Source organism: Homo sapiens, chromosome 7 (assembly GCF_000001405.40).
Source record: "Homo sapiens chromosome 7, GRCh38.p14 Primary Assembly".
Classification (NCBI taxonomy): Eukaryota; Metazoa; Chordata; class Mammalia; order Primates; family Hominidae; genus Homo; species Homo sapiens.
In genome coordinates this window covers 141,042,181-141,986,245 of record NC_000007.14, presented here as the reverse complement: position 1 = coordinate 141,986,245, position 944,065 = coordinate 141,042,181, and the positions used below count along the sequence as shown (strand labels likewise).

Here is a 944,065-nt window from a genome sequence, read left to right as displayed (position 1 = left end):
TTGTGAACAAAATAAAACTTTAAGAGGGGTCCAGAGATCCCTCAAAAGGAATCCCCACCCATGGGTCCCTGCTGAGAAAACTGATCTTATGTCCCTAATCACAAGGTTCCATGCTGCCATTAAAGATGCTGGGGGGAGGAGCCAAGATGGCCGAATAGGAACAGCTCCGGTCTACAGCTCCCAGCGTGAGCAACGCAGAAGACGGGTGATTTCTGCATCTCCATCTGAGGTACCGGGTTCATCTCACTAGGGAGTGCCAGACAGTGGGCGCAGGTCAGTGGGTGCGCGCACCGTGTGTGAGCCGAAGCAGGGCGAGGCATTGCCTCACTCGGGAAGCGCAAGGGGTCAGGGAGTTCCCTTTCCTAGTCAAAGAAAGGGGTGACGGACGGCACCTGGAAAATCGGGTAACTCCCACCCGAATACGGCGCTTTTCCGACAGGCTTAAAAAACAGGGCACCACGAGATTATATCCACCACCTGGCTTAGAGGGTCCTACGCCCACGGAGTCTCGCTGATTGCTAGCACAGCAGTCTGAGATCAAACTGCAAGGCGGCAGCGAGGCTGGGGGAGGGGCGCCCGCCATTGCCCAGGCTTGCTTAGGTAAACAAAGCAGCCAGGAAGCTGGAACTGGGTGGAGCCCACCACAGCTCAAGGAGGCCTGCCTGCCTCTGTAGGCTCCACCTCTGGGGGCAGGGCACAGACAAACAAAAAGACAGCAGTAACCTCTGCAGACTTAAATGTCCCTGTCTGACAGCTTTGAAGAGAGCAGTGGTTCTCCCAGTACACAGCTGTAGATCTGAGAACAGGCAGACTGCCTCCTCAAGTGGGTCCCTGACCCCTGACCCCCGAGCAGCCTAACTGGGAGGCACCCCCCAGCAGGGGCACACTGACACCTCACGCGGCAGGGTACTCCAACAGACCTGCAGCTGAGGGTCCTGTCTGTTAGAAGGAAAACTAACAAACAGAAAGGACATCCACACCAAAAACCCATCTGTACATCATCATCATCAAAGACCAAAAGTAGATAAAACCACAAAGATGGGGAAAAAACAGAACAGAAAAATTGGAAACTCTAAAAAGCAGAGCGCCTCTCCTCCTCCAAAGGAACGCAGTTCCTCACCAGCAATGGAACAAAGCTGGACAGAGAACGACTTTGACGAGCTGAGAGAAGAAGGCTTCAGACGATCAAATTACTCTGAGCTACGGGAGGACATTCAAACCAAAGGCAAAGAAGTTGAAAACTTTGAAAAAATTTTAGAAGAATGTATAACTAGAATAACCAATACAGAGAAGTGCTTAAAGGAGCTGATGGACCTGAAAACCAAGGCTCAAGAACTATGTGAAGAATGCAGAAGCCTCAGGAGCTGATGTGATCAACTGGAAGAAAGGGTATCAGCGATGGAAGATGAAATGAATGAAATGAAGTGAGAAGGGAAGTTTAGAGAAAAAAGAATAAAGAGAAATGAGCAAAGCCTCCAAGAAATATGGGACTATGTGAAAAGACCAAATCTACATCTGATTGGTGTACCTGAAAGTGACGGGGAGAATGGAACCAAGTTGGAAAACATTCTGCAGGATATTATCCAGGAGAACTTCCCCAATCTAGCAAGGCAGGCCAACGTTCAGATTCAGGAAATACAGAGAACACCACAAAGATACTCCTCGAGAAGAGCAACTCCAAGACACATAATTGTCAGATTCACCAAAGTTGAAATGAAGGAAAAAATGTTAAGGGCAGCCAGAGAGAAAGGTCGGGTTACCCTCAAAGGGAAGCCCATCAGACTAAGCCCGGATCTCTCGGCAGAAACCCTACAAGCCAGAAGAGAGTGGGGGCCAATATTCAACATTCTTAAAGAAAAGAATTTTCAACCCAGAATTTCATCTCCAGCCAAACTAAGCTTCATAAGTGAAGGAGAAATAAAATACTTTACAGACAAGCAAATGCTGAGAGATTTTGTCACCACCAGGCCTGCCCTAAAAGAGCTCCTGAAGGAAGCGCTAAACATGGAAAGGAACAACCGGTACCAGCCGCTGCAAAATCATGCCAAAATGTAAAGACCATCAAGACTAGGAAGAAACTGCATCAACTAACGAGCAAAATAACCAGCTAACATCATCATGACAGGATCAAATTCACACATAACAATATTAACTTTAAATGTAAATGGACTAAATGCTCTAATTAAAAGACACAGACTGGCAAATTGGATAAAGAGTCAAGACCCATCAGTGTGCTGTATTCAGGAAACCCATCTCATGTGCAGAGACACACATAGGCTCAAAATAAAAGGATGGAGGAAGATCTACCAAGCCAATGGAAAACAAAAAAAGGCAGGGGTTGCAATCCTAGTCTCTGATAAAACAGACTTTAAACCAATAAAGATCAAAAGAGACAAAGAAGGCCATTACATAATGGTAAAGGGATCAATTCAACAAGAAGAGCTAACTATCCTAAATATATATGCACCCAATACAGGAGCACCCAGATTCATAAAGCAAGTCCTGAGTGACCTACAAAGAGACTTAGACTCCCACACATTAATAATGGGAGACTTTAACACCCCACTGTCAACATTAGACAGATCAACAAGACAGAAAGTCAACAAGGATACCCAGGAATTGAACTCAGCTCTGCACCAAGCGGACCTAATAGACATCTACAGAACTCTCCACCCCAAATCAACAGAATATACATTTTTTTCAGCACCACACCACACCTATTCCAAAATTGACCACATACTTGGAAGTAAAGCTCTCCTCAGCAAATGTAAAAGAACAGAAATTATAACAAACTATCTCTCAGACCACAGTGCAATCAAACTAGAGCTCAGGATTAAGAATCTCACTCAAAACCACTCAACTACATGGAAACTGAACAACCTGCTCCTGAATGACTACTGGGTACATAACGAAATGAAGGCAGAAATAAAGATGTTCTTTGAAACCAACAAGAACAAAGACACAACATACGAGAATCTCTGGGACGCATTCAAAGCAGTGTGTAGAGGGAAATTTATAGCACTAAATGCCCACAAGAGAAAGCAGGAAAGATCCAAAATTGACACCCTAACATCACAATTAAAAGAACTAGAAAAGCAAGAGCAAACACATTCAAAAGCTAGCAGAAGGCAAGAAATAACTAAAATCAGAGCAGAACTGAAGGAAATAGAGACACAAAAAACCCTTCAAAAAATTAATGAATCCAGGAGCTGGTTTTTTGAAAGGATCAACACAATAGATAGACCACTAGCAAGACTAATAAAGAAAAAAAGAGAGAAGAATCAAATAGACACAATAAAAAATGATAAAGGGGATATCACCACTGATCCCACAGAAATACAAACTACCATCAGAGAATACTACAAACACCTCTACGCAAATAAACTAGAAAATCTAGAAGAAATGGATAAATTCCTTGACACATACACTCTCCCAAGACTAAACCAGGAAGAAGTTGAATCTCTGAATAGACCAATAACAGGATCTGAAATTGTGGCAATAATCAATAGTTTACCAACCAAAAAGCGTCCAGGACCAGATGGATTCACAGCTGAATTCTACCAGAGGTACAAGGAGGAACTGGTACCATTCCTTCTGAAACTATTCCAATCAATAGAAAAAGACGGAATCCTCCCTAACTCATTTTATGAGGCCAGCATCATTCTGATACCAAAGCCTGGCAGAGACACAACCAAAAAAGAGAATTTTAGACCAATATCCTTGATGAACATTGATGCAAAAATCCTCAGTAAAATACTGGCAAAACGAATCCAGCAGCACATCAAAAAGCTTATCCACCATGATCAAGTGGGCTTCATCCCTGGGATGCAAGGCTGGTTCAATATACACAAATCAATAAATGTAATCCAGCTTATAAACAGAGCCAAAGACAAAAACCACATGATTATCTCAATAGATGCAGAAAAGGCCTTTGACAAAATTCAACAACCCTTCATGCTAAAAACTCTCAATAAATTAGGTATTGATGGGACATATTTCAAAATAATAAGAGCTATCTATGACAAACCCACAGCCAATATCATACTGAATGGGCAAAAACTGGAAGCATTCCCTTCGAAAACTGGCACAAGACAGGGATGCCCTCTCTCACCACTCCTATTCAACATAGTGTTGGAAGTTCTGGCCAGGGCAATTAGGCAGGAGAAGGAAATAAAGGGTATTCAATTAGGAAAGGAGGAAGTCAAATTGTCCCTGTTTGCAGATGACATGATTGTATATCTAGAAAACCCCATTGTCCTAGCCCAAAATCTCCTTAAGCTGATAAGCAACTTCAGCAAAGTCTCAGGATACAAAATCACTGTACAAAAATCACAAGCATTCTTATACACCAACAACAGACAAACAGATTGCCAAATCATGAGTGAACTCCCATTCACAATTACTACAAAGAGAATAAAATACCTAGGAATCCAACTTACAAGGGATGTGAAGGACCTCTTCAAGGAGAACTACAAACCACTGCTCAATGAAATAAAAGAGGATACAAACAAATGGAAGAACCTTCCATCCTCATGGTAGGAAGAATCAATATCATGAAAATGGCCATACTGCCCAAGGTAATTTACAGATTCATTGCCATCCCCATCAAGCTACCAATGCCTTTCTTCACAGAATTGGAAAAAACTACTTTAAAGTTCATATGGAACCAAAAAAGAGCCCGCATCACCAAGTAAATCCTAAGCCAAAAGAACAAAGCCGGAGGCATCACACTACCTGACTTCAAACTATACTACAAGGCTACAGTAACCAAAACAGCATGGTACTGGTACCAAAACAGAGATATAGATCAATGGAACAGAACAGAGCCCTCAGAAATAACGCCACATATCTACAACTATCTGATCTTTGACAAACCTGAGAAAAACAAGCAATGGGGAAAGGATTCCCTATTTAATAAATGGTGCTGGGAAAACTGGCTAGCCATATGTAGAAAGCTGAAACTGGATCCCTTCCTTACACCTTATACAAAAATCAATTCAAGATGGATTAAAGACTTAAACGTTAGACCTAAAACCATAAAAACCCTAGAAGAAAACCTAGGCAATACCATTCAGGACATAGGCATGGGCAAGGACTTCATGTCTAAAACACCAAAAGCAATGGCAACAAAAGCCAAAATTGACAAATGGGATCTAATTAAACTAAAGAGCTTCTGCACAGCAAAAGAAACTACCATCAGAGTGAACAGGCAACCTACAAAATGGGAGAAAATTTTTGCAACCTAGTCATCTGACAAAGGGCTAATATCCAGAATCTACAATGAACTCAAACAAATTTACAAGAAAAAAGCAAACAACCCCATCAAAAAGTGGGAAAAGGATATGAACAGACACTTCTCGAAAGAAGACATTTATGCAGCCAAAAAACACATGAAAAAATGCTCATCATCACTGGCCATCAGAGAAATGCAAATCAAAACCACAATGAGATACCATCTCACACCAATTAGAATGGCAATCATTAAAAAGTCAGGAAACAACAGGTGCTGGAGAGGATGTGGAGAAATAGGAACACTTTTACACTGTTGGTGGGACTGTAAACTAGTTCAACCATTGTGGAAGACAGTGTGGCGATTCCTCAGGGATCTAGAACTAGAAATACCATTTGACCCAGCCATCCCATTACTGGGTATATACCCAAAGGATTATAAATCATGCTGCTATAAAGACACGTGCACACGTATATTTATTGCGGCACTATTCACAATAGCAAAGACTTGGAACCAACCCAAATGTCCAACAATGATAGACTGGATTAAGAAAATGTGGCACATATACAGCATGGAATGCTATGCAGCTATAAAAAATGATGAGTTCATGTCCTTTGTAGGGACATGGATGAAATTGGAAATCATCATTCTCAGTAAACTATCACAACAAAAAACCAAACACCACATATTCTCACTCATAGGTGGGAATTGAACAGTGAGATCACATGGACACAGGAAGGGGAACATCACACTCTGGGGACTGTTGTGGGGTGGGGGGAGGGGAGAGGGATAGCATTGGGAGATATGCCTAATGCTAGATGATGAGTTAGTGGGTGCAGCGCACCAGCATGGCACATGTATACATATGTAACTAACCTGCACAATGTGCACATGTACCCTAAAACTTAAAGTATAATAATAAAAGAAAAAAAAAAAAAGATGCTGGGACCAGGGATGGGCACCTAACCCAAAGACAGCCAATCCTTAAATTGGCCTACAGCTCAGGAAGCATCCCACTCTGTCACCACTCAACCACTCAGATTCTCTTTCTCAGTGTAAGACACAGAAAGAATTGCTAGCAAGATCAATTAGTAGCAAGAACAAAATGAAAAAATAGAGAAACTGAAATAAAAACTGTGTGAGAGAATCTTTAACCACATGTCCTCACACCGGTACCACTCTGCCAACCTCCCTTTAACAAATACGTGTGGGCAAAAACAATATGCCTTAAAATGTAGGAAGTAAAGACATCTTTTCTTTGGTTTCCTCTATTGTACTTCTTGTTTCCTGCCTCTTCTTGACAAGCAAACCTAGACAGGAAGCAGGCTGCCCTTCTCTCCATTTCACCCTTGGCTTCTCATGCTTAGATGGGCAATTAGATCCAAGATCCTTCATGCAGGCAAGTTATCTCCTCTTTCTCTCTTTCTCCAAATAAGTGGGTAAGTAATCTCTCTCTCTCTCTCTCTCTCTCTCTCTCTCTCTCTCTGTGTGTGTGTATGTGTGTGTGTGTCTCTCCCGCTCCCATTTCTTCTCTCCCTCTCTCCACTCTTGCGCATTCTGGTCCCAAGGTGTAAGTTTCATATTGGATAAGTTAGTAATTGCATTCGGCTTCCAATAATAATGTTCCAAGCATTGTGGCTTAAGGACATAAGAATTTCCCATTATCACATAATGAGAAGGCTGGAAAAGAGTAGTTGCTGGTGTGGTTTCAGCCATCAAGATTTCAGAGTGAAGCCTTTGAGATTCTCTTGGCTTTTGCCCCATGGTTAGAGTCCAACAATAACACTCAAGTTCAGGCACAGAAAAAGGGAAATGCAACAAGGGCTTTCTAAGAAATTCCATCCAATTACTTTTTCTTGTGTCATTTGGACATTCCTATCTGAAAGAAGGATGAGATTTGTAGTTCTTTTAAATTGGGAATACTGACATGCCTAACAAACACAGAAGTTCCGCTGATAATGGCGAGAATACCACATAGGCGATTGGTAGTAACTACCCTGGAAAGAATGGCAAATTGGGTGTGTGGATTCTACCTAGGCCTGCTGCTTGCTTAAACCCAACTGGTACCAGGGCTCTGCAGCGAGAGCTGTTGGGTGCTGCTGTCACATTTAAAAGAGTAATACCCACATTATACCCCCTTTCACTGTTCTTCTCAGGTAACAGGAATAAATGGCAGAGCTGGATTTGGGAATTCCTGGGACTCTTGGCACTATACCATCTAAACCATCAAAGGCCTTCTTTTCTAACAAGAGTCTGAATATCACTTACAGTGGAGCATTCAAGTGAATGGCAATTAACTCCTACTGCTAAAAAAACACCCCAACATGGATTCTGAATAAAGTTTCAGCACCCAAGTGATGTTTAATCTCTGTGAAGTATGGCTCATTGCTGAAGTCCTGGAAAATCTTTCTCTCTTATGCCCCAGTAGTTGTCAAACATGAGTGTGCGTCAGAATCACCTGAATGACTTGTTAGAACACAGTCATGAACACCTTCAGAGGTTTTTATTCCATAGGTCAGCAGTCTTGCATTTCTAGCAAGTCCCCTGGTGATCCTGATCTCCCTAGTGTGGGGCACCTTAAGCCTTGAGAACTATTGATATAGCCTATAAAAATCCATATTACTGGAGCTCACCTGAATGAATCTTTACTGCTTGCAGCCAAAAGGGCTTACTTAATAAACTGTTCTTTGGATTCAGACTGAAATCCATCAGACTGGAACAGAGGACAAGCCCTCATAGCAAACACCATGTCCCCCGAACAAGAGCCTGCCTACACTTTGGTGCCTACAGTTTTGTTAATGAATGATTTCACTACCTAATTTTTTCTTCTCTTAGGATGAGTGCTGTCCTGAATGGCTACATAATGGGTTACAAAGACATTCAGCCTTTGATCTTCAGTGCAGAAAACATGTTAGAATCCCAGGAGGCCAGACTCGGTGGCTCACGCCTGTTATCCCAGCACTTTGGGAGGCTGAGTCGGGCAGATCGCTTGAGCTCAGGGGTTTGAGACCAGCCTGGGCAACATGGTGAAACCCTGTCTCTACAAAAAAAATACAAAAATTAGCTGGGCATAGAGGCATGCACCTGTAGTCCCAGATATTCTGGAGGCTGAGGTGGGAGGATGGCTTGAGCCCGTGAGGCAGAAATTGTAGTGAGCTGAGATCACACCACTGCACTCCAGCCTGGGCAACAGAGTGAGACCCTGTCTCATAAAAGGAAATAAATATAAAAAGAATCCGAAGAGTGAATTCACCTAGATTGAAGCAGGGCCAATATACCTATATTCATAAGAAAGCAAGGTTGGTCAAACCATTACTTTGGATTTAAAGTGAATGGCCAAATAAACCAACAAAAATCTAATTACTTGTCATATACAATAAGGAGTAAAAAAAAAGAACAATACATAATCCCTACTCTTGAAGAACTCAATATAATTGAGGATACCCATGTAAACAAATACTTTTTTTTTGAGGCGGAGTCTCACTCTGTCTCCCAGGCTGCAGTGCAGGGGGGCAATCTTGGCTTACTGCAAGCTCTTCCTCCCGGGTTCACACCATTCTCCTGCCTCAGCCTCCCAAGTAGCTGGGACTACAGGTGCCCACCACCACGCCCGGCTAATTTTTTTGTATTTTTAGTAGAGACAGGGTTTCACCATGTTAGCCAGGATGGTCTCAATCTCCTGACCTCGTGATTCGCCCACCTCGGCCTCCCAAAATGCTGGGATTACAGGCGTGAGCCACCGCGCCCAGCCACAAATACATATTTTAATACATATGGTAAGTGCTACAATAGTGCTGTGAACAAAGTATAATGGAAGCAAAGAAGATATAGGAAGCCTGTAGGAAGGGAGTAAAGGAAGACATCATCCCAGATCCACCTGAAAAATTCTGAAGAATTTCCTTTTATGCTCTAGGGCTCTAACTTATGAATAGCTATGTTAACCTGTTGCATACATCGACACGTTCTTTCAACGAGCCTAGCGAAATTTTCCCCATTCCTTTCCCTTACCAGAACAGTGGCCTCCTGAGATATAAACCTATCCAGACTCAATTTTTCTCTATCTCCTGGGAATGGAATGAGCTATCATCTTGAGGGAGTCCACAAGGGCAACTGCACTCCCCCTGCCCACGCAAAAAAAAAAGAAAAAAAGAGTAAGAAAAAAGCTCAGATAGGGCTGAGGTTGGGGAAAAAAAAAAATGTTACCAGGTGTCTTATCAAAGCAAGGGTATCTCCTCCAGCCCGTACTCTAGATTGGGAGTTAGGCTCAGAGGAAGAAACGCCAAAGGTGAAATCAGAATACCTGCGGTTGGAATCCCAGCTGCTCACTAGGTTACTTACCTTGGCCAAGATATTTAACTATTTAACTTTCCTGAAACCACTTTCTCATCAGTACAATGGAAATATCACTACATTCTTCGCAGGGCAACTGTGAGATTCAAGGAAATTCAGCCTATCATAACGCAGTAAGTGGAGTCTAAAATTTCAGTTGCGTGAGATACGGAACCCCATTATTGCTAGATTTAAACGGCTGAGGTGAGGATGCACTGCGAGCCTGCCAGGAATTCCAGGCCTCGCAGTGTTCTGGCGCCACCTGGTGGGAGCTGTTAAATAGCGATGGGGGAGGACTCGGTTGCTGGGGAGCTGGAGCTTCCTGGAAAAGCTGGAGTCCATTGCTTTGCCCGATTATTTGGGGAGATTGGAGGTGCAGAGACTCCTCCTAGGTCTGTTGTTTCCCACCTGTCTCGCTGTCCTAGGAATTCCGGCAGGGGGAGAACAGGAGATAGCCAATCACGGGGGAAGAATGGGAGATAGCCAATCACTAGTTACTTTATATTGTAATCACACGGTAGTGGAAGAAGTCGCCCTCCAGCCTCACCTGTGGCTACAAGCCAGCCACGCGGGCCTCCCCTCTCCCCGTGAAAGCACCGAGCTCCTTCCTGCCTCATCGACTTCCTGGGTGCCATTTCATCTGTTTTGAGTGCTGTTGATGATGGCCACTGCCAGTGTTTCCTATTGACACTACCCCAATTGTATGTTTCCTGTCCGTTGTCTCTCCCCCAACATTGTTTCTTTCAGTTCACTCCGCTATCTGAAGTCATCTAGTGGTGTTTTTCCTCTAAAGTAAGGTATGGCTTACTTTAAGCTTTATGGCTTTAAGGCTGTGCTCTTTCAGTTCCTCTAATACGCCTTTGTTTACCAGTGTGTCCTCAATGCCCATTACAACAGGTGGAATATATTTTGCTCTTAATAAACATATATTGGTATGTCCATTTCTCTAGTCATTGGAAACATCTAAGCAAGGTATTTTAAGGGAATGAGGTTTGATATTACTAATAATAGTGTTCTTCTGTCAAGCTAACAAAGACCAATTTTTAAAAATCAATCCAAAGAATGTAATTCCAATCTCCAAAAATAAATGGCAGCAAAAGTCGAAACACCAATTTATATAGGTTAAGAATTTTTAACATCTGTTTAGTTGCAAAATCCAGGGACTAAGATTTTTTTAATTACATCTGATAAAGATGTAGTCACTGACTTATATCACTACTAATAACAAATAAGGAGCTTTTGTGTTCCTACCACTGCTCTTACTGGCATTGCAGTTGACTTTACTGTTTTTAGCTTCCTGAGTAAACCATTTTTCAAAAAATAGCCAATAGCTAAGGACTATCTGCAAAGGAGATTACTTAGATAATCCCAAACACTGTGTGTACATAAGTCAAATGGAGGGGGTGTATCAATGAAGGTTTGTGTTACCTTTCTCTGAAAGAGCCCTTGATTATTGAAAAATTAAGATTGGATCTGGTGTTCCAAGAAATAACATAAAGAACTTTATTTTTTAATAAAAGATTATAATCTTGATATAAATGGTTCTAACTGTATAGTTATATATCTCTGCTTGTGCAGTAGAGCAAGTTTCTACCTAGACTTTTTAGGGAGGCAAACATCTTTTCTAAACACCTTTAGTGCAACACCGCCACCTGGTGTGGTGAAGACAAGGAGAAAATTAGCTTAAGTTGAAAGTGCAGAATTCTGTGTTTGACACTCTGTAAGCATGAATGACCCAAATGAAGTGGTCACAAACACAATTAATTAAATACAACTGCTACATCATGATGCACAAATAAGGACTACATAAATATCTGCGTATGAACAGTTCAGAATAAAACAAAAGTGAACATCTTTAGTAATCACTGACTTATGTCACTACTAATAATAAAAAAGGAGCTTTAGTCAAAAGAAAACATAAAAAATACAAAGAGAAAGTATCGAAAAACACCAATGGGGCAGCACCAATAACTCTTAAAGGATTTATCGGGGGAAATTCACTCATAAGTGGCAGTTGAACAATGAGAACACATGGACACAGGGAGGGGAACATCAAACACCAGGGCCTGTCAGGGGGTAGGGGGCAAGGGGAAGGAGACCATTAGGAGAAATACCTAATATAGATAACGGGTTGATGGGTGCAGCGAACCACCATGGCAGGTGTATGCCTATGTAACAAGCCTGCATGTTCTGCACATGTACCCCAGAACTTATACTAATTAAAAAATAAACATAATAATAATCCAAACCAGCTATGCCCCCTTTCCTCTCCCTTCATGACAGCGTGCTAGTCTTGTTCATGTTAATATTCTCCTTGCCAGGCACAGTGCCTGGCATAATAATGATGATTGCATGAAACCTTTGGCAACAGCAAATAAAACTGCAATCATACACTGACACATGGAAAGGAACCATGCATTTATCTATATTAAAAACACAGTCTGTGATAAGAGTCATTACTTCACAGATGAGAGAAGGAATGCAAATGAAAAGAGACTCTATTTCAAACCTTAGATCACCAAGAATATCTGCTTTGCCTGCTGCAGGGTGCCTCAAAACCCATAAGCAAATCCTGTTCTCTTCGCCACCCCCACAGGTCCAGATGGGCATGCAAAACTGGATTGGGGAAATTGAGGCCCTGTTTTGTTTGCATCCGTGATGCTGTGCTATGGCCTTCTGGGAAGGCGGTTGTACAGGAACACCTGGATTTATTAATCTTGCATCACCCAAGAGGTAGAACCATCAGTCTTCCACCCTATGATAAGCTCTTACGTGTATCCAAGAGATGTTCTAGAGAAACAACATCCCTCTAAGTTTCCTGCCAGAACTTTTTATGCGCTCGCTTTGGGATAGATCTAGGCAAAGAGCTGGATGCTTTGTGAAGGAAAGGTCCTGGCTTGGAACGTACATTTACCTTTCTGCACTGGGTGGCAACCAGGTCTTTAGATTAGCCAACTAGAGAAGAGAAGTAGAATAGCCAATTAGAGAAGTGACATCATGTTGACTCTAACTCGCATCCGCACTGTGTCCTATGAAGTCAGGAGTACATTTCTGTTCATTTCAGTCCTGGAGTTTGCAGTGGGGTTTCTGACCAATGCCTTCGTTTTCTTGGTGAATTTTTGGGATGTAGTGAAGAGGCAGGCACTGAGCAACAGTGATTGTGTGCTGCTGTGTCTCAGCATCAGCCGGCTTTTCCTGCATGGACTGCTGTTCCTGAGTGCTATCCAGCTTACCCACTTCCAGAAGTTGAGTGAACCACTGAACCACAGCTACCAAGCCATCATCATGCTATGGATGATTGCAAACCAAGCCAACCTCTGGCTTGCTGCCTGCCTCAGCCTGCTTTACTGCTCCAAGCTCATCCGTTTCTCTCACACCTTCCTGATCTGCTTGGCAAGCTGGGTCTCCAGGAAGATCTCCCAGATGCTCCTGGGTATTATTCTTTGCTCCTGCATCTGCACTGTCCTCTGTGTTTGGTGCTTTTTTAGCAGACCTCACTTCACAGTCACAACTGTGCTATTCATGAATAACAATACAAGGCTCAACTGGCAGATTAAAGATCTCAATTTATTTTATTCCTTTCTCTTCTGCTATCTGTGGTCTGTGCCTCCTTTCCTATTGTTTCTGGTTTCTTCTGGGATGCTGACTGTCTCCCTGGGAAGGCACATGAGGACAATGAAGGTCTATACCAGAAACTCTCGTGACCCCAGCCTGGAGGCCCACATTAAAGCCCTCAAGTCTCTTGTCTCCTTTTTCTGCTTCTTTGTGATATCATCCTGTGCTGCCTTCATCTCTGTGCCCCTACTGATTCTGTGGCGCGACAAAATAGGGGTGATGGTTTGTGTTGGGATAATGGCAGCTTGTCCCTCTGGGCATGCAGCCATCCTGATCTCAGGCAATGCCAAGTTGAGGAGAGCTGTGATGACCATTCTGCTCTGGGCTCAGAGCAGCCTGAAGGTAAGAGCCGACCACAAGGCAGATTCCCGGACACTGTGCTGAGAATGGACATGAAATGAGCTCTTCATTAATACGCCTGTGAGTCTTCATAAATATGCCTCTGATTCTTCAGGAATACAACTCTGATTCCTCACAAAGCCTTCCAATTTCTTCTATAAAACACAATTGAAAGTCTCTCCACTTTGTATCAATGAACTCACTTATAGATGAATAAAATAATTAAGCACTATACATGGCCTAGGCAAGAATAATGTTGGTACCCTAGGTTTGTTTTGATAAAATGAACAAAATAATTAAGTATTTGGTGTAAATCCTTTATATACTATAGCTTATTATTGGTATAAATCAAACCATGAGAAATCATCTCTTCTGAAATAATATCTAAATCCCAAGATAATATGTTTGGCTTTTAACATGACTGTTAAACCTCTTTCTCGGAACTTGTGCTAGCATCATTTTTGGAAATATTCACTACTACAATAAGGATATAATCCTCTTCAAACTTCGCAATTTTCATGGAAACAAAGACAAACTTGGAATGATAATTATGTCATAATTCCAGCTTCAAGAGGTACCACATAACTTCAACTTCAAGAGGCACGAGAGGATAGGGGTCGTTTTGTCTGAAAATACACTGATCCAGAAATGCACTTTTACCTACTCTATAATGATGGAAGAGAAGCAGATATTTGCTCAGTAGGTGACCTGGATGCCAGTAGGTGCCCTGTGTGGGCTTTCTGGCTATGCCCAATTTGCCTTTGAAGATGGTGCTTTGCCTGGTACCAAGTATTGGTCTCTCTGGTTGGAGACCCTACCAAAATCACCTAGCTGAAAGGTAAATTTGTAGAGATTTGGCATTGTCTGTATTCCTGCACAGGAACCCAGCCAGGAAGGCTTTCCTCAAATCAGGTACTGAAAGACTCAGGAGAAAACAAGGTATACCAGACATTTAAATCTTGATAGGCTTCGTGGTTCACAGGCTTCACAGTTGTAGCAGCTCACCACCAAGGCTCTTAGTTCTGCCAGCTGTGGGGCCAGAGAACTGTTTCCTCCTCTCAGGCACTTGGTCTTAATAGATCCAGATCTTCACCTCAGTTTTCCTCCAAAAATTAGCCATTTCTTCACCTGCAGTGGCTACAAAATTTGCAACTTCATCTGGCTTCCTTTCCTTGGTGGACACTGAAGTTGTCCCAGGATTCCCTTAAAGACCTAGGTCCTCGCTCTTGGCTGCACATTGAAATTATCTAAGGGGCTTTTTAAAAATCTCAATGTCCAGGCCAAATACAACCAATCAAATCAAATCTCTTGAGATGAAATGAGGCTTTTATTCTTTAATGCTCCTCAGGTGATTTCGGGGTGCAGCCAATGTTGAGATCCACTCTTCTAGATGCCCTGTTGGTGTAGAGGTGGAGCATCTTTTCATATGTTTATTTGTATGGCTTTATTTTTAACATTATGTTTCTGAGATTCACCCATAATATTATATGAGTCACTGCTTGCTTACCTACTCACTATTGCTGAACATTTTCCATTGCCTACAGTGTGGGGCTACTATGAATAAAGTTTCTATACACATTCTTGAATCCATTTCTTTGTAGGCATAGGTTCATTTCTCAGGTAAATACCTAGGAGTGAAATTACTGTGTTAAAAAATTTATATTCATTTAACTTTATAAAAACTGTTAAAGAGTTTTCCAGAGTGATTCTGACATTTTATGCTCCCCTCAATAATGTAGGAGAGCTGTTCCACATTCCCACCAACATTTGGTGTTGTCAGTCTTTTTGATTTTGGCCATTCTAGTGGGGATGAAATGGTATCTCATTGTGGTTTCCATTTGCATTTGTCTTCTAACTGATGATATGGAGAACAATTTTGTGTGCTTCTTGGCTATTTGTATTTTTTCTATTATAAAGTAACTATTTGTTTGCCCATTTTAATATTGAGTTATCTTTTTATTATTGATTTATAAGAGTTTATTGATTTGTAGCATTTGTGTATGTGTGATAATATACATATATGTATTCTTATCCAACTCCTATATATACACAACTGTTTTATATTGTCTTTTTATTATTGATTTGTAGAAATTTATTGATTTATGTGCATGTATATATACATACATATATGTATATATGTATGTGAAAAATATATATATATATAACATATACACTCTGGATACAAGTCCTTTGTCTGATATATGCATTGTGAATATTTTGACCCAGACTGTGGTTTTCCTTTTTATTTTTTAATAGTGCGCTGATAAGCAGAAATGATGACTTTTAATAAAATCTAATGTCATTTTTTTCTACAATGTTTGTGCTTTTTGTGTCTGCTATAAAAAATATCTGCCTGCCTCTGACATGCAAAAACAGTTTCTATGATTTTCTCTAGAATTTTCATAGTTTTTACTTTGATGTTTGGGACTATAATTGATCTTGAATTAATTTTTTTTGTAGTATTAAGTAGGGCTGAACTTCACTGTTTTTATATGTCTATCTAAGTATTCCAATATCATTCACTGAAGATTTTTATTTTCAAATTGACTTGAACTCTTGTTGAAAATCATACGACTATATATGCATGAATCTTTTTCTGGTTTCTATATTGCATTCCAGTGATCTATTTGTCCAGCCTTTAACCAATACCTCACTTTTTGATTATGGTAGACTACTAGCAAGTTTTTAAATATTCAAAAATATTCCATCTGAAAATCTATAAACATATCTCTTTATTTTTTGTCCTTAATTTATCTCAACAATGTTTTGTAATTTTTAGTGTAAAGGTCTTTTGGTAAAATTATTCTTATGTATTTAATATTTAATAATGTTATTGTATATAGAGTTGTTTACATTTTTATTTGCTACCAGCATATAAAAATACAATTGATTTTTGTATGTTAACCATTATCTTACAAATATACCGAATTAATATATTGGTTCTAGTAGCTGTTTGAAGATTCTTTGAAATTTTATACTTAGTCATCAGCAAATAAAGACAATTTTATTTCTTCTTTCTCCATATGTATGCCCTTTATTTATTTTTTTAAAATTTATTTCACTGGCTAGGATCTCCAGTGTAGTGCTGATTAGATTTAATGTGAGTACACATTCCGGCCTTGTTCCTGTTTTTAGGAAGAAAATATTCACTATTTCATCCCTGGGTATAGTTAACTGTAGATCATTTTTAGATTCCCTTTATCAGCTGTAAAAAGCCCATTTTAATTCCTACTTTGCTAACAATTTTTACCATTAATGAGTATTGAATTTTATTTTAAAATTTTTTTGTATTTATTGAGATGATCCTACAGTTTTTCTTCTCCATTTCATTAACATGGTAAATTACACTGATTAATCTTTGAATGTTAAATAAATTCTGCATTCCTGGTATAAGCCCCACTTAGTCATAGTGTATTATTCTCTTTATATGTTGCACTACTTTATTTGCTAATATATTGTCAAGGATCTTTGTATATATGTTTATGTGGAATACCAACCTCTATTTTTATTTTTTTTTAATTACATATCTTTGTCAAGATTTGGTGACAAGGTTATTCTGGCCTAATGAAATGAGTTAGAAAACATTTCCGCCATCTTTATTATCTTAAAACTTTGTGTAAGATTGGTATTATTTCTTCTCTAAATATTTGATATGATTCATGAGAGAAACCATTTGGACCTGAAGTTTTTAATTCATGAAGGTTTGCTTTTTTTAAAATAATTACAACCTATTTAATAGATATAGTACTATTAAGATTTTCTATTTCTTCTTGTGTCTAATTTGGTTTCATTTTTTAAGGAGTTTGTCCATTTTATCTAAGTTTTTAACTTTTTGCCATAAATTTGATCAGAATGTCCCTTTATTAACATTTTAATGTCTGTAGTATCTGGCTTTCTATTCCCTCATTCTCAGTTTTGATTACTTTGTTGTCTCTTTTTATTTATTGTTCTAGCTAGTGATTCATCAACTTATTGATGTTTACAAGGAATCATCATTTGGTTTCATCTGATTTTCTCTTTTATTTCCTATTTATGTTTTATTATTTATTATTTCTTTTCTTCTTTCTTTGGTTTAATTTCTCTTCCTGTTTTAGCTTCTTAAGGCAGAGAATTTGATCAATATTTTAACCTTTTTTTGTTCTAATATAAACATTTAAGCTTTAAGTTTCCTGCTCAACACTTCTTTGCTGCATCACACAAATTTTGATATGTTACATTTTCATTTTTATTCAACTTGAACTTTTATCTAATTATACTTTATATTTGTGGTTTAACCAATGTTTTATGTAGAATTGCACTGTTTAATTTCCAAGAATTTTAGACTTCACTAGATATCTTATTGAATTTCTAATTTAATTCCATTGCCATCAGAAAACATATTCTGTAATATTTCAATCTTTTGAAATTTATCGAGACTTACTTTATGGCCCAGCATATTGTCTATCTTTGTGAATAATTCATGTGTATTTGAAAAAGATATGCTGTTGTTGAATGTAGTGCCCCATAACTATCAATTAGGTCAAGGTGCTTGATAGTGTTACTTAGATCTTCTACATTCTTACTGACTTTTTGTCTCATTTTAATCTCAAATAATAAGAAAGAAGTGTAAAAATCTTTTGCCACAATTATGGATGTGTCTACTTCTCTCTGTAGTCCTGTCAGTGTTTGCTTCATCCTTTTTGAAGCTCTGATATTAAATTCTTACATGTTTATAATTGTTATGTGTATTTGATGAATTTACCCTTTTATAATTTTAGAATTATAAAATACTTTAAAATTAACTTTATCTCTCATAATACTTTATATCTTATAATACTTGCCTTGAAGTTCACTTTGATATTAAAATAGTCACTCTAGCATTCATATGCTTTTCGTTTTCTTGGTGTGTTAGGTCGTTCTTGCATTGCTATAAACAAATATCTGAGGCTGGATAATTTATAAGAAAAGAGGTTTAATTGGCTCATGGTTTTGCAAGCTATACAGGAAGCATGGCGACAGCATCTGCTTCTGGTGAGACCTCAGGAAGTTTACAGTCATGATGGGAAGTGAAGGGGGATCAGGCAACTCACATGGCAAGAGCCGGAGCAAGAGAGAGAGGGGAGGAGAGATGCACTACACTTTTAAACATCCAGGTCTCATGAGAGCTCACTCACTATCGTAAGGAAAGCACAAAGCCACAAGAGATCTGCCCTCATAGTTTAAACACATGCCACCAGGCCCCACCTCCAACATTAAGGATTACATTTCAACATGAGATTTAGAGAGAACAACATCCAAACTACATCACTTGGTTAATTTTTCTATCCTATTACTTTCAAATATCTCTTTATTTTTCAAATATGTCTGTTAAGAGAAAGGCACTGGACCGATATATTCAAAGTGCTAAAAACAATACTGTCAACCATCCTATATTCATTCAATAAACTGTCCTTCAAATGTGATGAAGAAATTAAGACATTTTCAGACAAAGAAAATCTGATAGAGTTCATTACCACCAGATCTGCTCTGCAAGAAATGCTTAAGGGAGCCCTGCAAGGTGAAACAAAAGAACACTAGATAGGAATTCAAAGCTGTATGAAAAAAAAAAGACCTTAATAAAGCTACATGGGCAGTTAATAAAAGCTAGTGTAAGTTAGTAACAACAGTTTGTAACTCCACTTTTTGTTCTCTACATGATTAAAGGGATTAATACACTTAAAAAATTATGAGTCTAAAAGCTAGTATTATTGTAACTTTAGTTTGTAACTCCACGTTTTGTTTTGTACATAATTTAAAAACACTAATTTAGGCTGGGCATGGTAGCTCATTTTTGAGAGCCTGTAATACTAGCACTTTGGGAGGCCAAGGCGGGTGGATCACTTGAGGTCAGGAGTTGGAGACCAGCCTGGCCAACATGGTGGAATCCTGTCTCTACTAAAAATACAAAAATTAGCTGGGCATTGTGGCATGCACCTGTAATCCCAGCTACTCAGGAGGCTGAGGCAAGAGAATTGCTTGAACCTGGGAGGCGGAGGCTGCAGTGAGCCAAGATGGCACTACTGAACTCCAGCCTGGGTGACAGAGCGAGACTCCATCAAAAAAAAAAAAAAAGACTAATTTATGTAATGACTTATTAGCTTAGAAAAGGGAAGGGGAAGGGATGGAGCAACGTGGCTGAATAGAAGCCTATACCCCTCCCCATGCCTTGGCAACAGCCACATGGCATAGAGTATCTGTGTGCTTGAGGGAGGGCACAGCAGGTGTGAAGCTTTGCATTGAACTCCGTGCTGCCCTGTCACAGCAGAAAGCAGAACCAGGTGAAATTCAGCTGACATCTGTCCATGGAGGGAGCATTTGAATTGGCCCTAGCCAGAAGGGAATTGCCTATCCCAGAGGCCAGAACTTCTGGCCAGCCTTGCCACTGCAAGACGGAGTGATCTAGGTCTCTAAGTAAGCTTGAGGGGCAGATTGGGCCACAAGGACTGCAATTCCTGGTCAAATCTTAGTGCTAAGCTAGGCTCAGAGCCAGTGGACTTGGGGGGCACATGACCTATGTCAGAGTGGCTAAGAGAGTGTTTGTGCCACCCTGCCCACACCCCCTGAAAGCAGCCACACATTGTGGAGAAATCAATTTCTTTGAGAGAAGGAGAGTGCAGTGATTGAGGGACTTTACATTGAACTCAGTGCTGCTCTGTAAAAGTGGAGACCTGACAGGATGCATCACCTACTGACTAAAGAGCCCCCGGGCCCTGAATAACCAACAGTGATATCCAGGTAATATGCTGCAGTTTGGGCTCTGAGACATGTTGGCTTCAGGTGTGATCCAGCACATCTCCAGCTGTGGTGGTTATGGTTTGAGAAAAGCAAGAGGAAAAGTAAATGGGGCTTTGTCTTCCACCTTAGGTCCCAATTTAGCCACAGTAGGTTAGAGCACCAAGCAGGATCTTGGAGTCCCTGAATCCAGGCCTAGGCTCTTGGTCAGTATTTCTGAGCCTGTCCTGGGCTGGAGGGAAATCCACTGCCTTGAAGAATGAGTTCTAGGTCTGGCAGCATTCATCACAAGCTGACTGAAGAGCTCTTAATCTTTAAGTGAACATCAGTGGAGGCCTGGCAGAACTCCCTGTGGAACCATGGTGGTCATGGCCACAAGAGAGGCTCCTCTGCCTGGGGAAAGGGCAGAGAAGAATGGGAAAAACTTTGTCTTGTGGTTTGAGTGCCAGCTTAGCTTCAGTAGAATGGGATACCAGGTAAATTTCTAGGGTTTTTTACTTTAATCCCTGGCTCCCAGATATCATCTGTGGACCCACCCAGGGCCTGGGGTAACTCACCACTCTGAAGGGGGGAACACCAACCTCTAGGGGGTATTTAGACCTGAAAAGATTGTGTATTGGGCCCTTGAGCCCGCTGCTTGGGCCTGCTCCCGCACTGTGGAGTATACTTTCATTTTCAATAAATCTTTGCTTTTGTTGCTTCATTCAAAAGAAAAGGGTGGGGGTAGGGGGGCAAAGGACTTGAATGGACATTTCTCCAAAGAAGACACACAAATGGCCAATAAACACATGAAAAGATGTTCGACATCATTAATCATTGGGAAAATGCAAATCAAAATTATGATTAAAACTCTCAGCAAAATCAGCATAGAAGGGACTACCTTAAGGTAATAAAAGCCATCTATGACAAACCCACAGCCAACATTCTACTAAACGGGGAAAAGTTGAAAGGATTTCCCCTGAGAACTGTAACAAGACAAGGATGCCCACTTTCACCACTTCTATTCAACATGGTATTGGAAGTTCAAGCCAGAACAATCAGAAAAGAGCAAGAAATAAGGGGCATCCAAATTGGCAAAGAGGAAGTCAAACTGTCACTGTTTGCTGATGATATGATCGTATACCTAGAAAACCCTAAAGACTTATCCAAAAAGCTCCTAGAACTGGTAAATGAATTCAGAAAAGTTTCCGGATGCAAAATTAATGTACACAAATCAGTAGCTCTGCTATATGCTAACAGTGACCAATCTAAGAATCAAATCATGAACTCAACCCTTTTCACAATAGCTACAAAAAAAAAAAAAAGAAAAAAAAAAAAACCTTAGGAATATACCTGTATACCTAACCAAGGATGTGAAAGACCTCTACAAGGAAAACTACAAAACACTGCTGAAAGAAATCATAGATGACACAAACAAATGGAAACATATCTCATGCTCATGGATGGGTAGAATCAATATTGTGAAAATGACCATACTGCCAAAGCAATCTACAAATTCAATGCAATTCCCACCAAAATGCCACCACCATTCTTCACAGAACTAGAAAAAACAATGGAGTCCACATAGCCAAAGCAAGACTAAGCAAAAATAACAAATCTGGAGGCATCACATTACACAACTTCAACTATACTATAAGGCCATAGTCACCAAAACAGCATGGTACTGGTAGAAAAATAGGCACATAGGCCAATGGAACAGAATAGAGAACCCAGAAATAAAGCCAAATACAACAAACTGATCTTTGACAAAGTGAACAAAAACATGAAGTAGGGAAATGACATCAACAAATGAAACTGGATCCTCCTCTCTCATCTCATACAAAAACCAACTCAAGATGGATCAGACTTAAGTCTAAGACCTGAAACCATAAAGACTCTAGAAGATATTAATAACATCGGAAAAAATCCTTCTAGACATTGGCTTAAGCAAAGACTTCCCATACCGTGGAAAACAGTATGGCAGTTCCCCAAAGAGTTAAAAATAAAATTACCATATAATCCAGTAATTCCACTTCTGTGTATATACCCAAAAGAATTGAAAGCAGGATCTCAAAAAGATTATTTGTACACCTGTGTTTATAGTAGCATTATTAACAATAACTAAAATATGGAAGCAACCAAAGTGTCCATCAACAATGAATGGATAAGAAAAATGTGGTCTATTCATATAATGGAATTTTATTCAGCCTTAAAAAGAGTCTGCATTATGCTAAAACATGGTTAAACCTTGAGAACATTACACTAACTGCAACAAGTCAGTCACAAAAAGAAATATTATATGATTCCACTTATATGAGATAATAGGGTAATTAAAATCATGGAGGCAGAAAATACAATGGTGGCTGCCAGGTGCCTGAGCAAGGGGGGAATTAGGAGTTATTGTTTAATAGGTATAGAGTTTTGGTTTCATAAGATGAAAAGAATCATAGAGATGCACAATGATGATGGTTGCATATTATGAATGTATTTAACACCACTGAGTTGTACCCTTAAAAATGGTTAAGTTGGTAAATTTTGTTTTTCGTATTTTACCACAATAGAAAAAAATGAAGAACAAGTATTTTACAAAAAGAAAAGTAAAACAAGTAGACCAGCACATTGGAGAAAGTATAGCTCATAGTGACCTGTGTTTACTTTGCATTTTGACCTTAGAAACCATGTCACTCCAGACAGGCCCACAGCACTCTGGACTACAAAGAGTCAACCCCCCCTGAAAATAAAAGTGTCAGATATTGTGGTATCTGGCCAGCAGCCTGCAATGCAGCGGGGCTCTCTCTTTGTTCCCAGGCGGACCGGCAGGTCGAGAAATAATAGACACACACAAGATAGTGAAAGCTGGGTCCAGGGGGGTCACCGCTTTCTGCTCCCGCGGTGCCAGCAATGCACTGGATATACTAGCATTTATTCTTAAGTTTAGTGACAGCAGGGGTAGGTTAGTGAGGGATTTAGGGTCATTTGATTATGAGGTGAGATAGTCACATGGGGATGAAGTAATTCTTTAACATAACATTTGTATGTAGAAGTACAGTACATTTGTTTGTAGAAGTACAGTATACAGAGATAAGAATTTACAATATAGTGTGTGTGTCAGTAATTTCTAACAGAGCCTTAAAACAGAAACACAATCTTTCCATAACCTATGATTAGCAAGATATTAATCAGCAGTAACAATTGCAACAAAAGCTGGTTACAAACAATCCATGGAAACAGGACATGAAGCTAGACAGCTGGTTAGACCAGAAATTCTCAGAAGAGAGTATGCCTTAACCCTAAAAAGGCTTAGAAGAGCCGTGGCAAGATGAGGGCGTTTATAGCCCTATCTTATCCATATGGACAGGCGCCCCTGCCCATGCGTCCATTTATAGGCTCTCCACAAGGGTCGCATTCCATTCCCAGAGCTATGAACATCTGCTTTTCTAGGATAGGAATCTTGGTGATGTGAAACCTTCCTGACTGCACGTCCATTCATAGGCTCTCTGCAGGGGGAAGCACATCACACGCTGTTGGCTCATTCTGGCAGTCCAACCTGGCATTGTCTTTACACAATCCTGCATGCAATTTTGTATTTACAATAATCAGGAGCATTTCATCTTTTATTCCATAGCAATAGTTTCAGCAGGTCTCCCTACAGTCAGCCATCTCAGAAAATTAAAAAAAAAATGTTTGTTAAGGGAAGAACGTTGTTGGATATTATTTTTATCCAGTCTTTTAATTGCTGTCCTTTGATTATAGCTCATTTACATTCAAGGTAATTTCGATATGGTTGGATTTAGGTGTACAATGTTGGTATTTTGTCTTTTATGTGTTCCATCTGTTTTTGTTTTCTGTTCCTTCTTTCCTGACTTCTTTTAGAAAAAAATTTTTTAAATCTTCTATTGCACTTTAGATATACCTATTTTTATAAAAGTTTGGTGGTTGCTGTAAGGATTACAGAATCAATTCTTATCCTGTGATAACTACTTAGAGTTAATATTATATACAATTATCTTGCAAAAGTAGTTTCATTGGCTACCAATCCTCATCCTTTGTGCCCTTTTTGTCATATATTTTACATACACATCTATTGTAAATCCCACAATGCAATGTAATCATTTTTGCTTTATTTTTTGATTGAAAAATAAAAATTGTATATATTTATCATATACAATATGTTGTTTTGAAATAGGCACATGTTGTGGAATGGCTAAATCGAGCTAATTAACATAAGCATTACCTCACATACATACCATATTTTTGTGGTGAAAACACTTAAAACCTATTCTGTTAGCAATTTTCAGTAATATAATACATGGTTATTAACTATAGTCACAATGTTGTACAGTACTTCTATGATTTCAACTTTTTTGGATTCCACATTGGATTTTTTCTTGAAATTGTTATATTTTCAAGAAACTAAGAGAAGAGAAAATAATAGTTGTTTGTATTTGCCCACATACTAACCATTTCTAGTACCCTGCATTTAGGCTCGAAGGGTGATGCAGAGTAATAAAATATGGTCTGTTTAGCATAGAACCTTCAATTTAGTTGAGGGTTACACACAAACATATAGGAAACATTTAAATAGCAATAAGAGGCTGCATCTAATTAGGTGTCAAAATTATTGGCATAAACAAACTGTGTAACCAGGCTTTGGATCGGAATGCAAGTGAATGTCATAGACAAAGGTTTAGAGGGGGGAATGAGCATAGCAAGTTCTCTATAGCAGGTAGAGGTCAGATTATGGAGCTAAGCTCAAGAGTTGGGGCTTTTTCATGTTAGCGGTTATAACAGAATCTTAAGTAAGGAAGTGACACAATCACAGCAGTTATTTTATGTGCAGGATTTATTTGACGAGGAGGAGACAGAGGATTTGAACCATGTACACTTCAGTTACAATAAAAGGAAATTTGGTCTGGGATGAGGTGGTAGGAATAATGAAGAAGGAATAGACTGAGAGACCTTTGGAAAAACATCATCAACTAGTGTCTTAATATGGTGGTTGATAGGGAAGGAAGAATCAGGGAGGATTTCATTGTGGGATTCTAATATGATGTAATCACTTAAGAAAAATTAAAGAAGTTGAGAGAGGAAGTTGGTTTGAATTTGGAAGAAATAGTAAAACTTGGAGTGTATTACAACTGGGTAGACATCATGTTTTCCACTTAGAAAACACCAGCAGACCTTTGAAAATGAAGAAGTGAAACTCAGATTAGAGGTTGGAACTAGAAATAGACTTGTAGTCATCAAAAGAGAGGCTACCCTGAAAAATATAAGATTTGATTTGGGTTATAAAGGTAGAAGGAAAATGTTGGGAAGATTAGAGGCTGTAAAATTCTGGGAGGAGCAAGTGGGCAAGAGGTAGTGAGGATAGTTGGAAAAGGCCTTTTTTTTTTTCTGCCTTCTCAGTCCCTCCTTTCTTCAGAGAACAACCACCTCCACCTAGAGACAACTGCTCCTCCTCGTGCTGTCGCCAAGAGTTCTCCATGATCCCGCCCTTTACCATATTTGATGGATCCATTGCAAGCCCATCAAAGTCTGTTTTTGGGAATTTTCTAACTTGATCAAAGAAAACATTGGTAAGACATGAAATCCAGCAGTTTCTCATAGCTATATTCTCTACCATATAGCCTATTACACGCAGAAAGGAACAGAGACAAGAAGTGAATATGGCTAAAACCTGCTTTTATTCAGTTCCTGATGTTCCAGAGGCCCAGCTATATCCTTGCCCTGTTTTGGTTTCATTGAACAACCTTTTATCATATTCCATGAACCAATACATACCACTTTTGCCTAAATCTGTTTGAATTGAATTTCTGGCCCTTGTAACCAAAAGATTTATGCTGCGCTGAGTGGTACAAAATCACATAAATGGAACAATTAAGTCCATGAGCAGACATGTAGAGAAGGGATAAACACATAAGTTAGTTGTGGACCAGGAAAAAAAAAAGCATCATTCTTAGAATGGCCTGGCTCAGACTCAATGGGAAATTTAAATAGAAGATTAAATTTCAGTACCGAAAAAAAAAAAAAAAAGATGAACTGTCAGAGAAGATCTAAAGAATGGGTTATTGCTAGAGCCTCTTACATAGTTTGTTTTATTCTACTTGATCCACTTTGTTTGCAAGGTATATTTAACTTGACAGGTTTATGATTAAATTTAAATAAAGGTTGATTTATTTAATGGTGTTATTCACTTAAATACTGCCTGAGCAGGTGTCGTGCTTTTAAATAAGGTTGGGAGATGAAATGACGACACAGGCGTTAACCCCAAGCTTTTCTGTGCAAAAAAAGGCCCTAAATATACACAACTATTTAATAGTTTGTAATTATATTGGGAGAATGCTCCAAGTCCCTCTCATTCCAGATCATCTCTTCTCCTAATCATTCAGCAAATATGCTGTGTGCACTTGAGGGTCATCCATGCCTATAGTAGAAGTAGGGGAAACTGAAGAAGAATTGGTGAAGACAAAGTGTATGGACTTCACTGTTTTGCTGAGGACTAGCATCTCCCAAGTTGCAGACACAGTTCAGGTCCTCAGGCATCGCCTAGTTGGAGGAGAGAGGTAGCCGAGCCCTTCATATGTGGAAGTGTGAACACAGATATCCATAGCCTGAGGGAAACATGAAAAACCTAATCACCCATCTATGAACTTTAAGGATTTCCAGAGTTAGCCCTAGACATTCCAACCTCAGATTAATTATGGAAATAATTAGTAAGAGCCTGGGGAAGGTGATATTTGAGTGCCTTTCGACTTGTTTAAACACCTGATGGAATTAAGTAATTGATTTTACACACGGTTTAGTTTGGTATAAACCTGGGGATTCCTACTGCACTATTTTGTGTCTTTTATTTTCCATTTAGATCTTTGAGCAACAAGTTTGAATATCATGAACAGAGGTTTTTCCACTACTTTTTGTTTCTAGGATATGAAGTTTCAGAGAGACTCCAATTGAAAGTAGTGTAGTCAGTTGTTTAGCCTGGAGGTTCTGGAGTCATAACGGCTGATAATTGCAAATCTCAGCTCCAACATGGACCAAATTAGAAACATCAAAATACCTATTAATAGATAAATGGATAAACACATTGTGATATATTCATGCAATGGTGTGCTACACAGCAGTGCAACTGAACATGGATGACCTCACAAACATATTGTTGAATGAACAAGGAAAGTTTTAGGGCAATTTATATACTAGGATACCATTATTGCAGTTCTTAAATATCTACAAAACACCACCACATATTATACAGGGTTCCATAAGTGTGTGAGAAAACAGGAAGAAATGTGTGAGAATTATAAACACCTCATTCAGGAACGTGGTTACTGCTGATGGAAGAGTAGTATAAAAAGAGATTCCATTATTTTGTAATGGTTCAGCTCTTAGGTTAGGAGATAGGTGTTTATTATTATTATATTATCATTTATACTTTTATGTATACCTGAAATATTACGTTATATATATATATTTTTTTTTAATTTTTTGAGATGGAGTTTTGCTCTTTCGCCCAGGTTGGAGTGCAGTGGTGCGATCTCAGCTCACTACAAGCGATTTCCTGCCTCAGCCTCCTGAGTAGCTGGGATTACAGGCGCCTGCCACCATGTCTGGCTAATTTTTGTATTTTTAGGAGAAACGAGGTTTTACCATGCTGGCCAGGCTGGTCTCAAGCTCCTGACCTCATGATCTGCCCACCTCGGCCTCCCAAAGTGTTGGGATTACAGGCGTGAGCCACCGCGTCTGGCCCTGTAAAATATTTTTTAAAGATTACATCATAGATTTGGCTGTTTTTGTTAACATTACACACTATGTAAGCACTTTAAATATTTCTCTGATAGGACATTTACATGTCATTCCATGAGGCCAGGCTGGTCTCAAACTCCTGATCTTAAGTGATCCATCTGCTTCAGCCTCCCAAAGTGTGGGATTACAGGGATGAGTGGCCATGTCCACCCCAGTTTGTGTTTTTTCAATGAATTTAATATATTTTCTCCAATATTATGCATGTTTGTGTTATGTGCTTCATTCAGTAAAATAAAGTTTTATAGTTCTGAGAGATGTTTTTCTTATCCCTGGTTGATTTCACACATTATACTAATTTTCAGGCCCTTATAGGTATTTGAGTTTATAAACCATTGGTTTATAGGCCACAACACTATAAAAACAGATAAAGAGATCTTGCTTTGGCAGAATTATATGCACTATCCATCACCAAACAAAATAATGAACCTTTTGCTCGATGCACCTGTATAATAGTCAATTCACCATTTATACCAATTCACCATTTATGGTTTGGCTGTGTCCCCACCCAAATCTCACCTTGAATTGTAATAATCCCCACGTCTCAAGGGCGGGGCCAGGTGGAGATAATTGAATCACAGAGCAGTTTCCCCCATACTATTCCGGTAGTGAGTAAGTCTCATGAGATCTGATGGTTTTATAAATGAGTTCCCCTACACAATCTCTTTTGCCTGTCACCATGTAAGCCATGCTTTTGCTTCTCCTTTGCCTTCCGCCATGATTGTGAGGCTTCCCTAGCCATGTGGAACTGTGAAACTGATTCCATTAAACATCTTTCCTTTATAAATTACCCAATCTTGGGTATGTGGGGTTTTTTGTTGTTGTTGTTGTTGTTTTGAGGGAGTTTTGCCTTGCTCTGTCACCCAGGCTGGAGTACTATGGCGCGATCTCTGCTCACTGCCACCTCTGCCTCCCGGGTTCTAGCGATTCCCCTGCCTCAGCCTCCTGAGTAGCTGGGATTACAGATGCCCGCCACCATGTCCAGCTAATTTTTGTATTTTTAGTAGAGACTGGGTTTCACCATGTTGGTCAGGCTGGTCTTGAACTCCTGACCTCAGGTGATCCACCTGCCTTGGCCTCCCAAAGTGCTGGGATTACAGGCATGAGCCACTGTGCCCAGCCAGGTATGTTTTTATCAGCAGCGTGAGAACAGACTACTACGACCAGCCCCAGCCACAATCACAAAATTTGTAAGTCTTACCTTTATAATTGTGTATCTGTGTAATTCAAAATATTTCCTGAATTCAAAGACTATTGATCCTCAAAAGTGATTTCAAATTTAATCTTATCACAGAAATTGCTGCTTTCAAATGATATTTTCTGGCAGCTTATGCTTTACAATTATTCCAAAATCATAGGGCCATCTTTTAGCTAGGGCACTTCAAAACTTCTATTTCTCAAGTCAATTTTGTTAAGTTCTATTTATATAGCTATTTATCTATTTTTTATAAGTTTTAAATTATAATGGCTTAAATTTGTGGCATTCTCTTATAATCATATTTCACAGAATCTCAGATAACGTCAATCGTAAGATGCACCATAATTTTATATATCACTAAGAAAGAAAAATTAAAATCTGCCTATTAAAATACTGCACAGTGCCTTCTTATCATTGACTAAGATACATCCCAAATTCAGAGATGGTATTAAAAATAATGTACAAAGTCAGTGAAATGTAGTACTCTTTTAAATCCCTGTGTACCTATATTTCTTTTGTTCATTTATGCTTTTTAGTACACATGTGGAATACAACAGATTATCGTGTTATGCATCCAATTCATCATACAAAGCACTGAATATTTTATGGTCCTAGACATTCAAGCATGTCTGGTATACTACGTTAACTACCACATCTATAAATACATTAGTACAATGTGTTTCCTGATGAACGATGCAATAAACAGACTTCACTTCCTTGCCATTGCAAAATGTTGCCACAGTGGTTTTAAATTCATGAATAAGTCTGTCTTTTAGATGTATCATCACAGAATTTCTCTATAGTCATGCTTACTAATTTGACTTCTCTACAGTAGAATATCAAGGCTTTTCTTGGCACACAAAAATGTCATTCCTTGATATTTTATGTATCATGGGTATCCTTTTAATGAATTCATTGGTTGCATAAAATTTTTCATCAGTACCACAAGTAAATATAGCTAGCTGCTTAGAATTATTTATATCTTTGTTTTCATCAGCTGCAATATAAAACACCACAGAATATTTCATTTTTCTCCAACAAGTCCCCAGGTATGGTCACTATTCTCAGCAACAGTATTTCTCATTCACTCCGTAGTTTCACTCTTTGAGAAACTCATCATCTGTAAAATATTTATGGCCACTTTTTCACAATAGCATCACTTATTTGCATTCAGAAATTCATCCTGTGTAAATTCTAGTTCTTTCTTTTAGTTAATTAAGTTTTAATCATGTAGGTTTTCTAGATAACAGTTGTTCTTTGTTTCATAATGGTATCTTTTGTTGTATTTTTTGGCAAAGTCACATTTCGGGAGGCCAAGGCAGGCGGATCACGAGGTCAGGAGATCGAGACCATCCTGGTTAACATGGTGAAACCCCGTCTCTACTAAAAATACAAAAAAATTAGCTGGGCATGGTGGTGGGTGCCTGTGGTCTCAGCTACTCGGGAGGCTGAGGGAGGAGAACGGCATGAACCCAGAAGGCAGAGCTTGCAGTGAGCAGAGATTGCGCCACTGCACTCCAGTCTGGGTGACAGAGAGAGACTTCGTCTCAAAAAAAAAAAAAAAAAAAAAAAAAAAATATATATATATATATATACATACATGTGTATATAATATGTGTGTATATATGTGTGTGTATATATGCATATACATACATATGTATGTATAAATATGTGTGTATATATGTATATATGTGTGTATATGTGTGTATGTATGCATATACGTACATATATATGTATATGCATACATACACACACACATATACACACATATATACATATATACATATACACATATTTATACATACATATATATATATATATAGTCTAATTTTCACAAAGAAATACGTTCCCTCAGGGCTCAGTCACCCTTGATATGGTTTCCAATTCTACACTTCCAGGTTCTCCTGTGTGGCCAAGTCAGATAGCTGCCTTATACAACTGCCTCCTGGTGACCAGCTCATTATAGGTCAGCTGGCTGCAGCCTGCTCTACTTGCCATCCTGACCCCCACACCCAACATGGAGTGTGCAGACATGCTGCAGTGACCACCTCTGTGTGCCCCTGGAACTTATGCCTGCTTGCTTTAAACGCACCAATTAAAACTCCATGTGGAAAATCTGTTTAGATGATTCCTTGACCCCAATAAAGTTCGGCCCACAGGTCCCTTTCTCTCTTTCCCTGCCCTTGCTCCCTGACCTCCAGGTATGCCATGTAGCCTCCAGAGTCCCCAAATACTAAAAACTCTTAAACTTTCTCTGCGTGTGTGTGTGTGTGTGTGTGTGTGTGTGTGTGTGTGTGTGTGTATCTTTTATGTTTATATGTGTATATACATGTTTTTCATTGTTCTGGAAGCCTGTGGTCTCCTCATTCTATCTTTTGTTTTCCCTCTTTCAATAGATGTATGACTGTAAACCATTCTCACTCTCCTCTAAGAAAAAAACAGCTTTGCATGCATGACAATGGCTGGCAACTGGATTCCTTCCACAGAGGTGGTGAGACTGGAGACAGACTTGATGAGGCCTGACTCCTGCTCCAGCTGACCACTGGCCTATGCACATGTGTTCTCCATAGTGTGAGATCTCCTAAGTACTAGGATATCGGTTGAAATCTAAATTTCAATATGTTGATCCAAATTTTTTAAAACACTGAACAGGTCAAACTAAATACAGCTGCATACTGAGTGCAATCTATGGGCCACCAGTTTGCAACCTCTCTCCAATGGGGTGTGAGAGTGTGTTTCTGCATTCAAGCACTTGCTTACAAGGGATAAGGAACTGAGACAGAGAACTGTGAAATAAACTCTTTAAAAGATGGTATTTTGGCTGGGTGTGGTGGCTCACGCCTGTAATCCCAGCACTTTGGAAGGCCAAGGCAGGCGGATCACCCAAGGTCAGGAGTTTGAGACCAGCCTGGCCAACATGGTAAAACCCTGCCTCTACTAAAAATACAAAAATTAGCTGGATGTGGTAGTGCATGCCTATAATCCCAGCTACTCAGATGGCTGAGGCAGAGAATCACTTGAACCCAGGACGCAGAGGTTGCAGTGAGCCAAGATTGCGCCACTGCACTCCAGCCTGGATGACAGAGTGAGACTGTCTCAAAAAACTAAATGAATAAATAAAAACAATGCTATTTAGGTTGAGTAACCCAGAATATAGTGATAGATTATTGTATTCTGGTGTCATTTTTCTGTGGAATTCTTCTGAAGAAAGTCAAACGTCTAGACTAGAGAGGATAGACCCTTTCCTCTTACCAGGCATCCCATTAGACCACAGGGCTCTGAGCACTCTGCATTAGAGGGAGTGGAAGTTGGGCTATAAATCACGAATTCTGACAGCCACATCCCTGAGCAATTTTAAGTTGAATCTGGATTGTACTTTACTTTTATTATTGGTTCCTGAGTCACAACATTTCACTATCAAAACCCTAGATGTTTATCTATGATCATCTAGGATTTAGAATATTTCAACAAATATTTTAAAGACACTTAATATTTTGTTTCCTTCACAGATTTTTCTACTTAGAGGCTTCCAGAATATTTCTTTTTTAAAGAAATCCGAAATGATGTCTAGGTTTAGATTTCCTTTCATTGATTTTGCCTAATTTTCAGCTTTTTCACTTATATTTTCTTTCACAATTACTTTGATTATTGCTGTTCTTATATGTTATTTTTTCATGCTTTCTCTTTTGCAAGCCACAGAATGTATAAGGATCAGTTGGATCTAATATTAATATCTTTCTTTCTCCTCTACTTGTATTTCTTTTTCACTTTTTCTCTGAATTCCAAATTAATATTTCAATATCTTCTGATTTACTTATTTTCTTTCTATTGTATCCAATCAGCTATTCAGAGCCCTTCACTTCATTGTTTTTTTAAGCCAGCAATTAAATCTCAAAGTGTTTGTTGGTCCATTTCATTATATTAAGTCATATCTCTTTCATAGAGTTAGTGTTTTCTAAAATCTTAATAAAAACATATGAGGTGTTTTCTAACATTTCCTATGTCTTGTAATGATTTTGTTTCACAGATGGACATTGGATCTCTTTCTTCATAATGCTCATCTTATTTTGAGTTACTGTATTCTCGCATACCCATTGTTTTTTCCACATGTTAAACTTTGAAGTGAGAAATGAGTTTTGCCCATATTCAAAGTCCTGAAGCCTAGTGATGGGTTCTGATAGATATTGCAAATACCACATCTTAGAGGATTTGATCAAGGAAAATGGGGGAAGTTTTATATTTACTCTAGTTCTGTGTTGCCAGGCTAGAGACCAACTGAGCAGGAAGTATGACCACTGAGCATAGTGTTTCTTTGGCTTGGTGCTGGGACAGCCTTATATTAATGGGGTAATGTCATCATCATCCAACTGGAATGACTGTTCTCTGCAATGGGATTCCCAATTCATTTAAGGAGTCACTGTACGAAATAGAAGCCAAGTGCATCTCTGCTGCTGGTAGGCTCCAGAACCATACAGCCTTCCTGCAAGCTCTAAATCAGCCTGTCTCCAGGCCCCACAGCCTCCCCTCACCTCAAAGCTCTGACACATCAGGTTCAGGTATATATAATAGAGTTCTACTAGATGTTCCTTCTAATTATTCCCAAAGCAGCCTTTTTCTGTGGTTTGTATGAGTTCTGGTGTGTTATATTATCTGAGCAGCAATTTCCTTTAAAATATATAGTTTTATTAATATGGTAAGGGTGAATATAAGTTAACTCTATTTACAAACTAGGGGATGGTTTGTTATTATTTAAAGTACTATAATCACAATGCATTCTCCAAGGTGGTTATTTGAGATAGAAAGATTTAATCAGGAATGAATACTTTTGGAGATGGTCTGGCACTTAAATGATCATTCTTGAACACTATGACAGCAAATTTGTCAACTAGTATAAAGACTATTGCACAAATTTTTGATTGGTTAGAAATATTTTTTAGGCCTTACCATGCTCTCACAAATAAAGATTTAGATTACAAGTCTAAAAGCCTAACTCCATGGTGCAGTGTTCTGAGCACTGTGGATATGCTGGAGCTTCAACAGTGAAGAAGACAGACTCAGCCCTGCCTTCCTGACTTTATAGAGTCTAATAGGGGAAGCAAACAAGTGCATTATCATGCAATAAGTGCTCCCAAGGAAAAAATACATGATATTATGCGACACCAAAGATAACAGTCACTAAACTCAACTGGGCCAGGGAAAGAGAATCGGCAAGAAAGTTTTTCTGAAAAGATGAGACCTGAAGGGTGAGCTCAGACCTGAAAGATGAGTCAGAATTATTTAGTCAAAGAGGATATAGGAGTATACGTGTGTGTTTGGAAGACAGCAAGTGGTGCCGTTAGTGCTTTGCACATATTATGTGCTCAATAAACATGTGTCAGATAAATATTTGAAGAGTTGGATCCAGGAGAGAGTGCATAAAAAACTAGAAGTTTAATGTCACTAGCAGACAATGGTAGGGTAGATGTGGTGTCATGAGAGGTACAGAAGAACCAGCACATGGTCCTCATTGCCCAGAAGAGTATCTGGTTCATGGCAGCACTCAGCAACGTTTGCTAAAAGAATGAACATGCAAAGACTTAAAGACCATGTTAAGGGGCCAAAGCCTTGTCCTAAATGCAATAGAAAGTTACTAAAATGTTTAATCATGGAAATTATATAATCAAGTTTGCATTTAGATCATTCTGACTAAAGAGTGGAGAACTATTAAAGGCAAGATTATGGCAGAAATGTTTCTTTGGAGGTTACTGAAGGAGTCAAGGAGAGGGCCAAGGGGTAGCAGAGAGAAAATAGTAAAGAGGATAGATTTGATAGACTTTGAGGAGGTAAAGTCACCATGACTTGGAGTTTTATTAGATGGTGTATTAGGGTTCTCTAGAGGGACAGAACTAATAGGATAGATGTATATATGAAGGGGAGTTCATTAAGAAGTATTGACTCATACTATCACAAGGTGAAGTCCCACAGTAGGCTGTCTGCAAGCTGAGGAAGAAGGAAGCCAGTCAGAGTCCCAAAACCTCAAAAGTAGGGAAGCTGACAGTGCAGCCTTCATCTGTGGTTGAAGGTCTGAGGGACCCTGGCAAACCACTGGTTTAAGTCCAAGAGTCCAAAAGCTGAAGGACTTGGAGTCCGATGTTTGAGGGCAGGAAGCCTCCAGCACAGGAGAAAGATGAAGTCCAGAAGACTCAGCCAGCCCTTCCATGTTCCTCTGCCTGCTTTTATCCTAGCCGTGCTGGCAGCTGATTAGATGGTGCCCACCCAAATTGAGGGTGGGTCTGCCTCTCACAGTCCACTGACTCAAATGTTAATCTCCTTTGGCAACACCCTTACAGACACACCCAGGAACGATAGTTTGCATCCTTCAATCCAATCAAGTTGACACTCAATATTAACCATCATAGATGGGATGGAATTAGAGAAGCCAAGGATAATACCCACACTTCATGATTCAGGCAACTAAACAAATGGTCTTTACATTCAGAGACATGGAACATAAGAGAATGAACTTGTTTTGGCCATGGTATAGCAATTAATACATTTTGGGAAATGGTGACTCTGGGGTGTCTGCGAAGCACCTCAATGAAAAATGTAGCTAGTCAGAGATATATAGATCTGAAGCTCTCTGATAAAGATTTAGGAATCAACTTCATGAACATGGTGATTAAAACCGTGAGATGAAGAGAGGAGGGATAACTACAAAATCTGAGGAATAGGCAGAGGAGAAAAATAATAAATGGAGAGGCCAGGGAGAAGGGAAGAAAGTCAGGAGAATGTAAAATTATGGAGACCAAGAAAAAGATTATACAATGTAGGCCAATGTGGGCCTCTGCCACAAGTGGCGTAAAGACTGAAAGGAGCCCATTTAATTCATCGAGTGGGAGTCAGCACTTAGTGATGTGGTCATAGTGGAACTCAGACTGGCGTGAGCTGAGGAGAAAGCAGGAGGTGGGGAAGAGGGGGCTGTGAAAACTGGCAATCCATTCAAAAATTCTGACTGTGAAGATAAGGGGAAACATCAGGTCTCTTTCAAATTTTCAGGTTTTCTCACTAAACTGCCTGAGAGAATTCCAGCAATATACATTTAAGGAAATATACATATACTTACGTATGTACATATGTATATAAATATATATATATGCTACTAATAAGGCTCAAGAGACAGTACTAGTCTTTATCATCTTGAGATACAAAATAAAGTTATGTCTGTAAATATTCATGTTGATACCACTTGAAACTCCAATTAATGAATCATAGGATGTCCTTTCTTCTTTTGGTTTCCTTTCTTGATACCCCATGGACACCTAATCCAAATGTGGCAGTTACAGTTCCTACTTTGACAAAGTCTGATCAGTCCACCAAGTTGGTATTGTTGCTGCCACTGTCACCATAGGGTAAACATTCTGAAAATAGCAGTCCAGCTGTGTGGTGCCATAGCCTATCAGCATCAACAGCTGATCCTGGGAGCTGGATTAAGAAAACGTTATAGATCCTCTTTTTTTGCTCGTTAGGATAGGAAAGCTTTTAATGACTATCCATGTCAATACACACACACACACACACACACACACACACACACTGCACACTGCCATTTTCCCCCACAAAACACACACGATAACCCAGAAGTCTTGTTTAGCCATACACTGTGTCCCTTCCAAATTACCTACAATTGTGGGCATGGTCTTCTTAACTCTTTGGTAATTACAATGTAGAGGTGACTCCGTTGTCTGCTCAGGCAATTATAATATTGCATAATACAGTCCCTAAAGACTTAGCATTTCCAACTTGATGTCACATGAAGATTGCCAAAGTTAAATTTCAGTTTTACTCTTCAATAAAACTTTTTTCTTTATTTTTAGGACTCAGCCTAGTGAAAAAAATCTAATTTGACTCACTAAGCAGAGAATTTGTTATCCCAGTCTGCAATAACTGATTAAAAATTAGTGATCTCATGGTTTTTTCCCCAAAAAACAATGTGTGGGTATTTCCTTACAATTGTGTGACTAGAAGCCCCTTTCTTATTATTTTCCCAAAGCAATGGGCATGGGCCCCCAATGCTATTGACTTCATCTCTAGTAACCCCTCAGTTGCATTTGCCATTGCAGATATTGGCTTTTTTTTAGCAAGGTTTCTGATAATGTCGAGTTTAAGAGAAGCATTGCAGTGCGAAGCCTTGAACAAGAATTTAGATTTTTCTTTAGATTTTCTAGCAGAGCAGAGGTGTCCCACAATGCATCAGTCAGAGTACTACCCCCAAAACTTCTGTGGACATCCTTTTATACTATGACATTTTCTTCTCTTTTGATGATATTTGAAAGATCTCTTATACCTCTTTGTTATAAAAGATTCACTTGCTATCCAAGTGTATAGATTTTATTAAGTTATTCAGAAAGTCTCTGTTAAAAACTTTCTAAATAATAATAACCAAGTCTCCTGATTCCCATACTTCCTAACATAGCTGGCATAATTGGCCATATTTATTGTCCAATAAATATATGGATCCTTCTGGACAGCAATCTAGGGTCTAGAAGTAATTACCTTGTGACCAGATAAATCAGGTTCAATGAGATTTTTCAAAAACACAGAGGACTATCCAAGTAGAACAAAACACAACTTTAATGTTCCAAAGCCCTCCAAATGTACATGTCTTTTGATCCAGCATTTATATTTCTGATAACTTAGCCCAAGAAAGTTATTAAGGACATGTAAAAGGATGCATGCACTTAGCTGTTCACTGTGCATTGGGAAGATAGTTAGAAGAGTTTTAGAAAATAGTTAGAATACTAAGGATTTATGTTTAAGATGCTGAGTATCACGCTATTGAAATTACAAGCATTATCTTGCTCATTTCTCGGAACAATCCTATGTGGTATTTACTATAATTACTCCTATTTATAGATAAAGAAATGGAAGGTAAAGAGACTCAGTAACTTAATCAAGGATGTTCAGCTAGTGAAGGTCAGCTCCAGGAATCAAAAGCAGGACTGATTTTTAAAACTTTGTTCTTGTCCACCACACTTTACTAGAAGATTTGTGGTTATGCAATTGTTAAAGAAATAATATACTTTTACACCTGAATAAATAAATCATATAGTTTTACACCTGAATGCTATGCACATATTAAATAATACATTATCAAAATCTATATTTTGACATGAAAAGATATATATAACATAGTGTTAGCTTAATCTTGAGCAGATAGATTGCAAAACAATATGTACAATATGTTCCCATTGTTCTTTGTGAACCAGTGTTTTTCTGTCTATCTATCTATCTATCCATCTATCTTTCTATCTACCTACTCATCTCGAAAGGATACACCCTGAGGTGCTAGCAATGACTATAACTAAATGTACAAGGTTATAAATGGTTTTGTTTTCTCAATTTTCCTTGTTAATATTTTCCAGCCATTTTTTTGTCATGAGCACAGTAGTTTTCATAGTAGGGAAAATAAAAGCAAATTTTCAAATTTAACACGAAATTAAAAACTCCTTGACAATAGGACTTGAGTATTGTTCACCCCAGCCCACTGCTGTATCCAGCAGAGTGCCATGTTCAAGAAACACTGAAGAGCCACCATGAGGTCTGGAAGGTGAGCAGGTGGTGCCAGAGAGGAGTCCATGATAAAGGGGAATGAGCAGAGCTCCAGCAAATGGAGCAAATGGAACAGCAAGAACCTGCTCATTCATATTAGTGTCTTCAACTGGATTTCTTAACATTTTTAACTTGACATAATTTCAGACTTGCAGAAATGTTGTAAGGAAAGTACAAATAACTTCCAGCTACCTTTTATCCAGATTCAATGTTTGTTAAAATTTTACTACATTTCTCTTCCCACTGTATTTCAAGGAGATTTAGACACAGAGGAAGGGTGAATCTGTGTTGAGGTATTTTGTTTTCCAAATTGTCCTTAAAATGTTCCTCTGCATTAGAACTCTCCTGGCAGGAAGTCTGCTCTTGCCACCACTAGGGCTAGAGAGTCTCTTCCCTTCTTTGCCCCGCCTGCTCCCTTTGCCAAGAACCCCACTGAACAGGAAGAGGTATTTCTTGGGGATGCTACCAAGGCAGAGACTGTGAAGAAGGAAGAACGTTGCTTGGGCAAAAGGAGCATATTCTCAGGAGACGGGGCCCCTGCCTGCCACACCAAGCATTAGGCCACCAGGAAGACCCCCATCTGCAAGCAAGCCTAGCCTTCCAGGGAGAAAGAGGTGAGTCTGTCTGTCTGTCTTGGCTGCATGGACTGTTGACCAATGCCAAGACCTTCAGGGATGCCTGTCCTGTCTGTCACCTACCCCTGGTATTTGGAAGACTGAGGCTTCTGACAACTTAAGTCAGTATGGTGAAGGCTACAGACTAAGGTCCTTGGGAACAAGGGTCATTTCAAGGATAAGGGTTCTCAAAATACAGGAGAGGGTTTAATTATTAGACAGAATTTAGGAGGCCACAAATAGGGCAAGGCTGAGGCCTGGAGTAGGGAATGAGTGAAGGAGAGGCAGTATGCCAAGTTCCAAGGCTCCAATCAATACATGATTCTTTCTGTGTTCGCGGCCCACGCTGGGTCACCTCCTGGTACCTGTCAATGTCATGCCTGTCTTCCAAGCCTGCCTTGCTTTGGGTACTCTGAGCGAGAGGCTGGGATATGTCCTAGTGAAAAGCAGCCTTGTACCCGAATTCTGATGCTGCTGTGCTCTAATCTTCACAGGCCCCTGCAGCTCCTTCATCATGAACTGGCACATGATCATCTCTGGGCTTATTGTGGTAGTGCTTAAAGTTGTTGGAATGACCTTATTTCTACTTTATTGTGAGTATTTGAGCAACCTCTTGCCCCAGACTTCATGTTGTCTTGCTCATTGACTCTTCTCTCAGAATGCATGGTTGTGTGTAAAGGTTACATATCCAAGTCTTTCCACCTGAGACTAACTGACCCAACCTGAGGTCAATTGGCAATGCCTTTCTCACTCCCCAGCACACACAGTGGCCCAGGCTCCTTGGTCTACCTTGGAGATATAGAACTTACCAGTTTCTGATGGTTAGAACGCCACGCAAAGCTTTTGCTAGTAGAGTATTATTTGGGTGATCTCAGCTGAAGTACTTGGCAGCGCTTGTTATTGTTGGCAAAATCTAAAATACAGCTCCAGTTCAACCCAATGACAAGGCCATGGTAAGAGCTGAAGTATAATGTAACAGGATTTAACTGAGAAAGAAATTTCTCTTTGTATACATATAAATTAATTCATCCAAATGCCTAGTTAAAGAAGCCTCCTATGAAAGGATTTTACTGCAATCAGAAACTAGAATCTTCTCTAGCCCCAGAAGCCAGTAGGGAAAATAAATGAGGAAGGAAACGTGAGTGGGAGGCAGTAGTTAGCTAAGAGGTGTCTTCCTCATGATGCAATCTGAAGGTGCAATTCCTATCATGTCAGACAGCAGGACAGAAATATGAATAAGGGAACGTATTCACAAAACCACATTTATGCATCTTCACTGAGTCAGAGAGTTCAGTATTTCCCACTAATAGTCACAGTACCCTAGCAGCCCCTGTGCTGATACTTGTTTGTCATATTCATCATGCAGTCACATTTGGGGCTGAGCCAACAGCTGATTTTCTTTTCAGTCCCACAGATTTTTAACAAAAGTAACGATGGTTTCACCACCACCAGGAGCTATGGAACAGGTAATCTGCATGGTGGTAAATCTTCTCCCCATCCTCCTGCTACTTCTATGCTGAATTCCTAGAGACCTTCCACACAGCCTCCTTTCCCAAGAAATTCTTTTGTACAAAGGGTCCATAAAGATCTTCTAATTAATTCCCTTTCTTTTACATATGAGAAAACCAAGAGCAGACTGAGGGAAATTTCTGATCCTTAGTTTTTCTCCTGGATATGGGGATGATTTATATCTAATCATTGTAATAGAATGTGAAAGTGCTTAATAGCCAGTAGCTATGGGAGATAGAGAGATGAGTGGGGCATGGTTCTCCTCTCCCGATTAAACCAGCTTCCTTCTGAAGCCTTTCCCAACAACATCCTCTCACTTCCTCTTAAGACACCTATTACTACTGACATCGTTAGGAGAAAGACCGTTTCTCATTTATCTTAGTATCAACAGAGGCAACCCAATACAGTGAGCTGTATGGAGAAAATACTCATAAAATATGTATTGAGTCCTTAAGTTATAATCTCAAAGTAGTTTCTGATGAAAACCAGGCTATTACATCTTAGAGTCTATAAACGGGGTACTGAAATAAAAAGTGAATGCCAATTTGTTTCATTAAGATAAATGTAAGTAACTAATTTGATGTCAGAGTAAAGTGGTCTTCAACCACAATGGACAAATAACTGGCAGCCCAATTAGATGTTTGACCAGCCTCTGAAGCCACTGCGGCTGCCTGCTCAGACAGCCAGTGTTCCCAGGGAAATGAGGCCCCTATATGGATTTCTAGAAATGAATGGACCCTTCCCTGCTTATAGAAAATCTCCCTAAAGTTCACCTGCTTCCTTGTCTGATAATATCCCCTTGGCCCTGAAATTTTGTTCCAATTAGCTTCAATCCTTAGAGCTAATACAGTGCTGATGAGAAAAGAGTCCCAGAGTTGCCCAGGATTATGAATTTTCATACTGAATCTGGGACACCAGAAGTAGAAAGAACAGCAAAGATGCTGTGTGGAGCCTGGGCGAGAAGTACTCCAAACAGTCCTTTGGAGAAAACACTGTCAAAGGTTTATATACGATAGGAGTGTGAGAGTTTCTCTCTGATACTAAATTCCTCCATTACTTTTCCTTTCTTCTGTTCTTTTTCTCAGGATTTGATGCCTATGGCTACATCAAAAAAAGGAGACATGAAATAGGATTTGGGTGTCAAGTTGACAAATAATGATAGTAGTTAGATGGAAGGCTCAAAGAAAGAAATTATTTGAAATGTTCTAGCTCAGAGTGGCCAAGAGCTTCTTGTCATCTCCATGATTCAGAGTCACACAGCCCATACTCTGATGTTTCTGTTTCTGTGTTGTATTCATCATACCATAACCTTTAGGTTTACTTTTCACTTTAGTCTCACAGATTTTTGGGAGCAGTTCCCCAAGTCCCAACGGCTTCATTACCACAAGGAGCTATGGAACAGGTAAAGTGCATGATTACAACCTACTCCCCATCCCCTAGGTTCTCATGCACTGAATTCTTAGAGATTTCTCCCATTGTCTTTATTCTTATGGAATTTTTTTGCTCAAAGGGACCATAACGACCTTCCAGTTCATTCTCTTTGTACATATTATTTTGGCTTTTATTTTTTAATTTTCTCAGTACATAGTAGGTATATATATTCATGAGTTACATGATATATATTGATAAAGGCATGCAATATGTAATAATTATATCAGGGTAAATGGAGTATCCATCACCTCAAGCATTTATCTTTTGTATTACAAACAATCCAATTATACTGTTAGTTATGTTTAAATCTGCAATTAAATTATGTTTGACTATAGTCACCCTGTTGTGCCAGCAAATACTAGATCTTATTTATTCTTTCTATTTTTTAGTACCCATTAACAAGCCCCACTTCTCCCCCATACCTCCCCACCAACTACCCTTTCCAGCCCCTGGTAACCATCCTTCTATGCTCTATCTCCATGAGTTCAATTGTTTCAAATTTTAGCTCCTGCAAGTAAGTGAAAACATGTGAAGTTTGTCTTTCTCTGCCTGGCTTATTTCATGTAACATAATGACCTCCAGTTCCATTCATGTTGTTGCAAATGACAGGATCTGATTTTTTTATGGTTGAACAGTACTCCATTGTGTATATGTACCACACTTCTTTATCCATTCATCTGTTGATGGACACTTAGGTTGTTTCCAAATCTTGGCTATTGTGAATAGTGTTGCGATAAAAACGGGAGTGCAGATGTCTCTTCAATATACTGATTTCCTTTCTTTTGGGCCTATACTTAAGAGTGTAATTGCTGGGCCATGTGGTAGTTCTATTTACAGTTTTTTGAGGAACTTCCAAACTCTTCTCCATAGCTGTACTAGTTTACATTCCCACCAACAATGTATGAGGGTTCTCTTTTCTCCAAATCCTTTCCAGCATTGGTATTGCCTGCCTTTTGGATAAAAGCCATTTTAACTGGGTTGAGATGATATCTCACGGTAGTTTTGATTTGAAATTCTATAATGAGGAATGGTGTTGAGCACCTTTTTATATTTCTATTTGCCATTTGTACAACTTCTTTGGAGAAATGTCTATTCAGATCTTTTGCCCATTTTTAACTAGATTATTAGATTTTTTTTCCTATACAGTTGTTTGGGCTCCTTATATATTCTGGTTATTAATACCTTGTCAAATGGGTGGTTTTCAAACATTTTTTTCCATTCTGTGGATTGTCTCTTCACTTTGTTGATTGTTTCCTTTGCTGGGCAGAAGCTTTTTTAAGTTGATATGATCTCATTTATCTATTTTTCCTTTGGTTGCCTGTGCTTGTGGGATATTACTCAAGAAATCTTTGCTCACTTCAATGTCCTACAGAGTTTCCCCGAAGTTTTCTTGTATTTTCATAGCTTGAGATTTTAGATTTCAGTCTTTAATCCATTTTGATTTGGTTTTTGTATATGTCAAGAGATAAGGGTCTCCTTTCATTCTTATGCATATGAATATCCAGTGTCCCAGAACCATTTATTGAAGACACTGTCCCTTCCTCAATGCATGTTTGTGGTACCATTGTCAACAATGAGTTCACTATAGACGTAGGGAATTATTTATGGGTTCTCTCTTCTGTTCTGGTCTATATGTCTGTTGTTATGACAGTACCATGGCATTTTGGTAACTAAAGCTCTGTAGTATAATTTGAAATCAGGTAATGTGATTCCTCCAGTTTTGTTATTTTTTTGCTTAGGATAGCTTTGGACAGTCTGGGTCTTCTGTGGTTCCATGTACATTTTACGATAATTTTTTCTGTTTCTGTGAATAATGTCATTGGGTTATTGACAAAGATTGCATTAAATCTGTAGATTGCTTTGAGTAGAGTGGACATTTTAACAATATTGATTCTTCCAATCCACAAACATGGAATATTTTTCTATTTTTTGGTGTCCTTGTCAATTTCTTTTGTCCATGTTTTATAGTTTTCATTGTATAGATCTTTCACTTCTTTGGCTAAATTAATTCCTAGATATTTTATTTTATTTGTAGCTATTATAAATGGGATTAGTCTCTTAATTTCTTTTCAGAGTGTTCACTGTTGGCATATAGAAATGCTACTAATTTTTGTCTGTTGATTTTGTATCCTGGAGCTTTACTGAATTTGTTTATCAGTTCTAATAGCTTTTTGGTGGAATCTTTAGGTTTTTACAAATATAAGGTCATATCATCTGAAAACAAGGATAAATTGACTTCATCCTTTCCAATTTGGATGCCCTTTATTTCTTTCTCTTGTCTGACTGCTCTAGCTAAGCCTCCCAGCACTATGTTGAAAAACAGTGATGAAAGCGAGTGCGGCCTTGCCATATTCCAGATCTTACAGGAAAGGCTTTCATTTTTTCCCCATTCAATATATGCTGGCTGTAGGTCTGTCATATATGGCTTTTATTTTGTTGAGGGATGTTCCTTCAATACCCTGTTTTTTGAGAGTTTTAATCATGAAGGGATGTTGACTTTTATCAAATAATTTATCAGCATCAATTGAAATGATCGTATGGTTTTTGTTCTTCATTCTGTTGATATAATGTATTACATTGATTAAGTTGCATATGTTGAACCATCCTTGCATTCCTGGGATAAATCTCACTTGGTCGTGATGAATGATCTTTTTAATATGTTGTTGAATTCAGCTTGCTAGTATTTTGTTGAGGTGTTTTGCATCAATATTGATTGGTATATTTGCGTGTAGTTTCATTTTTTGATGTGTCTTAGTCTGGTTTTGGTATCAGGGTAATGTAGGCTTCATAGAATAAATTTCGAAGTATTCCCTCTTTCTCTATTTTTCAGAACAGTTTGAGTAGGATTGGTATTAGTTCTTCTTTAAATACTTGGCAGAATTCAGCAGTGAAATCATTGGATCCTGGGCTTTTCTTTATTGGGAGAGTTTTTATCATGGTTTTCATCTCATTACTTGTTATTGATCTGTTCAGGTTTTGGATTTCTTTGTGGTTTAATCTTGGTAGGTTGTATGTGCCTAGGAATTTGCCCATTTCTTCTAGATTTTCCAATTTATTGGCATATAGTTGCTCATAGCAGTCACTAATGATTCTTTGAATTTCTGTGCCATCCATTGTAATGTCTCCTATTTCATCTCTGATTTTATTAATTTGGGTCATCTCTTTCTCTTTTTTTTTTTTGGTCTGGCTAAAGGTTTATTGATTTTGTTTATCTTTTCAAAAAGCCGACTTTTGTTGCATTGATGTTTTGTATTGTTTTCTTCATTTCAATTTATTTCTGCTTTGATCTTTATTATTTCTTTTGTTCTACTAATTTTGGGTTTAATTTGTGCTTGCTTTTTTAGTTCTTTAAGATTTGTCATCAGGTTTTTGGTTTGAAGTTTTTATTTTTTCTTGGTTTTTTTTGATGCAGGCACTTATAGGTATAAACTTCCGTCTTAATATCCTACAGGTTTCAGTATGTTGTGTTTTCATTATCATTTGTTAAAAGAAGTTTTTCAATTCCTTTCTTAATTTCTTTATTGACTGATTGGTCATCCAGGAGCATATTGTTTAATTTCCACGTATTTGTGCAGTTTCCAAACTTCCTCTTGTTACTGACTTCTATTTAATTCCATTGTGGTCAGAGAAGATGTTTAATATTATTTCAATTTTTTGAATGTTTTAAGGCTTGTTTTGTTACCTAAAATATGGTCTATCCTTGAGAATGATCCATATGCTGAAGAAAAGAATGTGTATTCTGTAGCTGATGAATAGAATGTTCTATAAATATCTATTATGTTCATTTGGTCTATAGTATAGATTAAGTCCAATGTTACTTTGTTGATTTTCCAACTGAAAGATCGGTCCAATGCTGAAAGCAGAGTGTTAAACTCTCCAGCTATTATTATATTGGAGACTATCTATTTCTTTAGCTCTAATAATATTTTCCTTACATATCTGGGTGTGCCAGTATTGGATGCATATATATTTATATTGTTATATTCTCTTGCTGAATTGACCCCTTTATCATTATACAGTGACCTCCTTTGTGTCTTCTTACAGTTTTTGTCTCAAGATCTATTTTGTCTGAAATAAGTATAGCTACTGTTGCTCCTTTTCGGTTTCCATTGGGATGGAATGTCTCTTTTTATCCCTTCATTTTTAGTCTGCATGTGTCTTTATAGGTGGAGTGTGTTTCTTGTGGGAAATAGATCATTAGGTCTTGTTTTTTCATCCATTCAGCCACTCTATGTACTTTGATTGGAAAGTTTAATCCATTTACATTCAATATTATTATTAATAAGTAAGCACTTACTTCTGCCATTTTGTTATTTGTTTTCTGGTTGTTTTTTGATCTTCTCTTCCTTCTTTCTTTCCTTCCTGTCTTCCTTTTAGTGAAGGTGATTTTCTCTGGTGGTATGATTTAATTTCCTGCTTTTTGTTTTTCATATATCTACTGTATATTTTTTGATTCAAGGTTACTATGAGGCTTGCAAATACTATCTTATAGCCCATTATTGTAAGCTGATAACAACTTAACTCTGCTTGCATTAACAAACAAGTAAGCAAAAAAAGAAAACTAATAAAAACTCTACATTTTAACTTTGTCTCCCACTTTTTAACTTTTTATTGTTTCTATTTATAACTTTGTTTTTACTGTCTATGTCTTGAAAAGTTGTTGTAGTTATCATTTTTATTGGTTCATCTTTTAGTCTTTCTACTTAAGATAAGAGTACTTTACATACCACAGTTGCACTGTTGTGATATTGTGTTTTTCCATGTACCTACTATAATCAGTGAATTTTGTATATTCAGATGATTTCTTATTGCTCATTAATGTCCTTTACTTTCAGATTAAAGAGCTGTTTTTAGCAATTCTTATAGGACTGATGTGCTGTTGATTAAATCCCTCAGCTTTTATTTGTCTGGGAAAGTCTTTATTTCCCCTTCATGTTTGAAGGATATTTTCATCAGATACGCTATTCTAAGGTAAAGGGTTTTTTGCTTCAGCAACTTAAATATGCCATGCCACTCTCTCCTGGCCTATAAGATTTCCACTTGGGGAACATCCCAAGCCCAGTAACGCTGTGGGTCTGCTACCAGACATATTGGAGCTCCACTGTATATTATTTGCTTCTTTTCTCTTGCTGCTTTTAGGATCCTTTCATTATCCTTGAACTTTGGGGGTTTGATTATTAAGTGCCTTAAGGTAGTCTTCTTTGGCTTAAATCTACTTGGTGTTCTATAACCTTCTTGTACTTGGATATTGATATCTTTCCCTAGGTTTGGGAAGTTCTCTGTTATTATCCCTTGGAATAAACTTTCTACCCCTATCTATTTCTCTACTTCCTCTTTAAGGCCAGTAACTCTTACATTTGCCCTTTTGAGGCTATTTTTTAGACCTTACAAGTGTGCTTCATTGTTTCTTATTCTTTTTTCTTTTGTATCCTCTGACTTCTGTGACCCCTCTGATTCTGTTATTAATATACTCTGATGCATTCCTCAGTATGTGAATTTCATTTTTTAACTCCAGAATTTCTGCTTGATCCTTCTTAATTATTTCTATCTCTTAGTTTATCTGATAGAATTCTGAATTTCTTTTCTGTGTTATCTTGAATTTCTTTGAGTTTCCTCAACACAGGTATTTTGGATTCTCTGTCTAAAAGGTCACATATTTCTGTTTCTCCAGGATTGGTCCCTGGTGCCTTATTTACCTCAACTGGTGAGGTCATGTTTTCCTGAATGGTCTTGATACTTGTGGATGTTCATCAGTGTCTGGGCATAGAAGATTTAGGTATTTATTGTAGTCTTCATGGTCTGGGTTTATACCCATCCTTCTTGGGAAGGCTTTCCAGGTATTCAAAAGGACTTGGGTGCTGTGACCTAAGCTCTATCTGCATGGGGGACATCCCAAGCCCAGTAATGCTGTGGGTCTTGCAGACTCGTAGAGGTACCCACCTGGTTGGTCTTGGATAAGATCTGAAAGATTTATCTGGATTACCAGACAGAGACTCTTATTCTTTTTCCTTACTTTCTCCCAAACAGAATCTCTTTCTCTATGCTGACCTTCCCAGACCTGGGAGTGGGGTGACACAAGCATCCCTGTGACCACCACCACTGGGACTGCATTGGGTCAGACCTGAAGCCAGCATAGCACTGAGTCTCACTCAAGGCCCACTGTAACCACTACATGGCTACTGCTTATGTTTTGTCAATGTCCTGGGGCTCTATAATCAGCATATGGTGAAGCCAGCCAAGCCTGTGACCTCCCCTTCAGGGCAGTGAGTTCCACCAGGCCCTAAATAGGTCTGGAGATGCTATCTTAGAACCAGGGACTGGAGTCAAAAACCTTATAAATCTACCTGGTGTTCTGTCCTCCTGTGGCTGAGCTGAAACTCGATTCATGAGACATAGTTCTTTCCACTCTTCCCTCCCCTTTCTGCAGGCAGAGGAGCTTCACCCTATGACCACTACCATCACAGGCCCACAGGGTCACTGCCAGACTACCACTGATTTTTGTTTAAGGCACAGGGGCTGTTTGGTCAGCTTGTCACGAATGCTGCCAGGCCTAGAACCTACCCTTTATGTCTGTGGGCTCCTATCTGGCTCAGGGCAGGTCCAGAAATGCTATCCAAGAGTCAAGGCCTAGAATCTTGGACCCCAAGAGCTGACCTTTACTTCTCTGTGGCCAGTCTGTTACATAAGGTGCAAGACAAAGCCCCCTTTACTTTTCTCTCTTCTTTTCTCAAGCAGAAGAATGTGCTGGGTTTCATCTGAAGCCCAAGACATCTCAGTCTCACCCAAGGCCCATAACATACTACCTAGGTATTGCTGCTTGTTATTCAGGGCCCAAGAATTCTTTCATCAGCAGGTAAGGGATCCTGTCAGGACTGTGTACTTATCTTCAAGACAGAGGATTCACTTTTGGCCCAGGGTATGTCTAGGTGTCTCTACAAATGTCTTTCAGGAACTAGGGTTTGGAATGGGGACCTCACGACTCTGACTAGTGCCCTATTCTACTGTGGCTTGCATCCAAGATGCAAGACAAAGTACTCTTTACTCTTCCCTCTCCTCTCCTCAAGCAGAAAGAAAGGGTCTCTTTTGGAGCTGCAAGTTGTGCTGCTTGGGGTTGGGAGAGCAATGGCACAAGCATTCCCTTGGCCACCCTGGCTGGTATCTCAGTAGGTGCCCCCTAATTCCACTGGCTCAAAGCCCAGCTCAGCACAAGGACTTGCCTAGGAGTTGCAGTCCTTGTGGCCTAGACTACCCTTCAAGTTTATTTAGGGCCCCAAAGCAATTCAGCTCACAGTGGCGAGGCTTGCCAGAACTCAGGTTTCAACCACTGGGATGGGTTATTCCCCTCCGGCTAGCGCTCATCTAAATGCTTCCTCCATGGGTGGGTATCAGCTGAGTTTGGTCCGTTTTGCCCTCCACTGTGACAGGGCAGCACTGAGTCCAATGTAAAGTCTCACAATCCCTGCACACTCCCTCTCCCATGCACATACACTTTACCATGCCATGCTGTCACTGCAGCAGGGATAGGGTGGGGGTGGTGTCAGCAATTCAAGACTATCTTTCCTACCCTCTGCAGTGCCTCTTTCAGCTATCCAGGTACTGAGTGTTCATCTGATTTTTTGTTCTCATGTATGTATATGTGCTTTTTTGTGTGTAGATAGTTGTCAAATTTGGTGTTCCTGTAGGGGGATGACTAATGGAAACTTTATTCAGCCACTGCGCTCTTCTCCTTATTCTCCTTATATTATTGTCAAGGAACCAGACTAGACTGGGTGGAATTTCTTCCTGGATGGAGAATAATTTTTACCAATATAATTGTTAAAACAAAGCAAAAATATGTATCACTGTTTCATGACTTAGTTGCAGGATTCATAACCCAAACCAGTAAACTCGTACTCTCCTTTCTTGGACCTCTTCAGTCTGCCCCAAAGACTGGGAATTTTATCAAGCAAGATGTTTTTTCTTATCCACTTCTGAATCATCTTGGAATGAAAGCAGGGACTTTTGCAAAGGAAAAGGATCCACATTGGCAATTGTCAACACGCCAGAGAAACTGGTGAGAACACTGGAATGGTACAGTAAAGCCACACACTCCACACAGCCTCAGTGGGTGGGATGGGGTAGAAACTTGGGGGAGTGGGGATGGGATGGAGTGAGGAATGGAGAGGTGGCTGGCTGAAAAACTGAAGCTATTTGTTCTGGACTGGAGGTTAGGAGATTCTTCTTAGTAGCAGTGAAGCAGCATGATTTTCCAGTTTCATTTAACCACAGAAATTCGCACCTTGTGGTCTTTTCTATAGCGCACTGTAATTAGCTGATATCCTGGGGATGGGCCAAGACATTTAAAGTGAAGCAAATGACCAAATGAGATGATGTGTATAAAAGTTGTTTAACAACAAAAAGAATACCTTATAGATGTGATGTCAATGTACCATCCCAGTCTGCATAGTAAACAAGGAAGACGTGAACTGACAAAATTAGTAGTGTGAAAAAGTAAGAATCAGGTCATACTGAATTTGCAGTTGATGATCATGATAATAATAATGAGGATGTATTATTATCCACATTTTATAAATGGCAACTAGGGCACAGAAAAGTAATTTGCCCAAGGTCAAATAACAGAACGTGGAATTGAATTCAGAACTCTCTGACTCCAAAACCCATACTCTAATCTGTGCTACATACACTATACTCTTGCTTCTCTCGCTTCTATCCCTTTATTCCTCCTCTAGAAAGTCCTCCTGTGATTTAGAAGAATTTGTAAGAACTTCTCCTTTCTGAATCTTGGTAATAGATGACCAAGGGATCTGGATGCTACAAACCCTCTAGGGCTAAGTACCCAGGTAGCAAGGGAAAATGTCTTAAGATAGAAAAACAGGAGCAAGACAGGGGAATGAAAAGAGGAAAGGAGGGAAGGCAACGGGAAGAAGCAAGTGTGACAAGTCTGCCACACCCATTAAGTTTTGTGGATCCCAATTTGCTTGACCAAAACACATCCATGTACCTTTTCCTTGGTGATGAAAAAGGTCATCACTACTAACCTGGCCAACATGGTGAAACCATGTCTCTACTAACAATTAGCCAGGTGAGGTGGTGCATGCCTGAAATCCCAGCTACTTAAGTGGCTGAGGCACAAGAATTGCTTGAATCCAGGAGGCGGAGGCTGCAGTGAGCCATGACTGTGCCACTACACTCCAGCCTGGGCAACAGAGCAAGGCTCTGTCTCAAAAAAAAAAAAAAAAAAAAAAAAAAAAAACGTTAAAGAAAAAGACAAAGGTCATCATGGCAATGGTTTGCTGCTGACTCGCAAGTCTGTATCTCCAGCTCATCCTTCTCCTCCCAACAAGTATACCAAATTCCACTTCGATGTTTCAAGAGGCCCACAAACTCACTATGTTCAAAACTGAGTCAATTATATTTGACCCCCCCACTCTTCCTGTTGCATTCCAAATACTGGTGAGTACTCATGTCACCCAAGATTGAAGGCTTAAGAGTTTTCTGGGACTTTACCTTCTCTTTTCTTCCTCAATTATTTGTTAAACAAGTCCTTTTCTCTCTATGCCAACAACAAATAGTTCAGTTCTCACCTGGATTTCTTCAGAATTCTTCTAATCCATCTCCTTGCCTCCAGTTTTGCACTCTTTCTAGCTATCCTCCTCAGAACTGACATTATAATACCTCTAAGGCTCTAAACTGTACCATTTTCCAAATTAAAGTGGGTTAAACGCCAGTTCTCCTAGCATGGCATATGTCAGGTTCATGACCATGCCAAATGTCACACTCAGGGTCAGGTTCCAGCCCATGCTAAGGTCCTAGGGGAGTGGGTGGGTGGCAGATAGCTGAAAGAACACTCAGGGGGCCATACACAGGTGAAATGTAGTTTTATTCAGCAGCTCTTTCATCAGCAGCTTTCTCATACTCTCTGTCTGTCTGTCTCAGCTGCTTGCTCCAGCCGCTCCCATTCACAGCTGCGCAGCCGGCTCTCCCTTAGCGTTCAGGGTCAGCAGCTTAACTCTTTCTCCCTCTGGGCATGAATGCATGCTGAGCCATGTCCTGGCTGCCCTCTATCAGTCTGCAAGATGGACAGCCTTGGTTCTCTCTCTCTTTCTCTGGGCACCAGAGCCTGTACCATGTCAAGGCACGTTGAGCCAAGCCAAGTTGCGTGCACAGCATCGGCAGGTCAATTATACCTTTTTCAAACAATAGTGGCTCTGAGCTAAGCATGAGCTTACACAAATAGGTTATATAACAAGTATATATATATATATATATATATATATATATATATATATATGCCTGCTCCCTAAACTCGCTGAGTCACTTTGGCCTGGATGTCCACCTCAGCCTATTCCTTGACCAAAGCACATCCATGTACCTTACATCATATCAGGCCTTGCACAGTGCCGCCTCTGCCTTTGCTCCAGCCTTGTCTCTCAAACCACCTCCCTGCCACCTCTGCACTAACTACGCTGAGCATCTCGTAGTTCCTCAAGAGCTCCAGGCTGCTTCCCCACCTGCCTATAATCCATGCTCTCTTCCAGGAAGTCCATACTCTCCCTGACAGTTTGTCTGACAAACTTAGCTATCTCCTAAAATTCATCTCAGGTATCACCTCATCTATCATTCTAGAAAAACTTCAGATCTATGTAGAATGATCGCTTCCTCCTTTCTGCCTCTTCCAGATCCAGTATATAATTTCCTAGTACTACACCTGAGATACCTCCTTATGCTAGTTAAGTTGGTTGTCTTCCCTCATTAAACCTGTGGTTCTTCAAACATGATGGGACCACTGACTTTTTTAAAATGGTGATAAAATCTATGTACCCCTTCCCAGAAACATTACATAAGCAAAATATTTTTCATAACATTCCAGTGGTTTCATAGTTTTCCTGGGAAACCATCCATGGCTTCCAGCATGAGAGTTCAGCATTAAGGATTCTGGTTTTAGACCATGGGTCAGAAAACTTTTTTAAAAAAGGGTCAGATAACATACATTTTAAGCTTTTCAGGGCATTGGTCTCTGCTGTTGTAACTTGAAAGCAGCCGTAGATAATGTGTAAACAATGGGCATGGGTGCATTCCAATAAAACATTTACCAAAACAGGATGAAGTCTGGATTTGGCCCACTGGTTGTAGTTTGCCAACCCTCTTGATCATAATTTCTTTGAGGAGAAATATATTTGTTTCCACATCCTCAGCCTAACACAATGCATGGCATATAATAGACACTCGAGAGATGTTTGGTGAATGAGAACATTCAGTAATTAATTAAAAAGTAATGAAATAAGATATTTCAGAAAAGGAGAACATTGAAAAGTGAGAAACTAAGGAAATAGCCATGGGGATGGAAAGAATAAGACTTGGATACCCACTGATTATGGGACGTATGTGACAAGTATAGGAAACACTTCTGGCTGAAATGATTTGTAACTCACCAATTAATTACAGAACAAAGATGTCTAGGACTAGTGTCAAATCAGCAAATATTTGACAAGCACTTGCTTATTTCTTCTTGGATTACACTTTTAAAAGCAATACACTTTTAAATCTCACCGTTTTCCTTTCCTAAGTACTCAATATATAGAAACACATTTTATTAGCACTTGGTTCAGCCTCACTTAGCATACAAAATTTCTGGCAACAAAAACAATCCTATGGATAGAAGCATGACATATTTTTTTAAATGACCCTGTTTTAGATTGTACAGTACCCCTTCCCCTTCATTCTCACAGTGTGGTCCCTGGACAGAAACATCAGTATCACCTGGGCATTTTGTAGAAAAGTAAATTATTGGTTCCCTTCACTAGACCTACTTAACCAGGAGCCCAGCAGTCTGTGTTTTAACAAGACCTCAGGTTTTCCAAATTCCCTCTGAATCTTGACAATGACTTCTTTAGGGTTAGTTGTGAGTCCCAGCTATAGCTGGTCCCAGAGTTCTCTACCGGCCTTCCTTATTCCCAGGATCAGATATAATCATGGGCACATTGGCTCAAGAGAGGCATCATTAAAAGACTCACTGGTAAAATTTTTTTTTTATTTCCAGAAGTTTCTTCAGGACATAACTGATGCTGAGAAGTATTTTATTGGCTTAATTTACCATCGTGAAGAGAAAAGGTGGCGTTGGATCAACAACTCTGTGTTCAATGGCAAGTACGTGAACATGCCACAGTTTCCTGGGGATCTTGGTTTGCTTCAAAAGACCAAACCTGAGATTGCTGGGTTCACCCTGGAATAGCTCAAACGCTGACACTTGACTCTGTTCTGCTCTTCTCCTTTCTTCCAACCCATCTATTCCCTGAGACACATTTTAATAAATGTTTTCTTATGAAAGAGATCAAACTTTCATAAGGAGAAAGAAGAGTATTCATATAGCAAATTATTTTATTCATATCAAGATCCAAACAAATCCACCTACATAGCATTCATTTGATGTATCTTGTAGCTCTCTATAGATGCTAGTTTCCATAGCACTGAGCATTTCTGACTGATCAAAAAAGCTCAGTCTCTTGACTTCAAACAGACTAGATATGAGTCTAGACTGGATGCTAGCCATCTCTAGGAGACAGGGTCAGTTTTATGGAGGCAACCCAGTTGGTATAGAGATGAGATCTATTTCTATAACACTAGTGTTTCTGACTGATCAAAAGGGCTTCGTCTTTTAACCCACAGATCACATTTTATTACAAAGTACATACAAGTTTCCCCAGATATGCCTTCTTTATCTAAGAAAGGTTATTATAAGCAACTTGTCTATGTCTTAAAGCTATGAACTTCTGACCCCCAAGAGCTGTCTCCTGTGAATTGTTCCATGGAGATGAGGATTGGTGAGAACATCAATAATCTTCCCAGTGTTTATACAAAAATAGTGATTCAGACAGAGGTCAAGTCAGTCCCCCAGCCTGTAACTGGGCTTCCCTACAGAGAGGAGGAAATTGACATTTATTCAGTGTCTGCTAATGCCAGCACTATGCTAAACACTTTGCATATGTTGTTTCCTGAAATATTCCCCATGATGCTACATGAAAAGCTTTTATCGCTCCCCATTTCACAGACAGTTGAACTGAGGACAAGTAAAGCTTAGAAATGTGTTAAATATCATAAAGCTAGTCCCAAACACATGACATTTCTCCGAAACCAGAGCCTTTTCAGTCAGACTGAAACAGACTGAATGACAGAAAAAGAGGTGGGAGAGCCAACAAATACCTCCACCAAGTTTTTCTGAGGCCACTATGGTCTGGAAAGGGATGCACAACCTCTCTCCTTTTCCTTCCTGTCCTCTTGCTGTGAACATGCATGCTATCCTAAACAGTACTTTTGGAAGAAGAGACAGCCCATGAGATGCTTCTAACCAAATGCCAGAGTGAGTTAGTTAGTCCAAGACTGTGAATCCATACACGCTCACAGGAGAGCTGACAGGAAAGGGTGGGTTTAGAGCTGCATTTGCGGAGCTGGATTAGGAAAAGGATCTGAGCTAAAAAGGAGGCTACGCAGATGGAGACGTGTGTGGGCCCGGTAGTCTGCTGCCCTTCCAGGCAAAACTCCTGCAAGACTCTCACTCTGGAATCAGGAAGAGGCTGGGCTAAAATGATGGGCCATCACCATGCTTTGTTTTTTGTTTGTTTGTTTTGTTTTGTTTTGTTTTCTCATTTAGTGTTACCAATCAGAATCAGAATTTCAACTGTGCGACCATTGGCCTAACAAAGACATTTGATGCTGCATCATGTGACATCAGCTACCGCAGGATCTGTGAGAAGAATGCCAAATGATCACAGTTCCCTGTGACAAGAACTATACTTGCAACTCTTTTTGAATCCATACAGGTCGTCTGGCCAATGATTCTTTTACTTACCTATCTGTCTACCAGTAGCGGTCCTTGCCCATTTGGGAAACTGAGCTTCTTTCTTCTGCACTGGGGGACTGGATGCTAGCCATCTCCAGGAGACAGGATCAGTTTTACGGAAACAACTCAGTTAGTATAGAGATGAGGTCCGCTTCTGTAGTACTGAGCATTTCTGACTGATCAAAAAGGCCTAGTCTGTTGACAGGGTTTGTTTTATTTTAGCCTCAGAGTATACCATACTACTAGGGAGTAACTGTAGAGTGAGAAATTATAAACATTATTTAGGGATTACCATGGTGGAAGAGGGATAAACATAGGTCCTGTGACTTCGTCTCTGTTCTCAAGGGAACCCCATTCACATGCCCCTCCTAACTCCACAAGCGAGGGTAGCAGAGGCTCTCCTCAGTCTGAACTAAGGCTTGGCCTTGGGGAGGGCTCCTAGTGCTGAGCTTGGAGCAGCACGGACAGCAGCATTGTTTATGGGAATGGAGAGAGGTCTGGGCAGGATAGGAACCTTCTTGGAGACCCCTTTGAAGAAAACCAGGCAGCCAAGGGAGCCAAACACACTAGATTTCTGTTCTTCAGCAAAGCCCTGAAGAGACACTTAAGCTAAAAATTCCCTTGTCATATTTCTGAAACTCCATTATAACATATGTAACTCCTTTGTAACCAAAATTTAGGTAAGCAGGCTTCCTTTGCTCTGAAGGTTTTGAGTACCTGGCTGTATTTGTTGAGTATTTTTAAAATTTTGGATAGTCTCTTAGGCAACAATAATCACAATATATTCATCCCTTCAGTTCTGGAGAAAGCCTGATACCAGGCACAGCCTACTGACCCCAAGGAGCCTGGCACTGATTGGCATCACATTGATCTAGAACTGGTCCAGCCGACGAAGAGTAGGAAAAGAGAAGGGCTGCTCAGGGAAACATTGGCTGGGGGCACGGAATAAGCACATAGTAAAAAGGGAACATCAGGGTCAAATGGAAATCACCTGAGACAGGAAACAGGGAGTTCATTTGGCCACACTGGAAGAAAGGCAAGAAAGAGGAAGACAAGTCTTGGAGTACCCTGGCTGTTCTCCACACTCACAAGACATCAGCTATATACTCTGCTTGGTGCATAAGAAAGAGAAAAGAGATGCCTTTTGTGTTTTGAGTAAGAATAATTAAACCATAAGGAAGACCATGTATAAAACTGATGGAAATAATAGTCACCAAAGTACAGCACATACCATTTTGTGTCTAATAACAATGTAGCACAGTAATGACTGTACATGTCATTGTATGTATACCAAACAAGATTGTTGTAAATCATATTTTTTATTACAACACTAAGTTCTGCTTCTGCATTCCTAGGTTTCATCATTTTTGGCTCCTTAGCATGGCCACTTACAATTTTTTAACATGAGATAACACATCAGGTGTCAGAACTTGCTTGAAGGGAATTACCAGAAGTAATTTGTGTTTGAGATGGGGTGGAAATTGGAATTATATTAGTAGCCGGTGGAGATACAAGTTCTCTGACTGTGTTGGGAAAGGATAAGTGCTACCGTTGAGAAGGGAAGAAAGGCTGAGTCTAGGTGGAGAAAAATATCAACAGAACTCTAGCCAAAGGCAAGCCCCAGAACTCAGACAACAGAAAGGAAATCCTAATCCTTCTGTTTTGAGAAGAGAGAACTGTAGTTGCTTCACTTCCTATTTCATGACAGAATAACTGCAAACTTTTAAGATCAGGAAATGTAGACATCTAGTGATTTCTTTAGTAGACAGTTTAATTTCCCCCAAGATTAGGAGACACTTCTGTGCAGGTTCTAAAAGGAGCCCAATGGCCTGGGGTGGGAGTGGGGAGTAGATAGGGAATATGTGGGATTTGGTTTAAGTTCATCATTGGAAGAGTTCCTGGATCCTTGCAAGCTTAGATAAATGTGATCTTTATTAGATAGCAGTGGCATGCTTTAAAAAAAAAAAAGGCAATGAAAATTTAGCAAGCCACTGAATTTGAGTTTTCACTTTGTTTCTAATATGCTGTGTGAATCAGTACAGTTTTCTTACCCTTTCTTGGTCTTAATTTCCTTACTGATAAAATGGGGTAGTAATACCTATCTCAAAAAATTATTGCACATATTAAATAACATTCCTCTATGTATCTCAATGGCATTAGACATTAGGAGAAGCATTTTGTGGAGGATTTGAAGTTGAGATCTTCATCCAAGAAGTAGCTTTTCAATTTGCTAGAAGCTTAATGTAGGCAAGCCACTTCATTTTTCAGAACTTGTTTACTCATTTATAATATGGGAATAAAAATTTGTGCAAGTCAGAGAAGGGTGCCTTAAAAATGTTGTGGCCAAGCCACATGAGATCAAAGACACACTTTTCATGACCTCAAATGTGGGCCCAGCCTAGGTCAGCCAACCCCCATCCAACCCTTAGACTCACGAACAAATCCACCTGAGATCAGCAGAGCCACCCTAGATCAGCTGAAACTCTAAGCACAAAAATAAAAACTTATCACTGTATACCACTGGAGTTTTCTGGTTATCTCTCGTATAGCAAAATCTAACTGATGCAATCTCCATCTGGCCTTCATCCTTCTCCCTTTATTGTCCTTTCGTGTATTGTTCATCCAGCAACCAGGATGATCTTGTTAAAACATTAAACAGATTCTGTCACTCTTCTTCAGCCCCCTGTGATGGTTTTCCAATGTGCTTCTGGAAAGAGCAAACATCCTTAAAAGGCTCAGTGTGGCGATTCCTCAAGGATCTAGAACTAGAAATACCATTTGACCCAGTGATCCCATTACTGGGTATATACCCAAAGGATTATAAATCACGCTACTATAAAGACACATGCACACGTATGTTTATTGTGGCACTATTCACAATAGCAAAGACTTGGAACCAACCCAAATGTCCATCAGTGATAGACTGGATTAAGAAAATGTGGCACATATACACCATGGAATACTATGCAGCCACAAAAAAGGATGAGAGTTCATGTCCTTTGTAGGGACATGGATGAAGCTGGAAACCATCATTCTGAGCAAGCTATCGCAAAGACAGAAAACCAAACACCACATATTCTCACTCATAGGTGGGAATTGAATAATGAGAGCACTTGGACACCAGGCAGGGAACATCACACACCAGGGCCTGTCGTGGGGTGTGAGGAGAGGGGAGGGACAGCATTAGGAGAAATACCTAATATAAATGATAAGTTAGTGGGTGCAGCACACCAACATGGCACATGTATACATATGTAACAAACCTGCACATTGTGCACATGTACCCTAGGACTTAAAGTATAATTTTAAAAAAAAGAGAGGGAGGAGCCAAGATGGCCGAATAGGAACAGCTCCGGTCTACAACTCCCAGCGTGAGCGACGCAGAAGACGGTGATTTCTGCATTTCCATCTGAGGTACCGGGTTCATCTCACTAGGGAGTGCCAGACAGTGGGCGCAGGCCAGTGTGTGTGCGCACCGTGCGCGAGCCGAAGCAGGGCGAGGCATTGCCTCACCTGGGAAGCGCAAGGGGTCAGGGAGTTCCCTTTCCGAGTCAAAGAAAGGGGTGACGGACGCACCTGGAAAATCGGGTCACTCCCACCCGAATATTGCGCTTTTCAGACCGGCTTAAGAAACGGCGCACCACGAGACTATATCCCACACCTGGCTCGGAGGGTCCTACGCCCACGGAATCTCACTGATTGCTAGCACAGCAGTCTGAGATCAAACTGCAAGGCGGCAACGAGGCTGGGGGAGGGGCGCCCGCCATTGCCCAGGCTTGCTTAGGTAAACAAAGCAGCCGGGAAGCTCGAACTGGGTGGAGCCCACCACAGCTCAAGGAGGCCTGCCTGCCTCTGTAGGCTCCACCTCTGGGGGCAGGGCACAGACAAACAAAAAGACAGCAGTAACCTCTGCAGACTTAAGTGTCCCTGTCTGACAGCTTTGAAGAGAGCAGTGGTTCTCCCAGCACGCAGCTGGAGATCTGAGAACGGGCAGACTGCCTCCTCAAGTGGGTCCCTGACTCCTGACCCCCGAGCAGCCTAACTGGGAGGCACCCCCCAGCAGGGGCACACTGACACCTCACACGGCAGGGTATTCCAACAGACCTGCAGCTGAGGGTCCTGTCTGTTAGAAGGAAAACTAACAACCAGAAAGGACATCTACACCGAAAACCCATCTGTACATCACCATCATCAAAGACCAAAAGTAGATAAAACCACAAAGATGGGGAAAAAACAGAACAGAAAAACTGGAAACTCTAAAACGCAGAGCGCCTCTCCTCCTCCAAAGGAACGCAGTTCCTCACCAGCAACAGAACAAAGCTGGATGGAGAATGATTTTGACGAGCTGAGAGAAGAAGGCTTCAGACGATCAAATTACTCTGAGCTACGGGAGGACATTCAAACCAAAGGCAAAGAAGTTGAAAACTTTGAAAAAAATTTAGAAGAATGTATAACTAGAATAACCAATACAGAGAAGTGCTTAAAGGAGCTGATGGAGCTGAAAACCAAGGCTCGAGAACTACGTGAAGAATGCAGAAGCCTCAGGAGCCGATGCGATCAACTGGAAGAAAGGGTATCAGCAATGGAAGATGAAATGAATGAAATGAAGCGAGAAGGGAAGTTTAGAGAAAAAAGAATAAAAAGAAATGAGCAAAGCCTCCAAGAAATATGGGACTATGTGAAAAGACCAAATCTACGTCTGATTGGTGTACCTGAAAGTGATGTGGAGAATGGAACCAAGTTGGAAAACACTCTGCAGGATATTATCCAGGAGAACTTCCCCAATCTAGCAAGGCAGGCCAACGTTCAGATTCAGGAAATACAGAGAACGCCACAAAGATACTCCTCGAGAAGAGCAACTCCAAGACACATAATTGTCAGATTCACCAAAGTTGAAATGAAGGAAAAAATGTTAAGGGCAGCCAGAGAGAAAGGTCGGGTTACCCTCAAAGGAAAGCCCATCAGAATAACAGCGGATCTCTCGGCAGAAACCCTACAAGCCAGAAGAGAGTGGGGGCCAATATTCAACATTCTTAAAGAAAAGAATTTTCAACCCAGAATTTCATATCCAGCCAAACTAACCTTCATAAGTGAAGGAGAAATAAAATACTTTATAGACAAGCAAATGTTGAGAGATTTTGTCACCACCAGGCCTGCCCTAAAAGAGCTCCTGAAGGAAGCGCTAAACATGGAAAGGAACAACCGGTACCAGCCGCTGCAAAATCATGCCAAAATGTAAAGACCATCGAGACTAGGAAGAAACTGCATCAACTAATGAGCAAAATCACCAGCTAACATCATAATGACAGGATCAAATTCACACATAACAATATTAACTTTAAATATAAATGGACTAAATTCTGCAATTAAAAGACACAGACTGGCAAGTTGGATAAAGAGTCAAGACCCATCAGTGTGCTGTATTCAGGAAACCCATCTCACGTGCAGAGACACACATAGGCTCAAAATAAAAGGATGGAGGAAGATCTACCAAGCAAATGGAAAACAAAAAAAGGCAGGGGTTGCAATCCTAGTCTCTGATAAAACAGACTTTAAACCAACAAAGATCAAAAGAGACAAAGAAGGCCATTACATAATGGTAAAGGGATCAATTCAACAAGAGGAGCTAACTATCCTAAATATTTATGCACCCAATACAGGAGCACCCAGATTCATAAAGCAAGTCCTCAATGACCTACAAAGAGACTTAGACTCCCACACATTAATAATGGGAGACTTTAACACCCCACTGTCAACATTAGACAGATCAACGAGACAGAAAGTCAACAAGGATACCCAGGAATTGAACTCAGCTCTGCACCAAGCAGACCTAATAGACATCTACAGAACTCTCCACCCCAAATCAACAGAATATACATTTTTTTCAGCACCACACCACACCTATTCCAAAATTGACCACATAGTTGGAAGTAAAGCTCTCCTCAGCAAATGTAAAAGAACAGAAATTATAACAAACTATCTCTCAGACCACAGTGCAATCAAACTAGAACTCAGGATTAAGAATCTCACTCAAAGCCGCTCAACTACATGGAAACTGAACAACCTGCTCCTGAATGACTACTGGGTACATAACGAAATGAAGGCAGAAATAAAGATGTTCTTTGAAACCAACGAGAACAAAGACACCACATACCAGAATCTCTGGGACGCATTCAAAGCAGTGTGTAGAGGGAAATTTATAGCACTAAATGCCTACAAGAGAAAGCAGGAAAGATCCAAAATTGACACCCTAACATCACAATTAAAAGAACTAGAAAAGCAAGAGCAAACACATTCAAAAGCTAGCAGAAGGCAAGAAATAACTAAAATCAGAGCAGAACTGAAGGAAATAGAGACACAAAAAACCCTTCAAAAAATCAATGAATCCAGGAGCTGGTTTTTTGAAAGGATCAACAAAATTGATAGACCGCTAGCAAGACTAATAAAGAAAAAAAGAGAGAAGAATCAAATAGACACAATAAAAAATGATAAAGGGGATATCACCACCGATCCCACAGAAATACAAACTACCATCAGAGAATACTACAAACGCCTCTACGCAAATAAACTAGAAAATCTAGAAGAAATGGATACATTCCTCGACACATACACTCTCCCAAGACTAAACCAGGAAGAAGTTGAATCTCTGAATCGACCAATAACAGGCTCTGAAATTGTGGCAATAATCAATAGTTTACCAACCAAAAAGAGTCCAGGACCAGATGGATTCACAGCCGAATTCTACCAGAGGTACAAGGAGGAACTGGTACCATTCCTTCTGAAACTATTCCAATCAATAGAAAAAGAGGGAATCCTCCCTAACTCATTTTATGAGGCCAGCATCATTCTGATACCAAAGCCGGGCAGAGACACAACCAAAAAAGAGAATTTTAGACCAATATCCTTGATGAACATTGATGCAAAAATCCTCAATAAAATACTGGCAAACCGAATCCAGCAGCACATCAAAAAGCTTATCCACCATGATCAAGTGGGCTTCATCCCTGGGATGCAAGGCTGGTTCAATATACGCAAATCAATAAATGTAATCCAGCATATAAACAGAGCCAAAGACAAAAACCACATGATTATCTCAATAGATGCAGAAAAAGCCTTTGACAAAATTCAACAACTCTTCATGCTAAAAACTCTCAATAAATTAGGTATTGATGGGACGTATTTCAAAATAATAAGAGCTATCTATGACAAACCCACAGCCAATATCATACTGAATGGGCAAAAACTGGAAGCATTCCCTTTGAAAACCGGCACAAGACAGGGATGCCCTCTCTCACCGCTCCTATTCAACATAGTGTTGGAAGTTCTGGCCAGGGCAATCAGGCAGGAGAAGGAAATAAAGGGTATTCAATTAGGAAAAGAGGAAGTCAAATTGTCCCTGTTTGCAGATGACATGATTGTTTATCTAGAAAACCCCATCGTCTCAGCCCAAAATCTCCTTAAGCTGATAAGCAACTTCAGCAAAGTCTCAGGATACAAAATCAATGTACAAAAATCACAAGCATTCTTATACACCAACAACAGACAAACAGAGAGCCAAATCATGGGTGAACTCCCATTCACAATTGCTTCAAAGAGAATAAAATACCTAGGAATCCAACTTACAAGGGATGTGAAGGACCTCTTCAAGGAGAACTACAAACCACTGCTCAAGGAAATAAAAGAGGAGACAAACAAATGGAAGAACATTCCATGCTCATGGGTAGGAAGAATCAATATCGTGAAAATGGCCATACTGCCCAAGGTAATTTACAGATTCAATGCCATCCCCATCAAGCTACCAATGACTTTCTTCACAGAATTGGAAAAAACTACTTTAAAGTTCATATGGAACCAAAAAAGAGCCCGCATTGCCAAGTCAATCCTAAGCCAAAAGAACAAAGCTGGAGGCATCACACTACCTGACTTCAAACTATACTACAAGGCTACAGTAACCAAAACAGCATGGTACTGGTACCAAAACAGAGATATAGATCAATGGAACAGAACAGAGCCCTCAGAAATAATGCCGCATATCTACAACTATCTGATCTTTGACAAACCTGAGAAAAACAAGCAATGGGGAAAGGATTCCCTATTTAATAAATGGTGCTGGGAAAACTGGCTAGCCATATGTAGAAAGCTGAAACTGGATCCCTTCCTTACACCTTATACAAAAATCAATTCAAGATGGATTAAAGATTTAAACGTTAAACCTAAAACCATAAAAACCCTAGAAGAAAACCTAGGCATTACCATTCAGGACATAGGCGTGGGCAAGGACTTCATGTCCAAAACACCAAAAGCAATGGCAACAAAAGACAAAATTGACAAATGGGATCTAATTAAACTAAAGAGCTTCTGCACAGCAAAAGAAACTACCATCAGAGTGAACAGGCAACCTACAACATGGGAGAAAATTTTTGCAACCTACTCATCTGACAAAGGGCTAATATCCAGAATCTACAATGAACTCAAACAAATTTACAAGAAAAAAACAAACAACCCCATCAAAAAGTGGGCGAAGGACATGAACAGACACTTCTCAAAAGAAGACATTTATGCAGCCAAAAAACACATGAAGAAATGCTCATCATCACTGGCCATCAGAGAAATGCAAATCAAAACCACTATGAGATATCATCTCACACCAGTTAGAATGGCAATCATTAAAAAGTCAGGAAACAACAGGTGCTGGAGAGGATGCGGAGAAATAGGAACACTTTTACACTGTTGGTGGGACTGTAAACTAGTTCAACCATTGTGGAAGTCAGTGTGGCGATTCCTCAGGGATCTAGAACTAGAAATACCATTTGACCCAGCCATCCCATTACTGGGTATATACCCAAATGAGTATAAATCATGCTGCTATAAAGACACATGCACACGTATGTTTATTGCGGCACTATTCACAATAGCAAAGACTTGGAACCAACCCAAATGTCCAACAATGATAGACTGGATTAAGAAAATGTGGCACATATACACCATGGAATACTATGCAGCCATAAAAAATGATGAGTTCATATCCTTTGTAGGGACATGGATGAAATTGGAAACCATCATTCTCAGTAAACTATCGCAAGAACAAAAAACCAAACACCGCATATTCTCACTCATAGGTGGGAATTGAACAATGAGATCACATGGACACAGGAAGGGGAATATCACACTCTGGGGACTGTGGTGGGGTCGGGGAAGGGGGGAGGGATAGCATTGGGAGATATACCTAATGCTAGATGACACATTAGTGGGTGCAGCGCACCAGCATGGCACATGTATACATATGTAACTAACCTGCACAATGTGCACATGTACCCTAAAACTTAGAGTATAATAAAAAAAAAAAAAAGAAAAAAAAAAAAGAAAAAAATAGTAAAATAATATTATCTTTTTGCATACCTGGAAAAAAAAAAAGGCTCACAAGGCTCTACATGGTCTGCATTCCAGTTACCACTCTGACTGCCATTGCTTTCTCCTCTGCACACTCCATTTCAGCATCTTTGTTATGCCTTCCCTAGGATCTCTCACTTATTACTCACTATGCCTGGAATGTTCTTTAACAAGTTTCCGAATGTATCACCACCTTACCTCTCTCAATCCTTCCCTGAAAACCTTATTTGAAATTTCAACACTCCTGCAAGAGATATTCCCTTTCATTCCTGTTTCACTTTTCTTCACAATACTTCTTCATGATCTAATATACTATTTTCAAAAGCTTTATTGAAATATAAATCACATTCCATAAAGTTGACTCATTGAAAATGTATAGTTCAATGATTTTTGGTATATTCATAGATATTTACAACCATCATTTCAAAAAGAAAGCCTGTACCCCATAGCTATCACTACCCTATGTCTGCATTCCCCTCAGCCCTAAGCAACCACTAGTCTATTTTCTAGACTATATAGATAGTCTATCTCTGACATTTAATTTTTCAAAGTTTAATTGTGAAATCATCATATCTTAAGAAAGGCAGATGATAGATAGATAGCTAGATAGCAAGACATGTCTTAAAAATAATAGACTGAGTTTCAAGTAACAACTAAGCATACTAAAAACCGTAGCTGTAACTTAAAAGTATTTTGTTGCATGCAAATCATTTGATAATGGCAATAATTATGATGCAGTTCAAAGATGAGCAAGTTCTTTTCAGATTATTCTAGAATCCATACTAAGTGCTTTACCATGTAAAAGTCCTCAGAGCAAGGCTAATTCCTGAATAGTTGACAGCAGCGTTTCACCCCATCCCGAAGGGCCTCTATGACTTTATCATTCCGGAGGGTGAAGATGAAAGGATTGAGGAAAGGAGTTACTACTGAAACCATCAGGGAAACTACCCAATTGTAATCAGCTGCCTGCGTTTGCTTGGGTTTCACGTAGAGAAACAAGCAGCTGCCGTAGCCAATCACAACACAGGTGAAGTGGGAGGCACAAGTGGAGAAGGATTTCCTCCGGCCAGAGGATGACGGGATCTTGAGAATGGTGGAGATGATGTAGGCGTTGGAGACAATTGTAGGGATCAAAGAACCAAAGAGAACAAAAACAGCCATTAAGAAGAGGATAAACTCCGTGAAAAGAGTATTATTGCAGGATAGTTTGAGCAATTGCCCTCGGTCACAAAAAAAATTGTTCACCACATTTGATTTGCAGTAAGTAAGCTGAAACATGACATAGACCGGCCAGATTTGAAAAAGAAACCCAAACACCCATGACACAAGAACCACAAAGTTGCAGGTGTGTCTGTTCATAATGATGTTGTACCTCAGAGGGTTACAGACAGCCACATAACGGTCCACAGCCATTGCTCCAAGTAATGCGAACTCTGTTGTCCCCACAGCAAGGTACAAGAAGAGCTGGACAACACAGGCAGACAAATATATTGTCTGCATCCCAGGGAGCAGCAATCCCCAAAGCATCACGGGGACGATTATGGTTGTGACCAGGATCTCCAGGGCAGAGAGGTGGCCGAGGAAGAAATACATGGGGGACTGCAGACGTTTATCCACACAGACAATCATGATGATGACTGTGTTTCCCATTAATGTCACCAAGTAGAAAAAGAAGAATATAGCAAAAAGGATATGATGTAGTTCTTCAGAGCCAGGGAAGCCAAGGAGATAAAATTCAGTGGCACTAGAGTAATTCATCAACATTTAGTTCTAAGCCCTTGTTCCTTGTGAAATCTAGAGAGCAAAAGAGAGAGAACAACCGCTTATCCTAAAAAGATTAAGGACATTTCAGGTTGAAAAAACATTCCTCTCCTGCTCCTCAACTCCATAACCTGACTCTACTATTTTCTACACGATGTTGATGTCAAATACTTCATGAAGAATATATATCTTTTGAAGATAAATGTATATGTTCAAGAAGATGAAATCCAGTTATGAATACCAAATGGTAAACATGAAAACCCACCCACCCTAGTATGCACTCTTTCTCAATACACTGGACATCTGCCTCCAACTCTGCTCTCACCGGCCACCCTGTCTGCTTCCATGATCACAATGTGTTCACTTACACCAGCACCTCTATCATCTTGGGTGGAACTAAATTGCCTTCTCTGCCTATTATGTCTCCATCTTGCAAATCCTAATGCATCTAAACAATTATAAGAAAGTATTCCTGGCTGGGTGCGGTGGCTCACGCTTGTAATCCCAATACTTTGTGAGGCCAAGGCAGGCGGATCACCAGGTCAGGAGTTTGAGACCAGCTTGACCAACATGGTGAAACCTCGTCTCTACTAAAAATACAAAAATTAGCTGGGCATGTTGGTGCGCGCCTGTAATCCCAGCTACTCAGGAGGCTGAGGCAGGAGAATTGCTTGAGCTGAGATCGCACCACTGCACTCCAGCCTGGGCAACAGAGTGAGACTCCGTCTCAAAAAATAAATAAATAAAGTATTCCTAGCCAATCTCACACAGGCATGGTTACTTTTTTCTTCTGTATCCTCTAAACACAGGCTCCATTTGCATTATGTTCATTTAAAAGTTTTCACTTCAGTTATATTTACCATTTTGGGGGGTGATGTCGGGAAGTGAGGTCTATCCAGGACATTGTCACAAGGTAAGAGCCATTTTAAGACAAAGTATTGAGTTTTTCCCTGACCTCTGGGATACCAGCTCCCTTGAGTGGATTACCCACTTCTTCCTCTTTTATTTTTATAATGAAAGCCATCCCCACCTCTTATCTAAGTGACTGTGTCTCCCCCACGCAGACAGAGTCTGATCAGCTCCCAGTTAACAATTTCTAGCTCTGAGATTTTGATTCCTCTTGTTATGAGATGACAAAGAGGAGGAGGAGAAGTCCAGGAGTGAAGAGGCTGGAACTTTAATTCTCAACTCCCAACACAGCCTCCACCCTAGGGCCAGGAGACAAGAAAACAGCTGTGGTGTGGAGGTAACTTATCCTCTGCATCTCCCAGTTCTCAACACCCCAGTTTCAGCAGAGAGACAAGACCTCCCAATGGGAAGTCTGTGCCTGCATCCAACTTGCCATGGTCTCAGTCTGTTAGAGCAGCTTGGAAGGTCCACAGAGCAGATCTGCTCCTCCGTGACCACCTGTTTTCTCCAGAGTCCTGGGGCAACAAAAAGTGTCAGAAGACACCAAAATGGATCACTCTGAACTCCTTAGAATGTCTGGACTCCTTCCCTTACCACATTCAGGTATTTGCTCAAATGTTTCCTCTTTATGGGCCCCTTCCCACTCAGCTTCTCTAAAACAATACAGGCACACCTTCCTCTCAAACCTGTGTTAGGCTACATTTTTCATACTAATTATCCTCACCAATATCTCCAGTCACATTATACTATTACTTGTTTATTAATTTATCATCAAAATCCAATATTTAATTAAATACTTCATAGGTAGGTCATTTCTCTTTCTCGTTCACTTCATCTCTCTTGTATTACCAGTGCCAAGAACAGAGTCTGACACTAGAACAGAGTATGCACTCTGTATTTTAAATGAATATATCAATGAATAGATTAAAGAAAAAAAATCAGTGAATGAACAAGGACTATACAGCCTGACTCTTCTCTCCATTCATTCTTCTCTGAAGCAACATAAAGTCAACCTGCAATCTCTCTCCCTGGAGCTCCCCTACTATGTGGCAGGCAGATATATGGAAGGAATGGGGAGAAATGAGAGAGCAGGGACTTGGGTAGTGGCAGAGCATTGTGCCTCTCGCCAGCATAGGGCAGAGAAGAAATGATTCTGCCCTCTGCTCTGGAGACAGGCTTTGCTGTAGAGCTCATCCTCTATGCAACTCCCACTGTCCAGTCTTCAGGCTCTAGGTATCCTTGTTCTAGGAGGCAGCCAAGCCCCGGCCCTCCCATCATGATGCTCTCCTACTGTCTACTTCACAGAAAGGAACCCCCTCTGGAAGACACTCACCTCCGGAGAAGCAGCCTGGACTGGAAAGTTCTACTGCTCCCCAGGGACCAGCCCAGGCTATCTCTCGCTCACCTAGTGCTGAGCTATGCTCAGGAGACAGGAACAGCTGCTTCTGTCTCCATTCAGAGTGAAGGATACTGTCCTCATACAGAAGCTTATGCAAAAGTCCAGAAATACGAGTGCTGAGGAGAGAGTCCAACTGTCTCTATCTCTCTCCTTCTCTTTGCTTCCTTCTCTCACTCCCTTATCTGTCTCCAAGGATGAGTATTCACTGAGGAACAATTTGTACAAGTTCAGAGACACACCAGGGATGCTGTCAAGGAAAAGCTGCCAAAAACATTCACCCTTCCCTCCTGAGGTTAATCAAGTTTTAGAACACCGAAAAGTTGTCTAATGGGCAAACTTGAAATCTCCCTCATGAGGAACCTCTCAACACTCCAGGTTGCCTTCCTTCAGGCTCTGAGTTATCACCATGCAACCCAGGCTGTGAATGGTTAGCCCCCTGAACTGCTCCATGCCTCTCCCTGATTCCACGTGGCCCTGTGGAGCCTAAGCTCCCCGCTCGCCATGATGGCCCCACTAGTGACTCCTAGGCACAGAGCAAAATTCTAGAGGCCACCAAATGGAATTTTATCAAAAATTTTCTCTTCATTTCCAAGTATTATGAAGCACGTGTTTCCAGATGATCTCTGCACTCCTATCAGAAATCCTCTGCCCATAGTTATGGGAACCCTGCTAAGTGAGTAATAGACAGGGTCTGCCACCTGCTTCAACCTCATGGACTGTTCATGCTACACCCATTCCACTGTTTGCAACATGCAGACATTCCAACTGTGGCTTCTCAGTCATGGGAACTGTGCTGACAGCTGCCCAGGTGGCTGTGCTGAGTCATGTTATGACAGGTGGAGAACTGTGAAGGAAGGGTGCTGAGAAATGAGGAAGTCCGAGGAGGATGGAACCTTTGTCTGAGAAAGCAAATTACAGATCCAAATTCCCTAAGTCAAGGCATGGTTCGGTTTCTCCAGACATGTTTCCAGGGTTATTAACTATACAGTGGCAGAGTAGAAAATGGAGCAGTAGGAAGGAATGTAAAATAATAAAAACCCCTGGGAAAACATTGGTTTCTTATTAACTTAAATATACATCTACTCTGTGACCTACCAATTCTATTTCTAGGCAGTTGCCTAATACAAATGAAAACATGTCCTCACAAATATTTCTGTTATCATGTTCATTGTATATTTATTATAGCTACTAATGACAGAAAATAAATGCCCATCAACAAGATAATTTGATATTCATATGAGGAAATACTATTCAGCAATGATTCACTACTTGCTAATTCAGTGATCCCAGCGACTTTATAAGACATAACTAACCCCAGTAATGAGAGTCAACTACGTATTTATATAAGGGAATAATGGTCAGGAAAAAAGTAACAAAGTACTGATGTATACAACATAAACAAATTTCAGATACATTACACTGCATAAAATAATCTGACACCAAAATATGCTTAATGTATGGTCCTAATGTAACATGCTCTAGAATGGACAAAATCCATAAAAGAAATCCCAGGCAATTCTTGGAAGGAAATTGACTGGGAAGGATTATGAGATAATTCTTGGCTATACTATCCCTTTTTAAATTGCTGCAATATATTTGGTCCACTTTTCATTTAGGCCTCTATGTTAATGAGAGATATTGGTCTGTGGTTTTCCTTTCTTGTAAGGTCCTTGTCAGGTTTGAGCTATCATAAATGAATGGAAAAATAAGCCCTCTTTTCCTATTTTATGGGAAAAAAACATTTGCATTATTTCCTCCTAAATCGTTTGGCAAAGTTCATCATTGAGAACATTTAGGCCAGGAGTTTTATTTGTGAGAAAGTTTTTAATTACGGGTTCCATGTATTTAATAGCTATGTGACTATTCAGAATTTCTACTTCAGTTTGTGTCCATTTTGAAGAATTGTGTTCAAGAGAATTGCTTAGTTCATCTAAATTGTTGGGTTTATTGGCATAAAGTTGCTCATACTCATTTTCATGCTTTCAAGGTTCACTGTCTCTGTTATGATATCCCTTGTTCCCATTTCTGATATTGTTACTTTGTGTGCTTTTGCTTCCTTATTATTCTTGCTAGGGATTTATCCATTTTATTAATTTTTTCAGAGACTTTACTTTGGCTTTGTTGATTTTTTTTCTATTTCTTTTCTGGTTTATATTTTAAGTTCACAAGTCATTTTTTCCTGTGTATGTCTTCAAGTGGCATTCTTTTCATAAGAATATCAGTCATATGCTTAGGAGCCCACCCTACTCCATTATGACCTCATACTACCTAATAACACCTGCAACAACCTTATTTCCAAATAAGTTCACATTCTAAGGTACTGTGGGTTAAGTCTACAAGGGATGAATTTAGAGGCACAAAAATCCGACCATAATGGACATCTTGATTGCCTCTGACTTGGGACGATTATGAATAGAGCTGCTATAAATATTCACGTAGTAGTTTTTGTGTGGAGATTAATTTTCAACTCATTTGGGTATATATCAAGGAGAACTATTACTGGATTGTGTGCTAAAATTTGTAAGAAAGTACCAAACTTTTGGAAGTACCAAACTGTCTTCCAACGTGGCTGTACCATGTCGCATTCCCACCAGCAATGACTGAGAGTTCCTGTTGGTCCACATCCTCACCAGCATCTGGTGTTTTGGATTTTAGCCACTTACTAGGTGTGCAGTGGTGTCTTGTTGTTATTTTATTTTATTTTATTTTATTTTATTTTATTTTATTTTTATTTTATCTTATTTTATTTTATTTTATTTTATTTTATTTTATTTTATTTTATTTTATTTTATTTTATTTTAGATGGCGTCTCACCCTGTTACCCAGGCTGTAGTGCAGTGGCATTATCTCGGCTCCCTGCAACCTCCACCTCCACCCCCAGGATTCTAGCGATTCTCCTGCCTCAGGCTACCTAGTAGCTGGGATTACAGGCACCCACCACCATGCCAGGGTGTGTGTGTGTGTGTGTGTGTGTGTGTGTGTGTGTGTGTGTGTGTGTGTGTGTATGTTTTTAGTAGAGGTGGGGTTTTGCCATGTTGGCTAGGCTGGTCTCGAACTCCTGACCTCAGGTGATCAACCTGCCTTGGCTTCCCAAAGTGCTAGGATTATGGGCATGAGCCACCATGCCTGGCCTCATTGTTGTTTTAATTTCCAATTCCCTGATGATATATGATGTGGAACATCTTTTCACATGCTTATTTGTCATCTATACATGTTCTTTAGTGATCTATTCAGATATTTCCCCATTTTTGTAACCAAGTAGTTTCTTGTTGAGTTTTGAGGTTTTTGTATATTTGTGATACATGTTCTGTAATGTGTATGTGTTTTGCAAGTATTTTCTTCCAAACTGTGTCTCTTCTTCTCATTCTCTTAAGTCTTTCTTTCACATATTGTGCTTTTGGTATTGTAGCTAAAAAGTCACTACAAAAGCCAAGGTCACCTAGGTTTTTCTATGTTTTGTTTTAGAGTTGTAAAGCTTTACATTTCACATTTAGGTTTATGATCCAAGTAGAGTTAATTTTTTGCCAAAGGTATAAAGTCTGTGTCTAAATTTTGTTTGTCTGTTTGGTTTGGATTTCCAGTCATTCCAGCAACATTTGTCGAAAAGATTATCCTTTCTCATTGGATTGCCTTTCTTCTTTTATTAAAGATTCGTTGACTATATTTGTGTGGGTCTATTTCTGGGCTCTCTGTTATGCTTCATTGATCTAATTCTCTATTCTTTTGCCCAAAACATACTGTCTTGCTTACGGTAGATTTTTAAATTTTTAACAGCTTTATTGAGGAATGGTTGATATAGAGAAAACTGCACACATTTAAAGTAAACAATTTGATGAACTTGGAAATAAGTGTACATCTATGAACCCATCACCACAATTAAGGTAATAAACCTATTCATCACTTTTTTTTTTTTTCTGAGATGGAGTCTCTCTTTGTCACCTAGGCTGGAGTGCAGTGGCATGATCTCCACTCACTGCAACCTCTGCCTCCCAGGTTCAAGTGATTCTCGTGCCTCAGCCTCTGGAATAGCTGGGATTATAGGCGCACGCCACCATGCCTGGCTAATTTTTGTATTTTTAGTAGAGATAGGGTTGGCCAGGCTGGTCTTGAACTCTTGGCCTCAAGTGATCCGCCTGCCTCGACCTCCCAAAGTGCTGGGATTACAGGCGTGAGCCACTGAACCCGGCCCTATTAATCATTTTTAAGGAGTTATTCCTGCCCCTTTATTGTTACTGTTGTTGTTGTTGTTTATTGCGGTAAGAAGACTTACCATGAAATCTACCCCTCTTAACAAATTTTTAAGTGCACAATACAGTATTGTTAACTATAGGCACAATGTTATACATCAGATCTCTAGAAGCTACTCTCTTGTATTATTAAAACTTTATACCCATTGAACAGCAACTCCCCATTTTTCCCTGGAAAAACCATTCTATTTTCTGCTCTTATGAGTTGGACTATTTTAGGTACCTTACATTTGTGGGATATTGTCCTTCTGTTTATTTCACTTAGCATGTCCTCTAGGTTCATCCTTGTTGTCAAATATGGCAAGATATCCCTCTTTTTAAGGCAGTTTCAGCTTTCAGCTCTTGCATTTAAGTTTTTAATTCATTTTGAGTTGATTTGAAGGGAGCTGAAATGTGGCATAGACTGACCAGATTTCAGAAAGGAACCCAATCAATAATACAATTACCAGCCAGATGCAGTGTGTCTGCTCATAATGATGTTTTACTTCAAAGAGTTACAGAGAGCCACATAATGGTTCACAGTCATCACTCCCAGTAATGCAAATTTTGTGTACCCCCAAAAAAGTTCATATAGAGTTGGACAGCACATGTCATTAAAGGTATTGTTTGAATCATGGAAAGTAACAACCCCTGAGCATCAAGGGAACAGCAGTATATGTGATAAGGATTTCCATGACAGAGAGGTCACCATAGAATAAATATAGGAGGAACAGCAGGCATTTCTCAACACATACTATGATGATTACATAATTTCTTATTACAATCACTGACAAAGGAAGAAGGTAACAAATGGCATACTTACTGGGAGCCAGGGAAGCCTAAGAGACAAAATTCAGTAACACCACTGTGACTCCCACATATTTAGTCCTGAGGATTTGCTCCTTGTGAAATGGAAAGAGCCAAAAAAAAAAAAAAATGAGACTGCTTCTGATCACAAAAGGACTAAAGACATTTCCAGATTGAGAAAATATTCCCCTCCGGCTTCTAGGCTCCACACCATGACTCTATACAAGGTTGATGTTAAATGTTTTATGAAGAATAGATAGGTAGGTAGAATGGTAGATAAATGTATATGTCCAAGAAGATAAGCACTGGTCACCAACACTGCACCACAGGCATGAAAACCCATCCACCCCAGCACGCACTGTTGTCTCTCAATTCACTGGACATCTCAGCTCCAACTCTGCTCTGACCAGATACCCTAAGTACTTCCTTGATCACAACCTGCTCATTTATGTCTTCCATCCTGAATGGAACTAAACTGTCTTCTCTACCTATTATGTCCGTGTCATACAAAAACCTACTGCATCTCAACAGTTATACAAAAGTATTTTTAGCAAATCCTACTTAGATGTGGTTACTTCTTTCCTTTGTTTCCTCTGAGTGTGAGTGATATTGTTTGGCTTTGTCCCCACCCAAAAATCTCATCTTGAATTGAAATCCCCATAATCCCCATGTATCAAGGGCAGGACTAGGTGCAGGTAATTGGATCATGAGGGCAGGTTTCTCCCATGCTGTTCTCATGATAGTGAGTGAGTCTTATGACATCTCATGGTTTTAAAAGCATCTGGCATTCCCTCTGCTTGCACTCACTCTGTCCTGCCACCCTGTGAAGAAGGTCCTTGCTTCTCCTTTGCCTTCCACCATGATTGTAAGTTTCCTGAGACCCCCCCCCGCCCCAGCAATGCAGAACCCTGAGTTGATTAAACCTCTTCCCTTAATAAATTACCAAGTCTTGGGTATTTCTTCATAGCAGTGTAAGAACAGACTAATACAGTAGGCTACATTTGCATTCTGCTTGTTCAAGTTTTCACTTCAGTTATCTTTATAATCATTTCTTTGTATTGGTAGAACTGGCTGACTTGGAGGTAGGGTCTAACCTGCCCATTGTCAGAAAGTAAGAGCAATTTTGTGACACAGTATTGAGTCTTTCCCTGACTTCTGGTGTGCTGGCTTGCGGGAGTAGATTGCCCACTTCTTTCTTTCTGTTTTATGATGAAAGTTATACCCCACCTTTTAACTAAGTGAATGTGTCTCCTTCAAGCAGGCAGAGTATGGCCAGCTCCAAATTAGCAACCTCTGGCTCTGAGAGTTATTCCTCTTGTCATCAGATGATACAGAGGAGGAGAAATCCAGAAGGAGTGAAAAGGCTGGAATTTTAATTCCCAACTCCCAATGTGACCTCCACCCTGGGTCCAGGAGACAAGAAAACAGCTATGGTTTAGAGGCAATATATCCTCTACCTTATTCTAAAATTATATTAAACTTTTCCTTGTTTATTCATTTGAAATCTGAATCTTACATTAGAATAAAATACCTTGAGAAAAGATCGCCTCTTTTTTTTTTTATTGTCACATCTTCAGTTCCAAGAACAGAATAAGACACTGAGCCAGTGAGTACACTTTAAATATTTATGCGATGAATAAATAAATGAATGAATAAACAGAGTAGTCATCCTGACCAGATTCTCTTTCCTGTTGTAAGATGTGACTCTCCATTCACTCTTCACTAAAGTATTGCCCAGTCAAAAAGATAAGTCTCTCTTTGTGGAGCTCCCCTACAATATGGCAAGCAGATATGAAGAAGAAATAGGGCTAAAAGAGAGGGCAGAGACTTAGGTAGTGGCAGAGCACTGTGCCTCTCTTCATCATGGGGCAGAGAAGAGATGAATCTGCCCTCTGCCCTGGAGGGAGGATTTGATTCAGAGCTCATCCTCTATGCAACTCCCCTGTCTACTCTTCAGGCTCTAGGTATCCTTGTTCTAGAAGGCAGCCAAGCCTCAGCCCTCCTATCATGATGGTCTCCTACTCTCTACTTCACAGAGAGGAACCTCTAGAAGACACTCACCTCCAGAGAAGGGGAAAGGCTTGGAAAGTTCTACTGCTCCCCAGGGACCAGCCCAAGCTACCTTCTGCCTGGCTAGTGCTGAGCAGTCTCCATGAGCTACAACAAGATGCTGCTGTCTTTACTCTTAGTGATAGTGAAAACTGTCCCCACACTGCCCCTAGGAAAAGGTCCAGTAATAATGCTGTGGAAAGCCCAATTGTCTCCTTCTTTCTTTTTCTCTCCTTCTTTACCTCCCGAATCTGTCCCCTGGAGAATTTATTCACTAACGGAATGTTTCCAGGTTCAAAGCAATCCCAGCAACACAGTGAAGAGAAAGCCAGAGAAACTTTTCACCTTTCCTTCCCAAGGCTAATCACATTTTAGAACATGAAAAAGTTGGTATAATGGGAAAATCTGAAATCTCCCAGACAAAAGTTTCTCAACACCCAGGTTGCCCTCCTCCCAGGCCTTAAGTCTTGGATGTTACTAAGCACTCCAGGCTGTGAATAGCCAATACCTTGCTCTCCTCTATGCCCCTCCCTGACTCCATTTAGCCCTACAGAGCCTAAGCAGCCCCAAGCAGAGGACATGACAAATGGCTCCAAGACACATCAAAAACTAAGGGGCAATCAAATAGCCTTTGCCAAAAATGTTATCCTTATCTCCAAGACCTTATAGATCCCATCTTCTCCAGATGATCTCTGAACTCCTGCCACTAGATACCCTCTGCCAATAGTTAAGGGAACCCTGCTTAGAGAGAAACAAAGAGAGGATCTGCCACACAAACCAACCTCACAGTCAACCAATGCCACAGCCCATTCCAGTCTCTCCAGCATGCATACATTCCAACTGTGGCTGTTCAACCATTTCTCCTCCAGGTCTTCATATGCTAGCAGGGTTCCTCCCTGAGCTACTTGAAGGGTAGGCGTAAAGGCTGAAGAGCCGACATTTGAGAAACGCAAATTAAAAACTACTATATAAAAGCAAAGATGGCTTGCAAACTCAGTAAAATAGCAAAATAACATTTAAAATATTTATGTTTACATTTTAAAAATGACTTTCATTTATCATAAAAATAGCACAGTTCATGTGAAAAGTAAAATTTTGTGAAGGAATATAAAACAAAAATGCAAATGCCTCTCTCACCAATGCCTGATCTTGCTGATCCATCTGCTAGAGCTAAACACTACTATTAGTTTCTAGTACATCCATACAGAAATTGTCTATGCATATACATGAGTATCTTTTATGGTCTTTTAAAAACTTGATATTTTAGTAAAATATTGGCCTGCAACTTTCTTTTTGTTATATGTGTATATGTGTGTGTTTATTAAGCCTTCCCATATTAGCATTTATATATCCCTCATATTTTAAATGATTACTAAATATTCACCTTATGAAAAAACTATCATTTACTTAATGAGTACCCTGCTAACAAATATTTTGTGTTTTCAATTTTTTACCAGCATAATGCTGCAATAAATACCTTCACATGTAAGCCCATACATTTTTACACTTGTATCTTGCTAAATTATTATACTAAATTTTACTAGCTGTTATCAAATCACCTTCCAAAAAGTTGTACCAATCAATTTATGATCTCTTGAAATAAGATTATGTTGAGCTTACCCACACAGCCTCCTGCAAGAAGTGGGTGGGAAGTTTTTATTTCCCAGTGTTAACCCAGTGCAGGTTCAGAAATGACACTAATGGATGAGGAGTCAGTAATCACATTGTGAGGTAAGGACACAACCCAGCGGTCCTCATCCCCATGGGAACAATGCTGACAGCTGCCCAGGGAGTCTTGGCCTTGGAGCAGCAGTGTTGGTTGTGTAATGACTGCTGGAGTAAGGAAGGCCCCTGGTGAATGAGGAAATCCAAGAAGGATGGAACCTTTCTCTGAGAACCCTTACTGCAGAAACAACTTACCTCATTCAGGGCATGGTTCCATTTCTTTAGATATCCTCCATGTTTTGCTTAATGCCACATTGGCCCAGTAAAGATTTCAGAAGTAGAGGGGAGTATAACACAGTAAAACTCATTTGAAAAGAGTTTTGTCAGTTTCTTGAAAGTATACACCTCCCTATAATGGAAAAATTCCACTCCCAAGTATTTTACTGAGAGAAATGAAAACACATGTCCTCATAAAGACTTGTATTAGAAGGTTCATAGCAGTTTAATTCATTGTAGCCAATTATGACACAACACGAATACCCATCAACAAGAGAATGGTAGGCTGATCCTCATTATTCATGGCTCTGTATTTGTGAATTCACCTACTCAATAAATTTATTTGTAACTGTAAAATCATTATTTGTAGTTCTTCTAGGGCTATTGGCTGACATGTACAAGTATGCACAGACCTGTGAAAGTTTTAAGTCACCCGTTACACTCGTTTCCAGCCGAGACAGAATAAGACAACACTCTGCCTTCTTTTTGTTCTCATCCTGTAAGCAAGTGTCCTCCTGATGGTCTTCAGTGCCACATTTTTTTTTTTGCATTTTTGTACTTTTTGCTGGTGATTTTGCTTTTTGAAATGGCTCCTAAGCATAATGCCAAAGTTCTGTCTAGTGTTCCTAAATTCAAGAAGGCTGTGATGTGCCTTACAGAGAAAATGCATGTGTTAAATATGCTTCATTCTGGTGTAAGGTATAGTGCTGTGAGCCATGAGCTCAGTGTTAATGAATCAACAATATATATTAAATAAGGTGTCTTTAAGAGGAAACATACATTTTGAAAAGGTTATGTATTGATCAGTTGGCAAAAATATTGTAACAAGAGGCTCGCAGTAACCTATCCCTGTAATTCCCTAGGAGCAATGATTCAGTATTCATTAATTTAGTATTCCCAGAGACTATGGATCATAACTACCACAAATAATGAGAACCAACTATATATTCATGAGAAAATAATATTTAGCAATGAAAAATAACAAACTGTACACACAAGATGGACAAATCTCATATACATGACACTGAATGAGAGAAGCCAGACACCAAAGAATGCATACTATGACTCATCACATAATGCTCTAGAATAGGCAAAAAGCATCATAATCCACGTTTAAAGAAATCCCCACAGTGATTGCTTTGTTCCTGGGGAAAATTGACTTGGAAAGATTACGGGGAAATTGTGGAACATATTCTCCCTCGTATATACTGCCGAATTCTATTTGCTAACTTTTTATTCAGGATGTTTATGGTTATGAGAGATACTGGCCTAGAGTTTTCCTTTCTTGTAAGGTCTTTGTCAGATTTTGGTATCAAGGTAATTTTGGTTATCATCAAACAAACTGGGATGTCTTTTTTTATTTTATGGAAAAATTAATATTATTTATTTCTACATTGCTAAGAAGTGTTCATCAGTGAGAACATCCAGGCCAGTAATTGCCTTTGTAGAAAAGCTTTTATTTATTTATTTATTTACTTACTTACTTACTTACTTATTTATTTTATTTTTTTTAAACAATTCCCAAGTGCTTGGAAGTGTAGAGAAGCTTTTAATTACAGGCTGCGGTAGGCTGAATAATGCTTCCCACCAAATGATATCCATATCCTAATCCTCAGAAACTGAATATATGGCACTCAAAAGGCATTTTTACCTTGTATGGCAAAAAAGGGACTTTGAAAATATTATTAAATTAAGGCTTTTGATATGGGGAGATTATCCTGAAATCTGACGACAGTCTCTCTATATCTGGTAGTATTTCTTGCCTTAAAGTCTACTCTTTCTAATGTTGCCTAACACCTCCAGGTTTCTTAAGCTTACTGTTTGAATAACTTTTTTCATCACTGTAATTTCAATCTGTCTTTAATTTAAAGTATATCACATGTAGACATCATAGAATTGGTGTGACAATCTCTGACTTTTATTTGTAGTGTTTAGTCTATTTACATAGAATATTAACTATTGATTTTTTTATTTAGGTGTACCATTTTCCTGTCTCTTTAAATTTGTCCCATCTATAGTTTTTCTTCTATTTCCCTTTCCTATCACCTTCTAGATAAACTAAATACTTTTAAGTTTTTATTTTAATTCCTTTATTGACACATTAGACATACCTTTTTGGATTATTATAGTGTTTGTTATTGAGATTATACTATGCACCCTTAAATTTCACAGTCTATTAAGAGTTGATACTGCAACACTTCACATAAAATGTAAGAGCCTTGGAAAAGTACACTTACATTTGTGCTCCTATCCACTACACCATCATCACATAAATTAAATCTATAGATGCTATAACCCCCAGAATATGGGATTATAGTATTTTCTTTAAAGATTCATATGTCTCTTAAAAGAATTATGAGAAGAAAAAATATTTTTTACTTCTGGTGTGTGAGAATCTACATATATATCTGTAAGGTCTGCTTTACTGACTGTGTTAAATCCTTTTATTCTTACTTTTTGCCCAGTTGTCCTAAGGACTGAGAATAGTATTAAAGTCTCTCAATGTTTTGTGTGTATTTTATTTCTCCTTTCACCTCATGTAGTCTCTATTTTATGAAGGTAATTGTTATATTACATGATGCACAGACATTCGTAAATGTATGACCTTACCAGAATTGGGCATTTAGAATTAAAAATCTTTTCACATTTATCATTTTTGTACTGAAATCTTCCTCATTTGATATTAAAATATGGTTGTGTTTCCCAACAGTTCTTTCGAAAAATATTTTCTCAGTCATCCTTTGTCTCCCTGTTTCCTAATTAAAGGAAATAATTAGGAAAATAAATTGCTCTCTTGCTTATTGGTTCTATTAACAAATCTGATACTGGCATGATTTACATTTCTTGTATGTGGTATTTTATATTCCTGGAATTTTTTCTTTACCTTCAAAGTCTAATAGTTTTGTCACAGGTGTATCTGTTCCAGGTCACTTTCCCAGATACACAGTGGATCCTTTCATTATGTATATTCAAAACTATCCTCATTTCAAGACAGTTATCGAACATAGTGTTAAATATTAGATTTTTTCATTGTATTGCTGTTGTTCTTTATGAATTCCAAATGTATGTAATGGATCTACTTAGCCTACCTTATCTCTTTAATCTTGCCTATTTTTCTCTAATATTTTATACCCCTTTAATTGTTTCAATTTCATAATTCAGCTATTTCTATTTCTTTGCTCAATAGATTTTATTTTACTTTCAGTCTAATGTACTCTTAGGAACTTGTAATTTTTTTATTTCTTAGATGCCTTTGTTTCTTTTCAAAATTTATTTAACTCTTATTTTATATATTACTCCTTTTAATCCATTACTCTTTGTTGTTATATTGGTAAATAAATAAGGTAGAGATAGTGGCAGATTATATTACTTAGATACATGCCACTCCTGAGAATTTCAAGAATGCCAAGAAATAATAAAGATTTATGCAATAGAAAATAATTAAGATAGATACTACCTTATTAATCAGCCTTAGATGGAGAATAAATATCTATTAATCAACTTGGCAAGACTAAATTTTCTGATGTAAATGTCGTTCTTGTATGTTGTTGTAAATGTTTCTCAAGAGAGTCAGTGACCTCCCCTCTCTGGTTCTTCTTTCAGCTACTCACCTATTTTGATCTTTTATCTGTGATTAGCCACAATACATTCTCCTTACCTCTTCCCCTATATTCAGATGGACATTCAGTTCTAGTGCTTCAAATCTTCCTTAATCCTCACTTAATAGAGATATTCTCGAGCATTCCCCAAGCTCATTTATTTAAAAATCAATAGTGAAAATAAAATTGGGTGAAAATGATTTTTATTTCGAGTATAATAAAATTGTACTATAATAAAAGAATGTGAACACCCATGACATACACCTTAAACTTTGTACACACATATATAGACACACACACAAACTTTGTGTATACATATACACACATTTATATATGAGGAATACATTTATATATGTGTGTGTGTCTGTGTGTGTCTGTGTGTGTGTATATATATATATATATATATCCTCTAGGCATGCTGACCTCTGTCATAGATACATTTCAGAGAACATTTCTGTGTGATTTTGATCTATTTTAGATACCTGTCATCACTTTGCAGAAAGTCTATCCAAAACTTGAACTTTTTAAGTTGATTTTCCATAAATGTAAAATATAATTTGGGGCTATATCCCTCTCCATATGCTAGTGACTTAGATAAGAATTTTCTCTCCCTTCTACCTTCACCTTATTTCAAACTTATATTCTTTCATCAAGACCCATTCAATTGCCACCTACTTGAGGATGTTTCCTTGACTGTCTCAAATAGAGTTAGAAACTTTTGCTCTTGTATACCCAATGCGATAGTTAATGTTATGTGTCAACTCAAGTAGGCCATAATGGAGTAAACATTATTTCTGGATGTGTCTATGAGGGCCTTTCCAAATGAGATTAGTAGTTGAATTGGTGGACTCAGTAGACTGACCTCCCTAATGTGGATAAGCATCATCCAATCCACTGAGAATAGAGCAAAAGGTGGAGGAAGGAGAAATTCACCTCTTTTTTCAAGCCTCATTGCTTGAGCTGGGACATCTCATTTTCTTCTGACCTTAGACTGGGATTTACACCATCAGCTCCCCCGGTCCTCAGGCCTTCACACTTGGACTGAATTACACAACTGCCTTTCCTGGGTCTCCAGCTTTCAGATGGCAGCTCTTGGGACTTCTCAGCCTTCATAATTGTGTAAGCCAATTTTTCATTTATATAGATAGAGATATGGGTAGCTATGTATCTTCATCTTATTCTATTTCTCTGGAGAACCCTGACTAATACACCATAGCACTTGTACATTATTAATCATGAATTACTTAACCCACTGTACTATAATTATTCACATATTTATCTGCCTCTCACAATTAAGATTGAGCTCCTCAAGGGCTGGCATTATGTCTTACTATATCTTCTTTTCTCCATTGCAAAGAGGAATAACTAGCACTTGGTAGGCATTCAATAAATGTTAGTAAATTTTGTATTAATAGTTTAAAGACACGTAAAGTAATCTACTTCACCTGTACAAAAAGAAATGCCACAAACATAATGTAACTTAATTTTAATCGACATATTTCAAAACAATTTTACTTTTTAAAAGAAGATGTAAAATGAATAACTGGATGATAGTATCATTAATTAGATGTCCCCTGGTGTGTATACACTACTCCAAACAGGTGCTGACTGATGGCTCACTGTAAGATAAAGTGAAATTTCTAGTAAAGGTTCCAGAGCATAAACTTCAGTCCCACACTATTAGTATGATTGGGGTGACTTTCATAATATATAGTCATTGGTCTTATCAGAGAGAAAGGATAACCGAGAAAAAATCATCCCTAGAAAGTTAAGATCATATCCTGAATGGGAAATACTGAGAATAGGTCTGAGCCTTGTGGATCAGAGCACTGACTATTGAAGATCAAAAAAAGGAGGTGTGGGAGGGTATACGAACATGCAGGGGAACAGAGGCATCTGTCTAGGAAAAGCATACTCTTTTAGAGGTGGGAGCAATTTGAAGTGGGAGGTGAATCTTAGAGCCTTGGAGATGAAGGGGAAGCAAGAGGCAAAAATTAGGGTCTTAAGAAAAACATGAGTATCAAAAAAAGTACCAACTCATCCTCTCCCAAAATAGGACCATTTACTAAAGAACAAGCACAATATGTCTAGTAACAGAAAGCATTGAGAACTATAGGAAGAAATATAGTAAACCATACAGACAAAATGACAAACAAGTTTTCCTGCTGGATCAGGAAACCTCCAAAAATTCTGAAGCAACAGATAATAATAAATATACATATAATGCTTCTAAAACAACAAAATGAAAGGGAAAAATAAAATGTTCAGCTGACAAAAATATTCTCCAAATGTTCACAAAATTGAGGAAGACTATAAAATAAATCCCCAACATGAATTAGCCACAACTAAAAGGCATTTACAAATAGGAAACAACACTGGAAATCAGAATTAAAAAAAAAAAAACTCAGAATAGAGTGCACAAAAAATAGCAACAGATGAAAAAAATAGTCAAGTAAATTTGAGAAAGAAATTTAAAAATCTGTTAAAAATATTTCAGAACCAAATAGTAAATTACAAGGTGCCCAAAGAGGACTATATTGAGTGAAATATAATAAATGGCATTGAAAAGAGGAAAAAACACAGCCAAAAAATCAAATTAAATTAAAAGGCAGAAGTGTTATGAGGGAATGTGATAGATTAAAACATTTAAAACTCAAAATATTCACATGCAGCACATGAACCTAGATGGAATCCTTGATTTTTTTAAAAAAACTGTACATTTATTTGGGAAAATATTTGGAAACTGAAATGTAAAGTATACCTTTTATTACTGAAGTTGTTAATTTTCTCATGTGGAATGACAATGGTATTATTATATGGGAGAATGCAGTGTCTTCTTGGTACCAGAAATATAATAGATACTTAATATCTGTCATTCCTTTACTAATCATGTTGCAAATGAATTAAGAACATGGGAAGGACAGTAATTCACCAGACTAAATCTCTGCAAGCCATCTTAGACTACTTTGGCAGAGGAGTAGTGAACAGACCACGTAAGTGGTCTCCCACTGTGTTCACCATCAATGAGTTATATAAGATATTAATGTCAACCCTGATCTTTGGATTTTAAAACAGACACTATAAAATTAATGGGCATCTAGAGATGGGCAGTCCGGATGTTAAAAGGTCAAGATTCCATATCATGATTGCTGGCATTGAAATATTTTGTATAGATAATTTAAGATCTAAGTGGGAAGACACTTAAAACCCAGTCCATGTAACTCAAAAGGGCAGAATTGGACAATGGGAGGAAGTTACATTTAGTTTGATTAGTTGGTTAAATTTAAACTGTTGAATTCCTAAAGTTGTGTTTTCACCACCCCTAGAGATGGTCAAGTCATGTTTCAATGTCCACCAAGTAATAATGTTATAAGAAGGATTCCTGCACCAAGTGGCAGGTGGATTTGGATGCCCTCCTCAGTGCCTTCTAAACTGTGGGTCTCAGACTCAGTTGCATCACTCTCTTATTTGGGATTGTGATTCCTAGATGCTATTGTGCCACATATCATAATCCAAGGATTCCATCTAGCAAGCTGGGTTTCACATTCGACCCGTTACACAAACACCATCCCAGAGTTTCTCAAATGACTACATACACCCATGGTCCCTGACCAATGAAGAGAAATGTAAGGGGATCAAAGAATCTAAGAATCAGTCTCACCAGGACAGATTTTCTCACAACCTCTAACATATCCTCCTTTACAAGTCTAATGAGGTTATAGAATCTGAACCATTTGTATCAGGATGATGCTGGTCTCATAGAATGAGTTAGGAAAAAGTCCCTCCTCCTCAATTTTTTGGAATACTTTCAGTAGGAATGGTACCAGTCCTTCTTTATACATCTGGTACAATTTGACTGTGAATCTATCTGGTCTTGGGATTTTTTCTTGGTTGCCAGTGTTTTTATTGTTGATTCAATTTCAGAACTTATTATTGGTCTGCTCAGGGATTTAGTAGCTTCCTGAAAACTAAATCTCTTGGTCTGGCTTACCTAACAAGTTAAAGCTCAGGCTTTATACTTTAAGTATAAAGCTCAGAACTTTAAGTTCTAGGGTACATGTGCACAATATGCAGGTTTGTTACATATGTATACATGTGCCATGTTGGTGTGCTGCACCCATTAACTCGTCATTTACATTAGGTATATCTCCTAATGCTATTCCTCCCCACCTCCCCTCACCCCACAACAGGCCCCAGTGTGTGATGTTCCCCTTCCTGTGTCCAAGTGTTCTCATTGTTCAATTCCCACCTATGAGTGAGAACATGCAGTGTTGTTTTTTTGTCCTTGTGATAGTTTGCTCAGAATGATGGTTTCCAGCTTCATCCATGTCCCTACAAAGGACAGGAACTCATCATTTTTTATGGCTGCATAGTATTCCATGGTGTATATGTGTCACATTTTCTTAATCCAATCTATCATTGTTGGACATTTGGCTTGGTTCCAAGTCTTTGCTATTGTGAATAGTGCCGCAATAGACATACGTGTGCACGTGTCTTTATAGCAGCATGATTTATAATCCTTTGGGTATATACCCAGTAATGGGATGGCTGGGTCAAATGGTATTTCTAGTTCTAGATCCCTGAGGAATCGCCACACTGTCTTCCACAATGGTTGAACTAGTTTACAGTCCCACCAACAGTGTAAAAGTGTTCCTATTTCTCCACATCCTCTCCAGCACCTGTTGTTTCCCGACTTTTTAATGATCGCCATTCTAACTGGTGTGAGATGGTATCTCATTGTGGTTTTGATTTGCATTTCTCTGATGGCCAGTGATGATGAGCATTTTTTCATGTGTCTTTTGGCTGCATAAATGTCTTCTTTTGAGAAGTGTCTGTTCATATCCTTCTCCCACTTGTTGATGGGGTGTTTGTTTTTTTCTTGTAAATTTGTTTGAGTTCATTGTAGATTCTGGATATTAGCCCTTTGTCAGATGAGTAGATGGCAAAAATTTTCTCCCATTCTGTAGGTTGCCTGTTCACTCTGATGGTAGTTTCTTTTGCTGTGCAGAAGCTCTTTAGTTTAATTAGATCCCATTTGTCAATTTTGGCTTTTGTCTCCATTGCTTTTGGTGTTTTAGATGTGAAGTCCTTGCCCATGCCTATGTCCTGAATGGTATTGCCTAGGTTTTCTTCCAATGACTTTCTTCACAGAATTGGAAAAAACTACTTTAAAGTTCATATGGAACCAAAAAAGAGCCCACATTGCCAAGTCAATCCTAAACCAAAAGAACAAAGCTGGAGGCATCACACTACCCGACTTCAAACTATACTACAAGGCTACAGTAACTAAAACAGTATGGTACTGGTACCAAAACAGAGATATAGACCAATGGAACAGAACAGAGCCCTCAGAAATAATACCACACATCTACAACTATCTGATCTTTGACAAACCTGACAAAAACAAGAAATGGGGAAAGGATTCCCTATTTAACAAATGGAGCTGGGAAAACTGACTAGCCATATGTAGAAGGCTGAAACTGTATCCCTTCCTTACACCTTATACAAAAATTAATTCAAGACGGATTAAAGACTTAAATGTTAGACCTAAAACCAGACTAAGATTCTTAAGGGGTAATTCTTAGACCTTATCCCCAGAAATAGGATTTGTAAGAATAGTGACCAAGAAAAAGGTCTTCAGAAAATTAATGGCAAATACTTCATAAAATACTCCTTCATGCTCTAAGAATAGAAAATGTCTGCCTGTTAGTTCCCTAAAATATTTTATGTTGTATTAGTCTAAATATGAGACAGAGTTGTTCCTATGTAATGCAAGTGATAACGGACCAATTGTTTATCTTAAACCAAGTTCCCGAAACCAAGAAGTCGAAGAAAGGGAGAGCAAAAAAGAAAAGATTTTTTTTTTTTGCTTGATTTCTGACAGAGGGGTATGATTAAGAGGTTGGAAGAGTTGCAGAAGAGTCTCTCAAGAGAAAAATCTGAGTGATTTTTTGCCCTGATATATAAGTAGAAACCTAATAAAGATGTGGGCCCTCTAAGAAGGAGATAATTGCTTTAATTCCTTACAAAGTTTTCAAAGTGGTGAAATAATTAGTCCCTTGTGAGTGAGTCAATACAGAGAAACTTTTCAGGTTGAAAAAAATGATTTCCTCATTTGGAGATGCTTCCTGACATTTACAGATACTCAAAGACGGAGAGATTTCCACTTACATTCTGGTGGCATTTGGAGTTGATCTTTAATTAAGGATTTAACAGCTATCTACTAACTAGAGTTTAATATCTATAGCTTGTATTCCTGTGATAGACTCAAGTGTGTACATGCATGCAAGCATGCATATAAATACCTGCATGTACCCAACCTCTCCATTTTCCAGCCCAACACCAGCAGCCTTGGACCAGTGGGTGCCCTGCACTGTGGATATCCATGCTGCAATTATAAGGGATGCTGCTCCTCTGGTAACAGTGTCAATGGCGCTGACTTCTGAAGTGACTCACCTGGTTCCTTGTACTATTTAGGGCCTATTTGTATCTATTCTTTTTCTACTTTCCTAACCCTGACCCTTTTGCCAGGCTCAATCTAGTCTAAGAAAACAGCGAATTTCCTAGAGCTGTGTGATCTGAGCTATTCATATATGCGTCCTCTGCCTACAACTCCCTATGTACAGAATCTCGGAGGAGGCACTTCAAAATCTGCCCTCTCTTCATCCCTTACCCATCTATTCCCACCAACATACAGGTCTAGTTTATTCTCTCCCTCTGGTCCAAATTAAACCACATTCACTCAGAGTGCCCTAGTAACTCCCAAATGCCCTAATAAGTCCAGAGCCAGAAGACAGGGGATCACGCATCAGAGAGACCCAAGATTCCTAAAACACAGACAGCTGACTCTTCTCCATGATAAAACAGTTAAGTTCCTGGGAAAATAAGAAACAAATAGCCTGCTTTTAAAGTTATGGGGGAAAAGGGTTAATTCTAGCCTTTACAACCTGGCAAGTATAATGCTGAAATACAGCCTACTGACAAGTATAATGCTGAAATAAAGCATCCAAGTATTCAAAAAACTTCGCTCATAGGAGTTTTCCCTTAGAAAGATGCTGGAAGATCTGCTCCATCAAAACTTGGAAGTAAACAGAGACAGAAAAGGACAGATAGTTTGGAAAGAAGAAATGCAACACAGGAGAGCTGTGAAGGGATGTCCCTGGACAAGGACTGTGTCCCAGGCCTACAGAGGACACAGCTAGATCATTTGGGAAAAATACCGCTGGGTTTCAGATGTATGTAGAATCATCTTAGGGGGAAAATTTGCAAATACAAACAAAAATGTTTACAGGCACCTGTTAACTATAGGAAAAACACATTTGAGAATTAAGAAATGTTTATACAAGCAGATTACTACTAAATATGTACCAGAAGAAATAGTTGAATACTCGGAAGAATAGCACCATATAAGTAAAAGGAAAAGGGTAACAGTCTGTCACCTTTCTATGTAAGTTACTTATAATTATTTGATATTTTCAAAACTACACATGTATGACTTTAATTTTTTAAATATTTAAATTAAAAATACAAATATAGTGAAAATATCCCAGTCAATGATGGAAGTACCATTGAAAAATATATATTTTTTGGCAAAAACTACTACAAATTCATTGTCATTTTTACATGAATTTTTGTACTAGCATTAACATACACTTAAAAGATACACATATGTTAGGCCTACATGGACTATTTACTGTCCATGTGTGTCCACATTGTGGATCACAGAAGTTGAGAACTTTTGCCTACTTGTTAGCTTACATAAAATCATTTGACGTGGTGCATAGAAGATTATGACCTAAACAGAAAATGAAGAAGAAAATGTCCAAAAATATTCGTTTAATGGTGAACCATGCAGAAGGCAGATTCACTATATATGAGCTATACACATGCCTTCTAGCGTCCCTTTTATTTAAGCTGTTTCCTTTTACTTTGAATTATAAGGGTTAAAATTAAAAATTATATAGTATTTGAGTATAAAATATTCTGGCAGCACTTGTGCATGTGGAGACCCCAAGGTTGTACTGACCCCTCTGATGCAGAGTCTATAATAAGCTGGTCACAGTTGCTAACTGCTGGTGGTGCAGCTGAGTGATACAGACCTGATATTCAAAAACAATGTTGGCTCTTTGGATTGTATGTAGGGGGTCTAAAGGTGAATGAAGACTCTTAAATAATGATCTGATCAATGTATGCGGCATCTGAAGAGTTATAAAGCCTGTTGGAGAGTTTTGTACAATGGTTTCATGGCAATACAAAGACACAAAGTGTTAAAGTTAAGTCACTGGTGCACACTGATGGAAGACACACAAGCAAGCCTAATGATACACAGGAGAGACAAATGTGCCTAAACCAAAAATAAGACATTGAGTACATGTCAGCGAGACATGAAAGATGAGGTATTGACCTCCTACCACCAAAGAACTGCCACTCAACCATGTGGTCAAGCTAAACATTTAAAATGATACATGAATTGAAAGGGTCCTATTCTTTGAGGTTGTAAGACATTTTGATGTTTCAAAACAGTCTCAGTTAAAATCCCAGCAAGATGTTTTATAAAGATTTACAAACTAATTCCAATATTTATATGGAAAGGCAATGGTAAGAAAATAGCCAAAACAGTTCTGACAAAGAGAAACAAAATAATTTCTTTCTATTACTTATTTATTCAATCCTTTAATTATATCATATATTTATAAAATATCAGCATTTTATACTATAGGTTATAATCCAAACTACATTATTAAATTTATCACTCAAATGATTCTAGGTTTGGTTATTAGAAGCTGCCATAGAGTGAATGCTTGTATTCCTCCAAAAATTCGTATGTTGAAACGTAACGCCCAACACAATGGTATTTGGAGGCAGGACTTTTGCAAGGTGATTAGGTAATGGCAGGGAGCCCACATAAATGTGATTAGCGCCCCTATTTAAAAGACCCCAGAGACCTCTTTTGCATCTTCTGCCATCACCAGACGCCAAATCTGTTAGTGCCTTGATCTTAAACTTCCCAGCCTTGAGAGCTGTGAGAAGTAAATTTCTGCTGTTTATCAGCCACGCAGTCTATGGTATTCTTTCATAGCATCCCACAGGGACTAAGAAAGGAACTCCTCCAGGTTGGGTCATGTATCCCTTTGACATGCCCCCATCTTTTTGTTTTTAAGAGCATTTCTATACTTTTTAACATTACAAGATGCTTCAGCCTTATCTTAGTTCTTCTTGCTCAGACCCTGAATCATTGATGTCTTCAAGGAGCCCTGGTTGATTTTTTTCAACAATGTTACTGCAGAACAAGATCCCAACATGGGGTATACAAGTAATTACCGTGTCTATGCCCTCTCGGCAGACAGAGATAGGAAGTAAATGTTTATGTATTAGCACATGTATACAGATCTCTACAATAATTTCCATGTCTATTGTCTGCATCTTTATTAAGTTAACATGAGCTCAAGCTGATGTCTTTGATCCTAATCCAGTACCACATGATACATTCTATCCTTCTTCCGCTGCATCTCTGTAGCTCTTCTCTTCTTAGTAAGAAACCAGGCTCTCACCATCCACTATCCTTTTTTTTACTTATTTAACTCCAGTATACATGTACAGCGATTTCAGGATTGTTAACCCTTTCTTCCATGAGAAACAATTTTAACAATTACAGTGCAGTGATTATGTAGTTATTTTTCTTTTAGCCTTATAGTTTTCTGTCAAACCACTGTTTTCCAAAGTTACATAAGGTAGTTCATACTCCCCACCCTCTTCAGTGAACTTATATCACACACAGATTTTTTTGTCAAAGTCTGCATTCTATCTTAGGATTCACCAAGCTCTTTTTTGATATTTTTAAATTTGCATATATTAAAGTTCAGTTTTAGTGCTGTAAAGTGCTATGAGTTTGACAAATGCATAATGGATCCGACAATATCATACAGATTAGTTCCATCACCCAGAAATCCCCCTGTACTGTCCTAGTGAAATACTGTCTTCTTACTTATCGCAAAGACGTAAGTATCCACTTATCTCTTTTCTATCTCTATTAGTTTCTCCTTTGTTACAGAATGTCATTAGAATTGAATCGTACACTATAGAGCCTTTTGCTATAGCTTCTTTCACTTAGCAAAATGCATTTGCAGTTTATGCATTTTGTTATGTGAATTATTAGCCCAATGGATTTCAATTTGTTATCAATTTACCTACTGAAGGACATTTTGATTGCTTCTAATTGCTAGTAATTATAAATAAATCTATAAACATTCATGTGTGGGATTTTGTGTGGATTTAAATTCTTACTTCACTTGGGTTAATAGGTGGCAAGTACATGGCTGGGTTGTATGGGAAGTCTAACTTTATAAGAAACATCTGAACTGCCTTCCCAAGTGGTCCTAACATTTTTCTAGGACAGCAATAAATGAAGCTGCTTCATGCTCCACATTTTTCCCAGCATTTGGAACTGTCAGAATTTTTTTTTTTTTTTTGGATTTTAGCTGTCCAAATAGGGTTAGAGTGGTATTTCGTTGTTGTTTTAACTTGCAATTTCTTAATGACAATTTACGTTCAGCATCTTTTTAAAAGTCAACTTGCCATCCTTACATCTTCTTTAGGATGTAGCCATTCAGATCTTTTCCAAGGTTTTTTTATTGAGCTGTTTCTTTTCTTATTATTGAGTTTCCAGAGATGTTTTTATCCAGTTTATTCTGGACACAAGTTTTTTATCAGACATGAAATATTCAAATATTTTCTTTCAGTTATCTTTAAAAAAAACTTTAATTTTTATTTCAGGGTAGAAGGGCAGGTTTGATACATAGGTAAACTTGTGAAATGGGGGTTTGTTGTACAGATTATTTCCCTTCACAGTGACTTGTGTAGAGTAAAAGTTTTCAATTTTAATAGAGATTAATTTTTCTATTTTTTTTCTTTCATTCATTGTACTTTTGGTGTTTTATGTAAAAACTAACCACCACACTCAAGGTCACCTAGATTTTCTCCTAGACATTTCACAATTTTGCATTCACACTTATTGCATGTAAACATTGAACTGTTCCAGGGCTATTTTTTTTAGAAAGGTTAACCCTTTTTTATTGAATTTCCTTCCCAATGCTGCCAAAAATAAGCTGATAGTTGCTTAGGTCTATTTCTGGGATCTCTATTCTCTTGTATTAATTTATATGTCTATCATTAATTTATATGTCTATCATTAATTTATATGTCTATCATTACTTGATCATTGTAACATTACAAGAAGTCTTAAAATTAAGACTTTCAGGTGTGTCTTCTGACTTTGTTCTTTTTTCAAAATTATCTTGGCCTTTCTATTACCTTTGCCTCGCTATACATCTTAGAAATATTTTGTCAATATCTACATAAAATCTTGCTAGATTTGATTCAAATTGCACTAAATCCATAGAACAAAATTGTAAACAATTAACATCTTAACAATTTTGTATCTTTCCATCCATGAGTATGGTACATCTCTCCAAGTATTTGGAGCTTCTTTGATTTATTTCACCAGTAATTTATAGGTTTCTAATAATATCCTGAACTTATTTTTTTAGATTGATACCAAAGTACTTCACTTATTTGGGTGCTGTAAAAAAATGATATTAGTTTATATACTTCAATTATAATTGTTCATTACTGGTATATAGAAAAGTAATTGACTTTTGCATATTGACCTTGTCTCTTTCAGCCTTACTAAATCTCTTATTATTTCCAGGAGTTTTTTTGGTAGAATTTTAGGGGCTTTCTATAGAGACAATCATGTCATTGGCTAATCATCAGGAAACAATGGTCAGCATGGTAATTGATCACATTGCCTTGTTTACCATGCTTCCTGCCTCACTTCATTTACTTTTGCTATACTAGGATTGCATCCTTCCTCAAATAAATCTTTAGCACTTAATACTTGCCTAAGGCTCTGATTTCTAGAGAGTGCAGGCTGTCAGCAACCTCTCACCTGCCTCAAAATAATTTTAATTATTTGATTTTAATATAAAATGTTGAGACAGAAACACCACATAAAAATATGTGTAACTATTACAAGGTGAACCACTTCATAATAATTGCAATCACTACCAAGATCAAGAAACAGAATTTTGATAGCAGTCACATAAATCCATTTGTGTGTTCCATTACAATTGCAATGCTCACATCATCAGCAAAAACTACAATTCTCAACCTTTAAGAAATTACTGCCTTGCTTTCCTGACTAGTTTAATCATGCTAGCTTGAATTGTTACACATTATAGCTTAGTATTGTACATTTTGTAATTCTATATGTTTTAAGTCTATTTTAATCTATAGATTCTCTGTATAGCCCATTCACTTTCTTCCAATCTACTTGTTGAAGAACTCAGGTATTTTGACAGTCGATTTTTCCATGATGTGGGTTTTGCTCATTTCATCCACATGGTGCAATTAAACATATTCATCTGTTTCAAGTTCCTCTTACACGTTTCCTGTACTAAACCTGGAATCAGTCATTTCTCCAAGAAGCCCTAGATTCTCACATCAAGAAAAATTACTGTAATACCACAATCTGAACCTAGGAATGATTATATTTGTTGGAATGGTCAATGTTATTAGAATTTTGAGTGGACGAAGCCAGCAGGTAAATAGGTAAATGGGTGGTAGATAGATTAACCATGAATCCACCATATATATAATTTAAACAGAAGAATCTAACGACTTTCCCTAAGCTCCTCTATATTACATTTAAAATTAGAATATTCAGTAAGTATTCATTTGCTTTATCTGACATTATACATGCAACAATTATAAAATACTAATACTATATCCCCCAATATAATTAATGAAAGCATTTTTAAAATATTTGCATATACTATCCCCATTCTTCTCTTTTTAAAAACATTGTCCTCCTGCATCTACATTGTCAAACCACATAGATTTTTTTTTTTGTTAAGACAGAGTCTAACTCTGTCACTCAGGCTGGAGTGAAGTGGCATGATCTTGGCTCACTGCAACCTCCACCTCCCAGGATCAAGTGATTCTCATGCCTCAGCCTCCTGAGTAGCTGGGATTACAGGCACATGACACCACGCCTGGCTAATTTTTTAAAATTTTTAGTAGAGACAAGGTTTCACCATGTTGGCCACGCTGGTCTCAAACTCCTGACCTCAAGTGATCTGCCTGCCTCAGCCTCCAAAAGTGCTGGGATTACAGGTGTGAGCCGCCACGCTCAACCCTAGATATTTTAAAAGACAATTTTTGAATCTTTTGAGTAAAAATTTGTTAACAATATATGCACATATAAATCACAAAAGAAATTATTAATTTGACTAAAGGAAAATTAATACTTTTACATGACAAGATTTCATTAAAAACTAAAAAGTCAAAAAACAGATTAAAAAAAGATATTTTCAACATACATAAGATAATGTAAAGTAATACCTGCAATTTCTAAAGAATATCTCTATATTTTTATAAAAGTAGTGAAGGCCTCAGGATAAGAAAAATGTGAAGCTCCATCTCTTCTCCCTTATTATTCTTCCATTTATCCTACTTAGCTCCAGAGAAACTTTACAAAATATTCAGAGTTAATAGAGACCCTTCTGCCAAAATATCTCCTTTGTTACAATCAATTATGTGGATAAACAAGCAAACTTTCCTTAGCAATTAGAAGCAGAATGAAGTCTTTTATTTTTGAGATAGTACAACATTACTATGAAGTAGAAGTGAAAGCAATGTACACAGCTGTACCATAAACAGTTTTCCTTCACAGACCATTCCCATAAATGCCATTCCCAAAAACACATCCCCAAGGTAACCCATTTCCTGGTTTCCCTCTCAGATGTTTCTTTATGCAACTATATACAAGTATCAATATAAATTAAGTTGTACTTTGTTCTTACAAAAAGGAAACAAACATTTTGTCTTCTTCACTTTTCTTACTCAACAGTGTATCTTGGAGATATACTTTTTTTTTTTTTTGAGATGGAGTCTCACTCTGTTGCCCAGACTAGAGTGTAATGGCACCATCTCAGCTCACTGCTACCTCTGCCTCCCGGGTTCAAGCAATTCTCCTGCCTCAGCCTCCCAAAGTGATACTCAAGCTGGGATTACAGGTGCACGCCACCACGCCTGGCTAATTTTTGTATTTTTAGTAGAGACGGGGTTTCACCATGTTGGTCAGGCTGGTGTCGAACTCCTGACCTCGTGATCCACCCATCTCAGCCTCCCAAAGTGCTGGGATTACAGGCATGAGCCACTGCGCCCGGCCCACTTTCTTTTTATTGATACAGAAAACCCTCATGTTTCCAACCCTCATATAATAGCAACCGAATGAAAGTCCCATAAAGTATATAAGTAGTCATCTTTTGATGTCCATTTGTGTTGCCACCAGACTTGTGTAATCACTTGTGTAATGATGCAGAAAAAATGTGTCATGCAATACAGAAATATTAATTGCAAATAGTGGGTATGACAGGAACTAGGGAGAGGATGGGGCAATACAGGAACTAAGATACAGGAGTTAATGGAGTTCAGTGTAGAGCTAGAAGGCAGCTTGATAAACTTGGGTTTTGTGAGAAAATAAAGGGGAAAAGAAACAAACAAATGAGTCTGGTAGTCACAGAGGGAGAGACACAAAAAGAAATTAAGAAAGAAACTGAGCAGGAAGTGGGAAAGCGAAGGGAGCACTGAGGACAAAAGTGCTATGTCAGGATTGAAGAATGTGTGGGACGCAGGAAAAGGGGCTGTAGGCTACCACTCCCTCTGCCCTCTCTCCATTCCACCCTCAGCCCAAAGACACAGAAAGCCCAGCTGTCCCTTATCACATCGCCTCCCAGACACAGTTCCATTTCCCTCCCTCATCTGAAGCTGGCCTAATAACGTGGGTGACATTACATAAAATGCCTCTTTCTAAGATCTTCCATCCATGCCTGAGAAGGCCCACCAATTTGAGATGCACCTGTAGGAGCACGCATTCAGCCTTAAGATTGCTAAGCAGTTAGGGTCGGGGAGTGAGTTCACTCTCACAAATGCCAATCGGAAAACCCAAAGAAAGGCACTATCGCTATTGGACACTGCAAGCAGGAATCAACGACGAAAGTTTGAAGCTTGTGCTGGCCCTGAGATTACTCAGGGAAGTGCTAGTGAGTTTACACAATAAGACAACACCTTGAAACCACGTGGCAATGTAGAGGAAGATAATCTCGGCACATAGGATCAAATATGTCAGAGGTAAGAAAATATATCACACTTGGCCGGGCGCAGTGGCTCACGCCTGTAATCCCAGCACTTTGGGAGGCCGAGGCGGGCCAATCACAAGGTCAGGAGATCGAGACCATCTTGGCTAACACAGGGAAACCCCATCTCTACTAAAAAATACAAAAAAATTAGCCGAGCGTGGAGGAGGGCGCCTGTAGTCCCAGCTACTTGGGAGGCTGAGGCAGGAGAATGGTGTGAACCCAGGAGGCAGAGCTTGCACTGAGCCAAGATCAAGCCACTGCACTCCAGTCTGGGCGACAGAGCGAGACTCTCTCTCAAAAAAAAAAAAAAGAAAAGAAAAGAAACAAAGAAAGAAAGAAAATATATCACACTTCTCTTGTTTTTCCCATTATCAGGACCAAGGGTTCAAAACATTGAACATCTTTCAGATGTTTACACTTCTCACATTTATTTTGCAACATGCATTATAAGTACAGAGGGCTAATAAATGTATACATCTATTTATTTTTTAAACGATGTATTAAAAGAATTTAATACAAAATGAAGCCATGTCATAGCTTAAATATCCATTGTAGATCATGAGCTGTTTGATTTTGAGAATGATCATTTTGTTTCAATTAGTACTATCAGATTACTCAAATCCATGATGAGGATTTGAACTGTACTCAGGACAGACTTAATTTTTAAGGAGTTTATAGCAGTGTTTCATGCCATCTCCAAAGGCCTGTATGAATTTGTCATTCCTCAGGGTGAAGATAAAAGGGTTCAGAAAAGGGGTCACCACTAAAACCAGCAGTGACACTACCCTGTTATACTCGGCTGCCTGCGTTTACTTGGGTTTCACGTAGAGAAACAAGCAGCTGCCATAGCCAATCACAACATAGGTGAAGTGGGAGGCACAGGTGGAAAAGGATTTCCTCCAGCCAGAGGCTGACGGAATCTTGAGGTTGGTGGAGATGATGTAGGTGTAGGAGACAATCGTAGGGATCAAAGAACCAATGATAATGAAAACAGCCATTAGAAAAAGAATAAACTCTCTGAAAAGAGTGTCCTCACAGGATACCTTGAGCAATTGTCCTCGGTCACAATAAAAATGATCTAACACACTTGATTTGCAGAAAGTAAGCTGAAAAGTGGCATAAACTGGCCAGATTTCAGAAAGAAACCCCAAAACCCATGACACAATTATCACCCAAATGAAGGTGCTGCTGTTCATAATGATGTTGTACCTCAAAGGGTTACACACAGCCACATAACGGTCCACAGCCATCACTCCCATTAATGCCAACTCCAAGGTACCCAAAGAAAGGTATAAATATAGCTGTGCAGCACAGGCTGTCAAAGACATGATCTGGGTGCTTGGAAGCAGCAACCCCCAGAGCATAAAAGGGACAGCGGTGGATGTGATCAGGATCTCCAGGACACAGAGGTGGCCCAGGAAAAAATAAATGGGGGACTGCAGACATTTATCAACACAGACAGTGATGATGATGACCACGTTTCCCATCACTGTCACTGCATACAAGAGGAAGAAGGTCGCAAATAGGATACGGCATACTTCTTGGGAGCCAGGGAAGCCTAAGAGAAAAAATTCAGTGGCGCTAGAGTAATTCCCCAACATTTACTTCTGAGTGCTTTTCCCTTCTGAAATCTAGAGAAAAAAAAAAGAGTTAATATGGCTTCTCATCGCAACAGAAGTAGAAACTGTTCTGAAATCCCCCTCCTGCTCACAGGCTGCACAGCATGACTAGAATGGTAGGCATTTGTCTTCTACTATTCCCTGTATATGGTCAGGCGCGATTTTTCTTTTCTTTTCTTTTCTTTTTTTTTTGAGATGGAGTTTCACTCTTGTCACCCAGGCTGGAGTGCAATAGCATGATCTCAACTCACTGTAACCTCCACTGTAACCTCCTAGGTTCAAGAGATTCTCCTGCCTCAGCCTCCCGGCTAGCTGAGATTACAAGCATGTGCCACCATACCCAGCTAATTTTTTTGTATTATTAGTAGAGATGGGGTTTCACCATGTTGGCCAGGCTAGTCTCAAACTCGTGACCTCAGGTGATCCACCCGTTTCGGCCTCCCAAAGTGCTGGGATTATAGGTGTGAGCTGCCACGCCTGGTTTAGGGGCAATTTTTCTAACTATGCACAATATGCCAAGAAAATTGAGTTGGCCAAGAAGATGATCCCAGTCCCCAGTGCCATACCTTAGACATGAGAGCCTATACCCTGCCCAGCATGCACCATTGCACCCTCAATGCTCAGTTTACCTGCCTCCCACTCTGCTCTGAACAGCCAGCAGTCAGCCTCCAGGACCACAGTGTATTCATTTCTACCACTAACTCCCTTCCACCTGGAAGGTCCTAAACTACTCTGTCTGCCAAGTATTTTCTGTCCTGTAAATTCCTGCTCCAGTATCATGTTCTATACAAAAGTTTTCCTGGCCAACACCCCTGAGCTGGCTACTTGATTTCTTTGTTTCATCAGAATGTAGGTTCCATTTACAGGATGTTTATTTTAAAGCTTCTGCCTTACCTTCATCATCATTGCTGTGCGTTGGTGAGAGTGAGGGTAGGGAAGTTTCCTGAGGAGTTTCTATAAATTCTCGAGGGCAAGGACTGAGTATCTCTCAATCTACTAGTCAGCTGGTTCCCTGCATGGATTACTCCTTTCTTCCTCCCTATCTTGGGAAGAAAGCTTCCCTTGCTCCTGTCCTCAGTAAATGTGTCTTCTCACAGAAGGCAGGCAACCAGCACCTGGGCTGAGTTGAGCCTGACCATCTCTCTCTAAGACTCTGACAACTCTTTCCACTGTTCTTAGAGAAAGAAAATTCAGGCGAAATACAGAGGAAAAACTTTTATCCTCAGACTCTAACTGTCCCACACTGAACTTATGCTGGCTCTGACAAATAGGAGACTTTAGTCCCATTTCAACATCCTCTGGCTTCAGGATAATCCAAAGCCCTGGATCCATCAGGAGACCAAAACCACCAAGTGTGACATCTGGGTTCAGCCCATGTCCTAAATACAGATGGCTTTGGTCTCGGTCTAACAGTAAATTTAGGAAGTCACCTCAGGGCCTATATTTCTTCTATGAACACATTCCTCTCCCAAAATCATATTAGAAATTGAAGATTCCACTGTCACTCACATGAAACAGACCCTGCATCCTGAGTAACTTAGAATTCCTGGGCTTTATTTATCACTTCTTTCAGGTTTTTGGTCAAGTATCTGAGTTCAAATTTTCTCTTCATTCTGTCTAAAAGAACACACACAACCCTTCACTCTCTATCACCTCATCAGAATATATTTATCTTTTTAGCGCTCATCATGAGAAATTATATGTTTACTTTTTATTTTCTGACTCATTTTACAATGTAAGCACCACGAAAGCAAAAAGATTGTAATTTTTATTCACTATATCTCATACAGAATGAGGTGGTACTACTTTTGAGTGAATCAATGAATTGATCAATTAAAGAATGAATCTGTGAACAAAGCCCCTCCAAATCAGGCTATAGCCAATGCTAAAAGAAACTGCTTTCTCTCCCTTCTGTCTTCACTGAGACAGTGATCAGTCATAATTCAGTCCTCTCTCTGAGACCCCTTATAAAATGGCAGTTGGGTAACAAGTACAGACTTGACGGAAGAGCTCAGTAGAGTGATTTCCACAATCTCTCTTTACCCAGAACCAGATGAAAAGAAAGTAGAGATGATGTCAAGGATGGTTTTGACAATAGCAAGGAGTTGTACTGCATCCAGCAATGAATCAGAGAAGAAGTGAAAGTGCTCTCTACTGTACAGGGGGAATTTGGAGATGAGCCAATCTCCTTTGCCTCTCTCATAGCTTACCCATTAGGGTCTGAATGCCCTTGCTCTAGAAAGTTGGCAGGTCTAAAACTTTCCATCCTGAACCTCTCTCACTCTTTTCTACACAGATGGAAACTGCTGGAATTCACTTACCTTCAAAGAAATTGAAGTGAAAAGCCATATGACTCTAAGTCTCAACCCAGACTACATCATGCCTGATTAGTGCTGAGACTGCTCTGTGGCCCAGAAGAAGCTACGACTTCCTCCCTCTCGGTGAACGAGAAAACTGTCTTCACATATGTATTTAGGAAAAGGTCCAGAAATCATAGTGCCATGGAATGCCCCACAGTTTCTCTCTTTCTCTCTCCCTCTGTCTTTTCTTCTTCAACGTGTCTCTAAGGAATGTTATTCATTGAGGAAAGTTAGTTCAGAAAAACCCTAGGGATGCAGGGAAGGAGAAAACAAAGGAAGTTTCAGATCTTCCCTCCTGAGGCTAATCAAGATTTAGAACTCCTAGAAGTTTGGTATAATGAGCAAAGTTAAAATCTTCCTCATCAAGAGTGTCCCAACATCCAGGTTTCTTTTTGCTACACATTGAATCCAGGTTAGCATCAAACTGTTCGAGTCAGCCCCCTGTGCTTTTCTAAATTTATTTATTTATTTATTTATTTTGAGACAGAGTCCCACTCTGTCACCCAGGCTAGAGTGCAGTGGTGCAGTCTTGGCTCACTACAACCTCCGCCTCCCCGGTTCAAGTGCTTCTCCTGCCTCAGCCTCCTGAGCAGCTGGGACTACAGGCACACGCCACCACGCCCGGCTAATTTTTGTATTGTTAGTACAGACAGGGTTTTACCATGTTGGCCAGGATGGTCGTGATCTCTTGACCTCGTGATCTGCCTGCCTCGGCCTCCCAATGTGCTCTTATGTTTATTTCCCTAATTCCACTTAGCTCTACAAAGCCCAAGTTATCAGCAAGCAGAAAACTCCACAAAAGTTTCCAAGACACACATCAAAAATCCTCAGGGCAGGGAATAGTGCGTGATGTGAGCAAAATATTAGCCTAGGAAGCTCCAAGCTCCTTTCCCTCCAGAGAAACAAAAGAAAACAGCAGAAACTGTCAGAACCAACTTCGCCAGAACTCTGGAAAACATTCAAAGTTTTTCAGGAACCAAGCAAACACTGGTTCAAGAAGAAGACAACTTTAAAATGTTAGGAAAACTTCTTCATGTGTTTTTTGGCTGCATAAATGTCTTCTTTCGAGAAGTGTCTGTTCATGTCCTTCGCCCACTTTTTGATGGGGTTGTTTGTTTTTTTCTTGTAAATTTGTTTCAGTTCATTGTAGATTCTGGATATTAGCCCTTTGTCAGATGAGTAGGTTGTGAAAATTTTCTCCCATGTTGTAGGTTGCCTGTTCACTCTGATGGTAGTTTCTTTTGCTGTGCAGAAGCTCTTTAGTTTAATTAGATCCCATTTGTCAATTTTGGCTTTTGTTGCCATTGCTTTTGGTGTTTTGGACATGAAGTCCTTGCCCACGCCTATGTCCTGAATGGTAATGCCTAGGTTTTCTTCTAGGGTTTTTATGGTTTTAGGTCTAACGTTTAAATCTTTAATCCATCTTGAATTGATTTTTGTATAAGGTGTAAGGAAGGGATCCAGTTTCAGCTTTCTACATATGGCTAGCCAGATTTCCCAGCACCATTTATTAAATAGGGAATCCTTTCCCCATTGCTTGTTTTTCTCAGGTTTGTCAAAGATCAGATAGTTGTAGATATGCGGCATTATTTCTGAGGGCTCTGTTCTGTTCCATTGATCTATATCTCTGTTTTGGTACCAGTACCATGCTGTTTTGGTTACTGTAGCCTTGTAGTATAGTTTGAAGTCAGGTAGTGTGATGCCTCCAGCTTTGTTCTTTTGGCTTAGGATTGACTTGGCGATGCGGGCTCTTTTTTGGTTCCATATGAACTTTAAAGTAGTTTTTTCCAATTCTGTGAAGAAAGTCATTGGTAGCTTGATGGGGATGGCATTGAATCTGTAAATTACCTTGGTCATCACTGGCCATCAGAGAAATGCAAATCAAAACCACTATGAGATATCATCTCACACCAGTTAGAATGGCAATCATTAAAAAGTCAGGAAACAACAGGTGCTGGAGAGGATGTGGAGAAATAGGAACACTTTTACACTGTTGGTGGGACTGTAAACTAGTTCAACCATTGTGGAAGTCAGTGTGGCAATTCCTCAGGGATCTAGAACTAGAAATACCATTTGACCCAGCCATCCCATTACTGGGTATATACCCAAAGGACTATAAATCATGCTGCTATAAAGACACATGCACACGTATGTTTATTGCAGCACTATTCACAATAGCAAAGACTTGGAACCAACCCAAATGTCCAACAATGATAGACTGGATTAAGAAAATGTGGCACATATACACCATGGAATACTATGCAGCCATAAAAAATGATGAGTTCATGTCCTTTGTAGGGACATGGATGAAATTGGAAACCATCATTCTCAGTAAACTTTCGCAAGAACAAAAAACCAAACACCGCATATTCTCACTCATAGGTGGGAATTGAACAATGAGATCACATGGACACAGGAAGGGGAATATCACACTCTGGGGACTGTTGTGGGGTGGGGGGAGGGGGGAGGGATAGCATTGGGAGATATACCTAATGCTAGATGACACGTTAGTGGGTGCAGCGCACCAGCATGGCACATGTATACATATGTAACTAACCTGCACAATGTGCACATGTACCCTAAAACTTAGAGTATAATAAAAAAAAAAAAAAATTAAAAAAAAAAAAACAAAAAAAAAAACAAAAAACAAAACAAAACAAAAAAAAAAATGTTAGGAAAACTTTATCATGTTTTTATTTACCTGTGCCTACACTATCTCCAGCTCAGCAGAAGTCTGCATCTCCAGTATGGAACTTGGGACTCCGCTTCCAGAGGGAGCAGAACAAACCTTAATCAGAAAGTACTGTGTATGTCTATTCAAATAGGTCTGGGGCTACCTGAAGGACTCACACAAGGTCCTCACCTTGTTCACCCAACATAGCAGAACTCACTCATGATGAAAAGTGGCAGGTATTGCTCAAGAGCATTATAAGAACAACTATAATCCTACAGTTACCTAGAGTAAAGATTACTATTGAGACATGCAACCCACCATCTAATGCCTCAGAGGAAATGTTGGGGAAAGTTTTTTTGGGGGGGAATTATGGAGTTCAAATGTACCTGTGGGGGAAATGATGGCCAACTACACACAGCCATGGAGCACCTCTCCCACTGAGAGAGCTCAAAATATCAAGTAAACCAACATATTTCAAACAGATCTTCATAGAGAAAACAGAGTTTATAGAGAAGCTATGCAGATGCCTAAGCTGAAGAGGGAGGAAGCTGGAAATCCTGTACAAGGTTTCTCAGCACTAGTACTAGTCACCAGCCCTAAATACCAACTAAGTAAGGGGTGAATGAATTGATTGCACAGATACTCACTCTTGCTGCAGACCTCTAGGATACTAGTTACAAAAGACCCCACAACCCCCACAGACATTTAAATTGGCAGAGAGATCTTCCCAAAAAGTAGGCAGAGACAGCTCCAGCCTAGTGGAGTCTAGGAGATTTTTGCACGTCGTGCAGCTGCAGCAAAATGCTACCATAGGTGCCCGTTCTCCAAGGCTCTCATCTTCCTCTGAGTACCTCTAACCCCAGCTGGCTGCTGGACCAGGAGAGAACAGGGCTTCCTGTGTGCTTGTGGCATTTCTGTTCTGCATAACCCTTATCTGCTAGCTCCTTCCAAGTCAACTGCCTGGCTGCTGCCACAAGGGCATGTACACAGCACAGCCTTCACTGTCCAGCATAAGTGCTTTGCTGGCAGCCCCACCTGAATGCTTTCCCGGGGGCCTGGAAGCACTTTGGCTCCCCTAACACAGCCAGCAGCCAACCTTGAGAGGTCAGAGGACAAAGCGATGAGCCAGGTCCCAATACCCCAAAAGGAACAGCACACAATTCAAGAGTGCCAAACTGAGATCTTTGGCTGGTGCTTATGCAGGGAAAGAGCCTCCACTCTCAGAGCACTAAGAAGACTAAGACGCAGGCTCATGGGCAGGTGTGGCAGTGGGGCATTCCTCTTTCCACAGGGCAGGTCCAGAAAGGGTGTGGCCTGTCTGTCAGACATAGGTTTTGCCCAGGGGAACCCCACAGCTTGGAACACCAAACAAATGAAATGCAGGCATGGTGCCAGTGATTGGAGGAGGCTCCCCTAAAACCTGGCAATGGAACTGGCAAGGATGTCATCTTTCTCCCACCCCCCACCACAGAGTACTGCTGTAAATGCACTGAAAGATAAAAGATCCATACAGTTGAGTAAGAGCCTATCTGCTGGCTGTTACTCTTCAGTGCTATCTACTGGATCATAGCCCAAGTTACTACACCAAAAATGTTGTTCCAGTATATATCACCTGTAAAACCCAGGGCAAGAACCTAGCGACAAATAAAGGTCCTGTGCAGAGCCTTGGCCCTCTGAAAGGACTCAGAGACAAAGCCAATCAACTATACTCAATTTATACCACAATTAAACCCTCAAGAAAAATAAAAATTTTTTCAAAGCCCCATTCAAATGAAAGCAAATTCAAAAAGACAAAGGGACACCAGCCCTCTCAAATAAGAAAGAACCAGCACAAGAACACTGGCAATTCAGAAAGTCAGAGTGTCCCCTTACCTCCAAATGAGCATACTAGCTCCCCAGTAACGGTTCTTAAACAGATTGAAATGACAGATATTGAATTCAGAACTGGAATGGTAAGGAAGCTCACCAAGATAAAGGGAAAAGTTAAATCAATCCAATGAATCCATTAAAACATGCAAGAGTTGAAAGATGAAATGGCCATATTAGGAAACAATCAAATAGAACTTCTGAAATTAAAACATTCATTACAAGAAATTCACAATACGATCTGGAAAAATAACAACAGAATAGACCAAGCTTGGGAAAGAATCTAAGACCTTGAAGACAGGTCTTTCAAACAAAGTCAGCAAGATAAAAATAAAGATAAAAGAATTTTTAAATATGAAGAAAATTTCTGAGAATTATGAGACTATATAAAGAGACCAAACCTATGACACATTGGTATTCATGAGAGAAAAGGAGAGAGAGTAGGCAACTTGGAAAACACATTTAAGAATATAATTCTTGAAAATTTCCCCAATCTCACTAAAGAGGTTGCCATGTAAATTCAAGAAATAGAGAAACCTCTGCAAGATACTATACAAGACAATCATCCGCAAGACACACAGTCATCAGATTCACCAAGCTAAATAAAAAAGAAAAATCTTCAAAGAAGCTAGAGAGAAAGGTTAGGTTACTTACAAAGGGAACTCTATTAGGTTAAGAGCGGATATCTCACCAGAAATCTTACAAGCCAGAAAAGGTTGTCGGCCTATTTTCAGCATTCTTAAAATTTTAACGGAGAATTTCATATCATAAGCTAAGCTGTATAAATAAATGAGAAACGAAATTCATTTCAGACAAGCAAATACTAACGGAATTTGTAATCACTAGACAAGCCTTACAAGAGGTGCTTAAGGGAGTACTCAACATGGAAACAAAAGGATACCTGCTACCACAAAAACACACTTAAGCACAAAGGCCACAGACACTATAAAGCAATTACTTCAAGCCCACAAAACAACAAGCTAACAACACAATGAAAGGACCAAGATCTCACATATTAATATTAACCTTCAACATAAATGGTCTAAATAACCCACTTGTAAGGTATAGAATGATAAGTTAGATTTAAAAATAAGACTCAATTGTCTGCTGTCTTCAAGAGACCGATCTCACATGGAAAGACACCCACAGCCTCAAGGTAAAGATACGGGGAAAGATAAATCATGGAAAGAAAAACCAAAAAAGAGCATGGGTCATTATTCCTATATCATATAAAATAGACTTTAAACCAACAACAATCAAGAAGAATGGAGAACAGACTTACATAATAATAAAGGGTTCAATTCAACAAGAAGACTGAGCTATCCTGAATATATATATATACCTGACATAGCAGCACCCAGACTCTTAAAACAAGTTCTTCTTGGCCTATTAAATGACAGTGACAAAATAATACTGGGAGACTTCAACACCCTATTGGCAGCATTAGACAAATCATCAAGGCAAAAAACTAAAAAATTCTAGATTTTTAAATTTTTTTTATTTTTTCATTTATTTGAGATGGAGTCTCGCTCTGTCACCCAGGTTGGAGTGCAGTGGCGCGATCTCAGCTCACTGCAAGCTCCGGGTCCCAGGTTCACACCATTCTCCTGCCTCAGCCTCCCAAGTAGCTGGGACTACAGGTGCCCGCCACCAGCCTGGCTGATTTTTTTGTATTTTTAGTAGAGATGGGGTTTCACCGTGTTAGCCAGGATGGTCTCGATCTCCTGACCTTGTGATCCACCCACCTCAGCCTCCCAAAGTGCTGGGATTACATGCGTGAGCCATTGTACCTGGCAGAAATTCTAGGTTTAAAACTTAACACTCAACCAATTAGACATCTGCAAAATATTCCACTCAAAAACCACAGAATATACATGTTTCTCCTCTGCACATGGAGCATATTCTAAGATTGACAACATACTCAGTCATAAACAAGTCTTAATAAATTCAAACAATTTAAATTATGCCAAGCATACTCTCAGACCATAGTGCAATAAAAATAGAAATGAATATCAAGTATTTCTTTTCATGGAAATTTAACAACTTGCTCCTGAACGACTTTTGGGTGAATGATGAAATTAAAGCAGGAATCAAAAAATTCTTTGAAGTTAATGAAAATTGACACACAACATATCAAAAATTTTGGCCTGCAACAAAAGCAGTGTTGGGGAAAGTTAATAGTGTTAAACACCTACATCAAGAAGTTACAAAGATCTCAAATTAACAATCTACTGTCACACCTAGCGGAACTAGAAAAAAAAAAAAAGAACAAACCAATCCCAAGGCTAGCAGAAGAAAAGAAATAACTAAAATTAGAGAAGAACTGAACAGAATCAAGATGCAAAAATCCATACAAAATATCAATGACACCAAAAGTTTGGTTTTTGAAAGTATAAATGAGAGATAGACTGTTAGCTAGATTACCAACAAAAGAGAGAGAGAAGATCTAAATAAATACAATGAGAAATGACAAAGGTGACACTACAACTGATCCCATGGAAATACAAAGTATGTTCAGAGATCATAATGAACACCTCTATGCACATAAATTAGAATATCTAGAGCAGTTTCAGAGAGCAAGATGGTCAACTAGCCGTAGCCAGGTGGAACAGCTGCCACGAGGTACCCAGATGACTGGCACACTACTTACAGATCTTCAGAGGGAAAGCACTGAGAGTGGACAGAGGAAAGACACAGAAGGTGTTCTAAAGGGGAAGGAAGCTGGGAACCCTGCACAGGGCAACCATGCATTGAGACTGACTTCTGGCCCCACACAACTCCAGGGGATCTGGTGAGTTGAACTGGAAAGGAGCAACCTGTTCTCACGATGGGACTCTGAAATCTCAGCAGCAGATATGTTGACCACCATGGACACCTGAGTTGACAGGGAATGCTACTTAGAGAAGTGGTAGGGGCAGCACACCAGCCGAAGGTGAGCCCAGAAGGTTTGGTGTGGGAGCGTCTATAGTGGAGCATGTCCAGGGAAGCACAAATCTCCAAGTTCGACTTGCTACCATAAGAGAATTTAGCCCTAGGGGAAAGGTCAGACCTAAATTCTGCAGGGCAATCTTGGCCATCAGATAGGACTGCTCTGAACTGAGCACCCCTGGGTCTGCTGGGGCCCCAGTCTGGTAGCACCTGCTTAGAGGGCAGCCTTGGGTGTCTTCAGGGCCCACATCATAGCTCCGGTGCTGGTGGACTGTGCCTGGCTAGCAGAGAACTCCACTGAGGCAGCCCCTGTGGCCACTCAGCAGCCTGCCTGCCCCTCCCCACACTGCAGCTTTCTCAGGGCCCACGGAAACCCCTCACATTGCTTTGCTGGTATGAGTGTGCACAGGCAGGTTTTGCCTTCCTTGCACTGCCAGCAAGCCTGTGTGCATGCACCCCACACTGCCACTGCTGCAATGGGAGTACACTCCACTCCCCTTTTCCCCACAAGACCCCCATTGCAGTCCAAGCCTTGGAAGGCACACGGTCAGCCAGTCCTGCCCCTGCCAGCACCCTGCCCTTTTGCCAGCACTGCCACACAAGTGAAACTAGGCACAGACAACAGTGAAATCTCCCCCCTGTCCTGAGCTACCACTCTTGCCTGTGGCACACAGAGAATGCACACAGAGCTGAACCTATCAGCTCCCTGCCATTGTGCTACCACCACCACCAGTGCAACTCTGTGCAAAGTTGCCAGCAGGAGTCCCCACACCCTAGAACCCTGCTGCCTCCACCACTGTAGAAGAGAGAAGATCCAAAGATCCAAGAAGAGAGAAGATCCAAATACAATCAGAAATGACAAAGGAGATATTGCCACTGACCCCACAGAAATACAAAACCCTCAGAGACTACTGTGAATACTGCTATGCACACAAGCTACAAAACCTAGAAGAAACATATAAATTCCTGGAAACACACAGCCTAACAAGATTGTACCAGGAAGAAATTAAATTTATGAACAGACTAATAATGAATTCCAAAATTGAATCAGTAATAAAAAGCCTACCAACCAGAAAATCTCCAGGACCAGACAGATTCACAGCCGAATTCTACTAGATGTATAAAGAAGAGCTGGTGCCATTCCTAATGTAACTATTCCAAAACATTGAAGAGGAGGAATTCCTCCCTAACTCATTCTATGAGGCTAGCATTATCCTGATACGAAAACCTGGCAGAAACAAAACAAAAAAGAAAACTTCAAGCCAATATATTTGATGAACATAGATGCAAAAATCCTCAACGAAATATTGGCAAACTGAATCCAGCAACTCATCTAAACGCTAATCCTCCACAGTCAAGTAGGCTTTATCACTGGGATGCAAAGTTGTTTCAATAATACAAATCAATAAATGTGATTTATCACATAAACAGAACTAAACATAAAAACCACATGATTATCTCAATAGAGGCAGAAAAGGCTTTTGATAAAATTCAGAACCCCATCATGTTAAAAACTCTCAATAAACTAGGTATTGAAGGAACATACCTCAAAATAATAAGAGCTGTCTATGACAAACCCACAGCTAACATCCTACTGAATGGGCAAAAGCTGGAAGCATTCACCTTGAAAGCCAAAACAAGAAACTCTCTCTCACCACTCCTATTTAACATAACATTGGAAGTTCTGGCCAGAGCAATCAGGCAAAAGAAAGAAGTAAGACACCTAAGTAGGAAGAGAAGAAATTAAACTATCGCTCTTTGCAGATGACGTAATATACCAACAACAGTCAATCTGAGAGCCAAATCAGGAATGCAATTCTATTCACAATTGACACACACACACACACACACACACACACACACACACACGCCTAAGAATACAGCTAACCAGGAAAATGAAAGAGCTCTGCAAAGAAAACAAAACACTAACTCAGAAAAATCAGAGGTTACACAAACAAATGGAAAAACATTACATGCTCATGGATATGAAGAATCAATATCATTAAAATGGCCTTAACGCCTAAAGCAATTTATAGATTTAGTGTTATTCCTACTAAACTACCGATGGCATTCTTCACAGAACTGGAAAAAAAACTACTTTAAAATTCACAGGGAACCAAAAAAAAGATCCTGAGTATCCAAGGCAATCCTAAGAATAGGTAGGCCATAAAAGCCACAGGTCTTGATTAGGCCTCAGTGCTACAAATCTCAATGGCCATATGATTTGAGTGAGAGCCAAGGCTACATCAATGTCAGTGGCCATGGGATTCCTTCTGTGGCAGCCTGGCCTTAGAGCACCCCGTAGTGATACAATAGATGAAGCAATCACAAGCACAGGGACTTTACCAGCAAACTTGCCCCGAGTTTCTCAACCAGCTTACTGTTGAAGAACACTGCCAAACAAAGGCAGACTGTGAAGACTGCATTAAGTACCTATTTCATTGTACAAACATCGACACACAGCCACAAGGTTAAGAAAAATCAGAGAATCATGACATCACTAAGCAGGCAAAATAAGGTGCCATTGAACAAAATAAGGTGCCACTGACTGACCCTAAAGAGATGGAGATGGAAGAACAGCCTAACAAAGAATTTAAAGTTCCTATTTTAACGAAGCTCAGAGAATCTCAAGAAAATACAGAAAAATAATACAGAAATTAGTGAGAAACTTAACAGAGAAATGGAAATTAAAAAAGAAATCCTGGAGCTGAAATATACAATAAACTAAATTTAAAATCCCAATACAGAGCATCAACAGCAGAATTGATCAAACAGAAGAAATACGTGTGAACTCAAAGTATTTAACAATATACAGTAAGAGTAAAAAACAGAATGAAAATAAATTTTAAAGGCTTATGGGATAATATCAAAAGACCAAAAGTATGGGTCATCAGGATTCAAAAGAAGACAGAGAAAGCGAAAGGGGTATAAATAGTATTTAAGAAATAATAGCAGGAAACTTTCCAAACCTAGAGAAAGATGTAAATATCTAGGTGTAAGATATGAGGTATCAGATTCAATCCAAATGAGATACCCCATGACGTATTATAATCAGTAGCAGACCTAAGATAAAAAGAGGATTCTAAAAGTAGCATCATTAAAAGATGCTAGAAGCTCTGCTCCATCAAAACTTGGAAGCAAACCAAAAAAGAAGAAGATAGAAAAGTTGGTAAAACGAAAGCTATCACATGAAAACTGTGAATGGATGTCCCTGCACAAGAGCTCTATACCAGGCCTACAGAACACAAAGCCAGAGCTTTGTTAGGTTTAGGTTTGAGATGTATGTAGAACTATTTGGGGATGGGGGAAAGGAACTGCATTTAAAAATTAATAAGTAACTTATTAATTACAGAAAGAATAAATTTCATAAATTATGAAATATTTATATAAGCATATTATTACTAAATATGTACCAAAAAAAGTTTTTGACTCTGAAGAGTAGTACCATGAGTAAAATGGGAAAGAGAAACAATCTGCCATTTTCCTATATCAATCACTTACAATTACTTTAAATTTTTTAAACTATGCCTATATGATTATGATTTTAAATAATTTAAATATTTAAATTAAAAATATAAATATAGCAAAAACATTACAGTCAATGATGAAAGGACAATTAAAAACATTTTCCTGGCAAAAACTACCACAAATTCAACATTATTTTTACATAAACTTCTGTTTATATTCACTGCAATAGCACAAATACACACTTGAAAGATACATGTAATCGAAACATATTCTATGTTATGATTACTTACTGTTGCACCTACATATACTGTTTATGTAGGCCCATGTTGTGATCTCAAAAGTTGGTAACTTCTGCATACTTGTTAGCTAATATAAGATCATTTGACATGGTGCATAGAAGATTATGACCTAAACAGAAAATGAACAATGAAAAGTCTAGAAATAATTTTCTAAGGGAGGATAGTACAGAAGGTAGATTTACTATACGTGAGCTATGTAGATGCTTTCTTGTGTCCCTTTGGTTTCAGCTGTTTCCTTTTAGTTTGGAGTCCAAGGGTTATTAATAGAAAATTATATAAATATTTACATATAAAAATGAGTATGTGAGTATAAAAGTAACTGTTTAGGCAGTTTTTTTTTAATAGGGAGACTCCAAGTTTGGGTAGACTCCTCTGATGCAGAGTCTATAATAAGCTCAGAGTTGCTAACCACTGAAAGTGCACCTGAGCGGAAAAGATGACATCAGGCATGGTATTCAAAAATAATGTTAACTCTTTGGAATGAAGCTATAGGAACTAAAATGGATGACGATTCTAAAATAAGGATCTGATAAATGTACATGGCTTCTGAGGAGTTGTAAAGCCTGTTAGATACTTTTGTACACTGCTGTCGTGGCAATAGAAAGATATAAGATTTAAGCATAAAGTCACTGGCACACACTGATGGAAGACTTATGAGGAAGCCTGATGCCATGGAGAAGAGACAAATATACCTAAATTAAAAATAAGACTTGAGAACATGGATGGGAGACAGAAAAAATTAGGGATTGGCTTCCTACCACCAAAGGATTGCCATTCAACCATGCGGGTAAACATTTAGAATTACACATGAATTGAAAGAATCCTATTCCTTGAGGCTTTAAGACAATTTGATCTAAGGTTTCAATACATTCCTAATCAAAATGTCAGCAAGTTTTTTGTGGATATCTACAGACCGATTTCAATATTTATATGGAAAGTGGTTAGAGAATAGCCAAAGCAGTTCTGAAAAATAAAAGTAATTTCTTAAATTATTTCTTTATTCAATCATTCATTTACATTATATATTTATAAAATATTAATATTTTATACTATAAGTTATAATTCATTCTACATCATTTAATATGCTAAATTATTCTAGCTTTGGCCATTGGGAGCTGCTATAGACTGAATATTTGTGTTCCCCCCAAATTCTTGAAACACAATCTCCAAGATGATGGTATTCAGAGTTGGACTTTTGGAAGGTGATTAGGTCATGAAGAGGGAGCCCTTATAAATGTGATTAGTGACCCTATTAAAAATACCCCAGTGACCTCTCTTGCCCCTTATACCACCACCAGACACCACATATGCTAGTGCTTTAATCTTGAATTTCTCATCCTCAAGTGCTGTGAGAAGTAAATTTCTATTTTGTATCAGCCATGCAGTCTACGGTATTCCATTATAGCATCCCACAGGGACTAAGACTGAGACTCAGGTTGGGTCCTGTATCCCTTTGACATGCTCCATCCTTTTGTTTTGAAAAGCATTTTTTTATTGTGAAATTTTTTCTTTTTCTTTTATTATACTTTAAGTTCTAGGGTACATGTGCACAACGTGCAGGTTTGTTGCATAGGTATACATGTGCCATGTTGGTTTGCTGCACCCATCAACTCATCATTTACACACATTAGGTATTTCTCCTAATGCTATAACTCCCCCAGCCCCCCACCCTCCTACAGGCCCCAATGTGTGATGTTCCCTGCCCTGTGTCCATGTGTTCTCATTGTTCAATTCCCACCTATGAGTGAGAACATGCGGTCTTTGGTTTTCTGTCCTTGTGATAGTTTGCTTAGAATGATGGTTTCCCGCTTCATCTATGTCCCTGCAAAGGACATGAACTCATCCTCTTTATGGCTGCATAGTATTCCATGGTGTATATGTGCCACATTTTCTTAATCCAATCTATCATTGATGGACATTTGGATTGGTTCCGTCTTTGCTATTGCGAACAGTGCTGCAAGAAACATACGTGTGCGTGTGTCTTTATAGTAGAATGATTTATAATCCTTTGGGTATATACCCAGTAATGGGATCGCTGGGTCAAATGGTATTTCTAGTTCTAGATCCTTGAGGAATCACCACACTGTCTTCCACAATGGTTGAACTAATTTACACTCCCACCAACAGTGTAAAAGCGTTCCTATTTCTCCACATCCTCTCCAGCATCTGTTGTTTCCTGACTTATTAATGATCGCCATTCTAACTGGCATGAGATGGTATCTCATTGTGGGTTTGATTTGCATTTCTCTGATGACCAGTGATGATGAGCATTTTTTCATATGTCTGTTGGCTGCATAAATGTCTTCTTTTGAGACGTGTCTGTTCATATCCTTTGCCCACTTTTTGATGGGGTTGTTTTTTTCTTGTAAATTTGTTTGAATTCTTTGTAGATTCTGGATATTAGCCCTTTGTCGGATGGGTAGATTGCAAAGATTTTCTCCCATTCTGTAGGTTGCCTGTTTACTCTGATGATAGTTTTTTTTTTGCTGTGCAGAAGCTCTTTAATTTAATTAGATCCTATTTGTCTATTTTGGCTTTTGTTGCCATTGCTTTTGGTGTTTTAGTCATGAAGTCCTTGCCCATGCCTGTGTCCTGAATGGCATTGCCTGGGTTTTCTTCTAGGGTTTTTATGCTATTAGGTCTTACACTTAAGTATTTAATCCATCTTGAGTTAATTTTTTTATATGGTGTAAGGAAGAGATCTAGTTTCAGCTTTCCACATATGGCTAGACAGTTTTCCCAGAACCATTTATTAAATAGGGAATCCTTTCCCCATTGCTTGCTTTTGTCAGGTTTGTCAAAGATCAGATGGTTGTAGATGTGTGGTGTTATTTCTGAGGTCTCTGGTCTGTTCCACTGCTCTATATACCTGTTTTCTGAGGTCTCTGTTCTGTTCCACTGGTCTATATACCAGTACCATGCTGTTTTGGTTACTATAGCCTTGTAGTATAGTTTGAAGTCAGGTAGTGTGATACCTCTGGCTTAGTTCTTTTTGCTTAGGATTGTCTTGGCAATGCGGGCTCTTTTTTGGTTCCATATGAACTTTAAAGTAGTTTTTTCCAATTCTGTGAAGAAAGTCAGTGGTAGCTTGATGGGGATGTCATTGACTCTATAAATTACCTTGGGCAGTATGGCCATTTTCACAATATTGATCCTTCCTATCCATGAGCATGGAATGTTCTTCCATTTGTTTGTGTTCTCTTTTATTTCGTTAAGGAGTGGTTTGTAGTTCTCCTTAAAGAGGTCCTTCACATCCCTTGTAAGTTGGATTCCTAGGTATTTTATTCTCTTTGTAGTAATTGTGAATGGGAGTTCACTCATGATTTGGCTCTCTGTTTGTCTGTCATTGGTGTACAGGAATACTTGTAATTTTTGCATATTGATTTTGTATCCTGAGACTTTGCTGAAGTTGCTTATGAGCTTAAGGAGATTTTGTGCTGAGACAATGGGGCTTTCTAAGATATACAATCATGTCATCTGCAAACAGAGACAATTTGACTTCCTCTTTTCCTAATTGAATACCCTTTATTTCTTTTTCTTGCCTGATTGCCCTAGCCAGAACTTCCAACACTATGTTGAATAGGAGTGGTGAGAGAGGGCATCCTTGTCTTGTGCCAGTTTTGTTTTGAAAAGTATTTCTATAGATGCTCCAGCCTTATCTTGATTTTTCTTGTTGAGACCCTGGATCAGCCACATCTCCAAGAAGCCCTGGTTTATGTTACTGGATAGTATTACAAAATAATATCTCAACACAAGGTAGAGAAATAATTACTGTTTCTAGGTTTTCTCAGCAGACAGATCTAGGAAATATATATATATAAAATAATTTTCATATCTATCCATCTGCCTCTATATCAAGCTAAACATGAGCTCAAGCTGATGTCTTTGACTCTAATTCAGTACCACATGGTGCATTCTACCCTTTTCTGCCTGCATCTCTTTAACTTTTCTCTTCTTAGTGGGGTTATTGCCATCTGCAACCCTTTTTGTACTTGTTGAACCCCAATTTACATGTACAGAAATTTCAAAATTGTTAACACTTTTCTCCATGAGAATCAACTTTAGTAATGAGAGTACAGTGATGATGTATAGTTCTTCTACTTTTCACCTTATAGTTTTTCATCAAAATACTGTTTTCCAAAGTTAATTAAGGCAGTTCTATTTTCCCCCACTGTCTTCAGTGATGTTATATCACACAAAAATTATTTTTTCACAGTCTGCATTCTATCTTAAGATCCCCAGCTTCCTCTGATATTTTTATATGTCCATACATCAAAGCTTATTTTTCTGCTGTAAAATTTTATGAGCTTGGCAAATGCATAATATATCTGATCATACAGGTTAATCCCATCACCCTAAAATCCCTCTATACTTCTCTAGTCAAATACGTCTCCATTACTTATCTCAAAGACAAAAGTATCTGCTTATGTTTTTCCCATCTCTATAACTTTCTCCTTTGTTATAGATTGTCATTAGAATTGAATCATATACAATGTAGCCTTTTGCTATTGCTCTGTTCACTTAGTAAAATTCATTTGTGATTCATCCATTTTGTAATGAAAATTATTAGCTGTCTCCTTTTTATCACTGAATAGTATTCTGTTTGTATAAATGGATTACAATTGCTTTAACCATGCACTTATTGAAGGACACTTTGGTTGCTTCACATTGTTGACAATTATGAATAAATCTTCTATAAATAGTCATGTGCAGGTTTTTGCACTGATTTAAATTATCACATCCCTTGGGGAAATACCTTGCAAGCAAAATTGCTGGCTTGTATGTGAAGTCTATGTTTAACTATAAAAGAAACAGCAAAACTGCCTTCTCCAGTGGTTTAAACATTTTGTATTCCAAGCAGCAATAAATGAGAGTTTCTGATGCTACACATCCTTCCCAGCTGTTCGTTTTCTTATTATTGAGTTTCCAGGTGTGTGTGTGTGTGTGTGTGTGTGTGTGTGTGTGTGTACATACTGGATACAAATTATTTATCAGATATGAGATTTTCAAATATTTACTTCCAACCAGTGTCTTATCTTTTTGTTCTCTTCATAGTGACTTTTCTACAGCAAAAGTTTTCAATTTTGACAATTTTTTCTTTCATTCATTGTGCTTTTAGTATTTTATCTAAAATTTAACCACCAAACTCAAGGTCATGTAGATTTTCTCCTAGACGTTTCATAATCTTGCATTTACATTAAAGTCATTTTATCTAATTTTAGGTAAGTCACAAGATACATGCTGAAATTCATTTTATCTTTTAGAAAACTTTTATTTTAGGTTCAGGGGTACATGTGCAGGTTTGTTATACAAGTAAATTGCATGTCATGAGGGTTTGGTGTATTGATTGTTCCATCACACAGGTAATCAGCATAGTACCCAATAGGTAGTTTTTGGTGAGGGCTCTCCTCCCATCCTCCACCCTCAAGTAGGCCCTGATATCTGTTGTTCCATTCTTTTTGTCTATATGTACTCAACATTTAGCTCCCTCTTATAAGTGAGAACATGCAGTATTTGGTTTTCTGTTCCTGTGTTAGTTTGTTGGGATAATGGCTTCCAGCTCCATCCATTTTGCCTCAAAGGACATAATCTCATTCTTTTTTATGGTTGTGTAGTATTCCATGGTGCATATTTTCTTTTTTATACATATTTTATATATATTGCATAGAAACATTGAACTATTCTAGCACTGTTTTTTGGAAAAATTAACCTTCTTTACTGAATTTCCTTTGCAATGTTGTGGAAACTAGGTTGACAGTTGTTTAAATCTATTTCTAGGCTCTCTATTCTCTTTCATTAATCTTATATGCCTATCATTTTTCAATACCACACTGTCTTGATATTGTAACGTCACTAAAAGTCTTCCAATTGTGTAATGTAAGTCTTCTTTGTTCTTTTTCAATGTTGTTTGGGCCATTCTATAACTTTTGCGTCTCTTTATAAATTTTAAAATTCTTTTGTTACTATCTGCATGAAAGCTTGCTAAAATTTTGTTACGATTTCCCTGAATCCATGAATGAAATTGGAAACAATTAACATACTAACAATATTATGTCTTCCAATCCATGAAGGAAGAATCCAATTTCGGGGTGATTTAAGGGTTTTCTGCTAAGATGATAAACATATTGTGTTAGATTCATACCCAGTACTTCCCTTTTTTGGAGATATCAAAAATGATATTATTTTATACATTTTAATTCTAATTGTTCATTGTTAGTAATTTCTTTTGCATGTTGACCTTGTCTCTTTCAGCCTTGCTAAAATATATTATTACTTACGGGAGTTTTCTGGTAGAATCTTAGAGGCTTTCTATATAGACAATTATGTCATCAGCTAATCATCAGGAAACAATGTTCACATGGTTATTCATCATACTGCATTCTTTACCATGCTTTCCTGTCTCACTTCATTTTACTTTGCTATAGTAGAAGTGCATCCCCCCACCCACAAATGAACTTTTAGCCCTTAACTCTTGCCTAAAGCTGTGATTTCTAGAGGTCCAGCCTGTCGTCAACCTTTAACCTATCCCAAAATAAATAATAACCTATTTTTTAAATAAATATCAAAATCAGAAATTGAAACTATTAAAATATATAGAGAAGATTAAATCATTTTATTTTAAAGTGAAACGTATATAGAAACACTACACTGAACACATGCATAGCTTAAGAAATTATTTTGCAACCACCCCTTGGATCAATAAATACAACTTTAATAGCAACCGCAGAAGCCCATTCATGTGTCCTATTCTAATTCACTCATCACATCCTCAGAAGTAATGATAATCTTTACCTTTAAGTAATCATTTATTTGTATTCCTTAAAGATTTTATCACTCCAGTTTAAATTATCACACACTATAGAGTCTTCTACTTTTTTTTATTTGATATGTTCTTTACATCGATTCTAATCTTCAGATTCTCTCTACAGCCTTTTCACCTCTTTCCAATCTATTTGTTGAGAAGCTCAGGTGTTTTTATGGTAGAATTCTTAGCATCTCCATTCTCCCAATTCCACCTACATGGTGCAGTTCAATGTGTCTTTCTGTTCTCTACATAGTTTTCTATAAGTTGGTTGGTTCAGAAGCTTAGGTCTGATGAATAAAAAATATCATCTTTGGAAGGTGATTTTTTTTTAAATATTGTGAACTCATAAATTTAAAAATAGTTGATAGGTTGGAAGCACAACTTCTTTCATCTTTGGCCAGTAGAAGTCTCCTCTAATTGAGTCCTGAGTATTCTAATACAACCCTAGTAATCTTTCACATCTGGTATGATATGAATTTTCAAGTTCATCTTGTGGATTCCCCATCCTAGATGAGGAATCAGTCATTTCTCCAAGAAGCCCTGATTTCTCTTACCAGGAAATTGTATTGCAAGACTACAATATGGGCCTAGGAATGTTCATTGTAATCGAATTGGCCAATGTTGCTAAGTTATGGCAATGAACAGAGCCAGGAGTGAGAGACAGAGAAAGAGAGAGCACACGCACTGAGTCTGCCCATATATAGAGATTTACCTAAGCTCCTCCATATTATATTAAGAAATAGAATATTCCATATTTATTTGAAATAAAGGACACATTTCCTTTGTTTCACATTATACTCACAACCATCCTGGAATACTATCTCCATCAATATGATTACTGAAAATATTTTTTAAAAACTTTTGCACATGCTTTCCCATTATTCTCTTTTTTTAAATAAAATCTATTGTGTTACATCTACTCTGTCAGGGCATGTAAATATTACAATGGACTTTCGTTAAGTCATTTGAATAGAAAAAAACTTTTTAAATGATTACAGAAATATATATCATAAAAGTAATAATTAACCAGACAAAGGCAAAATGAATACCTCTATATGACAGAAGATTTCATTAAGATGCAAAGAGTAAAAACAAAACAGATTGGACAAAGATAATTTCAACACACATAGGATAATTAAAAGAAGCCCCCACAATATCCCAACAATATATAGTCTTACAAAAGCACTGAAGGTCTGGGAATGAGAGAAATGTGAAGCTCCATCTCTTCTCCCTTATTATTCTCCCAGTACCACTACTCAGCTCTGCAGAAACATTACAAAGTATCTAGAGTTACTAAAGATTCTTCTGTCAAAATATGTCCTTTGTTACCATCAGATATTTGGATAAGCAAGCACACTTTCCTTGGCAATTAGAAGCAGAATGATGTCTTTTATTTTTGAGTTGGTAACACATTATTATGAAGTAGCAGTGAAAGCAATGTACACAGCTGTATCATAAACAGCCTCCCTCACCGACTATTCCCATGAATGCCATTCCCACCAACACATCCCCAAGATAACTGATTTCCTGGTTTCCCTCCTAGGCATTTCTTCATGCAACTATACCCAAATAGAAATATAAACAGAGTTTTGCTTTGTTCTTACAAAAAGGAAACACATAAAAAAATTGGTCTACTCTTTGCTTTTCTTTCTCAACTGTGTACCCTGAAGTACTTTCTTGTAATGACAAAGAAAACTTCCTCATTCTTCCTACAGTTATGTAATGTTCAACTGAATGAAAGTGCCATAAATCATATGAGTAGTCACCTTTTGATGTCCATTTAGGTTGCTCCAAACATGTGTAATCACTTGTGTAAGAATGCAGAAGAAATCTGTGTCATGCAATACAGAAATATTAATTGAGAATAGTGGGTATGACAGGAACAAGGGAGACGATGGGGCAACACAGAAACTGAGATATAAGGATTAAGGGAGCTCACTGTGGAGCTAGAAGGTGGCTTGATAAACTTGGTTTTTGTGAGTGAATGAAGGGGGAAAAGGAACAAAGAGATGAATCTGGTACTAACAGAGAGAGAGAGAATAAATGAAATTAATAAAGAAACTGAGCAGGAAGTGGGATAGCAAAGGGAACATGGAGGGTGAATGTACCATGTCAAGATTGAAGAATGTGTGAGACAGAAAAAGGGGCCACAGGCCACCTGTCCCTCTGCCCTCTCTCCAATCCACCCTCAGCCCAAGGACACCGCAAAGCCATCTATCCCTTATCACATCGCCTTCCAGAACATACCTCCATTGCGCTCCCTCATTTGATGTTGGCGACGTTAGGTAAAAAAAAATGTTTCTTTCTAAAACCTTTCATCTATGGCTAAGAAGGTGCACAAATTAGGGTTAAACCTGTATCAAAACACATTCATTCTGAAGATTGCTAAGCAGTCAGTATGGGGGAGTGAGTTCACTGTCACAACTTCCAGTCAGAAAACCCATAGAAAGTTACTATCACCATTGAATATTGGAGGCAGGAACTACATTGAAAGCTTGAGGGTGGACCACAGGTCACTGAGAGACACAATAGTGAGGCTTACACGATGAGAACACACCATGAAACCATAAGGCAATAAAGGGGAAGATAATTCTGGCATCTAGAATCAAATTAGTACAGCAGACATCAGATAAATCACATTTCTTGCTTTTCCCATTCACAGTCTGAGAGTTCTAAAATCTTCATGTATTTCAGATGTTTACACTTGTCATATTTATTTTGGGACATGTATTTATATACATTAAAAAGAATAAATTGATGTATTTATTCTTTTTAATGAAGTCACCCAATAATGAATTGAAGCACTGTCTATGCCCTAAATGTTCTTTGTAGATTACAAACTATTTGATGATGAAAACTGTCATTTTAGATTTAAATTAGTACCTTCAGATTACTGAAGTCCATGATAAGGATTGTCCCCAGGACAGAGCTAAATTCTGAGGAGTTGATAGCAGTGTTTCATGCCATCTCCAAAGGCCTGTATGAATTTGTCATTCCTCAGGGTGAAGATGAAAGGGTTCAGAAAAGGGGTCACCACTAAAACCAGCAGTGACGCTATCCGGTTATACTTGGCTGCCTGTGTTTGCTTGGGTTTCGTGTAGAGAAACAAGCAGCTGCTGTAGCCGATCACAACACAGGTGAAGTGGGAGGCACAAGTGGAAAAGGATTTCCTCCAGCCAGAGGCTAACGGGATCTTGAGGATGGTGGAGATGATGTAGGTGTAGGAGACAATCGTAGGGATCAAAAGAACCAATGATAATGAAAACAGCCATTAGAAAAAGAATAAACTCTGTGAAAAGAGTGTCCTCACAGGATACCTTGAGCAATTGTCCTCAGTCACAGTAAAAATGATCTAACACATTTGATTTGCAGAAAGTAAGCTGAAAAGTGGCATAAACTGGCCAGATTTGAAAAAGGAACCCAAACACCCATGATACAATGACCATCCAGACACATGTGCTGCTGTTCATAATGATGTTGTACCTCAAAGGGTTACACACAGCCACATAATGGTCCACAGCCATCACTCCCATTAATGCCAACTCCGAGGTACCCAAAGAAAGGTATATAGCTGTGCAGCACAGGCTGTCAAAGACATGATCTGGGTGCTTGGAAGCAGCAACCCCCCAGCATAAAAGGGGCAGCGGTGGATGTGATCAGGATCTCCAGGACACAGAGGTGGCCCAGGAAAAAATACATGGGGGACTGCAGATGTTTATCAACACAGACAGTGACGATGATGACCGTGTTTCCCATCACTGTCACTGCGTACAAGAAGAAGAAGTTCACAAAAAGGATACGGCGTACTTCTTGGGAGCCAGGGAAGCCTAAGAGAAAAAATTCAGTGGCGCTAGAGTAATTCCCCAACATTTACTTCTGAGTGCTTTTAACTCATGAAATCTAGAAAACAAAAGAGAGTTAATACGGCTTCTCATCTTAACAGAATTAGAAACTGTTCTGCAATCCCCCTCCTGTTCACAGGCCACACACCATGACTAGAATGGTAGGCATTTGTCTTCTACTATTCCTGTATATGGTCAGTGGCAATTTTTCTAAATATGTACAATGTGTGAGGAAAATTGAGTTGGTCATGAAGATGATCCCAGTCCCCAGTGCCATACCTTAGACATGAGAGCCTATACCCTGCCCAGCATGCACCATTGCACCCCCAATGCTCACTTCACCTGCCTCCCTCTCTGCTCTGAACAGCCAGCAGTCAGCCTCCAGGACCACAGTGTGTTCATTTCTACCACTAACTCCCTTCCACCTGGAAGGTCCTAAACTACTCTGTCTGCCAAGTATTTTCTATCCTGTAAATTCCTGCTCCAGTATCATGTTCTATACAAAAGTTTCCCTGCCAACGCCCCTGAGCTGGTTACTCGATTTCTTTGTTTCATCAGAATGTAGGTTCCATTTACAGGATGTTTATTTTAAAACTTTTGCTTTACCTTCATCATTATTGCTGTGTGTTGGTGAGAGTGAGGGTATGGAAGTCTCCTCCTGAGGAGTATCTGTAAATTTTCAAGGGCAAGGACTGAGGATCTCTCAATCTACTGGTCAGCTGGTTCCCTGCATGGATTACTCCTTTCTTCCTTCCTATCTTGGGGATGAAAGCCTCCCTTACTTTTGTCCTCAGTGAATGTGTCTTCTCACAGAAGGCTGACAAACCACACCTGGCCTGAGTTGAACCTGGCCATCTCTCTCTAAGACTCTGACAACTCTTTTCATCATTGCGAGAGAAGAAAGATTCAGACAGAATATAAAGGAGGAACTTTTATCCTCAGCCTCTCTCTGTCCCACTTTGACCTCATACTCGGACTGGCAAACAAAAGGATTTAGGTCTACAGACCTTGCCTCTAGGAGAGCTCAAAGCCACCAAGTGTGACTTCCAGGTTCAGCCCAGGTCCTAAATATCGAGGCTATGGTCTCATTCTATTAGAAAGGTTGGGATGTATCCTCAATGTTCCTTATATAATCACATTTTTCTCCCAAAATCATACCAGAAATTAAAAAGTCAGCTGTCACTAACGTAAAATAGACCCCATTTCCTGAGTACCTTAGAATTTCTGGGCTTTATCCCTTACTTCCTTCAGGTCTTTGCTTAAGTGTCCAAGTTCAGGGAAACTGTCCTCATCATTCTGTCTAAAAAAACACATACTATCCTTCACTCGCTATCTCCTCACTGAGATCTACTTTTCTCTTTAGCCTTCATCACTTGAAATTGTATGTTTACGTTTTGTTTATTTTGTCATTCATTTTACAATGTAAGCACCATGAAAGCAAGAAGATTGTCATTCTTGTTCATTGTGTCTCATGATCTAGTATTATTTCTGAATGAATTAAATGAATTCATCAATTAAAGGATGAATCTATGGTCAGAGCCTATGCACACTTGGCTATGGCCAATGTTGAAGCAGCTGCTTTCTCTCCCTTCTGTCTTCACTGACACAGTGCCCAGTCATCATTCAGTCCTCTCTCTGAGACCTCTTGTAAAATGATATTTGGGTAACAAGGATCAACTCGATAGAAGAACTCAGTCCGAATTCCCACAATCTCTGCTTACGTGGGACCCAGTAAAAAGAAAGGAGAGATGATGGTTCTAACAATAGCAATGACCTGTGCCTATGTCAAGCACTGAGTCAGAGAATAGTTGAAAGTGCTTTCTGCTATGCAAGAAGAATTTGAAGATGAGCCTATTACTCTTTAATAAAATCTGAGTGTCCTCATCCTAGAGGGCAAACAGGCCCAGAACGTTCTATTCTGAGCCTCTCCTAGTTTCTCCTTCACAGAGCAGAACTCCTGGAAAACACTCATCTCCAGAGAAATACCCTGAAGTGAAAAGTTGAATGGCTCTCTAGGACTCGACCCAGGCTGCCTCCTGACTGATTAGTGCTGAGATTGCTCTGTGGGCCAGAGGAAGCTGCTGCTTCTTCACTCTCAGTGAAAGAGAAAACTGACTTCACACAAACACTGAGGAGAAAGTCTAGAAATCATAATGCCATGGGATGCCCCACTGTTTCCCTCTTTCTCTTTCCCTCCTTCTTTCACTCTGCAATGCATCCCTAAGTAATATTATTCACTAAGGAAAGTTAGTTCAGGGAAACCCTAGGGATGCATTGAAGGAAACACCAAAGAAACTTTCAGCTCTTCTCTCCCGAGACTAATCAAGTTTAAGAATTCTTAAAAGTTTTGAGTAATGGGAAAACTTGAAATCTCCCTCATCAAGAGTTTCTCAAAACCCAGGCCGTCTTCCTCTAGGCTGTAAGCCCTGTTTATAAACAAGTCAAGCCAGTCTTGCACTCTCTCATGTGTATCTCCCTAATTCCATTTAACCCTACAGAGACTACACTCCCTGTGATGGTTAACACAGGTGTCAACTTGACTGGATTGAGAGATGCCTAGATGGACAGTGAAGCATTGCTCCTGGGAGTGTCTGTGAGGCTGTTTCCAGGAAAGACTAACATGTAGGTCAGTGGACTGGAAGAGGAGGCCCATCCAATAGGCCATGGGTGAGGCTAGAACAAAGTTTGCAGAAGGGGGACATTCAGCTTGCTTAGATTCCTCTCTCTCTTTTTCTCTCTCCCTTCTAGAGTGAGATCCCTTTTTTCCTCCTGCCTTTGGACATCAGACCCAAAGTTCTTCAGCCTTTGGACTCTAGGGCTTGCACCAGCAGCCTGCCTCAGACTGGCAGCTATACTGTCAGCTTCCCTGGTCTTGAGGCTTTTGAACTGGGACCAAGCTACAATACCAGCTTTTCTCATTTCCCACCTTGGAGACAACCTATTTGGGGACTTCACCTTTGTAATCATGTGAGACAATTCTCCCTAATAAATTCCCTTTCATGTATATATAAAAGGGAATGTATGTGTATGTGTGTGTGTGCATGTGCATGTGTGTATACACATATACTATTGGCTTTCTTCCTCTAGAGAAACCTGATGAATACACATCAAAAATCCAGAGGCCAGGGATGAGTAACATGAGAAAATAGTGGAATAGGCAGCTTCAAGCTCCTGACTCTCAACTGAAAAGAAAAAAACAACCCGAAACTCCCAAAATCAACTTTATTAGAACTTCAGAAAATATTGTTTTTCAGCAACCAAGTAAACAATGATACAAGAAAAAAAACCCAAAAATATTAGGAAAGCTTCATGATGTTTTTACTTACCTTTGCCCACCCTCTCCCCATCTCACCAGCAGTCTTGAAAATGACAGCCTGTATCCCCAGTGTGAGATCCAGTCTCTGTTTCCAGAGGGTGCAGAGCAAACCTCATTCACAAAGTATTATGTGTGTCTATTCTAATCTGCCTTGACTACCTGAAGGACTGGCACAATGTGCTAATCTTTGTTTCACTTAACACAGATTCTACTCATGGCAAAAAGTGGCAGCTATTGTGTAAGTATGTTGTAAGACTGACAAAAATTCTGCAGGGTAAAAGATTACTATTGAGACATATAATAGAGCATCTAAAGTCTCAGAGGAAATGTCAGGGAAGGTTTCTTTGGGAAGCTATGGAACTCGGAAGAAACAATATATACCAGGGAATTTAGAAAATCACATGTTTATCTAGGGGCAAAATGCATGATCAGAAAAGATCCAAAAAGATGCTAACCCTTTATTTTTGACTGATGTCTAGGTTCAGTTTAAGCCTGGTTAAGTACAGGAGAAGTACCCCAGCACAGAGTCAACCTACTAAGATGAAAATCGTTGTTTGGGGTTTTTTTTGTTTGTTTCCTTGTTTACTTGTGTTTTGACTTTTTCGTTATTTGTTAGTTTTTGAAGTTTTTGTTTTGTTTTGTTTTTCGTATTGTGTTCCAGGAATTCAGTGAAATCTCTGTCAAAACATTAGCTAAACACAGCTAAAGAAACAGAGATTTCAATGACCACATATGACTAGGAATACAGTCTTTATAAAATTAGTATTACAAAATCACTAAACAAGTGGATGTCTACTTCAACAATAAAAAACAACAACAAACTTTTGGGAAGACAAATAATTTGACTTACAGAATTGTGACTGTATAATATCCACATGTCTGAGGTTCAACAAAAAAATCACAAAGTATGCAAAGAAATAAGAAAGTATGGTCCACTCAAAAGAACAAAATAAATCAACAGAAACCATCCCTGAGGAAGACCAGTATTGAACTTAATAAACACAGGCTTTAAACCACTGTCTTAAATATGTTCAAAGAACTAAAGGAAAACTAAAGGCAATCAGGAAAATGATGTATTAAAAAAATGAGAATGTCAATAATTTTTAAAAATGTTTAGAGAAAAACATTTTAATAGAAAAAAGCTATCAAACAGAAATTCTAGAGCTAAAGAGTATAATAACTAAAATGGGAAATTTATTAAAGAGGTTCAATAGCATATTTAAGCTAGAAGAAATAATTAGCAAACTTGAAGACAGGACAATTGCTATTATCCAGTTTGAGGAGCAGAAAGAAAAAGAGGAAAAGTAAACAGACTAAGGTACCTGTGGGACACCATCAAGCACTTGAACATACACATAATGGAAATCCCAGAAGGAAGAAACAAAGAGAAATGCGCATAAAAAGTATTTAAGAAATAATGGCCCAAATTTGTTGAAAACATGAATCTACACATCAACGAAGCTCAATAAACTCAAACTGGAGAAACTTACAGAGATCCACACAAAGGCACATTATAATCAGTCAAAAATCAGAGAGAGAAACTTGAAAGCCGCAAAAGAGAAGCACCTTGTCACATACATGGGATTCTCATAAGATCAACTGTCAATTTTTTATCAGAAATTATGTAGGCTAAATATAGTAAGGTAGTATATTTAATGCTTAAAGGAAAACAAATTGTCAACTAAGAATTCTGTATTTAGCAGCTGGGCACGGTGGCTCACACCTGTAATCCCAGCACTTTGGGAGGCCGAGGCGGGCAGATCATGAGGTCAGGAGATTGAGACCATCTTGGCTAACAAGGTGAAACCCTGTCTCTACTAAAAATACAAAAATTAGCTGGGCATGGCGGCGGGCACCTGTAGTCCCAGCTAGTCTAGTCGGGAGGCTGAGGCAGGAGAATGGCGTGAACCCAGGAGGCGGAGCTTGCAGTGAGCCAAGATTGTGCCACTGCACTCCAGCCTGGGCAACAGAACAAGACTCCATCTCAAAAAAAAAAAAAAAGAATTCTGTATTTGGCTAAACCATCCTTCAAAAAACAGGAAGAAATTAAGACATTCTCAGAAAAACGAAAGCTAAGGGAGTTTGGTACCAGTATCTGCCCTACATGAAATACTAAAAGGAGTCCTTCAGGTTGAAGAGGAAGAAACCTAGACAGAAACTTAAAGTTAATGAGTATATAAAGATCTCAACTAAAGATAACTACATGGACAAATATAAAAATGTCTTATTGTATTTTTGGTTGTTGTAACTCCATGTTTTATTTTATACAAAATTTATAAGACAAATGAATTAAAATAATTATAAATCTATTTTCTTGGTTATGCAATAGATAAAGATGTACTCTGTGACAACAACATGAAAGAGGGGATTGGAGCTGTATAGACTGGAGTTTGTGTATGATATTCCAGCTAAATGGGTATCAATTCAAACCATAGTGTTATAAATTTAGGATGTAAAACATAATCTCCTAGGTAAACACAAAGAAAAAACTTTTATTTATTCATTTATTTTTAGAGATGGGGCCTTATTCTCTCACCAAGTCTGGAGCATAGTGTTGTGATCATAGCTCACTGCAACCTCAAACTCCTGAACTCAAGGGATTTTCCTGCCTCCACCTCCCAAGTAGCTGAGACTACAGGCATAAGCCACTATACCCAGTTACATTTTTAAATTTTTTTGTAGATACAAAGTCTCGCCATCTTGTCCAGACTGATCTCAGACTCCTGGGCTCAGGTGATCCTCCTACCTCAGCCTCCTAAAAAGTGTTGGGATTATGAGTGAGGTACCATGCCCAGCCAGAAAATAATTTTTTTAAATACACAAAAAGAAATAAGAAGGGAAGCAAATGTTTTGCTACAAAAAAATAAAGTCAGCTTAACACAAAAGAGGGCAGTGATGGAGAAAATGAGGAGAAAAGATATTAGACAAACAAAACGCAAATGGCAAAATGGCAGAAGTACTTTCTTATCAGTAATTATTTTAACTGCAAATTGATTAAGCTCTCCAATCAAAAGACAGAAATTGGCAGAATAATTATTTTAAATTGTCCAACTATGTGCTGTTTACAAGAGACTCACTTTCAATCCCAAGATACAAAGAGGTTGGAAGTGAACTTTTTTAAAAAAGAGAGAGATTTCATGCAAATAGTAACTAAAATAAACCTGGAGTTGCTATACTAATATCAGAAAAAACAGACTTCAAGTTGGTTTCTTTTTCTCCAAGTAGATGGATTGGAGGCAGAGTTAACATGCCTCTCTCACTTAGAAAGACAAAGTAGCGTGTAGGTATTCACACTGCGAACTTTTTTCCAAGAAGCAATGCAGGAACTCAACAGGAAAACTGAAATCCACAGTGTCTTTGAAAGAAGCAGCAGGCTGCATTCTACACCATGAGCCACGCAAAAAACTGTAAGTCCTTGGAGTGTGACAGAAGGAAAGACTACCTCCAGGATTTACATTCTCTGGGGAATCTGGCAATTCAGCTTACAAGAGAAGCCCTTAACTCTGCCCAGTGCTGGAATTCACTTAGAAAGTGGTGAGGAATATAAAGAATGGCAGCAGAGGAGTCTTGCAAGTATTCACAGTCTCCAGCACAGATTGAGAGAAGCCATTCCTTATTCTGCCTCACAGGGGCCAATTAACTCAGGCACTGGTTGCAGGTTGAAAGAAGTTCTCAACTGAATTTCATGGTATAACCTCAAGTGAGGAAGAACTCTCTTGGCCAGAATTAGGGGGGTGAGTGGGAAGGATGCTACAGCCACAGGAGCAGGAGCTAGGTGCCCAGGCTGTGTGGGCAGACTGGGAGGAGTGTGGACTGAAAGCCACGGTTCCTGCCTCTGTGTGGGGAAGGCATACGGCCTGGGACAGTTTTGAGTTTTGAGAATAGAAGCCTTGAACTTAGCTCACTGCTCTACCAGAAAACTGCAGGTGTGAGTTCTGCCTTGCCAAGTGCAAGGGAGCTGAGGGAGGTTTACTGCTGCCTGTTACTCCCCACTCCCTGCATGCAGTCTTCTGCGCAACACAGGCAGTTACACTCCTCTCTGGAATATTGCCCCAGTGATCAGAGAACCACCTCTCTGACTCCCATAAGGGCTGCTACTTGCTACACACACAGAGAGTCAGAGCATGTACTTGCTTTACCCAGTCACCACTTGGCTTTGCCCCTCTACCTGTCCTAGAAGCTTAACACAAAGGAGAAACTTTTGGCCGCATCCATCACCTGAGAAACCAGAATATTTCCCTGGGTTACATAAGGCAAGCACAAATCCCAGTGCTACTACCACAGCTGGTGATCTTTTGCAAATGCCATCTCCTGGCTGAAGGCCAACCAACAGAGTTTATTACAGCATCTACAGGTAGAATAACAGTGCCCAGGAAGGAGAAAACTTGTGCATGACCTCAACTATCACCATTGCTTGTACCACCCTGGCCTGGCCAGGAGTTCATGAGTCTGTCCACATGACCTTTTCATTACTACTACAACTGGCATTTGAGAAAGCCAACATACTAAGGCCACCTATAACCAAGAAATCTCAGAGTCTCTGCTACTCCCCTGCCACCCCCATCAAAGCTGGTACTAGTAACCACTGGTAGGAGACTTGAGGACAGATCACATCTCTGGATCCCTTGCAGACATTCCCCAGCACCAGCCTGGAGTATGGCAACCACACTGGGCAGCTAGACCCAGAGGAACAACAGCATTCACAGTAGTCTAATTCTCAAGGAGCCCTACTCCTATGGGAAGTGGGAGTGCACCATATCAAGGGAAAACCCCATGGGACAAAAACAGTCAAATGACAGGCCTCAAGTCCCAGATCTTTCAATAATGGGACGTTTATTTCAGCAAAAGCATAGTCAGAGTGCTGGGTTCAGCAGGGAAAGTCTGCAGCCATGCCACAGCAGTCAGGCAGCCTTGGTGCTTGTGAAGGATCTTGGAGAAGGGACTTCTTTTCCCTCTCATCCACCACTGCAGAAACAGCTGGAGTTTTTCCCATGGGAGCTCAGTGTGGATGCACCTATAGAACCTCTCTGGAACATTTCAGGGTGACTGCATCCCCACAGAAGGAGCACCTTCCAGGTATAGGTCTGAACAAGATGCAGAGTCACAATTCCTCTATACTTGGAACATCAACATTCCTACAGATGAAAAGAGATGCTTCTCTGTTCTGAATAGCTAGAACACTGGGTCAGGAGTGTATCTAGGAGGTGAATAGCTTTCCTGCTGGCCTTCTAGGGGAAATTAGGTGGCTCTAGTCCTTCCTTCTCATAAGACTTCAGTGCATTTTACTCAGAGTTCTGCCAGCCACCTCCATCAAGGCCAGGACCTCTGCCCACCATTGGGTAGTACATTTACCCATCTGCTTTGGACAAAGCTGTTTTTACCTGTGGGAAATCATATGATTGGCTTTATGTCCCCATCCAAATCTCACCTTGAATTGGAATAATCCCCATAGGTCAAGAGTGGGACTTGATGGAGGTAATTGGATCATGGGGGAAGTCCCACCCATGATGTTCTTGTGATAATGAGTGAATCTCATGAGATCTGGTGGTTTTATATGTGTCTGGCATTTCCCCTGCTTGCACTCATTCTCTCTCCTGCCACCCTGAGAAGAGGTGCCTTCTGCCATGATTGTAAGTTTTCTGAGACCTCCCCAGCCAGCCATGCAGAACTGTGAATCAATTAAACCTCTTTTTTAAATAAATTACCCAGTCTCAGGTATTTCTTCATAACAGCATGAGAATGGACTAATAGAGTAAATTGGTACTTGGAGTGGGACATTGCTATGTGGAAGCAACTTTGGAACTGGGTAATGGGCAGAAGTTGAAAGAGTTTAATCACCAAGACAGTGGGGAAAATGTCTCCAGGGCATGTCAGAGACCTTCATGCAGCCCCTCCCATCACAGGCTTGGAGGCCTAGGGGGGAAAAATGGTTCTGTGGGCTGGGCCTAGGGACCCCCTCCTCTATGCAGCCTCAGGATATGGTGCCCCACGTCCCATCTGCTTCAGCTCCACTCATGGCTAAAAGAGGCCAATGTACAGCTCCAGCTGTTGCTTCAGAGGGTGCAAGCCCCAAGCCTTGGCAGTTTTCATGTGGTGTTGGGCCTGTGGGTGCACAGAAGTCAAGAATTGAGGTTTGGGAACATCTGCCTAGATTTCAGAGGATGTATGGAAATGCCTGGATGTCCAGGCAGAAGTTTGCTGTAGGGGTGAAGCTCTCATGAAGAACCTCCGCTAGGGCAATGCAGAAGGAAAATGTGCGGTCAGAGCCCCCACTCAGAGTCCACACTAAAGAACTGCCTAGTGGAGCCTGGGAGAAGAGGGCCACTGCCCTCCAGACTCCAGAATGGTAGATCCACTGACAGCTTGCACCGTGCACCTGGAAAAGCTGCAGACATTCAATGCCAGCCCATGAAAGCAGCTGGGATGGGGATTGTGCCCTGCAAAGCCACAGAGCCAAACTGCCCAAGGCCTTGGGAGCCTATCTCTTGCATCAGCATGCCCTTGACCTGAGACATGGAGTCAAAGGAGATCATTTTGGAACTTTAAGGTTCAATGACTGCCCTATTGGAATTCTGACTTGCATGGTGCCTGTAGTCTCTTTATTTTAGCCAATTTCTCCCATTTGGAACTGGTTTATTTACCCAATGCCTGTACTCCTATTGGATCGAGGAAGTAACTAACTTGTTTTTTATTTTACAGGCTCAAAGGTGGAAGGGACTTGCCTTGTCTCAGATCAGACTTTGGACTCGGACTTTTGGGTTAATGCTGGAATGAGCTAAGACTTTGGGGGACAGTTGGAAAGACATGATTGTGTTTTGAAATGTGAGGACATGAGATTTGGGAGAGGCCTGGGGCTGAATATTATGGTTTGGTTCTCTGTCCCCACCCAAATCTCACCTTGAATGTAATAATCCCCATGTGTCAAGGGCAGGACCACGTGGAGGTAATTGGATCACTGGGGTGGTTTCTCACATATTGTTCTCATGATAATGAGGATTCTCATGAGATCTGATGGTTTTATAAGCATCTGGCATTTCTCTTGCTTGCACTCATTCTCTCTCCTGCTGCCCTGAGAAGAGGTGCCTTCTAAGTTTCCTGAGACCTCCCCAGTCACGCAGAACTGTGAGTCAATTAAACCTCTTTTCTTTATAAGTTACATAGTCTTGGGTATTTCTTCATAGTGGAAAATGGACTAATACAGGATACCTCCCCTACTGACCTAAAAGCCTAAACTATTCAAACCAGTAAATAAAATACGGGGGAAAAAAATAAATAAATAAAGTCCACACCATAGGGGAATGAGAAAAGCTTCAAGAGACTTCTGCCATTCCAACCCTATAAAAAAACAGTGAATTTGCTCACACACTGAGTACATTGCTACCACAACCAGCACCTGAAAAAGCCATCAAAGAGACTCTATAACCAAGGAAGTAATAGTCTTCAACTCTGAAAGCACCAAGAGCCAAGTTAGACTATAATAAATTATAAACATTAAAATCACTGCCTTAAGGGGGAAAAGGAAATTTTAAAAAACATAGTCAAATCAAAAGTAAATTCAAGAATAATTAGAAGAAATAGACTACCCAAATGAGAAGGAATCATAAAAATAATATTGGTAGTATGACAAAACCGGGTTCTATAACACCCCCAAAAGATCACAATACCTCTATACCCAATGGAGCCAAACAAAGATGAAATCTTTGCAAGGTCCTATCTCCAGAATCATATTTTTAAAGTTCTATTCATTTTAGGTTTTACATGTAAGTCTTCAATCCATCTTGAGTTGATTTTTGTATATGGTGAAGGGAAGGGGTCCAGTTTGAATTTGAATCTTCTGCATATTGCTAGCCAGTTATTCTAGCACCATTTATTGAACAGGGAGTCCTTTCCCATTGCTTTTGTCACCTTTGTCAAAGATCAGATGGTTGTAGATGTGCCACTTTATTTCTGGGTTTTGTGACCTGTTCCATTGATCTATGTGCCTGTTTTTGTACCAGTACTATGTCATTTTGGTTACTGTAGCCTTGTAGTACACTTTGAAGTTGAGTAATGTAATGCCTCCAGCTTTCTTCTTTTTGCTTAGGATTGCTTGGGCTATTTGGGCTCTTTTTTGGTTCTATTTTGATTTTAGAATAGTTTTTTTTTTTCTTATTCTGTTAAAAAAATGTTGGTAGTTCGATGGAAATATCATTGACTCTCTAAATTGCTTTGGTCAATATCATTAAAATCGTTAGCCATTTTAATGATATTGATTCTTCCAATCCATAAGCATGGAATGTTTTACCATCCCTTTGTGTCATCTGATTTCCTTAGCAGTATTTTGTAATTCTAGTTGTAGAGATCTTTCACCTCCCTGGTTAGCTGTATTCCTAGGTATTTTATTTATTTTGTGGCTACTATGAATGACATCTCATTACTGATTTGGTTTTCAGCTTGGACATTGTTGGTGTACAGAAATGCTATTGATTTTGTATCCTGAAACTTTGCTGAAGTTGTTTATCAGATCTGTAGAAGTAAGTTTAGAATATCTTTCTTATCTCTTAAGGTCATAAAGGATATTTTCACCTGAGCCAATACACAATAAGCACAAACAAAGATGAATAATTTGTGTTAAATTAAATTATATTAAAGTTAAGTGCTCTCATTCATCAAAATACACCACAAAGGGAAGATTAAGCCACAAGCTTGAAGAAGATATTTAAATATATATAACTGACAAAAGAGTAATATCTTGAGCATCTGTAGAAGTCCAAAAAAGCAATATTTTAGAAATTCAATATACGAAATGTTCAAAAGACATGCAAAAGTGTTTTCTAAAGGAACCACTGGTAAAAGGAGGAGGAGGTGGTGAAATGATGCTAATCATCATTATTAACAAAAGTAATAAAATTAAGAGCATAACAAAATATTTGACAATCTGGAAAAAAAATTAAAAGTTTGACAATATCCAATATTGGAAGAACTCAGATTACTGGAGGATTTTTAAGTGAACATTTGCATTGTCTACAGCCCAACAATTTCACTCCTAATTATATACTCTGGAGGTATACACCCGGAGATATACTTGCAGATATACACCAATGCACACACAAACACATACACACACACAGCAGATATATACACAAGAATACTTTCCAGGGTACATGGTACAAATATATTTACAGCAATACTCTTCGAAACAGCACAAAACTATAAATAACTCAAATATCTGCCAAGAAAATAATGAACAAATTGCGTGATATTCACATTGAAATATTAGACAGCTGTGCCAGGCGCCATGGCTCATGCCTGTAATCCAGCACTTTGGGAGGCCGAGGCGGGCGGATCATGAGGTCAGGAGATGGAGACCATCCTGGTTAACACGGTGAAACCCCGTCTCTACTAAAAATACAAAAAATTAGCCGGGCCTGCTGGCGGGCGCCTGTAGTCCCAGCTACTCGGGAGGCTGAGGCAGGAGAATGGCATGAACCCGGGAGGCGGAGCTTGCAGTGAGCCAAGATCGCACCACTGCACTCCAGCCCGGGCGACAGTGAGACTCCGTCTCAAAAAAAAAAAATAAATAAATAAAAAGAAATATTAGATAGCAGTGAAAATAAAATATAGTCATGATACTTTAGATGGATCTTTAAAACATTAAGAACAGGTTTGGGGAGTTATTTTTACATATAGTTATGTACCACACAAGGACATTCGGGTCAACAACAGACTGCATGTATGAGAGTGGCCCCATAAGATTACAATATTATATTTTACTGTACCTTTTCTGTGTTTAGATATGTTTAAACACACAAATATCACTGTGCTACAATCGTCTACAATATGCAGTACAGTAACATGCTGTACAGGTTTGTAGCCTGGGAGCAATAGGCTATACCATACAGCCTACGTGTGTAGTAGGCTATACCATCTAGGTCTATGTAAGTCCATTCTATGATGCCTGCATAATAATAAAATCACCTGACAACACATTTCTCAGAACATATTCCTATTTTTAAGTGACACATGACTGTCTGTGTAATATACTATATTTATTTTCGCTTGGCTAAAAGTGGAATATTTCTTAGGCAAGTTTTATCTTAATAGCTGAGCTCCCCTTCACCTGCATACCGCTAAGATTTCCTGATGAACACAGGTTTTGTAGAATTTCCAAAAAGAGTGCTGAGTCCCAACCTTGGAACCTTGGAGCAAAGTGGATTGGTCCTGTAACTTATGGTAAGAAGCAGTATGCAGCCATTATCACCCCCTGAAGAGCAAGAAGAGTTCCCACACAGGGCTGGGAACTGAAATTCAGGCATAATAAGTAGAGAAGATAATTTAGCCCTTCCACGTCCTCACTAACAAATGAAATACCTGGAACTTGAAAGAAAAGACAATCAATACATCCCAACGATTCTATTATGACTATGATCAAATTATGGGACAAGAATTTTAGAGCAGCAACTATAAAAATATTTTAATAAGAACACTCTTGAAACAGAGTTTTTAAAAGTGTAAAATCTCACTGAAGAAATAGAACTGTAAAAAAGAAATAAAAATTATAGAACTAAAAAATTCAAAGACTAAAATAAAAAGCTCTTTGGATGACAAGTGGTATGTTGAGAGGTGAGAACATGGAATTGTAAAATGCTCAAAATCAGAGAACACAGAAAAAAAGACAAAAATAAACACAGAACAAGCACAACAGAAAAGTTACAAGTATCATAGGTATTTAGACAAAACTGCAGAGCAGAATTAATTTGAAAGACTGGAGGCATATGAGGAGTTTAATTTTGACAAATTTCAAGGGTCTAGAGGAGAGACAAAAAAATTGTTTCCAGGAGAGAGTTGTATGCGTAGGCCCAAAGATATCAATTTGAAAATTAGAGATAGGTTGTAGTCCCAGTGCCAATCTCCTCCAGAAAATCTGTTGACTTTAGATATCTTTTCTTAGATAGCAACCCCTTCACCCTCCCAAACCAGGCTACAGACTCTTTTCCTGGTTCATAATATGTCTGAAAAGTCTAGGAAAAACAAGCTCAGAGTAAAGTATATCTCTTTCTCAACTTCTTACCTGTTTTAACTAGTCCCTCCCCGCAACACACACACACACACACACACACACACACGTACACACAGAACTTTCTACAACTCCACCCCATCTTAGAATCTCAAGAACATTTCATAAACCAGCACTACTCCCCAGCACACCTCTACGTTGGTTGTGAGTTTCAGGAGAGTGTATGCCATGTACGTTTTTCATTCTACATTTTAGGGAATTTGTGGGAGTGACTGCACAGTGTTAAGAGCTCCATGCTGGAGGACATGGTTGGAAGAAATCATTTAAAAAACAAAACAAAACGAAACCTTCCCCTAAACTGGGCTGGAACCGAGAGATCAAAACATGACTCAGACAAGTCCAGTTTGGTGAATAGATGAGTTTATTAGGACTCACATAAGAGGCACTCCTGGACGCCAGAGGACAGCTTTGGAGATCTGCCCTGCTTTCAATCTCTAAGCTGCTTTTAAGTTAATTTTTTGGCTCTTTGCCTACTGTGTGTGTGTGATGGGGCTGTTTTCCTTGGTAGGTTCTCAGATATTCTCTGGGATATTTGGGTTCTCAGGGACACCTGCCCCTCAGCTGGGCACTATGGTCTTGGCTCACTGTCCAACCTTTATGGTTCAAGCAGTGGACATACATCCTTTAAGTAACATGGTGGAGGACCTGTCACATTAAAATCCACCCTGTCCACAAACTCATACATTCTTGCTGCCAATCTTGCATGAGAGTCCCTGAGCTGGGCACGACGGGAAGAACTATACATACTAATAATGTATAGCCATGGCTTGTGCATACAGGCCACATCCACAGTGTACACAAGAGCATAAAAAGCAGAAGCTAACTACAATTATAACACCTTTTGGCAAAACATAACTCCAATGAGTAGGTAAGATGTGTGACCAATCTGAAAATAGGTCAAAGAAACCTGAATGACTTATGTCATAGATCTGAGTTGACAAATGATTTAAAGTATCTGTAACATTATTCTCTTTATCAGGGATATAGGGACAACAGAGCCTATAAGGGAACATGTAGTTGGATCACCATCAAGTTGGCAATTGGGCTTCCAAGTGAAGGCAATCTCCAGTGAACCCGAGTCGCATTATTAGTGCTGCTGAACCAGTCACTCCAATTCTGTAGGGATAAAGGCAGACTATTCCAAGACATATCATTATCATTTGTTAGGGAAAGGTATTCATAAACGCAACAATCAGACTGGTTGCTGATTGTTGCTGTAGTCGCAGCCCAGTCCAGAAAGACATTACCAGCTGCTGTGGGTAGCAGTAACAACAGCCTGTGGACATAGACACAGATGTTTAGTAGGAACTTTCATGGGTACATCCACTCCTTATAACATTATTAGCGCTGTATATTCTCTCATTGGTCTTATCAGGGAGGCCACTATGGGTCTCAGGTCTGTCTTACAGCACCACACATAGCTTCTCTCCCTAGGAGTGGGTAAGCATCCAATTGCTAAGCTTCTGGCCTTGCCCACACTATCTGCATGGTGCCTGCTCCAGAGGTATTGGTGCTGCCATGTGTTGACATTGTAAGGCTCTCGGACCTCCATCAAGGAGCACAGCTGGGATGACCTCCCCTCCAACTGTCTTCATGGCATTCTCCAGTGCCATAAAACCAGTCCAGCATAGGGGCACTTTCCAGCTCAACTTCAGGTCCACATAGCTATCACCTCTTAGCAGATCCACTGGTGTTCTCAGGAGCACAGCCTGTCCATCTTTTCAGGAGCATTTCTCAGAGTCTCAGAGGCATCCCTCAGAGTTTGTGGGACCTGTTTCACAGGCCTTGCCAACCATTCATAGGAAATGATACCATGGTGGTCGTTGGTGACTCACTTAAAGTTTGTATAGCTTCAGGGAGATTCTTAGCCCAGGACCTTAGAGAACCACCCTGAGACAATGCACGTAACTGGGTTTTTAATGAACATCCTTTTTTTCTATAAGGCCTGTCCCTGTTGGGTTATATGGTAAGGGAAACCTCCAGTGTATACTTTGTTTTGATGCCCAGTATTGGATATCATGGCCCATGAAATAGGGGCCTTGATCACTATTTATCCTTCTTGGCATGCCATACATGACGCTAATATCAGTGAGACACTTGGCAGTCTCCAGTTGAGTGGTACTTTTTACTAGGAAGACCTGTGGCAGCCTTGTTGTTGTGCCCACACAAGTTAAGGCATATTTTTCCCTCCACTTTGAGGCAAGGGTCCAATATAATCAACTTGCCATTCTCACACAGATTGCATGGCTCGATGTATGTGAACTGATGTGGAGGGAATTTTTCTAGGTCACAGCCATGAACAGATTTCACAGTTCTGAACAGCTGCCAGAACATCTGCATTTGGAAAGGGATGCCTGCTGCCTTTGCTATGACCCACCCTATAGCCACCCACTGGTGGCCACTCTTATGAGGTATCCACATGGCATCCTCCTCCAATGGGCTAGGGTAAATTGCCTGAACATGAGTAAGGTGTCTGCCTCATGATTTCTGGGAGGTGACTTGGGGCTGTGTGCATCTACCTGATACACCATCAGATGCACATCGTTCTCTTGTAACCTGAGGTGAACATCCTGCCACATGGACATTCCCCAAATGGGCCTGCCCAAAACCTGTTGATTTTCTGCAGTCCATTGATTGATCCACATGGTAAGGCCTCTGTATGTAGCCTAACTCTGTCCAAGTGACTAGTGACCAGGGCTTGTGGGTGATGAGTATCCAAACTGCCCATAGCTTGACCCACTGAATGTTTTGTCCTAATCCCTATTCTATCCATAAGGTATCAAGGTTCATTTGCGCTACAACTGTTGACCATTGGTGCTGGCTGCCTTTGTTAAACCCACCAGTGTAGCAGGTCCTAGCAGTTACGGGCAGGGTCCCCTTATATACAGTGATTGGCGTAGTAGGTGGCCCCACTGTCATGTCAAACCCCTCCAGTTGTTCAAAGTGGATGGGTCTGAGCACCTCCTGTAGTGCTTGACTTAAAAGACTAGTGGATGAGACACCCCTCTGTTGCAGATAGGTGTGCCATTTTTGTAGGGTGTGTGACTGTGCTACCCCAGAGATGGTGTTGGCTACAAGGCCTTCCATTCATCCTTTTATGGTGTAGGCAGTTTTTAGTGTGATAGTCTGCTTCCTGGTGATGGCCTCCACTTCATGCAATGCCCTATACATGGCCAACAGCTGTTGCTCGAGGACTATACAGTAGGTCCTGCACTCTTTCATAATTGAGACCAAAATCCTACAGGTACCATTCACATTGGTTGCTTTTATCACAAACCCCAAATCATCCCCATGGCATCTTTAGTGAATTCTAACACAAAAGGGTGCTGTGGCAGTGGGGACCCTATTGCTTGCACTTGTTTCACCAATATTTTTGTCTTGTCAGATGCCTCTTGCTCCATGTATGTCCAGTCCCATTGTTTATTTTTCTTTATGAGGGTGTATAATGGGCAGAGGGTTTGTGCCAGATGAGGAATCAATATTCTCCAGTAGCCCAGTAAACCTAAGAACACCTGGTGTTAGTTTACCATCTAGGGAACAGGCTGCTGTGCTAGCTTATGTTTCACGTCTTACCCTACCAGGTAACTCTCAGGAACTTGACAGTTATGCCAGGCTCCTTTATCTTTTGGGGGCTGACTTCTCATCACCTGTCTTTTAGGGTATCCAAGACAGTTTGTAGAGCAGTCTCCAGATCTGTAAGAGACTCTGAGGTTAGCATGATATCATTAATATAGTGAAACAGGGAGATTGAGGCAGGCAAACAGGGCCTAGACAGGTTCCATGCAACCATGCTGTGACAGATGGTGGAGCTGTGCAGGTACCCTTGTGTTAGCACCTGGAAAGTCCATTGTTGGCCCTCCTAAGTGAAGACAAACTGACCTTGTGAATCTTCTGCTAAAGGGATACTGGAAAAGCCATTAGACAAGTCAGTCACAGGATGGACATTTCCCAGCTTGAGGACCACTTGTTCTAGTAGTTCAGCAGCTGCATATACAGGGAGCAACACTTTGTTTAGCTCATGGTAGCCTGCCAACATTTTGCAGGTGCCATCTGGTGTCTTCACAGGCTACCCAGGGCTGTTACAGGGGCTCTGGGCCAGCCTATTTGTACCTTATGGAATGCCTAAATTGTTCTGATGATTTCAGAGTGTGCCCCTGGCAGGCAGTATTGTTTTACATTCACTGCCTGCCTGTGCTGGGACAAGTGATTACTTTCTGAATTTAGTCCTTGCTCTTATCCAGCCCACTGAGATCCACCAATGCTTCCCCCATATCATAGATTCCATTTTCCACTAAATGGCAAAAGAACTGCAACCAATGTCTCATATCATAACCCTTTCTAAACTGGAAATGACCCAGACATTCAATGAGTAGCTAAAATAATTTTAAGATTTTAAACTACACAAAAAGTTTTACCTATGTTTATCTCATTTACATTTACTGAATTTATTCATTTTTAGTGGTTTATCTGGATTACTCATGAGAACGAAAGCTCATTAGACTTATTAGACAAAGCTAATAATCATTACGAGTTATTTCCCTGTTAACCATTTTAATGGCTTATAAATATCAGATGTTCGTCTAATCAAGAAACTTAAAGACATAAGCATTTTTACCAATAACTCAGAAAATTCAGCTGTTTTAATTAAACTGACAATATCAAATTAATCTTGCTTATCAAAAAAATCACACAAAGATCATTCTGTTTTGGGTGGATTTATAGTCTTAGAACCTTCATGTCAGAAACCTGACACCTTAAACTATCTAGGAGGGGCAAATATACAACTTATCTAATCAAGAAACTCAGACAAAAATGTATGCTGACACTTTTGAAGACATTTCTACTTTTATTTTATCAAAAATTTTGAAGCCAGCTTATTCACCAAAGATTATTGAATTCACGTGAACCTGAAGAGCATCTGGACTTATTTAATTTATGAGTACGTATTTACTTATAAGCTATTCGGTACCATGCTAGATATAACACATAGCATAATACATGCACATACACATAACACATTTAAACATGTTTATACATATACATGCAAGATCCGATAGCTTTTACCAATAGCTTTTGGAATTCTAGCTTCACAAACTCATTACTATATAAAAGACAGCTGGATCCAGATTATTTTTGATAAAATTGGGACCTGTTCACATGGCTAAACTTTATTTGCCCCAATAGGTAACCCAAGGAAAGCAGTGGATCAATAATTTGGGTAAAGCAGTTTCTATGGCAGTTTGATTTTTAAAAACCTCCTTTATCCATTTTTTTTCAGTTCCAAATGAGTTTAATTCTTTACATTTTAGCTAGAACTGGCTGAACCATATGAGGAAAAAAAAAATCTCAAATTGACCTTGAATTAGTGAGTTTTATCTCAATACCAGTAACTTATTAACAGTAGATTCAAAGCAGGCAGAAAAGGAAAGAGAAATAGAGAGCTTTAGAAGACTCTACTTAACTCTATAGTTGTAGATTAAACATTTGAGCTCTGAATTTTTCTTGTTGTAATTTGCCCGTCAGTTTTAAAATGTACACAAGAAAGGGCCATAATATGTAACCAGCTGGAGGATTAGAAAACCATGCCTTTTAGCTTCTGCTGGAGTTTCTACCCTTTCTCCCTTTCCTGCTCTAATGATTTGTGATTAGCCAGCCTTATTGCAATAACACCACATTTACTATCATTATCATACTTTAATATCTTGGCTTCTTGGCAATAGGTATTCAGTCCTTGCCCATGTTTTCCAAGCATCCCTGTACTCATGCAGTGGCCCACAAAAGTTGTGCAGTTGGGCAACTCCACTCCACATGGACATTGCCGACTGCCCAGGGATTCCCCACCATAGACACTCATTCCTGGCTCGAAGTTTGGTCTCTCTGACCCCATTTGTGATGCCAATTGTAACAAGAAAAATCCAGAATCATATTTTTAAAAAAACCTTTCCCCCAAACTAGGAGGGAGCCAAGAGACCAAAGAATGACTCAGACAAGTCCAGCTTGGCCAGTGGATAAGTTTATTAGGACTTACATATGAGACACTCCTAGATAGCAGAGGACACCTTTAGAGACCTGCCCTGCTTTCCATCTCTAAGCTGCTTTTAAGCTAATTTTCTGGCTCTTTGCCTACTGTGTGTGCATGATGGGACTGTTTTCCTTGATAGGTTCTCAGGTATTCTCTGGGATGTTTGGGTACTCAAGGACACCTGCTCCTCAGCTGGACACCATGGCGTTGACTCACCACTTGGCCATCAAGGATACCTGCTTCTTGGCTGGGCACCGTGTCCTTGACTCACTACTTAGCCATTAAGGTTCAAGCAGTGGTCATACACCCTTAAGTATCCTGGTGGGGGACCTGCAACCCTACACCAGTGACAAGGCCTATTTCTCATTGTCCACGACATGTGACTTTGGGAAAACTACTTAGATTCTCTCTGCTTCAGTTCTGCCACCCACAGACCAGAAATAGATACCAGACCCAGCCCTATCTCTTCTTTCTAGGGTTGTTGTGACATTTGGAAAGAGATTATGGGTTTAAGAAACTTTAAAGGGTTAGAGTGATACAAAGTGTAGTGAATTTTACATCTCAGACTAACCTGATATAAAATCTCTACTGACAAGTCCGTAAAGATCTTAGCTCAGTGCCTAGGATTCAGTAAATGCTTAGAGGATATCAGCTATTAGTGTTACCGCTCATTTTCTTGTTAGACTATGCTCCCAATTATCCAAGGATGACTTTGGTAGTCTAATATTGGTCTAAGTCTTTAAGTATTAGAGGTACTGCCTTCTGAATTGTCACCAGGCCTAATGTCATCTAGACTGTAAACAATTCCCCAACTATCAAGATAACTGTTCTATGAATGCTTTTCATTTCCATATTTTCTTGGCTCAATGCTGTTGCTCAGGACAAAAAACACCAAGTTGGTGATGATGACTGAGTGATGAAACAGTGATCAGAGGGACATATGAAGCTAGTGTAACAAAGATGGGAGGGGCTGGGGAAAGTATAAGTAACTATTAGGAGGTTCAGAGCAAACCTCAGGACACTTACTCCCTGAGCTAAGGTAAAGAATATTGTCCCTCATAGCCCTGGTCTCAGAAACTCTGTGGGGAAGATAAGTCCTGAGCCTAGAGCTGCCATTTCCACAGACAACTGAACTACCTTCAAACAGATGTGTTTTTAGGGGCAGCAGATAGAAGGAGCTGAATCCAGGAGTTTCCTTCCCTGAAATGCCCCAACAGAGGCACAGTCCTCCACCTTCCCTGGAACAGAGGGCTTTCATCTGTCTCTCTGAAGCCATCTCCCTCCCCTGTTTATGCCCAGAGCTGCTTTCCAATCCCATGGAGTGCCTCCGTATCTAACCATAGCCACTGAGTCTACCAGGTGTTCCTGAGAAGACAACTAAGCCAACCGCTCCACACTCTGCTGATTTTCTTCTACATCTCACAGGGGGAAGAGCTGGATCACCATGAAATATGTCTTCTATTTGGGTGTCCTCGCTGGTATGTACTCAAGACCTTGTACTCTGTCCTGTAAGGCACAGTTTAATGGATGGGGTGAGACAGAGGCAGGATTGCGAAGGGTGCAGAAAAAGAGTCAAAAATAGTGTCATCAGCAGAATTAGGAGTCCTGCCTCTCAGACTCCATCCAAAGGCTCTCCGGATAGGCTGAGCCCACTTTTCTAGTGTTAAGCTATAGGGTGGGTTAAGGCACACATGTGCCTTGGAGAAGGCTTAACAGTGAGTGTCCTCCCACCGACACTAATGCAGAAAACAGAGAAGTAGAAACAAAAGATCAAGTACTAGGACCCTACCTTCTGTAGTCCTTGCCCCACATGGGGTTCTTCTGACAGCAGAATTTGCAGATGAGGCATTTCCCACCATTCTCTGACTGCCTAGGTTGTATCACACATTAGCTGTGTGAGATTAGCCAAGTTAATTAACTCTTCTGTGCTTCAATTTCTTCAAAATGGGGGTATGACTACCCATATTATAGAGCTATTGTGAAGATTAAATAAATCTATGTAAAGCACTTAGAACAATGCCTGCTATAGAGAGCTCAATGTCTCTTGCCCTTGTTTACAGTCTACCCTTTTCTCTTTGGGGTTTCTAACTGTGTGATCACACAGAAGGGTGTGGTGAGGTACAGACCCAGTCTTGGGGAAGGTTAACAGGAGTAGCAAGAGAAGCCAAGACAAGAAGAGGGCTTTATTTCTGATACTAGAATCAGCCTTCCTCCCCTTTATTCTCTAGGGTATGTTTTAAATAATTCATTTATAAAAACAATATATGTTCATATTACAAAATTTAGACATTTTTAAAGTAGAAAAATAAGCATCATTCATAATCCCACCTCTTAGTCAACACATGCTAACACTTTGAGTTTACTCTCAGAATCTATATATTTTTTGCATTTAAATGTTTTTATTTATTTGTTTTTAGACAAATAGATTATATCCACAATTTTCTTGTTCTTTTTAACTTAAATAAGCATTAATATTCTTTTGCTGTTTAATATTCTAATTAGTTTAATTTTTATTATATATGATGTTCCACTTTTTGATGTGCTTCAATGTCCAACATTACTATGTCAGATATTTATGTTTCCAGTGTTCAGCTGTTATAGCTAACATGAGCATACTTGTTTGTAATCCTTGTCTATATCTGATTTTTTTCTTTAGAATGGATTCTTGGGGTTGGAATGATTAGGTCACAGGTTATAAACAATTTATGATTCTTGATGCCTGTTTCTAAATTGCTTTTCAAGAAGATGGAATCAATTTACTAGCAGTGATGAGTGTCTCTCATTATACTCTCTTAGATTGAATATTATCAATATTAAACAAAATTATTATAAATATAAGATAAAATGGCATATCGTTTTAATTTACATTTTTATTAGAAAAACATGTCAAATACGTTAACACTTCTTGGCCAACTGATAACTGTTTAAGAATCATCCAGATTCCTTTTCAAGTAAGAGACTGTTACCTTATTTTTATAATATTTATGTATTAAGAATGTTCATTATTTTCTCAGGGACATTTTTCTTTGCTGACTCATCTGTTCAGAAAGAAGACCCTGCTCCCTATTTGGTGTACCTCAAGTCTCACTTCAACCCCTGTGTGGGCGTCCTCATCAAACCCAGCTGGGTGCTGGCCCCAGCTCACTGCTATTTACCGTTGAGTATTTGGGCATCCCCATCCCCAAAACAGCTACTGTTCATTCTAGATCAGTGGTTCTCATATAAGGGTAACTTCTCTACAGGGTACACTTGGCAATGTCTGAAGATATTTTTGGTTGTCACAACCAGGGGGCAGTGCTATTGGCATCTAATGGGGAGAGGCTAGAGCAAAGATGCTGTTTAACATCCTACAATTCACAGCACAGTCCCCACAATAAAGATTTGTCCAGCCCAGAACAGCAATAGTGCCACTGTTGAGGAACCCTGTGTTACATGTTATGCCTCCTCAGACTCTCATAAGTTTTTTTCTTTTTTTTTTTTTACTGGCAGTATGAATGCATTTTATCACTTAAAGATCTAGCAGGTAACTGATGATGCACTCAAATTGGGTCAATTGAGGTGAGTTTTAAGAAGGAACCAATTGCAAAGGTATGGAGACATTAAAGGGACAATATTAAGAATAGTTCCATACCACCAGGGTTTGTATTAAGAAAATGCAGTTACCACCTCTAGGCCTAAAAAGGCAAGAGGAGAAGATAATTTCAAAGGAGGCAAGGAGAGATAGAGAAAAAGCGAGACCTGTGTGAGGAGACAGCCTGATAAGGATTGTAACCCCTAGTCAAGGAGCACAGCCACTCTGTGACAAAACTGCAGGGAGGGACCTGGGAGGATAAGTACTCCAATCTCACTCTTCTTCCTCCAGTTACTTTCTGGTGCTTCCTATTGGCCAATAGAAGGAAGCCAGAGGACAAGAGAGCCCACTGATTAAATCCATATATGTCCCCTTCCAAAGGTGCAGAGCAGAATGGAATAGGACTGTTAGTGCATCAGCTAGGGAACCAAACAGGAGACACCCAGAACTAGGTTATTTATTCTCTGGTCTCCACCAAAATGGACATTGTTCAGTTAGATAGGCGAGAAAATTACATTTCCTTGACATGCATCCTCTTCCTCTCCACTACATTAAAGAACACAACATTAAAATGTAGTGAAGGGCTCCACTACTTACTATATCACCCTGAGTGAATTACTCCTATGTGCCCCCATTAATTCATGTGCTAAATGGGGATAAAAATGGAATCCACTGCATAGACTTGTTGTGAGTTAAATGACATAATCCAGAAAAAGCACTTGGTACAGTTCCTGGCACTTTGTAACATTCAGTATCTTAGCAATGATGATGATGATGATGATGATTACTTCCAACCCCTCTCCCTCCAGAAATCTGAAAGTGATGCTGGGAAATTTCAAGAGCAGAGTCAGAGACGGTACTGAACAGACAATTAACCCCATTCAGATCGTCCGCTACTGGAACTACAGTCATAGCGCCCCACAGGATGACCTCATGCTCATCAAGCTGGCTAAGCCTGCCATGCTCAATCCCAAAGTCCAGCCCCTTACCCTCGCCACCACCAATGTCAGGCCAGGCACTGTCTGTCTACTCTCAGGTTTGGACTGGAGCCAAGAAAACAGTGGTAAGTGTGCCTTCCACAGCAAATCAGGGTCATCAGTTGTCCTTTAGGAGGAACATCCATATCCTCATAGCTGTGAGGAGAGAGGAGGAAAGGAGAGTGAAAGGAGACCCAATAGAGATGCTACCTGAGTGGTCTGGCAAACAGAGACCTGCCCAGAGGAACAAAGCTCCTCCTTTCCCAGGGTGTCTAATATCCCACTGCCTCTGCAGGGCTTTGGCAGCTGGAGCCACCAGGCCATCTGACTCTGCACAGAGGCCCAGCCATTCCTGATTGGCAGAGACACAATTCACATGAACAAGGTGTGGTCCTACTTCTCATACATGCTCATTTCACATGTAAAGGACACCTCTGAGAATTGCCTCAGGTCATTTAGTTCTCCAAGACAGGCCACCAATTAAAAATATACTCTACCTTAAAGAGACGTAAAGCCTTTTTCAAAATCCTCAAGATTAGCTCATAACCACACTCTTGATGATTTCTCTCCTTTGTCGCATTCCTTATTTTCTTTAAACACACACAAAAAGATACCAGTTGAAATAGAGGCTGGTGGTCAGAAGGACTAAAATAACCACTGTCAACAGGATGTTTTATTTTATCCCCGTCTCCCTCAGGCCGACACCCTGACTTGCGGCAGAACCTGGAGGCCCCCGTGATGTCTGATCGAGAATGCCAAAAAACAGAACAAGGAAAAAGCCACAGGAATTCCTTATGTGTGAAATTTGTGAAAGTATTCAGCCGAATTTTTGGGGTAATCTTATCTCTATATTCAGCTTTCATTTACTTGCATATGCCCGGTTAACTATTGACTCTTGATGTAAAAACTATTTTAGATGTCTAAATAATTTTTTGAGAATTTGATAAGGCTGCTGCAAAGCCAGCATTGTTTCTTCAGTAATGGGATCCCCTTAAATTGTCTTTATTCATTAAAGGACATTATAAAGTACTTCCAGTTAAGCACACCATTTCCTAGGTATTCATTCTTATAACTACAAGCAAAATTGTGAAAATAGGCATTTCTTTAAAAATAAATCAGACTTTTCACAAATAGAAAATGCCTTCACCAGTTCAAAAAAATGGAGTCTGACCCATTTTACATGTGATTTCTAGAGAGACTGTCCTCTGACTTTTTCAAGGTCACACAAAGCTAATTACAGCAAAATGAGAAAAAAGGCTCAAGCATCCTGTCCCCTGATTCGGTGCTCTTTTCAAGAGTCCAGCATATGCCTGCAGACAGGGCTCACCCAAGCGGGACACTAGGGTTCCTGTGAGAAGATCTGACACTCTTACTCTCTCTCTCTCTCTCTCTCTGCATGATCTCCGGTAGGAGGTGGCCGTTGCTACTGTCATCTGCAAAGACAAGCTCCAGGGAATCGAGGTGGGGCACTTCATGGGAGGGGACGTCGGCATCTACACCAATGTTTACAAATATGTATCCTGGATTGAGAACACTGCTAAGGACAAGTGAGACCCTACTTCTCCCTCTGCATTCCACTGGCTCTGCCATGGACTATACAAGCAGATAATTTTCCCTCTATTCAAAATAAAATCTCCAAATGAAAATTTGGGAATGTAGCATACTAGTAGCCAATGTTTTCTTGTTTGTGTCTCTGTATCCTACAACGGTGTGAAGAACTAAGATCAAATTCATGAAATGAACATTTACTACACTGTCCGGGATTACATTCGTTATCTCATTTAATGCTCATAACAAACCTTTGAGGTTATCTTTTGTTCCAACTTTACACATGAGAAAATGCAGGCTAAAAGAGGTTATTTAACATTGCCCATAGCTGGTGGATATCAGAGCCTGAAATGGAACCCAAAATTGTCAGATTCTAAATTCCTTGTTATTAGCCTCAGTGTTATATGGGAGTCTACAGCATCATAAAAGATGTTGGCTCCTATTTATTTGCCTCCCTCTCTTTCCACTCAAAGGGCTTGAAGCTCTCACTTGTGGCTAAGATCTTGGGTACTGGGATAAGCTCTCTGAGGAAAAGTCATACCTCATCTCAGTGCTACATAGATTGCAGTATGTTCAGACAGAGAGTTAGTGGAAGAGTAGAAAGTAAAAAACAAAACTTCAGAACAAGGTCAACAATCATAAATCAAGTCCACAAGGGAGTTTGGCAGCTCCAGTGAAAGGTGAAGATGTCATGTAAATCCAAAGAAGATATAGGCAGTAGCAGAGCTTGAAAGGCAGAGATGGCTGAGATGAGGTGAAGGGCAGAAATTGGGCTTAGCCATAGACCATGGTCCTAAAATAGTCCTATATGCTTGAGAAATTGGTAAAGCACTACTACAGACTGAGTGTTTATGTCCCCCCAAAATTCATAAGTTGAAACCTAATCCCCAAAGTGATGGTATTTAGAGGTGGGGCCTTTGGGAGGTGATTAGTTCATGAAGGCAGAACCCTCACAAATGGGCTTCATGCCCTCATAAAAGAGAGCCCAGAGAGCTCACCTCCTGCTTTTGCCATGTGAGGTTACAGCGAGAGACAGCAGTCTATGAACCAGGAAGTGAATTTCACCTTACACCAAATCTACTGGTGCCTTGATCCTGAATTTCGCAGACTCTAGAACTGTGAGAAATAAATTTTTGTTGTTTATAAGCCTCACACAGTCTACAGTATTCTGTTATAGGTGATGGAGTAATTCCAGATATCCAAAAGACTGGGACATGTAGGACAAGGATGGGTAAAGTAACCTTCCAGCAGGTGAAGATTCAAGAAAAAACTGCACATTCTCCTTGGGTAATATTTTCTACTCTTATGGTTTAAAATATAATCTACACTTTAATGAGTTTTGTAGTAGGCAGAATAATGGCCCTGCAAAGATGTCCACACTCTAATCTCGTGAATATAATACAGTCAGATGTGATTATGGTTATGAACATCGAAATTGGAAGTTTATCCTAGATTATCTGATGAGTCCAACATCACCACATAGGCCTTAAAAGTGAAAAACGAGGCCGGGCACGGTGGCTTACGCCTGGAATCCCAGCACTTTGGGAGGCCGAGGCAGGCAGATCACGAGGTCAGAAGATTGAGACCATCCTGGCTAACATGGTGAAACCCCGTCTCTACTAAAAATACAAGAACAAAATTAGCCGGGCGTGGTGGCGAGCGCCTGTAGTCCCAGCTACTCCCGAGGCTGAGGCGGGAGAATGGCGTGAACCCGGGAGGCGGAGCTTGCAGTGAGCCGAGATCACACCACTGTACTCCAGCCTGGGCGACAGAGCGAGACTCCGTCTCAAAAAAACAAACAAACAAACAAAAAGTGCAAAAGGAAGGCAGAAGGTTTTGTTGGGGAGATGCAAAACAGAACAAGAGGCAGGAGAGATTCAAAGCATGAGAAGAAACTGACCAGCTATTGCAGGCTTTGAAAACAGAAGAAATAGAAAGGGAACCACAAGGCAAAGAATGTGAGCAGTGCCTAGAAGCTGGGACGGGCTCTCAGCTGACAACTGGCAAGGAAATGGGGATTTTAGTTCTGGAATCACAGCTGTACTGAATTCTGTAACCAATCTGAATGAGCAAGGAAATAGACTCTCTCCAGAAAGGGGCATAACTCTGTTGACACCTTGATTTTAGTCCAGTAAAATCTTTGTCAAACTTCTGACCTACAGTACTGTAAGATAATAAATTTGTGTTGCTTTAGGCTACCTGTAGTAATTTGTTATGGCAGCCATAGAAAACAAACTTTTAAATCCACATATCCAAAAATAGCTATTAGTACTTTCTATAGTGCAATGTTAAAACCTTCAATGGCTCCCAGTTTTCCTGAGAATAAATTCTAAATTCTAGGCTTAGAATTGTAAACTTAGAACTCTAAACTTAGAATGGTATCTAAGCTTCCTTGAGACTTCCCATACACTTCTTCCCATTACCAAAAAAAGGTATTTTTCAATACATAGCCTGCCACTTGGCATTGTTATCTGACCCTGTGAAATGCAAATTTGGGTACAAAAGAATGTCAGAAAGAAATAAAAGAAGAGCCCAATACCCTCCCTTTAAGTTGGTAACCTTGTCAAGACCCAAATGTAACAAAGCTAGATCCATTTAAAAAACAACACAGGCTAGGCGCAGTGGCACACACCTCCAATCCCAGCAATTTGGGAGGTGGAGGCAGGCGGATTGCTTGAGCTCAGGAGTTCGAGACCAGCCTGGATAACATGGCAAAACTCCATCTCTACAAAAAAAAAAAAAAAAAAAAGTAAAAATGGTGGTGTGTGCCTGTGGTCCCAGCTACTCAGGAGGCTGAGGTTGGAGGATCACCTGATCCCAGGAGGTCAAGGCCGCAGTGAGCCGTGATCACGCCACTCTACTCCAGCCTGGGTGACAGAGTGAGGCCCTGCCTCAAAAACAACAACAACAACCAACTTTTTTGAGCTGAAATTAAATCTTCAAGCATTGAAATCATGTCCCAGGCAATGGGAAATATTTCCTCTTTTCCCAATTGCCTATAACTTAGGCAAAGGCAAATCATACCAATTACTATTCAATTAACTCCTCTATTTTGTTTTCTTCCCCCAGTTAAGAGTGCTGTTCTTCAGGCACAGTGACCAACAACATGGGCTTCAAGGCTGAATCATCGAAAGGATACTTTGCCTGACTGTGGGGGCTACTCCCCTAAGATCTCTTGCCCTCTACTCCTCCCTCCACTCCTGGCTTCGACATCTGAGGTTATACTGCGCTCTTTTCTTCAGGGAGGTGTCAGCTGATCTTCACTGATGTTATTTCACTGATCTCAATCCTCAACCTCCCAAAGGGTTTGAGATTGTATTCCACCTTTGACAGAGAGGCAAGTTTACTCCAAAATAAAAATATGCTCTTTAAATACGGCCCAGTAAGGTCACCCAGTTCTCCTTGTTTTCTTAGAATAGTTCCTCATCTTAGAGAGAACCTTGGGGTCATATTGTCGATACATCAGAGCCTGAAATTATCATGACAAAATCTGCCTTGCTCATTTGTATGAACTTAATGGAGGTGGGGGGAAGGGGAAAATGGAGTTGGTTAATGGGTACAAAAATACAGTTAGAATGGATAAGATCTAGTATTTGATGGCATAACAGGATAGCATTACAGTTAATAACTTATTGTACATTTTAAAATAACTAAAATAGTGTAATTGGAATGTTTGCAATACAAAGAAAGGATAAATCCTTGACATGATGGATACTGCATTTACCCTGTTGTAATTATTATGCATTGTATGCCTGTATCAAAATATTTCATGTAACCATAAATATATACATCTACTATCTACCCATAAAAACTTAAAATTTAAAATGTTTTAAAAGACAATACAGGAAGATAAGCTACCATTTTTTTAATATCTACTATATATCAGGCACTGTGTTAGACATTTTGACATGCATTATATTCTTCAAAGGTAGTTATATTCCCCGCTTACTTGAGGTTTCTGAAGAAAAGGTATTTAGTAACTTGTCCAAGCCTACATAGTTAGTAAATGGCGTCTTAAGTCAGGGACTGTATGTGTTCTGAAGATGATTAAATTATACCAAATCTATATTGCAGATATTAGTTGCTAAAACTAAGCAGGATAGAAATCTATTTCCCTTGATTATATGATTTTTAGAAATATAAAAATGGCAGAGCTGGGATACTAACCTTGGTGTGACTGACTCCAAAGCCTATGCCATTTCTCTTACATCTTTCCATGGCTACATTTCTAGATATGCAAGTGTTTCCTGAATACTTTCACTTATGCCTTTCTTTAGGTAAGGTTAAATGTACCTATTTAGATAATACAAGAAGTTTGATGGTTTCTCACATGCTTTTAGTTTTTAGCCCCTAGTGAAAAATTATTTGAAGTCTGTATAGAGTGAATCTTCCATTTTCTTATTTAAATTTAAAGTTTTCCTGGAAACCACTCCATAATATTCCAGTTCTATATTGCAGAAAGTGATAGACTTAAGCTCAATGTAGGTATAAATGAGAGTGATAGCATTATGATATCAACTAGTGATTGCCAAGATCATTTCAACTTATATATTTTGGTAAATAACCTTGAATGAAGGACAAAAGCCAAAACAAAAATTTTCAAACCAAATAAGGTAATCATCATATGTTGGGTTAATAAATCTATTCTTCCTTTTCAAAGATTTTCCAGTTTGTTAATAGCCTGGACTTTATCCAATGACTAATAACAGCAGAGATAAACTTAAGTAATCTGCAGATAAATGCCTACAACATTAATCAAGGCTAAGAATAACTTATAGAACTATTAGCACATCATTTTATATTTCTAAAAATCATATAATCCAGGGAAATAGGTTTTAACCTGTGTAGTTTTAGCAACTAATATTTACAATATAGATTTAGTATAATTTAATCATCTTCAAAATACATACAGTCCCTGACTTAAGATGGTTCACCTCTGGATTTATTTTATGATGGTGAAAAAGTGATATACATTTGGTAAAAGCTGTACTTCCAGTACCAATGCAACTATTCCATTCCTCACTTTCAGTATACTGGTCAATCAACAAGATATTCAACACTTTGTTATAAAATATACCTTTGTTAAATAATTTTGCCAAATTGTAGGCTTATGTAAATGTTCTGAGCTTGTTTAAGGTAGGCTAGGCTAAGTTATGATGTTTAATAGGTTAGGTTATTAAATGTGTTTTCGACTTATGATATTTTCAACTCACAATGGGTTTATTGAACATTGGACAAGTCAAGGAACATCAATGTAGAAATTTCTATGGCTATAGATCCCAGCAGAAAATTACTGCCAAGAGTAAAAATATTTTCAATTCAAGATTATCTGTCAACTATATGTCTTGGAATTACTTCATGGACATCAATTTTAATCTAGGAATTCAGCTTGTCTAGAACTTCAGCTGGACTGATCATTAAACCCTGATACAGATTTTATAAGTTATTATAAAATCTAGCAACAAATTGAAGAAATAATCAGATAAGCTTCAAGATGAGTATCTCTCATACACCTCCTTATTAGAATATTCTAATGCATTTGAATATTAAATTTTAAATAACCGTAGATATTAATCTCTTCTGACTTAGACCCATCCTAGTCAGTGTGACATCACACTCTTGGCTAAAGTGAATTCTCTACTGAAAAAGAATAAGAGGCCAAAGGAGAAGGGCTTTTGGAAAATCGCTATACATTTGTGTAACCTTTTAAAGGTTACTAAAGATATTGGTTTAAAAGTACTTAATGTTAAATAGAAAACAATAATTATGGGGGGAGACTATAGTGGAGGTGGATTAGCCTAAGTTCTGTCAGAATTTACATTTATCTGACCCAGTGTGTGATGGTTGCTAAGGGAAGGATTTGACAGAATGTATCACGGGAACATACATGACTGAGTTAAATAATCAATTAAGACTAAGTGGAAAAATCTGAAAATGGTTTCTTCCAAAAAATGAAAGAAAGCCATTGCAGATAAAAAGGCAACTATGGAGAAAAAATATTTCTCTATTTAGAAAACAGAATTCATGCAATTTCAGGCAGCTCACCGCTAGGCTTCTAGCCATATAAATATTATCTTTTTGCTTATTTTGTTATAGAGAGGATTCAAAAACCCTTACTACTCAGAAAACATCAGAAAAAAAAATCTAGGGTCTGCCTTTGGGTTTTTGTTTCTTCATTTTTTAGGAAAAATAACATTTAATGTTTAAAATATAGCTGTCTTGTTTAATGTTCAGAAAATACTTTTAACAGGATATCTTAAAAATGTGGTTTCTAATCAAGTTTTATAAATAAATTATGCAATATTAAAGTAATATTTATAGTTAAGTATTGACAAAACATTTTTAGGATACAATCGACTCAAATGGTATCTAAACAACAGAAGGAAGGAGGAACTATGTCTAAGAAGGGAAAAAATTCAGAGAATATGGAATCAAATATCCATGCATATCTGACTGTATTAGTCTGTTCTTGCATTGCTATAAAGAACTGCCTGAGACTGGGTCATTTATTAAAAAAAGAGGTTTAATTGACTCATAGTTCTGCAGACCATACAGGAAGCATGGCTGGGGAGGCCTCAGGAAATTTTTGATCATGGTGGAAGGCAAAGGGGAAGCAGGCACGTCTTACATGGCTAGGGAAGCAGGAAGAGAGAGCAGAGGGAGGTGCTACACACTTTTAAACAACCAGATCTCATGAGAACTCACTATCACAAGAACAGCAAGGAGGAAATCTGCCCCCATGATCAAATCACTTCCCACCACACCCCTCGTCCAACATAGGGGATTACAATTCAACATGAGATTTGGGCAGGGACATAAATTCAAACCACATCACTGACTCCTAGTGAGTAGGCAGAAAAAAACTCAAGTGGCCATCTTCATGGCTGTTCCATACTCTAAGTAAGGAAAGGATGCTCAATATCCAAGTATTAAAGACAGAAGATATGTATAAACTGGTTAGTTCCCAGTGAGAAAGCAAACACAATATTCTTGATTAAGATAAATATTATCTTATAAGTCTGAAAAACTGGAATTTTCAGAGCTTTATTAAAAACAGGGTGGCAAATTTGAGTAAAATTCTAATTATAGAGAAACACTGGAAATTACTAGATAAAATCCCCCATGATATTAATCCAGAGGATCAAATTACTGCACAGAGAGTGAGATTAGAGCATCAGCCCCAAACTAGGGAGATTCATAAGTTTGTAGTAGGCAATCTTGAAGGGTCTTGGAATTAAGTCATGGGAAGAGGTTCAGGCAAACAGAACATACGAGCAGGCTATCACTGGAAAATAATTCCCATGAAATAAAGGGAAGATATGAAGGGAATTTGCAGGAAAGAGCTATGATCTCTATCCAACCAATTTATGTGAGGGTCTGGTGGCAATGAAGAAAGATCTATTCACAGAGTCACGGACCCAAGTGTGGATTCTAGTCTACAGAAGCACTGGTAAAAGGAAGACACAACTCAAAAAGGAAAAAAAAAAAGTTCTCAAGGAATAAGGAAAGCACCAGGACACATTTTTAGCTCTGGAGCTAACACAGAGGTAGCTGGTGTGAACAACATAGCACCCTTGGAAAGACCAAAAAAACAAACCAATTGAGTGTTATGAAACACATATTCCTATGGCAGTGCCCCGCCTAGGCTCCCAAACCACAAGACTATCATAATGGCCTATATTAGACTGTGCATCATCTCAGAGATATGGAGTGTATGGGAGTCCTCCAGACCAAATAAATGCTTATTGTAGAACCAGAACTTTAGATCAGCACTTGGGGAAACAAAGACAAAGCAATAAAACATGAAGTTAGAATGGCAATTATTAAAAAGTCAAATAACAACATACTGGTGAGGCTGCGGAAAAAGGGAACACTTATACACTGTTGGTGGGAATGTAATTAGTTTAGCCACTGTGTAAAGCATTTTGGAGATTTCTCAAAGAACTGAAAACAGAGCTACCATTCAACCAAGCAACTGGATTACTGGGTATGTATCCAAAAGAATATAAATTGTTCTATGAAAAAGACACATTCACTTATATATGCCTCACAGCACTATTCACAATGGCAAAGACAGGAATCAATCTTGGTGTCCACTAATGGTGGATTGGATAAAGGAAATGTGGTACATATTCACCATGGAATACTATGCAACCATAAAAAAGAATAAAGTCATATCCTTTACAGCAACATGGATGCAGCTGAACACCATAATCCTGAGCAAATTAATGCAGAAACAGAAAACAAAATACCCCATGTTGTGACTTACAAGTGGGTGCTAAGCACTGGGTACTCACGGACATATGGATGGCAACAACTGACACTGGAGATTACTAGAGGAGGTAGGGTGGGAGGGGGCAAGGGTTGAAAAACTAACTATTGAGTACTATGTTCAGTATTGGGATGATGATATCAATCACACCCAAACCTCAGCATCACACCATACACTCAGGTAACAAACTTGCACACGAATCCCTGAATCTAAAATAAAAGTTGAAATTATTTTAAAAAATCAAAATTGAAAATAAAACATGAAGAGGATGGAAAACATAAAAGGGAGGAAGAGATGTGTCGTAGATTACATTTTCCAACAATAGCCACAACAACACCTCCCATTCCACAAGCTCTTCTGCAATGTGATCTTGCCACTCCCACAACAAGAGTGGAATCTCTCTCTCTAATCTGGGTTTCTCAGTCTTGGCACTATTAACATTTTGGACAAGATAATTCTTTGTTGTGGAGGGCTGCACATCATAGGATGTTTAGCAGGATTCCTGATCTCTACCACTAGATAATAGTAGCACAGCTTGCTTCTCAGTCATGACAATCAAAAATGAGGATCAAAATTGTCCCTGGTTGAGAAACACAGCTCTAGTGCTTTGAATCTAGGTGGACCCTGAAACTTCTTTGGTCAGTAAAACACTGCAAAAAGGATTCCATGCCAGTTCCATGGATAGCACTTAACTGGCCTGGCAGATTCCCCTGTTGCCTCTTGGAATGTTCACTTTTGGGATACTCCCTCTTAGTACCCAGCTAAAGTACTATGAGAAGTTCAAGCCACATGAGGAAGCCAACAGAGGCTCTGAAGTTGAGCTCCCAGTCAACAGTAAGCATCAACTGCCTAGCACATGAGTGAACCATCCACTCCAGTGGAGTCAACATCTAACTTCAATTGCATGAGTGTCTCTGACAAAAACCACATAGTTGAACTTAGTCAACCTACATAAACATGAAAAATAATAAATTATTGTTTTAAGTCACTAAGTTTTGGGGGTAACTATGAAACAATGAAATAGAAAGAAATAAGAATATATTAGAGAAGACAAAATAAGTGACCATTTTTTTTAACTGAAGACAGAAAATTCCATAATGTTTACCTTATAACCACAATGCTAGTTATAAAATTCATTATCCAAGTATTAATTATGTAATTAACCAAAAGAATATGGAAATGCTGGAGTTAAAAGGCAAAGTTTTATTAGTGTCTGTACCTAAAAGAATTAGGATCACTTAAATTTAAAAATATAAATAAAATAATTCCATTATCTATGCTCAGTAACAGCAAGTTATTACGGCAAAAAGGAAAGAGAATAGGCTTTTGACATATAAGGGACTTAAACCCCAGTTGCACCACTTTTTAGCTATATCCATTCCAACTGTGAAATGCTAGACATAAGACATAAGGATGGTGTCTATGATCTTTATAAGTAGCACTGCCCTGAAAATTCTATCCAATGCAATAGACAAGAAAAAGTACACATGAAAAAAGCACGAAACATAACAATCATTATTTTGCATAAAATAGAACTGCCAACTCTCTTGATTGGAAATCCCAATTGATTTTATTGATTAAATGTTATCTATAATGAATGTGTTCTGATAGGCCATAATAATTACTTTTAAAATATAAGGAAAATATTTTAATAATAACATTAACCAAAACTATAAACATATGGAAATTTTTCTCTGCCTCTCTAAAGAAAAGCACAAAATTTTCTTGAGTGGAATAAAAAAAGACTTGAATCATTATTTCTTTTATCACCCACATTGAAAGCATCTACCATGCTCCTAGATGGAGAAAACTTAGTATCACATTACCGACATCCCAATCCCTAATTTAACAATCAATTTTATGACATTCTAAGCAGAATCGCAAGAAATTTTCTTTAGTTTAACAAAACAATTCAAGAAAATAAATTTACAAGAAGAGCCAAAACATTAATAATGAAGAGTAAGTAGTGGAGGTGGTTTGCCCTGTCCTGCCAAACAGTAAAATGTACTCTATATCTCAATAATTAAACTCCTATGGCACAAGTATGAGAATCTGTTTCATAAATCAATAGAACAAAGCAAATAGTGAATAAAGTATGAACTGCTCAATTATCTGAGACACCCTCATTCGCCTCCTTGTTTCTCCTTCCGGATCTTTTTCCTTCCCTCTTGCTTGAGAACTCTTAGCTTGCCAGGCAGGATGGATGATGCCTGTAATCCCAGCACTTAGGGAGGCAGAGGTAGGTGGATCACTTGAGTCCAGGAGTTTGAGACCAGCCTCAGCAACATGGCAAAACCCATCTCTTTAAAAAAAAAAAAATTAGCTGGGCATAGTGGCACACACCTATAGTCTCAGCTACTCGGGAGGCTAAAGTGAGAGGTTTGCTTTAGACCAGGAGAAGTTTCAGTGAGCCAAGATTATACCACTGCACTCCAGCCTGGGTGACAGAGTGAGACCCTCTCTCAAAAAAAAAAAAAAAAAACACTTAGCTTTAATTAACTATATTGGAGAGCTCAAAACACAGTTTCATAAGTGGGCACATCCAACTGACCATAGACCTAATCCTCATGGATCTGTCTAAAATAAATATACGCCACTTCCTGACAGACTGGTTTATTATATGTGCTCATAGTATAATCTTATTTCATGAACTTAACCTTCTAAATGGCATAATTTTATAAAGAACAACCTGGAATTTCAGTGGCCACTTTGGGGGAACATTTGACACATCCAAAATTGTATCTTTTGGTTGAGGAGGCTGGGTCAAGCAAGTTGGCAGAATTGAAGGCTCCACTGATCTTCCCCCTAACAACCCCACCAATTTAACATGTATATCATGTATATCATGGGCCTTGCATGAGACTCTGAGACTTGCTGGCTTCAGGTGAAACTCAGAACATTCCTAGCGGTGGTGGCTACAGGGAGAGATTCCTGCTTGAGAAAAGTGAAGGGAAAAATATACAAGATTTTGTCTTGTACCATAGGTACCAGGTCTGCCATGAGGGATAGAGTACCAAGTGGGCTTTTGAAGGACCCTGATTTAAGGCCTTGGCTCTTGGACAGCATTTCTGGACCTGCCCTGGGCCAGAGGGGGAGCCCACTGCCCTGAAAAGTGAGTACCAGGCCAGGCAACATTCACCACAAGCTGACTGAAGAGCTCCTGGACCTTGAGGAAATATCAGCGTTAGCCTGGCAGTACTCCCTGTGGTCCTGTCATGGTCAGAAGGTGAGGCTCCCCTGCCTTTGGAAAGAGGAGGAAGAGTGGGAAAGACTGTGTCTTGTGATTTGAGTGCCAGCTCAGCCACAGTACAATGGAACACCAAGTACACTTCTAAGCTTTTTGACTCTAGTCCCTGCCTCCCAGATGGCACCTCTGGACCTGCCCAGGACCCGGGGGAACTCACTCCCATAAAAGGAGGGACAATAGGCCTGGCTGGTGTCACCTGCTGATTGTGGAGCTCCAGGGCTTTGAGCGAACAAAGGCAGTGGCCAGGGAGTAGTTGCAGCAGATCTTGAGCAAGACCCAGTGCAGTGCTGGCTTCAGGTCTGACCCAGTGCATTCATATTCATGGTGGCCACAGGGGTGCTTGTGTCACTCCACCTCCTGCTCCAGGAGACTCAGAATAGAGGGAAAGAGAGGGAGAGAGATTCCCTTTTTTGAGGGAAAGTAAGGGAACAGAACAAAAGTCTTTGCCTGGTAATCCAGAGAATTCTTCCAGATCTTGTCCATGACCATCAAGGAAGTACTTCTGTGAGACTACAAAAAACACAGCATTACTGGGCTTGGGGTTCCCCCTAATGAAGATACAGCTTATATCACAGCACCCAAGTCCCTTTGAATACCTGGAAAGCCTTCCCAAGATGGATGGGTACAAACAAGTCCAGACTGCAAAGACAACAATAAATACTGAACTCTTTAATGCCCAGACACAGATGAACATCAGCAAGTATCAAGACTACCCAGGAAAACATGACCTTACCAAATAAACTAAATAAGGCACCAGGGACAAATCCTGGAGAAACAGATATGTGACCTTTCAGACAGATAATTCAAAATAGCTGTGTTGAGAAAACTCAAATAAATTCAAGATAACACAGAGAATAAATTAAGAATTCTATCAGATAAATTTAACAAAGATATCAAAATAACTTAAAAGAATCAGGCAGAAATTCTGGAGCTGAAAAATGCAACTGACATATTGAGAATGCATCAGAGTCTCTTAGTAGCAGAACTGATCAAGCAGAAGGAAGAATTAGTGAGCTTGAAGACAGGCTATTTGAAAATCCAAAATCAGAAGAGACAAAAGGAAAAAGAATAAAAATCAGTGAAGCATGCCTACAGGATCTAGAAAATAGCCTTAAAGGGGCAAATCTAAGAGTTATTGGCCTTAAAGAGAAGGTAGAGAAAGAGATAGGAGTAGAAAGTTTACACAAAGGGATAATAACAGAGAAATTCCCAAGCCTAAAAAAGATATCAATATCCAAGTACAAGGTTATAGAACACTAAGCAGATTTAATTCAAAGGAGACTAACTCAAGGCATTTAATAATCAAACTCCCAAAGGTCAATGATAAAGAAAGGATCCTAAAAGCAGCAAGAGGAAAGAAACAAAAAATATACCATGGAGCTGCAATACACCTGGCAGCAGACTTTTCAGTGGAAAATTTACAAGCATGTAAGAGTAGCATGACATATTTCAAGTGCTGAAGGAAAAAAATCTTTTACCCTGGAGTAGTATATTTGTCAAAAATATCCTTCAGACAAAAAGGAGAAATAAAAGCTTTCCCAAAACAAATAGCTGAGGGACTTCATTAGCTCCAGACATGTCCTAGAAGAAATGCTAAGGGGAATATTTCCATCTGAAATTATTTATTTATTAGTTTTCTTTTTGCTTATTTGTTATTTTATGCAAACAGTATTAAGTTGTTATTAGTTTAAAATAACGGGTTACAAGATAGTATTTGCAAGCCTCATGATAACCCTAAATCAAAAAATATACAATACACACAAAATAAAAAGCAAGAATTTAAATCATACCATCAAAAAATCACCTTCACTAAAAGGAAGAAAGGAAGGAAGGAAATAAGAAAGAGAAGACCACAAAACAACCAGAAAACAAATAACAAAATGGCAGGAGTAGGTGCTTACTTATCAATAATAACATTGAACATAAATGGACTAAACTCTCCAATCAAAGGACATAGACTTGCTGAATGCATTAAGAAAACAAGATCCAATGATCTATTTCCTAAAAGAAACACACAAAAGCCAAAATAAACAAATGGGATCTAATTAAGCTAAAGATCTTCTGCACAGCAAAAGAAATTATCATCAGAGTGAACTGGCAACCTACAGAATGGGAGAAAAATTTGCAGTCTATCCATCTGACAAAGGGCTAATATCCAGAATCTACAAAGAACTTAAACAAATTTACAAGAAAAAAAAAAACCCTATCCAAAAGTGGGCAAAAGATATGAACAGACACTTCTCAAAAGAAGACATTTATACAGCCAACAAACATGAAAAAATGCTCATCATCACTGGTCATTAGAGAAATGCAAAACAAAACCACAATGAGATACCATCTCATGCCAGTTAGAATGGCAATCATTAAAAAGTCAGGAAACAACAGATGCTGGAGAGGATGTGGAGAAATAGGAACACTTTTACACTGTTGGTGGGAGTGTAAATTAGTTCAACCATTGTGGAAGATAGTGTGGTGATTCCTCAAGGATCTAGAACTAGAAATACCATTTGACCCAGCAATCCCATTACTGCGTATATACTCACAGGATTATAAGTCATTCTACTATAAAGACACATGCACACATATGTTTATTGTGGCACTATTCACAATAGCAAAGACTTGGAACCAACCCAAATGCCCATCAATGATAGACTGGATAAAGAAAATGTGGCACGTATACACGATGGAATACTATGCAGCCATAAAAAAGGATGAGTTCCTGTCCTTTGTAGGGACATGGATGAAGCTGGAAACCATCAATCTCAGTAATCTTGTGTCAGTAAACTAACACAAGAACAGAAAACCAAACACTGCATGTTCTCACTCATCAGTGAGAGTTGAAGAGTGAGAAGACATGGACACAGGGAGGGGACCACCACACACTGGGGCCTGTTGGGGGGTCGGGGCTAGGGGAGGGATAGCATTAGGAGAAATACCTAATGTAGATGACAGGTTGATGGATGCAGCAAACCACCAGGGCATGTGTGTACCTATGTGACAAAACTGCACGTTCTGCACATGTACCCCAGAACTTAAAGTATAATTAAACAAACAAACAAACAAAAGAAACACACTTCACCTATAAAGAGACATATAAACTAAAAATTTAGAGATGGAAAAATATATAACATACCAATGGAAACTAAAAGAGTGGGAGTAGCTACACTTATATCAGACAAAATAGAATTCAAGACAAAAACTATAAAAGACAAAGAAGGTCACTATATAATGATACAGGGGTCATTCAGTGAGAGGGTATAACAATTTTAAATATATATGTACCCAACACTGGAGCACCCAAATATATAAAGCAAATATTAGAGCTAAAGAGAGAGACAGGTTCCAATACAATAATAGCTGGAGACTTCAACACCCCACTTTCAGCATTGGACAGATCTTCCCAGAAAATCAACAAAGAAACATCAGACTTAATCTTCACTATAGACCAAATGAACTTACTAGATATTTATAGAACATTTCATTTAACAGCTACAGAATACATATTCTTTTCCTCAGGACATGGATCATTCTCATGGATAGACCATATATTAGGTCACAGAACAAGTCCTAAAACATTCAAAAAAATGAAATATTAATAAGTATCTTCTCTGACCACAGTGGAATAAAGCTGGAAATCAGCAGCAAGAGGAATGTGGAAGCTATACAAATACACAAAAATTAAACAATATGCTCCTGAATGACCAATGGGTCAATAAAGAAATTAGAAAGGAAATGTAAAATTTCTTGAAACAAACAATAATGGAAACACAACATACAAAAGCTTGTGGTACAACAGAAGCAGTACTAAGACGGATGTTTATAGCTATAAGTTCCTATATCAAAAAAGAACAACTTGAAATAAACAACCTAATAATGTCTCTTAAAGAGCTAGAAAAGCAAGAGCTTTTCTACCACATCCAAAATTAGTAGAGGGAAAAAAATAATAAAGATCAGAGCAGAAATAAATGAAATTGAAATGAAGAAAACAATACAAATGAGGAATGAAACAAAAAGTTTTTTGAAAAGTTAAACAGAATTGACAAACTTTTAGCCAGACTAACTAAGAAGAAAGATTCAAATAAATAAAATCAGAGATGTAAAGGGAGACATTACAATTGATAGCACAGAAATTTAAAAGATCATTAGTGGCTATTATGAGAAATTATGTGCCAGTAAGTTAGAAAACCTAGAAGAAATTGACAATTTTCTAGACACATCCAGCCTACCATGATGGCAGCATGAAAAAAATAAAAAATCTGAACAGATCAATAACAAGTAACAAGATCAAAGCCTTAGTAAAAAGGCTTCCAGTAAAGAAAAGCCCAGGACCTGATGGCTTCACTGATGAATTCTACCAAACATTTAAAGAAGAACTAATACCAATCCTACTCAAACTATTCCAAAAAATAAAGAAAGAGGGAATGAAGCCAGTATTATCCTGATATCAAAATCAGACAAAGATACATCAAAAACAGAAAACTACAAGCCAATATCACTGATGAATACAGATGCAAAAATATTTAACAAAATGCTAACAACGTAAATTCAACAACACATTAAAAAGATCATTCATCATGACCAAGTGGGATGTATTGCTGGAATGCAAGGATGGTTCAACATATGTAAATCAATCAATGTGATATATCATATCAACAGAAGGACAAAAACCATATAATCATTTCAATTAATGCTGAAAATTCAATTAATAAAATTCAACATGCCTTCATGATAAAAACCTTCAAAAAACTGGATATAGAAGGAACATGCTTCAACATAATAAAAGCCATATGTGACAGGCCCACAGCTGGTATCATATTAAATGAGGAAAAATTGAAACCAAAAGCCTTTCCTCTAAGATCTAGAACATGACAAGGATGCCCACTTTCACAACAATTATTCAATATACTACTAGAATTCCTAGCTAGAGCAATCAGACAAGAGAAAAAATAAAGGATATTCAAATTGGAATGGAAAATGTCAAATTATCCTTGTTTGCAGATGATATAATATACATTTGGAAAAACCTAAAGACTTCACAAAAAAAACTATTAAAACTGATTAACAAATTCAGTAGTTTCAGGATACAAAATAAACATACAAAAATCAATAGCATTTCAATATGCCAACAGTGAACACACTGAAAAAGAAATCAAAAAAGTAATCCCAATTATGATAGCCACAAATAAAATAAAATATCTAGGAATTAACCATCAAAGGGAAAGATCTCCATAATGAAAACTATAAAACACTGATGAAAGAAATTTAATAGAACACCAAAAAATGGAAAGATATTCCATGTTCATGGATTGGAAGAATATTGCTAAAATGTTCATACTACTGAAAGAAATTTACAGATTCAGTGTAATCCTACCAAAATACCAATGACATTCTTCATAGAAATAGAGAAAACAATCCTAAAATTTATATAGAACCACAAAAGACCCAGAATAGACAAAGTTATCCTAAGCAAAAAGAAAAAACATGGAGGAATCATATTACCTGACTTCAATTATGCTACAGAGCTATAGTAACCAAAACAGCATGGTACTGGCATCAAAACAGATACATAGACCAATGGAACTGAATATAGAACCCAGAAACAAATGCACACACCTACAGTGAACTCATTTGCAACACAGGTGTCAAGAATATACACTGGAGAAAAGACAGTCTCTTCAAAATATGGTGCAAGAAAACTGGATATCTATATGCAGAAAAATAAAACTAGACCCCTATTTCTCACCATATACAAAAATCAAATAAAAATGGAATAAACACTTAAATCTAAGACCTCAAATTATGAAACTACTACAAGAAAACATTGGGTAAACTCTCCAGAATATTGGCCTGGGCAAAAATTTCTTGAGTAATACCCCATAAGCACAGGCAACAAAAGCAAAAATAGACAAATGGGATCACATCAAGTCAAAAAGCTTCTGCACAGAAAAAAAAAATTAACAAAGTGAAGAGACAACACACAGAATGGGAGAAAATATTTGCAAATTATCCATCTGACAAGGAATTAATAACCAGAACATATAAGGAGCTTGAACAAATCTAGAGAAAAAAAAATCTCATCATCCCATTAAGAAATGGGCAAAAAATTTGAATAGACATTTCTCAAAAGAAGATACAAATGCAAATGCATATGAAAAGGTGCTCAACATCACTGGTCATCAGAGAAATGCAAATCAAAACTACAATGAGATATTATCTCGTTTCAGTTAAAATGGCTGATACCCAAAAGACAGGCAATAGCAAATGCTGGCAAGAATATGGAGAAAAGAGAACCCTCATAGACTGTTGGTGGGCATGTAAATTAGTGCAACCACTATGGAGAACAGTCTGAAGCTTCCTCCGAAAACTACCAATAGAGCCACCATTCCTAGGTATATACTCAAAAGAAAGGAAATCTGTATATTAAAGAGATGCCTGCACTCCAGTGTTGGTTGCAGCACTATTCACAATACCCAAGATTTGGAAGCAATCTGAGAGCCCATCAATAGATGAATAGATTTAAAAAATGTGAGGCAGAGGTTGCAGTGACCCGAGATCACACCACTGCACTCCAGCCTGGGTGACAGAGTGAGACTCCGTCTCAAAAAATAAAAAATTAAAAAATAACTAAAAGAGTATAATTGTATTGTGTGAAACACAAAGGACAAATACTTGAGGTGATGAATATCCTCTTTATCCTGATGTGGTTATTACACATTTCATGCCTGTATTAAAATATTTCATGTAACCTATAAATATATACGCCTACTATCTACCCACAAAAATTAAAAAAACATGGCGTGAACCCGGGAGGCAGAGCTTGCAGTGAGCCCAGATGGTGCCACTGCACACCGTCTCAAAAAAAAAAAAATATAAAAAACAAAATAATATAAAAAATAAAAAACAAAATTGTATGTCTATTAGTAATCTACTACTATGCAACAAGTTACCCCAAAACTCAGAGGCTTAAAGCAACAAACACTTATCATCTCACAGTTTCTGTTGGTCAGAAATCCAGGCATGGCTTATTCGGTCTTTTGGCGATTGATTCCCTCAAACAGCTGCAGTCAAGGTGTTGACCAGTGCCTTAAGGTTTTACTAGTGTGTATCTATTTCCAAGCCCCTTCACATGGTTGCTGGCATGATTCAGTTTCTCCTGTACTGTTGAACAGAGGGCCTCAGTTCCTCACTGGCTGTTGACTGGAGGTCACTCTCAGTTCCTTGCCATGTGGGCCTCCACAAAGGGCAGCTCACAACATGGCAGTTTGCTTTATCAAAACAAGCAAGAGAGAAGGCAAGAGAAAAGGTGCAAGTTACGGTCTTTTGTAACTTAACTCAGAGTAGCAGCCCATCACTTTTGCTATAGTCAATCCAATAGAAACAAGTCACTAGGTCTAGCCAATACTAAAGGGGAAAAGATTCCACAATAGATGTGACTATGACTACCAGATATAGTAGATTATTGGGATCCATATTTGAAGCTGTTAACCACAATCTTAGAGATATACTGAAAAAGTAGTAAGATTTTGAACATCCAATGGTTGGCATTTGTCAAGCTAGTATGCAGAAATCTCTGAAAGAAATGTGATTGGTGTGCTTAATGGATTCTCTAGCAAAGGATAAATATATATCTATTTCAATCTTGGGTCTACAGTTCTCCATAGGACATCGGTTTCCTTTTATCCTACTTAATCCTCCCTGTCTTCCTACCACTCTTTTAGCCCTCCCAATCTGCTTCTTGACTTCCTTTTCCTCAGAGAACCCCTCAGGAGGAGATTAATAAGCACGAAAATTGCCGTGTGCAAGTAGAATTTAAACTTAGTGCATTCAGAATTCTATTAGACATGTACTAACTGATACTTTTCAATTGATTCATCTTAATAAGCCAATCCATTGTCTTTTAAAATGGATAAATAGTGCAGGCTGGCTAGAAGCTGAAGGCAATCTAAAAAAACCCTAGTTCTCAATAACAGGAAAGGGCTGAATATAGCAAAGCAAGTTAGTAAATAACTTTTAAAGACTAAAACTTACCCCGTGCCAAAGATTGAACAAAAATTCCGTCCTATAAACAAGAAAAATAAGGAGTCTATTGATGACTACAGAAATCGACTTATACAGGTCTTCCAACACTATTCTGGAGTTAATGTAAAAAATGAGATCAAGGGAACTTTGTCCTGTCTTCATCAATGGACTAAAATCTGATATAGTAGATCTAATAGAAAAAGTAAATTAGAACAAAAGACTTCGGCATAAAAGAACCATGGAGTATTGCTGAATACTTTAAATGAGACCTAGAAAACAGACCAAAAAAAGAGGATTTACTAACATCATTTGAAATTACCAATCAATCTGCATCTTCCAGGCATACGGAATGAAAGATCATGATACCTGCAGATATTGCCAAGAAAAGGTCCATAGCAAAAGCCAGTGATCCACCTTATTCAAAAATAAAAAGAAAGTTTTCTTTAAAGATGACCAAATATGGTGCCCAAGGGAACTATTGGTATCACAGAGTTTCTTGTCTTCCATAATCCTCTCAAGGACTATTCAGCCTAATTGTTAAAGGAAAATCATGGAATTCCTTACAGACTCTGATGTAACTATATCTACTGTATAAATAAACAAAGAACACCCAAATGAGAAAAAAATATAGTCAATTTACTCAGAGCTTGCTGCAGCAAGGCAATCAGCCACCATCACTAGCATTCGGCAGAGATTCAAAGGCAGGCAGGAAAGGGTAAAGCTTTGCAATAAAAAACAGGAAAGGCTTCAAGTATGCTCTGATTAGAGGTTGTTGGCATGGAGAAGCTGGGCCAGCTAGAAACGAGGCATCTTATGTGTTTGGTTTGGGAAGTATATCTGGATTTCTCTGGGTGATCCCAAATTGGAAACAGGGACAAAAAATAGGGAAGCTGGCAGTTATTGACCATATTCCAACCATTCTAAAATGTTTTCAGCGTTTTAGAATGGTTTGGCTTCCCAGGCAGGTCGCTGCAGAGATTGTGTTTAGAAAAGTAATTGTTCTTGCAATACAAAGAGATTTTAGATTTTGTGTTTCCTACATGGGTATTCACAGTAATCTGTCTAGTGACAGGGAAACACATTTAATGGGAACTGCCCCCCAAGAATTTTGTAAGTTCTTGGCACTTACAAAAAAAAAAAAACTTCCTTGCCCTTATTACACTCAATATTCTAGGAAAGTAGAAAGGATAAAAGGATGACAAAATTGAAATTAGCCAAACTACTCATAAGAGACTAAATTGGTATATTTAGTCATATCACCAACAGGTTCAAGCTATTTTTCCACAACATAACTTTTCTCATCCATTGCTGAGATACTAAAGATTTCAAAGAAAGACTGTTTTTGAAGCTCATTGGAAAGAACATTACTGAATACCACTGAAAGCACACATTGGTCAAACTTCAAGTAACAACTTGGTCTTGTTTCAGAATTTCAAATATCCTGTTCTACTTGGAAATCTGAACATTTGGGTGATCTCAAGCTAAGCATATCCAGGCATCTTCCAGAAGTACATGACATCTTTCACAGATCTTCAGACAAACAGATGACTTCTTGCTCTAGACAGGTTCTTCCTAAGCCTCACAGAACAAGGTCCAGATGACTGAAACCATAAATAAACTCACATCCCATGTCCCATTTTTTAACCTGCACGCTCCTGTTTTTATTTTCCTAGCTATTTTCTTTATTTTCTCCCAGTTCAAGCTTCTAAATTGCTAACACACATTTGTTACTTTTAATTGATAACATTCCTTAATACTACTCTGTGCATCCCTAATCACTTCTTGGAATGAATCAACATCTAGCTACAATTCACTCATGATATGGCTAAATCACACAAACTAATTGTGTTTATAAACACTTTCCTTTGAGTAACACTTAGTGACTATTACTATCAGTCTCTGCTAATAAATAGTTGGTTTCCTCAAAATATAAATCAACTACTACCCAAATTTTTAGATGGCAAACACCATAACAGGTCAGACAACCAAAACTCAAAAACTCATTATCAGATCACACTTAGGATGAAAACCAGAACACCTTGCACAGGAGGTAGCCTTCACAAACTTTTCCAATATTAGAGTTTAGAAAAAGACAAAGAAATAAATAGTCCACAAGTAGAAGCTGACTCATTTTTACAGATCCCACAATAAGGGCTAACTACTAAGTTCAACTTAGTACTTGTACTATACATCTACTGTTTATCTACTTTTGATCTACTGTTGATTTCACTTTCTGATACCAAACCAATTTTTCTGAGTGGCACCACACCCCTGTGGCACAATTACACAATCCCATAGGGATATTTTGTCTGAAAGCAGATCATTAAATTGCCTCCAATGACATGCATTAGAATTGCAGTACAAAAGCTCATTGAGTACTACCTGCAAATTGGACGGTCATGTATTATCTCAGTAAACTCATGCCTGCCTTCCAGACAGCTCCTGACATCAACCTGGTTCTATTTGGCACATGAATTTTCCCTCATTAAAAAAATAGGCCAGGCACAGTGGCTCACGCCTATAATCCCAGCACTTTGGAAGGCCGAGGTGGGTGGATCACTTGAGGTCAAGAGTTCGAGACCAGCCTGGCCAACATGGTGAAACCCCATCTCTACTAAAAATACAAAAAGAAAAATTAGCTGGGCGTGGTAGCAGGTGCCTGTAATCCCAGCTACTCGGGAGGATGAGGCAGGAGAATAGCTTGAACCCAGGAGGCGAAGGTTGCAGTGAGCCAAGATCGTGCCACTGCACTCCAGCCTGGGCTACACAGTGAGACTCCATCTCAAAAAAAAAAAAATAAAAAGAGATGAGATGTTTAAATATAACTAAACTCAAGAAGGATAAAGACTGAGACTCAACTGGAGACTCAAAACTTTAACAACTGAGGGGAGATTCTATGCTTCCTTCTTCTGTCCTCAAGCATCTTAATTGTTTTATAGGCCTAAAAAATATGGTAAGTACTACACAATGGTTCAGAGATTGACGGAAGAGCTAGACAATGTCTCTGAGGCCATACAGCTCCACATCAGAGACATTTTGAGACTGGACAGGTTATGGTTCAAAACAAGATAGGCTTGTATATATTATTAGCCTCTCAAAGCACACATGTGCCATTTTAAGGAAAGACTTTGAACTTACATCTCTACAGACCATTTTGGAATCTTTAATATTACTATAAGGAATAGTAAACAAACAAATCAACAGTTTAGGTGATTTGGCTAACATACTCATATCTCATCCTGGGGGCTTTCTAGATTGGGAATGGGACCTGTTCTCTTGGTTTAATTTAGACTTGTTTTGTTCCAGGCTTAAAAGTGAATTACAAACTGTGCTGTATTCAAATGTGTGATCTCTACCTTAAATGCTGCCATGCATCCACTGTCTCATCAAATGATTCAACAAACAATTATGCAGCAGAAGCAACAAGGAAGAATAGCATTTGTTGAAACTGAAATGACTATCAATATGACAAAAGACATACAAACAAAAATGTATATCTGGATCGATCACCAAAATTATCAATCACAGAGCCTCAACCAGAGAATGATCGAAAGACAGTCTGAGAAATGCAAGTCAAACTAACAATCCTACCTATCAGAAGATTACCAATCCTGCAAAACAAGCAAGAACAAACCACACCATGGTCTGGAAAGAGAAGACCGCAAGTTTCAGAATTTAGATGAAAAGAGAAAGAAAAACACATAATGCCCCACTCTGTGCTCCCAAGCCAATTAAAAATGACTGCCTCCTACCCATTTAGCCCAATTCATTCCCCATTTCCAAAAGACTGCCCAGAGAAATCACCCAATTTATAATCCTAACACCAGATCTAGTCCTTTAAAAAAAAAACCCCTCTGTAACTTCTCTTTTGTGTACATTGTTGATGTTCTGCTCTTAATGAAGTTTTCCCTAGCTGGAGAGATTAATAATAGATGACTTTGTTTTTATATAAGCTTTCCTGATTATCTTTTTGAGGATTTTAATAGTTCCTGTTTAAGGCTAAGCCTCATGAGATCGCATCCCCTCTCTTCTATTCAAGAAAACCACTCCAGTATTCCTCCCTAATTTTCCTCCAATTCCTCTCCTCCCCAACCTATTGCTCCAGCTCCAATCTAGCTTCTCCAAAGCATTCTCTCTAAAACTGCTCTTTCCAAAGTCGCCAATGACTTGTATATTTCAGAATTCAAAGGTTAATTGTTAGGTCACATTTTGCTTGAGAGATCAGCATCATTTTACAAAGTCGGTAAATCCCTCTTCCTGGAAACAGTTTCTTTACATGGCTTCCAGGACATCATGGTCTTTTTATTTCCATCTACCTCACTGGTGCTCCAACCTCTTAACATCAGTAGTTCCCAAGTTTTAGTCTTGGACATCTCTTTTCTATCTATACCCACTTCCTTAGTAATTTTTATCAGTCTTATAGTTTCATTTATTTGGGGAGGCGCAGAGAGAGCAAGTTTATTTGGTAAAAGCTGACCAAACATTATCCAAGAAAGACAAGATGGGAAAGGTGCTGTGACAAAAGAGCCTAGAAAGCCTTCAGGCTAGATACGAAGTCTCACACAGGGAAAGGCACGGGCTCTGGGGAGACTGGGAAGGTCCTTAGCCATTTGGCACCCCATGGACAAGCTCTTCACAGTTGATGCAACCATTGCTGTCCTTATGCCCTGCACTAGCATCTTTACTTCTTCTTCTATCATCTTCTCACCCAGTGTGACAAGGACTTGCTAGATTTCAGTGCCCATGATGGTGCCATTCCCCTTCTTGTCAAATACCCAAAGTCCTTCAACATAATCCTCATAGGCTCTGGTCCCTGTTCTTGGCCACAGCCTGCAACATGGGCAGGAAGTGCCCAAAGTCCAGCACCGTCACATTCATCTCATCACTTTTGGGGATCTCCAGGACTTGCATCACCTCAGCATCGGTGGGGTTCTGACCCAGGACCCTCATCACATCCCCACACTGACTATACAGGATCTTACCATCACCTGTTCAGTCAAACAGCTAGAAAACCTCCTTGAATTCTGTGGTCTGGTCCTCAGTGAAGTCACACACCTTGACTGCTCAGCTCTGCAGCACCTTTTCCTACATTAATGGCCCAGTCTTACAGTTTTAAATATCATATTTAGTCTAAATACTCCCAAATATTTACCTCCAGTTTAGATTTTTCCCTTCACTTCCAGTCTCACATATATAACTGATCTAATCTAATCTATATATGGTTAGTTAACTATTAGTTAAACCTAATATATTAAAAATTAATAATAAAATATAAAAATATATTAATAAAAATTAATATTTTAACTATTTTAAAATTAGTTAAATCTAATATATTAGATTTTATATATATATATATCTCAAACTTAGCATGTTCAAAAATGAACTCTAAATATTACCCCCAGATCAACTTGCTTCACCCACAGTCTCCCCCAAATATCCTGGTGACAAGCTGTGACCCAGCAATTTTTTGTGGAAAAAAAAAAATCCTTGTCCTTATGGAGCATACATTCTAGTTTAGAACACAGGTTGCTAACAAATAAATAAAATAAAATATGCATGAATGATATCAGATAAGTGCTATGGGAAAAAATAAAGTAAAATTGTGAGTGCTGGAGTAACATTTTTAAATAGGGTACTTAGTGAAATACATTGAACATGGATCCCTAAAACTTGAGCAGACTCTAAGAATTCTCCTGAGGAATCTCAGGAATGCTGAAAATAGAGTGGGAAGGTGGCTGGGAGGTAGTACGTCTCTCCTAGAAATATGATTAATATGGAATAGTGAGAATACCGTGATCAAGGGTGAGAAAGTGAGGATAGGGAATGTGTTTATGAAAAGGTATAATAATGTGTAACAAAAATGTGACTCCTGAGTCTGAGAAGTTGATGTTGGGAACAAAAGGGCAAAAGAAGATGGGAAGGCAATGGATCTCCAGAGACACCCAGGACATGAATCTTGGAAGAAAATGATTTGGATTGGCAAATGCTCTTGTTGGGGATACTAAGAAGACCCAAAGCCTGTTGACTCACACAGCTAGGGACCTTGAAGTGAATGCTGCTGTCATGAGATGTTCTCCCATCCCTTTTTCTAGTTCCTTAGAAATATCCAGAAAATACTGAATTACAAGGACTCACTAAAAGAAATGAAATCCAAACTGTTGATACTTATTTGCATAAAAGTAATCCTTTATGCTGCATTCAATACAAGTTCATCTGAACATGATACTATGCTAATAAAATTTACTTCATCTCAGAAAAATGTAAATGAGATTAATGCTCTACTCTTCTTAACCTTTGCTGCACACTGGAATTATCTGGGGAGCTCTACAAGGCATAATTCTTGAGTCTCATATAAGAGATTCTGATTTAATTGCTTGGGCAAGACCTGGACATTGGGATATATTTTAATCTGTCAAGGTGATCCTCATGTACAGTCAAAATTGAGAATCTGAAAGTAATTTTCACCATAAGGCTTGTAATATCTAACTTTTTCCCAGAATTTTATAGAATACTAATAAGAGGCTGTGAAAAAAAAATGACCCTTTAAAAACTCATCCTTACTAATTGTTTTATACTGATATATAAAAATACATTAACTTTTGTGTCTTAACCTTACATCTAGCTACCTTTATAAATTAGCTTATTTTCCAATAATTTTTAGGTTGCTGGGATTTTCTAGGTAAACAATCATATTCTCTTAAAATAATGACAGTTTTGGTGATGGTTAATATTAAGTGTCAACTTGACTGGATTAAAGGATGTAAAATATTGTTTCTGGGTGTGTCTGCGAGGATGCTGCCAGAGGAGATTAACATTTGAGTCAGTGGACTGGGAGAGGAAGACCCACCCCCAATGTGGGTGGGCAGCATCCAATCGCTTGCCAGTGTCAGTAGAAAAAGCAGGCAGAAGAAGGTGGAATAAACTGGTTTGCTGAGTCTTCTGGCTTTCACCTTTCTCCCATGCTGGACGCTTCCTGCCCTTGAACATCAGACTCCAGGTTCTCTGGCCTTTGGACTCTTGGATTTACACCAGTGGTTTGCCAGGGGCTCTCCAGCCTTCAGCCACAGACTGAAGGCTGCACTGTCAGCTTCCCTACTTTTGAGGCTTTGGGACTGGGACGGAGCCACTACTGGCTTCCTTGCTCCTCAGCTTGCAGATGGCCTATCATGGGGCTTCACCTTGTGATCCTCTGAGTCAATTCTTCTTAATAAACTCCCTTTCATATATACATATATCCTATTAGTTCTGTCCCTCTGGAGAACCGTGACTAATAGTTTTATTTCTTCTTTTCCTTCAATTTATTTTTCTAATCTTATTTCTGTCTATCACTACTAGTATAATGCTGAATAGCAAAGGTGATAGTTGGCATTTCTGTCTTGTTCCTCAGTGTAAAGGAACAGCTTCTACCATTTCCTCACTTAGAATAATGTTTGTGATTTTTTTGTTGTGCCTATCAACTTAAAGGAAGCTCCTTTCCATTCTTGGTTTAGTTAAAAAAAAGTTAACACAAAGGACTAGTGAATCTCATCAAATGTTTGTTTTGTATTTTTCAGACAAGTATGTGTTTTTTAATGATAGCTTTATTTGGATAAAATTCAGATACCATAAAACCCACCCTTTTAAAATATACAGTTCAGTGGGTTTTATGTATTAATAGAGTTATGCAATAATCACCACTATTTAATTTTAGAAAATTTTCATGACCCAAAAAGAAATGCTATACCCATAAGCATTAATTATCCATTCCTCTTATCCACCAGCCCCTAGCAACCACTAATCTACTTTCTATCTCTATGGATTTGCCTGTTCTGGGCCTTTTATATAAGTGGAATGATATAATACATAGTCTTTTGTGACAGCATCTTTCACTTAGCATAATGTCTTCAAGGTTCATCTATGTACTTCATTCCTTTTTATGACTGGATAATATTCCATTGTATGGATATACCACCTTTTTTTTAGTCCATTCATCAGATGATGAACAGCTAGGTTGTTTCCACTTCTTGGCTGCTATGAATAACGTTGCCATGAATATTTGTGCACAAATTTTTGTATGGCTATGTATTTTCATTTCTCTTGGCTATATACCTATAAATGGAATTCCTGAGTTATAGGGTAACTCTGTATTTAACATTTTGAGGCACTGCCAAACTGTTTTCCACAGGGGCTCACTAGTTTATATTCCCACCAGTAATGAATGAGAATTCCAATCTCTCCAAATCTTCATCAGTATGCATTATTGTCTTTTTTCCTTTGGCCATCCTGGTGGGTGTGAAGTAGTACCTCATTGTGGTTTTGATTTGCATTTCCCTGATGATTAAGGTTGTTGACCATCTTTTCATGTGCTTATTGGCCATCTGGATATTTTCTTTGGAAAAATACCTATTAAAACCCTTTTGCCCTTTCTTACTTGTATTGTCTCTTTACTAGAGAGTTGTAAGAAGTCTTTATATATCTTGGATTCCAGTCCCTTATCAGATATATTATTTGCAAGTGTTTTCTACCATTCTATAATTCGTTCTTCACTTTCTTGATGGCGTCCTTTGAGGCACAAACGTTTTTAAAATTAAGTCCAATTTATCTATTTTGTTGTTTTTGCTTATGCTTTTGGTGTCATATCTAAGAAACGATTACCGATGGTTACAAAGATTTACTCCTATAAGTTTTCTTGTTAAGAGTTGCCTAGGTTTGGCCGAGCGCAGTGACTCACGCCTGTAATCCCAGCACTTTGGGAGGCCGAGGCGGGTGGATCACGAGGTCAGGAGATCGAGACCATCCTGGCTAACATGGTGAAACCCCGTCTCTACTAAAAATACAAAAAATTAGCCGGGCGTGGTGGCGGGCGCCTGTAGTCCCAGCTAGTCAGGAGGCTGAGGCAGGAGAATGGCGTGAAACCGGGAGGCGGAGCTTGCAGTGAGCCGAGATCGCGCCACTGCACTCCAGCCTGGGCGACAGAGCGAGACTCCGTCTCAAAAAAAAAAAAAAAAAAAAAAAAAAGAGTTGCTTACTTTTAGGTATTACACTTACGTCTATGATCCAAGTTCAGTCAATTTTTATATATGGTATGAAGTAAGAATCCAACATCAAGCCAGGCACAGTGGCTCACACCTGTAATCTTAGCATTTTGAAAGGATATCATGGGAGGATCATTTGAGCTCAGGAGTTCAAAACCAACCTGAGTAACACAATGAGACCCCATCTCTACAAAAAAAAAAAAAAAAGGAAACAATTAGCCAGCCATGGTGACATGAACCTGTGGTCCCAGCTACTTGGGAGGGAGGCTGAGGTGGTAGGATTGCTTCAGCCTAGGAGGTCGAGGCTGCAGTGAGCCATGACTGTGCCACTGCTCTCCAGCCTGGGCAACAGAGCAAGACCCTGACTCACAAAATAATAATAATAATAATAATAATAATAATAATAATCCAACTTCATTCTTTTGCATGTAAATATCCAGTTGATCCAGCACCATTTGGTGAAAAAACTTATTTTACCATTGAATTGTTTTGGCACCCTTGGCTAAAATCATTTGACCATAAATGTGAAGGTTTAATTCTGGACTTTCAATTCTGTTTCAGTGATTCGTATGTTATCTTTATGCCAGTACCACAGTGTCTTGATTATTGCAGTTTTCTAGTAAGTTTTTGAAACTGAGAAGTGTGAGTTCTCAAAATTTTTTTCTTCTTATTCGAAATTGTTTTGGTTACTATAGCTCTCTTACAATACTATATACATTTTAGAACCAGCTTGTCAATTTCTGCAACAACAAAAATAGCCAGCTGGGATTTACATAGGGATTGCATTGATCAATTTGGGGAGTATCGATATCTAAATATTACATCATTCCAATTCATGAACATCAGATATAGTTCCATTTATTTATGTCTTTTCTGATTTCTTTCAGCAATGCTATTTGGTGTTTTAGTGTTAAGTCTTGCACTTTTGTTAAATTTATTTCTAAATATTTTATTCTTTTTAATGCTACTGTAAAGGGAAGTGTTTTCTTAATTTTATTTTTGAATTGTTCATTGCTAGTGTACACGCATACAATTGATTTTTGTATACAGCTCTTGTATTCTGCAAGTAATTTTTTTTCTAAACCTTAGCATCCACCAGAGGAAATGTGTGAGTCTTTTATTAGTTACTGAAGCCATTTATTACTTTTAATGGCTTTTTAGTGTAGGTTCCTTAGGATTTTCTATAAACAAGATCACATAATCTACAAGTTAAGAGAATTTTATTTCTTCCTTCCTAATCTACATAACTTTTATTTCTTTTTCTTGCCTAATCATCCTGGCTAGAATTTCCAGTACGATCTTGAATAGAAGTGGCAGAGCAGATATCCTTGCCTTGTTCCTGACCTTAGGGGAAAAGCATTAGTCTTTCACCATTAAGAATATGCATTTTGTAGATACCTCCTATCAGGTTACAAAAGTTCCCCTCTGTATTAGTCCATTCTCATGCTGCTATAAAGAACTGCCCAAGACTGGGTAATTTATAAAGAAAAGAGGTTTAATTAACTCACAGTTCCACAAGTCTGGGGTGGGTGGCCTCAGAAAACCTACAATCATGGCAGAAGGGGAAGCAAACATGTCCTTCTTTACATGGTAGCAAGAAGGAGAAGAATGAGAGCTGAGTAAAAGGGGAAGCCCCTTACAAAACCATCAAATCTCATGAGAACTTACTTAATATCACAAGAAGAGTGTATTAGTCCATTTTCATACTGCTATAAAGAAATACCTAAGACTGGGTAATTTATAAAGAAAAATAGGTTTAATGGACTCACAGTTCCACATGGCTAGGGGGGGCTCAAAATCATGGCAGAAGGTGAAGGAGGAGCAAAGTCACATCTTACATGATGGCAGTCAAGAGTCGTGTGTAGGGGAACTGCCCTTTATAAAACCTTTCACTATCACAAGAATAGCATGTGAAAAACCCACCCTCCATGATTCAGTTACCTCCCTCCAGGTCCGTCCCATGACATGTAGGGATTATTGGAGCTACAATTCAATATAAGATTTGGGTGGGGACTCAGCCAAACCAAATCAAATAGCATGGGGGAAACTGCCGCCATGATTCAATTACCTCCCACCTGGTCCCTCCCACCACATGTGGGGATTATGGGAGCTACAGTTAAGAGATTTGGGTGGGGACACAGCAAAACCATATCACCTTTTATACCTGGTTTGTTGAATGGTTTTATCATAAAAGGGTGTTGTACCTTGTCAGATTTTTTTTTACATCTATTGAGATGATCATATGAATGTGTGCCCTTTATTTTATTAATATAGTATATTGCATTAATTTTCAGATGTTGAAACCACCTTGACCAAATTCATTAATGAAAATAAAAACTCAAAAAAGCCTACAGGCCTTAGCCTACTATCCCTGCATTAAAAATTTTGGTTGAGGTGACCTCGGAGCATAACTCAACCTCTGAACAACCTAAACTAAGACCTCACTAGTCTAAGCGGGTTAACACACATTGACCCAATAATTTGATCAACGGAATAAGTTACCCTAGGGATAACCACACAATCCTATTCTAGAGTCCATATTGACAATAGGGTTTACGACCTCGATGTTGGATCAGGACATCCTAATTGTACAGCCACTATTAAGGGTTCATTTGTTCAACGATTAAAGTCCTACATGATCTGAGTTCAGACCGGAGTAATGTGGGTTGGTTTCTATCTATTTAACATTTCTCCTACTACAAAAGAACAAGAGAGATAGGGCCCACTTCATAAAGTGCCCTCACCCCGTAGATGATGCTATCTCAATCTAACAAATCACCACACACCTTAACCAAGATCAGGGTTTGTTAAGATGGCAGAGCCCGGCAATTGCATAAAACTTAAAACTTTATAACTGGAGGTTCAACTCCTCTTCTTCTTCTTTTTTTTTTTTTTTTTGAGACAGAGTCTCATTCTGTCGCCCAGGCTGGAGTGCAGTGACCTGATCTCCACTCACTGCAAGCTCCGCCTCCTGGGTTCACACCATTCTCCTGCCTCAGCCTCCCAAGTAGCTGGGACTACAGGCACCCATCACCACGCCCGGCTAATTTTTTGTATTTTTAGTAGAAATGGGGTTTCACCGTGTTAGCCAAGATGGTCTCGATCTCCTGACCTAGTGATCCACCCACCTCGTCCTCCCAAAGTGCTGGGATTACAGGTGTGAGCCACCAGGCCCGGCCACCTCTTGTTAACAATATGCCTATAATTAACCTTCTCCTACTTATCATTCCAACTCTAATCGCTATAGCATTCCTTACAATCATTGAACGAAAAATCTTAGGCTATATACACCTACGCAAAGGACCTAACATTGTAGGTGCCTGCGGACTGCTTCAACCATTCGCTGACGCAATAAAACGTTTCATCCAAGAGCCCTTACAGACCTCAACATCTACATCTACTATCACCCTTTATATTATTGCTCCAACCCTGGCCCTTTCTATCACTCTTCTCTGTGAAGTCCCCTCCCTATACCAAATCCCCTAATTAATTTTAATACAGGCCTCCTATTTATACTAGCCACATCAAGCCTAGCCGTCTACTCTATTCTATGATCAGGATGAGCATCTAATTCAAATTATGCACTAATCGATGCATTACGAGCTGTGGCCCAGACAATTTCATATGAGGTCACCCTAGCCATTATCCTCCTATCAGTCCTACTGATAAGTGGCTCATTTAATTTATATGCACTCATCACAATGCAAGAATCCCTCTGACTGCTTCTACCATCACGGCCCCTAGCCATGATATGATTTATCTCCACATTAGCAGAAACTATCCGAGCCCCTTTTGATCTAACAGGAGAGTCAGAGTTAGTCTCAGGCTTCAACATTGAACATGCCACAGGTTCATTTGCTCTCTTCTTTATAGCAGAATATATGAATATTATCATAATAAATGCCCTAACTACTACTATTTTCCTAGGAGCACTGCACACTAGATATTCACCAGAACTCTATTCCACAAATTTCATTACCAAGACCCCCCTTTTAACCACCCTGCTTTTATGAATTCAAACAGCATACCCCCAATTCTGCTATGACCAACTCATATCTTCTACGAAAAAATTTCCTATCACTTACACTAGCATTTTGCATGTCATATATCTCAATGCCCGTCCTAATTTCCAGCATTCCACACCAAACATAGGAAATATGTCTGACAAAATAATTACTTTGATAGAGTAAACAATAGAAGTTAAAATCCTGTTATTTCTAGAACTATAGGAATTGAACCTACCCCTGAGAATTCAACATTCTCCATGCTACCTACTACACCACGTCCTAAACTAAGGTCAGCTATATATGCTATCGGGCCCACACTCCAAAAATGTTGGTTATATCTTTTCTGTACTAATTAATCCATTAGCTCAGCTTATTATCTCACTATTTTCACAGGAACTCTTATCACAATGCTAGCTTCACACCGATTTCTCATCCGAACAGGCCTAGAAATAAACATACTAGCTCCTACCCCAATCTTAATTTAAAAAATAAATCTCTGCTCTACAGAAGCAGCCACCAAATATTTCCTTACACAAGCAACCACATCTATAATTCTCATAATAGGTATCCTTTCCAATAACCTGGCCTCCGGACAGTGGACAATAAACACTATTCATCAATCTTCATCCTTAATAATAATAACGGCACTAGTAATAAAACTAGGAATAGCCCGCTTTCACTTCTGAGTCCCAGAAGTAACTCAAGGAACATCTCTGATGTCTGGCATACTTCTCCTCACATGACAAAAACTAGCCCCTATCTCAATCATGTATCAAATTTTCCCATCAATAAACACGAACATCCTTCTATCTGTCACATTCCTATCCATTATAGTAGGCGGCTGAGAAGGACTTAATCAAACACAACTGCATAAAATCATAGCCTACTCCTCAATTACTCACCTAAGTTGAATAGTAGAAGTAATAATTTGTAACCCAAACATTACCATTCTAAACCTGATTATTTAACAACTACCACATTTCTAGCACCCAACCTGAGTATAAGCACAACCCTGTCACTATCTCACACCTGAAACAAATTAACATATTTAACACCTGTAATTCCACTAATTTTACTATCCCTAGGAGGCTTACCCCTATTAACAGGATTTCTGCTTAAAGGAACCATCATTCAAGAATTTACAAAAAACAATAGTCTTATTACCCCTACCATTATAGCTATCATAACCCTACTCAACCTGTACTTTTACACAGGCCTAATTTATTCCATCTCAGTAGCAATATTCCCCACATCTAATAATATGAAAATAAAATGACAATTCGAAAATACAAAAACCATATTTCTCTCCCCCCTACTTATCATCTTTTCTACCCTCCTTTTACCTATCTCTCCACTGATACTGACTATAACGTAGAAATTTAGGTTACATAAGACCAAGGACCTTCAAAGCCCTTAGTAAGTAAATTGTATTTAACTTCTGTAACTGACCTAAGGACTGCCAGACTCTATTCTGCATCAGTTGAATGCAAATCAACCACTTTAACTAAGCTAAACCCTTGCTAGATTGGTGGAATTCAAACCCACGAAAATTTAGTTAACAGCTAAACACCCTAATCAACTGGCTTCAATCTACTTCTCCCGCCATTGCGAGCAGAAAGGCTGGAGAAGCCCCCCTCCCCTGGCAGGATTGAAGCTGCTCCTTCGAATTTGCAATTCAACGTGACAAATCACCTCCGGGCTGGTAAAAAGAGGCCTTGACCTCTGTCTTTAGATTTACAGTCTAATGCTTACTCAGCCATTTTACCTTTTTTTCCACTTATGTTCATCAATCGTTGATTGTTTTCAACTAACCATAAAGATACCGGAACATTCTACCTGCTATTGGGCGCATGAGCGGGGATTAGTGGGCACCGCCCTAAGCCTTCTCATTGGAGCAGAATTAGGCCAATCAGGAACTCTGCTAGGAGATGATCAGATGTAGAACGTTATTGTTACCGTCCACGCACTCATCATAATCTTTATGGTAATACCAATGATAACTGGGGGTTTGGCAACTGACTAGTCCCTCTGATAATTGGTGCACCCGATATGGTATGCCCCGGGATAAAAAATATAAGCTTCTGACTTCTCCCCTCCTCCCCTTTCCTACTCCTACTTGCATCATCAATAGCAGAAGACGGCGCGGGACCAGCTGAACAATAATACCCCGCCTTTAGCAGGAAGCCTAATAAATGCGGGAGCGTCTGTGCATCTAACCATTTTGTCAATCCACCTAGCAGGTGTTTCTTCTATTTTAGGGGCCATTAATTTTATTACCACAATTATCGGTATAAAACCCCGAGCCATATCCCAGTATCAAAGCACCCCTTTTCGTGTGATCAGTCCTCATTACGGCAATCCTTCTACTCCTTTCTCTCCCAGTCCTAGCCGCCAGCATTACCATACTATTAACTGACTGTAACCTCAACACTACTGTTTTTTGATCCTGCTGGTGGGGTTGACCCTATCTTATATCAACGTTTATTCTGATTCTTTGGTCACAAAGAATCAACAACCTTGTATTACTTGAGAAAATCCCACCTGTTTGCAGTATATGTTGCTGGATTCAGTTTGCTAGTATTCTGTTGAGGATTTTTGCATCTATATTCATAGGAGATATTGGTCTGTATTGCAATGTCTCTGGTTTTGTTATCAAGGTAAAACTGGCCTCATTGAATGAGTTGGAAAGCCTTCCTTCCTTTTGTATTTTTTGGAGGAGTTTACCAAAAATTGGTATTAATCCTGTAAATGTTTGGTGGAATTGACCAGTGAAGCCATCTGGTCCTGGACTTTTCTTTGAAGGAAATTTTTGTCTTTTAAATTAAAAATCCAGTATATTTTTGTAGGTCTATTCAGAACTTCTATTTCTTTTTGATTCAATTTTGGTAGTCTGTGAATCATATGGCTTTTATTCTTTATTATGTTGCTGGAGCAAATGGTGTTTATGTAGTCTTAATGGTAAGCTATCCCTGCTTTCCTGGGATAAACAAATTCATCATAATGTCTAATTGTTTCTACTAACTCTTGAATTCTGGTTTTAAATAATTTCATAACTTTTATTTTAAACATTTACTTCTATATTTATATGTTAAGTGGGCCTGTGCTTTTCATTTTTTGTTTATTTCTGTCTGGTTTTGGCATCAAAGTTATATTGACCTCAGAGTAAAGCTTAAAGAGTATCTGCCCTTTTTATTCCTATTCTCTGGAAGTGTTTGTTTAATATTAAGTTACAGTTTGGTAAAATTTCCATGCAAAAATACCTAAGCTTGTTTTCTATGTGAAAATATTTTAACTACTACTGTTTCAATTTATTAAATTAAATAAGTAGCCAGATTCTTATTCCTAAATCAGTGTTGGTAAATTGTATTTTTCTAGAAATTTTCAATTTCATCTAAGTTTTCAAATTTACTGAAGCAAAGTTATGTATAGTATTTTTTAAATATTTTAATATTTTCTATCTGTAGCTAAGGACATTCTGCATTCATATTATTTAGCATCTCTCTTTTATTCCTGATTTATTTTATCAGTGGTTTCTTAGTCTGCTCAGGATGCCATAACAAAATACCATGAACTGGGTAGCTTATAAACAACATAAATATATTTCTCACCGTTTTAGATGCTGCAAAGTCCAAGATCGAGGCACCAGCAGATTCGTCTGATGAGGGCCCACTTCCTTGTGGATAGACAGCTATCTTTTCCCAAAGGGCAAAGGAGCTCTCTAGGGTCTCTTTTACAAGGGCACTGTATTAGTCTGTTTTCACACTGCTGATAAAGACATACTCAAGACTAGGCAATTTACAAAAGAAAGAGGTTTAATTGGACTTACAGTTCCACGTGGCTGGGGAAGCCTCACAATCAAGGTGGAAGGCAAGGAAGAGCAAGTCACATAGTACCTGGATGGCAGCAGGCAAAGAGAGGAGCACTTGTGCAGTGAAACTCCCCTTTTTATAACCATCAGATCTCATGAGACTTATTCACTATCACGAGAACAGCATGGGAAAGACCTGTTCCCATGATTCAATTACCTCCCACTCATAACACGTGGGAATTCAAGATGCGATTTGGGTGGGGACACAGCTAAACCATATCAGGCACTAATCCCGTTCATGAAGGCTCTACCCTCAGGACCTGACAGCATCCCCAAAATCCCACCTCTAAATACCATCACATTGAGGATTAGGTTTCAATATACAAATTTTGGGGGGACACAAACATTCAGCCTATACCAAATGAGTTTTTTTTCTACTTTATTACTCTTTTCAAAGAACAAACTTTTGGTTTTTTCATATATATCAGTCAGAAAAACAACACACTTGAAGAAATAAATGAAAATTTCATAAATAATTTGTGAGTGCTTGGGAAGGATTAAAGGAATCAAAATCATTTGAAATTTTATTTATATTTCCCATTTATTTCTTCCATATCTTTATTATCTTGTTCCCTCTAGTCCTTAGTCCAAGGCCATTGAAAATTAACTTTTCAGTTTGAAATTTTGCAGATCACCCATGTTCTGCCTTGAACCCACAATTTATTTTATCAGTCCTATTCAGTTTAGCATTTAGAATGCTTCCAATTTTTCAGTTTTATAAATAACTGTGTGATGAACATCTTTGTAAAAGCAACTTTACATAGATCTTTAATAGAAATATATTTACAAAGCATAATTGCTATATCAAGATATATACGTGTGTTAAAATATGCTGCCAAATTATCCCTCAGAATATTATACCAATTAACGCATCCATCTTCAATGCATAAGAATATCCTTTCCCTGTATTCTCGTAAAACCATTATCTTTCATTTTTTAATCTTTGCTACCTGGATAAACACAAATGGTATTACAAAAAATAACTTTTTTATGACTAGTGAGAAATAACAATGTGTTTATAAACCATTTATATTGATTCATTTTTTTAATTGCCTCCAAAGCCTTTCTCATTTTTCTGTTGGAATGTTATGGTTCTTTTTAATAATTTTGTAACAATTAATAACTCCTTCTGGTTATATATGCTTAGCTGCAATTTTTTCCTCCATTTATCCATTGCTATGTAAATTTATATGCATGTTGCTTGTGACATAAAGTTTTAATTTTTTATGTGATCATATATGTTAATAATTTTTGGATGATTCTTGTCCTTGATAGCATAATTAGAAATTTCTTTCATACCCCAATAATTTATTCATCTATATTTTCTTTGAGCTTTTATGGTTTCATTGCTTACACTTTATTGTTTCCTTCAAATTTAGTAAAGATAATGTGAAGTAAAAATCTATATCTTACTATATCCTAAATGGTTAGCCACTTGTTTCAGCAGCATTTATTGAATAATCCTTTTTGAAAAGAAGACCACATGTATCACCTGCTAAATTTACATATTTATCTGGTGTTTCAATTCTATTTTCTTTATCTTTTAATTATTCTTTGCAAGTGCAAATATTTAAAATTATTTCTTCTAGGCCGGGCACGGTGGCTCAGGCCTGTAATCCCAGCACTTTGGGAGGCCAAGGCGGGTGGATCACGAGGTCAGGAGATCGAGACCATCCTGGCTAACATGTTGAAACCCCGTCTCTACTAAAAATACAAAAAAAAAAAAAAATTAGCCGGGCGCGGTGGCAGGCGCCTGTAGTCCCAGCTACTCTGGAGGCTGAGGCAGGAGAATGGCGTGAACCCGGGAGGCGGAGCTTGCAGTGAGCCGAGATAGCGCCACTGCACTCTAGCCTGGGCGAAAGAGCAAGACTCCGTCTCAAAAAAAAAAAATTATTTCTTGAAAATCCTGTCATTTCTGACAATATGAATGGACCTGAGGACATTATGCTAAGTGAAATAAGCCAAGCACAGAAAGACAAACACCTAATGATCTCACTTACATGTGGAATCTAAAACAATCAAACTCATAGAAGCAGAGTGTAGGATGATAGTTACCAGAGGCTGGGGGCGGGGTGGACGGAATCAGGAGATGTTGATCAAAGAGTAGATTGTTGCAGTTAAGTTACACAAGTGGAATAAATAAGTATTTAAGGTGATAGATATATTAATTAGCTTGATTCAATCATTCCACACTGTTTATATATAACATCACTATCACTGTGTACCCCATAATTTACATTATTATAATTTGTCAAAAGTAAAAATTATTTTTCCTAAATAGTAGTATGATAATAATATTAAGGATAAAAAATTACATCCATTATTATATACCGGGTACTCTTGTAAGCCCTTTACATCTATTAATTCATTTAATCTTCATGACAACCTATGAGGTATATACAGGCCTTCCTTCATAAAGTGATATATATGTTCTTGTAAAACTTTAAATTCTGCAAAATCATACACAAAATATGAGTGTATTTGGGGGTAGGACAGAATAAGGTTGGAAAAGACTATTGAAAACCGATGTAACTTTGTAACTAGAGCACTAACTGAAATAAAAAGAACCCTAATAAAAATCCTAGGATGATATATCTCTATAGCCTTTGCACTCAACATCTGTCAATCAATCATTCACAGCCTTTATACTGGAGCTTATTATAGATCTTTGAGGGAATTAATTTTTAGAGATTAATTTCACTACAATTAAAAATCTGAACCAGTGTAGGATGACTATAGTTAACAATAAGGTATTACATTGTTTCACATAGCTAGGAGGATATTGAATGTTCCCAACACAAAGAAATAATAAATGTTTGAGATGACAGATGTGCTCATTCCCCTGATGTGATCACAATACATTATGTGTATCAAAACATCACTAAGTACCCCATGAATATATACAATTACTATTTGTCAACTAAAAAAGGTAAAATTTAAAATCTGAACCAGAGTACAACTGTATCTATCAGTACACTTTTTAAAACACAGGAGGAATGTTTTTACTGCTGTTTAATCTTCACTCAGTTTCACCAAAAACTCAACAGATGTGTAGAATGTGGAAGTCCTTGAAGCCACTCCAGTAGCTTCCACTAAGGGAGATCACTGCAGCAATGTTTTCAGCTTCTTTCTTAAGATGCTCATCTATTGCTAAGGCCTTCTCTTTAATTGGGAGAAAGTTTACTCTGTTTCTTTTTTTTTTCTTTTTGAGATGGAGTCTCGTTCTATCGCCCAGGCTGGAGTGCAGTGGTGCAATCTCGGCTCACTGCAAGCTCCACCTCCTGGGTTCACGCCATTCTCCTGCCTCAGCCTCCCGAGTAGCTGGGACTACAGGTGCCTGCCACCACGCCCAGCTAATTTTTTTGTATTTTTAGTAGAGACGGGGTTTCACCGTGTTAGCCAGGATGGTCTCGATCTCCTGACCTCGTGGTCCTCCTGCCCCGGCCTCCCAAAGTGCTGGGATTACAGGCGTGAGCCACCGCACCCAGCCCCCTGTTTGTTTCTTTTGTATTCAATTGAAATGCTTAATTTTTCCTGTTTTCTTCACTGCATTCTAACAAATTCTGATGCACTGGCAGTTATTTGTGCTACTTTTTTTCCCTCCAGAGTCATCTCCAATTCTATGCCACATTGACTCCTTTAATTCATTTGTGAGTATTGACATCACAATCTCTCCAAATCCTTTAGTTTCAAGATTTTCTTTGATTGTTCAAATATTTCAGAATTTGCTCACTAACCTTATGATAATCAACCACTGAGCCTTCACTGACATTTTTAGAATTAACTCTCCATTTATAATTAATATAAAATATGTTCCTAGCCAGAAAAATATTTCTAAACTTTTCTTCTTGGTGTTACTTGAAAATAACAAAATATTTACTAGAATAAAATGTCATGAAAAATCTTGTTCTGTATTCTCCTGAGAAATGTCAATCTGATTCTTGATCTGTTCTTTCAAAATTTTGTAAAATTGCCTGTCTTCGATATTCTTAAATCTCTACAATGTGTTTAAGTGTGACGAATTCCTCCCACTTTATCTGTCTTCTTTGACACCCCTTGAGCCCTTTTAGTCTTTTTTCATCGTTAATGCAATTCTTGGTCATTAATTCTTCAAATATTTCATTCCTTGTGCTTATTTTTTCCATCTCCTTCTGGGGCTCCAATCACACCTATGAGTGTCCTTTTATTTCTGTGTGCCATATTGCTTTGCTTTTAAATTTCCCATCACTTTATTACTTTGCCATATCTCCTGCGAGAGTTCTAGAGCTGGCCTTCCAGTGCATCAATTCCACACCAGGAGCTGTACCCATTCTGCTGCTTAATTCAATGGTGGAATAATTTATTTCACCTAATTTAAAAGTGCATATTTCAGAAGCCAAAGGGAAACCAGGCTTTTCCTCACCCCAGGGCCTGTCAGCTAGGTTAGGCCTGTGATCTAGAATCAGCCAGCCAAAAATCCCACCCAGGATGGCTCGAAGAGACACAGTCTCAGAGGCAGTGGCAGTGTCAAGAACACAATGTTAACAGCTGAACAGGAGAGGTGGTGCCAGCATCAGTCCCTGTAGTGTGACTTGATTGTGTTCTTGTTTATTTAACCCCTCTTGGTTCCCATTCTGAGGTTGACTCTCCAGCCTTCTCCCTGGTTCTATAATCTAGCCAATTTCCTTTTGATAAGTGTACTTTCTCCTGAAGTCATATGAAGTTGTTTATAACTGATACCACAGGTGACAGGAGTTGGGATATGGGAGAAGTGCAGGACTGGTGAAGCACTAATTTCTTCCTCCTACATAATCGGGACTCTGTGGATACTGTCATAAGGCATGGTTCAAAAAAGCAGTGTAGAAAATATATTACTTACAATTGTAAAAGTAATGACTGTTAGAACAACAAAATAAAACTAATCAATTTAGGAGAGGAAAATGGATTAGGGGCAAAATGAGATAATCCCCAAACCTTGATGAATGGAACTCAAAGGCTACAGTTTAAAGCTGATAAAACAAGTAAGAGAGCCAAAATCTTACCATTCAGAGTCGTAAAAAATAACCACTAAAAGAACTAACACAAGTGATAAGATACCATTATATCCAGGCAGTGGGACTAATAATAGAAGGTGGGAGGGAAAAACGTTGCTGTTCATTTTCTACCTTTCTGTCCTGTTCAAATCGTTTTTAGCCATGCTCACATATCACATTTTTAACATTTCACGTCTCCTCTCGGCTACACCACCACAGAGCATATCACATAATTAAATGTAAGGCCATTAACATCTACACACACACACACACACACACACACACGCACACATGGATCCAGCTGCAACTCTAAGAATGCAAATTATAAAAGATTCAATTACATAGGAATCAATTCAAGAGTATATATTTGCCTTCCCATTTGTTTTCTTTGCTAAAACACAAAGCAGTCTCATACGCATCATAAGGTAAATTGTGTACAGAAAAAGAAGGAAATCAAATCCCAAAAGGTGATGTGGAAAATGCAATAATTTTTCCTGCTTTATTGAGGAATGATTGACAAAAATGGTATATATCTACAGTATGCAACATGATGTTTTGACATATGTATACACTGTGAAATGAGTACCACAATCAAGTTAATATATCCACCACCTCACAATTATCTTTGTTGTTGTTGTTAGTGAAAACATTTAACATCTACTCTCTTCACAAATTTCAAGTATATAATACGGTTCTATTAACTATAGTCACTATGCTGTACATTAGCTCTCCAGAGCTTATTCATTCTTCCTAACAGACACCAAACATCTCCCTATTTCCCCCACGTCCCAGGCCCTGGCAACCACCATCCTACTCTGCTTCTGTGAGTTTGGCTTTTTGAAATTCCACACATCTGTGAGATCTTACAGTATTTGTCTTTCTGTATGTGGCTTATTTCAGTTAGCATAATGGTCCTCCTGGTTCATCCACATTTTTTCAAATGACAAGATTTCCTTCTTTTTTAAAGCTGAATAATATTCCATTGTGTGTGTGTATACATATATACACATACATATGTATACTACATTTTTTTATCTGTTCAAATGTTCAAATGTGATATTTGAGCATGGCTAAAAACAATTTGAACAGTACAGAAAAGTAGAAAATGAAACAGATACACATACATGCATACACTACATTTTCCTTATCTGTTCATGTGTTGATGGACACTTAGGTTGATTCCATACCTTGTCACTAAGAAAAGCAGATCATAAACTTTGATCTGTTGTGATTTTGGATCTTAGCACCCAGGCATCCCATCAATACCAAATTTGAAAGATTAGTTGCTTATTGCATGTGTGTAAAAATACTCATAAACTTGAGGGAAGTTCCACAGGCTAATCCTAGTTTGAAGTCTTACAAGTATGAACAATGAGATACTTAGGATTTACTGGAAAGAGCACAAGACTCGGAGTCAAAAAATTTGGGTCTGCTCCATCTGCATTATTTACAAGTTCATGATCCTGGGCAAACCATCACTCCAGCCTGAGTTTTGTCACCTGTGAATTGGGGATAAAATTGGTTACTGCATAGAGTTGCTATTAAAATCAAATGAGATAATGGACTATATATGAGATTGTCTGGTAAAATGTAAAGCCCAATACAAATGTTAAATACTATTGTCACTATTACAACAATTGGTCACAAAGGACATCTGTAAAAAAAATAGAAATGGTATAATGAAAATTCATCCTACTAACAAAAATATAACCAAGCAGAAGCACCTTTCTATTTAAAAAGAATGAATATGATCCTTCCCAGGACATAAAATATGGTACTTGACCTCACACAACTCACAGTGACAGTGGAACCAATCTCCCCCTGTGTGATGACTAATATCCACATGTGCCTAGCATGTACCTCAATTCTCAGATTCAGGTAAGAAAAAGATATGTTTGAGAGAATAGATTAATGAAAGTAGATTAGTGTGATCCATAGGAAGTGAAAAAAAAATATTTAAGAATGCCAAGTGTTGTCCTTTGGATTTCAGATCCCCCTGGAACTGAAACAAAGAAGGCTAGAAAGAAGGAAGAGAATAAGTTGTGTAGAAGGGTCTGTAGAAAGAGGCATGGGGTTCCAAGGAGGGAAGGACATTAGGAAAGTAGCATGTTGTAAAGGAAAGAGCCCTGCACCAGGAGTCAAGAAACAGCTCTAGTCCCAGCACTGCCACAGGCTCTCTATGAAACCCAGGGCAGGCCACTGCCCCTCTCTGGGCATCAGTTTCTCTACCTACAATACAAAGGAGGCATTGTAAAACCAGTTAGCACAGCTATTCAGTCATTTACAAAATATTTATTAAGCGTTTATTATGCAATAGGCAGTGTTCTAGTCACAGAGACGTGGGAGAAAATAAAAACAGACACAGTTCCTACTGCCATGGATCTGGCATTCTAAATGATCTCCCTCCAACTCAAAGACCTGGCACACTAGAACTCTGACTGTAGGCTGTGGTGAGGCCACAGTAGACAGGCAAAATGGCTAAATGACTGAAGAGCAGACAGCGTGACCTCTTCAAAGGCAGTCTATTTTTTTTAAGCAGAATCAAGTGCCCCTCATTCTCATATTGCCCCACTTCAGTTCCTGGGCCTTGGAGCTTAATACAGATCATGGCATCCAACTGACTTTTATTCTGCTTTTTTTTTTTTTTTTGAGACGGCATCTCGCTCTGTTGCCCAGGCTGGAGTGCAGTGGCATGGTCTCGGCTCACTGCCATCTCCACCTCCTGGGTTCATGCCATTCTCCCGCCTCAGCCTCCCGAGTAGCTGGGACTACAGGTGCCCGCCAACACACCAGGCTAATTTTTTGTATTTTTAGTAGAGATGGGGTTTAATCATGTTAGCCAGGATGGTCTTGATCTCTTTTTTTTTTTTTTTTTGAGACGGAGTCCCGCTCTGTCGCCCAGGCCGGACTGCGGACTGCAGTGGCGCAATCTCGGCTCACTGCAAGCTCCGCTTCCCGGGTTCACGCCATTCTCCTGCCTCAGCCTCCCGAGTAGCTGGGACTACAGGCGCCCGCCACCGCGCCCGGCTAATTTGGTCTTGATCTCTTGACCTCGTGATCCGCCCGCCTCAGCCTCCCAAAGCGCTGGGATTACAGGCGTGAGCCTGATTTTTATTCTGAAAGCCAAGGCTAGGGCTCAAAGAAACTTCCAGAAATATAAAGATGTTTTGTTTTGTTTTTCAGTTAGATAATTAGATACATTACAGCAGAGAAATGGGGAAATTATTTGATACTTTTTAAAAAGCATATCTAAAATGACTAACATTAATGTATAGGTAAAATTTCATAAAAATTAATGATCACTATAATTGTTCCTAATCTCTGTTTTCTATACTAGGAAAAACACAATTTATATATGAATTTTTGCTATATGTAGACAGAATTGTTCCTAATCTCTGCTTTTTATAATAGGAAAAACACGATTTATATATGAATTATTTGCTATATGTAGAGAGAATATAATACCTCTTTTACCAAACATGAAGCCCTAGCCTTGATTTCTGTGGTACATTAAAAAAATATACTTTGCATTGCCAAAAGAGACATAGTATTGGGTTTTGATCCGTATTTTCTGTTGCTCATTCATTACATTGGTGTAAAAGAAGGAAAATCTTAAAAGACATGGAAAGCAGCTCCCTTATAGAGAGCTATCAAAAGAGCGTCCCAAGAGTGTCCTGACCACACTTTTCTTCCCAGATCATGGGCCCCAGCATCTCCGAGCACACACTGTCTTCCACAGGATCTTCTGACAAGTCTGCTTCACCCTAGGAATCCCCATGATCAATATGAGAGAATGAAGAGAAGGATAGGCTGCCATGAGTGTCTCCCAGATGAAGACACTGGTGAGATCAGGAGGATAAGTCTTGGAGGTGATGGAGAAGGGGCTGGCCATGATATAAACCAGGTGAAGTAAGAGGAAGCAGCCCAAGGACTTCAGCGCAGTGATGTGAGCCTTGGCCCGGACATCCCTCCTACCAGCTGAATGGACCTTCATCTTCTTGTGGTGTGTATACAAAGAGACAATCAGCATCCCAGAGGAAACAAGAAACACCACTAAAGGCAAATAACTTCCTGAATTGAGCTGAAATGCATACAGGTACTGCCAGCTTTCAAAGGGATACCGAATGCTGCTGTTTCCTTGGGGAGGATGATAGAATGTTAAGCCAATTTGGACTGTAAGTAACAAATTGATTATAAAGTAGCCCAGAAGGCACCAGAGACTCAGGTTATAGGCCCTCTGCTTCAGCCACAAGTAGGCCGGGCGATCGAAGGTCGTGATCTTCTTGCAATAGAAGACACTGAGGAAGGTGGCAAACCATAAGCTGGCCTGGCTTACCAGGACCCAGAAGATACTAAGATAGCGAAGCCAACGGCTGCTCTGGAAAAGTGGAAACAAGCTTAAGTCCAAAATGATCAGCCACTGCAGGAGAAATCGGCAGCCAGCCAGGCCCAGGATAATGAGGTTATATGAGGACCAGTTGAATTTTCTGATCCATTCTCTAAAACTCCAGACCACCAGGCTTCCATTTCCAATTAAACCGATGAGAAATTCAACCACTGCCACCAGCATCAGCAGTCCTAGGCCAGCGCTCAGCATGGCTGGGGAGAGGAGGCTCTCACTGCTCCTGGCTGAGGTCAGATCCCCTGGTAGTGATAACACACCAGGGTAAATTTTCACACCACAAAATCTGGATTTGGCCTCGTCCTTCCGTAATCTGTCTTCAAGCGAGACTGAACAGCTGTGATGAGGAACAGAGAGGTTGGAAGTTATGATACCATCTGTATTTGCATCTACATGAATGAACCCTGAGTGTAGAACCAGAGATTGCAAACAGTACCACAGACACCGGCTCTCCATCTCAAAGGTTTTGGGCCAAAGTCTAGACACCAGGGTATAACGTAACAAGGCCCCTCAACAAGAAAGACCAAATCAAAACATGCTCAGGTGCTATACAGTGCCAGTTATGAGCTCATATGCTATATAAAAAAAGAAATTTTATTTTCATGAAAAGAACACTGGGCCAGGCATGGTGGCTCACACCTGTAATCCCAACACTTTGAGAGGCCAAGGCGGGTGGATCACCTGAAGCCAGGAGTTCGAGACCACCCTGGCCAACATGGTGAAGCCCCATCTCTACTAAAAATACAAAAATTATCTGGGCGTGGTGGTGGCTGCCTGTAGTCCCAGCTACTCGGGAGGCTGAGGCAGGAGAACCACTTGAACCCAGGAGATGGAAGCTGCAGTGGGCCAAGATCGCGCCACTGCACTCCAGCCTGGGCGACAGAGCAAGACTCCATCTCAAAAAAAAAAAGTAAGCATGCTGAGAACTCTCTACGAAGCTGTAGGCAGGCAGGCCACTGCCCGTCTCTGGGCCTCAGTTGCTCTATTAATAACTGAATGGATTGTAGGATGAGATTTCCATTCCTTCGGACTAAATTTACAAAGTGCTTATTTTGTGTCAAACTACGGTGTACTAGGCACAGGGGACGGCGCCATTATAATACACAGTCCCTGCCTCCAGGTAGCATCCATTGTACATCATCTCCACCAAGCTGCAAGGCCTGGTACTCTAAAACTCTGGCTGTAGGCTATGGAGGGGCAGAGGTGGTCGCGATCTTCTACTGGACTAAAAATCTAGATGAGGCTTGAACTCGTCCAAAAACAGTGTTTCTTCAGTGACTTTCTGATAGAGACATAGTGCCTCTCTCTCCCCACCTGCCCCAATCTAGCCTGGCAGTGGAATTTGCCACCGATCCTGGTAGCCAACTGACACGTTTCCAGAAAGCTAGTCTGGCATCAAAAAAACCAAAGTATCCAGAAATATAAAGGTAGGTTTTTGACTACTTTACTACCGGTGTTGAGAGGCTAAACTACATAGAAAATTGAGATAATAATTTAGCTAATTCCCCTAAGAAAAGTGCTTGCCTAAAAAATATACAGGCTCACCTCTTTTTAAAATATATTATTTTCAAACTATAGCTATTTTCTACTTCCTTTTATCAAAAACATAGCATATTGGCAAAGAAAACTTGATTATCTGCAGTAATTTTTAAAAATGTGATACTTCCCATGCAAAATATGAAAACTCGGTTTTGACTTCTGTAGTTTATTAAAATGATGTGATTTGCATTGCTTAGAGAGCAATAAGCTCCAGTTTCTAGCCTGTTTTTCATGTTACCCTTTCATTTTGTTTCAAAATCAAAGAAGAAATGAGGAGAATTGAGAATAAAAATTTCATTTTTCTAAAATCTACAGTTATTTTTACTGTTGTCAGTGATACAGTTAAGGGCCTGATTAGATCCTTCTTCCAAGTCATGGCCTCTAGGATTTCCATGTACATATCATCTCCTACAGAATTCTCTGACAAGTCTGATTCCTCATAACCATTACAATAGACGGAAATGAAGTATAAACAGCCATGAGTGTTGCAGAGATGGCAAGAATGGTGAGATCAGAGGGAGATTAGAAGGTCATGGAAAAGTGTCTGGCCAAGGCAGAAACCATGTAAAGGGGGAAGTTCAGAGCGATGAGCACCTTGGTTTGAGCCTCCTCCTGACAGCTGTGTGGTCCTCCATCTTCCTGTGATGTCTTTACAAAAAGACAAGTGGAACAGAAACATCACAAATAGCAATCAGTCTCCTTCACTGGACAGCAATCTATAAAAATAACAGATTTAAAATGGGATGCAGGATGTTGCTGTTTCCTGTTAAGGGTTTTTAAAGGGTCCAGCCAACAAGAGCTGAGAAATAAAAAGTGATCTTGAAAGACACTAGCAAAAAACAAAAACCCAGTCTTTTCAGCTACAAGAAGTCAGCGGGACAAAGGTCATGATCTCCATGCAGCAGAAGCCACTGAAGAAAGTGGCAAACTACATGTTGGCCTGGCTTACCAGGACTCGAAGACATTAAGATAGTAAAGCCAACCACTGCTCTGGGAAAGTGGAAACAGACTTATGTCCAACATGATCGGCCTGAGTAGGAGAAAGTGGCTACTTACCAGAATCATGAGAATTTATAGGGACTCCTTACATTTTTTTGACCCATCCTCTAAAACTGCAGACCACAGGGACTCCATTTCCAACCAGGCCAATGAGAAATTCAGCCCCTGCAATGGGCATCAGCAATCCTAGGGCAGCCGCCAACATGGCTGGGGAGGGGAGGGTCTCTCTGCTGAATCAGGAGGTGCCCTGCTTCAGTGCTGATGAACACGTACTGCTGCTGGCTGTGTCAGAATCCCTGGGGACGGTATCAGTATTATGGCAGAGCATTTCACTTCTCACCACTCAGTTTTGTTACTGTCTGAAATCCCTTCTCTGGTAAAGATGTTACAGCTGTGACCAGAAGAAACGTTCTTGAAGGTAACGGTCCCACCGTCACTTACATCTACCTGACACTGGCCTGGGATCTGACATTAGGTACAGAGACACAATTACAGAATGGCCTTCCGAAGGAAAGAACTAAAATCCAGACAGCCTAGAGCACAGTCTCCTGAAATCCTACTTCCACCCGACCTAACTCCACAAAACCTAAGTAAGACAGTCTGAGAATTTAACAGTGGCAAATGCAAGGTACCTCATGTTATAAAAAGGGAAAGCATGGGCCGGGCGCGGTGGCTCACGCCTATAATCCCAGCACTTCGGGAGGCCGAGGCGGGTGGATCACTTGAGGTTAGAAATTCGAGACCAGCCTGGCCAACATGGTGAAACCCCATCTCTACTGAAAATACAAAAATTAGCCGGGCATGGTGGCACACACCTGTAGTCCCAGCTACTCAGGAGGCTGAGGCAGGAGAATCACTTGAACCCGAGAGGTGGAGATTGCAGTGAGCCGAGATCATGCCATTGCACTCTAGTCTGGGCAACAGAGAGAGACTCCGTCTCAAAAAAAAAAAAAAAAAAAAAAAAAGGGAAAGCATGACATTTATCAATTATTTAACCAATATTTATTAATGACTACTATGTGCCAGTCCACTGTTCCAAGCTCTTGGGATACAATGGAAAGAAACAAAGTTGCTGCTCTCATGCAGCTTATGTTCTGGTGGGTGAGGCAAATAATTAATGGTTTCAATATGTTTGAAATTTGAATATATAAACATGAGAGCCATATTTACACCTATGCAAAGGCTTACTGCAATGACAATGAAAACAAAGGGAAGGATAGGGTGAGCAAACAAGCAAAAACAAGGAGAAGACAGGATAAATATCAACTGCTGAATAATAAATTCTAGGAGAGGTGAGGCAGGAGAGAAATCTGTGAACCACGGCTGCTACTTCATCTCCACACAGAACTGTTCAGCCTATCGGCATCCACACCAAGAGCTGCAATGAAGGGGTGTATGTGGAGAGTAACAGCCTCAGTGCCATCCTCTTTACCAGAGTAACACTATGGTTTTTAATTTTGACACAACCAAAATGTGTCTGCCATAATACTACCATAATTCTTTCTACCAAAGTCTCTTGCATTCATGCTCCTATTCCCCACTGTTCTGAGCCCTCAGCTACTTTAGCAGTACCTGAACCAAGAAAAGAAAGCTGATGAAACATCAAGCGGGATGCAAGCATCCAAAGAGACGCTCATAGGGGCAAGTTATGGCTTTACACTCAGCGTCAACAGAGCAGTCTATAATAAGAATATTAAAAAGAATGAAACAAAGAACAAGCATTGGTTTCCAAAACCTGGCACTTTCCCCCAAAAAATCACCCTGTCCTGCTACCAGACTCAGTACAGTTCCATCTTCCATCCCCTATTCTACATCTCTCTTGCAAACCTGTATTCCTGTACTCAAGACTTTTTAAAATGCTTCTCAGAATTGTGCCTATATTGCCACTAGATGGCGTCAAGGCAACGCCTCTGTAGAAGCTGTTGACCTAAGTATACAAATTCCCTTAATGAGCTGAATTAGTTCAGATATTCAGAAACTGAACAGATCAAGCATGTTTTTAATAACCATGTGTAACAGGAACACAATTTATAAATGTACACAAATTCATAGTCTTGCCAGCTTCCTTCCTCACAAAATATGAGGAAGAGGAGTCTTGCTCACCAGTCATTGCGGCCTCTTTGGTGCCGCAATTTAGGCGTTCGGAGGGAGGAGGAAGCACAAACTACACCACTGAGGCTGGCTGCTGTGTGCAGCAAAGATCACAACCCCGAGGAAGAAAATGACCAGCATCGGCAACGTTATTCAGGGCAGGAAAGTGAATAGAGTAAAAGCGGGCTAGTGAGGGGACTGCAGATGAAAGAGGGGGAGTTATTTTTTTATTATTTTATTTATTTATTTATTTTGAGACGGAGTCTCGCTCTGTCGCCCAGGCTGGAGTGCAGTGGCGCGATCTCGGCTCACCTGCAAGCTCCGCCTCCCGGGTTCATGCCATTCTCCTGCCTCAGCCTCCCGAGTAGCTGGGACTACAGGTGCCCGCCACCACGCCCAGCTAAGTTTTTGTATTTTTTAGTAGAGACGGGGTTTCACGGTGTTAGCCAGGATGGTCTTGATCTCCTGACCTCGTGATCCACCCGCCTCGGCCTCCCAAAGTGCTGGGATTACAGGCTGAGCCATCGCGCCCGGCCCAGGGAGTTATTTTTGTGTGCTTTTATGAATACGAAATTTGGAGGGCTGAGAATTTTTAACTATAGCAGGCAAAATGTGGGGAACCCTCCAGGAGGTGCACATAATTTCCCTCCCTCTGAGTTTGTACTGGACATGACTTGCTCCCAAGGAACAAAGTGTGAAAATGGGGGAAAAAATAGTAACTTTACAATGTTCCTGGCAGACACCACCTTCACCGAGTGATCAAGGTTAACATCACCAGTGACCAGTGATGTTAATATCACAGAACTCCTAACGTGATGAGTAGGGCACTTTACCTCAGTCTAACAGAGAAAAATATCAGACAAACCCAAACTGAGGGACATTCTACAAAATGCCTGAATAGTAATCTTTAAAACTGGCAAGGTAATTTTAAATAGAGCTGAGAAACTGACACAGACTAGAGACACTAAATGCAACTGTACCATGGTTATGGTAAGATATAAATATTAGCAGAAACTGGGTGAGGATGATATTTGAACTCTCTATACTCATTCTGCAACTTTTCTATAAAATATTAGAAAATAAAATGAAATAAAACATTTTAAAAATTTAAATAAAACTCAGATATAATAATTACATTTTTAGCATTTAGCAATGAGAATTGTGCGTATCCAGAAGACACTGAGGTGTTCCCATAATATTGCAAAATCACGCTAAGGAAAGGGTCAAGCAGCACAGGCTACAGACGGGGCTTTCTGGGTGTCTGCCCATCCAAGGCAAAGAGTTCACATGTTCATGCTAGTACCAGCTCTCAATGGGACACAGGACTCAAGATTAGCTGTTAGATTAGCTTTCTGTTAGATAGCTTTCTGTTAGATAGCTTTCTGTTAGATAGCTTTCTGTTAGGCCTCAAGATTAGCTTTCTGTTAGATGTATTAATCAATGGGGCACTTGTGGCCATGCAGAGAAAGGCAATGTGTTTGAAGTTGGACAGATTTGGGGGTGCTCCCAACTCAACCACTTCTTGTCCTTAGACAAGCCAATTAACCCCTCTGAGCTTCAGTGTCCCCTCTATAAAATGATGATGATAATGTTACGTCACAGAGCTATCGTGATGATAAAACGAATGACCCAGCCTGTTGCTTCCCAAATAGTCTAATTACTGTTATTTTTCTTTCCTTCCCTGGTGATTTCTCTCCCTAACTACTACTTTCAATAAAGTCAGAAAGCACCTGAAGTCTGTTATTCACAGTATGCAAATCCAGGATGAACTGAGCTACTGATTCTAGACACAGGTGTCCAGTTCTGCACAATTCCAGAATGTCTGGAAAGCATGAATAAAGATGAGAGACTGATTAATCCAGACCTTTAAAACACATAGAAGTCAAAGATGTAAAGGGGTGGGTAGGAGTTAGGAGAGGTCTTTTCTGAGTAATATCAATGTTTAGCTATTTCTTCTCTTGAGGTACCTGGAGTTCAGATCATTATAACCACAGTCATTGTCCCATCTGTGAAAGCAGCAAAATTGAGACAAATAATTTTTCCATATTTAAAATAGGTCAGAAATGTTGTCAGGCCAATCAAGTATGCACCTGTGTTTAGATATCTCATTTGCAAGCTAGCTGTGCACACACTCAGTCATTTGCCCAGGGCTCCTGGCTCCTTCCTGCTGACTCAAGGCAGAGTTACAGTCACCCCATTTCCCAGACCCCATATATCCAAATAGACAACACAGAGGACAATCATACCGTGGTGAAGTGATGTTGACCTCACACCTCTGCCAGGCATGGGGAGGAGGGTGTACAGACTGCACCCCTCCTCCTGCTGTTGACCTTACCCTCATGTCTCCCCTTTCCTCTCCTCTTCTCCCACCCCCATTAACCCGTATCACTCTCTTGTTAATTTCTATGCCAGGCAAATTATTATACAAACATGGAATTTATTTTCACACTTTTTTCCTCATGGAGTAAAACTGGCCTTGGCTCTTCTCTTAGAAGGAGAAATAAATTTATACCTGTGCCTTCCCTTAGACCACAATATCCAAATCCCTAGGGAGTTTTGTCAAATTCCACTTCCCCCTTCCACTCCCACACCCAGAATGAATGAAGACACGTATATTTTAAATAGAGCTGAGAAACCCACACAGACTGTATATAAAATGTGAAAAATAAAAATTCCCAATGGACTCTGACATATTCTCACCCTCCCAGCGCTCTTTGAGAACCAGTGAACTAGAGTAGATGATCCATCTCCAGCTTTAACTTGTAAAAAAAAATTATATTATTGGAAAATTTATTTTAAATGCCTTCAGTAAGCTTCAGTTTCACCTGAAGACTGTAGCTTTTGATGCTACCTTAAAAGTTACATTCCGTTCATGCTTTAAAAGACTCCTTTCCAGTAATCTTTTCTCTTTTTTAAAAAATTGAAAATGGTTCATTAACAGAATGCAGGTAGCAATGATCAGGGAAACCTAAAGCCAGACATGTTTAGAAATGTTTAAGTGAAACTTAAGTGATATAAACAAGCTCTTAAAATCCTTGAAATTTTTAAGAATTTCATTTAGTTCTTATAGAAATTGTATCTACCTTTTCATTACATTTCTGTTGGCCTATTCCTTCCCAAGTAGCAACATTCAAAAGAAATCTAATAATTTTTTCTTCTTTAATGTTACTACTTTTTCACTTAAAAACATATCTCATATAAATCTCAAGGCCTAAAAGCCCAGAGTCTATGTGACACCATGACATTCATTTCAGCTAAGGAAACTAAGCACCCACAATAATTTCATACTTTCAGAGACTACACTGGGAGCTCTGGATCTATTCCTTCCTAGTTCTGCTATTATGAACCATTCATATGGCTTATTTGGGCCTTAATTTTCTCAACTATATAATGGAGACAATAATAGCTATCTTACCAAAGAGGTTATGACCAACTAAAATAATAACGTGGAAATGTAGCTCATACAGTATTGGGCATGTAGCAGTTAAAAGTTAAATGGCAATGACCCTGAGTTCTGGTTACCACGATGGGTGTTTCATGAGGTTGTACACTGTCCTGACACCTGCCCTCCACTTCAGAAAGTGACTTCTTAACAAAGAGTTTTTAACCTCCCTCTATGCTCTGCCTACTGCAGGAAAGGGAGGGGTATGCGGGATATTATTTTTATTAGAGAGCCTCTAAGTTATGTGTCTTGAAAAAATCAAACCAAAATCCAAATTGTTTTAAATCCTTGGTTAATAAGTACTTAGTGGTGGGTATTTAGCAGAGCATATCAGAACCAGCAAAACTCTAAACATACAGCATTCTTAAAAACTGTACCCAAGGGAGACTTTGGGCAAGTGCCTAAGCAAAGACTGAAGACTTTCTTCAAACAGCAAAAACAGTCCTAACACAAAGACAACACATCCAACCCAGAGAGGGGAAAATTGAAGACAGTGTAGGACAAACAGGAAACAAATTGGCAGAACTTTGCCAATACAATAAAAAGAATCCAGACAAAGCAAGACAATTCACTTACCTTTCTTAGCGAGGACAAACTCGATGTTGACCTCAGAACTCCCTCTCTGTCTTTTAGGTAAGTAGGGAGGGAGGGAGGGAGGGAGGGAGGTGAGTGGGTTGGTGGATGGATAGATAGATAGATAGATAGATAGATAGATAGATAGATAGATAGACCATATATACATTATATATTTAAAAATATTTTTTGATTATATAAAAATGTTCATTATAGAAAACTTGAAATACACAAAAAAATTTATTGATTCCTCCCACCTAAAATAATTACTGTTTACATTTTTATATATTTCCTTTTAGACTTTTCTTCATATGTACACATTTTTACCAAAAAAAATGGTATTATACCACATGTACAGGTTTTATTTCAATTTCACTTAGTAGGTCATATAAAAAGGTTCTTTGACTAATAAGATGGTAAATACATACTATTTCATCATAAAGATATATATTATTGTGTATATTTAAGGTATAGCATAGGTTATTTGACTAAGGTAACAGAGACCAAAACTCCAGCACCTGAAAGAATGGAGACACTGATTTCTCATCAACAGTCCTGGAGTTCAGGCTTGAGCAGTCCAGAGCTGGTGTTACAAGTCCACAGTGTGAAGAACCATGGAGCCAGCTCTAGGATGGAGAATTACTTCACTATCCCAAGCATTCACCTCATCTGCATTGTCCAAGATAGACAATCATGATGTCAGCATTCCAGCTCATGGAGGGAGTAACAAAGAAAAGATTAAAGAAGGGAAGGTAGGACTGCTCCGAAGTACCACCCAGAAATTATATACATCTTTTCTGCTCACATACATGGCAATAATGGAATTTGCTGCCAAAATTCTGAACAGCTAATGATTTGATTACTATGGAAGAGAGGAGAAAGAACAGATACTGAGGGACCAATGAGGGTTTCTGCCACTCATTTAGAGTTCTTAAGACATAGTATGCATTTAATCACTCTCAGTAATCCTTTTATCTCTCTTAGGATTTAACATGATGAATACCTCCAGGTTTCATAGCACAAAATATTGGCTTGGGTAATTTTTACTGAATATTGCAGTCAAGATTCTGGTGGCCAGAATGAGAAAAGTCATGTAATTTATAAAATTTTAAGATTTATTTGACATATGTAAATATTACATAAGCATTTTATGAACACCAAAAAAAACCTAAATAAATACAAATTATGATTCCCCAATTGACATTCCAAAACTTGTCAACATCCCATCTTCAGACTGTTGTTCTTTTGGAGCCACAGTCCAATGGTCCCAGCCACAGAAACAACATTCTGGAGAAGAACTGTGCTGTGTACAAATGTATAAGCAGATGAAATAAATTCACCACAAGTCAAGCACTCCCACCACCTGTCCAGTGCTTTTTTGGCTTTCCACTGAGTTCCATAGCCTATGGTGAAGTACAGTATTTTGTAAATTTGTACTCATATGGTGTTAATTTCATTATCTAGCACTTGCCTTTGACCTTAAGCTGGTTTCCCTGGATTTTAAGATTTTTGGAACCATTCTTGATTCAGTTTCTTAAATACTAATCACTTTCCTCTACTTACCAACTCTGGCAATATCCTCTTTTCCAGAACAAGCCTAGAAACCTTAGGGTTTCTTGCTAGGAATAGCACAGTTACTATTACCCAGCAAGTGTGAGGATACTTTTTCTGTCTTGTCCCAGAGTGTACGTCTATTTCTTTTTTTGAGACAGAGTCTTGCTCTGTCGCCCAGACTGGAGTGCAGTGGCGCGATCTCATCTCACTGCAAGCTCCGCCTCCTGGGTTGAAGCCATTCTCCTGCCTCAGCCTCCCGAGTAGCTGGGACTACAGGTGCCCGCCACCACGCCCAGCTAATTTTTTTGTATTTTTAGTAGAGACAGGGTTTCACCGTGTTAGCCAGGATGGTCTCGATCTCCTGACCTCACGATTCACCTGCCTCGGCCTCCCAAAGAGCTGGGATTACAAGCATGAGCCACCGCGCCTGGCCCAGTGTACGCCTATTTCTCTTCACCTTTCTCTTTCCTTCTTTTCTCTCTGAAACCTTCCTTTTTTCCTTTTCTCTTTGCACTGAACCCCCTTCCTCTGCTTTCGGTCAGTCCAGTGGCTCCCAGTGACCACCTATCCACTGCTGAGCCCTTACTCAGGGCTCCTCAGCTAAACCACAAATATCTAACTCATCACGTGCACCCCAATGTGTTCTCTAATTTGGAAGAATTTCCCATTATACTTCAATAGACAATGAAACAATGTGATGATTTCCATTATACATGGATTCAATGGCCATGCAAAATACATGACAAATAATGCCTCAAAAAAGTTTCTTACAGAATGTGCCTTATTTTAAAATACTTACATACCAAAAAAAAAAAATTACAGAATGAACTGAAATTCAGGCACTCAAAAGCCTATGATGTCAGATCAGCAATCACAAAACTGAATTCCCCAGATCACTGGGAAAACTGCAAACAGAAAATCTTGCCCCCAAACCATCAGGTAAATCTAGGTATTGTTTACTGAAATTCCACTATTTTTTGAAACAAAGAATCTTCTTTGCTGTTGTTTTCAGTTTAGGATGTGTGATAATAATGAGAACAGAATGTCCTGGAGAGTAAAGGGTGGCAAAAATCAGACAAATGGATTTGGTCCCCATATCCATCCCTGCATAAAAGGGGAGATACTGGACCAGGGTAGCAACTGAATATGGAATGTAGAGGATGAGGAAATAGACCATCAGCTTCATAGCACCTACATGAGCTTCCGTCTGGGGATTCCAGAAACCAGTGGCATTTTTCTGCATCTTCTGTATATGTCTCCTCAAGGAGTGTATTAGCAAGGAAGCAGAAGTCACATTAATGATGAACTGGAGAGATGAGCTCAAGACCAAAGAAACCACTAAAGACAAGATGCCCTCACTGATATTAAATGATGTGTTATTTCTCGTAGTCACAAGTTCAGGAAAAGGTGATGCCTGGCTAAGCGTGATGTACAGGCAAGTGGTGAAAGCAGAAATCAGCACACAGGCCAGCAGCAGCCTGGGGATCTTTGGGGAGATATTCCGCTTCAGCAGGAGAAACACTGAGTGTTGGAAGTTAGTAATCTTCACACAGTACAAGATATTGAGCAAGGTCACAAACCAGACACTGCTCGAGTCCAAAAACATGAAACACAACACAAAAAAAGCAGACAGGTAGACTGACCTTTCCGTATTTGAAGAGACGAAGTAGATGGTGTTCACCAGAAATAGTCCCAGCATAAGAAACCTGGTGATGCCCAGGCTGAACAGAATCCTATCAGAAGAGGAGATTCTATGGCTTTTGACCCAAGTTTTGCAATTGACCACTGTAATAAACAGATTCATAATGATTCCTACAAAATTTAAAATAACTGAGGCAATAATAGCAGAGAAATAGAATAACCGAAGCATCTTTACTCATTGAGGATTCAGCAGTTGTGGTGCTGATAGTGGAGGCAGAAGAAATACCAAAATGTATAAGCAGACACCAGTATCCAGCCAGGAAGGACATCTCCTTTTTAATTTTTCCCAGCATGGCAAATGAGCCATTCATGATCAAGGGCCACCTGATTTTACTGAGATGCAAATCTTCCAAGGATTACATTACTATTTCTTCATTAGTATCCTGTTCTCCTTAGAAATGCCTAATTACAGCAAGCCTAGGTGATGCTGGGAGTCCACTCCTCCAAGAGCAGGAGGGCGAGAGGGAAGAGTCACAGCAGGCTCCAAAAACTTAGAATCCAAACCAGAGAGCTTGAGTCCAGCAATGTTTCTGTCAATGTTTTACGGTAAAGTTTTTCTTCATAAAAATGCCAGAATATGGTGGAAATCCTAATTCCTCACTCCTACCCACCCACCTCCTAGCCACATATTCATGGATGACCAGAATCCAATTTCTCTCTCCCCTCTAATCTGTTGCTGCCACAACAAGTTTCACCAATTGGCCATGCCAATGCCACTCTTTCAACCTCAGTGATTCACCTATAGCGATTTACAGTGATCTAATAGATCAAGTTCAAAGACCCAATACCTCCTTGAGAAAACCTTTCTCAATTAATCCCATTCTTTCTGATGCCCTTTGCTTTGCCTTCTCTATCTACATACATAGATTTGTGCCATAACCATTTGCTATGTTCTGGTTTTCCTTAGAAAAAATTAAGTCAGCCCTTGTAGGTGTTTCCTTTATAAATCTGGGTTTATGTTTAGATCATATGTGGCTATTTTCTCTTAGGCATTTAACTGTCAATCCAGGTACCCTGGAATGAGATACACAGTAATGCATTAGTTGTAGTTTTGTGAGCCAAACAGCTAGGCATCTCATTGCTGGATTTCTCTGTACTTGCTCAGATGGGAAATGGCAAAATATCCCTGGCAAATGATATTATGGAGGCCCATAGGTGAATGTAAGAGTATGGCATCTCTTATCTTCTCTAGCAGCTGAATGAAACCAAGGTGCAATCCTGGATGCAGCCACAGATGTTACCAAAGTAGCATCAAGGTACAGCACAAAGTCCTACTGCCAAGTCCAAATAGAAACAGACAAGAAAAAGGAGCTAAGATTTAATAATAATCAGGTCCAGAAGAGGGGAATACATTCATGAGGCCCTTTAAGACAGATGACAGGAAGCCTAGCCTGGAGAAATTCTCTGACCTGGTGCCCAGGTGCTTACAGAAGCTTTTTATTCAAAACTAACAGGCACTGATAGAGGCATGCCCACATCAGGTAAGCAGGCAAACAGAATGAGCCAGGAAGACTATGACTAAAAGGAAAATTATAGCACAGATTTCCAATTACTTATCCATAGATGGCTGCATTAAAGTGGTGAAGTTGAAATATTACTAACATCACATTTAAATAGAATAAATGATATAGAGTAAGCCATAACAGATAAATGTGGCCAAAAGAGCAGGAATCCCAGAATTAGATAGTAACAAACTCTATCTAGAATGTACTATACCAAATTGTTGGGTTCTCTGTAGGAGGAAGTGCTATAATTAAGATGTGATAAGGTTGGCTAGCACAATCAATGAATGAGCTCATTCAGTTAGAAGTTATTTCCACAAGGGTCAGTATAGGAAAAGTGTTAGCAGAACCCTTTCTCCCTATGCATGAGAATTTGACCTATGGTTAAACTTCCTAGCTGTTTTCCTTATCATGATGATAAGGATGATAAGGATAATCTTATCCTTATATGATAAGGGTAAGAACATCAACTATGTTTCTAGAACAAAAAAAAAAAAGACTCTTGATTGGAAAATTGCATCTTGACTGGAAGGAACTATAAGTGAACTGTAATAAGTATCTTATGGAGTCTACATGCATTGGGCTTCCTTCCCATGTACCTGTACCTTGACTCAACCCTAGAAGCTTTGTCTACAAAATTACCACAAAATAAATTGGATCTTTTGGGACACGAAGCTTTTAATTTGCAGCAGCTCCCACCCTTACCCTACTGTGGGTCTCTTATTACTGTACCTGAACTGTATGGCCTGCACCAAAAACTCTGCAAAAGAGGAAGGCCTGACACTGCCCTGCTGGTAAATCGGGTCCCTCAACTATATCCATCTGAGTAGGCTGGTACCACAGTAGCCTAAGATAGTCTTATAAGTTTGATTATTTACTAGAGCCCAAGAAGACCAACCAGCAGGCACTGCAGTCATGGATCCAAACTCTGCTTCTTGACAGGTCTGTAAGAAAGGCTTTAGGGCAAATAGTCAAAGCAAATGAATGGCACTTAACTTATTTGATGATGGCTCTGAAGAATGAGGTCAGTCATGAAGAAACAGGAATTTAGAAGTTTGAAATTTTTTCAGGTGGAGCCAACATGGCCGAATAGGAACAGCTCCAGTCTACAGCTCCCAGCATGAGTGACGCAGAAGACGGGTGATTTCTGCATTTCCAACTGAGGTACCAGGTTCATCTCACTGGGGAGTGTCAGACAGTGGGTGCAGGACAGTGGGTGCAGCGCACCGAATGTGAGCCGAAGCAGGGCGAGGCATCGCCTCACCCGGGAAGTGCAAGGGGTCAGGGGATCCCCTTTCCTAGTCAAAGAAAGGGGTGACAGACGGCACCTGGAATATCAGGTCACTCCCACTCCAATACTGTGCTTTTCCAACAGTCTTAGCAAACGGCACACCAGGAGATTATATCCCGCGCCTGGCTCGGAGGGTCCTTTGCCCACAGAGCCTCACTCATTGCTAGCACAGCAGTCTGAGATCAAACTGCAAGGCAGCAGTGAGGCTGGGGGAGGGTCACCCACCATTGCCGAGGCTTGGGTAGGTAAACAAAGTGGCTGGGAAGCTAGAACTGGGTGGAGCCCACTGCAGCTCAAGGAGGCCTGCCTGCCTCTGTAGACTCCACCTCTAGGGGCAGGGCATAGCCAAACAAAAGGCAGCAGAAACCTCTGCAGACTTAAATGTCCCTGTCTGACAGCTTTGAAGAGAGTAGTGGTTCTCCCAGCATGCAGCTGGAGATCTGAGAACGGACAGACTGCCTCTTCAAGTGGGTCCCTGACCCCTGAGTAGCCTAATTAGGAGGCACCCCCCAGTAGGGGCAGACTGACACCTCACACGGCTGGGTACTCCTCTGAGACAAAACTTCCAGAGGAATGATCAGGCAGCAACATTTGCTGTTCACCAATATCCACTGTTCAGCAGCCTCTGATGCTGATATCCAGGCAAACAGGGTCTGGAGTGGACCTCCAGCAAACTCCAACAGACCTGTAGCTGAGGGTCCTGACTGTTAGAAGGAAAACTGACAAACAGAAAGGACATCCACACCAAAACCCCATCTGTACGTCACCATCATCAAAGACCAAAGGTAGATAAAACCACAAAGATGGTGAAGAAACAGAGCAGAAAAACTGGAAACTCTAAAACTCAGAGTGCCTCTCCTCCTCCAAAGGAATGCAGCACCTCACCAGCAATGGAACAAAGCTGGACGGAGAATGACTTTGACGAGTTGAGAGAAGAAGCCTTCAGATGATCAAACTACTCCGAGCTAAAGGAGGAAGTTCGAACCCATGGCAAAGAAGTTAAAAACCTTGAACAAAAATTAGACGAATGGCTAACTAGAATAACCAATGCAGAGAAGTCCTTAAAGGACCTGATGGAGCTGAAAACCAAGGCACAAGAACTACGTGACAAATGCACAAGCCTCAGTAGCCGATTCGATCAACTGGAAGAAAGGGTATCAGTGATGGAAGATCAAATGAATGAAATGAAGCGAGAAGAGAAGTTTAGAGAAAAAAGAATAAAAAGAAACAAACAAAGCCTCCAAGAAATATGGGACTATGTGAAAAGACCAAATCTATGTCTGATTGGTGTACCTGAAAGTGACAGGGAGAATGGAACCAAGTTGGAAAACACTCTGCAGGATATTCTCCAGGAGAACTTCCCCAATCTAGCAAGGCAGGCCAACATTCACATTCAGGAAATACAGAGAACGCCACAAAGATACTCCTCGAGAAGAGCAACTCCAAGACACATAATTGTCAGATTCACCAAAGTTGAAATGAAGGAAAAAATGTTAAGGGCAGCCAGAGAGAAAGGTCAGGTTACCCACAAATGGAAGCCCATCAGACTAACAGCTGATCTCTCGGCAGAAACTCTACAAGCCAGAAGAGAGTGGGGGCCAATATTCAACATTCTTAAAGAAAAGAATTTTCAACCCAGAATTTCATATCCAGCCAAACTAAGCTTCATAGGTGAAGGAGAAATAAAATCCTTTACAGACAAGCAATTGCTGAGAGATTTTGTCACCACCAGGCCTGCGCTAAAAGAGCTCCTAAAGGAAGCACTAAACATGGAAAGGAACAACCAGTACCAGCCACTGCAAAACCATGCCAAATTGTAAAGACCATGAAGGCTAGGAAGCAACTGCATCAACTAACGAGCAAAATAACCAGCTAACATCATAATGACAGGATCAAATTCACACATAACAATATTAACCTTAAATGTAAATGGGCTAAATGCTCCAATTAAAACACACAGACTGGCAAACTGGATAAAGAGTCAAGACCCATCAGTGTGCTGTATTCAGGAAACCCATCTCATGTGCAGAGACACACATAGGCTCAAAATAAAGGGATGGAGGAAGATCTGCCAAGCAAATGGAAAACAAAAAAGGCAGGGGTTGCAATCCTAGTCTCTGATAAAATGGACTTTAAACCAACAAAGATCAAAACAGACAAAGAAGGCCATTACATAATGGTAAAGGGATCAATTCAACAAGAAGAGCTAACTATCCTAAATATATATGCACCCAATACAGGAGCACCCAGATTCATAAGGCAAGTCCTCAGAGACCTACAAAGAGACTGAGACTCCCATACAATAATAATGGGAGACTTTAACACCCCACTGTCAACATTAGACAGATCAACGAGACAGAAAGTTAACAAGGATATCCAGGAATTGAACTCAGCTCTGCACCAAGCAGACCTAATAGACATCTACAGAACTCTCCACCCCAAATCAACAGAATATACACTCTTTTCAGCACCACACCACACCTATTCCAAAATTGACCATATAGTTGGAAGTAAAGCACTCCTCAGCAAATGCAGAAGAAAAGAAATTATAAGAAACTGTCTCCCAGACCACAGTGCAATCAAACTAGAACTCAGGATTAAGAAACTCACCCAAAACCACTCAACTACATGGAAACTGAACAACCTGCTCCTGAATGACTACTGGGTACATAACGAAATGATGGCAGAAATAAAGATGTTCTTTGAAACCAACGAGAACAAAGACACAACATACCAGAATCTCTGGGACACATTCAAAGCAGTGTGTAGAGGGAAATTTATAGCACTAAATGCCCACAGGAGAAAGCAGGAAAGATCTAAAATTAACACCCTAACATCACATTAAAAGAACTAGAGAAGCAAGAGCAAACACATTCAAAAGCTAGCAGAAGGCAAGAAATAACTAAGATCAGAGCAGAACTGAAGGAAATAGACACAAAAAAACCCTTCAAAAAATCAATGAATCCAGGAGCTGGTTTTTTGAAAAGATCAACAAAATTGATAGACTGCTAGCAAGACTAATAAAGAAGAAAAGAGAGAAGAATCAAATAGACACAATAAAAAATGATAAAGGGGATATCACCACCAATCCCACAGAAATACAAACTACCATCAGAGAATACTATAAACACCTCTACGCAAATAAACTAGAAAATCTAGAAGAAATGGATAAATTCCTTGACACATACACCCTCCCAAGACTAAACCAGGAAGAAGTTGAATCTCTGAATAGACCAATAACAGGCTCTGAAATTGAGGCAATAATTAATAGCTTACCAACCAAAAAAAGTCCAGGACCAGATGGATTCACAGCCGAATTCTACCAGAGGTACAAGGAGGAGCTGGTACCATTCCTTCTGAAACTATTCCAATCAATAGAAAAAGAGGGAATCCTCCCTAACTCATTTTATGAGGCCAGCATCATTCTGATACCAAAGCTGGGCAGAGACACAACCAAAAAAGAGAATTTTAGACAAATATCCTTGATGAACATTGATGCAAAAATCCTCAATTAAATACTGGCAAACTGAATCCAGCAGCACATCAAAAAGCTTATCCACCATGATCAAGCAGGCTTCATCCCTGGGATGCAAGGCTGGTTCGACATATGAAAGTCAATAAACGTAATCCAGCATATAAACAGAACCAATGACAAAAACCACATGATTATCTCAATAGATGCAGAAAAGGCCTTTGACAAAATTCAACAACGCTTCAAGCTAAAAACGCTCAATAAATTAGGTATTGATGGGACGTATCTCAAAGTAATAAGAGCTATCTATGACAAACCCACAGCTCATATCATACTGAATGGGCAAAAACTGGAAGCATTTCCCTTTGAAAAGTGGCACAAGACAGGGATGCCCTCTCTCACCACTCCTATTCAACATAGTGTTGGAAGTTCTGGCCAGGGCAATCAGGCAGGAGAAGGAAATAAAGGGTATTCAATTAGGAAAAGAGGAAGTCAAATTGTCCCTGTTTGCAGATGACATGATTGTATATCTAGAAAACCCCATCGTCTAAGCCCAAAATCTCCTTAAGCTGATAGGCAACTTCAGCCAAGTCTCAGCATACAAAATCAATGTGCAAAAATCACAAGCATTCTTATATACCAATAACAGACAGAGAGCCAAATCATGAGTGAACTCCCATTCACAATTGCTTCAAAGAGGATAAAATACCTAGGAATCCAACTTACAAAGGACATGAAGGACCTCTTCAAGGAGAACTACAAACCACTGCTCAATGAAATAACAAATGGAAGAACATTCCATGCTCATGGATAGGAAGTATCAATATGGTGAAAATGGCCATACTACCCAAGGTAATTTATAGATTCAATGCCATCCCCATCAAGCTACCAATGACTTTCTTCACAGAATTGGAAAAAACTACTTTAAAGTTCATATGGAACCAAAAAAGAGCCCGCATTGCCAAGTCAATCCTAAGCCAAAAGAACAAAGCCAGAGGCATCACGCTACCTGACTTCAAACTATACTACAAGGCTACAGTAACAAAAACAGCATGGTACTGGTACCAAAACAGAGATATAGACCAATGGAACAGAACAGAGCCCTCAGAAATAATACTGCATATCTGCAACCATCTGATCTTTGACAAACCTGACAAAAACAAGAAATGGAGAAAGGATTCCCTATTGAATAAATGGTGCTGGGAAAACTGGCTAGCCATATGTAGAAAGCTGAAACTGGATCCCTTCCTTACACCTTATACAAAAATTAATTCAAGATGGATTAAAGACTTAAATGTTAGATCTAAAACCATAAAAACCCTAGAAGAAAACCTAGGCAATACCATTCAGGACATAAGCACGGGCAAGGACTTCATGTCTAAAACACCAAAAGCAATGGCAACAAAAGCCAAAATTGACAAATGGGATCTAATTAAACTAAAGAGCTTCTGCACAGCAAAAGAAACTACCATCAGAGTGAACAGGCAACATACAGAATGGGAGAAAAGTTTTGCAATCGACTCATCTGACAAAGGGCTAATATCCAGAATCTACAATGAACTCAAACAAATTTACAAGAAAAAAACAACCACATCAACAAGTGGGCGAAGGATATGAACAGACACTTCTCAAAAGAAGACATTTATGCAGCCAAAAGACACATGAAAAAATGCTCATCATCACTGGCCATCAGAGAAATGCAAATCAAAACCACAATGAGATACCATCTCACACCATTTAGAATGGCGATCATTAAAAAGTCAGGAAACAACAGGTGCTGGAGAGGATGTGGAGAAATAGGAACACTTTTACACTGTTGGTGGGACTGTAAACCAGTTCAACCATTGTGGAAGACAGTGTGGCAATTCCTCAGGGATGTAGAACTAGAAATACCATTTGACCCAGCCATCCCATCACTGGGTACATATCCAAAGGATTATAAATCATGCTGCTATAAAGACACATGCACACATATGTTTATTGCGGCACTATTCACAATAGCAAAGACTTGGAACCAAGCCAAATGTCCAACAATGATAGGCTCAATTAAGAAAATGTGGCACATATACACCATGGAATACTATGCAGCCATAAAAAATGATGAATGCATGTCCTTTGTAGGGACATGGATGAAGCTGGAAACCATCATTCTCAGCAGACTATCACAAGGACAAAAAACCAAACACCGCATGTTCTCACTCATAGGTGGGAATTCAACAACGAGAACCCATGAACACAGGAAGGGGAACATCACACACTGGGGCCTGTTGTGGGTTGGGGGCAGGGGGGAGAGATAGCATTAGGAGATATACCTAATGTTAAATGATGAGTTAATGGGTGCAGCACACCAACATGGCACATGTATACATATGTAACAAACCTGCACGTTGTGCACATGTACCCTAAAACTTAAAGTATAATAAAAAAAAAAGTTGGGGCAAAAAAACATACACCCTACCTTAAGCTTTTTGTAGCAATGATTTCTATAAATGAGACTTTTTAAGGAGACCCTACGTTAAAAGTTATTGATAATCTAAAATCAAAATTGGCATGAAGATTCTTTTATTAGCTAATATTTCAGAAGTTTTAAGAAAGTAATGTAAACATTTTCAGATTTGTTACTTTTATTTTTTTAAATTATCTTCAAAGAAATTCAGTCTTCTGTCAATATTAATTTATATGAAATAGTAGCTAAACATCTCCTTCTCAGTTTCCAGATGGAAGGTGATTAAATTTAAAATAAGAAAAAAAAAATTTTTTTCAAAAAAGTATAGATGGCACTTAAGAGAAAGAAGAAAACTTCCATTACTTGTGGTTTTTTAAATGCTTGCTATGTTCCCAGCAGTGCATCAGGCATCCTAGGAGGAGTATATGGTTATCCCTATTTATGAGTGAGGAAAATGAAGATCAGGGAAAATAAGTGACTGCCTAATACCAGAGCAAATGCCTTAGCCCATTTTCTGCTGCTATAACAGAATACCACATATTGGGTAATTTATAAAGAAAAGAAGTCTAGTTGGCTCACAGTTCTGAAAGCTGGGAAGTCCAAGAGCATGGTGCTGGCATCAACTCAGCATCTAATGAGGGCCTACTTAGTACTTCATAACATGGCAGAGGGCAAGAATGTGTACATGAGAACAAGACAGGAAAAGGGGGCCAAACTCCCGCAATAACAAACCCACTCCTGCATTAATCCATTCATGAGGGCAAAGCCCTCATGACCGAATCACCTCTTAAAGGCCCTACCTCTCAACACTGTTACAAGGACACAATTACATTCTGTCATGAGTTTTGGAAGGGACATCCAAACCACAGCAGCAAAGAAGTGGCTAAGCTGAAAGGTCTGAGACTGAGCTCTTTCTACTACACTAGACTTCCCCTCACTGGTTCTTTCATTCTATAAACTGTTATCATCAGCCAGACACTGTTAGGTGCTAGGGAAATAGAGAAGAATCACCCACAGCACATCCTCCCTTCAAAGAATATACAACATGGTAAAAAAGACAGATGAATAGACTATTAGAGTTGAGAGTTTTAGACGCCATAATAAGGAAACACAAGGAGCGCAATAGGAGTGTTCAGGAGGCGCACTTGATCCAGTTTTGGCAGTTCAGGAACTGAGAAGACATATAAATTAAGTCTTAAAGGATGCAAAGAGATTATCCAAAAAAAAGCTAAGGTAGGGAGAAAGAAGGATATTGGAAGCAGAGAACTCTACATGCAGACTAAGAGGTGACAGTGTGTGGTGGGTTCAGAAAACAGAGGAGGGGAGGGGTACAAGGACAGGAAGAGAAGTAGTGGGAGATGAAACTGGAAAGATAAATCACGAAGTATCTATGCCATAGTAGGTACAGAATTTGGGCATAATTATTATACTAATGTGATCAGAGGCATGTACAACATTAGAAAAACACAAAGAATAAGTGCTTAGCGTCACCTGAAAGAGTCAGAGAAAGTTTCCCAGAGGAGGAAGGTGTTGAAGAATAAGAGAAGTTGACACAGCTGATAAGAAAGATAATTCTAGGCATAGAAAGCAGCACATGGAAAAGCATAGTAGCAAGAAGAGTATGGCATATTTGGGAACTAGAAATAGTTCAAAGTTCTTTTGGAAAAGCAAGGAACGAGAAGATGAAACTAAAAAGAAGAAAACAGAGACCAAATGAAGACTGACTTTATGCTGTAAACTAAGTAGTTTGGACTTTACCCAAAGCAATGGAGAGCCATTGCAAGACTTTCAAGAGGGTAGCATTACTTTCATATTTTCACTGTATGAAGAACACAATCCAAGTAATAAGGAAAGGCTTTGCTGGAAGGGGATGGAGCTGGAAGCAGGAAACTAGTTAGAATCCTGTTGTAATCACTCTGATGGGCTGAAAAGAGTGGAGATGGAGACCAGGGAACATTTGAGGGAAATGTTTTGAAGTACAACCAAAGGGATCTGGCAACTAAATGGATATTGAGGCTGTAGAAGAAGGCAGAATCTGGAATGATTTCTAGAATTCTGGTGCACTTAGAACACACACACACACACATATGCACATACACTTATATGTCTTTTAGTGAGTATCTTTATCATCTGCACTAGCTTTTTAATACAGAGATTACTTATATGAGAGGTCTGCCAAGAGGCAGAGGCTTAAAAAAGATTAGATGTGCAAGAGATGTTAGGTGGGTGGGAGCCAGAAGAAGTGAGCAGAGTATTCAGAGAGCAATGTAGGTCTGACAGCTATAAAAGGGGGGGAGAGGTAAAGGGGGGTATGGAATAATTGGGTAGAGAGAGTTCTAAAGTGCAGTAGAGGTCCAAGAAAACTTCGACCAAGCTGATGCAGAGTCCTTGGCCAAAATTGCCTGTTAGAGGAGTCGCATGTCTCAGCAAAACAGACCTGCCTTAGTACTCCACAGTGCTCCACCACTGGCTGGGAGAAGCCTGCAGGAGATGTGGCCTCAAGGTAGTGGATCTCCAAAGCTGGAGCCATCAGCCAATTGTGCCTCCACAGCAGAGATCCGAGCGCACATTTTCAAGGCTGCCACAAAAGGGGTCTAGACACAAAGATCACCTGCATCAGGACCCTCAAGATCGGATGATCCCTTTATTGTACCTGAAGCACGTGTTTCAGTGATGCAGCAATTAAATACTTGTTTCTGTGTCTATATTACGCACTAAGTAATGTTTTTGAGAACAGAACAGTGTTCAAGGAACAAGCGTCTCGTGCAGTGCTTGGTCTCGTACAGTGCTTGGTGCACAATAAGTGTTAAATAAATGTTTGTGGCAGGAAGGAATGAACTGGAATCAAGGTTGGCCAGAATCAAAATGAAGTGAACCATGTATTCATTCCTGGAATATTACAGCAACATCCAGAAGCTAGGCAGAACTCATCCCTTTCTCAAGGGGATCTGCTAGCTGGGCAATAAGGGGAGAAGCCTGAAAAGCCAAGGACAATTCAGAAATCTTTCCTCTCTGGCTATGAATACACTGTCTGGCCACAAATGGAAATTGACACCAGACAGAACATAGCCAAGAAACTCCACTCATCAACTCCTGAAAATATGTATTTCAGAGTTAACCTGGAAATCTTGCTCAGACCGTTGGCCAAGCTCCACCAAGTCACAATGACAATTTAATGATAGTGGGGCTAACAAAATTTACTCACTCTACAAGCTCAAATGTGATGAAAACAAGTCAGTTCTTTATTTTATCTATCAGTAATATGGTTTTTCTCCTGAACCCTCACTTGCTGGTTGTGGAGGTGTTTAATCCAATGGGATAATGCAAACTGTGCAGACCAAAGGAAATTTTATTCCCATCATTTTAGGAATTAACATATAAATCCCAGAACAACCCTAATGTCAATTTCTGGTTACATATGACCAAATGTCCAGTAATGTAATGGACATTCATGCTATGTCCAAATATACTCCTTTTTATTATGTCAAAGTATGCTCCTTTTCACAAAATAACAACAACGATAGCAGTTTTATTGTGTGTTTGTTCCATGTAGAACTCTAAGCACTTCCCATGTGTTAATTCACTCATTCCTTCCAACAACTTTATCCCAACACACACACACACACACACACACACACACACACACACACACACACAAATTACTATTTCTATTTTACAGGTGAAGAAAGTTAAATAGAGACTGGTTAAGAAGTTTCCCCAAGGTCACCCAGTTCAAAAGGGCCAAAGCCAGATTTAAACACAGATTGTCTAATTTCAGGGTCTACATTCTTAGCCACAACAGTCCACTTCTGAGAGTCCCATTAGGGCTAGAAATACACATTTCTGAATAATGCCATGTGTATTAACTGAATATGTTTACAAATTTGAGAATTCTTCAGGATATTAAGCAATATCTTTTCATTGACATGTCAAAATTGTAAATAACAGGAAGTAAATCAATGCCTATATACTTCTATTTAAATAAAAGTGATTAAACTTACAAAATTCACTTATATTACATTTGATAAAACTGTAATTTTAAAACCAGGTAGGCATCTTGGTCAAAAATAAAAACAAAACTACTTGGTCTTTTGCCCAATCTACAAAATAATTACTTGAAAATGTACTTTAGCAAAATGATCATGAAATGCAAGATTGAATTGGAATCTAGAATCTAAAGGTCTTGATTTTCTTTCCACTGTTTTCATCATTACACAATGTGTTTGTGGGAACTGGAATCATATGGAAATTGCTGTTGCTGCACAATCCAATATTAGCGCAATAATAGCCTTCACTTACTGAGTACTGTACACAACACACTGTGCTAAAATGGCCAGTAGGGATCAGAAGAGGGAATCAGACAGGTAATTAAAGTAACTCACCAGAGGCCAAAAATCTTGGCCAGAATCAGAATTCAAACCCACATCTATAGGACTGCAAAGCTTTTGCTCTTTCCTTCAAGTCTACTATGTAATTTTATGTTTATCACTGTTAGTATCTAATTTAAGTTGAAACTAGTAATCAGACTCATTATGTCGAGCTGATGATTATTAAAATACAGCACCATATGTTTATAGTGAGAGTGTTCTTACGACATGGTCATTTCCAAGACTACTACTCCTGCACCCTCCCCACCTCCGCAACCACCATACAGAGAGAGGCTGTGAGAAGCGTGGCTTTCACCTTGGAACAAGTGCCCAGGGACCAGGGGCAAAGCAGTCAGTGTTTCTCTCCTACTGATGTTATGGAACTGGTAACATAGGAAGGTCAGGAAGAGTCCTGTAGTCTTGAGCCAGGCCAAAAGGCTCAAGGGCTCCACCCCATGCCCTCTGTTACTCTAAGAGAAAATGGGTCCCTTGGATCCAGGCTTCAGATGACCAGACTCACACCGGAGCATCACTACAAATGTCTGCTTCAGCTTACTGTTCCCCAGAATGAGAATAAATGAGTGGCCAGCAGGATAAAACATTGTCATTACTTCGCCAATCATCTTAGCCATCTTGGTTTTTGGTAGGAAATTACCAAATGATGCAATTAAGAAAGCAAGAAAGTAAAGTAAGAAGAGAAAGAAGAAGGAAAGGATGATTCTGATGGCCCTCTTGTGGGCCTCAGTGGTTGGATCTCTGGAGCTTGTCCCATTTTGCAGCATCTGCCGTGTGTGCCTCCCCAGGGAGAAGATGAGCAAAGAGTAGGAGGCCAGGGACACAATTAAGGGAGGCAGGTACCACAGAGTCCCAAGAACATGGATCAGATAATACTCACTCCTCTTCTTTCTGAAGTGTTCAGTCACATTCCTGGTGGCCTCAATTCCCCTAAAGACAGAATAGAGCTTAAACTCATTGATCAGAGATGCGGTACTACCACAGGATAAGAGCAGTGCACCCAACAGCATCCATACCATCACCCTAGAAACTCTCCACTTGAGCCAGAGGAATGTGGGGTGAGAGAAACTGGCGATTTTCAGGCAGTAGAGGACACCAAGACAGGTGGCAAGCCAAATGCTCAGATGGTTTGTAAATGTCCAGGAAACATCAATAATTTGCATTATTATCCCTGAATCATGTGTGTTGGGAGAGAATTCTATTAAAAAACTATCAGTCAAGATAATACACAGCAGAATGATCCTCAAGAGTGCCAGGGTGGTGATGATGAAGTCAGACAAAGACATTCTCTTGGTCTTGAACCAGCTGCTACCATTGACCAACTCAATGAAACAATTGACCAGAATTCCCAGTGTGAACTGAGTGCCAGACAGAATCAGGAACACCCCCTCGGTGAGTCCCATCATGTCAGCAATTAGGCAGCCCTGATCTTTGTTCTTTCTGTTGATACATAGAATCTCCTCACTGATGTGATATTTTTCTCGTTAATCTACTCCTCTACCTGTTGCTTCACTGTACCTGTCTCTTGTCTCTGCCCAATTTAGTCTGTCGTAGAGCACAATTTAGGAAATCCTCTCTGGCTCTTTCAGGTTAGTCTGTCCTCTTCACAGATGATATGGATTGTCATATTCCATCAATGAACCTAAACTTTGCAGCTCTTTGCTAAAATGCAAATGAGTAGTGTCCAGTGTCACATAGAGAAGGAAGAGATCTAGGTCACAAAGATGATGGAGGACTTGGACTCAGTTTCAAAGGGTGTAGGGCTCTGAGTTACCCAAAACAGAAAGATGAGCGGCACCAAATGGAGGCGGCTCAGAATTACTCAGAAGAGTAAAAAGTCTCATTCCTCAGGAGGGAGGACTCAGAGATACAGAAAAGGAATTCCACTAGGAGCCACTATCCACCTGGAGTGAGGTTTAAGTGCATAAAATTGTAAAAGTTCAGTGCCATTGATCATGGATTAGAATTAAAAGGCATGCCCCTTGGAGCCTGGCTTACATGCAGAGAGATGGCTGTAAGCTATAAGCTAGCAAGAGAAGCCTCACCAGAAAGTGGCCAAGCTTACATCCCGAACTTGGACTTGCAGTGGGAAGTCTCAGACCCACTCTGGATTGCTAGTCTGCTATAATACTGTCCAGGGAGGCATAAGAACAATACTTCTGTTCTTAACCTAAGAGCTCCTCTATTTAACAAGCGGCTATTAATTAAGGATCTTCATTCAGGACTATATGCAGAATTAAGCAGTACGTAGTTTGTATTAAAGTATGCTTATGTTGACTCTTTTTAAAGCTAATTGCTAAGGTTTGTATACTTTTTATGTCCTACTCCCTTCCCTAAATTTAATGAGACATTAGTTTAAAACCTAAAGGATTGTGGGAATAAAGAAAAGATTTTACTTCTACTTGCCGTGAAAGGTCATGTAAGAGAAAGATAAGAGTAAAGAGTTGCTCATGTATACGGAGATAAAGTCAACAATATATGAATAAGAAAGAATTAGGTTTAAGTACACAACACAAGTAAATGGCTTAGAGGAGAGGTATATTTTTGTCTCCCAAAGCAGTCCAGAGGCAAACTGTCCAGGCTGGTATGGTGGTTGCATAGTGATTGCAGATCCCAGCTTCTTCTACCTTCCATTCTGAAGACTGCCTCATGGTCCAAGATGGCAACTGGAAATCCAGCCATGAAATGTCCACATTTCAGACAAAAAAGAAAATGCTGTAGGACGAGAGTCTGGGGAAGCACACAGGATACGCCTCCCAAGAGTAACTCATATAGAAAGTTCCCTGAGAGCATCACCAAGTGACTTCTGCCTATAGCCCCTTGGCAACCCCTAACTGAAAAGAACAGGAATGCAGTACATGTGCTGTGCACCCTGTCACATCTGGGTTCTATAAATACAGAAGGGACAATAGATACTGGGTAGTGCATTAATCATGTTTATTTTCTGTATTTTATGCTTTGACACTTTTGGGCCTTGCAGACCCAGAGAGGGCATGCCCTCCCAAGGTTAGCTAATTCCTGGAGTTAGCCAACTTGCCTGAGAAAACTCCTTTGATAAGCAAACCAGCCAATCCTGAATCCACACTGCCCCTCCCATCTACCTCCTTTGCTTAGGTAGAAAACGAGCCCAGGACACTATGACCTTGCCTTCAATCACCCCAGGGCCAGGCACCTGATAACTAGGGACCATCTTGAGAACCTGCAGCCTGCTGAAATTATTCAAACTACCCAATCCTAACCTTGCTTAGCTTTCCACTGGTGCCTTACTCATTGCTTCCCTATGAAAAACACAACAAAGCCTCTGGCTTATGTTTTCCCCCCTCCTTCTTCCTCCTGACCAACTCCAGTGCATCCCTGAGTGGCCTTGCATGGCATAGCATGCAACCTCCTATTGGGAACTGTGAAATAAAAGACTCTTCTTTCAAAGCAGTTGTCTGTGTGACATGATTAAAGCAGCTGTCTCCGTGACATGATTAAAGCAGTTGTCTCCTACCATACATGATTAAGGCAAGTCCCAGGTACATCTTAAAACAGGTAGGCAACTGGAAATCTTTTCCACAATACGGTTTTCTATAACAGAAAGCTAGAATCTACAATAGAAAGCTAGAATGCTTTAAAGTTATCTCACAGCCAGGCATGGTAGCTCATGCTTATCATCCCAGCGACCCAGGAGGCCAAGGTGAGAGCATCACTTGCAACCATGAGTTTGAGGCTGCAGTGAGCTATGATCGCACCACTGCACTCCAGCCTGGGCGACACAGCGAGACTCCAACATACATACATATGTTATAAATAAAGGATAAATAAAATTTAAAAATAAAAAACAAAAAAGTTATCTCATAAACCATTTATAATGTGTTTAGCAGAAGAAAAAGAATAATCACTCCTGCCTCAACTTCTCCTCGGAGCTCCAGACTAATATAATTAATACCCTGCCAAGGAGCCATTAGAAAGTCTACAGATAAACCATATTCAAAACTAAGCTCATTATCTTTCCCCCTCTCAACTCTGCTCCCACATCCATGTTCCATAAACTCAGAAATGAAGTGCTACTATCCACACATCTCCATGCAGGAACCTCAGAACCACCTCTGAATTGCATTTCCTCTTAGCAATAGTGGTTGTGTCACCACTAGATCTTGGGCAGAAGCTATAAGTGATTCTCTGCAGTATCTCTAACACAGAGCCTAGCACAGGGTCCAGCACAAAATTGGTACACAATTACTATTTGTCAAATCAACTTGAATCCCAAACGCCCCTCAAGTCACCTCTCATCCCCATTCTTGCTAACCTTTCTAGGCTTATTAGAGCTTCCTAACTGCCTCTAGGCTTTCTCCTTCTAGCCCTTCACTCTGTCTTTGTTGTTCTCCTAACGCACAATTCTGATAAGATGTCCTTGTTTTCAAACCTTCTATTGCTCCCCATTGCCAAAGTTCTCTGAAAGCTTTCAAGGCCCTTTACTATCTAGCCCCAACCCACTTTCCATGCCTCACCTTTGTTTCATAAACTTTTGTTTCTGGATCTTTGCTCATGCTGTTTCCTCTGCTGAAAGCTCACCTATCCATTCTCTTCTAAGCTACTCCTCACACCCTATCACAGTTAGCTATAAAAGTTTCTGCTTATCCTCCCTAACCCCTCATAAGCTTAATTGTGAATTCCTTCAGTGCAGGAATCCTGTTATATACATCCCTACATTCAGGTCCTATATGGGTGCATGATATATAGAAGATGCCCAACTGAACCTTATATTTAAGAGAAGGAGAGCATAATGGTTTGGAAAATGTGCAGCCTGACCATGTGGTAGAAAAGAAAAACCAACTTTCTGAGGAGGAATTCAAGCTGGCTGAAGAAATTTGCATAAGTAACAAGGAGCCGAATGTTAATAGTCAAGACAATGGGGAAAATGTCTCTAGGGCATGTCAAAGACCTTCTTGGCAGCCCCTCCTATCACAGGCCCAGAGGTCTTGGAGAGAAAAATGGTTTCCTGGGCCAGACCCAGGGCCCAACTGCTCTGTGCAACCTCGGGACTTGGTTCCATGCATCCCAGTGGATCCAGCACCAGCCACGGCTAAAAGGAGCCCTCAAGGAGAACTTCTGCTATGGCAGTGTGGAAGGAAAATGTGGAGTTGTAGCCCCTGCACAGGGTCCCCACTGGGGCATTGCCTAGTGGAGCTGTGAGAAGGGGGCACCCATCCTCCAGACCCCAGAAAGGTAGATACACTGACAGCTTGCACCAAGTGCCTAGAAATGCTGCAGGCATTCAACACCAGCCCATGAAAGTGGACACAGGGGCTGTACCTTGCTGAGCCACAGGAACGCAGGGGCAGCTGCCCAAGACCAAGATTGTTGGAGCCCACCTCTTGCATCAGCATGCCCTGGGGTGGCCTACATGTGAGACGTGGAATCAAAGGAGATGATTTCAGAGCTTTAAGATTTAACGACTGCTCTGCCGGGTTTTCAGACCTGCATGAGGCCTGTAGCCCCTTTATTTTGGTCAATTTCTCCCATTTGGACTGGAAACATTTGCCCAATGCCTGTACCCTCATGGTATCTTAGAAGTAACTAATTTTATTTTACAGGCTCATAGGTGGAAGGGACTTGGCTTGTCTTAGATGAGACTTCGGACTTGGACTTTTGAGTTAATGCTGGAATGAGTTAAGACTTTGGGGGACTGTTGAGAAGGTATGATTGGTTTTTAAATGTGAAAAGGACATGAGATTTGGGAGGGGCTGGGGCAGGATGATATGGTTTGGTTATGTCCCCACCCAAATCTCATCTCAAATTGTAATCCCCACGTGTCAAGGTAGGGACCTGGTAGGTGACTGGATCATGGGGGTGGTTTCCCCTGTGCTGTTGTCCTGATAGTGAGGGAATTCTCCCCAGATCTGATGGTTTTAAAAGTAGCAGTTTCCCCTGTGCCCTCTCTCTCCTGCTGCCTTGTGAAGAAGGTGCCTGCTTCCCCTTCACCTTTTGCCACGACCATAAATTTCCTGAAGCCTCCCCAGCCATGCGGAACTGTGAGTTAATTAAACCTCTCGTTTATAAATTACCCAGTCTCACGTAGTATCTTCATAGCAGTGTGAAAACAGACAAATACAGTTGGTTGCGGGAATCTGTGGATACGGAGGGCCAGTGGAGAATGAATGCAAGTGGAGGCAGGCATTGGGCAGAAAGCAAAATGCAAACTTCACATACCTGAGTTCAACCTCCAGGTGTGCATCCTGGAAGATGCATGACTTTGACAAGTTATTTAACCTCTCCCAGTTTTGGGTTTCCTCACCTGTAAAATGGGATTATTGTACCTTCTTCTTAGGATAATGGCTAAATGAGACAATGATAAAAAGTACTTAGCTTAGCTCGGTACATAGTAACCAGAAGAGAAATGACAGTCATTAATATGATTATTGTTACATCTTTAAGAGATTTCCCTGTAATTCATTAACCTTGGACTTGCCTCTCATTTTCCACAACGATTTTCTTGCTGTTACTCCCACAAATCTTCACAGAATATTATGCAAACTCTAACAGAAAAATAGCAAGGTGATCCTGCCCTCATTTTCTTTTCAAGTCCCACCTAACCGAATGACAAACATTTATCAATCTCCATGTCACTGTGTGAGGCTGAGTTAGATTGGGGAAAAAGGGTGGTTTTAGTAAAAGAAAACCCTGCCTTCAAGAATTGCCATGATCTCATTAGGGAACAAAGGGAAAACAGCACTAATTTCTCCTAACTTGGCTGCAAAAGTTAGGCTGTAATCCACATTGCAATGACAAGTAATTCCTAAAGAAATGTATACTCTATTGCCAAAACTGCCACAGAAATATATCTTTGGTGTTTTTGGATCATCTTTGAATAAAATGTCCAGTGTGTTTTAAGAAATGATTGATTCTTTGAGAACTGTAAAGGCAGCAAACAGTAGATCTCATATAGGTTGGTTTTTTTGTTTGTTTGTTCGTTTTGTTTTTGAGATGGAGTCTGGCTCTGCCGCCCAGGCTGGAGTACAGTGGTGTGATCTCGGCTCACTGCAAGCTCCGCCTCCTGGGTTCATGCCATTCTCCCACCTCAGCCTCCCCAGTAGCTGGGACTACAGGCGCCCACCACCACACCCAGCTAATTTTTTGTATTTTCAGTAGAGACGGGGTTTCACCATGTTAGCCAGGATGGTCTCGATCTCCCGACCTCGTGATCCACCCGCCTTGGCCTCCCAAAGTGCTGGGATTACAGGCATGAGCCACTGCGCCTGGCTAGGTTGGTATTCAAAGTAAATCATTTTGGGCTGTGTACACGTATTAACAGATGAATGAATTATAAAAGCATGAGATGCTAAAATACAGATAGTGGGGGAAAATATATAAAAGATTTTCTCATTCATATCCAGTAAAGTGGTACTCACTAAAAGTGAATGAGTAAATTAGTCTGGCTCAGAAATAATGGAAAGGTTTTTTTCCCCAGATAAAAAGTTTTATTTTTTTATTATAAAAGTAATATATGTTCAATGCTAAAATATATATTTAAAAAACTGTAAAGAAACAAGGAAAATCACGCATAATCACCCTCTCTAGAGATAATAACATCCTCATGTTTCTCCCTCCAGACATTAAGCCTATCTTCATTACAACTTCTTTTTCAAAAATGGGATACCCCAGACATACTGTTTGAAACTTTTTCTCCCATTCTTCTAGGTATACTATTCATCTTACCATTTAACAGGAAACTCCAAATCGAGGTCACAGTGCAGTTTTCTGAGGTTTATTCCCTGACACTATCACATCAAAAAGGGAAATGCAAGACCCAAAACTTGGGTTAGAAGACCCCTAGTCTTTTACTGCTATTTACTGCTATCATATTTCCAAATGCGCTCTTCCTAGACCAGCTAGGGAGCAGGAGAAAGTTTCTCAGCAGATAGGGCTTCCCAGGGGTAGGCAAAGTTTCCCTAGCAAGTCTGACTGACTTGAGGCGAGAATCATTCTGCTAGAATCATACGCATGCTGAAGACTGCATGCTACACACCTAAGTCTGATAAAGCACCACTGCTTCAGCTCCACAGCCTTTCAGAGGCATGGAGAGAAGAGGCAACCTCCAGGGGAGAGTTTAAAGCAGAGCCCCTCGGCTCACAATGATCCAGCACAGCATCCTCTTCCACCCCTGCATTCAGGGCTGAGAAACTGCTCCAGGTTGGTAATTAAGCTCTTCTGTTCACCATGTCATTTTCCCAAAGCAGAGATTTATTACCCTGCTTAAACAGGACTGTTAATCTGCATAATTTCTCACAACACTTAAGGAGTATAAAAGCTGCTGTGCTGATAGAAGAAAGAGTTGCTAAAAAGATAAATTTTATATACTGCCCAATTTTGCTTAAGGAATGTGGCATGAAGGAATAAAGACTACATCACCAGGCAGTTTTAATGTGTGAACTTAAGAGAGCAGAGTTAATATGCTGATTAACTGTCCCAGCTGCAGGAAAAAGAAAGATGGCTGGCAGGAGAAAACAGCAATGAATTTTCTACTGTTCCTGAGCAAGGAGAGGATAAAGCTAAAAAATTCCATCTTTCCTCAACCAAAATGCATTGTAGGTATAAAAAAAGCTACTCAAGTGTGCAGAAAATACCTTAAAACAAAAAAGTCACAGACCTATAACATAGCTTGGGAATTCTGAACCTAATAAAGTCCAATATGACCTAAGCTACAGTTAGCACTGTACTCGTACTCTCAGGCAGAGAGGACAGAACATGTAGGCTGGGAAGCAAATATATAGGCTGGGTCAGAGGCCAAACTGGAGACAGAGTGGCCTAGACAGTACGAGAGACTTCTACCATTTGAACAAAACAACCTGCACAGTGGCAGCCAACCTCTGGGATACAGCAGCAAACTGGCAGGCAGACCTCGGGAGGGCTGATGTAAACTTTAAAGAGCAAAAGATGCACTGAAAAACTGAGTTACTATTTCATCTTTATTGGCAAATTATTAGTATTCTAAAATTTCCTGAATCTTGTAATAAAAAGTAAGATTACATGATGTACATAATGATTCATGTGGAAAAATAAAAGGAAAATGTAGGACCTAAGGCTCTAAGGGAGGCACTGACAGAGGTTGTTAAGAGGATCCTCTTCTACCTTCCCCAAGAGTTCTGAAGAAGACTCTAAAAGGATAGATAAGAGGGGCAGAGAAAGATAGAATAGAACCACAGCTCCTGTGGCATCACCTGGAGATGAACGATTTCATCTCTAGTTATATTTCAGGTCCTTATTGCTGGTAAACTATGTTTCATCAATGCTAGTAATGAAACTGTCCAAAAACAAAAGATATGAAGAAGGTAGGTTAGTCTTAAAGATGTTTAGGTTAGACACTAACCACTGCTCAGCAACCCCCTTCAATTTGAACTGAAGCTTAGAATCCCATTGGGATGATTCATCTATCAATGCCCCATCCACAGGTGTGGAGGGGCAGGCCACCCCTTCACCTGGTGCCCAACGTGGGTGCTTTTCTCTAGGGTGAAGGTACGCTCGAGCGTGGTCATTGAGGACAAGTCAATGAGAGATTCCCAAGTACGTCTACAGTCAGCCTTGCGGTAAGCTTGCGCGCTTGGAAAAAGCCAGGGTAACAATGGGGCAAACTAAAAGTAAATATGCCTCTCATCTCAATTCTATTAAAATTCTTTAAAAAAAAAGGGGGGGAGTTAGAGTTTCTACAAAAAAATCTAATCACACTATTTCAAACAATAGAAAATTTTGCCCATGGTTTCTAGAACAGGGAACTTTATATCTAAAAGACTGGGAAAAAATTGGCAAAGAATTAAAACAAGCAAGTAGGGAGGGTAAAATCATCCCACTTACAGTATGGAATGACTGGGTCATTATTAAAGTAGCTTTAGAACCGTTTCAAACAGAAGAAGATAGTGTTTCAGTTTCTGATGCCCCTGAAAGCTGTTTAATAGATTGTAAAGAAGAGGCAGAGATAAAATCCCGGAAAGGAACGGAAAGTTTACATTGTGAGTATGTAGCAGAGCCGGTAATGGCTCAGTCAATGCAAAATGTTGACTATAATCAATTACAGGAGGTGATATATCCTGAAACGTTAAAATTAGAAGAAAAAGGTCCAGAATTAGCAGGGCCATCAGAGTCTAAACCACGAGGGCCAACTCCTCTTCCAGCAGTTCAGATGCCTGTAACATTACAACCTCAAATGCAGGTTAGGCAAGTACAAACCCCAAGAGAATATCAAATAGAGAAAGATAGAGTCTCTGTCACGGCAATGCCAATCCAAATACAGTATCCACAATATCAGCCGGTAGAAAATAAGACCCAACTGCCAGTAGCCTATCAATACTGGCTGCCAGCCGAACTTAAGTGTCGGCCACCCCCGGAAAATCAGTATGGACAGCCAGGAATGTTCCCAGCCCCACAGGACAGGGCGCCATACCCTCAGCCACCCACTATGAGACTTAATCCTACAGCACCACCTAGTGAGCAGGGTAGTGTATTACATAAAATTATTGATGAGGCAAGAAAACAAAGAGATATTGAGGCATGGCAATTCCCAGTAATATTAGAACCAATACCACCTGGAGAAGGGGCCCAAGAGGGAGAGCCTCCCCTAGCTGAGGCCAGATATGAGTCTTTTTCTATAAAAATGCTAAAAGATATGAAAGAGGGAGTAAAACAGTATGGACCCAACTCCCCTTATATGAGGACATTATTAGATTCCATTGCTCATGGACATAGACTCATTCCTTATGATTGGGAGGTTCTGGCCAAATTGTCTCTCTCACCCTCTCAATTTTAACAATTTAAGACTTGGTGGATTGATGGGGCACAACAACAGGTCGGTCTGAAGAAACAGGGCTGCCAATCCTCCAGTTAACATAGATGCAGATCAACTATTAGGAACAGGTCAAAATTGAAGCACTACTAGTCAACAAGTGTTAATGCAAAATGAGGCCATTGAGCAAGTTAGAGCTATCTGCCTTAGGGCCTCGGAAAAAATCCAAGACCCAGGAACCGCCTGCCCCTCATTCAATACAATAAGACAAGGCTCTAAAGAGCCCTACCCTGATTTTGTGGCAAGGCTCCAAGATGTTGCTCAAAAGTCAATTACCGATGAGAATGCTTGTAAGGTCATAGTGGAGTTGATGGCATATGAAAACGCCAATCCTGAGTGTCAATCAGCCATTAAGCCATTAAAAGGTAAGGTTCCCACAGAATCAAATGTAATCTGAGTATGTAAAAGCCTGTGATGGAGGAGGAGCTATGCATAAAGCTATGTTTATGGCTCAAGCAATAATGGGAGTTGCTTTAGGAAGACAAGTTAGAACATTTGGGGGGAAATGTTATAATTGTGGTCAAGTTGGTCATCTAAAAAAGAATTGCCCAGTCTCAAATAAACAAAATATAACTATTCAAGCTACTACAACAACAGATAAAGAGCCACCTGACTTATGTCCAAGATGTCGAAAAGGAAAACACTGGGCTGGTCAATGTCATTCTAAATTTGATAGAAATGGGCAACCATTGTTGGGAAATGAGAAGAGGGGCCCGCCTCAGGCCCCACAAAAAACTGGGGCATTCCCAATTCAGCCCTTTGCTCCTCAGGGATTTCAGGGACAACAACCCCCACTGTCCCAAGTGCCTCAGGGAATGAGCCAGTTACCACAATACAACAATTGTCCCCCACCACAAGTGGCAGTGCAGCAGTAGATTTATGTACTATACAAGCAGTCTCTCTGCTTCCAGGGGAACCCCCACAAAAAAACCCCACAGGGATATATGGCCCACTGCCTGAAGGGACTGTAGGACTAATCTTAGGAAGCTCAAGTCTAAATCTAAAGGGAGTTCAAATTCATAGTGGTATGGTTGATTCAGACTATAAAGGCGAAATTCAATTGGTTATTAGCTCTTCAATTCCTTGGAGTGCCAGTCCAGGAGACAGGATTGCTCAATTATTACTCCTGCCTTATATTATGGTTGGAAACAGATAAAAACAGGAGGGTTTGGAAGCACTGATCCGACAGGAAAGGCCGCATATTGGGCAAGTCAGGTCTCAGACAGCAGACCTGTGTGTAAGGCCATTATTCAAGGAAAACAGTTTGAAGGGTTAGTAGACACTAGAGCAGATGTCTCTATCATTGCTTTAAATCAGTGGCCAAAAAATTGGCCTAAACAAAAGGCTGTTACAGGACTTCTCGGCATAGGAACAGCCTCAGAAGTGCATCAAAGTACTATGATTTTACACTGTTTAGGGCCAGATAATCAAGAAAGTACTGTTCAGCCAATGATTACTTCAATTCCTGTTAATATGCGGGGTCGAGATTTATTACAACAATGGGGTGCGGAAATCACTATGCCCGCTCCATTATACAGCCCCACGAGTCAAAAAATCATGACTAAGATGGGATATATACCAGGAAAAGGACTAGGAAAAAATGAAAATGGCATTAAAGTCCCAATTGAGACTGAAAGAAATCAAGAAAGAAAAGGAATAGGGTATCCTTTTTAGGGGTGGCCACTGCAGAGCCTCCTAAACTTACCATTCCATTAAGTTGGAAAACAGAAAAACCCGTATTGGTAAATCAGTGGCCGCTACCAAAATAAAAACTGGAGGCTTTACATTTATTAGCAAATGAACAATTAGAAAAGGGACATATTGAGCCTTCATTCTCGCCTTGGAATTCTCCTGTGTTTGTAATTCAGAAAAGATCCAGCAGATGGCGTATGTTAACGGACTTAAGGGCCATAAATGCCGTAATTCAACCCATGCGACCTATCCAAACCGGGTTGCCCTCTCCGGCCATGATCCCAAACGCCGGGCCTTTAATTATAATTGATCTGAAGGACTACGTTTTTACCATTCCTCTGGCGGAGCAGGATTGTGAAAAATTTGCCTTTACTATACCAGCCATAAATAATAACCAGCCACCAGGTTTCAGTGGAAAGTGTTACCTCAGGGAATGCTTAATAGTCCAACTATTTGTCAGACTTTCATAGGTCGAGCTCTTCAACCAGTTAGAGACAAGTTTTCAGACTGTTATATCATTCATTATGCTGATGATATTTTATGTGCTACAGAAACAAGACAAATTAATTGACTTACACATTTCTGTAAGCAGAGGTTGCCAACGCAGGACTGGCAATAGTATCTGATAAGATTCAAACCTCTACTCCTTTTCATTATGTAGGGATGCAGATAGAAAATAGAAAAATTAAGCCACAAAAAATAGAAATAAAAAAAGACATTAAAAACATTAAATGATTTTCAAAAATTGCTAGGCGATATTAATTGGATTCGGCCAACTTTAGGCATTCCTACTTATGCCATGTCAAATTTGCTCTCTATCTTAAGAGGAGAACCAGACTTAAAAGAATATTAACCCCAGAGGCAACAAAAGAAATTAAATTAGTGGAAGAAAAAATTCAGTCAGCGCAAATAAATAGAATAGATCCCTTAGCCCCAGGTTGGGCGCCAGATGAAGGGGTGGCCTGCCCCTCCACACCTGTGGCTGTTTCTCGTCAGGTGGAACGAGAGACTTGAGAAAACAAAGAGACACAGAGACAAAGTACAGAGAAAGAAAAGTGGGCCCAGGGGACCAGCGCTCAGCATACGGAGGACCCGTGCCAGCACTGGTCTCCGAGTTCCCTCAGTATTTATTGATCATTACCTCTACCATCTCGGAGAGGGGGATGTGGCAGGACAACAGGGTAATAGTGGAGAGAGGGTCAGCAGCAAAACATGTGAACAAATGTCTCTGCATCATAAACAAGGTAAAGAAAAAGGTGCTGTGCTTTTGATGTGCACATATGTAAACACCTCAATGCCTTAAAGAGCAGTATTGCCGCCAGCATGTCTCACCTCCAGCCCTAAGGCGGTTTTCTCCTATCTCAGTAGATGGAATATACAATCAGGTTTTACACTGAGACATTCCATTGCCCAGGGACGAGCAGGAGACAGATGCCTTCCTCTTATCTCAACTGCAAAGAGGCCTTCTTCTTTTACTAATCCTCCTCAGCACAGACCCTTTACAGGTGGCGGGCTGGGGGATGGTCAGGTCTTTCCCTTCCCACGAGGCCATATTTCAGACTATCACATGGGGAGAAACCTTGGACAATACCTGGCTTTCCTAGGGAGAGGTCCCTGCGGCCTTCTGCAGTGTTTTGTGTCTCTTGGTACTTGAGATTAAGGAGTGGTGATGACTTTTAACAAGCATTCTGCCTTCAAGCATTTGTTTAACAAAGCACATCCTACATAGCCCTAAATCCATTAAACCTTGAGTCGACACAGCACACAGCACTTGTTTCTACGAGCACAGGGTTGGGGGTAGGGTTACAGATTAACAGCATCTCAAGGCAAAAGAATTTTTCTTAGTACAGAACAAAATGGAGTCTCTCATGTCTACTTCTTTCTACATAGACACTGTAACAGTCTGATCTCTCTTTCTTTTCCCCACAGATAACAGGGGCAGAGAAAGAACAGAACTACAGCTCCTGTGGCATCACCTGGAGATGAACGATTTCATCTCTAATTATTCAGGTCCTTATTGCTGGTAAACTATGTTTCATCAATGCTACTAATGAAACTGTCCAAAAACAAAAGATATGAAGAAGGTAGGTTAGTCTTAAAGATGTTTAGGTTAGACACTAACCACTGCTCAGCAACTCCCTTCAATTTGAGCTGAAGCTTAGAATCCCATTGGGATGATTCATCTATCAATGCTTACTGAGTGGCTATTCTATGTAAAGCATGGTTTAAAGTGCAGGCAAACAGAAGATTCAGTCCTTGCCTTCATGTCTACAGAGCAAAACGTTAAGAAAATCAATATTTACAAATATGGGATAAATGTCTCACATACAGTGATGCTCAGTAAATTCACTGATTGGACAAATCAATATTGTAATAAAAGTGTATACAAAAACCAGGAGACCTTCCCAAAGCATATTTATCCCTTTGCCATAACACAAATGAGCCTGAAAGTTTACTATTTTGTATACCTGTACATAGAAACCACCCTTAGAAGAATAAACAACTAGTAAATGCCATAACAGATAGTAGCTACCAAGATTATACCACAAAAAGGAGAGCGAGAACGACAGTCAGAAAAAAGATTATTACTCATTTTACGTAAAAGAGTATTTTAATTCTTGTCCTTGGAAGCCATAAAGATTATACATGACTTGGAAATGAGACTGTACCAAATGATGGCCAAAGAAGAATCATCCTTTCTACTCCTTCTCTTTCGTCTGGTCACTCAGAAATATAATATTATCTGTAAAAAAGCCAAAATGTAAATATTAATTTCAGAACTCTTTCTCCATCTCATTCAATAATTCTCCTCTAATACATATAACTTTAGTGCTGTTCATTAAAAGGATTTTAGCCATCTTTTCAAAATATTAAATCACTTGCTATGCTCACGAGAGGTATATATACAGTTGGCATAAGTGGAGCTACAAGTTAGGCACTGGCTGCTTTTCGAACAATTCAGATCTTGTTAGAAGAGGTGGGATATTTCTTGTCTTCCAGTCTTCTCAGAAACAATTTCCTGCAAAAGAACTGGTCACAAAATTGGATGCTTGCAATGGTCAGGCAGATTCCACGACACTAGGCAGCACATCCTCAGAGAAAAGGACAAAAGTGTATCACATTCTACACTCTGGGGGTCTAGAGGAAAGAGTAAGAGTCCATATGTGGCCCTGTTAGCAATGACAGGATTTACTTACGTTTTTAACTTTAAAAATTCAAATAGAAGAAATTTTATTTTTAAATTACAATACAGAATAACTTTTTGTTTTTCCTTTGGAGATGGAGTCTCTGTCACCCAGGCTGGAGTGAAGTGGTGCAATCTCAGCTTACTGCAACCTCTGCCTCCTGGGTTCAAGCGATTCTCCTGCCTCAGCCTCTCCAGTAGCTGGGATTATAGGTGTGCACCACCATGCCTGGCTAACTTTTGTATTTTTAATAGAGACAGGGTTTCACCATGTTGGCCAGGCTGGTCTTGAACTCCTGACCTCAAGTGATCTGCCCGCCTTGGCCTCCCAAAGTGCTGGGATTACAGGCATGAGCACCGCACCTGGCCCAGAATAATTTTAATATACCAATTCTTGGGAACATTTTATGAATCAACATCACAGAGTTAGCATTTTTATCCAAAAATATCAGACGTTGCTCTTAAAATGCTGTTCCAGAGGGAGTTAGCTAAAAATAAACAAAAGAACAGAGGCAAGTAGTAGTCATCCTTCAGTATCCATTGGGGGACTGGTTCCAGGACCCCTATAGATACCAAAATCCACAATGCTCAAGTCCCTGATATAAAATGGTATAGTAATCACATATAACCTATGTACTTCCTCTTATATACTTTAAATCATCTTTAGATTACTTACAATATCTAATACAAGGTAAATGCTATGTTAACAGCTGTTACACTGTATTGTTTCACTTGTATTTTTGTTGTTGTTGTATTATTTTTATTGGTTTCTTTTTTTCACATATATTCAATCTGTGCTTGGTTGAATCCACAGATGCAGAAACAAGGGACATGGAGGAATGACTGCATTTCCTTTATAATTCCAAAAGATTCTTGTAACTATAAAATTATCCACCAAGGACTGAATATTTGTTCATGACCATAGTCTTCCAAAAACTAGAATGTTTTGGTCCAGAACGGTTACTTCAGAACAAACTACTCGAATTAATATCACTGTGGAAAAAGCCAAGAGTGCCATCCACTGGTGGTGGTTTTTTAGTTACAGATAGGATCCCTAGGAGAAAAAAAAATCACCAATAAAACAGATCAACCAATAAACTCTATTTTCTTCAATTCAAATGTCACTGAAGAGCTCTTCAATTTTACCATTAGACATAAACCTAAAGTAAACTGACTGTGCTAGTGGAACCTAGTGACAAGGAAAAAAAACAAAACAGCATATCATCTGAAATGCTTCCGTTTGGCTTATTAGTAACAACTCAATAATCCGAACAATCTAAAGTTTGCCCACACTTGTGGTTTATATTGGGACCCACAGGAGGGTAGGAAAATACCTACACTGCTTTTCAAGGTTAATACACTTTCAAAGAAACTTAGCAGTAAGAAACCATGTGAGCATTCTATACAAATTATAAATTATTAATAAGGTATGGTGGTTAAGACATGAACTCTGGAGCAAAGGAAAGAAGAAAGATAAAAGGCAAATCTAAGAGACTTAAGGTAGAAATCATGTAATATAATGTATGAATGTTTATGAAGTTATCAAGGAAATTTGAACACTACGATATTTAGTAAAAAAATTAACAGTAATTTATTAATATTAGGTGTGATAATAGCACGGTAGTTACATTTTCAAAAAGACACCTTATCTTTTAGAGATCCCTATGGAAATTTATGAATAAACTTATGTCTAGAATCTGTTTCAAAATAATCCAGGTGTAGGTCAAGTCGCTGGAGGCATGGATATAACACTGTCCATCAGCTGACACTGAAGCGAAATGGTAGGAGTTCATTTTACCATTTTTTCTGCTCTTATACATGTTTGACATTTTCCATAGTAAAAAAAAAAAAATTTTTTTTTTTTTTTTTTTTTTGAGAGAGTCTTCCTCTATTGCCCAGGCTGGAGTGCAGTGGTGTGATCTCAATTCGCTACAAACACTGCCTCCTGGGTTCAAGCAATTCTCATGACTCAGCCTCCTGAGTAGCTGGGACTACAGACACGCATTACTAGACCCGGCTACTTTTTGCATTTTGTGTAGAGACAGGGTTTCACCATGTTCCCAGGCTGGTCTTGAACTCTTGACTTCAAATGATCCACCCACCTCAGCCTCCCAAAGGCCTGGGATTACAGGCGTGAGCCACTGCATCCAGCCCAAAAATCAATTTTTAAAAAATATTATCTAGCCGGGCACGGTGGCTCACGCCTGTAATCCCAGCACTTTGGGAGGCTGAAGTGGGCAGATCACGAGGTCAGGAGTTCGAGACCAGCCTGGCCAATATGGTGAAACCCCATCTCTACTACAAATACAAAAATTAGCTGGGCGTGGTGGCGCGTGCCTGTAGTCCCAGCTACTCAGGAGGCTGAGGCAGGAGAATCGCTTGAACCCGGGAGGCGAAGGTTGCAGTGAGCCAGGATCGTGTCACTGTACTCTAGCCGGGGCAACAGAGTGAGACGCTGTCTCAAAAAAAAAAAAAAAAAAAAAAAATCTAATTTGGGCATATCTCAGAAGTTCATAAACACAGAAACATTAATATAGTAAAATTTAGTTTATTGCCATGTATTTATTTTAAAAAGCTTTCTTAGTATTTATGTCCATAAAAGCAAACAAAAGCACAAAATTCACAATGTCTAATTTTAGCAATTTACTCAAGAAGTGAAAAAAGCACCATCTATCTCATTTAAAGACATATTTCCAATATAATTTAAATACATTAAAATTGTTTTGATCAATTAGGTACTAAAAACAACTTTAATGATAAGTCAATTGAGAAGAATTTGTCATAGAATTCTTTTAAATATTTTAAAGTTTCTTTTATGCATGCATTTTTGTTACAAACAGGGTAATAAAAAGTTCTTAACTATACCATATACTATTAAGATACACTTCTGAGGGGAAAATAAAAACAGTAAAACAAGTTCAAAGAAAAAAGAATAATGGAAAATTTCCAAATGCTGAACTGGTATTTTTTTACAGGATAGTAGGTATCACATTGCTATGCTATTTAGATTCCATTGATACATTTAAAAATAACACAATTTTGTATTGAAAAAAATTTCTTAATGTCGCTTGCAGACATCCAGAGGGGTATATTATTTTCAAAATTCTTATAGCATTTTCAAAAGTTTAAAAACTCTTTCCTAAGGGATATCTTCTTAATCTTCTTTAACCTTTACGTGTACATCTTTTCTATGTTGTACTGTATTTTGTTTAAAGAGAATATTAGGCCGGGCATAATGGCTCATGCCTGTAATTCCAGTATTTGGGGAGGCTAAGGTGGGAGGATCATTTGAGCCCAGCAGTTTGAGACCAGCCTGGGCAACATGGTGAAACCTCATCTCTACAAAAAAATTGACAAATTAGCCAGGCATGATGGTGTACACCTGTTGTCCCAGCTACTTGGGAGAAGGCTGAGGTGGGAAGATCACCTGAGCCTGGGGAGGTAGAGGCTGCAGTAAGCTGTGATCACACCATTGCACTCCAGCCTGGTTGACAGAGGGAGACCCTGTCTCAAAACAAAAACAAAAAAAGAGAAAATTAAAAACTTCTTGGCTGGGCACAGTGGCTCATGCCTGTAATCTCACAACTTTGGGAGGCCGAGGTGGATGGATCACCTGAGGTCAGGAGTTCAAGACCAGCCTGACCAACATGGTGAAACCCCGCCTCTACGAAAATTACAAAAATTAGCCAGGTGGTGTGGCACGCACCTATAATCCTAGCTACTCAGGAGGCTGAGGCAGGAGAATCACTTGAATCCAGGAGACAGAGGTTGCAATGAGCCGAGATTGTGCCATTGCACTCCAGCCTGGGTGACAGAGTGAGATTCTGGCTCAAAAAAAATAAAATTAAAAAAATCTTAATTTCAAATAGAAATTTCACATACTAAGTACCAAAGAGGTTCCGAATAAATCTGCACACTCACATTAGTGTAATTCTTATCTTGGCATACGCTTCTTCCTGGTTAGGGCTAGATCCTTCCAAAAGACAATACATTCAGAGTTTTTGTAATTCTCAACAATAAGTACTGGGATGGATAATTCAGTTTTAGGCTTTATTCAAAAGTTACTTGTGACTAAAACTGTAAGTATAAAAATAATTTTTTAAAGGAAGGGATAAATGTACAAACTCTTAGCAAGTAGAGAAATAAGAGTTATGGACATCTTCTAGTGAGTTGCCTTAACTCATAAGTACTGGTACTCTTAACCCTAGTTAGTTACAGTGTAGCCAAGCTTTTAAAAAAGAAAAGGAGAAAAAGAAAAAAACAGCTATTTTCACAAGCTTCTTACCAGCTATGATTGTTGTTGCTTGTCGCCTCACATTATTTTTATCCATGTATTCACCATAGTCTATTTTCCCTTCCAAATAAATTCGAGACCTGATATAAATAAAATGTACAGTTTTTAGTTGAGATCTTAATATGCTTTATAAGAGTCAGGTCAGGGTGGTACTGAGTATATGACAAGGATGAAATATATAATCATATATAAGCTAATTTTTGCTACCACTTCTCAAGGTTCAGGATTAGGAGTACTGAAACAGAGTGTCCAAACAGACTTGGTAACATCTAGGTAAAACAGACAATGTTTTCATCTGTCAGCTATTTCTCTTACGGAAGTTAAAAAATAAAACAAAACAGTTCAAAGGGAAATTTAGTGGCAACATTTAAATCTCTAGGAATAATTTCCAATGTATCATTTTCCTTGACCTTTGATTTTGGAGTCCCTAACAGACTTGATTTTCACTTATTTATCAATTATTTTCTATGACCTTAGAAACTTAGATGATTAAAATTCAAAATATGGATTTGTAGTTAGTTTAGTATAATATTACCCTGAGTTAATTACTAAGACTATTTCTACACTGTATCAGCTTAGTATACCACTTAGAGGTAATTACTAAGACTATTTCTACACTATCTAGAGGCTAAACTAGATAACAAACCTAATCGTGATTTTCAAGAGTGGAAAGATGACAATAGTACCAGTTTTGAGAGTCTACCACCACCAAAAAAGTACAACACAGAAAGATTAGTGAAACATCAGGTGCTCCCCACCCCACACACACACCCATCAATCAGTAAGTGGGAGTGCAGACACTTCCCTTGAAATACCTTATATGTGTTTGTGTGTGTATGTGCACATATTCATAAACATACATAAAGGGCAATGAAGATACATAGGAAGAAAAGCTATACAGTTATTGAAAAGAAAAATTTTAGTGATTGCTAAATTATTTTTCATAAAATATGTTTTCTTTCTACAAAACAAGTACATTTCTAAACATATTAACTATCAATACAACTGCTGTTACACACACCGTTTTGTCCTTCTATGAGTTTGGAAAACATACTTTTTATACATACTCAATCCAAGCCTTCCAAAAGGGAACTATTAAGCCTACAGAAAATCATCAAATATAAAATAACTGCCACGAAGATGAAGTTGGCATGTCAGGCTTCAGACATTCCAGATCCTCTGCTGGAAATACCATGTGGCAGCCAACAGGCAAGAAGCCACCCTCAGCATCCCCGGCCACAGAGGCACAGGAATTCCTCAAAGCAGATGTTTGACTTGCTCAAATGCCACTTGATACACTTTGCCTTCTCTCCTGCCTCATCTATTTCTATTTATGTACACACCCTGTTTGCCCTAAACTGTAAGTTCTTAGAAAGCTAAAACTATGTTTTATATATCTTCAAATTAGTCACACATGGCAACATGCCATGCATATAGTATCAAGGACTTAGTAAATACCTCTTAAATTAATACAGTCATTAGTAGTACTCAGGGATTTAAGAGACTACACACTCCTTGCCATGAGAACACTTCTTATCGGTTCTTTAAATCATTCAATTCATAAGATCCTTCCCTCTTCAACTTACCCCTTTTTCACATATTGATATGCCACGTCTCTGAGGCCTGGCCGGAATACTGATATTCTGTGCCATGTTGTCTTTTGACTGACATCACCTAAATCATAAAAATAGGAAATTGGTTACAAATGCCAACAGACAACATGCCCAGGAAAACCAATGTCACGATTTCTAAGAGAACAAACAGAATGAAAGACAGATCTTGTTTAAAGTGGTTTATCTCTAAATTAGATAACTGGCAATAAATAATATCTATTTATTGCTGATAAAATTAAAACCCCAGTCTTTTGTACTCACCCAGTTGGTAAACTTCACTATCCCCTGATCGCCACATCTCATTAGTTGCTAGAGAAAATATTGTGACTGGATTTTTTCCTTCCACCTGTCTCAAGACAGGGTCCTGACCCACTCGCCCAAGTAAGTGCACACGATTCAGGGCTGAAACACAACATCAAGACCAAATGAGACAACCTGCTATAGACTGAATAGTTGTGCCCCTTCCCCCAAAATTTGTATGTTGAAGCTCTAACCCTCAATGTAATGGTATTTGGAAGTGGGATCCTTAAAAGGTAATTAGGCTTAGATGACGTCATGAGGGTGAGGTGTCCCTATAGGAACAGGAAGAGTTCAGAACTTTCTGTCTCTACCATATGAAGACACGGTGAGAAGGCAACCATCTGCAAGCCAGGAAGACAGCCCTCGCCAAGAGCTCAATCATACTGGCACACGAATCTTGGATTTTTAGCCTCTAGAACTGTGAGAAATAAATGCTGTTGGTGAAGCCACCTGGTCTATGGTATTTTTTTATAGCAGCCTCTAAGCTGACCATTAAAGAAATCCACACCTGGCTGGGCGCGGTGGCTCACGCCTGTAATCCCAGCACTTTGGGAGGCCAAGGCGGGCGGATCACAAGGTCAGGAGAGAGAGACCATGCTGGCTAACACGGTGAAACCCCATCTCTACTAAAATACAAAAAATTAGCTGGGCGTGGTGGCGGGCGCCTGTAGTCCCAGCTACTTGGAAGGCTGAGGCAGGAGAATGGCATGAACCCGGGAGGCAGAGTTTGCAGTGAGCGGAGACCGCGCCACTGCACTCCAGCCTGGGCGACAGAGCAAGACTCAGTCTCAAAAAAAAAGAAATCCACACTCAAGACTGAGAGAAATGTCCAGAAGAAATGCTATAAATATGACTTCAACTTCAATCTCTGCATTAAGTAAAACCCAAGTTCTGGAAGATCAGAAAATAAGTTAAGGAATGAATAAGGAGAGGTTGCGAGAGAAGAGAGTTGGCAAGAAAGAAGAAAATAGTCATAGAGAAAGCAGCCCCACAAAACAAACTGTAAGCTCTAGATCTTAAATTCTTTAAGATATCTTTTTTAACTGACTGTGGAGCTAAAAGAACAAATCTGAGATCTGAAAATCTTTATAAACACAAGGGAATATTTCTGTGAAGAAACAATATCTTTTACAATCTCAGCCTAATACAACATAACCCGGGAAGACTCAGATAACCAAATATGACTCAAGGAAATTCTTATGCAGGACAGTGTTGACAAGAATGAGTAGTAACTGGCTGATAAGGAGAACAGGGGCTCAGTTTATACTATGTCTCCACAGCCTGATGTGTCAAGGCTAAGATCTGAAGAGCAAACATGAGCTAAAAGCACAATGGCAACATGGTTAACCCAAGCAGCATACCTCTTCTACAACACATTTGAGATTGGCAAATTACTAAAAATAACATTTTAAACTTGGAAATTAGCTACTTACATCTTTCAAGAACCAAACTGGTAGTTGTTTCGGACTCATGTCTTACAAACTGACGAAGTACCTAAAGAAGAACAAATGAATAACATGGCTTTAATTTTTTAGGAAAGGCAAATGCAAACAGAAGAATTACTCACGTTCATTCACCATATAGTCAGTAGTTCCTGAAAATTCCAGAAGAGAAGAGAAGCTCTTCTCATGTTCTCCCAACAGAGTGCCAGAAGGCCCCGGCAAACACTTCAAGAGCAGCCTAATGCAGAAGCCCAAAGGTAGAAGGAAGGTACTAGAAGGCATGCTCAAAGTTAAGTTATAGTACTCCCATTTATTTTGCGACATCTCCTTGATTATGGCACTTCTGTGTTTGCACACAAAAGGAAAAATCAAAATAGTATCACTTTAACATTACAGAGTATGATAATATTTGTAAATCCAACCTGTACCTAAGAGTTGCTGCCAAGTATTTTCAAAATCCAGCTTTCATTAGCTGGAAAGACAAAAAGAGACAAAAAGTACTACATATATTCAATATATACATCCTCTAATTTTTTTTTTTAGTATAAACAACTGGTATATTACTACTGTATTTTGGTTACAGTAGACTTTAGAAATTAAGAAATTTAGATCCAACATGGGTACTGATTTAATCCATCATTAGACCAAAGGAGAGTTAAAAGAGATGCTTTATAATTAATAATTTAATAAGTAGATTCATTAATAACATATGCAATGATCAAACAAGTGTCAGGAGGTGTGGAATAAATGCAAAGCCTTACTCTCAGGCATAACGAACAGCCAGTTAGAGGAGAGTCCCCAACCTCCAGGGCTGAGGACTAGTAGAGTTCTGTGGCCTGTTAGGAACCTGGCTGCACAGCAGGAGGTGAGCAGCAAGCAGCGAGCAAGCATTACTGACCAAGATCCGCCTCCTGTCAGATCAGCAGTGGCATTAGATTCTCACAGGAGCAGAACCCCATTATAAACCGCTCATGCGAGGGATCTAGGGTGTGCACTCCTTATGAGAATCTAACTAATGCCTGATGATCTGAGGTGGAACAGTTTCATCTTGAAACCATCCCCACGGCACCCCCCTCCTCCATGGAAAAATTGTCTTCCATGAAACCAGTTATCAGTGCCAAAAAGGTTGGGGTCTGCTGGTTTAGAGAACGAGAGATAGGTTACATTCCAACAAAACAATACATTCTAAAACTAATCACATGAATGACTTTCTGACACAGCAACAGGAACATATTCCAAAGTCAGATTCCCTGTGTCTATGAAACTGCCTTCCCCTGGTTGCTCCTTCAGACCTTAAAAGGAATTAGGATACCTAATATGACTAATCTAAAGTGTTTCATTTTAAAATAAGCAAAAATTATGATACATAATACCTACTTCACAAGGCTATTGCAAAAATTAAACAGCTTCAGTAGTGAGCTTAGCCTAATACAGTTTTTATAAATATTTCATAGGAAATTTCCTGTTTTTAGTGCATCAAAAAAGGTCTAATAAATTTGGTTCTTTGATTAAACACAAAGACTCGACTGTCCAAGTCAAAGTCACATCACTGTCAGCAAAGGTAGTCACTACCACATAATAGCAGCAATCATTACTGAATATCAGCTAAGGGATTTATCTATTATCAATTCTAAAACTAAATCTACAAGTTATGTAAAATTATTCCCATTTAGGGCTGAGAAAACACCTCAGAGAGACTGCATCACCTGCCCAAGCTCCTGCAGGAAGTATGTGGCAAGTGATCTCAAGGACCCAGGGCCCTTGACACCAATGCTACTGCTTTCCCGAAGCCCTCTGCTGCCTCCTTAATTTCAAGAGCTCCTGTAAAGATGGGAGTACACATCACTGAATTCAGAGCTCAGAGAGCTAGCCATTCTATCAGAGAAACATTTTTGAAGTGGCAGTACTGTTAATATAAAAAGCAGAAGTCCACCAATCAAATAAACACCAATCCCCAGGGTGCTGTTGGCTATCTAATCCTATCACTAAACTTAGGAGCAGAGGGCAGATAAGAAAATAAAGATATGAGTACAACATACTATAGAATCAAACTGCTAATGAGAACCTGTGTCATGATTCTGGAAATGTCATTTGAGTGCTCAGACAAGCTAGACCTCATAAATCTTACACAGAGATTTATAATAACAATGTCTCATTTGGGGCACACAAAAATCTACTGGAGAAGATTAGGAAAGGATTATTTAACTTGGATAATTTTTTAAATTAAACTTTTAACTCTTATTTAAAGACATTTTAATACTGTAACGTTAGTGTTAAGAAGCAATAACTTTTTCATGTTTCACATTTCAATACAGAAAAAAATAGATTAAAGATACATACAGGTTAAAGTGGGGATCCAAGAATATAGGATTAAGGTGGGGAAAATGACAGAGTCATGGAGGAACTGGTTCTTCATTGGTCTTCACAGGAGGATGGGGAGTAGGAGAGCCAAAGAAGAATCTACAGGAGCTGGTGCCCGAATGTGGTAAGTGAGGAAAAATGGTAGTCTAAGCTGGCTCAAGGTGGGCTAGTGTCTGGAAAAGTGAGGACCCATACTAAGTGGAATGAGAAGGCATTTTCTACATAGTGAAATCTCTGGTGACCACTGAGACTTGAGATGCTCTCTTCAGTGTGGAAAGATGGGGGAAGAGGAACGTTTAGCAACACAGGAGGTAGATGGTCAAAAAAGCAACTACATGCCTTAAGAAAAAAGTTGGAACAATGATTCCTACAGTCTTTAGGTCACTAAAGACCTTTAATGTCCTCTCACTGGTTAAATTCAAGCAACACACACACATTTTAAAAATTAATGATTCCTATTACGTGTGAATAAACCTGAACTTTTTTTTTGTTTTAGTGAACATAATTTACACTGGCAAAATCGTCCCCAATCCTCCATATCAAATGAGTATAGAGGTGGGTGGGTGAGCTCAAAGGTCTTTTGCCCCTGTAGTTAAAAGCCTAAAGAAGTCTTCTGATCACTGTGGCTGATAGTAATACATCTCAGTATTAATACAGACAAGTGACTACCTGTAATACAGGTCTTCGAAACATGGCTTCTATTTTCTTTTCTTACAGTCTAATCTTTAGGCTTTTCCTGAAGGAAAAAAACAAAATAAGAAAAAAACATTACCTCTTATGGCAAAAGTACAACTCACCAGTCCTAAATTCCTAACTATATTCATAATTTTTATGCACTCCAATTTTGTGACCACAACGTACCAACATTCCTGCACATCTGATGAGGATTCCTTCCTCCCTCCCAAATAAACTCACACCTGTATGTCTTTTTGGTCCCAAATAACTTCCTCTTCCTCCAACCCATCGACAAAATTTTGATTCTGAGTTAATCCCACTTCCAATCCACTGTCTTCTCAAATTTCATTACTATGCAAGCTCCCTTAGAGCAGAGATTTGTATCTGCTTTATTCACTGCCATTTTCTAAACTTCTAAAAAAGTTCTTAATGCATAGTAAGGCCTCCATAAATATTAGCATCACCAAGGGACTTATATCTGAAACCTGTTACTGAAAAATTACTGCCTTCATCTCCGTTAACAAAGACCAAGCAGCGTAGAGACCCCCGGGCTAGCCAGCCACACCATAGGGAGAGGTGGACACCCTTTACCGAAGATGGCGCCACCACCTGAAAACCGAGGAGAACTGGAAGGAAATCACGCGGTCCTCCGCACGACTGATGAAAGGGCCAGACACCTACACAGAAACACCTCCCGACCCACGCAGGATCACGCGCAGCCAAAACACACGACTCCAGCACTTCCTTCGCGCTGGCTATCCCTTCCTCCCTCACCTGACGATCTAACCCGAGCAGCCCAGCCACGCAGGGGATCACTTCCGGCGCACAGGGAACGCAAAGCTCGCCAGAGGAAAAAGGAAACAGAAACTCCGCAACTTGCGCCTTGGAAATACTGCCGGCTAGCGCTGCGGGAAACGGCTCCCCTTAACTCTGAAGTTCCGCGATCTTCTCTTTGTGCGCGGGCGGATGGATCAACGCCGCCAAGTGGTGAGTTTGGAAGGTTTCAAGTTTAGAAGGTTTCAAGTTTAGAAGGTTTCAAGTTTGGAAAGAAATGAAATTATGTGATGAGGTTTCTAACTGGGCCCAGGAGGGGGCGAGGTAGGCAAAACAGAGACTAGCTCTGCCTGGAGGGAAAAAAAAGCAACATTTGTGACCAGCCTAGGCGACATAGTGAGACCTGTCTCTACAAAAAATATATAATTAGCTGGGCGTGGTGGCGCGCGCCTGTGGTCCAAGCTTCTCCGGAGGCTGAGGTCGGGGGATCGCCTGAGCCCTGGAGGTCGTTGCTGCATTGAGCCGTGAACGCACCACTGCATTCCAGCCTGGGCAACAGAGCGAACTCTATCTCAAAACAAAACAAAACAAAACAAGAAAAAGAAAAAAAGAAGAAAATTAAAAAAAAAAAGAAAGAAAAAGAACGTCCCAGGTCTGTTGAAGCACTAAGAAAAGCAGAAAAAGAAAGGGGAGCCAGGGAAGGGCTGGCAGGCTGTGCAATTTAAGGGAGCACCAGAAAAACTGGCAATCAAATAATATATTAATGTAATATTTTAAAAAGTAAAAATTAATGCAGGAAATCCGGGAGGAACAAAATAAGAGTCATGTGTACCTTAACAACAGGGTAAGGTCTGAGGATTGCGTCATTAGGCGATTTTGTTGCTGTACGAACACCACAGAATGTACTTTGACGACCTAGATGGTGGAGCCTGGACACACCTCGGCTCTGTGGTGTGGCCTGCTGCTTCCAGGCTGCAAACCTGACAGCATGGGGCTGTACTGAATACCGCAGACCATTGTAATTCATGGTAAGTATCTGTGTGTCTAAACATATGTAAACATGGAAAAGGTACAGTACAAATGCGGTATAAAAGATAAAAATGGCACACCTGTATGGGGCGCTTACCATGAATGGAGCTTGCGGAACTGGAAGTTGCTGTGGGTGAGTAAATGAGTGAGTGGTGGCCCAACATGAAGGTCTAGGACATTATTGTACCCACTAAACACTTCATAAACACTGTACACTTAGGCTACACTCAGTTTATAAAAAATACTTTTCTTCCTTTAATAAACTTTCACTCACTATAACTTTATAAATCTTCCAAATTTTTTTACGTTTTAACTGTTTTGTAATAACAATTAGCTTAAAACACACACTGTACCACTGTACAAAAATATTTTTCTTATATCCTTATTCTACAAGCTTTTTTCTACCTTTGCTTTTTTTCTTTTTTTTTTTAACTTTTTAGCCATTTTTTAAAAAAACTAAGACATAAACACACACATTAGCCTAGGCCTACACAGGGTCATTATGATCAATCTCAGCCTTCCACTTCCACATCTTGTCCCACTGGAAGGTTTTCAGAAGCAGTGACACACAGGGAGCTGTCATCTCCTATAACAGTGTCTTCTTCTGGAATCCCTCCTGAAGGACCTGCCTGAGGCTGTTTTACAGTTAACTTTTAAAAAATAAGTTAAATAATAATATAATAAAAAGTATAGTAAATACATAAACCAGTGACATAGTCATTATTAATATCAAGTAACACATGAGTAATACATTGCATTCTGATGTTTTAGCAGGTATGATGTCACTAGACGATAGGAATTTTTCAACTCCATTGTAATCTTATGGGACCACCTTTGTATATGCACTGTTGTATATGCAGTCTTTTTCCAAAACATCATTATGAAGTGCATGACTGTATTAAAATTTTAACTGAATACAGGATCCAAGCCAGACTGGAGCCTGAGGCACAAGGAAGAATATGCACCCCTGTGTATATGTGTACTTATGTATTTTTAAAAATTGGGGCTAGGAAGGTTAGTGGGGGGCTGGAGGGAAGGTGGGGATGGTTAATGGGTACAAAAAAATAGAACGAATAAGACCTACTATTTTCGATGGCACAATAGGTTGACTATAGTCAATAATTACTTAACTGTACATTTTAAAATAAGAGTGTTATTGGATTGTGTGTAACTCAAAGGATAAATTAAGATGATACCCCATCCCCCATGATGTGCTTATTTGACGTTGCATACCTGTATCAAAATATCTCATGTACTCCATAAATATATACACTTCCTTTGAACCCACAAAAATTAAAAATAAAGACAAAAACAAAAAAAAATGTTTAATTAAAAAAATTTTGGCCAGGTCCAGTAGCTCATGTTTGTAATCCCAGCACTTTGGGAGGTTGAGGGGGTGGATCACTTGAGCCCAGGAGTTCAAGATCAGCTTGAGCAACATGGCAAAACCCTGTCTCTGTAAAAAATACAAAAATTAGCCAGGCAGCCGGGCGCCGTGGCTCACGCCCATAATCCCAGCACTTTGGGAGGCCAAGGCGGGCCGATCACGAGGTCAGGAGATCGAGACCATCCCGGCTAACACGGTGAAACCCCGTCTCTACCTAAAAATACAAAAAATTAGCTGGGCGTGGTAGTGGGTGCCTGTAGTCCCAACTACTAGGGAGGCTGAGGCAGGAGAATGTCGAGAGCCCGGGAGACGGAGCTTGCAGTGAGCTGAGATCGTGCCCCTGCACTCCAGCCTGGGCAACAGTGCGAGACTCCGTCTCAAAAAAAAAAAAAAAAAATTAGCCAGGCATAGTGGTATGTGCTTATAATCCCAGCTACTGAAGTGGGAGGATCGCTTGAGCCTGGGAAGTTGAGGCTTCAGTGAGCCATGATCACACCACTGCACTCCAGCCTGTGCAACAGAGTGAGAGACCCTGTCTCAAAAAATATATATATGTGTGTATATATATATGTGTATATATATCAATATGTATGAATGAAATATGTGTGTATATATATCTCAATATATATACACATATATATTTTTGAGACGGTATATATATATCATCACACAAAATATATGTATGTATATATGTGTATATATATCAATATATATGTATATGTGTTATATATCAATATATATACACATATATTTCCAGAACATTAAAGTAGTTGAAGAAGTATTGAAAATTTTTAAAGTAGATATTGTAACAAGAAAAACCCAGAATTGCATTAATAAAAACCTTCCCCCAAACTGAGAGGAAGCCGAGAAACCAAAGATTGACCCAGACAAGTCCAGCTTGGCGAGTAGAGGAGTTTATCAGGACTTACATACAAGGCACTCCTGGATGGCAGCATGACAGCTGTAGAGATCCGCCTGGCCTCCCATCCCTAAGCTACTTGTAAGCTAATTTTCTGGCTTTTAGCCTACTGTGTGTGATGGAGCTGTTTTCTTTGGTAGGTTCTCAGATATTCTCTGGGATGTTTGGCTTCTCAAACAGCTGCTCTTTGGCTGGTCACCTTGGCCTTGCCACATGGCCTTCAGGATTCAGGCAGTGGACATACACTCTTTAGTAACCCGGGTGGGGGGGACCTGTTACACTACAGGTGTATTAAAATTCACAACATTGTTTTAAGTTTAAATATTTTATTTATGCCAAGATGGATGTAATATAACTTTACTTTTAATGGAAGTAAACTGATCAGTAATGTGTTCAAATCTGCTTTGCTTGTTTTGAGAGAATTGCCATGCCTTCACAATTTTTCTTGACCAAGTAACAACCTTAAATAATTTTAATTAACTTCAGCTTACTGATCTTGTCTTTATTTAAAATTTTGGTATTTTATTCATCATGAATTTTTTTCATTAGTTTTAATATTTTAAGAATATTTCATTAAAGTATCACAAATCTTGATTGCTGAGTTCCTTGGTGCCCCTTAAATTCCTTCTCATTTACGCTAACCCTGGGCCTAGTGGGAAAAAGGATGTATGGAGCCCCATAAATTGCAGAACCCACACCAGCGGGGGCTGCCCCTTCCACTCCTTCTCCTGGTCCTGGCACTGTCCAGACTGTGGAGAAAGAAGGTACCCACCATATTGTTCTAACAGGCAAATCACCTCCTCAGGCCTCTACCTAAAACCTTTCATCTGCCCATTTTTGCCATTTAGGGATAAAATCTTAAGATAGCTTCCAACACACACACTTTAACGCACTCCTGAAGGTCTTGCTCACCAGTTGGTAAACTGTATTTCTAGATGCTTACCTCCATTTTACTGGCACCTTCACAATGTTGAGCTCCTAAAACATACCATGTTATACTGCCTTCAAGCCTTGCACAGGAATTAGTAATCCCACACCCCACCTGCTATGTTACTACTGTCAATGACTTCCAATGATTTTCTCTTTAAAAATCCTGCTTCCACTTGAGGGGTAGAGTCAAATGAAAAACAATTCACCCTTTTGCCCAAAGTCAGTTTCTCCCTTCTAAGCTCCTTGTTTAATGGTACCAAGATTCTCCCAGACTTGAACTTTGTAATCAGCTTCATCTCTCTCTGACCACCAACATCCATTCACCTGTATCCAATCACTTGGCCCTAAAATTTCTTTCTTCATGATGCCACTAATATCTCCCTTTCTATTTGCATACTTTGGAGTAAGGAGTGTGGGAGAAGTTGTATAAAGAAAAATACAGAAAGCACCATGCAAATTGAAAACAGACAACCTGGAGCAAACTCTTACAACTTTATAAATAACATCTTAGTGGAGAGTCTGGAGTACTCTGAATTCTCAGACAGGAATTGCCAATACACATTCTCCCGAGATTGCTGGCTGGAGAGAGTCACAGTGCTGCTACTTCAGTTGTTTTTTCTTTGACAAAGAAAAGCATGATAAAATGTACACAGTTTTTTGATGTAAAATGTCATGGAGAAATTAAAGCATTTTCTTCTGTTATCAAATGGATCCCTCTTCCTAACACAACAAATGCTTCTGTTGCATTGCTCCATCCTCAGGATCTGAACTGCACTCCCCTCACACACTTTCAGACTTCTTCACTCAAACGGTCCTTCCTTTCTGTTCTCCCATTTCATTTTCTTTCCTCACTCAGTCCATCTTATAACAAATGATCACAAAGGTACCTCATCCCTCCTGTTAACTGTGAGCTCTTAGAGGTCAAGGAACTTGTGAATATCCAGTTCACAGTATACTTTAAAACAAGGACAGGCTAGTAGGGCCCAGGCCACAGGCCAGGGTATGGAAATAAGAATCCAGAAGGGATGCTCAAATAAGCATTCTTATTTCTGGGAAGAACCCAGAAGGATGCTCAAAGAGCCCTAAAATTATTATTTTTTTAATCGAGGACTTAGAATAGTGACTCCAATGTATTTTTGTATCAGAGATACCCTTTCAGAAACCTAGATTTTGCATTTTGATGAGGAAGCCCTGAAACCTCTCCATAGGATACACATAAACACACTTTGTGTAGTTCATCCATGGACCCAGAGATGGCCTTCCCAATGCTGTGAAGTGGTGACAGGTAGCATTATGGCTTTAATCAGCTTTAATGCCTGGCAGTAGTATACTGACACAGGGCTTTTTATCATTTGCAAAGATGAATGAGAAAGAAATGTGTATCATAAATGCCCAGGGGTGCAAAGTCACCTTTGGCCTGACTTGTTTCTCCCTAAATTAAAAAGGTTCCAGCTATAGGCATCCATTGGTAGAGACCAAGACTGGCAATACTTTATCATAAATAGGAAGCCTTGGACAGTTTTGCTGTAAATTATCCATTTTTAAAGAAATGTTAATCAGGTTTTTACTTTGATTTTAAATCAGCTTACCTAAAGCCTCATAACTACTGAAAAATTGCAGCACTTATTACCTACACTGATTACTTGCATATATTTTAGAATGGTTTGAAAGCAATTTTAGTAATACTTAGTAGTTATTATGGCTATTTTTTAATTTAAAGAAAAACCTGACAATTTTTATCTAATTCAAGATTGAAAATATGGTTCATCTAGAGATAAAAAGCCTTAGTCGTTCAGGCTGAAAGGGTCATACCTTTCAATATTCATCTTTCTACAACTTTCAGTAAATGGATTCTCTAAACTGGTACATGTGTTAGAGCTTATTAGACCAGTAGAGCGCAATAGTGTTCCTCTAGATCTCAAGAGTATCTGTTGGTACCTTAATGTCAGTGTTGACATTTAGAATACATCCATAGAGAAGTAACATATTTTCTAAAGTATTTTAATTTAACTTCTTTAATGTTACCAGCCCAATGATGTTAATAAAATAATTGTGATAATTAGTTTCCAAGTTATATAATGATCTCTGTGCAAAAACAAAACTTACTGAGGTAAGAAATAAGCGTCTAACTGAAATGGAAGGGATGAAACGCTAAGGCCAGTGAAGACGCAGTCCCTCACACTCAGTAGTATCTATGCAGATACATACTATTTTGGTGACATCCTGCTGCTGCAGATCCAGAGAGACAGAGAGAGAGCCAGAGAGAGAGCGAGAGCGAGAGAGAGAGAGAGAGCGAGAGAGCGAGAGAGAGAGCGAGAGAGAGAGCGAGAGAGAGAGCGAGAGAGAGAGCGAGAGAGAGAGCGAGAGAGAGAGCGAGAGAGAGAGCGAGAGAGAGAGAGAGAAAGCGAGCCAGAGCGAGCACGAGTAGGCCAGAGAGGACCCGAGCGGGCTAGAGCGAGAGTGAGAGCGAGAGCGAGAGCCAGAGAGCCGGAGCCAGAGAGCCAGAGTCAGAGCCAATGGAACTGGCACCAGGTGCGAAGCTAGGCTGAGGAACACAGTAGAGAAGAGGCTGTAGACCCAAACAGTCATAGTTATCAATGCCTGAGAAGACTAATATAACCAAACAATTCTCATCTATACACTGGATGTACTTAATAATTTCCCTGTTTCTAAATCAGAAATTGTGGTTGACCTTGTACTATACTACAAGGAACATGGCCTGGTGTGTGTGTGTTGAGGGGGAGGTGGCAAGAGATAAACTAACCCCATTTTATAATTTTGAACAGAGCCTAGTAAAGAAAAATGGCAATGGGCTATAGGAAGACCAACACCACACTTAATTGCATGGAAAGAACTGCTACTCCAAAGCAGAACAAAGAATAGTATTAGGGTTTATTCAATTAAAAAAACTTAATTAGCTTTTAAAAATGAGGAAAAGAAGAAAATCAAGCAGCGAAAAAGCCATTATCATTAACAGGTTGCATTCACTAAGATGACACAAACAGAGCTTATCAAATACCTTTATGACCAACATAATTTTCTAGCAGATCCTGACCATCATTAACTGTTGGAACTGTGAAGCTGAGACTTGCCACCAAGACCTGTTACTACTGACCCACTCAATTCTCTTACCCTTTTATTCATAAAATGTTCTCCGACATAAATTTCTCATTCTTTGTTAGTTACATTTTACAAAGGATATTTTACCTGTAATTAGGCTTTGGACAAGATAAAAACCTTTATTTAAAAATACAGTATTCTCTTCCTTTAAAAATGTGTACAGAAAAAGGATTTAGATAAAATATGATTTTAAAAAACAGGAAACAAAGCCAAATTCTCACAAAAATCAAGAGAAATTGGTGAGACCCAGAATATCAAACCAACCAGAACAGCAAGAGAGGCAGGGCAAATAGATGGAGAACAACCACAGGCACATCAAGTTTTCCCTGAAGCCTCTCCCCACAGCATTTTTGTTCTGCAAGTTAACAACCAGCTCAGAGATGTCCAAGTTGCATGCAGTCTAACTTTTACCCACCTCACATAATGGTGAAACCATTTATTTAATAAATACAATATCAGAAAGGGTATACATTAGGAGACCCACTTCCTCAAAGAAGCTGGGAATTCTCTCTTAGGAACAGCATCATATAACCTGGGAAGCGCTGTGGAAATCCAGGCACATTTTCTGTAAGCTGTGACTTCAACTCTAAACTAAATTCTATTCCTTTCTATGTACAACGAGTCCCTGGGATCTTTGGTGGGGAATCAGCAACAGCAACCTCGTAATCCATAGGCCAAACCAAGGGCTGTTTTCCTTTTCTTCCTTTAATGCAGAGGCTCACGCTCTCCTGCTGTTCATCAAAAGTGTGAGAAGTAAATAAGTTATTGATCAGTGGCATTAGGAATATAACAATAGAGAAGAGAAATGGCTTCCAATTATTGTGTCTGGGACCCTTGAGAAGACAAAGCCTTACTAGCTTTAGGATCTTGGCTATAAATGGTAAATTAGTAGTAGCTTTTGAAATCCTTGGGCATTCAAGTTGGCTAATTTTTTCATTTTATAAGAGGAAGGTTGGGACAGCTGATATCTATTTACAGAGGTTCTACAGTAAAAGGTTGGCTGGTGCAGAATGAGTTTTTTTTTTTTTTTTTTTTTTAGATACAGAGTCTCGCTCTGTTGCCCAGGCTGGAGTGCAGTGGTGTGATCTCAGCTCACTGCAAGCTCCACCTCCCGGGTTCAAGCGATTCTCCTTCCTCAGCCTCCTGAGTAGCTGGGATTATAGGCGCCTGCCACCTCGCCCTGCTAATTTTTTGTATTTTTAGTAGAGATGGGGTTTCACCGTGTTAGCCAGGATGGTTTCGATCTCCTGACCTCATGATCCACCTGCCTTGGCCTCCCAAAGTGTTGGGATTACAGGCGTGAGCCACCACGCCCGGCTGCAAAATGAGTTCTTAAGGGGAAGATTACTCACAGGTAAAGCTTGAAGACCTTGCACTCTTTCCTCCCACCAGGCGTTTTGTGCTTCTTGATCCTGTGTGGGTCCCAGAGACCCCAGTGTCACCATGATGGGTATATCCCTGGGGTGACTGGGCCTGCTGGGCTTCTCTCAGTTCCCTGAAGTGCGAGGGAGAAAAAGCAAAGGCTACTTGATCTCCAGTCAGAGATATGTATGATCAAAACTAATATATAAATGTTTTTCTTCTTGTTTCAGTATTTACAGAAACGAAAAGCCTGAGCTATGTACAGAATAGAAAATTCAGTTACTATGGTTGTCATAAAAAATGGTTGACACACACATGTCATACAACATGGCAGGTTTAGCTCCCCAGGCTCTGCTGATTGGAGTATAAGTGATCTTTAAAATGCTTTAAATTAAGTGAACAGCTCTTCAGGCTACATATGAAAGGTACCAGGGTCAATAAACCACAACTTCTGAGTCAAATCTGGCCTATCACCTGTATTTATAAATAAAGTCTTATTGGAACACAGCCACTCATTTATAGTGTAAAAACAGCCATTGACAACATATAACAGCAGAGCTGAAATCATTCCAGCAGAAAGCATATGGCCCACAAAGCATAAAATATTTACTCTCTAGCCCGTCACAGAACAAGTTTTCCAACACTTGGTCTAGACCAGCGGTCCCCAACCTTTTTGGAACCAGGGACTGATTTCGAGGAAGACAGTTTTTCCATGGGTGGGGAGTCGGGGGAGGAGATGGTTTCAGGATGAAACTGTTCACCTCAGATCATCAGGTATTAGATTCTTGAAGGAGTACACAACCTAGATCCCTCACATGCACAGTTTACAATAGGGTTTGTACTATAAGAATTTAATGCTACCACTGATCTGATGGGAGGCAGAACTCAGGCGGTAGTGCTCACTCACCCACTGCTCACCTCCTGCCATGCAGTCCGGTTCCTAACAGGCCACAGACTGGTACTGGTCCATGGCCCAGGGGCTGGGGACCCCTGGTCTAGACAATTTCAAGATGCTGTCTGCCCCATCTCTATGATAGGTGCCCATCACTGGTACTGGCTGATGATAGTCACCTGTGTCTCCATAGCTGGCTTCCCAGAATGTATACACCACACCTTAAGAGGTACTTATATTCTTGTGAATAACATATGTAAGTATAGTACTTTGTACTTTCTTTATTAGCTGGGACAATGGAATTCAAAACTAGAACAGAAAAATATTAAGAGGCTTATTAGGAAGATTTACCTGACTAAAGGCCAAGAGTCTCTACAAGTTATTATTAATACTAAGAAATCAGGTTAGGGATGCTTCAAAGCTAATCTTTCCAAGATGGATGACTGTATATCCAAGAGAAGCTGGACTTCTAAGCTTATTTTAAGCAAGGACAATTTTTCATTTTCTTCTTTTGTATTTTCAACAGTGTACAGTATATGTAATAATTACTCAAAAATGCCTTCAGAACACTGCTCATCTCCAACCCCACCCCATCAAATTCCTATTTTTTTGTTTCCGTTTTTCAGGGGAAAGCGCGAATGCAGTCCCCCACTACAACAAATTATGCAGTCGAGTTTTCCACATTTGGGAATATCACAGGGGTCAGCACATCCGGAGTGCAATCGATGAGCCCCACGCTGGGAAAAACCACCTTCGTGATCATGGTATCTTCCCTGCCAGGTAAGTATTTGAATTCCCATTTATTGAAGGAATGGATTAACAAGTAAATATATGCATGAATACAAGCCCACATGAGTAGGGGAACAGATCGTTTTCTTTGCTCAGAAAAATAATCCTTCCTCCAAATGTGTACCAGGACAGTATGTCTACCTGCCTGCCCCTGAAATTTATGGGTTTCTAAAATAGGTCTTACCCATCTTACCTGTGGTTATCTTATATTAGGTGATCACCAACCAGTTACTAAGATACCTGCTGTCACTTAGAATCCTAAGTTTTCTTTACTGGTATTTCCTTATATTCCTCACTCTTGCTTCCTTTGTTTGCGTTAACTGGAATTTTCTCTCTCAAGCAACCTAATCACAGAGCCTCCCAGCCCGATGCTACAAAGAGCCGCATGCTGCCAGTTTCCTTGTGGGCAGGGACCTATGTATTATAATGGTGAATATATTTATACTTGAATCCACAGAGAAGACACAGTAGACTAGTCATACCATTGTGAGTAGTGCTCAGATTCTTTCTTGACCCCCCATCATCCAAAAATATACCTTTCCAGTGTGGCAGTCTTGAACTTTTCCAAATTCAGCTGCTGTTGGAGCTCTTCTGTTTTTCCCAGGGAAGGCCGGAGAACTGTATTTCTGGCCAGAGCTGCTGCAGAAGGTCTCTGTTCGGCATCAGGTTGGATCATGTTCTGATGATATAGGACCAAGAGGAAAGAAACAGAAGCTTCACTATTGGGAAAAATCTTCCCATTCAAGCCAACTCCAACCCAGCTTCTCCTGGTGGATTTTGTAAGACATTGCTTCTGCTTTGTGCAGAGGAAAGAAATGAAAACTGAGCTCCACCTGGGGCAGGAGGATTGTCCATGTCTGGTAGCACCAGTTGTCCACACCTTTGATTTGTTTTTAATCATATTTTGGAGCTGGCTGGCTAACTAGTCTATTGCCTTAGTTTTAAAGCAGAAAAAACTAAGACTCTCGATAAAAATTATCCAAATTACTGGAATGGACAAGACCAAAACCCAGTTTGCCCAACTCTTACTCCAGTTTACTTTCTACCACATCATGTTGCTTTTTCACTTAGTATTAATAACCCAACATGACAGTATTCCTGAAGCATTTATTTTAAGGTAGACGATGTAACCTATCATGATTTGAATATAGTAGAAAATACCTAATTATATACAGCAACTGAAACTGTCATATAATGAAGAAAACACTGAACCAAATTCAGACCAAATTCAGAGCCAACTCCACCATTTGTTGTATAAACTTTGCTGAAGCTCCATTTCCCTTACCTGAAATTTGGGATAATTATATTCACTTTCTTGAACTATTTTTAGAATTTAACAAAATTAATATATGTCTTATCTAGTACAGGGCCAGCATTTAGGTACTGAAATATCAACTAAATGCAAAAGTGGTTTACATATGGAAATAGGTGATTAGACTGAACAAAAGGAAGGAGGAAGAGTTTGCCTCCTTTCAGGAAAGCAAAAGAAGTCAGGAAGAAGGACAGATTTGTAAATACATTTGAAGTTTGCAGGTAAACTGTGAAACTAATCTCCCACACCTGCAGTCCAGCTACTCAGGAAGCTGAGGCAGGAGGATTGCTCGAGCCCAGGAGTTCAAGGCTGCAGTAAGCTATGATTGTGCCACTGCACTCCAGTCTAGGCAACAGAATGAGACCCTGTCCCAAAAAATAAAAAATAAAAATAAAAATAAAAAAAATCTAATCTCCAAGGAAGTAGATATTTCTAAGGCTGTTTTGGGAATCCTAGCCAATCCTGTTCCTTAAGACATGATTTAAAGTCATATATACACTTTTCTTGACATGATTAAGCTTCTTGACAGTATAAGCTTTTTGTTTCTATTTCAACATAGTATCTTCCTTTTCTTGTCCCCACACTACTCAGATGTCATTAAGAACAAGTAAAACATAGATTTTTGAATTGACATTATGCCTTTTTTCTAATAGCTCAAATAATTGGTATTATCAATTATCAATAAAGTAGTCTTATACCTTCTTACATATAATAGAAATTCATTCTTTTAGTACTATCACTGTTATCACTAACAATAGTTAAAACCCTGAAGTAGGAGCTAAAGGACCAGATTTGATTTTGGAGTTAGCCAGTCATTCATTGTGACTACAGGTGTCAAGGAGCTGCTCTGAGCCATGGTTTCCTCAACTGCAGGATAAGATGCCACCTGTCTACCTTATAGGGTTGTTAGAAGGGACAAATGAAAAAATGTTTGTAACAGGATTTTTAAACTAAGCATGAAAAGATTTTACAATATCCTCCGAGTTTCCTTAAGAAATTCTCGATCCACGCCCCCTCCGCTGCCTGCTTTTTTTTTTTTTTTTTTTGAGACGGAGTCTCGCTCTGTCGCCCAGGCTGGAGTGCAGTGGCACGGTCTTGGCTCACTGCAAGCTCTGTCTCCTGGGTTCAAGACATTCTCCTGTCTCAGCCACCCAAGTAGCTGGGACTACAGGTGCCTGCCACCATGCCCGGCTAATTTTTTGTATTTTTAGTAGAGACGGGGTTTCACCGTGTTAGCCAGGATGGTCTCATCTTCTGACCTTGTGGTCCACCCTCCTCGGCCTCCCAAAGTGCTGAGATTACAGGTGTGAGCCACCATGCCTGGACCCGCCCCTTATTTTTTCTGGACTTCTAGTCACGTTCCTTTTTCTGTTAGTGACACTACTAGCATCTCCATTTTTCTTTGCCCAACTAGTTGCCATCGCACTAAAAAAATAGATATTGCATCTTCTGTTCATCTCGTAAGAGCTATCACCTTGAGCAGACTGGAAAAGCTTTCTGAGAGCTCCTGAGGAACGTCCGGAAAGTTACCCTTGCGGATATGGTGCCATGCAGCACCATTGGTGGGCAATGACTCTGCTCCTGCAGCCACTGCAATTGTTAATCCCAAGGCAAATATGTCTGCTTTGGGAAGGTGCCGGTAATCCTTCAAAACAGAAGACAGGAAGGCCAGTTACTATGCCAAGCAGGGTGAGTCTAGATTAAAATATAACTGGTAGGAAAGGTTCATTCGAGTGCATATAAGGTTTAAACAGACACGACGGTCAAAGATACATTCGCTGTAGTTAGTGATTTCTAGAGAAGAGAGAACACGAATCTACCTGATTAACACTGCTGTGCCCTGAGGAGTCCAAGGCAGAAACTTACTGCCATTTTGCTGTCAGGCTCAGAAAGGCTTGCTACATAACTTGGCTGATCACAGGAAGGGAATACTCATTTTTACTTGATTATCACCCAGGAAGAAGTTATATCCTTCCTAGGCCTGACTCAACAGACATTGGAGAAGATGGGCAATGACTAAACATCATTTCAATAACCAAAACTGGTGGTGCTATCAGAAGGATAATGGCATGATAGATTGATTGGACCAATGTGGGCTTGAGGAAAAGGCTTCCTTCTTAGTAGGCAATCCATGAGGTTAGGAAGTCTAAGAAATATTGGGAAACAGTAAAGGACATTTAGAAAGAATAGTCTGAATACTGATTCATCCTTGACTGAGCCAGCTTTCCTCACTTTTTTGGAAGAGTTTCTCTCCTATCTTTGGTCTCCATTCTGAATGGGAAGAGCGGTACTATAATGATAAATATACAGTTTTAATTTTTTGCACTGAGATCCTCCATTTGAGAGTCAAAGGTTCAACAGATTATAAAATACCCTCCATTTCCCTAATCTATACCTCTTGCAAAATCTCATTAGCCAGGAAGCGACTATCTCCTTCTTCCACTTTGGGTTTGTTTATTGATGTTGCGTGGCCCAGGTCACCTAAAAAAAAGAAAAAGGAAAAAAGAATAAAATCGAACAAAAGAGCTTTAAAAGCATGTCTTTCTTAAAATGAATAAATTGAGTCATCACTATAAATTTTATAGGATAATGGTAACTGGTAAGGCTATAAGGCAGACTAACCAATTTTATACATCACATTGGCAGAGAGAAACCAATCAGCTTCATTTTCAACTTCTTCTATGACTCCAGAGGATTCACTTTGCATCTTGTGACAAATGAATATATTACCTGAAAAAAAAATGACAGGATAGATGTAAGTAATGACTTCTAAGCTTTTTCCTCTCAAAGATTCTTTTCTGTATTTGACAATTCAGCTTCTCTCCTTTCTTCTTTTGTGTGGACATAGACTACTAAGGTTTTTTTTTTGTATGAAATCTCACATCGCTTCTGAACAGCTAGTGATTGATAATACCTATTTAAGTTCAACTGATCTCATATATTCTCCATTCTCTGATGGGACTGGTATCAGAGTACTATTGTCCCCAAAATAAAAAAATAGTAAGAACTTGTCCTTGGGTTTCACATTAATGAGTGACAGTTACTCATTTCTCTTTAATCAGTGCAGAGTTAGAATGAGTATAGCCCTAGTCATAAACATAATCAGAATGTAGCTGATATGCTGTCACTTGCCTTTGTAGTAAATTAAATACCTAATTTTACTTTTTTGGCCTTACTACTATATGGGTAAGAGTCTTTTTTTCTATGTCTGTTGGGCCTAGGGGAGAATAAAACTATTTAACTGATTTTTTTTAAGGAACACAAATGGAAGAAAGGGGTTCTGCCAGCAAACACCGTCCTTGACACTTGATAGACATACAGACCTAGATTTTGATGATAGCATAGAAAGAACAAAATACGGTAGAAGTGGCAGAAGGGAATCACACTGACTAGGTTTGATGTCCAGGTGTACCATGCTAGAGTTGTGGATGTAATTAAGGCCAAGGGAAATCTGTAGAAGGATGTCCTTGAGTTTTGGCTCTTCAAAATGATTGCCAGACTTAGTGTTTTCAGATATAGCAGCTTGCAAACTCCCACCTGGGAAAGAACAACAGAGAACAGCCCCACAGTATGAGTCTTATAGATGAAAGCATAGTAAATACAATTGGCCTCCTATATCTTCAGGGTATTAGTTCCAGGACCTCCTGCAGATATCAAAGCCCCAAATGCCCAAGAGCCTTGTATAAAATGGCATAGTACTCTGATCAATACATTCCTCATGAATGCCTTCAGTCCAACGAATAGATTACTTCGGTGTCAGTACAAAGCATAATATCTGCCCTATTTATACCACAGACATGTTGGAAAGGAGAATTACAGGGCTTTCAAAGAGGAAAAGAAAATGCCAGTATCTCAGGTATCCAGTATATGGCCCCATTGATTCAAATATGTACCAGCTAACATTTTAAAAGTTTTACCTAATTATTAACTAGAAGATCAATCAGGCATAGTCGTATAGCTACTATTGGTGTCAATGATTAGCTCCATGTCAGTGTCAGGCTAGTAGTTATAGGCCATCAGTAATTTTAATTAATGGAGTCTAAGTCTAATTTCATTAGAAATAGATCATAAAATATTTAATGACTGCCAACCCAAGGAGAATATAGAAGCTGCACATACACCTAAATCTTATTTGAGCCACAGTATTTGTACATCAACTGTACTCGATTTATTGTTATCAATTAAATAAAAGGCCTGGATTCATATAGCTATCTGATCTTGATTCTAAGGTATTAGAATGCTTCTGAACACTTTTTCTTTTTTTTTGAGACGGAGTCTCACTCTGTCACCCAGGCTGGAGTACAATGGCATGGTCTCGGCTCGCTGCAACCTCCGCCTCCCGGGTTCAAGCGATTCTCCTGCCTCAGCATCCCCAGTAGCTGGGACTAAAGGTGCATGCCACCACACCTGGCTAATTTTTGTATTTTTAGAAGAGACGGGGTTTCACTATATTTGGCCAGGCTCGTCTCGAACTTCTGACCTCGTGATCTGCCCGCCTCGGCCTCCCAAAGTGCTGGGATTACAGGCATGAGCCATTGCGCCCGGCCTCTGAACACTATTAATTAGTGTTCATTGGCAGGTTCTTCAAATTATAGAGACCCAGCTCTAACTGGCAGTTACAAAAACCATAGCTCCACTCATTGAGCTCTGAGATAGTCATGGAATTTGAGGGAAATAATATTTAAATGCATTCTGTGTAAAATTGAATTTAAAGAATTATTTTAGCATGACATGTAAGTTCAGAAGGGAGAAAAATTTAGCTCGTTTCGGAAACACAAGGAGGGCTACAGTAAAGTTTTTTATTTTTTGCAAGTATTCTTAGAATTTATACACTATATATGACGTATTAATTAGAAACAATAAGTAAGGAAAGAGCGTTTTGGAGCTTGTTAAAAATGAAGTCACTCGGCTAGATGCAGTGGCTCACGCCTGTAATCCCAGCACTTTGGGAGGCCGAGGCAGGTGGATCACCTGAGGTCAGGAGTTCAAGACCAGCATGACCAACATGGGGAAACCCCGCCTCTATTAAAAAAAAATACAAAAAATTAGCCAGGCATGGTGGCAGGTGTCTGTAATCCCAGCTACTTGGGAGACTGAGGCAGGAGAATTGCTTGAACCCAGGAGGTGGAGGTTGCGGTGAGCCGAGATCACACCATTGCACTCCAGCCTAGGCAACAAGAGAAAAACTCCATCTCAAAGAAAAAAAAAATGAAGTCACTCCAAGACAAAGTGTGTAGGTGAGGTCATGAGGTGCTACCAACAAGGAGGAGGGCTGCAGCCACCAAAGCTCTGGTTTCTCTACCAGCCTGGATGTTGCTTAAGGGGAGGGAGCACATCTAACTCATCTTCACTTGCCCAAGGCCTAGCATGGAATAAATATTTTCTGAACTGAATGATTATCCTGACAACAGAAGGGAAAGAAAGAATAAGTCGAGGACCCCTTTAAGAGGAAGAGAAGCTCTGTGCTTCCAAGCAAGACTATAATATATAGTACAGACTTTTTAGGTATATCTGCTATCCGTGGAATGAACTATGAGGAGGAGGGAAAGTTTATTTCTGAAGGCTTATAAAGTTCATCTCCCTCTTCGTAGTTATTCATCTATATACTACTTACCATTGCAGTATTCATTCTGAATGATCATGTGGTCATCTTCTGCCCATGAGGAATAGTAACGTACCACATGGGGGTGATGCCCAAGCACTGCGTGAGCATAAACTTCATGCAAAGCCGAATTCCTATGAGACAGAAAAGCATTGAGGAATAAAAACATCAATCAAGATAATGCACACAAAAATGTTTCTTAAAAATATGAGGCTTTACTAGCAATGGCAGAATATTTATTGAGAGCTCACTGCTTGCTTACTATTTTATCTCATTGAATCTTAATAATCATTTGGTAATATACAGTGGAAACAATGAAGGCTGTTGAAAGTAAGTGGCCCAAAGTCGAACTGGTAATAGCAGACTTAAGAGCAGAACCTTGGTCAGCCTGGTGCCAAAGTCCATTGTTTTTTTTTTATTTTAACATGGCATATGTAAAGAGGAGCTTTAAGTGGTTATGCCTCAATGGCAGATGTGCATCAGGTCTTCATTTCATCCTATCACAATCAAAACATTTTAATGGGCTTAACGAGAAGGCCACTGTACACCAGATTGTGGATATTGCAATGGGCCTTTGATTCATCTCTATAAAGGCTAGGCAGTCATTAGAGTGAATGTTAGCCTCAGCCAATATGATATACTCACAGGAATAGCCTTGGGGAGAGATATTCCTTATGGAATAGAAAATCCCAACACAAATTAAGCAAAATAGAGTACTTGATGAATCTCAGTATAAAAATGAAGAACTAGCCAGGTGTGGTGGCACATGCCTGTAGTCCCAGCTACTTGGGAGGCTAAGGCAGGAGAATCACTTCAACCTGGGAGGCAGAGGTTGCAGTGAGCCAAGATGGTGCCACTGCATTCCAGCCTGGGCAACAGAGCTAGATTCCATCTCAAAAAAAAAAAAAAAAAAAAAAAAAAAAAAAAGAGGAATTCTAAAACCTGTATAAAACCTGCAATTCTAGATTCTGCATGTTAAGTATATCCTCACAGTTCATAAAAAGCCTTGGCTGATCTGAAAATATGTGTTTTCCTTGTGATTAAGGAAGAACTTTTGAACAGTTCTGGGAATCAAACAAACTTTCATTTTCCCTTGCATGTAGTCTCTGAAACTTTACTATTGAATTCATTGTTAATGTAAAGTAAAGATAAACCAGTGACTTTATAATAACTTTCTATTTGGTAATATTTCTGATAAATGAAACAGACACCAGAGGACAATTCCACAAATCTATTCATTTTTTAAAAAGTCAGAAAGACCAGCAGTAGAAAGTAAAAGCCACAAAAAAACAAAACAAAACAAAACACCACATCATGATTGGCCAGGTGCAGTGGCTCACGCCTGTAATCCCAGCACTTTGGGAGGCCACGGCAGGCAGATCACAAGGTCAAGAGATCAAGACCATCCTGGCCAACATGGTGAAACCCTGTCTCTACTAAAAATACAAAAATTAGCCAGGTGTAGTGGTGCGCGCCTGTAGTCCCAGCTACTCAGGAGGCTGAAGCAGGAGAATCACTTGAACCCAGGAGGTGGAGATTGCAGTGAGCCAAGATCACACCACTGCACTCTAGCCTGGTGACAGAAAACAAACAAACAAACAAAAACACATCATGATCTAAAATGATCGTGTTGTATTTTAGGAAGTAACATCTCTGAGCTGGAAAACTCAGAAAGGTTATGAATATGAGATAACATATAATGTGGGGTGATTTTAAAACACAAATGATTTTTAATGACATCGGTGCTTTAATTTAAAATAATTTGACAAGAAACAACTCTCCAAATCTAAGTTTATATTTTTAGTGCATTTCAAAGGTACTCACTCATTTGATAATTCTGTAAAAGTTTTCATAGAGCGCTTTATTGCATAAACACATCCATCCAGCCTCTTAATGCACTTGTAGACTGTACCAAATTCGCCAACCCCAATTTTTTCAACCTCCAAGAATTCTTTTTCATAGCGGGAAGCCATGTTGGTTTCTCGTAAAACACATCTCTAAAGTATTTTAATAAAAAGGAAATTAGAGTAATTCTACCATGTTGTAAGCAATAAAATTAAACAGTATTACAGTCCTAAGTTGCTCCAAGTTTTCAAAAAGACTTTTGAGGTGACTGCAATGAATTCTACTTGGGTCAATATTCATGGTAGCAAGAATCTCCCCAATTGCTGACTATCTTCTTTGTTTTCTTTGTAACCTTCTGTACAACCCTATACTGACAATTCTCACTTATTTTTCAATATTCTTTTCTCTATCTGGGCATACTGTTCTTTTCTACATGTTCCTAAGGGGACACAACTTCTCACTCCCAGAGCTACTGTCCTTAGTTCAAAGAATAACTGGGACCTGGGTGGAGCAAATTAAAAGAAATGAAAGACCCCCCTTCTTTATGTGTCTTAAAGTCTGAATGCTAATGTTTCCATCTCAAGCTGAATAAGCATACTTGTTTTCTGTTTCTTTTCCCAAAAATACCAGCCTGGAGAAATGATTTTGTCAAAATTGTCAAACTTTGACAATTTTGGTTAGTTCAGACTATGTGCTCAGGTCTAGCAACCACTCCCGCTACTGGCCAACTAGCAACATCATTCATTGCCCAGGTAGTAAATAACCCCAGGCCAATCTGAACTCCTTTCAGTTTTCCTATCTGTAGGATGAAGATCATGGCAACACTCTTCAGGGTTCTTTTAAATATTACATGAGAATATACAGTATTACATATATTGTAATATATCTTAGGATAGTGTCAAGTACATAGTAAATTCTCATTAAACTATTATGACCAAAAATCTCCATAAATTTATATGAATCTAAATCCAAGCTGATTTATCTCCCAAAGTCATCTTTTCTCAGTGTCCCAATCCTGAAGAATTTTTCTCCAACTTTATGAGTTTGAAAAATCTTGGGTTTTACTACTTCCTCATTTTCAACATCTAATTCTGGTCACTTTCATCAGCAAGATCTCTTAATTTTCATTACCCTTAGCCAGTCTCAAGCTCTGTTCCCTTCTTGTCTGGATTGGCTACAGCTACCAGCCCTCTCTTTAACTCTTCTAATAGTAAGAATTATTTTTGCAAAATGATACCACAGAATCAGAGATGCCTAATTGTTTCCCATGAGAAATTCAAACTCTTGATAAGAAAGCCTCAAGACCTTCTACCAACTGCGCACTCACTACTTGACTACCCTCCCCCTAGATACCAATGAAGCCAGTATACCATCTGCATCTATCCCTGACCACTCCCCACCCACCATACCCCTCTTACACCTGAACTCTGTTCTCCTGCCTTGATAGCATTAAAAGTTATTTACTTCCTTAGCCTAAAATTATCTTAATATACAATCTCTTCCTACCCAAGCTCTATTTCATAGAAGTATTTACTAACCACTTCTAGATTTTAAAGATATACACGCATATGTATATTCACATTGCACATATGTACATACACATATACACAAATACATATATCTCATAGCTTCTAATTTACATATAGATTGTTTTGAAATTTCAAAGGTTTTAACTCCTGTTTGGCCAGATGTTTTTCCTTAAAGGGTGTAACTAAATACAATGCTTTGCACTTATTTAATGTTCAATAAATATTAGAATTTCTATCTGAAATCAAGAGATAAATTATAAAATAAGTGAGGAATAAAATCCAACAGTAAAATAATGGAGGCATAAGTCAGAAACATTTGCATTTGAAGGAACACCTGTGCCAGTGGCCGCCTTTTCTGTGATGTTTACAATAGCCAAGTGCTAACATTTTAACATATTAACATATTTATTTACGCAAATAAAACTTGCTTCAGAAAACTTTAAAAATTTAAAGGAAAAACAAATATGAAGTTTCCACCATTCAAAAATGTTGAAATAGCAGTGGTTATAGCTCCATTTCATTCTCCCTGTGATTAATGTGCAATAGATAGTTATGGTCATTCAGCGTATAAAATTTTGAGTCTTTTGCACACTAAACATTAACATACGCATGTTTTCAAGGTGTTATAAACATCTTAATGGCAATTTAGTATTTCACTGACTTAAAACTGTAATTAGCTTAGCCATTTTTCTATTATCAGGCATTTGGTCTCCCCCCTTTTTTGCTGTTACAATAAACATCTCTAAGGATAATGTTTGCAGTATTATTTTCTTAGGTTAGATTATCAAATGAGGGATGGATCAAAGATTGTGAACATTATAAAATCAAATATTGATACATTTAAGAGCTAAAATTTTACATATAAATCTCTGGCTCTATGCCCCTTTTTTCCATTATCTTTTTCTATTTTGAGACCAAAAATATCTTAATTTTCCCTTCACTTCTCTACCCCATGAGTGTAGAGTTTTTCTCCAGATTAAAATAGTAGCAGAAATATGTAATTTTAAAATTACTCTAAAGTAATGATCCAGCATATACATATCAGACACTGCCTGGCAGAGTTACAACTAGCTGAGAACACAGACCCTGACTAGGGTCCAGATAAATTCAGCTGCAAAGCACATTTACAAAGCTAGCGTGTGAGATGGGGTGAGATGGGGAGGGGAGGAGAGAAGGAGAGTAGGAGAAAGGAGGGGAGGAGGGGAGATGGGGAAGAGAGGGCAGAAGGAGAAGGGCAGAAGGAGAGGGTAGAAGAAGGGGAGGGAGGGTGCAGGGTGAAGGAGAGGAGGGGAGGGTGAGGAAGGAGAAAAGGGAGGGTAGGGAAGAAGGGAGGAGGGAGGAGAGAGAGGGAGAAGGGGAGGGGAAGAAGAGAAAGAATAGGATAAACTGCCTATATTGTGGCCGCTGGGACAAAGAACTACGCTTACCTTGGCAGGCAGCCCTCCCTTGCCTTCCTCTGGACCAGCTTCCTCACTTAAAAAAGAAAAAAAAAGTTTATCAATATATAATTAATATTTATTGAGGCCGAACTATGCTAGGTTCTAGGGATGTAAGAGTAAATAAGACAATTCATTTCTCTTCGGTTTATATGTGGAGGCAGGGATAACCAGGAAATTTCAATACAAGAACCTAGAACTGGATAAGATAACAAGGATACCATGGACAGCACTCAATTATTTCAAGAGTGAAAAGCTTTCCCAGAAGAGAGAATATATAAGCCAAGATTCTGGGAACGAGTAGGAACTAGCTAAGGGAAAAGAGTGAGGTTTTCAGCAGGTAAAACACCATGTGCTGGAGCAAGAGAGCACAGAACATATGTGCAACTGTTAAATGGGTATCTTTATCCCCAAACTAGGAAACCAAGACAGAGAGAGGTTAAATAACTCTAGGTCAAACAATTAGCAAGTGGCAGAACTGGGACTTGGAGCCAGGTCTGACACCAAAGCATTTGCTCCTCACTGCCACACCACACTCTCTTTCCGACACCCACCCCTCCCCTAGAATCTGGCTTTGTAATCGGTTCACAGGTAGACTGCAAGTAGGGCAGAATCTGCTCTAACCCGGGATGAGATATTTTCAATTACTCTTCGATAAGCTAAGTGACCAGCAGACATCCTCTTTGCCATGCATACTTGTATTCTGGATCCTTAAGCAAGATTTCAACTAGCTATAGATTTTTCTTTTGGAGAAACACAAGGTAGAAATGGCAAATGGAAGGCACTACATTCATGGAAATAAATCAATGCTTGGTATTTGTGATTTAGTACCACATTGTAATACTTTATGAAGTGTTTATAAATTATAAAAATAAGGAAAAATACTCTCTTAGAAGCACCAAATGACGCTACAAAAGTGTCAGGATTTCATATTAGCTGTCTTTGTTGCTGGCTTCGGTGAGAGTATAATGATTTACAGAGACTCCTTAAGAACTAAAACCAATCGAATTCTTGGTAGCCAAAGTAGGTGGGTGGACTTGTGCTGAAGTCCTGTTTATTTAAGTAAGAAGGAGATAGTGTTGAGAGAACCTATTCTGGTCAAAGACTGATTAACACATACTCATTGACTCCAAAGAAACAACTTGACATAGCACATTAAATGCTCTGCAAAGTTTACATTGTTAGCTGTCCATTTATTTCGCTGAGTACATATGAACATAAATGACTGCCCCACTTTGGAGGCGATTCCATTCTATAAAAAAGCCTTGGAGAGACATAGTAATGTTCCTGAGTAATATGCACAATCCTTATTTGGATGATTTCTGTCATTCAGGGCCCTTTATGGAATAGTACAGTTTGGCTTTCTATTCTTTAGCAGCTCTGAAAGCAATGCTTTTTTGCTTCAGCCAATCTTCCATCACCCACAGAGAAGTTCAAATCCTTGCTCTATAGCTTTCATCACTAGTCACACAAGACTCAAAGCAGCAACGTACTCTTTGAAGTTTGAGCTACACGTTCCCCAACTGCCAGCCTCATATTAACCAGAGGGGACCCCTTGAATGCAATTCCATAGCCCACTCAACTTCCTAATAGAAGCCAGAGATCTATTGCTTATTCTGTCTTATCCTTTTATAGAGAAAGCATCTACAGTACATATCAGAATGGAAAGATGTTGGAATCTCTGTGATAAAGCAGGTAAAACCAGCATTGATATCTAGGAAGGGGAGAATATGTAAGCATATACATTTCATTCAAATAGAGTTCTCGTTCCTAATCTTACTTTAACACTCACTTCTTACTACTTGACTGTAGTAGGGTCAGTTCTCAAAAGTCATAAGTAATAGAGCACTTACAGATCTCCTCTTATTTTCCTCTTGCCACCAGATTGAAGAAATAATTTTTTATAGGACTCTGGAGTGAAGGGATTAATATTGACCAGAGCCAATGAGGTCATCTCATCCTTGAGGGGAGCAGGTGTGAGCTTCAAATGCTTAGGGCCTCTGGAAGGAAGCTTCCCTGTTGGAGAAATCACCAACCGGCTCAGCATGGTCTGAATGAGGATGACAAAAGGCAAGTCATAATAGCATTAGTAAAGACATTCCTTATCAGTTAGCTAGTTAATATTTGAATCTAAGAATGCTTTTGCTGAAGGGGCCTTAGAAATTATCTGGTTCCATGTGAACTGGTTGCATTGTAACTGCTCCTCTTATGAAAACTATAGAATCCCAGTCTCTACCTCTAGATATTCTGATTCATGAAGTCAACACAGGAATCTGTACTTTAGTCAAGCTCCAACCCCTTCCCCTGGGCAATTCTGTTAGCTAGCTATGAAAACCAGTTGTAGTCCTATCTCCAGTTTTTAAAGACATGGACATTAAGTTTAGACAAATAAAAATGACTATATTCTCAGAGCTTATGCTTTAACTTCCCCTCAATTATTCATCCAAATATTTGTTTGGTGCCTACTATGTAGCAGATGCTGGGTTAGATGCCAAGTGGTACAGAAGTGAATTCTAAATCTTAAGGAATATATAGTTCATTATTCAGCAGTTCATCAGTGTTTCAGAAATAATCACCTTGTAAGGAAAAGATTTCATAGACTATTTAAACATGAAAAAAGTTTTTAATTTCACTTAAAATAAAGCACTAACTGAGAAGTGCTTCATGAAGTGCGGTAATGAGATTGAAAATTAGTACTCTAAGCCCTTAAGATTCAGATCTTTGCAGTGGCTACAACCAGCTACCAACAAATAGGTCAATGTGCAGGACTTACCACTCCAAGTGGCATACAAGAAGAGAACATCAGCCTAAACCTAACCAGAATGAAACCAAAGGGCGAAGGGAAAAGCCAAAGAATTCCAAGGCAGAATGCTGACCTGATGTCAGGGGCCAGAGGAGTAGCTGTGTTATGGATCTTCAGGAGTATGGCAGCACACACAGGGGCCACAGTATAAGCATTGCACTGTGAGGCTCTTTCTAAAAGACTTCTACAGTTCTGATCATCTCTGCCCATGATATTTTAGTGTAGAAGCAGAAGCCAGATTGCGTGATTCATTAAAGAATGTGAGGCTACCAAAAATGAATATTGGATCTATTGTAAATACTAAATAAATGATTGAATAAGCAGGAATGAAGGAAGCTATAGAATTTACATAGTAACCTAGCCTTTTTTTTAAGTGAAGAAAAATGACGTCATTGCCAGAGTCAAGTGTTTCTCCTATCTTGGAGTTCATAGGGCTGCTTGAAGAATCCAGGAGGCAGACAAGCCCTCGCTGACAGACTCACAGCTTTCCTGCGTGTTTATCATGAAGACTGAGGATTGGTTCAAAATAAGTGAAACTATAATGATATTTCTCAGTTATCAATGTGATTTGCAAAATGAACCTAGCATTTTGTAGTAAGTCATTCTGAGAATTCGTTTTTTGTAATGCTGATTATCATATGGAAAGTAAAACACATCTATTACATATGAAACAGTGGGTAGCCACACCTGGAATGCAGCACATAGTTCTAGTTGTCACATCTCAAAGAAAGTATAAGGGGCCTAGAAAATATTCAGATAAAAATTATTCATATCAGGGAAGACAATATTAGAATTTCTAGTCAGGAAATATGAGGGCCAAGAGAATTTGTGAGCACCACTTATGATGTAGGGAAGAATATTATGTTAATATAGTCGTTATTGCTGGAATAATAGAATTATGAGTAACCCTTTCAAAATCTCAAATAACATAGTTTGAGATAAGACATATGAAAAGAACTTCTGCTTGGAAGCAGAGGAATTTGAAAATTTATTGAAAGATGACACAGGTTGAGAGTATAAATGTGCTCTAGAGAGGGCAAATAATTCCATAAGGAATAGCTGTAGCACAGATGATTGAGGGAGATAAGGGAAATTTGGGGGATAGCTACTTGACTTATGAAGATGGTGAGAAGAGAAGGCAACCTCTCACAAAAACACAAACATAGTATCTTGGGACAGAGAAGGATTTTAAAGGCCCAGTCAACATGATTAGTCCCTTGATGCTTGAATCCTGATATTATTGGGATGTTTGGATGTTTTAAAGGCCCAGTCAATATGATGAGTCCCCTGATGCTTGAATCCTGGTATTATTGGGATGTTTGGATGTTTTAAAGGCCCAGTCAATATGATGAGTCCCCTGATGCTTGAATCCTGGTATCATTTGGATATCATGTTGAAATATAATCCCCAGTGCTGGAGGTAGGGCCTGGTGGGTGGCATTTGGATTACAGAGGTAGATTCCTTGGTGCCATCCTCATGGTAATGAACCAGTTCTCACTTTGTTAGTTCACACCAGATCTGGTTGTTTAAAATGAGCCTGACACTTCCTTCCTGTCTTGCTTCCACTGTCTCACTTTTTCTCTCACCATGTAACAAGCTGCCTTGTTTCTGTCCACCTTCTGCCATGACTGTCAACTTCCTGAGGCCCTCACCAGAAGCAGATACAGGCAATATGCTTACTGTACAGCCTGCAGAACTGTAAGCCAAATAAACCTCTTTTCTTTATAATTTACCCAGTCTCAGGTATTCCTTTGTAGCAAGGCAAACAGACTAACAAATCCCTTCTGCAGTATTTCTACCAAGTGGTCGGTCATCAATGAGTGTTCTATGCTTTTAGCCACAGGGAGCTTACACCTCCTAAGCATGCTCTTCTATCTCTAGATGATTCTGTCAGGAAGTCCTTACAGTGAACTGAATTTCACATGATTTTTGGTTCCATCCCTTGGACAAGACTGACTAAGCCAATCCTCCTTTCCCATGCAGCTTTGTCTTCTGCATAACAATGATCAGCCATCAAGCCTCTTTCCTCTAACGCAAACTGTGTTTTCATAAAGTATGTACTTTCCCAGTTGCATTTCAGTTTTGCTCCCAAGCCCTGTTCTCTGCCTCTCCCTTAAATGCATTATCCAAGATTTCTAACTGGGCCACTTCTCTCCTTACTCTGGCACTCAGGCTATGTGACCTTATCTCCACCCATGGCCTCAACTACTTCCTAAATGCTGTAGATATCCAAATACGGATTTCCAATTTTCATTGTTTTCTTGTGCCCCATACCCAGTTATCCAACTTTTTATACCACATCTCTGCTTTTCTCCAAACCCATATATCCCTTAGTGTCATCTATCTTGATTCTGTCTACTGAACCAAGCAAGAAACCTCAGTCATCAGATTGTTTTCGTTTTCCCTCGACCTCTCCATCAAGTCATCTCTGAATTTTTCACTGTCCTAGTCCAGGCTCTTCTTTGTTCAACAGGGCTATTCTGAATACTGCTCTACCTCCAGGCTCTCTCATGCTCCATCCCACAATACATACAAAGGTCATGATTTTTCCAAAAAAATCCCTCTACTCAAAACCATGGTAATGGCTCTCTCAACACTCTCAGGATTAAAATCTTGATCTAGCTTCTGCCCACCTACACTGGCCTCATCTCTTGCACTCTCTCACACACAGGCCCGTCACACTGAATAACATGCTGTTTTCCAAGTGTAGCAGCTCCTTCCCCTCCATAACTTGGTGGATGCTTTTCCCTTTGCCTAGAATTCCTATTCCCCTCTTTGCCTGGCTAACTCCAAATATCCTTTAAGACATCTCTCAAACATTACTTTCTTTGGAAAGTCTTCCCTGATAGAGATGTAATTCCTAATTCCTTCTCATCATGCTCAACCATTCCTCTAGTACACGTTTTGAACTTTATTGTTTCATTTGTTTAATCTTTATTCATTTTGTGGGCTCTTTTTGAAGGCAGTGAATGGGTTTTGCCAGCAGAGGGTCTGCTAACACATCAAGGTGTTCAGTTAAGCTGTGAATGATCAAATGAATGTCATGTTTTCTTCTCTGTGTACTCTTACTCAAAGCCACATTCTCTCAGCCCATTCTCCCCCATATATCAAAACTGGACCAACTTTCATTGCCCTTCCTATACCTTTCTTTCTTTCCTGATCACCACACTGAGAATCTGTCCAGCGGGTTCTGACCACACTTATCACATAGTGCCTTTTGGCATAACTACTCTCTCTCTGCTAGACTGTAAGCTCTTTGAGGGCAGAGACTGTATTATATGCTCCTTACCTATAGGGAATTCTCAAAGAATAAATGGGTGATTAATTGGCTGGTGCTGTGACCACTGAAAAACCCAGAGATAGACATCGGAGCATATTAGTTTTTCTACAATTCAAACAAGCAGCTTAGAATTTCCTGGTATACATGGTACCCACACCCAGCAGGTACTAAAGAGACCTGCTGATAGCAACTGTGTCGCAGTCAGGATCACAGATGTTATTATGATGATCTTAAGTGCCTCAGGCTGAACCAGCAGGAAGCCGAGCTAATACCAATCCTAGGACTCACACACCATGGCACCAGAGTTGATTAGAGGCAACCCTGCCCCAACTATGGCTTTAATAACATGAACGATGCAACAGGACACCAATCACAACAAGAATAAAGGAATATGCTACTAGGGACTCTTGCTTATTTGCCATCCTCAGCTTATGAAGAAGTATCAACAAGTTTCCTCTTTGCTGACATATACTAGAAGAACCTGGAGGTTCTTCTATTAGACCAAGGAGGGGAGAGGAGTTGTTTCTGGGAGGAGCAGCAGCAAAGAGATATGACTATGTTCAAACAGTGAGTGTGGACGTTCTTATATTAGAAAGTATTAGTAAATAATCACACAAAAATAGAGCCAGTTGGCGTAATGGAAAGAACAATAGACTAGGCCAAAAAGATCAGGTTTCTAGTCCTGTCTGTAACATTGGCTGAGCTGTGAGACAGTTTCTGTCTTGGGCCCTTCATTTTCTCATATGTAAACTGCACAGCTGGAGCTCTAAATCTCAATATTCCTTCCAGTTCCAATATTCTTTAACTAGGGACTTTTTTCTACCCAAGATTTGTTTGTGGCCAATAGCCAACAGTTACTGGCACCAGTGGTTTTGAGAAGACAACTGGCAAACCATTTAATTCTGTCCATTTTCTGGTAATTTTAATTTCTTCATTTTCATCAATAAATGTGTAATTGAGGATATACACAGCCTGGAGGTGACTGTCATACACACATGAATCCACTCTATCAGCTAAACTACAGGAAAGCAGAGCTTGGCGACCTGCGTCCCTTTTTCCCCCACCCCTTACTTACTTTGGGAGTAGAGGGGCTGTCACTGGGCAGCAGCTTGCTCCTGCTGTCTGGTTGGGCTGGTGTCTCAGGACATTTGAGAGGGTGTGACACTGGAGTCCTCAAAATCTGATCTGGACTTTCTTTGTCTTTTTCCGAAGATGTGTCGAGCTCATGCACGTTGCTAAGGGGAGTCCAAGGTGGTGTACCCTTTGCCTCTGAATCCTGCACTTCACCCTTCTCTGGGGTTTGGCTCGAAGCCTCCCTGCTTTCTTCTACTTTCTTCTGCCCTTCAATCTCAGTCTCCTCACAATAGGAAAAGTTTAATTTCTGCCTTAGTTCTTTGTCAATATCTTTGTCATCCATCTCAGCCAAAGAGCTTTACAACACAGACAAAAAGCTCTATCAGAAGGGAACGCTGTGAACCTACAGAAGCAGGGAGGAGAAAATAACTTAACCTGCAGGTTTCGCGACGGTAGCCTGAATTTCCCTCTACCAACTAACAGCTACAAAACACGGTGTTAATTTTCTGCCTTAAGTACCACCAATCTATAAGACCTCAGCTTATCCTGATTTCCATTCTGATTAAAGAAAGCTCCAGTGACTCTCGGAGCAATTAAATGCAGTTCATGTACAGAACTCTTCTGGATATGACACATAGTCTCCCATGTGTTACCAAATACTAGTGAGAAAATTGAATTCCTTTAATTTAGCATGGCTTTAAAAATACCCATTAGCCAATTTGGGAATAAGCTAATATTGAAAAGAAATTATTTTCACTCCTTACACCTGCCATTTATAAATATCACCCTCTCCTCCCTTCTCCTCCCCACCCACCCAATAGCTAACAGCAGGTAATTACAATTTAGCATCACCTGGCTATCATAATGATCCTTAAACAGCCTCTAACATATCTTGACTGGAGTTTGTATCCCTGACAGAGACACAGCTTAGCTCTGTGCCAAACACACCTGCCCTAATTCAGGCATCTCCCTCCTGCAGCTGTTAGCTGTTAGCAGTTAAAGCTTCTAGGGAATTGAACAAAAATTTAAACTGACAAAAGAAAGGCTAGAAAGATCAACAAACCATAGAAACAGATATTGATCACTGGAAAACAGCAATGGCTTCTGCCAAAAATGCCTTATATTGTAAAATGCTTTTTAATATCTTTAGTACACATTATTTAATTTCTTTCTCAGAGAAGCCCCTATGAGAAGGATGGAAAACTCTTTGAAGAAAAAAACAACTATTATACAATCAAGCTGTCCCTCTTCTCTTCCAGTTATATAGCCAAAGGAAATAAAATCACTATCTCAAAAAAATACCAACACACCCATATTCATTGCAGCATTATCCTCAACAGCCAAGATATGGAAACCACCTAAATAGCCATGGACAGATGAATAAAGAAAATGTGGTGAATACACACACACACACACACACACACACACACACACACACAATAGAATATTACTCAGTCATAAAAAAGGAAAGGCTGCCATTTGTGATAACATGGATGAACCAGGGGGATATTAAGTGAAATAAGCCAGGCACAGAAAGACAGATACTACATGATCTTACTTATATGTGGAATCAAAAACAGTTGATCTCCTAGAGGGAGGGAGTAGAATGGTGGTTACCAGGATCTGGAAAGGCAGGGGAAATGGGGAGATGCTGATCAAAGGGTACACACTTTCAGGTATAAGATGAACAATTCTGGGGACCTGATGTACAGCATGGGTGCATATGGGTGTGGTAAATTTTTGGTAATCATTACACAATGTATAGGTATATCAAAGGAAAAAGGCCTCACTGATATCACATTATAGAAGAAAACTATGTGAGAGGCAGTCCATGAAAAAGGAAAATGATACACTCATGCCCCTCAAGGAGGCTTCAGAGGGACTGCAAATAGGGAATTATTTACATGATAAACATGGGCCCAAAGAGAGACAGGAACCAAGGCCAGCTTGATGAGTTTGAAACAAATGTTATTTCCCTTCTCTTTATAGTCTTTGCTACCTGTCACCCCTCTTCCATTTCCCTCTTTTCACAGATCTCTCCACCACTTTCTCCTAATTCCTTCCCCATTCCCAGCCAGAACTCCTGAGGAGGGTAATCCAAATGAAAACTAACTGGGGAGACTTCAAAGTGTTTTTTCAGCTCAAAGCCTTCTCATGCTCCAGCCCTTTGTAGGTGGGCACACCAATTCATCCTTCCTTGGCCCTTCCCTACAGCCTCCCACCCACACAAACTATCCCAGATAATTCAACAGGGGGTAAAATATTGCTCACAAAATGCAGTAACTCACTGCCCACCTTTGTCAGAGATTCAGTATCCTACAGGGGCCAGTAAAAACAGAATCATCAAAGAAAAAGGAGAACTCATAGGTTACCAGTAATGCAATTATTATCAACTGGGATTCTCAGCCTAGGAGTGTCTTGTTTACAAATCAGCAAGCCAGATGATAGATTTCTTTTCTATAGCCTTGGTGTTGATGAATTTCCCCTCACATGCCATGGCTTGTCATTCCTGCCTCTCCAGGCAGCTAGAGGCTGGCTTTGCTCTCAGTAAAACAGGACTGACTCAAAACACTGGCTATATTATTGTCCTGTAGACAGGGCACAGGGGCTGGTTTATTAGGTATTACCCAAGTAGACCAGGTTTTCTTTTTTTTTTTCTATCACCTGCTGCTTTTTCTCTCTCCCTTGCTATAATTCTTGATTACCCTTATTTATGACTACATTGTTTGCCTAGGGAGGCAGCTATGCCATTGCAATGGTTGAGGTCTTATGTTATCGGCAGTAATACTGTTAGAAACTTGCACCATTCACCTTTTCATGTATTGTTACTCAGAAGATAATGATTGTGGCTAAGTCTTCAGAATAAGAAAGGTGTAACAATGAGTACAAAAAAGATATCCCAAATTTGGACAACTAAATAATAAGAATTGCATAGTTGCTGATCTGGATGACCCAAGGGAATCCCTAGAGGTGCTACCTATGGCCTCTGGCCCATGGCCTCACTATTTTTTTGGTCACATTGTAGCCTTTTCTTCATTTTTAGCCTCTTTCCATTATGAAAAATTTCATCTCTGCTTCAGTATATGTTAATCCCACAGGCATCCATCCCAGCATAAAGCTTCAGGTGATAGTTGAGATGATGTGTCAAAAGGGGGACCCATGTAATCTGTGGCAATAAGAGGAAAAGGGGAGGGTTTCCCCCTTAATGCCTAACATATAGTAGGTGTTCAATAAATTGTTTTTGGATGAATTTGGGGAAATAAATTAATATATTTCAATCATGTTTAAAATACTCCATATTTGACTTTTTAAAAAAAATTTGAATTTTTTTCTTAATGTGTCAGGAGTTGCTGCACAGGGGGAAAGCGAAGTTCCCAGGAGTAAGATGTGCAAGAAGCGGGCAGCCTTGCATCTCAGGGCTGAGTTCCCTCAACTGTGTGCTTGAGGGAAGTTCTCCCCTTGCAGACACACTGCTGAGTGATAAGGAAGCACCTAGACTCCACTCTGACCAGACTTGGTTCTGAGGCCTATGAAATGTTGATGGGAAGAACAGAAGCAGGAAAATCTATCTATTCAAATTTGCAAGACGTGGAAACTTTTATTCACCTTCCTGGTTAGACTGTTCCTTTGTCAAAGTAAAGCTAAGGCCATGGAAAATGAGCTATTTGAGAGTTTGTCGCTCCAAGGAAGAACATGCTGGCCTAATTGTCCCCCAAGTCAGGAGAGAGAATTGTAAAAAACACTTAAACAGGCCTAAGTAAAGGTCCAGCACATTATTTATTTAAGACTGAATTAGAACTGAGTCATTCCGACTCTGAAAAAAGAGTGTTGTTGGATTCTTATGTATTTAATGGGTCTGCCCTATTGAAAACCATTGTGAAGTATGGTTTCCCAAGCAAGAAATGACACTTTCACTGTCAGTCTTTCTAGGAGTCTGGCAGAATCCAGGACCGGGATTACCCTTATTTATGAAGCGACCTTAGACTAACAGTGGCTCTCTGGGTCTCCAGACAATTGGCCAGGGACTCTAAAAACCAGAAACAAAGTTGAGAGAACTCCATGCTGGTGGAGAAAAACAGCTGGCCTTTATCACCAGAATGTGCCCCATAGAAGCAGCAAAGCAGCAAGCGACGTTCTTAAACAAGGGCCTGTGGGCCTCGTCAAGATCTGGAGGAATCATCTACGACTCACTGCTGAGTGAGAGGGCTAGGCAGTGTCTTTAAGGTCCTGCCAGCTTTAACATTGTATGCTTTTTCTTTTGTTCAATCTCTCACCACAACTGGAAGTGTTGCCTCAACTACACAGGAGAAAGTTTGCAGTAACTTAGAGAAAACATTATTTTAATCACCAGTGTATGTTCTCCTGCTCCCTGGACAAATCCATCAGCAGCGGCAACACTGACCAGGTCCAGATTGGGGCCGCTGCGGTGGATGTGAATCCATTGAAACTAGGGGTCTCCAGTGCTCCTGACTCCTCACAGCTCTGTTCCTATGACAAGGATGGTCAGCAAAGCCAGCAACCTTGAAGGGGGACCTTCTTCTAATCTCCTCCCTGCCTGCTGAGAGAGTGTACAGAAGCAGCCACTTGTCAGCTGCGATGAATCCAATGATAATTACATAAATCATTAACAATACTTGATATTTGCCCATCACATTTCTCATTTCAAAGTGCTCATAAAATTGTATCTCATGGGTGGCACTGCCGGCACAACAGAATTCCAAGGAAGGATTACGGGCTAAGTAAATAAAGCCTGGAGGCTGCTTTAAAGCCTAGGAGTCTGTTATTAACCCTTTCCTCCTTTTTGTTTAACTTTTTCTCATGGAAATGTTCAAACATACCAAAAATAGAGAAAATACTATAATGAGTCCTTATGTATCCATAACCTAGCTTCAAAAATTATGTATGGCTTTACAGTCTTGTTTAGTTCATAACTGCAACTTCATTGAGGGTGAGTGCTGGGGTATTGTGAAGCAAATCAGTGACAACATATTTTACCCATGGATACTTTAGTGCCATTAATAAAAACCCCTAGGTTATTCTATTAATTTGAAATCTACTATAAATCTATCTGATGAATAAATCAAACAGATTTTAACAAATTGCTTCTCTTGCCAAAGTTTCCCATTTGCTAGAACTAGAGATTATTCATCAAAATAGCTGTGACAGTAGAAACATACCACTTGTCTACACACACAACACATAGCATACTTAGAATAGGAATAGATCTCTGATTTGATGTCCCAGTAATTTAGAGATTGATGATATCCTACCGATACTTTAAGGAGCAGACATTTTAAAACGATGGTACAGACCCACTAGTCTGACCTTTTCTCTGTTAGTCACAGTTGGGCTGTGGTCATTCCCGGAGTCCCTAAGATTAGAACAGGTAATGGGTCACCTGTGTGACCTGCACCAAGGCCAGCCCCACCGCCCCCGGCCACAGAAATAAGATCTCTCTCTCTCTCTGTCTGTCTCTGTGTGTGTATGTATGTGTGTATGTCTGTTTCTGCCTCTCCCACATCACATACATACATACACACACACACACACACACACACAGTGCCTCACTGGGAAGAAATGAGCAGGTATGGAGGAGACATTCTCAGAGATGGATCTCTACTGTGCTCCGTCTTGACTTATTTGCTGTCAGTGCTCCAAGGGATGAGCTCTGGAGGTCATCAGTAACTTGGTCAAACATCCACAGCTACTTCTTCATCCTTCTGATCCAATCAAGAGATTCCTATGCTGAAGTTTTACCTTTCAGGAAAGGCTGAACTAAATATGTAAATAATGAAAGTAGACCCTGTTCTTGGGGGTAAAATGCTGCATAAGTACATTCTTTATTGTTATATCATAGATTTTAGATTAGAAGTGGCAGCCTAGGGCAGTCATTGATTATCTTCTTAGGGATAGGGGTTAAATCACATTATCATTGCAGTGCTGACGTGTAGGACACGGAGGTTCATAAACATCCCGTGGAGTAGCACCCAGCACATAGCTCTACTGGGTCCTTTTGCGAACAGGCAAACCATGGAGCCTTGCTGAACCCTGGATGAACTGTGTACCTCCTTCTCTTGCCACCTCCTTCTTTCTATTTTAATAGCTATTCCTATTTTTATACACATCTCCTCTTAAAGAGTTACTTAGCTGCTAGATTTACCTCAAGGATTGAGGCATGTAAAATTTATTTTTAAATATAAAATGGGGGTTCACAGAAAACCCCTAATCCATTTCCAAAGCCATCAGCTTTAGAGCTGACTTTCCTCTTTCTCCCCTGAGCAACTTCCTTTTCCTGATCTTCTGAGGGAATATCCCTCGTCCCACAAATGCTCCAGCACCTCCTAATTTAATACCCTCAAGTTGTATATATACCAGGAAATAAACTCATAATCTCCATCCTAATCAGTTTGTAATATAAAAGGAAGAACAAAATTCCCAAACTTTAACCCTATGGCCTTTTCAGTGTTTATTGATGAGTATATTGCAAACACCTGGGTAGCCAGAGCACCTCTGCTTCACTCCTCTGCTTAGAAGCAGCTTCTGCCACACATCCAGGATTATGTAATACATATCTGTCACGGTCCACAGGACCAGCGGACTTTAAAAAATAATGGTGACATAAAAACTCACAGTGGTAGCTATACCACGGAACCCTAGGTGAGAAGGCACCTCCACCCGCACACAGGTGTATGGACGCAAGGATGAACGTTCCGGCCGCACGCGTCCCACACACGGACGTGCACACGGGCGCCTCCGAATAGGCTCGCGGTTCCCGAAGCCGGCTCCGCGGACGCCTGCTCTGGCTCCGTGGGAAAGGCGCCTCCGCGGCGGGGCCCCGGGCAGCGCCAGACCCGGCGGGCGGCGGCGGCGTTGGCGCGGCCAGGCGAGGGGGGTTCCCGCAGCCCGCCCGCCCCGCCCCTCGCGCCCGCGGCTCCGCCTCGCCTAGCCATGGTGGAGCAGGGAGACGCGGCGCCGCTGCTGCGCTGGGCCGAGGGCCCCGCCGTCTCCCTGCCGCAGGCCCCGCAGCCGCAGGCGGGAGGCTGGGGCCGGGGCGGCGGCGGGGGCGCCCGGCCGGCCGCGGAGCCGCCCCGGAGGCGGGAGCCCGAGGAGCCGGCCGCCCCGGAGGTGCTGCTGCAGCCCGGGCGCCTGGAGCTGGGCGACGTGGAGGAGGACCAGGTGGTGGCCGTGTTCGTGGTCACCTTCGACCCCCGCTCGGGTGAGGGCCGCGCCGGGGCCAGGCGCGTGGGGAGGGTCGGGGTGCCCCCGAGCTTTGGGGGCGCGGGGGAGGGGCTCGCTGCGCGCGCACCTGCCCTCCCGGCCCCGCACCCCGCACCAGGGCCGGCCCCGGGCTCCCGGGCTTGGGGAAGGGCGGGGGTCGGCCAGTCCTCAGCTCTCTCCCTCGGGGCGCAGCTGGGTGCTGGCGCGCGGCCTCTCGGAGCGGCCCCGAGGGCTTTGTTCCAGCCCCGCCGACCTCCTCTCCCCTCCCCTCCTCTCCTCTGAGTCCCAGCCCCACAGTGGTGTTCGCACTTCAGTGACAGGGCATCCGGTTTGTGGCCACGTTGGGTTTTGTTTTCTTTTCTTGGGGGCTAGAAGATTTTTCACGTTGTGCGGAGGAAACCCCCCGGGCGAGCGCCCTGAGCTCCCCGCTCGCCCCCCATCCCGTCCCCCGCTCCCCGCTCGCCCCCCACCCCGTCCCCCGCTCCCCGCTCGCCCCCCACCCCGTCCCCCGCTCCCCGCTCGCCCTAGCTCCCCGTCGCTTCCTCTGGGGTAACTTTCCTAGCGGCCAAGTTCACTTTCTCTGACTGCATTATTTTGAGGAATTAACGCCGGGAGCATTAAGGGATGGGGCTGAGGGATTCAGCTGAAGGCTGATTAAAGGAGAAGCCTCCCCGGATAGGCTGTCTTTCGGAGATGCTTGGAGAATTAAAGTCTTATCCCACATAATCTTAGCCTAACCACCCGGCAGGGGGGTGTGCGTTTTCCAGGTGAGAGTCCACGGGGGACAGAAGGTGGAAGAACGACCCTGCGCGCCCAGGAAGCCTTGGAGGGTCAGCTAGGGACTTCTGACTCTGAGAGTGGCTCTGCTGTTCGGGGTTGGGGGAAGGAGGTGTCATCGCAGGAGTCGTGGTGTCAGGGCTTAAGGAAACCCAGGTGTGACTGTCAATGTCTCCAGGGCAGCTGCTGGAGTGTGGAGTGCCTGTTCGTGCGGGAAAATATTGGCTGCTTTCTGGGATGAGGTGGGATGGAGTGGAGAAAAAAAGGGGTTAGGATCTGGAGAAGGGGAATCTGGTATGGCAGCTGATGATGGGTTCCAGGCCGGTAATTTTGGGGTTCTCAGCTGTAGGACACAGGAAGAATGTGGGATTCACTGTGGAGCTCCATTTGCAGGGACAGAGTTTGTGGGGACAATTCAGGCCTTTGTGACTTCTGCTTGTTTCTTTGCCACATTCCATGGCTTTCAAACTCTTTTGACTGATCTATCATGTGAAGTTAATTTTACATCACAACCAATATGCTCACATACACGTACAGTACTTATGTAACTGAAATAGACATTTCATGAAGTAGTGCTGACTCCTTCTACATGTAATGCATTCTTTTTTCTCTCTCTTTTTTTTTTTTTTCAGACAGTGTCTCACTCTGTCGCCTAGGCTGGAATGCAGTGGCTCTTTTCTCTTTTTTTTAAGTGTTCATCACACATGCTGGTTGACTCGCATTTGAGATTCCTAGATACCAGTAGTTTGAAAAGTATTGGTCTTTTTTGACCAAAGTTACCCGTAATGCTAGACAAAAACCAATACTTTGTAACTAATCATATTGCTTATACTGTACCCCATCATTTACAGGTAAACAGCTACCAGCATTTGACTTATCCTGGGAAATATTTCAGAGTAACTAGAAGGAATAGAAAGGGCACATTCACACGGTCTGATTTAGTATTGGTAGCTCCAGTGGTAGAGTCTTAGGGAAGGGAAAGAGAAAAGAAGTTTTATACTAATTACAGACAGATAGGGTGGATAATACTGATAATTGATCAATTATTGATATTGGCCAATTGATATCTATCAATTGATAAAAGCGCCAGAGGGCTAGTACCTGCCCCCATTCCTTGTCAGTCACAGGCAGTGAGCATGGCTTTGTGAATTTGTGTATACGGAGTGTGTGTGTGTGTGTGTGTGTGTGTGAGTGATGGTTTTCAGACTAAGGCTACTGTGCAAAGAAGGGATTGTAACACATTTAGACATTTTGTGCAGGCATTTTACTATAATGCTGTTTGATTTATTCTGATCACTGCTCTGTAATTTGATGATCATTTATACCCAATTTGTAAATGAGGGAACATACCAGGGATGGTTAGGTAATTTGGGAATATTAAGTAGCCAATAAATACTTGACTGTAAGTCCCATTGTCTTTCTAGTATACTATGCTGCCTGAACCCCTGCTCCCTGGCACCTGATCCTTACTTATCCAGGGATGGAGGAGAAAGGAGGGAGGAAGAGAGAGCGCAGTGTGAGAGGGAGCACTTGTAACTTGTGTTTTTTTTGTGTTTTTTTGTGGGGGGAAAGCAGTCCTTTACTGACCATAAATGTGTTTGTCTCTTTTGTCATCTATCCTAGTCCTAAATGGCACTTTGCTTCCTGTAAAAATACTCTGATAGACCTTGTACCATATAATTTTATTTTATATATATCTTAAAAGTAGGAGATGTAGTGAATGAATGCTACTGAGCTTCTGAGGGCCTCAAGGTTAGCACTAGGACAGGGCCCTCAGAGAGTGCCTGATGTACCCCTTGTGTGATGGTTCCGGTGGAGTGAGGCCCATAGTGGCACAGTGAGCTGGACCATCACTGGCCCAGCATCTTCCCCCCTTTACTGCTGAGGCAGATCTGCTATTTGTTCCTATTTAATATTGGCCCACCCAGACTTTTGCCCCTCCTTCGCCTGTGTTGCCAAAAGCGATAAAGTGAATATTGACTTCTTTACCAAAATTAGAGCATATTTTAGAAGTTCTTACATAGGTGTGATTTGTCTGCTGTTTAGTTTCTCTCGCTGGCCTGCCTGCTTAGCCACTTCCCCATGTCTCTCCCACCTGTGTCCTCAGTTTCCACTCCTAGGAGATCCTTCCTCCCCCCACCCCACACCCACCTCAACCCTCCGCCACCCCCATCACTTACTGCCCAGGCCATGGCATTATGTGCATCTTCCCATGTAATGTGGGTAACTGTTGGCATGTGTCCAAATCAGTGTGTGTGCCTGAGAGAGAGGGAGAGTGAAAGAGGAAGAAGAGAATTCATAGCTGTACATTCATTAGGTAGTAGAGTAAGAGGGAAAAGGAGGGGTGGATCCTTGTTAGAAAGGGTGTGTGTGTGTGTGTTTGAGCAGGAATATATGCAGTGATTCTCTAAGGTGTGGAAATAAGAGTAATCCTTTTGCACTTTTAGATACAAGTTTTGGAAAGCTAGGCTGGCCATCTGTGGGAAGAATCAGAGAAAGAGTCTTAAAGCTTATTTCCATCAGACTCATGGATTGAAAATTATGGTTGCTGAGTCTACAGGTGACTTAAGAACTAGGGGCTTCAGGTTCAAAGTGAGGCTTACACATACACTCAGTCCTCATCTGGAGCAGGGGGCCCTAGGATGGTGGTGCTGATCATCTGGGCCACAAAGCTGCTATTGAAACCAGACCCAGATGCTAACTCTGCAAGCTGGGTGGAAGATGTTGGAAGCCAGAATATTGCTGTTTCATTTTGTTCAACCCCATGATTTAGAGCCTTGATTTTAATTTTACTTCATTATTTGGGCTTCTAGTAAAATGTTCTTAGTCTGCTTAATTAAAGGAGAGGATATTGTCACACTTGGGGAGCACCCCTGCCCCCAGATGGTGGCAAGAGCGGTATCACCGTGTGGCTGAGGACTTGTGTGTGGGCAGGATGGAGGCCGATGAAGCTTTGAACATACAATGTCTGGACATCTTTGCATCTGCCTCATTAGACTGTTTCTTTATAAGAGATTCACTTTACACTGCTGCGTTTAGAGTTTTATTGTGGGTGTCTGGGAGAAATTCCTGTGCTCCCTGTGTTTGTACTGGGGCAGCTTGCAAGAGGAGGGGTAAGGTGAGAGGCAGATCACCTGCTGAGGTTTTCAAGATGTTTCTCCCTTTCTTCTTGGGAATGAATTTCTACCTGTTCCTCAGCCTCTAGCCAGTGCCCAGATTACATCTAAACACCTATTTAATTTAATGTATCCGAGCGCTTCTATGTTTATGTCACATGAGTACATTTAAAATCACACACACTAATTTTAATCTCTGTAGATTCCCTGTATAGTCTATGAAACATAAGCATTTTTTTTTTAAACAATGGAGATGATGGAGGCCCAGTGAGAATAGGGCTAGGTCTGGTGTCTGAGGCACCACTTGGAGCGCTGCCCAGGTCATCTGACTCGTGGCAAATAATAAATGGCTCTAGCAATGGGTGGGAAAGTGACAAAGTAGAATGTGAATGGAAAATTTGGAGGACAATTTTAAGATGCAAAGAGCAGTCGTAAGCATGGACAGCTCAAATGCAGGCAAAGAAAAAGCCTGTTCTGATATCCGGCCAGAACGTCTCGCAGGAAGAGAAACTCTGTCATGTCGCCATCCTTCCCCTGTATTTCCACCTAATGCCAGTGGAATACAATTGTGGTTCATTTGCTTAATCCCACCCGGGTAGAATCTTTCCCAGGCTGTTGGTGATTCACCTGCTTGTGGTTTTCAGGGAGAAATCAGTTTGTAGCCATCTGCTGTGAAGTCAGTTTCTTCTCTTGAAAATTGAGGAGGGGAAAATAAAAATGGTAATTGTAATACCCACCACCTCCTGAGTGCCTGCTGTGTGCCAAGGACTGTGCCACATGTTTCAGTGACCTGCCTCTGATCCTCCCAACAGACTACACCATCATCATGAGAAAAACAGGTGCACAGAGCCATTAAGTTGTCTAAAGTTAGGGCCAGAGCCCAAGTCTACCTGCACCCCTTATCCACACCACACTACCACCCAGTGGAGAATGATATGGGATCTGTGAAATGGAAGGTCTTTCTTTGTAAAGTGAATGCATTGGAATTCAGCCATGGATTGGCATATAGCTGACTTTAAATCAGCAGGATTAGCTTCTTCCTGACTCAGGATTCTTTATCCTGATGCTTTTCTCTTTGCTTTGGATGTGCTCTCAGACTAGGTGGTTTTAAGACTGTTTCAAACCATGTAAGACCCAAAGTCAACTCACCTGGGTTATTTACTTTTCTGATGTTAGGGTCTGAACCAAATACTCTTTGGAGGTTTCCACCTGTGGGATCTGATGGCCCCTTTAGGTGGTTATGTGAAGGGAATGTATTGTTGGGACCTAGAATACTCTTTGATTCATGCCTTTATTCCTGAAACAGGATTTGTTTTGACTTCCTGATTACAATCAGGGCATATGTATACACAGATGGGAAGAGAACCGTGGAAAGAGTAAAACCTCAGGCACGTGCTGGGGTGGGAGTTCCACTCCTGAGGTCAGAGGAGCTGGAAGAGGATCTCCAGCTGAGGCAGTCTCTGGATAGGAAATGAAGAGCTCAGGAGGAAGTGCTTGCTTGGGAACCATCTAACAGAGGAGGAAGAAGAAATTCACATATTTCCTATTAAAAAGAGATTGTTTTGGTTCAAGATCATTGCTTTCTCTATTTTAAATATTTTGAGGTGAACTTTCTAGCAGACAGCAGTTACTGCAGTTAATGTCCAATCTCCCTAGGAAATAGTGATGAATTTTAAGACAGCTGGGGGTTTGGTCATTTCTCATTTAAACAGAACTAGTTTTGGAAGACAGAGGCAGTGGTCAACCTAGATAGGACAGCCTACCTCTGGCCTAGCCCATGGGCTTATAAAACCCCAGCTCTGGGAGGCCCTGGTGCACAGAGCTGTCAGGCTGACCTTTGGAGCTGTGAAGTGGCAGGGTTCAGACCATCTGTACATCCTCAGCCAGGCGCGACACTGACCTTCTGGCTTTGCCTGGGTAACTGAGCTGCCAGCCTCGTAGTCGGTTAGTCCAAGTTCCTTTAAACAGAGACATATTTGCCTTTGCATGAGCTCAGCACCTGGCAGGCACCGTGCTGCCAAGTTGTGCTCCACCAATATTTGTTCAATGACCAGCTGAATGTACACAATGCATATTGCCACATTTGTGCCTCCCGTGGTCATGTGAATCCCTCCTCAGAAGTTGTCTTTGCAGTAGAGGCTAGGAAGTGCCTGTAAGTACCTGTAATAGGTCCAAGTCATGGTCCAAGATGAGAAAGGACACAGAGATGGAAAGAGAGCAAGTTAGGGGAGAAAAAGGCACTTGTCACTGGCACCTCCTCTCTTTGATGGACTAGCCATGAGATGACCTCTTTTGTTGAATCTTCCAGGCCCCAGCTCCCTGGCTGAGTTCTTAATACAGTGAGGATATCTGGAAAACCTAAAAGCATGGAATGTGAAGACTGAGCCTGGGATAAGTAGCAGTCAGGATGAGTTTCTTTCTGGTATTAAATGGCATCCCATAAGGATTACTAATTATGCAAAATCACTTTCCATTAAGTCTCCTCAAATTCCATATGTAAGCTGGTTTTCATTTGTAATGTTTCTGTAGGATAACTTCAAGCCCTGATAGCGCTTCATTCCCTATTAGTGTGGTGCATTGCCTCAATTATTTTTGGCTTTTGCAAAGTCCTTTATGCTCTCCTTTTTTTCACATTGCTATTATTTCAATTATTTTCCCCAATTTGTAAGTTGAAATGTTTTGAAAAGTTGAAAGAATAGTGCAGTGAAAACCTGTATGTCTTTCACTTAGAGTCCCCGTTTATTGACATTTTGCCCCATTTGCTTTATTCTTACATAGTCATATCCCCTATAACATGAAATATATGTTCCAAAAATCACTGTGCGGCAAAAAAAAATCATGAAGTAAAAATCACAGGGCTTATGAGAAAAACTTTGTCAGTGGCACATTTTTTTTAAAAAAAAGATAGGAACCTACCAAAAACTATAGGACAGTTTTGCATATGATAAATGGTTAAGAAATACATACTTAGTAAATGTGGAACTGTACCTTTAAAAGACCTGGTGTTTGTATCTGGAGGTGAGTGCTGAAAGGATTGAGCCTGTGAATTACTATGTGTGGTGGGAGGGGGGCTGTCTGAAATCAGAGGCAAAACTGTGACGCTAGAGGTGCATGGCATGGCCCAGAACGAGGTGACCTGAGGTAGCAGGAGAAGCTTAAGGTGGGTGTGTTTTGTATATTCCGACATGGCTTGATTCAGCTGGGTGTAGTTTTCCACATTGACTTTGTGTTTTTCATGATTGAAATCACACATAAGCAAATGTCAAATTCCCTAATACATTGATTGCTTTGGAACAGATTCAACAAGCATTATAGCAGAACTGACTGTGTGTGGAGATATAAATAGACTTTTCTTTTTTTTGCTGAACTATTTGAAAGTAAGTTGTGGATGTCATGGCATTTCATTTCTAAATTTTTCAGTATGGGCTGGGCGTGAATACATATACTAACGCCTGTAATACCAACACTTTGGAAGACAGAGGTGGAAGGATTTCTTGAGGCCAGGAGTTCAAGACCAGCCTGGGCAACATGGCGAGACCTCATCTCTATAAAAATTTAAAAAATTAGCCCGGCATGGTGGCGCATACCTGTAGTCCCAGCTGTTTGGGAGGTTGAGATGGGCGGATCATTTGAGCCCTGGAGTTAGAGGTTATAGTGAGCTATGATTGGGCCACTGCACTCCAGCCTGGGCAATCCTGTCTCTTAATAAAATAAAATAAAATACTTCAGTATAAATCTCCTAAGAATAAGGCTATTTTTCTACATCACCATAGTATCATTGCCACTCTTAGGGCAGTTAATTTAGGTTAATTCATCAATTAGGTTTTTTTAAATAATTAATGTATTTTATTTTTTAGAGCAATTTTAGTTTTACAGAAAAATTGAGCAGAAAGTACAGAGTTCCCATATACTACCTCCCCCTCACTCATACACATATAATTTCCCTTTATTAACATCTTTCATTAGTGTGGTATATTTGTTATAATTGATGAACTAATATTGATACATTATTGTTTATTTAAATCCATAGTTTGCATTAAGGTTCACTGTTGTACAGTTCAATGGGTTTTGAAACATGCACGATGTTATGTATCCACCATAACAGTATCATACAGAATAGTTTCACTGCCCTAAAGATCCTATGCTTGACCTATTCATCCCTCCCTTCCTATTGATCTTTTTATTGTCTCTATAATTTTGCCTTTCCCAGAATGTCACATAGTTGAAATCATATAGTATGTAGCCTTTTCAGGCTGGCTTCTCTTATTTAGCTACATGCATTTAAAGTTCCTCCATGTCTCTTCATGGCTTGATAGCTCATTTTTCTGTATTGCTATAGAGTATTTCCTTGTATGGATATCTCACGTTTTATTTATCCATTCACCTATGAAGGACATCATGGTTGTTTTCCAGTTTTGGGCCATTGTGAATAAAGCTGCTGCAAACATCTGTGTGCAGGTTTTGTGTGGATGTAAGTTTTCAGCTCATTTGGATAAATACAAAGGTGCATCGTTGCTGGGTCATTTGATAATAACATGTTAGTTTTGTAAAAAACTGCCAAACTGTCTTTCAAAGTGGTTGTGCCATTTTATATTCCCACCAGCAATGAATTCCTGCTGTCCCACATCCTCATCAGCATTTGGTGTTTTGAATGTTAGCCATTCTGATATGTGTGTCATGATATCTCATTGTTATTTTAATTTGCAATTGCGTAATGAGCATATGAAAAAATAGTCAACATCATGTCATTTGCCATCTGTGTATCTTCCTTGATCAGTTGTCTGTTCAGATCTTTTACCCTTTTAAAAAGTTGGATTGTTTTCTTATTGTTGAGTTTTATGAATTCTTCGTATATTTTAGATAACAGTCCTTTATCAGATATGTGTTTTGCAAATATCTTCTCTCAGTCTGTGGCTTGTCTTTTCGTTCCCTTAATAGTGTCTCTCATAGATCAGAAGTTTTAAATTTTAATGAAGTCCAATATATCCATTTTTCCTTCATGAATTGTGCTGTTAGTATTATATCTAGAAACTCATTGCTAAACCCAAAGTCACCCAGATTTTTCTCCTGTGTTATCTTCTAGAAATTTTATAATTCTGCATTTTACATTTTGGTTTACATATTTTAAAAAATTATTATTATTTTAGAGACAGGGTCTCACTCTTTTGCCTGGGTTGGGATGCAGTGGAGTGAGCACAGCTCCTTGTAGCCTTGAACTCCTGGGCTCAAGTGATCCTCCCACCCCAGCCTCCCAGGTAGCTAGCACGACAGGCACACACCACCATGCCTGGCTAATTTTTTTTTTTAATTTTTTGTAGAGACAGGGTCTCGCTATGTTGCCTAGGCTAGCTACTTTCCATATTGAATAAATTTTTGTGAAAGGGGTAAAGTAGGTGTCTAGTTTCATTGCTTTGCATGTAGATGTCCACTTGTTTCAGCACCATTTATTGTAAAGACTGTCTTTTCTCCATTATATTGCCTTTGTTCCTTTGGCAAAGATTATGTGATTGATTTGTGTGGGTCTGTTTCAAGGCTCTCTATTCTGTTCCATTAATCTATTTGTCTGATATTTCACCAATACCTACTCTCTTGATTAATTTTATATAAGTCTCGAAGTTGGGTGCATTGTTCGTCTTCCAATTTTATTGTTCTTCAGTATTATGTTGGCTATTTGGGGTCTCTTGCCTTTCCATGTAAGCTTTGGAATTAACTTGTCGATATCCGCAAAATAATTTGCTGGGATTTTGATTGGGATTGCATTGAGTCTATAGCATAAGTGAATATGAAATTCCCTGTGCTCAAATTGCTCTCAAGTACATCTGTTGCATTGACACAAATCCAGTAAGTGATAAAAGTAGAACTGACTATATACAGATATGGATATGCCTTTTTTTCCTGAACCATTTGAAAGTAAGTCACAGATATGATAATATGTCACTCCTAAACGTTTGAGTATAAACCTTCTAAGGATAAGAACATTTTCCTATGTAACTACAATATTATTACTATTGCTAAGGTAATTAACACTAATTCATCAGTTTTTTTAAACACATGCGTGCCCTTAATAAATCTGTTTTTTTTTAAATACCCATTCTGTCCTGTGCAAGGCATGATACTATATAGAAATGTGAAGACAAGGAAAATTCTCACCTTGTAAAAGTTAACAGACTCCTGCAGAGACAGACGTCAAAGACATGATTATCATATGTAGAGATAAGGGCCATAGTAGCTCTACCTACTTCCCTTTCATTCAAGGAGTTGTCAGCAGGAATGTGCTTGCCATGGGATAAGGATACCTCTCCCCAGAGTGGTGTTCTGGAGCCTGTGCCCTGTTCTTTGATTTGCCAGCCTCTAATGGACCTTTCTTCCCAACCCAGATGGGCTTATGTCCACCTAGGAGTGAAGGATGTAACTAACAGTATGTCATTCGCTCCCTCTGTTCCTTTCCATTTCTGTGCAATTAGATTTGGTAGGCACAGAGGAGCAAGGAAGAGGGTTTGAGAACCAGGCTAAGGAATGGGGACTTTATCTTCTAGGTCAGCTGTACTAAGTAGGACATAGGCTGGACATGAATACTAGAAGCCCAAATCAACAGTGGCATAATCAAGATAGGAGTCTATTTCTTTTTCATGTAACGATCAGGTGATAGCAGCCTGGGGCTAGAATACTGGCCCAAATCTCCAGGGTCATCCAGGGACCTAGACCCACGTTGACCAATGGCTCCAGCATCCCCTCTGTGATACGATGCTACATCCACATTCCAGGTAGCAGGGTGGAGAAAGGGGCAATGTGCTCCTTGCCTTTCAGGCACCTTCTGGAAGTGATGCACCTCATTTCTGTCCACATGACACTGACCAGAATTCACTCATGAAGGTACTGAGAAACATAGCCTTCATTTGGAAGGCCATGCACCAAGCTAAAAATAACAGGTTCTGATTCATATAAGAAGAGAAGAGTGGATATGGAAGGACAGCTTGCACACCTGATATACCTGTATTTCTTTTTTTTTTTAAAAAGTGCCTTCTATAAAATTAGTCTCTTAAGATACTCCTTTTAAAAAGATTTAAGATACTCCTTTAAAAAAGATAATTTGGGGAAACATTAAGCACTGTATTGATCTCACGGAGATTCACGATGCAGAGTGGCATATTAAAGGCTCTGAGAAGTACTTCAATAAAGGAATGTGTCTAGCTTTGTTTAAGCTAAGATAATTTGGCCAAAAACACACACATTTCACAAAATTTTGTTTTCTTTTTTGCAGAAGCCCTATTAACCTAAGCTTGGGAAATACTACTTTGGGAATCATTGAAAGTGTCTTAGTTTGCAGTGACGCAAACATTTTTAAAGCAATTCTATTCCTAGGGATGTAGTCAGTAGAAATGTGCATATTGTGTTGGTCAAAGTTCAATCAGAGGAACCGAAAAACTAGGAGATACATAAAGGAATTTGTTGCAGGGATTTGGTTTTATGCAACTGTGGGAGCTGTTAGACAATCTATATAAGGCTGTTCTTTGTATCTGATGTTGGAGTTTGAAGTCTACTGGGCAGACAGTTATGAAGGAAGAGAGTAAACTTCTGAACAAGAGGAGGAGGAGGAGGAAAAGGAAGAGTAAGAAGCTGAAACTCATGAAGATAGGTGGGAACGCGGATCAGGCTGTTACTGTATCCAGCTTTGGTGATGTGGGTGTCCTAAGGAGAAGCCGATGCCCTTTATTATGGAACTAAACATACACCTGGCTTAGGAGTCAGAGAAACTGAAGGAAGATCAAGGGATGGTGGCTGCAGCATCATCAGGGCTGGCTGCTGCCCCTCACCACTCTAGTAAGCCTGCAGAGAAGCAGCTATGCAGTGGACCTTCTGCACTGACCTTACAGATGCAAACATAACGTGGCTACTGATTCACTTCCAAATCTCAGCTGGAAACATACAAAGAAGGGAATTCTGAGAAGGATAGTTCAGCCCAACCAGGTCAATGCATTACAATGCCACTTTACGCTATTTCAGCAGATGGCAAATACAGGATTGTTTACAGCAGTGCCCGTTGCTGTAACTTCAAATTGGAAGTAACCTAAATGTGCATCACCAGTTAAGCAGGTAAACTGCTACATGCATATGATAGAAGTAATAGATGAACAAACTGTTGCTACACATATCAGCATGGATGACATAAAAGACATAAAAGCAAACTATAATTACATTTTGTAGAAACTCAGAAGAGGCTAAGCTAATTCATGAGAGAGGGTTAATGACTTGGAGCTGCTATGAGGGAGGTTTCTGTTGTACAAATAATGTTCTTTCAGCTTCTTGATCTGGGTGCTACTTACACAAATATGTTTACTTTGGGAAAATCCATTGAGTTGTACTTTGTGCACTTTTTTTAAAAGTTTAAGTTCCAGGATACATGTGCAGGATGTGCAGGTTTGTTACATAGGTAAACATGTGCCATGGTGGTTTGCTGCACCTCTCAACCCATCACCTAGGTATTAAGCCCTGCATGTGTTAGCTATTTATTCTGATGCTTTTTCTTCCCCTTCCCTGCTGACAGGACCTGGTGTGTGTTGTTCCCTTCCCTGTGTCCATGTGTTCTCATTGTTCAGCTCCCACTTATGAGTGAGAACATGCTGTGTTTGGGTTTCTGTTCCCATGTTAGTTTGCTGAGGATAATGGCTTCCAGCTCCATCCATGTCCCTGCAAAGGACATGATCTCATTCCTTTTTATGGCTGCATAGTATTCTACGGTGTATATGTACCGCATTTTCTTTATCCGGTCTACCATTGATAGGCATTTGGGTTGATTCCATGTCTTTGCTATTGTGAATAGTGCTGCAATAAACATCTTTGCACTTTTCTATACTTATGCTATACTTCAATATAACATTTGGGTAAATAAAGTTTTAAGACACTGAGTAGTCATGGGCAGGCTGGGTTGGAGGAAAGAAGCTAAATTTGAGCTAGCTGAACCCCGTAATGTGTGGCGTGTGGGTAAACAAGGCAGTAAGTATTAGAAGAAGCAGGTTGGTTGAGTATGAGGAGGACAGAGCCTATCGAGGGTCATTGTAGCTCTGTCCCAGACAGTCCCTTTCCTCTGCTGACCATATACTGCCACTGTTAAGCGTTAGGAGCGTGTATACAGAGGCCCAAGCAGGGGCTCTTATTGCTGGCATGCATCAGCAGAATCACCCTGTGGCAGGGCAGGGAAGATGGTGATTCTATAGACCTAGGGTAGCCCCTGGCACCTTTTAAAGCTCCCTAGCTGTCCTGATGCATTCCACAGGAAAAAAACGACTGGACTGTGAAGGTAATAGACATGGATGGTAGGGGAAAATATAGGAAAGCGTGGGGGAACTTGGTGCTTAAAAAACTCGTCTTATCCCCAAGGTCACCCCTCTTTCTTTCTGAGTGCTTTTTCTTATCTTTGACCCTGACAAACATAACATTGTTCGAGGCTTTCTGCTTTATGAACTCTTAATTCCTTTTTCATGCTTTTCACTTTAGTGAATTGACTAAATGATCAGAATCATAATTCCTCTTTTGAAAATAAACTATTTGAAAGTGACTTGGGCTGTTGAGTGTGAGATTCGACAATGCTCTATGATATCTACCATGTCCTGAGACTAGATTGTGTATTCCCTGATGCCCTGAACAATTATCTGAAAGCGTTGTTTGGCTGGGATCATTGATGGTTTTTCTAATGCCTAGCAAATTAGGATTTGGAGTGTTAATAAGAAGTTTGTTCTGAAATGAAATCTCACAAATAGCTTAGTGTTTTGCTTTAAACCCTTTTGAATATGCATGAAAACAACAGGGAGTATTCTATAGTGTTCTCTCAAGACTCTAGATAACACTGCTATTGTGTAGTTCCCTGATTCCCGCAGCCCGAGGCATGCTTGTACTTTTAAAATCCTACTTTGGCCTAGAGCGGTGGCTCACACCTGTAATCCCAACACTTTGGGAGGCCGAGGCAGGTGGATCACCTGAGGTCAGGAGTTGAAGACCAGCCTGGGCAACTTGGTGAAACCCCATCTCTACTAAAAATACAAAAAAAATAGCTGGGCATGGCCGGGTGCGGTGGCTCACGCCTGTAATCCCAGCACTTTGGGAGGCTGAGGTGGGCGGATCACAAGGTCAGGAGATTGAGACCATCCTGGCTAACATGGTGAAACCCCGTCTCCACTAAAAATACAAAAAATTAGCCGGGCCTGGTGGCAGGTGCCTGTAGTCCCAGCTACTGGGGAGGCTGAGGCGGGAGAATGGCATGAACCTGGGAGGCGGAGCTTGCATTGAGCCGAGATCGCGCCACTGCACTCCAGCCTGGGTGACAAGAGCAAGACTCTGTCTCAAAAAAAAAAAAAAAAAAAATTAGCCGAGTGTGCTGGTATGCGCCTGTAATCCCAGCTACGTGGGAGGCTGAGGCAGGAGAATCGCCTTGAACCTGGGAGGTGGAGCTTGCAGTGACCCGAGATTGTGCCACTGCACTCCAGCCTGGGCGACAAAGTGAAACTCAGTCTCGAGAAAAAAAAAAAAAAATCGCACCTTATCCTCTGTCATAACATTGATCCCACTGCACTGTAACTGCTGATCTCCTCTAGCTCTCCTCATTTCTCTCTGGAATCTAATCTCACTGAGGTCAGGGACTTTGTATCTCCAGCATCTAGCTCAGGAGAAACTGAATAATCAATGATGAGTGAATGAGTCCCAAAATTCTGGAAGCAAATATCATTGTCCCTTGAAGAAGGACCTCACTTAGAGAGGAGAGAGAGAGGAGGGGAAACAGAGTTACATTGGTCAGAGAGGTAGGAAAAGCACTAAAATAGTATTCTATCATGAAAATCCAGGAAAAAGAGGAGAAATGTTTGAGGAATTAGCAAATGCTACCTAGAGGTAAACGAGAATGAGAATTTAAAAAATGTTTTGGGATTTTTTCCCAGTCATTAGTGGCTATAGATAGAATCAAGATCTCAAGGGATTAAGGGGAGAACACAAGATAAGGAAATGAGGGTGGAAGGTTAAAAAAACATGCAGAGAAGTGAGGCTACAAAAAGCAGATTTGGAAGTGGTTGAGCAGAATGACAGAAGCAAACGCAGCATCCTCATGAGGGAGGAGAACAGTGTTTGAGGGCAGAAATGGGAGGTTCTTTTAGTGTCCACCTCCACGTCCTCCGGCGTCACCCCTGCCAGTGATGGAGGGGCTGAGCTCTGAGCATCTCGCTGGTCTGTCTGAGGCTGAGTCAGCAGTCGGTTTATTGAAAAGCCATGTGTGCTAAGCCCTGTACTAACCCATTTTCTTTGAATGATGTTGTTTCTTTTAACTTGCATCTTCCTTTTCCTGCAGGAAACATGGTAGAATGGTGCTTACCTCAAGATATTGACCTTGAAGGTGTTGAGTTCAAGTCTATGGCCAGTGGGTCCCATAAAATCCAATCTGATTTCATGTAAGTACTTCTGAACTGGAGTCATCTTCGTACCATTCCCCCCACCTCCACACTTTCCCCAAAGCTGAAGGGCTCTTATTAGGAGGTCTTCGTGTGCTGTGTGTAAATGCCTTGAAAATACATGGATAGTTTTGTGTTTACATCATTTTTCTAGTGAGATGTCTAGCTTTCATCAGATTCTCAATGGGCTTCATGACCTGCAAATCTTAAGAATCCCTGCCTGTAGAGGTTCTCTCACTTTCTCAGAAATTACATGGACCTCACTTGAGGTTTGGTTTTAATGAAAGTGCACAGTTTCAGCCCCGTGTGAGTTAACTGAGGATATCTATGTGTTCAACCTTGAAATTTCAGCTTTAAGTAAGGCCATTTTTTAGTCCTGTGTAGTGGGGCATTCAGAGAGTTTTGCGAGAAGGAACAATGGAAAGAGCTTAAGGGTAATGAAGTGGCTTTAATCTCCTCATGGGGCTTAATTCATGATTGATACAAGTGTGAGAAGAGGAGGAAATAAAATGGCAGCTCAGTGAAAAATATCAGAGCCTCAGGAAGTAAGGGAAGAATCACTGTGGTTTATGCTACGAAAGAGAGTCCAAGTTCCAGAGGAGCCTGAAGAGGAATGTTGGTTCTGCTTCACCCATCCAAGTCATTAGTCGTGGTGCAGGAGAGAAGAGATGTGTCCATGATTGTGGGCAGCTGAGCGGCAGGCTTGCCACGGACTAAGTCCCAGCTCCAGCCAAGTGACCCTTGGCAAGTTATGTAATCTCTTCAAGCTCATCAGTGAGGTCATGTGGCTTGGCCCGCTTGTTTTCTTGAGGCTGAGCTTTGTCATTGACAGCCCCGAACACAGTTCATTTGTTTTGTTTAGGATTGCATCTCAAAATTCCTCTCTGATCTTGAGCCACACTACGTATTTGGTCTCTTCTAGCTATTTCCGAAAGGGGCCCTTCTTCGGCCTGGCCTGCTTTGCCAACATGCCCGTGGAGAGCGAGCTGGAACGTGGCGCGCGGATGAAGTCTGTGGGCATCCTCTCTCCCTCCTACACACTGCTTTACCGCTACATGCACTTCTTGGAGAACCAGGTTCGGTACGTGGCTTCCGTACATGTGCAGGGAGGCAGCAGGATCCACCAGCTGGTGCATATGGCACGAGCCCTCGGAGACAGCATTTGCGTGCCAGAGCAGCAGATGTCTTTCCAAGAACATCCATGGCGATGTTTCACGCCTCGGGTGGTGTCCTTTCGTTTCAGCCAACGTCCTGCATGATGAGTCTTCACTCTATAATGAAAGCTGGGGTATATTCTGCCTTCAGTTTGGATTTAATACTACCATCACTTTTTAAAATTAAGTCATTTTTTGACAGGTACATGATCTTTGTTTATGCAAAGCCGCAATAGTTACCTCCTTGCCCCAAGTAGGCAAAGAAATCCTAAACTTTCTTAAAGCCTACTTCTTTTATTATTGGGATTCTTACTATGATTGGGATAATAGAAAGAGAACTTAAAAATATATATATATATATATATATATATATATTTTTTTTTTTTTTTTTTGGTAGAGACAGGCTCTTACTATATTGCCCAGGCTGGTCCTGAACTCCTGCAGTCAAGTGATCCTCCTGCCTCAGCCTGCCAAAGAGCTGAGATTATAGGCATGAGCCAAGGTGCCTGGCATAGGAAGAGAATTTTTAACAGAAGCAGCAAAACGATTAGTTACTTTACATTTTTTTCATCATGCAGGTAACCTAATTACATTTCAGATTTTGAGGGGAAAATTTATCCCTAATCCCTGAAGCACTGACAAAATGTTACCACTTCTTTTCTGTGTATGTGTGTACGTTTAAAATATATATTTGGCATCATACAATATATATCCTCTTTTATAGTCTATACTTTTAAAATTTATCACTACGTAAACATTTTTATGCAACATAATTGTGATCTTCAGCTTTGAACCCATGAACTTGTTTGTGGAAAACACGTTTATTATTTAAAAATTTATATGAAAGTACAGAGGATTTTTAAAAATCCTCTCATATATTAACACTCACAGATATCCATTGACAATATTCCATGAATGCAATTCTAGAATACAAATATCTTTACAAAAATAGGATTAATATTTTATGAATTTAATTTTCTCAAATAGCAGGCTGTGTTAATGAAATATATTAAACATAATTTGACTTATAACTTCAAGTAAATGTTTTTTCACAGTAAGATATACTATTCCTTGAAATATTCCTCCAAAATTAAGAAAAACAATTATGAAAAACGTGACAATATGGTGTCAGTACTTTACTGGGAAACAATATATAAACATTAAAATTGATCAGGAATGGTGGCTCACGCCTGTAATCCCAGCACTTTAGGAGGCCAAGGAGGATCAATTTAGGAGGATCAGTTGAAGCCAGGAATTCAAGACCAGCCTGGGCAACAAAGCAAGATTCCAACTCTACAAAAACAAAAAAATTAGCCAGGCATGGTGGTGTGCACCTGTAGTCCTAGCTACTTAGGAGGCTGAGGTGAGAGGATGGCTTGAGCCCAGAAGTTCAATGCTGCAGTGAGCTATGATTGCACCACTGCACACCAGCCTGAGTGATAGAGCAAGACCCTGTTTAAAAAATAAAAAAATAAAAATCCTTAATGGTTGAATTTTACCATCAAGCACTTTTCTTTCTTTGAAAGGATCTTGCATGATTAATACTATTGGCCTGTTCCCTTTATCCTCAGCTGGTTGTACAATTCTTGAATGCTTTCTTCTTCCCCTGAGGATGCTATAGATATTGTTCTACTGTTATCTGAAATTAGTCGTTTTGGAGAAGTTTCTCCATCCAGATACCTATAGAGTCTGTCTTTGTCTGTGCTGTTTCTGAACTTGCCAAATGTTTTGTTTTGTTTTGTTGTTGTTGTTTTTGTTTGTTGAGATGGAGTCTCACTCTGTCGCCCAGGCTGGAGGGCAGTGGTGTGATCTTGGCTCACTGCAACCTCCGCCTCCTGGGTTCAAGCAATTCTCCTGCCTCAGCCTCCTGAGTAGCTGGGATTACAGGGGCCCGCCACCACAGCCGGCTAATTTATTTATTTTTTTTTAGTAGAGACGGGGTTTCACCATGTTGGTCAGGCTAGTCTCGAACTCCTGACCTCGTGATCTGCCCACCTCGGCCTCCCAGAGTTCTGGGATTACCGGCATGAGCCACTGAGCCTGGCCTGAACTTGCCAAATATTTATTAGTTCATATCAGTATGTTCTGGGATAGTTTGTCCCCTTTGCTCAATAGATAGTTCTTTTATTTTTAATTTTAGGAACTTTTTCTTCTTTAATAAAATATTTAACTTTTGCATTCTGTTTTTTTCTTCTCCAGGAATACCCATGATGCATATGTTTTTCTCCCATTGTCTTCCCTGTTTGTCATTTTGATGCTTATTTTAATAGCTCTTCAATGCTGGAGCTGTCCTATACATTTACTTGGTTATTCTCTGTGGCTGAACATGCAGCATGTTTCTATTTACTGTTTATTTTTTTAGCTGCTCCTCTACCTTTTGGAGCTGTGGAAAATACATTTGCACATATGTCTTTTTCTGTACTCAAAATATTTCCTCAGTTTTTTTTTTTTTTGTCTCAGAAGTAATATTATGAAGTTCTAAAAAAGACCATTTTATTGGGATTTTGACACTTTTAAAACAATATTATTCCTTTTAAAAAGCTAATTCTCCAAGTAGGCAATACAGTTTCATGGTTCAAAATCCAAAAATTTTAAGGTGGTATTATATTGGATAGGGTCCTGGCTAAAAGGCAAGAACAGAGGCCCAAAATTACTATGGCCGGATTACGATAAAAGATTATTGCTCATGTCATAGCGTAGAGGTAGGCAGGTGGTCAAGTTGGGTAGCCTGCTCTGTTCCATACAATTGTTCAGGGACCCACATTCATCTCTTGTTATTCCACCGTATCCTAAGAATGGTTTTGTATTGTAAGGTGCTCTTTCCCAAATGTTAAAAGCTGCTCACTACTATTATGTTTGCATTTCAGCCCATAGGGAAGAAGGAAAGACTAGAATTTACATATCTCACTTCTCATATTCCATTGTCAAGTCCTCAATCACAGAGACACACCCAACAGCAAAGTAGCCTGGGAAGCATCACTACTAGGTGGGTGACCCTGTGACCAGTTAGAACTCTGGGGCATTGGTTACAAACAGGAAGAAGGGAAGACTTGACTTTGAGAAAAAGTTAGCAGCTTCTGCTTCAGTTTGCCCCTCTGGCCACTCAGGTATCCATGTATACTCTTCTTCCCCCTTGTAGAGGCCATTCCTCCCACCCCAAAGGAGACATCACAGAGTCTCATTCAGTTCATGCTTCCAGTCTAAAATCTAGGATTTCTCTGTAGTGCGCAGTAGTCCTTTACGTTAGGCCAGGGCATGGTTCTTCTTACCCTGAAAACTTATAAAAGAATAGACAAGTCCCTCTACTCCCTACCTCCCAAATGCAATATAGGAGGTAAAGTAGGAACCACAATACAAGCTTCTGTTTGGAAAAGGGAAGAATGAGAAATACGGATGGTCACTAGTTCATAACAACAGTGAAATTCTGCTGAGCAAGAATTGCAGAGTCAGTATGCTCTTGGCTCAACTTTGGTTCTGTTGTGTAGAATCCCTTGTCCATTGTCCTCCATGGCACTTGGCTTTGTCTTCTAGAAGATTCTTTCTTCATTTTCCTCCATAACCACATCTACAGTGGGCATTGGAGAACATGCCTTTCTTGAGGCTGTACAGCTTTAGAACACCTTTCCTGCTGGTATAGATTTGGAGGTCTAGTGGTTTCTTAAGGGGTCAAGAAGTCACAGGCTTTTATAAGCCAAGCATGTGACAATACATGTCTCTCAAAAACTAAATTGACTTCTCGTTTGTTTGCTTCCAGTCAGTTCCAGGTAAAATATCCATGGCCAAAGATCTTCTTTGGGTCATTGTTTTTAATTAGCAGACTAGATTATAGTTACTGGCCTCTCTTTTTGGCCCATCCCTTTCTCCCTCATTTTCATAATAACTTCCTTGAGGTGATTCCCTAAATCTGATCTTTGTAAATAAGCTGACTCCCTTGTCTGCCCAAGAATACTAAACTGGAGACTTTCATAGATGCCCTGAGAGAGACTCCTGTCTCCTGCTTTTGGTGTACAGTAGCATTGGCTTTTCCAGCCCTGTGGGGTCCCAAATTGTTGGAATCTCAGTGGATTTATATTGCCAAATTTAGAACACATGACCCTTAGTAGGCTGTATTTTATTCCGTTTTTCCTTGCAAACCAGCCAGTTCTTGTTTGTTTTTATCTTATTCTTACAGTAGCTCACTAAAAGCATACAAGGGGCAGTCAACACACACCAGCATTCTACTGCCAACTGCTTCCCATAAAGCTACAAATTCAGATGACACAGGGTCTCCCAAGTTATTGAAGTTTTAGCAGATGTTTTGCTACAAGTGTAACAAGGGTTGCCAGCTTTCTAGTCTGCAATATCTATTTTCTCACCACCCTCCCCTTCCAGCAACAAAGCCAGTGTCTCTATATGGTTTTTGATACTGTAGTAACTCATTTCCAGGTATCGTTTTTGGCTTTTAGAGTATAGGCTAAGTTGCTATAATGAAGAAGAGACCCCCAATACAGTGACACAGTAAGATAGAATTACAGCTTTTCCAGCATGGCAGTCGTAGTAGTTCATTGTGGGTAGGTGGTTCTGTTCCACTGGTCATTCTTGGACCTGAGTCATTCAGTCTTACATTATGTCATTTTCTAGAGTTGTTGTCCTCATCCACATGGTAGAAGCTGTCTCCCCATTACATTGTCATTTTCTAGCATGTAGGAAGAGGGAAAGACCTTGGCTCCATGGAATGTGAGCAGAGGTGCTGTGTTCAACTTCTGGGATCTGGAACTTGAGTGATCTGGAAGTTGAACACACCACCTCTGTTCACATTCCATTGACCAGTTCTTGGTTACTAGGCACACATAGTAGCAAGGCAATCTGGGAAATGTGGCCTTTAGCTGGGCGTCCGTGTGTCCATCTAAAATTTGGAAGGTTCTGTTACTAAAGGAAGAAGAGTATGGCAGACTACCACTCACATAAAGTGAAAAATCTTCACCCAGTTCCCATATCCATCCAAATAATCTCAGTAATCACAGTTCATTTCTCATGTATCATCCCAAAGTGTGTGTGTGTGTATATATACAAATACAAATGTATATTCTTACTGTCTCCCTTTTCTTGCAAAAGATAGCATGTTATTTGTGTTGTTTTGCACCTAGCCTTTTTCATTCAACAGCATGAAAGATCTCATATCAGTAGGTTGAGAGTTTCTTCCTTGTTTTCAGCTGTGTCATATGCCTTCTATAGAATTATAGCATTTATCAAGTTCATTATTAATAGACATTTGGTTGTTTCCAGTCCATTTCCTGCTACAAATGATGCTGCATTGAATATCATGCATTTCACACGTGAGGGGTATATCTGTATATTAAATTGTCAGAAATGAAATTGATGGCTCAAAGGATATATGTATGTAATTTTAATAGATTCTGTCAAATTGCTTCCCATAGAGGTTGTGCCATTTGCATGCCCAGTAGTAATGCAAGAGAATGCCTGTTTCACCTCAACGTTGCCAACACAAAATGAAAGTTTGAACATTCTAACCTGATGGATAAAAGAACAGTACATCAGTATAGTTTTAATTTGTATTTTTCTTATAAGTGAGGTTAAGCACCTTTATGTATGTTTGAGTCATTTGTATTTCTTTTTCTGTGAACCATTTCTAGCCTTTGCTACATTTTGTTGTTTACCTTTTCTTATTAATTTCTTTTACTTTTTTTTTTTTTTTTTAAAGTTTCGCTCTTGTGTCCCAGGCTGGAGTGCAATGGTGTGATCTCAGCTCATTGCAACCTCCGCCTCCCAGGTTCAAGCGATTCTCCTGCCTCAGCCTCCAGAGTAGCTGGGATTACAGGCATGTGTCACCACGCCTGGCTAATTCTGTATTTTTAGTAGAGGTGGGGTTTCTCCATGTTGGTCAGAGTGGTCTCTAACTCCCGACCTTGGGTGATCTACCCGCCTCAGCCTCCCAAAGTGCTGGGATTACAGGCATGAGCCACCACACCCAGCCTTTTCTTATTAATTTCTAGGAGTTTGTACAATAGGGAAATTTTTTCTTTGTTTCTTTGTATAAATTGAAAATATTTTACCACTTTTTCATTTGTCTTTTAACATTGCCTTCTTGTCATGTAGGTGTTTTTCTTTGAATTCATGCATCTTTTTATGGCTTCTAGATTTTGAGTCATAGCTAGAAAGGTTTTGCAGCTTGGTGGTTAAAGAGGGCTATAGGTAACATAAGAGAAGAGACTTGTATGACAGAGTATGAGGAAAAGAAAGAAGCACAGTTAGATAAGCTTAGGTCTAGCTTAGGATAATACTTGAATACAGCAGCAACTTTTACATAAATTCACTAGTCTTCATTTCTGCAACACTTAATCTGTGTTTTATATTTCTTCTGACTTCTGATGTTCCAAACCTATTTACTTGTATTTCATCTACAATTTTTGCCCTCAGTATCTCTCTAAAGAGTCTTTTTAATGATTATTTCTTAATCAGAAGATATTGGAGAACTATTTCATAATTTAAAAAATTAAATTAGAGGCAAGAGGGACTGTTATTGAATAAAGGGACCTACGACTCATAACCACATTTTACCTTGCTCAGATCTCAATTCAAACAAACCAACGGTAAAATAGCATTTGGGGGACAGTGGCTGTATTTTGAATGTGGACTAGATATTTATATTAAGGCATTATTATTGTTAAATGAGATAATGGCATGGTGATTATGTGTTACGTTATTTAAACAGACTTTATCAGTTAGAGATGCCTTACAAAGCACTTATCAATGAAATGTTATGAGGTGGGATTTTCTTTAAGACATTCTAGGAAAAAAGTGGTAATGGTAGGGTATAGGGTATAGATATAACCATATGGATCAAATATTATTGAAGCTAGATGATAAATACATGGGGTTCATTCTCTTCTTTCTACATTTTGTGTATATGTTTGAAAATGTTCATAGTGAAAAGTTTAAAATGACTAAGTATAAAATTAAGAAATAGTTATTATAGGAAACTTTAAAAAATAGAGAAAAGCTCAAAGAAAAAAATGATCTCACCAGCCAGACATATCTACTGTTAACATTTCGTTTTATACCATTCTAGTCTTTTCCCATGTGCAAATATATATTATACATACACGTTTTATTTTATTTTATTTCTTTTAAAAAGGATTATTGGCCGGGCGCAGTGGCTCACGCCTGTAATCCTAGCACTTTGGGAGGCCGAGGCAGGCAGATTGCCTGAGCTCAGGAGTTCGAGACCAGCCTGAGCAACAACGGTGAAACCCCGTCTCTACTAAAATACAAAAACTTAGCTGGGCGTGGCAGTGTGCACCTGTAGTCCCAGCTACTCGGGAAGCTGAGGCAGGAGAATCGCTTGAACCCAGAGGTGGAGGTTGCGGTGAGCTGAGATTGCACCACTGCACTCCAGCCTGGGCAACAGAGCGAGACTCCATTTCCAAAAGAAAAAAAAAAAAAGATTATTGAGGTCATTCAGTATGTAAATTTTGTAACTTGGTATATTAACCTTTCCGGTGTATCATGAATTATGTCCTCAACATTATTGTGGTTTCACAGCATTTCAGTATATAGATACATCACAATTTATTTAACTGTTTCACTGTTATTGGGCTTTTAGGGTGTTCCTTGTTTTTTTCACCCCTGTGAACATCAGCATCCTTGTGAGTAAATGACTGTTCATGTCTAGAAATAGTTCTTTAGGCCTCACTCCGAGAAGGAGAATCATTAGATCAGAGGATGTGTACAATGTACAATTTAATACAAGCTGTAAGTTACCCTTCAGAAGGTGGTGTCACAGTATCCCTGCACCCGCAGTAAATGGGAGTGCTTAGTTTTCTGCATTTGCAAAGCCAGGAGCTAGAAGACGATTTGTTCAGACAGATATATATATATATATACATATATATATATATATACACACACACACACACATATAAATATATATAAATATATATACACATATGTAAATACACACACACACACACATATATATGTGTATATATATATATATATATATTTTTTTTTTTTTGAGACAAGAGTCTCGCTCTGTCACCCAGGCTGGATGCAATGGCGTGATCTCTCTCGGTTCACTGCAACCTCCGCCTCCTGGGTTCAAGCAATTCTCGTGCCTCAGCCTCCCGAGTAGCTGGGATATTTATTAGAGACAGGTTTCACCATGTTGGCCAGGCTGGTCTCGAACTTCTGGCCCCAAGCGATCCGCCCACCTCAGCCTCCCAAAGTGCTGGGATTACAGGCGTGAGCCACCACGCCCGGCCTGTTCAGACCAATAATTAACACACCAGAGTGATGAAGTGTAATTGTCGCACAAAGGCATCTCTGATTCTGATCGTGGATGAATTATTGCCAGTGTGGTAGGGACAGGCAGGGTCAGTTGCACTGGGCATCTGCATGGCCACATATGGCTGTGTTTTATCAGTGAAGGAGCTGTGGGCTTAAGGAGAATCCCAGTGTCTCTGGCCCAGCAGCCTATGGCTTCTGATTAATAATATATATTGAGCCGGTTATTCTCTAGTTTTTACAGTGTCACGGCTCTTGGACAGTTTCCATAGGTGGTTTGGCATGCATTTCGGTGTGGTGGTTTCTCAATTTCTGCATTCTTGTAGGTAAGTTCACCAGGAAGGGCTGCTTTGACATCATCTTTGAAGACTAACTTATCATCCAGCACTCTGAGCCTTGTGTCAGTACTTTTTGGTTTTTCTTGATATTGTAGTTTGACAATCTTGTTTGTTGCAAAATCTGTAGTGTGTTTAAATTTTGAGTCTTTCATACAGCAGTTGCTTAACATTCATCCAGGAACTGCCAATTTGTATTTTTGTCTATGTTCAGATTCCATATTATTGCCTTGTTCTGTCCCATCAGTCAGTAATATCTGAGGCAATCAAAGGACAGAATCCTCATATTAGTTCTTTGTCTAAAGGACTCTAACTTTTGTACTGAACTTTTCTTTAGAATCGTGGTTCAAGTATAGAGTTTAATGTAGTCAAACAGAAAAGACAACTGAGCAGCAAATCAGCAAACAATAAACCTAGAAAATGAAAAAATATTTCCCTTGACACAGCCCCCTTTAACACAGAAAATGTAGTATTAAAAATATAATAAAATGATTCTCAGTATTCTTTTTAGGGAAATTTGATACTAATGAAACAACTTTGAATGAAAAAATATAAATTACCCTTGACACAGCCCCCTATAACACAGAAAATGTAGTATTAAAATATGATAAAATGATTCTCAGTGTTCTTTTTAGGGAAATTCCATCCTAATAAAAACACCTTTGAACATAATTGCCTTTGTATGATTTTCTGTGAATCAGACTTTCGTCAGTTTGACAAACTTCCCTAAAAAGTATCTGAAATCTGCCATCTTCTCAGAATAGTCAGACACAGCTTAGACCATGGGTTTCCTGTCTAGCTCATGAACATTTGTAAAAGTGAACTAAGTGACTACAAGCAACCTCCTCCCAACTAGTTATTTGTTATAGGAGGACTATATTTGTTATAGTAGGACTACCTCCTTGTCAAAACTTAAAATGCATAGGAGCCCTGAAATTGGCGCTATCATCCATCTTACATTAGTAATCATTATATGAATATAGTGATGATTTTTTTCCTTTTTAAAATATAAATTTGTCTGAAGGTCTCTTGTCATCACTTTGACATAAGAGCTGTAAATCACTCTGGAGTAGAGATGGTTGGAGAATAGAAGGCTATAGTTGGTTGATGAAAATCTTGACTCAACAGTTTGTGTCATAGTTTGGGGTAAGCCACCGTGGCAGTTTGCAGAGGCGGTGTGGCAGCGGGGAGTGCCTATTTTTAATCACTGCTGTTCCAGGGCCAACCATAATTAGGGATGTTTCCCTTGCTCAGTGAAGCTATATTTTGCTTTTTGTTCATTGATTGATGGAAATTGTAGGACACTGAGAAAATAAAGATGGGCTAAGAGGGTTTTGTCGCTTTTTATTCCTCCCTCAATTAGGGCTTTTCCGGGGCTGCATAACAAAGTGCCAAAACTGAGTGGCTTAAAACAGCAGAAACATACTGTCTCACTGTTCTAGAGGCTGGAAGCCCAAAGTCAAGGTCTCAGCAGTGTGAGTTCCCTCTGGGGCTATGCAGGAGAATCCGTTCCAGGACTCTCCCTGAGCTGCTGGTGGATGCTGGCAATCTTTGGGGTTCCTTGGCTTGTAGATGCATCATCCCAGTCTCTGTCGTCACGTTCACCTGCTGTTTGCTGTATGTGTGTGTCTATGTGTCCAAAAGTCCCCTTTCTATAAGGACAGCATTCATACTGGACCAGGGCCCACTCCAGTAACTTCATTTTAACTTGATTACCTATGTAAAGATGCTATCCAAAAAAGTCCCATTCTGAGTGAGGTGCTGGGGCCCCATCTTTTTTGTGGGGACAAAATTCAACCTATAACATCCCCATTAAATATAGTGACAAACAGTCCTCACAGTGCTCCTGCGCTCCACTGGGGGGCAGGATTCTCCACTGTTGAAATGGCCCAGGGCTTCGGTGCTGCCTTCTGGGTTCTGGGGTCTGGGGTTGGCCAGCAGGGCCAGCCACAGCCAGGCTCTGTGACCCGAGCTGGTGGAGCGGGCAGAGAAGAGATTCTGATGCTTTTTATTTCTTTATTATTATACTTGATGCAGAAATTATGAGCCCTGATGACATCCAATAATAATTGTTTTCCCTTATTTGAGACATTTGGGGTAAGCTCCGTATTCTTCCATAACAACAAAGCAAGCAGGCAAGCGTGAGTTCTCTAAACAAAGAGCGGCTTTAAGCAGGGAATTTTAGGCTTCCAAGCTGGCCCTTCTCACAGGAAGCAGCCATTCTCTGGGAAGTGGCACCCAGTCTCCGGCGTACCTTGCTCAAGAACAATAGACATTAGTCATAGTCTGTTAATTCTGTCTGTTTCCCATGAGAAAAAGAATGTGTTCCATGGTGTTGTCAGGGAGTTTCAGGCCCATGTTTGAACTTTTCCTAAGGATCTTCTGTAACATCAAAGGAGGTGACCTAAGCAACCTCCAAATGGGGATCTTTGGAGTATGTCAGGGCCTTTGCCCCTGAGTGTTACAGCCCCTTGAGGTGGGCGGAGGGTAGGAGTGGTAGCAGAGCTGTGACCAGGGCTGTTCTCACTGTGTGTGTGTGTGTGTGTGTGTGTGTGTTTTTCTGCAGGCACCAGTTGGAGATGCCAGGACATTACTCTCATCTGGCTGCCTTCTATGAGGACAAAAAGGGGGTGCTCCATGCTGGTCCCGGCAGAGGCAGCAGCCTGCCCCCTGTCTACTGGCTGCCTTCCATCCACCGATACATGTACCCTGAGATGAAGGTGAGGTTAGCCCTGCTTTTCTTACACTATACTGGATCTGTATCTGGGAATAGTAGCTGTTGATTACTTTTTAATGAATAAAAAATTTATGTCTTTGGATCATACAAAATGTCTACTTTTGATAGAACAGAGTTGCAACATAAGCATTTGGTTTTTTTAAAACATAAGGCAAGTTATCTTAAACAATATGCTTTCTAGACACTTCTGTAATCATAGTATAAAGGCGTGTGTGATAGGCCAGTTGTGAAAAGATAGATTTAATTCTGTTGATTGCTTCTGATATTTTAACACTAGACATTTGAACTAAAGATGAAGAGTCTGATGAAGAAGTATGACATTTCTTAGTTAAGACACTTCTGATGTTACTTCGTTCTGTATTTGTTCCTGAAGTACTTTGGCTTTGGTACTAGAATATGCCTATTTACAGTTAGCAAAACACCCAGCAAAGCGTTAGGTGTTGGAAGGGTGCAAATATGACTAAGAACATGAATCTCCTCTTTCTCTTCCCTCTCTGTCTCCTGTGGTTGGTCACAGGATATTTCCATGGAAACCTAGGGCTCCCCTGGTAGAGAAATTATGCCAAGAGTCCAAGGGAGAACTCTGGGAAGATGCCTTAGGAGAGGACGCAGTCCCTGAGTATTTGGCTAGGTGGAAAGTGAGGAATGCTGATTCCAGAACCAGGAAAGGTGTGAGCAGCAGTGAGAACCATGGTCTGTCACTTTCTCAGCACCTTCTGGGAGTTATGCATTGTGCCAGCTATTTATCTGTACCTGTTGCAGCATTCTCTAAAATAAAAGTAAATGTTTTTTGTTTTTTTTTTTTTATTCCTTGTTTTCCAGCGAAAACAACCGAGGCTTATAAAGGGCTAGTGACTTGCTTTAGGTCTTATAGCTAATAGGAGTTAGAGCTAAGATTTAAACAGAGGTCTAGTGCCACAGCCAGTGCATGTTTCCTGCCCCACTTCATTGCCTTTGCAGAGATGTGGACACGGAAAAATGCAAGACAAGTTCATGAGACATGAGCAAACTAGTTTGGCTGGGATTAAATGTTTGTCAGCTGGCATGAGGGAAGTGATTGGAGAAATAGGCTGAAATTAGATTGTAGAGAGCTTTAAATAGTAGACCCTGGAGCTTGAATCCTAATAAGTACCAATTAGGGGCTTACCGGGTAAAGAGACCATGTAGGTATTTCAAACTAATTTAAGACAGGAAATCAGTAATATAGGAGTTGGAAGGCTGAAGGAGTAAAAAAGGAATAGGTAACCCATATTTAGTAATTATAGATAATAGCCTGACTAACACCCTATATTAGTGATTTATTGCTGTGGAACAAATCCCCAAATTAATGGTTTAAAACAGTACATATTTATTATTTCACAGCTTCTGTAAGTCAGGAATCCCAGCATGGCTTAACCAGATTCTCTATGTCACAATCTCTCATGAGATGGTTTCAGCCAGGGTTAGGGGCTCATCTGAAGGTTTGACTGGGGAGGTATCCACCTCTAAGATCAGGTGGGTGTTGGCAGGATCGAATTTCTTGAGGGATGTTTTGAACTGAAGGCCTCAGTACCTTGCTGGCTGTTAGTTGGGGGCTCCCCTCAGTTCTTAGCCATGTGGGTCTCTCCACTATGTGAGCTTGCTTTATCTAAGCCAGTAAGAGAGTATACTAGCAGGATGGAAGTCAGAACCCTTTGTAACCTAACCATGGAAGTGACAGCCCTGCAATGTCACCATATTTTCTTAGAAGCAAATTACTCAAGAGCAAGAGGGGATTGCATAAGGCTGTAAATACCAAGAGGTGGGGATCACTGGGGACTATCTTAGAGGCTGCCTGCCACCCTTCCTTAGGGCTAGGGTAACAAAGCAAGAGAAGCAGAATGAGCAAAACCATGGGAGCCTGCAGGAGGGGTCCCTGCACAGCCAGTGCTCAGATCGCTGAGGGAGGCACTGCGCATCTGTGCTGGGACCTCTCAGGAGGTGTGGCTCCACGTGTGCTGTGCATGCTAAGGAAAGCTGGAGGCTGGAGTCATAGGTGTCTTCTGCTCCTGGAGAAATACTAGCTGGAGCAAGAAACAGAAGAGATTTCCTTCTGCCTTTCAATCTACAGTCCATGCTCTCCATTGAAGAACTCTAACAGGAAGCCAATTGGCGTATGAGTTTAGGAATTGTCATTTGCAGGTTTCCCAACCCCGTGGCGTAGGCTGAGAGACAATCATTAAGAAATCGTTAGAGGGCCATTAGAGGTACTCTGGGCTTGCACTGACCTGAGTCCTGTTCTCTTTCTGTCTGCTCATAACTTAGACCCATTTTTTCCTTCAGAGTCCAATTTCTGTTGGAATTATCTCCAAATCCACAGGGAGGTGACCAGCATCTGACCTAAATGTACTCGTATTCTTCCCCATAAGAGTCCAGGGATGAGGGACTAAGAGAGAAAAAAGAAAATGGCCCATGCTTTTGAGGACAGCTCATTAACATAACTGTTAGACCCTAGGAGATGCAGGGAAGAGGGTACCGTTATGGTTGCAGATACAAATAACAGTGGAGTGTCTTCTTTTTACAAAACAATATGTCAGCACATCAAAATAAAAAACGGCCAGGCATGGTGGCTCACGCCTGTAATCCCAACACTTTGGGAGGCCAAGGCGGGCAGATCACTTGAGGTCGAGAGTTTGAGACCAGCCTGGCCAACATGGTGAAACCCCATCTCTACTAAAAATACAAAAATTAGCTAGGCTTGGTGGTGGGTGCCTATAATCCCACATACTTGGGAGGCTGAGGCAGGAGAACTGCTTGAACCCGGGAGGCAGAAGTTGCAGTGAGCCAACATCGCACCACTGCACTCCAACCTGGGCAACAGAGTGAGACTTCTCTAAATAAATAAATAAATAAAACATGTGCCTTTTGTTTCAGCAACCTTACTCCTCAGGATCTATCCATCAGAATGACGTATGTGTAACAATATTTAATTCAACATTGTTCACAGTGGTAGAAAACTAGAAAGCCATAGTGAGTAGTGAATTAGAGCATAAGAAGGTGACATGGAAGGATCACCAGATCTCATTTGTGTGAGAATAGCAACGTGCAGAAAACTCATCATTCCTTGGTATTTGCAGGGCCTTGGTTCTAGGCACCCTCCCTCAGATACCCAAATCTGCAGATGCTCACGTTCCCATGTAGTAGGGTGTAGTATGTGCATATAACCTATGCAGTTCCTCCCATATACAGATACTCCTCAACTTACTGTGGGGTTACACCCCCATAAGCCTATTGTAAGTTGAAAACATTGTAAGTCAAAAGTGCATTTAATGCTGGCAACCCAGCCAACAGTCCTTGACTTACGACGGGTCCACTTAATGTATGATTTTTCGACCTTATGATGGTGCGGAAGCAATTCACATTCAGTAGAAGCCATAATCCCATCAAAGTCTTAAGGAGCTTCTTGACTTAACGTGGGGCTACATCCTAATAAACCCATCATACAGTTGAAAACTTGGTGAGTTGAATCATGGTAAATCAGGGACCTTCTGTGCTTTAAATCATTTCTAGGTTACTTATAATACCTCATACAATGGAAATGCTACGCACATAGTTGTTATACTATGTTGGTTTTTACATGTATTAAATTTTCTTATTGTTATTCTTTATTCTTCCAAATATTTTTGATCTGCATGCAGTTGGTTGAATCTGAGAATATGGTATTAGGGGATACAGAGGGCCAGCCGACTGTACATGTGATATGATTACACTGTTGTTAAACAATCACAGTGTCTGTCTAGATAGAGACACACACACACCCAGACATAAACATGGAAAGTATTGATGGGTGTATATGAGCTTATTAAGTTATGTATTCCCTGGATGAGGTAAAGTATGGGATGCGGTAGGGCAAGGCTTACATGTACAAAAAAGGCAGGGACCAGGAAAAAAAAATGACAGTACTTAAAAATAGCATGTATGAGGCCGGGCGCGGTGGCTCACGCCTGTAATCCCAGCACTTTGGGAGGCCGAGGCGGGCGGATCACGAGGTCAGGAGATCGAGACCATCCTGGCTAACACGGTGAAACCCCGTCTCTACTAAAAATACAAAAAATTAGCCGGGCGAGGTGGCGGGCGCCTGTAGTCCCAGCTACTCGGGAGGCTGAGGCAGGAGAATGGCGTGAACCCCAGGGGGCGGAGCCTGCAGTGAGCCGAGATTGCGCCACTGCACTCCAGCCTGGGCGACAGCGAGACTCCGTCTCAAAAAAAAAAAAAAAAAAAATAGCATGTATGATATAATAATACTTGTCATGGATGGAAAATAATGTAATATATCTGTCAGTTTTTATTGAAATATAACATTTTATAGGAATAAGTTCAAAAATAGTATATATGATACAATACTTGTCATGTATGGAAAATAATATATATATATCTTTAAGCTTTTTATTGAAATATAAAACTTTATAGAAATAAGTTCAAAAATCATACGTATATAATTCAATGAATTTTTACAACATGAACACACGTATAAAGAAAAGCTTTAGTCTGAGCACGGCGGCTCATGCCTGTAATCCCAGCACTTTGGGAGGCCAAGGCAGGTGGATCATGAGATCAGGAATTCAAAACCAGCCTAGCCAACATGGTGAAACCCCATCTCTACTAAAAATGGAAAAATTAGCCAGGCATGGTAGCATGCGCCTGTAATCCCAGCTACTTGGGAGGCTGAGGCAGGATAATTGCATGAACCCAGGAGGCGGAGGTTGCAGTGAGCTGAGATAGCGCCACTGCACTCCAGCCTGGGCCACACAGGGCAAGACTCCCTCTCAAAAAAAAAAAAAAAAAAACTTTAAAGAAGTAAGCTTTTAATGTAGGAGTCAGATATAGGAATGTTTCAGAGGGAAAAAAATAAACTGGAAAGGAAGCAGAGGGAAGAGGAAGACCTCTCTGAGAGGTCCAGATGTGGCTGCTAAATGCTCCCCTTAGGAAAATGGGGGAGTGGGAGAGGGATACAGGGGAGGGGGGCTGGGCCCCGGGAGTGGAGGGCTTCCCTAGTGGCAGGCATGGGTCTATCAGAGCCTGCTATGGACACTGAACTGACAGTGGTTAGGGAGTAAAAAGAAATTGGAGTGAAAAGAGGATGGAGTATGGACTTGAAAGGTTGGAGGGAAAACATGAAGGTACGCACTGGAGACATCAAGAAAAGAGATTTCTCTGTAAAAGCCAGAGAAACAAGGCTGGAAAAAGGGAAAGAGATTTCAATGAAAGCAGGAGGAATTTCTGTTGCATGTGCAGGTGAGAAGGGGTGAGAAGTCTCTAGAGCTGACCCTTTTAGAAGAAAGGAGGTGGCCCTGTGGGCAGTGCTTCCCTGGCATGGGCCTGGGCACAGGGCCTGAACTACTTGCAGGTCCCAAGAAGGGCCATGTTGCCTCTTACCTGCAGGCCTTTGTATGTGAACACCTTCCCTCAGATTCATCTGTTTTTGTTTGTTGTTTGTTTGTTTGTTTTGAGACAGTCTCGCATTGTTGCCCAGGCTGGAGGGCAGTGGTGTGATCTCAACTGACTGCAACCTCTGCCTCCCAGATTCAAGCAATTCTTCTGCCTCAGCCTCCCAAGTAGCTGGGATTACAGGCACGCGACACCACACCCAGCTAATTTTTTGTATTTTTAGTAGAGATGGGGTTTCACCATGTTGACCAGGCTGGTCTTGAACTCCTGACCTTGTGATCCACCCACCTCGGCCTCCCAAAGTGCTGGGATTACAGGCATGAGTCACAGCACCCGGCCTCAGATTCATCTTTATGTCGAAGCTTCAACATCACTTCCCCCAGGAAGTCTTTTCTGTCTCTCCTAGAGTGGGATCAGGCACCCTCCAGTTTGCTCCACCATGCCCCATTCTTCTCCCATCATGGCTCTGTCAGGCTATATTTTAATCGCTTTCTCCCACTAGCCTATAAAATATACATTGGGCAAGCCCCACCTGGCCTCTGTGTGGTGGAAGAACAAGTTGGGAGCTTGAAGATAACCAGTGGGAAAGCTGGGAGGAACCGGCACGTGCTTTGGCACCCTTTCCTATCTGGTTGCTGTTAGACTTTGAAGAGAAATAGCGATTGGAGGGATGCAACCAGCCTTGGTCACTTGGTGCCTCTCCTCCTCATGATTTGGGTTGCGGTGGCAGAGGAGTAGGCGTGGGTGGCAAACAGGACATGTTCAGTTCAGGGTCGCCTTTATCCTGGCATGGGGTAGGGGAATGGTATCAGTGCAGGAGTGATGCCTTGGAAAGGGAAATCCTCTCCGGGTAGTGCAGACACAGCTTCGGAGGGTCCAGGACAGCCCTGGCTTGGACAGGCAGAGTGCAGAGGCTGCCCTGAGGCTCGGGTATAGGTGCCTCTGAAGGCTGGTGGTTGTTAAACCCTAGCACGCAGCCCGAGAGTCGGTGCCTCTCTCAGAAGTGCTCTTGCCTGCCTCCCTGATGGGTGATGAGCTCTTTCTTCTGGCACTTTGGCATGGAAATGACCTTTCACAAAGCTCACAAGGCCCAGGGTTTGAAGCCTTTCTGTTTTTCAAAGCAACAGTAGTGGCCACCCCATATTGGCTATTTTTATGTGCTATTTCATGTTTTGTCTCAGGCGGTCCTTAAAGTAACCCTACGAGGTAGGTGATGATTCCGTATTTCACAGTTAAGGATAGTGAACCGGAAACATTAGCTAACTTTCCCCAGATCTCCCTGTTAGTAAATGGCAGGGCCAGGATTGGAATTCAGCTCTTCCTGGGATCAGAGCTTATGCTCTTAACCCCTATGATACTCCTTGGCTCAGTGTTCCTAGAAGGCAATTCAGGGGTTGCCAGTTAGTGACAGAAGGAAGAGTGGGGCCAGTCGTGGTGGCTCACGCCTGTAATCCCAGCACTTTGGGAGGCCAAGGTGGGCGAATCAGTTGAGGTCAGGAGTTCAAAGCCAGCCTGGCCAACATGGTGAAACCCTGTCTGTACTAAAAATACAAAAATTAGCCGGGCATGGTGGTGCATGCCTGTAATTCCAGCTACTTGGGAGGCTGAGGTAGGAAAATCAAACCCAGGAGGTAGAGGTTGCAGTGAGCCAAGATCACGCCACAGCACTCCAACCTGGGTGACAGAGTGAGTCAGACTCCATCTCAAAAAAAGAAGGAAGAGTGGTCAGAGGTGAAGTGCAGCAGGGGTTATGCCAGGGGCTCCTTCCTACCTGTGACTTCTGCAGACACCTCACTTTGCACAGTAGCAGCCCCCATAGATTTGGGATCTGACTGGGGACTGTTTGCTCATCATGTTATTACTTAACAGTGCTTAGTAATGTTTTCGAGTTGAGTTTTCTTATTGAAGCAGATGCTTTTATTCTGGTTTTTTTAAATTTAAATTTAGCTTTGTTTCCTTTGCATTGTTCTCCTGAGTAAAATAATGATCACTCAACTCAAACATCAGTGTATCAGGGAGCTGTTGTATTATAGAAATCCAGTTTAAAGGTAAGACTTTTAAAGTGAAAAACATCATTGTGTGTGGAAATAAGCATCCTTTAATGTATCTGTTTGGATGGACTTTAGAATTTCAGAGAAGGAGATTAGATACCTTTTGCTATATTTCTAAGAAGCTGTTCCTCACTCTTTCTCCTCCCTATTCCCCTCAATTTTTTCAGATCACACACCCAGCTGGCTGCATGTCTCAGTTTATAAAGTTCTTTGGAGAACAGATCCTCATCCTCTGGAAATTTGCCTTACTTCGAAAGCGCATTTTGATATTTTCTCCCCCACCTGTGGGCGTGGTGTGCTATAGAGGTAACCAGAAGCCAGAGTCAGGAGTGCTGCTTAAATCCCTGGAGCAGAAACTGCTTGAGTCTTTCTGTCACTGACCAAGTTTGGAAGAGCTTGGGCCACATCCAGGGGATGGGGTTTTAAGCCCGGGAGTGAACTGATTGGCTGTGAACACTGTTGACAATGTAGAAGATGGGTTGGATGACACATCAGTGGCCTGGCCAAAGATTAGGGCTGGATTAAAGCAGAGAAGATGCATTCTAGATGGATTTAAGAGAAACTGGACAAAACTTGTTGTCTGATTGGGTTGTAAAGGTTCTGATGTGTGTGAGGTTGCAGTGGAAGCAGAGTCTAGGATAACAAGGGTGGTGGGGCCACCAGATGGGGGACGGAGGAGGAGCCGGGGGCTGGCTTGATAAGGTTAGTGTGGGATGTGATGAGGGTGTGCTGCCTTGAGACCTTCACAGCAGGGGTGTCTGCCCACCCTGCCTAGCTGGGTCGGGACCTGTGGGCGTTTGAGCTGGAGATAAAGATTTGAGGGTGGTAGATTATTTCTGCACTCATATCCAGGATGGACAGCGTTACCTGGGGAAAGTACAAGTGTGGAGGGGTGTTCCAGGCACAGGAAGTGGACCAGAAAGGTGGAAGGACAGAAAGGACTAGGGAGGGACAGGCAGAAGGGGGAACCGGAAGACACAAGGGTTACAGAGGCCGGAGTTCTGACAAGGTCAAATTCTAAGCAAGACCAGCTAGAGAAAGACTGAGAAATGTTTATTGGGTTTGGGAAGCACGTTGTTGACGTCACCTTGAGGGGTCAGTTTCTGCCATGGCACCCCAAAAGGCTTGCCACCTCCAGTCTCCTCAGAACGCCAGGACCACCTGGATCCTGAAGCACCAGATAGCCTGGAGCAGAGGTGTTGAGCCGCAGGCTCCGAGGGAGGAAGGGCTGTGGAGGGGCAGACCCTCCCCGCTCACCTCCTCTATCCCCACAGTGTACTGCTGCTGCTGCTTGGCCAACGTTTCACTGCCTGGCATCGGGGGCACCATTCCTGAGTCCAAACCTTTCTTCTACGTGAACGTGGCTGACATCGAGAGCCTGGAGGTAGAGGTGTCCTATGTGGCCTGTGAGTACGGGGCCCTCCCCTCATCTTGCCCTCAGGTCCCAGCCCTGCTCCTCCCAGACACAGGGCTCCTGGGCGCCTTGTTTCCCAGTGGGGTCGGGTGGGTTCCCACCTCTCTAACCCCGGGTTCCACAGGCACCACAGAGAAGATATTCGAGGAGAAGCGGGAGCTGTATGACGTCTACGTGGATAACCAGAATGTGAAGACACACCACGACCACCTGCAGCCGCTGCTGAAGATCAACAGTGCTGACAGGGAGAAGTACCGCCGGCTCAACGAGCAGAGGTAGTGGCAGCTAAGGGGAGAACCAGGGGCTCCACCCTCCTCAGGGCAGCTCCAGCATGGGGGTCTCTGCAAAGCCTGTCTTCTGCCCCTTCCCTGACACATTTCTCCCAGTCTCCATGCTGCCTGGGATGGAGATGGAAATGAAGGGAAGCCCCGCAGTAGAAGAGGCCAGGCTCCCTGTATGCTGCCCTGATAGGAGGGGAGTAGATCCACGGTGCTGGTTTATTTCTTCTCATGGACTTTGGAATCTGTGGAAATTACCTTAGCTGCCAGCTGCTCTCCACGTGACCTTTAGATGTACCTGTGTGTGCGGCTTAGAAGCACCTTGACTGAGCACCTTCATTGTGTTGGTCGCCGTATTAGAAGCTTGCTTATATGTATCTGATGTCATTGTCAATAATCTGGTGATCCTGTGAAATAAGTATCATCATCATCATCATCCCCTTCTGATAGACAACTAGGAGATTGTTACTTGCCTAAGATTACCAGGGGCAGAACTGGCCCTGGACCCCAGGGATTTTGAGTCCAAACCCTGTTGATCCCTTTCCTGGCTGGTGCTGCTTCCTGGGAGGTGGTGGCCCATTGAAGATGCCTGGCTGAGGCCTCACCTGTGACTGCGGTCCTGGTACCTGCACCAGAGTCTCACGGTGATCTTCCCAACAGGCAGATGCTGTTGTACTCCCAGGAAGTAGAAGAAGACTACAACCCTTGTGAAGAGGACCTCTTCGTGCTGTGAGTCCTGGGGCCGTGGATGTGGAGTCTCCCTGAGGATCCCTTCGGCACTGAGTGACCTGCATCCCTCCCATGTCATTCACTGCGGGCCAGGGATGCCGTTTATTGCTGCCAAGGGCACTTAGAGCCGGGCTCCTTACAGAGGCAAACCTGAGCCCTGAAATGCCATTAGGGGGAACCCAGAAGACTTAGGGAAAGAAGCAGGTCCCTTAAGAGAAAACAGGAGTCTTAGTGTTTCTTTCCTTGTTGGGCTTTTACATCGAGGATGTCCACTGCCTGGAAGCTCTGTCTGTCCCTCAGGACTCAGGGACTTCTCATTTCCATTGCCTCCTTTGAATAGAGTAGTTCCTTGCGCTGAATATTATGGGATAATCTGAAATTTTAATTCTTGAATCAAATGAAATCTCTTTGCCCCGTAGGTGCAGAAGCCAGGGCCTTTCCACCTCACAGTACTGATTTCATTCCTAGACAGCTGGGTGAAGTAGCCTTCTGTGGCATCAACTGAATTCTCCCAGCTTCCTGTTTGGTCTTCCAGGGGTGAGGTTGTGGTTTGATGCTGAAAACTTAATGTGGGCATTTCTACAAAGGTGTAGCACCTTGATTCTAATAGTGGACTTCTAAAACCTACATCCTGTTTAGGTGGAAAGTATCTGAGACTTGAGCACAGCCATAGTCTCATCCAGGTATGACATGTGCCACTGTGTCTGAAATTCCTGAGCACCGAGGGCCGCTTCAGGCACCAGGCACTTTGCCAACCTGAGAGCTGTATGGGGCTGGACTGTCTAGTCTAACTAGGCAGTGAACCCTGTCCTGAACAGAGCTTGTTTGTTCATAAAGCACTCTAAAGCAGTGACTTTTAAATCTTGATCTGTGCATAATCTCACTCCTCCCAAAGAGTCATCAAGGGAGAGCAAACACCCAAGGGTAACGTTGGCTCACGTTCATTTTGTTGTTGTTGTTGAATTTTTGCTTCCTCCTATGACTAAGCAGAAAGAGAGAAAAGCAGTGTTTGGGGGCCTCTTCTCAGGCTGTGTTTAAACCCAGGTCACTTCCCTCAACAGGAAAATGGATTTTGACAGGCCATCTTGCTTAGAGATTTCCCTAATCACACCATAATTAATGCCAAATGGTTTCTTTGCTAACCTTAGTAGCACTTGAATAATTAACTTTTACTCTTTTCTTTTTTTAAAAGATACCTGCGAATCCACTGAAAAGTACATTAAACAAAACAGTATAGTTTTGGTTCCCCATATGTGGATTATCTGGTGAGCTTTTTATTCCCCCCCGCTTCCTTTCCTGTGTCTTGTCTTCCAAATGCAGGTTTTTCCTAGAACAAAACAACCGGATATTTCAGACTTTGTTGGAGGTGTCTGCCAGTCAAGACAAAACTCTGACAGCAGAGCATGCCCGGGGCATGGGCCTAGACCCCCAAGGAGACCGGAGCTTTCTCCTGGACCTGCTGGAGGCCTATGGCATTGATGTCATGCTGGTTATCGACAACCCCTGTTGCCCGTAGGAGGAGCCAACAGGACTGGGAGCCACTTCACGTGGGATGTCAGCAGCCCGGAGTTCACCCCAGGGCCCCAGAGGGCCTCATTTTTTATTAAGTTGACACAAAGGAATATTGTTTATACTTTCCAACAAACATAATTTTTGCAATTTCCTTTCTGCCCTTTTCCCTAGAGATAAGGTGAGATCACCTTGGTTTTGTGTCCTGCCATGTTAGGATATTGGAATCTGCCACTTTCTCCCAGAGCTGCTGGTCCTCTGGGCTTGGTCATGGGAGTTGTATCACTAGGAGTAGGCTGAGCTCTGGAAACATTGGGATGGACTGTTCAGAAAGTCTGTGTGGTCTTTGTCCCTTGATGTATTTGAGAATAAGACAACCACCTGTCCCCTGTGGCCTTAGATGTTCATCTGCCTAAAGGCAGAAACTAGACCAGATGATCTTTTAAGGTTTTTAGTAGTTCTAGGAGTCTATAGTCTTGGGATCAAATCCCTTTTCTTGTTCATTAGGGCAACTTTATGTCTTCTCTGTTTACTTGAGTAGGGACCACAAAGAGGGAAAAAAGGATGTTTCTGACACCAAATATGAGCTTATCTTATGGTCAGAATGAAAGAGGTTGCTTATCAGTGAGCTGAAAACTAAAATTATAGAATGAAGCCTGGAAACCTTCCTCAAAGTAACTTGATGGTGGCCATGCAATGTAATGTTCCTCTTTGTCTGAACCTTCCTCTTCTTGGGATGAATTGGTGAATTGCTAAGGGCCAATGCTGGCCTTGGAGCTTGCAAGCAAATTAATTTTCCAGTTTAGTCTCTTAAGGGTTCAATAATGCTCTTGGAGTAAGTTGGGTATTTTTAAAGGCTGAAGTTTGGACTACCGGAGGATAGAGCAATTGAAGTTCGAGCAGGATGGAGAAGCCACTCTAAGTCTCTTCATCTGGACACGAATTCTCTGGAGGCATTAGCAGCAGCACCTCTGGGTCAACACAGATTTACTGGATTCCAAAATCTAGCAAGGATCTGAGCTGGTTAACTCAGAGGGTGGAGCATGATGCTAACAAGACGGTTTATCATTTTGGACCCCTCACAAACACACTTCTCTTTAGCAGAGGTGACATTCCTTAGGCTAAATAATTGGATCCAGGGACATAACAGATTTGTTGAGAGAAAATGTGGCAGTGCCTTCACCCGGGACAGTGGTCAGGAAGCCCTGAGCATCCCTGATGGATTTATCCATCCTCTTCTGAAGTGCTCTGCTCTAGGCTGGGTCCTGTTGCCACCTGCCTGTTCTCTGGTTGGCTTTTGCAGGAGGGCAGCTTACGTGTTTGTCAACCAGTTAGAAAGCCAGTTCCTGTGGGTCGAGTTTAGGCCTTTTTGGCCATAGTTGAGAATTTTGACTTGGGATACTGGGTTGTTGGTGACAAATAATGTCTTCCTTTTCCCCCTTCCCGCCTGGCTCGGTTATGGGAATAGCCGTCAGTGCATCCATGTCTGTGACCAACACCCAGCCAGACTAATGTACACAGCAGGGAGAAATAACATTCAAATGGTGGTTCACACATCTCATCTCAAGATAAGATTCTTAGGGTTCACTGCTTTATTCAAAAGTGTTTTCACTGTAGCTCCTTCATATGGAATATCAAAACTGAAGAAATTCACATGTGGAAATGCAAATAGACATTGATTAATCAAGGTAGCATCTTTATGTAAATATATAAATAAGTTTGGGCATTGAAATGTAAACTGTACAGCTAATAGACTTTTCTCCTCTGCAATGTGGGTTGCTGTCATTTCAGTAATGTGTATGTTTACAAAAGAAAAAAAAATCTGTGTTTCGAGGTTGAAGCCTCACCTTTTATTCTCCTTTACATGCAACCCTCTCTTCTTGCCTCTCAAGGGTTGAGGGGTCCTTTCTGTCAAGTAATGGTTATTTTTCGTGGTATCCTGAGGTTCAGGGTGTTTTAAGCTGGGGGTAGGTGGTTAGAGGCAGGAGTAGAAGTGAAAGGAAAGGTCTGATTCTCCTAGAGGACACAAGAAGACCTCCTTTTTCTGGAATTAGGGAATCTGCCGGAAGGAGCTGTTTGAGGCATTTCTGCTCTGAGCCTTCTATATGCAAACACTGCAGTTTTAACTGCAAGCTCAGAAGTGCTGGTGTAAACATAGCAGGGTGAGAATGAAGTTCCTGTTTTTTCCTTTGAATGGTGAGTCAGGGCTTCTGGGTTCCCTTAACTTTGTGCTTGTCTCGGTAGCTTTCTGTCTCACATCTCCACGTGTCCACCCTCCTGCTCATGCAGAGGGCCAGGGTATGGGTGGCCCCAGAGGAGAACGTGCCAGTGAGGCAGTGCCATGTTTCAGGTCATAGGGGCCTTGGGCTCAGCTGACCCCAATGCAGAACTTCTCCCTTTAAGAGAGATTCCAATAAATTGGTCCTTCCCTACCTTGCCAGCTTCTTCATAGGACCAGAAATCTTGTGCAGAGCCTCTGCTTGGCTGAACAGCGTGTGCTTTATCTCTTCAGTTACCTTTGCCACTGTTGAGCATCCTCAGAGTATGTCTTGCCTGGGCTATGAAGTGGAGCCTGTGGCTTCGGAAATCACCTTTCGAAGCCTTGCTCTATGCCAGATTCTGCTCCCCAACATGACAGATTAACAGGCACAACCTAGGATCCTTTGCTACCAGTTCTCTACTAGGGAATTCCACAGTGGCAGCAGAAGCTAGGAGCCATGTGGACCTGCTTTTCTGCCAGTCTTGAAATATTTTCTGAGAAACCATCTGCTTTTGTTCAGAAGAAAGTGCTGAACATCGTTCACAGACTTCTAGGTCTGTAAGCTCTTTAGGGGCGGGCATTATGATGACCACCGGCCTCCTGGAGGAGGGTTGGATACCTGTGGTGTGACACCTTCTGCCACCATCTCCTGCCGGGCCTCAGCCCTCGCCTGCCTGAGCAGGCCTAGTTCTCCTGTGAAGCTGTCAGCCTGATCTCATGCCACACTGTGAAATGAACTATGTGCCAGTTTGGAAATGATTGCTGACCTGAGATGCTGGCTGGGCTGCCCTGTTGTTCCTGAATAAGTCAGAAGAAGTTCCAGGTGGGAGTGGAATTCAGGTTTGGGGCTCGTTGGTATCCATGCAAAATATGACAAAGGCCTGTTCAAGAGGGCATTTTCAATTCTGTAGGCTCAGCAGATGATACTGCCCAGCCTTTGGGAAAATGTCCAGTTGGCCCCTGGCTTAGGACTCTCCACAAGGAGTTTGAAATGGTAGGGCTTATCCCCTACCAGACTAAAAGTATGGCCCAAATTATGTGTTTAGAATTTGCTTGGCCTTTAAACACGAACCATTCCCTATGCCTGGTAGAGACCATTCCAGTGTCAGTGTCCCACCTGGGACCTGTACAGTCCTCAGTAAATTATGATTGCAATGAATTAGAAGGCTTTTGCCTTCCATATCCATCATCCATTATAGCATCTGTGCTTCCACCTGGTTAGGGGGAGGGAAGCTGAAATCATTGATGTATCAATAGAAGTAATTTAGCTTAGGAACTTGCATCTATAACTTACCTTGTTTTGTTCCACTTTAAAGTCAAGACAAGAAAGTTAAGATAGCACACAGGTGCACATGCTTCCAGATGCCACATGTGAACATTTGTTGATCATGTGACTACCGATGACACTTTAGCTAGAAGATAAATTAAATCTTAGCTAAATCATTGTTTTTCCTTCTGGTGGCTATGAGGATGAATTTGCTCTCAGTCTTGATGCACTGAAAGCCCTTCAAACACAGTAAAAGATGAAATCACTCATCTTTAAACTGAGGCCTTCAGGGAAGCTTTTGTAAAGGACAGTAATGAATTAGGCTTTCAGTTTTAGGACATCAACCCTCCGAGAAAAGGCAGAAACCCGAGGGACCATTTATTTCCCTTCGAAACTGTATAGCCCAGGGAATGGATTGAGATGCTTTCTCCAGACCCTGTATAGGTCAACCTTGCAGAGGTAAAGGAGGAGGGGCAGGTGGATGAATAAAATAGGATAATGCTCAGCTTGGCAGTGGACTTGCCTTAGTGTGATGACAGGTCTAACATGGGCAAGACAATTAGAATGGGGACCAATATGCCAGGCATGGGCTTTTATCTCCCTAGTAGATCCCAAGCTAGTAGGCTTGGATTCTGCCAAATGGCCAGCCCTCCTGTCTTCTCCCCGTACCTTGTAGTTAGACCGAGGTGAGAATCCTGCTGACCCCAGTCCCATCCCCTCTCATTTCAGGAAAACCCTTTTGTGATTCAGGTAGGGGGAGAGGAGGAGTTAAGGGCTCCGTTTACTCCCAAGTCATGGATTTTTAATATTCCATTTTTATCACTAATATACCTCTCTTCCTAGAAGCTACTGGAGTATTGAGTGTTGTGGGAAAAGGCTAACTGTGAATTAAGTTAATGTTTTTCTTATAAGAAATGGAAGTTTATTTTTTTATTGATATTACTATGTGATGAACTGAGTATGCATATACTGAAATGGAAGGAAATTTTAAAACTATTATTCTAGAAGAAATGGGCAGTTTTGTAATTTGGTGGTGGCTGAGACCCCATAGAAGTTTTACTATGTAAATAATTTGGAGAGTGAATAAGGAGATTGTGCTATGAAATCCTGACAGCGCTCTTTAGGAGGCAGACTTGACAGTCCTAGGAAGGTTGACATAAAAATACCAACCTTCAGTAAAGCTCTAGTACAAAAAAGGGTAAATGTCATCATTCTTATTTTTAGGCCTCTTTCTTGAGAGAGGTGGGAGTGGGAGGTAGTGTTATAACTGGCACTTTAATTTGTTTTTGGAACTAGAATTTAGGGGCAGTTGGATGAAATTGCAAATTTAGAAGGGGAATAAGAATTTTCTAGTGCTATATAAAGAAATGATGATGGAGACAAAAGCCTTGCTTTCCTCTTTTTAGAATTTATTTTCGATTTTTAGCATACTGTGGGGCTTTTAGAGCTAATATGATCTAAATTCAGAAAATTTAATTTTCATAGTAGGCCAGGTGTGAATTACTTATGTTTGCTATAGAATGCTTATTTAGACTAACAATAAATTTACTTTGCTTTCTAAGGCCAGTCAGCGAATGTGGGGATGAGGCAGGATGTTTTAAATGAGCCAGAGATGATCCACAAAGTGAACAGTCGACACAGAGGTCTTTGAGTTGGATGGTTGCAAATATATTGACATTAGAGTGAAAACTCCTTCCTTTGGGTAAACTAAAGAAAGATAAAGTATACTAAAAAATTTTAAGATGGTGTTATACAAAAAAAAGTTTGGGTCTAACGTGTCCACAAAGACTGTCAAGTGAAGAATGGTGGAGATTCTTGGTGTTTGAGCAGCCAACCTGGATGAGTGACTTCAGGGACAGAGCAGAGGAAAGCAAAATGAATTTCCTTTATTTACCCAAAACTTGTTGACTGAATTTTTGTATAGGTCCGGGAAAATAAGCCTAAACAAATAGTTGTAGCCTTAGAAAAACTGTTTTCCCATTTCTTTCTGAGTTAGAATCAGCATAGCCTCCCTGTCGCCTTAAATGTAAAAATCCTATTTTGATTAATACCCCAGCCTAAGAGTTATAGCAATACGAGAGACTGAATCTATTTTTGTTTCGGGTCTTTACCTCATAGTATGAAATTAGTAAGACACTGCATAGATTTTGCCCTGAATACTGGTGTGCCCAGGTATGCCGTGCTCTCTCTCTGTTTCCAGTGGTGGTAATTTTAAGGCCTAAAGAAAGCTGGGGTTAATCCTGAAGCTAAAAGTAAATGTTTCTTGAATTGATTTTGTTCTGTGGTACAAATAACATCTATGAATATCATATCTGTATATATCTGAACCAAGTTGTGTGCAGAGAGGTTGATATAACTATATTTACAGAAAATGATTTTTACAATTAAAGTTCACATTTTAACATGAACGTGCGTGCTGCAATCCCTTCTCCAGTCCGAGAAATGTGGTTTGTGGTAGGAAGGAATGGTGGCCTACTCCATGAGCAGAGCCTGTGGGGGCTGAACCTGACTTCACTTACAGTGATGATGGAGGAGATTGGGGAGCTGCTACCTGTCCTTCTAGAAGCCACGGTCTGGACAAACTTTCTCCAGGTAATGGGAAACAAAGTTGGGAATAACTGCGCCACCCAGAAGAGCCAGGGCTGTGTACCCTTAATTACATCAGGAAACTTCTAGAATCCCACAGAGACCACCACCCTTTTACTTTACAAACTCTCTTATCAAAGTTCAGTTTAAAACTTTATGTACTTGATATATATTTGGTATATGTGTATATTCTAAACTTTTATTTCATTTTTAACCTCTTGGGGAGTTACAGTATGTATTTAGAACCGGTATAGAGTACATTGCTATCGGTGGCTCTGTAAATCAAATGGCCTGGATTCAAAGTCAGGTTCCTATTTTCTGTGCTATGTAACCATATATTATTACAGGCTGAGTATCCCTTATTCGAAATGCTTGGGACTTAGAAGTATTTTCAGATTTCAGATGTTTTAGGATTTTAGAATCTTTGCATTATAAATCCAAAATCCAAAATGTTCCACTGGGCACTTCCTTTAAGGATCATGGTGGCACTCAAAAACTTTCGGATTTTGGAGCATTTCAGATTTCGCCTTTTCAGATTAGGGATGCTCAACCTGTAGCTACTTCCTAGGGTTGTTGTGAGAACTGATGCATCAGTTACATATGTGAAGCACTGGCACTTAGGAAATATAACTGCATCCAGATATGTGCAAAACAGCTGTGAGGGAAAGGAAAAAAGCTTTATTTAAAACCCTATCTTAATAGAAAGCAACTACGGTTTTTTTTTTTTTTTTTTTTTTTTGAGACGGAGTCTTGCTCTGTCACCCAGGCTGGAGTGCAGAGTGGTGCGATCCCGGCTCACTGCAACCTCTGCCTCCCGGGTTCAAGCGATTCTCCTGCCTCAGCCTCCAGAGTAGCTGGGACTACAGGCACATGCCACCATGCCCAGCTAATTTTTGTATTTTTAGTAGAGATGGGATTTCACCACGTTGGCCAGGCTGGTCTCGAGCTCCTGACCTCAGGTGATCCACCTTCCTTGGCCTCCCAAAGTGCTGGGATTAATCTTTGCATTTGAGTGAAATTAATCTGTCAAAAAGTTTGTACTAAACAATCACCTGGGAAGGGTGGCCGACTTCCCAATGCAGATTCCTGGGCCCCATCCCCAAATTGGGTTATTAGGATCTCCTCCAGATAGCTCAGCATTCCAGCTTTGGCTGACAAGCCTCACTCAGCTGACTCTCTTTTAGTTGCACTATTAAACGTCTTCCATGCAGGCTTTATAGGGAAGGACAAGGCAAAGAACAAAGCAGTCAACAATAAGGAAACCAAGCCCTCACAGGAAAGAAAGCCTGAATCAAGAAAACAAAGTTTGAAACAAGGCATATTTATATTTAAAAATGAATAAGATTCTAAAGTGGCTTCCATATCCTTCCCTAATTATATGTACCATTATGATTAGAACCACAAAATGAGCACACATAAACACACACTGGTAGCCTATCAGAAAAGAAAGCCAGATTCTGCACTGGTCCTTGATATTGTTACAGAACCACGATATGCTAAATGCTCTCAGCTCAGGTGAAAACTTTTGTTTTCATATACTACAGCATCCTTCCTCCCTACCTGTGGGTGGTATGGGATGAGTGATCTTTATGCTGATGTTTGGAACCGTCTGTTATGTTTTTGCCAAAAGCAGAAATTTTACCACCCTGAAGAATACAGTATGAAATAAGAAAGCCTTCCTTTTTGTGATCTTCATTCATGGACTTTTCATAGCTGTTCTGTAATCTACTAAAGCATTGGTCTCTCTCCATGGGATGTGTGGGCATGGTGTATGTATCTTAAAAGGGATCTGCCTGAGAGAGAGCCTGTAGCTAAGGCCTGCCAGCTCTGCTTCCTCCCCTTCCCCCTCGCAATCCTCCCTCATTGATCTATCTTCCTGTGGTGCACTGCCCCCTAGAGTGTAAGAACCTCAGGGCCACTGAACAAAGGAAAATGTCAGCGATAGTAAAAGTAAATGGTGCTAATGACTGGCTGGCAAAGCCATGGTAAATCAGGTGGATTTCAGTTCTCTGCTTTCAACAGACTAAAGGAGAATCTAATCAAGTTGTTTGTTAGTTGATAGATCATCATTAATAATTCTTGATGATAGAGCACTGTGATCTTTGTCAAAATGCCAAAGGAATCCAAAGAACTGTAAAAACATTGTTAACGTAATTCTATTCCATCGAATTTATGTGCTTACATCTATACAGAAACAAGGAATACAGCTGAGGTTGAACCCCATCTCAGCTGTAAATCACATTCATGTATTCTTGGATAAATGAACTAATTAGGATAAAGAACATTCTAATAAAAAAACTTTTAATCATCCAAGAATTAATACCGTTTTCATTATATACCAATAATTAATTACGATAATATTGGTTCTGGACTGAGATAACAAACAAACACTTAAAGCAAGAGCTAAAAAAAAAATTTCCATTTATATTTTTTGTTGACAAGAAGTAATGGGGTGAATGATTAAAAGATGTCGGGCATAATAGATTACATTATGATAGGATTCTTGGCTGAAAAGTGGTATGGAAATACAGAAGGAGAAAAGCCAATTTGAAATGTTTAACTACTAAAGAACTAGCTCATTTATTTTTATAAATGAATGAAGGGTGTCAAATTGTTGTGATATTTAAATTGTACTGGATATGTTTAAAATAGTGATGTAACAGTTTTTATTTTAAAATACCAATATTTACACGACACCAGCAAATACATACTTTGTCAACTATTTAACTTCCCATGAAAAATTTTAGATACCAACTTAGATAAAATTTTAGATATCAACTTAGATGGGTGAGGGTATACATGATTTTTCAAAATACTTTTGGGGGCACATGAGCAGAATACTTTGTGGACTACTGCTTTAAAACACGATTTCTCCAAGTACAGTTGAGGGACAACTTACAGAATCACCTGGGAAGGGCAGATGACTTTTTAAAAATGCATATTCCTGGGCCCCATCCCCAAATTTGGGTTATTAGGTTTGGGGTAGACCCCAAATAAGTTTTCAACATGTACCCCAGGTGGCTCTCATGCAAACCATTTAGGAAGCACTACTTAAAAAAATAAATAAAAACTAGCATTTTCCGGTATTGTAGCCGTGGCTGAAGAGGGAAACAACCTCACATATGTTTCTGGACTGAGGTTAGAACTGAAATAAAAGCTAAACAGGAGCCGGAGCTCACAAAATAGCAGCACCTGTGGAGGAGCCTAGACATAGGAAAAGGTCACCAGGGCAGGAATGCACTTTCCTGGAATTCCTAGCACGGTCAAAGAAGAGAAATGGAAGGGCCTAGGCAGGCTAAGCCCACCGTGGGCTCTCCACTGTGGTTGCACTTTGGAAGAAAACAGAAGAAAGTCCTTTTCCGTCTTGAACCAGCCTGAGGAAAGTCCGTGTTTAGGAGGGCCAACCGTCACACCAAAATAAAACATGCGCTAATGGAAGCCGATTGCAAAGCAGGTGACAGAGCACACTTTGGGAAGCACTGCTGGAGTGGGGGCAGAGGGGTACTTGCCATGAAAATGCCCTGGGGACCCTCTGACGACACTGTTGGGATGGCTGAGGCACCTGTTCCCTTTTGGTCCCACCGGTGGCCTAAAGTGTGGTCTCAGAGTGCTTGTCTTCTGCTGCTCACTGGGTGGGGCTTGTGAGCATCTGTTCTCTCTTCCTAGGATCACAGAAGAACTGCAGCTTCCTGGGGAGCAGTTTCACCTCCACAGGCATCGCTTCATACTCCTCACTGTCAATGCTAAAAGAGCCCCCTGCTCCCTGGGGAGAAGAGAATATTCAGAACAGCTCAAACACATCAGTGGCCTACTGGAGTTGGAGGTCTCACAGCAGCACCAGAAGAAGTTCATTATGGAAAACAACATCCTCTCTTGAGGAGCTATCCTAATGTTCTTTTACAAAAAAAAATTCAGTGCCTACTACGATGGGCACAGTGCTGGTTCTGGAAACATCCTAATTCTACCATCCATGAAAAAGGATTTATTTTCTTTTTTTGGCCCCTATCTCCTCCCAGAGTATTTTGGGATTTGAACAACATGGTTATAATTTTCAAATATGTATTAAAAGGCAAGGGTCCTGCCATGTCTTAAGGAACTCATATACATAGTCTTTCTATATTATGCTAATCCTTCTCAAATAAAAATAAAGACAGCTAATTCTCTTATGACATGCTATTGTATCTGCTGGATCATTTTCATTATTCTCTAAGACTTGTTTAGCTTGATATACCCAAGGTGTATCAACATTAATATCATTACAGTCTATGAAACCCTTCCATAACTCATGCATTTAATTCAATATTTATATCGAAACTGTGACGCCAGTCACTATGGGGATACCTTCTGTTTACCTATAGTCTTGTCTGAATACAGTAATATATGGCCACATGTCTTCAAAGGCTATATGAAGAGCCTCCTTTTTTTCCGTATTGACAATTGAATAACCTCCCAATTCCAGATTCTATTTCCAATTTTTTTCACTTACATAGGTTATTCTAAGCATGGCATTTCATAATACAGAAAAATTCAGTGTTGAACTGAAAACTGCTTCCAGATCCTTTATAAAAAATGTTAAAGTAAAAGCCACTATTAACATTTGCCAGCTAGACAATTCTCTATGTGTCTTAATGTAGTAACCTTCTGCATTATTTACATATGGAAAAATAAAAGGAGACCTAAAACTCACTTTAGGGAAGAACCTTGGTTCGAAAACGATGGGAGTCTTCAGAAGTCCAACTCTAAATCCATGACTCCCAAGGAGATTCTGCCATCCTTTTCAGCTCCCCGCTAATATGACCCAGAGCCTGGCAAAATGCTTGGCACACAATATGTGCCTAAGTCTAGGTCAGCTAACAGAGAGGAAGGATGGGACACCACAGAGGGGCAGGCCGATGACGAACGAATCAAATGCTGTGACTACCGACCCCTTCCCCACTCACCTCCGGGATAAGCAAAGTGCACTGGCTGGCTTGGAGACACTCCGTGCCCTCCACGTGCAGCTTGGGGTTTCTCACCTTTCGACTTCTGTGAGCACAGGAAAAAGCAAGCTTAAGACCAGTGATGGCAACTGCACTAGGTTGCAACAATGTAGCAACTTCTTTCCCCCTTTTTATGAGCTTACATAAGTGGACAGATGGTCTATTAAGCCATAGAATTCTGTAAATAATTTTTCCAACAGTGATTCTTGCTTAGCCTTGTGATACATTCTAGACTGAAAGTAGAGAACTGGGCATGAAGTTATGACTTTCTCTGAAATGCTCTTAATTTGATTTAAAAATTGATTGATTTAAAAATAATCATTCCACATGTACCTAATTCTTAGATTGTTAGTCTCAAATTTAAAAATTAGAATGAAATTCTTTAGGAAAAGTACTAAACGTCTGGTATTTGGTACTTCTTGTGATTACTTGAAGGATAAAATATTTTTACTTTAATGTAGATATTTCTTTTATGTATATGAACAACTAGTCTTAGAAGTTCTCTGATAACCCTTCCTATCTGTGGGTCCCACTCCCGTGGATTCAACCAACTGAGGATAGAGAATACATATTTTTGCACCTGTACTGAATCCGTACAGACTATCTTATCCCCTAGAGAATACAGGACAGCAACCATCCACATAGCATTTACATTATATTGAGTATTATAAGTAATCTAGAGATGATTTAGTGTGCATAGGGAGGACGTGCCTAAGTCTATGCAAATACCGTGCCACTATATAGAAGGGGCTTGACAACCTGTGGATTTTGGTATCTGAGGGAGGTCCTGGAACCAATACCCCAAGGATACCGTGGGATGACTGTATTTATAACGCGGTCTACTTGGCATACAATATCTACCTTGACTGAGTGACTATGGAGTAAAATTTCCAGCGCATATACAGACACACACTCCACCTCATGCAGATGTATCTTTTAGGCAGTGGAAATACAGTAAAAGCTAATCTAAGTAAATCAGTCCATTTATCATTTATTAACAACAGTAACTCTACAAAACGGTATCAGAGTTTTCTAACGCAGCTTCACTATGTTCTCTTCAGATATCCAGAGGAAACAGACATTACTTGATTTCACTTCCTGTAGAGAACAGAAGGACACTGGCTGCCACTGGTGCTAACAATGCAGAACATAGTGGCTTCGCCTAACCTTAGCAATAGAATTGGGGTCTCTATTTCTGGATACCAGTATCATAAAGGAGATTTGAATATTGCTGGTCTCACTGGCCAGACTGTCAATGAAGATTGTGTGATTTCTGGACATTCTGTAGAAGGAACAGGATTTTCCCTTCTTATAGATACAGCAAGAAAATCAAAGGCTGCAGAATCAGCTATTCAGTCTCTGAAGAATTTATGCCAAAGGCAAGAACAACAAACTTATGTGCCTGTGTAGATAATGAAGTAGCCATGGAGACCAGGCCGCTGCAGCAGAAATGTGTGATCCCTAAATGGGCACGAGAGGGAGCTCTGAGACAAAGCACAGAAAAGCGGAGCTGAGCAGATTACCAGTTGGCATGGGAACACACCAGCTCCTCAGATGCCCTGAAGGAGGATTTATAGTGTTCTTTACCAATAAAATTCTGGCAGAGGTAGGACTTAACAAATCACAGAACTTGGAAGGGTATTCTGTATTGGAAAAGGGAAAAAGGCCTGGGAAATGTCCAAGGTACTCAATACCTTTTCCAGTTTTTCATGAAGGCCCTGGGAATAGGAGGACATGGTGAACTGACATAAATAGTAATGGATACTGTGAAGTGCTTCAAAATATAAAAAGGCTTGACACACATTCTCTTACTCAAGGCTGAAAGCCAGTCCTGAGATCGGCAGAGATGATTATTTCATTCTGTAGACGGAAAGAATTCAGAGATGCTAAATGATCCGAGTCATGACGTCGGGTAAGTGGCAGAATCAAAATTTGCATTCAGCTCTTTGACCCTGAAACCAAAGTTCTTGACGCTGTGTCATGCTCCATTGAATTCTTTGGTTTCAATTGAAAAACAAAGACTGCTCTTACATTCTGATCCCCACAAAATGAACAGTGATGGCCAGCATAGGAGAGGGGCACTCTACATGTCAGCCCATAGGAAAGAAATAACATCGAAATTCCCAAACAAGACAAGGCTTTGGCTGGATTTCTGTCTTAGACTTCATGGGGCACTCTGAATAGTAAAATCTGAGAAAATCACAAGCCTCATTTCCTGTGAACCCCAGTCCACTTACCCTATAGTTATAAAGTCTCCTTTGCTGATGGTGTCAGGTTCAATGCAGATATTCAGAAAATCTTCTTTGCTCTAAAAAGGTTAAGAACACTAACGTCATTACTCTTAAAATTTGGCTAATGCAGCCTGTTGTCATCCTCAGCTTTGATGGTTCATAGTTTGAAGCTATATATAGATAGGGGACTCTACTTGTAGTGATTTAATTCCAAACCTATTTTCAATCTTTTTTTTTTTTTTTTTCACAAAGAGCTTTACTGAGGTATAATTTATAGAAAATTCATCTCCATTGCTTGGCTTTTTTTTTTACTACATAAGCAAACAAAACTCAGAGTGGGAGGTTCTGGACGTTCTGTCACTCACTAGTAATTATTAGCCGTTCTAGTCTCTAGGATTACTTCCCTTGCAGGCCAAGCTTTCAGCCCATCCCAGCAATCTCAGTGTTCACTGTACATGAGCTTCACATGACAGCATGGAATCGGCTGCTTGGTGTGGAGAGCCCAAGTGCCTGTGCTTCTTTAATGCTCTACATACAAATTTGGTGTGCAACCAGAGTTGGAAAACAGCAATCCGTTTATTCTATGGTAATGTTTAAAAACTTTCCATTTCCAGCCACAGAAAGCTCTGGATGATTTGAGCTACGACAAAATGGCTATCAAAACAGACTTGGTTCTTGGACCAGTTCCCATAATTTGCTACCAGTCAGTGACTAGCCATACAAACCTAGCCCTCTGTAAATCAATCCCACAACTTCTATGTCAGCTTCAAATAGAGGTCTTGTTTCTTTTGGGGTAGGTTCAAAATGTTCAGGCCCAGGATTTGAGGCCTCTGAGAGCCTTAAAGCCTTTGCCTAAGATTAAAGGGTAACTAACAAAGAACTCTCAACTAAGAATTACAAAACATAAAGTGGATGACTTTGAAAGTTCACCTTTTATTTAACTACTTACTGAGTGCCAGTCATGCACCATGAACCCACGGAGCTTGGGTTACACCAATGAACAAAACCCACATGACTTTCTGCCTACAAAGAACTTACTTTCTACTGTAGAGACTGGAGGGAATAGATGGATCATAGTAAATTATAAACTCTGTTAGAAGATAAGGATGCCACAACTATATTAGAGTTTATTAGAAAATAAGATCAAAGAAGCAGAGCAAGGAACATGAGGTGGCGCTGATGGCAGTGGCTGTGTTATGAAAAAGGGGGTCCCGTGGAGAAGCCTTGGAGAGGAGGCCTGAAGGAGGTGAGGGAGCCGGCGATGTGGCCACCCAGGGCAGTGGTTCTCAAACTTTAGCAGGTGCCACTGTAGAGCAGGTAACATTCAGACTCTGGTTTTTGTTTGTCAACTAAAAAATAAATAATTTTTGGCCAGGCGCGGTGGCTCACGCCTGTGATCTCAGCACTTTGGGAGGCCGAGGCGGGCGGATCAGCCGAGGTCAGGAGTTCGAGACCAGCCCGGCCAACGTGGTGAAACCCCGTCTCTACTAAAAGTACAAATACTAGCCGGGTGTGGTGGCGGGCGCCTGTAATCCCAGCTACTCGGGAGGCTGAGGCGGGAGAATCGCTAGAACCCAGGAGGCAGAGATTGCAGTGAGCCAATATCGCACGATTGCACTCCAGCCTGGGTGACAAGAGTCAAACTCCGTCTCAATCAATCAATCAATAAAAATAATTTTTTTTTAACTCAGACTCTGGCCCCATCCCAAGTTTCTGGTTCAGTAGATCTGGGGTGAGGCCCATGAATTTTCATCTCGAGCAACTTCCATGTGATACTGATGTGCTGATCTGAGAACTGGACTTTGAGAACCCCTAATCCGGGGATGAGCAATCCACACAAGGGGAACTACTGGGGCGGAGGCCTTCAGGTGGTGCTGGGGGAACATGTCTGACAGCAGGGAACAGCAAGGAAGCCCGTGTAGCTGGAGCAGAGCGAATGACAGGGGCAACAAGTGAGGAAGACAGGGAAGAGAGGAGCTACATCAGCAGAGCCTCATAGACCATGGCGAGGAAGCTGGCTTTTAGGCTGAATGAATCAGAGAGCCACTGGAGGGTTCTAAGGAGGGAAATATGTTCTGGCTTCATTTCAATAGGATCACTCTGGCTGCCGTGTTGAGAATTAAGACAGGAGTAGATTGGAGAGGGAGACAGTGGGCTAGGAATTAACATTATAGATAAATGTGTAAGAACGGCCCAGGGTTCAGGAGCTCCCAGGAGCAATGATCTGCTCTGACAATAGGACATTGAGAGGTGGGGCTGGGTGGGGGGGTAGTTAGAGAGGAGGAGGAAGAATGGGTTAAAGCAGTGATGAGTCAGGAGGACAACCACCAAGTCACCAGGCCCAGCATACAAGGGGAGGAAAAGAAAGAAAGCACAGCCACTGCTTAAAGACTGTGGGAAAGGCAAAACTCAGGGGAGAGCCACACTTCAGCTAGAACAGGGTCGGGAAACATTTTCTGTAAAGAGCCAGAGAGTGAACACTGTAGGCTTGCAGACCATGAGGTCTCTCTCACAGCTATTCAACTCAGCCATAGTAGCTGAAAGCAACCAGAGAATATACTCAAATGAATTAGCCTGCCTGTGTTCCAGTAAAATTTGACTTAAAGACACTGAAATTTGAAGACAATTTCCACACGTAACGGGGAAAAATACTCTTCTTTTGATTTTTTTCAATGATTTAAAAATGTAAAAAATATTGTTAGCTTCAAGGCTGTACAAATACAGGCAGCAGGATAGTCGGGCCTGTGGGCTGTCCTTTGCTGACCCCTGTTCTAAAGCTTTGTTCTGGAGGCACAATTAAGTTACCTAGAAAGAAACTGTGGTTCTTTGGAGGTGAGCCTTTAGCTTTGTTAACAGGGAAGAGGGCAGCCTTTAGTCTAGAATTAATTTTGACTCACTACTGAGGCAATACCTTTCTGAGGACACTACCCAATGCCCCATGTCTGAAGAGGATTTTCTACTCTAATTGGTTTGAACACGAACTATTCCTGGCTTTGTGAGAGGACTGACTCTCCTGAGACTGTCCCGCCTGCTCACTGGTAGGTAACTCAACCTCTATCTCGGGTGGTGGTTTCTCACATGCATGCACCTGTCAGTACTCAGCTGAAGATTCCAGAGGACACCTCCGTAAACCTCTAGCTTGGTTCTGGGTGCGGCTCTCCTCTCCATGGGGCTCTCTTGTATCCTGCCTTGCAATTCTAGCTGCCTTGATTTCTCAAATTCTCAAAGACCCCTCAACTGAGGTAGGGCATGGGCTCTGTGTGGGCTCCCTCTCCGCAGGCTGTGGCCTCTCTCCAGCAGTCACCTCGGGCAAGCATCAGGCTCACTGTGTTCAACTTCTTGCTCTCTGGACTCACTGTCCTATGCTGCTTGTCTCATACCAATGTCTCATATAGTTGTTTCAAAGATTTTGTCCAATTTTTAAGGTGTTTAAGGTATAAAGCTGGTGCTTTTTGCTACATCTTGGCCAAAAGTCTCACATTAACATTCAAAAATCAATTCATTTTATTGCTTTGACAGATTAAATGAGGAAACTTTATTATCTCAATAGATGCTGGAAGAGTACTTGATAAAATTAAATATCTAAGATATTTAACATGAAAGATAAAAATGCTTAGCAAACTGGGAATAGAAAGGAACTGCCTTAATCTGATAAAGGGTGTCTATAAAAAAAGAAAGCACATTAAATACAAGCATGAAGCAATGAAGACTTTCTCTCTAAATCAGAAATAAGAAAGACGATGGGGACTCCTGTTACTGCTACTTCTATTTAACCATGTACTGAGGTCCTATCCAGTGCTCTAAGTAAAATGAAGGATTGTAAGGATAAGTATTTGAAGAGAGAAAACAAACCTTGCACTATTTGCATTGGCCATGACTAAATCTGTAGAAAATTTGAAAGAATTCATTGAAAGAAAGTTAGAATAATTAATAATAATTTAATTAGGTTGCTGATTCAGCATTGATATAAAAATCAATTATATGTCCATCTACTAAATCAGGTAGAAAATGAAATTTTAATAGATATTATTTAGAATAGCATAAAAATTAAGATAACTGGGAATATATCCAGCAAAAGACAGGATATTCCAGAGAAAACTATAAAACTTCATTGAAAGACATTGAAGACCTAAATAAATGAAGAGATATACCCCGTTCATATGCTAGAGGAGTCAATATTGTAGAAATGTCATTTCTCTCCAAATTGATCTATGGGTACAATGCAGTGAGATCAATATTATAACATTTTTATGTGGAATTTAATAAAATAAACATTCTAAAATATTTATAGAACTCAAATGAGCTAAGAATAGCCAAGAGACTGTGTAAAAAGAGAAAAACATAGAACTTATTATAAAACTATAATAAGAGAAGCAGAGTATTAGTATAAATATGAGAAAATGGAACAACAATAGAAGAAAGAGACTAGAAACATTTACATGTATATAGACATGATGTATGGCAGAGGTTTATTGAAGATCAATGGGGGAAAATGGAGATTTCAATAAATGGCGCTTGGACAACTGGCTTTCTATTTGGAAAGAACATAAAATTGGAGCTTTACCTCCATCATTCACAAAACTCACTTATAAGTGGGGGTATTTCCTTTTTAAAGAAAAATGGAACTATGTTGCAAATCTTTTCACCTATTTTTCCCATGTCAATAGATAGAAAATAATACATATATAAAATAGATATGACTTTTAATAAATGTACCAAAATTTATTCAGTCTGATTAGTTCATTGCAAATATTTTACTATTATACAGTGAGCATAGTTGTATAAGAGATCCTAATTTTCACACATTCTATACTCCTACAGCTTCTTTCATACACTGAATGTGCTGCTTTTAATAAGTGAACATTTTGAGCTATTACACGGCAGCTACACTGCCTTTATTGTATTGCATTTGCTTTTATTTTTATAAAGAACTGTGCAAAAACGAAACAAATGAATTTGCTGCTACTAGTGATAAGCGGCACAGTATCGTATACTTTTAAATAGGCACAAAGATAAAAAGCACTTGGCATTGTGAGTGTGGCTAATCTTGAGCGCACTCACATACTCACTGAACTCAATCCATTCAGTGGTACTCAGTCATCAGAGAAAAGAACAATGGTAAAGAACATGAATAAAATACTCGGAATACATATTATTAAAGACTTGGTATAAAGGAGATGTATAATTAGACATTTTATCTTTCTCTTTTAAATTCCTCTGGAACAGAATCTATTTTTTTTTTTTTAGCATTCACATATCCACTTTCACCAGTGTTTTTCAGATTTCCATTATGTAAAAAAGGACTGCCTACATTATATATTCATCAGGTTATTCCAGTAGGATAAATTCCTAGAAATACAGTTAATAGGGCAGAAGGTATGCATATATTTTAGACACTTTATGTATACTATGCCAAATTGCTGAGACAGGATGTTCCAATCTATATTCCCATCAGAAACACACACCACCACTAAGCTTTTAATCTATAACATGCTTTTTAGTCATGACAATTCAATCTTACTATTTTAATTTGCATTTCTTTGCTGAAATCACTCTGTCTCCTTACCTACAAAATGCAGATAAAGATATCTACCTATAAGGATTACATAATATTATGTAAAATTCTTAGGACAGGTGCCTCACATGTAGTAAATAATCAGCAAATATAAGCTATTTTTTCATATGCTTATTTCTTTTATGAATTTTCTATTCTTACCCCTTGCTCACTTTTTATATTAGTCCTTTGCCCATTTCTCATTGCTTTATCCTAAGAGCTTGTTAAAAGGAAAGTGAATTCCTGGTCTATCACATGCTAATATTTTTCCCAATATGTCATTTAAAAGTTTGTTTAGAATGTCTTTTTAAATAAAAAGACAAATGCATCAATATGATTTTTGCCTTAAATGTCATGCTTAGAGAGGCCTTGTCCTCCTTAATTTTATACTGATAATCACTTAGATTTTACCCTAATACTTTTTTTTAACTTCAAACTTCTATTTTAAGTTCCGGGATACATACACAGGAGGCGCAGCCTTGTTACATAGGTATAAACGTGTGCCATTTACCCTACTACTTTAATGATTTTATTATTTTACATTTAGTTCTTTAATCAAACTAGAATTTTTTTTATAGGGTGAAGGGAGCTATGTTTTCCAAATGTTTTGCAATGGACATGTATTATTTTCATAGTTAGAAAACATCTCAATACTCTGAACATTAATATTAGAATCAAACTTATCACTCTATTAATATTGGAATCAAACTTTTCACGACATTCCAACTCCATCTGCTAATTTTCAGACTGGCCTAGACAACTGTGAACAGACTAATTTGCATACAAGCTGAATGTAATTAGTCCACAGTTAACAATTACTTTCCTATTGGCATTCTCATTGATATAAATTACCAAGGTTTTCTCTATACTAGGGTCAGTAAACTTTTTCTGTAAGTGACCAGATAATAAACATTTTAGGCTTTGGGCCATACAATCTGTCACAACTACTCAGCTCTCCCCTGTAGCACAAAGGCAGCCACAGACAATATATTTGTGAATGAATATGGCTGTGCTCCAATAAAACTTTATTTATGGATACTGAAACTTGAACTTTACGTATTTTTCTGTTCACAAAAATTATTCTTTTGATTTTCTTTGCATCATTTAAAATTAGAAGATTCTTGGCTTCTGGGCTATATAAAAACAGGTGGCAGACCAGTTTGCCAATGCCTGCTTTATTTCAATACTTTTGGGTGTGTTGTCTATAGTAGCACCACCCAACAGAACCTTCTGCACTGACGGACAGGCTGTATACCTGTGCTTTCCAGTATGATGGCTACTAGCTACATATGGCTGTTGAGCACTTGAAATGTGGTGAGTGTGACTTAGGAACTAAGTTTTGAATTTTATTTAATTCTAATTAATTTAAATTTAACTAGCCACATGTGGCTAATAGCTACCGTATGGGATAGTGCATACCTATAGATTGGGCCTAAATAAATAATATGTAGATATAGATACAGATGTATGTGTGTGGGTATTTTTCTCCTGAGGATCTAATTTGACATATTTAGTACAGTCACAAAAATCGTGGATATTTACTCAACTAAAAGTTCCACAATTTTTTTCCAGTGACAAATGGGAATAGCTAATTTTCATTTCTAAAGCCCTCTTGCCCTAAGTTCTCTGAATGCCAATTAAGCAATGAGCAGAACATGTAATCAGAGCCCCAGAAGCATTTATGCCACTCCTGCAGGTGGCAGCTTCTCCTCATTGCTGTTATTCCTTAAAGGCACACCACATCCTCTTTCTCCTGACACTGCCCTCTCTATCTCCACAGGGTAAAAATAAAAATAACTGAATTAGTGGGAGAGGACTATAGCTATTGTCACTTTTCTTAGGTACCAAATGCTTTTCTAATAAAAAAGCACACTTACTGTCGGGTCAAGCTGATTATTCCGTGTTGTGATGGACAGTTCAATGGTGGACAGCTGCACATCTTTCCAGACCTCCGGGCTCACCTCTTGGGAAAGGGCTGTGGGAATCCATTAGATACAGGTCAGTTTCTTCCATTAACATTTCACCACCCACCACGGACGGCTAGCTGCTAGCTGCTCAGCTCAGCTTCTCAACCTTTCTGCTGACTCTGCCTTCATTTTATTTATTTCATGCTTCTTATACATAGAGGTAAAAATGGCATCTCTGTGCCTAAAACATCACTACCAAAAGCAGTCACGTTAACAGAAAGACTGTGCACAGAGACTGCTATGCCCATTGATGGCACATTGCTTGGGCCTGCTCTGGTGGCACACAGAAGGATGAATTCAGTGATCCCTGAGAGGCTTCTCCTGCTCTAGTTAAGTCTCTAAAACTGATTTTGGAGGTCTACTTTAGGGCACTTCTAAACTGACCAGGGCCCTCCAATCTTTAGTCGCCACATTGCTCACCATCCTGTGGTTGTGCCCAGTAGGACGCAAGCCTTCGTAATATTCTCCTGTACAAAGAAGGCCTTTGTACAGGGGTCTCCTCTGGTTCATTGGGAGGTCTCTCTGTAGGTCCCGTGTATGAGATAGAGGCTTGATGAGTCTGAGGCCACTCCTTTTAATGTGGAGAGAGAAAAATTTTGTTATGCATGTACAATTCCACTCTGGGAGTTTCTCTCTGCAAAAGTTATTTATTTGTCTACCTATACCTGCTAGAAAGTGAACTAATAATCTCCTCTCACTGGATGGAATGCTAGTTTGGAGCATGGAATCCTCAAGCTTTCTTTTCCTCTTAAAGCTACATCTTAAAAACCATGAATTCAGCAAGTACTGCCTCCATTGCTCCCCCTAAAATTGGCTAACCACCACCATTTACATTTGTCCAAAAAGAGGGTGAATGAACATAGGGTCATCCGTAATAAATTTATCTTTGGCTTACAGATGGTGATGCAAAATGAAACTGAGGAAATCCAGTTGCATCAAGTACCTACCTCACTTCTGGAATCTTATTCCACACACAGGCCAGAATGGTTTAGCCCAGGCTCACAATCCAGCCCAAGGCTTCTCACTTCTGCTTCAAAGCCCATCACCCTCACACTCTAATTTTTTTTGTCTTCTATGTCCTGGCATCCCAAGTCCAGTGTCACCCTGGATCACATCCTGACCGCATGAATGAATAAAACCATACCCCAGCCTCTCAGCCCTTGACATCACCTCTGATTCACCACATCCACCCATTTCCATGGCCACATCCTGGCCCCTAATGTCACCCAGAACTATTCCACTTTGGAAATCTAAAACCCTGAGATCCTGCTCTCTAATCACATCCCATATTCTTCTGGTTGATTCTTTTGTGCCCATTGTGTCTCTTAGGGTGAAATGCTTCCCTGTTCTCAAGTTTCCAGGTGGTGAATTACAAAGCAGTAGCAACACTGGCTTCTCTCACTCCACTGCTTACTCACTCCTCCCCAAGTCTAGAAGGACCAATGCATGGATCCAGCCCTTTCCTTTCTCTCTGACAGCAGCTGTCCTTGTCTCAAACGGTCACTGCTTCTAATTTTCATGTGGTGAAAATTAGCTTCTTGTGGTGGTCTCTGCCCTGAAGGAGCTGTTTCAATGGACACCTTTGTTCACAGTATTAGGAGATCAGATAGAGACCACGTATCTGTGCTCTGTCCTCCACTCCTGCTGACATTTATAAAGATGACGTTTTGATCTTCATCTGCCTAGTTCCTGCATTTGTTTTCATACCTTGGTTCAAACTAAAAAGAGGAAGAGAGGGGTTTTATTGTGGGCCCCTGAAGACCTAACTGCACCAAGTTTTCAATCACATTGAGGATTCTACTCCCTGACCACTCATTTTCCCCTCAGTGCCAAACTGATAGTCAATTACTTTCAAGTGCTTTCTTTTTCCACTTACTCTTGGCTTTCCTGTGTCTTTATTCTTCTACAATATGTCCTAAAAAGCCCCAGTTCTGGATCAGCCTTGTCATTAAGTTCCTGTACTCTTACATCATGGCTCAGTATTACTAGAGAAGAAAATGATACTCCTGCTGAGTATTAATACAGGGAAAAGCAGTCACCCAAAGGAGCATTCATGTCTACAAATTGTTAGCCTCAGGTCTTCAGTGCTACTTGATAATCCTAAGCCTCCTCCTACATTCATCTTTCTTCAGGATACCCCATACCACTACTCACCACCTTTCTGACAGGATCACTTTGCTTCCTACACTTCAGTGAGAATATCAGGGACATCAGTGAGAATACCTTAACTTTCTCTAATCTCATTTTCATCTGGACCTACCCTTTACTCCTCTTCTGTATCAATGAAAAAAGGTGCCCCTTGTCCTGTCCAGGGACAATCCAGTACTCTGGATCCCACGCCCTTCTACCCGCTCTTGGATTTTGCCAATTCAGTCATGCTTTCTGTCTCCCTTCTCACCTCCTCACATTCTTTTCTTTTTCTTCAGTCTAGAAACACATGGATATTCTCCACTTTTAAAAATTCCATATTGACCCCATGTTTCTCTCAGCTTTTGCCTTCCCTATCTCCTTCTCTTCAAAGTCAGGTTTCTTGAAGGAGTAGCGTGTCCTTGCTGTCTCCACTTCTTTACATCACTTTTATTTCTTGACTTTCTTCAGTCTGGCTTCAGCCACCACACTTTGGAGGCTGCCCAGCTTTTGGAGGCTGCCAAATTCGATGGATACTCTCTTGTCTGTATATTTAAAGTCTTTGCTTTTGCTTCTCGAAACTCTTACTTTTTTCTTGAAATTCTCTCTTCTATTGGCTTCTATGTTAGTATTCTCTCCTGCATTTTCTCTTAGCACTTCTCAGTCATTTTTGGTGGTTCTTTAAATGTTTATGTCCCTTAGGGATATTCCTGGCCATCTGTACTCAATGGTAATTTCACCCAACCCATGGTTTCAACACCGCTCACACACTTATGACATTTGAATCTGTTTCTTTAGTCCAGACCTCTCTGCTGAATTCCGACCTAAATCACAATTGTATCTTTGCTTGTCTGTACCACAGGTATGTTAAACTCTACATAGATTAAACTGAAAATTTCATCTCTCTTCACAAACTTGATTTACTCTAGTATTACCAACATCAGTGGAAAACTCCAGTTACCAAACTCTAGTCCCTCATACCAGAAATCTGATAATCCTACATTCTTCTGACTTTTGAGGTTCTAACTTAAGAGTTCTTTAATCCATCTTCTATTGTCAATACTGTTACCTCCTTAGTCTATACGTCACTTCCCACCTGACTACTTTAACAACCTTCTATCTAATGTCCTTGCCTTGAGCTACCTACATCCTATCTGTTTTTCTGTTTAGAAAAAAACAATTTTTCTAAAATGCAAATCTGCTCATTTCATGCCTCTGCTCAAGACTCAATAACTCCCCATTGCTTTAAGGATAAAAGTCAAATTGCACATCAAAACCCGCCATAACCTGCCCTTACCTAACCCACTGGCTTCACTTCCTGCCATTTTACTGCATTAATCATAATTAAGGGCCATGTCACACCACTGTGACTTCACACAGCCTTTAAATGTTTCAAAATTTAGTGTGTCTCCTCTGCTGGGAAGATTTTCTGACCCTCATTAGATTTAGATGCCCCTCCTCTCTGCTCCCTTCTTAATCTTTCTATCTTTCTCTCACAGCACTTGCCAAACTGCTGATTTACTTACACTTCCCTCCCAGCATCTGAATACTTCTTGAGGGCAGGAAACCTGTCTCATTTGACTTTGTATCCCAAGCATATGTCAACTATTGTTTGCTGAATAAATAGTGGCAACAGTTTATATTCCATTTAAATATGTAGCTACTCTATTTCTTCCTAAATGCACTCACAACTCCACCAATGAAACTCGAGGAATAACCGATTTTACTAATCCAGTTTGCCCTTGGTATATAAAGACCTTGCCCTGCAAAGTTCATTTTTAAAATCACATACATTTACTTCTAGTAGTTCAGTGATTTTAGGGTTTTACATTTAATTTTTTAATCCAGCCAGAATTTTTTTAAAAGGTAAAGGAAGCTATGTTTTCCAAATGTTTTGCAAGGAACATGTATTACTTTTATAATTAGAAAAACATTCAATAACTCTGAATATTAACATTGGAACCAACCTTCTCACTACATTCAAACCCCATCTGCCAATTTTCAGATTGGCCAAACTATCAATATACCACTTTGATTTGCATAAAAGCTGAATATAGTCTGTAGTCCACAGTTAAAGATGACTTTTCTATTAGCATTTTCACTAATAAAAATTGTTAGGCTTTTCTCTATGCCAGTATTTTTTATTGTATCATATAGAGTAGCAGTGCCCAACAAAACTTTTTCTGATCATGGAAATGTTCCATATCTATACTCTCCAATACAGTAACCACCGCCCATATTTAGCTGGTACAGTTTGAAACCTACTGATACAAACACAAACCTGTACAATTAGATATTATATATTCAGATACAAATCTTCAATTCATTTCCAGGTACTAACATAGACAAGCATAAAATAATCGCTGAAGAATATGTCATTATGTTCAAGGTCTGTCGGGCAAGAGAGTGAATTAATAGCAAAGGCAAGTAGAATGCTTAAGAGAGATTAAATATGGGTTTGGTAGTAGAGGGAATGAATTGGTAGATAAAGGGTGATTGCTTATCAAAACAGGAATGCGTTCTATATTTGTATTTAATCAAACATGCCCTGTTTTAGTGTTGAAGCATGCCACATTCATCTGTAGCAAGGAATTAAAAAAAAATACCAAATATATGCATTACAGAGAAACAACAAAATAACACAGCAAATTTCTACACTGTAAATCACATTTACCTTAAGAGTGCTGAAAAAGTGGGCTGCTTTGATTTTTAGAGGCCCAAGATACCAGTACCTGTGAAAAGACCAAGATAAAAATCTGATAAGAATATCAAAAGAACTATCATGTGATAGATACCATTCATGGCAGACAATACATTAGAATTACATCTCTGCTATGAGTGGCTATTCTGGTAGCTAGGAGGTTATGGCTTAGTATAAAAGAGTATTACATTCAATTTTAAATCCACGTTTTGATGCCTTGTCAAGTTATATGTAATTAGTTACGCAGTAAAGATTCTTGCAATTTATGAGAGATATATAACCAGGCTCCTTGAGTCACTAAATTCACAACATCCTTTAAACACATCCTTTAAGCCATAGAATACAGTTTGGTATAGAGTTGTCCCTCAGTCCAAAGTCTGCAGATGTTCAAGTCCCGGATATAAAATGGCATATTTGCACGTAACCTATGTACATTCTCTTGTATATTTTAAATCATCTCTACATTGCTTATAACACTTAATACAGTGCCTACACATCACTTTATTTGCACGGATTCAACACAGTACTCGGTGTGCAGCCAATTCCAGTTTTGCTTTTTGGAATTTTGTGGAATATTTTTTTCCCCAAATATTCTCTATCTGCATTTGTTTACATCTATGGATACAATGGGTCAAGTGTACGTTCAAAAGAGCTATGAGTAAAGGATGATACAGCCACACTAAGATGCAAACACTGCATGCTCTGATGTGCTGATCCCAAGCTAAATGACTAGATCCTGTACACCATGTCCTCTCACACACACAAATGCACATATGCACACTCAATTAAAAATGTGTAAACCAGCATAATTTCACATTACTCATGTTATATAGCTCTAAAATGGCAAATGTTAAATCTGGGAATAACGAGAATCTATTGCATATTGCTAAATACATAAAAGCTACTGGAGAGAGGAAGACACCTAATCGGAATTAGAAAACGGCATAAAATAGATTCTTCTCTTAAAACTTATCTCTGTTAACAAATCACTCAACATTAACTGCTCTCTGTTGATTCTGATCATATACATTTATTTAGCACCCACTATGAATGCGGAGGAAACAGAAGAAATATAAAGTATAAATTTCCCACCTTTGAGAGCTTATGATTTGAGAAAATAAGACCCAAATATGTAAAAGCAAACAATGAATGACTATAAGGAAAAGCATAAACTGATCACTGCTTATTGGTAAGGGGAATCAAAAAGAGACAAAGTCATTAAGGGCCTAAAATCACTGGAGCAGCCATGCCTATAAAATGAATGGCACAGAATAAAGTCAGGGTACAAAACTTAGAGTATGGGAAATAGGATAACAGTCAGAGAAAGAGAGAAAAGCTTAGAAGTAAAGATACATAATTATATAATTAGGGGTGATGACAGAGTAAGTTGGGCCTGGAATAACAGACAAAGAGCTTAGATATAATCCAAGAGGGAATGCAGAAACATTCTAAATTATTATTCAGGTTGATACTGTGCTACTACTAATGAGGCCCTTGATCATCTGATTTTTTGTGTTATTATTTTTTAAAATTTACTTTATAGTTTGCTTCTTTCCCTAGTTAGCCAAGTAGAAGGTCATCTCAACTCAGGCAGTTACCTTCTAAAATTTCCTCAGTTTCCTTCATCTCTACCAATAGTACATTTTGCCACTGACTTTGTAGTCTTCCTACAGCCAGCTAGGAAATGATTTCTCATATCTCTACCATTTCTTTCTTAATACAAACAGCAACTCTGTGGAAGGGCCTAGCCAAGGTAGCACATAATAACAATCAGAATTTTAAAATTCTTTGTGCAGAAACCAATCGAGATATGGGGCTAGTATATAAAATAGTCCTAAAAGCGTTGATCTGTACTGTGCTTTCTTGTTGCTTAACACATTTTGGAAAGCAATTTGTCCTAACCAGACTTTTTTGGGGAAAGCTAAGCAGTTTCTCTTGGTGAGCTGCTGGATTTGAGATTTCAGATCAAACACAAGGTAATTTGTAGAATCCCATAATCATGGCACACTTGCAAATAAAAAGATGTGAAATACTTCAGAATGCAATGTGTAATATAATATGGTAATGTCTCTCTTTTGACATTTCACTGTCAGGAATCTCATTAGCAAGAATAATAAAGTGAAACAAGTGAGAGAAATTTCTGTTAAAAAAAAAAAAAAAGCATGGCAGGCTGGCCTATTAAGTGAAAGAGCAATTTCTTGAGAGCTATGTGTGAGATCAGCCACAATTCATTTAAACTATACTCAAACTGTAAGCCCTCGATTTTAAGAAAAGGTAAAGAGAAAATACCACCACCAGGTATGAAGCGAATCTCACATGGTGTCCCCTGCAGTCCTGCTCAGCAAGCCCTTGCCTACTTTACCTCTCCACAGCAAATGGAACATGACACACCCTCTCTCCAAGCCAAGAGTTTCATTGCATACAATGGATTCTCCAAAAATAAGTCAATTCTCATGAAAAGCCAACACTGGCCCTCTAATCAGCTCCTCGATAGGCCTGTTTCTCCCATCTCACAGCACAGCCAGGCGCCGCCTTTCTTCCTCCTCTAAGAGCAGCGGCCTGTGGTCTCCCAATCTGCGAGGCCTTCACAAAAATACCTCTCAGGAAAAGTTGTCTGACTGCAACAGCTCCGTAAGGCTGTAGCCCAGGCAGTCCCTTCCACTTGGTACCCAGCTAAGCAGCTGCAGAATGATAGGCAATCCAGTTCTCCCTACAGCCTAGCTTGAGCCTAACCTATGCTCAAATAGTGTGTCTAAAAATAGAGACATACCCTTCTCCTCTTCAGCTACTGCCCAGCTAGTGTTGAGGAAGCTGCAACTTTCCCCAGCCTTTCTGCATATAGGACATAAACCTCTACCTGATTGTTCCTACCTCCATTATTCACACATAATTCAACCTCCAGGCCCACCAAATTTATTCCCAGAAGATCACTGTGAATTAAAACCTGAAAGGCAGGGACAGAATAAGATTTTTTTAAAAAACATCACACATCAATATAGTAATCCTTTACTTGCTAACTTTGACGCCAGCATCTCTGAAAGATCCCCATCGAAGGCCGGTCATTGCAAATACAGGCTGTTCCTTTTCACCCTGGAAGTTAAATACATTTCATTTAAATTCATGACTATAATCACTCAGAACTCTTTACATCTAAGTACTCAGCAAATGTTCATGGCCTACTTTTCATCAAACCAAAATTCTAAAAAGTCTGCTCAAACATTAAAGACATTAACCCTGTGAGTGCTTAGTAAAAATACTTGAATAAGCCACACTGTAATATGAAGGTAATTTTTACACATCAGGTTTCATGAATCTGCTGGCAGGGGAACATACTGTCATACTTTGGACTGTAAATTTGAGAGTACCTAACTATGTTACCTCTCGAGCCAGTCAGTAGTCAGGTCAGCTAGAATTTCTTTTCTTTCATGTACTTGTCCAAGGCAAAGATAACTTAAGCCTGCATTTTCCTTATAGGATCAAGAGCTCTCAAGTCAGATCAGAATCCTGGTACTCTAGAATGTTTCACCTGAATATCTGAAACTACAGTCAAATACGTGTTACAAAAAGTCGAAATAAAAAGTGATTTGGATTTGGTCCAATGCTTTATGGCCAAATACTGCATATTATAATCAGTGAGTTTCTAATAAATCAGTGAATTAAGCAATATATAGAAAAAATGCACAATACAGCCAATGTCCCTAAGAGTTTATACTCTACCCTGAACCTTCCTTAAAAATTATAAATAATCTAGGTACCAGGATTCTAAATGGAATTTTTCCTGTAGCTCAGAATTTCATCTAAAGTCTAAGAGCTGAAAACTGACAGGCACCCAGTGCCCCCACACTCTAAAGAGAGCTACCGAATGCTACATAAGACTCCACAGAAGTTGCTAAAAGTGGGCAGAACCAGCTTGATTCCCACCACAGCCAGTGCAAGGAGAAGAGTAGGAACTGGAGGCAAATCCTTGGCAGTGCAAGTCGCTGCCTAGAGAAAGCATGCTGTCTTCTCCGCAAGGGTAAGAGTGCTTCCCCCAACACCACATTCACTCCTGTTTCCACTACGCCAAAAGCAGGTCACTTGCTTTGGAATGACTAGGAGAATCAGAGAAATTTCTAGGAGAATCAAACACAATAAAAGAAGCCTGCAAGGAAAGGATGCTGGCCTCTCATCCCTTTGTCGAGTATCTGCTCATGCAGTAGACTTGAATCTTCACTCTCTGTACCTGCTTTAGTAAGGGACAAGGGAACCAGAGAGAAATGGCAGAGAAAAAAGGAGAACGTGCAGCAACTCAGTGGCTGGTACAGCAAGGACATATTAGTTTTCTGGGTGCCTAGTGGATAGTGTGTAAGATAACAGGGCTTTGAGTCATCTTGACAATGCCCCATCTAAGAGCCTAGCCCAGGGATGATAGTATCCCAGTAGTTAGAAGCTGTGGAGAGAGCCAAGCCTGGATGCTCTCCACAGGAAGTTGAAAAGTGGAGCTAGAACAGATCTCTAACATCAGAAAACTATGTACGCCATGGGGAGGAATCCCAAAGAATTCACACATGAACCCATAAGACAGCCAGCACAGGGGCATCAGCAACCAAGAGGGAATGGTAAGGAAAAAGATTTTTCTCTAATCATTGCTTTATGTACCAACAATAAAGGAGCTAGAAATAGTAGAAAGCAGAGAGAGTGGGATGAAAAAACAGCCCAAAGACATTGAGGGTAAGGAGGATTTTTAAATTTTGTGGGTTTTTTTTGTTTTTTTTTTTTTTAGACGGAGTTTCACTCTTGTTGCCCAGGCTGGAGTGCAGTGGCACGATCTCGGCTAATTGCAACCTCTGCCTCCCAGGTTCAAGTGATTCTCCTGCCTCAACCTCCTGAGTAGCTGGGATTACAGGTGCACGCCACCACGCCCAGCTAATTTTTGTATTCTTTTAGTAGAGACGGGGTTTCACCATGTTGACCAGGCTGGTTTCCAACTGCTGACCTCAGATGATCCACCTGCCTCATCCTCCCAAAGTGCTGGGCTTACAGGTGTGAGCCACCACACCCAGGATTGCTTATTAATATAAGGAGGTGATGGAGGATATCAATGATGCACTAACATTTGAACAGAGACCTGAAGTACATGAGAAATCCAAATGAGGCCGGAGAGGTCAGAGGGACTGGACTGTGTTTGGCCTTGAAGGCCTTTGAATGACTTTGGTGTTATTCGGAGATGGGAAGCTGTTGATGGGCTCTGGGCAGAGAAGTGACATGCTCTAATTCCTGACCACACACTGGCTGTTGTGCTGACAACAGATTGTAGGGAGGCAAGGGGAGAGGGAATGATAAGAATTTGAGGACTCCTGGAATGATCCAGATAAAAGATGAAGGCAGCTGGGACCAGAGTGGTAAGAACAGAGGCAAGAAGAAATGCTTGATTTTGGATATATTTTGAAGGTAGAGCCAACATGACTTCTTGCCTGAATGGGGGAGTCAAAGATGACTCCAGAATTTTGGGGTGTAATAAGTGATGATTTTATCAAAGTATAAGTGATCATTTAAAGACTGTATTATTTCTTAGGAATGTTACATGCTGACCACTACAGATCTATAAAATGGCATAATAACGTAGAACAATTGTTTTGAAGTGAGAATCCTCACAGAATACCTAAGTGATCCTAGGCAAGTCACTTAACTTTTGAACGTTGGCTTCTACCTCTGAAAACAGGGTCATCTTTTGCTTAAACAACCTTCTCTACATTATCTCCTATGAGTGTATAAAGGGGTTATCAGCACTGTATCCTCAATTGCTAGCAGTGAGTGGCCAATAGTAAAAATTTATAATAAATAAATACATAAAATTTAAAAATTACTATATTTAATCATAAAATGAGGTGACAGAATAACCTCATAAAGCTTTTACATGAGCCAAAAATATTCCTACCCTCACTGGAATTTCACAAACCTCACCTCTCATGTATCTGAAGACAGGTATGTTTTCACTCATCCACTCAGTATTGATGGAACCCCTACTCAGCCAAGCATGGTGCTGGGAGTTGAGGACACAATGGTGAACACACTAACATACTCTCTGCCTCGAAGCACTTACATTCCCTCCCTAGCCTTAATGCTCTCCAAGCTAAACGTCTAGTCTTTCCGTTGTTCCGCCATGATTTTACAGCCTCATTATCTTGTTTACCCAACCCCCTCTGTTGCTTGTCAGTGTCCCTCTTAATTCTCTCATCTAGAACTGAATCTAAAAATTGTCTAAATTAAATCCCACTTAATGCCTTCAACTTAACAAAATTGCTAAGTAAGTATAATAGTGTGGTAAGTTTTCATACACCAAAGGCTTCTGATTTATATTGAGATACCTATTGAGTATCAGGGAAGTAGGTACAATTGTACAATGGGTGGGGGGAGCTAAGGAGATGGTCAAGGAAAATATAAATTTTAAAACAAAACATAAATTATTATTTTTAATTGATAAATCACACTTGTATATGTTTATGGGGTACAATGTAATTGACATGTGGGATGATTAAATCAAGCTAATTAAATATTCATCACCTCATTTACTTATCCTTTTTTGTGGTGAGACATTTGAAGTTTATTCTCTTAGTTATGTTTAAATATACGTTATTATCAACTATAGTCACCCTGCTGTGCAATAGATCTCAAAACTTATTCCTCCTATCTAACTGCAACTTTGCACTATTTGGCCATCATTTAAAAAACAAGGTACCTAGATTAGGGGAGATTGGAAAGAACTGGAAAGAAGAGAAAGGAGAGAAGAAAGTGATTCTAGTCCAAGGGAGAGAAATAACAGTATATGTCTTTAGCATCATTTCCCCAAATGTTTCATAACATGTTAACAAGTGCTATGTCTGAGGATGATGATGCTGCTGCTGATGATGATGATAGAAGATTCCATGGTGAAATAAATTGGAAAATACCAAACTTACTTGGTTTGAAGCCAGTTATGTTTACTACAGTTCTTAGAGTCTTTAATATGTTAATGTACATTACACATTTCCAAAAGAGGAAGCACAATATACAGCTTTCCTGAGTTGTTAACTGTGCAACCCTTCTTTGGGAGGACATTTTTGTATAATTCATATTTCTTGGTAAATGCTGTTCTAAAGCATGTAGTGTAGGCAAGAAGCACTGAGATAAGTACTGAGGGTTGCCGACTGATCCTCTAACCCTGTTTTCTCTTTCTTCATCTCGGGGGGAAGAGTTTTTAGGAACATTCCATTAGAATTAAATAAAAAGCCTTGTGACCCCAAAGTTCCACTGATGTGGAGTGCTGTATCCTAGCAAAAGGTGAGAATGGCTCTGGACAACAGGAAATGAGCCAGCAAGGCAGAATATGTGTGAGCAGATCTAGAGAATAATTAGTATTCCAGATGGGCATAGGACTGTCAGGATTCAGAATAGCCCTGAGGACCAGTCATGGAGAGACTAGTCCCTGTTGGGGTACACATGAACACAGAAAAAGCATGCAAGGTCAGATGGACAAAGTAGAAGCCAATAATAGACAAAGTCCCACTGTATCTTAACCCACTCATCTGGGTAGGCAGTCAAATTTTGAGATGGTTGGGTCAGTAAACAAAAACAAAAAGAAAAAGAAAGACAAGCACACAGTCAGATCTTCACAGCAAAGGAGATGTGCTGCCCCAATTCACAGCCTCCCCTAGAAACAGTAAATCCCTGGGAGAAAATGGCCTAGGGTTTGTGGAAGAAAATAATGGAGCGAGCAGGTTGGAATAAACGCTTAAGGAACACTGAAAAGAAAACAAGTCCTATAAACTAGATAGATGCCTAATCTGGAAATTTCAGGGATCCTAGATAAAGAGAAAGAAACAAAGTAGAAGGTGTTCTAAAGGAGTTCTGAAGCAGCTTCAAGCATCATCTTAAGAGAATCATCAAAGCCAGGGTCTAAAAAGAAGGAGTCCATGTAATTAGCCAGGAATGGCAAATAGGGAAAAGGGAAAGGTTCTAACTCCCCATGAACTCCCCTCTATGCCTTATTTGGTTCTGGGTTGGCAGGGTCTTAAGAATCTAGTTGAAAAAACAAAAAGAAAAAGCTACAAAGAATTCTATAAACCTTCCCAGTAATTACTTTAAAGTCAAGTTATCAGGCATCATAGATGTCTATATGGGAAAAACTGCCCTTCAAAAATCATGGAATGGTGCCAACTATGATGCCACCTGGACAAAGCACTTAAGTGGAAAAACCAACAGACTATGAGAAAGAAAATCTAAATTCTAGTTACATCTCCAGCACAACTCGTCATAATCAAAGGATTCTTTTTTTCCCTAACCTGTCAAATGAGGATACGAATCTCACCTCGACTTCCTCACTGAGTGGGAGATTCAAGTGAAATGTGAACACAGATTGAACAATCTAAAAAGCTAAATATAAGGCATTATTGTTTCCAAGAACTATTTCTTTTATCTATGGAGAATCGTCAGATATATGTTTAATAGGGTTGGATTGTTCTTTAAAAGAAGAAAAATGTGGTATCAGGCTTTATCTATAATGCTTATAGTACAAGGCTTTGTCTATAATCTTTTTCCCCATATTCTGAAATTAATTTTCAGAAATAAGGAAAAAAGAGAAAATGTATCCAACTTAGTTGGGTTCCTCAGAAACCAGAGCAGAGACTGTTGTACCACGTTTTCTAGGAACTGATTTTCAGAATTTTCTTCCTGGGTTGTGTCATCAATACACAGAGCCTGTGGTAAATTTGATACTGGTTTCATCAATTCACAAAATCAGCATATTTCAAAGAAAAACATAAAAGAGACAAGAGACATTTAAATATAAGCACAGGCCAGGTGCGGTGGCTCACGCCTGTAATCCCAGCACTTTGAGAGGCCGAGGTGGGTGTATCAGGAGGCCAAGAGTTCAACACAAGCCTGACCAATATGGTGAAACTCCGTCTCTACTAAAAATACAAAAATTAGCTGGGTGTGGTGGCATGCGCCTGTAGTCCCAGTTACTCAGGAGGCTGAGGCAGGAGAATGGCTTGAACCTGGGAGGTGGAGGTTGCAGTGAGCCAAGATTGTGCCACTGCACTTCAGCCTGGGTGACAGAGTGAGACTCCGTCTCAATAAATAAATAAATGAAAGCACAGCAAGAATTTCCAGTTAAATCTCAGATACTCTGGGATGGATTACTTCTAACACATATATAAGAAAGAATAAATCAGTTATTGAGATGTATCCTGATGCACCTCCTTTGGTAATAACAGTATTTTAAATAGTATCTCCATAGATAATAATCTGTAGTACCTTTCTTAGGCTGAAATTTCAGCATAGCCATCCCATTTTATGAAAACAAGTTAGCTTTATTATATGCTAAAAGATCAACTGCAATTTAAATCACTTTTATCATGATCAGTGAGGTCATGGTGAAGAGTCCAGACATCAGTGCACGAGAAGAAAATAAAAGGCAAGCCCATGGGTTCACCAGTTGTAAATATACATAGAGCAAGCTCTATGTAACTAACAGCAACTTTTTGGGATTGAACTTTGGAATCATGACACAGTGAGGATCCTTCTTTCACAAATATCAGGGAACGTGAATGAATATAAGATGTTCATCCTGAAAGTAGCTGGTACATTTTAAGGCCAAATCTAAGAACATGGGGCTCACTATTTATAGGGTTATTTTACTTCGCAGCTTTGCCTTCCTAGGAATTTGCCCTTTCCAGAAAAAAAAATAAGAGTTTAGATGAAAAAGGAATCGCTATGTAACTACTATCCAAGTGAGAATATCTGTTTTCTAAGAATTAAATTATTTTTTAATAGAGAACCCTGATCAAGAATTGACAACAGCTACTGGACCTTCTTACCCTCAAAGTTATTTTGGAAAAGTGTCAAACCAAAACAATTTTTAAACAGTACAATGAACACCATTTATAGCTTTCACCCAGATTCACCAGCTGCCAACATTTCCTCCACATTAGCTTTATCTATGTGTATATGTTCTCCAGAGATGTTAAATTTGCCAATAAATTGCAGACTTCATGACCCTGTACCACTAAATATTTCATCTTGCATCTCCTAAGAACAAGAACATACACAGACTTAACCATAACACCACTGTCCCTCTCAAGACATCTAACATCAATACATAATATTTAAGATATAGTTAATACTAAAATTTCTCTAATTGTTCCAATACTGCCTCTCATGATTGCCATTGTTTCTCATTTTTCCAATTCAGGCTCTTGTACTGCAGTTAGTTATTTCTTTAGTATTCCTTAATCCTGAACAGACTGTCTACCTTCTTTTGGATTTCATGACATTGACATTTTTTGATGAGTCCAATTTTTGCTTTTAGAATTTGGATTTGTCTAATTCTTCATGATTATATTCAGTTAGTTAACACTTTGTGCAGCAAAATACATAGGTGATGTTATAGCCTTCTCAGTATATCACTTCGGGAGGCAGACAATGTCAGTTTATCCATTATTCATGATGCTAAGTTTGATCACTAGATTTCTCCATTATCAAAGTATATTTTTCCCTTTTAAATTATTAAGTAATCTGAGATACTTTGAGACTGTGGGCTTTGTTTCCCAACAATCTTTTATCCAGTGGTTTTAGTATTCACTGATGATCTCTACCTGAATCAATTATTACGCAGGTGATTTAAAAAATGGCGATTTTCTATCATTCCTTCTGCATTTACAAGCTGGCAATCCTGAAATATCACTGGAAACTCATGGATTCTTCATTTTTAAGGCTTATGATCCATCATTGTTGTTCTTTGTAATATTCAAAGAGTCCCAAATTGGCGAGTAGGACACCTGCAGGCTACATCTTTTGTGATATCTCCATCAGCTTTTGAGTACTTTCTTGTCTTGTTATTGCCCTGCGAAAGCCAATCCTTCACAGCGCCTTGGCTATTTTTATTGGGAATGGTATTTCAAACCACCTTCTGGGTGCCAGGTATGATCACTGCTATTAGGTATCATTGCTTCTAAGGCTTTTTAAAAAATATATTTCTAAAATAATTCATCAGTTCATGTATAAATCAGTAAGAAAACATTACACAATAAGAAAAATGGGAAATTCTATTCCCACCTAGCATGCAGGAAAGTACGAAGAACATAGTCCCACCCTAAAAATGAGAAAAAGCCAGATAATCTACAAAATCATAACTTTAATAAAGCTCACCAAAGAGCTAAGATTGCAAGATGACCAAGTAGCCTGAATTCAAAAAAAGAAAAGCTACTCTAATAGAGTGATGAGATATGAGAACAGTTTCACCTTTGGCAGGGCATGAGAGGAAGAGGTGGCCACCATACACACAGGTAAAAATCATTGTCCTAAGTATTTTATATTTATTTATATTTATTAACTCTTTTAATATTCAAAACAACCATATGAGGTAGACGAATTACTTGTGGACCAAAGGTCATCAATAGATGAACTACAGCCTGGGCAACAAAGTGAGACTCCATCTATACAAAAAAACTTTGTAAAAAATTAGGCATGGTGGTATGGGCCTATAGTCCCAGCTACTTAGGAGGTGGAAGCAGGAAGATCCCTTGAGCCCAGGAGTTTGAGGTTGCAATGAGCTGTGATTGTGCCACTGCACTCCAGCCTCGGTGACAGAGTGAGATCCTGTCCAAAAATAAATAAATAAATAAAATAAAGGAACTAAAAATAGCATTTCAATTATATTGAGAGGAGATAGAGAGCAATTCTTATATACCTCACAAATGTTGCAGGTTCGGTTCCTGACCACTGCAGTAAAGTGAGTATCACAATAAAATGAGTCAAAAAAACTTTTTGGTTTTCCAGTGCATATAAAAGTTATATTATACTATAGTCTATTGAGTGTGCAACAGCATTATGTCAAAAAAAGTATGCACCTTAACTTAAAAAAAATGCTAACATTAAATGCTAAATTAAAAAATGCTAACAATTATCTAGGCCTTTAGTGAGTCATAATCTTTGCTGTAGAGTGTCTTGCCTCCATGCTGATAGCTGCTGACTGATCAGGGTGGTGGTTGCTGAAGGTTGGGGTGGATGTGACCATTTCTTAAAATAAGACAGCAATGAAGTTTGCAATGTCTGTTGACTCATCCTTTCATGAATTTATCTGCAGCATGTATGCAGTTCGATAGCATGTGACCTATAGCAGAAATTCTCTCAAAGTTGGAGTCAGTCTTCTCAATCCCTGCCAATGCTTTGTCAACTAAGTTTATGTAATATTTTAAATCCTTTTTTTGTCATTTCAACATGGTTCACGGCATCCTCACCAGGATTACATTCCATGTCAAGAAATCACTTTCTTTGCTCATCCATAAGAAACAACTCTTCATCCATTCAAATTTTATAAGATTGAAGCATTTCAATCACATCTTCAGGTTCCACTTCTAATTCCAGTTCTCTTGTTATTTCTACTACATCTGCAGTTCCTTCCTCCACTGAAATCTTGAACCCCTTAAAGTCATCCATGAGGGTTGGAATCAACTTCTTCCAAACTTCTGTTAACATTGTTATTTTGACCTCCTCCCATGAATCATGAATGTTCTTAATGGCATCTAGAATGGTGAATCGTTTCCAGAAGGTTTTCAATTTACTTTGCCCAGATCCTTCAGAGGAATCACTATCTATGGCAACTGGGACTATAGGCCCACACCACCATGCCTGTCTAATTTTTTTACAAAGTTTTTTTGTATAGATGGGGTCTCACTTTGTTGCCAAGACAGTAGTTCATCTATTGATGACCTTTGGTCCACAATTTATTTATTAAATAATAAAACTTGAAAGTTGAAATTATTCCTTGATCCATGGGATGCAGGATGAATGTCTGTTAGCAAACAAGAAAACAACATTAATCTCTTTGTACATGTCCATCAGGGCTCTCGGGTGGCCAGGTGCATTGTTAATAAGCAGTAATATTTTGATAGGAATTGCTTTTTCTGAGCAGTGGGTCTCAACAGTGGGCTTAAAATATTCAGTAAACTATGCTGTAAACAGATGTACTATCACCCAGGATTTGTTTTTCCAGTTATACAGCACAAGCAGAGTAGATGTAGCATAATTTTTAAAGGCCCTAGGACTTTTGGAATGGTAGATGAGCATTGGCTTGAACTTAAAGTCACCAGCTGCAGTAGTTTTTAACATGAGAGTCAGCCTGTCCCAAACTTTGAAGCCAGGCATTGACTTCCCGTCTCTAGCTATGAAAGTCTGAGATGGCACATTCTTCCAATAAAAGGCTGTTTTGTCTATATAGAAAACCTGTTGTTTAGTATGGGTACCTCTGTCAATGATCTTAGCTAGATCTTCTGGATAACTTGCAGCACCTTCTCCATCAGCTAATTGCTGCTCCACCTTGCACTTTATGTTAGGAGGAGGGCTTCTTTCCTTAAACCTCATAAACCAACCTCTGTTAGGTTCAAACATTTCTTCTGCAGCCTCTTCACTTCTCTCAGCCTTCATAAAATTGGAGAGAGTTAGGGCCTTGCCCTGGATTAGGATGTGGCTTAAGGGAATGTTGTGGCTGATTTGGTCTTCTATCTAGACCACAAAAACTTTCTCCCTATCAGCAACATGGCTGCTTCACTTTCTTTTTTTTTTTCTTTCTTTTTTTTTTCTTTTTTTTTTTTTGAGAAAAAGTTTTGCTCTAGTTACCCAGGCTGGAGTGCAATGGCGCGATCTCGGCTCACCGCAACCTCTGCCTCCCGGGTTCAAGTGATTCTCCTGCCTCAGCCTCCCAAGTACCTGAGATTACAGGCATGTGCCACCACACCCAGCTAATTTTGTATTTTTAGTAGAGATGGGGTTTCTCCATGTTGGTCAGGCCGGTCTCAAACTCCCAACGTCAAGTGATCCACCCACCTCGGCCTCCCAAACTGCTGGGATTACAGGCATGAGCCACTGCACCAGGCCACACTTTCTTATCATTCATATGCTCACTGTAGTAGCACATTTAAGTTCCTTCAAGAACTGTTCCTTTGCATTCACAACTTGGCTGTTTGGCATAAGGCCTAGTTTTCAGCCTATCTCAACTTTTAACATGCCTTTCTCACTAAGCATACCTATTTCTAGCTTTTTTTCTTTTTTTTTTTAAATGCCCAGCTAATTTTTGTATTTTTAGTAGAGATGGTGTTTCGCCATGTTGGCCAGGCTGGTCTTGAACTCCTGCTCAAGTGATCCACCTGCCTGGACCTCCCAAAGTGCTGGAATTACAGGCAAGAGCCACCGCACCTGGTCTCATCTCTAGCTTTTGATTTAAAGTGAGAGACAGATGCGTCTTCTTTATGTGAACACTTAGAGGCCAAGTAGGGTTATTAATTGGTCTAATTTCAATACTGTTGTGTCACAGGGAACAGAGAAAGGTAGGGAAATGGCTGGTTGGTGGAGCAGTCAACGCACACATTTAATTAAGTTTGCCATTATATGTGGGCACAATTCGTGGTGCCCCAATTACAATAGTAACATCAAAGATCACCGATAGCAGATCACCATAACAATGTAGTAATGATGAAAAAGGTTGAGGTATTGTGAGGATTACCAAAATGTGACACAGAGTCATGAAGTGAGCACATGCTGTTGGAAAAATGACACTGGTAGACTTGCTTGGGGCAGGGTTGCCACAGACGTTCAATTTGTAAAAAGCACAATATCTGTGAAATGCAGTCAGGCAAAGTGTAATAAAATGAGGTATGCCTGTATAACAAAGAGGTCAAAGATAAGGTCTAAAAGTGATAAATCAAAAAGTAGTTAAAATTAGCCAGTTGTGGAGGTGGGTGCCTGTAATTTCAGCTACTTGGGAGGCTGAGGCAGGAGAATTGCTTAAACCCAGGAGGCAGAGGCTGCAGTGAGCTGAGATTGTGCCACTGCACTCCAGCCTGGGTGACAGACCAAGACTCCTTCTCAAAAAAAAAAAAAAAGTAGCTAAGTGTACTTAACACTACTGAACTGTATACTTAAAAATGACTATAATGATAAATATTATGCTTTTAGCCACATTTTAAAAATAGGAGCAAAAGCATATTAATTAGTGATAACAACTAGAATTAACAGGTAAAATTATTTCCTCTGGGGACTAATACTTGGGGTAGGAATGGAAGAGCAACTATTGTTTTCATTATAACCTCATTTGAACTGCTACATTTTATTTTCTTTAACATGTAAGCGAGTATTACTTTCACAATTTTTCCAATATGTGATGAAAAGATTTACCTTGATCTGCAAGACATCAAGTGGAACTGTCTCTCCTTTCACAATGGCAAGTGTGGCATCAGTAATATGTCTAAAAGAGAAAAGGAAATGATCATATTATGAAAAATAGGCAACATCTCCCCCACCACACTGCCACATGCACTCATGCACAAACACACACACACACATATTCTCTCTCATTCTCTCTCTCTCCCTCTCTCTCTCTCCCCCTCCTTCCCTCTCTCCCTCCCTCCTGCCAAAGTACTAGTAGTTTATAGGGACTCAAAGAGAAAGCTTTGGCAAGGAGAAGTTCATACAAGGCACTGATCATTCATTCATTTAACATTTACTGAGTCTCTACATTGTGCCTGACTCCTATTTACCATTGGAAAATATGACACTTAATAACTTTTTTTATTCATTGTAAGAAATTCAGGCATTTCCAAAAACAATACTTATTCTTGCTCTAACAGCCAGAAGAGTAACTAAAGGGCAGAATTTGTTATAGTTATCTTAGCAAAATATAATCCAGAACCTGAGACATATTTCTCTTATTTTCCAGGACTACTAGGATGCGCTTCATTTTAATTGCTGATTCTTTTGAACACAGACCGTTCTTATCTACATTCTGAGAGCCATTTGGAAAGTCTATAGGTTAAAAAAAGTATCATCAAAAGGCATGTACTATTGACATCCATGTAGCATGTGAAGGGAGGGGAAGCAATGATTAGGTTCGATGATTAGGTCTCAGGCTTTAATGAGCCTGTCTCTGGACTTTGAACAAATGTTTCTCAGTTTTTTCTCTTCCCTTAGGTGGACAGAATGGCTAGAGTAGGCTGGAATTGGCTTTTTCCCTTCTCCCACATGCAAGGCTGGAGCTGACTAGAATTAAGTATTTCCCTTCTCCAGTTAAACCTTGATAATACTCCAGCAGGTTGGGCTCTGGTTAACTTGTTTCTCCTGAGGACAGGCCTTGTTAAGAAGAACAGAATACTGTGGCATATTTCAAAATGGTTCCTTTTCCCCACCAGTGCCAGAAGTATAAGGCGATTTTTCTCTGATATTTATTGTGAGCTCCTGGTTGAGCTCCTGGAGGCATATCTTACAATATTGTGGGGGACTCCTTATGACTGGATCCCAGTAGACTGGGACTCCTCTCAGAGCTAATCACACTGAGCTTCAGCAATTTATCAATTACAGGTCAGGTTTTCCTACCCTGGCACTGGTTTCCAAAGTGGTTTCCAAAGTGGTTTCCAGTGTGTGTCTTCGTTAAGTCAAAATCCCCTGTATTCCCCTGTCTCTCCAATCTTGGGGGCAGCAGTTTGCCCTATGTCCTACCTTCTCCTTCAGATACAAGAAGAGTTGCTGAGTTTTCAGGTTGTTCAGCTTTTTGTTTATTGTTAGGACAGAGTGACAACTTCCAAGCTCCTTACATGTGGAACTGGAAACTGGAAGTGTAACTTCTTTTTTAAAGTTAGATTTATTGGGGTATGATATATACACAGTAAAATTCATACTTTTAGGTACACTGTTTTATAAATTTTGACAAAAGCTGCAGTCATATAACTATCACCATGACAAATATATATAACATTTTCAACATCCCAAGAAGTTCCTTCATAACCCTCTGCAGCCAACCCACTGCCTGCACCTTCAGCTCCTGACAATTACTATGTTTTCTGCGTCTAGAGTTTTGCCTTTCCCAGAATGTCATAAAATAGAATCGAAAAGTATGGAGCCTTTCCAGTTCAGTTTTTTTCTCTTAGCATGAGCTTGAAATTCATCTACACTATTGTTTATGAATGGATGTATCAGTAGACTATCCATATTCCATTGTATGGATGTACTGGAATTTGTTTACCCATTCATCAGTTGATGGACATTGGCATTGTTCCCAGTTTTTGGCAGTTAGGAATCAAGCTACTATAAATATTCATGTACAGGTTTTTGTACGGACATATATCTTCATTTCTTTTGAATAAGTACCTATAAGTGTGATTGCTGCTCATATGGTAGGTATATGTTTAATTTTACAAGAAACTGCCAAACCATTTTCTAAAGTGGCTACCATTTCGTATTTGCACCAATGATATCCAAGAGTTTCAGTTGCTGCATTTATTTGACGGGTTTTTGTTTGCTTTTTTTTTTTCTTGTTTATGCTGTCCTAATAGATGCATAGTGGCATCTCATGGTAGATTTAATTTGCATTTCTCTAATGACTAAAGATTTTCTTCTAGAAGCTTTACAGTTTTAGGTTTTATATATAGGTTTACAATCCATTTGATGCTAATTTTTAGATATAGTGTGAGGTATGGGTTGAAGTTTACTTTTTGTATATGTTCAACTGTTCCAATACTGTTTGTTGAAAAAAACTGTCTTTTCTATTATACATTGAATGGCTTTGGTGCCCTTATTGAAAAATCAATTGTCCATATGTGTGTGGGTCTAATTCTGGACTCTTTCTTCTACTGATTTATGTCTCTTGTTTTGCCAGCACCACACTGTTTTGATCACTGTAGCTTTAGAGTAAGTATTGGAATTAGATAGGGTAAATCCTTAAACTTTGTTCTTTTTCAAAATTATTTTGATTATTCTGCTTCCTTTATTTTTCTATATAAATTTTAGAATCAATTTTTCAATTTCTACAAAAAGCCTTGTGAAACATTGATTGGGATTGTATTGAATTTATAGATCAGTTGTGGAGAGAATGACATCTCAGTACGAAGCCTCACAATCCATGAACACAGAAGTATCTCTATTTACTTAGGTCTTCTTGATTTCTCTCTTCACTGATTTGTAGTTTCCATCATATAAATCTTACACATATTTTGTTAGATTTATCCATATGTATTTCATGTTTTTGTAAAGGTATATCAGTGTTAGTGTCCTATTGCCTCTATTGTTACATAGCTATATTTTGGAAAAATAAATACGGTAATTATTATTAATAAAGTAAAATATTTTGTCTGGAGTTTAAGTACAACTACAAGTAGAAGTCATTTAGAAAGTACTTTAATTTCCATTCAAAAAAGGGCAGTTCCTAACCAAACAGGGCACCTCCTAATCTATTCTGCTATGTGCAGAACTGGTTGATACTGTGAATTTCATAGAAATTGTTGCCATCCTATGGTAACTGATTTGAATGACTACAAAACATTCTTTCCTTTTTTAAACAAACAAAAAAAACTTTTCTAGGTGAAGCAGTTAGCAATAGAATAGAGGCTTATCTGTTTTGATTTATATTTGTTTTAATTATAGAATCTAGACTCAGTAATTGTAGTCAACCTATTTATTTACTGTTTGTCCCCCCAAATGAATTTTTAATAAATATGAATAAAGTCCACTTTACTAGGCATAATTACACTTACGTAAATAGACCTACTTTAGCTTTTTAACAATCTTCTGAAGTAGGTACTACTAGTGTGCATTTGATAAACACATGTAAGAGAAATTGAGGTTCAGAGAGATTGAATGAAATTACCAAGAGGACAGAGCCAGCATGTCACAAAATGAAATTTGTCTCCAAAGATGTGCTAACTTAACCTGTAAGGCTGCTTTGGACGTATCAAATGGATATCAATGGATTCCCAAAGAAAAAATCCACATCTAAAATCTGGGTGCTCTACAGGCCTCCCCATCAATGTGCTCAGGACTAAATGTAAACACCTAAGGAATCAAATCCACCTAAACCAGTGTTTCTAACAAAGTTAGGTACAACTTAAGATACTTTAAAATCCCAAGATAGACACATTAACTCAAATGCTTGGATTAAACTCTAGCTGAAACTATTATACTTTCTCATGTTTCTCTATCAACTCATTTTTACACCATTTTTTTCTCTCCAATATAGATGCTACTTGGGAAGTAGGCAGCAGTTTGGAATATGAGTTTCAGTGTAGGAGAAAGTAAGCAGCATGCTCACAAGTTTAATTTGATATGAATATATTAATTCTGAAAAAAGCTATCAGAAAGAATCCTAAAGCACTGTACTTATTCTGAACAGTATTTAACACACTGAGAGATTTAGTAAATGCCTTTGAGAGGCTGACCTTAAAAAAAAATTGTTGTAACTCATCAAGTCTTTTTATATTAAATTTTTTTCCTAAATTGCTGGCAGAAGACAGCTAAAATTGCAACCTATAATTTATCATTCTCCTGCCAATAACTAAAAGTTCTAAATAAAGCAGCACTGTAGCATGGAATAGCACTTTTCAGATTATTTACTTGCAACATTCCAAATTCAAAATTCTTTTTTCCTCTGTGGTAACTATGGTACAACAAATCTTGACAGCAGTGCAAAAAGCAAAGCCTTGTTCTTTTTAAATAGCCTTAGGCTTCTGCCATTTTATGAGGCCTACAGAACTCTGAACTCAGGACAGACTTCCTGGATTACCTAACAGCCCTGGGGCATGCTTATAAATTAAGTTTTATAAATTTTTAAACTATAAATAGCAGCAGCAACAGTAGTAGTTTAACTACAAGAGAAAATCAGTTCCCCCAAACTGAAGACTCTCTCAGACCCTGGGGGTTGCCACACTCTGTGTAAATTAGCTTTTGGACAGGCAAGGGGTCTCCAAGGAAAATGGTCTACCCTTGGATCAATGACATATGCTATTTGGAATACTGGCTAAAGCAATTCAAAAAATCTACACTGACACAAGGAGAAGACAAGCTCTCTAATGTAACCAACACCTGAATCAGACAGGATTCATCTTGGAAAAGCAAAAATGTGAGCAATTAACTGTCATTATCTACTGCCCCTCAGAAATTCTAAACCGGGAATAAAAAGTATGGCCAACTGACTTTGGGAGGCCGAGGCGGGCGGATCACGAGGTCAGGAGATCGAGACCATCCTGGCTAACACAGTGAAACCCCATCTGTACTAAAAATACAAAAAATTAGCCGGGCGTGGTGGCGGGCGCCTGTAGTCCCAGCTACTCGGAGGCTGAGGCAAGAGAATGGCGTGAACCTGGGAGACGGAGCTTGCAGTGAGCCGAGTTCGCGCCACTGCACTCCAGCCTGGGCTACAGAGCGAGACTCTGTCTCAAAAAAAAAAAAAAGAAAGAAAAAGAAAAAAAAAGGATGGCCAACTGAAATGGCCTCTCCTGTAGTTAGGCCCTCAGGATGGCTAATGAATAGCTGAATAATCCCCATTATATTAAGGTTTGAAATATAAAAGAAGTTTGAATGAAGATCTGACATATATATATGTGTGTATGCCTAGTGTTTTGAAAACTGGACTAAGATGCTTATTAAAATATAGAATTGTTAAAAGAGATACAGTTGACTCCTAACATTACAATAGCAAAAATAAATTCACAAAAGCCAGCCTAATCAAAGAATTCCAAAGCAGAAAAAAAAATCCTTAACCAAAACAGAAAATCACTTGGGTATTATTATTATTTATTCTAGAAGATTATAACCAGAAAAATCATGAGAAAATTTTCATTAAATCATGCAACAAATATTTATTTATTGACTTCCTCCAATGTGTCACAAAGCTTACGTTAACCATCAGGCAACTGATCTCTCAGCTATCTCTCCATTTATTTGGGTCTTCTTGACAACTATTTGCTCAAAATGATGTTATTAATCACTGTCAAAGCTCAAATTCAAGATTCCTATCTTCTTGAAAGAGCAGAGCTTTGTTTACATAATGCCTTCAAGCAAAAAAGAACAATAATAACAACAATTTGCTTGACTCCCAAAAACACTGTGAGACTCACAGCAATTTAATTTAGATGTCAGAGCTACACTGCTTTCCCAGTCTACTTTGTCTACACTGTCTACCACTTTAAGTATTCCCAAAAGGATGTGGCTATATTTACTTGTTTTAGCTATTTTTAATATCAAGATAATGAAGCCAGGCTACTAGTTCAGTCTTCACAAGGGACTTGTTATTTGTCATTGCATATACTTAAAGCAAACAAATGAGCAGCACAAATATGTCTTCACTAAAGAATCTTACAATGTACAAGCACAAAAACGGTTTAGGTCAGGGATATTATCTTCATAACTGACAAAAGGACATCAAGTATTCACCTCCCTACCTGACCTGGAGACTTATTATAAGAGTCCCACAACCAAGTTGGGAGACTTCCCAATGAACTGAAAGGCTGAACTCTGATCTAGGTCCTCCTCTTAATTATTTGAAGTTTCAGGCTATCAAAACTCAAGAAAGTTATAGCATACACATAAATTTTTCATTCCCAGTCTCGCTCACCCACAAATGCTAATTCCCCACATTGACAACCTACTGGACTTTGTTTCCACTTTCGGCAAAGAGGGTATGACTCAAACTACTGGTCTCTCCCAGTGGGATAAATCCAATGGGAATCTTACTGAAGGTAGCCTGGGGGGGGAAAGAAGAGGAAAGTTTTATTGTTATGATCAGAAAATCAGGCTTAATGGAGAAGCACAGGTGTGTCCACTATGACAAATAACTGACCCTGTATCTGCCTCCCCATCTCCTTTCCACATCCTTAGACCAGTAATCAAATAAAGCTAGGTGGGTAATTTCTAAAACAAGGCAGTCAATGAAAACAAAATGACTCAGAATTTGGAAGAAATATTTTAGTACTCATTAATGACAACTGTTTGAAAGAAATTTGGTTAAGATAATGAGGGTTTTGAAGATAATATATCAATGCACTAGTGCAACAGAGACTGTATAACATTGTCACACTATTTGATAAAGTTGCAGATAAAATTCAACTAAAAATGTCTACCATTTATACAGTGACCAATGACAGGTGAAGGTGCTTTATAAACTATCTTAAGTACAAATAAGGCAAAGAGAATAAACAAGTTCAAATAATAGATGGTACTGGCATAGCAGTTAATTAAATGCCACACATACAATAGATACTGTAAGGTTCAAAACAATTCTGAGCACAATGTACTATTACCAAAGGGACTGAGAAGGATCTTCTAGCTATTGTAGAAAAGTGCATAAAATAATGTTACAAAAACACCCATGTGCCCACAACCTATATTTAACAAATGTTAACATTTACCTTTTTGCTTCATATGTTTCAAGAAATAAAACGATAGAGATACAATGAAAGTCCCTTCTAAAACTATTCTCCTCTCTCCCTTCCCAGAGGAGACCATTATCCTGAGGTTGGTGTGATTCCTTTTCATCCACATTATTATTCTTTTGCTACATATTTAAGCATCCATTAACCATACATAGTATTGTTTTCTGAATTTTAAAACACTGTAGAAATGCATAACATACCTGGGCAACCTGCTTTTTTTTTTATTCAAAACTTTTGAGATTTAGCCATGTAGATATTTATACATTTAGTTCATTCATTTTAACTGTTAGATGATTCCCACTATATGAATATGCCACAATTTCTTTTATGAAAAAGTTCTTTGAAAAAAAGATTCCATAACAAAATTTTAAATAACCATTGTCAAAGTTATTGGATACCATCAATTACCAAACCAGAAAAGTCCCCATGTGTTAATATACGTGTTCTATGACATGGGTAGCAGTATTTTCTTTTCTAAAATTCAAGAAAGCACAATTTGTACCCGTTTTAAAATATACAATGGAAAAAAAAAGTAAAAGAAAGAAAAGCAATAAAAAAGAACAGAAAAATAAAAGTTAAAATGCAATTACTCTTTAATGCTCACCTCATCTGTTCGTCGAAGAACACCAGTAACAACCTACAAATGTAATAATAAAACATTGTTATAAATAATATGTATTTCCTTTACAATAAAAGAATTGGATTCAATTTTCATAGACCATAAACTTACTCCTGTTTTCTTCTTAGAAGCTCTGTTAAAAGATGCACTGGATCTTAAAACATATAGTATTCTCCAATAGAATCAGAGCTAAATTAGATTTTATTTTTGACCTATGATCAATAATACAATAAAGGCTAAGATAAAATAATTATAAAAACTCCAAGTTGTATTACTAAAAATATGTTTTAAGTTCTATAAAATGGGTATAAATATGATGTACACATCAATTATACAGAAAACCCTAGTTTACCACTATGAAGTACATATACAGGAAAAAAGCACTTTGCTACACTCAGAGAGTGTGCACTTAACAAATCGTTCTTATTGACAAATATGAAGAAGGATAGTATTCTGTAAAAACTGAAAAATACCTAAATACAAAAAAAAATTCTCATAATTCCACCATGCCAGATAAACAACTATTATTATTTTGTTTTTCTTTTGCAGTGGAGTCTCACTCTGTCACCCAGGCTGGAGAGCGATGGCATGATCTCGGCTCACTGCAACCTCTGCTTCCCAGGTTCAAGCGATTCTCCTGCCTCAGCCTCCCAAGTAGTTGGGATTACAAGCACCCACCACCATGCCCTGCTAATTTTTGTACTTTTAGTAGAGACGGGGTTTCGCCATGTTGGTCACGCTGGTTTCAAACTCTGGACCTCAGGTGATCCGCCCACCTTGGCCTCCCAAAGTGCTGGGATTACAGGCATGAGCCACCACACCCAGCCCCAGATAACCAATTATAAATCACTTGTTTATATTTGATATATTTCCCTCCAATCCTTTTTCTAATCAGTGCATATTTTTATATGACTGTAATTATACCAAATACACAATTTCTTTAAAAACATTTTGTAAAGTAAAACCTGACCCAGATCTCCTCCCTTCATCTTCTCCTGCCTCACTGAATTTCAGGAATAAATGGGGCTGTTGAGAGGTCTACTTCCTTCTTTGTAGGCATGCTATCAATATTCTTCACACTTCATTAAAAAGCCATAAAAACAATTACAACATCATTAGCACAGCCTTTTTAAAAGAAGCTTACTAAGGCTCACATAATGACTAAGTCAAACATAGGACAGTACTCTGCTGTTAGCTTCTGATCCCTGAACACTGGTAAAACCAATGAATGGGGACAACAGGCAATCAGAAATGAGGTATGAATATGAAATATAGTATACAGGAATGAAAAATTAAGCAGTGCGTGGGATCACCTGCACTGGGCTCTTTAGGGGTTTCCAAAATATAATGAATGCACTACTCTGCTGCTAGAAAAGAAGAGTACTTGCAGGGTAACATACTTACCGCCCTTAATGGACCAAAGTAAGCATTAAGGGTATCTTTATTAATAAATTTTATGTTTTAAAAGTAGTTTTAGGCTCACAGCAAAATTGAGAGGAATACAGAGATTTCCCATGTCCCCTCTGGCCCCCTATACGTGAACCTTCCGCCCATTATCAACATCCTTCACCAGAGTGGCACATTTGTTACAACTGATGGACCTACATTGACACCTTATTATCATCACCCAAAGTCCATCGTTTACACTAGGGTTCCCTCTTGGTGTTGCAGATCTATGGGTTCCCACAAATGTATAACACTTATACATTTGTGTATAACAAATACACACAAAAAATTTGTGTTAAACAAATTTGTGTGTAACACAAATGTATTCACCCTTACAGTATCATAATGAATAGTTTCACTGCCCTAACAATCCTCTGTGCTCTGCCTATTCATCCCTCTCTTCAACATCTGGTAACCTCTGACGTTTCACTGCCTCCATAGTTTTGCCTCCTCCAGATATCAAATTGTCGGAATCACACAGTATGTAGTCTTTTCAGACTATCCTCTTTCACTTAGTAACATACATTTAGGTTTCCTCCATGTCTTTTCATGGCTTGATAGCTCACTTCTTTTTAGTGCTGAATAATACCTATTGTCTGAATATATCTCACTTTACTTATTCATTCACCTACTAAAGGACATCTTGGTTGCTTCCAAGATTTGGTAATTATGAATAATGCTGCTACATGTGCAATTGTGTGGACACAGGGTTTCAACTCCTTTGGTAAATACCAAGGAGCATGATTGCTGGATTGTATGTTAACAGTGTGTTCAGTTTTGTAAGAAAACACCCAGCTGTTCCAAAGTGGCTGTACCATTTTGCATTCCTACCAACAATGAGAGTTCCTGTTGCTCCACATCCTTGCCAGCATTTGATATCATCAGTGTTCTGAAATTTTGGCCATTCTAATAGGTGCATAGTGGCATCTCATTGAGAAGATGCAATATTAAAACAAAAGCAGATGCATGTATCTTAACATGTATACCTCTTCCTATTAATGTAGTATAATATTATATGTAATGGAAATGACATGAGAATGGATAGCTGAATATCTGTTTATTTTATAAGAAACATACCTGTTGATGGAAACTATGATTCCATTACAAACAGGGCTACTTCATAAGAGTCTTCAAAATATAACAAGATTATCCCATCCACCATCATTTTTTCTTCTGTTATATTCAATATTATCAAACTTAAATATGATAATACAAAAATCCTTCTATGTGCTGGGTAGAGGGTTTACAAAAAGCAATGAAATGGAAGTGCAGGAGAAAAATTTAAAGCTATACTAGCTTTAGAGAGCAACAATCCTAAAATAATGAATTAAAATAAAAAATTTCTTTAAATTACAACATACCATTGCTCTAGGATTTAATTTCCATTTTTCTCACCTTCAAAATAGCTTCAAAGAGAAAAACAGTCATACCTCCTGCAGTGTCCCATCTCCTCCTGCAACAATGATCACATCCGTGTTTTCCATCAGTTCCAGGAGTTTCTTGGCTTGTCCCTCATAATCTGTCTGAAATACCAAGGAAGCCTTTGGTGAGTTTATCAACCTAGAGCCACAAGGTTAAAGGTTTAAAAATGTGGGATATCTTCTTTAAAGTTTTACATTGACTGTCTTCGTAAATTTTACATAACTGATAGACATGAAAAAAATAGCTATCAAAGCAATTATGTATAGTCGTTACAGTTTTACACTTTTAGAGCCAGAGGGACCTCAGAAACCATCTAGTCAGCTCCATACTTTGAAAATAAAATTCAAACCCAATAATTTGTCTCTTACACAGCTAGCTAGTCAAGGGCATCATTTCCAGTCAAGTGCAGATTCTATTACATCCTTTATAGGAAGTCAAGTGTACATGCAAATAGGAAGAAGCAGATGTAATGACAAGAGCACAGATGTCAGAGCCCAAGAGACCTGGATTAAATCTCAACTCTGCTACTTTTTAGCTGAGTGACCTTAAATTCTATGGATCTTAATTTCCTCATCACTGAAATTATGTGTGTTGAGGGAGGGAATAATGATAACTTCTCAGTAAACCAGTTGTAAAGCAGTATGTAAAGCAACTGGTAAGGTAACTGTTCATAACTGGTATTGCACTAAATAAAAGGAGGTTATTATTGTTTTGTTATGACCATACATAAAGAAATACAGGTAGGATTCAAAGTAGTCACAAAACAATGCCTAAGACTTACCATTTTTATTGATACCATTTGATTTCAGATACATACATAGACTTCAATGAACCATTTAAGCCACCAATAATATGTATACTTCTAAAACCAAACACTAAATTTCAATAGACATAATGCAACTAATATTAAAATAGGAAACACTCCCTCCAACTGATATCACACTATACATACTAATAGACAAAAATTAAATGTCTGGATTTCAGATGGGCTTAAGCACCTATGGCATAATAAAAATATATATATATCTGGGCCAGGTGCGGTGGCTCACGCCTGTAATCCCAGCACTTTGGGAGGCCAAGGCAGGTGGATCACGAGGTCAGGAGATCAAGACCAGCCTGGCCAACATGGTGAAACCCCGTCTCTACTAAAAATACAAAAATTATCCAGGCATGGTGATGCACGCCTGTAATCCTAGCTACTCAGGAAGCTGAGGCAGGAGAATCGCTTGAACCTGGGAGGTGGAGGTTGCAGTGAACTGAGATTGCACCACTGCACTCCAGCCTGGGCGACAGAGCAAGACTCTGTCTCAGGAAAAAAAAAAAACAAAAAAAAACCCATACATACGTACATATATATACATATGTATGTCTGGTCTCTGTCCTTGGTTCCTGGCAAAGAGTTCCTAAAACCCCTGGAATTTCCTGAGCGATAAAAATGTCTTTTGTTATTCATGGCAAGGCCCTCTCAATCTTGCCAGTTTGTGCTAATGAGGTGATTGGTGGGCCCCTGAATAGCTTCAAGATGGGAGCTGGTCACCAGAAAGATCAGCAAGGTGATTAGAGGGTTGGAACTTTTAGCCCCACCCCTAACCTCCAGGGAGGAGCGAGGGGCCTGAGATTGAGTTAACTCACCAATGGCCAATGATTTAATTGATCATGCCTGCTTAAGGGAACCTTCCTAAGCAATGGAGTGTGAGGAGCTTCCAGGCTGGAAGCAAATACCTCAACACTGAAGTGTTGAGAGGAGGCACACCTACAGAGGGCATAGAAGCTCTATGCCAATCCCTCTGCCCCCATACCTTGACCTATGTATCTTTCCATTTGTTGTTCCCGAGTAGTATCCTTTATAATATACTGGTAAACTAAGTAAAGTGCTTTCCTGAGTTTGAGTTACCGAACCTGAGGGGAGGTTGGGAGAACCCTGGATTTGTAGTTGGCAGGTCAGAAGAACAGGTGACCATTTCCCCAAGATGTGAGACTGGCGCCTGAAGTGTGGACAGTCTTGTGAAACTCAGCCCTTAACCCCTTGGAGTCTGCACTAACTCCAGGCGTTGGTATCAGAATTGAATTCCATCAAATTGAATTGAATTGTTGGACATCCAACTAGTGCAAGAAAAGACTCCAGCATCTGAGCCAGTAAGTCCTATATGACATTAATTCACAGTGAACACAGAGGAAAAAGGAAGACTCCTTAAAATACTACCATCTAATTTTAGGATGAATAGTTCCACTTTTATTCTAAAAATAAAATTATGGGCTTTATAGTTACATATTCGCAAATATTTGACTTTTAAAAAAATGTATGTATGTCAATCCTGATGAAAAGGATGGTTCATGAACACCCAGAAATAAGTGATCATGAGGAATTAGCCTGTGTTCTCACTAAGGCCAAGTGATTTCATACTGTCCTCATTTCCTTCTTTGACAGATTAGCTACATTAGTAGATCTTGGAAATTAGACAGACACATTACATCAGGTCTTTAGCAAGATGCCTGGCAAGTCACTTTATGATATCCCTGTGGACAAGGTGAAGACATGTGGAAACAACATGCTAGAAAACAAGTAAGTGGATGAGCTACCAACTGAATATCTATGTCCAAAATGTGATGCTCATTGGAATGATGTCAAATTGCTGGAAGATTCCTAGGACATTTCATTGAGGGTCCCCCTTCAGCCTTTTCTTAGGCAATACTTTGTCAACAATGGAAGTGAAAGGTAATTTACTAGATACATAAATGATACAAAGCTGACATTTTCCCCTCCTTACTTCTCTAACCTCATCCTCTCTTACTCTCACCCTTTGCTCATTTCACTCCAACTACACTGGCCTCTTTACCATGCTTCAAATATGTCAAATACACACATGCCTCAGGGCCTTTGGACATGCAGTATCACAGCTCGTGATACTGTGATACTTCTTCCTCAAGCATCTACATGACTAACTCATTTCCTTTGGGTGTCTGTTCAAAGCTCATCTTGTCAGACCCACCTTCCTTGACCATCTGCAGTAAAATAACACCCCTATTAGGAGTTAATAGTAATAAGTAAAATAACCTTTGTCTCCTTACCCTGCTTAATCTTTCTTCTTAGCACTCATTGCCATCTGACAAATTATACATTTATTGATATATTTGTTTCTCACCTGCATTCTTGCTTTCAAACCTTGAAATGAAGCTCTTTAAGGACGGATAGGGAATTTATTTTGTTAAGACTATATCCCCAATACCTAGAACAAGGCTTAGCTCATAGTGGGCACTAAATAAATATTTGTAAAAACACATTAATAAATGTGAAAAGGTGTATGAATAAAAGAATAAAAATTTTAAAAGATCTTGACAGATTTGACAGACCATAATTTCAAAGATTAATAGAGATAATATTAATATATTTGAGGCTCTGATCTTAGAAAAAAAATCCCAAATGCACTAAAAGAGGAAGGATAAAAAGGTGGCCTAACAGTTGCCCCCTCCCAGAAAAAAAATCTAGACACTAACCTTACACTTTTCAAAAAAGCTAACTCAAAATGGATCATAGGCCTAAAGGTAAAATAACACAGGAGGGAATTTAAGTGATCTTGGGGTTGGTGATGAGTTTTTAGATACATCACCAAAAGCAATATCCATGAAAGAAAAAAAAATTGATAAATTAAAATTCAGTAAAATTTAAAACTTCTGCTCTATGAAAAACACTATTATAAGGATAAAAAGACAAGCCACAGCCTGAGAAAGAATATATGCAAAATGCATAGCAAACAGCTTGCATCTAAAATATATAAATAACTCTTAAAACTCAACAAAAAGAAACCAGCCCAATTAAAAGGGCAAAGATCTGAACAGACACCTCACCAAAGATCTACAGATGGATAATAAGCATATGGAAATACACTCAACATTATATGTCATTAGGGAATTGCAAATTAAAACAATGAGATTTCATTATACATTTATTTCAGTGGCTAAAATCCAAAACACTGACAATAGCAAAGACTGACGAGGATATGGAACAAGAGGAACTCTAGTTCACTGGTGGTAATAATACAAAATGGTACAGCCACTTTGAACGGCAGTTTCCGATAAAACCAAACATAGTCTTATCATATTATCCAGCAAAAGCACTCCTAGGCATTTACCCAAATGACTAGAAAACTTATTTATGTCCACCCGAGAACCTGCACATTAATGTTTATAGCAATTTTATTCATAGTTGCTAAAATGGAAGTGACCAAGATGTACTTCAGTAGGTGAATGGATAAACTGTAGCACATTCAGACAATAGACTATTGCTCAGCAAAGAAATGAGCTAACAAGCCATGAAAACACAATGGAGAAACCTAAAATGCATATTGCTAAGTGACAGAAGCCAATCTGAAAAGACTACATACTGTATGATTCCAACTATATGACATTTTAAAAATAGCAAAGTATGGTGACAGTAAAAACAGCTGTGGAGGGAAGGATGAATAGGTACAGCAGAAGAACAGAGAGGATTTTTAGGACAGTGAAATTAATCCGTCTGATAATATAATGGTGAACACAATGCATTATGCATTTGTCAAAACCCATAGAACTGTGCAACACAAATGCAAATGAAAACTATGCAAATGAAAAGAGCAAATGCAAATGAAAACTATGGACTTGAGTTAATAATAATGCATGAATAATGGCTCATCAATTGTAGGAAATTTATAACACTAACGCAAGATGTTAATAATACAGGAAATTGTGGGCAGGGGAGAGAAGGAATATAGGTTTTCTGTGATTTCTCTTGAATTCTTCCTTAAACCTAAAACTGCTCTAAAAAATAAAGTCTACTTTTTTATAAAGTGGCTTGATGGTACATAGCAAACAAGATAATGAGTCCAATATGACTCAAAATATGATATATCGACAACAACAAAAGACTCTGAGCTTGAGCTGTTTGAAAGAATAGTATATGGAACAAGAGACTTGGTGGTCTTGCTTTACTCTTCCTTAGATAGCCCATACCTCATGGAAAGAAACCGGAAATGTTTAAACCACAGAAGGCTCAAGGGAGCATCAGGATAACATTCTTGATTATTCCAAAGACTATTTTGCGGAAGAAAGATTAGGCTTGTTTCACATGAACCCATGGGATAGAACCAAGCCTGAAGTCTATGATTCTCAATCCAACTACACATTATAATCACCTGGGAATGAATAAACAAATGAACAAGTAAATGAATGAATGAAATTATTTTGTAAATACAGACAGACTCCACTCCACATTAGTTATATCTAGGGAGTGTGACCTGGGTACGACTTACATTTTTAAACATTTCCAGGTAATTTGATATTCAGCCAGAGTTGAAAACCACTGATCTATGTGTAAAAACTCTTGGGAAACAGATTTCTTCTCAAAATTAGGAAGAATATTCTAATAGTGCTATCCTAAGATGAAATAGGTTGTCTTGGAGCTTTCATGTCAAATGGGAGACAAAGCCTAAGGTAGAAAGCACATGCCTTAGAGTCGACAGACCTAGGTTTAAATGAGTTTTGTCACTACTAATTGTATAACTGAGCAGGTTTCTAGATGTTTGTATCTTCAATTTCCTCATTCACAAAATAAAGATGATAACACTCAACTTCACTGAGCTTTATGTGACTTAAATAAAACCAGCTATGTGAAGTGCTACAATTCCATTTCTAAAAGAATGGTAGGCTAGGTACCCTGCCACTGAAAATTAAAGCTACTGAGTAAAATAATGAAAACATCTTTGATGCATCAATAAACGAGAATAAAGTAAGGAACACTAAATATAAAACTAGCACCTATGCAGTAAATGTTCTGAGGGCATCTAGTAAACCAGGTAGATCTGAATGTTGGTTTTCAAAGCTTCACCAGGTTCTAGGAAAAGCAAACAAAAATCCCAGGACCTGCTCAAGATTAGTGAATCTAGTACAGAACCACATCCCACTATAAACCAGGACCCAAAAGACTGCATGTGCAGTTTAGAGAGAATAAAAGCGGGGTTGACTCACTCATACTCCTCGACGATTCCCAGGGCACTGCAAAGAAACTTTCGTGTTCTGAAATTTGGTGCTAAATGAAGGGATAAACATCTTCCCTGAGAATCCATAACTTTAGGCTAGTCCTTACATAAGTAACCGAAATGCGTGCTACCTGGATAATCTGAAAAATCTCAAGCTAAAAATTTAATTTAAAGAATTCACAGGACTGTCATACATATATTATGCATTGAGAAAGACACAACATTTTGTGGTACTTCCACTAAACTACATAATCTGAATCTAATTATAACAAAACAGTAGATAAACCCAAACTGAAGGACGTTCTTAAAAAAAAAAAAATTGAGGAATTTTTTAAAGTTGCCTAAACAAATATCACAACTAAATACAATATGTGATCCCAGATTGGATGCAGAACAAGAAAAAGTGTTTTTTCTTTTGTTATAAATGGCATTCATGGAACAATTGGAGGCCGAGGCAGGCAGATCACGAGGTCAAGAGATCGAGACCATCCTGGCCAACATGGTAAAACCTTGTCTCTATTAAAAATACAAAAATTAGCTGGGTGTGGTGGCACGCACCTGTAATCCTAGCTACTCAGGAGGCTGAGGCAGGAGAATCGCTTGAACCCGGGAGGCGGAGGGTGCAGTGAGATGAGATCATGCCACTGCACTCCAGCCTGGTGACAGAGTGAGACTCTGTCTCAAAAAAAAAAAAAAAAAAAATTCTACAAGATAATAGTACATCAATGTTAATTTCTTGATTTTGATAACTGTTCTTGCAGTTATATAAGAGAGTGCCCTTGTTTTTAGGATATAGATATTTAGAGATAAAGGAACATTATTTCTGAAACTTACTCTCAAACAAGCCAGAAAATAATATGTGTGTGTGTGTATGTATGTGTATATATATATATATATATATATATATATACACACACACACACATTCATACATATGCACACACATACATGTAAAGAGAGAGCATGTGTAAACATGGTAAAATGTTAATACAGTATTTGAGGAGTTTGGGTAAGTGATATGGGAATTTGTATATTCCTGTACATTTTTTTTATAAGTTTGAGATTATTTCAAAATAAAAGCTAATCCAAAAGAAAGAAAACAAACCCTGTAAAGAGTAGTGGTTTCTACTGAGGCATAAAAAGTAAACATTAGTATTTCTATTTATTTTTTAATCTCATCCTTCTAAATGTCTATTTTCTGTATATGTAATGTACATATTAGTACTTGCATATAATTGATAAGTATCTTAAACTGGAAAAAATCACAAATACATGAGTCACAGGACATTTGATAGTATAAGATGGGGTTAGACAGTGTAAGATGATAAAAGAGAATCGCTACTTTTCCTAAGTATGAAAATGGCACTGTAGATAAATATAAAAGTATTCTTATTTGTTTAAAAATACACATAAAAGTATTTAGGGATAAAATTAGAGGATATCTGTAACTGACTTCAGGGAACCGAGCTACCATGTCAAGATACATAGTGGAGACAACATGAGCCAGGGGACAGCCAGCATCAACTTGGAGACGTGAGTAAAGCCATCGAAGACCACCCTTCCTCAGCCATGCCACTATGAGCCCAGGCGAGACTACTGACCAATGGAATCATAAGCAGAAAAACAGTGAGGCCTTTTGTTCTGTAGCAATAGATAACTGGTATAGAATGTTGGAATGAATTAAACAGTCAAGTCAAAAGATGAGAAAATGGGCTTTACAATATCCTGCTTTCATGCTTTTATCAACAATACATCTAAAATCTCAGGAGAGAAAAAAGATAAAAATAAAGGGATATAAAAATGATACCAGGCAAAAACTAAAAATAAGCAAGCTAGTATAAATTACCAATAGTACTAGATAAGATAGACTATCACAAAAGGCAGTATTTGTGCTAAAAATAGTTATTCTATGACAGGGTCGAAATGTAAGAAAAATGAAATAATCTGAAACTTTAGTGCATCTAATGACCTAAGTCTCAAAATACAAAATGCAAAAATGGACAAATCTATGTAGTGAAATAGACAAATCCACAATTACAGTGGGAGATTTCTAATACCCCCTCTTGAGAATTTATATAGTTAAAACAGAAGAAAAAATCAGTAAGGACATAGAAGATTTGAACCCACACAATTAACAGACTTGACTTAATGAACATATATAGAATATAGTGCCCAATAACTGATATATACTATTTTTAGGCATAGATACAACATTTATGAAAACAGAGCACATGTTAGACCATAAAACAAATTTCAACAAACTTTAAAATACTAGAATTTTATAGACTACATTTTTTGGCCAAAATGCAATTAAGTCTGAAATCATTAACAAAGACAATCAGAAAAACTTTAGATTTGGAAATTCAAAAACACATAGATCAAGAAAAATCACAAGGAAAATTTGAAAATATTTAAAAATAAATAATAAAAATATTATGCATCAAAAAGTATAGGATGCAGCTGAAGCAGTAGAGTGGATCTGTAGCTTAAATACATACAATAAGAAAGGAAGGTAAAAATGAAATAAGCAATGAAGTTAAAATGTCAGAAAAAGCACAGCAGAAAAATTTTTTTAAAAAGTAGAATGAATGAAACAATAAAAAAAGATCAGAAATGAATGAAACATATAAATGAGAGGATCAATAAGCCAAAAAACGGTTCTTGGCAAGGGCTAAATTGACAAACCTCTCACAAGATTACTGAGGGGAAAAAGAGAGGGTACAAATAAACAATATTGAGAATGAAAATGAGACATTACATATGCTATAGAAATTTAAAAGTTAAATAGAAGATATTATGAACAACCTGATGTCAATTAATTTGAAAATTTAGATGAAACAAATTCCTTGAAGAATTTACCTTACAAAAATTAAGTGAAGAATGAAACCTGAGTACTTCTAGAACTGTTAAAGAAATTTAATGTACATTAAAAATTTAAAAAAGGTAAAAAAGGCTGGGCATGGTAGCTTACACCTATAATCCCAGTACTTTGGGAAGCCAAGGTGGGGGGGATCACTTGAGTCCAGGAGTTCAAGACCAGCCTTGGCAACATAGTGAGCTCCTGTCTCTACATACACACACACACACACACACACACACACACACACACACAAGAAAATCTCCCCTCAAGGAAAGCTCCAGATCCAGATGGTTTTAGCTGTGAGTTTCACCAATCATTGAAGAAACAAACATCAGTCTCACATAACCATACTTGGGTCTCTCATACCTGCCACATTACAGGTACTCAAATATGTTAGTTTTCTTCCCCTTTCTCCTACCCCCGGGGGCAAACAACTGGAAAATCATGACAGAAAAGTTGGAAAAGAGGGTTCAACATTGCATGGTAAACTAGACTAAATGATCCTTTTTAACTTCTATGATTTCCTGGAAGTGTACAATATTAGAAATTGGTCAACAGACTTATAACCACAGTAAGAGAGGTTTTCACTATATACACATGTATGTACTTACCCACATATATCTCATTTAAAATTCAACAAGTAGAGTCCTGCATCTTCGAAATAGTACAATTCCTTGTAATTTATGCTTGCCTCCTTTTCTTCTTAACTAAATCTCACAAATTCTAAAGCTTTACCATTTAAAATTCTTCACCAAAGATAATTCCTTACCAGAGAGAAAATGGTTTACCTGTTTGTGGAACTACTAAGAAATTAAATTAATTACTCAGACTTGAAGGTTGTGTATTTTCAGGAAAAGAATTCTTACAGCTATAACAACTTTCATCTTCCAAGAGATGTAATTCCACATCCTATCTCTCAGATGAAAGGTGTCAAGTTCTCCAAGCCTCCATCCAATCCTATTCTGAAAATGAAAAGCTGACACTATTTGGAAAAAAACAAAACTACATTTATTAATTGTCAGAACAGGATACAACATTAATTTCTTTGCTCTTGTGACAAGCAATTTTTGCTAAGAAGCCAAGAGAAGAGGTTGTTATAAGAGGCAGCTGCTTGGGTGAAATAAACATTCAGGAGCCATTCTTACCTTAACAATAGTCACATCCATGCCAGATAAATGTAAAATCGGGGCAGCATTTTTTTCAAATAGAGTCCTGGCTTTTCTGTTAACAAAGGAAAAAATATAAACATTTTAACACAGGTTATCAAGAGCAAGAACAAAAAGCCTTACAATCTTCTTCAGGGCAGAATAAGAAAGACTATGCAATACGGGTTTCCTTTATTTGTTCAAGCACAGAAAGTTTAACAACAAGTAATGAGTTAATATGAATGGAAAAATAGAACCTTAAACTCTGGGGCCTTTGAGAATTTGCTGTTTATCTAATGCAATAAGCTCTTATCCATTTGGGAGGCTTATAGTTCACAAAGTAGTTCCTCTAGGGGAAGAACGAACACTAGATATGGTTCCATTCAGGCAACAATGCTTGATTCACTCAAGTATTCATTGAGCACCTACTGTGTGATAGACACAGGTGGAGGAGCTAGGAATACAACATAACAAAGCAGACCAAACTACTAATTCACCAGAAGCTAGTCTGAAACTCCCAGGCACAGTCATGCCCTCTCTGTGCTCCCCTAGTACCTTATACACATCTCTGTTAGTGACTTTCATACTGTATGGTGATTAGAGACTTCCAAGACTGTTGTCAGGACTAGACTGGAAGCGTTCTAAAAATAAATACCAAATCTTATTAATCCTTGAATCCCCTGACCTCTAGGATTATGTATGGCACAATTAGAAAGTACTTACTAAGTATCTGATGAATTAATGCACAAACGAATGAATAAACCTGCCCCAAATGTAGACATGTAAATTCTGAGGAAAAGGAAACAACACGATGTCTTATAAGAAGAGAAAAAACAGCCTTCAAAGAGTTTGCATATTTCAAAAGTATTATGCATATCATTCTGACAGTGAACTCTTGTCCAATTCAGGTCAGAATTCAAAAACACAGTCTAGGAATCCAGGGACACAGAAGTTGCAAAACAATCTCTTCCACCAATGGCATAGTCTCAAAGTCAAACTAATGTTAAAACATACCAATTAGTTGACCTTTTACTCAAATATTTCAACTATTACATAAGGAAAAAAAAATCCAGTACTTTCAATCAATGTCAAACACCTAACTTTTATATCCACATTTACTCAGTCCTCTGTCTTATTTTTAAACTAAGGCTGTATCCTTTGACCTTAAGGATACTTTATACAAGAATTTAAGGATATTTTATAGAAGAGACATTTTATATTCAGCTACAAAGGCAGCTAATGAGGAACACGTATAGTTATGCACAGGCCAAGCTCAATATTCTTTAAACTAAAAAGAACCACCAAATGGCATATAGAACACAAATCACTTCTTATTGTGAATTAAAATAGAAATTGAGAGGCTTGCACAAATTTTCACAAGAACCATCCAAAAGAATATCTCAAACCAAGGGCCTGAGTGTATTATAAGCAAATTAAATATTTTCTACCTTTCTACTGCTCTGAATGATTATTAGAATGAACATAAAAGGGTAAATGATAATTTCTCCTTTCCAGCTCACCATTTCTGGGGGCTTAACCCAACATTAAAGCACTGAGCTAGTGGTACTGCAAACAATTCTCCTTCCAGGGTTGCTTTCATTACTAGATTGATAGGAAAGGATCAGTTGGAAGTGGATCAGATCTATTTCCTAAAAGCAAAATTCTGAAGAAGTCTCAATCTGCCATATCAATCACAACAAATCTGTAACCTCCTCTGAGTTAGTTTAAGAAATCAGGTTAGAATATTTGGGTCTTTATTCACATCTTTATATGATGTTATAAGTTCAGAAAACCTCTAAAATGAAGGTGAAGACTTTTTTCCTTCTAATTTTCTATATAAAAGATTGAAAAACAAGTGTTACTAATAAGAAATAAATTATTTATTACATAATTAAGGGTGAGATAACACCGAGGCTAAATAAAAACCTTAGGTACTTTTAGCAATTTCCAGACTCAGGCACATACAAAAAATAATTACTCTTTTATGTATTATTTATTAATGCTAAACACACAGTTATCTTATTTCTTAAAGCTCTTATGTAGTTTTAAACCAGTACTACATAATGAAATAGCTACATGATAAATTATAAATTATGTGTCAGGACAGAGCTATGATGACAAAAATAGTGCAATTAAATAGTGAAAGCTTTTAAAAGAAAAAAAGAAAGGATGCTGGAGAGTTTCAGACTTTCCCAGAAGCACGCAGGGATTCTTCACCTTGTTAAAGGAGACAACACCTTTAGAAAAGACTTTCCTTCAGTGGCAGTATTTTAGCTTACCTTTAGATAAAGATGTTATAGTTTTAAACAAGAATCTACCTTTAAAAATGCAAATATATTTACATGTAAAAAGACCCTAAAATTGCTCTGAAAAATTTGCTTATTAATTTTAAAAATGTAGATACCTCTTAGAAGCAGGAACTCAAAATAACTGGTTATTGCTTAAACAAATTGCCATAAGTTTCATCAGAAATTAGCAGGTTGTTAATTTATTAGGTCTCTAAAGGAATAGAAGAGTTACACTGAAGTAGGTCGAAGGAGAGGTACAAGAGCTTCTGGGAAGGATGGGATAGCGAAGTGAAGACTGTTCTGAACCTAACCCATAGTCAAGAGTAACAATTTCAGCAGTTTATATTTCTTACATTGTGTGCTTATTATGAAATGGAAATAGTGCCTAATAAGCATTATCTCATTTAATACCAAAGGTCCCTATTCCACATAATAATTTTTAAAGTATGTACTATTGCCTTTCTGATTTTACAGATGAGTAAACTGGGGATTTAAGAAGTGAATTAACTCCCACAATATCATAGAGCTAGTAAGTGGCAAAACAGTAAACAGACCAGATTCCTCAAACTCCCAGACCCAGGCTGAGTTCTCTGTTATCTTCAGCCACGGGCCACCACTGACAATTTACTTATCTTAGGTATTTTGACTGTGTTATATTAGGGCTTGTTGATTTGTTGGCATGATTTAGTATTGATATTAAACAAAAATGATCAATAGGCATTATGACTGGTGCGTTTATGGGGGAGGGAAGCGGCTCTAACAAAGCCCAGCAGATATGATTCAGTTAGGCAGAATAGTCTGTTTAGACAATCTGAATTAAACCACTGAATTACAAAGAAATAAAGCAGGATGTGTCCTCCTGTCTGTGAAGTCACACTCACTGCCTCTCAAGAAATGACTAGAAAAACTGACTTCAGAGACCCTGTGTTTTACTCCAGACAACATTATGCCTACCACTTACAATTCAGCCCAAACTATCTTTCTTGTTGTTGTTCTTATTACCTTAATGTCACTTGACTTAGATCTTATAGAATCCAATTTAATACATATTTACTAATTTTCTTTCTTCTTTCTTTTTTTTTTTTTTTTTTTTTTTTTTTTTGAGACAGAGTCTCACTCTATTGCCCAGGCTGGACTGCAGTTGCGCGATCATGGCTCACTACAGCCTCGACCTCCTGGGCTTAGGTGATCCTCCCACCTCAGCCTCCCAAGTAGCTGCAACTACAGGTAAATGCTACCACGTGTGTCTAATTTTTGCATTTTTTCAGCTAATTTTTGTATTTTTGTAGAGACAGAGTTTCACCATGTTACCCAGGCTGGTCTCAAACTCCTGGGCTCAAGTGATCTGCCCACCTCAGGCTCTCAAAGTGCTGCGATTACAGGCGTGAACCACTGCACCCAAACTGCTAATTTTCTGATTCCCAAAAAGCCAAAAAGAATTGTTCTCGACATTAGGGACATAAGAGATATCACTTTTTAACACTCAACCCTTTAATTCTGACTATTTTTTCAAAATAAAATGTTAATTATTTATTCTAAAGCCATCAAGGTCTTTGTATTCACCTTTCCAATTGAATAATAGTTACATCTAACATTGTAAAAAAAAGTTTTGCCTATTTATTTTTCCTTAACAGACTTTGAGTCTCCACACACCCACTCCCCACCCCCACATACAGCCTCTCCACGTTTTAGTGTGGTTCATTTGTATAATCAATGAACTGCCATGATCAAATCATTATATACCCAAGTCTCAACAATTCTTCACACCTTAATTCCCACAATTCCCACATGACATTTCCAGGCCAGCCAGTTCAGTTAAAGGCTGTCCTGTGTCATAACAAAGCCATAACTAGGTCACTCCTGTCTCCAGGCCCCTGTCCCATGGGCTGTTTCCTCAGCTGAGAAGAATGGGTAGTCTTCTCCTGCCTGCTTCCTCCCAGGTCTAGCTCAAGGATCATCTCTTTTGGAAAGAACATTTCTGATCTCCCAAGCCCACAGTATTCTTGGCCATTTCTGAACATCCTGTGGACAGAGATGGCCTAAGGATTTACGTCCTAGCAGTACAGCAGTCGCTCCCGAGGGGACTACTTCCAAGCAAATAAGACATCTTTGTAGGTGTTAATCATGGAATGATTATTAAACTTCAATTAGACAAGTTTGCTAAGCATCCATTAGTTTTATAGTTATTTCTCATTTAACTGTTATTTCTACATTACAAATGAATCTTATTGCTAGAAGAGTACTAAACCTAGTTCTTCCAATTCCACACAATCTCACTAGCTGCCTGATAGTCTGTGATTTCTTTCCCCCTTAGAAAAAGCAAGTATATAACAAGTCACAAACGGAACTACCCTTTGCAAGCTGCAGGATTGAGAAAAACAGTGGCCTTCTTCACTTGTGCATTGGGAGGAATGAGTTGATTGCCAAACACCTAAAAAAGAAAAGAGCAAAGTTTTCAGTAAAAGTCCATTTATTTGGTAAATGTCACATGTATTCTTTCATTCCAAAAAAAATGTACTTGCAGCACATAAGGTATCTACCCTTGGGGAAAAATATTCTTTCATGATCTCATATTAACGAAAACACCATCAACAACAACAAAAAGTAACATTATTTAATGACAATAAGCTGTATTTTGTATTGGAATAAAAAAATCCTGCTTTATCTACTAGAGGCAAATAACATTTATTTTCTCTATAAGATATAGCTAGGTTTATTATAACATATAATTAGTAAGGCCATAGTCTGTCAGGAGAGAAGTTTAATCTATGTCTTTAGTTTTCAGAGTACAATATTCTTTCCAGCTCATTACTAAAATTTGTTCATGAAGAATCTTTGTGTTACCAGTTAATCTTCATATGTTTACACACATACAAAATAAACCGAATACTCTATTTGCCTTCTCTTCTTTGCAACCCTGTATGATAACTAAATAGCAGCAACTGGCAGGGGAAAAGAAACATAACTAATATATACCAAGCACCTTTTATTTGACATTTTTACACACATTATTCTTAGTTCTCAGAAACCAAGGAGGTATAAAATAATCTCAGTTTTCCAGATTAGAAAGTCCAGAATCAGGAAGATTAAGTTCCTGAAAGTCACAGAGTTGATCAATTACAAGCCTGGAATACACATCTTCTAATTCCAAAGCCTCTCTAAGCTCTAAAGAGAGGATCAAGGATGAGGTAGAATTAAAAGGCAGAGGACTAGATGTGAGGAGTCCAAATGAGAAATGAATGGGAACTCTTGCTATTATGTCTGAATTGGAAATGATGTCAACAAAAAGAATAGGAAAGTACCAAAATGGGCAAAAATTGGGGTCTTGAATGGTGGGAGGTGGCCTGAACCAACAAAGCAGAATTCTAGTATGGAAGTACAAAGTAAAGATAGGAGGAGGAAAAAAAGTAATGCAAATATTTTTTATTGAATAACTTACTCTAAATCTGCTATCTCCCTGACAGTTCATTTTGGAGCCTTTCTTATTATTGTCTATTGCTTGCTTTAAAAACAAAAACAAAAACAAAAATACTTTTTTTCTGAAGTAGAGAAAAAGACAGACTATTTCTTTGTAAGAAGTTTCTGGAACATTATAATTTCTATTCTGTTTTCATTCTTACTTAGACTTTAACATTTTGCTGCTAAATCTCCAAATACTGTAATTTTTCCTTTTTCTATCTATACTATTTCTGGAATGTGGCAGAAATGATATCACTAACCATTCTCTCTGGCCTATCAGATTCCACACCTATGGTAGTAAGATTATTCCTCCTTGCCCTCATTTCTTAGTGTCTAAAGTTGGTACCTACTTGCAAATCAAATCTCAGATTCACAGTGAGCTAAGGAGTTTATGTGAGACTACATTAAGTTTATGTGAGATTTGTTATTAAATATCATGTTTTCAAGAATTTAGACTGTAAAAGGAAGTACACAGATAGGAAAATTAGCCAGCTGAGGCTATAAGGACAGATCCACTTCCATTTGTGAGATGGAAGGAACTAAACATGCAGGGGAAGTGGAGAATTAGAATAGAAAGAAATAAGGCCAGGCAAGGTGGCTCACACCTGTAATTGCAGCACTTTGGGAGGCCAAGGCGAGTGGATCACAAGGTCAGGAGTTCGAGACCAGCCTGACCAACATGGTGAAACCCCGTCTCTACTAAAAATACAAAAATTAGCCAGGCTTGGTGGCATGTGCCTGTAATTCCAGCTACTCAGGAGGCTGAGGCAAGAGAATCACTTGAACCTGGGAGGCGGAGGTTGCAGTGAGCTGAGATTGTGCCATTGCACTCCAGCCTGGGCAACAGGGCGAGACTCGTCTAAAAAAAGAAAGAAAGAAAGAAAGAAATACATGAGAAGGAGAAAATAACTAAAGGAACATCATCCCTGAAAAAGTATGAGGAGAGAGAATTTAGAACAGAGGTGGAGGCATTTACTTTCAACAAGAAAGGGAGGGCCCTACAATCACACAGGTCTACTCTTCCTTAAAGAGAGAAAGAAAGGGGCCAGGTGTGGTGGCTCACACCTGTAATCCCAGCACTTTGGGAGACCAAGGCAGGTGGAACACGAGGTTGAGATGGAGACCATCCTGGCCAACATGGAGAACCCCTATCTCTACTAAAAATACAAAAATTAGCTGGACATGGTGGTGTGTGCCTGTAGTCCCAGCTACTCAAGAGGCTGAGGCAGGAGAATCGCTTGAACCCAGGAGGCAGAGGTTGCAGTGAGCCAACATCACACCACTGTACTCCAGGAAGATTTTCCAGTCGCTAATGATTGGCTTGGGACGGGGATCACCTTTAATTTAATATTAAAGTTTATTTGAATTGATTTCCAAAACAACTTAGAGCCATATGAAAGATAATACATTTAAACAAAGAAGTAATCAAATTCGTAAAACACAGGTTTAGAACAGCTAGATAACAATCGCTAAAAAGAGGAATTATAGTATATACTGTAACAACTGCTAAAGAGAGGAATTAATTTATAGTATCTATTGTAACAATCGCTAAAGAGAGGAATTAATTTATAGTATCTATTCTCACTGTCATCCATTAAAACATTTCAGAAACAAACATGAGGTCTGCCACCTATTTTTATTACTAAATGCTTCACACATTTGCCACTTTTGATTTTCATGTTTCTATTTTGGTATTTCTGACATCATAAGCTCAAATGATATAAAACAAAAAGGCAACTCAGTCTCAGAATTTCATCTGCAAGGTATAATGCACATTTTTGCAGTGGGGGGGCAAAAATGCTGTCTTATATTTGAAAGGACAAATATTATAATCCAGCTATAATTAGCCATATAAATGAATATTTAAGTAAAATCTCATGGAATATAACAGTGTACATGATATGGATCAGTTGAACTTGGAGATGAGCTTTAAAAATATGAATCAACAATTTTAAGAAGATTTGACTTTTAGAGGTAACACTTGCTCTGAACTGATATCCTTGGGGGTTATTCAGATCAGGGATGATTCAGGGGTTAGACAAATCTACAAAGACAACTGCAGACACAAACAAATTCCCAGAGCTTCTACCAGTCCAGTTCTGTGTTCTTGGGACCAATCCAGAAACAAACAGTCTATAGGGGTGGGCGTCAGAACTGCTCTTCACCAGATGGTTAACTTCCTGGAGTTCTACTCAGAGTTGGCTCCCAGCGTGATTCATCCTGATAGTGCTAAAAAATAGCCAGACTGCACAGATGCAAGACACTGTGCAAGTCCCCTGAAAGAGCTTAAGTTTTCTGCACAATGAAGATAAGGAGGGGCTTAATTTTATCACATTAAGTAGTATTACCTGAGCTTCTTGACAGGCTGCTCTCCTTAGGAGGTTATCACTATCAAAGTAAGCAAAAGAGAATAATCATTAGCTTTAATAGATTATGATCCAAACAAAATTTGTGAGCTTTTTAATTTTTTAATATAGGCACCTCTTCTCTAAAAACACCCCAGTGAAAGTTCCTTAAAAACCTGATAACAGGCCGGGCATGGTGGCTCACGCCTGTAATCCCAGCACTTTGGGAGGCTGAGGTGGGCAGATCACCTGAGGTCAGGAGTTCGAGACCAGCCTGGCCAACATGGTGAAACCTCCTCTCTACCAAAAATACAAAAATTAGCCGGGCATGGTGGTGGGTGCCTGTAATCCCAACTACTCGGGAGACTGGGGCAGGAGAATCGCTTGAACCTGGGAGGCAGAGGTTGCAGTGAGCTGAGATCATGCCATTGCACTCCAGCCCGGGCGACAGAGCGAGACTCTGCTGAAAAAAACAAAAAACAAAAAAACAAAAAAAACCTGATAACAACTTATCATCACATTTGAAAAATACATCCTCCGAATAAAAGTCTGTGTTAAATATTTCCATATTATGGTAACCAGAATAATGCCACATCCCCCCAAAATTTCCACATCCGAATCCTCAGAACTTGAGGATATGTTACTTTACATGGCAAGAGGGATTTTACAGACATGATTCAACTTAGGACCCTGACATGGGAGATCGTCCTGGATCATCCAAGATGGGCCCAATCTAACCACAAAGGTCCCAAAACAGAGAGTTTCGTGGTTGTGATCAGAGGCAGACGTGATTATGGAAGAATGGTCAGAAAAATGCAACTTTGCCAGCTGCGAAGATGGAAGAAGGCTCTGAAGAGAGTCAAGGAATGTGGTGGCCTCTAGAAGCTGGAAAAGCAAAAGGATTCTCCCCTAGAGCCTCCAGAAGGAACATAGCCCTTGCCACACTTTGTCTTAGCCCAGTGAGAGCTGCTTTGGGCCTCTAATTCACAGAATGCAAGACAAGAAATTTGTGGTGTGTTGAACCACTAAATTTGTGGTAATTTGTTAAGGTAACAACAGAAAACTAATATACATATCCTGCATTTTTCTTACCCAGTGGAAATTAGGTCATTTGCCACAAGTAAATTTGATATTAAGTTTCTTCTGCTACTGTCTTATCTAAATCACTTGTTTTTTATATCACTGTCAGACAATAAATCATAAATGGAGAATTTTGTCATGAGGCAAAATTTTGGCTTCCAAAAATGAAAGCATTCTGTCAGAATGTGATCACCTATTTAACGTCAAGGTCTCTAAAATAGGTTTCTACCATAAAAGCATTTTAAATGGCTCCAGTCACCTCCGGGGCTCCAGAATCTTCATCTAAGAGCTTGTGCTAATGCACATTGCTGGCACTGCTAAGATAGTAACTTCAATGTGGTTAACAAAAGTTAAGAAATCAAATACCCAGAAAAGATGAACAATAACCAATTTATAGAAAAACTTGAAAAAAGGTTATTTTGCTTATATTCTCTTTCTAGACTTTTTTTATAACATTGAAAACTTTAAATTTTGCATTTTCACAGGAATTCAAAAGGCAACAGGCTCTTCTGGGTGATTTGACATTTACAGTGAATGAAAAACAATAAGCAAGCTTTGCTTTTTGCCAGAGTTGCTGTCAAAGGCTGCTGCTCAGTGATTCCATAGCCAGGCTGCAAAACAACCCCTGAAGTTCACAAAGCAGGCGGCTTCACTAAGAGAACACCATCCACAGGGAAGTATGGACGCTGTGAATCTGAAATCTGAAACCTAAGAACCGCAGGGCACAGTGGCTCACACCTGTAATCTTAGCACTTTGGGAGGACAAGGTGGGCAGATCACTTGAGGTCAGGAGTTCGTGACCAGCCTGGCCAACATGGTGAGACCCCGTCTCTACTAAAAATATAAAAATTAGCCGGGCATGCTGGTGCATGCCTGTAATCCCAACTACTCGGGAGGCTGAGGCAGGAGAATTGCCTGAACCCGGGAGGTGGAGGTTGCATTGAGCCAAGATCACGCCATTGCGCTCCAGCCTGGGGCTACAGAGTGAGACTCTGTCTCAAAAAAAAAAAAAAAAAAAAAAAAAAACAACTTAAGAACCATGTTTTACTGAAATTATCATGACATCAGTACCCCAAAAGCTGATGTTGTTTGATAACAAAGATTTTCAGGAGACTCACCCCTTGTGAAATCCAGCACAAGTCAGCCCAGTCCCCATTGGCTTAAGTGACTCTGCTCCCCTGTGCCCAGGTGGCAAAGAGCGTTGTGCAACCTTCTCTTCCTCCACACCCAGTATTCACAAATATTCATGTTTTTTTGAATGACCCACAGGAAATAACACATATTCATGTTTCACTTTTCTTCTTGCGTCCCTCCCAATCAAATGCTCTCACTGAATCATTCTAACATCAGTAACAACAACAAAAATATACAAGATGAGGTAAATTCAGGGTAGAAACTAGCGAAATATCTTGAAAATAATTAACATGTCACTAACTCCTTATAGCTTACTGGATACTTTGCATTTATGACCTTATATACAATAAAGAGGTAAAACACTGAACCCACAGTAACCTCTGGATAACAAAATAATATGAGGTTCCTCATAGTAACCTGGGCATTGTCACTGACCCTCCCCCTGGACTGTGCTGACCCCTAGTCCAACTTGCACAGGCCCTGGGAACGCAGCTTCCAGCCTCTCCGGACTGTGCTCCCACCGGCCACTGCTTTCAATGCTTTCCTTTAGTAGACTAATTACCTTGTACCTCCAATCTCTCCTAAAAACTCGCCCTGTGGATTTTTTCTGCACAAGCCCTCTATGCTTCTGTAAAAGCTACAATCCCATCTCTATATCCTGCCCATTTCCAGGCTCCTCCTCTACTATGAAGGACAGGTCTCCAAAAGGCAACAGGCTCCTCTGGGCTATTAATAAAGAACATTACCCTTGCCACAACTCAGGCACACTGATTTCCATGGACCTAGCTGAAAAGACAATAGCCCTGAATATGCACAAGAATATGGGGTAGCACCTTAGATCATTTTTTTCCCTAAGTTCTTTGTTGCTAGAAGTAAAATTCTGATTATTAGCTTGTGATTAAATATATTATTAAAGATTTCAGCTCTCCTGAGTTTATTAATTTTGATTAATTTATCAGAATGCTATTCAAAATAAAAAGATTTTGTGATAGTTAATTCCCTGAATTTAATGTGCCAAATGGAATATCCTGTCAATGCCACCTGTGAGAGAGCCAGAATATGTTCCAATTTTGATATTACAAAAGAAGATCTCATTATAATCATACTTAACTTTGGGTCTGGCACAGTGACTCATGCTTGTAATCCCAGCACTTTGGGATGCCGAGATGGGCGGATCACCTGAGGTCGGGAGTTCGAGACCAGCTTGACCAACATGGTGAAACCCCGTCTCTACTAAAAATACAAAATTATCCAGGCATGGTGGCACATGCCTATAATCCCAGCTACTTGGGAGGCTGAGGCAGGAGAATCGCTTGAAGCCAGGAGGCGGAGGTTGCAATGAGCCGAGAACGCGTCATGGCACTCCAGCCTGGGCAACAAGAGCGAAACTCCATCTCAAAAAAAAAAAAAATCATACTTAACTTTGTTTAATATCAAAAATGGTGTTAACCATCTTGATCTTGCTATCTGAACCCGACTATTCCTAAAAATCAAACACATCCTCAAAGAAAAAAGATTTCTCCCATTGAGATAGTCTGATGATCTATAGCAAGCTCTGAAAACTATCTCAGCAAAGAAATTCCAAAAATATTTCAGTAATATCAGCATTGTCAGAATAAAAGACAAAACTTAAAATTCATAGAGCAACTACCTTGTACCAAGTACTATGGCAGTTGTTTTCATAAACCTTTAATCTTTGTAACAACCTTGCAAGGTAGGCATTATCAGGTAACAGAAAATATTCTCATTTTACATATTAGGAAGCCAAGACTCAGAGAAGGAAAGTGACGTGCCCAAAAACACAGAGTTACTAAGTGGTAAGTGTCAGAGGCATTTGAACCAGAGTGACTCCATCTTGAGTAGGGGCTGGGTAAAAAGAGGCTGAGACCTACTGGGCTGCATTCCCAGGAGGTAGGGCATTCTAAGTCACAGGATGAGATAGGAGGGCGGCATATGATATAGCTGATAAAGACCTTGCTGATAAAACAACCTTCAGTGAAGACACCAACGAAAATCCACCAAAACCAAGATGGCGATGAGAGTGATCTCTAGTGTCCTCACTGCTCATTATATGTTAATTAGAATACATTAGCATGCTAAAAGACACTCCTGCCAGCACCATGACAGTTTACAAATGCCATGGCAACATCTGGAAGTTACACTGTATGGTCTAAAAAGGGGAGGAATCCTCAGTTCTGGGAATTGCCCATCCCTTTCTGAAAAAACTCATGAATAATCCACCCCCTGTTTAGCATATAATCAAGAAGTAACAAGAATAAGCACCTGAGTGGTCCATGCTGCTGCTCTGCCTATGGAGTAGTCAACCTTTTAATCTTTTACTTTCTTTTTTTTTTTTTCCGAGGCGAAGTATCACTCTGTCCCCCAGGCTGGAGTGCAGTGGCGCTGTCTCGGCTCACTGAAACTTCCATCTCCCGGGTTCAAGTGATTCTCCTGCCTCAGCCTCCCAAGTAGCTGGGATTACAGGTGTGCACCACCACACCCAGCTAATTTTTGTATTGGTTTCACCATGTTGGCCAGGCTGATCTTGAACCGAACTCCTGACCTCATGATCCGCCTGCCTTGTCCTCCCAAAGTGCTGGCATTACAGGTGTGGCCACTGTGCCTGGCCTACTATCTTAATAAACTTGCTTTCACTTCACTCTATGGAGTCGCCCTGAATTCTTTCTTGTGCAAGATCTAAGAACCCTCTCTTGGGGTCTGGATTGGGACCCCTTTCTGCTAACAGTAGGGTCGGAAAGCAGATGCTTTTTCTTCTAAACTTCAGACAATACTCAATGGGCAATTACTCATTTAGTTGTATGTTTTATAGCACATTTTTTAAATTGCATAGTCTCATCTAATTTAAATTTTTCAATTTATATTCACACTCACATAATATTTTTTAAAAGGTCAGATGCAATAATGCTTCTGAAGGTAGTTGTTGAAACAAACTCATTTAACACAAAGTGCTGCCTATGGCACACAAATATGATTTGGTCCTGCCCTGAAGAAGCTTAGGATCAAGTGGTAAAGAAGAACAGCTCTTGGTAAATATTGGTGGCATAGTAAAACATGTTTCTTGATAAATAATATGCCAGGCACTGTGCTGGGTGTCTTGGACACGCTGGTGAATAAGCCCAACATTCCCTGTCCTAGTGAAGTTTATAGTTTAGTAGGGAACGATGACAATTCAACAGGTAATCAAGATGCAATTTCACTTTTAGGTAATCCATAAAAGGGGCACATAATGGGGGCATCTAACCTAGTTTTGAGAGAATTAGAGGCTTTTTACAGGATATGACATTGAAGCTGAGATCTAGGGGAAAAATAAAAAGTAGCCAGGCAAAAATAGGGAGTAGAATCTAGGCAAGAGAAACAGCATGTCAAAGCGTACAAGTGCTAGAACATGGCCAATTTAGGAAAGAGAAAGTAGTTCGGAACCGCTGGAGGCCACCCGCTGTGGGAGGAGCCAGTAAAGGCCAGGTCACCAAGGACATTTTCAGCTATTTAAGTAATTTGGATTTTACCCTAAGGGCCATAAGGAGCCATTAACAGGTTTTAAGAGAATTGATGTGACCAGGTTTACATTTTGGAGGGATTATTCTGGCTGCAGTGTGTGAAGAAGGCATTGGTCAGAGGTAAGACTGAATCTAGTGAAACTTCAGAGGCTCCCTCAGTGACAGTCGGTGATGATGACTGGAACTAGGATGGTGGCAGAGGGGACACAGAGAAGAGGACAGACTCAACAGATATTCAGGAGGTAAATTTGAGGGATGGCTGGTGGGAATTAAAGAAAAGGTGAGGGGTCAAAGATAGCGCCCACATCCTGCATTAAGCAATTGCTGGAAGGCAGTACCATTCACAGAGATGGAATGAAGCAGAAAGTGCAAGTGTGAGAGAGAGGAAACTGAGCTTAGTTCTGGGTCTGTCTATCCGAGGTGGGGTGAGAACCCGGGTGGAGGTGTCTAGGCCACAGCTGGAAATGCAGGTCTGAAGTTCTGTATAGCAATCTTAGCTACATGTTGATAGAAGGAATGAGAGTGGATATGATGATCTATACGAGTAGGGTGAAAAGTAGGAGGAAGAGATACCCTGATCATGGACAGTTGACAGAGAATACCAAATGAATCTCAAATAAAATGACCCTGTACTTCATTTGAAAGTCAAAGGAAAAATCAGGTAGATAACTGAGGAAAAATTTTCCTTATCTTCCACCATTCCCCCTTGATGCTGCTTCTGCTCTTGGCAAACTGCATGTTTTGCTGTTCTTAAGAGACACAACGAACTTTACATCTTCAAGGATTGGATCATTTTATCCCTTCCTTTTTAAAAAAGGCCAAGCACAATACAACCCATGCCCTTACCCCACCACACAAAAACTGCTTTTCTTATTTTCCTTCCTAGATTATAGACTTCTTGAAATCATGGATAATTCACCATTTTCTCATCCACAGCCCACAGCACACACTCGTAGATAGAGGGTACTTGGTAAATACTTGTTTAATAAATAAGTGGCAAATGTTTGAACAGGAGAGATTGACTCACTGTGCTCAGACAGGCATGCTTTGTCCTGCAGGAGAAACTGAAGGTTATTCTTTGTATGAGGATTTGGCATTCTGAAAGCACAGATGAGCGGGGATGTTTCTCCAATGTGATAATCACCAAAGGGCAAGGGTAAGAGTCATTATGGTGTAGTACAGGATGAAAAACTAAAAAATTCCAAACGCACAAAAACGTTACCAGATCAAGAAGCTCCCAGGGTGTGTGGGTGTGTAGAGTGTAATGGAAGAAGTACCCTCTAAAGAGGCTAAGCGGGGAGTTCCTTTTGACACACCACAAGCACCACAAGAAGTGGCCCTGTAGCTAGAAGAACTCTGAGTGTGGTCATCAGAAAATTCCAGATTACTAATGAGTCAAGAATCTGAATGTGAACTGAAGACCTCATTTCCAAGCCAACCAAAAAAAAAAGTACACTCTATAAATTCTAAGCCCATGTTCTTTCCACTACACCATGCTGTCTTCTGAGAACTGAAGTTAAATACAATTTAAAAGAGGTGCTACAAAACGTAGTCATATCAAAAAGGGTCCCTGCAGATCTGCTCAGTATTAAAATGCAGGTTCTTTGACAGAAAGAAATTAGAAGGCTCTGGATTAGAAAATGAAAAAAATCTGCTGATGTCACTCTGCCTGAGGCTTGAAAAGAATAAGAACATGCCTGCTACTATAGGTAATGGGATGCTCTCAATTTATTCCAAGTCATAAATGTTTTATTTATTACTTTAGGACTGTAAAATAAGACAAGTTGTTATTCCAATAGCAACTTTACATGGAGAGAAAAACCACCTTGATCTGTCCTATTTCCCAAAAAGAATATTTCCAACTACAGTCTAGAGGCAAATTGTACAGCAATTTCTACCACCAGCTTTTCCCTTGGTGCATGCAAACACAGTCTTTGCTTTAAAAAAAATAGATTTCAAGTTTAGACGTTTATAACAACCACTTCAACTTATCCAGGCTTCCTAGAATAATTAATCATGATATTGCCAGTGGCTGTGCCCATGGTTGCCCATGGAGCAATAGGAATGAAAGAAATGGGAGCAAAGACAAAAATGAATCTTAAAAGTGTGTGCAGAGGGAGAGAGCTTTTCTAAACTATATATTGCATAGCCCTCCCCATTTCCCGGACTCCCTACCCAAACAGATAATGGGAAAATAGTGACCAGCTCTGCCTTTCTGACAGAAAGACAGCTGATCCAGCAGGAGGAAATGCATCTTGCTAAGGAAGAATGCTTGATCTTTTCGGCCGACAGAATCTCCATTTGGATAGAAGGTATGCAGTGTAACAGGTCAGAAAGCCAAGGGAACAATGAAAATGTTAATGATTTTTAAAAGGATTTTAGGGCCTACCAGTCTGGTCTTCCCCATTTAACCAAACAAGGTTATCTCTTCTTGTTCTCCAAACCACACCATCATGCACTACCTGCTACCAAAGAAATTTGTATCTTCTTACCTCTCCCAAGCCCAATGCAACAAAGAAGTTTCCTAATGTCATGAAAGCATAAACGGTCAGGAAGAAATCCTATTGACAACCATATATTAAGTGGTGGCTGTCTTCATTTCAATGCCCCTTAGAGTGCTTAGAAGATGTGAGTGAAAATAAGGGCCACAGAGGCAATTGCATTAAAATTTCAACATCTGCATTGCTGATGGTGAAAAGTTTAGCAAAAGAAAAACAGCTAAAAATTCTACTATCAAATGCAAAGGACAAATATACAGCACTGCCTCCTACACTAGTAAAAACTACACCAACTTGTGTTCAGGAATTTTTAGGTCAAATGTGTGAACCCAAAATATCTGAGACAGGTCTCATTCAATGTAGAAAGTTTATTTTGCCAAGGTTAAGGACACAGCCATGACACAGCTTCAAGAGGTCCTGAGTACTCGTGCCCCAAATGGTCGGGGTACAGCTTGCTTTTATACATTTTAGGGAGACATAATAACAGCAATCAATACATTTAAGATTTACATTGAGTGTCAGGCTTCTGAGCCCAAGCTAAGCCATCGTATCCCCTGTGACCTGCATGTATATGCGTCCAGATGGCCCGAAGCAAGTGAAGAATCACAAAAAAAGTGAAAATGGCCGGTCCCTGCCTTAACTGATGACATTACCTTGTGAAATTCCTTCTCCTGGCTCATCTTGGCTCAAAAGCTCCCCCACTGAACACCTTGTGACCCTCACCCCTGCCAGCCAGAGAACAACCCCCTTTGACTATAATTTTCCACTACCTACCCAAATCTTATAAAATGGCCCCACCCTTATCTCCCTTCGCTGACTCTCTTTTCGGACTCGGCCCACCTGCACCCAGGTGATTAAAAAGCTTTATTGCTCACACAAAGCCTGTTTGGTGGTCTCTTCACATGGACACGAGTGAAATTTGGTGCCATGACTCAGATCAAGGGACCTCCCTTGGGAGATCAATCCCGTCCTCCTGCTCTTTGCTCCATGAGAAAGATCCACCTACAACCTCAGGTCCTCAGACCAACCAGCCCAAGGAACATCTCACCAATTTTAAATCAGGTAAGCGGCCTCTTTTTACTCTCTTCTCCAACCTCTCTCACTATCCCTCAACCTCTTTCTCCTTTCAATCTTGGTGCCATCTTTCCGTCTCTACCTTCTCTTAATTTCAGTTCCTTTCCTTTTCTGGTAGAAACAAAGGAGACATGTTTTATCCGTGAACCCAAAACTCCGGCACCAGTCACGGACGCAGGAAGACAATCTTCCCTTGGTGTTTAATCACTGTGGGGATGCCTGCTTGATTATTCACCCATGTTTAAGAGGTGTCTGATAACCATGGGGACACCTTCCTAGATCCTTCACCCTTAGTGGCAACCACCATTTTTTGGGGGGCAAGCACCCCCCACCCCTTCTCTCCATGTCTCTACCCTCTCTTTTCTCTCCACTTTCCTGGGGGGCAAGCACCGCCCACCCCTTCTCTTCGTGTCTCTACCCTCTCTTTTCTCTCCACTTTCTTGGGAGGCAAGCACCCCCCCACCCCTTCTCTCCGTGTCTCTACCCTCTCTCTCCTCTCCACTTTCCTGGGGGGCAAGCACCCCCACCCCTTCTCTCCATGTCTCTACCATCTCTTTTCTCTAGGCTTGCCTCCTTCACTATAGGCAACTTTCCACCCTCCATTCCTCCTTCTTCTCCCTTAGCCTGTGTTCTCAAGAACTTAAAACGTCTTCAACTCACACCTGACCTAAAACCTAAATGCCTTATTTTCTTCTGCAATACTGCTTGACCCCAATACAAACTCAACAATGGTTCCAAAAAGCCAGAAAACGGCACTTTCAATTTCTCCATCCCGCAAGATCTAGATAATTCTTGTCGTAAAATGGGCAAATGGTCTGAGGTGCCTGATGTCCAGGCATTCTTTTACACATCGGTCCCTTCCTAGTCTCTGTTCCCAATGCAACTTGTCCCAAATCTTCCTTCTTTCCCTCCTGCCTGTCCCCTCAGTCCCAACCCCAAGTATTGCTGAGTCTTTCCAATCTTCCTTTTTTATGGACCCATCTGACCTCTCCCCTCCTCCCCAGGCTGCTCCTCACCAGGCTGAGCCAGGTCCCAATTCTTCCTCAGCCTCCGCTCCCCTACCCTATAATCCTTTTATCACCTCCCCTCCTCACACCCGGTCTGGCTTACAGTTTCGTTCCATGGCTAGCTCTCCCCCATCTGCCCAGCAATTTCCTCTTAAAAAGGTGGCTGGAGCTAAAGGCATAATCAAGGTTAATGCTCCTTTTTATTTATCCAACTTCTCCCAAATTGGTTAGCGTTTAGGCTCTTTTTCATCAAATATAAAAAACCCAGTCCAGTTCATGGCCCATTTGGCAACAACCCTTAGATGCTTTACAGCCCTAGATCCTGAAAGGTCAGAAGGCTGTCTTATTCTCAATATACAGTATATTACCCAATCGGTTCCCAACATTAAATAAAACTCCAAAAATTAAATTCTGGCCCTCAAACCCCACAATAGAACTTAATTAACCTTGCCTTCAAGGTGTACAATAATAGAGTAGAGGCAGGCAAGTAGCAACGTATTTCTGAATTGCAATTCCTTGTCTCCACTGTGAGAGAAACCCCAGCCACATCTCCAGCACACAAGAACTTCCAAACACCTAAACCGCAGCGGCCAGGCATTCCTCCAGGACCACCTCCCCCAGGAACTTGCTTCAAGTGCCAGAAATCTGGTCACTGGGCCAAGGAATGTCCGCAGCCCGGGATTCCTCCTAAGCTATGTCCCATCTGTACAGGACCCCACTGGAAATTGGACTGTCCAACCGGCCCAAGGCTCTGACTGACTCCTTCCCAGATCTTCTTGACTTAGCGGCTGAAGACTGACACTGTCCAGTTGCCTCGGAAGCTTCTTGGACCATCACAGACACTTTGGGTAACTCTCAGAGTGGACGGTAAGTCCGTCCCTTTCTTAATCAATACGGAGGCTACCCACTCCACATTACCTTCTTTTCAAGGGCATGTTTCCCTTGCCCCCATAACTGTTGTGGGTATTGACAGCCAAGCTTCAAAACCCCTTAAAACTCCCCAACTCTGGTGCCAACTTGGACAACATTCTTTTATGCACTCTTTTTAGTTATCCCCACCTGCCCAGCTCCCTTATTAGGTCTAGGCATTTTAACTAAATTATCTGCCTCCCTGACTGTTCCTAGGCTACAGCCACACCTCATTGCCACCCTTTTCCCCAGTTCAAAGCCTCATTCACATCCTCCCCTTGTATCTCCCCACCTTAATCCACAAGTATAGGACACCTCTACTTCCTCCTTAGCAACTGATCATGCACCCCTTACCATCCCATTAAAACCTAATCACCCTTACCTCGCTCAATGCCAGTATCCCATCCCACAGCAAGCTTTAAAAGGATTAAAGCCTGTTATTACTTGCCTGTTACAGCATGGCCTTTTAAAGCCTATAAACTCTCCTTACAATTCCCCCATTTTACCTGTCCAAAAACCAGACAAGCATTATAGGTTAGTTCAGGATCTGTGCCTTATCAACCAAATTGTTTTGCCTATCCACCCTGTGGTGCCAAACCCATATACTCTCCTATCCTCAATACCTCCCTCCACAACCCATTATCCTCTTCTGGATCTCAAACATGCTTTCTTTACTATTCCTTTACACCCTTCATCCCAGCCTCTCTTTGCTTTCACTTGGACTGACCCTGACACCCATCAGGCCCAGCAAATTACCTGGGCTGTACTGCCGCAAGACTTCACAGACAGCCCCCATTACTTCAGTCAAGCCCAAATTTCTTCATCTGTTACGTATATCGGCATAATTCTTCATAAAAACACACGTGCTCTCCCTGCCGATCGTGTCCGACTGATCTCTCAAACCCCAACCCCTTCTACAAAACAACTCCTTTCCTTCCTGGCCATGGTTGGACACTTTCGCCTTTGGATACCTGGTTTTGCCATCCTAACAAAACCATTATATACACTCATAAAAGGAAACCTAGCTGACTCCATAGATCCTAAATCCTTTCCCCACTCCTCTTTCCATTCCTTGAAGACAGCTTTAGAAGCTGCTCCCACACTAGCTCTCCCTAACTCATCACTCACTCCCTTTTCATTACATACAGCTGAAGTGCAGGGCTGTGCGGTCGAAATTCTTACACAAGGACCAGGATCACGCCCTGTGGCCTTTTTATCCAAACAACTTGACCTTACTGTTTTAGCCTAGCCCTCATGGTCTGCGTGCAGTGGCTGCTGCTGCCTTAATACTTTTAGAGGCCCTCAAAATCACAAACTATGCTCAACTCACTCTCTACAGCTCTCATAACTTCCAAAATCTATTTTCTTCCTCACACCTGACACATATACCTTCTGCTCCCTGGCTTCTTCAGCTATACTCACTCTTTGTTGAGTCTCCCACAATTACCATTGTTCCCGGTCCGGACTTCATTCCAGGCTCCCACATTATTCCAGATACCACACCTGACCCCCATGACTGTATCTCTCTGATCCACCTGACATTCACCCAATTTCCCCATATTTCCTTCTTTCCTGTTCCTCACCCTGATCACATTTGGTTTATTGATGGCAGTTCTACCAGGCCTAATTGCCACTCACCAGCAAAGGCAGGCTATGCTATAGTATCTTCCACATCTATCATTGAAGCTACCACTCTGCCCCCACTCCACTACCTCTCAGCAAGCCGAACTCATTGCCTTAACTCGGGCCCTCACTCTTGCAAAAGGACTACGCATCAATATTTATACTGACTCTAAATATGCCTTCCATATCCTGCACCACCATGCTGTTATATGGGCAAAAAGAGGTTTCCTCACTATGCAAGGGTCCTCCATCATTAACTCCTCTTTAATAAAAACTCTTCTCAAGTCTGCTTTACTTCCGAAGGAAGCTGGAGTCATTCACTGCAAGGGCTGTCAAAAGGCGTCAGATCCCATTGCTTAGGGCAACACTTATGCTGATAAGGTAGCTAAAAAAGCCACTAGCATTCCAACTTCTGTCCCTCACAGCCAGTTTTTCTCCTTCTCATTGGTCACTCCCACCTACTCCCCTACTGAAACTTCCACTTATTAATCTCTTCCCACACAAGGCAAATGGTTCTTAGACCAAGGAAAATATCTCCTTCCAGGCTGACAGGCCCATTCTATTCTGTCGTCATTTCATAGCCTCTTCCATGTAGGTTATAAGCCGCTAGCCCGTCTCTTAGAACCTCTCATTTCCTTTCCATCATGGAAATCTATCCTCAAGGAAATCAATTTTCAGTGTTCCATCTGCTATTCTACTACTCCTCAGGGATTGTTCAGGCCCCCTCCCTTCCCTACTCATCAAGCTCGGGGATTTGCACCTGCCCAGGACTGGCAAATTAACCTTACTCACATGCCTCGAGTCAATAAACCAAAATACCTCTTGGTCTGGGTAGACACTTTCACTAGATGGGTAGAGGCCTTTCCCACAGGGACTGAGAAGGCCACCGCGATCATTTCTTCCCTTCTGTAAGACTTAATTCCTCGGTTTGGCCTTCCCACCTCTATACAGTCCAATAACAGACCGGCCTTTACTAGTCAAATCACCCAAGCAGTTTCTCAGGCTCTTGTTATTCAGTGAAACCCTCATACCCCTTACCTTCCTCAATCTTCAGAAAAGGTAGAACGGACTAATGGTCTTTTAAAAACACACCTCACCAAGCTCAGCCACCAACTTAAAAAGGACTGGACAATACTTTTACCACTTTGCCTTCTCAGAATTCGGGCCTGTCCTTGGAATGCTACAGGGTACAGCCCATTTGAGCTCCTGTATGAATGCTCCTTTTTATTAGGCCCCAGTCTCATTCCAGACACCAGCCCAACTTGGACTGTGCCCCAAAAACTTGTCATCCCTACTATCTTCTGTCTAGTCATACTCCTATTCACCATTCTCAACTACTCATAAATGCCCTGCTCTTGTTTACACTGCCGGTTTACACTGTTTCTCCAAGCCATCATAGCTGATATCTCCTGGTGCTATCCCCAAACTGCCACTCTTAACTCCCTCTTAAAGTACATAAATAATCTTTGCTGGCAGGGCTATGCTGACCCTCCTTGGGCACTCTCTAATTGGATGTCCTGGACTTTCCCAATTCTTAGTCCTTTAATAGCTGTTTTTCTTCTCTTATTCGGACCTTGTGTCTTCTGTTTAGTTTTTCAATTCATACAAAACTGCATCCAGGCCATCACCAATCATTCTATACGACAAATGCTCCTTCTAACAACCCCACAATGTCACCCCTTACTACAAAATCCTCCCTCAACTTGACCTCTCCCACTCTAGGTTCCCACACTGCCCCTACTCCTGCTGGAAGCAGCCCTGAGAAACATCGCCCATTATCTCTCCATGCCACCCCCCAAAAAAGTTTTGCTGCCCCAACACTTCGATACTATTTTATGTTATTTTTCTTATTAATATAAGAAGGCAGGAATGTCAGGCCTCTGAGCCCAAGCTAAGCCATCGTATCCCCTGTGACCTGCACACATATGTCCAGATGGCCCGAAGCAAGTGAAGAATCACAAAAGAAGTGAAAATGGCCGGTCCCTGCCTTAACTGATGACATTACCTTGTGAAATTCCTTCTCCTGGCTCATCTTGGCTCAAAAGCTCCCCCACTGAGCACCTTGTGACCCCCACCCCTGCCAGCCAGAGAACAAGCCCCCTTTGACTGTAATTTTCCACTATCCACCCAAATCTTATAAAATGGCCCCACCCCATCTCCCTTCGCTGACTCTCTTTTTGGACTCAGCCCGCCTGCACCCAGGTGATTAAAAAGCTTTATTGCTCACACAAAGCCTGTTTGGTGGTCTCTTCACATGGACGCGCGTGATACTGAGGCCAAGGCAGGCAGATCACTTGAGGTCAGGAGTTCGAGACCAGCCTGGCCAACATAGTGAAATCCCATCTCTACTAAAAATTCCAAAAAAATTAGCTGGGCGTGGTGGCATGCACCTGTAGTCCCAGCTACCTGAGAGGCTGATGCAGGAGAATTGCTTGAACCTGGGAGGTTGCAGTGAGCAGAGATCACACCACTGCACGCCAGCCTGGGTGACAGAGTGAGGCTCTGTTTCAAAAAAAAAAAAAAAAAAGAAGATTTATGTTGGGGCATTCGATCTGGAAGGGCAGGACAACTTGAATTGAGACAGCCAAGACTAAGGGGTCCCCGAGAAACCCCAACCGGCCTGTGCACTGGGTGGAGTGCACACTGGGGTGAAGCCTCAGGAAGTTCCTGCCTTTTGCAGCAGGGAGGAGACTGGCCTCTCCTGCTCTGGGGCGGAACCTGGAATTCAGTCCGCAAGGCAGGAAGGCTATGGTAGCAGGACTCTCACTCTGCTGACAGTCCCTGTTTCCCTTTATTTTTGCCTTTTTGCCCAATAAATTCCATTTTTCTCACCCTTCAAATTGTCTGCAAGCCTAATTTTTTGTGGTCACATGACAAGGACCCTGTCTTTAGCTGAACTTAGGAAAAGTCCTACTACAGAACTGGGGGGTGGTTCTAGGTCATAGGTAGATTTAAACATAGTCTGAGTGGCAATTGGTTGAAAGTTATTATCTGTAGAAAGCAATGTCTGAATTAAGATAAGGGATTGTGAAGACCAAGGTTTTATCATGCAGATGAAATCTCCAGGTAGCAAGCTTCAGAGAAAATGGATTGTAAATGTTTCTTATCAGCCTTAAGGTTGGTGCTGAAGTTAACCCTGGAAAGACAGAATGAGGCCTGTCCCTCTCACCGCTACTCTTCCTTTCATGGCCCAAACCAGTCTTTCAGGTTAAATTTTAGAGTGCCCTGGCTGAGGAGGGAGTCCACTTAGATAGTTGAGGGGGCTGGGGAGACCTTTGAATTTTATTTTATTTTTTTTATTTTTTTGAGACGGAGTCTCACCCTGTCGCCCAGGCTGGAGTGCAGTGGCATGATCTCAGCTCACTGCAAGCTCTGCCTTCCAGGTTCAGGCCATTCTCCTGCCTCAGCCTCCCGAGTAGCTGGGACTACAGGTGCCCGCCACCACACCCAGCTAATTTTTTTGTATTTTTAGTAGAGACGGGGTTTCACCGTGTTAGCGAGGATGGTCTCGATCTCCTGACCTTGTGATCCGCCCACCTCAGCCTCCCAAAGTGCTGGGATTACAGGCATGAGCCACCACGCCTGGCCTGAATTTTATTTTTTGTTAGATATAGTGAACTCCAAGTTTGTCTTCAAAGAATCACTATGTCAGTATGTTCAGCTCTCTTATTCTTTGATTCTCCATTTTAAGGTTTAACTTCCTGGTACTCTTCGCCCCCTTGTCTCTAGTATCAGTATCTAGTATCCAGTATCTAGTATCTAGTATCCCACCAGTTCTAATCAGTAGTTCAAATCTGTTCCCCTGGTCATCTGCTTTGACCTGAGTCACCCCTGGTCACCTGCTCCATCCTGACTCATCCTGAGTTACCTGTTCTGTAACTGCCCTTCCTGCCAAACTACTCACCCTGCCACTCTGGCTGGTACCCCTGCTCTCTTTAAAATAGCAGATCGGAATTAGCTTAGACTGTGTGGTCCAACCCTAGACAACAAGGGAATGACACAGCAGTAGGGGCTACCTGCATCAGGAATAAGAATCCCTTCTCCTTCCTTGTTCAGGTGTGCTCTCACCATTGCTCCATCCATGAATCACACCCTTCTATAGAAGTAAAAATTGCCTTGCTGAGAAAATTAAATGTATGTTCCAGTGCTATTTCTTTGGTGGCACTGAAAATTTATTGATATATTTTTGGTTTACAAATGGCTCCTCTGAATGAATTTCTTTAGTTAGTGGTATATTTAACAAGGCAACGATCAACATATTTAATATTAATAGAAAGCAAGCCAAGAGCATTTTTGTTCCAAGAAGTGGGGAAGCATTAAGGAAAGAAGGGAGGAAGTCAAGTTCATAGTTAGCAAGTTCATTGTTTAATTCAGCATTTAAATTGACAAAATAGCTATTCCAAGGAATGAGGAATGAACCAACACAAACAGGGCTGCAGCATCTTGTGTCTCAATAAAGTCAATCCTCCCAGCAGCCTTTTGCCAAAATATGTTTTACCTCATTACATGAGATTGTGATTCACCCCAGAGATATGAATTTACCCACTGTTTAACCATGGCTTCCAAATATTTACAGCAATTTTCAGGTCTAAAATCCCTGTTTTTACTATAATTATTTTTATTTTCTGTGAAAGTTTGAAAGCCCTAGAAGCAGCCAGGCCCAAAAAAAAAAAAAAAAAAAAAAAAAAAAAGGCCTTTGTAAAAGGCATCTAAGCCCAATTTCCATTTCCTGGAAATCTTAGTTTTTCAGATTGGAAGAGTCCTTAGAAATTATCTAGTCCAATGCTTGTCAACCTCTCTACACACCCTGAAACCCCTGAAACAAATATATGACAATATCCCATTAGTAACAAAGTTCAATACAGCAATAATTCTCATTTGGGCACACACACAGAGCACATGTAATTCTATAAGCTCAGGTCTCTAAGTGCCAAGTGATTCTGGTATGTTCACTTAAGCAGGATGCTGTCATCTCCTTAGAGCTCCCAGAAAATAACTAATTGACCTAGTCTGTAAAAGCATCTGGCCTGGTGATTTGCCCACTTGGACAGAAGTTACTAAAAGGCTTAGGCCTAGAACTGAAGTCTCCTGCTTCTCAACATGGCATTTTCCCCCTCAATACTCTGCTTCTCTTCTGTTCTCTACAGACATTCTCAAATGACAAAAACGCAATCAAGAAAGTGCTGTCCACTGTTCCACCATATGTACTGGCAAATGCCACACTTACGTCACCTCAATTTATGATTTATCACTATAGTGATTACTACCATTTTTCTTCCCTGCAAGTGGGTTTAGGAAAAAGCCCAGCTAAACCTAACCCCACTTGAATTCATTAATTCAAGAACACTTATTAGCCAAAACGCCACGTCTGCCCTCCATGGGAAGGCCTCACCTAAAATAACCTAAATAACCTAATAACCTCACCTAAAATAACAGCTAAAGGCTGCAGTAAAGCTCCAGTTTGGTACCTATTCTTTCTCGCTCCCTGAAATAAAGTATAGAAATCCCAAAACCACAACTTCCCTTCTTATCAAATCCCAACCACTGTACTCTACACTTCTATGCACTCAGGTGGAACAAGCTACTACTTGTGAATACTTCAAGTACCTTCTAATTTCTCAGATTTTCTCCACACAATTTGTTCCCTCTCCAGTTCAGGATGGGAAATGACTTAATGAAAAATGTATCGCCTGGAGGCTTCTCTCACATAACTAAGCTAATCATTTTGGTCTGTTCTGCAGAATTTTTCATTAACCAGAGGATAGTTCTGCAGTTTATCCCCTCATTCTATTGACCAAGAGAAATGGAAGTGGAGGAAGCCTGTCTTCATAGCTCACTTTTTCTCCTGTTAGAACATGAAATTTTTCTATTTTCACTCTCTTATCCTAGCCTCAGGTCTCCGCGAGATATCAATTTCTGTTCCTAATATTCACAGGAGCCCACGTTAGTCAGCTGAGTTCTGTGGGCACTGGGGAAAAAGTTCTGCCTCTGACTGGCTGCTATGTTTATGCTGAAGTCCAGACTGTACCACCATCAGGCAAAGCTCTGGGTACCACTAATGGGCATCCTTCTCTGACCTTCTACCACCAGCCATTTTTTCAATGATTTCTACCCCTAATTCTCATAAGCACTGACATTCTTTCATGGTCCAGTCACTTCTTCCATTTTTCTGCTCTTTTTTCATTTATTTGCTTCCATCCAACACTCCAATTTAAATACTTTATGCCATATACTGTTCTTCCATATACTGTGTAACATTATCTTTACTAGGCAACCAAATTACTAGTTCTTTTTGTGCCATCAGCCATTATGTATTTGCATATACAATTATAAACAAATATATATAATGAGACTCAATTACATACAAGGTACTCAAATCTATTTACATTTAAAAAAAAAGGAGAGTAAATGACGAGTTAATGGGTGCAGCATACCAGCATGGCACATGTATACATATGTAACTAACCTGCACATTGTGCACATGTACCCTAAAACTTAAAGTATAATAATAATAAAGAAAAAGGAGAGAAAACAGATTACATAGAGCTCCTGACAGCTACTCCAGAAGAAAGAATAGAATGAGAGAGTCCCTATGTCCCCACGTCCCTCTGCCTCACAAGTTGTTCTCTATAAATAGCGTGCGTGAAATGATATTTACTTTGGGTTCCAGAATACGTGACAGATCTGGACAACTTCCGGCCTATAAACACATAAGTTAGCAGCTACTACTGTCAATCTTTTTGCTGTTCTGGGACATGAAATGTTTGAGATGTCAGTTACTACCTACAGAGGGTCTAGTTTTAGCATCAGCTGGATTATTCTCTCTGTAACGCTTGGAACGTGTAAAACCATTGATATAAAACTCCCTTAAAATCATGTGAAATCAACAAAACAGAATATAAATTAAATATACTGGCTGCCCATCTCAGCCCACCACTCCCAAGAGAGAGGGGAGGAAGCAAAATAAATATATAGATTTTTTTTTTAAAAGAAGAAATCTGCTTTCTGGATAATCTAACAAAAGAGTTGAAAGAAAGGAAATATAATTAAACTTCATTGTACTTAAAATAAAAATTTAAAAATGTTCCCCTATTCCCTATCAAATCTGGGCTGACAGGCATGTTATTTAATTGCCCATAAATGAGCTTCTTTAAATAGCACCCATTAATACCCCAATTTCAGCATCAGCCTGTGCACAGAGAGAAAAAGATAAACTTTGAAATGGCTAAAAAGCAAAACAAACTGCTTTCTTCAAATGTCAGCAGAATCTGAATGAGGAAAAGCCATGAGGGGGAAAAAAACCTCCCTACCTTCAGCTGTGGATGAAGCCGCCAGGCCCCAGACCATTGACTGCAAAGTCAGAGTCTAATCTGAACTGATGTCAAGGTAAGACATCTGCTTTGTCAGAAACCCCAAAGATACTGAAAAACGGAGCACAAACCATTATTGAAACCATAATCTGCACCAAAAGTAAATCTATGAGTCTAGTCAAGTGTGGCTTATGCATAATTTACCCCGGCATCCAACACATTTCCCCCCCCCATAGCCTGTCGGGGTTTCAAACTCAACGTATCTAAAACAGAATATAAAATCTCCTCCTTAAACCAATTCTCCCTGGCAACTTTCTTATTTCTATATCACCAATTATCCTAGTCTTGAAGCCAAAAAATCATTTCTACTACCTTCCTCTCCTTCAATCATATGCCCAGTCAACTACCTAGTAATAATAATAACTAGCATTTATTGAGGGATAACTATAAGCTGAGCACAGTACCAGGCACTTGACACACCTATTTAATCCTTGCAACTAACCTGCCAAACAGGTGTAATTATTCCCATTACACTTATAAGGAAACTGAGGCTCAGAGGTTCAGGTGGTTAAGTAACTTGATAAAGGCCACATAGCTAGTAAGCAGCAAAACTCAAAGCAGAGACACCCCCTGCCTTTGGCACCCATGCTCATGTATTATTCACACTATCACAATCTCACATCCACCCACAAGTTCTTCCATTCCTAATGCCATCACTCTGGTTTAGGCCTTTATTACCTTTTGTGTAAACTATTTAAATGCACTCTTAACCTTCAGACTTTTTTCCTTCAAATGTATCCTGCTGCACAGGTGTGCTGCATGAAACTTCTTGAATGCTACTTTGTTCATGACATTCTCTTCCCTTAAAAATTTTCACTGTTCCCCAAATACTACAGACTTCCTATATCCAAAGCCTTCCATCAGCTGGATTTTCCCCCATCCTCCTGAAAACATGCAACTTTACAGTCAAGTCTAATTCTTTGCCACTCTCCAAAAATATGGAGTGAATTCCCATTTTCTGCTTATAATTAAGTAATTAATATCACCTAGAACACTGTCCAACTCATTCTGCAGGACTTAACTCAAATGATATCTTTGTAAGGATGCTTTCTCTGATGAGGAGGGAAAAGACTAAAGAAGAAGAAAAGAAGTGTTATTTCTGTCTGAGAGCTTTCTTTGTGTCAGGCATTGTTCTAAAAAAAATCTGCATGACCAGTGAAATGGGTACTACTATTATCTCCAGTTTACAGATAGAGACTTGAAACATAGAACAGTTAAGTAACTATCCAGGGTTGCTTTGCTGTGTAAAGTCAAGATTCAAATCCATACTATTGGGCTCTAGAGCCCCCTTTCTTAACCATTTTGCTCTAGTGAACTCTAAGAAGTGATCCTTCTTAACTTTCATGGATGGGTCAAGCTGATCACATGAGGATCTACTGATCAATCTTAGTATCACCAAAAACAGGACACCTAGACAATATATGCCTCTTAAAGTTATACAATAAGCAATTCACCACAGGCCTATAAGCATCCTTGCCAAATAAATTGCACTGGAATCTAATTATGGCTCCACTCAGTACTTCTCAAACTTTAATGAGCAAACACATCATCTAGGGATCTGGTTAAAAAGCAGATTCTGACTCAGTAGGTTCTGGATGGGGCCTAAGAGTCTGTATTTCTAAGAAGCTCCCAGGAGATGCTTATGCTGCGGGACCACACTGTGAATAGCAAAGCTCCAGAATGTGGATCTAATCACCAGCTGACAAGACACAGGAGGGATAGAGGAACAAATTAAGCAACTCATGGCTGGGGCTAGAACACAGTGATGAGGCACTTGCCTCAAGGGCACCATTTAAAGGTGTGCCAAAAAATACAGTACTGGAGATAAATATTTTAATAGGTATTTTCCAAAATCAAAAATGAATGCAAAAAAGTTATAATGAATATAATAACACAATTTTAAATAAAGTCAGGGCCAGTATCACTGGTTTTTCTTCTTGCCTCAGGCTCCCATATGGCTCTGCACAGCTATGCAGAAGCTATCTGCCCAGTCGAGGGTATGAAAAATTCTACAGGGCAAACGTAGACCTAGTTTCTAAAACATGTAAATATTATCAAAAGAAGAGGAGTTATACTTTAAGAGACTTAAGAGACAGAAACTCATTTTGATACTGATTTGAACAAAATGTACAGTAAAACAATGTGGAGACAATAAGAAAAATAGAAACACAGACTGAATATTAGATAAAAGAATTTTTGTTTTTTTCAAGTTCATGATAATCACATTGACAGTGTGATTTTTTTTTAGGTCCCTTCCTATTGGAGTAAGGTACTGCAATATTTATGGGTAAAATGATATAATATCTGGGTTTACTTTAAACTACTCCAGTAAAAACAAAAAAAAAAAAGTAGAGGACATAGATGAAACAAAATTAGTGAAATATTGATATCTGCTATAGCTCAGTAAATGTTACTTGGGGATTCATTATACTATTCTCTAATTTTTATATGCATAAGATTTTCATAATAAAAAGTTTTTTAAATTAATTTTTTTCTTTAGACATCCTTAACATGTACTTTGTACCCCTCGAACAGAACATAGCACATAGTAGTGCCTTATACATCTCTAATAAAAATAGGTAATTTTTTTTGACAGGGTCTCACTCTGTCACCCAGGCTGGAGTGCAATGGCGTGATCTCGGCTCACTGCAACCTCCGCCTCCCGGGTTGAAGTGATTCTGCTGCCTCAGCCTCCCGAGTAGCTGGAATTACAGGTGCCCACCACCATGCCCAGCTAATTTGTTGTATTTTTAGTAGAGACGCGGCTTCCTTATGTTGGCCAGGCTGGTCTCAAACTCCTGACCTCGTGATCCGCCTGCCTCAGCCTCCCAAAGTGTTGGGATTACAGGTGTGAGCCACTGCGCCTGGCCTAAAATAGGTACTATTTTTAATATGTGCCAGGAGCAGTGATTAGCATCACGATAATATTGTGACATATTGCACAGGTAAATAAAAGTGAAGTTTAACAAGTTAAATAACTTGCCCAACGTCACACATCCAGAAAGTGGCAAAGGCAAGACTTAAACCCAGACTCCACTGGCTCAGAAGCTCACACTCTGAAGCATTGTGGTATAACAATTTCTCTTATTCCAAATGGATTTTATGACAGAAGGTAATCTCAGCTTACAGTTCTTCATCTCTCTCACGCTCCTAAGACACAGTGGCCATTTTGAGAGGTTAGGATCAGGACTATCTGGCTTTGTATGATGGCTCTGATACCAGCTGTGTGACCTTGAGCAAATTACTTCATCTTGCTGCCCCTAAGTTTCTTCATCTATATAGGGCTATTAATCTCACATGAGTATGAGATTAATAACCATCTCATAGAGTTATAAGGAAGATGAAATGAGTTAATAAATGTAAAGTGCTCAGAACTGTGCCTCGCACATGGCAATCACTGATTAAGTATTAGCTATTATTATTATTATTTTATTTTATTTTTGAGACAGAGTCCTGCTCTGTTGCCCAGGCTGGAGTGCAGTGGCATGATCTCAGCTCACTGTAGCCTCCACCTCCCGGGTTCAAACAATTCTCCTGCCTCAACCTCCTGAGTAGCTGGGACTACAGGCGCACACCGCCACACCCGGCTAATTTTTGTATTTTCATTAAAGACGGGGTTTCACCATGTTGGCCAGGATGGTCTTGATCTCCTGACCTCGTGATGTGCCCGCCTCGGCCTCCCAAAGTGCTGGGACTATAGGTGTGAGCCACCACGCCCAGCCTATCATTATTATTAGTAGTACGTTCTCAGTAAAATCGAATGACACTGAACACACCCCTCAGGCAAACTCATAACCATTTAATTTTACTACTTCTAAGAAACTGTTTTTGACCATAGAACTTGAAAGGTGGCTTGCACCAATGCTTAGAAAAGCCAATATACAGTAATCAAAATTAATGTTCCTATGTTTGGAGAAAGAAAACTCCAGTATTAATTAAAACCCTTAAACACAAGGACCAGGACCATTGCTACAGTAGCACACTTGCTTTGCAAGCTTAATGTCAAGGAATTTATGGTGTCTGTGGGATTTTAAAATCTCCAGGAAAGTACCAGGATCCTAAGCTGAGAAGCTAGATGCTCCATAGAAATAAATGGGAGGTGCCAGGCGTGGTGGCTCATGCCTGTAATCCCAGCACTCTGGGAGGCTGAGGAGGGTGGATCACTTGAGGTTAGGAGTTCAAGACCAGCCTGGCCAACATGGTGAAACCCCATCTCTACTAAAAATACAAAAAAAAATTAGCCGGACATGGTGGCACACACATGTAGTCCCAGCTACTCAGGAGGCTGAGGCAAGAGAATTGCTTGAACCTGGGAGGTGGAGGTTGCAGTGAGCCAAGATCGTGTCACTGCACTCCAGCCTGGGTGACAGAGTGAGACTGTGTCTCAAAAAAAAAAAAAAAGAAAGAAAGAAATGGGATGGCCCTGGGTCACAGGCTGAGGTGGGTAGCAGAACTGGTGTCAGAAGCACTGAGCCAAAGGAGTAAACTGAGAACCATGTGCCAGAACTAAGCAGGAGCCAAGCTATTGTTAACTGCTCAGCCAAGGGAGTTAGTTGGGGAGTTGTGCCAAAGCTCACCAGCCAAAATCATGCGGAGACAGACCAGAGCTGGGAAGAGCGAGGACAAGGTCCCCAGTGATGCAGGAATAATCTGAGCCCAAATCAGATGGAAAAGGCTTCCGACACGGCTTGCTGCTTTTAACCATGTATGGCAGGCCTCTTTTGTAGTTATGTTGGGTCAGTCTTGAAACTATACTTTTCCAAGCTGTCTTGTTACATATGAAAGGCGAAATAAATAAAAGGCTCAGACCTTAGACCACCTGGCAGATCCACATCTCCCTTCCCACTGGCAGTCTCTCAAGTCACTCACAACCCAGTCACCAGCAGCACTTGGTTTTAACTTCCACAGGGCTGAGTATGTATTATATCAAGTTTACTCACAATTACTAGCATTTATTCAACCCTTAAATCTAGCAGACAGGATGCTAACAGCTTTCCAGTTATATCACTTAATCAATCCTTCAGTGACCCATTGAGATATTATTATTATCCCCATTTTACAGATGAAGAACCTAAGGCTTAGAGAGCACAGGGTCACACTGCTAGGAAGCGTCAGTTCAGTCCAACTCCAGAGACAACTTTTATACTCCACTGCCTCCTTTCTTATGCTACTTTTTATTAGCAGACTCTTTGCTACTAAAAGGACCAGAAATGAGTGACAGACTATTGCAGGTAAACTGCTGACATGATAAACCGAACAACCTGGAACATAATCTTCCCCAGGGAAGCTGGAAAGCTTGGTAAAAGCAGTTGAAGAGGAATGAGCAATCCTTAAACTGTCTTTACTTTCAGCAAACAGGGTCATTTTCTCCTCTGCAATTGCTCTTCTCCAGTTGAGAGCAGTCCCTGCTGCTCTTGTCAACTGCTGCAACCTGCTGAGGGGAAATTATGCAGAGGGGAAAAATATCACAGACTTTTTTTTCTTTGAAACTTGGGGGAAGGGAGAAAAAGAAGGGGGTGGAATTCTCAATGGAGAAAAAAAATTATAAATACAGTAAAAATGGAATAGAACCTCCAAATAAATAATATCTGATACCAAAAGACAAACTAAGAGCAGTAATCAAAAGGGGTCAGATAAAAAGAAATTAAAATATGCAATTTTTCACAAATCTGTTACCAAAAAATATTTGTTTTCTATTCATACAAAATGTCAAGAGAAGCAGTACCTGGGCTACAAAAATATGATGACTCCAAAATCCATATATCATACCTGAAAACAACTGTGTGGTTGTGATCCCTTACAGAGTGTGTAGAATGAGAATGGAACATGAGGGACACCAACATTCAAGGCACAAACAAAGCAGGAAGATATCTAAAGATACCTAAAAGGATATGGGCCAAGAAAATCAAATGTGGCATGAAAAGTATCCCTTTAATTTAACAACTAAGAGGCCATTAATGACCTCATCAAGAGCAGGTTCAATCAGATGATGGGATACAAGCCATTTTACTAAGCTTATTCTAAAATGGAGGTAGGACTGCAAGTGTGAGGTACACTTCTGAGGACGGTGTCAATGGAAGATGAGAACAGGTCACCAAACACATGGGAATGCAGACTTGAGTGAAGATGTATGAGCAAGATTCTGACAAATAGGGGAGAGAGAAACTGAAAGTCTGAGACTAAAGATACAAGTGAGGAAATGGACAACCAATGGGAGGTGAAACAATGGGATGAGAGTCAGAGGGGCTGAACAGGAGGATGGCAGCTTCAGCCACTGAGACAGAGAGACAGAACATCAATATGCACTCTGGGGTAACTGCCCATGTTTTTTATATTCTCTTTGAACTAGGAGTTAGGTTGTCTAAGAATAAGTATAGAGAACATAGAGCGGGTAAGGAAATTCATGAGTATTTCAAAATAAATGTTGTAGAAATTGAAAGAGTAACCTATGAATTTAGGGTATAATTTCCTTCAGAAGGACTCAACAGCCTAGGTTTGTGAATTCCTAATGGTCAGACAATAAGGTTGATATTTGCCCTCTGCACACTCATCCTTTCATTCTCTTGTTTGTTCCATCTTTCATAAATAAAATGTGTGTCAAGTATCTTCTATGTACTGGGCCTGCAGGACAACACTGAGCAAGACAAACAGCACCCCTGCCTGTAGAGTCTTATAACAGAAGAAACAAACAACAGAAAATCACAATAGCAATGAATAATATATAGGAGGAGTTCATAGTACTATGGAGAAAATGTAAGATGATTGCCTAATCCTGACTAGAGAGGACAAAGAAGGCTTGCTTAAAGAAATAACATTTGAGACTTGGAGAAATGATAGTTGTCTCAGGAAGAAGAGAAAGTCAGAATGTTCCGCGGAGAACAACATGTGCAAGGACATTCCAAGAAATCCTGAAACAGAAAGAACATGTCACTTCCGAAGATCGGAAAGGTCCACGTGTTAAAGTATAAAATGTGGCAAGTCTAGAGATGTATGCAGGGGCCAAGCACATGTAGAGCTGGTAAGAATATTGTGCTTGAGTCTCAAAGCAATAGCAATCTGTACTTACAAAGGATTACTCTAGCAACGGTATCCAAAATGGATTAGGAACAGGCAAAAGTAGGTGCCAGAACAGTGAGGAGGCTGTTATTAAGAACCCAGGCAAGCGACAATAGTAGTATGGACAAAAGCCAAGACAGTGAGGACAGGATAAAGAAACTCAATACATTAAGAGATGTAGAGGGAGCAAAATCCTTTAGAATGTATGACCTGGATGCAGGGAATGAAGGAGGATAAAGGATGATGCTTAAATTCCTAGTTTGGGAATTTTTTTTTTTTTTTGAGACGAAGTCTCTCTTTGTCACCCAGGCAGTGCAGTGGTACGATCTCAGCTCACTGCAGCCTCCGCCTCCTGGGTTCACGAGATTCTCCTGCCTCAGCCTCCCGATTACAGGCATGCGCCACCACACCCAGCTAACTTTTGTATTTTTAGTAGAGATAGGGTTTTGCCATGGTGGCCAGGCTGGTCTCGAACTCCTGACCTTAGTTGATCTGCCCGCCTCGGCCTCCCAAAGTGCTGGGATTACAGGTGTGAGCCACCAAGCCTAGCCTAGTTTGGGAAATTAGATGGATGGTGAGTGGTACCAATTACTGAGAAGGAACAGGTTTGGCAGGAAAACTTTTTACTTTATTTTCCATCTGTTAAGTTTGAGGCACCTGTGAAGCATCCAAATAGACAAGTAGCTGAATGTATATACAGGTCTGGAATTCAAAAGAGGTCTTTATAGAGACAAAAATCTGGGATATGGCTTCATATTGCTGGTAACTGAAGACATCATGAGTGATTAGATCATGCAGGAAGAGAATATAATGTGAGAAGAAGGCCTAGGGCAGAGTCCTAGAGAACTACTCCTCTAATGTCTGAGTAGAAGGGCAGAGAAGAGTAACAAAGGAGGCTGGGCACGGTGGCTCACACCTTAATCCCGGCCCTTTGGGAGGCTGAGGAGGGCGGATCACCTGAGGTTGGGAGTTCAAGACCAGCCTGACCAACATGGAGAAACCCCGTCCCTACTAAATACAAAATTAGCCAGGTGTGGTGGCACATGCCTGTAATCCCAGCTACTCAGGAGGCTGAGACAGGAGAATCGCTTGAACCCAGAAGGCAGAGGTTGTGGTGAGTGGAGATCATGCCGTTGCACTCCAGCCTGAGCAACAAGAGTGAAACTCTGTCTCAAAAAAAAAAGTAACAAAGGAGAAGAAGAAGAAACAGCCAGAGACAGAGGAGGAAAAACAGGAATATGGGAGTCAAAAGACAAAGAAATGAAGCATTTCGAGGAGAGTCAACTGTGTCTAAAGCTGAGTGGTTTATATGGTTTGGCTGTGTCCCCACCAAATCTCATCCTGAACTACAGTTCCCATAATCCCCATGTGTCATGGGAGGGGCCCAATGGAAGGTAACTGAATCATGGGAGTGGTTACCTCCACCCTGTGCTCATGAAAGTGAGTGAGTTCTCACAAGATCTGATGGTTTTTTTAAAGGGGCTTTCCTCCTTTTGCTCAGCACTTCTCCTTGCTGTCATCATGTGAAGGAGGATGTGTTTGCTTCCCCTTTTGCCATGACTGTAAGTTTCCTGAGGCCTCCCCAGCCATGTGGAACTGTGAGTCAATTAAACCTCTTTCCTTTAAAATTACCCAGTCTCAGGTATCTTTATTAGAAGCATGAGAACAAACTAATACAGTGGTCAAGAAGAATGCAAAATAAAACTGGTGAAAATAATTATAATGAAAATTGGAGAGGATGTGGCATGAGAGGGAGATAGGAAAGCAGAGAGAACCTATTCAAAAGGTTTAATCAGCAGGGTGTGCTGTCATGCACATATAGTCTCAGCTTCTCAGGCGGCTGAAGTGGGAAGATCACTTGAGCCCAGGATTTTGAGGCTGCAGTGAGTTATGATCACACCACTGCACTCCAGCCTGGGTGACAGAGCGAGATCCCATCTCTAAACACAACAACAACAGAAACAAACCTTTAGTTGTGAAAACGAGAGGAAATGAGAGCTTAAAAAGCCCAGGAATGACATGTGAAAAATGGAGTTGAGGAACGTATGATGTGTTGGATCAAGGAATCTACGATATGAAAAAGATGAAAAGCAAGGAAGAGTGATGGATTGGGAAGAAAACAGAGGAGCCAAGGGACAAGAAATCCTAATAACACTGAAGAGCAGAAGTAATGGAATGAAAAACTGGAATAATAGAAGGCCGTAATGACAGAATGGGATACTGAAGTTCCATATTTCAGAAGTGGAACAGGAGCAAGTGATGATAAAGTTTAGCATTCAACCAATGAGAAGGGGGTGAAGTTGGAAGAAGGTGGAGTAGTGGGTCAAAGTCACAGATACAGAAGAAGTCAAGGAAAGTGGGGGCAAGTTGTTAGGTAGGTCATCCACATGGACACTCAGGGTGTCCGGGAAGATAACAGGACTTAGAAAGAAAATGGCATTGATAAGCCAGGCGCCAAAGCCTAAGCTGAATGTAACTGAGATCCCAGAAGGCTGGAAGATTTATAGTTTTATTGGATAGCCAGATAAAAGTCTTGAAGGATGGAAGATGTATAAGATGGAAGATAAATGGTTTGGAATAGCTACTGAAGGGCCAGGAGAATCCCAACATCCTTACACCCTGATCCCATTTGAAAGGACAGAGATGGGAGCAAGATGACAGATAAAAGGCAGGGCTAATGTGCATTGCATCTCCCACCTGGACAGACAGAACAGTGTGTGGAGAATCACACTGTGATCTTTTGTTCCAAGAACCACCACAGGAATGTACCAGGAAAACTGAAAGAATTCACAGATGCTTTGAAAGAAGCAACACACTGTTGCAAATGCTGCAAGACAGACGAAAAACCGTGATTCCCCAAAGTGTGAGGGGGGAAAACCCACCTCTGAACACACATCCCCACTGGGGAATTTGAAAATCCAGATCATAGGAGAAGGATTTAACCTTACCTAGAGCTGGAACAAATTTAGGAAACTCTGTGAAATAAAAAAGTAGAAGCAGCAGTGGGCAAAACCTTGTAGGCACACAGTCTCCAGCTCAAGCCCAAAGATGCCATCCCTGACTATATCTTGCAGGAGCCACCAACATTGTGAGCAGACAGCGAGAAGCATGGCCTGAAAGCCTTGCCTGCTTTCTCAGCGGGGAAGCTTATGACCTGGGGCAGATCTGAGTTCTGCGCACAGGCTGCCTGGATCTAAACTTGGCACTGTTAGCAGAGCACTCTGGAAGTGAGACCAGCCACACTAAATGCGTGGGAGCTGGATGAGGCCTTTCACTATCAGTTATCCCCTACTTCCCTGGTGAACTATACGGCACAAGAGAAGTAGCCATAATGCCCTCTGGAACATAACCCCACTGGCCTGAGAACCACCTCCCCATACCCTACTGTGGTCACAGCAAGCCCTCCCCAAGGAGAGTCTTAGCTCAGACCCACCTAACCCTGCCCCCACCTGAAGGTATTTCTCTATGAGCCCTGGTAGCTGAACACAAAATATAGAAACTCTTGGGAGCTTTATGGCCCCACCCATCGCCTGAGAAACCAGAATACTTGCCCCAACTTATGGCAAGTTCAAATCCCACTATTACTACCGCAGCTGGTGTTCTCTTGCAAATGCCACCTCCTGGCTGAAGGCCAACCAACTCAGGACATTACCGCAACTCATGACAGAGTAACACTGCTCCCGAGAAGGAGAAAACAACAGCTAATACCACTGCCTGCAACATCCTGGCTAACCAAAGGTCCTGAGTCTATCCATGTGACAACTTCACCGCTTGCATAACCAGCATTCAAGAAAGCCAGCACACTAAACCTATCTATAGCCAAGGATCCTCACAGAGTCTACATCATTCCCCTGCCACCTCCACCACAGCAGGTGCTGGTACCCATGGCTGAGAGACCTGAATATGGATTACATCACAGGACTCTTTTCAGACATTCCCCAGCACCAGCCTAGAGCCCGCTATCCCTGCTGGATGGCTAGATCCAGAAGACCAGTAACAATCACTGCACTTTGGTTCTCAGGAAGCCCCATCCCTAGGAGGAGCAGGAGAGCACCACATCAAGATATCGCCTCATGGGACAAAAGAATCTGAAGAGCAGGCCTTGAGTTCCAGATCCTTCTGCTTGTGGGTAGTTTCTCACAGCAGAGACAAAATTGCAGCACTGGACACAGTAGGGAAAGTTGCACCTAAACCCCAATAGGCAGGCAGCCTCTGTGATCACATAGGGCCTTGGAGAAGAGGTCCTTGTTCCCTACTGGCACTCCACCACAGAGGAACTCAAACAAATCAGCAAGAAAAAAAAAATAATTCCATCAAAAAGTGGCCTAAGGACATGAATAGACAATTCTCAAAAGATATACAGATGGCCAAGAAGTATATGAAAAAAATCTCAATATCACTAATCATCAGGGAAATGCAAATTAAAAAAAATAATGAGATACCACCTTACTCCTGCAAGAATGGCCACAATTAAAAAATTAAAAAATAACAGATGTTGGCATGGATATGGTGAAAAGGGAACACTTACGCTGCTGGTGGGAATGTAAATTAATACAACCACTATGGAAAACAGTATGGAGATTCCTTAAATAACTAAAAGCGGAACTACCATTAAATCCAGCAATCCCACTACTGGGTATCTACCCAAAGGAAAATAAGTCATTATATGAAAAAGACACTTGCATATGCATGTTTATAGCAGCAAAATTTGCAATTGCAGAAATATGGAACCAACCTAAATGCCCATCAACCAACAAGTGGCTAAAGAAAATGTGGTATATATACACCATGGAATACTACTCAGCCATAAAATAAACTGAAATAATGGGCCGGGCGCGGTGGCTCACGCCTGTAATCCCAGCATGTTGGGAGGCCGAGGCGGGCGGATCACGAGGTCAGGAGATCGAGACCATCCTGGCTAACACGATGAAACCCCGTCTCTACTAAAAATACAAAAAATTAGCTGGGTGCGGTGGCAGGCACCTGTAGTCCCAGCTACTTGGGAGGCTGAGGCAGAATGGCATGAAGCCGGGAGGCGGAGCTTGCAGTGAGCCGAGATCGTGCCACTGCACTCCAGCCTGGGCGACAGAGCGAGACTCCGGCTCAAAAAAAAAAAAAAAAAAAGAAAGAATGGCACTTGCAGCAACCTGGATGGAGTTGGAGACCATTACTCTAAGCGAAGTAACTCAGGAATGGAAAGCCAAATATCATATATTCTCATTTATAAGTGAGAGCTAAGCTATGAGGGCACAAAGGCATGAGAATGATATAAGGGACTTTGGGGACTCAGGGGGAAAGGTGGGAGTGGGGTGAGGAATAAAAGACTACACACTGGGTACAGTGTACGCTGCTCGGGTAACGGGTGCACCAATATCTCAGAAATCACCACTAAAGAACTTATCTATGTAACCACAAACCACCACCTGTTCCCCAAAAACTATTAAAATAAAACAAAATTTGTAAAAACCATAATAATAAAATGACCTGATGGGGGAAAAAAAAAAGAAGAAGAAGAAAGAAAGGACAAGGCAGCTTCCACTCAAGAAGACTACAGGGTAAGATCTTCTCAGGGTAAAAACAAGTTTGGTATAAAGAATGTGAGCACTGTTCTGTGAAAAGGTTGGGGATATATAGGCAAAAAAAAAAACGGAGGGAGGGCAACAAAAGGAAAAGTATCACAGCATAATAAAGGTCATTTATGATGAGCCCACAGCTAACATCATACCCAATTTTGAAATACTGGAAGTTTTTCTTCTAAGATCAGGAATAAGACAAAGATGTCCACTCATCACTTCTACTCAACATAGCACAGGAAGTTCTAGCCAGAGCAATGAGGCAAGAAAAAGAAATAAAGGCATCCAAACTGGAAAGGAAGAAGTAAAATTATCTCTATTCACAGATGACATATCTTATATGTAGAAACCCTAAAGATTCTACACCAAAAAAAAAAGCTGTTAGAACTAATAAATTCAGCAAAGTTGTAGGATACACAACACACAAAAATCAGTTATATTTCTATATCCTAAGAATGAACAATCTGAAAAGGAAATTAAGAACACAATCCCATTAACAATTGCATCAAAAGAATAAAATACTTAGGAATAAACTTAAGCAAGTAGGTAAAAGACTTATACGCTAAAAACAAAACACTGCTGAAAGAAATTAAAGAGTACAATAAAAAGACATCCCGTGTTCATAAATTAGAAGACTTAATATTGTTCAAATGTCTATTCTACAAAACAATGTACAGATTCAATGCAATCCCAATGGCATTTTTTGCAAAAATAGAAAAAACATCCCAAAATTCATATGGAATCTCAAGAAATCCCCAAACATCCAAAACAATCTTGAAAAAGAACAAGGATGGAAGTCTTATATGTACTAAATTTAAAATATATTACAAAGCAATAGTAATCAAAACAGTGTGGTATTGGCATAAATACAGATATATAGACTAATGAACAACAGAAAGCCCAGAAATAAATCCTCATCTATATGGTCAAATGATCTTCAATAGGGATGCCAAGACCACGCAATGGGGAAATGACAGTCTCTTCAACAAATGGTAATGGAAAAACTAGATATCCATATGGAAAATAATGAAGCTGAACCCCTATCTTATACCATATAAAAAAAATTAACTCAAAATCTGTTAAAGACCTAAATGTAAGACCCAATATAAAACTCCTAGAAGAAAACATAGGGAAAAGCTTCATGACACTGGATTTAGCAATGATTTCTTGAATATAACACCAAAAGCAGAGGCAAACAAAAGCAAAAGTAGACAAATGGGCCTTAACGAAACTAAAAACAATATATATCAAAGGACATGATCAATAGTGTAAAAAGGCCAGCTACAGAATAGGAGACAATATATTGAAAATTCTATATCTCACAAGGGATTAATATCTGGAATCCATAAAGAACTCCTACAGGCCAACAACAACAAAACTCAATTAAAAATGGAAAAAGGACTTGAACAGACATTTCTCCAAAGATTTTTAAATGGCCAACATGCATGTGAAAAGATGCTTGACTTCCTTAATCATTAGAAAAATGCAAACCAAAACCACAATGACATATCACCTCACACTCATAAGGATAGCCCATATCAAAGAAACAGAAAATAACAAGTGTTGATGAGGGCGTGGAGAAACTGAAAACCTTGTACACCGTTTGTGGGATTGTAAAATGATGAGCCACAATGGAAAACAGTATGAAAGCTCTTCAAAAAATTAAAAATAGACTACCATATGATCTAGCAATCCCCACTTCTGGGCATATATCCAAAATAATTAAAAACAGGATCTCCAAGAGGTATCTGTACACTCAAGTTAATTATAGCATGTTTCACAATAGTCAAGAGGTAAAAGCAACCAAAATGTCCATTGACAGATGTAAAGACCATACCTCTTTAAACGTAAAGAATATATCTTTACATTTAGAGATAATATAGGCCAGGCGCAGTGGCTCACACCTGTAATCCCAGCACTTTCAGAGGCCAAGGCGGGCAGATCACCTGAGGTCAGGAGTTCGAGACCAGCGGGCCAACATGGTTAAAAAAAAAAAAAACCATCTCTACTAAAAATGGAAAAATTAGCCAGGCATGGTGCACGCGCCTGTAGTCCCAGCTGCTTGGGAGGCTGAGGCAAGAGAATCACTTGAACCTCGGAGGCAGAGGTTGCAGTGAGCCAAGATCACACCACTACACTCTAGCCTAGGTGACAGAGCAGGACTCCGTCTCAAAAAAAAAAGAAAAGGTAAAGATAATATAAACATTATAGACATTATAAGTGAAATAAGCCAACCACAAAAATACAAATACTATATGACTCACTGACACAAAGTATAAAGTGGTCAAATTCCTAGAAACAGAAAGTAGAATAGTGGTTGTCAAGGACAGCTGGGTTGGGGCGGGAATGGGCAGTTGTTCAATGGGTACAGAGTTTCAGTTTTGCAAGATGAAAAAGTTCTAGAGATCTGTTGAACAACAATGTGAATATACTTAACACCATCGAACTGCAGATTTACAAATGGTTAAGGTGAAAATGTTTATGTCCTGTGTTTTTTCACCACAATTTTTTAAAAAGGCTAAATAGTACCAAATCATGCAAGAGAACAGTCTGAGAAAAAGAAAAGCAATAGGACAACAAGAGTTTGCATTTGGGGCAGTAACATTGAATGTCAAGGGTGAAGACAGAGCAAAATGAGGCCTCCAGGCTGCCACCACACTTCTGGCTCAAGCTGTTTCAGATCCAATTTAGAACAAGGCCTCCATTAGTCCTGAAGACTTAATGGTCCTTTTTTAAGGTCTCAAGGCTACATGGGCAAGAACTTATCATGGTTCCTCTAAAGACATCCTGAACAGAGTACACAGTTCCTCAAATCTTCACCTAGTCGTAGAAACAGCAGTAATCCTCAGTGGGTGGGAATTTTCCCCGACTGACCTAGCCATGGCCTAGATTGGATGCTCCAGCAAAGGGGCCTTGAGGACTCAAGTGTAGTTAGAAAAAGGAGAAGCCAAACATTCCATGCTCCATTTGTTAAAATATCCGCTCCACCCTTTTCTTAATTACAAATTTTAAGCTTCTTATGTCTGCTTTTTTCCTTAGATGCTGGCTAATGGAATTTGAATGCCTGGCCTTGACAACACTTAGAAAGAAAAGAAGGGGAATGTATTGCAATTTTTCCACAGCTGCAAAAAAAGCAGACATCATGTTATATCATAAAGTTATTCTCACAGTGGTGAATTGAGTGTTCACAAAATATCAATATGAATCTCTTTTCCAATGTGGAGACTTCTAATTCAAAGAGTAACTGTTCTGTTTTCTGTTCAACAAAGCAGTCATTTAAGACATCTGGATTTCAGTGTTGCTACATACTTAAAATGTAGTCCTTAATCTCCAAAAGACTGCAATTTGATTGGCTGTCTTTTGTATAATTTTTATACAAAAAAACTTCTCTGTTTATTTAAATCTTATTACCATATTAAACTAAAAGAGGAGCTCTGGCACTTTCTTCTCCCTCCATGCAGGAAGACTAATAAAATCCATGACTCCTCTGAATTCTTTATTTAAACAAAAGGTTTGAAAGTCTACTTCTCATTTAAATTAATGTAGGCTAATGGGACAGATGAGGATAGTAACAGGGGATGGAGGAACAAATTCAGTAAGTGTCCCTTGATGACAGATCAAGAGACTATAGTAAGAAATGGAAGGAATAAAATGCCAGGGAGACATGAGTTCCAGTACTTGCTTACTACTGTGAAAGGAAAAATAAATCTTGGGGCCCCAAAATCACTAAGCTAAAGAAAAACAGTCAAGCTGGGAACTGCTTGGGGCAAACATGCCTCCCATTCTTTATTTTTTTTTTTTTTTTTGAGACAGGGTCTCACTCCCTCACCCAGGCTAGAGTGCAGTGGCCCGATCTGGGATCACCACAACCTCCACCTCCCAGGCTCAAGCGATTCTCCTGCCTCAGCCTCCCGAGTAGCTGGGACTACAGGTGCACGCCACTACTGCCTAGCTAATCTTTGTATTTTTAGTAGTGATGGGTTTCACCATGTTGGCCAGGCTGGTCTCCTGACCTCAAATGATCCACCTGCCTCAGCCTCCCATAGTGCTGGAGTTACAGGCATGAGCCACTGCGCCCCACCGCCTCCCATTCTATTCAAAGTCACCCCTCTGCTCACTGACATAAATACATATCTGATTGCCTACTTTAGAGAGGCCAATCAGAAACTCAAAAGAATGCAACCATTTGTCTCTTATCTACCTATGACCTGGAAGCTCCCTTCCTACTTCCAGTTGTCTTGCCTTTGTTTCAAGTTGTCCCACCTTTCCAGACCAAAACCAATGTTCATCTTACGTATATTGATTGATGTGTCATATCTCCCTAAAATGTATAAAACCAAGCTGCGCTCAGACCACCTTGGGCACGTGTCATCAGAACTTCCTGAGGCTGTGTCGCAGGCGCACGTCCTTAACTTTGGCAAAATAAACTTACTAAATTGACTAAGACCTGTCTCAGATTTTGGGGGTTCACACTACTAACTTGGGAAAGGACTTCTCTTTCTCTAAGATGTCTTAATCTCTTCCACTATAAATATAATGAATAAAAATAGCTTCCTTTCTGATGTCTCTACTTTATTCTCTAACCACTGGATATAAGTATGCATGTAGTTCCAGCTCTGGTTACAAGAAGTCTTTGTTTTTGCTTTGAATAGCATTTATTTTTCTTTTACACCACATGTTTTATAGGGATAAGCACAGCTGAGCAAGATTTTAACCTGAGGCCCTTTGGGGCTGTTTTGCTGCAGATGCAAAGGTGGGATGGGGCTGTCAGATAGTTACCAGTGTTTTCCATAGAGCCAATGGCCTCCCCAGGTCAGCAGGCAGAGCCCAGCTGTAGTTTTCTTCCAGTGATTTCGAAGCGTTTTAAAGAACACCGTCATCTTCTAGAGATTTGCTAGGTTAGTAGAGGCGGAAAGAGAAAAAAATATAATTTATCCATGGTCTTCATGTAATGTCCCTATTACTCTGTCTTCCATTCTTTTATCCTCTCTCACTCCTTTTTTTCCCACTCACTCCTCTTCCTCCTTACCACTTCTCCTCTGGCCTCAGCTCATCTTCTCCCTTCTATTTCCATCATCTTCATCTTCTCATCCACCCACACATCCATCCACCTTTCTTTCTTCCTTCACGTATTTCCACCTAACCTATACTTCTTCCCTCTCTGATCACTATTTCTTCATTGCAATAGAAGGAAGAGGGAGGGGCAGAAAGAGAGGAAGGGAATTCCAGGCTTCCTCTGGTTTTTCTAACTCCTTACAGCCTCACTGTACCACTGTTTAAGAGTATACATTTGTCTATCCATCATAATGTAAGTGTCCCAAAAAATAATAATATGAAGGGCGAGTTCAAAATAGAAGAAAATACCAGGTCCTCAATAGGAAAAGAAACAGAAAACATGGATAGAAAACTCAATGAAGAGGCAATGTACATGGCTATCTAAAAATGTTCAACTTCCTGAATAATCAGACATGCATATTACAAAGAACTATCATTATTGACCAAAATAAATTTTTAAATGATCATATTCACTGATGACATAACAAAATGATAGACACTCATACACTCCTTTAAAGAAGGTAAATTAGGAAGACTTTACTAAAAAACAGAGTGACACTATAGAATATCTTTATTCTTCATGACATTTATTATTTGGTGATGCTTATATTCATTTGCTCATTTATTAGCCTAATCCTACTGGAATGTAAACTCCATGAGAGTAAGGACATAATTCTGGTCACTGCTGTATCCCATGCCTAAAGTAAGATCCGGCACACAATAGCTGTTTAAGAAATATTTGTTCAATGAATAAGTTAAATAGCAATTAAATATTTTTTTACCCAAAATTTTTACTGATGGGGGAAAAAACCCAAAACATAATGTTAAGTAAAATTAGCAGGATAAAAAGCCATATATAATTGGCATTATACCAATTATGTTCAAACATGAGTATAAATTTAAAAAGAAAACCAATACAATTAAACAAAAACAATTTTTTTTTTTTTTTTTTTAGACAGGGTCTCACTCTGTCACCTAGGATGGAGTCCAGTGGCACAATCATAGCTCACTATAACTTCTGGGCCCAAACAAATCTCCTGCCTCAGCCTCCCAAGTAGCTGGGACCACAGGCACATACCACTACACTTGGCTAATTTTTTTCTTTCCTTTTTTTGTTAGAGACAAGGTCTCACTATGTTGCCCAGGCTGGTCTCAAACTCCTGGCCTCAAGCAATCCTCCCGCCTTGGCCATCCAAATTGCTGGGATTACAGACGTGAGCCACTGCACCTGGCTCAAAAACGAAATTTTAAAGTAGATCCCTCTAGGTTGTGGAATGGTGGGTGATGTTTATTTTTAAAATTGCAATGTACTTTCTAAGTTTTTGAAAATGAACTTATTTTCTAGATAAACAAAAATTTAAGCAAAATTTTTTTATGACTATCTGTTAGTGAGGTATATAGACCAAGAAAAAAAAAACTGTTTCCACTTAAAAGTCCAGTTCTTTTATGACTCCCTTTAAATCCCATTGGTTAAAATTCCTCTCAAGGGTAGAAACATCCTTATCAAAAGCAGCAGTGAAGCCAGTGCCAGGGAGACCATCTTCCTGTGAATCCCATACACCGTCAGGCTGACACATGATTCCAAAGGCCCAACTAATTCTTGAACTCCTCTCCATCTGGCCCTAAATCACTCCTTCATTCAAGAGCCCTTTAATAAACACCTATATGGTAGGCTCTGTGCTGGGGGTGAGGGCAGAGAAGAATGGGTCTCATGCGTTCTCTCAAGTGCTCACAACTGTCAAACCCACAATGCTAACACAATTATACAATTATGATTGCAGTACAGTGGGATAAATGTCGAGGAGTCAGCACAAGGCTTTGTGAGAGTCTGCAAGAATGAACCTAACCTGGTCTAGGGCTGAGGGGGTGGTGCACAGTCAATGAAGTCTTCCCTGAGCCTTGAATAATGAGGAGGAAATCACTAAAGTAACGAAGGAGTTTTGTGGATGCTATTGTCTGAATGCTGTGTTCCCCAAAAATGGTGATGTGGAAGCCCTATCCCCATTGAGATGGTATTAGGAGATAGAGCCTTCGGGAGATAATTGGGTCATAAGAGTGGCTCCCATGAAAGGGATTAGTGTCCTTATGAGACTAGACACTACAGAGATGGTCTCTCTGCATTGTGAGGATACAGCAAGAAGACAGATCTCTACAAACCGAGGAAGAGAGCTATCACCATGCACTCAACCATGCTGGCACCTTAACTTTGGACTTCCAGCCTCCGGAACTGTGAGAATTAAATTTCTGTTGTTTAAGCCACCCAGTTTTTGCTATTTTTTTTTTACAGTAGCCCAAACTGAGAGTGTACAAAGGCATAAAAGACAGTAAAGTGTGTTGAGAGAAACATACGTAGATAGTTGAGGGGAGAATTAGGTTCATGGCTGAGACTGGAAAAAGGGGGTATGATCTAACAGTAATACGCTGGGGAGAATTTAGCAAGGCCTATTTGTTCTGATTCTTCTCTGTGTACCTGTGTCTTCAAAGATAAGGGCATTCCTTTCCTCGATCCTATACTTACAGGATGAGCACCTCTCACTGAAGGGTCTTATACAGAAGAAGGTCAAACAATTCTTTTATGGCCTGCTTCAGGGGAGAAAAGTGGGAAGACACAAAGTGACTTTCCTGCTTCAGTTGTTTCCTCTAATGCCAACGAGTCATATTTTGCGGCAGTGTGTCCTGAATCTCATCAACAGCGGAGTAAAAATTGGAGTGTCTAGAACAGGGGTTCTCAACCTTTAGTGCAGAACTTGTTAAAAACACAGAATCCTGGGAACTGCCCCTTCCCGCAAGAGTCTCATTTGTTCTGGAATTAAGCTGTCATCTTCACTTGTTAACAAGTACTCCCATGTTGGTTGCAATGGAGGTCACCACTATACCAGACTTTGAGAAACAGTGGTTTAGAGATAAAGGATTGAAGACCAGGTGGGATTAGAAAAGACCTTGAACCCACACTAAGGACTTTGGCTATTATTTTGAAGACAATGAAAAACCTTTAATGGGCTTTAAGCAGGTGAGTGATATAATCATATTTGAACTGTTAAAAGACCACTTTATAGCAGAATGAAAAATGAACTGGAAGAAGCTAAAATTAAAGCTAAAGAGAACCATTAGGAAGTTATTGCCATAATCTGTAGGCTCCTAAAAGAACAAACCAAGATAAAGGATGGATTTGGAAAGCTTTAGAAAGTAGAAATTGGCAGCAGTTGGTGGTCCATTGACTGTAGTAAGTGAGAGAGGAGGAACCAAGCCAGGTTTTTGTGCTTGGGTGACTGGTTGAATAGTGATTTCAGTCATTTAGATTTGAGTGGTAGGTTTGTGGAGAAAAGTAGTGCGGTTTAGGAGATACTGAATTTGACACGCCTGTGGAGTATCCAGGTGGAAATGTTTTTCTTACTAGATAGTGAACCCCTCATGGGCAAGTTCGTCTATCCATCTGCAGCACCAGAACCTAGTAAAGCGCCAGAATGAATGAACCAACCAACCCATCAATGGATCTGATACTATTGGCCCCATTTTGCAAAGGGCTATGCTGAAGCCCAAGGGACGAAGTGAGGGGGGTCCACAAGTTAGCGACAGCTCTGGGACTCGAACCCAGGACAGCTGACTCCCGCCGTGACCACGGGATCCGCGCGAGGCCCTCCCCTGCCGCGCCGGCCAGGCCCGCACCCCCTACCCTCAAGCCGCGCCGCCGCCTGCACCCACGACCCCTGATGCTTGGGTCCCCGCGGCTCTCGGCCCAGCGCGACTCCAGAGGCTCCGCCCAGCGCCCCGGGCCCCCATCCCGACTCCCACCCCGCTCGCGCGCTCAGTCCCAGCGACCCGCACTGCGCTCCCCGCCTGGGCGCCGCTGCACTCACCACGGCTGGTCCAGCTCGCGGCTCTGCCTTTCCTGTGTGCTCCCTCCAGATTCCCCGGCTCGTTCAAGGGAAACCGCTGCCGCCGCCCTCGGGTTCCGCCGCGGGGCTGCGAGCGCGCGCGGGCCAGTTCGGGCCGGGGGCGGGAACCGGCTCGGATGCTCAGGGACGGTGGGGGTGGCAGGGCCCACCGGCTTGAGGCTGCCTTTCCCGGCGTTCCCTCGTTTATTGGCTCACTCTTCCTTTCATCCATCCATCCTTTGCGCAACAATATTTGATGGGAAGCCTGCCAAGGTAACACTGTTTTAGCACCTGGAACTAAGTCGGAAAATAAATTAACTAAATGAACAAGGCCATTGGAGATGGTGCTCCGTGCCACGAAGAAAATGAAACGAGGTGATGGAAGGCAGTGCGGGAAGGGGGAGAACTGTGTGAAATTAGGCGGCCTGCGCTAGGCCTTCTGAGTAAGGGGCCATTGGTCTGAGACCTGGATGTCAAGAAGGAGCAGCTGAAGCAAAGATCCAGGGGAGAGAGCCTGGAGAGGGAAGGGCCCGTGCAAAAGCTGAAAAGCCTGGGGCACTCTGGCGAGTTGCAGGCCAGTGTGGGTGAGACAGAGAGAGCTAAGGAGACAGGCCAAGCGAGGAAGCTGGAGAGGTGGAGACAGGCCACGGCGGCCAGGAGTTTGGACATGACATTAAACAGGGCGAGAAGACATTGCGGGGGTGCAATCAGGGGCTGGTGGGACTGGTTTCCATTTCACACAGCTCTCTGGCCACAGGTGCTTGATTGGATTCTAGAGAACAAGAGAGCAACGGAGAAGCTAGGCCAATGCCAACCTCCAGACAGTTTACATTCTGTACTCGCCCACCAGATTGGTGTGGGGACAAAGCCAGGTCCTTCTTCTTTCCAGCATTCAGTCTGCCAACTTTTTTTTTTTTTTAGACAGGGTCTCACTCTGTGGCTCAGGCGCTAGTGCAGTGGTGCAATCTCAGCTCACTGCAGCCTCTGCTTCCCGGGTTCAAGCAATTCTTGTGCCTCAGCCTCCCGAGTAACTGGGATTACAGGTGTGTGCCACCAGGCCCAGCTAAATTTTTTTGTATTTTTAGTAAAGACGGGGGTTTTGTCACGTTGGCCAGGCTGGTCTCGAACTCCTGACCTCAAGCGATCTGCCCGCCTTGGCCTCCCAAAGTGCTACGATTATAGGCATGAGCCATCGCACCCGGCCAGTCAACCAACATTTGAGTGTGCACTAGGCCCTGCATCAGGCACTGGGGGTATGCTCAGGTACAAGGCCCTTCATGGTTCCTGCCCCATGGAGCTTGCTATCTAGTCTGCACATTTCCTACGTGTAGACATGCATCCTACCTATGTCTCCCTAGGTGAATGCTTCAAAAAAAAAAGGCCGGGGCGGGGACCTTCAATGAGGCTATGGTGCAGTAAACATATTCCTTATGCCAGGGTGCACCAATCCATTGGGCCACACTGTTTAGTAGCAAGAAATTTCTAGCCCTCTCTCCTGAGTCTCCATCTGTAAACTAGGGGACTGAGAACATTACTATTAAAAAAAAACCCTTCTAGCTCTAAAATGTTGTCATAGGGTATGGAAGACCATTATTTTCAGTTCCTCTTTTCCAACTATCTAAAGCGTTTGTGTTTGGAAATAAGCTTCTGAACTGCTCACCTGCAGGCTAGAAAAATCTGAGACTTGATTTTGATGTTCCAAGGGTCAGACTCAGCGTATGCTTTAGGGCTTCAGCATGAAAGTGGTTCCCCAAATAAGAAAAGGTCAGCTTTGATGAAGGATGAAGAAGGATGGAAATATAGGAGATTAAGGGAATCTGAATACACACCTGCAGGCAGATGTGTAGGTTGGAGTTTTGGAGACCTATACCAATTCTACTCTCTTCCAAATACCATTTTACTAGGATGCATTCAGATTCCAGAATAATCAGGCACAAGCTCTAGCCAGCCCTGAATGGGTTCCTGCAGCCCAACAGAAACCTGACACTCTGACTTAGGCAGCCCCAAGAACTTCTGTTAGGCTGGGCGCAGTGGCTCAAGCCTGTAATCCCAGCACTTTGGGAGGCCAAGATGGGTGGATTGCCTAAGGTCAGGAGTTTGAGACCAGCCTGGCCAATATGGTGAAACTGTCTCTACTAAAAGTACAAAAATTAGCCAAGCGTGGTGGCAGGTGTCTGTAATCCCAGCTACATGGGAGGCTGAGACAAGAGAATTGCTTGAACCTGGGAGGCGGAGGTTACAGTGAGCCGATATCGCGCCATTGCGCTCTAGCCTGGGCAAGAAGAGCAAAACTACCTCTCAAAAAACAAAACAAAACAAAACAAAACTCTTAGTCAAGGATTAACACAAGTTCCCTCTCATAGTCAAAGAGAGTCCTGGAGAGCTTCCTTTGCTGATCCGTGTTAAGGATCTACGATGCCAGAGAAGACTCAGGTCTGACACTCTGGCCCTTAGAGGCCTGGAACAGTGCCTCGGGCACAGTCCCTGAGGCTCAATGGCACATTCATGCCACAGAGAGGACCAAAGACAGATCCAAATGCACACAGCCAGAGAGAAGGGCTTGGCTTATGTACTTCCTTTTCCATGTTCTTTGTTCACTATCACTAACAGCTGAGCGAGGTTCCCAAGGAGCTATTTGGAATTTGCCTGGGTCTTCAGCTCTTGCCTGGGATCGTCAGAGAAGAACATTTTGCACTGTCAAGGATAGGGACTTGTGTCTCTTTTCACAACTAACACATTGCCACATATAATACTATACTTTATGCATATTGAAATAAGTGACACATTGAAAGTATGGGCCCCAGTTGCTTACAAAATGAATTTATGTTCCCTTGAGGACGAATGTACTGACTGACATCTAGTAGCTCCCAGGAATGGAAGAGTCTTACAACTCAAGATCTCTAGCATTTTCCAAATATGGTGGCTGACCATCCCAGTAGCTTCTCATTAGTCCAGAACCAATCCTGAGGTAACATTCTCTTGGCTCAGAATCTGTTTGGTTTTGTTTGTCTGTTTTTTGAGACAGAGTTTCGCTCTTGTCACCCAGGCCTGAATGCAATGGCGTGATCTCAGCTCACTGCAACCTCCACCTCCTGGGTTCAACCAATTCTCCTGCCTCAGCCTCCCAAGTAGCTGGGATTACAGGAGCCTACCACCACGCCTGGCTAATTTTTGTATTTTTAGTAGAGATGGGGTTTCACCATGTTGGCCAGGCTGGTGTTGAATTCCTGACCTCAGGTGATCCGCCTGTCTCAGCCTCCCAAAGTGCTGGGATTACAGGCATGAGCCACCGTGCCTGGTCTGGGCTCAGAATCCGTTATTAAGGATGTTACAGGGAAATGACCTTGGCCTAGAAATAGGGTGAGAAGAAACTAAGACAGGAGTGCCATGGTCATTCAACAAGAAAGAGTATTTCACTCTCCAGTCAGATTGCCCCCTACTGTGGAAGAGTGTTCAAGAACATAAGACGAGAGAAAGAATCAAGGTTTAAGGTAGTCTCACATTTCAATTTTTTGCTCATTGACAAGATATATAGAGATATATAATTTTTTATATGTGTATAAAAAATTCTCATACTTGCAACCTCCCTCTCAGTTGTGTACATCAACTACATACAGCTAGAACAGCAATGATGGCATGCTGAATTGCTGTCAATTGATTACCTAGAAAGTGGGCACTGTGTGACTCTCACCTCTCAGTTATCCCCTCCCTGCCTTTACCACCTCCCTGAAGCCCCTGAAGTTGGTCAGCTTCACTCAACCTGGTGGTATAATAAAATCCATTGCAGGGGTAGGATTTGGAGTGGTTGGTGAACCCACCACTCTAGAGTCTGAAGCTTACAGGTGTAAAACAAAAAGGAAGGAAGGAAGACTGGTGGAATAAATAAACCAAAGGTAAGTGGAGCCCCCTTCACCATTCTTAGCTTCTTTCGTAACTGTTATGTTGTATCATTAAAGTGTATTGTACATTTTATCTCCTTACCTAACATCCATTGCCCCTTTCTTCTTTCCTAACAGGAATTAAATTTTGTTCAGACATCCACTCTTCACCTTCCCAGCCCCTGTTTGCCTGTAACTACAAAGCAGGTGACTAGATAACCCCATCCCCTTTGCCAAGGGTTAGTTTACAGTCACTTTAGGTAATCACAGTCATTCCTCTTCCATCTCCAATGATTAGATTAGGAATAGATCATGTCACTCGATTTAGAACAGTCTTAAAAGGAAGTCTGCTGAGAGATCTCTAGGAAAGGTTTCCTTCTTAAAAGGGAGAATTCAAGAAAGAAATGGCAATCAACATTAAAAACATTAGGCTAGGTGGGCCGGGTGCAGTGGCTCACACCTGTAATCCCAGCACTTTGGGAGGCCAAGGCAGGAGTATCACCTGAGGTCAGGAGTTTAAGGCCAGCCTAGCCAACATGGTGAAACCCCATTTCTACTGAAAATACAAAAATTAGCTGGGCACAGGGGTGCATGCCTGTAATCCCAGCCACCTGGAGGCTGAGGCAGGAGAATCACCAGAACCTGGGAGGCGGAGGCTGCAGTAAGCCAAGGTCACGCCACTGCACTCCAGCCTGGGTGACAGAGTGAGATTCCATCTCAAAAAAAAAAAAAAAAAAAAAAAAAAATTAGGCTAGGCGAAATAGGCCAGTCACAAAAGACCACATAGTGTATGACTCCACTTACATGAAACCACCAGAAGTGGCAGATGCATGAAAATGGAACATGGATTAGAGGTTGCCTAGGACTGCAGTTGGGGGGAGGTTGGGGAGAAGTGGGAAATGATTGCTAATGGGTATGGGATTTATTTTTAGGGAGATGAAAATGTTCTAAAATTGATGGTGGTGGTTGTAGGACAACTATGAATCTACTAAAACTCAGTGAAACATAAAGTTTAAGTAGGAAAATTGTATGGTATGTGAATTATATCTCCATAAAGCTGTTTTTTAAAAAAGAGAAAGAGATGGTCGCACTTTTCTCCTATAGGATCATATATGTGTATGTAATGCCTGAAACTGCTATAGTCATTCTTCATCCATGAAGGGAGCCAGCCCTAGGGCAAAGCCAACTCACAGAGAATGTCAGAGGAAAAAGATAAAGAGCCCAGGTCCTCAATGACATCACGGAACCAAATGGTTGTACTATGTCTGGAGTTTGCCCAAACTCTGGGACATCCTATTATGTGAAATAATAAATTCCCTTATTGTTTAGGGGGGAGTCAGGGTTTTCTGTTCCCTGGAGCCATGAGCCCCAACTTGATAAACTGCAAGCCATAGGCTATATTGGTGGATAGGAAACACAACGAGGACAGTGATTTAAAAGAAAAAAAAAAATGATGGCAAGGTTTTTTTGTGTGATTTTTGTTGTTGTTGTTGTTGTTTATGGAGTCTTGCTCTGTCGCCCAGCCTGGAGTGCAGTGGCATGATCTCTGCTCACTGCAACCTCCACCTCCCGGGTTCAAGTGATTCTCCTGCCTCAGCCTCCTGAGCAGCTGGGACTACAGGCATGGGCCACCAAGTCCAGCTAATTTTTGTATTTTAGTAGAGACTGGTTTCACCATATTGGCCAGGCTGCTCTCGAACTCCCGACCTTGTGATTCATCTGCCCCAGCCTCCCAAAGTGCTGGGATTACAGGTGTGAGCCACAACACTGGCCTATGGCAAGGTTTTAAGGGTGAAAATCGATGACAGAAGAAAGCAAGTTGACATCAATGGGATGCTTAACCTTTGGTTTTTCCTAAAATCATCCTCCAGTCATTTCCCTGGACCTTGGACCAGTGCTATGCTCTTTTTCTGTAGATTCATTAACACTAAAATAGAGTTAAAAGTTCAAAAAAAGATATAGTGTCCTTATGACCATTAGTAACCTTACTATGTAGCATCGCCAATGAAACCTGCTTGTGGGAACAGATGCTTCCCAGGGTGAGTACTTTGATCATGGAAAATTATGTACAAATTCTTTTAAGACTTATCTTGGTTTATTTGCTCATTTTTTGCATGTAGATACTTCTTTAGACTACTTTGTTTCCCCTAAGGAAAAAAATATGAAATGGTGTTCTTGTGGTATTTATGCTTAAAATCCTTTCCTTATTATGACCTTTAATATCCACTGAATCTATTGCTACCAGATTGGAAACATGTAAATGAGGCCTTTCAAGAAACCAACAGGTTCCTAGGAGAGAGAATATGTTTTCACATTATTGCATGAGGTTTTATAAGAACCCTCTATGCTGCCCATTGTCACCCATGATCTATATGGGCCCTGCATTTTCCTGAATGTGACTTCTCTTGTTAATGTGTCTTCTTGTCATCCTTTGCCACTTATTCCTCCTGACTCCAGCTAGGCCCTGGTCGGCACTTCCCAGCTGCCTGTTTAATATGGCAGTGAGTAGGAACAAAGGTAGGGCCCACATTGATTGTATTGAGCCAGGTCTCCAACATTGTTTTGCAAATTTTGGTTTTCAGGAGTAACCCAAATTCTAAGTACCCTGGAAGAAGAAAAGGGAAATTCTACCTGGAATGAATGTTAAGTTTTTTACTTTGGTAATTCATTTTTTCATTTCCAGGAGCATAGAGACCAGCAGTTTTTTTTTTAATTTTTTTTTTTTTTTTTTTTTTTTTTTTTAGGAAACCAAATTTCAAACAAAATAGTAATTATGGTAGTGTCATCCTAATAAGTTACCATATAATAAAAACTCTGAATTTTCTTATTTTTTAAACTACGAATTGCTCTAAGTATAGGGCATTGGAGAACAACAGGTACACACCATCATTATAAGACTTTTTTGGAATTTTGGTTCTGGCAAGGTAGTAGACCTGAAAAGTCTACCTATTCCAATACCTAGAAATTCGGGTTAAAACATAACAAGAGGATTCATAGTGCATAACTGAACTTGCCGTAAAGGAAGCTTCATCCCATGGGGCCAGAAAATAAGCGGGACCTGAAAGCTAAAATAGAAATATATGAGCCGATGATGTCATTGCCTGGCTTGAGGGTTCCGGCTCAACAATCTAGAAGCTATGTCTCAGCACAAGACATGAGAACTTGGGTCCTCCAAAGTCAGGGAGCTGGAAGTAAAACCTCTGACTACAATCACTAGGGAAAAAAATTTTTAAAAATCTACTCACCAATATAGGAAGATGACAAGGAAGTGGTGTGTCCCAGCCTGAGCTCTAGGTGGAAAAAGAGTCCCCAAATAAGTGATAACACCAAATCTGTGCCTAGGGTGGGTTTTCTGATTTGAATACACGTTATCTCAGTGGTACAGAAGTCTCAAAACTGGGAAAGTTAATATAAAAATTAGTCTCATAGTGATAATAGCTTTGAGTGTCTGACAGAAGCAAACACAAAGGCCTCTGGGGGAATGCTCCCATACCAGGCCAAAAAGGATTTTCCTATTTTTTAAAAAACCTTTCTAAAGATGTCACAATTTTAAAAAATCACAAAATACATGAAAAAATGATTTACTTTGAGTAAGTGAGGGAAAAAAAACCCATAGGAGAATTAGAGCCCCACAAACTTAAAATAATTGAATTATAGTTTAAAATAAAATAGTTCAAAATGATCAAAATCATTACTAAAGAAAAAAATTTTAATCTTAAGAAGAATACAAGGCACAAAGAAAAACAAAATAGCAAATTTTTAAAAGAACTCAGTATAACACCCAGAAATTTTTAAAATGCATAGTTACTAAAATTAAAAATTCAGTGATAAGTTAAAGAGGAGATTAAATACAGCTGATGAGAAAATTATTGAACTAGAAGACAGATGTGAGGATATTAACCAAATACAGCAAGAAGAGAAAAAAGAGAGGCAAAATATAAATAAGAGTTAAGGTTCTGGAAGACAGAATGAAATCCAATAGATGTCTAATAGGAGCTCCAGAATGAGAGAGTAGAGAGATGGGAAGAGGCAGTATTCAAAATATAACAGCAGGCCGGGTGCAGTGGCTCATGCCTGTAATCCCAGCACTTTGGAAAGCTGAGGCAGGCAGATCACTCAAGATCAGGAGTTCGAGACCAGCCTGGCCAAACATGGTGAAACCCCATCACTATTAAAAAAATACAAAAATTAGCTGGGCGTGGTGGCAGGTGCCTGTGATCCCAAATACTCAGGAGGCTGAGGCAGGAGAATCCCTTGAACCTGGGAGGCAGAGGTTGCAGTAAGCTGAGATCAGGCCTCTGCACTCCAGCCTGGGTGACAGAGCAAGACTCTGTCTCAAAACAAACAAACAAACCCAGCAGATACATCAGACTGAAACTGCAGAACATTAAAGGCAAATTTTACAGGGAAGCAAAGGAAATTAAATGGAAACATATAAATGCATGTGACCTTACAAAAGGGAAACACGAGTGGAGGTTGCCGTTCTTGGTTCTGCCACTTGCTGCTGGGCTGTGGCTGTGATTCTGACTTGCCCCTCTGTAATTCATTTCATACCTCCTTACCTCAGGCCAGCCCTCAGCTGGCTAGGCTTTTTGGTTTGTTTGCTTGTTTGTTTGTTTAGTAGAGACAGGGTTTCACCATGTTGGCCAGACCAGTCTCGAACTCCTGGCCTCAAGTGATCTGCCTCCTCGGCCTCCCTCAAGTGATTCCCCCGTCTTGGCCTCCCAAAGTGCTGGGATTACAGGTGTGAGCCACTGCACCTGGTCTCAAGCTAGGCTTTTTGTTTTGGTTTGTTTTTGCAGAGGGTAAGGGCGATCTGATCTTCATTCCTGGAGGATTGAGTTCTGGGTCCTGCCTGGTTGGAAATGTAGTCGTCTTTCATTAACACTCCCACTGGATATGGCAATATAAAGAGGTGTCCAGTGTGTTCTTCTGGGTTTCATGCATTCATCTTCCTGCCCTCATTGCACAGCAGCAACTTTATTTCCCCTTGAAAATTGTGGTGAATTGTCCCTGATGAGAAAAAATCTTTTGCTTAGGGCCTCTGGTGACTTGCTTCCCTCCCAACTTTAGCAGGCTTAACTATAAGCTCAGTTGGTAGGACTGAGCTAGCTCAACAAAGAATGCAAAATCTCTGGCTTGCTGTGCAGACTCCCCTAGCTAAGTTCCAGATCCTAGTCATTTCCTTGGTGTGGATGCTCCCAGCATCACATAGTAGACCCGGTGTTTCTGTCTGTCTCCCAACTTCCCTAGAAATATCAAAAGCAGAAGGGACAGGATTCCATTCCTGGAGGACGTTCCACAGTATGACCAGCTGTGCCCAATCCAAGAACACCTCAATATGAAATAATAAGAATTTAAGGGATCATGTCATATGCACTCTCTTCCTCCTCCTCCCTTTGCTGCCACTATTGTTTTTCTCAACAAACCTTCCTTTACATTTCAGTAGTGTTTGTATGATACAGGGTGTGTATGTGTGTGTGCATATGTGTGCATGCTCACCCATGCCCCTTGCACATTGCTAGCTGTCTCAGCCTGGGTTCCTCAGTAAGTAGAGTTTGTGGGTTGGGGCTCATATGTTGTTACTTTATTAAGACATGCAATTCCAAGGAGGATGATGAGAAGCAAGGGGAGTGCAAAGGCAGGACAGCCCAAATGAGGATGTGGTATTGAGCTGACCACTGTTAAGTGTGACCAGTTGCTTCATTCAAAGGGGCAGTCTTCCAAAAAATCCATATAAACTGACTCTCAAGAACCATCCCATAGAGGAGAGGTAAGTGGAAGGATTTATCCACCAGTTCTTGCCTCCCACTGGTCAAAAGTTTGCCCCACAGTGTGTTAACAACCTACACTTCCAGGAAGCACAGGTGTGGGTGCTGAGCAGGGCTTCACAGCTGTGCCAACAAGGGAGCCCAGGGAGAAGGAGGCAGGAGGCTTGGGTTCCATCTGACAATGCCTCTCTAAAGTCAGCCAGAGCACATGCAAAGCTTGTCACCACAGCGACAGCTAGAAAAGAGATAAGTGGAGCTGTTAGTCACGAATGAATGCATGTGTTGGACACACTGACTAAAAACCCTGTTGTGTGCCTGTCTTGACCAGCTGCTAGTCTAAGCTTCAAATTCAGCATGACTATTAATCTCTTGGTGCTAGAGTTCCTTTATTGAGTATTAAGTGTTCTATACAATGGGGACATGGAACAAAAAGTTGTGAACAGAGGTCATTGAGTATTTGTGAGATGGTCCATCTTCAATTCTACTACTTAGTTCCCTGACTTATGTACTCTGGTTAATGGAAGAACTGCATCATATATTGAGCTGGTTCAAAGAATATTCTTAATCTTACAGGCAGCACTTTATATTGAAAGCATTTATTTAACTGAGGGCATGAGTGAAGTATAATAGGTTATTCCACTATTCTATAAGGACAGCTGCTTCTGGGTTGTTGGGTATCACATGATAAGACCAGTGATTCTCGTCTGCTATAACCCATTATTTAACTTGGGGTCCTTGGTTAGAAGCAATGTTGTCCAAGAAACTACAATCATTTATAAGACCTACCGTAAGTCCCCAGACAGTGGTTCTGGCAAAGCATGACCAAAACCAAGTCTGTGAATCCTTCATGGGGTCTTACTGTAAGCTGAGCTGTCTGTAGACACTGGAAGCATGATTAGATCTAAAGGACAAAATCAGATCATATCTGATCAGCAGAGGAATCTTCTCATGCTCTGAGCTCACTGAAACCTGGTAGCTTTTCATTCACCTCTCAAGTGGGTACTGGAGCACACACAAATCTTATACTTGCTGCCTCGAAAACATGTGCCTTCTTTTGGTAGAAGGTGCAGTGCACAGCGCCCTTCCCCTACTCTGATGCATTAATGCAGTGGACTAGCCAGTGTGATGTCTTTGGGATTGGTATGGTAGTAAAAGTCCCTTGTCCTTAGGGCCACATTGTTCCAATGACCATAGATCATAATATTTTCAATATTGAATATATCACTGTTTATTCCTTCACTGTTTTGTTTTTGTTTTGGAAATGGAGTCTCACTCTGCTGCCCAGGCTGGAGTGCAGTGGGGCTGGCACGATCTCAGCTCACTGCAACCTCCACCTCCCAGGTTCAAGTGATTCTCCTGCCTCAGCCTCTCCAGTAGCTAGGATTACAGGGACGTGCCACCACGTCTGGCTAATTTTTGTATTTTTTTAGTAGAGGCAGTGTTTCACCATGTTGGCCAGGCTGGTCTCGAACTCCTGACCTCAACTGATCTGCCCGCCTCAGCCTCCCAAAGTCCTGGGATTACAGGAGTGAGTCATCTCACCTGGTCTATTCCTTTACTGTTGAATGACTACCCATTAAGATTTTAACTTAAAAAATTTAAATAATTGACGTCATTTATTATAAATGTAGGGTTAGTTTTTAAAACTAGAATTAATGAATCAGAGGAAATATATTTGAGGTTCCAGATGCATTTTTCCAAATTTTTTAATTAAAAGCTTATAACCAATTTATGTTCCCACTATCTTCACTGGATAGTGCCTCTCATAGCACCCTTGCCATCAATAAGTATTGTTTTGCCCAATGTCTACTTATTTAATTGCTGGGAAAATAGTATTTCATTTTTTCAGTTTAAATTTCTTTGGTTATGAGTAAAACTATTTTTTCATCTATCCAGCCATTTTCCTCTTCCATAGAAATTTGCCTGTCTTTTACTTGTATTTTTATTCTATTTTCCCAACTTGCTTTTTATGTTTATTTTTATTTTTAAAATTCTATAAACTTACCTAAATGACTAAAGGATCAATCATTTTAGAAGGATGATCTACTAACTGGATTCTGTTGATGTTTTAATGCTTTTCTTGTCAGTTTGATACATGCTCTTTATGTAGTAAGGATGGTAATCCTTTGACTTATTTGTTGCAAATATTTAGCACTTGGTTTACAATATGTTTCGAAATAAAAGTAAAGAAAAAAACCTCTTGAATTTTATGTAGTTAAATCTCAGGCATATTCTTGGAGAGTCCTCTATCTAGTGATCAAAATTTATTTATATTTTCTTGGAGTTTTCTATGGTTTCATTTTTTATATTAATCTCTTAAAACTCACATATAATTATTGTTCTGTATCAAAATGTACCCAAATCTGTCCAACCTTAAGGTCTTCACTGAAGCCATTCCATTCACTTATCACCTAACTCCTTCTCACCTTCCTCCTCTCAGCTGAAAGGTGGCTTCACTCAAGAGACCTTCCCTGAGCCATCTGTTTAAATTAGGTTCCTTCTGTTGCCCTCTTTAATAGATTCCTTAACCTGTATGGCATTCATAATAATCTGTAATTATGTATTTAGTTCTTTAATTGTTTAATGCCCCCCATCTACTGTATTCTAAATTATATGAGAGCAGAAACAGTATTATTCTTTCTTACAGAATATCCATATCTTTATTTATAAAGTGCCTGGCATAAAATAAATAAAGGTTGAATGATTGAATGAGCCATGAACTTCCTTTGCTTTCTGCCCTCCCACATACAAAATTACATTTGTCTTTGTTCAAACTTAATAGTACAACCACTTTCCTCTGCTGCAGACTCAGGGAGCTTATGTTCACTCCTCCCATCCACAGCTCATCCATCCACCCGTGCTTGGGATGGCACCCCCATCTTCCCGTCCCCGAGAAATCTGCCTCATCAGTCCTTTCCTCACTCTGGTATTTTCTCCCTCCATCTCCACTGTCTTTTCCTCTTAGCATATAAACCTACTCAAAATCTGCCCACTCTAACATAGAAATATACCAAAATTACCCCCTTTCTTCTCCTTGCATTCCCACTACAATTTTTAAAATAAATCTTATTGGCATAACATTTACATACAACGAAATGCACCCATTTTTAGTGTGCAGATTGATGACTTTTGATAAATGCGTATGTTCCTATACTGGCCACAATGAAGATACAGACATTTCCATTGCCACCCAAGTGTTCTCTTATTCTTTTCCAGTCAGTTCCTACATTCCCTCAGTCCACCCCAACACCAGCCAATCACTAATCTTCTTTCTACCACTGTATGTTAATTTGTATCTTTTAGAGTTTTACATAAATGGAATTGTACAATATAGAACCTTTTGTTTCTGGCTTTTCTCTCAACACGGTTTTTTTTTTTTTTAAGATTTATCCATTGTGTGCTTCAGTAGTTTGCTCTTATTGATGACTAGTAGCCCATTGCATGGGTTTACTGCAATTTTTTTCATTCATTCACCTGTTGACAGACATTTAGGTTGTTTCAGGCTTTTTGCCATTATAAACAAAGGTGCATTCAACATTTGTATACAAGTCTTTTTGTGATATATGTTTATGTTTTTATTTCTTTTGGGTAAATACATAGGAAAGTGATGGCTGGGTTTTATGTAAGTGTGTTTAATTTCTTAAGACACTGTCAAACTAGTTTCCAAACTGGTTGCACTCCTTTACATTCCTGGAAGCAGGATATGAGACTTCCAATGGCTCCACATCCTCACCAGCACTTGGTATGTTAGTTTTAAAACTGAAGACATCCTAATATATCTAATCATCTGTGGAAGATATTGACAAAGCATCTGTTGAAATGTTTTGCCCATTTAAAAAATTCTTCTTATTGAATTGTTAAAGTTCTTTATATATTTTAGATACAAATCCCTTTCAGATATATTTTGCAAATATTTTCTTCCAGTCTATGTTGTGCTTTATTTTTATAACAGTGCTTTTTGAAAAGCAAAAGCTTTACATTTGGTGAAGTACAATTTATTGATTTTTTTTCTTTTATAGTTCATATTTGTAGGGCCCATTTAAGAGTTTTTTGCTTAATGCAATATCATTCCGATTTCTCCGATTTTTTTTTTCTTGCAGAAGTTTTATAATTTTTATTTTTATTTTTTGGTTAGGTCTATTACCTATTTTAAGTTAATATTTGTGAACTGTGTGAGGTAGGGGTTGAGGTTCTTTTTCCCATATGCCTCTCTTCAGTTGTTCCAATGTTATTTCTTTTCTTTTCTTTTCTTTTCTTTCTTTTCTTCCTTTTTTTTTTTTTTTTTCTTTTTGAAATGGAGTTTCTCTCTTGTCGCCCAGGCTAGAGTGCAATGGTGCGATCTCGGCTCACTGCTATCTCTGCCTCCAGTATTCAAGCGATTCTCCTGCCTCAGCCTCCTGAGTAACTGGGATTACAGGCACATGCCACCATGCCCAGCTAATTTTGTATTTTTAGTAGAGATGGGGTTTCACTATGTTGGCCAGGCTGGTCTCAAACTCCCGACCTCAGGTGGTCCACCCGCCTTGTCCTCCCAAAGTGCTGGGATTACAGGCATGAGCCATGGTGCCTGGCCCAACATTATTTCTTAAAATGCCATCCTTTCTTCCACTGACTTACCTTGGCAAATCATTGAACCATGTATGTATGGAGTTTTTCTGGATTCTTTACTCTGTTTTATTGATCTGTATGTCCATCTTTATGCCAATACCATGCTATCGTGATTAATAAGGCTCTTTAGTAAGTCTTGAAATTGGCTAGTTTAAGTCCTCAATTTTGTTCTCTTTTCTCAAAATATTTTGGCTATTCTAAGTCCTTCGAATTTCTATACAGAGTTTAGAATCATCTTGTCAATTTATTTTTTGTCTACAAAAAATAAAACTGTGCTTGTGATCCAGATTATGTTGAATTTATAGACCAATTTAAGATTTAATCATTTTATAAAATTGAGTCTTCCGATTTATAAATATGGTATTTATCTCCATTTATTTGGGTATTATTTCATTTTTCTTAGTAATGTTTCTTAAGTTTAAGTGTACATGTCTTGCACCATATTTTGTTAAATATATTTCAGTGTTTTCCACTGTTTAGTACTGTTATACATGGTATTGTTTAAATTTCCATTTCCAATTGTTGATTACTAGAATATAGATATACATTTTTTTTTTTTTGAGATGGAGTTTCACTAATGGCGCAATCTCGGCTCACTGCAACCTCCACCTCCTGGGTTCAAGCGATTCTCCTGCCTCAGCCTCCCGAGTAGCTGGGATTACCGGCGCCTACCACTATGCCCAGCTAATTTTTTGTAAATTTAGTAGAGACAGGGTTTCACCATGTTGGCCAGGCTGGTCTCGAACTCCTGACTTCAGGTGATCCACCCACTTTGGCCTCCCAGAGTGCTGGGATTATAGGCATGAGCCACTTTGACCGGCCTAGATTACTTTTTTTTTTTTTTTTGAGACAGTTTCACTCTTGTTGCCCAGGCTGCAGTGCAATTGCACGATCTCGGCTCACAGCAACCTCCACCTCCTGGGTTCAAGTGATTCTCCTGCCTTAGCCTCCCGAGTAGCTGGGATTACAGGCATGCACCACCACGCCCGGCTAATTTTGTATTTTTAGTAGAGACAGGATTTCTCCATGTTGGTCAGGCTTGTCTCGAACTCCCGACCTCAGGTGATCTGCCCACCTCAGCCTCCCAAAGTGCTGGGATTATAGGCATGAGCTATGGCTCCCAGCCTAGATATACTTTTTTTTTTTTTTTTACATTCATGTAAAAAATGGATACTGTAACTTTACTAAATACACTTCCTTGGTATAGTACATTTTGTAGTTGTTAGGATTTTCCATGTATGCAATCATGTCATATGCAAATAAGGGCAGTTTTACTTTTTGCTTTTCAATCTCAATATTTTTTATCTCTTTATTTCTTTATATTATCAATTAGTATTTAAGGGGACTATTGCATAGAATTGGTGAGAGTAGATATTCTTGTCTAGTTCCTGATTTGGGGAGAAAAGCATTCTGAATCTCACCGTTAAGAGTTATCTTAGCTATATATTTTTCATAGGTGCTCTTCATCAGGTTAAGGAAGTTTCTTGCATTTCTAGTTTTCTGGGAGTTTTTATCATGAATCGTTGCTGTATTTTTTTGGCATCTATCTGTCTGCTCCTATGCTAGATTTAGGACTGGGATGAGAGTCCCAGTATAAATAGCACTGAATCCACTGGCAGAGGCTATGTGACACAGGAAAATGGAACAGACAAGCTTGGGGTTACAGACTCAGACAGTCATTGACGCTCTTTCTCCCAAACCTCCCTGAAGCTATTTGAAATTTTCCAGTTAAAGGAGGCTTAATTATTCCCATCACAAATACTCCTGAAGCACAAAGGACTCATAATATAATGAATATCAATTTGGTTAGATTGTTTTCCTAACATCAAACTGACAAGCACTGAGGAACTCGGAAGAGGTGTGAGAGGTAACGTTGAAACCCAGTAAGCCCTGGGAGGGGCAGGTTAAGATGAGCCAGCAGAGCGGGAAGCAATCCAAGAAGAGGAGAGAGATGTCAAAGAAAGGAAGAGAGAGGAGGCCATAGATACGTTTTACATTCTCATTGAGAGCCCTGGTGATAACCATTATGCCACTGAAATCCTGTTCTCCTACATTAATTCTTTCTTAAACAAGCAAGGTTACAAACAAGTATTTTAAAACAAAATTATGCTGTGAGCTGTTTTTGGCAAGTGTGCCCAAGGACTATTTTGGAAGACTGAATCCTCATTCAGTTCACAGCTATCTCTCTAGTCCAGATCGCTCCAATCAGGCTCTCCAGCATATTATCTTCCAGACCAGCACTAATCACTGTGTGCTTTATAGAGCACTATTTCAGAGGAGAGTTAATAGATATACGTACACACTCAAAAAAAAAAACCCCGAGAAAGAACAATAATTCCATGAGTGTTGCTAAACATGTATGTTTATATTAGAATTCAATAGGACTGTGGATATACAAATGAGCATAGTGAATTTTCAAAAGGATATTATAGTACACAGCATTGTATGTGGTATTTAAGTTGGAAATAAAACTCAGACTTCTGGACTTCGAGTCTAGTGGATTCAAGAGGTCTGGTAGAAATACTACTTGACTTCAAGACAGAAAGTCCACTTTCAATTTCCAGCTCTTCTGTTTAGTGTCTATCTAGGGGTGGTTATTTACAATTTCTGTCTTTCTTTCTTCATCTATATAAAGATAATTATTTGACTTACCTCATAGTGTTAATCATAAAGATTAAATTAGTATATGTAAAATCACCTAGTCAATATCTGATGCTGAATAAATGTAAGTTCTCCATTTAATTCCAAACCACATTCTCTTAAAGAAAAGGCAGATTTTAAAATTTCATTGTGAATTGTATAACTAATATAATCACCATGAATTATCAACAAATTAACTGCAATCTAATTAATATTTACAGTATTACATATAGAAACTGACCTAATTTAAGGTCAGTTAACAAGTAAAAGGAATATGAGTTAACATTATACATAAGATATTTAATGTATATATAACACATGAATTGCCATTCACATTATGAACATTCTAGGGAATTCTAGTTCCTGCATGAGACAGACAGAATGACCCAAGCCTTTAGGGGAACACTGTAGTTTGTGAGTTTAGAATAGAAATGAAGCTTATTGATCCATTGGTAGGAGAATATCAGTGCAATTGTAGCAAAACAAAGCAAATATTGAAAGAAAAGGGGTACTTTGAAGCAGCATAGCAAAAGAAAAGGCACACTCCACACAATTCAAGTTCTTGCCTCATATATTGGACATTTGACCTTGGACATTTCGTAGGGTTTTACTTGCTTTAAATATGAAATGGAAATAACACTTCCCCTGCCTGGCGGCAGGGGCTGGATCAGATTCTCTTTTTCCCTTCTTGGTGCTGCATTTCCTTTGCACGGCTTTAACTTTTGATCTTGGCCTCATTGTCCAAAACTACTCAATGTCCAAAACTGCAAAACGGTATGGGCAACTACAAAATCCTACTACTAACTGTGTATGTAATTGCTGAGATTAAGTTTTGTGACTTAGAATTCTCTGATGTGAATCCTAAAGCTCTCAATTTGCTCATTATGCCCACATAGTCTCTTATCTTAGACCTTAAGAGGAAAGTTTTAATCCTTGCAGCTTTAAACCAAGGCATTTGAATCTTAGTCGGTTGCTTTGGTAGTGCAGCCAGCCTGAAGAGCACACCACTAGGTGGCGCTGAAGATCCGGCTGTAGAAGGAGAATTGTCCATAAACAGAAAAGCGTTTTTCCCTCTGGGTTCCTCTATTAGCCAGCGCCAGCCTAGTGTTTGCTTTATTGTCAGGGATCTTGGAGATGTCTTGGCTTGAGTCTGACGCAAATAGTCCCCCTGCAGTGCTCAGCAGTTTGTAAAGGGGGTCTGGGGCCTGGCAATAGTCTCTCAAAGGCCTTATGAAAAGATCATTAATGACCCTCACTTTCTGCCTCCTCCCTCCACCTTCCCTCAGTCCCCAAGTCTGGCGGCCTATCCTGTGCTTCTTCAACCATTCATTCAAGCATCTACTGCATGCTTTTTTTTTTTTTTTTTTTTTTTTTTTTTTTTTTTTTTTTTTTTTTTTTGAGACGGAGTTTCGCTGTCGTCACCCAGGCTGGAGTGCAATGGTGCGATCTCGGCTCACTGCAACCTTCGCCTCCCAGGTTCACTGCTTCAGCCTCCTGGATAGCTGGGATTACAGGCACGCGCCATCACGCCCAGCTAATTTTGGATTTTTAGTAGAGACAGGGTTTCACCATGTTGGCCAGGCTGGTCTCGAACTCTTGACCTCAGGTGATCTGCCTGCCTCGGCCTCCCAAAGTGCTAGGATTACAGGCGTGAGCCACCACACCCAGCCTATTGCATGCTCTTATGGATCAGGCATACAGCTAGTAGTGCTGTGGTTTGAGAGACACATAACTTTAGCATTTCTTTCTCGATCTGCCATTAGTACCGAACCCAGGTACGGTGCATTAGGGTGACTGCTCAGGCTCTGCACTTAGGGGATCAGGCTGCTGGCAGCTAAGCTGTATTTCAAGGATGGGATAGAGTGGATATATTGTGTTTCTTATATTTACAACCAGCCCAGAATCCCTCCCTCCTCCAAAACACAACATCTGCATGAGGGCCTATAGCCTCCGTCCATCCTCCCATATCCATCTTCCATTCTTCACCTTTTTTTTTCTCTTTCGCATAGCTCTTGATACTATTTTAATTGAACTCTAAGGCAATGTAGTCTTTGGTCATTTTTTTTTAAGTAAAAAGTCTGTTGGGAATACACTTATAAATTGGAATATTACTCAGCAATGAAAAGAAATGAGCTATCAACCTATCAATTAAAAGACATGGAGGTGACTGGGTGCTGTGGCTCATGCCTGTAATCCCAGCACTTTGGGAGGCTGAGACACGCAGATCACTTGAGGTCAGGAGTTCAAGACCAGCCTGGCCAACATGGTGAAATCCCCATTTCTACTAAAAATACAAAAATTAGCCAGGTGTGGTGGTGTGCACCTGTAATCCCAGCTACTTGGGAGGCTGAGGCAGAAGAAATGCTTGAACCCAGGAAGCGGAGGTTGCAGCCTGGGTGACAGAGTGAGACTCCATCTCAAAAAAAAAAAAAAAAAGAAAAAAAGACAAGACAAGACATGGAGGAAACTTAAATGCATATTGCCAAGTAAAGGAAGCCAATCTGAAAAGGCTACATACTGTATGATTCCAACTATATGATGTTCTGGGAAAGACAAGGCTATGGAGACAGTAAAATGATCAGAGGTTGCCAGAGGTTCAGGGGGAGAGAGGAGGAGATAAATAGGCAGAACACAGGGGATTTGTGGGGCAGTGAAACTATTCTGTGTAATACCATAGTGGTGGATACGTGTCATACATTTGCCAAAACCCACAGAATGTACAACACAAAGAATAAACCCTAATGTAGACTATGGTTGTTAATTAATAATGATATAGCAATATTGGCTCTTCAATTGTAACAAATTGTTGCAAGGAGTTAATAATAGGGGAAACGGGATGAAGTAGAGAATATATGGGGACTCTACTTTCTGCTTAATTTTTCTGTAAACTAGAAAAGTCGATTAATTTTTACAAATGCCTGAGAGGGGCTGGGCGCAGTGGCTCACACCTGTAATCCCAGCACTTTGGGAGGCCGAGGCGGGTGGATCACCTGAGGTCAGGAGTTCGAGGCCAGCCTGACCAACATGGTGAAACCCATCTCTACTAAAAATACAAAAAATTACCTGGGTGTGGTGGTAGGCACCTGTAATTCCAGCTACTTGGGAGGCTGAGGCAGGAGAATTGTTTGAACCTGGAGGCGGAGGGTTCAGTGAGCCGAGATGGTGCCACTGCACTCCAGCCTGGGTGACAGTGTGAGACTCCGTCTCAAAAAAAAAAAAAAAAAAAAAATGAAAAGCCTGAGAAGAAAAGCCTCATATTTACATGGTGCTTTACAGTTTTCAGATTACTCCATTTGATTCTCACAAGAACATCGTAAATGGAAAAGACTAGAATTGCCCTGAGTTCACAGATTGGTCATCGAGGTCAAAGAAATCAAGTGACTTCTGGAGGCCACACAGCTAATAAACAGCAAGGCAATGACTTGAACCCAGGTCTTCTGGTTCCAGGTCCAGAGCTCTTTTCTCTATATTCTAAACACTTGCAAGCAGGGGAAATGTTATCAGTCCCCTACACTCTCCAGTGACTATTCTGTGTCTTTCCTAGGGTTTTAGGTGAGCTCAATTTGATAGAGGTATACAACATAAAGTATAACTCAAGACTTCACACTAAGGCTGACATGATTTAATGCAAGGATCTCATGCAGAAAACAGCATCTTCAATGTACTTTCTTCTCCCAACACTACCACCCATTCTTTCCTCCAGTGTCTTTTGGGATTTTAGCTTCCTCTACACTTTTAGGATAATCCATTATAGCAGGAATGAAAGCAGAGAGACCAGCTAGAAGAGGCTAGGGACAATTTTATATAACCCTGTACTGAGAATGTGGGATTGTTCCCTTAAGAAAACCACAGTGGCTTGTGATGGGATCTGGGCCTTCTAGAAGGCATCATCCCAGGGTAAATCATTGTTAGCTCTGAGACTGCATAGAACAAGTTTTCAACAGTGACACCTCGTGATACTGAGAATCAATAGCAATAGAAGACTGGAGACCCTAATTTTCTCTTTTGGGGGGGTTATGGAGACCATCCTGACTCCTCTGGAGGCTGTATAAACCTCCAGAATTCCTCAACATGGTGGACGAGGGGAATGAAAGTTCCCAACACAGGCACCTGCTTTCAGCAAATTAGTCATTTGGCCCCTTGTGCAATTGAATAGAAAAATAAAAGAGATTGTGGTCATGTTTGCACTTTGAGGTTGGCGAGCAGTTCACAAAAACTACAGCAAGGAATGTGTAATCCGGAAAGACACATTTTGGAAAGGACTGAAGTAGATTGGGAATGTCCATATAATGACCAGGGCAAAGCGGATGCAATGGAAGTGTCGTCTGACTGTGATTCTTATGTGGTGGCTGTCTCTATTGCGGTATGTTCTGGCCAGCCTCAGGAAGGTGGATGAAACTTAAGTAAGTAGAGATGTGGCCTGAAAGGGGAAGACCAATCTAGAAAGTGAAGAGATTACTGGTGAAATGTCTCTGGAAAGTGGAACTTTTCCTATGAGAAATAGACTGTGGTTTAGAAAGTCATAGCAAAGGTAACTTTTTTTTTTTTTTTTTGAGATGGAGTCTTGTTCTGTTGCCCAGGCTGGAGTTCAATGGCATGATCTTGGCTCACTGCAACCTCTGCCTCCCAGGTTCACGTGATTCTCCTGCCTCAGGATCCCGAGTAGCTAGGATTACAGGCACCTGCCACAACGGGCCTGCCTAATTTTTGTATTTTTAGTAGAGACAGGGTTTCACCATGTTGGCCAGGCTGGTCTCAAACTCCTGACCTCAAGTGATCCACCTGCCTCAGTCTCCCAAAGTGCTAGGATTACAGGCGTGAGCCACCATGCCCAGCCTATCAAAGGTAACTTATTTTCACATTTGTTACCCACAGTTTTGAGGAACAGTAGGGAACAGGAAAGATACAGCCTCGTTTGCATGGAGTCTGTGACATTCTGAGGGGGAAGTTAGATGTTCTAATGGGGAGCACAGCCCAGATGAAAATGACAGCCCAGATGAGCTGCTATTTCTTTCACCTTGCCCAGCCCACCAGACTTCTACCATTGCTATTGCTGAGAGAGAGCCGTGCACCCTTGTTACACATTGAGTTGTGTTCCCCAAAAAGACCCATTGAAGTCCTAACCCCCACTGCCTTGTTTATTTGGAAATAGGGTCTCTGCAGCTACAATTATTTAAGATGAGGTCATATAAGGAGTAAGGTGAGCTCTTAATCTGATCCGACTGGTGTCTTTTTAAGAGGCAGGGAGAAAGACACATGGGCAGGAGAATACCACATGGAGACACAGACACACGAGGGGAGGATGCCTGCTGACCATGGAGGCAGAAGTGGGACTGACGCATCGATCAGCTGAGGGATGCCAAGCACTGCCAGCAAACACCAGAGGCTTGATGGGGGCGAGTATTCTCCTGTGCAGGTATCAGAGGGAGCCTGGCCTTGCAGATACCTTGATTCCTGACTTCTGGCCTCTAAAATGGTGAGAGAATGAACTTCTGTTGTTTTAAGCCCCCCAGGTTTGGTACTTTGTTATGATGGCCCTGGGAAACTAGCACAGCTCTCATCTCTTGCCCTAAGTGAACTTATCCATCTCCATAATTTAAAAACCATCTGTTTGCTGATGATTCCCAAGTAATACAGTAAAGCTACATTAGATGAAAAGTGATTCAACTCTAGTCACTTGACAAAAAAAAAAGCCAACCCTACTTTTTCCATATTTCCATTTCTACAAACCAGACTTTGACTTCGCTTAAACCGGAAAAGATACTGTTGGAGAGGAGGGGAGATGGGAGAAGTTGTGGCCACACATCAGGGAGAAAAACAAGTTAACTCCTATCTTTTGAGTTTCCAAAGACTCAGGTCCACAGCTCTAAGGGTTTTTGAAGGATGATTTTTAATTGTTTATTCTTTGGCCTTACATGCTGACTTTACAAATTAACACTGAAGTCAGATGAGATTCTACTACATCTCTAGCCGACACCTCATCTTTCACTCCAGCTTGTATGACTGGCTGCTGAACACATCTAGTTGGGTGTCTCACACACATCTCAAACCAGCATGTTCAAAACTAAGTTCTAGATTTGCCTCCCTAACCAGTTTATCCCCTATTTCCATCACCACCATGCTAGTCCAAGGGATTACACTTCCCTTCTGGAAGTTTTTGGAAATAGCCCCGTTGCAATTCCCGCCTTCACATTTGCCTCCAACAGTCTATTCTCCACTTAAGGAGTTGCATCATAGCTACCCTGCTTAAAATCTTTAAAAAAAACCTTCCCAATGCCCTTACAGTAGTCTCTTAAATCCTAAGCCACAAGCCCCTATGCAATCTAGCCCCTGCCTACTCTCCAGCTTTGCCATGGGTTACTCTCCCTGTCACTTACTGCATTCCAATCATCCTGGCTTCTTTCCTTCTTTTCAAACATGCCAAACTCTTTCCCACCTAATTCCCTGTCCCAGCAGAGGGAACAGCACATGTGAAGGCATTTCCATGGCTGGCTCCTTCTCTGCCTTGGATCTTAACTTGAAACTCATCCCCTTGGAGAGATCTTTCCTAACTCCTTAGTCTACAGTAGGGGCTCCTGCACTTGTCTCTCATGGCACTCTGTTCTTTCCTTTAAGTACTTACTATAATTTGCAATATATATTTATGTGTTAGTATCAGCTGCTCCCCCTTCCATGCCCTATGCCCCATCCTGCCCAGACTATAAGGTCTTTGGGGACATGTCTGTCTTGTTCATCAGTATATATTTGGTGTTGGGCACATATTAAGTGCTAGAGAAAGTTGAAGGAATGAATGAATTATACAGTTAAAATTTCACAATTGTGGTAAGTCCTGGAAAGGACAAATAAGGGTTGTTTGCTCTGAGAACAAACTTTAACACAACTTGACCAAGGCTGGGATTATTGGAGGGCTGGTCTGGGGAAGTGATGCTTAAGTTGAGACCCAATGGGCTGGTATCACACAGAAAGCCTTCACAACTCAGGGGAGCAGTGTGTGCAAAGGCCCTGAGGTGGAAAGGAGCACAGTATGTTCTAGGATCTGAAAGGGAGAACTCAAAGCAAGAAGGAGAAAGATTCTAGAAGACGCTGGTGAGGCAGGCTGGAGGCTGACCCGGAAAGACCTTCAGGAGATGTGGAAGAGTTTGGAGTAATGAGAAGCCATTTTAAGTACAGGAATGATTCCATCGAATTTGTGTAAGATCAGTCTGGCCGCTGGGTGGAGGCTTTCTAAGATGGGGTTGAAGAGGGATGGGGAGGAGTAAGGAAGGCTGTAGAATGACCAGGAGTCCACAGGAGGCAATGTGAGAAATTGTGGCTTGAACTAGGCTGAGGGAAGCAGAGGTGAACAGACAATTTCCAAAGATACTTAGAAAGATATGCAAAGAAGACTAGGTCCTTGCCCTCAAGACTTACTTTTTCTGAGCATGGAAAGACACACAGAAAGAGGAATTGTAGGCTGGGCATGGTGGCTCACACCTGTAATCCCAGCACTTTGGGAGGCCGAGGCAAGCAGATCACGAGGTCAGGAGTTTGAGACCAGTTTGGCCAATATGGTGAAACCCCGTCTCTACTAAAAATACAAAAAAAAATTAGCCAGGTGTGGTGGTGCATACCTGTAGTCCCAGCTACTTGGGAGGGTGAGGCAGGAGAATCGCTTGAATCTGGGAGGTGGAGGTTGCAGTGAGCCAAGATTGCCTCACTGCACTCCAGCCCGGGTGATAGAGCAAGACTCCACCTCAAGAAAAAAAAAAAAAAAAAAGAGGAACGGTAAAGGGAAGAAACACAGAGGAAAAGAGGAAGAGGAAAGGATTAGGACCTGGTATAATAAATCCTGAAAGTATTAAAAAGGGAATTCTGGGAGGAGATAGTCTAATTGTGTCCTACCAAATGCTGGTGCTCGGATTCTCTTACAAAACCCCCCATGTAACACAGGAGCCCAACACATATTGGTTTACCACTGGAAATAATCATATTTTGCATTAATAGTTTTGGCCTTCAGCCCATCTTCATGCAGTTTCAGATCTGATTTTTTTTTTTTTTTTTTTTTTTTTTTTTTTGCAACTCAACAGATTGCATTGTTGGTTGCCTTTTAATTGTTGAATTGCTGTTCTTTATCTGCAGTCTCTGACTAGTAACCTTATTATAGCAATTACCCAAGACTTAAAACTAAACAGTGAACAATAAAAATCTACAGTAATGAAAATGCTTAAATTAAATAAAAATCTCCTAACATGTAGCTGAGCATACTGAAATGGATTGTATGAGTCACCAACTGTATGAATGATTTATTTTAGAAGTTATATCAGCTGAAGAAAATCATATATCAATCTCATCATTCAATACCCAGGCCAGCCCAAATACACTCATCACAGAGCCTCTGAATGAAATGGTCTCATGCAGAGATTATTAATCTATAAATAATATCCTAATGGTCTGTTAGTGTTTATGACTACTGTTTTAAAAATATTCATTAGTGGCTTTAAGAGCTGTTTCATATTTGTTTCCACTGTCCCATATATGTTTGCAACTCTGTGTGTGTGTGAGTGTGTGTGTGTGTGTGTGTGTATATATGTGTGGGTTTATGTTGTAGCCCACTAAAACAGCCATACTGTGATAGCCAGACGAAGAATCTGCTCCTGTTTGCAATACTATTTTAAAGACAAGTAAGAAAAGAAAAAAATCTCATAAAATATTAAAGAAAATCCTAATTTTGTTACTTGAGAATGCAGAATGGCTTTATGAATAAATAGAGAGCTATGTTCTAAAGTCTATTCCTCTTTTATCACAACAGCAAACAGGTATAGCATGGTACTAAGAAAAAGCTGTTTTTCCTTCTATAGTCAATACTTCTGACGCCAAATGTGTGGGTTTCCCATACCAAGCAATTCTGATACTGCCTACCTGGAGTTAGTGCAGATCCTCCACGTTAAGGGGTCAGCCCACGAGACTGCCCTCCACTCAGATGCCAACCACAAGTGGTGGGTCCCCAGGTTACCCACACTTCTGTCTGACTTGGCTACAAATCAGGGGTTCCCGCAACTCCCCTCAGGTTTGACAATTTGCTACAACAGCTCACAGAACTCAGGGAAACACTGATGTTTGCTGGTTTACCATATAGTAAAGCAGACAGAGGAGCAGCAAGATGAAGAGGTGCATAGGGTGAGGTGGGGAAGGGTCCTGAATGCAGGGGCTGCTGTTTGGGTACACCGCCCTCCCAGCATGTGGATGTATTCACCAACCCAGAAGCTCTCCAAACCCCATATGTCAGGGATTTTTATGGAGATTTCATGACATAAGCATAATCAATTAACTCAATCTCCAGGCCCTCTTCCCTTCCTGGAGGATAGGGGGTAGGGCTGAAAGTTCCAAGTGTCTAACCATGGCAGTGTCATATATTTCTGATGAGCAGCCCCCCCATCCAGGGACCCACCAAGAGTCATCTGATTTGACAAAAGACACTCCTATCACCTAGAACATTTCAAGGAATTTAGGAGCTCTGTGTCAGGAACTGGGGTCAAAGACCAAATATTAGAATAAAAGATGCTCCCTACTAGAATAAAAGATATCAAAGAAGATCAGTTAATTAAACATTTTACCAAGAGGAAATTATAAAAGTTTCAGGAGCTCTGTGGCAGCAACTGGGGATGAAGGCCAAATATATCTTTTATTATATCCCAATATCACACATGGCGAGAGATTTGATCAGCACTTCACTTAAGAGGAAACCCAAATGTCCAATAATCATATGAAAAGTTACCCCACTGCCTTTGTAATTAGAGGAACACATTGAAATAGAAATGAGATATCACAACAGAATGGCTGTAATTAAAAAGACTGATGACACCAAGCATTGATGAGGGTGTGGAGCAATGGGAACACTCGTACATTCCTGGTGGGAGTATAATTGATACAACCACAATCGAAAACTGCTTGACAATCTCTATAAGAGATGAACATGTACATACTCAGTTATTCTACTTATAAGAATACAGTTATATTAATTTTCTATCACTGCCATAACAGATGACCACAAACTTAGTGACTTAAAAGAATACCAGTATATTATCCTACAGTTCTGCAGCTCAGAAGTGGGAAATGGATCTCCTGACTTAAAATCAAGGTGTCAGCTAATGTGTGTTCCATCTGGAAACTCTATGAAAGAATCCATTTCCTTAATCATTTCAGCTCCTAGAGGCCCAGCCACAGTCCTTGTCTGATGGTCCCAAAGCTAGCAAAGGGGAGTTCTCACATTACGCCACTGTGACCTCCTCTTCTGTCTCCCTCTTCCACATTTAAGGATCCTTGTGCTACCCTGGGCCTGCCTGGATAATCCAGAATAATCTTCCTACTTTAAGGTCAGCTATTAACAAATTTACTTCCATCTTCTACCTTCATTCCCTCTGCCATGAAATGTAGCATATTCACAGGTTCTAGGGATTAGGAGACAGGCATCTTTGAGGGATCATTACTTTGCCTCCCATGGTAGCCAACAGATATGCACACACATGTGCTTCCAAAGACACCTCTGAGGTTGCTTAGCGCAGTATAATCTTTGTTGGCCAAAAGGTAGAAAAAGCCCAAATGTACATCAGGAGTAGAGTAGATTTTTATATATTGTATATTGTGGTATGTTCATAAAACATAATTCTTTACAGCAGTGAAATAAATGAGTCACAGCTTCAAGCTCCAGCTTGAATGGATCTCACAAACATAATGTTAAGCAAGAAGCCAGACACAAAAAGAATACATATGGTAGTACTCCGCTTATATAAAGTTAAAAAACATGCAAGCCCGCTGCTGGAAGTCAAGGTAGCGGCTTCATGTGGGGAGGAAGAAGAAAGGTGATTAGGAAGAGAACGAGGGCTTTGGGATGCTTCTGGGTCATGTTCTGCTTCTTGACATGGATGGTTACATGAATGTGTTCACTTCCTGATCATTCGTTGAGCCGTACAAGCAAATGTGCCTACTTTTTGTATCTTTGTAATGCTCCAATAAGATTTTTTAAAAATAACATGGTTGTGGCACTGTTTCTTATCAAATGTTTCTTTCCTATTGGTCTCATCCCTATAAGATAAGCCCTTGAGGATGAGTGTCATGTCTTACTTATCTATGGATCTCCAGAGCAGATGCTCAGTAAATGTCAAAAAGATTCAGTCCTTACAACTTGCAAGATAACCAGGGCTGCTGCATACGGTTTCTCAGGATGTGCACTGCGCCACTCTAGAGCTTGTTACCCACACTGTCTCTGGCTCCACATAAGTAAAGCAATTATTATCATCTTGTCCAGTGTCATGGATGAGGAAACTCAGGCTGAGAGCCTAAGAGACACATTACAAAGTGAGGGAGTAGATCACAAAATTGCCCTGACTCTGACACTAATTGCAAGTCCAGGGGTTTCCCAAACCACTTTCAGATTTGATAGTTGCTAGAAGGACTCACAGCTTCCCTGAAAGCTGTTCTACTCAGAGTTATGGTTTATTACAGTGAAAGAAAACAGAATAAAAACAGCTAAGGAAAGAAATGCATGGGGTAGAATCCAGGAAAGTTCCAAACACACAGAGCTTCCAGTTGTGTTCTCCCAGAGAGATATACCCAGCATTACTTTCTCAGTAATGGTGTGTGACAATACACATGGAGCACTGCCAACCAGGGAAGTTCCCCAAGCCTTGGTGTCCAGAGTCCGTGTTGGGTTCCATCACATAGACATGGTCACTGCCCATGTGGCTGGCCTAAGTCCCCAGCCCCTTTAGAAGTTAAGCTGATACCACATGACTCAAAGACCCCACCATACATCACAATGTTAGACCTTCTGGTGTGGCCCAAAGCCCCCAGGAAAACTTTTATCAGGTGGGACATTCCAAGAGCTTAGAAATTGCCTCTCAAGAGTGAAGCGCAAAGTCCAGTCCTCTCTTTAGGCGACATTAAATTATTTACTACACACATATCTAAGGTCACACCTGAAATGGAAGGAGACACACCTGGAAATGGAAGTTTCTGGAAAGGTGGCTTAATGTATGGGCTCTAGAATAAGAAAAACTTAGACCCTTATCTTGACTCTGCTTCTTATCAGCTATTTGAACGTGGCCAAGGCTCTGTTTTTATTGGTAAAACAGAGATAATAAGACAGAGGTCATAGGGTTATTGGGAGCATTAAATAAAATAACTCAGGTAAAGCACTGAGATGAGTACCTTCAATAAATGGTGGCTATTTTTAAAAATACCCGTTGATTGATAGATCTTTTCTTGCTGAGCACCCATGCATTTATTGACCTGACCATGTTTGTGGTATACCACCTGATGTCGCCACATGGTCTTAGACTCCTCTGATGGCGGGGCATAGTCCTCCTTAGGGCATGAGTGCTAAGAGATGGTTTCTTTATGGGAAAATAAGTAAAACAGGAATCTCTCAGCCAGGCAGTAATAACTTCTGGGAACTTGAGAAGGGCAGAACAAGCAGGTTTCAAAGGGTGAAAACGTAGCACAGCTTACCCTCTTGAAAACTGGCACCCACGGTGGGTCAGGATTCATAGACATCTGAAGGCCCATATCATTTCATTGCCTCCCCAGCAGCAGGAATTCACGTTCTCATGCTCTGCTGTTGATAGGGTTCAGTGACACTGTTCCCACCTGCTGTACCTTCAGATCAAATTGAACATAGAGAGAGAAAGTAATTGGTTGGACTTTATCATTTTCACCTCTGTTGGGCTTAACTCTCATACCAAGACACATCTGGCCAGCTTGCGGGTTGGATGTGCCTGAGTCAGGAGCCTGCTCCTAGTCCAAGCAGCTGTGGCTCAGGAAACAGCATCCATGTGGTAGCAGGAAGGAAATTTGGGATTAAGGAAATGTGGTAGGCAGCCTCTGCGATGGCCCCAGTGGGCCCCACCTCCTAGTATTCACACCCTTATATAATCCCTTCCCTTGAATGTGGACTGGGCTTTTTGACTTGCTTCAGTGACGGTATGTCACTTCCAAGATAAGGTTATAAAATGACTCTGGCTTACATCTTGATTTCTTTCTCTTGCTCTCTCTTTCTCTCTCTCTTTTTTTTTTTTTCAGATGGAGTCTCACTCTCTCACCCAGCCTGAATGGAGTGCAGTGGCATGATCTCAGCTCACTGCAACCTCCACCTCCTGGGTTCAAGTGATTCTTGTGCCTCAGCCTCCCAAGTAATTGGGACTACAGGCCTATACAACCACACCCAGCTGATTTTTTTTTTTTTTTTTTTTTTGTATTTTTAGTAGAGATAGGGTTTTGCCATGTTGGCCAGGCTGGTCTCAAACTCCTGGCCTCAAGTGATCTGCCTGCCTCGGCCTCCCAAAGTGCGGGATTACAGGCATGAGCCACCACACCCGGCCTCTTGCTCTCTTTCTGATTTCTCTTTCTGGGGATTCCAGCTGTCATGTCATGGAGGCAGCCCACATGAATGAGTTTGGAAGCAGATCTTTGGAGGCCTGCTAACAGCCACATGAGTGGGCTGTGAAGCAGCTCTTCTACCTTTGAGCTTTCAGATAAGACTGCAGCCCTGGCCAGAGACCTTGAGCCAGAAGCACCAGCTAAACCAACTCAGATTCCTAACTCATAGGAACCTTGAGGTAATTGATACTTTCTGTTTTAAATGGCTAGGTTTGGGGTAGTCTGTGAGTCAGTCATAGATCAATACTACAGGAATCACCTAGTACTGATGCCCTTGGCAGGGATTTGTGAGAGAGGTTTGGCCTGTGCAGTTCACACATCCATGTGAAAGCGTTAAGGGTAGCTCAGATTTACAAACAGTGACTCCCTGAATGAAGGCATTGTCCTGCCATGGAGAACAGGGACGGGCTTGGTGTGCAATCCACATTTGTTGGTTGAAGAGCAGTGCCTTCACTGTAGAAGAAGACAGGTAACAGTGACAGCATGTCAGAACAGTCACATCTAGACATCCGTCTCACAAACGCTAGGTAGCAGAAATAAAGCTCTTGTTGGCTGAGATCCCTACACACTCCGTATATGCAAATCAGGACATGGATTCCTTGCCAGAGAGACTTCAGATGGACCCTTCTTTCCCTTTGAGTACAGAAAACAGTGGTTTCTTGATCCTTTTCAATCCATAGGATGGTTTCTCAAGTCTTTCTTGGAGCAGTTATTCTGAGAAATGGTTCCCAAGGGATGGAAACAAGTGAGTTCTGAGAAGTCACGTCTCCTTTTGTTTGTTAGGGGGCTGTCTAGACATGACTCTTCTGACACCCAGCTCCAAGCCTGGTCCACTCAGTCAGGTAATAGAGACCTGACACTGCCAGGTCCACTCAGCTGTCCCTCCTACAACCCAGTTTGGAGGAACATGCATTCTTCCTAATATTTTCACACCAGGACAATTTTGTTAAAAGATTTTGTGGTTATGTGGTTGTATAATCGAATCTAGCCACTTGCTTTCACGAGGATGTCTCCAACTCTACAATATGTATCATAGCACCCCAGCTACCTAGCATTTTGAAGGCAGAGATTTGGTCTCATGCATCCTCTGTCACATTGCACACAAAGGCAGGTGATCACATGTGCTCCTTGGACTCATGCAAGGAGCCACGCAGATTCACATGTGCAGAAATGTTTGTTGCCGCCGTTCACTCAGATGTGCCAAGAAAATGTAGCTTTTTAATTTCTCATAACTGATCTGCTCTTCATCAGCAGCTCCCATCCCACTGGGTAACTACTAAGAGAAAGAAAAGTAATACTTGCTGAGTGTATGGTTTCATAGCTTATTTGGCCACAGATAGTCTTGCTTCTAGATCACTCAGACTCTTTCTGGTTTCAAGTTCAGTTGTTCAGATTTCCTCCACAGCTGGTTCATTTCCAGGATGGTGCATGGGAAGGTAGAGAGTCTTCAGGAGTTGGTAGTGGCAGAGATGGGGGACCCGGAACCTTTGTTCAATCATCTCACTCACAATATGGATTGAACCCCTACTATGTACCAGGTGCATTCTGGGTGCCGAATATACAGCAGTGAACAAAACAAAGTCCTCACCCTCTGGCTTCATGGATCTTATGTTCTTCTGGATGTGCAATGGATAATAAATAGACTAATAATTTGCCATATGTCGGGGAGATGAGCAATATAAGGCGTGGAGAGGCAGGCTGAGGGAAACAGGGCGTGCCGGGTGAGACCACCGTTTTCTAGGTAGTGTGGTCAGGGAAGTCCCCATTAATATGAAGCCATCTGAAGCTAAGTCCCAAAGAAAGTGAAGGTCTGAATATGGGTAAGGGCCTTCCAGGCATGGAGACTATCAAGTACAAAAGCCCTCGGGCAAGAGCATGTGTGATGTTAGAGGAAGAGCAAGGAGGGCCAGCTGGCTGGACTGGAGCAGGTGAACAGGAGAGGCAGTGGACAGACAGACTGTGGTGGGCCTGGCGGACCATGGGAAGGAGTTTTGCTTTTACTCTAAATGAGATGAGAAGACATTGGAGGATTCCACACCAAGTAAATTTTAGGGGTCTCACTATAGCTGCTGTGTGGAGAATAGACTGTAGAGAGCAAGAGTGGGAGAAGAAAGGGGAGTTAGGAGGCAACTGCAAAATTCTCAGGTAGATGACAAGGGCACAGGCCAGGGTAGCAGCACCGGGGGTGGAGTAGGCAAGGTTTACTAATGGCAGGGGAGAAAAAGGGATCACACATGCTTCATGGGATTTCACTGAGCAACTAGAAGACTGATGTTTCCATAAAAAAAAAGGGAAAGACTGAGAGGGAGCAGTTTTCTAGGGAGGGAAGAGGTCAAGGAGTTCAGTTTTGGATTTTTTTTTTTTTTTTTGAGACGGAGTCTCACTTTGTCGCCCAGGTTGGAGTGCAGTGGCGCCATCTCGGCTCACTGCAACCTGAACCTCCCAGGTTCAAGCAATTCTCCTGCCTCAGCCTCCCGAGTAGCTGGGACTACAGGCATGTGCCAGCATGCCCAACTAATTTTTGTATTTTTAATAGAGATGGGTTTTCACCATTTTAGCCAGGCTGGTCTCAAACTCCTGACCTCAGGGAATCCATTAGCCTCAGCCTCCCAAAGTGCTGGAATTACAGGCGTGAGCTACCACACCCAGCTCAGTTTTGGATACTTTTATTTACGTATGTATGTATTTATTTATTTATTTATTTTATTTATTTTTGAGATGGAGTCTCACTCTGTCACCCAGGCTGGAGTGCAGTGGCATGATCTCGGCTCACTACAACCTCTGCTTCCCAGGTTCAAGCAATTCTCCTGCCTCAGCCTCCTGAGTAGCTGAGACTACAGGTGCACACAACCACGCCTGGCTAATTTTTACATTTTTAGTAGAGAGGGGGTTTCACCATGTTGGTCAGGCTGGTCTTGAACTCCTGGCCTCAGGTGATCCACCCGCCTTGGCTTCCCAAAGTGCTTGGATTACAGGCATGAGCCACCATGCCCAGCCGATACTTTTATTTTGTAAGTGGAAATGGTGGGGAAGGAACTGCCTTTAACAATCTAGTGTTCAAGGAAGATCTAGGCCTAGAGACATGCACGTGTTTAAAGCTGTGACATTGGATTATATCACTAAGAGAGGGAGTTAGGAAGTCCAGGGTTCATATACAAAGAAGAATAAAGGATATAAAGGAATAAAGGATCATCTGCAAAAAGGACTGAGAAGTGTGGCAGGGCCCAGCCATTGGCCCTGGTCTCAAAGTCTCTGTCCTTAACAGTCCCTTTTTCCTGACCACGAACCTCTGTGGGCCCCCAGCCCTCTCAGCATCTTCTCTGGGTCTGGTAAGATCATCTGAGTCCTCTGCTCTTCCTGAGCCAGCAGTGGAGAGCTGGGAGTGCTGCCCCAGGCTCCCTCATCCAGCCACTTCCTCAGCGGATGCCTTATGACTGCTTCTTGTCACCCTGAAGAAGTGGGACTTTAGTTGGGAGCTGGGAGCTTCCTCTAAGGTATGCCCAGGTACGTGTGACACGAGCCCACCTTTCACTTTAACATTTGCAGGTTCCCCACTTCTCTCCCCTGCTCTTCACCTACGGGCATGCATGCATGCTCGCACATGAGCATGCATACACACACACGCACATGTACCTGAGTGTCTGTCCCTAGGAATGAGAACCTATGTGATCTCTTGTCCCTGCTGTGTCTCTTCGTATCCCTCATATGCTTCTTTCTAGCACCCAATGAGATGAGTCTTCTCTCTGACATGGACCGTCCTTTCCTAAAATTTATCCATCTAGCCAGCCAGGCAGGGCTCTCGATGCATTAAAGGAAGAGTTCTAGAATTTAGAAATCCCTGCTGTTTTTCCACAAAGCCTAGCTTTCAAGAGAAAGCTCCTGATTAAGTGGTCAAGTAAGTGAGATTTGACACCACAAGGTGCTCGGTTGCCTCTTAGTTATCCATGGCTCTCACCTTCTCCTTCTCTGGGGCAGTAGACTCCTTGATTCAGACTTAGAGGGGAAAAGCTGAAAAGAATATGGGTTAAGGGAGAAATGGGCTAGTTGCGGTGGCTCATGCCTGTAATCGCAGCACTTTGAGAGGCCAAGGCAGGTGGAGTGCTTGAGGCCAGGAGTTCAAGACCAGCCTGGGCAAGATTGCAAAACCCCCCTCTACTAAAAATACAAAAAATTAGCTGGGCGTGGTGGTGCACACCTGTAATCCCAACTACTCAGGAGGCTGAGGCATGAGAATTGTTTGAACTAGGGAGGCGGAGGTTGCAGTGAGCCAAGATCATGCCACTGCACTCCAGCCTGGGCAACAGAGTGAGACTCTGTCTCAAAAAAAAAAAAAAAAAAAGGTTGGGGGGGGTGCAGAAATGAAACTGTATCATTTTAATATTTTAATAATCAAAATATGATTCTCTTCCCAACTCAACCGTCTGTACCCAGATAACAATCCCCTTTTCCCTTTCACTTTCTACATATCTAAAAGAGAAGGTAAAGAGGGAAATTCTGAATGGAAAACTTTAGAGGCCACTGGCTGGGTAAGTAGGGCAGAGACCAAGTGAGGGCTGAGAAGAAAGGGAGCAGAGAGTGGACAGCAGGAGAGGGTAGATGAAGTCATTGGACAGAGAATCTGAGCTGCAAATGGAAGGCAAGGAGGAGAATCTCAGAAGCTTCCTCCTTGGTCTTCACCAGGTTGGGAATGGGTTGCCGAAGGGGAGAGGGCATATTTTTAGCATGCAAGTTCCCCAACCCTGCAGTCAAGTTCAGGGAGAGGGCTGGAGAGCTCAGTTCCATGGCTTGCAGAGGGAAGCTGCAGGGAGTTGCTACTGAGCCCAACTGAGATTTAGCACATTGATTTTTGCCTTTATTTTTTTCTAGGTGCTGCGGTTTGTGATTGAGTGGGGAGGTTGGGGAGGACAGCCAAGGCTTTTAAAGGTGCCAATACTCTAGCAAGAAATAAGGAAGAGTGGCTGCTAAAAGAGCTGAGATTTTCCATTCTACCCTCCTGTGCCTCATTTTTCTTTTCCTCTTTCCACTTTCTTGGCTGAGCCTGCTTGTCAGTGAGATGATCAACAGCTGTGGGAAGCACAGAGTAGTAGGAAGAGGGCTCCGAGCAGGAGTCGGGACATTTGTCCTGAGTGGGGCTGATGGCATAAACCTGACCTTGGCCGCCCAGCTCCTTGGCCCAGGTCCACCTTCCTTCATTCACTGTTTCACTCTCGTATCCACCGAATACCTATGCAGCGTCTACTATGGAGTGTCTACTGAAGTCAAGCACTAGGCATCCCATTGTGACAAAATAGACATGGTCCTGACCTCAAGGGGCTTACACTCTGGGAAGATAGGTAACATTGAATAAATGGCAAGAAACCAATATGTGATTACAGATCATTGATAAGTGCTGCAAAGGAAAACAAGAGGACTCTATGAAGGAGAATTACCAGGTAGAGGCTGCCTACTTTAGATAGTGGTCAGGGATGGTTTCTCTGAGAAGAGACATTTAAGCTAGAACCTGAAGGATGACATAAAGCAGAGGTGAGACCCGAATCACTACCCACAGGGATGGTGTGCCAAGGAAAACAAGAGACAATGAGGAAATGAGCTGGGACTCCTCATATCCAATAGAACAGATTTAGAGCGATGTTCCATATTTTTGGTTATGCTTATTCATTAACATCCACCTGCAAGGTTGCATCTATCAAAGGAAATACAGTATCTGAATATACAATGCCCTTGACATGTGCACATTAAGCTACATAGTGGTACATGTCTTCTAGTTTTTAGTAGAACTTTCTAAATTAAAAGAATTTATGAATGATGTTATAAATGAGGAAGGCCAGGCGTGGTGACTCATGCCTATAATCCCAGCACTTTAGGGGGCCGAGGCTGGTGGATCACCTGAGGTCAGGAGTTTGAGACCAGCCTGGCCAACATGGTGAAACCCCATCTCTACTAAAAATACAAAAAATAAGCCGGGCGTGGTGGTGTGTGCCTGTAGTCCAAGCTACTCGGGAGGCTGAGACACGAGAATTGCTTGAACCCGGGAGGCAGAGGTTGCAGTAAGCTGAGATCATGCCACTGCACTCTAACCTGGGCCACAGAGTAAGACTCTGTCTCCAAAAAATAAAAATAAAAAAATACTTTAAATAAAAAGTCAAGAAGCCAAGATGCTTGTGGAATTAACTGTCTTCCTCATTTTCATTGGGGAAAGCCTCACATTTTTCATAAAAAATAGGAAACTGAGTGTGTTCCAAGATCTTCCTTATACAATGGTGACATTCTCATGTTGTAGCATTTGAGCTATCACCACCAAAGGTCATTAAATCCATGCTGTATATGTTTGTGACTATGGCCTCAAATATTCTTCTTTCCTTTTTTTTTCTTCCCAGTCTCTACCTCTATGTCCATCATTCAATAAATATTTAGTCAATCCTAATGTGTGCCAGGCAGCATTCTTGCTGGGAACACAGCATTAAACAAAACAGAACAAAACAGACTAAGTTCCTCTTCTCATGAAGCAGGGGCACAGATCATGGAAACCACTATCAGAACTTGGGATTTCATTTATGGTAAGATGGCAATCATTTGGAGAGTTTGAATAATGTAATCTGATTTCCATCTTAAAATAAAAATGTTGTGACTGCAAATAGATAGTAGGGGAGCAAGGCTGGAAGCAGGGAGGGCAATTAGGAGACCTTTGTACTTCCATAGGGAAGAGAAGTTTGTAGCTTGGAACAAGGTGGCACAGCCTGATGGTAGAGGTAGCTGATTTCTGGACATATTTTGATGTAGGGCATACAGAATTTGCTAATGGACTTAATGTGGAGCATGAGAGAAAGAGATGACTTAAGACAAGCTTTATGGTTTCTGGTCCAAGAAATTGGAAAAATAGAATAAATGTTTATTAAGATGGGAGGGGCTTTGAGAGGAAGTTTTGGATTTGCTAGATTTGGAAGGCCTGTATTAAATTAAATAAGCAGGAGGCCATTTGCCTGAGGCTGTTTCTCTACTTTGACTCACTATGTAGCAAACTGCAAGCTAACTCAGCCAACTGAGTTAGCCAACTGATCAGACCATGTCCAAATAATGCAAACACCTAGCTGTAACCAATCAAGCTATTTCTGTACTCCACTTCCATTTTCTGTCTATAAGTACTCGCTGCCCACTTTGCAGGGCAGTCTCCAAACCTCTTCTAGTTCTGAGTGCTGCCCAACTCATGAATCATTCTTTGCTCAAATAAACTCTGTTAAATTTAATTTGTCAAAAGTTTTTCTGTTAACACTGATTAGGCAACCACATGGAGATGTTGACAAGATGGCAAACCATATGTGTGCCTGGAACTTAACTAACACCTACCTCACTCATAATTTTATCCAGTTCCTTCTTGGCCAGCCCAAAGTCTTTTCTATCTTGTCATGACACTTCATGATGCCTTTGAATCTGGGAACGTCTATCCTCACTCCACACTTCTGAGTAGGTACAATTTCTTCTGAGTTCTCATGCTCCTCTTTCCTCCTAAATCAAAAGATGAACAGGTAGTTAGATGGTACCCTATGTTTCAAAAATGACCATTTAAATGCCCTTCCCACCTTACTTGCAATATCAACTTTTTTCCAGTATTCTAAGCTAAAGCAAAAAGTCTTGCTTAAGTTGAATTGCAGTTAAATAAACTAACTCTCAGGGCTTTGTTCTATTTCATGCTTACCAAGCAAGCCTCTGACAACAAGGTTTTTTATATACCTTGGTATGGGAAATGGGTATTTGGAACAGTGGAAACAAGTTATTTTTCCCCTGTAAAGATATACTAATGCTAACTTATAAACAGTCTCTAAAGCACAGTGTCTCAACACAATAACATTTTATTTCTTGTCCACATGATAGTCCAATGTGAGTCAGGCATCTCTCCTGGTGGCTGTCTTCCATGTGGTGACTTATGTATCCAGGATCCTTCTACTGTGTTTCTCCTCCATTGCGAAGTCCTTCACTTCCAGCACCTGAGACATTTTTTGGGTATATCTACAAGTGGCATATATCACTTCTGCCCACATTCACCTGGGTAGAACTCAATCACATTGTTTCACCTAACTGCAAGTGAGGCTGTGGAATATAGTCTCCCTATGTGCCCAAGCAGAAGAAACAGGATTGGTGAGCATCTAGCCCATCTCTACCACTAACAGTTTATCCCCCCTAATAAATCAATACACTGATGATCTAGTTTTGTCTTTGTTCTCTTGCGAATGTTATAGTGTGACTCTACAATGTGTGATTGCTCCTGGTGAATCAAAAGGATAAAGCTGCTGATTCTGCAATTTGATAACCCAACCATGCTGACCTCAAAGTGTAGTCAATCCATGAAGTTCCTCCCACCACAGCTCATCCTGAACACTGCCCACCTGAGTCATCAAGAAAGGTTTAAGTACATTATCTGTGCTCTGTTTAATATGTCCGTGAAGTGTGTCCTAAATTTAGTTATTTCTAGGACCTCTTTCTAGTTTGCAAGTAAGCCAGGTTCTACTGCTGTCAAGTGTTACTCATGGCTAACTGAGGAAAAGGGGTTCAAAAACATTGAGAAGACGAAAAGGAGGGAGAAGGCTGGGTTAATGGGGACGGAGGTAAGGGGTGAGACCCCGGCTAAACAGTGAAGATAAAAACAGACATGTAAATGAGAGAACCGGAAGAGAAGGTAATGGTGAAAGTCAATACGGGAAGGAAAGGGGTTGTAGGGGACAAACACTGAGAGGGCAAGAACTTGGAGTAGGTGAAACTAAGGTGAGCGAGGAGGCTGAAGAGAGGTCAGCTGCAGCGGGAAAGAGGGAAGGGCCCTTTAAGAGACACATCAAGCCGCAGGTGTGGGCCACGAGGCTGGCGCAGGGCTGTCGCTTCACGCGCCGCAGACTCATCCAGAAGCGCCTTGGGAGCTGCGGAGCCCTAGAGCCTCCATCCGGGCAGCAAAGCAGCTCACGTGTCCCACCCGGGAAGGGCAGGAGTGGGCGAGGAATGGTGGAGGGAAAGGAGGGAAAGCGGAGAAACAGGAGGGAGGGGGAAAGCTGCCGCTGCAGAAAAGAAACGAGTAAGCCCCTTTGTGCTTGGCCTGCGAGGTGTTTCCTTCCCGAGCAGACTTGAAGCTGTCACCTCTCAGTCTGGGTTTGGAATAAATACACTCGCCCACCGAGAGATGAGGCGGCGCCTGGCCGCACCTGGGAGGTACCTGGTCGCACCTGGAAGTGCCTGGTCTCCCCTGGCAGGTACCTGGCCGCTCCTTTCCTGGAGCCATGGGCACGGGCCCCTCCCGGACTTTCTACTGCTCTGCAGGAGGATCCGATGACTGTGACCGACTGGGACACCGACCCAGGAATGCCTGGCGGGGTGGAGGGTCTGGAGACTGCAATTGAGGTACTCAAGAGAGGGCTGCCGGCGTGAGGAGCAGCAATGTCCACGGAATCGGCCATAAAGGATCAAAGGGGCCAGGCAGGCCCCTCTTTCTGGTTTTCTCCTCCGAACATTGGTCTCTGCGGTTTTCTTGGCCACATTTTCCAGCCGGCTGGCTAGTAGCAGACAGATCATGAGCAGAACAGGTCGCACCACTGGAGAGAACTCACGTGCTGGCTAGGGAGGGCACCTGAGGCCCGGTGGGGATCGGGGAGGGGGGTCCTGGAGGTTATTCCCTCCTTAGGGAAGTTTCCCAAAGCTGGGGAAGCTGTGGCCTTGTACCTCACTGAATGGTGTCATATTCCACTCCATCACTGCAGCCTGGATTCTCCTCTCCTCTCGTCCCCCCTCCCCTTCTCTCAGCTTCTCTCTTCTCTCTTTCTCTCTTGTTCTTCTTTCTGGGCCACATCTGAGACTTCTCTTGGGCCCACGGATGTTACCCAGTATACAGAGCACTTAATATAAAGGGCATCACTAAAGCCACCTCAATTGAAGGTTTCTTTCCTCAGGCATCTTGGATGACTTTCTTCTGTTACACTAAGTCTCCTCACTGCCAAACTCCATCCCAAGCCTGTGGGTTAAAAATGCACAATTTACAGCTGTTTAAAGCAACTTCTCCGTTGGAACTGCTGATAATACATTGCACAGTTCTAAAATAATGGAGCTGACGTTCCAAGCTCCCTAGAAAAACCACTTCATCACTTCAGTTACACATCAACAGTGAAGTAATGGTCCAATCTTGTTTCACTCAAATATCTAAGCATGGATTGAATGCCCTTTCCATGTACCCCCAGTTGTCACCCTTCTTTGTGGCTCTTTGGGCTGGGTTTCCTGAAGCTGGGGGAAGGCATGGGCAGTTGGTGTCGTCCCTGCTTCTACCTCTGTCTGCCTCTTGGAAGCTTTGGAAACCAAGGGTTTTGGGTTGCCTGAGTTGCCTGGATCCACCAAGCACTTTCTGAGCTCATTCTTTTTTTTTCTTTTTTTTTTTTTTTTTTTTTTTTTTTGAGACGGAGTTTCACTCTTGTTGCCCAGGCTGGAGTGCAACAGTGCGTTCTTGGCTCACCGCAACCTCCGCCTCTGGGGTTCAAGGGATTCTCCTGCCTCAGTCTCCTGAGTAGCTGGGATTACAGGCATGCACCACCACACTTGGCTAATTTTGTATTTTTAATAGAGATGGGGTTTCTCCATGTTGATCAGGCTGGTCTTGAACTCCCGACCTCAGATAATCCGCCTGCCTCGCCCTCCCAAAGTGCTGGGATTACAGGCATGAGCCACCGCGCCCGGCCCCTGAGCTCCATTCTTATAGATCTCTTCTTCCTTTTAGTTCTTGCTCTGTTTCCTTCTTGCTCATAGGGTCTCCTGGCCCTTCCTTTACTCTAATTCCACTTATTTTAGCAACTCTGTAGCCTGCTTTCTGGAACAACTACACAAGGGAGTTATCTTATCTTCTCACAGCTCCAGTCCCTGGCCTTGGCAATACTGGGCTTACCTGGATGCTGCAGGGCCCAACCCTGTCACCACATTACCTTGACCTACAGTGTCTAGCAGGCTCCCGGAAGCTAGCATCCTCTGTTGCCAAGTCCCAGCTGGGTTCTGCTTATAAATGAACATGCTTAAGAAGTTGAGTCTATTTGCTATTCCAGAGACACAGCCTAATTTCCACCTTAGTCTCAGTTTCTACTCAGGATACTGCCACTCTGAAGGAAGGCTGTGGAGCTGAGCTCCCAAAATGACTGTCTTTAGATAATAGAGTGCCTTGTAGACTCCCAGAGCTTGACTTGACCTTAGACATCCTCTAGTCCAGTGGTTCCCAAAGGACATGCGGAGGATTAATAGAGCTGAAACATGACAGTGAGAGGAAACCAACAGTGTTTCCGAGCATCTGTAACATTCAGGATAGGTAGACCAGGAAAATGGTTCCATGCCCAGCTGATCATCAGGGTCACAGGGGAGCTGGGTTGCCAAGTTTCTGCTCAGTGTACCTTTCCCTTCTCTACTGAGGTTCTGTGAAATGTTTTGTTTTGTTTTGTTTTGTTTTTGAGAAGGAATCTCTGTCTTGTTGCTCAGGCTGGAGTGCAGTGGTACAATCTCGGCTCACTGCAACCTCCACCTCCCAGGTTCATGCGATTCTGCTACCTCAGCCTCCTGAGTAGCTGGGATTACAGGCGCCCGCCACCATGCCCAGCTAATTTTTCTCCTTTTAGTAGAGACGGGGTTTTGCCATGTTGGCCAGGCTGGTCTCGAACTCCTGACCTCAGGTGATCCTCCTGCCTCGGCCTCCCAAAGTGCTGGGATTACATGCATGAGCCACCGTGCCTGGCCTCTAAAATGTTAATTATTTCTTCAAATTCTTTGTTCACTTGTTCTTCTGAAATTTTCTATCCTCCCTACTACTTTTTTGGTGGTTTTCTCCTTCCTCTTCACTTACTCTATTTCCTAAAATTCTCTACTTTATATTTACCATGTATCTTCATATTTATTCTCACTGATGCTATCTTCTAAAGAACATACCATCCAGATAAGTTCTCCCTCTCTCCCATGCTCAATTGGCACACAATGGCATGTCTATGAATGTACACATGTAATAGGATGTTTAATACCAGTCTTCCTGAGGTCTACTGTTTCCACCAAATCCCTAAAGATAGAGAACAATGGAATAGATGTCATGTCCCGCATATACTAGAAGGTGTTGAACCACATGCAAAATACCTCACGAGCTTAAGAAATCAGTGTTGCTGCAGTTAGTCCATCACTTGCCATTGTCCCACGGAAGGAGTCATCCATATGCTTAGAGTTTTGATGCTGATATGGTTTGGCTGTGTCCCCACCAAATCTCAACTTGAATTGTGTCTCCCAGAATTCCCACATGTTGTGGGAGGGACCCAGGGGGAGGTAATTAAATCATGGGGCCAGTCTTTCCTGTGCGATTCTCATGATAGTGAATAAGTCTCATGAGATCTGATGGGTTTATCAGGGGTTTCCACTTTTGCTTCTTCCTCATTTACTCTTGCTGCCACCATGTAAGAAGTGCCTTTCGCCTCCCGCCATGATTCTGAGGCCTCCCCAGCCATGTGGAACTGTAAGTCCAATTAAACCTTTTTGTTACCAGTTTTGGGTATGTCTTTATCAGCAGGGTGAAAACGGACTAATACAGTAAATTGGTACCAGTAGAGTGGGACACTGCTGAAAAGATACCCGAAAATGTGGAAGTGACTTTGGAACTGGGTAACAGGCAGAGGTTGGAACAGTTTGGAGGGCTCAGAGGAAGACAGGAAAATGTGGGAAAGTTTGGGAATTTCCTAGAGACTTGCTGAATGGCTTTGCCTAAAATGCTGATAGTGATATGGACAATAAGATCCAGGCTGAGGTGGTCTCAGATGGAGTGAGGAACTTCTTGGTAACTGGAGTAAAGGTGACTCTTGTTATGTTTTAGCAAAGAGACTGCTAAAGCTAGAGCATTTTGCCCCTGCCCTAGAGATTTGTGGAATTTTGAACTTGAGAAAGATGATTTAGGGTGTCTGGCAGAAGAAGTTTCTAAGCAGCAAAGCATTCAAGAGGTGACTTGGGTACTGTTAAAGGTGTTCAGTTTTGTAAGGGAAGCAGAGCATTAAAGTTCAGAAAATTTGCAGCCTGACTAAGTGATAAAAAAGGAAAACCCATTTTCTGGGGAGAAATTCAAGCGGGCTGCAGAAATTTGCATAAGTAGCAAGGAGCATCATGTTAATGCCCAAGATCATGGGGAAAATGTCTCTAGGCCATGTCAGACCTTCACGGCAGCCCTTCCCATCATAGGCCCAGAGGCCCAGGAGCAAAAAATGGTTTCGTGGGCCAGATCCAGTGTGCCTGTGCTGTGTGCAACCTAGGGACTTGGTGCCCTGTGTCCCAGCTGCTTCAGCCATGGCTGAAAGGGGCCAACATACAGCTTGGGCTGTGGCCTCAGAGAATGGAAGCTCCAAGCCTTGGCAGCTTCCATGTGGTGTTGAGCCTGTGGGTGCACAGAAGTCAATAATTGAGATTTGGGCCAGGCGCGGTGGCGCATGCCTGTAATCCCAGCACTTTGGGAGGCTGAGGCAGGAGGATCACCTGAGGTCAGGAGTCAAGACCAGCCTGGAAAACATGGTAAAACCCTATCTCTACTAAAAATATAAAATTAGCTGGGCATGGTGATGCACACCTGTAATCCCAGTTACTCAGGAGGCTGAGGCAGGAGCATCATTTGAACCCGGGTGGCAGAGGTTGCAGTGAGCCAAGATCGTGCCACTGCCCTCCAGCCTGAGCAACAAGAGTGAAACTCCATCTAAAAAAAAAAGAGTTGAGGTTTGGGAACCTAGATTTCAGAAGATGTATGGAAACGCCTGGATGCCCAAGTGAAAGTTTGTTGCAGGGGCAGAGCCCTCATAGAGAACCTCTGCTAGGGCAGTGCAGAAGGGAAACGCGGGGTTGGAGCCCCCACACAGAGTTGCTACTGGGGTACCACCTAGTGGAGCTGTAAGAAGAGGGCCACTGTTCTCCAGACCCCAGAATAGTAGATGCACCGACAGCTTGCACGGTGCACCTAGAAAAGCTGCAGACACTCAATGCCAGCCCATGAAAGCAGCTGGGAGGGAGGCTGTACCCTGCAAAGCCAAAGGGGTAGAGCCGCCCAAGTCCATGGTAACCCACCTCTTGTATCAGTGTTGCCTGGATGTGAGACATGGAGTCAAAGGAGATCATTTTGGAGCTTTAAAATTTGATTGCCCCCTTGGATTTCAGACTTGCATGGGCCCTGTAACACCCTTTGTTTTGGCCAATTTCTCCCATTTGGAAAGGCTGTATTTACCCAATACCTGTACCCCTATTGTATCTAGGAAGTAATTAGCTTGCTTTTGATTTTACAGGCTCATAGGCGGAAGGGACTTGCCTTGTCTCAGATGAGACTTTGGACTGTGGACTTTTGGGTTAATGCTGAAATGAGTCAAGACTTTGGAGGACTGTTGGGAAGGCATGATTGGTTTTGAAATGTGAGGACATAAGATTTGGGAGGGGCCAAGTGAGGAATGGTATGGTTTGGCTGTGTCCCCATCCAAATCTCAACTTGAATTGTATCTCCCAGAATTCCCATGTGCTGTAGGAGGGATCGAGAGGGAGGTAATTAAATCATGGCGGCCGGTCTTCCCTGTGCTATTCTCATGATAGTGAATAAGTCTCACAAGATCTGATGGGTTTATCAGGGGTTTCTCCTTTTGCTTCTTCCTCATTTTCTCTTGCCGTCACCATGTAAGAAGTGCCTTTTGCCTCCTGCCATGATTCTGAGGCCTCCCAGCCATGTGGAACTGTAAGTCCAATTAAACTTCTTTTTGTTACCAGTTTTGGGTGCGTATTTATTAGCAGTGTGAAAACAAAATAATGCAGATGCTTTGCACTCCTCTCAAATCAGCAGGCATTGCTGGGATCACTCAGAGAGCCTGACATGTCTCTTAGGGAATATTAGGAACTAGTATCTAATACTTGCTTGAAAATATAAAAGAAAAAGGCTTGAAGTGGCAGAGCAGAGATTGAGAGGCAGAGATAGAGACACAGAGAACTGCCCTGGGAGCAATGTGCACTTGCACGTGTACCTGTAGAGCAATGATGTTTCCTGGTGGACCATATGTGTGATATGCTGGATGGAGATGACCCAGAGTCATCTGCAAAGGGACCTGGCCCATAACCTCTGTCTGGTGGGATGAACTGAACCAGCAGAGGGGTATACCCTTGCAGTGGAGAGCCTGAGTGTTGGAAGCTGACACAGCCATTGTGGGGAGTCAGCACCTGGTCTACTACGACACCATTGGGAAGCTCTTGAGGGCCATCTCAGAGAAACTACAGAGATAAAGTTTGAGTGAAGAGTGTACTTGGAAATTCTGCAAGGCCAGAGGCCACCAACTGCACAGCAGCCAGAAACTGTACCCTTTCCTGAATCCCTTTATCCATCCTCATCAGGGCCAGAAATAGCAGCTAGCAAGTAGTTAAGAGCCAGTAGAGAAAGAAAAGCAGCCATCTGCCCCAGTCCTGTTCGGCAGGCAGTACAGAGTTGAGGGAGCAGCAAAGCTTCAGATGGGATTAAGTATTATCTGGGACTGGGCATATTAACTATAAGAAACTTACTCTCATGACTAACAGGATGAGACAAATCTGAAGACCTGCCCAGGACTTGCCAGGCCCAGGGCAAAAACTAGCCTCCAGAGCAGATTGAAAGGGACACAAGGGGAGCTGAGTTCAGTGTAGCGAGGACTCATAATGGCACACAGATAATAATGAGCAGGGGAGCAGATATGAAAACATTCACTGACCTACAATTAAAATAAATGGGAAAGATGTGGACTTTCTATTTTGACTTGGTCATTCTCACTGCAGTCTTTACTATGACCAGAGGTTGGGCTTACAGCCCGACAGTGGTGGATGCTTTTTAGCTTCCAGGTACTTGATTGCCATTAGGTGCCCTGCCACTGATGAAATGGGAGGTAACTTGGTTATGGATTTATAATCCAAACCACTAGGCTTTCTATAGAGTGTTGAATAGCATGCTTTTCTGCTCTGCTATATTTTTGCATAAAAATACAAATCTTCAATAAAACCAGATCAGCATAAACTAGTACTAGCAGAACATAAACTATTGTTTTAAATCATGAATTATCTATTTCTGTAAGGAAATAGGAATATCTAGATATTTTCTTTCTAGTCCAGAGATTCACATATGCCTAAAAAAATATGTTAGGACCTTGTTAAAATACAGGCCTAGGCCCTGTCCACAGCGATTCCAGGTTGATAGTCTTGGGACAGGACTCAGGAATCTGCATTTTGTTAAGCACTCAAAGTGACTCTGATGTCTTTTGCAATTTAAGAAAGATTGTTTTGTTGGGTACAATATACACTACCCAGGTGATGGGTGCATTAAAGCGTCAGACTTCACCACTATACAATTCATCCACATAACCAAAACCACTTGTACCCCAAAAGCTATTGAAATAAAAAAGAAAGATTGTTGTAATTATTAGTGATGATATTACCACTCTTTGTTCAGTCTAACCCTTTGCTTTTACCTTGTACTTAAGTGGGACTAGTTTACCTTGAATTTTTTAGGTTAACATTAGAACATTTTGAGGAGCATTCAGCTTTAGCAAATTTATTAGACATCAAACCTACGAACACTTCTCTCATATAGGAAACTAATAAATTTGTTCTATTTACCTGACTTCAAGTTTATTAGAATACATATTTGCGTATTTTTTTGTGGCTCCTTTTCTTCAGGTGACAGATATACATAAAATGACCAGTTAAATTGTAGCTTCACCATGGTTTCCCTGCCAGAACTACTGTACCAATCAATAACAAACAAAACTGAAGCGTATTCACTAAACACTTTCCAAAGTACAGATCACACACACGGGATTAAATACAAGTCTGCCTCTGATATATGTACTTTAAAAGCTTGGGGTTTAAAAATCTAAGCTATCCCAGTTCATTTAATTGGAATTTAACAAGATTTTTAAACAGATACAGTAATTTCTTCACACACTCAGAGGTCATCAGAAACAGGTGTGATTAGAATAGTAAAAATCAGGAGGGAGGAAATCTATCTAGTTCAAGGATTTAATCAGAGGCTCCAGTCAATGACCTATAAGGTCTTTTCTTCTAAAATTCTGCCATTTATTTTTCTCTATTAAATTTCTTCCTGGCTCTTGCCCATCATTCCAGCCTGTTGAGAACAGTTGAAGTCTGGGTTTTGTCTTCTATCATATTAGCTATTCCCCTAACTTCCAAATTGATACACATACGTATGAAGAGGTTCTTTCAATCTGGTGATAAAAAACCCAGACCAGGACAGATCTGTAATTTTACCACAGTGCAAATAGACCTGTTCTACAAGCAACACATACATACATTGCCCCAATTTGCACATGAAACCTCAATATATAGCTATAATCACACAGAAAAAGACAGCAGAAAGGTAGCAAATATTTTATTCCCTATAGTTGGTCAGAGACACATAATAGGTGTGAGTTAGGGTTTATTAGAATACAAATTTGCCTATTTTTTCATGGCTCCTTTTCTTCAGGTGACAGAAATGTGCCCCCACATTGAGGGTTGGGGCATCAGGATGGGACTGGAAGAAGAGTCTACGAAGGACCTCAGGACATTCATAATAATCATGAACAAGTACATTGAGTTGACTTTATTTAACAGTGGCCATGCTTCCTTCACTATGCTAACACTGTGTATGCATTATCTCATTCATCCCCACTACTCCTTATAGGAGAGAACTAGTGGCTACCAGCATAGGCTTTGGCACCAAATGGCTTGGATTTGAATCTTGACTCTGGTACTTACTCGTTGAGGCCTTGGGAAAGCTACTCTCTGCTTGAAAAGCCTTATTTGAAAATGACAATAGTAATAGCACTACTTGTGGGCTTGTGCAATTAGGTAGGGACTCTAGCTGCTTTAACAGATGAACCCTTGAATCTTCCTGGCTTAGTATAATAAAGGTTGACTCCACGTGTAAAATAGTCCAAATGAGTATTCAATGGGCAACCTTCCACATGGAAATTCAGTTCATGTTCCTTCCATTTTGTGGTTCTGCTAACTGCCAGATAGAGGAAGATCATCTGGAGAAGAGCTGGGTGGATGAGGGGAGGGGTTATGGATCAGACCTAAAGGCAATACACTTTGCACAATACCCCGGACCCACTTATGTCAAAGCAGGCTGAGAAATGAAGTCTCTGTGTCTAGGAGGAAAAAGAAATGAATTTGGTCTCTTCCATACTTGTTGGTAGATTAAACATTAAATTCCTTGGAACAGTACCTAGCACCCAGTAAGTGCTCAATAAATGATAGTGATTATTACCATTTATGTTGTGCCAGTAATGGCTGTCTTTTTATCTTTTTATCTTTTTTTTTTTTTAGACTGAGTTTCGCTCTTGTTGCCCAGGCTGGAGTGCAATGGCACGCTCTCAGCTCACTGCAACCTCCGCCTCCCGGGTTCAAGCGATTTTCCTGCCTCAGCCTCCCGAATAGCTGGGATTACAGGCATGCACTACCATGCCCAGCTAATTTTTTATGTTTAGTAGATACGGGGTTTCTTCATATTGGTCAGGCTGGTCTCGAACTCCCTACCTCAGGTGATCAGCTGCCTTTGCCTCCCAAAGTGCTGGGATTACAGGCGTGAGCCACCACGCCCAGCCAGCTGTATTTCTTATATGTCTTCCTGATGCCTATGACCAGCTGTTTTAACCTTTCTCTTTAGAGTTCCCTCGGATTTAGCCCGTTGGACTGGTGATGCCTGGGGGATTCTCTTCATAATTATTGGAAACCTCCAGGCATTAAAGCTGGCTCTGTTCTATGGACACCATCCCCGGCCTCTTTTCTGAACCTTAGTAGTCACTGGAACACTAGCAGGATATGAGAGTGGGGACAAGACTGGGAGAGGTGGAAAGGAGAGAGATAAGGCGTTCAAAGAGATGGTGTTTTGCTTATTTTTGTAAAACATGGGAGATATTCGAGCATGCTTTTAAGTATTAGGGAGGGCAGTGGATGCACAGCTGTAAGTACTGGAAAGGGGATAACAGATGAAGCAAGGTCTCAGTTTGGGGGAAGATGGGAAGGGTTCGGATCAAGAGCACAGGTGGACAGACCAACTCAGAACAGAAAATGGATCATCTTCTCTCAGCTTTGAAGGTACAAGGTGAGGACACGTGCAAGCCCAGGTGATTCCTTGAGTATAGGAGTGGAAAGTGAAAGGAGTTTACATCTGGAGCCTAGTTTTCCTCTGCTAAGTAGCAGGTGAGATTTTATCTGGGGACAGAGAGAGAGAGAGAGAGAGAGAGCATGAGAGACTGATTCTAAGGAATTGACTCACATAATTGTGGAGGCTGGGGCAAGTCCAAAAACCTGCAGGGTAACCTGGCAGGCTGGAGACCCATAGAAGGGTTAATGTTGCGACTTGAGTCCAGAGGCAATCTAAGGCAGAATTCCCTTCTCCTTCTGGGGACTTCACTCTGTTTTCAAGTAAGCATTTCTTCAACTGATTAAATGAGGCCCACCTGTATTACAGAGGGTAATTTGTTTTACTCAAAGTCTACTGATTTAAATATTAACCTCATCTTTAAAAAAATATTTTTACAGCAACATTCAGACTGGTGTTTGACCAAATATCTGGGCACCATCGCTTAGCCAAGTTGACACATAAAATTAGACCATCACAGTGTATTAATCATCCCATTTATACCAATAGTGAAAATATGAGATCATGTAGATAAGGAGAAGACTATAAAATGTGGAGAGAATGTGGATTCTAGGAGGTTCTTGGTGGTAGTACGTGCTCTGTTGACTGAATTTTCACTCTCCTTTTTTTTTTCTCCTAATAAATTTAAGATTTCACCTGATTCTTGGCCACAAAGTTTCAAGGGAACCAGAGCTAATGAAGACAGCATGGAAGGGCACCGCCGAGACCTACCTGTGGGAGTCCACCTCACCCTCAAGAACAGCTACCATTTTAACACAGATGGATAAACCCCATGAAAGTGAACTTCCTAAATGCAAATTCTGATCTTGAAGCCCCAGCTGGCACATCTACTGGAGACCCTCCCAAGCAACAAGATGTAGATGCTTTAGAGATAACAAACTATACAAGTTGTCTTCCATTCTTTCTCCTTCCTCTATTTTCAACACGGATAAAATACATATATATTTATCTTGCTGAGCTCAGTAGGATTATTTAGCTTTATTTCCATGGCTGCCTTTTCTTAATGTAATAGAATTTCCAATCGAGCTTATTACTTCCTTCCGTCACAAGCCTGAGGTCCTTTCACACCCATCCTGTCCTTGGCAAAGATCTTTGGAAAGTAGCCTGGGACATACCTAGTGGTAAGCCACCTGCTCTGGGTTGAGGGTGGATCTATTCTAGTCAGAGGCTTTGTGATCTGGACAAAGGAATTGAGTATGTGGCTGTCAAACTGTCAGGCAATACTAAATTTGGCTGGCCAGCTGAATTCTAGCAGAAAATCATGCAAAATAAGGTTTAGCAATTGGGGAAAAATGGCCCACAGGAAAAACAAAGGGATGAAATTCCGTAGGACTACACGGCCATAGAATTCTAACTTGAGGGCTGCAACCAGCTATGTGACCTTGTAGTACAAGGACCAGTCTTCAGATACAAAATAGAGTTTGGAGTTAAAGGGATCTTTGAGAAGAAGCCATTATCCACCCCCTCCTCCCAATTTTATATGCCCTAAGAAAAAGGTTTCTTTCAACTTAGAAAGGTATGATTCTTGAAGTGCACTTCCTCCGAGTTTTCCTGAGCCTCTCAATCAAAATGACTTGCACCTGCCCATCCATTCCCATTGGCTTATGCTCCTACCCTGCAGTATTGGCTTCATTATGCCTCACCTTGTACACCTGTCTGATTCCTCTCCTAGATTATCAGCACCTTGACAATGGGCTCGTATCTTGTGTATCCCTGAATTTCCAGGGACAATGATAGTGCCTGCCACATAATTGATGGTCAATAAATTTTGGTTAAATAGTAACAAGAAACTCCCATTTAAAAAATGTGTTATCGTTATCATTCTCAATCTGGATGCTCTCCTCTATACACAGTTTTATTCAGTAACTCTCTTAAAATTGTAAAGGTGAGAAATTGAACACAGTTTCCCAGGTCTTTGAGCAGCACGAGATACAGGGAGAAAAAAAATGCTTTGTGCTTGAATACTTTACTTCTGATTGGAGAAAATAAACACTGCACTGGATTATTTTTAAAGATACATCACATTACGTTTGTGATCAACTGAAATGCTAAGATATTTGCATGTGGATTTCTGCCAAGCTGCTTTTCTCCCATTCTTCATGTGTGTGATTGATCTTGAAATCAAATGGTGGGACTTTATATATTTTTTTGTTTTAACTCAAGGTAAAGTCTGACAAAAATCACGTTAAATTTGATGCTGTCAGTGAAGACATTAGCAATCCTTCCTGGCTTAAGGTCACTGGCAAATTTGATATACTTATCTTTTGTGGGGTTTTTTTGTTGGTTTTTTTAAGACAGGGTCCCACTCTGTCACCCAAGTTAGAGTACAGTGGCTTGAAAATGGCTCACTGAAGCCTCGACCTCCCAGGCTTAAGCAATCCTCCCACCTCAGCCTCCTGAGTAGCTGGGACTACAGGCATGCACCACAATGTCTGGCTGAATTTTTTTTTTTTTTTTTTTTTTTTGTAGAGATGTGGTCTTCCTATGGTTCCCAGGCTGGTCTTGAACTCCTGGGCTCAACCAATCCTCCCACCTTGGCCTCCCAAAGTGCTGAGATTATAGGCATAAGCCACAACATGCAGCCGTCTTTTCCGTTTTTATCCCACTCTTTGACAATGTTGGAAGGATTAGGACTAGCTCTAATAAGAGTCACCCCCTTCATATTGGGTAATCAACCAACAGCTAGAAATGTACACTGAAATACTACCAGACATCCCTTATTTTACCATCTTATCCACAAAGATCTTACAGATGACATTTTAAAAACATTGTCTAAAGCACAGAAATACTTTTAAGCACAGTAGCCCCTGAAGCTTGCCAGCCAAATAATCTATTAAAACTTAAATGAAACAAGGCAAGTATGGTGCATGCGTATGGTGGCTGTGGTACTGGTGGCATGCTTTTTTAAATTCTACAGTCTCCTCCAACCACCCTCTGCTTTTTAAGTAAGTCTAATTTAGCATATGCCTTGGCATTCATATTAGGCTGACTTTCCACGACTGGCATCCCATCTGATGGCTATCTCCAATCTTATTTATCTCTTTCATGATTCCTCAAAAATTAATAACTGTGACTTTGAGACTATAGTACAAGTTCTTTAAACATCCACAGATAAAGTTATTTAGACTTGAAAATAAACTTTTTGAGGTTGGCCTTAATAAGGGTAGGAGAGCTCTCCTGGATTCCTCGCTTTAGTGGCAAGCGTCTGCTGTCAGAGACTGATTACTACTCTTCTTCTGATTTTTGTCCAATGCTAAAGGATGAGGCAGTGGAACAGACTTTGTCACCTTAAACATCTTTAACTATCAAACACAGCCACCTGGTGAGAAGCTGCTTATCTTCATCTGAGGAAGCTTTAAACCTTTTCCCTAGTTGACTTGAAGATTCTATACATCTTGGTATTCTTCTGTTCTTTTGAGGCTGAACATATTAAGGCCATGAATGATTCCCATGGTATAAAGAGGCCAAGCTAGTTGTCACAAGATGCCAAGGACTTAGAAGAAGGAGACCTTCCAGGTCAAACATGCCAGAATTAGAGGTGAAGGCCACAGGGCAGACTCACTCCTTCCCTGATCATAACTCAAGCTGCTATCCTGAGAAGACGGTGCCAAACCAGGAGGCAACTGGAAAATATTCTGATGGGGGAAGGAGTTTTCCTCTTATTCCTATAGTCCCTGTTCAGAATGTAAGCCTTGGAATTGGTAGAAGATATCCATGTTCTTGTTTCCATGAGGTGTCAAACATAATGAGATTAATAAAATATCCTAAGATTTAGAAAACCAGGTCAGGCTTTGTCTCTTCCATCTGACTCTGGAACTCCAAAAGTCCATAAGCTTTCCAAAAGGGGACTTATTGCAGGGTGAGGTATTAATGCTTGAGTCTTTAAAAGGTAGCTTAGAGATAAGGTAGTGAAATGGCCTCCTTTCACAGGTAAGAAAACTTGCCCAAGCTCACACAGTTATGAAAAAAACTGAGCTTGCCCTTGAACCCAGGGCTTTGCAGCTTCAGGCTCCATTCTTTTTAAGAGGCTGCTGCTGCTTTTGTCCATGAGTTGTAGTTGCTCCGTCAGCCTTTATTTCTGCTCCTTCCAGTTTGAAGATGTTTTTTCTTTCTAGACAATAGTCAAAGAGAAGGATTTGAATAACTCTGGCTTCTGCTAATATCATGCCGCAGTTTCTAAGAGTGGGAATACAGAAAGTGGTAAATTTAGAGACAGGGAAGCCAGTCATGGAAAATCAGGGTTGAGGAGGAGAGATTTGGCACAGGTGTAACACGAAGACAAGAGAGGTCATGCTTGACCACAGACGGAGGGATGCAGCAGTGGACTGCTATTGCTGAAAAGCCAAAATGATACCAGACTGTATTTATAGAAGGATGACATGCAAAGCCCACGAAGCAATCACTAGGCTACAGTCTATATTAGATCTCTATTCAATATGATGCTCAGTTTGTCACACTTGGAAAAGAGAGAGCCCAAAGGGGGTAACAAAGTAACGGAAAATCACAACTTAAAGTTAAGGAATTTGGGTTGCTAAAGGCAACCATTTTCTTGGATTCCATCCATTGTCTGATTGCTTCAACAGGCAGGAGGAAAGAAAGGAGAAAAGGGAAGGAGAGTTGTCTCAGCCAGAAATTTCTCTCCAACCTTCTGGCCTCTCAGCATAGAATTTTAGAAGCACGTTCTGCCTCCTCACCTTCTGGTCAAGGTAAAGATCCCCTGCCTGAGGTCTCTCTCTGTGAAAACTTGCAGCCTCTCACAATCAGATCTTATTAGGGATGGCTTCTCTACCTGTGTGTGCAGGGCTCTTACTGTCTAAGTCATCACCTCCACCGCTGGCTACAGGGACTTCAAGAGCAAAACTGGTTGAGCAGCCTCAGGCTCAAGCCTGCAGCCCCACACTGACCACAGCAATCTCGTAGCCTCTACCTGATTTTTGAACTTGTTTTCAGCCTGTATGTGAAAGATCTTCTCCCTGTCTTCACCAAATCTCTGTGGGAGTCTGAACCACTACCACCTTACCCCCATACTGAGATGCTTTCTTTATGTATCAGTACATTGAATACAATGGGGAAATATATAGGTCAAACACAGAGACTCAACATTGACTTCCAGAAGTGAAAAACTAGGATTCTTTTGATTTTAGACCATTTTTTTTGCAGTAATTCCATATTTTGGAGAAACATAGTGATTTTAAAATGATTCCTCTGTCATGTCTTCTTTTCCCTTCTACAGAGGTTTTTTTTTTTTTTTTTTTTTTTTGAGACGGAGTCTCGCTCTGTCGCCCAGGCTGGAGTGCAGTGGCGGGATCTCGGCTCACTGCAAGCTCCGCCTCCCGGGTTCACGCCATTCTCCTGCCTCAGCCTCCCAAGTAGCTGGGACTACAGGCGCCCGCCACTACACCTGGCTAATTTTTTGTATTTTTAGTAGAGACGGGGTTTCACCGTTTTAGCCGGGATGGTCTCGATCTCCTGACCTCGTGATCCGCCCGCCTCGGCCTCCCAAATCTACAGAGGTTTTAAGCTTCTTTTAATCTCTCCTGAAGAAAGCAAAGGAAAGAAAGCTGAAAGAAAGACATGCCAAGGAGAAAGATCCTTATATGGATCACATACCAGGTTCTCACAGGCCACTGACAGCAAGGGGAAAAGTTCAAGAGCTGGCCTCCTCCATCTTGCCCCAGGAGAAATCCCTGGGAAAAATGAAAAGACACTGTGTCCCAACTATAAGGGGAAAATTTCAAGAGGCCACATCTCCAGTGACTGACACTGGGGGCCAGGTCTTCATAGGAGCATGTGCTTAGCTTGCTCCATCTGGCCCCAGAGCTTAGGAGCTCTTTTTGAGAGAGCTCTGGGGCCCACAGGTCCAAGGAAGTGCTGGGCACTGCAGAGAATGGCCGAATCCCCAAGTTCATGCCACCAGAATTGCAAAAGATCAAGTATGTAAACATGAAGAGGCTGTGAATGGTTAGGAACACAGTCTTTGTGGACAGACACACCTGGATTGAATATTGGCTCTATCAATTTTCTTCCCCCAGTCCAGGGCGACTCTCAACTGTGTCTAAGGACAAACTCACATACCTTCTGGAAACTGCTAGTCTCCTCTAAGATCAAACTTACATGTCTGGTGTTTTTTGCTTAATGGTTATCTTGTACGTCTTTCTATAACCAACACACAGAGATGGACCTTGGTTGTTTTAGTGACTATATGGTATTCCACTATATGACCAGATTTATGTTTGCCATTTTCCAAGAATGAATGCTAAGTTGTTTATGATGTTTGCTATAGCAAACAATGCTGCAATGAATATCTTTGTATAAGTATCTGTATATAAATATAACTGGGGCAAAATTTCCAGAAAGGGAATTTCTGCAAGTGCCTTTCAAATCTTGATATTGTCAAGTTGTCCTCTAAAGCACCCCCACCAATTTACCACCCACTAATGGTGCCCAAGAAGGCTTCTCTTTGATAAGGCACTAAGAAAGAAGAATGAAAATCATGTTGAGGAAACTAAAAATGTCTTTTGCTATTCTTTAACACACCAGCAAGGCATTGTTGGTGCTATTTTAGGGGTCCTTGGGTGCTGACTCCACTGAAGATGAGAGCACGGTTGTGCTTTCCTCAGAGGGGACATCTGTCAGAATCTGGGCATATTTTTGGCAACCTAGTGACATGCTCCCTGCATTTCTAGTGGACTCTTGGCTTCCCTCAGCAATGACCCATTTGTGGCTGAATATTTAGCTGGTCTCTTAATCCCCATGTCTGCTCTGAAATCTATTTTGGGATTTGACATGTTGGTCCCCTGCAATAACTGTGAGATGCAAATCCCAAAATCAGGATCTTATAGTCTGTTATTTGGAAAGATGTATGAGGAAAACATGGTTTTTATTTTTACTATTTAATAAACTTTACTTATGGGAAATTCAAACATATATAAAAGTATAGAAAATCATGTGATGGTGCTCCCACCACCCGGCTTCAATAGTTATCAACTTATCACCTATCTTGTTTTTCTGTACCTTAACCAATTCCTCACCTCCTATATTATCGTGAAGCAAATCCCAGACATCTTATCACTTAACCCATAACTATCTCAGCGCCTACATTTAAAATATAAGGTCTCTTTAAAAACATATACTCATGCTATCATTAACACTCCTAAAATAATTAACATAATTTTTTTGTTTGTTTGTCTTAGAGACGAGGTTTTACTACATTGCCCAGGCTGGTCTCAAACTCCTGAGCTCAAGCGATCCTCCCACCTTGGCCTTTCAAAGTGCTAGGATTCTAGGCATGAACCACTGTTCTGGGCTGAACAATAATTTTTAATATACTCAGTGCAGTTGGTGTTCAAATTTCCAATGGCCTCATAACAATTTTAATATGATTTTTTAAATGTTATGAAAGCAAATGTTCAGAGTTGGGAGAACTGAGTTCAAGTCTCAGATTTGTCTCTTTCTCCTTGGGTGACTTTAGATAACTCCTCTGACTTCATTGCCTCTTTTTCTTAGAATTTTAGGGCTAAAAAGGACATATAAATCTAAAAATTTTCAGATGGTGTTGAGGATGAGAAGAAAGGAATAGGAAAAAGCCTGTTGCAATAACTGAAATCAGAATCAACTTTTCTATAACTTGTATATAATAGTTATAAAGTCATTGTGTCCACCGAATTCAATAAAAGTTACAAAATCTGTCTACTCTTATCTCTATAAAAGAGAAATGGCAGAGTCAGGGGATCCTTATCTTCTCCTCTTGGTAGATAAGTACTTTCCAAAATGAAGTAGAGATAGAAGCTACTTTCATTTTAAGGCACATAATCTTAATATAGTATTTGTTTTAATCTCACAGATACTCCTTTAAAATAATCGTGTTAGTTAGAAAACTGGGAAATGGGGAGGGGGGAAAGGAAGAAAGAAGTAAGATTTGCCAGTGATTCTGGAAGTGAAGCAAGGCCATTGGTGGCTCTAATATCACATGAGATAATGGATGCATACATAGGTTTTCAAGAGCCATGAAATTTTTATCAGAGAAATGAGGCTCACCAGGTGGTTCTAAATCACACCCAGTATTTTCCCTACTGAATTTGTATTGGCAGCAATTGTATTTCTAGAGAAAAATGTATATTCCATCAAAATCTAGAAGACCAGGTGAAGGAAGGGAAAATAGCCAAATGAAGATATGCATTGACAGGAAAGCAAAAATATTACTAAAAACTCTTGGAAGATGAAAAAAAGAGACCATTGCCCATCTCTTTTCCTTGCTTCATGTTCACGTCAGGGCAGCGGAAGGTGATGGAGCTGGTGGTGTAACAGGATGGAGGAGAAAATGAACAAAAAAATTACCTGCAGTTCTCCTTGTGGTTTGGTGAAGACAGAATTGAGAAGATCTTCCTGGACTGCAGCCGCAGGTGGGCTCCAGCTGCTAGGGATGCCATGTGTCTCTATTTTCTCCATGAGCTGGATGCTTTAGTAGAAAAACAGTTTGGGAAGGATGAGGGGTGGGTACTTTCTCTCTCTTGTGAAGTCAACAGTCCTCAAGGTTTGAAGAGGTTGCATTTCTGCTGTTCCAACATCTGTAGGGCATCGTCTCTGTCCTTCGTCAGAACACAAGTGCGCACACATCTGGACTCAACATCTTCTCACTTACACATAGCAAGGGCTCTAACAACCACCTGTCTCTGTTCAAAGATCACAGGCCAAGAGTCTGCTTCTTCCTGAGGGTCGTGAGGAGGGGAGAGACTGCGGAGGGGAGTTGGGGTTGGGGAGATGTCACACAGACAACCTGCAGAGGACTCAGGTGGATTCTGGGGAGACATGTACCACCAGTGTTCTCAGCTGCCCATGGCTGGTCAAGAGCAAGATGGAGATTCACAATTACCTTGGCAACCAGGTAACAGGCAGAACCGTTACTTGGCAATTTCCATTACATTTCCCTCTTTTCCCTACAACTGCAACACACACACATCAATATTTATTCCCCCTTTAATAATCCTCTAAGATCACCAGACTCTTTGTTGTAAGGAAATGAGGCAAAATGAGGAAAACAGTGAGATCTAAGATGTGGAGAAGGAAAATACATTTTTGAAGCACAGGTGGGAGGTGGTGGTTTGAATGGGCCACCTCTCACTGGGGACAAGAGAGAGAGGAGTCAGGAATGGGGTTTGTGAGAACAGGAAGAGGGGGTGGTTAGCAGCTCAGCTCTAATATCAGGCAGTTGATGTGCTCGTTGTTTCTAGGAACCACAAAAATGAAACGAAGGTGGAAGGAACAAGCAGAATTTATTCCCATTTTCATTTCTGTCGTTCCCACCTCTTTTCAGAGGTCCTGTTACGGAAACTCGCCTTTAGCGGTCCATATCTACGTGGTTCCTAGTAGGTGCTGACCTCCTTCCTTTTATGTATTGATTCCACACACATTTCGCAGGCCAGTATGTGCCAGGCATTGTGCTAGGCTCAGGGGCTGCAGAGTTAAAGACAGAGTCCCTGCCCTTGTGGAACGTAAGTTTTTAGTGGGAAAGGCTGACAAAAACAAATGAGCAGACAAACAACATAATTGCAAATTAGAATAAAAGTGCATTGCAAAGCCAGGGTCCGATATTAAGACTAAGAGAGAAGGATTTACTTTTGTTTGGGGGATCAGGGAAGGCCTTTGAAGAAGTGTCATGTAAGCCAAGATCTGAAGGATGATTAGGAGCGAGGGAAAAATGGGGAGACTGTGCGCAGCAGAGGGACCACATGGGGAGATTGAGAGGTCAGGACATGCTGGCATTGCTAGAGGAACTGGAATTAGACTGAGGTGGTGTCAGATTAGTGCGTTAAGGAGAGGTAGGCAGATGAGGATCAATAATAGGGAAGGTCAGAAGAAATAGGGCCTTGAAGGCCTCAGAAGGCATGTAGATTTTCTTCTTGGTACAACAGCAGGCCATTGAGTGGTTTTCAGCCTAGGAGTGCTGTGATCAGATGTGTATTTCATTTCAATATGGCTCCTGGGCACAGACTGAATGGGAGGGTGTGGAGTGGGAGGATGCAGATTGCTGATGACTGTGGTGGTCCAGGGGAGAGATGAGGAGGCAGGTGAAAGGGCACGCGATGGCATTCCTGCAACAGGGCCCAGGCTCCAAGTGCTTTTATGTTTTGCTTGTTTATTCTCTTTAGTAGGGAAAAAACCGATATACAATAAAACAAAGTGGTTAAGATGCAGGCTCTACAGTCAAAATCTGACATGACCCCCGCTTCCTATGTGACCTTGGCAAATTACCTAAACTCATGTCTGAAAAATGAGACTTGGTATAGAGATTGAGAGAGACAATTAATGTAAAGTGATTGGTATATAGTAAATGCTCGAAAAATGGAAGCTCATGTTATCAGTCACTGAAAACTTCAAACTGCCCAATTTCAGGTCAAGTAAAATTATAATAGGGTGAACATAGGGAGTGTTTTCCCTCAATAAAAATATGTCTTTAACAAAATAAGAAGTTTGGATTTATGAAAAGAATCTAGAGAGAGCAAATAAAAGGTAAATTTAAAGATGTTTAAGGATTTTGAAAATATAAACTACATGGTGGCAAGGAAAATACATTATGATCATTAAGAATATGAGTTTTGGCTGGGCTCAGTGACTCACACATGTAATCCCAGCACTTTAGGAGGCTAAGGCAAGAGGATCACTTGAGCCCAGGAGTTTGAGTCCAGCCTGGAAAACCTAGGGAGACTCCATCTCTACTAAAAATTAAAAACAAAAATGATCCAAGCATGGTAGCATGCTCCTGTAGTCCCAGCTACTCAGGAGGCTGAGGTGGGAGGATTTCTTGAGTTGGGGAGGTCAAGGCCGCAGTGAGCCATAACTGCACCACTGCACTCCAGCCTGGGCAACAGATCAAGACCCAGCCTCAAAAAAAATAAAAAAGTAAAAAATAAAAAAGAGTATGAGTTTTGGAGCAGACAGATCTGGATTTTGAATCCTAGGTTTGCTACATACCAGCTGTGTGAACCTCAGAAATGTCACCTAACCTCTTTGAGCACATTTTCTCATCTGCAAAGATAGCTAATAGCCATGCTTTCTGCATAGAGACATGGTGAGGAGTGAATTAAAAAACACATTAAAGGGCTTTCTTGGCATGAGGCCTAGGACCTAGCAAGGGTTCAGTAAACGGGAAGCTGCTGAAGAAAGGGAGCAACCTTATGCTGATGTGTTAGGGGTTAGGAGACCCATCTCCATAAAAGGGAAAGCTTCTTTGAAATGACAAAGGCATCTCTGGAGAAGGAGATTCCACACTGTGCTTCTCTACACACTCAATAGGTGTACGAGCTTGCTGGGGCTGTTGTGACAAAGTACCACAAAGCAGTTGGCTTAAACAACAGAAATGTATTGTCTCACTGTTCTGGAGGTGTTGGCAGGGTTGGTTCCCCCTGAGGCTGTGAGGGAGAATCTGTTCCATGCCTCTCCCCAAGCTGCTGGTTGTTACTGGCAATCACTGGGGTTCCTTGGCTTATAGATGTGTCACCTGGCCTTTGCCTTTATGTTCATCTAGCATTCTCCCTATGTGCACGTCTCTGTGTCCAAATTTCCTCTTTTTACAGACACCATTCATACTGAGTTAGGGGCCAAGTCTAATTACTTCATCTTAACTTAATCATCTGCAAAGACCGTATTTCCAAATAAGGTCACATTCTCAGGTACTGAGGCTTAAGGTTTCAACATTTTTTGGAGGGACACAATTCATAGTAATACCAGCACTGTTTCCTTGTCAGAGTATGAAGTTAGTCCAGGCTTCCACAGCTAGTGTGGAGGCTGGGGAGGGAGCGGAAGACCACGGCTGATTCTTCACAGATGGACTCTGCAAATCATCTCTCCTAGGAGCCCCTCCTCACTAAGTCAAATACTCCCAAATAGGCAACAGCAGCTTGCTTGAGGGCAACCAGACAATCGCATCCATGTGTCCACTCTAACACTTGTAGCAACCCCTATACAAATGAGCAAGCATTAAGCTTTGCTTCCTGTGTGCTCTCTTCACCTTCGTTGGGATTCAGCCTTGAGATTGCACCACTGGGCCACTGTGAATATTGTCCAGGTTGTGTACTGCACAAATCTAGAGGATGTTATTTACATTATAGTCTATTTTGTACGAAAGCATGCAAAAATCTTGAGCCCTCATCTAATCCCTACACCTCAGTTTTTCTCAACTGCTTTCCCACAAGTTTCCCAACTGAGTATTCAGGTTTACTTCTGTTCTGCTGGTAGAACACGGGAAAATGTGTGTGCCTGTGGCAGCGGGGAGGAGAGAGACAGAGAGAAAGAGAGAGACACACACATGAAGGGACTGGGGAGAGAATGAGAGAGAGACACACATGAAGGGAGTGGGGAGAGAAGGAGGGAGGGAGATTGAGAGGAGGAAGGAAAGAGAAATGAGGGAAGTAAGAGGTCACAATACAATAACCTGTATATAATCCTTCAAAATCGCTAACAACAGGAAAAGCAGCACTTTAATGATGGCTCTGATAAGGAAATTCATTAAATGATGGAGAAGAAGCCAACCGGCAGCTTAGCTATTGGCAGAACCATTGTGCTAATTATTAAGGGACAAAGGGGGGCAAAATGAAAAGTGGAGCTTCACTGTTATGCACTTGAAGGCAAGATGCAGGATTTAAAACTGAGATGGGCTTCCAGATCAAGGCTGGAGCTGCTGCTCAAAGTCTGGCCTCTTTTCAAGCTGAAGTATTTTGATGTTGAAGCAGGAAGATGATAAGAGATGGAAGGATGAAGTATTCAGCACAAAGAAGAGAATGCCCCTGATTTTTACAAGCCAGTATGTAAAAACACTTATGCTGTGTATTCGACATGATCACAAATATTTTAACAACCAGAAAAAAGTATGTCAAAATGTTAATGGTGGTTATCTTTAGGTGGTAGGATATTGCAGATGCCCCCTACTTCTTACTTCTTTCTCCTCCTCCTCCTCCTCCTCCTCCCTCCTCCTTCTCTTTCTCCTCCTCCTTATTCTTTTGCCTTTTCCTTATTTTCTCCAACGGGGGAAAAAAATTAAATTTAAGAGTCCTTTGGTTTTTTAAATTGCAGTTCTTAGTGCAGATAAACTGACATCTTTTTTTTTTTTCTAAAATGACTTAAAAGTCTTTGCATATTTTAGTTTCAGAAAAGTCTTCAGTATCAGAGGAACTGGGTTGTTCCAGAAGAAAATGCAGGCCGGGCGCGGTGGCTCATGCCTGTAATCCCAGCACTTTGGGAGGCTGAGGCAGGCAGATCACGAGCTCAAGAGATCAAGACCATCCTGGCCAACATGGGAAAACCCCGTCTCTACTAAAAATGCAACAATTAGCTGGCCATGGTGGCATGCACCTGTAGTCCCAGCTACTCGGGAGGCTGAGGCAGGAGAATCACTTGAACCCGGGAGGCAGAGGTTGCAGTCAGCCAAGATTGCACCACTGCACTCCAGTCTGGTGACAGAGCGAGACTCTGTCTCAAAAAAGAAAAAAAGAAAAAAAAAAGAAAATGCATATTCCAAGCCATGCAATATCCAATAGGATGAATCCACACTTGGCCTCCAAAATAGCTAAGGATAGATTTTATTTTTGCTTAGTCCTAATTTTAGTGTAGATGAAGCTCAATCCTTCAGCATTTGAAAGTTATATTAAAAGGCAGACCTCTGGGGGCTAGAAACCAAATTCTCAAGCTTGGAGAGCTAGAGTACTTTCTGAAGGCCATTTTGTTTTTATGACCATTTGGTTCAGAATTAATGAGAACTACTTTGCATAAGCATCATTTTACCTTCTAAAGCAGTGCCTTATGGAGATTCTTCCCACTCACCTTGTAGATATAGATTATCAAAGTTTTTTTTTTTTTAGGTCCCAACCCTTCACTGTTCTAGTATATGAACCTCAGAGATAATTATCTTTTAAGGCCTACAATTTTAGAGCATTTATCAGGTTATTAAAACCACCAATTATGGTGGTAAACACCCAAGGAATTTGGATACTGCTGAAAAGATTAAGAGAACTAACTCCAAAGATGCCACTGCGGGGAAGGAGCACGCAGAACAAGAAAAGTTTGTCTTAATTGAACGTTTATATTTTTACATTTTTTGAAATGTTTCCTTTTTCTTCTCAAGCAGAGATAATCCTTGTGAGCAAGGGAGGTCGTGAAGTCCACAATTTTTTTTTTTTTTTTTTTTTTTTTTTTTGAGACGGAGTCTTACTCTAATCACCCAGGCTGGAGTGCAGTGGCGCCATCTCGGCTCACTGCAACCTCTGCCTCCCGGGTTCAAGTGATTCTCCTGCCTCAGCCTCCTGAGTAGCTGGGACTGCAGACATGCGCCCCCACACCAGGCTAATTTTTGTATTTTTTAGTAGAGACGGGGTTTCACTATGTTGGCCAGGCTGGTCTTGAACTCCTGACCTCAAGTGATCTGCCTGCCTCGGCCTCCCAAAGTGCTGAGATTACAGGTGTGAGCCACCGCACCTGGCTCAAAGTCTTTTAGGCCACTAAAATGATTTGTGATTCCTGAAGTACACAACAATGGAATTCCATTGTCGCGGATGGAGAACACGTGTTAATACAGAGGGCAGAAGACCTTTGGCGGACTGGGTTTTACTGTGCCAGATAGGCTAATTCCATTCAAAAATATACTTGAATACCAGTCTCAGTGGTTCACTTTCAGGGCTGAAAGGAGACAAAGGAAACTGCATGTCCCTTGGTAGGTCCGTCTCTTACTAAGAAGCTGAGCTATAAGGAAGAAAAGGGTAAAAAATGGCTCAGCAGCATCACAGTGTGGTGAAAACCCCAATTTGAGTCCCACAGTTTGTGTAAACAGCATGTTGGCATGAAGTTGCAGCGAACATTTGACTTGGAATGGGCTCTGTTGCTCTCTTCCCCATTCCTCCTCCCTCTGCTTGTGTTCCTAAAGTCTGACCCAGGGACCACAGCATCTGTGTCCCTAGAGTGCAGATCTTTCCCCATACCCTCATCTCCTTCTGGTTGTTATCAGAATGTCATCTGTCCCTATTTAAAACCACACGCTTAGCACCTCCATTCCTTTTCCCTGATTTGTCTTTTTTTCCAGATAACGTATTACGATATTGACTACTACTTATTTCATTACCGGTCTCTCCCTACCCCACATGACACTGTCAGCAACTTCAGGGTAAAGATTAGTTTGTTCTGGTCAATGCTCCATCCCCATAACCCAGGACTGTGCCTGACACAAAATATGTGCTTAAAAAACAATTCTACTTATAAGTAGTGTTTGTTCTTTTTGCAATTTTTTCTTGTAGCTTAAAGGCCATGGAGGGGGAGAATTACTTACTTAGTCTTAACCCTATATAGCACATTGCCAAAATTTAAAGAGTAGTGTAGGGAACCAAGGGACCAAAAGCTAAGGAGTCCCCCACCCTAGGCAACCCCTTGTTCCAAACCTCAGTGACAACACAAGATGGACTCTGAAGGTATATGAAAGACTCATTTCACAGTCATTTCCACCTCACTGGGGGCAGACAGGGTCCTGAAGCAGGGCTCTTTTTTAAAATTTGTGTAAATTTGTGGGATACAAGTGTAATATTGTTACATGCATTGATTAGCGATGAAGTCAGGGCTTTAAGGGTATCCATCACCTGAATAATGTACATTGTACCCATTAAGTAATTTCTCATCATCCACTCCCCTCCCACCCCCTCACCTTTCTGGGTCTCCGTTGTCTATCATCCTGCATTCTATGTCCATGTGTACACATTATTTAACTCCCACTTATAGGTGAGAACACATGGTGTCTGTCTTTCTGCATCTGACTTGTTTCACTTAAGATGACAGCCTCCAGTTCCATCCATGTTGTTACAAAAGGTATGATTTCATTCTTTTTATGGCTGAATAGTATTCCGTTGGGTATATGCACCACCACATTCTCTTTATCTAATCATCTGTTGATGGACATGTAGGTTGCTTCCATATCTTTGCTACTGTGAATAGTGCTGCAGTGAACATACAAGCTAAAGCAGGGTTCTTTATTGGTCCCCTAACACAACTGAGAGATTGAAGTACATTGTGAATGTAGAGGGAGTCCAACTGCAGTCCCAGCCACCGGACAGGGGATGGAACTGTGGATATTATCACCGTAGGGGCTGCAGCCCAATCAGTGGCATCACACCCTGACATGGGAAGCTCCAGGCCCAGCCAGTGATGCCACCAGACATGGAGAAAGGCCTTCCCCACTAACTCCAGATGACCTGCACCATCATCGAGTTCAAAGTGCTATTCCACAGAAAATCCTTTCCCACTGGTATTCTTTATGAAGGATCTGCTTTAAGACGCAGCTGCAGAGTCACATCACCTCATTAGCCAGTGGGACTTTGCACAGGCCATTGACATTTTAAACTATTTAATAATAAATACTTATATGGTATCTACTAATATGCTAAGCAGTGTTTTAAGCATGTGGCTGAGATTAACTCACTGTATCCTCACAACAATGTTGTGAGGCAGGTATTATTTTATTATCCCCACTTGTTGAGGAGGAAAGTGAGGCACACAGAGGCTAAATATCTTGCCCAAAGTTACAACACTAGCAGATGGTGCCAAGTTTGAGCTCAAGTGGTCTGACTCCAGAGTCCTTACGTGTAACCGTGAGTTAAACTGTCATGAATGAAATCTTTGCAATCTAGCTTACAAAGAACACAAAAGAAGTGACAATGAGGATGATGGCTTCCAGTTCCCTCATCCTTCAGATCTACTTGGTCACATGGTCCGGGCTTTCTCAGGAAGAGGCAAAAGCAAGCTCCTCTCCTGTGACTACCCAAGACTGCTCTCCTGTGGTGATTGAAACCCATGTGGTCTTATGCACACCTGCTCTCAGGCTACTATAGAATCAATGCTTCCCTGACACCTGCTCATTAGGCCTTGTTCCCCTGGTACTTACCCTAAAAACCAGAGTTAGACCCAGCAGGAAGGGTTTTTCTATGGACATTAGTTTAAATTGATGCTTTTTCTGGTGTGGCTTTGAAACCTCAGACTGATTTTTTTTTTCATTGTCTTTTGAAGTCCTATGTGATCATTATTCTAGATAAAATATACTAGCAGCTGAGCCCGGCTCACGTCTGTAATCCCAGCACTTTGGGAGGCCGAGGCGGGCGGATCACCTGAGGTCAGGAGTCTGAGACCAGCCTGGCCAACATGGTGAAATCCCGTCTCTACTAAAAATACAAAAATTAGCCAGGCGTAGTGGTGTGCACCTGTAGTCCCACCTACTCAGGAGGCTGAGGCAGGAGAATCGCTTGAACCCTGGAGGTCAAGGTTGCAGTGAGCCAAGATCAAGCCACAGCACTCCAGCCTGGGTGACAGAGCAAGGCTCTATCTCAAAAACAAACAAACAAACAAACAAAAACAAAAACCTAGCAGAAGTGTTGAAGCAATCTTTCAAACCACACCTAGGTAAATGAATGTTCCAGACCAGTGTACACAAATCCTTTGGGGATCATGTTAAAATGAAGATTTCGATTCAGTAGATCTGAGGTTGGACCTAAGATTTTGCATTTTTGGCAAGATCTCAAGTGATACCGATGCTCCTGGTCCGAGAACCACCCGTGGAGGAGTAGCAAGGTTCTAGAACATTTCTATCACTCCTAGCAAAGGAAAGTTCTGCAGAGGGAATGAGTATTTTCAATCCCAGATTTTCTCCTCTCCTGAATTAAAAATATTTCAAAACATGATTTTATTACACATAGCTGTATACCTGTATAGGATAGTTGCAAAGACTAAACAGTGATTGAATACAATAAATGTGTTTTCACTTAAAATATTAATATATCCATTGTACATCTGCTGTCAGCTTTGGGTGTGGTGAGTGGGGTACGTGTGGGACACTAAGCACTGGACAGGTTTCAGTATTAAAATACTTCTTAGGCTGGGCATGGTGGCTCATGCCTGTAATCCCAGGACTTTGGGAGGCCGAGACGTGTGGATCACCTGAGATCGGGAGTTCGAGACCAGCCTGGCCAACGTGGTAAAACCCTGTTTCTACTAAGAATACAAAAATTAGCCAGGCGTGATGGTGGGCACCTGGAATCCCAGCTACTCGGGAAGTTAAGACAGGAGAATCACTTAAACTCGGGAGGCGGAGCTTGCAGTGAGCTGAGATCGTGCTACTGCACTCCAGCCTGGGCGACAGAGTGAGACTCCATCTCAAAAAAAAAAAAAAGAAGAAGGGCAAGATATAGAATCTGCTTAACAAAGAAAAAGGACTAATTGTGCATGGGAGGTGAAGGGAGGCTAACAGTTACTGAATAACGATTCTGGGCGAGGCACTCTCATATTTGCTAACTCTTCCATTTTCTAAAGTGGTATGGGACAGAGGTGTTGGAATACCTGTTTTTACAAGACACAGGTTGAGGAGGCCAAGTGGCACAATTTATATGGGGAAGGACTTCAATCCAGACCTGCTTAATGATTCAAGTACTGTGCTCTTTCCACCCTCATCCCCCTGTCCCCAGCCTCTTATGAAGGGTGCATGGAGCTGCCTGAGAAGAAGCAGAGAGAAAGGAGACCGCTAGACATAATGGTCTTCCCGGGGAAAGAGGGCCATGGCTGGATTTGTCTGTAGAGGGAAAGAGAAAGAATATAGGATACATGAAAGGAACTCTCATGTGGACAGGAAGTGTGTTTTGTTTGCTCTGACTCAGCACATAGCTCAGTGTGTAGTAGAGGGTTGACTCAGCTCTGGGCTTGGGTTACCCCAACTCTGCCCATCCCAAGGGAGCTCTGGCCTTTGGCTCCTGGAGATAGATCACTTCTAAATTACCTCCATAGATCATTTAGAATACCTTGCCTGATGAGAATGCCTTTGTTCACCTGCTGTACCTTGGGTCATGCTAGATAGTTGATGCTAACAATGTGACTTATGGTGGAGACCTTGGCCATGGGTCATCAGTTTGACCTCTGACAGGGCTGGAGACTGAGTAACTAAGGTTAGCCACATAGGTACTTCATGCCTAGGTGACTAACACCACCCCCCCACCGCCCCCCGCAAACACACACACACACAAATCCCTGGACATCAAGGCTAGGTGAGCTTCCCGATTGCCAATGCTTCTTCCATGTTTTCTCACAGTATTGCTGGGAGAATTAAGTGCTGTCCGTTGAAATCCACTGGAGGGGACAACTGGACACTTGCTTCTGGTCTCCCCTGAACCCTGCCCTATGTGTCCTTTACCTTTGCTGATTGTAATCTGTATCTTTCCTGTGTAATAAACCATAACCCTGAGTATAGTAGCTCTTCTGAGTTCTGTCAGTCCTTCAGACAAATCATTGAATCCGAGCGTGGTCTTGGGGACCTCTAAAGAAGAATTTAATACCAGCCACCAAGAATCCACTTGTGGAGGTGGATGGGGGAAGGCTTTAGTTTGGTTCAGACCAGTAAGCACCTGTTGAGCACTTACTGCTCACCAGGTGCTGCTAGTTGTTGGGATACCAAGATGAGTAAGTCAGAATCCCTGTGCTTCAAGACAGCTTAGTGCCTGCGAGGATCCCAAGGAAAGCAATACTTTCATCCAGAGGTGCTAAGCACCATGAGAGACACAGCATGCTGCCACAGGGTTAGGGAAAGAGCTCTTCGCCCAGGTGGGTGTTCAGGGAGGAAGGCTTCCTGGAGGAGACTGCCCTCTATGAACCACCCTGGGTATTTTGAGGGCTTGGTTACGGCTCTTGGAACTGCCTGTCTGCAATTATTTAACAGCTCTCACTAGGAACATTTGCGCCCAGAAGCTCTGAAGCTAAGGTGAGGAGGAGTAGGTGTGTTTCCCACAAACCCAGGTCTCTGCTAAACTCTGTGGGCTGCATAATTCATTTGAGACACGGAAATCAAAGTGGTGCTGCATTGGAAAAAGGAGAACAGAATGTCTCCTGTGGCTTACCTGAGGCTGTCCACAGAGCATCGGGGCCTTCTGCCTCAAAGAGCTGCTGGCAACTGCATCCACCCCTCAGGTCACGATGCTGCAGCATAGAAGTCCCAGGGTCTGGTGAGAACGTCTTCCCCATCCTACTCACCCCTGCCCGGGCTGGGGCAGACACTCTTTAATTCCACCTGTTTTCCCTGGAAGGTGCAAGGGTGGAAAGTCTTGCTCACTTCTTAAGATCAGTGGTATTTCCATTCTTTCTCTCTTCTAAGGGACATTACTATCAAGGTGGGGTGGGGCTCTCCCATTTCTTCAAGTTCTTTTCCACTTGTAAAACCCTTCCCTCATCTATTCTATAAGTCACCTGCCCTCACCTGCACTTACTTTTTAAATGCTTTACTGTCTCTGTTACCTCCAGGATGCCCCTTTTAAAGAAGTTCCACAGCTGATATTACTCTATATCAGAGTAAATCCACGCAGGTCTTCTTGTGCAAGGCCCAGCACTGTGCCCATCTTTCCACAGAGGCTACTAGCCACGACACTAATCACTGTCATGGTTTATGTCACACCCACTTGGCCACCCTAGAGATCTACCACACGGAGATGCAGCAATATACCTCTCATTCAGGTATCCTTCCTCTCCCTCAGCCATCCCACCTCTAATGGACATTTCTTCTTTCGGGCTGCCCAGATCTAGGTTTGGGGAATTGTCTATTCCATGCATCTTGGTGGGAGGCAGGGCTCATCCCTCAAGAGAGAAGATTAAAAGACCCTAAACCTGTTTTCTCAGTCTCCTTAGATGGCGCACCCATGTGGGATTCTGACACCAGAGCTACTGCCTGAGAGAGGAAGGGCCCTGGGGATTCATCCTGGTGGAGGTGGCGGCAGAAGCAGCGCCATACGGCCTCAGGGCAGTAGCAGCAGCCGGGTGAGCTGTGGTGCCCAGAGTCCAGCAGCGGTGACTGCAGGGTCCAGATCAGCATGAGATGCGATTCTGGCTGCTCAGCCACGCGTTTCTTCTTGATTTCCTTCCTACAGGCTTCCAGCTACCCATGTCTCATCAGTAAATTACTTTCCCACTTATATCAGACACAGCCAGTTTCTTTCACTGTAAATGCTGGCTGAGATACACCACCCTTTACAGAGCACTTGCTTCTCCAGTCCACTTCCCTCCTCCCCTAGCCTCCCACCCAGGTGTGAGCCCAAACCTTTGAAGAGGTAGATGTGTGGAAAGGAACTGTGACTCAAAGTTAGGGACAAAGCTGATGAAGACTAGGAGAGAAATTTCTCTCTTCACTGGGAACTGGGAAACAGGTTGAGGGGTTAGAATGTAATTAGTCATTCCAGCATCTCATAAAGTCTTTTAAAAAGAGTTATTAATGCCAGTAATAGGAAAAAAAGAACAACAGTTTCCCTCTTTTTCTCTTCTGAATCCCTCTCCATTTTTTCTCCTTCCACCCAACATGCGAAGCATGTACCTTTGGCCTTCACATGATTGAAATGTTTGCTATCTATTTTCTTCTGCATTCAAGTTTTCAGCTGGTTATCTACATAATAATTGACTTTTTTTCTATACAGAACCTGAGGGAAAAATACCCTTCACCATCAAACACTGCAGCCTCCACCCACCCCCATCTTGCTCCCTACCCCTAAGCAGACACAATCCTTTAAAACACACAACATAATCTTCTTTATTTAATTGTTTAATCAGTTTACATTCCACAACTGACAGATTATTTATTTTTTCCATGAACAAGTCATTTAATTAATTACCAGACACTTGTTTTTCTTCAATCAATGGAAATACAATATTTCTGCCAATTCGAAAAAGAAAATTGCAAGATGCAGTCAGTTTCAGTGAAGTCCCCAAATGCTCTCTGCTTCCTCAGTCCTTTCAAAGTCACAGGAACCTGGCAATTTCCCTTTTCATCCCCCCTCCCACTTCCCTGTTAAATTTACCTCTCAGAACATCACAATAGTTTCAAGATCTGGTTTGAATCGCCTTTCCTGTAATTAATTAATTATGAGAAGGAACAGACAGTACAATAGATCTGATAAGATGTAGCATTCTTGTTAAGATTAAACAACACATTTATTCACATCATATCAGAACAAATTAACATAATATTTTATCTTATTTTAGCACCAATAACCACAGGAATTGCTGCCTCCAAGGGCAGAGGCATTGTTAGAATCCTGCAGTACACACCACTCCTTGTCTGACCAATCAGAAAGCACTATGCAAATTAAAATAAAGGTAAATAAATTTATATTGACTGAGCAATAATCTGGTGGGCCATAAACACTCCAGGCGTTTGAGAGTTTTGTCAGTTATGGTCCCTGTCTAATGACCATATATAAAACATACTCACCAAATCAGCTCATTTTTGCTCAGTAACACAGGGCTCAGAATGTTATATTTTAAATCAATCAAACCTTGTTATACTGACCGTTGAAATGCTTTGAGAATACCCAGGGGTTGGCTCCTTGCATTTTATTCTGTTCTCTCCATTAAGATCTCGATACCTATCTTTTTCACAAACAAAAGAGGTTTCTTCAATCCTAAGGAAGGTCTCCAGGCAGGGAAGAGAGGTAGGCAATGGTGGGTTGAGTCCCAGTCCAAGTAGAACTTGTCACCAACACCACCACCTCCTAGGAGACCCAGTCTGCCTGTGGCCACTGCCCTTCCCAGGGTATCTCCTTTATAGCATTTGACTTTAAGATAAATATTTAAGAAAATTAAGGGATTCAGAAAACAGCTCCAAATATTGGTGAGATGATATTAGCAGGTGACTGGCCCAGGTGACGAAATGTTGTAGAGATCTTTGTTCTTGACAGAGAGAAGGCCTGCCTGCCCCTTCCCCACTATATGATAAGGGGATCAGGTTAAGGGGTGGGAGGCAGTAGCTGACATTCCTGCAGCTGAAGAATATGACCTGCTTTGGCCTCTAGGACTTGGACAGGTCATAAGGGACATGACTGGGGCAGCGCCGACACCCTCTGGGGGCAGATGGGACATGCAGTCCACAGGAGTGGTCATCTCCTCTTACTAAGCAGGTGAAGCAGAACTTCCAGAGGCTGAGACAGCAGCCTCGACATAGCTCTGTGCTTTCTACTCTAGGCCAACATAATAAGACTCACTCCTGCCTTCATCAGCTATGACAAGAGCTATGGCAGTGAGTGACCCACCAGGAAGGACCCCCCCCATCAGTCTCCTAATGAAGAACCTAAGTCCGTGCTGTCCTATACAGCAACCAGTAGTCAGGTGTGGCTATTGAACACTGGAAATAGGGCTGGGCCAGACTGAGATGTTTTCTAAGAGGAAAATCACATTGGATTTTGAAGACTTCATTTGGAAAAAAGAATGTAAAATATCCCAGTAATTTTTATATTGATTCCATGCTGAAGTGATACTATTTTTGACATGTTAGGTTAAAATGTAGTCTAAAAATTAATTTCACTGATTTTAGCTGTTTCTTTGGACTTTAAAAAATGTGGCTACTAGAATATTTTAAATTGCATATGTGGCTTGGATCATGGTTCCATTGGATGACGCTGGTCTATACTACCTTCCTGAAGCTGGTTCCATCACTGTGACCCAGCAGAGGAGAGGAAAGTTGGGATTGAAGGTGCCTCTAATCATGGGTTGGGTCACTGGCCAAGCTCGACGTGCCTCCCCTCTCTGGGGCAGCTGGTCTTCTCAGTCCTGCAGGGAGACAGCTGTTTATGCTGCAGATTTACCTAATCCCTGCTCCTCTTTCCTACTTCCTATTACTTCAGGGTTACTGCTTTGAGGATCCTTCTCTGCTGCCTTGCTGAGGATTTTCTGGTGCTTCTGCCATCTGTCCTTCCCAAAGCTCCGTTCATCTTACCTCTGCTCCCAACCCACATCTTCTGCCTACTGCCTCCACGCCACCACTGCCTCCACCATCTTCAGTCTTATTTGGTAGCAACCCTTGGCCAGACTCCCTGCTTCTGACACTGCAAGCCACATTTATATGGTGAGTCATAAATTACAAAGCAATTCACACATCATCTCCTTGGATGCTCTTTCTCCTACCCCAGCCCAGTGCAGCAAAGCTCAGTCAGTAGAGACTGATAGTAAAATGAGATCGTCAAAGTGGGTGGGAAAAGGAATCTGAGAATGAAACGGTAGATAGAAGGCTCTGGACTCTGAGTGCAAACTGGCTGCTAGCTCAAGGTCACTTTCTGAGGGGCGAAAGCAGAGGCCAGGAGTAGCAGAGAGAAAACATCTCCTAATTTACCTCCATGCAGTAAGCACGCACTAGCAAGGGCTCAAAGTCTCTCTAGAAATAGCAGCAAAATACACAAGGGGACTGCGCACCCCCAGAGCCCTGGAAGCCCCTGATCCCCATTTGGCTGAGAAGACGTGGAGACAAGGTGAGGTAATGAGACTCCCCCAAGGCCCTGAGTGAGCCGGTGACAGGGCCACTCATGCCACCCCAGAGTCAGGTCTTTGTCATGACCCTTGCCATGACCCTTCAAACATTGCTGATTTACTTTTATTTTGGGGGAAGTGCATTCTACTTTACAGGGAAAAACCTTTAGAACAGAGAGTTCTAAGCAGACACTGATGACTGTGAGAGAAACAACCAGAAAAAAACCTCCTGTGTCAATGGTATCCCTCCCTTCATATCCCACCCTAACTCAGGATTTTAGGGCCGTCCACAGAAGTCCTCAGAAAACTAAGGGCTACATCATTGCATTTGTTTAATCTCAATCTCCCTCCCCTTTATTTTCAGTTTTCACTTTTATTTGTACATTTTTACAGATAGTCTTGAATAGCAAAACAGTCACACCATGGGTGGAAATGGGGAAGGAGTATGAGAATGAGTTCATGAAAGCTCTTCACAGGAAAGGCTTCGTCACGCTCACAACACAGACGCACTGGTACAGACGGAGAGGGTCTATGGGTGACCCGGAAAGGAAAGGAAAAGCTCAGCCAGTGGGAGGAATGGGGTTCTGGAGAGGAGAGAGGGATACAGAGTTCCTTAAGGAGCAACACCTGGTCCTTGGGAATGAAGTGTAGGAGTTGCATTTGCTGAGGTTGGTGTTTGCCAAAGAGATGCCAGCTTCTTCGAACTACTGCTGTGCAACTCTTCATGTTCAGACCCAGTTTTCTGTTTTTCACACCTGAACATACACCCCCCTGCAGTTGGGTGGCTCCCCCGTTACCAGCTGGGCTCTATCTACAGAGAGAGCAATGGCTTCCCTTCCCTTGAAGGAAGTCTCACCCTCACAAGGACACTTGATCCGCTGCAAAGCAGAAAGTGTGCGGACCCTTTGGGAAGGGCGTTCTTTTCTTGTTTAGAACCTAGGATTCTGTTTTTCCCAAACAGGATCACACCCAGACACGTCTTAGTGAATGTACCATCTAAAGGGCTTCCTTATATGAATTCATATGTTTTTGACGAAGCTACTGGCTTCAGCAACTGACAAGAGAAAGAAGATCCCAGCTCCTTGAGACTTGGTCTCATCCTAAACTTGAAAGATCATTGAAACCTTTCAGAATCTGATTTGCTTCCACCCATTCCTTTTGGGAATGTACAGCTAGAAATAACGTTAGGAGAATTAAAAAAAAAAATACTAAGGCATTGACCATGTGCCTTGGTTAACAGTTAACTGGTTTAGCTCATATATGCTATTTGCCCCATATGGTTTACTCATTCTGTCACCTCTGGGAATAACTGAGATGGATAAAAGTGCCCTTTGCAAAACTGGCTCTAGACAAAAGGAAGTCTAGGAATAGGTAAAGAAAAATAAGGAGCCAATTTCTCTGGGGGACCTGAATGAAGAATAGAATCCTTTAAGTGTGCTTAAGTGCGACAGGTCCAGCCCTGTTCAGCAACAAAGATGACCTTGCACTCTGGGTTATCCTTCAGCAGCGAGGCACAGACACTTGATGTGAGAATTCCATTCCAGCGGGGGGTCTTCTGAGGGATAATTAGAACATACATAACTCATATGACACTTCATGTTTGCAAATCACTTTGCAATTTCTTTGTCACCCTTAATATACCATGAGGTAAGGTGTTATCACTTATCCTCATTTTGTAGATGAGGAAGTTCAAGTATGGAGAAGACACAGTGCCCAGAGTCACAAATCATTTCAGTGCAGAGCTGTAGTGAAATTTACAGTAACTGTTACACAAGTGTAGCTTAATGAGTGAGTTACTCTGGCTTCCGCATTCTTACATCTATGATTAGATTGAGATGGCAACTGACCAAAAAAAAAAAGGAAAGAAAAGGAAGGAAGGAAAGCAGGCAGACAGGCCCAAAGAGACATCTTTTAGCCCTGCTCCATCCTGCCCCTAAGGTCTGGCATTAAACTTTTAGGCCTCTTTGCTATCTCTGGGGGCTCAGGGCCCTGCACTCTTGCTGCCAGGAACACAGGGTCAACTCAACGCAGACCAGTGCGGTTCTGTGGTGTACACTGCTCACATGGCCCCAGCTGCCAACCCAGAGACAAGCACTCATTGGGGAAGTTTTGAGGTCATGACCATTTGGATTGGGCCCGCGGTAGATGCCTCAGAGTGACTGGATTATGAAAAATCTTGTAGTCTTTTTTGTATTTTATTTTTCTTATTTTCTACAATGAGCAGTTATTATTCAGGAAAGAAATCCAATACTCAGTAATCACATATTCTAAGAACCAGGAATAATGTTTAAGAAACATTTTGCATCATGGCAGCATCAATGAAAAGAGGGCAAACACAGCCCCAGACATTGAGAGCTTTGAGAGACAGACACGAGAATCACGTGTGTATGTCAACTCTGGTGGGGTTCTTAAAAATCTGCCCCCTTAGTCTATCCCACACCAGCTGGAAGATGGCATGGAAGGCAACCCTGCTGGTGTGCACCAGCTCTTCCTATCTGCACTGAAATCACCTCTCACTCAGAAACATCGTATTTCCCTGGAAAGGGCTGGCTGTGTCCCCTGGGATGGATGTGTCCCCTGGGATGGGTAAGTCCCCTGAAGACAGGGAACATTTTCAGAAAAGCAACTTCACTTTAACTACAAGAATCAACCAAGTATCCCCCACAAACCACACCAAAGGATGACCAGAGTGTATCTCTTCCCACTCCTTCCCCCAGATATTTGAAAAATCACTTAACACTCAGCACATAATCCAGGTGAAGAGAGAGTCCATTCTAAATGCCTCTGGGTGATGTACCTGAGTTCATTATTCTGAATTTGACCCAGGTGGGCATCTTTGGAGACCTAAGCAGCACATCCTCCCACTAAATCAAGACAGCTACACACAGTGCATTCATTTCCGGCATCTTATCATGAGTGTGGATGAATATTGAGATATAGGGCCCAGTCTCAGAGTCCTAGGATATCCTACCCTCTTGTCACAGGAGAGGCAAGCATTGCTAGGTGGGACCACTCATCCCTGATGGGAAGATATGCACCTGGGCTCAGGGCGCTTAAGAAAGTCTTTGTCTAGATTTGGAGGAGTTGTCCAGTCTCTGTGACTCCATGATCCCTGAAGTTGAAAGGGTAGGGTTGTTGAAAAGCTAAGGCTTGGAGGAGGATTGAAGCTGGAACAGGCACAGATTTTATTTTTCATATTTTGATGCCAGGGAGCCACAGACCTCCTTATAAAACCTACAGCCACAATGAACAAGGAAGGGGGCTGCTTGGAGTCTAGGAGCCTCTCTACAGATGAATCACTTGTCTATGTTAATTGACCAAAGTTGATGCAGGAGAAAGTAGGAGTGAGTAGAGAGAGAGGAAACGGAAACAGAAGAAGAAACCGTAACTCCCAAAATAAGGAGAAAAAGATATGGGACCTCTCTCTAGGTAGAATACCTCACTTTCCTGAATCTCAAGGTAGTAGAGTAGGGAAGGAAATAAAAGTTGCAATGGGCCCCAGGCTCAAGGTTGACTTGCATGGAGCTCAAAGCACATACATGTTCATATGCCAGTAAGAAGTTTGAACTTGACCTGGGGTTGCGGCTGGTGACTTTAGTGAGGTCATTGACCCTAAATGCCCTCATAAGGTTGGGTTCCACTTTGATTTGGAGTTAGCAGAGTCTGACCTACAGAGCCTCACAAGTCAAGGCTCCTCTCTTCCTCCTCCTCATCTCCCTCAGCTACCTCACAGCCAGAAAGCTTCCGTAACTGGTTGGAGTCACATGTTTTAATCTGTGGTCAAGCCCTTATGCTAGAGGGATCAAGGTCACCTGAGAAGTCCTCCCATTGGCCAGGACTTGCCGTCTGAAAGGGGCCTCTATCCTGGTCATGTGGCTGGGCGTCTTTTGCTTCCCAGCAGGATCAGATCCCAAAGTGTGTTCGTATTTATCTGGTCCTGCTATCAAAGAAGTCACTCAAAGCCCCTGCTCTGGGCTGGTGAGTTGAGCCCAGGTTGTTTACGTCTTTCCTGGGAGCTTTCTAACATTTCAGGAACTCTCAAGGTTTCAAAGGGATGCAGTAAGCTTTGCTAAATGTCTGTCACAAAGACAATAATTGGATAGAGCAGATAATCTATTCATTGAAAGTATGGGATTTTTTTTTAAAAAGAGGATATAAATAATGATAGGTCTGTGAGCCAGCATCCTCAAACATGATTACTTACAAAAAGTTTAAATGGTTCATAGCAAATTTCCCCATTTAGAATTTTTCCCCTCTCTCCTGCAACTGGAAAAAAGCTGGAATTTCAGTGTGGTCATAGACAAGCCCTCTCCCCCAAATGGATGCTTGTGAACCTGTCTGTCCCTTCCTCGGCAGAGCCCCTTCAGGACGCTTGGAAGGAAGACAAAAGGCCTCTCAATCTGAGATACTTTTCTTCACTTTTCCTTAAGCCCAAGTATGCCCTTCCCCTTAAGGGAGAAATCTAACTTTTCAAAGAAAATTAGAAATAAAATGCCCAATTGAAAAACTGGGTTTTCCTGAAAATTATTTCCCTTCTCATAGAATAAATCCTTTGTTTTAAAAATAATCCTTAGAACCCCAACTGGAAGCTAACAACTTTTCCCGTTGCACACCTTACCCTATCGCCCAGCACACCCACACACAGGGAACTCACACATGAGACCTTTTGCAGAAGCTGACCAGAGTCCCCGGTAAGGAAGTCTTGAGTAGGGCACCCACACCTGTGTGCAGGTGTGTACTGACACAAACGTACACAAAATGCACCAGAGAGATACACATACAGAGAGATCCACATTCAACCCCATTCATGCACATCAGATGTCATATCATATCCAGATATGAATTACATACACGCAGTTCAAAGGAGCAGATGAGGGTGGAAGATAGAAGAGAGAGAAGGTAAGTGGTTAGTAGGTGAGAAAAGGAGGAGAGTGGTAGGAAGATGGGTTGGAAGACGTGTAAATGAAACAGATTACACAGCAGTGGAAGAAAGGCTGCTGAGTGCCTGGCAAAGCTCCCAAAGCATATTTGTTTATGAAACAAGGGGATTCTCTGCTACACAGTTGACCATGGCTACACCAGCTCAGGGATTCTCACCTGGCCTCCCCAGGGCTGCTGGGCACCAGCAGGCTCACTGAGATGACTGTGAGCGGCTCCAGCCCACTCCAGCAGACTCCCACCCCTACAGCGTTCACAACTCTCTGGCTGACTTTGCTTGCCAGCACCTGCAGTGCTAATTTGCTCAAATGAGCCCGAGACACTGGGGTGGATTTATTCCACCTCTGTTTGGGTGCTAGCCACTAAGACTGTTATTTTGGGATTCATGGCCTTGAATATCAAGAGGGAAAGGAAGAGGATGGAAAGAGTCAAGAGTTCTGCATTAATTTACACAATATCATACAAACTTGAGCCCATGGGAAATGGAGGTGCTCTCTCTGCATGTGACCCACTTCCTTTCGTTTGTACAGAGGTCACCCCTAGGGAAAGGGGAGATGTCCAGTGACAAAGGACAGCTTCTATAATGGGGAGTGAAGGTCTTGTTGGTTTATGTTCTTGTACAACAGCAACCAGAGCAACATTTCTTCTCTCTCCTGAACTGTGTGTTCCCCCTCTTCTCTCATGGCTTATGTGCCCAGCTGTGTCTTGAACTTCCAAAATTAGAGGACTAAATCGTGCAGAGTCCCAGAGCTGTAATGTGGAGAACCACGGGGGTCCTCTGGCCCAGTGGCTTTGTTCTTGGTTCTGCCCTCTGGAAATTTCAGCTATACCAGAAACAATTTAAAAAAACACAACACAAACAATAAAACCCCACGCTCAAGAAACATCCACCACACACACACACACACACACACACACACACACACACGCACACACACACCACTCCAGGGATCTGTAGCTGCAGAATTGGCACCCTTATAGGCCTGTCCCTCATGACAATTTCTAGGTCTCTGGGCCTCTATCTGGGGCCATGAAACCACTACAGTGATAAGAGAGACAACAGTCATAATGCAGTATTTCCATTTAAAAGGTAGAAAAGAAAAAAAGGAAACCGCCCAAAGTACACATGCACGCACACCCACACACACACATCACAGCATGACTCCAAGGCTCCAGTCTGCCCAGGGAGTGCAGGTGCGGCTGGGGACAGGGTGGCCTCTTGTTTCACTGGGTGTAAGGCAGCTGGAAGGTAAGACTGGGTTGTCTGAGCATCCACCGAAGCGTCCTTTCATTGATGCAGATCTTGCCTCTCAGCATGTTCTCTTCCCTTCCCACCTATGAAACATGGTCCAAAAGTTTGGCAGCAAAGAGAAAACGTCCTTCTCAGTTTGTTTTCTCTTCCACTCCTTGTGTGTTGCTGGTGGGCTGGGAAGGAAGTCCGAACAGGAAGAGCAGGAGAAGAAGTGATTCTGAAAATGGCCTCAATAATTTGGTTACATTCTAGGAACTGAGGGCTTTGTTACCCTGTGATATGACTGGTTAGGGGTGGCGTCCTCTCCCGTTGACCCAGTGGGTGGCACTTCCTTCTCTACATCTGTGCTGCCTCAGACCCCTTCCACTGTCCCTTCACCACCCCATCCTCGCCAGTGATGGGGATCAAGACGCGGTCGCAAGTGGTGGTGTTTGCTCTGTCTTCAAGAGACCATGAAGCCAAAAGTCAAGAACTGATGGAAGAGCCACAGGATGGAAAAACTTTCCCCATCTCAGAGATGAGGCAACACAAAGTCCGGCGAGATGCAGGTGCCTGAGCCAACTCAACTCTACCTTGGCACTGGCATCGTCTTGATTTAGTTTTGTTTTGTTTTATATATGTATATTATATATATATATTTATATATATATATGTATGTATGGGTTTGTTTTTTAGCACACTGTCCCATTCTCGGGTCTGGATTTAGGGTAGTTGGTCCTCGGGACAGGTTGAACAGAAGGGGCTAAGGTACAGAAGAATCCCGAGATGAGTGTGAGGCCCAGGCCCCCCCATGCACAGAACATGGACCAGCCATAGCCATGGCTGATGTCATCAGGGAGTCCGTACAGGTAGCGTGGGTAGCGTGACAGCTCAAAGTTGATCCCGGCCACACAGGTGCACAGTGAAATGATGCAGAAGGTTCCTGGAGGACAAGGGAAAAGACACAGGATGGGGAAATGGAGAAGGAAAGGGGAGAGGAGCGGGAGAGAGAAAGAGAAAAGTTAATATTATTACATTTTCAATTTTCTTGAGTAGGAAAAATGGGAAGTCTAGGTAAGAGCAGGTTATCACCAAGGTCAGTATCTGGAAATATTCATGGAGCAGAGAATAGTATTAAAGGATCATCACTTCATCACTCTCCAATAATGGCCCAGTCTTGGACACACTCGGGAAGTCTCTCCTTTGGGAAGATGCTAAATAGATATCTCATGAGCATTTTGTGTGGGGTAGAGTGAGCAGAAGAGCATTCAGTTCATTTTCCTAAAGCATTTTAAATTCATTGTATTTCTTTGGAGACATGGAAAACACCTACTGTTTGCTACTTCTTTAAAGAGAAAAACAATCTTTTCTCTTTCTTATACATAACAACTTACTCATACAGTATTAGGTTTTCCTTTAATCTGTTCACCAACAATTCTTCCAAAACCTGGAAATATTTTCCTTTTTCCTATAAGACATTTCCCAAAGTGTTCTCTCTGGAGTGCTAACGCTATGAGATCCTTTACAAAGTGGGAGGCAGAGTCAAAAGACGGGGAATCCTACTCATGACTTCTCACCCATGAACACGCATCATCCACGTTAATATTAAGGTAACTCATCTACCCTACTTTATGCAGAATTTCACAAACTTATTGATGATGGGACGTCCTCTTAAAAACATTACTTATATCAGTCTCTAATAAGAAAACTGCTATAAGAGGTAGAATGATATAAAATGGTTTAGAATTATAAACCCATTTTAAACTAATACAACAAGTTTTTGGTGTGCCTAAAATGAATTCAATAACTTTTCTCTGCATTTGCCGTGTTTTCTGTTCTTTATGTAACCACTGATATGAGAGCAATGAGCAGAAGAAGGATGTATAGTTTGGGAAGGCTGGGCTGGGTCAATGGAAGGAAGAAAAAGGAAAAGCACTTTTATAGGGAAGGAACAAAAGGAGGTGCATTCAATTTTATATTTATTATTAAAACTCTTGCTTTCTAACAGCCAAGTTTCTTTAAGATTGAGACTTGTTTCTTTAAGATCTAGCCTAATTTTTTCCAGAAGCTTCCTGGAAGACAAGGAAGAAAATATAGAGTGGAAGAATGAGGCTCACCAGCTCGTGATAATTTAAATGGCCACAGTTGACCCTAAAATAAGTATTAAGTGCTATGTGCTAGGAACTGTGCTAATGATATACTGGTTAAAAATGAATTATTTAGGCAGAGAGTGAGGGTAAAGAAGTCCTCGGTAAGGTTTTCCTTTTAATAAAAAGCAACCCCCAAATCATTTCTTTGAGCAAATGAGCAGCCTGTAAAATTGAGCTGCAGACATAGATAAGCAAGCTGGAAGCTTGCATGGGTGCATACTGGCAGCTGTGCCAATAGGAAGAGGCTGCCTGGGGGCTAGGCATGTTCAACATGGTGGCTGCATCTTCCCTTTTCTTTGTCAACCACATGAACAGTAAGGAGGAAACAAGATGGTGCCCGCCAGGTAGAAAATCCGTTTGCATAATGAAAAGATTAGGATGGGGTGGCCAGCTTCTTCGTGCCCTATGTAAATGTCACACCCGGTTCAACCAATCTTTGAGCCCTATGTATCAGACGCCGCCACCTCAAGCCGGTCTATAAAACCCTATGCACTTCGCCACAGACTGGAAGTCCCACTTGGGCACCCTTCTCTCTCTGCAAGAGAGAGAGCTATTCTCCTTTCTCTTTCTTTTGTCTATTAAACCTCCGGTCCTAAACCCACTTCTTGTGTGTCTGTGTCCTCGAGTTCCCTGGCGTGAGATGACAAATGTCGGATAATTACCCCAGACAGTGACACTGCCTCACTAAATTTGTGGCATGTACTAAAACCTTAATTCATAAAACAACTCTAAGATGTGGGTTATATTATCCCCATTTTACTGATAAGGACATTGACGCCCAGAGAGCTTAAGTCATTTGCCTAAGATCACACAGCTAGTAACTGACAGAGTCAGGTTACAAACTCAGGCAGGCTAGTTCCAGAGCCTGCAGTCTCATCCACTGTACTGTTTACAACTGGTGCCAGGCAAAGTGGGTCACTTCATGGGTTTCCCTTGTTTCACACCTAGGTTCCAGATGCCTTCTCTCTCACTCGGCATGGGTTAGGGCAGTTTGTAGTTTTGGAGGACTCAAAGCAGATCACTGAGCCCCACACCCACAGTTTCTGGTTCAGGAGATCTGGGGTGGGGGCCTGAGAATTTGCATCCTGAAGAAGTTCTTGGGGCATGCTGATGCTGCTGGCTCAATGACCACACTTTGGAGCTATAGGATTTGAAACAAGTTTTTACTGGAGAAAGATAAAACTTAATCGGCCAAAGCCCAGATCCAGAGGAAGAAATACAAATGGATTGTACATGTGAAAAATGGTCAATTTTACCAATAACCAAAGAATTGAAAATTAAAAGCATAATGATAATCTATCAAATCAGCAACACTTTGTTTTATTTTATTGTTGTTTTGCTTTTTTTTTTTTTTTTTGAAAGATCATCTCCAAAACTAGTAAGGGGGCAGTAAAATAGACAATCCCATAGACTCCAGGGCGAGTGTAAGCTGGTGTTTCCTTGCAGAAAGGTGATTTTTAAAATACTCATACCTTCGTCCTAGTAATTTCACTTTAAGAAAATAATCCCACCTGGGGACAAATATTTAGGTATGGACATGTGTAAGATTTAGATATGAAGATGTCTGTGGTGAGGGCGCATTGAGGAGCGGCTGTCGGAGGGCAGACCAAATGAAGCCCCAGATACTGGGCAAGCACTGTTTTCAGAGCTGAGAAGTTTGACCTTCATGTAGGGTCAAGGCACTTCGGTGACTTCAATCTGCATTTCCAAAGACCACTAAGTCAGAAGTGTAGAGGGCAGCCCAGAGGTAGGGAGACCAGTTAGGAGGTTGCCGTGGTCATCAGGGGGAAGGGGCAAGTCTGGCAAGGTGGGAGCAGAGCTGGGAGCTCCGAATGGCTTAGTAGATGATTGTTTACTCAATGATTATTTGTAGAAACAACGGAAGGTGACCTGGGCACAGTGACAGTATGACTAAAATGCATTTGTGTCACACATGTATGCATTTGTATTTGTGCATGTGTGTGGATGCATTTGTGCATGTGTGTGATGTGTGTGTGTAGTGCCATCAATGCTTGTGAGAACAGTACTCCAAACTTGTGGGAGTTACAGAACATCATAGTTTTTTTCATGTTGTGCACTAGGGCTCAGACTGAATTCTCTGATGGTCCCCAGGGTGGATTAGGTCTCAACCTAGACTCCCTGAATCAGAGGGTCTTGGGGAAGAGCATGGGAATCTATAGTTTTTACAAGTTCCTCAAGATGACTTCTGTTGGTCAGCCTGCTTGAATCCTTGTGTGGGGCAAAGGTGCTTTGTATGACCTGGAGAAGTGATTCCAGGTGGGTGGAAGCAGGGGCAGGAGAGGAGAATGAGGCAGCCTGTAGGACACAGCCAAGGCAAGAGCAATTGCCTGGGGTGGGAGAGTAAGAGGAAGCTGTGTCTTGGCATTAGTTTCAAATAAACCAGATTCCAGCAGACCAAAGCCAGCCTGCTCGTGCCTCACCTACTGTGGATGCTTCCAATTGCTGGTTTGTGAACCTATCATTAGATATGTAATGCTATAATTTACTAAAATTTAGATTTAGGACAGAAAGCGGGGGCAGTGAGGTGAGTTCAAGTTCAAGCCACCCTTGGGATGTTCAAGGCATTTGAAAACATGGATCTGGAGCCTGATAGAAAGTTCTGAGCCAGAAATGTGGTCTGAGTCATCATCTCATAAATTGAAGCTGTGGATGGGATTGAGGTCACCCAAGGACTTTATATAAACTGTTTCTACAGAGGATACTTAAAGAAATGGAGAAATTTCTTCTTATCAAAAGCCATGCTATGCTGGAGAAGTCCAGTGATTTGTTCTGAAACAGGACGTCAACCTCAAGGAAACTGTGGTCTTCCCAAGCTGACAGTAGCTGATGAAGCTGGATATACATGATTCTCATGGCATATTCCACAGCAGGGCAGGCAAGACACAAAGGATGTGGCTGATGAATGGGGAGTGAAGGGATAAGGTCCGGGTGGACCTAAGTACCAGTAGAAAATGACTCAACTTCTTCATAACATTCATCTTGCTGTTCTGCTGTACTAATAGAGTTGATGAGGAATCTTCCTGCCTTCACTTCCTGTTGGTTGCTCTGTGACTGTGGAACCTTTTGAAATTCCTTCTGTTAGCTCTTGTCAATATTCCCATAGATGGGAAAACACCTTTATGTCTCCCACTTGAGATGGCCCTTAAAGTAGACCAGTGATACAACTTGCTTGGAAATTCCATGTGTCAAAGAGGGAAGAGTTGGAAGAGGTTTGATTAATTTCCATATATGCTACTGTTTTCTGTTATGAGCAAGGATTTATATGTTTTTAATATACACATTTTTTGAGACAGGTTCTCTTCTCTTGCCCAGACTAGAGTGCAGTGGTACAATCATAGCTCACTGCAACCTCTGCCTCCAGGGCTCAAGCGATCTTCCCACCTCAGCCTCCCTAGTAGCTGGGACTACAGGTGCATGCCACCATGCCCAGCTAATTTTTAAATTTTTTGTAGAGACAGGGTTTCACCATGTTGCCCAGGCTGGCCTCGAATTCCTAGGCTCAAGCAATCCAGGCACCTTGGCCTCCCAAAGTGCTGGGCTTATAAGGATTATAAATGTGAGCCACCACACCCAGCCAATAATTTATATTTTTATGTACCTCTCCACATAGAAGTTCAAATTTGAAAATGTGTACTAATAATTAGATTTAGATAAATGTAGGTGCATGGTAGATCCTCGATAAAGGGACTGAATGAATAACGCGGTGCCATTCCTACTCAGCACCATATTCTGACAGTTTACGTAATGATATGCTTTGACAAACATTGATTGAATCCCGTACAGAGGGGGACAAAGGGGAGACATATGGGCAAGGACCCTGACTGACACAGATTTCTGTCTAGTGTGATGAACACAACTCTCTGCCTGTGGTTTGGTGGCAAACTGGGGAGTGTGGCATTCAAAACTCCTCCCCATTGACTGGCTGAGGTTAGGGGGCAGGTCCTCTAGGAAAATATTTTAAATGGCTCTGCTGGAAAAGATGTCTAATTAAAAGATGTCTAATTACAGCACGGGAACTGCAACCTCCTCCATTACCCAAAGTTCAGCAGTCCCTTGTGCAAGTGGCACAAGCCTGGGGAGAGCTACTGATGCAGATGAGGGGGCTTCTACTCAGAAAAGAGTCCGTATGCATCCCCTCTATGGGAAAGATAAAAGTCCTGCTCTCCCCAGCAGGAGCAGACCATGGCCTCTGGGGCTAAGTCTTCATTGTATTTCACATAAGCATTTATTGATACATAAGTGAGGATCCAAGAACTAGAATAAATAGTAATGCATAGTCATATCTTCTTAGTAACGCCCACTATGAATTGGGGTTTGGGCCTAATCCCATTCAGACTCCAATACTAACTGTAGTCGTGGTGTAACAACAACATGAAAAAACTCTGCCCCCAACCCTTCCTTTGGGAGCTGGGTTCTGCTGCGTGCTCCACACACTGGCTGTAAGCAGTGCCAGGCATAACCCTGGCCAGGGCAGTCATGACAGTAGGAGTGGTGGCTGGTGGTAAGCAATGCCAGGTCTTGGGGAGGGGGCATTGGTGGCATAGTAACTGTGATGATGGGGAAGGAGGGAGACATTCCTGTGGCTGTGGGCGCCCTAGTATGCAGAACAGCAAATCAGCAAATATTTGTTGAACTTCTATCTTTGGGTCAAGCTTTATGATACATGCTAGGGACATCAAAGTAAGAATAAGACATGATCCCTGCCCTTAAGAATCTTTAATCAATCTAAAATAAGAATTAATCTTTAATGAATCTAAAATAAAAAGCTTTTTAAAAAAGCTTATACTCTAGGCAGAGATATGAGACGTGCATAAATGAAAAGTTGAAGATGAAGTGAAAATAGTATCAGACTGAGGGTGAAGAGACCTGAGTTTGTTATCAGCCCTGAATGGTGGGTCCCCGATCTGTAAAATCAGGGAGCTGGAGTAGAGGACTGTAAGGTTCCCTCCCAAGTCTAGAAGTCTCTAGGAAGAGCGTGAGTCATAAATATCCAGTAGCAACTGGTAAGAGTTATACTCTGATACAGATGACAATGCTAGGTCGGGGAGGGTTTCCCACAGGAGTAGAGTCTTGAAGGAGGGACAGGGTTTCTGCAGACAGTAAACAGAAAGGGGTCCCCAAAGGTCCCCTCCTTTCATCTCAGTGCCCCATTGTCCTAGGGCTCTGTGCCTGCGGTAAGACGGCATGCTCGCAGACAACACTTACTATGCCTCTAACTTCTGAAAGGCTCGCTGCTACCCTCTGAGTCATGCTTCCATCATTTCTCACACAGACCGCTGTAACAGATCACTGGAGTCCTGCCTTCTACTTTCGCCCTCAAAGAGTAGCCAGTGGTATTTAAAAAAATTAATCAGATTATGATTCTCTGCTGCTTAAAACGCTCCAATAGCTTCTATCACACTCAGAACACAATCCAAATGCCTGTATTCCTGTATCCTGCGCGTCTGGCCTTACCTGAGTGCATCCTGCCTACCTAGCCAACCTCGTTTATCACCCTGACTCCCACCATCCCTACACTCTGGCCACACTAGAGAGCATTCTGTCTCAAGCCAGTGAAGGTTGCCCTACCTCAGGGCCTTTGTTTGCACTGGCTGTTCCCATGCCCAGAAGGGCCTTCTTCCAGCTCTGCTCAGATCTCAGTTCAAATGTCATTCTCTCAGACTGTCCCTGGCCTTCTTCGGAAGTAGCATCTCCCCCAGTGGTTTTCAAACCCTGATCCATGGCGGCAGCTCAGGAGCTGCCACTGGGAAGGAGGGCAGGAAGTAGAAGAGACTCCCAACCCTCTCTTCTATTTGGCCAGAATAGCTTTGATTTGATCTGTTTCCATGTGAAATTTCATTGGAAGACAGAATTCCAGTGACATAAATATTTTTGAAAATCACCGGCTTTGTCCATCTGCAAGGGGAGCTAAGGTATGTCATTGGAGGAACTGTCCTTTGGATGGCAAAGTCCAGTGGCTGCTCTGTGGGTGGCAAGGCCATGCTGTTGGCAGAAACAGCAAATTGATCTCAACCCTCTTCCTGCTGGTTCTGGAAGGGACCTCAGACTCCTACTCAACCCAGTCCTCCAGGCAGCTAGCTGGAGCCAGCCAGTCGCAGCTGGTTGGAATGAGAAACGAAAACTAATTACCCTTTCTGTGCCAGGACTCTCACTGGCATTGGCTCAGAGTTCAGGAGTCCACTTAGAAGAAGGGATGGCACCACCCCAAGTAGCTGCAGGCTGAGAGCTGTGCTGTTAAGACCTGCTGACACATAAGCAGCAGCACCCTGCAGACCCCTGAGCTCCAGTGTCCCCGTCTGTAAACACCTGTGAGTGGGAAGGCATGGCCGAGGTGGGGAATGGGCTATGTAGACACACATGCTTCCTTTGATGACTGTCCCCTCCTGAAGCTCTTTCAGGAATCACATCCACAACATCACCTCGCAACTCCCATCTCTGAGCCCTTGTCAACACCTGGCTGGAAGAGGGGAGGATAGTCTCGGTGCTCTGGACCTGCTGCTCCCCCAGGACCCCTTCACACTGTGAGTGTGAAAGAGAGGAAGCCACTTTCATGCCCAGATTGCCCACTCCTTGTCCCAGCACCAAACATAGCTGCCTCCTCCGTCTCCTTCACATTCACATTGCTGCCATCCCTCATTAATATTTCTCTGGTTGCCAAATATTAGCTTCTAGTTTTCTTGCTAATTTTAGTTTTTTGGCTACCTGACACCTTCCTCCTGCTTGGCTATCTCTTTCCTCGGTTTCCAAGCTGCCCTGGCTCCAGGCTTCCCCCTCAGTCCTTACCACCCTCCACTGGTCTTTCCAGCCCTGCAGTTCCCAGCTCTCCTCTCTCCCCACATCACACGTCCTCGCTGGCAACATCCTCCCCTCCTCTGACTTGAACTCCCACGACTGGTTCATGTGATTATTTCTTTCTTTCTACACCCCATCCCCAGGGGCACGGTATATTCAAGGTGTTCCCTGGCCACACACAAATTTTTAGTGCTACCTCCATAAGCCCAAATTTCCGTAAGTTCCTGACTTATTTTATTCCTTCAAAGTCTTGCTTCCCTAGTAGGATGACTAACCATTCCAGTTTGCCTGCAATTTGAGGGAGGATGGTGCCTGGAACATGGGACTTTCAGCCCTAAAACTAGAAAGTCCTGGGCTAAGAGAGTCCAATTGGCTACCCTCTCTGCTGTTTCCTCACAGTCCCGCTTTCTACTCTGGGGCCAATAGGTAGTGTTGTAGTGACGACATCAGTGAATCCCTGCTTGAAAGTTAGAAAGCACCACGTTAGCCAGAGGAAACAGAAACTTGGATCCCTGGAATGCGTCGCTAATGTTAGAAGTGCCAGGTAGGGATAGCACTGTTGGGGAGCAGCTAATTTTTGCCACCCTGAAATGTCACCAGGGAACAAAGAATTAGTCAGCCAACTCAATATTGGCTCTTTCCTAGTACCACCTTAAAGGTTAATGACCAAAATATTTCTGAGTTGATATGCAGAGTTACGGAGCCAACTCCCTGCTCAGCTCACTCTGAGTGCTAATTGCAGGTGTATAAGGTGGACAAGGCAGTGCTTCCTGTGTGCTTGTTGCTGGATTAGCCTACACAGAAAGGGGAGGCTAGAACATGTGTTTCCACTCCGCTTAGGGATTCTCAGAGAAGCCACGGCAGTCATGACACAGCAATGGACGCTGTGGAGAAACAGCATCAAAATTGAGGCCTCAGGCTAGGCAGCAGAAATGCTCTTACTAATTCAAGAAGCCGTCTCCTAGGAAACTGAGGCCCTCACGAGGCTTCTCACAGAGATTCAGGGCAGTTACACATTGTGTGCACAGGCATTTGCCCAAATATCTAATCCTTATGTGACCAAGTTATGCCCACAACTTCACTGGTGCACAATTTCTACAGGTTTCTAGATCCAGATATCCATCTGTGTGACATTTTCTGCTCCCAGGAATGTGGAACGGTGTCTGCGGATCCCCAATCCTGGCTTCCTCTCTTGTTGCTATGTGGAGAGAGGGCCTATGTTCTGACTGGAGCCCTACAGGTCGCTGCAAGGCAGGCTCTGCAGAAACACCCACGTGGCTGTGTATCAGGGAGGTCAGAGAAGAAGCAGCCAAGTCCTCCATGAGACACCTCCCTCTATTCCCTCTCCAATCTTTAAAACCAACAAGAACCAAATCAGCAAACAGAAGGAGAGGGCCTCCTCCTTCAACAGTGGCACATCCGTCCTGGGAAGTAGATGATACAAAACCCTGCCTTTGCTTAGATTAAATGCTTCAGCCGCATTTAGCTCTCGAGAGCATTTTACAGCTTTGTTCAGACCTGCACGGAATATAAATTACTGCTGAATTATACACGATTGCATCATCAGCACTCAACAGGCAGGTCACAGGGTTTTACATCAAAGGCGCCTTAGGGATTTGTCGGGATGAGGCAGGGGAGGGTGGATGTGTTCAGAAAGATAACATGCTGAGTGGGATGGGGCTCTGAGTTGGGGCAAAAATCACTGATCATTCTGCAAGCTGTGCAAAGACTCCAGGAGGACTCTGCCAGGAGTGGAACTCGGGAGTCAAGCCTCTGGGGCAAGCAGGGTTTGTGTTCCTGAGGCTGTGTCTATACACGACACGACTGCTCTGCACCCAGGTGTGAGCTTTCCACAGCAACACAGCATCCCAACTCAAGCGACTACAGGGACTGGTCCATCCATAGAGGCTGGCCTCACTTCCAAAGAGAATACATCCAGATTCCTATCCTAGAACCTGGAGTCTTCTCCCTTGGTTTTTACACATCTACGGATGGCCATGGAAACACAGGAATTTTGCCCTTGAAAAATTCACGTTGAAACCCTAACCCCTAGTATTTCATATGTGACTACATTTGGAGATTGGGCTCTTAAAGAGATAATTAAAATGAGGCCATTAGGGTGGGCCCTAATCAAATTTGACAGGTGTCCTTATAAGAGGAGGAGCTTGGGACATACAAAGAGACACCAGGTGCGTGCACACGCAGAGGGACGGCCTTGTGCAGAGGCCGAAGAGGGAGGCCATCTGCAAGTCAAAGGAGAGAGGCTTCAGAGGAAACAACCCTGTTGGCACCTTGAGATTGGACTTCTGGATTCCGGAACTGTAAGAAAATTAATTTGTAATGTTTTAGCCACCTGATCTGTGGTATTTTGTCATAGCATCCCTGACAAAGTAATACAATAGGTGAATATACAATAATTGGCTTATTAATATTACTTTGCAACACAGGATGAAATAAGAATATCTGTGTGGCCAGACCTTGTGGCCATCCTCTAGCCAGAACATGCATCTGACATAGCCACAGAAAATAATACCTGTTAGGCATCTTGTGTTCTTTTTTTTTTTTTTTTCTCCATCTATTCTCCCTCACCCAGGTAATTATGCTCACTCCCACTCAGCTCCCTTCAATCCATTTGTTCTTTTGGGTGTAAGTTTAGATTGGATCACAAGATCAGTGGCCCTGGAAGACTCTACACTGAAGCTAGAGCCTTTACAAACTTCTGAAGCCATCCCAAGGACTGAGCAAATGGAAGGGGACATTGGCAGCGTGTTCAAAGGGTTTCATTACAATGGGAATTTACTAAGGTCAAAGTGCCATTGTCCTGTCTCCTAGACTGGAGTCTGAAATTCTCATCCTCCATGCAGTCTACACAGTCTTTGAAATTACCCATTATGTTCTAATCCTAGTCCTGAATCTCCCAAGACATCTTCCCCAAGTATGCCTAGCACGAGATTATCCACACTTTTTCTGAATCTTTAAAATTTTTATGGTCCGAAACAGCAAGCTACCAATTAATTGCACCTCCTATCCTCTGTTTGAGCTTGTGCTCAGCCAGCCTGTGAATTTCTCAAGAACTGGCGTGGTGGTGTCTCCTTTGGTATCCCACACAGCACTGAGCATTCAATCCATGTCACTTGGACAAATGGGATTTCTAGGCTGTGCAGCTTATAACTAAAAATATGAACATTGGCCGGGCGTGGTGGCTCACACCTGTAATCCCAGCACTTTGGGAGGCCGAGGCGGTGGATCACCTGAAGTCGGGAGTTCGAGACCAGCCTGACCAACATGAAGAAACCCTGTCTCTACTAAAAATACAAAATTAGCCAGGAGTGGTGGCGCATGCCTGTAATCCCAGCTACTCGGGAGGCTGAGGCAGGAGAATTGCTTGAACCCCGGAGGCGGAGGTTGCAGTGAGCCGAGATCACGCCATTGCACACGAGCCTGGGCAATAAGAGTGAAACTCTGTCTCAAAAAACAAACAAACAAACAAACAAACAAACCAAAAAAACATTGAAATCTAAAGGAGAATGAAGTAAACACACTATGCCTTGTCCCCTCATTCCCCTTTCTTAAATTGTTATGTGATTGCTGAGGTGTTTGTGCATTATATTGCTGTGTTTGTGTGTATGTGTGTGTGTGTGCGTGCGCACAGGTGCATGCACCCATGCACGTACACACCTTGTGTTTCAATGGACACCTTGGATTTTGGAAAGCAGTTTTCTTTTTTTGCAGGACTTCAGCATCAGAATAATACCCTCTCTGCAGGATTATTTTGAAGAGCCATAATAATGAATGTGAAGAGTTAAAATTGCTTTCTACATGTAAGGTATAATATTAGAAATGGAAAGCTTTAAGTGAGATTGAAGAAAAATTGTTCTCAAGGACAAAAAAAAAATGTTTCCTGTTTTCATCTCCATCACCCACTCCATTCTCCTTCAATCCCACCCCAGGTTTGTAAATGCTACTCTGGGGAGCAACTGCTCTCAACAGAGAACAGAGGAAGTGCTTACTCAGGACCCTTCATTCTGTGGGCTTTGTCAGAACCAGAAGCATGGAACTTGGAAGGATCTCAAGATACACTTCTGAGACAGATCCTCCTTGGTAATGGAACTTATCTCCTAGATCTAAGAGTTTACAGCCTCCAGTGGGGGTACATGATGACATTGGTGGGTCTGTGAAGAAGCTTGTTAGGCTCATATCTCAACCAGTCTCTACTAAAAAATACAAAATCAGCCGGGTGTGGTGGCACGCACCTGTAATCCCAGCTACTCAGGAGGCTGAGGCAGGATAATTGCTTGAACCCGGGAGACGAAGGTTGCAGTGAGCTGAGATCACACCACTGCACTCCAGCCTGGGCTACAGAGTGAGATTTCATCTCAAACAATAAACAACAAACAAACAAAAAGTAATAAAAAGTTGAGAGAAAAGGTCACCATCCATCTAGAAAGGGATATATGACTCAAATAGATACTGTCCTTCTTCCTACTTGACTTTCCCATCACTTTCAACCAACACTGCCAACAGTGTGGTGTGTACTCTTTCCATTTTTCTTTCTGTTCTTATACATTTTTGTAAGTTTTATACCTATAAAATCATACCTACTCTTCTGTATCTGGCTTTGACCACTTAATGTGCTTTTGATAACATTCCATGCCTATACATCAAAATCTTAACCACAAAATATGTTACACTGCATGCATGTACCAAGTTTACCATTCCTCCACACTGATGGATGTTTGCACAGTTGCATGTTTTTCAGTATTACAAAGAATCCTGCAGTAAATATCCAAGTTGGGGACCTTTTGTAAGTGCTACAGAGGTTCTGACCCTGGCTTCTCTGGAATATAGAGCTGCCATTGATGGTTACCCCACACTTTCTTATTAAATGACTGTGAGAGTGGCATTTTTATTAGTTTTAATCTACATAGCATACACTCCTTCTTTCTTCCTTTGGTTAAAACATCACCACTATTCTTTCTTATGAGGAAGCCATTCTGTAGTCACAGTGATTAATTCAGGCATAGACTGAATTAAGTTCGGCCTCAGTTTCTGTATCTTCTGTATCTCTTGGGGTTGCTGTGAGATTATACAGATCTACACATGTATACACACATACATACATATATATGCCTATGGAAATTATATATATACACCTCTTTATATGTGGGTATATTAGGATATATACAGCAAATAAATTATGTAATTGACATAGTCATCCCAAGCTAAATAATTTGCTGAAGGTCTCAAAGCATGTGACAGTGCAAACATTTGATTTTGCTGTAAAGCCTCAAATTATTTGGCTGCAGAAACATCTGAGAACCATCCATTCCACTTGCTTCCACTGCTTTCATTAAAAAAACAATCCTCCAGGGGAAGTAACCTCTAGCCCACTCCACTTGGCCCACCTGGCCTTGGATATTTCATGCTCCCCGTGAAATGAAAAGTTGTGAAGATCTGCTATGAGCTTTCTATATAGGATGGGAAGGACAGTTCTGGAAAGGAAACAAATTAAGAGTGCACCATCCATATTCTTTCCAAGTGAATCTTTGCAGCTTCTTATCCATCTGGGCCTTGGTTCAGAGCTGAGAGTTAGTGGGATCCAACTGGCTTCTTAACGAAACTGAGAGTGGCACCTACAGCTGTGCAGTAAGGAGCATCCTCAAGCTGTGATTAGTGTGCTTCCAAGAGTGAAGCCACTTAGAGCGTGCCATCTTCCTGCCCCTGCTTTTCTTCTCTCACCTTCTTCTAGCCAACTCTTTCTGGTGAATGACAATGGTCCGTGGAGCAAACTTGGAGAATCTGTAGGGCAGAGGGAAACCTTACCCTGGGTTTCTTGCTGGGAACGAGACTTACAATAATACAGAACTTCCTGCAGACCTTTTCTGACACTGCATCTTCCTGGTTGCTCTGGCCATTCATCTTCTAGGTACCATGCAAGGCTTTTGCAAAGAAAGCCGCATCACTCCCCCAGGGCTGGCATGAGGCCCAGGACACACAGATCTATCATTGCATTTGAATTCCTGTTTTGGTAGTCATAAGGTTCTCTTGACCAGGGGGTACATCAGGACAGCCTGTACCAGCTTCCTGGTAGGGGAGCTACAACATACAAGGGTGTGGTTTTGTGGAAAGTGTACACTACCAAGAATCTGGTCCCATCCTTGCCCATAAGTGGGCAAATCACTTCATCTCTCTGGATCATGATCCCTTTAACCATAAAATACAGGGGTAGGACCAGATCTCTATGGTCCTTCTTTTTCATCTAAATGATCCTATGACTCTAGATATTGGGGTAAGAAGGTGCCATTCTCTCTGACTTGCTCTAGGACTAGCTGCCACTTATTTTGTCAAACATGAACTATCTGGAGAGAGGCTACTGCTTCTCACCTCCTGACATGCACAGAAGGGGTGGTGGATGAGACCATTAGATGTCATTATTTGACATCAATGTGCATATGAGGCTCAGCTCTAAACTGCCTTGATTCTAAGCATGGAAGGATTGGGCCCCAGCTGTTTAAGTGTCTGGAATAAATTGTGTCCTGAATGAAATCTCTCCGGCTTCTGCCCTATCTGATTCAAGCCAATGCCATGTTAATTAGTAGAGGGAGAAGCTTGGGGTGGTAGCCAAAAGATCAGGCAAGCCTGCCACCTGGTTTGGCTATGTTTCCATATGCCCAGCACATTTGTCAGCTTGGCCCTAGCCTTTCTCTGAGATGAAAACCTAAACCCAAGTGAATTTTGCATGCTGTCACCCCACCACTGGGTCACTGAATGCATACATAGCTTTATATGGATAAATCATTTGCATGTAATGTTTATAATATGATAGACATTGTTCCAAGAGCTTTACAAATGTTAACTCTTTTAATCCTCGAAGCAACGTTGTAAGGTTTAGATGAGGAAAATGAGGCACAGAGAGGTTAAATAATTTGCCTGAGGCCACACAGTAAATACTACAGCCAGGATTCAAACCCATGCTTTAGCCACTTTTTAAGTTGCCTCTCATCACAGCAATTTCATGTACACCTGTATGATTGTCTCTCCAGTTGCACTGAAATTAATATAAGCAGAGAATCTCTCTTCTTCTCCAGTAGGACCCTACACACAGTGGTGTTTAAATATGATTCATCAACTAGCTGGTGAGATTGGAAGAAGAGGGCTTATCATTATCCAATGTGGCCCCAAGGAGGTTCTGAGGGCCCTTCAGACTCAGGCTGAGTTGGTAAAATCTGACTACTTCATAGAACTAGGGAAGCCTATCACAACCTGTACACAACTTCACACATTATTTGTGTCAGGTAGAAGGGTGACTCCTTCTGAAGGGACACGAGTTTTCTATAAGGATTAGGATAGAGAGGTCAAGAAAGGAAATGAATCAAGATCAGAGCACTAAATCTCTTTCAATGAGAATCCCTGTAGCTTCTCAACAGGTCAGGGACTAAACCAGTGGACAGAGGAAGCTGGTGGTCAGAAGAGGGCCCAAAGGAGCTCAGCATGGACTTCAGCCCATCAGGAATGTCCTCTTCTCCCTTCAGGCCCTCCCCCAAGCCCTCTGCCTTGGGAATGGGTCTCTACCTGGCAGCCCTTTTAGCTCTACTTTCCTCTCGGGGGTTTATTCGAGGAATGAGAATTATTGACTCATCTTCCGCACCCTTCTGAATTCAAACTCTAATGAGAAAAGAACCACAGAAAGGAGGCAGATGAGGAGAAATATACCAGCTCTGTTACTGACAAGTCTACAGTGGCAACTGTGGCTTGTTCCATTGTCCCATGGCCACAGTCAAGATCCCCAATACTTTCTCTCCAGGTTTACATTTTAGGAGGGAACGTTTGAATCTGTAGAGCAGATACACTAACCCAGAAGTGTTGACTCATATTGGTGGGTGAGGAAAGGAAAGGAAAGGAAGGAGAGGAAGGAGAGGAGAGAGAGGAGAGAGAGGAGAGAGAGGAGAGAGAGGAGAGAGAGGAGAGAAGAGGAGAGGAGGAAAGGAAGAAAGGTCCCCAAAGTGGCCTCCTGAAGCTGGCCTGGGTCTTGGGCCCTGACCCCAGGAAGGCTGACCACATGGAGACGTGAGCAAGGGGAGGGGACCCAAAGGGTACTGGGCCCCACGTGCTTGGCTTTCTCTCCCACCAATGTCACCATCAGAGAAGGCAGTCACTTCTCTGTAAGGCCTTAAAAGCTGGAGTCTGCATCCTCCTAAAGAGAGGAGAGAAGTTTCCTACTTTATGACATGGGGTCTAGATGGAATGCCGAGGTGAGAAGAGAATGGCTGCCCCACTTCCCTTAGCCATGCTAACTCAGGGGCTATAAAAAGCCGTGAGCCAGAGGCTTTTGGGAAATGTGATTTTGATCGAACTTATCTGAAAATGTTAAGAGCTGAGCCAGAGGGGTAATTATATTAATTATTATTTTAAATAAATTGTGCCTGGGAGTGTGGCAGAAACTTCAAGAAGAGATTCTTAGGTTTTGCTAGGGTGGCAATGGGAAGGACACAGCTCTTGACATTCCCTGTTACCCAGGGCCCAAATTGGAGGGTCAAATATCATACTAGATTTAGATTTTAACTTTATGTAAAGCTGCTTAAGCTTTTTTTTTTTAGATAAAAGGGATTTTTTGCTTCATTCACAACAGAGTTTAGTTACATAGGGATATATAAAAATGGAAATCTATTAATGACATGTGAAATCCTAAACTAGAATGAATAAATAAAGACTTGGCATACTGCTTCTGAAAAGTTGCTAGTTCTAGGTCTAGGAGCAGTTTCCTTTGATAGATGGACATTGAAAGCCCTTCGAGGGGCAATGAGAAGAACGGGGCATTCCTGCTTCAGCCTCAACCATTAGCTCCCCTGTGAGGCCTCTTGACTCCCCAGCAGAGGGAGGCTCCCTTTGTCCATATTCCCACAATCTGCCCTGTTATAGCACTTGTCATGGGCTGCTCTGAGCACTTACGTGCCTCTACCACTTGCCTGGGCAGGCTTTAAGGACAGGGACCATACAAGTTACTATTTGAGTGTCTTAGATATTAACACAATGTCTAGCACACAGTAGGTATCCAATCAATGTTTACTTAGCTGAACTTAGTTTGTAAAGCAGATAATTAAGAGTGTGATAGAGTTGTTTCCAAATATTTGAAAGACTTGGAGGAAAAAGGCACTGGCTGTAATTTATGTCACTTTAGCAGAAAGGACCCAAGGCCAAGAAGTCAAAGTTACCAGAAACCTTAAAATAAAGATGAGCAAAATAACAACCGGAGTCACCCACAAGGCAGGGAGCCCCTGCCACCAAGGAGGTTTTGACTCAGAGGAAAGCTAGGAAATGACTAGATCACTACTGTCCAAGACACTCACAATGAGGCAAATGCCATCAAAATGGAACAAAGTGAGGTCTGAGTTCAGAGGAGGAGTCTGGGTCTAGGTAAGATCATTCAAAAAGGTTTCTAGAAGACGCTATCTGTAAGTTGAGCCTTGACAACAGCTTCAGGCTTCAATAGGCAGAAAAGGGTGTCATGGAGGCAGTGACAGTCAGTCGCTGGGGTGACTGGAACACCTGTGGTTCATGGGCCTGTCTGAGACATGAGACAAGATTGTGTCTGACATTCAACCCCAGGCTGGGGACATTGGCCTTTATTCTCTTAATAACTGGGAGCCACAATGTATTTTTTCACCAGAGAAATGATGTAAGTGTACTTTAGAAAAGCAGTATGCTGTAAAGGATGAATTTAGTGGAAAGTAGGGAAATGAACATTTATAGAGTGCCTACTCTCTGCTAGATATTTTTTTTAATATATTAACTTGTTTTATCTAAACAACAACCCTACAGGGTAAGCAGCACTATGTCAATTTTACAGATGAGAAAACGCAGGCTCAGAGGTTGCCAACTAAGTGGTGGGACAGAGATTTCCACCAAGGGCTAAATGACTCCCAAACTACTGCAATAGTACTAAGGGCCCAGATGGCACTCAGGGAATGGAAACAAATGAATGAGCTGCAAACAATATTGCAAAGGAAATATTGGCAGATGCTGGCAATTGATGGAAAGGTAAGGGTGAAAACGGAAAACTGGAAGATGACTCAGGTAATAGACCAATCTGCAAGGAAGTGAAGAAAACAAGCTAATTTGCTGGAGGAAGGGAAAGATCAGAGCAGACATGTGTTGGGTGCCTACAGTCAGTCAGGCACTTAGCATGTACTCAATAAACATAAAGCACATGCATAACGTATATAGAGAAAGGACAAATCCGGGTCAAAGTATGTTTGAGGTTCCAGAAAGGTGGAGATGTCTAGAAAGCATTTTTAAAACATGAGGCCAGAGCTCAGGAAAGACTGTTTCATAACATGTTCCAGATTCATTTGTGCAGAGATAATCATCACTGTGATGGTGGGTGTTGTTGACAAGCGGACATGTTTTTAGGTAAAAAGCAAAGAGAGTCAAAAGCCTATATTTATAGGTAGAAAAGGGCAAAGAAAACAGAAAAGGAAAAAGGAACAATCAAAAGGGTATTGTTATAGAAGACAAGAGATGAGAGTTTCACGAAAGATGGAGCTAGGTCAACCCTAGTGAGGTCAGGAACAGGACGGTCAAGGACAGGTGACAGGTGGAACAGCCAGGAGTAAGCACATCTCCAAGAAGCCAGCTTCCGAGACAGGGCGGGAACAGAGACTCCAAGAGATGAAGTGGGTTGGTAGTGGAGCTCTAGAAGTAATAAGTAAGGATTATCCTTTCTGCCTCATAAGCCCCAAGCTTTGCCGTTTGTCTTAAAACACATAAAAATGTTCATATATCCAGCTAAAGAGACTCATTTTCCTATTTCTCTAAGAAATATTTTATGAACAGAACCAGCTTCCTCTTTCTTGCCAGCCCAAGAACACTGCCCTTCATGTACCATGCATAATGAGATGGCCGTGTGGAGTCGTCTCTTACCTTACCAGGTCATGAGCTGTTTGAGGATCACAGCCGTGTCAGTAAGTTAATGGTTATTTGGAAGACAGTGCTGCATAATTAAAAGCCCTGGCTTCAGAATCAAATAGATTTGAGTCTGAATTCCAGCTTTGGGAATGATGTGGCCAAGTACCTTGTCCAAGGTACTTAAACTCTAAGCGAGTACTAGGAACTGCAAAGAAGGTAGGAGTCAGTGCTAAACTGAGCACGCAGTATTAAAAATGTACTAAGTGCTCACTACAGACCAAGCATGGTTCTGAGCATTTTGCACATCAACTCATTTAATTCTCATAACAACCGTACAAGGCAGGTATGATTTTACAGGTGGTGATACAGAGGTGTATAAAGGAGAAATCTGCCCAGGGTTGCAGAACTTTTGAGTCTGACTCCAGATAACATTCATTCCATCTGGCCCTGAGGCCTTTGTTAACACTTCGGTAGCAGAAGTGGCTCCATTTTGCCTTCTTGACCTGTCTTCCTCCTTCCTACCCCAAATAACATCTGCCTGCCCCTTGCTGGTGGGAGTGGAGGAGGACCCTCTGGCTTACAAATGCATGTGAGTAAGCCTGTGTTTTGGAGGCCTGTCCCTTTACCGCAGGTGGCATTCCCAGTAACCTTTTGTTTTATCCTACTGTCACAGGAACACAAAAGTAAGAATGGGTACCAGTCTGAAGACCTTAGATTAAGACTCCATCATTTACTTAACTGCATGACTCCAAGCTTGTTTCATGGCTCTCTGGGTCTAGTTTATTATCTACAAAATTAGGGTGGTAATGCTGACCTTAAAGGGCTGCTGAGATGAAAGGAGATAATGTTGGAACAGTGTCTACTGTTGACCTGCTATAGGTTGTCGGCTCATCTTCTTCCCTCTCCACCTCTTCCACCTGCCTCCTATGGGGGTTTTCAGGTCAAATGAGACCTTATCCTCCCTTTAAAGCTCTGTGAACTGTAAGGTGTTACCCAAAACATAAATGGCCCCCTTTCCCCCCTTTTTGGGTGACCACAAACTTCCTGCCCCAAGAATGGTGGATGGGTGGATTGGCAATGTCCTCTTTTCTGCTGAAACAACACAAAATTCTTTTGTTTTAATAATTTTGCACTTAAGGGTTTCAGTCCTGAAAAAGAAAACAGCTAATATATCTCTTATTGATCCAGGTATCTGGCTCCTCTCTACAATTGTGAGCAACCCTGAGGCAGAGATGGGTTTGATTTTATTTTCTCTTCCACAGCACCCAGGACGTAGTAGGTACTTAACAACTGGTTGCCCACTTCATGAATAACAAGCATTGGGCATGTTCAAATGGTTCACTAAAGTGGGGATGGGCTTGCCTCCTTCACAGCCAGATCTTGGAAGTCCTTGACCTTTTGATAGCATCTATAGATAGGGTGAGTGCATTTTCCAAACCCCAAATCAAGACACAAGGTATGAGAAATGATCTGATCATAGGAAACTATGTTTGAAATCAGGAGGACTCAGAAAGTCAGGGAGGCACAGTGGCTTTGCATAGACCCTCACTCCCCAATTATTTCAGACATGGTGAGTAAAGGCAAACCATTTCCTGCCTGTCCCAGTAGCCCAGACTCTGTTAGGATGAGCAGGTACATCCACAAGAGCAGAATTCATTTACAGCTCAGGCACTATGTTCATAGATCCTCTCCAGTGTAATGCTTTGAGACCTTCCCAGAGTCCCTCTCCCCTAGGCCTTAAAGGCCCCTGTATTGTACAGACTGCTGAATTGTTCAGGCTTGCCAGGCTTCGCCCACCTCCTTTGCAGGGGTGCATCATCTGCAGTGAGATTCAGAGAGATTGCCTGGGCCAAGGTGTGTCTGGCGGCTCATAGTGAGGGCTGCTGCCGAGTCCTTGCTCCCCAGCTCTCGATCTGGGCCAGTTCTCCGAGTCTCTGGTACCCAGAGGGAGCCAGGCACCCTCCCTCCTGTCTGCACATTCTGACTTACTCACTGAGAATGTGCTCTAAGCCTATCTCAGGGGGACCCTGTGTCTGGTCTGGTCTGGTCCGGTTTGCCCTGGTGCCCGGTGGCTTCGATTCCATCCTCCAGGCTCTAGACCCTGTAGTACATCTCAGCCATCAAGGATTGGATGTGACAAAAAGCCTCAAGAGGGCAGAGAGTGCCCCCCTTCCTTGGGTCAGGCTATTTTTGGTCACTTCTTACCAGTCTTTAACCCCTCTACTCTCAACCTGCCCCCACCCCTGCAATCAATGCCCCCATCCTCAGAGAACAGGAGAGAGAAAACTCCTCTTTGCTTTGACCTGCTTGTCCCTCTTGTTTCCTGGGAACAGCTTTTAAGTCTAATAGGAGGGGTCTCTCCATTTACTTCAGAAACCAGCATTTTTCTTTGATTTGTGACTTGTTTCAAGGGCCAGAAGCTTGCCTGACAACTTCCCTTTCTCTGAGGCTTACAAACCTCTGTAAGAGCATCCCAGAAGAGCCACGGAGAGGGAGACTTTTGAAATTACTTTAGAAATGACCTAAGTTTCCATAGCAATCCAGCACTGTGGAGTCATCATCACATTCCAGGTCTTTATTTCCACAGAAAGGGCTATTGGAGGAATCAGTCCCTTCTCGACAACCACTCCAGAGGTAGAGATGGTCTTCATCTACCCTGTCCCCTCTTCCCTCCTCCTGTTCACCCTCCTCCTGGCCCACCTTGCTTGTCTGTCCGTGGTATGGAAGCAACGGACCCCAACTCAGCACAGTTTAGTGATTTCCACCCCAGAGAAGACAGGGTCTTGTTAATGCTGACAGGAGGAGACCTCAGGGTGTCGGGGTCCCAGTCTGAGCCTGGACTGCATTTATTCAGTCATTTGGACATGTCCAGCATGGCTGTGGTGGTGGAGGCAGGCCAGGTGGGAGGGCACTGGGCTGGGGGAAATCACTCATCCTAAGTGAGAACTCAAATCGTCTCCCCCACCCTCAGTCTGGACACTGAGAACCAAAGCCTGACCTTACTGTCTACAGGAACATGGCTTTCCTATACAGCCATCTCCTTTACACTTCTGGGACTGTCCTGTGCAAGTAAATGATTTGATTGTTTCATTACAGGAACTTTCCAAAAGATCCACCAACACTTTCATCAAAAGCATCAACTGACAGCATGTGCCCCAAGATTCTCTGAATCCTTGGCCTCAAAATCTTCACCTTGCTGTTGCCACCAGTCCAGGACATTATCATTATTCTTACCCAATCATTATCTAATTATTCATACCCAACGTTAATCACATGTCCACATTGAAATAATGGCTTTAAATCAAACGTCCAATTCTCAATAAATTCTGATCTTACTCCCTCCCCTGGAGGCCCTGCCAAAGTTTTTCAAGGTACATTCTCTCTTATCACAGAAAGCAATTGTCTTATTAACAGCTTTTCCTGATTAACAGGTTGTGTTCTCAATATTTGGGGAGTAGCTTTTGACATAAGGAAAGAGGCACACATGCTTTGTGTGATTATTCAGTCATCAAAGGCAAGCGGTGGTCTTAAGCACAGCAGACTGGTTAGGGAGAAGGGGGTTTACAAGCAGAATAGAGACGAGATCTGGTTTCTTAAGATCTCTGGGAGCCCCTGCAGCAAAAGTCTATGGAGTTCCGGGCTCAGGGCATTTAAGCGTGGGACAATGCTAGAGGCAGAACTGGCTTCATGGGCATGTGATCTATGCAGTCGCCCACTTGCTTGGATCCTCTACTGTTGCTGTCCTGAAATTCTTAATCATGTTTGAACGAGACATCCTGGGTTTTCATCCTGCACTGGGCCCCACAAATTGTATAGCTGGTACAGGCTAGATGGTGCGGCTGCCCCTGCAACACCTTCAGGGGGCACATGCCAGCCCCTAACCCTGCTCGGGCTTCTCCAGATATGGACAGACACAGCACCCCACTCACTGGAACTGGGAGTGGCAGGTGGTAGAGAGGCTGACATAGCCAGAGAGGTTGATAAAAGTCACACGGTATCAAATGATTGCCCAGGAAAGAAGCCCAGGGCAAGCTGTGAAACAGATAGAGAGCAGAGCAAGCAGAATGCGGATGGACGCCCCTCAGTCCATCAGCCCCTGCCCACGCCTCTGAGGCCCTTAATGATCTGCTCTTGGCGGAGTCATCTCTGTCTCATTCTGCTCCCATCACGGTCATCCTCTCACTCAACTTCTTCAGACCCAACAGGCTCAGTCCTCTCCCAGGCCCCTTCTCCTTGCTGCTCATTTTACCTGGCATGATCTTGCCCCAAGTCTTCTTATGGCTTCCTGCCCCCTACATTCAAGCCCTGTTCAAACATCACCACCACTGATAGGCCCTCCAAGCCCTCTCTAACAACAGCCATGCCCCCATCTCTATCACCTTCCCAGCTTTATTTTTCTCCATAGTTCTTATCACCTAACATCGCACTATATTTTTATGGCACTTGCTTTTGGTCTGTCTCTCCAACTTGAACGTAAGCTTCCTGAGGACTTTATCCTGCTCTTCCCTGTATCCTAGGTGCCTCGACAGTGTCTGGCACATAATAGGCAATCAGTATTTATTGAGCAAACAAATAAATGAATGAGTACGGGTGATCAGTCGGAGAGACATTACCTGTCTAAAGATTTCTTCTTTTTCATCTCGATGGCATGTAGTGCGTTTGTGTGGCATTGGTAGTGATGGGATGATGCTGCTCAGGGCAGTGTCACTAAAGGTGGTTATTTAAAAAAAGAAGTACTTCAGTAGCTAAATAATAATAATAACTTAAAAGGTATTCAGCACAATGCCAGGCATTGTTGTGAGCCCTTCACATGTATTAACTCTGCAAGTCTCATAGCTGTGCCTGAAGTGTGTCCTGTTATTGGACCTCTTTTATAGATGAGAAAATTGAAGCAAGGCATGAAAAATGGATAAGAAACTTTCCTAGGGCCACATGGCTAGTCCAAGACTCTTTTGGTCCTGGACTGGTTCTCCATGACAAAACCATAATTCCCTCTTCAATTGGGTGATTCCACTTAACTAGGACTCTCACCCCCAATCAAGAGGCAGAGAATGGAAGACAGCTCATGTGCAAGTGTAGACAAGGGTTGGCTCTTCCCAAAGAAACTCTCTGAGATGCCTTCACCAACCATCCTCCTTTGCATTTCCTTCCAGGGGCTGCTCTGTCTTAGCATTTCCATCCAGAAAGCCAATGACAAAGACTCCTCCTGCTCTGGCGAACATGTGGCACTGTGGCTTTCCTGAAGGCTTGGCAGGCGAGTGATGGGGAATTCTGACAAGGCTTTTAATTGCTGACCAGATTTGGATTCATCTGGATAAGGCTGCTCCCTGTTCTCTTCTGAACCCCACATCTGTAGAAGGGGTAGGTCCCATTGGGTGGCAAAGGTGAAACTCCTTTGGGTCTGCCCCAGCTTCAGTGTGAAAATGAGGCCCTCCTGCTGCCTGGGTTACTGAAGTGGTGCATCCTGGCCACTCATTCTACGTGAGGTACATTAGGTAAACCCGGATGTTATTTCCTAGTCCTCCTGACAATGTGTCTTCTCCCTCAAATGTCTTTTAGTGACATGACTTACCCCCTCCCTGATTTGTTTTAATTGTAATCATCAAATGCTAATAAATATTGAAATCTGCACTTTCCAAGAGGCAAGATACGCTCCAGGGTATGAAGTAGTTTGTGAGTCTCTAATCAGGATTTTGAAAGAAAGATTATAAGACAAAAAGTCAAGAGATGAGTTGTGATGTTCTAGTGAAATCTCACATAAAACTATAAAAGCAGATTGGCAGGGTAAGAAGATGGGTTTTATGCCAGAGTTGCCCTTGATTCACCATGATAGCTCACAGATACTTCTCTGCCTATTAAAATGGACTTCACTTAGGCTATACATGTAACAGTAACAGCACCATTTATCAAGGGTTTATTGTAAGCCTGTCTCATAGTAAGTCATTAGCTTACTGAATATATTCTCCCTCCCCAAAATATCTAACTTATATGGTCCTTTTACTCCATGTCTCCCCTCTCTGACCTAAGAGTCATGAAGTTTGAGATATAATGCCTCCTGAACTTATATTAGGTTTGTGCAAAAGTAACTGCCATTTTTGTCATTACTTTTAATTACTTTGAAACATCATCCTAGCATGTTTCTAAGTACAGCAAGCTAGGAATAACAGTGGGGAAAGGCTGGTGGGGAAACCTGAATGTTGTTCTATAAGATCCCTTAAATCATTTTACTGTCTAAAAGAAACAGTCCTCCAGGCAAGATGGCCATTGCCTTGGACTTCTCATTTTAGGCTTGTATATTTTCAGAATGCCCAGGCCTCCATGAAGGTCTTTGTCTAGCAGCAGAAGAGTGTTATGCTGAGTGTCTGGGGGTTCATCACACAGCTGAACTGCTCTCTGGTGAGCTTGGTGGAGCGGGTATAGATGCCAGACATGTGGCATCATCGGCTTGCAAATCACTGCAATCACTCACACATAATAGCCTGAGCTTCTTTAGGGCATTCTCTTCATTCCCCCTGACTGACTGGGAAGGTATAAAAGGTCACACTGATCACAGGTGGTAGGAAAAGAAACTTTAATGATTTCCTTTTCTCATTACCACCCGTGCCCTTGGTTCTGGCCGCGGTCTCCTCCATATGCCCCTTTGTGCTTTGTGAAAGGAGGGAAGGGAGAGAGGGAGACACAGAGTGAATGACACATACTGGCACCCACTTAGAAGCCCAGAACCAGAGTTGTGCTAGTGTGGGAAGAAGCAGGGGCTGTGGGGCCCCTGCTTCTTCAACACGGGGTTGAACATGGGAGATCTTCAACACGGGGTGCCAAAAGCAGGGGCAGGGCTGGGGATGCAAGAAAGCAGGCTGGGTCCCAGGCTGGGCTCCAGCTCTCATCTGCCACTCACTGGCCAGGTGACCTAGGACAACTTGACATGACTACTTTTACCTGGTGACGCAAGGAAGTGGAACTGGTTGGTCTCTAAAGTCCCTTTTATTTTATATCTATGAGTCCAAGTTCAAGACAGAAAGCTCTTCATGAATTCAAGTGTAATTCATACTCTATCTCCAAAAAGAATTTGAGATAGTTTATAACAGAAGTAGATCCTTGGACTGTTCAAATAAAGACAACAAGAGGACAAGAAATCTTGTGAAAGGGGAGATGATTAGAATAGGAACAGAAGATAAGATGGGGTATTTTACTGAAGAATTGCTGCTCTATTGAGACAAAACCAAAATATTTTGTTTGTTACACACAATTCACTTTTCCTATATATTTGTTCCACAAATATTTATTAAGAGCACAGACATTGTTCCCGACATTAGTGATACCTTAGGGAAGGTATCCCTTCATGAAAGCAGACAAAGTTCTGGAGATCATGGAGCATATATCTAAGTTCAGGGAGAGAGACAGTGAACAAATCCAGAATGTTAAAAACATTTCAGATACCTAGCACCCAATCACCCATATCTTGGTTTCTGATACCTTTCTCTAATAAAAGGAAACAGAGCTCCTTGAAGAAACGGCTGATTCTAGGTCTAGGGCAGGAAATATATAAGATAAGCCTGCCAAAAACTAAGTGCTCCAACAAGCAAACAATAAAAAAGTAGTCAAAACCAAAACCCACATTGATGGGGGTATCTCAAACAGGCACAGGAGCCAACAGAAAGCTCTCCCAATGGCCAAAGCTGTACCAATGAGAGCAACAAAAGAAGGTAGTATTGGATTAAACCCAAAGTGTAAGATAAATGCTCATCAGTCCACACTGGTATAAATGACTGAATAAATTAATAAATGGGGGAGAAGAGACAGACCTCCTCCCACGCAGAAGAATTCCAAATTAGATAGCTACTCCATCCTACAGGAGCATCTCCATCGCAGCACTCCATCTTCACGCCCCATTCCTCAAGCGTGGGCTGCATGTGGTGACTTCCTTCCGAGGAAGTCATGGGAAATGGGGGAAAAATAATTTTACAGTGTGGAAACTTGAGAAACACATGATCAGGACAATATCAACAGTCATAAATCATGTTGAAATGATGTGATGAAAATGGCATTTTACCTCTTTCTCCCCAAAACCCCTAACCCAGTCTAATCGTGAGAAAAACATCAGACAAGTTTCAATAGAAGAGCATTCTACAATATGCCTGACTAGTACTCTTTCAAACTGCCAAGATCGTCAAAAACAAGGAAAGTCTGAGAAACAGCTACAGCTAAGAGGAGCCTATGCAGACTCGAGAATGACGTGCAGTGTGGTGTCCTGAACGGGATCCTAGAACAGAAAAGGGCATCAGGTAAAAACTGAGGGAATCGGAGTCAGCTGGGGCCGTTGGCTAATAATAATGTACATATTTACTCATTAGTAATAACAAATGTATCATAATCATGTAACATGTTAATAATACAGGGAACTGGATACAGTGGCAGAGGATACTATGGGAAGTCTACAATCTGCTCAATTTTTCTGTAAATCTAAAACTGTTCTAAAAATAAGGTCTATTAAAAATCAAACAAACAGAGGGTCTAGAGGTCAGAGATGGAAGAAGTCAGAGATTCTCTCTCTTGCTGGCCTTGAATAAGCAAACTTCCCTGAGTTCTGCAGCTGCAAGGAAATGAATTCTGCCAACATTGTGATCTTGGAAGAGGGCCTCAAACATCAGATGAGAACCCAGCCCCAGCTGACGCCTTGATCACAGTTTTGTGGGACTTTCCACAGAAAATCCAGTTAAGCTGTACCTGGGATTCTGAACCATGTAATCTATGAAATAATGTTTGTTGTTTTAAGCTCCTAAGAAATCAGCCAAAATGAAAACACCACAAACGTTTTGGAAAATAAAGAGGGTGCTACTCAAAATTAAGTAAAGTGTAGAGCATGCCTAGGTGGCTGCATGAAACTGGGTGGTCAAGAAAGCCCTCTCTAAAAGGGTGGAACCTGAATTGGAAAAATGAGCCATCCACAAGGGATTACAAGGAAACACTATGTGCAAAGCAGTCAGATCACTCCAGGGCCTTGAAGTAAAACTTTGGGTGTTCCAGGGTAGAAAGGCAGCCAGTGTGGTAGGAGTGACCCGACTTTAGGGAAAGGAACAGAAAAGGAGGTGAGAGGCAGCATGAGCCTGATTACAAACAGCTTCTAAAGAGGTGTAAGGAGTTCAGATTTTAAGTTCAACTGGAAGCTATTGGGCCATTGACAGTGGATGACTGACATATCTGATTTATGGTTTTAAGTAAAATTATGCTAACTGCTCTGTGAAGGACTGATTGCAGGGTGGCCAGAGTGGAGTCAGGGCGTTTAGAGAGGAGGCTCCAGCATTAGCCTAGACAAAAGATCATGGAGCCTTAGACCTGATTCGGGGAGGAGGTGATGGATGTCTTCCAGGGAGTGTGGGAGGGTGTGTGAGAGGGGTCTTGATGGGGTAGGGCATACGTTGATGTTTATGCTCATCTTGGGGATCCGTATCCACGAAGCAGTACTGAGGTGCACCCAGCAAGGGAATCACAGGAACTCATAGCAGTCACGTGCTCCCTTGCCTGCAGTCTTTCCCTGGTGGCATCCTGTTCCTGAGCTTCTGAATGTCACTGGTGATTCATCAGGCACACAAATGGTGTTGTGCCAGTCTGGGCGAGATTCTCCCCTGAAGGCCCTGCCAAAGGGAAAACTGGATCCCACTTGCCACCCCCGGCCTCCTGGTTGAGCAAAGCTGCCCTACTTAATTAATCATCTCCTCGGGGCTGAGCGTTCATTAAACAATTTGTTGCTAATTCTTTCCCAGGGTGCAGGGTGCCCCTACTTTGACCAGGAAATAGTTAAACCTGGAACAGAAAAGTGCCCAGCGCAGGCCATCTTCCTTCATATTGGAAGAGAGGAGAGGTTGGGGATAGAATTCTTCCATTTTCATGTTGGCCTTGGCAGTTTCCTCTGAAGTCACCTGCAATTTCATCTCTTGAACTCTTGTCTCCAAATTTACCTTCTTCATTCTTGCTGCCTCTTCCTGCTGTACCTGCTCCACATCCAGGCCTGGCCAGCTCCAGGCACTGCTGATGTTGTCCCCCCACCCTTCTCACTTGTAGCCCCATTTTAACCCTCAGGCTCCTGTCGGTGCTCGGTTATAGATGCCTGCAACCTGAGCCTGGGTGAGCAACCTGAGCCTGGGTGAAAGCTAAGGCCACGGGGCCTTTCTGTCCCACTTTGTGATAACTCTCTATGGTTCGAGTGGCTGATTGCTCTGCTCTATCTATGAGATGGCTGTCACAGGTGGCTTACTCTCCAAATTCTTCAACAGGCCAACCCCTAAAGATTAACTCCTAGAGAGCAGGGACTGGCCAGGTTCTGAGAGGGGTGGTGCTGACATGTCTCTCTGACATACAGGGTTCTAGAGGTCAAGGCATCATTTTTGGGTTGATGCCCCAGGCTCTCAGTTTGCTCTATCTGCTGAGCAAAGAGGCGGGAAGTGCAGCTTCTGTTCTAGTCTGCTCCTTCCCTAGTCCCTAGCTCACAGTCAGCAGATGGCAGCTGCCTGGGACTTCTGGACTCCCATAGCTGTGTCTAACCCAGTTGGAAAGAACCCTAACTAGAGAAGAAAGGGAGTGCCCTCCCACCCCTGAGAGAGTCATCTTCAAGAAAGACCACACTTCGAGGGACCAGCTCTTAGTGGCTTTGTTCTCCAGCCCCTTCTGTTAGTGCCTAATGGTACTCACAAGGTATGTGGACATCCGTTTTTTCCCCAGACTCTTTCAGGAAGACATGGCTTTACCTATGGACACAAGTAACAACGCACCAGGACAAATAAGAAGGCGACCTGATCTGTGGATGAGATGAATTTGCTCCATCCTGGAAGGTGCCGCAGTCAGCAAGAGGCAGCTTTTAGAACAGCAGCTTCCCCAGATCTTTCTGTGATGCTAACACTGTATCTTACAGGATGGTTTTGCCACTTAAAAAATAGATTGCATGTCCCCAAGAAAGCAGATTTACCTGGGACCCTCAGTACTAAAAGCTTGGATGAGCTTTCCCAGTAATAATCGAGGCCCCATCTCAGCCCTGCCCTGTCTCTTGCAGCATAAAGTATGGAGAAATAGTCCTTAAAAGTTGGAGTTAAAAAAAAAAAAACATGAGAGGTCTTGGCTAACCAGTTCATCCCTAGTACCATAAAATATTAGCGCTAGAAAGAACTGGAAAGTTCATCTCTTCCACTAGTTCCCAACTCTGGCTGTACATTAAGATCATCCCCAGAAGTTCCACTTGGATGGGTCTGGAGTGGGGTCCCAGCATCAGTATTTTTTTAAAAGCTCTCCGGGTGATTAAAGTGCAGTGGTTGAGAACCACTGCCTGGACAAAGGTAAGCAAGGCTCTCACTCATTCACCCTATAGAAAGGGGCCTCTGACTCCTAATTGAGCCCAGGGGCATTCAGAGGTCTTCCCCAGAGCCCTGTGCTTTTGGGAGGTGCCTCAGCACGGTCCAAGGGCAGGGCTCCAGGCACAATCATATCCCTCACTGCCCCCACACTCCATCCTGGGAGGGTGCTCACCAAGGTCTCAGTTAAGTGGGATATAGCCCAATGACCCTACCACAGTCACATCTGTTGGTCAACCACTGTCACCAAATTCTGTCCCTTTATTGTTTGACCAGTGATGTGTTCCCTGTCTGGAAAAGATAAGCCAGTGAATTACACAATCTCTTTCTCTGGAAGCTGGCTTCAACAGGCCAGAGGGAAGTTGTCAAAGAGTTGAAGAGTCCTGGAGATGTAGCACCTGGGCAGGATCTGAACCTTGTGCCTGGCATGAAGAGAGGGGAGAATGAAAAACCATGAAGGAGCCTCAAATGCCATCAAAGAAGTGGAGATGAAAGAAGCTGGCCCCCAGGGCTCACTGGATTCCTTATCTGCCCGCGGCCCGTTTGCTCAGCTTTTCTTGGATTCCTGGGAGACCTCTCTAGAGCCTTAGGAAAGCCTTGTTTTACCAGAGCCTGCCTTTATATATCCAAAAGAGTCTTAGAGAGAACACTCACTACAAACAGAGCTGCTCCACTTTTATCTTTTTATATTTTGGGGGGCTACATAAGATTTGGATTGCAAAAGGAAAACCAAAAAAGCTTCCATTGCTAAAATATAGTGTGGAAATCATCAAGCTAGTTTGACTCCTTGTTTCACTGAAGGGTATGCTGAGGCACAGAGCAGGGAAGCATGCCTGGTTTTGTCAGCCTCTGTCTCTGTGGGAGACCAGAAGGAGGAGTGTGGAAACTACTAGACAGAGCCATCACGTCCCCCTCACTCCCCCAGCCTCTGCCATAACCACAGGTGTGGGGCTCACTGAGGAGGCAGCTCTGGCATGGGGCATCCTGACTCTAACAGCAGACGGTTTTTTTAGCCCTGAGTGATTTTTCCTTGGAAAGACCCTGCCTGTCTTTGGCACAGAATGGCTGTGTTTCAAGGGAATAAGGGTAGACCTTCAATAAATTCAGAACTCAAGCCAAATCCCACAGCTCACTAACCCCCAAGATCACTCCATACACCTAGAGCAATGAACTCCTCCTGTCCCCAGCTTGACCTGCAGACAAAGAGCCAGCATGGCTCTCTCCTTCACCCTCTGCCCCTGTTCAGAAACCCAGAGCCTGGTGGCTCACAGAAGGGACCTGAGTTGGGTGTTTGCTACAGGTGCCTAAATTCTAACTGACATTTGTTTCTAAATGCAGGACTTACTTTTATTTCTTTCCATAAACATTTCTTTTTTCTTTTTCTTTCTTTTTTTTTGAGACGGAATCTTGCTCTATCACCAAGGTTGGAGTGCAGTGGCACGATCTTGGCTTACTGCAACCTCTGCCTGCCAGGTTCAAGCAATTCTCCTGCCTCAGCCTCCCAAGTGGCTGGGACTACAGGCACGCGCTACCATGCCTGGCTAATTTTTTTTTTTTTTTTTTTTTTTTTTTTTTAGTAGAGACGGGGTTTTACCAAGCTGGCCAGTCTGGTCTCGAACTCCTGACCTCATGATCCACCCACCTTGGTCTCCCAAAGTGCTGGGATTACAGGTGTGAGCCACAATATTTCTAATTCCCTCTGTCCAGGCCCCAATCCCCCTCTACTGAGCCCCACACAATCCACCCATCTACCTTTGTCTGAGGGGTAGATGGTGATGGACATACCCAGTGGTCAACTTCAGCTTGGGACTGAAACTCAAACCAGGAGACCAAAAAGCACAGTTTAGCTCTTACAGGGAAAGAAGAGACACAAGAGGAGTGGACTCACTGTTACTTCCCATGGACTGGACCCCTATTCCCACATAGTTGTGCAGTTCTCCTTATGTAGAATCCCTTTAGAGGGACACTGGAGTGGTCCTATGCACATGACGGTAAAATAATAGAGTAAGAGAGACAGATATAAGAGAGGGTCTAGTCCTGCCCCACCCCCGCCTTACTTGAAAGGGGGGCAGCTTCAGGATCCATAAGTCAGAGGTGAAGATAGACTTTTGGACGGAAAGTGCCCAGATAGCACCTGCTTCCAGCTTCCCACACTAATGCCCAGGGCCTGCATATAATGAAATGCCCAAGTACTTCCTGGGCTCATGCTTGTTCCAGGTCTGATATCTCCATCTGCCGTAACCACCCGTCTCATGATCATCTCCGTAAGTGTCTTTCTTCCACACAGGCAGTCAGCTCTGAGCGAAAGGTGAGGACCGTGTCTTATTTTCCTTTGTATCCCCAACAGCTGGTGCAGTGGTGAGGAGCTAAAAGCAACTCAAGAAGTGCTTGTGAACCAATGGATGAGTGAATGAGAACCCCAGTCACGTCATGGTCCCCTCTGCTGTGCCCTCTGGCCATTCTCCCCAAATTGTGGTAAACAGGACCCTGTCCACTGCCACCCACAAGCCGAGCCCGTAGCCTTACCTCCCATGAGGAAGAGCAGCCCTGCCACGTACTGCATAAGGCCTCGGTCCCAGCAGCAGCCCAGCACGCCGATGATCCAGCCAAAGAGGATGATGGCCACCGCCATGCCCATGAAGCCAGCCGTCATTCTGCGCAGGTCTGTGGGGAAGCAGGCGAGCAACAGTCAGCAGCAGAGCCTGGGACTGAGGGCCAGGGTATACCCCAGCCCTGGGGTGGGTGCAGAGAGGGAGTGGCCCTCCAGGAGCAGGAAGGCAACCTGCCCTTCTCAGATAGGAGCACACAATCTTTGCAGAGGGAGGATCCCCTGTGGTGACTCTATCCTTGTGTGCACAAACAGGCCACAGCAGTTTAGATCCTAAGCACAGGGACAGATCATCACAATATCGTGGCCATTTCTTCTATGCCTCCTTTGTGCCAGGCATAGCGCTGCCTAGCTATATATCTATCTCAACCTTCTGAGACAGGTACTATCTTTATTCCTATTTGCTGAAAGGCACACTGCTAGTAAGCGGTAGAACAGAGACTGGAACCCAGACCTGTCTAGCACTCCCAGCTTCCAAACACAGCATCACTCAGCCTCTCCAAGGAGCTGAGAACCACAGAAATGGGCTGCTGGATCTGGGTAGTCAGGCTGCACCTGCCAGGCTCTCCTGGTCTCACTAGGAGGTTGCAGGTGAGGGAAAGCTAACAGCATGGGGGGTCTGGTGTTCTGTTCCTTCAACTCTAAGCTGGCTCCTGGGCTTAGCTTTCCCTGCATGCAGGGCTGCAGGAGGAGAGCCACACTTCCTGCTCTCCTCTAAGCTCCAGAGCAGACCCCTTTCTTGCACTTACTCCATCTCCTCCACCCCCGGGTCAGCCCCGCTTTCTGAGTCAGGCCCTTCTCTGTTCCACGCCTGGCTAACCCATCAGCTCCAGGAGGAAGAGGGTTGTCTGGAAAGGCAGTATTTTTAGCAGAAGGGAGAGGGCAGAGCTGTTGCCATGGCTCAGTTGGCCACTCAGCATCTGGCTTGGCTTCCTCCCCAGCTCCCACCCCTGCCCTCCTGCACGCAGAGGCAGCCAGAGCTGCTCTCAAGCCCCCTACCCTTCCACGTGCCCACCGCACCCCAGCCCCCACCAGCTCCGGGCACACTTTCCTCATCCATCACCCCTTCTCTAGAGCTCAACCTTCTGACCCTCTGCTCATGCCACCCACCCCTCTACCCTTCACCAACACCCACCACAGCTCCCTGGGCCCTCTCTCCACCCATCCACATCTGAGCCTGTGCCCTAAGCCTGCCAGTGGGGCTCCACACAGGAGCAAAGCTATTTATCCTGCCTCTGCCCCAGGGTCTGTGCTTCCCAGGGGGTTGCAGAACAGCCTGGAGGATCCTTGGGCGTCCCTCTCTGTCAAAGGGAAGTGCCTGAAGCAAACCACATCCACACCCCGTGCAAGCACACCAGCTGCTGCAGCCTGCCTGGACAATCTTTTCTCAACCCTGAGAAACAAACACCCCACAGGTCTCTTTGGAGAATACCTCAGAGACCACATACCTCAAAAGGTGTCCAGGTCCCATCCCCTCCATTCCTCTCTCTCACTCCAGCCACCCCATGGGGAACCCCAGCAGAGCAAACAAAAAGACATATGGTGCAGTTTGGCTTAAGACCCCTCTGTAGAGGGATCCAGACCACCCTTCTTGTCCTGACATTGACCATCAGACACTGACAGCCCCCGGCCAGGGAGGAAGTTGGCCGGGGAGTGGGGAGAGACGGGGCACAGGAGGGGAACAGCAGCAGACCCTTCCTTCTGGTGAGGAGGGGCCTACAGAGGAAGGAGGACAGGGCTCCAGTCACAGAGGCAGAGATCTTTGAGAGCCACAGGGCAGGTTCCTGCTCTACTAGGGCCGCCCTTGTCTGCCCTGGCTGACCCGGGATGCCTGTCCCAGCCAGGTAGAAGTGATGCTTACAGTCACTTATGGGAACTGCCCAGGGTGCCTGATTATCATGCAGCACTGCACCCCCTGCTCATATTACCATATGTGTCAGATGGAACTGCTGAAACCATCGTTTGATCACAATAGGAGCTTGTGAGGCCAGCGGCCTGCGTGGGCAGCCACAGCCAGTCAGAGAAGGGAAGGTGCACTCCTGCCCCTTCTTATTGAATCATCTGTGCCGTCCTCTCCCTCCATCTCCCCAAATGCTGTCTCCATGGCCACCAGCCCTATACCTTAGTCCCTGCTTTCCCCACCACCACAAGAGACTCTGGAGTGACCGAGGCCTGAGCTGCCTTCTCAGTAGACAATGGTCCCCACTTGACATGTGATCCCATCTGGATCATCTCCTGGAAATGGGATACTCTACTACCAATGCTTCTACTCCCCATCATCTTCAAGGGCCAAAAGGTGGTGGGAAGAGGAAAAGAGAGAACAGCTTATTTTCAATGAAAAGAAGGTTTCCCTGTAAGGGGCTTATACTTCCTTAAACAGGATGTATAGTTTTGGATTTTGCGTTTAAGTATTTAATCCATTTTGAGTTTATTTTTTTACTTGGTGAGAGACAGGGGCCTAGTTTCATTCCTCTGCATATGAGTATCCAGTCTTTCCATTTACCGGAGCACCATTTACTGAAGAGGATGTCCTTCCCCCAGTGTATGTTGCTGCCTTTGTTGAAAATCAGTTGGCTATAAATATGTGGATTTCTGGGTTCTCTATTCTGTTTCATTGATTCATGTGTTTTTATACCAAAATCATGAGAAGTGTCTTTCAATGAATGAATAAAGAAAATGTGTTACATATACACAATGGAATACTATTCTGCCATGAAAGGGATGAAATGTTGTCATTTGCAGCAACCTGGATGGAACTGGAGGTCATTATGTCAAGTGAAATAAGCCAGGCCACAGAAAGACAAATATTGCATGTTCTCACTCATATGTGAGACCTAAAAATGTTGATCTAATCAAAGTACAGTAACGGTTACCAGAGGCTGGGACGGGTGTGGATGAAGAAAGATTGGTTAATGGGCACAAACATACAGTTAGAAGAAATAAGTTCTAATGTTTGATAGCAGAGTAGGGTAACTACAGTTAGCAAAAATGTATTGTGTACTTCAAAATAGCTGGAAAAGAGGGTTTGGAATGTTTCCATCACCAAGAAATGATAAATGCTCAAGGTGATGGATATTCTCAATATCCCGACTTGATCATTATACATTCTATGCATTTATCAGAATATCACACGTATCCCAAAAATGTACAAATATCTGAAACTGATAAAAATAAACAAACAGGAGGTATAAACGGTCAGCACATTCATCTTCTGCACCCTTCTCTTTTCGATGTGTGGAGGTTTCTTTCTAGGAGAAATCCTATCCCATTCAGCAGCACTAGACAGGACAACTTTGCAGAGTCCCACCTTGCTGGAGGCCCAGCTGTCACCTGGCTTTGCTCATTGGAAGGCCTGTACTGTTCCCCAGGCTCTGCAGACGCCAGGGAGCAAAGGTTCTGCCTGGGGGAATTAAGTGGACAATGGGTCAATAAGAGGTGTCCACCTTGGCCACGGATGGGAAAGTGGGCTGGGCAGAAAAACAAAATGGAAATGCAAATTAGAAAAAGAGGGAAGGTGAGAGTTGTTGGAGAATGAGAACAAAGTGTTTTACTTAGAAGAAAACAGAGGAAAAGGCAGAACAGCAGCAAAATGAAGACAATAATTCCTCTTCCAAAAGTCTGTGTTCCAGGTCGGGGAGGGGCTGTTGTCCTCTAACACAGATGAGGTACTCTTTGCCTCCTCCCAAAGGGCTTTGTCAGCAGAAGCTGAGGGTTGTGCTAAGCTGTTGATCTAGAAACAAGAATGAAAATCAGAGGCCAGGCCTGTGTATTTCCACTGACCTGGAAAGATTTTCACATCACCCTGAAAACCTTATTTTGCCAGAGCCGTGCATGAACAGCTGGTTACTTTGTCCTTAGACCTATGTGGTAACTCAGGGAAGCTGCAACAACAACTTATAAGGTAGATAGGACAAGAAATGTTCCAGTTTTACAGATGAGGAGAGCAATATCCAAAGAAATTACATAATTTATTGACAAATAATCTCAAAACCAGTGTACTACAAGAAGAGTGAGCTGCATTCTTGAGTTACATGAGAAAATAATGCAATTAAAGATTTCTGGGTTATAACGGCCGATTGAAAAAAATGTGTCTAGCATTTCCTCCTCCTAAACCAAGCCAGACTACAGTTAAGAGATTTCTTAGAAAGACGGAAGTCTTCAAGGATGGGGAAAATAGAAAAGGAGACAGGGATGACAACAACAAAAGTCTGCAGGGCTGACGGATGCTGTCCTAAAGAGTCAAAATTGGACCTAAAGAGTCAAATCTAAAGTCAGTATCAGAGAAGCTGAAAACCAACTTGTGGAATCCCCAAAAGGCTCATGAACTGGCACCAGCAGGTCCATTTGGATCTGGTTGTTAAGCAGAAGAAAGGGAAATAAAACAGGGATTTGGTGGAAGTTATTTAAGATGGATCTAGATTCCTACATCACCTTGGCCACTGCATATCACTGAGGGATTCCTCTCTCCCTTGACTCCTGGGATCAGGGTACGAGGGGGTCGTAAAACACAGTCCTTAGGTTTGGAGATCAACAGGTGAGGGTCAGCCAGCACAGTTGAGGGTCAGGGTATTGTACTGAAGTTCACTACAGCACCCTGATGGAGTTACGGACTGTGTGCATATGGATGTTGAGTTTTAGCATTGATCCCAGCTCTCTTCTACTTGGCTCTCAGACCTGCTGCCAGGGCTTTGCCCTCCAGCCTAGAGACTGGGAGAAGACTTTCTGGGGATGACCAGCACAGAGGAAAGACCTACAGACACTAGCAGTGCCCCAGAATCCGCCCCTCAGACCCCTCTACAATGAAGCCCCAGTTGAACTGGGGTTCACTCAGTGCCCGCAGGCATTTTTCAACATGAGCAGACAAGTAACCATCTTCATATATCTGAGAAAAGCCCATGAATGGGGAGAAAAACAGTGTGCAGAAACAAGTTACAGGGAGAAGAAAAAAATTTTCAAAATTATTTTTGATATCTGCAGAGAGACAAGAGAAGAAAGATATTGCCTCTGTGAAACAAAAACAGAATACTATTAAAAAAGAACTAGGTGGGGAACAAAAAGAATACCTGAAATAAAATAATGGGACCAAAATCTATGAAACTTATATACTCAATTCTAACTTATATATTAATAGTCCTGCCATGTTCCAAAAAAGACTTAAGCAGGCTTAACAAAACGCACACAGTAGAGTGGGATAAAAATAGTGATGCAGGGCTGGGCGTGGTGGCTCACGCCTGTAATCCCAGCACGTTGGGAGGCCAAGGCAGGCAGATCACCTGAGGTCAGGCATTCAAGACCAGCCTGGCCAACATGGTGAAACCCTGTCTCTATTAAAAATACAAAATTAGCCGGGCATGGTGGCATGCCCCGGTAATCATAGCTACTCGGGAGGCTGAGGCAGGGAGAATTGCTTGAACCCAGGAGGTGGAGGTTGCAGTGAGCCAATATCATGCCACTGTACTCCAGCCTGGGCGACAGTGAGACTCCGTCTCAAAAAAAAAAAAAAAAAAAAAAAAAAAAGATGCAGTGAAGGAGAGAAAAAGAAAGAAAAGGAAGATGAGGCCAGATATCACATTCACACACAAAACTTGGCCCATAAGGTCCTCAGAAAGGTTATTCTATCCCATATTTGCACTTAAAGGCATTAGACATTATTTCCATTGTTTAAAAAATCTTTGTTGCTTTTTATTTGCACTTGAGTAAGTCCTGATTGCTTCTCTGCCCAAGGAAAGGCCTGTGCATGTATTCCTGCCCATTCTCGTTAACCTATGTGTCAATCTCCTGTCTTTAGAGGTAAGAAACTGCCTTTTTATTTCTTTGTGATTGCTAACTGTGCCCACAGCAGTATTTTGTACTCAGGAACATATATATAGCTTGTATTTCTTTCCCCATCTCTTCCTGCCTTTTTAGAAAAGAAAAAGAAAAGAACAAGGAGGAAACCCTAACTCTGAGGCCTTGGAAAAATATGATGTGGGACTGGCCTAAGAATAATCCCCCTGGAAAGAGCCCAGAATGGTGAGTTTGACTCTGCAGGCAAAGGCCAAGATAGAGAAAAATCTCCTCACGAATCATGTCAGGCTTGAGTCCATTATCTGTATTCCATGACCCTAATGTTTAACATTCTAATTTTTGAAATGAGAAAGGTGCGTTTATGCTTTGTTGAATTGAGTTCAGGGTGGTGGAAAGGAGTGGGCAGAGGGAGGTTGATAATGAGGGAAGGTGGAGGAGGAAAGGCGAGGAGAACCATTAAATAGAACCAGAAAAAGCTGTTCTCCCTCATGGAAAAATTTTGATTTTGAAGTTTACACTCCTATTAACATTTAAATGGATAGGTATTGCTTGCAACTCTACACAGGAAACCAGGATATCTGCATTTAAATAAACACCACTTAGAGAAAGAAAATATATGGGCTGAATGTCTTTCTATTTGCTCTTTAAAGACCTTGCACAAATAATGATGATGACTGGGATTTTTTTTTCATGGAAAAAAAAAAAACAGAAATGGTGAGGGTAAGTATGCGTTAGACCTTGTTGCGATGGTAATTACTGGGGCTAGAGAAAGAAGCACATCAATACCGCTGGATTCATGGCCCCAGCAGCTAGTGCCTGTAGTGCTGCACTGCAGCTGGAGGCCAGCAGAGCCATGGTCCTCTGACGGCCACATGGGCACCTCCTGGGGAGGTCTGCTGGAAATTCTCCCTTCTGCATGATAGGAGCACGCGGCCTGGGTTACAAAGCAGGAGGGTGTTAGCTGCCCTGAGAGCCGGACATTCATTCACGAATTAATCAAGCCCTTAAAAATCAAGGTCACGGGAATTGAAGGGCACAGCAAAGTGGTGAGGGCAGAACTCAAGTGTTTTTGTCCTAAAGGATCAGTCGGTCTGGGAAGTAAGAGGTGGAAAGAGAGAGAGAGAGAATCTGCAATGAACCTGCTAGCCACGGGATCAACCAGGACAAGCTACTTCAAAGGATAGGGAAGATTCCAGGGCCCAATCACTGCACAGCAACCACCTCTGAAGGAAGTGGGGGTTTTAATTCTGGGAAGCCATATAGAGATGCAACTGGCAGGAACAGGAGAAATCAGGCTGTTCCCATTCAAATCCTGGCTCTTCCGCAGCCAGGGTGCTGGGAACTCAAGCCAATTAGTCCCCGTCTCTGGGTCTGTTTCCACATGTGTAAATGAAGGTTATGACAATACCTACTTCAAAGAGCTGTTAAGAGGATTAAATAAGTAAATATGTGTAAACTGCTTATAATAGTACCTGGCGCAATGCTAGAGCTATATAAGTGTAAATAGAAATAGAAGTCACCTAAATTAAAGCAATTCTCATTTTTTCATGTACTGCTACATCCCCCGAATTTGCCATACATGAGCACATAAGGTGCTGAGTAACATGTTGGGATATGCCCCTGATTAAGGATTTGGGACCCAGAGAAAGCAGAGTTCTGGAAGCTGTCCTTATGCTTTTCAGGTACCTGGAGAGGCCAAGGTGAAGGCATTACTTCTTAATTTATTGATACTGAGTTGCATCCACCCCAGGGAGCTGGTGCTGCCTATCCTCCGAGGACCAAAACAGCTGGAGGCTAAAGCAGCTAATAGCAGAGGCACCTGTGGCTATAGAGGCTGTTTGAACCCTGGGCTCTGGCAGTAAGCACTGCACTGATCTGGAAGGAAAAGACATGGGGCAGGACTGAGACTCTGCTGGGAAAGCATCAATGATTTAGTTAAGAAGAACTAAAACAGCGAATTCCATAATGGGAGGTTTTGCCTATGACTTTCTTCTAGGGTGTAAGTTGGTTCCGCATCATAATGTAATTATATATTTTTCACTTTTTTAATTGACAGATAACATTTTATGTTTTTATCATGTACAACATGATGTTTTGAAGTACATATACAAAATGCAAAGGTTAAATCTAGCTCATCAACAAATGAACTCACACAGTTATCACTTTTGTGGGAGGAGCACGTAACAGCTACTCTTTATGTATTTTTCAAGGATATAATATATCACCATTAACAATAGTCACCTTACTGTACAATAGATCTCTTGAAATTTACTTCTCCTATCTAACTGTAATTATGTATCCTTTGACCAATATCTCCCCATACCCTCCTAACCTCTAACCACACCAGCCTCTGGTAACCACTGTTCTATTCTCTACTTCTATGTGATCAACTTTTTAGATTCCACATATGAGTGAGATCATGCAGTACTTGTGTTTCTGTGCCTGACTTAGCATAGTGTCCTCCAGGTTCATCTATGTTGTTGCAAATGGCAGGATTTCATTCTTTTTTATGGCTGAATAATATTCTATTGTATGAGTGTGTGTGTGTGTGTGTGTGTGTGTGTGTGTATTACATTTTCTTTATCCATTCATCCATTGGTTGACACTCAGGTGATATGATTCCACGTCTTAGCTATTGTGAATAATCTAAATGAGCATGAAAGTGCAGATATCTCGTTAACATACTGATTTCAATTTCTTTGGGTATATAGTCAGTAGTGGAATTGCTGGATTGTATGGCAGTTCTATTTTTAGTTTTTTGAGGAATCTCCATATGGTTTTCCATAATGGCTGTACTAATTTCATTCCCACCAAGAGTGTATAAGGGTTCCCTTTCTCCATTTTCAGTACTTGTTATCCTTTGTCTTTGTTATAGTAGCCATTCTAACTGAGGTGAGATGGTATATCATTGTGGTTTTGTTACCAGCAGTGAATCCAGTGGGTCTACAGCAAACTCAATCCTTGCCTCCTTGGAGGAAAGAATTCAGCTGAGGGGCAGAAGTAGGTTTAAGGCTGAGGAAGAGACCAAGGCAAGTTTTAGAACAGGAGTGAGAGTTTAGTGAAAAGTTTCATAGCAGGGGTGAAAGGAAGCAAAGTACACTTGGAAGAGGGCCTAGCGGGCAACTTGAGAGATCCAAGTGCCCTGCTTGGCCCTTAAGATGGGGCTTTATACATTGGCATGGTTCCAGGGTTTCCATTTCTCTCCCCTTGATTTTTCCCTTGGAGCGGCTGTCCACACGTGGGGTGGCCTGCCAGGACTTGGGAGGGGCTGCACACACAGTGTGTTTACTAAAGTTGTGCACATCCTCCATGAGGCATTTTTCCCTTACCTGGTCTAGCATTTTCACAGGAAGGTCATATACCAGTTAAACGCTGCCATTTTGCCTCTTAGTATGAATGCTTGAGCCTGCTCACCCAACTCCTGAGATCTTATTGGGAAGCTGCTGTTCACCAGCTTCATCTGTTTTCTTTTTCTTTCCTTTTCTTTTTTTCTTTTTTTTTTTTTTTTGAGGTGGAGTCTCGCTTTTGTTGCCCAGGCTGGAGTGCAACGGCACAATCTCAGCTCACCACAACCTCCGCCTCCCAGGTTCAAGCAATTCTCCTGCCTCAGCCTCCCAAGTAGCTGGGATAACAGGCATGTGCCACCATGCCCAGCTAATTTTTTTTTGTATTTTTAGTAGAGACAGGGTTTCTCCATGTTGGTCAGGCTAGGTGTTTTCTATCTATTGGGAGACTGTCTTTCCCTGGCACCAGCTATGACCAATTATTATTTTATTAATAGAGAGACAGTTAACAACTGACTGGCCATCACCTGATGGTCACCTGGCATTCACAGGGAGTCCTCTCCTGTTCTGGTCATGTCTACCTAACTACCTGCTCTAACAGTTTTAATTTGCATTTCCCTGACGATTAGTGATATTGAGCATTTTTGTATATACCTGTTGGCCATCTGTATGTCTTCTTTTGAGAAATGTCTATTCAAAGCTTTTGCCCATTTTTAAACTGAATTATTTGTTTGTTTTATTATTGGGTTGTTTAGTTTCTTATATATTTTGGATATTAATCCCTTGTCAGATGTATAGTTTGTAGCTATTTTCTCCTATTCTGTAGATTGTTACTTCACTCTGTTGATGGTTTCCTTTACTGTACAGAAGCTTTTTAGTTTGATCCCATTCGTTGATTTTTGTTTTTGTTGCCTGTGCTTTTGAGGTCTCATATAAAAAAAAATCCTTGCCCAGACCAATGTCATGAAACATTTCCCCTGTTTTCCTCCAGTAGTTTCATAGTTTCAAGGCCTATGTTTAAGTCTTTAATCCATTTTGAGTTAATTTTTGAATACGGTGAGAGATAAGGTTCTAATTGAATTCTGCTGCATGTAGATATTCAGTTTTCCCAACACCATTTACTGAAGAGACTGTCATTTCCCTATTGTGTGTTCTTGACACCTTTGTTGAAAATCAGTTGGCTGTAAACATGTGGCTTTATTTCTGGGCTCTCTATTCTGTTCCATTGGTCTGTTTTTATGCCAGTACCATGCTGTTTTGATTACTATAGTTTTGCAGTATATTTTGAATTCAGGAAGTATGACATCTCCAGCTTGCTTCTATTTGCTCAGGATTGTTTTGACTATTTGGGGTCTTCTGTCATTCCATACAAATTTTAGAATTGCTTTTTGTATTTCTGTGAAGAATGTCTTTGGTATTTTGATAGGGGATTGCACTGAATTCTAGATTGCTTTGGGTAGGTATGAACATTTTAACAATATAAATTATTCCAATCCATGAACATGGAATATCTTTCCGTTATTAGTGTCTTCTTCAATTTCTTTCATCAGTGTTTTATAGTTTTCATTGCAGAGATCTTTCACCCCATTTGGGTAAATTTACTCCTAAGTGTTTAAATTTTTTGCAGCTACTATACTGTACTTGATTTCTTTTTCAAATAGTTTCCTATTAGTGTATAGAAATGCTACTGGTTTTTGTATGTTGATTTTGTAAATTGCAACTTTAATTTATTAGTTATAATAAATGTAGTATTAGTTTATTAGTTATAATAAATATAGCTTTTTAATGGAGTGTTTAGGGTTTTCTCTCTATATAACTACATAATGTAGTTATACTTAATAATTATTCTTATGTCAAAATAAGATAGTTTTTATGTTTCCATGAAAAAGTACATGAGTTGGAGCTTTGATCCCTAAAAGGCCCTTCAGAACTGTCCTCTGCCTCTCCCTGCATCACCATCTTTCTCTAAGCCCCCCATGCTTTAGTCACAACAAGCTGCCATTCCCCTTCCTCTTTCCATGATGACACTGTGCTCTCTGCCAACATGGGTCCCCACTGGCTCCATCTGTCAAGTTTCTCATCATCCTTGCAGAGTTCCCTAAAAAGTAAATGTCTCTGGGAAACTTCCATGGTACTTTAGTAGACACTCACATCCAGTCCTTGGGGTTCCTGGAGCAGTTGGTTGATATCACTACCACATCTTTTTATAATTATTTATGTCTCCCTCTCACCAATAAATTTAAGCTTGTTGAGGGTTGCATTCATGTTTGGTTTGTTTTGTCTTTCTAGTCTCCAGAGCACTGCCTGACATAAGCAGGTGCTCACTAAATATTTATTTGCTAAGTGAGATCACCATTCCACTCTGCAACAATTGCTAAAACTGTATGCACCGTGGCATAGTGTAGGGTGAGGAGAGCGGATCCACTTCAGTGACTTAAATATATTTGCAACTTAAAGTCAATTTTTCTCTTCTCCAATCTCATTTTTTAAAGCCAGCATTAACTATCACTTAATAATTCAACATAGTTTTTATTGTCTACAATGAAAACATCAACATGGGGCCAGATTCCAGATGACACACAGCAATAAAGTTTAATGAGCACATATGATAGCCCACAGATTAGGAACCCAACAGACATTTCTGCACTGTCCCTCCCCCAAGTCAGGAAGAGATAGGGGGGGAAGGTAGTTTCTGTGGAAACAAGAAGTGGTTTCTGGGTCAGAAGACAGGCTTGACACTTCCTCCTCCTCAGTCCTACCTCCGGATCAGAGAATTGCTCTAAATAGGGATATTATATGAGGCTGACATATACAAATCAAATCCATTGTCAAAACAATGAAAGAAAAATTGCAAAATTTGTACTCGCCTGAAGAAAGCTAGGTCAGCTGGTAACACAAGTGCCTGGAGGGAAGAAAGAAGGGGGTAAAACGCAAGACCAAGAGGCAGAGTCGCAAGACCAAGAGGCAGAGTCGCAAACCCAAAACTCACAAGAATGGCCCCTTTCTCGCTGCTAAGCCAACAGCAGAAAATGCAGAAGGGAAGGATGAAAGGAAACTGCAGCTCAGCCAACCAGGTGTGCTTAGGTAGACCCAGCTTGGAGTCTGGTTCTCTGTCCTCTGGCTGTCTTTACTGATGAAGACAAACTAGGTTGGTACAATCTGCTACCCCACCCCAAAGAAGCTTCCATTTCTCCTTCCCTATATCACACATCACTGAGAGCTGTGCAGAGTGCAAAGTGCAGGAATTTGGGGTTGCTTGGCAAGAATGTTCCACCAGAGGGTTACTACAAAACAATTAGAAGATGGGAGCTTTAAAACACATGGGTACCCTAGAGGGTGTTAGCCAACCCAGAAAAATGTTGCAGGTGCCTGAGATTTGGCTGATGGCAAAGGATTTGAAAAGCCTGGGAAAGGGGAAGATAAATAGGAATTAACACTGATTATGCATTTACTAAGTGCAGGCATGTGTTGAGCAATTTGCATAGCACATGTCAATTCATCCTCCCAACGACTATATAAGGTAGGCGCTATTTTTCTCATTTTGTAGGTTTGGAAATTGAGACAAAGAGATTTTAGTTGGCCAAGGTCACACAGCCAGTAACAGGCAGCTCTGGGAAGGTGTCTTGGTCTGTCCATGCCCTTTCTATTCCTCAGTGCTTTTCATGATCCGTGCCACTTCAAACCCCAGAAGGGAACTGGACATTCAATCAAATGTAATGGAATATTATTCAGCTATTAAAAGTATTCTTTTGAAGGACATGAGGAAAATTCATAAGAGAATATTAAATGAAGAATAATGCACAAGCCTACATTTATGACCCCCATCTGAGTACTGCGGGTGTATCTCTGTGCTGCCATGCATGTCTACCCACGTGGGAAAAGCAAAGGAAAAGTACACCAAATGTTAACAGGGAGGCTTTTTTGGGTTGTGATATTTTGGGTTTTGTTTGTTCTTTTCTACAATAAGGATGTGTTACTTTAACAATCAGCTTTTGAGTTATTTGAGAGATGTGAGCTTTATTGTTTTTAAAAAATTCCAAGCACGGATCATGAGGCAAACTGCACTAACTGGAGCTCTGATGGAAGAGAGGCCTGGCCACCGATTGCGTCTCATAAGTTTTGTCTTTTAAAAGACATATTGCCACTAAATATTTTCTTTTTACAGTGGAAGCTACAGACCTGCCATGCTCCTCTTTGGCCAACAGTGCGCATGTACTGTGGAGATGTTCACCTTTGGAGGCCTGAGCTTCCTTTACTTGGCAGCTCCAGTGCAGGCCAACACTGGCTGATTGCCAGGAAGGAGGAATGGGGCTCTAAAGTGTCAGGGCCACCATTGCCTTTTTTGCATGTGATGCTTTCAGTGACGTGTGCCTGGTTCCCTGAGTACCTGTTGTCTGACTATATCTCACACTTTAGTGGCAAGGCACTTTGGGACCATGCCGGAATCTCAAACAAAACTTATACAAATGTTGAGGTCAGGCATGTGGTGGCTCACACCTGTAATCCCAGCATTTTGGGAGGCCAAGGTGGGTGGATCATCTGAGGTCAGGAGTTCAAGACCAGCCTGACCAACATGGTGAAACCACATCTTTACTAAAAATACAAAAAAAAAAAAAATTAGCTGGGCATGGTGGCATGCAGCTGTAATCCCACTTATTCGCGAGGCTAAGGCAGGAGAATCACTTGAACCCAGGAGGTGGAGGTTGCAGTGAGCCAAGATCGTGCCACTACACTCCAGCCTGGGTGACAGAGCAAGACTCCATTTCAAAAAAAAAAAAAAAAAAAAACACAAATGTCACTATAGAAATCTTCTTACTCAAATCTGCCCCTTTAACTACTGAGGTCCATGGGAACAAAGCATGGCAATTCGTTTGAACAGCATGACAGCATGGGAAGAACAAACAAACAAATACTGAACTCAAGGCTAGAAGACCAGCATCTGAGTCCTCATTCTGCACATCCTGGTTGGAAAGCGTTGTATATGTCACAAACTCTTAGTTCTGAGCCCTCAAAGCTGAGACCAATAGATGGCAAGCCCCCTCCTCCTCCTCCATATTCTAAAGCTGAAGAGTCTAATATGGTAGCCACCAGCTCATGTGGGTGTAGAGCACTTGAATTGATACAGGCTGTAAGTGTAAAATACGTACCAGATGTCAAAGACTCAGCATGACTTTTTGTAAAATATCTCAATAGTAATTGTTTATATTGATTGCATGTTGATATGAGAACATCTAGATATATTGGATTAAATAAAGTACATTATGGGCTGGGCATGGTGGCTCACGCCTGTAATCCCAGCACTTTGGGAGGCCGAGGCAGGCCAGATCACCTGAGGTCAGGAGTTCAAGACCAGCCTGGCCAACATGGAGAAACCCTGTCTCTACTAAAAATACAAAAATTAGCCAGGTACCTGTAATCCCAGCTGCTTGGGAGGCTGAGGCAAGAGAATCACTTGAACCTGGAAGGCGGAGGTTACAGTGAGCCGAGATCACGCCACTGCACTCCAGCCTGGGTGACAGAGCAAGACTCCATTGCAAAATAAATAAATAAATAATGAAAATTAATTTTACCTGTTTCTTTTTGTGTCTGTAAGGTGGCTAATAGAACATTTTAAGTTACACATGCGGTTTGCACGATATTTCCATGGGACAGCACTGTTCTAAAGAGAGGCGTGAGACCTTGTGTAGAGCTTGCTACAAAGTGCCCCGATCTAGTTCTGCAACTCATAGTGCTCTCGCCGCCTTCAGTTTACATATAACAAGAGACCAGGAGATGGACGCAGAAGGTTGGTGAGTGACAGTTTCTTGCATTTCTATTCTCTCCCCATGGGAGCTTCCCCACTCCAGCCACTGCACGTCTCAAGCTGGTGGTAGCTGGCTCAAGGACAGAAAAAGGCCCTCAAGAGAACCACACAGAGAGCTATGTGCAGGTACTCTAGAATTTAGAGGACACAGGGGAGGGTGCCTAGCTGTGGCCTGAAACAATGAGGCCAGAGGCTGTTTCATGCTGCCTCTGGCAACAGAGCCAACACAGGCTCTGTGTGAGGAAGGATCCAGTGGTTTCTCCATGTACCAAGTGGATGCCAATGAAGACTAAACCGCCTTGAAAAGACTCCATCCTACAGCTTTGCCCATTAGCGTACGATCACACCAACAAGAAGAGTCTCCATTGTGAGGTAGCACCAGAAATGGGAGGTGAAGTGGGAGCAGAACCAGCTCAGCTGGAAGGTGTCCTCCCCACATCAGGAGACAATCAATGGTGCAACACCAATTCCTGCAAAGCTTTCCCAAAGGAACCCCAAAAGTCCTGTACAAGAGAGGGAGAGCCAGCCTTTGGGCCCCACCACATGGAGGGCCCGGAGAGCAATAACACCAGGCAAGTCAGAGCCTTGGCCTTTTACCTGTCCTCCTTTCACCAACCGCAGCCCTGGAGGAGCCAGAAGTAATAGGGTTAACAGGGAGCAGGTAGAATCGTAAAAATAAAGAAGCTGAACAGATCTCTTTCCGTATTGCAGGTTTCTAAGAAAATGTCAAGCCCGAGCTGGGAAAGGGAGAAGATGTAAACTAAATATTAATATAAGACTGAGGTTCCGATATTAGATCTGAATCAAATTTTAATACCTACAAATAAAAGCTTATGAATATGTGACAGTTTACCCCCAAATCTATGGAGTCTCCCATAGGTATCACCTAGGAATGGATATGGCAGCTCAGAAAGGATGGGCTTAAAAGGTTGTAGTGAGAAAAAAAAAAAAGTTGTAGGTACAGTCTTTTAAATAAATTGTTTACAGATGACCTTATGCAAGTCATATCCGAGACAAGAATGATATAATGATGATGATGATGATTATCATGATGATGACAGTGATGATGATAAAGCTAGGATTTCTGATGTGCTAGGCATGTTCTAAGAATTTTCTATACATTGTCACATTTAAATCCTCCCCCAGAATTGATGAGCTTTTCATTTCCCTTTTACCCATGAGATCATAAGGAACTTGCCCCAAGCAGGCAGCTTAGAAGCAGCAGAACTAGGGTGAGAATCTTGGTCTGACTCCAACCAAGGCCCACGCTTTTATTCACTGTGCTCTGTGGTCTCCTAGAGTCATTGATCAGATGAGATCTGTGAAAGCCCTTTGTAAACTGTAAAGTGCTACCACAAATGCCAGTGATGATTTGTGTTCACTGCCATGCTACGAGGCAGAGGAACAAATACAAGGCTCAGTGAGTATGACTGGTATCATCCAATGTGTATTTAACAGGTGCAGGATATACCAGTCTTTACAAAGTGGAAATGTGAGAGTAGCAACTTATTTTTTCCCCCAAAAAATCTTTAAATTCTAAAATTCTAGCAAATTCTGTTTTCTAATTTAGAAGCATGATGGAGAAGGGGCCTAAAGAGTATGTTCTTACCTCCATCCACATATAAGCAAGGATGTTTTCCAAAGCCCATTGCATAGGAGGGCAGGATCAAGCAATATGGCAGGAAAAATGAGGGTTTAGGGGTAGTGAGGACTGAAGGATACTAGTGGCTGCTGTCCTGGGAACGGGAGATAGCCTCTAGCTCCTTCTTCTAGTTCTTACTTTATAGAAGCAGGTTAATTTCTGTGTTTACCTGTCTAATTTCTGACATCAGAATAACATTCCTTGCTACCTGGAAGTTAGGGGGTAGACCAAATGACTCTGCCCCAGTAGTTGTGATTCTCAATGCCATGTATGTATGCAGTATGCCAGCCTGTCTTTATCTCAAGAGATGGAGCAAAATGTGCAAACTAAGAGAACATTATTTAAACACTAATAATACATCATGGAGCCATTTTTGAGGAAGGCTGAGGAACCATAAATCAAATCAATGATAACAGGTTTGTGTACCTCCCACAAACCTGGGAGTCACTGTGCCTGAGGTAACAGAGCCTTCTCCCCTCCCTCCTTCAAAGGCAGTGCTTCCTTCTCTCCACTCATTCCCTCTCCTGTTAAGGAGATGCTTGTTAGTAACCTGTAAAGATTGAGTGGGCTCGGTCGACCTCTCCTTTCCCCTGTGCCTTTCTCTGCAGCTCTATTGACTTATTTTTGAAGGCTATGTTGACCCAGGCTTTTTTTAGCAGATGGTTAAAGCTCATTCAAATAAAGATCTTGCCAAGAAAAGAAACTCCGTAGAAGGAAACTAAAGTCAGTATCTTACCTCTCACTTGAAAAAAAGTTTCATCAACAGAAATTCCCTCTTTGGGTTCATCCTACATTCATTTATTTATTCATTCAATGCATGTTTCTCAAGCAGCTGCTGTGTGCAAGAGGTGAAGCAGTGGACCTAACCGAATTACTGGCTCCATTAAACACACTTTCCAGAGAAAGACACAAACTACATGCATATTCATATATATGTGTATGTAGTGGGGGGGGGCAGTGATAAATGCTATGGAGAAAAAATTAAGTAGGTTGGGGGATGAGCTGTAATGAAGTAGATGTAGGAGAGTTGCTATTTAACATATGGAGGTCAAGAAAGCGCTCTCAATAAGGTGACATCTAAGCAGACACCTGAGGAAGGGAGGGAATGGGTATGTGAATGTCTGGGGGAAGAGTATTCCAGGTAGAGGGAACAGCAGATGCAAAGGCACTGAGGCAGGAGTCTGCTTATCATATTTGATGAATAGGAGAAAGAGTAAATGTTCTATATACTCCTGTGTAATGGTTTTTTTTGCCACGTAATTATTATAACATGCTGACTTAGAGCCATATAATAGATCGTAGTGATCTGTTAGAAACAAAGATATACTTGCTGTAACCAGCTAAGTTCTCTTTCTGGGAATAAATACATGTTCCAATTTTCCATCCTGATGACTAGAGAAGGGGATAGAGATTTTTGCTCAATTAAACTGCTTTTAATGAGGAATTCACTTGGTCAATCACTCACCAGGGACTCCATATGCCATGCTTAGAGCTTGGATTTCATCCCGAAGGCCATGGCAAGCCACTGAAGGAGTCTAAGCTGGGGAGAAGCTGGTTAGGTTTTTGTTTTCTCTAGAAAGGTGACCATGGCTGCAGAGTAGAGTTCTGACTGGGAGGAAGAAAGTCTTAGAGACAAGACAATCCCACAAATGATGAAGACCTGCACTATAGCAGAGAACAGGGTTGAGAGGCTGAATTCAGGGGATAGTAAAGCAGTCAGACTGTTAGGAATTAGTGATCAATTGAATATGAGAGAAGGGGAAAGATGAGCCACTGATGACTCCCAGGATTCTGGTTTGGATGATGGGGAAAATGATATCCTTGGTGATGTCCTTGACCAAGACACAGACTCAAAGAGGAGACCTAGAGTGTTGCCTTTCTTTTGGGGTTTCTTTTTCTTTCTTTTTTTTGGAGGGGCATGATGGAAAGCAAGGACGGGGCCAGCCGCGGTGCCTCACGACTATAATCCCAGCACTTTGGGAGGCCAAGGTGGGTGGATCACTTGAGGTCAGGCGTTCAAGACTGGCCTGGTCAACATGGTGAAATCCCATCTCTACTAAAAATACAAAAAAATTAGTTGGGCATGGTGGCTCATGCCTGTAATCCCAGCTATTCGGTAGGCTGAGGCAGGATAATCACTTGTACCTGGGAGACAGAGGTTGCAGTGAGCCAGGATTGTGCTACTGTACTCCAGCCTAGGCAACAGAGTGAGACTTCTTCTAAAAATAAATAAATAAATAAAAATAGCATGGAAGGACAAATCTCATAAGAGAAGAGAAATTTGTCAAGTTTAATTCGTTAAGTGCCTAATACACACCTAATTGGAAATGCCCTTTATGGCACTGGCTGTACAAGTCTAGCACATAGGGGAGCAATTATTACTTGAGATACTGACTTGAAAATCACGTAGTTAAAGCTGTAGGATTGAATGCCTGCTTTTCGAGAGATGGAACATAAAGTGAGAAGATAAGAAGGGTAAGAATAGAATTTGAATACCGACATTTAAGGGATAAGAAGAAGAAGAGAAGGAGAATGAACCCAGATGACCTAAAAGTGTAGGGCAAACCTAGCATAAGGGTCACCATGGAAGTGAAGGAACTAACAGGTTTCACTGATGGCTAATGTTACTGGGATCAAATAAGACATAAGATCATAAAACCTTCAACTGCAATTTGCTGAGTGCTGATTGTGTGCCAGGCATTGTGCTAATGATAGGAAGCATGGTTTCTACTACAGCATGTTTTTTTTCCTGCGTGGCCCCTACTAGATTTATAACTAGAAGAGGTCCCCTGTGACCTTGTCAAGGGCTCTTTTAGTGGAAGTCAATTTCATTGGGTTACTGGGGATGAGTGGGAGGTAAGGAAGTGAAAGTCACTCCTAACTAGTATGCTTTCAAGTAGCCTGGCTGGAGAGAAGAGGAGGGAAATGGAGCAGCAGTGAGTGTGGATGGAACACAGAGTCAGGGAGGACTTCTCTTTTTTATAAAGGATGTAAGACTTAAGTATATTTCTATGAAGAGGAGAAAGACTTAGCAGAGAGGATGAACCTAATACCTGGGACTTAACCTTTCCCATGCTCTGAATCTCATCCAAGTCAATATAGCAGACCACAGGCAAACTGAGGGAAGCTCTTCCTGGTTCTACTTGATAAACGTGGACAGCAGAGTTCAGCGGTAAAGGACACTGCTTTGGAGTCAGACTGTCTGGACTTAAGCTCTGGATCTACCTCTTACTAGTCATGTGACCTTAATATCATTGGGCCTCAGTTTCCTCAGCTCTGAGAAGGTCTAATAATAGTACCTATCTCACAAGATTGTTATGAGAATTATACTTGCATATTACTTAGAGGCTGGCACAAAGTAACTGCTATGTAAGTGCTCAAAAAGGCTTAGAAACAGACACGCAATGTACAGGTACACCCACACAGGCACATTCAGTGGAAGGCGCTAGTGGAGAGTGAAACAAGAGAGAACACAGCTTGCTAGGTGGGGGGTAGGGAGAAAAGTGGATGAGTTTACAGGTGAGAGGCACCTTTCCTCTTCCCAAGTCACTCCCAGCTCCTCTAGAATCACCCGTTCTGTAAGAAGTGCCAATCATGTAGCATCACCGTGGGTGGGACCCCTCACTTAGTGCCCATTCATTCATTCATTCACTGACTCATTCATTTGTTCATTCACTGAGGTCTATCTCTCAGTCAGGTATTATTCTAGGCCCTGAAGAGACAAAGATGGGTAAGACACCAGCCCTTCTGTCTTGAGAAGGCCGCTGGTCCAGAAAGCCTTGGGGTTCTCTTGTTGTGTTCTTTCCTACTGTTCTCCCACATCTTAGGCAGTCATCCAATTGTTTGGAGAACAGAGGCTGCATTTTTTTCTTCTTTGTGTCTCTCACAGCATCTAAGACATAGCAGAAGCTCTAAATCTCTATGGGATGAAGGAATCCATCTATTCCATTTGGTAGGAGCATGAATGACTAGCAGCCCACAGTGTCTCTCCTGGATGATGAGGTAGCAAGGGAGGAAGGAGCTGACATTTACTCAGCACTTACTATGTGCCAGGAACCGTCGACAGTGCACTGTACACAGCTCACTTACAGGCAGATGATGAGAAAGGCTTTTCTATTTGTTTTGTTCAAAAGTGATGTCTAATGGCTTTGCTTTTATGTTTTCCAACGCTTTCCATTTTGCATGGTTTGCTTTCTATGCTTGAAGCGTCTCACATGACTGGAAACATTTTTCATGCTTCACGTGTAGTCAGTCACTGTTGAATTTTGCCGGTGTTTTGCTGTTGGGTCTTTTGTTAAGTAAATGCTCGTTATGTACTCTGTGTCTGGTTCTACAAGAGACAAGCATCCCCACCCCGTTAGCCCCATGTGTGCCAATCTCTCCCTCTGCCCTTGATGTTGTCTTTGTTCTGTGGCAGGCTATCGAAGCCTGCTTGAATAAGGTGCTCACTAATGAGGCCAAGGTCATTGGCAGATATGTGAAAATCCAGAACAAAATGAGAAACATTTGGGCAAAGCCTTTGTTTTTCAGTTCTCCCAAAGGAAACGGTGTGTTTGATTTACCTCCAAGTTGGAATAAAACTAAATGGATCGTGGATTTTTTAAAGTATGATGGGTAAAATATTTAAGGCAAGATGTTTATATATTGATAGCCAGCCTGTTCTGCTCTCCAGGTGATTCCTAAAGGAGCAAGAGGCAAGATATTTCTCTGAAACTAGCTCATGGAGTCTTTATACTTCCTGTGTCCTCCTACTCAGTAGCACAAAATAATTCCCAAGTTCAAGATTTATTTCTGCCTTCTGGAGACATGGTCTCTGTCACTGGAAAAGAAAAAGAGTCAGGGCCTTCCGTGCTTGTAGGATTTGGATGTAGAGGTGGTGGGAATGTCTCTGGACTTGGGACAGCACCTCCGATGTCTATGAATAGGACGGACTCACTGGTGTGTCCTCCACATGTTCTTGAGGAAGTTAACAAGGCTAAACAAGGAACTCACTGTCCTGCCTGCTCAGAAGACTCAGCACAAGAGAACACACAGCAAGACTCAAAGTTTTGGAACTGCAAGAAAGCAGAAACCTGGCTCCTTCTGGCTCTCAGATCTTATGACTCAACAAAGAATTTAAAAAGAATATTCTCCCTATTGAAAGGTGAGAGTTTACATTTATATAAGCTTATAATATTACATTGTGCTTTAGCTTCATTCATATATATTTGTAACTTACATGAATCAGAAGTGCATTTCTATGCATCTTATGTCTATCACATCTCCATCAGTGGTGCCAATCTTTCTCCTGGGCTTCTGATCCACATCTCTCACAGCTGATTGGACATGCTAACCTGAGTGGTCTGCCTGTGCCTCTAATTCAGAACTTCTAAAACCCAGTTTCTCATCTTCACTATCAAAGGGCACATCCCCTATTGATGACAATGGCATCACCATCCTCGCAATCTGTCTGTCCCCCAAATCTCAGGGACATTTTGAGTTTCATTCCTTTTTGTCCCTGGATTTCTGATAGGTTGCCAAGTTCACCTGATTTTGCCTCTACAGTAACTAGATTTTGCAGCTCCTCCTCTCGGCCCCTGGAGATGCTGCCTCTGCTCTGACTCTGCCCTTCTTCCCTTGAACCCAGGCAGCTCGGCATAGTCAAGTGAGCCTGAGCTTCAGTTTTCAGTTTAACACTGTCTCTGTCGCTTTCTGCCCTGTGACTTTCAACAGGTCTCAATTTTCCCATCTCTATGGACAGGCGGTAAAATGAGATAGTTTACATGAAATGCTGTCTGGCCCTCAGCAGGAGCTCAGTAAGTATTGGTCTTCTTCCCTCTTGCAGATCCACTCCCCAGAGTCTGTCTTTCCAGAGTTTCTCTGCTCCAATTCATTTCATATCCTATTGCCAGATGACTTCTGCTAAAGCCAACCTCATTCTCTCTCCTCCGTGCTCAAGCCTTGTGGCTTCCCACTGTCTGTCAGAGTGAAGTGCACACCAAAGGCCTAGGTTTTAGGCCCTTCCTGTGTGACTCTCCTCACCAGCACAATCTCCTTTCTCTCTTCCCTCCTTCACACACTCAGTGCCATAGCCAACTGGGCAGCTGGCTCACCCTTCTCCATGCCCTGCTTCATGCCCTGCTTGTCCGCAGCCTTTGCTGACGCTGGAGAGAAGGCACTTCCTCTCCAGCCTTGCAACCTTCTAGCTCAGCATGACCCTTAGCCCTCAGAAAGATACACTTATCTTCTAATGACATGGAAATGATCAACTGAGCTTGATTTGTAGCAAATAATAGAATAAATAATAACGCACACATATAATTGACCCAACTTTTGGAACTCTGCAGGGATCATTTAATTTCTCAAAGTTAGATAATGTTTATGTGAAGCAGATGCTACTACTAAATATATAAATACACATTTATAATAACTTAGTGTATTTGTGGGTATGTGAGTATAGATAGGGAGAGAGATGCTCAGAGAAGATGGAGATAGATATAAGCTAGACAATAGCTTTCTATATAAACATTTACATCTTTCTATCTAGCAAATTAGTTTGAGAAGGAAAAGTCATTTGCAGATACTCTCTAGTGAAGTATTAATTTCCAAATGTTATCGGCTGACCAACTATATCCTTTTATGTAAGAAGCATATTGCAGACATTAAATACTCTATTGTGAAGACTGAAAACGACCTAAACTATTCCAACAATTGGTATATGGTTATAGAAATTATGGTATACTCACATTATGAGCTATTACACAGCCATAAAAATGATGTTTTTGGGCTGGGCGCGGTGGCTCACGCCTGTAATCCCAGCACTTTGGGAGGCCGAGGCGGGCGGATCACAAGGTCAGGAGATCGAGACCATCTTGGCTAACACGGTGAAACCCCGTCTCTACTAAAAATACAAAAAATTAGCCGGGCGCGGTGGCGGGCGCCTGTAGTCCCAGCTACTCGGGAGGCTGAGGCAGGAGAATGGCGTGAACCTGGGAGGCGGAGCTTGCAGTGAGCCGAGATTGCGCCACTGCAATCCGGCCTGGGCTAAACAGCGGGACTCCGTCTCAAAAAAAAAAAAAAAAAAAAAAAAAAATGATGTTTTTGGAGAAATTAAGTAATGTTGGAAAAAACTAGACATGAAATTGTATGTTTTATCTGCTCCTGGATACGTAATTATAATGATTATAAACACTAATGATAATAATAAGCAAGAAAAAAAGACCAAAAGGAAATATACCAAAGGTTAATAGTGGGAGAAGAGAATTTTCAATGATTTTTTTTATTCCTCTTTATCGTTTTCTGTGGTTTCTAAATTCCCCACAATAATAAGTATGTGTTGCTCTTACATCAAAGAGGAAAATACTTAAAACATTATTTAAGAACAAACACAGAAACAAACAAATGTCCTTGAGCTTACATAAGGAATATAAGGATAAAGGAAGTTCAAACAGCTCTTTTCAGCATCGTCTGCGCAGAAGCTGTCCTTCCATGGAGGCATTTGGATTCCACAAAGAAAGTTTTCTCATCATCAGCAGCCTCTGTGAACCAAATACTATCAGCAGCTGCCTGCTAAATACTCTGAAAGACTTGACTTAGAGGAAAATGACCCAAGAATGCCAGAAAAAAGGATCCAAGGTCTTGCAAAAGAACAGAGCACTTTTTCTTTAACATCTCTGTCCATGATTGACAATACGCATGGGCAGAAGTCTTTTTAATTTTATTTTGCTTTTCCTTAAGATCCTTAAGGCTGTTATGCCATTTGTCCATGAGGCAATCTTTTGAGTAGGTCTCTTTCAAGAATTGGAATATACACAGGAATCTCTAAAAGAAGTATCAATGTGACTCACAACAATTACACATTTACAGATACATGTTGGGATTGGGGGAAGAAAAAAAAGTTGTGATTTGGAATCAGTTTTCTATAGAAAAATAGAAAAAGGAAACGCAGATACCCTAAACAATGTATCAGCTGTAAAATTCCTGAATGTCAGGCAGAGGATGGGGGTGGCATACAATTGCTTTACACATGGCACTGTGAGTGGCGCATAGAAGGGCTCAGGTAAAATTCATGGTTGGCGGACCAACGCTTTTCATAACATGGAAGATCAAAATGACACTGAGGTAGAGCACAATCAACTGTGCTTCTCTGTGACATCATGAAGCTGAGCATTCTTCCAAAGATCTAAAGAAGAACAAAAGACTTCACCAATTACAGTGATGCTGTTAAATTAAAACTAGAAATCGAGACTCTTGAGACCCAAAAGTGTCTGAAGTCAGACTGCTGGGTACGAACATTGGCTCTTGTCAGACTGTTTATCTCTATGCTTCAGTTTCCCCCTCTGTAAAATGGGATTAATAGCAGTGCCTCCCCTCAGAATGTGAGAGTTGAGGGGCTCACACATAGCACATACTATGTGCTCCACAAAGGTGATCTATGTGGGGCACTGAGCACTGGGTGAGCCTGACTCCCCCGAGCTCCGCTGAGCACTGCACGTCGCTGGCAAAGCCATTTTCTTTTCCTTCCCTCATCTGAATCTATCCAAATACTCTCTAGCAAATGGTTCAGATCAAATAAAACTCAACATTTTGCAGAATCTAAATGTATAAGTGGAATTTTTTTTGTCAATATACATCATGAATTGTGTTGTCAACCAATTCAGGCTGGTGCAACTCTCTTGGGCCCATGATCCCAAGGCAGAAACCTAAGAGATGGTCATGCTGCTTCTCTTCTGAACTTGCCTCCACTCTAAAGCCCAGATCACCTTTAGAGCAGGCTCTTGAACAATTTATATCTGGATGAGGTTGAATCAGAATATTCAAACGTTGGTTAGATTTTACACTTCGTTCCTGCACTCTCCCACTCTCATCCTAGGGTCTTGCGTTGTGTCTTGTTTCATAAGAATGACAACATTGATTCACCACTCACCATGTGTTGAATAAAACACTGTTCTAAGGACTCTCCATTTAACTCGTTTAATTGTCGTAATGACCTTATGCTTCAGAGATGGCGTGGAGGGACGCCCTGCCCTATGTGGTCACTTCTTACTGAACAAAGACAAGCTGACACAATCAGATGCTCTTTGGGGATACAGGACTATGAAGGGCATACTGAAAGGGCAGCTTATTCAAGCTCAGCCTGAAACCCAAACAACACTGAGTCACAGTTTCTGCAGAGTCCAACCTGGGAAGCCCTGGGACCCAGGGAGAATACGGTTTCCCTGCACCCTTCATTCCCTCGCATCCTTGCAACAAAAGCCTGTCACTAAAGACAAGCCAGACCTGCCTCCTCCCAGTAACCTGAAACAGACTCACCAATACAACCCACAAGAATCAAAAGATGCTGGATTCCTTAGGTTCAGCAGCTTGTCAACCTATTTGTAAGAAAAATGTCAACCGTTTTAAATGAAGTTCAATTAGCGAGTTTGCGCTGATTGTTTTATTTCAGGCTGAGCACTCTGCCTCCCACACCATCTCCATAAATGTGCTGAATGAATGGGTGAGTTGAGTTATACTTTTAAATTGAATGCGCCAAACAAACACGATGATTTTTGTGAACAACCCAAATTATACATAATCCATTTTTTATATCCTAAAGCTAAGAGAATGACTTTGAGTCAATAAAGGGAGCTTTTAAAAAGTTATTTTTACATTTTTTGGTTTTTTACAAATGCTCATTTGGGGCTTTAAAAATGTTTTCATGGTGGTTCCTTCCTCCCCCTTTAAAAATTATGTTTATACATAACATAAAATTTACCATTTTAACCATTAAAAAATATACAGTTTGATGGCATGAAACACATTCATACTGTTGCGCAACCATCACCACCACCCATTTCCAGAACTGTTCATCTTCCCGAACTAAAATTCTGTCCCCATTAGGCATTAACTCTCCATCTTCTCCTCAACCCCTAGCCTCCACCATTCTAATTTCTTTTTTAAAATTTTTCTTTTTTTATTTTATTCGAGTAAAATGGCAATCATCATGAACACCATTCTAATTTCTCTACGCATTCAACCACTCATATTAGGCATTAACTCTCCATCTCATCCTCAGCCCCTAGCCTCCACCATTCTAATTTCTTTTTAAAAATTTTTCTTTTTTTATTTTATTCGAGTAAAATGGCAATCATCATGAACACCATTCTAATTTCTCTATGCATTCAACCACTCATATGCCTTAAATGCATGGAACCATACAACATTTGTTATTTTGTATCTGATTAATTTTACTTAGCATGTTCTCCAGGTTCATCTATGTTGTAGCATGCATCGGAATTTCAGGCCTTTTACAACACTGTAGTACAATTGATTATCTTCATCATTTTCAAGTTACAATCCAGTGCCCATGGGGGTCCACTTTTAATACGATCGTCATGGCAACAGCAACAAGAGATTGCATGATATACACAGTCCTCTCAACCTTTCAAAGTTCTTTCAGAGTTTGTGCCAAAAAAGAGGTGAGGAGGTTTGGGTTAGGACCTGGCTCCGCTGAGGACTTTATAAGTCACCGCACCTCTGAGGCTGCGATTTCTAGGTCTCGGGTGACAGGTACCAGGCCAGAGGATGTAGGTGGATTATTACAACCCATTACCCTGACCTGGGAAAGAAAAGAAAAGAAAAGAAGGAAGGAGAGAGAGAGAGAAAGGAAGGAAGGAAGGAAGGAGGGAAGGAAGGAAGGAGAGAAAGAAAAAAAGAAAGACAGAGGTGGGGGAGGGAGGGAGGGAAAATAAAAGAAAAGAAAAAAAACAGAAGAAAAGAAAAGAAAAGGACCAAGGACACAGTCTCAAGGGAAGTAGCCAAAGTGATAACAAAAGGCAGAGCTCGGAGCCCTGACTTGTGAAGGCGTCTGTTCAGGGAGTTTTGTTTGGTGGGATTTGTTACATCTGCATTAGCAAAGCAGTGCTCCTCTAGGCTGGCAGCTGCGATGCTGAGAGGCTCATTACGCAGACCCAGACTCCCCGCTGAAGTCCATGAAGGCATGCCAAGTCAAAGCAAAGTGCTCGGAATAGAAACACATGCCCCTTTTTACACTGGGGAGAAATCGGGAAATTTTCCAGGAAACAGGTGATGGGGATGTTGAGATAAAAAGGCAGGCACAGAGCAAGGATGTGCAAGGCAGGTGGAGGTGGAGGAGACAGGCGGCCCATGGCCTGGCGGCTGCTGAGCCCAGGGCTAAGCAAAGACAAAGAGATGGCTCCAAGATACATATGTCACCCGGGGCTCAGCAGAGGAGAGAGGCTGCAACTCAAAACCCAAGGAAGAAAGGGTGAGTTTGAAAGGAGTTGAGAGCTGGAATCCCACTTTGTGTTAATTAACAGAATTGTGATTTGCCAATGAATGCCCAGCAGGGACGATCATCTGCTTGATAGAGGGGCCCAGCTTTCCTGATGGAATATCAAGTGCATGAGCCATGAAATTACTTCTAAAAAAAAAAAAAGACAAAGACAGTCAAAAAGGACAAGCACTTGTGTTTGCGTACTGGAGGAACTCTTGCTGTTCTCTTTCTTGAAGAAAGCAGGCTAATTACAGAGACCAGAGATGAAACAAAAATATTCAACCATATCATCTCTCCCAGGAAAGGAAAGGATGCCAACTAAAATAAATTAATAAAAATACCAAATATGTGTGGAGCACTTACAATACACTTGGTGGCAATTTACTTATACTATCCCACGTAATCCTCACAACTCACTGCCATCCTCATTATACAGATGAGGAAACAGCAGCACAGAAAGATTAAGTAACTTGCTCAAGGTCACACAGCAAAGTAGAATCAAAACAAACATTCCCTTGTTCTTCCTGAGACACTCAATAGCTCTCTGGTGACCTTTTTTTTAAAGGTCTAAAATGCAGTTAGCAAGAGTCCCAAATAAAATGCATCTGGGAACAGTTTTTCTTCTCTCCTCTTGCCAGCCATCTGCAGTGGCATTGCCCATTTCTCCCACAGGCCCTTTGTCCTCTCACATGATAGTGACATGGGGTGGCCTAATTCCAGCTGACAGTACGTGCATCGAGTCTCTGCATCTTTCCCCAATGCACACCTGATCTTGCTATTCCACACCTTGAACTCCTTCAGTGGCTCCCCACTGCTTCTAGAAGGAGATCCCAGCTCTTCTGATATGCAAGTCAAGACCTTCAGTGGCGTGGCTGCTGTTTTGCCCCCTGGCCTTTTCTCTCATTGTTTCCTGCCTCCCTGTCTCTTGCACACAAATACACCTTTCATGACAGTCAGATCTACCATGAATTCCCCAACTCATGGAGGCTCTCAGCCCTCCCACTCTCCTACCCTGTGCCTCTTCACCAGCTGTTTCTTAGGAATAAACTCACCTCCCCTTTCTGCGTGGTTGACACGTCTGGGACTTTCAGAGCCCACCAGGGGCCAACTCCTCTGCAAAGCCTTCTGTACTCAGCCAGACTAAGCTGGCTTCTTTATTCAGTTCCCCATACCTATCTCTATTCTAGTTCTTTCCACACGGTGTTGTAAAGGTGTTCTTTACACACTGCATTCTCTCTGCCCCCATGCTCATTCATTCATTCATTCATTCATCCACTCACTCACATATGCAAGCTCCATTCAGGGCAGGAACCACAACTCTTTCTGATTCAGTCACCATGTCTCAAGCCTCTAATACAGTGATTCTCTCAATGTGATCCCTTGCAGCAGCCCTGCCACTCTGGGAAACTGGTAGAAATGAAAATTCTTAGGCCCACTCCAGACCTGCTGAAATGAAATATCTGGGGGTGGGGCCAAGCAATCTCTTTTTTCACAAACTCTCTGGATTGAGACGTACTACTCTAATACAGTGCTTGGCACATAATATTCAGCACACGTGGGATGAAAGGATCTGCAGCTGTCACTAGAAACCAGCCACCCCAAAGCCTCAGGAGGCCTCATGTTGCCCCATCCTCCTCAGGGAGATGAACAGACATTCCTGGACTAGCTCTCCTTTCTTGCCCAGGGATTATAGGTTCACCTTTTTTTTTTTTCTAGCCCTGGTGCTGCTGACAACTAGCTAGGGGACTTCGGAACAAATGAAATCACTGAATCCTTGGGTCATGTGGCATTTGGAAATCTAATAAATCTCAGTGTCAGAAAATGCAGGGATGAGGCCCAGTCAGTCCTGGCTCTTACTGAGCGATGTGTGTAAAGTCTCTGGTCCTCCATTCCTTTTCTGGAAAAGGAGACCTGCCTACATCATGGGGTTGGCATGTGTATCAAATAAGAGAATCTATGTAAACGTGCTTCTTCAACTTTAAAGCATCATATACATGTTAGTTACTACTGACAAAATGAGACAGGCTGGGCCATCAAGTACCAAAGTGTTCCAGCTATAAAATTCTATGATTCTGTGAAAATCTAGATAAAATTTCATTTCAACAAATGCTATAAAAAGACATGCTTCTCAGAGTGTTGGATCATGATGTAGGTTCGGGCATCAGATTGGGTTCCAATAGGCTCTAATGCTTCCAGGTGTGTGACACAGGAAAGTCAGTTACCTTCTCTGGACCACAGTTTCCTCATCTATAAAGTGGGTCATGATTACCACCTACCTCCCCAGGGTTGTTTGAATATATGTAAGCTATTCAGACGAGATCGGGAGCGTTCAGGGTGGTATGGCCGTAGACGAATATATGTAAGCTATTCAAAGCATATCAGAAGCATTCAATAAATGCTGGGAACCATTCTAATGCAGTATTACTATTATTCATGGTGCTATTTTCATTCCTGAGGGGAAAAGCACATCCAGGAGCAAGCAATCTACAAAGAAGAAGCATAGTTAATCTTCTGACTACGTGACACTGGGTTGTACAGTTTTTCTATGCTCCAGACTGTGAAATACAAATTATTTTGTTTTGGTTTTATTTGGTTGCTGCAGACATCAAACAGGGCAGCCTTTCAGATTCTTCTGTCAGAAAGTTCACCCATGGATGCTAAACAGCACAGAGCGTCAACAGCTCAGAGCAGAAGCCAGCAAACTTTTCCTGTAAAGGGCCAGATAGTAAATATTTTCAGATTTGCAGGCCATATGGTCTCTGTTACTCAACTCTGCCACTGTAGCATGAAAACACAATAGGCAATATAGGAAGCAATAGGTATTCCTGTATGGGACTGGTGGTGGGCTGGGTTTGGCCCATGGGCCATAATTTGCTGACTGTTGGCTTAGAGAAACAAGGATATGAGGTGATAGAATGGTGGTCCCTCCTTGCCCCATTTAAGATACTTTTTTCCCCTTCCCTAATTCATTACAGTGAAACTGGCTATCAACTCTATTTTATCTCTAGTTTATGCAACCTGGAGGTGCGAATTCTAGAAATACATGCATTGTAACAAAACGCCACTTCAACTTCAGAATTTGAGTCATGTGGCGCTTGTTATAGGATCTTTACCTTAACAGATGACGTTCGAAGGTCTAGCATTATAAAACAAAATTTTTTCCATGTCTGCCTACACAAACTGCTTCTTTCTCCTCCTACTTAGAATATGATATATTTTGGTTAAGTAAAACTTTAAGTGCACCACAGCCATTTCAAGTGATCTCTGTCTTTCTAGGAGTTAGTCACAATTATGGAAATATGGTCCTTTTGATCCAGCATATATGCATAGTAATTGTGTAACAACATCAGTGCAATGATAAGTAACCTCAATAAACATAGACACAGCTCTCCAAGTGATGTGGGGCTGAATTAGTAGTTGTTTGTCCTGTTAGAAGTCCTTAGGATTTATGGGCAGTGAAGGGAGTTTTTATTTCACATCCAACTCTATCATAATCTGGGAGAGAGGATTAGGGGTTTGGTTAAGTACAGGGTCAAGATGGAAGGCAGGGAACAAAGTCATCAATGGAAAGAGGCAGGAACTTCCTCACACTCAGGGCAGTGGCTTCATGGGATACAAGATGGGGAAGAGGCCAGAATGCAGAGAGATGGAAGCCAGAGCCAGGGACCTTCCTAAGAAAGGAAAGAACAGAAATAACCCCTACAAGTTGCCAGGAAGCTAGACAAATCAGATTTTGGAGGTACTGCTCAGGGCTTCTGACATTCTGGTAGTGTAACATTTAACATACAATGTGCAGTGAACAGATGTGAGCTGGAAAATGACAGGGTGGAGAGAGGTGGGTGGCAATTTTATCTGCCATTTGAACCTGAACAGCCCAGTTTTAGGAAAACAGATAAAAAACAATAAATAATGCAGCACACCTCCTCTGTGTCCTGTAGCAATGGGCTTCCATTTTAATGAGGACTGAACACAACAGAGACATTTTGATGCCCTGACACATCCATTAAAATGGAAATCCATCTGTAGAGCCTTTCACAGCTACTTCGTGACACCAGGAAGCCCCATCGCCACTCCAAGGAGACTCAGAGGTTTTCATGGTAGTGCAAGGGGGAGCCCCACTGACATTTTCAAGGCCCCTGCCTCCTCCTTTTTTGTAGACCCTTTCCCCTCTGAAAGGCAGGGGATCACTTTTGTGCACCTGGGCACTCTGGGAAGAGGAACAGGTGCACAACCTGGTGAAGGAGTCCAGTTGTCAGGAGTCTGGGTTTGGTTTGTGTATGATGTGGGGAGGACAAAAGTGGGAGGCTAATCACCACATAATTAATCCTCACACTTGTATTAAAGAACTTTTATATAAGTTAGTTCATGTGATCCTCACAGCCTGGGAGATAGCTGGGAGTGTGTTTTTCTCCTCCTTAAGTTAGGAAACTGGCCCCACAGTCAAAATCAAATAAGGTCCATGTCAAGGTAAGCTCCATAGGCAGCTTATGACCTTGTCTCTGGACTTGGGGAAAGGCCTCCATGATGGTGAGGTCCCCTCCTCTGGCCCAAGGACATGTGGTTGATGGCACTGTCCTAGCCAGGCCGAGCCCTTGGCATAGATGCCAGGTGGCTGGCTGTCTTTGGGCATGAGTCAAGGTATCTGAAAGCTCGATTGCCCAAACAGCACCAGTTTGTCCGAGGAGCTGCAATTCCTATATCCCTATGCCCTCCACTGGATTAGTACTCAAGGCCTCTACGTCTGGCTGTGGTTCAAGTAGGAGAGGGGAGGGTCACAGATACAGGTTAGTTTCCACTGGAAGAAATTAGCATGAAACAGCTCCACAGAGGAAGACACATGGAAAAGCCTGTGCTGATGTAGGAGAGAGAGAGGGTAGGGCCTAAAAGGCCCAGAACAGGAGCTCCGTGTGCCCACATACTGCAAGGGGGTGGACGGGAAACTTCACCCCTAGCCTTGCCCTTGGGCTGTTGGGTGCTGGTCAGAGGGTTGTTCAGAGCAGTGGATACAGCGCTGGACAAGACATCAGGATACCTGGATCTCAGTTTGAGCTGTGTCACTAAGCAGCCAGACAGTCTCAGAAAAGGCAGGAAACTTCTCTGAGCCCCAATTTCCTTATACATAAAATGGGTGTAGTGGATTGAATTTATACCAAAAGATATGTGTAAGTCCTAACCCCTGGTGCCTATGAATGTGACCTTATTTGGAACTAGGGTCTTAGCAGATGTAATTAATTAGAGTTGTAATTGAATGGAGGATCTCGAGATAAGTCGTCCGGGATCCAGGGTGGGCTCTAAATCCAATGCCTCTTACTCTTAGAAGAGAAAGGACAGGAAGATCTGAGACCCAGAGACTCAGGGAAGAGGATCACGTGAAGAGCAAGGCAGAGATGGGGTGATGGTGCCACAAGCCAAGGAGTGCCTGAAGCCACATAAGCTAGAGGCAGAGGCGAAGAAGGATCCTCCCCTATGGCCTTCGGGGAGAGCACGGCTTTGCCAAGACCTTGCCTCTGCACTTCCAGCCTCTAAAACTGTGAGAATAAATTTCCGTTGTTTTTGTTTGTTTGTTTGTTTGTTTTTGTTTTTGTTTTTGAGATGGAGTCTCACTCTGTTGCCCAGGCTGGAGTGCAGTAGCATGATCTCGGCTCATTGCAAGCTCCGCTTCCTGGGTTCACGCCATTCTCCTGCCTCAGCCACCTGAGTAGCTGGGACTACAGGTGCCTACCACCACGCCCAGCTAATATTTTGTATTTTTAGTAGAGATGGGGTTTCACCATGTTAGCCAGGATGGTCTCGAGCTCCTGACCACGTGATCCGCCCGTCTCGGCCCCCCAGAGTGCTGGGATTACAGGCACGAGCCACCATGCCCGGCAATTTCCATTGTTTTAAGGCCTCTGGTATATGACAGGTGGTTATGGCAGCCCTAGAAAACTAACACATTGGGGGTAAACACCTTATCCTGCTTATTTCCGAGGAGGAACTCAAAGGATGGACTGCAAAGGAGCACCCTTTCTGAACTGCAGGGGACAAAGTAGTGAAGTGATGCATTTTGAGGGAGAACCTCTGGTCTTTCTGGAGAAATTTGTGTCTGTAATAACTACTCATGACCACTTCCCTCCTTGGGTATTAGGCACTTGCCAGGGACAGGAATTTTCTGTAACAATAGACTAGCTATTAATGATTGAGGGGGACCATGTACCAGGCATGGGACTAAGTACTTGATGTAGATTTTCTCACTTTGTGCTTTCATAGCTATGTGAAATACAGACCATTATTATTCCCATTTCGCAATGAGACACAGATATTGAGCATCTTGCCCAAGATCATAGTAAAGCAAGTGGCAGAAACAAGACTCCAGTCAAAAGAGTCTGAGCTCTTGCCTGTCTTGTGAGGGTGGATAATAACCAGGCTCTCTCCCTGTAGGGGCTGAGCCGTTGGGAGCTCTGACACTTCTTATACTGATTCCTGCTGTGAGCATCTACACTATGCCCAGCACTGGAAAAGGCCCTGACACTTGATCAGATTAAATCATAAACCAGCCTTAGTGTGTCCATTGACAGAAAAGAAAACTGAAGCTCAGAAAAGGCAAAATCAATGTCCAGGATCACACAAGTAGTAGAGAGAGGGTCTGATGAGGCCCCCGTGATACCAAACCCTCACTCACTCCACCATCACACATGGCCGGCTGCATGAACCACTGCCCCGCTGACCTCTCCGGAGAGCCTGTAGGAAGGCCAGGGGTGAGATAACTTTGTCACGGTGTTTTGCTTTGGCCTTAACAGCCTTGTAGGCTTATCTCTGGGGCCTCTGTGGCCTCAAAGCCAATCTTTCAAATAGCCACAAACTCAGGGCAAATGAAATTTATACCAGCCACAAAGAAACGAATGCCCATGTCCCCATTTCCTGTTTGGGGCCTGCTTCCATAGGATTACGGAAAATAGCATTTTGAGAGAATGCTGCCAAGGGCAGTAGGTTCCTCTTTATAGCAGTTAACTGAGAAACAAAGGAAAGCTAAGTATCCACATGTCTCTATTCTACTCCCTCTGCTACTAAGCCAGAGCCCTCTGCAGATTTGCAGTTGCTGTCAGCACTCAGGCCTCCAGTGCGCAGGCAGCCCCAGGCCTCACCTTGGAGTGCCTAAGTGCCTGTCATCACAGGTTGGTGGGGGCTAATTACAGACCCAAACTAGCCAAAGTTACAACATCTATCTCTTCTAGTCCATCTGTCAAGGTCCCTTCACCTCTGACCTCCCGTCTTCAGGCAACTGCCCATAAATTCACTTCTCTCCCACCCTCCATCCTCTCTCCTCCCCTTGCTCAGCTGTGTCTTTGCCTGGAAGCACCAGCCCGCTTGGTCCTAGGGTGCTGGTGGCTTGGCACGCTGAGGTATACCAGCTGCACAGCCAGAGACAGCAGCACTTGAGCTCTACCAAGATGCAGCTCCCACATGGCAGGTGAAAAGTTAGCAGGAATGAGCAGCAGGGGGAGGGAAGGAGGAAGGCAGTTATGAAAGAGACCGGACTCCCATCTCTGCAGAATGCACAAAGGGGGCCTACACCCACGCTGGCCAATACCACACACCAGACAAGGGGAAAACGGAGTGAGCTAAACTCGCAGGTGCAAAGGAGCTTCCTCAGCAGCCTTCTGGCCCTCCCATGCTGGAATGGATTTTTCTCTCTCCAGAACTAGAATAGTGTCCATTGCCTGTGCGGCTCCTCCTTTGTAACCCTTCCTTGGAGTGCCTTTTAGTGTAGTGAGCGGGTCCTCCGGAGGGCAGGACTGTTGCTCACCCTTCTTTGTGTCTCCCTGGCACCGTGGAGTACCTTACACGCTGCAGCATTCAGTAAATGTTTGCTGGTGTTATTAATGAAAGAAAACATTGCTAAGAACATCCATCCTGGCATTAGAAACAATCGTGCAGGATTTGGAGATGCAGCAAAGGACTGATTGCAGGTCCTTTTACTATAGTGCTGTGGGAGGGGTGTTTACCCGGAGTTATCTGATGTTTTAGGGGAGTGCACGTTGGTTCGATTTTTGCTATTTACTATTGATTAGGATATTTACGACTCCATCAGGGATGTTAACTTTTAAAAAACCAATAGCCAAGTAAATTATTCCATCCAACAGCAAGGCAGATGCGTATGGTCTGTAGAGACACAAATGATTTCTGTCCTGTAAAAAAGATAACTGCAGGCTGGGCACGGTGGCTCATGCCTGTAATTCCAGCACTTTAGGAGGCCAAGTTGGGAGAATCTCTTGACCAGCCTGGGCAACATACCGTAACTCCATCTCTAAAAAAATAAAAAAATAAAAAAATAGCTGGGTGTGGTGGCATGCACCCGTAGTCCCAGCTACTTGGGAGGCTGAGGCAGGAGGATCAGTTGAGTCCAGGAATTTGAGGCTGCAGTGAGCTATGATCGCACCACACTGTGCTCGAGCCTGGGTGACAGAGCAAGACCCTGTCTCTAAATAAATAAATAAGAAAATAAAAGAAAAGATAACCCCTGTGCTTAATGTTTATTGCCCAGTGGTACCTGAACCAATTTTATATCTTACCTAGCAATCTCATTCTAATATATTTTAAATGTTATTTTAAATGCCTTTCCCTATGGAAGGAATAAACTCTTGTTCTTTAATGGTCTTAGAATCAGTTTTTTACCATCTTAGTGGGTTCCCTCATTCATTCATGAATTGAATATATTTTTGAAATGTACTCATTCTATTTTATATGAGAGTCATGTTTTTAACTTTTGCAAAATGATGCTTTGACACTGGATAAACCTGAGGATGAAGAAGAGGCTCCCAGGCTATAGCTACCCTAGATCAGCAATGACCCACTGGAGACTTGGACCTTTAATGACCACTGGCCCACACTTTTATTGCCCCTGATAAGTGCTTCCAGATAGTCATTCTGAAGGAGGAGATGCTCAGGCCTTTGGAGAAGATCTCAGAGGCTAAAAGAGAAGACATGCAATATTGAGACAACTGGTTACCATCTAAGCTGGGGGGCAGAGAAGACAAGCCAGACGGGTGATGGTGACACACCATGTCCTTGCACACTCTGTGTTTCTTGTGTGTCCCACCAGTGACTCCCTGTACTTAGAATACTTCCCCACTCTACTACTCACACCTCAAGGCCCAGATGAAAGGTTACTTTCTCCTGAAGCCCTCTTTGACCATTCCTACAACCCACGAAGAGCAGGCTGCAGCCTTCTTTGTGAGAGTGTTAAGGAGGCCCTTGCTTTGCAAAAGGATTTAAACACCTTTTGACAGAATTACGTGAAAGACTTAACTCTGATGTAAAGCTGCCAGCTGCCTTAAACAAGAGTATGGGTGAAAGGCACTATTCTGGGAATGGGTGGGTGTATTCCCTGCCTCAAACAAGGAGGAGGAGGAGGAGACAGGAGGTTCTAGGAAAGATGAAACAGTCTTGGAAAAAGAAGGGCAGAACTGGCCCAAGCTAAGGGATACATACCTCCCAGGGCCCCAGTTGAAGCAGTGGCAGCAAAATGCAAATGTGTTTGAGAGAATAAGCCAGGGGCAAGAGCATCTTGAAGTTCAAGGAAGGGTGAAATGAAGAGAGTATATAGAAACTTCTCTGTACTTTTGAACCTCCGTCTTAGGTCATTTGGACATATCTTTGTCTTTGTCACCTGTTGAATAGATGCAGGAAAGATAAAAAATATGAGCAGAGACCTCTGCTAAGCTTGGTCCAAAACTTTAGAACTCCCAGTATAGAGGGGTGGCCTTCTACTAGAAGAATCCCTGCAGTGATGCATGACGACCCATAGCACTTGGAATTTCATGTTCTAAACATCTGTACCCATGGGCTCCTGGAGATCAAATATCAGCTTCTATTTATCTTTGTGTTCCCAGAACCCAACACAGAGTTTGACACATGGGAGACTGATTGTTTGTAAAGTTCCTGAATATGAGTTTTTCTTGGCCACTACATTTTCTTTTTAGATGGAGAATACCGGTGCACTTATTTTCAAATATAGGAAGGAAGAAAGGGAGGAGCAATGAAAATTTCAAGACCCAAAGTAAGACATAACTTTAAAAAGGAAAGGAAAGTAGAAAATCCCTAGGGCCAGCAGAGGAAAGGATTCATAGAGATGTAGAGAGCCCTTGCTGACTTAGCAGTCTGGAAGCCATCTGATACTCCCTTTAATGTAGTTTAAGGTGCAAACAACGAAGGCGAACAAAATGATGCCCATAAACCATCTTTGGAGAAATGCAAAGACACATGCTTAGAAAACAGGTGTGAAATGACTTGTTCTGCAAAGACCCAGAGGTGTCTAGCAAGCTTAGTTAAGGACAAGCCACCCTCCTTGGACATTTGTGATTATTGAGAACATTTCATTACCATAGACTCCAAAGAATGGGCACCACTTTTTACTTCTACTATACTGGAATGTTATGAAAAAAGCACTAGACTGGGAATCAGGAGACCTGAGGTCTTGTCATGATTCTGCCCTGACTATATATCAGCTAATATATTCAAATATGATGCCACCACCCTCCATATTTCCCACTAGCTTCCCCACAGTGCTTACGCTAGCAATAGACTCCAGTGTTACCCAAGTCAGGGACAGACTGAAGGCCAGGAATCCAGTCAGACAGCTGCAGCCAAAGTCCAGGTATAAGGAGAAAAGCACTTCAACTGGCCTGTGCCGTGCTTTGAGATAAAGGCAAGGTCTGAGTGGGGATGTGTGATAGGCATCTGAAGATAAGAAACAAGAAAATGGGAGGGAAGTCAGGATGGAGGAGATAAATCTGGTCAGAATTAGCATTGATATGAAATCTTTCCAAAATTAAAAAAGAAAAAGCAAAGGAAGAAAACAGGTGCTGAATCTGTGCTGTCCGCATATTCAGAGCACACTGATTACCGCTTGATACTTTCTAATTGGGATGACTGGGGAGACGGCGTATTTTCCCACTGATGAAGATGCCCTTTGAGCCATCTCTCCTTAATGCCTCTTCTCTGAAAATGTACCAGGAGCTTTAATAATGACAAATAGTGGGGTTACTGCCCTTCCTCTGTCACCTCCTAGCTTGATGATCTTGGCGAAGTCAGTTCATCTTTCTGGGTCTTAGATTCCTCCTCTGTAGACGGAGACGGTTGGGCAAGAGCTACCTGAATCACCTGCCAACCCTGGGCTTGCTGAAGCCCTCCCACAGTACCCCCTGTGGCTTCCAGAAAGCTCAGAGTTTTCCATCAAATTATTCCAGCAAATCACATTTCCTGCTTCCTGCTGAACAGTCAAATTTACCTCCCATGTGCTCTTGCAGATGTCCCAGTGAAAATACCACACTGGTGTCTGAGGCTTCAAACCTTGGGAACAAAAGAAACCTCATTGTGGTGGGAAAGAGAGAAACAGAGGGGATGGGAGGAAAGAAGTGGAGAGGAGGGGATGTGCTGTTCACTGCAGCTTCCCCTGAGTCAGCTCCTGTGCCGTCCTCCTGTTTCTCTGGGTATTCCCCAGACTCCAAGGCATAGGAGCTGGGTCACAGCTGCTACCCAAGCAGCACAGCAAAACAGAGGATCCCTCCATCCTCAATGTTCCCAGATGTCCAAGGTGTTTCAGAAGCAAAAGGCATGAAAAAGGCTTCTCCTTTTCAAAATGGAGATATAGAACTCAAATTTAGCCTCCTGAAGGAGTTGCCATGAAGTTCTAGACTGTAAAAGTCAGGCAAAGGTCTTAAATATCCTAAAGTTTGCTTTTGATATCGCCCTTAACCCTGGTCAAATCCTCTTTACAGAATTCCCCATGCACTAGAAAGTTGAGCTGTACACACTGGGACACCCCTCCCCAAACTTGCCTTGGTGACCTCTCCTACCTGCCCACTCCACACACCACTACCAATCTCCTGACTCTGAAAATGAACTTGACTCAGAGCCTGGTATAGCTGAGTTGGACCCCTTCCCATTTTCCCTGCTGCCCTGATGCCAGAGGGGCCAATATCACAGCTCTAGCTCTCTTCTGAGTCCCCATTTGCCCGATAACTACTGCAGCCAGGCTCTGGGCTGCTGGGGACAGTGGGGGCAGAACTTCCTTGCCTCTGCCTCGGGTGGGCGAAGAGATGCATTCTTGTCATTACACATGAGGAATTGGAATATAGCTTCCTATGAAAGTATTCCTAATGGCAATTAAATTCTATATTAGCCAATAGAGAGAAATAATCAGACTTGGGGTGAGAAAATCAGGGGCAGTAACTAAAGGATTTGCTCATATCACATAGGTAGCTAGTGACAGAGCTGAAACCAGAATCCAGGGCTCCTAACTCCCAGCTCAGTTACAAATGGGCTGACGGGTATTTACTCACTGGCTGGAGAACCTGTCTGCCATTCATAGCATGATGCCTATCAGAAAATGTGTTCCAAGTTCCAAGTCACCTACTATGGAGAAAATCCAGACCATGGCTCATTCTAAGTTGGAGGCTGGTGGCTCTGGGTAAGGTCCGTCCGTCTCAGGGCTTGCTGGAGAGGTCTGACTCAGGGAAGTGACGTTACTCCTGACCTGATTTGCCAACAGAGGGATCTTCACAGCACAAATGGCCTCAGGATTCCCATGTTAAAGGAAGTCCAAAAATTACTCAAGAGAAGAACCTTTTCTTGTCTCTCAAGGCTCTGCTTACTTAAATTGGTTTTTATTTTTCCTCTCTCACTGTACCATTTCTGGGGGAAAGAAGCTGGATGAAACAGTTAATCACTATGATTTTGGGCAGAAAATTCCACGATCTCATTACTTCAGGCACCAACTGAAGTTCATCTTCTGTGCAGCCCTCAACCTTCAATGAACGTGAGCTGACCCCATGGTGTTCTTACGGTGATGATGGCAGTAATAGTGACACTATTCCCACATCTCGTTTCCCTCCTCAACAATGCTCATGGGACAAAAAACCAAGCTCAATTTTGATGACATTTTGTCCTGTTGGCTCTCTTTTTCTCTCCTGAATGAATGACAATAATCACAAATGTCTTGGAGAGCTATTGTCCCCATACAGAATTGATGGTGAGATTTCAACAACCCCCAACCCTCAGCGACTGTTGAAGTGTGTTTTTTACCAGCTCCATTATCACTTTGTCTCTCATTTCCACTCTGCAATGCTGACCTTCTTTATCCTCTCTCTGGGCTCATGTGGACATCTAACAGACTGCTAAGATGGGTCACTGTGCCCACTGTCTGTGTCTTGTTCCTTAAACCTTATCCCATTTTTCTCTTCTTTGAGGCCACATATGGAGCAGCCTCTAGCCTGTGAACAGATGCAGATATTATGATGGGAGGAAGAAAGGCAGTGGTCAGCCCAAGCGTGGGTTGAAACTTTTCTAGTCCCAGCGCTGTCGCCTCATCTTTCTGAGGCTCTGTTTTCCACTCTGCAGTATGAGAGGCCCAGACCCGTTGAGCCCTGAAGGTCATTCTGGCTCTCAAAGACCTTCAAGGCGGCAAATGCCGCAGAACCAGGGACCCCTGCGGCACAGCAGAGTAAGTATGGGGCGCCTTTGGGAAAAAGGCAGGCGAGTGGCAGGTGGGAGTAGGCATGGGCGATGGGAAAGTGGTAGGGTATTTGCCTCTTTTAACATGTTGAAACAGATTCTTACTCTTCTTACTTTGGATTTTGGGCAGCAAACTCCTGGGAGGGGAGGCACGCAAGAAGACTGGGAACAACTTGGGATGCCCAACAGGTGAGGCGTGCTGGCCTGACAATGCCACTCTTTCCCTGCTGTGATGGCATGGCCACCCCCAACCCTGAGCTGTTGCCTGGCTCCCCACCTCCCCTCTCTGAGAGAGCTGGTGAGCACCCCCAAGCCCCTTGCATCACTCTCTCTCTCAGGGCATGGCCAGATGCAGAGCTGGGAGGATCCCCGTATCTCCTTGAATGACTAAGGGTGAAGATAATTCTATTACCAGTAATAGTATGTTGTAAATTTCCCAAATCCACCTGTTAATTAGTGCCGCCCCCTCCCTCTCCTCCTGAATATGAAGCAACGCTGTATAATCATGGCATTTTGTGGGTGACGCTGTTTATTATATGTGGTATTTCAGTGGTTTGTGTGGGAGAAAGGATGAATTATAGCTCTCTGGTTCCAACCCATTCCCAACCCCCATGCCCATCCTTCTCTCCCATTCCCCTGATATAGAAATCCATATGTGTATAAATAAGCACATGAATATACAGTGCTGATTTGCCATTGACTGAGGGGGAGCAGAGTGTGGTGGAGTGAGGACAGAGCCAGACGCCATCACCTCGGGTTCTGGAACCACTGAAGACTGGCAGGGAGGCCTTGGGGAGACCTCTGATGTCACTAGGCTGCAGCTTCCTTGTCCTAAGAAGAGAGTAACCAACCAGCTCTGCTCCTCCTCTGAGCTTCTGAGGAGATCCAAAACAAGGAAACTCTGGAAACTGAGCAATGCTATCTACTTGTGAGGTGAAATTCTTTTTGATTTTGTTTTTGAGACAGGGTCTCCCTATGTCGCTTGGGCTGGAGTGCAGTGGCATGATCCCAGCTCCCTGCAGCCTCAACCTCCTGGGCTCAAGTGGTCTTCCTGCCTCAGCCTCCCAAGTGGCTGGGACTACAGGCACTCATCACCAAGTGTGGATAATTTTTTTGTATTTTTTGTAGAGATGGGGTTTCACCATATTGCCCAGGTTTGGAAATTCTTAGTAACTGCTCTACACTTCTGTGGATTCCTTCTGTAGATTCTCCTGGAGTATATTTGCAGCCAAATTTCTATGGATACTAAGGGACTAGAATCAGGATGATTAGATAAAAACAAGTAGGTGTCCAGGGGTCAGCAGTGGAGGACTGCCCAGTGTCTGGACAAGGCAATTGGAAACAGGAGTGAGAGGGTCACATTGCAGGTGAAGAGGCGGCAGGGTACTGAGGGTAGACAAAGAGAAGCTGTGAGATCATGAAAGGTCAAAGGGATCATAGGTGGTCACAGAGTTCATGGGGAACACATAGTTAAAACATAGAACAAGAACTTTAAAGCAGGCTTGTATGCTGGAAGACATTCAGAGTAGTGAGGCAAAAGAGGATTTGGGGTGAGATATAGCTGAGGAGAAAAAATATATATAAAAAGAACTGTTTATGTCATTCCTCTATTCTGTATCTTAGTAGAGTCTGAGAATATGTAAACTAATATAGCATAGATGCAAAATGGAAAATGACAGAACTTGCTCAAAATACCATAGATCCACATGAACACTGGTGTTGGGAGAAAATGATATCTATGTCAGGGACTGTATCCCTGGGTCGGAGATACCACACAGGTTATTATTCTACACAGGGGCTATGATTTGGCTGGTGTTCTCATGCATTGTGGAAGATGAGGCATTTTATAATGTAACTTACTATCCCCAAAATAAGTTAGATATTATTGCCCCAATCCTATAGATCAGGAAACTGAGGTTCAAAAACCTGTAGATAACTGATCCAAGGCCACATTGCCAGTGACTGGCAGAGCTGGGCTTCAAACCCAGATTCCACTCCCAAGCCACCACACAGGAGAGGGTCTTCGTGATATTAGGTTCACATACCAAGGATGTGGGGAGGCCATATCTGAATCAAACCCTTTTAGGCCCAAAGCCTAATTTCTTGCCATGACACTAAATCTCTGTAGACAAGCACCAAGACCAGCAACAGGCGGGGGTGAAGAAGCTGTCACGGAGGTGACGCATTCTTTCCAGTCTTTTCAGGGTTTCATGGAAGGTGCAGAGGGCACGGCTGTGATTGTTAGGGGAAAAACCCCTTACCAAACTCTGTGGAATCATTCTCAACACAAAAGCAAAATCCTCAAGAAACCCAACTGCACGTCATCAGGACCTCAAGTGACAGAGCTTGCCACTGATTCACTGAGGAAAAAAAAAAAAAGAGGAGTTTCCCTTGAATGTGTCCAGTCTTTTGAAGGTAAAAAGAACATAAATAATGGAGGGTAAACATCAAAGAATGAAGCTGTCCCTTTGTCTAAAGAAGAAAAGAAATATTCTAGGCTAATAAATTCCTCCTAAATGAAAGTTAAAAGCATGTCTTTGAATGAATTCCCCACAATGGAGTGTTGTAACCTTGAAATTCACTTGTCTAGTTGGCCTACCCAATATTCTCCATGCCCCAAACACGGCTCCCTGAAGGAAAGCAAGGGTATGATCTGTGATAACCACAAGCATAAACAACCAGGAGGAATAAAGTTGCAGTTTTCTTGAGATTATGAGAACATCTTTGCAAGAGATTTCTAACAATGTCGTCTCTCTTTGGACCTTTCTCTTTCTCTTTGGAGCAGCTGCTGGTATACCCACTAAGTCATGGGAGGGGATGGTTTCCATGAAGAGCACTGAGCTCTGATCTCATGGTGTCCAGAAGATAGAAATCTTCCCCTGCTCCTGACGTCTTAGCCACATGCCATGCCTCCTTCTTTCCTGGAAGTCCTCTGGCTCCTTCCTTCCTCTTTGATCTCTCCCTAATTTGAACAACTGCTACACTTTGTACTCTTGGTTGAAAGCATGGATTCTGTCGTTATTTTGCTTCTATTAGTTTTCTTTCTCCTGGTTTCAAGTGCTTTATATTTCCTGTGACTTCCCCTCGATGCTGAGTAAATAGTTGTCTCTCAGTAAATACACTGCTGATTCAGTGACAGATTAAGAATTTAAGAGTTCTTGGTTTCACAGTAAGCTAAAGACAGAGCTGCCCTGGAGAAGAAAAACACCCCTCCCATTTCGCCCCAGGAGGGCTGCCTCCTTCCCCAGAAGCAAGTTCTCTTTACCAAAGAGGAGAGGAAGAGCCCCGCAGAAGAAAATGAGTTATCATACATACTGTGAATTCCCAGCATCTAAATGTGCCACAAAAGCACAGGCTAAGATTGCTGCAACTGGTGCATTATTTACTTTAAGTAACAAGGCTTGGAGATGGTGAATGCAGAACCTGTGGTTGCTTGGTAATGACTACTCTGTCTTTTTTTCAGTTATGTTGAAGGTTGGCAAGAGTATATGACAGATGAAAGCCCCATTAGAACCTACATCTAGTTTGCCTCTGAGTAGGGATTCATTCTTGAGTCTTCTAAATCCACCCACCAAGAGTTAGATTATGGCTCCCAGGGACCTAGAGAGATGCTGCTGTCCACTGAGCCAGATTTGATCTTTTCTCTCCTGCTCAAAACCTCCAGAGACTCCCTTTTAGCTACTGGATAGAGTCAAAGGCCTGCCATGTGCGATCCTTGGTTACTGTATTCCGGTTTGGAAAAAGAAACCCAACCATAATAGACATTTGGGGGACATTTGTGCACATTAAAAAATGAATGAGGCATGGGTGATGTTAGGGAATCATAGTTCACTTTGTTGGATGTGATCATGGCAATGTGGCTATGTAGGTATGCTGATGTATGCAGGGATGAAGGGTCCTGAAGCCTGCAATTTACACTGAAGTGGATGACTGAAAATCAAACTTTTTGATAGGTAGGCAGAGAGGAAGAGAGAAAGATGATGTTAATATGGCAAAATATTAGCACTTGTTAGATTTGGATAATGGATTTCTCTGTTCACTTCAGAAGCATAGAAGGATAAATTTTCTTTTAAGCAAATAAGTATCAGAATTTTGTGCATGATATGGAATTGAGTGTTAAAGGTCAGAACTAGGATATTATAATCTTTGTCTCTCTATCTCATACTATATGTAAGATCATCAATCAAATTGCATTCTAGGGTTAGGTAGTTTGAGACTTGTTTTGTTTTGAATCTGAGTGATCAGTATATAATTGTTTATTGTACTTTTCTTTCAACTTTTGTACATGCCTAAAATTTTTCATAATAAAACAATATGGCAGTTTCTCAAAAAAAAAAACCATAGAATTCCACTCCTCTGTATATTCCCCCAAAAGTGAAAGCAGGGATTCCAACAGATATTTTCATAGCCATGTTCACAGCAGCATTATTCACAATAACCAAAAGGTGGAAGCAACTGATGTATCCGCTGACGGATGAATGGATAAACAAAATGGGGCACGCACATATAATGAAATGTTGTTCAGCCTTAAAGGGAAGAACATTCTCACACATGCTACAACATGGATGAACCTTGAGGACATAATGCTAAGTGAAATGAGCCACTCACAAAATAACAGGCGTGATTCCGTGTATCTGAGGTCCCTAGAGTCAGCAAATTCATAGACACAGAAAGTAGAGTGGGGGTTACCAGAGGCTGGGGGAGGGGAGAATGGGGGAATTCATGTCTATGGAGGACAGAGTTTCAGATTTGCAAGATGAAAAGTTCTGGAGATGGATGGAGGTGATGGTCGCACAGCAATGTGAATGTGCTTAAGACCACTGAACTGTACACTCAAAAACCGTTAAAAGGGTAAATCTTATGTATATTTAACCACAATAAAAAAAATCACTTCAAGCCAGCAATGGTGTGTTTAAAAGTATTTTTAAAGAGTTGAAAGAGGCCGGATGTGGTGGCTCACGCCTGTAATCCCAGCACTTTGGGATGCCGAGGCGGGTAATGAGATCAGGAGATTGAGACTCTTCTGAACAACATGGTGAAAACCCGTCTCTACTAAAAATACAAAAATCAGCCGGGCGTGGTGGTGCCTACCTGTAATCCCAGCTACTCGGGAGGCTGAGGCAGGAGAATCACTTGAGCCTGGGAGGTGGAAGTTGCAGTGAGCCGAGATCGCACCATTGCACTTCAGTCTGGCGACAGAGTGAGACTCTGTCTCAAAAAAAAAGCAGGGGGTTGAAAGAACAAAACTGTCACCATAAACAGTAAACTACAGCCTGGCCTTCAAGACCATCTCAGCTCTGCCAAGGGTTTCCTGCCCAGCCTCTTTGGCCACTTCACCATCTCTAGCCCTGCCCTCTGAACTCTCTCTTCCTTTCCCATCTGTCAAATCGCATTCACTTTCTGCGTCAAGCTCAGATGCCATCTTCCTTTTAAAACCCTCCCTCATTCTCCCTACCAGAGTGATTCTTTCCCTAATTCCTGCCGCATATTGTTTGTATTCTCCATAAATATTTGTTTGCTCTTAAAAACAAAATCAATGTTCAGATACTGGCCAAGGCTGAGTACACTGTGTATATAGTTCATCTGAGATTCCCTGCAGAGGTAGAGAAGCATAAATTTTCTTTCAAGAAAATATGCACATTAGAAAGGTTCTGAGTAAAATGGGATTGAGAGCTAAAGGTCGTAACTGGGAAGTTATGATACCTGCCTTCAATCCCAAGCTATGTCTAAAATGTCTAATCACATGTCGTGTCAGAACGGGGCAGGTAGTTTGAGAATTTCTGGCTTTGAAAACGCAAAGGCAAGGTGAACCAAATTGTAGAATGTGACATGCGTTCTTCAAACCCCACTGGGATACCAGGCGGCCCCTGGAAGGGCTGGGGATGAGGCCAGCCCCTGTGGAGTAGGAGAGGATTTCAGCAACCAGTAAAACTCACTTGATTCTGAGTGGGAGCTGATCTGTCTGAAACCACAGTAAAATGTTTTTGTGAAATAGGAAACAGAAATAAACAAAAAGCTTGTCACTTGAGAATAGAAACCACCAAAGCCTGTTCATAGTAGAAGAGTGTAGGCCTGGGGCTTAGAGCCCCCAGTGCCTGTGATAAAAGAGTAACACAGAGCCACCTCCCAACTTCACATAGAGGGTGTGGCCCCCAAAGCCCAGGAAAGAAGGAAGGAAGGTCGCAGAGAGAGGTATGATCTACCTTTTAACTCAGTTTTGGCTTGGCTTCTCTCATTCTGTCCTTTCAGCCTAAATAATTCCCTCTCTTTCTTTCTCTTTTTTTTTAAAAAGGGAATTTTAACCTGAGAGGAAATGGATTTTAGTGCTTGAAGTATTTCTAGGTGAAATGCAGCTACAATGTCCCTTAGTGGTAATTGCTTGGGCCTAGAACAAGACATTTTCCAGCCATGTGCCTGGTCCCTGAAGGCTGCCTTCTGTCAGAGACTGCTCGGTTTCCAAAGCAGCCACATTCTTAAAAAGAAAAAGATTCTCCTTTTCTAGACATCCCAGGCAGACCTTCGAGGTGCTCATGCCAGTCACCCCTCTGAAAGACCGGGGTCACTAGGAACAGCCTTTTCCCCCCAAGTCTCTGAATGACTCCCTATTCAGACTCAAAGATTTCTTGTAAAAACCATAGACTCCACATAATTTTCCCATTTAGATTCATTTAGACATCTCCTAATAATAACGGCTTTGACACTGATCAAGGACAATTTTGAAAGTAAAGGGGGCTGTCATTCTATTGATGACTTTGACAGCTTGGTGCTGCCTCGTGACAGCTGCATAGTTGGTGCACTAGTGTGTTATTATTGGCTCATCAGAGATCTTAAGATCATGGGAACATCGGGGCCTCCCACACCCATCAATCTTCCCAGCTGTAAGTGATAAACACATAATAGCTATCACTGCTCTTTCTTTTACTATACTATGTTGTGTACAGATGTACCTTCTTTCTTCCTTTAGGCTGTACAAATGGAAGTCTAGGCCTGGATATGACCCAGTTTCAAAACCAATCTACTAGACAGACCACTCCAGAGTCCAGAAGGGGCTGTCAGGAGAGCACATGTGACTTACTCATTGTGGCAAGCTGGTAATAGAGAACAGATACCCTTTCCCTTCTACGTTATCCATTATATGTAATTGACAGAGGAGAGCCCAGAATAGCTACGTGTTTTTTACTATGCATTCTGTACTTGTACCTCTTGAACCTAACGTGAGTAGTGGTATCTGGAAGAAGTGATGAATTTGCTGGCATGTTTCCGCTGGCTGGAGTTTAGGGTTTGGAGTTTGTTTCTGCCAGCTTAAAGAAACCCAAAAAGGCCCAGTTCCTAGATCCTGTAGATCAATAAGTGGTGACACTATACTAGACTCGGTTGGACTTTGGAACCTAGGAAAAGCTATTGAAACCTTACTGCTGCCAGGAGTAAGGTACCACAAGTGAGCTTTTGGACTGTCCCAGGATACTACTCATGCAGATGAGTTTGCCAAAGTGGTAACATTGCACCTTCCTTAATAAAAATTTCAGGAAGCTCCAGGTTATTTGATTTAACTCATTTTTGTTTGTTTATGTATGTAGATCTTTGGAAATGAGAGTAAGTCTTCTGACCCTATATAAATCAGCCCCAAACTGTGTATAAAACATCCAGCATCATGTAACTTCCAAATGGCAAAGGAGTTGAACATGTGAAAGCCAGTGCTCACCACTTATGTTGCAGTGATTGGTGGGAAAAAATTAATGCCAACCCGGAGTAGTTATTACTCTAGTACTTTTCAATTAGCTCTTTAACCATTTCTAGGATTAGGTTTTGGAGATCACAACCTGAGTCTTCTGACGGGCAGGAATGGGTGTGGAGGCTGAGGGAGGGGAGCAAAACAACCTCAGGAGGAAGAAAGAATTAATCTACTTTCTCATTGTTTAGAAGAATTCAGCATGAATCAATTAAAGTGACAAGAATATTTTTTACCTAGAGGAAAGTAGATCAATCTTTAGTGAGTTCACAGTGATATGCACAGCAAAACAGGCGGTATTATTAGAGACCGTCTTCTTTGAGTAGAAAGCGTGCACATGCTTTATCTCAGGCAGATGTCTCCATTCGAAGCCTGACTATTAGTGACATGAGTGGGGTGGTCCAGGGCGAGTTCTTACGGAGACCCTACGATGAGCCTGGCATTCTGGCAAGTCTGGAGGAGCCAAAGACACACCTGGGCTTCCTCCTCCTAACCTCCAGGAACTTTACAGCCACCTGATACCATGCTCAAGCTGAAATAATACTATTTGAGTAAAGAAAGCTGCTTCACTGACAGACATGTCGTATAATGTCATCTGCGGTCACAACCTCACACCCAGGAAGACACACACACCCCAGAATCTGCTGATGAAAGCTCAAAGGGTGTGCGGCTTGGCAGCCAGAGCAGGTGACAGCAGGTAAGTGGACGAAGGCAGGTTTCAGTGCAGGTGGGGAGAGAGTGAGGGAGTGGGCTGCCTGCGGGAAAGGGGGAGTGGCCGACAGGATGACCACCAAGGCGAGGAGGAATCTGCAGGAGTTCTGGGTTCTGTGACAGAAGAACAGAGCAAGAGTGGGTGGATGAGAGGCCCAGAAACAGAACAGTTGTGGGTGAGACATGTGGAGATGGAAGACAAGTGTCAGGCCACAGGGAAGCGCAGCAGGAGGTGGGCAGGTGGGCAGAGGGAGGCCACCCACCGGGTGACAGGAACGGGGGTGCGCAGATACGAGAAGGCTGAGCGCTTCCTCCTTTATTAAAAGGAGTCTGCTAAATATAGCTCCTCGCTATGAAAACCTCTTCAAAATCCTGATTGACTATGGCATTTAAAAAGACAGGAATGAGGGGGGATTTGTCTGCCCTGAAATCCATTTTAGATGGGGACAAAATGTTGTTTTGTAATTTACCTTATTAACTGGATATAAAATATGGATCTCTAGGAGCTCAGAAGAAGGGGTAGAATTTCTTCCTCTGACTATAATAAATTATGAGGCATTTAGGGGATGCCAAACTATCTTTTCTATGGTGATTGTCTCAGTTTCCCTATCTATAGAATAAAAATGCACCTGTATTATGGCGTTACTGTAAAAATAAAATGAGAAAGTGCATGTAAAGTGTTTAGCCTGATGTCTGACACATAGTACATGCTCAATAAAGCTATGTAGATATAATCTAAGCTCCTTCCAACTCTAATAGTCAAGATTCCATGAATTCTGTCAAAACTAGTCATATCTTCCTTCAAAGCAGGAAGACTGTGAATGCCCTGAGATTGCATGCAAATTTGAGATTTGGGAGAAATGCCTGCCTAGCTCATGATGACTTCCCCATTGCTAGGAATGGCCTCACCCTCCACCACTGGACCCTCATAAGCATCCCAACCTCCTGGAAGAGCCCACAGATTCTGACTCAAGCTAGAATAATTTGACTTCTTTCTTCCGGGATTTTGAAATTTGGGGCAGATATGGGCACTGGGGATTATTGAAGCTGAGTTACTGATAGTGCATCAGAAAGAGAACCCCCAAACCCCGGCTGCTGAGCCCCTGGAACTTCCTTGCCCTCATCCAGGTCACTTTTCTCTTATTCAATTTCATGAGCCACCCCAGGATCCTTCCCTTGATTAAATTAGCCAGAGTTGATCTCCACTGCGTGCAAACAAAGGACAGGCCGAAGATAACGCAGGTATATGCATAGTCGCAGTGTTTGGAAGAAGATCCACAGCTTTTGTAATAGTTTCAAAGTACTCATGACATCCCCCTAGAATGTTTAAAACCCGAGAATGTTCTCACCACAAAGAAATAATAAATGCCTGAGGTAATGGATACACTAAATATCTTGATTTGATCATTATACAACATGTATGTATCAAAACATCAAATTGTACCCCATAAATATGTGTAACTACACAGCGTGTCCAGAGAAAACAAACAAAAAACCAAGAATACAAGACCTTCATGTAAGGTAATAGGCAGCTCCATAGAAAGCAAAAGTAGCACTTCATTTCACTCAGTGGAAAGCAAAGTTCCTGAGAGCAGATTTTAATGCTTCTGACTTCTCCCATATTTCAGAGTCCAGGGAATACTGCCGAAGTTTCTGCAAGGTCCCCAAACAACCCTTTGTATAGAATGGCACCAGTGGAGGCATTCTACTACAAAGGGTCATCACCCAGGAGAGAAAGGAGCTGAAGGAGGAAACAGGGAGGACTAATTAAATCCATGACAACTCCGAGCCCAGAAGATGGGAGCAAAGCTTTCAAACCCCTTTGGCCCCTCAAAATCTCTGTTTTTTAGAGGCCACCTGCTCATAAGGCCCAAGATTTCTGGTCCTCTTGAGTTGATGAATGAATGCTGAGAAGTGCTGAAAGGTAGAGGAATATTGTAGCAAGTCCAGCGCTTCACAGAAAATCTGTCACCTTTGTGTGATTTAATGAGTTCAGAAAGAAGCCCCAGAAGAAGAGTCCAATCTCTCTGCAACACAACCAGGCCCAGGTGGGGCCAAACTAGCAGCTGGAATCATTTTTAAAGTTAGGGTGGTGTAGAGAGAAGAAGTTATCTTCTGTGTTGTCAGGGAATTGCTCTTCTTGCAGAAATAGAAGTGGACCCAAGGGACTGGTAACAGCTGTTCCTAGACTCACCTAGGCCAGGGATAATAAGACCAACAGGTGGTCCAGGAATAACAGGAAAGGTGCTAATGGTGCAAGTTGGATTTATGTCTTGAAACATGGCTGAGAATAAGCAGGATAAACAGGTAGAACTGGATAAAAAGGTTGCTGACTCCTTAACAAAAAGGATGATGGGAAACACTGTTTGCTAATATTTCGGTGAGCATTAATGATATGCGTTTGGAGCCTGGAGTTTTCCCCACTATTTGCTCTAGGTATGAATTACTTATAAATAGAGTTCACAGTTATATGTAATGTTTTCTGAATTTTTCAATGTACATTTTTATTTAAAAAGCCCAAATATCTGGGTTGTGTGGACTATCCCTGAGAATCCCCATCGTGCTTACAGAAAGACATTCTACCCGTGAGAATGCCCCTAGAGCAGACCATCTTATGGCAGGGCCATATTATGTATACACAGCCCAAGGGGACTGGTTCCCTGTTAACGGTTATTCTTTCAACATACTGTTTGATTTCAGAGATGGACACATTGCAGCTACTGAAGAGCTGCCATAATTAAGGACCATGAAACATCAGGAACAGTGTCATCAGATTTATCTGGAAAAATACGAAAAGTGGGAAAAGATTCTCTTTGTAGTAGAAAAAAATTGGGTGACCTAAAAGCCACATACATTTAAGTTTTGATGGTTAGTTGGAGCGAAGAATGTTTTGGGTTTCATTTTGAATTCAGGGGTACATAACAAATGTAGAAAGATGGTTTGGTTTATCTAAGAACAAAGAAATGTGGAAATAGAAATAGAAGAGTACTAGCACGCTCCATAAGAGAAGATGAGTAGATCAATTATGCATTATGGATTTCCACACTATATAGAATATCAAAATACTAGATCAGTGAGATCTCTAGAACTTGATCTGTAGAAAGCAAATCCCTGAGAACAGATTTCAATACAATATAGAAAGATGGGTAACTCTGCCAGTAAAGTGTCTCCTCCACATGTTGAAAATAAAAGCTACCAATGACTTTCTTCACAGATTTGGAAAAAAACTACTTTAAAGTTCATATGGAACCAAAAAAGAGCCCACATTGCCAAGTCAATCCTAAGCCAAAAGAACAAAGCTGGAGGCATCACGCTACCTGACTTCAAACTGTACTGCAAGGCTACAGTAACCAAAACAGCATGGTACTGGTACCAAAACAGAGATATAGACCAATGGAACAGAACAGAGCTCTCAGAAATAATACCACACATCTACAACCATCTGATCTTTGACAAACCTGACAAAAACAAGAAATGGGGAAAGGATTCCCTATTTAATAAATGGTGCTGGGAATGGCTAGCCATAGGTAGAAAGCTGAAACTGGATCCCTTCCTTACACCTTATACAAAAATTAATTCAAGATGGATTAAAGACTTAAATGTTAGACCTAAAACCATAAAAACCCTAGAAGAAAACCTAGGCAATACCATTCAGGACACAGGCGTGGGCAAGGACTTCATGTCTAAAACACCAAAAGCAATGGCAACAAAAGCCAAAATTGACAAATGGGATCTAATTAAACTAAAGAGCTTCTGCACAGCAAAAGAAACTACCATCAGAGTGAACAGGCAACCTACAAAATGGGAGAAAATTTTTGCAATCTACTCGTCTGACAAAGGGCTAATATCCGGAATCTACAAAGAACTCAAACAAATATACAGGAAAAAAACAAACAACCCCATCAAAAAGTGGGCGAAGGACATGAACAGACACTTCTCAAAAGAAGACATTTATGCAGCCAACAGACACATGAAGAAATGTTCATCATCACTGGCCATCAGAGAAATGCAAATCAAAACCACAATGAGATACCATCTCACACCAGTTAGAATGGCGATCATTAAAAAGTCAGGAAACAACAGGTGCTGGAGAGGATGTAGAGAAATAGGAACACTTTTACTCTGTTGATGGGTCTGTAAACTAGTTCAACCATTGTAGAAGACAGTGTGGTGATTCCTCAAGGATCTAGAACTAGAAATACCATTTGACCCACCATCTCATTACTGGGTATATACCCAAAGGATTATAAATCATGCTGCTATAAAGATACAAGCACACGTATGTTTATTGTGGCACTATTCACAATAGCAAAGACTTGGAACCAACCCAAATGTCCATCAATGATATACTGGATTAAGAAAATGTGGCACATATACACCATGGAATACTATGCAGCCACAAAAAAGGATGAGTTCATGTCCTTTGTAGGGACATGAATGAAGCTGGAAACCATCATTCTCAGCAAACTTTTGCAAGGACAAAAAACCGAACATTGCATGTTCTCACTCATAGGTGGGAACTGAATAATGAGAACACTTGGACACAGGAAGGGGAACATCACACACCGGGGCCTGTTGTGGGGTGGAGGGAGGGGGGAGGGATAGCATTAGGAGACACACCTAATGTAAATGACGAGTTAATGGGTGCAGCACACCAACATGGCACATGTATACATATGTAACAAACCTGCACGTTGTGCACATGTACCCTAGAACTTAAAGTATAATTTAAAAAAAAAAGAATTATCTTACTCTGTTTTCTTGTTTATTAAACAAGCTAGACTTTAAAAAAAAAGAAAGAAAGAAAGAAAGAAAATAAAAGCAATGCTAAAAGCAGCAATTCAATGCCAGTGTGAACTCACGCACTATCAAGGAAGTAAAGGTTGGGCTGCAGCCTCCTACCCTGGCCCAAAGCTTTGCCACAACTTGGGGCATAGCAATGAGTTTGCTTTTCAAGCTCCCAAATTTCCAAGGAGATTGGGGTGGGAGAATGGGGCAGTGATGATAAAGATATCTGAAAGGAAGGCAAGGAAGTTTCTGTGGATTCACACTGGTAAATGTTGCTGTGATTTCTACATTTGTTAAAAGACTCCAGAGATATAAAGGAACACCCCTTTGCTAAGGCATTACTTTGAGTTGTGTGCATTGTGAGGTTTGTTTGTGGGACTGAATCATTTAGCTAGTGACATACCCAACTCAACGTGTTACTGTTGTTTTCTCTTTGTCATTACATATATATTAATATTAACATGCATAAAGTGATTATTTTTTAAAATTGCCTTTCTTGTGAAATACAGTCCACTAAAGAAAGGCAGTGTTAATGCTGGTAATAGATGAGAAGAGGTCTTAGAAAATGGAGTTTTGTAATAAAGTAAAAGTAGAATATTAAATTTGGCAGCAGATCAGACACATGAAATGACAAGTTCACTTATATGGACTAGGAAAATTAGAAAACATAATTTATGAGTGTTTCAGTCAGTGCAGAAACTGTAATTTATGAGGGATCTTAAAATAACAAGCAATATTCACAAATTGGTGGATTCTCAAAGGTCCTGGGACCCATCCTTTAAAATCCCACAGACTCTCAGCTCTAGGAGAGGGCAGGCTTTGTCTAGCACTTCACAGATTCCTGTGCCTACAGTGATGCCTGGCACACAAGAGGTGGAGAGACAGCCAGCAGCCAAAAAACACAGTGCCTAATGATTCATAATGAGGAGTCTGGATATTGACCTAAGCGTAATAGGACATCTTTGGGCTTTTGTACACAGGGGACTGACACATGATTTCTGTTTTAAAAGGCCACCTTGGCTGCTATATGGAGAACAGATGATAGGAGGAGCATTGGCAGGAGGTAGAACAGTTCTCCCTATGGAGAATAATGGGCCAATGAGGGATCATACTTCGTTGAATGGGAGAGGAGAATCCAGCCCTGTTGGGGCAAGTTACATTTGAGATAAATATTAGACATTCTGTGAAGATCTCAGTTAGACATTAACTAGATAGCAGACGGTATCTGATCCTGGAGCTCAGAGAGTAGGGTTGAGATTGAAATCTGGCATGAACAAATGGATCTCTGAGGCCCACTCTCTGTATTAAAAATGGGGAACATTCTAGCCAAAACAAAATAGATGAGTGTAAATACATTCAGTGCCCCTCAGATAAAATAGAAAATGTACCATCCTTGTGGGCAAAAGGGGGGGATCTGAACTGTCATTGTCCTAAGACATAAAAGTCGCTCCTATCCTTGCCAACCAGCCCTAATTACACAAAACCTCAGAGAAGTAGTTAGGGCTTTTTAAAAATATAGGCAATGTTGGCTACTAAGGCCCTCAATTTTTTTTATTCACTTAAATATATTTGAGACTCCTTATGTCCTAATCAAATAAGGTTGGTGGGATATCTGGAAAGAATTAAGAGAAATAGGACTCGACTTTTGAAATAATGACATTTAGACAGAAGTATTTGGAGCTCAGGAAAGAAAAAGAAGAAATATAAAAAACAAACACTGCTTCTTCTAAGGAAGGACAAATTTCACACAACACTTAGTTCTCTGACAAACCAAGTGTGGCACAGGAATATCAAATGGAAATTACTTCTTCTACTACTACAGGGAAAGAGTCTACATCTTTATTATGAATAAAAAACTAGAATTATCTGTTACTTGGCTTAAGGATCTACAAGAATTTAAGAGATGTGAGCAAGGCCATGAGAGGAGAATTGGAAGAAGCTATTGCTTATTAACTACAAGACTTTGATACAGGTGGGGGGTTTCACATCACTGAATTCCATGTAAAGATTACAGTCACATCGATGCTACATTTGCCCCAACTTCAAGGACTGGGAACTCTTCCATTTGTCTCACCTCACTCCTCTGCAGTATTATGAGACAGTGAAGTGTGCATACAAAATATGCTGTGTAGGCAGGTAAGATGTGAATTGTGTTGTGGTTATGGGGTGGGTACGGGGAGACAGTGATGGATCTGTTATCAGGTACTCAGCAGCCACCATGTTAGCCTCTGTAATCCCCAGTTAGGTCTGCTTTCTTCTAGATGTATATTTGAATCTGAAATTTCCTAACAGACTGAGAGGTATAGCCTTCTTTCCCTGCCTCTAAAATGCAGAGATTAGCATGCTGAGACTACTTCACATCCATGCCATGATCAGCTGAAAAGATCTACTACTATAGCTGAGAATGACTGTAACCTATATGAATAATTATCTCAAGGATCAGAATGATAAATGCATTCAATCAATATTTGCTTATAGGAAGGCACAGAATACTCCCCAAAACAAACACATACACACATATAAATAACAACAACAATAAGCAGTTGGATTTCCACTATTAAAAAGGACATAGAATTCTTTTTTCCCCAAGTTTAATCAAACTACTGGACCTATACATAGCACAAAATAATCCTGGTAGTAAACAACATATTCTACTTGAGCAAGACACTTAGGAAAATGTATATTCCAGTTAGGAAGGCAAAAACACTAAAAACCTAAAAACTTTTGGAATGAAAGTCATCAAGTTTAGATATTGCAAAGAAGGGGTATGGGATATCATTTTCTAAAGCTGCAGAAAGTTTTTTACAATTGAATATAAGAAACATAGAGTCTCCTATTCAATTAGGAAGGTCTTCACAAAAATAACAGAATATGACTTAAAGATTAGATTTTGTGCACAGTGAACAAATGCTGACATAACTGACTTTCTTGCTGTCCCTCACTAAGAGCTATAGAACTACAATCAGTTCTAGGCTAGTGAAGTAGTCAGCACCAATGTGTGGGGACTTTAATCAAGTATTCCCCAAAATACACATCTAGACCTCAACATTTTGTCGCTGAAATATGCATTTTTAAAATTCGACTAAATTTGTTTTTAGATTTATATTTATGGGTAGAGGGTGGTGAGCTAAGCAACTTCTTAGTCTACATCTAGAGTAGTAAGAAAAGATGGACAGAAAAAGCCATTCAATGTAAAATTCTGTAAATTTACATTCATTTCCAAAGCCTCTAAAGGTAAAAGGATTTTCTGGTAGAATTGTAATATACTTGAGACATCCCCCAATTTGAGGAAAATCTCCTAAGAACTGTTTAGTGTTAGCCTGAACCAGAAGCCTTCACTTCTCACATTATAATACTCATAATGAAGAAAGGAAGAAAGGGAGAAAGAGAGAGAAGGAAGGTGGATGAGAGAGATGGAAGGAAAACGGATATAAGGTACCATATGAATCTATGAAGCTCTGTGTCCATGGAGAAGACCCCATCTAAATATCATGAAAGGATTCTCATGCCACAGAAAACTGAATGGCACAGCACACAGCCCTCTATTGGGCAAAGTTGCGGGAAACCAGCAAGGCCTAGGATTAAAAATAATAACAAACCAAGTTGTTTTGAAGATAATGTGACTGCTTTGGTTTTGCTTCTCATGAACCTGCTGAGGGGCACTCTAGACATTTTATTTTATTATTTTAGACAGGGATTTACTCTGTCACCCAGGATGGAATGTAATGGCATGATCATGGCTCACTGCGGCTTCGGCCTCCTGAGCTCCAGCAATCCTCCTGACTCAGCCTTCCGAGTAGCTGAGACTACAGGTGCATGCTGCCATGCCCAGCCAACTTTTTACATTTTAATTTTTTTTTTTTTTTTAGAAAAACAGGGGTCTCACTATGATGACCAGGCTGGTCTTGAACTCCTGGGGTTAAGTGATTCTCCCACCTTGATCTCCCAAAGTGCTAGGATTACAGGCATGAGCCATTGTGCCCAGCCTACAGTCTGGCCATTTTAGAAGGCTCCAGAACACTCTGTTAACTGGCAGTCCAACAGAGCTTATGGACTATATGGCCTGTCTGAGCAGAGACTGGAGAGAGACTAGGATGCCCCTGCATGGCTCTCCAAATCCGGAGTGGCTCCTTTTGCTCTGTGCTTCCCCCAAGCAGAGGATGTTTCTGAGGCCCCTTGGTGCCCCTGTTGTGCACCGTGAAACAGACTGCTGTTATGTCACATAACTTGCACATCTAGGGTGCCCCCAAGGGCAATTCTGAAATGTTTCGTGGCTAGTGGCAGCATATCCCATTTCCCAGAGTGGGAAGGGATGTCCAACAGGGAAGAGAAGTTGGCTGGCAGTTTTCTTTCACTCTCGCTACCATCCTTTCCTTTTTCTTGCAGTTTCTTCTTCAGTAGCAATGAAAGCTCTGTGGAAATAAAAAATAGCCCCTCTAAGGGAGGACTACCTCTTGAATAAAGTGAAATGCATGCTTTTCTAATTTAGCCTGGAACAGATCTGCAGGTTGGCAAAGGTCAGTATGTAGCTGTAGAGGCTAAACAAGGACTCTGGGCTTTATGCCCCAGGTACCACCTTCGCTTAGGAGCCTCTCCCTCAGTACCATCTCCGGCAATGCCACCACCCTAGTGTGTGCTGTTAACCAGGCAATGCCTCTTTCAAAAGTAGCCAAAAATTAACTCCTCTTAGCTCAGCTAAAATTAATGAGTGCTCTGGTTTTGGGTGGGGGCAGTGGGGGAGGGTTCAGAAAAAAACCATATGGGCTGAACTCAGTGACTCATTTCCAGAGAATAAAGTATGGAAAGGGAAAAATAGTAACTTCAAAAAATAGTCACTAGAAAAGTAGTGGAGGGGTCTGGAAGACACTACCTTAACCAGGTGATCAAGGCTAACTTCACCAGCAATAAGTCATGTCGATATCATATAATGCAAGAAGAGCACTTGACCTCCATGGTATGACTCACAAAGCCTGTAACCCCGGTCTAACTATGAGAAAAACATCAGACAAATTTAAAATGAGGGACGTTCTACAACATACCAGAGCAGTATTCTTCAAAACTGTCAAGGTCATGAAAAATAAGGAAAGGCTGAAAAACTGGCACCAACCAGAGGAGACAAAGGAGACACGATGACTAAATGCAGTGTGGCTTTGTGGAACAGAAAAGGGACATTAGTGGGAAAAGGGATGAAATCTGAATAAAGTTGAGAGTTCAATTAATAATAATGTACCAATGGTAATTTCTTAGTTTGACAAATGTATTGTAGTTATATAATATGTTAACAGTAAGGGAAATGGAGTGAAAGATACACAGGAACTCTCTGTACTTTCTTTGCAACTTTTCTGTAAATCTAAAATAACTCCCAAATAAAAATTTATTTAAAAAGTACTCAACTTCCAAAAGAACCAGTAGATCATCATATAAAATGAAATCTTAATTTATTTTTGATATGTTTTATTTATAGTGATTTCTTTCTTTTTTTCCCTTTTTTCTTTTTTTAAGATGGAGTTTCACTCTTTGTTGCCCAGGCTGGAATGCAGTGATGCAATCTTGGCTCACTGCAACTTCCACCTCCTGGGTTCCAGTGATTCTCCTGTCTTAGCCTCTTGAGTAGCCGTGATTACAGGTGTCCACTGCCACGCCTAGCTAATTTTTTGTATTTTTAGTAGAAACAGGGTTTCACCATGTTGGCCAGGCTGGTCACGAAGTGATTTCTTAAAATAGAAGCAGGGAGGCCGAGGCAGGCAGATCACCTGACATCAGGAGTTCAAGATCAGCCGGCCAACGTGGTGAAACCCCGTCCCTGCTAAAAATACAAAAATTAGCTGGGCGTGGTGGTAAGCGCCTGTAATCCCAGCTGCTAGGGAGGCTGAGACAGAAGAATCACTTGAACCCGGGAGGCGGAGGTTGCAGTGAGCCGAGATAGCTCCATTGCACTCCAGCCTGGGTGACAAGAGCGAAACTCCATCTCAAATAAATAAATAAATAAATAAATAAATAAATAAATAAATACAGAAGTAGCCCCCATGGATTACAGAAAATTACAAAATATAGACAAGTAAAAATTAAAAATCAAAGCAAACTATCACATTTCTACTACCTGGAAATCAGCTGTTACAATCTTAGGGCATATTTTCTTTTTGGCTCTTTTCCTAATATATGTGTACATATATATTTGTCAATATGAGACCTTAGGTTGCACACTATCCTACAGCAATTTTTTCCAGTCAATGATTTCTTCTTTTCCATTTTAGTACATTTTCACATCATCTAATACTTTTATCATATTCAAATTTCTCTCCAATTTAATCTAATCAAGGATGATTTTATTTGATTGTCATGTCCTTTAAAATATTTTCAAATCTAGCAAGTCCTCCCCATTGACCCTGATTTGTGAAAACACCAAGCCAGTAGTCCTGCAGAATGTCTCAGCTTCTAGCAGGTTGGTGCAAAAGTAATGGTGGTTTGTGCCATTAAAATATCAAGAACGCCATTACTTTTGCTCCAACCTATTGGATTTGTGTGATTGCTTCTTCGTGGTGATGCTGAGCTTGTTTCTCTATCCCCTGTATTCCCTGACACTGAAATATCTATCTAAAATTTTGATGGATTAATGTTAAACATGTTTGTCAAGAAGACATCGATGGTGTTCTGCAGTTGTATTTAATTAGATCAAAGACATATAACATCAGGCTGTTACATCATTAGCGATGTTATGGTTACTGGATTACAGTGATATCAGTCTCTTTCCTATATTAGAGTTATGTTTTCCTCTTTAGACCAGAAAGTAACCTGTGTAGTTGGTATAATTTTTGGTAATATAACAAATGTTTATTTCCCAAGTAGGTACATACCCAGTGATTTTCCTGCCAGTTAATAATACTTGCCTAAACCAATAATTCCGTTGAGATTGGCAAAACTATTTTTTAAATTCTTCTTCTTATTATTAGCTGGCTTTCTTCTGTAAAGTAGAACATTCCCTCATCAACAGGGACTATTTGGTTACCCTTAAATATAGTTCCTTACAGAAAGGACAGGAAGTCTGGCTGAAGCATTTAAAAGACTTGCTAAGCATTAAGGAAGATCAAAAGGGAGACAAATGCTGAAGGCATTACAAATATAAAATAGAAACTTGCTTCGGCTTACAAAGATTAAGATAGGTCCCCAAAGGACTGGCACAACTTAGGGTCATCTTGCCTTAGTCCCCAGGTTGCCAGCTCTGGGGCTACTTCCCCGTTGGTCCCATATGAACTCCTGCAGGCCGATGGCCAAGAGGCCTGTCTCCTTCTGTTGTTCACCCAAGGCTTGCCCTCTCTGTTTCTATTTTATGTCTAAGAGGCTGGCCTTTTCCCCAAAAATGATCTCCCCTTGTAAGTGAGCCTCCCTACCTCCTAATTAATACAGCAGTGTATTAAATTCTTACAGACCCACAACATGACCAATTCTAAATACACCACAATAACCATGGCTTCCTAAATATAATTTAATAACCGTAGCCTCCAATAACCCAGAATTATACAGAGTAACAGGGGGCTCATTTCTTCATGGCTTCCTTAACAGAAAATGGTGGAAGAACCCCTGGAGTCAAATACTTTCCCCTGGAACACAACGATTACCTACTACTATAATAAGAAACAGGATGTAATGCAGTTTGCTTCTAACACAGATGTTAGTCCTGTCTGCTAAAATCAGCATCATAAAAGGTTTCTACTATATTTGTAACTCTCTGTCTTTTTCATTTAAAAATAAGGGTCTGACTTTGACAATCTCTACGCAGGTGCAGTCAAGATGGATGCAATGGAAGGACTCACTTTTTGCAATTCACATGGCATATCACAATGACCCTGAAATGATGGGGACAGTATCTTCAGGCTGCAAGCAGTTTCAAACATGGACCACACTGAAACCTTTCCATTGTGTCAGAGTCCATCAAGTTTATATAATCATAGGCATAATTTACTCCTAATTATTAAAATCACAGAAAGATGGAACAACATTTAAGTGTTTTAAAGGAGCAAATGAAAGCAAATGGTCATGACCATCATCCGGTAAATCAAGTGAGAGGATGAACTGTTCTTCAAATCTGCAAAATCTTGAAGGGAAAGTATCTGTCAGTATCCAAGGATACATTAAATTACGAACAAGAAACAGCATAGAAACAGGAAGACAAACTCTCAAATCCCAGCCATGGGACATGGGGACATATATCTTAAGACAACTACAAAATGAATACTGAAGAGGATGCAGAAGGTGTCGTGTGCCCTGGGATTTTGTAAATGCAGTTGGTATACTGCTTCATTACCTTTGGCACACATGGAGCCTTAGGAAGGCAAGGTCTCCAGTAATGATCTCATCTATCAGATTAAATTTTCACAAATTTAGTTCAAATACCAAAGATGAATCTATAGTCGCACAGAGAAAATTGCCTACAAAAGTAAACACCGGAGTAAAATCAAGTGACAAGTTGCAGGTTTGAGAAAGGAAGTCCCATGAATGCTTAAGTAATTGTCACATGGGGTGGCATGTGCGAGAGCACTCGGGAAGAGGCGGTTTCGCAGATGGAAGAGACTCTGACGCTGTATGCGCGTGGGGTTTTTAAGCTGTGCTACTGGGCTCATTCTCACTCCAAGTCTACCTCTAGGCCAGCTCTCTCCCCTGAACAATCACTTGTTCTCACCCACCTGTGTATGCTTCTCTCCACTCCAATGCACACAATGAAGAAGAGGTGGGAGAAGGTTGTATGCACAAGAGTGTGAGTGTTGTCTATGCTGCGTATCTGTGTGTGTGTGTGTGCATGTGTGTGTGCCTAAATAAGTATTGTTTTAAAGAGTGGTTAGCCAAATAGGGCATCTGGCACTATGGAGCACCAGGAAATCATCTAAGAGATGTCACAGTCTCTCCCATTAGAGCCACAGACACACCTGCTGGTGGAATCCCGTTTAAATGCTGATTTCAAATCAAGAAGCTTGTATGAAGCCCCACCTCAGTACCACAAGGCTATGAAGAAGGAGCTGCTCCTGGGCGTTTACAGTCCCGGACTTCACATCAGAAACACGCTTACCTTGGTGACCCAGCTCAGGGCTTCCCATGTCATCAGCTACAGGGTGGATCTAAGCTTTCTCTTCATAGCCACTCTTTAAGGAATAAATGGAAGGAGGGGAGGGCCTATTGAAAATCATGGCCATTTCCTTGTCTGTTAAAGTCCATCCCCCAGAGTTGGATTTCATGCCTAACTAAATGTTTGCCCATGTGAGGAATTTGGGGGCATAGTTGTGAGTCCTCTTTCACAAAATTTAGGTTCACATTTTGACTCCTGAGCAGAGGTTTAAATATTTTCAATTCCCTGCCTCTGGACCAGCCTGTAGTGAATACTGTGGTGTGCTGCCCAGCTCACCCTTCAGAACCAAGCCCTCCCTCACCCAGCTATGGGCAATGTTGGCTGCTGTAGGCTCAGTGGAGGCTGCCTCACCCAAGGGAATGCCCCTTCCCCGGGAGCAGCCTGCCCAATGTGTGTTGGGGGGGTGGAGGGTGGCCGTATTAGGCCTGATCCCCTTGTCTCAACTGGGACTTCTTAGAAGGCCACCCAAGCTCTAGAGCACCTCATAAGTTGGCAAAGGCCTTGGCTGCAACTGCATGGTAGTTCACCCTCCCACTCTGAGCAGTCCTGCTTCCTTCACTCCTTCCAGGCATCGTTCCCAAGAGCATCCCCTGAGAAGCCCCCTGCATTCAAATCTCAGTCTCGTAGTGTATTTCCCAGGGAAACCCAACCTTCTGCAAGTACACTTCCAACTGTGGCTCCATACTGGTCCTCAGGATTTGTTGTTGTTGTTGTTTGCTGTTGTTGTTGTTTATTTGGGTCCGAGGATCACATCTCATAGACTTCATCTCATCTGTAACCTTTCTCTCACCATTTGCTCTGGCCTCTGCCTATTCTCAGAGCTTGCACCACAGCAACAAGAATACCAGAGTTCCTGTTTCCAGAGCACTTCCAATATGCTGTGAACTGCAAGAGGTATTTCATATGCAAGATCTCATTTCATCATTGAAGTCCTGAGGGGAAGGCCCAATTAACTCTATTTTTATATAAAGTGACCAAGGTTCAGAGAGATTAAATAATTTGCCCAAAGTCACACAGCTACTAAGTGTCTGAGCCAGCGGTGGACTCCAGGCTGTCTTGACACTAAAACCAATACTCTTAATCACTAAGCCATTTCCCTCTCCTTTTTTCCATCCCTTTTAGTTTTCATCACCCCACCCCATTCCTCATCACCGCTGCCTCCAGTCTTCTCACAAGCCTGGACGGCTCAGATGTGTGGAAGTCATCTAATCATTTGGGTTCCAAGTCTGGCTCTAATAGTAACTCTAATCACCAAGTTCTTATATTTACGGAAGACATCCTCAGAACTACACATAGTTTTCAAAGCAGTTCTCTGCATTTTCAAAGCAGTTCTCTGAGGTTTTGCTCATAATTTTAAAATAATTAAACTGACATTCTATATGGGAACATAGACACTTCCAGCAACTTCTCTTGTGTCCCTTATAAAACCCATATAGATGAGGAGGGAGGTTCTATGTGATTGTCCCCTGGGGTTGCAGAAGAAATGGACTCTGATCAGAGAGGCAATGGGCTTTGGGAACCTAGAATGTAAGCAGATATATGCATTTTATAATGTAACTGCTGCATGGAAGGCAGTCCCACTGAGAAGGTAACATTTGAGTAAAGACCTGAAGGAGGTGAAGGGTGACTCACAGGGTAATCTGCAGGGAGGGAACTGCCTATGCCAAGGTCCTGAGCAAGAGCGCACCTGGCCTGCATGATGAACAGCCTGGAGATCTGTGTGTCCCGAGCAGAGACAGCGAGGAGAGGATGGTGGATAATGAGATGCAGCTGTAGGTCACCAAGAGAAGGGAATGATCCATTCTGTCCAATGATGCTAATAGGTCAAGTGAGGGGAGGACTGAGGACTGGCTGCTGGATTAGCAATGTGGAAGTCATTGGTGACTTGGCCAAGGGTAGATTTTGTGAGGGAGTGGTGAGAGTCAGACTAGAGTGACTTTAAGAGGGAAACGAAGTAGAGCAACTGGTACCAGTGAGGAGAAGGCAACTCTCTGTAAAGCTTTGCTGAAAAAAGGAGAAAGGATGTGGGGGATTAGCTGGCAGGAAACATGGGTCCAAGTGAAGACTGTTATTTAAGAAGTGAAAAATAACAGATAATTGTACACTTCTGAGATTGACCCAATGGAGAAAAGGAAATAAAGAAGATGAGAAGTGGAGCACTGGTAGAGCAATGTCTTTAGTAGTTAAGAAGAGATGGGATCTAGCTAGGAGCAGAGGGACTGGCTTTAGCAGGGAGGAGAAGGGGAGGAGAGGTTGTGTAGGTGGACAGATGGGCTGAGTGGCCTTAGCCAGTGGCCACTTGGTATCCTGGCCCTAGTGGTAAGTCTACCTCTAATGCAGAGAGGTATGCTGGGGGTCACAGCCTTCAGACCTTTAGTGTTCTGGTGTCATGCATTCTGTTCTCACAGAAGAGATAAGAGGTAGCTGAGAGATCAACATATCTAGTTTGTTTCAGCCTAGTGCCATTAAATCCCTTTTCCTTCTTCCTTCTAGCCCCACTTATTCCGTATCTACAGTGTCTTAGTCTGTTTTGTGTTGCTACAAGAGAATACTTGAGGCAGGTAATTTTTTAAGAAAAGAGGTTTGTTTGGCTTCTGGTTCTGCAGGTTGTATAAGAAGCACGGCACTGGTGTCTGCGTCAGGTGAGGGCCTCAGGCTGCTTCCACTATGGCAGAAGGTGAAGGGAAGCCAGGGTGTGCAGATCATTTGACAAAAGAGGAAGAAAGAGAGGTGGGGAGGTATCAGGCTTTTTTTTTTACCAACCAGCTCTAGAGGGAACTAATAGAGTGAGAACTCACTTACCCCCAAGGAAGGGCATTAGTCTATTCATGAGCAATCCAGCCCATAATGCGAGCACCTCCCATTAGGCTCATCTCTAATATTGGGGACCAAATTTCAACATGAGGTTTGGAAGGGACAAAGATCCAACCTGTAGTACACAGTAACTTCTGTTGCTTATAATTCAGCTTTGCTCATAGATCTGCCTACATGGGAGAAAACAAGAGCTGGTCACATAAGCTAATGAATATTTCCACCCATGTGCCCATTCATCTGTCAGTGCGAGTACACAGTACAGTGTTCTGGTTTTCTACATTCATCCCCTGAACCTGGTAACCGTGCATCCTCTCAGAAAAGAGAGATCCATATTCAGAATGCAGACAACATCGGGCTTCTGAGCCGCATGACTGAGAGTCTTGATCAGTGGTCAAACAGCAGATGTCCTTGCCTAGGTGGAGACCAATGTGCATATCCTCTGCATTTGCCATGTGCAAAGAGGAACGCTGTGTTTCTTCTAATCCTTAGGAGCAATTACACAAACTCTAAGGGGTCACCCTGGCAGAAATGATCCTACTAAATATTGGCAAATGTCACAGAGCCAGAATCTGCAATGCTTTGCAAGTCCTGTCCAAATCTCTTTCTTCCTCCAAGACTTAGCACAAATCCTTGTCTTCCAGGAAATCCTACTTAACTATATCAGTCTAAACTAGCTCCTCCTTCTGAGCACCAATAAAAGTCCCTGTCTATTATCCGTACAAGAACACTTTATCACACGTTGTTTTACCCAACGTGTTGCATATATTAGTCTCTTTTGCTGGATTAAAAGCTCTTTGAAGGCAGATACCATGTCTTATGCACTTTGCACATTGCAAAGCTCAGCAATGTTCCAGGGTGGTTCATCTGGAAGAGTAGCTCAGCCCAGCCCTGTCCCTCTTGCCAAGGTGTTCCTCAGCTGCCAAAATGCACCTCACTCCCTGAATTGCTGGTCAGTTAAAACCGCAGATCCTCACTGCCTTCTCCTGGGTCTCTTCACCACCATTCTTAATATCCTGAAACTGGGCCTTCTGTCTTAATAATCTCTCTGCAACGTTCCATTCCTTTTCTCTCTGCTGCCACCCCTGCTATGACTTCTCCCTCTCTGTGGTCCAGTCACACACACTTGGGGGGTTCCTCCCGGTTCCACTGGAGCCAGGACCCTCCTACCTGGGGCAGGCCCCCCTTGCCTCAGGCCTGTGAGTTCAAAACCTACATGGAACCCATTGTTATTTGGGAGGACTAAGGACTAGGTTGGCCTTGTACTGAGAAAAAGAGAAACAAAATAAGCAGCAATTTTTTCCTTGTTGTTGCTTTTATATTGTTCTCTTTATTTGTTTCTCTCCAAGCTGTTTGATTCTATGGGCCTTTTCAAGCAATAGAATATTTCCCCACTTGCCAGGCATATTTCCATTTTATGGCTTATTTAAAAGTTGTGTTGAAAAAGTCATTGTGGCTATAAGGTAGGAAGTAATCCCGGCTCCAGGGGACAGAAGGAATGACCCACTGGGATTCTGCCATGTCTGTTCCCAAGAGTGAAAGTGGCAGAATGTATTTGTCTGAAGTGAACTTCTGTAAACCTGGGCTCACAGCCAGTCTGCAGAGAGCAAGCTCCATTAGGAACGCGGGGTGGAGGTGCTTCCCTGCTCGGCATTCTTGCTCAGGGAAAAAGCAAAACACCTTCCTTTGAATTTTCCACTTTGCTCAGACATACAAACAAGGAAGCACACAGGAGGCCAGCCATTTTAAACAGCTGGAGAAGCCCAGAAACCCTGCAAGGAGTTGCTGCTTTGAGAGAAAGGCAGAGCCAAAGAGATCAACAGAATTTTACCTTCTCTATGGTGATATTTATTTTCTTTCTCCTCTACATAAACACACACACATACACACACACACACACACACACACACACACACACACACACACGTCGGCGCGGAGAGACAGAGAGAAAGAGAGATGAGACTGGAAAAGAATAATAATGAGAGGAAATTATACTAGGTAGTATCACTTAAGAAACTACATCTTTATTAATTCAACAAATACAAACAAATACTGAATATTTGTACCTTATGGGGAATGGGTGGGTCCACTGGGGAAAGAAATACCAGAGGAACAGTTGAGAAGCCCAGTTGAGGCTGAAGGGATGTTTACTTCTTTCCATGGCTTGCAAACCTCTTCTACTGACAAGTCTACTGGGAAAGGGGGGTGAGCAAGAGCCCCATACTTTGTTCTTAGAGTGGGCCCCATCTACAGGAGGGGCCCACGGCCCACATGTCAGTCTTTCCCACCAAGTCAAACACTCACTAACAACCCCTTCCTTGAGAATTTTTCTTTGTTCAGACTCAGATGTAAGGGAGCAAAGCAGGAGCGGCATGGTCCTCTAGTGAGAGACCCAGTTGAAGAGACAACCACACAGAGGGGATCCGGGAATGTTTTCATACCATTGGAAATTCTGAAGTAAAAAAGGAATTTTTCAGCAATCTAACAATATGTATCAAGAGCCTCACCTATATGCCTCTTTTACTTCCAGGATTTCTATGATAACCAGATATGCATCAACATTTATCCACAATAATGTTCAGTGCACAGATCCATCGGGAAAAATCAACACAAAAGAAATGTACACACTGAGCATGGATAAGAAGCCCCCTGTAGTAGAATTGTATTCAGTCTTTATGTTTCATATTCTTGAAGTACTTTTAACAGTGCAAAATTTTTGTGATATAATGTTACATTAAAAAATGGAATCCCAAGTATATAGGCATAGAACCTGTTCATGTAAAAATCCAATGAGGTGTACACTTATGATAAATACACTTTATGCACTTTATACCTTACAGCTCAGAGAAGTTTAAAACATGCAAAATAGTATGATATCAGTTCAGAAGAGTGACTAGCAGGGTTTCAGATCATTTTTCCTTTTTGAAGCAGAGTCTCACTCTATCGCCCAGGCTGGAGTGCAGTGGCACAATCTTGGCTCACTGCAACCTCCACCCCCCAGGTTCAAGCAATTCTCCCACCTCAGCCTCCTGAGTAGCTGAGATTACAGGCACACACTACCATGCCCTGCTGATTTTTGTATTGTTAGTGCAGATGGGGTTTCACCATGTTGGCCAGGCTGGTCTTGAACTCCTGACCTTAAGTGATCTGCCCACTTTGGCCTCCCAAAGTGCTGGGATTACAGGCGTGAGCTACTGTGCCTGGCCCCTTTTTGTATTTTTCAACATGTGCCTGCTCTTCCAGAATAAGCATGGCCTCTGCCTCCTTCTCTTGGGTCTTGGGCCTTTCAGCCTTTATGCTCTCCAGCTCCCAAGTCCTGTCTTCAGAGCTTCAGACGCTCCAAGGTCGACCTGCTCTAAAGGTCTTTGCATTCGTGCTTTCCTCTGCTTGGAACCCCATCCTCTCCACCTTCCCTTGGTTAACCACCTCTCAGCTCTCAGCTCAAGGTCCCTGTCCCATAGGAAACCCCTCAGTCTCCTCCCTCTGCTTCCCAAGAGAGGAGGTCGGGTTATACTCCACAGTGTTCAGCATAGCCTGAAATTATACCTTGTTTCTATAATTATTTGTGTATTGACCAATAAGATCTTGCAGTTTTAAGAAAATGTTTTATCTCACATTATACTCCCAGGACCCAGCATCATGCCTGGGTCCTAACAGGAGCTCAAAGGGTAATTGTCAGCTGGGCGCAGTGGCTTATGCCAGCACTTTGGGAGGCCAAGGCAGGCAGATCACATGAGGTCTGGAGTTCCAGACCAGCCTGGCTAACAGGGCGAAACCCCATCTCTACTAAAAATACAAAAATTAGCCAGGTGTAGTGGCACATGCCTGTAATCCCAGGTACTCAAGAGGCTGAGGCACAAGAATCGCTTGAGCTTGAACCCAGGAGGCAGAGGTTACAGTGAATCGAGATCATGTCACTGCACTCAAGCCTGGGTAACAGAATGAGATTTAGTCTCAAAAGAAAAAAAAAAAAGGTAATTGCTGAACCAGTGAATGGAGTACCTTCCCACCCTGTTATCAAATAATTGGTTTGTAAAAGAAATTCCTACCTTTCGAGAAGGACAGAAAGAGTCCCTTCCTCCCTCTGCTGGTCCACTGGGCTGGTGCTGTCTTCACAGGCCCTGGCCACCCACCCCTGCCCCCCCCACCCCTCCCCCCTGCTGTCATGTGGCTCCCCCTGAATGGCAGCAGCACAATCCCTCAACAAACAACGGAGGGACATAAATAAGCAGCTGTCCATCAAGGAGCAGCTCCACCACCCAGACCCTCCACATTCAATTTAGCATCAGCAGTCTCCTTTAGGGAGCCAGGAGATTGAATAGTTTTCAGGTCCATAAAACAGATTATAAACTGTCACAGAAGAGTTGCAGGGTATACTGTGGGCCGGAGAGCCTGAGCAGCCCCTAGAATGAAATTAACCAGAGGTTAGCCAAGGAGCCCATCCAAATCGGATGAAGGAAAGGACGTGAGTGGGAGAGGGGAGGGACATCTACATTCTGGAAAGGAAGCAGAAGTGAAGAAGAAAAGCAGAAGGAAAATGGGGCAGAAAAGTAGAGAGGGAAATGGCCGTTAAAGAAAAGTTATAGAAAACTAAACAAAATGGCCCCATAAAGAGGATAAGAAGAAATCCAAAGACAGACAAGAAAGGGCAGCTGGGAAGACAAAGAGGTCGAAATGCCAAGAATGCAAAGAAGCCCCTCCCCAAAGCAAATGATCCCTGAGCACATACAGACCAGACATGCACGTTTTTAAACCTTCAGAAACAAAGAGGCCTTAAACACAAGGAAATGTATCCTTTGGTCTAACAGGCAACCAAGTCAGGGAGTCAGCATGGATTTGAAAAGCAAAATTCCTTGAAACAAATTTGTCGTGACCCTTGCATAGCGTTTATTTTCTTTGGGAGGGAAAACAAAACATTCATTTCCCTTTCGAGCCAGAAGTCACAGACATGCTTTCAGGAGAGGGAGTGGTCAGGAGAGGAAAAATGAGAAGTGTGTCAAAGGATCCCATCAGCAGGCTCTTTGGTCTCCAGGGATCCAGTAAACAGGTTATTAATAATAAATGCTACAAGCTTTTATTTTTATGATAGCTCCAAAGGAACGCACATGCTCAGCAGTCATCATCTCTGACCTTACCACATCCCTTCCAGGGTGAGAACAAGCACTAATACAGCCATAAAGGCGCTCTATGCTTTATAGAAACGTTTCTCCCAACATTATTGCATTTGATCTGCTCCAAGAGATGGGAGAGGCAGACAAAAGATGGAAGTGACATTCTGAGGGTTAAACGACTTGCCTGAGATCACTGTTGCAGGGTGAATTGTATCCCCAAAAAAGATACACTGAAGTCCTAATTCCTAGAACCTGTGACGGTGACCTTATTTGGAAAGAGGTAATTAGGATGTCAGGTAATTTTTGTAGAGGTAATTAGGATGTCAGGTAAGACGAGGTCATACTAGAGTTGTGTAGGCCCTTAATCCAATATGACTGGTATCTTTATAAGAAGACAAGAGACACAGACAGACACCTGCAGACAGAATGTCATGTGAAGACACGGGCACACAGTGAGCAGACAGCCATGTGATGGAAGAAAGGCAGAGATTGGAGATATGCTGTAAGCCAGGCCAGTCCATTTATCTTCCACTGAAAACAGAAACTTATGGTGACATTGATTTAGCTCTGTGTCAAGATCTTTACATACATTTCCTCTAGTCCTGAGAACATCCCTACAATCCCCATTTTATAGACAGGAGAACTGAGGCTCAGAGGGGTGAAGGAGATGGGCCCCAATTCATACAGGTCCTAAGCACCCGGCATATGAATTAAAACAGGCTCAATCCCAAAGCTGGTGGCCACCATCTCACAGCACACTGCGAGGGCATCAAGTCAGAAGCGTCCCCTGGAGGGCTTCAAGCTTGTCTGCCTCATTTTACAGATGTCCTCTATCTTTGCCAAGGTCACACTCCAATTTAGTTTCTAATTGACATCATAAGGGTCAGTTTGAACCCAGAACGTCTACAGCAAGGGTTTGAAGACAGCAATGTGGTTGGAAAGAGGGAGCATTCTCAAAGCTGCATTTACCCAGTGTTTTACATAAGGCTAAGAAAATGCCAAGTGTCCATGTTAAAGAAATGAGGAGATGGGGTTTCTGAGACGGGCCTACAGGCCCCCCAAGTCAGTCTTTGCCACTATCACTAGGCTACAGATGTGTTTCGTTTAGTCCAGAAAAGGTTTTAAAATTCTTTTAATGAGTTACAACATCAATAAGTCAGGAGGCATTACGTTCAAATATGGACTTCCAGATTTTATTGAAAAACCAGAAGATGTGGCAACATTTGGCCTATATTCTCACACAGCATCATGAGTCAAAGCTGAGAAGCAGCAGCAGGCATTATCCTCAGTCCCCTCCACTCCCTATTGCCCCACGCAGAGGCTGAGGGAATTTCCCTTTACATTACTCTTACAGGGCTGCTTTTCTGACATCCAGCCCACTCCATTCTTTGGGTTACCTACCTGGCCTGTAGTGTGGTCATTTCACTGTGTGATCCCTGGCCCAACTTTTTTTTTTTTTTTTTTTTTTTTTTGAGACAGAGTCTCACTCTGTCACCCAGGCTGGAGTACAGTGGCATGATTTTGGCTCACTGCAACCTCTCCCTCCTGGGTTCAAGCAATTCTCCTGCCTCAGCCTCCCGAGTAGCTGGGACTACAGGCACGTGCCACCATGCCCGGCTAATTTTTTGTATTTTGGGTAGAGACGGGGTTTCACCGTGTTAGCCAGGATGGTCTCGATCTCCTGACCTCAGGATCCGCCCACCTTGGCCTCCCAAAGTGCTGGGATTACAGGCGTGAGCCACCGTGCCCAGCCCCAACTTTTTAATGTGTTCCTAATACTTGGGAACAAATATCTGGGAGAGGTATTTTCTTTGAAAGGGAGTATAGCCCAGAAGCACAGTACAATTGAACGCATCTCTAACTGAACTAAAATGATACAGCTACTGGGAAATTATTTTAGGGCAGGAAAGGGGAACTGCTCACTTTGCAAAGTAGCATTTGAAGGAGTTAGTCATAGGACAAGTGAAAAGAGGCCACATTTTTTGTTGTAGGCAGAAAACACATAAATCTATTACTTCTAGAAGATGGAAAGCTGTAACTACACCTAAACATAGTATAGATACATTCATGGGTGAGAAAAGCCTAAACAGATATTAGGAGTAAGTCAAGGTGATGTATGAAGCCTTCTTAACCTTTATTTTTTTTTCAATTTTAAATTCTTTAATATTTAATATTTTTATTTTTTATTTTCATTTTTAAATATTCTTATTTCTTTTTTATTATTTTATTTATTTATTTTTTAGAAACAGGGTCTCACTTTGTTGCTTAGGCTGAAGTGCAGTGGCGCAATCACGGCTCACTACAGCCTCAACCTCCTGGGCTGAAAGGGTCCTCTACTTAACTTTGAGAATAGCCTCAGGAAGGTTGAGCACATCTCCTGTGTGTCCAGGCTTATCTTTATTCAAAACAGCACTTTGTTTCAAATGAGCAACTACAAGAGACCTAACTTCCACAGAACTCTCTGTTTTCCACTTCTGAAGATAAACGAAGGACAGAAGGGGATAATTCTTCGTGACACACCAACCTCATCTCAGGAAAACATTCAGCCTCAGAGAGCAGAAATAGCACTGCAGTTAGAATCAGAGAATTGCGTTCAAGTCCTGGTCTCCCACCCATGAGCCTGACCCTGGCCAATCACTTCACTGATCTTCAATTTCTCTCACGTGAAAATTAAAATACTTCCGTCAACTCCAGAAGGTTACTTACTGGGAGGGTCCTACAAGGCCACGTGTGGAAGCACTCTGTGAACTAAGTTACGATATCTTGAGAAACTGACACCCAAAAGATATGTGCAATAGACTCAGGGAAGAAAGTGATGTGTGATGTATTTTGCTCAAAATATTTTGGCTCTCAACAGCAAGATCCTAAAGGAATTCTTAACTGTTTACTAACCCAGCAAAGGCGAATCCCGAAGGTTTGTGCCAGTCCCATTCACAAGTCACAACATGCTGACTCACATTAACACTCGCTCGCTCTTTTTTCCAAGCATTAATGAGCTATTTGGTGTTAGGGCCCTTGGGACTTTTCCGATGATTTTTGTCTCCTTTAAATTTTCCGCCTTGCCAATTTTCCAGAATCCACTGGCATGGGAGCTCTCGGCCTGCTCTGTCTCCAGAGGACAGACCCGTCTTTATCTTCCCAGCCTTTGCTATACCTGCTCAAACAATTTCCCTTTGCCATGGTTCCGGCCATATCTGACCTCATGAGCACTTTTCCAGATGGCCAGCCAGAGGTGTGCTGTATCTGGATGACATGCACTGACCCCTGAGTGTCTCTGTCGCTCCAGGAGAAATGGCTACAGCCCGGGTGGTTTCCTTTCCACTTCTCCTGTAACTTTCAAACTGCTCATTGCATCTCTGCCCAGCTGAGGTGGGGGAACTCACAGATGCTTTCCCAATTAGTCATGGATGTCCAGATTCCAGGCCCTAAGCCAGTCCTTCAGCCAGAATGCCAGCAAAGTTATGATGCTGACCTCAAAGCACCAAATGCCCCCACAGAGTGATGATTCTTAGATTTGACACTTTCATCATAAAATTATCTAGTCCTCCTTGTTCCACAGAGCACTTTTCTTTTAGTGGATATATTAATTGTCTGACCAATTAATAGGTCTTTTTTTTAAAAAAAAAAGTGCATGTGTTATGCTTTCTTGCTTAGGAGAGAATCAAAGAGGAAAGCAGCGGTTTTATAGGCACCATGGGGACAGCATTTTACTATGAAGCATGAGAGATGATCAGGCTGCAGGCAACTTGTCTGTACACTTCAAAGCCAAAACAGGTCCACTTTGTCATGACTATGGTGCCATATGTTTATTTTCTTGCATTGGAATTGAGTGATTTTTGTCCCAGCAAATGGCCCTGGTGGGGCACCCTCTGCCAATACAAAGTAAAGGGCCTACTGCTGACACCCAGGACTTCCTCAGTGCCAGACGAAGATTGCAAATCATATCTTAATCTGTGGGGCCTGTTGAAAAGCACTAATTGTGACCTCCAGAATTCTCTGCCATGACTCGATGCGCTAATTAGCAATGGCATTTGTCAGACTAGCTGTCTTAGAGGAAAGGGGTCTGGAAAGCTGAATTAATTTAGCCATTGCCACGCACTAAAGATGTTTTGCCTTGTAAGAAAAATCAACCTTATCACCTTCCCTTTTCCAAGAAGGGTGAGTTTGAAAGTGTCACAAAGACAAATTTCCATTTGTGGTCTGTAGTACAGTTATAGTAGGGTTTGCAAATTCTAAGGCCTACAGGTGCTGGTAGGCAGCTAATTTTAATGATGAAGTGGGCTGGGTGTAAGAAACATGCAGCCTACTCTATCTTTTCTTTTGTTTTCCTACTCTTGAGAGAGACAGTCTCAATTATGAGAAAAATAACATTGCAAGAGTGATGATAGATAAACTAACACTCAGCCTCGGTGTCATGGAGACAATCAAGAGAGGGTGATGGTGGCAAACTAGAGAGAACACATGAGGCTAAAACGGGACAAGGGTTACTCTGCTCTGACCACTGTGTCATGCAGAAATATTGCCAGGATGTCATGTCATGCAGGCCTAATATTGCCAGGATGGCTAATTTTTAAAAAGAGATCAGAAACATAGATTTTTATGTAAAATCTCCTGATTTTTAAATGTTGGCAACTAATCTTTTAAACATGTAAAGTGTGTACATCAAACAATACACATCTTACCAAACCAGGACCTCTCATTCTCCTCTCCCCCAACTGTGCTTGGACATAGAGAAATTGAAGATTTTTCCATTTCAAAGATTTTTTTTTTAGTACTGGTTTTACAGGACATTCTTCAAATTACTTGGTGCTCCATTTGGGTTGCTTGTCTACTTCCTGCTTCCCCACCCTAAAGCCTAGAGGGATGGTGAAGACAAATGGCCCTGTGATACTTGCTTCTGATACAACTCCAGTAAAGGAGCAAGGACCACCAGCCAGTGGCAGGACATTCCCAAGCCAGTGTTTGAGACTGGCCTCTCTTGAAATACCAGACTGCTTCCCTTGAAACAGTTATTATTCTGACACACAGTCCTGGAAAATGTACATGAGATGCCCCTACCTTTCCTGGCTTAATGCTTTTGACCTTTTCTTCTGTCTGCCCAGAGAAGACCTATTCATTGATTGTTCCCTTCTTGGAGGCCTCTTCTGGCTGAGTGGCCCAGTGATTAATGTTCTCTTTGCTGACTGGTCTTACAGCTCCCAAGAATTACCAAATCACTTTTTTTTTTCTTCCACCATGGAGTATTGGATGGTATTTTGTTCCTAAAAATGTCCTCTAAAATGTTTGATTCTTACTTATCAGTACACCTATAAACCAAAACGTAGAACTTGATTCCAACCTAAATCCCAGATGGAAATCACAGTTAAAACACTGTTTTATTTTAAGCCCAAATCAGTTAAGAATGTGTTTGGCTGCAAGTATCAGAAAATCTGATTTATGAGAAGTTGTTTCTTTATCCTACATAACGCTAACTCTGGAAATGGATTCCTACAGAGTTAGTGAGGGCAAAGAAACATTAGGCTGCTGGGTCAGCATTCTGTGTTTCTCTTGACCACTCCGTCATACTTGTCAGACAGCTACAGCCACTGCAGACATCCTGCCTGTGCACTAGCATGCCAAGCAGGAAGGAATGAGCGAGGAAAAAAGGCTTACTCTTTGTGAAAGCCTGGCCTTAGATTTGGAATCAAAATCCTTTCTGGAAGCCTCCAGAAGACATCTTCTTTCCTCTTATTAGCTGCAATAAGAGAATACCTACAAATATCCTTTGATGCATGGAGGCCAAGAAAAGGAGTTTCTATGAGAGCAGAATGGGATTACCATGGCTGGCTCATATCAACTATGACTCATTCCCCAAGGCTGCAGGAAGAACCTGCCATCCCTATCTTCCCTTCCCTATCCTTATCTGAACAGAATCAGGATTTTGTTAGTAAGAAAGGCATGGTCATGTGGCTTCTATGCAGGTAAAGCATGGCACAAAGCTAAATTTATGAAATAAATATAAGTCAGTTGTCAGAGTGGGGTGATGATATGGTTTGGCTGTGTTCCCACCCAAATCTCATCTTGAATTGTAGCTCCCATAATTCCCATGTGTTGTGGGAGGAACCCGGTGGGAGATAATTGAATCATGAAGGCGGTTTCCTCATACTGTTCTCATGGGAGTGAATAAGTCTCAAGAGATCTGATGGTTTCATGAAGGGGGAAACCCCTTTCGCTCTGTTGCCAGCCACCATGTAAGACATGCCTTGTGCCTTTCGCCTTTCATCATAACTGTGAGGCCTCCCCAGCCACGTAGAACTGTGAGTCCATTAAACCTCTTTTTCTTTATAAATTACCCAGTTTCTGGTATGTCTTTATCAGCAGCATGAAAACAGACTAATACAGGTGGCAGGCAGTAAAGAGTTCTGAAGGAATTTCAAGAATACGACTGGCCAAAAAATGTAGTCTACTCATAAAAACAGCCCCCAATTCTGGACTGGATAATTGAAAATGCACTCCCTATTCACAAGAACTCCAAGATGGACCTGGAGAAATGGCTGATCGAGCCTGTAATAAGAGGATGTGATCCACTGTGAGTCAAATTGTTTCAGTAACCCTTGTAAGAATAGCTTATCATCACGATTGTTTACAGTCATTATGGTTAGAGTAAGCTAACAATTGAGTTAATGATAATGGGTCAATTAGGAGAGATTGGAGTACAGGTTTGGATGGAGTGAATCCAAGAGGCTGAATGAGAGCATGGCAGTTACTATAAGAAAATGGTAAAGAGAGATTCAATACAGAACTTCAACAATACCATCAAATGTGTTAATTATGCAAGACTCAACTACAAAGAGGACACCGTGCTGGGAGGCTATACCCTGGGGCAGAAATGATGAACACATCTCACTAAGACCAAATGTACTCTGGAGAGTCAGGAAGAAAACAAATCATCAATAAAACACTGAGTGAAAAGGTATTTTTTCCCTTTTTTCTTTTTTAGATGCTAGTGCAAGTTTCTTGGATTTTATATGAAAGTGTCTCCCAAATGGAATTTCTTGGGGCTAGTTCATTTAAATGATACATGTAGCTGCTTCCTACCATTTTAGTTATCAAAGCAATGGTTTCATCAAAACCATTTTATGAAAAGCAGCTGGTCACCTGGTTAGTAACTATGAACTGTCTGTACAAGAGTACGTACAGAGGTGAGTGGGTGCATGTGGCACGTGTGTGAAGGACTGAGTAGCTGGGAATGACTTTTAGTAACTAATAAAGCTTCTGAAAATCAGAATTCTGTATCTATTGATGATTTGTCTAAACCCCATCTCCCTGAGATCTAATAGTTACAAAAATATTCCTTTTTAATGGACAGTTATAAAATCTAAACATCATTCTCTATTAAGGGAAAGCCAGATGGCTCAAACAAGGGAATGCTTGCCGACTTATTAGAATTCTTTGAGAAAGGAAGTAGGCATCTAGATAAAGAGGAACAAAATGTTAGTCATTAAGAAAAGTTGGGAAACTTTTATGAAAGAGCTCAATGGTTTTTTAATTTATGTAATGAGTTTTCATGGGACTGAGAAGATAGGGTAGGGTTGGAAGTTCATGTATACAAAGAGTTGGTTTAGGGAACAAAGAACATCCCTGTCTCTGGGTAGAGAAACATAATGTAAAGAGCTGGTTTCTCAGAGATAAGCTGCAGACCAGTACTTTTTTGCATCTTTATAAATGATGTTGAGGGGAAAAGACATAGAGGTTTCTTGTAGATGAAACTGTGTGGGGAGAGGAACAAGCTATTGAGAAAAAGATATAGGAAACACTTGTAAACCAGTGCAATGGGCAAATAAAGAAGCGGGGAGCATGCATCTTTAAATAGCAAGGCAATGCATTTCAATATAAATGATAACAACTTCCCATGTGAAATTAGATACTGAGTATCTGTTAAGAAAGGATGTTTCCTGAGGATACCAGGCCAGTGTGCTGCTAGGGACCAAGCTCAATAAAATATTAATCATCAGCAAAATATATATTGGAAATAAGGCAGAAAGGCCTACCTTTCCTTTATATAAACAATAACATTTCAGTTTCTTAAATGCTATGCTCAATTCTGTTCTCAAGAACTGGGGCTCTAGATAAAGGGCAGTTAAAATGGTTTCCAGGATATATGAGCTGCTGTACAAAGACAGAATTCCAAAAATCTTGGGACTCTGTAGTCTGTAACACAGGGATTCTTCACCTGTTTTGCACCTGGACACCTGTGGCAGTCTAGTGTTCTTATGAATGCCTTCTCTGGATAATGTTCTCACATGTACAAAATAGAATACACTCTACAACTAAGAAAACTCATAATAATGCTACCTAGTTATCAAAACACTTGTATTAAAAATTGGTGATGTAGTGATATATGTGTTTCTTTATTCACACTGTAAGTAACAAGGGCTGATGGCAGATATACTAATTCCATAAATTCGAAGTAGTGATGCATATAAATGATATTTAAATACACCCGCAAAAATTATAACATGATATGAAAATATCTGTGATGCCTATTGGTGGTATTTTTAATGGAAGAAAATACTAAATTAAGATGCAATTTTTCCCTTCCAAGTCCATGAATCACCTGTATTTCTCTCACAGATATCTTAGGGGCTGGGGAGCCCCAGGCTAGTGCTCCTGCTATGACAGCAAGGGCTGAGAAAGACAATGATCTATGCTTATCATGCAATGAATAATGTACATAAAACAAACTTATTTCACACGTCCACAAACAAGAAGACAGGTGGGAGAGAGGGCATACAAAACACAAATGAGATGAGTTTAGGATCAAAAAAGGGTAATTTTACAACAAATTTTGTAAAGATGTACACCTCATTATTTCTGTAGGTGGTACTAACTGGAAATATGAAAAGATTCAAAAGGGATTTGGACAAATTTGTCAACTTTAGCTACAAAAGGCTCCTAAAAGAGAAGAGCTTGAGGCAACTTAACTTTTAAGGCTGACATTAGGGAAAATAATAGAGCCCTCATTTGAGGATATTATTTGCAGCAGAAGAAAGTTGGAGATGGTGGTTCTGAACCAATATTGCAATACTTTTCTTCTTCTTTAAGAATCTACTCTTGTTCTGAATCAGTTTCTCTTTTCACAATTAAAACAAATTACAATGCAATCCACCATAATTACATAATGGGCATTTCCTCACTACCCCAGCTTAAGGGGTCTGTGTTCACAGTTATTGATTTAGGATATATTTTATGGACCACAAAATATCATGTTTGCAGTGAAGTGGGTAGAGAGTGACTGCAGGATCCAGAGAATATGTTGGAAGGAGGGATGGTATGAGGTCATAGTGCCAAGGGTAGCAAGATTCAAAGGTAGTCAAGTTCTGAGGCAGAAACTCTGAGAATCAGATCAATGACCAAGAGGCCATTTGAAGCTGTCCAAGTTGCTGAGTGAGGCCACTCAGCAACTTGGACAGCTCATCCTGAGGCAGAGACCACCCCCCCGCCCAACCCCGCAACTATGGTCTGACAAGGTCTAATATCCACAGTCTATAAGGAAGTTAAACAATTCAACAAGCAAAAAGACAAATAACCCCATTAAAATGCGAGCAAAAGACATGAACAGATTTCTCAGAAGACTACACATAAGCGACCAACAAACATATGAAAAAATGCTCCACACTGCTAATCATCAGAGATATGTAAATCAAAACCACAATGAGATAACATCTCACACCAACCAGAATGGCTACTATTAAAAAGACCAAAAAAAAAACAGATGTCAGTGAGGTGTCAGAGAAAAGAGAAAGCTTATACACTATTTGTGGGAATGTAAACTCGTTCAGTCACTGTGGAAAGCAGTTTGGAAATTTCTCAAAGAATTAAAAATAGAACTATCATTTGACCCATCAATCCCATTACTGGGCATGTACCCAAAGGAAAATGAATCATTCTACAAAAAAATACATGCATTTGTATGTTCATCACAGCACTATTCACAATAGCAATGACATGGAATCAACCTAGATGCCCATCAATGACGGATTGGAAAAAGAAAATGAAATGTGGTACATATACACCATAGAATACTACACAGTCATAAAAAAGCATGAAATCATGTCCTTTGTAGCAACATGGTTGCAGCTGGCGTCAATATCCTAAGAGAATTAACACAGAAACAGAAAACCAAATATCACGTTATCAGTTATAAGCAGGAGCTGAACGCTGGGTACACATGGACATAAAGATGGAAACAATAGACAATGTGACTACTAGAGTGGGGAGAGAAAGAGGGAGTTGGGAAAGGAATTGAAAAATGACCTGTCAGGTACTATGCTCACCACCTGGGTGATGAGTTCAATCGTACCTCAAACCTCAGCATCACACATACCCTTGTAACAAACCTGCACATGTCCCACCCTGAATCTAAAATAAAATTTGAATAAAAAGCACAGGTGATAAAAACAAAACTAGATGAATGGGACTATGTCAAACTAAAAAGCTTCTGCAGAAAAAACAACCCTAACCTGCGTTGAATGCATCGGCATTGAATGCCCATCTGTGTTGAATGCCCATCTGCATTGAATGCCAATCAAGGCTCACCTGGCTCCACCTAGTCCTTCCTATCCAGCACATACACACCCCACCTCACTGAAGAATTGGCATAGTTATTATAGCTTCTTCTTCTCTTTAAGAAAATCAGTGATTTTCATCTGCTCTGCATCTCTCTCAATTCATGGCAGGTGCATGACTGATGAAGGGATTATCAGTCCATAGGGGTCCCAATGCTTCTCTAAGGCTCCACCACAAGGAGGGAAGCCTGACTGGTCATGGCTCTGTTTTTCTTCCCCAGATTTCCCATCCACCCCTTTGACTCCCTTTATTTCCTGAGTTAGTCACCAAGTCTGAACAGCAGCCAAAGCCCTGACAATATTAGCAAGAACATTTGATTCCCTTCAATAAAGCTGGAGACGGCCCTAGAAAGTGATCATTATTCACCCTGGATCTCTCTCTGCTTTCCCAAGGGACAGCCCTTCATCCCTTCCATCACCCCCACCCCATCACAGCAGCAGAGAGCCTGGTGGAGGAAGCTGTTTACTTTGGTCTGGTTGCCTTGAGTGAAATGTTTTATTAACATAAACAACTTTGATTCCTCTAAGCAAAACAAAAATAAAAATAAAAACTCAAAGGGGAAAACTGGAATCTTAAAATAAGCAGCTAGAATCTCTGAAACATTTTGCTAAACAGGATATTCAAAATCAGTTCACAGAAAGGGGAGAAAAGTCAGAAGACACTGGAGTCCTGAGGAGATGAAAGGAAAGAGAGAAACTCAGTGCAATGTCCCAGGAGGAGGTGGTGCAAGTAACAATGGCTCAGGAACAAACAAAGGACACAGAAATGGAACTAAAGGGAGTGAACAAATAGGAACCACGAAACCACAAAGGTGGAGAGTGTGGGACATAAAGATGGGCCACTATGGTAGGTTTCTAAGGCTTAAAAGGATTTGACTTTGGGGGTTAATAATAGAGGAATATGGTTGAATAAGTAGGAAGGGGATACGAAAGAATACAAGAAACTGCTCCCAAAAGAAAAGACTTCAAGGCCTGAGCACACACACATGTGAACACATACACTCAGACTCCTGAACATCTCATTTTCCTGGTCCATACTGGAGTGAGTAAGCTGCTTCATTATTTTGTCAGAACTGTCTGCTGTGCCAAATTTGAGGTTTCAGAGTTGTGGCAGGAAGTGGAAGAGAACTTACTGTGCATAGCATAACTGCCTCAGCACTAGAAACATTTCTGCCAAATACAATGTATTTCTCTGATACATAAGTTCTTTAACATTCTTTGAGGATATCTTATTCTAAAGAAAAGAAACCAAAAATGACAGTATTTTGAAGTCTATATTAAGCTCAAAACATAACATACATTCATACTCAAATCATATATATTGCTACTGCCTCCTGGAGACTTTACGAGTTGCAGACCATAAACTGTGGAGCCCAAGAGTGGGCTAAAAGACTGTAGACTCTTTAAAGCTTGCTCTAAGGATTTGGGCTAGTTCTCAGATTTGCTTTGCAAATAATCAGATGCCCACATTTCATTCTCTCATTTGATCCTTTTAACACTATGAGGTAGACAGGGGTAGGTTTATTCTTGTTTAGCTAATGAGGAAACTGAAACTCTAAGAGAGAATGAGACTTTCTCAAGGTCAAATGGCTATTAAGGGGCAAGGCGGCCTCTTCTGGCATCAAATTCAATGATCATTAGAGGATACTTTGCTGCCTGTCCATTAGTATAACTAAAATGAACTTAATATTTTCCACTTCTTTCTGGTTTGATTTAATTCATTCCATTAATATTTATTAAGTACTAGTTGCTGAATAGAGAAGGCTGAAAAGATATGGTCACTGTCTTAAAGAAGGTTACAGAGATTGAACAAAACAGAACAAAGGCAATGATGGTGCAGTGTGATCCTAATAGGAAAGGAGCAATGGGGCTTATGCTTGAAGTAGGAATGGAAGTCTGAAGTCATCAGAGACAGCAGTAATAGTGTATGTTTTGAGTATCATATACAGCTTCTAAGTAATTTTGAGAATGACCTGCCCTCAAAGAAAGTTACAGGCTATAGGCAGACAAGTGGGAGAAGAGTGGCTCTTGTCAAAAGGAACAACATCTATGTAAAGCAAAAGATTTGAGAAAGATTGGCATGTTCAAGAAACTACCAACAGTTCTGTTTTCCTTGAGAATAAAATGTGAGATAAGCCTGGAGAGACGGTGGGGTGAGGGCATGCCAGCTCAAAATGAGTCTTGTGTTGCATGGAAAGATCCTTAGCTGTGAACCTTTAGGCTGGAAAGATCCTTAGGAGAATGCTCATGAGGGCATTCTTACTATGAGCATGTTGCATGGCTAAGTTTGCATGTCAGAGGACATTCCAGTTGGAATGCGAACTCAGCCGATATGTTGGCAGAGAAGGAGAGATTGATGTGAGGAGACCAGCAAGAAGGGTGTGCTGTAGTCATGGCAACAGATGAAGAGGACTGAACCAAGGTGGTGGTGGAAGGGATGCATCCAAGGAGGCATTTAAAAGCAAAATCCACGGGACTTTGTGTTTGAATGTAGGGGTGAGGGACAGTGAACCACCAGAAACAATGCTAAATAATTTGAAAACAACTGTGAATGCCTCAAGAAGAGAAGTTGTATTCTATCCATCTTTGGTTCTCTTTTTTCTTACTGAGCCTGGCACATTTGGGATACTCAACAAACTTCTATGAAATCGTGTTGTTCTCAAGTCTCTTTTTTTTCAGGTTGCATCACTTTATTTCAGAAATACAGTGATAGTCATATAGAGCCACATAGCGCAGGGGGAACCCACACAGCTGCCTCAGGCAGCAGCAGCCTCCTTTGCAGCTTTTCTCTCCACCAGCATCCTCTTCCTCTGTTTCACCAGGTACTTCAGAATAGCGGACTCCCAGCCGGGCGCGGTGGCTCATGCCTGGAATCCCAGCACTCTGGGAGGCCGAGGCGGGTGGATCATGAGGTCAGGAGTTTGAGACCAGCCTGACCAATGTGGTGAAACCCCGTCTCTACTAAAAATACAAAAAAAATTAGTGGGGCGTGGTGGCGCGTGCTTGTAATCCCAGCTACTCAGGAGGGCTGAGGCAGGGGAATCACGTCAACCTGGGAAGCAGAGGTTGCAGTGAGCCAAGATCGCACCACTGCACTCCAGCCTGGGTGACAGAGTGAGACTCGGTCTCAAAAAAAAAAAAAAAAAATAGTGGACTCCCTGGTCATGATAGCGGTCCTGGCATGCCTTGGCCACCAGGGTGAAGGGTTCCAGCTCCTTGGCACAGTCTGTCTGTAGCTCCCTCCTTAAGCCTCTCCTGGATGAGGTCAACAATTTCTTGACTGATTTTGTGGTCCCTTCTCCATTGCATTTCAGCTCCAAACATGCACAAAACATCCTCCTTGCATTCAATGATGTCTGGCATGTGGCGATACTCCCAGTGGTAGTAGTAATACCTTCTTCACATGCTGCCCCTTTATAAACTCTCTCTCACAAAGGCCATGAGGAGGTCAAAGGCCTTCATCAAGTAGGTGATGGGTTTGGGGAGCAAGGCCTGCAGCGAGGGCATGGGGACTTGGGGTACACATCCTTGTCCCAGCTCTCTGGCATCGTGGTGGTGGGTGGTGGACTCCACTCCTGGACATGCTGCCCTGGCCTCTGTCTCTCTGTCCCTGTCTCACAGCCTCTCAAGTCTCTTTCTTATTTCTTTCTGTTTGCAGGAGCATCTTTGAAGGTGGGACATACCACTTCATTATTTGTTCATTTCTTATCTCTAAAAAATACCTGGTTCAGTGATCTGAAGTTGGGGGGTGCTAAAAAGGGTCATAAAATTGGTAGGACATTTTTTCAATTTTTAAAAAATGAGATGAGAAGATAAAGTAAAGTAGACATTCAGATTGATGTAAAATGGTATCAGCCTTTGGGAAGATTCTGAGCAAAAATGGCCACAACCATTCTATTCTCCCTACTGTATCCATATTCCTCCAAAGGTGACTTTGAAGCCCCTCTTATCAAGGGGTGGGGTCTTTTTCTCCACCCCTTCAATGTGGGCTGATTTTGTGACTTACTTTGAGCAACAGAATACAGCAAAAGTAACCTTGTCCTTGCACACCTGTGCCTCACACACTGCTGCTCTCTCTCAGAAACCTGCCAAACTGCCATGTAAACAAGCCTGGACTGGCCTGCTAGAGGCAGTGACCAGCCGTTCCGGCTAAGGCCATTCTAGGCCAGCCTGCCCTCAGCCAACTTCAGCTGACTGTAAATGCATGAGTGACCTCTTGGAGATGAGAAGGACTGCCCAGCTGAGCCCAGATCACACTGCCAACTCAGAAACTTTTGGTCTAAATACATAATTGTTACTTTATGTCACGAGAGTTTGGGGGTCATTTGCAGCAAAAGCTAAAGATGGACTATCTTTGGAAAAGGAATAGGTGAGACACTCTTCCTTGGCTTTCTACATCAAAGGAGATCAGTGCTTCAGAGGAGATCAGTTCCAAAGACACTGAGTTTTAGTTGTCACACTGCTAACATCACTTCCTGCTGCACAGCACTCCATCCATCATCCATATGGAGGTAATATTTGCTAATAAGAATGCCAGAGGATGAGCAAGTCATGTGTTCTAGGAGGGCCCCAGGTACAGTTTCACCAAGCCAGGGATAGGGGTTATTCTTTGACTCTTTAGACACGACTTCTATAGTTTTTAAGTGATCAAGGGCTGCTTGTTACTAAGTATTGCTGCTTTGAATCACGGGAATCAAGCACTATAAAACCTTCAGGGAAGTCTTTTGTTTTGTGTGTGTGTATGTAAGAAAAAGAAAACAAAAATACACGTTAAAGGTATATATGACCATTTGATGCACTTTTCTGTTTGTCTGAAATATTTTGTAATTTAAAATTAAAAAATTTAACCTGGTAAACATATATTACATTTTCTTACTATAATAACATTACTTTAATCATCTCCCTTACACTGTTCCCAGGAGATTCTATGTGAATATTGCTTTTTCTGCTCACTGCTATGTTAGGAGATACAAGGTCAGCAGCACCATATTTAATATATCCCTCTTTTATAGCACTTCATTTATTTATTCATGTTTTCAACAAATATTAATTATCTTCTCCATACTAGGTATCGTTTCGGACAATAATGATACAGCCCTGAACAAAACAATGTCCCTCCTCTCAGACCTTACATTCTAGTGGGGGAAGATAAAATACAAATAAACATGTTACGATGCCAGGAGTGATATATACCATAGAGTGAAATTAACCCTGGTCAAGGATTAGAAAGGCATGGAGAGGGCTTTTCTCGATGGGATGGTCAAAGAAGGCCTCATTGGTGAAGGAAGGAAGAGTTCAGCTGGGCCTGAATGAAAGGACACTAGAAGACAGAGCTCTACAATGTAATCAACTGGTTTTCTTGTGTTTTTTCGGTTCATTGTGACATCTGGAAGGTAGATACTGTGTCTTATTCATCTCTGTAACTTCAAGCCCAGCACAGTGTCAGGCATATAGGAGGCACTCAATCTTACTAGATGGATGGATAGATGGATGGATGGACAGATAGATGCATGGATGGATGCATGCATGGATGGATGGATGGATGGATGGATGGATGGATGGATGGATGCATGGATGCATGGATGGATGCATGGATTCTTCCTCAGGGTTTCAGCAAATAGTGAGAACTCAGTAAATAAACAACGAGGGGGCTGCCTTCTCCATGAGGCTTACCCTGACCATGCAGTTTAACACTACATTCTGCCCTGGCTCTGCCTTGTTCTTCCTATCCAGCACATGCCCACCCTACCTCACCCAAGAATTAAAAGGCCTTGACACTGTTATTATAGCTTCTTCCCCTCTTTAAGAAAATCAGTGATCCAACCACTGGCACTCCTGTCCCCTTATTCTGCTGAATCTTTCCTTTGTTCCATGAAACGATTGCCTTCTGCCATAACAGATAATTGACCTATTTGTTTTGTTTATTGCTTCTCTGTCTCCATCACTGGAGTGCAAGCTCCTGAATACAGGGATCTTTGTCTGTTTTGCTCATTGCTGCAACCCAAGCACCTCATACAGATCCAGCACACAGCAAGAGTTCAAAATACGCATGTTGAATATCTAAATGTGAACCCATCCATCTCAGGGTTTCCAGAGCCTGATCTAAAGCGTGTCTGGGCCCCTTTCCTGTCTATCTTCTCCTGCAATACGTCTGCTTTTAGGATGATCCATCGGTCATTTTTTCCACCCAGAGATTGTAGGTTACTCCCATGACTAATGTGCATATAAATATACATAGTGTCTTTTGACAATCTGAACATTCCAGCAAGCTCAATACAGAAAGGAAATATCAGTACAAATAAATACTATATAAATATACTCAATATATAAATCAGAAATAGAATACTTTAAAAATACTGAACACTTCTAGTTTATAAGTAAAAGAAGCTGGATTGTTTATTTATGAACCAATAACAATATCAATTAGCTACTAAATAAAGTGCAGAAGAAAAGTCTAGTGGAAAGATAACAAAATATACATAAACTATATTATTTGTTATTTCTTGATCTTTTTCCTTTGCTGTATGTCAGTCACTGTGGGAACATTTCATGGTCCTGTCAATCAGCGATACCCTGCCGCCGTTACCCAGTCATGAACCCCGCCAGTCACTCTGTCATGAGCTCCGCCAGTCACTCTCAACAGGATGCTGACAGCTTCCACTGTCAGTTCTGCTCGCTAATGCTCTGATTTTTTCTGTAACCTAGTTGAGGTTTCATTAGCTTAACTAGACTAAAGATATCCTTTTTCAGACAAAATCAGCCGTCCACTCAGGGTAATACACATTAATTACAATTGCCTCCTTTCTTTACAGGTCCATTTCAAACTCCTGTATTCTGATTTCTTTGTAACCTAGTTAAGGTTTCATTAGCTTAACTAGACTGGAGATATTCTTGTGGGTGAAGATTTGCTTTCAGCCTGAAATTATCCACACTCTTTCTTAAATGGCTACATTTTCCTCACAGTCTAAATTAGATTAACTAATTTCAGACTGCTCTCCCCCTAAATTACAATTGCCAAGATGGCCCAGAGATGGTCTCCTTCTTCCAGAAACCTGTCTTTCTTCTAACACTTGACTCCCCAGTCGGAATGCCGTTCCTTCACAGCCTCCTCACCACGCTGCTTCTCCCCAAAAAAGCCCAGCACCCTGTAAAGACCACATGAATCCTGTCCATCTGAATTACACGTTGGATGCAATGCATTACATAGCTTCTGCAATGGCGAGTTTAGAAAACTGTCACACAATTTGGGCTTTATTACAAAGGAAACTTTGCTTCATTGATTTTGTGACCTTATTTTTCAGTAGAAAGAAATAACTGCGAAATTTGGAAATGAACCAACAAGAAACAACGATAAAAAACCAACCCGCTATCGTAAAACCCAAGATTTTGGCTAAAACAAAACAAAATAAAGTAAAATAACCTGGCTGATAAAATCTCACAAGGACACAAAAGCATATGTAAGCATTGTTGCTAAATGTGGTTAGATCTGTCTAAACCCTTTTCTCTCCCAGCTAGTAAATATTGTTCTGTACTCATTGAGGTGGACCTTTGGAAATTAAGTTTTGAAAGGTTCTATGACAGAGGCTATTGGTGAAATCATCTCTCCTAGGTAACTACTGTGATAAGGCAAGATTGTCCCAGTTGTTTGTCCTGAGGTCGCATTCATTACATTACACACACTTTCTACTTAAGTGAATTCCACAGTTGGTGGTGCGGCAGAGTGGAGAGGTGGGGTACAGACAGAATAAAGTGAGGTGAGGAGGACAGGAAAAGGAGACAGATGAGGAGACAGAGAAGGCAGACGGGGGGTGGGGGAGATGTGGAGAGTAAGAGACACAGACCACACACTTTGTGCTTGTGTGGACAGACTAGGATCCAGAAGAGGGCCATGAGCCTATGGGCCCCAGAGGCATCTCTAGTTACCATGACTCCCTCAGCCACGAGCATCTTGCTACATGGAGCATGATGCTAGTGCTTAAAGATAAGTATTTTTGCACAATGTGGCTCCTAAACGCCAGCCAATTATGTCATAGGATGTTCAGCTGAACAGTGGTCTGTTCCCACACCAAAGGAAAACCAGCTCTGCCAGGAGACCCGAGAGACTGTATGCCTGTCTCCAATGTGGCATGGCCCAAAAAGATTTCCAAGGGAATGATTGATCTTACACCCTAACTTTAGAGTCTGCATACAATATCATGGCCCTCCTCCACACTACATTTAAATTTGAAGGAAAATCTAAGTAGAACCTGATCCAGAAGATTCCTTATGGTGCAAGACACACCTCTCTTTTCTTTATGAGTATATTAGGCTGTTCTCGTTCTCGCACTGCTGTCAAGAACTACCTGAGACTGGATAATTTATGAAGAAAAGAGTTGTCATCGACTCACAGTTCTGCAGACTTACCAGGAATCATGATGGGGAAGCTTCAGGAAACTTACAATCATGGCAGAAGGTGAAGGGGAAGCAAGGGCCTTCTTCACATGATGGCAGGAGAGAGAGAGCAAGGGGGAGGCACCACACTTAAACCATCAGATCTTGTGAGAACTCCATCATGAGACAGCACTAGGGCGATGGTGCTAAACCACTAGACACCACACCCACAATCCAATTACCTCCCATCAGGCCCCACCTTCAACATATGGGGATTACAATTCCACATGAGATTTGGGTAGGGGCACAGAGCTAAATTATATCAATGAGTAATTTACTTTGTTATGGAAATTTGCTTTCTAATTGTAAAACATGTAATCCTATTAGCATGTGTTTGTGTGTGTACCACACACTGTTGGTATATACATATCCATGTGGCTCTTTCTTTCTTCTCTCCTTCTGTGTGGAAGAGAATCATGAGGACTCCAAAAAAAAAAGCAAAGAATTAGAGGTGTGTGTCTGTGTAGCAGTGTGTGTGGAGTGTGTATGGGTACACATATGTCCATTGCCTATGTGTGAGGTGGCTGGAGTGAGAATAGGGAAGAAGTACAGGTAAGGGCACATGATACTTATAAGGTCCTAACAAATCTTACACAAAGCTGACTATAAGTCAAGCCCTGAAGGTAGGTACTGTCCTAAGAGGGGCTAATTTTTCCAGGTAACATTTAGATAAATTAGGAAAGAAGGAAGTCTGGTGATAACATCAGGGTTGAAGTAAAAGTTGTTGAAAATAGTCCAAAATTACACCTAGGTCTTTATTTTTTAGTATTTCTCTATCCAATTTTCTATAGCATGATTTACTGTTTTTTATATTCATCTATTTGGGTAAAGAGGTTTTTTTGTTTGTTTTTTGGTTTTTTTTGTTTGTTTGTTCTTGAGATGGAGTCGCTCTGTTGCCCAGGCTGGAGGGCAGTGGCATGATCTTGGCTCACTGCAAGCTCCACTTCCTGGGTTCTCGCTATTCTCCTGCCTCAGCCTCCCGAGTAGCTGGGACTACAGGCACCCGCCACCACGCCCGGCTAATTTTTTGTATTTTTAGTAGAGACAGGGTTTCACTGTGTTAGCCAGGATGGTCTCTCGTGATCCGCCCGCCTCAGCCTCCCAAAGTACTAGGATTAAATAAATATAAATTTCATAGATAAGATCTGAATCATATGCCACAAAACAAAAGTTTTATAAGGTTTTATAAGTCCCTTATAAGGTGGTGGAAGATAAGAACTGGTGACGGCATGCCCAAATTGCAGGTCTCATTTAGTTAACAACTCTCTTAAAGTTTAAAAGTTAAAAATGCCAGTCTAATGTTAAAAATGGTAGTTAGTATAAAACAATCAGTAAGCATTTTTTAGTAAATACTTATAATTTGAGTTAGTAGTTAAACTAACCTCTTTAACTTTTTTCTTCGAGAGATAAGTGTTCGTTTTCACATGAGATCTCCTTTTGCATTTTCTGTGAAACACGAACCATCTGTACCAAGCCCATTGCAGGGTAAAGAGAATGACAAAATCACCTAATACTTGAACATAACAAGGATAACATGACCCTGAGGCACACAACACAGCTTGCTGTGTGATAACTCTATCATTCACTACAACGGTGCCATCTTTACTGTAGCTTGGCAAAGAAAGAGACTAGTACTATAACGATGAGGACAAACAAAACCAAAACAAAATCAAGGCAGAAGGAGATACCCTACTTTTCCAGAAACTCTCTGAAAAATCTTTCCTACCAATCTCAAATTGTTGATATTATCAATCTCGAGTTGTTTGCCTAAATGATTTTATCACAGAATTATTAACTCCCTCTCTAACTTTATTTGTAAGTTTTGGGGTTTTGACAATTAACCTGTTGCTGACTTTGGTACTATTGATCATGAATTTGTTCCAATCTGACTAGGGTTAGGTTAAAACGTAAGGTCTCTTCAATATATAAATGGAAAAGTGAGAGTTGGGGGTATCCCAAGCAAAGTAGCAATATATATGAAATATATCTGTAATTTTTTACTTGCTTTAGGACAAAATTTCTTTCCAAGCTCTTTTTCATGACATATTTGTATGCGACATGCTAATTATGACTAGTTTTAATCTCTTCATAAAAGTAGAACCTATTTCTTTACTACATCTTGTTAGCTATTAACTCATGCTTAGTAATTAAATAATGGGTAGCATCAGAGATGTGGTCCTGTTCATTTCTGTCACTTTACAACCAAGACCACCAAGTCCTGGAGGGTTTACTCCCACAGCTTCCACAGCCAGCCGGTGGCAGAGCCACAGTTAACAGACAGCTCGTTCTGAGTTCCAAAAGTTTGAAATCTTTACAAGCCCCAGTAGTATTCAAACTGATTTTTGAATTCCTAGGGGCCTGGTGTGTGTGTGTTGGGGGGTGCTGTACCTTCTGTGTCCATCTTTATTGTTTTATACTTTGTTCCTCCCTCTGAGAGGTCTTTTGATGAAGGGAAGAAGGAAGGGAGGAAGGAAGGAAGGAAGGAAGGAAGGAAGGAAGGAAGGAAGGAAGGAAGGAAGGGAGGAGGGAGGAATGGAGGGAGGGAGGGAGAAACTAAAATCCCAGCTTTAAAAAGTCTTAAAATTACATTTTTAAAAATTTCAAAGTAAAAAGAGTGCCTAAAATGTGTGAGAAACTTATAACTTTTCATTATAAAGCAGAACTCAACATTAGTTGGATCCCTTCAAATGTCATCTGATGAAGTTCAGTGACTGAAGGGCTATCGGACCAGGGGTTCTGAGCTCAGGCCTTGAAGTCAGAGATCTGAAACCAACATCTTGAACTCTGTGGCTAAGGACCAGTTACTCAATCACTCTAATCCTCACTGTTCTGATCTTTAAAATGGGACTCATAAAACCTTATAGCATAGAATATTAAATGAGATAATCCATGTTAACTGCTGCTGCTGTTGATACAACCATTATTAAGCTGTGTCACCCTTAAAAGTAATGGCAAAAACCACAATTACTTTTGCACCAACCTAATAATTCCAGAGAATTTTAGATCAGCATATAGTGAGGAGCCAATATCTCATATACTCCGTATTTTAAAATCTGTCACAATCCAAGCTGTCCTTTCCTCTGCAGTATGAATAAGTGGTTTTATTTTGTTCCCAAAGAGGTTTGAGAATCACAGGCCAAGATCAGGGATCCTCTGGGTTGCAACAGGAGATCAGGGGCTTGGGCAGCCAGCCCCACAGTTCTCTCTAAGACCAAGTCAGAGCACAAAGGCTTAAAAAGAGTTCCCGGCTGGGCGCGGTGGCTCACGCCTGTAATCCCAGCACTTTGGGAGGCCGAGGTGGGTGGATCCTGAGATCAGGAGATTGAGACCATCCTGGCTAACACAGTGAAACCCCACCTCTACTAAAAATATAAAAAATTAGCCAGGCTTGGTGGCGGGCGCCTGTAGTCCCAGCTACTCGGGAGGCTGAGGCAAGAGAATGGTGTAACCCGGTGGGGTGGAGCTTGCAGTGAGCCGAGATTGCACCATTGAACCATTGCACCATTGCACTCCAGCCTGGGAGACAGAGCAAGACTCCATCTCACAAAAAAAAAAAAAAAAAAAAAAAAGGTGCTCCCATCACAGCTGTGGCTATAAGAGCCTGATTCTGAACTAGGCAGCTGCAGGAAGGTCAACAGTCTGAGCACCAATCTGGCCTTATAATCTGAAGTTGCAAATGAATCTGACAATGGGCCACAGGCAGACATGGGGAGTGCCACCCCACAGGCCTCTCTGGCTTTGGAAACTCATAATCTGGCTAGGAAATTCATAATCAGAATCCCAGGACTAGGGTGAGGTCATGGAGGTGTCCTGTTTCATTTGTCTGCTTCAGCATAAATACATGTTTACTGTGCATGGCTTTGTCATACGCAATGCAAGGGCGAGTGGTACGGGGATGAATCAGACCTACACGGTCCAGAGATGTGAGTGAAGTCTAGGGCAGCAGTTCTTAAATGCAGTCCCCGGACCAGCAGCGTGAGCATCGCTTGGGAGCTCATTAGAGATGAACCTTCTCAGGCCTCAGCCCGGGCCTAGTGAATCAGAAACCCTGGGGGTGGGCCAAGCAATCTGTGTTTTCTCTCTCCTGAGCCATCCGGGTGAGTCCCATACAGCTAAAGTTTGAGAAACAGTGGTACAGGATGTTTTCAAGAGGCGCAGCTAGACATGAGCAATGGAAAACAAAATAATGACAGGAAGTTGGCATTCTATTAGGATAGGCATCACAAAAACTTCATGGTTTGAAGAACCTACCGACAGTGGGCAGAACAGTCAATCAAGCTGAGAGAAACTGAAGCCTGACTCGACATGAGATAGGTCAGAGAGTTTCACACCTCACTGACTGCGGAAACTCGAACGGAACAAAAAACAGGAATGATTAAGTTATCCGTATGTGAGAAGAGTCTGGTGAAAGTGGATACTCAGCTTGCTCTTCTCTCTGTTCAAGGGAGGAGAATTTGCTAAAATTTACCTTAAAGAAATTCTTTATCAACCAAAGGGCTACGCAACCACCTAACAGGTGAGCCTAGCCCAAGTTTTCTGCCTCCCTGAGGGTCATCAGGAAGACCTCGGCTGGAAGGAGGAGCTGGATCTTGAAGACAAAATAAGCAAATTCCTCAGCCCCTCCCAAGAGATTCCTCACTCAGAATGTCTGAGAAGGGGTTCTGAGAAAACGAATTTTTTTGAATATGCATTTTTAACAAAGGATTCCACCTATCATGGCTTAGATGATCCAGTTTGAGAAATACTACTTTAGTGATTCACTTATCCACATCGGGAAGGTTAGAACCAATGATACTGAAGGATCCATTATTGCTCTTTTATTCAACACTTTGCTTATAAGTTATATTTTGGGCCGGGTGTGGCTCATGCCTGTAATCCCAGGACTTTGGAAGGCAGAGGCAAGCAGACCACCTGAGGTCAGTAGTTTGAGACCAGCCTGGTCAACATGGGGAAAGCCCGTCTCTGCTAAAAATACAAAAATTAGCCAGGTGTGGTGGTGCACACCTGTAATCCCAGCTACTTGGGAGGCTGAGGCAGGTGAATCACTGGAACCCAGGAGGCGGAGGTTGCAGTGAGCTGAGATCACACTACTGCACTCCGGCCTGAGTGACAGAATGAGATTCGGTCTCAAAAAAGAAAAAAAGTTGTATTTTGACGTAATTTGTACATTCCTACTAGAAGACATTGGAGAAGTCAAAACTAATTTCTGAAGTGGGAAAAAGTCACTGGAGCCCCAAGTGTAGGAAGTGTCCCAGGTCAAGGTAGAACAGGGCTAATGGAAAGGCCAGGGAAGATTTCTGGGCTTTTCAAGACATGAGCTTTGCCATAATTTTTTTTTTTCTAGTTAAAAGGAGATGCATTTGAAATTCAGTCCCATTTCTTCTAAGTAAATGACTAAAATGATTAATCACTAAATTGCTAGACAGGAGAGTTGGCAGAGCCCTTAGTGGTCATCCCAAGCAGCCTCCCAGCCACTGCCTGTCTGCAGTGAAGACGAAAAACAGTCAGAAGATGGTCGGTCCGTGGTTTAGAAGGATCTTCCTCAGGGGGAGCTGAAATCAGCACACTTCCTTTCTCAGAGAGAAATGAGAGATGAGTGTGCTGCCTTCAGACTGATGGGTTGATGCTTTTCTTTTTTAGGAGGAGAGAAAAGGTGATGAGAAATCAAAGAGAAACCCCTTAGGTAAAATGGGACTGGGCAGAAGAGAAATCCTTGCTCTTTTTCCTTCTCATTTTCCTCCCCACACCTTCCCGGCTCAGTAAACCAAAGCGCTCACTAAGTTAAAGTAGCACAGTGTGGAGAGAGGAAAAGAAAATCTCATTTTGTTTTGTTTTTGAATCCTTAGATGTCATCTTATTCCTTCATTTTTGTGGCCTTTTGTCTCTGCCAGTTTCCATAGAAACAACAACCGGCAAGCAGTTTGCATCCCTCTCTCCAGCTTGTGTGCAGATAACTCCAAACGGGGTCAAAAACAGCTCTGGGTTGAGGAAGAAGGTAGAAGATGCACATCTATATTTGTGTGTGGATTTGTTGTGAAGGTGCATATATATTTCCATGCATTGAGCTCCCTCAATATTTTTTGGCTGCAAACTTTTTTTTAGAGCTTATCTTTCTTTCTGATTTGGGGGAAGGGAGCGGTGAGTTTCATATTTAGTGACAAAGCTGAAACCAAACAGATACATAATTCATACATTATTGAAAAAATAAGAAGGATCAGATGATGTTGCAGAAATAACAGCATACAGTATTCTGTATACACCCGAGAGGGAGAGAAGCTGTTTTCTAAAAGTGTACTAGGCTCATGCAATATTTATAAAATCCGTCAATGACCCACCAAACGATCAGGTACAGTTTCATGTCAAGGTATGATATTTCTTTTCCTTTCCTTTTACTTTTTACTTTAGTGTTTTTCTGTTGCACTGCTCCTGATGTGCTTTGTGCTTTCCTTAGATATTTTCCTGAAATGAAGACTGTGTTACCAACAGGTGGTGGTATGGCCACAATCGGATTCCTCTGAGGAGCACACAATATCTCTTGATATAGGCGACTTTTGACAAAAATTGAAAGAAGCATGACTTTACCTCTTTGAAAAACATAAAACCTTCTTTAAATGGAATGTTATTAATACAGCTACATGTGCCAAATTATAATAACAAGATTTATAGATTAAATTTCTACAGCAAACTGAAGAAATGAGTATCTCAGAAGAAACTGGTACCTGTGTTAGTTATCTATTGCTGCTGTAACAAGTAATCGCAAATTTAGTGGCTTACAACACAAACCGATTATCTTACAGTTCTGTAGGTCAGAAGTCCAAAATGGGTTTCACTGGACTGAAATCCAGCTGTCAGCTGGGCTATGCTTTCACGGGAAGCTCTAGGGACAAATCTGTTTCCTTGCCTTTTCCAGTTTCAAGAAACTGCCTGCATTTCTTGGTTCATGGCCCCTTCCTCCATATTCAAAGCCAACAGTGTAGCATCTTCAAATCTCTCCTAACTTAATCACATCTTCAAAGTCCTCTTTTCCATGTAAGATAACATGTTCACAGGTTCCAGGGATTAAGGTGTGGCTATCTTGACAGAGGGTCATTATTCTGTCCACACAGTACCTTTTTCATCAAATCATGCCTAACAATCATGTTTTAATTTGATCCTGGTTTTACTCCAAGACTGACAAAATGACCTTTCCAACTTGTCCTAAATCCTGCCATGCAGACAAATATCCTGCTCTTTGGCCTCAAGCCAGGCTGACAGCAAATGTTTTGCAGTTTCTACTAACATGAGCCCATTGCCTCCAGGGCAGTCTGTGCTGTCCCTGGTCCTGCCTACATTCTCCCCCAGCTTAGACAGGTGCTCTCCACTGCCTGTCCCTACACTTACAGCATCAACGACTGGTTTCTGCCCCAAAGGCCACATATCCTTGAAGATGGGGTGAGAATTTGCTTTAATGTTTACATTTTCTTTCATGAACCACATGAATGTCCTCATTTTTCTATTCCATTTTATATTTGCACCTTCCACTTTATGAACTCCCTAGTTTTAAAAAATCTCCTTTGCTAATTTTCATCCCTTTTAGCAGATCTTTTGCTGAAGTGTAGTCTTGGTTTTCTGACCCCCTGCTTGGCCTGACTTCTGAAATCTGCACTTACTCCAGTAGCTGGGACAGTTGGTTTCCTGAACCATTGCTGACTTGCTCCACCTCCCAACTGCTGAGCTCCACATGCCCCACGTGAGCCCATCTGCTGCAGCACACTGCCCATTCTCTGGGCCCTGTCCACTGAGGCGGACGAGAGGTGGCTGCCCTACCCCTCCTGGCTATGTGAGCTGTCCAGTGTGGAAACGATCACTCCCCACCTGCAGACACCATCCCTTGGAAGGGCCATCTTTCCACTCCTCAGGGACAAGAAAGCCAAAGAGATAGAAAGCAGCCCCCAGGGAACTTCGCTATAGCCATCGCAACCTGGTATGAAGAAATTACCCCGCTTGAGGGCTTATAATTTACAATGCACACTACATGTGAAGGCCCCACAACCTGTCTCACTCTCTCACAAACACACGCATACACATGCACACCTTCTCTCCCCAACACCCGCCATGGAAGTCCCCACATATTTCTGAAATAACAATTTACATTTTAATAGGCAGCTCTAGCTTCTAGGTCAGAGTAGCTCCCCATTGCACAGTTATTTGTGATGGGCAAGAAATATACCTAGAGCAAGCTTTTAAGGCCCTATTTTCTAAAATATAAAATAATGTGACTTTTTATGCAGAGATGTCATCATTGGCCAGCTTGAAGTGGTTTTGACAGTGAGAGGTGGAATTATCAAGTCAGCTGCCATACCCTCTGCATACCCCACCCACCACACTGCTGCATAGGCCAGTGGCTGGCCAGGGGGACAGTTTGGTCACTGCCCTCCCTGCAAATTCATACTGCATACAGTGTCCCAAACTCACTCACAGTTAAGCCATCCATTGTGGTACTGATGTCTGAAATCACTAAAAAGGGAGTTTTCTTTTTCTTTTGTTCTAAATAAGGTAAGAAAATAGACATCACCCCTGCCTTTCTCCCATCCCCATCCAATATCAAATAGAGGGCAGGCACTCTAGGGTTCCAGGCGTTTTCATTCTTAACTATTTTAATAAGATGTTTCTGGCCAGAATAAGAGTGCCCTCCAGCTCGAACCCCAAAGATTGCTTTTATATGCTGCTTTGATTGACAGGGAAGAAAACAAAGTTGAGAATAAATAAAAGTTCAGAGAATGCTCAATTACATAATTGACTAATCTACAGCATTTCTCCGCTGATTATAATAAACTTTTAAACAAAATAGACTTATTAATAAAGGCTTTAACTACATCATGACCAAAATTCTACTTTCCTTCCCTTTGTTATACCTCTATTGCTCTAATTTCTATCACAGATTTTCAAAAATAACTTCGCTTTAAAAAATATCAAATCGGCCGGGCACGGTGGCTCACGCCTGTAATCCCAGCACTTTGGGAGGCCGAGGTGGGTGCATCACGAGGTCAGGAGATCGAGACCATCCTGGCTAACCTGGTGAAACCCCATCTCTACTAAAAATACAAAAAATTAGCCGGGCGTGGTGACGGGTGCCTGTAGTACCAGCTACTTGGGAGGCTGAGGCAGGAGAATGGTGTGAACCCGGGAGGCAGAGCTTGCAGTGAGCCGAGATTGTGTCACTGCACTCCAGCTTGGGTGACAGAGCGAGACTCCGTCTCAAAAAAAAAAAAATCAAACCATTTTATGCTATCTGCTGGATCTCTTTTGAATATTTTCCACCTTTTTTTGTTTGCAGTGGACTAAAAGGCTTTATAAGAGCCCCATGGGCCTCACTGTCAAAATGACAAAGTATGCACTGACCTATATAGGAAAACATACCAGACACACAGACAGATACAAAAGCACACACATAAATATCCTGAAAGATGTAGCCAAAAGTGTTGCCAGAACAGAGGCTTCATCACCACTTATTAACTCTATGACCTTGGGCAAATTATTGAGTATCTCTAGGCCTTAAACTTATCATCTATACCATAAGCTAATAATACTGAAAAATGAAGCTAGTGATATTTGAATATATCATAGAGTTTTTTTGACAATTACCTGAGTAAATTACATGTAAAGCATTTACAATAGCACTTGGCAAGTAAGCCCAATAAGAGTTTCTTGCTGCTGTTTTTAATGGAGATGGTGGTAGTGGCAGTGGTAGTGGGGTGGTAGTGGGGTAGTGGTAGTGATGGTGATGGTGATGATGAATATGGTGGTGGTGGTGGTGATGGGGATGGTGGTGGTAGTGGTGATGGTGGTGGTGGTGATGATGTGATCATGGTGGTAGTGGGGGTGGTGGTGGTGGTGGTGGTGATGGTGGTGGTGGTGATGGTGGTGGTGCTGGTGGTGGTGGTGGTGGTGGTGGTGATGGTGGTGGTGATGATGGTGGTGGTGGTGATGGTGGTGATGGTGGTGGTGGTGATGATGATGGTAGTGATGGGGGTGGTGGTGGTGGTAGTGATGGTGGTGGTGGTGATGGTGGTGGTGGTGGTGGTGGTGATGGTGGTGATGGTGGTGGTGGTGATGATGATGGTAGTGATGGGGGTGGTGGTGGTGGTGGTAGTGATGGTGGTGGTGGTGATGGTGGTGGTGATGGTGGTGGTGGTGGTGGTGGTGATGATGGTGGTGGTGGTAGCGGTGATGGTGGTGGTGGTGATGATGATGGTAGTGATGGTAATGGTTATGATGGTGGTGATGGTGGTGGTGGTGCTGATCCTAGAAATGATGGTGGTGGTTGTGGTGGTGATGGTGATGATTGTAGTGTTGGTGGTGGTAATGGTGGGATGCTAGAAGTGATGGTAGTAAGAGTTATATAATGTGTAGTTCATTGGACAATAGTGTATGAGCAGTATAACTATGCATTTATATAATTATATTATTTTTGAAACATAGCGTCCTATTGATATCATCCTTATGATAAAACTAAGATTAACTGAGCCAATCCTTGTGTTAGGAACTTTACAACATTGGTTCTACAAGTCACAACAGCCCAAACAGGTAGGTGTTACTAGTTTTATTTTACAGATGAGAAATTAGAGACCTACAGTAGTGAAGTGAATGACCAAGGCCATGCAGTGGACAGTGGCACAACCAGGATTCTGTCATTTAACAAACATTCTCCTCCTGACTGATCTCTGAAAAGCTCAGCATTTCCCACGCCTGGTCCTACAGTGAAAGAGGCGGGCAGGGATGTAGACACCTAGAGTTTAATAGATGAGGAAATGGAGGCAGACAGGCAGGAGGCCAGGGAGTTAGGACCAGAATGCAGTTTACACGTGGGCAGGAGTAGAGAAGCCTGGAAGTACAGAGTGGCCAGGGTGGGTAAAAAGAGTCAGGATGAGGAAGAGCAGCAAATAAAGTCGTGTAGCCCAGGATGACCAGGGCGGGGCCAGCGAGATTCTTCCAGTTGGCACGTAACAGCGACTCTCCAAGTCTGCCCGTGGCAAGTGACGATTACTCTTTCTCAGTTGAAAAGACTGTCAAACATTTTAAATTACAATTGTCAGTAGTGAGACGGTGTTTCATCATGTGAAATGATCTAAAGCTGTGAAGCATAAAGCCTTCTTTAAACAACAAAGTAATGGCTCCCTGCAGAGAGCTCAACTTCACGCATAGAGCCCGGCTTCCTTTTCCCAGAGACACTTGGGGAAAAATTAGCAAGTTTCTCCAGATTTAGGAAAAAAGAACATGGCCTCAGAACTACCTAGGACACACACACACCATCTCCCCAGCCTTCCCTCTAACATCACCCGAATTTCTCACCTGGAATGCCAACCTGACCCAACAGAGGTGACCACAGATCTTTGCTATGAACACATCTGTGATGCCAACAAGATCCCATCAAATTGCGCTAATGGGGGAGAGGTGAGGCAATGAGAAGTTTAAAGGGGGGAAAATAGTAATCCCAAACTGTGCACTGTACTGTTACTGTTTTCATGAGCTTCTCATGAAAACTTCTCATGAGCTGGGGGAATTTGGGTGGTCCTCTCAGCTGTTGCCTTGGGCTCCTGCACAGGGTGCCTGTCCAATTGTCCAGAACCAAGACTATGAGGAGAGATCTGGTCAAACCCAGCTTCACTTCCCATCTGTTCTCAAGACCCAACTTCTAAAGCAGCGTCATTTCCAGAGCGCCCTCTGGGAGCAGAGTGCCAGCACCAAGTGCTGAGGCAGAAGAGAGGAAGAGAGACAGATAGGGACCCTGGTGGCAGGAGAAGAGGGTTGACCTCAGTGCGTAGGTCAGGAACTCTCTTGGAGGAGAAAGCTGAGCTGAGGGTCCAGGTAGCTTCATCCCCTCTGCCCATCTCCTAACAGTGCTGCTTGTTCCTTCTGCTGGGCCAGACTCTCTCGGTCTCCTGACATTAATTTCCCTCCTTATCCAGGACTCCATCCAGGCTGCCCCACCTGAGCAACTGTGCTGTGGCTTGTATCAGAACCATGGAGGCTGCACTAACCAAGCTGTTTATATCATTGTCTGCTATTGATTTGGCAGCCCCAGGAGAAACTGCAGGCCCCTCGAGGGAGGAAAAGATAAAGGTGAAACAAAAGATCCTCCAGACTGGTTTTTCTCCCCACTTCTCCTAGGACCTGCCCTGGATTGAGAACCGTTTTCCAAATCTTTACCAGCTGCCTGGCAGCTTGCCACAGATCAATAAGTCTTCTTCAGAGTTCCAACTTGCAAAAATATTTACTGTACATAATTTAATAGAACCCTCTCCTGGATAAGGAGCTGACACTTTTAATTACCTGGATCAAGTGCTCTCCTTCTATAGGACATGGCATACACATGGCTCAGAATGCCAGCTACACACATTTCCCAGGCTTTTCACTCTTGATTTGCAAAGAGGAGGAGGATGAGGGTCTATGGGATGGTGACCACTATGTGGGGCTTTCTTCACCTACCCCCTTCAATAGATCTTTGCATGCTCAAATACAGACAGCTTTTCCCCCCTGTTCCCAAGGAACTTGGTTGTGTATCTTCTCTGGGACTCTGCCTAGGGTAGCTGGCCCAGGATTCATCTTCTTCAGGTCCCTGCAGATACATGACTGCAAGTGTGCAATAGGAACTGGCCACAACAGCCATTAATAATAGCTAGCATGTGATGACTACGTTCTATGAGACAAACGTAGTACCAGACTCACAATATACTTCATTTCTAAGCTGCAAAATAAACCTGCATGGAGATGTTATTATGCCCATTTTTCAGATGAGATAACAGAGGCCCACATACATTATGTAACTTACCCAAGGACACCTACTCATGAATTGCTGAGACAGGACTCGAACACACATCGGTCTGACCAAAACCCTATACTGCATCTCAAGCCCATCCTGAGCAAGTGCCACACATTTCCAGAGAAGCTCCAGAAATCAATACTGGTTTCTATCCCAGGGTTGTGTGGAGTGAAGACGAACAAATACCAGACAGTTTTGGAGACTGGCTTCCTCAACTCTTTCAGCCTCTTCCCCCTAGGTTTGGCTTCTCTTCCAACCCTCCTCTTCCTGGGCCCTTAGAGCAGGGGTTCCCCCTGTTAGGAAGCGGGCCCCACAGCAGAAGGTGAGCTGCAGGTGGGCAGGTGAGTGAGCATTACCGCCAGAGCTCTACCTCCTGTCAGATCAGCTGCGCCATTAGATTCTCATAGGAGCGCAAACCCTATTGTGAACCGCACATGGAAGGGATCTAGATTGCGCGCTCCTTTAGAAACTCTAACTAATACCTGATGATCTGAGGTGGAACAGTTTCATCCTGAAACCATTCTCCGCCCTCCACCCCAGTCCACGGAAAAATTATCTTCCATGAAACCAGTTCCTGATGCCAAAAAGGTTGGGGACTGCTGCCTTAGAGGACTTCTACTCAGCACCATGGACAGAGTCTGGGTCAGCTCTGGCCCATTCTGGTCTGTGCTGCTGCTCCTCCAGCACCCCTCCTGTACTGCCACAATGGTCAGGAGGCCATTTTGCAATGCAGGCATTTCTCTCAAATGCTAATTAACTTCCTCTGGCATCTTAGACAAAAGCAATCCTGGGCAATCATATTCTGCATGGCACCTAAAAATTTGTGGGTGTACAATAAATATTCAGCTCCTAACAACAATTCCCACACTTGCTAATGATTGTGTGGGAGCATTTGGTTTCATAGGCAGAAAAGCCAAATAAGAGATTGCTGAAACCAGAAAGGGAATTATTAATTCAAAGTAGCTGTGCTTGGCTGTGACAAAGGGCTGATGCTGGGGAAGTGAAGAGGGTAGAAAATGGAAACCTCCATACCTACATGAATTGTGAGTAGTCCCAGACTGGCCAAGGCCTACCAACTAACGCGTGATCAAGCTTTATCAACGTTTATGTCTAACGCTGTTTTCAACACCATAGAATTTGAGAGCTGGCTATTTCACTGAGATGTCATTGAGATCTGGAAGAAGTAGATGTTAATTCTGGGCCACCCCTAGGGGCTGCTGACCTCTAGGAACAAGGAAGGGGCTGGGTAGAGAGGATATAATGATAAACTTGAAAATTTCTCAAAATGGTGGATTCCAAATGGATGGGCCAACTCTTCCGCTAAGCGCTCTTGGTGTGAGCAAAAGGAGATCCCTGCAACCTACTAAAACTATGCCATCCAGCAAGCAGGAAATGAACAGCAAAGCACCAAAATATGTCAGTTCCCAAAACAATGAATGAAGCACAGGCTGGTGAGTCTGGAATTTAATTTGCAACACTCACTACAAGGTGGGGAAACACTAAAGAAACCTGACACATTTTGCATATTCCAGGTGAGATGGGCAATAGATATATTTTGGTGCAGAGAAATAGAGTTGCAGGCAGGAAACAAACTGATCTGCATTTCATGCCTCTATTTTCTGGGCAAACTCAACTGTTACCCTCCTCCCATATGCACATACTGTTGTTTTGTATAATGTGAAAACAATATCTGGAAGAGATGCTTGAAAACCTTCACAGACATTCCCGTGACATTCACATGATGAGGGAGCTAGAGGAATGGACGATGAAGGGAGTTGTGTACAGAGGAAAAAAAAGTAAAAGCTCATGGAAGAATGGGGTCATGGGTTGCAGAAATCGTGTTGGCTGCTGATTGGTCTGAATGAACAGAATTCTTCAACGGAGCATGTTTCTTTTTAGGTGTATCAGTACATCTATGAACCATATGATGTTAACAGCAGCCAGTTGAGGGTAGTGAGCCGACGGAGGCTTATTTTCCTTTTGTTTATAAGTATATTCTAATTTTCTGGCAATATAATGTATGTAATTAAAAGAATGAGAGTTAAAAATATTTGGAATGTGAATCTGAATAACTGGCACCTGCTTTATATATTAATGAACAAAACTATGCATGAAAGTTTGGAAGAGGGTCTTGGCTCTTGGGCAGCAACACAAGACAATTCAGAACCATGAGTTCAGTTAGACTGACTTCGAATGACAGATGTGAAGGTCAGAGCTGTGAAGATGGACAGTCACAACCAGGAGGTCATCTCCTCACTCACTGGAGGGGTACAGGTAAGTGTCCTGAGAACACAGGGGAAAACCAATCCAGAGGACACAGCCTCAGGAGGCAATGTTCCAAAGGGAGACATAGGAGATTCTGAATAAAAAGACAAATGGGTTAGAACACTGAAATGGGTACAGACACAAAGAGAGTTACAAAGAGACCAGGAAGAAAACCCCAAGGTCTGCCCCTGGCCCTGGAGCCATGCAATCACTGGCCCAAAGCCCTCACCCTTTCTGAAGGTTCAGCAGATAGACACTTGCCCTCCATCAGGCTCACTGCATCAGCCACTGAAACTGTCATCAAATACCAGCAAATTCCTTTACCCCACTTCCACTTCCAACTACCCCTCCCCATTTCCTTCCTTTCCCTTGCAGCAAGGCTCTTCACAAGAGATATGTGTGGTCATTATATCCAATTTTTTGTCTCCCATTTTTCTCTGAAACCAGTACAATTACATTTTTGCTTCCTCTACTTCCCCTAAACTCTTCTTATCAAGCTCACCATTGCACTTCATGCTGCTAATTCCAAGGGAAGCTCATCGGTCCTCTTTTTTCTTAACCCACCAATAGCAACTGTTGCATTTCCTCATTTCCTCCCCTCAAAAGGCTTTATCCACACAGCTTCTAAGCATCACACCACCAGGTTTTCCAACAACTCACAGACCACAGATTTTCCATCTACTTTGCTGCTCGTCCCTGATCACCTTTGCGTCTTAACTTTCAAGTGCCCAGGATTCAGTCCAATACTTTTCTTTTCTACTTACATTTACTCCCTTGGTGTTATCATCTATTCTATGGCCTTAGAGACCATCTGCATGCCAAAGACTCCCAAATTTATGTCTCCAGTCCCCATCTCACATTGAACTCAAGACTTGTAGTCCACTTGCCTACTTAATAGCTCCACTAGAATAGCCAATAGGCACGCCAAATGTCAACACCCAGCACTTCCCCTATAAATCCAACCCTTCCTGCTTTCCTCTCAATCTCAGTTGATGGCAATTCCAACTTGCAGCTGCTAAGACCAAAAAAGGCTTGGAGGCATGCTTGACTTTTCTTTCTCTCACACCTAGTCTATGAGCAAAGCCTGTTGGCTCAACCTTCAAATTAAAGGCAGAATTTGACTACCTCTCATGACCTCCACTGCTACCTTCCTGGTCAAAGCCCGTCATCCCTTGCCTAGATTATTACAATCACTGGTCTCTCTGTTACTGCCCTCTTCTCACCTCCAGCGAAACATATATGTTCAACACAGAAGCCAGAGTGATCCTGTTAAAAGTACAAGTTGGATCACATCATTCTTCTTTGCAAAGCCTCCCAGTGGCTTCCCACTGAAGAGTTTCCCTCAAATCCATCAGTTTCTACTGATCTACCTTTCACTTCCATCTTCTCTGATTCTGTGTCAAGACCATCCACATCCTCCCATATTATTCTCCAACCAGCAGGTAGTGTTTTCTCTCTAAGTGAGAAATCTAATCACATTACCCTCCAATTAAAAGCCCTTCAATATAGACTGGATAAAGAAAATATGCTACATATACACCATGGAATACTATACAGCCATAAAAAGGAATGAGATCATGTCCTTTGCAGGAACATGGATGGAGCCGGAAGTCATTATCCTCGGTAAATTAACACAGGAACAGAAAACCAAACACCATATGTTCTCACTTATAAGTGGGAGCTGAACAATGAGAACACATGGACACAGGGAGGAGAACAACACACACTGGGACCTGTTGGGAGTACATGGGGAGGGAGAGTGTCAGGATCAATATTAACAGCTTATGCCTGTGGGGCTTAATACCTAGGTGATGGGTTGACAGGTATAGCAAACCATCATAGAACATGTTTACCTATGTAACAAATCTGCACATCCTGCATATGTATCCCAGAAGTTTATATCAAATTAAATAATTAAAATAAACTTTCAACCAAAAAAAAAAGCCCTTCAATAGGATCCTACTGCCCTCAGGGTGAAGATTAAATTTCTCAGGGTTACCATGGCCATCTTCACCATGCAGTGACAGTCCTAGTGTATCTCCTGGCCACAGGCCTTGGTGAGCACATTCAGCTACCATTGATTCTGTGTCCACCACGTTCGTTAACCTGTCATTAGAATACTTCCTGATGAGTTCCCCTCTTTGTGTGAGTGTCATGTCCCCAGCCAGATTGTTTTTAGCTCTTTATGAGCTGGGATCACATCTCCTATTTTATTTTCTGTCCCTTTATCAGTTCCCTGATAATAGCAGGTCACTTGATACTTGTTTAATTAACAGGGCAGAACAGACTGTGTAACTTGAGTAAAGGGATGCTGGGTAAGTGTTTCTGGAACACAGGTTGATTTTCTTCCCCCAACACATCTGCAGTGGCTATTATAAAATGTTCTGTAGGATGGTCAATGTGCTAGCCATTCAGTACAACTAGTTTTTCCATTCTTTTGAACAAAAACACCAAGAACAAATGACTTTACCTGAATATGTTGCAATGACAGAAAAGCTTTATCCTGTGGAAGAGGAATAAAAGGCAACTCTGCTGACCTGATAAGCCTCGGGACAAAAGGATGATGATTTGATACGGTGGTTCAAGAGGCTGTACGCTGCCTTGCAGAATCTGTTACCCAGTCATGGGAAAGAATAATGAGAATGGCAACCGTGATGGCCAGATAGCCAGAGCCCCAGCTTTCTTCCTCTTGTCTTGTATGAGGAGGGTGCCCAGGACGCTGCCCAGACAGACACTTTTACAAATCCACACCCCAGGTAGGGGGTGGGAAGAGTTTGAGGGGTGGCATTACTCCACTCATTTCATCATGTAATGTTTTAACAAAACTTCATGGTATCTCTTGCCAGATATCTCAGGTTGGACGCTGGAGGGAAGTAACAGATGTGCCCCTCAGGGAATTTTAGGATATCCAGAATCAATGCCTCAAGTACCCTGCCTCCCATTCCAAGGTTTCAGGGTTGATTCCAAGAACACCTAAGGGCAATTGATCTAAAGACATTATAGACTGGGGGGGACATGTTAATTTATAAAGAAGGCCAATCAGGAAGGAAGCACAGCATATCAAAATGATCTGAAAGTCATAAGACCTGATTCTCACCATTAATTAATTACCTAAGTCACCTTGAGCTATTCACAGAAACTCTCTGAGCCTCACCTGTAGAAAAAGGAGCTGGAAGTATAGCTGATCTTATACTAGCTGTTTTCAAAGCCCTTTGCAAGTCAACAAGCCTAAGATTCATTATAGGAAAAGAAAATGAAAGGCACCTTTGGCCTAGGTCATTTAACCTGGGAATGGTAGATGACACTGGCCAGCCTCCTTGGCCCATGTCAGAGAAGATTTGTGACAACAGCTTCAACGTCTTCTGAGCAGAAGGAAAGCTTCATGCCAAGTGTTGCAGAAGGATATGGCACAGGGTGAAGAGAGAGAAGGTTACAAACCAGTGCGAGGACTCACAGGGACTCAGATACTCCTCCCCTTCTGTTCCTGGGTTAGACCCAGAGACCCTGAGTGACCCAGTTACACTTTCAGTGGCCCAGCTGTCTCATCTCTTAGGCAAGAGCTCTTCCAACCACATCAAAGTGACTTTTTTAGGCTTGGAACTCCCTCCCTGAGTCTCTAGCCTCCTCCAGAGGTAAAAGAAAGGATTGAGGGTGGGGAGAAGCCTATTTATTTCTCTTCCTATCAGAAGATACTGTGTCTCACAGTTCCTTCTCTTATTCCCCCATTAAAAAAGGTATTGGATAGAACATACCACTGTGTGAAGTTTGGACAGAAACTCCAGCTGGCATTCCTCTCCGTCATTCCAGTCACAATAACGGGGTCTGTGCCTCCAGAAGAAATGTGATGACCAGAAAGGAAAATAGATACATTCTCCCTCAGGAGCCAACCTTACCCCTATCTTCTCCATCTGGGAAACAGAATTGAGTATGCAAGTGAAGATCTTGTGATGCACTTATGAATGATACCAGGTCCAGTTAAGATCCTTGAAAGATTCACTGCTCCACTTCTCAAGCTGGCTAAATACTCCCAGTGCTAGCCAGTACTCAGGGTCTGTGCCTGGAATGCATGAGGAAGCCAGGCAGAGAGAGCTCAGCTTGGTGCCTCTCCAACGTGTTACTGACTTACACTTAGTGTTCATGCTGAATTACACACACTCTATATGGATGTGGTGCTGGTTTAGAAGTTGTTTTCAACTATAATGCAACTTTAATAGAATATCTTCTATTAAAAACACAACTGTGGCTTGGTGCAGTGGCTAAACTCATCCTTTTATAGGGAACCCACAATAATGACATTAATTCATTCAAAAGAACAGAGCCTTTATGACCTAAACACCTCTTGAAAGTCCTACCTCCCAACATGTCCTCAGTGGGATCAAGTTTCCAACACATAAACTTTCTGGGACACATAGAAACCAAGCATACATCTTGTCCTTCTTATGCCCCAAAAAGGGATTTGAACATGTTTTTATATAGTTGTCAAAATTCATGAAATCTATAACATCAAAAGTGAACCCAAATATAAACTATAGACTTTGAGTGATAATAATGTTCCAATGTAGGCTCATCTATTATAACAAATGTACCACTCTAATGGGGAATGTTGATAGTGGGGGAGGTTGCGCATGTGTGGGAACAAGGAATATATGGGAACCCTCTGTTCCTTCTGCTCAGTTTTGCTGTGAAACTAAAACTGCTCCAGAAAAATAAGTTTATTAATTTTTTTAAAAACAGATTTGAGCTCTTTCTACACTCTCTGCCCAATATTTGACATTTTCCTCTGGCAAATCTGTCTTTCCCATTATGGGATTTTTCTGGGCAGAAAACTTCATAAACTCTATACATCATGCAAAGAGGCCACCGTCTACCCAATTTAGGAATAGTAAAAGACGTTTAAAAGAAAAACATTTTAGTCTAGAGAGCCTGGGGAGAACCAAGAGAATAGCACTCAGCTTGAACAATGGCACAGAAAATAGGGCTCGGGGAGACATATGGAAAGAATTTCATGGTTTGATCTAGAGTTGCATGGCTCAATACAGTAGTCACCAACAACACATGGCTATTTATTTTTAAATGTGAGTTAAATTAAATTCAAAAGTCAGTTCCTCATCCCACTAACCAAATATCAAGGGCTCAGTAGATACATGTAGTTAGTGGCTACCATATCGGACAACACATATAGAGAACATATAGAGAAGATTTGCATTGTTGCAGAAGGTGCTATTGGACAGCACAAGTCTAGAATGGGGATCAGCAAACTTTTCTATAAAGGATTAGCTAGTAAGCATTTCAGGCTTTGTGGGCCAAACCATCTCTGTCATAACTACTCAACACTGCTTTTGTAGTACAAAAACAGCCATAGACAATATGTAAATGAAGGGGCATCGTTGTGTTCCAATAAAACTATTTATAAAAACAGGATTTGGTCTGTAGTTCAAGTTTGCCAAGCCTTGGTTTAGAGGAACCATTCTTAATCTATAATAGGAACATTCGATTCCCAGGAGGCCTTAATTACTGTGAGGCATCTACCCATAGGCACTACAAGCAATCATAGCTTTAGACTAAATAACATGTCCATCACATACCAGTATCTTTATTTATCAGAATACCTCTGTATTATCATGAGTAATAAGATACAAATTCATTTCAAATCACTACTGTTTTCAAAGGAGCATTTGTCATTGTGCATTATTCTCAGAAATGAACCATGAATTTTGTTTCTTTTATTATGTTTCTCTAATACAAGTAATGCATGTTTGGTTCAGAAAAATGAGAAAGCAAGATAAAAAAGAAAGAAAAAGAGAATTACCTGAGTTTCTACTCAGGAGATTTTTAACCATTGTTAACATGTAATTAAAAATACATGGTTCCTTTGTTCACTGCTATATTCCTGGTACCTAGAACAGTGGTGAATGCATGGTAGACAATAAATATTCATTGAATTTTAAAATGTCTGAATATTATAAAAATAGGGTTATTCACAACTGTACTTCAGGAATTCTATAAACTTTCTGACTACATTAGCAATGCTGGCTGTATTTGAGAGTTTCTGCAGTGACTTACAGTTTTCATTGGATTACCAAAGGTGTCTGTGATCTAAAAAGGTGAAAAAATACTCAGTTATTCCCAGGACTAAACCTACAAGGTCTTTACATTTCTGTCTATTTATGACTGAGCTCCATAGAGAATCAGACTTTTTTTTTTCCCAGGGCTGTCTTCCATGACTAATCAAAGTCATCTATCTGGATTCAAACCATCCCAGGTGGAAAAGCTGCTTGGCTTGAACATAATTCACTCAGGAAAAATGGAGGAGGGGGCTTCTGATGTCACTTTTCCAAGTCTGAGAACATGGACCAGTGTAAAGAAAAAGATCCCCTGTGGCCTTCCCAAGAAGTCCAGGCTTGTTACACCTTCTCTGGGCCCTGTCAGTGCAGTAGGCTTGAGCATCATGCTGATGGGGTCAGACCATAAGCCCAATCCCTATGGAGACCAGGTAAAACAGAGGTGCCAAGATTGGCACACCTAAGGTCAAGCATCAAGTGCTGGCCTTTGGTCCCTGGGGGACAGTGGGAGAATGAGTATCCTGGGGATACCCTTGTTGTGGGTAGGCAGCTCCTGGGGTGACAGACAAAAGCACAGCATCAACAATAAAGAGTTAACACAGAAATGCAGAAGTTTTCTTCCTCGAGATGCTTTTATAATCTGGGGGCTTGGGGGGATGACGTGAGATTTACAGCCCCCATTTAGAGTTCTCTCAGGCATTTTGCCTGCATCTGCTTCACAAAGATGCATGTCTAGGTTCCTTTTCTCCATCTTTATATTACAGCACAGTCAAATCAATGCCATTAATTGCTAAGTGTAAAGGACTTTCTGATGCCTAATGAAACCTTCAGCAGGCTCCTTAGAAGCAGTTCTATTTATAGATCATACATTTTCCTGGCCTCCTTCCCTTATCACTAAGAGCATGGGAGTAGGAGGCAGGATTTTTTTTGCTTCTGAGAAAATTGTCATCGGCCCCTCACACTTACTCTCCACCTGGAGTCCTAATCCCAATTGTGACATCCTAATCATTTCCAAGAGCAACCACGATGCTGTCACAAAGAGCAGATTATGATTTCAATTGGAGAGTGTGGCTAGGAGCTAATCATGGTTTCGGAAACAAAAGGCCCTGTTTTTATGCAAAGGGACATAGTTACAAAGAATCCACAAAGACAACCAACCAAAAATGTAATCGATGATGAACAGATTTATGGCTAAAACAAATGTGTGCGTGCACACACACACACATACAAGTAGCAAATGATTCTTGAAAGGGATGATATGCTCTGATTAAAAATATGATGAGGAAATCCCCTAAAATCTAACAGTTGCATTTCTCAAAACCGGGAGGCAACCTGTGCTTTAAATGAGAAGAGCTGTAAAGAGAAATTGCTCAAAGGCATGGGATGCTGCATCCCAACGGTCTTTTGAGTCTGAAACTCAGCTCCTGAAGCCCCTCCCAACCCACTACCCTCACACCAGGAGCACTTATCTCCATCTCAGTTAATGGCAGCTGCATTTTTCAATCGCTCAGGAAAAAAAAAAAAAAAAAAAAAAAAAAAAAAAAAAAAACCCTGGTCTCCTCTCTTGCTCTCACACTCCACATCCAATCTGTCAGCAAATCTTGTTGGGTCAAAATATATCCAAAGTCCTATCTCTTCTCATCATCTTCCCTGCTGTCACTCTCCCCAGGCTGCTACATTCTGCTACCTGGAATATTCCAGTAGCCTCCTGTGTCTCCGCCTCTGAGTTTGCCCTGTCTTCAGGCTATGATCCTATGAAAATACAATTCATATAATATCTGTCCTCCGATCAAAGCTTCTCAATGGCTTTCCTTCCAAAAGCCAAGGGCCTAAATGATCTGCTTCCCCCCTACGTTTCTTACATCATCTCCCACTAAGCTCTCTCTTACTCACTCTATTGCACGTTCACTGACCTCCAGGCAGTTTCTTGAATGTACCAGCATCTCGATGCCTCAGGACATTTGCACTTGCTGGTTCTTTGCCTGCAATTTGCTTGACCCCTTGTAATCCCATGGCTAGTTTCCTCCTGTCTGTATCCAAAAGTCCCCCACTCTCTGAGGCCTTCTTGACAACCCTTCTCAAAATCTGTTTCCATCCCCTCTTCAATACTTCATATCCCTTTCCATGCTTTTTTTGCTACTTTGTACTTATCACTACCTAACATACTTTATCTTTTATTTATTTATCTTGTTCATTGTCCGTGTCTCATAGTAGAATATAAACTCTATAAGGGCAGGGATTTTTGTCTCTTGTTCATGAAGAACCACTGCTATAGTGCCTAGCCTAGTGTATGACACTCAGTAAATACTTGTTGAATATATAAATGCTAAAATACAGTACTTGGCACTCCAACTGTTAATTACAAGTTAATAACAAAATGTAATGGGAAAAGGATTAGAACCACCTAAATGCCTATAAACAAGAAAATGGTTAGATAATAATACAGCCATAAAGTGATACGCTATGCAGCCCTTAAAATAATGATGTAGAATTTACTCACTAATGTGGAAAGATCACAACACATATTAAGTCAAATAAGAAGGTTGAAAAACAGCAGGTATGTCACCCCAGTGTAAAATATTATGAGCTTGAAACATGTATGTATCTCATATGTTTATTATAAAACTCCATTTGTATGTACATGTATTTGTGTACCCAGATGATAGAGAAGAGAAAAAGAGAGAGGCAAATCAGCCAATCTTGGTAGAAGAATTTAAGGAGATTTTTGCTTTCTTTATTCCTTCTGCATTGGATTTTCTACAACAAGCAGTTTTTAAACAGAGTATTTTTAAAGAGGGCTTTCTCTTTAACATTTACCAAGGTTTAGCTACCTGCAGAGAGCCTGACTAAACTTAACATTCTGTGAAAAGCAGCATTCAAACCATTTCAGTTCAACCTTCCAGAAGCTATTTGACAACTGGCACTTCAGAATTCCAAAGGAAGATATATCTCCTTCCCTTACAACAAAAGGGCACATAAGGAAATGGTAAAATACAAATAAAAATTTAAAAAATCAGGACCAGAGAAAGCACGTTAATAGCCAGAAGTCTAGCTCACTAATTAATGTTTCTTGAACCCCAACCTCAAAATACAATGGGGCAGGGGGGTTTAGGGGAGAAGAAGGAGAGAGGGGAGGAGTCCTCACAAGAAAGCCTGTGCTTTCCTAGCCACCTGCTCTCATTCCACCCTCAACCTCTCCTTTCCTGGACACTCAACCTCAGTCGAAGGCCATGTTCCAGGCAGGCTGGGGTAACCAGGTTTGTCAATACCCCATGCACCTCCAAGCCTTTGTTCTCGACACGTCCCAGCCTTGAATATCCCCTGTCCATCTGAACTTGCTAGAGTCTTCTTCTGCCAGGAAGTTTTTTGACCCCAGACTCCTATGACTCTGTATTCTTTGTGTTCTTTGTTTGTTTGATTGATTGATTTTTAAAACGGAATCTTGCTCTGTTGCCTAGGCTGGAGTGCAGTGGTGCAATCTTGGGTCACTCCAAGCTCCACCTCCCGGGATCAAGGGATTCTCCTGCTTCAGCCTCCCAAGTAGCTGGGACTGACTACAGGCATATGCCACCATGCCCGGCTAATTTTTTTTTTTTTTTTTTAGTAAGATGGGGTTTCACCATTTTGGCCAGGCTGGTCTCGAACTCCTGACCTCAAGTGGTCCGCCCACCTCAGCCTCCCAAAGTGCTGGGATTATAGGCATGAGCCACCAGGCCCTGCCTACTCTTTATTCTTATAACATCTCTAATGGACACTGAAGTTATACTCCTCGGCATTGTGATTTCCCATCATTATTGTTAATGATAACAACAAAAAAGGCTACATTTATTGAGTTTCTACAACCGAGCAGGTAGTAAGGATGTATGATGAATGAGACAGGCTGGTCCTGGACCTCAGACCATATCAGATCCCCAGCCAATCTGTAAGCGTCTAACTTGATTTTACCTTCTCATTTCCCAGCACAAAACAGAACGAGGAGCTCCACAAAATATACGCTGGCAGTAATAGTGATGAGCACAGGCTGCCTTTGGTCAGTGGGAAATGGCTTCTATATCTGTTTGAATACAAGCCTCCTGGGTCCTGTAGCATCTTCCTTCATGGTTGCACGTGAGACTCACCTAGAGAGCTTTTTTTTTTTTAATGTTGGACAAGTAGATCAGAAACTCCAGGGCAGGGCCTGGGCATCCATGCTTCTTTAAAAGCTGATTTTAAAAGGTGGTTCCAATGGGCTGCCAAGATTGAGAACCTCTGCTCTGGTCTCAAGGTTTGTCATATGGCAATTATGAGCAGCTCCCCTCTTTCTTTGGTGTTCTATTCAGGCCTGGTACTCTTAGCAGAACAAAATTACAAGTAACGGAGCCACGGTTGAGCCCTTAAAGCCACACTCAAGGAATTGTGGCAGGCAAGGGTAAGAGAAAAGGTGAGAAGGAGGACATGGCTGTAGGCGTGAATAGTGACCACTGCCTCCTGACTGCACTCTCTTACTCGGCTGTGGCTTCCTTGAGAAGTCTAGTTTCATTCATTGGACTCCAGTGACCAGCACAGTGTGTGGCATGCATGACACCCAACAAATGTCACTTGAAGTCCTACTGTGCACACAGGTGTTGACACGTTAGGAAAACGATGCCCATGCCTGTGAGGGGCAATCTGCTTTGAGAAAGGCCATTGGCATCTTGGGAAGGTATGCCCAATTTTACAGGATGTTAAATCCTAAAGCATGGCAGCCACCATACTGATGATCAGTTAAGCTTCCTTGGTCAATTCTAGAGATCATCAGGGATGTGTGCTTGGTGTTGGCTACCTCCAGATGCTAAGTCTCACCCAGGCTGTAACTGTGTTCTTAACTTCTCAATAGAGGGGAGTCACACAAGGAAGAACTGCATGCACTTAAGAAGTGTGTGCATGGAACAAAATCCCACCAGTGGCCGTGAATGGGGTGTATTCTCAACAATGGACTCTTAAAGAGTAGGTCCAGGTGGGAAACAAACTGAAAAACATCTCAATTTCTGCAAGGTTCCACCCACCTGAAAGGCCAGTCCTTCTCCAGGCAGTTCACAAGATGGGGTGCCACAGCCTGGAGCTTAAGAGCAGGAGCTGGACTCAGATAACCCAGGTCTGAATCCCACACTACTTATTACCTGTATGACCTTGAGCAAGTTATCTTACCTCTTTATGCCTCAGTTTCCTTTCTGTAAAATGGGGACATTTTACAGATAATACCTCTATCATAGGATTTTTTGGTGATTAAATACAAGGCAATATCCAAAATACTTAACAAATGGTATGGCACCAATGTGCTGAGTGAATGAATATATAAACAGATGATGACTGAATATGTAAAGCGCTCCAGAATTAGCTCAGGATGGAAAATGGGCCTGAGCCTCCAGGTGTGAGGGATTTCCTGAGCTTCAGGAGACAGAAAGAGGAACCAAGGTGAGACGGGCCAGACACTGAGGCCTGTAGAAAGACACAGCCTTTGAACTCACAAGGCTCAGAAATCCTGAGTCATGTTTCTGCTTCCCCAGAGGTCACCTCAGTCACAGGTGTTGGCTCAACTTTTCCAGCTCAAATATGCATGCCTGGTGGAGTTCTCTGACTCATATAATGGCCAATGTGTTATGAACACATACGTTGTGCTGAGCCCCTTAATATAAGTAATCACCACTGTATTAGTTTGTTTTCACACTGGTATAAAGAACTGCTTGAAACTGGGTAATTTACAAAGAAAAAAAGGTTTAATTGACTCACATTTCCACATGGCTGGGGAGGCCTCAGGAAACTTACAATCATGGTGGAAGACAGAGGGGAAGCAAGGCACATCTTACATGGCAGCAGGAGAGAGAGAGCATGTAGGGGAAATTGCCACTTTTAAACCATCAGATCTCATGAGAACTCCCTATCATGAGAACAGCATGGGGGAAACCACCCCCATGATCCAATCACCTCCCACCAGGTCCCTCCCTCAACATGTGGGGATTACAATTTGAGATGAGATTTGGTGAGGACACAGAGCCAAACCATATCATATCAACCACACTGATCCTATGAGTCAGGTTTAGTACATCCCCTTTTACAGATGAAAAACAGCGGCACTGAGATATTAAGAAACTTGCTTAAGGCCACACAGCTAGAAAGTAGAAATGCAGAGATTCTAACCCAAGCACGCTTTCTCTAAAGCCTATTTTTCTGAACTCTGTGATAAGAAGACAAACCCAGCCTGGCCAACATGGTGAAACCCCGTCTCTACTAAAAACACCAAAATTAGCCAGGCATGGTGGTGCATGCCTATAATCCAGCTACTCTGGAGGTTGAGGCAGGAGAATCACCTGAACCTGCAGTAAGCTGAGATCATGCCATTGCACTCCAGCCTGGGCAATAGAGTGAGACTCCGTCTCAAAAAAAAAGAAAGAAAGAAAGTAAAGAATACAAACACTTTGGCACAATGAGGGAGGCTGTTTTTCAACGGCATGCTTCAGAAGTTAGCCTCTATATTACATCTTTCCACCATGAAAAAATGCCTAAACTCCCCCCAGGCCTGACAATGGATATTAAGCAAATGAGTTTAAACTAACAGAGACACCAAAAGGCCAGTGAAATAGGCACAGGTATTGCAACTGTCAAGCTCATAAGCCTGTTGAAGGCAGGAGGGAACACCTGAGTCTTCTGCCTGTGGGCCCAAGCTCAGTGCTACAAATGGCCAGAAGGTTCTGGCCAGGGCTGTGCAGTCTGTCAATGAGGCACTATCTTCCTACAGGAAACCTAATGTAAATCACTGCTTTTTGAGACAGGTCGTTAAAAGCCAATTTATTTCTAGAGTGACTCTCCTATACTCTTGTTCTAAATACAGTGGTCCACTAGGATTGCCAAATCTCTTGATTTTATGCTACTTCTAAGCCTTCTGCTTTGTACTTTGCTTTTTTGGAGATCAGCTAGAATCACATTTTGCAGTTTTTGACAATTCTCTCCAACCATCACAGTCACTATTTTTTTCAATCACTTGAAACTTGGTAAAAATTGTTCATTTTTTTTTGGCAGAAATATCTCATATTCAAGCTTGGATCCAAGGTAAGCATTTCTGGCACATATGGTTAAAAAAAGATCTCTTTAACTGAATTGAGACAACATGGGAAACACACATTCATTTAGCTCTTTTCCAAAAGTTGATTCCTAGCAGTTTAACAATATTCGACAGTATTATTCTTAGCACATGTGATAGAACTGTTGTTGCTCTCTATAAGGTAGCAGATATTGTAAGATCAAGATGAGCTGTGAATCAGACAGACTTAAAGCAGCAAAATTCTAAGTGTCTTGGTACAGGCTTCTGAAGGGGTGGCATAGGTTTAGCTATCAAACAACTGGGCAACACAGCACGGGTTTGAAGAGATGAGGAATATTTTAGTCTCCAATACATCTTTATTTCTCATTGAGTGACAAATGGTATTTACCTTAGTGTGAGTGAAAAGTTTTAAAATCAGATAAAACACGTATTCAAAGAAATGAAAGCTAAATAAAAACTTGAACAGTTTCCTGAAACCAAACACTTGGGTTTTCCCCCCACTAGATTAATTCAAGCCAGCTTGGATATGTGAACAACCAAGCTTTGTAGCATTAAAACACCCAATTATTGATTTCGCAGCCCCATTCCCACTCTCAAAATGGGTTATAAGAAAGAATGGCCAGCCATCATCATACTTTATCTTTACAGGCTCAACATTCAATATACTTGTGTGACATTTACATAGGGAACGCCATGTTGTAGGCTCAATGATCTGTTACTGAATGGACAAATGGATGGATGGACTGATGGACAGAAGGATGGATGGATGGTCATCCAATAATACCCCAGGCTGTGATTATACTGCAGTCATTACCACAAGATCTGAAAAGAAAGCTTATTCAATAATTGTTTTCATTTAAAATAAATCTATAATTCCCTCCCCAAACACCCATCTTCTTTTTTTAAGCCAAAATCTAATAAAATAAATTAAAATAAACATTAGGTGGTAGACAAATGCTTCTGGCATTTTACACTTGTGGATATTGGCAAGAATCACATTCTGCAGCTTTTGATACCTCTAGGCAACCATCGCAGTTACAATTTACTTCCCAATATACATCAAAACAATTGAGACTTTGTCACTAAACCCTTAATTGCTGGCAGAACCAGATGAACTTGAGTCTTATCCCTAGATTCTGGTTAAATGCTCTGTTCTAACTCACTCTGGATCATATCTTGGAATAAAATAACTCCTAGGACTGGGTTATGGTTCTGGAGTTTCTAATCAGTTTTATGCTGAAAGCTTGATCAGAGCACACAGAGATTCTTTATCTTGGCATCCTATCACTCCTGGACAGACATCCTCAGCATTTTGGCCCCAGGACCACAAGTCATCTTGGCCTTAAAAGTCCTCCTAGTGTCTCCTGGACACCAGCAGTTTTTCTCCAGGTCTAGCGCTAGTGCCACCTGTTTTAAGTTGTTTACGCTAATTAAAGACATAGCCTCAGCCTGACCTTCTTGCTTGCTCATCAGCTAGAAAAGCTCTGCTGTTCTCACTGATGCACCTGCAGCCAGGTGGGCAAAACAGAAAGGTAGGATTATAACCAAAAAGGGCCTTTCTTCGCTTCAGCATGAAACCCTGACACTTCTTTTTTCTGACTCAGAAGGCAACCTCCCACTCTCTTCCTTAAGAAAAAAGTAAAAGTCCCCTCCCTATAGGCATCTCCAAAAACAGCTGTGCTACTAGATGCTGCTTTTGAATACAATGGCACTTCCTGCCTTGACCATGGCTGCTTTAACAGGAGCTTCTTCTTGCTTCTGTATGCAATACAGCAAAGTTTCAAGACAGATGTAGGATAAACTCACAGTCACATGGTCTATGTCTACTAAAGGAAAAAAAAGGAAATATTTAGATTGGAAAGTTTGGGTCATCTTCCTTGATATATCTGAGTTGAACAAGGATATCCAGCACCAAAGCCAGAACTGGGGAACTGTGGCAAATGCCTAACCATCATTCCCATTACTGGAGTGTTTGTACCTGCATGCAAGGCCAGCAGCATCCAAAACTGCAGGAGAGGCAGTTGTGTGTCACAAAAATAAAGTGACACAAAATTGATGAGAACAGCCAGTTTTATAAACATACCAACTTAAGAAATGAGTTTTAAGACAAGGAAAATGTCCAGCTGCAGGGAGTTAGGAAAAACATCTTGATGAATAAGAGTTTGCTACTATTTACTCAATGACATCGAAAACAGACACCTGTCTATGAACCCCATGGAGCAGGAATAGTGCCTGTGTCCTCAGCCCTTAGTAGGTACTCAATAGATACTTGCAAATGTCAGAGGTAAACGTGTGGGAAATGTGTGTTGTATTCGTGTATGTGTGTAAGTGTGTGGATGACACACACACACACACAGCAGTCCAGAGGCAATTTTTCCAGGCTGTCCCAGAGTTTGAAAGACTCCCCCTAGATCACTGCTCTGATTCACTTATAATCATCATAAATCAACTCTCTGACTTAGAATTCGTTTGCCTAGATGCCTTGATACCTTCCACATACAATCCTAGGAAATGGATATAAACATACAAATTCCTAAAGTTTGTAAGTTAACTGTGAGTTAATACAACGGAATGCTGCTTTTATAACCAGCATTTATAGGTTTGATGAATATCAATTTCCCCCTCAGAAAAATGTGAGCAATTAAATCAAGCTTCTGAATTTGCCAAGCAGAGAAATAGGCCCAGCCCCACCAGCCAGCCAATCTTGTCTTTCTTTAATATCCTTCAATGCAAAAGTCAACAGGGCCAAGTTGTGCCTGAATCCCGTTTAGCAGCTGCTGTGTGCAGTATTGCTACTTCCTTCCCTCCCTAGAGTTCAAACATATGACCACTGGCAAATTCCACCCCGGGCATCACTCTCACAGGCTCATCAAGGAAAATGAGCTGACATGTCTTTAGCAACAAGGATCCTATTAGGAGGCCTCAGCTGTCAATCATACATAATCAAGCTCATAAACGATAAACAGCACTATTTTTTGATGAGTAAAACTGTGTTTTTACATACTGATGGGAAGTTGGGAGGGAAGAACAGTTTAATAAATAAGTTTGTAAAATAGCTCTTTGAAATACAGGCTTTCTTGATTAAAATAAGGTAGAAGTCCCAGATAACCTTAAACTTCATTCCGCACTCTAGTGCCAAGCAACTCCACATGTCAAGCTCTGTACCAGGTAATAAGCGGGACACAAGAGGTAAGTGGAAGGCTCTTGCCTTCAAGAGCTTATAATCACGTCAGGGCCTTAAAACATGTAAATGAAAAGGGAAAAAAATCTAAATCCAAAAGATGCAAAAGATACCAGAAAGTATGGGATTAAATGTAACCTAAGTGCAGAGTATCAGTGTTGAGATGAATATTTATAGAAAGTTTCATGAGAAAATAGATCCTAATCTAGACTTTGAAGAAGGGGTAAGATTTGCAAATGAGAAGAGGAAAGTGAGAGGGCATTCTAGACAAGGAAACTAGCAAAAGCATAGGTGTGGGACAGGACTGCCCTTGGCGTGTTCCAGGGACACAGTGTCACTCAACTTGACTGGAGGTGTGGATTCACATTGGCCTGAATCAGAGTTTTTTAATGATGGCCCGAAAATGGTAGACTTTAGGCTGCTGACAATGGTAAAGAGTTTGCACAGAGGACCTGGTGGAGGCATGAGGGGATTTCAGAAGATTAATCTATCTGACAGAGGTGCAACAGAAGTTGGTCAGAGGCTGGCAGAAAGATCAGTTCACAGGCAAAACTTCAGGTCTAACTAGACTGAGACAGGTAAGGAACATGAAACAGATTGGAGGGACATTAAAAAACTATGATGCAGGCCTGGGCAACTGATTGGATACATGCCCCAAAACAGAACCAAGTGGCCATAAGCCTTGGCTTTCAAGGTTGAAGCACATCAGGAAGAAGGCTCAGATGTGGATGGAGAAGGATTTGATCAATTTTAGGCAGACTGGGTTGGAAACAATAATACCTGTGATATGATTGTGATACCTGGGTAGAAATGGCCACTAAGCATCTGGTCCATATTCTGCTGGAACTTCTTAAAAGTAGAGCATAGATTGGAAATATCTGATTAGAGCTGATGACTTGGCCATTAGGGTGATTGAGGTCTCAGTGGGAGGAGAGTCTGCAATGAAGGACAGAGTAAGCATCCAGGAAAAGTGGAGAGACACAAGAGCCATTGATGGACAGAGAAGGAGCAGTCATAAAGGTAGAAGAGAAGCAAGATTAGACATTGACCTATGGCCAGAGGAGCAGCAGCAAGGATTGCTGAATAGGAAAGATGAATGAGGATGCCCAAGAAAGGACACAGGGCCTGAGCCAGTGAGTTCCTCAAAGTGTGTCATCTTGGGAGACTGGTGGGGACAGAAGCTAGACCACAGGGGCCAGAAAGAGATGGGAGGAGGAATGAGTATGTGGTGGAAGGAGAGCACTGATATAAGCAACCACACGATTGCTCACATGGCCACAAACATGGCAGTGACTGCAATGGCATAGCCAGCCAAGAGTTTCATCCCTGCCCCATCAGAAGGAACCTTGTCCTGTCCCCAAAAGAGTATAAACATCCTGCAATCAGATCCTCTCTTTCTTATAAGGCCAGCCCAAAATCTTGCAGGAGAAAAATATTCCATGGTACCAATGATGTGTGAGAGGCCTGAAACCTGTCCTCCTGAGAGTTGAAGCCATATGGCTGCTCTTTCTTCCCTGCAATACTGATTCCAGTTGGCAGGGGTTAAACGTTCCCAAGAAGGAGAGAGATGAGAGAAGAAATCTCCTGGGTTTCCAAGCAAAGAAGCTATGGCTGTTGCAACTAAATGAAAGAGATGTCAGGTGGTGGTGATACTCAGCCGAGGCAGAGGCTGAAACGGCTGCGCCACAGGCAGCCAAAAGTTTTTGCTTTGTGTATTTTCACCTCATTGCTCTCAGATCTCACTGGAATCGTTTAGTGGAAGCTCTCTCTCATTCTTGTCTGCTCCCTATCAGGGACTGGATTTCAATCAGTGATTTTTGCACATGCTGATTTCTTGGTCTCATCAGGGGGGTCCTAACAAAAGTGTGCCTCTACATTTTTCTGAAATAATGCCCTCCTTCCAAAGACGCACATCAATAATGCACAAAGTGCAAATGCAGAATTTTTTTAAACATAAAAATATGTCCAGTTTGCCCACGGGAAGCCACATCTCCATTCTGCTTTCAGACTGTCAACTCACAGAATGATCTTGTAGCAAAGTCTCTGCAAAGGGCAGCCAAAACACAGAGAAGGAAGCAAAGCGTTTAGCCAAGGGCATACAGTGTTTGGAGTCCAAGCCTCCTTTTGGCATAGAACTTTCTCTCCTAATTGTGTAGGAATTAATGCCTTCATTCTAAAAGTCTGCAAAGTTTCCTCAAAAGAAAATGTCTGTGGTCTGTTTCCACAAGTTAGCAGGAGGCACTTGGATTAGAAGCTGAGAATGGCAGTATCCTAGCAGGACTAGGTTTTATCAAGGGAAAGGAGACAGATCATGAACATGGGGAGAGCAAGAGAGAGCCTAACTTCCAAGGAGAGCCATGAGGGTGAGAGCAAACCGTGAGAGAGCCCAAGAGCAGGGAAAGGGGAAGTTCTCTGATCAGCTTAGTGGTTGCCAGAAAGGACATGGTGAGGACATGGACAGAAGGAGTCATGGCAAAATCTTCTATTATACCCCTTAGCAACTGCAAACATTCTTTCCCACTCGGTCAGTACTAGAGTGACAAGTGATGCTGTTTCACTTTTTTCTGATTTTTAAAACAGTGACTCCAATCCCTCCAAATAGAGTTTTTAAAAAAATACTTTCTCACCTTCCAACCTTTGTGTCAGAGGCATTTGAACCAGAGCAACTCCATCTAGAATAGGGCCTGGGTAAAATAAGGCTGAGACCTACTGGGCTGCATTCCCAGACAGCTAGGCATTCTTTATCTTCTCCCTCAAAGATGTAACTGGCCTAAATTTGGACATCTGTTATTTAAAACTTTAAGGTGCTTATCTTAAAAGAACTGGCCCCATTCCAATCAAATTGTGTCTTTAGTTAATTAAAAACATACAATAAAGAGCCAATTCTGCTCAAATGAGATGTTTGAGAATTTACTCTTTGAAAGGCTTCCACCTGCTTTAGAAACTGCATTTACCACCCTCCATGGACCACCAGCAGAGGATTTCAATTCTACTGCTTAGTTGTTGCCCTACATGATCTGCAGGTGCATCTTCCTATGAATGCAAATCATTGAAGCAAATTTAGAAACTGTTTTGGAATATGTGACCTTTGGAGATTGACTTTGCGAGTTGAATACTGGGGAGGCTATTTATGGAATCCTTACACTGAAGCAATCCTCAGAAACTCTTGTCTCCCAAAGACCTCTCAGGGCCATTGAAATATCTACGGGTTAGAACTTTATTTCCCAACTCAAAGAACATTCTTTCTCCCATTTTACCTTTCCTTGGGACCTACTCTAGTGCTTTCTCTTTGTTAGCCACAGAATAGCTTCATGATTACTCAAGTTTCTCACTGAGATGTGAATCCCTTTCTCTTAACCATACCTTTCTGAAAATAGAGCTCAGAACCACTTTGTTAACCAACCCATTCACTAAGACAGAAAACTCTGGAAGAAGAGCACATTGAATAAATTGGATTCTGCAGGGGAAGAGGGAAGATGATGTGTTCAGTTCAGACCATGTTGAATCTGAGATAAGATATCCAACCATTAGGTAGTTGGATATTCACTTCAATTTCAGAAGAGAGGTCCAGGTTGAAGATTCAAATTAAGGAGTGGAGTCCACAGCATATGGGAGGTAATGGGAAATGTGAGAATAAGTAAGACCACCCAGGAGGTCTTACAGAGTAGAGGCCACAGGGCCCCACCTTGAGGTAGGGATGGCAGAAAGTAGAGAAGTCATCTTTCTCTCTTTCAACCTTGGTTTCTGATTGTATTTCAACGGTGCTAATCAGTACATTCTTTGGGGATGCATCCCTTGACTCTGTCCAGTTGTCACAAGCCTCTCTTCTACATCCTAAATCCCAGTTCCATTCAGGTGCCATTTTCTCTCTTAGTTACATCCTCCTCCCCACTCACTCCATTCAGCCAGCTCACAATGCCTTCAGATGACTGCTCAAACTTTGTCCTCACTCTCCCTTAAAATCTTTCCTAAACTGTTTCACCTCGGACAGATGACACACAAATACCCACAATGGGTTTTAAGGCTAACTGAACAAAATTGAACCAGAAAAAAATAGTTTTTTAAAGAAATGTCTAAGCATAAAGACAAATGGTAGAAAATCAGAGAAGAGAATTGGTAGATTTAACCATACAAAATAAAATAGCAAATAACACTAAATCTAATATAAAATTCATAGTACAAGATGAGAAACAAATTTGTAGCAAATATTACAATGTTAATATTCAGAATTTATATTTTTGAAACTCTAATAAATTAGTTAGAAAACCAGCAATCTAATTGAAAAAAGAGCAAAGCATATTAGCCAGTATAAAAGCACTCATGTAAATAGATGATCAAATATGAAAAAATTAACCTTTCTACTAATTTAAAATTAAAACAAGAGGCCATTTTTCACTTATTAAATGGGACATTTTTAAAACTTTATTTTAGGTTCCAGGATACATGTGCAGGATGTGCCTGTTTGTTACATAGGTAAATGTGTGCCATGGTGGTTTGCTGCACCCATCAACCCATCGCCTAGGTATTCAACCCCACATGCATTGGCTAGTTATCCCGATGCTCTCCCTCCCACCATCCCCCAACAGGCCAAGGTGTGTGTTATTCCCTTCCCTGTGTCCATGTGTTCTCATTGTTCAGCTCCCGCTCATAAGTGAGAACATGCAGTGTTTGTTTTTCTGTTCCTGTGTGAGTTTGCTGAGGATAATGGCTTTCAGCTTCATCTATGTCCCTGCAAAGGACATGATCTCATTCCTTTTTATGGCTGCATAGTATTCCATGTGTATATGTACCACATTTTCTTTATCTGGTCTATGATTGATGGGCATTTGGGTTGATTCCATGTCTTTGCTATTGTGAATAGTGTTGCAATGAACATACGCGTGCATGTATCTTTATAATAGAATGATTTATATTCCTTTGGGTATATATCCAGTAATGGATTGCTGGGTCAAATGGTATTTCTGGTTCTAGGTCTTTGAGTAATTGCTACACTGCCTTCCACAATGGTTGAACTAATTTACATTCCCAGCAACAGTGTAAAAGCGTTATTTGTCCACAGCCTCGCCAGCTTCTGTTGTTTCTTAACTTCTTAATAATCACCGTTCCAGGAAGGGAACATCACACACCAGGGCCTGTTGAAGGGTGGGGGACAAGGGGAGGGAGAGCATTAGGACAAATACCTAATGCATGCAGGGCTTAAAACCTAGATGATGGGTTGATAGGTGCAGCAAACCACCATGGCACATGTATACCTATGTAACAAACCTGACCATTCTACACATGTATCTTGGAATTTAAAGTAAAATAAAAATAACAATAATAGTAATTGCCATTTTTACTGGCATGAGATAGTGTCTCGCTGTAGTTTTGATTTGCATTTCTCTAATGATCAGTGATGACTTCTTTTCATATTTGTTGGCCTCATAAATGTATTCTTTTGAGAAGTGTCTATTCATGTCTTTTGCCCACTTTTTAATAGGACTGTTTTTTTCTTGTAAATTTAAGTTTCTTGTATATTCTAGATATTAAACCTTTGTCAGATGGATAGATTGCAAAAATTTTCTCCCATTCTGTAGGTTGTCTCTTCACTCTGATAATAGTTTCTTCTGTTGTGCAGAAGCTCTTTAGTTTAATTAGATCCCATTTGTCAATTTTTGCTTTTGTTGCAATTGCTTTTGACGTTTTTTGTTACAAAATCTTTGCCCATGCCTATAGCCTGAATGTTATTGCCTAGATTTTCTTCTAGGATTTTTATAGTTTGGGGTGTTACATTTAAGTCTTTAATCCATCTTGAGTTAATTTTTGTATAAGGTGTAAGGAAGGGGTTAAATTGGACATTTTTTAAAGATAACAGCTAAAAGTTTAGAGAAATGGGTACTGCATATACTTCTGGTGTTGAGTAACTGAAGAACCCTATTTCTCTAACCCAATCCTAAAGGCATGATGCAGACAAGATCTGTGTGCAAATATAGTCAGTTAGCATTATTTATAGTAGTAAAAACTTTTAAGTAATCTATAAGAAATCTATAGGAAATGACAAGACACGGATAGGTAATTTGTGGAAGAATAACAAATAATCAGTAAACTTTTTTAGTTTATCATCAAGTCACAAGAGAAGATAAAAAATTAATATCTATCCCTAATCTATCAAAGTGGAAAATAAGCACACATAATCATATTAAGGATGTCTACATAGTAGGTATAATAAAAAGACCAGAAGAATATTCACCAAAATGCTAGCAACAGTTATTTTTGGGTACTGAGATTATCAGTGATTTTTATTTTCTCCCTAGTGCTTATCTATACTTTCCAAATGTCTACAATGAACATGTATTACTTTTGTAATGAGAGAGAGTATTATGTTTTCAACAATATACTAGTGAGAATGGAAAATTCACATGCTATTTAAAGAGCAAAAGGCAGAACACGAGACAATATATAAAGCAATTTGATACCACTTAGGTATATCTGCATTATGTACAGAAAAATAATGAAAAGAGATACACCATACAAAGCTTTGAGTGGATACCTGTTGGTTGTGGAGATACAGGTGATTTTTATTTTCTTCTTTAATTTTTTCTATACTTTTCCAAGTTATTTTATAATGTAAATGTATTATTGTTGCAATCATAAAAAATAAAATGTGTTTGTTGAAGTGTTTTACTCTTCCTGACAACAAAATAAAGCCTCTTGTAGTTCAAGCTGAAGCTCTGGGCTCCTTTCCTCTAAAAAATTCACTTAATCCACTTCCTGAGTCCTCCCCTGGAGTACTCAGTAATCAGCATGGCTTTATACCATGTTTGTTTGACTTCTGTGTTTTTGGGTCAGTCTGTAATGTTAAATTGGGAAACACAAATATGACAAAGGTGGCCAATTACAACAAAGGCTGGGGATTCAGGAGCCGGGGTCCTGGCCCCTCCCCACCCAGCTCATGGCCCAGCGTCGGGCAGGTTGCACAGCCTCTTTGGAACTCAGTTTTGTCATCTTTAAAACAAGAAGGTTGGGCCGGATGCATGGTTTTCATGCTGTGTTCTTTGGGGAGCTACTCTACGGTGATAGGAGACCAACTGGGGTGGGATTTCAGGCCCTGAACCCCACTCTCAACCAAAGCAGCCCCACATGTATCTGTTTTACATATTGGGGTTCTACAGAAAAATGTGTTGAGACCGGGCACAGTGGCTCATGCCTGTAATCCCAGCACTTTGGGAGGCTAAGGTGGGAGGATCTTTTGAGTCCAGGAGTTTGAGGATGCAGTGAGCTATGCTTGCACCACTGTACTCCAGCCTGGGGCACAGAGTGAGACCCTGTCTCTAAAAAAAATTACACACAAATGGTTCTGCTTTTAAAAAATTTTTTGAAACTACAGGTGAAAAATGTACAACACATTTCCAATGTTTCCCACAGAGCTTCCCGCCCCACCTGTCAGCAGACTGGTTCTATCTCATCTGACCACTGAACTACAAGTCTGATGACTCAGAATTATCTCTTTCAGCTGGAGTTCCACTTCATAGTAGGCAGATGGTAAGAGTTTGGGTCTTAGAACCAGAGAATCTGAGTCTTGTTTCTGCCCCTGACATTTATTTGATGTGTGACTTGGGGCAAGTTATTCATCCCTCCTTCCCCGGCTTCTTCATCTTCAAAAGGGGATACAAATCAAATCTCTACCACAGAATGTTATAGACACAATAAGACACAATAAGTGAAAAGTGCTTTATACAAAACATCTGCTCTACAAAGTCAAGTTATTCACAGTAAAGGTAATCACAAGCCCTACACTTGTATTCATTCATTCAAAAACAATCACTAATCATCCACTAAATGTTGGTTCCATATTTCTAACAATGTGACCAAACTTAAAGACCCTGCTAGGCTTACATTCAACATGTCGATTAAGTGAGTCATGTAGACAAAGCCCTTAGCCCAGTGCCTGGAATATAGGAAGTTAGCTTCCCCTACCATCAACATGTACTGAACATGGGTTGGTTTCCTAGAAAATAAAGAAAAGATTGAAAGATTGAAAGCAAGTGTTTTCTTACTTCCTATTTATCCCATTTTTAGGAAGGCTAATCTCTGTCCTTATGGGGAGAGTCAGGGAGAACGGGGAGTGCCCCTCAATCACACCCATTAGTTCAGAGGTCCCGTGACCCCTCAGTGCCTCTGAAATGCCGGATTCTGGTATATATGTGCTCCGGCAGAGTCTGATGGGAGCCTCCTGTTGGCCTAAGGGTGGGGGCTCCCAGAAAGGAGCCCTACTGAGGAGGAAAGCATGTAGGGGACCCAGCAAGTGAGTGGCAGCCGCTGCCAGGATCCCCTGCCGGTGCCATCCCCTAGGGTACCTGGCCACAGAGGTGGACTAGCACCCTTCACAGATTGCTAAAATATACCCGTATGGAAATTATCTATTACAAAAGTGATAGTTAATCCTTGCTAAATTAATCCATTTTCCATTTTTAAAACAAAAATATTGCCCCCTTTAAATGGAAAAAAGTCTGATTTCAATAGTCAGGCTAAACTTGGTTACAGTCCAAGCATTATAGTTCAGAAAAAAGTGATATAAAAATGGTACCAACATCCCCAATTTCTATGATTTAGCCAATCAATCAATATCTGAAAGGAAAAATATGTACATTATATATGCTCAACATGGTGTGAAGGGCTGCTGAGTCAGAAAAACAAAATAGAATAAGATCTCTGTCCTCAAGAAAACCCCAATCCATTTGGGAGACAAAGCCAATACCCAATAAAAAATGAAGACAGTCCCATTATATATGGTGATATAATTAAGTACTAAATTGTGTGGGACAGACCACATAGTCTGCAGAAGTTTGGGAAAGTGGAAGTGGCATTTGTATGGAATGAAGAAGTCAAGGAAGGCTTCCTAGAAGAGATGGGAGTTTATTTATGGCTTGAAGGCCAAGCAGTGTGACGTAGGTATGAGTGTGGTTTACTTTGGGAAGATCAGGACTGGGAGTCACTGTGGTTTTTTAAACAGAGGGATGGCACAAAGAGAACAGAATACAGCAAAGACGAGGCTTTTAGAAGAAGGCAAGGTGGACTGGAACAGCCTTAATTAAGGAGACCAGAGAGACCAGAAAAAAAAAAAAAACAGACTCTCAGAACCATGGAAACTCCATGTATTTTTGCCTCTAACCTCTTCCTACTTGAAGCTGCTCATATTAATAAACCTACAAGAATGACTTATACTAATAATGCTTGATTTTTCAAAGCTAATTAGGCATAACACAAGAAAGCCATACTCAGAAAGCGGACACCTTTTCTAGATACAGAATTTCCTTCCTGTGACTCATGGCATGAACCTGTACCTTCAGATCCCATGTGCATTATTAACACAGCCACAAAAACGCATCCCTCCTCTCCTTCCCCTTCAGCAAAGGGCATCCCTCCATGATGGCCCCTCCCATGTGCTTCTTTTAAAGAGCACAGACAATTACTGAATACTGATGAGCAGGTGAAAGAGGATTTTGCCTCTTACTCGCACTTGGCATCTTCATTCTTTCTGATTTGATTGGGTTTATCTAGCCTTTTAGCTGCAAGAGACTAGGCTATATGAATGACATTAACGGCAGCCAAGGAATCTGGAATGTGAATTCAATCCTATTAACTTCAGCTCAGTTGACCAAATATATCTAGCATCTACTATGTATAAAGCACATGCCGGATGCTACGTGGTATACAGATCTAGAGGAGACAGTCCATGCCCTTGAGAGTATTTCAAGAGACCAGACAAAATAACCCAAGTACATACATGGCTACGACACCTGGCAGAAAATGAGGAGTGCAATGGGAGAGAAGCAGAAACATAAAGAGCTCATCTAATGGGAATTAGATGACCAGCATTGTGGAAAAGAGCAGGAGGACAGACCACCCATGATAACCTCGAGAAAGGGTTAAGATTTAGACCTGGAGAGGTACAGAGGGAGTATTGACAGGGATAACAGTAGGAAAAAAGGTGCATAAGAAAAGCACAGGGCCAGCCAGGCACAGTGGCTCATGCCTGTAATCCCAGCACTTTCAGAGGCCAAGGTGGGCGGATCACTTGAGGTCAGGAGTTTGAGACCAGCCTGGCCAACATGGTGAAACCCCATCTGTACTAAAAATACAAAATACAAAAATTAGCTGGGCATGGTGGCACTCGCCTGTAATCCCAGCTACTTGGGAGGCTGAGGCAGGAGAATTGCTTGAATCCTGGAGGCGGGGGTTGAAGTGAGCCGAGATCGCACCACTGCACTCCAGCCTGGGTGACAGAGTGAGACTCCATCTCAAAAAAAAAGAAAAAAAGAAAAGCACAGGGCCTAATCTGCAATAGCAGGTGGTGCATTGACTACAAGAACAGTGCCAACTCATTGGGTGGGTATGACAATTAAATGAGTTAATATATACATAGCACTTATAACAGTGCTCAGCCCCCAGAATGTGTTCTATGAGCATTGGCTACTACCTTTATTATGGTTGTTGCTTTACTACTATTACTAGGGTTATAATCATGGCTTTTACTGCTCCTTCTCTTTTGGGGCAGTGAAGTGATGGTAGAACCCGAGGCTGGAAAGGTGATTGAGGTTCATAGTTTGGAAAGCCCAATATGTCATAGACCATAAAATATTTTTGACAGAGCTTGCATGATCTGGGTTTTACCTGGGGAACATTAATCTGGCAATAGCATAGGACAGTGTGGAGTGGAAATAGATTGAAGGTAGAGACACCAGAAAAGTTATTCTGCTTGTCTGTTGAAAAAGTTTGGGAGAATCAGGACTGGGAGATGCAAGCGGTGTGAAAAGCATTTGCCCCATAGTGGGTGTGTAGTAAGGAGATTGTGAATGAATAAAAGGAAGAGATGGATGCCAGTGACATTGCAAACACAGAAATCACAGGACTTGCAACAAGTTAGATATGGAAAATAAGAGATGAAGGTATTGAAGAGAACTGGACTAGGAGGTGGCTAGAGAATTGTGCCACAGAGTGGTCAGATGGGGTGAAGTGCTAGAGTGAGGAGGAAGGGGAGATAAGGTGATGAAGAGCATGCTAAATCAAGATGATGCAGCAACTCCAAGGGCAACTGTGCAACAGGGAGTTGGGCAGCAGGCCTGAAGCCTGGAGAGGCTAGGGCTGGTGATGTAGAACTGAGAACCCCATAGATGATGGTGGTCACAGCAGTGGCCATGGTGGCAGAAGTAAAGCAGTGGATGAGAGCCCTGGAGACGAGAGTGTGCAAGAGAAGAGAAGGCAGCTCAGGATAGACCTTGCCTGGGGAAGGTCTGCATATGCTGGGCAGAAGGTGGGAAGAGGGTGGGGTGGCAGGCAGTGCACAGAGGCAATGGAGCAAATTTGCTCCTTTGTCTCAAAACAGCATAGAACCCATTCAGAAGAACGGAGCTCTGCCATCCTGTGACCACTCTGCCCACCCCCTTCCCCAAGCATCCACCCCTACATTCTCCTCTACCTCCATCTTTAATTGCCAGTACCTCACAGAGCATGTAAGATCTTTCAGGTGGGAAGATAAAAAGGAGAAATACGTAGTGCTTTTAAAAAATCGAACCAATTAATAACCACATACTGTAGCTGTCTGGTCTTCTGGATTAAAGGCAGCTTCCTTCATCAGCCCTAGATATTTAGCTCTTGCAATAAACATCAGCCCCTGAGTGGCTACAGTACTGCTGAAAGAATCTGGAAATTTACATCCAAAAACCTGATTGATTGAAATCTGGTTTCTACTATTTGCTGGCTGTGTGGTCTGAGACAAGTCACTGAACCTCTCATTTCTTTCATCTCTAAAATGGAGACAATGACACCCATACGTCATAGAGTTATTTTAAGGATTACATAGAGCAATATGTTGCATGCACTTTGCATAGTGCCTGACCATAGTAAGTAGTAGCATTTGTCCATTATTAATATCAAAGGAGACCCTGACAATAAATATGCTTTGCTCCTTTTTCCCCTGCTTTGGGAAGAACACTGCATTTTCTTACCCCCAAAACATTCAATGTCTTTGCCTCCATCAGGTGATGGGGATTGGTGGAGGCATAAAGTAGGAATCATTGATCCTAAAGCTCTCTCTCCACCAAAACCTGGTTGCACGTGTTGTACAGCCTGGGGAAACAACAGCAAGAGCAGCCTCAGGCCTCATCTCTCAATTAACAAGCCTCACTCACAGCTGAGCATGGCGCTCCTCTCATGAGCACGCAGCTCGTCAGGTTTGGGGAGGCCATCTCTGTAGGGTGAGCCCTGTCCGGGCAGCAGGACTCTGGCTGTCAATGTGAAGCCAGCTCCTGCAGCAGGCATTTCTCAAGGATAGAATTTGGATGGGTTCTGAATCTCCCCTTAATTGGAGTATAATTGTTTGATCCTTACCCAAGACAACTATTCATGGAAGATGCTGCAAACATGGTATTTGGCCTTGTACCTTCTGGAGGCTACAAGAATCCTGCTAACACAGGCGATAATTCCAGCTAGACACATTTCCAATCCCACAGAAAAGCTACACGGTCACATGATTGAAGAGGAGGAAGCGTAGCAATGGGCAAAGACAGGCTAACATCCCCACAACGATGCACACATCCAAAGAACGCCTGGCAGGAAGGAATGGCACTGAATAAAGATGTGATACCTCGAGAAAGAACCTAGTTGCAAATTGGTTAGCCATTTAAATGACCAAATTACCCAAGACATAATTAGGACAACATTTCTCCCCCTGGAACTCCTATATGTGAATTAATGAACCCTTCTCAGTAAGCCAAACCAGCAGCAATAGCATTTTCTTTGCCTCAAATCTTTTAAATCATTAATCCCTTTTCCAAGCTGGCATTTGAGTTTGCGTCTTCTGTGCCCGGAGGTCAAGTCTCTATCAGGCTGCCTTTTGCTCTCCGGCATGCAGTAATGCTGGGCATCTGTCAGGACAGAGAAATCTTTTCTAATTCTGTGTACACAGTGTTCCCAGGGAGGTAGTTAACACTCATGGAAAGAGCACTGGAGTGGGACAGTAGTAGATAAGTTTTGTTGGCACCTTGCAGCCTGCCAAGACTTTTTTTTCTACTGTGGTAAAATATACATAACAGCAAATTTGCCATCTCAACCATGTTTTTAGGTGTACAGTTCAGTAGCATTGAGTACATTCACTTTGTTGTGAAACCATCACTACCATCCATCTCCAGAACTTTTCATCTTCCCAAACTGAAACTCTGTACCCATTAAACAATAACTGCCCATTCCCTCTTTCCCCCAGCCAATGGCAACTACCATTCTACTTTCTGTTTTTATGAATTTGACTACTTATATAAGTGACTACTCAAAGTCAATTTGACTACTCATATAACTATGCATACTCATATAAGTGGACTACTCACATAATTGGAATCATACAATATTTGTCCTTTTGTGACTAATTTATGTCACTTAGCATCATGTCCTCAAGGTTCATCCATGTTGGAGCATGCATCATAATTTCCTTCCTTTTTAAGACTGAATAATGGACCATTGTATGGATACACCACATTGTTTTATCCGTTCATCTGAATCTTTGCATTTTAAAATTAAAGACTAGTAGTTATAAAACCTTGTTTTCGTTATGATAACATAGACATAGCACCTCACCATTTTCAGTGTACAGTTCAGTGGCATTTAGTACATTTGCCATCACCATCAGCCATCTCCAGAAGTTTTTGTCTCCCCAAACTGAAACTCCACATCCATTAAACATTAACTCCCCACTCCTCCTTCCCCCAACCCCTGGCAACCACACCTGCCCAGACTTTTTACTGTACCCAGCCTCAACTTCTTCGTCTGAACAATGGATGCTGTCATCACAGCCTCGAACCCAGGAGTTGTTTGGGTGCTCACTGCGTCATTTCCATTCAGCTCAGGACTCTCTTCTCTGTGGGATGAGGGCCCCCCGGGGCTCCCTTGAGTTCTTTCTGCACTGGTGCTCACAAGCAGTCTGTTGGTGGCTGCTGGATTTGGAGGACATCTGGGAACACGCACAGGTCCCACACACCACAGGAAAAGAGGCCAACACTTCCCACATGGCAAGGAGTGGAGTTGTTCCTGACCTTCACACACACCTACGAAACACTGCTCTTGGAATAATTAAACACACTTAGCTCGAGATTGGAAAACCAGGCACAACAGGAACGATCTAAATTTAAGTCCCCATTTGGCTTTCTTTCCATCACAATCTTTCTGCACCTGAACAAAAAGAGAACATGTTGCTGGTTTTGATTACTCATTATCTCCTACAAGAGAAAAAAAAAATTTACAAATATCACCCACCCAGCAGTAGAACATAAACACGTAAAACTACCTCTCCTTAAAGAGAAGAAAAATAAGTCCCTATTCAAATTAAGAATCTCACTTTTGGTAAAAGAACCAGTTTCAACTTTATATATTGTGCATGTTTATTAAAGTATAACAAAGAAGAGAAATTTCACGTAATTAGCCACCAGAGGATACCCACACAACCCCATAAACGTAACAGAAGCATATTGACAGTGGCATAAAAGGAAATGCTAATTAAATCCCAATTTCCTCCAAATACTGCCAGGTCTTTCAGGTATAAGCTCACTTCCTGGGTGGTGGAGCATTCTTTCTAACGTACCCACATTTCAGAGTAAGGTGCTGCGGTACTCAGAAGGATCTGGAACAAAGCCTTTTGAGCAGAGTTAAGTGTTCCTCTGCAGTTGGGAAGTACCTTGCACCACCCAGGAAAGTGGACTGGAAGCCAAAGAGAGATGTGGGGGAAGGGGACTTATTCAGGAGAGGCAGACAGGGCCAGCTGGGGAATTTTCTAGAAACACAGAAATGCAATACAAAACTAAGAATTGTGAGTTGGAAAGAAAATAAAATTAAGAAGGGTAAACAGAGATGAACATAGAAAGAGAAAAGAGGAAAGAGGGAAGGATGGGAATGGGGTCTGGCAACGGGAAGAAGTAGTGGGGTGGTGGCATTGGGAGAAAAGCTGGAAGGGACAGGACACTGGGATTCTGTGCTATCCTGTGTAGGTCAACAACCTTGATAAATGTTGGAAATAAAAGCTTTCCCCCACTCTCCAGGTTGTTACTTAGCTACACTTTGAAATCAGCCACAAATGATGAGAGATGGGAGGATCCGAGAAACTAAGAGGTGGAAGGAGAAGAAGCAGAAGAAGGGATCCAAGCTCGCGGAGAGGAGAAACAAAGGTTCTCACTCTCCTCCATTGTTTCATCAGAGAGAGGGGTGGATTGGGACAGGAAGGCACCTGAACTCTTTTTCTAGTGGACCAGGTGTGTGGCCCATCCTCCCTCACTTTCTCATTCATCTCTCCCACACTGAGAGCTCATCAAATAGCCTTTCTTCCTGAGGACTACCATTGCTTGATCACAGATACATGAGTCCCATGAGGACATGTCCTACAAGCAGCTGAACAGAAGCTAATGGGGCCAGTTGCCATCCCACTGGATTCAATGCCTGCCAGTGGGGCAGGCAACGGTGGCAACAGACACCGAGGTCATGGGATTGACCAACAAGACAAAGTACATCCTAGAGGGAGCAGCCACCACGTGGCTCCTCCTGATGGCTCCACGAACAAATGTGGATTGTAATTTTTGTGTGAAATATGTTCAATGTTGACATTGAATTAAAATACAAACAAGCGGGGCCAGGTATGGTGGCTCACACCTATAATCCCATCACTTTGAGAGGCTAAGGTGAGAGGATCACTTGAGGCCAGAAGTTCAAGACCAACCTGGACAACATAGCAAGACCCCATCTTTACAAGAAATTAAAAATTAGCCAGACATGATGACACATGTCTGCAGTCCCAGCTACTCGGGAAGCTAAGGTGGGACGATCACTTGAGCCAGGGGTTCAAGGCTCCACTGAGCTGAGATCACACCACTGCACTATAACCTGGGTGACAGAGCAAGACCCCATTTCCAAAATAAAACAAATAAAAGAAGTCACTCTGTGGACCTCACAGAACTGATTTCCAGAATTCCAGATTTTCTGGCCTATAAGTATGTGGCTAGGAAGAAGGGACAGAAGAGAGGACACCTTCATTTCCTCTCCTCTACCCCCAGTAGAAATTCTGCAGAGAACCAAAGGGAAAGATCTCATGGGGTTTTCCTATCCCGCTTAGAGAAGGGTGTTAGGGAACCTCCAGGATAAAGAACCTAGGAAGCTAAGTAGGAAGGAGGCAGGCCTGGCCAAGGGAGGCCTGCAGAAGGGAGGCCCTGAGGGAAGGCTATGGATCTGGAAGGTGGTGCTTCCGCTCTGCCTGAGGAGGGGTTTTGGGTGCAAAGAGTGACATTCTGGGAACCTGCTCGTGGATTGGAAAATACAAAAGACTACCGTCATTAATGTAAGCAAAACCCCATCTCTAATAAAAATACAAAAATTAGCTGAGTGTGGTGGCGCATGCCTATAATCCCAGCTACTTGGGAGGCTGAGGCAGGAGAATCACTTGCACCTAGGATGCGGAGTTTGCAGTGAGCCAAGATTACACCACTGCACTCCAGCCTGGGTGACAGAGTGAGACTCCATCTCAAAAAAGAGAAAAAAGAAACTGGCTTGGTTTCTAAGAAGAAAGAGGCAGAGGATAAATCCCCTTCTCTGAAACACCATTCTAGCCCCACCACCACCACCACTACGAGGCAGCTCTCCTTTTCCCCAAAATAGATCTTTTCCAGTGACATCTCTCTCTCACCCACCCCTCCCAGAAACAGCCTTCTACTCCCATCTCCTGCAGACAAAATCCCACATGTTCCTACCAAACTCAGGTGTGCATGCAAGCAAAATAGGGCTGGGAGAAGGCTGGAGTAGGGGTCAAAGTCCTGGCTTGTAAATGAGGTGATCTCTCCATATCTTTCTCAACTTCAATCTCTAACTGACCTTCTTTACCAAAAAACAAAACAAAGTTTTTGAAATTGGTATGTGGATTGCATATCTGCAAATGTGTCCAAGTGCATATAAGGAATTGGTCCTCTTTTCACCATATTTACTTGTTTACCAGATTCCTTCCCTCTAAGAGGTACTAGAAAAGCTAGTTTTTCAATCACCCTGGACATCCTTGAGATAGTACTGACCAGTCCAGGCCAATCTCTACTCTGATCCCATACATTCCAGATTAGTGAGATGAGAACTATTGGAGGCTCATGAATGTAAAATCAAGAAGCTTAAAAATAAACTTCTGAAGAATTCTACCCAATGTTGGTCTGCACAAGTTGTGACCCCAGATCTCTCTCCACTGCCAGCTACTCTATTGGAGTTCACATTGAAGATAATCGGGCCCAGCTTTGGTTTTAAAGGGAGAGGGCAAGAGGGAATAGGACAGGAGTATGTTTTAGCAACAAAAGCCAAAATTGACAAATGGGATCTAATTAAACTAAAGAGCTTCTGCACAGCAAAAGAAACTACCATCAGAGTGAACAGGCAACCTACAGAATGGGAGAAAATTTTTGCAATCTACCCATCTGACAAAGGACTAATATCCACAATCTACAAAGAACTGAAACAAATTTACAAGAAAAAATCAAACAACCCCATCAAAAAGTGGGCAAAGAATATGAACAGACACTTCTCAAAAGAAGACATTTATGCAACCAACAGACACATGAAAAAATGCTCATCATCACTGGCCATCAGAGAAATGCAAATCAAAACCACAATGAGATACCATCTCACACCAGTTAAAATGGTGATCATTAAAAAGTCAAGAAACAACAGGTGCTGGAGAGGATGTAGAGAAATAGAAACACTTTTACACTGTTGGTGGGACTGTAAACTAGTTCAACCATTGTGGAAGACAGTGTGGCGATTCCTCAAGGACCTAGAACTAGAAATACCATTTGACCCAGCCATCCTATTACTGGGTATACACCCAAAGGATTATAAATCATGCTGCTATAAAGACACATGCACACGTACGTTTATTGCAGCACTATTCACAATAGCAAAGACTTGGAACCAACCCAAATGTCCATCAGTGATAGACTGGATTAAGAAAATGTGGCACATACACACCATGGAATACTATGCAGCCATAAAAAAGGATGAGTTCATGTCCTTTGTAGGGACATGGATGAAGCTGGAAACCATCATTCTCAGCAAACTATCGCAAGGACAGAAAAACAAACACCACATGTTCTCACTCATAGGTGGGAATTGAACAATGAGAACACTTGGACACAGAGTGGGGAACATCACACACTGGGGCCTGTTGTGGGGTGGGGGAAGGGGAGAGGGATAGCATTAGGAGATATACCTAATGTAAATGACGAGTTAATGGGTGCAGCACACCAACATTGCACATGTATACATATGTAACAGACCTGCACGTTGTGCACACGTACCCTAGAACTTAAAGTATAATAAAAATAATAATAATAATAAAAGAAGCACCAGAAAGAGATTCCCTGTCCTATTGACATTGCTCCCACAACACTGCTTGGGCTCCTGAAAGTCCACTGTTACCCATTCATTCCTTTGTTTAACTTCTACTTTAAAGAAAGAGTCTAGAGTTAGACAATCTTGCCTCTACTATTAGCAATTATATCCTTAACCTCTCAGGTCACAGGCACTGCCCCTTAGAGTTGTTTTAAGGAAAACATACATCAGTACATACAACGCAAAGTCTTGGTCACGTTACTGCTGTTATAATAATAACAATGGTGGTTATTTCTTTTAACTCAGTAAATCTCAACTTCCCTAGGGATGTACCATGATGTACAAGTAAATGGTGAGAAAACAAATAGAACTAAGAACCACCATTGTAGGCTTTCTCCCTCCAGAACAAGCTCGAAGCACACAAGTTGCCACTGTAATATGAATATGTTGACTAATTAAGTGACTTTCTTCCATGGCTGCAGAGACCCTGTAGCCTGCAAAGGCTGTGTGGGTGAGATGAGAAAGATCTTAAAAGAAGAGAATAAAAGAGGAGATGGGAGACGGTGCAGAGAAAACACGCCTAAACAGACTTAAAATTCTGCCAGATTGCACTAGAGTGATGCAAGATGTCACCACTGGGGGAAACTGAGTGAAGGGTATATGGGATCTCTCTGTGCCTTTTCTTACAACCGCGTGTGAATCTAAAATTATCTCAAAATAAGAAGTTTTTAAAAGAAGTCTGCCAGAACCCTAGGTCTCTAAGACTCGATTAAAATAAATCTGTGTTCCCTCAGAGAGCTGGCTGTCTTAGCATATTCCCTCTAGACCAGGGCTTTCTGCAAGCAGGCACTGTTGTCTATTCATCTCTGCATCCTCAGCCTAGCATGGTGCCTAGCCTGCCATAGACTCATAAGAAATGTTAAATCTCCACACAAACCCTCTTTCCCAAACCCTTGCCCCTGAAGACCAGTGGAAAGTACTGCTTCCTGGCCGGGTGCAGTGGCTCACACCTGTAATCCCAGCACTTTGGGAGGCTGAGGCAGGTGGATCACTTGAGGTTGGGAGTTTGAGACCAGCCTGGCCAACATGGTGAAACCCCGTCTCTGCTAAAAATACAAAAATTAGACGAGCGTGATGGTACGCAACTATAATCCCAGCTACTCGGGAGCCTGAGGCAGGAGAATTGCTTGGACCTGGGAGGTGGAGGCTGCAGTGAGCTGAGATTGCACTATTGCACTCCAGCCTGGGCAACAGAGTGAGACCCTGTCAAAAAAAAAAAAAGTACTGCTTCCCCTTTGGCTGCAGTGCAAACATTTAGGGTTTTGTTGCATTTAATTTTTTTCTGCATCTTTGGAAACCTCGACTAGAAGAGACATGTGTGCGCTGCTGTCAGTTACAGACACCAAGCCTGGAAAGGTTAACACAGATGCAAACCAGACACCATTAGCATTGGGAGGTTAATGGGAACAGGGCTGTGGCTGGGCCGTCTTCAGATTTCTGGAAATGTGGGGACAAAGGTTCACCTCTCTTCTGTGCTTGTATTCCCTCTCTGCTCTTTCACCTGCCTCCAGGTTGGCAGCCAAAATACCTGCTCTAATTTCATTCCCTGCTCTTGGCCCCCGTGTGCTTTGTGAATTGCCTCTCTTGATACAAGATAAAGTGAATGAGCAGAGGAATTGGCCCCCTGCAGAAACCAAAGGCAAGGCCAAGCCTGTTTGCTAAGAAAACACTCCCCACTTACCAACCACAGCTCAACAGGTAGCTGCTGCTTCTGCCTCTTCATAGAGCCTCATAAAAATAATCCTTGAGCATCTGGGACCCACCAGACCCTGAGCTAAATGCACTCATGAATAAGGATACCTCATAAGGAATCCTCTTGGGAGTATATCACAGCAGGCCAAGAGACAGTTAATGCCTGGAAAAGACAAGAAAAAAAAATAGTGGATTACACCTGCTGGGTCACCAGCTCTGGGCTGGATGTGCAGTAGCCTCCTCTCACAGGCCTGCTGTAGAGGTCCTCTTTCCTCACCTCTCTGCACAGCTTCCCAAGCCAAATACCTAAATTCAATTCACTTAACCATGGTGGAGGGCACAAGATCTCCTCCAACCCCCATCTCCCTCATAGCCAGTGTTCAGGTTTCTGGAATCTGGATACCTTCTTCACCTGTGTCCAGGACCTCCCACAGAATAGCAGAGCAAGCGTGCAGGTGCAGACATCTGTCATATTTCAAGTAGGCTCCCAGGTGGGCAGCTCTGGCCATGGGAGACCCCACAAAAGGGAAGAACACTTCTCATCGTATCATCCCAAACCCATATTGAGGGCAGCAAGCCCCAAGCAGCTTCTCTATCTAGTGGTATTAAAACAGCAAAATTACCTATGCAAGCAGAGTTCTGACAAATCATATCAGATTGAAAAGGGCCCATGTTTGCCTGATGTCTCTTCACAGGTGAGGGCTGTGCACATGGCGAGGGTGCATTCCACCAGGATGTAGCACAGCTGAAAGGCGGAAAAGGCAGGGGCTTCTACAAGAGATTCTCTATTATATTCTATATGAGAGAAATGAGGGTAAAGTGAATAATGTTCAGGATGTACTTTCTCTCTATTCTCTTCTCTATATTCTCTCAAGGAGTCTGGTCTTCAGTGGGAGAGAGGTATGAAATCCCTGCCCCCTGAAACCAACTTTGTTTTTGCTGACTCAGACTGGGATCTTAGAGGACTGGGTCTCTAAAGGACAATCCCCTGACTCAGCTTGTTTTCCCCATGTATAAAGTCTTTAATTGGGAGTTTTAGTATAGTTAACATTTTTTGAAAGCTGTAACGGCTGAGAAAGGATGCTCACCCTGAGCCTAACTTTGTCTCTTTCAACTGCCTATTTCTTTCTGTTAAGCATCTTTATGTACATAGTCCAGCCAGACCTGCTTGCACCAGAGGCTGTCAGAGAGAAAGCTGGTGTCCTGCTGCTTCTTGCTTTGGGTCTGAGATCCTAAGTCTCAAAATAAAAGGCCTGGCTGTCTCAGAAGGGCTGCGTTCTCTTTTCTGTATTCAAATAGCTGAGATCAGCAGGGGTGGAGAGGAACTAAGGGGCCCTGAAACTACATCTTTATTTCTGTAATCATTGCAACTAATACTTGTAGACCACATTTGCAGTTTCCAGACTCCTCCTGTCCACATCATTTTATTTTATCTTACAGCACTTTGGGAGTGAGCAAGAACCATTACCCACAGTTTAGAGAGAGTAGCAAACTGGCCCAACATCCCTTACCACCAAGTGGCAAACTTGGGACTCAAACCCTTGTCTCCCCATTCAAATTCTCTGCTCTTCCCACCATGATGTGACCTATTTCTCCTGACAGAATTGCAGGGGGTAGAAATGTCAAACAGCAGAACCTTTGCTACCTTTCAAATTAAAAGCTTAAGAAGGAAATAACAACATAACAACTTCATATTCTTTTGGGTTTCCTACGTTTTTGATGGGACAATGAGATGCCTTCTATTATTATAGGTTTATAAAGACTTCCTACTCACTCTCTACATGCCAGGCATGGTGCTGGTTACAGGTTCGTAAACCTGACAAGCATTACACATAAAGCCTTTCTGCTATAGACAAAACTTTCTCCTCTGCCCTCCCAATAACAAATTAGAGAGAAGCAAAGAGAACCTCTGTTGTTCATCATGCAGAACAACATCAAGCAGTTCCTGGTGAATGTCCAACAGAAGACTGAATTGAGTGAAGCTGACATTCTTGATTCTTAGCTCTCCCATGGTCTCAACTTCCTTTTCTTTTTTCCATTTCCTCTGCCTGCATCCCACTCTTAGCCACCATTCCACTTCCCCCTCATCATTAGGGGCCTGCAGATACAGCTGTCATGCATAAGCTCCTTAGTACTTCCAATTCCAAAAGTCACTTTTTACCCAGAAAAAGCAAGCAAACAAAAAGGCACAAGTCAGGGGTCTTAACAGCCAAGTATATCATTCTAAATGAAAGGAATGCCAAAGACCATACTCCTAGTGAATTGCAGGCCTTCCAGGGAGAGAGGAAGAGCTGGAAACAGGTGACTACCTGGAAGATGCTCAGGTCTGGCCATGTCTGGGAAAAGCAGAGGAGCCCCCAGGTGGGTCCTTTTCTAGGGGTCCCCAGTATGATAGACTAAAGTCAGGTCTTGTATCTTTGAGGCCATTTCAAGTGTGTTTCATCTCCAAACCCCAGATGAGTCCTCCTGTCCAGATAAGAGTGATTTGGTTTCTCCCTAGTCTTGCCTCCAAAAATAGAACAATCTCTGGGATTGCGGTGGACCTATAGGTCTCTGTAACATTTTTATTTCACAGGACCCTTTTGCCATGACCCTGGCAATCTCACTATTGCAGGCTCAACACTTCCACAGAGCAGTAGTCAGAGAATTCAATAAAAAGAAGATCTGGCCGGGTGCGGTGGCTCACACTTGTAAGCCCACCACTTTGGGAGGCTGATGCGGGCAGATCATCTGAAGTCAGGAGTTTGAGACCAGCCTGGCCATCGTGGTGAAACACCATCTCTACTAAAAATACAAAAATTAGCCGGGCATGGTGGTGCACACCTGTAATCCCAGCTACTCAGGAGGCTGAGGCAGGAGAATCACTTGAACCCGGGAGGCGGAGGTTGCAGTGAGCCGAGGTCGCACCAGTGTGCTCCAGCCTGGGTGACAGAGCGAGACTCCATCTCAAAAAAAAAAAAAAAAAAAAAGATCTAAAAGCAAACTTCAGGGGGCAGAGGGGTATTCAAAGGTGAAATATGGGGAAGAAGCTGGAAGGATATTGGTTCATTAGTGATGCGAGAACATGGGCTCCCGGCCAATGACTTTCAGGACATGTGTGGGCTGCCCTCTTGTTTTCTTGCCCAGGGAGATGAGCTTGCAAGGGCAAGCTCATTCCTCTGTCCCAAAGATGAAAGGTGCTTGAGGAATGATTCTTTACGTCTGGTTTGTTAGACAAGATAAAGGACTCCTAGACAAGATGGCAAGGTGACAGTGAGAAGATATTTCTGAGAAATTAGAATAAACCAAAGAGGGGAAAATGTCAAAGAATATGACACAGTAGGTTGAGAAGGAGGGGAGAAATTCAACAAGTTTGCAGCTGTGCTCCATATGCATAAATATTCTGAATCTTCCAAATAAGAGCAGTGTTCCATGCTTCACAGAACATTTAAGTAAATTCTTGGTAAATTTTCACACAGGTGGAAGGAAACATTAGCGACCTGCAGTCATGGGGCAGGAGGTAGGTACATCTTGGTGCTTGGAGCTCCCTCCCATGAGGCACAGGATGGCTATTTGTAACCTGACAAAGCAGAATGCTGTCTTTCCATAATGTGTATCCAAGATGAAATAACAAAGAGCCAATAAGGAAAGGGAAAAGAGCAGGCAGGGCTTTGATATTTGAAAAAAAAAAAAAAAAATGATCTCTATGACATACACAAAACCAAGGGCAGACCCCCAGGGACCACATTTAGGTGAAGAGAAAAGGAGATGCCCAGCAAGTTGCCAAAATTCTGGTTGCCTCATGATGGTCTCAACAAGACTGTGACTTTTTTTTTCATTGTAAGAAGATGAAAATTTCTGCACTCCAAAAGAGGAAGCTGGACCAAAAGGCGTTTGTTGTCTCTACATTTCCCACAAAACTGAAAGTACAATTCTTCAATAAACCCTACAATCGGCACAGGGTTCTTGCTACTGTCTTGGTGGATGGGGAAGGAGTAAGGTGTTCTCACCTCTTTTACCACCTCCCCCTGGGGCAGGAATTGTGAGCCTTGATGTCAATTTTCTTACCTCTTTCCAGACTGAGTGGCACATTTCACTCAACAAAGAAAGGAAGTCAGTGTGATTACTCAACAAAGAGTTTTAAAAGGAAACCTGTAGACATTATGTGTTCTCACTCCTCGCGCTACTGCCCAGCTTTCCTTCCAGGAACGGGGGCACACATCATGGTCTAACCTACTTAAGAATAACAGACGATAGGCACCGTCTGTTAATTTCAGCTGCTTCTTATAAGAAATAAGAGTCTGATACACGGTGATGTCAGGCCTCGAGATCATAAAAAGATTTCCCACAGGGTCTCCTAAAATAGGAGAGACAACCGGAAGTCATTTTGGTTGAGGTAATCGAGTACAGAACACTCCTCCAGCTGCAGGGGATAAATAACACTTTCCCAATATAGATGGCAAAGCATTCTCCGAATCCAGCAACAGCAGCACTATCGAGAATCCTGCTATCTCCTGGAGGCCTCACTCTATTACATGTAGAACATCAAATAGATTCCTGCCTTGTCCTGCTGACAATTTTACCTCCCAAATGGTAGAGAAAGCAATTAGGGAAACTGCTCTTCTTGACACAATTCTGACATCAAGGAAGAGCCAGCCAGCGATGGGTAGGTGGCAGGAATCTCTTGAGTGAGTAACCACTTTATTTCGGAATAAAGTGTAATCACTTGGGAAGGGACACAGCTTGAAGGTGGACGTGGTCACTATTCCCAGCCATCATCTCTGAGCAGAAACCAGCTATGCCTCCTGCCTTCCAAGAGCTTGCAGTCTACCCAGAAGATAAGTCATATCTGCAGGCATTTCATCTGTGACAAAGGAGAGGCCGAAAGGGGCAGGTGTTATAGAGTTCAAGGAAGGAAGACTATCTTGTGGGTGGGGTGATGTGATAGAAAAGTTATTCTACAGAAATCTGACTTGAGCTGACTATGGAAGGTGATGTATTATTTAAAGCACGCGCGTGTGTGTGCATGTGTTTACATGTGCATGCACGTGTGTGTGCGTGTGTGCATGCACGTGTATGTGTGTGTGCACATGTGTATGTGTGTGAAGGAGGAATGTACATTTCACACCTGGGCAGTGGTTGGAGAATTAGGATGTAAATGTTCGCAGGGAGGCCACTGAGTTTGGCCCAGTGGAGAGTTCCTATAAGGACACACTAAGCCATGAGATTGAAGACAGAAGGTAGTAAATGTCTTTTAAGTGTTAGTAAGCCACACCTCCTTCTCTGTCCTCAGAATCAGTTCCTGCAACCATATTTGTTCTAAGTGACCATTCACACTTCACCCCAGCACAGCTGTTTGAATTGGGGTGAACACATGACAAAAACTGAACCAAACAGATGCTTTCTCCCAAGAGTTTAGGATTTGGATTATCTGCTGGTCTGCTGCTCTATGGGTGCAGAAACTCAGGAGCTACAAGGAGACCATCTGCTCCTAAGAACCAAAAGAAGTGAAAGACAGTCTGCAGAATGAGTAGAATGAAGCAGACAAATGCAGACAGGCAGAGATGAGCTATCAGGACAGAAGGGACCATACTAGCCCCTGCCTTGTTCCATTTCTTCTTCTTTCTTCTTTTTTTGTTGCGGGGAGGAGAGACAAGGTCTCACTATGTTGCCCAGGCTGGTCTCTGGCCTCTAATTCTTGGCCTTAAATGATCCTCCCGCTTCAGCCTCCCAAAGCACTGGGATTATAGGCATGAGCTACCATGCCTGGCCAACTTTGTTCCATTTCCATCCTGATCTGAGTTCTCTGGGGTCAGGCTGCTCTCCTTGTGTGGGAGCCCCATGAAAGCCCTGCACCTTGATGCATTCTCCTTTTCTTTCTTTTTCTTTTTTCTTTTTTTTTTTTTTTTTGAGACAGGGTCTCTCTCTGTCACCCATGCTGGAGTGCAGTGGTTCAATCTTGGTTCACTGCAACCTCCACCTCCTGGGTTCAAGTGATTCTCCTGCCTCAGCCTCCCGAATAGTTGGGATTACAGGCACATGCCATCATGCCCAGCTAATTTTTTATTTTTAGTAGAGACAGGGTTTTGCCATGTTTGCCAGGCTGGCCTCAAACTCCTGACCTCATGTGATCTGCCTGCCTCGGTCTCCCAAAATGCTGGGATTATAGGCATGAACCACCACACCCAGCCGCATTCTCCTTTTCAAGTCAAGCTGGATTGCATGGGTTCTGAGACTGCACCCAAAGGTCATGATAATATATGCCAGGCACCGAACTGAGCACTTTACAGAGTTATTGCAATAAACCTGTAGGTACATATTGTGGACTGTAAGTAACCTGCATAAGGCTATTTAGCTTCTAGGATGACAGCAGAGCCAGAGCTGGAGCCCAGACAGTGATTTGGAGCTGGTGCTCTCGACCCTATTACTATTTTCCCCCATGTCTTGGCAAAGGCATGTGTTCCGCGACCAGAGCTTATGGCAAATGATGCTGGACTTCATCCTTTATATCATAAAAGTAGTTGAAGATTTTTAAGCAGGGAATGATACATGCAAGCAGGGAATAGTCCATAGGCAGGAAGATCCTGGGGGTCAGACCAGCAGGAGAAAATTTTTTCCAGGGTTATCTTTGAATGCATTGAGCCTAATTGGGAAAGAAATGAAAACAAAACTGGGAGGAAAGCCAAGGCTGTTAGCCCAGAGGGATGAGAACCTGTCAGTCTGATAGGGCAGGTGAGGACAGAGAGGTTGAATGAACTGCTAGGTCAGCAGCAAGGTAAGAAAAAGCACTGGAGCAGAACGCAAGGTAAGGAACAAGCCAAGAAATGCAGTCAACCAGCACACAGTGAGGAACGTCACTCTTTACTGTAGAGCCTGGTATTCGCTGCCTGTGTGGGAACGGCTCTTCGGACAACCGCACTGGAGCTCATAGTTTCAAAGCATCAGGAGACCAGCAGTCCGTCTGCAAAGGACCAAGGAAAGAGTGGGTGGGAGCAAATGATAGGGCAGCGGGACTGTCAAGGAATGTGGGTGCAAATGCAAAAGGAAGATGTAAGAGAGATGCCAGAGGGGATAACACAATCAAAGAGGGTTTTTCTTTCTATCATTTTTTCTTTTCTTATTTTAAATCTTTTTTTTTTTTCATTTTTTTCCGGACAGGGATGCTCTGCTTATCTTTGTAGGTAGAAGCTAAGGAGCCAGCAGGAAAAACTGAAGCTGCAACAGATGAGGAATAAAGGATGGAGCGAGGCACTGGGTAGGCACCTGGACTTGAGAAAAAAATGAATGGAAAACATTATTGGGGAGAAAAATAGGTAGAATCCCATGGCTAGGCAGGCCAACAGGGTAAGCCCTTCAAGCAAGAAAGATCATGAAAGGTCAAGTTTCAGCGCGACAATCACAAACAATCCCAGAGGGGGAAAAAAAAAAAGAGTAGAGGCATCTAAAGAGGGCCACACAGTCACCAGCTGTCTGCCAGAGTTGGAGCATTGAAGTGACAGGGACAAATGTGGGGAGGAGGGGTCCCCAACCGCACGGGCACACAGCTCTGCCACAGGGGTCAGGGCATCTGTCAGCAGGGCTGCAGGCTCAAAAAGTGCTAGAACATTTTTAAAAGAATTTTTGAGCTACGTATTGGGGGGGAAAAAAACAAGCAAGAAATGATGAATCCACTGCTCAGAGAAGATAATTTAATGCTCACAGATGGCAATAAGAAGGCAAAACTCTTAGTTTGTTTGCCTTTCCTTAGGAAAATGATCTTGAGAGGAAGCAAGGTAGAATAAACACCATAAAGAAATAAGTGAAGCACAAGAGAGTGAAAGGATAATAGGAGAACAGTTGGCTTCTTTAAATGAGTTCAACTATTCAGGCCCCGATAAAGCACTGCCCAGCACTGAAGGTGGGGCTCACAGGTCCATGTCTGGGGACATTTTCAAAGAGATGCCAGAGACCTGAAAAGGCTCAGATTTTGTCTAGATCTGGTGGGAGGAGAGGGGGAAGGCACATCCTCAAAAGCCCAAGCTAAAGCCCACAATGGAATTAATTATGAAACTGGTGGCTCCTGAGTATATGGAAGAGATGTTGATTACTGAAAGCCACTGGGGTTCATAAATTGTGCTACATAACCTCATTTCTATATTTTAAGAGGGACAACTACGCTGCTAGTTTTTATGACCTATATCATTCCAAAAAGGGTTGAGGGTTGATTAAAGGGACACCAAAAATCCACCAAGTCACTACAAATTATGAATATATGAGAAAGAAAAACAAAGGATATGAGAGACATAAAAATTGAGCCATAAATAAGACCAATAATAAAATGTGCAGTATAGAGTCCTATCCACTTGTTAAAATAAGTTCTATTCACTTGCTGAAGATGAACCACTAATTTGGCTCTAAATGTTCTTAGAGCCAAATTATCAGGCAACAACAAAAGGGAATTGTGATCAATTATTCATTTCACACCATCTATGAAATTTATAAAAGCAGGTAAGAAGAAAACAGGATATAAGGGGAGGTGGATGGAAGGAGGGCGAAAAAACAGAAAGGTAGAAAGGAATAAAGAAAAGAAGTGCAATTATTACTGAGACTAGACCCAAAAGAGACTTCTCCCAAGGATCCTCAGAAAAAGGAAAGGATATAATTGTAGTAAACAAGCGAGTCAAGGACTTTCTTACAGTTACATTTAATATATAACCTCCAAGAACTCCCCTAACTTTCTAGTCTAGATTATTTGTAATTCAAATTTGAATAAATGTCATTAAAAGTCCCAGAACTGTAAAAGTATCCTCAGTCTCTAACGTTGGCCTGATTATTTTAAGCAATGTTCTGTACAGATTAATTATAGACAAGCCAAATACCAACACAACAAACTCTGGAGGACTCTCCACATTCTTCTTTCTAGTGCTGGCTCAGGGTCACACATCCTCTATGCAGTCTGTCCAGGGCACTGCTTTGGGAAGACTTAGGGTCCTCTTGTCTGTGGAGACCAGTGGTAAGTGTGATTCTCCCCGAGGTTGGACAGGCTCGCATGGACAGCAAATGACCCAAGCTTGGAAGGGTCTTGAGAAGCCAGCATCTCTGTCTTCAAACAATATGATAGCCAGGCCATGTCTACCACGTGAATGATTATCTTCAGCTGGCTCTTTAAGTTACCATACCATCTCTAAAGAAAGAGGTTTCACATGGGTTGTAATGGTTGGGATAAGGGCAAAATATACACTAGAAAAACACTAGACTAGGAAGAAAACTGAGGTCCTGGCTCTATACCTAAAACAATGTGAATTTATCTAAGCCATTTCACCTATTTGGGTAATTCTCTGTAAAATAAAAAGTTATATATTTAGATGACTGTTGACCCTCCTTTCTTTGCTAATATTCAATAATTTAGGAGTATAAAGTAAAAATGCATATGTTCTGTCATTGTACAATATAGATAGTATCAGTTATCTTGATAATTTATGATGTAAGTCGTTTGATTTACAGGAACCAAATTTCTTTTTTTTTCTTTTTAATTTCAGCTGTTATTATTATTATTATACTTTTAAGTTCTGGGATACATGTGCAGAACGTGCAGGTTTGTTACATAGGTATACCCATGCCATGGTGGTTTGCTGCACCCATCAACCCGTCATCTACATTAGGTATTTCTCCTAATGCTATCCCTCCCCTAGCTCCCCATCCTCTGACAGGCCCTGGAGTGTGATGTTCCCCTCCCTGTGTCCATGTGTTTTCATTGTTCAACTCCCACTTATGAGTGAGAACATGCGGTGTTTGGTTTTCTGTTCCTGTGTTAGTTTGCTGAGAATGATGGTTTCCAACTTCATCCATGTCCCTGCAAAGGACATGAACTTATCCTTTTTATGGCTGTATAGCATTCCATGGTGTATATGTGCCACATTTTCTTTATCCAATCTATCATTGATGGGCTTTTGGGTTGTTCCAACTCTTTGCTATTGTGAATAGTGCTGCAATAAACATACGTGTGCATGTGTCTTTACAGTAGAATGATTTATAATCCTTTGGGTATATACCCAGTAATAGGATTGCTGGGTCAAATGGTACAGAAATCCAATTTCTACATAAATTTTCAGGAAAATATGCATTACAATATGTACTATATGATGATCAAGATGGGGCAATTCTAAATGCACTGTGGAACCCTGAATTGGCCAGGCGCAGTGGCTCACACCTGTAATCCCAGCACTTTGGGAGGCCGAGGCAGGTGGATCATGAGGTCAGGAGATCGAGACCATCTTGGCTAACACAGTGAAACCCTGTCTCCACTAAAAAAAAAAAATACAAAAAAATTAGCAGGATGTGGTGGCGGGCACCTCTAGTCCCAGCTACTCGGGAGGCTGAGGCAGGAGAATGGCGTGAATCCGGGAGGCAGAGCTTGAAGTGAGCCGAGATCATGCCACTGCACTCGACAAAGCGAGACTACGTCTCAAAAAAAAAAAAAAAAAAAAAAAAGAAACAAGAATCCTGAATTGGATCCTGGGGCAGAAAAAGGGACATTAGTGGAAAAACTGGTGATATCCAAATAACGTATGTAGTTTTTTTTTTTTTTTAAAGAGCTTTCACATACACTTTTCAGTCTGGTAGGCTTGACCTTTTATCTCACAACCAGCTCCACAAAAATATAAGCACCAGAATTCATATCTCTAATTGATCCATTCTTCTTGATTGGTCTTAGACTCTGGTCTCTGAACTATTCTCAACCTTCTTGGCTCCCTACTGAATCCCTGCATAAAGTCATGGAGCCCCTTTGATCACACAGTTTCCAATAACCCTTGATATCCTTGAGATAATACTGAGCAGTCCAGACCCTCACGGCCAATGGTCGGTCTGATTCACCCTTCAGACTGGGTTTGAACAGACAGTAGTGTTGTTGGTCATTCACTCGTGTAACAAACCTCACTGACCCCATATTATGCCTTGTATTGTTCCATCCTAAGATACTTTGGAATAAGACCATGGCATTCTATGACAAATGCCACTTTCACTTTCAATTCTTGGTAAAGATAATGGAATCAGCAAGGTCTAGAGAAGGGCAGCTAAAATCATCAAAAGACAGAAAAGTCGTCTTCCTAACGATAAATTAAATAAATTAGGAGTCTGCAAGACAAATAAAAATGTTAGGAGGAGACAATGTCAATGTTTTCAAAGCCTTGAAGAGAAAAAATGGATTTGTAAACCATATTCCAGATAACAGACTGAGGTATCATCCCTTGAATCTTAAAACAGACAAATTTAGGGCAGTTAGAAATTACTAATAACAACAAAACTGGTGATATCAAGAGCCAGTAAGGACTAAAAACGTAAATTTAAGGAGGATGTAGATAAAGTCATGAAAAAAATCTACGTAAGAACCTTAAGAGGAAACTGAACATCTCTAACCTCTGGAGACAGGCTCAACTCCCGAATCGCGTGGCATGTTGACTACCAACAGCTAAGCTCTACTCACTGCAGGACTTTGAGAGTTGCTTGTTTCCTTAAGCCTGTGTTGTTCATTTGCTGTGAGGATCAACCATGTAGAAATGCATTGCACTGTGCCCAGAACACCAAGCCTTAATAAGTAGCAGCAACAGCCATGCAGCAGGCATTCTTGCATGATTCGGCTGAAGGAGGTCGGGTTCAGCTCAACATAACAGTTCTGCTGAGTTATTATTCTGTCTTCAATAAATCAACAATTGCCACTTTTCAATAATCAGATTCTGCTGCCAGGTCCCTCTCAGCTCAACACTTGGGATCATTCTGGAGCATTCCAGATAAGTCCTTTCACACTTAGAAAGAGGATCTAGCACTAGAAATTTTTTCAGTATCAAGATCATTCTGGTCCCAGAGAAAACGTTTTTGCCAAAAAATAAGTGTATATTAACCAACTGTCATGCGGTCCTCCCCTCACCCCTGACTCCAGTGATAGATGGTAAGAAAGCTTATGTGCTGAGAAGTAGAGGGTCAAAGAGCTTATGCTGTGGCTGCCTCAGGAAGAACAACAGGAAATCTCAACAAACACTTCAAACATTTGTCTTTGCAATAAGACACGTGAAAAGTGAAACATACAAAATTAAAAGGTGAAGAATAAGAAAAAAAGATTTCTAGAGAAATGCACACTTAAAAGCAAATCAGAGTCCATCCAGGGGGAATGCCATCCCCTTGCTGCAGGACACAGGATGGTAAATGTTTAAGAAGGAAGCCACTGCTGGGACTCCCATATTCCTCTGGTGCACTTGAAATTCACCGTCTGCTTCCCCAGTCTGGAAGACTGATATCTTCATTCCCACTGGTCACTCTCAGCTTGGGCTAAAGCACATTTGCTGGATTCCTGGGGCCAGAGGCAAAGGCAACCACAGGAGGAAGAAGTTGGTTGAATGTTACAGCCAGAGAGCACGTTAGAGGCATTTTGAACCAACCTCCCTTTGCTGACAAATAAGCTGAGAGCCAGTGCATTTGGGAAAGAGCTGAGTCTATGCTCTTAGGACACAGCCAGGCCTGCCCAGTTGGGATGGTGACATCCATGGAACCAGACTTGTGACCAACTGGCCTTCAAGTTCTTCAGTGCCAAAACGGGGATAGTAATAGTCCCTCCCTCATAGATTAGAGGAAGCATTATTAGGTTGGTACAATTACTTTTGTACCAACCTAATAGATGAGATAGTTTGCAAACTAGACTCAGCACAGTGTCTGGCACCACCTAAGCATTCAATAAATTATATCTATCATTATACCTAGAATTTTTCATTATTATTTCCTGTCCTTCTTTTTCATCCCAATGCAGTTGGGGAGAAAGAATGAAAAATGAAAATATTTTGAGATTGTTATCTGCCATTCCTGCATCTTCAAGTGTTCATTTGCTGAATAGGCTGTGCCTTGATTACAGTCCTATGTGGGTTTGAATTTACATTCACAAGTATGTTTGAATTTCACTAGCATTCCTCTCCAGGGACTCATACTAAGTCAATACCTCTCATGCGATAAGGCTTAAATTGGTGTTGTAAACTACCATTTGGACTCCGTAAAAGAATTACAAATGGAGTGATCATTAATGAATTTCCCAATTATTCTCCCCTATTCCAGATTTATCAGGCATTGCCTCTTCAAAGTTGTTCTTCACCCTCAGGGATATGGTGTGATAATAATGAGCAAAAGAGATAAAAAAGGAAAGCCCTACTGATTATAGGCAGGTGGCTTAATTCTACAATTCATTCCTTATAGTTGAGCCCTATCTTAGCGTCTTCTCTTCCATCCTCTCTCCAACCACTGCAGTCTGTTTCTCCAATCCACCAGTGGATGCTTCAAAACTGTTCTCCCCAAGGGCAGGGTTACAGAAGCCTCACAATTGGCAAACCCGTAACTTGCAAACCCAGGGGTATTTTTCAGGCCTTATGAATATTTCCTTCTTTGCATTTTCTCTGTTGGCAACGGATTTTCCTCCTATTTCCCTGGCCACTCCATCTAGGTCTAGAGTGCCTCTTGTTCTGCTCTACCTTCTAAACACCTCTTCTTTCGACCAGTTTTTCATCCCCAGTGCCCTGGCCTGGTTCACACCTGTAGCACTGTTCACCCAAACCACTGCCATAGCTGTCAAACAGGTTTCCCTGTCAATCTCACACAACTACCAATACAATCCCTACTCTACCAGCAAAATGGTCATTCAAAACAAAAAGCAAATCCAATCACATCACTCTCTTACCTAATTTTTTTTTCACCTCCAGAATAACATCCAGACAGTTCCAGGTATACACAAATCCACTCTTGACTGGGCCCCCAGGCCTGCCTGCCACTTGGCCTGCCGCTTTCCTGTGCTCTCCTCTCATTCACTTGCACCTCCACAATGTCGTGTCCCTCCCTTTGCACACATGCTGTTCCCTCTGCTGAAAGTATCTCCCCCCACTAGAAAACTCTGACCCATCGTTGGAGACTTGGCTCCAGGGTGACTCTTCTACGAAATAGCTGACTCCCCAGAAAGAGGTCTCTGTGTTCCTCACCGGTAGCACACAGGACAAACAGGAACCCTCCCATTACCAGGGTGCATTTGCTTCTCCACCTTCACACTAGACAGAAAGCTCCAGGGACCGTGTCTTAATGGACTTCATGTTCCCAGTATCACGCCCTGCAGTCCTTGGTCCCTGCCAGACAGACAACGCACGTTCGCTGCTCAGTCCTCAACTAGAGACTAGATAAATGACTGGAAGGTAGACAAGTGTTCCTTCAAAAGGATATTTTTAAACCCCAGAAAAGAAAAGATGACAAAAATCCCTGTCTGCTCATGTGAGTGGTGTTCTGTGAGGCTTTCAGGAGGAAAAAAAAAATCTATCTTGTGGGTCTCACTGATGGCACCAGAAGAGCAAGCCTATCCCTGAGGCACTATTTAAATTCCACTCCGTGATTTTCTTTTTAATTCATTTTTATTCTAGGTGCAGCCCTGCAGCTATTTTAAAACTGAGACTTAAAATAAACTAATACTAATAGCTGGAGTTATCACAGGCTCTCCGGTAACAGGGTGCCTTGAATCCAAAAAAAAAAGGCCCTTCACAGAATTTTGACAAACCACAATATCCCTTCCCAGGAGAGGGTGCAGAGCAAAGAGAACAAGGGGGCTCCGTCATCAAAAGATTGTGCTTCACCTTGCAAAAGCATTCATCCCTAGATTCCCTGAAATAGTTCACTTTGTACATTAAACCATTCGTTTTCAAAATATTAACTGCCTGAAGGAAAGACCAGAATGCTTTGCAGGAAAACAGGAAAAAACAAGAAAGAGAAGCAGCCTCCAACTGTGGCCAGCAGGCCACCTGTGTCATTCCCCCGAGACCCAGGGTCTGGGCACAAATGCCAGTTCCAGGTCTCACCCCAGACCCGTGGAATCAGAACCTCTGCTAGGAGGAAAAAAGTGTCATTTAAATGTATGTTTTCTGGAAAGCAACTCCATGCTAAAGAAAGCTGCCCCAGAAAATGGAGTTTTGTTAGTGGTGCTGTATTAGTCCGTTTTCACTGCTGATAAAGACACACTTGAGACTGGGTAATTTTTAAAGAAAAATGGGTTTAACAGACTCACAGTTCCACGTGGCTGGGGAGGCCTCACAATCATGCTGGAAGGTGAAAGGCACGTCTCACACAGCAGCAGGCAAGATAGAATGAGAACCAAGGGAAAGGGGTTTCCCCTTATAGAATGATCAAATCTCATGAGACTTATACACTACCACGAGAACAGTATGGGGGAAACCACCCCCATGATTCTGTTATCTCCCACGGGTCCATCCCACAACACGTAGGAATTATGGGAGCTACAATTCAAGATGAGATTTGGCTGGGGACACAGCCAAACTATATCAGGTGCCCAGAGACACAGGCCTGCTTCTGACCTGTTTGGGTAGTCAAGAGCCAGGGTTGTTTCTTTCAACTCATTCAATGAAAAAAAAAAATCATGCTTTAATTACTGGTCTAAGCCAGCAGGGAGTCCACCATATGAATGGAGTCCAGACAGGGAACTTTCCCAAACATGCAATACTAGACATTTCTTATTTGTTCAGAACGGCACCTCTCTTTATTTCCTTTTTCTAGAGGATGAGCCCAGGAAGGCCCATGGGGGCCCCACTTACCCTACCCTTGCCCCTCTCATGCCATGGGAAGTGAGCTTGCAACTGGATTCACCAAGCTGGGTTTCTGTCACTTGCAACTGAAAGAGTATTGTGTATTACACAAAGTCAACGAGTGAAAATGGAGTCTATTTGAGAGTTTGGACTTCTAGGATCCCAGAAGTGAATAACTTGGGAATCATGGAGGTATGCAATGGGAATCCACCGATGGCTACAGAAAGGGCCATCTAGGAAGAGAAGCCAGTGCTATTTGCTCACGGCTGGCTTCTCGAGAGACACTCCAGTCATTTTGGTAACTGAGGTCAGACTCAGGGTTCCAGCTTGGGGCTGCCCTAGCAGAACCCCACCTGAGGCCCAGGGCAGCCTCTCCTTCCCAGCCAGGAGTGCACGCCTCTGAGTCCAGCTTGCTAGATTTTGCCTTGCTAAGGGAACAGTTACTTTGCCTAGAACAAAGGTGGCCAGCTCTCCCTTCTACAACTTGTCACAGCATTTGCTCTCCCCATCCCTCTTCTTATTTACAGTCTGTGACAGCCTTCGAGTCAGAAAGAAAATCACACAGTGTTTCCCAATATTTAAAATTTCACAGGCCTATAAAATCCTCTCATAAAAGGAGTGCCAGCTTATTACTTTGCTAAAAGTAACACTGTTTTAAAAACAAAACCCTTTAACACCATCCTATCATAAAATAAAGAACATTCTTATACCAAAGAAAAATGAAAAGCACCTGAAACACACAATCTCAGAATAAACAAATGAAAAGTTTACTATGTTGCCGTCTCCTGTCTCCTCTTTCTACTTTTTTTCATTTTGCTTTGGACCAGAGAAAATGGCCTCATAGACCAGCCCCAGACTGCAGAAAAGCATTCCTGAGCTACTCACCTAGGAAGTTCTCTGGCCCAACTAATCCAAGACAAGGACCCATCGACGGTCAGCATATGACCTCTGTTTGACCTCACTCTGAACAGAATCTTACCTTGATCAGACATTTTGAGGTTACATAATGTTCACACATGCTTTATTCACATTAATTTTGGTGGATTCTCATCACAAAGCTATTTTGCAGATAGAGCTAAAGTGCTCACCCTGGTCTAATGGTGATAAAGGATTTTCCTTACTTGGGTCCCAATTCTGCCTGCCTTTAATCTCCACCTTTCAACCCTTATTTTGCCCGTTGGAACTTTTCTTCTACACGATTATTCTTAAATTTCACCCTTCAGTCCTCTCTTTTCCAGGCTAACTAGACGGACCTCAGTAAACTCCCATCTAAATCCCTAATACGTTCCACAGCGCTGGTTGCACATATATATTCAAGCAGTGTTTGCTGAAGAATAAATGATGGAATTGCTCCTTACTCAACATGATTTCTAGACCCTTCACTTCCCTGACCATACCCCTCAAGAGGCATTTGCAATCTTTATTTTTTATTTTTTTATTTTTTATTTTTTGTGAGACAGAGTCTCGCTCTGTCACCCAATCTGGGTGCCATGGCACAATCTTGGCTCGCTACAACCTCCGCCTCCCGAGTTCAAGCAATTCTCCTGCCTCAGCCTCCCAAGTAGCTGGGATTACAGGTGCGCAGCCCCCAAGCCTGGCTAATTTTTGTATTTTTAGTAGAGACAGGGTTTCACCATGTTGGCCAGGCTGGTCTCGAACTCCTAACCTCAAGTGATCTACTGGCCTCGGCCTCCCAAAGTGTTGGGACTACAGGTGCGAGCCACCGTGCCCAGCCCTGCAATCTTTTGATGTCATGCCCATGCACAAGCCATGCACCAGAGGGGCTTAGCTATGCAGAATGCCAAGGCCCCTCGGCCCTCTTTCCCTGGGAACAAAGCCTTCATTCTGAAGCTTGAGATTGTGTATATTTCCTTTCTGGAAGCTATTTCCCACTGCCGACATCTATGAGACTGTAGTCATCTAAAATTCTTAGATATTCCCAATTCTGAATTTCTTCATTGGTATTTTAAATCTAAGAAGAATTCTCTAACATTTAGCCCTGTTGTATTTATTGTTATTAGTCTCCAAAGTTAGTGTCTTCTGCTCTTATCTGACTCTTCATATCTTCATATCTTATCTCTCCAACAAGATTATAAGGTCCATGAGATGGAATGTTGTATACTTTTATGTTAGGAATAAGTGTAAATGTTCAGCATGGTAACATTCAGCAGATATTCAATATATATATGCTGGTTCATTAAGATTCATTTTTACCCTAATATCCTTTTGCCCAGGACTCTCAACATTTGATGAATCACATCTAAGTCCCAGGGGCAAGCACCTGAAGACTTAGGTCAGCTGCCCCTCCATACATACACACAGTCACGAGCTGCAAAACGACATTTCAGCCAACAGTGAGCCACGTATATGACAGTGGTCCCAAGAGTTTACAATAGAGCTGAAAAATTCCTGTCATCTAGTATTTACTATACTATACTTTTTACTGTTATTTTAGCATGTACTCCTTCTACTTATATATATTTTTTGAAAACAAAGTTAACTGTAAAAGAGCCTCAGGCAGGTCCTTCAGGAGGGATTCCAGAGGAAGGCATTGTTATCCTAGGAAATGACAGCTCCCTGTGTGCCATTGCCCCTGAAGACCTTCCAGTGGGACAAGATGCGGAGGTGGAAGACAGCGAGATTGATGATCCCAACCCTATGCAGGCCTAGGCTAATGTATGTGTATCTTTGTTTTTAACAAAGAAGTTTAAAAAGTAAAAAATAAATGAAATAAAATATTTTACAAATAGAAAATAAAGCTTATAGAATAAGGATACAAAGAAAGAAAATATTTTATACAGCTGTATAATGTGTTGGTGTTTTAAGCTAGTGTTATTACAAAACAGTCAAAACGTTTTTAAAAATTAAAAGCTTTATACAGTAAAGTTGATTATTGAAGAAAGAAAAATATATTTTATAAATTTAGTGTAGCCCAAGTGTGCAGTGCTTATAAAGTCTACAACAGTGTATAGTAATGTCCTGGGCCTTCACATTCACTCACCACTCACTCACTGACTCACCCAGAGCAACTTCCAGTTCTGCAAGCTCCATTCACGATAAGTGCCCTATACAGGTATAGCATTTTTATCTTTTACACCATGTTTTTACTGTACTATTTCTATGTTTACATTGTTTAAATACACGAATACTATTGTGTTACAGTTGCCTACCATATTCAGTACAGCCACATGCTGTACAGGTTTGTAGCCTAGCAGCAACAGGCTATGCTGTATAGCCTAGGTGTATAGTAAGTAGGCTCTACCATCCAGATTGTGTTAAGTATGTTCTATGGTATTTGCATAACGGCAAAATCACCTAACAACACTGATATGGTTTGGCTGTGTCCCCACCCAAATCTCATCTTGAATTGTAGTTCCCATGATCCCCACGTGTCATGGGAGGGACCTGGTGGGAGGTAATTGAAGCATGGGGGCAGCTACCCCCATGCTGCTGCTCTCATGATAGTGAGCGAGTTCTCATGAGATCTGATGGTTTTATAAGGGACTTTTCCCCCTTTTGCTCAGTACTTCTCCTTGCTGCCACCATGTGAAGAAGGACTTGTTTGCTTCCCCTTCTGCCATAACTGTAAGTTTCCTGAGGCCTCCCCATCCATGCAGAACTATGAGTCAATTAAACCTCTTTCCTTTATAAATTACCCAGTCTCAGGTATGTCTTTATTAGCAACATGAGAACAGACTAATACAAACTCATTTCTCTGAGTATATCCCCGTCGTTCAGCGATGCATGAGTGTATTTCCAGCTCTGACTCATGCTTGTTTCCACAGGACTCACTGGATGTGCCCAAGGCAGCCTGCTGTCACCCAGGCACACCCGGCTCTCTATGACCCTCCCTTCCTCAGTTCCCATCACTGCCATCTCAAAACTCACTGTTTCCATGAGCCCCAACCCACTGCATTTTCCCCATGTCCCCTCAGCCTTTCTAATACTCAGGAAAAACATCTGGAGCAAACTGGTGAGCACTGAGGTTAATCAAAACAGAGGAAGAATCATCCTTTACTTTAAAATGGGATTCCCTCTATAAAAGTTGTCATGGATTTATTTTTATAAAATATGATCAGATGTGCCCATATGTACTTAACATGCAGCTCTCCATGAACACATCCATTGTAGCACGAGGAGCCTCTGAATCTTCACAAATCATTGTTCTCTGCAGCAATGATGCTTCCAGGCTCCAGCCAATGGCCTTGAGAAACAGTCTGTCATTGATTAAGTGATAATGAATTCTGTACAACAAATAATTATGTATAGAAGTGCTTTCCTTGGACTGTATATATTGCCATTTTTCCATGAACCTTATAATGAAATTAAAGAAAGCATAGTCTTATATCCAGAAGGCACCTTGATTGAGCTATTTACATTATGAGCAAGGTAAGCAGAGAGGTTTGCAACTTCTTTATCCTGCTTTCAGATACTAACAATCCTTCAGTGAAACTCACCCATGAGCACCCCCTCTGGATGCTGAAGGGTGGTGCTCCCATCCTTCCCCTACAGGGTTCAAAGGATTATTGCCAACTATCTTATAGGAGAGGCTGGACATCAGTGCCCTTTCATCTGAAGCTCCTGCAGACGAGTGGGGTGTTACAAGGCAAACTACACAGTTTTCAACATCTCACTATCACAAAGTCATCTGGATACCCCGTTGTATACATTCATAAAAACTGCAGCTATAAGTACTTTACTGACTCAAATATGACTTTGATTTTGTCTTTTCTTAGGAGAGGTACTACACTTGGGTAGAGCCTTGCTGGGACTCTTCCCAGTTCCCAAGACAGTGCTGGGCATAGGAACTTTTGTTGTTGTTGTTGGATGGTTCGTTAATTTTATTGAGTTTTGAGTATCTTGAATACAAATCCTTCATCAGATATGTGATTTGCAAATAGTTCTCCCAGTCTTTGGCTTGTCTTTCCACTCTCTTAGTGTCTTCCAGAGAACCAAAGCTTTACATTTTGATAAAGTCCAGTTTTCTGATAGTATTTTTATCTAAGTTTCCTTTTCTAAACCTCCACATTGCTAGCTCTTGAGAGATAAAACTTAAATCTTCGGTTTTTAGGCAGCGGAGGGAAGGCACATGTTTTTGGGACTTCACTCGTTTGGTTCCATCCACCCTTGGTTGGAGTCTGGGTTTCATCCCAGGCAGCGCTGCCATTAGACCAGGGCAACAGAGCTGCCTCCTTGGTCCCTGCTTTTTAGAAGGCCCTGATTTGGCCCTCCTCCAGCTGTGCCTTTGCCCAGGGGCCAAAGGGATGTTCCCATGCAGACCTCACCCTCCGCCCTCCTTCTAGATCACAAACTCCAAGTGTCCAGGACTTTGGAATTCTCTGTCCAAAGAAACAGCCTATTCTTCATGTTTCTTCCCTTGAGGGCATGGATTTGGGCATGGACAGAGCTTGGACCTGCAGATTGGGTTGCCATACCTGTGGAAGTGAGGACCCTCCTGGAATGGAACAGAGCCGGAATAGAAAAAGAAGGGGGTGGGCCTTCTTTGGATTCCATTTGCACTCTTGCTTCAGCCCCAGGCCCAGGTATACAATCAAACATTTCCAGGAGTGATTTATGATAGAGAGTCAGAACCTATGAAATCCAAATTTTTGCAGCAAGTGAGTTGTTGGATAGACGAATATGCTGCTAATAGAACCAGAACACACACAGAGGAGGGGTCTGGAATGGGAAGAAATATTATAAGTTAATTAAGTCATTTAATAAAAATTTGTTGAGCACCAACTTATGTGCCTGGCATAAGACTGAATAAAACAAAGATTTTGGCCTGGTTGAATTTATATTTTGGTGGGAGAGATGGACAAAACACAAAGCCATTTATAATGTCAGGTGGTAACAAGTGCAAGGAAGAAAAAGTAAGGCGGGGGAGTGAATGGGAACTACTTTCAGAAGAGGAGTGGCATAGAAAAGCTCTCTAAAGACGTGACATTTGAGCAGAGTTCTGAAAAAGTCATTATGATATCTGGGGAAAGTGTTCTAAGTATTCAGTTTGCTGAAGAGCAAATGTAGAGGGGCAGAGGCAGCAGTTGGTTTGCCGAAGAAACCACCACCAAGTGGTATGGATGGGGCTCAGTGAGGAAGAAACCTAGGAGTAGGAGATGTAAGTCATCTTTAGAGACTAGTTGTTGAGTTTGAGAAACCTATTACATCCAAACATATGTCCACATGCCCAACAGGCAGTGGGAACTAGAAGTCCAGAGATCAGGACCAAAAGTGGTACTGTAGATAAAGAAACGGGCATTGCTAGTGCCTGTATGGAGATGGTGAGAGCAGTGAGAGCCTCGGGCAAGGGAAATGCTGGCAGACCTGCTTATAGCTGGAGGCAATGAGAGAATAAATACAAGGGCACACTCTCTCCGCAGTCATAATTACTGGTCAATTTTCTGAAATAGTATCTGCTTAGATGATTAATAATCACTATTCTATTCGTTGTAGAATGCAATGCTTTGGTTTGGTTTTATAATTATATCTTAGTTTGGCATCATATCTGTGCCTTAATGTTTCTTCAAAAATGGCTCCATTTCTCACTCGCTTCTTATATTCCAAGGACCCTCAGGGTTTAACATTTTGTTTCTGTAGCATTTTTTAAATATTTAATTGATGAATAAAGATGGAACATATTTAAAGGGCACAATGTGATAATTTGATACATGTAGACATTCTGTAATAATGATCACAACCAAATTAATGAACACATCCATTACCACTTATGCTGTATATGAGCTCCCCAGAACTTGTTCATCTTATAAGTGAAAGTTTGCACTCTTTGATCAACATCTCCCCATTCTCCCACTCCCAGCCTCTGGTGACCATCATTCTACTACTCTGCTTCCACGAGTTTGATTTTTTTAGATTCCACATATACATAAGATCATGCAGTATTTGTCTTTCTTTGTCTGGCTTATTTTACCTAGCATATGTTCTCCACGTTTATACATGTTGTTGCAAACAGCAGAATTTCCTTCCTTTTATGGCTAAATAATATTCCATGGTGTGTATATATGTGCGCATATGTTACATTTTCTTTATTCATGCATTGATGGACAGAGGTTGATTCCATATCTCGGCTAGTGTGAATAATACTGTAATAAAAATGGAAGTGTGGATATCTCTTTGACAGACTAATTTCAGTTCCTTTAGATACACACCCAGAAGATGATTGCTAGATAGAACGGTAGGTCTATTTTTAATTTTTTGAGGAACCTTCATGCTGTTCTCCACAATGGCTGAAAATCAAGTTGCTGCTGTTATCTTGTCCGCAAGTCATGTTTAAAAGCAGCAATGAGAAGCAGTGCCTACACTGCTCAGGGTGGATGGCAAGGGCAGCCCACGGGCTGATGTGCAGAGGGGAGCTCTCAGAATCTCTGGATTTGTGGGCAGGAAAGAGGTTGTGCCTACAGATATAATTCCCAGCACTGGGGCTCTCAGGACCTCTGGTGGAATGACCCAACAGTTACATTTCAAAATGGAGGTTTTGTTTTTTGGCAGGGAAACAGCATAGTTGACACTGAATGTTATTTGTAGATTTAACTTTAGAAGGTTTAAACCATTTTTCTTGTTTTCAGTGAATCATTTCATGGAAATAGCCATATATTATTCCTTGTTTTAGAACCAGATTATTTCTTAAATAAGGGGGATTGGAAAAGTGAATTATGCTAGTAAAATTCTCAAATTGCTTTGCACGATATCAATTCAGTGAGATGCATTCCTGCCTTCACAGGTAATGGCCCAAATTTAAAGTAACATAATCAACAACCAGGATTTGTCAAACATAACACTATGTGGGAATGTATGCTAACCACTGCAGGAGATGGGAAATGCATTAGGAATTGCCCTCAGAAAATGTGCCACTCAACTGGTAAGCAGAGGCATGAAAATGAACTATAGCATAAGGCAGTGAATGGTAAGCAGTTTGTGCTACCTGAGCTATATGAGTCCATAGAAGAGATCACTTCTGTCTGGGATGTCCAAAGAGGGGGTAGGACTTGAACTGAGCACTGAAGCATGGAGAGAAGGAGGCCCAAGCAATGGGACAATATGTGCAAGGACATGAAGATGAGGCACAATAGGGCAGATCTGAAGGTGGAAATGCAAGTTTAAATGCTGATACTTACAAGCTGTGTGACCATAGGCAAGTTTGACCTTTCTGAGCTGCCATTTTCTCATGGTAAAAGAGAGATACTAGAGGAACCTGCCTCACAGGATTGTCATGGAGAATAGAGGAGATGATACAAGTGAAGCACTAGGCAGCACCATACTTGGAACTAAGGGAAAGCCCGCAGTCAATGTTCAGTATTGTTACACTTGCCAGATTGTGAAAGAGCGCAGGCAACCCTTGAGTTGAGCTCAACGCTGGAGCCAAGATCAATGACAGAAGGATTTTGTTTTGAAACAGCAACTAATGACCAGAGAGAGGAAATGGGTCATGAAGCTCCATGGTGCCTTTCATGAAAATGAATGTAAGGGAGTGATTCAGGAAAAGGGACCACGATCAATACCAGCAGACTCTTCCTATGCACTGGGGCCCATCTCATGATGAGCATGAGAAATGGAGTCCATTCACCCTTGCCCAGCTCCTACACCAGTTACACTCTTTAGACCAAAAAGCTCCTAAGAGGAAAGTCAGAAGGAAACCAACTCAGGGAAATACTTGGGGATGGTGCCTTACAATCTTTGCCCCCTCATTCCTTCCCCTCAGGAAACCACAGGAAATGAGAGTTTACTGAAGGCAGAGATGACTGAGAGTACTTGCTACAATGCTTGGGACATGGAGAGATTTTGAAGCAGGCCTCCTGCCACCCCAACTCCAGCCTCTCAGGAAATGGATGAAGGAACAATACTCACTGGAACCAGATACAGCTGCATGTCTCACCCAGGAGCCATTGCTGGGGTAGGGACTCCTCTGTTACTCAGGGCAACAGATAAATGGAGGAGACAATCGATTGTCCCTTTGAAGTCCCAGGGGAGACTTCTAGAGCCCATATTGAACATACCTGGCTTAGAGGACTTGGGAATGAGAAGGCCTGCAATGTACCTGCCTGTCAGCTAGTACTACCATCCACAATGTTGAAGATGGTACAGCAGAAATGTACAGAAGTGAAAAGAACCAGGAGGCTTGGGAAGGCACAGGAGAGACAAAAGAGGCTGACTGATGGAAACATTCTTACACACCTGGGCTAAGCAAGCTAGCTCAGTGGCCAAAGTGCAGTGGCATTTTCTTTTCTGATACTAGAGAGATAACGACATCGTTACTAAGGACATGACAACATTTAGCAGCGAAGGCTAGCAAGAGCTATGCTTCAGTTTCTGGAGGCTTGTGAAGAGAATTTATCTTTCTTTGTATCCTTTTGATTAAACCTCAACTCGAATCCTATAGTGTTTTTAAAAAGCCTATATTTTAATTAGAAATGATGCTTTAGCAAGACTGGAAAGAAGAGCAACAAAACAATCATTCAAGGTAGTGAAACAACTCTTGGTGAACACATTTCACAACCAGAAATAATGTTAAAAGGTGGCTGAATACACTTATTACTACATTACATGAATCTTTAGGATTGAGAGAACCTACCCAAAGAAAATTCCCGAATGTCAGCTTCTTATTGTCCCTCGGCAGGAGAATTGCTTGAACCCAGGAGGCAGAGGCTGCGGTGAGCCAAGATTGTGCCACCTACAGCAGATGCTTCCTAGAGATGTAGACTGCTCACCTGAGCTTCCGGGCCTGACCCAGGTGCTCCCCAAAGCTGTAGACTGTCTGTACCCACCTGAGTGTCTGGGCTTGAACCAGGTGCTCCCCAGAGCTGTGTACTGACCATACAAAAATCAGAGCTTTGAACAGGGTGCTCCCTCAAAGGTCTTTACTTCTGCTACTATATTCTTCCAAAACCATACAATTCTTTTCTGTTGTTGCTTTTGTTGTGTTTTTTTTATGAGTTTTTTGTTTGTTTGTTTTTTTGAGACTGAGTCTCACTCTGTCACCCAGGCTGGAGTGCAGTGGCATAATCTTGGCTCACTGCAGCCTCCACCTCCTGGGTTCAAGCGATTCTCCTGCCTCAGCCTTCTGAGTAGCTGGAATTACAGGCATGCGCCACCAGCCCTGGCTAATTTTTGTATTTTTAGTAGAGATGGGGTTTCACCATGTTGGCCAGGCTGGTCTTGAACCCCTGGCCTCGAGTGATCCACCTGCCTTGGCCTCCCAAAGTGCTGGGATTACAGGTGTGAGCCACCCTGCCTGGCCGCAAAGTCACACAACTCTTATAGTAGAACTTCAGGCACCACTGCTCTCCATTCAAAAGACATAAAGTCATCGATATCTAGGGAAATCTGTCCTGTCATGAATGTCTAGCCAGTCACTGCATTTCATACTGTTGATAAATGAGAAACACAAGACTCCAAAAATTCATGGAAAAAAGATTAAAAGATAAAAATAAAAAATATAAGCTTCATTTCTCAACATAGCTCCATCAAGCTCAAGATACTTTTGTAAGAGATGATATCAGCCATTCAGTTCATCCCTAAAGTAGTGGGGGTACTGGGAATTTAAGCATGTGAATAAAGTCTTTTTTACATTATTAACTGAAGAAAAATTGTTTCTCTTTAAAGCTGTTTTAAAATTAGGAAACAAAGGCCAGGCACAGTGGCTCGTGCCTATAGTCCCAGAAAGCACTTTGGGAGGCTGAAGCAGGCAGATCACCTGAGGTCAGGAGTTCAAAACCAGCCTGGCCAGCGTGGTGAAACCCCATCTCTACTAAAAATACAAAAATTAGCTGGGCATGGTGGCGTGCACCTGTAGTCCCAGCTACTTGGGAGGCTGAGACATGAGAATTGCTTGAACCCGGGAGGTGTAGGTTACTGTGAGCCAAGATCATGCCACTGCACTCCAGCCTGGGCAACAGAGTGAGAATGTCTCAAAAAAAAAAAAAAGAAAAAAAATTAGGAAACAAACAGAAATCATAAGGAGCCAAATTAGGACTGTAAGGTAAATGGGATGCCTAACAATTTTCCTGCTGAAACTCTTGCAAAACCCCCTTGAAGGATGAGAGGAATGAGCAAGAGCATTGCCGTGGTAGAGGACTCTCTCCACCACGGCATTTTCTGCTAAAGCTTTGTTAACTTTCTCAGAACACTCTCATGATAGGCAGGTGTTATTGCTCTTTGGCCCACCAGAAAGTCAATAAGCAAAGGGCCTTGAGTATCTCAAAACTGATGCATGACCTTTGCTCTTGCTTTCATTTTCTCTCTTAGAAGCCACTGTTTTAATTGTGCTTTGTCTTTGAGATCACACTGGTAAAACCAGGTTCCATCTCCTGTTACAATTCTTCGAAAAAATGCTTCAGGATCTGGATCCCACTTGCTTACAATTTCCATTGAAAGCTCTGTTCTTGTCTGCAGCTGATCTGGGTGCAACAGTTTGGGCATTCATTGAGTGAAAAGTTGTGTCACCTTTAATTTTTCAGTCAAAATTGTATAAGCTGAACCAGTTCAGATGTCTATAGTGTTGGATACTGTTTCTGTGGTTAATCACGGGTACTCTTCAATTACAGCATCAACAAGATGAATTATTTCCTCACAAATTGATGTGTATGACCTGCTGCTGCAGGCTTCATCTTTAACATTGTCTCAACCCTTCTTAAAACAAGTTATCCATTTGTAAACTGCTGATTTATTTGGGGGCATTTTTCCCATAAGCTTTTCATAAAACATCAATGATTTCACTATTCTTCCGCTCAAGTTTCACCATAAATTTGATGCTTGTTCTTGCTTCAATTTTAACAGAATACATGTTGCTCTGACAGGGACTTTTTTCAAACTAATGTCTTATCCTTCTTAGTGCTTCAAACTGGGTCCTGATCAGACATGTTATTGCAAGTTAGTGCGAGTTTATTTTGGTGCAAAAAAAACAAAATTAGAAATCCATTGCATAGTTTTTTCATAATATGCATTTTCCATGAACATTTTGTAGAATGCTTGCATGGGCTCAATGTAATTCTGTAAGTCTATATAAGCAGAGTGGCATGGGAGACAGAGCCACAAATGGGCTGGAATCAGGCTCGTGCCTCTTTATCAGCTCCAACACTGACTTTCAGGGTAAACTTCGAGAATACTTAAGGAACATCTGCTAAGTGCAGGCACCTGCTATGTTCTGAGGAGGAAATGGTTATCAGCCTGGCCCTCTTTTGCCCCATCCCCCAATTATATGATGAGGAGTAGAGAATCAGGCCAGCAGAGCCCTTCACAGGCATTTAAAGGAAAGCTGCTCTAGACAAGGATATATCATAAATTAAATATAAAAATGTCCCAAGTGCTGAAGCAAGAAAGCTGGAAAAGCCTAGAGAAGACTGTAGCAGTGCCGGTGAAGCCTGAAGCACACAAGGCTTGGTAGCCACTCCTGCATCTCTGCAGACATGGCTTGGTTTTCCAGCCTGATGCTTGATGTCAGTCCATAACTGGGGATGCCCACATCCAAGCCTGGGCCCTGGAGGATGTTGGGTCAAAGCCATGGCCAACCTAATGCAGAGGAAGAGAAGGCTGAGGGGAGCCGACAATATGATGAGCTAATGAGGGTCACCCTCCAATATCTTCTCCGTTACCAAGGCCTCCAAACCCACTACTGGCTGGGCCTTGTTTTAAATTAGGCAATGTCCTCTCTTTTCAGTTCTCTCTAAAAAAACAAAAGCTGTACTCTAGGTAGGACTCACTCAAGCTCCTACTACTTTAGTGAGAACGAATTTAACAATTATTTAAGGCCTTGTCAGGATAGACAGGAAAACCCATTAACCATAGAAATTTGAGGTACGTAGAGGACCCAGAAACCAGGAGACAGAACCAAGAAAGGTTACAGAGCTTCGCTCGTTGGCTGAATTCTCCTGGGCCAACAAGCTTTTAGCTGTAGATCGGCTGTCATGGGAGGATGCTGTGTGTTGTCACATTCATCCTGCTCCATACTCACCTCTTCAGGTAGCAGGAAAGGGCAGGTGACACACCTGCTAACCTACTACTGTCACCCTGGCCAAGGGCAAAGCCTCCAGAAGGATTGCCTCATTTCAGAGAAATGAGAGGCAGGCCCTGTGGGCTTGTGGACAGCTCTCAGGAAACAATCTGGGCCAGCCACATCTTCAGAAAATTCAACTGTAGTAAGAGCATTGAAAAATGCTCCCTAACTCAGGTCTGGTTGTCCTCTCCTATCTCAGTTAATAAATAAGTTTCCCATGTGAGTAACAACTTCATCATCAATCAACAGCAATGCGGTATTTCTGAAAAATGTCCTGTAAATAATAACTCCCTTTTCATGCCTTAGCGTTACACAAGTCATCCTTAGTCCTGAGTCCCCCTGAGACTAAAGGCACCAATGGCTCGCAGAGAAGCTGCAACATGTGTGGCTGAGACTTGCTCAAGATGTCCAGAGGCAGCCCCTAGCCCACCGGAAGACTCTCACAGACTTCCTTAAGCCAAAAGCCTGCAGGAACCACACCTTTGTTACTCCTCCTGAGGTAGGGAGTATGCAGAACTGAACCCACCGGGAATGCTCCATTGACACAGGGTTTTCCAGAACAAACAGCTCAGAGTGTACAACATCTGTTGAGAAAGCAGTTACACTCAGGATTCTGAGTTACTAACAGATAACTGATGGGCACCAGAAATGAGGCTTCTCTCTCTACTCAACATTCCAGGGTCACTGGGGTGAGGTGTCCAACCTCAGGCATGCCTTGGCCAGTTAGCAAGGCAGTTACTAATCATGGTCCAGGTGGCTTCTGAAGGCACCTGGAAGATGAATGCAATGATTCTCCCCCACAGAGGGAAGTCCCAATGAGTTGCACCAGAAGAGGGGCTGCTCAAGGCTTTGGAGCTTCAAATATCAGTATTTTTCTTAAGGCATTTAAGAGGGTATTTAAGAGACATTGTCTCTCCTAGTCCCTAAACAGCCTCTGAGTTAAGGTCTCTGATGCCAGAAGAGCTGATGTGCTCCAGAATGGGCTAGATGATGAAGCAGGAGGAATTCCACACTCAGGACAAGCTCACAGGGGACTCTGATCCCTCAGTCAGGCACCACATCCAAGGCTGATGAATGAGGGTGAGCTCCAGCCCAACTAGTAAAGAGCCTTCAGCTGGGGAAACCCAGACCTTTTGTCACAATGCCTCTCCAAATAACCAAGATCTCGGTTCTCTATGAGTTACGTGGCCTTCAGCAACTCACCAAGGAAGTACATGAGAGCACCTTAAACTATACAGTTTACCTTAAACTACAAATGTCAAGTGTTATTTTGAAAGTACTTGGGAGCCTTTTGAAAATGTACCTGGTGGTGGAAAAGCTGATTCTGCTTCTTTGTTCTTCATCCAACCCAATCCCAAAAGAGACGTGCCCCACCTAACTGCCTTGTGTATCTACCCACTTGGTTATCCAGCAATATTCACTAACCTTCTCCAGGGTGCCACGTACTATGCTAGATGCTGGAGACAGAACAATAAATAAGATACCCTTAGAGAATTCCAACACTGCCTATTCCTATCTCTGTTTTTTATATTCTTAATCTGTGAGTCCCACCCCAGAAAGATCCCTTCTACCAGGAGCAAATATAAACCATCTCCTTCCTGGTGTAGATGAACAGGCATGAACATGCAACCTCACCCTGTGAGCCAGGGAGTCCCTTGAGGTAAAGTCTGCGCCACAGTCCTGAAGCCATGAAACTCAGCCCTCTCCCACCCCACCCCATCATCATGGCCCCATTCAAAGCCTTTCACCACTGAGGCTCTTGGTGCACCCAGCCTCAGTCTTAGCAGATACAGTCTTTTGAAGCCACTTTTGAAATAAACACATGAAAGACCAAACCAGGAAACCAGAGGTTTATCTCTACCTGCGAAGCCCTGTTAACCATGTCCATCATGGGGACTTGTAACAGGTTGAGTATAGACACTAAAGTCAGAAAGACCTGGGTTTGAATCCTGGCTTTGTCACCTGTGAGTCTTTAAGCTAATTGACCACTCAAAAGCTTAATTTTCACACTTATAAAACTCAGAGAATAATATCTCCCCCATTAGTGATATTCAAATAATTAAATGTGATAATGTTGGTAAATAATGTAACAGTGCTTGGCACTTGGAAGCACTCTATAAATGGCAGCCTTTATTATTTATCATTATAATAGTCATTACTATTGACATGCTCGCAAAACACAGTCCATTTCCTCCCATGCAACTTGGTATCTCTACTGCCTATATGGATGTACAACAAAAACAAAACCTCCATTGACTCCAGAGCAAGTTATTTCCAACTGTGACCTTAATTCATCTTGCCTTTTTGGCAAGACTAGCTCTCAGTCCTGAAGGTTAAGATATATTTATCCTTGGTGTAATACCCACCTGATGGACAAAATGAAAGAGTAAATCACAACCTAGAACAGTATTTCACTTACCAACAAATCCACTGGGTTTCATGTCTCCCACTCTATTCATACATAAGCTTTCAGCACACTTCTTCATAGCGGATCCCTTCCTTGCCAGCTACAGTCACTTCCTCACCCCCCTCCCTCATCTGTGGTTCTCTCACTTCCATTTCCATGACTGCCAACTGCCTCCTACAGCTCCAGAACACCCTACCACAACGGAACACATTTCTGCATCTGGCATGGGAAGTCCCAAAGAAGATACAGGCAAACAAAGATAGACTGTGTAGTAAAGAATTAACCTTGCCCAAAGAGAGTCTGGCCTTTGCCCTTGGCTTCTGGGAGGTCGTCTCTAAGGCCTTGAAATGTAAAGTCCTGAGAGCAGTGTCTTGGTTTGCCTAGGACCTTGGGTCATGCAGTTAGTATGATGTGACAATGTGACACAGTGAGGGCTTTGGGTCTTGCTGAGTCAGCTCAACCTCCAGCTGAAGATTGGACTGGAGACTGGAATGAACCCTACTTATGTGATGGAGCCCCCCACCAAAATATCTGAATGCCTAGGCTCAGGTGTGTTCCCTGGTTGGCAATGCTCCGTGTATACTGTCATGTTGATGCCAAGAAAGTACCACTCTCCATGACTCCAAGGGGAGAGGACAACAGAAGCTCCACATTTGGAATTTTCCTGAATTCTTCCCTATGTGCCATTTCCCTTGGCTAATTTTAATCTGTATTATTCAACTGTAATAAACTGTACCATGTAATAAACACTTTTGGTACATTCTATGCATCCTTCTACAGAACTATGGAAAGTAAAAGTGGTCCTGGGGACCTCTGAATCTACAATTGGTGTCAGAGATGAGGGCAGTCTTGCGGGCTGTTCCTCTAACATTGCAGAGGCCACTGGGAAAATCCCTGCAGATGAGCAGCCAGATTCCAGTATGTACCAGGAAGTTTCCAGGAAACTGAACAACCACATCCTTGGGCCATCCCCTGTCGTCATCATAAGGCAAACCTCAAAGCATAAAATTGTTACTCTGCCTTCACTTGCAAGTCCTTGTGTAGTCTCAATGATCAACACTCCCTGAATTAATGTATACAGACAGACCTTTCCCCTACCCCAGCCTTCACTCTGTCCTCTGACCTCCATGTACAATATGGGAGAGGTCCTATCTCTGGGTTATTTGGGATTTCTAAGTCTGGCATAAATAGCAATGGTAGGTGGTGAATTGGAAGCAATATCAAGTGGAAGACTGTACCTGGGAAACTGCCACCTGTGCCCATGTATCCCATCAGCCTGGAAAATGTTATCGCCACTATTCCACTGAGCCTGGTCCTCAGCCCAAGAGAAGAAATTATATAGGCAGAAGAAAGAGGAAAAAGGAGCCAGAGGAATGCTCAGGGAAGCCAGAGGTCAGTAAGAGTGTCAGCCACAACAACGTCTGAAATCCTCAGGAATCACACCCCTGTAAGGATGTCTTCCCTCCACTTGCTGGGCCCCTCCGCTTAGAAACAAAGCTCCTTTTCAAGATTGTGCTGCTATCTGCAGTGGTTTAGTGTCCAGATAACTGGGAAGCAAGGAGGTACATTCTTCTGTCAAGGCTCATGGGGAAAATACAGGAAGAAGAAATGTCAGCATTTGGATACCAGTGGAAATGGAAAGCCTCAAAAAAAATCAAAAGGGAAAGAAAATGCATTTTGGTGGTAAAGGCCTAGAGTGAGCTGATGCTGGCTGAATGCTATATTGGGTCTGAACTAGCCACAATATCTTCCTTTGTTAACCCTGAGTCCCAGCCAACTGCCCCAAGAATACGGAGTAAAAATGAAGGAACAAACTGGACCCCATATGTTTAAAATGAAGAGGTTTCAGGGCTGTATCAGTCACTTACGCCTAATATTTGGCTTTCCTTTAAATTGCATTGTCGTCAATGACTGTTCAGGCTGAGTTGCTTAGACAGTAAATTCTGGTTCTAGCTGCCATTTCACATTATGCTAATGTATGTGAGAAGCTGTCTCCCTGGATACTGTAGCAAATTGCCAGCTGAATCATAGAAATGCTGTCAAGTTTTTTTTTCAAGTTTTCCATTTTTGCTTTGCCATTGTGTGTAGTCAAGAGAAACCAGGAAAGGCAGGGAGGGATATATATATATATATATATATATATATATTATATGTATTTATCAAGCTTTCCATTGGAATGGTTTTACCTCTTTAAGAAAAAGCTGTCGCTTTCTCCCTTGTTTCCAAAGCAACTCACATGCATGCCTCCATTTTATTTGAAATCATTTCTCGGCCCAAATATCTGTGTCAGTTTCAGGGAATCAGCCTGGAGAGCCAGCAGAGGGAGAAAGAGAGCACCAAACCCTGATTTTCTATAGATTCCACTCAAAATCAGAGCCTGAAAAAGTGGACACTTGCTGAGCCCAGAGAAGTATGCAAATCAAATGGATTCACTAAGTGAAGCCACTTTATAAAAGATGGCCCAGGGTTCCTGGTGTGAAGCAAACTGCCTTGGCTTGCAAACTGGTTCTAGTTTTGGCACCTCTATCTTCTCTCCTTGGATGACTCCTGTTGTGAACAGTTATTTTATCTATTAAAAGTAGGAGAGGAAACTGGATGAGCTGTAAGGTCCTTGTGGCCCTAACATTCTAAGTCTCTAGGGCTCTTTTCTGGCCTTAGCTGCCTGTGGGGCTAAGGATAACAATAATTTATTTTGTTGGAAACAGGAGCCTAGCAAGGTTCCTTCCAGGTCTAAGAGCCAGGATTCTATGAAGCTCAAGGTGCAAAATGAGTAATTTCCCTTACTGTTTGTTGGTAGATAAGACAGATGCATGCAGGGGTTAAAGGCAGCTGCAACAGACAGAGCACGCACTCCCTGTCTCCCACTTCTTTTCACTTTTGGACTCCACTTTTCTTTCCCTGGCCCTTGTGCTACTTCCTGAAGTTGTGATGGAGGCAGAAGCACCCAGCAGAGGACCTGGAGCGGGGCCGGAGCTCAGTCTGGGGAAGTTGTAATGATAATCACGTCCACTCACAGCTCTCAAGCACTCACTCGGTCTTAGACTTCCTGAACTGCTGCTTTGTTAGCTCTGAAACCATATATGACTAACGATCCCTGCACTTGGGACCCTCCTCTGCATCTACAATTTCTTTGCCTCATCTGTCCCATTTCCAACCACCCAAAAGTTCCACCTATACCCCAATGGTAGCGTTTCCTGCAGACAAAGGTTCTAACTTCTGCCCCTGTTTCACCTGAGCCCTCACCTAGATTTCAACCAATTTAAGGGTAGCAAAGTCAAATGGCTTTGGGAGACAATAAAAAAAAAAACCTATACAAGTGAGGTTTCCCAATTTGAGGCAAATAGGAAGAAGTAGAACCACCTCTTAATAGAAGAGAGCGCACTGCCCTCTTCCTCACGAACAGGGCATTCAAATTGAATTTCTAAAAACTTTGTGCCCCAAACAAAATGGTTATGCAGAAATTAAGCCTCCACCCCAACAGTTTTTGACTGCAAGCAATACATTCATTAATTTTGGATTTCTTTTTAAATACAGAAATATACTGCATTGAGAATTCACAATTCTTTTCAGTCACTAAGGCTGATCTTGGGTTATCATTTATATTATTACAAAATGGTCTTTTTAAGTTTAATGAATCCTAAAGCTTTCTTACCATAAAGCCTATATTATCTTTTATTAACTGTTTTAAGCCTAATCTCTATAATATTTCTGTAATTTTCCAATGGAAATACTTCTGAGCATGAAGTGATACCTGTGGGGTTACTCCAAAGTGGCCCCAGTAAGTGTAAAATTCCTCTGATATCTTACATGGTTTTATCTTTAAAAAGAATATTTTTTGTGAATTTTGTTTTCTACTCTGTATCTAGATTTATTAATTTGAAAATAATGTTTTTTTAAATTACTTACCACCTACATAACATTCACTCCAAATCTTCAAGTAAAATAGAAACTTCTAGAAGATGCACCATGTTTATTTCACCATATTCCAGATGGGGCCTGGGTTGCCCTGTGCTGCATAAATAAGATTACTTGACCATTACCTGCTTCCTAAGGATGAGGTAGGGAGATGATTTTACACAAAAGTGGCAGAGTCAGAGATGACCAAAATACAAGGATGGGGAGGGACTTCTGGAATGGTGGTGAGAAGTCTGCAAAATCCTTTTCCCAACAAACGGTGATAGAACTGGGGGAAAAAATGGTCAAAAAAAAATATAAAAAGTTTGGACATTGATGGAAGACACACATCAAATTGAAAAACGTTTATCCAAGATCAGTGGGAATCTGCTGGGTTTTAGCTTAGGAGATGTTCCCACCCACCTCTTCCTCCAATGAAACAGTACTTCAATTAAGGTGGAACAAGATAAGAAAATCATCAGCTTTGCTGAGGAAGGCAGCTGGCTTGATTTGGAGTATACTGCAAAACAAAACAAAGCAATCTCCTGGGCATTGTCATAAACAGTAGCAATCTCGGTGGCAAATAAATGAGGAAGGTCAATGCCAAGGTGAAGCAAGCAACTAAATGGCAGACAAGCTAGACATACAACAAAGAGATCCAGAAAATAAAACATCGGGGTCTTGATACAGTCCCATATAACCCTGGTGGTCTGAAAGGCTGCATGCATTACAAGGCTGTGCTCACACTCAGGAGAGATCAGAGAGGGCCCCAGCTATCCACACACCCCTGGGTGAATGTGAGGCATTGTGCACAGACAGAGGAGACACAAAGGGCATAACGGAAAGTAAAAGCCAGGGAGACCCATAAGCTGACTGAACTTTGAGTGTATGTCCCAATCCATCCATAGATTCTTCAGCAAGGGATGGAGGCCCTACCAGATTAAGGTGTTGGGCATAGCCTCTGACCAATTGCTGGCTAACCACTAAGCTATGCTGACCTAGAAGCAACCCCTAGAAAACCAGCTTAAAAATAAAAATGAGAAGTAAAGAATTAAGCAGAAACATTAGTAGCTACGTATTGTCGGGGAGACAGATTTTACTTAGCCCAGACAAGTCATTAAACTAACAACAAGCAACAGTGACAATCCCCATGGAAAAATCAGAGCCTAGAGTTCTTACAATATATTATCTAAAATTTCCAGTTTTCACCAAAAATTATGAGATATGCAAAGAAATAGGAAAGTGTGACCCACACTCAAGGCGAAAAAGAAGCAGTCAATATAAAATGACTCTAAACAGGTTCTGGAATCACCAGACAGACTTCAAAGTAACTATTATAAATATGCTCAAAGAATTAAAGGAAACCATATTTAATGAATTTTTAAAGTATGACAATGACTCATCAAATAGGTAGTATCAATAAAAATATTTTTAAACAGAGATTCTGGGGTTAAAAGATATAACAACAAATAAAACTTCATTAGAGAGGCTTAAAAGAGTATATCATATGGCAGAAGAAAGAATAAGCAAACTTGAAGATAGGACAATAGAAATCATGCAATCTAAAGACCAGAAAGAATAAATACAAATGAAGAACATCTCAGAGAATAGTGGGATACTATCAAGCATACATATAATAGAAGTCCCAGAAGACAAGAAGAGAGAGACAGGAACAGAAAGTATATTTGAAGAACTAGTGGCCAAAAACTTTCCAAATTTGATGAAAACCAGTAATCAACACATTCAAGAAGCTTAGTAAACTCTAAGCAGGAAAAACAGAAGAATGTCCACACTCAGGCTCATTATAGTCAAAGTGTTAAAAGCCAAAGATAAAGGGAAAATCTTAAAAGCATCAAGAGAAAACTGACTCATATATATAGGAGAACAATAATCTGATTAACAGTTGACTTCTTATCAGAAACAGTAGGCCAGAAGACAGCGAGATGACCTATTTAAAGGCTGAAAGAAAGAAAGAAGACAAAAACTCGTTTAACCAAGAATTCTATATCCAGCAAACTGATGCTTCAAAAATGTAGCAAAATAAAGACATTCCCAGATAATTAAATATGGAGAGATTTCATCGCATCAGACCTGCCTTACAAGAAATAATAAAGGAAGCCCTCGGGCTGAAAGGAAATGACATTGGGCTGTAACGTGAATCCACATGAAGAAAACAGAGCACAGAAAGGTAAATATAAATGACTAGGCAAATATTTTTTCTTTTCTGCCCTTAATGCATTTAAAAGGCATAAGATTTATTATTTAAACCAAGCTTGTCCAACCTGCAGCCCACAGGCCACATGTGGCCCAGAACACCTTTGAATGTGGCCCAAAACAAATTTGTAAACTTTCTTAAAACATTATGAGAATTTTTTGCGATTTTTTTTAACTCATCAGCTATTGCTAGTGTTAGTGTATTTTACATGTGGCCCAGGGAAGTCAAAAGATTGGACATCCCTGCTAAACAATGTTAAACAACAATATAAGAACCATATCTGGGGGTTTATAACATATGAAGATGAAATACATACATATATAACATGCATATATATATATATATATATATGAGATAATAATAGCATAAAGGAGAAGAAAGAAATAAAGTTCTATTGGAGCAAAGTTTCCACATTTTGCCAGAATTAAATTAGTATTAATCTGAAGTAGATTATGATAAACTGAAGATCATAATGTACTCTCTAGAGAAACTACTAAAAAAACACAATAAAATACAGGGAAAATTTTTAAAGCAAATAAATAAAATGGTATGCTAGAAAATATCTATTTAACTAAACAAAAAAGGAAGTAAGGGAGGAACAGATAAACAAAAATGATAGGAGACCATATAGAAAAGAAATAGCAAAACTGCCAATGGAAATCCAACCATATCAATATTTACATGAAATGTGAATGGATGAAACATTCCAATCAAAAGGCAGAGACTGTCCATCTAGATTTAAAAGAAAATAAATAAATAAATAAAAATTTAAAAATAAAAGATAAAAAGACCCCACTATATGCCGTAGAGCTTCTTGCCTAGCTGCCTTGCCTCCCCGCTCCATCTTCTGGCTTCACTGTTCTTACAGCACACATATCAAGAGCTGAGGAGCTGAAAGTGGAAACTGTCAGAGGGGAGTTTTTGCAGTCAGAGTGGGAATACCTAGAAAGCAGTCTGTGATCTGAGGACTGGATTTTAAAACTTCAATGGTCATTCAGCTCTTAAAAAGCTGCGAACTGTGGAATCCCCACATATTCCAACAGTCATATTCCTGAAAAACATGACATAACTTGAATTTGAGTATTCAGAAACATAGATCCTACAGATTTTTTGTGTCAACATCTTGAAAATATAACTCTCAACAGCAAGAGCTATTAGGAGGACAGCTTGGACTGAACCTGAAGTTAGAACCAGAGAAAGAAGAAAGTGAGGGACTTACTTCTTCCATTATTAGAGGATCACCAACAACCAGCTAGTTTCCCTGGTTCTGAATTTTCACCTCATCCAGGCTTTCACTACATTTGAAAGAGTTGAGCACTTCGTCTTTCTTGAAATATCTTATTTACCTGCTTCTGCAACATCAATCTCTTGGGTTTCCTTCCACATCACTGGACATTCCTTTTTAGTCTCCTTTCTTGGATCCTTCCAATTTCCATGACTCTATGTTGGGATGTCTCAATACGAGTTGTTGGGCTGCTCTCATCTGTACGCTTCCTTTGAAGGTGATCTCGTCCAGCACCACAACTGTCAATATCATGCACACTGATCCTGTTCCCCTCAACTCCAGATACAAATATTGTACTGTCCAACTCAGCATCCCAATGTGGATGTCAAATAGGCATTTCTTAGTGTTGCACATTTCAGAAATTGATAATTCCATTCTCTCACATCCTACATCCAATCACGTCAGCAACATCTTGACAATGTATCCCAAATCCAACTATTTTTCACCTCCACTACTACCTGGTCCAAATCACCATCATCTCTCACCAGGCTAAGTACAATATCCTCCCAACTGGTCCCCTTCCTTCCATCCTTCTCCCTTAAGACAAAATTCTCCACCTAGAGGCCAGAGCAGACCTTTCAAGTATATATCTTATTATGTCAGTTCCCCATGCAAAACTCTCCAGAGCTTTCCATCACACTTGGAAAACATTCAGAGGCTCATCTTGCTGTAGGTTACATGAACTTGACCCTGGCTACACCCCCAACCCTACCCCTTACCACTCTCACCTTCAGCCACTGCGCTCCAGCCACTCTGGTCTCCTGAGTTACTATACATTCCAAGTACCTCCTGCCTTAGGGCCTCGGCACTTGCTCTTGGCACCACCTGTAAGGCTCTTCCCCCAAGTATCACTTTGGTTTTCCCATTAAATGTATTGGGGTTTGCCCTCACTTCATGGGAGAGCATTTTTCTGATTACTGTGTTTGAAATAAACACTCTTGGTTTATTTTTCTTCATAGCCCTATCCCTTCTTTTAATTTAAGTTTACTTGTTTATGGTCTTCTATTTATATTGGAATGTATCAGAGCTAAGAACGTCTATTTTGTTTACTGCTAAATCCCCAGCATATAGAATATGCCCTACCACAGGTAGGTGCTCCTTAAATATTCACTGAATGAATAAATAAGTGAATAGATAGACAGAGGGAGGGATGGATGGAGGGATGGAGGGATGGATGGAAGGATGGACAGACAGATGGAAGGATGGAGGGATGGATGAATGGATGGAAGGATGGATAGATGGATGGATGGATGGATGGATGACAGGTTTCTCTCACGCCTAGGTATGGGAAATGTAAGTATCCTCAGCAGAGACCACAGTTCTCTCGATGCCTGATCCATCCTGACCTTTTGCTTTAGTTAGAAGCCCCAAATGGCCAGGTGCAGTGGCTCATGCCTGTAATTCCAGCACTTTGGGGGGCCAAGGTGAGAGGATGGCTGGAGCCCAAGAGTTTGAGACCAGCCTGGGCATCATAGCGAGACCCTGTATCTTAAAAAAAGGCAGGGGTCGGGGACAATATCCAGTCTACAGATTCATATCGGTACAGGATTAGGTTTTTTACTCACCCTGAAAAAAAAAACTAGAAAAATAAGAATAATGTAGTGACTCTTTCATTGAACTTAATTTTTATAACTCTATTTTGAGATTGTCCTTATACTTTAAAATTCATGTTAAAATTCTCAACATTTTACAAAGCAAAAGTGATAGTAAGTGGTAACTAGGTTTTGGCAATTTCCTTACTAGTGATCCAATGTTGTGTTCCATTGTTTTAGAGGTACATATGTTTGTTAATGAAATCAAACGGTTAGAAACCACTGTTTCTGGTTACTCCTTTTCTGCCTTTTTCCTCTGAGCAAAGTCTTTAATAATTGCAAAGTCTTGTCAAATAACAACATGCAAAGTACGCTTGTTCCTTTAAGGCTAGAGTCTGGCCTTGAATTGAGCTGTTTCTCATACTACCTTCACCCCTATCCCACCCAGAAGTGGAATCCAACCTCTGTACCCCAGCTCTGCCTCTGATGCCTTGATCCCATTGGCAGGGACCTTGACAAGAGAAGGGAAAAATGAGAAAAATAGGCAGACCTTGCATCATGCTCCTGAAAACTGTGTGTAAAATAAGCTTTGCATATTAAGTCCCATCTTCCCATTGACCTCATGGTTACTTTTCTTCCTTCTTAGTTGTGTTTCAAGAGACAATGCACCCTAGCACAGTTAAGTTTCTCTCACCTCTACTGAGAACCAGTGATTCGAAACACTCAAGGGAGATAAGGAACTTTTCAGATTGTGAAGTGAAAAATTATTTTATATGGAGAAAGACTGCCCCCTGATTCATATATTTCTGAAAGTACAGATTTTTATTTATCACCTGCTGTTAAAATGGGGGTCACCTTTACTTAGATTCTGGTATCTAAGAACTGTGTACACTGAAAATCACTACATGACTCAAAAATCACCCCTTTTGAATTCTACTTGCAGTAAACAAGCTTTTTTGTTTGTTTGTTTGTTTTAGACGAAGTCTCGCTCTTGTCCCCCAGGCTGGAGTGAAATGGCGCCATCTCAGCTCACTGCAGCCTCTGCCCTCCCCCGGGTTCAAGCCATTCTCCTGCCTCAGCCTCCTGAGTAGCTGGGATTACAGGTGCCTGCCACCACGCCTGGCTAATTTTTGTATTTTCAGTAGAGATGGGGTGTCACCATGTTAGCCGGGCTGGTCTCGAACTCCTGACCTCAGGTGATCCACCCGCCTCGGCCTTCCAGAGTGCTGGGATTACAGGTGTGAGCCACCACACCTGGCCAGCAGTAAACAAGCTTTTAATTTCAAGTGAGAAGGAAAGCAATGAGACAAGCCGAGGAGGGCAGGGGGTGCTCTCCTGGGAACCCTGAGTAGCACCTGTAAGCAGCTGGGGTCATCTCAGCAAACGAGCTGCCCCACACCCAGGCAGCCTTGCTGGCATCACCTGTTAGGGCTTACCTCTGAAAGGCCATTTCCCACCCATGCTGCCTCTGTACTTTGGTGGGATGGCCCCATCCTCAGATGCCAATCAAACAAGAGAGAAACTGGTTATTTCTCACTTAGGAAACAAAGCAGATTCAAATAAATGTCCTTCCTTTCCACCGGGAAGATTCTCTTCTACTTTACTATCAGAGTCCAGGCAAGCCCCACTTTTGACACCTTTTCAAAAAGCAAAATTCCAAACTCATAAACAAAAAGTTGAAAGTGGGGAAACAGTAAGGGAACAGGGAGGCACATTTTCCTTTGCCAAAAGATGTATAGCTTTGCCCTGGGATACAAATGCAGGTTTTGTTATGTAGGGGGTCCTAACAAAGGTCCCTAGTGTTAGGAGTCACAACTCATTGTAGAGCCTTCAAAAATGAAGGGGGCCGGGCGCGGTGGCTCACGCCTGTAATCCCAGCACTTTGAGAGGCCGAGGCAGGCGGATCACCTGAGGTCAGGAGTTGGAGACCAGCCTGGCCAACATGGTGAAACCCCGTCTCTACTAAAAATACCAAAATTTAGCCGGGCGCTGTGGTGGGCACCTGTAATCCCAGCTACTTAGGAGGCTGAAACAGGAGAATCACCTGAACCTGGGAGGCGGAGGTTGCCGTGAGCTGAGATCCTGCTATTGCAGTCCAGCTTGGGCAACAAGAGTGAAACTCCATCTCAAAAAAAAAAAAAAAAAAAAAAAGAAGGGAAAATGTGTATCTAAAATGAAAATAGTATAGAAAAACAGGGACTCAACTAATAAATATTTAACTTAATGCAGCATTTTTGGAGCACAGCTATTTTGTAAACAAAGATAAACCTGCTACAGAGGATTTAAAAGAGCATAGCATGGAGCTGCTGAAGCTGCACATTTGCAGATCCAAACACCCCGGAGAAAGGAGGAACCTGGATCCATCAGGACCCAACACAGTGGGCATGCTCAGAGGGAGTTAACGGGAAAGAGTTTAAGGAAGGAATTCTGCATACAGCTGTGTTCAGAATTAAAGGAACCAATAAGGGATAGGGAAGCACAAAGGGACTGGCAACAAGGGGGAAGCAGATACTGCCCCTAGGCCTGAGGAACCAGGGGAGGGAATTGTGTGTGCCTGAGAGCCTGCAGGAGCCAAAACTGTGGAAGAGAGGCCACTTTGCACAAGATGTGCCTTAAAGGAGCATAGCACCACAGAACTGGAGGAGGCAGAGGGCGGGGCATGTGCACATACAGATTGCCACCTCTTTTCTCTTGCCCTCTGGTTTTCTGGTGGTGCCTCCCAATGGCCAAACCCAAGTGGAAGGCAGAAAGCCAGGGAGCTCAGGCAATGCTGTCCATGGAGATCAGCTTCACAGGGCAAGGAGAATGGAGCTGGGGCAAATGCAGCCAAGCCAGTAAAGAGCCCTAGACTGAGACCCAGGACACCTGGTGCTAACTGTGCCACTGCTGTATTGGCTTTCAGACTTTGGACAACAACACATCTAGACTTCTAGGTAAGAGACTGTACCATACAGTCTGTGGTCTCTTTGACTCAATTTCATCCAGGAGTTATGTAGATCCAGGAGCTGTATATATCCAGGAGATGTGTAGAATTAGTAATAACACATCAGCTACTACAGGTATCACAAGGCTTTCAACAAGAGCCCTTCAAACTATGTAACACTGATGTGTTTACTAACTCCAAAATTCAGATAGACATCAAATCCATGGGCACAGAAACTGGCCCAAGGAATTCTCATCTTCATTTCTCAACAACTTCATCACTAGAGTGACGTCTACATCGTGGCCAGTTTCCCTTGGGGTTATCGAAGAGTTCAGAATTTCACATGCCTCCCTCGTTTCTTTTGAGAACAGCAAATATGGGCACAATTGGAAGATGAACCATCCTGAACTCCAGAACCTGTGAGGCTGTGCCTGCAGGACAGAGGGCTCAGACCCCCAAAATAGCAAGAAGAGACCCCCTGTCCAGTCCTCACCATTACAGGCAGCCTCTCCTATCGCAAGGGTCCCTTCTCTTTTGCAACCTTCCCATCCATGGACTGGTACCTGCCCCATACCAGCTAGTGGGGAAAAGATCCTCTGGACAATAGGTCCACACTCTGCCCTCTAATGGCAGGCCTTCTAGTCTTTCCTGTCTCATTAGTACTTCTAGTGACTTCAGTCCTGTAGCTTTACAAAGTCTTCCTCTAGTTATTTCATAGCATCTTCGGTAGGGACACTAACACATAGTAGAATTGCAACTTTTTAAGCCTTAAGCAAACAGGGATCTTAGAGAAATGTCTCTCTCTTAAGAGGAAAAAAATTAAATGATAAAAGAAAACATCAAGTCGAATGACATTTCAGAGAGAAGCAACTTCCCCCTTGCACCCTAGGTACAGTAAAAGGTGAGTTGTCAGGTGCTGCTGAAATCCCCAGGTGAAAAGCTCATGGGGATACGACCCAAGAGAAAATGTGATTTTAAGGCCAAGTCTACTAATAAATCAAAGAAATACTAGTCTGTTGACCTTGGACAGAGGACCGTGGGTTGGGGCACACTGTAATAGGTACAATGCGGGGTGGATAAAGTATACCTGGGGTAATAAAGGCTCTAAATTTGTTTTATAAGTTTGCTCTGGAGTTATTACTGTCGCTATTTGACTTAATAATTATGGCTTAATGTGTTAATAATTTTTACTGATGCAGTAATCTTGTAGGCTAAGTGGTTGCCTGGGAACTCTATATCATGCACCTAGTAGGTCCTGGCAATAAATGTTAATTGCAGTATCTCCAGCTGCAGAACTTTGGAAGCCATGAGGGTACATTGCTCTTTCTTCACCCTCTCATGTTCCCCCAAACTGCCTAGTACTGTCTTGCATCACACCCCTTTCTGGCCCATTCCCAGGTACACATATGATGTGTTTCCCTGCATATCTGTCTGTAATGCACTGCCCAGGCCACTCTAGCTGTCATTCTTTAATGCTTCTCTGATTCCTGCGGGTGCTTCTGCTTGTTTGGTTGTTTTTTTCTGTTTGTTTGTTTACCTCCAGTATAGAAGTTTCTGGCAAAGAGACTGCATCTTCCTTAGGGATTGAGAGACCCATACAAGTTAGACTGTGAGCCTCTTGAGATGAAGGAGTTCTCTCACTCATCACTGTATCCTCAGGGCCCAGCAGAGCCACATGGCCCACAGAAGATGCTTAAAAAAGATCTGCAAAATCTGAACTGTGTTTTAGGTACATTGGAGCATAGCTGACCCTTTAGGGAAACATAGAGTTGAATGCAAAGGAAAAGCCGAGGAAAGGAGTTTTCCTTTCCCACAGCTTGGAGTGCTGAGAAATGCCCTTCTGTTGCGAGGTGGGAAGAGAACAGAGACAATGCTTTGGACCTAAATGCTTTCAGAAAGAAAGACTGTAGTGTGATTAGACCCATTTGATCCTGTCAGGTATGAAAAAGGCTTGGGCAAACAATGAGGCCATGCTGGCCAGGGCTCCACTTGGAAATTATTAAAAGGTAACAGGCAAAGGAAACTGATTTAGTGCATCTTGGGAAGGGGGGATGAGAGAAGAACCACACGTGGCCAGGTGCTCAGCAGGAGCCTCTTGCTATGGAGAGGCTGATTGTGATAAATGTCAAGAAGTCCAGGGGGATTAAAGGAAGGTGAGCACAGAGCCCCCACTTAGCTCCCATGAGAACATCAGACACTCCATCCTGTGTTCTTTCCTTTGAGCTCCTGGAACTAAGTGGTTCTCCCTACTCTGTCATGCTTTCTTTCCTTAGCAATATATTTCCTTCTGGTCCTGTCCCAATTACACGGAGAGGACATATTGTAGTGGAAATGAGCACTGATGCTGGAGCCAGACTGCCCAGTTCGAATCCTTCCTCTGCCACTCACTAGCTGTGTGACTTTGAACAAGTTACTTAAGCTCTCTGCACTTCAATTTTCTCATCTATAAAGTGGGATAATGATAATAGTACCTATGCATAAGGCTGGTATGAAGATTCAATAAATCAGTGCATGAGTGCTGTAAAGGTGATCTGCAAGCTCACTGGCCATGTTACTCTCTGAGACTGAGTTTCCACATCTATAAAACTAGCTAGTTAATAATAGGCATCTTGCAGAGTATTTGAGAGGATTGGAGGTAGTGAATACATTCAATCTAAAATGCCAGGAATACAGCAGCTGCTCAGAAAAAAAAATTAGTTATTTTTATTATTACCAATAGTTAACTATTTTGGCCCCAAAAATATTTCATTTTGGGAGTTTTATTTCTTTAAAAAGAATTCATCTCTACGATGTTGGTCTTGTAAGTTTAAATTTTGTTTCCTTAAGGTAAGAAATATCCATGTTGAATTAATCATCTCCACTAAAGCTTGCCTCTGAATTATTAGAATGATATTAGATAAAGGAAAGTCTCATATTAGATTTAATATAGCCACACAGAATTTCTTTTCAAAATTCTGCTATCTGAAATGCATCTCCAGGGAAAAGATGAAATAGTACCAACAACCATTGGAATGGCAGAAGATAAGCTTCCCATTTAGAGCAGAGAAAGTTCTCCAAGTGGAAGGAAGCCTCCTTCCATTTTTCCAGACAACTCCACCCTTGGCCAGGCACATGAGCCCCTTTTCTCACTGGGTCCCATGTAATTACCAACAGGGCAGAGTTCAGTGTCAGCATCCTGCTAACACCCTCCCTGAACTGGGCCTTCTTCTGCCCTCTCACTCTTGCCTACTTCTGCCATTTCACCTGTTACCCAGTTCCAATGTCGCTTCCACATTTTCAGGAATCTTTACAGCACTGTCCCACTCTACCAGTACCAATTTACTGTATAAGTACGTTTTTACACTGCTGATAAAGACATACCTGAGACTGGGCAATTTATAAAGAAAAAGAGGTTTAATGGATTCACAGTTCCACGTGGCTGGGGAGGCCTCCCAATCACGGCAGAAGGCACATCTTACATGGCAGCAGGCAAGAGAGAATGAGGACCCAAGCAAACGTGGAAACCCCTGATAAAACCATCAGATCTCAGGAGACTTATTCACTACCACGAGAACAGTATGGGGGAAACCTCCTCCATGATTCAACGATCTCCCACTGGGTCTGTCCCATGACACATGGGAATTATGGGAGCTACAATTCAAGATGAGATTTGGGTGGGGACACAGTCAAACCATATCAGTCACTCTTCCTCTTCCAGGTAGGCCCTTCTTCTATAAGGAACCACCAACATCCAACAGCCCACATTATCTGCAGCTCAAAAATCTCAGCAGGAAACTCTAAAGTCACAATAGGAGAGACCCAGCTCTGAGCACGCAACAAAATATAGTCCATACACCGGCTAAAGTGTATCCATCAACAAAGAACTACATATATGACAGTGGTCATCGAGTAAGCTAAGGTTAATTTATTATTGCAGAAAGAAAAGTATCTTTCATAAATTGAGGGTGGCCTAAGTGTATCGTGCTTATGAAGCCTACAGTAGTGTATACAAATGTCATAGGCCTTCACATTCACTCACCGACTCACCCAGAGCAACTTGCAGTCCTGCAAGCTCCATTCATGGTAAGTGTTCTATACAGAAGTATCATTTTTTACCTTTTATACCTTATATTTACTGTACCTTTTCTATATTTCGATATACAAATACTTATCATTGTGTACAATTCAGTATAGTAACATGCTGTACAGGTTTGTAGCCTAGGAGCAATGGGCTATATCATGTAGCCCAGGTGCGTAGTAGGCTATACCGTCAATGTCTGTATAAGTACACTCCAGGATGTTGACACAGCAACAACATTGCTTAATGATGCATTTCTCAGAACGTATCCCCATCTTTATTTTTTGGGACAGAGTCTCACTCTCTGAATATCCGATACACTTATTTGCTAGGCTGGAGTGCAGTGGCGCAATCTCGGCTCACTACAACCTCCGCCTCCCAGGTTCAAGCGATTCTCGTGCCTCACCCTACTGAGTAGCTGGGATTACAGGCGCCTGCCACCACACCTGACTAACTTTTGTATTTTTAGTGGAGGCAGGGTTTCACCATGTTGGCCAGGCTTGTCTCCAACTCCTGACCTCAAATTATCTGCCCACCTCAGCCTCCCAAAGTGCTGGGATTGCAGGCGTGAGCTACTGTGCCCGGCCACGTATCCCCATCTTTAAGCCATGCATGGTTATATTTGCAATTTAAGAAACAACTTGCAGAATGCTTTAGAGATGGACTGAAAAAAAAAAAGAGAAAGGGGAAGACTGGTCACATATGCATTAACAGAGGATTGAGTGACACGTGACAGGGGAGGACACATGACAGGGCCTGGAGGGGTGCCAGACACAAGATCTCATGAGGGTCCTGAGAGCCCCCAATTAATTAAGGTTGCCAGATTTAGAGGGAATAAAAAGACCACTCAGTTCAATTTGAATTTCAGATAAACAACAAATAATTTTTAGTATATGTATATCCTAGGAAATACTTGGAACATACACAAAAAATTTGGTCATTGTTTACCTGCAATGCAAATGTAACTTGGCATCCTACATTACCTGACAATCACACCTCTGATATGCCCTGGTATTACAGCTCCCACCTTTTAGAGAATCTGCTAGAAGTTCTCTCCCATTCTTCTTCCTCTGCATCCTCCACTAGAAATACAAAGACAAAGCATGGCTCCATCCTCTTTCCCTTTCCCTACTGCCAAAAAGAATGAAAGCCCAAAGAAAATCCCTTTCCCACGTGACAGAGGGAGAAGCTATGGATGTCGCTTGGAGGCAGCTGAATTCAAACATCTCGAGCAGAACCTGTGATCTTAAGCCCATTTCAGGGTCCCTCATGGGTCTGGGGATGGACTACTGTGATAGGGAGGTAACCAGTCTAAAACCGTAGGCAAAAAATTCTAAGTGTGCATTATTTTCCAGGAAGCTTATATAGATAGAGAGACAGAGAGACCTACAGAGAGATATATCCATGTATATAAAGAATTATCTACATCTATATCTGTGTATATATAAATATCTATATCTACATAGCCATATATCTTGATTTGAATTGTGTGTGTGTGTGTGTGTGTGTGTAGAGAGAAACCTATATATAGAGAGATATCTATGTATAAAGATAAATATCTATTTCCACAAAGTTCTCTCTCTATATATACATAGAAAGAGAGAGCGAAAGATTTATACATATGTACACACATACATATATAATTCTGTCAGGATTGTTCTAGATACTGGGAAAAGTCCTATCGCGAATCAGAGACACATGTTCCCTGACCCCATGGTGCTCACATTCTAGCTGCAGAGATGATCTACAAAGAAGCAAACAGATAACCAGACGTTTATTTTAGAGAGCAATAAGCTCTTTAAAGAAGGAATGCTTGGTAATGGGGAAAAGAGTGCTGGGGGTGGCTGGACATGCTCCCTTATTCAGATCCTACAGCAGCCCCGTAGCCCCTAAGGTGTGCACAGCATTTACGAGTCTGGCACTCAGGCCCTTCTGTACTCTGACCCCGGCCCCTTTACCAAATCTCATCCTTCGTTTCTCTACAACACAAATTCTTCACCTACACCATGTCTCTTGTTCCCACCTCTACGCCTTTGCTTACCTGCACACACTCTTTTCCAGCCTCCACAAATTTTTTCCAGTTTTAACTCTACATGATCCAGTTCTTGATCCGCCTCCTCCAGGAAGCCATCTCTGGTTTCTCTACCCCTTAAAAAAATACTTATTTTGAATTCTTAGCATATAGGCTACAAAGTGTCTTACATATTTAGCCAAATTACTTTTAAATCATTTTATTGAAGATCTTCTTGTCTCTCTACCTATGTTACAACCCCCTAGAGGATGGACGTTACTCCAAATACCCTTTCGTAGTCTCAGAAACATCGTACTGAACCTGATAAATACATGCTGAAATCATGAATGAAAAGATTTGCCACTTGCATCCACATGGGGAAATGGGTCATTACTCTGTAAGTATTTTTCAATTTCATTTTACTCAAGAAGTAATAGATATTTGGTAATACATTTTTATGTGAACTAAAATAAGCATGGCTCCATAGAGATGAACTATCAACAAAAAATGGACACATTTGCTGCTGGTCCTCAGTAGCTGTCTGGGATCTGGAAGCAACCTGATTCTTATTCAGACTCATCCCCTCAGAAACAAATTTGAACAAAAATAAAAAGTTGTGATAGGCCTAAGCTAAACAGGCTTTTCCTAAGTTTGTAGAAATCTTAAAAATTTACAGGTTTGGTTGGAATTCAGGAAAAAAAAAAATCGCATCATTTCCCAAACTCTACTACTCCCATCCCTACTTCCAAACCCTTTTCCAGTCTGACGGTGGTTCCAGAGTGAGGTCCAAAAGTACTTGTTTATATAACAGAAGTGGATTTACATCTGTCTCCACACAATAACATTTCTATCACGGACCATAATGAAATTCACTGGACAAACTTACACAACGAAAAGAATATGGATTTGGAAAAGGTTTGGATGAAGATCGACTCACAGCATGCCAATTCTCTTGCCTCTATTTCCGCTGAAAAATCTATAGGCATTCCCAATTCCTGTGGAGTTCCATCAGGGGAGCTGGCTTATGTATACGATGTGGCTGCATTTGAGCTTAAGGACAAGTGAAAGCGTATGAGCACTATTTGCAGAAATGAGAGAGTTTGCAGGAGAGGATTCTCAGAAGAGAAGGAAAACAGTTCTAAGACCTCGGTGATTTCTCTTCTTGCTGTAAACTCAACAGACTATCGGAGACTTTTTGCCGTTTCTTTATTTTGCAAAATGTTCTCAAAAGAAGTCTTAACCTCTATAGCAAGAGTTTAACATTCAGGCCTCTGGGCAAAATTATCTGCAAGTGTAAAATGAACAAACCTCCATCCACAAATGTCCTTCCCCAGTTCCACTCCAGAAGCAGCCTGGGTTCTGCTTCTGGCCTTTCCACAGTCCTGTTTTCCCTCCCTTTCCCAGGAGGCAGCCCACACTGCGAAACCTTCTCACTCCTGGGCCCCTTAACATGATGTTTCTTGGCTCTCCTCCTACCTCCCCTGTGCATCCTTCTTTTTTTTTTTTTTTTTTTTTTTTTTTTTTTTTTTTTTTTGGTGATGGAGTCTTGCTCTGTCACCCAGGCTGGAGTTCGGAGTCCAGTGGTGCGATCTCGGCTCACTGCAACCTCCGCCTCCCAGGTTCAAGCAATTCTCTTGCCTCCCAGGTTCAAGCAATTCTCCTGCCTCACCCTCCCGAGTAGCTGGGATTACAGGCACACGCCACCATGCCTGCTAAATTTTGTATTTTTAGTAGAGATGGGGTTTCTCCATGTTGCCCAGGCTGGTTTCGAACTCCTGAGCTCAGGCAATCTGCCCACCTCAGCCTCCCAAAATGTTAGGATTACAGGCATGAGCCACCAAGCCTGGCCCTGTGCATCCTTCTTTGTGCCCTTTGCTGAGTTCTTCTTCCCCCCGAGGGCAACCTATGTGCACTTCACACCTTCCTCTTTCATCCTGGAAACACATCCTATTTTATGACTTCACTATCACCTCTATTCCATGACTCTCGAATCTGTATTCTCACTCAATTTTTCACTGACACTCTAATTCAGGTGCCCACAAGCATCTCCAGCCGGACCTGTCATCATCACAGACTCTACGTGCTTCAAACTGAAATCATTGTCACCATTCTCATTACTCCTTCTCACAGCCTCACTAGGTTCTGCCGCCTAGGCTTAAAAGCCTGGAGCCATCCGTTTGTTCATTCAACAATTACTCACATGTGTATCTTTTGTGTCCTATAGCCTTTCTAGCCCACCATAACCAAAATTTTAGCCCCTTTTATTCCAACTCAAAATGTCATCTTCCTTTCTCTCCAGTTATCCCAGTCATAGCTACCTTCAAGGCTCAATTTTAGTCCTAAGTCATCTCTCCCTTCTCTGAATGTCTGATGCATTTATTTGCCATAGTATCATTTGGGTACTTAATACAACACTGCTTTGCACAGTTACCTGTTTCGTGAGTTACGTTTTACACCGTCAGTTATGTTACATAGACATACTTCCAAGCTCTGGATGAAAGGAACTGTATGGATTTTTTTAAAGGACCTGTCTACCCTGGCACATAAGTAAATGAGCTGAGCTTTATGCAATGCTTATCTCAGGACCTGGTGCAAAATAACAGCCTAAAAATATAGGTTTGAAAAAATCGTGAGAAACATTTGGTAAACTGAATAAGACTGAACTGCACAAAACGCTCCCCCAAAATGTCCGCAGCCCCGGTTTTGCCTCTTCTACCAGCTCTAGTGGAAGGCTATGAATACTGGACCGTCATGAGGGCAGGCATTGTGGAGGACACAGGTACACAGGGGTATTCAGTGGTGGATACATGTTTGGGTCTTGACAGGTCAAGCAAAAATGGTCCACACGGACTTGAATTATTCCAGGAGTGAAATGGAACATGAAAATACACTCGCCACTATTACTTTCCTTCCCCTCATAACTTTTAATAATACAAATGTTTGGCTTCACCTCTTCTCAGCCCTGTCACTGGCTGCATGGCTGGCAATGAGAACGAGAATGTTCTGCAAAATAGATCTGGGCCCATGGGCCAGTACAGTAGGGGAACCACAAAGAGTGCAGCTGGATTTGAGAAGGAGGAAGGAAGCCGAGGCCCAGCGAGGAGAGTGACCTGGTAACGGTCACACTTCTACTGGCCCAAATTAACCTGAGGTTCCTGCCTCACTCCCCTCTGCTCCCCTTCCTCCAGTCTCCGTTTGAGGACACCACCAGCCCCTGCTGACGTTTCCCTCAGCTTCATCAGCATCTCACATCCTTGGTTAAGAGGCTTCTTCCTACTTCTGATGGCTGCCATAACCCCATAGAGCAGAGCTGACCGCGCTCCACCCCTTACAAAGACAGAAGTGCTGAGAGACTTCAGTGTCATTTTTAATCTCCAAGCAGAAGTTAACGGTTGGAGTCAAAAACAAAAGAACAAAAATCCACAAGTGACCATCCCAGAGGCCCTCTCTGCAAAACCACACACAGAGTCCCAGGCTGACCTCGCATGGACTCCGAGAAAGAGACAATTCTCCCCTTCATTAGTCAATGACCCGAAAAAAAGGCAATCAAGCCAGGGTCACATGACTTTGGTTGTTTGGGGTTTGTTTAAGTTTTACTTTATTTAACGTGAATGAAAAATCTAAACTGTCTCTCTTATTTTATTCCTGGGGATTTAAAGCTAGCCAACACACAAAAGAACATTTAAAAAATAGACTTTGTGCCTAGTTCAAGAAGAAAATCAGATGCAAAAGGAGGAGAAAGAGGAAGAAAAAAAGGTAGATGGAGGGAAAAGTGGAAAACAATGACATAAAGACAGGAGACAGGAGTGAATGCAACTCAAAGGCAGAGAGACAGCAGCTGGAATCTCAGATAAAGAATCGGGGCCTGGCACGGTGGCTCATGCCTGTAACCCCCGCACTCTGGGAGGCAGAGGTGAGCAAATCACTTGCGGTTAGGAGTTTGAGACCAGCCTGGCCAATGTGGTGAAACTCTGTCTCTACTGAAAATATACAAAAATTAGCCTGGCATGGTGACAAGCACCTGTAATCCCAGCTGCCCGGGAGCTGAGGCAGGAGAATCACTTGAACCTGGGAGGCAGAGGCTGCAGTGAGCCAGGATCATGCCACTGCACTCCACCCTGGGCAACAGAGTGAGATTCCGTCTCAAAAAAAAAAAAAAAAAAGGAAAAGAATCGGGAAGGTAGGTAATGGAGAAACACACACACACACACACACACACACACACACTCACACAAAGTGTGAAAATAGCCACAGAGCGAATACCATGAGGAAATCACTATGCAGTTCTGCTCTGTTTATATTGTTTGTTTCAATTCAACAGTACTTTAAAAGATTCTAAAATAGCCGGGCATGTGGCTATTGATTAGCTGAAATGTGGCTACTGGGATTGAGAAAGTAAATTTCGACTTTGATGTAATTTTAATCAAACTTCCACTTAAATTTTAAAATGAAGGCAATATAAAGCCTGTTGCCACTAAACACAACTTTGTTTGGTAGGACTACTTTTCACTCTGCTTCAAAGTCAATCTGCTTCAAAGTTAATCTTATTTCAAAAAGATAAACCAGTTCTATTAATAGGAGCATGAATATTAGAGCTGATTTTTTGGGACTCAATTCAGTTATTAAAAAGCTTTTAAATATGTCTGGAATAACTTGGATATGTGCATTCACATTTTCAATTGTCAGTTTTATGGACTCTATAAAACTATAGATCAAGTATTTCTGATGAAAATGTAGCACCCAAATTCAGATGTGTTTTAAGTACACCAGATTTTGAAAACTTAGTGCAAAAAAAAAGATCTCTCGATAAATTTTACATTGATTATTCATTGAAACAAGAATAATATTTTGGATATATAGGGCCAAGTAAAATACACTATTAAATTTAAGTCAACCCATTCCTTTTTACTTTTTCTAATGTGGCTACTGGAAAATCTAAAATTAGGTATGTAGTTCATGTGTTTCAACTAGCCAGGCCTATTCTGAAGGAAGCAAAGCGAAGCTCCTTTAAAGAGGTCTGACAGAAACCAACGCCACCACGTGCCCTCAAATCTTGCTGGAGCCTTGGTAGCTGAGGAACCAGATAAATTCTTTTTTTTTTTTTTTTTTTTTTTGAGACGAAGTCCCGCTCTTGTTCCCCAGGCTGGAGTGCAACAGCGGGATCTCAGATCACTGCAAACTCTGCCTCCTGGGTTCAAGTGATTCTCCTGCCTCAGCCTCCCGAGTAGCTGGGATTATAGGCCTGCCACCACGCCCAGCTAATTTTTGTATTTTTAGTAGAGACGGGTTTTCACCATGTTGGCCAGGCTGGTCTTGAGCTCCTGACCTCAGGTGATCCGCCCACCTCAGCCTCCCAAAGTGCTGGGATTACAGGCGTGAGCCACCGCGCCAGGCCAGAACCTGATAAATTCTAAATAATCTGTAATGTTGGTGCCTAGGATGAGATGAACCAGGAAAGCAGGAAACTTCTTCAACCAAAAAAAGGCATACAGAGTGATATAATGGACTTCAGAGACTCAGAAGGGGGAGGATGGGAGGGGGCTAGGGATTAAAAAAAAAAACTACACATTAGGTACAATGTACACTACTCGGGTGACGGGTGCACTAAAATCCCAGAGTTCACCACTACAGAATTCATCCATGTAACAGAACAAAAAAAAACGCTTGTACCCCAAAAGCTATGAAATAAATTTAAAAAAAAAAAAAAAGGGATCCCAGAGGACATGACAATGTTCTCAATTCATGGAACCTCCACTCATGGGGGCTTCCCACCAGGTGGAGTCACAAGGCAGGAAGTCCAGAAGTGCAACCTTCCCAGCACCCACCTTTCAGAAAACTTAACAAAAGCTAGCAGATACCAAATCACAAGGAGGAGGAAAGAAACAGAGACATGGAAAAGCAAAAGGAACACACACAAACTCAGAGCAGTAGAGGATGAGAAAGCAATTGGCTTCATATAAATAATAGCAAAACAGTGCACACAGCTGTGTGTTTATACCTAGAAAATCCATCCTGGTGTTTGCCAAAGGCAAAGGAGATCTAACTCATTTATAATACTGTTCTCTTCGGTATTAAAATGCAATCTAATCAATTAAATAGTTTTACCCAGAAATATTCTTAAAAGTAAAATTTGTAATCACAGAAATTCTTGTCCTCATTTACAACACAGAAAATCATTAACTTTCTACTTTGGGAAAGTGAAAGGTGTCATCATCCATGGAAGAGACAAGAATATTCTACTTTTGCAGCCTAAGCTGAAGACTGATAATACAGATTTAGAAGCCAAATCAGTAAACACTGTAGCAGAAGCTTAGAAACTTCTAGAAGGGAAATACCAATCTGGAATAGTCTTCTTTGTACTGCACATAAAACAAATTCAATCTGGTGTGTTGTACATGTTTTTTAATAATAATGGTAATTAATTTGAATTATTGGCCATCTCACCTCCTCCAATTAAAAACCTCATTTTTTTAAATGGGAGGAGTAAATTCATGGCAGAAAGAGGTTGTACTCTAGAACTATCCAATACAGTAGCCACTACCCACACATGGCTACTGCACACTTGAAATGTAGCCAGTCTGAATTGAGATGCACCATAGTATAAAATTAACATGTGATTTCAAAGACCTAGTACAAAATAATTAAATCGAATTAAAATATTTTTCAATGTTGATTATATGTTGAAATAAAATTTTGATATTAAGTTAAACTATGTTATTAAAATTAATGACATCTGTTTCTTTTTATTTTTTTAGGTGGCTACAAGAAAAATGTTAAATCTGTGGCTTATGTTCTGTTTCTACCGGACAGTGCTCAAGTGACCAACTTCAGCTCCCTACACTAGGGGGCAAAGCCCAGGTTCACTGCCACAGGTCATGAGGTTGATGGTATTCTAGAAGCAGATCCACCAAGTCCTATGGAAAAGCTCCATGTAGCCTCCTGATAACAGTGACCAGGACCATCAGGAAGGCTGTCCTGTTGGAAACCACCATGGATGAGCCCAGGATGGGAACAGTTTTCAGAATGCAGGGATTCTAAGACTCTCATCACCCCCTGTGGTGGGTGCCGTGGGATGCCACCAAGATCCCACTTCAGAGCGGAGGCATGGGATCTTCTAGTCATCCCCCTGCTGAGACTCGAGGCTGAGTTCCACCCGGGGAATCAATCCTGGCCAAAGGTAAGGTTTCACCTAAGGTATGACCCTTTCCAAGCGATGGCTGGCACCCAATGACAGGTCAATTGGGTCAGTGGAGGGTACGAAGTGACCAACTTCATAAAACAACAGGACACTCTGAAGGGCTATCCCAGGTCCAAATGACTGAGACGTTTGCTGCAACTCCATTGCCGCTCAGTGGCTCCCTCTGACCAGTCCCGCTCCCCTGCCTTCCTCCCTCCCTCCCTCTCTCCCATGGCACTCCCCAGTAACCTCTGCATACAAAGCTCCATTTCAAGGTCTGCTTCTGGATGAACCCACCTAAGATATCCCCAGATGTGAAGAACACATTACAGCAAAATGTATATGCACGCATGCATGTGACACGTCCCCACACATGCACATGCACAGAGGGGACTTTATCTGCTTTGCATTCAGGCCCAGCAATGATGTCAGGATAGTTGGGTCAGCTAACAACAACAACAACAAAAAAAACCTAGCTCCTACCGGCTCCTGCAGAGTCCCTCCATTGTGATGATTATTGTGAAATATTTTTCAGCCTCTGCTCTATTGGGCAGAGAATAGAAATCCTGACAGCCAAGAGCTAACCTACTCGTGAAGCTGGTTATCTCACCTAGTTAGAGCCCTTTGCTAACGAGTCCAAAGATATAGGCTGCAGCTATCCCAAGGGGGCTAATTAATTTCATTCTGTTCCTTGACTACAGACTGCACCCCTAACCACACAGAACCCAGCAGCACTCTCGCTGTTGGTCACAGGGAAGCTACGTGGGAACACAGGCCTAGATCCGCATAAACAGTGGCCAGGTCAGGAAACTCACAGTGGCACACCCAGACAGGGGCTGCCCCCAGCCGCGTTACTGCTGAACCTGCCTCAGTTCACTCACTGCTTCCATCACTAAGAGTGATTTTTCTCCCAGAGATGGTCTTCTGGGTTCCTGGTCTTTCCCTGTTTTCTCTTCTTCTCTGAAGCATTACTTCCCTGTCTGGTCCACTGCAGCCCTGATACTGTAGTTCAACTGCACAGGTATTTTTTCTAAAGTTTAGAGAATCCTGGGTTGTAGGTTACACACAGTTAAGATATATCAAAAGCACGGCTCTCTATCGCACGCTAAGCCAGACCCAGGGAGGATATACAACAATCTTCCAGGCTCCCGAAGGTCTCTTTCCTCCCTCTCTTTTCCCTGGGGGCTTCTATCCCACTTGTCATAACACTGACCACCACTGAGCTGCCCCTTTTTCTCCATAGAGAAGTGAGACCTTTCCAACCTGGACTTGGATCTAACTCCTGGGCTTCAGGGTAAGACTCAGCTCCTCTCAACAACCTGTCCTACTCCCCGGACTCTGAGCCTAGAGACAGCAACAGGATTTCTTAACGCAGCTCCTGAGCATGAGCCTCCACTGAAGTCAACCGGTTTCCCAGTCTGTGCTTGGGACTGGGTTTTACAGTCCCAAACTGTGCCCTGTTTACCTCCTCCTGTCCTTAATTTCCTTTTTTTTTTTTTTTTTTTAGACAGAGTCTTGCTCTGTCACCCAGGCTGGAGTGCAATGGTGCATTCTCGGCTCACTGCAACCTCAGCTCCCCCAGGTTCAAGCGATTCTCCTGCCTCAGCCTCCCGAGTAGCTGAGATTACAGGCATGTGCCAGCATGCCCTGCTAATTTTTGTATTTTGGTAGAGACGGGGTTTCGCCATGTTGGCCAGGCTGCTCTCGAGCTCCTGACCTCAGGTGATCTGCCCGCCTCAGCCTCCCAAAGTGCTGGGATTACAGGTGTGAGACACCACGCCCAGCCCTGTCCTTACTTTCAAAATAAAGTATCTGATGGTGATGGTGGTGGTTGTTATTATTTTACTTCAATGAATCACATATGTTTATAAGATTAAATACAAAAAAAATCTTGAAAGGAAAAATCACTCATAATCCCACCACCCAGAGATAATCACTGTCAACATTTTGGTTTATTTCCTTGCAGCCCTTTTCTATGTATATGTGTATATATTATCTTGTAACATTCTAGCTAGAAGCATAATCTACATCTCATTTTACATTATTCTTTTTTTCAATTTGTATTCAATATGCAAGCATTTCTTTATGTCTAAAAATTCTGCGCAAATGTCACATTTAATGGTTATAGCACACTCTACTATATAACTGAACCATAATTTGTTTAACACTTACCCCATTTTTGAGCATTAAGATCATTACCAATTTTTAGTGATGAACAATTTGAATTTAAAACTCTCTGTATATTTCACATTGTTCCCTTAGGAGAAAGACCCTTAAATGGGATTACTTAGTCACAGAGTATGAACATTCTAAGACTTGTGATAAATATTGCCAAACTGATTTCAAGTAAGGTTGTATCAATTTGATCTCCTATGAACACACCAACAATGACTGAGAGTTTTCTAATTTTGTTAGGTAAAAAAACAAAACAAAACAAAAGATATGCTATTAGTGTATTAATTTGCATCTCAGATTACTTGGTGAAACCAAATACTTTTCATGTTTGTTAGAAATGTCCATTTCTCTTTGCAACCTGTTCACATCCTTTATGCATTTATTTATTGGGCTCTGAATCTATTTGCATGCCCTCTTACCATATTTGGAAAGTTAATATTTTGTCTAGCATGTTTGTTGCAAGTATTTTCCCAATTTCCTTGCCTTTTAATTTTTCATTACTTTTTGGCCTGCACAGTTTTTAATTTGAATGTGAACAAACCTATCAATCTTTTCCTTTGTAATTTCCCTTAAGCTTCGAAAAATCTTTCCTTCATCAGGGCATCAGATAAATAATCACCTCTTTTTCCTGCTTTGTTTAATAGTTTCCCATTGACTGTTCCCACTCTCAAGGCATTTCTAATCGGCTTCTCTCCAGGGCTTCCCTCACCACAGGTTATTTTCTCCCACTCCTCACTCATCCCATGTGCTGCAATTGTCCCTGGAGTGAAGATAGAGGTGATCCTTTTCAAATGGCCTGCAATATTTGAGGGAAGATGGAGGCTGCAGGCAGGTGGTTTGGTTCTGTTATCTTCTTGTGACATTGCACACAGGGCCAAGAGAAAGTGCCCCAGTGCCCCTGCTTACCTCCCAAGGGCTGCATCTATCTGCAGCCAGGGGAGAAAGAAGTAATGTTCAGGATTGTTGGGAATTCTTCCCAGGGGTCCTGGTAACCCCACCCCACTTGCACACAAGCACCTGCTTTCTCCTCTCTTTCCCTTCTTTCCCTTTCTGTGCTTCTCTGCGCCGAATCTCTGTAACTTCTCAAATTTGGGAGCAGCTTAGTCAGTGATATTGGGGAAACTTTCCTCTTCCTCTCCCACTCAATACAAACCCTCTCTGAGACTGGAGCTCCCTCTACCCTCTACCTCCAGATATTCACAGGGACCTGTGGGGGTAAGGGGCTGGGGTGTGGACTAGGTTTGCATCTCAGAGAACATTTGGAAGCTGGAATTAGGGAGCTCTGGTCTGGTTCTCTTGTCCCCATCTCTTGCTGGTGATCCAGCAGAGAGAAGAAAATCCCTGTTACACTCCTCTGTTTGCTCTCATCAGAAAACTAAACAGTGGACAGGCTTAAAGATTATCCCACATCCAGGACTGGGAAGGCTGAGCTGGGACGGCCAAGACAGGCCTGAAAGCCAGCAGGAAAGCACTGCGTGTCTAGGGGAGATTGTAAGATTCAAAGGGCAAGGGCCACACCTATCTTATTCACTGTATCCGAGGCCCTGGCAATTTCTTAGGGCTCGGTCAATAATGAGCCCTATGATTAGGAGTATCCTCTCCATCATGTACCCCATGAAGTATGGGGACTAACATATGCATAGACAATCAACTGTTTGGAATTATCCACAGAGGATTTTGAGGTTTGGTTTGGTTTTAGCAACAAATGCACTTTTTTATCCTTGACTAGCCCATGGATAAAAGCCCATAATACCTTTAGTACTTCATCCTCAAGTTCCTTAAATTTCTCTGGGCCTCATCACTAAAATGATAAAGTTAGATTAGATGACCTCAAATGTCACTTCTAGCTATAAAATTCCATGATTAGATTAATAACTTAAAATGAATGTTTTTATTGACGGTTATAAATTCTGTTCTGTCTACACATGGGCTTAGAGTATATGCAGTAATTTACATCTGACTGTACTTTACTGGAAGCTAAAGTTCAAAAAGGAATTAGAATTGTGATTGGCTGTTTCTAGCCTGCTGTGTACACTGCAACACAGGCACAGAAATGATTCTTCAAGCAAGTCTTCTACACCAACCATTAAACTATTATTAATATAAGAACATATTCCTTACCACAATAAATCAGAAGGCTTCATTTAATGATTCTGAAATTTGGTAAAGGTCATTCCCAGCTTCACGGAAAATCAGTCACAAATGAAGATGTGTCGACGGAAGCCCATTCGCCATAGAGGCCAATGTGATGGGAAGCTTTGAATGCTAATACTCTAGAACATTCCAACTAGTACTAACATAAATAATACTCATATTGAAATGAAAATTGATCCTAGGATTTCTTTTTACATGGCCTTAGGATTTGGTGGCTTGTTCAGAGAGTGCCAACTCATTTGAATATTTGCCTAATTAGGAAGATAAATCTGCTACCCCCGCTGCCAGCAATCATGTCGTGCGTTCCAAAGCCAAATATAAATGCCTTTTGTATCACCCACTGTTTCAGATTATTCACCTCCCACGTCTGCATAGACGGCACAGAACTGACCCAACTGTTTCTCTTCTTGGCCTGTCCTCTGCTCTCTCATCAAGGCTTGGCTCTGCCACATAGACGAGAGTGCAGATGGCACAGAACAATTTTGAGGGCATGGGGTACAAGAAGATGCAAGGGGAATTAGGGTTTGATTAACCCAGAATGAGGAAATGTGATGGGCATGGAAATTCTCGGACCAGGTTCTGCACGAGGGGGAATGATCACATCTAATCCTGCTGGAAAAGCTGACTCACCACCCTGGACACAGAAGACAGCCCTGGTGTGCCTGAGTTTTAAGCAGCATCCATCTCTCCTCTCATGGTACAGCCTCCTGCATTCTCCCTCCTAGCCACACAGAACTCCTCTCTGCTGCTCAGACATCCCTCTGGCCTCCTCATTTCCATGACTTGATCAAGCTGCTACATCAATCTAGAAAGTCTTTGTTTCCCTCTTGTCTGGGAAGTCCCAGCCATTGTTCAAGGCCTAATTTGAAATCCCATAAAACTCTCACCAGATCATCCTAACCTCAGCAAAATGATCTCTCCTCCCCATGTTTCATGGCATTTGATTTGCCCCAATGTGCCCTTTATTGAAGTGATTTGTTTATGAATATAGACACTTTAAGTTTTACACAACAGAGAACAGAGGCAGTATCTTGATATTTTATCCCCACAAATGCCTGTCACAGACTTTACATATAACTGTAGACTAGCAAGAGGCAGGCAAAAGAGAGTAGTCACCTTCTCCCAGTGCAATCTGGACCATACATCTTTTTAGAAGCATCAGAGAGGACTACTGCACCTAGGGGGACCAACTCCCCATGCCTGAAGACAGAAGTTATCCAACTTTGGCTAGCACAAAGGAATAATCTTTAAATCAGTAGTCTGAAATGGCAGGATAAGGATCTGCATTTTTGCAAGCCCACTCAGGTAATTCTGATGCTGGTGGTCCTGGGATCACTGTTTGACAATTCTGCCCTGGGAAATATTTCATGTGATAGGGACAGATGCACAATGAAGTCAAAGAGGTCGAACTTGGCATTGCCAGTTTTGCAAAAGGGAGAAGTACATTTTGATAGGGAACTCATGGGAATGAATAGGGCTCTCAACCTTCTTTTGACCAGCAAAAGTCCATGTCAAAGTGCTCAGGGCTCTATATAAACACCCAGCTCCCTGAAGGTATCTGTGCTACAAGGGACCTAAGACTCTTCCCTCACAAAACACATACCCCAGTGGGACATGGAAGTTACAACACCCCCAGTCTAGCTCTTAACAGGTGCCTGTGCCGAAATGCATAGGAACCCTGAGAAGGAGTAGCCCAAAATAGAAGAAGAGCTTACGGTGGACTATCACTTGGAGAAAGGTTTCCAAGGTTAATATGGAAAAATGGAGAAAATTTATTCTCAGAACAGTGCTCACGCAGCTGAGAGCAATAGAAATTCGACCTTCAGCAATTTCCTGGGTCACCCCCATTAGGCTTTGAGCTAATCCTGCACCTAACAACCACTCTCACATTCTTTGTTTGATTAAAGAAATGTCTTTCATGCCTACTATGTGCCAGATAGATATCATACCAGACATTGGGATTAAAAGATAAAAATGTATGTCCCTTGCCCTAGCATAGACAAGCACAGCAGTGAATAATTGTAACTTAAATAGTGTGCTGACAGCAGTGTTCACAGGAGAGACTCCCAATCTGCCTTGGAGAGAGGAGCAGGGAAGATTGAGGTTTCAATCGCAGAACTAACACACTTCTCCAGGATGACCACATTCGAATCAATGCACTCTCACTCCATCTGTTCCAAGTTACAAGAGAACTTTCCACCTAAGGGAGTGGCATCATCCACTCCCCTCTGGCTTTTAGGGAGGGCAGCTCACAGCTGTACTCAGATCATCTCCTCAAGCTTCTCTCAATCAGGCTGTGGTGCCTCCATTACTAATCTCCTGCTTCCTGAGTTTGGGGCATGACTGCTGGATCCCCAAGGGCTTTGTAGCAGGGGGCTCAGGGCTCCTAATGGGACACAGCCCTGCCTGCTGGTAAAAGTAGGGTGGCTGGAGATCCATGAACACCATGGAGCCAGGGAAAGCTTTCTGGCAGGAGAAGAAAGCTACAGAAAGAGGAAGTAAGGAAGCTGAGCCTCTAAGGTTACATGGGTTTATTGGCATTTAATTCATATTTTTACTTCTATTTCAACTAAGAATTAAAATGTATAGAAAAAGCAATGCTGTGCTTGTGTGCTGCTGGATTTAGTTTGCAACATCACTGATCATTTGAGAAATGCAAATCAAAACCACAATGAGATACCATCTCACACCCGTCAGAATGGTAATTATTAGATAGTCAAGTAACAACAGATGCTGGCAAGGTTGCAGAGAAAAAGGAATGCTTTAACACTGTCGGTGGGAATGTAAATTAGTTCAACCATTGTGAAAGACAGTGTGACGACTCCTCAAAGACCTAGAACCAGAAATACCACTTGACCCAACAATCACATTACTAAATATATACCCAAAAGAATATAAATCTTCTATTATAAGGATACATGCATGCATATGTTCATTGCAGCACTATTCACAATAGCAAAGACATAGAGTCAACTCAAATGCCCATCAATAATAGACTGGATAAAGAAAATGTGGTACATGTACACCATGGAATACTATGCAGCCATAAAATGGAAAGAGAGCATGTCCTTTGCAGGGACATGGATGGAGCTGGAAGCCATTATCCTCAGCAAACTATTGCAAGAACAGAAAACCAAACACCGCATGTTCTCACTTATAAGTGGGAGCTGAACGATGAGAACACATGGAAACATGGGTGGGGAACATCACACACCAGGGCCTGTAGGGTTGGGGGTGGCAAGGGGAGGGACAGCATCAGGAAGAATAGCTAATAGATGTTGGGCTTAATACCTAGGTGAGGGGTTGATCGGTTTGGCAAACCACCACGGCACATGTTTACCTATGTAACAAACCTGCACATCGTGCACATGTGCCCCGGAACTTAAAATAAAAGTTGATGGGAAAAAGGAAAGAAAGAAAAAGCAATGCTGCCTAGGCTAGATCATGTGGTCAGTTATCTGAAGCCCAGCTAGTTGACCGTGGGAGAACTGCCAGTGGAGGGAGCCATGCCACTGTGCAGTTTCCACCAAGCAGCAGCAAGTCTCCACCTTGCAGATGCAGTGGCAGAGAGGGCCCTTCCAGCCCCCAGGGAGCAGGCTTTGCTTCCGTCTCTAAATAGGAATGCTGCAGAGGAGATACCATGTCAAATAGAAAAAGAAAACAGGAAATGGCTGGCACTGGGTGCGGAATTATTTTACTAAGCAAGTGTTTATTTTTCTGAGGCATCAGCAATTTTTTTTTCAGGTTACATACTGAGTAACTGCAATCATTGATTACATTAATGGATTGCCTCTGGAGAAGGAATCTAATTACATTTTTGTACAAATTGCAAAATGTAGATTAATTTCAAACTTCCTTGGCAGCCTTGTCGTGTTTTTTTTTTTTCTTCTCTTGAGCTCTAGGTCAGGAGCCCCAAAGCATGGCAAAGAAACCTGAACTTTGAGAAGGCTTTGTTTGTTCATTCAATAAATATGCACTGAGCTGCTTGCCTTCTGTATGCACCAGCTCTGTTCTAGGCGCTGGAAATGCAGAGGCAAACAGGACAATGTCTCAGTCCTCTTGGGAGTTCCCCAAGCTGTAAAAGAACTTCAAGAGAGAAAAATCCCAAATGTTCCTGAACCCATTTAAGTAGCTGCTGGGCTTTCCTTTCTGAACATCACTTAGGGCTTGGTGGCTCTTATCCAAAGGTTGTCCATTTCTTTAGCCCTGCAACAGAAATCTAAAAGAGTAGGAAAGTGGGAGGCCAAGGGAGGAGGATCACTTGAGGCCAGGAATTTGAGACCAGCCTGGGCAACACAGAGAGACCCTGTGACCTGCCTTCAAGGTTCAGCCTCTGCTGTCCTATGAGAGAACCTCTGAGCTGTCTTGTAATCTACAAAAAATAAAAAATAAAAATTAGCCAGGTGCAGTAGAGCACATCTGTAGTCCTAGCTACTGGGGAGGTTGAGGTGGGAGGATTGCTTAAGCTCAGAACTTCAAGACTGCAGTGAGCCATGACTGCACTACTGCACTCCAACCTGAGTGACAGAGCAAGGCTCTGTCTCAAAAATTAAAAAATAAATTTTTTAAAGAGTGGAAAAAGATTAAATAAGGGGGAAAGTGAAGAGGGTAACAAGAGAAGTAAGGAGTCTTTGGCCAAGTGGCACACCCACTGAAGACACTGATCTACTCAGAGATGGCAAAAGTAAGGTAACAGGACAGTAGAGACAAAGAAAAGAAAGAGAGAACTTTACAAAGGAGAAGTACAAGTGGCTGATAACCATTTCTTAAATTCAACCTTTCTTATAATTTCAAAAATGAGTAACTTTTTTTATCAATCAAATCAGCATATATCTTAAGGGGAAAAGGATTTTTCAATGTAGGTAAAATTTGGTAGGGCTATAAACTGCCTCAGTTTTTCTGGAAAGCAATTTGGCATTATATATCAAGAACCTAAGAAATGTTCATATCTTTGAGCCAGTAGTTCCAATTCTGGGCATTTATCCTAAACAAATTATCAGAAATATGATCAAAGATTTATGCACAAGGATTATCATTATAACATTATTATAATGGCCCAAAACTAGTTCAACATAAACATTTAACTTTAGAAGAAAGGTTAAGTAAATTATGTATACTTACATCGTAGAATATGATGAAGTAATTAAAATTATGTTTATGAAGAGTTTGATGACAAGGGAAAATGCTTATCATAGAATTATGAACAAAATTTGGGATACAAAATTATAAAGTATAATTTATGCCATGAAAAGAAATACAAAGAAAAACACAAAGGATATACACCACAACAGTAGTTTGTCTCTTTTTGTTGTTGGTGTTTGTTTTGAAACGGTCTCATTCTGTGGCCCAGGCTGGTGTACCGTGGGGAATTATAGATCACAGCAGCCTCAAACACCTAGGCTCAAACAATCCTCTCCACTATTTTTTTTTTAATTTTTCGTAGAGACAGGGTCTCACTATGTTGCCCAGGCTGGTCTGAAATTCCTGAGCTCAAGTGATCCTTCTACTTCGGCCTCCCAAAGTGCTGGGATTACAGGAATGAAACATCATGCCCAGCCTGTAATTTGCCTATTGATTATAGCATTTCAAGTGGTTGTTTCTGCTTTTCTTTTATACTATTCTGTTGATTTTTTTCTATAATAATTATGTTTCATCTTAATGATCAGGAGAAATAAAATAAGCCGATGGAAAACGCAAGAGAAAATAATAGGAAGGGAAACCATTAATGTAATGAGGAAGAAAAGGATGTTTCCCCTGCTCCATGGAACTGGGGATGGGGTAGGTGGTTACAGGGAAGGATTGAAACCAGAGACTTACAGGATTCAGAGGATGGGCAAATGCATGCTGCCAGAGTAGCATTCGGTGACAATGCCTGACCCAAATTTCCTCCCTCTTTTCAAGATTAGCTGGATTTACTGTTAGGTTTCCGTCTCCCTGACAACTCTTAAAAAATCTTGACCTGAGTCCATGGAATTTTAAGTCTGATTTGGTTCCATCATATTCAGCCTCCAATTGAATCCTACCTGGTCCTAGAAACTTCATACACTGACCCATGAAAAAAAAGTTTCACACACACACACACACACACACACACACACCACACACACACATCATTTTGCAAAAAAAATCCCTAGTCATGTAATCAAATTCCACCCCCACAACCAAAAAAAAAAAAAAAAAAAAAAGATAGTACTGACTCTAATCCATGGACTGTTCAAATTCTGTCTCTGGAGACTCCATCTCACTGAAGGAGATGAATTATAGTCTTGGAAAGCTTCTAAAAGGGGTGCCCCGTCTGTTCAGCACTTACCTTTCACTCAGTGAACTATAAATACTTAATGATGAGGCCAACAATGATGACGAAGTTGATCAATAGTAAGCATGGAGACAGCATTCCATTTCCACACCCCACCAGGATGGATGCCGAGCGAATGGAGGAAAATGATACAAGCCGGGGAGACAGCTGGCTGCTCCTCCACTGCTATCTTCATTCACCCATTGGTCACCCCTAGCTGGTGGCAGCTCAGTGCTCCCAGAGCAAGGGCTTAAGCTGTTATGAGGCTGCACTGGAGATCCTGACAGCCGATATGGAGGGCACCAGCCATCTCCTCAGCAGTGTCCTTTGGCCATGTAATTTTAATAAGCTCAACCTCAAGAAAGGAAAAGGGAGCCTGGGATGGTGTTGAATTATTCACAGCTCCAATCAGGGAAGGCAGAGGAACCCCTCTTCTGAGAGTAAGTGATAGCTACTCATTGATTTTTTTCCCCCTTCATGACCCCTAGATGAGAATCTAGTCTAAAAAAAAAAAGAAAGAAGAAAGTCTATCTTAAATCTGAGTTCGTGAATAATTAGTGAAGTTGAGAATTGTGTTTCAGTTGACATTTTTCTGAAGAGTAATTCTGATATCTTGGACTTGATTAGAAAAGGAAAAAAAAGCAAGGACCTTGGTATATTTAAATTTATTTAAATACAACATATATATGAAAACTATTTTTATGGATTAATGATCATAATCAAAGTGATCTTATTAAATAACACAATAAAAATGATGTGAGACCTGAAAGCCAAAAAGATACACGATTCATGCATTTATTAGATGCCTAAGTTGAATTTGCTTTTGAATGTGATATGTGTGTGCATGTGTGTGTGTGTGTGTGTACACACACCTTATTTCTTTGTATGGACAGAGAAATGTAAGCTATAAGAAAATATAGTTAATTCTTCCCTACACTTCAAGGAAATCTTGCTTTCTAGGATTTTTCTCATATTCCACACCCATAGTTAGTGCTGATAAATGTCTTCCTGGAGATAAAGACAGTCACTACGATCCTTTAAAGAGTGGGTTAGAAAACAGCCACAGAAGCTTCTTCAGGCCTTGTCCATACTCCTCAGAATCCCTGCTGTCCCCTAAAACACTTATGCAAGGGCAACTACCACCTTAGCAGGTGACCTCACCTCCCTATTTTGCGAAGTTCATATCCCCTGCTGAGAGTCTAGTCCAGACCCATTCTCTCAGAGCAGGAATGTCACAATGGCTCCTCACAGTCCGGACTCCGCCCATTCACATCCATCATGCCTGGCTGACAGATGCATTTCCTAAGACCTCCTAAAGTCATCATAAGGCTCATAGGACACGGCTCTTCTGTGAGTTATTTAACCTCTGTTAGCCTCAGTTTCCTCCTCTGTCAAACAGATATAATAATAATATTCACCTCATAGTACATTTGAGATTTCAGTGAATAAGGTATGTCAGGCACTTAGCACAGCCTCTGCACATCTGTCAGTAAGTGGTGATTATTGCATACGAATGCAAGCTCCATGAGGGCAGGGATTGCTGCTCTTCCATCTAATGCCTAGAACAGTGTCTGGTAAGTGAGAGAAACTCAAACCGTTTTACTTGAGTAAATGAGTGACGTATTTTAGGTTCCTTTCAGATGCCACTATTCCTGGCCAGTTATCCAAGCTAAGATGGTCGTTTCCTCCTCTGGATGCAGCCAAAAGCATTTTGTTTACCACACTTCCAGCCCCGGCCTCTGCCGTCCTGAGTCTGTGTCACTGCTCTGTGTTCCCTGGGAGACTTCAGGTTCCCTAAGGTGTCTCTCTCACTGCCCAGCTCCAGTGCTGTCCACACAGCGGACTCTCAGTCCACACTGGGCACTAAGGACCAGCCCTGCAAGTCATTCCAACAACAACCAAAGATGGCTCCTCGTGAACCAGATCTGCAAAGCTCCATCCAGGAATGGTAAACACTAAAAATCCAGGCCTCTCTCCTTCAATTTAATGAGGGATCAAAACGGAACTAGTAATTACTTTTTTCTTTTTCTTTTTTTTTTTTTTTCAGAGTGGTAGTCTCACTCTGTTGCTTAGGCTGGAGTGCAGTGGTGCAACTTCAGTTCACTGCAACCTCCACCTCCTGGGTTCAAGCAATTCTCATGCCTTAGCCACTTGAGTAGCTGGATTATAGGCATGCACCACCATGCCCGGCTAATTTTTGTTTTGTTTTGTTTTAGTAGAGATGGGTTTTAGCATATTGACCAGGCTGGTCTTGAACTCCTGGCCTCAAGTGATCCACCTGCCTTAGCCTCCCTAAATGCTGGGATTACAGGCATGAGCCTCCACGCCTAGCCAGTAGTTTTTAAAACTGTATGTTTCTGTTAGCTCTGCCAAGCTAAACAGTAGCTGTATTTGAGACCTCACCTATGAAACCAGAAGTCCCTATTCTTTTTGATGTAAAGGAATTTTCACTTCCTGAAAATGAAAAGATCTCTTCTGAGTAGGTACTGATGGCAATGTGAGATGAGAGAGGGTGGTGTGTGGGACTCAGGCAACACGGAGACAAAGCCAGCCTTGGGGAGGGTTCTGGAAGGGTAGTCGGCCTGGAGCTACCTACTTGGGGCTGGTGTCAGTCAGCATTGTCATCCACACTCATGAACAACCACCTGAAGAGCAGCTCCTTCCTTCTTCACACCCTCCCCCCAAGAGGGTGTTCCCATGAGCTCTGGGGAGGAGGTGACTTGTGCACAGTAGCTTTTTCTAGTTTCCTTGGCAACTGTGCAGCACTAGAAGCTCCAAGAGTGAGGCAGTGGATGGGGTGGTGGATGGAACACAGATGCTGATGTCAGTCAAATGTGTCACCTCCACACCCATGTTTAGCAGCCTCGTGGTTTCGGAAGCTGACACACACCACACACACCTGATTGCTCATTTCTAATTTGGTGCCAGGCGCCCAAGCAAAGAGCCTCAGGGAAACGTGGCAGAATGGGTCTCACTTTACCAACGTGAACTGAGACTGGGGCCTAAGACTGGATGATCCCAGCACCAAGGACACTGGATGTCCCTTGGTTGGGTTTCTGGACTTCATACAAGCCTACACAGGGCACATCAAGGGGCAAACATCGATCTTGTATCAGGGGCTGGCTACAAGGGACAGAGAAGTCTGAACGTTCATCATGGGAGTTGAGGGTATCCAATTTGGGGGATCCAGTCTAAAAATGACAGATGTAGCTGGGGTAGGGGGCAGAGATGGCAAGCCCATTCAGAGGCAAAACTGACTGGAAAATAGAAAGATGTAAGTCTCCAGCTTTGCAATGAATTCCATTCCAAAATCTCATTTGTTGAGGCAATTATTTAGAATTCAGAACCCATTTCCAGAGAAGTCCTGTCTGTTATAAATGATGACTGGGTTTCTAGCTATCCACAAAAGCCTATTTAACTCATAATGTCAATGAAGTACTATACATTTGCAATGAAAAGGAATAGAAAAAAAAATTCCTGTTGTGATAGCAGTAATTAAATGAAAAAGAAAAACTGAGAAGTGGAAAATAAATAGCTTTCTTTCATTTCTTTTGAACAAATGGACAAAGAGAAGGGTTCTTCACTTACTTTAGATAATAAGATAGAGCCTATGGTGGGGGAGGGGTGAAGGATGGAGCAGGGAGGTCCTTTGGGAGAAGAGAAGGGCAGTAGGCCTGCCGCACGAGATATGTGTGGGGCTCCCTGGCGGTAAGGAAAGAGCATGAATTTTGCAGTCACAACTGTCTGGATTCTAGTCCTGCCTCTTCTTGTAGCTCTGGGGGAAGTATTAGATCTCTTGTCTCAATTCCATCACTGGCAACCTTGATTGCATCAGACAAATGCCCGCATGGTAGGCACTGTGGTGCACCTTCCAGACCTCCCTGCAAGGAAAGACTTGCTGCCAGGTTCTAGAAAGGCTGTCAACCTTTAGCGGTCAATCCCTTTAGAGATTGCTCATACACCCAGAGCCACATACTCAAGGTCACTCCACTTCCAGTGCCTATATCCAAGAAGTGCCCAATGTGGGAGTGTAAAGACCCAGCCATTTCAACCTCATTCAGGAGACTTTGAAGGGTCGCTCTAGGACGAGAGCTCTCCAAGGGGTGTCATCGCACCCACATCCCAGCCTGACTTCTCCTTCTGCCAGAACCTGATTCCTCCCCTGCCCTTCTACAGGCATGAGTCCTAAGGAACTGAACTCCATCTGAGTCCACTTCCCAGGGAACTCAGCCTGCGACAGCCTGGCCCAGAGTTGGCTTGGGTAAATGTTGAGATCTTTGCCCTGCTGCCTCTCTCTCCTTACTTGCAGAGGACACAGATTGACAGAAAGGCCTAGTAACACCCCAAGTAGCTCTGGGATTGGGGCTGCTGAGAGCCCAAGGGCTGAGTGGTGAGCAAGAATCTGGGAACTCAAGGAAATGTGCATTCCTATACCCCGAAAATGGCTGGGGCATCCAGGTCACCTATAAAGTTTTGTTTCTAATGTATGAATGCTTGTAATCAAGAGTCTATAACTTGGAGATCGAATCCGTAAAAGAAATACAAGCACTGCTTGTTTGGAACTGCTCTGTCTGATATGGTAGCTGCTGGCCATGTGTCACACACAAATTTAAGTTGGTTTATGTATTAGTCTGTTTTCACTCTGCTGATAGAAACATAACCAAGACTGGGTAATTTATAAAGAAAAACAGGTTTAATGGACTCACAGTTCCACATGACTACGGAGGCCTCACAATCATGGCAGAAGGCAAAAGGCACGTCTTAACATGGCAGCACACAAGAGGGAATGAGAGCCAAGCAAAACGGGAAACGCTTTATAAAAACATCAGATCTCGTGAGACTTATTCACTACAATGAGAACATTATGGGGGAAACCGCCCCCATGATTCAATTATCTCCCACCGGCCCCTCCCACAACAGGTGAGAATTATGGGAGCTACAATTTAAGGTGAGATTTGGGTGGGGACACAGTCAAACCACGTCAGTTTATAAGTAAAATTTGAAATTCTGTTCCTCAGTTGAAATAGTCATATTTCAAGGGTTCAGTAGCCACTTGTGGCTTGTGGCTATCACACAGACTTACAGAATATTTCCATCACTACAGGGAGTTCTATTGGATGGTGCTGATTGGAACGTTGAATTGTAAAGGACCTAGGAAGGTTTGAACTGTATTCTGTGCCAACCTTCCCCAGAAGGCTCCTCAGATGGATATGCATAGAGAGTGAAACAAGATAAGTACCACTAGGCTTTCAATCCCCACCCCCAAACTCCCAGAACTCTAGCTCAGCACGTGGAAGGCTGAATTCCATGCACAACTACTCTAGGCAAGCCAGAATGACCCAGAAGCCTGCAGGCCTCTTGGCTATGACCTCCAAAGTTAAACCAGAGTTAGATATCAGGGAAATACAAAAAAAAAAAAAAAAAGAGTGAAAACAGCAGAGAACATCAGCTCCAAAGCCTAAGAAAGGAAGGGGTTCTCCTCTCAGAATCATCTGAAGAGGCCCTTCCATGCACCCCAAACATCTTAGCTCTGCCTGGTAACCCCAACTCCATAATCCCATAATCCAATCTATGACATAGCCAGCACCAGAACCAGAGCAAAGAGATGAAAATAAGGGGATAGTAATACAGTATAGTAATGTCACCTCTATGGCCTCCCCTCCACCCTAACCGCAGCTCTTATCCTATTGTTGGGCCCTCCTTTCTCTCTATGTCCAACATTCTTGCAGCATCCTCCTTTCAGATGTGTGTTTTCACACATCTGAAATAGAATAGAAGAGGATCTGATCATAGCAAACGGAAGGCAGGGCCGGGCTAGACAGGCGAGTCTTTTGGTTCCCCTCAACAATTTCAATACGTTGTACTCACATTGTATTTATCTTCAAAGCTCTGAAATGTTACTTTTTAGACACTAAGTACATAAATCTTCTTTTAGAGACTGTTTGTGTCTAAATTGCATTCTTATTGGGCACAACTGATAAATTAAAGAGCTGCTTCTGCTGCTGCTACCACACTGAGGACCTCAAACACTGATAATTCTCTGCCCTGAAACTCCTTTCACAATATGCTACACTTGCCAGTAAATAATAGTCAGCCACTTTCTACTCCTACATTGTAAACACCTAATGCAAGCTCCCATCACACATACCTGTGCAGACAGCAAACCCCCAACACTCACCAAGACAAACAGCCACATACAAGGCCAATTCACCTGCACAGGTTGCACAGAGTCAAACAGAAAAGCCCCTGAGTTGATGAAATGTCATTTCAGAGGCATTCCCCCCAGCTCCCATGGGACCTCAGTATGGGACCCCTGCCTTCCAATAATAATAGCTTCTCATGTTGGCTGGCATCAGACTTTGCAAACTTACTCAGAGATTGTGCATGAATTATTTTACCTAATTTAAACTTTATATTAATCCTCAAGGCAGGTATTACCATCTCTGCTTTACAAATGAGTGTACTGGGGTCAAACCACTTAAATAGTTTCCAAGAGTCATATACCTAGACAGTGGCAGAGGTGGAACTCAATCCAATATCTGCTGGACTCCATGGGGCTTGAATCCTGTTTCCCATTAAAGGAGTACATCAAAAACATAAGATAGAGATTTGGAGGCTAGATATTAGGAAGATTCCCTTAGCTAACACACACAATACAAAACAAAAAATCACCTCCCTCTTCCATGCTGTTGTATTCAACTAACCACAAGAAATATGGAAGGAAAGTAAATTACCAAATCTATAGCCAGTAAACAGACAGCACACAAATACAGGTCCTGCTTCCCTGAGAGGTTGTGCTAATTTGCTATATTCCATCTCCCATCCCAAGCCTACCCATGCTCTCCTGCCCTGACCCTTCTCTGACCACTACGATCCACACCAATGCTCTCCAGACCAAGAGCTCTCAAACCTTCATGTGTTAAAGGTCTTACAGATTCTTGGGTCCCACCCTTAGAGATTCTGACTCAGTAGGTTAGGCTGGGCTCTAAGAATTTGCATTTCAAACAAGTCCCCAGATAATGCAGACACTTCCAGGCAATCGACCCCATCTGGGAAGCACTGCCCTTGACGCTGGTAGGACTTTCATCACACAACATGAACTTGGTTACTTGCTCTGTTACCCCATCCTTGCTCCCAGCCACCTTCCTGCTGCCCTCCCCATCTTCAGAACACCCATCCCCCAAAATCCAGGATCAAACCCAATCACTGTTTGTGACTGGTGCTCTGACTATAACAGCCTCCCACCTTGTTCTGGGCATAGCACACCTGCCTTGTGTGCCCTGGTTCTTATAAGTGGGCTACTCTCTCAGCCACCATTGTCTATTTCTTATTCTAATACCCTTCTATTCCAAATTTCTTGTAAAGCTGGGGCTTTTCTTCCTTTGGCTAAGAGTCCTCCCTGGGAGTTCACTCATTCAGTCTGGAATGCCAAAGTAGCACCTACAGGACTTATACCTGCTGACTGACTTTATTGATGCAGGTATCTGCCTGCTCTGACATCCATGTCTTACCTAACCCAGATTCTCCATCACTGAGCTGTTTCTGCCAGCCAGAGTGCTGAGCACCTGTTCCTGTTCCTCTTCCTCACTGCAGCAGTTTGCCCGGAAGCTGAGCTCAGACTGTCTTAACTTTGAAAAGAATAATCACCTGCCATATTAAGCTCCCTTTTCAGCACCTGGAACTGGGACAGTTCCCCTAGAGGACAAAGAAGAGGCAAGTCCTAGATGATGCCCACTTTTCCCTCGCTGTAAAATGCAGGCCATGCCTCTTACTGAGATAAGGTAGTTTGTCTTATATATTGTTTTTTTTCCCCTGCAATGAATCCTTGCTGATTTAAGTATGGAAGTTGGGACCCATGAAGTGTACATGTCAGCAGCATTAGCCTGCACTCTCTAGGTAGTCTTAAATGTTTAAACATTAAGCAACAAGTAATTTGAGCCCTTACCTGGTTGGCACCTGGAAATATATCATCCAATTTGGGAAGCAGAATACCTTTTAATATCCCCTCCAGCACCCAACATGGGGGTTCTCACAGAACAGACACTCCACAACCATTGAATGAACAAATGAACAAATGGATGAAGGCGGACAGTGGGGTTGTTCTCCCAGTTCTCCTTCATGGTGTGGTGTCCGTATCAGTGCGCTCAGCCAGAAGAAAACCACTTCCAATCTGCAGAAGCTGAGAGAATGCCTCCAGGCCAGACTTCCAACTAATTCCCAGCACAAAATTGGACCTGTGCGTTCACATGAATTGTGGCTTGAAGACTGTAATTATACCAGCACAGTGGTTCTTAGGTTTTGTTCAGGACGTGGATGTTTTTAACAGAAAAGGCTGTACTGTACTCCCTCCCACCCCTACTCCAGGCCTCCTCCCTTCCCTCCCCCTAGGTCATCTCAAAAATAAACTCTCCCTCTTATCCATGTAGAGGGCGCCCTTGTATAGGCAGCCATGCTACAGCGCATTTTAATCACTGACCCCCAGCCAGGCCAGCTATCTAAGTAGGTGGGACCCACAGCTGTACATGCACATGCATTTATTATTTTATTATTATTATTATTATTATTATTATTATTATTATTATTATTATTATTTGAGATGGAGTTTCACTGTCACCCAGGCTGAAGTAAAGCAGCACGAGCTCCACTCACTGCAAACTCCACCTCCCAGGTTCAAGCAATTCTCCTGCCTCTGCCTCAGCCTCCCAAGTATGGCATATGTCACCACGCCCAGCTAATTTTTGTATTTTTAGTAAAGACGAGTTTCACTATGTTAGCCAGACTGGTCTCGAACCCTGATCTCAAGTGATCCAGCTGTCTCGGCCTCCCAAAGTGTTGGGATTTCAGGCACGAGACACCATGCCTGGCCCAACATTCATAATTTTAAAGCGTCTCTACGTTACCTATAATTCCCTTGCCATCATTCCTTGGGGCAGGCCTCCTGAAAAATAAAAATGCTATCCAGGGAAGGTAATCCAAGAACACATTAACCCCCTAACTCAAGCATGTTCATCAAATCAGTAAGCCTGTTCTCCAACAGAAACCTGAGGGAATGGGACAAATAAGAGGTCAGTTTTGACAGGCAGGAAAGCTGAGAGGGAAAGGAAGTGTCCTGGCATGAGTTACTTCTGCAAGAACAGATCTTGGTGCAATATCACATTAAGGGGTTTGTGTTCTCTGCCTGGCCTGGTGCATAAATACCACCAGAGCTCTGGGAGGACAGGCACAAGGCAGTGGGTATACTGAAAGGTTTACAAGATTCTCTGCAGGGGCCGGGTTGGGGCAGAGACACAAGGAATGGTTTGCAAAAAGCAAAGACTTCAGGACTCAAGGCAACCTATGATGACACGCTGTTGGCTGAGTCTTCTTGCTACCAAGTTTTTCTAGTTCTGGGGCAAGGAGGTGGTTTCTTGCTAGTGATGACCCCTGTGGATCCCAGTCTTGCAAGCAAGAGGCAGCTAACAACAGATCGCAAACAGTAAGAGCCTCATACTGGCTGAGCACCGATGCGAATGTGGGAGAAGGAAAATGGCTGATGCTGCAGGGGACCTGAGCTTCTAATGTCTGGGATGTTTACCTCATTAGGCTGTTTTCCATAACATCAGCCAAAAACATGAAGAAAAAAATAGCTGGAGGGACCCTACTGGAGCTCAGGCCTGGATTCTGAGCCCTCACCCTCGGATTCCTCTGAGGTCTGAGATGGGACCTCTAGGCAGCCCCTCCCACTGGCTCGGTTACCTCATCTGCAAAGGAGCCACAACAACACGGGAGGGACTCCTGGGAGGAAACGTCGAGTGATCCTCTGAGCAGCATTACAGCTGACTGAACAAAAAGAGGTGCTTACTGTTGTTATTACTGTTAGTTTCATCCCAAGCCCTTTGGTCCACAGCATTCATCTTCTCATAACAAGGATGGCTGGGGGAGGACGGACCAGGTGTCTAGGCAGCTCCCAGGCTGAGAAAGCCAGAGAGTTCTGAGTGGGAAGAAAGTTCAGAAGGTGGCCATTCTACATTGGAGCAGGCTGGGCTAGAACTGGCCAGCTGAGTCCACTGGGAAAGGGAAGGCAGGTACCATCAGGGAAAGAGCCAACACAAGTTCAGGGTGAGAAGGTTGATGCCAGTGGGGAGGGGAGGACCCAGGGTGGCTGGAGAGAGTCTAGACAGCACCAGGGACCCTGGGGTTCAAGGGCAGGACCCTCTAATTCTGGAAAGGGAGAGGGTGAGGAAGAGGGCACCGGAGAGTCCAGGTGTGGGGGGCCGGGTTGGGCTTAGCCAAGAAACATAAGTTAAGAGTCCTGCCCCAAGATCCACACCAGAGCACCAGGACACGCTGGGCTTCCCACCATACACCAGCCTGGGGTCAGGACTGGTCCCTTAAGACTGAGCCAACCCACAGGCAGTGGTGAGAGATCAAGAGCTGTGGGGACAGGGAGCCAAGTGTGTCATCCACATGTCTGCAGTAAGTGAGACAGTTCTGGATTTTTACTTCTTGTCCCTCCTAGTGGTATGGACACTAAAATGTCCCTGCTCATCCACAAAGTCTTGGTCTCCTGCCTCCCTTCCTCCATCCCCACTGCTCCCTCCCTCCTCTTCTCCTCTCTTCTCCCTCCCTCTGCCAGCCAGGCTGTACCCTGCTTCAGGATGGCTCCTTGGCACTGACGTTCTCTGCCCCAGGTGTGCAAGGATCCACTGTGCTGGTGAAGGCGAGGACCCCCAATGCTGTAGATGAGAAGCCTGTTCTGCCTGGTCCTGGTATGTGCTCAGCTTGCCTGAGGCAACAGCCACAGGGCCGATGAGTGAGCTCGTGTCTGTGTGTCTGCGGGGTTGGGGGTAGGGAGTAGGGAAGTCTCGGAGGGGAAATCGTCTCTCACTCTTTCCCTCCCTGGCCAGCTGGAAATGTGCTGTGTGACTACCCAATCTAATTAGTTGAACCCTCAGTCCTGACAGAAGAAAGCTTCAAAAAACACCTCTGGGTTTCTTGGCTCTCAGCAACTCGAAAGATAGCAGAGAGCATCTGATTGCAGGAAAGTAGAGCTCCAGCTCCCTGATTCTCGCTGCCAGGGGCAATCTACTGGGAGCAAAAACCTCCATCTTGAAAACGCCAAGCAGAATGAGAACATCTGAGCTCACGTCACAGTGAGTCCGCGTCTCAGGGATCTGACCCTGAGGGAACCTTAGTAACAGCTGCCCACAGAGGCTCTGCCCAGCAGATCAGCAGATCAAGGGGCAAAGAAGACCCACTTCTAATACCTTCCAATGGGTGTCTGCCCTGCAACCTCAGGCAGGTATTATTTGAGATGGAGTCTCGCTCTGTCACCCAGGCTGAAGTAAAGCTAATACCTTCCAATGGGTGTCTGCCCTGCAACCTCAGGCAGGCTCTGCTGCCGTGCCCTCTGCCAGCCTCCCTGGGGTCCTCACCTGGGGCAGCCAAGGCCCAGCTCCATGCCATCCCAGTTCCTTCCTGGGACGGATGCACTCACCTCTCAGCGACATCTTCCCATCCCCTGTTTTCTCAGCTTCCTCTGATATAGCCCACCCTGGCTGCCCAGGTCCTGTCGCAGACCCCCCACTCCCTATCAGCCACCTCCCCTTGTTGTGCCACACTGGGAAAGGCCCAGGCCCCACCTGTGCTGAAAGGGCAATGCCTGTGGTGGGGAGAACAAGAGCAGAGCTACTGGGGATGGCCTCAGGAGCTCCTGGGGGTCATGCAAGGACACCGAACTCTCCAAACAAGCACTGCTACCATAGACTGTGGGATATGAAAAGCATATAAAGACATAGTCTAGTGAGAGAGTGAAGCAGCTCCATTTAAAATGCCACCACTTCCCCTGACCTTGTCAATCAGATTCTGTTATATTTAAAACGTAAACCAGACAGCCCACCCAGGAGCAGCACCAGCCCAGCTCATCTCCTGCAGCTGCCTGTCCCCTCCTCACTGGCCAGTGACACTTGCCTGTCCCGCTGTGTCCTGGAGGCAGCCAGAGGATCTGGGTCAGGCATGCAGCTTACCCTTGGAGCCCACAGAGGCAGGATAAATGCCGTTCTACCTCGCTTTGCACTGCACCCCAGGGCACCGCACCACACCACAGCCCACCCAGGGCTGCTGGGACTTCAAGCCAGATAGTGGGTGGGTAGGAAGGCAGATGGGCTGCACCAGGCCTGGGTGGACTAAGGACATGGATCCCAACTCCAAAAGGAATTCTGCCTTTTCCCAGGGTGAGAAGGCGAAAGGCACCCACAGTACCCACCAGCAATCACCTAAAAAGCCAGAGTGAGAACCTGGTCACCAGTTCACCCAGACAACTCAGCATTTGAACCTCATCCACAAAGATCACCCTTCTTCCCTACCACACACACACACACCAGTTCACCTGGACAACTCAGCATTTGAACCTCATCCACAAAGATCACCCTTCTTCCCCACCACACACCCACACACACACACGCGCGCGCGCGCGCACACACACACACACACACACACACAGGCTTCATCCTCTGGCCTTTACTCCCTATGGAGTTTATTCTTTCTTTACAATTAGATTTGTAAGCCTAGTGGCCTCCAGAATCTTCTACCCTTTCACCTGCTAGTCACCCGACCATAAGGTGTATGAGCGCACACACCAGCATTTAAGCCTCCCATTGGTAGGCTTAACTTTTCAAAAACCACAATGTAGTTTTAAACCAAATTGTGCCTTTTCCTACTTGAAAATTTTATTTCTATATCAATGGTTGATGATGAGGCCACATGCAAATTCCTGATGAAAAGTATGTAATTCAGGTCAGGGACAGTGGCTCACACCTGTAATCCCAGCACTTTGAAAGGCTGAGGCAGGTGGATCTCTTGAGGCCAGGAGTTCAAGACCAGCCTGGCCAACATGGTGAAATCCGGTCTCTACTGAAAATACAAAAATTATACAGGCATGGTGGCACATGCCTGTAATCCCAGCTACTTCCAGCCTGGGCAACAGAACAAGACTCTGTCAAAAAAAAAAAAAGAAAGAAAGAAAGAAAGAAGGAAAGGAAGGAAGGAAGGAGGAAAAGAAAGAAAGAGAAAGAAAAGAAAAGAAAAGAAAGAAAGAAAGAAAGAAAGAAAGAAAGAAAGAAAGAAAGAAAGAAAGAAAGAAAGAAAGGAAAGTATATAATTCAAATTTAACCAAAGTCCAAATATTTGCCAGAAAGTGTTTCAGGAAAAAAATCAAATTTCTTTCCTTTGGCAAAAACTATATAGTAGGAAAAATTACAGAATACAAGATATTATGGTCAGATTATAAAATGATAACCAGACCAGGCACGGTGGCTCATGCCTGTAATCCCAGCACTTTGGAAGGCTGAGGCGGGTGGATCACTTGAGGTCAGGAATTTGAGACCAGCCTGGCCAACATGGTCAAACCCTGTCTCTACTAAAAATACAGAAGTTAGCTGGGCATGGTGGCACACGCCTGTAGTCCCAGCTACTCAGGAGGCTGAGGCAGGAGAATCGCATGAACCCAGGAGCCAGAGGTTTCAGTGAGCCAAGATTGTGCCACTGCACTCCAGCCTGGGCAACAGAGTGAGACTCCATCTCAAAAAATAATAATAATAATAATAATAAAGATGATAACCAATCTAGAATGAAAAGAATTAACTTGATTCCACTTAAAGAGTGCAGGACTCTCAAACCAAGTAAAGAAATCAAACTGATTTTTTTTCATTTCCAATGTTTGATCAGGAGTTGGCTAATATTTAATCATTTCTACTTTATTTTAAAGGGGGCTTATGTGCCTACTTCCCACCTAATGTCATCAATATCTGACCTCTAAAAATTAAAATCGACACTTCCTATGCTTCCCCTCTTGCCAGCATTCCCAATTACACTTAGTACCAAATTCAGTTGTGACAGATGCTCACCTGCCCTCTGGCTAAAAATAACTGTCATCGATGTCAGAAATGGCAAATGTTCCCTCTCTCTGCTTAACAGCCCATTAGGCGGCTTTGTGAAAGAGGCAGATGAATCCCTCACCAAAAGGTGGCCTCAACTTCACCCACACCAAGTGCCCGAGACCTTTTCACATATCAATCGTTGAGATGGCTTTTATCAGTTAAAAATAGATCTGTCACCCCAGTTCACAGCATAGGCTGCACACTAGATTTTGCAGAACCCTACAGCACTACAGTTTGGGAATAAGAACCTGGAGACACGCAGGGCTCAAAGAAGACCCCACAAAGCTTGGCATTATCCTCTCCTCTCTGTCTTTGCCAATGCCTCGTGACATGTTTCCAGCGATGCCTCCCTAGGTAATCTCTTTGAATTCCAGGTATCTACAGTGTGTGCAGTCAAAAGAGTTCTACCAGGTTTCCCTGAAGAGTATCTGTGCAATTTACACTAAAATAATTTTCCTTCTTGCTAAAAAATTTCCAAATTATCTTACTTGCTTAAAGCAATTCTACTATATTGTAATTATCACATTGCCTTGTAATTACTTGTATTATGAATGTCTCTCCCCATCCCCCACCCTCCTCCACCCCTGAACTAGAGCTCCCTAAAGAGCCCTCTGTGGCCTCGGTATTCACTGGCACAAAAAGAAACACAGCAACTTTGGTTAAATGGAGTTAATTTGAATTCAAGCTGCTATGTCAATAATTTCTTCCTTCTTAGATTCTGAATCCTATTACGACCCCCATAACTTAAGTTAGATTTCAATGGTTAATCCACAGGACTTATCAATCTTGAACATCCCTTTTAGGCTCCTAAGAAGGGACTATATTAGACCAATACATTGTGGGAAATAAGCAGCTATTGTATATTTCTACATTTTAGTCCTCACATGTCTACCTTGAAAAGGAAATTAATAACCCTGATGACTAGTGTCTCTAAGGCAAATATAACATTGAAATTAAATATGTGGTATGCTTAGCTCAATGCCAGCACATGGGAATCCTCTTTGAACATTAGCTCTCCATCCCCATGTGCTGCTTAGTGTCTCTAGTAATGGATAAATCTTGTAGGGGAAACAGCCCGGTGAATGCTATCTCATCCATTGGCACCTGCTCTATCATTTCAGGCCAGGAGTATTTAGTGACAATCATCTGGACACGCAGCCACAATATACTTCTTGAAACCAATGAATGATTGTTCTGTTTAATTTTACTTGTCTCTTTCACCTCCCACTCCCACCCGAAGCTGTGGTGGTTTAATTAAAGCCAATCCCAAAAGTAGAATACACCTGGTGGGCCTAATCGACGAAAAAGATAACTAAGCACCTATAAGGAGAAGAGAGATGTTTTCCATCTAGAGATCTACCATCTTCAAAGTTTACCAATAAAGGGATCTTTACTGTCAGGAATAAAAGAATCCTCCTTCACATATAGATGAAAACAGAATCTTAACCTTTCAGAATCTGGTGAAAAAAGATGGACTATGAATGCATGACAAATCAACAGAGGCAGCATGAACCTGCTGACAGTAGGAATGTGTCAGCTTGAAGAACTGTGCCTGCAGGAAGCAGAGCTCTCCTGCCACAGACAAGCAATGTATCCCAATGGCGCAGAAAAGTAAAAATAGCCAACAAACTCTGTTTGCTCATGAACTAACCCTCTCGTTGTCATTTAAGTCTCTGAGGATCCCTGGCCAAGAAATGCCCTAACCAATGCACACAGATATTCTGATCTTTGCTGAGGAATTGCACATGAACCAAGGTTCCAAAACCTATCATTTGAGGGTAAACCGTAGCTTTAAAGACCAGATCCTACTTCTTAGTGACCCACCCAGATGCAAATCTCCAATGTGATGCATCCTGCAACCACCAGCTGGTCTCATCCTTTACAAATGCAACCCAAGGGACTAACAGGTTACCACAATAATATTCCAAGCAACTTGAAGACAGGCTGGAATTATTAATAAATCCCAAGAGTTGGTTCAGTCAGGTAGGTGAAATCTTACATGCCTACCAGGGTAGTGAAATAAGATGACTGTCTAATTGCTAGTTGTTTCCGAAGTTTTGACGGTTGGTTCTTTCTTTAATTTTAGAAGCAAACTCCCCAAATTTATAATGCAATCAAAACCAACTGAGGCAATTCTAACCCAAAGATATTGGCACTTTATGGAACCATCTCAATGTTCTGAGACCATCCACAGATCCCAGAAGGAGGCACATCCAATCCTCCAATCCCTCCAAAGGGGACCTCACAGCACAGTCACAGCCACTGAGACTCAGGTGCACTTACGTAGGGCATGCCACTCATCCTGACGGATGGTCTTCGTGATATTGAAAGTGAGGTTCCTGGGGATGGTTGCTGAGGAGTAGTGGTATTTGATGTACGTACATCGCTCAATTTCTCCTAGAAAAGAGAAACAGGAAACAAAATGTTAAGGAAGCAGCAACCACATCTGGACTAGTTCTGGGATTAATTTTTCCATCCTGGAGAAGAAGACTTCTTTCATATTGGGCCTGGTGACAACTACAGAAAGACAATACCTTCAACTCAAAAAGAGCAAGAGAGTAGAACTACAATCAAATAGCATTGATTTAGATGGAAAAATACGTCTTTGGGATCATGCAGAGGTGGGAAGAACCAATGTTTAGGCTGATAGCAGCTTGTCTAACATTCCCAAGAAAATCAACTTTCAAGCCAAGAGAGGAAGTTTGGCATCAAAGGACATCAACAGTTTCCACCCCGGGACCAGCAGACAGCAGGATTTGTTAAGCCTTAATGATATCATTTGTGCTTTGGGCACACACAATTTTCTGGAATGGTGAGCTGGGGGAATGGTGGGTGGGGGCCTCCATCCTCCCATCCTCATCCTCCCAACCTCACCTCTGAACACAAAGCACTCAGATCAATCCGTGTCTCTTTGAACTAGTCTCTTTTCAGGTTTCTTGAACAAAATTTTGATTTATTAACAGACTCAACACCAATCAAAGCATGCTTTACTAGTCGATTGTCAAAATAGATCTTAGATTGTCAAATTTAGATCTTAGGGCAGAGATTCTCAAAGTGTGGTCCCAGGGCTGGCAACATCAGCATTCCCTAGGAACTTGCTACAAGTGCAACTTCTCAGGCTCAACCCCAGACCTACTGAGTCAAACTAGGAAGTAGAGCCTGGCAATCTGAATTTAAATCAGCCCTCCAGGGATTTTATTACACACTTAAGTTTGAGAACCACTGCCTTGGAGAAACTAACAAAATTGCCAGTGTATTAATGCATAAATCCACCCTTTATGTTTGCAAATTCCAAAAGGAAGGCACGGTGGGGAGCTCTTCCCCCATTACTTTTGGTTTCTTGCAGCCATATCTATTGACGCTTGCTCATCTCGGGGATATAAAGACTCAATGTCAGAGCATTGTGAAGAATCAGGAAAGGGGTGATTTTTAAAGGTTAGGGGGTTTTAAATTTGGTTTTGCACCTGAATGGATTTTGATGGTAATCCATTTTGCACCCCACTGATTTTCAATTTATAAGTGGTGCACATGATTGAACTGTTTGACCCCCTAGCCCACTGTCAGCAGGGAACCTGCAATTGGTGAAGTGCAATAATTTAGACAGTGCCTCATGAAACTGATGCCTTATTGTAAATCATATCTGGACAACTGCCCAGTTGCCAGTTATTGGCAGATGCTCCTCCCATGGGACTGACGCTGTCCAAGAGGCACGTTCTAGAGAGTAGTATGCACTCTTCCTGCATCTTCCATTTTTCAACTTTTCTGCCTCTTTTCCTTTAGCCCACAAGCATCCTGAAGCCTCTCACATGTCCCCAGCATTCCCCCTAAGCACACCTCCTCCTCATACCTTCATCCTGTCATCCTCCTTCCTTAACTTGCAAAACTTGTTGAAAAAGGAGTCTACCAGCCAGTCTCCACTTCCTCCATTCACATTCACACCTCCAACCCCACACGCTCTAATTTCCATAACAATTTCCATTAATAGCATCACCTCCCATCCAGTCTACATCATAAATCCTGCAGTCATTGCAAATGCTGCCTCCTCCTCAAGGGCGCCCTGCCTTCCTGACATCCAGCTGGTCACCAAATTCTGCAGGTCTGCTTCAGAAATGTCCCTGGAGTCCAGCACCTACTCTCTGTCTCCCCTCCTCCTGTAGTAGTTGTCCTGATACAGTCAACAATCACATTGTTTAAGGACTTACGAGATAGGAGGGACTCGCCAAGGCTCTGTAGACCACTGGTTTCCAACTTTACTTATGCTATGGTGCACACACAGAAGATGTTTACAAGGCTCCCTGGAGTAAACAGATGAGGCTGCCCATGGCTCTGTCCAGGCTCCTAGGGCACTGAAGGAGCCAGGGTTTCCAGCACACCTGGAACCTATTTATGGGTTCTGGACTTATTCCACCAGTGGGAAACTCTGTTATTGATATCATCTCATTTAATCATTTAATCCATTCTACAGCCACATTAAGTAGGCATTGCCATCCTCATCCCTATTTTTTTAATTTTTATTGATTGACTGATTGAGAGTTTTGCTCTTGTTGCCCAGGTTGGAGTGCAATGGCGCGATCTCGGCTCACCACAACCTCCGCCTCCCGGGTTCAAGCAATTCTCCTGCCTCAGCCCCCAAGTAGCTGGGATTACAAGCATGTGCCACCACATCCAGCTAATTTTGTATTTTTGGTAGAGATGGGGTTTCTCCGTGTTGGTCAGGCTGGTCTTGAACTCCCGACCTCAGGTGATCCACCCGCCTCGGCCTCCCAAAGTGCTGGGATTACAGGCATGAGCCACCGCATCCAGCCCCTCATCCCTATTTTTTAATGAGAAAGTGGAGGCATGAGGAGATTAAATGACTCACCCAAGGAGGTAGCAGTGCCAAGATTAAAACCCAGGACTGTCTAACCAGAGAGCCTCCTCTACCAGGCCACCCTCCCATGTGGAGTGTATTCTATAAAGGAAAATGTGATAATGTCACACCCCGTTCACAGGCCCTCTGTTGGCCTCTTACACACAGTATAAACCCTACACTCCTCAGGCATAAAGTCCCAGCTCCCTTCAGGCCCCAGCCTTCACATACCCCAGGCTCCAGCTAGGTGAACCTCCCACCTTACCCTGAATATGCCATATTCACTCCTGACTTAGCATCTATTCTCCTTCCTGCCTTTCTTTCCCTTAGGATGAGTAAACATCTACTCATCCTAAGAGATGGCTCAAATGACAGTTCCTCAGCAAAGCCTTCCTTGCATCTAGATTGCACCCCAGCAGCAGGCGTTCCACCAGCAGCTTCCCTGCTTCTGTCCTTCCTGCAGCAAACACACTCCTGCACTGTGATTTATCTGTTTACATGCCTCACTCCCCAACTAGATTATGAGTTTCTCAAGGGCAGGGATGTTGTCTTATTCATTCATCTTTATCTTCCCAGCCCCTAGCACAAGGTAAGCACCAATAACATGTGCTTTGAGGAAAGAAATGAATAATACGAGGTGTTCTTTGTAAGACTGCAGTGGGCAAAGAATCCAACCGCTTTTATTACATGCAAGGAATTAAAATAATTGAGGCAAATTAGAATCTAATGAATTAAAGGAGGCGATTGTTGCAGAACTCTGTGAGTCTATAGCAAATACCTCTTCCCTGCCTGGACAATACAAGGAGAGGCTTATTAATCACAGTGAGGTAGAAGAAAATGGCATATGATCACAGAACAGTGTCTCAATGTACTTGGTAAATGTAGCCCCGGGGCAACTAGGTCAATGGTTTTGGGGAAAAAAGGAATCAAAGAAAGAGGAAAGGAAGATATAAAGGGTAGAAGGTTGTAACAAGAATACCATCATGCCTTGGACATGTGCAGTTGGGCAGGTTGTGTCCTGCACAATGGCACTTCCCAGGGATACCTGGGCACTGAAACCCAGCTGCTGCTCTGCTGGCCAAGGCTTGCACCCTGCTGGAGGGTGTTGGGGGCTGCCCCTGCCAGAAGGTCTGCCTTTGTCTCACTTGCACAATGCTGCCTTACGAGCTAGCAGCAGCCCTACCTACAATAATTTCAAGATTCAACAAAACACCTCCAAGACCCAGCCTTGGGACACAAAACCAGGTCCCACTGGGAATGGCCAGATTGGTGACTCCCTCTTGTGTGAGGAAAGTACCTGATTTCTTAGCTCAGGTCAGATTCTCTCAGCCTCAACAGAAACTCAACAAGTTGCCACTGGTTCCAGGCAGGCTGGAGCCAGCTCCTTTAACCTCCTCCAACCGCAGCCCAGCCAGCCAGAGAGGGAAGAGGCCCTTGACATTCAGCAAGAGCAAGAAGCCAACCCACAGGCACTGCAGGTGACTGGCTAGGGAGCCTGCCTGGAGCAGCCACCACAGCCCCGCTTCAGGCCCTCGCTATTTGCTTTGCCTGGGGGATTGCAAGCATCCTGCCTCTGACAGCAATCAAATTTGAAAGATTCAAATATTGCCTAAAAAGAAAAGCAAAATATTTATCCATGTGTCTGCAGGTCCTGTCAGTGTGCTGGGCTTTTGTAAATACAGGAACCATCTGGGCACCAAATAAGTAGGCCCAGAATGTGGGCTGCCTAATACAAACAGGTTTTCCTGCAGCACACAATGCAGAGGGGCTACCTGGAAGGAAGGACAAACCCTTCTTCACCAAACTCCTGCATCCCAGCCCAGAGTCTCTGCTCTCCCTCTAGAAGCCTCAGGTGGGGGAGGACTGGCTGGTTGAGATCCCAGGGGTGGCTCCTTCCTGTGGCCCCTGTGGGAGACTTATTTATTTATTTATTTATTTATTTAAAAGAGACTGGGTCTCACTATGTCACCCAGGCTGGCATGCAGTGGCGTAATCATCGCTTACTACAGCCTGGAACTCCTGGGCTCAAGTGATTCTCCCACCTCAGCCTCTGCAATAGCTGTGACTACAGGCACATGCCACCATGTCCAGTTAATTTTTTTTTATTTTTAGTAGAGATGGGGGTCTCACTATATTGCCCAGGCTGGTCTCAAACTCTTAGGCTCAAGCGATCTGCCCACCTCAGTCTCCTAAATTGCTGGGATTATAGGCACAAGCCACCGCACCTGGCCTTTTCTTATGTTTTGTAGAGATGGGGTCTCACTATGTTGCTCAGGCTGGTCTCAGATTCCTGTGCTCAAGTGATCCTTCCACCTCTTCCTCCCAAAGTGCTAGGAGTACAGGCGTGAACCACCATCCCTGGACTGGTGGGACACTTTAAACCCTCAGTCATGCTCTGCCTTCTGAGCTAGTGACCCCTCCTGCCCATATGTCAGGGTCATAGCAAGACACAGGTAATTAAGGAGAGTTTCAAAAAAGGACAATTTAACCCAACAGCAAAAGAACAACCTGATTAAAAAATGGGGAAAGGATTTGAACAGACATTTCTCCAAAGGCAATGACATTCAAATGACCAACAGGAAAAGATGCCCAACATCACTAATCATCAGGGAAATGCGAATTGAAACTACAAGGGGATATCACCTCATACCTGTTAGGATGGCTATTATCAAAATAAATAAATAAGTAAATCATATTGGCGAGGAGGCGGAGAAAGCGAAACTCTTGCATGCTATTGGTGGGAATGTAAATCAGTGCAGCCACTGTGGGGCTCAGTATGGTGGTTCCTCAAAAAATTACGAATGATCCAGCAATCTTACTCCTGGGCATATATCCAAAACAATTGAAATCACTATCTCAAAGAGATATCTGCACTCCCATGTTCATTGCAGCATTATTCACAATAGCCAAAACATACAAGCAACCTAAATGTCCATCAGCAGATGAAGGATAAGGGAAAGCTGTATCCATGCGATATGCAATATTGCATCCCTACAATGCCATATAATCGGTCTTTAAAAAGAAGGGAAGCTTGCTGCATGCAACAACCATAGATTAACCTAGACATTATGCTAAGTGAATAAGCCAGTCACAGAAGGGCAAATACTGCATGATTCCACTTATATGAATTCTCTAAACTAGTCAAACTCATAGAAATAGAGAGGAGAATGGTAGTTGCCAGGGGCTGGAGAGTGGGAGAAATGGGGAGATTCCATTCAACAGATACAAATTTCAGTTGTGCAAGATAAATAAGAGATCTGCTATATAACCTTATGCCTATAGTTAATAATACTATTATACACTCGAAAATCTGTTAAGAGGGTAGATCTCATGTTAAATGTCCTTACTACATTAACAGCAAAACAGGGAGAGCAATTTACAAAGCTAAACACAGAGTATGAAGAGACCAGTGAAGGATGGTGTAAAGGACCCGGGGCTGGCAACAGAAGTAGCTGGTATGACCCCAAGGCCTGGAGGGGCAGAGGAGCAAGCTGTCACCAGGACCTGGCAAGGGCGGCCATATGGACAGAGATGATGCGGCCTTTGGCAGAGAGTCACAGCCAACCTGTGGTGAGGTGGCAGGGAAGAAACACCCAACCTCTCATTGCTCCAACCTTCAATCTCCCGTCAGTTCCTCCCTGTAGCACAACCCAAACTAGAAGCCAGAGGGTAGGTCAACCTCCAGGAGCTCAGAGCAGGTGCAGAAGACAGAGGCCAGGTTGGAAAGGCAGACAAAACATCCAGCTCATTCCTCTCTTTCTCCAGGGCTCTTCCTCTCACATCTCCCCTCGCTCTTCCACTTCCAAATGCATCACTCTAGCTTCCACTTAGTCCAATGCTAGCACATTCTTCCTTCCTAGAGGTCCCTGGTGGCAAAGGGAGACATGGGGAAGCATCAATGGGAAGAGACTGTTCCATTACTTTTTCTCCATCTCAAGTCTTCTAAGACCCAAACATAGCATGACAACTCACATCAAGTACTAAGTGTGGTCCCTGCACTTAGTAAGTGCTCAATAAATATTAGTTATTCTTATCAGTTGCTGTCCTAAGACTACTTTAAGGGGACATGAACACAGGAACTCAGAAATAATATTACTGAAATGTTTGCATCATGCTATAAACACAGATCTATGTCTATCAAGTATAAATTTTCCCACACAGTAGCCCCAGGAGGCTGGTGGAGCAAGAGCTCTGATGTATGGAAACAGAGACCAAGGAAGGGAGGGTGCCAGAGATGGCACAGAAACTGCGTGCAGTGACACTGAATTCTGAAGTCTGGTCACACCTACAGCAATGCCAGCAGGCAGTTTTTCTCCCACATGTATCAGCTCTCAGCAATCCAGGGTTTCCTAAGTGCTTGTCAAAGAAGTCTATCACTCAAGGGTAATATATATTAAGCAGGGCCCTTCTAGGCAGAGTGGTTTTAGAGGCAGTGCTGGGACCTAAGTTCAGCCCATCTAAAATTATCTTCCCTAAACAAATGCTGTAGTACTTTATATCTCCATTACAGAGTCATTCCTTTGGATCAAATATTGTTCTCCTTGACACCCATTGTTAAAGCTCTTGTAAATAAGTCTGAAGGGCTGAGATCCCAGATCCCCTTCCTCCAGAGGGAGGGCCCCTCAGCTACAGAGGATGCCTAGAGAGCAAAGATGCTGAGAAGGGATGAAGCACCGAAGGCAAAGGCAAGGCCCTAAACTACTCACAACGGCACCTGGGCACCTGGTGCTGACAGGGTGGCCGAGGAAGAATTGGAATGTGGGAACTCTCTCCACCCATCACTTTACAAGTGGTGAGGTAGGATTGGAACGTGATGGCCCAATGTATTTAGGAGAGGTTGGGTTAAACAAAGTATAAACAGCTTCCTTATTGCAGGACTTTAAGAGTTTTTAATATACATTGTGACTGCCCCAAAAAGGGACAGTTACAGCAGATTTTCCTAGACTACTTTATTCCCAAATCCTTTTTTATTCAAAGAGCAGTTTCCAGCACTAGACAGAGTTTATCGAAATCAGTCGAAGTGCCATGGCTCAGCCTGTAATCCCAGGACTTTGGGAGGCCAAAGTGGAAGGATCGCTTGAGGCCAGGAGTTCAAGACGAACCTGGGCAATAGAGTGAGACCCCGTCTCTATAAAAAAAAACTTTTAAAAATTAGCCGAGTGTGGTGTTGCACACCTGTGGTCTTAGCTACTCAAAAGGCTGGGGTGGGAGGACTGCTTGAGGCCAGGAGTTTGAGGCTTCAGTGAGCTGTGATCACACCACCACACTCCAGCCTGGGTGACAGAGCAAGATCCTGTCTCTTAAAAAAAAGTCAGAAGCCATTTCTTTTGTTTACATTCGCACAGCAAAGGGCACATAGGAAGCCCTGAGTTATATTTGGATGAGTGAAAAATAGATATCAAGGCCTGCTATTTGATCAAATGATCTACTAGGTAAATTGAGTAATGGCTCCAAGTATCTGCTGCTCTCTTCTCCGAAGCCATATCTGAGAGCTACCAGCAAAGCCAAACCAGGGTTGAATTCCCACCCACAAGCTGTATTTACACAATGTCTTAAAATGAGTCTGGAATCTTTGTGGACAAAACTAGTGCAATTGCCCTCAGTGTCCTGTGCCACATCCCCTCCGTTCACCTCCGATTCCGGCTGAAGCTGCAGTGGACGCTCCTGGGAAAGCTGATAGTGCCCACAGCAAGCACCCAGCAGCCCTCCCTACCTCCACTCCCTTCCCAAGTCCACTGAGCCCACGCTGAGCAACTATGGGAAAGCAGCTCTCAACTAAGGGGGTGACAGGGGTGGCAGATGGAGAGCAACAGCCCCGTCCTTTGGGAGAGTAATTATGAGATGCTTTCTCACAGTCCCTCAGAGGGTCCCCCTGGAATTGAACCTGACGCTCACAGTAGTCACTGGCTCAACCTCACCTTCTTGACTGGCTTCCCCTCTTTCCAGTCTCACGCTTCCAGCTCCTGCCCACCTGCTTCCCTCAGAGTCCCTGTCACAAGCTCTACTTTTGGAAGAACCCAAACTAAGAACAATGACTTAGAGGAGTGTAGCAGACAGGTTTACATGCTTGAAAAACGAACTGGTACAATTTAGTCTTGCGGTTACTTTGAAGGGTCCTATCAGCACTGTTGGATGAGGCAGGCTTTCTCTTCCTTTTTGGTTCTCCCAAGGCCCTTTCCTCTCTTGGTATTCACCCATCTACAGGCAAAGGGATAGACTCTATTAGTCCAGGACACACTACTGGACCACTTCTGAGAGTCCGTGTGTTTCCTCCATCCCAGAGTTCCTTTTTTTAAAACAAACAAAAATCTATTCAATGCCGACCACATGCCAGAGGCTCCCGTATTATCTCATGCTGTCCCCATGACAACCTCAGGAAGGGGTATTCTAGGACCAGCCCTGTTTCACAAAAGAGGCTTCCAGGCCTTCATCTGTGCCAGCCAGGGGAAAAGCTGGGATGCAGAGTCTGGCCTTACTAACCCAGGTATGTGCTTTCCAGTGTGAGTGCAGCAGTTTCAGACACCACGGCTACAAGGATTCACTGTTGGGTGGAAGATTTGCTGGGAACAAGGGTTATTTTTGCAGCCACAGTGCCTTGTACATGGAAGGAACTCAATACATCCACTGATGAGGAAAGAAAGAAAGGGAGGAAGGGACATCGTCCATGTCCTATATGTTGCTCACCTTTCCACGGTGACAATGTCTGGAGTGTCCAGCCCACGTGGGGTCTCCAAGTGGCACATGCTGGCCTCTGCCCACCACAGTGTCAGCCTTTAGGACTTGACGCTGTCTCACCCAATGGGCTGACAGTTCTTAGACTTTCTAGCCCGAGGCCTGGCTAATCCCCTGCACTTAATATATGGAAGATTAAATCAAAAGTAGAAAGAGCACATGGAAAAAAACCACCAACAAAAAAAGACAAAACCAGTTAGAGATTTAAGGCTCAGGCTTCGTCTCCTCTTTAAAGAGCATTTTCTCAAAAAAGAAAAAAGTGAAAATAACATCTTAGCAGGGAGATTTTTCTTTAGCACATTAAGAAGGCCATTTATCAGATGCATTCGCATTATCACATTGGATTCTTTAGAAGACCACGAGAGTTGGGTGGAGGAACACAGGAGTCTAGGGGCTTAAAGATTGGAGATTAAAAGGGAAACTTGGTCGGTGATGAAAGGTGCAGGAAGCAAACCAGGAATATTCTGGGGCTTCCAAGTGGGCAAACCATGCTGGTGGTTCCCACACCCCCCACAGCCCTGTCCCCAAATGGGGCAGAAATGGGAGAGGTGGAGAAGGCACACCCTTGGCAACCTCCACCAAGACCGGCAATGTTGACAGGAGCTCTCCCTATTTAAAAGGCAACTCTTCACAAAAGCTTATTTCAAGAAATCTCCACACCCCACCTCCCCCACGTCTTCTCTTTAGCGCCTTCTGCTCCTCCCAGATGTTCTGAGTCCAAGGATTTGCAAGGCTTATAGCTGCTGCAGGCCCAGCCAGAAAGAAGGTTTTATTTTCTTCATACTAAGGAAAAGTGTTATCTACGTTTTTATTTTCAATGCTTTCAAATGCATTCCATTTTGTATGCTTTGTTTTTTTGTACTGCCATATCAATGTGGCCTTTTAATGTTGTTTTGTATGCATTGCGTAGACTGAGTTCTAAATATTTAATTTCTTTCCATTCTATGTTACATAAATGTTTGTTATGAGAGGTGCTCAGGGGACCCTCCTCATTACACACATGGAATTTCATTTTCAAAACCTGTCACCCACCCGCCCACCCGACCATCATGTTTCTGACCCCCTTACCTTGCCCCTAAACACCTTCTGCTGGTTCTATTGCAACACATTTATTATATATTCATCAGGTATTTCTATCTATGGTAAAAGCTCTGAGATAGAGGAGCTTGTGTTTTTCACCTTTGTGGTCCTGATGGTCAAAATGATGCTTTGAGTACTGTTATTCATTTTAACAATAGCTTCTGTTTAATGAATACTTTCTGTGTATTAGGTACTGTGCACAGAACTGTTTTATTCATTTGTTTAATGCTAAAAGGTGCATTATTATCCCCACTCATATATGAAGACTGAGAAGCTTAGAGACGTATCCTTATCAAAAGTGCATAGCTATTAGGTGGCAGAGGTGGCATTCAAATCCACCTAACACACTCTTAAGTACGCCTGCCACACATGTCAAAAGAACTTGGGAAATACCAGTCTCTTCTGAAAGAAAGCAGGAGATCTTCCAAGGTTTTATATTGGAAACATATAAAGTAAAACTTTTCCATTTGCAGGGATTTTCAGCACCTACAGACTCTACTGCTCTTATCAGAGTAAGACAAAATGTTTGCTTCCATAGCTCCCTTAACAAGCTGGAGAGAAGATAGCTCCTCAGTAACACAGAGCACAGAAGTGAAGGAGAGCTCAGAGTGCTCACTAGCCCGCATCTGACGTCTTAAGTCTCAGCTACATTCCTGTCCCCATTCCCAGGACAAGCCACTTACCAGCAGGAGTCTTTGGGGCTCACCCTCTCAAAGCCTCTATTTCATCATCTGCAAAATACTGATGGTAATAATAGCACACACCTCAGAAAACAGATGAGGAATAAATGAGATAACCCATGTAAAACCTGCTCCATGGTGAGCCTTCAATAAAATCCCCTTCCCATACAACAGCCCATAAATATTTAAAGACAATGATCATGCCCCTCCCCACCCACAAGTCTCCTTTTCTTCCAGCTGAACACTTCCCGGCTCCCCCAACCACACAGTCACACTGGCCATCCTCCAGGTTCAGTCTGCGGTTGAGAATCTTTCCCAGGGTCACACGGAGCACTGAGCACAGTCACTCCTGTGCCCAGTCAGACCTGTGCAAACCCAGTAGGGCCACCGGCTCCCAGGTCTGGTGTCACAGCTCTGGCCATGTGGCCTGGCCTCCTCTTAGCTTTGTGGGCTGCTGTGTGCCGGTGCTGTCACCCGAGGGGATGGCGCCGACGTGGTTTCCTCCAACAAAGCTATTAAGCCAACTCTGCCCCTTCATGTGCACGGGAAGTTGTCCTTTCTCATTTTTCAGTTTTTTTTAATATTTTGGTTTGTTACCTCAGTGTAGGATCTTCTATTTGTTCCAGCCCCTGAAAAAAATTTTGGATCGTGATTCTGTCATTCTACAAATTAGCAATTAGTCCCACATGCTGCATCAGCAGGCCATCCCCATCCTCGCCAAGCCATTGCTAAAATCTTTCCACAGGGCGGTGCTGGAGGCAGAACTCTACCCAAACACACACACAAAGCCTTGTCATGACCCAAAATCAAGCAGTTAGGAGAAAGCACTTTGGGTGCCATCATTCCGCTGCCAGGAACTCAGCTCCCTCCCTGATCTGCCTCCGTACGTTCCTCTTTTGGCCACCTGGATGTCATGAGAGACCTTGCCCACACTGTTCACCCCTATCAGTATGTCTAAGAACCGTATCCAAAAAGGGAATGAGGTCAGCTTGGCATGGCTTGTTCACTCTGCCGGCATCACCACTTTCTCACTGTGTGCTCACCCACCATCTGTTTAATAAGCCTTTTGGACAGCTTTCCAGGGCTCCCTCTAACTGGGCTGCTTGTCCATATTCACGGAATCCCCTGATAGTGCTCTCTTTCATTGAAAATCTAGACACCGGTCACCTGCCTCCAGGCTCACAGCACTTTTCATTCCACAGCTCCTTCAAGCCATCCTGTCTCCCCCCGCAACCAGGACAGACCCACTAAAAAAACCACCTCTCAGCCCCACTAGAAAAACCACCTCTGAAAAACCATGTCCCCTACAACCAGGACAGCCCACTAGAAAAATCACCGTTGCATTCCACAGCTCCCTTAAGCCATCCTGTCTCCCCCGGCAACCAGGACAGGCCCACTAGAAAGCCACCTCTACCTATGCTTCCACATCATCTGGTGGTCAGCATTCCAACTAAGAAATAAAAATGGGCCAGGCACAGTGGCTCACACCCACCATCCTAAGACTTTGGCAAGCCGAGGCGGGAGAATCACTTGAGCCCAGGGGTTCAAGACCAGCCTGGGCAACATAGAGAGATCCTGTCTACAAATTTTTTTTTTGAGACAGAGTCTCACTCTGTTGCCCAGGCTGGGGTGCAGTGACACTATCTCAGCTCACTGCAAGCTCCGCCTCCTGGGTTCACACCATTCTTGTGCCTCAGCCTCCCAAGTAGCTGGGACTATAGGCACCCGCCACTACGCCCAGCTAATTTTTTGTATTTTTAGTAGAGATGGGGTTTCACCGTGTTAGCCAGGATGGTCTCGATCTCCTGACCTCGTGACCCACCTGCCTCGGCCTCCCAAAGTGCTGGGATTACAGGCGTGAGCCACTGCGCCCTGCCAAAAAAATTTTTTTTATTTAGCCAGGCATGGTGGCCTGCACCTGTAGTTTCAGCTTCTTGGAGGCTGAGGCAAGAGGATGGCTTGAGCCCAGGAGTTCATGGTTAAAGTGACCTATGATGGCACCATGGCACTCCAGCCTAAGTGATAGAGCAAGACCTGTCTCAAAGAAGAAAAGAGAGAGAGAGAGAAGAGGAAGGAAAAAGGAAGCAAAGGAGAAAGGAAGAAAATAAGCGAGGAATAAAGAGAGAGAAGCAGCCTCCCCACTGGGGGACCACCAGGCACCTCTCCCACTACAACGGATGGAGATCTTCCCCAAATTATGCCGATGGCTTCCATTCCTCTGCCTTATCATTGCATTTGCTAACCAGGTTCTTTTCATTCCTTTATCAAGAGACTCTTTTTCTTAACTAAAGTACCTACTAGGTTGCCATTACTACTAATGGCAGAAACCGCAATTACTTTTGCAGCAACCTATAACATTTCACAGTCTTCTGTTGTAAAGGTCACCTCATCTTTAGTGGGAGCTACCACCTTTTTATCCTAATTCCTTTTTTCCTGCATTCTGAATGCCTTTGCCCCTTTTCTGAGTTTTTTTGCATGTTTTGAACAAGACATTTTTAAATGTCATTACATAGCCGCTTCTTCACAAGAGGAAATAAAGAATGAGCTGTCTCCGTCTGTGCCCCTCATGGCCCATCCTGCCTGCGTGTTTTTGGCTGCTTTTTCCCCACTTCGCTCATGTATTTTCCAGCCTGAAACAGACTTCTTGGGAAAGAATGAGAAGGTGAGGTATGGCTTTAGATTACCATCTGGTGTGTAGTAAATAATCTATCCCTTATTCCCATCACATCCCTAATGACCTTTGGGAAAGTTCAGAGCCGCGAGCTGCCACCACCCTGCCTGCGGCCCCACACGCCCGGTGCAGACACCCGGCGCAGCTCCTCCAGGTACAGTTTCAGCCAGGGGAAGAATCATTCATCTCCAGGCTCTGACAGACAAACGAGGCGAGAAGGAGACCAGATCTGGTTTTTCACTGGAAAACAATGAGCTCATGCTTTCTCTCTGGGGACCCAGGAAGTGGAGACAGATCTGGAGATGGGAGACAGTGATGGAGGCAGGCAGGGGCGATGAAGGATGGGCCAGCAAGGGGAAGGAGGCCAGTCTGGCACTTTTTTAATGTCACTTTTGATAAGAATCCCCAGCTCTCAGGCCAGAGGGAAACATCCATTTTCTTTAAATTAAGGATTCAGCATGAGGCAGTTGTCCTAAAGGAAAGGGACAAAGAGAAGATAAACAGACTTGGAAATTCGTCATTCCTGCTTCTTCAGAGAAAAGTAAAATGATTGTTCATGAGTCACCAGAATTGCAGATGCCAGGACAGAGATGGCTTTCCTGGGCTCTGCCGCTGCCACCTCTGGGTGTGGCTTTGGGACCTGATGGCAGACACTCTGCTGGCCAGCTTCTCCCCAGTCAAGTCTGCCTCCCCCAGGTATGCACCTCCAGAAGGCCAAGGCCAGGCATTTCCTACAGACTGAGCTCAATAAAAATGAGAGGATTCAAACAGCCACACAGATGCTTCCAAACAGCTGAATGAATGTTTAGTTTCAGCTAGGGAAAAAAAAATGCATATCACTGAGTTTTCCACTTTTCCTTTGAAAAAGGAGTTACATAATGCTGATTTTCCTTTTTACCAGTTAATTCAGAGAGAGAGAGGGAAAGAAGAGATTAGGGAAGAACTGGGGGGAACTGAGTTGTACTTGAGAAACACAATTCAGATGATTGACTATTTTCCTCTTCAACCTGTTATATGCCTTAGCTAAAACTTGAATGGAAACTGGCAGGGTGCGGTGGCTCATGCCTGTAATCCCAGCACTGTGGGAGGCCGAGGTTGGTGGATCACCTGAGGTCAGGAGTTCGAGACCAGCTTGGCCATCATGGTGAAACCCCATCTCTACTAAAAACACAAAAAATTAGCCAGGTGTGGTGGTGCATGCCTATAATCCAGCTACTTGGGAGGCTGAGGCAGGAGAATCACTTGAACCCAGGAGGTGGAGGTTACAGTGAGCCAAGATCGCACCACTGCACTCCAGCCTAGGCAAGACAGTGAGACTCCATCTCAAAAACAAAAAACAAAAAACTTGAATGGAAACTAAAGATCACAGACAGAATGTAGAAACCCCAAATAGATGAATTATGTTTCTCTTTATACCTCTGTCTACTCACAAAATTGATTATTTCCGTGTTTAAGTTAAATGGCTTGGCTAGATTACAGATGTTAATTAAAGGGTTAACTTATCCTGACTCCCTAGTTGCAATGAAATTCAAAAACAGAACTGAAAAAAGGAAGAGCAACTTATTCACTCTTTTCCTCCTGTGTCCTGCAGCACTATGCAGAATAAAGAACATGGGTGCTGGAACCAATTTGCCATGGGTTCTAATCCTGGCTTTAAGAATCCCTAGATATGGGATCTTGGCCAAATTAATGAAGCCCTCTCTCTATACCCAAGTGTCTTTATCTTAAAATGCTGTGGTGCAAGTATCTACCCCCTTAGGGATATTGTGAGAATTCAATAAGTTCATACAGGGAAAGCACTTTGTGCCTGGTATGTCATAAGCAATCCATAATTGTTATAGCTATTGTTATACTATGGCACCATTTGGGACACAGATTATATATGTCAGACACCACGAATGTCCTTTAAGATATGCAGCAAGCACAAATCTGTCATGGTTTAACAAAAGAAATGAACGTCTAGGAGACAGCTTCCTATCATCCTGTCTTCTTCTGGCCTCAGTTACTGACCTCAGTTTCTTTCTCAGCCATGTTGCTGGCATCTCACCCCATCCCCACTCACAGCCCAAGGCAGCATCTCCCATTACACTGTAACCCTAGCTGTGTCCTACTATCCTACTCCTGGCTCAAGGACTGAGCCTACTGTGCCCTGATTTCCAGGCCCCTTGAAGACCAATTACACCAATGAGCTTCTCCAGCACATCTCCTCCACACATGCACGAGATCCCCAAGACATGAAAGCAGAAACATGGCTGCAGCTGCTCAGCACCAAATATAGTTTGATATTCGACGCACCCAGGGGAGTCACGATTTAGGACTCACCTTTGACCTGCAAGGGTTATATGGGTTAGTTAAACAAGTGTCCCCTAACCCCCAACCCTTAGCTCTAACCTGATGAGTCCAAGCCAAGATGGAATTAACTATTTTTTAACTTTCAGAAACGCTGCTCCACATTCCACTTCCCAATCACAACAGCAAACCTAACAGATTATATCAAGACTTGGTAAAGACAGGGGAAATAGAAACTTCCAGACACTGTTATTTAGAATACAAGTTGTTCCAAACACTTGACAAAATCAAGTAGAAATGTATATGTCCTATGGCCCACATTTACAGCCCCTCAACAAACTCCTACATGTGTGGCTGAGGAGGACATATATACAAGGATATTCAATACAGCATTGCTTGCAAAAAAGAGTGAAAACCAAATATCCAAAAAAAGAGTAAAAACCAGAAAAAAGTGGAAAAGTAAAAGGTGGTCACATTCACATGATAGAATATTATAGAGTCATTAAAATAAATGAAATAGAACTGTGTGTGTGTGTGCATGTGTGTGTGTGTATAGTGACAGATCTCAAAATATAATATTAAAAGCAAATAGAACTGCACATTGATACGTACAGTATCATACTGATATGCTTTGGCTGTGTCCCCACTCAAATCTCAACTTGAATTGTATCTCCCAGAACTCCCATGTGTTGTGGGAGGGACCCAGGGGGAGGTAATTGAATCATGGGATCCGGTCTTTCCTGTGCTATTCTTGTGATAGTGAGTAAGTCTCATGAGATTTCATGGGTTTACTGGGGGCTTCTGCTTTTGCTTCTTCCTCATTTTCTCTTGCTGCTGCCACGTAAGAAGTGCCTTTCGCCTCCTGCTATGATTCTGAGGCCTCCCCAGCCATGTGGAACTGTAAGTTCAATGAAATCTCTTTTTCTTCCCAGTCTTGGGTATGTCTTTATCAGCAGTGTGAAAATGAACTAATACAGTAAATTGGTACCAGTAGAGTGGGGTGTTGCTGAAAAGATACCTGAAAATGTGGAAGCAACTTTGGAACTGGGTAATAGGCAGAGGCTGGAACAGTTTGGAGGGCTCAGAAGAAGACAGGAAAATGTGGGAAAGTTTAGAACTTTCTAGAGACTTGTTGAATGGCTTTGCCCAAAATGCCGATAGTGATATGAACAATAAGGTCCACGCTGAGGTGGTCTCAGATGGAGATAAGGAACTTCTTGGGAACTGGAGTAAAGGTGACTCCTGTTATGTTTTAGCAAAGAGACTGGCAGAATTTTGGCCCTGCCTGAGAGATTTGTGGAACTTTGAACTTGAGAAAGATAACTTAGGGTATCTGGTGGAAGAAATTTCTAAGCAGCAAAGCATTCAAGAGGTGACTTGGGTACTGCTAAAGGCATTCAGTTTTATGAGGAAAGCAGAGCATAAAAGTTTGGAAAATTTGCAGCCTAACTATGCGATAGAAAAGAAAAACCCATTTTCTGGGGAGAAATTCAAGCCAGCTGCAGAAATGTGCATAAACAGCAAAGAGCCTAATGTTAATCCACAAGACCATGGGGAAAATGTCTCCAGGCCATGTCAGAGATCTTCATGGCAGCCCCTCCCATCACAGGCCTGGAGGCCCAAGAAGAAAAAGTGGTTTCATGGGCCAGGCCCAGGGTCCCCGTGCTGTGTGCAGCCTAGGGACTTGGTGCCCTGTGTCCCAGCCACTCCAGCTGTGGTTGATGTACAGGTTGGGTGTGGCTTCAGTGGGTGGAAGCCCCAAGCCTTGGCAGCTTCCACGTGGTGTTGAGCCTGTGGGTGCACAGACATCAAGAATTGAGGTTGGGGAACCTGCACCTAGACTTCAGAAGATGTGTGGAAATGCCTGGATGCCCAGGCAAAAGTTTGCTGCAGGGGTGGGGCCCTCATGGAGAACCTCTGCTAGGGCAGTGTGTAAGGGAAATGTGGGGTCAGAGACCCCATACAGAGTCTCTACTGGGGCACGCCTAGTGGAGCTGTGAGAAGAGGGCCACCATCCTCCAGAACCCAGAATAGTAGATCCACCGACAGCTTGCATCGTGCACCTAGAAAAGCTGCAGACACTAAACACCAGCCCAGGAAAGCTGCTGGTGGGGAGGCTGTAACCTGCAAAGCCACAGGGGCGGAGCTTCCCAAATCCATGGGAACCCACCTCTAGCATCAACATGACCTGGATGTGAGACATGGAGTCAAAGGAGATCATTTTGGAGCTTTAACATTTGACTGCCCTGCTGGATTTCAGACTTGGGTGGACCCTGTAGCCCTTGTTTTGGCCAATTTCTCCCATTTGAAATGGCTGTTTTTAGCCAATACTTGTATCCCATTGTATCTAGGAAGTAACTAGCTTGCTTTTGATTTTACAGGCTCATAGGCAGAAGAGACTTGTGTTGTCTCAGATGAGACTTTGGGCTGTGGACTTTTGGGTAATTGCTGAAATAAGACTTTGGGGGACTGCTGGGAAGGCATGATTGGTTTTGAAATGTGAGGACATGAGATTTGAAGAGGCCAGGGGTGGAATGATATGGTTTGGCTGTGTCCCCACCCAAATCTCAACTTGAATTGTATCTCCCAGAACTCCCAGGTGTTATGAGAGGGCCCCAGGGGGAGGTAATTGAATCATGGGGTCTGGTCTTTCCCATGCTATTCTTGTGATAGTGAATATGTCTCACGAGATCTGATGGGTTTATCAGGGGGTTCTGCTTTTGCTTCTCCCTCATTTTTTCTTGTTGCTGCCAAGTAAGAAGTATATGAGGTGGCCTGAGGCCAGCCTACAAGGCCCGGAATGGCAATATGAGGAGTCTGCACCTCACTCAACAGGAAACAGAAGTACTTTGAGGGCCAGAACTGGGCAGGGTCCTGCAGGGGGCCCTTGGAACTGGCAGCAGGGCATTCAGGGAAGGACCTGGGCTGGGGCTGTTGTGCTTGTCCAGGCACCAGAGTTGGGGCCTGAGTATGGCTGCAGACATGGGTAGGGTGGATGCACAGGAGCCCATCCAGTCTACTCTTGGCTTCCAGGTCCCCTTGAAGTTGACTGCTCCTTGCAGGAATGGGCTCGGCCTAGGCCTCCCTGCACACTGTGCTTGCCCTTCTCCTGCAGCACAGTCCAACAGCCACTCTCACTTCCCAAACATAAGAGCTAAGAGATGGCAAGTGGGTACCCCCTGGGACCCCAGGCATCCAGACAGAGTGAGTGGAGAGGAGCAACTCGTGCTGATGGAGTCACCTGACCCTGGAAGGGCTGCCCAACTCCTCTGCATAAGCACATTATTCCCATGACTCCAGGGGTCCCTTAGGTTTTGCATTCAGGGCCTCTCTGAAATCAGAAGCCAGCACACAGGAGCAGAGAGAGATAAGACAGACAGCTGTCTCTTATCTAGTTTTGCAAGGCCTCAGGTTGCCACTCCATTCACTGTGGTGAACAGAACTGGTGCTGCACGAGCCTGGCCAGGAAGTCTTCTCAGGGGAACTCAGGATCCCAAAAGCGCAGCCAAGAGCAGGGATGGTTTAGCAGAAGGGCTGGAGGCAGAGGATGCTAGGGCCACCGCCTCATAGGAGAAGCAGGCTGCAGGGGCAGGGCTTGACTGGAGGATGGGCAGAGGAGTTGGAGGTAAGCAGAGACCATGGCCAGAGTGGAACAATTAGATAGAGGGCATGGGCAGCTAACATTGGAGAAATTTCCATTTTCCTACATTTTTTCCTGCTTACAGAAGATGGAATACATTAAGATTTTTAAAATAAAAATAAATATCAAATCATAAGATGCCTCCCCCCTGGGAATTAGGACTTCAAAACGCACATCGCAGAGATGTTTATGGAATAAAGTGGCAGATATGAAACCACCAAAGCAAGTGATGTCTAAGTACTGAAACAGACTGAAGTAAACACCTAAAAATGAAGACCACTGGCTGGGCACAGTGGCTCACGCCTGTAATCCCAGCACTTTGGGAGGCTGAGCTGGGTGGATCACCTAAGGTCAGAAGATCGAGACCATCCTGGCTAACATGGTGAAACCCCATCTCTACTACAAATACAAAAAATTAGTCGGGTGTGGTGGCAAGCGCCTGTAGTCGCAGCTATTCGGGAGGCTGGGGCAAGAGCTTGGCAACGAGCCAAGATCGCCCCACTGCACTCCAGCCTGGGCGACAGAGTGAGACTCTGTCTCAAAAAAAAAAAAAAAAGACCGCTGCATGGAGAGTCCCCATTCCTTCCCATCTCTCAACCCAAGTTGTAGCAGCTCCCAGTTAGCTCCTGGAACATCTGCCTTGGTGCTTTTTTCTGCTGGACCAGCCACCCCCACCTCTCCCTTCCCCAGGTACATGGCCTATCTCCCCCTCCACACCCTGACGGTCCTTATCTAACCTCTGGTGTCTCTGCTGATCTTGGTCACTCCCTGCAGACCTGGAGCCCTCTGCCTGTCCTCTCTCTATAGCTACTTGGTGCTTCTTTCCCAGTAGGGCTCTGCCTCTCTCTGTTGCCTAGGTGATAGAAGAACTGGGCCAGAATTCAGAAAATCCAGCTCAATTTAAAATATGGGAATTTACTATATAGTAATAGTGGCATCTCAAATCAGTAAGGGAAATGATGGTTTATTTAATAAATGATATTCAGTAAACTGGATAGCCCTCTGGGAAAAATAAGATAAAATTGAAGGCACACCTTGCACCTTAAACCAGGGTAAATTCCCAATGGATCAAATATTTGTTTGGAAAAATTTAAGTCACAAAGCATTGGAAGAAAACAGGATTAAAACCTTTTTATAGCCCAAAAGAAAGAAAGCCTTTGTAACTATAACCCAAAATCCAAAAAAGAAAATACTGATAAATTTGAATACGTAAAAATACAAAATTTCACATAGCAAAACCTACCATAAGCAAAATCAAAAAACAAACTAAGAGGAGTACTTGCAACTCACATCACAAAGAACTCATTTGCTGCAAAGATTAAAAAAGCACCTACAACTGATAAGAAAAAGATCAACCAATACAATTTAAAAATGAGCAAAAGATATGAACAGAAAGTTCATGAAAATACAAATGTTACTTAAACATATGAAAAGATACTCAAGAGCACTCAAAATAAGACAGCTACAGATTAAATCTACACTGAATGCCATTTGTAACTATCATTCTGGCCAAGGCCCGGAAGCAAGGTTGATGGCAGTGGTGAGATGTGGAGAACCAGACACTGTCGTGAGTGGCCGTTGGAGTGTAAATTTCATAAATTTGTTCAGCCTCTCTAGAGGGCAATCCATCAGGATCTCTCAAAATTACAAAGCCTCAATTTGACCCAGAAATTCCACAGTTAGTAATTTCTCCAAGAGATGTTTCACAGGTGTGAAATGACAGATGTACAAGGTTATTCATTGCCACTTTGCTCATAAGAGCAACCTAAATTTCCATCAATAGGAGAATGAATAAATTATGGTACATGCATGCAATGGAAGGCAATACAGCCACTTAAAAATAGACAAGACGCTTTAGAAACTGATATGGAAAGCCTTACCAGATAAACTAAATGAAAATAAGCAAGGTGTAATATATACGATAAGTTCTTACTTAATGTCATTGATAGGCTCCTGGAAACTGGCTTTAAGCGAAATGATGTATAATGAAACCAGTTATTTTTTCTCATCAGTATTATAATGAAACAATGTTATTCAAGGACCTGATGTATGTTGCTTCACTTAAAATTGCAGTTTCCAAGAACCTATTGACGATGTTAAGTGAGGACTCAGTATACCACATTTATGTAAAAAAAAGGGAAAGAGGTGACAAATATAAATATAGATGAATAGGTATATGCTTGCCTATGCATAAAACATCTCTGGATGCAAACTAGTAATATTGGTTGTCTACAGAAGGATACTTGGGAGTTTGCGAAAATGAGAGGGAAAGAAACACTGCTTGTACAGATGGTCCCCAACTTAAGATACTTTGACTTAGATTGTTCAACTTTACCATGGTGTGAAAGTGATAGACATTCAGTAGAAACCATATGTCAAGTGCCCATACGACCAACTTGTTTTTCACTTTCAATACAGTATTCAGTAAATTACATGAGCTGGGCATGGTGGCTCCTGCCTGTAATCCGAACACCTTGAGAGGCCGAGGTGGGAGGATCACTCGAGCCCAGGAGTTCAAGACCAGCCTGGGCAACATAGAGAGCCTTCATCTCTATATAAAAAAAAAAAAATTAGCCACAGTGGCACATGACTGTAGTCCCAGCTACTTGGGAGACTGAAGCATGGGGATTTCTTGAGCCCAGGAGGTCAAGGCTACAGTGAGCTGTGATCACACCCCTGTACTCCAGCCTGGGCAACAGAACAAGACCCTGTCTAAAAGAAAAAAAAAACAAAAGTTACACGAGATATCCAACACTTTGTTATAAAATAGGCCTTGTGTTAGATGATTTTGCCCAACTGCAGGCTAATGTAAGTATTCTGAGCACACTTAAGGTAGGCTAAGCTAAGCTATGATGTTTGGTAGGTTAGGTATATTAAGTGCATTTTCTACTGCTGTTATTTTCAACTTATGATGGGTTGATCAGGACAAAACCTTGTCGTAAGCCAAGGAACATCTGTTTATCCTTTTATGCTTTTAAGACATTAAACCATGTGAATGTATTGCCTATTTTTTAAATGTTGATTATAATGCTAAAAAACAAAACAAGGTGAAGTTAAAATCATAAAAAAGAATATGGGTCTGTTTCAGCTCTGCCCAGGATGATGTGGGGATGGCCAATTCCCCTCTCTGAACCTCAGACTCTGAGCCCTGCCCTTCAGGGTTCCACACGCACAGCTACACAGGGCCCAGCAGCCCTGGTGGTTCTTGGTCGAGACCATCCAGTTTCTGGTACTCAGAGCCCTCCTCTCCCCACAACTTTGGCCACCCCTCTCTAAACTCCAAGGCAGGGCTGACCTTTCCTAGAGAGACGTTAGAATGGCCGACACAGTCAGGATGCTGCTCATGCTGATGTGGGAGCCAGCTCTGTCACTGCCACCACGAACTCTGCCCTGACCTTGTATACCAGTCGCCCTGACCTTATATACCAGACTGGGTAACTGGGCCTCTGCTTTATTCTCCCATGACCAGGGCCTGACTGTGATGACCGCTTCAGTCACCAGTTTCCCTAAGCTGAGGACTCCACCTTCTGGATTCCTGGCCTCAGATGAACTTCAGAGGCTTGGTCCCTGGCTGCCAGACCTAGGAATTGACCCAATAGTCTACAAGCTGCCCTTACATTCCTGCTGCTCTGCCCATCTGCTATCTGCCCGCCCACCAGCATCGGCCCACAGGCCAGGCTCAGCTATTCATTCCTGACACCAGAGTGCCCTGGAAGGGTTTCCTCTACTCTGGGTGCCCCTGCAGCCACTGCATGGGAAAGTTCTGCCTTCACTCAATGCTTCACGTGGCCAATCCATTAGAGCTTTGCTCTTGGAAACAGGCCTTCAAGTCTTTCCCTCTGGCTACATTCTAGCACAATGCAGTGAGGGATTCTCTTTTGTCATTTGATGTTCATTCTGGGTTATATTCAAACAGCTCAGAAAGCCTCTTATGATGTCCAGGTACCACAGCTGTCTGAAAGATGAAACATGGCTTCATTGTAGACCTTCAGAGCTACACTGGCTCCACCACTCTGTCTTTCCAAAGGACACTGTGACCTCCTCGGTTTGGGCCTGATTCCTTGTCAACTAATTCAGCATCAGGCCATGTGGCCTTGGACCTTCCTCAGGCGGCTGGATTCAGGGACACCTTCTAGCTCAGCATTACCAATGAATAACGCTGGCTCTTTTCAGGGTTTCTCAGGTTTGGGTAAGTCTGTGACCTTGATTCTCTCCAGGCTTATCTTCAATCCGCAGTGCATCCCAGACTTTGCAAAGCAGCCTGTAATTTTTGTGTGTCCTCTCGTGTGAGTACCTCAAGGTCACAATCACCAGCACAGAGCAATCAGCTCTCAAATGACTGTCTTAATGGATGTTGTTTGCAGCTTATCCTAACTAGAATGTAAGCTTATTTCTGTTTTATCTCCTCATAACACCTAGGGAAGCACAAGGCCTGAATACAGATGTAGAACATACAGGAAAAAAGTTTGGGACTGGAAGTCAGGAAGCTAGATCTGTCTCTCACTTGCTCATTGTGTATAACTGGGCAAGTCTCTTGACTTCTTGCTGACTCAGTTTCGTCCTACATCCAATAAGAGCAGTTACGCAAGTTGAGTATTTGCACAGGAAGTGTTTTGGATTTTGGATCTTTTCAGATTTTTGAAACACTTGCATTATACTCACCATTGAGCCTTCCTAATCCAAAAATCCAAAACCTGAAATGCTCCAATGAGCATTTCCTTTGAGTGTCTTCAGATTTTGGATAATTTCAGATTTTTGCATTTTTGGATTAGGGATGCTCAACCCATACCTACTTCAAGGGGTGGTTGTGATGATCCAATGAGTTCGGGCGTGTGAAGATGTGGGTTTAGCCATTACACACAACACAGGAGCTAAAGAGATTGATATACTGAAAGTCACTTTAAAAACATCCCTTGCTTACACCTTATACAAAAATTAATTCAAGATGGATTAAAGACTTAAATGTTAGACCTAAAACCATAAAAACCCTAGAAGAAAACCTAGGCAATACCATTCAGGACATAGGCATGGGCAAGGACTTCATGTCTAAAACACCAAAAGCAATGGCAACAAAAGACAAAATTGACAAATGGGATCTAATTAAACTAAAGAGCTTCTGCACAGCAAAAGAAACTATCATCAGAGTGAACAGGCAACCTACAGAATGGGAGAAAATTTTTGCAACCTACTCATCTGACAAAGGGCTAATATCCAGAATCTACAATGAACTCAAACAAATTTACAAGAAAAAAACAAACAACCCCATCAAAAAGTGGGCGAAGGATATAAACATACACTTCTCAAAAGAAGACATTTATGCAGCCAAACAACACATGAAAAAATGCTCATCATCACTGGCCATCAGAGAAATGCAAATCAAAACCACAATGAGATACCATCTCACACCAGTTAGAATGGCGATCATGAAAAAGTTAGGAAACAACAGGTGCTGGAGAGGATGTGGAGAAATAAGAACACTTTTACACTGTTGGTGGGACTGTAAACTAGTTCAACCATTGTGGAAGTCAGTGTGGCGATTCCTCAGGGATCTAGAACTAGAAATACCATTTGACCCAGCCATCCCATTACTGGGTATATACCCAAAGGATTATAAATCATGCTGCTACAAAGACACATGCACACGTATGTTTATAGCGGCACTATTCATAATAGCAAAGACTTGGAACCAACCTAAATGTCCAATAACGATAGACTGGATTAAGAAAATGTGGCACATATACACCATGGAATACTATGCAGCCATAAAAAATGATGAGCTCATGTCCTTTGTAGGGACATGGATGAAACTGGAAACCATCATTCTCAGCAAACTATCACAAGGACAAAAAACCAAACACCACATGTTCTCACTCATAGGTGGGAATTGAACAATGAGAACACATGGACACAGGAAGGGGAACATCACACACCAGGGACTGTTGTGGGGTGGGGGGAGGGGGGAGGGATAGCATTAGGAGATATACCTAATGCTAAATGACGAGTTAATGTGTGCAGCACACCAACATGGCACATGTATACATATGTAACAAACCTGCACGTTGTGCACATGTACCCTAGAACTTAAAGTATAATAATAATAAAATTTTTAAAAAAAGCATCATCTCAAAGAAGCTTCTCTAGGAGAAACAGGCTCTGTGCCATCCACATGGATTTGTGCTGCTCCACTGTGCCAGATACCAGGTGACCCCTAAGACACTGCAGGGCCAACAGCCCTGGTGAAAAGGCAGCCACATTGTTAGTAGCCACTGGTGGGGCTACTCACCGTCCCTGGGAATCAAGAGACCCACTCACATAACAGTTTTCACAGTTCCATCCCCTAGAAACTAGAGAAGCATGCCTTGGCCACCCATGCCATATGGCCCAGCACAAGATGTTGAACGAGGCTGATCAAATCCTCTCTCAAGTGAAGATGATGCCAGAAACACTGAAAGAATGCAGCTGAAGTGAAGAGGGGACTATAAGATTAAGCTGGTGTCAAGGAAAACAAACAACATCAATAAAATGAAATAAATAAAATGTAGGTTAAGGCAGGAGGGAGATGGACAAGGAAGAAGCTAAGTAGAGACAGCGGATGGGGAAGGAGGAGCAGAGGCCCCGAGAGGAAGGGCAGGATGGGGCTGCTGCAGTTTACACCCCTGCCAGGCATGCCATGCAAATCCACCCTCTTTACTTCACATAATCTTTGTGGGTTTCCTGATGTCAAACCAAACAGACTTGGTACCCTAAAAATGCATCCAACTTTCAAAACACAACTCCCTCTCTGGACCAGGGCTATTGGCACCACCTGCTTGGTTCTTGGCACCCACTGGACCTTCTAGGATTAGCTCTGGTTTCCTATCCATGACCTTGACTCTTTAACTATACACTGAACCTGCTACAAGTTGATAATGGCTTTCTCTCCACCCTAACACATACACACCCCTACCCAAACCCCATTTTTCTTTTTTATAGTATCAAGTCACAGTGGGCAGGAAAGGTGGTAAGTTACTAAGGATCTAGAAGGTTTCAAGAAATTGAAGTTTCAAAAGGAGAGAATTCTCAGGAGGAGCCGATCAAGGACCAAAGTCCACATTAATATCACAATTAAGTTCATCTACAGAGATCTGCTCTGTGCAGGTCTCTGATTGAGGCATTTAATATCAGCTCCCCAGAAAAGCCCTGAATGCAACATCTTAACAGCCTAAGCCATGACTGTGATATGGAAAGGGGGAAGGGAAGTGCTGGGTAGAGGAGGGCATGGTCCCTGGTTAGGGCTCCACCCCCACGGACCGAGGTGAGGACTGGCATTTTTGTTTGTCTGCCCAAATGCTGCATTTTCCAAGACGACCCTGGCCTGCCACACCCCCATCCTGTGCCTATAAAAACCCCAGAGACCCTAGCCAGAAGACACACAAGCAGCTGGACGTCGAGAGGAACGTATCTGCGGAAGAAGACACAAGCAGCTGGAGATAGGAGAAAACACATTGGTGGAGGAACACACAAGCGGCTGCGCGTTGAGGGCATGTTGGGAGCACACCAACAGGCACCCACATGCCAGCAGGCCACTGACCTGCTGAACGACATGGAGTTTGGCCAGGGCAGTCGGAGGAGAGCCCAGGCCGCTGAGCGGCCTGACTCCAGGGGAACACCATCTCCCTTCTGGCTCCCTCATCTGCTGAGAGCTACTTCCACTCAGTGAAACCCTGCACTCATTCTCCAAGCCCATGTGTGATCTGATTCTTCCAGTACACCAAGGCAAGAAACCTGGGATACAGAAAGCCCTCTGTCCTGGAGATAAGGCAGGAGGCTAATTGAGCTAACACAAGCCACCTACGGACGGCTAAACTAAAGAGCACCCTGTAACACACGCCCACTGGGGCTTCAGCTGTAAACATTCACCCCTAGATACTGCCGTGGGGTTGGAGCCCCACAGCCTGCCTATCTGTATGCTCCCCTAGAGCTTTGAGCAGCAGGGCACTGAAGAAGTGAGCCACACCACCATCGCACATCCTGCGAGGGGTGCAAGGGAACTTTTCCCGTTTCAACTGCGCTGAGCTTTAGATGTGTCTGGCCACGTCCAGAGGGTCAGTAAGGCAGCTGCAGCTTAGAGCAGAAGTGCTGATTGGAATTCAGAATATCTAAAGTCTAGTCCCAGGGTTACCTGTGTTTTCCTCTCTCTGGGTCTTCCAGAAGTTTATTTGTACCAAGGATCAATGAGTCGGCCAGGAAAATATTCATCCTGAGAAAAGGGTCACTGCGTGTAAACTTGGTCCAAGGACAATAGATCATAGTGAGGAGAGGGGGATTCCAAATGCAGGGGGATGTGTTGCTTTGGAGTTCCCCCAAGCTCCGTGCTCTGGGAATTGATGTCATAGCCCTAGAGAAGAGAAGTTTAACAAAATAAACAAAGAGCCCACAGCCAAAAGTCCCCACAAGACATTGCCACACACCCAAGGCAGCACAAGTAGGTGAAATTGACTAGGAGAGCAGAGGCTCCCACATATAAGACATGGGGAGTGGCAGGAGACCCTCAAAGTTGGGGCTAAATAGACCATAGTGTGGGTCTTGCTGGCAGAGAGGACAGGGTGAAGGAAATGTCAGAGCCCTCCAGGTAGCCTAGAGTCAAGAGCATTTAGAAACACGTAAGACACTCCTGGGGACTCTCTGAACCCACTGGGAAGAATTTGAGGGTCCCTAAAGAGTAACAGTGGGGGAGGAAGGACTGAAAATCAGGCTTAAAACCTGATCCAAGACAATAAAGCAACTGCAGATCTATCACATCAATCAGGTAAAATCCAGTGAACAAATACCAAGCAACTGTGAAAAATATTGTTCAAGATAATAGAAATATGGCCTCCAGAATGTTACATAGATTACTAGGCCCTGATATTTTCCTCAAGCTTTAAAACCAATTGCTGTTCTCATTGGTAATGGCTGATAGCCTGTGCTGTTCTGCAGGGAACTCTGCAAAGGAGAGGAATCCCCCAAGAAAACTCACAAAGAATGTCTCTCCTTTAATAAAAACCCACCAAGTGCAGGGACGAGTTTCCAAGAAGCATCACTGGTTGAAGGCTGACCTCAGAGAGGTCCAGTTCCATCGTGTCTGAACGTGATGCTTCTTTGCTGAGGCCAAACCTGGCTGTCCTGCACACCAAGGAGGCCGCATGCCGGGGCTAATTCCACCATGAACCAGCACGTGGATAAACCCACATTCCTCAGCTCAGGACCTGTCACTTCCAGAAAATGCTCTTATTTCTCAAACATCATAATCATATACATATTCATAATTATCCATCATTCATGTCATTAGGTATCATGAACAACACAAGGTGCTGGGTTGAGAAAAGTAAGAAAATGCAGTCTCGGCCTTAGCAGGTAACAATGTCATCTATTTGGAGAAGCAAAAAGGAGGAAGATGAGAAGAAGGAGGAGAGAAGGCAAGTCTAAGGAATTGTTGCTTTAATAAACATAAAGAACTATGTGGTGACTAACACATCAGTGTTTAGGATATAAATAGGTGTCTCTAAATTGTTTGAAATCAGAAAATGATACTTATTTACATTTCTAATACAGATAAGTAACTGCTTTTTTGTAGGTAACACAAAGAAAAATTTCAAACCCAGCTGTTTGCAGAATGAAAAGGTCTGACTTAAGAGGGCACTAATTTTTGCCACTTACCAAATTAATTTCCTGTGCATTTTCAACAATTAAGGGCAAATCAGAGGACCCAGAATTTGAGAGGGAACATTCTAATGACAGGGTGGGCTGTGAAGGCCGCCAGAGATCACAAGCTGTTCCCTCCCACCCTTGGTTTATTAACCCCATGCTGCTGAAAGAGTTCAGGTCTGGAAGAGGTCAAGGACAAAATGTTTACTCTGAGGTCCTCTGACTCACAAGGTGTTAGGATGTATAGCCAACATTGTTTTTATAATCAGGAATACTAGCCATTAAGGCAGTGCACTTCATTCATTCAAGCACATATGATTCTCCAGTAAAAAGGTCTGATTAGTGACAAAATTCAGGACTTTGACATACTTACTTCAATGTCTGATGAACATCATTTCAACATGTTGACTATTCAAAGCTGTATTAGTTCGTTCTCACAGTGTTAATAAACACATACTCGAGACTGGGTAATTTATAAGGGAAAGAGGCTGAATGGATTCACAGTTCAGCATGGCTAAGGAAACGGTGGAAGGCAAAGGAGAAGCAAAGGCACATCTTACGTGGCTCAGGGAAAAGAGAGCTTGTGCAGGGGAACTCCCATTTACAAAACCATCAGATCTCATGAGCGTTATTCACCACCACAAGAACAGTATGGGAGAAACCGCCCCACGATTCAATTATCTCCACCTGGCCCCACCCTTGACAGTGGGGATTACTACAGTTCAAGGTGAGATTTGGGTGGGGACACAGCCAAGCCATATCAAAACCCAATGTCCCTATCAACTCTTCTGTTTCCCTTACTAATTCTTTCCGGCCAGGTGACCCACTTCTCTTCTCTTACCTGTGTGATTCCAGATGGACTGTGCCCTAGAACTGGACTGTTTGAGGCTTTAACACACAATAAATTCTTGACATATGTTTGTTAAAACTCATGTTTAAATACATATAAGGGGAATATACAATACAGGGATGACCAGTATAACAAGCCAGTATAATAAGTTTGAGACCTTAACACACAATAACTTCTTGACACACAAGTCAAGGACCAGGGCTGTTGGCCCCACCCTCTTGGACCCAGTAGGAAGAGTCTAAAGAGTTTCCTGGCTGCACACAACATGTCCTTAGTTATGCAGGCCTTCTCAATCGTGGTGGCCTGAGGCTGCTGCCCGGCGAGCATGCATGAGTTCCCCCAGTGCCCAGGACACTTACCTGGTTCCAGACCCCTGACTGTCCAGGCCCCCAAAATCTTTCTCTGTGTCATATTCTCATAGGTCTAGTTTCAAGGCATGAGAACTTCAAAAGTAAGCCAATAGGAAAGGGTGTGCACTGGGAATGAGCAGGGCTGGGTGAAAAGACTGCTCAGCTCAAGGTCTAGCCTGAATGATAATGACCCCCAGTCTAAATATCAGTGTCGCTAGTGAAAACTAGATTAGTTCACAGGCAAGGGATCCAAGCTGGTAGGTGGACTCCAGCAGCAGGACTCTTTGGGTTGAGGCGAGCCTCCTAGTTGGGCAGCCAGTAGCACCATAATTCTAAAGAAAGTGATTGCGGATCCTGAACAGGATCAGCACCCAAGGAGGAAGACTTACCAAGAGTTTTCAGGAAATAAGGGATGCAGTTTAGCATGATAACATTCAAGGACCAGAGATAAAAGAGGAGTATATGTGGCTGTGGCTCTCCTGGTCCTAGCTCGTGGTTGTGAACCCGAACTCACTGTCACCCTAGTCTTGTCATTGACAGTTAATGCTAATTGCAGATTTGAAGTGACAAAGTTACATTTATTTGCAAAGAAATGCAATGTTAATGGCAGAACTAGGGCACAGGATATAACCTCCCAATCCACTCATCTCAAATATTTCCCTCTGTGGGAAGCCAGCCTACACTGAGCCCTTTATGAGACAGTCAGCCTACATGGAGCCTTTTCAGAATCGACTGGTCTACACCAACTATTTCCAGAGTCAACCTGTCTACACTGAGCCTCTCCTTAGTTAGCCAGCCTACATCAACCCTTCCCCAGTCAGCCAGTCTACACTGGTCATCCTGTATTGTATATTACCACTGTATGTACTTTATCATGAGTTTTAGCAAAAGTGTCAAGAACTTATTGTGTGTTGAGGCCTCAAAGGGCTTACAATCTAATGATACATTTGAAGATGTATTTATGAACACATCATTGTAATGACACACACTTGCATTTGTTCCTAGTCTCTGGCTGTTTCATGTATCTAATTTTGCCTCAAATACTGAAAGGTAAGTTCCCCAGAGAAAGGATCATACCTTCTATGGCTTTTGAATCCTTACCATGCTACCCTATGCAGTTCACTATCATACTTGGCACATGAGGAATGGAGAGATGGATGGATGAATTGACAGATGGGTGGATGGGTGGATGGATGGGTGGGGAGGAGGATGGATGAATGGATGTTGATGGAATTTTCCTTACATGGAGCCTTTTTTAAATGGGATTTAGAAACAACAGAGGACAGGGCACAATAAAACCTAGAAGTTTACAAGTGGAAGTGAATTTAGAGATATCTGATTACATTTCTCATTTCACAGATAAGGAAACTGAGTGCCAGAGGAATTAGGAGACAAGTCTTAGGTCAAACCACAAGTAATAGATAATTATACAATTTGAGAACTTGGAGACACTACTGTCCTCAGCAAGGTGGTATTGAAAACTAAAAAGATAATATGTCAAAACAACCCATTGTATTAATTTGGATATTCCCAATTATGTGATACAATAAGTCTACAAGTGAAACATTAATTTTGTTCCCATGAAGTGACTAAAGGAAGGGAGGCCTCTGGGCAGAGGTAAACTAGAAGACAGGGCTGGAACAAATGACATACTTTTGCATGGATTTGTAGATTTATATTTTCTTTTTCTTTCTTTCTTTTTTTTTTTTTTTTTTTTGAGATGGGCTCTCTCTCTGTCTCTCTCAGGCTGGAGATCGCAGTGGTGCGATCTCAGCTCACTGCAAACTCCACCTCCTGGGTTCAAGCGATTCTCCTGCCTCAGCCTCCCAAGTAGCTAGGATTTACAGTGCCCGCCTCCAAGCCTGGCTAATTTTTTGCATTTTTCATCATGTTGACCAGGCTGGTCTCAAACTCCTGACCTCAGGTGATCGACCAGCCTCAGCCTGTGCTGGAATTATAGGCATGAGCCACCACGCCTGGCCTGTGTTTTCTTTAGATTCATAATTTTTTAAAACACGGCCATCAATTCTCCCCCTCTACCATTTTGACATATCGATGATAAGCACAAAGAAAAACACCATTTCTCTCTATACTGTGTCACGGAGAGTTATGGACCACCAGCCATTTACATCTTAAGTTGGTTTAATTAAATTGCTTTCCTCTTAAAAATGGGCTGAGATGGAAGACGTGATGGAGGTGGTTTGGGAGCATGGGGCACTGAAAGTGTGAGGGCCTGAGAAGAGTAGACAGTTGGAGCTTTGGACAAACCGGCGAGGCCAGGAGAGACAGAGGAGTTGTGGGAGAAGGCTACAGAAGGGAGAGTAAAGTGCATTAAGAACTAAATGGGACAAAATCAAACTTCATCTTCTTTGCAGTGTGGCCAAGGGTCAGCCTGGCCCTGGGCTCTCCCATGGCCCTCGGGACAGAGGACACTTGTCCAGGATGGCCTGCTCTGACACTGGCATTAGAAAGGCTTTCCCCTCAACCTCACCCTTCATATGGTGCTCTGTCCCTAACCACTTAAATCCCACTCCCTGCAGCCCTTTCTCTTGTAAAGGTCAGTTTAAATTCTAAATATTTTCAAATAGAACTTGAACTACAACTATTTCTCTAGACCTAATCTTTTGCTGTCAGCAAGTTCACAGGGAAAAAAAAATCAATAAAGAGATTAGTTTCCAGTGACACTGCATATTACAGTAGCAGCACATTGCATCCATGCAACCATTTCAAATGATGACTTTTTATCAGAAAGCCTCTCCTTGCCTTCTGTCCCTCAAAAGAAAAAAATTAACTTACCAAGAAAAGTCCCTTTTTTTCCAAAATGTATCCATTTTTTTCCATTGGCAAATGCTGCCACTACTTTGCCTAAATTATTATTAACCCTTCAAATCAGGCATTAACTTTTATAATTTTCCAATATTAATATAGCCCTTTATCCAGAAAACTAAACTAGGCTGGAGGAGGGCATTTTCCTCCAAATTTCAGAGAAGCTATGCAAGTTCTAGCAAGTACATCTAGACCTTTAGCTTTCTAGTCTGAAGTCTTATTCTATAGACCAGTGGTTTCCAGTTTGATGTCAAGGGCTTGTCCATAAAATCAGTAGCTCTCTAGCAGCACAGTTCCACCTGAATTATCTGAAGGGCACTTACAGATCAACCTCAACTAAGCAAAAGTCAGCTGAGAACCCAAAAGCAAGTGAAAAGAGGTTCGGAACAAGCCCAACACCCATTCACAGAAAGTGCACATTCTTTAGTCGCAGGAGAGTCCCTCGGGCCTCCATTCAGAGCCTGCTGCTGCTTCCTCTAGACAAAAGTCTAGCAAAGTTAAACTGTGTAATTTTGGAGGCCACGGAAAATTATAACCAGAAAGAACTACTGCTAAAAGCCGGCAAACTGACAGCAGCCAAGAGGTTGTCTGTGGTTGTCAAAGTAGGACTCAGGAGAAAGAAGATCTCAAAAGCCAGAACAACCTGGGGCCATTCAGTGCAGGGATCACCATGGAGCACATAATTGCATTACAGCAAAACAGAATACTTGACCTTTTGATGATGACAGCGTATCACCAACGTATCACTTTAAATCATGGCTAAAACAAGCCAAGCCATTTAAGAAGGAATAATTTCTACAACCAATTCTATGGTTATTGTCAATGAAATTGTTTTAAGCTTTGTGTAGGTTGCCACACAAAGCGTAAGTAATCTGGACATTTAAACTTTGTGGTCCAGCTCATATGTCAATGATTATAGAAGAAATGATTAGGATTATTACATTAAAGTGGATAGTGCTAAAACGCTTCTATGTCTTCCCAGATGCATAATTTCTTTACAATAATTAATATTTTTAAAGAAACACCTTCACTAGAATCTCTTCAAAGTCTATTCTATCCAGTCTGCTAAGAAATGTTTTTGTGGGGGCCAATATTCAACATTCTTAAAGAAAAGAATTTTCAACCCAGAATGTCATATCCAGCCAAACTAAGCTTCATAAGTGAAGGAGAAATAAAATCCTTTACAGACAAGGAAATGGCAGAGAGATTTGTCACCACCAGGCCTGCCCTACAAGAGCTCCTAAAGGAAGCACTAAACATGGAAAGGAATAACCGGTACCAGCCACTGCAAAAACATACCAAATTGTAAAGGCCATCGATGCTATGAAGAAACTGCATAAACTAATGTGCAAAATAACCAGCTAGCATCATAATGGCAAGATCAAATTCACACATAACAATATTAACCTTAAATGTAAATGAGCTAAATGCCCCAATTAAAAGACACAGACTGGCAAATTGGATAAAGAGGCAAGACCTATCAGTGTGCTGTATTCAGGAGATCCATCTCATGTGCAAAGACACATATAGGCTCAAAATAATGGGATGAAGGAATATTTACCAAGAAAATGGAAAGCAAAAAAAAGCAGGGGTTGCAATTCTAGTCTCTGATAAAACAGACTTTAAACCAACAAAGATCAAAAGAGACAAAGGGCATTACATAATGGTAAAGGGATCAATTCAACAACAAGAGCTAACTATCCTAAATATATATGCACCCAATAAAGGAACACCCAGATTCATAAAGCAAGTTCTTAGAGACCTACAAAGAAACTTAGACCCCCACACAATAATAGTAGGAGACTTTAACACCCCACTGTCAATATTAGACAGATCGATGAGACAGAAAATTAAAAAGGATATCCAGGACTTGAACTCAGCTCCAGTCCAAGAGGACCTAATAGATATCTACAGAACTCTCCACCCCAAATCAACAGAATATACATTCTTCTCCGCTCCACATCACACTTATTCTAAAATTGACCACGTAATTGAAAGTGAAACACTCCTCAGCAAACGCAAAAGAACGGAAATCATAACAAACAGTCTCTCAGACCACAGTGCAATCAAATTAGAACTCAGGATTAAGAAACTCACTCAAAACTGCACAACTATATGGAAACTGAACAACCTGCTCCTGAATAACTCCTGGGTAAATAAAGAAATGAAGTTAGAAATGAAGTTTGAAACCAATGAGAACAAAGACACAACATACCAGCATCTCTGGGACACATTTAAAGCAGTGTGTAGAGGGAATTTTATAGCACTAAATGCCCACAAGAGAAAGCAAGAAAGATCTAAAATCGAAACCCTAACATCACAATTAAAAGAACTAGAAAAGAAAGAACAAACAAATTCAAAAGCTAGCAGAAGACAAGAAATAACTAAGATCAGAACAGAACTGAAGGAGACAGAGACACAAAAAACCCTTCAAAAAAATCAATGAATCCAGGAGCTGGTTTTTTGAAAAGATCAACAAAATAGGCCACTAGCCAGACTAATAAGAAAAGAGAGAAGAATCAAATAGACGCATAAAAAATGATAAAGAGGATATCACCACCGATCCCACAGAAATACAAACTACCACTGGAGAATCTGTAAGCACCTCTATGCAAATAAACCAGAAAATCTAGAAGAAATGAATAAATTCCTGGACACATACAGCCTCCCAAGACTAAACCAGGAAGAAATTGAATCCCTGAATAGACCAATAACAAGTTCTGAAATTGAGGCAGCAATTAATAGCCTACCAACCAAAAAAAGTCCAGGACCAGACGGATTCACAGCCGAATTCTACCAGAGGTACAAAGAGGAGCTGGTACCATTCCTTCTGAAACTATTCCAAATAATAGAAAAAGAGGGACTCCTCCCTAACTAATTTTATGAGGCCAGCATCATCCTGACACCAAAACCTGACAGAGACACAACAAAAAAAGAAAATTTCAGGCCAATAGCCCTGATGAACATCGATGTGAAAATCCTCAATAAAATACTGGCAAACCGAATCCAACAGCACATCAGAAAGCTTATCCACCATGATCAAGTCAGCTTCATCCCTGGGATGCAAGTCTGGTTCAACATATGCAAATCAGTAAATGTAATCCATCACATAAACAGAACCAATGACAAAAACCACATGATTATCTCAATAGATGCAGAAAAGGCCTTTGACAAAATTCAACAGCCCTTCATGCTAAAAACTCTCAATAAACTGGGCATTGATGGAACATATCTCAAAATAATAAGAGCTATTTATGACAAGCCCACAGCCAATATCATGCTGAATGGACAAAAACTGGAAGCATTCCCTTTGAAAACCAGCACAAAACAAGGATGCCCTCTCTCACCACTCCTATTCAACATAGTATTAGAAGTTCTGGCCAGGGAAGTCAGGCAAGAGAAAGAAGTAAAGTGTATTCAAGTAGGAAAAGAGGAAGTCAAATGGTCTCTGCTTGCAGATGACATGTTTGTATATTTAGAAAACTTCATTGTCTTAGCCCAATATCTCCTTAAGCTGATAAGCAACTTCAGCAAAGTCTCGGGATACAAATCAATGTACAAAAATCACAAGCATTCCTATACACCAATAACAGACAAACAGCCAAATCATGAGTGAACTCCCATTCACAACTGCTACAAAAAGAATAAAATACCTAGGAATCCAACTTACAAGGGATGTGAAGGACCTCTTCAAGGAAAACTACAAACCAATGCTCAACGAAATAACAGAGGACACAAACAAATGGAAAAACATTATATGCTCATGGATAGGAAAAACCAGTATCGTCAAAATGACCATACTGCCTAAAGTAATTTATAGATTTAATGCTATCCCAATCAAGCCACCATTGACTTTCTTCACAGAATTGGAAAAAACTACTTTAAATTTCATATGGAACCAAAAAAGGGCATGCATAGCCAAGACAATCCTAAGCAGAAAGAACAAAGCTGGAGGCATCACACTACCTGATGTCAAACTATACTACAAGGCTACAGTAACCAAAAGAGCATGGTACTGGTACCAAAACAGATATATAGACCAATGGAACAGAACAGAGGCCTCAGAAATAATACCACACATCTACAATCACATGATCTTTGACAAACCTGACAAAAACAAGCAATGGGGAAAGGATTCCCTATTTAATAAATGGTGTTGGGAAAACTAGCTAGCCATATGCAGAAAACTGAAACTAGATCCCTTCCTTACACCCCATACAAAAATTAACTCAAGATGGATTAAAGACTTAAATGTTAGACCTAAAACCATAAAAACCCTAGAAGAAAACCTAGGCAATACTATTCAGGACATAGGCATGGGCAAAGACTTCATGACTAAAACACCAAAAGCAATGGCAACAAAAGCCAAAATTGACAAACGGGATCTGATTAAACTAAAGAGCTTCTGCACAGCAAAAGAAACTATCATCAGAGTGAACAGGTGACCTACAGAATGGGAGAAAATTTTTGCAATCTATCCATCTGACAAACGGCTAATATCCAGGATCTACAAAGAACTTAAACAGATTTACATGAAAAAACAGACAACCCCATCAAAAAGTGGGCAAAGGATATGAACAGACATTTCTCAAAAGAAGACATTTATGTGGCCAACAAACATATGAGAAAAAGCTCATCATTACTGGTCATCAGAGAAATGCAAATCAAAACCACAATGAGATACCATCTCATGCCAGTTAGAATGGTGATCATTAAAAAGTCAGGAAACAACAGATGCTGGAGGGGAGGTGGAGAAATAGGAATGCTTTTACTCTGTTGGTGGGAGTGTAAATTAGTTCAACCATTGTGGAAAACAGTGTGGTGATTCCTCAAGGATCTAGAACTAGAAATACCATTTGACCCAGCAATCCCATTACTGGGTATATACCCAAAGGAATACATATCATTCTACTATAAAGACACATGCGCACTTATGTTTATTGCGGCACTGTTCACAGTAGCAAAGACTTGGAACAACCCAAATGCCCATCAATGACAGACTAGATTAAGAAAATGTGGCACATATACACCATGGAACACTATGCAGCCATAAAAAAGGATGAGTTCATGTCCTTTGCAGGGACATGGATGACGCTGGAAACCATCATTCTCAGCAAACTAATGCAAGAACAGTAAACCAAACACCACATGTTCTCACTCGTAAGTGGGAGTTGAACAATGAGAACACATGGACACAGGGAGGGGAACGTCACACACTGGGGCCTGTCAGGGGGTGGGGGTGGTGCTAGGGGAGCGATAGCATTAGGAGATATACCTAATGTAGATTATGGGTTGATGGGTGCAGCAAATCACCATGCCACATGTATACCTATGTAACAAACATGCACATTCTGCACATGTACCCCAGAACTTACAGTATAATTTTTAAAAAATGTTTTTGTGATGGAGGACTTGACTGATTAGAAAGGTAGAGAATCACTTCTCACACTTTCATGGTCTCTTCCCCTTGCTTGAGTTGGCACAAAACACAATGCTGGCCCCTATTAAGTCTATATATGGAGTTGAGTCAAAAGAAAGGAGAAGGGGTTACTTTGAAGAGTCCAGAGACTTAATATGGCAATGGCTAATGTATGACACAAGTAATCCTCCCCCACCCATGGCAAACTTGGCCAACCAATCCAAAACTAGTATAAGACTTCAGAATCCTTCCCTCAACACAAATTCAGACAAACATTATGATTGATTGAGGTTGACATTCAGAAGGAAATGATCCCAGGCATAAGTTATTATTCAATGACCTTAAATTTGATTTATATATTGTCAGGGTTGCAAGTTTCTCATGTGAGATAGGCTATCTTCTTTGATATCTTCACATCCTTAGTTGTGACTGCAGGCCAATCTTTCAGTCTTGACTCAAATACTCCCGCCTCAGTGAAGCCTTCCTTGGAGGCAGCGTGGTCAGGGAGTAACTGACTCGTTCAACTCTGTTTCCATAACATTTTGTATATTATTGATTCAGCTCAATCAGAAAACATTTACTGAGCATCTACTTTGTGTCAGGCATGGTACTAGGTACTGGGGATATAAATTTACACATGACATTGTTCTTGCCTTCGAGGAGCTTACAGTCTACCTTGCAGTATTTACCTCTGTTTCAAGTTCCTTAAGGGGAAAGGCAAACTCTCACTCAGCTTCAAACTAGACTACTTCTCTATAATGTTCATTCCAGTTGCACCATTCGTTACACGATCCATCATAGAATTCTCAATGTGGTATATAGACTCAGACCCCAAAACTAACCAATTTTTCAAGTACCTACTCACTTTTCTCAATACCACATTAATTCTAGTGATGGATTCCTGGATCCCCAGAGCCAAGTATAATACTCAGCAGTCTCTGGGAGACTTAGCTGGTCACCCTGTTCAGACGTAGAATCTGGACTTCAACAGTGATATTCTGATATTCATGCACACACATAGTCACACACACCACAATACATCTGTGCAGATCTCATCTGTACAATACTATAAGGAATAATTTAATCAGGATTTAACAAGGAGAACAAAAGAATTAATGGAGAATGACGATTTTTGCTTTGAGATGGAACTTACACAAAATTAAGTACAGCAGACTAGAAGTACTACACCTTTACCATCTCATAATCACTAATTGTTCCTCCCTTAGCCAATGTGGCCAGCAATCATTTCTGTTCTCATCCATTCCCACTATATCTGCTCCTCAGGTCCTCCTCTGTGGCATCCTGTGCTGCTGGGAGGTAACAGAGTCCTGGTCAGTTACTTCTCAAGAGGCTCTGAAACCGAGCCTGCTCCTTGTAGATGCTAGACACAGCACCACTTGCTGAGGTTGCAGGGCCCTGAAATTTACTCTGGTTCCCTGTTCCAGGGGCCCCTCCTCAGCCTTGTTTTGTCTGCTTCACTGCATGTCTAAGATGGTCTTGGTTTCCTTTCTGGTGTGAAGAATAACTTTCAGCTTACATTCAAGATGAAAAATACTCCCAACACTCCCCATCAAGGGCAGAGACATGGAGTCTGGTACTCCCTATGTAACATGATTAATATCCTCCCAGGCAGCAGCAGATCAGAGGTTTCACTCTTGAACCCAGTGCCTAACACCATGCTAGCATCTGGCAGACTCTCAATACACATTTGTGAATGAATGAATGAATGAGATGAAGCGAAATTATGAAATAGACTACTTTATGTTCACTGTTCTGTGAGTTGGAATACTGATTCCAACTCTGTAACCTTGGGGAAGGTATTTAATCTCTATATGCCTCAGTTTCCTCATCTGTAAAAGGGCAATGTGTAACACACAGCATCCGTGAAAGGAATACAGAAACCATGTATCAAGCACCTACTACGGTGCCTGTCTCATAGTAAGTACACAATAAATGGTCGCAATCACAGCACTAGCACACAATAGGTACTCAACAATTACCTGTTGAGAATTAATGTGTAGAGGCTCCAACAAGACCTGAAGGCACACATGCCTCTTGCCATTGCCCTTCATTCATTCATTCATTCATTCATTCACAAATGTGTATTGAGAGCCTGATAAATGCTAGCACAGTGTTAGGCACTGGGTTCATGGTGTTAAGCTGGCCCACATTTGCACATGTTCACACTGCCTTGCTTAACTGTCGCCTCTCTACCCCCTGCCCTGTCTAAGACACTGTCTTTGTCTGCTGGCTCTCTGCTGTGACACCACAGCCATCCCCTCTGTCTGGAATTTGCATGCATCACTCAGAAGACAGTGTCATGCGGGAGACCGAGGCCTGGCAAGGTGGTCGTGCATCCCCACTTCAGAATAAATAATAGGCGTGAGTCTGGCCAACCCACAGCCCAGAAACACCAACTAGCAGAACAGTCAAAAGACCTGAGTTCTAATTCTGTCTCCATCACTTGCCAGCTAAGTGATTGTGGGCAAGTTACTTGAGCTCCCAGACTGTTTCCCAGTCAGTAAAAACGATTTCACAGAAGTACCTACATCATAGCATTGTTATATAAACAAAGTAAGATAATGTGTGTAAGCACTTAGAACACTGCCTATCACATAGTAAAAAGTCTAAAATTTTGGTTTTTTTCCAGAGACAGGGTCTCACAATGTTGCCTTGGCTGGTCTCCAACTCCTGAACGCAAGGGATCCTCTGTCCTCAGCCTCCCAAAGTGCTGGAATTACATGCATGAGCCACTGCACCCAACCTATTTTTAAATAAACAACAGGCCTACCCTGAAGAGCTAAGAGTAGACTAGAAGATTCAAAAGTGAAGAGTTACACTTCAAGTATTTATTTTAATTTATATTTAGGGTGTGTGTGTGTGTGTGTGTGTGTGTGTGTGTGTGTGTGTGTGTGTGTATGTGTGTGTGATGTGTAGTCTGAACCTGTAATAACCATTCAAAGGCTGTAGATCAATCACAGAGTGAAGTAGAACATGTAAGTCACATGACATTGATTGACAGAGGAATGCCGACTGTGCCTTGCAGTTTGGCGTATTCAGGGTCAGGCACAGGACTTGTGATAGTGCGGCTGGGAAGGTAGAGCAACAGCAGTTAAATGAAGACCTGACCAACAGGGGCTGGTCCAGGATTAGTGCTGCCTAGGGCACTTCCAGATATTTCCCTGTTAGCGGCTATGTCTGTCCCCGCCCCACAGTCTCAACTTTGATACAGCAATGCATTGCACACAGTCCTTGTCAGCTGGTGGGAACTTAGTGGCAGCCATTCTGGGAAGGGTCATTTGGAGCAGATATGGGGGGGAATTTGAGAGGCAATCAGTTACACCATCGGTAACAGCTGACCTTTGTATCATTTGCAGAGCAATTCCATAAATTCCATTGTTTGATCCTTATAACAACGAGAAACAACTGATGGTTCCCATCTACAGGTGAACACTATGAGGCATACTCAGATTAAGTCACTTACCCATGATCTCATGGCCGGTCACAACACACTCAATAAAAAACTGAGAAGAGCCGCAGTGAAAGAAACAAGGTATAATCCACTGTAAGACGGATTATACCTATTTTGGGGGTCCTGTAAGAATTCCAAAAATTACTCATTATAAATGGAAGGGACTCTATCCAGGGACTATTCAGATCAAGAAAATTAACTCACACTTTGGTGACAGAATAAATTAATACAAACATATGAATAACAATATGAAAATACTTACCAGAAACCATGAAAATGCCCAGTCTTTGACCCAGTAATCACACTTGAGAAAACTTAGGCTAAGGAGAGAACCCAAAGAATTTTAAAGTTATACCCAAATAATGTTTATTGCAGCTGTATCATGGCAAAAATGTAGAAATCTAAGTATCCAATAGTAATGGAAAGCCAAAGAATGTGAAATACACACTTGATTGTATTTATGTAGCAATATGGAAAAATATTTGCATAAGATTGAAGAAAAATCTTAATTTATGCAAAAGAAATTATGTATTCATGTGAACAAACAGTGGAAGGGAACATACACTATTGAAAACAGTTTGATTTGACCAAGAAGATTGTGGTGAATTTTTTATCTTTCTTTAATCCAGAGTTGCACAAATATTGCTAAACATTATTGGCATATAATATAAAAGTCTGAAAATCAAAACGTGGAAAATTGTGCTAGAATCTCTAAGGTTTCTAATAGCTCCAATAATCTCTGTGAGCCTTTTGAGGCCAGGACAAGTGTCTTTTTCACCTTTGTATCCCCAGAGTTTTCTGCAAGTGATTATTTTCTCCATAAATACTGAGGAAATGCTACAAGCAAGCATGTGGATGATTCTTTGCAGAGCCTGTCAGAGCCTTGATTACCCCAAGAGCCAGGTGTCTAGATATTAGCCAGATGAATGTTCTATTATAAAAATACATGCACACGTACATTCATTGTGAATAGTGATTCACAATAGCAAGGACATGGAATCAACCTAAACACTCATCAGTGGTAGACCAGATAAAGAAAATGTGGCACATATGCACCATGGAATACTATGCAGCCATAAAAAAGAATGATATTATGTCCTTTGCAGGAACATGGGTGGAGCTGGAGGCCATCATCCTTAGCAAACTAAAACAGGAACAGAAAACCAAATACCACATGTTCTCACTTATAAGCAGGAGCTAAGTGATGAGAATACATGGACACATAGAGGTGAACAACACACTGGGGCCTATCGGATGGTGGAGGGTGAAAGGAGGGAGAGGATCAGGAAAAATAACTAATGGGTACTAGGCTCAATACCCGAGTGATAAAATAATCTGTACAACCAACCCCCATGACACAAGTTTACCTATATAACAAACATGTACCCCTGAACTTAAAATAAAAGTTAAATTTAAACACATAAAATATTCAGGAAGAACTAATTTTTAAAAGAGGAGATCAGAGGAATGGATTTGGAATGTTTCCAACACAAAGAAATGAGAAATGTTTGAGGTAATGGGTATCCCAATTGCTCTGATTTGATCATTACACATTGTATGCTTGTATCAAAATATCACATGTATCCCATAAATACATACAATTATTATGTCCCGATAAAAATTAAAAAGAAACAAAATGAAACAAAAAGAAAATATCCAGGAGGAATCATCTTCTTTTTTTTCTTTTTTTTTGGGGGACAGAGTCTCCCTCTGTCGCCCAGGCTGGAGTGCTGTGGCATGATCTCAGCTCACTGCAACCTCCACCTCCCGGGCTCAAGCGATTCTCCTGCCTCAGCCTCCCAAGTAGCTGGGATTAGAGGTGCTCGCCACCACACCCAGGTAATTTGTATTTTTAGTAGAGATGGGATTTCACCATGTTGGCCAGGCTCGTCTCAAACTCCTGACCTCAAGTGTTCCACCCACCTCAGCCTCCCAAAGTGCTAGGATTACAGGCAGAATCATCTTTTGAAAGAGGAAATCAGAGCAAAATCTGGGGAAGAGAGTGCTGGATTTAAAAATTTCTCAGTTTGCCCCTTTGATGTAGTTCCACAAATTACAATCCCCAATGCCAAGTGCACAAGAACAGAATAGCCTTGGTTCCCATTCTCCAAGGCCTAGAGACCTTCTCCAAGGCAGGATGTGTCTCTGGAAGGAGATGCCATGAAGTTTGCATTAAATTGAAGGTCACCAGAAGAATGACTTGAAGCCACGAGCCAACCAAATTACACCAAGTCAAAGGCATGAAATATCAGAGATCTTTGGATTAGAAAAGAGAGACAACCCAGCTAGGTAGGTGATCCATCTCCACCAGCTCAAGCAAGTCACTTAAACACTATGGGACTCAGATTCCCGGTCTCTGCCCTGGCCATCTCGCAGGGATGTCATGAAAATCAAACATGTTAAGAAAATGTGCCTGAAAAAGATGCATAAACTTGAAAGTGCTATCTATAGAAGAGTCTGGCTGCAGCAAATTCACAATAAATGTTGGAGCTAAGTGAGTGCATGAAAGCGTGAAAGGAAGCCAAATGATTATGAGATTTTTACAAAAATGTAGGGGCAAATATAAGGTGGGATGCTGGTCTGTGTTCAGAGCAGCAGGAAAAAGCTGCTTCCCTGGGGCACAACGGGTAGGCTTCTCAGATTGCTGGCAAATTGGCCTTGGGAGGAGCCACCAGGGCACACCGGCCCTGTCCAGGGCTGCATTCCTTTACAGGGCCTTAAAAGGGTAGAGCAGCCTCAGAATCAGGAAGAGAGCTGCCCTACATTCACTAATTATGCATTTGAGGACAGCACAGGCCTGAGCATTTGACAAAATTTTAAGGGATTGAAGGGAAGCCCTTTGTGAGAGGGCACATCAGACATGGGCTGTGATCAAAGGGACGAAAAAGAGCGAGGGATGTCAGTGACATAGATCCAGGCCCTTTGTACACGGTGACGTGATTAAAGGCACAAATCCACTTCAGAGTTGTCATTCCTAATAGAACCTGATGGGAATGAGGAGCAACGAACTGGCAGGAGGGCAACACGATTCGCGCACACTCACAGTGACTACCTCATGCCAACTTGCTACTGAGGGCCCCAGGATGCTGAGATACGCAAGACAGAGTGTCCTATATTGGATCTGCTTGCAGTCATACAGAGAGACAAATGACAGTGAGGGGCATTTGGGGTAACAGACGCATGGGCGAAGAGGCGATTTCTTAAGTCCTGCATTGAAGGACAAGATGTAGTACTCACGGGCAACTCTAGATAATGTGTCAGGAGACTAGTTCCATGTGTCCTCAGAGCAAAGCAAAGAGCCCAGAGCAGCTTCTGCTGCAAGGGACCTTAGATCACATAGGTCAACACCCTCATTTTAAAGATGAGAAGACTGGAGCCCAGAGAAGTTAAATGACTAGCTATAGGCCACACAAGAAGCTACTGGCTATGATCTTTAACATTGTCATTTTCCAAACATAATATTAAGTGATAGATACGAATCTGGCAGAGTTAACATGAGACTGAGAGGAAACCGTCTGTTCCAAGTCACCCATACAAGGACAAGAAAGGGGAATGAATGCTTGTTAAGAGGAATCTGTGGGTATCAAACTTCAGGAGGAAAAGCAATAGCCAGAAAGGGCACACTGCACTCCAGCCATGATCACAGTGTTTAGCTCACATCTGCAGGAGAAGCTGTCCTTGGTCTTTTCTCATTCATCTTTCAAAACTAAAAACCCAAAGGCAAGACTTGGCAGTGATCAAGTTCTTGGTTCCTGGTGCCACTCTTTGTCCTAAAAAGGAGCACCTGATACATGAAAGACAAGGTTAGGGCAGGTTCTGGGACGTTCCTGTGGGTCTCCTGGGTAGCAGCCCTCCACATCCCCAGGAATGTTTCTTCCTATCCCCTCTTGTCAGTAGATACTAGAAGGTGGCTCTGATCTTTGCAAAGCTTTCTAGCCCACCCCATCTCTTATGGCAGTTTCCAAAGGAGCTACCTTCCCTTTATGAAGACTAAATATGTTCTGGGGAAAGCAAACATATCAAACACTAACATGGATGCACTGCTGCTTCCACCAGCTCACGCTGGTGTGAACTACTCAAAAGGATTCCTCCATTGGGATTCCGACACAGAGGAAAGTTGACTGTTCCCAATGATCAAATAAATCCAGCAGGACCCTTACTTCCTGATGACCTCTTAGCACCTGTCTGGTTGCAGTCTGTGTTTCTCACTCTCCTAGAGCCCAAAATGGCCCCTTAGAGAGCACTGTGGATCCTGCACAAGGGGAACTTCATAATTGGGAAGAAGGTTTCATCTGGGTCCCACCTACTATAGGTCTACTGGCCCAGAGTCTGAGTACAGCAATTGTGGCAAATGCTGCTGGTTGTCTTTGACTATCCAGCCTGCTTTTTCTTCCTCAGGAACAGCACCCCAATTTTTAGCTAGCTAGGCTTGTCGCTTCCTGGAAAGAAACAAATAAAGACTACATTTCCACGGCTGTCTCATAGCTAAGTGGGGCCATGTAACAATGCCCGTGGCTAACAAGGACAGTCCCTCACTATGTGCCGTGCACAATGCTAAGCACCTTTCTGTACATAAAGTCACTTAATCTCACAAAAACCCTATGAGAGACACAGTGATTATCCCATTTTTACAGGGCAAACATCCCAGAGAAGTTAAGTAATTTTCCCAATTCATACTGTTAATGAGTGCCACAGCTGAGATTTCAACTCAAGCGGCCTGACCCCAGTCAAAGCTCTTCACCACTCATTACACTACACTAAATTCCAGCTGTAAAAGCAGAAGTTTTGTGTTGAACTTCCAGGAACATGCCTTTGAAAGGAGGGGGTTCCAGGAGGTGGAGCTGAATGTTCCTTCCTTGAGTGTGAGCTGAACTGAGAGACTTGCTTCTAACCAAGAGGGTCTGGAAAGGGAAATAAAATAACTAGACAGTGGAGAAACCTGGCAATCACCACCTTAACCAAGTGGTCAAGGTTACCATTGCCAGTAGTAAGGCATGCTGATATCATGGACTTTGATATGATGCAATGAAAGGGGGCTTCACTTCTGTGAAATTCTCCCCAAAACCTAATAACCCAGACTATTCCGTGAGATAACATCAGAGAAACTCAAGTTGAAGAGCTTTCTATGCAATGCCTGACCAATACTCTTAAAAACTATCAAGATTGTGAAAAACAAGAAAAGATGGAGAAAATATCACAGGTTGAAGGAGACTAAGAAGATATAATGATTACATGCAACGTGGGATCCAGGATTGGATCCTGGAGCCAAAAAGGACATTAGTATAAAAATAAGCAAAATTCTAATAAATAATATTATCAGGTTGATAATATTGTACCAATGTTAATTTCTGCATTTTGAAAGCTGTACCATGGTTTTGTAAGATGTTAACATTAGGGAAAGTTAAAGGAAGGATACACGGAAACTCTCTGTACTATTTTTGTAAATTTTCTATTAATCTAAAATTATTTCAAAATAAAATGTCTTTCAAAAAGGAAGAGGCAAGTGCTACCCTTCCCATTTCTTCCTATTGCTTACCTGTTAAATGATGGTGATGCTGGAACCCCAGCAGCCCTATTGATCCATGAGGTGACCCTGAAGTCACCTTGAGGATAGAAGTCATGTCCTGAGGATAACAGAGCAGAAAGATGGAGGCCTAGATCCCTAATGACGACACTCATTGCCCTCTTATCAGCCCTGAACTCCTAGTTGCAAACCTCTTTTTCTTATGAAAAAGAGAAATCACCTGTAACTTCTATAAGCCACTTATTTGGGGGTTTCCTGTCAAATGCAGCCAAACCTAATCCTTGTTAATAACAGCAATAGAATGAAAACCTGTGCAATTTCTATCACTGATATAAAAATTAGAATCTTAGCCTTGGACTTGGTCTTAAATTCCATCTAGTCCAAATTGTCATTTTTCACATGAGTAACAGAACCAAAGAGCTGAAACATGTGCCCAGGTCCCATCACCGGCAACAAAGCAAACACAGAAACCCAAGTCCTGTCCCAGTCCAGCTTCCTCCACTGGGTCTCACTGGTTGGTGAGAATTCCAAAAACCAGCATTGCAGCATTAATATAATTGCACCCATAAAAGTCAGGGTAAAATACTGCAATGCAGGTTTTTTCTGATTGTCACACTGACTCGCCTATCTCACTCTAATGATAACATTCTGAAATTTTACATTTCGGAATAGATTACTGACCACAGCAATACGTCTGCAAATTATAATTTTGTGAATTTCACATTTTGAGTTTCAGGAACCAAAGACTCACATATTAAAAATGATGCATTTGTTATATTTACTTGGTTTTCATTAAAAGGGTGTTGTACAAAGGAAAATGTGTACTATTGTATCTATCAAAGAGTATTATATTCAGAAAAAAATAAGGTTTCAGTAGTTACGGTCACTAATAACCTAAAAACCCAGGGAAAGTCACTTCCCCAATCTGAGTTACAAATGTCTTAGTCTGTAAAATTAAAGGATTAGCTGGGATTTGATTTCCCATGGTTTCCTTGTAATTCTAATAATCAGTAATTTCACAACACTAAAAAAATCATTCAGTGTTCACTATCTATGTATAAATGATTATTTCAAATATCTATACCTTTGCATTCTTCACTAAATCTGCTTAAAATATGCTGTTTGCTGGCCAGGCATGGTGGCTCACCCTGTAATCTCAGCACTTTGGGAGGTTGAGGCAGGCACACCACTTGAGGTCAGAAGTTCAAAGCCAGCCTGGCCACATGGTGAAACCCCACCTCTACTAAAAATACAAAAATTAGCCAGGCTTGATGGCGCTCACCTGTAATCCCAGCTACTCGGCAGACTGAGGCATGAGGAACCACCTTGAACCTGAAAGGCAGAGGTTGCAGTGAGCCAGGATTGCACCACTGCACACCAGCCTGGGCCACAGAACAAGACACCGTCTCAAAAAAAAAAAAAAAAAATTGCTGTTTGCTAAATAGAGAATACCAATCTGTGGTAGACTGCATTAATGATCCCAATTCTTCACCCTTCTCTTTGCTATGAAACATCACAGTTTCTCTCACCAATGAAGTAGAGTCGTTATCCCTGCCCCCTGAATCTGAGCTCAGCCACATAACTTGTTTTGGTCAATATCATATGGTGAGAGTGACAGTATGCCAGTTCCAAGCCTAGGCTTCCAGAAGGCCTACATATTTCCATACTTGTGCGGCTTCCACCATTATCATGAGAATTACATGCTTTGGCTAGCTTGCTGGTTCTGGTAGGGGGATAAGTACATGAAGAACCGCCCTAGCTAAGGCACCTCAGGCAGGCTCTCATCAACCTAGAGATGCATGAATGAGTCCAGCCAAGAAGCAGAACCATACAGCAGAGAACAGAACAGATCTATTGCACCCTGAAGACACTGGAGAAATAATGTTCATTGTAAGCCACGGAGGCTTTGTGGTTGGTTGTTACACAGCAAAAGCTAGCTGATACACTGCTTTAAAACCTCAACTTTGAAGGGAATCTATTTTTGGCAAGCACTGGCTATATGCATATGCCATAAAACGTTCTACAGGAAATGGATCTGGTTTGCTAGTGAAGTGAGGGATCCACATGCACGCTTGGCACCACATGCACAATCAATCCTTTGCCCACAAATGGATCAGGAAATCTGCCTACACACTCTCTGGAGCTTTATTCTTCACTCCCATAAAAGCACATTCAAATGCTGAGTTATCTACACAATACCACCTCTTGAAATCATGATTTAAAAACCATTTATACCAGACCCCATCTTTTGCTGTGCCTAAATTCAATCCAACATGCCTATTTTGATTAATGAAATAAAATGCTAGTGTTGGTACCATGGGACTGAGATTCTTTCCTAACTATGCATTGGTAAGAAACTAAATTAGATGTCAACATCCTATAATGGGATGAATATTGCTTTTATTCCCATAGGCAGTAGTGCTAAAAGGCAAATGTATTTAGTTGGGCCCATTTTGCTTATTTTTCAAACATTCCACAATTACTTATTAAGCTTCAACTTGCTCTATGTAAACATTGTTCAGGTGTCAGCCCTGGGTGTGGGCAGCATCCGGAACCAGCAAAGCCCAGGGTGTATCGCATGCCAGCAATGAGCAGACAGGGGGTCAAAGGACGGTCAGGCCACAGAGCCCAGGGACAGCTGAGGGATGTAAAACATGAGCGGAACAAGGTGAGAGGCAAGTGGCTGGAGAGAAAGAGCAGGACAACAGCCAGCAGGAGCTGCAGGGCGCAAGGCGTCACGCGTCAGCCTCCAAATCAGAGATGGCTTCTTGTTTTGTTCTAGGCTTCTCTGCAGTTCCTGTGGGGAAACGGGGAATCCTAGGGGAGCTGGCCAAGCCCTGCAGGTGGAGAAAGGCGGTTATTGGCACCTGACTGTGGGGCATCTGGAAAATTAGCTCCTGGCAAGGGAGTGCTGGCTGCTCAGCGCTGGGAAGGATGCCTCCCTTTCTGCCTGCAAGTGCACACAGACACACACACTCTCATGCTCTCTCACAAATCCTCACACAAACACACACATTCTCACATGCTCTTGCACACTCAGACCACACTGCTGCACTCATATACCACACAGCTGCACACTCACATGCCACACACTCTGCTTCTCTCACACACTCACCACCCTCACAAACTCTCATACACACTCTTCACACACAAACACACACACTGTCACACACACCACCCACTCTCTCACCTATACAGACACACACACAGTTGTCAAGTTCTGTCCAGCCCACCTCAGAAGTGTCTCTCACCCTCTTCCCAGGCACCCACGCCCAGGCCCGCACTGCCTCCCACCTGTTCCCCTGGAAGAGCCTCTGGATCTGGGGGACCACTGCTGCCAGTCCCTCAACCCACCCAGGCCTTCCTGCGCATGGTCACAAATGACCTTCATAAAACTCAGCTTTGATCTCGTCACTCTTCTGCTAAGAAGCCATTGATTCTCCCAGCATGACAGAATAATGGCCACACAACAGACCCACAAAGGCTCTGGCTTCGCTCCTGGGTCACCGTCTAGGCCTCCTCCCACTTATTAGAATCCTCTGCCTTTCCCAGCTCACCTCCAGCAGAGCCTTCCCGTCGAGCCTTTCTGCAGCCCCGTGGCTCAGAGTAAAATCCCCTCCCTCTGTGGCTCCCTCAGACCACTCACCACCTCGTCATCCACCATAGCCCTGGCCACTCTCATCCCAATCTTGTCAGACAGAAGCTCTTCGAGACAGGTCCTGTGTCCCATTCATCCTTACATCTCTCTTCCCCTTCCTTCATGCTTTGAGCATAAAAGAAATCCAGGCCGGGCGCAGTGGTTCGTGCCTGTAATCCCAGCACTTTGGGAGGCCAAGGTGGGCGGATCACGAGGTCAGGAGTTCAAGACCAGCCTGACCAACGTGGTGAAACCCCATCTCTACTAAAAATACAAAATTAGCCAGGCATGGTGGTGCATGCCTGTAATCCCAGCTACTCAGGAGGCTGAGGCAGAAGAATCACTTGAACCTGGGAGGTGGAAGTTGCAGTGAGCCAAGATCGCACTATTGCACTCCGTCCTGGGCAACAAGAGCAAAACTCCGTCTCAAAAAAACAAAGAAAAAGAAATCCAATAAAAATGTGTTGAATTTAAGGTTAATAATTGAATCTCTATGCAGGCCAATTAATTGTGTTAATCCCACATCCGACCAGTTCCCATCACTGAGCACAAGCTCAGTGTACCAGAGATCATGGCTGGTTCCAGGTGACTCAGACCCACCATAAGGAAAACGGTGCAGAACATATGCCCCATGTGCCCGCTCTCAATAGTCACTCAAACACAGGCCTCAGAAAACACCACTTAACAAGCAGTTATGGAGCATGTGTCATGTGGCAAGCACTCTTCTGGCCACCAAGGCACAGTCAGACAGCAGGTTAGGGAGGCAGAGAGCAACGTGATCCATCCTAGAGAATGACGACACTAGCAAGGCCAAGATAGGTGGGGATGTGGCAGAGGGAAGGAGGGGCAAGGAGGAGGCAGTGACCTGCCAAACCAAGTCTCTTCTGGGAGGAGATGCTCAGGCCAGTGGGACAGCAAAAGCCAGTGAGCTCGGAGCCTTCAAGGAGAAGTGAAGCTGGTGCCGGGGTATCACTGTGTACCAGGGCCCAGCATGGGAGGCTGGTGAGTTAGAAGGTAAGATATAGACAGCTTGAAATTCATCACCTCACATAAGAAGGATACAGTGGCCTTTGAGGACTCAGGGAAAGGGGTGGGAGTGGGGTGAGGGATAAAAGGCAACACATTGGGTACAGCGTACACTGCTCGGGTGATGGGTGCAGCAAAATTTCAGAAATCACCACTAAATAACATCCGCGTAACCAAACACCACCTCTTCCCCAAAAACAATTGAAATTATATATATATATTATATATTGATTATATATTACATATCTAAATTATATATATTATATATTAAAATTATATATATATATAAAATAAACAATGCTTCCCCATTATTGAACAATTTTTTTAAAATTCACCACCTTAGCCATTTTAACAGCTCGGTAGTGTTCAGTTCATTCATGTTGTTGCACAGCCAAACTCCAGGATTATTTTCATTATGCAAACTGAAATTTCACACCCATTAAACAACTCCCCATTCCTCCATCCCCCAACCCCCTGACGACCACCCTTCTACCTTCTGTCTCTATGAATTTGTCCATTCTAAGTAGAAAGAATATTCTATCTCATATAAGTGAAATCCTACAGTATTTGTCTTACTGTGTCTGGCTTACTTCGCTTGGCATGATGTCCTCCAGGTTCATCCGTGTTGTAGCGTGCGTCAGAATTTCCCTCGTTTCTGAGATGGAATAATATTCCACTCTATGAATATGCCACATTTTGTTTATCCATTTGTCTGTCGGTGAACACGTGGGTTGCTTCCGCCTTTTGGCTACTGTGAATAATGCATTTATGAACATGGGTGTACAAACATCTCTTCAAGACCCTGCTTTCAATTCTGGGGGGTGTATGCCCAGAAGTAGAATTGCTGGATCATACAGTAGTTCTATATTTAATTTTTGGGGGAGCTACCATACTGTTTTCCAGAGCGAGGAGCTGGGATTTTAAACTAAGTGAAACTGGAGGTCATTTGACAGTTTTGAGCAGGTGAGTAACATGATTTTATTTGGATTTTTAAACCATCCCTCTGGCTTGGTAACACATAGGATAGATTGTGGGAGCAAGAGTGACTGCAGGGAGACTACTGCAGCTAGAAGGTCATCATGAGGCCCTGGAAAGAGAAGAGGGAAGAAAGAGGAGATGAGGAGATGTAAGCAACCATCAGATGGGGATAGAACAGGGGTGCAGGCAGGAGAGGTTGGGAAGGGGCCGCTGAAGATGGCTGAGTCCCTGGATGCATGGTGACATCATTCACAAAATCAGAGAAAAGCAAGGGATATAAATATCTTTAAATAGTTCACAAAAGGTATCAAAGCCCTGCCCAACCTCTTCCTCATTTCCCTTGTCCTCTCCATCTCTAATTTTTTTACAATCCTAAATTTCCATTTAACCTTCATTCTCTCAGGCTCCCTGTCTGCCTCCTCAAGAACAGAAAGTGACTCATCAAGAGGTCACCCACAGGACCAAGACATTACTGAAGCATGCAGGCTTGTTCTTTCGGCATGCAGGCTGGCAGGAAGTCAGACCGCATCTCCAAGCAGAGGCCTGAGAATTGGCCAATCAGCCATCCACACTTGTCAGCAGATCCCAGTGCTCAGAGGACAGCGTGAGATCTAGGCATCCCCAGCTGGGCTCCAGGCAGAGAGTGACCCTGTCCACAGGTTCGGCCTCTTCTCAAGTCCCTGGGAGTCTTGTTCTTCCTGCTGGTCTTCTTGTCCTTGCCACATTTATAGATAAAGGATGGCTTTGGGGAGGCTGAGATTGGTCTTTAAACATTCAACAAATATTTACTAAGCACCTATTGTGTTCTTAGCAACATCCGGATATAAGGGATACAGACATTGATCAGACACGGATCTTGCTCTTGAAGAACTTTCAGGACAGACATCAATTGGCAACCTGAGGGGCCAAGCATGGTGGCTCATGCCTGTAATCCCAGCATTTTGGGAGGCTGAGGCAAGTGGATCACTTGAGGTCAGGAGTTCGAGAGCAGCCTGACCAACATGACGAAACCCTGTCTCTATTAAAAATACAAAAATTAGCCGGGCATGGTGGTGCATGGCTGTAATCCTGTCTACTTGGGGGGCTGAGGCAAGAGAATCGCTTGAACCCGGGAGATGGAGGCTGCAGTGAGCCGAGATTGCGCCACTGCACTCCAGCCTGGGCAACAGAGTGAGACTCCATCTCAAAAAACAAAAAATTGGCAATCTGAGGCCACACAAGCTTAAATACCACATGGTAAAGAGAAAGAGACTGTTGCAGACTGATGTCTGTTAGCAAAAGAGAGTGGGACTCGTGCTGGCCTACAAGGAAAAACCCAATTTGGGCAGAGAGGAGAGGAAAAGATGCACCAGGCAGGGGAGAGTGGTTCATTAGAGGCACAGAGGCGGGGAACAGTAGAGCCAGTGAGCAGGACACAGGAAGCAGGGTGGAAGGGCCTCCAGGAGGCTAAGATGACACTCAGCTGTGAGGAAATGAGGATCTCAGAGAGGAGCAAGAAGGAGAAACTAACATCTTATCACCATGATGTGCCAGGCATCACGCCGGAAGCGTCATCACTGTTACCTCGCTCGGAACTCACAGTCACCTGCGAGGAGTGAGATTGGGGTTATCATCCCCATTTCACAGATGTGCAAGTTGGGCTTAGTTACAACTAAAAGTTTTTTTGAGTAAGACTGCCAGCGACAGGACCTGGGGTCGGGCTGCTGAGAGAGATGAGGAAGCAGCTGTTACTCTCTTGGACCCAGACCTCCTCTCTCCGTGTTGTTGTTGTTGTTGTTGTTGTTCTGTTATTGTCCCTGGGTGCTTTGAGTTTCATTTGTTTGCTTGTTGGTTGGCTGGTGTGCGTGTGTGTGTGCGTGTGTGTGTGTGTGCACGCGCGCAGGAGTAGGAAAGAGAGGATCTGTTTTGCTTTGCTATGCTTCTTGCCTTAAAGCTGTTCTATAAAATGAGGAAGCTCCTCTCCTAGGACTCCAGCATGAGAGGAGGAAGGGTGTGGTCCTCTCCAGTAGACTGCACCAACTGTCCCAATTCTTCACCCTTTCCTGTCCTCAAAATCACCATGAGACTTGGTAGTTTGCACCAAGAGAGGCAGAGCATCCATCCCCGTCCCAGGTCTGTCCAGATTGGCGATGTGACTTGTCTTGGCCAGTGGGAAGAGGGCAGAAGGGACAGTGAGCCTCAGCTCCCCCAGGCCTCCAGAAGTACTGCGTGTTTCCACTTTCACCACTGCTAAGAGAAGGATATACTCAGGGTCGTCTGCTGGCCCCAGAAAACTGAAAGCTGGGAGCTGGGTGGAGAAGACCTGAGCCCCAACTATAGCTGGGAGGCCAGCCCAGCTTAGATCAGCAGCATTCTGAAACATCCCCTGGTTACAAACCACTGACCTACCCCAAATCCCTCATTTATCAACAGATGCATCTGAAACCCAGGCTGGAGAAATGATCTGCTAGAGCCTTACAACCAGTTAGAAATTGGGTCTCCTGATTTCTAATCCACAGCTTTTTCACCATCCCACCCTATCTCATCAAAGGAATTCCCTGCAGGCTGCAAGAAAAGAGAGGAAATCTGAGATGCCAACCAAGTAAGTAATTACGCAGAATAGATGCAGTCAAAAAGCATGAAAGCAAGATTTAACCTGGATAATCCCTCCATAATTTAGAGTTGATCCGTCTAAACAAGTTCCTGTTGATTTCCCAGGAGGCCCTTTCTTCTTCTGCTGAAGTCACTGGGAGCATCAGAGCTGAATCCATTAACCCCATCATCTTTCAAGGTGTCCATCTTTTGTACCTAAGAAATGTGGCTGACGTTTTTCATTTTTGAATCTGTGTTTTATTACTAGGCTCTATGGTACTCAAAAATAACCGCTTTTTTCCCAAGGGACTTTGCATGTTCTCTGCTTCACACAGATTTCAAGTCAGCCTCAACACTGCCTTAGTAATATCATTGCCTATAAATACTGCTGTCATTTAAAAATTCTTATAATCATGGCATAGTAGGGCTGGAAAAGACCTCAGAGATCCAGTTCCAAAGCCATCATTTTACACAGAAGGACACTGAGGCACAAGGAAGGTAATTGATCTTCCCCCAGTTACAGAGCTGGTTATTGGCAGAGCAATCAGTACTATGAGTGAGATTTGCAGAATCATGCTAGAAATACAAAATAAGCTCAAGTGTCTAAGGGAGTCACTGAAAATGGGTCACTCCATATTTGTTTTGGGGTTTTTTTGGTTGTTTGAGATGGAGTCTCACCCTATCGCCCAGGCTGGAGTGCAGTGGTACGATCTCGGCTCACTGCAGCCTCCGCCTCCTGGGTTCAAGCGATTCTCCTGCCTCAGCCTCTCAAGTAGTTGAGATTACAGGTGCCCACCACCATGCCCAGCTATTTTTTCTATTTTTAGTAACAACGGGTTTTCACCATCTTGGCCAGGCTGGTCTCGAATTCCTGACCTCAGGTGATCCACCCGCCTCAGCTTCCCAAAGTGCTAGGATTACAGATGTGAGCCACCACGCCCGACCCCTTATTTGTTAAGATGCCTGATGCCAGGACTCATGCCCCAAGTCTGGGCAGAGATTGAATAACAAAAGAAAATGGCCCTGCCTGGGAAGAAACTGAGACCTCCTTGAAGAGCCAGCAGGTTGCCAGGGCTACTGGCACCTCAGATGCTAGCCTGACCCCAGGATGGCTGAGCACACATACCCCTTCCATCAGACGTGGAAGCCAAGCACCACTGGAAGGGTGAGGGCACTGCTGATGATGTGCTGGAGCCAGCCTGTGCCAACAGCTCAGAACCAAAAGCTTCATTTTGTGTGCCAGCTGTTAAACTGCTGAGAGCTTGAAATCATGGTGGGTGTATTTAGACCATGGGGTGCTATGCCCCCATCAGGGAGTCATGGCCTGCCCTAAAATTAAGAAGAGCCATCCCCACAGACAGGGATACTCAGAGAGGGAAAAACAGAATTAGCAAGGAAAAAAGAGCTCCTACCCAGATCCTTGGCAGCAAGAGCCCCATGGGCTGCATCCCTGTATGATGAGTACCCGACTCACATGTGCCTAATGTGATCTCTACAAACTACTTCTCTGTCTAAATCTTCTGCCTAAAATCACAGTATCCTGATTCTTGCTGCCCACACCTGTCCCCTGTTTTCAGCCCTGGACCCGCCTAACACTGTGTCCTATGAGTCCTCCACAGATTGGCCAAGTTTGGGCAACAGCAAGAAAACCAACCTGTTTTCTCCTTTCCTAACCTGAGCTGAAAAAATCAACAGCTGGGCGAGGTGCAGTGGCTCACACCTGTAATCCTAGCACTTTGGGAGGCTGAGGCAGGTGGATCACTTGAGGTCAGCAGTTCAAGGCCAGCCTGGCCAATATGGTGAGATCCCCACCATCTCTACTAAAAATACAATAATTAGATATGGTGGTGTGCGCCTGTGGTCCCAGCTACTTGGGAGGCTAAGGCAGGAGAATCGTTTGAACCTGGGGAGTGGAGGTTGCAGTGGGCCAAGATTGCACCATTGCACTCCAGCCTGGGCAACAGAGCAAGACTCTGCCTCAAAAAAAAAAAAAAAAGTTAACAAGTTAACAGCTGCATCCCAGGGACTAAGAGCTCCAGGGCTCCAGCTAACTCATGAAGAAACAGAACTATAAGTATCCAAGGGCCACCGTGGATCCAGGCCCATCGCCTTTCCATGGAGAAAGGATCCAATGTTTACTGGAAAACACATGTGCAGGAACAGCTGCCCTGACCCAGAAAAGCAAGATTCTGACAAAGGACACTACTGTGTGATCAGTTTAGGGGAGCCACATGACCTTCAGTGGGTCAAGTTTTCCCATCCATACCAAGCCACCTCTGCAGAACTAACTGCACAAAGACACCAACCAGTCTATAGCAGAGCCTCGGTCTGTCCTAGATGAGGGCCCACACCTGCCCTCGAGGACCAGTTCCAGCAATGAGGACCTCAGCGACCCATGTGGCATGGGCTGGCCTGAGGCAAGGGCTTTGCAATTTTACTGTCTGATCTCTTGGTAATACATGTTTCCTTTAGGCAGAAAGCCATTCTGGCCCAAGCCTTCAAATTCTGGCCTTGTCTAAAGAATTTTCCTCTTTATCTTTTCCACCTATGGAAGACAGAGCCACTGCAGAGGCATTCAATCAGCCCCCAGCTGACCGCATTTAAAAATAAATCTCAGATGGTTAGCAAAAGTAAATAGAAATGGGAAAGTTGCCCACCTTGCTTATGTAGCCCCAATGCCTAGAAAGTGTCAGGTACAGAACAGCACTGAATAAATATTCATCAAGACTTCAAAATGAGTAAAAGAATTGATTTTTTTAAATGAAGGTGTCTATATCACCCTGCATAGAACCAAAAGTAAAAACAATAAGGCCAAAGATTGGTAGATTTGATTACCTAGAAATTTAAAACTTCTGTATGTTAAAGATATGATAAAAATGAAAGTACATGATAAATGGAAAAATATCTGTAACATAGGACAAAATGCTTATGTCTTATATAAAGAGCTCATCCAAATCAATATGAAAAAGATAAACATTCTAATAAAATAAAGGCAATTCACAGAAAAACAAGTGACCAATACATATAAAAAGTGTCCATTGTCATTTAAAAAGGTATTTTTCACATGAGAAAATTTACAAAGTTTAAAAATAATGAAATACTCACTGTCAGCAGAGTTGTGAAGAATGAATATTATCATACTCTGCTAGTGGGAAAGTAAATTAGTGTAAATCTTCAGGAAAACGTTTTTGCAATAATACCAAAAGCTTTTAAATGTACATGCCTTTTGATGCAGAAATAGCACTAATAGAATTTATCCTCAAGCAGTCTATTTGCAAAGATGCCTGAACAAAGTTGCTTACCATGGCATTATTTATAACAACAAAATTTATAAGCAAACTAAAGTTCCAACAAAAGGGAGAGATTTTTAAAAGTAAATTATGGATTCTGAGATAATGAAATACTTTGCAGCCACTAAAAATCGAGGTGTTGAAAAAATCTTCAACGTTGGAAAATGTTCAAAATATATTGCAGAGATGGGGGAAAGCAGTCTATAAATCAGCACTTTCACAAATCCATTTGTTTAAAAAAAATACACATGTGGGTACATGGAAAAAATATTAACAGTTGCTATCTGTGAATAGAGAAACTATAGACAATCTGGCTTTTTTATGTTTTGCAAATTTTCACCGAAAGCATGTGTCTTTCATCTGAAAGAAGAACAGTTAAGTGTTCAGGCCTTGGTTTAATTTTTGGTTCCACGATTTATCAGCCATGTGACTTAAGACAAAATATCTACTTTCTCTGCACCTCCTTTTCACCATCTGTTGAAAAAAGGATTCTGGTACTATCTCCTAGAATTAAATAAAATAATCTCTGTGAAGTGCTTAGCACAATTCCTGGCACATAGTAAATGTCTAGTAAATGTTAGCTACTGCTATTAGAGAAAATGAATAGTAACTATTATTTAAAAAGAGAAATGAACGTATTTTGAGATTTGGCCTTGGCCTCCACGGGGGTCTAATAGAGTCTACCTAACTGCCTGTCCAGTGGAAAGGCCAGCTGTGTCCAAGGGGAGAAGCAGCCCCTCGGGTTGGAGGCCCCCCACTGAACCACTGGACGAGAGAGCCCACTTTCCACCTCCCAATTCCCTGCTAATGTTCTTGCTCCTGAGTCCACAATGCTATCTCAGAAAAAAACTTTAACTTCAAAACCCTCCTAAGTATCCCAGTCAGGACAAAGCTTGGTCTCTTGATGTAGAAGTGACAGAGGGTCACACTCTGCCCTCAAGTTCCAGGACTCGCAGAAACCTGGAGTCTATAAATGAGCATCAGGAAGCAAAAAGAGGTGATCACTGTCTTTGAGGTGACCCCAATTTTGTGAAGTCTGGAAGCCACACCAGCATGACATTTCAGAACTCTGAGGCCCTTCCTCCCAGAGACGGTGCCCACCAGTCCTGAGCCACCAAGAAGGGCCTCCCTGCAGAGAGCAACCCACGCTGGGCTGGAGGCCGAAAAGCCCGGCTGCTGCAAGAGCGCTCTATGCCTGTTCCCAGGGCCAAGAGTCTTTCCCAGCCTCCTAGTGTGGGGCTCAGTCAGCCTGCATCCCATCCTGAATGCTGACTTTGGTCTCCTGGCTTGGGAGTTTTTTATCCACATGTGCTCCAGGGAGGCAGCTGCCACAGGCTTCCTCCAATCCTGCACAGTGCCATGCCTCTCAGCATAGGGCAACTCACTGGCCACTGAGCCCCCTCTCTCCCTACGAGTCACAGAGACAGGGAAGTCCTCTGTGGATCTTAGCTTACTGCCCCCACTGTAGCACACTGTCCAATGGCTGTGACGTCACGTGTCAGGCTGCACCCGTGAATCCTGGCTGCAGCATCCATGCTGTGGAGCCCACAGGACACAGTGTGGCCAGAAGGGACCTGAGAGGTGAGGGGCACCCCCCCTGTAGCTGACTCACACCCCCTACATGTGGCTGAGTCTTGAATCTGGTACAATGAGACAATGTCCTAGAGTAGCCCTGCCTGTTAAGACCTATTTGGCAGGAAGGAGGGGTGTCTTTCAAGATCACACAGATTAAAATCATGATGGCGTGGGTTCACATGGCCTTCCCCTCCCACTGAGGTCCTGATTCTCCTTGTGCAGAGAGAGAACTATATCTCCACAGGGACTTTCACCATCAATCCTCCCGATGCTAATTGCCAGCCCAGTCAGGGACTCCGTCTGACCACAGGATCCACCGAGCCCATCCTACAATCTGGACCTAGCCCCTGCCTTAGAGTCAGGTGAGGGACTCATGGAAAATAGGCAACCTGGTGGAAAGAATATAAACTTGAGAGTCAGACTCAGCTGGTGCCTCATCCACCCCTTTCCAGCTGTGTAATCCTGGCCAAGCCACTTATCCTTTACAAGACCCAGTTTCTTTAGCTGTGGAATGAAGAAGAATAATCCCCACCACACAGGGTTGTGGTGAGGTCTAAATAAGATAATGAATATAAAGTACATGAGACCTGGTGAGAGGTCAATCAATGGCAGCCATTATTATTGTTAACCACATTTTCTATCTCCACGGCCATTTCTAGCACACAGGGATGCTGTACACTCAACAATAAACGCCAAGGGGAGAGTCAGTGACAGTATTTTGAGTGTTCGTCCCATTTTCCTCTGTGTCCTTCATCTACCACCCTGCCAGGCATATTGTAGAGAGCAGACCCTTAAATATTTGTTGAAGGAATAATTAAATGAATGACATTTGGTCTCTGAGATGTACCTTCTGTATTTTATCATTTCATGAATGATGTATTATTTCGTGACCTTTTGGATTTTCATTTAATCATGCATCTAGATTAAATCCTGATTTATTTCCATGACCCTGAACAGTATAGCTCTTTTCTTCCATATTATCCTGCTTATCTGGATACAAGGTCTACACCAAGTGTATCCCTTTGTGTAATCAACCACCCCAAAAGTATGTGACTTAAAACAACCACAATCTATTTATTTCTTCCAGTCTTGTCGGCTGACTAGGCAGTTCTGCTGGTCTCACTTGGACTCACTCATTTGGTTGCAGTCAGACAGCAGCTGAAATGACTGGCCCAAAATGGCCTCAGCCCCAGCTGTCAGCTGGACCTCTCTCTCATCCTAGAGAAGTCCAGCCCAGGCTTCATTCCATGACAGCAGGGGTGAGCCAAGAAGCCAAAGGCAGAAGCTGAAAGACCTCTGGAGCCTGGGCTTGAAACTAGCTCAACGTCCCTTCTGCCACTTTCATGGGTCAAGGGAAGTCCCAAGACCAGTACAACTGTTTCTTTGTTGGGGAGGACTTCGGAGGAAAGAACAGACTCTACCCACTGATAGAAAGAGCTTCAAAATATTTTGGTCCAGTTTTCAACCCAGTTAAAGTAAAAGAAACATACATATAACTGAGCCCATGTAGCTGTGGGGGAAAAATTGCATCCTGACTTGGACCTACAAAAAGTCAAGAATATCCGACATTGGAAAATACTTTTTTCCAAACTAGGATGTTTCAAGGCCGTTCAGGGTTGTCTGAAACTTCCTCTCCCTGGGTGACTTCATTTACTGTCATTATTTCAATGCCATCTATATGCTAATGACCCTCAAATTTATACCTCTGGCTCAGCTTCTGACTCACATATTCAACTCTTGATTTTCCTCCCCAAATCTGCTCCATCCATAGTCTTTCCAACCCCGCTAAAGAGACTCCTCAGCCACTCGAGTGCTCAGGCCACAAATGTAGTTTGTCCTCAGTTGCTCTCTTTCCTTCACCTCCCACTTTCCACCCATCAACAAATCCTGTCAGCTCTACCCCCAGGCCACCTCTCCCCATCTCCACTGCTGCATCAGTTTCTAGGGTTGTCATAACAAACTACCACAAACCAGGCAGCTAAAAACAACAGAAATGTATTGTCACATAGTTCTAGAGCCAGAAGGACAAAATCGAGACGTTGGCAGAGCCATGTTCTCTCCATAACCCGCAGGGCGGAACCCTTCCTTGTCTCTTCCCAGCTTCTGGTGGTGGCCTTGGTGGCTCTTAGCTTGCAGTTGCATCGCTCCCTTCTCTGCCTCAGTCATCATAAGGCGTTCTCCCCAGGGGTCTCTGTATCTGAGTCCAAATTTCCCTCTGCTTATAAGGACACAAATCACATTACGTTAGGCCCATGCTAATCCAGTATGACCTCATCTTAACTTACATCTGTAAAGGACCTGTTGTTGTTGTTGTTGTTGTTGCTGTTGTTGTTGTTACCCAGGCTGGAGTGCAGTGGCACGATCTCGGCTCACTGCAACCTCCACCTCAAGTGTTCAAACAATTCTTCTGCCTCAGCCTCCTGAGTAGCTGGAATTACAAGCGTACACCACCATGCTCCACTAATTTTTGTATTTTTTTTAGTAGAGATGGGGTTTTCCCATGAGCTTGAACTCCTGAGCTCAAGCAATCCACCCACCTTGGCCTTCCAAAGTGCTAAGATTACAGGCCTGAGCCACTGCACCTGGCCTAAAGGCCCTATTTCTAAATAAGGTCACATTCACAGGTGCCAGGGGTCAGGGCTTCAACATATATTTTTGGAGGATAACATCTACTGAAATCTAGTCCAACCCAACATCATCTCTTACTGCAGTCTTCTCTTTTACTAGTCTCCCTGTTCCACTCTTGACCCCTCCTACAACAAAACCTTAGCACAAAATCTGAACTCCTTACCTGGCATTCAAAGCCCAAAGCCATGATCCTCACAGCCTCTCCCAACCTAACTCCCTACTGCCCTCCACTTCATCTTCATGCCACAGCCACATAGAGCTCCTCTCCATCTCTGACAAGCTAAGGACCACCCAAGTGAGGGCCTTTTCACTAGTAGTTCCCTGTGCCTGGGATGCCACCCCCAAGATTCAAATGACCCACTCTTCTTGTCATTCAGCCACAGGCTTAGACATCACGTCTTCAGAAATCTTCCCAGAGATCTTCTCACACCTTTCTTAATTCGATTCCTTACATGGCACTTAGAACCATGTGACTGATTGATTGCCCGTCACCCTCAGTAGGATATGAGCAGGGACTGTACCTCCATCACTGCTCTATTCTCTGCACCAAGAATAGTGCCTGGCACACAATAAATGCTCAATAAATATTTGTTGAATAAATAAACTGCTTCTTGATTTTCAAGTCCAATAGGCATTTTTCAATCTTTGTCCTGCAGAACCTATCGCATTTGACAGGAACAATCACTCCCTCTTCTTGAAATTCTTGACCATCTCCTCCCATCCCTGACCAATCTCCAGGCCATGGTTTCCTGGCTCCTCTAACTATAACTTCCCTGCCTACTTTGCACACTCTTCTTCCTCTGTCTGTGCCTTTAATGTCTGTAAACCTTGGGGTTCTGTTTTAGGTCCTTGTGGTAGACAGAATAATGCTCCTCTAAAGATGTTCACATCCTAATCGCTGGAACCTGTGAGTATGTTACCTTGCATGGCTGAGGGTCTGTGATGAGGAAATAATCCTGAATTATCTAGGTAGGCCCAATGTAATCTCAAAGGTCCTTGTAAAAGAGAGGCAAGAAGGTTAAAGTTGGAGAAGATGATGGACAATAGAAACAGTGGTTGGAGTGATATGGGGCCATGAGCCAAGGAATGTGGGCAGCCTCTGGAAGCTGAAAAAGGCAGGGAATGGGCTCTCCCCTAGAGCCTCCAGAAGGGACACAGCTCTGCTCGCACCCTGATTTTAGCCCCCTAGGACCCATTTCAGCCTTTGGATATCTGGTACTATAAGATAATAAATTTGTGCTGTTTTAAGCCACTAGGTTTGTGGCAGTTTGTTACAGCAGCACAGAAACCTAACGCTGTTCTCTTCTTCTCCCCTGTACATGTTCTCTTTGGGCAACTTTATCTTCATCCCTAGCTTCAATTGCCATCTATAAGTGGATATTTCTCTCTAAAGTTCAGACTTCTACATCCAACAGCTTAACATCTTTAACTGGATGTCCTGTGGGTACCCCAAACTCAATACATCCTCAGCTCAATCCCTCTCCCACTCCCCCACAACCTGTCTCTCTCGCTGTGTTCTCTGTCTCAGCTGATGGCAGCGTGGTGTGCCCATTCTCCCACGTGGGGCTCCTTAGGGACTTCCTTTCCTTCTCCCCAATGTGCAATTAATCTCCAAGTCCTGCTCTTTAGATTGCATATGCTCACCCCTCCTCTCCATTGCTTCCATCACAACCCTCTTCATCGCTTGCCTTGATTTCCACAATAGCCTTCCCTCTGGCCACCAGCCTCCATCCTTGAACTCCTGGAGTCCATCCTCCATGTGGCATTTTTCTTTTTAAAATGCAAAAATCTTAACACATCCCTCCTTTCATAGATTCCTCTGAGATAAAAGTCAAGTTGCTAAACACGGCTTACAAGGCTCTCCTTGCCTGCCTCCCACCCCTACCACCCAGCCTCACCACCACCCAGCCTCACCTCCTCTGCACCACAGCCCCTGCTTCCACTACCCCAAATGCACTCCTCTATTAGAACACAGGAGGGAGGGAAGGAGAAAGGGAAGGAGAAAGGGAAGGAGGGACGGAGGGAGGGAAGGGGAGGAAAGAAGAAAGGTTGGTTTTACTACCAATCTTTCCTTCACTCACTATGCTTCTCCAAAACCCTCATTTGACTAATTTCCAATTCAAGGGGAGTAGCAGCACCCCTCCATATAAGACACCTGCACATGTAGATATCCACTCTTATACATTCTCATTACTAAAGACACAACCAAAAATGCAAAATCATGCTCCAAGATGCAAATGCATGTAATAGTCATTCTCTTATAGATATGTCCACCCATAGAAATACACAGATACAGAAGACACAGACAGATGGTGATCCAGCTGCAAGCGCCTTCCCATAACTAACCTTAAAATCCTCATGCGCAGACACAGCCTGAAGATACAAACCTCCATGCTTCTGCGGCTTAGGGAGCAGGAGAAGGGGTGGGAAAGGATGGTAGAAGGATTATGGGTAAATGGGAGAAAGGAAGAATGACCATGGAAGAGCTAACTGGGATATATTCATTCACCAACATTCACTAAGCCCCAGTGACAGGCCAAACGCCATGCTGCTACACAATAAGGCTATGAAGATCCTTAGTAGTACTGATAATAATAGTAATAGCAGCCAATGATAGTGGTTGTTATATAGCAGACACTAAGTGTTGTGCTTGTACTAACTCTTTTAATCCTCATAGTAATCTCATGATAGATACTATAATTACACTCTGTATATACATGATGTAACAAGGTGCAGGAAAGTTAGGTAATATATCCAACATCACTTAGCTAAAAAGTGGCAGAACTTGGATTCCTACCCAGGCTATCAGAGTCCAGGGTCTGTGCTGTTATCCACCTTGCAATACAAGACCCTGCCCAAGAGTAATTCGCAGGCCACTAGGCACTCACATCCTGAAGTTGGGGATTGGATGTCTTCTTCCTCCAGGAAAGCAGCATGGAATAGAAGGAAGTAACAGGCCCTCTGGGGATGGACACCAGCCTTAAAGTCAAGTGGACTTGCACCCAATCCTAACTCTGTACTCAAATCCTGGCTCTACACCCAAATCCTAGCTCTGCCACCCACTTGTGGAAACCTTAGCAAGTTACTTCACCTCTCTTGAGTGTCAGTTTCCTCATCTGTAAGTGAGGGTATTAACACCTACTTTGCCGAGCTTTATTAGGATTAAATGGATAGAGGATATAAAAGTATTGAACACAGTGCTCAGCATATAGTAAGCACTCAACAAATAAGAAATCCCTTCCCCTTGTTACTCCAACAAATAGTTACCCTTCAGCTCCCTGAACCTAATGCTTTCCAGAAGCATTAGATGAACAATTGCAAACTACAGCCCTCTGGCATGTATAGTGTTTGGCCAGCAAAGTATTTTAAAAGGCTTAGTAACTGGGCAGGAGCCCTAATTTAGGCCACAAGACAAGCAGCTCAGCACGTAGCAGCTCTTGCAATTGCAGATGGCCACCCCCAGCCCCTGAAGGCAATTCAGTTCTCAACAGCTGCATCAGCATTAAGGGGGCCTAAAACTATCTACTTCAGATCTACGGAATCAGACTTTCCCAGGAAGGGGCCCTGAACTCTGCTGGTGATATTCTTGTACACGTTCATGTGTGAGAGCCACTGAATTAAAGAGTAAAAGAGACACTTTGTGTTTTCCAGCAAGATGCCTGGCTCAGGGGTGAATACACTGAGCCATGATGCTGGCAGGTTTGGAAGCTTCTTTTATAGGAGACAGGAAATAAACAAAGGCCATCTTTCTGTTCCTAGAAAGAAGGAGCCCTCTTAAAATAGAGTTTCCAGGAATTTTTCCAGGGGAAGTCACTGGGTCTTCCTTGTCCAGATTTCAGAAGCCAGAAAAGCTAGGCACAACAGGGTTAGCTCTACCACGCCTGGGCCTTGAGGGAAGAGGTGGATCTGAGGCCAAAGAGAGCAGTTCCTGGAGGACAGAACCCCTGGGTGGAGTGGCAGAGTCAGGAGGCTAACAGTCCTCTTCAAGCCCTCCTCAGGAGCCAGGGACTGACCGAGGGCAGCAGCATGGCCCAAGGCCTGAGGGAGCAGAGCCAAGGGGCAACCGAGGGTCCACCAGGCCTGGTAGGATGTAGGTATTTATGCTGCACAGGAACAGAGCTTTGAGTCACAGGCCTGGGGCAAGTCTTGCCGACTGACTCAGTATGCAACCAAAAGTGACCTTAGAATAATTTCCTCAGAAAAGTAATTATGCCAGAGCTAAAGGTCAGATAGCAACTAAAGACTCCAACATCAGACTCAGCATTTCCCCTCAACCTAGAGCTAGGATGACATGACCATCCTCCCCACCCAAGTTGGAGCCCCTGCAGCCTCAGCCACCCTGAGCCTGGTCAGTGAAAAAAAGCAACGTCGGTGTTGTGGGCCAACTGAGAATTCAGCCTCGGGTCTGGCTTGCAGGGTCCAGTCCTGGCATTGTGCCCTTCACTCTTGCTCCCACCTTGAACTGCATGTCTGGGAAAGGAGCTCCTACCTCCTTTGTGCCCAAATCTCTGAGCCCAGCTTACCCTACCTCTGCCCCCATCCTTAAATAAAGGACTATTCCTGTGTCCCTTGCCTGAATTTAGAGTCCTGCTCTCTGCAAGCCAGTATCCTTTAGAAACACTTCCGACCCCCAGTGCTCAGGCCTCCCAGCATCGTTTGTGTCTGGGTTCAGCACTGTAAGGAGAGCACTCCATCAGCCCCATCCAGCCCTCTGTGCTCTACCATGTCACATCTCTAGCTTTGTTCCAAAATGTTACCTTCAACAGAGAAAAAATAATTAGCACATTTATTGAGCCTCTATTTGTACTTCTTTGCCCTCAGCTATTCTTTTTATTTTATTTTTGGCATAAGAAAAAACTTTAGTCTTTATTATACCTAACAGCAAATAAAATAAAATAAATACCAGCCAGATATCTCACCTACAGAAAGCAATACTCAGCTAGAATTCACAGATACCTTTTCTGATCATAAAGCTTAATTAACAAGTTATGGAAGCCCTAACCAGAGCCATCAGGAAAGAGAAAGAAATAAAAGGCATCCAAATAGGAAAAGAAGGAGTCAAATTGTCTTTACTGACGCTATGATTCTATACCTAGAAAATCCTAAGATTCTGCCAAAAGGCTCCTGGAACTGCTAAACAAGTGTAGTAAACTTTCAGGATACAAAATCAATGTATAAAAATCCATGTCATTTCTAGACACCAATAACATTCAAGCTGAGAGCCAAATCAAGAACGCAATCCCATTTACAATAGCTGCAAAAATAAAATTTAAAAAAATCTAGGAATACATCTAACCAAAGAGATGAAAGATCTCTACAAGGAGAACTATAAAACACTGCTGAAATAAATCATAGGTGACACAAACAAATGGAAAAACATTACATGCCCATGAACTGGAAGAATCAATATTGTTAAAATGGCCATACTTCCTAAAGCAATCTATAGATTTAATGCTATTCCTATCAAGATACCAAAGTCATTTTTCGCAGACTAGAAAAAAACTATTATAACATTTATATGGACCCAAAAAAAAGTATGAATAGCCAAAGCAATCCTAAGCAAAAGAACAAAGCCAGAGGCATCACATTACCTGACTTTAAACTATATTATAAGCCTACAGCAACCAAAACAGCATGGTACCAGTACAAAATCAGACACACAGACCAAGGGAACAGAATAGAGAAACCAGAAATAGAGCCACACACCTACAACCATCTGATCTTTGACAAAGTCAACAAAAATAAGCAATGGGGAAAGGACTCCTGGTTCAATAAGTGGTGCTGGGATAGCTGGCTAGCCATAGGCAGAAAAATAAAACTGGACCACTACCTTTCACCGTATACAAAAAATTACCTCAATATAGATGAAAGATTTAAATGTAAGACTTCAAATTATGAAAATTCTAGAAGAAAACCTAGAAAACACCATTCTGGACATTGGCCTTGAGAAAGAATGTATGACTAAGTCCTCAAAAGCAATTGCTACAAAAACAAATATTCACAAGTGGGACCTAATTAAACTAAAAAGCTTCTGCACAGCAAAATAAACTATCAACGGTGTAAACAACCTACAGAATGGAAGAATATTTGCAAACTATGCATCCAACAAATGTCTAAAATCGAAAATCTATAAGGAACTTAATTCATCAAGCAAAAAACAAATAATCCCATTTTAAAATAGGCAAAAAACATAAACAGACACTTCTCAAAAAGAGACATATTTGCAGCCAACAAACAAACATGAAAAAATGCTCCACATAACTAATCATCAAAGAAATGCAAATCAAAACCACAATGAGATGCTATCTCACACCACTCAGAATGGCTACTATTAAAAAGTCAAAAAGCAACAGATGCTGGAGAGGCTGCAGAGAAAAGACAATGCTTATACATTATTGGTGGGAATATAAATTAGTTCAGCCACTGTGGAAAGCAATTCGGAGATTTCTCAAAGAACTTAAAAGAGAGCTACCATTTGACCTAGCAATCCCATTACTGGGAATACATCCAAATGAAAATAAATTGTTCGGCCGGGGGTGGTGGCTCACGCCTGTAATCCCAGCACTTTGGGAGGCTGAGGCGGGTGGATCATGAGGTCAGGAGATCGAGACCATCCTGGCTAACACAGTGAAACCCCATCTCTACTAAAAATACAAAAAATTAGCTAGGCATGGTGGTGGGCACCTGTAGTCCTAGCTACTTGAGAGGCTGAGGTAGGACAATGGCATGAACCTGGGAGGCAGAGCTTGCAGCGAGCAGAGAATGCACCACTGCACTCCAGCCTGGGTGACAGAGCGAGACTCCATCTCAAAAAAAAAAAAAAGAAAGAAAAGAAAAAAGAAAATAAATTGTTCTACCAAAATACACATGTACTTATATGTTCCTCACAGCACTATTCACAATAGCAAGACATGGAATCAGTCCAGATGCCCAACAGCAGTGGATTGGATGAAGAAAATGTGGTACATATATGCCACGGAATACTATGCAGCCATGAAAAAGCTGAAATTGTGTCCTTTGCAGCAACATGGATACAGCTGGGGGCCATTATCCTAAGCAAATTAATGTAGGAATAGAAAACCAAACACTGCATGTTCTCACTTATAAGTGGGTGCTAAACACTGGGTACTCATGGACATAAGGATGGCAACAATAGACATTGGAGACAGGGTGGAATAATTATTGGATACTATGCTCAGTAACTGGGTGACAGGATCAATCATACCCCAAACCTTAGAATCACACAATATGCCCAGGTAACAAACCTGTACATGTACCCCCTGAATCTAAAATAGAAGTTGAAATTATTTTTTAAGTTGCCTAGCGAATTAGAATATAAACATCAACACAATTAATGAACTTGTTAAGTACTGTATACATAAATGGAATCCTCAATTTCATACATTCAGCTTTTTTTAATCAGTCTAACTTTTCTTTAATACTTTATGCACTGAAACCCATAAAGTTTAAACCATGGCTCATATGTTAAACTTGGGCATTAATTCATCAGGTGTTGAATGAACATTGCAAGCTCTGTCATGAAAGTTCTGCTTCCTGGCCAGGTTTCATTCATTTCTTCCTTCAACAAATGTTGATTGAGGGCCAGCTATGTATTAGGCACTGTGGGTGAAACATAGCACCTGAACTCATGGAGCTGACAATATATGTGGGGAGACAGATAATAAATAGGAAAGCAAATGAATCATAACATACTGTATAATTTAAGCTATGGATGAAAGAATCAGGGTACTATAATAAAAAACAAATGAGGAACACACCAGTAGCCATGGGCATACCTGGCACCCAGATCTCAGTTTCTAAAGCCATTCTCCAATAAAAGGAGCCAGGGCTCCTTGGAAAAATGGCTGATTCCAAGACTGGGGCAGGAAAAATACAAGATGATTCTAGAGTATCTTGTACTGCCAGAAAGTAAGAAGATGAAAAAAAAAATTGATGGGGCAAAGTCAAAGAAACGCAGGAACCATCTGGAAGAGCTACCAAAGGCCAAGGTTGGAACAATTGGAGCAACAAAATAAGCAAGGTAGTACTGAATTATAACCTAAAGTGTAAAATAAATATTCATGAGTTGATACTGATATGAATAAATGATTGAATATATTAATAAATGGAGAAGAAATAAATTTGTTATGCAGAAAAATACCAAACAATTTATATAGATACTGCATCCTAAAGGAGGGGAAGTGTAACTCCCAACTCCTTAGGGTGGGCTGTGTCTAGTGACCTCCTTCGAAAGAGTACAGTAGGAAAAGAGGGAAAAATAAATAACTTCACAGTAGAAAAATCTGACAAACACTACCCCATTCAGGTGATCAAAATCAACGTCAACATTCATAAATCACATTGATAGCATGCACCCTTGATACACAGTGATGAAAATGGCACTTCGCCTCTGTGGTCTTCCTCTCAAATACCCATAACTCAGTCTAATTATGAGAAAAACATCAGACAAGTTCCAGTAGAGGAGCATCTGACAATATCCCTGACCAGTACTCCTCAAAACCGTCAAAGTCACCAAAAACAAATTCTGAGAAACTGTCACAGCCAAGAGGAGCCCAAGGATACATGAGAAATAAATCTAATATGGAGTCCTGGATGGGATCCTGGTACAGAAAAAGGACATCTGGTAAAAACTAAGCAAATCTGAATAAACTATGAACTTGCATTAATACTGATATAACATTGGCTCATTAATAGAAAGAAATGCACCACACTAATGTAAGATGTTAAAAATAGGAACTATGGGCAGGATTTGTAAGAACTCTCTATACTGTCTGCTCAGTTTTTCTGTAAATACAAAACTGTTCTAAAAAATAAAGTCTATTAGTAAAAATAAGTATATAAATGGAGAGAGGAGTCTAATTTAAACAGGGTGTTCTAAGAAAGCCCCACTGAGGAGTTAACTTTAAGCCTGCACTTGAAGGTCTGAGTCGTGTAAGGAGAGGAGAAAGTTCAGATCTTCGGAAACAGTTCATGCAAAGGCCCTCTGGCAGGAAGGACCTTGGCAGATCTGAGGAATGGAGAGAATGTCCAGATGCCTGAAGTGCCATAAACAAGAGGTGGAGCAGAGGGAAATAAGGCTGAGGGGGTATGCAAGCGCCAGACGCTCAAGACCTTGATGCTACAGGCTATAGTAAGGAGAAGAACCTCTGGCCGGGTGCAGTGGCTCGTGCCTGTAATCCCAGCACTCTGGGGGACTGAGGTGGGCAGATGACCTGAAGTCGGGAGTTCAAGACCAGCCTGGCCAACACGGTGAAACTCTGTCTCTACTAAAAATACAAAAATTAGCTGGGTGTGGTGGTGGCCACCTGTAATCCCAGCTACTTGGGAGGCTGAGGCAGGAGAATCGCTTGAATCCAAAAGGTGAAGGTTGCAGTGACCCAAGATCACACCACTGCACTCCAACCTAGACAACAAGAGTGAGAGACTCTGTCTCAAAAAAAAAAAAAACTTCATTCTAAGTTCACCAAGAAGTAACAGGAGTTTAGTTTCTCAGTACAGCCATCTTATTTAGCAGAGCAATGTTTGTGCAACTATGGAAATTACAATCATTCATTTCATAAAAGCAAATGGGGGCTCAAGTGTGGCAGCTCATCCCTGTAGTCCCAGCACTTTGGGAGGCCAAGGCAGACGATCGCTTGAGCCCAGGAGTTCAAGACCAGCCTGGTCAACATGGCAAAACCTTGTCTCTACAAAAAATTAGGCAGGCATGGTGGCATGTCCCTGTAGTCCCAGCTACTCAGGGGCTGAGGTGGGAAGATCTCTTGAGCCCAGAAGGGTGAGGCTGCTGTGAGCCATGATTATGTCACTGAACTCCAGCTTGGGCAAAACAGCGAGACTCTGCCTAAAAAAATTTTTTAAAGTGAATGGGAAATGAAATATTGAAGATAAAAATTGTAAGTCTCGTAAACACATTTGAGCAAAGATGGAAACCATTAGGCAGGCCGAGAAGGTAAAAAGATAGGTGAAACCAAACTCATCTTTGCATATTCATTGTATTTCAGCTGACTGCGTGATTAATGGCGAAAGAAAAGAACAAACTTTAAAAATGTCTTTTAAATGTTGAGGTGATTTCATTGAAGATTATGTCTAAAAGATAAAGTTTAACTTTGGCGTCCATAATTTTTTATATCTCTGAGAAAAAACCCTCCTGAAAACATGTAAGTCATTTTTGTACATGATTTTAGGAATAAAAAGAAAGTGGGGAACCACTTTTTTTTTCTTTTTTTTTTTGACATGGAGTCTCACTGTGTTGCCCAGGCTGGACTGCGGTGGCGCGATCTCAGCTCACTGCAAGCTCTGCCTCCCGGGTTCACACCATTCTCCTGCCTCAGCCTCCCGAGTAGCTGGGATTACAGGCACGTGCCACCACACCCGGCTAATTTTTTGTATTTTTTTAGTAGAGACAGGGTTTCACCATGTTAGCCAGGATGGTCTCGGTCTCCTGACCTCGTGATCCACCCGCCTCAGCCTCCCAAAGTGCTGGGATTACAGGCGTGAGCCACCCCGCCCGGCCACCACTTTTATACTTTCAACCTGTAAGTCTTATCTTTAACAGCTTGACTGAATTTTGAAACAGGTTTTTTTTTTCAGTGCCTTCCCTACTGCTTCCCAAGTCCAGCATTAAGTTCACATTCACCTCCCAAAACATGAGATGATTAAACTCCCCATCCATACCCACACACACCTCCACCCCCACCCTCAGAAGGCAAGGCCCTGGGATGAAACCACCTGGGCCATCTTCTCTCTTCTGGGGTCTTGCTTCTCCAGACCTTACAAAGGAACTGGCAATAAAATCTGTTAAACTAATTCTCCATAAGGACCCATAGGACTCTCCCTTAAAATTTTGAATTTTAGGCCGGGCGCAGTGGCTCATGCCTGTAATCCCAGCACTTTGGGAGGCCGAGATGGGTGGATCACGAGGTCAGGAGATCGAGACCATCCTGGCTAACATGGTGAAACCCCATCTCTACTAAAAATACAAAAAATTAGCCAGGCATGGTGGTGGGTGCCTGTAGTCCCAGCTATTCGGGAGGCTGAGGCAGGACAATGGCGTGAACCCTGGAGGTGGAGCTTGCAGTGAGCCGAGATGGCGCCACTGCACTCCAGCCTGGGCGACTGAGCGAGACTCTGTCTCAAAAAAAAAAAAAAAATTGAATTTTAAAAGAGATCTCATGAAAATAAGAGCACCTTAAGCCAAGAAACAAATCTTTACTAATATGCATTTTAGGAGTTCTGCCAATCTGGTGGGAGATATATTTTGTAGAATGGAAACTTACAGCAGCCCCCTTCCATCATACAACATGGACAACTAAATACTGTGTCAACTCAGAAGTTCCATTTTATTATTAATAACTTCAGTGTATTTTCTCTATTTTCATATCCTTCAAACGATTGTTTTCATTGATACACAATAATTGTACATATCTATGTGGTACCTGTGATATTTGATATATGCATACAATGTGTATGATCACATGAGGGTATTTAGGATATCCATCACCTCAAACAATTATTATTTCTTTGTATTGGAATTATTCAAAATCTTCTCTTCTAGCTATTTTGAAATATACAATAAATTATGGTTAACTATAGCCACCCTATTATATTTTCAAACACTAGAACTTAGCCAGCCTCTCTTCATGCCCCACACATACCCTTCCCAGTCTCTGGTAAATATCATTCTATTCTCAACCTCCATCAGATCAACTTTTTTAGCTCTCATATATGAGAACATGTGATATTTGTCTTCCTGTGCCTGGCTTATTTTGCTTAACATAATGACCTTCGGTTCCATCCACATTGCTGAAAATGACAAGATTTCATTTTCTTTGATGGCTGAATAGTATTTCATTGCATATATATGCCACATTTCCTTTATCTATTCATCTGTTGATGGACACTTCAGTTGATTCCGTATCTTGGCTATTGTGAATAGTGCTGCAATACACATAGGGGTGCAGGTATCCCTTTGATATACTGATTTCTTTTCTTTTGAATAAATACCCAGTAGTTGGATTGCTGGATCATATAGTAGTTCTATTTTAAGTTTTTTTAAAAACCTCCATACTGTTTTCCATAATGGCTATATTAATTTACATTCTCACCAACAGCATATAAGAATTCCCTTTTCTCCACATCCCCCCAACCCAGCATTTGTTATTTTTTGTCTTTTTCATCATAGCCATTCTAACTGGGGTGATATTATATTTCACACACTGTGGCTTTAATTTGCATTTCCCTGATGATTAGTGGTGTTGAGCATCTTTTCATATACCTGTTGACCATTTATTTACATGTCTTCTTTTGAGAAATATGTATTCAGATCCTTTGCCCACTTTTTGTTTTTTTAGAGATGGGTCTCACTCTGTCACCAAGGCTGGAGTACAGTGGTGCAATTACAGCTCATTGCAGCCTTGAACTCCTGGGCTCAAGCAATCCTCTTGCCTCAGCCTCCCAAGTAGCTGGGATTATATGCATCAGCCACTGTGCCGATTGCCCACTTTTTAATGGGATTGGGCTTTTTGTTTTGTTTTGTTTTTCTGTTGAGTTGTTTGAGTTCCTTATATATTCTGGATATTAATCCCTTGCTGATTAATTGTTTGTAATTCTTTTCTACCATTCTACAGGTTGTCTCTTCACAGTGTTGTTTCCTTTTCCATGCAGAAGCTTTTTAGTTTAATATAGTTCTATCAGTCTGTTTTTGGTTTTGTTTTGTTGCATATGCTTTTGAAGTCTTGGCCATAAAATCTTTGCCTGGACCAATGTCCTGAAGCAATTCCCCTATGTTTTCATCAAGTAGTTTTATAGTTTTAGTCTTATGTCTTTAATCCATTTTCAATTGATTTTTGTATATGGTGAGACATAGGGGTCCAGTTTCATTCTTCTGCATGTGTCTATCCAATTTTCCCAACACCATTTATTGAAGAGCAAGTCCTTTCCCCAGTGTAGGTTCTTGTCGACTTTGTTGAAGATCAGTTGGCTGTAAATATGTGGCTTTATTTCTGAGTTCTCTATTCTGTTACATTGGTCTATATGTCTGTTTTTATACCAACACCAAGTTGTTTTGGTTACTATAGTTTTGTAGTATATTTTGAAGACAGGTACTATGAAGCCTCCAGCTTTGTTCTTTTTGCTCAGTATCATTTTGTCTATTTGGGGCCTTTTGTGGTTCCATATGAATTCTAGGACATCTCCTTTTTCATTTCTGATTTTATTTATATGGGTCTTCTCTTCCTTTTCCTTGGTTAGTCTAGCTAGCAGTTTATCAATTTTATTTATCTTTTCAAAAAAAACCTCTCATTTCACTGATCCTTTGTATTTTTTTAGTCTCTATTTCACTTAGGTATTTATTTCCTTTTACTAATTTGGGATTTGGTTTATTCCTGCGTTTCTAGTTTCCTGAGGTGCATCATTAGGTTATTTGAAATCATTCCACTTTTTCGATATAGGCATTTATTGCTATAAGCTTCCCTCTTAGAACTGCTTTTGCTGTAACCCATAGGTTTGGGTATGCTGTGTTTCAATTTTCATTTGTTTCAAGATTTTTTCTTAACTTCCTTCTTAAGATCTTCACTGGTCCAATGGTTGTTCAGGGACATGTTGTTTAATTTCCATGCATTTGTACAGTTTCCAAAGTTCCTCTTGTTATTGATTTCTACTTTTATTCCACGGTGATCTGAGAAGATACTTGATATGATTTTGAGTTTTTAAAATTTATTGAGACTTGGTTTGTGGCCTAAAATACAGCCTATTCTGGAGAACGTTCTATGTACTGATGAGAAGAATGTGTATTCAGCAGCTATTGGATAAAATGTTCTGTAAATGTCTGTCACATCCATTTGGTCTAAAGTCCAATTTAAGTCCAGTGTTTCTTTGTTGATTTTCTGTCTAGATGATCTATCCAATGCTGAGAGTGGGGTGTTTAAGTCTCCTACTGTGATTGTATTGAAGCCTCTCTCTCCCTTTAAATTTAATAATATTTGCTTTATATATTTGGGTGCACCCAGTGTTGAGTGCATATATATTTAAAATCGTTATATCTTCTTGCTGAATTGATACCTTCATCATTATATAATGACCTTCTTTGTCTCTTTTTCACATGGCTGGGGAGGCCTCACAATCATGGAGGAAGGCAAGAAGGAGCAAGTCACATCTTATGTGGATGTCAGCAGGCAAAGGGAGAGCTTGTGCACAGAAACTCCGATTTTTAAAACCATCAGATCTCATGAGACTCATTCACTATCACAAGAACAGCATGGGAAAGACCTACCCCCATGATTCAGTCATCTCCCACTGGCTCCCTCCCAAAACATGTGGTACTTATGGGAGATATAAGATGAGATTTGGGTGGGGACACAGAACAAAACCATATCAGCATGGAATATCTTTTTCCATCCCTCCACTTTTAGTCTATATGTGTCTTTACAGGTGAAGTGAGTTTCTTGTAAGAAGCATAAACTTATGTCATTTTTTAAATCCATTCAGTCATTCTATATCTTCTAAGTGAGATATTTAATTCATTCACAGCCAAAGTTATTATTGATAGGTGAGGACTGTCATTATTGTTCATTGTTTTCTGGTTGTTTTGTATATTCTTTGTTCCTTTCTTTCTTAATGTTTATCATTGCAGTTTGGTGGTTTTTTGTATTGGTAACATTTGACTCCTTTCTCTTTCCCATTATGTGTCTGCTCTACCACCTGCTTTCATACTTTTGTGTGTTTTCATGATGGTAGATATTGTTCTTTCATTTCCAGATGTAGGACTCCCTTAAGCAGTTCTTGTAGGTTCAGTCTAGTGGTGATGGATGTCCTCAGTTTTTGCTTGTCTGGGAAAGACTTTATTTCTCCTTAATTTTTGAAAGCTAACTTTACTAGATTTAGTATTCTTAGCTGATGGCTTTTCTTTTTTTTCCCCCCTTTCTGCACATTGTTGTGTTGGGTTTTTGTGTTGTTGTTGTTTTATTTTGTTTTGTTTTCTTCAAGTCAGAGTCTCACTCTGTTGCCTAGGCTGAAGTGCAGTGGCATGATCATAACTCACTGCAGCCTCAAACTTTCAGGTTCAAGCGATCCTCCTACCTCAGCCTCCCAAGTAGCTGGGACTACAGGCATGCACCACCATGTCCACCTAATGTTTTTATTTTTTGTACAAATGGGGTCTTGTTTTGTTACCCTGGCTACTCTCAAACTCCTGCCCTTAAGCAATCCTCCCATCTCAGCCTCTCAAAACACTAGGATTATAGGAATGAGCCATTACACCCACCTCTTTCAACATTTTGAATATATCATCCCATGATATATTCTCTTGGCCTCTAAGGTTTCTGTTGAGAAATCTTTTGTTAGTCTGATGGGAACTCTGTCACATGTAACTTAATACTTTCCTCTTGTTATTTTTCAGAATTCTTTGTCTTTGACTTTTAGCAGTCTGACCACAATCTGCCTTGGGGAAGATCTTCTTGGGTTGAATCTATTTGAGAATTTTTGAATTTCCATGTGCCTGGTTGTCTATATCTCTTGCAAGACTTGGAAAGTTTTCAGCTATTATTTTGTTAAATGGGTTTTCTACGCCTTTGCCTCTCTCTTCTCTGAAACTTTCAAAATTCAAATATTTGGTTGCTTTATGACATCCTGTGTGGAATATAGGCTTCCTTTATTCTTTTTTATTTTTATTTTTTAAGTCTGACTGGGTTATTTCAAAAGACCTGTCTTCATGAACAGAAAATCTTTCTTCTGCTTGATTTAGTCTGTTATCGAAGCTCTCAATTGTATTTTTTATCTCATTCATTGAATTATTCAGTTATGGGATGTCTGTTTGGTTCTTTTTTATGGTAAGTATATCTTTGTTGAATTTCTCACTCAGATCATGAATTGTTTTCCCCATTTCTCTGTATTGTTTCTCTGTGTTCTCTTGTATCTTATTGAGTTTCTTTAATGTCATTATTTTGAATTCTTTTTCAGGCATTTCTTAGATTTCCTTTTCATTAGAATCTGTTGCTGAACAATTATTTTATTCTTTTATAGGTGTCATATCTTTTTGCTTTTTCATGTTTATTGTGTCCTTACATTAATACCTGCACATCTAGTGTAACAGTTGCTTCTTCCAATTTTATGAATTGGCTTTCATAGGGAAAGACTTTTTCTATAGATATATCTATAATGTTATTTGGGTAGGATACCTTGGCTTTGATTCTGGGTGGGTGCAGTAGTGTAGGGTCTGTATGATTTCTTTAGCTATAATCAGCATCAGAGGTGTCTATGAATTCTTCAGTGGTTTAGGCTGCAGTTGTTAGTGGAGGTTACGGCAAGGCTCTGTGGGAGACAGGGATGCCAGGCAGACTGGTCATCAGACACCAGTGGTGGTGGCAGTGAACTGAAATTGTCAGTCCTTGGATCCCAAGGTGGCGTATGTGGGCACTGGTGGTAGCAAGTTCAGGCAGGTGGCTCCTTGGGCCTCCAGGCAGCTTGCTTGGGTGCCTACAGTGGCAATGGTGGCTTGGGTGTGTAGGAGGGTCATCAGGCCCCTAGGTAGCACGCATGATATGGGTGGTGGTGGTAGCATCAGCCAGCCAACCCTCAAGCCCCCAAGTGGCACATGTGGGCACCAGCAGTGGCAGTGGCAGGCTGGGCAGACCAGTTCCCAGGCCCCCAGGTGGCACGTGCAGGTGGGTTTCAGAGGCTATTTCCAGACCCTATTACCAAACCATATTACATTTTGTTTTTAAGGAAAAATTCAAATATTAACTTTGCCACTGTCAGAAACTCCTAATAAGTACATTGCTAAATGTTGATTAAAGTGTAACATGTTTACTTTCATAGCTTTAAAATGCTTTCATTAAACAAATATTTATTATGTGCCAGCACTGATCTGAAAGCTGGGAATATAATGATCATCAAATCAGATAAGGTCCCCAATCTTGAAAGCTTATTTTCTAGTTAAATTTGGTTACAGCCAAAAATCCAACAGAAATGGTAGTCTGCCCTTAGAAGCCCAATAGGAACTTATGACCTGCCAAACAAAGATAGGTAGGAGGAATTAATAGTCTTCTTTTCTCAAGCAGAGAACACTGAATCCACAGTGAGTTTCAGAGTGAAGGAAATCCTCAGCCTCAGCACTCAAAACGAAGGCCTAGGACTAGGAATAAAGGTTCAAAGTCTATGGTGAGAAAGAAAGAGGAGTGAAATTATATAAAAGCAAATGTTGGGGGAAATGAGTGCGTGTACAAACAGAACTGCATACTCATGACCATACTAACATGATAACAATACTAAATGCTGGTAAAGCTGCAGAGCATCTGCAACTTTCCTATATTGTTGGTGGGTGTATAAAATAGTTCAACCACTTTTGAGGACAGCCAGTTTCTTATAAAGCTAAAACATGCACTTACCAAATAATCCCACTTTTAGGAATTTACCCAAGAGAAATGAAAATCTGTCCACAAAAAGACTTATACAAAAATGTTCATAGCAAATGTATTCAAAATAGCCCAAAACTAGAAACTACCCAAATGCCCATCAACAAGGTAGTAGACAAACAAACTGTGAGATGTTCATACTATGAGGATACTACTCAGCAATAAAAATAAACAGAACAAGGTGAATCTCAAAACCCTATGATAGGTAAAAGAAGCCAGGTAGACAAAGAGCATGTAGTGTATGTTTTCAATTATACGTAACCCGAAAGTGGGCAAAACTAATCTATACTAAAAGAAGTCAGATTTGTGATTGGTTGGGGCTGGGAGAAGGTGGAGAATTGATGAGAGAATAAATGGGCTGATGGAAACATTCTGCATCTTATTTTGGGTGATAGTTACACTCAGCTGGTAACACATATGAAACAGAACACTTCAGATCTGGACATTTTATTGTATGTTAATGAACTCTCAATTTAAAAAAAAATTAAGCTGCTTAGTATAAGATTACCAATAAAGAGCACACAAAAATACCAGCAAACAACTGAGTTGAGAGATCTGCTCTCTTTAAAGAATGTACAAAGTTTTGGTAGCTACTGTTAGCATTCTAGGTCAATAATATCAGGTTGGGTGGACTGGTCCAAGAGAGTTTTGCAGCAAATGCCTTCTGAGATTCAAAAACAACTTGGTCACAAATAATCTTTCAGAAAATAGCTCTCCTGTAAAAAAGCAGATTTACTGAGAGTCTACCAGGTCCAGGCAAGGAACTGAGTGCCTGGGAATTCAACCCTAAAACTGATGAGTTCCCGTTCTAATGGGGAATGAAATGGCAGCAGTGGGAGAGGGTCAGCTATAAAATAAACAAAAAAGTTAATTACATAATTTCAGATGCTGACTGATCACATACTCAGTTTGTACTTAAAAGGCCATCTTGCTTTTAAGTTTTTCTAATTAAGGTGTGAAGTTGGAAGGCAGAATGGTATAGCAATAAAAAGCATGCATGGGCTATGGTGATAGAGCATTTAGTTAATTACTTAGTATAATTCCTGGAATATAGTAAGCTTTCAATAAGTCTCAGTTATTATTATTATCATTATTATTTCCCTCCTCTCCCTCCTCTCTTATAAGAAAAACATAAACTTTGAGAATATATGTGCAATTAAAGATATGAACAAAAATATTCATAAAAGTTTCATTCATAATAGCCAAAACTGGAAACTACCCAAACAGTAGAATGGATAAATAAATTGTGGTATAGTCATATAATGGAATAGCTCCTTGCAATAAAAAGAACAAACTGCTGCTACACAGCACTTAACCACTTGGATGACTCTCATGATATAATATTGAGTGAAAGAAGGCAAACATAAAAGATCACATACTATACAATTACATTTATATTGAGGAGTAAGCACTGATTTTTCTTATCTTGCCCAAATTCCTATCTAAGGGGTCTGGGGAGTCATGCCCTACAAACCGTAAATTCTTATCAGATGAGTTTTATTTAACTGTATATGATGACTTACTTTCCAATCTGACTTGCATAATGTTATGTGACAAAGAAGAAAATCTACATATTTTACCCCAAAACATGTTTCTTTGCCATATTTTGAAATGGCCCTGCAAAGCCGTTCTTCGTGGGGGAAAATTCGCATTTTTAAAGAATCTCTATTAATATAGCTAAATCTTTCTCTTTCAGGCCCTCCAAATCCTGAAGAGATTAACTGAGAGTCTAGCACCTTTTAAAGATATGAATAGGAATCTGAATAGGAAACATCGGTCATCTATTGTCTTTAAGGGCAGCCACTATGAGACTTGAAACTTCAAAAGAAACTTGGTCTCCATAATCTTTTGTCTTAATCTGAACATTTCCTTTCTATTGATCCCAGGTCTTTAGAAAAACTCAACAAATTGTCAACTGGAAAATATTTATAGCCTGGAAGCCGTGCAGCCCCGCCCCTCACCCTTTGAATTATCCTGCCTTTCTGGGCCAAACCAATGTATTTCTCAAATGTATTTGATTGACGTCCCATGTCTCCCTAAAATGTAGAAAACCAAGCTGTACCTTAACCACCCTGGGCACCTGTTCTCAGGCCCTCCTGAGGGCTATATCATGGGCCATGGTCACTCACATTTGGCTCAGAATATATCTCTTCAAATAATTTTAAGAGTTTGACTCTTTTCATCAACAATATGAAGTTCAAGAATAGGCAAAACCAACCTATGATAATAGAAGTCAGAGAGTGTTTATATTTATTTGGCAGGAGTTTTTGACTAGAAGGATCCACAAGGGAATGCTCTTGAGTGTTAGAAGCATTCGTTATCTTGATCTGAGTGCTGGTGACATGGGTGTGTACATGTGTAAAGATTAATTGAGCTGTTCACTACAGAGCTGAGCACTTTATTGTATGTAGCTTATACCTCAATATAAAAATTTCTAACTAATCTAAGCACAACTAAGCAAAATAAAGATGTACCTATGGGAATATGAATATTTCTTATATGACATCTCAGATATTTTCAGCTACTGATGGCTGCAGTAAATGAGAATGCTGGACCTCCTCTATCATAAATAGTTCATTCATTCAATCCACATTTCCTGAGCATCTCTCAGCTGCCAGGACCATGCTAGCTCCCCAGGACACACGAATGAACATCACAACACAATCCGTACCCTCAAGGGCATCCCTGAAATGGGCAGTCAGCCATGTAACCCACTATCCTAGGGCAACTGGTGGCAGCTTCTCTAAATGTGACCACAGGGTCTTGCAGGATTTCACTGACTTCCACAGGAGAAACCTTAGACTCTAATTTTTAATTTAGTAACTGAAACATCATGCATGGTAATCCATTTCTTCTGAGGAGCAATATGGGTAATATATCTCCAATCATGGTGTTTAATTACAATTGACATTTCTAGGTCTTTCTTGGTGGTGATGGCAAACATCCTGGAAGGCTCCTTGTTTCTGACAACAGCAGAGGAGAAGAGGCTAATTTTAGAGAATGTGGCCTGGCTTCTACTCTCCAGAGGAACATCCAACAGATGACTCTTTGTTCTCTTAGCAGGAGAAGTGATGTGGGAATCAGGAAACAATGTCTGACTTCAGTTCCTCCCTACCACACTCATCGTGGGCCCCGGAATTCTGCCCTCCAGATGGTTCAAGAGTTAACCCCATGCACTATTAATGTATGAAACATGACAAACTGTGCTTTGTTCCTGGCATGAATTAACAATTTGTTTAACATATTTTGGAGCTTTTTTTTTTTCAAGGATCCAAGTTAATTGATGTTACAGCCAAAATAGCCTGATGTGCTTGTTCATTGTAGAGAAGCATTTTTACAATGCTGAGTAGCAAAAATGAGGACACGTAAGGTGCCCAGGGGCTGTTTTGCCTTGCCAAATAAGTCTGAAGACCAAAGAAGTTTGATAACTCCTTAGCTATAAGGAAATATTCAACTTTTGGAGAGAATAAGGAAGCAAGAGAAAAGAGACTTGGGAAGGCCAACAATTCCTCCTAAGGCCAAGCAAGCAATTATTCCTGACTTAATACTGACAAGACCAAAAAGCAGGCCCAGTGGAACTGTATTCAGGTTCTAGATATGACCAGTTGTCCCAGTTTGCCTGGGATAGTCCCAGTTTACACCTGTTATAAATATTAATAGTGTCCCTTTTATTCTCAAGGGTGTCCAAGTATGTCTCACTTAACTTATATGCTCACCTTATCAGTAAGGGGACAATAATTTATGCAATCACCTTATCAATACAGGAATAAATAGCCAGCGAACTGGAATTCACACAGCCTTTAGGAAAAGGGGATCAGATCCTCTTATGCCCTGTGGTTCGCGTTGGGCCTGCTCAGAGAAGTGCAGATCCCACAGCCAACAGAATCTGAGAGGTAATATGGTGCAAAAGAACTGAACCTAAAACTTGAAATTCTTATTCTACCAGCATGAAAGACCTCACAGAAAAGGAAAAGTAGAAAACCCCTAAAGAAGCAAAGACTTCTCAGGGAAGCTAAAAGGGCTGACCACAAAGGGGAGAGAAGGCTCTAACCCACAGTGCTTGTGTTAGTTCCCTAGGACTGCCATAAAAAACTTCCACAAACTGGGTGACTTCAAACAACAGAAATCTACTCTCTCACAATTCTGGAGGCCAGAAGCCCAAATCAAGGTGTCTGCAGAACTGACTCCTTCCAGAGGCTGTAGGGGAGAACCTATTCCATGCCTCTCTCCAGTTTCTGGTAATCCTCCAGTATCTTTGGTGCTCCAACATCCCAATCTCTGCCTACATATTCACGTGGCCCTCCCCTCTGTGTGTCTCTGTACTTCTGTGGCCTCTCTTCTTCTTATTGGGACACCTGTCTTCGGATTTAGGGCTCACCCCAAATCCAGGATGATCTCATCATGAAATCCTTAATTACATCTGCAAAGACTCTTTTACCAAATAAGAGCACCTTCACAGGTTCTAGGGGTTAGGACATGAACATAACTTTTTAGACATTCAGCCCACTATAAATGTGTACAAAACAGTTCCCAGGTGAGTCAAAGTTTACCAAATATTCTTTTTAAAAACTCAAAAGGTCTATCCGAGCTAAATTTGGAGTAAGAAGAAAAAGAGCTCGATCCCTTGCAGGAGAAAGGGGCTAAGAGAACCAAATGCCCAAGAGGTAGGGACACTATTTTATGGCCACTGTGTCCAAGAAGGAACAGCTGGACTGTTGGTCATGTCCACCTCTCACCTGCAAGGCTTTTCCTGGTATTCACTGCTGATGGCCTGGGAAGGTCAGCTATACACAGGGTCACACAGCTGAATATGTTAGAGCTGCATCTGTTGCAAATCCGCCTGATCCTACAGCCTCCACACTTTGCAACTTTTGGTCACCATAAATATCAGCTGCCCACTCCTCAACACACATACACACACACACACACACACACACACACACACACACTTTGAGAAGATACCAAAGAGGAGATGGTTAGTTTCGGTCTCAAAATTCCCCCAGGGTTTTTCTAGACCAAGGTCTCGCACGTGATTTTAACACCAAACACCAATCCAACTTAGCCTGTCCATCAAGTGCCCACGGATATAAACAAGACATAAAACAATAGAAAACTGAATTTAAAATTACTGTGTCATTATCTTCCAGGCATGTCATTCCCCTGATCAAAAAGCATCACTGATGGCCCATTGCTAAAGCAGTGTTTTCCCAGTGGTTTTCCACTTACTAAGCAGGAACAAGGTGCAGAGTATCGGATGAAGGAAGAGAGGGTCAGGTTTGAGGGTAACATTGCAGATTTCAATAGCACATCTCCACTTCTACCCATTTTATATGACAGCCTTCCACGTAAAACTGCATCTTAAGAAAGGGTTCTGAGGCTAAATGAATAAATGTGGGAAACCACGGATCTACAGCGTCAAGGCTTAGCTCAAATTACAAAGCTTTTCACAAACCAGTCCCAGCCCACCTCTCCTGCCCAATCTCCCATTCACCTCCTCCAGGCCCCATCCCCACCACCCTCTATCCCAGCATGCCAGGACAGTGCTTGACTCATGCTATTCCTCAGCTTAGAATGTTCTTCCCAATCCCCTCCCCAACCTGCAAACCAAATGTCCTCTCAGCATCCTTTCCTCCATAATGTCTTCTTCCTCCACCCCAATCCAAGACGTCCTCTCCTTTCTCCGAACTCCTACCAAACCAACTATTTGATCACTCATTTCACACAATCTGGTCATCGCTTGGTAACTGTCTTGCTCCCTTCCTGCTAACTAGCACAAAGCCTGTTAGGGAAGGGAGCTCTCAGCATTAAAGGCCAGTGGTGTCCCTTAGCAGTCACTCAACAAAGTCTACCAACTGACAAAAGACAAGGTTACTTGAGGGTCCAGGAGAAATTCCAAAGCTGGGCTTTAACAGGTTAAATACAACTTATATTCAGCTCATTCTTATTAATTTCCTGCACTTCCAGTACCAAAAGAAATTTTCTAGCAAACTGACTTCTTTTACCTGGAGGGTTGCAAATGCCAACTGCAATTAAAACTACAACTTCATTTTCCGGTAGGTTTCAAATGGCTTGTGGCACTGGACTTCACTTCTTTTCTTTTTCTTTTTCTTTTTTTTTTTTTTTTTCGAGATGGAGTCTCACTCTGTCACCCAGGCTGGAGTGCAGTGGCATGATCTTGGCTCACTGCAACCCCCACCTCCTGGGTTCAGGCAATTCTCCTCCTCAGCCTCCTAAGTAGCTGGGATTACAGGCGTGTGCCACCACACCCGGCTGATTTTTGTATTTTTAGTAGAGACAGGGTTTCATCATGTTGTCCAGGCTGGTCTCAAACTCCTGACCTCATGATCCACCCTCCTCGGCCTCCCAAAGTGCTGGGATTACAGGTGTGAGCCACCACATCCGGCGCCGGGCTTCACTTCTTAACAAGCAGGGAGAAATCTGAGTTGTTTCAGTTTGGGGAGTTTTTATGTTGTTACTGTTATTGTTGTTGCTGGCCAGATTTTATAACAGGCTTCTTCCTCCTGAGGTGATGTATGGCATATCTGTTTAAGCCAAAGCAAATTGAAATTAATTTTGCCTTGGGAATTTTTGTTAATGTCTTAACACTCCTTAAGCTAATTGGAGACACTTGAGAATGTCAACTAAGAAAACTGAGGTTGAGATAGGAGAGAGATTGTCTGCTAATTCAAACACAGACATTCTCTTGAAGCATTTTTTTTATTCCTTGGACAAGAAACAATTAATTAACACCCCAATAGGGGGCCTCAGATATTTCTTTTATCTTTAGTTAACTTCCAACAAACCAAAGTACAAAAAGGATAGAATAAAGGGGGATATTAGGTAGCCCAGGTAATTCTGGAAGCTTTCTTACAATTTTGTCTTTTGATTCTGTTTGGTGAGAAAATAAGTCTTGAAATTCTAGGGAGGAGGAAAGTGATGGGTAATGAGAAAGAAAACCGCCGTGTAATCTTTTTCTGAAAGGTTTTTATTTCACACAGTGTATGTTTTTTTAGAAAAAATAAAATATAATACTCATATCCCTACCTTGCTTATGTTGCAATTTCAAACATTTACAATGCATGCTTAGAATACCATATGTTAGGCATTGGAGTCAACAAATATTTATTATTATACATTCCTGACACTCTGCTAGGTGCTGGGGAAACAAAATAAATAAAATGTGACCAACTTTTTCACTTTCAGGAATGTGGACAAGTAGATACTCTGAAGGGATCTCGAAAATAAGACAACCAGGAGTCCCGCCCTCAGAGAGCTTACAGTCGAGGCAACCATGCTTGCCAATAGTAAAAGGAGGCAGAAGGAGACACAAGAAAAATCATCACTTCTTAATGTTTGATATTCATTACCAGATAGACTAACCTGTGTCCATTGAGGCAGAAGTTCACATTTATTTGAAACTTTTTTTTCTATTTTTTTTTTAGTCAGAGTCTCACTCTGTCACCCAGGCTGGAGTGCAGTGGCATGATCTTGGCTCACTGCAACCTCTGCCTCCCAGATTCCAGCTGTTCTCCTGCCTCAGCCTCCCGAGTAGCTGGGATTGCAGGCCCACACCACCACGCCTGACTAATTTTTGTATTTTTAGTAGAGACAGGGTTTGGCCATGTTGGACAGGCTGGTCTTCAACTCCTGACCTCAGGTGATCTGCCCACCTCGGCCTCCCAAAGTACTGGGATTACAGGTGTGAGCCACCGCACCCAGCCTGTTTGAAACCTTTAAAAACAGAGTGTTCAGGCCTGGGATGGTGTTTCACACCTGTAATACCAGCACTTTGGGAGGCCGATGAGGGCAGATTTCTTAAGCCCAGAAGTTTGAGACCAGCCTGGGCAACATGGCGAAACCTTGTCTCCACAAAGAATACAAAAAAAATAGCCAGGCTTGGTGTTGTGCGCCTGTGGTCCCAGCTACTCAGGAAGCTGAGGTGGATGGATCACTTGAGCCCAGGAGGTCAAGGCTGCAGTGAGCCTAGATCATGCAACTGCACTCCAGCCTGGGTTACAGATTGAGACTCTGTCTCAAAAAAAAAACCTAACCTAACTATTTATATGACTCTAAGAAAGGAGAAGTAAGCAGTATGCCATCCTAGCATGTATATCAGCCAAGAGCCTCAGAGTATGTTCTAGTTCAAAGGGCTGCAGCAATCTCTAGCTCCCCCACTACCAATGAAGGAAGCCAAAGCCCACTGAGGTCAAGGTCTGCCTGAGTTCACAGTGGTCACCAGTACAGACACTGGAATTAGACTCCATGTCCCTGGGTCTGAGGCAGGTGCACAGCCACTAACAGCTGCCATCTCCTCTGCATGAATGCAAACACTTCAGCCTGTGAACTCCTCCAGGAGCTTCAGGGGATAATGTGATGAGGAGGAGAGGAGAAGACACTCTTGTTCCTGTTGTTTCCTACATCTACTGCAGGACATGGAAAGCCACGCAGACCTCAGAGAATCTTCACAATGACAGACAGTGACACCACCAGTCTTGGCACTAGGCCTGAAGATATAAAGGGAGAGACTCCCAGGCCACCTGAACACCCAGTCCATTAAAGCTCAGTGTTGTCTTCCCAGCCTTATCTGATTCCAAAAGTCTCTTTTCCCACAAGGTGGGCATAATTTCTATTTTCCTGTGTATCCTTGATACAGCATCAAGAGACAGAGAAAAGACAGGCTAAGGCAACATGCAGGACACTCAGAAGAGCCTTAAAGCAAGAGACGGCAATAAAAATAATTAAAGGAGAAGAAGCAGAAGCAGCCTCAGAATGTCAGGCATAACACAGAGTGTAGAACTGGACTGAAATTCAGACAGAGGCTCTTGGCTGACCACAACTGGAATTTCCAGCTTTGAGAATGTTTTTCTTCTTTTTCTGACCAGTAGCCTTGATCCGCCTGCAAGTGGGCAGGAAATAATGTTTGGCTATGGAAGCAAACAAGCTGTAATGGTTATCTTCATAGCTATACAAACAAACAAGCTATTATGGTTATCTTTCATTCAGAGCCTTCAGATTTACAAAGAAGAAAAGTGGGAAAGAAAGAAGAAAAATAATAGGCAAGATGAAAAAGGAAAAAGCCCTTATCCATAATTTCCTCCCATACCATCATGATATTATGGTTCCTCCCATACCATAAATAATATTACATTTGTGTAATCATATTTAAAGTTAGGCCCACAGTCTCCACACAGTACATGGAGATGTCCCTGGACCCAGCATTTCATCTCCCACGATGCTGGTGGTCTCTCTCTGATAGAGGTGAACCACCATTCCTAGGACAGGATGGAATTTGTTTTGCAGAATCAACATCCCTTTGTTTCACAATCTTGTGTCCTTAAGACGCTCTGAGACTGACAAGCATAAAATTCTTACATGTGACAGCCCTTGAAAAAGATGCTACAATAATTGTCCATTGATAAATCCATTATCAATAATAATTCCCTAATCTACAGTGTCTGAATAGCCTGCATTAGACAGAACTGGCCTAGATTTCCGCTTTTTTCCCCTTTTGAAAAGTCTTTATGAAGTCCCTCCTCAAGGCATATTTTTTCTACTGAGCTCTCTCCCTTCCTTTTTCCATTCCTTTTTTCCTTTTCACTGTTCTCTCTTTGCTTATCCAGCAAAAGTCTTATTTATTTATTAAATAGAAGACCTTGAATATATTATGTTCCAGTTTTCCAGTGAAATATTCAGGCCATTTTCATTTATTTCTAATAATAACAGACTTCTAATTGGACAGAGCAAATCCAATAACACTTGTTTTTCTCCTACCCTCACGAAATCTACCAATGGAAGGAAAGGGTTTAAGTGGGGGAAATGCCTGCAACCCACAAAGACAAAGAATGGGAAAGGAGACTTCAACAGATGAAAGATTGCAACAAACTTTTGGAAGGAAGAGAACAGGTGAGAGTAGCTGACTGAAGAGAGCAAAGAAAGTTAACAAGCTCAGCAAGTCAAAAAGGGGGTGCTAAAAAGAAGGGAGATTCATCTCCAGAGACCCAAGGAAAGCCTAAGACAATGATACCAGGTTCATGGGGAGGAAAAGATCAGGTCTCATAAAAAGAAACAATCTAAGAGTCATCGCATCTCTCATTACCCAGAGATTTGTGCTTTCAAACTGAGGCATAATTAATTTCGAACTCTCTTCCCAATCAAACCGTCAGGCAAGACTGAGAGAATAAGAGCATTTTCAGGCAAACAGGACTCAAAAATGCACACCCTTTTTAAAGAGGCTACTACAGGATGTACTGCAACAAAAAGAAGAAATAAACTAAGAAAAAAGAAGACAGAGCACTCATGGAAGAGGTGATCTAATCAGGAGTGTGATCAATTAAAGCCTAGGATAATTGAGACCGCACTCCCAGCCTAAAGAGAAACTAACTCAAGCTGGAAGAAAGAGGGCTCTGCAAAGGGGAAACGGAACTTACAGAGTATCTGACATGTGTGGGTGTTTGGAAAACAATACTGACAGGTATTTCACAGATCTACTACACTCTTTGGGAAAATTTAGCCATAGATAGATAAAAAGCTAAGCAAAAGATTTTAAAGGTGATTATTACCTCTAGGAAAACAAAACAATGTACAATAATTAAACATCATCATAATACAATTTGGCTTAAAAGTAAATGATATTTACACAGTCATAATAATGTAAACACTGACAAGGGATTTAACCAAAAATAGTGATACAGTAATATTAAGAAAATAAGAGGGAAGGGTGGAAGGATGAGGTATAAGGACTATAATCCAATCAAGTATGCTAGAAAGTCATAATATGCAATGCTCTCCAAGAAATAGCAGAAGGAGTATATAATTATAATAATAATTATTATTATTATTTAGAGACAGAGTCTTGCTCTGTCACCCAGTCTGGAGTGCAGTGGCATGGTCATGGCTCACTACAGCCTTGACCTCATGGGCTCAAGTGATCCTCCCACCTCAGCCTCTGATCCCTGAAGCAGCCGAAACTACAGGTACGTGCCACCATATCCAGCTATTTTATTTTTATTTTTTGTAGAGATAGGGTCTTGCTATATTGCCCAGGCTAGTCTCCAACTCCTAGCCTCAAGGGATCCTCCCACCTCTGCCTCCCAAAGTATTGGGATTATAGGAGTGAGACACTTCATCCAGCAAAGTATATTATTTTTAAACATGGTGATATATGAGAAAATAACTAAAAACATCCAAAGTCATTGCCTCTAAAAAAAACTGGCTTAGGAAACAGAAGGCAAGGGACTGCTTTTTTCTTTAGGACACCTTTAGTTGTATTTTATTAGCAGTTTGATTAAAAGGTATTAATAAAAATAAAACTAGATTTAAAAGCTTGTGTCCTATTAATATATATTCTGAATTAACATTTTATAAAAGCTACGATTATCTTGTATAATCTTGCACAATTGTATGGTATTGCATTATGTTACTAAAAGCATTTTATTGAATAGAAACTTTTAAAATAGTCCACCATTTTTTAAAAAACTAACATGGATATGAATGCTATCCATTCACAAACAGATATATTTTCTCACAACAACCTGATAAATTGCATATTACCATTTCCTTCCTTCTGCAGATAAAAAGAAAGGAAGGTTGAACTTGCCCAAGGTTACAAGACTTCTAAAGGGAAGAGTTGAGACTCCATGCAGGGCTTCTGACTTCAGGTCCACATGGCACGCACTGTTGATATCGCCTCACTATTCTAAGCCAGATCCCTCAATGCTAAGTCACCAAATTTTGCCTACAGATATGGAGAAAAACATTGCCCTTCCCAAAGCTATGGTTACAAGATACATCTCCACCTCACCTCACCCTTCCATTCTTATCTAAGATCTGGCCACTTTCTCATTACAGTTGGACTATCCAATAAAAGCAGACTATGCCTTGATGATAACACTTTTAATCCCATGGTGATGGCAGAGCTCTGCCCTGCTCCAGGCCTCCAAACACTAGGAGGAAAAGAGAGCCCGCAATGCCCTCTGAGGTCTCATTCTGCCTCACTGAGAGCTGCACCAGAGGGTATCCAATCCAAAGCCCTCTCACATTCCAAGGGCCTCATTGCCTTCTCTCAACCGACATAACCCCGGCTCCCTTCTCCAGCCTTTCCTCCATCTCACCCTTACCCTCCCTATTTCTGAGGCTGAACCAAACAAAAAAGACAGGGATTCCCCACTGAAGACAATTAACAAATATACCTGCAAAATACATCAAAGCATGTTCATAAAGATGCGCTGAGTGCCACCCTGAGGTGTAGATGTTACACAGAACACAGGCTTGAACCGTCTCTGTGTAGTGAGCAATCGACATTAGGCAGAGAGAGTACACATGCTGTAAAATCACACTAAGTCACTCTAGTCTGAGGAAGGGCAGTAGCCCACATCAGTGTTCCGCCCCCATCCTGAGGGCTCCTCAGGCCCTGCAGGCCCTCTACATCTTCCACTTGCAAGCCTATGCCTGACAGCTCCCTCTAGCCACTAGAGCTCACTGGGACCAAGTGGGACAGACCAGAAGTGCCAGGTAATTAATGCCCCCATCCCCAGCAGGCCTCAACAAATGACTGAGGAGAATCAGTGGATAAATGGATAAATAGGCCAGCACCCTCATGGGTCAGGCTGAGTAACCTGAACCATTTTCTGCTCTGTCCCCCAGCAGTCTCCAGTGGGATGGAGCCCCAGGTGCCCCCAGCACTAACCTGCTCAACGGCTCAGCCTCTGCAGGCTTCCTTTCTCCCATGCCCCTTCCAGTCCTCCTCCTCCCTTGTTTCAGGACTTCTGGGAGAACTCAAACTAATACAAGGCCTGCCTGACTCAGCAAAATGTCTTAAGAGAGCCACGCGTGCCAAATAATTACCCTTGGGGACCTGCTATACTAAATAGATAAGATTAACACATAATTAGCACATCTGTTTTTTTAATGCAAAATAAACTTTGCTAGGAAGTAAGATTTTCCGAAGTGGCTTGAACAAGACCCTTTTGGTTTTGCTTACACCGTTGTTTCCTTCATACGATTTCTTCAGTACCCTTTCTTCTTTGCAAAGGCAAACTTCTTCTGACCACAAAGTCTTTCAAATAGGCAAATTAACCAGATCTGAAATAATGAGAGTTCTTGATCATTGATATATTTTCTACCCTAGTGTTGCCTCTTTAGCAAAGAGTCTTCAAAATTGTCAGCCATTCAGGCGTCCTACAATACTTGCACAGGACTCTAACGAGCAGGCCCAGAGCTTCCCCCCTGGGGTCACAGATCCGTGATTTAACTAGAATAATCACCATCACCATCAGTCACTATTGTATACCACTTACTATACGCTGGATATTCTAAACACTTCACATATACTCACTCATTTCATCCTGCAAACTAGGCATTATTTATTATCCTCCCCATTGTACAGATAATGAGACAGAGGCACAGAGTTTAAGTAACTTGTCTCATGTCACATAGCAAATGCAGAAGCTAAGATTGAAACCCAGCTGCCTGAATCTAGACTCAGGGCTCTTCACAGGCTCTCACCTGTGGGCCCTGATTCCAAGAGCAAAGGCAGACAGGCCAGGCTTCCAAAAGGAATCCAGTTTGAGTTGGAGGCCAACCTAAATCCAGGAATCAGCCTTGAAAGAGAGGCTCTCAAAGAGCTGGGGCCACTGTGGGCACAGGAATGAGCCACAGACAGAAACATCTGCAGTGCTGATCGAGTCCCACCATCTGAACTTTGCAACTAAACTCCCTTCCACAGGAGTGTTTTACAACACAATAATTTCCCAAAATTATATAAGGGATAGCAAATAATGTAACATTTCACAAATATTTTACTCCACCACAGATGCCATAGAATGGTCCCTTAACCCCCCAAAAAGTCTCCAAGTTCAGGCATCATGCTACCTGACCTCAAACAATACTACAAGGCTACAGTAACCAAAACAGCATGGTACTGGTACCAAAACAGACATACAGACCCATGGAACAGAACAGAAGCCTCAGAAAAAACGCCACACATCTACAACCATCTGATCTTTGACAAACCTGACAAAAACAAGCAATGGAGAAAGGATTCCCTATTTAATAAATGGTATTGGGAAAACTGGCTAGCCATATGCAGAATACTGAAACTGGACCCCTTCCTTACACCTTATACAAAAATTAACTCAACATGGATTAAAGACTTAAATGTAAGACCTAAAACCATAAAAAACCCTAGAAGAAAACCTAGGCAATACCATTCAGGACATAGGCATGGGCAAAGACTTCATGACTAAAACACCAAAAGCAATGGCAACAAAAGCCAAAATTGACAAATGGGAACTAATTAAACTGAAGAGCTTCTGCACAACAAAAGGAACTATCATCAGAGTGAACAGGCAACCTACAGAATGGGAGAAAATTTTTGTAATCTATCAACCTGACAAAGGGCTAATATCCAGAATCTACAAAGAACTTAAATAGATTTACAAGAAAAAAAAACCATCAAAAAGTGGGCAAAGGATATGAACAGACACTTCTCAAAAGAAGACATTTATGTGGTCAACAAACATATGAAAAAAAGCTCATCATCACTGGTCATTAGAGAAATGCAAACCAAAACCACAATGAGATACCATCTCACGCCAGTTAGAATGGCAATCGTTAAAAAGTCAGGAAACAACAGATGCTGGAGAGGATGTGGAGAAATACGAATGCTTTCACACTGTTGGTGGGAGTGTAAATTAGTTCAACCATTGTGGAAGACAGTGTGGTGATTCCTCAAGGATCTAGAACCAGAAATACATTTGACCCAGCAATTCCATTACTGGGTATATACCCAAAGGATTAAAAATCACTTTACTATAAAGACAACATGCTCACAAGTTTATTGCAGCACTGTTGACAATAGCAAAGACTTGGAACCAACCCAAATGCCCATCAATGATAAACTGGATAAAGAAAATGTGGCACATATATGCCATGGAATACTATGCAGCCATAAAAAAGCATGAGTTCATGTCCTTTGCAGGGACATGGATGAAGCTGGAAACCATCATTCTCAGCAAACTAACACAGGAACAGAAAACCAAACACTGCACGCTCTCACTCGTAAGTAGGAGTTGAACAATGAGAACACATGGACACAGGGAGGGGAGCATCACACACTGGGGCCTGTCAGGGGATGGGGGTCTAGGGGAGGGATAGCATTAGGAGAAATACCTAGTGTAGATGATGGGAGGATGGGTGCAGCAAACTGCCACTGCACGTGTATATGTATGTAACAAACCCTCACGTTCTGCACATGTATCCCAGAACTTAAAGTATTTAAAAAAAAAAAAGTCTCCAAGTTCATTGCAGAGTCAATTCATTGGAGATTCAATTCATTGGAATTTAATAGTCAAAGAAATTGACTTCAACTCCCTAAATGAACTAAACATTTGAATCTAGCATCCCTCTTGGTCTCAGGATATGCTGTTTGTACTCCTGAGTCCTCTTTTTCCCTTTCACCTCCATCTCTGAGCTTCCTTCCAGCACCTCCTGGAAGGCCACAGGGCAGAGGGAAACATACTCTGCCATTCTGTGTCTGCACCCACCTTTGCTTTGGGCTTATGGCTGTGTTGGCACAAAGAACACCAAATTGTCTCTGGCTAATGAGAACAGAGGCACCTCGATAGGTAAATAATACATTCAGTCATGGCCAGCTGTTCAAACAAAGGTTTCTCAGTGGTTCAAAGAGAAATTCAAAGAGAATGAAGTCAGTGTGGGACACATGAAACACTGAACTCGGAGCTGAAGCTGCCAGCGCCATACTCATTTGCCAAGAGCAATTTCATTTGAGTAAAAAACATCATCCATCACATTAAATTAATGTTGTTAATTTCCATTTTATTGGTTTTGTCATTTTATTTATTTTTAACGTGTAAATCTCATCTGGTTTCATGGATATATGAGAGCTTTAAGTACTAGGAGTTTATACCTAGCTTTATTTTATACATATTTAAATAACATTATAATAAAAATAATCTAAGTCAACTCTGGGGGTTCAGAAGAATGTTTTCCTTTAAATGCAGCTCTCAACCTTGCAGACAGGCCTTTGCCCTCAGAGGTGAATGCCCTTGGAAAGGTCACTCTTTGCCCTCCCCAGGGATCCTTGCTTCTAGCAGGTGCTAGTGAAGTTTTCAGTCGACTGAGCCAGGGAACTTTGCCCCTCATTCGCCTGATCCCTACTTTTATGTCTCAACAGTTTCTTAGCCCTTTCTCTCCCTTCTCCATCCAATAGCCTCTAAGTTTTAAAATTTCCACAAATCAATTCCTACTTTTCATCAAATTAAGGGAAAGTTCTGAGTCCTATGCCTGGTGTTAAAAATTTTAAACAATCTGATAATTTCAATACACCTTTCACTCTTTCCCTATAACACCCCTAGGCCCCACCCGGCTTTTCTGCTCATTCCTACTGTTACATAACACTGGAGTCCCCTCTGTCCTTCTCCCCAGCCCATTCAAATCCCATGGATCCAGCCAGGCATGGTGGCTCACACCTGTAATCCCAGCACTTTGGGAGGCCAGGTTGGGTGAATCACCTGAGGTCAGGAGTTCAAAACCAGCCTGGCCTGAAACCCTGCCTCTACTAAAAATACAAAAAAAAGATTAGCTGGGCATGGTAGCACACACCTGTAATCCCAGCTACTCGGGAGGTTGAGGCAGGAGAATCACTTGAACCCAGGAGGCGGAGGTTGCAGTGAGCCAAGATCACGCCACTGCATTCCAGCCTGGGTGACAAAGCGAGACTCTGTCACAAACACACACACACACACACACACAAATCCCACAGATCCTAACTGACCTTCTTGGGATCAATCTAGTCCACAAGCTCCATGTACACTGCCCTTCTCTTTTTCTTTCTCTGGTAACACCTACCCAAGCTGAGTCACCCACTTTGGCCTTTACCCATACAAGACATTCTAAAGTAACCCCAGTGTTCCACACCATTTTCCAATCAAAGGGGAAGCTCTTGGAGGACAGGGAAAATATCTTACTACATTCTTTATTCCCCTGCCTTAGCCTGAATTCCCCGCTTAAGCAGAGTCTGAGATAATAGTTTATATGCAGTAGGTTATCTGGGATGGATCCAAAGAACAGGAGTGAAAAACTGGGGGAGAGGGAAGCCCAGGAGGGGGAGAAAGCCAGTGCACCGGCACATTAATGAGCTCAGCCCCATGGAGACTTTGGAAAGAGACAAATAGAATAGGCCTCAGAATCACCTGCCCAAAGGGCAGAAGGAGAGAGCATTTTACCACCAGCTCCTATTCACTGGTCAAGTGTTGGCCTGACAGCTGTTGACTCCTTTGCATCTCCAGATAGCACAGGCATGAAGTCCAACAGGTCTCCCAAAGATGCTTCACAGAAACCCTGGGGCAGAAAGGGAGAGATATACAGTGCAGCTGAAGGGAGATACAGTGCAGCTGAAGGGAGATACAGTGCAGCTGAAGGGAGATACAGTGCAGCTGAAGGGAGATACAGTGCAGCTGAAGGGAGAGATATACAGATATACAGTGCAGCTGAAGAGAGATGCTGTCTAGTTACATCTGTGTGAGGCTGGTTGCCCAGCAATGATCAGAGTACAAGATGGACAAAGAGGATGTGAGACAGGACACAGAGATGCCTGCCTGCCTCAGCAACCAGTACGATGCTATGCTGAAAGGAGGTGTGTTGCAATTCCTATAGAATCAATGCAAACATTTCTCCCTTAGGGCCTTCACATATTAATCAATGCTCTTCTGTGGTCATCTGGTTTCAGATCTGGAAATCTCAAGGCTTCCTCTTTATACCAGTTATAAACCATCTTTGATTCTCATACTAAAATGCCCTTAACTGTGAAAATAGCAAGACAATAGATAACCACTATGTTAGATTTCTATATAGCATTTCTGTACTCTAATCACATTATCTAAATAACCTTCTCCCCTGTCTGAGATAGCACAATTACCATGCCTATAAATCAGAGGTCATATAGCTCAAATGCCCATTCAATGGTAACCAAATAAAATGTTGTCCTCAACTCAATTCTACAGACATTCACTGAGTCCCTGTGATACACGGCTTGCTGCTGCAGGTGCTGGCATGTAATGATGTGCATGCCATGGTCCCCGGCCTCAGACTGAGGACGGCCCAGCTCACTGCAAGGTAGACATCAAGAGGAACCCCCAGAGAAACAGATGCACGGAAGGAGCTCAAAGGGAGGGGACTCCCATTCCAGTTGGGTAATTAGGAATGGCTTCCTAAAGGATGGGGTGTTGAGGTGGGTGGTCATTCTGACTGGTCATTCTGTCTGAAAGGATCCTCCCAGGAAGAGGTATGAGAATAGGAAGGAAAAGGGTCCCAGTAGTCCCATCTGGCTGTGCAATGCCCTCACCTGAACCTTCCATGCCTGTCTAGTCCAATGGTTTTCAAGTCCAATGGTTTTCAAGTCTGATGGTGTGCAAGCTGTGTGATGTGGAGACTCAGGATCTCAGGGAACAGATGGACAGTGATGGGACAGATGGGACAGAGCGCAGGGCTCTGAGGGTACCCCTCCTGCTTCAACTAGAACAGCTGAGTGAGAACAAAATGGACTCTACTGTTAAACAAGCATCTGAAACCCAAAAACCAATCTTGGAGTTAAGAGCACCAGTCTGAGTACTTAACCCCACCACCAATCAGCCACACAGACATGAGCAAAGGCCTTGAGTTTTCTCACTCTCATCCTTCAGCATCTCTCAAAATGTCTCCAACTGTTCCTGCTGTCTCTGAATTGTTAGACAGCTTGAGTAGATATTCCAAATATCTACTTAATATTTGGAAGCCTGATAAAGTATTTGCTGATACCCAGTGGTCTGCCTCTGGTTAAAATGCAAAGCAAGTTCCCAAGTCACAGTATATTTTACTTCCTTTTATACCTCTTCCCCACATGAGGGGCTAGAGGAGTAAGATAAATGAAATACACTTCCTGGCCACTTACCCAGCAAAAGCCATTTATCACCCTGGCCAAGTGGATGAGTGGCTATTTGCAGAACAAAATGCATGGTTTTGAGAGGTGTCCAGGTGAGTTCTCCTCTCTCTGATAAAAAAGAGAGAGCGCCACTCTTTGCTGTGATCAGCAATACTTACCCTCTTAGATTTCCTAGAGTCACATGCCTGGAGATGATGGAGAGGTATCCTTGCAAAATATGTAGGGCAGCAAAGCAAGGAAGAGAAGAAATTACTGATACTTTGGCCTGAGACTATTAACAGATTGTTAAATTCTAATCCAGTAATAAAAGACTTCGGTTAGGCGTGGTGGCTCATGCCTGTTATCTCAGAACTTTGGGAAGCCAAGGCAGGAGGATCACTTGAGTCCACAAGTTTGAGACCAACCTGAGCCACCTAGCAAGACTCCATCTCTGCAAAAAATACAAAAATTAGCCAGGCTGTGGTGGCTAACACCTGTTGTCCCAGCTACTCAGGAGGCTGAGGTGAGAGGATTGCTTGAGCCCAGGAAATCAAGGCTACAGTGAGCCGTGGTCATGCCATTGCACTCTAGCATGATGACAGAGCAAGACTCTGCCTTTAAAAAAGGTTAAAAAATAAAAACTTAAAAAATTAAAAAATAGACTTCATGAGTTCATGAGGTAGTTTATGAAAATAAACCACTTTGAGGTGAATAAATCTCTCAGATTAAAATTAGCCCAAAAAGCATGAAAATGGCCTATGTGTGTTCGTTCTTCATGACTACCAGCGAACAGGCTAATATACACATACATACAGGCAAAAACTAAAGATCAAATATAAGCAAATAGCAGGAAAAATAATTATTGACTTTGTAAATTGTGTATCCTTAATACTTCTAGAGACAAATGTTTCTGCCTTTGTCAGGAAATGCCAAGATTGTTAACTTCAACTACTGTAAATTAATACACACACTTCAGTTTATTGAGGGGTATAATCAGAATGAAAATATTGATATAGGCAAACACTCATTTCTGGCAATAGAAAAGTAAATATAAACACAATTCACAACGGCATTAATTTGTCTTACTCCTTTTCCTCCAGGATTATTATAAAGTGTTCTAGCCCTCTATCTGAGGAAATGATTAAGAGCCTTTTCAGTTCTGACCATTCCTCCTTCTCTTTAATTATTTCTTCATCCAGAATTAACATTGGCAAATCCCCTCCAACTTTTTAACATTCATCTTCTCCGATCTACACAAGCTGGCTTCACAGCTGAGACAAGAAGAAGCCACCTATATTTAAGGGACTTTCCCTAGGCTAATGAATTGTCAGCAAAGAAAGCATTTTTGAAGCAATCCTGTATAACAAAAATGGCAAATTAACATGTTAGATAAGGACAGGTTAGCAGATGCCATATTCTTCAGGTTGTAGACACCAGTCTCCACAGTGCCTGTATTTGCTGGCTCAGGCTGCCTCATATGGTTTGGCTGTGTCCCCACCCAAATTTCATCTTGAATTGTAGCTCCCATAATCCTCAAGTGTCATGGGAGGGACCCAGTGGGAGGTAACCAAATCTTGGGGGGGTGGTTTTTCCTGTCCTGTTCTTGCGATAGTGAATAAGCCCCATGAAATCTGATGGTTTTAAAAAGGGCAGTTCCTCTGCACACGCTCTCTTGCCTGCCACCATGTAAGACATGACTTTGCTCCTCCATCACCTTCCGCCATGATTGTGAGGCCTCCCAGCCATGTGGAACTGTGAGTCCATTAAACCTCTTTTTCTTTATAAATTACTGGGTATGTCCTTACAGCAGCATGAGAACCGACTAATACACTGGCATAACAAAAGACCATAGACTGCGTGGCTTAAACAACAGATGTTTACTTCCTCTCATTTCTGGAAGTCTGAGATCAAGGTTCCAGCAGCATTTGGTTTCTGGTGAAGCCTCTCTTCTTGGCTTGTAGCTGGCTTCCTTCTCACCGTGTGTTCACATGACCTTTTCTCAGTTGGAGAACAAGACAGCGAGCTCTCAGGGGTCTCTTCTTACAAGGAGACCAATGCTATCAGATCAGGGCCCCAGCCTTACAACCTCATTTAATCTCAATTACTCCCTTACCCCAGATACAGCCACACTAGGGTCAGGGCTTCAACATATGAATTTTAGGGGGACACATACATTCAGTCTATAACAGTATCTGTGGAGAAATTTGCTATTCTCTGGAATTTAGGAAAATTAGTTACTCGCTCAGTCAAGATTTATTCTGCTCTCCTATGTGCCAGGCATTACCCTGATGGTGAAAGGAAAGAGAAGAAAAAGGAGAGGACACATGTGGAGAACAGGCAAGCATGAATAAGTGCTCACATCCAAACAGCTGCCTCTCTTCTTCATACCTATAGTTTTGTCTATTAACCTTTGAGTGTATATTTATTGGTTCTCCAAATGCTGCCTCTATACATTAATGTGGTGCTTCAGGTGGAAGTAGCACAATTTGAATCAATATTTGTGTGTTCTTCCCAAGTTCTGATGTAACTATATGTTCCAAATTGTATTATTGGACTTCCGCTACTTATTTACTAAAAAAGTTATTTCTTCAAACAAATTTTATAATCTATAAGCCCTTGGGGGAAGGGGCTTTGTCTTGTTCCATTGAAATCCACAGCTACTTAGCATTTGATACATAATAGACTTTCATACAACTGTTGAATGAATAAAGAAACAACAATTACCACACACCAAATTAAAAGATACGGTTTTAAATAAAATTATTAAAGAAATAAGCTGCTAAAATCCAATCATTACTTTTCCTACCATGTACCTTTTTTCCTATAAATTGGATTTTTAAAATGGCATAGGGTTTTATTTATCTTTTAATCAATAAGTCATAAATTTTATAAAATCCTGTTTAATTTTTGCTTAAGAGTCTTTTTTTTTTAGAGAGAGAGAGAGCGACAGAGACAGAGTCTCGCTCTATCACCCAGGCTGGAGTGCCATGGCACAATCATAGCTCACTGCAGCCTTGAACTCCTTGACTCAAACAATCCTCCTGCCTATGCCTCCCAAAGCACTGGAATTACAGGCATGATCCTCCACATCCAGCCCAACAGTCAGTTTTTTATTCCTGTGTTAGTGTCATCAAAAGCCACAACAGCCATCTCCTGCCACAGGCTTCTCCCAAATTAACTACCTTCACCATGGGACTTACTTTTCTTTCCACAATTATTTATCAAGCTCCTACAATCTGCCAGCCTCCGTCCTAGACAAGGGGGGTTAATGGTGAGGAGAAAGACACAGTCCCCCCCTTGCAATGCTTACAATCTAGCAAAGGAAACAATCACACCAATAAACATGAATTAAACTGAATTAAGTATACTGAAGAAAAGGAACCCAGGCCTTTGAAAAGTGAGAGCAGGAGATCAGGTAAGAATCCAAAAGCTTTGTCATTGCCAATAACTGCAACTCCTCCATAATCACAATTTCACGTGTCACACTCTGTCCACCACCCCCTGAGTTTCCAGCTTACTCTCTCTAATATTCATTTCTCCATCAATCATTTAACTCCACCAAGACTTACAACACATTGATCCCATCACCCTTTCACCACCCCTTACCTTTTCCTGTCCTTTTGGTCCACATATCTCAGCCTAGAATCCATCACCAGGCGCTATATCACTCCATTCCCATGCCTCTCATTCACTTCCAACTAACTCCTTGATATGGTTTGGCTCTGTGTCCCCCACCCAACTCTCATCTTGAGTTGTACTCCCATAATTCCCACATGTTGTGGGAGGGACCCAGTTGGAGATAATTGAATCATGGGGGCGGTCTCTCCTATACTGTTCTCATGGTAGTGAATAAGTCTCATGAGATTTGATGGTTTGATAAGGGGAAATCCGTTTCACTTGGCTCTCATTCTCTCTCTTGCCGCCACCATGTAAGAAGTGCCTTTCACCTCCCACCATGATTGTGAGGCCTCCCTAGCCACGTGGAACTTTAAGTCCATTAAACCTCTTTCCTTTGTAAATTGCCAAGTCTCAGGTATGTCTTTATCAGCAGCAAGAAAACGGACTAATACACTCCTGGTTAACTCCAACTCTCTGCCTTCTCCATGCTTTTGCTAACACAGCAGAACACTGCTAGAGAAAAAACACACAATCATGCCAAACTAGTCTCATGTTATACCTGGGACCACAGCCCTCAAGTGAGCCCAAAACCTGCCTGCCGGGATACTGGAAGTCTAAGTCCACCCACTTGTTCAAGCATCTGGAGAGTTATTTCACATGTCTTCCTTCCTCTTCGCCCCTCCATCACCTGCTCCCCCATCTCACTCTTGGGTGATGATCTTGCATCCTTCAATACCAAGAATTGATGCAATCAAAAGAATTTCCACAAACTCCCAGTACCACATCTGTCTACCTAACAGCACGAGTCTAACCATGACACACTCTGCTTTCTTTCCTGCTACTATAGATGGATTGCCCATGAACCTTCTGGATGCAAACTTGCACACTGGGTTCCATCTCCTTGTGCTTATTCAATAACATCACTCTAACGATTCTCCCTCTCTCCCATATCAGCAAATTTTCCTTCTGCATTGGACCATGCCATTATCATTCAAATATGCTGTTATTTTTCCCATCTCTGAAAATCCTTCTCCCAAAATCCCTTCTTGTCCCAGCTAATGCTTCATTTCTCTACCACCTTTATGACAAATCATCTTTAAAGAGTTCTCTCTCTTAACGGCCTCCAATATTTCTCCTTCCATCTTCTCATGAACCTTGTCCAATCAGGCTTTTACTCCTCCACCGCTAATACTACCAATAACCTCTAAATTGCCAAATGCAATGGTCAAATCTCAGTCCTCAGCTGTTCGACCAGCAACATCTGACACAGACCACTTCCTCCTCCTGGAAACACTTTCTTCACTTGACCTCCAGAACACCACAAACTCTAGCACATCACCAATCACATCTTTTCAATCTTATTTGCCATTCCTTTTCTTCTCCAGGAACTCTTTTTGTTATAGTGTCCCAGGCCTCAGTCCATGGGCCTTTTATCTTCTCTTGTCCCCTCCCTTGGTGATCTCATCTAATTATAGCTTTAAATACCATCAACGCTGACAACTCTCAAATTTGTATCTCCAGTTCAGATTGTTCTGCTAAACTCTAGACACATATATCCAAGTGCCTACTCTCTGATGTATAACAGACATCTCCAATTTAATATGCCCTAAACCAAAGCCCTTATCTCCCTAAAGCCTGTGCTAGCCATCTCAATGCCCATGTTACTTGATGGCAACTCCATTCTTGGCCACGCAAAACTGTGGAGCTTTCCCTGAGTCCTATATTTCTCTCATATCCCCTCTACATACTCAATCCATCAGAAAATCCTGTTCACTGTACCTTTAAAGTATCTCTACTTCTCACCCGCTCCACTGCCAACACTGTGACCCATGCTACCATCACCATGCCTACATTGTAAACGCAGCTCCTAACTGATCTCCCTGCATCCACTCTTCCCCCACTACTGTCTTTTGTCAACACAGTACCCAGAATGATCCTTGAAAAACATAAAGCAGATTATATCACTGGTCTGCTCAAAATGGTCCAACAACCTCTCATCTCAGAGTAAAAGCCAGGACCTGACAGTGGCCCTATGTGACCACATCTTCTACTGCTCTATCCCTCACTCACTCTACTCCATGCCACCAGCCTTCTGGCTGTTTCTCAAACACACTGGGCATACTCCAGCTTTAGATACTTTGCACAGGCTGCTTCCTCTCTCTTCCCCCTCCTACTCCAGAAAAATATTTCTTAGTCCTGTATCTCCCTCAATGTCATCTTCTTAGTGAGCTCTTCTTCCCTGTCCAGTCTATTTGAAATTGCAAACCAACACCCCAACTTCACACTCCCCATGTTCTTTACCTTGATCCATCTTTTCCCAAAACATTCATCAGCCTCCAATTGTTGTCTCCCCATTGGAATACTAGGCTCAGGCAGAACAGGGATTTTGTTTATTTTTGACTCATGAATTTTGGATGCCTAGAACAGTGCCTGGCACACTATGAGCACCCAATAAATATGAAATATGTGTTAAGTGAATACAGTAAATGAGAGGCAGAGACAAGATTACTAAAAGTAACAATTAGAATATACATAGTTTATCCAGGAGTGAAGATGGTGATGATGGGGGAGGACCACTGGGTTCCCAGGAACAGGTTAGCATTTATTAGCACATTTACACAAATGTGTTTATCAAATTATCTAGTTGTTACTTCAGAAAGTGGCCTGAGGAAGAAAGAAGGCTCCAGATATCTGGTATCTCAGAGAGAGTTTAAGTATTTCTAAAACTTTCTCACAACCCGTCAACCTACTCCAAAGAGGAAATAACTGTGAGCTTGTACTCCTAGGGGAAATGAAGGGTGGGTGTGGCCCACCAAAACCTAAATGTCTTTAAAGAATCATGTTTTCACTTTAAAAGTTAGATGCATTTTATGTTCCTCTCTGTAATATATCTATGTGTTTTAATATACAAATACTGTTAAATTATTTAACGGTTTAATTGATTTCCTAAATAATCTTAAAATGCACAAGCTAGAAAAAGAGTGCCATGTCTGCCCTGGGCATCATGCACTCCCTAGGAAGCAGGGGAACCCCAGTTTTAGAATCACTGGGCACTTTGGAACTGTCAAAAAACAACTATGAAGAATGCAAAGTCAAATGCAAGTATAAATACAAACTCACCTTTTCACAATTCTGCCTTGGCTGACCCAAAATGACCCTTTTTTCTTTTCTTTTTTTTTTTTTTTTGAGACAGGGTCTCACTCTGTTGCCCAGACTGACTGAGATCTCAGCCCACTGCAACCTCTGTCTCCCAGGCTCAAGCAATTCTCATGCCTCAGTCTCCCAAGTAGCCGGGACCATAGGCGTGCACTACCACGCCCGGCTAATTTTTATATTTTTAGTAGACACAGGGTTTCACTATGTTGCCCAGGCTGGTCTCTAACTCCTGAGCTCAAGGGATCCACCCACCTTGGCCTCCCAAACAGCTGGGATTACAGGCATGAGCCACCATGCCTGGCCCCAAACTAATCATTTTTAAAGGCTCTATTAAAAGGCTCTTTTGAATTATGTGAACCTTGTGCAAACTTCTGGCTTTGCTTTCATCGTCTTCTAATGACCAAACACTTTGTTCTAGAGCTATTTAGAGCATTTTAGGTTTTCCCCTAACATCTTTAGCAGCTCGAACTTGGAAGAAGTCATTACGAATGATGAGAGAAATTAGGGAGAAGAGTGCTTTTAATGAAAATGATATTAATGTGCATTTCTATTTGTAGCTAAATAAAACAAAAGAAATATGTTTTTTGTGTTTTGTTTTGTTTAGTTTTTGAGATGGAGTCTCACTGTGTTGCCCAGGCTAGAATACAGTGGCACGATCTCAGCTCACTGCAACCTCCGTCTCCTGGGTTCAAGCAATTCTCATGTCTCAGCCTCCCAAGTAGCTAGGACTATAGGCACACAACACCACGCCAGCTAATTTTTGTATTTTTAGTAGAGACAGGGTTTCACCACGTTGGCCAGGCTGGTCTTGAACTCCTGACCTCAAGTGATCCGCCCACCTCGGCCTCCAAAGTGCTGGGATTACAGGCGTGAGCCACCACAGCAGCCAATGTTCCCTCTTTTAAATAAAATCTTGGGGTGGAGTAGGGGTTTGCTCATACAATGACAGTTTAGCCAGCTGGCCCTTCCTTTTTCCCACAGTGACCCCTGCTCTTTGCCCCTCTTTCCTCTCCCACCTCACACGTCCATCATGTCAACTTTGGGATGAAAGGCCACCCTGGGGTTGGGGTAATTCTCTGACTTAAGTCAGATCTGTGACTCTCATTCAATGCAACTGTCTTCAAAGTTCACAAACAGTTCTGACTTTCAGGCCATGTTATGACCAAATTGTATTCTCCTAAAACTCCCATGTTGAACCCCTACCCCCAGAGACCTCAGGATCTGACTGTATTTGGGTCTTTACAGAGGTAGTTAAGGTAAAACCAGGTCATTAAAGGAGCACTAATCCAATACAACTGGTGTCCTTATAAGAGGAGATGAAGACCACACAGGTGCAGAGGAAAGACCACGTGAAGGCACAGGGGGAAGACAGCATCTACAAGCCCAGGAGAGAGGCCTCTGGAGAAACCGGCCCTGCCAACACCTTGATCTCAGACTCCTAGCCTCCAAAATTGTGAGAAAATACATTTTTGTGTTTAAGCCACCCAGTCTGTGGTACAGCAGTCCAAGCAAACTAATATAGCCCATAAATAAGAGACATGATTCAGTCTCAATGAGCGAGAGAGTAGAAAGCAGCAGAGGTAGCTGATGACAGGGCTGAGAGGGCAGAGACAGAGCAGCAGATAGAGGGAGGATAAAACTCTGAATGCCAAATTGCATTTTTAGCCCTAGAAAGAATCCCGGCTTTGCCCTGCAGTAGTTCCCTCCTCACATCTTCTAATATATTCTTGCACCTGGAGAGGAGTGTCATCTCTCTTGCTGGCAGTAGAATGTTTTCTAGAGCTCCACAGGAGGCCCACCTCAGCCTTCCATAGGTCACTGTGCTCGAAATACAGGCTGAAAACAGAGGATCCTTCACCTCTACAGCAGGGGCCAGGACAGCCCACATGCCGTCAGTCTCCAAGTGAGGTAAAGGCCTTACTAGCTGCCCAGGATGAAGCTCCTGCATCTCAGGAGGTCGGGGAAAAGCAAATCATGTTTGTTTTACATTCAAAACTCATAAAATTTCTGACCTGGCTCAGGTTCAACTAAAATAACTGGTCACTCTGAAAATGCATGAATGGTTTTTTCGGTTGTGCATGGCAGGGGGTAGGTGAGAACAGAAGAAAATAGTTTCTATTTTTTCAAATGATACCCAGTGACCCCAAGGGAAGATACTCTTCTGTCAACAGTGATTATGCAGAGGAATTGGTTCCTGAAAGGATCCTGAATCCAATCAACCCTGTTTTCTTTGCAATGATAAGGGCTTACCAGGGAAAATCCATAATTCCACCACTAATACAGTCTTAGTAAAATCTGCCAATAAATCTTCAGAGAAAATGTCAGCAATAGTGTTTTAAATAAATAGAAAAAACATATTATATGGTACAAATTCAAAAACCACATCTCATTATTGTACAAATTCAGGTTTCTTCCAGGTCAAATTTTGTTCCCTAAAGCTACATAGAAGCCCAAAGATAGTCCTAATCCTCCTTCTAAAACCAATGTTAAAAATTCACTCAGTCAACCAGCATTTCCCATGGACTGACTATGAGCCAGGCAGGGTGACAGAAATGAGAATAAACAGACAAATGAGATAGAGCCCTCAAAAAACTCATTATCAGGTAAAGTAGACACACAAAAATCAATAGATTATAGTGTAATATGATATGTGCTCCAATAGAGGCAAAGTGAAAGAAGACAGGGAAACTCAGAAAGGTGATCATTGTACATGGGATTCTGAAGGCACTCGAATTTCAACTTCCAATCAAAGAGGATACGAGAGAGAAAACATGCTGGTTTCAATGCTTTATACTCTCAACTCAGCCTGACAATATATGTCCACTATCAACTGCCCCTCTCTTTCCTACCCCGGTGATCTACAACCACAATTGTGATTCAGCAGGTCTAGACTGGTTTCTTCCTTTCAAAGTTCTCAGAAGAGATGAGTTGACCCCACCTGGGGAGCAATAATTTTTTTCCTTTCCGCACTTGAAAGAAGACTAGGTAGCTGGAAAATGACAGATATAGCAGTAGGGAAAACCCACAAATGACACGAAGTGCTACTCTGGGTATCTTTGGGCTCCTGGATTTAACTGCCCCTTAGAGCACAAGCCTTGGGATGTCAGTGAGTGTGGCTGCCTGTGATGGAGAGAGATCCAGATGGTGGTTCCAGAGGCCTGGCTCCACCCGCCTTAGCCACTTAACTGGACACATTTCATTCAATCTCATAAACTTCAACTTTCTCCTCTGTGAAATGGGGTCATACCAGCTACCCTGCCTGCCTCACAGAAAGCTTGGGAAATCAAAGGAACCATGATCAGTGGAAATGCTCCTAAGCTTCAAAAACACTGTGCAAATATAAGAGAGGGTTATAATTAACCTAGCCACAGAGCTGCCTTGGGGCTTGATTAAAATACACTGTACTCCTCTAGATCGACAAAGTGTGAATGTGGTTAAAAAATAGGGACAGCTACTCCTAAACAGAGACAGTTGGTGTGTGGGCACATCCCCATAAGCATTTTCTATGCCAGGAAACCTGCATATGCTTAGAAACTAGCACGTTTCTGTTGGCCTTATAGCAGCAGTGTAGGAGAGCTTGAAAAATTAAATCTGTAGCAGGCAACACCACTGCCAAACACAACTGTCCCAACTCCCAAAAAACATGTTGAACACCAACCCCTGTCAATTGAATAAAATATACCCTGCAATTAGACCAGGGAACCCCATGCAGCCAGACACAAGCATGATAAATGCAAATAGGGTCTCTAGCAAAGTGACCACTGTCCTATATAGGTCAAAGCCTATGAATAAAAACCTTTCTTCATAAGAGAAAGGTTTTAGATAGTGAAACTCTTTACCCACCCTAACAAATGATTCACAAAAACAGTACTTTCTCTATCGGATTACAGTAAATTTTCCAATACAATGAATGCTTTGTTTGGCTGAACCCTTTAATAGTCATTCGCACTCTCTAATGAAACTACTAATTACAAAATCTCTGCATTGCAGGCAATAAAATAGGGTTGCTAACCTCTTTACAGTGTTTTAGTTCTGCCATCAAGGAGCAATTACTCTTCAACAGGCCTCCCTGTTTTTCGCTGAGTCTCACCTCAAACATCCTAATCAAACCTACTGAAAAAAAACAAAATCTACTCATACACATAACTAAGCATACAGTATGAGCATGTATGTACACACACACACACACACACACACACACACACACGTTAACACACACTATCCAGGCACCTGAAGAAAAAAAATAGAGGGTACTGACAAACATCCTAGAAGATCCCCATGTTCCGATTATTCCTTTGCACTGGCTAATTCATGAAGAGCAGGGCTTCAGCTCACTACACACTGGACATGTAATTTTTAGTAATAGGCCATTAAAACTAAACTCTACCACAACAAAAATATGTGATACCTAATGGAGTTGACTGTACCACAATATGCTGCATGTATTTTTATTTATAGATAGTTATCTGTTATCCATCAGTCTCTCCGGCTGCTGCCACCACACAAAATAGAGGGAAGCACTTATGCATCATGAGACATGTTTGTTTCAGGATTATTACCATTATGGCAGCTTCCAAGTTCAAATCATCTCAGAGTAGCTTAACACACTGTGTGTCCACAAGGGCGTCTTAACCTGTACCAGAGAAAACAGGAGTTAATCACTTCAACCATTACAACTAGGGCTGTTTAATCACTGGTGAGGTTTGTTGCTGAAGAAATCAATGTTTACCACATGACCATAGGCAAAAAGACAGAAAGAGATAAAAATCTATTATTCCAGTTTTTAAAGGTTAAAGGGAAAAACAGAAAGACTGCATGAAACATTTTATTGTCATTCATAAATTAATTAATCAAGAGTTAGACAACAAGCAACAGATTTAGAGTAACTTCTGCCAAACCCAAATTAGGTTCAAAAGAGCCAAAATATTTTTTTCCCAGATTTACAGGTTACACTCTGAATTTGGTGGCTTATCTAATGCTCCAGAGGATATATCTGAAAGAATTACTTTAATAACTTAGAAAAGTAATCAAATCGAGCCTGTGGAAATTTACATTATCTCCTTTCCAAAGATCCAGGGAGTGGTGTAATAGCTTGAGGGCACATAAGTCAAAATATGTGTATCTATGAAGTAGCCAGATTCTTTGACGGCATCTGTTTCTTTACAGAACAAACACCAAAATGTATACACTCAGTTTCATTCCTCAAAGCCCTTTAGTACTTTACATTTGGGCCTATATAATTATTCCATTACTCAGAAGACATTTGGAATGCCTCTTTCGGAATAAATTTTGAATTAGTTTATGAGCCACATAAGAAAATCAGTTTATTGTCACACATTCTACATATATATGTAGAATACGTATACATTCTGCATATATATATTCTACATTCATACATGTACCTGTGTGCAATACAGTCAGCCCTTGTTTATATCTACAGAAAAGCCTCAGAGCAAAGAGTCTAAAAATAATTTCTATTTAATATTTGATGAAGCATGCCTTTCTATTTATGTAAGAAATAGGTGTATTGGAACTTCTGTAAATTTATGTTAATTAAAATAATACAAACACATGATGATTAGGGAGCCAGACTGAATCAGGAATATCTGGGAGATTGACTAGTTTTCCTGTCTCTCCTCCACAAAGTACAGCATGCTATCTACTCCAAGCTGGTTATAGAAAATGCTAGCATCTCTCATACTTTCCAAAAAGAAATGTGTATGAGTGTTTACACTTATACAGAGAGCAAAGTGAGAATTTTCAGGAAGAAAACGACCACTCAATCAAAAGTTCCAAAGGAACTAAAAGATGGACGTATCCAGTAATTCCCAATCCAGCTATATTATAGAATACGTGGCCCAACCAAACATGCTGAATTACAAGTTACTTATTTAAAAAAAAAAAAAAAGATGTTACAGATGTGGGGTCTGAGAATCTGCTTATTCTAAAACTGCCCAGGTGATTAGGATTGCAGTCTGAATTAAGAGACACCATTTTGGTCGGGCGCAGTGGCTCACGCCTGTAATCCCAGCACTTTGGGAGGCCAAGGCGGGCGGATCACGAGGTCAGGAGATCGAGACCATCCTGGCTAACATGGTGAAACCCCATCTCTACTAACAATACAAAAAATTAGCCGGGTGTGGTGGCGGGTGCCTGTAGTCCCAGCTACGAGGGAGGAGAATGGCGTGAACCCGGGATGCGGAGCTTGCAGTGAGCCGAGATCACGCCACTGCACTCCAGCCTGGACGACAAAGCCAGACTCTGTCTCAAAAAAAAAAAAAAAGAGACACCGTTTTCATTTTACAGACACAAGCTCCAAAGGGGCCAGTGACCCAGGTAAACAGCAGAGCTGGATATAGGAGTCAATGCTTTGACTCAACCTAGCACAGTGATCTTTCCATTAAATGTCACCTAAGCTGTGATTAAGGACCATAACGCATGAATGCAGTTGATACATAAGAAACTGTGATTTGCTATAGATCTATAATAGTGCAAACCAAGCTCCTGTGCCAAATCAAGAGATTAGAACATTACTGAGTGTGGAGGTCTACTCTGATCTGCATCCCTCTTTGAGAGGCTGCAGCTTATGGTTCTTTAACAATACATTGCTGGCTACATATGAGTCCATTCAGCACATTGACAATTCAATTCAGGATGAATTAATGTGCAAACCCTTAATCAGACCCAGACATGTAAGAAAGTTTTCAAAAGTAGCTATTTATAATAATGTTTAAAAGGAACGTGTGGCCACAAAATACTCATCTTACCTAATAGTTTAAATTTCACATTAGAAATGTATCTTTTTGCCCTAAAGCTTAGTCTCCATATCTGTAGCATGTTCTCCTGGGAAGGGCCAGGAATTGAACTTTATTAGTCATTTACAACTGAAAATAATACAGGGTCTGCCAATAGGAAGGAAGGTAGAGAAATGACTTCATTCATGGAAAAGGGAGGAAAATTCATATCAAGGAGGAAAATATTCTGAAGGAGGAGGCTGGGATCTCCAAAGACAAACTTCACAGCTGTCCCTAGATTCCATTCTGCCCTGGTTGATAATGTATGGTCTAATTGGCTTTAGCAAAGTTAGAAGACTTTTGTTTTCGGTTTCTCTAAACATGTTTGTTTGTTTGTTTGTTTGTTTTGTTTTGGGTTTGGTTTTTGTAAATAACAATGGCCGAGATGGAGCCAGACAGATTATTAAAAGGGTAAACTTCATCGGAAAGGTGAAGGCAAAGCCCCAAAGAAATCACAACTGGAGACTTTCAGATATGCACTTGCACATACAGCACTTCTGACAAGAGAAATCATTTTGGCAGTTATCTAATGCAGATACGCACATGGAAATGGCCTTGTCAACCCATTCTATTTTCTTATGAGTTTTAAAGATAATAACAATAGCTTGCACTTACTATGTGCCAGGTACTATTCTATGGCATTTACTTGTATGAACTCACTCAACCTTCACAATAAATCTCTAAGATAGAATTCAAATATAATCTCCATTTTATAGATAAGGAAACTGAGGCATAGAAAGCTTAAGTAATCTGCTCAGGGTCACACAGATAGTAAACTGTAAAGCTGAGATCTGAAGGCAGTATAACTTCAGGGTCTACACTCTTCACTGCTCACTCTCTACAGAAGCTACTTAAAACAGTAGCCTAGACAAACCACTTTACATACAAATGTCTTTAAATTGGGTTAAGACAAAAAATATTTGTAATTGTGTCCTGACAAATCTGATAAATCTGGGATCCAAAACATTAAGCCCTTCAAGAGGGCAGTTCTGTATTTAATCTGGTATGAGGAATTATGGTTAGAAGAACATTCTTCCATTGACACTGGGGACATTTTCCAGTACCAAAAGTTTCAAGTGGCACAGACTCTAACATCAAGTGAGTAAAAGAGATAATAAATTGGAAAGATACCTTCTCACTGGGAAAAAGTTGTAAGGCTTCATATTTTTGGTAAGGGAACATGTAGAATGGTGGACTTTTGGTAATGTCATGAATCACAGTAGAAAATCTGGCTGGGTGTGATGGCTTATGCCTGTAATCTTAGCACTTTGGGAGGCGGAGGCAGGTGGATCACTTGAGCCCAGGAGTTCGAGACCAGCCTGGGCAACATGGCGAAACCCCATCTCTACAAAAAATACAAAAATTAGCCAGGCATGGTGGCACACACCTGTAGTCCCAGCTACTTGGTGGGCTGAGGTGGGAGGATCACTTGAACCAGGGAGGTCGAAGCTGCAGTGAGAGAGATCGTTCCACTGCACTCCATCCTGGGTGACAAAGTGAGACTTTGTCTCAAAAAAAAAAAAAAAAAGAAAGAAAGAAAAAGAAAAGAAACATAAAGCGAATGGCGATTTGTTGAAGGAGAAAAATAAGTATATGATGAGTAAGTTATATAAGAAGTACTGTACACATCAAAGATGATGAGGTTTGGGAAAGTTTGCAAATTTAGCACTTGATGAAAATGCTAAAGATTTCAGGACCATGGACAGACCCCGTATCGCTCTATTGGCCAAAATGGGTCAAGGTGGACTGATTCTCTTCAATTTTTGAATAGTAACCAGGATGAGGTTAAGAGACCCTTGACCATTCTTAACATTTTTGAGAGGGAAAAAAGTACTGAATTTATTCTTTATTTCTTCAAATCTTGTTATAAATACATACAGATTACTATAACATGTATTGTGTTAACCTAGATGTAGACAGTTTACATTTTGTCTTTTTTTTTTTTTTTTTTTTTTTGAGACGGAGTCTCACTCTTTCGCCCAGGCCGGACTGCAGTGGTGCTATCTCGGCTCACTGCAAACTCCTCCCGGGTTCACGCCATTCTCCTGCCTCAGCCTCCCGAGTAGCTGGGACTACAGGCGCCCGCCACAATGTTAGCTGCGATATAGGATTCATATTACAGTTGAAAGGGGATGCATTATTATATACATGTATAACTAATGGAATACTAGCTACTGTAACAGATAAACTTTAAAATCTCTGTAACTTCGCTAAGAATTTTTTTTTTTTTTTGAGACAACTTCTCACTCTGTCACCCAAGCTGGAGTGCAGCTGTGCAATCATAGCTCACTGCAGCCTTGATCTTCTGGACTCAGATGATCCTCCCACCTCAGCCTCCTGAGTAGCTGGGACTACAGGCACGTGCCACCATGCCCAGTTAACTTTTTAAAATTTTTTGTAGAGATGAGATCTCGCTATGTTGCCCAGGCTGGTCTCACACTCCTGGGCTCGAGTGATCCTTCTGCTTCCCCAAGTGCTGGGATAACAGGTGTGAGCCACCCACCCAGCCTCTCTGGAACTTCTGTCTGACTACCTTGAAGTTAAGGTTCCCATGATCCCCTTTTGGGTTTGATTAATTTGCTGAGGCAGCTCACAGAATTCAGAGAAACACTTACTTACATTTTGTAGTTTATTATAAGGGATATTACAAAAGATACAGAAGAGACTATAGAGTGCAGTATAAGGGAAGGGGTATGGAGCTTCCCTGCCCTCCCTGGTTACACCGCCTTCTAGGAACCTCCACATGGTCAGCTATCCAGAAGCTCCAGAAGATTATTTCTTGTTCACTAAAGTCCAATTGGCCACCAACACAGGGGAGGTCACTGTTTTCTGACATTCGAGGACTCAGGCTTCTCAAGGCTTTGCCATCTTCAGTCCTTGCCTTCTAACGTCACCCAGAATATTAGCATCCAGAGAGAAGATAGAAGAAAATAGGCAATCACACAGAATTATTTTATGGGACAGACATGGAAGTGGAATATACCACTTATACTCACATATCACTGTCCAGAACCCAGTCACATAGCCACACCTAACTCTAACTGCAGAGAATGCTGAGTAAAATAGCCTGGCTGTACACCCATAAGGAAAGGCACTGTCTGTTCAGTGGGCAAACATTTGACCTGCAATGCAATTTAAAGCATAGTGTAACAAAATATCTATGACTAGAATACTACTCTATTAAATATTTACCCCTCAAAGCTGGAAGAATGCCAGTTATGAGGAGACAGAGCAAGAGGCTGATCATGTTGTATAGTCCCCTCTGGATACCATGGGCAAGGCCATCAATGCCAGTAGTGGCCTTGTAGGATATGGTTGGTTGCCTACGTTACCATCAGCATTTATACTTCTCTTCACCCACCTGGCCACTCCTATGGATACCAGGTGATGAAAGACAGGTAAAAGTACAAAACAGGAAAACACACAGGCACACCCCCAATTCAACACAGCACCGTGAGGCAGCATCCTGGAGTGCAGTGGTTGAAAGATCACTGGAAAAGGCAATGGTTCTGATCTGCTTCCACTCTTTATTAGCCAGGCAACAGATGGTAAACATTTTTGAGCCTCAGGTCTTCTGTATGTAAAATGAGAATAATCATACGTCTTCTGCATGCCACACATATTGGTGAGGTGGCTCAGGGTTTGATTGGTGAAAATAAAAGTACTGTTGAAATGATCTGATTGAGAGAATACACAGCTGCTGAAAGACAGAAAGCAAATGGGCGACCAAAGATTATGGAGGAGAGCAATCTATTCAATAAGCCTATGTACTGGGATAGTTGTGGAAGAAAGCAGCAATAACGTAACAGAGAAAAATCATAAGTTAAAAAATTCCCAAGAGTTTGAAAAAATAAAATTGGTCATGACACACATTCCAAAAAACATTTTATGGAAATTAAGAATCTACTTGTTTACAGGTAGAACTCATCATATTACCAGACACACATCAGAAGGGTAAAGAAAAAGTCAAAAGTTAAAGGCAAATTACAGGTGGAACTAAATGGCATTTCTCACATGGTTTCCAAATTGGAAACTAGTATCCCACCGTTTCTGAGTAGAAGGCAATGGGGAAAATGATACACCACCTGCTCCACTAACTTGCACCTGTTATTCCTTGTCTCCAGAACATACACAGCTTTTCTTAGAATTTTGAGTCCTTACAAACCCCACTGAAGAAATAAAAAAGGCTAATGACATCCATACCTTCTCAAAAAACCTACAAAGTGGCTGCCTATAAATGTGGCCAATAATTTTCACACAATAGCCAGACTCTTTTTTCCAAGAAAGGAAGGTTTTGTGACCGTAATTTCTATATTAATGTAGAAAATACTTGTTGTGGGGAGGTTACAAGGAATTATTGCACTTCGTTTTTAAAAAGAACTTAACAGTATAATAACAAAGAAATTGATTCTGCATCACTATAGGTCTTCAGTCATTTAATCAGAGGCTCTGAAATGCAGACACAGTGAAGCATTTTTAGGATGACAAGGCAAGAATGTGGCTATTCAGCCTGAAAATAAAGCAGCTTTATCTCAAAAAATGACCTGAATGTCATCAGAGCCAAAGCACCCTAAATTCTAATTAGAGTGATGCTATTAAATTAAAAACTGCAGAAACCATTGGCTAAAGGATCCCTACAGGAGATAGCAACTAGAAAGAGAGGTTTGAGGATGCACTGTCCTCTCTTTTAAAAAATGAAACCTGTTTATGCTTTTCAGAGCACCATACTTCAAGACACAGCGTGTCACATTCCAACTAACTGAGGCCAAAATGTCTCAGAATGTCCAACCAATCACCAGCCACCCAGTGCTTAGAATAGCTAGGCTACTCTGACCAGAGATCCTTTTTATAAAGCAAATGCAAACCACCATACCCAAATAGAATAGAGTAAGGTTCACTTTCCAATCCTGCTTTCTTCAGAGAACTCCCATTAATTACTCAATAATAAAAAGATGCTAAAGTACTATAGAAACTCTCTTCTAAAAAGCATAAAGCTCTTTGCTCTATTTTCCCATTAGGTTGTAATGTGAGTAAAATAATTGATGCCTTGCTTCAAGAAAGGCCATCTCCAATTTTTTCTTCCTGCCTCACCTAAAACATGTGTTTCTTCCTGGGCCATGTTCATTTCCTTCCATCTTTTTTTTCCCACCTTCCTTCCTACTTCAACCCTATCCAGCAGTTGCTCCTGCAATTCTATTCTCTCCTTTTTGTTTTTTCTGCACCATCAGTTTTGTCCCTATCTATGAACCATTCCCATCAGCCTACAACTATGCTTTTATTTATCTAATTTAAAAAGAAAAACTTAAGTCTCTCTTGACCTAACTTTCTCAGTCCAGTTACCATTTCTTTCTTTATATTTATACCAAAACTCCTTTAAAAATTTGTCTTTGCTCACCGTCTCCAATTCCTCTCCTTCCATTCACTCTTGGTCAAGTTTTTACCCCCAACACTGAAATCAATGACCTCTGCATTGTGAAATCCAAAATTCAAGTCTCAGGCCTCATTGAACTTGACCCATTGACAGCACTTCACAGCGGTGACCACTTCCTCCTCCTTAACATATTTTCTTCATTTGGCTTCTAGGACAGCACACTTTCCCGAATGTTCTCTTAACTCACTGACTCTTCCTCACAGTCTCTTTTGCAGATTCCAACTCATCTCCCTGAGCTCTATCAAGCTGGAGTGCCCCAGGGCTTAATCTTTGGATATTTTCTCTTCCAAGTTTACAATCAATCCCTCTCTAGGTGATCTCTTTCAGTCTCACAACTTCCAGTACCATGAGCTGATGACTCCTCTGTTTACATCCCCAGTGAGACTTCTCCCCCAAACTCGGTCCTATATATCCAGCTAACTCTTGATATCTCCCCTTGAGCAACTAAAAAGGCACCTCAAAGATTATCATACACAAAATAGTAGATCTTCAAAACAAGATCCTGCAGTCCTATCCATCATGGTAAATGGCAGCTCTGCTCTGCCAGCTCCTGTTGAAATATTGGTGCCATCTTTGACTTCTTTTTCTCATCTGCCCTGCATCTGATCCCTCCGCCAATCCTGATAACTTTCCATTCAAAATACATCCAGAATCCAGTCTCTTCTCCCTGTACTCTGGTTCTAGTCACCATCTTTGCTGGCTGGTCTCCTGGCTTCTATATATGCCCTTCTATAATCTATTACCAATTCAGCTACCCAAGGGATCCTTTTGAGCCATAAATCTAATCACATCGCTCCTCTTCTCAAAATCCTGCAGTGCTTCCTATGACCTTCAAACACTACGTAACATGGATCTTTAATTCCCTGACATCTGACTACAAGCCCCCTCACCTGCTCTGCCCCATTCATTCTGCCACCTTTGCTATTTCTATAACATGCCACCATTCTCTGACATCAAAGTCACTGCCCTTGTTATTCCCTCCACTTGAAATCCTCTTCCTCAGAGAGCCCCATAGCTAGTTCCTCATGTCCTTCAGACCTTGACTCAAATGTCAGCTTCTTGGTGCACTCTTCTCTGGCCATCCCATCTGCAATTTCAACTCACCACCTCACACTTCCTATCCCTTTTCCATGCTTTGTTTTCTTCTCCTTAGCACTAAGCTTTATCTAATGTATTATATGTTTTACTTATTTATCTGATTATTGTCCATTTTCTCAGTGGAATATGAGCTCCATATAGGCAAAAGATTTTGCCTATTTAGTGAACTACTGCATCCTAAGCCCCCTGTACAAATTATGACATGTAAGTATTCATCAAATATTTGTTGAACAAGCGAATATATAATCTATATAATTTACCCATGCATCATGAAGGAGAAGCATAAAGTAGAAATTGTTACCCCACTGGAAAAAGTCACCATCCTCCCTCAGTTCATATGGACCTAGGACCTCACCTGTACATAAGTACATTTTGCACAGGTAGACTGTAAGTGTCCCCAGCCTTCAAGTCAAGAAACTCAGCCAAGGAGGTTCATGCTATCTTCTGCAGGTTTCCATTACCCTCCACTTCCATCTATATCACTTTATTTCCAGGGCGTTTACTTTTCCTAGTTCCTCACTGATGCTATATCCAAGCCCACCCAAGTCTCTTAAAAATCAGTGTTCAGATTACAAGATTTTTTTAAATTGGTAGGGTAACCAAGAATTACTATAATCAAGAAATATTTGAGGCCAAGGGAACTAATCCTGTCTTTCTCGGTCTGGGAATTCTTCCATTAACAGAAGCTGAATTTGTATGGAATTCAGCTATAACAGTGGACACAAGACCTCCTGGAATGTATCTTTAGCATGTTAAAGTACATTAGGTGGGGTGTGGTAGCTCACACTTATAATCCCAGCACTTTGGGAGGCTGAGGTGGGTGGATCACTTGAGGTCAGGAGTTCGAGGCCAGTCTGGCCAACATGGTGAAACCTTGTCTCTACTAAAAATACAAAAATTAGCCAGGCATGGTGGCACATGCCCGTAGTCTCAGCTACTCAGGAGGTTGAGGCAGGAGAATCACTTGAGCCTGGGAGGCAGAGGTTTCAGTGAGCCGAGATCACGCTGCTGCACTCCAGCCTGGGAGACAGAGCAAGACTCCGTCTCTAAAAATTAACAAAGTACATTCTAGGACTCATCACCTTGAAAGGATCTATTTCTTTCTTCTAAATAATAAGGATCTCAATGCAGGGATATTCTTGTTGTTATTCCTAAATGCACTTCACTACCTGGAGACAATCTATCTCCTATGAAGAAGCCATTATGGTCTCTGATGCAGCTCCCTTTTTAGCAGCTTATTGATCTACAAGCACCCAGCCAGCCACCACACCACTAAAGATATGTGTAATAAAAGCTGATACAGGCATGCTGCTGGCAGAGGAGCACAAATGTCCTTCTTTGAAATGTTAACAACTCTGCTGACCCAAGGAGAAGAAATGCCACCTTCAGTTTGAAATAGACCACTGGGTTCCTACAGGTTTTTAAATAAATATATATATAACAAGAGACAGTTTTCCAGTGAAAGGGTTACCCACCATTTTATGAAACCTGAATTACTGTATAACTCATTAATAATATTTACAATTTTTTTTAAATTAAAGCCAGCTCTTCAAACCACAAATTTAACAGAAATGCCTACCCAATGGTTATTACTGAATTTTGACCTATAGCACTTTATACAACTTGGGCAGAAAGTGCTGGAAATCATTTTCCAGCTTAACCTAGCATAATTAACTCCTAATATAAATCCAGGAGTTATGGGGGTCATAGGAAATATTTCCTTGATATGAATCATTTATTCAACCTAGTTTAGAGAGCCAAGCAATGCAGCCATATCTATATTTATCTGCTAAAAGCAAAATAATTACTCTACTTATCTGAGTTAGGTGGCAATGGGCTGTGCCCTTCAGATATTATGGCTAAAGGAGAAGTCCTTAAAACCCTGACTGTGAGATGACCTGGACTGAACAACAGTCACTGGCATTTCCAAAGAGAATCTGCTTCTCGGTAAGACCCTAAGGAGTGAAACTCTCTCACATATTGTTAACCTGGAATTTGGTGGTCTTTGTAAGAAAAGATGTGTTGGCTGGCCATGACATCTCTCTGTCCCTGAATCCCCCTATGGGGGACAAATGCTTTCTGTAATGTTCACCTACCACAATAGGGACAGATACATCAGAGAATCAGAGGCAGATACCCACCATGTTTTCCCAACATCACTGACCCACTCATTTTGAAAGTCATGAAAAGTGAACTGAAGAATAAACCAAAGAAGAGGAAATTACAGAAAGCACAGTCTGCTTTCCTTCATCAGTCTGTTCTCATTATCTGACCAAAGTCACTATCAGAGGAGATATGAGGAGGCTGCTCTCAACAACGTTTGAGAGAGAGGCTTCATCAAGACAACCCGAGGACATTACTGCTGATAAACATTGAGAAACTTGGAAATGGATGCTGAGGAAATAGTTGGATATGCCAGTAAAAGACTTAGAAGTAGGCTGGGTACAGTGGCTCACTCCTGTAACTCCAACACTCTGGGGTTTGGGATGCTGAGGTGGGAGGACCCCTTGAGGTCATAGTTCAAAGCTGCAGTGAGCTATGATTGCACCATTGCACTCCAGCCGGGGCCACAGAGTGAGACCCTGTCTCTAAAATTAAATTTTTTTAAAAAATTTAAAGGTCCAGAAGCAGATTTGGAAATTCTTATATTCATGATAGGAACAAGAATGGCAGTAGGCTTCTCTGTATCCAAGTATGCTGATGAGAGGAAGAGTCTGGGAAAGGCAAGAAGGGTAGCAAAAGTGGACAAGATTATCATGAAGTGGTGGCTAGACTTTTTTTTTTATTATACTTTAAGTTCTAGGGTACATGTGCACAACTTGCAGGTATGTTACATATGTATACATATGCCATGTTGGTGTGCTGCACCCATTAACTCGTCATTTACATTAGGTATATCTCCTAATGCTATCCCTCCCCCTCCCCCAACCCCACAACAGGCCCTGGTGTGTGATGTTCCCCTTCCTGTATCCAAGTGTTCTCACTGTTCAATTCCCACCTATGAGTGAGAACATGCGGTGTTTGGTTTTTTGTCCTTGCAATAGTTTGCTCAGAATGATGGTTTCCAGCTTCATCCATGTCCCTACAAAGGACATGAACTCATCCTTTTTTATGGCTGCATAGTATTCCATGGTGTATATGTGCCACATTTTCTTAATCCAGTCTATCATTGATGGACATTTGGGTTAGTTCCAAGTCTTTGCTATTGTGAATAGTGCCGCAATAAACATATGTGTGCATGTGTCTTTATAGCAGCATGATTTATAATCCTTTGGGTATATACCCAGTAATGGGATGGCTGGCTCAAATGGTATTTCTAGTTCTAGATCCATGAGGAATCGCCACACTGTCTTCCACAATGGTTAAACTAGTTTACAGTCCCATCAACAGTGTAAAAGTGTTCCTATTTATCCCTTGGGAGCCTTTGCTCATGATTCTTCCTTTGTCTGGAAGCCTCCTCCCCATCTCGGCCCCCTACCTCCAAGTCTGCCTGTCCAGTGCCTGCTAATCCCTTAGGAATCAGCCTAAAGCCCTTCCTCCCAGTCTTGCTGGATGTCCCCTCATCCCCAAATACCAGGTCGAAGTGCTTTCTGCCTCCTTTAGGCTTCTGGACACACCAAACATACATTCTTTCCAGCAATAGTGACATTTTGTCGTATTTATTTGCTTACCCATATGTTTCCCTCCCTTTTGAGACCATTTTGGAACTATTTCCTACTCACCTTTTTATCCACAGGGTTTTGCATAATGCATGGATATAATGCATGGGCCATAATAGGTACTTAGTAAATATTTGTTGAATGAATGAAAGTTTATCTCAGTTAATGCACTAGATCTGGAAATCTCATTTTAAAAAGATTCATAACTTCATTGGGCTAGGGTGGGGGATTCACTATTAAAAGGAACAATGATGTGAATTGTTTTATAATGCATATAATAAACTTCAATTTATTTTCTTTTTTAAGGTTTATTTTTTTTCTTAAAGCCTCCATATCCCCAATTCACAAAGTAATTTAAACAACCCCATCAAAAAGTGGGCAAAGGATATGAACACACAATTCTCAAAAGAACACATTTATGGCAGTGAGCCATGTTCTCTAAGACAGAGGAAAATGAAGAAGAGATGAGTCTGGAGGAAAAAGATGAAATAGATTCCTTTGGACCCATGGGTGATCCTAGTGGAGATATCCAATAGGCAAGATGCTCAGATGGAAAGACTGGCTAGAGATTCCCAGTGCAACTAGTCATGAGCATAAAAGAAAATGGCCCTAGACGTGGCTGAGACTGATCCAGGAGAAGGTGAAGAGTGAGAAAGAGAAGTGGAATTCTGAAGGATATCTACACAGTCTGAGGAAGAAAAACTGGCAAAGAAGAAGGAATAAGAATAGAGCTACACACAGATCTGGTAGAGAACAGTGTCTGGAAAGCCAGGGAGTGAGGTTTTTCAGGAGCAGTCTCAGGAGGGGGATGGGTGAGGAAACCTAGCACATGGGAGTGCATGGGAGGTGCACACGAGGAAGGAAAGAAAGCCAGGCAAGCAGAGAAGCCACAACTAAAAAGAACAAGGGCCAAGCAAGTCACCTTCCACTCCACTGATGCTGACATTGAGGAAGGAGTGAGAGAGAAGAGGTTGAAGACACAGAGGCCAGGCTTTTCCAAAGTGGAAGGTCATTCACCTCATGAAGTGCAACATGTCTCCCTCCCCGCAGAGCATCAAGAACCAAGCAGAACACCCACCTGGGACCTTCAGCCCAGGCCTGTCCAGGGCTGCATCTGGGCATCTCTTCCAGCCCTGTGGTTACCAAAACATGAGCACTGAAGTTATTCTGCTTCAACACCCCTGAAATCCCTTGGAACTTTCATGATCCCTTGGTAATGAGAGGCCAGCTTTGGTTTTTTCAAAGCAGTATAAACTGAAAAATGGAGTTCTTGCTATAATTCTGAGGGGATTTTTCTATTCCAGCTATAGTTTGTATAAATAGGGAAGGCAGAAACACATGATCTTAACATAAGGACTCTTGGCTGAAGCCACCTTCATAATCTTCAGAATAAATGATCAATACCTTAAAGTTTTACTAACACTCTCTACTCAGTTTCAAAAGTGATATGAAAACTGCTAAAGAAGACAAATATACTCTATTTCTTTTTTATCAATTCTCACCTTTTCTTTACTAGTTCTCGCTGAATTATCTTCCCTGGGGTTAAAATGCCTTCTGAGAGGTCTGTGCTCAATTCTGGGTTTGTCTCACACCCTCAATAGCTGGTTACTCTCTGTCTCAGTGCTCTATCTATTTAAAGTTCAATCTATGATCAAGTTAATTGAAAAAGTGACTTTAGTGGCTCTTGGAATTCTTGATTTTTTTTCTCCACAAGCAGCAGGAAATTTAAAAGGGGCTGGAATGACTTGTCCATTAGTCTCCATCTCAGTAATCAATCATTGTAAAGCCCTGATTTCCTCCTCTTACACATCAGAAGGGAATAAAGCAAAATGTTATTCTGTCTACACTCTTCTCTAACAGCTAATTTCAAGGAAAACTGTTGGTTAGGGATGAACTGATTCCCCTTTTTTCTAAATGCTTCTTGTTCCTACTTACAAAAGTCAACCACAGACTGCCCCAGGGACAAAGTTTTCTGGTAATTTTCCTTAAAGAACCTGCATCCTGCACACTGAACAACACAATCTGAATAAAATTTTACCTTTTTTATCAGAATTGTAACAGTCACTCATGTGGCTTGAATGTGCATGCATGTGAATATTTGCTTCAGATCTTCTGTTTTTTTTTGTTTTTAAAAAACAAAATATCAGGCCAGATGCGGTGGCTCACACCTGTAATCCTAGCATCTTGGGAGGCCAAGGAAGGCAGATCACTTGAGGTCAGGAGTTCGATAAGAGCCCGGCCAACATGGTGAATCCCTGTTGCTATTGAAAATATAAAAATCAGCTGGGCGTGGTGGCAGGTGCCTGTAATCGAGGCTGAGGCACAAGAATCATTTGAACCCAGAAGATGGAGGTTGCAGTGAGCAGAAATCACACCACTGCACTCCAGCGTGGGTGACACAGCAAGACTCCATCTCAAAAAATAAATAAATAAATAAAGTATCACAGATGCTTTGGAAGTTCCCTGGCACCCTTTCCAATTCCATTTCTTTCCCTTTCTTGAGAAAAGTAAATACCATCCTTCATTTTGTGTTTATTAGTCTCATGCATATTTTTATGCATACAATGCAAATATGTTTCTTTAGAGAATATCTAATATTGTTTTACCTGTTTTTGAACTTCGTATAAATGGTGTCCTATTCTGTATTTCATTCTGCACCCTACCTTTCTTACTCAAAGTTGTGTTTATCCATTTGGAAATATATACATATGCTTCATGTAATAATATTAACATACATGTGTTATACAATAGAAATGATTACAGTATATTTGAAATACATGTTTTAATATTAATATTAATTGGATCAGGCATGATGGCTCATGCCTGTAATCCTAGCACTTTGGAAGGCCCAAGGCAGGCGGATCACTTGAGGTCAAGAGTTCGAGACCAGCCTGGCCAACATGGTGAAACCCCATCCCTGCTGTATAAAAATTAGCCAGCAGTGGTGGCAGGCGCCTGTAGTCCCAGCTACTCAGCAGGCTGAGGCACAAGAATCATCTGAACCCAGGAGATGGAGGTTGCAGTGAGCAAGATCACACCACTGCACTCCAGCCTGAGCGACAGAGTAAGACTCGGTCTCAAAAAATAATAATAATTAATATTAATACATGTATTTCAAATATACCATGATCATTTCTATTGTATGAATATACCATACATCATTATCTTATTAATGAACATTTACATCTTTTGTTTATTTTGTGATACCGTCACAAACAGTGGTGCCATGGACATTCTTGGATGGGCTTCACGTGCTCATAAGTGGAAGGGCCGGGCCACAGGCACGCACGTCTTCAACCTCATGAGAGAGTACCTCATCTCTCTCCAGTGTTGTGCCAGTGAGCAGGCAGCATCGCCTGAGCATGGAGCTTCTTTCAGGTAAAAACAACCCTAGCCCATCCAGGCCTGTGAATACTCCAGGCCCTTGGGGAAATGGAGCTGCATTGCCTAAATAGAATCACTATTATAAAGATGAAGAGAAATTGAGGGCAAAACTGAATGAGAGGGACTCCAGAGCAAATAAAGTGTCCAACAGAGTGAGCTCCAGAATATAGAACAGCAGGGCATTTTAAAAAGCAGGAAATGATATAAATGCATGACGATGACCTAATATAAAGTAAATTGCCTTTTCTTGGCAAAATACTTTGACGCCAAAAAAAAAATCAATTGAAATAATTCAGATACTGCAGTCTCCTATAAAAGCAGCAAATCTGTCAAACTTCTGTGAATGCTCACAGCAGCTTCTACTCAGAGGAAACATCACCTGTAGATGAATCCTAGTGACTCCTGGAAGGTCATTTAAATGCCATCTCTGTGCATACAAATTTACAAAAAATAGGCCAGGCATGGTGGCTCACACCTGTAATCCCAGCACTTTGGGAGGCTGAGGCTGGTGGATCACCTGAGATCAGGAATTCGAGACCAGCCTGGCCAACATGGTGAAACCCCATCTCTACTAAAAAAAAAAAAAAAAAAAAAAAAAATACAAATTAGCCGAGAGTGCTGACAGGTGCCTGTAATCCCAGCTACTCAGCAGGCTGAGGCAGGAAAATCACTTGAACCTGGGAGGCAGAGACTGCAGTGAGCTGAGATCGTGATGTGGCAGTGCGCACCTGTAATCCCAGCTACTCAGAAAGCTGAGGCAGCAGAATCACTTGAACCCGGGAGGCGGAGGTTGCGATGAGCCGAGATCGTGCCATTGCACTCAAGCCTGGGCAATAGAGTAAGACTCGGTCTCAAACAAAAAAAAAAATTACAAAACAATACACTTTTTTCATCTTTGAATCACCTGTTTGCTGCCCGGCTTATATTTATACTTGCTGTTTTTAAACATCATGAATATACGATCTCTGATATGATATGATTTATAAAATTTGGGCAGCAATGGCTGCCTTTTAGGAGAAGGACAGGCATCTGGGGGACAAGCAGGGGTGGCAGGGAGACTAGACAAGCATTACCTAGTCGGGGCTCATAACTTTTAAGGGAGGCTGAGATTCCACCTTATCAATCCACAAATCTCTCTCTAAGAACATCTTAGGATCACATGTCCGCTTTTCTGCAAAACATGCGCTGACGGCTCCCAGATGGGGCCCAGCCATCCAGGCTCCCAGCACAGAAATCTCCCATAGAACCAACCAGGGGGCTTGTACTTGTGAGTTTACCTATCTCCTCACTTTTTAGCTCCATGAGGACAGAAACAACAGATTTCACTCAAAATCTTTCACCTCAAGTAATGTGCCTGGCATTGTTGGTGCTTAATAGACATTTTTTAAATAAGTTCAGTGAAATGTTCTTCACCATTCAATGATTTTTAAATGGCCCAAGGGATGTATTCATTAGTTTTCCTTGTTTTATATATTGGTACTCCTTAAAAGCTCTGTTCAGAAAAAGCAAAAAAAATCTAAGGCTCAAAAATGTTTAGCTGTAAGCCCTACGAGGGCAGGAATTTCATGTTTTACTAACTTCTGCATCCCAAGCATACTTTGGTTGTGCCTAATACATAGTAGGTGCTCAATAAATGTGCTGAATAGGCTGGGCGTGGTGGCTTATACCTGTAATCCCAGCACTTTTGGAGGCCGAGGCAGGCATATCACCTGAGGTCAGGAGTTCGAGACCAGCCTGGCCAAAATGGCAAAGCCCCATCTCTACTAAAAATACGAAAATTAGCCAGGCATGGCGGCATGTGCCTGTAATCCCAGCTACATAGCCTGGGCAACAAGAGCGAGACTCTGTCTCAAAAAAAAAAAAAAATTCTGCTGAATGAATGAAGAGCCTTGGCTACGAAGTATTCCACACACTAAACAGAATCCAGTTCCTTTCTCTATTGAGTGTTTAAATGTATTTTTTTTTCCTTGGGGTAATTTACCATTTTAACCACTTTTAAAGTCCAGTGGCATTAAGTACATTGACAGTGTTGTGCATCTGTCATCACCTTTCTCTTAGGTTTTTCATTTTAAACCCTGAACTGCAAATCACATTTCAAGCCATTTGAAAGAGGAAAAGTTCGTTTTTATTACATGTTTTTAGAGTGGTAAGAAATTAGCTATTCCTATTGCAAACTAGAACCCAGGATGATCTCTTTAGAAATTGCTTTGTCTCTCACATCTGTCTGTCTGTCTGTCTGTCTGTCTCTCTCTCTCTCTCCCTCCCTTCCTCTTTCTCTTCCCACCCCCCATCAACTTTTGCCTTGCCCCTCTTTTCACCCTCCCTCAACCATGTACCTATTATCTACTCTTTGACACCTAAATCTAACTTTCTCATCAAATGTAAAAGTATGAAAGGGCTTGGAGTTTATAGAATCTAAACACATTATTTTACATATGAGAAAATAAGTCATATAAAAGAATATATGAATTCTCTCGAAAACAGCAATCAAGACATTAGGATGATTTTTCCATCTATTCATTCACCAAGTCACACCCTTCCTCCTCTCTCTGTGGATTGTTTGGGAGTAGTAAGTTACAAACATATCTGCATCTAAATAGACGCTTGTGATTGTAACATCTAACATCTAGATGTGTGTGGGGGGAGGTGTGCGTGTCTGTGTATGATGGGTCAAACTAACCCAAGTGTGTTTAGCATTCTGCCTGAAGGCCTAGGATTACTTACTAATAGCAAAGAGGGGGAAATGTTTTCAACTGACAATCCAAAGTGGAATACACAGTATTGATCCTCTAATTGACCCTACAGTAAAAGAATAAATAAACTGACCTCTTCAACAGAAAAAAAGGCTCTAGACTTTGTTGACTCAATAAAAAGAGCTCACTCCTGCATTCCCTGACTAGTTGATTCCTTATCCAATTGATGCAGGTAAGACCTCCTGAGGAAGCACCTGATACCACTGCACATGACAATGAACTTGGGAAACCATGAGCTGGAGTGTAAGCTCCCTTAGGACAGGAACCAACCATGCCTTTTTGTTCTCCCTCCACACGTAGCAAAGAGCTCTGCACACAGCAGGTGCTCAAAACACATCTCTTTACTCCATCCATTCATTTGCCCAGTAAGTCACAGGTTTTCTTCTTGAATCACTGACTCTCACTGGTTAGTTGAGTTTTAGGATGATTGAGGAGGAGAGATGGGACTATGAGTGTTTATTTATTACATATGGGCATACACATGGCGTATACGCAAGGAGGTGCACATCATGTATACAAGACTATGGATGTTTGCATGTGTTTCTTTGAAGGTGAGTATGTCTTAAGTTTTTTAATCAGCAAACAGTTTTTCAGAACCTACTAAGTACAGGACCCCAAGTGTGTTTTAGACATTAAACAGTTCCTGCCCTCTAGGAATTCAATAAAGAATGCAGAAAGAAAGAGCCTGTGGAGGTCCCTCAGCTAATGAAACCTCCTGAACTCCAGTCTATATTAGTTTTACCACCTCTTTTCCCTGCAACACCCAAAGCCTCCTTGTATGGAACTACAGTCACATGTCACTGAACAACAGGGATATGTTCTGAGAAATGCATCGTTAGGCGATTTTGTCGTCATGCAGACATCAGAGTGTACTTCCACAACCTAGATGGTGTAGCCTAGTACACACCAAGGTTATGTGGTATAGCCTATTGCTCCAAGGCTATAAACCTGAACAGCATGTTACTGTACTGAATACTGTAGGCAATTATAACACAATGGTAAGTATTTGTGTTTCTAAACATAGGAAAGATGCAGTCGAAATGCAGTAGAGAAGACAAAAAATGATACACCTGTGGAGACTCTTACCATGAATGCAGCTTAGAAAACTGGGAGTTGCTTTGGGTGAGTCAGTGAGTGAGAGGTGAGTGGCGAGTGAAAGTGAGGTCCTAGGACATTACTGTACACTACTGTAGACCTTATAAATACTGTACACTTAGGCTACACCAAACTATACAAAATATTTTTCTTTCTTCAACAATAACCTCAGCTCACTGTAGATTTTTTACTTTATATACTTTTTAATTCTTTTAACTTTACAACTGTATGAAATATTTTCTTTCTTTTTTTTTTTCTTTTTTTTGAGATGGAGTTTCACTATTGTTACCCAGGCTGGAGCGCAATGGTGCAATCTCAGCTCACTACAACCTCCACCTCCCAAGTTCAAGCAATTCTCCTGCCTCAGCCTCCCAAGTAGCTGGGATTACAGGCATGTGCCACCATGCCTGGTTAATTTTTTGTATTTTTAGTAGAGACGGGGTTTCACCATGTTGGCCAGGCTGGTTTCGAACTCCTGACCTCAGGTGATCCACCCACCTCAACCTCCAAAGTGCTGGGATTACAGGTGTGAGCCACTGCACCCAGGCTCTTTCTTTATATCCTTATCCTATAAGCTTTTTTCTGTTTATAAAATTTTTTATTTTTCAACTTTTGAAACGTTTTTGTTAAAAACTAAGACACACACACACACACATTAGCCTAAGCCTGCAGAGGGTTGGGATCATCAATCTCGCTGTCTTCCACCTCCACATTTTAGCCCACTGGAAAGTCTTCAGGGGCAATGGTGCACATGGAGCTGTCACCTCCTGATAACAATGCCTTCTTCTGGAATACCTCCTGAAGGACCCACCTGGGGCTGTTTTACAGTTAACTTTTTTTTATAAGCAGAAGGAGTACACTCTAAAACAATGATTAGAAGTATAGCATAGTAAATATATAAACCAGTAACAGTCATTTTATTATCAAGTATTACATACTGTACATAATTGTTTGTGCTAGACTTCTATACCGCCGGCAGTGCAGTAGCTTTGTTTACACCAGCCTCAACCCAAACACAGGAGTAATGGGTTGCTGCACTGTGACATCTATGATGTCACTAGGCCATAAGAATTTTTCAGCTCCATGATAACCTTATGAGACCACTGCAGTCTGTCTTTAACCAAAATGTTACAGGGCACATGACTGCATTTCATTTTTGCCTTACTTGTCATTCTTCCCCTTTGCGCTTCGTAAGGGCAGACCTTCATGGTGCCCATTACCCTGTGCTATATTACACGATTCATATATTAGATATTATTTTTACTCTATGACTATTTTTCTTCAGATGGAGTCTCGCTCTATCACCCAGGCTGGGGTGCAGTAGCACGATCTCGGCTCACTGCAACCTCCGCTTCCTGGATTCAAGCCATTCTCCTGCCTCAGCCTCTCGAGTAGCTGGGATTACAGGCATGCGCCACCACACCCAGCTAATTTTTGTATTTTCTGTAGACACAGGGTTTCAACCATGTTGGCCAGGATGGTCTCAATCTCTTGACCTCGTAATCCGCCCTCCTCAGCCTCCCAAAATTCTGGGATTACAGGCGTGCGCCACCGTGCCCAGCCGTGGAGTATTTATTTATTGTCCGTCTCTCCCCTCTGGAATGTAAGCTTCTCCATTTGGTCCAACACTGTACCTGATGCACAGCCCAAAGGCCCTCAATAAATACTTGTTGAATGAATGAATGTGTCCTTCATGTCTATAATTTCAGCATCTACCACAGCAAGCGAAGTAAATAAGCAAAAGTTATATGACAAAATGTGTATGCACTTTGGTCAGTGAGCTTCAAAACAGGGTGTGTGAGCCACTCTCATTACTTCAATTTAGAATTGAGATTCCAAGAGTATTATTTCCTTTTTATTCTCAATTTGTGGAATCAATATCCCAGTTTCTTCTCCACCTCACTCCTGCCCCGATAGATTCTAAGATGATGGTAGAGTGTGGTGGGTGAGTTCCCACATCCAGAGCCAGAATTCAAATTCTGACACCTTTGTTTCCTAACTAACTGTGAGAATTCACAAGTTATCTGACCTTTCTGTGCCTCAGTTCCCTCAAATTTAGGATGAGAATTTAAAATAATACTTATACTTCCTAGGGTTATTATGAACAATAAATTAGCTAATACATATAAAACTTTTAGGAGAGACCTGTCATCAAGATTGGCTATAATTATCATTAATCTCTTTCCCACCCCACCAACTTTGCAAGTGATGTTTAATGGAGATGGAGAGGGCAGGAGGGAAGAAGGGAGAAGCTTGTGAGAATTCTGTGAGTTGATGATAGAAAATTAAAATATAAATTTACTATAATTGACCATGAACTAAAGCCTTCTGCCCAATATATTCAAGTAGCAGTTTCTTAAAGTGTAGAATGATATACTTAAATTTAAACCCAAGTTATCATGGAATTATACTCATCTGAAACAAAGTTATGTGCTTGGTTCTTTTAGAGGCTATAGGCTCTGCGTGGCGCTGTCCAACAGAATTTTCTCCGATGGTGGGAATGTTCACTGTAATCTGCACTGTCCCATACAATAGCCAGTAGGCACATACGGCTACTGAACATTTGAAATGTGGCCAATACAACTACGGAAATAATTTTTGTTTGTTTGTTTTTTGAGACAGAGTCTCGCTCTGTCACCCAGGCTGGAGTGCAACGGCATGATACCAGATCACCGCAACCTCTACCTCCTAGGTTCAAGCGATTCTCCTGCCTCAGCCTCCTGAGTAGCTGGCATTACAGACACACACCACCATGCCCAGCTAATTTTTGTATTTTTACTAGAGATGGGTTTTCACCATGTTGGCGAGGCTGGTCTCGAACTCCTGAACTCAAGTGATTCACCTGCCTCGGCCTCCCAAAGTGCTGGGATTACAGGCGTGAACCACTGTGCCCAGCCTATTTTATTTAACTTTGGTTATTGTTAACTTGAACAGCCACATGTGGGTTGTGGCTCCCCAACTGGGCAGCATAGCTGTAGGGGATTTGATATACGAGCTCCCTGACTTGGTCCATGGCTGCTCTCCAGCTCCTGGTCTGCTCCTTCTCCTTGCCCCAGAAATCAACACTCACAAGGCCAAACTGCTGTTCCACACCTCTATGGCTGTGCATATGCTGGCCCATTGCCTGAAATATCCTTCCTCCACATCCACCTCCAAACCTTATCAAACATCTTGTTCAGATTTCATTTCCTCAGGACAACTTTCCCTAACCTCCTCCTGCCTACCTCCCGCTACTGCCGACACAATCCACCATCACTTTCTCTGTGTTCCTCTGCATCTGTTTCTGTTGCTGCTCTCATCATCCTGTAGTTGTAACCTATTTTCTCTGACACTAACAGACTATGCAAATTCTGAGGACCAGATCTTATGCATTTCTTCATCCTAGCGATGTGTGCCCATAACACAATACATGTGTAGTAAATATTTGCTGATCCCATTATTAATTTTTAAATATGTGAATGTTTTCTTAAAATTACTTTTGGAGTATTGACAACCACTCTGTGATTATGGGAACTCTTTAAGTCAAAGTCTATTATAAGGCCAATTTTCAAATAATAAAAAGTTCTTAGAGTATCAGTTGAAGTTCTACTTATTTCAAACTATATCAATATAATATTTTAGTACAAACCAAATAATATAATTTTCCCCTTAGAGTTCCCTAGAACAAAATCCTACCTATAACTCCTCCTCCTAAGGGTCTGGAAGTCTCTTGGATTTCAGAAACTGATCTTGTCACTGATCTGTCCCCAGTGCCTGCAGTCACTTACTAGGGAGACATGGATGAGATTTAAAAGCAAGAAGACAAAAGGACCTGATTTAAGACTTGTCATGGATGCCAACAAATGGGAATTCAGGGTAATCTACCCTTGCTGTACCCTATATCCAATCTTACCCCCAAGAAGGAAATAATTAAAACCTTATCCATCATAAAAAATAATGTCCACAAGTGATATGTGTCTGCTTAGTGACATGTTATCCAAAACAGAATTGTCTGTTTTCCTTATTCTTTGGCAAAGCTCAAGAAATCGTCCCTTCATAGATTATGTAGCATTTGTTGCAATATTGACCTGGCCTGACAGCCACACTGTTTCATATTTTCCCATCACGATTTTCTAATTTTTTACTTAAATTCTCACACAAGTGTTTCTATAATTAGAATAAGCTTGGATGGATACATTTCTGTGAACCTAATTTGTATGAAATATTTCCCAAATACCAAGCATCTGGTGAATGTATTTAACAAATGATGGTCTTTCCTGACCTCTAGGAACTTACAGTTTAATAATGCAAACAAATGAATACACAGTGATGAGAAATGCATACGTGTGGGTACAGCATGGCAGAAGGTCCTGGAGGGGAATGGATTTCAGAATGAATATGAATCCAGAGGACTTTACCTTCAAATCAGACATAGATTTGATGTTCGTTTTCTTATTAATTATGTGGTTTTATGTTGAAATGCACAAATAGCACTTTCTAATGTAATGAACATCGATTTAACAAATAACTAAGTTCTTTAGATCATTTAGATAAGTCTCTAATTTTCCTATATATTAACGGATTTTAAAGTCTTTTCTCTGGTTTTCTTTTTCCCTTGCCCATTACATATCTTCCAGAATTTTAATCAAAGTAGATATTTCAAAGAAGACAGAGGTCTGAGATCTCTTTTGCGGTTTCTAATGAATAATGTGAGATAAACATCTTTTTCTAAAATGTCTCATTTAAATATAGGGATATCAGTTTCTCTTTTTAACTTCCTTATAAAATCTGCCCATCTAAGAGGAACACTAAGTGTAAAAATTGTGTTCTATATGTTATTGGAATTGCTTGTGAATTCTACTAATATAACATGCACTTATTTCCAAAATGTGTCTATTGCTGCTCAGAAAAGGAAGATCTGGTTTTCAAAGAGTGTGTGTTGAGGTTAAAAATGAAGATAGTGACCTTAACTCTCTCAAGATTTGTAAGGCTGGCATGTCATCTATCTCAATAATACCTAACAAGAATGTCAAATGGACAGAAACAGCCATGGTAAGCGGGTGCTTGCCGCTGACAGTGATTGCTGTATTTTGGGCGATGGGGAACACCATTTCCATTAGTTCAAGTGAAATACAATGCCCTGCCAACTCTAGGTATCAGTGTATTCAATACCCCTGCTGTGCCATGTCCATTTTCTGTTGCTGCAATTAAAAATCAGTCGATACAAAATCAAAATGTTGTACATTCTTCCCCTATCCCTTTCCCTGTCTCTGTTTCCAGCTTCACCGGAAGAACATGTCACTATGGCAACCAACCCCTCCAGTGCACAGACCAAGTCAACCTTTCTAGTCAGACTGCCAAGCAGAGCAACAGGGAATCAAAGCTCTGAATGGAACCGCCAGAAACCATGAATTCCATCCCCCTTTCTCTAAGTGGGGTTAACCAACACAAGAAGGGATACCTCTCTTATTCTAGAAGGCATTCAAGGAAGGAAAAGTAAGAATATCCTTCAACAAATTCTCCCAGTGTTTGCTGTTCATTATTAACATGAATTCTCCCTCACATTTCAGCTAACTTCCTCTCATTTCAATTTTAAAGAAAGCAGAAAATCATGGATAAAATAACACTTTATAAATCTGAGAATCTCAAAACTGTTATAAGGTCACTCATTGTCAAAAACTATTCTAGGCCCTCTTGTTTTCCTGCCTTGGCAGCCAAACCCAAGTTGGTCTCTTCTGGACTCCCCTAATATTCTGTACATCTTTACAAAGTGGTAGTGCTCCAAATGGGTCACCTTGTTCCAATAAGAACCCAATTGTGAAGCAAATGGGATATTGGTTGTATTAACACACCAATAACAAAATCAGCTAAAATCCCTAGTCATTCTAAAGAAGCTATAAAACAAACAGATAGATTCTGTCTCTGAAGCCACCTCACCTAAATCTGACCTGGCCACCTAGACCAGACCCACTGCTTGTCATTCTTAAACACTTGACTTTTTTGCAAATTAACAATTTTTTCTGATCAATTGCACACTTGTATCCATCAAAGAACATCAGTTCTCATAAATATTATTTTAATACAGCAGCAAACCTCACAGCATTATAATGAGACACTAAGAACTGCTTTTATATCTTGGCCTTAAAAACTTTGCAAATAATAGTATCTTTGTCACCTTGACATCACCATTTAATAGTTAAAGAGAATGAAACACAAGGGGAAAAAAACCAGACTCATAAAATCTGCACATCTTCCTAGGATGTAGCTACCATAGAAGAGAACATATTCCTTTCTTCAGAGCAGTTTTAATACACATTCAAACAATATTCCAGTGGGTTGACAACAGGATGGTTCCCAAAGTATAAATCATACAAGGTTTACAAATTCCATCCGATAAGCAGAATTTTTTAAGTAATGTGATCATATTAAAGTATCAAATAAATTTTTATCATTAGCAAATGCAGCTTGTTTTGTGTTTTGACATACACTTTGGGAATTTTTATATACATTTTCTGAAAATCTTATTTTTTTTCTCTGACATGCCCACTTTGATGTTACTGAAAGAACTATTTTTTTTTTACTTATTAGACCTTGTTGATATTCGATGCACAGAAGTCACTACAGTCAACCACTGTTTCAGAAGGAGACATAAAGAATTGTGATATGATGCTGCTGGTCAGCTGGCTTGGAGCTGCTTACAGGACAGGGGCTGTGATTTATTGATGTTTATATGACCAGTGCCTACACCATATCTGGTATAGTATAGCGCTCAGCAAACGTTTCTGGTATGAATAAGGCCTTCTCTGTGAAATGTTTCCCCCAATTTTCCTTGATTAAATCAGTTCAACAAAAATTAGGAACCTGTCTACCCCTGACACATGACTCCTAAAGGGCTTCCTTTAAGAGCACAAACAACGTTCCAGATTCCCTTCTTCTCAGAGGCTGATGAAGCATTATCCTGGATAAGAACCCTGGACCATGAGGTTCCACTCGAATCCCGACAGAGACGCGCGAAAGGAGAGGCAGGGGAGAGAGTTAAGCCTGCACCAAGCTTCATTAACAGCTATTGGGAGGCAAGTCCTGGCCCCGAGGCTCAGCCAGGCCTGGATAACCGGACCGCCTGGAACCCAGAGACCTGATAGCCTGTGGCCTGGGAAGGAGACGCGAGGGGCTGCGGGGCCTAAAGGCGCCGGGCTCTCCGCAGCGCCACGCCTTGCGCCCGGCGCTTACCTTTCCGAATGAGGGCGGCGATCTCGGGGTCGAAGCCCTGCCGGTGGCACTTCCTCCAGAGGCCCATGTTGGTGGAGTTGTACTGCCGGCTGCACTCGTCCGCGGGGCTCATGGCGAACAGCTGCCGGCGATTCCGGGCCCGGAGGAGTTTGCCCTCCCAGCGGTCCAGGCGCGAGCGGCTCGCCCGGAGCGGCAAGTTGTTGTTATTGTTGTAAATGAAGCCGGGGTCGACCCGGCGGGTGTTGAAGGCCTTGCACCTGTCCCTGTGCTTCCTGGCGTCCGTCTCGTACCAGTGGTCCGAGCAGATGGCCACGGCCAGCATGCCGAGGGCGCAGAGCGCTAGCGAGAGGCCAGTGTAGAGCAGTAACCTTCCGGCAGCCATGCCTCCGCTTGGCGGCTACACCATGGGCATGATCCGCCGCAGCCTCGCCTTCCCTCGCCGCACCCGGAACAAAGCGGCGGGCGGCCGAGCTGGGGGAGGGGGCAGGAGAGGGACTCGCGCCGCGGCGCCCCCTCGGCCCCCGCCTACCGGAGCACGGCCCGGGGACTGCGGGGATGGGGGCGGGCGGCCTAAAAAGTTCTGATCCGGAGAGGCTCCCGCGGGCTCCTGGGCATCCTCTGAGGCAGGTGCAGCCTCCGGCGGCGGCGAACCCAGCGCGGCCGCCTCCCGCCCCCTCCCCGCCCCGCAGGAAGCGACTGCCCCGAAGCAGCCGCCTCGGCTCCCAGCCCGGCTTCGGGCGCCGCTGCCCTCGGGCCGGAAACTAAATGCCAAGTGTCCTCGGCTGCGGTGGGGCTTCTTTGTGCAGGATGGTGACGGGACAGAACTCGCCTGTCTCTCTGAGGGGGACGGGGGGTGCTGTCAGGAGGCGCCACTGGACCACCGGGTGAAGTAGAACGCCCCGGATGCGGCCGGCGGGCGAAAGAAACCTCCAGGTGCTGGGGCCGGCTTCTCGGAGTCCCTCCTGGGTCTCTGGCTCAGAGCCTCTCCCCCTCCCCGTCTGCAAGCAAAGACCTGGGGCGCGCACCCAGAAATGTTCTTCCTCTTTGGGTCGGGTCCTCTTAAAATCTCCGTTCTCTGGTCACCAGCAGGTCGGTTGCTCCTTCTGACCCGCGTGCTGCGCTCAGAGGCGCACTCCCCGCGGACGCACGCTCTCGGCCGACCTTTCCCCGCGAGCTCCCCGGTGCCCTGCCTCTGGCATCGCCATTCAGGCGGCCCCTCGGGCCGACAGCGTGTTCACCCGGGCGGCGTTACCGGACGAGACCCGGCCTGGGATCTGCGGAGACTGGGCGGCTGCTGGCGGACGCGAGGGGCGGGCTGCGCGGCGGAGGGTGCACCAGGCAGCGCTCACTGCGCGCGGCGCTAGGGGCTCGGCCCACCGCGCCTTCAACACCATGGACAGGTCACGCCGCCACGGCGCGCTGCCGGCCCAGCCGCCAGCCCCCGAGCGTCACGCAGCTCTTCCCAGCGCCGTCTTCTGCCTGGAGTGTCCACCCGACCGCCTCCGGACCCGGCTCTCCCGCGACGCCTCCGCCTCACTTCATCTGGCACCCGGGAGCCCCGGGAGCCTGCCGCCCAGGTGCAAAGAAAATGCCGCAGGCACCGAAGAAAACCCCGGTCCCGGCCCCTCCAAACAATCCGCCCCTTTCTCCAGGCACCTGAGCCCTTGGCACTCTGGCACCCCGTCTGCTCTGCCCAGCTGGGCTCAGTCGCTCTCAGATTGCACCATTTTCTTCGCAGCCCACCCGGGCGCCGAGATGCCGGCTCACTCGACAGCGTGCAGAGAATCCCGTCCTGGCCTCGGCGTCCCACGATCCGGCTCCCGGCGCGCGGTGGTCGCCGAGATGAATGGGGAGAGGGTGGGGGAGGGAGGCTGGGTCACTCGGCTTCCCCTCGTCGCCTCCTCCTCTAGCCGCGGCGGCTCCGAGGCCTCGCAGGCTCGGCTGGTGCCCGGGAGGCGCGAGAGCCCAGGCTGCGCCCAGGGGACTGGGGAAATCGCATTGCCCGGGTGCGGGCGCCGGAGGAAGCTGCTGCCGCGCTCTCTCGTCCGGCGCGGGTAGCTGCAGCCTTGGCTAAAACCCACAGACGAGAACACCGAGCGCGCAGCCAAAAGCTAGTGATGTCATCCGTGCAACGTGAGCCTCATCTCTTATTTTTCTAGTCTCCTTAAAGATAAACTGCACCATTTCCCAGGCACGAAATGTCTAAGTCTTATTCTTTGACCAGGCAAGTCAATGGTGTCTAGATAGGTATGTGCCCAACCACATCCATATTTATGCACATATACATATATGTGGTATGTAGCATGTTTACATGCATTATTATAAATTTAGGGATGTTGCCTACAGCTCCTGTTTCTCTTTTCAGCCATGGAAAATTCTCTCAAATCCACTACGGTTATTTAAAGGAAAAACTGCTTATTGCGGAGTCGGCCTTCAAAGGGGCCAAGCGAGCTCCCTGCATCCCCGGTTTGGGTCGCTGGTGTCTTGGGAGGCATTTGATCTTTTTTTCCCCAGAAAGCCACAGGCGCTACCTTGCAAGCTACAGGCGTTTCCACCTAGGACTGAGCTGAGAGCGGCTGCGGAGTTATCCGGCCAGCCCCAGTCCAGTCCCAAGCCAGAGCCAGGCACCCCGACACACACCCACCTCCACCTGCCCTCCCTCCTCGGCAGGAACAGAAAGAAGAAATTTGGCTGATCGACTCAAGACGAGAGAAATTTAATGGTGGATGGGGGGTGGTCCGTTAGTAGATATTTTGAAAACGCTGGAGAGCTCGAGCGTTGAGGGAAGGTGGGGTTAAAAGAAACCTCGATGCAGGGTTTGTCATTTTGTAAGGGTGGCCGCTGGATTTAGGCTCTGCAGGGGCTCTGGGAGGTAGCGCCGGACCCCAGACCTTGAGCGGGTGGGCCCCAGGCAAGCCCCGCTTCATCCCAACTTCAGCCCCCCTGCTCTGCTCACGTGAGACGGCGCCGCAAAGGCTGGGACCCTCCCTCCCGGCATCAAACGCTGGGTTTTTCACTCTAATGCTCACCCCTCGTTTTCACCCTCACCCCAAAGTCGAGGTCCGGCATTGCCGGGTAAAGAGTTGCCCTGGGGAAAAAGAGAGTCTCTGACACCCTGCTTTGCACAACGGGGCTTGTGAGCCAAAATGAGCGCACCTCCACCATATTCTTTTTGTCTTTTTTTTTTTCCCTCTCTCTCTCTCTCTCTCTCCCCCGCCCTTCCTGCATTTTGAAAAGCGCGAACGAGGCGTTTCAGTGCCATCTAGTGGGGGAGGGGCGTGCCTCGCTTTCGCTTTTCACCCCTGGATTCTGCAATGGGATTTGCCCAAGGGACAGCAGAGCCTGAGGAGGCCCGCTGGATTCTCGGGTGCCCGGCTGGTCGAGGGACTGCAGGCATGCGCCCTTGGCCAGATCTCTGCCCTCTGGCTGCCCTAGGATGTCGAGATGGAGTCAAGTGACTTTGGCCCCAGTGTCTTCTAATCTTCCTTTCTACCCACCCCCCTTAACCAGTGCACCCTCCCCCAACCTTGAAAATAGAGAAACAAATAAGCGCAAACACTTTGCACTCATGCAGACAACGTCTTAAATTTCTAAAGTTATCTTCTTCACTAAAGTCGAGAGCACTTTTAGGCTAACAAGCTGCCTGCATTTGATAACAGGGAGGTAGAAAAGGGGTGAAATGACATCTACAAGGTCACTCGCGAAATCAGGGCACAGGGGGCCTTCAAGCCCCAGTCTCCTGGTTTCCAGCTTTCCTCTCTTCTTAAACCCGGCCGAAGGGGGTGCCCCTGAGACCACTGGCAGTCCAGGCAGTTGTTCATTCCTAGTAAATGTACCTGTTTATTTTGTCCTTATCTTTCCTTCCTCTTCCATTGTGCCACCCATCTAGTTTCTCCTGGCCTGTACCTGAGGCCTGCTTCCAAGGATGTGCCTGGCCCACTCCCCAAGGTCCTCAGCAGTCCTGTATTTCGGGCCCTGCTTGCAGTGGGAACCCAAATGGTACACTATCCTCCTCTTTACTGAACATCATTAAAATTCTATTTTGAAATGTTTGTCCTTGATGAAATCCCAAAAATCCTATAAAGTTATTGATTCATGGCCTCCTTTGAAGTGCAATTACCTTGGGCAGCCCTATATTATTATGGGATGATCCTGGTCCTCGGGGCTAAGACGGTTGCATGACTATCTTTTCTTAATTGGGTGATCTAAGTTTCTTCCTGCTGCCTGCTTCCGATTCCTTCCACTCTGCTAGCTATAGCATCACCATCTTTGGGTTTCCAACCTATTTCTTCCCATTTGCACCAACACCATCCCAGATCATAGGATCTCAAAATCAGAAGAGTCTAGAGTCAAACACACATGTAATAATGCATGAATCTCTTTTACAACATTTTCCAAAGAGTGAATGACCAGCTTCTGCTTGCACACTTGAAGTGATGGGGGAATCACTTTGTCTGCAAGCGGCCCACTCCACTTCAGACAGTGAAAGTAGCTACACAGTTCTTCCCTATACTGAGCTTTCTCCTAAGTCTGTATAATTATACTCATTGGCTTTTGTTTTTGCTTTCTAGAGGCCCACAATGAGGCCTGATTTGTCTTCCATTTAGTGGTCCTTCTTGCCCTTGACATCAGTCATCATGTTCTTCCTACATCTTCTTTCCTCCAGACTAAATACCCCTTGTTCATTCTTGTGCTTGCTCTTCTCTGGTTTCTGATACTTTCTGGTTGTTAGTGTTCCTTTTAGCTAATACCTCCTTCATCTAGAAGTCATGTAAACCTATGAAGAAAATTTGGTAAGTCTGTCATGTTCTTATATGTGGAGTTCTTATATATCCTTTGTGGAGTTCTAATGATCCTCACTTCCTCTTCTGGGAGCCCATAAGTCATCCCCTTCTTAAGCCATTCCTAGAATCTTGCTCCAAAATGGCATTAAGGTCATTGATCTGTGATTTGTGAAATCTGCATTTTTCAAATTTGGCGTTTCATTTGTTCACACCCACCCACTCCCTTTTTTAAAGCAATATTAACATTCTACAAGCTCTCTCTAAAGTCACCGACAAAGGTTGAGACATCATTCAAAGTTCTCTCCATTTCCTGGAACACAGTTCACCTGGAGCAGACAGATGTTTTCCTCCAATTTCTTCACCCCTTCTGAACTGCCTTCAGTTACCATATTGTTCTACGCTATACCACACCTTCGGCCTGAAAATCTCTCTTTGACATTGTCAATTGAAAGCAAAACAAGTTGATGAGATGTTCTTTCTCTCTGCCACATATCAATATTAATATTACACAATTTGGCCAGGTGCAGTGGCTCACACCTCTAATCACAGCACTTTGGGAGACCAAAATGGGAGGATTGCTTGAGCCCAGGAGTTTGGACAAGCCTGGGCAACATAGTGGGATCCTATGTCTACAAAGCTGGGTGTGGCGGCATGCACCTGTGGTCCCAGCTACTCAGGAGGCTGAGGTAGGAGGATCACTTGAGCCTGGGAGGTCGTAGCTGTGGTGAGCCATGATGGCACCACTGTACTGCAGCCTGGAAAACAGAGTGAGAGACCCTGCCTCAAAAAAAAAAAAAAAAAAAAAAATACACCATTTGTCTAGAGCAAAGTTTCCCTACATATTCTTATTTCTTTTTTCGTAATTAACTTTGCACAATTTGGACATTATTTGTAACCCAAAAGTTATTTTGAGCTCTAGCCCTCCTGACACAGTTCCCAGGTCAATGACATGCTAGTATTTATGGGCAAACAGGTATCTTTCTTTTCTCATGCAGATCTTCTTTCTAAATCTCAGTTTTAAGACTGGGCAGGGTGGCTCATGGCTGTAATCCCAGCACTTTGGGAGGTCGAGGCAGGGTATCACTTGAGGTCAGGAGTTTGAAACCAGCCTGGCCAACATGGTGAAACCCCATCTCTACTAAAAATACAAAAATTAGCCAGGCATGGTGGCAGGTGCCTGTTATCCCAGCTACTTGGGAGGCTGAGGCAGGAGAATCACTTGAACCCAAGAGGTAGAGGTTGCAGTGAGCCAAGATCACACCACTGCACTCCAACCTGGGTGACAGAGTGAGACTCAGTATCAAAAAAAAAAAAAAAAAGTCAGCTTTAGAGAGTCATATTAGTTTAACTACCTTCCTTCTCTTCTTCCTCATCTTCCTCCACCCCACCACCATATTAATCTTCTTAAATTCCACAGTTATCCTTTAAAATCCTGTAGTAGGGTTGGGCACAGTGGCTCACGCCTGGAATCCCAGCTTTGGGAGGCCAAGGAGGGCAGATCACTTGAGTCTGGGAGTTCGAGACCAGCCTGGCCAACATGGCAAAACCCCATCTCTGCTAAAAATACAAAAATAAGCCAGGCATGGTGGTGCAGGCCTGCAATCCCAGCTATTCGGGAGGCTGAGGCACGAGAATCACTTGAATCCAGGAGGTAGAGACTGCAGTGAGCGGAGATCATGCTGCTGTACTCCAGCCTGGGTGACAGAATGAGAGTCTGTCTTAAAAATAAAATAAAATAAAATTCTGCAGTAGTTTCACTTTGTCTGTACCTTAAAGTTCAGACCTTTTACATCTCTATAAGACCCTGCCCAGGGCTTCAGCCTAGCCTCTAACGATGACTTCCTCACTCTCAAAGAAACACCCTCGGGTGGAGGAGCCAAGATGGCCGAATAGGAACAGCTCTGGTCTACAGCTCCCAGCGTGAGCGACGCAGAAGACGGGTGATTTCTGCATTTCCATCTGAGGTACCGGGTTCATCTCACTAGGGAGTGCCAGACAGTGGGCGCAGGCCAGTGTGTGCGCGCACCGTGCGTGAGCCGAAGCAGGGCGAGGCATTGCCTCACCTGGGAAGCGCAAGGGGTCAGGGAGTTCCCTTTCCGAGTCAAAGAAAGGGGTGACGGACGCACCTGGAAAATCGGGTCACTCCCACCCGAATATTGCGCTTTTCAGACCGGCTTAAGAAACGGCGCACCACGAGACTATATCCCACACCTGGCTCAGAGGGTCCTACGCCCACGGAATCTCGCTGATTGCTAGCACAGCAGTCTGAGATCAAACTGCAAGGCGGCAACGAGGCTGGGGGAGGGGCGCCCGCCATTGCCCAGGCTTGCTTAGGTAAACAAAGCAGCCGGGAAGCTCGAACTGGGTGGAGCCCACCACAGCTCAAGGAGGCCTGCCTGCCTCCGTAGGCTCCACCTCTGGGGGCAGGGCACAGACAAACAAAAAAACAGCAGTAACCTCTGCAGACTTAAGTGTCCCTGTCTGACAGCTTTGAAGAGAGCAGTGGTTCTCCCAGCACGCAGCTGGAGATCTGAGAACGCGCAGACTGCCTCCTCAAGTGGGTCCCTGACCCCTGACCCCCGAGCAGCCTAACTGGGAGGCACCCCCCAGCAGGGGCACACTGACACCTCACACGGCAGGGTATTCCAACAGACCTGCACCTGAGGGTCCTGTCTGTTAGAAGGAAAACTAACAACCAGAAAGGACATCTACACCGAAAACCCATCTGTACATCACCATCATCAAAGACCAAAAGTAGATAAAACCACAAAGATGGGGAAAAAACAGAACAGAAAAACTGGAAACTCTAAAAAGCAGAGCGCCTCTCCTCCTCCAAAGGAACGCAGTTCCTCACCAGCAATGGAACAAAACTGGATGGAGAATGATTTTGACGAGCTGAGAGAAGAAGGCTTCAGACGATCAAATTACTCTGAGCTACGGGAGGACATTCAAACCAAAGGCAAAGAAGTTGAAAACTTTGAAAAAAATTTAGAAGAATGTATAACTAGAATAACCAATACAGAGAAGTGCTTAAAGGAGCTGATGGAGCTGAAAACCAAGGCTCGAGAACTACGTGAAGAATGCAGAAGCCTCAGGAGCCGATGCGATCAACTGGAAGAAAGGGTATCAGCAATGGAAGATGAAATGAATGAAATGAAGCGAGAAGGGAAGTTTAGAGAAAAAAGAATAAAAAGAAATGAGCAAAGCCTCCAAGAAATATGGGACTATGTGAAAAGACCAAATCTACGTCTGATTGGTGTACCTGAAAGTGATGTGGAGAATGGAACCAAGTTGGAAAACACTCTGCAGGATATTATCCAGGAGAACTTCCCCAATCTAGCAAGGCAGGCCAACGTTCAGATTCAGGAAATAGAGAGAATGCCACAAAGATACTCCTCAAGAAGAGCAACTCCAAGACACATAATTGTCAGATTCACCAAAGTTGAAATGAAGGAAAAAATGTTAAGGGCAGCCAGAGAGAAAGGTCGGGTTACCCTCAAAGGAAAGCCCATCAGACTAACAGCAGTTCTCTCGGCAGAAACCCTACAAGCCAGAAGAGAGTGGGGGCCAATATTCAACATTCTTAAAGAAAAGAATTTTCAACCCAGAATTTCATATCCAGCCAAACTAAGCTTCATAAGTGAAGGAGAAATAAAATACTTTATAGAGAAGCAAATGCTGAGAGATTTTGTCACCACCAGGCCTGCCCTAAAAGAGCTCCTGAAGGAAGCGCTAAACATGGAAAGGAACAACCGGTACCAGCCGCTGCAAAATCATGCCAAAATGTAAAGACCATCGAGACTAGGAAGAAACTGCATCAACTAATGAGCAAAATCACCAGCTAACATCATAATGACAGGATCAAATTCACACATAACAATATTAACTTTAAATATAAATGGACTAAATTCTGCAATTAAAAGACACAGACTGGCAAGTTGGATAAAGAGTCAAGACCCATCAGTGTGCTGTATTCAGGAAACCCATCTCACGTGCAGAGACACACATAGGCTCAAAATAAAAGGATGGAGGAAGATCTACCAAGCCAATGGAAAACAAAAAAAGGCAGGGGTTGCAATCCTAGTCTCTGATAAAACAGACTTTAAACCAACAAAGATCAAAAGAGACAAAGAAGGCCATTACATAATGGTAAAGGGATCAATTCAACAAGAGGAGCTAACTATCCTAAATATTTATGCACCCAATACAGGAGCACCCAGATTCATAAAGCAACTCCTGAGTGACCTACAAAGAGACTTAGACTCCCACACATTAATAATGGGAGACTTTAACACCCCACTGTCAACATTAGACAGATCAACGAGACAGAAAGTCAACAAGGATACCCAGGAATTGAACTCAGCTCTGCACCAAGCAGACCTAATAGACATCTACAGAACTCTCCACCCCAAATCAACAGAATATACATTGTTTTCAGCACCACACCACACCTATTCCAAAATTGACCACATACTTGGAAGTAAAGCTCTCCTCAGCAAATGTAAAAGAACAGAAATTATAACAAACTATCTCTCAGACCACAGTGCAATCAAACTAGAACTCAGGATTAAGAATCTCACTCAAAGCCGCTCAACTACATGGAAACTGAACAACCTGCTCCTGAATGACTACTGGGTACATAACGAAATGAAGGCAGAAATAAAGATGTTCTTTGAAACCAACGAAACAAAGACACCACATACCAGAATCTCTGGGACGCATTCAAAGCAGTGTGTAGAGGGAAATTTATAGCACTAATCGCCTACAAGAGAAAGCAGGAAAGATCCAAAACTGACACCCTAACATCACAATTAAAAGAACTAGAAAAGCAAGAGCAAACACATTCAAAAGCTAGCAGAAGGCAAGAAATAACTAAAATCAGAGCAGAACTGAAGGAAATAGAGACACAAAAAACCCTTCAAAAAATCAATGAATCCAGGAGCTGGTTTTTTGAAAGGATCAACAAAATTGATAGACCGCTAGCAAGACTAATAAAGAAAAAAGAGAAGAATCAAATAGACACAATAAAAAATGATAAAGGGGATATCACCACCGATCCCACAGAAATACAAACTACCATCAGAGAATACTACAAACACCTCTACGCAAATAAACTAGAAAATCTAGAAGAAATGGATACATTCCTCGACACATACACTCTCCCAAGGCTAAACCAGGAAGAAGTTGAATCTCTGAATAGACCAATAACAGGCTCTGAAATTGTGGCAGTAATCAATAGTTTACCAACCAAAAAGAGTCCAGGACCAGATGGATTCACAGCCGAATTCTACCAGAGGTACAAGGAGGAACTGGTACCATTCCTTCTGAAACTATTCCAATCAATAGAAAAAGAGGGAATCCTCCCTAACTCATTTTATGAGGCCAGCATCATTCTGATACCAAAGTCGGGCAGAGACACAACCAAAAAAGAGAATTTTAGACCGATATCCTTGATGAACATTGATGCAAAAATCCTCAATAAAATACTGGCAAACCGAATCCAGCAGCACATCAAAAAGCTTATCCACCATGATCAAGTGGGCTTCATCCCTGGGATGCAAGGCTGGTTCAATATACGCAAATCAATAAATGTAATCCAGCATATAAACAGAGCCAAAGACAAAAACCACATGATTATCTCAATAGATGCAGAAAAAGCCTTTGACAAAATTCAACAACCCTTCATGCTAAAAACTCTCAATAAATTAGGTATTGATGGGACGTATTTCAAAATAATAAGAGCTATCTATGACAAACCCACAGCCAATATCATACTGAATGGGCAAAAACTGGAAGCATTCCCTTTGAAAACTGGCACAAGACAGGGATGCCCTCTCTCACCGCTCCTATTCAACATAGTGTTGGAAGTTCTGGCCAGGGCAATCAGGCAGGAGAAGGAAATAAAGGGTATTCAATTAGGAAAAGAGGAAGTCAAATTGTCCCTGTTTGCAGACGACATGATTGTTTATCTAGAAAACCCCATTGTCTCAGCCCAAAATCTCCTTAAGCTGATAAGCAACTTCAGCAAAGTCTCAGGATACAAAATCAATGTACAAAAATCACAAGCATTCTTATACACCAACAACAGACAAACAGAGAGCCAAATCATGAGTGAACTCCCATTCACAATTGCTTCAAAGAGAATAAAATACCTAGGAATCCAACTTACAAGGGATGTGAAGGACCTCTTCAAGGAGAACTACAAACCACTGCTCAAGGAAATAAAAGAGGACACAAACAAATGGAAGAACATTCCATGCTCATGGGTAGGAAGAATCAATATCGTGAAAATGGCCATACTGCCCAAGGTAATTTACAGATTCAATGCCATCCCCATCAAGCTACCAATGACTTTCTTCACAGAATTGGAAAAAACTACTTTAAAGTTCATATGGAACCAAAAAAGAGCCCGCATCGCCAAGTCAATCCTAAGCCAAAAGAACAAAGCTGGAGGCATCACACTACCTGACTTCAAACTATACTACAAGGCTACAGTAACCAAAACAGCATGGTACTGGTACCAAAACAGAGATATAGATCAATGGAACAGAACAGAGCCCTCAGAAATAATGCCGCATATCTACAACTATCTGATCTTTGACAAACCTGAGAAAAACAAGCAATGGGGAAAGGATTCCCTATTTAATAAATGGTGCTGGGAAAACTGGCTAGCCATATGTAGAAAGCTGAAACTGGATCCCTTCCTTACACCTTATACAAAAATCAATTCAAGATGGATTAAAGATTTAAACGTTAGACCTAAAACCATAAAAACCCTAGAAGAAAACCTAGGCATTACCATTCAGGACATAGGCGTGGGCAAGGACTTCATGTCCAAAACACCAAAAGCAATGGCAACAAAAGCCAAAATTGACAAATGGGATCTAATTAAACTAAAGAGCTTCTGCACAGCAAAAGAAACTACCATCAGAGTGAACAGGCAACCTACAACATGGGAGAAAATTTTCGCAACCTACTCATCTGACAAAGGGCTAATATCCAGAATCTACAATGAACTCAAACAAATTTACAAGAAAAAAACAAACAACCCCATCAAAAAGTGGGCGAAGGACATGAACAGACACTTCTCAAAAGAAGACATTTATGCAGCCAAAAAACACATGAAGAAATGCTCATCATCACTGGCCATCAGAGAAATGCAAATCAAAACCACTATGAGATATCATCTCACACCAGTTAGAATGGCAATCATTAAAAAGTCAGGAAACAACAGGTGCTGGAGAGGATGTGGAGAAATAGGAACACTTTTACACTGTTGGTGGGACTGTAAACTAGTTCAACCATTGTGGAAGTCAGTGTGGCGATTCCTCAGGGATCTAGAACTAGAAATACCATTTGACCCAGCCATCCCATTACTGGGTATATACCCAAAGGACTATAAATCATGCTGCTATAAAGACACATGCACACGTATGTTTATTGCGGCACTATTCACAATAGCAAAGACTTGGAACCAACCCAAATGTCCAACAATGATAGACTGGATTAAGAAAATGTGGCACATATACACCATGGAATACTATGCAGCCATAAAAAATGATGAGTTCATGCCCTTTGTAGGGACATGGATGAAGCTGGAAACCATCATTCTCAGTAAACTATCGCAAGAACAAAAAACCAAACACCGCATATTCTCACTCATAGGTGGGAATTGAACAATGAGATCACATGGACACAGGAAGGGGAATATCACACTCTGGGGACTGTGGTGGGGTCGGGGGAGGGGGGAGGGATAGCATTGGGAGATATACCTAATGCTAGATGACACGTTAGTGGGTGCAGCGCACCAGCATGGCACATGTATACATATGTAACTAACCTGCACAATGTGCACATGTACCCTAAAACTTAGAGTATAATAACAAAAAAAAAAACATTAAAAAAAAAAAAAAAGAAAAAAAGAAACACCCTCTAAACATGTTTTGAAAGCTCCACATTGGTATCATTCCTCTTGCCCACATAATATCTAACTGCTCTGGTTTTTAAGATCCTTACAATTACAGGTGCCTCATATCAATAGGTCAAATAAACATCATTTGATCATCTCACTAGAAGCTAAAAAGACCACCAATTAAACCCAACAAACATTCTTGATATGTAAAAGGTGTTCCTAAACTAGAGATAATTTTAAATGAATAAGATCATCTCCTACATAAAGAAATATTTCAAACTAGTAGGAATAAAACAACACAACAGAAAAAAATGTGCAAAGTTTATAAAAAGACAATTTACAGAAGAAGAAATTGAGATGGAAAATTAACATACGAAAAAAACCTCACTAGTAATCTACAGAATGCAAATGTTTTTAAAATACTGTTGTTTACCCACCAGATGGGGAAAAAATCTACATGTCTGTTAATATCAAGTGTTGGCTGGGGCATAGAGAAACATGCTCTCATGCACTTCTGGTGGGAGCATGAGCTGATAGAGCCACTCTAGATGGCAATTAGGAGTCACTGTTAAGATGAAAAAGACATGTCTCTATGACCCAGCAGATATCCTTCTGTACTTGTCTGCCCATGTCATCACATAACTATCTCCTCTTGTGTATCTTCACATCACTCCTCTGTGCATCTCCATCTCCAAATTTCCCTCTTCTTATGGGGACAACAGTCATATTGCTATAGAGACCTACCCTACTCCAGTTTGACCTATCTTAATTATCTTAATTAATTACATCTACGATTATGCGATTTTTTTTTTTTTTTTTGAGACAGAGTCTTGCTCTGCCGCCAGGCTGGAGTGCTATGGCTCAATCTTGGCTCACTGCAAGCTCTACCTCCCAGGTTCAAGTGATTCTCCTGCCTCAGCCTCCCGAGTAGCTGGGACTACAGGCGCACACCACCACACCCAGCTAATTTTTGTATTTTTAGCACAGACAGGGTTTTACCATGTTGGCCAGGATGATCTCGATCTCTTCACCTCGTGATCCACCCACCTCGGCCTCCCAAAGTGCTGGGATTATAAGCGTGAGCCACTGCACCCTGCCATGATGACACTATTTCTAAAGAAGATCACATTCTGAGGAACTGAGGGTTAGGACTTCAACCCATAACTCTACTTTTCATACAGAAAAAAAAGGGAGCATAAGAAAATATACATGTATCTACTTATTTGTGCAAAATCAAAGGGTAAAAAGCCAAGTAGGCAACAGTAAGTTGATAGCAGGAAGCCACTAGCACCCTGGGTTAAAAGCAACATTGAGAGACCCCAGGGCAAGCATACAAATGAAGGTCCACATACCATAAGTCTCAATGTTTAAAATAAGTCAAATGACAAATTGTTAAATCAAAGTGTGTTCTATCCTTCTATATTACAAATACCTTTATGATGACAAAATTTTGAAATAAATACATGTAAAGTTATTTTAGTTTTTTTTCTTTTTAATAGAGACAGGGTCTCATTCTGTTACCCAGACTGGAGTGCAGCGGTGTACTCCACTGCAACCTCAAACTCCTGGATTCAATTGATCCTCCCATCTCAGCCTCCTGAGTAGATGGGACTACAGACGTGTGTCACCACACCTGGTTAATTTTCATATTTTTTTGGTAAAGATGAGGTTTCACCATGTTACCCAGGCTGGTCTCAAGCTCCTGGGCTCAAGTAATCCTCCTGCCTTGGCCTCCCAATGTACTAGGATTACAAGCATGAGCCACCATGCCCAGCAAGTTATGTTTCTTGCATAAATAAAAGTTGGCAAAATAGCATGTGCTGGTGAACCAGCAATGTTCAAATACATAGTAAAATAAAAGCATTTCATAATTCATAACTAATTATACATATTTTTTCTTATTTTTCTTGATGTTTACTCCAGAAAAATCATTAATCCTATTGCTATAATCAAGATTTTCACATAACTTCTGTTGATGGTAATGCCAAATGTTCTTAACAACTTTTTGATTCATTGTAATTTTTCGATCATTTTTTGTTTTGTTTCAAGACAGGGTCTCTCTCTGTAGCAGAGGCTGGATTGCAGTGGTGCCATCACAACTCACTGCAGCCTCGACCTCCCAGGCTTAAGAGATCCTCCCACCTCTGCCTCCTGAGAAGCTGAGACTACAGGTGCACGCCACCGCATTTGGCTAATTTTTATATTTTTAGTAGAGATGGGGTTTCACCATGGCTCCCAGGCTGGTCTCAAACTCTGGGCTTAAGCAATCTGTTCACCTTGGCCTCCCAAAGTGCTGGGATTGCAGGCATGAGCTACCATGCCCAGCCAGATAGGTTTTTTTAGCATTATTAATTTCAACTTGGACAAATTTCACTCTACTGAGGCAGTAACACTTTTATTGGAAGTATTGGTAAAATTTTTAAAGCATACTTATTTTGAAATTTTACGTTATTTTCAAGCACTGTAACAATCATCTATGAAAAGCTTATAGTGCAGAACAATATTATATTTTACTTTTATCATATAAATCATGATCGATCATATATACCTTTTTTTTACCATCTCTTAAAGTAATATCTAGATCCATATAACATTTCTTAAGTTCGTCTTTCAAATATTCCAATGCTAGGATAAAGGAGACCAAAAATCAAAACATACTGCTTAATTTATTAAAATCAGTCTTTAATCAAGACCATATCTTGATCTATAATGATTGGAAAATAGTTTTTATAGACATTACTTTGGGATAATGAATCTTCTCCTTTAAAGTCTTTCTTTTTTTTTTTTTTTTAGATTTGCCTAATCTGGATATTTCTTTTTTTTTATTTTATTATTATTATACTTTAAGTTTTAGGGTACATGTGCCTTGTTCAAGGGAAAGCCATTCTCATGCCTCAGCCTCCCAAGTAGCTGAGACAAAGGCATGCACCACCACACCTGACTAATTTAAAGTCATAAAGACATTTTCATTTTCTTGTTCTAATGTCCTAATATTTTATTATAATATCATTTTGATTTCACATGCAGTTCATTTCTATTTGGAGAAAAACATTTTCTTTAAAATTTAAACATATATTTTAAAAATTAAGTGAGAAATTGCCAAACTTAGATCTGAATTTTTACAGATCTAAGATTTTACAGATCTAATTTTTACAGATTTCTGTTTCTGTACATTTTTTTTTTTTTACTTTTTTTTTCAGTTTAATCCTTGGATTTCGTTTGGCTTATATGTTAAAAATCCTCAAAAGAAAGGAAACTAAGCCAGAAACCTTTTAAGGAGGACTCCCTTTCAGGACCTCCTACCTATTTTGTTTACATTATTAATAACAAGCAATAGTTCATATCAAAGAATTGTGGATAGCACAAATCCAAAATTGATTTCCTTTTCCACCAAAGACCACATTTTGCTCTATATGTGAGCATCATCTGTTGTTTCAGGTAGCTGGTACATCTTATATCTAGTATACCTTATGTATTTTATGTATTTTCTAAATAAAATTTAATGACTTTGGCAGCATTTTCTAGTCAGAATTTCCATCATATGTCTTCAAGTGGCTATAAGATCAAATTTAAATGTGCTTTGTCTGTGGATAAATTCAAGATATAGCACAAATACCTATAATCTTTTAATTTCTCCAAAGAATTTTACAACTATTGGCTCAAGCTGAGGCCACATCTCTTAGTAACACATTAAACTATGTACGATATGTGACATTAGCATGTTTCTGTATTTTAGGCCAAAATTCAGAATGGGTCGAGAAATATAGTTAAGAGCAACATGAATTGCTTAATATCGCAAAACAGTCCTCAGGTACCGTGTACAACTGTTGCAAAATATCATCCTAATTCCCGTGTAACTCCAGAACCACGAAGTGGAACACCAAAGGAAGACAGAAGATGGATACTTATGACTTCTGGGAAATTATACTTCCTTATTCAAAAATCTACTGAACACATGCTGTCTGGGAGAAAAGATTGACAAGTTAATCATTTTGTCCTCTTTTGTGTCTAAGTGCTTCTACCTTCAGATCCTCTCAGCACATCAAAGCAGAATCCACCCCCAACATCAGCAGCAACACAACCCAAAACACTTAATGGCACTCAGATGCAGTTGTCTTTTGTTTTGAGGATACAGGCCAAGAGGTATGTCAGAGCACTTTCCTGGGGCCCATTCTGTGTTAACCAGAAGAGCAGAAGTTTAGGGTCACAGCCCATGCTGTGCAGACCTGATGCAGGAACTCAAGACACAGAGGCAACCATGAATTCTTCAGTTCAGTTATTTGTGTGTGTTTGGAATATGCAGAGCCCTCTAACGTGGGGTTGGGAAGGGACCCTCTTGCTGGGGACTAAGGGCAGCCTAGCTGAAGAAACAAAAAAAGGAAGAAGTATTTCCTGAAACCTGGAACCAGGTTTGCCCAACAGAAGCTGGACCCATGGAGACACCTGTCTGGCCAGAGCTGGAGCCACGAAACAGATGCAGCTGTTGCTAGAGTTGCTACTTGTGGCAGAGAACAAGGGAGGAATACCTGGGCTTCTCCCTTTCTTCTATTCACCAATCTCTTGCCAGAACCTCCCAGGGCCTGCACTCAGCAGGAAGCCAGCTGACATGGGAACCTTGGGACACGCCGATTTCAGTCCACTGCAGTACAACAGAGCGGGGAAGGGCAAGGAACAGATGTTAAGGCAAACAGGACACGGTGAACTGGCACACAGTGAAACTTCAGAGACATTCCAATAAAATCAGGACCAAGATAAATATGCTGTCTCACATACGTATATATATGATGGTTTTTGAGATAGGGTCTCCCTCTGTCAGCCAGGCAGGAGTGCAGTGGCACACTTAACAGCTCACTGCAGCCTCCACCTCCTGGGCTCAAGCAAGGAGCCCAGAGCAATCCTCCCACCTCAGCCTCCCTAGTACCTGGGACTACAGGCATGCACCACCATGTCCAGCTAATTTTTTTGTATTTTTTTGTAGAGATGGGGTTTTGCCATGTTGCCCAGGCTGATCTCAAACTCCTCACCTCAAGTGATCTGTCCGCCTCAGCCTCCCAAAGTGCTGGGATTACAGGAGTGAGCCACTGCATCAGGCTACTATTTAATATATTAGAGGTCAAGAAAAGGGCAGGAAACAAAAATAAGTGTTATAACCATTGGAAAGGAGGATGCAAAACTATCACTATACACAGAAAATGACTGAAAATTCAAAAGAATAAACTAACAAGCTAGTAGCACTAATAAGAGAGTCGGATAAGATGGCTGAATATAAGAAAAATAAACAGATATCAATACTTTCCAACATAATAGCAATTAATTATCAGAAAATATATTGGAAAACTCTTCCATTCAAGATAACAAAAACTATAACACACTTATGAATAACAGTTACAAAGAAAGGAGAGGATATGAAGAAAACTACAAAACTTCATTGAGAGACACAAATGATATAAACAAAATGTAAAAACCTATCATGTTCTGGCCAGGCGCGGTGCTCACACCTGTAATCCCAGCACTTTGGGAGGCCGAGGCAGGCAGATCACCTGAGGTCAGGAGTTCAACACCAGCCTGACCAACATAGTGAAACCACATCTCTACTAAAAATACAAAAAAAATTAGCTGGGCGTGGTGGCGCCCACCTGTAACCCCAGCTACTCGGGAGCTGAGGCAAGAGAATCGCTTGAATCCAGGAGGCAGAGGCTGCAGTGAGCCGAGATCACACCACTGCACTCCAGCCTGGGCGACAGAGCAAGACTTTGTCTCAAAACAAAACAAAACAAAACAAAACCTACCATGTTCCTAAATGAAACAACTCAATACTATAAAAGTGCCGATGCTTTTCAAAGTCATTTATAGATTTAATACGGTGCCAATTGAAATCTCCATTTGTTTGATTTGGAACTTGAAAAAATAATTTTCAAGGTAATCTGAAAAAATATTCATGACAACAGCGAAAATATTATTATGGGATAATCTTTCATAAATATTAAAATATTTTTTAATCACAGTATTTTAAATAGTGTGATACCCACTTCTTAGACTCTGCATTCCCCATCCCAGAAGCCTCAGTATTTTTTTATAAATAAAAAGAACAAGACATGATTCATTAAAAATCATGAAAAACATGATTTGTAAGAAATTAGACCTGTAAGTGACTACAATTCCTCAAGATCTGGAAAAGTGAAAAGGAAATGGCAGCTGCCCAGCCAGGTTTTGACCTGAATGAGTGCACAGCGATGCCCCTCGGCCTATGCAATGCCTCAATGTTTTCCAATCGTTGAATTCTGGGCTGAGGAGGCATAGGTTATGTGGACAGCATCCCATTCTACTTCCAACCTGACTTCTGAGGCCGGATCCTGAAAGTCCTGATCACTTGCTACATTGTCTCCTATAGACTGAATTGTGTTCCCCAAAAATTCTTATATTGAAGCACTAATGCCCAATGTGATGGTATTCGGAGATGGGGTCTTTGAAGGTAATTGGATTTAGATGAGGTCATGAAGGTGGGGCCCTCATGATGGGATTAGTGCCCTTATAAGAAGAGGAAGAGACACCAGAGTTCTCTCTCTGCCACATGAAGACACAGTGAGAAGGCAGCTGTCTACAAGCCAGTATCTGAGCCCTCACCAGAAACTGACCATGCTGGCACCCTGATCTCGGACTCCCAGAACTGTGAAAAATAATTTCTGTCATTTACGCCACCTGGTCTATGGTATGTTCTTATAGTAGACTGAGTAGACTATGGCACCATTGCCCCCGTTTGAACCATAATGTGGAGGGTCTCCCTTACATCCTGCCCAATCAAGTGACATTTTTACATGTTGCAGGACAAGGTATTGACAGTTCTAGAGTGGGATAACTCTCAATTCCCCTTCTAGATATCCAGTATTTCCAGGGGAGGGGGATTTTCTACATATTACCAGGACTTCATTGTATCCTTTTCCTTTTTTATTTCCCCACATTGACAGCCATGGTTGCTGACCTCATTCATTCATTCTACACTTACTAGATGCAGGTACTCTTCTAGGTTCCTGGGAGACCTCCATGAATAACAAAGATCCCTGCCCTCCTGGAGCGTATATTCTACTATGGGAAACGGGTAAAAAGCAACTTAATAAAAAAAAAAATTTTTTTTTGAGACAGAGTCTCTCTCTGTTGCGCAGACTGGGGTGCAGTGGTGTGATCTCAGCTTACTGCCACCTCCGCCTCCTGGGTTAAAGTGATTCTCCTGCCTCAGCCTCCCAAGTATTTGGGATTATAGGTGCACACCACCATGCCCGGCTAATTTTTATATTTTGAGTAGAGATGGGTTTTACCATGTTGGCCAGGATGGTCTTGAACTCCTTATCTCAGATGATCTGCCTGCCTCAGCCTCTCAAAGAGCTTGGATTACAGGCATGAGCCACCGTGCCTGGCCATATTTTAAAAGATGATAAATGCTGTAGGAAAAAAAAAAGACCATAATGTAGGTGTTATGTAATGAATGTGTTCCACTGAAGTTTGTATGTTGATGCCATAATCTCCAGTGTGACTATATTTGGAGATAGGGTCTTCGGGAGGTAACTAAGGTTAGGGGGGTGGGGCCCTGACCTGATAGAACTGGTGACCTCATAAGAAAAGGAAGAGATCTCTCTCTTTCTTTCTCTCTCCACATGAGCACGGAGAAAGGCCACGTGAGGACACAGTGAGAAGGAGGCCATCTGCAAAGAGATTTAGCAAAGGCCAGGAAGACAGCCCTTGGCAGAAACTAAACCCACCAGCACCTTGATCTGGGACTTCCAGCCTCCAGAACTGTGAGAAAACAAATATCTGTTTTTAAACCACTCAGTTCATGGTGTCCAAATAAAAATCAAAGCACAGCCAAAGGGAAGTCATCATCTCAGACAAAGGGGGATCATCTCAGGAAAGACAGAAAATTGCACAATCCTTGGAGGGTGCGTGACAATTTTGTGGTGGATGGCTTTATTGACTATGCTCTCTCACTCTCTCTCACACACACACACACATGCACACACCCACAAACACACCCTGGCCCACCACAACACAGCCACATTAGCCCAGCCAACCCCAGACTCCAGCTTGGCAGTGGAGGTCATTCCTATCAAGGGGAAACTTGAGTGTGGGGATTTCCATTCTGCCACCACTTCCTGAAGATGCCCGCCTTACTAGGAAGCGCCCCACTCTAGAAGAGAAATTGCTTGTCAACAAAGGCCTGTGCAAGCCTCGGAGGCACAGCCGAGGGCGTTGCATTACAGAATGCTCACACGGCCGCAGCCTGCCACAGCTGACACAGGCGCAAAAAGCAGCTCACTCGTAACAAACCAGAGGTTGGCTGAGTAAGTCATAAGACAGTCATTCAATAGAATGACAAGCAGCTATTAAAATTAACATGTTGGTGTTATATTTAAGAATGTAGTGAAATACTCAAACAGATACTGGTAAGTGCAAAAAGTAAGATATAAAACTATGAGTAAAATCTGATCCAAATGTTGTAAAGAAAAATAAATGACAAGGAAATATACCACAATGTTAGGATTATTTCTGGGTTATTTTCTCTTCAAGGGCTTTTGTATTTTCTAGATTTCTACAGTGAACATGTATTACCATCTGAAAATAATGGCCATATTAAGATAGTAAAGGTACTCACATTCAAAGGCTTATATGTATGATTAATTCTCCATGTAGCCAGCCTTCCCGAAATTCCTACTGAACAAATTCATTCAAAAGCACAAAATCTATAAAGGAGCCATTGACATCCAAAATTAAAAGTACTCTCCTTAGAGATAATTCTGCTTCTAAGTGCTTTGAACTATATATTTTTGCCTTACTCTTTTTGACAGTGAAGAGTCTTTTCAGGAGGAAAAAAATCATGATTTTTTCCAGGGTTCTCTGTTCATTGCTTTCAATTTTCCATCCTTTTATGACATTTATGAGGCAAAGGCCATCTCCTCCCTCATCTGGTCAGTACGTTTCAGTCTGATGGGCACCTGCTGTAAAAAAGCACACGTATGGCACAGGACTTTACGTGACTTTGCCAAGTTTACAAGGCCAGCTATGGAGGGAACTGACAGGGGTGGAGCTCAAATCAGAACCGAGCTGGGGCAGTGGAGAGGGTAAGTCACCACTCCTGAACTAGTGGTGTCACAGAAACAGAATCAAGAAGCAAAATAATGGGACCCCAAACATCCACATGAGGAAAGAGAAAAGGCCAGAGAGGAGGCAGGAATTATGAACAGAAAGCAAGATTCTGGGACCAGTGAAAGGACAGTCTTGTGAAGAAAACCAGCACCCCTTGAACCGCCTCAGATACCTGAAAGTTAGGGCAAGTCAGAAGAAAAGCAATGAGCCAGCTACTCAGGCGGCTGAGGCAGGAAAATCGCTTGAACCGGGAAGACAGAGGCTGCAGTGAGCTGAGATCCCTCCACTGCATTCCAGCCTGGGTGACAGAGGGAGATTCTATCTCAAAAAAAAAAAAAAAACTATGAGCATCCAGCTCCCATTTGTTGGTGACCTGCTTTGTCACAACAGTCCTATGAACTGCTAATATCTTCATTTAATCAGATGAAGAGAGTCACTCAGAGAGTGGTTTGCCCAAGTTTATCCAACTGGTAAACAGTGGGGTGGGGATTTAAAAATCTAGATGTAGTTAACTACAAATCCCACTCTCTGTGCACTACGAATCTGTTTCAATTAGCAATAATTGCGCCTCAAATAAACCTCATTGGCTACCTTACTGCCACTGCACAAAGCTTATGAATCTGTTACAGACTACAGAACCAGGCAACAGTGGAAAGGAAGGTGACTCCTTAGAGTCAGAGATGAAGAAGGCATGGTAAGATTGTGGCTATGATATCCATTATGGTTGACCAACCAACCCCAAGAGGAAATCATCCAACATCACATGCAGTGACTGTTGAAGGATGATGATGATGAGTCTATCTGAAGTCTTTTCTCTGTCTTTGATTTTCTGCAGTTTGAATACGATATGGCTACATGTAGATATTTTTATATTTATACTGTTTGGTGTTCTCTGAGCTTCCTAGATCTATGATTTGATGTTTTGGAAAGTTCTCAGTCATTATGACTTCAAATAATTTTTTTATTCCTTTCTCTCCTCTCCTTCTGGAAGTCCCATTTTGCATATGTTACATCTTTTGTAATTGTCCTACAGTTCTTGGAATATTAAGTGCCAAGTTTTTATTACAAATATTATTATCAAGCCAGGCGCAGTGGCTCATGCCTGTAATCCCAACACTTTGGGAGGCCGAGGTGGGTGGATCACAAGGTCAAGAGATCAAGACCATCCTGGCCAACATGGTGAAACCCCGCCTCTACTAAAATTACAAAAATTAGCCGGGCATGGTGGTGCATGCCTGTAGTCCCAGCTACTTGGGAGGCTGAAGCAAGAGAATCGTTTGAACCCGGGAGGCGGAGGTTGCAGTGAGCTGAGATTGTGCCACTGCACTCCAGCTTGGGCGACAGAGCGAGACTCCATCTCAAAAAATAAATAAATAGATAAATATCATTTTTCTTATAAATATTATTCCAAATAGTGCTATTATGACATCCTTTATCTTTTCATACATCCCTGATTTGTCCTTAAAAAAGTTTCATTATAGAATTGATGGATGAAGACTTCAGATCTGTTCCACAGGGGCTTCTGAAGCCAGGGCTTTCAGTTCTTATGCTAGGACTCCTTATCTTACAGTCTGCTGTTCATTTTAGTGCTGTGCTAAAACTGTAGATGAGAGTACTAGTATCTTTGTCATGCAAGCCTTGGGACCTGTGATGGTTAATATTAAATGTCAACTTGATTGGATTGAAGGATACAAAGTATTATTTCTGGGTGTGTCTGTGAGGGTGTTGCCAGAGGAGATTAACATTTGAGTCTGTGGACCGGGAGAGGCAGATCTACCCTCAAGGTGGGTGGGAACCATCCAATGGGCTGCCAACACAGCTAGAAAAAGCAGGCAGAAGAAGGTGGGATACACTGGCTTTCTGAGTCTCCTGGCTTTCATCTTTCTACTGTGCTGGATGCTTCCTGCCCTCAAACATCACACTCCAGGTTCTTCAGTTTTTGGATTCTTGGACTTACACCAGTGGTCTGCCAAGGGTTCTTGGGCCTTCAGCCACAGACTGAAGGCTGCACTGTCGGCTTCCCTATTTTTGAGGTTTTGGGACTGGGACTGAGACACTACTGGCTTCCTTGCTCCTCAGCTTGCAGATGGCCTATCGTGGGACTTCACCATGTGATCCTGTGTGTCAATTCTCCTTAATAAACTCCCTTTCATATATACATATATCCATTAGCTCCACCCCTCTGGAGAACCCTGACTAATACGAGATCCCCACAAGACACCCATGAATACATGCAGACAATAGCAAAATGGTTTTATTCCTCTTACCAATAAGCCAACTTTTACCCCCACTACACCCCCCTGTCAGCAAGAAGTTAAAGCAATCGTTAGCCTTTTCCCATCTCTGTAGCTCACAACTCAAGAATGAAGTACGGTCAAGCTCAAATTGGGGATGGAAATTGTCTTTACAAAAATTATGGCAGTGAGAGAAATCTGACATACCTAACTCACTCTTGCTTCTAACCTCTCAAACCAACTGTCTTTGCTCTTTCCTGGGCATATGCTAAGCTAACTATGGGAGGAATTAATTTATAGTTTAACCTTAAAGCAAGGATGATAATAGCCCCTCCTTGTTCAAGGATAGAATTGCCTTTGTAAAACTCATGACAGCCCACAAGGTTAGAATTATGGGAGGGGCCTGAATTCTGCTAAGACCCAGGCATAAATGATAACTAGTCATTGTTTACTGCTCAGGAGGCACATGGGGTGAGCACAAAATTTGTAAGTTCTCTAATCACCCCTACAGACAACATTCCTATTGTAAAACCTAAGACTGGGGTTTGAGATATTTTTCAGACTTTGCATTCTAGTAGAATAACATCTCCCAGACTGATGACCCTCACCCAGGAACTGACTTACCACACAAAGGCAGTTTTGACAGCCCTATGATTTCATCCCCAGCCCAACCAATCAGCAGTCTCCATTCCCTAGTGCCCTGTCTATCAAACTATCCCTAAGAAACCCTAGCTTTCAAATTATCTGGGAGACAGATTTGAGAATTAACTCCCATCCTTCCACTTGGCCAGCCCTGTGATTATTAAACTCTTTCTATGAAGCAAAAAAAAATTATGGATGAAATAAATGATATGCAGAATACTAAGGCTGTTTAAAACTGAACTAATAAATTTCATACCAAAAAAAGTGTATAGCAATTTCCATTCCTATAGAAGAGTGTGAGCATTCTTGGTCCTTCACAGCCTCAACTATCCTGAGTAAAATACCTTTTTAATCTACACCAACATGATTACTGGGGGGACGGGGGTTGGAAATCATATAAAGTATTAAACACACCATATGTTTAATACTAAATGCTAAATAGACCTATTTCCCATATTTTCAGAAAGCATGCTAAATATACCTATTTCTCATTTCTTCAGAAAGCATGCAGTTGAACTCATCACAAAAAAAGTGTTTCTGAAAATGTGTCTATGGAGTAGAGAGGATGTCTTAAGTGAAAAAAAAAAGAATCCTCATCAGTTAGTTTAAGCAGAAAAGGGATTTATTAAAAAGTATTAATAGCTCACAGAATCATTTGGAAAGCTGGAGCAACAGTCTCAAGGCTCAGCTTCAGTGCCACAGAACTGGACTTGTGAGTCAACTTTTGCCACCACCAATGACCAAATGCCAGATGAAATTCCTGATTTAGAAGTACTGATGTGGAGTGATTGAGGAAAAGGCGGAATTCAACTCAACTCAGCTTTGGCTCAGAATTGGCATACTTACTGTCTCTTCCATTGGCCCAAGCAAGTGATATGGCCAAGTCTGAAAATGGGGTGGGGTAATATTCTGCCCCTATATGGAGGCATGAGCAGACACCGGTGACAGGCAGATTATATATATATATATATGAGACAGATTTTTCCTCTATCACCCAGGCTGGAGTGCAATAGCACAGTCTCAGCTCACTGCAACCTCCCCTTCCTGGGATCAAGGGATTCTCCTGCCTCAGCCTCCTGAGTAGCTGAGATTACAGGCATGTGCTATCACACCCAGCTAATTTTTGTATTTTTAGTACAGACAGGGTTTTGCCATGTTAGCCAGGCTGGTCTCAAACTCCTGACCTCAAGTGATCCACCCACCTCAGCCTCCCAAAGTACTGAGATTACAGATGTGAGCCACTGTGCCCAGCCAGAATAAAATATTTTACTTGCCTCTTTCCTTGACTTCCTCAAATGTAAAAGTATCTTCAAGTACCATTCTTGCTCTGAAATTCTAGAATTTTAAGTAAAACTTTATACATTAAGTCAAATAGTTAACTCACTAGGGTGAATATTAATAGGAAATATAAAGAAAGCTTGGTTTAAAGTGAAAAATAATTTTACATGCAAATAATCACTCCTCAAATAGACATTTCATAAATCTTACTTCTCAAATACCAGCTTCTCTTAAATTAAAACTCATTTAAATGTCTCTGCTTTTACTGTATCAACAAGTACAAAAAATCTAAAATGTAAAGGTCAATAAACTGTGGACTTTAGGGAAAGATTAAATTTTATTTTAAATTAAACAAGAAGCTAGAACATTTCCAATATTTTCATTTTGCTTTAGTGGCTACCAAATACAGTTAGGCTACAGACTAACTCAAGGAGCATGGATATTAGATATGAAGGCTTTTGAAAGAAAATTCCAGGCTGGGTGTGGTGGCTCATGCTATAATCCCAACACTTTGAGAGGCCAAGACGGATGGGTTGCTTGAGCCCAGGAGTTTGAGGCCAGCCTGAGTAACATGGCGAAACCTTGTCTCTGCCAAAAAAATACAAAAAGTAGCTGGGTGTGGTGGCTCACATCGTAGTCCCAGCTACTCAAGAAGCTGAGATGAAAGAATCACTTGAGCCCGGGAGGCAGAGTTTGCAGTGAGCTGAGATCATGCCACTGCACTCCAGCCTGGGTGACAGAGCAAGACTCTGTCTCAGGAAGGAAGGAAGGAAGGAAGGGAGGGAGGGAGGGAGAGAGGGAGGGAGGGAGGGAATCCTGACTTGATGAAATGACAGGGAAAGGAAATAAATTGCAGTAGGACAAATTAACACAGTAAGGAAATATAATGTCTAGTATTGAGGATTTAGATTGAAGAGTTAGTCTACTCTTTATTCTGAAGTCCACATCATGTAGCAATAAAAAAATTGCTAAAACGTTAATTTTGAGAATCCTGTGCCCCAAGTCTCTGGTGCCTGACCTGAGCATCGAAATCCCACTGCAACATTTTTGTCTTTGACTTGTTGCTATCTCATGTGGATATTGCTGATTTAGGAAATAATGTATGCTACAAGGGTAACTAATAATTAGGGATGCATGAAGATCTCTGAAAGTTCTCAAAAATCACAAAGGTTTATTATATTTTTTAAAGAAGACATAAACAAGTTTTTAAAAGAAAAATACATCTTTATAAATGAGGCACAAGCTACCATGCATAATACAAAGGTCAATAGTCCAATTGTCAGACGCAACATTAGTTAAGACTCTTCTTGTTGCAAGTGACAGAAACTCACCTCAAATTGTTGTAGGCAAAAGGTTTGGGCTTGTTATTGAAAAGTCTCGGGGATTGTATTAATCTGTTCTCACACTGCTATAAAGAACTACCTGAGACTGGGTAATTTATAAAGAAAAGAGGCTTAATTGACTCACAGTTCCACAGGCTGTACAGGAAGCATGGCTTGGGAGGCCTCAGGAAACTTACGATCATGGCAGAAGGTGAAGGGGAAGCAAGCACGTCTTATCATGGTGGAGCAAGAGAGAGAGAGAGTGCAAAGAGGAGATGCTACACACTTTTAAGCCATCAAATCTCATGAGAACTCACTCACTATCATGAGAACAGCAAGGAAGAAATTCACCCCCGTGATCTAATCACCTCCCACCAGGTCCCTACCCCAACAATGGGGATTACAATTCAACATGACATTTGAGTGGGGACACAGAGCCAAACCACATCAATGATTTTCAGGCCTGACTTGATCCAGGAGCCCAAATGATGTCGTTAGGACTCAGTTTCTTTCCAACTATCATTCAGTCGGCAGCTTCCTCGGCTCTCATCCTCCCAGGTTGTATTCCAGCAAAGAAGAATCTCAGTGTCTCAGGTGTAAGTCCCTGGATTCATATTGATTGGATCAGTTTGGGTCACTGGCCTGCTCCTGATTAATCTGGCCTTGGTCACATGTGCTGCCTCTGGAGAAAGAAGGGAGCCCCCACCCAATCCACAATCCACAGGAATGGAGTCCTGGAGAAATGGTTTTCCAAAGGAAATTCAGGGTGCCCTAATCCAGAAAAAAAAGCAAATGTGTAATAGGTGATCAAAACAGTAAATGTTGCCTATGGATGCTGATATGGTTTTGCTGTGTCCCTGCCCAAATCTCATCTTGAATTGTAACTCCGACAATTCCCACATGTCCTAGGAGCAACCCGGTGGGAGGTGATTGAATTATGGAGGCGGGTCTTTCCTCTGCTGTTCTTGTGATACTGAATGGGTCTCACGAGATCTGATGGTTTTAAAAATGGGTGTTTCTCTGCACAAGCTCTCTTTGCCTGCTGCCATCCACGTAAGATGTGACTTGCTCCTCCTTGCCTTCAGCCATGATTGTGAGGCCTCCCCAGCCACATGGAACTGTAACTCCAATAAACCTCTTTCTTTTGTAAATTGCCCAGTCTCAGATATGTCTTTATCAGCAGTGTGAAAACAGACTAATACAGTTGCTTAAGATAAAATCGAAGGAATCTGTGGCTTCAATAGATGAACGCCAGATCCTAAGCAAGTGTAGGTGCAGTGTCAAACTCTCCCTGTTTGGAAAGCAAGGGAAAGTCCCAGGACTCTGGCCAACACAAGTGTTCCAGCAACTGTGGTGAAGCATAGCTGCTCCATGACTCCCCAAGAAAAACATCCTAAAACTTCTGTAGTATCTGTTGCCTATCTGCCTTTGGAAGTTTAACCATTAATGTAATTGTCAGAGAAACCACACCACCAGCTCAGTGTTGTGTCTGAATTAATGACCTTATTTTTCATTGAGCCAGCCTTCAGTATATCCAAATTTATTCCTTAATCTGTTTATTTTTGTGTAATTAGCAGAACCAGGAGTGCCTGCATTTTTTAGGTATTCGTTTTTGTGCTTTTTTTTTTTTTTTCGAGACAGGGTCTTGCTCTGTTGCCCAGGCTGGAGGGCAGTGGTGCAATCACAGCTCACTGCAGCCTCAGCCACCCAGGCTCAAACAATTCTCCCACCTCAGCCTCTCGAGCAGCTGAGACCACAGGTGCAAGCCACCATGGCTGGCTAAGTTTTTGTAGAGACAAAGTCTCACCATGTTGCCCAGGCTATTTTTGTGCTTTTAAACACATGTTGGAATAAACGGTGCAATATATTTTGGGGGAAAAAAAACTTGATTTATGCTACTGGAATTTTTGAACTAGCATTAGACTATGTAGAAGATAAACACTAACCTAAGTGTGTGCATTTTTTTCTGAGGAGGGTCCACCCCATCTCAAAGGGGTTGATGACTCAAAAAGTGTCCAGGGCACTGGACTAAGCCCATGACCTGCAGAGCACATTTTTCCCATATCAAAAAGGCCATGGAGCATGATGAGGACATGCCAAGGCAATGAGGTCAGGCTCAGAGTTTAAACCTTGGCTCTACTCTGCGACCTCAGGCAAGTTACATGGTCTCTCTGCGCCTCATTTTCCTCATCTATAAAATAAGGATAATAATAGCTCCTACCTCAAAGGCTTATGGTGTAATTAAATGAGATAATTTACGTCAAGTATTTGAATCATTAACTGATCTGTAACAAGTAATGAATAAATGTTAGTTATTATTATAACTACATAAATTTGGTTTTCATATTTCTCTTCCTTAAACTTTCAAACTCTATTTGTTACAATACAATTAATCCATGGTTTATGCAACCTCAAGATGTCTATGCTCACCATATAGTAATATATTTACATAATGAGGACATACACACCCGGAATTCGGTACTAAAAATTTACAAATTAAATATCTTGTATTTACTACATATGTATATAGCACTAACTGTGTGTTGAGGCTGTTACTAAATACTTTACTAATATTAACCCATTTAATCCTGAGAATAATCCTATGAGGTAGGTTCTATCAGTATCCTTCCTTTACAGATGAGGAAACTGAGCCACAGAGAAATTAATTAACTTACCTAAGATTACATAGCTGGTAAACATCAGATTTAGGTTTGAACCCAAATAATCTGCGTCCAGAGTCAAGGACTTTAACTACTTTGCCATTTGTGTTTCATTTTTACTGCTCATTTGATGGAGAAGGAAGGGTTAAAGAAAGAGAAAATAATCAATCATCAACTTCTGGCATTTAGTAAGCACCTACTGTGCTGCGGCTTTCACACTTTAATACTTTCATCTTTCATCTCTGTTAAGACTTTTAAGAACAATCATAAAAAGATTTTTATAGAGCACTTAAATACCAGAGGTTATCTCATTTAATATTTTAATAGCACTACAAAATAGGTGCTATTATTACCGCCATTTTACAGATGACGAAAGTCAAGCTTAAAAGGATTAAGTGATGTGTCCAAAGTCACATGGGTAGTAAATAGTGGAGCTGGGCTTCAAACCCACAGTCTGGCTTTGAAACTCTTGTGTTTAACCATAACACTCTCCTGACTCCCTAACCCTCTAGGGTACGTATTATGATGCTATTATTATGAATAAATCACATGAAGTTATTCGGCCTCCATTCAGAGGATACTGACCACTGACACTGTTATCTATCACTTTGGAAATGGGAGAGTAAAGCCACGGAGACTAAAGAGATACTAGAAAGACCCAATGAAGTGTCAGTCTTGTCACTGGGAAAGCTTACTGCAGTCCAATTTGGGAAGCAAATGAGTGTTCCTCGAGGGTTTCCAAGCTCTCTTTCAAACCTGTCTTTCATCCTGGGAACTCTGATTCCGCATGGTGCTATTGGAAAATAATACATTCTCTCCAAATCATTATGGCTCGATTAAGAACTCAAAATGGGTTAGGGAGGATATGATGAAATACAAATGTGGAATTCTCAGAATGCTAATCCTATCATTAGACTGCTCAAAGGCAGGATGTTTCCGTTAACTAAGAATTTCTAACATTCTGGTGTGTATCTGAGGACAAGAACTCCCTGTCACCCAGGGCAGAATTGTGGAAAAAACTTTGAGAAAACTTTTGGATTCAGAAATTAAGAAATATGGAGAACTTTTTTAAAAAGAGTCTACTCAGGAGTCTGATCTACTGGTAATAAATGCCAGAAACAGAGTTTAATTTATGGAATTTCTTCTTCCTTTCTTTCTTTTTTTTTTTTTGTTTTGTTTTGTTTTTTGAGATGGAGTCTTGTTCTGCTCCCCAGGCTGGAGTGAGCTTCCTAAGTAGCTGGGACTACAGGCGCGCACCACTACACCTGGCTAATTTTTGTATTTTTAGTAGAGACGGGATTTCGCCATGTTGGCCAGGCTGGTCTCGAACTCCTGACCTCAAATGATCCTCCCACCTCGGCCTCCCACAGTGTTGAGATTACAGGCATGAGCCACCGTGCCCTGCCTTTTTTTTTTTTTTTTTTTTGAGATGGAGTTTCGCTCTGTCACCCAGGCTTGAGTGCAGTGGTGCGATCTTGGCTCACTGCAACCTCCATCTCCTGGGTTCAAGCGATTATTCTGCCTCAGCCTCCTGAGTAGCTGGGATTACAGATGCACGCCACCATACCCGATTAATTTTTGTATTTTTAGTAGAGACGGGATTTCCCCATGTTGGCCGGGCTAGTCTCGAACTCCTGGCCTCAGGTGATCCATCCACCTCGGCCTCCCAAAGTGCTGGGATTATAGGCGTGAGCCACTGCGCCCAGCCTAATTTATGAAATTTCTGTTGACCAAGTCCAGAGATACTAAGTTTCTGGTAACTCCTAGGAGGGCAGGTTCAACTTTAAACTGAAAGGAATGACTAATGGCAAACACACACCAGGTAGTTCACATATCATGCTTATTAATTTTACAATTGCTTTGCTAAGTAGCTGTGACCAACCTGTTTTATTAATAAGGAAGAATATCTAAGCGTCATTGGTAGGAAAGATAGGATTCACACATAGTTCTGTCTGACTCCAAAGACCTTTTAAAAAAAAAAAAAATGCTGCTCCTGGGAGCCAAGAGAAAACATGCCTCTCCCAGGATTGCAAAATTCACTCTAGTCATGAGATAGGTAAACAACCAAAGACCAAGCTGAGAGAAGCAGCCAGTCTAACACAAGCATGTGTGCCTGTAATTTACAAATAGTATTGTGCCCCCTTAAACGAGAGTTCTTCTACGTGGTCCATTGGCTATGCTAGGCTGTGTTAATCTCTCAGACACTGCCTCCTGCCCAAGTGATCTAAATGCTAGGATTTCTGGATACCGATGGGGATGTATTTTCCAATGACCTCTATGACATCAACATCTTTGTCTGGATCCTTTCCCTTTGGTATTGGAAGGTGACTTTCTGCTCTGTCCAAATTGTAAGTTCCAAGATTTGAGTTCAGGTTTGGGAGTAGGCCACGTCAGCCCAGATCTTTATATTCATGAGTCCTTAGGCCAAAGTACCATGATAATGTCACTCATCAGCACTTCATTACAAGGTCCCGAATAAGCTGGGGGTTTTTGTCTTTACTTTTGTTTTTTTCAAAATAATACTTGTACTTTTAAAAATACACTT

General features: G+C 41.8%; 12 protein-coding genes, 6 long non-coding RNA genes and 12 pseudogenes across 48 annotated transcripts, besides 33 other annotated features; 9 read left to right on the top strand and 21 right to left on the bottom strand.

Annotated features, from left to right (window-relative positions):
- TAS2R38 (taste 2 receptor member 38) lies at window positions 12,473-13,615 on the top strand. The gene has a single exon (NM_176817.5). It carries the CDS (start codon window positions 12,557-12,559, stop codon window positions 13,556-13,558), a length of 1,002 nt encoding a protein of 333 aa, NP_789787.5. The 5' UTR covers window positions 12,473-12,556; the 3' UTR covers window positions 13,559-13,615.
- Window positions 31,418-31,984: an enhancer, noted in NCBI's record as "OCT4 hESC enhancer chr7:141654062-141654628 (GRCh37/hg19 assembly coordinates)". NCBI's record gives its function as "activates a minimal SCP1, AML or CMV promoter by ChIP-STARR-seq in primed H9 embryonic stem cells {active_cell/tissue: H9 hESC(primed)}" and the evidence as "EXISTENCE:reporter gene assay evidence [ECO:0000049][PMID:30033119]".
- On the top strand, window positions 39,272-58,889 carry CLEC5A (C-type lectin domain containing 5A). Of its 4 annotated transcripts, XR_007059995.1 has the most exons (8): window positions 39,272-39,439; window positions 39,934-40,032; window positions 40,846-40,905; window positions 42,282-42,350; window positions 50,296-50,432; window positions 54,420-54,526; window positions 56,028-56,196; window positions 57,014-58,889. XR_007059995.1 is itself a non-coding variant. In NM_013252.3 (7 exons), exons 2-7 carry the CDS (start codon window positions 39,954-39,956, stop codon window positions 56,140-56,142), a joined length of 567 nt encoding a protein of 188 aa, NP_037384.1. In that variant the 5' UTR covers window positions 39,272-39,439; window positions 39,934-39,953; the 3' UTR covers window positions 56,143-58,889. The 4 variants fall into 4 exon arrangements, 3 of the variants coding, with proteins under 3 accessions (NP_037384.1, NP_001288096.1, XP_011514297.1); NM_013252.3 differs by having other exon boundaries at window positions 56,028-58,889; NM_001301167.2 differs by lacking the exon at window positions 42,282-42,350 and having other exon boundaries at window positions 56,028-58,889.
- Window positions 39,591-40,790: an enhancer, noted in NCBI's record as "CDK7 strongly-dependent group 2 enhancer chr7:141645256-141646455 (GRCh37/hg19 assembly coordinates)". NCBI's record gives its function as "activates an origin of replication core promoter dependent on BRD2, BRD4, P300/CBP, MED14 and CDK7 cofactors, with strong dependence on CDK7, by STARR-seq in HCT116 cells {active_cell/tissue: HCT116}" and the evidence as "EXISTENCE:reporter gene assay evidence [ECO:0000049][PMID:35650434]".
- LOC124901761 (uncharacterized) lies at window positions 54,397-56,314 on the bottom strand. Its single transcript, XR_007060564.1, has 2 exons — window positions 56,226-56,314; window positions 54,397-54,671 (listed from the first exon to the last, which is right to left on the bottom strand). It is a non-coding gene; the product is annotated as an uncharacterized LOC124901761 (long non-coding RNA).
- Window positions 58,890-65,620: 6,731 nt separating the features above from the next.
- Window positions 65,621-69,847, bottom strand: OR9A4 (olfactory receptor family 9 subfamily A member 4). The gene is made up of 2 exons (NM_001001656.3): window positions 69,610-69,847; window positions 65,621-67,400 (listed from the first exon to the last, which is right to left on the bottom strand). Exon 2 carries the CDS (start codon window positions 67,368-67,370, stop codon window positions 66,426-66,428), a length of 945 nt encoding a protein of 314 aa, NP_001001656.1. The 5' UTR covers window positions 67,371-67,400; window positions 69,610-69,847; the 3' UTR covers window positions 65,621-66,425.
- Window positions 70,790-70,990: a silencer, noted in NCBI's record as "peak6800 fragment used in MPRA reporter construct". NCBI's record gives its function as "represses an SCP1 promoter by STARR-seq MPRAs in K562 erythroleukemia cells {active_cell/tissue: K562}" and the evidence as "EXISTENCE:reporter gene assay evidence [ECO:0000049][PMID:32103011]".
- OR9N1P (olfactory receptor family 9 subfamily N member 1 pseudogene) lies at window positions 74,224-74,844 on the bottom strand (annotated as a pseudogene).
- On the bottom strand, window positions 98,310-99,098 carry OR9A1P (olfactory receptor family 9 subfamily A member 1 pseudogene; annotated as a pseudogene).
- Window positions 109,370-109,870: an enhancer, noted in NCBI's record as "H3K4me1 hESC enhancer chr7:141576176-141576676 (GRCh37/hg19 assembly coordinates)". NCBI's record gives its function as "activates a minimal SCP1, AML or CMV promoter by ChIP-STARR-seq in primed H9 embryonic stem cells {active_cell/tissue: H9 hESC(primed)}" and the evidence as "EXISTENCE:reporter gene assay evidence [ECO:0000049][PMID:30033119]".
- Window positions 110,344-110,906: an enhancer, noted in NCBI's record as "NANOG hESC enhancer chr7:141575140-141575702 (GRCh37/hg19 assembly coordinates)". NCBI's record gives its function as "activates a minimal SCP1, AML or CMV promoter by ChIP-STARR-seq in primed H9 embryonic stem cells {active_cell/tissue: H9 hESC(primed)}" and the evidence as "EXISTENCE:reporter gene assay evidence [ECO:0000049][PMID:30033119]".
- OR9A3P (olfactory receptor family 9 subfamily A member 3 pseudogene) lies at window positions 122,428-123,387 on the bottom strand (annotated as a pseudogene).
- Window positions 144,761-149,968, top strand: PRSS37 (serine protease 37). 6 transcript variants are annotated; one of them, XM_005249947.4, is made up of 7 exons: window positions 144,761-144,791; window positions 145,178-145,230; window positions 146,767-146,908; window positions 148,133-148,386; window positions 148,596-148,685; window positions 148,998-149,134; window positions 149,711-149,968. In XM_005249947.4, the coding sequence occupies exons 2-7, from the start codon at window positions 145,197-145,199 to the stop codon at window positions 149,849-149,851; spliced, it is 798 nt and encodes a 265-aa protein (XP_005250004.1). In that variant the 5' UTR covers window positions 144,761-144,791; window positions 145,178-145,196; the 3' UTR covers window positions 149,852-149,968. The 6 variants fall into 6 exon arrangements, with proteins under 6 accessions (XP_005250004.1, NP_001357332.1, NP_001165422.1 ...); NM_001370403.1 differs by lacking the exon at window positions 148,596-148,685; NM_001171951.2 differs by lacking the exon at window positions 148,596-148,685 and having other exon boundaries at window positions 144,761-145,230; window positions 148,133-148,383; window positions 149,711-149,946.
- Window positions 148,291-148,495: a silencer, noted in NCBI's record as "fragment chr7:141537551-141537755 (GRCh37/hg19 assembly coordinates)". NCBI's record gives its function as "represses an EF-1alpha promoter that drives an FKBP-Casp9 reporter gene in an ReSE screen in K562 erythroleukemia cells {active_cell/tissue: K562}" and the evidence as "EXISTENCE:reporter gene assay evidence [ECO:0000049][PMID:32094911]".
- Window positions 173,989-174,336, bottom strand: MYL6P4 (MYL6 pseudogene 4; annotated as a pseudogene).
- MTND1P3 (MT-ND1 pseudogene 3) lies at window positions 181,614-182,551 on the top strand (annotated as a pseudogene).
- NMTRQ-TTG2-1 (nuclear-encoded mitochondrial tRNA-Gln (TTG) 2-1) lies at window positions 182,618-182,689 on the bottom strand (annotated as a pseudogene).
- Window positions 182,759-183,776, top strand: MTND2P5 (MT-ND2 pseudogene 5; annotated as a pseudogene).
- On the top strand, window positions 184,187-184,931 carry MTCO1P55 (MT-CO1 pseudogene 55; annotated as a pseudogene).
- TAS2R5 (taste 2 receptor member 5) lies at window positions 194,879-196,029 on the bottom strand. Its single transcript, NM_018980.3, has one exon. The coding sequence runs from the start codon at window positions 195,882-195,884 to the stop codon at window positions 194,985-194,987; it is 900 nt and encodes a 299-aa protein (NP_061853.1). The 5' UTR covers window positions 195,885-196,029; the 3' UTR covers window positions 194,879-194,984.
- TAS2R6P (taste 2 receptor member 6, pseudogene) lies at window positions 197,610-198,432 on the bottom strand (annotated as a pseudogene).
- On the bottom strand, window positions 204,555-209,572 carry TAS2R4 (taste 2 receptor member 4). Its single transcript, NM_016944.2, has one exon. It carries the CDS (start codon window positions 207,755-207,757, stop codon window positions 206,858-206,860), a length of 900 nt encoding a protein of 299 aa, NP_058640.1. The 5' UTR covers window positions 207,758-209,572; the 3' UTR covers window positions 204,555-206,857.
- Window positions 209,573-221,048: 11,476 nt separating this feature from the next.
- Window positions 221,049-222,149, bottom strand: TAS2R3 (taste 2 receptor member 3). The gene has a single exon (NM_016943.2). It carries the CDS (start codon window positions 222,085-222,087, stop codon window positions 221,137-221,139), a length of 951 nt encoding a protein of 316 aa, NP_058639.1. The 5' UTR covers window positions 222,088-222,149; the 3' UTR covers window positions 221,049-221,136.
- Window positions 222,150-235,757: 13,608 nt separating this feature from the next.
- SSBP1 (single stranded DNA binding protein 1) lies at window positions 235,758-247,925 on the bottom strand. 10 transcript variants are annotated; one of them, NR_046269.1, is made up of 8 exons: window positions 247,836-247,925; window positions 247,056-247,122; window positions 244,448-244,497; window positions 244,017-244,077; window positions 242,545-242,685; window positions 242,257-242,344; window positions 240,662-240,750; window positions 235,758-235,935 (listed from the first exon to the last, which is right to left on the bottom strand). NR_046269.1 is itself a non-coding variant. In NM_001256511.1 (7 exons), exons 2-7 carry the CDS (start codon window positions 247,077-247,079, stop codon window positions 235,892-235,894), a joined length of 447 nt encoding a protein of 148 aa, NP_001243440.1. In that variant the 5' UTR covers window positions 247,080-247,122; window positions 247,653-247,925; the 3' UTR covers window positions 235,758-235,891. The 10 variants fall into 10 exon arrangements, 9 of the variants coding, with proteins under 9 accessions (NP_001243440.1, NP_001243441.1, NP_001243442.1 ...); NM_001256511.1 differs by lacking the exon at window positions 244,448-244,497 and having other exon boundaries at window positions 247,653-247,925; NM_001256512.1 differs by lacking the exon at window positions 244,448-244,497 and having other exon boundaries at window positions 247,671-247,925.
- Window positions 238,694-238,836: a silencer, noted in NCBI's record as "fragment chr7:141447210-141447352 (GRCh37/hg19 assembly coordinates)". NCBI's record gives its function as "represses an EF-1alpha promoter that drives an FKBP-Casp9 reporter gene in an ReSE screen in K562 erythroleukemia cells {active_cell/tissue: K562}" and the evidence as "EXISTENCE:reporter gene assay evidence [ECO:0000049][PMID:32094911]".
- Window positions 247,986-248,871: an enhancer, noted in NCBI's record as "H3K27ac hESC enhancer chr7:141437175-141438060 (GRCh37/hg19 assembly coordinates)". NCBI's record gives its function as "activates a minimal SCP1, AML or CMV promoter by ChIP-STARR-seq in naive and primed H9 embryonic stem cells {active_cell/tissue: H9 hESC(naive and primed)}" and the evidence as "EXISTENCE:reporter gene assay evidence [ECO:0000049][PMID:30033119]".
- On the top strand, window positions 248,016-282,243 carry WEE2-AS1 (WEE2 antisense RNA 1). Of its 3 annotated transcripts, NR_015392.1 has the most exons (7): window positions 248,016-248,048; window positions 248,679-248,863; window positions 258,101-258,254; window positions 258,868-259,042; window positions 262,222-262,330; window positions 271,872-272,057; window positions 280,489-281,908. It is a non-coding gene; the product is annotated as a WEE2 antisense RNA 1 (long non-coding RNA). The 3 variants fall into 3 exon arrangements; NR_199840.1 differs by lacking the exons at window positions 248,016-248,048; window positions 258,868-259,042 and having other exon boundaries at window positions 248,204-248,863; window positions 280,489-282,243; NR_199841.1 differs by lacking the exons at window positions 248,016-248,048; window positions 258,868-259,042; window positions 271,872-272,057 and having other exon boundaries at window positions 248,204-248,863; window positions 280,489-282,243.
- Window positions 254,975-277,893, bottom strand: WEE2 (WEE2 oocyte meiosis inhibiting kinase). Its single transcript, NM_001105558.1, has 12 exons — window positions 277,146-277,893; window positions 271,841-272,037; window positions 269,979-270,024; window positions 267,002-267,174; window positions 265,190-265,311; window positions 262,966-263,112; window positions 262,198-262,305; window positions 261,971-262,056; window positions 261,050-261,220; window positions 258,800-258,942; window positions 256,573-256,715; window positions 254,975-255,951 (listed from the first exon to the last, which is right to left on the bottom strand). The coding sequence occupies exons 1-12, from the start codon at window positions 277,485-277,487 to the stop codon at window positions 255,926-255,928; spliced, it is 1,704 nt and encodes a 567-aa protein (NP_001099028.1). The 5' UTR covers window positions 277,488-277,893; the 3' UTR covers window positions 254,975-255,925.
- Window positions 258,098-258,262, bottom strand: RNU1-82P (RNA, U1 small nuclear 82, pseudogene; annotated as a pseudogene).
- Window positions 270,931-271,131: a silencer, noted in NCBI's record as "peak6798 fragment used in MPRA reporter construct". NCBI's record gives its function as "represses an SCP1 promoter by STARR-seq MPRAs in K562 erythroleukemia cells {active_cell/tissue: K562}" and the evidence as "EXISTENCE:reporter gene assay evidence [ECO:0000049][PMID:32103011]".
- A 1,836-nt stretch (window positions 282,244-284,079) lies between the features above and the next one.
- Window positions 284,080-329,518, top strand: DENND11 (DENN domain containing 11). Its single transcript, NM_001080392.2, has 9 exons — window positions 284,080-284,360; window positions 299,588-299,687; window positions 300,610-300,768; window positions 312,026-312,179; window positions 319,821-319,959; window positions 320,928-321,059; window positions 321,192-321,342; window positions 322,006-322,074; window positions 323,395-329,518. Exons 1-9 carry the CDS (start codon window positions 284,093-284,095, stop codon window positions 323,588-323,590), a joined length of 1,368 nt encoding a protein of 455 aa, NP_001073861.1. The 5' UTR covers window positions 284,080-284,092; the 3' UTR covers window positions 323,591-329,518.
- Window positions 293,919-294,428: an enhancer, noted in NCBI's record as "H3K27ac-H3K4me1 hESC enhancer chr7:141391618-141392127 (GRCh37/hg19 assembly coordinates)". NCBI's record gives its function as "activates a minimal SCP1, AML or CMV promoter by ChIP-STARR-seq in primed H9 embryonic stem cells {active_cell/tissue: H9 hESC(primed)}" and the evidence as "EXISTENCE:reporter gene assay evidence [ECO:0000049][PMID:30033119]".
- Window positions 310,500-311,479: an enhancer, noted in NCBI's record as "H3K27ac hESC enhancer chr7:141374567-141375546 (GRCh37/hg19 assembly coordinates)". NCBI's record gives its function as "activates a minimal SCP1, AML or CMV promoter by ChIP-STARR-seq in naive H9 embryonic stem cells {active_cell/tissue: H9 hESC(naive)}" and the evidence as "EXISTENCE:reporter gene assay evidence [ECO:0000049][PMID:30033119]".
- AGK (acylglycerol kinase) lies at window positions 331,002-434,836 on the bottom strand. 4 transcript variants are annotated; one of them, XM_024446835.2, is made up of 16 exons: window positions 434,628-434,836; window positions 430,679-430,793; window positions 393,061-393,100; window positions 389,605-389,684; window positions 384,966-385,041; window positions 374,959-375,051; window positions 372,068-372,100; window positions 370,681-370,775; window positions 364,445-364,514; window positions 352,266-352,345; window positions 349,229-349,286; window positions 344,848-344,998; window positions 344,338-344,435; window positions 336,913-336,983; window positions 334,637-334,721; window positions 331,002-333,459 (listed from the first exon to the last, which is right to left on the bottom strand). In XM_024446835.2, exons 2-16 carry the CDS (start codon window positions 430,777-430,779, stop codon window positions 333,322-333,324), a joined length of 1,269 nt encoding a protein of 422 aa, XP_024302603.1. In that variant the 5' UTR covers window positions 430,780-430,793; window positions 434,628-434,836; the 3' UTR covers window positions 331,002-333,321. The 4 variants fall into 4 exon arrangements, with proteins under 4 accessions (XP_024302603.1, NP_060708.1, XP_011514699.1 ...); NM_018238.4 differs by having other exon boundaries at window positions 434,812-434,836; XM_011516397.4 differs by lacking the exon at window positions 434,628-434,836 and adding an exon at window positions 430,929-434,562.
- Window positions 398,541-399,097: an enhancer, noted in NCBI's record as "NANOG-H3K27ac hESC enhancer chr7:141286949-141287505 (GRCh37/hg19 assembly coordinates)". NCBI's record gives its function as "activates a minimal SCP1, AML or CMV promoter by ChIP-STARR-seq in naive H9 embryonic stem cells {active_cell/tissue: H9 hESC(naive)}" and the evidence as "EXISTENCE:reporter gene assay evidence [ECO:0000049][PMID:30033119]".
- Window positions 399,655-400,211: an enhancer, noted in NCBI's record as "H3K27ac-H3K4me1 hESC enhancer chr7:141285835-141286391 (GRCh37/hg19 assembly coordinates)". NCBI's record gives its function as "activates a minimal SCP1, AML or CMV promoter by ChIP-STARR-seq in naive H9 embryonic stem cells {active_cell/tissue: H9 hESC(naive)}" and the evidence as "EXISTENCE:reporter gene assay evidence [ECO:0000049][PMID:30033119]".
- Window positions 399,655-400,276: a biological region, named in NCBI's record as "H3K27ac-H3K4me1 hESC enhancer GRCh37_chr7:141285835-141286391".
- Window positions 400,137-400,276: an enhancer, noted in NCBI's record as "active region_26789". NCBI's record gives its function as "activates an Ori minimal core promoter by ATAC-STARR-seq in GM12878 lymphoblastoid cells {active_cell/tissue: GM12878}" and the evidence as "EXISTENCE:reporter gene assay evidence [ECO:0000049][PMID:35858748]".
- Window positions 400,770-401,325: an enhancer, noted in NCBI's record as "OCT4-NANOG-H3K27ac hESC enhancer chr7:141284721-141285276 (GRCh37/hg19 assembly coordinates)". NCBI's record gives its function as "activates a minimal SCP1, AML or CMV promoter by ChIP-STARR-seq in naive H9 embryonic stem cells {active_cell/tissue: H9 hESC(naive)}" and the evidence as "EXISTENCE:reporter gene assay evidence [ECO:0000049][PMID:30033119]".
- Window positions 401,326-401,883: an enhancer, noted in NCBI's record as "OCT4-NANOG-H3K27ac-H3K4me1 hESC enhancer chr7:141284163-141284720 (GRCh37/hg19 assembly coordinates)". NCBI's record gives its function as "activates a minimal SCP1, AML or CMV promoter by ChIP-STARR-seq in naive H9 embryonic stem cells {active_cell/tissue: H9 hESC(naive)}" and the evidence as "EXISTENCE:reporter gene assay evidence [ECO:0000049][PMID:30033119]".
- Window positions 434,592-434,771: a silencer, noted in NCBI's record as "silent region_18718". NCBI's record gives its function as "represses an Ori minimal core promoter by ATAC-STARR-seq in GM12878 lymphoblastoid cells {active_cell/tissue: GM12878}" and the evidence as "EXISTENCE:reporter gene assay evidence [ECO:0000049][PMID:35858748]".
- On the top strand, window positions 434,902-486,106 carry AGK-DT (AGK divergent transcript). Of its 6 annotated transcripts, NR_183408.1 has the most exons (6): window positions 434,902-435,102; window positions 473,009-473,272; window positions 473,374-473,537; window positions 482,634-482,734; window positions 484,242-484,354; window positions 484,946-486,106. It is a non-coding gene; the product is annotated as an AGK divergent transcript (long non-coding RNA). The 6 variants fall into 6 exon arrangements; NR_183404.1 differs by lacking the exons at window positions 473,374-473,537; window positions 482,634-482,734; window positions 484,242-484,354; window positions 484,946-486,106 and adding exons at window positions 438,846-438,914; window positions 455,003-455,173; window positions 456,965-457,202 and having other exon boundaries at window positions 473,009-473,341; NR_183402.1 differs by lacking the exons at window positions 473,374-473,537; window positions 482,634-482,734; window positions 484,242-484,354; window positions 484,946-486,106 and adding exons at window positions 455,003-455,173; window positions 456,965-457,202 and having other exon boundaries at window positions 473,009-473,341.
- Window positions 434,952-435,041: a silencer, noted in NCBI's record as "silent region_18717". NCBI's record gives its function as "represses an Ori minimal core promoter by ATAC-STARR-seq in GM12878 lymphoblastoid cells {active_cell/tissue: GM12878}" and the evidence as "EXISTENCE:reporter gene assay evidence [ECO:0000049][PMID:35858748]".
- Window positions 474,950-912,182, bottom strand: TMEM178B (transmembrane protein 178B). Of its 4 annotated transcripts, XR_001744505.2 has the most exons (5): window positions 911,554-912,182; window positions 773,542-773,655; window positions 548,501-548,638; window positions 504,218-504,396; window positions 474,950-475,127 (listed from the first exon to the last, which is right to left on the bottom strand). XR_001744505.2 is itself a non-coding variant. In XM_017011636.2 (4 exons), exons 1-4 carry the CDS (start codon window positions 911,933-911,935, stop codon window positions 504,347-504,349), a joined length of 684 nt encoding a protein of 227 aa, XP_016867125.1. In that variant the 5' UTR covers window positions 911,936-912,182; the 3' UTR covers window positions 501,296-504,346. The 4 variants fall into 4 exon arrangements, 3 of the variants coding, with proteins under 3 accessions (XP_016867125.1, NP_001182207.1, XP_011514007.1); XM_017011636.2 differs by lacking the exon at window positions 474,950-475,127 and having other exon boundaries at window positions 501,296-504,396; NM_001195278.2 differs by lacking the exons at window positions 474,950-475,127; window positions 504,218-504,396 and adding an exon at window positions 505,866-515,710.
- Window positions 487,531-487,731: a silencer, noted in NCBI's record as "peak6797 fragment used in MPRA reporter construct". NCBI's record gives its function as "represses an SCP1 promoter by STARR-seq MPRAs in K562 erythroleukemia cells {active_cell/tissue: K562}" and the evidence as "EXISTENCE:reporter gene assay evidence [ECO:0000049][PMID:32103011]".
- Window positions 495,255-495,808: an enhancer, noted in NCBI's record as "OCT4-NANOG hESC enhancer chr7:141190238-141190791 (GRCh37/hg19 assembly coordinates)". NCBI's record gives its function as "activates a minimal SCP1, AML or CMV promoter by ChIP-STARR-seq in naive H9 embryonic stem cells {active_cell/tissue: H9 hESC(naive)}" and the evidence as "EXISTENCE:reporter gene assay evidence [ECO:0000049][PMID:30033119]".
- Window positions 500,708-501,209: an enhancer, noted in NCBI's record as "NANOG hESC enhancer chr7:141184837-141185338 (GRCh37/hg19 assembly coordinates)". NCBI's record gives its function as "activates a minimal SCP1, AML or CMV promoter by ChIP-STARR-seq in naive H9 embryonic stem cells {active_cell/tissue: H9 hESC(naive)}" and the evidence as "EXISTENCE:reporter gene assay evidence [ECO:0000049][PMID:30033119]".
- Window positions 503,286-504,485: an enhancer, noted in NCBI's record as "MED14-independent group 3 enhancer chr7:141181561-141182760 (GRCh37/hg19 assembly coordinates)". NCBI's record gives its function as "activates an origin of replication core promoter dependent on BRD2, BRD4, P300/CBP and CDK7 cofactors, and independent of MED14, by STARR-seq in HCT116 cells {active_cell/tissue: HCT116}" and the evidence as "EXISTENCE:reporter gene assay evidence [ECO:0000049][PMID:35650434]".
- Window positions 555,133-555,641: an enhancer, noted in NCBI's record as "OCT4-NANOG-H3K27ac-H3K4me1 hESC enhancer chr7:141130405-141130913 (GRCh37/hg19 assembly coordinates)". NCBI's record gives its function as "activates a minimal SCP1, AML or CMV promoter by ChIP-STARR-seq in naive and primed H9 embryonic stem cells {active_cell/tissue: H9 hESC(naive and primed)}" and the evidence as "EXISTENCE:reporter gene assay evidence [ECO:0000049][PMID:30033119]".
- Window positions 555,642-556,150: an enhancer, noted in NCBI's record as "OCT4-NANOG-H3K27ac-H3K4me1 hESC enhancer chr7:141129896-141130404 (GRCh37/hg19 assembly coordinates)". NCBI's record gives its function as "activates a minimal SCP1, AML or CMV promoter by ChIP-STARR-seq in naive and primed H9 embryonic stem cells {active_cell/tissue: H9 hESC(naive and primed)}" and the evidence as "EXISTENCE:reporter gene assay evidence [ECO:0000049][PMID:30033119]".
- Window positions 617,003-619,111, bottom strand: LOC124901760 (uncharacterized). The gene is made up of 2 exons (XR_007060563.1): window positions 619,053-619,111; window positions 617,003-617,455 (listed from the first exon to the last, which is right to left on the bottom strand). It is a non-coding gene; the product is annotated as an uncharacterized LOC124901760 (long non-coding RNA).
- Window positions 622,220-623,009: an enhancer, noted in NCBI's record as "H3K27ac hESC enhancer chr7:141063037-141063826 (GRCh37/hg19 assembly coordinates)". NCBI's record gives its function as "activates a minimal SCP1, AML or CMV promoter by ChIP-STARR-seq in primed H9 embryonic stem cells {active_cell/tissue: H9 hESC(primed)}" and the evidence as "EXISTENCE:reporter gene assay evidence [ECO:0000049][PMID:30033119]".
- On the bottom strand, window positions 633,478-634,269 carry NDUFB10P2 (NADH:ubiquinone oxidoreductase subunit B10 pseudogene 2; annotated as a pseudogene).
- Window positions 644,057-644,264: a silencer, noted in NCBI's record as "fragment chr7:141041782-141041989 (GRCh37/hg19 assembly coordinates)". NCBI's record gives its function as "represses an EF-1alpha promoter that drives an FKBP-Casp9 reporter gene in an ReSE screen in K562 erythroleukemia cells {active_cell/tissue: K562}" and the evidence as "EXISTENCE:reporter gene assay evidence [ECO:0000049][PMID:32094911]".
- Window positions 759,959-760,028: an enhancer, noted in NCBI's record as "active region_26788". NCBI's record gives its function as "activates an Ori minimal core promoter by ATAC-STARR-seq in GM12878 lymphoblastoid cells {active_cell/tissue: GM12878}" and the evidence as "EXISTENCE:reporter gene assay evidence [ECO:0000049][PMID:35858748]".
- Window positions 785,034-785,559: an enhancer, noted in NCBI's record as "H3K4me1 hESC enhancer chr7:140900487-140901012 (GRCh37/hg19 assembly coordinates)". NCBI's record gives its function as "activates a minimal SCP1, AML or CMV promoter by ChIP-STARR-seq in primed H9 embryonic stem cells {active_cell/tissue: H9 hESC(primed)}" and the evidence as "EXISTENCE:reporter gene assay evidence [ECO:0000049][PMID:30033119]".
- Window positions 826,716-827,915: an enhancer, noted in NCBI's record as "BRD4-independent group 4 enhancer chr7:140858131-140859330 (GRCh37/hg19 assembly coordinates)". NCBI's record gives its function as "activates an origin of replication core promoter dependent on BRD2, P300/CBP, MED14 and CDK7 cofactors, and independent of BRD4, by STARR-seq in HCT116 cells {active_cell/tissue: HCT116}" and the evidence as "EXISTENCE:reporter gene assay evidence [ECO:0000049][PMID:35650434]".
- Window positions 888,520-888,720: a silencer, noted in NCBI's record as "peak6794 fragment used in MPRA reporter construct". NCBI's record gives its function as "represses an SCP1 promoter by STARR-seq MPRAs in K562 erythroleukemia cells {active_cell/tissue: K562}" and the evidence as "EXISTENCE:reporter gene assay evidence [ECO:0000049][PMID:32103011]".
- Window positions 912,183-915,954: 3,772 nt separating the features above from the next.
- LOC105375537 (uncharacterized) lies at window positions 915,955-929,366 on the bottom strand. Its single transcript, XR_928053.4, has 3 exons — window positions 929,274-929,366; window positions 928,776-928,888; window positions 915,955-916,330 (listed from the first exon to the last, which is right to left on the bottom strand). It is a non-coding gene; the product is annotated as an uncharacterized LOC105375537 (long non-coding RNA).
- Window positions 918,533-919,127: an enhancer, noted in NCBI's record as "NANOG-H3K27ac-H3K4me1 hESC enhancer chr7:140766919-140767513 (GRCh37/hg19 assembly coordinates)". NCBI's record gives its function as "activates a minimal SCP1, AML or CMV promoter by ChIP-STARR-seq in primed H9 embryonic stem cells {active_cell/tissue: H9 hESC(primed)}" and the evidence as "EXISTENCE:reporter gene assay evidence [ECO:0000049][PMID:30033119]".
- Window positions 928,188-928,689: an enhancer, noted in NCBI's record as "NANOG hESC enhancer chr7:140757357-140757858 (GRCh37/hg19 assembly coordinates)". NCBI's record gives its function as "activates a minimal SCP1, AML or CMV promoter by ChIP-STARR-seq in primed H9 embryonic stem cells {active_cell/tissue: H9 hESC(primed)}" and the evidence as "EXISTENCE:reporter gene assay evidence [ECO:0000049][PMID:30033119]".
- A 2,279-nt stretch (window positions 929,367-931,645) lies between the features above and the next one.
- LOC107986719 (uncharacterized) lies at window positions 931,646-933,652 on the bottom strand. Its single transcript, XR_001744993.1, has 3 exons — window positions 933,557-933,652; window positions 933,075-933,236; window positions 931,646-931,685 (listed from the first exon to the last, which is right to left on the bottom strand). It is a non-coding gene; the product is annotated as an uncharacterized LOC107986719 (long non-coding RNA).
- On the bottom strand, window positions 933,837-933,997 carry RNU4-74P (RNA, U4 small nuclear 74, pseudogene; annotated as a pseudogene).

Bases quoted from the DNA above. Each gene is read 5' to 3' on its own strand.
- TAS2R38 (NM_176817.5), top strand. From the start codon at position 12,557: ATGTTGACTCTAACTCGCATCCGCACTGTGTCCTATGAAGTCAGGAGT.
- CLEC5A (NM_013252.3), top strand. From the start codon at position 39,954: ATGAACTGGCACATGATCATCTCTGGGCTTATTGTGGTAGTGCTTAAA. The intron at 40,033-40,845 runs GTGAGTATTTGA...TTTTCTTTTCAG, and splicing joins GACCTTATTTCTACTTTATT to TCCCACAGATTTTTAACAAA. The intron at 42,351-50,295 runs GTAAAGTGCATG...GGACCTCTTCAG, and splicing joins CACAAGGAGCTATGGAACAG to TCTGCCCCAAAGACTGGGAA.
- OR9A4 (NM_001001656.3), bottom strand. From the start codon at position 67,370: ATGTTGATGAATTACTCTAGTGCCACTGAATTTTATCTCCTTGGCTTC.
- PRSS37 (XM_005249947.4), top strand. From the start codon at position 145,197: ATGAAATATGTCTTCTATTTGGGTGTCCTCGCTG. The intron at 145,231-146,766 runs GTATGTACTCAA...TTATTTTCTCAG, and splicing joins CTATTTGGGTGTCCTCGCTG to GGACATTTTTCTTTGCTGAC. The intron at 148,387-148,595 runs GTAAGTGTGCCT...CTGCCTCTGCAG, and splicing joins CTGGAGCCAAGAAAACAGTG to GGCTTTGGCAGCTGGAGCCA.
- TAS2R5 (NM_018980.3), bottom strand. From the start codon at position 195,884: ATGCTGAGCGCTGGCCTAGGACTGCTGATGCTGGTGGCAGTGGTTGAA.
- TAS2R4 (NM_016944.2), bottom strand. From the start codon at position 207,757: ATGCTTCGGTTATTCTATTTCTCTGCTATTATTGCCTCAGTTATTTTA.
- TAS2R3 (NM_016943.2), bottom strand. From the start codon at position 222,087: ATGATGGGACTCACCGAGGGGGTGTTCCTGATTCTGTCTGGCACTCAG.
- SSBP1 (XM_005250051.6), bottom strand. From the start codon at position 247,079: ATGTTTCGAAGACCTGTATTACAG. The intron at 244,078-247,055 runs GTAGTCACTTGT...GTTCTTCTTTAG, and splicing joins TTCGAAGACCTGTATTACAG to GTACTTCGTCAGTTTGTAAG. The intron at 242,686-244,016 runs GTAAGTAGCTAA...GTTGTGTTTCAG, and splicing joins CAGTTTGGTTCTTGAAAGAT to CCCTGAATCGTGTGCACTTA.
- WEE2 (NM_001105558.1), bottom strand. From the start codon at position 277,487: ATGGATGACAAAGATATTGACAAAGAACTAAGGCAGAAATTAAACTTT. The intron at 262,306-262,965 runs GTCAGTGTGATT...TTTTTTTTTCAG, and splicing joins ACACCTGGACATCAAACCTA to GTAATATATTCATTTGTCAC. The intron at 262,057-262,197 runs GTTAGTCTGCCT...TCTTTTTTTTAG, and splicing joins CAATGTGATGTATAAAATTG to GTGACCTGGGCCACGCAACA.
- DENND11 (NM_001080392.2), top strand. From the start codon at position 284,093: ATGGTGGAGCAGGGAGACGCGGCGCCGCTGCTGCGCTGGGCCGAGGGC. The intron at 299,688-300,609 runs GTAAGTACTTCT...GGTCTCTTCTAG, and splicing joins AAAATCCAATCTGATTTCAT to CTATTTCCGAAAGGGGCCCT. The intron at 300,769-312,025 runs GTACGTGGCTTC...GTTTTTCTGCAG, and splicing joins TTCTTGGAGAACCAGGTTCG to GCACCAGTTGGAGATGCCAG.
- AGK (XM_024446835.2), bottom strand. From the start codon at position 430,779: ATGACGGTGTTCTTTAAAACGCTTCGAAATCACTGGAAGAAAACTACA. The intron at 372,101-374,958 runs GTATGACTGTTT...TTACATTTGTAG, and splicing joins GAGATGGGACACTGCAGGAG to GTTGTTACTGGTGTTCTTCG. The intron at 364,515-370,680 runs GTAGGTTGTCAA...TTTCTCTTTTAG, and splicing joins GAAAGTGGAAACAAAGTCCA to ACATATTACTGATGCCACAC.
- TMEM178B (NM_001195278.2), bottom strand. From the start codon at position 911,935: ATGGCTGCCGGAAGGTTACTGCTCTACACTGGCCTCTCGCTAGCGCTC. The intron at 548,639-773,541 runs GTAAGTGCACCT...GCTTCCCCACAG, and splicing joins GGATGAGTGGCATGCCCTAC to ACCTGCGCAGAATGACGGCT. The intron at 515,711-548,500 runs GTAAGGCTACGG...CTTGTCCTCCAG, and splicing joins GCTGCTCTTCCTCATGGGAG to GAACCTTCTGCATCATTTCA.